This window comes from Bufo bufo, chromosome 5 (assembly GCF_905171765.1).
Source record: "Bufo bufo chromosome 5, aBufBuf1.1, whole genome shotgun sequence".
In the NCBI taxonomy this organism is placed as follows: Eukaryota; Metazoa; Chordata; class Amphibia; order Anura; family Bufonidae; genus Bufo; species Bufo bufo.
The window spans coordinates 404,958,522-406,111,954 of NC_053393.1; the positions used below are offsets into that span (position 1 = coordinate 404,958,522).

Here is a 1,153,433-nt window from a genome sequence, read left to right on the forward strand (position 1 = left end):
ACTGGGTTGCGTCTCCCCTTTCTACAAAACAGGCTGCCATTCTGGCATGGTAATGGTCAACAAATACTGGATATTCTCCTGTGTTATGTCATTCCACGCTTTTAACTTGGACCTGAAGTTCAGCCAAGGTGATTGTTGGCTGATGTGCATTGGATATCCGTTGCCCCTTCCAGTCCCAGACATTCTCGATGGGGGAGAGATCTGGTGAACGAGCTGGCCAAGGGAGCTGCTGGATACCTTGAAGAGCACATTGAGTCAAACAAGGTAGTAGTACTGGTTTCATGATCTCCTGGACATACCGAAAGCTGGTCAATGTTCCCTCCATAAATACTAGATGGGAAGGTAACATGGTAGCTAATGGCTCCCCACATGACACATCATGTAGTTTCATTTTCTGGTACTGTAGGTTCACTTTACAGAACAGAAGCAACACCTCTGCTTAAACATACCATATAGTATAGGCACAGTAAAAACGATACAAAACTTCTGTTCTACCCGCCCTTGTGTTTATATGTATGAGAATGTTTCAGAGGGCAATAAATTATGCTAAATATTTATGGAACTAATTTAATGATTGAAGATTGATGCAAGATGCTATAGGGATGCACATAAAGAGAAAATCTGTTAAAGGATTGATAGCAATCACTACAAGAGATAGCTTGCCTGAGCTTAATTATCCAATGAGGTCAATATTCTTCATAGACATATTATCTAGAAGATCAGCCATGGACCAGCTTCACATGCTCTTTGAAGATATAAAGCAGCTGAGGATAGCCTATTGAAAATTTAGCATGGGATTTTAAAAGCTCAAACTACATCACCACTAATTACTGTATGCTATTATTGGATTCATATTAGTAAATTGGCGAATATGAGTTTTCATGCAGGTACTAAGGGAGCAGGCTAATATCAGCATGAGATCATAACATTCAACATAGCTAATGTCGAGAATTGGCAGTGACTTCTACACAAATTGCTCAGGCAGCTGCATGACCCAGATGTTTGAATGAAATATTCAGCTTTCACTGCAAACAACATATGTGCCCTATCCTCAGTCCATCAACTTTGAAATCTGAAACACAATATTGCATTTGCTTTCTAAGACTTTTTAAGGGATCCAATTGCCAGTTACATCACTTTACTGACTCCAGACAAGGCTGACTCTGTGCATAATGTTCAGCTAGTTGTATCTAAATGACTAACTCTAAGTTAAAGAATAGTACTGTAACTTAGAACTTAAAGGGGTTATCCCATGAGTAATTAATTTAAAAAATAAAAATCTAATATTGTATAGTACTTGACAGTCTCTTTCTTTTTTTTTTCTTCAAAACTTTATTTTGTTTTTAAATATAACAACATAAAAGTTACAAGTATAAACAGTAAGATGACAGGTAATACAATTATCAGGGCATGTACATTACAAGCATAATAAATGAATCATAGTTTTCCATCTTAAACATAGCTTTTTAAGGTAATGAGATGTTAGCATCCTTATTGAGGACAGGTTTCTAGGATCAGATGAATTAATGTGTATTGGGGAAGGGGAGGGAAATGTGGGGGGGGAGGTCACATTCAAAGGGTGTCCCATTCAAAGGGTTATAGTGTGAAATTTATGAATAAGGTCCAGTTTTGCCATGTCAATCTGTATTTAGTTATGTTCCTTCTTTCCCATGCACCAATCTCCTCAAATCTATAAATCTGGTCTACCTTATTAATCCATTGTGGGATAGAAGGAAGGTCCTCCAATAGCCAGAATAGCTGGATTAGTAGTCTGGCTGCCGTGACGAGGTGGCCAAATAATGTTGGGGGATTAGTTAGTATATCTGGAGAGTTGAGTTCCCATAAGGCTAGTTGGGGTGATAGTGGTATGTCGGAATTGCATATCTTGTTGCACATAGCGAAGATTCCTGACCACCAAGTTTGGATCTTAGGTCATGTCCACCAGATATGGAAGAAGGTACCTCTGTGTTTCAGACATCTGCAGCACCTGTCGGTTCTGTCAGGTCCTCATAATGGTGTGATGTCTGGAGTTTTATACCAATGAGTCAGGATCTTATAACTGTTCTCTTGTGTACGTACGCACCTGGATGTTTTGTGGGGTTTTAAGAGGAGTCAATGAATCTCCTCGGAGGTGAGAGTTACTCCAAGGTCTTTTTTCCCATAAACCAACAAAGGCTGATTTTGGCCTATGGATGGGGGTGTCAATTTTTTTGCAAATTTGGGATATTACTTTGGTTCTAGAGTTAGGGTTGGAAATCGGGCCCTCAAACCATGTCAGTGGGCGTAGTAATGCTTTTAGTGGGACATGTTCAGCTATAAAGGAGTGTAAGAAGGACGCCAGGGGAAACGCAAATTTACATTCTGAGAAAGTCCTCCTTAAATCCTCATGTCCTAGAATGTCCGCATTTTCGTCAAATAGGGTCAAAGCCAACTGTGGGGAGTTCTTAATGGAAGAGGGAAGACTCTCATAAAGGGCTTTAGGTGCAAAAGCTAGAATATCTTTAACCTGGGTCAGGGGAGAGGGAAGGCATGTTGGGAAGATTGGAACCAGTTCCACGCTCCTAGAGTTCTTTTAATCAATGGGTTGAGTGAGCGGATGGAATCAGGAGAGGGGGGGACCCCGATCAGGAGGCTGGTTAAAGGCTGACCCATTTGTGTACATTCCATATTCACCCAAGATTCGTTTTTAAGATCAGTGAACCACTTTACTACTCTTGATAAGAGTACCACATTTCCATATGTCTCTGGGTCTGATAACGCAATCCCACCCAGGGCTTTAGGTTTGCTTAATGTGTTCAAGGAAATGTGTGCTCTTTTCCCTGCCCATACAAATGTGCGGAATAAACGTTTTATTTTTAAGTAATAGGATCTTGGAATAGATATGGGGAGGACCTGTTGTAAGTAGGTTCATTTCTGAAGGATTAATGCTGTGAGTATATTTTTCCTGCCAAACCAAGATAGCTTTTTGGATCCCAATGCTCACCCCCCTGGAGGCTGAGGACTCAGAACCGCAATGATATCACTGTGAGAATAGTGAGTGACATAGGGCTGGGTATTTATCAAATCTAAAATGCGTCTCTTGAAGTAAAATGCTTGAGCATTTTTCTTTCTTCAGGTAAGAGAATATTTGACTACGTTTACAAGGAGAATTTAAACCTTTGACATTGAATGAGGCTATATGTAGGTCAACCATTTTTTGTTGTAAAGAATGGATGAGGTATAGCTGTCATGAAGCTCACAATTTTGCTAGACTTAGGTGTTAAAGCCCAATACTCAGCCTCCAGAGGTGAAGAGTCCAGTTCTCCAAAAGGGTCTATCCACATATTTATATGTTCCAACTCTTCAAACCAATACTTGGCAAAAAAAAAAGACAAAATACAACAGCAAAACCAAACCAAGTAAAAGAACATGGTATCTGTAAATCTTGAGGGTAGTGAAGTGTGTAGGCTCCGTTAATATTGGGGGCGTAAATGGTTAATATTATTCGGTACCCTCTGTTTATGTTTACATTTTTGGACCCTATTAGGTTAGAGTAACAAGAATAGGATCATCTAATATAGTAATATTAATTTTGTTGAGTATACCCAGCTATTTACAGCCTGATGTTGGAGTTGGAAAGAGGTTGCTTGAAGCTCTGCAAGAATCCGTTGAGTGTAGGTCATACCCCTCTGGTGTGAAGGAGGTGAGGAAGGTCAGGCATCTTAACCACTTACCGTCACACTAACCCCGAAAGGCATCATCTCTGCGGCGCTCCCAGGTCACACTAACGCCGATTGGTGTCATCTCGCGTGAGCCGAGATTTCCTGTGAACGCGCGCACACAGGCGCGCGCGCTCACAGGAACGGAAGGTAAGAGAGTGGATCTCCAGCCTGCCAGCGGCGATCGTTTTTTTAACCCCTAACAGGTATATTAGACGCTGTTTTGATCACAGCGTCTAATATACCTGCTACCTGGTCCTCTGGTGGTCCCCTTTGTTTGGATCGACCACCAGAGGACACAGGTAGCTCAGTAATATGTTGCACCAAGCACCACTACACTACACCCCACCCCCTGTCACTTATTAACCCCTTATTCACCCTTGATCACCCTTGATCACCCCTGATAACCCCATATAGACTCCCTGATCCCCCCCCTGTCATTGATCACCCCCTGTAAGGCTGCATTCAGATGTCCATATGTTTTTTACAGATCCACTGATACATGGATCGGATCCGCAAAACACATACAGGCGTCTGAATGGAGCCTTACAGGGGGGGTGATAACCCCATATAGACTTACGGATCCACTGATACATGGATCGGATCCGCAAAACACATACGGACATCTGAATGGAGCCTTATAGGGAGGTGATCAATGACAGGGGGGTGATCACCCCATATAGACTCCCTGATCACCCCCCTGTCATTGATCACCCCCCTGTCATTGATCACCCCCCTGTAAGGCTGCATTCAGATGTCCATATGATTTTTACGGATCCACTGATACATGGATCGGATCCGCAAAACACATACGGACATCTGAATGGAGCCTTACAGGGGGGTGATCACCCCATATCGACTCCCTGATCACCCCCCTGTCATTGATCACCCCCCTGTCATTGATCACCCCCCTGTCATTGATCACCCCATATAGACTCCCTGATCACCCCCCTGTCATTGATCACCCCCCTGTAAGGCTCCATTCAGACATTTTTTTGGCCCAAGTTAGCGGAAATTATTATTTTTTTTCTTACAAAGTCTCATATTCCACTAACTTGTGTCAAAAAATAAAATCTCACATGAACTCACCATACCCCTCACGGAATCCAAATGCGTAAAAATATTTAGACATTTATATTCCAGACTTCTTCTCACGCTTTAGGTCCCCTAGAATGCCAGGGCAGTATAAATACCCCACATGTGACCCCATTTCGGAAAGAAGACACCCCAAGGTATTCCGTGAGGGGCATATTGAGTCCATGAAAGATTGAAATTTTTTCCCAAGTTAGCGGAAAGGGAGACTTTGTGACAAAAAATAAAAATATCAATTTCCGCTAACTTGTGCCAAAAAAAAAAAAAATTCTATGAACTCGCCATGCCCCTCATTGAATACCTTGGGGTGTCTTCTTTCCAAAATGGGGTCACATGTGGGGTATTTATACTGCCCTGGCATTCTAGGGGCCCTAAAGCGTGAGAAGAAGTCTGGGATCCAAATGTCTAAAAATGCCCTCATAAAAGGAATGTGGGCCCCTTTGCGCATCTAGGCTGCAAAAAAGTGTCACACATCTGGTATCGCCGTACTCAGGAGAAGTTGGGCAATGTGTTTTGGGGTGTCATTTTACATATACCCATGCTGGGTGAGAGAAATATCTCGGCAAAAGACAACTTTGTATAAAAAATGGGAAAAGTTGTCTTTTGCCAAGATATTTCTCTTACCCAGCATGAGTATATGTAAAAAGACACCCCAAAACACATTGCCCAACTTCTCCTGAATACGGCGATATCACATGTGTGACACTTTTTTGCAGCCTAGGTGGGCAAAGGGGCCCACATTCCAAAGAGCACCTTTCGGATTTCACAGGTCATTTACCTACTTACCACACATTAGGGCCCCTAGAATGCCAGGGCAGTATAACTACCCCACAAGTGACCCCATTTTCGAAAGAAGACACCCCAAGGTATTCCGTGAGGGGCATGGCGAGTTCCTAGAATTTTTTTATTTTTTGTCACAAGTTAGCGGAAAATGATTTATTTTTATTTTTTTCTTACAAAGTCTCATATTCCACTAACTTGTGACAAAAAATAAAAACTTCCATGAACTCACTATGCCCATCACGAAATACCTTGGGGTGTCTTCTTTCCAAAATGGGGTCACTTGTGGGGTAGTTATACTGCCCTGGCATTTTAGGGGCCGAATGCGTGAGAAGTGGTTTGAAATCAAAATGTGTAAAAAATGGCCGGTGAAATCCGAAAGGTGCTCTTTTGAATGTGGGCCCCTTTGTCCACCTAGGCTTCAAGAAAGTGTCACACATCTGGTATCTCCATACTCAGGAGAAGTTGGGCAATGTGTTTTGGGGTGTCATTTTACATATACCCATGCTGGGTGAGAGAAATATCTTGGCAAAAGACAACTTTTCCCATTTTTTTATACAAAGTTGGCATTTGACCAAGATATTTATCTCACCCAGCATGGGTATATGTAAAATGACACCCCAAAACACATTGCCCAACTTCTCCTGAGTACGGAGATACCATATGTGTGACACTTTTTTGCAGCCTAGGTGGGCAAAGGGGCCCACATTCCAAAGAGCACCTTTCGGATTTCACCGGTCATTTTTTACACATTTTGATTTCAAACTCCTTACCACACATTTGGGCCCCTAGAATGCCAGGGCAGTATAACTACCCCACAAGTGACCCCATTTTGGAAAGAAGACACCCCAAGGTATTCGCTGATGGGCATAGTGAGTTCATAGAAGTTTTTATTTTTTGTCACAAAGTTAGTGGAATATGAGACTTTGTAAGAAAAAAAAAGAAATCATCATTTTCCGCTGACTTGTGACAAAAAATAAAAAGTTCTATGAACTCACTATGCCCATCAGCGAATACCTTAGGGTGTCTACTTTCCGAAATGGGGTCATTTGTGGGGTGTTTGTACTGTCTGGGCATTGTAGAACCTCAGGAAACATGACAGGTGCTCAAAGTCAGAGCTGCTTCAAAAAGCAGAAATTCACATTTTTGTACCATAGTTTGTAAACGCTATAACTTTTACCCAAACCATTTTTTTTTTTACCCAAACATTTTTTTTTTATCAAAGACATGTAGAACAAAAAATTTAGAGAAAAATTTATATATGGATGTCGTTTTTTTTGCAAAATTTTACAACTGAAAGTGAAAAATGTCATTTTTTTTGCAAAAGAATTGGTAAATTTCGATTAATAACAAAAAAAGTAAAATTGTCAGCAGCAATGAAATACCACCAAATGAAAGCTCTATTAGTGAGAAGAAAAGGAGGTAAAATTCATTATGGTGGTAAGTTGCATGACCGAGCAATAAACCGTTAAAGTTGTGAAGTGCCGATTTGGAAAAAAGGGCCTGGTCACTAGGGGGTATAAACCTGTGGTCCTTAAGTGGTTAAGTGAGTCAAATACCCTAGACCCTGAGGAAGATTGAGCCTCTGTGGTAAGAGGGTCTTGAACTTCATGCAGTGTTCAAGTTCCTAGGAGAGTCTGTTTATTAGAGTATGGTGGGGTTTCATTCTCCCAGCAGCGCCAGTCTCCTCGGGTGGTTGTAGCATTTCCCCTTCTTGCTCTCTGAGGTTTTGGGGTGCGTGATACCTCCCATGGTGTACTCGAGAGGAGATCTGGAAGCATTGCAAGATCCTGAAACAAGTCCCAGTTTTCAATATTCAATGGCACAATCTTGAAATGATCGTTGATCTTTTCCAGATGATTGTATGATGAAATATGGAAGCAACCCCCTTCGTGCAGAAAGGATAGGCCAAAGGGAAAAGTCCATCTGTAAAGCAATTTTTGGGAGCGTAGAAAATCTGTTAGTGGCTTTAGCATCTTCAGTTTTTTTAGCGTGGACTGTGCTAAGTCCTGGCATATAGTGATGGTGTTGTCGTCCCACAGTATTGATGAAGCACTTCTAGAGTTTGCCATGATAGCTTACTTTACAGAGAAATGCAGGAACTTGCATATCACATCCCTCAGAGGCTCGTTTGGCTGAGGCTTTGGGCGGAGGGCTCTATGCGCACTTTCAAGAATGACTTCATGCGCTGAGTCTGGGCCTAATAAGTTTAAACATATTTGCACTACAGTTTCCTGAATATTATTAGGGGGTACTGTTTCAGTGATGCCTCTAAAATGCAGGTTGTAGCGCCTGCCTCTATTTTCTTGATCCTCAAGCGCAGCATATAGGGTGTTAATATGCGTTTGGCTTTTAGCCATATGAGCTGAGACAGCTTTTTGATGTAGAATAAGAGTGGACTGTACCTCTTCCAGGTATTCCAATCTCCTGCCTATGTGGCGCAGATCCTCTTTTATTGCTGATATGTCTGAACTCAGGGGCTCCAAGGCTTCAGCGAGGGTTTCTTTCAAGAAGTTCCTCGAGATTGGAAGGCTATCTGGCCCTGGGGAGCTCTCCCTTTCACTCTCAGAGCCGCCCGAGGTTTGCAGTCTGTGTCCTTGAGTGCGCAGTGTTCCAGACGCCATATTGGGCTCTTTAGCCACATGTATAGCAGTGGCTTTTTTGATAAATTTTTCCACATCTCCTGGAGGAATTGCTGCTTTGGTGGGCCCAGGGTAATCAGCAGGTTTAGGTCCACCTATTTTGACCATTATGGGTCCTGTAAGCTGAAAATACAGGCTGTATGGAGTACCTTCTTAGCGGAGCAGCGCTTTAAACAGCTTTCTCCATCCGGCGCTGGCTCCGCCCCCTCAACAGTCTCTTTCTAAAAACTTAAATCAGCCCTGTACCTCACATGAATCCAGTCATCTCCCCATTCATTGCTGCAATTGTTTTGGTAAATTTATTTCAAGATGGCAGCTCAGGGGGGCATGCACTTTCTCAGAGGGTGTGTCCATTCTGCTGCAGCTGGTGGCAGTTGAAGGATGGAAGTGAGTATGTATATCAACCTCAGTAAGCCGGACAGAGAATTTAAAAAGAGAGCAAACAGAAGGTGACGCTACACAGATAAATGTAGATTTTTTTTTTGCGTAACAAATTCCCTTTAACCCCTTGGCGACATTTGACGTAATAGTACATCATAGCAGGAAGTAACTTCATGCAAATTGATGTACTATTACATCATGATGATCAGGTGGGTATAGAAGCTGTGCACGCCTGATCAATGCAGGGGCCCAGCTGTCACTGGCAGCCAGGTCCCTGCTATATCCGTTGGCATTGCTGTAAACACCGATGTTGGCAGATTCACCTCTTATATGCCACAATCAACATTGTGAATTTTTCCAAATTTTCTGTAAATTTTGGATCTTTTTTTATAAATAAAGGTTAAATATATTGGCTCAAAATTACCACTGTCATGAAGTACAATGTTTCACGAGAAAACAATCTCAGAATGGCTTACCGCATAAAGTGACACATCAATTTCCAAAATTTGGCACTGTCCTCAAGGTGAAAAATGGCTTGATCCTGAAGTGGTTAATGGTGGTGGCAATCATGAAAATTCTTACCTATAATACAAATATTGGCAGTGAAAAGGCACACAATTCTTGAGGAAGCCTTTAGTAATTTGCATAATGTATTATACTGTACAAAGATGATTGAATCAATTCTAAAATTTAGAAGTTTGTTTCCAATTTTCCAAAAAGTTCTGATTTAAAAGAATCAACATTTTTTGTGATTCATTTTGGGACAATAGAGAGAGAGATTTTTCTAGTAAATCAGGGCACTTGCGATTGGGTTCAAATTAATTGGATGACCAATTTGGCCGATTCTTCCCCAAATCAAATTTTAAGAAGGTCATCTCTAGTATTCTGTAGACTAGAAGGTAACTTAAGAAGGCTTATATGATTTCTAGTTAGGCAGCTTTACCTTTAGAGCTATGAATACATGCAGTGGAGTCCTATATGTTATATAAAAAAATTTGAACTGGGCCCCCAACCATCCTTCCAGTATACAGTTTGCCACTAGTTTCCCAACTCTGGCATACTTTATTATTACTAAACTCCTTCCTTTGTTGCCTTCAGTCATTATTCAGGGCACTCATCACTCTGGCTGGCTCAGCTTAGCAAAATATACAGCCTCACTCAAGCCTGAAAAGAGACAAGTGTGTGTCAGGCTTGTGCTTGTCCTCTAAGCGTGGGTTCACATATGCATTCGCAATTCCATTATACTGTTCCGAGTTATAACAGAATAAAACTAAATTCAAGATGGAATGCAAAACAGAACCCTTTTTAGAGGCATTCTGTTTTGATCCGTGCTAATACATTTTTATGGGCATAAATAACGGTTCTGTTTTGTTATGTATGATGGAAAAAAAGTCCTGTCAACAGTTATATTGATAAATTATGTTAATCATAAAGTATGTTACAATCATAAAGTATGTTAATCATAAGTCATGTTCAATCATAGAGCATTTTATATTCATAAAGTATGTTCTCTTCAGTCCCTGTCATATCAGTCAACTGATAGGGCAAGGCACTGAGTTTATGATTGATTAGAACTAGAATTAAAGGTTAGAACTAGAAGTTTTGATTGACTCAGAGGTGAAATTCCAAATGCAGCTTACATAGTTTGCTATGTAAAGCAATGTATAATTTTAGGTACTCTATTTATGGGTTCAGTGAAGAAAATTCTACCCCATTAAATGTTTCATTTCTTTTAAGTTCATTCACACCATAGTAAGAATAACACTGTCATGTATTGCTCCCTCCTGTGTCCTCGGGTTGGTAAAATAGTGCTATTGAATCTATTTCTGTTCTTCTATAAGTAATAACGGTTTTACCAATTTTGTATCAAAGAAGTTCAAAACTCTTTGAAACAGGTCTAGGCCTCGGCATGAAACAGAAGAAGGCAAATCTTTATATTGTCCTTGCCTATATTTAACTAAAATAATTCATATTTTCTCTATGTATTTAGTACAATAAAATTATATCTACTAACCAACTAAAATTAACTATCTACTATATATTGTATCTTGGGCTTTACTTTTACTGAGAAGGCTTTCTGGATGCTTTGCATCTCTGATAGCAGGACAATTTTATGCTTTCACACCCATGTAGTTTTTGATACCTAATAGATATCTTGGACATTGTCAAAATACCATCAAACACTTTTGTACCAAAATGTGACTTCTTGTAAAGAAAAAAATGCATAAATGTCATGTTTGTATGTAATAGTCTGACCCTCATGCGCCACTATGCATGCTCTCTTAAGACATGGTAATATAACTAGAAGTATAGAAACCACATTAAAGATGGCCGCTCGCTCGACAATGCTCCTGCCCATCGTGGCCGGCACGCCGTTAGTATTATGTCCGAGCACTGCCAAAGTACGCGATTGCACCATGAGTAAACCTATTAGCTAGCTGCCCCGCATTTTACACTTCGTACGGCTGGCGAGGCCACAGTAAACCCATGTGTCATCACCGGTCCCTGTGTCTCCAAGTCTTGTAGAGAGGCACTTTAAGCGTTAGCCAGCAGCGCCCACCCTCTCTTGACCTTCCAGCATTACTGCACCTATGTAACCACCCCAGTGATATACAGGGATCACCCAAGAAACTCCTTGAAAGGTGATCCCTGAAAGCAATTAGGACAGGGAACCCCGGTGTCACCTTTGTGTGATCCAGAGTACCCATCCAAGTCAAGGGGGGAACATAGGTCATATCACATATTGGGAGCAAAATAAAATGTATGGCTGCTTGATATCATCATCAAAATTACTGGACGGCAGCATCACGAGTCCGCCATTCCCATGTCCCAAATGGGGCAGAGGAGGGGTGGAATCAAGTGACCATGAAATACGAGCAATGACAGCGGTCACGATTCATGTGGCTTCCTAACAATTATATATCATTAATCTATCGCAAACAGAATAAGTAGTTTAATTGTGAATCGCCTGTATGGTCCTTCTATTTAACAGCCAGTGTGACTGCTCCAAATATTCGACCAATCATTCATGTCCTACAAGAGAAACAGAAGAAAGAACAAAATAATAAAAATGGCACATGTTGTTTCCCACACATTAAAGTTTCAGAGCAAAAAAGTACATCAGTGGTGGAGACTGTCTAAATTACTTTAAATTCCACATTTAGACCCTTGGGTTTCAGTGTCTCCAATGTATAGATCCAATAAAGCTCTCTCCTCTTTAACAATATAGTCCTTTCACCTCCACGTCTCAGAATGGGTATTTGTTCTAAAATTCTAAAACGTAGGTCTCGTTCGGAATGTTTAGCTTCAGTGAAATGTTTTGATACTGGTAGATCTAATTTCTTCTTCCTAATATCTGTGTTTATTCCTACATGCTATCGAGACCATGTGTGACTGCTCCATATGATTTTAAGGTTCTGATTAATTTTTAATCACTACTCACTAAGCATAATTATGTAGGTTTATTGATAAATATGTATATGGAACACTAATATTATTTTAATAATTGTTTGCACTTTATATTTATTATCATCACTGAACAATCACGATATCACAATATTTTTATAGATTAATTATGCTTTTTAATGTCGTGTAAAGTCTATTTTTTCCTAAACCTTAGATCTCACGATAATACACTACTGAATAGGTATAGTCAGAATCAGAATAAATAACTAAATTCAGTTACATATCTTCTCTGATAATGTCTTCTCATTTAATTTCCCTTTTTCCCATCTGGCCCACATTACCATGAAGACTTCTTCCAGCCACCATCCATCTTTGCTAAGATTGTCACCTAGACTTCATAGGGAAAATATATGTTTCTTGCATGTAAACTGACTTTTTGGCACTTCATTTCTCATTAAGGAAACAGACCAAGCCATCCAATGGCACAAGTGCATAGCATAAAAGAGCATTAATTACGCTGAGCACATTAAAGCTTGATGCAGTGAACGTGGAAGTCTAATGAATTGTCAGGGTCTCTGGGTGCAAATTTCCAGAACAATTTAAGCATTAGAGACTTCGAGTCATTAGACTGAAGAATGATTCATTAATAAGCAAAATTACTGAGCATGTACCAAAAAATATCAGGTGTATGTCTTTCATTAGAAAGATAACATTAGCAAAGCTTACTTATAACAACATTACTGTAAATGTTGGCAGCTATAGTGTAGATAATTTCAATGTATATCTGACATAAAATAATACATCCATTATTTATTAGTCAGCCTAGTATTGAGTTAACAAGTCATACATTCATTTCCAGCTACGATGTAAAATTTATGTAAACTGCTTAATTGGAAAGTACGTACTTCCTCCAATATAAGAAGAAATGGGCCAAGACAAGTATTATTACTACAAGGGCACTTGTATATATTAAGCCAGGGATGCTCAACCTGCGGCCCTCCAGCTGTTGTAAAACTACAACTCCCATCATGATTGGCTATAGGATAATAGCTGAAGACTTTCCGGGCATGCTGGGAGTTGTAGTTTTGCAACAGCTGGAGGGCCGCAGGTTGGGAATCCCTGTGCAAATGTGCAATGTCTGTGTAGACAAATAGTGAAACTAACTGAACTAATTGATCTTCAAGAAATGTTTTTGGTGTGGTAAATACTGACAACAGGATCATGTAAAGTTATTATTAATATATAGTTGTAGCAGAGTTAACAGTCACAGTTGGTGAGTTTTCACATCTCGTTAACGCGTCATGATTGTGACTGTTAGCTCTGCTACATCTGTACTTTGTAAAGGTGGTTCTCCTTTTTGGAAAACCTGTTCTGTAACGATGGCTACAACTTTGGATATAAACAAAGATCTTACCACAATGGGATAACTATTAGATTGGTGGTGTCCTACCACTGGGACTCACATGGATCACAAGAACAGGGCCCCTTACCCTCAAAATCAAAGAAGTAGCTAGTTGGGTATGCTTCTCGCTATCCTATAAATTTTTATGGGCGTTCCGGATATAGCTGGGTACAGCTCGCATTCCCGACCTGCCATTCCATTTATTTGAGGGGCTCCAAGGGGTACAGGGCCCCCCGTTATTGTGATTGGTGGAGGTCCCAGCAGTAGGACCCCCCCCCCCGAATCTAATAGTTATCCCCTATCTTATCTCCCTGCCCCGCCGTTCCCTCTGACAGGCTTTAGGCCTAGTGCATGTGACCTATCAGAGGCCAGCACCGGTAGCACAATGATGTCCTCATCATCCCACCTCCTGATTCAGGCAACATACACCTTGGGACACAGGCCAAAAGAGGCCTGCACCACAGCACTGACAGTCGCATGGAGGTAAGTATTTGAATTTATTATTTTTCATTTGCCACCATGCTGTTGGGCCATTATGGGGGGAACTATGGGGGCATTTTTTTTTATTGGAGGAACTAGATAGGGGCATTTTATAATCTCACACATAAGTGGGCATATTTTTGTACTGGCACACATTATTGGGGAAACTATGGGGACATTGGCTCTACTTAGGGTACTAAGAGGGGGTACATATTGTACTGGCACACAGAAGGGGGCATTTTTTGTACTGGTACAAACTATAAGGAGCCATTTTTACAGGCACACATTTTAAGTGGGAATTTCTTAACTGCCATTTTTTTTATAAAGACGCACATTGTAAGGGGACATTTTTCTACTGGTACACATTAAAATGGCATATTTTTTGTACTGGCAAACATTATGAGGGGTAATGTTTTGTACTGGCGCACATTATAAGGGGGCAGTTTTTTTGTACTGGCACAAATTATAAGGGGTATTTTTGTACTGACACACATCAGTAGAATTATTACTACTGGAGCATTATGGTGAGCTTTATTACTACTAAGGGACTATGGGGAACATGATTACTAGTATAGGCATTATGGGAGCACTTTTACTTCTGGGGCACAATGGGGGACATTATAACTGTTGGGGGCAAGGTTAACACTACGGAAATTCTGGCAGAGACTTATTACTATTGATGGCACTTTTGGGAACACTATTACTGTGGGGGGCCACCCTGGCACAGTATCAGCTTAGCACAATTATTTTTGGTGGGTATAATGTTTACAACACCATTAATGTCAGGGGCACTATTTGCTGGGCACAGTTATTTTTAGGGCACTGTGTGGTACTAGTATTTTCAGGGGAGTTATCTGATTCTGAATGATAATATTGGGGAGCATAGTTAGCACAGTATTCTGCGGTGTCAGGATGGAGTGTTCAGAAGGTTGAAGGATGATGGAAAAGTAGAAAAATAGGATGGAACTGGGAGCAAACTTCATTATAGGTTGGATTATTATTTACATGTCCAAAGGTTAGATTAAGGATTAATGGGGAATTGACTGAAGGTTTTGAGCTTTTCAGGGGTACACAACAAGGGTGCCCCCTCTCTCCAATGCTCTATTCAATTTTCCTTGAGCCTCTTTATTGTAAGATCAGGAAGGATTAGAGCATTAGAGGATTTGGAGTAGAGAGGGAAAGAGATGTTATGTAAATTATGCTTATAAAATCAAGGCTATTGGGGAGTTTGGTCACCTCTCAAACCTTGAAATAAATTGGGTAAAGTCTGTACTTCTTCCTTTGGATAGTCAGAGGGTAATTAAATATTCTGGTCTTCAGGTTTTGGACCATGGGAATCACTGCTAATATTAGGGAATTAGTTCCCTAAAATATTGCTCCATTGATGAGAAAAAGTACAATTAGAGTCTTGACTTGAGAAAAACTTCCTCTTTCACGGGCAGACAGAGATTCTCCCCATCTTTTTATATCCATTAACTGCTAGTATGGTATGGATTGATGATGCGAATTTAAAGTTAATTGGAAACATCATCAATACTTTGATATGGAGGAGAAAAAAGAGTTTTCATATGACAAAAATATCTCTACGTCCCCATGGAGGATGGAGATTTGGCCCTGCCCTTTTTTCAGGACTATTATATAGTGGTGCAACTACAATGGATAATCAATAGTAGAGGCGGTGGGTTGCTATCTCATTTGCTTGACATGGCTGGAGGAAAATTCCAGAACATCTTTGAACTTTTACAGTCAGGTTGTATAAGAATAGGTGGGCTTAAAGGAATCTGTCACCAGGATAATTGCTATTGAAGTAAAGCCTTAGCCTAATAGCACTTAGTACCTTATTTCCAGATGTGCCTTTGTTTCAGCAATAGATGTTTTCTATCTTCTGAAAATCCAGTTTATTTGGTATGCAATGAGCCAGTAAGGTGCCCAGAGGGGCATCACTCTTGCAGGAAGGAGCCCAGGCATGCCTCCTGCCACAAAGTGTCCACCCACCCCTCCTACATCACATTCAAGCCATAACTCTGCGCAACTTTTTCCTACTCCCAGCATAAGAGCGGGCTTGGGCACTAGTAGGAGGCTTGCCTGGGCTCCTTCTTGCAAGAGTGATGCCCCTCTGGGAGCCTTACTGTCTCATTTGCATACCAAATAAACTGGATTTTCAGAAGATAGAAAACATTTAAGGCATTACTTCAGTAGCGATTATCCTAGTGACAGATTTCCTTTAAAGGATGCCCGATTTAAAAAATATTACATTTAGTTTGGCACAAATAAAAAAAATAATAATTGGGGGCTGTTTTTTCTTGCCCTATCACTCTTATTTGGCATAATATATATTATAAAGTTTCTGACTCTCTCAGATTGCTCCTTTTCGATCAATTTGGAAGTCAGATATGTTTCACAGTTGTTTAAGGAGGGGGAGATTGTTTCACAAAGTGCCCCTTCTACTATGACGGTGTTTTGTTATATCTAGGTTTATCATGATTTTGAATCAACTATGGATAAATCACACTTTTATGTTCAGATGTGTGAAAGTATAGCAAATTTTGGAAATATTCAGGTTTACTATCAAGGGTGTGTAAGAAAATTTTTAGGGATATCATGGGCACTATTACATTTAAAAGTACACAAATGTGGAGTAAGGACATTGGGGAGATCACTTTTGAAAATTGGAATTGGATATATAAAAATATTAAGGAGGTTTCTATCTATAATAACCATAGGTATTATACAATTTAGCATCATGCATTGCCTTTACTATACTCTGACTATGCTGTATAGGTTTAAATATACAGATACTGAAACTCCAAGTGACCTAAATGTGAGGCAGATACAGCAGACTTTTTACACTTTATATGGTATTGTCCCTTTCTACATTCCTTTTGGGATGAAGTGCTACAGATAGTAGAGGATAAAATGGGCATTGTATGTCCCTTTACAATAAGGGCTGTGGTTCTGGGTGACCTGAGTGAGCTGGAAATATGGAGGAAAAAGCTTATTAGTAGAGTACTAGTGTTTGCTAGTATTGTAGTGGTTTGACATTGGTGTTCAGAAAACTCCCCCCAGAAAGTTAAATGGGAGAATTTGACCCGGATGGTTAAAAGATACAAACATATCTATTATAGAATAAAGATCCGACCCTGTGGCCTCCCTGGACATACTGTCTGATTTTTATTTTTTTTTTCTCTCCTCTTTCCTGGTGGTTACATGGGTTGCGCAAATTATTTCTGAAAGTATTTTATATTGAATATTTCGAGATTTACAGATTGGAATTTTTGTATAATTGATTTTAATGTATCTTGATTAGTGTTGAGCGAACTTGTGTTTTAAGTTCAGCGTCTAAAGTTCGGGTTCGGGTTATCGAAGAATCGTGTTATGGATTCCGCTACCACGGACCATAACGGAATTTAGAATCCATAACACGATTCTTCGATAACCTGAACCCAAACTTTAGACGCCGAACTTAAAACACAAGTTCGCGCAACACTAATCTTGATTTTTTTTTTATATTCAATAAAATTAAAATTTATTTAAAAAAAAAATATATATATGTTTTTCAAACTCTGCAGAGACAAGAGATGGCTGAAAGTAATCATCATAGCAGTCTGGTCTGAATGGAAATTATGAGGAAAGAGACGTCTACATCAGAGGAGATGACAATGGATGTAAGATATATGTGGTGCTGTATTACTCTATGTTTTGTAGCACTGTATGTAATGTTTTCCCAGTACGTCTTAAACAGTAGGGCTGGAGGGAAGGGGCTAGGTCGAGAATTTGGCATTTGAGGAGGGGTGGGTGCTGTTTCAATTTCCACTCAAGGCAGAAGAATGGCTATGTGCCACCCTGGGCCAGGTGGAAGTAATAATAGTACACATGGTTCTGATGCTCCCTGAACTTGTGCAGTGATGTGGAAGGGCAAACCTTTTTTCCCTTTAGAGCACACCCAGGTTCCAGGGTTTTTCTGCTTGGTGACAGTTGAGTTGCCCTTAAGGACAGTTCTTTAGTATGCATCGAACTGGCAGCTGGTACACAAAATGTGCACGCCACAGATGCTACAGGTTTAACGGCTGCAAAGGTAGTTAACAGGCCAAAGTATCACTTTAAAGTAGTCTTCCTTACTCTGCACTTCACTAGCTGATTTGTATATAGTTTGGATAGGGGGTCACTCAATATTAGGCAAACACACAGTAAATAGGTATCCACATACATTTTATAGGCTTAAAAATAAACACACTACAATATTACATATAAAACATCTCATAAAAACAATTAAAAATATACCGCAAATAGTCAAATGCACTGAAAATCTGAGATTGATTAGTGCTAATACGTCCCTGGGAGGGGCTATTTTTCAATAGCACTAGCACCCTTGGAATGGCTGTATGGCCGTAGCTGTTAAATGCTAACTCCAAGCATCATAGTCCTGAGACTGTTATGGTTGTAAGTTCCACATTAATTGAGGAGTTGTTAGTATATCCACATTGCAGCACTACTTAGATTTGTAATTATGCAGGGTACTTTACCGCTCCTATGATCGGTCCGCTTGTACACCAAGGTTTCCAAGTGTAATGCTCTGTTGTGAGCTGCAAGTACCTTTAGGCAAAGTCTATATATGAAGTTCCCCACGCTCCTGGATATGTAGTATCGGTGCTGCTTGATATCACCGCTCTGACCTTCCAAGACCTGTGTGGTGTCCCATGTGGTTTGCTGGACAGGTCAGGTGAGCTGTAATTCCAGGCGGGGTTTTCAAATCTCTTTGGTGCAGATAGTTTAAAGCTTTCAATACAAGTGTAGATACACGATTGTAGATAATTCTTCTTAGCAGTCCCTCACTGTCATACCAAACGCGTTTCGGGGTGAAGAGACCCCTTCCTAGCTGATTTGTGCATCCAGGCATGGAGGGTACAATTTACTTTAGGCAAAGCAACCAACTGGGCGGTTCCCCATAATAACAGTCAAACTCTCCGCACCTATTTTGAACAGGTTGCAGTACTCCACAGAATTCACTTTGTGAGTATCTCTCACACTGAGCTGTTATTTGGTATGCCTAGGCACTGGAGGCAGCTCCTGAACATGGATTCCATAGAGTCAGTAAGTCCTCTTGGTTATCTTTACTGGGCTTTCACTACAACTCCTTTTTACACCTGGCCTACTCTTGTAGTTGTTCTTATCTGGCCTTGTCCTGGTTGGTACCTGCCCAGGACAGGAAAGTCTGTCGGAACTACATCTTTGCATCTGTTCTCTTTGCTGTCTTCTAGACACACTCACTAACAGACTAACTCCGACTCTCGAATGTTCCTCCCTCTTTATATGAGGGTAAAACCAGCCCCATCTAGTGGTGGCTGAGGATAGATCCTATTTGCAATTTGTGCAACTACAAGCAATACACATAATAAAGCAAACATTTTTAACCCAGAGTGGGACTCTGCAGATGCAAATTAGGCAGTTTAAAAATCAGGGTGAGGATACAGCTGCAATTTCACATAAGTAAGTGACCGCAATTAAAACTTAACATTTAATCAGTGGCTAATTAAAATAAATAGGCCCAGAATTGGAAGTTTATGAAAAAGAAATACAAACAGGTGTCGCACCAAAGTGCACCGAATGTAAACACTGTTTCACGATAATTGTATGGTCTACAGGAAGCAGAGAGTACAGAGGGATAGATATTGAAGATAATAAGATACTGGGTCTCCGTCCCTATATGTCCCTGTGTCTAACTGCTAAATCTCTCTCTCTCAGTATCCCTTATTGTCAATCAAACAGGCAACAGTGACTGCCCAGTTTCGTCAAGTGATAAGGAAACAGAAAGGGAAAAGGGAAAGAGCATGATCAAATCAACAAAATTGTCCTATAAATAAATCAATACAGTTGTCCCTTGTCCCGACGCGTTTCATTGGTCCATGTCAAATCCTCAGGAGACCAGTCTACAGGGTACTCTTATAATGCTGAAGAAACATATTTGCATCACTCTTTGAATTGTTTATAAAGCAAAACATTAACCCCTTCAACCCCGGGCCTGTTTTCACCTTCCTGCCCAGGCCTTTATTTTGCAAATCTGACCTGTGTCACTTTATGTGGTGATATCTTTAAAACGCTTTTACTTATACAGGCCCTTCTGAGATTGTTTTCTCGTCACATATTGTACTTCATGACACTGGTAAAAAACATTTTTATTCATAAAAAAATATCAAATTTACCCATAATTTTGAAAAAGTAGCAGATTTGCAAATTTCAATTTCTCTACTTTTATAATAGATAGTAATACCTTCAAAAATAGTTATTACTTTACATTCCACATATGTCTACTTCATCTTCGGATCATTTTGAAAATGATATTTTATTTTTTGGGGACGTTAGAAGGCTTAGAAGTATGGAAGCAAATCTTGAAATTTTTCGGAAAATTTCCAAAACCCACTTTTTAAGGACCAGTTCACTTGAAGTCACTTTGTGAGGCTTACATAATAGAAACCACCCAAAATGACCCCATTTTCGAAACTACACCCCTCAAGGTATTCAAAAATGATTTTACAAACTTTCTTAACCCTTTAGGTGTTCCACAAGAATTGATGGAAAATGGAGATGAAATTTCAGAATTTCACTTTTTTGGCAGATTTTACATTTTAATAAATTTTTTCCAGTAGCAAAGCAACGGTTAACAGCCAAATAAAACTCAATATTTATTACTCTGATTCTGCGATTTACAGAAATACCCAACATGTGATCGTAAACTGCTGTACGGGTACACGGCAGGGCGCAGAAGGAAAGGAACGCAATATGGTTTTTGGAAGGCAAATTTAGCTGAACTGGTTTTTAGATGCCATGATTATTTGAAGCCCCCCTGATGCACTCCTACAGTAGAAACTCAAAAAAGTGACCACATTTTGGAAACTACGGGATAAGGTGCCAGTTTTATTGGTACTATTTTGGGGTACATATGATTTTTTATTGCTCTATATTATGTTTTTTGTGTGGCAAGGTAACAAAAAAATTGATGTTTTGGCACCGTTTTTATTTTTTATTTTTACAGAGTTTAACCGAGGGATTAGGTCATGTGACATTTTTATAGAGCAGATCGTTATGCATGTGGCAATACCTAATATGTCTACTTTTTCTTATTTATTTAAATTTTACACAATAATAGCATTTTTGAAACCGAAATAATGATATTTTAGTGTCTCATAGTCTGAGAGCCATAGCTTTTTAAATTTGTGACCGATTCTCTCAGGGTCTCATTTTTTGTGGGATGAGGTGACGGTCTGATTGGTACTATTTTGGGGAGCATACGCCTTTTTGATCACTTGCTGTTGCAATTTTTGTTATGTTATGTAACAAAAATTTATTTTTTTACAGTTTTTATTATTTTTTTACGGTGTTTACCTGAGTGGTTAGGTAATGTGATATTTTTATAGAGCTGTTTGTTACGGACGTGGCAATACCTAATATGTATATTTTTTTAAATGTATTTCACTTTAGTACAATAATAGCAGTTTTGACACACAAAAAAATTATGTTTTAGTGTCTCCATGTTCTGAGAGCTATAGGTTTTTTAAATTTTTGGGCGATTGTCTTAGGTAGGGGCTCAATTTTTGCGGGATGAGGTGACGGTTTTATTGATGCCATTTTAGGGGGCATACGCCTTTTTGATCGCTTGGTGTTGCACTTTTTGTGATGTAAGGTGACAAAAATGGCTTTTTTTTGCACTGTTTTTATTTTTATTTTTTTATGGTGTTTATCAGGGTGGATAATGTGATATATTTATAGAGCCGGTCATTACGGATGTGGCGATACCTAATATGTGTGTTTTTGTTTGTTTTTTCAGGTTTTTTTTCTTTACTTTATTTATGACATTCACTTTTGGGGGTCTAATCCCCTCTGCAATGCATTACAATATTGAGTCATACACTAACATACACTCTCCTCGGCCCCCGTAGAAGGCAGTTCCCGATGTCGTGCATGGCATTGGGCTACCTTGTGTCGCATTGGGTCCCCGCCACAGCAGCGCGGGGATTCGCTGCTCTCCCTCACCCGACACAAACCTCTTTTATGTCGCAGTCAGCGCAGACCGCGGCATAGAAGGGGTTAATCCACCGGCATTGTCTTTTACAGCAATGCTGGCGGATACAGCAGGGGCCCGGCTACCCCGGATTGCCGGGCCCCTGCAGTGATCGTGCGCGCACCCATCCGGTGCCCGCGCGATCAATATGACATACTATTATGTCAAATTGCGGGAACTCAGCGGTTCCCATAACGTAACAGTACGTAAAGGGTCGGGAAGGGGTAAACTACTTAGCTGTCCAATAGTAGCCCCTCATGGTTCAGCTGTAGTGTACATTCATCTGATGTCCTGTATGTGGCAGCTCAAGATATCGCGTCCTGCAGTGGCAGCCAGGAAACAGCTGTCCAATATCTCGAGGCCATCTGGCAAATTTGTCTCGGCTGGGTTTCTTTATTTTGCTTATAAAGTATGCTGGTGATATATTGATTTTATATGTACCGGCATTGTGGTGCCAATTTCAGTCACAAAGCATTCCGCTTATTCATGTTAGGAATATGTTCTCCTGATGGTCTAAAACAAGATTTCATATTGCAATATTAGTCTCTGATTATGTGCAACAACTATTTACCTCTACTTTCTGATATTTAAGATTTCAATTGATTGACACACGTGTGTACAGTAACTTCACCCTCAGAGAAGACATTGAATTATAGTCATGAAAAAGATGGCAGAATATACTGGAATTTTTCCTTCTTCCCATCTGAATGTATTTCTTCCTAACAGGATTTATCAGGGGATTTAATTAGTGGTGAAAGGGCAGACTGACTGGTGGCAATCTGCTAGCTTTCTGACCTCTGGTGTGGTCCGTTGCTGGCAGTTCAATGCTGCATTATATTCCAAAGACTTCTCCCTTAGTAAAGGGAGGCTCAATCGCCTTTTCCCACGTCAGAATGTTTGCCTAAGGCCTTATGCACACGACCGTTGTGTGCACCCGTGGCCGTTGTTCCGTTTTCCGTGATTTTCTGCGGACCCATTGACTTTCAAAATATGACCTGTCCTATTTTTTTGACTGACAACGGTTCACGGACCCATTCAAGTCAATGGGTCCGTGAAAAAACACGGATGCACACAAGATTGGCATCCGTGTTCGTGATCCGTAGGCTTCTTTCATACAGACGGATCCGAAGATCCGTCTGCATAAAAGCTTTTTCAGAGCTGAGTTTTCACTTCGTGAAAACTCAAATCCGACAGTATATTCTAACACAGAGGCGTTCCCATAGTGATGGGGACGCTTCTAGTTAGAATATACTAAGAACTGTTTACATGACTGCCCCCTGCTGCCTGGCAGCACCCGATCTCTTACAGGGGGCTGTGATCTGCACAATTAACCCCTCAGGTGCTGCACCTGAAGGGGTTAATTGTGCGTATCATAGCCCCCTGTAAAAGATCAGGGGCTGCCAGGCAGCAGGGGGCAGACCCCCCTCCCTCCCCAGTTTTAATTTCATTGGTGGCCAGTGCGGCCCCCCTCCCTCTATTGTATTAATATCATTAGTGGCACAGTGTGCGGCCCCCCCGGCCCCCCCTCCCTCCCTTTATTGTATTATTATTGGTAACCAGTGTGCGGCCCTCCCGGCCCCCCTCCCTCTATTGTATTAATATCATTGGTGGCCAGTGTGCGCCCTCCCCCCCGGCCCCCCCTCTATTGTATTAATATCATTGGTGGCCAATATGCGGCCTCCCCTCTCCCCCCCCCTAATGCTTAGCAATATTAGAAGCATCATACTTACCTGCTGCGCTGTCTGTGACCGGCCGGGAGCTCCTCCTACTGGTAAGTGACAGATCATTAAGCAATGCGCCGCACAGACCTGTCACTTACCAGTAGGAGGAGCTCCCGGCCGGTCACAGACAGCGCAGCAGGTAAGTATAATGCTTCTAATATTGCTAAGTAACCATGGCAACCAGGACTGCAGTAGCGTCCTGGTTGCCATGGTTACCGATCGGAGCCCCAGCGATTAAACTGGGACTCCGATCGGAACTCTCCGCTGCCACCAATGATCGGGGGGGGGGGGAGAGGGGAGGCCGCACACTGGCTACCAATGATAATACAATAAAGGGAGGGAGGGGGGGGCCGCACACTGGCCATCAATGATATTCAAACTGGGGAGGGAGGGGGGTCTGCCCCCTGCAGCCTGGCCGCCCCTGATCTCTTACAGGGGGCTATGATACGCGCAATTAACCCCTTCAGGTGCAGCACCTGAGGGGTTAATTGTGCATATCACAGCCCCCTGTAAGAGATCGGGTGCTGCCAGGCAGCAGGGGGCAGTCATGTACACAGTTCGTAGTATATTCTAACTTGAAGCGTCCCAAACACCATGAGAACACCTCTGTGTTAGAATATACTGTCGGATATGAGTTTTCACGATGTAACTCAAATCCGATTGTATATTCTAACATAGAGGCATTCCCATGGTGATGGGGACGCTTCAAGTTAAAATATACCATCGGATTGGAGAAAACTCCGATCCTATGGTATATTAACTCCTGACTTTACATTGAAAGTCAATGGGGGACGGATCAGTTTGTAATTGCACCATATTGTGTCAACGTCAAACGGATCCGTCCACATTGACTTGCATTGTAAATCAGGACGGATCCGTTTAGCTCCGCACGGCCAGGCGGATACCAAAATGACTTTTTTTTCATGTCCGTGGATCCTCCAAAAATCAAGGAAGACCCACGGATGAAAAAACGGTCATGGATCACGGACCAACGGAACCCCGTTTTGCGGACCGTGAAAAAATACTGTCGTGTGCATGAGGCCTAAATCAACTGCTACCAGTGAGAGGAGCAAACACCCCTTGCACTTCACAGAAGTGGACAACTAAATTCAAGGAATGGGTTGTGGGCCAGGTACAGACAGTGGATGTTCATGTCATCCACAGCATGGCAGCACTCAGTGAAATGCTCACACTGGCAACACAAGATTGCATTGCAGAGCGGACTTTGATCCGTACTCTCCTGCTGTTGGTGTGGCTCCTGAAATACTTAACCACTCCTCCTCTTGTTAAAGGAATTGTGCAGTTTCAGGGTATTACAATATTGATGACCTATCCTCAGGTTACAGTAGGTCGATCTTTTATAGGTGACGTATCCGGAGTAGAGATGAGCGAATTTTTCAAAAATTCAATTCGCCGGTTCAACGAATTTAATAAAACAATGGCTATTTCCTGGCTGCAGAGAGCCTTTATAGTGTTGTAGAACACTGTGCCTTGCAGTGACGCACATAGGGAGTCTGCTCTGGTAGTGAAATAATACTGTCAGTATGACATTCAGATGAGAGGTGTCGCTCTTAGAATCACTGCACACTTCACTTTTTTGGGCAGTCACGGGGCCAAAACTGACCAAATAACTCAAGTATCAACTCAGCCTTACAGGTCAATGTTAGCATCAAGAAGAAGTGCACTCCTTTTACACCATCGTCAGTTGATTCCACATAGATGTCTACAGAACCTGTTCTATTAGACACTTATACAAGTAGAGCCCCCCGACACCCTGTCAGCAGTAAGTTTGTGTTGATGCCACTGATTATTTTGCCCTTCCTCTGATTAATCAGAACAATAACCCCAAAAAAACGTATCCTGCCTGTTGAGCATCCGCCTTCACTTGGTCAGCATTTGGTCAGTAATCCATCAGTATTGCTAATGCCAAAAAAACAGGAGTGGATCCAAAACAGAGATGACACGTGAACTGAATATTTGCATGTCTTCTGTTTTATGTACGCACTCCTGCTTTTGGCTACCAAATCATAAGCCAATTCTGATGGGACCATACAGGCCTTACAGCTGCTACACAGAGAGGATCCGTTGTGTGTCTCATTTTTCCTTCCTTCTGACAGAACAGAAGAAGGGTCAAATAAATGATGTCAGCCAAGCCAAGAAGGCAAAATAGTGGCCCAGTCATGAAGTGGGGAGGGAGGGAACAGCATGAGAAGTCCACAGAGTGGCTCTATGACATAGTGGTGAGGTGGCGGCAGCATCAGGAGACCACAGAGTGGAACAATAACAGAGTGTGGAGGTGGCAGCAGCATTAGGAGACCACAGAGTGGCAAGGTGACACAGTGTGGAGGTGGCAGCAGCATCAGGAGGCCACAGAGTGAAAAGGTGAGATAGTGTGGAGGTGGGTGGCAATACCAGTACCCGATAAAGATGGTGGGTGAAAGAAGGAGTACTTGGCATCAGATATGTGGCAACACGCGGGTGGTAGCATCAGAATAGTCAACATTTTGTCAAAATGTTGGTGTGGCACCGTGGATGATCTAGTCTGATGCATCAGGCACTGGTGAGTAGAAATCCTGGCTGATCCACGCCTGATTCATCTTGACAAAGGTCAATCTCTCCACATTTAGGGAGGACAGGTGAGTTCTCCTTGGGGTAACTATGGCCCCCGCCGCACTAATCACTCGCTCTGGTGCCACACTACTGGCTGGGCAGGACAGCTTTTCCAGGGCAAACTTGGCCAGTTGCGGCCATAAGTCCAGTTTGGCTGTCCAGTAGTCCAGCGTATCTTTAATGACAGCTGGCAGGGTGCACTCCAAGTATGCCACCACCTGCTGGTTCAGGTTCTGCTCTATGTCTAGCTGCTGGTGAGTAGTTTCTTCACTATGCGGGTGAAGAAAGCTGCTTATCAGCTACTCTAGACTCAGGCTGCTGCTGATGGAGCTGGTACTGCTCCTGCAAACCCACCCCTCCCCAGCTGCCATGGCAGTGGAACGTGAGCGCAGAGGACCCCATAGGTCAGACCTGCGAGAGGATGGACGATGGCGCAGATAGGCAGGTAACTGACTACATAGTATGTCTCAATAGTAGTTCAGTTTGTCATTCCTCTCAGCGGGTGTAAAAAAGACCCCCATTTTGGAACAGTAGTGAGGGTCCAACAAGGTGGAGAGCCAGAAGTCATCCCTCTGCCGAATGGTGACAATTCAGCTGCTACTACGCAAGCAAGTGAGCATGCAGCGGGCCATTTGCGCAAGTGACTCGGAGGGACTTCCTGCCTCCATCTCCACTGCATACTGCCACGGTGTGTCTGGGTCCTCTGCCTCCTCTTCATCATCACCCTGTAGCTCCTCCAGCTGCTCCTCCTCTCCTGTCACCTGTGTAGAACAATCACCCATTTCGCTACACATTGCTTGTGCTCCAATGTCCTCCTCCTCTTCCTCCAGTTCATATCGGCCTATGTTGGGAGATGCCGTTCTGCCGCTTCAGCTCAAGGAGGGTGTACTTTGCGGTGTATGAGTGGCTGAAGTGCATGCAAAGTTTCCTGGCCATTTTTAGGATGTCTTGCAGATAGGTGAAAGACTTCAGGAACCGCTTGACAACCAGATTGAACACATGTGCCATGAAGGGCATATAGCTCAGCCCTCCTTGACGCATAGCCAACACCATGTTATTCCCGTTGTCAGTCACCATGGTTCCGATTTTGAGTTGTCGCAAAGAAAGCCAGGATTTAATTTCTTACTGAAGGACACAGAGCAGTTCCTCCCCTGTGTCACTTCTTTTGCCCAGGCAAACCAGGTGCAGAACAGCGTGAAAGTGATGAAAGGGGTCACACATGGCTTGCATACACTACATATGTCCAACATAATTCTTGGATCTCTACATGAAAATAATAAATTTCACCACTACGTAAATGGGCTCATACAGCAAAAGGATATGTACAATAACCCATCAATTTTCCCCCCCAAAAAAATATTTGTAATAAAAATGTCACCACTACGTAATTGGGACCATACAGCAAAAGGAGGTGTACAATCACCCATCAATTTTCCCGAAAAAACATGTTTAAAATAAAAAATTTCACCACTACTTAATTCAGCCCATGCAGCAAAATGAGGTGTGCAATCATCCATCAATTTTTCAGAAAAAAACATATTTGAAATGAAAAATGTCACCACTATGTAATTCGGCCTATATAGCAAAAGGATGTGTACAATCATCCATCAATTTTCCCGAAAAAAAATGTTTGAAATAAAAAATGTCACCACTATGTAATTCGGCCCATACAGCAAAAAGAGGTGTACAATCACCCATCAATTTTCCACACGGCACTGCGCTACGGTTAGAGTAGGTTCCCACTTAACAAGAGGCAACCTTGTCGCGGTAAGTGGGCCTATGCTCTTTGATCAAACTGTATACTAATTGCCTCTTAATAGTGCACAGCAAATGATTGATATAACCGCTGTATAGCCATGTTTTATCATAAGAAATGCTGCTTATTGCATACAGTAGTCAATAGTATAGGAATGAGGAGGTGCGATTTAGTTTCACTCTACAAACCATGATTTAAATGCTCTATAGTCTTTCTTCCCCCATACTAAGTCAGCACTCCTCCCCATGTGGCACAGGTGCTCTTTACTTAAATTAGCAGTAGTCTGCACAGGGTTTTAATTCCTACCACCTCTCAGTTGGAGTTCCTGAGAAGCTGTGAACAGGTGACCCCTTAGCACCAGTTCACATGCGGCGCTGGATGGCGGCCGTCGCTGTTTCTGTGCTGTGCTGTGCTGGTGGAGCTGTGGGATCCGAGGCCTAGGTGGCTCCGCTGTACAGCAGGGTAGCTGGTTGGCTGCTGGATCCCGTTGCCTGCTGGAGCAGTGTGGAGACGCGGTGGTCGCCACACGGCACTGCGCTACGGTTAGAGTAGGTTCCCACTTAACAAGAGGCAACCTTGTCGCGGTAATTGGGCCTATGCTCTTTGATCAAACTGTATACTAATTGCCTCTTAATAGTGCACAGCAAATGATTGATATAACCGCTGTATAGCCATGTTTTATCATAAGAAATGCTGCTTATTACATACAGTAGTCAATAGTATAGGAATGAGGAGGTGCGATTTAGTTTCACTCTACAAACCATGATTGAAATAAAAAAAATTCACCACTATGTAATTCTGCCCATAAGGCAAAACGAGGTGTACAATAATCAATACATTTTCCCAAAAAAACATTTTAAATAAGAAATTTCACCACTACGTCATTCGGCCCATACAGCAAAAGAAGGTGTACAATCACCCATCAACTTTCCCCAAAATAACCAGTTTGAAATAAAAAATTTCACCACCACTTGATTCTGCCCATATAGAAAAAGGAGGTGTACAATCATCCATCAATTTTCCCGAAAAAAACATGTTTGAAATAAAACATTTCACCACTACATAATTCGGTCCATACAGCAAAAGGAGGTGTACAATAACCCATCAATTTTCCCGAAAAAACATGTTTAAAATAAAAAATTTTACCACTACTTAATTCAGCCCATGCAGCAAAAAGAGGTGTGCAATCATCCATAAATTTTTCAGAAAAAAATATATTTGAAATAAAAAATGGCACCACTACGTAATTCGACCTATATAGCAAAAGAATGTGTACAATCATCCATCAATTTTCCCAAAAAAAACATGTTTGAAATAAAAAATGTCACCACTATGTAATTCGGCCCATACAGCAAAAAGAGGTGTACAATCACCCATCAACTTTCCCGGAAAAAAAAACATGCTTGAAATAAAAAATTTTGCCACTACGTAATTCTGCCCATACAGCAAAAGGAGGTGTACAATCACCCATCAATTTTCCTAAAAAAAACATGTTTGAAAATAAAACATTTCACCACTACTAGGTGTACAATAACCCATCAATTTTCCAGAAAAAAACCATGTTTGAAATAAAAAATTTCACCAGTACATAACTCGGTCCATACAGCAAAAGGAGGTGTACAATCACCCATCAATTTTCCTGAAAGAAATGTTTGAAATAAAAAATTTCAACACTACGTAATTCGGCGCATACAGCAAAAGGAGGTGTACAATCACCCATCAATTTTCCTGAATAAAACATGTTTGAAATGAAAAAATTTCACCACTATATAATTCTGCCCATAAGGCAAAACGAGGTGTACAATAACCCATAAATTTTCCCAAAAAAAACATTTTAAATAAGAAATTTCAACACTACGTCATTCGGCCCATACAGCAAAAGGAGGTGTACAATCATCCATCAATTTTCCCGAAAAAAAACATGTTTGAAATAAAAAATGTCACCACTATATAATTCGACCCATACAGCAAAAAGTGGTGTACAATCACCCATCAACTTTCCCGGTAAAAAAAACATGCTTGAAATATAAAATTTCGCACTATGTAATTCTGCCCATACAGCAAAAGGAGGTGTACAATCATCCATCAATTTTCCTGAATAAAACATGTTTCAAATAAAAAATTTCACCACTACGTAATTTGGCCCATACAGCAAAAGGAGGTGTACAATAACCCATCAATTTTCCCCCCAAAAAACACATTTGAAATAAAAATGTCACCACTACGTAATTCGGATCATACAGCAAAAGGCTTTTTCCTGAAAAAAACATATTTAAAATAGAAAATTTTGCCACTACTTAATGCAGCCCATGCAGCAAAAGGAGGTGTGCAATCATCCATAAATTTTTCAGAAAAAACATATTTGAAATAAAAAATTTCACCACTATGTAATTCGGCCCATACAGAAAAAAGAGGTGTACAATCACCCATCAACTTTCCCGAAAAAAAAAACATGCTTTAAATAAAAAATTTTGCCACTACGTAATTCTGCCCCTACAGCAAAAGGAGGTGTACAATCACCCATCAATTTTCCTGAAAAAAACATGTTTGAAATAAAAAATTTCATCAGTACATAATTCGGTCTATATAGCAAAAGGAGGTGTACAATCACCCATCAATTTTCCTGAAAGAAATGTTTGAAATAAAAAATTTCAACACTACGTAATTCGGCCCATACAGCAAAAGGAGGTGTACAATCACCCATCAATTTTCCTGAAAGAAATGTTGGAAATAAAATATTTCACCACTACGTAATTTGGCCCATACAGCAAAAGGAGGTGTACAATAACCCATCAATTTTCCCACAAAAAAACACATTTGAAATAAAAATGTCACCTCTACGTAATTCGGACCATACAGCAAAAGGATGTGTACAATCACCCATCAATTTTCCCGGAAAAAAAACATGGTTGAAATAAAAAATTTCGCCACTACTTAATTATGCCCATACAGCAAAAGGAGGTGTACAATCACCCATCAATTCTCCTGTAAAAAACATGTTTAAAAAAAAAAATGCCACCACTATGTAATTCTGCCCATACAGCAAAAGGAGGTGTACAATAACCCATCAATTTTCCCCAAAAAAACATGTTTGAAATAAAAAATTTCACCAGTACATAATTCGGTCCATACAGCAAAAGGAGGTGTACAATCACCCATCAATTTTCCTGAAGAAAACATGTTTGAAATAAAAAAAAATGTCACCACTACTCAATTCTGCCCATAAGGCAAAACGAGGTGTACAATAACCCATACATTTTCCCCCAAAAACATTTTAAATAAGAAATTTCACCACTACGTCATTCGGCCCATACAGTAAAAGGTGTACAATCGCCCAAGGTGTACAACTTCCCCCCCAAAAAACTGTTTGAAATAAAAAATTTCACCACCACTTAATTCTGCCCATATAGCAAAAGGAGGTGTACAATCACCCATCAACTTTCCCCAAAAAAAAACATGCTTGAAATCAAAAATTTTGCCACTACGATATTTCGCGAATATTTGGGTGAATATTAGTCATATATTCGCGATACGAAAATTCGCGATCAACACTACTACTTAAGTCAAAGATATTGCAGCCTTCTCATTGGCCCACAAGCAAGAAGCAGTGAGGGATCATGGGTACTGATAAAAAAAAATCTAGAATATTCGCCATTACGAAGATATAGAACTACATTCTAGATATTCGCGAATTCTCGAAGTGCCAATATTTGCGATAAAAATTTGCGATTAGAATATTCGCGATCAACACTAGAAATAATTACACTGCTGAGCGGCAAATTTATATATTTTTTTGTGCTAATACACTTCACAAAAGGCTTAACAAGAAAAATAACCAGTGATGAGTGGATGGGGCATTGCAAAAAATGGGTGTTTTTTTAAACCCAGAATATAATTGCAGTATTTCAAGCTAGTATTTCACTGTGAAAAATGCAGCAAAGGCCCCAGATGTAGGGTATTGCAAAAAATGGGTGTTTTTTTAAACCCAGAATATAATTGCAGTACCGTATATGCCGGCGTATAAGACGACTGGGCGTATAAGACGACCCCCAACTTTTACACTGAAAATATAGAGTTTGGGATATACTCGCCGTATAAGACTACTCCCTGCCAGGCTTCCTGCTCTGCTACATTGCTGCAAGCACCCTGTACACACACAGCTCTGCTACATTGCTGCAAGCACCCTGTACACACACAGCTCTGCTACATTGCTGCAAGCACCCTGTACACACACACAGCTCTGCTACATTGCTGCAAGCACCCTGTACACACACACAGCTCTGCTACATTGCTGCAAGCACCCTGTACACACACACAGCTCTGCTACATTGCTGCAAGCACCCTGTACACACACACAGCTCTGCTACATTGCTGCAAGCACCCTGTACACACACACAGCTCTGCTACATTGCTGCAAGCACCCTGTACACACACACAGCTCTGCTACATTGCTGCAAGCACCCTGTACACACACACAGCTCTGCTACATTGCTGCAAGCACCCTGTACACACACACAGCTCTGCTACATTGCTGCAAGCACCCTGTACACACACACAGCTCTGCTACATTGCTGCAAGCACCCTGTACACACACAGCTCTGCTACATTGCTGCAAGCACCCTGTACACACACAGCTCTGCTACATTGCTGCAAGCACCCTGTACACACACAGCTCTGCTACATTGCTGCAAGCACACTGTACACACACAGCTCTGCTACATGCAATACTATACCACCCCCCCGGACGGACTTGTCAGGAGACAGGGAGCCGCAGAGCAGGAAGCCTGGCAGGCACTCGGTGACAGTCTGTGACTCATTCGATTCTTTTAACTAATAAACTCAGACGATTCTCTTAGTCCCTGCGACTCCTCCCCCTGTGCTGTGAGTCAGTGCTGGACTGCTGGCTGCCTCTGATTGGTTGGACGGCAGGGAGGGGCGGGGCTAGCTTCCACTGTCGGCTCCTATTACACTGCCTGCTGCCGCCCGGCCTGCTACTGAGGTTGTGAGTACAGAGAGGGAGAGGGAGAGGGAGAGGATCGCATAGGAATATTACTATTACAGTGAGCGGGGCCCGGTGTTATGTTATTCTGGGGCGGGCCCCCATCCCGGCCGGGCCCTCGGACCATGTCCGAAGTGCCCGACCGGTCAGTCCGCCCCTGGCCCGGGCTCTCTCTGTTGATAATTCGGACGTCCTGGCACTGCAGCGCCCGCCATACCCAGCGTATAAGACGACCCCCCACTCTAGAAAATATTTTCTAGGGCTCAAAAGTCGTCTTATACAACGGGAAATATAGGGTATTTCAAGCTTGTATTTCACTGTGACAAATGCAGCAAAGGCCCCAGATGTAGGGTATTGCAAAAAAATGGGTGTTTTTTTAAAACCAGAATATAATTGCAGTATTTCAAGGTTGTATTTCACTGTCACAAATGCAACAAAGCCCACAAATGTATTATCTTGCCCAAAATGGGTGTTTTAAAAATACCTGAATATAACAGCGGTATATCACGCTTGTAGTGGAATGTGACAAATGCAGCAAAGGCCACAAATGTATTATCTTGTCCAAAATGGGTGTTTTTTTAATATCAGAATATAACAGCGGTATATAACGCTTGTATTGGACTGTGACAAATGCAGCAAAGGCCCCAGATATAGGGTCTTGCAAAAAATGGGTGAAATTGCAGTATTTCAAGCTTGTATTTCACTGTGACAAATGCAACAAAGGCCACAAATGTATTATATTGCCCAAAATGGGTGTTTTTTTTAATTCAGAATATAACAGCAGTATCTAACGCTAGTATTTGACTGTGACACATGCAGCAAAGGCCCCAGATGTAGGGTCTTGCAAAAAATTGGTGTTTTTTTTAACCAAAAATATAACTGCAGTATTTAAACTTTGTATTTGACTGTCACAAATGCAACAAAGGCCACATATGTATTATCTTGCCCAAAATGTTTTTTTTTTTAAATACCAGAATATAACAGCGGTATATAACGCTTGCATTGGACTGTGACAAATGCAGCAAAGGCCGTAGATGTAGGGTATTTCAAAAAATTGTAGTTTTTTTAAAACCCTGAATTTAATTGCAGTATTCCAAGCTTGTATTTCACTGTGACGAATGAAGCAAAAGCACCAGATGTAGGGTATTGCAAAGAATGGGTGTTTTTTTATAAACCAAAATATAATTGCAGTATTTCAAGCTTGTATTTCGCTGTGACAAATGCAACAAAGGCCACATATGTATTATCTTGCCGAAAATGGGTGTTTTTTTAAAACCAGAATATGACAGCAGTATCTAAAGCTAGTATTTGACTGTGACAAATGCAGCAAAGGCCCAAGATGTATGGTCTTGCAAAAAATTGGTGTTTTTTTAAACCAAGAATATAACTGCAGTATTTAGACTTTATATTTGACTGTCACAAATGCAACAAAGGCCACAAATATATAATCTTGCCCAAAATGGGTGTTTTTTTAATACCAGAATATAACAGCAGTATATCACGCTTCGATTGGACTGTCAGAAATGCAGCAAAGGCCGCAAATTTATTATCTTGCCCAAAATGTTAGTTTTTTTTTAAACCAGAATATAACAGCAATATCTAACGCTTGTATTGGACTGTCAGAAATGCAGCAAAGGCCCCAGATGTAGGGTATTGCAAAAAAATTGGTATTTTTTTAAAACCCAGAATATAATTGCAGTATTTCAAGCTTGTATTTCACTGTGACAAATGCAGCAAAGGCCCCAGATTTTGGGTATTGCAAAAAATGGGTGTTTTTTTTAAACCAAGAATATAATTGCAGGATTTTAAGCTTGTATTTCACTGTGACAAATGCAGCAAAGACCCTAGATGTAGGGTATGGCAAAAAATTGGTGTTTTTTTAAAACCCAGAATATAATAGCAGTATTTCAGGCTTGTATTTCACTGTGACAAATGCAGCAAAGGCCCAAGATGTAGGGTCTTGCAAAAAATTGGTGTTTTTTTAGAACCCAGAATATAATTGCAGTATTTCAAGCTTGTATTTCACTGTCACAAATGCAAATATGCTTTGCTGGTGCACTGAACTTGCATAAAATGGCCGCAGACGCCCACCTAACTAACAGATGGATAAAAGTTATTTTTCTGTGTCACTGGGCTCAGAGCAGGGTAAAAAAATTGTGCACTGCACCCACAAAACAAAATCGCTGTAGATCTCTTAGTTAACAAGCACTTCTGATAACTGATTCTTTCCTATTCTCTCCCTCACAGCAGCAGCATCCTATCCCTAAACTAATAAGAGCAGAGTGACGTGCAGCACTACGTGACTCCAGCTTATATAGAGGCTGGGTCACATGCTGCACTGGCCAATCACAGCCATGCCATTAGTAGGCATGGCTGTGATGGCTTCTAAGGGCACACGAGTTAAACGCTTGTTGATTGGCCATTAACTCGCTGAACACCGAACCCGAACCTTTACTGAAAAGTTTGGGTTCGGTTCTGGGGTCCAGAAATCCTAAAGTTCGGTGCAAACCCGAACTTTCCAGTTCGGCTTCGTTCAACCCTAGTGGTAAGAAATCAGTTTTTCCTAAAATGGGGGATTCACGTGTTACAAAATGAAAGTAAGAAACCTGGGAACACGAGAACACTCATAATTCAGTGCAGCTAGCCAATCCGCAGATAGCCATCGTCTGTGATGTCAAGGTCCTATAAAACCCTCATCCCACATGGTCACAGCCATTTTGCTATGATCTGATGCTCTATAGACAGTGTTGCTGAAAACTGTTTTAAAAATGAATATTGGAGATGGAGAGTGCATGAAGAGTGCAGGAAGACTGCAGGGAGATCGTAGGGAGAGTTTTTTGGGACTGTAGGGGGAGCGTAGGGAGACTGCAGGCTGAGTGTAATTGCCATGTGCATCACTTTCTAGTGCACCTACATTCAGAGTTACAGTAATCCCTTATTTTATTGATACAATTAGTGTGCCTGAGTATATAAGACAGGTGTAATCTCTGTGTGCATCACATTCTAAGCACCCACATTCAGAGTTAATCCCTTATTTTAGTGACAGTTACATTGCATCTGTATTCCAGAACAGTGTAATTTTTTGCACTGTACATGTGTACAGTGGAATGAAATTGATTATAGCGAATGCTTTCTGTTAGCTGTTGCGTTTTATAGCATCAGTATTAGGCCACAGCTAAATACTTTACCCTGTACATGTGTGCAGTAGAATGAAATTTATCACAGCAAAAGCCTCCCGTTAGCGATACATTTGTTATACACTACTGTAGTGCCCTGGAGCAGGGGGTACTTTGACATTTGGAAATTTGTGGACATTTGCCTATTTCCCCTATGCAAAGTTAAAACTTCTTAATTTATTTGTCTTGAAAGGGTAAATTTATACTGTTTATTACCGTGTTACTGCATTTTATATGTATGTTGTGATATACACTCACCTAAAGAATTATTAGGAACACCATACTAATACGGTGTTGGACTCCCTTTTGCCTTCAGAACTGCCTTAATTCTACGTGGCATTGATTCAACAAGGTGCTGATAGCATTCTTTAGAAATGTTGGCCCATATTGATAGGATAGCATCTTGCAGTTGATGGAGATTTGAGGGATGCACATCCAGGGCACGAAGCTCCCGTTCCACCACATCGCAAAGATGCTCTATTGGGTTGAGATCTGGTGACTGTGGGGGCCATTTTAGTACAGTGAACTCATTGTCATGTTCAAGAAACCAATTTGAAATGATTTGAGCTTTGTGACATGGTGCATTATCCTGCTGAAAGTAGCCATCAGAGGATGGATACATGTTCTCATTCTGTTTACGCCAAATTCGGACTCTACCATTTGAATGTCTCAACAGAAATCGAGACTCATGAGACAAGGCAACATTTTTCCAGTCTTCAACAGTCCAATTTTGGTAAGCTCGTGCAAATTGTAGCCTCTTTTTCCTATTTGTAGTGGAGATGAGTGGTACCCGGTGGGGTCTTCTGCTGTTGTAGCCCATCCGCCTCAAGGTTGTGCGTGTTGTGGCTTCACAAATGCTTTGTTGCATACCTCGGTTGTAACGAGTGGTTATTTCAGTCAATGTTGCTCTTCTATCAGCTTGAATCAGTCGGCCCATTCTCCTCTGACCTCTAGCATCCATAAGGCATTTTTGCCCACAGGACTGCCGCATACTGGATGTTTTTCCCTTTTCACACCATTCTTTGTAAACCCTAGAAATGGTTGTGCGTGAAAATCCCAGTAACTGAGCAGATTGTGAAATACTCAGACCGGCCCGTCTGGCACCAACAACCATGCCACGCTCAAAATTGATTAAATCACCTTTCTTTCCCATTCTGACATTCAGTTTGGAGTTCAGGAGATTGTCTTGACCAGGACCACACCCCTAAATGCATTGAAGCAACTGCCATGTGATTGGTTGACTAGATAATTGCATTAATGCGAAATAGAACAGGTGTGCCTAATAATTCTTTAGGTGAGTGTATATCCTGTTGCACTATATTTGCAAGGCTTTGTGGAAAGGGTTAATGAACACTGAGAGACTGTTAGGACTTTGAATGAGAAGCTGGTAATCTTTTATAGCTGCCATAGAGTTTAAAGAAGACCATGTTTTGGAGGGGAAAAAGCCAGATGTTTACCACCAAACCCAGATGGGTTTAGCTCTGTTTTTATGTCTGGAAACTTGTTTTTGTCTGGAAAAACTGCAGTGTCATTGCCATTGAGTATCACTGAAGCTCTAATGTAAGTCTATGAGAGATGGGGGTTGAAACAATTTATCTGTTTCTGCTGAGCTTCTCCACTCCACCCCTCCCACTGGAAGGTTCCAGTCTAGCTAGAAATTGTATATAAGCTGAGTAGCCACAGCCCCTAGTGTTCTGCAGTTTGGAGGGTAGATTCATGCCAGTCTGCAAGAGTGACCAGAAGAAGACGCTGAGATGGAGACGCTGAGCCACAAACTATGGGTCACCAACCCTGTGACCAAGGAGCCACCAGGACTACTGAGCTAAAGACCATGGGCCTTTGACCAGGGTACCAGCCTTCTGAGAGAGAGAGGGAGAGAGAGAGAGGGAGAGAGACAGCAAGCTTAGGCCTTTCCTCAGCTTCAAACCCTTCTTCAAACCCTTCTTCTGCCCAGGGGGAGGCTGGAGAATCCAGCCCTATGACTCGACTGTATTGTTTTGCACCTGAATTCCTCCAGTAAAGAAGCACACTGGTTGACTGCAGACTCTGACTCTCTGGACTTATTTCCCATTGGGGTGAACCACGCCTTAACATCCCTTCCGGAGAGCAGCAACACGTGGTGACACTGTGACGGTGTCTGGTGGACCCAGCGTAGCGTTGCACTACAATCAACAGAAAGTTGCCTGGGCCCTCCAGAGGAATGGGCAGTGGCAACAATTATTCTGTAGCCAGCACAAGTAGCAATCAAGAGTTGAAAGACTTTTGGGAGGCTACAAAAAGCATTTAGAAGCTATAATTCTTGTCAATACTTGGTGCTACTAGGTACTAATCATGCAGGATGCCTAAAGTTTTGCTTCAGCCCTTTTCCCTTTTTGTTTGTCCAGTCTCAGGAGGAAACTGTACAATACAGGGGATCCTCCTGCAATAAAGCAGGGATCACTTATCTGGCAGATCCTATGCCTCCACTTTGGTTCTCCTGTTCAAGATCTGTTTACCTCAAATCATCACTGCTATCAATCACTGGCCTCTTTAGTGAAGCCAGTGATTGTCTGCAGTGGTCACATGTTGTTGACATGATGTCAAAGCTGCAGCAAGTTAAACAAATCCTGTCTGGGAGAACCAAAGTAGCAGCACAGATCTGTCAGGTAAGTAATGATCACTTCTTTATTTCAGGCAGATCCCCTGTTTTGTCTGGCTTCAGAAAGAACCCCTTTAATGACAGCTAACCTGGTTACTCCAGATGTTTACACAATAGGTGACTCTTAATGCATAAGACTGGCTGCAAAAATCACATCTCACAAATTACTAGTTTACTACAAATCTTTTTAACATATTGGAATAATTAATGAATATTCATTTACATCATTGTTTATATAACGGGAATTAAGGATGAATGAAGAGTACACCGAGATGAGAGGTGCTACATACTGCAGGTGTTGCTTATCTCTTCTCCTTGAAGCAATCCATCACAGATTGCTTTTGCAGGAAGACCATTCTCGTCTGCTAACCATGCTAACCACAGAGGGACTAGCATGAGGTATCCCCTCTCTTTTTAAAAATGAGGTTGTGTAGCAATTGCAAGGTGTATTAAACAGTTCTCCTGGAGGACAACATAATATACAGTATATACCTCAGGATAAGAATGTCTCCTATCAATAAAGTGTAGACAGAGATTAGTGTTAAGCACTAGTAATGAGCGGCATAGGCAATATTCAAATTTGCGATATTCAAGAATTCGTGATCTCCAGTCATTGTTTACTTGATTGCGGAAATTGGTAATGTAATATATTTGCAAAAAATTAGCGATAAATTCGCCATTAGAATATTCAAAACTATTCACGAATATGAATATATAGCACTATATTCTAAATATTTGCAAATTCTCGAAGTAACGATATTCGCAATTAAAATTCATGATTCGAATATTCACGCTCAACACTATTGAGCACGAATATTCGAATAGCAAACTTTTATCGCGAATATCGCTACTTCGAGAATTTGCGAATATTTAAAATATAGTGCTACATATTTTTTATATCGGATATTCGGTATTTTTTTTCATCTGAACACATGATTCCTCTCTGCTTCTTGCTTGTGGGCCAATGAGAAGGTATCAATGTCAAGTTCACAACAATACTTAGTGCACCAATCAGTAATCTGTAGTCAGACCTGATAAAATGTGAAGTTGCGAAAAAATATTCTAATCAATGCCGATTAGCGCTATCGCGAATATATTGGAGTATTTGACTCTATCTGCATATAAAGCTATTCTAATGTTCTGCCGTGCCAACCAGCTTGAAAAATGTAGCCAAAGTGACCCACGCCTGTATTTCGCGTTATGAATTCGCATTACGCGATTTTTACATTGCCGATTTTTCACATTCAATAAAATCTCGAATTCTCGAAATTCGCAAATATATGACGAGTATTCTACAAAATATTTGCGAAATATCCCGAATTCGAATATAGCACCTGCCGATCATCACTAGCAGAGATGTGTACTAAAGGAAAAATGTTTTCCTACTATAAATCATAAAGAATATTAGAAGCCTCCTGACAGTTTTGTGACCTGTATAAATGTTTTATACTGTAACTGAATTCCTTGGTGACATATAATAGTCTTATACTACACAGTACAGTTCAAATATTCCCATATATACAGTAATTGTCATGCTAGAATGCCTTTTGCCTCCAGATCTCAGATCTGCACTATTATTTTTCTGGCATCTATTAACCCCTTAAGGACCGGGCTCATTTTCACCTTCAGGATCAGGCCATTTTTTGCAAATCTGACCAGTGTCACTTTATGTGGTGATAACTTTAAAACGCTTTGACTTATCCAGGCCATTCTGAGATTTTTTTTTCGTCACATATTGTACTTCATGACACTCGTAAAATGGAGTAAAAAAAAATCATTTTTATTTATAAAAAACTACCAAATTTGCCAAAAATTTGGAAAAATTTGCAAATTTCCACGTTTCAATTTCTCTACTTCTATAATACATATTAATACCTACAAAAATTGTTATTACTTTACATTCCCCATATGTCCCCACATTTTATTTTTGGGGGACGTTACAAGGCTTAGAAGTTTAGAAGTAAATCTTGAAATTTCTCAGAAATTTTTAAAAAACAACTTTTTAAGGACCAGTTCAGGTCTGAAGTCACTTTATGAAGCTTACATAATAGAAACCACCCAAAAGTGACTCCATTCTAGAAACTATACCTCTCAAGGTATTCAAAACTGATTTTACAAACGTCGTTAACCCTTTAGGTGTTCCACAAGAATTAATGGAAAATAGAGATACAATTTAAAAACTTCACTTTTTTGGCAGATTTTCCATTTTAATTTTTTTTTCTAGTTACAAAGCAAGGGGATAACAGCCAAACAAAACTCAATATTTATGGCCCTGATTCTGTAGTTTACAGAAACACCCCATATGTGGTTGTAAACTGATGTACGGGCAAACGGCAGGGCGCAGAAGGAAAGGAATGCCATACGGTTTTTGGAAGGCAGATTTTGCTGGACTGTTTTTTTTTTAAACCATGTCCCATTTGAAGCCCCCCTGATGCACCCCTAGAGTAGAAACTCCAAAAAAGTAACCCCATTTTAGAAACTACGGGATAGGGTGGAAGTTTTGTTGGTACATATGATTTTTCGTTGCTCTATAGTACACTTTTTGTGAAGCAAGGTAACAAGAAATAGCTGTTTTGGCACTTATTTACAACATTAATCTGACAGGTTAGATCATGTGGTATTTTTATACAGCAGGTTGTCACGGACGCGGCGATACCTAATATGTATACCTTTTTTTTATTTATGTAAGTTTTACACAATGATTTCATTTTTGAAACAAAAAAAAATCATGATTTAGTGTCTCCATAGTCTGAGAGCCATAGTTTTTTTCAGTTTTTGGGCGATTGTCTTAGTTAGGACTGAATTTTTTGCGGGATGAGATGACGGTTTGATTGGCACTATTTTGGGGTGCATATGACTTTTTGATCGCTTGCTATTACACTTTTTGTGATGTAAGGTGACAAAAAATGGTTTATTTAGCACAGTTTGTATTTTATATATCTGAGGGGTTAGTTCATGTGATATTTTTATAGAGCCGGTCGATACGGACTCGGCGATGCCTAATATGTATACTACTTTTTTATTTATATAAGTTTTACACAATGATTTCATTTTTGAAACAAAAGAAAATCATGTTTTAGTGTTTTCATAGTCTAAGAGCCATAGTTTTTTCAGTTTTTGGGCGATTATCTTAAGTAAGGTATGATTTTTGCGGGATGAGATGACGGTTTGATTGGCACTATTTTGGGGTGTATATGACTTTTTGATAGCTTGCTATTACACTTTTTGTGATGTAAGGTGACAAAAAATGGTTTATTTAGCACAGTTTATATTTTTTATTTTTTACGGTGTTCATCTGAGGAGTTAGGTCATGTGATATTTTTATAGAGCCGGTCGATACGGACGCGGCTATACCTAATATGTATACTTTTTTTTACTTATGTAAGTTTTACACAAAAATCATTTTTGAAACAAAAAAAACATCATGTTTTAGTGTCTCCATATTCTGAGAGACATAGTTTTTTCAGTTTTTTGGCGATAATCTTAGGTAGGGTCTCATTTTTTGCGGGATGAGATGACGGTTTGATTGGCACTATTTTGGGGTGCATATAACTTTTTGATCGCTTGCTATTACACTTTTTGTGATGTAAGGTGACAAAAAAATTGTTTATTTAGCACAGTTTTTATTTTTTACGGTGTTCACCTGAGGGGTTAGGTCATGTGATATTTTTATAGAGCCGGTCGATAAGGACGCGGCGATACCTAATATGTATACTTTTTTTTTATTTATGTAAGTTTTACACAATAACAGCTTTTTTTTTTTTTTTTAATGATGTTTTAGTGTCTCCATATTCTGAGCAATATTATTTTTATTTTTTTTGGGCGATTGTCTCAGGTAGGGGCTCATTTTTTGCGGGATGAGGTGACGGTTAGATTGGATTTAGGTGGGCGTACGCCTTTTTGATCGCTCGCTGTTGTACTTTTTATGATGTAAGGTGACAATCTTTTTTATTTAGCACAGTTTTTATTTTTAATAGTGTTCATCTGAGGGGTTAGGTCATGTGATATGTTTAAAGAGCTGGTCGATACAGACGCGACGATACCTAATATGTCTATATGTCTTTTCCCTATTTTTTACAATTCTTTTTTACTTTATTTTTGGAAAAGGAAATTTTTTTTTTTTTTACTTGAAACTTTAATTTTTATAAACTTTTTTTTTTCACTTTATTATTTGTCCCACTCTGGATTGTGCTGTATTGAACTGTTAGTGTTTTACACTGTAAGACACTAACAGTTGCCTAGTAGACCCAGCCTCAGGGCTGGGCCTCCTAGGCCTCCGTACATGCCAAGCCCTATGCCTTGGAATCGCTTGAGTTTGCCATGGCAACCATCGAGTCACCCCCACATCAGCGCGGGGACTCGATGTATGAGGTGAGGGAGCGCAAACCTCCCATATGCCGCGGTCAGTGCTGACCGCGGCATATGAGGGGTTAATCCACCGGCATCGGTGTTATTGCCGATGCTGGTGGATGCAGCAGGGATCTCTGCCGCTGATCGCGGGACCGCACGCGAGGGGGAGGAACGACTGCAGGATGAGAACGCTCGTCCTTTGGCGCTAAGTGCCAGCGATTTAGGATGAGCATTCTCGTCCTGGGTCGTTAAGGGGTTAATCAATAAACATTCATTCTCCAACTTACATTTATTTCAGGGGGCATTACCTTTCTCAGCAGGAGTGTCCTGCATGCTGCAGCTAGTGGCAGCTGAAGGATGGAACGGAACATGTATGTCCACCACAGTGAGGTGGACAGAGAAATTAGAAATGGAACAAACAGCAGGTGGCACTATACAGGTTGATTTTGTTGAATAACTACATTTAATGCAATTACAAAAGTATATATATCTAGGTGCTGGTTTTAAAACTAGAATATTTTTTGTGGAAAAACCTCTTTAAGTATTTTAAATATTCATCCACATTCTCTCTATCCAACAATCTTGTGATACTGAACTACATGGTCAATATTAGGTTTTGTATTGGCATTGGATCATCTCTGCTGCCAGGGTTTGGCTGAGCAGTAATTTTCTGTGTGTTTAGAGGGACCAGGAGGTAGAGACCAGCATCCAATCCAGAAGTGTTAGAATGGGAGCAGTAGTTGATCAGAGAGTTCAGTATGACTTCTTTAGTTTTTTTTTTGACATTCTGACCATTTGGATAACCCCTTTTCTTATTCATTTTTTATATTCTCCTAACTTATAGTGCTCAGGTATCAGTACTCTACCTGGGTCAGAAGTGACCCTTATTGATCTATCTTTTTATTTTTTAGACTTACTGTAGCTACCTTGCATATTATCTGATATTTACATACTCTGCATAGTGCCTATGACTAGAGATGAGCAAATCTGACATTTTTGGGGCTTGTCATGCATAATAATAAAAGTGGCATCCGACATTTTACATCACAATATAAGGAAGATGAGAAGATGAATGAGGATCACATTTCCCTGTTCTGGTGGGCCTGCGCATATTGCCTTGCAGACAGTCTCAGCCAATCATGATAACCTATAACTGTGATGTATGCGGAAATGGCTTAGGCACTCTGTAACCCTGCAGCCAGGACCTGCACGTGTTTTTTGAGCTTGGATGTTCGAGGGACAGCATGTCTGTTAGATAGGGGCACGTCTGTTAAGAGATGGTAAAATACACAATACAGCTAGTTTAGTGTCACGGAGTTTCTTTCACAGTGAGGAGAAGACAATGGCTAGTTAGATTTGTAATTGCTTCACAGAGAGGTTTTAGAGACAGTGTGTCGTATTGGGTAACTTATTCAGGCTGCCTCAGGGAGGCTGGTAGTGGCAGCCATTTTGGACTGCTTTTGCTAGTATGCAGAATTGAAAGCTATAATTTAACTTACAATAAGGCTAAGTTCACACGAACGTGTGTGATCCGTGGCCGTATTGCGGCCCGCAATTCGCGGGCCGCAATACACGGCCACAGTTCCGTGTGCATTCCGCATCACGGATGCGGACCCATTCACTTCAATGGGTCCGCAAATCCGGAATCGCGGAACGGCCGCACGGGACGGGACCCCTCAGAAGCGTAGTGCTTCCGTGGGGTTACGTCCCGTACTTCCGTTCCGCAAAAAGATAGAACATGTCCTATCTTTTAGTGGAACAGGCGGATCGCGGACCCATTAAAGTGACCTACGGCCGGCGATCAGGCACGGGTCACACACGTTCGTGTGAACTCGGCCTTAATGCAAATCAGCCCAATCATTATCATATAGTTCACAAACACAGACAGTCAGGCTGTCTCAAAGAGGCTATACCTCAACTCAAATGATTATTAATAAATACCCCCACATTCATCACATAATGCAATAAATCTTTTAAAATATTTATCCAGTGTGCCACCTGACATACAGTTAACATATATTGCAGTGACCAATTGACCATTTTTTAAGAAAAAAATATTCCAAAGTTTATCATAAAAAATCTGTTGGTCACAGATTAGTGTACCTAACATATTGGTGTGCATCACAGTTATCAACCTTACTTCTGCCAATTGCTACTACTACTCTTACCACATAGCTGCACATCTCTTGTCTTGTCCATCCTGTTGCGTTCTATGCTGCGGCTACAACTGCCCCTTAACAACTGCGCATCTCCTGCCTTAATCATCGTGTTCCATTTTGTGCTGCTGCTTTTGGGAACCCTAACCTATACTCTGAAACTGCTCCCAAAAAAAGGGAATTATTTTTTTACTCTTCTTGTAAAAACCTATTGATTCTTCACTTTCCAGTACAATATATGTTACTTTAAAATAACAGCAAACCTGTGGTCACTCCCCAAAAATGTATCATATTTTAACCCTATAGTGACCACCCATACGTGTTTTTACGGTGGTCACTAAGGGGCCTTGGGCTGGAGCGCCGCCTTTTTACAGCGGCACTTCAGCCCAAGTTAGCGATAAAATCAATCGCTGTAGCTCTGTGCCCGCAGCTACCATTGGTAGCTGAGGGCTCGGGGCAGTGATCAGAGACCGTGACAAGCGGTCTCTGAACACGTGATCGCCGTGATACACTTTATCACGCCGATCACAGAAAATGCCGGCAGCGGAGCTGCCCGCACTAAACTTTCTCCCTCCTCTCATGTAAGAGAGGAGGGAGAAAGTCTCCGGTGCAGCGATTGGGTCCCCCAGCGCTTCTGGTCCTAAACTGGGTCCCGATCCTCACCCCCCAGCCCCCCTTACCTCAAGACAGATGGCAGCGGCGGCCCAGCGCATGCGTAGACTGAAAGCCGGCCGCCGCTGCTCACCGCCGCTCACAGAAAGGTCTCTCTCCTCAGGAGAGGAGAGAGTAGTTCAAATTATGCCCCGATCGGGTCCCCCAGCAATATGGCCCCCAGATATGTTTAAATAAAGTTATTAGGGCGCCCCCCCACATCTAATAAAAAAAAAAATAAAATGGCGCAGACATGCGCACTGATTACTGTGCTGAAGATCTGCCTTCAGCACAGTAACCATCAGGGACCAATAATAATGTGCTCTGTAGGAAAAATATGTCTTTAAATTAATACTTTTAATTTTACCTTCTTAGCAGTAATTTCTTTAAAAAACTAGTGGGTCAAAAAACTCATTACACCCATAGATAAATACGTTAAGGGGCCTAGTTTTTAAAATGGGTTCACTTTTGGGGGGTTCTATTATTCTGACACTTATAAGCCTCTGCAAACTTGGCTTGTTGCAGGAAAAAATATGTACTTCAAAAATTTTAAAATTTATGTTAAAATGTTAGGTCTTCTAAATAAATAAATAAAAAGTAAAAAATTTTTGTAAGTGCAGCCAAAATAAAGTAAAGATGTGGAAATATATTTCTGATAAAAATATTGAATAGTATTTATGTATGTATGTGAAATATTGCAGTTGAAAATAGGAAAATGTGCCAATTTTCTGAAATTTTCTGAAATTTTAACTTTTTTAATAAAGATACGCATATTTTATCGGTAGAATTTTATCACCTAAGTAAAGTACAATATGTGACGAGAAAACAATGTCCGAATTACTTTGATGTGCAAAACCGTTACAAAGTTATTCTAAGCTAAAATGACACGTCAAATTTCCAAAATTTGGCTTAGTCATTAAGGCCCAAACAGGCTTGGTCACTAAGGGGTTAATTGCTTGTTAAAAGCAAGCCATTGCTCCTTCCAAAACTACAATGTGTGTATAAACACTGACAGACATCTGCCCCCAAAACAGGATCAATTTAGGCCCTTTTTTAATTTTTAAAAGCATAAAAATCCAACCGTATTTTGAACCAGGCTGTTACCACCAGCTAGCATCTCTTTACTTACAACCATAAATATCTCTGTCACTTTGACATTAGAAATGCTGTCTTGGCATTAAAGATCTTGGAAAGGATTGGATACAGTCCTAGGAGACCCCAGAGTGTCATATATAGTGTTGAGCGAATTGAGGTCCATGAAGTGGACTTCGATCCGAATTTCAGGGAAAATTCATTTTGCCGCGAAGCTGAATTTATTTGTGCTTTGTGGTAGCAAATTGATTTTACCAGAAATAGTGACCCGTAGCAATTGCTCGCTACGGGTCAGCCACCGCCATCTTGATTGACAATCTCGCACAAAATCCTGTGCGTGTTGACATCACACGGCCTGCCGATATGATGATATCATCACGAGCCGCGCGTGATTTCATGCTAGATCTTCAGTTAAAATGGTGGCGGCCGAGGTCCAGTAAGTATGATTTAATTTATTTATTTTTTTATTTTACATTTTACTGCTGTCAGATGCCGCGATCAGCTATGAATGCAGCATATGAGGGTTACAATAATGGGAGAGGTGCAATTGCTGCTACCTGTAATTGCATCCACTACTTACAAAGAAATGCGCACTTCGTCACAAAGACATTTTTTTGTAAAATTCTGCGAAGCAGCCGAATGGAATTTTTGAATACTCTCTAGTCATTTACCATATTTTTTGCCCCATAAGACGCACTTTTTCCCCCCCAAAATTGGGGGAAAAGTGCCCCTGCGTCTTATGGGGCGAATGCTGGCAATTTACATCGCAGTCTGTGATGTATTAGTGAGGAGGGAGGAGGGACTGTAATAGGCGGGGAGAGCGGCGGGCAGTGCAGGCACTGTACTCTGGCCTCGCCGCTCAGTATGTACTGTATTATACGTAGTGTTAATCATAATATCTAAACTGATTAATGATGTGCTCCCCCTGTGTACCGTACTTACCGGTACACATGTCACGCTCCTGTAGTAAGCACTAGCAGCTAGCAGGCAGGCCGGTCGGCCGTAACTCACGGCGGTCACGTGCCTGCTCCGCCTACTTTATGAATGAAGCAGGCGGAGCAGGCACGTGACCTCAGTGAGTTACGGCCGCCCGGCCTGCCTGCTAGCTGCTAGTGCTTACTACAGGAGCGTGACATGTGTACCGGTAAGTATGGTACACATAGGGAGCAGGGGGAGCGCATCATTATTCAGTTTAGATATTATTATTAACACTATGTATAATACTGTACATACTGAGCGGCGGGGCCAGAGTACAGTGCCTGTCTGGGGATGGCATTATGATGGGGGGATTTGTGGATGGGACTGTTATGGGGGATCTGTGGATGAAACATATAGCAGTGTCATCCACAGATCCACCACCCCATAACAGTGCCATCCACAGATCCCCCCCCATCATAATGCCATCCACAGATCCCCCCCCACCATCATAATGCCATCCAGAGATCCCCCCCACCATCATAATGCCATCCACAGATCCCCCCCCATCATAATGCCATCCACAGATCCCCCCCCCAAGATCATAATGCCATCCAGAGATCCCCCCCACCATCATAATGCCATCCACAGACCCCCCCTATCATGATGCCATCCACTGCTCCCCCCATAACAGTGCATCCACAGATCCCCCACATAACAGTGCCATCCACAAATCCCCCACCCCATAACAGTGCATCATCCACAGATCCCCCATAATAGTGTCATGCACAGACCGTCATTAGTTCAAAACCACCAAAAGCACACTTTTTGGTTAAAAAAATTATTATTATTTTTTTCCTCCTCAAAAACCTAGGTGCCTCTTATAGGGCGAAAAATACGGTACCATTTTTCAGGGCGACTGGGACACTTTAGATACAAGGCAAATTTATTTGGAACGAATCAATAGAAACTTAGTTCAGGAAATTGGCTGATCTCCACCCATGATCCCTATGAATTACTGATATTATAACCTGCTACCTGGACATTTGCTATATGTTGTTTCCTTGTATTATTAAACATTGAAATGACATTTAAAAGAAAAAAAATAAAGAATCTTGTGTTTCCCATTAATTATGTCCAATACATGATGACAGATCATTCATTCCAGGCGTCTTAGTAGTTAAATATCTTGACAGTGAAGCTGAGAATCTCCTCCGCTTTGTAGGGGAAATAACTAATTACAGCTCCATCGGAGACTGCGTGTTCAGCAATGGGTACCTGGATGATTCCTCTGAGTACCAACTGCCTCTGAGCCATTGGTCTCTCCTAGCAAATGATTTATGGCATACCCGCTAAATAGGACTGCCCTCCAGTTACTTTGCTTATATCACGCTGCTTCCTGTACCACACACAGTAAATCTCACTGCTGGATATCAGACAGCTTCCTAAAAAAAAGGGAAGAACGTCTCCGGCGCTGATAAAGGGTGATGCTATTTTTAACAGAGATCTCCCTCGCTGGTCCTTCGAGTGCAATTTTTCGTCCTTCTAATAACAGTGTCGTTTCCAGGAGCCCTCCTATATTGCCACAATAGGTCATAATGATTATAGCTGGATGGTTTATATTGATATCATTCTGCAGTGCCATCAATGAAAATACCCCCAGAACTATTTATAATGGGCTTTGTTCATTCAAGAACAAAGTGATAGACTATAATGAGCACTGACAGGTAAAGTGGGGGGCATAGGGACAGAGGAATCTGCATAATAATGCATTCTCTTTCCTTTCTAAACCTGTGAAAATCTGGGCGACAGCCAAAGTGTATAGTGAAATGGATGCCATTACTATGTGAAATAGGCAGAAATGGATTAATACATAGGATATGAAAGACTATATAACTCACATGTATAACTGTAGATGCTCTTGATTTATATACATTACACAGTGGTAGTTGCAGCTTTATATAACGCTATGACATATAATATAATTATCTATCTATCTATCTATCTAATATCTACCTGTTTGTCACAGCCAACTATCTTATCAAATTCAATTCAACTTCATTGCTCATTGCTGAGCTCTTTATTTGGATTATTTGGATATCTTACTCTGTCTTAGCTCCGGTAACAGCAGGCAGTGCGGGGGGCGGCGCTCACTTACTGACGTCACGCGCCTGTGCCGCCTAGTCGGAGGAGCAGGCGTGTGACGTCAGTGAGTGAGCGCCGCCCGCACTGCCTGCTGTTACCGGAGCTAAGACAGAGTAAGATATCCAAATAATCCAAGTAAAGAGCTCAGCAATGAGCAATGATTAAAGTTAAAGTAGTTACTGATTAGTTTATAAATATACTGCTGTGAGCGGCGTGGCCCTGTATATTCTACCCCCCAGGCAAGCGTCCCTGTCACCATGGGAACGCCTGGGGGTTAGAATATACCATCGGATTTGAGTTTTTACGATCTCACTGAGCTCGTGAAAACTCAGATCCGATGGTATATTCTAACCCCCAGGCAAGCGTCCCCGTCACCATGGGAACGCCTGGGGGTTAGAATATACCATCGGATCTGAGTTTTCACGAGCTCAGTGAGATCGTAAAAACTCAAATCCGATGGTATATTCTAACCCCCAGGCGTTCCCATGGTGATGGGGACGCTTGCCTGGGGGTTAGAATATACCATCGGATCTGAGTTTTCACGAGTTACTCAGTGGCCTGGCTGGAGCCTCCGCAGCCACTGTGTCGGCCCTGCGTGCGCCCTGCTCCAGTCCTGACTCCTCCCCAGCCAGGCCCAAGCCTCGGACCGCCTGCGTCCCGCCCACTACACTAGTCTAGTGTAGTGGGCGGGCGTTCCGCGGCTTGGGCCTGGCTGCCTGTGTGTAGTGTGTGTGTAAATTAAAAAAAATATATATATATATATAAAAAAGAAAATCAACAGAAGGCGGCACGGACGGGCCCCCAGTGGCGTAGGGCCCCATAGCCACTGCTATGGTTGCTATGGCGATCCCTACGCCACTGCTAATGGGGCTGCTGTGTAGGTGGCTTGTCGTGGATCTCATGTGCAGCAGTATCTGGTGGTGGTGTGACAGGTGTGTCTCAGGAATGACTATGAAGGCGTTTATATCTGCTTGTTCTTCGTCTGTGATGGCATAGTGCACCACACTGATGCCCACATGGAAGTTTAGTGTGAACCATCGTAGAGAGTCACCCCTGATGCGCCCATTCATTATGTACAGTCCCAAGCTCCGGCACAGGGTCAGCAGTGCTTTACCACTCTTGTTAACACCAGGTAGTCCAGATAGTGGGTATCGCCCCCAACAATATATGTGTTTCCATCAGAGGTCAGATAGTCCTTTTCTGTGCCAGTTCTAGCATTGAGGTCACTGCAGATCGGTACCCTGCCCCGGAACTGGAATTGGGCAGCCTCCCTTTGTAGGACCTCATAGATGTCTGGGTTGCAATAGGGGGACTCTGATGGTGGGATGTATGCTGCACAGAGATAGATGTCATACTGACAGCTGAGGATGGAGCTGCTTATTTTTATCCAGATGTGGTTGTCTCCTCGTTTGATAGCTTTCACATGCGTTTTAAGCTCCTCCTTGTACCATATTATTAATATGTCTCCTGAATGGCGGCCCAATTTGGTGGTCTTGCTTTTCTGGACAGAGATGGAAAATTCCTTGTAGCCCATGGGTGCTAGGGATTCAACATCTGCCCGGGTCCATCTCTCCAAGAGGATTTGGATATCAATGTTTTTTAGTCATTCTTTGAAATCTGAACCAAAAGCAGAATCTATCATCTACGTCTTATCTATCTATCTATCTATCTATCTATCTATCTATCTATCTATCTATCTATCTATCTACTGTATCTATCTATTTCTGCCTAATATATCTATCTATGTCTATATCTATTTATCTATCAATAATCTATCTTTATCTATCTCTGCCTAATATATCTATGTCTGTCTAGTATCTATCTATCTATGTATCTATCTATGCTTAATATTTTTTTCTATCTATCTATTTGCATAATATATATATCTATCTCTGTCTATCTACATATTTATCTATCTATGTCTGCCTCATATATTTGTCTATCTATCTATCTATCTATCTATCTATCTATCTATCTATCTATCTCTGCCTAATATATCTATGTCTATCTATCTGTAACTAGTTAAACATGTGTCAAGAGTTCTGTCCTTTTCCATTCTGCATCGTATACTGGATGCACTAATATCCAGGTAAGAGAGCAGTAGCTAATGGCTCGTCGTTCAAACCATTCAGAAATAATGAAGTGAAGAAGTGAAAGCCATGCTGGCAAAGTTGTCCTAGATCACTCACAGCAGAGAGGCACAATAGATCCGCCTGCTTCCTTTGGAGGTCTGCTAGGCATTGTCTGGAGCTTATAGAAAACACATGGCGAGAACGTCTTTCCAAACGAGAAATGGCTAAATTAAATAGAGAAAGGTCTGCATTTGAGCTATCATACAGCCCAGCTGCTCTCCTGGCTAGCTTCTCTCTCTGCATCACCTCTCCTGCTTTTGTGTTCCAGCCCAAAGTCAGCGCTTGCAGTATTCTTCCCTTTCTTTTGCATGGATCTAAATTTAGCTGTGTGTCAGGTTATGGTTCTGTGGAATAGCATGGAGAAATTTAAGCCCACAGTACAGAGTGAACAATCACTGGAGGGTTTGCTGAAGGCTTGAAAAGACAGAGACAGTCACCTAGCATTGACTAGCTCAGTCTGAGGAGAGGGGGTTAACTGGCTCTGGTGTGCTGGCTTTTCATCCATGGAAGGGACTAGGGTCTGGTAACTTTGGGCTTGGGTTATACAAATACAGAGGCATTTAGTGAAGATTACATTAATCCATTCCTCTGGTTTGGAGAGCTGACTGGGGAAGGTCACAGCTGTGCTGAGCTGCAGCATTCAGGATAAAGCAGACTTGTGGTGGACTGAGAGCTTCCAGGGATAATCATCAGGAGTCACCAGGCACCCCTCCTCTTTTTACCACTAACACCTCACCCACCACCTCCTCTTCCTCATTTCATCCCTCCCCCACAGCACTTTCTTCCAAAACATCCTGGTTTATAAACTTTGATGGAGAATTCCACACCGGGCTGGAAAAATGCCTGTTATGAAAGGATTACTAGCACCTCAGAACACCTTCCTAGATACTATAGCGACTAGATTCGACGGAACACGTAAGTCTTCACTTTGTTTTCTGGTCATATCCAGTCTATAGGTCACTTCTAACTTGGAGGATGAAGACAAGCCCATCTTCCAGTGCAAGGATCATGTCAATGACTTATGTATAGCCTTCAAAGGTCTCTGTGATGCACATGTGGATGGCATTTATCATGAATTTATCTTGTCTAATAGTGAGGAGCCAGGGTTGTCATTTCAGCACTATGGACAGCTCCTTTCAGTCCCACTTTCTGGACATACCCTAGTTCTTCTGGCAGGGCACAGCAGTGAGGGACAATCCATAGGAGCCATGCATTATCCTTCTTGTTATTTTTAGGAAAATACAATCTTGGTTGTGATTATGTAAATTTCTTTATAAGAGGATGATTACATTCTAGCAGGGAACAGATGCTGATGGAGGAGAATCGGTCATTAGTTAACCATTAGGCTGCTTTTCTTACTTGCTCAGAGAAGTTTAGTTGATGTGAGCAGCAGTCGGGTTAACCTTACAGGGAATGAATTCTGCTTGGTATAGTCAACCAGCTCTAACTTATAACTGCTAATATCTGTAAGGCAGGAAAAGATGGAATAAGGAATGTAATAGGTCTATGATAAATATATAAGAAAGAGATAGATAGATGGATAGATATTGGATAGATAGATGGATAGATGGATGGATGGATAGATGGATAGATGGATGGATAGATAGCTCTTGTGGGCAGGGTCATCTCCCCCTCTATACCAGTCTGTTAATGGTTTATTGTATTTTTATATTATGTATTTGTAACCCACTGTTGATGTACAGTGCCATTGAATGAAGGGCGCTTTTAAATAAATAATAATAATGATAGATAGATATATTGATAGATAGATAGATAGATAGATAGATAGATGTTAGGCTCAAAGATAGATAGATAGATCAAGGACAGACAAGGATAGATAACAGGATCAATGATGGATAGATAGATAATTGGATGATAGATAGATAGATAATAGGCTCAATGATAGACATAAATAGATGGATGATAGGCTCAATGGTAGATAGATAGATAGATAGATAGATAGATGGATAGTGAAGTAATATTAGATGGTAATTTGGTAGATAATAGAATGTTTTTGTCTGTAAGATACAATGAATACATACGGTATAATGTGCATAGCATGTGTGGTGGTGCTATTATACTACTTTTCCCTATGATACAGTGATATCATTGGCTTCAACTTTCTTCCCCTGTTTCTAAACCATTGCTCTGACTAGCGGTGCCCTCGCTTCTCCTGAAGCTCCAGCATCTTCTGTTCAGTCATGGGATGGGCATAAGTGACAGTTTTGGAGTTTTTCAGGAAGCTTACTGGTAGCTCAGCAGAAATGTCCTGTCTAGGAGTGCTTGTCAGGTGAGCTTAATACAGGCATCTCTCTGCCCCGGTGTCTGTGAGGACGGGCACTCTGTGGATAAATCCTCCGATCTCTAGGAATGAGCTTAGTGATTCTGGAAAGGAGATTGCATTGAAAACATATTTAATAAAGATAATCTCAAGACTAATGTTCTGATAGAAAAGAAAATGAATACCCAATCATATCTGCCATTAAGAAAATGCATTTGGGACTGCCATTGGCTAAAGTGTTTTCTTCACTGCTGGGATTGTGGATACTTTGTACAGATATAGAGACATGAAATGGTCAGTGCAGCAAAAGTGAGTTTGTCACTTGGCACAGCTCATCTTGTATCCTCTATCAGTAGTCTTTAATAGGAATATTCAATAAATGTATTAGGGTATGCTAACCCTAAGTTAACTCTCAGCTCATCTTGGTATCATCTATGAATATTCAATACATTTATTGGGTTATAATTACTCTAAATTTCCATGGTGTACAACACAAGCCGAGTACTAATTCAGCACTGCTACCCCATTTATGCCATGATGACTATTTTGTGCTCTTTGGTGTTTGTCTCTACATTACATTTGTCTCTACACACTTTACATGTTGATATACCATAGTTCACTTCGGCCTTGCCCTCAGCTTTGATATTAATATGAAGGCGTCTTTACAAATAGCTGCTGCATTGAGAATCTTTGGATACATGACGAGCCCAATATTTGGACTTTTGAACTATTTCTAATGACCGAATTCTCTCTTACATTGATCTGTTTCTTGTGCAAAGAGTAACTGGAATAATATAGCTTTTTTTTATTTTTTACTCATTCTGTTAGATTACTTGTGGTGATCTAGCTCATACGCAGATGACTAAAGTTAATGCACTCTTTTAATTTAAGCATATCACATTGGAAGGATGCAGTATGCTGTCATCAATGATAGACTAATCCAGGACTGAATCTCTAATCCAAGGGAGAATTAATTATAATGTTGACCAACCATGCAGAAAGGCAATCCAGATTTCATCTGCAAATATGCCTCACTTAGGGCTTAGCTCTGTTCTTAAATCATATTTTACACAACACATAATGAGTGACCTCAGCTTCATTTCATAAAAAATGATATTCTTATATGAGACTCAAGGTTACATGGACGTGGAGAGCAGTGGATGTGCTATCAGAGGCAGTTATATAATGGCTGTATAATTACTGTACACAGTATACCGATGAAATAGCTTTGCCTTACTATTGTATGAGGACATTTCTCATTCAGTAGTTATCACATGTGCAGATGTAGTGGGGCTGAATTTGTCCTTTCACAATGACTTTTGATGATTGGGAGAACTCACTGGGTTATACTAATTCAATAGGTTTACTTGCAGTCCTATGAAACACCACAGGTAGGCATGGCACGTCATGTGAAGTGACTGCCTCAGCACTGCTACATCTGTAGTTCTTATAGTGAAATAGATATAGCCGTCTCACACAGTGCTACAATCAAATATTTAACAGGTAGATTCATAGAAATCCATTTTTACATATTAAAATTTCATAAGCAATATACTGCCTATTAACCTATCTACTATCTATCTATCTATCTATCGATCTCATATCTATCTATCTATCTATCTATCTATCTATCTATCTATCTATCTATCTATCTATCTATCATCTATCTATCATCTATCTATCTATCTATCTATCTATCATCTATCTCATATCTATCTATCTATCCATCCAATATCTATCTATATCTATCTATCTATCTATCTATCTATCTATCTATCTATCTCTATCTATCTATCTATCTATCTATCTATCTATCTATCATCTATCTCATATCTATCTATCTATCTATCTATCTATCTATCTATCTATCTATCTATCATCTATCTCATATCTATCTATCCATCCAATATCTATCTATATCTATCTATCTCATATCTATCTATCATCTATCTATCTATCTATCTATCTATCTATCTATCTATCTATCTATCTATCTATCTATCTATCTATCTCAGATAGATAGATAGATAGATAGATATGAGATAGATTATGAGATAGATAGATATGAGATAGATAGATATGAGATAGATAGATATGAGATAGATAGATATGAGATAGATAGATAGATATAGATAGATATTGGATGGATAGATAGATAGATATATCTATCTCTCTATCTACCTTCTACCTATCCATCTATCACATATGTTTCTATTTTCCTACCTGCAATCTATTATCTCTATCTATCTATCTATCTATCTATCTATCTGTCTATCTACCTAAATATCTATTCATCTATCCAGATAAAATCCATATGTCTATTTACTTATCTATCTATTGTCTGTCAGTATATAGCTAGCTGCTGTCTGTCAGTATCTAGCCAGCTGCTGTCTGTCAGCAGTAAATGGACTGTATTTTAGTGCTTTGTAGCTCTTTGTTATAGCATTCAATAAAACAGCCGATCACTCCATTTAGTTTTGACAAAGACCCTCTACATCCTATGCATTGGACCATCTAGTTGTGGGTTAGACACCTAATATCCCTCCATAAGGTTTCCAAAATCATGTTTGTGATATGCATTATGTATTATTCACAATACCATATGTATAATGCATTAATTCTGGATTAACATTGTTAACAGGAATAATAATTCGGTGATATGGGAAATCCTTGGAAACTGTTTGGTAGAAGGGCTACAATACAAGCAGCTGCTCATCTGAAATGAAAGTTAATGTCAGAATATTTCTTTTAAATCAGAATGTCAATATGAACATTGAGATTCACTACTGAATGAACACTGTTCTAATACAGTTGAACATGACATATGCTTATTACTCAAGTGGCTTGGATCTGAGATGCAGCTACCAAGCAGAGCACAATGAAATATTTAAATATGAAAAAAGTATCAAGGCATAATAATAAAGAGGTTCTGACTAACGTGAATAGGCATTTCTCCCATTCATTGATGCAAGAATAAAGTCTTGAAGGGAGAAAATTCACATGAACTCAATGTCTCAACCAGGTCAATTTACACCAGTGAGCAAGCATTTCTGTTTCATACTGCCTTTGCGCATTTACATAACACTTACTGTAAATCAGTATATTTTACAGAGTTATATACACTGAACAAAAATATAAACGCAACACTTTTGGTTTTGCTCCCATTTTGCATGAACTGAACTCAAAGATCTGAAACATTTTCTACATACAAAAAAGACCCCTTACTCTCAAATATTGTTCAAAAATCTGATTAAATCTGTGTTAGTGAGCACTTCTTTGCAGAGATAATCCATCCCACCTCACATGTGTGGCATATCAAGGTGCTGATTAGAAAGCATGAATATTGCACAGGTGTGCCTTGGACTACCCACAATGAAAGGCCACTCTGAAATGTGCACAGTTTTGCCTTACTTGGGGTGGGGGGGTTGTCAGAAAACCAGTCAGTATCTGGTGTGGCCACCATTTGCCTCACGTAGTGTAACACATCTCCGTTTCATAGAGTTAATCAGGTTGTTGATTGTGGCCTGTGGAATGTTGGTCCACTCCTCTTCAATAGTGCGAAGTTGCAGAATATTGGCAGGAACTGGAGCACGCTGTTGTATACGCCGATCCAGAGCATCCCAAACGTGCTCAATGGGTGACATGTCCGGTGAGTATGCTGGCCATGCAAGAACTGGGATGTTTTCAGCTTCCAGGAATTGTGTACAGATCCTTGCAATATGGGGCCGTGCGTTATCATGCTGCAATATGAGATGATGGTCGTCGGTGAATGGCACAACAATGGGCCTCAGGATCTCGTCACGGTATCTCTGTACATTCAAAATGCCATCAATAAAATGCACCTGTGTTCGTTGTCCATAACATACACCTTCCCATACCATAACCCCACCGCCACCATGGGCCACTCGATCTACAACGTTGAAGTCAGCAAACCGCACACCCACACAACGCCACACACGCTGTCTGCCATCTGCCCTGAACAATAAAAACCGGGACTCATCAGTGAACAGAACGCCTCATCAACGTGACAGACGCCATTGAATGTGAGCATTTGCCCACTCAAGTTTGTTACGATGACAAACTGCAGTCAGGTCCAGACCACGATGAGGACGACGAGCATGCAGATGAGCTTCCCTGAGACGGTTTCTGACAGTTTGTGCAGAAATTCTTTGGTTATGCAAACCGATTGTTGCTGCAGCTGTCCGGGTGGCTGGTCTCAGATGATCATGGAGGTGAACATGCTGGATGTGGAGGTCCTGGGCTGGTGTGGTTACACGTGGTCTGCGGTTGTGAGGCCTGTTGGATGTACTGCCAAATTCTCTGAAATGCCTTTGGAGACTGCTTATGGTAGAGAAATGAACATTCATTGCACGAGCGACAGCTCTGGTAGACATTCCTGCAGTCAGCATGCCAATTGCACGCTCCCTCAAACGTTGCGACATCTGTGGCATTGTGCTGTGTGATCAAACTGCACATTTAAGAGTGGCCTTTTATTGTGGGAAGTCTATGGCTCACCTGTGCAATATTCATGCTGTCTAATCAACACCTTGATATACCACACCTGTTAGGTGGGATGGATTACCTCGGCAAAAGGGGAAGTGCTCACTAACACAGATTTAGACAGATTTGTGAACAATATTTGAGAGTAATGGGTCTTTTGTGTATGTAGAAAATGTTTCAGATCTTTGAGTTCAGCTCATGCAAAATGGGAGCAAAACAGAAAGTGTTGCATTTATATTTTTGTTCAGTGTGTGTGTGTGTATATATATATATATATATATATATATATATACCGTATTTTTCGGACTATAAGATGGAGACAGTAGGGAAAAGTGGTGGTGCGTCTTATAGTCCAAATGCTAATGGCAGTAATCAGCATGCGGGAGGCACGGGGAGGTGAGAGCAGCACTGCACTGGCTGTACTCTCCCACCTTGGTCTTTTTCCAGGTGCCGCTGTGCACTGTGTCCTTACCGCGCACAGAGTCATGACGTAATGCATGTAGGCACACACTATGACCTGACACTGTGAAATGTCACATTACTGTACAGTGAGGGCCAGAAGAAATGGTGCGTTGAGTCTTGAATCTGTAGCGCCATCCAGAGCAAGCGAGGAAAGTTTATTTTATTCATTTTTTTTTTACCATCTAATGTGAGGTCTGATGGGGGTCCGATCTGAGGCTGATGGGGGCTGGGGAGTCTGATGGGGAACTGATCTGAGTCTGATAAAGCACTCAGCATATACACAAAAATAGTACAAAAATGTATATTCTAAAATATTTCTTTATTGAAATTGATAAAACAAATAATTAGATGCATAAATGGCAAAGACAAACACAACCACATGGAGAGTGCACAAAACACGTCAGAACATCAAATTATAGCATTGCAAATAATGGAGAAGGTGGTATGAAAAAACAAGTATGAATAAATATAAAATCAAGCCATGTGGCTCCCCCACCTAGATAAAAAGCCATGATTCACAACATATACACAATACAGACCCGGCTAGAGGCACCTCCAAGAAACCCCGACACATGTTTTACGTCAGCTTCCTCTTGATGTCTCAACGTGTTTTGTGCACTCTCCATGTTGTTCTGTTTGTCTTTGCCAATTTATGCATCTATTTATTTGTTTTATCGCTTTCAATAAAGAGATATTTTTGGATATACATATTTGTATTATATTTGTGTATATGCTGAGTGCCTGGGCTTGTCCCATCTAGGAGCTGTTCATTTTTGACACTTGGTTCTATTCATGTTGTACAACCGTATTCCGTTTTTTTTTTTGTTTTATTGCTCATTGGCATCCCGAGACTGATAAAGGCTAGAGGGGTCCAAACTGAGGCTGATGGGGTCTGATCTGAGTCTGATGGAGGTTGGGGGTTCTGATGGGGGCTGAGGCTATTGAAGGCTAGGTGGTCTGTTTGGGGGCTGGCAAGGCTGAGGGGTCTCATGAGGGGGTTGGGCTTATGGAGGCTGGGGGTCTGATGGGAGGCTGATCTGAGGCTGATGGAGGTTTGAAATGTCAGATCTGAGGCTGATGGCAGTAGGGGGGTCTAATCTGAGGCTAGTTAAGATGGGGGCCTGATTTTGGGGTCTGATCTGAGGTTTTATATAGAATGGGTGTATGAATTGTGGGTCTGATGAGGAATGGGGTCTGATCTGAGGTCTGAAGAAGAATGGGGGAGTGATTTAGGGGTCTGATGGAAAATAGTATTTTCTTATTTTCCTCTTCCAAATTCACTTCCTACATATCATTTGGAAGCCACACTAATAGCTAAAGCTTACCCTTCATAATAGATGTATGACAACTGAACTCCCTAATTTCAGTGGGACCAGATGGTCATATAATGTGTTTGGAGGACTCCCAAGGTAAGGATCAGGCAGTTGGATTTCAATTGTCCAATCTTTTTTTGTTCTCAGAGAGATAAGCCACTGTCTGAGGAGTCTGGTAGCACTTCCCCATCTTCCTAGTATGTGATCAGTAGGAGAGGATTGGAAGCAATAGCTTTTTGGCTGCCCTCTCAGAATCCTTAGTGATGTCAGTAAAAAAGTACATACTGATGCAAATATTTCAGATTTAATTTCTATGTTTGCCTTAAAGGGGTTATCCTATGATTAATAAAAAAATATAAAAAATCCAACATCATATAGTACATGGTGGTATTTTTCTAACAAACTTAGAACCAGCCCTGTACCTCACATGGATCCAGAATTTGTCCCATTCATTGTTCCAATTGCTCTGCTAGATTTATTTCAAGCTGGCAGCTTAGGCGGAGTGAACTTTCTTAGGGGGCATGTCCTTTATACTGCGGCTGGTGGCAGTTGAAGGATGGAACTAAGCATATGCTTCCATCTTCCATGAGCAGGACTGAGAAATTAGAAATAGAGCAAACAGCAGGTGGCACTGTGCAGACAGATTTCAGTGAATAACTCAGTGACTATACTAAATTTATTTACATGCAATTACAAAAGTATTCAGATCCAGGTGCTGATTTAAAAAATGTAGAATATTTTTCATGGGACAACCTTTTAATCTGTAAACTAATGAGATAACTTTGTTCTCTGAGTGCCCAAACTGATGGTACAACAAGGACAACCTTGAATTATTCCAATATATGGAAGGCAGACTGTCTTTTTACTTTTCCTACCCATTTTAGGATTTTCTCCAATGTAGGCCGCATACATCAGTGTAGGCTAAACAGTAGCACCATCAGGATAATAACATCTACAAAGAATTGACCATGCCATTATGCTCACCACTTGCACGCAAAAGTTACTTCCCTAGCAGTTACTCCCAACAAAAAGCTACCAGATACCATGTTCCTACAATAAACCACAACTGTCTCTTCTATGGTCCTCAGCTACTCTCTACCAATAGGAGTTCAGGTTTTATCAGCAAACAGCATTTGATTCCCATGCTATTCTTTAGACTCAGGGATTACCAAAAGTCATTGGCGGGAGTGATTTGTAAGAGATCAGGGCAGTAGTGTGAGATTCTGAGACAGTAGCAGTAATCCCAGACTTTCTTCCTGATGCCTGGAACATGTGGGTCATGAGATTGAGACTCCACAAATGAATCCTTCAAGCTACATCTGGCTCCAAAGCTAAACTATTGACATATATATATATATATATATATATATATATATATATATATATATATCTATCTATCTATATATATATATATATATATATATATATCACCATAATAGCTAAGCATAAAGATAGTTATAAAGAAGACTTTACCAGTGTGACTAGAGCATATAAATCCTTTTGATTTTTTTCTCAAGATATACAATTTTTAAACATATATTAGTGCCACCTAGTGGACATACATGCTCAGTTCCTCTAGTTCCTTCTTCTGCTGGGTGACCTCTTTGGCAGTGCCTACTCTGCTACTTATGTAAAATGTGGTGAATTTTACACCTGTAGTTCCGAAGTGTAAAATCTGCAGCTTATGTGTGGGCATTCTGTAACACTGAGACTAGCCAGGCTGTATTTAATGCACTTTTTTGCAATATGAGAAGTCACTATTCATGTTATCTAACATTTAACTTATGTGCATTTTATACCGACCTAACAATCATTTTTTCCTTTTCAAGATATTGTAAATTTTGTGTAAAATGTTATGGGTGTGTTCGTCATGTGGGTGTGTTCTGTCTTTATGGGATACTATACAGTATCTCATGAAGACAGAGCTCAAAGGCATTCAAACAATGGTGGAGAGGAGCTACATAAACTAGTATGTGCATTAGTACCACCACCACACCATGACCAGGGATGCTCAGGAAACAACATACTAATGAGGTAAATTAGCCCAATAACGGTTCTACCTACCTGCAGTTTATGGAGCGCAGAGCATAAAGACAATGGTGACCATGACACCACCACCAGACTAGGCGGCTAATGTAATGCTTGCTGGAATTGTAGTGTGTTCTCATTCCTAACTCTGCCATTGACCAGAGCAGGCAATGTTTTCCAGGTCTTCAAGAATCTTGGGTTGGTGACTGTGTCCACAACAGACAGGTTTTATCAAACCTTTTCTGATTTTTGCTCGTCTTGGCCATTTGGGCAGTGGCATTGGATCATGCATTCGGAAATTCGTGCTGGTCTATTAATTGTGAGCTTAGAGCAACCAGGTTACTTTGTAAGACTATTGCCAGTATTTACTGACCTTATCAATAGGACCTTTAGACCATAGTCATGTTGCATACTGAATATTTTTTCACTGTCCACAATCTGCACCATATGATCACTGTATAAATGAAAAAAAGGTTCTATGAGCAATCTTTTTACTTTGTGTACAATTTATCTTGTGTAACACATTTCATATCAACCTACTGCCATTAAAGTCCATGTTCCTCATATTCATGTGACAAATGTCCTTACAACTCAGTTTGGAAAGATCAAATGAGAATATTCTATTCCACTATGTTAAAAAAAAAACAAAAAAAAAAAAACAGTATTCAGATATTTTTTTTCCAGACAAGTGTAATACAGGGTCTTTTTTTGTGCCATATTATGTGGTTCATCAAAACTGGAAGTATGGCGCTCTAACTCATTTTTGATGAGGTTGATGTGTTCAGTCAATAGTAGAAGAATAATAAAGCACCCATATTATACCTGTCTGAAAGCGGCCACACGGTCAGGTTTCTGCATGCAGTTTTGAAAGCCAAAACCAGCAGTTTCTATAGAAAGATAAAAATCATATACTGTCAAATATCTATACTTCTAATTTTTTACACTTACCGTACTTTGAATCATGCGATAAATGTAGACATGTGTAGCATGTATGAATGCCTCACATCTCAGTTTTTAGCAGACTGTATATTATTTGCCTAAGTACTCTGCTGTAGTATGCATTTTTAGTGACAAATTTGAGTTTTTATCACATTTTTAGTAATAATCAATGTTTACTGCAAAAGTTGCATGAAGGTGGTTGTGTAGTAACCCGTAGAGGACCCGTTCCATACATGCATGGCGCTTGTAGACATGACTTAAGGACCAGTGCCGTAAATTTAAGGTGGGCTGATCGGGCGGGTGCAGGAGCTGTGCCCGCCCGATCAGCAGCATGGACCCAGCAGTCACGGACAGCCGGGCCCCTGCTGCATATGACGGCATCGGTGAAAACACTGATGCCGGCGTATCAGGCCCCTTTCACATGGGCGAGAATTCCGTGTGGGTGCAATGCATGAGGTGAACGCATTGCACCCGCACTGAATCCGGACCCATTCACTTCAATGGGGCTGTGCAGATGAGCGGTGATTTTCACGCATCACTTGTGCGTTGCATGAAAATTGCAGCAAGCTCTATATTCTGCTTTTTTCATGTAACGCAGGCCCCATAGAAATGAATGGGTCTGAGTGAAAATGGCAAGCAAGTGCGGATGCGGTGCGATTTTCAGGTATGGTTGCTAGCAGATGATAGGGATGAAAGCAACCCCGAACACCATTAAAGTGTATTCACTGTATTTTCCCTTATAACATTGTTATAAGGGAAAATAATAGCATTCTTAATGCAGAATGCTTACTAAAATGTGGATTGAAAGGTAAAAAAAAAAAAAATTAACTCACCTCATCCACTTGATCGTGCAGCCGGCATCGTTGTCTTTCTTCTTCTTTCAGGACCTGCAAAAAGACCTTTAACGTAATCGTGCTCACCACATGGTGAGCGCGATTACATCATTAAAGGTCCTTTTGCAGGTCCTGAGAGAAAAAGCAAGAAGACGATGCAAGCTGTGAGATCAATTGAATTAGGTGAGTTAATTTTTTTTATTATTTAACCCCTCAATCCACATTTTAGTAAGCATTCTGCATTAAGAATGCTATTATTTTCCTTTATAACCATGTTATAAGGGAAAATAATAAAATGAATAAAACGCCTAACCCATACCCGAACTTCAATGAAGAAGTTCGGGTCTGGGTACCACATTCAGTTTTTTCTCACGCACGTGCAAAACGCATAGCACTCGTGCAGAAAAAACTAAATATCGGAACACAATCGCAGTAAAAACTGAATTGCAATTGCGTGCCTACTCGCGCGGTTTTCCCGCAATGCACACGCGACGTATCCGGAGCAAATCTGGAACACCAAAGTGAAAGAGGCCTTAACCCCTTGTATGCTGCAGTCAAAGATAATAAAAAACATAAAATAAAATAAAAAACTAGAAAAAAAGGAAAAACAGACATATTGGGTATTGCCGCGTGCGTTGTCACCTTACATCACCAAAAGTATAATACCAATGGTGATGTAATGCACCCGAGAATGCATATGCACCCGAGAATAGTACCAATGAAACCGTCCCCTCATCCTGCAAAAAATGAGACCCTACTTAAGACAATTGCCCAAAAAGTAAGAAATCTAAGGCACTCAGAATATGGAGACACTAAAACATGATTTTTTTTTTGTTTCAAAAATGCTTTTGCTGTGTAAAACTTAAATAAATAAAAAAAAAGTAAATATATTAGGCATTGACGCATCCATTACAACCTGATGTATAAAAATATTGAATGACCTAACCCCTCTGGTGAACACCGTAAGAAAAAATTAAATAAAAACTGTCAACAAAGCCATTTTTTGGTCACCTTACATCACAAAAAGTGTAATACCAAGAAATCAAAAAGTCATATGCACCTTAAAATAGTAGCAATCAAACATCATCTCATACCGAAAAAAATTAGCCCCTACATAACACAGTCCCCCAAAAAATAAAGAACTATGGCACTCAGAATATGGAGATACTAAAAAATCTTTAAAAAATATATACTTTATTATGTAAAACTGAAACAAACAACCCAAAAATGGGTATTGTTGCATCCGTAACAGCCTGGTCTATAAAAATAGCACATGATCTAACCTGTCAGAAGAACATTGTAAAAAGCAAAAAATTAAACCAAAACAGCAATTTTTTCGTTACCTTGTCTCACAAAAAGTGTAATATAGAGCAACCAAAAATCTTATGTATCCTAAAATAGTACAAAAAAAAACTGCGACCTTATCCAATAGTTTCCAAAATGGGGTAATTTTTTGGGGAGTTTCTACTCTAGGGTGTATCAGGGGGTCTTCAAATGTGACGAGGACCATTCATTTGGAGTTTCTACTCTAAGGTGCATCAGGGGGTCTTCAGACAATCATATTGCAGTGTTTGGATTATATTGAATGACCCAGGCATCCATAAGGGTCCATTTGTGTTGTAAGGGTGCTTTAAGGACAGACAGGCTAGGTACGGGGACAGAGTGCTCCCACCATCCGGGTGAATCTCTGGGCAGAGAATAGATAAGGGATACCCTAGGGATATACTAGGGACGCCTATGGCCTTACCCCCACTCCATCACCGTTATACATCTTTTGGTCCTGTATTAAGCCCCTTATTGTTTGTCTGTCTGTTTGTAAATTAGTCCCCATGTGAGGGGCTCATTGTGATTTTTTAGTATTTCTACATTAAAAGTTATATTTTAGGTAGTTGACTTCAGTGATAAATAATTCTGCGCACAACTACCAGTTACGTATTCTTTCACCATAGAGAAAATTGCTTGCAATGTTATCTTGCCTTTTTCACATTCATCAATCACGTGGCCTAGGCGCAGCTCAGTCCCATCCAAGTGAATAGGACTCAGCTGCAATACCAAGCACAGTCACTATAATATGGACAGCGCTGTGCTGTCAGTGGAGCACCATGACCTTCTGCTGAATATAGTGCTATATATATTCGTTTTTTAGAATATTCGTCATTTTTTTCCTTCTGAACTCATGATTCCTTCCTGCTTAAGTTGCTTGTGGGCCAATGAGTCATTGGCCCACAAGCAAGAAGCAGGGAGGAATCATGTGTTCAGATGGAAAAAATGACGAATATTCTAAAAACTAATATATAGCACTATATTCTATAGTGCTATATATTCGTTTTTGACCCACGCCTGTATTGAGCGCGCAATATTCACATATTATGCGATCATTACCTTGCCGATTTTCACGGAAAAAAATAATAATGTAGAATATAACGAATACACGAATTCGCGAATATATGACAAATATTCGACAAAATATTTGTGAAATATCACAAATTCGAATATGAGTACAGATAATGTAGTATATGTTCCCTGCAGTCCTATGTAATAACACAGATAACAAAAAACTGCAGGCAACATCTCTGTGCACAGATAATATAGCAGATGTTACCTGCAGTCTTATGCACCCTCCTGCTTCTTGCCGCACTGCTCCTCTGACCTCCGCCTCTTCTGGCTAGACCACAGTGGCAAAGCAAGAGGCAGAAGATGGCGACTGTCAGCAGCTGTGAGCGCTGCTGAATTCATTGTGTGCATGTGGTCATTTGAGGCAGTGTTGAACCCCACACAGATGTTGGGCAAGAGGCTGCTAACCCTAACATCCCTATTATAATGCACCATTGACAACACTGGAGGCATCTACTTCATGGGTGCTCCTCGAAGACCAGGAAAAACATTTCGGATTAATCTGTATCTTGCCATGGTGCGAAGTACTGGCAAAATTGCTCTTGCAATTGCGTAATCTGGAATAGTTGCCACTTGATCTGACCAGGAAAGAAGCACCTGCTTGCAACTTTGAATGCAGAAACAGCTATGGGTGATGTTCTCAAACGGTGCAAGGTTATTGTTATGGATGAATGCACCAGGACACACAAACATGGCTTAGAAGTGATCAACAAATTACTTCAAGACTGCAGACAGGATCGGAGACCGTTTTGAGACGTATTGCTCTTACCGCCCAGAGACTTTAAAGGCGTTGTATCACTTCAGCAAGGTACATTTATCATGTAGAGAAGGTTAATACAAGGCACTTACTAATGTATTGTTATTATCCATATTGCTTCCCTTGCTGGCTTGATTTATTATTCCATCACTTTATACACTGCTCGTTTCCATGGTTATGCTTGCTATAGGAAAAACTGCCAGCCTGTTTGTGCTGCCAGAGCCCCAGACACCAGAGATGGCGGCGCCTTTTCCTATAGTGTGCGAGCACAGCCACCACCACTGGATTGCAGAGTGGTCGTAACCATGGAAACGAACAGTTTATAATGTGATAGAAAAATGAATCGAGCCAGCAATGGACACAATATGGACAATCACAATATATTAGTAAGTGCTAGTGTTGATCGGGCATGCTCGGCTGAACACCAGTTCAGCTAGAGCATCTCGAAGCTTGGCACATGGCGGTATTTGGCTGAATACCGCATGTGCTCGAGTGCAATGCTAGAGTGTCCTCCCCGCACATTTGTTGCCTGCTACGCAGCCAATAAACTTGCAGGTAAGTACTGCCATTCACTGTAATGCCGTAGCAATGTTGATTACTGGCATTAAAGTGATTGGCTGGCATCATCGGGTGCTATATGACATGTGTTTGGCTTCAGCGTTAGTCAGGGAGAGCTATGCTGAAAAAGGGAAAGATAGTGTAGGGAGTGATTTTTATTTTTATTTTTTGAAAAACTTGTCAGAGACCCAAAAGTCCTTTTAAGGACTATTGTTGTGTGTGGCAGCAGCAATATATATATTTGGCACAACCCGCGCTAAATTGCAAAAACTTTACAGATCCAAAAGTCCTTTTAACAACTATTGTGTGTGGCAGCAATATCTATTTTAAGAGCATCCTGCGCTAAATAGCGTGCAATAGTTAGGCCGCTGCAGACATTGACATTATCTGCGCTACATCTCCTGTGTAACGTGTGCGCATCCAAAAAATATCCGTGACATCCAGTGTACTTTTTCTGTAGACAGTGTCTGTTGCAGACAGTGACATTAGCTATGCTACATCTCCTGTGTAACGTGTGCACATCCAAAAAATATCAGTGACATCCAGTGTACTTTTTCCGCAGACGGTGTCCGCTGCAGACAGTGACGTTACCTGGGGTACATCTCCTGTGTAACGTTTCCACATCCCAAATACCTGTGACATTCCCTGTAATTTTATATTAGCCGCTGGTGGCATCAGCGACATTATCTGCGGTATTTCTCCTGTGTAACTTTTCCACATCGCAAATACCTATGACATTCCCTCTAATTTTATATTAGTCGCTGCTGACATCAGCAACATCATCTGTGGTATTTCTCCTGTATAATGTTTCCACATCCAAAATACCTATGACATTCCCTGTAATTTTATATTAGCCGCTGCTGACATCCGCAACATTATCTGCAGTATTTCTCCTCTAACATTTCCACATCCCAAATACCTGTGACATTCCCTGTAATTTTTATTAGCCACTGCTGACATCAGCAAAAATTATCTGCGGTATATCTCATGTGTGACGTTTCCACATCCCAAATACCTTTTTTATTTTTTTTGCGTATACACTGACAAATCCTATGCTACTGTACGTGTGACATACTTCCAAGCATATATAACATTTAATATGAAGAAGGCGAGCAGTAAGGGACAGTGAAGTGGCCGTGATGCTGATGGTGCACGCAGAGGCTGTGGCCCTGGGCGCGGTGAAACTGTGCCTGCTGCCAGAGCACAAGAAACACACTCATCCACGATACCTAGCTTCATGTCCCAGTTTGCAGGGCGGCCCAGGACAACGCTCTCGAAGTCAGACCAATGCGACCAGGTGGTCGGTTGGATTGCAGCAGATAATGCTTTCAGTCGGTTAAGCACCACCCTGTCTTCCACCAAGTCCAGTCTCAGTAGCCAAGAATCTGGTCAACACAATCCTCACCCTGATCCTCCTACCATTGTCTTGCCAAAAAAAGCGATCCCACACTCGGATATTCTCTCTTGCCAAGGGGTAGGTGTTCCACAGTCCGGCGTTTTTTGGAGAAAAGTGCGGACGACAAAAGAATTTTAATTTGCAACCTGTGCCATGCAAGAATACGCAGGGGCGTTAACACTAGAAACCTCACCACCACCAGCATGACCTGCCACATGGCATCAAAGCATCCTAATAGGTGGGCCGAACGCATCAGTCCACAATTTGTGTCTGCGGGTCACACCACTGCCTCCTCTTCCCCTGTGTTACGTGCTGGCCAATCCCCTGTCGAAGGCGCAGGCTCGGATGCCTCTCGCCCTGCACCTGGACCTTTGCAAGCACCATCAGCGACCACATACATTTCTGTGTCCCAGTGCAGCATCCAAATGTCCTTACACCAGGCCTTTGAACGCAAAGCACAAATACCCAGCCAACCATCCACAGGCCGTAGCACTAAATGCACAGCTTTCCAAATTACTGGCTGTGGAAATGTTGCCATTTAGGCTTGTGGACACTGAGGCCTTCTGCAGCCTGATGTTGGCGGCCGTCCCTTGTTACACAGTCCCCAGCCGCCACTATTTGTCACGGTGTGCCGTGCCCGCCTTACACCAGCATGTGTCCCGTAACATCACCCGGGCCCTGACCAACGCAGTTACTGGGAAGGTCCACTTAACCACTGACACATGGACAAGTGCTTTCGGCCAGGGACACTACATTTCCCTGACGGCACACTGGGTGAATGTTGTGGAGGCCGGGAGAAAGTCGTACCCTGGAATGGCACAGGTGCTACCGACGCCAAGGATTGCGGGCCCTACGTCAATCAGGATTTCCGCCAGCACCTACGTTAATGGCTCCAACCCCCACTTCTCCTCCTCATCCTCCTCCTCCACTTCCACCTCAGAATTATCCTCTTGCAGCACCAGTCAGCCATCAGTCGGTAGCTGGAAGCAGTGTAGCACTGCAGTGGGGAAGCGGCAACAGGCCGTGCTTAAGCTGATCTGCTTAGGTGACAAACAGCACACCGCTGCAGAGCTGTGGCAGGGGATAAGAGACCAGACTGAGCTGTGGCTCTCGCCACTCAACCTAGAACCAGGCATGGTTGTGTCTGATAATGGCCGTAACTTGGTGGCGGCTTTGGAGTTTGGCAAGCTCATACACATCCTATGCCTAGCCCACATCTTCAACTTAGTGGTATAGCGGTTTCTCAAAACCTACCCCAATTTACCTGAGCTACTGGTGAATTTGCGCTGCATGTGTGCCCATTTCCGCAAGTCATCGACTGCTTTAGCCGGTCTGTCAACACTTGAAATTAATCCTTGAAATTGCCAGCTCACCGGCCAGGCTTTGTGAGCAGCAGAGGGCAGTAGTGGAGTACCAGCTGCAACGTGGTCATCACTTTTTCAGTCAGCTTCTGCTTTTTACGATGAGTGGGCATGGATGTCTGACCTCTGTGAGGTTTTAAGAAACTTTGAGGAATCAACACAGATGGAGAGCAGCGATAACGCTATTATCAGCATCACCATCCCACTTGTGCGTCTACTCAAATGCTCTCTGCTCACAATTAAGGCCGACGCTTTGCATGTGGAAGAGGAAGAAATGGGGGAAGATATTACACAGGGTGATAGCCAGACCACCCTCAGTTCAGCTTCTCAGGGCAAATTGGATGATGATGAGAAGAAGGAGGAGGAGCAGGAAATGGTTGCCTCCGCTGCAGAGGGTAGCACCCGTGAAAGTTAACACCGATTACTGGTTTTTCATCCTTCTCGATCCCTGCTACAAAGAGAACTTCTCATCTCCCATTCCTGTGGTAGAGAGGATTAGCAAAATTGTGCAATACCAGAGGGTCCTTGTGGAAAGATTGCGCCAAAAATTTCCATCTGAAAGCCCTGGTGGCAGAGTACATAGTTCCTAGGGAAATCGGAGAGGGGAGACGAGGGGAACACATAGCAGTTCCAACAGAGGCAGGGCAACACTCTCCAAATCCTAGGACAGTTTCATGACACCACACCAGCACCCTCACCCTGATGCGTGTCCTAGTGTCACAAGGAAGGAAACATTTTGGAAGATGATAAAGGAGTACATAGCAGACCGTGTCAGCGTCATCAAGGATCCCGCTGTGCCTTACAACTACTGGGTGTCCAAGCTGGACACATGGCACGAACTGGCGCTCTACGTCTTGGAGGTGCTGGCCTGCCCTGCCACCAGCGTTTTGTCAGAGGGGGTATTTTGTGCTGCTGGGGGCATAATAACTGATAAGTTCATCCGCCTGTCAACTGAAAATGATGACAGGTTGACTCTTATCAAAATGAACAAGGCCTGGATGAACCCTGACTTCTCTACTCTACCAGAGGAAAGCGGCTGAACATAAAGGCACTTTAAATGTGTTGTATATAATGTACTGAATACACTGAATTCCCATGTACCCCTTCCACCACAAAAAAAGGTATATGGTTCAATCTTCCTTTTCTCTTGTAGGACCTCATCTACAATCTTTTAGGGGGTCAGCTCACCTGCAGACCCTCGCATATAATGTTTTAGAGGGTCAGCTCACCAGCAGGCCTCACCTACAATCTTTTAGAGGGTCAGCTCACCTGTTGGCCCTCGCATATAAGGTTTTAGAGGGTCAGCTCACCAGCAGGCCCTCACCTGCAATCTTTTAGAGGGTCAGCTCACCTGCAGGCCCTCACATGTAATGTTTTAGAGGGTCAGCTCACCAGCAGGCCCTCATCTAAAATCTTTTGGAGGGTCAGCTCACCTGCAGGCCCTCGCATATAATGTTTTATGAGGGTCAGCTTATCAGCAGGCCCTCAACTATAATGTTTTACAGGATCTGCTCTCCAGAAGGCCCTCACCTACAATCTTTTAGAGGGTCAGCTCCCTAGCAGGACCTTGCAAATAATGTTTTTGAGGGTCAGCTCACCAGCAGGCCCTCAACCATAATGTTTTACAGTCCCATACTATTCCTGATTCTGATCCGGGCAATGATTTTGCACATAAGTTCAGTATTCATAATCCTGGGTTTTATCCCATCCATTCACGCACTCCTGCCATGGACCATTATCAGGAATCAGTTATACGGGATCTATTTGCTCTACAAGCGGACACGCAATCGCCTAGGGCAACTGTATTCAATAATTTGTCACATACTGAGCGACAGGCCTTGTCCGAACTCGAGTCAATGCCCGACATTTCTATTAAATCGGCTGACAAAGGGGGAGCGGTGGTCATCCTGGATAAAGCTATTTATAAATGACAAAATACACTAATACATAGTAACATAGTACATAAAGCCGAAAAAAGACATTTGTCCATCCAGTTCGGCCTGTCATCCTGCAAGTTGATCCAGAGGAAGGCAACAAAACCCTGTGAGGTAGAAGCCAATTTTCCTCACTTTAGGGGAATAAAAAATTCCTTCCCGACTCCAATCAGGCAATCAGAATAACTCCCTGGATCAACGACCCCTCTCTAGTAGCTATAGCCTGTAATATTATTACGCTCCAGAAATACATCCAGGCCCCTCTTGAATTCCTTTATTGTACTCACCATCACCACCTCCTCAGGCAGAGAGTTTAATAATCTCACTGCTCTTACCGTAAAGAACCCTTTTCTATGTTTGTGTACAAACCTTCTTTCCTCCAGACGCAGAGGATGTCCCCTCGTCACAGTCCTGGGGATAAATAGATGATGGGATAGATCTCTGTACTGCCCCCTGATATATTTATACATAGTAATTAGATCTCCCCTCAGTCGTCTTTTTTCTAACGTGAATGACCCTAATTTTGATAATCTTTCAGGGTACTGTAGTTGCCCCATTCCAGTTATTACTTTAGTTGCCCTCCTCTGGACCCTCTCCAGCTCTACTATGTCTGCCTTGTTCACTGGAGCCCAGAACTGTACACAGTACTCCATGTGTGGTCTGACTAATGATTTGTAAAGTAGTAGGAATATGTTCTCATCACGGGCATCTATGCCCCTTTTGATGCAACCCATTATCTTATTGGCCTTGGCAGCAGCTGCCTGACACTGTTTTTTGCAGCTTAGTTTGCTGTTTATTAAAATTCCTAGATCCTTTTCCATGTCAGTGTTACCGAGTGTTTTACCATTTAGTATGTACGGGTGACTTGCATTATTCCTTCCCATGTGCATAACTTTACATTTGTCAGTGTTAAACCTCATCTGCCACTTATCTGCCCAAGCCTCCAATCTATCCAGATCCCTCTGTAGTAGTATACTGTCTTCTTCAGTGTTAATTGCTTTACACAGTTTAGTGTCATCTGCGAAAATTGATATTTTACTATGCAAGCCTTCTACAAGATCATTAATAAATATATTGAAGAGAATAGGGCCCAATACTGACCCCTGAGGTACTCCACTAGTGACAGTGACACTAATGTTAGAAGATAACTCTGTTTATGAGGAGCTTCCAGGTGACCCCACTCCCCTCTTCCAGCAACGAATACAATGCCTCTTGGAGAAGGGTTTGGAGAGTGGTTATCTGAATCAACGTCAAAGGGACTTTATTTTTGACCAATTTCCAGTGATCCCCATTTTCCACTCCCTTCCCAAGATACACAAGGGAGGTTTCCCTCCTTCAATGCGTCCTATTGTGTCGGGCATTGGCTCGTTTTCGGAACATCTCTCAGCCTGGGTTGATTCTCTGCTCCAGCCTCTGGTGCAGGATATACCAGGTTTCCTGCAGGATACAAGGAGTGTTCTGCAGGCCTTTCACAGTTTAAAGTGGGAGTCACGTTTTGCATGGATCTCTGCAGACGTGACTTCCCTCTACACCGTTATTCCACATGATTTGGCCATCAAGGCATTAAGTTGGTTTCTTGCTGTGTATTTAAATTTTTCCATTCCTTTTCAGGGCTACGTGTGTGATGTGTTTTTTTTTCTATTAAAACACAATTTTTTTATGTTTAATGATAGGTTTTTCCTGCAATTATCGGGAGTTTCTATGGGAGCTAAATTCTCCCCTTCCCTGGCCAACGTGCATATGGCCTGGTGGGAACAGGCATTTTTTTTCTCCCCGACCAGTCCCTGGGCATCCTCTCTGGAGTGGTATAGCCGTTACATCGACGACCTGCTATTCATATGGTCGGGCGATGTGGCGGCCATACCACTCTTTGGGGAGTTTTTAAATTGCAACACATGCAATTTGAAATTCACTCTGCCTTTCCATGGCACTTGTATTTCTTTTCTGGATTCGTCTCTTGAGGGTGATGCGCGCACCAATTTAATTTACACCCGCACCTATCGGAAAGAAACTGCGGGCAATACAATTCTCCATGCGGCATCTTGCCATCCTCCTCATGTTGCCAAAAATATTCCCAAGGGACATGACAAGACAAAACTGCATTCAGGACGCAACATGCCGCATGGAGATGCGCTCTGCGGCCTCTCGCCTCTCTATCAGACAATATTCCCAGCACGGTTTGGAACACGCCCAGAAGCAGGCTCTGTCCATACCCAGACAGACATTATTATTTACTCACCATAATCGCACACGTCGCTCTGAGAATACTCACCAGTCACGGCATTCTCGTTTGCCTGTTTTTGTCACTGCCTATAGTACACAATATTCGCAGATTTGCAACATAGTAAGAAAGCACTTACCTATATTGTCAACGGATGACCAATGGTGTAGCATCTTGAAAGGTGACATTTTATGCTCAGCCCGCAGAGCGCCCACGCTGGGTAATAGACTCTGCCCTTCTCTATTTACTGAGGGGGCACGAGCCTCTCCAGTGTGGTTGCGGTTTCTCGGCAGTTATAAATGTGGGCATAAAATCTGGACGTGTTGCTCTTATATGCGACCTGGCAAGGAAGTCTTTTCCTATGCCATGAATCAATGTTTTTCCATCAAACAATACATTAACTGTAACACCACTCATGTGGTGTATTGTATTTCATGCACTCTCTGTTCCCTCCAGTACATTGGTTGCACCACTAATGGCCTCAGGTTAGACTGTGCAGACGTATCTCTGACATTCCTCATTCACATGCCAGGAATGTGTCTGCAGTTAGCCTGCATTTTTCAGCGGTGCATGGTGGCAACACAGAGGGTTTAACAGTGCAAGGCCTGGAAAGGGTTACTCCACCATTAAGGGGTGGGAATTACAAAAAGAAGCTTTTGAATCGTGAGTCGTTCTGGATCTTCAAAATGGGGTCGGTCCACCATACCGAGTGGACTTAATCGGAAACACGATTTGATGTTACATTACAGAATTTTTTGATCCATAAGCTATGTGTGTTCTTTTGTTTTAATTCACCATGCCTTTCAGCATGTTGTCAATTTCATTTAAAGGAGGAGCTTGTAGTTAGTGCGTCCACCTGCTATCAGGTGGAGGCGCTATATATTCAACCTCCTCCTCAGTATGTGTATGTCATGAGGAAGGATCGCTATTGTCCTTGATCCGAAACATGTAGACTGGAGTGTAACTGGCTTTTAATCTGCACTGAAAAATAAAGGTAACATTTTAATCGAGCTGGACTTTTCTCTCTCCTTTACTTAAGTTACGCTGTGGTTCCCGGCATGGCCCGTGCTCGGTGCAACAGGGTTTGAGCACGCCTACATCTTTTCTTTTTGCCTATAATGTTTTACAGGGTCAGCTCACCAGCAGGCCCTTGGCCAATTATTTTTTCAATGGTCAGCTCAGCAGCAGGCACTCACCCATAATTTTTTCGATGCTCAGATCATCAGCAGGCCCTCGCCCCTAATGTTTTAGAGAGTCAGCTTTGCAGCAGACCCTCACCCCTAATGTTTTAGATGGTCAGCTCAGCAGCAGGCCCTTGCCTGTAATGTTTAAGAGGTTCACCAGCAGGCCCTTGCTCCTAATGTTTTTGAGGGTCACTAGCAGGCCAACAATCATAATTTTTCAAGGGTGTGTATGATGCCCTCCTTTATGTGTAATAAAGGATGTATTGGAGTGCCGGTTCCTTGTAATTTTTGGCAGCCCTTTCACTTAGTGCATAGACTTTGAGTGTAGGAGTCCCACTACCTGAACAATTGTGAATGAGGCCCTCCATTATGTGATATACAGGTTGTATCGGAGTGCCTCTTTCTTGTAATTTCTGGCAGCACTTGCACTTTATATACAAGTAAATATACAGGAAAGAATGTTTCCTAACAATTTTTCCACTAAAATCTATTTTATATTCCGTATTGTGCATATTATTGTCGGTCTATAAAAGTGGCGTACTGCTCGGACAATATGGTTCCCAGCAGTGACCTGGGAGTCCAAGATGCATCCAGACATCCTCCCCATGTTGTTCCTGAACCATTTTGGTGGTGTTTCCATCAATTTCTGACCTTGTCCTATGAACCAGACACCCTCCCCTCTTCAGAGCAGGGGGTGCCTGGTTTAATGCTCGGGTTCTCCTATTGACTTCCATAGAGCACCCGAGCATCCCGAGGTGTTTGACCCGAGCACTCGAACGCCCGAGCACTTTGGTGCTCGATCAACACTAGCAAGTGCCTTATATTAACTTTCAGTACATGATGAATGCTATTTTTGTAATGAGACAACTCATAAGTAGACATTGATCATGCAAATTGGCAAGTAGCTGAGGAGCTGAATGAGTGCTTGAAAGCTTCACCATTTTATTACAAGGCTTACACTTATAACAAACATATGTGCCCTTACTTCTGGTAGAGTAAAAAAAAAGTAAATAGATTTGTATTCGCTCACCTTTAACAGCAGTACCGCCTCTCTTGGATCCCCACAGTGCTCTAGAGGCACTTACTTCTGGCCATGATACTGCACAGCAATTTTTGTTGATGCTGCTACAGCTTGGAAGCGAGCAACTTAATGATGCCAGTAGAAATATGTCTTTCCTTGCGAAATTCAGCAACATCATTACATCATTTGCTGACTGAAAAAACAATGCCTTTTCTTGCATTGCTCAGATATTTGCATAAGGAAGGAACATATACTATCCTTGGCTTTGCAAACAAGCAATTTTGGATCCAGGAACTATGCAGTGAATGTGATCATTGCTCAAATTTTTAGAGATATACAAAGCCTAATTTTCACATGCTGTACTCTGCTATTGACACCACTATCAGTGTTGATTAAAGCATAGCATACTCTGTCAAAGTGGTGGTGCAGCCAGTACATATTGATGAATTATGCTAGAATTCCTGTGTCTCATTTATTTAGAACTCTGTCCTTTCTATGCTTAGGAGTCCAGTGGGCGGTCTTAGTGATTGACAGCCTTTGCTGTATAACTGTACATAGAGAAATACTGTACCTGTTAACCACTGACAAAAACCATTCACTGGGCTTCTAGGTACTCAGGGCTTGTAATCTTTTCCCACAGAACTATTTATCAATCTACCCAACTCCTCATGCAAATCACACTACATATTTATTGTGACAGATTCCCCTGAAATGAATGGATGAAGGTGTAACACAACATGATCTCACTGAGGGTAGGGTCATGTTATGATGCCCATGTGCTGTAATAGGGAATATGCACCCAGGGTATGGTGATGAGTGAATCAATTTACAAATGAATTCACCCTTGTGAGGGAGCTCCCCCACAGCTTTAGATGTACCCTCTGCCAGAAGATTAACATGGTTGCCCATTTTGCATGGCCTTGATAATCTGGCAAATGCACCATTACTGCGATTATCACATGCCTACGAATCCACATCTACGAATTTGCATGCCCTTCTAAATTAATGCACTATCGCTGATTTGTTTTTGTAGAAATATCATTTGCACATGCGCCAATACTCGCAATAATGATACATGTGCGAGATTACCATGGCTGGGTGAGTTGTGAGGCCATGTTAATCTGTCGGCACAGTGAGGAATCATCTGTAGAGGACAGTCCCTCACAGATGGAGAATTCGTTCAGATTCCCTCAAATAGGACAACTCATTCATTAAAGTTTCCTCCCTAAATTTCCTCAAGCAAAATCTGGCCAATATTTGTTAAGGAGCAACATGTCTTGATGTCTCTTTCTTTGCTGTATGCACAGTGTCAATCCAGCATTGAGCTACCCTTTCATACATTTCAGAACATCTGATTTCCTTGAATACATTGTCATTAAAGCTTAACCTCCTAAATGGGGTTGTTAGGCAGGTAACCCTATTTCTACTAGCAACCAACATGTCTTATCTTAGTAAGGTCTTCAATTCAAGGTACCAGGATGACAACCAAAAACGGCACATATGTTTTGAACTAGTCAAGACATGGCGTACTCTTTCATCTATCAAAAAATTATTAATAGATTGATATTTATACTAAAATTATAGAGAACCTCTCAATGAAGGCTCCAGCTATATCACTCAATTAAATAAAATACCAGCTGGCTATGTTTCTTTGTCCATGCAGTTCACAGTTGCCTTTTCTTTACATGGATTTATTGTCCTTAGAGCTTTGAACATGTATGTGTAATAGCCTAAAAGTCAGTGTGTGTACCCTTAACTGGGTTTGTTCTCGCGTCTCACGATGGTTAATTGCTTGCTTCCGTACTGTTCATTTTCACTCGTTACACAAAGACAGGTTATCACACATCCATTTGATAGCAGATTGTAGCAAACAACTGTTCTTTCTCATTTGGTTTACACTGAAGGGTCAACCTGTATAATTTGCTTATTATTGTGATTTGGAGCCATACTGCTTTGCCAGTAAGAAAAAGGTGCATAGATGTCTGTGTGTATTTTGTAGACACTTTTTGTTTCTTGTGTCTTAAACTTGATCTTGAAGTAGAGATGAAGAAGAGATGAGCGAATTTCTTGAAATTTGTTTCTGGTATAATTCACATAAATCAGTTGTCAGATTTGTTTCCCAAATCCAGAGTGCCGTAATTGCCATGAAAAATGGATGCAAATGGATACCAACAAAAAGACATCCATTTTACAGAGACTTCAATGTTGAAACAACATATCCATCACAGTATATTATGTTTTAGAAGACACAATAGAAGAGTTTATCATGTTTTTGTGTTCGTCAAAAAAAATGTACAGTGACGGATATGTTTTCTTTAGCAATGAAATCTATGTAAAATAGATGCAAACAGATGCATTGAGTGCATAATAGAAATGATAGAAATGTGATATGAACCCAGCCCAATCTTCAGAGGTTAGAAAGAACCTGTTAAGGACTCTCCAGAAAAACTGAACTTTTAACAAACAAGGGGGTGAAGGACTTGGCCCACGGTTGGAAGATAAAAATAATGATCAGCCCTTCTATCCTGGGTGGCAAATCCCAACACTATAACTTTGATCATTGATCCATTTTGATCATTGCTATTGGCACCTTTCCCTTCCATGGCATTGTCGTAGTCCATGTGTATTTTACATTCTATGAGTCACATTTGATAATGTTTGACAACATGACTCATTGATGTAAAAAGCACACTATCATTCACTTATAATTTAAAAGCCATATTACAAAGGGAAACACTTAATAGTTTATACACTATTTTGACAATAGACAATTCCCTATTGTCCTGCAGGCAGCACAGAATGAGTTAATGTCTAGATCCTCCCATCTTCACCCCATGGAAGCACCTTACACAAGAAAGCAGACATTTTTCTTCTGACTAGGACAGAGTAATTTTTTCAGTATTCAAATTTTAGGTTAACCGCTCATATGTAGTCCTAAGATCTCACCTCTTTGACTTGCACATAACGCGTTTTCCTAGTTCTGAATTAAAGGGCTTGTTCTGCCCCATGATTTCTTAACGATGCTTTAGAATACTATAAAACATATATTCTAAAGTAGTATAGGTCATCAATATCAGATCTGAGTGAGTCCGACTCCCAGCACCCTGATTACAGCTGTTTGAAGGGGAAACGGTGCTCTGTTTCCTCTTCAAAATACCTGCCCCATAAATTTTGCAATGGCAGTGCAGTGTAATTACAACTGCTCGTTCCATTCACTAGAATGGGACGCACTGTTGTAGTTGTAATTACACTTCCCTGCCTCTACATTCCTTTAAATAAATGAATTTTGAAGTATTTTTCTACACTAAAAAAATCTCAGTGTGGTAATAATTTGTGTGATTCCAATTTCCATTGACATTTATATGCTATTCCTTACCCACTCAAAATATAAATACCATCAAATCAATTTGAGTTAATTAAGCAGATTTAGTATTGGGCTTTTTCCCCCCACATATATGGCTCATATTCATCAATGAATTTGTGTCACGAATGCTAGAGGTGAAAACATAATTGCAAAGAAAAATCAATCTCCTACTTGAACCCAAGTAGATATGATTACACAGCGACACAGCTATCCTGATTGAAAAAAGTACGGTGTTTAATAAAAAAAGGTGAAAGGGGTAAACATCGTGGACACCATTTCACCCTGGTTGAACTTATGTTTTCTTGATCCAAGTTCTTTCCTGTCTTCTTTATAATGATGAAACATCGGTTTTCTCACTTTTCTTTAATGATTTCTTGCATTGAACTTTATAAGATCTGTTTTACTACAACACATAATGAGTTCATGGCATTCTCATTTTGTAAAAGTGCAATTTCTCCATCTGTACTGAAAAACCATACAGGTAGGGCTAGCATGCCAGAACATCACAGCTTTTGAATCATGAGAAAGTCTAGTAAATGCTCCAGCCGATGTTTAGTGGAATATTCAATTGAATAATTGGTATGTAAAGTCTACTATAAAACTGTCAGGTACACTAAACATATTCCACTACTATTAAAATTCTACCCGGTCAATTCTGCAAAGCATCCTTCTGATCTTTTTGTCTTCATTATGAGTCATCCATGATTCCTGCAGTTTGTGCTGGAAACCACCTATTTTCCTCACATTCTCTCATGCTCTATGTTTTATGAAATGAAATTCTTGTGGCTAACCCTTAAGGAATTCTAATATGTCTATTTACAGCGGCCATTACAATTTTTGATTCTGGAGAGCTGTAACAGAGAAGAAACAATATATAGTATACTGTAAATAGTATTTCCCTCTCTCTAGCTATATGAAGAACGCTTAGTGGGGGACCTTTATCAACCCCTGTATTCCAGAAAACTTCAGTCAAATAGTAGCATGGTTTGGCACACATCCCACTTGCGCAAAATGTTGTTACTTTTTGCGGGTTTTGTGGACTGTTCATCACTTTTTAAAAGTGGGTGGAACAGGGGAAGGAATGGGTATTGCTGGGCAGAACCTGACATAGATTGTATCTGAAACCTGCACCAGTTCTCTTACTGGCAAAGATTTCATTTCTTGACACCCCTCAATAACTATGGCACATCTGATGCCAGTGGGTGGATACATTAAAAAATTATCCCCAATGAGTGTTTTATATGCAATAGCAGAATACTGCCTTTATACAGTAGGTGCTAGCAAATATCTGATTGCCCCGAGAATTGTCCCATGAAAGTGTTGCTGAATCGAAGTCTTAGTCCTTAGTCCTACAATGTGTTTTAAATGGTTTATCTTTTCCCCTGATATGCCACCAATTACTGCAGAAAAAAAAACTATGTGGAAAAAAATAAATATATATTTATATACCATATTTTTGACCCTATAAGATGCACCAACCCATAAGACGCACCTAGAGGAGTGTTAGAGGAGGAAAATAAGAAAAACATATTTTATCAGACCTCAGCTCAGACCCCCAATGTTAATAAGACCCTCAATCAGACCACAGATCAGACCCCCAATGTTAATCAAATCCCTAATGTTTATAAAATTCCCATTCAGACCTCAGATCAGACCTCAGATCAGCCCCCCAATGTTTATAAGACCCCCGTTCAGACCTTAGATCACACCCTCAATGTTTCTAAGACCCCCAATCAGACTTTAGTTTAGACCCCCAATGTTTCTAAGACTCCCAATCAGACCTCAGATCAGACCCCTATGTTAATAAGACCCTTTGTTAATCAGACCTCAGATCAGAGAAAAAAAAAAGAAATCAACTTACCTCTCCTGCTCTGGATGCCGCCGCTGCTGAGATCCAGCTCTTTCTGCCATGCTGTGCTCTGACCCGACGTCACACAGCAGGAGGTCACAGAACACACCTACACCCTCACGCTGTGCGTAGGTCATAGCACAGCATGCAGCTGGTGAAGACCTTGAAGCGGCGAGTACAAAGCCTGGGGAGAGCTGCATTCATCCCTCCCCAGTCCTCCTGTACTAATGAGCACTTCTATAATGGAAGCGCTTATTAGTATTCGCCACATAAGACGCACTTTGGCGTGTGTCTTATCATGTAAAAAATGTTTTTTTTTTCACATGCATATAAAATACCTCTACTAATATCCCCTTGGTACTACAAATACTTTCATTTAAATTGGGAAATACCCAGTGGTTGAAAATAAAATACGTGTATCCTTGCAATTCTAAGAGGTGAATACCATTGAGGAAATGTATAAAAAGTAAAAGTTCCAAGCTTGCCTAACATAACTGATTAGGGAACTCTTAAATTCACATGCAACAGATTTGTTTCAGACATTTCTCCCACTGTCCCATTCATCTATAAGGAGCTTCAAGAAATCCATATGCTTACTACCAAAAGAACACTTTTAGTTGGACAATTTATTTGCATAAATTTGCCTCTTGTGAATTTACCCTAGTGTTAGACTTGGCTTTCAGCATTTTTGGGGCGCAAGCCTGGTATGTCCCTTATTTCTCTGAATTATATGTTGAGGTTATAAACTGCCTTGGGCCTTGTGTGCAAATGCTAAATTTTATAATGTAATATTTTGTGCAGGCTTGCTCAGATTTATTACTGTCATTATTATAATTTTTTTTACTACAGTGGAAACTTGATTAAAACTGTCATACATAATTAGAGCATTTTTGTCAGGTAATTATGATTACACTACTAGTTGTGTGTTTTATAGCAGCCCTTCCCTTGGTTATACTTATTAAACCAATGTGTTCCACAACAATTTATTTGTGCTTATTTAGAAGCACATTTCACGGGAATTCATGAAATTCTAATTTCTCCAGCTTAATCATTAGAGAGGTTTGATTTACATTGCTCTTAGAGAATATATACCATTAGGATTTGAGATTATCAATGCATACATGTACTGTATATGCACAAAGAACAGACAAATCTCCCACAAAGTATCAGAGATGCAATAAGTAATGTAGCTTATCTTTAACAATGACTTAACTGGCTGGTAAAGCTAAAAAGAAACACATTTTACATTTTGTGCTCAAGTAGACTGCCCTTCTTCTAAATCTACATTCTGCATCTTCTTAACAACAATCTGACTATATAACCTAGTCTTCCTACCTATACAAAAAATCTGGAGGTACAGTCAAGATCTGAAAGAAGCTGGAACTCCTCCTTAGGACTCATGCACATGACTGCATGTATTTAGCGGTCCGCAAAACAAGGATCCACAAAAAATATGGATGACGCCTGTGTGTATTCCTTATTTTGCAGAACTGAACAGCTGGCCCCTAATAGAACAGTACTATCCTTGTCTGCAATGCGGACAATAATAGGACAGGTTTTATTTTTTTGCGGAACGGACATGCGGACATACAGTAACGGAATGCACATCGAGTAACTTCCGTTTTTTTGCAGACCCATTGAAATGAATGGTCTCCCATATGGTCTGCAAAAAAACGGACACAGAAAGAAAATATGGTTGTGTGCATGAGCCTTTATACTAACAATTCAGCTTTGTTGTCTAGACTTCCTCACATCGAATAGAAAATTAATTAGTTCAATAACCAATTTAAAGCCAATTTACACTGAAGCAGAGACAAGGGGGGTGGCAACATAAAAAGGCATAATAAAAAGAAGGTTATGCAATACAGAAGCATCAATTAAAGGTTAACCTATCCTCAGGGTAGATCATCGATATCTTATCTGTAGGGGCCCAACTTGTGGCACCCATGCGATCAGCTGCTTGAAGAGACCACAGCGCTCCATCTTCTTAGGTGACATCATGTTCATTGGCAATGGCCTGTTTGCAATACCAAGTACAGTCATTATACAATGTACAGATCTGTGCTTTGCAAGCTGTGAAAAGGCTGCACAGCTCTCACCGGAGCATCATTTTTCAGACTCCCATTATATTGATGGATAGGCCATCAATATACATAAAACTCCTACAAAACCCCATTTAACCCCTTCTACCCTGGGTCAGTTTTTACCCTCTTGCCCATGCCGGTTTTTGCAAATCTGACTTGTGTCACTTTATGTGATAATAACTTTGGAACACTTTTACTTATCCAAGCCATTCTGAGATTGTTTTCTCGTAACACATTGTACTTCATGACAGTTATAAATTTGAGTCAATATATTTCACCTTTATTTATGAAAAAATCCCAAATTTACCATAGAAAAATTTGCAATTTTCAAAATTTCTATTTCTCTGCTTTTAAAACAGAAAGTGATACCTCATAAAATATTTATTACTTAATATTCCCCATATGTCTACTTTATGTTGGCATCATTTTGTAAATGTCATTTTATTTTTTTAGGACGTTAGAAGGCTTAGCATTTTAGAAGCGATTCTTAACATTTTTAAGAAAATTTCCAAAACCCACTTTTTAAGGACCAGTTCAGGTCTGAAGTCACTTTGTGGGGCTTACATAATAGAAACCACCCATAAATGGCCCCATTTTAGAAACTACACCCCTCAAGTTACTCAAAACTGATTTTACAATCTTTGGTAGCATAAAATAAATAGGCTGGCACTCTCTATCCGGCAATGTATGGATCAATCACATAACTATATGATATATGTAGAATTTTTTTTTTATTCAGATCTCACCTATAAAAAAAATGTTAAATACTAAAAATAAAAAATAAAATACAATAATTAAAATCACATGTAATTCCACTTGTAGATAAAGATGTATATCTGAATATCTACACTCTTCTTAATATTGTAGGTGAAAAAGTATAGACGTTAGTTGCTTGATTACTATGTCGGTAATAGTCCTCTTAATTTCAATGTAGGGTATCACAATATAGTTAATGATACCCTACATTGAAATTAAGAGGACTATTACCGACATAGTAATCAAGCAACTCACGTCTATACTTCTTCACCTACAATATTAAGAAGAGTGTGGATATTCAGATATTCATCTATATCTACAAGTGGAATTACATGGGATTTTAATTATTCTATTTTATTTATTTTTAGTTTTAGTATTTAACATTTTTTTTATAGGTGAGATCTCAATAAAAATAAAAATCTACATATATCATATAGTTATGTGATTGATCCATACAGTGCCAGATAGAGAGTGCCAGCCTGTTTATTTTATGCTACCATTTGGTGTGTCTAAAGGTGTGTGCACCCATTCCCTACTTAGGTGTAGTTTGAGCCACTAGAAGTTTATTTATTTATTTTACAAACTTTGTTAACCCTTTAGACGTTCCACAAGAATTAACAGAAAATGGAGATGAAATTTCAAAATATCCCTTTTTTGACAGATTTTCCATTTTAATCAATTGACTCAATATTTATTTATTACCCTGATTCTGCGGTTTACAGAAAAATGTAAACTGACATAAGGGCACACAGCAGGGTGCAGAAGAAAAGGAGCACCATATGATTTTTGGAAGGCAGATGTTCATATGACAGATTAGATCATGAGCTATTTATATAGAGCAGGTTGTTACGAATATGATGATATCAAATATGTCTACTTTGTTTGTTTCAGTTTTACATAATAAAGCATTTTTGAAAAAATATATATTTTTGTGTCTCCATTTTCTGAACGCCTTTTTTTATGCCGATTGTCTTGTGCAGGGGCTTGTTTTTTGACGTTTTTATTGGTACCATTTTTGGGTACATATGATTTTTTGATCAAAAGGAGGGGCAATACCTAATATGTATACTTTTTATTTATTTAAGTCTTACACAGTAAAAGCATTTTTGAAACAAAAAAAATGATGTTTTAGTGTCTCAATAGTCTGATTCATATTGGGAGGGGGGGCATACACCTTTTTGATCGCTTGGTGTTGCACTTTTTGTAATGTAAGGTGCCAAAAAAAAAAAATAATTACAGTTTTTTTTTTTCACGGTGTTTATCTGATTATGTGATATATTTATAGAGCTGGTCATTATGGATGCGTTTTCTCATTTTTTTCTATTTTTTATAATAAAATCAGGGGAAAGGGGCATTTTTTTCTGTTTTTACTTGAAACTTTATTCTTTATTATTAAAAACACTTTTTTTAGTTTATTTCTGTTACACTCTGGGACTTTTTGGGGTCTGATCCCCTCTGCAATGCATTACAATACATCTGTATTGTAATGCATTGCCTGTTAGTGTATTACACTGAGTAATACAGTAACAGGTTGCCTAGGAGACCCAGCCTGGCGCTGGATATCCTCGGCTTGTATAGAATGCAGGTACCGATGTCATGCAAGACGTTGGGCAGCCTCTGCAAGGCATCAGACTACATTCTCACGCATCGGGTCCCTGTCACAACAGAGCGGGGACCCGATGGGCTCCTTCACTGACAGCAAAACTCTTCTATGCCACGGTCAGCGGTGACTGCTGCATAAAAGGGGCTAATCCACTGGCATCAGCTTTTACAGCGATGCCGGTGGATACAGCTAGGGCCCTCCTATCAGTGACTGTCGGGCCCCTGCAGTGATCGGGCGCACACCACTATGGTGCCCGCCCGATCACCATGATGTAATAGTACGTCAAAATGCAGCAAGTCACCTGCCACCATGACATACTTCATGTGTCAGGAAGGGGTTAAGTAACATTTACTATTAACCTGAGAAAATGTAAATAAAAACATTGAAACATTGAATTGGTCATGGTGCATGGAATAGAATAAGATATATCAGATGCAGCCATCATTATTATGACTGGCTTAACACATTAACCCCTTAAGTACCGGGCCCATTTTTGGTTTTGCATTTTCATTTTTTTCTCCTCGCATTCCAATACCCATAACTTAGAACATTTTCCATTCATATTAGCCATATGAGGGATTATTTTTTTGCAGGATAAGTTGTCTTTTTTAAGGGCACCATTAAATGGTCTGTTATTGGAAAATTGGGAAAAAATTATTTGTAGGGCTAAATTAAAAAACAACACAAGGTTTTTGGGGTTTTGACATATCGACATTTACTGTGCACTAAAAATAACATGATGTCCTTATTCTGTGGCTCAATATGAATAGTGCTATACCAAACTTGTATAGGTTTTTTTGTTTTACTACTTTAAAAAAAATTTAAACCTTTGAAAAAGATATAATTTTTTTTTATATTTCCATCCACAGAGCTGTATAAGGACATATTTTTTTGCGTGATGAACTGTAATTTTATGGGTACTATTTTTGTGGTATGTATGACTTTTGATGATCTCTGCTGACTAAATAACTGATCACTGGTGACCCAAAAACGTCGAATCGCGTGGTTTTCATTTTTTTACATTATGGCATTGACTGCTCAGGAATTTCTTTTTTTATTTTAATAGTTCAGACATTTTGGGACAAGGCGATACCTGATATGTTTATTATTTTTTATTGTTAATATATTTTTATATATAAAATTGGGAAAGGGAGACAATTTGAACTTTAATATTTTATAGTTTATTTTTTACATTTTTTTTTCTACTTTTATAGTAAATAAGTTTAACCCCCTTAAGGGGCTAGAACCTGGGATCTTTTGATCCTTTGTCCAATTCACCCTAAGAGAGATCTATTAGGGTGAACAAGATCCAGATGCACTTTCTGCTAAGCTGTGTTTTGTGCACAGTTCAGTAGGGAGCTTACCATTGTAGGCCTGGAAAGCTTCAGAAGCTGCCATAGTAACTGATCTGAGTCCCACTATTTTACTGCGGGGGCTCCGTTCGGAAGTCAGAGGGAGCCGCATCCCTCTGCCCAATCACAGATGTTGCGATCAGAAGTTGATTATGGCATCTGAGGGGTTAAATGGCAGGGTTAAGCGCGATTGCCATTCCCCATCATTGCAGCCACGTATGGAGCGGGCTCAATGCAGCGGCCCTGTCCATACATTCCCTCAACCATTGTGATATGCTGGTACATCACGGTGGTTGAAGGGGTTAATGCAACAAATACACATTACATTAATACAGCAAATTGTGTTAAAGTGACTATCCTGGTGCAGCTGTTGTCAAACAGTTTAGAGATGGAATTGCACTTCCTTCAACTTTGTGTGAGCAGCTCTTTATATATGTTAATCCAGAAGACCCTTTTATGTTCTTAAGATGTATATTTTAGATTATATTACCCACCTTCATTTATCTGTGATATGGTTATATTGTTTAACTATGTATATTTCAGAAGCATGTATATGTGTATTGTTTGCATACTTACCAACATTTCAGTTGCTAAAATCAGGTACTTTAAGCCCCGCCCATGGGAACTCCCAACCCTGCCCAGGAACACCCACTTATGGGTGGAGTGTTTGTTGGCCCCACCCATTTACACCCCTGTACAGCTTGAATTTGCCAGGACTGTCTGAAAATCTGGGACAGTCCTGTCAAATTATGGACGTTTTAAATGCCGGTGTGAGCTGGCAGTGGATACGCTGAAGTTATAAAGAGGTGTCGGCCTGTAAATAACTTCAGCGCATCCACCGCTGGTCTAAATTTAGACCATTTTCTACTGCTAAAACAGGCTTAGAAAAATTATAAATTAGGAACGACCTGGTGTGAGCAGGGAAAAGTTGCAAAATAACCTTTGTGCCGCAATCTGTGCCAGAAATACATAAAAAATAGGTGATTTCCTGTTTATATATGACCCCCTATGTGATAGGTAAGATATGTTGTTTTTGGGGAGAAGAAAAAGTTGCAAATGATGTTGTCTGCATGGTCATTGACTTTAATGGGACCAAAAAAAAATAAAAAAGCAATGCCATGACTTCATCTTAGGGATTATTAAACACTACTGATAAATGTCTACATATAATACTAATTCAGGATATACTGTTTACCTTTTTTTCTTATTAATCTAGTTACATTAGCTGTTTAGAGAAATAAAATATTGACTGTATATAAATCTGACAGGCCAGCAGTATTATTTCCTTATTATCTGGTATGCTGAATGCACAGATATAGTGCGTTATGTTATGATATCACAGTGGCCTATGGCACAGGTCATTAAATGCCTGACAACAGTGCATTCTAATTATGCAGATGATGTAAATGATACATATGACTAATGCAATTTCCCTGTGGTCTAGACCATGCCGTTGCACCCTCAGTCCAAATATGTTTTGAGATTTATTATAATTACCATCACAGCTCTGTTCCCTATAAAGACTTTTAACTAATTACATAATTTGATTCTGAACTTGCTTACAGTTCTCTACAGCTCCGCAATTATAACGGGAGTTCTATGGCAGTTTTAGTTTCTGGTCTTCTGAACCAAGGCTGATGCGCTGTTCTTTCCAGACAAATTAAACTACTAAATGCTAAGGATATTTTAGAGCACAAATTGAGCTGCTTCTTAAAAAGTAAAAAATACTTAACAAAAAGGAAGCTCCAGCTTTGGACCATTTTAAAGAATATGGTAGGAACATTTCCACAATACATTATCTGACATTATCTTTTCTGTTTTGAGACCATATGAATAATATCCTCACTTTGCCTACTGCTTCCCTACAGACCAGCAGATAACAGTCTGTAGCCTTGATCCATTGACAGGGCACAGATATTGTAGTCTACTGACAGATTCCTGCAATTTAGAGGAATTGTCTGGTTTAGAAAGCCCATTTTCAAGTATCATGTGTAAATGTAAATTAATGAAGGAGAATGTGTATCTTGTTTGGGAATCAGTATAATTTTGCAGTTGGTACTGGCCTAGGTAATGGTTATGAATGTAATTTAAATGATGAATTTTATTTTTTGGGGAAAATATCAAGTATCTAAAATAATGAAATGAAAATACCTTGTCACTAATGGTTTATATAATATTGCATACATCTGAAGTACAGGTGAATATAAGAAACTTTGTAATATATCTTGCCTTTTCCCCACTTATTAGCTCATTTTATCCCCCCTCCTTTCCTAAACTATATTTGCTCTAACTTCTCTGCTGAATTCATCTTGAAGGGCCAGACTGTCAGCTCAAAGAAGGATCAAATTAGGAGTGTATGTGAGGGGGTGGCAAGTGGATAAGGCTACTTTCACACTACCGTTCAGAGCGGATCCGTCTGGGGTCTGCCCAGACGGATCCGCTCATATAATGCAGACTTGGGATCCGTTCAGAACGGATCCGTCTGCATTATATTGTAGAAAAAATTCTAAGTGTGAAAGTAGCTTCAGACGGATCCGTCCAGACTTTACATTGAAAGTCAATGGGGGACGGATCCGTTTAAAAATTGAGCCATATAGTGTCAAATTCAAACGGATCCGTCGCCATTGACTTACATTGTAAGTCTGGACGGATCCGTTTGCCTCCGCACGGCCAGGCGGACACCCGAACACTGCAAGCAGCGTTCAGATGTCCACTTGCTGAGCGGAGCGGAGACTGAACGCTGACAGACTGATGCATTCTGAGCGGATCCGCGTCCACTCAGAATGCATTAGGGCAGTACGGATGCGTTCGGGGCCGCTTGTGAGCCCCTTCAAACGGAGCTCACAAGCGGAGCCCCGAACGCTAGTGTGAAAGTAGCCTAAAATTACAGCTGGCCATAAAAGTGTATGACAGGGGAGAGGACATATGGAGTAGGCTTCTAAGTGATAGTGAGTGAGTGAATGAGTGAGAAAGTAAGATAGCAGAATCTCCTGTTTTCTCCATATGCACTCTGTGGGAGACAACATATCAGCTAGTCTCCACCCATCAGCTCAGGGAAAGCTGAGCATTAAAGATGGAACCTGCAGAGGGGTAAACTGTTAAAACATACAGATACAAGTTATACTGTATAATGGCCACACATAGTCACTTACATATTCTCAAAGTGTAGGTTTGCTTAAATGAGAATATATTAAAGAGGTTTCATGAGTTGTAACTTCAAAATCAATGTATTATCATTGAAGATTTGACCAATAGAACCCTGTAAGCTCTATTTAATATAAAAGTTTTAAGGAAACATCAGTGCTTTTATTAAGGCTCTGTGATATTTCAGCTCAGCTTCATTCTATTGAAAGGAGTTTAGGTGCAATACAAGACACAGCTTGTGCATGAGATCAGTGCTGTCATTAAACATCAAAATTCCATCAATTCTTATCCTTGAAAAATGTTTAATGATCTTGTAGAAGGCTTGCACAGATGACACTAAACTGTGTAAAGTAATTAATACAGAAGAGGACAGTATACTACTACAGAGGGATCTGGATAGATTGGAGCCTTGGGCAGAGAAGTGGCAGATGAGGTTTAACACTGACAAATGTAAAGTTATGCACATGGAAAGGAATAATGCAAGTCACCTGTACATACTAAATGGTAAAACATTGAGTAACATTGACATGGAAAAGGACCTAGGAATTTTAGTGAACAGCAAACTAAGCTGCAAAAACCAGTGTCAGGCAGCTGCTGCCAAGGCCAATAAGATAATGGGTTGCATGGAAAAGGACCATAGATGCCCGTGATGAGAACATAGTCCTGCCACTTTACAAATCACTAGTCAGAGCACACATGGAGTACTGTGTACAGTTCTGGGCTCCTGTGAACAAGCCAGACATAGCAGAGCTGGAGAGGGTTCAGAGAAGGGTAATTAAAGTAATAACTGGAATGGGTGGACTACAGTCCCCAAAAAGATGATTAAAATTAGGGTTATTTACTTTAGAAATAATGACTCTGGGGAGATCTAATAACTATGTATAAATATCATGGGTCAGTACAAAGATCTCTACCATCATCTATTTATCCCCAGGACTGTGACTGTGACGAGGGGACATCCTCTGCGTCTGGAGAAAAGGTTTGTACACAAACATAGAAGAGGATTCTTTACAGTAAGAGCAGTGAGACTATGGAACTCTCTGCCTGAGGAGGTGGTGATGGTGAAATCACTAAAGGAGTTCAAGAGGGGCCTGGATGTATTTCACTGTGTCTGCCATTGTCCTGTGAGCTAAGCATAGCTCATGGGCTAGGGACAGTGTTACTGAACATGATTACTAAAAGAATATTGGAGAGGGAGTCTCGGGATACTGCAGGTAAACTTATTATGCGTTAGTTTGATTTATTTATTCCTACATTTACTTATTTCTAAATCAGTCATAAATGTAATTCAATACCCATAAGATCAAAGCCTTTAATATTCCACTTCCAGCATGTCAACCAATACCATCCAGTCTGCACCCCTTAGGGGGGCCAGGTCTTAATGATAACCATCCTCATCTTTTGCTTTTGCTGGAAGAAAGACGAGACAGAGGGGATTTGATAGAAACTTTAAAATATATGAAGGGAATCAACAAGGTAAAAGAGGAGAGAATATTTAAAAGAAGAAAAACTGCTACAAGAGGACATAGTTTTAAATTAGAGGGGCAAAGGTTTAAAAGTAATACCAGGAAGTATTACTTTACTGAGAGAGTATTGGATGCATGGAATAGCCTTCCTGCAGAAGAGGTAGCTGCAAATACAGTGAAGGAGTTTAAGCATGCATGGGATAGGCATAAGGCCATCCTTCATATAAGATAGGGCCAGGGGCTATCCATAGTATTCAGTATATTGGGCAGACTAGATGGGCCAAATGGTTCTTATCTGCCAACACATTCTATATTTCTGTTTCTATGCTTGCTTTACTTCTTCCAAATCATCTTTCAAAGTCTCCATGTCCTAGAAAAGTCAGCAAGATGCAGAAAAAGGAGAGGCTGGATGTCCCTGATGACATTTTCTTATCAATATTAGATGATGTGGAAAAGGAGGAAAAGCAGATGGCAGAAGAAGGATTCCCACTTCCATGGCAGGAGAGCACTAGGGTTAAAAAACTGGGTATGCCAGCATATTACATCAAACTAACCAGCCAAACATACCAGCAGCAGTGTCTATTTAAAGGTGCCGCATGACTATTAACAATGAAGACGGACTATACAGTGCAGTCTTCATTATTAAATGAAAAGTAGCTGTGAGCTAATTGGCCGAACAGGTTTTCACCGCAGCATGGCCACAACCCGGCTGCAGCATGGCCACTCCATGTTGTCACGCCTTAAGGCAGAGTGGCCTGGGAATGCTTTATTAATAGCAATTCATGACAAATTAATTTGTTACGAATTGAATTTCTTGACCAACTAGCCGAATATAATTTTTTGAAACTTTGCTCATCTCTAGATATGAATATTGAAGGACCCTAGGACTCTTTCAGGATACCTGTTGTTAGTGCATACTTAGGTAACAGCTTGTCTTATATATTTTGCATATTTGTTTAGATGCAAGTATTTTTTCTGTGCCCCGCCAAAGACTTTGAGATGTTGATTTTATGTTATCTCTAAATTCCCCAGATCTCAATATAATCTAACATCTGTGAAATGTGCTAAAAAAAATAAGCCCAATCTAAAAAGACTCCAACTCGCAACTTACAGGGCATAAAGTATTAGCTGCTAAAATTTTTGTGCCAGATACTACAACAGACCACAATTGGAGTTCATGCCTCAATGAATTGTTTTGGTAGCACAACAGGAGCCCACACCACATTAGTTAGGTGGTGTGTTACGACAGCAGGGAGTCTGGTCATTTGCATATGTCATGAATTACCTTAAACTAATTTTTTGTGTGTTTTTCAATATTTTTCTTTTTATGGAAATAGCAGAAAATATTTGAGTGCTTTTATTCTTTTAATAAAATAAACACTAATACTCCCATGTTAGATAATCTCTAAGTCCCTATAATGCTCTCTTCTAATATCTATTGTTAGATATTTATTAGGATCCCCTGAATTTTATACTTTATTTTAGCTCTAGGGAAAAAACTCACCACTAGGCCTAATAATATACACCACTTCCTGGTCTGTACTGATCACTTTACTGCAGTTACCTGTTTATCTGTCATTTTAATCTTGCCTGTAAGAATAACACCTCTATGTGTATAGATAAGACAGGATCCACCATTTACAATAGGTGATTGTCAAAGAGTATCTATTCTTTTTTCTGAATAGGTCACAGAGCATGCCTAGAAAACTCTCCTATAGTCAATGAGGTCCCCTCCAGACCATTGTGTATATGGCCCATGGGGCTGCCGTAAAGCAATTTGTTTTAATGCTTTTTAAATGCAGTTAAGAACAGCTGAGGCAAGATGGCCACCCCATAGTAATGTTCAGAAAGTAGAATAAAAAAAAAAATCTGCAATCAGAAAAAAAAAAGAGCTAAAAAATGATATGTGCTGCTATCTGTTTTTACCTGGCAGATAAAATTATTGATAAAACATTTCCTTTTAGTTCAGAATAAACTGAGATATAAATGTATACATTACAAGTTTTATTGATTTTTTTCCCCCAAAAACTATATACAGTCCTGATCAAAAGTTTAAGACCACTTGAAAAATGGCAAAAAATCATATTTTACATTGTTGGATCTTAACAAGGTTCCAAGTAGAGCTTCAACATGCAACAAGAAGACATGAGAGTGAGACAAAACATTTTTTGAGCATTCAATTAATTGAAAATAACGATTAAACTGAAACAGGCTGTTTTTCAGCTGATCCAAATTTTAGGACCACATGCCTTTAAAAGGCCAAATCTGTGCAGATGTGGATTTATTGTCATTTTCTGTCAGGTAGTCACACGTTGTGATGGCAAAGGCAAAAAACTCTCCCTTTTTGAACGTGGTCGGGCTGTTGAACTGCATAAGCAGGGTCTCTCACAGCGCGCCATCGCTGCTGAGGTGGGACGCAGTACGACAGTCATTTGGAATTTCTTAAATGATCCTGAGGGTTATGGAACAAAAAAGTCAAGTGGAAGACTCAAACAAATGTCATCAGCACTGAGCTGGAGGATCTAATTGGCTGTCCGTCAAGACACTGGACGATCCTCGACCCAAATTAAGGCCCTTACTGGTGCTGACTGCAGCCCCATAATCATCAGACGGCATCTGAGACTGAAGGGCTTCAAAAACAAAAAACGTCTTCAAAGACCTTGTCTCTTTGAACGCCACAGAACTGCTCGTTTGGACTTTGCAAGAGAGCACCAAATATGGGACATTCAAAGGTGGAAGAAAGTTTTATTCTCTGATGAGAAAAAATGTAACCTTGATGGTCCTGATTGTTTCCAACGATACTGGCATGACAAGCAGATCCCACCTGAGATGTTTTCTATGCGCCACAGTGGAGGGGGCGCCATAATGATCTGGAGTGCTTTTTCCTTCAGTGGAACAATGGAGCTTCAGGAAGTGCAGGGGCGTCAAACGGCCGATGGCTATGTCAAGATGTTGCAGAGAGCATTCCTCATGACTGAGGGGCCTCGTCTGTGTGGTAACGACTGGGTTTTTCAACAGGGCAACGCTACAGTACACAATGCCCGCAGGACAAGGGACTACTTCCGGGAGAATAACATCACTCTTTTGGCCCATCCTGCGTGTTCCCCTGATCTAAATCCAATTGAGAACCTTTGGGGATGGATGGCAAGGGAAGTTTACAAAAATGGACAACAGTTCCAGACAGTAGATGGCCTTCGTGCGGCCGTCTTCACCACTTAGAGAAATGTTCCCACTCACCTCATGGAAACACTTGCATCAAGCATGCCGAAATTTTTTTTTGAAGTGATAAACAATAACGGCGGAGCTACTCATTACTGAGTTCATGTTTGAAAGTTGGATTTCTGTTTTTGGGGGGCTTAGTTTTTTTTTGGAGGTGTGGTCCTAAACTTTTGATCAGCTGAAAAACAGCCTGTTTCAGTTTATTCGTTGTTTTCATTGAATTGAATGCTCAAAAAATGTTTTGTCTCACTCCCATTTCTTCTTGTTGCATGTTGAAGCTCTACTTGGAACCTTGTTAAGATCCAGCCATGCTAAATATGATTTTTTGCCATTTTTCAAGTGGTCTTAAACTTTTGATCAGGACTGTATATTCCTCTCAGCTCATCCTGCTCTATAAGAGTCCATTCACACGTCCGCCAAATGGGTCCGTATCTGCTCCGCAATTTTGCGGAACAGGTGCGGACCCATTCATTTTGAATGGGGCGGGAATGTGTTGTCCGCATCCGCATTTGCGGATCCGCACTTCCGTTCTGCAAAAAATAGTACATGTCTTATTCTTGTCCGCAATTGCGGACAAGAAAAGGCATTTCCTATGAGAGTGCCGGTGATGTGCGGTCCGCAAGATGCGGAATGCACATTGCCGGTGTCCGTGTTTTGCGGATCCGCAAAACACATACAGACGTGTGACTGGACCCTAATGCTACATGTTGCCTTCAGATTGCATTGCATTTGGTGGTGACAGTTCCTCTTTAACTGAATGGAAACATATGTAACTAGTCCAGTCAGCTGGATCCGTAACCTTTAAAAAGACAGAGTTAACTCAATAAAGCATTCATGAGTGATTATTAGAAAAATAATTTATTTTCAGTACATAAATATACATTACCTGTACGAGACAAGCATGAAAATGCTGACAACTTTGTCACTCATGACTGAAACAGGTACCTTGCATGTTTACAACATTATTTTTTCATTGCACAGTAAAATATTCATTAATAATTCAAGTGTAAAGAATGCTAAAGCTATATATATAATCACTGTCCCCAATACTAACTCAGAGACTCCTTGCATTTTTTATAAATATAATTAAGCTTTTAAATTATAGTTGAGCATTTGCTCTAAAAACGTATATTTGTTCCCACCTTTACTTGTGTGACAAAGAGTCAATTTACAAAAAATTGGTTGTCCAATGAAAAATATTCTGTAGTTTTGAAACCAGCACCAGATCTGAACACTTTAGTAATTGCATGTTATTAAAAATTTTGTATAGCAACTGAGTTATTCAATAAAATCTATCTGTATAGCGCCATATTTTTCTAATTTCTCTGTCCACCTACGGTGGTGCACACATATGCTCAGTTTCATCCTTCAACTGCCTCCAGCTGCGGAAGAAAGGACAAGAAACTGCCAAATAAATCTAACAAAGTTATTGAAGCAAAGGGGAGATCCATTTTAGTTGCAGGGCTGGTTCTAGCTTTGTTAGAAATATATTGCCATGTACTAAATGTCTGATTTTCATTTTTTACATTAGTTATAAGGTAGCCCTTTTAGCCCTTAGATGACCGCAGCCAAACATGTACGGCAGAAGTCACCTATTTAAATATGAGGATCACTCACAAGTGCAACACACGCCATAGCTGCCAGGTTTCTGCTGTTTCAAACAAGAGAGGGTCATGAGAAATATCTGCGATTGGCGATAACTGCAATCATAAATATTTAACCCATTAGATACAATGATAAAATGTGGCCTTGACATCTGAGAGCTAAAGATCCCAGGAGTGCATGTTACCTGGGCTGAACACCTCCCTCTCTGAGATTGGGGAAGGCATTCCTTAGTAGTAATAGGTCTTAGTCTGTACAAGGTTTCCAGGCCTATTTCTGGTATATTCCAATGCAAGCCTGCAGGAGGCAGCACTCCATTGGAATATACAGAATTTTCAATTCAGTAATGAAATAAATTAAATGATTTAATGTTGCTAGGCCCTTGGGGGCTTAAAAAAGTTTTAAAAAAGAAAAGAAAGTTTAATATATATATATATATATATATATATATATATATATATATATATATTCAAATCACTCCCTTTCCCCAAAATAAAAATAAAAACCATCATAGATAAGTCCCTATCCTGATAATCTGCAAAGTTATAAAGCTTCCCTGACTCACTCTGCCTGTCTATCCTATCTATGAGTGATGTGTGCAGAATATCCAGTGTATTTATGTGATGCTGCTTCACAATGCTACCCTTTCCTTTCCTGCTTTTAATAGCTGACAGGGAGAAACATATCACAAGCAGCAGGCAGGGGAGAGCAGGCTGAAGCTGCCTGCAATACATAACAATGTACTGAGACTCTGTAGTGTGATTTAGAGAACAACATTTCTATGTTATTGATCTATCACTTGCTGCCCTTAGATAGGACAGAGCAGATAAATTGCAGTAGTGCGATGAGACACTGTCCCTATGTCTTTGTAAAGCCATAGGCATAATGTTAAATTTTCATAGGCTGTATTTGGAGAAGAAAATGAGATGGGAAGACAGAAACATGATGGTAGACAACCAATAATTCATAAATCAACTAAAACAGGTATACAAAAGGCATACATAAGAGCCTCTACATAGTTACAGTTAATACGGTCAAAAAAAAACATAAGTCCATCAAGTTAAGGTGGGGACACGAATCCAAGAAGAAAGTGAGACTAAGAATTCATCTAAACCCTTTTTAAAACTGTTCACTGTTCCTGCTGTGACCAAGTCCTGATGAAGTCTATTCCACAGATTCACAGTTCTTACAGTAAAGAAGCTTTGACGCTTCTGGAGACTAAACTTTTCTTCTCCAGTCACAGGCAGTGCCCCCTTGTCTATTGAGGGCATTTGACATGGAAATGTTTTTCGCCGTATTTTTTGCATGGCCCATTTATATAGTTTTATAGGCTAATCATGTGCCCCCTTAGACGTCTCTTCTCAAGACTAAATAAATATAATTATTTTAATCTTTCTTCATAACTTAGACCCTCCATGCCCCTTATCAGTTTAGTCGCTCTCCTCTGTACTTTTTCCAGCTGCAGAGCATCCTTTCTATGGACTGGTGCCCAGAACTGAACTACATATTCCGCATGAGGCCACACCAACACTTTGTGAAGTGGTAGTACATCCCTGCCCGGCGAGCACATGCCTTGTTTAATGCATGACAATATCCTGGTAGCTTTAGAAGCAACTGATTGACATTGTATGCTGTTATTTAATCTACTGTACGATCTACAAGGACACCAAAATCCTTCTCTATAAGTGACTCTCCCAGTGTTGCATCCCCTAGGACAGGGGTACTCAACTGGCGGACCGCGGTCCAAATACGGACCGCGGCCGCCAGTTGTCCGGACCCCGGCCATCCTTCAGAGCGCTCCTCCAATCGATTCAGTTCAGAGTGATCCGATCCGTTTGAACCGGCTCAGCTCAGTCACAGCACACAGCAATGCTGACAGAGACGCTCAGCTCACCTCACGCTGGCAGCAGGAGCCTGAGGGAGGGACTCGGGAGGAGCGTAATATGATCTTAGAGTGGAAGCTGGCTTCTGCCAGCCCCTCCCCTCCCCGCCCACCAACCAATCACCGACCAGAGCTGAGGGGGCGAGGCAAGCACAGCACACTGCAGCTCTGACTCGACTCCTCTGAGCCGTCTGTACAGGGAGTCTAAATGAATGGAATGAGTCACAAGAACCTAAAGATCCGACTCAGTCAGTGACTCATTCCATTCATTGAGTTAAAAGAGCCCTGAGTCGTCAGACTGTAGAACAGGTCACACTGAGGCTGTCGGCTCTTCTTGCAGCAGTGATAAGATTAAGGGACAGGAGCAGAGAGATAAGAGAAGGGACAGATGACACAGTTCAGCACATAGTTTTCCCTGTGCATTCACATTTCACATCACTTGGTTCGTTGTACTACTGTCAGTGTCAGACTGTTGTCACTGTGGGGAACAATGCACAACAGACAACAATTCACATTGCACACCACAGTGACAGCTTCCTCCTGTCCGCCTGTCCAACGTCAGCCTCAGCTTCCCTTTACTATAAAAAAATCACTCTTCCTGACTCACTCAATACTAATCAGAGACGAGTTCAACTTCAGAGAGCTGAAGAGCCGACTCACTGCAGTGTCACTGACTGAGTCAGCAGCTGCGCATGCGCACCGGCACCTAGAGTCTTCAGTTCACTTGCGAGTCAGCTCAGCAGTCTGACTCGCCAAGTGAACCGAAGATCCGATTCTGATCCGAATGAGCTGATTCAAATGAACCGATTCACCTAAAAGATCCGAACTTCCCATCACTATCTCCTGCACACTGTGCCGTGCAGGAGGAGGAGCTTACCGGCGCACTTCCTCCTGTCCCAGAGCGCAGTGAGACAGGCCGGCTCCCTCCACATATAGCGCTCCTCCTCCTGCACACTCTGGTACGTGCAAGAGGCGGAGCTTACCGGCGCACTTCTTCCTGCCCCAGGGGCACAGTGAGAGACGGCTCCCTCCACATGCAGGCACCAGCGCTTTCTCCCTCCGTGCGCTCACAGGTCCCTCCTCCCCTGCAGCAGCGGCAGCAGGTAAGGGAGCTTCAAGCTCCAATGGACACTTACCTGCTGCTGGAGAGGGGAGGGACATCACCACTGCCACCAATGAAATAAATATCACATTTGGGAAGGAAGGGGGGCGTGGAGAGGGCCACAGAGAGGCGGGAACACGTCACTGACTGCAGGAAAGGACTCCAGTCAGTGTCGTGTTCCCATCTCCCCTGGGCCATCTTCTTTAGGTAACCTGATTAAATAAAGTGATAAAGCCCCATCAAACCATGATAGTTTTGTTCCGCATCCAATTCCCATTATTGGGGCATTGGATGCGGACCCCTTAGTTTCAATGGAGCGGAGAAAGATGCAGACAGCACACAGTGTGCTGTCTGCATCTCTTGGGGCCCCATTGTAATTAAGGGGCCGCATCCAATCCCACAATAATGGGAATTGGATGCGGAACAAAACTATCACATGTCTGTTCTGTGGCTTGGGTTGCCACCCGGCCAGTAGTTCACCAGCAAGGCTGGTATTTTAGTTCCCTTGCCGGTGCCAGAATTTTCCTGTAAGGACTGTTAGGCTCCTTTCACACTTGCGGCAGGACGGATCCGACCGGCTGTTCACCCTGTCAGATCCGTCCTTCCGCTATTTCGCCGGACTGCCACTCCCCATTGACTATAGCGGGAGCGGAGCTACAGCGCAGCATGGCAGTGCACGGCGTGAGGCCGCCAGACGAAAAAGTCGGACACGTAGTACTTTTAGTCTGGCGGCCTCTCACCGTGCTGCGCCGTAGCTCTGCCCCCATCCCCATTATAGTTGATGGGCACAGAGCAGCGGCACGGCGAAGTAGTGGCAAGATGGATCTGACAGGGTGAGCAGCCTGTCGCATCCATCCTGCTGCAAGTGTGAAAGTACCCTTACTAATGAGCGCTTCCATCATGGAACGCCCATTAGTACAGCCTTTACCTCCACCGCTACTTGTGCTAGTAAAAAAATATATATATTACGGTACCTCCACCTCCATTTGCTCACGCTGTGGAGATCACTCACTGCTGACTAGAAGCTCAGGACAGGACCTACAAGACGTCATCACGTTGGAGCACCGGTCCTGAGCGCGCAGTCAGCAGCGAATGTTCACCGCAGCCAGGTGAATGCAAATATTATTTTATTTTTTTGCAAAAGCAGAGAAGGGGGGCACTAATGGGGACATTATTCTTACTGGGGGCATTATTCTTACTGGGGCACTAATGTGGCCATTACTAATTCTGGGACTTACCCGGGGCGCTCCACTATAACGTCAGAGCGCCCCACGCGCATGGATCACATGATCGCATGGCATCTTTACTGTTGGCGTTCAGCTCGGACCTTCACCTGACTGCAGACCCAGGTATGTGGACCTTTAATAAAACTAGTTGAGTACCCCTGCCCTAGGACATATAATGCACGGATAATATTACTACCGTGCATAACTTTACATTTGTCCACATTGAACCTCATTTGCCAAGATGATGCCTAATCACTTAGAGTGTTCAAGTCAGCTTGTAGTTTATTAATATCTTCCACAGACTGCACAGTACTACATAGCTTAGTGACATCAGCAAAAATAGAAATGGTGCTATTATCATTAATAATAATACTATCATCCTTAATAAATTAATTAAATAATAGAAGACCCAGCACTGAACCTTTGGGTACACCAGGGGCGTTGTTAGATCAATACATTTGGGGCCTGGGCCCCTGATGTTTTGTCCCAGGTCCTGAATGTACTGCCTGGCTGTTAGATATAACTGTATCGCCATCCTCAGAACAGAAATACAATTGAATCTAATGCACTGCAAGAGCTGATGGACCTGGGATGACATCACAGGTCATGTGATCAGTTCTAAATGCAGTAGCTAAAAAGGACTGATGTCACCATCATGTGATCAGTTCAGGAGAAAACGGCTCAGCAGTGAAGAGAAGTCCTGGGAAGAGGCTGAGGTGAGGTCTGCTACATGAGGAGAGGTAAGTAAAGATTACTCAGTGTGAAAGGCAGAGCAATGTTGGGAGTTGTAGTTATTTAACTGTGACTGTATGTTAGGGCTGAAGGGAGGGAAGTTATTTACATGGGACCATGAGGTGGAGTGATGTTAATTACATGGGACTTAAATTTGGAAGTGGCTGGGGTAGGGTGATGTTATTTACATGGGACTGTATCTGGATAGGTAATGTTATTTATATGGGACTGCATGTTGAAGGCAGCTGTGGGAGGGAGTGATATTATTTACATGGGATTGAATGTTAAGGGGTAATGTTATTTACATGGGACTGCATGTTGGAGGTGGCTGGGGAGGGGATGATTTTATTTACATTGGTGGGACTATGAGGAGCACTATTACTATGGGGAAGATTATCTCTATGGCACTAATTTTTCTTCAGGATAGTATTTGGGGGTACAGAAAAGTACGGAAGCTAAGATGTCTGTGTGTCACACTCTGCAGAGACGAGACGGCTGAGAGAAGTTGTCCGGACCGAATGGAGATGATGATGACAAAGAAGATCTACATCAGAGGAGACGTCATATGGGAGGCCCTGGATGTGAGAGGTACATGCTGCTGCTATACAGCATGTATAGCAAGTACAGTAAAATGTCTTCAGTGCTAGTGTTTGCTGGGGGAAGGGGATGCGGTTGTTCAACTTAGAGAATTGGGCCATATGCATTGGTGCTTGGGCCCCGGATCTTTTGAGACCCTAGCAACGCCCCTGGGGTACACCACATATAACCCGGGACCATTCTGAAAAAATTAGAAACACTACATTCACAGCCACCCCTCTGTCCAGGCTACTACTCACCTCCTCATAAAAACAAATCAGGTTAGTCTGACAACTTCTGTCCTTGGTAAACCCATGCTGGTTACCACTTATAATATTATTTACAGTCACATACTCCTGTATATAGTCCCTTAAAAGTCCTTCAAACATTTTTCCCACCACAGAAGTTTAACTAACTGGACCTAGATTATTTTTTGAATATGGGCACCACATTTGCCTTGCGCCAATCACTTGGCACTGTACCATACCTAGAGAATCTTTAAAAATTATAAACAGGGGCGAAGCAATGATTGAACTGAGCTCTTTAAGAACTCTTGGGTGTAATCAATCTGGATCCGGAGCCTTGTTAACATTTACCTTATTTAACTTGTCTTAGACCATATCTACAGTTAGCTAATTTAGTATATTACTGGATGTACTAACAGCCCCAGCACCACAGATATCAGCTCTATTCTCTTCTTTTATATATACAGAGCTAAAAACCCATTTAGTAACTTTGCCTTTTCCTTATTTTCAGTGACTAACCCCCTTTACCATTATTTAGGGAATCCTACCTGCTCAGACCTTGTTTTTTTTTTTTTTTTTAGCATTTACAATTGTATATTGAATACATTTTTGGGGGATTTGTTTTGCTCTCTTGTGCCACCTGCTGTTCGTTTTGTATTTTTGCTAATTTTATCTCCTTTTTACAGATTTTGTTAAGTCATTTGTAAACTGTAAAGGCTACATCTGTCCCTTCAGATTAGTATTTTTTAAATGCCCTTTTGTCATTTATTGCCCTTTTTACAGTAGCTGTAAGCCATAGGGTGTAATTTTAGCTGTTTATACTTGTTACTTAAAGGAACAAATTTTTTACTCAATGTGGATTTAAAACTCTACCATTTATCCTCAGTATTATTATGTGACAGTAGCTGCTCCAAGTGTATGCCCTGAAATGCTGCCCTCAACCCAGGGAAATTAGCCTTTTAAAAATTCAGTTTATCTGCTCTGCCTGACAGAGTTTGCGTCTTATAGTGTAGGGGGAATATAATTATATTGTGGTCACTATTACCTAGTGTTTCTCGGACAGTAACATTTCCAACAAGCTCTGCATCATTAGAAATTACCAGATCCAACAAAGCATTGCCACTAGTGGGAGCTTCTATAAACTGGCCCATAAAGTGGTCCTGTAGCAATTTGAGGAATCTTCTCCCCTTTGCGGTTGACGCACAATCATGTCCCCAATCAATGTCTGAGAAGTTAAAATCTCCCATTATGACCACTGTACCAGCTAGTGCAGCCCGCTCTATTTGGCTATACAGTTGCGTTTCTATATCTTCTGTGATGTTAGGGGGTCTATAGATTACACCAAGTTTTATTTTTCTGTGTTTATAGCCCTTTGAACTTCCACCCATAAGGTTTACAGATTCTCATCATCCTCACCCACAATTGCCTCTTTCACACTTGTCTTCACGTCGCTCCTCACAAACAGGCACACACCACCACCTTTTCTATTGACCCTATCTTTCCTAAATAGTGTAAAACCCTTAATATTTACAGCTCAGTCCAACCATGTCTCAGCCACACCAAATACATCTATGTGTTCTTTTAGTACAATAGCCTCCAGGTCCCCCATTTTGCTAGCTAGACTTCTGGCATTTTTGAAAATACATTTTAAATTACTATTACATGTAAAGTGAATATCCATGATTTTTTTGTTACCTTGGTTGATGTTTGTATGTAACAGGTTCTTGTTACCAGCAGCTCTATTTTTCATTGGTGTACAGTTCTGCAAAGTCTTCTTCCTACTTTCCTCATTAACCACAGCCCCCACTAAATCCCCACTGTCCCCTCCTATATCCCACTCTCTATATACACTATCTACCCCCTTATTAGTATGACCCCCCACCCTCCCCCCAGATCCTAGTTTAAAAGCTCCTCCAGCCATTTTTTCCCCCAGAGCAGTTGCACCCTCCCTATTAAGGTGCATCCTGTACCTACTATACAGCCTATAACCGACAGAGAAGTCGGCCCAGTTCTCCATGAACCCAAACACTTCCTTCATGCACCAGCTTATGAGCCACTTATTTAACTCCCTAAGCTCCCGTTGTCTCTCTGGTGACGCTCGTAGCACTAGTAGTATTTCTGAAAACACTACCTTTGAGGACCTGAACTTGAGCTTCTCTCCTAGTTCCCTAAAATCATTTTTAAGGACCTTCCATCTCCCCCTGATTTTGTCATTGCCAAATGTGAACCATGACTGCTGGATCTTCCCCAGTCCCACCCAGCAATCTGTCAATCAGATCTACAACATGCCAAACCTGAGCACCTGGAAGACAATATACTGTTTGGCATTCACAGTCTCGGTGACACATGACCCTGTCTGTCCTCCTAATAATAGAGTCCCCTACCCCCAGATGAAGGTTCGCTGAAACGCATGTCCGGGTTGGCGACATCCTGGAGGAGACACATTATGGGTAAATGATTTCTGTCCTGTATACATTTAGTTATTATTATTTATTGCACTTGCACTTTACCTTTGAATTTTTTCTTCTGTGGACAGATATGAACTGTTTCCATTGTGTTCTCCTCTGGCTGATGTTGCCTTTTCCCTGCTAAAATTGCCACTTAGATATCTCATCAGTGTCTGGTTGGTGGGTTTTGACAACTGTCATTCTCTACTATCTGTAGACCAAAACAACCAAACCAGGCTTCACAATAAGCTAGATATTAGTTTCCCATAGTCAGCTATGGCTATTCGTTCTGTCTTTCTGTTTTTTATCAGTCTAACCAACACTGATTGATGTCTAAAACATTCATCTCTGATAAGTTAAAATTCCAACGTGAGGAAACTGCCATTTTAACATCCGTGGTTGCACAAGCCATTCATCATTTTTTCTATCCATAACAACAATTTTTTCTATCCATAACAACAATTTCTTTTTTAATGAGGAATAACATTTGTCAATCTTAAAACAGCTTTGACCATTTTGTTCTCTGCTAGGATCTATAATTGACTGTTAATTTGGAGGGAATCACATTTTATTTGACCATATTTCACTAGCTACTCATTAGAGTCTCTTGCTTTGACTGCTATAGTGTTCAGACCAAAGGTTATTCACCGGTGGCTTAATTATTCCTTTTTAAATATCTTCTCCAACTGTTCTTGTTTCCTGGGACCAGTGCTAATTCATGAAGAAAATTGGACAGAAATAATGGCTACTAATAATATACTCAAAGGCTAGTTTATAAGAAATAAAAATGAAGATCGATAATACCTCATTTAATCTTTTTTTAAATGGTTGGTGCTTTTATAGTTCATTAAAAATTAAATGATTAAATTTAAAACCTGTAGATTGCTCTAAAATATTGTAATTTAAACATGCCATGTGACATTTAGCTTTCAGTGTAGATGGTTTCTGATTGCTTAATGTAATAGAATACATTGCACTAAGCTAACTCTCCACGCCTGAAAATTTTTTATTTCTTTTGACCAGTAGCAAAAAGGAGGTTTCTAACTTAAAAGGGGTTGTCCTGCAATATATTTTGATGAACTATTGTCAGGATAGGTCATCAATAGGGTTGAGTAAACTCGAACTGTAAAGTTCGGGTTCATACCGAACTTTAGGATTTTTGGACCCCGGACCCGAACCTGAACTTTTCAGTAAAAGTTTGGGTTCGGTGTTCGGTGAGTTAATGACATGGCATGGCTGTGATTGGCCAGTGCAGCATGTGACCCAGCCTCTATATAAGCTTGAGTCATGTAGTGCTGCACGTCACTCTGCTCTTATTAGTGTAGGGATAGGATGCTGCTGCTGTGAGGGAGAGAATAGGAAAGAATCTGTTATCAGAAGTGCTTGTTAACTCAGCGATCTACAGCGATTTTGTTTTGTGGGTGCAGTGCACAATTTTTTTACCCTGCCCTGAGCCCAGTGACACAGAAAAATAACTTTTATCCGTCTGTTAGTTAGGTGGGCGTCGGTGGCCATTTTATGCAAGTTCAGTGTACCAGCACAGCATATGAGCATTTGTGAAAGTCAAATACAAGGTTTAAATACTGCAGTTATATTCAGGGTTTAAAAAAACACATTTTTTGCAAGAAAATACATTTTGGGTCCTTTGCTGAATTTGTGACAGTCAAATACAAACTTTAAATACTGCAGTTATATTATGAGTTTAAAAAAACACCCATTTTTTTTGCAAGACCCTACATCTGGGGACTTTACTGCATGTGTCACAGTGAAATACAAGCTTCAAATACTGCAATTATATTCTGGGTTTAAAAAAAAACACCCATTTTTGCAATACCCTACATCTGGGGCCTGTGCTGCATTTGTCACAGTGAAATACAAGCTTTAAATACTGCAATTATATTCTGGGCAAGATAATACATTTGCGACCTTTGCTGCATTTCTGACAGTCCAATACAAGCGGTACATACTGCTGTTATATTCTGGAATTAAAAAAACACCAATTTTGGGCAAGATAATACATTTGCGGCCTTTGTTGCATTTGTGACAGTCAAATACAAACTTTAAATACTGCTATTATATTATGGTTTTAAAAAAACACTAATTTTTTTCAAGACCCTACATTTGGGTCCTTTGCTGCATTTCTGACAGTGAAATACAAGCTTGAAATACTGCAATTATATTCTGGGTTTAAAAAAACACCCATTTTTGCAATACCCTACATCTGGGGCCTTTGCTGCATTTGTCACAGTGAAATACAAGCTTTAAATACTGCAATTATATTCTGGGCAAGATAATACATTTGCGACCTTTGCTGCATTTCTGACAGTCCAATACAAGCGGTACATACTACTATTATATTCTGGAATAAAAAAAACACCAATTTTGGGCAAGATAATACATTTGCGGCCTTTGTTGCATTTGTGACAGTCAAATACAAACTTTAAATACTGCTATTATATTATTTTTTTTAGAAACACTTTTTTTTTGCAAGACCCTACATCTGGGGCCTTTGCTGCATTTGTCACAGTCAAATACTATCGTTAGATACTGTTGTTATAGTCTGGTTTTAAAAAAACACCCATTTTGGGCAAGATAATACATTTGTGGCCTTTGTTGCATTTATGGCAGTCCAATACAAGTTTTAGATACTGCTGTTATATTCTGGGTTTTAAAAAAAAAAAGATTTTTGCAATACCCTACATTTGGGGCCTTTGTTGCATTTGTGACAGTCAAATACAAGCTTTAAATACTGCAATTATATACTGGGTTTAAAAAAACAACCATTTTGGCAAGACAATACATTTGTGGTCTTTGCTGTATCTGTCACAGTCAAATACAACCAGTCAATACTGCAGTTACATTGTTGGTTGACAATTTAACATATTTTGTGACCGTGATGTAATTGTATAAAATTCGCATGTCACACTGTTGTGTGACCTCATCAAATTTTTCCTCTTTATGACACCGGCACTGCCTTACTCTCAGTGAACTTAATTGTTGTCTATTGGCGGTTACATTGTCGCCTTACATAAACCATCTTTTAGTTTGGTGGGTTAACGCAAAGAATGAGGAGAGTGTCAAATAGGGGACGTGGCCCCGGTCGTGGTGTTGCTTGTGGAGCTCCTGTTGCAGGGAGAGGACGTGGTCGATCTGTGCCAGCAACACGCGCAAGTGAAACACCTTCCTCAGGTGCGAGTAGGCGACAGAACCTTCAGCGTTATTTGATAGGGCCAAATGCGGCTCTACGAATGGTGAAGCCAGAACAAGTACAGGCGATAGTAGATTGGGTGGCTGACAGTGCCTCCAGTTCCTTCACACTGTCTCCCACCCAGTCTCCTGCTGAAATATCAGAGTTGGCACCTGCAGCCCATGTCCATCAGTCCTTTACCCCACCCCCTTGCAAATCAGCCAAGCAGTCTGAGCTCCAAGTCATGGAGCAGTTTCTTCTGCTTTTTGATGACTCTGCTAGCAGGGTTTCCCAGGGCCATCTACATAGCCCTGCCCCAGAAGTGGAAGAGATTGAGTGCACCGATGCCCAACCACTTATGTTTCAAGATGAGTACATGGGAGGACCACGGCAGCACGTCTCGAATGATGACAAAACACAGATGCCAACTGCTGCGGCTTTCTACAGTATGCAGACCGACAAGGAGGGCAGGGGTAAAGAGTGAGTGGAAGATGATGTGGAGGATGATGAGATACTAGACCCCACACGGTCTTGCGAGTGACCTGTCTAGTTCTAGAAGTGGTCGCACAGAGGCACCAGCACAGAAAAAGAGGGAGCAGGGTGAAAAAGCGTCTGTTACATTCTTGGGTGGCATTTTACAATTTTTGCCGTATACAAACCCCTGCTCAGCCTAGGTGACAGGGACCTAATTTTTGTAAAATCCTCTGTTCATTTGGTAAGTGACATGAACACAGTTTTGCTGTGAATAAACCCCTGCTCTGCATAGTTGACAGCGACCGCAATTTTTAAAAAATTGTCTATTCCATTGGTGGGTGTTATTAACCCATTTTTGCCAATGAAAAACCCCTGCTCTGCATGGGTGACAGGGACTTAAATTTCTAAAATTTGTCTTTAATTGACGTGGCGCCACCTCCTTTCATTCGATCCTTCCGCTTTAACAACTTGTCCAACATTTCCATTGATCTCCCTTGGATGTGGTATCCCTTTCGCCGCTAACCGTGATCAACATGGTGGGCGCAGAACATCGAAAGTTGATAGAGAAGATATCTAATTGGATTGTGGACGTCACGGGGACGTGCGATAAGGCAGAAGTTATCTAGAGTCAACAAAGTGGCAGCAGGGCCTCTCCTGTCTAACGTTTCCAAATCAAAAATATCCCAGTGACATTTCCTATAATTTTTTATGAATCATTCCAATAACATGGTATCTTAAGAGGTATTGTTATTTATCGTCACTACCTCCCCGAGTCGGGAGTGGGTAATTGCCACGAGCACCATCCTTTACATGGAAGCTTCGGCTTCAATAATTTGTCCCACATTTCCGGTCGATCACATTTAATTTCATCCATTGACCTCCCTTGGATGTGGTATACCTTTCTCAGGGTCCCTATCCAGCATAAAACCCTGATTCGCCGCTAACCGTGATCAACATGGTAGGCGCAGAAAAGAACATCGAAAGTTGATAGAGAAGATATCCAATTGGATCGTGGACATCACGGGGACGTGCAACATGGTGGGGCAATATGTGTGCAAACGCCTACACGTACTGACTGATGGGTCTGCCCCCTTCAACTTCTGGGTCTCCAAATTGGGCACATGACCTGAGCTTGCCCTTTATGCCTTGAAGGTGCTAGCCTGCCATGCAGCCAGTGTGTTGTTTGAATGTTTGTCTAGCATGGCTGGAGGGGGTTATCACAGGCTATATTTCCCAATGTTTTGGGGTGTACCCTAATTTAAACAAAAAAAAATATTAATTAAAACTAAAAACCAGTGTAGGCTACCTCCTCCTAATCCTCCACCGCCACTTCCATCTACACCACCACATCCACTGCCTCTTCAACCTCCTACTCCATATGGATCTCGACCTCCTAGATCAAGATTAGTAATTTATATTTTTACGTATTTTATGTTATTTAAAGTCATTTCCCTATCCACATTTGTTTGCAGAGCACTTGCCATGCTCTTAACCACATGTTGCTGCCATTTGCAGCCCTCTAGCCCTTTCCATGACTTTTTTAGTGCTCCAAAGTTCAGGTCCCCATTGACTTCAATAGGGTTCGGGTTCAGAGCCAAGTTCGGGTCCCGAACTCAAACTTTTTTGTGAAGTTCGGCCGAATCCGTCAAACCCGAACATCCCGGTGTCCGCCTAACTCTAGTCATCAATATCTGATCGGCACCCCTGCCAATCAGCTGTTTGGTGGCGCTCCATGTGAACACTGCTTCATGTTTATTACACTTCCTGTCGTCTTGGAAATGCAGTGTAATGACAAGTACTAGCTCATTTCACAAGAATGGAGCGAGTACTTGTAATTATACTACGCCGCTGCTTCATAGGAGATGATGTGTTGTTTAATGAAGAGGAAGCAGTGTTTGCATGGAGCGCTGCATCCTCTTCTACCAGCTGATTGGCAGGGGTGCCAGGTGTCAGACCCCCACTGATCAGATATTGATGAACTCTCCTGACGATAGATCAATATATGTTGCAGGACAATCCATTTAACACATTTATGGTATACCCTCAAGATATACAGTAAATGTTGAATGGGTGGGGATCCCATAACTACCGTTCTGCAACTCAAAGTGGCCAGCATCAACCATATTATAGGAATGGTTGAATACGCTGCACATATTCTTGGATCTTTACTGTGGAAGTTTATGGATGAATTGAAAAAGGCAACTACCAATACAAATACACTACAGGACAGTGTATTGTGGAAGGGATCAGAGAATTGCATGTCAAAGTCCCCTTGTGGGGACAAAGTTTTAGTAAAAAAGAAAAATCTCCAAGTTAAAAATAATATACTGTTTTTTCTATTGAAAAATCATGCTTTTTCAATGAAAAAAATTGTTGAAAATATAAAAATCCACTCCACATATTTGTTATCTCCCATAAAAATCAAACCCCGAGACAGCTCCTTAGAAAGAAAAATTTAAAAAAAGTTATGAATCTTGGGATGTAGCAATGCAAACACATCTTTTTTTTTAAGGGTTTTATTGTGCAAAAGTAGTCAAACCTTAACAAAAAACGATATACTTGGTATAGTTATAATTGTACTGGCCCAGAGACTAAAGTTATCATATTATTTATGCTTCAAAGTGAATGCTACAAAATTAACAACAGAAAAAGAAAATGCCGGTATTTCAGTTTTTTTCCCATCCCCTTCCAGAAAGAGTTAATAAAAGTTTATCAGTGAGTTATATGTACACTCACCTAAAGAATTATTAGGAACACCATACTAATACGGTGTTGGACCCCCTTTTGCCTTCAGAACTGCCTTAATTCTACGTGGCATTGATTCTACAAGGTGCTGATGGCATTCTTTAGAAATGTTGGCCCATATTGATAGGATAGCATCTTGCAGTTGATGAAGATTTGAGGGATGTACATCCAGGGCACAAAGCTCCCGTTCCACCACATCCCAAAGATGCTCTATTGGGTTGAGATCTGGTGACTGTGGGGGCCATTTTAGTACAGTGAACTTATTGTCATGTTCAAGAAACCATTTTTCCAGTCTTCAACAGTCCAATTTTAGTGAGCTTGTGCAAATTGTAGCCTCTTTTTCCTATTTGTAGTGGAGATGAGTGGTACCCGGTGGGGTCTTCTGCTGTTGTAGCCCATCCACCTCAAGGTTGTGCGTGTAGTGGCTTCACAAATGCTTTGCTGCATACCTTGGTTGTAACGAGTGGTTATTTCAGTCAACGTTGCTCTTCTATCAGCTTGAATCAGTCGGCCCATTCTCCTCTGACCTCTAGCATCAACAAGGCATTTTCGCCCACAGGACTGCCGCATACTGGATGTTTTTCCCTTTTCACACCATTCTTTGTAAACCCTAGAAATGGTTGTGCGTGAAAATCCCAGTAACTGAGCAGATTGTGAAATACTCAGACCGGCCCGTCTGGCACCAACAACCATGCCACGCTCCAAATTGCTTAAATCACCTTTCTTTCCCATTCTGACATTCAGTTTGGAGTTCAGGATATTGTCTTGACCAGGACCACACCCCTAAATGCATTGAAGCAACTGCCATGTGATTGGTTGACTAGATAATCGCATTAATGAGAAATAGAACAGGTGTTCCTAATAATTCTTTAGGTGAGTGTATATGGTGCCATTAAAAACTACAACTTGTGCCACAAAAAAAAGCCCTTATACAAATGCACAAAAATAAAACAGTTCTAGCTGTTGGATTGCGACAATTCGAAATGAGCAAACTTAAAAAATTTGATTCGGATGCTTTGCCACATTTTTTAAAGAAATACGCATCATTCCGAATTAATTTGTCACAAAGCACATTTAATCGGCTATATCCCGCCCTTCAGGGAGTGTGTATCTCGGTGTACATCACTGTATATTGCAGCAACATGCATAGCTAGTCCTTTCTGCTAGTGAAACAGATACTTTGACAGGCAGGAAATTTTTCCTAAACTTTGGGTCACATTCCAATTTGGATACTTTGATTCGCTAAACACTATCAAAGATGAAAAAAAATTGCTTCGTCACTAAGGCCCAAAATATTGAGATTAATATGCATGAAAGGAACTGTAAAACTCAATATAGCAATAAGAGCAATCAGCTACGTGTTGTAAAGAATAAGATATGATTTCCATGATACTTGCAATGGGTGTACGGAATGATGGCAGTGTAAACTCTTTAAAAGTAACAGTATGGACAGAGTGGACTATCTAAACAGAGAAGAGGACTGGAGGAAGAAACTCTTCATACTTGAAGCCTTCTAGATTCCCGCAAGAGACATTGGCACACCTAACCGTATATATTTGAAAATATATTATGTATTTTTACTAGACGCATGTGCCTTGTCATAACGGAATTGAATAGGGTTTAGTTAACACTAAGTAATTTTGTAATACAGAGTTTCTGTTCCCCTTTTTGAGATGTCAATAGAGGAGAGGTACTTTTTCTTATTGTACAGATGTCTTAATAATCCTATTTGTTTAAGCTATGACTAAGAATGACACTTAGTTCAAAATGTGTAAGAAGTTTCTGGAGTGCAAGCACTTTGTTTTGATGAGCGATGAATAAGGTTAATTGGGAGAATTTATCATGAGGAGAATGTTTGAAGTGAGTTTTTCTTGAACCAGTGTTGGTGCACTTTATGTCACATTTTTCAAATGTCATATTTGTTTGATAAATTTGTCTTATCCTTAAACCTAATACTTGTCTAGAAAATCTACTCCAGATTTTCTACTCCACCTTCCTATTGGAGTGAGACTGCAACTTTTTTTGAGACTTAAAAAAAAAAAGTCTCAATGATCAATCTGGAGTGAAACTCATTAAAATAGGTAACCACGCCCATTTTCCCACCTACTTTCAAAACTGGAGTGAGTCGTAAAAGAACGCAAAAAGTATTTTTTTTTCGATAATGAGTGCAAAAAGTCATAAAATTCCACAAAACACTTGAAGCCATAATTCTGGAGTGAAAGCGTGATAAATCAAGGCCAATGTTTTTATACTGGAGTACTGGAACGACATTGAATTTTCATAAGTTAATGTGCACCACTTTGTGCTAATCTAAGCCAACCCAATCAACAGTTGATATACAGTGAGACAAAGTGTCTATCCCTGTACCACATTTATCATCCATCCTGAGCCACTTCGATAAATCTGGTGCCGATCTAGACAGCCTGTCTAGGTTTATTCCATGTACTGTATAGGATTAGTAATTCCGCTCCTTTAAATTTATTTGTTGATCCACAGATATTTAACTTATGAGCATTACTGAGCCTTATAGCTTATACAGCTAAAAGGTGAGTTGAGACGCATGAAGTGTTTGTGGATGCCTTAGGTGTATTATATGCTTGTCAGGGTTGCCAACTGTCCAGAAGTTTCTGGACAGTCTGTAAAAATAGATCACTTTTTTCCAGTGTCTGTGAAAAAAACGAATTTGTCCGTGATTTTTAATTTTTTGGGCTAATGGTACTTGACAAAAAAATTTGGTGGTAATTATTATCATTTTACAGCACAAAGTAAATGCTGGAAATTAGTTCTTATCCGGAGATTGAGCTATAGGCATGTATTACTTATAATCTTCATCATTCATTATGGTTTTCCAATTTGTCCGTAAAAATGTTGGCTGTCCGTGATTTAAGGAATAAGTTGTCCAAATAAAAAAGTAAAATTCTAGTTGACAACCTTGATGTAGATGCCTGTCAGGTGTATGATTTGGTCAATAATTGAATGTATCAGCAAACATATCCCTGTTGCTCTATCTGCCATACGTTTCCCCTGCTGCTACTAGGTAGTTAGTGCTGCAGCTACATAGTAGGCACATGAGATGGTAAGGGCCACCATTTCAGCCTGGGGCCTAATGAAGGTCCCCAGGTGTGCCTTCTATGTGTTTTTTGTATTCTTCTTTCTGTTTTAACCTAATGTACAGGAGGTATTGCAGTTTATTATGTTAACGATCAAGTGATCAAATGATCAAGGTACCTGCTGTGACCACACAAAAAAATAAAAATTATAATAATAATTACAAAATATTAGATACATTTGGGCAAACAACAAAAGTATCTTTTCCCCATGACAAGATTATTGTTTCACATAATAGGTACCCCACAACCATAATGCTCCTTCTTATAAACCAAGTGCAATATGTATCTCATACAGTCAACATAATACAGAAATTGATTGTTATTGTTGAGACATTTTCACCGCCTATCCCTGTCAATGTAAGTGCAGAGGGCTGGCAGTTGCAGAGAGAGCACAGCCCTAGGTGTAACGACAATGTCCCCATTTTTCCTAGAGACTCATTTGCAAACATAAAAAATCTAGATACAGATGCCCTTTAAAATCAATTTCTGGAAACTCAAATGATGTTTTGATCACTTTGCATCAAATTATTTTCTGTGCTTTTTAACCACTCCATAATGATAAATATCATTTTTACCTAATCCTTGAACCACATTTAGTCACTTGTAGTACTTATAGTAAATCTGTCAAAATACTCAGCATATCTAAATTCCTATTCAGGCTAAATCATGGCACCTTCCTCTTCTGTATTCAGTCAGACTTAGAGTCTTCAGAGATGGATATACCTTCTCCTACCGGTCCTTGTACTTAACAAAGGACTAGCAAGGCATAAGAAATGTTGGATCTTGTAACAGATTCATTTTAAGTAATTTAAATGAAAGAATTATGAAAGTATTATGCTATACAAAGTATTCAGGGAAAATAATCATGCATAGCTCAGACACTACTGTAAAATGAAATTATTAAAAGTGAACCCATGACCATGCAAATCATATTAATTTTGTAGGCAACATATTTTATGGTAGGAGGAGCTAAACAGACATATATAAGAAAAATTCCTATATAATTTCCTGTGTATTTTATTTTTTTCATTTTTTAGTTTCATTTTTCATTTTTTTTAAATTCTGGACATAGGCATCCAATGGGCACTCCTAGAAAGCAATTGACAGTTATTTCTATATAAGCATGCATGTAGAGAGAGCTGTCCAGCACTGATTATGAACTACCCACACGAGTCAAGCCCTAAGCATAGACAGAACAGAGATTGAAATAAATTAATGACGAGCTATAATGGAACTATTCCTACAAAACTATTAATCAATCTGCTTAGCTCTTCCTGCCCTATAACATGCTGCCTGCAGAATACCTTATATTTTTATATTGGACAAATTGTGTATATATATATATATATATATATATATATATATATTCATAACTTATTTATGCTTTATATATTTTGAAGGCTATATACACCTTTGGGGGCTTTTTGATTATTGCTAAAAATATTTTTTTTAATTGGTCTTTATTAAGAATGTTCAGCCGTTACTGAAATACAATGGTTAAAAATCAGTCTGTTTGCTGATCTCATAAACACTTATTTAAGCTATGAGTGCAAGTCTTCTCAGAAAGGCTGTCACAATCCCATAGACTTCTATAGTATTATATTGTCTATGTGACTAGCAACCATTTCAAGATGTTCAAGTACCCTAAGGGATGACAGTAAAAATGTAAAAAAATAAATAAATCTAAATATAAAAAATTCTAATCACCTCCCTTTCCCAATTTATGTAAAAAAAATATTATTATTTATTATTAAAGCGCCATTCATTCCATAGCGCTGTACCTACGAAAAGGGGTATACATACATAATACAGACAATTGCATTAATCATAAACAAGACGAGTTACAAACTGGTACAGAAGGAAAGAGGGCCCTGCCTGTGAGGGCTTACAATCTACATGGTATGGGAGAAGGACACAGTAGGTGCGGGTGAAGTTGGTTATGGTGGTATAGAGGCAGCAGGGTCACTGGTTGTAGGCTTGCCTGAAGAGGTGGGTTTTCAGGTTTCTTTTGAAGGATTCCACTGTAGGTGAGAGTCTGATATGGGGTAGCAAGTTTAAGAGTGTGGGGGATGCACGGGAGAAATCTTGGAGGCGATTGTGGGAAGAGGTGATAAGAGTAGAGGAGAGAAGGAGGTCTTGTGAGGTTCGGAGAGTGCGTGTGGGGATGTATCAGGAAAGTAGCTCAGAGATGTAGGGAGGGGACAGGTTGTGGACGGACTTGTATGTATCTGTTAGTATTTTGAACTGAATTCGCTAGGCAATGGGGATCCAGTGAAGGGATTGGCAGAGGGGAGAGGTAGAGGAGCCACAGGGTGGGAGGTGGATTAGTCGGGCAGCAGAGTTGAAGATAGATTGGAGGGGTGCAAGAGTGCTAGATGGAAGGCCATAGAGGAGAATGTTGCAGTAGTCTAGGTGGGAGATGATGAGGGCATGTACAAGCATTTTCGCAGATTAAAACTTAAGGAAAGCGCAGATGCGGGAGATGTTTTTGAGTTGGAGGCAGCAGGTGGTGCAAAGGGCTTGGATGTGTGGTCGTAACACCATCCTGCATGCAACATCCTGTCATCCGCCACATGTAGTAAAAAAAATTCCCAAAGGGGAATTTATTCGTACCATGCGGAATTGCTCTACGGATCGGGCATGCCGCACGGAGCTGGATGCTGTTACTAATCGACTTTGGGATCAAAAATATTCCAGCGCTTTATTGCAGCAAACTAGGAAAAATATTGCTGATATCTCCCGAGTCAATTTGATTTTTCCTCAAGCCGCTTGTATTGCTTCCAATAAAATTCAGTGTGCTGGATTGAAAAAATCGATCCCAGTCTTTGTGACTAACTATAGTCTTGAATTTTCTCGCATTAGTCATATAGTGACTAAACATTTGTCAATCCTGCAGACTGAAAGTTAATGGTCAAACATCATTGGCGGGGGCACTACCTTTGTGGTGTATTGTATAACCTTCACCCTGTGTTGTCTCCAATATATTGGCTGCACCTCTAATAGTTTAAAAACTAGAATCTGCAGACACGTCTCTGATATTCTACATGCTTTAACCAGAAACGTCTCTGCGGCCAGTTCACACTATGCAGCGGTTCATGGAGGTAACACAAAGGGAATGCAAGTTCATGGTCTAGAAAGAGTTAACCCACCAGTCAGAGGAGGTGATTACAGGAAAAAATTGCTGAACAGGGAATAATACTGAATATTTTGAATGGGTTCCTGCATTCCCAATGGTTTAAATCGTAGAAACAATCTAATATTGCACTATTGATCTTTCAAAAATTTTTCTCTGTATTTGATGATACACCATCTGTTTTATAGAGTTTTTTTATTTGCCTTGATGTATTTTAGTCAATCTTTTGGTATGGAGGTGTGGCTATGACTGTGGCCACCTGTTTGTTTCAGCTGACCACTACTTAGTCTCGGTTCACACAATCCTTTCCTTGTCATGAGTAAGGATCTATATTGTAAGATCAGAAACGCGTAGACCTGGATAGTTCATGGTTTTTATTGCACTGAATTATTAAAAAGATTCCACGTTATTCAAAAGCTGGACCTCCTTTTTTCTACCAGGTCGTAAGATGTGATATGGAGAGTAGAGTGGAGAGTTTTTCTTCTGTAATGGTGGAGAAGCGGGTTTTGGGAGAAGTGGACCTATCAGTTGTGTAGAGGGTCTTTGGGAAATGGGTACTGAAGCTTTCTCTGATGTTCACTATCTTTTGTTTGAAGTATTTGGCAAAGTCCTCAGCTGAGAAGAGAGGAGAGGGTGGGGGCACTGGGGAACGGAGAAGAGAGTTAAAAGTGTTAAAAAGTTGTTTAGGGCTGTGGGCCAGGGAAGATATGAGAGATGAGAAGTAGGCCTGTTTTGCATCAGCGAGTGAGGATTTGAATAGGAGGAGGGATTGCTTGTATGCGGTGAATTGATCTTTAGAATGGGATTTCTTCCATCGCCACTCAGCAGCCCTGGAACCTTGTCTGAGTTTTTTGGTCAAGTTGGTGTGCCAGGGTTGTCTGTTGATTTTTCGGGTTTTGTTGTGTGTGAGGGGGGCAACAGTGTCCAGAGCTGTACTTATGGTGGTGTTATATAGGGTGGTGGCAGCATCTGGGTCTTGGAGGGAACAGATTGTAGAGAGTGGGAGAAGAGAGTCAGAAAGCAAGCGAAGGTCAAGAGGTTTAAGGTTCCTGCAGGGGTGTGCTAATGTGTGGACCGGGGGAGCAACAGAAGAGACCAAAGAAGAGAAGGTGAGTAGGTTGTGGTCGGATAGGGGGAGAGGCAAATTAGAAAGGTTAGATAGGGAGCAGAGGTGGGTAAAGATTAGATCCAGAGTGTGACAATCTCTGTGGGTGGGAGCTGAAGACCACTGTGATAGGCTGAAGGAGGAAGAGAGTGATAGGAGTTTAGAGGCGGCCGAGTGGCAGGTGTCAATAGGGATGTTGAAGTCACCCATGATAATAGTGGGGATGTCGGAAGAAAGAAAGTGTAGTAGCCAGGTGTTAAAGTGGTCAAGAAAGATGGTGGCTGGGCTTGGGGGACGGTAAATGACAGCTAGTTGAAGGTTGGAGGGAGAGTAGATGCGAACAGAGTGTACTTCAAATGAGGTGAGCATAATGGAGGGTGGCAGTGCAGTTGGGCTGTAGGAGCAGGTGTCTGATAGGAGAAGACCAACTCCTCCACCATGTTTGCAGCCGGGGCTGGGGGGTGTGAGTGAATTGAAATCCACTATATGAGAGTGCAGCAGGGGAGGAGGTGTCAGAGGGTGTCAGTCATGTTTCTGTGAGACCCAGAAAGGAAATTTTTTGAGAGATGAAGAGTTCATGAATGTAGGACAGTTTGTTACAGACAGAGCGAGCATTCCATAATGCTCCTGCAAGAGGAACCAAAGGTACACGGGTCAGAGGAATGGTTATAAGGTTTAAGGGGTTGCAGAAATTTGTAGAAGAAGATTTGTAGTGGGACATGGAGGTGATAGTGGGGATTTCCTGAGGGGGGCCTGGATTTGGAGAGATATCACCAGAAATAAGTAGAAGCAGAGAAAGTGTTAGTAGGTGAGAGTAAGAGAGGGCAGGAGGTATCTGTGTGTATTTGGTAAGAAAGTGTTTCATGTTGCCAAACAAGTTTGTGCAAGCGGTCAGGTGAGATGGTAAGATGGAGGGAGAGATGAATAGTTCCTTGCTGGGTGAATGGATGTGGGGGGATTTCAGGAGGTTTTGGAAATGTGGGAAGAGTAAGATGAAAAAGTGAAACATTGTTTGCATTTTATTATTTCTGTAATTACATGTGGTCCCCTTCTGGTCCAATTCAGGTATAATTTGGTATGTGCACGTAAAGAGTTGCACTTGAAAGATGGTGCATTGAAAAGACTAAGGTTTGAAAAGACCTAAGGACTTAGATTTATACCACTCAGTGTTCAATCAGGTGTGACCAAGGGGGAGGGGGCTACATATGGCTTAATCAAGGTAGGACAAGATACAGGGCAAAAAATTAAGAATTAAAAATAAACATAACACATCATAACGTCCAAAAATGCCCAAAATATTAAAATATCAATATTCTGACCCCCATAACATTTTTATAGTTATGTTTATGGGGCTAACCTTTTTGTAGGGCGATCTGTATTTTTTTTTTTATAGCATTTTCGAGTGTGTACGACTTCTTTCCTTTATACCCTTCACCATATGGGATAAATATTTATTTATTTTATTAGTATGGGCATTTTCAGATGTGGTGATGCCCATGATGTTTAGTTTATTTTTTATGTATTTATTAAAAATTTTATTCTAGAGTAAAAGGGTTATTTTGAAATATTTTGATTTTTTATATTATTTTAATTTTTTTACTGTTTTAAGTCTCCCTAGTTAAGTATAGTTCATATTTATGCATTATAAAATACAGGATTCAGTATATTCCAATGCTGTAATACCACTGGCAGGCCAGCATTGGAATGTACTTGTAATCAGCCTGTAAGCCTAGTACAGGCTTAGCCCTATTACTAGTACAAGCAACCTTCCCTGATTTCAGCCAGGGGAAGGCTGCCTGGTCCAGAAAGCGCATGGCTCCCGGTTTTAGCGCTCCCAGATGCTGTGGTCACATTTGACCACGGCATCTCAGGGATTAAATATTCACAATTGGCATTACTGCCGATCACAGACATTACCCCATGGCATCTGATGTGTAAAACAGCAGAAACCTGGTGGTTATGGCACCCATTGCGCTTGCGAGCGGACACTATATTTAAAGACCGGAAGGGGTTTATAGATATAATAAACTATATTCAATAAAACAATATTCAATAAATCACACCTCAGCTTACTGGATTTATTTACATATTGCAGAAAGCTTTGCATAGCGAGTGATATATTTTTAATTGCAAAGACCTTGCTGAAATGTTTGTTATGCTAATGTTTGCTAAGTTATATATTAAAAATGCTGCAAAGCAAAGTAAATAAGTGGAATTATTTATTTGGGGTATAGTCTGTTAGCTGTTGTCTAATGAGTTGGAAATTGGCACTAGAAGTAAACAGTCACTAGGGTAATCTTCCAAAAGAATGAAAAAGATGTGTATTTATTAGTTTAGTATAACTCTGATTATTAGAAGCACTCCTTTCAATTAAACTATTTTAATGTTTCCATGTTCTCCACTCTCAAAATTATGCATTAAAATATTTGTGCTATACTTGGCAAACATTATACACAGTTTACTATTTGAATCTGTAGAGCTCACATTGGAATGTGTGTAATTACCATTTTGCTATAGGTAATTATACAAGTCTCTAATTGCTTATTCTTTCAGACAGTAAACAAGCAGACAAAGAAAAACTTTAAGTGGTATTCCAGCTTAAGGCTACTTTCACACCTGCGTTTGGTGCGGATCCGTCTGGTATCTGCACAGACGGATCCGCACCTATAATGCAAACGCTTGGATCCGTTCAGAACGGATCCGTTTGCATTACCATGAACAAAAAAAAAAAAAAAAAAAATAATTTTTTTTTTTGTTCATGATAATGCAAACGGATCCGTTTTGACTTTACATTGAAAGTCAATGGGGGACGGATCCGTTTGAAAATTGAGCCATACTGTGTCAACTTCAAACGGATCCGTCCCCATTGACTTGCATTGTAAGTCTGGACGGATCCGTTTGCCTCCGCACGGCCAGGCGGACACCCGAACGCTGCAAGCTGCGTTCAGGTGTCCGCCTGCTGAGCGGAGCGGAGGCTGAACGCTGCCAGACTGATGCATTCTGAGCGGATCCGCATCCACTCAGAATGCATTAGGGCAGTACGGATCCGTTCGGGGCCGCTTGTGAGAGCCTTCAAACGGAGCTCACAAGCGGACACCCGAACGCTAGTGTGAAAGTAGCCTAAGTCAACAATATCAGATCAATGAAGAAGAAAGTGTCCTTTATTTTGTGTCCATGCAAAACAGAATATACAATGATTTGTGAAAAGCAGAAAACAGCAAGTCAAATTTGTCATAAGCCAAAGTTCGTCATTAACAAACTGCAATTCATTTGTTGCAGAGTCTATTAACATATTCCAGGAAAAAACAGCAAGTGAATTTGCATTTCAAGTAAAGAAATATCTAATTATATTTCTCATCATTATTTTTATATATAGAAATTTTCACCATAGTTGCCCAATATGCAAAATGACTTAGTCTATAAGGATGAAAGAGCAGAGGAAGCAATTTATAAGGCAATGGAAATCATCATGCTGCTATTAGATACATTTATTTTATGTGACATGCATGCCATTAGTCTTAATTTATCAATTGGTTAAGCAACCAATTGGCAGTATTTACACTCCAACAGCATTTAAAGGGGTTATCCGGTGATTAAGAAAATGAAAATACTTAAATATTACTTTATTATAAATATATTCTCAAATACCTTTCATTATTTATAACGGCTTGTTTTGTCTGGGGAGCAATCATCAGGAGAAACAAAATGGCTGCTGTCCCATTAGTTCACACAAAACCTGTCCTGATCACACATAAGGAAAAGTTACTTTACAACACTGAGGTAAAGAGCTGCCTCATCCTCCTCTCTACTTGTCAGGGATTATGATCCTGAATACAGATGATAAGATCTTTAGCTGAATCTCTGGGGAATTTAGTTCATGAGGTACAGAGAGAACAGGACTGGCTGTGGTAATTTGTTGCTGTGGTAATGGAGACTAGAGATTTCCTTGTGGTTCGCTGGGCGATCATTTTGCCGCAAACTTTACTCGTTCGTAATTCGCCGAACAGGTGAACATATGGCGATGTGCGCTGGCGCCACATTCTTTTGCATTTTGCAGAACTTTAACCCATGACATATCCTGCAGGTGGGACAGGACAGCCAATTGAGATGTTTCAGCACATGGATACACCCCCTACCCTATAAATAAACTTGATCTGGCAGCCATTTCACATTAAGTCTTTTGCCAGTGTAGGGAGAGGTTGCTGTGTAGAGCTTTACAGAGGGACACACGCTATTGGAACAACTAATTGCAACTGGTGTGATATACCAGTTGCCCCCCAAAAAAACTGGTTACGGCAGGGGTGTGATATACCTATAATTTCTATATAGTGCATTTGTATTGTGCAGCAGTTGTGTGCGGTTCTGCTGAGATACCGCAGCTATACAGAGGAACAAACGCTATTGAAACAACTTATTGCAACTGGTGTGATATACCAGTTGCCCCCCAAAAATACTTATTGAGGCAGGGGTGTGATAAAAATATAGTATACTTTATACACTCACCTAAAGAATTATTAGGAACACCTATTCTATTTCTTATTAATGCAATTAGCTAGTCAACCAATCACATGGCAGTTGCTTCAATGCATTTAGGGGGGTGGTCCTGGTCAAGACAATCTCCTGAACTCCAAACTGAATGTCAGAATGGGAAAGAAAGGTGATTTAAGCAATTTGGAGCGTGGCATGGTTGTTGGTGCCAGACGGGCCGGTCTCAGTAATTCACAATCTGCTCAGTTACTGGGATTTTCACGCACAACCATTTCTAGGGTTTACAAAGAATGGTGTGAAAAGGGAAAAACATCCAGTATGCGGCGGTCCTGTGGGCAAAAATGCCTTGTGGATGCTAGAGGTCAGAGCAGAATGGGCCAACTGATTCAAGCTGATAGAAGAGCAACGTTGACTGAAATAACCACTCGTTACAACCGAGGTATGCAGCAAAGCATTTGTGAAGCCACAACACGCACAACCTTGAGGCGGATGGGCTACAACAGCAGAAGACCCCACTGGGTACCACTCATCTCCACTACAAATAGGAAAAAGAGGCTACAATTTGCACAAGCTCACCAAAATTGGACTGTTGAAGACTGGAAAAATGTTGCCTGGTCTGATGAGTCTCGATTTCTGTTGAGACATTCAAATGGTAGAGTCTGAATTTGGCGTAAACAGAATGAGAACATGTATCCATCCTCTGATGGCTACTTCCAGCAGGATAATGCACCATGTCACAAAGCTCGAATCATTTCAAATTGGTTTCTTGAACATGACAATTAGTTCACTGTACTAAAATGGCCCCCACAGTCACCAGATCTCAACCTAATAGAGCATCTTTGGGATGTGGTGGAACGGGAGCATCGTGCCCTGGATGTGCATCCCTTAAATCTCCATCAACTGCAAGATGCTATCCTATCAATATGGGCCAACATTTCTAAAGAATGCTATCAGCACCTTGTTGAATCAATGCCACATAGAATTAAGGCAGTTCTGAAGGCAAAAGGGGGTTCAACACGTATTAGTATGGTGTTCCTAATAATTCTTTAGGTGAGTGTATATAGTGCATTTGTATTGTGTAGCAGTTGTGTGCGGTTCTGATGAGATACCGCAGCTATGCAGAGGAACAAACGCTATTGGAACAACTAATTGTAACTAGTGTGATATACCAGTTGCCCCCCCAAAAAACTGGTTAAGGCAGGGGTGTGATATACCTATAATATAATTTCTATATAGTGCATTTGTATTGTGTAGCAGTTGTGTGCGGTTCTGCTGAGATACCGCAGCTATGCAGAGGAACAAACGCTATTGGAACAACTAACTGCAACTGGTGTGATATACCAGTTGCCCCCCAAAAAAACTGATTGAAGAAGTGGTGTGATATACCTATAATATAATTTCTATATAGTGAATTTGTATTGTGCAGCAGTTGTGTGAGATTCTGCAGCGATACCGCAGCTATATAGAGGGACAAACGCTATTGGAACAACTAATTGCAACTGGTGTGATATACCAGTTGCCCCCCCAAAAAATGATTGAAGTAAGGGTATCATATACCTATAATATACATTCTATATAGTGCATTTTTTTGTGCAGCAGTTGTTTGCGGTTCTGCTGCGATACCGCAGCTATATAGAGGGACAAACGTTATTGGAACAACTAATTGCAACTGGTGTGATATACCAGTTGCCCCTATAAAAAACTGATTGAGGCAGGGGTGTGATATACCTATAATATACTTTCTATATAGTGCATTTGTATTGTGCAGCAGTTGTGTGCAGTTCTGCTGAGATACCGCAGCTATACAGAGGGACAAACGCTATTGTAGCAACTAATTGCAGTTGGCGTGATATACCAGTTGCCCCCCCAAAAAAACTGATTGAAGCAGGGGTGTGATATACCTATAATATAATTTCTATATAGTGCATTTGTATTGTGCAGCAGTTTTATGCGGTTCTGCTCCAATACTGCAGCTATACAGAGGGAAAACTGTAATGGAATACATAATTGCAATGGGTGTGATATACCAGTTGTCCCCCAAAAAAACTGAATGAGGCAGAGGTGTTATATACCTATAATATAATTTCTATATAGTGCATTTGTATTGTGCAGCAGTTGTGTGCGGTTCTGCAGTGATACCGCAGCTATACAGAGGGACAAACACTATTGAAAAAACTAATTGCCACTGGTGTTATATACCCGTTGCCCCCCAAATAATCTGATTGAGGCAGGGGTGTGATATACCTATAATATACTTTCTATATAGTGCATTTGTATTGTACAGCAGTTTTGTGCGGTTCTGCTGTGATACCGCAGCTATACAGAAGGACAAACGCTATTGTAATAACTAATTGCAACTGGTATGATATACCAGTTGCCCCCCAAAAATACTGATTGAGGCAGGGGTCTGATATACCTATAATATGCTTTCTATATAGTGCACTTGTATTGTGCAGCAGTTGTGTGTTGTTTTGCTGAGATACCGCAGCTATACAGAGGGACAAACGCTATTGGAACAACTAATTGCAACTGGTGTAATATACCAGTTGTCCCCCAAAAAAACTGGTTGAGGCAGGGGTGTGATATACCTATAATATAATTTCTATATAGTACATTTGTATTGTGCAGCAGTTGTGTGTGGTTCTGCTGAGATACCGCAGCTATACATAGGGACAAACACTTTTGGAACAACTAATTGCAGTTGGCGTGATATACCAGTTGCCGCCCAAAAAAACTGGTTGAGGCAGGGGTGGGATATACCTATAATATAATTTCCATATAGTGCATTTGTATTGTGCAGCAGTTGTGTGTGGTTCTGCTGAGATACCGTAGCTATACAGAGGGACAAATGCTATTGGAACAACTAATTACAACTGGTGTGATATACCAGTTGCCCCCCCAAAAAAATTATTGAGGCAGGGGTGTGATATACCTATAATATACTTTCTATATTGTTGCATTTGTATTGTGTAGCAGTTGTGTGCATTTGTGCTGCGATACAGCAGCAATACAGAGGGACAAACGCTATTGGAACAACTAATTGCAACTGGTGTGATATACCTGTTGCTAAAAAAAAACTGATTAAGGGGTCTGATATACCTTCTTCCAGCAAATAATCATTTAGGGGTTCTATATACCTGCTTACAAAAATACTGATTTTCTATTGGGACTTTGTCAAAGGGTAATTTTGAAAATGACAGGCAGAGGAAGAGGCAGGCCATTTTGCAGGGGTGGTAGGTGACAGGCAGGTGCACCAGGCCGGAGCCTAAGTAGGAAGTTGGAGAAGGTGCGTGCGATTACTTTCAAGGACGCCCCAGAGTCGATTGAGTGGCTCACTCAGCCTTCCGCTTCTGCACCCTCCTCACTCTCTGCTGTGTGCACCCCCAAATACACTACCACCACCGCCATAGCCCCTCCACTTGAGTCAGAGGAATTATTTTTCTATCCATTCCCAGACCTTACCGATCCATAGCCATTTTTTAGCATCGGATGAGGAAGAGGAGGTAGCAACGTCCGCCACCCAGCGGTCTGACGACAGTACCCAGATCAGCCCAAGGACAGAGGTCCCCGCTGTTGCTGCCTACTCCGAGATCTCTAATGTCAGTGGTGGTGAAGGTGACGATGATGACGTGTTGATGGATGTGTAGAATGAAATGGCCGGCACTGCTCTCTTTAGTTGTTTGGCGGTGCACGTGTCAGCGGGCAGGCATCCCAGTAGTACAGCTGTAAAGGAAGGATCGGCACTCGCGCTTGATTTTTTTATGCAGAATTTAATTTCAGTCACATATTAATTCATAGTGCTTTCATCAGACTATACACAAGTATCCTCAGAAGATGTCTTAAATAGCAAAGAAAAATGAAAAAATTACAAAGGAACTGGCGTCATACCACTGACTCCTCCCCCTGACAAGATACAATAATGGATAGGGAAGCTCCATGTGTCTCCATTTGTTGCAATGAAAAAAGTCCCATAGTTAATTCTGCTGAAAAGAAAAGAAGCAAAGGAATTTTAAATATCAGATCAGACTGCTTATGTTGTATTCACGGTTCAAACCTCTTGGCTCCATCATTTGTAAACGGCTTATGTTGTATTCACGGTTCAAACCTCTTGGCTCCATCATTTGTAAACGATGGATCCAATACGCTTCTTTTTGCAAAAGTAATTTATTTTGATCGCCGCCACGGCGAGGTAGTGGGACACCTTCAATCATCTGGTAACGTAATTGTGCTATAGTATGCTTTTTCTCATGAAAGTGATATGGTACTGGGAGCAATAAATTACCCTTTCTAATGGTGGACTTGTGTTTGCTCAACCTGTTTTTAATTCTCATAGAGGTTTCCCCCACGTATAATAGTCCACATGGGCATTTCAAAATATAAACAACAAATCTGCTGTCACACGTGAATATACCTCTTATGGGAATTCTCGCCCCAGAATGCGGGTGTGAGAAATGAGTCCCCCTGATCACGCTTGAGCAATTTACACAATTCAGACATGGGAATGTACCCTGTCTGGGAGAGGACAACACACTCTGTCTTAAATCTCGCTTATTACTGCCAATGTCGGCCCTGACTATTTTATCTTTAATATTATCAGCCCTTTTAAAACATAACATGGGGGGTCTCTGAAATTCCTCAATCTGAGGATATGATTTTGAAATTGTATTCCAATGTTTATTAACAATACCCCTTAGTTGTTGAGTCAATGGGTGATATTTGACCACCAATGGGATGTGTGGTTGCTTCTCTGGCCTGATTTTTTCTGGAGTATCTACCTTCTTCCTCTGTTCTTGTAAAAGTTGCCTAGGATAACCTCTGGCTAGGAATTTATTTTCCATTTCCTGTAGCCTAGTTTCACAGACCTCCGTATTGCTAACGATTTTCCTAACCTGCTGAAATTGAGAAAAAGGAATAGATTTCTTGGTAGAGACCGGATGACTACTGGAAAATGCAAGTAAGCTATTGCGATCGGTCTCCTTTGTGAACAAGTCAGTATATAATCTACCCTCTTCCCCCTTCAGAACCCATGTATCTAAAAAGGAAATTTTTTCCATGTCATGGTGCATGACAAACTGTAGCTCCGCCCAGATTGAGTTCAGGTGGGTAGCAAATTCCGTAAGGGATCGAATGTCGCCCCATCATGGCAAAATGTGTTGATGGATGTCACGTGGGTGCCCACAAGAGAGGAAGAGGAGAGGAGTTCAGAGGGAGAGACAGAGCAGCAGATAGGGGGTAGAAGTAGGAGAAGCAGGCAGAACTCGCAGCGCACAGGAGGCAAAAAGCAGACTGCAAATGTATCTGGAGCGAGCCATCCACCATGCACAGTCACATCTGGCGCTCCCAGAACGCCGGCACATGGATCCACAGTGTGGGCTTTTTTTTACGTGTCTGCTGCTGACAATAGTGCTGCCATCTGCAGCCTGTGCTGTCAATGCAAAAGTCACGGTGAGCCCAACACTTACCTAGAGACGACTGCCTTAAGAAGGCACCTGGCCTCCCATCACCAAGCCCAATAGGAGCAACACTGTCCGAACCCACAAAGCCACACTCCCGGCGCTTCACATTCTGCCTCTTCTTCTCCTCTCTCCTCCCATTTGTCCTCCACTCCGCCTTCCACAGTACCGTTGTCGCATTCATCTGGCAAAAGGTAGGCTTCCTTGGCCCAAATGTTCGAACGTAAAAAGTTGATGACGCTGGATAACCCTCTTGCCCAACGGCTGACCGCCGGCTTGTCAGTACTGCTAGCCCGCCAACTGCTGCCATATAAACTGGTGGACTCAGAGGCCTTTAGAAAATTTGTGGCCATTGGCACACCGCAATGGAAGGTCCCCGAACGGAAATATTTCTCCCAGAAGGGCATCCCAGAGCTATATGGCCATGTTCAGCGGCAAGTGAATGTATCTCTGGCGCACAGTGTCAGTGCTAAGATACATCTGACCACAGACACGTGGTCTAGCAAACACGGGCAGGGAAGGTACATAACTTTTACTGCTGACTGGGTGAACCTTCTGACGGCTGTCAAGCATGCAACCCGTGGCTTCGTGTGGATTTGATGTTATTGCCACGGATTGCATGCAGGCCTGCCTCTTTTTCTCCTCCTCCTACTCCATCCTCCGTCTCCTCCTCGGCTGACTCCTCCTTTTCCACTGCTACCACCTTTTTCTCTGCACCCTGTCAGCTCCCCAGAACCTATTTGATGTGCTAGGTGAGACATTGCCATGTTGTGCTGCGGCCGTTGTGCCTGGAAGCCAAGAGCCACACTGGTCCTGCACTCCTTTCAGCTCTGCGGTCACAGACCGATGAGTAGCTAACCCCCAAAATGACACACGCGCCGTGCATGGCACACGTCCTGAACTTAGTTGTGCAGCGAGTCGTTACCAAATACCCTGGGGTCCAGGACATCTTGCGGCAGACCAGGAAAATCTCTGGCCATTTTAGAAGATCTTACATGGCCATGGCTCGCCTTGCTGACGTTCAGCGGCGACACCACTTGTCCATCAACCGTCTGATTTGTGACTGCCGGATGCGCTGGAACTTCACCTTGTATATGCTTGATAGGCTGCTCCAGCAGAAACGTGCCGTTAACGACTACCTGTACGAACTCTGAAGCAGGACAGGTTCTGGGAGCTTGTTTTTTTTTTCATTGCGCCAGTGGCTGCTCATGCATGCAGAACTTCTACGGCCATTTGATGAGATCACCAAACTGGTCAGTTGCAGCCAGGGCGCCATTAGTGACATCTTACCTTATGCCTTCTTTCTGGAGCATGCTTTGTGTCTTGTCATTGATCAAGCCGTCGAGGAGCAGGAAGATAAGGAAGTTGCAATGTTGAATGAATTTCCAAAGGGGGCTACTCCATCTGAGACAAGTCAGCAGGAGTCTGAAGAGGTGTCAGAGGATGGTGCCTGGGGGGAGGGGATGGAGCAATAAGAGCAGGCTTTAAACTTTTCTGGGATCTCTGGTGTTGTCCGTGGCTGAGGACAGGAGACCGAGGACAACATTCTCCTGGGCGATGAGCAGAAGCCAGTCCGCTGCACCACTTCCAATTTAGTGCAAATGGGGGCCTTCATGCTACAGTGTTTGTAGAGGGATCACCATATAAAAAGCATAAAGGGCAAAGACCAGTACTGGGTGGCAACGTACTTAGACCCCCAGTACAAACACAAAATGGCGGACATGTTACTAGACTCACAGAGGGATGTCAGAATGCAGCATTTCCAGGCCTTGCTTCGAGAGATGCTGCATTCTGCTGTTGCGGGCACTGGCAGAAAAATTTCCACCCACAGAGAAACAGTTGCAGGTACCAATCCTACAGCGCATGCAAGAAGAGGGCGGTTTGAAGATGTGTTGGTCACTCAGATATGAGATCATTCTTGCAGCTAACCCATCGACAGCCCCCTTTCGGATCCAGCCTCAGGGAACGCTTAGACCTTAGCGAGAAATCCCTTGACTAGTGGGTGTTCAGGCTTGACCTGTGGCCAGAGCTGGCACAATTTGCCATGGAACTCTTGGCTTGCCCCTCGTCGAGTGTCCTGTCTGAAAGGAGGTTCAGCGCAGCAGGGGGGATCGTGACCAATAAGTGCACTCGCCTAGCTCATGACAGTGTGGAGTACCTCACATTTGTAAAAATGAATGAGGCATGGATCTCGGAGGAATTCAACTCCTGTGACGACCACGTTTAATTGAATTTCCTCATAACAGCCCACACATATCCGCCACCACCCAGAACAAAGAATGGTCCCTGTCTTATGTAAATAGAGCAGCATAGCATAAAAGGCCTTTTCTGTCCGGTGATTGCCTAATGTCTGGGGCCACAGAAGAATTCAACACCTGTGATGACCAAGTGTTTTTAATCTAATTTAATATTTTTAGTTCTTTTAAATATACAGTACAGACCAAAAGTTTGGACACACCTTCTCATTCAAAGAGTTTTCTTTATTTTCATGACTATGAAAATTGTAGATTCACACTGAAGGCATCAAAACTATGAATTAACACATGTGTAATTATATACATAACAAACAAGTGTGAAACAACTGAAAATATGTCATATTCTAGGTTCTTCAAAGTAGCCACCTTTTGCTTTGATTACTGCTTTGCACACTCTTGGCATTCTCTTGATGAGCTTCAAGAGGTAGTCCCCTGAAATGGTTTTCACTTCACAGGTGTGCCCTGTCAGGTTTAATCAGTGGGATTTCTTGCCTTATAAATGGGGTTGGGACCATCAGTTGCATTGAGGAGAAGTCAGGTGGATACACAGCTGATAGTCCTACTGAATAGACTGTTAGAATTTGTATTATGGCAAGAAAAAAGCAGCTAAGTAAAGAAAAATGAGTGGCCATCATTACTTTAAGAAATGAAGGTCAGTCAGTCAGCCGAAAAATTGGGAAAACTTTGAAAGTAAGGGCTCTTTGACCATGAAGGAGAGTGATGGGGTGCTGCGCCAGATGACCTGGCCTCCACAGTCACCGGACCTGAACCCAAACTAGATGGTTTGGGGTGAGCTGGACCGCAGAGTGAAGGCAAAAGGGCCAACAAGTGCTAAGCATCTCTGGGAACTCCTTCAAGACTGTTGGAAGACCATTTCAGGGGACTACCTCTTGAAGCTCATCAAGAGAATGCCAAGAGTGTGCAAAGCAGTAATCAAAGCAAAAGGTGGCTACTTTGATGAACCTAGAATATGACATATTTTCAGTTGTTTCACACTTGTTTGTTATGTATATAATTCCACATGTGTTAATTCATAGTTTTGATGCCTTCATAGTCATGAAAATAAAGAAAACTCTTTGAATGAGAAGGTGTGTCCAAACTTTTGGTCTCTACTGTATGTATTTGACATTTATTTGTACTGGCCTGCAGTAAAATTGATATCCAATGACCGTCTAATATACATCTAGCCACATAATCACTTGATCTTTTATGTTCGTTGAATGCATAATTTTTGGGGCCTGTAATCTAACTGGCCAATAGTAAAATTGTTATAAGGTGATCGCCTAATGTACTTTCAGCCACATTATCAATTGTTCTTTTCTGTACGGTGAATGAATAATTTTTGGGTCCTGTAGTCCACTGGCCTGCAAAAAAAAATTGATATCCAATGACCATCTAATATACCTCCAGCCACATAATCACTTGATGTTTTCTGTACGGTGAATTCCTAATGTTTAAGGCCTGTACTCCCGTGGCCCTAAATAAAAATATTCTAGTCTCCAGCAGGGCACATTTTTGACAGTTTCCCTTTAAGATGCATAAAAATGGCCCCTGATTAAAATATATATTTTTTGTGGGAATTTTTGCCATTGATCCCCCTCTGATATGTCCATGTTGTGGGATGATTTGTATACTTGTAGTAAGTATTTGGTGGCTGCAAATATGACCTGAAGGTTTTTCAGGTTCGCCTGCCATTAAAGTGAATGGGGTCCGCCGCGAACTTACGGTTTGAAGCACAAGCTCTTTGAATTTTATGGTTCAGGACATAATAAAAATATTTAGTCCTTAGATGGTCTTATAATTTGATAAATACAACCTCAGATGAACAACACAGAAGCCTTAAGCAAGTGTGAACAGGAAAGACAAACCAAATCTTGCTGCCCATCTATTTGGGAGGGGTTATAAAGTCATCAAACATTTGAAGCATACATTTGGTAAAGTGTATGTATCCAAAAAATTTCAGTAAAATCCAGTGTACTTTTTCAATAGATGGTGTCCACTTTTGACAGTGACATTAGCTGCACCACATCTCCAGTGTAAAGTGTGGGCATCCCAAAAATATCTGTGACATACAGTGAACTTTTTCAATAGACGGTGTCCGCTTCTGACAGTGACACTACCAGGGCCACATCTACAGTGTAAGGTGTGAGCTGAAAAAATTCGTCAGTGACATCCAGTATACTTTTTCAATATACGGTGTCCGCTTCTGACAGTGACATTACCAGGGTCACATCTGCAGTGTAACGTGTGCGCAAATTTTTTTTATCTGTGACATACAGTGTACTTTTTACATAGACGCTTTGGACAGTGACATTATTGATGGTACCTGTCCTGTATTCCTATATAATGTTTCCTCATTCCAAATACCTGTGACATTCCATGTAACTTTTTATTAGCTGCTGGTGATAGCATTGACATGATCTGCGGGATATCTCCTGTGTGACGTTTCCACATCCCAAAGTACCCCAAGCACACTTGAAGAGAGACAGATCTTATGCCCTGATTCCAAAAACTCTTGAGCATCCACAGTCACAGGAATATGACTGTGGGGAACGGCAATTACTGTTTAATGAGGTGGATGATGATGAGACACAGTTGCCAATAAGTCCACGGCAAGTAGTGTCTCAAAAGGTTGATGAAGAGGATGAGACACAGTTGTCAATCACTGAAGGTTGTGATTTGGTCAAAAAGTCAGGAGGATGAGCAGAGTGAGGAAGTGGAAGACGAGGTGGTGGACGATAAAGTCACTGACCCAACCTGGGAAGGTGGAAAGCCGAGCGAGGACAGCAGTACAGAGGGGGAGGGATCTCCAGCACCACAAACAGGCTGTAAGAGGCAGTGGGGTGGCAAAAGGGAAAAGGCGTGCCACAGCAAACAGGCCCACAACTGTTCCACAGAGCACCCCCTTGCAGAAATCTCCCTTGCCAAGGGGTAGGTGTTCCGCAGTATGGCGCTCTTTTGAGGAAAGTGCTGATGAAAAAAGAATAGTAATTTGCAACCTGTGCTGTACCAAAATGAGCCGGGGCATGAACACTAGCAACCTCACGACCACCAGCATGATCCGCCACATGGTATGCAAGCACCGTAATAAGTGGCCCGAATGCCTCGGTCCACAATCTGTGTTTGCGGGGTCACACCACTGCCTCATTTTCCCCTATGTTACATGCTGGCCAATCCCCCGTCGAAGGCGCAGGCCCGGATGCCTGCCACCCTGCACCTGGACCTTTGCAAGCACCATCAGCGACCACATACATTTCCGTGTCCCAGCGCAGCATCCAAATGTCCTTACCCCAGGCCTTTGAACGCAAGCACAAATACCCAGCCACCCATCCACAGGCCATAGCACTAAATATGCAGCTTTCCAAATTACTGGCTGTGGAAATGTTGCCATTTAGGCTTGTGGATAGGGATGAGCGAACCCGAACTGTATAGTTCGGGTTCGTACCGAATTTTGGGGTGTTCGTGACACGGACCCGAACCCGAACATTTTCGTAAAAGTCCGGGTTCGGTGTTCGGCGCTTTCTTGGCGCTTTTTGAAAGGCTGCAAAGCAGCCAATCAACAAGCGTCATACTACTTGCCCCAAGAGGCCATCACAGCCATGCCTACTATTGTCATAGCTGTAATTGGCCAGTGCAGCATGTGACCCAGCCTCTATTTAAGCTGGAGTCACGTAGCGCCGCACGTCACTCTGCTCTGATCAGTGTAGGGATAGGATGCAGCTGCTGCTGTTAGGGCCAGATTAGGCAGGGATTTACTCATCAAAAACACTTAATGAAGTGATCGATCTACAGCTGTGTATCATTCAACTTCTGCTAGTTAATTGCTCATTGTTTTTAGGCTGCCCAGAGCGTTTTTCTGTCACTTTTTTCTGGGGTGATCGGCGGCCATTTTGTGTCTTGTAGTGCACCAGCACAAGCTGCCACCAAGTCCATTTAACCATCAATAGTGTGTTTTTGTTTTTTTTTTGCTATATCCTACATCAGGGGCTTGGCTGTGCTTGCTTTTTTTATTGAGGGGTGAAATACAATTGCCAAAATAGCAGTACCCTAAATCTGGTGTTTCAGCTGTGGCTAGCCAATTGTAATACTGTCTGCTGTCTGGCAAAGGATATATTTTTTTCTGGGGTGAAATTCAATTCCCAAAATAGCAATACCCTAAATCTGGTGTTCCAGCTGTGGCTGGACAAGTTTTCTAGTGTCCGTCAAAGCACAGTTTTTGTTCTGGGTTGAAATTCAATTTCCAAAATAGCAATTCCCTAAATCAGTGGTTTCTGCTGTAGCAGGCCAAGTTTAAATCTATCCATAAAAGGGTATATTACATTGAAGGTGCTGATAGGGTCATTCTCAATAACTTCAAACGCTACCGTGCATCTCCAAGTCTAATTCTGTCCGTAAACGTATACCTGTCATGCAGCGCCTAAATAATAGGCCTACATTTTATATTCAGCTAAACCTGTGTTTACTGCTGTGGCTGGTAAAGTTATTTAGTGTCCGTCAAAGCACAGTTTTTGTTCTGGGTTGAAATACAATTCCCAACTTAGCAATTCCCTAAATCAGTGGTTTCTGCTGTATCAGGCCAAGTTTAAATCTATCCATAAAAGGGTATATTAGATTGAAGGTGCGGATAGGGTCATTCTCAATAACTTCAAACGCTACCGTGCATCTCCAAGTCTAATTCTGTCCGTAAACGTATACCTGTCATCCACCGCCTAAATACTAGGCCTACAATTTATATTCAGCTAAATCTGTGGTTGCTGCTGTGCCTGTATTAGTGTAATACGGTACCTAAGTAGATAGCCAGATAGAGTTAGGTGCCTGTAAAAAAAGGCCTGAATTTTAATTTAATACATTGGGCCAAATATTTTTTTTCTTATTGTGGTGAAAGGTAACAATGAGGAAAACATCTAGTAAGGGACGCGGACGCAGACATGGTCGTGGTGGTGTTAGTGGACCCTCTGGTGCTGGGAGAGGACGTGGCCGTTCTGCCACAGCCACACGTCCTAGTGAACCAACTACCTCAGGTCCCAGTAGACGCCAGAATTTACAGCGATATTTAGTGGGGCCCAATGCCGTTCTAAGGATGGTAAGCCCTGAGCAGGTACAGGCATTAGTCAATTGGGTGGCCGACAGTGGATCCAGCACGTTCACATTGTCTCCCACCCAGTCTTCTGCAGAAAGCGCACAGATGGCGCCTGAAAACCAAGCCCATCAGTCTGTCACATCACCCCCATGCATATCAGGGAAACTGTCTGAGCCTCAACTTATGCAGCAGTCTCTTATGCTGTTTGAAGACTCTGCTGGCAGGGTTTCCCAAGGGCATCCACCTAGCCCTTCCCCAGCGGTGGAAGACATAGAATGCACTGACGCACAACCACTTATGTTTCCTGATGATGAGGACATGGGAATACCACCTCAGCACATCTCTGATGATGAAACACAGGTGCCAACTGTTGAGTCTTTCTGCAGTGTGCAGACTGAACAGGAGGTCAGGGAGGAAGACTGGGTGGAAGACGATGCAGGGGACGATGAGGCCATAGATCCCACATGGAATGAAGGTCATGCCACTGACTTTCAGAGTTCGGAGGAAGAGGCAGTGGTGAGACCGAGCCAACAGCGTAGCAAAAGAGGGAGCAGTGGGCAAAAACAGAACACCCACCGCCAAGAGAGTTTGCCTGCTACTGGCCACCGCCATCTGGGACCGAGCACCCCAAAGGCAGCTTCAAGGAGTTTCCTGGCGTGGCAGTTCTTCAAAAAATGTGCTGACGACAAGACCCGAGTGGTTTGCACGCTGTGCCATCAGAGCCTGAAGCGAGGCATTAACGTTCTGAACCTTAGCACAACCTGCATGACCAGGCACCTGCATGCAAAGCATGAACTGCAGTGGAGTAAACACCTTAAAAACAAGGAACTCACTCAGGCTCCCCCTGCTACCTCTTCTGCTGCTGCCTCGGCCTCTTCCTCCGCCTCTGGAGGAACGTTCTGTAGAGAAGTGAGGAACCGCACTCTGTTCAAGTAGTATCACCGGTGCCGATCAAGGGCTTATTAGGCTGTATCCAAGTGTTTAAATATTGAGGCACTCAGTCTGAAAGTTTTGCAATTCAAATGTATTTTTTTATTATTTCATTTTTCTGCATCATCCATATGCCCGTGGTATATTAAAGAATGACAGACTATTTCTGACCAGACGTTTCGGTCACGGTGGACCTTCATCAGTGGTCATGTTATCTGGAACAGTATTAAATACATATTTAAAGTGTTTTTTTTTATAGAAGGCAGAACATGAAGTCACATAAATACTAATATAACATAACAAGACAATAAATAATTTACAAGCAAAATTTGACATTCCCCAAGGGATTTATAGCCTGTTCTTTCAGTACGTTATAGCTGTGAATGTCCACATGTTTATATGACATCCCCCATGGGAGTTATAGCCAGTTTTTTCAGTACATTATACCTGTGAATATCCACATGTCTATTTGACATCCCCCATGGGATTTATAGCCTGTTTTTTCAGTATGTTTTTTCAGTATGTTTTTTCAGGACGTCCTCTCAACATGCTTTTCCATATTGGATATAAATACTGTGTTCATGTGATCAACCGTCTATGCAAATTGCACAAGCATCCATGGGCTTGGAGCTAAATATAAGCAGATTGAGCAAGCAAATCTCCACGAACATTGCCACATCTGACATAGATGAGGCATTTTAGCGCAATTGACATAGACCATACGACCACGATCTGTACAATCATGTTTCATGTCAAATTCCCATAGAATCATGTTCTTCTCTTTTTTCATCATTTGCCCTCCATAGTAATTCTTCTGGTTTATACCCAAATAATCATGTTTGACAAAACTACATTCGGCTACTATGAATATATGAATTTTTCCATGAATCTATACTTATACGTATATGTCTCTACCAACCCCTAGACGCCTATCCACTTTGCTGCTATAACTTTATCAAATTTTGCTTGTAAATTATTTATTGTCTTGTTATGTTATATTAGTATTTATGTGACTTCATGTTCTGCCATCTATAAAAAAAAAAACAACTTTAAATATGTATTTAATACTGTTCCAGATAACATGACCACTGATGAAGGTCCACCGTGACCGAAACGTCTGGTCAGAAATAGTCTGTCATTCTTTAATATACCACGGGCAAATGGATGATGCAGAAAAATGAAATAATAAAAATACATTTGAATTGCAAAACTTTCAGACTGAGTGCCTCAATATTTTATCATCTGGAGGAACGTTGGCATCTGCCGCCCAGCAAACAGAGGATGTACCACCAACACCACCACCTCTGTCACCAAGCATCTCAACCATGTCACACGGCAGCGTTCAGCTCTCCATCTCACAAACATTTGAGAGAAAGCGTAAATTCCCACCTAGCCACCCTTGATCCCTGGCCCTGAATGCCAGCATTTCTAAACTACTGGCCTATGAAATGCTGTCATTCAGGCTGGTGGACACAGACAGCTTCAAACAGCTCATGTTGCTTGCTGTCCCACAGTATGTTGTTCCCAGCCGCCACTACGTCTCCAAGAGAGCCGTGCCTTCCCTGCACAACCAAGTATCCGATAAAATCAAGTGTGCATTGCGGAACGCCATCTGTGGCAAGGTCCACCTAACCAGTGGACCAGTAAGCACGGCCAGGGACGCTATATCTCCCTAACTGCACACTGGGTAAATGTAGTGACGGCTGGGCCCCAGGCGGAGAGCTGTTTTGCGCACGTCCTCCCGCCGCCAAGGATCGCAGGGCAACATTCTTTGCCTCCTGTTGCCTCCTCCTCCTACTCGGCTTCCTCCTCCTCTTCTTCCACCTACTCATCCAGTCAGCCACACACCTTCACCACCAACTTCAGCACAGCCCGGGGTAAACGTCAGCAGGCCATTCTGAAACTCATATGTTTGGGGGACAGGCCCCACACCGCGCAGGAGTTGTGACGGGGTATTGAACAACAGACCGACGAGTGGTTGCTGCCGGTGAGCCTCAAGCCCGGCCTGGTGGTGTGCGATAATGGGCGAAATCTCATCGCAGCTCTGGGACTAGCCGGTCTGACGCACATCCCTTGCCTGGCACATGTGCTGAATTTGGTGGTGCAGAAGTTCATTCACAACTACCCCGACATGTCAGAGCTTCTGCATAAAGTGCAGTCCGTCTGTGCGCGCTTCCGGCGTTCACATCCTGCCGCTGATCGCCTGTCTGCGCTACAGCGTAACTTCGGCCTTCCCGCTCACCACCTCATATGCGACGTGCCCACCAGGTGGAACTCCACCTTGCACATGCTGGACAGACAGTGCGAGCAGCAGCAGCAGGCCATAGTGGAGTTTCAGCTGCAGCTCACACGGGTCAGTTGCACTGCGGAACAGCACCACTTCACCACCAATGACTGGGCCTCCATGCGAGACCTGTGTGCCCTGTTGCGCTGTTTCGAGTACTCCACCAACATGGCCAGTGGCGATGACGCCGTTATCAGCGTTACAATACCACTTCTATGTCTCCTGGAGAAAACACTTAGGGCGATGATGGAAGAGGAGGTGGCCCAGGAGGAGGAGGAGGAGGAGGAAGAGGGGTCATTTTTAGCACTTTCAGGCCAGTCTCTTCGAAGTGACTCAGAGGGAGGTTTTTTGCAACAGCAGAGACCAGGTACAAATGTGGCCAGACAGGGCCCACTACTATAGGACGAGGATGAGGATGAGGTGGAGAAGAATGAGGATGAAGCATGTTCACAGCGGGGTGGCACCCAACGCAGCTCGGGCCCATCACTGGTGCGTGGCTGGGGGGAAACGCAGGACAATGACGATACGCCTCCCACAGAGGACAGCATGTCCTTACCTCTGGGCAGCCTGGCACACATGAGCGACTACATGCTGGAGTGCCTGCGCAACGACAGCAGAGTTGCCCACATTTTAACGTGTGCGGACTACTGGGTTGCCACCCTGCTGGATCCCCGGTACAAAGACAATGTGCCCACCTTACTTCCTGCACTGGAGCGTGATAGGAAGATGCGCGAGTACAAGCGCACGTTGGAAGACGCGCTACTGAGAGCATTCCCAAATGTCACAGGGGAACAAGTGGAAGCCCAAGGCGAAGGCGCGAAGGCAGAGGAGGAGCAAGAGGTCGCCAACGCAGCTGTGTCACGGCCAGCTCCTAACTGCACCACCACCTGATACGGAACGTGTTAGCAGGGGGCAGCATTTCACTAACATGGTGGAACAGTACGTGTGCACACCCCTCCACGTACTGACTGATGGTTCGGCCCCATTCAACTTCTGGGTCTCCAAATTGTCCACGTGGCCAGAGCTAGCCTTTTATGCCTTGGAGGTGCTGGCCTGCCCGGCGGCCAGCGTTTTGTCTGAACGTGTATTCAGCACGGCAGGGGGCGTCATTACAGACAAACGCAGCCGCCTGTCCACAGCCAATGTGGACAAGCTCTCATTCATAAAAATGAACCAGGCATGGATCCCACAGGACCTGTCCATCCCTTGTGCAGATTAGACATTTATAACTACATCCCCTAAACAATATATTCTTGTACTCCAGGGCACTTCATACAATCCTCTTTTTTTAATTTTACCATTGTATTGCGGGGCAACCCAAAGTTGAATGAACCTCTCCTTTGTCTGGGTGCCGGGGCCTAAATATCTGACAGTGGCCTGTTCAGTGGTGGGTGACATGAAGCCTGATTCTCTGCAATGGGACCATTCTCCTCTGTCTGGGTGCCGGGGCCTAAATATCTGACAGTGGCCTGTTCCAGTGGTGGGTGACACGAAGCCTGATTCTCTGCAATGGGACTTCTCTCCTCTGTCTGGGTGCCGGGGCCTAAATATCTGACAGTGGCCTGTTACAGTTGTGGGTGACATGAAGCCTGATTCTCTGCAATGGGACGTCTCTCCTCTGTCTGGGTGCCGGGGCCTAAAAATATCTGACAGTGGCCTGTTCCAGTGTTGGGTGACATGAAGCATGATTCTCTGCTATGACATGAAGCCCGATTCTCTGCTAGGGGACCTCTCTCCTCTGCCTGGGTACCGGGGCCTAAACATATCTGACAGTGGCCTGTTCCAGTGTTGGGTGACATGAAGCATGATTCTCTGCTTTGACATGAAGCCTGATTCTCTGCTATGGGACCTCTCTCCTCTGTCTGGGTGCCGGGGCCTAAACATATCTGACAGTGGCCTGTTCCAGTGTTGGGTGACATGAAGCATGATTCTCTGCTATGACATGAAGCCTGATTCTCTGCTATGGGACCTCTCTCCTCTGTCTGGGTGCCGGGGCCTAAAAATATGTGACAGTGGCCTGTTCCAGTGTTGGGTGACATGAAGCCTGATTCTCTGCTATGGGACCTCTCTCCTCTGTCTGGGTGCCGGGGCCTAAACATATCTGACGTGGCCTGTTCCAGTGTTGGGTGACGTGAAGCCTGATTCTCTGCTATGACATGAAGCCTGAATCTCTGCTATGGGACCTCTCTCCTCTGTCTGGGTGCCGGGGCCTAAAAATATCTGACAATGGCCTGTTCCAGTGGTGGGTGACATGAAGCCTGATTCTCTGCTATGACATGAAGCTTGATTCTCTGCTATGGGACCTCTCTCCAATTGATATTGGTTAATTTTTATTTATTTTATTTTTATATTTTAATTCATTTCCCTATCCACATTTGTTTGCAGGGGATTTACCTACATTTTGCTGCCTTTTGCAGCCCTCTAGCCCTTTCCCGGGCTGTTTTACAGCCTTTTTAGTGCCGAAAAGTTTGGGTCCCCATTGACTTCAATGGGGTTCGGGTTCGGGGCAAAGTTCGGGTCGAGTTCGAATCCCGAACCCGAACATTTCTGGGAAGTTCGGCCGAACTTCTCGAACCCGAACATCCAGGTGTTCGCTCAACTCTACTTGTGGACACTGAGGCCTTCCGCAGCCTGATGACAGCGGCCACCCAGCGGTACACAGTCCCCAGCCGCCACTATTTTTTAAGGTGTACCATGCATGCCTTACACCAACATGTGTCCCGTAACATCACACGTGCCATGACCAACGCAGTTACTGGGAAGGTCCACTTAATCACGGACACATGGACAAGTGCATTCGGCCAGGGATGCTACATTTCCCTGACGGCACACTGGGTGAATGTGGTGGAGGCCGGGAGCAAGTCTTACCCTGGGATGGCACAGGTGCTACCAACGCCAAGTATTGCAAGCACCTACGTTAGTGGTTACAACCCCCACTTCTCCTCCTCCGCCTTCTCCTCCACTTCCACCTCTGAATTATCTGCGTGCAGAAGCAGTCAGCCATCAGTCGGTAGCTGGAAGCAGTGTAGCACTGCAGTGGGGAAGCGGCAACAGGCCGTTCTGAAGCTGATATGCTTAGGGGACAAACAGCACACTGCTGCAGAGCTGTAGCAGGGGATAAGAGACCAGACTGAGCTGTGGCTCTCACCACTCAACCTACAACCAGGAATGGTTTTGTCTGATAATGGCCGTAACTTGGTGGCGGTTTTGGAGCCCGCGTCTTAAACTTAGTGGTTCAGCGGTTTCTCAAAACCTTCCCCAATTTGCCTGAGCTACTAGTGAATGTGCTGTTGTGCGACATGAGCACGCACTTGAACTCGACGTTCCACATGTTGGCCAGGTTTTGTGAGCAGCAGAGGGCAGTAGTGGAATACCAGCTACAACATGATCGTAGCATTTCCAATCACCTTCCGCTATTCACAAGCGAGCAGTGGGCATGGATGTCTGACCTCTGTGAGGTTTTAAGAAACTTTGAGGAATCAAGACAGATGGTGAGCGGCGATAACACTATTATCAGCGTAACCATCCCACTTCTGTGTCTACTCAAACACTCACTGCTCACAATTAAAGACGACGCTTTGCATGTGGAAGAGTTGGAAATGGGGGAAGACATTACACAGGGTGATAGCCAGACCACTCTCAGTTCGTCTTCTCAGCGCGAATTGGACGATGAAGAGGAGGAGGAGGAGGAGGAGCGGGAGACGGTTGCCTCCGCTACATAGGGTTGTACCCATGGAAGTTTAATTCCATCTGTTCTGCTTGGGTGGGCAGAAGAGGAGGAAGAGGATGAGGAGATTGAGAGTGATCCTCCTGATGATGACAGCGAAGTCTTGCCTGTTGGTACTCTGGCACACATGGCTGACTTCATGTTAGGCTGCCTTTCCTGCGAGCCGCGCGATATCCGCTTTTTAGATGACACCAATTACTGGTTGTTCACCCTTCTCGACCCCCGCTACAAAGAGAACTTCTCATCTCTCATTCCTCTGGTGGAGAGGATAAGCAAAACGGTGCAATACAAGAAGGTCCTTGTTGAAAAATTGCTCCAAACATTTCCATCTGACAATGCGGCAGAGTCCGTAGTTTCTTGGGCAACCAAGGAGGGGAGACAAGGGGAACACACAGCAGTTCCATCAGAGGCAGGGCAACACTCTCCAAATCCTGGGACAGTTTCATGACAACCCGTCAGCACCCTTACCATGAGGGAAAAATTTTGGAACATGGTGAAGGAGTACATAGCAGATCGTGTTAGCGTCCTCAATGATTTCTCAGTGCCTTACAACTACTGGGTGTCCAAGCTGGACACGTGGCATGAACTCGAGCTCTAGGTTTTGGAGGTGCTGGCCTGCCCTGCTGCCAACGTTTTGTCTGAGCTGGTATTTAGTGCTGCTGGTGGCATTATAACAGATAAGGGTGTCCGCATGTCAACTGAAAATGCTGACAGGTTGACTCTTATAAAAATTAACAAGGCCTGGATTGCCCCTGACTTCTCGACTCCACCAGAGGAAAGCGGTTGAACATAAAGGCACTTTAAATGTGTTGTTTATAATGTACTGAATACACTGTATTCCCATGTACCCCTTCCCCCACAAAAAAGGCTATATGGTTGAATCTTCCTTTTCTCATCCTCCTCTTCCATCATATCGACATGCTTATTCATCGCATATAATGCCCTCGCATATATGCCCTTGTATCTAATGTTTTACAGGGTCAGCTCACAGGCAGGCCCTCGCATATAATTTTTTAGAGGGTCATCTCACCAGCAGGCCCTCAACTACAATGTTTTACAGGGTCCATTCACCTGCAGGCCCATGCATATAATTTTTTACAGGGTCAGCTCACCTGCAGGCCCTGGCATATAATTTTTTAGAGGGCCAGCTTACCAGCTGGCCCTCACTTATAATCTTTTACAGGGTCAGTACACCTGCATGCCCACGCATATAATCTTTTATAGTGACAGCTCACATGCAGGCCCTCGCATATAATGTTTTACAGGTTCACCTAACCTGCAGGCCCTCGCATTTTATTTTTTAGTAGAGGGTCACCTTGCCAGCAGGCCCTCACCTACATTCTTTTATATAGTCAGCTCACCTGCAGGCCAACACATATAATGTTTTATAGGGTCAGCTCACCGACAGGCCCTCGCATATAATTTTTTAGATGGTCAGCTCACCAGCAGACCTTTACTTACAAGTCCAGTATCACTATCCAAGAGTCTGTTCAACACAATCCTCACCGCTGGGGGTCGCGTAACTAGTTATCACGGAGGAGTCTGGTTCGTTATCGGAATTAACCAGACAAATCGCTCCACCAACTAAGAACGTTCATGCACCACCACCCACAGAATCGAGAAAGTGTTATCAATCTGTCAATTCTTTCCTTGTCCGGGCTAGGTGAGGTTTCCCGTGTTGAGTCAAATTAAATCGCAGGCTTCACTCCTGGTGGTGCCCTGCCGTGAATTCATTTAAGTTTCAGCTTCAACCATATTTCTCCGGAACCTAAAGACTTTGGTTCCCCGGAAGCTGCTCGGCGGGTCATGGGAATAATGCTGCTGGATCGCCGGTCGGAATCGTTTATGGTCAGAACTATGAAGGTATCTGATTGTCTTCGAACCTCCGATTTTCGTTTTTGACTAATGAGAATATTCTTGGCAAATGCTTTCGCTTTGGTTCTTCTTGCGCCGATCCAAGAATTTCACCTCTAGTAGCGCAATATGGATGCCCCTGGCCGTCCCTCTTAATCATGGCCCCAGTTTCTAAAACCAACAAAATAGAACCAGAGTCCTATTCCATTATTCCTAGCGGAAGTATACATGCGACCCGGCCTGCTTTGAACAGTGTACATTTTTTCAATGGTCAGCTAAGCAGCAGGCACTCTCCCATAATTTTTTAAATGGTCAGCTCAGCAGCAGGCCCTCAACCATAATGTTTTAGAGGGTCAGCTCAGCAGCAGGGCCTGAACCATACATTTTCCTATGGTCAGCTCAGCAGCAGACCCTCGCCCATAATGTTTTAGAGAATTACTTCGTCGTGAAGCGCATTTTTTGTAAGTAGCGGGTGCGATAGCACCGTCATTGTACCCCTCAGATGCCGCATTCATACATGATCGCGGCATCTGAGTTTAAAAACAGTGTAAAATTAACTTCCCGCCTCCATTTGCTTGCGACGGGCCAGCCGTCACCATCTTGCCTGAAGTTCTCGGCTGAAATCCTATGCGTCGAGAGATTACGTCATCACACCGGCTGGTGTGGTGACGTATGACGTGATGATGTAATCTCGTGCCGCACGGAATTTCAGTCAAGATCTTCAAGCAAGATGGAAGCTGGCGGCCCATCGCAAGCAAATGGAGGTGGTAAGTTAGAATTTTTTTGTTTTTTATACTATTTCAGGATAAATCGATTCACTGACACGAAACACGATGAAATTCGGCGAATCAAATGTATCCTCAAATTCAGATCGAATTTGTGGGACTCGATTCGCTCATCTCTAATTAGCAGAAATGGCCATGGCCTAAGTTGTGATATCACGCACCAAAATTGCCAACTAATAGGTGGTATTAGAGATGAGCAAATCGAATCAGACGAAGTGGAATTCGATCCGAATTTCAGGAAAAATTCGATTTGCAACAAATATGAATTTCCTGCGCTTTGTGGTAACGAGTCACAATTTTTCATAAAATGGCGGCTACAATGGCAGCTACATGTGTGAGGACATGGGGCAAGGAACTCTGGAAAGGCGGGCTGACCCCATAATGCCATGCATGCAGCCAATCAGCAGCCAGCCAGCCCTGTGATGTCACAGCCCTATAAATACGGCGGCCATCTTAGAGTCAGACATTTAACAGCGTTCTGACTGCAGGGACAGACCTGAGAAGGTGCTAGGGACAGCAACAGGAAAAATCTAATTGTGAAAAAAAAAAATTATAAGTGCAGGGAAAGTTATAACTAAGGACTAAGTGTCTGAAACACGTAAACTGGTGTTAGAGTGTAAGGATTTGTCTACATGCCACAATTTTGTTACCACAAATAAAGAAATAAGCAACACAACAACTACATTGGAGTGCTGGAACTGCATTTATTGTTAAAGGATAGGGAGGAATCATTTCAAGCATCTTAGTGCAGGGAGAGACGTCAGAAGGCGCTAGGGACATTGCTAAAAAAGAGATTTAAAAGTGCAGGGAAAGGTTGGGGAGGAATCACTTCACAGCATCTTAGTGCAGGGAGAGACATCTGAAGTCACTAGAGACAGTGCTAGAAAAACCTAATTGTGGAAAAAAAAAAAGCGATTTACAAGTGCAGGGAAACATTATTTGGGTATCAAAATAGCCATTATACAGCTCTGGCATTCTAGCAATTTGTTCTTGTTATTGGGGTGCAAGTGCTGTGTTGAAAAGCCTTTAGTGGCTTATATCTGTGGAAAAAAATATATATACGCATTTCACTTCTGCAGTTATTTGTGTTGAAAGAGTTTAGTGGCCTATTTCAGTACATGAAAGTAAAAATATATACAAATTTCACTTCTGCAGTTATATGTGGTGAAAGCAGAAGGTGTCCTATTTCAGTACAAAAAAGGAAAAAAATATACACACTTCACTGTTGCATGTATTTGTGGTGAAAGAGTTTAGTGGAATATTTCAGTACAAAATGAAAAATATTTACACATTTCACTTCTGCAGTTATTATTTCAGTACAAAAAGAAAATATATTCAGCGTTCCCTTTTGCAGTTATATGTGGTAAAACCTTTAATGATGTATTTCGGTAGAAAAACAAAATATATTCAACTTATAGTAATAGGCGAGCACACTTCATTTGGCATGTGGATAAAATTTAATTAAATCACTCAATAGTAATACACGTGTATATGCAGGTAAAATAGAACAATGATAAATACTAAAAACTATTAAAATAAATAGATGACCATATGTAGGGTATAAGCCTCAAAGCTATATAGTCCAGCAAAAGTTCAAAATGTAGTTCCCAATACGTGCAATGTTGGTATGCAATAGGTGGTATTAATTATGATCCCTTAGGGATAAGTCCATAGATGTATATATGGATTTGTATCCAATAGATTGCTATGCAAATATTGGAGGACTCAGTTATTCCCGGAGTAGCTTAGGAGATCCGCTTTATGAATAAAGTGTTCCAATCGACATCAAAAGTTCAAGCCTTCATATATTTGTAGCTTGTAATAACAGCTTAGACGTTCTTACCTTCCTCTGTATCGAGGATCCAAGACGCTGGTGTTTGTTAGCGTCTTCCTCCTTGCCTCTCTAGCCGGCTTACCCGAAATATCGCGGGAGTTTGAGCGAGACTTGCAACTTGGTCCGTGCTTGTAGCTCTTCCGGCTTGGTGCAGAGGAAGGAATCTTGCGGTCCTTGGTTCTTTAGTGCCGATGTCAGTTCGACTGTCCTGGCAATTCAATTTTCATAGCGTGGCCACGCTTATGACTACGGAGGTGCTGTTCCCAGGTATCTGATCCGGCCGGATCAGATACCTGGGAACAGCACCTCCGTAGTCATAAGCGTGGCCACGCTATGAAAATTGAATTGCCAGGACAGTCGAACTGACATCGGCACTAAAGAACCAAGGACCGCAAGATTCCTTCCTCTGCACCAAGCCGGAAGAGCTACAAGCACGGACCAAGTTGCAAGTCTCGCTCAAACTCCCGCGATATTTCGGGTAAGCCGGCTAGAGAGGCAAGGAGGAAGACGCTAACAAACACCAGCGTCTTGGATCCTCGATACAGAGGAAGGTAAGAACGTCTAAGCTGTTATTACAAGCTACAAATATATGAAGGCTTGAACTTTTGATGTCGATTGGAACACTTTATTCATAAAGCGGATCTCCTAAGCTACTCCGGGAATAACTGAGTCCTCCAATATTTGCATAGCAATCTATTGGATACAAATCCATATATACATCTATGGACTTATCCCTAAGGGATCATAATTAATACCACCTATTGCATACCAACATTGCACGTATTGGGAACTACATTTTGAACTTTTGCTGGACTATATAGCTTTGAGGCTTATACCCTACATATGGTCATCTATTTATTTTAATAGTTTTTAGTATTTATCATTGTTCTATTTTACCTGCATATACACGTGTATTACTATTGAGTGATTTAATTAAATTTTATCCACATGCCAAATGAAGTGTGCTCGCCTATTACTATAATTTGCAATTCCTTGTTTTGAGAGGGTGGGTGTCCCTCTAACTAGGCTAGCAGCACCTGTTCCTACATTTCGTTTGGAGTGAGCCACCATCTTTGATTTTTTAAAAATATATTCAACGTTCACTGTTGCAGTTATATTTAGCAAAACCTTAAGTGACGTATTTTGGTAAAAAAATATATATATTTAGTGTTTAGCGCTGCAGTAATATTTGTGGTAAAACCGTTAATGACGTATTTCGGTAGAAAACGATACATTTATTCTGCATTCAGCGCCTCAGTTATACGTGGTAAAGCCTTTAGTTGTATATTTCAATATAAAATGAAAAATTTATTCTCATAAAAATGTATCCTTATTAAGGAGGGATCCACGGGTTCACAGAAGCAGCAGCGGTAGCAGTCAGTAAGTGCGTAGTGTTGTTGGTAAAATCACCTACTCTGTGGTGTGGCAGTTTTTTGCACAGCATCGGAGGAGGTGAACATGGCCATATGTAGAATCTGTGGGCAGAAGGTGAAGCATGACCAGTGTGCCAATGTTGGCACCACTGCCCTGCGTCAACATATGCAGCGTCACCATAAAGTGGCCTTGGAGAACCGTGGCTCCGATGTGGTGGTCCAGCCTGCAGAAGCAACCGCTGCATCACCCAGTGGCACACCGAACCCAATTTCAGGCAGTCAAGGTTCCACCACCTCAGGCGAAGGGAGCTGTCTGTCGTTCCCATCGTCTGCTGGTCCTGATGCTCCTTCTACTCCTCGAGTCCCAAGCCTTTAGTGACGTATTTCTGTAGCAAAAAAAAATTATTCAGCGTTCAACGCTGCAGTTATATGTGGTAAAACCTTTTGTGACGTATTTCAGTCGAAAACCAAATTTTATTCAGCGTTATGAGCTGTAGTTATATGTGGTAAAATCTTTATTGACGTATTTTGGTCGAAAACCAAAATGTATTCAGCGGTCAGCGCTGCGGTTATATGCGGTAAAATCTTTATTGAACTATTTCGGTCGAAAAACAAAATTTATTCAGCAGTCAGCGCTGTGGTTATATACGGTAACAACTTTATTGAAGTATTTTGGTCGAATAACAAAATTTATTCAGCGGTCAGAGCTGCGGTTATATGAAGTAAAATCTTTATTGAACTATTTCGGTCAGAAAAAAAAATTTATTCAGCGGTTAGCGCTGTGGTTATATGTGGTAAGATCTTTATTGAACTATTTCGGTCCAAAAAATATATTTATTCAGCGGTCAGCGCTGTGGTTATATGCGGTAAAATCTTTATAGAACTATTTCGGTCGAAAAACAACATTTATTCAGCTTTCAGTGCTGCGGTTATATGCGGTAAAATCTTTAGCGATGTATCTTGATGAACTTCGTGACTCTTCCGGGCTCAAAGCTATCTTGACGCCAGATTCCGCCAGAAATATCTGGGTCGATGAGCGGCCGATACCGCACTTGCATTTATCTTGACAGGATTCGTCTCCAGGTGGAGAGAAATTGTTTTTTGGAATGCTTTCTCCATCGTAACCACGTTGTCGAATAAACTAAAGACTGGCGGATTCTCTCCTGTCTTAGGCAACACTTTGTGTTGTGGTGTCTCACAGGGTGAAGTAATTGAGGGTATATATGTGTCTCCCAGGTTCTTAGCATATGCTGAAGAAAGTTATTTAGGAAAGGGTTAAAAACCCTAAGCCTGGGTCCTGATGAGCTGCACCTGGGGAGTTGCTAGATAACTGGGCTGACAACACACTTGCTCAGAACTTCCTGGGAGTGAGAGAGCCACATCTCACTAAGGGACCCTGAAGGTACAGAGCCTGCAAACTGCAAGTATGACAGGTTGCTGTTCAGACAGTGTGCTTATTTTGGGTGGACTGAGGATAGCTCAGCCACGTCCTAGAGAGGGACCTATTGTTTAGTTAGAGCCTGGACAAGGCTAGGTGTTCCGTTTATGTTTTGTGTTTTAATGCAACCTGTGATATAAAGCTGGCAGGACGCTGTCTCCTGAGGTCTCCTTGTGCGAAATAATCTGACTAATCCCACTACCTTTTCACCTCTGGAAAGGTGAGCTAAATAACGGACTATCACAGTATATATTAAATTGAACCAAAACTTGATTAAAATTATAAGAAAGTAAACTTAAATTCGCCAATATATTATCCCAATCATCGAGGGAAATTCAGGGGCAATCAATTTGCCAAGCTTTTTGTGCCGGAGATTGTGTATTATTAAAATCGTGTTTTAAGCAACACTTTATAAAGTTGAGAAATCTTAACCTTCTGTTCTGTCCTATATTCCCTATAAATGAATAGATGAAGCGGCGACTCTGTGGCCTCCTCATGCTGCTGCCACCTCCACAATCTCTCGTCGTCGTGCCACTCTGTGGCCCCCTCATGCTTCTGCCATCTCTGCAATCTCTTGTCATTGTGCCACTCTGTGGCCTCCTCATGCTGTGGCCTCCTGATGCTGCTGCCACCTCCCCACTATGTCATCTTGCCACTCTGTGGCCTCCTGATGCTCCCGCCACCTCTACACTGTCACCTTGCCACTCTGTGGTCTCCTGATGCTGCCACCACATCCACACTCGGTCATTGCACCACTTGGTGGCCTTCTCCTTAAGCTGCTACTGCTGATGCCGCCACCTCCAGACTCTGTCATTGTGCCACTCTGTGGCCTTCTCCTGATGCTGCTGCTGCCGCCGCCACCTCCAAACTCTGTCATTGTCCCACATCAGTGGCTTTCTCATACTGCTGCCACCTCCACACTCTGTCATTGGGCCACTCTGTGGTCTTCTCATGCAGCTTCAACCTCACCACTATGTAATAGGGCCACTCTGTGGACTTCTCATGCTGTTCCCACCCTCCCCACTTCATGACTGGGCCACTATTTTGCCTTTCAGCCTGGCTGACATCATTATTTGTTTGACCCTTCTTCTGATCTATCAGAAGGAAGGAAAAATGAAACGTACAACGGATCCTGTCTATGTAGCAGCTGTAAGGCCTGTATGGTCCCATCTGAATTGGCTTATGATTTTGTAGCCAAAACCAGAAGTGGGTACAAAACACAGAAGACATGCAAATATTCCATTCACGTGTTCTCTGTTTTAGATCCACTCCTGTTTTATTTGGCATTAGCAATACTGATGGATTATTGAGCAAATGCTGACCCATTAAAGGCGTATGCTCCACTAACTGGATAATTTTTTGGTGGGTTATTGCTCTGATGGATCAGAGGAAGGGCAAATTAATCAATGACATCAACACAAACTTACTGCTGACACCCTGTCCACTCTGTCGGGGGGCTCTACTTGTATAAGCGTTTAATAGAACAGGTTCTATTTACATCTATGTGGAATCAGCTGCTGACGGTGTAAAAGAAATGCGTTTGACGCTAACATCGAGTTCACACTTAAATTATTTGGTCAATTTTGGCCCTGTAACTGCCCAAATAAGTGAAGTGTGCAGTGATTCTAAGAGTGACGCTTGTCATCTGCATGTCATACTGACTGACAGTATTATTTCACTACCACAGCAGACTCCCTATGCCTGTTACTGCAAGGCACAGTGTTCTATACAACTATACAGGCTCTCTGCAGCCAGGAAGTAGCCATTTTTTTATGCAATTCACCGCAAATAAATTCAGATCAAAGCAAATCTTTTCAGACAATTCGGTGAACCGGCCGAATCAAATTTTTTTTAAATTCGCTCATCTCTAGGTGGTATAAATTTAGACTAAACAAGATGCACCAAATTTATCACCCAGAATCAGACACTGTGGTAGCATTCATAAACCTGCCCCAATATGTGCATATAGAGCTTTAATAATAATAGTTCTATCTATCATTGTCAACTTGGCTTTTCAGAATAAGCTGCCCAAGTATGTGCATATGAGGAATAACACTATTTCTGCCCATTTTCTTTTTAGCATTTTGGTCTTTTGCAGATTCGAGTTCTAATTCTCAGTTGTCCCTGAGCTGGTCGGTGGCAATTATCTGCTATGATGCAATCCATACAGACCCCACATAAAATTGAGGAAATTTTGCTTCCATATAACTACCTTTCTTTTGATATACAGAGAAGAGCATGGAAGATATTAAAGAGAAGTACTGAGAAGTATAGATGTGATGTACTATTACTATTAGCTGCTGAATCATGTCCGTATTTCTCAATCTAACCTTGGGATGTTGGGATCTGATCCTTAATTGAGTCAACAGTCCATTTTAGTATCTCAAGATGAATTTATCACAGAATTCAGAGTGAATGTTATTTTGGGAACGAGGGAAGGAAAAAGAAGAAAGAAGGCATTTTTCTTTGAAAAGATGGGCTTCTGTGTTTAATTGATGGGATTTTTAATTTCCTTCATTGGCAATTCCTTCTTTAGATCTTGAGAGAGCATGCCAGAGACCATTATCATATGACGCATACTGTGCGAGATCTCAAGAAGGAATCATGCATGAAGGAAATAATAAAAATCATCAATCAAGTGCAAAGCAGTGGGAATTGGGTGTGGCAAACTTGACTTCAAGCATGAAAGCAGCTTCCCCCTTTACTTCAAGATCCTCGTTTTCATATAGCCTTTGCAGAGATTATTAGAAACCACATGACATTAGCTGTAAGGTACTGCAGGCGGTTTAGGGACCATTTTGGTGCAGACAGGTTCCCCTTAATGACCAAATTATGTTCCATTTATAAAATATCAGTAATAGAGATGAGCGAATTTCATATTTTTTAATTCATTCATGCTTCGTTTACTGGTCAAAGGTGAATTACATTATGAATTCTGTTACCACGGACCATAACGCAATTCTATGATGGAATGCATAACAAAATGCCTTTAGAGGCATTCCGTTATTCATTCTGTCATAATCGAAGTCTATGGGCTGCATAACTGATCAGTCCCGCTTCCGTTATGCAGGGGAGTTCTCTCCTGCATAACAGAAATGGGACGGATCCGTTATACAGGCCATAGACGTCTATTATGACGGAATTAATAATGGAATTCCTCTAAAGGCATTCCGTTATGCATTCCGTCATAGAATTGTGTTATGATCCGTGGTAACAGTATCCATAACTCAATTCACTTTTTACCAGTAAACGAAGCAAAAACGAATTTCATAACCTGAAATTTGCTCATCTCTCATCAGTAACTTAAAAAAAAGTAAGTGGGGCTCCTAAAGAACTTTGTTTTAAAGACTAGTCTGATACAGTAGATATGTCATTTATCAGCACTACATAACATGACCCAGTTCTTTAGAATTTAATTGCAGCTACTGGATAAAGTAGCATTCGTACGTAACAGCATTACATGGATCATGATATAATCCATCTAATATGACAAAATAAGAAGTTAGGAAATATATGAAATAATCCAACATCTTTAATTACATTTGGCATTTCCATATTCTCTGAATGATAACCTCTCATTATGCTTTTTATAACTTAGCAATCGTCTAAACAGATTGACCATTTCAAATGTCATGCCTGTAAATAGAACATTAAAGTATTAAAATAATTGTGGTCTATGAGTTAGTTCAATTTATTTCACACGGTGGCAAACTACAGTACAAACCGGATTCCAAAAAGTTGGGACACTATACAAATCGTGAATAAAAACTGAATGCAATGATGTGGAGTGCCAACTTCTAATATTTTATTCAGAATAGAACATAAATCACGGAACAAAAGTTTAAACTGAGAAAATGTACCATTTTAAGGGAAAAATATGTTGAATCAGAATTTCATGGTGTCAACAAATCCCAAAAAAGTTGAGACAAGGCCATTTTCACCACTGTGTGGCATCTCCCCTTCTTCTTACAACACTCAACAGACGTCTGGGGACCGAGGAGACCAGTTTCTCAAGTTTAGAAATAGGAATGCTCTCCCATTCTTGTCTAATACAGGCCTCTAACTGTTCAATCGTCTTGGGCCTTCTTTGTTGCACCTTCCTCTTTATGATGCGCCAAATGTTCTCTATAGGTGAAAGATCTGGACTGCAGACTGGCCATTTCAGTACCCGGATCCTTCTCCTACGCAGCCATGATGTTGTGATTGATGCAGAATGTGGTCTGGCATTATCTTGTTGAAAAATACAGGGTCTTCCCTGAAAGAGATGACATCTGGATGGGAGCATATGTTGTTCTAGAACCTGAATCTATTTTTCTGCATTGATGGTGCCTTTCCAGACATGCAAGCTGCCCATGCCACACACACTCATGCAACCCCATACCATCAGAGATGCAGGCTTCTGAACTGAGCATTGATAACAACTTAGGTTGTCCTTGTCCTCTTTGGTCCGGATGACATGGCGTCCCAGATTTCCAAAAAGAACTTCGAATCGTGACTCGTCTGACCACAGAACAGTCTTCCATTTTGCCACACTCCATTTTAAATGATCCCTGGCCCAGTGAAAACGCCTGAGCTTGTGGATCTTGCTTAGAAATGGCTTCTTCTTTGCACTGTAGAGTTTCAGCTGGCAACGGCAGATGGCACGGTGGATTGTGTTCACTGACAATGGTTTCTGGAAGTATTCCTGAGCCCATTCTGTGATTTCCTTTACAGTAGCATTCCTGTTTGTGGTGCAGTGTCGTTTAAGGGCCCGGAGATCACGGGCATCCAGTATGGTTTTACGGCCTTGACCCTTACGCACAGAGATTGTTCCAGATTCTCTGAATCTTCGGATGATGTTATGCACAGTTGATGATGATAGATGCAAAGTCTTTGCAATTTTTCGCTGGGTAACACCTTTCTGATATTGCTCCACTATCTTTCTGCGCAACATTGTGGGAATTGGTGATCCTCTACCCATCTTGGCTTCTGAGAGACACTGCCACTCTGAGAAGCTCTTTTTATACCCAATCATGTTGCCAATTGACCTAATTAGTGTTAATTGGTCTTCCAGCTCTTCGTTATGCTCAAATTTACTTTTTCCAGCCTCTTATTGCTACTTGTCCCAACTTTTTGGGGATTTGTTGACACCGCAAAATTTTTAATCAACGTATTTTTCCTTTAAAATGATACATTTACTCGGATTAAACGTTTGATCTGTCATCTACGTTCTATTACAAATAAAATATTGACATTTGCCATCTCCACATCATTGCATTCAGTTTTTATTCACAATTTGTTTAGTGTCCCAACTTATTTGGAATCTGGTTTGTAGGTGCAGGAAAAAGAAAGGCAAAGACCTATGTCTTTTTTCAACCATATTAACTATGTAACTATATAACAAAGATTGATTACACACATATTTAATATTATTGTCTATGATTTTGGTGTCGGTGAGCTTCTAGTCTAAGGAGTCAATAAACCAATCTGATGTCAAAAATGCAAACAATCTGTTGAAAATCTGAAACTCAGAATTCTGATTATAGAAAACAAAGCAGACTACTGAATATTTAAGAATACAATTAATTAATCTTTTTTATAGATCAAAAATGCAAATGAATTATATGTTGTAGTAAGTGTCTGAAATTTACTAGATAGATAGATAGATTTTTTATTTATTTATAGTTTCGATCATGAATAAAGATGAATTTGTAGTTTTATAATATTTTGCAGTGTGTTTTGTTTTCTATAATCGGAGTTCTAGTCTAAGAAGCTAGACTAGCTGCAAATCCAATGGCTTCCAATAAAAATCCCAGTCTATGACAGCAAGGATTTTCACTTAAAGCTACTAGATCCACTGAATATAATAAGTGTTTTTTTGTGTCATATGAAAGTGAGTAATACAGTACTGCATATGTTGCTTTATTTAAATTAAAAGTAATTGGCATAATTAATATATTGAATTGTATCCCTTCATACACTGAACAGTGATGCGGAAAGCTAAAATATTTATGTATTTTATATATCCCAGGCAATGATGTAATTGTGAAAACGTAATAGTCCGCAATCTGTGTTCTATATAGCATTGATGCATACTGATGCAGCTTAAGATTATCTGTCATCAGGGAAAAAATTACATGATCATCTGTCACTTCTACTAGCAGGATTAATGTTAGTGTACCTAGAAGCTTTATGTTTCTATGCTTACATTATAGCACACCCTAAACAGCAGGATATTCTAAATGTGCCTTTTATGTATTGATATGTTTACATATTTTTGAGACTGATAGGATGTGCATATTTCCATTTTACTTAGTCTGGATTACAACTTGGACAATTATGGTCATTCGTATAAAGAGGATCTGTCTGCTCTTGACATGTCTGGTTTAGTAAATAATTCTGTTCTGCATGAAATTTCAGATCTGGATCATCTTTTCTTAGGATGTCGTGTTATGCCGTTTTTCTGTTATTCCTTTTATAAATTTATGAATAAATTGACAACTGGGTGTTACCAGATAGGCGTGAGTCCCTACACAATCTGACATTGTATAATTAGCCAGACTGTGACATATGACAAGGGAAATAGTAACAAACAGTTTTCAATGCATCAATAAATATTCAAACGGAATAACAAAAGATGCTCTGAAAATTATTTTATAGAGAATACAAGTGTTTCATAAAACAGACAAGTCAGGGAAGGAGGCAGCTCCTCTTTATGGAAAAACTATGCATCAAGCCTAGGCCCTTATTGGGCTTGAAATTTACTTGTTTAGTAAATGCAATTGTTACCACAGCTATACATTTTGCAGACAAAAATGTGTGGCATTCAGCACTAGAATGAATTCCCAAAGCAATTCTAGTTAACTTGTCATTTTTTTTCACTTTTTGCCTCTTCATGCTTAAGCAGCCATAACTTTTTTTTTTATTGAAATGGTGGTATAAGGCCTTGTTTTATGCAAGAGAAATAGCATTTTTTGGTGCCATTTAAGGGTACATATAAAATACATTGTAATTGATATACTTTTTTGTTGCAAATATAATTTTTTTTTTACATTAATTGTTTAACTTTTATTGTTTATAACGTACATATCTCACACTTGATAGCCTGTTAAATTAGTTTTTCACGTTATTTTGGTTGTGTGGATACCTAATAAGTATATACCGTATTTTTCGCCCTATAAGACGCACCGGCCCATAAGACGCACCTAGGTTTCTGAGGAGGAAAATAAGAAAAAAAATATTTTGAACCAATAGGTGTGCTTTTGGTGGGTTTTGAACTAATTGTGGTCTGTGGATGGCGCACTGTTGTGGGGGATCTGTGGATGGTGAACTGTTATGGGGGATCTGTGGGTGACGCACTGTTATGGGGGATCTGTGGGTGACACACTGTTATGGGGGATCTGTGGGTGACACTTATGGGGGATCTGTGGGTGACACTTATGGGGGATCTGTGGGTGACACTTATGGGGGATCTGTGGGTGACACTTATGGGGGATCTGTGGGTGACACTTATGGGGGATCTGTGGGTGGCTCTTATTGGGGCCTCTGGATGGCACTGTTATGGGGATCTGTGGATGACACATATATAGCATCTTGTAGTGAATGACCCTCAATACAGGGGGTGGGGGTCGCATCTGCTTTTATAATGACAACGGGGCCCGTGCAGTGACTGTATTCTACTACACGGGCCCCGCTGTATAATCGTATCTGTAATAGTTAATTATGTATATACCGGTAATCGCATAATCAGCGCTACTTACAACTATAAGCGTTTGGTAGGTAGCAGAGAGGAGGGAGGAGGCAGGCCGGGAGGACGGGCGCTGGCAGCGTGAGTCACTACGTCATGCGCCCAGGCCGCCTGCTTCCTTCATAAAGTGGGCGGCGCAGGCGCGTGACGTAGTGACTCACGCTGCCAGCGCCCGTCCTCCCGGCCTGCCTCCTCCCTCCTCTCTGCTACCTAGCGAGCACTTGTAGTTGTAAGTAGCGCTGATTATGCGATTACCGGTATATACATAATTAACTATTACAGATACGATTATACAGTGAGCGGGGCCTGTGTAGTAGAATACAGTCACTGCACGGGCCCCGCTGTCATTATAAAAGCAGATGCCAGCCCCAGCCCCTCCTCCCTCACAGCTGATACACCCGCGGCGCGGCATCGCCGTGGGTGTATCATTGAAAATTCGGCAAAATCAGCATCAAAAATACGGTATTTATATATTTGCTTTTTTGCAAAATATGCACAATAAAATTTATTTTATGAAAAATAATTGCTTTTTTGCAAGATTTTTTTCATTAACATTTTTTTATTATTTTGTTGTCTTGTTAATGAATTACACAATTGTTCTATGCTTAGAATGTGTTAGTATACTCCTGTATGCTAGTATACTCCAATTATGCTGTGGATAGTGTTTGTGAAGTTTTTCCCTTGGGTTCATCCAGGGTATGTCGATTGTTAGTGTACATTTTCTGTTTAAATTTTCCCAGAGCTAAAAATCACATGTGACCAAGTGGGGAACGTGGTGCCCATAACCCCTTGCTCACAGTTCACTCCATCGTAAAAAGTTCATGAACCCGTGCCAGTGAGTCCCATGAGGTGCAGCATGTTTCCCCATCTTGTTGGAAAAAGCATCACTGCTGAAGAGCTACAAGCAGCAGCAGCCAACATAATCTGACATGCCCAAAGATGCAGAGACGTGAATGGGAACCACTTTCAGCATCTTTTGTGGGTAATTAAAAAAAACAATCCACTTGCTCGTTCATCTTGTCATACTATCACTGGAGACTGGCTACTTTTTAGTGGGCCACCCTGTATAAACGAAGGGGGTCATTTATTATGGGAAGTACACTTTTATAGTGTACGTTTGAGGCAGATTTGGTCGCAAAAGGAATTTGCGGCCGAATCTGTGACTTTTCCCTACTAATGCCACTTTTCCGAGGTGACAGAAAAAGGGTAGATGAAGGGGGCGGGCCAGTAGGGCCGTCTGATTGATCATTTTCTACGCCAGTTTTTGGTCTAGAAAATTACTTAAATCTATGTCAGTAAGCAAGTTGCTTGGCCACCAGTAAGGTGCATCAAGCAGCAGTGGACATGGACTAAGACTGGCATCTAAATCTCCCATCATAGCAAATGTCCCCCTAAATCCATATAAATAAAAGGTGGATGATTATGAGGGGTACATTATCTGGTATAATAAAAAGTGCTGTGCATTGTAATTTTATGAGGGCACTGCAAGTGGTATTTTTATAAATCATCATATAAATGTACACTGAGGACCTTGAGGCAAAAAACTAGATAAGAATAAAATTGTTTTGTATACAAGTTCTTTTTTCCCCATTTTCAGTCTTTTGCAAGAAAAAATTATGTGGGCAGGTATTATGAAGGCTTTTAGCTAGTAATTTAGATGAGTACTTTGGCTAGCATATAGGCAATATGGATGTCTTTATGTGCATACTATGGTTTGCATTAAATGGTTTTCACTATAATATGTTCAAGCTGGCATTTTAACCATTTCAGGACCAAGCCATTTTTCACCTTTCTGGCCAGGCCATTTTTAGCAAATCTGACATGTATCGCTTTATGTGATAATAACTTTAAAATGCTTTTACTTATCCAGGCCATTCTGAGACTGTTTTGTCGGCAAATATTGTACTTCATGACAATGGTAAAATTGAGTCAAAAATTTAATTTTTATTTATAATAAAATACTGAATTTACTAAAAATGTGGAAAAATTTGCAAATTTCAATTTCTCTACTTTTATAATAGATAACAATAACTCCAAAAATAGTTACTACTTTACATTACCCATATGTCTACTTGAGCTAAATAACTTGCAATTGTTTGGCTGCTGCGCTACATCTCCTGTCTGATGTGTGCGCAGCCTAAAAATATCTGACATCAGGTGTACTTTTTCTGTAGACGGTGTCCGCTGCAGACAGTTACATTACCTGTGCTACGTCTTCTGTTAAACATTTGCGTATCCGAAATATCAGTGACATTCAGTGTAGTTTTTTTTGCTGCTGGGGACTGCGACATTACCTGCGCTACATCTCCTGTATAGCGTTAGTGCATCCGAAATATCAGTGACATTCAGTGTAATTTTTTTCGCCGCTAGTGACAGCGACATTATCTGCGCTACATCTCCTGCGTAACGTGTGCACAGCTTAAAAATATCTGTGACATAAAGTTTACTATTTCTGTAGACAGTATCCGCTGTGGTTAGTTATATTGCATGCGCTACATCTCCTGTATAACATTTGCATATCCGAAATATCAGTGACATTCAGTCAAAAATGTTTGCTGCTGGTGGCGCATGACATCACTCTCGAAGTCAGACCAGTGCGACCAGGTGGTCGGTTGGATAGCAGCTAATACTTCCAGTCGGTTAAGCACCACCCTGTCTTCCACAAAGTCCAGTCTCAGTAGCCAACAGTCTGGTCAACAGAATCCTCACCCTGATACTCCTTCCACCCACCATGGAGAGTCTTGGCAAACAAGTGATCCCACACTCTGATATTCCGAGGAGCTGTTTTCATAGCCATTCCTTAATTTGGGCTTCTCGCCAAGCCCGCTTGAAGAGGGACATTAGGAGATATTGTTCCCTGATCCCCAAACTCTGGAACATCCAGTCAGAAGAAGATGACGGTGGGAAACGGCAATTAGTGTTTCACGAGGTGGATGATGATAAAGAGACCTAGTTGCCAATAAGTCAATTTCAATTAGAGTCTCAAGAGATTCATAATAAGGATGAGACACAGAGGTTGTTGTTAGGTCAACAAGTCAGGAGGATGACTAGAGTGAGGAAGTGGAAGATGAGGTGATGGACGATAAAGTCACTGACCCAACCTGGAAAGGTGACAAGATGAGCAAGGACAGCAGTACAGAGGGGGAGGGATCTGCAGCACTGCAACAGGCTGGAAGAGGCAGTGGAGTTGCAAAAGGGAGAAGGCGGGCAAACAGGCAACTGTTCCCCGGAGCACCCCCTTGCGGCAATCTCCCTTGCCAAGGGGTAGGTGTTCCGCAGTCTGGCGCTTTTTTGAAGAAAGTGCGGACGATAAAAGAATTGTCATTTGCAACCTGTGCCGTACCAAAATGAGCAGGGGCGTGAACACTAGCAACCTCACCACCACAAGCATGATCTGCCACATGGCATCAAAGCACCCTAATTGATGGGCCGAACGCCTGGGTCCACAACCAGTGTCTGTGGGTCACACCACTGCTTCCTCTTCCCCTGTGTTACGTGCTGGCCAATCACCTGTTCAAAATGCAGGCCTAGATGCCTTCCGCAATGCACCTGCACCTTCTCAAGCACCATCAGCTAGCACATCCACTTCTGTGTTGCAGCGCAGCGTACAGATGTCTATACCCCAGGCCTTTGAACGAAAGCCAAATACACTGCCACCCACCCACAGACCATAGCACTAAATACGCACCTTTCCAAATTGCTGGCCCTGGAAATGTTGCCATTTAGGCTTATGGACATTTGAGTCTTTCCGCAGCCTGATGGCAGCAGCTGTCCCGCAGTACTCTGTCACCAGGCATTAATATTTTTCACGGTGTGCAGTCCCAGCCTTACACCAGTATGTGTCAGGCCACCAGAACCTCTGGGACACCAGATCACAGGTGTACTTACCACCAGGATGTCCAGCGAGAACAGTATCGTGATGTTCCTTGAACACCTTGTATCGTAGGCCCTCAGGAACAAACAACCTCCCTGGGGGACATGAACCAGGAGCCCCATCCTGAGCTCCCAATACCTCCATCTCCAATTCAGGGTACAGAGCGGAGACCACCACTCCATCCGCCAAAATCGGCACTGGATCTTCTGAATCACCTCCCCGGGGAAGCTGCGAGACAAGGCATCTGCCTTGACGTTCTTGACCCCTGGGCGAAAGGTAACCACAAAATTGAACCTGGTAAAAAACAATGACCATCTAGACTGTCTAGGGTTCAGACGCTTGGTAGATTGCAGATAAGCCAAATTCTTATGGTCTGTATACACAGTAACGGGGTGAGAAGCCCCCTCTAACCAGTGACGCCATTCTTCAAAGGCTAACTTGATAGCCAACAACTCCCTATCTCCAACATCATAATTCCTCTCGGCGACCGAGAGCTTCCTGGAGAAGAAGGCACACGGGACCCACTTGCCAGGAGAAGGACCCTGCGAAAGCACCGCCCCAACCCCCATCTCTGATGCATCAACCTCGACCACGAATGGCTGAGATACATCCGGCTGCACCAGAATGGGAGCAGATGCAAAACACTCCTTAATAGCCGAAAAGGCCTGCAATGCCTCATCCGACCAGACAGAGACATCAGCGCCCTTCTTGGTCATATCAGTAAGAGGTTTGACTAGTGTGGAATAATTCAAAATAAATTTTCTATAATAATTTGTAAACCCCAAAAACCGCATCAAAGCTTTCTGATTCTCCGGTCGGTCCCACTCCAGAACCGCCCGGACCTTTTCGGGGTCCATACGAAAACCGGAATCAGAAAGCATGTATCCCAAGAATGGAAGCTCTTGCACCGCAAACAAACATTTCTCCAATTTGGCGTATAACTTATTCTCTAGAGTTGAGCGAACACCTGGATGTTCGGGTTCGACGAGTTCGGCCGAACTTTCGAAAAATGTTCGGGTTCGGGATCCGAACTCGACCCGAACTTCATCCCGAACCCGAACCCCATAGAAGTCAATGGGGACCCGAACTTTTGGGCACTAAAAAGGCTGTAAAACACACCCGGAAAGGGCTAGAGGGCTGCAAAAGGCAGCAAAATGTAGTTAAATCCCCTGCAAACAAATGTAGATAGGGAAATGATGAGTTAACATAAAATAAATAAAAATTAAACAATATTAATTGGAGTGAGGTCCCATAGCACAGAATCAGGCTTCAAGTCACCCACCAACGGAGAAGGTCACTTACTATTATTTTGACCACAGCACCCAGACAAAGGAGAGAGGTCCCACAGCAGAGAACCAGGCATCATATCACCCACCACAGGAGTAGGCCACCATTTAGTTACTTTGACCCCTACACCCAGACGGAGGAGAGAGGTTACACAGCAGAGAATCAGGCATTTAGATCACCCACCACAGGAGTAGGCCACCATTGAATCAGACCCCGGCAACCATGTCAGATGGCACAAGCATAAGCTTTATATCAATCAGCACAGGAGAAGGCGACTTTGACAGACTTTGACCCCTACACCCGGACGGAGGAGAGAGGTTTCAAAGCAGAGAATCAGGCATTTAGATCACCCACCACAGGAGTAGGCCCCAATTTAATGGGACCCCGGCAACCATGTCAGATGGCACAACCATCAGCTTCATATCAATCAGCACAGGAGAAGGCGACTTTGAAAGACTTTGACCCCTACACCCAGACGGAGGAGAGAGGTTTCACAGCAGAGAATCAGGCATTTAGATCACCCACCACAGGAGTAGGCCCCCATTGAATCAGACCCTGGCAACCATGTCAGATGGCACAACCATCAGCTTTATATCAATCAGCACAGGAGAAGGCGACTTTGAAAGACTTTGACCCCTACACCCAGATGGAGGAGAGAGGTTTCACAGCAGAGAATCAGGCATCATATCAACCACCACAGGAGAAGCCACCATTTAGTTACTTTGACCCCTGCACCCAGGAAGAGGAGAGAGGCACCACAGCACATATTCTGGCATCATATCAGCCACCACAGGAGAAGCCACCATTGAGTTACTTTGACCCCCGCACCCAGGAAGAGGAGAGAGGCACCACAGCACATATTCTGGCATCATATCAGCCACCACAGGAGAAGCCACCATTGAGTTACTTTGACCCCCGCACCCAGGAAGAGGAGAGAGGCACCACAGCACATATTCTGGCATCATATCAGCCACCACAGGAGAAGCCACCATTGAGTTACTTTGACCCCTGCACCCAGGAAGAGGAGAGAGGCCCCACAGCACATATTCTGGCATCATATCAGCCACCACAGGAGAAGCCACCATTTAGTTACTTTGACCCCTTCACCCAAACAGAGGAGAGAGGTTCCACATCAGAGAATCAGGCATCATATCAACCACCACAGGAGTAGGCCACAATTTAATGGGACTCCGGCAACCATGTCAGATGGCACAACCATAAGCTTCATATCAATCAGCACAGGAGAAGGCGACTTTGAAAGACTTTGACCCCTACACCCAGACGGAGGAGAGAGGTTTCACAGCAGAGAATCAGGCATTTAGATCACCCACCACAGGAGTAGGCCCCCATTGAATCAGACCCTGGCAACCATGTCAGATGGCACAACCATCAGCTTTATATCAATCAGCACAGGAGAAGCCACCATTGAGTTACTTTGACCCCTGCACCCAGGAAGAGGAGAGAGGCCCCACAGCACATATTCTGGCATCATATCAGCCACCACAGGAGAAGCCACCATTGAGTTACTTTGACCCCCGCACCCAGGAAGAGGAGAGAGGCACCACAGCACATATTCTGGCATCATATCAGCCACCACAGGAGAAGCCACCATTGAGTTACTTTGACCCCTGCACCCAGGAAGAGGAGAGAGGCCCCACAGCACATATTCTGGCATCATACTAACCACCACAGGAGAAGCCACCATTGAGTTACTTTGACCCCTGCACCCAGGAAGAGGAGAGAGGCCCCACAGCACATATTCTGGCATCATATCAGCCACCACAGGAGAAACCACCATTGAGTTACTTTGACCCCTGCACCCAGGAAGAGGAGAGAGGCCCCACAGCACATATTCTGGCATCATATCAGCCACCACAGGAGAAGCCACCATTTAGTTACTTTGACCCCTGCACCCAGGAAGAGGAGAGAGGCACCACAGCACATATTCTGGCATCATATCAGCCACCACAGGAGAAGCCACCATTTAGTTACTTTGACCCCTTCACCCAAACAGAGGAGAGAGGTTCCACATCAGAGAATCAGGCATCATATCAACCACCACAGGAGTAGGCCACAATTTAGTTTATTTGACCCCTGCACCCAGGAAGAGGAGAGAGGCCCCACAGCACATATTCTGGCATCATATCACACACCACAGGAGAAGGCCTCTTTCAGTGATTTAGGCCTTTGGACCCAGACAGAGGAGAGAGGTCAGAGATTAGCTTCATATCCCCCAGCACAGCAGAAGACCGCTTTATTTGACTTAGGCCTCAGCACCCAGACAGAAGACAGAGGTAGCATGGCAGAGGTTATGGCTTCATGTCACCCGTTAGTTTAACCGGCCACTTTCATCTGGTTAGGCCCCGGCGCCCAGACAGAGAAGAGTTTCATTCAACTGTGGGTTTCATAAAATTTGTATCAAATAAAGAAGTGGCCCGTAGCACAACAAGACATGTTTTAGGCAGTTAATAAGGACTACTCTGCACAAGGGAGGGACAGGTCCTGTGGGATCCATGCCTGGTTCATCTTTATGAAGGTCAGCTTGTCCACGTTGGCTGTGGACAGGCGGCTGCGCTTGTCAGTAATGACGCCCCCTGCCGTGCTGAATACGCGTTCAGATAAAACGCTGGCCGCCGGGCAAGAAAGCACCTCCAAGGCATAACATGCTAACTCTGGCCACGTGGACAATTTCGAAACCCAGTAGTTGAATGGGGCCGAACCATCCGTCAGGATGTGGAGGGGTGTGCAGACATACTGTTCAACCATGTTAGTGAAATGCTGCCTCCTGCTAACACGTTCCGTATCAGGTGTCGGTGCAGATAGCTGTGGCGTGGAGACAAAACTTTTCCACATTTCTGCCATGCTAACCCTGCCCTCAGATGAGCTGGCCGTGACACAGCTGCGTTGGCGACCTCTTGCCACTCCTCTGCCTTCACCTTCCACCTGTTCCCCTGTGACATGTGGGAATGCTCTCAAGAGCGCCTCTATCAGCGTGCGCTTGTACTCGCGCATCTTACGGTCGCGCTCCAGTTCAGGAATTAAAGTGGGCACATTGTCTTTATACCGGGGATCCAGCAGGGTGGCCACCCAGTAGTCTGCACACGTTAAAACGTGGGCAACTCTGCTGTCGTTGCGCAGGCATTGGAGCATATATTCGCTCATGTGGGCCAGGCTACCCATGGGTAAGGACAAGCTGTCCTCTGTGGGAGGCGTATCGTCATCGTCCACCGTATCCCCCCAGCCACGCACCAGTGATGGGCCTGGGCTGCCACCCCGCTGTGAACTTGCGTCATCCTCGTCCCCCTCCACCTCCTCCTCCTCATCCTCCTCGTCCTCCAGTACAGTGCCTTGGCTGGCGACTTGTGAACCTGTCCTCTGCTGCTTAAACAAACCTCCCTCTGAGCCACTTCGAACAGACTGGCCCGAAAGTGTTAGAAACGAGCCCTCATCCTCCTCCTCCTCCTCCACCTGGGCCACCTCCTCTAACATCATTGCCCTAAGTGTTTTCTCAAGGAGACATAGAAGTGGTATTGTAACGCTGATAACAGTGTCATCGCCACTGGCCATGTTGGTGGAGTACTCGAAACAGCGCAGCAGGGCACACAGGTCTCGCATGGAGGCCCAATCATTGGTGGTGAAGTGGTGCTGTTCGGCAGTACGACTGACGCGAGCGTGCTGCAGCTGAAACTCCACTATGGCCTGCTGCTGCTCGCACAGTCTCTCCAGCATGTGCAAGGTGGAGTTCCACCGGGTGGGCACGTCGCATATGAGGCGGTGAGCGGGAAGGCCGAAGTTCCGCTGTAGCGCAGACAGGCGAGCAGCGGCAGGATGTGAACGGCGGAAGCGCGCACAGACGGCCCGCACTTTATGCAGCAGCTCTGACATGTTGGGGTAGTGGTGAATGAACCTCTGCACCACCAAGTTCAGCACATGCGCCAGGCAAGGGATGTGCGTCAAACCGGCTAGTCCCAGAGCTGCCACGAGATTTCGCCCATTATCGCATACCACCAGGCCTGGCTTGAGGCCCACCGGCAGAAACCACTCGTCGGTCTGTTGTTCAATACCCCGCCACAACTCCTTTGCGCTGTGGGGCCTGTCCCCCAAACATATGAGTTTCAGAATGGCCTGCTGACGTTTACCCCGGGCTGTGCTGAAGTTGGTGGTGAAGGTGTGTGGCTGACCGGATGAGCTGGTGGAAGCAGTGGAGGAGGAAGCCGAGTAGGAGGAGGAGGCTACAGGAGGCAGAGAATGATGCCCTGCGATCCTAGGGGGCGGAAGGACGTGCGCCAAGGAACTGTCCGCCGGGGGCCCAGCCGCCACTACATTCATCCAGTGTGCAGTTAGTGAGATATAGCGTCCCTGGCCGTGCTTACTGGTCCACGTATCTGTGGTTAGGTGGACCTTGCCACAAATGGCGTTGCGCAGTGCACACTTGATTTTATCGGACACTTGCATGTGCAGGGAAGGCACGGCTGTCTTGGAGAAGTAGTGGCGGCTGGGAACCACATACTGCGGGACAGCCATGGCCATCAGCTGTTTGAAGCTGTCTGTGTCCACCAGCCGGAATGACAGCATTTCAAAGGCCAGCAGTTTAGAAATGCTGGCGTTCAGGCCAAGGGCTCGAGGGTGACTCGGGGGGAATTTGCGCTTCCTCTCTAAGGTTTGAGATATTGAGAGCTGAACGCTGCTGTGTGATATAGTGGAGACGCTAGTTGACGGTGGCGGTGGTGGTGGTGTCGGTGGCACATCCTCTGTTTGCTGCTCGGCAGGTGGCAACATTCCTCTCGAGGCGGAAGCCGAGGCAGCAGCGGTAGAGGGAGCAGGGGGAGCCTCAGTGAGTGCCTGGTTTTTAAGGTGTGTACCCCACTGCAGTTCATGCTTTGCATGTAGATGCCTGGTCATGCAGGTTGTGCTGAGGTTCAGAACGTTAATGCCTCGCCTCAGGCTCTGATGGCAGAGCGTGCAAGTCACTCGGGTCTTGTCGGTAGGACATTGTTTAAAGAAGTGCCATGCCAGGGAACTCTTTGAAGCTGCCTTTGTGGGGCTGGGTCCCTGTTGGCGATGTCCAGTAGCAGGCGAACTCTGGGGGCGGCGGCTCGTCTGCTTTGGCCCCCTGCTCCCTCTTTGGCTTCGCTGTTGTCTCGGTCTCACCACTACCTCTTCCTCTGAACTGTGAAAGTCATCGCCACGACCTTCAGTCCATGTGGGGTCTAAGACCTCATCGTCCTCTGCATCGTCTTCCACCCAGTCTCCCTCCCTGACCTCCTCCTGTTCAGTCTGCACACTGCAAAAAGACGCGGCAGTGGGCACCTGTGTTTCGTCATCATCAGAGAGTCGGTGACTCTGCTGTGGTGGTATTCCCATGTCCTCTTCATCTGGAGACATAAGTGGTTGTGCGTCAGTGCATGGTATGTCTTCCTCCACTGGGGAAGGGCTAGGTGGACGCCCCTGGGAAACCCTGGAAGCAGAGTCTTCAAACAGAAGAAGAGACTGCTGCATAACTTGTGGCTCAGACCGTTTCCCTGATATGCTTGGGGGTGATGTGACAGACTGATGGGCTTGGTTTTCAGGTGCCACCTGTGCGCTTTCCGCAGAAGACTGGGTGGAAGACCATGTGGTGAACGTGCTGGAAGCACTGTCGGCCACCCAATCGATTAATGCCTGTACCTGCTCAGGCCTTACCATCCTAAGAGCGGCATTGGGCCCCACGAGATATTGCGGTACATTCTGCCGGCTAGTTGAGGGAGTTCGTTCCCTACTGTGTGCGCCTGGGGCCGAACGGCCACGTCCTCTACCAGCAACAGAGGCTCCACGGACACCACCACGACCGCGTCCTCGTCCCTTAATAGTATTTTTCTTCATTGTTGCGATTCAACTCGCACCACAATGAAATATATTATTTTTTATAAGCAAAATCCCCTCACTGGAATACTTTCAGTTTTTTGACTGTATGGATTACAGATGGAATGACTGTTATATGTGAGTACCGCTTTCTTTGACAGATTCTAGTATGGGTACATATATGTTTTCCCAACCCCAGCACATTAGTTTGCTAATTCCAGATGTATGAAACGCAGGCCTAACTGTATCTAGTATATTGAACGCCAGATAAACTAACTTGGCCTTTTTAAAATAAAATAAAAATTCCCTCACTGGAATACTTTCAGTCTTTTGACTGTATGGATTACAGATGGAATGACTGTTATATGTGAGTACCGCTTTCTTTGACAGATTCTAGTATGGGTACATATATGTTTTCCCAACCCCAGCACATTAGTTTGCTAATTCCAGATGTATGAAACGCAGGCCTAACTGTATCTAGTATATTGAACGCCAGATAAACTAACTTGGCCTTTTTTAACCGCCTCACGTCCGCCCATAGGATATAAACGTCCTATGGGTGGACGTCTATTTCTGACAGCACGTTTTAAAACGTCCTGTCAGAAATAGCAGCTGCACGCTAATCGTGCAGCTGCTGATCGGGTTGCCCGCTGTCAGTGACAGCAGGGCAACCCTAAGACAAGGCAGGGACAGTGCCCAGGTGTCCCTGCCTTCACGATCGCTGCAGACACAGCGCTCACCGAGCGCTGTGTCTGCAGAGAAGGAAGCGCTGTGCGCTTCCTGTTCCGGCCCGGCGGTCATGTGACCGCCGTGACCGGAGAGTGCAGGGGCTGTGTGAGGTCTCTCAGAGACCTCGATCAGCCCTGCACTGAGGCTGTACAGCGCTAGATTGCTGCTGTACAGCCTCTATAGGGGTGCATTTGTCCTGTAACTGGGGCTACTATCTCAGCCCCAGTTACAGGAGAAATCAACTGTGAAAAAAAAAAGAAAAAGTGAAGCAAATGTCCCCCAGAGGTCTTGTATGACCTTATGGGGGACGAAAAGTGTAAAAAAAAATAAAAAAAATAAAGGGTTGAAAAAATAAAATAAAATAAAGTTTCACATGTAAAAAAAAAAAAAGTTCCCAAGTTAGGAATAAAAAAAAAAAAAATTAAAATAGAAAAAATAAAGTAAAATAGACATATTTAGTATTGCCGCATCCGTAAAAACCAGCTCTATAAAAATATCACATGACCTAACCCCTCAGATGAACACCGTAAAAAATTAATAATAAAAACTGTGTCAAAACAAGCAATTTTTGTCACCTTGCATCACAAAAGGTGCAACACCAAGTGATCAAAAACGCGTATGTCCCACAAAATGGTACCAATAAAACCGTCACCTCATCCCGCAAAAAATGAGCCCCTACATAAGAAAATCTCTCAAAAAATAAAAAAACTATAGCTCTTAGAACATGGAGACACTAAAACATAATTTTTTTGGTTTCAAAAATGCTATTATTGTGTTAAAGTGAAACAAATAAAAAAAAGTATACATATTAGGTATTGCCGCGTCCGTAAAAACCAGCTCTATAAAAATATCACATGACTTAACCCCTCAGGTGAACACCGTAAAAAAAAAAAAAAAAAAACTGTGTCAAAACAAGCAATTTTTGTCACCTTGCATCACAAAAGGTGCAACACCAAGTGATCAAAAACGCGTATGTCCCACAAAATGGTACCAATAAAACCGTCACCTCATCCCGCAAAAAATGAGCCCCTACATAAGAAAATCTCTCAAAAAATAAAAAAACTATAGCTCTCAGAACATGGACACATTAAAACATAATTTTTTGGTTTCAAAAATGCTATTATTGTGTAAAACTTTAATAAATGAGAAAAAGTATACATATTAGGTATCGCCACGTCCGTAACAATCTGCTCTATAAAAATGTCACTTGACTGAACCCCTAAGGTGAACGCTGTAAAAATAAATAAATAGAAACTGTGCTAAAACAACCAATTTTTTGGTCACCTTGCCCCATAAAGTGTTATATTGAATGATCAAAAAATCATATGTACCCAAAAATAGTACTAATAAAACTGGCACCTTATCCCCTAGTTTCCAAAATGGGGTCACTTCTTGGGAGTTTCTACTGTAAGGGTGCATCAGGGGGCTTCAAATGGGACATGGCATCTAAAAACCATGTGGAGTTCCTTTCCTTCTGCGCCCTGCCGTGTGCCCATACAGCAGTTTACGACCACATGTGGGGTGTTTCTGTAAACCGCAGAATCTGGGTAATAAATATTGAGTTTTGTTTGGCTGTTAACCATCGATGTGTTAGAGAAAAAAATTGATTAAAATGGAAAATCTGCCAAAAAAGTGAAATTTAAAAATTTGATCTCCATTTTCCTTTAATTCTTGTGGAATGCCTAAAGGGTTAACAAAGTTTGTAAAATCGGTTTTGAATACCTGAGGGGTGTAGTTTCTACAATGGGGTCATTTATGGGGGTATCCACTATGTAGGCCCCACAAAGTGACTTCAGACCTGAACTGGTCCTTATAAAGTGGGTTTTGGCAATTTTCTTAAAAATTTGAAGAATTGCTTCTAAACTTCTAAGCCTTCTAACGTCCTAAAAAAATAAAATGACATTTCCAAAATGATGCCAACATAAAGTAGACATATGGGGAATGTTAAATAATAAATATTTTATGAGGTATCACTTTCTGTTTTAAAAGCAGAGAAATTGAAATTTAGAAAATTGCGATTTTTTTAAATTTTTGGGTAAATTTGGGATTTTTTCATAAATAAAGGTGAAATATTTTGACTCAAATTTATGACTATCATGAAGTACAATGTGTCACGAGAAAACAATCTCTGAATGACTTGGATAAATAAAGGCGTTCCAAAGTTATTACCACATAAAGTGAGATATGTCAGTTTTGCAAAATTTGGCCTGGTCAGGAAGGGGGCAAAGGGCCCAGATGGGAAGTGGTTAAATAAAAAAAATTCCCTCACTGGAATACTTTCAGTCTTTTGACTGTATGGATTACAGATGGAATGACTGTTATATGTGAGTACCGCTTTCTTTGACAGATTCTAGTATGGGTACATATATGTTTTCCCAACCCCAGCACATTAGTTTGCTAATTCCAGATGTATGAAACGCAGGCCTAACTGTATCTAGTATATTGAACGCCAGATAAACTAACTTGGCCTTTTTTAAATAAAAAAAATCCCCTCACTGGAATACTTTCAGTCTTTTGACTGTATGGATTACAGATGGAATGACTGTTATATGTGAGTACCGCTTTCTTTGACAGATTCTAGTATGGGTACATATATGTTTTCCCAACCCCAGCACATTAGTTTGCTAATTCCAGATGTATGAAACGCAGGCCTAACTGTATCTAGTATATTGAACGCCAGATAAACTAACTTGGCCTTTTTTAAATTAAAAAAAAATTCCCTCACTGGAATACTTTCAGTCTTTTGACTGTATGGATTACAGATGGAATGACTGTTATATGTGAGTACCGCTTTCTTTGACAGATTCTAGTATGGGTACATATATGTTTTCCCAACCCCAGCACATTAGTTTGCTAATTCCAGATGTATGAAACGCAGGCCTAACTGTATCTAGTATATTGAACGCCAGATAAACTAACTTGGCCTTTTTAAAAAAAAAAAAATTCCCTCACTGGAATACTTTCAGTCTTTTGACTGTATGGATTACAGATGGAATGACTGTTATATGTGAGTACCGCTTTCTTTGACAGATTCTAGTATGGGTACATATATGTTTTCCCAACCCCAGCACATTAGTTTGCTAATTCCAGATGTATGAAACGCAGGCCTAACTGTATCTAGTATATTGAACGCCAGATAAACTAACTTGGCCTTTTTTAAATAAAAAAAATCCCCTCACTGGAATACTTTCAGTCTTTTGACTGTATGGATTACAGATGGAATGACTGTTATATGTGAGTACCGCTTTCTTTGACAGATTCTAGTATGGGTACATATATGTTTTCCCAACCCCAGCACATTAGTTTGCTAATTCCAGATGTATGAAACGCAGGCCTAACTGTATCTAGTATATTGAACGCCAGATAAACTAACTTGGCCTTTTTTAAATAAATAAAAAATTCCCTCACTGGAATACTTTCAGTCTTTTGACTGTATGGATTACAGATGGAATGACTGTTATATGTGAGTACCGCTTTCTTTGACAGATTCTAGTATGGGTACATATATGTTTTCCCAACCCCAGCACATTAGTTTGCTAATTCCAGATGTATGAAACGCAGGCCTAACTGTATCTAGTATATTGAACGCCAGATAAACTAACTTGGCCTTTTTTAAATAAAAAAAATTCCCTCACTGGAATACTTTCAGTCTTTTGACTGTATGGATTACAGATGGAATGACTGTTATATGTGAGTACCGCTTTCTTTGACAGATTCTAGTATGGGTACATATATGTTTTCCCAACCCCAGCACATTAGTTTGCTAATTCCAGATGTATGAAACGCAGGCCTAACTGTATCTAGTATATTGAACGCCAGATAAACTAACTTGGCCTTTTTTAAATAAAATAAAAATTCCCTCACTGGAATACTTTATGGCTTTTCACTGTATGGATTACAGGTGGACTGGTATTAGTAGGGGTGACACAAGCACACCCAAGTCCCTGATGTAGGATTTCTATGGCACAGACCACTATTACAAGTGATTAATGGACGTTGGGAGAGATTGTGCTGCAGCACTAGTCCCAAGATGGCCGCCGCCTATCAGCCCAGTAACATGTGCCACAAAATGGTCTGCACAACCTTTAAAAAAAATAGCCTTGGACTGTGCTGCTAAATCGCTATTGGTCTGAATCCCAGGTGTAGATGTCTGACTTGTTTGGAGCTTTGGAATGCACACTGTGGCAGCTTCTGCTGCAGCACTACAAGTCGCAAAATGGCGGCCGGCGGTCAGCCCAGGTACATGTGGATGGAAAAATCACTCTGGCCACTCTAAAAATAGCCAATCCCTATCAAAAAAGCAGCTCAGCTGCAGTTGTTCAGATGAATCACAGGTGGAGGAGAGAAATTTGCTTCCAGTTATTCAATTATCCCTGCCTATTCTCGCCCTAGCATCAGCTGCGTCTATCCCTGTTCTATTCACATCGGGAGTGAGCACGTCCCGACGTGCGCACAAGCTTATAAAGAGGCTGAGTCACATGCTGCACTTGGCCAATCACAGCCTTGCCAATAGTAGGCATGGCTGCGATGGCATCTTAGGGCAAGTAGTATGATGCATGTCGATTGGCTGCTTTGCAGCCTTTCAAAATGCGCTAAAATACATGCCGAACGACGAACCCGAACCCGAACTTTTACGAAAAAGTTCGGGTTCGGGTCCGTGTCACGAACACCCCAAAATTCGGTACGGACCCGAACTATGCTTGAACTGTTCGCTCAACACTATTATTCTCCCGAAGGATCGTCAAAACTTGTCTCACATGATCCTGATGGGTCTTCAGATCAGGAGAATAAATTAGAATGTCATCTAGGTAGACTACTACGAACCTCCCCACCAAGTTATGAAAAATATCATTGACGAATCGCTGAAATACCGCTGGTGCATTCGTCAACCCAAAAGGCATTACCAGGTTCTCAAAATGACCCTCGTGCGTATTGAAGGCCGTTTTCCACTCATCCCCCTCCTTGATCCTGATCAGATTGTATGCTCCTCTCAAATCCAACTTGGAGAACACCTTGGCTCCAACAATCTGAACAAAAAGATCAGAGATCAAAGGCAGGGGATATGGATCCCGGACTGTAATACGATTCAGCTCCCGGAAATCCAAACACGGTCTCAGTGATCCATCTTTGTTCTTCACGAAGAACAAACCTACAGCCACTGGAGATTTAGATGGTCTAATATGACGCTTTGCCAAACTCTCGGCGAGATACTTTCGCATGACCTCTCTCTCGGGTTGAGAGAGATTGTAGAGCCGAGACTTAGGCAACTTAGCCCCCGGAATGAGATTCACTGGACAATCATAGTCACGATGAGGGGGCAATTCCTGAGCACCACCCTCCGAAAAGACGTCCGAAAAATCAGAGAGATACTGAGGCAAGGCCGTAGCGGCGGACACTTCAGAAATAGATGTGACAAGACAATTATCCGAACAAAACTTGCTCCAACCAATGATTTGTCTCGCTTGCCAGTCTATAATTGGGTTATGTCTAGACAACCATGGCAACCCCAAAACTATTGGAGCTGGCAAATCCTTCATGACGAAACAGGAAATAATCTCAGCATGTGAATTACCCACCCTTAAATGAATACCATGAACAACGTGAGTAAGGCTCCCTTGAGAAAGAGGAGAAGAATCAATAGCAAAAACACGAATCTCGTTCTCTAACGTGCAAGTACTTAGTCCCAGGCCCTGAAGAAACAGAAAGTCAATTAAATTTACCCCAGCACCACAATCAAGAAAAACATCAACAAACACATTTCTAGACTCTAGCGCCACCATACCTAAAAGGAGAAAACGGGAACTGCAGGGAACTTGCATACCAGTCTGCTCCACCACACCATTCATACTACCAAGTGTGAGGGGAGTTTTTTTTCTTTCTCTTTTTTCTTTATCTCTTCCCCCTGTGGTTCAACATACGGACAAGAGAAAACAAAATGACCCCTCTTCCCACAATAGAAACATAGATTGTGCACTTTTCGAAAGTCTCTACTATTCGAATGGCAAGATATCTGACCTAACTGCATGGGTTCCTCCCCTACCTCAGAGTAACAAGCAATATCACCCTGGGCAGCTGGTGAAACAAAACCACACGCGGGAGGAATCCCTGCACGGAGGGACCCTTACACCTCTCTCTGATACGTCTATCCAAACGTATAGCCAAAGACATTGCGTTCTCCAAAGTATCTGGGTATTCATGAAAAGCCAGAGTATCTTTCAACCTTTCAGATAACCCCTGACAAAACTGACTACGTAACGCGGGGTCGTTCCACCCCGACTCAGTAGCCCACCTCCTAAACTCTTTGCAGTAAACCTCAGCAGTATGTTTACCCTGTAGTAAGTTACGTAATTTTGATTCAGCCATCGAAACTCGATCTGGGTCATCGTAAATCAATCCCAGGGCTTTAAAAAATTCCTCCACCGACCGGAGGGCCAGAGAACCGGGCAGCAGAGAAAAAGCCCAGGATTGCGCGTCCCCTTTAAGCAAAGACATAATGATACCCACCCTCTGATCCTCATTACCTGATGAAAATGGGCACAATCGAAAGTACAAATTACATGACTCTTTGAAACTGAAAAAATCATCAGTACCCCCTGCAAATTTCTCAGGAAGAGCGACTTTAGGCTCCCCAACAATTTGACCTGTACCTGAAGCCCACACCCTCTGACACTGTGTGACCGTACTACGCAGATCCGCAACCTCCAGGGACAAACCCTGCATGCGATCAACCAGTGCATCAATTGACGCCATCACATAAACGCAGAACAATGGCAGTCACAGTATGGCGGATTATAATGTCACGACGGACGTGCACTCAGTATAAAAGATAACACACCAACCAGGCTCTGGACGAGAGACAGGGGAAGGGTCACCTCCTAGTTTATCCCTGACCTCTTTCCCTGCACTGCTCAGCCCACAGACACACCTTGAAGGTCGGTGTGCTGTGTCCTCCAGCCTGGACTGACAAAACCCTGAACTCCCTGAGATGGTGAAGTGGGGAGATAGGAACAGCCTGCTCGCACAGAACCTGGATGGGATAGATGACACAAACAACCAAACTAGAAATGACACTTATCTTCTGAGAGCAAGAACTGACAGCCAACCTTCTTTCCAAACTTCCCAGACCAAAATGATCAGTATAATCCGCTCAGAGCACTTAGCTGGAGATCATTTAAACTAATGACTCCACCCAGTGCACCTGATGAGAGGCGGATCCAGCACGGCACCAAAACAAATACTAAACTTGTGCTGCTATCCTGGCCGACCTCCGCACATCGTCAGAATGGGGCATGACACTCACATATTACACTATTGTATATACTATATACCTGTACACACTGAATATATTATACCCCGTACCTCACTTATCAGTACACTGTTGTATATACTATATACCTATACACACTTAATCTATTATACCATGTATATTATACCCTGTACCTCACATATCAGTACCCTACGGAATATACTATATAACTGTACACACTGCATGTATTATACCTCGTACCTCACATAACATCTTCTCATTGTTCTTTATACTGTTAAAACTTTCAATAAAAATCTATTGAATACTAACAGTACACTGCTGTATATCAGTGGTCAGAGGAAGCAGTGAGGACCATAAGGAAATCAACTATATTGAACTAAAAATCATCGGAAGAAAATACTCGCCACCGCGATATTCTTTTAAATTTCCCGCAGCTAAGAAGATTGGCCAATCAGGAACCTACTACCGTGTGACGTCAGGCTGCATCACCATCACGTGCAGCATCAGATGGTAAGGCAAATGATCACGTGGGACGCCATGCAGGTCCTTGCAGAACGGAAGACACCGTAACAGATTGAAGAGGGGTAAAGTAAATTACATCTTTTACTGTACCTCCATAATACAGCATATGTACCTTGCCCACAATAACGGCTATATGTAACAAGAATATCGGGATAATTTACATCTAAATTCAAGTGAATTGGAAAACTGCCAGGAGAGTCGCTCTCTCTTTAAAAGGCGGACACTAACACTTGATAACCCGGTGAACACAGGACCTAATATTGCTGTATCCATACCAGCAGCTACTTTATAGCGTTATAATATATGAAGACTACCTATATGGTATATAATTCACGTTGTAAGAACACATTTTTAATTACACTCGTATGCTAAAAAATCAACTTTGTTGTGCACAACGTATTTTACTCAATTGAGCACTTTTTTTTCAATTTTTTCAATTTTTTGCACGGCACTTTGTCTTATATTATATTTATTGGATTTTATATGTGAATATACTGCACAATTCTCAAGAACATCACTACCTAACTGAAGACAGTCAACATATACTACTGGGCTTCTTGGACTGTATACCTATTGATTCCAGGACCTTTTTGAAGAACTCTCTGAACATTTGGACATCATTTCCAATCCTAGGGAATCCTATTTCCCGTCCAACAATACCCATTGGAATATATACCTTTGTCCAATAGACTTTATATCAGAGAATACTAAGAGTAGTCACTCTATCGTAACATATATTATATATATTTTTATCTCCTCATTTTTATTTCATCATTTTTATGTAATTTAAATAAATATCATCCTCAATCAAATATTTTACTTTAAAATAACATTAAACATCCCCTAATTTAATCCAAATGCGAGTGTGCCATCACAATTCTTTTCTAATTTAATATATCCTCACGGTCTTAGGTGTACCGGTGATTGAGCACCTCTATCCATACTGACCGTCTGGTGAGCCCCAGAAACCCTTCTATTTACACTGCTGTATATACTATACATCTGTACACACTGCATCTATTATAGCTCTTTTGTGTGCCAGGGCTGTTTTGTAATCCCACTCCGGCCCTGATGGCATAAATTATAAAAGGCAGCAGCAAGAATAGTTCATGGAACAAAAGGAGAGGCCTGGAATGGGTAATGGGAGGGGCTATAAAAGGGGAATGGGGGCCCAATTTTGATTCTTGCTATGGGGACCAGCAGAGGCGGCTCTAGACTTTGTGAGGCCTTAGGCGAAACTCGAACATGAGGCCCCCACGAACACAAGATATGCAAGCAATAATAAAGATTAACTACAAACAAAAACACTTGGTATAGTATCCTTAGTCTGTCTATTAGGCTACTTTCACACTAGCGTTCGGGGCTCCGCTTGTGAGTTCCGTTTGAAGGGGCTCACAAGCGGCCCCGAACGCATCCGTCCAGCCCTAATGCATTCTGAGTGGACGCGGATCCGCTCAGAATGCATCAGTCTGGCAGCGTTCAGCCTCCGCTCCGCTCAGTGAGCGGACACCTGAAAGCTGCTTGCAGCGTTCTGGTGTCCGCCTGGCCGTGCGGAGGCGAGCGGATCCGTCCAGACTTACAATGTAAGTCAATGGGGACGGATCCGTTTGAAGATGACACCATATGGCTCAATCTTCAAGCGGATCCGTCCCCCATTGACTTTCAATGTAAAGTCTGGACGGATCCGTTAAGGCTACTTTCACACTTAGAAATTTTTCTAAGTTATAATGCAGACGGATCCGTTCTGAACGGATGCAAACGTCTGCATTATAGGAGCGGATCCGTCTGAGCAGACATCAGACGGATCCGCTCTGAACGCTAGTGTGAAAGTAGCCTAAGGCTACATGTCCCCCTCCATGAGGCTGGCAGCACATCTTAGGCTACTTTCACACTAGCGTTCAGAGCTGATCCGTCTGATGTCTGCTCAGACGGATCCGCTCCTATAATGCAGACGTTTGTATCCGTTCAGAACGGATCCGTCTGCATTATAACTTTCTAAGTTTCTAAGTGTGAAAGTAGCCTTAACGGATCCTTCCAGACTTTACATTGAAAGTCAATGGGGGACGGATCCGCTTGAAGATTGAGCCATATGGTGTCATCTTCAAACTGATCCGTCCCCATTGACTTACATTGTAAGTCTGGACGGATCCGCTTGCCTCCGCACGGCCAGGCGGACACCCGAACGCTGCAAGCAGCGTTCAGGTGTCCGCTCGCTGAGCGGAGCGGAGGCTGAACGCTGGCAGACTGATGCATTCTGAGCGGATCCGCCTCCATTGAGAATGCATTAGGGCTGGACGGCTGCGTTCGGGACCGCTCGTGAGCCCCTTCAAACGGAGCTCACGAGTGGACACCCGAACACAGTTGTGAAAGTAGCCTTACACATCCTACCCCCCCCCCCCCCAAATTGCACGGGTAATTGTGCTGCCAGGCAAGCCTCATGGAGGGGGACTGAGAAATGTGCAATTGGGGGGGGGAGGGTAAGATGTGCTGCCAGGCAAGCCTCAAGCCTCATGGAGGGGGTTTAGGGGACTGAGAAAGGCCCCGCCATTGCACATTTCTCAGTCCCCTAGACCCCCTCCATCATGAGGCTTGCCTTGCAGCAACATCTTACCCCCCCCCCCCCCCAATGCACATTTCTCAGTCCCCAACTTATTCTCTCTCTTAATATCAGATCAGGCGACAGCCAGGGAGGGGGGACTCGGAGGAGGGGTACAGCGGCCAGCAGGACAGGGAGTGGGACACACACCTGACCACCTTGGTCCTTGGAGGATTCTAATTCTTCCACAATCCACAGTGACAGACAGTCCATTGAGTCCACCACCACTGACACTGTCTTCAGGGCGGCGCTGGCGGCAGCCAGAACAGTTGGGTCGGCGTCGGGTCACCGGACAACAGACACAGGCACACAGCCGGTGGCGGTGAGGTGAGATGGCGCTTCTTCTCTCCCTGCCTGCGCAGAGATCTGAGGGAAGGGGGCGTGTCTGCTGTTGCATAGAGACGTGCCTGTGCGGCGGCACGCTCTGAGCCGGCCAGCAGCCTCTGCTCTCTTAAAGAGGCAGAGAGCAGAGGGGCTCGAGCGGCCTGGCCGCGGCGGCTCGTCTTAACTTAGTTACTACTAGTGTGTGTGTGTCTTAGGTGACGGGTCCGTCCGGTCCGGAGGAGCAGACAATTAAATTGCGGCGGTGTCAGGTGCTGGTGGGAGCCAGAGCGAGGCCTTAGGCGGCTGCCTAAGTGGCCTAATGGAAGAGCCGCCTCTGGGGACCAGTGATTTCTATGTACGTCCCTGGCTAGGGATGCAAGTTTGTGTGTGCAGAAGACGAGAATTACTGCAGAGCATCCAGTTGTCAAGTGCCAAATAGAAAGACATGATTGATTTCTCATCCATTAATACCACCAACTGCAAGTAAACCACAAAAACAATAACGATATATGTGTATTTACAAACACTCATCCTAAATAGGCGGATACTGTAGATACTGTAGGCGGATACTTTTTAGATACCATTTAGCCAGTGCGGGTAATCCAGTATAAATATATTTCATAAAAGATTCTCCTTCATGAAAGGTTTTTAGCTATTTTAATATTTTCAGATGGATTTTTAAGTGAGTTTTCATTTATTCTTAGACATCCTACCTTATAACGATTACAAGTATTTGAGGTCTTCAGCTTAACTTTTCGCACTTAAAGGCATTATGGAATTTAATCAACATTTCATTGTACATGTAATTTTGGTAACTTGTAAGTTCTTTTAGCATAGTATGGATTGAGCCTATGTTATTAATAAAGAGAATAGAGTCAGATCAGGTGAAGGCAACAATAGTTAAAATGGAAAATATTGGTCTAGAATCAAAGTGTAAGAGAAATAAAGTGCTTCTGTCACAGACAGTAAAAGAGCCAATTTTACAGACCGAAAAGATGGTACGCTCCTTTCTGAGTGTTCTTCGCTAACTACTGTAGCATTCATCCTTAACATATATCAAATTTAAAAGAGAACCTGTCACGTTCAATAGGCAGTCTTATCTGCTATATAGCAGGAGAAGCTGGGAATTGTGAGCAGATGATATACAGTTTAGTGGGATTCAGCATAATACAAAATGTATTGATTGAAATTCCAGCTTTTTATATGCTTAGATGTCCAATCTAAGTCTCTAAACAGTCATTGATGGTCATCTCCTCGTACACTGAAGACTGACAATCGTTTAGTCAGTCCCTCACTGGTCTTCTAAGCATAAAAAAGCACGGATTTGAATTAATACATTTTAAGTTATACTGAATCTTTTCTCACACATAGCTATCTATTTATCTTTCTATCCAGTAGTCAAGTAGATAACAAGGCAGCACTCCGGTCTTCCATGAAAAAAAGTGGATCATTTATTACATCCAATGCAACGTTTCAGCTCATCTCTATTGACTCTTTGTCAAGCAGTGATAACAGTGCTCAAAACACCTGTTTTTCCTCACATGGCAGGAATCATGGTGGGTGTATGCCTTACAAATTGTTTCATATGATTTTAATCAGCACATGTGCACTTTATCATACTAATTATATTTGATGCATCACAATTAGGATTTATGGATGTATGTATAACTTTGATCTGCACTTTATCTGATTAATTGCTCACAGCTTCACATGTAGTAATTTTTTATATGAAATTTTGCATTTATTATTGTAAATCATGTTGATTAATTGATACCAATCATGTAAACCTTCATACACAGCCCTTTATATACACTGGTTTAGAGCACTGTTATCACTGCTTGACAAAGGCTCAATAGAGATGAGCTGAAACAATGCATTGGGTGTAATAAAAGATCCACCGGAGTGCTGCCTTGTTATCTACTCGACTACTGGTTGTGGCTTCATAGTCCGGAACTTTACAGGGACTTTGCAACTGGCATTTTAAAGTAGTGCTGCTATAACTATTGTGTTTGCGTATCTATCTATCTATCTATCTATCTATCTATCTATCCATCTACAGTCGTGGCCAAAAGTTTTGAGAATGACACAAATATTAGTTTTCACAAAGTTTGCTGCTAAACTGCTTTTAGATCTTTGTTTCAGTTGTTTCTGTGATGTAGTGAAATATAATTACACGCACTTCATACGTTTCAAAGGCTTTTATCGACAATTACATGGCATTTATGCAAAGAGTCAGTATTTGCAGTGTTGGCCCTTCTTTTTCAGGACCTCTGCAATTCGACTGAGCATGCTCTCAATCAACTTCTGGGCCAATTCCTGACTGATAGCAACCCATTCTTTCATAATCACTTCTTGGAGTTTGTCAGAATTAGTGGGTTTTTGCTTGTCCACCCGCCTCTTGAGGATTGACCATAAATTCTCAATGGGATTAAGATCTGGGGAGTTTCCAGGCCATGGACCCAAAATGTCAACGTTTTGGTCCTTGAGCCACTTAGTTATCACTTTTGCCTTATGGCACGGTGCTCCATCGTGCTGGGAAATGCATTGTTTTTCACCAAACTGTTGTTGGATTGTTGGAAGAAGTTGCTGTTGGAGGGTGTTTTGGTACCATTCTTTATTCATGGCTGTGTTTTTGGGCAAAATTGTGAGTGAGCCCACTCCCTTGGATGAGAAGCAACCCCACACATGAATGGTCTCAGGATACTTTACTATTGGCAGGACTGATGGTAGCGCTCACCTTTTCTTTTCCGGACAAGCCTTTTTCCAGATTCCCCAAACAATCGGAAAGAGGCTTCATCGGAGAATATGACTTTGCCCCAGTCCTCAGCAGTCCATTCACCATACTTTCTGCAGAAGATCAATCTGTCCCTGGTGTTTTTTTTGGAGAGAAGTGGCTTCTTTGCTGCCCTTCTTGACACCAGGCCATCTTCCAAAAGTCTTCGCCTCACTGTGCGTGCAGATGCGCTCACACCTGCCTGCTGCCATTCCTGAGCAAGCTCTGCACTGGTGGCACTCCGATCCCGCAGCTGAATCCTCTTTAGGAGACGATCCTGGCGCTTGCTGGACTTTCTTGGACGCCCTGAAGCCTTCTTAACAAGAATTGAACCTCTTTCCTTGAAGTTCTTGATGATCCTATAAATTGTTGATTGAGGTGCAATCTTAGTAACCACAATATCCTTGCCTGTGAAGCCATTTTTATGCAACGCAATTATGGCTGCACGCGTTTCTTTGCGGGTCACCATGGTTAACAATGGAAGAACAATGATTTCAAGCATCACCCTCCTTTTAACATGTCAAGTCTGCCATTTTAACCCAATCAGCCTGACATAATGATCTCCAGCCTTGTGCTCGTCAACATTCTCACCTGAGTTAACAAGACGATTACTGAAATTATTTCAGCAGATCCTTTAACCACTTCAGCCCCCAGTGCTTAAACACCCTGAAAGACCAGGCCACTTTTTACACTTCTGACCTACATTACTTTCACCGTTTATTGCTCGGTCATGCAACTTACCACCCAAATGAATTTTACCTCCTTTTCTTCTCACTAATAGAGCTTTCATTTGGTGGTATTTCATTGCTGCTGACATTTTTACTTTTTTTGTTATTAATCGAAATTTAACGATTTTTTTGCAAAAAAATGACATTTTTCACTTTCAGTTGTAAAATTTTGCAAAAAAAAACGACATCCATATAGAAATTTTGCTCTAAATTTATAGTTCTACATGTCTTTGATAAAAAAAAAATGTTTGGGTAAAAAAAAAATGGTTTGGGTAAAAGTTATAGCGTTTACAAACTATGGTACAAAAATGTGAATTTCCGCTTTTTGAAGCAGCTCTGACTTTCTGAGCACCTGTCATGTTTCCTGAGGTTCTACAATGCCCAGACAGTACAAACACCCCACAAATGACCCCATTTCTGAAAGTACACACCCTAAGGTATTCGCTGATGGGCATAGTGAGTTCATAGAACTTTTTATTTTTTGTCACAAGTTAGCGGAAAATTATGATTTTTTTTTTTTTTTTTTTCTTACAAAGTCTCATATTCCACTAACTTGTGACAAAAAATAAAAACTTCCATGAACTCACTATGCCCATCAGCGAATACCTTGGGGTCTCTTCTTTCCAAAATGGGGTCACTTGTGGGGTAGTTATACTGCCCTGGCATTCTAGGGGCCCAAATGTGTGGTAAGGAGTTTGAAATCAAATTCTGTAAAAAATGACCTGTGAAATCCGAAAGGTGCTCTTTGGAATATGGGCCCCTTTGCCCACCTAGGCTGCAAAAAAGTGTCACACATCTGGTATCTCCGTACTCAGGAGAAGGTGGGGAATGTGTTTTGGGGTGTCATTTTATATATACCCATGCTGGGTGAGAGAAATATCTTGGCAAAAGACAACTTTTCCCATTTTTTTATACAAAGTTGTCATTTGACCAAGATATTTATCTCACCCAGCATGGGTATATGTAAAAAGACACCCCAAAACACATTCCTCAACTTCTCCTGAGTACGGCGATACCAGATGTGTGACACTTTTTTGCAGCCTAGGTGGGCAAAGGGGCCCATATTCCAAAGAGCACCTTTCGGATTTCACTCCTCATTTTTTCCTGAATTTGATTTCAAACTCCTTACCACACATTTGGGCCCCTAGAATACCAGGGCAGTATAACTACCCCACAAGTGACCCCATTTTGGAAAGAAGACACCCCAAGGTATTCCGTGAGGGGCATGGCGAGTTCCTAGAATTTTTTATTTTTTGTCACAAGTTAGTGGAAAATGATGATTTCTTTTTTTTTTTTTTTTTTTCATACAAACTCTCATATTCCACAAATTTGTGACAAAAAATAAAAACTTCCATGAACTCACTATGCCCATCAGCGAATACCTTGGGGTCTCTTCTTTCCAAAATGGGGTCACTTGTGGGGTAGTTATACTGCCCTGGCATTCTAGGGGCCCAAATGTGTGGTAAGTAGGTAAATGACCTGTGAAATCCGAAAGGTGCTCTTTGGAATGTGGGCCCCTTTGCCCACCTAGGCTGCAAAAAAGTGTCACACATCTGGTATCTCTGTATTCAGGAGAAGTTGAGGAATGTGTTTTGGGGTGTCTTTTTACATATACCCATGCTGGGTGAGATAAATATCTTGGTCAAATGCCAACTTTGTATAAAAAAATGGGAAAAGTTGTCTTTTGCCAAGATATTTCTCTCACCCAGCATGGGTATATGTAAAATGACACCCCAAAACACATTCCCCAACTTCTCCCGATTACGGAGATACCAGATGTGTGACACTTTTTTGCAGCCTAGGTGGGCAAAGGGGCCCATATTCAAAAGAGCACCTTTCGGATTTCACAGGTCATTTTTTACAGAATTTGATTTCAAACTCCTTACCACACATTTGGGCCCCTAGAATGCCAGGGCAGTATAACTACCCCAAGGTATTCGCTGATGGGCATAGTGAGTTCATGGAAGTTTTTATTTTTTGTCACAAGTTAGTGGAATATGAGACTTTGTATGAAAAAAAAAAAAAAAAAAAAAAAGCATTTTCCACTAACTTGTGACAAAAAATAAAAAATGTGTGGTAAATGTGTGCCCTAATGTGTGGTAAGTAGGTAAATGACCTGTGAAATCCTAAAGGTGCTCTTTGGAATATGGGCCCCTTTGCCCACCTAGGCTGCAAAAAAGTGTCACACATGTGGTATCGCCGTATTCAGGAGAAGTTGGGGAATGTGTTTTGGGGTGTCATTTTACATATACCCATGCTGGGTGAGAGAAATATCTTGGCAAAAGACAACTTTTCCCTTTTTTTTATACAAAGTTGGCATTTGACCAAGATATTTCTCTCACCCAGCATGGGTATATGTAAAATGACACCCCAAAACACATTCCCCAACTTCTCCTGAGTACGGTGATACCAGATGTGTGACACTTTTTTGCAGCCTAGATGCGCAAAGGTGCCCAAATTCCTTTTAGGAGGGCATTTTTAGACATTTGGATACCAGACTTCTTCTCACGCTTTGGGGCCCCTAGAATGCCAGGGCAGTATAAATACCCCACATGTGACCCCATTTTGGAAAGAAGACACCCCAAGGTATTCAATGAGGGGCATGGCGAGTTCATAGAATTTTTTTTTTTTTGGCACAAGTTAGCGGAAATTGATATTTTTAATTTTTTTCTCACAAAGTCTCCCGTTCCGCTAACTTGGGACAAAAATTTCAATCTTTCATGGACTCAATATGCCCCTCACGGAATACCTGGGGGTGTCTTCTTTCCGAAATGGGGTCACATGTGGGGTATTTATACTGCCTTGGCATTCTAGGGGCCCTAAAGCGTGAGAAGAAGTCTGGAATATAAATGTCTAAAAAATTTTACGCATTTGGATTCCGTGAGGGGTATGGTGAGTTCATGTGAGATTTTATTTTTTGACACAAGTTAGTGGAATATGAGACTTTGTAAGAAAAAAAAAATAATAATTCTGCTAACTTGGGCCAAAAAAATATCTGAATGGAGCCTTACAGAGGGGTGATCAATGACAGGGGGGTTGATCAATGACAGGGGGGTTGATCAATGACAGGGGGGTTGATCAATGACAGGGGGGTTGATCAATGACAGGGGGGTTGATCAATGACAGGGGGGGTGATCAATGACAGGGGGGGTGATCAGGGAGTCTATATGGGGTGATCACCACAGTCATTGATCACGCCCCTGTAAGGCTTCATTCAGACGTCCGGATGCGTTTTGCGGATCCGATCCATCTATCAGTGGATCCGTAAAAATCATGCGGACGTCTGAATGGAGCTTTACAGGGGGGTAATCAATGACAGGGGGTTGATCAATGACAGGGGGGTGATCAGGGAGTCTATATGGGGTGATCACCACAGTCATTGATCACGCCCCTGTAAGGCTTCATTCAGACGTCCGGATGCGTTTTGCGGATCCGATCCATCTATCAGTGCATCCGTAAAAATCATGCGGACATCTGAATGGAGCTTTACAGGGGGGTAATCAATGACAGGGGGGTGATCAGGGAGTCTATATGGGGTGATCACCACAGTCATTGATCACTCCCCTGTAAGGCTTCATTCAGACGTCCGGATGCGTTTTGCGGATCCGATCCATCTATCAGTGCATCCGTAAAAATCATGCGGACATCTGAATGGAGCTTTACAGGGGGGTAATCAATGACAGGGGGGTGATCAGGGAGTCTATATGGGGTGATCACCACAGTCATTGATCACTCCCCTGTAAGGCTTCATTCAGACGTCCGGATGCGTTTTGCGGATCCGATCCATCTATCAGTGCATCCGTAAAAATCATGCGGACATCTGAATGGAGCTTTACAGGGGGGTGATCAATGACAGGGGGGTGATCAGGGAGTCTATATGGGGTGATCACCACAGTCATTGATCATGCCCCTGTAAGGCTTCATTCAGACGTCCGGATGCGTTTTGCGGATCGGATCCATCTATCAGTGCATCCGTAAAAATCATGCGGACGTCTGAATGGAGCTTTACAGGGGGTTGATCAATGACAGGGGGGTAATCAATGACAGGGGGGGTGATCAGGGAGTCTATATGGGGTGATAACCACAGTCATTGATCACGCCCCTGTAAGGCTTCATTCAGACGTCCGGATGCGTTTTGCGGATCCGATACATCTATCAGTGGATCCGTAAAAATCATGCGGACATCTGAATGGAGCTTTACAGGGGGGTAATCAATGACAGGGGGGTGATCAATGACAGGGGGGTGATCAGGGAGTCCATATGGGGTGATCAGGGGTGATCAGGGGCTAAGAAGGGGTTAATAAGTGAGGGGGGGGGGGGGGTGTAGTGTAGTGTAGTGGTGCTTGGTGGGACTTTACTGAGCTACCTGTGTCCTCTGGTGGTCGATCCAAACAAATGGGACCACCAGAGGACCAGGTAGCAGGTATATTAGACGCTGTTATCAAAACAGCGTCTAATATACCTGTTAGGGGTTAAAAAAAACACATCTCCAGCCTGCCAGCGAACGATCGCCGCTGGCAGGCTGGAGATCAACTCTCTTACCTTCCGTTCCTGTGAGCGCGCGCGCCTGTGTGCGCGCGTTCACAGGAAATCTCGCCCATCGCGAGATGACGCATATATGCGTGACTCTGCGCAGGGCTGCCACCTCCGGAACGCGATCCTGCGTTAGGCGGTCCGGAGGTGGTTAATGACCGCAATGAAATGCAGTGGAAAGTTTTTTTTGGGATTAAGTTAATTTTCATGGCAAAGAAGGACTATGCAATTCATCTGATCACTCTTCATAACATTCTGGAGTATATGCAAATTGCTATTATAAAAACTTAAGCAGCAACTTTTCCAATTTCCAATATTTATGTAATTCTCAAAACTTTTGGCCACGACTGTATATCAATCTGCTCGGCTCATCCTGCTCTATTTTATGCTGATAGATTGGATAACATTTTCATGGTAAAATGTTCTCTGTAAGAACAATTTAATGAACAATTATGTCACTGCTACTTGAGTGTGGCCGCATTTTATTATAATCTAATCTTCAGATCTTTCGACTGCGGATGAAGCAATTACAATGTTAAGTTATGTTAACACCTGACAATGATTTTACTACTGCATTGCACATATATATGGAAGTCACAAGATTGCACAAGAACAGTTTATTGTTAAAGTGATGTCCTTTATCTGCCCTGTCAAAATCTTAAAAATAACTCCAAGAGAAAAAAAAATACAACTGTATTTCTTTAATAACTACATTTATTTTTAATGCCTGCTTATTCCATAGCAGTGCATACAGAATATAACTACCATATATATCAGTCCTTGTTCCCAGTGGAGCTCAAAATCCATTTTCTAGACACACATTGGGCCAGATATATCATTAGGCTAAGTCACTTTTGTGGAGTCAAAAAGTCGCAAAATAATGCGCAAATCAAAATTTTGCGACTTTTTTGCGACTTTTTGAAGGTAAGCGCTAAGCACTCCAGTTTTGAGAAAATGGGCGTTTTGGCTTATGCAAATGATTGGCAAGTCAAATTTACTATTGCGACTTTTTAAAAAAGTCGCAAAAAAGTCGCAAAAAAGTCCCAATTTCACTCCAGCGAGGACCATGCTTATCTTATGAGACTTTTTAATAGAACATGCGACTTTTTCATAAAAACGTGCGACTTTTTCATTAAGATGTGCGACTTTTGGAAAGCTGCTTACTGACGGATAAACTGCTACCGTCAAACCACATTTATTATAGTCTTAAAGGGCCGATCATAAATCTGACTTGGCTAAAACTGACTTTAGCCATATGTGAAAGTGGAGTGAGCTGTCAGAGTAATGATACATCTGGCCCATTGACTTATAGACTAAGAGTCTAGGACTGATGTCATACTGATCTCAAATTTATCCAGCAATTTTATGTTGGCATAAAAATATGCAAGTCTCATAAATATCTTTCGACTAATGTGAAGGAATATTGCATCATCTACACTGTTGTATCTATAGTATGATTTCTTGCAGGTATTCCACTTTTCCCACACACTCCTAATATTCTGATAAGTTTAAATGGGCGTTCTATTAAATAGGGCATAGTATGTACAGTACATGGCTGAGAGAGAAAGAATAGATTGTGACTGAGACCTAGTGGTAACTAGTACTGATGTCACCAAATTCTAGGTACATCGTTATGGAATACATTGTAAAAAAAATACAAATTTATTTTAAAAATAAATCAAAATAACAGATTTCCACTCCTGCGCTTCCTTACTAAATGAGTGAGTTAGCGTGTTTTAATACTATCACCGTGGGAGAGTGCACAGCGTTACTATAGTTTGCGCTCCTCCCCACTGACATTGCTGCTGGGTATTTGTTAAAGGATCACCCGCCATAACCCTACAAATATGGAAATATCAACCTAAATCATTCAATACCCATGCTAACCAATGATAGTTTAATCTTTTACTGCATATATTACTCTCTTTTTACTTGTTTGTCAAAGTCTTAAAAATGTCACCTTTACTATGTTATATAACGTCAGAACAAGTAAAGAATTAAATATAATTACTTGCCATTCGGGTGTTCTGTTTCCTGCGTTAGAAAATCAGATGCCTTTTCCTTCTTTTTCACAATCTTCAGCTTCTACCTGAACAAAGCGCGGCCCTGGAACTTTCTAATGTCAGTATTCAGCCCTTAATAACCCTATTTCTCTGTGCATCTATTTCAGAATCTTCCAAAAATGGCCTCTGCAGCATTTCCTGTGAAGATTTTTTCTCATCACTCTCATCACAGGAAATGCTGCAGAGGCCATTTTTGGAAGATTCGGAAATAGAGGCACAGAGAAATAGGGTTGTTAAGGGCTGAATACAGACAGTGCTAAGTGCAGGTAGAAGCTGAAGATTGGGAAAAGGAGGAGGAGGCATCTGATTTTCTAAAGCAGGATACAGAACACCCGAATGGCAAGTAATTATATTTTAAAACTAGACTAACTGGGTTAGAACAATATAATTCATATTATAATAATAATAATAATAATATCATATAATTGCAGAAGGGATTGCAGCCTGGACTTCTGTTTTAATCACAGACATACTTGTTAGGTGTCAAATCCTATAGGAAGTCACTCTTTTCAATTAGTTTATTTGTAACATACAGAAGACACTAGAGTACCTAGAAAAACGTACACAAGTACAGGGAGGACATGTATAGACTTTATGCATGTTGGATTGGATTCAAAGTGAGGGCCAATGTGTTTCAGTGCAATCATAATAACTGAGCCATCATGCTATATTAAATTGTTTCTTAACCAGTTTTTTCTGGAACCCTAAGTTACTTAAAACATAAAGAGGTTGCCTGGAAGGCAGTAAAATATTTCTCTTACATTATGATCCATTCACACGTCCGCAAAATGGGGCCACATCCGTTCCGCAATTTTGCGGAAGAGGTGCGGACCCATTAATTTTCAATGGGGCCGGAATGTGCTGTCCGCATCCGCAATTGCTGACAAGAAAAGGCATTTTCTATGAGAGTGCCGGTGATGTGCTGTCCGCAAAATGCGTAATGCACATCGCCGGTGTGCGTGTTTTGCGGATCCGCAATTTGCGGATCCCAAAACACATATGGACATGTGAATGGACCCTAATGCTGGCATATTAATGTCAGTCTACTTATAGATGTTTGGTATACAGCTGGGGAATCCTTCAGGAGATATAAAATGTTTTACCAGGCCTACACCAGGGCTGTTATATGTTTTTATGTTTAAATGGAAACTTAAAATGGAGACATAAATATTTCAATATACAAGTGGTGATTTGGATTGATTAGTAGGAAATTGGACATATTTGACATTGAATAACCTTTTTAAAATGTGACAGAAGAAAACATAATTTGCATTTGGTCATATTCAAAACAGATAATTACAAATAGTATTTCACTACTTCACTCCAAGAACTTCAAAACTTTGGTAGCAACCTAGCTTAAGAAATTATCACCAGTGCTTTTAAACACTTAAAACTTTTCAACAGTTCACTAATTTCAAAATGTAATTTATTCCATTACCGAAAATGTATTTTCATAGTTTTATAGTTTATATTGATGTTGTGGAAACCATTGTTTGTTGTCTTATATGATATAGCATGCCTGATGTTCTAAATTTTAGCAGCAAACAAGGTACAGGAAGGTTATCGTTTCAACTCTCTAAAATGCTAAAGAGAAGACAGTAGGATTAAGAGGCAAAATGAGAGTTTTGGAAGGAGCATTTGGCAAAATATTTCTGTTAAATAATGGCTACGTATATATAACAATAAAGATAACCAAAAATTGGAATACACCACCCGAGTCGTACAGTGAAAATGATCAGATGATCAATATAAAACGTAACTTTTAATTTTAATCAGATAAGAAAAAACGTCACACTCTTTGTCCCGCCTGCCTAATTTAGGGAGCCTATACATGAGGGAAGCTTTAAAATCAGTTCCCAAATAAATGTCATCTTTTTCCAATTATTAATTAAAGAAATCTCTCCTTAGATCTTAAAACAGATTTCCTCTTTTTGCTTTCACTTTAATTCAGGTCTCCTCTCTTTTGGCATCTCTTGATTTCTGGTCCATCTTCCCAGGGACTTAGAAGGGTCTATTCAGTGCTATTAGAGAACTTGTAGCAAGCCCCTCTGTATGTAATGCAGCAGTCATACCCACATTTACACCGTGTCCATCCAGTTGCCACCTTCTCTTCAAAGTAGTGCCGTACTCTTTAGCATCAGGCTACTCCGGCTTCCACCTGGCAGCCAGGAACTTTGTAAATATTCAGTGCCAAATCAACACAATAAAAATGAATAGGCAAAGTGGGGGGAACACAGTCAAATACAATTAAAGTTGTAGGTTTACTTCTTTTACAAGCAGCCTGTTGCTTTTTTCCTACTTTACGGCCCCAAAACATTAATCTTGTCTGAAACTAGACATGGAGGGGATAGATATATAAAAGAGAGGAGGAGAGACTCAAGAGGGAGAAGTCTGATTGTCTCAAATCACATAGCATAGCCGTTATATTTCACAGGAACAGCCTACCCACTTAGAAAGAGAAAATGTACACATAAAGAAGGGAGCGGAGAGAAAAAAAAAGACCCCAAATATGTAGGTAATACAAAACATTTTGGCTGCATTACTTGTGACGTACATCTATATCTACACAAGGAGTGATTTAGTAATGATAGGTATGCTTTAAAATCTGCGCTTTCAGAATACAAACGTTACACCTGATATCTTCAGTAATTTCTCCTTAAATTTTTTGAACAGATTTGAAAAATATTCTTGCAACTGAATGTAAAATAAATTATAGATGCGTAAATGTAGATGGAAAACCTGAACTTGCTTTAAACCATTACTGTGCTACTTCTATATTTATGTACTCGTATAAATATTTACCTCAAATTTATTATTCAATCTGGGTGCTGTGTTGTAATCATTCTCACTTTATTTTTTTTAAAAAGCCAAGAAACAATATTGATTCCAAAGTAAAAGAGCTGGCAGATTCTGGCAGATCACACTGCTTGTTCAACTTAGTAGGTTCCCTGTAAAGTAAATTCTAAGGCTTGAAATGTGTTGCATACATGGGAAAGTCAGATTAGCAGTTCTTGTCAATCATTTACTGGCATACAAGGTAGTAGCGTTTGCATATAGGATTATCTTTATACCCTGGATTTTGAGTACTTTCAAATTTTAGTTAAAGGTTCCATTTGAAATGCTTACAGGGTAGGGGAGGGTGCCCTGTAGTATACATTTTTGGTATAGGTGATTAACAAGCACTATTTTTAACAAAATAAAGAAAATCCATATTTCTTTTGTATATTTACTGAAGAGCCATTTGAGTCTTCTCATTGTTCTGAGAACAATCCATATTAGATAACATTATTGTTTGGCTCTGTTGGTTCAAAACCATATCATATTTTTATATTTTAATCATGTAAGTAAAATAAAAGCTTTCTGAAAAAACAAACACAAAACAAAACAGAGCCATAGGAACATCATTTGCCGCCATAAGGTGTTTTGTGCAGTGTTCTATCAGAAGATATTCATCTGTAGAAGCAATGCCTCTTGTGCACAGCAGCTTTCTTTCCTCCAGATGCAGAGGGTGTCCCCTCGTCACAGTCACAGTCCTGGGGATAAATAGATGATGGGATAGATCTCTGTACTGACCCCTGATATATTTATACATAGTAATTAGATCTCCCCTCAGTCGTCTTTTTTCTAAAGTGAATAACCCTAATTTTGATAATCTTTCAGGGTACTGTAGTTCCCTCATTCCAGTAATTACTTTAGTTGCCCTCCTCTGAACCCTCTCCAGCTCTGCTATGTCTGCCTTGTTCACAGAAGCCCAGAACTGTACACAGTACTCCATGTGTGGTCTGACCAGTGATCTGTAAAGTGGTAGGACTATGTTCTCATAACGGGCATCTATGCCCCTTTTGATGCAACCCATTATCTTATTGGCCTTGGCAGCAGCTGCCTGACACTGGTTTCTACAGCTTAGTTTGCTGTTCACTAAAATTCCTAGGTCCTTTTCCATGTCAGTGTTACCGAGTGTTTTACCATTTAGTATGTACAGGTGACTGGTATTATTCCTTACCATGTGCATAACCTTACATTTGTCAGTGTTAAACCTCATCTGCCACTTCTCTGCCCAAGCATCCAATCTATCCAGATCCCTCTGTAGTAGTATACCGTCCTCTTCCGTGTCAATTAATTTACACAGTTTAGTGTCATATGCAAAAATTGATTAATAAATATATTAAAGAGGATAGCGCCCAGTACTGACCCTTGAGGTACTCCACTAGTGACAGTGACCCAATCTGAGTGTGTACCGTTAATAACCACCCTCTGTTTTCTATTACTGAGTCAGTTACTTACCCACATACAGACGTTTTCTCTCAGTCCGGGCATTCTCATTTTATATATTAACCTTTTATGCGGTACAGTGTCAAATGCTTTGGAGAAGTCCAGATATACGACATCCATTGATTTGCCGCTGTCAAGTCTAGAACTTACCTCCTCGTGGAAACTGATTAAATTAGATTGACATGACCGATCCCTCATTAAGCCATGCTGATATGGCGTTATTTGCTTACTTTTACTGAGGTACTCCAAGATAGCATCTCTTAGAAAACCTTCAAACAGTTTACCCACGAAAGATGTTAAACTTACCGGCCTATAGTTTCCAGGTTCTGTTTTTGGACCCTTTTTGAATATTGGCACCACATTTGCTATGCGCCAATCCTGTGGAACACTCCCTGTCAGTATAGAGTCCTTAAATATCTGAAATAAGGGTCTGGCTATGATATTACTTAATTCTCTTAGGATACGGGGGGGGGGGGGAGGGGGGGAAGGTGTGCCATCCAGTCCTGGCAATTTGTCTATTTTAATCTTTTTAAGACGCTGCTCTACTTCTTCCTGGGTCAGACAGGTCAGAAGCGGACACCGTCTATTAAAAAAGTTCACTGTATGTCACAGATACATTATTTCAGCGCACACATTACACTGCAGATGTGGCACTGGTAATGTCACTGTCCGCAGCGGACACTGCCGATTGAAAAAGTACACTGGAAGTCACAGCCAAATTTTTTCAGTGCACATGTTACACTGCAGATGTGGCGCTGGTAATGTCACTGTTCGCAGGGGACATCATCTACTGAAAAAGTACACTGGAAGTTACAGATAATTTTTGGATGCGCACACTTTACACAGGAGATGTGGCGCAGCTAATGTCACTGTCCACAGCGGACACCGTCTAGGGAAAAAGTACAATGGATGTCACAGATATTTTTTGGATGCGCACACTTTACACAGGAGATGTGGTGCAGCTAATGTCACTGTCCACAGCGGACACCGTCTAGGGAAAAAGTACACTGGATGTCACAGATATTTTTTGGATGCGCATACTTTACACTGGAGACGCTGTCTGCAGCAACCTAAATATTGCACGCTATTTAGTGCAGGATGCGCTAAAAATAGATATTGCTGCCATACACAATAGTCCTTAAAAGGACTTTTGGGTCTCTGAAAAATGTTTCTAATAAAAAGATTCCTATATCACTCCCTACACTTTCTGTCCCTTCCTCAGCACAGCTCTCTCTGACTAAGACTGAGTCGAACACGCGTCATCGGGTGCTCTATAGCAACCGATGACGCGTTCCAGCCAGCCAATCACTGTAATGCCAGTATACAACATGGCTATGGCATTACAGTGAGGGTAGTACTTACCTGCACGTTTATTGGCTGCGTAGCAGGCAAGAAATGTGTGGGAGGGGGGAGACTCGAGCATTGCGCTCGAGCACATACGGTATTCAGCCAAATACAGCCATGTGCCGAGCATCGAGATGCTCAAGCCGAACTGGCGTTTGGCCGAGCATGCTCGATCAACACTAATAGTAACCAATAAACTAATATTACAGCATTGATATAAAGCACCATTCTCACCGGATTGTACCACATTTCCAGCACACTTAGAATTCAAGTGATCGCTATGCATTAATAAATATAGAAATAGTGTACAAGGTTTATGTATTTTAAAAGTTTAATTTAAAAAATGTGAATTTCTTGTCCTGTGATTATTTTCTTGCTCAGGATTTAATGAAACACATTTGTTTAACTAATGGAATTGTACATTCTCATTATTCAGTGACTGGCACCATAGGAAACTTCACAGAACTGTCTCTGCTGTACCTTTTTGTGTGTCTGAAGCTAGGAAGATATTCTTTTTACATCTGCATATTTTTGCTTATGAAATGTGTATACACTCTGCTTCCCTGTCTATAACGCACTCAGCATGATGTCTGCTCACATTATAATAAACTCTCTTATTTATGCTTATTTGCACTTGAAGTGCATGGATTTCTGAATGTATTTCTGCTTGAATTCGCAGTCCTTGCATTAGTAAATCCATCCGTTAATGTTTATGTATAAGTTGTGAAAGGGCTTTTGCTCATCAGAATGCTTGCAAATATAGAAACATTCTATTAAAGGGAATATGTTCTATATGTAGAAGTATAGTGGTAAATGTATCAGTGTCACAGCTACAAAATTGGAAATGGAGGATCCTAAAAAATGTTGGAGGTACTTTTTATCTTACATTTATAAAGAAAAAGAAAAGAAAATATATTAAATCTGATTTTGACAGTTTAAGGTATATTTGAATTGGACCCTTAAAGCTCTTAAAGGATCCAGAGGGTTTTCGCCTTAATGGGGTTTACTATATTGTACGTTCATGTAGTTGCTTACCTCATGTACATCTTCCTTATGCTTTTTTTCCCTTCAATTTGGACTCTCCTCACTCGTTTTCACCATTTAAATAAATCACTGTGGTTTGATTACATCCTACAGTCAGGTCCATAAATATTGGGACATCAACACAATTCTAACATTTTTGGCTCTATACACCACCACAATGGATTTGAAATGAAACAAACAAGATTTGCTTTAACTGCAGAGTGTCAGCTTTAATTTGAGGGTATTTACATCTAAATCAGGTGAACGGTTCAGGAATTACAACAGTTTGCATATGTGCCTCCCACTTGTTAAGGGACCAAAAGTAATGGGACAATTGGCTTCTCAGCTGTTCCATGGCCAGGTGTGTGTTATTCCCTCATTATCCCAATTATAATGAGCAGATAAAAGGTCCAGAGTTCATTTTAAGTGTGTTATTTGCATTTGGAATCTGTTGCTGTCAACTCAAGATGAGATCCAAAGAGCTGTCGCTATCAGTGAAGCAAGCCATCATTAGGCTGAAGAAACAAAACAAACCCATCAGAGAGATAGCAAAAACATTAGGCGTGGCTAAAACAACTGTTTGGAACATTCTTGAAGGAACGCACCGGTGAGCTCAGCAACACCAAAAGACCACGGAAAACAACTGTGGTGGATGACCGAAGAATTCTTTCCCTGGTGAAGAAAACACCCTTCACAACAGTTGGCCAGATCAAGAACTCTCTCCAGGAGGTAGATGTATGTGTGTCAAAGTCAAAAATCAAGAGAAAACTTCCCCAGAGTGAATACAGAGGGTTCACCACAAGATGTAAACCATTGGTGAGCCTCAAAAACAGGAAGGCCACATTAGAGTTTGTCAAACGACATCTAAAAAAGCCTTCACAGTTCTGAAACAACATCCTATGGACAGATGAGACCAAGATCAACTTGTACCAGAGTGATGGGAAGAGAAGAGTATGGAGAAGGAAAGGAACAGCCCATGATCCTAAACATACCACCTCATCAGTGAAGCATCGTGGTGGTAGTGTCATGGCGTGGACATGTATGGCTGCCAATGGAACTGGTTCTCTTGTATTTATTGATGATGTGACTGCTGACAAAAGCAGCAGGATGAATTCTGAAGTGTTTCGGGCAATATTATCTGCTCATATTCCGCCAAATGCTTCAGAACACATTGGACGGCGCTTCACAGTGCAGATGGACAATGACCCAAAGCATACTGCAAAAGCAACCAAAGAGTTTTTTAAGGGAAAGAAGTGGAATGTTATGCAATGGCCAAGTCAATCACCGGACCTGAATCCGATTGAGCATGCATTTCACTTGCTGAAGACAAAACTGAAGGGAAAATGCCCCAAGAACAAGCAGGAACTGAAGACAGGTGCAATAAAGGCCTGGCAGAGCATCACCAGGGATGAAACCCAGCGTCTGGTGATGTCTATGCATTCCAAACTTCAGGCTGTAATTGACTGCAAAGGATTTGCAACCAAGTATTAAAAAGTGAAAGTTTGATTTATGATTATTATTCTGTCCCATTACTTTTGGTCCCTTAACAAGTGGAAGGCACATATGCAAACTGTTGTAATTCCTACACCGTTCACCTGATTTGGATGTAAATACCCTCAAATTAAAGCTGAAAATCTGCAGTTAAAGCACATCTTGTTCATTTAATTTCAAATCCATTGTGGTGGTGTATAGAGCCAAAACTGTTAGAATTGTGTGCATGTCCCAATATTTATGGACCTGACTGTATATGTAGCACTTCCTGTTGCTGTATCCAACCAAATCCATGATGCACTTCTGTCTCTGCCACAGCTCCATCATCACTAACAACACCCAGCTAGTTTATAGCTCCTCCCACCCAACTAGTTATATAGACACTCCCCTATCACTGTCCCTAACAAGGCCTAGCTAGTTTATAGCTCCTCCCACCCAACTAGTTATATAGACAATCCCCTATCACTGTCCCTAACAAGTCCTAGCTAGTTTATAGCTCCTCCCACCCAACTAGTTATATAGACACTCCCCTATCACTGTCCCTAACAAGGCCAAAGCAGTTTAGCAGCAAACTTTGTGAAAATGAATATTTGTGTCATTCTCAATACTTTTGGCCACGACTGTATATATCAGGCAGTTCCGCTGGCTAAGGAACAAGTCCGGTGAAAAGGGGCGTCGTTCTCTTCTCTCAGGATAGTATAAGGGAACAGGGGGCGCTGACCTGGTGCAGCGTATCAAGAATACTAGGATAGTCCATAATAAAATTGAAGTGCAATTGTCCATAATAAAACACAGTAGTCCCATAGAAAATGCAAAATAACAAGTCCTTGGAGGCTCAAAGAACAAAAATGAGTCCGTACCCTGGTCTTATAAATGGTTAAGCAAGTGATATATATCTGAAGAGCCATAAATATAGAGCAGAAGAGCAGCATCTCAGAGGCTCACATACATTAGAGTCTATCTCTGGGTACATTTCCTTGAAGTATAAGTTGCATAATAGAGCAGCATCTCAGAGGCCCACATAAATTAGAGTCATCTCTGGGCACATTTCCTTGAAGCGTAAGTTGCATATAAAAGTCACAGCACAATAAAAGTCCACATTATTAAAAAAGTGCTGTGATATCCCTTAATCAACCTGAAAAGGGGGTTAAAAGGGTTAAAGTGCAAACAAAAATAGGCACAACTTGGCTTTGAGTTTCTTTGAAGCAGGCAGGGGGTCCTGTAAACTGGATGGCCTTGTAGCAATTTGTAATTTCAGTGGCCTACCACCACCACTGAGCCGTGGGTAACTGGCAGCATCAACATAGGTCCAAAACAAAGGACTCCTGTCCTGGAAGGGTTAAATCCTCTTTAGTAAGGCCCCTTGACAAAATAAATAACATAGTGGCCTGGCAGGCCTACTCACAGGTGTGTGTCAAATCCACTCGGTACATCAGTGGCACTCCCTGGTTCCATTTGTAAATTGGGCCTGTAGTGAGAATCGACATGCGGATGGGCCCACAAAACAGTATTTGGCGGCAGTTGCAGCATGAAAGGACCCCTAATTGGTATTGGCCCCATAGGCCTAGGGGTGATTATGGTCGGTGGCCTTAATGTTGCAAACGGATCGCTGTACCTGGGTGCACATGAAATGGAAGGCTCCATAGGTCCAGGTAATATGACAGTGGGAGGCCCTGTTGGCTCAGGGGTTATTGATGGTACGCGGCGGCTCCTGGCATAGGTGAGTTCTGTTGGGGCCCCACCGTGGCAGCAGTTACTATCGATGGCCGGCTGACAGGGTTAGACGCCTTTACCTTAGTCTCAGAGACGTCTGAGTGTTTAACCTCGCTCTTTTTCCTCAGTGGCGGAGACTGTATTCTAGAAGTGGCAAGCTGGCAACTTCATTTCAAGTCGGACGATCTGGTCATCTAAACTCTCTTGCTCTGCGTCGCTGCTGGAGTCCTCTGTCGTCACCGCAGGTGCAGGGGAAGGATCCGGCTTGTCTTGCGCGGCCGCTACAGGTTGAGGTGAGGAGTCCGCTCTTTTCCCTTTGCGTATGTTGTCCAGGGCAGCATAAAATCGTTCTAGATTCTCAAGTTCCTTAATAGTCTTTTCCCGGCGGGGCAGCTCAGGCGACTGGTAGGGGCTTACCCATTTCTCTACCATGGTCGGCTGCCAGAATACATTCGGTCCAATAAACGAGCCCCGCTCCTGGAAAGTGGTATGGGTAGGTGTCGTAGGACGCTCCGGTTCAGGTTCCGGACTGGCAAGATCTTCGTCCTCCTCCCAATCTTCCGATTTCGGATTGGGCCGGGTCACAGCGGTGGCGTAGGGGCCTCGCAGGCCCTCGGCAGGGGTAAACTCTACCTCCTCTCCCTCAAGGAGATTATGCATATGTTCTCTGAGGTAGCTCCGCTTGACGGATCTGCGGTTCACATAAAGATCCCTGCCGGTCACATAATCTTTAATGAAGCCGAAGCCTCAGTCCAAGCCACTACCAACCCCCTTCTCCTTTCCAGGTGGGCTTGGTTGTCAGTGTGGCGCTCATGTACGATCTTCGCCAATTCTTCGTAGTAAATTTTGGTTCTGGTAGTCTTTTTAATTGCGGCCTCCCTCACTTCTGCCATTAGTGCCGACCACTGTATCGAGGGCCGGTGAAAGTCTTTCCATGAGCCGTAGTAGGGCTCAGGCTGTGCCCTTGGCGACAGGCAGGTGGGTCTCTCCGGTCTCGGAGAATAGGCCGGTGGAGCGTCCTCTCGCTCTTTAGTAGCAGTATCCATTTTAAATCCAGTAGGTGCTGACAATATTTCAAAGCATTTAAAGTGAAATGGCCGGCACTGCTCACCTTGTTTGTTCAGCGGTGCACGTGTCAAAGGGCAGGCAGCCCAAATAACACTGTAAAGGAATGACCGGCACTCGCTCTTGATTTTTAAATGCAGGATTTATTTTCAGTCACTTCTTATTTCTTTAGTTAGTGACGCGTTTCAGCAAATATCCGTGCTTTCATCAGACAATATTCACATACCTCAAACATGTCTTAAATAACAAAAATTACAAAGGAACTGACATCATACCACTGACTCCTCCCCCTGATTAGATACACTCAGGCAGGATAGCTTTCACTTGTTTCCAATTATTTCAAAGGAAAAAAGTCCCATAATTAATTCCGCTGCAAGAAAATCAACATAAATGTATAACTTTGAGCATCACAGCAAACTACTAATATTGTATTCGCGGTTTAGGCCTCTTGGATCCATCCTTTGTAAACGGTGGATCCAATATGCCTCTTTTTGCAAAAGTAATTTATTACAATCACCACCACGGTGAGGCAGTGGGACACCCTCAATCACCTGATAACGCAATTGCGCTATAGTATGCTTTTTCTCATGGAAGTGATACGGTATATTGGATCCACCGTTTACAAAGGATGGATCCAAGAGGCCTAAACCGCGAATACAATATTAGTAGTTTGCTGTGATGCTCAAAGTTATAAATTGATGTTGTTTTTCTTGCAGCGGAATTAATTATGGGACTTTTTCCTTTGAAATAATTGGAAACAAGTGAAAGCTATCCTGCCTGAGTGTAACTAATCAGGGGGAGGAGTCAGTGGTATGATGTCAGTTCCTTTGTAATTTTTGTTATTTAAGACATGTTTGAGGTATGTGAATATTGTCTGATGAAAGCACGGATATGTGCTGAAACGCGTCACTAACTAAAGAAATTAGAAGTGACTGAAAATAAATCCTGCATTTAAAAATCAAGATCGAGTGCCGGTCATTCCTTTACAGCAATATTTCAAAGCAGTCTTCACTCTCCAACATGCTCGATCCTTCTCTGGAGGATGACAGGGTGGCACCCAGTATCTCGCCTGCGACCTCCCACTGCTCCGGGAGGCCGTCCTCCGGGTACTCCAACATGGGGGAGGCGGAGTCCATTTCTGCAGACATGTAAATTTTTAGACAGGGCGGTGGCGCGGACATACAGCCTTTCCCGCTCTTCTAGCAGAAGGCGCCAATTTTTCCCGCCAAACAATGTACAAAGATGACGCAGCAATAAATTTTAGCCAGGATAAGCGGCCATCTTTGAGCAAAAACGCTGTCTATTCACTGACAGCAAGCGATGGCTTAAATAAACGGCATACAGTCCATGCAATATAATCTTCACACCGCAAATTATTACAGTTCTTTTGCCCAGCAATTTTCTTCAATAAACAAGTAGGACTTAGTCACTTTATAAGTATATAACAGCACACAGTTTATCTTCTGCAATGGCGCAGGAATGATCGTATCCTGTTCGTGACGCCAAATTATGCAGCACACCAGACCTGCAGGGTATTGCGATTGTGAGGTCACGGTTATGGGCAAGCGAGGGTTACTCACAGTTCTGAAGACGAACCCTGGGCATGCATGCGACAGTGAAGGAGAGGCTGGCACAGTAGTCCTCTGGGGCACACTCTGTATTTAGGGACCAGGCCTGATGGTGGATGAGGTGCCCTGGATGTTGCAGGTGTTTTATGTGCCTGGGGCAAGGTCCCTTTTAAGAATCGTGACACCAGTGCCTGTAACGGTGGCACACCAATTTATAGCAGTAGTAATGGAGGAACACAGTAGTATGGTGAACCAAACTTTGCTTTACTGGAACAACAGTTTAACTTTCTACAGTTCAGTTTCTTATAGCAAGTTCTCCTCACAAGCAGGCTTTACATCAATAATAGCAGGTATATTTCTTGCAAGATACTCAGAGGGTAAACAACAACACACTCAGAATCAGGCTGTACCTTCTCCTAAGAGATAGTGTACACTGTTCCTTAGAACTCCTGTCTGGCTTTTATCCCAAGACCCAGATACCTCAATGCTGGCTTTTATCCTTGGTAACAATCTTCCTCCCGTATTTATCCTTGCATTTACTTAATGATTCTTCTGCCCCTCAGCTTACTTGTCTTAGCTGGACACGCTGGCTCTACTTGGCTTGTAGGTACTGCAGGTTTCTCCCAGGAGGAAACATCTCTTCTACTGGGGTAGATTCTTCTTGTGCTATCATGGGCTCGTTGATACTTCAGGCAGGCTATAATCCTTCACTAGCCTCCTGGTGACAACTAGAAGCCTGGACTATCTAGCTGCATGTCAGGAGGAGGCCTCAGCATATCTCTGGCTAAGATGCCCTCTCACTTCTGTGTCCACAGACTCCTGACTACAGACTAACTCCTCCCTGTCTGGGCCTGAACATTTATACTAGGGGCTCCCTATCTCCCTCTAGTGTCTAGGATGCTACACTACACCCCAATAGGCCTGATGTACATGTCACAGGGGAACAATACATATAAAAACATATAGAAAATACATTAAAATGGATGGTTAAATATACTGCCACTGTCCCTTAGGAGTAGGAGTACCACGTGGCCCAATTGACCCTTGTGTAGTGCCCACATTCACCTAGTGGGACACTACAATATGATCATATGAGTGTGGGACAATAGTCGCGCGGGTGGCCCGACATACACAGCATCATCTGTGATGCTATGCGCTCCCATGTGCACGATCAATGCCGCTCTGGGACATATGGCCCTCTCACGGACCGTATATCTCGGAGGGCATACATTCGTGGGAAAGAGGCCTTACATTGACATAAAAAAATTATTTGGCAGAGTTTTTCATCTGACCTGATTTTTGCCAATATCCTAATATTACCTTATGTGCTTTGTTTGGGGCCCAAATGCTTGGAATTATCAGTCTTTGTGTGACGTTGCCATTTAGTATCTTGTGTAGCATATAACTTTATTTGCTCACAATTCCCTTTAAAACAACATGCAGTCATTGATCAAGTAATTATAACCTAAGATAAGGTCATGGTGAAGAGACTGCCGAATGTGCTTTCATCTCTCTCTCATCTCTCTCTTCCCTCAATTTTTTTGAATCAAGGAGAAAAGAATCATATAAAATCAAAAAAATTCCATTCCAATTTCAGAATCAATACGCTCATCTCTACAACTAAGGCTAGATTCACATGACAGTGAAAAATGGATGAGTGACAGTTGTTTTTATTTACGGCCGTCATATATCTATTTTAAGAACAATGGTAGTCTAAGGGGTTATTCACACAGAGGTTTTTTGACAGCCAGTGATATTGGATAACAAAAATTAGAAAGTTTTTTTCTGTCCATTTTTACTGACCAACAGCCCCTATGTATTGAAGGGGACTGCTGTTAACGTTCTTTTCTTAGAAAGGCATCAGTGAAAAAAGTCTGTTAAAAATTGACTGTTTTGCTGTTATTAACAGATTTTTCATGTGAATGTAGCCTAATACTTTCAGAAAAGCAATGGACGACGTGTTCTACAAACTAAGAGGGTCATATATTAGGCTGAAATATGCCCATATTAGTTGTATTTCAGGCGCAGATTGTGGCACAACAGTTAGTTGCCCCACAATCTGCGACTTCTACCTGTTCACACTAGGTCTAAAATTGTGGGCAGGGAATGGGAGGGGCCTGTTTCAGGCATAGAAAAAAAGTCTAAGTGTAAGACAGCAAGGAAGCTGTCTTACATTTATAACTGGTGGAGGATCCGCTGAAGTTTTGAAGAGTCCTGCACCTCTGCATAACTCCTGGTGGATCCACCGCCAGCTCAGGGGTTTATTAAGACTGTCGCCAGTCTTAATAAATGTGCCACTAAGTGTTTTTGTACCTGAGCACATTTTCAGCAATGTTAACACCCACATGTTGAAAAAAAGCTCTTGAGTCAAAGTGAAGTGCTGCACGATATCAACCTATTAGTGATTTATTACCTTATGTTATTCTCTTGATGGAGATTTTTTTTAAAACAAATCTCTAACTATGAAGCACACTGTCAGTGACAGCCGGGGATCCGAAGGAGAAGACAGAAGTAGTTAATTACCTCTTCTGCCTTCTCTTGTTCTAGGTGCATGACACTCAATATGCGCTATGTGGAGAGAAGAGGAAGCAGCTATGCCGCTTCCTTTATTAGACCAGGCATTCATGTGATCACCAGGTGTCTTGGAGGCAGAGTAGGGTTGAATAGCTCTGCCTTGTAGAATTTCCCCACAGGAGGCTGTTTTACCTCGAAACCTTTGAATGCTCCAGTTAAATTAAAAGAAAAAGTGCAAAATACCCCCAAAAATGTCTCAATGGTCCCCAAAGGTCGTTTAATGATGATGTGCCAAAAATAACCAAATATAAATGTAAAAAATTATTAAAAAATATATCAAATAAAAATAAAATAAAAAAAGCCCATGCCAAACAAAACAGTCACCATTATCAGCTCATTCATCAAAATGACCGGCACAAAATAGGTAACCCATTTTTATCAGTTATTTTGGTGTCAGTTTACATATTTAAAAAATAAAAAGCTGTAGTTTTGAAGAAAAAAAAATGCCTTTGAACCCTTTTCCCCTTTATGCATTTGGGGCCTGAGTGACCAAGCAATTTTTTTCATTTTTTGATTGTCTCATATAAAGAGCTATAACTTTTTTTTATTTATTCATTGATCTAGCCATACGAATGCTTCTTTTTTGCAGGACAAGTTGTTGTTTTTAATGGCACCATTTTGAGGTACATGTAGTCATTGATAGTCATTGATTAACTTTTATTAACTCTTTCTGTAGAGTAATGGGAAAAAAAACAATACTGCTGTTGTCTTTTTACATATGTGGAGGGGATTTTATTTTTTTCAATTTTTGTTTCATTGAATAGCATTTCTGTGGGGAAAAAAGTGCATTTTTTTACTTTTATTTGTAATCACTTGCAATCCAACTCAAATAGTACACTGTACTACTTATGTAGCATGTACTATGCTGTCAGTAAGATTATGACAAGCACATTATTAGGCAATGCCTATGGCACAACCTAATAAGGCTTATATAAAGGGCAGACCTGGGGTTCTTCATAGGACTCCTGACTGCCATGTACAGATGTTGGCACCCCACAATCTCACACATGGTGCCGATGGTTAACAAAGGGAACCCCTTCCCTCTAAACCACTCAGATTCCACAGTTGCTATTGACCGGAACATCTAAAGAATTAAATGTCCCAGATGGGCACTTCTGCTGATCTGAGCCATTATAGCAAGAACCTGGCTCTTAAATGAGAGCGGAGCTCCTGCTCTCTGCTGCATGGGAGACCCCTGCAGAGCTTATTCTAGACCACAGTAAAAAGGCAGCAGCCTAGAATAAAGCCCATTTATGACCACCATAAAAAACACATAGCAGTCATTTAGGAGTTAAGAAAATTTGCACAGTTTTCCCAAAATAAAACTAAGAAAAGATAAAATGCTAAAAACATTAAAAAGTCCCATATCAACAAAAAGTTACAACCGTTAAACCACCACATGTGGTTTAACAAAAAAAAGGGTCTGGTAATTAAGTTCTTTTCAGGCCTGATCATTAAAGCTAATAAAGGAAAGTCTGTAATGGTTTTTACATGGTGCCTATCAAACAGATATAACCAAAAACTAAGGGATAGAAGGCAGTAGTAACCAATGAGTGCCATTCTTGGCAGTGAAGGAAAGATCTCATTTATGAATAGGTGGTAGAATGGCAGGGAAAGAAATGTCACCGCTTAAAGCCAACTGCATGATTTTTGGACCAATTACTTGGAAAAATAGAAACGCTCATTCCTGATAATTTTCCCATATAATCCGGTCAGCGAATAAACAAGCATTCACTCATTTGTTAGCCGATATGGATATTTTATTGGAATGTAATATGTACGATTATCATCAGCACATGTCCCTGTTTAATCAAGAATGTACTGCCAATAATCAACAGAAGTGAATAGGTGAGCAATGGCTTCAGTGGCAGTTATTCCTCCCACATTTACTTTGTATCGCCCTACTTTACAGTGGAAAATAGAGAAAATTGTGCATATTGTATATGCAGCAAGACACATATATTCTAAGCAGTTCATATTAATCAATTATCGTATTAGAGACATCAAATATTTATGTAATGAAGGGCTGTAAGCAAATTATTTTAATTAGTTTCATTTACATTTAAATACATGTAAATTCTTCAATTCAAATAGCAAGATACTATTTGTATTTCCTAAATATCTCTCCATTTCTATTTAGCATCACGCACAAGTCAGAGATCACCATTTTATTTAAATTTTAGTTACCATCAGTTATTCATTTTTCAGAAGAAGAATCAAGAATCAAATAATAATATTACCATAAAAGAGAAGTTAAAAAAATACAAAGTTTAGTAACGCCTCCTAAGAACCATGCAAAGTAGACCACTAAACCAGCTGCCAATTTTTAAACAATTTTAAAATCGAACTCCACTTTTTGTCCGTCCATTTTAAGAAATCTCATCCACACGCTGCAATAAAATCTGCAGTGTAAATTTATCCCTTTTGTGGATTTTAAATCTGTGGCATGTCATTTCTGGCTGCACATTTCCCCCTTTGTAAGACAAGATGTGAAATCTGTGGCACATCCGTGACAAATCCACTGCATAAAATGTACCCTGAGTGCCCATACCCTAGAGGAGATGTTGATAACAAAAGAAAATATTTAAAAAATTAAATTTGGACTTGGATACCAAAACTGGATATCTTACTGTATATGGTGAAAATGTTTAGTACTTTAGATTAGCTGAACCAATGAAATCTCTTCAAACCCTGCATGGTGGAGGATCCTGGCAAGTTTGGAGATGTGTAACAGCATCTAGAATTTATGATTTGTTTTTGAATGAAGACTTGATATAATAGTCTTTGAAAAAAGAAAGAAAAAGTCAGTCCTCAGCAAGATGACTTCAAGTATACGGCGGCAAAGATCAAGACATACCAAACAAAGGAAGCGTTGGTATTCTCAATCGATTGTACACCTCAGAATCCAGACCTCAACATTATAGATGAGTGAAGTTTTGGAAAATTAGATTCGCTGAAGTTCTTCAAGAAATTCAATTAGTTCCGAATTAATTTGGCACAAATCGCGACAAATCTGGTATACCCAGACCATTCTGCTTAATCATATTAATCCTATTTGGTTGCCCAATCTCAGTGTGAAGGCTTAGAACCTAAACTGCAGGGAGAGGGTATCTCCATGTGCATTATGTTCTAGTGCACCTACATTCATAGTTAATCTGCTCTGTAGGTACTGTGCGATCAATATTACAGGCAGTTGTAATTTATCCTTGTCGACATCACTATGCAGTGCACCAAGATTCATAGCTAATCCCTTCTGTTAGCTGTACAAATACTGTGTGTCAATATTACAGGTAAATAAAAGTGTTAGGTCTAATTTATCGCCGTGGACTTAACCGTGCAGTGCCCCAAGATTCAAATAGGGGCCCCATGACAGAGTGGGAATGGGGGCAGCAGCACCAGTAGTGGTCCCATGACATATTGGGGAAAGTGGCAGCAGCAGCAGTGGTAGTAACCGTGACAAACAGTATTTGATCAGTAATTGTAAGCCAAAAACAGGAGTGGGTCTAAAACAGAGATAAAAATTATAGAATGATTTGTATCTCATCTGTGTTTTGGACCCACTCCTGCTTTTGGCTTACAAATTTGGATCAAATACTGATGCAAAACACTGACCAAACACTGACTAAAAGAACGTATAATCTACAAGGAATTTGGGTCGAGTTGGTGGAGTGATTTGTCTGGTTCATTCCAAAAACCAACACTCCTCCCGTATGGATATTATCCAGCTGCCATGTTTGATCCATCCAGCGTTTGGTCCCTCTGTTTTTAACCCTAATACATGTTGAAAGAAAAATATTTTTAAATTCACAGTATGGAGGGATCCTGGGCCTTATGGAGGGATATACATGGGCTAAAATTTTGTTGCACTAAACAGTGACATAGATTTTGTTAAAAATTTGTCGTTGCTGTCAGAGTGACACAGAATTTTTCCATAACAGAATGTGCCCTGTCTTCCTGGCGCTAGAGTTCGACACATCGCGGATAGGGTTGACAGATTACTGGGAGGGTCTGGAGAAGATCCAGCGGTCATGGTACATATCGGAAACAATGACAAAGTTAGAGGTAGGTGGAGAGTCCTTAAAAATGATTTCAGAGATTTAGGTCAAAAGCTTAGGGCAAGGACCTCAAAGGTAGTATTTTCCGAAATACTGCCTGTACCACGAGCCACACAAGAAAGACAGTGGGAGATTAGGGAGATTAACAAGTGGCTCAAGAACTGGTGTAGGAAGGAGGGGCTTGGGTTCCTGGAGAACTGGGCCGACTTCTCTATCGACTACAGGCTCTATCGTAGGGACGGGCTGCACCTCAATGGGGAAGGGGCAGCTGTGCTGGGGAGAAAGATGGCTAAAAGGTTGGAGGAGTGTTTAAACTAGGGACTGGGGGGAGGGAAATTACATTATAGGAGGGGAAGATAGGGCAGATAGAGACCGGGGGCAAGGTAGTGGGACTGGGGGACGAATGAAAGGAGGGACTAGAACAGTTCAGAAGGAAAGATGTAGGGTAAAAAATATACATAAACCTCTCAAATGTATGTATACTAATGCCAGAAGCCTGACTAATAAAACTGGGGAGCTGGAATTAGTGATGTGTGAGGAGAACTATGACATAGTGGGAATAACTGAGACATGGCTGGATGATAGCTATGACTAGGCAGGTAATGTACAAGGTTACAGTCTGTTTAGAAAGGATTGTCAAAACCGGAGAGGGGGAGGGGTTTGCCTTTATGTAAAGTCTTGTCTAAAGCCCACACTCCGTGAAGATATAAGTGAGGGACATGAACATGTGGAGTCACTGTGGGTAGAGATACATGGAGCTAAAAACAACAATAAATTACTAATAGGAGTTTTACTAGGTAAAAGAGGAGAGAATATTTAAAAGAAGAAAAACTGCAACAAGAGGACATAGTTTTAAATTAGAGGGTCAAAGGTTTAAAAGTAATATTAAGAAGTATTACTTTACTGAGAGAGTAGTGGATGCATGGAATAGCCTTCCTGCAGAAGTGGTAGCTGCAAATACAGTGAAGGAGTTTAAGCATGCATAGGATAGGCATAAGGCCATCCTTCATATAAGATAGGGCCAGGGGCTATCCATAGTATTCAGTATATTGGGCAGACTAGATGGGCCAAATGGTTCTTATCTGCCGACACATTCTATGTTTCTACTATAAACCACCTAATATACCAGAGTCCACAGAAAATCTATTACTAAACGAGATAGACGAGGCGGCAAATCATAATGAGGTGGTTATTATGGGGGACTTCAACTACCCAGATATAGACTGGGAAACTGAAACTTGCATATCTTATAAAGGAAACAGGTTCTTGGCAATAACTAAAGACAATTACCTCTCCCAACTACTTCAGGACCCGACTAGAGGGACGGCCATACTGGACTTAGTATTAACCAATAGGCCTGATAGAACAACAGACGTGCAGGTTGGGGGACACCTGGGAAATAGTGACCATAAAGTAATAACCTTCCAATTATCATTCAAAAAAGCGTTTCTACAGGGAGGAACAAAAATAGCAAACTTCAAAAAAGCAAAATTTAGCCAACTAAGAGAGGCCATAGGCCTAACTAACTGGGACAAAGTCCTCAAAAATAAAAATAAAGCCACAAAATGGGATATCTTTAAAAGCATCCTAAAATCTCATTGTGAGAGGTACATACCGTATGTGAATAAAAGGTTAAGGAACAAAAAGAAACCAATTTGGATAAATAGAACTGTAAAGAAAGCAATAAATGACAAAAAGAAAGCATATAAATCACTAAAACAGGAGGGTTGCACGGAAGCAATGAAAAACTATAAGGAAAAAAATAGAACATGTAAAAAACAAATAAAAGCGGCCAAACTAGAGACCGAGAGATTAATTGCCAAAGAGAGTAAAACTAACCCTAAAATGTTCTTCAATTATATAAATGTTAAAAAGAATAAATCTGAAGGTGTCGGCCCTTTAAAGAGTAATGAGGGGGGAGTCGCAGAGAGCGACGAGGAGAAAGCAAAGCTGTTAAATATTTTTTTTCTCCAATGTATTTACTGAGGAAAATAAACTGTCAGATGACATGCAGAATGTAAAAATAAATTTCCCATTAAAAGTGTCCTGTCTGACCCAGGAAGAAGTACAGTACAGACCAAAAGTTTGGACACACCTTCTCATTCAAAGAGTTTTCTTTATTTTCATGACTATGAAGGTATCAACACTATGAATTAACACATGTGGAATTATATACATAACAAACAAGTGTGAAACAACTGAAAATATGTCATATTCTAGGTTCTTCAAAGTAGCCACCTTTTGCTTTGATTACTGCTTTGCACACTCTTGACATTCTCTTGATGAGCTTCAAGAGGTAGTCCCCTGAAATGGTCTTCCAACAGTCTTGAAGGAGTTCCCAAAGATGCTTAGCACTTGTTGGCCCTTTTGCCTTCACTCTGCGGTCCAGCTCACCCCAAACCATCTCGATTGGGTTCAGGTCCGGTGACTGTGGAGGCCAGGTCATCTGGCGCAGCACCCCATCACTCTCCTTCATGGTCAAATAGCCCTTACTTTCAAAGTTTTCCCAATTTTTCGGCTGACTGACTGACTGACCTTCATTTCTTAAAGTAATGATGGCCACTCGTTTTTCTTTACTTAGCTGCTTTTTTCTTGCCATAATACAAATTCTAACAGTCTATTCAGTAGGACTATCAGCTGTGTATCCACCTGACTTCTCCTCAACGCAACTGATGGTCCCAACCCCATTTATAAGGCAAGAAATCCCACTTATTAAACCTGACAGGGCACACCTGTGAAGTGAAAACCATTTCAGGGGACTACCTCTTGAAGCTCATCAAGAGAATGCCAAGAGTGTGCAAAGCAGTAATCAAAGCAAAAAGTGGCTACTTTGAAGAACCTAGAATATGACATATTTTCAGTTGTTTCACACTTGTTTGTTATGTATATAATTCCACATGTGTTAATTCATAGTTTTGATGCCTTCAGTGTGAATCTACAATTTTCATAGTCATGAAAATAAAGAAAACTCTTTGAATGAGAAGGTGTGTCCAAACTTTTGGTCTGTACTGTACATCAGCGACTTAAAAAGATTAAAATGGACAAATCGCCAGGAACGGATGGCATACACCCCCGTATCCTAAGGGAATTAAGTAATGTCATAGCCAGATCCTTATTTCTGATATTTGCAGACACTATACTGACAGGGAATGTCCCACACAATTGGCGCATGGCAAATGTGGTGCCAATATTCAAAAAGGGTCCAAAAACAGAGCCTGGAAACTATAGGCCGGTAGATTTAACATCTGTTGTGGGTAAACTGTTTGAAGGTTTTCTGAGAGATGCTATCTTAGAGCATCTCAACGGAAATAAGCAAATAACACCATATCAGCATGGCTTCGTGAGGGATCGTTCATGCCAAACTAATTTAATCAGTTTCTATGAGGAAGTAAGTTCTAGACTTGACAGCGGCGAATCAATGGATGTCGAATATCTGGACTTCTCCAAAGCATTTGACACTGTACCACATAAAAGGTTAGTATATAAAATGAGAATGCTCGGACTGGGAGAAAACGTCTGTATGTGGGTAAGTAACTGGCTCAATTATAGAAAACAGAGGGTGGTTATTAACGGTACACACTCAGATTGGGTCACTGTCACTAGTGGGGTACCTCAGGGGTCAGTATTGGGCCCTATTCTCTTCAATATATTTATTAATGATCTTGTAGAAGGCTTGCATAGTAAAGTATAAATTTTTGCAGATGACACTAAACTGTGTAAAGTAATTAATACTGTAGAGGACAGTATACTACTACAGAGGGATCTGGATAGATTGGAGGCTTGGGCAGAAAAGTGGCAGATGAGGTTTAACACTGACAAATGTAAGGTTATGCACATGGGAAGGAATAATGCAAGTCACCCGTACATACTAAATGGTAAAACACTCGGTAACACTGACATGGAAAAGGATCTAGGAATTTTAATAAACAGCAAACTAAGCTGCAAAAAACAGTGTCAGGCAGCTGCTGCCAAGGCCAATAAGATAATGGGTTGCATCAAAAGGGGCATAGATGCCCGTGATGAGAACATATTCCTACTACTTTACAAATCATTAGTCAGACCACACATGGAGTACTGTGTACAGTTCTGGGCTCCAGTGAACAAGGCAGACATAGTAGAGCTGGAGAGGGTCCAGAGGAGGGCAACTAAAGTAATAACTGGAATGGGGCAACTACAGTACCCTGAAAGATTATCAAAATTAGGGTCATTCACGTTAGAAAAAAGACGACTGAGGGGAGATCTAATTACTATGTATAAATATATCAGGGGGCAGTACAGAGATCTATCCCATCATCTATTTATCCCCAGGACTGTGACGAGGGGACATCCTCTGCGTCTGGAGGAAAGAAGGTTTGTACACAAACATAGAAAATGATTCTTTACGGTAAGAGCAGTGAGACTATGGAACTCTCTGCCTGAGGAGGTGGTGATGGTGAGTACAATAAAGGAATTCAAGAGGGGCCTGGATGTATTTCTGGAGTGTAATAATATTACAGGATATAGCTACTAGAGAGGGGTCGTTGATCCAGGGAGTTAGTCTGATTGCCTGATTGGAGACTGGAAGTTTTTTTTTATTCCCCTAAAGTGGGGAAAATTGGCTTCTACCTCACAGTTTTTGTTTTTTTTGCCTTCCTCAACTTGCAGGATAACAGGCCGAACTGGATAGACAAATGTCTTTTTTTCGGCCTTATATACTATGTTACTATGTAGCTAGGAATGATGAATTTGGGTCCAGTTGGTGAAACGATTTGTCTGGAAATACAGTCGTAGTTCCGACCATAAACAATTGCAATAATGGCAAAGACTAATTTTTTCGCTAAAAGAACAATAGCTACGATTAATTTGTGTTAAGTTGGTGGAGTGATTTGTGTGGTTCATTCAACGAAACTCCTCCCTTATGGCAATAATCCAGCTACCATGTTTGATCCATCCAGCAAGTTTTGCCCATCTGGTTTTAACCCTAATACAATTAGTTATTTGACCCCAGGAGTTCTGCGTCCAACTTCCTGGAGGGCCAAGTAGCATTCAGCACTAACTATTCTGTAATACCCTTATGTGTCCAGAGCTGCATATGTACTGCACTGAATGAATCGCTATGTTTCTACCCTTTAACAAGAAGTGCGGGTTAGCCGCTCAACATCATTCGTCATAGTAATCGTGGATTGTAATACTGGAGCAGACCAATTTTTTTTGGTCAAAGGCTAATTTATTTGCTAAAAGACTCTTTTTTTTTTTTTTTTTTTGCTGCAAGATTAATGTTTTTACTAAAAGAATAATTTTTTCAGATAAAAAATTATTTTTCCGACAAAAAACAGCGATCAACTAGTGGGCAACTCTCCTGTGCGAAAAATCAATTTATTTGCACTTTCAACAGGGTGTTAAATAAGACTGCTCTGTAACACTAAATCACAATAGTTGGTTATCAGAAGTGGTTAAATATCAATATGGACACGCCACAAACAGTAGCATGAGACAGGTGTATAACTCGACTTTGTGAATCAGGGCCTAATAGAATTGCTTATATTTTAATAAATATCGTCACAGAATGGCGCAGCAGGTGAACAAGATGCACAGGGTGATTACACTGAGCCTGCACTGTCCCTGTAGTCTCCCTATGCTCTCCCTACAGTGTCTAAAAACTCTCCCTTTGATCTCCCTACACTGTCCCTGCCTTGTCCCTACACTTTAAAACACACTGTCCCTAGCGCTTGCCAGATCTCTCCCTATGCTCAGTTCACAATGAAATGGCGGCGACCTCGCTGGATGAACCATTTATAGGGCTGTTATATCACAGGGGATGGCTATCTGCTGATTGGCTGGCTGCACGACATTATGGGTAATATCTCATTCCCGGGCTTATTATTTTCACTTTGTAACATGTGTAGCCGCCATTTTAAGAAATAAACTATTTGTTTTCATAAAGCGCAAGGAAATTCCTATTCGTGGCAATTTTTTAAAAAAATTTATGAAATTCTAATTCCAAGTCAATTCGTTTCACTTTGATTCGCTCAATACTGCTCAACATCACTGAATGTGTTTTGTAGACCTTGTTGAGGAAGAAGCAGAAAATGTATTCTTATTCTTAAACTGGACATGCTATATGTTCAAGTGTCGAAAAACATGAACAAAATAGTATTGGGACCTATTTAAACCCCAGTTCAATTTTGTGTAAAGTTGTGTATAGGTAGGTGTTAAAATAAAATCCTTACACTTCCCTGGTGCTCTAGCTCCAATGCCAAGCTTCTTGTCCATGCAGGATTAGAAGTGTGATGTGCCATATACACGCATATCACTGCTGCCAGAAAATCAATGGCCTCAATGGTGATGTGTGCAGCTATGGCATGTGATATTTCCACCGCTGAGGCCATTGATTGGCCAACAACAGTGTATTACATATAGAGGGTAGGTCACATTTTCCAGTAATAGGTAAGTAATTTTTATTTTTTTAAGGGGTTCCTGATCCTGGGAACCTTAATATTAGTCTTGGGAAACTCTTTTTTAACATTGTATTCCAATGGATCTAAAATTACTCAACTCTGCAAATAGTCTTGACTCTAAAAATTCCTATTGTTGCTTGTCTACAACTGTATGCAGACCTATATATCTCCAGTGATGCAGTTATATTATCTTCAATATGTCCCCTATCTCATGACAACCTAATGACTAAACTGCATGTCAGGGACTATGACAGAGTTACTGGTTGTTTTAACAATTACATTCAGGGTTCCCACAAGTAAAATTCCTTTTGAAAAAATAGAAATGTTTTGTTCAATAGTGTTCTATGCATTTGTTAAAAATCATTTTTTACTAAAGATTTCTATACTGCATTACTATGCTGTAAGTTTTGATTTCTTACTTCAAAGTTTAGAATATCCCACAGCATTCCAGCAGTGCTTAAATGCTATTATTAGTTATAATAGAGGAGTACTTTAGATGAATTTCTAGACTCCGTTACATGACATAATAGACACTGTCACACTTACTCTTCTCATTCAGTGATATTTCATTTTTATTGAGGTATTACATTGCAGTATGTAGGTATCTTTTTAACTTACATTGTGACACCAACTGCATTTTGGTTTTCTTAGAGATAACTTTCACATATGAATATCATGATAGATATTTTAATTGAATAGATAACAAAAAAATTATTGTAGCACTGTCATATACGAGGTCAGCCTTGTCTAATCTATCTGTTGTGTTCCAACTTCAGAGCCTTCATAAGCAATTTCATCATATTTGACACAAAAAAAAGAAAATAGCAATGTATGCAGTAAAAATGGCAGACACTGCAATGGAACCACCACAATCTCCTCTGTAAATTAATGGAGTCTGTCATGTGCCATTGGCATATGCTATATGACACATTCAGCAAGGTTTTGTCCATCTTTAACTATCTATCATTTCATATCTATCTGTTTGTCCATAAAATGCAGGCTAATGTCAGACTTAAATGGGCACTAATTTATCACACAATTTTGCAAAAATTAATAATATAGGCAACTATAAGAAACTTTGTCATATAACTTACCAGAGCAAAGTACATTGTTCTAGACATACTGTATAAGCTGCTCCTCCCCACATACACACTAGTTTTCTAAATTGTCTCTAAAATGTGTGAGATATCCATTTTGAGAGACCAAGACAGACTGCCTGCTCACTCAAAGATCAGATTAAATAATCCTTTAGAAATCTATGGAGAAGGAGGAGAGAGCAGGAGTTTAATGAGACAGAGCAAGAGAGACGCCAAAGAGATTACCTGCTAAATAGACAGTTTGTATCTTAGTCCAAGTGTGTTATTGACATCCATACAGATCTATACTTTTCCATAATGACCTCCATGATCCTGGGAGTAACAGAAAGTTAGGAAGCAGATTTTCCTCTACTTTCTTTGTGCAGTGGATGGGAACTAGTTTTCAAGTATGAGCTGCTGGAGATTAGAAAACTGCTAGAAAGGTCAGACACAAGACGTACAGTGGCCATACTGTTATTCCTCATGTACACACATTGTACTATTGATAAATGCAAAGTTTATTGAAAGGTGCTCATAAATGGAACTCAAGTGGTGGACTATAATCCAAAATACTATCATACTTTGGGCTGAATCATAAGAGGGACATTCCTCCTATACCATTTGCGTGACCACTGCCACCAATTGCTTAAAAGTTCAAGGGCAGAAGGAGCCCTAATGGAGGGGCTTAGGGAGGCATAGAGAGTTGCAGGTATGTTGGGAATACTGTTGAAGCAGGCAAAGACCTTCTACCCATCTTGCCTGAGCCTATCATGTGACTGCCATGCACTGTACTGGATGTGGGGATTTTAAAGGTAACCTTATTAAAAAGGCTGCAAAAGGGACATGGGGTGACTAATGTGAGGTGCACAGGGTTGCAAAAGGAGTTTTTTTTTCTTTCTTAAAAATATATAAAAAGAGCAGCAAATGTTATACAATGAAAAAACACGACAAGCCTATTTAGTCTCCTGTTAATCCAATGCAGATGCTCCATGTTGGTCTTTCATTACAAGATGCCAGCACATGATCAGTGCAACCAATCAGTGACCTCAGTAATCATGTGCCGTACTACAAGCATTACCAATCGGCAACACGCAAATTTAGCAACTGTATCTAACTTATATTAATAATAAGTAACATTAAGTGCCTCTTATCAAGAAATGCATGCACCTCCCTGTAACCCCATATGCCTCTATTTAACCCTATTGGTGTTTAGCTTGGACCTTCACCCACTGGCAAACTCAGAGAAGCTGACCTTTACAAAAAGTAGCTGAGTACCTTGTATTGTATACAAGCTTCAGCTGATTTACTTACTGGTATTTCGTAATACCATCTCTGCCAATAAGGCTTACCATCTATCCCCATCTATTCAGTAGTGAGCTGATTTTAAGAAGATAGTGTAATGAAGCACAGTCTATCTCTTTTAATTATCCTGGATAAATCTCACAGGAACTGCCACACGAGAGAAATATGCTGATGTGCAGTGCTGTGTCTGTGACTGACCTTCTCTTGCAATTTTTTCTGCATTCAAATTCATCCCTTTCAAGTCACATTTCCATAGACAGCTGATAATTGAAGTCTGGAATGGTTGGGTAGATACAAAACTTGCTCACATGCTTCCTTGACTTTCATGTTTAAAGTGGTCAGTGTCCTGTGATGATGTTGCATGTTATTTAATTTTTAATTGCAAGCAGCATATTTTGAAAATAATTGCATGTTGGACTTTTGATGATTTTTTTTCCTTTTTATGCTTCTTCTCGTCCATGTGCATATAGTGTTATTATTTCCAGCCCAGTTCCATGCCTGCACGCATTTTGACTTGTTATTTTGTTTATTCATTACTTTGTGTTTGTACCTATTTACTGTGTGCTGAACTCTAAAAGCAGATGATCTGTTTAATCCTTAAACTCTTAAAGTCCTATTTAATTACAGTGGCCAGTACATTTATTATGTTGGATATAAATAAAGTGATTACTTTTTTTTTTTTGAGGTTAGCTTTTTGGGACAAAAGATTTTCATTATACACTATCTATATAATGCTTTTACTTCTAAGATAGCTGGTGTGGTGTGAATGGCTGGCAATTCACTATAGAAAGAAAACTCTCTTGCTGTGAGTCTGCCATTGATCTATTCATTACTTTTTATCTTTGGCTTCTTGCAGCAAGATTAAAACGAGCTTTATACATAAAGAAAAATATGCAGCTTAAAAAGAGAATATATGTAATAAGGTTTATTTGCATGATGAAGCATTATGGTAATATCCTTTCTGGGATGTGTAGTATGCATAGAAAGAATGCTTTCAGAGCTATAGTCTTTATTAGAGATGGCCTTTTGGTTCATCCGGCGATCGTTTCTTTGCTCGTTCGCGATTCGCCGAACATGCAAACATATGGCGATATTTGCACGAGCCATATTTTTCTTTTGCATAGCGCTGAATTTTGACCCATGGCACATCCATCAGGTGGGACAGAACAGCCGATTGAGACATTTCAGAGCATGGACACACCCTCTACCCTATAAAAAAATAAAATAAAATCTGTCAGCCATTTTACATTCAGTGTTTTGCCAGTGTAGGGAGAGGTTGCTGTGTGGAGCAGGGACATACTGTTAGGGACACAAAACACTAGCTAATAGGGCCACAAAAGTCTTTTTAAGGACTGGTATATGTGTCCTATCGATAGGTGTGATATACTGAGGGGTGTGATATACTTATAATATACTTTCTAACATAGAAAGTAGTCAGTTTTGACTGCGATTGCGTTCAGTTCAATTTTTATCGCGCGGGTGCAATGTGTTTTGCACACGTGTAATAAAAAACTGAATGTGGTTCACTGAAGTTCAGGTTTGGGTTCAAGGTTGTGTATATTTAATTATTTTCCCTTATAACATGGTTATAATGGAAAGTAATAGCATTCTTAAAAGAGTATGCTTAGTAAATTAGGGCTGGAGGGGTTAAAAAAAAAGAAAAAAATTTAACTCCCCTTAATCCACTTATTCGCGCAGCCCGGCTTCTCTTCTGTCTTCTTTCTACAGGACTTGGGTAAAAAACCTGTGGTGACGTCACTGCGCTCATCACATGGTCCATCACATGATCCATCGCCATGGTGATGGATCATGTGACGGACCATGTGATGAGTGCAGTGACATCACCACAGGTCATTTTCCTCCTGCACAGCAAAGAAGAAGAAAGAAGAGAATCCTCTGCGCGAACAAGTGGATTAAGGTGAGTTAAATAATTATATATTTTTTTTTACCCCTCCAGCCCTATTTTAGTAAGCATTCTGTATTAAGAATAGAGATGGCCCGAACTATCCGACGGCGAACAGTTCCCGGCGAACATAGCTTGTTCGCGTTCGCCTCTGCCGGGCGAACACATGCGATGTTCGGTCCGCCCCCTATACATCATCATTGAGCAAACTTTGACCCTGTACCTCACAGTCAGCAGACACATTCCAGCCAATCAGCAGCATACCCTCCCTCCCAGACCCTCCCACCTCCTGCACAGCATCCATTTTAGATTCATTCTGAAGCTGCAGTCTTAGTGAGAGGAGGGAGACTGTAACTGCTGCTGATTTAATTGGGAAATCGATAGCTAGGCTAGTGAATTCAGTGTCCACTCCAGTCCTGAAAGACTCATCTGATCTCTGCTGTAAGGACAGCGTCCTGACAGCACCCCAAAAAGCCCTTTTTAGGGCTGCAACATTAGTCTGCTTTTTTTTTTCCCTTTATATACATATTGCAGTTGCCTGGCCTGCCTGTGTGTGAGGAGCTGCAGGCCCACAGACTGTAGTGTGCCCACTGCCAGTGCTCACCCCTGTCATTCCGTGTGGCACAGGACTTTGCTTAAAAAAAGGCACTTAATTTTTACACTTTAATCTAAGGTTAGTTGCCTGCCAGTGTGTGTCAGGCTGACTTCCACTGACTGTAGTGTGCCCACTGCCAGTGCCCACCACTCATACCGGCTGGCACAGGACTTTGCATAAAAAAGGCATTTAATTTTTACACTTTAGTGTAATTTCAGCTGCTTGCCTGCTGCTAGTGTGTGTCAGGCCGACTTCAACTGACTGTAGTGTGCCCACTGCCAGTGCCCACCCCTGTCATCCCGTGTGGCACAGGACTTTGCTTAAAAAAAAGGCACTTCATTTTTACACTTTAATCTAAGGTTAGTTGCCTGCCAGTGTGTGTCAGGCCGACTTCAACTGACTGTAGTGTGCCCACTGCCAGTGCCCACCCCTGTCATCCCGAGTGGCACAGGACTTTGCTTAAAAAATAGGCACTTAATTTTTACACTTTAATCTAAGGTTAGTTGCCTGCCAGTGTGTGTCAGGCTGACTTCCACTGACTGTAGTGTGCCCACTGCCAGTGCACACCACTCATACCGGCTGGCACAGGACTTTGCTTAAAAAAGGCATTTAATTTTTACACTTTAATGTAATTTCAGCTGCTTGCCTGCTGCTAGTGTGTGTCAGGCCGACTTCAACTGACTGTAGTGTGCCCACTGCCAGTGCCCACCCCTGTCATACCGAGTGGCACAGGACTTTGCTTAAAAAATAGGCACTTAATTTTTACACTTTAATCTAAGGTTAGTTGCCTGCCAGTGTGTGTCAGGCTGACTTCCACTGACTGTAGTGTGCCCACTGCCAGTGCCCACCACTCATACCGGCTGGCACAGGACTTTGCTTAAAAAAGGCATTTAATTTTTACACTTTAATGTAATTTCAGCTGCTTGCCTGCTGCTAGTGTGTGTCAGGCCGACTTCAACTGACTGTAGTGTGCCCACTGCCAGTGCCCACCCCTGTCATACCGAGTGGCACAGGACTTTGCTTAAAAAATAGGCACTTAATTTTTACACTTTAATCTAAGGTTAGTTGCCTGCCAGTGTGTGTCAGGCTGACTTCCACTGACTGTAGTGTGCCCACTGCCAGTGCCCACCACTCATACCGGCTGGCACAGGACTTTGCATAAAAAAGGCATTTAATTTTTACACTTTAGTGTAATTTCAGCTGCTTGCCTGCTGCTAGTGTGTGTCAGGCCGACTTCAACTGACTGTAGTGTGCCCACTGCCAGTGCCCACCCCTGTCATACCGAGTGGCACAGGACTTTGCTTAAAAAATAGGCACTTAATTTTTACACTTTAATCTAAGGTTAGTTGCCTGCCAGTGTGTGTCAGGCTGACTTCCACTGACTGTAGTGTGCCCACTGCCAGTGCCCACCACTCATACCGGCTGGCACAGGACTTTGCATAAAAAAGGCATTTAATTTTTACACTTTAGTGTAATTTCAGCTGCTTGCCTGCTGCTAGTGTGTGTCAGGCCGACTTCAACTGACTGTAGTGTGCCCACTGCCAGTGCCAACCACTGATACCGGGTGGCACAGTAGCTTGCCGATAAATAAGGCATTTAATTTTTAGACAGTAGTCTAAATTCAGTTGCTTGCCTGCTGCCAGTGTGTGTCAGGCCCGCTTCCACTGACTGTAGTGTGCCCACTGCCAGTGCCAACCACTGATACCGGGTGGCACAGTAGCTTGCCGATAAATAAGGCATTTAATTTTTAGACAGTAGTCTAAATTCAGTTGCTTGCCTGCTGCCAGTGTGTGTCAGGCCCTCTTCCACTGACTGTAGTGTGCCCACTGCCAGTGCCAACCACTCATACCGGGTGGCACAGTAGCTTGCCGATAAATAAGGCATTTAATTTTTACACTTTAGTGTAATTTCAGTTGCTTGCCTGCTGCCAGTGTGTGTCAGGCCCGCTTCCACTGACTGTAGTGTGCCCACTGCCAGTGCCAACCACTGATACCGGGTGGCACAGTAGCTTGCCGATAAATAAGGCATTTAATTTTTAGACAGTAGTCTAAATTCAGTTGCTTGCCTGCTGCCAGTCAGTGTGTCAGGCCCTCTTCCACTGACTGTAGTGTGCCCACTGCCAGTGCCAACATCATACCTGATCGTATACACACACTGGATGTTTTAAAGCACGTTATTCCAAACAATTTAGGAATGTTAGTTGATTTATGCCCTTTATGGATTAAAACCCGACTCTGCGTCCACTACGTAATTTTCCATGGGAGTTTTGCCATAGATCCCCCTCCGGCATGCCACAGTCCAGGTGTTAGACCCCTTGAAACAACTTTCTCATCACTATTGTGGCCAGAAAGAGTCCCTGTGGGTTTTAAAATTCGCCTGTCTATTGAAGTCTATGGCGGTTCGCCCGGTTCGCCAGTTCGCGAACATTTGCGGAAGTTCGCGTTCGCTGTTCGCGAACTGAAAATTTTATGTTCGCGACATCACTAATTAAGAATGCTATTATTTCCCCTTATAACCATGTTATAAGGGAAAATAATACACTGCTCAAAAAAATAAAGGGAACACAAAAATAACACTTCCTAGATCTGAGTGAATTAAATATTCTTCTGAAATACTTTGTTCTTTACATAGTTGAATGTGCTGACAACAAAATCACACAAAAATTTAAAAATGGAAATCAAATTTTTCAACCCATGGAGGTCTGGATTTCGAGTCACACTCAAAATTAAAGTGGAAAAACACACTACAGGCTGATCCAACTTTGATGTAATGTCCTTAAAACAAGTCAAAATGAGGCTCAGTAGTGTGTGTTGCCTCCACGTGCCTGTATGACCTCCCTACAACGCCTGTGCATGCTCCTGATGAGGTGGCGGACGGTCTCCTGAGGGATCTCCTCCCAGACCTGGACTAAAGCATCTGCCAACTCCTGGACAGTCTGTGGTGCAACGTGACTTTGGTGGATAGAGCGAGACATGATGTCCCAGATGTGCTCAATTGGATTCAGGTCTGGGGAACGGGCGGGCCAGTCCATAGCATTAATTCCTTCGTCTTGCAGGAACTACTGACACACTCCAGCCACTTGAGGTCTAGCATTGTCTTGCATTAGGAGGAACCCAGGGCCAACCGCACCAGCATATGGTCTTACAAGGGGTGGGGTCTGAGGATCTCATCTCGGTACCTAATGGCAGTCAGGCTACCTCTGGCGAGCACATGGAGGGCTGTGCGGCCCTCCAAAGAAATGCCACCCCACACCATTACTGACCCAATGCTAAACCGGTCATGCTGGAGGATGTTGCAGGCAGCAGAACGTTCTCCACGGCGTCTCAAGACTCTGTCACGTCTGTCATATGTGCTCAGTGTGAACCTGCTTTCATCTGTGAAAAGCACAGGGCGCCAGTGGTGAATTTGCCAATATTGGTGTTCTCTGGCAAATGCCAAACATCCTACACAGTGTTGGGCTGTAAGCACAATCCCCACCTGTGGACGTTGGGCCCTCATATCACCCTCATGGAGTCTGTTTCTGACCGTTTGAGCAGACACATGCACATTTGTGGCCTGCTGGAGGTCATTTTGCAGGGCTCTGGCAGTGCTCCTCCTGTTCCTCCTTGCACAAAGGCGGAGGTAGCGGTCCTGCTGCTGGGTTTTTGCCCTCCTACGGCCTCCTCCACGTCTCCTGATGTACTGGCCTGTCTCCTGGTAGCGCCTTCATGCTCTGGACACTACGCTGACAGACACAGCAAACCTTCTTGCCACAGCTCGCATTGATGTGCCATCCTGGATAAGCTGCACTACCTGAGCCACTTGTGTGGGTTGTAGACTCCGTCTCATGCTACCACTAGAGTGAAAGCACCGCCAGCATTCAAAAGTGACCAAAACTTCAGCCAGGAAGCATAGGAACTGAGAAGTGGTCTGTGGTTACCACCTGCAGAACCACTCCTTTATAGGGGGTGTCTTGCTAATTGCCTATATTTCCACCTGTTGTCTATCCCATTTGCACAACAGCATGTGAAATTGATTGTCACTCAGTGTTGCTTCCTAAGTGGACAGTTTGATTTCACAGAAGTGTGATTGACTTGGAGTTACATTGTGTTGTTTAAGTGTTCCCTTAATTTTTTTGAGCAGTGTATTTCACACTGACAGATGCAATAAGGGCTGTAAAATTTTGTATTTTGCCCAATAAGGGTGTTTTTTTTAATAACAGAATATGACAGCAGTATCTAACGCTTGTATTTCACACTGACATATGCAACCAGGGCTGTAAAATTTTGTATTTTGCCCAAAAATGGGTGCTTTTTTAAATCCAGTGTAACGGGGTTCCGAAGGTGCACTCGGTCCCCCATTGCCCGCAGAACTGCTTAGCTTTGGGAATGAGGATCTGTGTTTGACCTCATTCCCAGGGCGGCTTTACTGCTGGGTGGCTCCCTGCTCCTAAGTCTGCCTTGAGCGCCGAGCTGATCACTCGGTGCTCAACTGGTTGGTCTGTCGGTCATGTGACGCTGGCCACGTCACATGACCCTCACTCCCCACAATAAATACAGGCAGCCTGCTAGCCACAGGTTGCCTGTTAATTTCTAGGTTCCTGGCTGTTTGTTGGACTACTGAAGACTTACCTGATACTGTTCCCTGACGATCCTTTTGCCTGCTCCTCCTGTACTGCGCATCCGTCCTGGTATTGTGACCTCGGCTCCCACCTGACTACTCTCTTAGGACTCCTCTTGTACTTCTCTGCTCTCCTGGTATTTGACCCCGGCTTCTCCTGACCATTCTTTGCTTAACCCTTTGTACTGCGTAGCTCTCTTGGTTCTGACCCGGTCCGTTCATGTTCCGTATTTTGTCTGGTCTGTCTTCCCTGCACGCATCCTAAGTTAGGGACTGTCGTCCAGTTGTCCCCTGTCATCAGGACTCGTGAGGCAAGTAGGCAGGGCCAGGGGTGAGGGTGGAGCGCAGTGGTCACTATCCTTCCCCCAGTGTGTGTGTGGACATGACCGTTACACCCAGAAAATTATTGAATTATTTCAAGCTTATATTGCACACTGACAAAACCTGCATAGGCCCCAGATGGAGGGTATTGCCAAAAATGGGTGCTTTTTTAAATCCAGAAAATTATTGCTGTATTTCAAACTTGTATTTAACAATGACAGATGTAGCCAAGGCCGCAAATTTAGTATTTTGCCCTAAATGTTTTTTTTTTTTTTTTTTAAGGTTTTTTTTTAATAACAGAATATTACAGCAGTATCTACCGCTTTTATTTCACACTGACATATGCAACCAGGGCTGTAAAATTTAGTATTTTGCCCAAAAAGGGTGGCTTTTTTTAATAACAGAATATGACAACAGTATCTAACGCTTGTATTTCACACTGACAGATGCAACAAGGGCCATAAATTTATTATTTTGCCCAAAAGGGGTGTTTTTTAAAACCCAAAAAATTATTGCAGTAATTTTAGCTTAAATTGCACACTGACTAATGCTGCATAGGCCCCAGATGGAAGGTATTGCCAAAAATGGGTGCTTTTTTAAACCCAGAAAATTATTGAAGTATTTCAAGCTTGTATTTAACAATGACAGATGCAGCAAACGCTTTAAAATTAGGATTTTGCCCTAAATGGGTGTTTTTGCAGTATTTCAAGCTTAAATTGCACACAGACAAATGCTGCAAAGGCCACAGATGTAGGGTCTTGCCAAAAATAGGTGATTTTTTTAAACCCAGAATATAATTGCAGTATTTTAAGCTTCTATTTGACTGTCACAATTGCACATATACTGTGCTGGTGCACATAACTTTCATAAAATGGCCACCTAACTAACAGACGGATAAAAGTTCTTTTTCTGCGTTACTGGGCTCAGGGCAGGGTAAAAAGATTGTGCACTGCACCCATAAAACAAAATCTAGGTAGATCGCTGAGTTAACAAGAACTTCAGATTAAAGATTTTGTCCTATTCTCTCCCTCACAGCAGCAGCATCCTATCCCTACACTAATCAGAGCAGAGTGACGTGCAGCGCTATGTGACTCCAGTTTATATATAATCTGGGTCACATCCTGCACTGGCCAATCACAGCCATGCCATTAGTAGGCATGGCTGTGATGGCTTCTAAGGGCACACAAGTTAAATGCTTGTTGATTGGCTGCTCTGCAGCCTTTCAAAAAGCGCCGTTAACTCGCCGAAGACCGAACCCGAACCTAAACTTTTACTGAAAAGTCCGGGTGCGGGTCCGGGGTCCAAAAATCCTAAAGTTTTGTACGAACCCGAACTTTACAGTTCGGGTTCGCTCAACCCTACCTGTGACGACCACGTTTTATCGAATTTCACCTATTATCATTTGGGGTTTATTCAAGAGGGGGGATTTCGTTAGCCATGTTTTTAATCCAATTTTATATTTTTATTTCTTTTAAAAATATGTATTTGACATGTATTTGTACTGGTCTACAGTAAAATTGTTATACAATAACCGTCTAATATACCTCCAGCCACATAATCACTTGATCTTTTCTGTCCGGTGAATTCCTAATGTTTGGGGCCTGTACTCCACTGGCCTGCAGTAAAATTGTTATCCAATGACCGCCTAATATACCTCCAGCCACATAATCCCTTGATCTTTTCTGTCTGGTGTCTGCCTAATGTTTGGGGCCTGTACTCCACTGGCCTGCAGTAAAATTGATATCCAATGACCGTCTAATATACCTCCAGCCACATAATCACTTGATCTTTTCTGTATGGTGAATGTCTAATGTTTGGGGCCTCTACTCCAGTGGGCTACTGTAAAATTGTTTTTCAGTGACCGCATAATGTACCTCGAGCCACATAATCACAATTTCTTTTATGTCAGGTGAATGACAAATTTTTAGTGCCCGTACTCCCGTAGCCTAAAATAAAAATTTTCTTGGCTCCAGCAGGGCACATTTTTGATAATTTCCCTTTAAGACGCATAAAAATGGGCCATGATTAAAATACATATTTTTAGTGGGAATTTTTGTCATTGATCACCCTCTAGTATATCACTGTCCATGTTGTAGGACTATTTGTGCACTTCTAGTAAGTATTTGGTGGTCGTTCGCGCGATCACGTTCGTGAATCGTCCCGGCCGATGTTCGTCCATCACTAGTCTTTATTACAAGGATGGTGTTAGACAAAGGAGGCTTTTATATCTTATCTATATCCATAGGCAGCTATTATGTTGCTCCTCTTAGCCAAGGAATACTATTTCTTGTCTCTTTGGATAACTTTCATTGCTATCTATAGTGGATGAGTTTATTAAGTTGGGTATCCACTCAGGGGTCCACCAATCTACTTTCCCAGTGTAGCGTGCACCTTTTGGGGGATATAGTGTAGGTAAATAAACCATCTAGGAAAAAGATTTGAAAGATTTTTAATTTTGAGTTTAGTATAATCTCTATCTTTTTTAAACAGATAAACCCGGAGCAATATGATTGTGAAGGTTATCATTCATCTAGGTCATGGTAAATCAGTAATAATAAGCCAGTAATAATGTAATTCCTTTTAAATAAAAGTTTACAGAAAAATATGTACAACATGTATTTGCCTCTTTAAGACTTCAATGAAGAAACATTGACTAAAGCTACTTTCACAGTGCCGTTTCTGGGTCCGCCTGTGAGAGCCGTTTCAAGGCTCTCACAAGCGGCCGAAAACGGATCAGTTCAGCCCCAATGCATTCTGAATGGATAAGGATCCATTCAGAATGCATCAGTTTGCCTCCGTTCAGCCTCCATTCCGCTCTGGAGGCGGACACCAAACGCTGCTTGCAGCATTTTGATGTCCGTCTGACGAAACTGAGCCAAACGGATCCGTCCTGACTTACAATGTAAGTCAATGGGGACGGATCCATTTTTACTGACACAATATGGTGCAATTGAAAACGGCTCCGCCTCCCATTGACTTTCAATGTAAGTCAAAACGGATCCGTTTGCATTATCATGAACAAAAATTTTTATTTATTTTTTTTGTTCATGGTAATGCAAACGGATCCATTCTGAACGGATACAAGCGTTTGCATTATAGGTGCGGATCCGTCTGTGCAGATACCAGACGGATCCGCACCTAAACGCAGGTGTAAAAGTAGCCTAATTCTATGATATTCCAAAATTGCTACAACATTTAATGTTTAAACCCTTTTACCATTTATGTTCTATATAGAATAAAAGGAAATGTATGCAGTTGATGCTCTAAATTATTTATTTGTCACCGACAGCTTACACATGTGTACATATTAAAATGATAAACACTTTCTCAGATTGGCTGTGTTCCAATTTTCCTCCAAGCAATTTCATTAAAAGGGATGTACAGTACTTAGTTGATTGTGCTTCTCAAGTTTAATTCCAGTTGTTAAATACTATGTTGGCTCATTATTATAGCTAAAGAGAGATAAGTGCACAGACAAGAACCTCTGTTAAACTTAAGTTTCATAAGACCAATATACTCATAGAAATTAGAATTACAGTATATTAGAAAAGAAATGGCTATATCATACAATAAATAAAATGAAAAAAATAATGTGGTCACATTTTTTTCTATATAAATAATACATATATTTAACTGTTTCTCACGCAAGCCACTAGTGGGTTATAAGGATTACTTACAATATATCACACTGTATTCTTTGCCTAATATGGTTAGTATACTAAATACAGTGCTACTGTATTTAGGATTGGTACTGGCTAAAATTTCACTGGTTAAAATGGTAATTCTACCCCAATTTCTCTATGTTCTTAGGAATCTACCTATCTGGATAGAGGATAAATATTTCAAATTAATGGAAAGGGCAATCAATGATTTGATCTGGGGAAGAAAACGAGTGAGACTCAAATTGGAATACCTTTATAAGCCTTTGGACCATGGGGGTCTAAACCTCCCATGTTTCAAAGGCTATTTCATTGCCGCCCAGTTATGGATGTGCAGTGAAAGGCCAAATAGCACCTTCTTAAGTAGCCTAGTAAGAAGCTCTCCACATAATAATATATTTACGCTTTTGAAATCAGGGTTATTGACTAATAGGGACCGGGGGCATAAAGGGACTATTAAACTACTAATGAAAATATGGGCTGCTACTAGAGAATGGTTGGGAGTTTAAGGATCACATTCACGCCTCTTTGGCACAACACTCACTTACAGATATTAGATGGTATAGCACAGGATCAATTCTGGCAAAAGAATGGGATTCTTTTCCTGGCACAGGTTGTTAATAACGGAGAAATTATGCAGTTTGTGGAACTATCACATAGTGTAGAGAATTTGTCATGGTTTAGTTACTTTCAGCTTCGTTCCGCACTTTTTAGTTTGGATGATAAATCATTGTTAGAAATAGATAATTCCTCCCAGCTAAATGAGCGGTTTGGGAAGGCACCAGTAAGAATGAAGATTTCAAATATATATAAATTATTAATTAATTCACGGTTTTCTGAGACACAATCACCAGGGCAAAAGGCTTGGGTGAGGGATTTCCCAAATATACAAAGAGTAGGGTGGGGGAGTATTTTTACTAACCCAGATGTACTATCCCACAACTTCAATCATGTCCTAATACAGTTCAATATTTATCATAGATTATATATTACCCCTACTTGGCTCAATAAGTGTGGAATAAGAGATTCCTCCAACTGCCCTCGATGTGATACTGCCGGTGCGGATAAAATACATATGATCTGGGCATGCCCAGAACTCGTGGCATATTGGAGTGGCATTAACAAGTTTCTTACTTACAAACTAAAAACACGGATTCCTCTTGAGCCACAATTGTTTTTACTGAATGATCTCTCGATACTAATTAGTCATAAACCCCAAAAGATCCTAATAGGCAGAATATTACTATTGGCCAGGGTCCTGATTAGTCGGAGCTGGTTTGCACGTCAGGCCCCAGAAGTAAATAAATGGATAAATCTGGTAAGGCTACTTTCACACTTGCGGCAGAGAGATCCGGCAAGCAGTTCCGTCGCCGGAACTGCCTGCTGGATCAGGCAAAATGTATGCTAACTGATGGCATTAGTAAGACTGATCAGGATCCTGATCAGTCTTAAAAATGCCTGATCAGTCGAAAAAATGCATTGAGATGCCGAATCCGTCTTTCCGGTGTCATCCGGCAAAAACGGATCCGGCATTTATTTTTTCACCTTTTTTCAGTCTGCGCATGCGCATACCGGAAGGACGGATCCGGCATTCCGGTATTCTGAATGCCGGATCCGACACTAATACATTCCTATGGGAAAAAATGCCTGATCCGGCGTTCAGGCAAGTCTTCAGTTTTTTTAGCCGGAGATAAAACCGTAGCATGCTACGGTTTTCTCTTTTGCCTGATCAGTCAAAACGACTAAACTGAAGACATCCGGATGCAAACTGAACGGATTACTCTCCATTCAGAATGCATGGGGACATACCTGATCAGTTCTTTTCCGGTATAGAGCCCCTGTGACGGAACTCTATGCCGGAAAAGAACAACACAAGTGTGAAAGTAGCCTAAATAAGGTGAAAAATTATGAGCGGATTCTCTATAAGCAGAGGGGTGGAATTGAGAAATGGGCTAAGATATGGGACGGCTGGTAACTCTGATAGGACTGTACAACAGTAATCTATCCTAATTATTATTTTATATTATATATAATTTTTTCTTTTTTTTTTTCTTGCCCCCTCTTCTCTCCTCCCTTCTCTTTATTTCTTCAAGAGGGGCTGTGGGGGGAGGCGGGGGTGCACGCATCCCACAGGACTGCCGTATACTGGATGTTTTTCCCTTTTCACACCATTCTTTGTAAACCCTAGAAATGGTTGTGCGTGAAAATCCCAGTAACTGAGCAGATTGTGAAATACTCAGACCGGCCCGTCTGGCACCAACAACCATGCCACGCTCAAAATTGCTTAAGGGCTGTTTCACACGAGCGGATGCCGTGCGTGACATCCGCTCCGTGAATGAAGCACGGAGCATTAAAATGATTGATAATGCTCCGTGCCTCTCTGTGATCTCTTTACTACGAAATCACAGTGAGATAAAGTTGTCACTGTGATTTCGTAGTAAAGAGATCACAGAGAGTCACGGAGCATTATCAATCATGTTAATGCTCCGTGCTTCTGCAGTCTGCATCGGGTCTTGGCTGTCATTCACGGAGCGGATGTCACGCACGGCATCCGCTCGTGTGAAACAGCCCTAAATCACCTTTCTTTCCCATTCTGACATTCAGTTTGGAGTTCAGGAGATTGTCTTGACCAGGACCACACCCCTAAATGCATTGAAGCAACTGCCATGTGATTGGTTGACTAGATAATTGCATTAATGAGAAATAGAACAGGTGTTCCTAATAATTCTTTAGGTGAGTGTATATGTATATATATATATACAGTACAGACCAAAAGTTTGGACACACCTTCTCATTCAAAGAGTTTTCTTTATTTTCATGACTATGAAAATTGTAGATTCACACTGAAGGCATCAAAACTATGAATTAACACATGTGGAATTATATACATAACAAACAAGTGTGAAACAACTGAAAATATGTCATATTCTAGGTTCTTCAAAGTAGCCACCTTTTGCTTTGATTACTGCTTTGCACACTTTTGGCATTCTCTTGATGAGCTTCAAGAGGTAGTCCCCTGAAATGGTTTTCACTTCACAGGTGTGCCCTGTCAGGTTTAATAAGTGAGATTTCTTGCCTTATAAATGGGGTTGGGACCATCAGTGGCGTTGAGGAGAAGTCAGGTGGATACACAGCTGATAGTCCTACTGAATAGACTGTTAGAATTTGTATTATGGCAAGAAAAAAGCAGCTAAGTAAAGAAAAACGAGTGGACATCATTACTTTAAGAAATGAAGGTCAGTCAGTCAGCCGAAAAATTGGGAAAACTTTGAAAGTAAGGGCTATTTGACTATGAAGGAGAGTGATGTGGTGCTGTTCCAGATGACCTGGCCTCCACAGTCACCGGACCTGAACCCAATCGAGATGATTTAGGGTGAGCTGGACCGCAGAGTGAAGGCAAAAGGGCCAACAAGTGCTAAGCATCTCTGGGAACTCCTTCAAGACTGTTGGAAGACCATTTCAGGGGACTACCTCTTGAAGCTCATCAAGAGAATGCCAAGAGTGTGCGAAGCAGTAATCAAAGCAAAAGGTGGCTACTTTGAAGAACCTAGAATATGACATATTTTCAGTTGTTTCACACTTGTTTGTTATGTATATAATTCCACATGTGTTAATTCATAGTTTTGATGCCTTCATAGTTATGAAAATAAAGAAAACTCTTTGAATGAGAAGGTGTGTCCAAAATTTTGGTCTGTACTATATATATATATATATATATATATATATATATATATATATAAAATTAGTCTTAGCAATAGTATGTGTAAAATATACACTTACGCTTTTAATACCTTTTTTGTTCATAAATAAGATTTTTAAAAAAATAGGTATTTGTTTTATTAGTATAAAAGGACTTTTTTGTGCATAAAATATACAAATTCACATTTTTTTTTCAATAAACAAATAGGCTGCCAAAATGTGCTCCAGTCATTACATTTTCATGGTATAAATATATACGGTAATGATTTTACAAATTTTTGTTTCTGAAATCGTTTTTCCTTAAATATTTTTTTAAATATTATATCTGTCATCTAGCTGCGCAAAAGAAAGGTCTAAGGTGTTCCATGAAAAATAATATGAAATATATGAAGGTTGGCTCAGAAATCAATTAGTTATTTGCAACTGAAAAATTTGCCTGGTAAGGAAGGGGGTAAACACTTTGGTAAGAAGCAGTTAAACTAATCTCGGGAAAACAAAAACAAGCTTCAAGCTCCCTATAGATCACTAACCAGACAGGATCACACTTCCTATTAATTATACTTATGTGGTTCATCAGTAGAGACCAGTATGTTCATTGGGCAGCCCCCTGATAAGGGAATCCCAAAGTGGACAATGTACCCTACATACCGCACACAGCTTTCATTTGGACATTCCAGTGGTCAAATCTATGAGTGAATATAGTGCTCCACATTCAAATATTATACAAAACCCAAAGTCATTGGATGGGTTACCAGACTCTAATACACTTAGGCTGGGTTTAAGGTCTTTTGGTTTAAATATAGATTTTGACATAGAAAATGAAAAATAACACCATAAAAAATTCTTCAAAAATGTGTTAAACATAAAAATTTGATTTAATCAATAGGTCATTTTCTGATGACACATTCTATTTAAAGTTGGTATCAAGTTACACTGTTGGGATGGCATGCTAAGGCTACTTTCACACTTGCTTTTGGGGTTCCGCTTGTGAGATCTGTTTGAGGGCTCTCACAAGCGGCCCCGAACTGATCCGTTCATCCCCAATGCATTCTGAATGGATAAGGATCCGTTCAGAATGCATCAGTTTGGCTCCGTTCCGCCTCCATTCCGCTCTGGAGGCGGACACCAAAACGCAGCTTGCAGCGTTTTGGTGTCCGCCTGGCCGTGCGGAGCCAAACGGATCCGTCCTGACTTACAATGCAAGTCAATGGGGACGGATCCGTTTGGCGTTGACACAATATGGTGCAATTGCAAACGGATCCGTCCCCCATTGACTTTCAATGTAAAGTCAGGAGTCCCTATTAATATACCATCGGATCGGAGTTTTCTCCAATCCGATGGTATATTTTAACTTAAAGCGTCCCCATCACCATGGGAACGCCTCTATGTTAGAATATACCATCGGATTTGAGTTCGATCGTGAAAACTCAGATCCGACAGTATATTCTAACACAGAGGCGTTCCCATAGTGATGGGGACGCTTCAAGTTAGAATATACTAAGAACTGTGTACATAACTGCCCCCTGCTGCCTGGCAGCACCCGATCTCTTACAGGGGGCTGTGATCCGCAAAATTAACCCCTCAGGTGCAGCACTTGAGGGGTTAATTGTGCGTATCATAGCCCCTTGTAAGAGATCAGGTGCAGCCAGGCCTCCCTCCCCAGTATTAAATTAATTGGTGGCCAGTGTGGCCCCCCTCCCTCCCTCCCTCCCTCCCCAGTATTAAATTAATTGGTGGCCAGTGCGGCCCCCCTCCCTCCCTCCCCAGTATTAAATTAATTGGTGGCCAGTGTGGCCTCCCCTCCCCCCTAATTAAAATCACCCCCCCATCAGTGGTGGCAGCGGAGAGTTCAGATCGGAGTCCCAGTTTAATCGCTGGGGCTCCGATCGGTTACCATGGCAGCCAGGAAGCATTATACTTACCTGCGCTGTCTGTGGCCGGCCGGTTGCTCCTCCTACTGGTAAGTGACAGGTCTGTGCTATAAGCAATGCGCCGCTTACCAGTAAGAGGAGCGACCGGCTGGCCACAGACAGCGCAGGTAAGTATAATGCTTCTAAAATTGCTAAGTAACCATGGCAGCCAGGACTGCAGTAGCTTCCTGGCTGCCATGGTAACCGATCGTAGCCCCAGCAATTAAACTGGGACTCCGATCGGAACTCTCCGCTGCCACCAATGATGGGGGGGGTGATTTTATTTAGGGGGGGAGAGGAGAGGCCGCACTGGCCACCAATGAATTTAATACTGGGGAGAGAGGGGGGCCCGCACTGGCCACCAATGAATTTAATACTAGGGAGGGAGGGAACGCCTCTGTGTTAGAATATACTGTCGGATCTGAGTTTTCACGATGTGAAAACTCAGATCTGAAAAAGCTGTTATGCAGACGGATCCGTTCTGAATGGATGCAAGCGTTTGCATTATAGGTGCGGATCCGTCTGTGCAGATACCAGATGGATCCGCACCGAACGCAAGTGTGAAAGTAGCCTAACCCACTGATTTTGGTGCTTGCTACATCTGTATACTTTAAACAGATGACTCTGATGGATGTCAGTGGCATCCTTCACCATAGAGATTTATTGTAAACAAAAACGTATACGTTAACGTGTACTTTTTTTTACTGAACTCTGTAGGATGGAAAAAACATAGTGTACTACATTTTTGTATTCTTTTATTCCAAATGTATATGTTAAATGTAGGGCAAAATCATGATATGAACCCAGTCTTACATGTATGTCATATTGCATAAATAATTTTTTTTTTTCATTCATTAAAAGCAATGTAATAAATAAACCTATTAACCACGTGTTTTTACAGCGGTCACTAAGGGGCTTTAGGCTGGGCCGCCGCTTTTTTATGGCAGCCCAGTCTAAGAGCTTCACAGGTATTCCGTGCAGCAGGGAGCGGGCACCTGGCTTTCACACAATGGCACGCGCCGCATGTAAAGTGCTGACAGAGGGAGCAGACTCCCTCTGTCTCCCATCGGCACTCCGCAAATGCAATTGCGGGGTGCCGATGTGTGTAAAGGCTGCTGGGGTCTGATGTAGGCCCCAGTCCAGCCTTCAGTAATTTCCAGCAGGCTGCACCTCTCTGGCGCAGCCTGCTGGTTAATGTTAGAATAGCATTGTCATTAAAATGCAATGTACTAAAGGAATAGGTTTCCAATGAAAAAAATTGCAAAAAAAAAAATCTTCCCCATATTTTATATATTGCCGCATCTGTAATGACTCCCTGTACACATTTTTAATGTGTAATAATTCTGCGTCCATAACAACCTGATATAAAAGGATCATATTAATTTTCCTGCACGGTGAACACCATAAAAAAAAAGAAAAGAAAAGAAAAACTATGATAGAATTGCAATTTTGCCCACCTCACTTTCCAAAAAATGGTATAAAAAGTGATTAAAAAAAAGTTGTACATGCCCCAAAATAGCACCAATCAAACTGTCACCTCATCCCGCAAAAAATTAGCCCATTAATAAGAAAATCGCCCGAAAAAAAAAAAACTTCCACTAATGCCTGAGGGTCCGTTCCGTGTACTCACTTTCCATGCGGTTCAAATGTTTACATTTTCTTGGGTAAGGGGGGGGGGTGCTAAATTAATTTAAGGTGCAGTATAAATGTACTTGATCACTGCATCAATACCAGCAGTTTTTCAATGTCTAGGCAAAGCTGGATGCCAATAATGCCTAACTGTGAAAAATTTTCTCACAGTCCAGGCAGGCTAAATGCAATCAATAGACCTCTCTTTGGTTGCCAGTGCCCCATCTTGGCACTATTGCTGTCTGTCTGTCTGCTTACCTACCATCACGTTCTGTATGGATGCTGCGGGCTGCATCATGCCACTAATGCCACTTGCCAACCATCATGTTTACCAAAGACACTTTTTTTTTCTCTTAACACTGTGTGTGTTTAAACACCATCTGCCCCCTATGGGGGACAATTTTTGGAAGCTTCGGAATATGAAAAAACATAACACATGTCACGTCACGGTGTCTATTTAAACATACTGACTGTTAACGGTGCCAAATATTGGTTTACCCATAGCTATGTATGTCAGTGTCATTCAGACATCATTTACTATTGCTGTCATTGCATGCTAGAGCTTGAGAAGGGAAAAAAATATAAAAAATAAACAAAAAAACAAAAAAAGTCTATAAAAGTCTATAAAAATTAGGAGTCCTAGGAGGATAGAGGGGGTTATATACCAACTTTCAGGGCAATTGGGGCAACATTGGTTCAGCCGAAACTGATTCTGGTCTGACCCAAACTTTTTCAAAAATTTGGCAAATCAGACTGGTTCGATCATTTCTACTTGGATCTTTTTTTTTTTTAACAGAAGCAATGGCTATTTTTAGTTTAGATTCCAAAAAGAAATAGCTAATTTCTTGTATTAGGTTTGGCTATTCGCTAAAGGTACAATTATTCTTGTTTCAAATGACTACAAGACTAATGAGTACGGTACAAGATGACATTATTTCTATTTATGCTTTCTCTGCAATACATGATGTGCATGTGCTTGCTGACAAATGCAGATAGGGTAGCAATGGCCTTCTTCATTACATGTGAAAGCATGATTTATGCTATCAAGCACAACTTTGTCTATAGTTGAGTGATAATGCTATGCCAGGAGCTGTTACTTGTGATATCAAAGCTTTGTATAGACAAAAAGAAATAGGTTTTTTCTCGTCATTGGTCTTTAAGGAGTAATGTGCCTACACAGTGCTATGACACAATCTTGGTCAAGACAATTAAAATATACATGATAAAGGAATGCAATGTTCATACTTGTCTGAAAGCCCTGTATTGAGCATGTGTTAGGCTCTGATTATGATAACAATTGGAACTTTTAGCTAGTAATTAATTTTTGCCCATAGCAACCAATCACTGACCATTTTTTCTTGAACAATTAAGGAAATTAAAATTAAGCTCTGTTTTCTTTTCAATATTATTGATAAAGCTGACCTAATGAGAATATGGGGGAATCCTATCTCCAAGAATCAGACATTGCCAAGAATCAGGGAAGCACTGGAGAAATTAAAATGATGTATTCTAGGATATTTTCACCCATTTATGAGCATGATGTCAGTAGAGTTAAAATAAGGGATAATATCAACCAAGCCAATTCTACAAGTAAATGTAAAACTTGCCCCATATACTCTTGGCTTCTGCAGCATTAAAATTTCATATTAAAAACATGTCCGCCTAAGTTTATTATTACAAGATAAAAACATGATGAGACATAGACCCTTTTCTGCATCACTTATTGCAAACCCGGCTTTTGAGGGACTCCAGTGTTTGCCGGTGATATCTTGCTTGTAGTCACTAAACCCAAACAGGTCATGCATGGCCTCATAAAAGAACTGGAAAGTATGGGGGGTCTGTAGGGCTACATTATTAATTGGGATAAGACAGATGTACTGCTACTCGACGGCCCTCCCGAACCACTATGGTCCTTAGCCTTTCCTTGTCAATGGAAAACTGACTAATTAAAGTACCTGGGAATATTTGTGATGGCACACCTGGCTACATTATATAGATTCAAGATCAATCACTATATTAACAACCTGGAATCCACATTAGGTACATTTAAAGATATTACTCTATCATACGTAGAAAGGGCCAATTTACTTAAAATGGTGGAATTTCCATGGATTCTTTATCTTTTTCATATCCTTTTTTCATATCCTCCAAATATACCTAGCCCCAAAGAGCTGAGAATAAATGGGGGACTTAACGTGGCATGTTTACTTAGAGTAGTGACAGATTGGCTGAAAGGGACTTCCTATTAGACTGGCTGTGAACTGGACTCGTTCACACTGGGACTGGCCTTATCTGCTCCCTTGCACCTTTCCTATGGTGAGCTGCTGGCCAAGGTAAGAACAAACTGCCTACTAGTCTCTAAGTGGAAGGCATGGCAAAAAAAAAAATCACTATTTTAGGCTATCTCCTCAGATGTCATTTCATCTACCACTCAACCACTCATCCACAATCCCTCCTTTCATGGCAGACATTTTCATGTCATTTTTTATAGATGGCATTCTTAAGGCCTCACCTCTCTTAGACAACTGATCAATTTGGCAGAATGTCGCATATATTTAATTGAGGAACCCTGCTACATAATGATATGTTTTGTTTTCTGTAAAAACTCTTGAATAACCTTCAATAAAATAAAGGTATAAAAAAAAAACAATGAGAATAATTGTTTCCCACACCCACATTGTTGAAAGTCACCAACAGTATCACTAAACAGGTTGGAAAATCCAATTTTGTTCCACAAAAAATAAGCTTTTAATAGGATCCCCCAGCAAGTAGCTTTACTCTACAGAGAAACCTGGCAACAAGTGTTGAATTTCCCTCACAGTGACACCCCAGGGAAAATGGTATGCATAAAAATGTATGTGACTAAAATTAACGGATATGCCAGCTCTCTGGGAATGTCAGGAGTTTATTTGATACTATAAAATAGATATTCACTGTATGTGTCCTCTGTTATATGTTAGATAATGCAATGATTTAGGAAAACCCAAGACTAGTTTTGATCGAACACCAAAGTGCTCGGGTGCTCGAGTAGAACACCTCAGGATGCTCGGGTGCTCTAACGAGCACTAGTGTTGGGCGAGCATGCTCGGCCGAACACTAATTTTACTCGAGCAATGCAATGCATCTACTGTCTAACTTGTGCGCAGCCTAAAAATATCTGTGACATCCAGTGTACTTTTTCCATAGACAGTGTACCTGCGCTACATCTCCTGCATAACGTTTGCATATCCGAAATATCAGTGACATTCAGTCAAAAAATTTTGCCGCTGGTGGCAGCGACATTACCTGCGCTACATCTCCTGTATAACGTTAGTGCATCCGAAATATCAGTGACATTCAGTGTAATTCTTTTTGCCGCTGATGACAGCGACATTATCTGCGCTACATCTCCTGTGTAACGTGTGCATAGCCTAAAAATATCTGTGACATCCAGTGTACTTTTTCTGTAGACAGTGTCCGCTGTCGACAGTTACATTACCTGGGCTACATCTCCTGTATAACGTTTGCCCATCCTAAATATCAGTGACATTCATATGTCATTCAGTGTGTCATTCATTTTTTATTAGGAGGTGGTGGCAGCGACATTACTTGCGCTATACCTCCTGTATAACGTTTGTGCATCCTAAATATCAGTGACATTCATTCAGTGTAATTTTTTTTTAGCCGGTAGTGACAGCGACATTACTTGGACTATACCTCCTGTATAACGTTTGTGCAACCTAAATATCAGTGACATTAATTTGGTGTAATTTTTTATTAGGTGGTGGTGACAGCGACATTACTTGCGCTATACCTCCTGTTTAATGTGTGCGCATCCTAATTATCAGTGACATTCATTCAGTGTAATTTTTTATTAGGCGGTGGTCAAAGCGACATTAATTGCTCTATACCTCTTGTTTAACGTGTGCGCATTCTAAAAATATCTGTGACATTCTGTGTACTTTATTTGCGCATACACTTACAAAACCTGCACTACTGTACGTGTGACATACTTCCAAACATATATACCATTTATCAGGCGCAAGGCGAGCAGTAAGAGACGGGGAAGTGGCCATGCTGCTGATGGTTCATGCAGAAGCCTTGGGCGCAGTAAAACTGTGCCTGCTGCCAGAGCACAAGAAACACACTCATCAACAATACCTAGCTTCATGTCCCAGTTTGCAGGGCGGCGCAGGACACCACTCTCGAAGTCACACCAGTGCGACCAAGTGGGCGGTTGGATTGCAGCAGATAATGCATCCAGTCGGTTAAGCACCACCCTGTCTTCCACGAAGTCCAGTCTCAGTTGCCAAGAGTCTGGTCAACAGAATCCTCACCCTGCTACTCCTTCTACCCACCATAGAGAGTCTTGGCAAACAAGTGATCCCACACTTTGATATTCCGAGGAGCTGTTTTCGTCGCCATTCCTTAATTTGGGCCTCTCGCCACTTCCGCTTGAAGTTGGACATGAGAAAGATCTTGCGCTCTGATTCCCAAACTCTGGAGCATCCACAGTCAGAAGAAGATGACGGTGAGGAACGGCAATTAGTGTTTTTACGAGGTGGATGATGATGATGAAACACAGTTGCCAATAAGTCAACTGCAATTAGTGTCTCAAGAGGGTCATGATGAGGATGAGACAGCGCTGTCCATAACTGAGGTTGTTGTTAGGTGAACAAGTCAGGAGGATGACCAGAGTGAGGAAGTGGAAGAGGAGGTGCTGGCCGATGAAGTCACTAACCCAATCTGGGAAGGTGGCAAGTCGAGCAAGGACAGCAATATAGAGGGGGAGGGATCCGCAGCACTGCAACAGGATGGAAGAGGCAGTGGGGTGGCAAAAGGGAGAAGGTGGGCCACACCAAACAGGCCCGCAACTGTTCCCCGGATCACCCCCTTGCGGCAATCTCCCTTGCCAAGGGCTAGGGTTCCACAGTCTGGCGCTTTTTTGAGGAAAGTGCGGACGATAAAAGAATTGTCATTTGCAACCTGTGCCGTACCAAAATGAGCAGAGGCGTGAACACTAGCAACCTCACCACCACCAGCATGATCCGCCACATGGCATCAATGCACCCTAATAGGTGGCCCGAACGCCTTGGTCCACAACCAATGTCAGCGGGTCACACCACTGCCTCCTCTTCCCCTGTGTTACATGCTGGCCAATCCCCTGTCCAAGACGCAGGCCCGGATGCCTTCCGCCATTCACCTGCACCTTCGCAAGCACCACAAGCTAGCACATCCACTTCTGTTTCCCAGTGCAGCATACAGATGTCTATACCCCAGGCCTTTGAACGAAAGCGCAAATACCCAGCCACCCACCCACAGACCATAGCACTAAATGCGCACCTTTCCAAATTGCTGGCCATGGAAATGTTAACTTAACGACTGGACTAGTGATTTTGGCAAAGGACCCTACCTTTCCCTGATGGCACACTGGGTGAATGTTGTGGAGGCCGGAAGCGAGTCATACCTTGGGATGGCACAGGTGCTACCGACGCCAAGGATTGCGGGCCCTACTTCCATCAGGGTTTCCGCCACCACCTACTTTAGTGGCTACAACTCCCCTTCTCCTCCACCTCCTCCTCAGAATTATCATCTTGCAGCACCAGTCAGACATTAGTCTGAAGCTGGAAGCAGTGTACCACAGCAGGGGGGAAGCGGTTACAACCCGTGCTTAAACTGATCTGCTTAGGTGACAAACAGCACACCGCCACACCTCTGTGGGAGGGGATAAGAGACCATACTGAGCTGTGGCTCTCGCCACTCAACCTAGAACCAGGCATGGTTGTGTCTGATAATGGCCGTAACTTGGTGGTGGCTTTTGAGCTCGGCAAGCTCACACACATACCATGCCTAGCCCACGTTTTCAACCTAGTGATTCAGCGGTTTCTCAAAACCTACCCCAATTTGCCTGAGCTACTGGTAAAGATGCCCCGCCTGTGTGCCCATTTCCAAAAGTCATCGACAGCTTCCGCCAGTCTGGCAACGCTGTAGCAGCGCTTGCAATTGCCAGCTTACTGACTGTTGTGCAATGTGAGCATGCGCTGGAACTCCACATTCCACATGTTGTCCAGGCTTTATGAGCAGCAGAGGACAGTAGTGGAATACCAGCTGCAACATGGTCGTTGCCTTTCCAGTCAGCTTCCGCTTTTCACAAGCGACGAGTGGGCATTGATGTCTGACCTCTGTGAGGTTTTACGCAACTTTGAGGAATCAACACAGAGGGTGAGCGACGATAACGGTATTATCAGCGTAACCATCCCACTTCTGTGTCTACTCAAACGCTCGCTGATCACAATTAAGTCGGTTGCCTTGCATTTGGAAGAGGTGGAAATGGGAGAAGACAGTACACAGGGTGATAGCCAGACCACCCTCAGTTCATCTTCTCAGCGCAAATTGGATGATCAGGAGGATGAGCAGGAGACTGTTGCCTCAGCAACAAAGGGTAGTACCCATGGAAGTTTTATTCTATCTGTTCAGCGTGGATGGGTAGAAGAGGAGGAAGAGGATGAGGAGATTGAGAGTCATCCTCCTGATGAGGACAGCGAAGTCTTGTCTGTTGGGACTCTGGCACACTTGGCTGACTTTATGTTAGGTTGCCTTTCCCGTGACACTCGCGTTGTACGCATTTTGGCCAACACCGATTACTGGTTGTTCACCCTTCTCGACCCCGCTACAAAGAGAACTTCTCATCTCTAATTCCTGTTGTGGGGAGGACTAGCAAAATAGTGCAATACCAGAAGGTCCTTGTGGAAAAATTGCTCCAAAAATTTCCATATGACAAAGCTGGTGCAGAGTACGTAGTTCCCTGTACAACCGAGGAGGGGAGACAAGGGGAACACACAGCAATTCCAAAAGAGGCAGGGCAACACTTTCCAAGGCTTTGGGACAGTCTTATGACACCCCGCTAGCACCCTCAACCTGATGGGCGGCCTAGTGTCACAAGGAGGGAAATATTTTGGAAGATGGTGAAGGAGTACGTAGCAGACTGTGTCAGTGTCCTCAGTGATCCCTGTGTGCCTTACAACTATTGGGTGTTCAAGCTGAACATTTTGCATGAACTGGCGCTCTACGCCTTGGAGGTGCTGGCCTGCCCCGCTGCTTTGTCAGAGCGTGTATTTAGTACTGCTGGGAGCATAATAACTGATAAGCACATCTGCCTGTCAACTGAAAATGCTGACCGGTTGACTCTTATAAAAATGAACAAAACCTGGATTGCCTCTGACTTCTCTACTCCACCAGAGGAAAGCAGCTGAACATAAAGGCACTCTAAATGTGGCTTTTATGGTGTATTGAATACAATGTATTCCCATGCACCCCTTCCACCACTAAAAAGGGTATATGTTTCAATCTCCCTTTTCTCGTCCTAATCCTCCTCCTCCATCATATCAACATGCTTATTAGGCTGCCCTTGCTCCTAATGTTTTAGAGGGTCAGCTCAGCAGCGGGCCTTCAACAATAATGTTTTAGAGGGTCACCAGCAGGCCCTCACCCATAATGTTTTTGAGAGTGACCAGCAGGCAGCACAATGGAAGTCAATGGGAGAACCCGAGCATTAAAAAAATTATGGTTGAGGGTCTGCTGTTGAGCTGACCATGGAAAAAGTTATGGTTGAGGGCCTACTGCTGAGCTGACCATGGAAAAAGTTATGGTTGAGGGCCTGCTGCTGAGCTGACCATGGAAAAAATATGGTTGAGGGCCTTCTGCTGAGCTGACCATCGAAAAAATTATGGTTGAGGACCTGCTGCTGAGCTGACCATCGAAAAAATCATGGTTGAGGGCCTGCTGCTGAGCTGAACCTCTAAAACAGGCATGCCCAAACTGTTGCCCTCCAGCTTTTGCAAAACTACAACTCAGAGCATGCCCGAACAGCCTACAGGTATCAGCCTACAGCAAGGCATTTTGGGTTTTGTAGTTTTACAACAGCTGGAAGGCCGCAGTTTGAGGATGCTTGCTCTAAAACATTAGGACCGAGGGCAGCCTAATAAGCATGTTGATATGATGGAGGAGGAGGAGGATGAGAAAAGGAAGATTGAACCATATACCCTTTTTTGTGGTGGAAGGGGTGCATGGGAATACAGTGTATTCAATACACCATAAAAGCCAAATTTAAAGTGCCTTTATGTTCAGCCGCTTTCCTCTGGTGGAGTAGAGAAGTCAGGGGCAATCCAGGCCTTGTTCATTTTGATAAGATTCAACCTTTCAGCATTTTCAGTTGACAATCGGATGTGCTTATCAGTTATTATGCCCCCTGCAGCACTAAATACCCGCTTTGACAAAACGCTGGCGGCAGGGCAGGGCAGGCCAGCACCTCCAAGGCGTAGAGTGCCAGTTCGTGCCACTTCTCCAGCTTGGACACCCAATAGTTGTAAGGCACAGAGGGATCATTGAGGACGCTGACACGGTCAGCTACGTACTCCTTCACCATCTTCCAAAACTTTTCTCTCCTTGTGACACTAGGCCACGCGTCAGGATGAGGTTGCTGGCGGGGTGTCATAAAACATTCCCAGGCCTTGGAGAGTGTTGCCTTGCCTCTGTTGGAACTGCTGTGTGTTCCCCTTGTCTCCCCTCCTCGGTTGCCCAAGTAACCACGTACTCTGCTGCCAGCGTTGTCAGCTGGATATTTTTGGAGCAATTTTTCCACAAGTACCTTCTGGTATTGCACAATTTTGCTAGTCCTCTCCACCACAGGAATAAGAGATGAGAAGTTCTCTTTGAAGCAAGGGGTCGAGAAGGGTGAACAACCAGTAATCGGTGTTGGCCAAAATGCATATAATGCGAGGGTCACGGGAAAGGCAGTATAACATAAAGTCAAGCAAGTGTACCAGAGTCCCAACAGACAAGACTACACTGTCCTTATCAGGAGGATGACTTTCAATCTCTTCATACTCTTCCTCCTCTTCGGCCCATCCACGCTGAACAGATGTAATAAACCTTCTATGGGTACTACACTCTTTAGCGGAGGCAACCGTCTCCTGCTCCTCCTCCTCCTCATCATTTAATTTGCGCTGAGAAGACGAACTAAGGGTAGTCTGGCTATCACCCTGTGTACTGTCTTCCCCCATTTCCACCTCTTCCACATGCAAAGCATCCGCCTTCATTGCGAGCATCAAACGTTTCAGAAGAAATAGAAGTGGGATGGTTACACTGATAATAGCGGCATTGCCGCTCACCATCTGTGTTGATTCCTCAAAGTTGCGTAAAACCTCACAGAGGACAGACATCAATGCCCACTCGTCGCTTGTGAAAAGCGGAAGTTGACTGGAAAGGCGACGACCATGTTGCAGCTGGTTTTCCACTACTGCCCTCTGCTGCTCACAAAGCCTGGCAAACATGTGGAACGTGGAGTTCCAGCGCATGCTCACATCGCACAACAGTCGGTGAGCTGGCAATTGCAACCGCTGCTACAATGTTGCCAGACCTGCGGCAGCTGTGGATGACTTTCGGAAATGGGCACACAGGCGGCACACCGTCACCAATAGCTCAGGCAAATTTGAGTAGGTTTTGAGAAACAGCTGAACCACTAAGTTGAAAACGTGGGCTAGGCATGATATGTGTGTGAGCTTGCCGAGCTCCAAAGCTGCCACCAAGTTATGGCCATTGTTAGACACAACCATGCCTGGTTCTAGGTTGAGTGGCGAGAGCCACAGCTCAATCTGGTCCTTTATACCCTGCCAAAGCTGTGCGGCGTTATGCTGTTTGTTTAAGCACGGCCTGTTGCCGCACTGCAGTGATACACTGCTTCCAGTTACTGACTGATGGCTGACTGGTGCTGCAAGATGATAATTCAGAGGTGGAAATGGAGGAGGAGAAGTGGGGTTGCAGCCACTAATGTAGGTGGTGGCAGAAATCCTGATGGAAGTAGGACCTGCAATCCTTGGAGTCAGTAGCACCTGCGCCATTCTAGGGTACGACTTGTTCCCGGCCTCCACAATGTTCACCCAGTGTGCCGTAAGTGAAATGTAGCGTCCCTGGCCACAAGCACTTGTCCTTGTGTCAGTCGTTAAGTGGACCTTCCCAATAACTGCATTGGTCAGGGCACCGGTGATGTTACGGGACACATGATGGCAGGGACGGCACACCAGGAAAAATATTGCTGGCTGGGGACTGAGTAACGAGGAACTGCTGCCGCCATAAGGCTGCGGAACGCCTCAGTGTCGACAAACCTAAATGGCAACATTTCCAGGGCCAGCAATTAGGAAAGGTGTGCATTTAGTGCTATGGCCTGTGGGTGGGTGGCTGGGTATTTGCGCTTTCGTTCACAGGCCTGGTGTATGGACATCTGTACGCTGCACTGGGACACAGAAGTGGATGTGCCAGCTGATGGTGCTTGAAAAGGGCCAGATGCAGGGCATCCAGGCCTGTGTCTTGGACAGGGGATTGGCCAGAACGTAACACAGGAGAAGAGGAGTCAGTGGTGTGACCCGCAGACATTGCTTAGGGACCAAGGCATTCGGCCCACCTATTAGGGTGTATTGATGCCATGTGGCGGATCATGCTGGTGGTGGTGAGGTTGCTAGTGTTCATGCCCCTGCTCATTCTGGTACGGCACAGGTTGCAAATGACAATTCTGTCATTTGCAACCTGGACTGTGGAACACCTAGCCCTTGGCAAGGGAGATTGCCGCAAGGGGGTGATCTGGGGAACAGTTGCGGGCCTGTTTGGTGTGTCCCGCCTTCTCCCTTTTGCCACCCCACTGCCTCTTCTAGCCTGTTGCAGTGCTGCGAATGCCTTCCCCTCTGTATTGCTGTCCTCGCTCGGCTTGCCACCTTCCTAGTTTGGGTCAGTGATTTTCTCGTCCAGCACCTCCTCCTCCACTTCCTCACTCTGGTTATCCTCCTGACTTGTTGACCTAACAACAACCTCACTTATTGACAACTGTGTCTCATCCTCATCATCCACCTCTTGAGACACTAATTTCCGTTCCTCACTGTCATCTTGTGACTGTGGATGCTCAAGAGTTTGGGCATCAGTGCACACGATCTCCATATGTACGTCTTCAAGCTGGCTTGGCTAGAGGCCCAAATCAAGGATTGGCGATGAAAAGAGCTCCTCGGAATATCCGAGTGTGGTTTCACTTGTTTGCCAAGACTTTCCATGATTGGGAGGAAGGAGGATCAGGGTGAGGATTGTGTTGACCAGACTCTTGGCTACTGAGACTGGACTTTGTGGAAGACAGGGTGGTGCTTAACCGACTGGAAGCATTATCTGATGTAATCCAACTGACCACCTGGTCGCACCGGTGTGACTTCGAAAGTGGTGTCCTGCGCCGCCCTGCAAACTGGGACATGAAGCTAGGTATTGTTGATGAGTGTTTCTTGTGCTCTGGCAGCAGGCACAGTTTCACCGCGCACACAGATATTTTTAGGATGCGCAAACTTTATACAGGAGATGTGGCACAGGTAATGTGACTGTATGCAGCAGACACCGTTTACATAAAAAAGTACACTGGATGTGACAGATATTTTTAGGCTGCGCACACGTTACACAGGAGATGTAGCGCAGATAATGTCGCTGTCTGTGACAATTGCAAGCTATTTAGCACTGGTTACGTTAAAAATATATATTGCTGCCAGATACAACAATAGTCCTTAAAAGGGCTTTTGGGTCTCTAACAATTGCACGCAATTTAGCACAGGTTGCGCTCATAATATATATTGCTGCCAGATGCAACAATAGTCCTTAAAAGGACTTTTGGGTCTCTAATCGCACGCAATTTAGTGCAGGTTGCGCTAAAAATACATATTGCTGCCAGACACAACAATAGTCCTTAAAGGGAACCTGACATGTGGATATTTGATTATAATCTAACTAATTATGTACAATCATTAACTACTAAAAAGTACCTTAGATGTATTCACTTACTGGTGTGACAGATGGTTACCTTATAATATACACACAAAGATGCCACATGCCGCATGCTAATGAGCTGATTTGAGTCCAGCGTGATGTCAGTGAGTCCAGCGTTTTTTTAATTCAGAGATATAGCCACTCCTCTGCCCACCTGCTGCTGATTCATATGGAAAATAACTGTCAATCAGCAGCAGGTAGGCGGGGAGATTTCTGAGCTCATAAATATTCATGACATCATTATCGGCTGGAGCTTTTCAATACAAGATTTTGGCAGATTGACTGGGTCAATTAAAGAAAGTGACCCAGCATTTTGCTAAGAGAATCAGTCACTTATTTATGTTGCCCTTAGTTAGGACACCATAAAACTGGTGATAGGTTCCCTTTAAAAGGACTTTTGGGTCTCTAACACCAACCCTGCCTAACCAAAAAATATAATTAAATTCCCTACACTATCTGTCTCTTCTACAGCACAGCTCTCCCTGACTAAGACTGGCTGAATCACGTGTCATCGGGTGCTTTATAGCACTCGATGACGCGTTCCGATTAGTCAATCACTGTAATGCCAGTATCCAACATGGCTACGGCATAACAGTGAGTGGCACTACTCACCTGCACGTTTATTTGCTGCATTGCAGCCAACAAACATGCGGGGAGGAGACTCAAGCATGGCGCTCGAGCACTGTTTTTCGGCCGAGCATGCTCGATCATCACTACCCAAGACCAATTCTTCTGTCTTCCACATGAATATCTAGGTAGGATATTATTTTTAATTAAATGATCCTCAATAATAATGGATTCTTTAATCACCACTTAATAATTCTATACATAATCTGTTTTAGTAATACACCAATTCTTCCATATTATGTTTCAGATTCTTTCTCCTTTGAAAGAAAACTGAAAAGTTAAATTAAACTAATCTCAATTGCGATTGTTCAATTATTTCTGATACTATCACTTGCGTATTATCTTCATATTACGCTTAAGGCTTCTTTCACACTCGCGTTTGGTGCACATCCATCATGGATCTGCACAAACTCATCCGTTCAGATAATTCAACCGCATGCATCTGTTCAGAAAGGATCCATTTGTATTATCTTTAACATAGCCAAAACGGATCCGTCTTGCACACCATCGAAAGTCAATGGAGGACAGATCCGTTTTCTGTTGTGCCATATTGTGTCAGTGAAAACGGATCCATCCCCATTGACTTACATTGTGTCAGGACAGATCAGTTTGCCTCAGTTTCTTCAGACGCACACCAAAGCAGAATGGAGGTGGAACGGAGCCAAACTGAGTCAAAGTGATGCATTCTGAGCGAATCCTTATCCATTCAGAATGCATTAAGGGCAAAACGGATCCCTTTTGGACCGCTTGTGAGATCCCTGAACGGATCTCACAAACGGAAACCAAAACGCCAGTGTGAAAGTAGCCTAAGCTTGTTTGTCACATTATATTATGTGTATACAGTACATTAGCATATTATAAAAATGTGTTTTGTTATAAATGGAACCTCCGGTTAGGATGGGAGATAGTCCATTGTATTGAGGAGGAAAGCACATATCTACAAAGTGGGTTGGCTTGTGGGTTTGTGCTGACTAATTCCATTTAGATGCTTTATTCACTTAGCTTTTGTATTTTAAGATAGTCTTTCACTACCAAGGCTGAATGGAAAATTCAAATTACTGAATTTCTTTAGCAAATTAATTAGTGCAGACACAGGTTGATTTATGTACTTACTGCTGCTTTTTCCCTGTTGAAATAATATTTTACTATCCATCCTCCATAGACAGAATACTGACTGTAGTAAAAAGAAATTTGCATTCTGTTATCGGAGTCTGCAAAATATAAGTATGTTCTAGTCAACATTTGTGCATGAAATTTTGTTCATGTGAGTTAAAAAATAACTTTATAAAATAGAGTAATGAAGATTACGAAATATTACTACTATATAGAAAATACATATTTATTAGACAGTATTCTGAATTCAGTGTAAATTTACTCTAAGCCAGACCAAGGGAATCCAGGAAAATCTACTTTTTTGAGTACGCTTGCAGCAGGCCTCTCTGCCTCTCTTAATATTATAGTTAATGCATCTGTCATTACATTATTTCCTATCCCGTTATCCTAAAGTGGCCACTAACCTATGAAATTTGCATAAATCAGGTGAACATAAAACACCATGTAATACATTATATCAGAAACAATTCCACTTTCTGCATATATCAGACTCCCTAATTCCCCTAAACTAACATTCACTCTGAATTAATGAAGGTTATAGAGCTAGTCGGAGTGGCACTGCAATAACTGAATGAGTCCCTTCTGAAAGAATCATTCACCGGAGTGCTTGGCAAGATATCATACATATACTGCTAGCAGTGGTGCTCAGCCCAACATGTAACCAAATTGTTACTATTGCAATAAACTTGAATAATAGAAGACGAGGGTGGCACTCACCGTTACTTGCAGATAGAGATGTCCTGAACTATTTGCCGGTAAGCAGTTCCCGGCGAACATAGCTTGTTCGCGTTCGCCGCGGCGGGCGAACATATGCGATGTTCGGTCCGCCCCTATACATCATCATTGAGCAAACTTTGACCCTGTACCTCACAGTCAGCAGAAACATTCCAGCCAATCAGCATACCCTCCCTCCCAGACCCTCCCACCTCCTATCAAAAAGCAAGGACAGCCTCCATCTTAGATTAATTCTGAAGCTGCAGTGTCACTAAATACAGGTTATATTAATCGCATTGCGAATTCAACTTAGAGCTGGGTTCCTAATGGTTGTATTGCTAGAATATAACGAAGATTGAGAATATAGTGCTATATTCGTTATATTCGTCAATTCTAGCAATACAACCATTAGGAACTCAGATCTAAGTTGTAATCGCAATGCGATTAATACAGGTTATATTAATCGCATTGCGAATTCAACTTACCACACTCTGCGTCAACTACGTAATTTTCCATGGGAGTTTTGCCATGGATCCCCCTCCGGCATGGCACAGTCCAGGTGTTAGTCCCCTTGAAACAACTTTTCCATCACTATTGTGGCCAGAAAGAGTCCCTGTGGGTTTTAAAATTCGCCTGTCTATTGAAGTCTATGGCGGTTCGCCCGGTTCGCCCGTTCGCGAACATTTGCGTAAATTTGCGTTCGCCGAACGGAAAATTTTAAGTTTGCGACATCTCTACTTGCAGAGTGGTTACTTTATTCCAATGTAGTAAAAGGTAGGGAGCAGACTTACATACATGTGTGCATCAGCAGGACAAGGCGACAGCCGTTTCGCACCTAATATTACAGGCCCGACAAAGCACCTAGGTGCGAAACGGCTGTCGCCTTGTCCTGCTGATGCACACATGTATGTAAGTCTGCTCCCTACCTTTTACTACGTTGGAATAAAGTAACCACTTTGCAAGTACCGGTGAGTGCCGCCCTCGTCTTCTATTATTCACTCTGAATTATCTGTTAAATGGATCAAATTACAGCTGCCCAAAGAAGTGTACAAAAAGAGGAGGAAAGAGAGATACAGAGGCAAATTCTGCTAATTTGTGTTATATCTCACGCATGTGCTTAATTCACATCAATGCAGATCAGGACTTCTTTATATCACATGCAATACACAAACAATACAAATTGAAAGTCAAAGATCCATGTCAGATGGTGAAAATACCCAAATATCCAAATTTATGACATAAATTTGTTCAGATGTAGTCTGTAGACAGCAGGTCAGGATAACACAAAGAGAGTCATGAGGCTTCATGCAAGAACGAATCGAAGTTCATGGAGTGGAGTTTGAACTGAATTTCAGGTAGAATTCGATTCAACTCAAAGCCAAATTTCCTCATGTTTTGTGGTATCAAATCAATTTTCCCTAAAGACAGCGTGATGATGTTACCGTGCAATTAAGATGGCCATGGCTGACTCTTCACGATAAAATGGATAAGGTGAGTATTTTTTACTCCTGTAGGAATGAGCTTTTGATGAGATTGTAGATGGTTTTGATGCACAGAGTTCAGAGACTGAACAGTAGTGCTTTTGTAAGATAACAATTAATGATCCCATAATTACATTACTGTACAGTTGAACTGCATCTCCCCTTGTACAAATACAAAATATGGGGGTCATTTACAAACATGGCATATATCTGGAGCATATTCTGTTGCATGGCATGTTGCTGAAGAATCTGCGACTTCATCCCCGCTCACACCAGTTCTTAAAAAGAGGGTGTGCTGTGGGTTGGAAAGGGTACAGGCCTGTAGGCCCGTCATATTCATCATTTTATACACCTGGTTTAGGCAGAGAAAATTGTGTGAATGTAAGACAGCAAGGATGCTGACTTACATTTAGAATTGGTGGTGGAGACGCCGAAGTTATGTAGAGGCCGGCACCTCTACATAACTTCAGTGATCCACTGCCAGCACAGGGGCTTATTAAAACTGGCGTCTAAAACGCTGATCTTAATAAATATGCCCCTATGTACTCTATTTACTAGTTATTCCATATTTCTACCTAAAAACTTTCAGACATAAAATCTTCAATAATAAAGATAATTGAATGGAAAAGAATGTTCAAAAGGTGAGTTAAATCTACCAATGAGACTAAATGCACAGGCTATATTTTATTTCACTGTGTAGCTTCACCTACAGTAATCTCTGCTTGATTTGTGAAAATTCAGGAGTCTATTTTAAACTGACAGTTTTAGGCTAATTAGAAAGAAAAATGGTTTATATATTATGGGAAAGAACTGGTAATACCTGAAGCTCTTAATAAATGTGTCTGACTCAAAACCAAACAGCTTTTCCAAAGGTTACCATCGGATTTTCATTTAGAAATTAATTAATTCCAAATTCTTTAAGTAAGTTTCCACAGTAGGGCTGTCAGCAGCCTACAAAACTTAGATTACCACAATGTATATTCTGGATCCAATTCAAGAACCATTGACAGTTGAGCAAAGATGCAGTATTGCTAGAAAACATCTAAAATAAAATAAATAATAACTTGCAAATCTGTTACATTAGAAATGCAAGAAGCATGTTATGGAGCAGAAGGAGCTGAGCAGATTGGTATACATTTTCATGAGAAAAGATTCTGTAACTTGTATTCAATTCACTTTAATCTCTACTTATAGAGATAGCTATCTCTCTAGACAGTCACATAAAGACGGCTGTAAATCACTTAGTAGGACCACCCACATGACTACTAAACACAGAATGAGCAGATATGTACTGTAAATGAATTAAATGCAAGTTATACTGATATTTATTTGCTCAAAATTATACAGTACATGTTTGCTCAATTTCTTCTGACCTATTACATATGATGGGTTCATGCCAAGCAAATAGTCTTTATTACAGTCTTTATTAATAACTCCAATGCAGATCTATGTGTCTCCATAGTTACAGATTGCAATAAAATCTGTTTGCAGTCTAATCCTGCAGTCATATGCTACACTCCTCAATTAAGTTGCCAGAAGATGACATGCAAAAGACATTTGTGGAAAGGGGCTACTTATGATATCTCATTCAGAACATGGTCCCAGTGAATGTTCAAATGAGCAAACTGTTACTTTTGACTCAAACTGTGAAACAACCATTAGGATGAACTTTCCAAGTCCATTTGCTAAGGCCTCATGCACATAGCCGTTGAACTGCAATTTACGGTCCCCAATGCATGGGCAAAATCCGTGCTGATTGTGCAGACGGATCCAGAGCCAATTAACTTGAATGGGTCTGTGGTCTGTCCACACCGCAAAAAAGTAGTGCATGCACTACTTTTTTGCAGTGTGGAGGCATGGAGAGAAACCCTATGAAAGCACTCAGTGGTGCTTCTGTGGGGTTCTGTGCCTCCGTTCCGCACCGACCTTCTGGATTGCGGACCCATTCAAATGAATGGGTCCGCATCCGTGTTGCGGGGTGCACACTGCTGGTGTCTGCATATTGTGAAACCGCAGTTGGTGGGCCGCAATACCGTCACGGCTGGGCAACGGTCAGGTGCATGAGGCCTAACTTGGTGATACACTTTGGGGGCCATTCCACTGCAATTTATTGGGTGTCTGGGCAGTGAATTTAATTCAAAGAGCAAGAGAACAAGCAGAAAGAGGCTCACAGTAAATCTAAAAAAAGATATGCAAGGCTCCAGATGTGGTTGCACTTCTTGGAGTGTAAGCACTGTATTCGACAAGTTGTAATTAGTAAGTTCAGGGTTTGTTTCAGGAAAAGTGGTTATGCCTCATCCAGAGAAGTCAGGTGACCCTGAGGCCCTTAACAGAAATACTTAATATGGTGGGATTGTTTCAAGTCTAGTTTTGTTTTTATGAATGTGCTGTCAATGTCAAGTTTGATATTTTTATAGGAACCTGTTTTATATGTTGTTTTTATGATGTCCAACAAATTTATCTTCTTTTATGCCAGTTTTCTGACATAAAGGAAGACTAAAATGTACAGCTTGGGGCTACTGTGGATTTCCTTTTAGATGTATGGCCTGCCAAATTTACAGCGAAACATCAACCTCATCATAAATTAGGTGCATTCTCCAGAAGTGCCGAGGATAAAGACAGGAGTAAAATGGTGGTCTATGATAAATCCCCTCCGAGAGATCTGTAATCTGTAACGTTGTACATACATTATTTGACACAGTGAGGGGTTGTGTCTGGCAAGACAGGTATTTTCCTCCAAGCATGTGCGGCTGGGCTGCTGTGGACTACTGGAGGCAGAACTGCCAGCAAGGTGACTTGTGTTATATGAACTTTCCATTGTGTGTGAATTAACAACAAGACTGCAAAGTTACGTGCTGTTTTGTGCAATTGCCTCAAGTGTGAATAAATACTGATGTTTTGAGTTAAGAACTTGTACTTTGCCTCTGTACTGCGCCCGTTTACCCTATCTACCAGAGTACCCTATCTAGAACCCCTGAAAATTAGTTTCCAAAGAGTTTCCTAGGAACAATCCATGAAAACCATGGACAAAACATGTATGATATCTGTGTTGTGTCAGTGGTTTTTATGGACCCATAAACTATGGTGTGCGTGAGAGATCTGAAATTGCAGTGAACCCCTGAGGAACTGGTGCAGAGGATGAGAGTGATAGTGGCCCTGATGAGCTGTCACAGTGTACTCCCTCAGGCCGTTTCTACCTGGGGATCAGTGTAGGGGAAAGGTGGTTTGAGCAATCTAGCAAGCAGCAAAAGTATATCAGTCTCTACTTAGTGCAAAATATAACTTATAGTACATCCAGCAGTGGAAGGTGCAAAGTGCAGTTTTGGTCACCAGGTCATGAGATATGGTGGCTGGTAAGGTACAATTACTGACACTTGCAGGCACTTGTGGACATAGGTATCCACAGTATGAAGCAGGCCTGGTGATTTACTGGCCTGGAAGACGTCTAGCTGATGAGTGTCTGATCCATAGTCCCTCACCTGCAGCAGGGTCTGTAAAACTGTGATTTCGCTGATTACTCTGCTGCTTAGGCACTCTGAGGTTCTTTGGAATATTCTTGAGTCTGGCAGGTTCCTTGGAATGCTAGTCTCACATGAGCACTTGTTAAGTTCCCTAAGATTAGGAGCTCTGGCAAGGACTTCCTATCTCTTTACCATATCATTAAAACTCCCCTTCATGGCAGGAAATAGAACCAGTCCACTCCTGCCAGGAGGGGAAGAACAATCATAATTTGGTCGTTATTATGGGGGACTTCAACTACCAAGATATAGACTGGGAAACTGTAACTTGTATATCTCATAAAGGAAACAGGTTCTTGGCAATAACCAAAGACAATTACCTTTCCCAACTGGCTCAGGACCCGATTAGAGAGACTGCCATACTGGACTTAGTATTAACCAATAGACCTGACAGAACAACAGATGTGCAGGTTGGGGGACACCTGGAAAATAGTGACCAGTAATAACCTTCCAGGTATCATTCAAAAGAGTGTTTCTTCAGGGAGGAACAAAAATACCAAACTTCAAAAAAGCTAAATTTAGCCAACTAAGAGAGGCCATAGGCCTAACTAAATGGGACAAAGTCCTCAAAAATAAAAATACAGCCACAAAATAGGATAATTTTTAAAAGCATCCTAAAATCTAATTGTGAGAGGTACATACCTTATGGGAATAAAAGGTTAAGGAACAAGAAAAAAACTATGTGGATAAATAGAACTGTAAAGAAAGCAATAAATGACAAAAAGAAAGCATTTAAATCACTAAAACAGGAGGGTGGCGAGGAAGCACTGAAAAACCATAAGGAAAAAAATAGAATATGTAAAAAACATATAAAAGCAGCCAAACTAGAGACCAAGAGATCAATTGCAAAGAGAGCAAAACTAACCCTAAAATGTTTTTCAAATATATAAATGGTAAAAAGTATAAATATGAAGGTGTCAGCCCTCTACAGAGTAATGAGGGGGGAATTGCAGAGAGCGATGAGGAGAAAGCAAAACTATTAAATATTTTTTTCTCCACTATATTCACTGAAGAAAATAAGCTGCCAGATAAAATGCAGAATGTAAAAGTTATTCCCCATTAAAAGTGCCCTGTCTGACCCAGGAAGAAGTACAGCAGCTTCTTAAAAAAATTTAAATAGACAAATCGCCAGGACCAGATGGCATACACCCCCTTATCCTAAGAGAAATAAGTAATGTCATAGCCAGACCCTTATTTCTGATATTTAAGGACTCTATACTGACAGGGAGTGTTCCACAGGATTGGTGCATAGCAAATGTAATGCCAATATTCATAAAGGGTCCAAAAACAGAGCCTGGAAACTACAGGCTGGTAAGTTTAACATCTGTCGTGGGTAAACTGTTTGAAGGTTTTCTAAGAGATGCTATCTTGGAGTACCTAAAGCAAAATAAGCAAATAACGCCATATTAGCATGACTTTATGAGGGATCGGTCATGACAAACTAATTTAATCAGTTTCTATGAGGAGGTAAGTTCTAGACTTGACAGCGGCGAATCAATGGAAGTCGTATATCTGGACTTCTCCAAAGCATTTGACACTGTACCGCATAAAAGGTTGGTATATAAAATGAGAATGCTTGGACTGGGAGAAAATGTCTGTATGTGAGTAAGTAACTGGCTCCGTGATAGAAAACAGAGGGTGGTTAATAACGGTACACACTCAGATTGGGTCACTGTCACTAGTGGAGTACCTCAGGGGTCAGTATTTGGCCCTATTCTCTTCAATATATTTATTAATGATCTTGTAGAAGGCTTGCACAGTAAAATATCAATTTTTGCAGATGACACCAAACTGTAAAGTAATTGACACTGAAGAGGACAATATACTGCTACAAATGGATCTGGATAGATTGGAGGCTTGGGCAGATAAGTGGCAGATGAGGTTTAACACTGACAAATGTAAGTTTATGCACATGGGAAGGAATAATGCAAGTCACCCGTACATACTAAATGGTAAAACATTGGGTAACACTGACATGGAAAAGGACCTAGGAATTTTAGTGAACAGAAAACTAAGATGTAAAAACCAGTGTCAGGCAGCTGCTGCCAAGGCCAATAAGACAATGGGTTACAAATCACTTGTCAGACCACACATGGAGTGCTATGTACAGTTCTGGGCTTCTGTGAACAAGGCAGACATAGCAGAGCTGGAGAGGGTACAGAGGAGGGCAACTAAAGTAATAACTGGAATGGGGGGACTACAGTACACTGAAAGATTATCAACATTAGGGTTATTCACTTTTAAAAAAAAAGACGACTGAGGGGAGATCTTATTACTACGGTATGTATAAATATATCAGCGGTCAGTACAGAGAGATCTCTCCCATCTGTTTATCCCCAGGACTGTGACTGTGACAAGGGGACATCCTCTGCATCTGGAGGAAAGAAGGTTTGTATACAAACATAGAAAAGTATTCTTTACGGGAAGAGCAGTGAGACTATGGAACTCTCTGCATGAGGAGGTGGTGATGGCAAGTTCACTAAAAGAGTTTAAGAGGCTCCTGGATGTATTTCTGGAGTGTAATAATATTACAAGCTATAACTACTAGAGATGGGTCGTTGATCCATCGAGTTATTCTGATTGCCTGAATGGAGTCGGGAAGGAATTTTTTTCCCCTTAAGTGGTGAAAATTGTCTTCTACCTCACCATTTTTTTTTATTTGCCTTCCTCTTGAAGGATAACAGGCCAAACTGAATGTCTTTTTTCGGCCCTATATACTATGTTACTATGTTACTGCCCCACAATACCACTTCTGCTGGAGTACAAGGCAGAACATAACATAGCAGAACATATAATATACAATATAACAAGCAATTGCAGATACCCCCAGGTCTAGGGTATTGCATAATCATGGACAAAAATAGGGCATGCTTCCATGGTGTCACCGCGAACCTATGGTATGCCATTGATATGTGTGTAAACACATTAAAGTCAGTGGCTACGTGTGCTTTTTATGGACAGTGGACATCCATGATTCACTGACATATGAAAGAGGCCTTAATACTAGCCCCGTTGGTTCAGTATGTACTGAGCAGATGATTTGAATGTAATTGTTATCAGATCAACAAGGACTGTATAGTAATTTGACGTAGAAAAAGAAATGCAATGCAGTTTCATCTGAGGTGTTCAGATAATCTGTTGGTCCTACAGATGTGCCCTTCCTTACCTTTCTTATTGGCTCGACATATAGTATCCCCAGATGTATGATGCAAGATGACTAGCTTTGAAAAAAGACATGATTTTGTGATACTCTGTCAAGAGACATACTGTATATGCTAGATTTGTCTATGCGTGGCCACCAAGTGGTTGTGATGTGAATTGCAGCATGTCAAGGCATTTGTATTGAATTTCTATGGTGAGAAATTGTAGTCCTTAAAATTTGTGGAAAAGTAATGGTGGAAACATTTGTATGTTTGTTAAGACAGTATAAACTAGCTTCTTAATCAACCAACAGAAATCTGATTGCCACTTCTTTTACATACATGCTGTAACTCTAGAACATATTACATGTACTGGTAGACCATGTGGTTGTATTGGAGATTTTTTTTTTTGCAGTTGTATCCCTTATTTTAACAGGTGCAATGAACCTGGAGGAATCTCGCCAACACAGGCCCTATAAAAGCTGTAGGGAGTTGACCCAAGGATCATGGAAAGCAGATAGGAAGAAGGGGGGGGGGGGCTAAAAAAATCACTAGGTTACCCTGTACCTTGGTTAGATGTATAGTCATGTATAGGACCACTAAAACCCCATTTTCTGTAAGGCCCCCTCATTTCCATGAATGCCCATGGTTTAAGATACACCTACAATTCCCTAGGTAAGTACCATATGAGAAAAACAGGTGTTGACCTTTCCGATTGTATGAGAAAATAAAGCAAAAATAAAATAATAGGTGATGATATTTGACACAGTGTTTGCTAATAACATGCTGTGTGTAACATTTGCTGTCAAAACAATATAAGGTATATGCCAGAAAAGAGACAGGTACTATTTTAAGACTGTACAGTAACTTCTGAAGTGTGACAAGGCTAAGAAGTTCCAAGTATTGTTTTGAAAGATGCCAAGGGTTTATATCAAGATAAGTGACTTTTACCTGGCAGGAAAAATATGCTAATGATAATATGGTGATTGTTTTTATTGTTACTTAGCTAAAAGTATAAACCTTTTTTACTCCTAATTGTAAAAAAGGACAGGAAAAGTATGACTAGTTCTATATCCGATGGAGATATGTGCAGTAAATTAGTTTGCGCATAAATGGGGGAGATGGCAGCCCTGCTAAAGAGAATTTACATATGTGTTTCATAAAATGCTTAAATTCCCCATAAAATGTCAAGTTCCGAAGAATCTTTTCTTGGAACACTGCAATGTGTAGTTCCTCTGTTATTCTACCTGGAAATGGGAAGGATGCATAAATTGAGAACTGGGTGCTACCATTCCCTATGTCAAATGAATGCTGAAAATCCTTATGTCGGTAAATTCATACCGGGACCAATAAACACTAACTACAGACATAATCCGCTGCACTACACAAGAAGTGCAGCTTAGTATGCAAGTGTTAAAAGGATCACATGTTCAAGAATCATAAAAATGAATAATAAAAAAAACACAAAATAGCATCTTTAACAATAAAAAAAGCTTTATTATAGAGAAAACACAACAAAAATCCTATATATGTAATGACGCAAAATATGAAGTTATTATGTGATTAATCCCTTCCTGACACATAATAGTACGTGACTTGCCGCCATCGGGAGCGGTGCACGCCCAATCACTGCAGAGGTCCGTCAGTCCCTGATAGCTGGGCCCCTGCTGTATCCGCCGGTAGCGCTATAAAAGCCAATGCTTGCAGATTAACCCCTTCTATGCTGCGGCCAGCGCTGATCGCGGAATAGAAAGTATTTCCGGTAGGTGAGAGAGCCCATAGGGTGAGCGGGGACCCGATGGGTGAAAAAGCAGCCCGATGCCTTGCAGAGGCTGCCCAATGTCTTGCAAGGCATCAGGACCTGCCTTCTACGGAGGCCGAGGAGATCCAGCCCCAGGCTGGGTCTCCTAGGCAACCTGTTAGTGTATTACACTGAGCAATGCATTACAATACAGATATTGTAATGCATTGCAGAGGGGATCAGATCCCCAAAAGTTGAAGTCCCATAGTGGGACAGAAATAAAGTTTAAAAAAAATTATAAAAAGTGTTTTTAATAAAAAAAATTAATAAAAAATAGAAAAAAAAATGAAAAAACACACATATTAGGTATTGCTGCATCTGTAACGAACGGCTCTATAATTATATCACATGATCCATCCTGTCCGATAAACACTGTAAAATAAAAAAATAAATAAATAAAAACTGTGTAAAAAAAAGCCATTTTTGTTACCTTACATCACAAAAAGTGCAAAATGAAGCGATCGAAAAGGCATATGCCCCCAAAAATAAAACCATCACCTCATCCTGCAAAAAACAAGCCCCTACATAAGACAATCACGCAAAAAAAATGATATATATATATATAGCTCTCAGATTATGGAGACACTAAAACATATTTTTTTTGTTTCAAAAATGCTATTGTTGTGTTAAAGTGAAATAAAAAAAAAAACATATTAGGTATCGCCGTGTCCGTAACAACCAGCTCGTATGGACTCATAGAATAATATAATGTCAGTTATACAGCACAGTAAATGCTGTGAAAGTAAAAAAAAACTGAATTGCTATTTTTGTTCATGCTGCTACCAAAAATTGGTATAAAAAGTAATCAAAAAGTAATTTTATTGTGCAAAAGTAACATAAAAACATAAATAAAAAAGTCAGAGTTGCTATTTTTCACGCCCCCACCAAAGAGTTAATAAAAGTTAATCAATAAGTATCAATATGTATCCCAAAATGGCTCGCTCTATAAATCACCTGTCATAGCCAGAGGCTGGCTGAGCTGGCCACGGACTAGGAAGTGAAGAGCGGCGGGTATAAGACCAGCGTAGGTTGGTATAGTTTTTGTTTTTTTATTCCCCTAGAAAACCCCTTTACGTTTGATATACAGTACAGACCAAAAGTTTGGACACACTTTCTCATTCAAAGAGTTTTCTTTATTTTCATGACTATGAAGGCATCAAAACTAGGAATTAACACATGTGGAATTATATACATAACAAACAAGTGTGAAACAACTGAAAATATGTCATATTCTAGGTTCTTCAAAGTAGCTACCTTTTGCTTTGATTACTGCTTTGCACACTGTTTGCATTATCTTGATGAGCTTCAAGAGGTAGTCCACTGAAATGGCCTTCTAACAGTCTTGAAGGAGTTCCCAGAGATGCTTAGCACTTGTTGGCCCTTTTGCCTTCACTCTGCAGTCCAGCTCACCAAAAAACCATCTCGATTGGGTTCAGGTCCGGTGACTGTGGAGGCCAGGTCATTTGGCGCAGCACCCCATCACTCTCCTTCATGGTCAAATAGCCCTTACTTTCAAAGTTTTCCTAATTTTTCGGCTGACTGACTGACCTTCATTTCTTAAAGTAATGATGGCCACTCGTTTTTCTTTACTTAGCTGCTTTTTTCTTGCCATAATACAAATTCTAACAGTCTATTCAGTGGGACTATCAGCTGTGTATCCACCTGACTTCTCCTCAACGCAACTGATGGTCCCAACCCCATTTATAAGGCAAGAAATCCCACTTATTAAACCTGACAGTGCACACCTGTGAAGTGAAAACCATTTCAGGGGACTACCTCTTGAAGCTCATCAAGAGAATGCCAAGAGTGTGCAAAACAGTAATCAAAGCAAAAGGTGGCTACTTTGAAGAACCTAGAATATGACATTTTCAGTTGTTTCACACTTGTTTGTTATGTATATGATTCCACATGTGTTAATTCATAGTTTTGATGCCTTCAGTGTGAATTTACAATTTTCATAGTCATAAAAATAAAGAAAACTCTTTGAATGAGAAGGTGTGTCCAAACTTTTGGTCTGTACTGTATATATATATATATATATATATATATATATATATACAGTCGTGGCCAAAAGTTTTGAGAATGACTAAAATATTGTAAATTGGAAAAGTTGCTGCTTAAGTTTTTATAATAGCAATTTGCATATACTCCAGAATGTTATGAAGAGTGATCAGATGAATTGCATAGTCCTTCTTTACCATGAAAATTAACTTAATCCCAAAAACACCTTTCCACTGCATTTTATTGCTGTCATTAAAGGACCTGCTGAGATCATTTCAGTAATCGTCTTGTTAACTCAGGTGAGAATGTTGACGAGCACAAGGTGGAGATCAATATGTCAGGCTGATTGGGTTAAAATGGCAGACTTGACATGGTAAAAGGAGGGTAATGCTTGAAATCATTGTTCTTCCATTGTTAACCATGGTGACCTGCAAAGAAACGCGTGCAGCCATCATTGCGTTGCATAAAAATGGCTTCACAGGCAAGGATATTGTGGCTACTAAGATTGCACCTCAATCAACAATTTATAGGATCATCAAGAACTTCAAGGAAAGAGGTTCAATTCTTGTTAAGAAAGCTTCAGGGCGTCCAAGAAAGTCCAGCAAGCGCCAGGATCGTCTCCTAAAGAGGATTCAGCTGCGGGATCGGAGTGCCACCAGTGCAGAGCTTGCTCAGGAATGTCAGCAGGCAGGTGTGAGCGCATCTGCACGCACAGTGAGGCGAAGACTTTTGGAAGATGGCCTGGTGTCAAGAAGGGCAGCAAAGAAGCCACTTCTCTCTAAAAAAAAACATCAGGGACAGATTGATCTTCTGCAGAAAGTATGGTGAATGGACTGCTGAGGACTGGGGCAAAGTCATATTCTCCGATGAAGCCTCTTTCCGATTGTTTGGGGCATCTGGAAAAAGGCTTGTCCGGAGAAGAAAAGGTGAGCGCTACCATCAGTCCTGTGTCATGCCAACAGTAAAGCATCCTGAGACCTTTCATGTGTGGGGTTGCTTCTCATCCAAGGGAGTGGGCTCACTCACAATTTTGCCCAAAAACACAGCCATGAATAAAGAATGGTACCAAAACAACCTCCAACAGCAACTTCTTCCAACAATCCAACAACAGTTTGGTGAAGAACAATGCATTTTCCAGGACGATGGAGCACCGTGCCATAAGGCAAAAGTGATAACTAAGTGGCTCGGGAACCAAAACGTTGACATTTTGGGTCCATGGCCTGGAAACTCCCCAGATCTTAATCCCATTGAGAACTTGTGGTCAATCCTCAAGAGGCGGGTGGACAAACAAAAACCCACTAATTCTGACAAACTCCAAGAAGTGATTATGAAAGAATGGGTTGCTATCAGTCAGGAATTGGCACAGAAGTTGATTGAGAGCATGCCCAGTCGAATTGCAGAGGTCCTGAAAAAGAAGGGCCAACACTGCAAATACTGACTCTTTGCATAAATGTCATGTAATTGTCGATAAAAGCCTTTGAAACGTATGAAGTGCGTGTAATTATATTCCACTACATCACAGAAACAACTGAAACAAAGATCTAAAAGTAGTTTAGCAGCAAACTTTGTGAAAACTAATATTTTTGTCATTCTCAAAACTTTTGGCCACGACTGTACACACAATATGCAGTAAGCTACATCATTCATAAATTCTGTGAAAGATTATGCAGCAACTAATAAACATACAAAATACAGCAGCTCATTTTCGTGCTCAGCACGTTTTGCTTTGTCCAAAAAGTGATATCTTTTACACTTTAATCTAATATAAAGCACTTTGAGAGGCTATTAGTGTTGCTGTGAGTCATAAAACACCAGTTAGAATTAAATTAAGATCATTCTAATTTGCTTTTAACCAGGAAGCAATGTTTCATGCCGTAAAATGTTGATATTAATATCTATTACTTAATATGTATCTAAGAGGAAGCAAATGGAAAAAAATAAACTCTAGTCTCACAATGATGCAGTTAAAATGATCTCACATGGTCTAGGAGAATGTGTCATCGGAAAATGACCTGTTGTGTAAATCAAATTTTTACATTAAACATATGTTAAGAATAGGCACCACTTATTTATCGGTACAGATCACTTTACTGCAGTTATCTGCTTACCATTACATGCAGGATTAGAATGACAGATACCAGCTATATATAGCTACACAGGACTTAAAATTCACATTAGGTGATGACTGCTTACTGTTGTGCTGTGTCATCACTTCCTGTATCCTTGTTACATGAAGTAAGTGGTCAGGTGATGGGCCAACCCCTTTCTATTGTTACTGTGACTAAATAAAAGGTGAGCAGACTGTGGAGGAGGGGCAGTTGCTCAGAAGAACTCAAGATGGTAACACTTTTGTCTGACTGCGGTTAAGATTTTTACCTTTCCTTACACAAAGCCTGATGTGAGCAAATTTCTAATATTAATATTTCTACAACATTACCTACTCCCTATTGACCCATGCACAGGTCAGAGAAGCTGATGTGTAGAAAAATCTCCTATAGACATGAATGAGGTCACCTCCTGTCTATGGCCTATAGTGACTCCTGTAACACATATCGATAAATTGCTGTCAACAACCGCGCAGGCAAGATGGTCGCCCCATAATCATTTTCAGGGAGAGGGAGATTGAGCATCAGAATAGCATGCACAGGGAGATTGAAGCACTTTTGATTTTGGTAGAATTGATTCAGGTCAGAAACGGAGGCCTGATTCAGTCAAATCGGACACCAATCCAATGTCTAGGAATTCACTAATCACTAACAGGGACAAATAATGGCTTTGAGGAAATCCATGTCTCAGTCTCATATCTGTTATTTTTGCTGCTTTTTCTATCACTAAATACATGTTGAACACAAGTTTTATAACAGAGACATAATTACATAATCTTATATAACTATTGGTTACTGAAAAAAATTACATTGAAAATGGGAAATTGGTTCTTCTTTGGAAGTTACAGAGGGAAAAAGGAAAGAACACTGAGGGACATTTATCCAGCTATTTACAACATTATTGTGGCTTTAAAAAGTCACAAATTATGGTGTGTGCCACAATTTGGCTATTTTGAAGCTTCTCGACGAATTTCTAAAGTGGCAAGAAAAGAGGTGGGGAATAGTGGGACGGAGCGGAGCCTACCATGACCTACCAAATTTTCTATAACTTACACCAGAAACTGGCCTAAGTTACAGCTCAGGTTTACACCACCCCCTAGCTGGCGTAGATTTAATTTACTGGTGCACTGAGTGCAATAGATACTGTTAATTTATTGAGAGGCATCTGCCTCTTAATAAATTAGGTACATCCCATTCCAGCATACGAGGGATCAAGAACGGCCTATGGTAACCCAGTCTTGATAAATCTCCCCCCACTGAATATAATGAGATTTTCTTTCATTAGAAAGAAAATGCACGTACATCCAGCAGTAATGTGCCAACATTGCAGGGCTCCATTTACCTTTGTAAATCATTGCTTCTCAATGACCGATATCATGATGAAAACGCTTCCCATGTTCGCCACTAAGTGCACTGCAATTAATCACTTCTTAAGGGCTCATGTACACGACAGTATTTTGCGTTCAGTATACTGGCCGTTTTTTGAGTTCAGTATGCGGTATACACTCACCTAAAGAATTATTAGGAACACCTGTTCTATTTCTCATTAATGCAATTATCTAGTCAACCAATCACATGGCAGTTGCTTCAATGCATTTAGGGGTGTGATCCTGGTCAAGACAATCTCCTGAACTCCAAACTGAATGTCAGAATGGGAAAGAAAGGTGATTTAAGCAATTTTGAGCATGGCATGGTTGTTGGTGCCAGACGGGCCGGTCTGAGTATTTCACAATCTGCTCAGTTACTGGGATTTTCACACACAACCATTTCTAGGGTTTACAAAGAATGGTGTGAAAAGGGAAAAACATCCAGTATGCGGCAGTCCTGTGGGCAAAAATGCCTTGTGGATTCTAGAGGTCAGAGGAGAATGGGCCGACTGATTCAAGCTGATAGAAGAGCAACGTTGACTGAAATAACCACTCGTTACAACCGAGGTATGCAGCAAAGCATTTGTGAAGCCACAACACGCACAACCTTGAGGCGGATGGGTTACAACAGCAGAAGACCCCACCTGGTACCACTCATCTCCACTACAAATAGGAAAAAGAGGCTACAATTTGCACAAGCTCACCAAAATTGGACTGTTGAAGACTGGAAAAATGTTGCCTGGTCTGATGAGTCTCGATTTCTGTTGAGACATTCAAATGGTAGAGTTCGAATTTGGCGTAAACAGAATGAGAACATGTATCCATCCTCTGATGGCTACTTCCAGCAGGATAATGCACCATGTCACAAAGCTCGAATCATTTCAAATTGGTTTCTTGAACATGACAATGAGTTCACTGTACTAAAATGGCCCCCACAGTCACCAAATCTCAACCCAATTGAGCATCTTTGGGATGTGGTGGAACGGGAGCTTCGTGCCCTGGATGTGCATCCCTCAAATCTCCATCAACTGCAAGATGCTATCCTATCAATATGGGCCAACATTTCTAAAGAATGCTATCAGCACCTTTTGAATCAATGCCACGTAGAATTAAGGCAGTTCTGAAGGCAAAAGGGGGTCCAACACCATATTAGTATGGTGTTCCTAATAATTCTTTAGGTGAGTGTATATACTGAACCATTCATTTCAATGGTTCAGCAAAAAAAACTGAAGTGTCTCCGTGTGCATTCCGTTTTAGTATTTCATAGAACATGTCCTATTCTTGTACGCAAATCACGGTGCTTGGCTACATTTAAGTCAATGGGTCCGCAAAAAAAACGGAACACATACGGAAATGCATCCGTATGTCTTCCGTATCCATTCCGTTTTTGCTGAACCATCTATTGAAAATGTTATGCCAGCCCAAATTTTTCTATATAATTACTGTATATTGTATATGCTATACGGAAAAACGGAACTGAAAAATGGAAAGGAAACGGAAACACAACGTATCGGAACAACGGATCTGTGAAAAACGGACCGCAAAACACTGAAAAAGCCATACGGTCATGTGCATGAGCCCTAACTATGACGTTTACCTCCTTTCCTGGCCAGGAAGATTTTCCGTTTCTTGGTCTCTGTGTCTTTGAAAGCCATACCTTTTTTCCGTTTGGTTATGTAAATAATTTTTGCGCCTGTTTTTTTTGTAACATGGAGCTTTATGTTGTGTCATTTTTTTAAATATATTTTTTGTTTTATATAAAGGAAAAATGTAAAAAAGTGAAAAATATATTTATCTTTTTATTTATTTTTTGTTAATAGCACAAAGTGCAACTAAAAGAAGCTATGTAGAAGCTACGTTGTGGAGTGTGATGGTCTTTTTTTCTTATTTTGTCTTTTATTTTTTTATTTTATTTTTTTACACTTTGAGGGACAATTAACTTTACATTTTTTTATTGCTGATATTTCCTGTTTGATATTTCCTGTTAATGGGGGTGAAATATTAGCCCCAGTTACAAGGTGAATATAGCCCCCAGAGAGATCGTATATGCTTGTACACCCTCACTCTGATAAGACCCAGCCAGCTCTGTAGACTCCCAGCCTCTGGCGGTCACATGACTGCTTGGAGTGGAGCTCAGCTCTTTGTTCTCATTCATTGCTGTGTATAGATCAATGGAGAATGCAGGAATGGTGAAAAACCACCCCTGCCTTCTCTATGGGGAGCTCTGCTGTCACTGACAGCTGCCTCCCAGCTCCAGCAGCTGCACAAATTGTTGAGAACTCTGCAAGGACATTTTAAATGTCCGTGCAGAGATATATGCCAACCACCAAGACATTTAAAGTCTATGGGCAGTTGGGAAGTGGTTAATGGAGACGACATCTAAATGGGAATAGAGGTTATGCAGCTTCAAGGACACTCTGCAGCTCATTCAGCAACTAGACGTTCATCTACAAACTGATGGAAATTTCCAACTCTGACATTTTCTAACTAACTAGTGACACAATTTTGAAAGCCTTCCATGCTCCTCCTTTTGCTGTCCTTCAACCAGCTCTTAAACTTTCAATTTTCAGCTCTTAAACTTTCGATCAGCATGTTTTGACTTTTTCCCTATCTTGTATGTTCAATGTCATTTTTGTGTTCAGCACCACAAAATGATTTAAAATTACTTAATCATGTCTTGGTTACAAAATACTTTCAAATTTTGTAGAATAGTGATATTAGATCTCCACTCCAGGGGTCTGGGTGACATGGATTGTTCCTCAGAGACTCACACAAGGGGGCTCTTATCACAGTTACTGCTGATGATTATTTAATAAGCTATATGTACCCCAAAATGGTGTCATAAAAATATACAACTCATTCTGCAAAAAACAAGCCCTTAAATGGCTACATTGACAGAAAAATAAGTTATGGTTCTCTGGATTTGGTGACTAAGGAAAAAACCCAAAAAATAATCTAAAACAAGTTTAGAAATGAAGGAGCCTTGTGGTTCTGAAGTGTTTACTACAGTAGATAGAGGAAATGAATAGAGTGAATAGAGCTGTATTTTCTCTATATATCTGTGTCTGTCAGACTGCATGCCGTAAAAGTGGAAAAAGGAGATCATGGGTGTAACAATAGGGAGTGCAAAAGCCGCAGTTGCATGCAGGCTCTGGTGCCTGAGGAAGCCCATTGGCCTTTCAGCCACAAAGCTAAACTCCAATATTCAAAATGTTACATACTAAGTAGGGGCACTTTTACAAATTTTGCTAATGGTTTTCAAGTTACATCATTGGAGGAGACATCTTATTGGCTCTAAGCAGGTTACCAAGATGAAAGAACAGAGACAATAGGTAGGGGTCTTTTTACAGAGCCCAATGCCAGGCCATAGCAAGCTCCGCTATGTTGATCAGTTTTAAAGGGTCTTTACATGGCTGATTCAAAATGCAGAGAGGGAAAACACTTTTAAGCATGATCATTCGTCCCCTTTAAAGTTTTAGTATTGTCAACAGCTCATCTCATATTTACATGGGGAGATATGCTGCCAACAAATGTTTTGTGTGGTTTTTATAGGCCAGTGGTTGGCTGAATGAACATTCCTACAAATGTTTGTCCCCGGTCATCAACCATATGTTAAGGAGCCTTAACACATCACTGCAGGATTTGAACACATAGGGTTCGTACAGTATGTTGTCTGTCATAGAGAAATATCATTCATAAACAATGAAAAAAAATAGGTTGCTTTAAAGTGCATTTAGCTTTTTAGTTATCATAATATATAAAATTATGCTTTTAAATATTAAACATGTGTATGGCTATAATATAAATAATTATAATATGAATTATTTTGTGCCAAAAAACTGTGGTGCATGCTGCTGTTTGCGCACAATTTTGTGACTTTCTGGGGGTTTTACTCACCGCTTGCCAGTTTTTCAAAGTAGTGAGCAGTGAGGGGCCAGAGTAGGCAGTACCCTATCATCTACACCAAGAAACGGGCATATATTATAGCAGAGGTCGTCATTAGCTCCCTTGCTGGTATAGATCTCTGCTTTGGAGCATAGACCTGCACAGATGCAACACAAATATTAAGAGGTAAGCACCTTTTAATAATTATGTCGCATCAGATGTCAACAGAAAGAAATTAAGACCAGCTTGTAAAATGCTGGTCTTAATAAATATATATCAAATAAATAAATAAAAATCTAAAAAACATAAAATTATATATATATATATATATATATATATATATATATATACCGTATATATGAGTTTACTTACTTGTTCCAAAAACAGCAGATACCCAGAAGTAAACTATTTTAATTGCTGCCCATTGCTGAATTAATAAATAGCCAGTTTTAATATTGTTTCCATCTATTAGCATAGATTCCACTTTCACAATGTTTCCCAAATACTTTCCTACTGAGAGTTCAAATCTCATTCTCTATAAATTATCTCTCTCTGGCATTTAGTAGCAGTGCAGCCTGATTATTTTGTATGGCCTTTAGTATTCGGAAATGATCTTATAAGAATTATCAATGGCATCACTATTTCATTAGGAAGCAGCTTGTTAATTTACTGTATCTCTCCTGAGAAAACAACATTGCCATGCATAAAAAGCTACTTTCAGAGCTGAAACAAATTAAGTAGGCCGTAGGTCCTTGGCTGTTCCCCTCAGTTGTACTCAGTTGTCTATTAAGCCAAGGTCACATAGAGATTTATTGTCTCTCTTTGTATGTAATTCAGGTTTTTACTAAAATAGACAGGTCAGGAAAGCCATTAGCTCCTCTATAAATTCAGGTGACTGGACTTGCTTTCTTCACCATCCAGACAGCTGCCATATGATAAATTAGGAACCAGCTATCTACTGAGACATTAATTAAAAATCCTAAATTTAACCCCTACATTTATTTAAACCCCATACTACACCCCTATATTAATTCAGAGTGCAGACTGGACCCATACATTAATTAAAAACTCAGACTCCTCAATTAATTCAGACCCCAGCCCTGACTGCTAAATTAATGTGGACCCAGGACCAGGCACTGAAATTAATGCACACCCCAGACCATACCACTGTTCCCTTTAAGCTGTGTGCTCTGGAAGTTTTAGAGTTTAAAATTACCACATCCTTCTGACCGTTATATCTGTAATTGGGTTAGGTGACCTCATGTGTTGTTACTTTAGCTCTGTCCTTTCCAGCTTAATCTGCTTAGGCTAGCTTCACACTGGCGCTAAAATGTACAGGCAGAGGACCAGCCTGCCGAAGTTCATTGTATCTGGCATAGCCGGATTCCACCTTTCCCTGACAGAGCCCATTGTCTATAATGGGATCCAGTGGTGATTAAACCTGTTTCCGGCATCGGTGCAGGGATTTGGTTGGACAAAAAACACTGCTTTTAGCGGTATTTGTCCAGCTGAATCTTGCCACTAATGCCCGAAACAGGCTGGATCTCCACCAGGTCCCATTATAGTCAATGGTGCCCGGCGGTGCTTCTGGTTCTCCAAATTGGGCAAATGGCCTGAGCTTGCCCTTTACACCTTGGAGGTTCTGGCCTGCCCTGCAACCAGTGTATTGTCCGAACGTGTGTTTAGCATGATGGGGAGGTGATCACAGACAAGCTCAGCCTCCGGTCCACAGCCAATGTGGACAAGCTCACGTTCATTGAAATGAACCAGGCATGGATCCCACACAACTTGTCCGTACCTTGTGCAGAATAGACAAGTATACAGGCCGCACCCAGCCATTGTTATATTCCAGCGCACTTTCTCTTTGTTTTCTTTTTTTATCGGCAATTAATAATTTGCATATTTTGGCGCAATACGTGCAACTTCTCATTTTAGCAGGTCTGACTACATATTACTGATTGGTGCACTAAGTATTGTTGTGAACTTGTGACATCACAGCACTATGTCTGTAGCATGTATGTATGGACAGCAGAACCTATCAGCTACACTATATTACGATCTAACCTACATTGACTATCTTCCACTAACTATCTGTATTCTATATATAAGCTAACTAACTAACTATCTAATGTAATTAAACAGTAAAGCACAGAACACAGCAATAACACTGCTGTCTCTCTCAGAACTCCATAAAACTACAAAAAATGGCTGCTGGGGAGGTTCTTATATAGTAAGGGGTAGGCAACTTTTCTATTGGTTGCTAGGGATGTTGCGAAGCTCAGACATTGCATCCTTCTCATTGGCTCACAAGCAAGAAGGGAGGTTACTGATGAAAAAATAAATCTTGAATATTCGAGAATACATGGTGATATTCGCGATTCGAATATCTGCACCCAACACTAATATTGATGACCTATCCTTATGATGCTCATCAATATTAACAGCTGGACAACCCCTTTAATGGTCACCATTAGGGACAGCATTTAAACAAAGTGTTAGAATGAATTGACTTTGGATCATAGATCCGAAGTTCGATTGGATCAACACTACTTTTTATATTTGTCTGTACAATATGACAGGTTCCCTTTATGTAGGCACATTTGCTAGTGGTTTTGTTGTCACTGAGATCAGTTTGTAGCATTATATTTATAGCAATACTTGTTAATAATGTTGCTGCAGTAATTGATTAAATTTCAGTCTGAAACAAAACCTAAATCTCAACTTTTTGGATCTCTAAGTCAAAATGGTCTTCAAATGTATATAATCTGCTGTATATTTCCCAGCAATGAACTATATTGGTTTTCTAACTTGAATTGTGGCATTTTGTACAATCCAGTAAACCAAGTGAAATATAACCTTCAAATTCCCTTCAAGCAATATCAATGGACTGCTTTGAAAAAAACAGAAATGCACAATATTATCTTCCTTTTCAATATGTAACAATGGAACAGCTTCTGCCGTGAGGAATGAGCTGTTAATAAAATATGAGACAGTGTTGGTTATGTTGGTTTTGTTTAAAAGGTCAAAAGTGACTTAAAGCCCATGAATATGTTATAAAAATTTAATGGGGATACAATGGAAGAATTTATTTTAATTTGTAGAGTGCATTTAGTTTCGATATAATGTTGTTTAACTTTTAAATACAATTTGGTTGGATGCAACATTCAAACCTATTATTATGCATAGTATTATTATGTCTGAAACAAACCTGAAAATGGTGTTGCTTTTAATCTAGTTCAACGTTAAATAACTTATACTAGATATACTCAGTGTTCTAATGCACCTTTGGACATTTTTATTTTACTTTTTTAACCTGCTATCAAAAGTTTTTATGGAATAACTTCCTTCCTTATGCAAAGGGAAACAAGCAAACATTACAAGTCCTGGGAAAGTGGCAAATTTTGGAGACCTAAGTAGATGAGTCTATGCAAAAAATGAACAGATTAGGAGAGAGACACAGCTGCATATACTTGAGCAGCATCATTTATATCACTCTTCTATAAAAGTGCATGGTGGAGGGTCCTAGATCGACAAGAAATTAATTAGAATGTGAACACTGCAGGGGAAATGTTCAGCTGCCTAAAGCTTCCTCAGTGATATCTGTTAAACGTCAGGACTTTGAGCTGCTGGACCGATGACTGGAAATAGAGAGAACGTCAGGCCAAACAGAGTCCAAATTCAGATTCAGGAGGCACTACTGTTGACAAAATGATTGACAAAAGAAAGGTCAAGCTGTCTGGGATCATAACTAGTGTTGAGCGAATTGAAGCATTCAAAGTGGAATTCAATCCAAAGTTTAGGAAAAACTCGATTTGCCACAAATACAAATTTCCTCACTCTTCATTGTTTGTTTGTTTTTCTAAAATAGCTGCTGCACATGTTACAAAGTGAAAGTAAGGGGCCTGGGAATGCAAAATGAACCATAATGCCATGAAGCCAGCTAGGGATGTGGGAATTGACTTCAGAAGAAACATTCAAAGTGGATTTGCATAATACTTTGAATACTGTACGGAGCAAGCGCTCCGTACAGTATTAGAATGTATCGGCTCCTATGAGCCGAAGTTATTACTTTGCGAAGTCTCGCGAGACATAATAACTTCATAAATAAATTTCTACTGTAAAAAACCATCTCCCGAACTTATCATAACTTCATAAATCAATTTCTACTGTAAAAAAAAAAAACATTTTGCGAACTCTGTTTTTTTTTACAGTAGAAATAGATTTATGAAGTTATTATGCAAAGTCTCGCGAGACTTTACGAAGTAATAACTTCGGCTCATAGGAGCCAATACATTCTAATACTGTACGGAGTGCTCGCTCCATACAGTATTCAAACAAAGTATTATGCAAATCGACTTTGGATGTTTCATCCGAAGTCGATTCGCTCATCCCTACAGCCATCCAATCCGCAGACAGCCATCTCCTATGATGTCACAGCCCTATAAGAGCCTCATCCCACGTGGTCTCCACCATTTCACTGTGAGCTGAGCTTAGGGAAAAAAGTAACAAGCGCTTATACGCTAGGAACAGTGTTGAAGAACGCTATTAATACAGTAGAAGAATATTGGATAGGGAGAGTGTAGGGGGAGTGCAGGAAGATTGTAGGGAGAGTTTATTGAGACTGTAGGGAAAGCATAGGGAGACAGGAGGGACATTGTATGTTAATCTGTTAGTATATACATAGAATTACTGTGCCTCAGTATTACAAGGCGGTCTAATATATTGCTGTGTTTATCTTGCTCAACTGCTGTCACATTTTTTGTTAATCCGTTACATTACTGATACAGTTACTGTACACTATAGACAACAGACAGTTGCCTGACCTCTCCAAAGGAATAGGCAGCTGCAACAATGTTGCTGCTGCTGGCACAAGAAGAAGGAGGGTTGGTAGCCATAGCAACAGGCCAGCGATCATCGAGCAGTCATGTTTTGATCAACAATCCTGCTTTACTGGAATGATTGACTCACTCTTCTACATCATCTCAAGGGACAACAGATACACACAGCCAGGAAACGGTGGGTTCCTCTGACACCATACTTAGTTGGCATGGCCCAGGAACTGCCTCTATGCCCTCACCTATACTGAACCATCTTCTTGCTTTTGCTCTTGCTGCTCCTTCTGCAAGCCAAGTAATGATGGCTGATGGCTCTACTCCGCTTTTCAGCGAGGGTGAGCTTTGTGAGGACAGTAAGCAGTTACAAGCCAGTGCGGATGGCCCTGCATCAACACATGGAGCGTCACCATAAAGTGGTGTGGGAAAACCGTGCCACTCGTTTAGTATTACAACCTGATGCAGCAACCGCTCCATCTCCCACCAGTCCACATCCCCTCTCCAACAGTCATGGCTCAACAACATCTTAAGAAGGAAGCTTTCATTCCTTTCCATCAACTTAATGTCATATATTTCTCCTGATGCACCTCCTCCTACTACTACTCATCACTTGTTTCGACCATAATCAATCACTGAGGCAATTGCAAAAAGACAACAGTATGTGTGCACTCATCCAAGAGCGTAGAAGCTGATCGTGCCACTGGCCAAGGTACTGGTACTACAGTCCCTATTTTTCCATGTAGTTTAATATGCTCAATTTAGAGAACTGATGGCTTGTGCCCACCCAAGGTAGAGAGTCCCAAGCCGACATTACTTTTCCAAAAAAGCTGTACCAGCCCTGTACATGTACAGTGGATATAAAAAGTCTACACCCCCCTGTTAAAATGTCATGTTTCTGTGATATAAAAAAATGATACAAAGATAAATCATTTCAGAACTTTTTCCACCTTTTAATGTGACATATAAACTGTACAACTCTATTGAAAAACCAATTGAAATCTTTTAGGTAGAGGGAAGAAAAAATATAATATAATAATATTGATTTTATTACAGCACTCAGTCTTTTTGGGTATGAGTATCAGCATGGCACATTTTGACTTGGCAAAATTTGCCCACTCTTCTTTGCAAAAACACTCAAAATCTGTCAGATTGCGAGGGCATCTCCTGTGCACAGCCCTCTTCAGATCACCCCACAAATTTTCAATCGGATTCGGGTCTGGGCTCTGGCTGAGCAATTCCAAAACTTTAATCATCTTCTGGTGAAGCCATTCCTTTGTTGATTTGGATGTATGCTTCGGGTTGTTGTCATGCTGAAAGATGAAGTTCCTCCTCATGTTCAGCTTTCTAGCAGAAGCTTGGAGGTTTTGTGCCAATATTGACTGGTATTTGGAACTGTTCATAATTCCCTCTAGCTTAACTAAGGCCCCAGTTCCAGATGAAGAAAAACAGCCCCAAAGCATGATGCTGCCACCACCATGCTTCACTGTGGGTATTGTGTTCTTTTGGTGATGTGCAGTGCTGTTTTTGCGCCAAACATATCTTTTGGAATTATGGGCAAAAAGTTCATCCTTGGTTTCATCAGACCATAACACCTTTTCCCACATGCTTTTGGGAGACCTAAGATGTGTTTTTGCAAAATTTAGCCTGGCTTGGATGTTTTTCTTCATAAGAAAAGGCTTTCATCTTGCCACTCTACCCATAGCCCAGACATATGAAGAATACGGGAGATTGTTGTCACATGTACCACACAGCCAGATATTCCTGCAGCTCCTTTAATGTTGCTGTAGGCCTATTGGTAGCCTCCCAGATCAGTTTGCTTCTCGTCTTTTCATCAATTGTGGAGGGACGTCCAGTTCTTAGTAATGTCACTGTTGTGCCATATTTTCTCCACATATACTGTGTTCCATGGTATATCTAATGCTTTGGAAATTCTTTTGTACCCTTCTCCTGACTGGTACCTTTTAACAATGAGATCTCTCTGATGCTTTGGAAGCTCTCTGTGGACCATGGATTTTGCTGTGGGATGCGACTAAGAAAATTTCAGGAAAGACCAACTAGAGCAGCTGAACTTTATTTAGGGTTAATCAGAGGCACTTTAAATGATGGCAGGTGTATGCTGACTCCTATTTAACATGACTTTAAATGTGATTGCTTAAATCAGAACACAGCTAAATCCCCAGTTATAAGAGGGTGTGCACACTTATGCAACCACATTATGTTATTTTTTTTTGTTTTCTTCCCTCCACCTAAAAGATTTCAGTTTGTTTTTCAATTGAGTGGTACAGTTTATAGGTCACATTAAAGGTGGAAAAAGTTCTGAAATGATTTATCTTTGTCTCTTTTTTTTTTACAGCACAGAAACCTGACATTTTAACAGGGGTGCATAGACTTTTTATATCCACTGTACATAGAGCAGAAGGTGGGCCAGTGCCTGGGCCTTTCTGTGTTTGGTAGAGTTCATGCTAGCGCTGACATATGGAGTTATAACTATAGTCAAGGATAATATATGTCTTTCACAGCCCAAGGGATAAATGTTGTTCTGGAACAGGCACACCAGAAACTTGGCAAGGTGATGGCAATTCCGTCTCCGTGTTGTAATGCTGAGATTTCTGTGCAAATGTCCTCCTCTGCCTCCTTATCCTCCACCTTGTCCTCACCCTCCCCTCTAGGCACAGTTCAAAGTGGCCCTCCAGGATATCACTTATGCAAAACTAGGCATTGTCATAAACTTGTGCATGTGGTCAGCCTTTCTGAACATAGCTACACTGGGGAGGAACTGCACGGCATCATCAATATCATCAATAAAGAAATTTAACACTTGCTGTCTCCTCGCCAACTGGAGATAGGAACCATGGTTAATGATAACAGGAAGAACATTTTGTCTGCACTGCATCAGCGAGGGCTGACTCATGCACCCTGCATGGCACACATCTTCAATCTTGTTGTGATCCAGTTCTTCAAGTCTTCCACTGAAAAGCAAAAGCTATCAAAAATGTCTAGGGAACTGTACATGCACTTTAGCCACTCTTATAATGCAAAACACGCCCTCCTTAAACTACAAATGCAAAATGATCTTCCCAACATCGCCTGATATGCGACATTTCCACCCATTGGAACTCCAAGCTTCATATGTTAGACCGACTGTACGAGCCGAGGAAGGCAGTCAATGATTTCTTAATGCTGCAGATGGACAGGTCTACTCCCCGGGGTAACTTCCACAATAGCCAGTGGCAGGTCATGCATGATACGCACCGTTTGCTCAGGCCCTGAGAGGAGGCCAATTTATTTGTCAGTCGGCAGAACACCAGGATAAATATGTAATTCCACTCCTTCACGTCCTGAAGGGGATGCTGACAAATCTGATTGCTGAGGGTACAGGAGACATGGCACCTCCATTTCATAGCCACCTGAGCCCTGAGGAGGATGAACTGGTGGAGGAGGACATAAATGCCCAGGAATTTTATACACAACTATGTGGTTTGTCTGCCCAAGTGACAGAAAAGGAGCATGAGGAGCAGGAGGAACATGACGACCTGTAGAGCGGCAACAAAGACTATGCAGATGACCAAGACAGACCATGGCAATATGCAGTGGAGATAGAGGAACCAAGGTTCTCCAAGTCCCTTGTGAAAATGGCCAGATGCATGCTTTATTGTATGCTTATTGACAGCCACAGGATTCAGCAGAGGGATGACCACTGGCTATCCACATTGTTAAACCCTCACTGCTGGTTAAAAATAAGGGCATTTTTTAGACCTTCTGAGAGGGATGCAAAAATGGATTTCTCTAGCGACATGCTGTGTAGTCAGTCGGTCGCTGTCTATGAGCGCCATCACCCATCCTCAGGGAGGTCTGACTGGGAGGACCCTCTGCACTCACGCTCCACTGCCATGCCTTGTGGGAGGGGCAGTAGCAGCACCAGCTCAGTATGCAGCATTTTCAGTCTGGAGTCTATGATGAGCGGTTTATTCAGCCGCTTACTGAAGAAACCACCCAGCAACAGCAGGACATGCATCAGAACCTCAACCAGCAGGTGCTGACATACTTGGACTACTGTATACCCTGTCTCCCATGATCCAAGATCCCCTAAACTACTGGGCATGCAACTTTGAATTGTAGCCGCAACTGGCCCAGTTTGCCATGGTCATGCTTTCCTGCCCAGCCAGTACTGGATGTTAATTGTGGCAGGAGGCTGTTGCTGCCACCTTTCGCACTCTGTCATGGGGCCACAACTGCCACTGGTACTGCGACTGCTGTCATCCTCCCCACTGTCATGGGGCCACTATTGTCACTGTTACTGCCACTACTGCTGCCACCCTCCCCACTGTCATGGAGCCACTACTTGAATCTTGGGGCACTGCACAGTTAAGTCCACGGCAAAAAATTGGACCTGATGCTAATATTGACCTGTGATACTACAATACCCGAAGGGATTAAAAACCATGTGTTTTGGACTGCCACAACATGCATTAAAAGAACATTTTTTCCACTATATTGGTGCTGCCTCCATTTCTTTATTTTGTTGCATTAAGGAGCCATTTGGACACAGTTCCTGTGCGCATGGGTTTTTGGCTTTTCTTTTTAACAGAAGGTATTAGCTATGAAACTACACAGTGATCTAGATGGCAATAAATTACACCTGCAATACTGATGGCACAGTACCTATAGAATGGATTAACTATGAATGTGGGTGCACTAGAACGTAATGCACATGGCGATAAACTCACCTTGCAATCTCCCTGCAGCTTAAGTTCCAAGCCACACTGAGATTGGGCTACTCTGTGGGTTGAATATGATTAGGCAGAGTGGCCTGGATAAACCTGATTTATCCCAATTTGTGACAAATCTCTAGTCATAATCAATGCAGTCGAGAATGGGATAATCTAGGGGAAATCAATATCACAGTCTAGAATTGCACCTAATTGTAGGGTAATACCTGTCCATATATAAATGCAGGTAAAATATAAACAGCTCAGAAGTTTCTGATTGGCTATCAAAGCTGCCCTTGACTGGTCCTCTGGCCAAACCTCCTGATTGCCAACCAGCTGGACCATATGATTAGTTGAATGGCTAAGAGTTAATTTTGTACCAAAACAGCAGTGACTGTCTAGCGAGAATGGCACTGAAACATGGATTATTATTTTTTGGAACTAATGATGTCAGCAGTTTTGCAGGGTGAAAACTGCTGACAGAGTCCCTTCAAGGTTTGTCTGCATTCCCATGTAAACCGTAGTGATGTCAAACTGAGTCGAGCCACAATTCAGAAAATACAGCCAAATTATAAAGAAAACAATTTTTTTTTTAATTTATAGCAATAGGACCAGAAAACCATCTGTAATCTCTTATGGAGGTCTATGATAAAAAATCCAGAGAGTCTGTTGACACTGATGCCATTTCTGCCAATAGAAAACTCACGCAAATAATGATTCAACAACCAAAGAAGATTTTCTTTGTTTCTTTTTTTTCTATTGTTTGTATTGCCACTTTGTGTTACCAATCACATGATTCCCTGTCTTTCATTTTCATCATGTGCTTGTATTTTTGGTAATGACCTGCAATTTTTTTTGCAAACAATATTTTTTTTTATTTCTATAGCATCTAAATGTGTATTACATAAATATTCAATATTTGCAACATCATACAAACTATTATACTTTGCCTTTAAAAAAGATATTCTGCTATTGAGGTTGAAAGAGGAAAAGTATCCCCCTGGCTGTAAACTGCCACATTAATTTCAACCAATGCAGATCACTAGAAGCAGCAATTTCCACTTGAGCGAAAGTAGCGGTAATCTCACTATCAGTTTAATTATCTGGAAAAAACTGTTGCCAAGTTATCACGCCTACCCTGGTCACAAAATTACTGTAAATGTCAAAATATTGTCCTATCCTTAATGTTCTTCCATATTTATATTTTTAATTCAATCTTCAGTCTTCACATAATCTTAGCACAATATATAGTGCAATGTATATGAATAAGTAATTATATAAAATATTATATGCCTGTATAATTAGACAATATTGACTAGAAATAGGTGAATTGATTACAAATTCATCTTGAATTTCCCAAAACTTTGGGGTTTCAGATGAATCATTCAAAATGGTATCAACCATCAGAAGACAGCACAAAAGTGGAGGAAAGATGAAGGAGGATTAGATAACATCATGATGTGCCCTGGCCAGCATGGCTCATAGGTAGGGGGTGAACAAATTGAGCTTCGGATCCAAGATCCAAAGTCGGTTTAATACTGTCTCCGCACAGCATTGAAATTTATATGCTTCGGCAAGGTAAAATTTAAATCACACGAGACTTTGGTGAATAACATTGGGCTTTGATTCTATGACTTTAAAAACATTTTAAAACAGGAATCCGAAGTCGCTGGAGCCCATACATTTTAATGCTATACGGAGACAGGTCTCCATACAGCATTAAAACAAAGTTTCGGAACAAATCGACTTCGGATCTTGAATCTGAAGCTCAATTCACTCACTCCCTAGTCATGGGCACAGTATAAGATCACAACGAGGAAACTGCAGAGAGCTCCTAAGCTGCTTGTATGCATAGAGGATTCAGAACTCTATAGGGCAGATTTATGATAGACCAGAGACGTATGCTGGGCTGTCATAACAAGGTGCACCTGATTTATACCTCAGTCTGTGCATCTGAACTGAATTCTATGCCACCTGTCCAATTTAAGAATTATGGAGGCCACTGTGCTCTTGGGAATTCTCAGTGCAGCACATTTTTTGTACCATTCTCCAAATCTGTGCCTCCACACAATCCTGTCTCTGATCTCTACAGGAAGTTCTTTCTTCCTTATGGCTTGGATTTTGATCTGATATGCATTTTCTGTAAGACCTTATACAAACAGCGCTGTGTCTTTCCAATCATGTCCAATCAAGTGAATTTACCACGGGTGAACTCCAATCAAGGTGTAGAACCATCTCAAAGATGACCAAGAGAAATCTAAACTTCCAATTTCATAACAAAGGGCCTGGAATTGAATATTTATGCCCATGCAAAAGTTTAGTTTTTCCATTTAACAACTATGCAAAGATTTCTTAAAATCTGTTTTCATTTTCTTAGGGCTCATTTAGAACGGCTGCGGACCCATTGATTTCTATGGGGCCGCAAAAGATATGGACAGCACACCGTGCGCTGTCTACATCCGTGGTTCCATTCCGTGGCTCCATAGATAAGATAGAGAATGCAGACAAAAATTGGCATTTTCTATTATGGTTGCGGCCATGTGCCATCCACAAATTGTGCAAAGCGCAATTTGCAGATCCACAAAACTCTACTGTCATCTGAATGCACCCTTATTATGAGGTATTGAATACAGTTTGATGGGGAAAAACTGTCCAAATGAATCGTATTTTGGCTATATTGAATGTTTGTATCCAGACTGAAAATCCCTGTATTGAACTGTACAATAGAAATCTATAACATAGTAGTATTTGAATCTTCTAATCTGTAATAGGCCCCCTTACTACTATGTATGAGGCACCAGTGACAACTGTTTTTTCGGCACCACTTATATCTATGTCCCTGCATACTAGTATAATGGTAGTGTGCATGAGCTCTTATAATGCTGTCCAGGTAAATCAAGCACCATGATGAAAGGGCTTATGCTGCCGGTATAAAATACTGAGTCCTACTACAGCTTCCTATAGTTGCTTATAATATGCTAAACTTATTTATTTGCATTTGTTTTCAGACAGCAACTTCATTCTTGCAAATGCTCAGGTGGCCAAAGGATTCCCTATAGTTTACTGTTCAGATGGCTTTTGTGAACTGGCTGGATTTGCACGAACTGAGGTCATGCAGAAGAGTTGCAGCTGTAAATTTTTGTATGGTGCTGAAACAAATGAACAGACAACACTTGAAATTGAAATGTCATTAGAGGAAAAGAGTGAATTCAAGGGGGAAATCATGTTTTACAAGAAGAATGGTAAGTGATTTTGTTTTCTTCTGTGTTATCGGTTAAGTGTTTTGGATGTTTGTGAGGATTATACGTAATTTCACTGAAGAACTATACAGTTCCCCTTATGCCTTTATGCTTTTCATGTTTTCAATCATAATTTCATTTTAGTAACCAAAATAGTACAAGTACCTTAAAGGTCAGTGGTAATTTATAGGATTTAATAAGCAGCCTAGCTATAAACATCTATTCATTTGAGATTGAGCTTGTAACATTTATAGAGCAATGCTTTTATGATCATTGGATAAAGATATGAACAGATGTACAAATATTTATACCTATGACATTTCACTGACTGGTTTATGCAAGACAGTTACGGTACATGGTATACTATGATTAGTGAGCCATTGATTTCCCTTCTCATGACTAACAATAGTGGGATGTGTAGGTCAGTAAATTACATATATAAATCTTGAATTATTTCTTTAGTATTTAAAATGTTCTTATGAATCAAATAGAATAGCAATAATACTGGTAATATTTTCTCAAGATAATCTTGACAATTAGACAATTATCGAAAGCCTTATTAAACTGACTGTCCCATCTTGACTTTCTGTGGCCAAGATAGAAATAACCTGGGTGAGATCTTGCTGGGAGTGGTAAGGGGTATGGAAACCTCTGTGCTGGCTTCACTTTGCTGTTTCCATAACTCTCATGGCAGTAAATGGGAGCAATGCAAATAGTGTAGCTCAGCAAGCTATGATGGTTCTGGTAACTCAAGAATTATGGAAACAATGTACAGTAGATAGCTAGATGAGAATTAAGGAAAAAACATGGTGCAACTGGCTCTGAAGATTCCATTACTCTGTCTACCCTAGCGCTCCTTTAAGGATATGTCTGTCTATGCTCCAATAATTACAGTATTCTTAAAAAAGTAAAGTAACTCTGCAAATAGTCTGTATTAAAAAATGTCCTACAGCATTGTGTCTACAGCTCCTATGCAAAGGCATATATCTCCATGGTAATAGACTACAAACAAACCCTGTGTAGTCAGATACTACCATCATTCTCTATTCTGTTGTCCCTAATTTTTCGTAGCCTAACCTGAGAGAAGTAAGTTGGGAGAACATGATCTGTGTCAGAATTCCTCCTTATAGATATTAATGTTATTAGAGTTCTAATTTCAGCCACTATTTTTGCCTCCACAGTTTCCACCTGCATATGCTTTAGGCAATAAAAAATATTTGAACACTAGTACTTTTTGTCCATAAACATATCTCCTGTTCCCGCTAAGAGTGGGAGACAAGCAAGAATTAATGACTAGTGTTGAGCGTGAATATTCGAAAAGCAAATTTTTATGGGGAATATCGGCACTTCGAGAATTTGCGAATATTTAGAATACAGTGCTACATATTCGTAATGACAAATATTCAGGGTTTTTTTTGTTTTGTTTTTTAACACAGTACACATCAGGTGATCATCCCTCCCTTCTTCTAGCTTGTGGGCCATTAAGAAGGCTTTGTCACAGCTTAGCAACCAATAGAAAAGTTGCCTACCCCTTACTATATAAGAACCTCCCCAGCAGCTATTTTCTAAAGTTCATTGCACTTATGAAAGAGACAGCAGTGTCATTGCTGTGCTCTGTGCTTTGTTGTATTACATTAGACAGTTAACTTATATATATATATATATATATATATATATATATAATTCAGATAGTTAGGGGGAGATAGTCAGTGTAGGTTAGATTGATCTATAGTGTAGCTGATAGGTTCCAGTGCAGGGTGTTAGGCAGTGTAATAGGTTCAGTCCTGATCAAAAGTTTAAGACCACTTAAAAAATATGACAAAAAAATCATATTTAGCATGGCTGGATCTAAACAAGGTTCCAAGTAGAGCTTCAACATGCAACAAGAAGAAATGGGAGTGAGACGAAACATTTTTTGAGCATTCAATTTAATGAAAACAACGAATAAACTGAAACAGGCTGTTTTTCAGCTGATCAAAAGTTTAGGACCACACCTCCAAAAAAAAACTAAACCCCTTCAAAAACAGAAATGCAACTTCCAAACATGAACTCAGTAATGAGTAGCTCCGCCGTTATTGTTTGTCACTTCCAAAATTCGTTTTGGAATGCTTGATGCAAGCGTTTCCATTATGTGAGTGGGAACATTTCTCCAAGTGGTGAAGACGGCCGCACGAAGGCCATCTACTGTCTGGAACTGTTGTCCATTTTTGTAAACTTCCCTTGCCATCCATCCCCAAAGGTTCTTAATTGGATTTAGATCAGGGGAATACGCAGGATGGGCCAAAAGAGTGATGTTATTCTCCTGGAAGAAGTCCCTTGTCCTGCGGGCATTGTGCACTGTAGCATTGTCCTGTTAAAAAAAACTGCCGTTACCACACAGACGAGGGCCCTCAGTCATGAGGAATGCTCTCTGTAACATCTGGACATAGTCAGCGGCCGTTTGACGCCCCTGCACTTCCTGAAGCTCCATTGTTCCACTGAAGGAAAAAGCACCCAAGACCATTATGGCGCCCCCTCCACTGTGGCGCGTAGAAAACATATCAGGTGGGATCTGCTTGTCATGCCAGTAACGTTGGAAACCATCAGGACCATCAAGGTTAAATTTTTTCTCATCAGAGAATAAAACTTTCTTTCACCTTTGAATGTCTCATGTTTGGTGATCTCTTGCAAACGAGCAGTTCTGTGGCGTTCAAGGAGACGAGGTCTTTGAAGACGTTTTTTGTTTTTGAAGCCCTTCAGTGTCAGATGCCGTCTGATGGTTATGGGGCTGCAGTCAGCACCCGTAAGGGCCTTAATTTGGGTCGAGGATCGTCCAGTGTTTTGACAGACAGCCAATTGGATCCTCTGGCTCAGTGCTGATGAAATTTTTTTGGGTCTTCCACTTGACTTTTTTGTTCCATAACCCTCAGGATCATTTAAGAAATTCCAAATGACTGTCTTACTGCGTCCCACCTCAGCAGCGATGGCGCGCTGTGAGAGACCCTGCTTATGCAGTTCAACAACCCGACCACGTTCAAAAAGGGAGTGTTTTTTTTGCCTTTGCCATCACAACGTGTGACTACCTGACAGAAAATGACAATGAATACACATCTTTGCATAGATTCGGCCTTTTAAAGGAATGTGGTCCTAAAATTTGGATCAGCGGAAAAACAGCCTGTTTCAGTTTAATTGTTATTTTCAATTAATTGAATGCTCAAAAAATGTTTTGTCTCACTCTCATTTCTTCTTGTTGCATTTTGAAGCTCTACTTGGAACCTTGTTAAGATCCAATAATGTAAAATGATTTTTTGCCATTTTTCAAGTGGTCTTAAACTTTTGATCAGGGTTGTACATGCTACAGACACAGTGTTGTGATGTCACAAGTTTCACGGATTGCGAAAAACTATGCGCATCATTAATTGCTGAAAATTCGCAAGCGCAAATGTATTGGAGCACTCTATCTGCATATAAAGCTATTCTAATGTTCTGCCATGCCAACCATTTTCTCCAGTCTCAGGAAACTTATACCAGCTTAAAAAATGTAGCATAAGAGACCCACGCCGTTATTTCGCGTGCATTAAGCGAATAATACATTGCCGATTTTCACAATCAAGAATATAATCTCGAATTCTCGAATATATGCGAATATTCTCCAAAATATTTGCAAAATATCGCAAATTCGAATATTGCCCCTGCCGCTCATCACTATTAATGACCCAGGGTGATCATTGTTCTCAGGTGTTTTGGGCAAAAGTCATGTATCTGGTAACGAGAATAAAAAATATAAAACAGATGCAACATTAAATGGATGCAAACAAACATGGCTGCTTTCTGCCATAAGCAGTCAATGGGCTATGACTATTATTGCATTCTTCCCCGTTCAATGATATGGCTAAACTACCAGACAAAGTCTATGAGAGTCTGTTGGCTGTCTAATATGGTTGAAACTGACCACAGTGATTCCTATCCTGGTCATTTGACCCATAATATGGCACAGTAAATGGCATTCACAGCATGCGAAGTTATATAGAGGGAGGGGAGCTCCCTCTGTTCTCTTATTGGAGCCCCTACGGTAATATCACAGGGTTACAATCAGTTGCTATGGCAGCTTGGGACCTTGTGAAGGCTCACAGGCCTGTCATGATAAAATGCCTGTTAAGCTCTGCCTATAGCAGGGCTTAATAGGCAGGTAGTAAAAATCCCATAGACTGCAATAATATACTAATGCAGTCTAAGGTATAAGCAATCATAGCACATGTTCAAGCACCATAAGGGTGTTAGAATATGGTGATGCAAGGAAATTTTATTTCAACATATTTTATTGCTTTTAAAGTATTAGAACATAAAAGGTCTATAATAATTTGGTATAGCCTTAATTGTATTAATCGGCATACTTACGCTGTCAAGATCATTTTTAGTGCACAGTATGCACCATAAAAATAAAACCCAAAAATAAAAATTAAATTCAGTCTAACCCCACAAAGAATTGTATCTTCATTTTCCAATATAATATATGGTAAATTTATTTGTGCCCTTAAAAACTACAACTTTTACTGCAAAAAATGTATGTGTCATTTTTAATCAGACAGTGACTGCTGTAACAATAAAATCCATAAAATAATGGTACAACTGCATTTTTTTCTGATTCCATCCAATTAACACAGGTCTGCGACTAAAAAGCTGTTTGATATTTTCATCTAATTTCCATGTATTTTGTTGTGCTGAAAACAAATAAAATATAAAAAAAAAACTCCTAGACGTCATGATTTGCCACAAAATTGTCTTCAAATTTATAAAAAAAAATGTTGGTATTTTTTTTTATATTACGGGTTCTTAACCAAATTTAAAGTCCAAATTACTATTAATTAATTCACGTAAGTGCATTTAAGATATAAAATGCCAGAAAAACCTTAAAGGGGTTTTCAGAGTTATGTAAAAAAATATAGCACTGTAAAACTGAAAAGCTAAGCAAGTTTTAGGGGGGAAAAAATTATATTTCATCATTTCCCTAGTTCTCTTCTTGGCACTTTGTTGTTATTTGCAGGTAAACAATATCTGCCCCTCCCCCCCCCCCTGCAAACAGGGTTAATACAAGTGCTGCTCTGAGTGATATGTCTGACTACTGGGATACTCAGCAGCATGCTGTATGTGTAAGCCTCAGCCCTGAGTCTGTCCTTCTAATGGTAGAAGGGGTTAATCTTTCCTGAAGAATCTGACTTTGAAGATGATAAAAGACCAAAATAGTTTTCTCAGGAGGAGATGAATGATTTGATAAGAGACTTGAATCTTCCCAAAAATGCCGCTGAGTTACTCGGATCACAGCTGAAAAGCACGAATTTATTGTTGCCAGGAATGTCATCTTCATGGTTCAGACATCGTGAAAAGGAGTTCATTCCTTACTTGTGTTGAGCGCAAATATTCGAATAGCGAATATTAATCGCGAATATCGCAACTTCGATAATTCTCGAATATTACGAATATACTGCTATATATTTGTTATATCGAATATTCGTCATTTTTTCCATCTGAACAAATGATTCCTCCCTGCTTAAAATGCTTGTGGTCAATGAGTCATTGGCCCACAAGCAAGAAGCAGGGAGGAATCATGACTTTAGATGTTGAAAAAAGACGAATATTCTAAAAAACGAATATACACTCACCTAAAGAATTATTAGGAACACCTGTTCTATTTCTCATTAATGCAATTATCTAGTCAACCAATCACATGGCAGTTGCTTCAATGCATTTAGGGGTGTGGTCCTGGTCAAGACAATATCCTGAACTCCAAACTGAATGTCAGAATGGGAAAGAAAGGTGATTTAAGCAATTTTGAGCGTGGCATGGTTGTTGGTGCCAGACGGGTCGGTCTGAGTATTTCACAATCTGCTCAGTTACTGGGATTTTCACGCACAACCATTTCTAGGGTTTACAAAGAATGGTGTGAAAAGGGAAAAACATCCAGTATGCGGCAGTCCTGTGGGCGAAAATGCCTTGTGGATGCTAGAGGTCAGAGGAGAATGGGCCGATTAATTCAAGCTGATAGAAGAGCAACGTTGACTGAAATAACCACTCGTTACAACCAAGGTATGCAGCAAAGCATTTGTGAAGCCACAACACGCACAACCTTGAGGCGGATGGGCTACAACAGCAGAAGACCCCACCAGGTACCACTCATCTCCACTACAAATAGGAAAAAGAGGCTACAATTTGAACGAGCTCACCAAAATTGGACTGTTGAAGACTGGAAAAATGTTGCCTGGTCTGATGAGTCTCGATTTCTGTTGAGACATTCAAATGGTAGAGTCCGAATTTGGCGTAAACAGAATGAGAACATGTATCCATCCTCTGATGGCTACTTCGAGCAGGATAATGCACCGTCACAAAGCTCGAATCATTTCAAATTGGTTTCTTGAACATGACAATGAGTTCACTGTACTAAAATGGCCCACACAGTCACCAGATCTCAACCCAATAGAGCATCTTTGGGATGTGGTGGAACGGGAGCTTCGTGCCCTGGATGTGCATCCCTCAAATCTCCATCAACTGCAAGATGCTATCCTATCAATATGGGCCAACATTTCTAAAGAATGCTATCAGCACCTTGTTGAATCAATGCCACGTAGAATTAAGGCAGTTCTGAAGGCAAAAGGCGGTCCAACACCGTATTAGTATGGTGTTCCTAATAATTCTTTAGGTGAGTGTATAGCACTATAGCGAATATATTAGTTTAGAAATTTTTTAGAATATTCGTCTTTTTTTCTCTCTCCAAACAGTACAGTTAAACCCCTTTGGCATACTCCTCCCCACAAGCGTCCCCGTCACCATGGGAACGCCTGGTGGCTAGAATATACCATCGGATCTGAGTTAGATCGTAAAAACTTAAATCCGATGGTATATTCTAACACAGAGGCGTTCCCATGGTGATGCATACATACTGGCCCCCTGCTGCCTGGCGGCACCTGACCTCTGACAGGGCACTGTGATCCACACAATTAACCCCTCAGGTGCCGCACCTGAGGAGTTAATAGTGCAGATCACAGCACCCTGTCAGAGGTCGGGTGCCGCAGGGCAGCAGTGCACCCGCCCCCGCTCCCCCACTATTAAAATCATTCATGGGCAGTGCGCCTTAACCCCCCCTCCCCAGTATTAATCATTGCTGACAGTGCGCCCTCAATCCCCCCTCCCTCCCCAGTATTAATCATTGCTGGCAGTGCGCCCTCAATCCCCCCTCCCTCCCCAGTATTAATCAATGCTGGCAGTGCGCTATAAGCATACGCCGCACAGACCTGTGAGTTTGAGAAGAAGTAGCGCCCGGTGGCCCCAGCGCAGGTAAGTACAATGCTGACTAACTGACCATGGCAGCCAGGGCTTCAGTAGCGTCCTGGTTGCCATGGTAACCAATCGGAGCCCCAGCATTACACTGCTGGGACTCCGATCGGAACTGCCGCTGCCACCAATGATGGGGGGGTGCACTGCCAGCAATTATTAATACTGGGGAGGGAGGGATTGTCAGCGCACTGGCCACCAATGATTGTAATACTGGTGAGGGGGGGTTAGGGCGCACTGCCCATGAATGATTTTAATAGTGGGGGGGGGTGGTAATGGGGCGCACTGCTGCTCGGCGGCACCTGAGGGGTTAATTGTGTGGATCACAGTGCCCTGTCAGAGGTCAGGTGCCGCCAGGCAGCAGGGGCCCAGTATGTATGCGCCTGTTAATATACTCTAACTTCAAGCGTCCCCATCATCATGGGAACACCTTTGTGTTAGAATATACCATCGGATTTGAGTTTGGGGTGACGGGGATGCTTGTGGGGAGGAGTATGCCAAAGGGGTTTAACTGTACTGTTTGGAGAGAGAAAAAAAGACGAATATTCTAAAAATTTCAAAACAAATATATTCGCTATAGTGCTATATATTTGTTTTTTAGAATATTCGTCTTTTTTCAACATCTAAAGTCATGATTCCTCCCTGCTTCTTGCTTGTGGGCCAATTACTCATTGACCCAGAAGCATTTTAAGCAGGGAGGAATCATTTGTTCAGATGGAAAAAATGAGGAATATTCTAAAAACGAATATATAGAAGTATATTCTGCAGTGCTATATACTCGTTTCTGACCAACACCTTTTTTCGCATAAAAATTCGCATTATGCGTTTTTTTAATTTTTGTTACAGATTTTTCGCAATAAAACGAATATCTCGAATACGAATATTCGCGAATATATGACGAATAGTCTACCATATATTCGCGAAATATTGCGAATTCGAATATTGCCCCTGCCGCTCATCACTATTCCTTACTTCGCCCAGGAAGACAAGTTGGTTTATTGCATCGATGTCAAAGGTCTGATGGGTCAATTTAAAATCCAATATTTAGAGCAATGGCGTCTTTTTATAGATTCTTCAAAAAGAAGTCTCAAAGCAGTTTTACTCCACAACGGTGGTTTTTACGCTTCCATACCTGTAGGTCATTCCGTACACTTGAAGGAAACTTACAAGAACTTCTTAAATATGAAGACCATAGTTGGCAAGTGTGTGGGGACTTGAAGGTCTTGTGCATGCTGCTCGGGCAACAAGCTGGGTACACCAAATACTCTTATTTTCTGTGTCTATGGGACAGTTGAGACCGACAAAATCACTGGACCAAGAAGAGTTGGCAGCCGAGGATGCTAACAGTCTGTGAAAAATATGTCCTCCGAGAAACTTTGGTACCTTCCCATAAAGTTCTTCTACCACCTCTCCACATAAAATTGGGATTGATGAAGCAATTTGTAAAATCACTTTCAAGAGATGGAGAATGCTTCAAATACTTGGTCACCAAGTTTCCAGGCCTGTCGGTGGCAAAATTGAAGGAAGCTGTGTTCGTCGGACCAGACATTAGAAGGCTTATAGTTGATCAAGAGTTTGTCAATACCATGATGGATCTTCAAAAAGAAGGGTGGTTTGCATTTAACCACTTCCCATCTGGGCCCTTTGCCCCCTTCCTGACCAGGCCAAATTTTGCAAAACTGACATATCTCACTTTATGTGGTAATAACTTTGGAACACCTTTATTTATCCAAGTCATTCAGAGATTGTTTTCTCGTGACACATTGTACTTCATGATAGTCATAAATTTGAGTCAAAATATTTCACCTTTATTTATGAAAAAATCCCAAATTTACCCAAAAATTTGAAAAATTCGCAATTTTCTAAATTTTTATTTCTCTGCTTTCAAAACAGAAAGTGATACCTCATAAAATAGTTATTATTGAACATTTCCCATATGTCTACTTTATGTTGGCATCATTTTGGAAATGTCATTTTATTTTTTTAGGACGTTAGAAGGCTTAGAAGTTTAGAAGCAATTCTTCAAATTTGTAAGAAAATTGCCAAAACCCACTTTATAAGGACCAGTTCAGGTCTGAAGTCACTTTGTGGGGCCTACATAGTGGATACCCCCATAAATGACCCCATTGTAGAAACTACACCCCTCAAGGTATTCAAAACCGATTTTACAAACTTTGTTAACCCTTTAGGCGTTCCACAAGAATTAAAGGAAAATGGAGATCAAATTTTTAAATATCACTTTTTTGGCAGATTTTCCATTTTAATCAATTTTTTTCTTTAACACATCGATGGTTAACAGCCAAACAAAACTCAATATTTATTACCCAGATTCTGCGGTTTACAGAAACACCCCACATGTGGTCGTAAACTGCTGTATGGGCACACGGCAGGGCGCAGAAGGAAAGGAACTCCACATGGTTTTTAGATGCCATGTCCCATTTGAAGCCCCCTGATGCACCCTTACAGTAGAAACTCCCAAGAAGTGACCCCATTTTGGAAACTAGGGGATAAGGTGCCAGTTTTATTAGTACTATTTTTGGGTACATATGATTTTTTGATCATTCATTATAACACTTTATTGGGCAAGGTGACCAAAAAATTGGTTGTTTTAGCACAGTTTCTATTTATTTATTTTTACAGCGTTCACCTGAGGGGTTCAGTCAAGTGACATTTTTATAGAGCAGATTGTTACGGACGTGGCGATACCTAATATGTATACTTTTTCTCATTTATTAAAGTTTTACACAATAATAGCATTTTTGAAACCAAAAAATTATGTTTTAATGTGTCCATGTTCTGAGAGCTATAGTTTTTTTATTTTTTGAGAGATTTTCTTATGTAGGGGCTCATTTTTTGCGGGATGAGGTGACGGTTTTATTGGTACTATTTTGTGGGACATACGCGTTTTTGATCACTTGGTGTTGCACCTTTTGTGATGCAAGGTGACAAAAATTGCTTGTTTTGACACAGTTTTTTTTATTTTTTTTTTACGGTGTTCACCCGAGGGGTTAGGTCATGTGATATTTTTATAGAGCTGGTTTTTATGGACGCGGCAATACCTAATATGTATACTTTTTTTTATTTGTTTCACTTTAACACAATAATAGCATTTTTGAAACCAAAAAAATGATGTTTTAGTGTCTCCATGTTCTAAGAGCTATAGTTTTTTTATTTTTTGAGAGATTTTCTTATGTAGGGGCTCATTTTTTGCGGGATGAGGTGACGGTTTTATTGGTACCATTTTGTGGGACATACGCGTTTTTGATCACTTGGTGTTGCACCTTTATGATGCAAGGTGACAAAAATTGCTTGTTTTGACACAGTTTTTTTTATTTATTTTTTACGGTGTTCACCCGAGGGGTTAGGTCATGTGATATTTTTATAGAGATGGTTTTTACGGACGCGGCAATACTAAATATGTCTATTTTATTTTTTCTATTTTTTTATTTTTTTTTTATTCCTTACTTGGGATTTTTTTTTTTTTTACATGTGAACCTTTTTTTTATTTTTTTTTTTCAACACTTTATTTTATTTTTATTTTATTTTACACTTTTCGTCCCCCATAAGGTCATACAAGATCTCTGGGGGACATTTACTTCACTTTTTTTTTTTTTTTTCACTGTTGATTTCTCCTGTAACTGGGGCTGACATAGTAGCCCCAGTTACAGTGGAAATGCACCCCTATAGAGGCTGTACAGCAGCAATCCTGCGCTGTACAGCCTCACAGCAGGGCTGATCGAGGTCTCTGAGAGACCTCACACAGCCCCTGCACTCTCCGGTCCCGGGGGTCACATGACCGCCGGGCCGGAACAGGAAGCGCACAGCGCTTCCTGCTCTGCAGACACAGCGCTCGGTGAGCGCTGTGTCTGCAGCGATCGTGAAGGCAGGGACACCTGGGCACTGTCCCTGTCTTATCTCTGGGTTGCCCTGCTGTCACTGACAGCGGGCAACCCGATCAGCAGCTGCACGATTTGCGTGCAGCTGCTATTTCTGACAGGACGTTTTAAAACGTGCTGTCAGAAATAGACGTCCACCCATAGGACGTTTATATCCTATGGGCGGACGTGAGGCGGTTAAAGAAGTCGTGCAGAAATTTTTAGGCAATAAAGATCCTCACTACAAAAAGATTGTCGGACGAATGCTGGGATCTGTTTTCTCGTCACATATTGTACTTCATGACAGTGGTAAATTTGAGTCAAAATATAATATTTTTATTTATAAAAAAATACCAAATTTACAAAAAATGTTGAAAAATTAGCAATTTTCTAAATTTCAATTACTCTGCTTTTAAAACAGATACCTCATGAAATAGTTATTACTTTACATATCCCATATGTATACATGTTTGGATCATTTTGTAAATTATATTTTCTTTTTTTGGGACGTTAGAAGGCTTAGAAGTTTAGAAGCAAATCTTGACATTTTTCTGAAAATTTCCAAAACCCACTTTTTAAGGACCAATTCAGGTCTGAAGTCACTTTGTGTTCATAATAGAAACCACCCATAAATGGCCCCATTTTAGAAACTACACTCAAAGCTGATTTTACAAACTTTGTTAACCCTTTAGGTCAGGGGTGTCCAAACTTTTTTCAAAGAGTGCCAGATTTGATGAAGTGAACATGTGCAAGGGCCGACTATTTTGCCTGACATTCTTTGAACCATTAAAATTAAATGCAAATTAACTATTTTATGCAAAGTTTATTGAAAACTGCATACTTTTCATTTTGTAACTTGAATGACAAATCTAAACATGTGTTAAATCACTCTGCCTTTAAAATAATAAAAAAAAAAACAGGAAGCTGAAATGTCAGGAACATTGTAAAGTACATTATACAAAGTAATTAAGGTTGTCTGTCAACTTTTAAGTTAAAAAAATGTGAACAGGAACATAACTTCAAGTGAAAAAAAAAGAAGAAAAAGTATGGTATCAGCGCAGGAGTAAAAGAACACATGGGGTAAAATCAAGTAGCAATAATAAGTACCTGTTGTAAACGGGTACAAGTTGAAGTTGCTCCTAGTAAGTTAAATCTTCACAGTGCTCGATAGTGCAAGGTAGATAGCCTTGCACTATCGAGCACTGTGAAGATTTAACTTACTAGGAGCAACTTCAACTTATACCCGTTTACAACAGGTACTTATTATTGCTACTTGATTTTACCCCATGTGTTCTTTTACTCCTGCGCTGATACCATACTTTTTCTTCTGATTTATATTCAATTTTGAGAATCGAGGCAACCGATTTCTTTAGGTATCTAGCAGCGGCTCTGCGCACTGATGTACACAGAGAAAAGATTCACTTGACAGCGCGGATACAACTACTAACTTTTATAACTTCAAGTATACAGTCGTGGCCAAAAGTTTTGAGAATGACACAAATATTAGTTTTCACAAAGTTTGCTGCTAAACTGCTTTTAGATCTTTGTTTCAGTTGTTTCTGTGATGTAGTGAAATATAATTACACACACTTCATACGTTTCAAAGGCTTTTATCGACAATTACATGACATTTATGCAAAGAGTCAGTATTTGCAGTGTTGGCCCTTCATTTTCAGGACAAGCCTTTTTCCAGATGCCCCAAACAATCGGAAAGAGGCTTCATCGGAGAATATGACTTTGCCCCAGTCCATTCACAATACTTTCTGCAGAAGATCAATCTGTCCCCGATGTTTTTTTTGGAGAGAAGTGGCTTCTTTGCTGCCCTTCTTGACACCAGGCCATCTTCCAAAAGTCTTCTCCTCACTGTGCGTGTAGATGCGCTCACACCTGCCTGCTGCCATTCCTGAGCAAGCTCTGCACTGGTGGCACTCCGATCCCGCAGCTGAATCCTCTTTAGGAGATGATCCTGGCGCTTGCTGGACTTTCTTGGATGCCCTGACGCCTTCTTAGCAAGAATTGAACCTCTTTCCTTGAAGTTCTTGATGATCCTATAAATTGTTGATTGAGGTGCAATCTTAGTAGCCACAATATCCTTGCCTGTGAAGCCATTTTTATGCAACGCAATGATGGCTGCACGCGTTTCTTTGCAGGTCACCATGGTTAACAATGGAAGAACAATGATTTCAATCATCACCCTCCTTTTAACATGTCAAGTCTGCCATTTTAACCCAATCAGCCTGACATAATGATCTCCAGCCTTGTGCTCGTCAACATTCTGACCTGAGTTAACAAGATGATTACTGAAATGATCTCAGCAGGTCCTTTAATGACAGCAATGAAATGCAGTAGAAAGTTTTTTTGGGATTAAGTAAATTTTCATGGCAAAGAAGGACTATGCAATTCATCTGATCACTCTTCATAACATTCTGGAATATATGCAAATTGCTATTATAAAAACTTAAGCAGCAACTTTTCCAATTTCCAATATTTATGTAATTCTCAAAACTTTTGGCCACGACTGTACATGTGTTCAAATATATTTATAACTGATTTAGACCAACTGACATTAACTGAGATTTTACAATGTATTCATCTCAATTGAAAAAAAACTTGCCTGCACTAATGTAAAGAGTGCAACTGAGATCTGGACTGCAGCACATAGACTAGGTCTGGTTCAAAGGCAGTGATTCTGATGCGCAAAATGTCACGTAGGTGACAGTCACTTAAAGAGGCGCAGGGAGAAGGAAAGCCCAAATTTTGGGAGATCTCGGATGTCGCGAGATTTGAGCGTTCCTTCTTCCTGCGCCAGCTGATGACTTCAAGTCCCATGGTGAGAGATCCTAGAAGTCCTGAGCGACGCTCGGGGACTCACTGGGGGGCCGTCAGATATGGGCAACTTATCTGTGGGGTCTTATCAGTCCGGAACGCGGGCCGCAATTGGCCCGCGGGCCGGACTTTGGACATGCCTGCTTTAGGTGTTCCACAAGAATTAAATGAAAATGTAGATAAAATTTCAGAATTTCACTTTTTTGGCAGATTTTCCATTTTGATCAATTTTTTCCAGTAACAAAGCAAGGGTTAACATCCAAACAAAACTAAAAATGTATTACCCTGATTCTGTTATTTCCAGATAAACCCCATATGTGGTTGTAAACTGCTGTAAGGGCACATGGCAGGGCGCAGAAGTAAAGGAACCCCATATGGTTTTTGGAGGGCAGATTTCACTGGGATAATTTTAAGTTGCCATGTCACATTTAAAGACCCCCTGATGCACACCATTTTGGAAACTACGGGATAAGATGACAGTTTTGTTGGTACTATTTTAGGGTACATATGATTTTTGTTTGCTCTATATTACACTTTTTGTGAGACAAGGTAACAAAAAATAGCTGTTTTGGCACCGTTTTAATTTTTTGTTATTAACAATGTTCATCTGACAGGTTAGATCATGTGTTTTTTTTTATAGAGCAGATTGTTACGGACGTGACAATACCAAATATGACAACTTTTTGTTGTTGTTTGTTTCAGTTTTACATAGTAAAGAATTTTTAAAAGAAATGATTTTTTAATATCTACATATTCTGAAAGCCATAGTTTATTTTAATTTTTTAGGCGACTGTCTTATGTAGGGGCTTATTTTTTTCGGTATGAAATCACAGTTTAATTGGTATTATTTTAGGGTGCACATACCCCATTTTGGAAAATACACCCCTCAAGGTATTCAAAACTGTTTTTACAAACTTTGTTAACTCTTTAGGTGTTCCCCAAGAATTATAGGAAAATGTACAGTAGATGAAATTTCTGAATTTCACTTTTTTGGCAGATTTTCCATTTTAATTTTTTTTTTCCAGTAACAAAGCAAGGGTTAACATCCAAACAAAACACAATATTTATTGCCCTGATTCTGTAGTTTACAGAAACACCCCATATGTGGTTGTAAACTACTGTACGGGCACACGGCGGGGCACAGAAGAAATGGAACACTATGTTTTTTGGAGGGCAGATTTCACTGGGATAATTTTACGTTGCCATGTCACATTTGAAGACCCCCTGATGCACCCCTAGAGTAGAAACTCCCACAAAAGGACACAATTTTGGAAACTACGGAATAAGGTGGCAGTTTTGTTGGTACTATTTTAGGGTACATATGATTTTTGTTTGCTCTATATTACACTTTTTGTGAGGCAAGGTAACAAAAAATAGCTGTTTTGGAACCGTTTTTATTTTTTGCTATTTACAATGTTCATCTGACAGGTTAGATCATGTGTTTTTTTTATAGAGCAGGTTGTTACAGACACGACAATACCAAATATGAAAACTTTTTGTTGTTTGTTTCAGTTTTACATAATAAAGCATTTTTGAAAGAAATTCTTTTTTAATGTCTACATATTCTGAAAGCCATTTTTTTTTATTTTTTAAGGCGACTGTCTTGTGTAGGGGCTTATTTTTTTCGGTATGAGATGATGGTTTGATTGGTACTATTTTAGGGTGCATATGACTTTTTTATCGCTTGGTATTACACTTTTTGGGATGTAAGGTGACAAAAAATGCCTTTTTTTACACCGTTTTCTTTTTGTTTTTTTTACAGTGTTCACCTGAGGGGTTAGGTCTTGTGATATTTTTATAGAGCAGGTCGTTTTGGATGTGGCAATACCTAATATTTATACTTTATTTTTTTATTTGTTTTACACAATAATATAATTTTTGAGACAAAAAAAAAATCATGTTTCAGTGCCTCCATATTCTGAGAGCCATAGTTGTTTTTTTTTTGGGCGATTGTCTTAGGTAGGGTAGCATTTTTGCGGGATGAGATGACGGTTTGATTGGCACTATATTGGGGTGCATATGACTTTTTGATAGCTTGCTATTACACTTTTTGTGATGTAAGGTGACAAAAAATGACTTTTCTTTTACACCGTTCTTATTTTATCTTATTTACGGTGTTCACCTGAGGGATTAAGTAATGTGATATTTTTATAGAGCAAGTTGTTGCGGACGCGGCGACACCTAATATGTCTACTTTTTATTTTTTTTTACATTTTTTAAACCAAAAACATCATGTTTTATTGTCTCCATAGTCTGAGAGCCATAGTTTATTTTTATTTTTTGGGTGATTGTCTTAGGAAGGGGCTCATTTCTTGCGGGATGAAATGACGGTTTGATTGGTATGATTTTGGGGTGCATATGACTTTCTGATCGCTTGGAATTACACTTTTTGTAATGTAAGGTGACAAAAAAATTGCTTTTTTGACACCGTTTTTATTAGATTTTTTACGGTGTTCAACTGAAGGGTTAGGTCATATGATATTTTTATAGAGCAGGTCATTACGGAGGTGGCATTACCTAATATGTATACTTTTCTTATTTATTAAAGTTTTACACAATAATATCATTTTTGAAACAAAAAAAAATCATGTTATTGTGTCTCTATAGTCTGAGAACCATAGTTTTTTTAAAATTTTTGGGCGATTGTCTAAGGTACGGTATCATATTTGCAGGATGAGATGACGGTTAGATTGGTACTATTTTGGGGCGCATACGCCTTTTTAATCGCTTGGTGTTGCACTTTTAGTGATGTAAGGTGACAAAAATTTTTTTTTATTTATTTATTTATTTTTTATATTTTTATTGAAGGCTCAACATTACATTGAATATATAAAGAACATTCAAAACATATACAGATGCCTCGTCTGAAGTTACAAGAAAAGTTTACATAGTAGTCATATCAATCACATTAACATAGAAAATGACTTATCTCCGGTCTTAAACCCCCTATGTATTTCCCATGCTCTCCATTGAGCTTGAAATCTAGGAAATGTGCAGCTTTCTCTTGCCGAAATCTCCTCGAATCTATAAATATTGTGTACTTTCCCTATCTATTGATCCAAAGATGGAATTTCAGTTGAAAGCCAGTGCAAGGGAATCAGGAGTTGCGCCACAATGAGGAGTTTTTTTTAAATAGAAGGGGAGGTTTGGCTGCAGTGTTGGAAGGAAGTATGCCCAATAATGCTAGTTGGGGAGATATTGGAAAATTAGATTTGTAGATATCATTGCATCTCTTGAAGATCTCAACCCACCATTTTTGAATTTGAGGGCAAGACCATCACACATGATAGAAAGTACCCCTTTCGACCCTGCAGTGCCAACATGTGTCTGAACTCAAACTATCTAATCTACAAGTAATATCAGGCATCTTATACCACCTAGTGAGGATCTTGTACCCATTCCCCTGTATTCTCACACACCTTGAGGAAACGTGGGGTTCCAAGAAGAGTTGAGGATAATAAGCTGGTACAAAGGATATTCCCAGATTCCTCTCCCAAAGACCAATAAATGCTGGCTTGATTATAGATAAAGGGGTATTAAACCATGTATATAACTTCAACATAGGTTTAACCGGAGGGTTGTGATCCCCTACCAGGCTCTCAAACCAAGTAAGTGGTCTGATGAGTGCCTGTTTAGGAATATTCTTGGTAATAAAGGAACGACGGAAAGAGATTAAGGGGGGATAGAACCCCAATCCAGGTAATATAGATGCTAAATCTTCCCCTCCCATCACACTCCCCTCCACATTTTACAGAGATAAGATGGGGGTTTCAGAGTTTCAAATTGAAGTGGGGAGACTCTGTCTTAGTTCAAGAGGAGCCAGGTTCACCACGTCTCTCACCTACACCATTGGGTATGGTAGTGGTATCCCCTTGGATGATGACTGGAGCCAGTTCCATGCCCCAAGGGTAACCTTGACTATTGGGTCTAAACGTACTGATTTTGAATGGGTGTCTGGTACTCCAATCAGTAGACTTCTAAAATATGCTTGAAAGTTCAAAGCCTCCATATCTGACCAAGATCTATGTGTAGGTAATCTAAGCAAGTCAATCAATCTCGATAGAAGAATAGCTCTACCATACCTCATCGGGTCAGGTAGGCCAATACCACCAAAAACTCTAGGTCTCTGAAGAACTGACGTGGCTAGGTGAGGTTTTTTCTTCTCCCATATAAACGTGCAGATATGTTTTGAAAGAGTCAAATAGAAATCCCTCGGGACCGAATTAGGTAATACTTGTTGTAGATAATTCAATCTTGGAAGCACAAGAGAACAGACTAAGTTCTTCCGCCCAAACCATAAGAGCATAGGGATTTGCAGTGTAAGAAGTTGGTCAATCATAGATTGTAACAATGGGAGATAATTAAGAGGAAAAAATCTGAGGGTCCGAGCTAATTTTTATTCAAAGATATATTAAAGATGGGGCATCCCAATTAAAAGGGGAGTGTAACACCAATTCAGACCTGACTGAGGGTATGATACCAATACTTAGAACATGCGACTTCTTCATATTAATCTTAAAATTAGTGCACTAAAGATTTCTAATGTGGCATAAATAAGTGGTAGAGAGACCATTGGGTTGGATGTCAATACTAGGAGGTCATCTGCAAAGTCCGCCACCTTGTGCTCCTGACTGCCCAGCTTAATTCCCCTCATCCCTCTCTCCTGCCTGATAGCTTGAAGTAAAGGTTCCATAATCAACACAAAGACCAGAGGTGATAGAGAGCACCCCTGTCTCGTGCCATTTGTAATAGGGAACGAGGGGGACGAGGTGTCATTCACGATCACCGCAGCCGAGGCGTTAGTATACCTAGAGAATATAGCTCTAATAAAGGGTTCTGGGAGGCCAAATTTTCCCAGAGTAAGACGCATAAATGACCAAATTACCCTGTCAAAGACCTACGCCGCATCTGTGCTAAGGACCACAGGGCAAGAGGTCCTTTTAGAATAAAATAGTACATTTATAATTCTGGCTGTATTATCCATCCCCTCTCTGCCCTTGATAAACCCTGTTTTGTCTCTGTGTATTAGGGAAGGCAAATATGTGGAAAGTTGGTTTGCCAACATCCTTGCCAGTAACTTCAGGTCTAGATTAAGTAACAAAATGGGGCAGTAGCTGGCACAATGAGCTGGATCTTTCCCCTCCTTAGGGAGTATGGTAATATGGGCTTTCATCATATCTGTAGACAGGGGGGAACCCTGTAAAGATTTGTTACAAATGGCCAACAGGTGTGGAAGCAGGGTTTTACTGAAAGTGCGGTAGTAAAGGGCTTGGAAATCATCTGGGCCTGGGGCTTTACCCTTAGGGAATTGTTTTATGACTGTTTGAAGTTCCTCAGCTGTAAACGGAGAAGACAACATATCAATCTGGGAATCTTCCAGTTTCGGAAGTGATAGGGATTCTAAAAATGTATTGATGGCTTCTGAAGATATTGGAGGGCCTTCTCTTGTTTCATATTGGGAGATACTGAATAGTGACTTGTAAAATTCTTGGAACTGTAAGGCTGTATCTTTAGTAATTGCAACACCTCCTCCTGCTTTATAAATTCTGCAGATATAGTTTTGTGATTTCCTCTGCTTTATCCGACTCATCATGAATGTGCAAAATATTTATATTGTGAGTGTAAAATATTTGTCTGAAGCAGTATTAACCACCTCAGCCCCCAGTGCTTAAACACCCTGAAAGACCAGGCCACTTTTTACACTTCTGACCTACACTACTTTCACCGTTTATTGCTCGGTCATGCAACTTACCACCCAAATGAATTTTACCTCCTTTTCTTCTCACTAATAGAGCTTTCATTTGGTGGTATTTCATTGCTGCTGACATTTTTACTTTTTTTGTTATTAATCGAAATTTAACGATTTTTTTTGCAAAAAAATGACATTTTTCACTTTCAGTTGTAAAATTTTGCAAAAAAAAACGACATCCATATATAAATTTTGCTCTAAATTTATTGTTCTACATGTCTTTGATAAAAAAAAATGTTTGGGTAAAAAAAAAAAATGGTTTGGGTAAAAGTTATAGCGTTTACAAACTATGGTACAAAAATGTGAATTTCCGCTTTTTGCAGCAGCTCTGACTTTCTGAGCACCTGTCATGTTTCCTGAGGTTCTACAATGCCCAGACAGTACAAACACCCCACAAATGACCCCATTTCGAAAAGTAGACACCCTAAGGTATTCGCTGATGGGCATAGTGAGTTCATAGAACTTTTTATTTTTTGTCACAAGTTAGCGGAAAATGATGATTTTTTTATTTTATTTTTTTCTTACAAAGTCTCATATTCCACTAACTTGTGACAAAAAATAAAAAATTCTAGGAACTCGCCATGCCCCTCACGGAATACCTTGGGGTGTCTTCTTTCCAAAATGGGGTCACTTGTGGGGTAGTTATACTGCCCTGGCATTCTAGGGGCCCAAATGTGTGGTAAGGAGTTTGAAATCAAATTCTGTAAAAAATGGCCAGTGAAATCTGAAAGGTGCTCTTTGGAATATGGGCCCCTTTGCCCACCTAGGCTGCAAAAAAGTGTCACACATCTGGTATCTCCGTATTCAGGAGAAGTTGGGGAATGTGTTTTGGGGTGTCATTTTACATATACCCATGGTGGGTGAGATAAATATCTTGGCAAAATACAACTTTTACCATTTTTTTATACAAAGTTGGCATTTGACCAAGATATTTATCTCACCCAGCATGGGTATATGTAAAATGACACCCCAAAACACATTCCCCAACTTCTCCTGAATACGGAGATACCAGATGTGTGACACTTTTTTGCAGCCTAGGTGGGCAAAGGGGCCCATATTCCAAAGAGCACCTTTCGGATTTCACTGGTCATTTTTTACAGAATTTGATTTCAAACTCCTTACCACACATTTGGGCCCCTAGAATGCCAGGGCAGTATAACTACCCCACAAGTGACCCCATTTTGGAAAGAAGACACCCCAAGGTATTCCGTGAGGGGCATGGCGAGTTCCTAGAATATTTTATTTTTTGTCACAAGTTAGTGGAAAATGATGATTTTTTTTTTATTTTATTTTTTTCTTACAAAGTCTCATATTCCACTAACTTGTGACAAAAAATAAAAAATTCTAGGAACTCGCCATGCCCCTCATGGAATACCGTGGGGTGTCTTCTTTCCAAAATGGGGTCACTTGTGGGGTATTTATACTGCCCTGGCATTTTCCAGGGGCCCTAATGTGTGGTAAGTAGGTAAATGACCTGTGAAATCCTAAAGGTGCTCTTTGGAATATGGGCCCCTTTGCCCACCTAGGCTGCAAAAAAGTGTCACACATATGGTATCGCCGTATTCAGGAGAAGTTGGGGAATGTGTTTTGGGGTGTCATTTTACATATACCCATGCTGGGTGAGAGAAATATCTTGGCAAAAGACAACTTTTCCCATTTTTTTATACAAAGTTGGCATTTGACCAAGATATTTCTCTCACCCAGCATGGGTATATGTAAAATGACACCCCAAAACACATTCCCCAACTTCTCCTGGGTACGGCGATACCAGATGTGTGACACTTTTTTGCAGCCTAGATGCGCAAAGGGGCCCACATTCATTTTATGAGGGCATTTTTAGACATTTGGATACCAGACTTCTTCTCACGCTTTGGGGCCCCTAGAATGCCAGGGCAGTATAAATACCCCACATGTGACCCCATTTTGGAAAGAAGACACCCCAAGGTATTCAATGAGGGGCATGGTGAGTTCATAGAAATTTTTTTTTTTTGGCACAAGTTAGCGGAAATTGATATTTTTTATTTTTTTCTCACAAAGTCTCCCTTTCCGCTAACTTGGGACAAAAATTTCAATCTTTCATGGACTTAATATGCCCCTCACGGAATACCTGGGGGTGTCTTCTTTCCGAAATGGGGTCACATGTGGGGTATTTATACTGCCCTGGCATTCTAGGGGCCCTAAAGCGTGAGAAGAAGTCTGGAATATAAATGTCTAAATTTTTACGCATTTGGATTCCGTGAGGGGTATGGTGAGTTCATGTAAGATTTTATTTTTTGACACAAGTTAGTGGAATATGAGACTTTGTAAGAAAAAAAAATAATAATTCCGCTAACTTGGGTCAAAAAAATGTCTGAATGGAGCCTTACAGAGGGGTGATCAATGACAGGGGGGTGATCAATGACAGGGGGGTGATCAATGACAGGGGGGTGATCAATGACAGGGGGGGTGATCAATGAAAGGGGGGTGATCAGGGAGTCTATATGGGGTGATCACCCCCCTGTCATTGATTACCCCCCTGTAAGGCTCCATTCAGATGTCCGTATGTGTTTTGCGGATCCGATCCATGTATTCGTGGATCCGTAAAAATCATACGGACATCTGAATGCAGCCTGACAGGGGGGTGATCAATGACAGGGGGGTAATCAATGACAGGGGGGTGATCAGGGAGTCTATATGGGGTGATCACCCCCCCCTGGAAGGCTCCAGGGAGACGCCTGTATGTGTTTTGCGGATCCGATCCATCTATCAGTGGATCCGTAAAAATCATGCGGACATCTGAATGGAGCTTTACAGGGGGTTGATCAATGACAGGGGTGTAATCAATGACAGGGGGGTGATCAGGGAGTCTATATGGGGTGATCACCACAGTCATTGATCACGCCCCTGTAAGGCTCCATTCAGACGTCCGTATGCGTTTTGCGGATCCGATCCATCTATCAGTGGATCCGTAAAAATCATGCGGACATCTGAATGGAGCTTTACAGGGGGTTATCAATGACAGGGGGGTGATCAGGGAGTCTATATGGGGTGATCACCTCCGTCATTGATCACTCTTCTGTAAGGCTGCATTCAGACGTCCGTATGTGTTTTGCGGATCCGATCCATCTATCAGTGGATCCGTAAAATTCATACGGACCTCTGAATGGAGCCTTACAGGGGGTTATCAATGACAGGGGGGTGATCAGGGAGTCTATATGGGGTGATCACCTCCGTCATTGATCACTCCCCTGTAAGGCTGCATTCAGACGTCCGTATGTGTTTTGCGGATCCGATCCATCTATCAGTGGATCCGTAAAATTCATACGGACCTCTGAATGCAGCCCTACAGGGGGTGATCAATGACAGGGGGGTGATCAATGACAGGGGGGTGATCAGGGAGTCTATATGGGGTGATCAGGGGTGATCAAGGGTGAATAAGGGGTTAATAAGTGACAGGGGGGGGGGTGTAGTGTAGTGGTGCTTGGTGCAACATATTACTGAGCTACCTGTGTCCTCTGGTGGTCAATCCAAACAAAGGGGACCACCAGAGGACCAGGTAGCAGGTATATTAGACGCTGTTATCAAAACAGCGTCTAATATACCTGTTAGGAGTTAAAAAAAACACATCTCCAGCCTGCCAGCGAACGATCGCCGCTGGCAGGCTGGAGATCAACTCTCTTACCTTCCGTTCCTGTGAGCGCGTGCGCCTGTGTGCGCGCGTTCACAGGAAATCTCGCGTCTCGCGAGATGACGCGTATATGCGTGATTGTGCGCAGCGCTGCCACCTCCGGAACGCGAATCTGCGTTAGGCGGTCCGGAGGTGGTTAAAGAGGTTTTTCAATTCAGCTCTTAGATCTGTTAATGTAGACAGATGGGACTCTAGTAACGATTGTTTATGAAGGGCTTCCCTCCTCTGTTTTTTTTTTTTAAGAGGGCGCCTATACAAGCTCTTCACTCTTTTTTGAGTTGAGAACCTATATTAATAAATTGACCTCTTATATAAACCTTATGTGCATCCCAAATTATATGTGGTGAGGTCTCTGGGAGAGAGTTCAACAGGAAATATTCATCCAAGAGCTTCTGCAGATGCCATCTAAAGGCTCATAGAAACATAGAATGTGTTGGCAGATAAGAACCATTTGGCCCATCTAGTCTGCCCAATATATCTGAATCCTATGAATAGTCCCTGGCCCTATCTTATATGAAGGATAGCCTTATGCCTATCCCATGCATGCTTAAACCCCTTCACTGTATTTGCAGCTACCACTTCTGCAGGAAGGCTATTCCATGCATCCACTACTCTCTCAGTAAAGTAATACTTCCTTATATTACTTTTAAACCTTTGCCCCTCTAATTTAAAACTGTGTCCTCTTGTGGTAGTTTTTCTTCTTTTAAATATGCTCTCCTCCTTTACCGAGTTGATTCCCTTTATGTATTTAAAAGTTTCTATCATATCCCCTCTGTCTCTTCTTTCTTCCAAGCTATACATATTAAGGTCCTTTAACCTTTCCTGGTAAGTTTTATCCTGCAATCCATGTACTAGTTTAGTAGCTCTTCTCTGAACTCTCTCTAGAGTATCTATATCCTTCTGGAGATATGGCCTCCAGTACTGCGCACAATACTCCAAGTGAGGTCTCACCAGTGTTCTGTAGGGCAAGTTGCAGCGCAGAGATGGTTAAGAGTACAGGATAATGATCTGATAGATGAATAGAATCAATACCCGCTACTGAACATAACTGTAAATGATCCTTAGAAATGAACAGATAATCCAACCTGTGGTAAGTACCATGCATATTTGAAAAGAAGGTGTAGTCACGTTCAAAGGGATTCAATATCCTCCAAGCATCCACCAAGTGGGAATTATGGAGTTTTTTTTTACATAAAGAACTTAAGGCCTTTTTCGATAGGGCTGATTTACGAGATGTAGAATCCAAAAGAGGTTCAAGAGTAACATTAAAATCACCTCCCAAGATGACCACACCCTCCTTGAATGTCTTCACCAGTGGAAAGAGGGTAGTAAACCAAGTAATCTGGTTAACATTAGGAGCGTAGACATTGATAAATGTATACATTTGATTTGCGATAGTACCTTTCAAAAATATATATCTTCCTTCAGTATCTTGTATATGATCACAATATTGAAATGAAGTCCCACTGCTGAATGCAACGCTCACACCCTTGGAGGAGGAGGAATCTGATCCACAATGGAACCATGATGTGTTCAGAGTTCCCTCATTAGTCTCTTCTACTTGGCCCCAGTTGACACTGAAATGTGACCGCTGCAGTCAATCAGTCAACACTGTGGTGATATGCTACAACCATTTATTGGCTGCAGCGTCACATACCCATGTTGAGAGGGAGCAGGAAGAAGCAACTGGCAAGGGACCAGGGAGGTATCAGAACAGGAACAGCAAGGGTCTGGTAAGGCGAGCATTCTAATTTTTTTTAAAGGGCATCTGTCAGCAGATTTGGCTGATCTGTTACATGTACGCTTGGGAGCTGAAAGCAACTGTGTTGGTCCCATGTTCATATGTGCCCACTCTGCTAAGAAAAAGGATGTTTTAATATATGCAAAGGAGCTTCTAGGAGCGACAATTGCGTTGCCATTACACCTAGAGGCTCTGCTCTCTCTACAACTGCCGGGCCCTCTACACTTTGATTGACAGGGCCAGGCAGTGTAAACATCATCACACATAGCTCTGTCAAAGTGCAGAGGGCTCGGCAGTTGCAGAAAGAGCTAAGCCTCTAGTTGTAACGGTAACGCCCCTGTTGCTCCTAGAGGTATGTTTGCATATATTAAAACATCATTTTTCTCAGCAATGTGGCCCTATATGAACATGGGATGAACACAGCTGCCAAGCTCACATGGAAGGGGTCAGACACTTTCATAGGTACTCTGTAATGGGGTGCCGAAGGCGCACTCGGTCTCCCATCAGCCACAGGCCTGCTGCTTAGCTTCGGGAGCGAGGATCTGTGTTTGGCCTCGTTACCAGGGCGGCTTTGCTAGCTGGGAGGCTCCCTGCAACTAGATCTGCCTTGAGTGCCGAGCTGATCACTCGGTGTTCGACTTGTCTGTCTGTCGGTCATGTGACGCTGGCCACGTCACATGACCCACACTCCCCACTATAAATACAGGCAACCTGCTGGCTACTGGTTGCCTGTGATACTGGTCCATTGGTGCTTCCTTGTTCCTTGGTTCTAGTCTGCGGCTGCTTGTTCTGAATGACCTCCTGACCTTGTGACCTCGGCTCATTCTTTGACCTCGACTTCGTCTCATCCTTTGTACGTATTTGCTCTCCTGCATTGATCTCGGCTCTGACTGTTGACTTTACATTTGCCCGCTCCATTTGTACTCCCGCTTCTCCTGGTTCTGACCCTTGGCTTGTTGACCTTCCGTATCTTTCCTCTGTGCACTTATGTAAGTAAGGGACCATCGCCCAGTTACGCCCCGTCGCCTAGGGCTTGTAGTGTAAGTAGGCAGGGACAGGGGTTGTGGGTGGAGTCAGAGTGCACCCTCTATCCTTCCTCTCTGTTCCCTGACATACTCCCTGACAAGCAAGTCTTATATTTGAGAAAGTAGATGTGGCATTGTTTTCATGTATTGTATTATTAATTTAACCCCTTAAGGACTCAGCCCTATTTCACCTTAAGGACTTGGCCATTTTTTGCAAATCTGACCAGTGTCACTTTAAGTGCTGATAACTTTAAAACGCTTTGACTTATCCAGGCCGTTCTGAGATTGTTTTTTCGTCACATATTGTACTTCATGACACTGGTAAAATGAAGTCAAGAAAATTATTTTTTTTGCACAAAATAATACCTAATTTACCCAAAAAATTGAAAAATTTGCAAATTTCAAAGTTTCAGTTTCTCTACTTCTGTAATACATAGTAATACCCCCAAAAATTGTGATGACTTTACATTCCCCATATGTCTACTTCAAGTTTGAATTGTTTTGGGAATGATATTTTATTTTTTGGGGATGTTATAAGGCTTAGAAGTTTAGAAGCAAATCTTCAAATTTTTCTGAAATTTACAAAAACTCAATTTTTAGGGACCAGTTCAGGTCTGAAGTCACTTTGCGAGGCTTACATAATAGAAACCACCCAAAAATGACCCCATCTAAGAAACTACACCCCTCAAGGTATTCAAAACTGATTTTACAAACTTCGTTAACCCTTTAGGTGTTGCACAAGAGTTATTGGCAAATGGGGATGAAATTTGAGAATTTCATTTTTTTGCCTAATTTTCCATTTTAACCAATTTTTTCCACTAACAAAGCAAGGGTTAACAGCCAAACAAGACTGTATCTTTATTGCCCTGACTCTGCCGTTTACAGAAACACCCCATATGTGGCCGTAAACTACTGTACGGCCACACAGCGGGGCGTAGAGTGAAAGGTGCGCCATTTGGTTTTTGGAAGACAGATTTTGCTGGACTGTTTTTTTGACACCATGTCCCATTTGAAGCCCCCCTGATGCACCCCTAGAGTAGAAACTCCATAAAAGTGACCCCATCTAAGAAACTACACCCCTCAAGGTATTCAAAACTGATTTTACAAACTTTGTTAACCCTTTAGGTGTTGCACAAGATTTAATGGAAAATAGAGATCCAATTTCCAAATTTCACTTTTTTGGCAGATTTTCCATTTTAATATTTTTTTTCCAGTTACAAAGCAAGGGTTAACAGCCAAACAAAACTCATTATTTATGGCCCTGATTCTGTAGTTTACAGAAACACCCCATATGTGGTTGTAAACCGCTGTACGGGCACACGGCAGGGCGCAGAAGGAAAGGAATGCCATACGGTTTTTGGAAGGCAGGTTTTGCTGGACTGGTTTTTTGACACCATGTCCCATTTGAAGCCCCCCTGATGCACCCCTAGAGTAGAAACTCCAGAAAAGTGACCCCATTTTAGAAACTACGGAATAGGGTGGAAGTTTTTTGTTGGTACTAGTTTAGGGTACATATGATTTTTGGTTGCTCTATATTACACTTTTTGTGCGGCAAGGTAACAAGAAATTGCTTTTTTGGCAGTTTTTTTTTTTTGTTATTTACAAAATTCATCTGACAGGTTAGATCATGTGGTAATTTCATAGAGCAGGTTTTCCCGGACGCGGCGATACCTAATATGTATACAATTTTTTTAATTTATGTAAGTTTTACCCAATGATTTCATTTTTAAAACAAAAAAAAAGTTTTAGTGTCTCCATAGTCTAAGAGCCATAGTTTTTTCAGTTTTTGGGCGATTATCTTAAGTAGGGTCTCATTTTTTGCGGGATGAGATGATGGATTGATTTGCACTATTTTGGGGTGCATATGACTTTTTGATCGCTTGCTATTACACTTTTTGTGACGTAAGATGACAAAAAATTGCTTTTTTTACACCGTTTTCATTTTTATTTTTTTACGGTGGTCATCTGAGGGGTTAGGTCATGTGATATTTTTATAGAGGCGGTCGATACGGACGCGGCAATACCTATTTTGTATACTTTTTTTTAAATTTATGTAAGTTCTACACAATGATTTCATTTTTGAAACCAAAAAAATCATGTTTTAGTGTTTCCATAGTCTAAGAGCCATAGTTTTTTCAGTTTTTGGGCGATTATCTTAAGTAGGGTCTCATTTTTTGCGGGATGAGATGACGGTTTGATTGTTACAATTTTGGCGTACATGCGACTTTTTTGATCACTTTTATTACCTTTTTTTGGGAAGTAAGGTGGGCAAAATTTCAATTTCATCATAGTTTTTTATTTTTTATTTTTATGGCGTTCACCGTTCGGGTAAAGTAACATGACCGTTTTATAGATCAGGTCGTTACGGACGCGGCGATACCAAACATGTGTAGGGAATTTTATTTTTTTCATTTTTATTCAGTGATAAATGTGTTTTTAGATTTTTACTTTTTTTGACTTTTTTTTACTTTTTTTTTTTTACCCAGACCCACTTGGTTCTTGAAGATCCAGTGGGTCTGATGTCTGTATAATACAGTACTGTACTCTATATAGGGTACTGCACTGTATTTTACTTACACTGAACAGATCTATGCTTTTAGCACAGATCTGTTCAGCACCATGGACAGCAGGACGCCTGAGCAGGCGTCCTGTTGCCATGGGAACCTTCCCCGTCTGCTCAGAACTTCGCAGACGGGGAAGGGTGAGCACGGGGCTTCGGGGGGCTGTCTGGGGGCTCTCTCCCTCTCCATCGGGGGGCTGCAAAGGCACTGCAGCCCCCCGATAGGAGAGGGAGGGAGCTCCCTAAGCTGTTAACCTTTTCCATACAGCGGTCCGTACGGACCGCTGTATGGAAAGGGTTAAACGGCTGACATCGCATCACCGATGTCAGCCGTTTATACCAGGGTGCCAGCAATGTGCTAGCACCCTGGTATACCCACTGAACACCAACGATTATTCAATGGGAGGCGGGCGGGGGATCGCGATCCCGCCTGCCGCACCGCCCGCCTCCCGCAACGCCCCAACCGCCCGCAACCCCCCCCCCTGCACCTCCCACCGGGCTAAAATCATTCAGAGGTGCAGGGGGGGTGATAAATATATATTTTTGCAACACTAAAGTTTCTGATCGCCGTGGTCAGGGACCGCAGCGATCAGAAACTGCAGAAAGCGCAACAAACCGCAGGTCTGAATTGACCTGCGGTTTGTTGCGATCGCGGACATGGGGGGGTCACGGGACCCCCCCGTGCATTTAGCCGAGGTGCCTGCTCAATGATTTGAGCAGGCACCGGGTTCCGATCACTGCCAGCCGCACGGCAGTGATCGGAACAACACATGACGTACCGGTACGTCATGGGTCCTTAAGGACTCGGGAAACATGCCGTACCAGTACGTCATGCGTCCTTAAGGGGTTAAATTAGAAGAATCCATGTTTTTCTCATTCCCCCCTCTCCCAAAGTAGTCAAGAATTATCATTGAATAAACCCAACAAGAAAAAAACCCATTAAAAATCCTTTGAACTGATATCTGCCTTGAGTTGTAACACTCGCTTGTGTCAAGAAAAGACACAGCTAGAATTATTTTTTACTTTGTCAAATATATTTCACAAAATGCACATGGATGCAAGACCTGTAATGCACTATATGGTTAATATTTCATGTCCTTAGTCAAAGGCTGGTTGTGAGATATTGACCACTTGGCCATATGACAGAAATGTCACTTTCAAAAAGATTTATTGCAAACGAACATGTGGAATTCTAAATGTGGCCTGAATTCTCTAATTGACATCTCAGTCAGGCAAGAGTTTCCCCACAGGAATCTATGCACTGTTTTCAAAGTAAAAAAGAACATATTGTCTCAGCATGTAATCTAGTAAAATGATGAATAAGCACGGTCCTTGAAATTGTGGAAATGCTGTCTGCTGTTGTTATTCAGTTCCAAATGGCTTGTTCCTTGTCTGGAATTAACGTAAATTATTGCAGCCATAAAGTTGTTTTAAAAATATGAGCTAGTCTGTGATTATGTATATTATTAAAAAATGATAGGAGATAGATAGATAGATAGATAGATAGATGATACTTGTCTGTGTGTGATTATAATACTAAGCAGACACCCACCTTCTAAATGTTCTGTGTGATATGTGAGTGAAAGTTCATCTGTATTTTCCACCTATACAGTTGCAAGAAAAAGTATGTGAACCGTTTGGAATGATATGGATTTCTGCACAAATTGGTCATAAAATGTGATCTGATCTTCATCTAAGTCACAACAATAGACAATCACAACTAATAACACACAAAAAATGTAATGTTACCATGTGTTTATTGAACACACCATGTAGATATTCAGAGTGCAGGTGGGAAAAGTATGTGAACCTTTGGATTTGATAACATCCTTTGGCAGCAATAACTTCAACCAAACGTTTCCTGTAGTTGCAGATCCGACGTGCACAACGGTCAGGAGTAATTCTTGACCATTCCTCTTTACAGGACTGTTTTAGGTTCAGCAATATTCTTGGGATGACTGGTGTGAAACGCTTTCTTGAGGTCATGCCACAGCATCTGAATTGGGTTGAGGTCAGGATTCTGACTGGGCCACTCCAGAAGGCGTATTTTCTTCTGTTTAAGCCATTCTGTTGTTGATTTACTTCTATGCTTTGGGTCGTTGTCCTGTTGCAACACCCATCTTCTGTTGAGCTTCAGCTGGTAGACAGATGGCCTTAAGTTCTCCTGCAAAATGTCTTGATAAACTTGGGAATTCATTTTTCATTCGATGATAGCAATCCATCCAGGCCCTGACGCAGCAAAGCAGCCCCAAACCATGATGCCCCCACCACCATACTTCACAGTTGGGATGAGGTTTTGATGTTGGTGTGCTGTGCCTCTTTTTCTCCACACATAGTGTTGTGTGTTTCTTCCGAACAACTCAACTTTGGTTATATCTGTCCACAGAATATTTTGCCAGTACTGCTGTGGAACATCCAGGTGCTCTTGTGAAAACTGTAAATGTGCAGCAATGGTTTTTTTTGTACAGCAGTGGCTTCCTCTGTGGTATCCTCCCATGAAATCCACTCTTGTTTAGTGTTTTACGTATCGTAGATTAGCTAACAGGGATGTTAGCATATGCCAGAGACTTTTGTAAGTCTTTAGCTGACACGCTAGGATTCTTCTTTACCTCATTAAGCAGTCTGCGCTGTGCTCTTGCAGTCATCTTTACAGGACGGCCACTCCTAGGGAGAGTAGAAGCAGTGCTGAACTTTCTCCATTTATAGACAATTTGTCTTACCGTGGACTGATGAACAGCAAGGCTTTTGGAGATACTTTTATAACCCTTTCCAGCTTTATGCAAGTTAACAATTCTTAATTGTAGGTCTTCTGAGAGCTCTTTTGTGCGAGGCATCATTCACATCAGGCAATGCTTCTTGTGAAAAGCAAACACAGAACTGGTGTGTGTTTTTTTATAGTGCAGGGCAGCTGTAACCAACACCTCCAATCTCATCTCATTGACTGGACTCCAGTTGGCTGACACCTCACTCCAATTATCTCTTGGAGATGTCATTAGTCTAGGGGTTCACATACTTTTTCCACCTGCACTGTGAATGTTTACATGGTGTGTTCAATAAAAACATGGTAACATTTAATTCTTTGTGTGTTATTAGTTTAAGCAGACTGTGATTGTCTATTGTTATTGACTTAGATGAAGATCAGATCACATTTTATGACCAATTTGTGCAGAAATCCATATAATTCCAAAGGGTTCACATACTTTTTCTTGCAACTGTAAGTGCCCCCTGGTAGGAACTGGTGATATAAAGCATGTTTAGAACTTTAAAGACAGGAGAAGGAAATTAGTAATCTGTTTGTTTAAACTAATTATATTACAAAAGTAAAATAGAAGGAAAATAGCATTTCCTTTTTCTGGTCGATTTACTTTATATAAAAACAACTGCTCTGTGTTGGTACTATGAAAATGACCTGAGTGCCACAAAAATGCATATAAAATAAAAATTCACCCTCAAAAATGTTTAATGGCAAACTTTTGCTATGGAAATTCATGCCCTGCTTCTGAATTCTGATAAAATAAACAAACGGACTTCCAGACAATAATAACTAGATAAAATGTGATTACTGAATCAAGTTTACATTTATATAGTTTACTATAATACTTATTTCAATTAATTTATATTAATTGAATGTATTTTCACCACCAGCTAAAATAAATAAATTTCATACAAGTTCTAACAAATCCAGAGGGAATTACTTTGGAGAAATATGCTCCAATGTTCCTACGATCAAAGGGCTTTCAGTGAATGTCAAATAATGGTCTAGAGCAGCTAATTATGGTGCTTTACTACATAGGGGTTCAGATTCGTTTTAGGTAAATATTCTGAACAGAATATTACACAGACATTCTGATACTTTATCACATTTAAACTTCTATCCGGCCATTCCATTGATGTCCCATGATTAGGTAAAATTGACCATATTTTAGGAATTAGACTTCTGTTTTCTAAAGATTTTTTTTTTGTTCATGGTTGGTATTTAAAGAGTGCCATCTTGAACCATAAGTTAAAACAAGAATTCAAACAGATTAGAACAGGCTTTGATAGGATGCAATCATTCATTATGAATGAATTTTCAATAGAAATGAGCAAATCAATTCTACTAATTCAGAATTCATCCCAAACTTCTTGTGATTTATCTCAGGCAAATAAGAGAGGGTGAAAGAGAGAAACCCACACATAATGCAGTACTTCTCTGAGTGATACATGCAAGCCATTTGTCCATCCAAAAGAACAAGAGTACTGAACTAATTTAAACGTAGTGTGTATATGTATGAAGGGCAATATTATTGCTCATATGCTCCTAAGTGCTAAATAAAAGTAATTATTAGGTAAAAGATGACAGAACAAGTAAGCTATGTCATCTAGAACATATAACAGTAGAATTGAAAGAGAAAGTAACCGGGGAAGGGAAGTTCAGGGGTACAGGGACTCGATTCATGTACACAAATCAGGATGAGAATAGCAATAGGATTGAGAGGCTTCAGAGAAACCTAGTGATAAAGTTGCTTTCAATAAATAAATTACAAAGATCCCAAGTTTTAGTGTATTGGTATAACTTGTCTGCTGTTTGAAGTCTCAGTTTTTCATATTGTGGGGATTCGCTCTGATAGACAGGATAAGAGGACACAGTATAGAGGCACCAACCAGTTCTTAAATCAAACAGTTCAGTGTTTATTTAGTCACATTGGCTGGCAGTTCTGCCTCAAAGAGTCCATGAACAGACTTTAGGCGGCTTGCTTCCCCTCACACTGGTCTCAGACCTCCAAGCCCAGCACAAGCCTCAGATCCCAATACAGATACCCTTTCTGCTGAACCCAGCTGTCTTTTAAAGGCACATAGGTGTTGTCAAAACCCAGACTGGCACATTAGTCCAGTCCTGTGTTTGACCCCACCTGGCCGCTAATCAGTCCAGCAGCACACACTGAGAGGAAAATACTTGCCTCCCCATACAACTCTGTTTACTGTGTCACATACCCCCATCCTTTATTCAACCTTGAGGGGGTGAACACATGTCAAACAGTTCACCTGGGACAGGGCATCCGCGTTTCCCTGCAACCAGCCTGCTCTGTGTTCTACCGAGAACATAAAGTTCTGTAAGGATAAGAACCATCTGGTAACCCGAGCATTCCTCTCTTTGGCTTGGCTCATCCACTTGAGAGGGATGTGGTCGGTCACCAGACTCCCCAACAGATAATAGAGGAGACTCAAGTGCCCATTTGATGGCCAGGCACTCTCTCTACACTATACTGTACCTAGTCTTGGCTGGGGTAAGTTTGCTGCTCAGGAAAACAACAGGATGTTTCTCCCCATTGATTGTCTGAGAGAGTACAGCTCAGGGGCCTACTTCAGAGGCATTGGTCTCTACCACAAACTTTTTCAACGCGGAAAAAGCCTCTTCCGCCTGGTCATTCCAGCGGACTTCCGTCCCTTCAAGAGCCCTGTCAACGGAGCCGCTAAAGTTGCAAAATGGGGAACGCACCTCATATAATAGCCCATCATTCCCAGGAACTACTTTACTTGCTTAGTGGACTGGTGACAGGTCGGGGCCAGTTCCGTATCGCCTCTATTTTGTTCAATTGGGGTTTGATGAGTCCGCGCCCAATGACATATCCTAGGTATTTAGTCTCCTCTAACCCTATTGCACATTTTTTGGGGTTAGGGGTTAGTCCAGCCTTCTGAAGGAAGTCCACTATGGCCTGCACCTTGGGCAGGTGACTCTCCCAGTCGGTACTATGAATGACAATACCATCCAGGTAAGCCGAGGCGTACCTACGATGGGGACGAAGTACAATGTCCATTAATCATTGAAACGTGGCAGGGGTGCCATGAAGGCCAAAGGGTAACACCTTATACTGATACAGCCCCTCAGGGGTGATGAAGGCAGTTTATTCTTTGGCAGGCTCCGTTAAGGGCACTTGCCAGTACCCTTTGGTGAGGTCCAAGACCGAGAAATACCTTGCCTGTCCTAACTGCTCGATTAGCTCATCCACCCGGGGCATGGGATACGCATGAAATTTAGAAATCTCAATTAATTTACTAAAATCATTACAAAACCGAAATGTCCTGTCTGGCTTGGGTATTAGAACTATTGGGCTGGCCCACTCACTTTTAGACTCCTCGATGACATCCAGCCTCAGCATTAACTGCACTTCTTACGAGATGGATTGTCGCCGAGCCTCGGGCACCCGGTACGGCTTTAACCGGACTTTTGCCTGGGGCTCGGTGACAATATCATGCTGGATTATGGAAGTTTGTCCAGGGAGTTTCAAGAACACATCCGTGTCCCGACTAACAAACTCCCTGGCTTCCTGAGCCTGTTTAGAGGAGAGGCTGTCAGCAAATCTTATTGTGGCAACCGCTTCCCCTGCAGCAGACAGAGGGGCCAAAACCTCTGCCCCTAGACAAACCGACCGCGGTCTGTCCTCAGCGCAGGTCTCCCTATCCTTCCAAGGTTTTAGTAGATTAATATGATAGACCTGCTCTGGTTTTCGCCGCCCTGGCTGGTGTACCTTGTAATTTACATCTCCAATTTTCTCTATTACCTCATAGGGCCCCTGCCACCTAGCCAAGAACTTACTGTCCACTGTCGGTACCAGAACCAAGACCCGATCACCCGGGTTAAAGCTCTGGACTTGAGCCTGCCAGTTATAGATTCGACTCTGGGCACGCTGAGCCACCTCCATATGTTCCCGAACCAGAGGCAACATGATCTCCCTCCGTTCTTGCATCTGGGTGACGTATTCAATAAGACTTTTATATGGAGTTGGCTATTGTTCCCATACCTCCTTGGCTACATCCAACAGCCCGCGAGGATGTCTGTTATATAGCAGTTCGAAGGGCGAGAACCCAGTAGAGGCCTGGGGCACCTCTCGCACTGCAAACATGAGATAGAGCAGTAGGAGGTCCCAGTCCATTCCATCTTTGGACACCACTCTTTTTAACATATTTTTTCAGGTTTGGTTAAACCTTTCTATCAGACCGTCCATTTGCGGATGGTAGATGGACGTCCGTAACTGTTTTATGTGCAGCAACTTGCACAATTCCCTCATGACCTTGGACATGAATGGGGTCCCTTGGTCTGTCAAAATCTCTTTGGGTAGTCCTACGTGGGAAACCATCTCCATTAACTCTTTAGCTATGAGTTTGGCCGATGTATGCCGCAGTGGCACCGCCTCCGGGTACCGAGTGGCATAGTCTAGAATGACTAGAATGTGTTTGTGCCCTCTAGTGAACTTTGGTACTGGTCCTGTGAGATACATAGAGATTCTTTCAAAAGGGACCTCTGTGATTGGGAGAGGTACTAAGGGACTACAGAAATGGGGCTGGGGGCTAGTTATCTGGCAGGTCGGGCAAGACTTACAAAACTCTTCCACCTCTCTAAACACACTGGGCCAGTAAAACCGCTGTAGTATACGGTCCTGTGTTTTCTGCAATCCCAGATGACCCCAAGAACATGTTTGGTGCGCTAGATATACACTGCGTGCAGAATTATTAGGCAAATGAGTATTTTGACCACATCATCCTCTTTATGCATGTTGTCTTACTCCAAGCTGTATAGGCTCGAAAGCCTACTACCAATTAAGCATATTAGGTGATGTGCATCTCTGTAATGAGAAGGGGTGTGGTCTAATGACATCAACACCCTATATTAGGTGTGCATAATTATTAGGCAACTTCCTTTCCTTTGGCAAAATGGGTCAAAAGAAGGACTTGACAGGCTCAGAAAAGTCAAAATTAGTGAGATATCTTGCAGAGGGATGCAGCACTCTTAAAATTGCAAAGCTTCTGAAGCGTGATCATCGAACAATTAAGCGTTTCATTCAAAATAGTCAACAGGGTCGCAAGAAGCGTGTGGAAAAACCAAGGCGCAAAATAACTGCCCATGAACTGAGAAAAGTCAAGCGTGCAGCTGCCAAGATGCCACTTACCACCAGTTTGGCCATATTTCAGAGCTGCAACATCACTGGAGTGCCCAAAAGCACAAGGTGTGCAATACTCAGAGACATGGCCAAGGTAAGAAAGGCTGAAAGACGACCACCACTGAACAAGACACACAAGCTGAAACGTCAAGACTGGGCCAAGAAATATCTCAAGACTGATTTTCTAACGTTTTATGGACTGATGAAATGAGAGTGAGTCTTGATTGGCCAGATGGATGGGCCCGTGGCTGGATTGGTAAAGGGCAGAGAGCTCCAGTCCGACTCAGACGCCAGCAAGGTGGAGGTGGAGTACTGGTTTGGGCTGGTATCATCAAAGATGAGCTTGTGGGGCCTTTTCGGGTTGAGGATGGAGTCAAGCTCAACTCCCAGTCCTACTGCCAGTTTCTGGAAGACACCTTCTTCAAGCAGTGGTACAGGAAGAAGTCTGCATCCTTCAAGAAAAACATGATTTTCATGCAGGACAATGCTCCATCACACGCGTCCAAGTACTCCACAGCGTGGCTGGCAAGAAAGGGTATAAAAGAAGAAAATCTAATGACATGGCCTCATTGTTCACCTGATCTGAACCCCATTGAGAACCTGTGGTCCATCATCAAATGTGAGATTTACAAGGAGGGAAAACAGTACACCTCTCTGAACAGTGTCTGGGAGGCTGTGGTTGCTGCTGCACGCAATGTTGATGGTGAACAGATCAAAACACTGACAGAATCCATGGATGGCAGGCTTTTGAGTGTCCTTACAAAGAAAGGTGGCTATATTGGTCACTGATTTGTTTTTGTTTTGTTTTTGAATGTCAGAAATGTATATTTGTGAATATTGAGATGTTATATTGGTTTCACTGGTAAAAATAAATAATTGAAATGGGTATATATTTGTTTTTTGTTAAGTTGCCTAATAATTATGCACAGTAATAGTCACCTGCACACACAGATATCCCCTTAAAATAGCTAAAACTAAAAACAAACTAAAAACTACTTCCAAAAATATTCAGCTTTGATATTAATGAGTTTTTTGGGTTCATTGAGAACATGGTTGTTGTTCAATAATAAAATTAATCCTCAAAAATACAACTTGCCTAATAATTCTGCACTCCCTGTAGTACCAGTTTGCGATAAGCCTTGGGCACCACCAACTGTTCCACATTCTCCCCCCGAAGTTGGTTGACCTGATACAGCAAATCATAGAGAACCACAAAACGCAGAAATATCGACTCAGCCCTGGTTGTTGTGGTTCTCCATCGATCATTAACACATTCTCCCGGGATAATGTCGGGTCCCTGTGTTGTGCTGTACCGAAATTATCACCGGAGACATTCAAGTCTTCCAATTCAGGGCCCGGCGGCAAGTCCTCCACCTCCCAACCATCACATTCAATGGGGTTGTTCCCCCCTCAACCACCAAAGTAGCGGTCACCCCTACTACTGGCTCTTTGGCCTCAGGTTCCCAGGGTCCTGGCTTCCCACTTGAGCAAGGCCAATCCCCTGGGGTTATCCCTGACTCTTGGGGACCGGTACGTCTTATAGCTGGCCACAGTTCCGGGAAGCCTTGGAAGTCTCTTCCTATTATTAGTTCATAGTGTAGATTTGTGGCGACGGCCACTTCATAAATCCTCCTGCTGGCAACCATGGTTAAAGACACCAGAGCGGTGGGGTCGTTTTTTAAGTCACCATGTATGCACGTTACCTCGACTTTCTGGCCAGTAAACTCAGCAGGTCGCACCAGGGTAGCCCTTACCAGGGTCACCAGACTCCCCGAGTCCAGCAGAGCCACCGCTGGAGTGTCTCCCACTTCCACCTGGCACAGGTGATTATTATCTAGAGACTCCCTGGTACCTGTTGCACACAGCTTCCTGGCATATAGCGAACGCTGGTAGCCATAGTTGGTGTCCATGGGCTCAAACCTATGGGGACAGTTGGCCCTTACATGACCAGGCTCATGACACCGCCAACAGATCACCGGACCCAGGTACGCAGTGGGTATCTCCCGGGCGGGCTTTTTCGGCTCCAATCTCTTGGGCTGGTGTGGGGATTGTCAGGGTTTAACTTCCCCCTTCCTGAAAGAGCCCTCCTTTAGTTTCCTGGTAGCCTCATATCTTTCAACCAGGTCCACCATCTCAAGGGCATTAACAGGAGATGCCTGGCCAATCCAATGCTGAAAAGGGTATGGCAACACCCTCCAGAACATATCAGCTAAAATACCAGCATAGCAGTGGGACTCAGTACGTCCGGTTGTAGCCAAGGTGGAATAAAGCATAATACTGGGGTCTCGTGGGCTCAGCCAGGTTAAACTCCCACTGGTGCACCCTCTGGGCCCGGACCAACACATTTACCCCCAGCCTCGCCAGGATCTCACCTTTGACTTTCTGGTAATCGGCCGCTTGCTCATCTGGTAAGTCGTAATGCACCTGCTGGGACTGGGATGCCAGGAACGGAGCGACGACCTCAGCCCACTGATCTCGGGGTAGATTCTCCCTCACGGCCACTTTCTCGAATACCACCAGGTAGGTTTTGACATCATCCATGGGTGCCATCTTGGGGATCGCCGTACGAACCGCTTTCTGGGCATCGTGAATGCTCGGGGATGCTCCTGCCATCTGTAGACCCATTACGTTTTGCAACAGCAGCTGGTTTGTTTCTTGCTGCTGCTAATTAGCCTCCCACTGTTGCAGGTTAGCCTACAAGAGGGCCTTTATTACAGCTTCCATTTAATCGAGTAACACAGGTTGAAATTTTGCTGGTTTAATCCAGGACATACATCCGTGCGCAGATATTTTTTTTTTTAATATTTCGGCTTTTAAGCCAGTCTCACTGCGATTGCCTGCATCTTCCACCAACTGTGGGGATTCGCTCTGGTAGACAGGATAAGCTTACGCAGTATAGAGGCACCAACCCGTTCTTAAATCAAACAGTTCAGTATTTATTCACACTCTTGGCAACTTCATAAACAAAAAGTCACATTCAAGACAAAAAGTCACCTTTTGGTTTTGGTGTTAGTTTTACACCCAGCTGCCAATTCTGCCTCAAAGAGTCCATGAACAGACTTTAGGCGGCTTGTTTCCCCTCACACTGGTCTCAGACCTCCAAGCCCAGCACAAGCCTCAGATCCCAATACAGAGACCCTTTCTGCTGAACCCAGCTGTCTTTTAAAGGCAGCTAGGTGTTGTCAAAACCTGGACCGGCACATGAGTCCAGTCCGGTGTTTGACCCCACCTGGCCACTAATCAGTCCAGCAGCACATACTGGGAGGAAAAAAGCTGCCTCCCATACAACTCCCTTTACTGTGTCACAATATTTATGCAGGGTATGCATTTCCTTTAGCCAGTGATTTATTGAAGGGGGAGATCTATCTTTCTACAATTTTGGGATTAGTATTTTTGCAGCTTTGAGAATATGAAGAGTTAGAGGGTGCCTAATTTTGGAAGTGCGGTGATCAAATACACTGAAAAGAAGCAGCTTTGAAGAAAGAGCTATGTGAGTTTCAAATATATGATCAATTACCGCAGATTTTTTCTTCCAGAATGTCGTAATGTGCTTGCAATGTTGCCAAATATGTGAGAGTGTACCCTGTTCCTCCTTGCATCGCCAGCACAGAGGTGAAACCGTGGAAAAGATACGGTTAAGTACGATAGGAGTCTTATACCGTCGAGAAAACTAATTTATAGTGCATCTCCTGCATCCTGGGACATACAGATTTAGATCTGGCATTCAGAATGATGTCTTTCGTTTCAGCAGCCTTAAAATTAGTATTTAGCTCAGATGTCCATAGCACCGATGTGTACAGTTCTACTTTTTTATTACTTTTTCGATTTATTTGACATGTTTTCATATGCTTTTATATATTATTCTTTTTTTTTCATATTATCTTTGCTCACTGCATTGTAATGCATATATGCTATCCTGAAAAATTTCAATTTACAAACATAAAAAAAATGTTAATACAAAAGGACGCAAGTACTGAATATCACAGTATAGAAGACATAGTTCCAAAAGTACTGAATGTCTCAAGAGAAAATTGCCCTGATTAGCTGGGGGTGCTCTTTGTCATTAAGGAGATTGCCTAGTATGCATGAGTATAGTAGTACAGCCAACATACTCTGCATTTCTGGGAAACATATATGCAAGTTAGCATAGCTTAATTATATAGTTACATAGTTAATATGGTTGAAAAAAGACATAAGTCCATCAAACATACTACTCACAAAAAGTTAGGGATATTTGGCTTGTGGGTGAAATTTCAGGATGAACCTAAAATGCATTCTAACCTTTATAGGTGAATTTATTTGACCTTCTCTAAACTTTGAAATGCATATGTCCAACTGTTCAGTGCTTCAGTACTTTTTGCATAACTTGCTGGGAGCGGCACAATTCACAACAGGCTTTTGACCCATGAATTTCCCAATAAATTTCCAGGTTCAATTAGAATTAGTATTTAAGCAGTCCTCTTCATCATGCTGTTCACATCATGAGACCAAGACAACACCTAACAATTGATCAACACTACCTCACCATTACGAGGCTTCAAGCAGGACGTCCTCAGATGGAAGTGGACACTGAGCTTAAAGTGTCACAGAGTGTTATCAGCAGGTTGCCAGAGAGATACAGATATACTGGAAGAGTTGTAGAAAGGCATAGAAGTGGACGTCCTTTGGCCACATCCCACACTGATGACTGCTTCATTGTGAACAATGCCCTGCGGAACTGGATGATGAATGCCACACCCAAGTGTCATGTCAGAACATTCAAAACCATTTACATCTGCATGGCCTGTGTGCTAGATGACCTGCAAGGGTAACTGACCACAGGCATCATTGTCTTGCATGGGCCAGGGGGCATCTACTCTGGATGAGGGACCAGTGGGACTCAGTGCTGTTCACTGATGAAAGTCAATTCATGCTGAGCAGAAATGATGTCCGCCAACAATGTTGGAGATGTCAAGGAGCGCGCTATGCATCAGCCACTGTTGTCACCAGACGGGCCTTTGGTGTTGGTGGTGCTACAGTATGGACAGGTGTGTTCGGTCAATACAGAACTGCCCTACACTTTATGAATGGTACAGTGAAAAGCCCATAATACTTGAATAACATCAATAATCCAGTCCTCGTGCCTCTGCATGATCAACACTGGCCTAATGCGCCAACATATCGAGGTCACATCATTAGGAATGGCTGTTGGAGACTAGGGAACCTCAAATGGAGTGGCCTGCACTTTCGCCAGACCTGAATCCCATTGAAAACTTATGGGATCAGCTGAGTCGCCGAGTAGAGGCTCGTAACTCTGTACCCAAGAACCTCAATGACCTGAGAGCGATCTTTCAAAAAGTGTGGGATACCATGCCTCAGCAGACAATAAGTTGACTTGTTAACTGCATGAGACATCGTTGTCAAGCTGTAATTGATGCTCAAGGCCACATGACAAGTTACTGAGAAATTGAAATTTTTGGTTGGGGTATGCCCACAACTATTGTTGGCTATTGTTTCAATAAATTGTTTGAGATGAGGAAATCACTATTACATGCTTCTACCTAAATGCCCAACTTTCATGATATAATAACACTGTAGTGTGAACTTTTATGTTTTCCATACATTTTATCCGTAAGCCAAATATTCCTAACTTTTTGTGAGTAGTATATAATTAAAATAAGCTTTCCTTTGTGGAAAAAGCACTGAATGAAGTTTGAGGGTACTAGCAGGAAAATGTTATCCCTTTCCTTGTCTCTCTTATCTTTCCATCTCCCTGTTTCCGGGAGACCTGTGCTATATACCAATTTTCAGGAGAATTGGAGCATATTCGATTCAGGTAGAATCGATTTGGCCCTAAGTATATTTAAAAAAAAATAATTCAATGAAATTTATTTCAAGAAATTCACTCAACTACAACAGCTTCCAATAATCATAAACATTGATCATGACAGATCAACTTGTCAACATATATTTATTTTTCATTCTACTTTTTATGGTAAAGCTTTGATGGTCAGGAGAAAATGGCCCTTTTTGGCTATCCAAAATATCTACTGTATGGCTCTCTTCTCTGTTTATAAGTTTCAATATACAGTAAAGCAGATCCACTAAGGCTTTCAATGTTAGATAATATAACCTTAGGCCTCGTTAACTCCTTAAGGACACAGCCTTATTTCACCTTAAGGACCAGGCCATTTTTTGCAAATCTGACCAGTGTCAATTTAAGTGGTGATAGCTTTAAAACCCTTTTACTTCTGAGATTGTTTTTTCGTCACATATTGTACTTCATGACACTGGTAAAATGGAGTAAAAAAAATTCTTTTTTATTTATAAAAAAATACCAAATTAGCACATTTCCAAGTTTCAATTTCTCTACTTCTATAATACATAGTAATACCTACACAAATAGTTATTATTTACATTCCCCATATGTCTACTTCATGTTAGGATCATTTTGGGAATGACATTTTATTTTTGTGGGACGTTACAAGGCTTAGAAGTTTAGAAGCAAATCTTGAAATTTCTCAGAAATTTTCAAAAAACTACTTTTTAAGGACCAGTTCAGATCTGAAGACTCTTTGTGAGGCTTACATAATAGAAACCACCCAAAAAAGACCCCATTCTAGAAACTACACCCCTCAAGGTATTCAAAACTGATTTTACAAAGTTGGTTAACCCTTTAGGTGTTCCACAAGTATTAATGGGAAATAGAGATACAATTTCAAAATTTCACTTTTTTGGCAGATTTTCCTTTTTAATAATTTTTTTCCAGTTACAAAGCAAGGGTTAACAGCCAAACAAAACTCAATATTTATGGCTCTAATTCTGTAGTTTACAGAAACACCTCATATGTGGTCGTAAACTGCTGTACGGGCACACGGCAGGGCGCAGAAGGAAAGGAATGCCATACGGTTTATGGAAGGTAGAGTTTGCTGGACTGGTTTTTTGACACCATGTCCCATTTGAAGCCTCCCTGATGCACCCCTAGAGTAGAAACTCCAAAAAAGTGACCCCATTTTAGAAACTACAGGATAGGGTGGCAGTTTTGTTGGTACTAGTTTAGGGTACATATGATTTTTGGTTGCTCTATATCACACTTTTTGTGAGGCAAGGTAACAAGAAATAGCTGTTTTGGCACCGTTTTTTTGTTGTTGTTATTTACAACATTCATCTGACAGGTTAGATCATGTGGTATTTTTATAGAGCAGTTTGCCATGGATGCGCGATACCTAATATGTATACAATTTTTTTATTTATGTAAGTTTTACACAATGATTTCATTTTTGAAACAAAAAAAATCATGTTTTAGTGTCTCCATAGTCTGAGAGCCATAGTTTTTTTCAGTTTTTGGGCAATTATCTTAGGTAGGGTCTCATTTTTTGCAGGATGAGATGAATGTTTGATTGGCCTTATTTTATGGTGCATATGACTTTTTGATCGCTTGCTATTACACTTTTTGTGATGTAAGGTGACAAAAAATGGGCTTTTTTTAGGGGTTAGGTCATGTGACATTTTTATAGAGCAAGTTATTACAGATGCGGCGATACCTAATATGTATACTTTTTTTATTTATGTAAGTTTTACACAATAATATCATTTTTGAAACAAAAAAAAAATCATGTGTCTCCATAGTCTGAGAGCCATAGTTTTTTTTTTTTTTTTTCGGCCATTGTCTCATGTAGGGGCTAATTTTGACAGTTTGATTTACTTTTTGGCATACATACGACTTTTTTGATCACTTTTATTACCTTTTTTGGGAAGAATGGTGGGCAAAATTTCAATTTCATCATAGTTTTTATTTTTATTTTTTTATGGTGTTCACCGTGTGGGGAAAGTAACATTACCGTTTTATAGATCAGGTCGTTACGGACGCGGTGATATCAAACATGTGTAGGGAATTTTATTTTTTTCATTTTTAATCAGTGATAAATGTGTGTTTTTTTTATTTTTACATTGTTTTTACATTTTTTTGACCCAGACCCACTTGGTTATTGAAGATCCGGTGGGTCTGATGTCTGTATAATACAGTACAGTACACAATATAGTGTACTGTACTGTATTTTCACTTTACAAAGTCTGATTAGACTTCTGCCTTTAGCATTAGTCTGATCAGCACCATGGACTGCCTCTGATCAGCACCATGGCAGCCATGGTAACCATCACTCGCTGCCACAGCAGAGCACGCACGGACCGCAGCATGGAAGGGGTTAAACGCCTGACATCTGTGCCAGCACAGATTTCAGGCATTTCAAGCAGAGTGTCAGCAATGTGCTAACACTCTGCAAACCGCTCGGCCATCCTGATGATCGCAGCCCTCCCGCCCGCACTGCCGCACCGCCCCACACCCCCCCGCTGCGCCCGCCGGACATAACAGAGAGGGCTGCAGGGGGGGTTAAACATAAAATAAAGCCATTTTGAAGTCACAGACCGCGGGAATCAGAAACCTCCCGAAAGCGCTGCAAACCGCAGGTCTAAAATTGACCTGCGGTTTGCAGCGATCGCCGATACGGGGGGGGGGTCACAGGACCCCCCTGGACATTGACCCTGGGTGCCTGCTGATTAATTTCAGCAGGCACCGGGTTCCGATCACCGCCGGCCGAGCGGCGGTGATCGAAAATACATAGGACGTACCGGTACACCCTGTGTCCTTAAGGATCGGGAAATCAGGGCGTACCGGTACACCCTATGTCCGGAACAGGTTAAAGGCATGGGAAAACTAGAAATTTAAAGTGGCCCTAGAAAAAAAAAAAAGTGGCCACATTTTGTAGTACAAATTGACAGAAGGCGGGAACACTGCAAGTGTCCAGAAATGCCACAAAAGAGCACAAAATAATGCCCCAGAAGAACCAAATACCACAGTGCAGCACAATATACTACTCCAGCAGAACCAAATACCACAGTGCAGGACAATATACTATCCCAGTAGCATAAAATACCTACACAGATGGTGCCCTTCTGTGGTAGCCAATGTCTTCTTCCTTGTTCTTTCCTTCTCTTCCACTTGTCTGTAATTAAGATATGGAGAATGGGGATGAGGGAGGTGAGACACAAGCAACAGCACATAGCCAGGCCTACTGCCATCATGCTACAACATCCAGTGAGCTCCCCTCTGATGTCAACATTCTCTTTCCTCATCTTTATTTGGACCAAAACCCTATGTCAATTTCTTTCAGAGATGTCCTCTCTAATGTAAACATTCTCTTTCCTCATCTTAGTAATATTAATGATCGCTATAGTGCCCCATCCATAATAATGCCTCCTATAGTGCCCCTAGCAATAATAATGCCTCTATGCTGCTCCCAGGAATAATAATACCTCAGTAATGCTGCCAGTATTTATAATGCCCTCTTTAGTGCCTCTAGTAATAATAATGCCCTCTATAGTGTCCCCAGTAATAATAATACCCTAGAGTGTCCCATGTAAATTCCCCAGTAATAATACTGCCCTGTTGTGCCCTAGTAATATAATGCTCCAATAGAGCCACCAACAATAATAATGCCTCTATTATGAACTCAGTAATGCTCCCTAGTGCTTCCAGTACTATACCAACTGTGTTCCTTGTAATGTCACCCCAGTGTCCCCAATAATAATGTCTCCTATAGTGCCACAAGCAATAATAATACCCTCTAAAGTCCCCTAATAATAATAATAATAATTATAGTGCCCCCAGTAATGTTCACCCTACTTCCCCAGTAATATCACTTCCACTGCCCCCACTAATATCCACCCTACTGCCCCCAGTAATGGCACCCCCACTCTCCCATTAATGTCCACCCCACTATCCCAGTAATGTCACTCTCACTGCATCAAGTAATGTCCACCAAATTGCCACAGTAATGTTGAAATATAACAAGTTTTTCTAAAAATTATAAGTCCTAGGAGGCTAGAGGGGGTTATATACCAACTTTCAGGGCAAATTGAGCAACTTTGGTTTGGCCCGATTCGGGTCCCAAACTTTTTCAGAAATTCGATGAGCCAGACCCGAAACGAAAATCAATTGATTTGCTCATCTCTAGTACACTTATTATTAAATGAGACAACTTTGCAATAGGTTTATTGAAAAAGCGCAATTGGACAGTCCGGGTCATTTATCCCATTAAATGCTGTGGTCCATGGTGACTGAGGTATCTAAATGGTTGACCAAGGGAGGGGGCTCTCTCTCATCCCCTTACAAAGGCCACCATGTGCAGAACATTCTCAGGCTTTGCCTCTCAGGCCCTGCAATAGATAACTATTGCAGTGTATTGTATCAGTGATTGGATCATTTCAACTTTAAGCCCCCTAGTGGGACTTAAAAAGAAAGTAAGCAAAAACAATATAAAAAAAAAAAAAGAATAAACATTTCAAGTAAAAAAGGAAATGCTCCTTTCCCCATATCCAGTTATTTATATTTGGTCAAAAATGAAAAAATATATACTGTAAGTAAGCTAATCATTACTTGTAAAGCCTTGTCCTTAATGACTTAATTTCTAAATCTAAAAAAGGATCAAGTTACTTATCCTGCATGGTGATCACCGTAAAAATAAAATGAATAAATGAAAAATTACAGAATTGATTGTTTTGGTCCCCTTAAGTCACAAAAATGGTTTAAAAAGCGATCAAATTCTTATGTACCCCATAATGGTACCAATAAAGCCTACAACTCATCTGCAAAAAAAGTCCTCACACAGCTGCTTCAACAGAAAAATAAAAAAGCTATGGGTCTTAGATATGGCGATTAGAGATTAGCAAATTGAATCCCACAAACTGGAATTCAATCTGAATTTCAGGATAAATTTGATTCGCCTCGAAGCAGAATCTCCTCGTGCTTCGTGTCAGCGAATTAATTTAACCTGAAATAGTGTAAAAAACAAAAAAATTCAAACTTACCTCCTCCATTTGCTCGCGACGGGCCGCCAGCCTCCATCTTGATTGAAGATCTCAGCCGAAATCTCGTGCGTGGTGATTTATGACGTCACTACGCCGGCCGGAGTGATGACGCAATCTCGCGAAGAGCGAGATTTCGCTCCAGATCTTCAAGCAAGATGGCGGCGGCCGGCCTGTCACAAGCAAATGGAGGAGGTTATAAGTTTGATGAAAAAAAAATGTATTGTTAATTTTACACAGTTTTTACACTCAGATGTCGCGATCATGTATGAACGTTGCATCTGAGGGGTACAATGATGTGGGCGGCGCTATAATAGCTCCCTGTCATATCACCTGCTACTTCCAAAAAAAAATGCGCTTCGTGACGAAGCAAATTTTTTTGTAAAATTCGGCTAATCAGCTAAATTGAACTTTTCAATTATTCGCTCATCTCTAATGGCAATGAAAAGAAATATATATTTTTTATTTAAAAACAGACTTATGATGAAAAGATAGAAAAAAAGAAAAAACAATATAGATTTGGCACCGCCATAGTTTTTTCAACGCACAGAATCATATATACTGTATACCTCATGGAGAACCCTATAAAAGTAAATATTTAAAAAAAATAAACTGACAGAACTGTATTTTTTGCCCACCTCTCCTTCCAAAAAAATTTAATATGAAGCAAATCAAAAAGTTATATGTATTCCAGACTGGTAATGATAAAACCTACAGCCCGTCCTTCAAACAACAAGTATATGACCATGCAAAATACAACAGATTTTTTATTAAAAAAGTGATATGTTCATGCAAAATGTTGCAAAACATGAAAACCAATATAAATTTGGTATTTCCATAATCATATTAATCTGCAGAATAAAGTTATAATATATATACTCAGTGGTGCACCTAGCCTTTCTGCTGCCTGAGGCTAAAACTGAAATGACGCCCCCCCTTCCCCATGCCAAATTATCAGCCTATCCCCTTCCCTCCAGCCTTAATGTTAAAGGCATACTAGGAATACATACTGGTTAATATAGCTCTACAGTTGAAAATGCAGAGATGAACACTTACACAATGAAAGCACTCGATGCACAAGGGCTTTCTGCTGCCCCCTACTTGTCCCTACCTGGTGCTGCCTGAGGCAATCGCCTCACCTCGCTTCATTGGCAGTGCACCTCTGTATATACTGCATGGTGAAGCCCCTAAAAAAATTAAGAAGAAATAACATTGACAGAATTTAAATGTTTGCCTACCTCACCTCCCCAATTTTTTTTTATAAAAAGCTATAAAAAAAAAGTAATATGTACCCAATATGGTATTGATAGCATATGGTTAACAACTTGAAAAATTGTGTTAGTGTCACGACCGCTACCCCAGCAGCAGTCGTGTCGCACCAGACGGAGGGGAAGGGGGACCCTTATCTACGGATGGGAATAATATGGCCACCCCTGACTAACCCTAAGCTGGCACCTGTCTGCCCTGATACCTTAGACGGGGTGTGAACCCGTGCGTCGTGCAGGATGCCTAAAACCTTCAGTCACCCTAACAAGCCTAGAGTGGGGAAAGGTCGATGGGAGCACTAGTCACCATCACTCATGTCTAGGAGAACAGCAGGGGAAGACAGCAACAAACAAACTATATCAGAGATACACTTATCCAGTCACGAGCAGAGAAGGCGATCCCAATCACGACAGTCCACGCCGGACAAGAGCTCCACAGCAACACCATCAAACGATCTCCTTCAAAGGTCAGAATAGAACTGGAAGTAAGGACTATATCTGGCAATGACTGCAAGTGAAAGTGAAACTAATATAGTAGCTGGGAGTGGCAGACAGGACTCACCTGAGAAGGATGCCTACAAACTCCCAGTCAGGACAAAAAGGTTCACAAGGCAAAACCCAGATGACATACCCTGAACCACGGAGCAAACTCACAAGCTATCGCGAGTAGCAAGTCGCTGCGACCTTCTCCTCCCAGACCTGTCTGGATCAGTCACAGTCGTGACAGTACCCCCCTTTCTACGAGGAGCCCCTGGACCCTCAAGACCAGGCCTCTCCGGATGGGAGCTATGAAAAGCCCGAATGAGTCTGTCCGCTTTTATCTCTGATGCTGGAACCCACATTCTCTCTTCGGAACCATAACCTTTCCAGTGCACCAGGTACTGAAGAGAGCGGCGAACATATCGTGAATCAACAATCTTTTCTACCTGAAACTCAAGACTGCCATCAACAACCACCGGTGGAGGCGGTAGTGGCAATGGTTCAGGAGGTTCTACATATCTCTTAAGCAGAGATCTGTGGAAGACATTATGGATCCTTAGAGTCTGAGGTAGCTCCAGACGAAAAGCCACCGGGTTAATGATCTTAATTACCCTATAAGGACCAATAAATCTCGGACCTAATTTCCACGAGGGAACCTTCAACTTGATATTTCTGGTAGACAACCACACCAAGTCATTCACCCCAAGGTCCGGACCTTCAGAGCGCTTCCTATCAGCCGCACGTTTGTATCTACCACCAATTCTCTTCAAACTTTCTTGCACACTCTGCGACACTGAAGAAAGTGAAGACGCAAATCGTTCCTCCTTGGGAATCCCAGACGGCCCCCCCTCACTAAACGTACAAAACTGAGGATGGAAACCATACGCACCAAAAAATGGTGACTTATCGGTGGATTCTTGACGACGATTATTAATGGCAAACTCTGCTAACGGTAAATAAGATGACCATTCCTCCTGATTTTCGGAAACAAAGCATCTCAAATATGTCTCTAGGTTTTGATTGGTACGTTCAGTCTGACCGTTGGACTGTGGATGGAAAGATGAAGAAAACGACAGATGAACCCCTAAACGAGAACAAAAAGCTTTCCAAAATTTAGAAACGAATTGGGTACCACGATCCGAAACAATATCGGAAGGGACCCCGTGAAGCTTCACGATGTGGTCAATAAAAACCTGAGCCAGTGTGTTAGCATTAGGCAATGCGGCAAGAGCAATAAAGTGCACCATTTTACTGAATCTGTCAACAACTACAAGAATAACAGTCTTCCCCGCTGATACTGGTAGATCCGTAATGAAATCCATTGACAGGTGCGTCCAAGGCCTGTTGGGGATGGCCAGAGGTAAAAGACGCCCTGCCGGACGAGTATGATCTACCTTAGAACGAGCACAGGTAGCACATGCAGACACAAAATTCAACACCTCCTGGCGCCATTTAGGCCACCAGAACCGACGAGACACTAACTCAGAGGTTGCCCTACTACCTGGGTGTCCTGCCAGTGTGGAGTTATGGTGTTCTTTTAGTATCTCCAGTCGTAAATTTTCTGGCACAAACAGTTTACCCGAGGGGCAGGAGGCCGGGGCGTCCCCCTGAGCTTCCAACACCCTCTCCTCCAAACCTAAGTGTAATGCAGAGACCACCACCCCCTTTTGCAAAATGGGCTCTGGTACCTCAACATCACCCCCTCCAGGAAAACTTCGAGACAATGCATCCGCCTTAGTATTTTTTGCCCCCGGGCGATAGGTTATTACAAAATTAAACCTAGTAAAAAATAGCGACCACCGAGCCTGTCTAGGGGTGAGACGTTTAGCAGACTCCAGATATAATAAGTTTTTGTGATCAGTAATCACCGTGACGGGATGAACCGCCCCCTCCAAAAAATGACGCCACTCCTCAAAAGCCAACTTAATAGCCAAAAGTTCCCTGTTGCCAATATCATAGTTCCTTTCTGCAGTAGACAATTTCTTCGAAAAGAAAGCACACGGACGCCATTCAACAGGGGACGGGCCCTGAGATAGTACCGCTCCCACCCCCACCTCTGATGCGTCAACCTCTACAATAAAAGGAAGCGAGACATCTGGCTGTACGAGAATAGGGGCCGAGGTGAATCTCTCCTTCACAGATGCAAAGGCAGTTTTGGCTGCATGTGACCATTTGGAAAAATCGTATCCCTTTCGGGTCATGTCCGTCAGTGGTTTGACCACCAAGGAATAGTTTTTTATAAATTTTCTATAAAAATTGGCAAACCCCAGGAAGCGTTGCAATGCCTTCAGGTTCTCAGGCAGATCCCAGTCTATAATCGCCCGGACTTTCTCTGGATCCATGCGGAAACCTGAATCTGACAACACATACCCCAGAAATGGCAGTTCTTTTACGGCGAACACACATTTTTCTAACTTAGCAAACAATTTGTTGGCCCTTAATATCTGCAGCACTTGTCTCACATGGATCTTATGTGTATCCAGATCCGGGGAATAGACCAGGATGTCATCAAGATATATCACAACAAATCTCCCGATAAGGTGACTAAAAATATCGTTGACAAAATGTTGGAATACCGCAGGCGCATTAGTAAGACCAAATGGCATGACCAGATTTTCATAATGCCCTTCCGGAGTATTAAAAGCCGTCTTCCACTCATCCCCCTCTTTGATGCGAACCAGGTTATAGGCTCCTCTGAGATCCATTTTGGAGAACCATTTAGCACCAGCGACCTGATTAAAGAGGTCGGGAATGAGAGGAAGAGGATAGGGATCTCAGATAGTTATCCGGTTTAATTCCCGGAAATCCAGGCAAGGACGTAGGCCCCCATCTTTCTTTTTAACGAAAAAGAACCCTGCAGGCACAGGTGAAGAAAAGGGTCTGATGTGTCCCTTAGCCAAACTCTCCGAAATATAATCTTTTATAGCCTTCCTCTCCGGCCCGGAAAGATTGTATAACCGGGTTTTAGGTAGTTTGGCCCCAGGTAGTAGATTAATCGTGCAATCATATGGACGATGTGGTGGTAACCCCTGACAACCCTTCTCAGAGAACACATCCATAAAATCTGACAGAAAGGCAGGTAAAGATGTTACAGAGAGTGTAGAGCACCTACTACTCAAGCAGTTGTCCTTACAATGTTCACTCCACTCCACAATCTCCCCGGCCTGCCAATCCACCACTGGATTGTGAGTCACCAGCCAGGGAAGCCCCAATACCATAGGAGCCGGAAGACCGTCCAGGACATAACACGAGATATGCTCTTTATGGAGGTCCCCTACCTGCAGATGGATATTATGAATGATCTGAGTTAACTCTTTCTGAGTAAGAGGGGAGGAGTCGATGGCAAAAACAGGAATAGTTCTGCGTATCGGTTCTGGAGTAAAACCCAGAGCCTGAGCAAACCGTGAATCCACCAAGTTGACCTCCGCCCCACTGTCCAAAAAGACGGAACAGATCTCAGTCTTATTGCCCGCCTCAACGGTAGCGGACAACAAAAACTGAGACATGCGTATGGAGGAAACGAATACGCCCAGACTGTTATCCTCCGCACAATCTGGGGACTCTAGTTTTCCCGGCGGCTCCTTTGTTTGTGGTCTCTTGGGTTCTGAGGGACAAACCTTTACAAAATGACCCCTCCCCCCACAACGAAAACAAACCTCTGACCTACAGCGGAACTTAGGAGGATTCACCCGTCTAGTGGCGCCCCCTATTTGCATTGGTTCGACTGGATCATAACAAACCGATCCCTGCCCTATAGAGGCCTCCGTAAAATTTAATAGTCTCTCCCTGAGTCGTCTGTCGATTCTTATGGACAGAGACATAGCAGCCTCCAGAGACCCAGGGACCTCGTATACCGCCAGCGCGTCTTTTAATTTTTCAGACAACCCCTGGCAGAACTGACTCCTAAGGGCCGAGTCGTTCCATAACGTATCAGTAGCCCACCTACGGAATTCGGAACAATATAGTTCAGCAGACCGGTTCTCTTGCCGAAGTCTACGTAGCTTAGACTCAGCCAGTGAGACCCTGTCCGGGTCATCATATACGAGACCCAGGGCTTCAAAAAACTCCTCCACTGATCGTAAGGCCAGAGAGTCTGATGGTAGGGAGAAAGCCCAAGCCTGCGGATCTCCTTGCAGGAGAGAAATTACAATACCCACCCGTTGTTCCTCACCGCCGGAGGATCTAGGGCGTAACCTGAAGAAGAATTTGCAAGCTTCTCTGAAGGTTACAAATTGGTCTCTCCCTCCTGAGAACCTATCAGGTAAAGCCACTTTTGGCTCAGGAGTACCTTGGTTTCCTGTAGCAACGGTGGAACCCAAGGATGGCTGCTGCTGCTGCAGCACTGTTGCTTTTAATCCTGCCACTTCAAGGGATAACCCCTGTAATTGTTTCGCCAAAACCGTAACCGGATCCATAGTGGAACAGAAAAATACAAAGCAAAACAGCAAGCAAAAAAAATAAAAATAAATAAGAAATGTCATTTTTTTTTTTTTTAAAAGGCCAGATATACTGGCCTTTTACTGATCCAGATATACTGACCTGTCTGGATCAGTCACAGTCGTGACAGTTAGGTTGTCACAGGACATACTAGATCCACCTCCTGACTAGTTATTGTTGGGAGAGTATAGTCTGAGCATTTCAAGAGAGAAGACAGGTGTTTCAGCTCCTGTACATAAAGGCTCATGTTTAGAGAACCCTAATCTCTACAAATGCCATGGAAGTAACCCTATTACTAAAATATCCAGATAGAGACCAGATATCTAGACGGTCTAGAACTTACAAGACTGTGCAAGCTTCAGATAGCAAGGTTTGTGCTCTTTTATGGCAGAAGGGTTTTGTTGCTTTGGAAGTATTACCTCCATCGGTTAAGATGGATTGGCCACCCATTTCTACATTTCTGCACCCCTCAGTCTGTAGGGTCTGAAGTAGGATTGCAGAAGGACTTACTAAGACCCTTGTTGCATGCATGCAATTTCTGCTTAGAGACTGAAAAGTGTTCATTACAGAGAAAGAGGAGTACTACAGCCACCATCATTGATGCTGTTCATATGCTTCTACTGAGAGAAGATTGCAGTGTGATATACTGTGAAACTGTGCCTTGCTGCTATTTGTACTACTATCTATATCATCAACTTCATTATTTATTGCAACTAATGGGCCTGATCATTGTCTACACATTCCATCGGTCCTGCCTTGCACCCAGCAAATCATCCAACATTAAGGGCTCCCCAACCAACACAAGGCAGGGAAGAAAGGGTGCACCTTCCAGTCACTACACGGCCCCTTGGCATCGCAAGAGTGGAGATTTCTATCTTGATCTGTGATTACTACCACTCCCATCATCGACACACTCCTTCTGGGCTGCTGCACAAAAATGGTAAAACATAAAAAAAATGATATAAATGTGGTATAAAAATAATTGTATCAACTCACAGAATATAATTAATATTTCATTTATACCTCATTAGTGAACCCCATAAAAGATAAAATATAAATATAAATGACAGAATTGCAGTTTTTGCCCACCTCACCTTCCAAATAATGAAAAAAAGTGATAAAAGCAAAATTTACCCCAAAGTGGTACCAATTTAAACTACAGCTTCTCCCATAAAAAAGAGCCCTCACCTACGTAGCACCGTCAACAAAAAATTAAATTATAGCTCTTAACCATTTCAGCTAATTCAATGTACTATAGGAAAAAAATGAATTCTTCCACGGTCAAATGTTGAAAAAATTCTATGAAACACCAATGTGGTCAAAACCATCATAAACACCACTAGCTGGTTTAAAAAATTGGGTTATTTTTTGGGGTTATCACTGTACTGGTACCTTAGAGGTGTTACAAGTTCGATGTGGTGCCCAAACACATTCCAGTAAAATCAGCATTTGAAAAGCTAGATGCCGCTCCTTCCCTTGTGATCCCTTTTGTTCGCCCAAGCAGCAGGTTAAGACCAAATGTGAGGTATTGGTTTACTAAAAAAAATTCTCCTGTCCCCCCTTGTAAAATTTTAACATTTTGAACTAAAACTAAATATTATTGTTCAAATATACAGTCTTATATCAGACTGACTCTGTTGAAATTTCAATTCCCAGAACCATATGTCAACGCAATATTTGCAATGTACACTTGCTCCTCGGCGTCCGTGTCGGTCAATGGCTTACTGTCCTCTTGCTTTTCTATCAGAAATGGGACTAGACAGGGATGCCCCCTTTCGCCCCTTATATTTGTGCTAGTGATGGAATCCCTTATGCAGGCCCTTAGACAAAACAGTGATATTCAGGGTTTGAAAATTGGAACAAACGAATTTAAACTAGCAGCGTTTGCGGATGATTTATTAATCACTACCACCAACCCTCACAAATCCATGCCCAAGATCCTATCAACTCTTAGTCATTTTGGCTCCCTTTCGAACTTTAAGATTAACGCCTCCAAGACCCAAGTGCTCCATATAGGACTTCCCCTGCTAGCATCTTATCTCTTCAAATAAACTCCCCATTTGATTGGAGTTCCCAACAATTAACTTATTTAGGAGTTAAATTATCCCCCCATTTACCTGATCTATTTAAACTAAACTATAGTCCTCTCTTAGCCTCTATGCAAACCCAGATAGACTCTCTAGACTCCAAATACCTCTCATGGTTTGGTAGGAAGAACATTTTCATGTCCCTGATTATGCCAAAACTCACCTACCTGATGCAAGTCCTTCCTATTGAAATACCCAAAGCATATTTTATCTCTCTGAATAAAACTATTCGCAGGTTTATCTGGCAGGGTAAAAGCCCCCGTATCTCTTTTGATACGCTAACCAAGCCTAGGACTAAAGGTGGTATAGGTCTTCCTGACCCTGAAGCCTACATGAGGGCAATCCAATTATCCAGGGCCATAGACTTGGTTAGGGAACCTATTCACAAATTTTGGCCTAAATTAGAAAATGCACTACTCCCATCCCCAATCCGGGCTCTTCTGCTCGCAAACAAACCACTCCCTCCATCTAACTTGATACCTAACCCCCTCACTCGTAACACTTTAAAGGTCTGGAAATGGTTTTCAGGAAGCTCTGATGGTCCTAAATTCCCTTCTCCTCTTCTGCTTATAAAAGACATTATTAATTTAGCTCCTAAGGAACTAAGAGAGAGTTGCCCAACAATCCTGAGATATTCAGAGATATCTACCTCAAAGTTACTAGATACAGAAGGCTGTATTCTTTCCGATAACGAAATACTTGCGTTATTAGAGACACAGATACATAACCCCATTCTACAGCACTTCCTCAAGACAGAGGTTCTGTCGTGGGCAAAAAATGTCTCCCAAACAAGGGAATCTAACTGGTTTGAAGCAATGTTAGGGTCTAAGATATACCCATCCAAAACTATATCTAGAATATACAAAAGCTTGAAACTTTCCTCTTCCCTCTCTAAACCGGCAATTGTTGGCCTATGGGAAAGAGACTTAGAACGTAGTCTGTCGCCCCAGGAGGTCACCAAACTCTTAATCTCACCCCATAAACTATCCAGATGTATTCGCATACAAGAAAATAGTTATAAAATTCTTATGCGCTGGTACAAGACTCCTGACAAGACATGTTTGTATAGCCCAACAGCATCTGATGTCTGCTGGAGATGTCATACAACAAAAGGCAGCTTTATGCACATTTGGTGGTCCTGTGACCTAATTAAACCTTGGTGGCTCAAGATATTCAAACTATGTAACCAGATATGTCAGGTTTCTCTCCCATGTTCACCCGAGATAGCCCTGATATCCCTGGGGATGGACACTCTGGGATCACACAAATCATCTCTTTTCTCATTTTTACTGGCAGCTGCTAGACTTCTCTTACCGACACACTGGTTGTCTACTGACACCCCAAGTATTGACCATTGGACTAACAAAGTAGATCAGATATACAGGCTAGAAGAAATCTCTCATTGGGAGGCACATTCTAGATCTTCTTTTCTGAAGGTATGGTCACCATGGAAGAACCATAGAGGTTTTTCTTAACAACTCACATAGATACATACCCATCTGGGTTGAATTCTTGTTTTAGTTTTTGAAGTCACATGGGGGATATCACATGTGACTCATCCCTTATATTGAGCAACAAGTCCTGACATTTCTAACTTGCAGTCTGACCTGAATCTTGCCTATGTTTAATAATAGCTAATACCTGTCAATGTTGGGCATATATGCCCGCCTGTTACTTGAATTAGTGACAATTTTTTAAAAATGTACTTGCCGCTTTCTTTTGTAATCACTTGCAATGTAATTACAATGTATCTTCTTGCTTGTAACTTGCTATGATATTTACAAAACAATAAAAATTGTCAATTAAAAAAAAACAAAAACAAATATACAGTCTTTCCCAAAAAAAAGCCACCACCAAAAAAAAAAAAGGTCACACACACTAATATTGCAACCCCAGATCATAGCACTGCCCACACAGACTTGTGCAGTGGGCACTAGGCATGATGGGTGCATCACTTCATCTGCCTCTCTTCTTACCCTAATGCGCCCATCACTCTGGAACAGGGTAAATCTGGACTCATCAGACCACATGACCTTCTTCCATTGCTCCAGAGTCTAATCTTTATGCTCCCTAGAAAATTAAAGCCTTTTTTTCTGGTTTGCCTCACTGATTAGTGGTTTTCTTACTGCTACACAGCTGTTCAGTCCCAATCCCTTGAGTTCCCTTCGTATTGTGCATGTGGAAATGCTGTTACTTTCACTATTAAACATAGTCCTAAGTTCTACTGTTGTTTCTCTTCGATTTGATTTCACCAAACGTTTAAGTGATCCCCGTTCACGATCATTCAGGATTTTTTTCTTGCCACATTTCTTCCTCGAATACGATGGGTCCCCACTATCCTTCCAGTGTCACGGCCGAGGATGGGGAAAACCCTCAGCCGTGCGATGGCAGAAGATGGAAAGGTTGCTACTTGGCCAGGATGACAGAAATTGGGAGCAGGTCACCTCCTAATCACATCCCTACTTCTGACCCTGTCTCCTAGCCGTATGAGCCGACCCTGATGGTGGGAGGGCTCATACACTGGAACCTGTAATTCCTACTAGCCCTCAGGGCGGCCCTGGACTAGGAGCAGAGTAAGACGACCTGTTCCTCCTGGATACGGAGGAACCGGAGTCTCACTGGCCAAGCTATGAAGAAAGGGAAACAGAAACAGACATATGGCAATGGCAGGTAAGTGCAACCAGTACCACACCTACCTGCCACAGACACAGAGCCTGGAACCCAAGTATAGGTGCTGCTGTCCACAACAACACAAGAGACAGAGCAAACACCACACAGGAACCCAGGAAACCATACGCTGCAATAAATAAGCATAACACACACACACATCTTCATAACATCGTGTATCACCTTTTTATAACATCAAACAAGATTTATGACCACAAGGGTGGCCCTCACTGGCAGATGGTATAAGGAACCAGGAGGGTGCCTCCAGCTTACAAACCAGGCTGGAGTACCCCTCAGCTTCAGGTCTTCACTGAGGCTTTATAGCCCAAGTAGCCACACCCACACAGACACACCAAGTGTTCACACACTCAGAAGGGAATTAACCCTTCTCACACCAGGGAAGGGAAGACAGCCACTTAAAGGAGAAAGTGCACACAAACACACTCACCTGTTACCGCCGGCAACGGCATGCGTGGCAATCATGTCCTGAGGAACAGCCAGCAGGCCAAGACACTGCCACCACATGCACACAACACCAGACGTTGCCGCGGACAACCACAAGTGAAGGGAGGAGTCACAGTGCACACAAACACCACCTCGTGCACAACAAACAGACATACAAAGTGCATACATCCACACACACCCAACCAGGTGTAACCGCATGCACTTGACAGCAAGCTGCCCAGCACCAGGTCAGGCTACTAAACTGCCACATACATAATGTTGCCAGCGGAAACCACAGGTGAGGCAACAAACAACAGCCCTCAACCTGTGATTGATGACAAGACAAGACCGCAGGCAACTGCATGCGGTTCCAGAGTCACGACCATGACCATGGGTCGTGACAGCTTCACTGATAGTGACAGCTCTTTGGATCTCATCTTGAAAGTTGACACCAACAGATTCCAAATGCAAATAGCACACTTGAAATGAACTCTGGACCTTTTATCTGCTCATTGTAATTGGGATAATGAGGGAATAACACACACCTGGCCATGGAACAGCTGAGAAGCCAATTGTCCCATTACTTTTGGTCCCTTAACAAGTGGGAGGCACATACACAAACTGTTGTAATTCCTACACCGTTCACCTGATTTGGATGTAAATACCCTCAAATTAAAGCTGACAGTCTGCAGTTAAAGCACATCTAGTTCGTTTCATTTCAGATCCATTGTGGTGGTGTATAGAGCCAAAAATGTTAGAATTGTGTCGATGTACCAATATTTATGGACCTGACTGTATAACAAAATAAAACAAAGAATAAGTGCACTTGAGTACAAGAATGGATGGTTGAGGCTGGTATAAATGTCTATTCTGCACAAGGTACGGACAAGTCCTGTGGGATCCATGCCTGGTTCATTTTAATAAACGTAAGCTTGTCCACATTGGCTGCGGCCTGTGATAATGCTCTCTGCCGTGCTAAACACACATTCACACTATACACTGGCTGCAGGGCAGGTCAGCACCTCCAAGGCTGACAAAGCTTTTCCACATTTTGGCCATGCTAACCCTGGCTTCTCAGGTGCTGCTGGTGCACCAGCTGCGTTGGCGACCTCTTCCTCCTCCTCTGCCTTCGCCTTGTGCTTCCACTGTGCCCCCGCTGTCAGGTGGGAATGCTATCATCAGCGTGCTCTTGTAGTCGCGCATCTTCCGATCAGTAACAGATGTTTTCACTAAATGTAGTTCCCTGTCAGCAATGCAGAGCAGGGGTTCATTCACTGCAAAAGGGGGTTCATGTCACCCAGCAATAGAACAGAGGATTTTGAGAGATTTATGCCCCTGTCACCCAGGCACAGCAGGGGTTCATTCACGGCAAAAGGGGGTTCTTGTCACCCAGCAATAGAACAGAGGATTTTGAGAGACTTAGGCCCCTGTCACCCAGGCAGAGCAGGGGTTCATTCACGGCAAAAGGGGGTTTCTGTCACCCAGCAATAGAACAGACGATTTTGAGAGATTTAGGCCCCTGTCACCCAGGCACAGCAGGGGTTCATTCACGGAAAAAGGGGGATCTTGTCACCCAGCAATAGAACAGAGGATTTTGAGAGATTTAGGCCCATGTCACCCAGGCACAGCAGGGGTTCATTCACGGCAAAAGGGGGATCTTGTCACCCAGCAATACAACAGAGGATTTTGAGAGATTTAGGCCCCTGTCACCCAGGCACAGCAGGGGTTTGTATACGCCAAAAATGGTAAAATGTCACCCGACAATTGAAAATAAGAATTTTTTCAATTTAGGGCACTAAAATTTGCACTTTTTTGAATTAAAATGGCTCTAAAATAGTCCTTGAAAAGGCTAGAGGGATGTATATGAAAAAATGAAATAAAATAACTAAAAATTACTAATTATTAACCTGCAACTCAGAGAAGGAGGTGGATATGGAGTCAGAGGTTGAGGAGGCGGTGAATGTGGTGTTGTAGGTGGAGGCAGCAATGGAGGAGGAGGAGGTAGCAAACAATGTTTTTTTTTATTTTTTATTGGGGTAGGTAGCCCCCAAAATATTGGGACAAATAAAAAAAAAAGAAAACAAAGAATCATTGCACATTGCACTTGACTTGAGTACAAGAATGTATGTTTGATGGTGGTATAAATGTCTATTCTGCACAAGGTACAGACAAGTCTTGTGGGATCCAAGCCTGGTTCATTTTAATGAACGTGAGCTTGTCCACATTGGCTGTGGACAGGCGGCTGCGTCTGTCTGTAATGACGCCTCCTGTCGTGCTAAATACACTTTCAGAGAGTACACTGGCTGCAGGGCAGGCCAGCACCTCCAAGGCATACAGGGCAAGCTCTGGCCATGTGGACAATTTGGAGACCCAGAAGTTGAATGGGGCAGAACCATCATTCAGTACGTGTAGGAGTGTGCACAGGTACTGTTCCACCATGTTGTTCAAATGCTGCCTCCTGCTAACACGCTCCATATTAGCAGTTGGGGCCGGTTCTTGCGGCGAGGTGACAAAGCTTTTCCACATGTCGGCCATGCTAACCCTGCCTTCTGAAGTGCTGGTGCTGACACAGCTGCGTTGGTGACCTCTTACTCTTCCCCTGCCTTCGCCTTGTGCTTCCACTTGTCCCCGGCGTCAATCGGGAATGCTCTCAGGAGCGCATCTACCAGTGTGTGCCTGTAGTCGCGCATCTTCCGATCACACTCCAGTGAGGGAATTAAGGACGGCACATTGTCTTTGTAACGGGGATCCAGCAGGGTGGCCACCCAGTAGTCAGCACACGTTAAAATGTGGGCAACTCTGCAGTCGTTGCGCAGGCACTGCAGCATGTAGTCGCTCATGTGTGCCAGGCTGCCCAGAGGTAAGGACAAGCTGTCCTCTGTGGGAGGCGTATCGTCTGCGTCCTCCGTATCCCCCCAGCCACGCACCAGTGATGGGCCCGAGCTGGATGCCACCCCGCTGTGAACATGCTTCATCCCTATCCTCCTCATCCTCCTCGTCCTCCAGTAGTGGGCCCTGGCTGGCCAAATTTGTACCTGGCCTCTGCTGTTGCAAAAATCCTCTTTCTGAGCCACTTCTAAAAGACTGGCCTGAAAGTGTTAGAGATGACCCCTCTTCCTCCTCCTCGTCCTGGGCCACATCCTCTTCTATAATCACCCTAAGTGTTTTCTCAAGGAGACATAGAAGTGGTATTGTAATGCTGATAACGGTGTCATCGCCACTGGCCATGTTGGTGGAGTACTCGAAACAGCACAAAAGGGCACACATGTCTCGCATGGAGGCCCAGTCATTGGTGGTGAAGTGGTGCTGTTCCGCAGTGCGACTCACCCGTGCGTGCTGCAGATGAAACTCCACTATGGCCTGCTGCTGCTCGCGCAGTCTCTCCAGCATGTGCAAGGTGGAGTTCCACCTGGTGGGCACGTCGCATATTAAACGGTGAGCGGGAAGGCCGAAGTTACGCTGTAGAGCAGACAGCCGAGCGGCGGCAGGATGAGAATGCCGGAAGCGCGCACACTTTATGCAGCAGCTGTCACGGATGGTGTACAGGAAACAAGATGATACAAATAACATACGATGACTCACTGGATCCACAACTAAGGAACAAAAAGGGAGACCCCTGCAATCGACCTGCCGCTCTCCCTTATTGCTCAGCCTATGCGACCACTCTAAAGGTGAATGGGCGCATATCCACGTACCTCGGCTATCTGAACCTGAAGGCCCTACAATAGTGAGGGGACACGACCACCGGCTCCCTACACAGACACGGAGGGAGTCAGGGTCACCTGGATCCAGACAACAGAAAATCATAAATACTAAAACAACACTTATCTGCAGACGAACTGAGAACTGGTAGTTGGGAGCTGGGAGCTGAAGACAGCATGCACACTCATTCCAGGAAGTTGTATCAGCCACACCCAACTACCTTATGGGGGAGAATATAAAGGGAGGTAATGAGTCTGACTGCATGACAGCTGAGATAGCCTAACGAGGTGAGGAACAGAAACCAAAACAAAGAAACTCAAGGGGGAGGATCTGAACGGCTCCTGTCAGAACTTCTCAGCTGTCTGCTTGTGACAGCAGCCCAGACATGTCGGGGTAGTTGTAAATGAATTTCTGCACCACCAAATTCAGCACATGCGCCAGACAATGGATGTGCGTCAAACCGGCTAGTCCCAGAGCTGCAACGAGATTTCGCCCATTATCGCACACCACCAGGCCAGGCTTGATGCTCACTGGCAGCAACCACTCGTCCGTCTTTTGTTCTATACCCTGCCACAACTCCTGCGCAGTGTGGGGCCTGTCCCCCAAACACATTAGTTTCAGAACGGCCTGCTGACGTTTACCCCTGGCTGTGCTGAAGTTGGTGGTGAAGGTCTGTCGCTGACCGGATGGGGAGGTGGTAGAAGAGGAGAAGGAAGCCGAGTAGGAAGAGGAGGCAACAGGAGGCAAAGAATGATGCCCTGCGATCCTTGGCGGTGAAAGGACGTGCGCCAAACAGCTCTCTGCCTGGGACCCAGCCGCCACTACATTTACCCAGTGTGCAGTTAGGGAGATATAGCGTCCCTGGCCGTGCTTACTGCTCCACGTATCTGTGGTTAGGTAGACCTTGCCACAGATGGCGTTCCGCAGTGCACACTTGATTTTATCCGATACTTGGTTGTGCAGGGAGGAGCACGGCTCTCCTGGAGAAGTAGTGGCGGCTGGGAACAACGTACTGTGGGACAGCAAGCGACATGAGCTGTTTGAAGCTGTCCGTCTCCACCAGCCTGAATGACAGCATTTCAAAGGCCAGCAGTTTAGAAATGCTGGCATTCAGGGCCAGGGATCAAGGGTGGCTAGGTGGGAATTTACGCTTTCTCTCAAAGGTTTGTGAGATGGAGAGCTGAACGCTTCGGTGTGACATGGTGGAGATGCTTAGTGACGGAGGTGGTGTTGTTGGTGGCACATCCTCTGTTTGCTGGGCGGCAGGTGCCAACGTTTCTCCAGAGGCGGAGGAAGAGGCCGAGGCAGCAGCAGAAGAGGGAGCAGGAGGGGCCTGAGCCCTTTCTTGGTTTTGAAGGTGTTTACTCCACTGCAGCCCGTGTCTCGCATGTAGATGCCTGGTCATGCAGGTTGTGCTAAGGTTCAGAACGTTAATGCCTCGCTTCAGGCTCTGATGGCACAGCGTGCAAACCACTCGGGTCTTGTCGTCAGCACATTGTGTGAAGATGTGCCATGCCAGGAAACTCCTTGAAGCTGACTTTGGTGTGCTCGGTCCCTGTTGACGGTGGCCAGTAGCAGGTGAATTGTTTTGGCGACGGCTGCTCTGCTTTTGCACCCTGCTCCCGCTTTTGCTACGCTGTTGGCTTGGTCTCACCACTGCCTCTTCCTCCAAACTCTGAAAGTCAATGGCACGACCTTCATTCCATGTGGGGTCTAGGACCTCATCGTCCCCTGCATCGTCTTCCACCCAGTCTTCCTCCCTGACCTCCTTTTTGGTCTGCACACTGCAGAAAGACGCAGCAGTTGGCACCTGTGTTTCGTCATCATCAGAGACGTGCTGAGGTGGTATTCCCATGTCCTCATCAGGAAACATAAGTGGTTGTGCATCAGTGCATTCTATGTCTTCCACCCCTGGGGAAGGGCTACGTGGATGCCCTTGGGAAACCCTGCCAGCAGAGTCTTCAAACAGCATAAGAGACTGCTGCATGACTTGAGGCTCAGACAGGTTCCCCGATATGCACGGGGGTGATGTGACAGACTGATGGGCATGGGTTTCAGGCGCCACCTGTGCGCTTTCTGCAGAAGACTTGGTGGGAGATAATGTGAACGTGCTGGATCCACTGTCGGCCACCCAATTGACTAGCGCCTGTACTTGCTCAGGCCTTACCATCCTTAGAACGGCATTAGGCCCGACCAAATATCACTGTAGATACTAGCAGCTACTGGGACCTGAGGTAGTAGGTTCAGTAGGACATGTAGCTGTGGCAGAACGGCCACGTCCTCTCCCTGCACCAGAGGCTCCACCAACATGACCATGACCGCGTCCCTTATTAGATGTTTGCCTCATAGTTAGCGTTCTCAAAGCAAAGTAAAAAGTGGTTAAGTATGTTAAAAATAATTAACCGCCAATATAAACCCTGATGTAGGGTATTGCACTCTTTTTTTTTTTTTTAACTCTCTATGACAGCGGTATTTGTGGCCTAAATGTGACAGTCACCTATGCAAGTGTAATCACAGATGTGAAGTATATAAAAAAAAGGGTTTTTTTCACCACAGTATCCTAAAAGCCTTATTTGTGGCCTAAATGTGACAGTCACCTATGCAAGTGTAATCCCAGATGTGCAGTATATTAGACAGATTTTTCACCACAGTATCCTAAAAGCCTTATTTGTGGCCTAAATTTGACAGTCACCTATGCACGTGTAATCACAGATGTGCAATATATGAAAAAAAGTTTTTTTTTCACCACAGTATCCTAAAAGCCTTATTTGTGGCCTAAATGTGACAGTCACTTATGCACGTGTAATCACAGATGTGCAGTATATGAAAAAAAGTGTTTTTTTTACCACAGTATCCTAAAAGCCTTATTTGTGGCCTAAATGTGACAGTCACCTATGCACGTGTAATCACAGATGTGCAATATATGAAAAAAAGGTTTTTTTTCACCACAGTATCCTAAAAGCCTTATTTGTGGCCTAAATGTGACAGTCACTTATGCTTGTCTAATCCCAGATGTGCAGTATATTAGAGGGTTTTTTCACCCCAGGAACCAAAAAGACGTAATTCTGGCCTAAATGTGACAGTCACTTATGCACGTGTAATCCCAGATGTGCACTATATTTAACAGATGTATTTTTTTAACCCCAATAAGCAAAAAGCTGTATTTCTGGACTTGCAGACATGCAGATAGCCTGTGCTGGTGCACTATCGTTGCATAAAATTGCTGCCGATCATGTATTGATATTGACTAACTGAAGAAAAAAAAGTTCGTTTTCAGCAGTAGTTGGCTCAGGGCAGGCTTAAAAAAATTGTGCACTGCACCCACAAAACACTTTTGCTGTAGATCGCTGAGTACAAAAAACAGTTCTTGATAAGATTTCTCCCTGATCTCTCCCTCACAGCAGCTGCAGCCTCTCCCTACACTAATCCGAGCAGAGTGACGGGCGGCGCTACGTGACTCCAGCTTAAATAGAGGCTGGGTCACATGCTGCAGTTGGCCAATCACAGCCATGCCAATAGTAGGCATGGCTGTGATGGCCTTTTGGGGCAAGTAGTATGACACTTGTGGATTGGCTGCTGTGCAGTCTTTCAAAAAGCGCCATAAAAATCGCTGAACACCGAACCCGAACTTTTACGTATGTTCGGGTCCGGGTGCCGAAAACCCTAAAGTTCGGAACGAACCCGAACCTTACAGTTCGGGTTCGCTCAATTCTAATTCTAAGCCTTCTAACGTCCCCAAAAAATAAAATGACATTCATAAAATTATCCAAACATGAAGTAGACATATGGGGAATGTAAAGTAGTAACTATTTTTGGAGTTATTACTATCTATTATAAAAGTAGAGAAATTGAAATTTTTGGTAAATTTGGGTATTTTTGTATAAATTAAAATGACATTTTTTGACTGAATTTTACCACTGTCATGAAGTACAATATGTGAAGAGAAAACAATCTCAGAATGGCCTGGATAAGTAAAAGTGTTTTAAAGTTATTACCTGGGATTTAAGTTGAAAAGTGGCTCGGTAGTGAAGGGGTTAGACCACTTTTTTTCTTTTTTTTTTCTTGTGATTTCTTCAGTAACGTGTTCCAAATTTTAATCAGTAATTTTGCATCATAGTCATGTGACTCCATCACCTCTTGTGAGAGGTGGAGTAATACTATAAGATCTGCTATTGATGTTGGTCATTCATATCATGAGTAAGGACCAGCACTTAAAGGTCCGAAATGCGTAGATTTGACTGCCCTGCGTATGTGGAAGTTTTTATACCACTTTAAATAAAGGATTCCCTGCTATCAAGAGCTGGATTTTCTCTCTTTTCTTGAGTTTTATATATCAATTTAAGTTAGTGTCAGTTTAGGATTTTGCACGAACGCACCATCTGCATGCGTGCATTTTGCAACCACTGAGCACCGATTAGTAGTGTCCATTACTGATTACTTTTTTTTTTGTGCAGAAGAGAATTTATTTTTTTGCAAATTTTTGTTCTTTATTTCTCCAAAATTTTTTTTCCAATTTATTACAAGCCCTTTCACATGTGAAAGCATCTCATACACACTCCACACTAAATAAAGTTTTACACATTTCACACATTACACCCCAATAAAATAAAAAATGGCCTGTTCCAACGAGTTTACTCAGCTGAAGAGGGATACTCATATCTTGCCTCTGATACTGAGTCGGCTAGTGAGGGAGAAGAGGATGCCACTTTCCTCTACTCCTCTACCCCCTCCATCATCATCATCCGGTGATGAGGGACCCTCTAGAAGGCGCCCCAGGGTAGCAGTGGAGACAGCCCCCCAGAGTGACCTCATATGGACCCCACCCCCTGACTATTATCAGCCCAAAATTCCTAAGTTTGTGGGCAGCTCAGGAATTCAGATAGATTGTGCGGGCTTCACTGAAATTTCATTTTTTTAAATCTTTTTCTCTGAAGATTTCATAAATTTGAGGTTAACCCAAACAAATTTATACGCCCAGCAATTTATTTCCCAGAACCCCACATCGCCCTATGCTAGACCCCTAGGTTGATCCCCAGTAAATGCAGCAGAAATGATGACCTTTTGGGGGCTCTTGCTGAATATGGGAGTTGTTAAAAAACCAAACATTACTCAGTATTGAGTCTTGTACCACACTCCAATTTACAGTAGTGCCATGGCCCGTAATCTATTCCAAGTAACCCTGAAATTTTTGCACTACAACGATAATGCGCAGTGCCCACCCCAGAATGACCCCGCATTTGACCGTCTGTTCAAAATTAGGCCCATCCTTGACCACTTCAATGCAAAGTTTTCAGGAGTGTACACCCCAGAAAAAAATGTCTGCGTAGACGAATCTCTATTACTTTTCAAAGGGAGGATAAGATTCCGCCAGTACCTGCCCAGCAAGCAGGCAAGGTATGGCATAAAAATTTATAAAATCAGTGAGAGTAGCTCTGGGTATACTCACAAGTTCTGGGTTTACAAAGGGAGGGACACCAGGGTTGAACCCCCAGAATGCCCCCACGTCCTAGGAGTTAGTGGGAAGATAGTGTGGGACTTACTGCACCCACTGCTGGATAAGGAATGCCATATCTACGTGGATAATTACTACACTAGTCTTCCACTGTTCCAGTCTCTAGCTTCCAGAGGTACTGTGGCGTGTGGCACAGTACGCAAAAATCTGAGAAGCCTCCCTAGATCCCTGGTAGGGCAACCAATAAGGAAAGAACAAAGTCGTGCTCTCCTCGATGAGAATGAGATGGCGCTGTACAGTGCATTTGTGCTTTTTAAATCTAAATGCCATCCAAGAACATTCCTACAGTTTCAAGAGCTGGTGATAAAGGTCCTAATTTTTTCTAACCAAGCAATCGAGGGCCCGCAGTACTTCTACAAGTTATGGTTCCCTAGTTGTACCAGGGCAACATTTTCCTGGTGAAGTCCCCCAAAACAGCGAGAAAGGGAAGGACCCAAAAAAGATGCAGGGTGTGTTCCAAAAGGGGGATAAGGAAAGACATCATTCACCATTGTGAAACCTGCCCTGAAAAAACTGGCCTGTGCTTTAAGGATTGTTTCAGAATATATCACTCATCCATGGAATAATTTCATCCTTCATGTACCCTGTAATTTTAACACATTATAGTTGATTTTGTCCACAGAGCTTACATATCCACTTTTCACCAACCACTACATATTAATTTCTGTAATGCACCTGTTTGGTCAAAAGTGACCTTTCAACCTCTTAAAATGTTCGTACAGGGGTGCTCTTTCCAAAATGGGGTAACTTCTTGGGGTTTTTAATTTCTGGGGACCTCAGGAATTTTTAACATGCGACATGGCACCAAAAATCCATGTCTGTTTATTCAGGCCATATTTTGCAGTTTGCCTCTAGAGCCCTGCTCTGCACCCATACAGCAGGTTACAAGTACATATGGGGTGTTTCCTGAATTGGGAGAAAATGGGGAACACATACTGGGGTGCATTTTCTCCTTTAACCCCTTGTGAAAGTGAAAAATTGGGGTCTGCTAGGAATTTTTTATTTTTACAAATGTGTGCTTTGAAATGCTTTCTCTAGTATTTCTGCCTTTTGTGAGTCACCTGTTTGCTGAAAAGTACCCTTTTTACAACTTAAAATGTTCGCACGGGGGTGCTCATTCCGAAATGGGGTCACTTCTTTGGGTTTTTCATTTCTGGGGACCTCAGGAAATGTATTTAGTGTGACATGGAACCTAAAATACATGTCTGTTTATTCAGGCCTACAAAAACCATTTTTTGCACTTTGCCTCTAGAGACCTGCTGTGTGCCAATACAACAGGCTACAAGCACATATGGGTCGTTTTCAAAATGGGGAGAAAATGGGGAACATATTCTGAGGTGCATTTTCTCCTTTAACCCCTTGTGAAAGTGAAAAATTGGGGTCTGCTAGGAATTTTTCATTTTTACAAATGTGTGCTTTGAAATGCTTTCTCTAGTATTTATGCCTTCTGTGAGTCACCTATTTGCTGAAAAGTACCCTTTCTACCACTTAAAATGTTCGTACGGGGGTGCTATTTCCGAAATGGGGTCACTTCTTGGGGTTTTTCATTTCTGGGGACCTCAGAAATTTATTGAATGCGACATGGCACCTAAAATAAATGTCTGCCAATTCAGGTCAGCAAAATCCATATTTAGCTGTCTGACTCTAGTGCCCTGCTATGTGCCCATACATAATTTTTTTAGCACATGGGGTGAAATGTAGAACAAAATGTGTGGTGCATTTTGTCCTGTTACCCCTTGTGAAAGTGAAAAATGTGGGTGTAAAGCAACTTTATCAGGAAAAAAAATATATATATATTTTCACAGCCAAGCATTTACTAATTCTGTGAAACGCCTGATGGGTAAAACTGCTCACTACACACCTTGAAATATTCCTTGAGGGGTGTAGTTTCCAGAATGGGGTCACGTTTTGGGGGTTTCCACTGTAGGGCCACTTCAGGGTGTCTTCACATGCGACATAGCTCCCAATCACCATTCCAGCTAAACCCTCTCTCCTAACGCCATATGGTGCTCCTTCCACTCTGAAGCCTGCTGTGCACCCATACATCATTTTTTGAGCACTTATGGGGTGTTGGGGAATGGGAAACAAAATGTGTTGTGCATTTTGTCCTGTTACCCCTTGTGAAAGTGCAAAATGTGGGTGTAAAGCAACTTTTTCTGGAAAAAAATTTAATTTTTCATTTTCATAGCCAAGCGTTTCCTAATTCTGTGAAAAGCCTGATGGGTCAAAGTCCTCACTACACACCTTAAAATATTCCATAAGGGGTGTAGTTTCCAGAATGGTGTCACTTTTTGGGGGTTTCCACTCTAGGGGTACCTCAGGGTGTGTTCAATTGCAAGATGGCATCTGTCAATTATCCCAGTGAAATCTTCCTTCCACAAGCCATTTGGTGCTCCTTTGCCTCTGACCCCTGTAGCAGTATACACGCACATATGGGGTATTACTATAATCAGGTGCAATAATTTAGGGAGTTTTCTCCAGTTCCCCCTTGTGAAAGTGAAAAATCTTGGCCTAAAGTAAATTTTTCTGGAAAAACTTGCAAATTTGCATTTTTCACAGCCAATCCATGAATCCACTTTAAGGACAAAGTTCTCACTACACATCTTGAAATATTCCTTGATGGGTGTAATTTCCATAATGGGGTCACGTTTTGGGGGTTTCCACTGTAGGGCCACCTCAGGGTGTCTTCATATGTGACATAGCTCCCAATTAACATACTAGCTAAATCTGCTCTCCAAAAGCCATATGGTGCTCCTTCCACTCTCAAGCATGCTGTGCGCCCATACATCAGTTTTTGAGCACACATGGGGTGTTTCTGTAAACTACAGATTCAGTGTAATAGATTTGGGGTTTTGTTTGGCTGTTAACTCTTGATTAGAGTTGAGCGAACACCTGGATGTTCGGGTTCGAGAAGTTCGGCCGAACTTCCCGGAAATGTTCGGGTTCGGGATCCGAACCCGACCCGAACTTCGTCTCGAACCCGAACCCCATTGAAGTCAATGGGGACCCGAACTTTTCAGCACTAAAAAGGCTGTAAAACAGCCCAGGAAAGAGCTAGAGGGCTGCAAAAGGCAGCAACATGTAGGTAAATCCCCTGCAAACAAATGTGGATAGGGAAATGAATTAAAATAAAAATAAAAATTAAAAAAATTAACCAATATCAATTGGACAGAGGTCCCATAGCAGAGAATCGGGCTTCACGTCAGCAGAGAATCAGTCTCTTCATGCCATAGCAGAGAATCTGGCTTCATGTCAGCAGAGAATCAGTCTCTTCATGCCATAGCAGAGAATCTGGCTTCATGTCAGCAGAGAATCAGTCTTCATATCATAGCAGAAAATCAGGCTTCACGTCACCCACCACTGGAACAGGCCACTGTCACATATTTAGGCCCCGGCACCCAGACAGAGGAGAGAGGTCCCGTAACAGAGAATCTGGCTTCATGTCAGCACAGAATCAGTCTTCATGTCATAGCAGAGAATCAGGCTTCACGTCACCCACCACTGGAACAGGCCACTGTCACACATTTAGGCCCCGGCACCCAGACAGAGGAGAGGTTCATTCAACTTTGGGTTGCCCCGCAATATAATGGTAAAATGAAAATAAAAATAGGATTGAATGAGGAAGTGCCCTGGAGTACAATAATATATTGTTAAGGGGAGGTAATTAATGTCTAATCTGCACAAGGGATGGACAGGTCCTGTGGGATCCATGCCTGGTTCATTTTTATGAACGTCAGCTTGTCCACATTGGCTGTAGACAGGCGGCTGCGTTTGTCTGTAATGACGCCTCCTGCCGTGCTGAATACACGTTCAGACAAAACGCTGGCCGCCGGGCAGGCCAGCACCTCCAAGGCATAAAAGGCTAGCTCTGACCACGTGGACAATTTGGAGACCCAGAAGTTGAATGGGGCCGAACCATCAGTCAGTACGTGGAGGGGTGTGCACAGGTACTGTTCCACCATGTTAGTGAAATGTTGCCTCCTGCTAACACGTTCCGTATCAGGTGGTGGTGCAGTTAGCTGTGGCGTGGTGACAAAACTTTTCCACATCTCTGCCATGCTAACCCTGCCCTCAGAGGAGCTGGCTGTGACACAGCTGCGTTGGCGACCTCTTGCTCCTCCTCTGCCTTCACCTTGGGCTTCCACTGGTTCCCCTGTGACATTTGGGAATGCTCTCAGTAGCGCGTCTACCAACGTGCGCTTGTACTCGTGCATCTTCCTATCACGCTCCAGTGTAGGAAGTAAGGTGGGCACATTGTCTTTGTACTGGGGATCCAGCAGGGTGGCAACTCAGTAGTCCGCACACGTTAAAATGGGGGCAACTCTGCTGTCATTGCGCAGGCACTGCAGCATGTAGTCGCTCATGTGTGCCAGGCTGCCCAGAGGTAAGGACAAGCTGTCCTCTGTGGGAGGCGTATCGTCATCGTCCTGTGTTTCCCCCCAGCCACGCACCAGTGATGGGCCCGAGCTGCTTTGGGTTCCACCCCGCTGTGAACATGCTTCATCCTCATCCTCCTCCACCTCCTCCTCATCCTCGTCCTCCTCTTCCTCCAGTAGTGGGCCCTGTCTGGCCACATTTGTACCTGGCCTCTGCTGTTGGAAAAAACCTCCCTCTGAGTCACTTTGAAGAGACTGGCCTGAAAGTGCTAAAAATGACCCCTCTTCCTCCTCTTCCTCCTGGGCCACCTCCTCTTCCATCATCGCCCTAAGTGTTTTCTCAAGGAGACATAGAAGTGGTATTGTAACGCTGATAACGGCGTCATCGCCACTGGCCATGTTGGTGGAGTACTCGAAACAGCGCAACAGGGCACACAGGTCTCGCATGGAGGCCCAGTCATTGGTGGTGAAGTGGTGCTGTTCCGCAGTGTGACTGACCCGTGTGTGCTGCAGCTGAAACTCCACTATGGCCTGCTGCTGCTCGCACAGTCTGTCCAGCATGTGCAAGGTGGAGTTCCACCTGGTGGGCACATCGCATATGAGGCGGTGAGCGGGAAGGCCGAAGTTACGCTGTAGCGCAGACAGGCGTGCAGCAGCAGGGTGTGAACGCCGGAAGCGCGAACAGACGGCCCGCACTTTATGCAGCAGCTCTGACATGTCGGGGTAGTTGCGAATGAACTTCTGCACCACCAAATTCAGCACATGCGCCAGGCAAGGGATGTGCATCAAACCGGCTAGTCCCAGAGCTGCAACGAGATTTCGCCCATTATCGCACAGCACCAGGCCGGGCTTGAGGCTCACCGGCAGCAACCACTCGTCGGTCTGTTGTTCTATACCCCGCCACAACTCCTGTGCGGTGTGGGGCCTGTCCCCCAAACATATGAGTTTCAGAACGGCCTGCTGACGTTTACCCCGGGCTGTGCTGAAGTTGGTGGTGAAGGTATGTGGCTGACTGGATGAGCAGGTGGAAGAAGAGGAGGAGGAAGCTGAGTAGGAGGAGGAGGAGACAGGAGGCAAAGAATGTTGCCCTGCGATCCTTGGCGGCGGAAGGACGTGCGCCAAACAGCTCTCCGCCTAGGGCCCAGCCGCCACTACATTTACCCAGTGTGCAGTTAGGGAGATATAGCGTCCCTGGCCGTGCTTACTGGTCCACGTATCTGTGGTTAGGTGGACCTTGCCACAGATGGCGTTGCGCAGTGCACACTTGATTTTATCGGACACTTGGTTGTACAGGGAAGGCACGGCTCTCTTGGAGAAGTAGTGGCGGCTGGGAACAACATACTGTGGGACAGCAAGCGACATGAGCTGCTAGAAGCTGTCTGTGTCCACCAGCCTAAATGACAGCATTTCATAGGCCAGTAGTTTAGAAATGCTGGCATTCAGGGCCAGGGATCGAGGGTGGCTAGGTGGGAATTTACGCTTTCTCTCAAATGTTTGTGAGATGGAGAGCTGAACGCTGCTGTGTGACATGGTTGAGATGCTTGGTGACGCAGGTGGTGGTGTTGGTGGTACATCCCATGTTTGCTGGGTGGCAGGTGCCAACGTTCCTCCAGAGGCGGAGGAAGAGGCCGAGGCGGCGGCAGCAGCAGCAGAAGAGGCCGAGGTGGCAGCAGCATAAGAGGTAGCAGGGGGAGCCTGAGTGACTTCTTTGTTTTTAAGGTGTTTACTCCACTGCAGTTCATGCTTTGCATGCAGGTGCCTGGTCATGCAGGTTGTGCTAAGGTTCAGAACGTTAATGCCTCGCTTCAGGCTCTGATGGCACAGCGTGCAAACCACTCGGGTCTTGTCGTCAGCACATTGTTTAAAGAAGTGCCATGCCAGGGAACTCCTTGAAGCTGCCTTTGGGGTGCTCGGTCCCAGATGGCGGCGGTCAGTAGCAGGCGGAGTCTCTTGGCGGCGGGTGTTCTGATTTTGCCCACTGCTCCCTCTTTTGCTCCGCTGTTGGCTCGGTCTCACCACTGCCTCTTCCTCCGAACTGTGAAAGTCAGTGGCACGACCTTCATTCCATGTGGGGTCTAGGACCTCATCGTCCCCTGCATCGTCTTCCACCCAGTCTTGATCCCTGACCTCCTGTTCAGTCTGCACACTGCAGAAAGACGCAGCAGTTGGCACCTGTGTTTCGTCATCAGAGACGTGCTGAGGTGGTATTCCCATGTCCTCATCATCAGGAAACATAAGTGGTTGTGCGTTAGTGCATTCTATCTCTTCCACCCCTGGGGAAGGGCTAGGTGGATGCCCTTGGGAAACCCTGGCAGCAGAGTCTTCAAACAGCATAAGAGACTGCTGCATAACCTGAGGCTCAGACAGTTTCCCTGATATGCATGGGGGTGATGTGACAGACTGATGGGCTTGGTTTTCAGGCGCCATCTGTGCGCTTTCTGCAGAAGACTGGGTGGGAGATAATGTGAACGTGCTGGATGTACTGTCGGCCACCCAATTGACTAATGCCTGTACCTGCTCAGGCCTTACCATCCTTAGAACGGCATTGGGCCCCACCAAATATCGCTGTAAATTCTGCTGGCTACTGGGACCTGAGGTAGTTGGTTCACTAGGACGTGTGGCTGTGGCAGAACGGCCACGTCCTCTCCCAGCACCAGAGGGTCCACTAACACCACCACGACCATGTCCACGTCCGCGTCCCTTATTAGATGTTTTCCTCATTGTTCTCGTTCACCACAATTTTGAAAATGGCAAATTTGGGAATAGTTTTTCAACCCAGAACAAAAACTGTGCTTTTACGGTCACTACAAATAATTTGACCAGCTAAAACAGTACAGATTTGGTTGAATAGAAATGTGAGGCCTATTTTTTTTGCGCTGTGTGACAGATATACCTTTAATCACAGAATTAGACTTGTATCTGCACGGTAGCGTGTGTGTTAAGTTTTTCTGAATGACACTATCAGCACCTTGAATCTAAGATATCCTTTTTGGGATAGATTTAAAGTAGGCCTGATATAGCAGAAACTACTTATTTTGAGAATGGCAAATTTGGGAATAGTTTTTCAACCCAGAACAAAAACTGTGCTTTTACGGTCACTAAATATAACTTGACCAGCTAAAACAGTACTGATTTGGAGGAATATAAATGTCAGGTCTATTTTTTAGGCGCTGGGTGACAGGCTCAACTTTCCCCTGATGTAGTATATGGCCAAAAAATAACCACACTATTGATGGTTAAATGCACTTGGGTGACACAGGCTCAGCCTGCACCTGATGTAGTATATGACCAAAAATTAACCACACTGTTGATGGTTAAATGCACTTGGGTGACACAGGCTCAGCCTGTACCTGATGTAGTATATGGCCAAAAAATAACCACACTGTTGATGGTTAAATGCACTTGGGTGACACAGGCTCAGCCTGCACCTGATGTAGTATATGGCCAAAAAATAACCACACTGTTGATGGTTAAATGCACTTCGGTGACACAGGCTCAGCCTGCAGCTGATGTAGGATATAGCAAAAAATAACCACACTATTGATGGTTAAAAGCACTTGGTGGTAGCTTGTGCTGGCGCACCACAAGCCACAAAATGGCCGCCGATCACACCAGAAAAAAGTGATATAAAAACGCTCTGGGCAGCCTAAAAAAAGTGAGCAATTCGATATTAGCACTTCAATGATCCACAGCTGGAGATCGATCACTGAATTAAGTCTTTTGGAGGAGTTAATCTGCCTAATCTCGCCCTAACGTCGCAGCAGCAACCTCTCCCTATGCTTGAATCAGCAGAGTGACGTGCAGCGCTACAGGACCCAAGCTTATATAGAGGCTGGGTCACATGCTGCACTGGCCAATCACAGCCATGCCAATAGTAGGCAAGGCTGTGATGGCCTCTTGGGGCAAGTAGTATGACGCTTGTTGATTGGCTGCTTTGCAGCCTTTCAAAAAGCGCCAAGAAAGCGCCGAACACCAAACCCGAACCCGGACTTTTACAAAAATGTTCGGGTTCGGGTCCGTGTCACGGACACCCCAAAATTCGGTACGAACCTGAACTATACAGTTCGGGTTCGCTCATCCCTACTCTTGATGTGTTGCAGAAAAAATAGATTAAAATTTAAAATCTGCTAAAAAAAGTGGAATTTTCTAATTTCATTCCCATTTTCATTAAACTTCTCATGTGGCAACTAAAGGGTTAACAAACTTTGTAAAATTCGTTTTGAATAGCTTGAGGGGTGTAATTTCTAATGTGGGGTGATTTATGGGTGGTTTCTAATATGTAAGCCCCAGAAAGTGACTTCACAATGGAACTGGTCCTGAAAAAATTGGGGTTTGGAAATGTTCTTAAAAATTTTAAGATTTGCTTCTAAACTTCTAAGCCTTCTAACGTCCCAAAAAAATAAAATGTCATTTTCAAAATGATCCAAACATGAAGTAGACATATGGGGAATGTAAAGTAATAACTATATTTGGAGTTATTACTATCTACTATAAAAGTAGAGAAATTAAAATTTGGAAAGTTGCTATTTCTTCCAAATTTTTGGTAAATTTGGTATTTTTGTATAAATAGAAATGAAAATTTTTGACTCAATTTTACCACTGTCATAAAGTATAATATGTGACGAGAAAACAATCTCAGAATGGCCTGGATAAGTAAAAGCGTTTTAAAGTTATTACCACATAAAGTGACACTTGTCAGATTTGCAAAAATCGGCCTGGGATTTAAGGTGAAAAGTGGCTTAGTAGTGAAGGGGTTAAAGCACACTGGGGGAATTTACTAAGATGGATATTTCATACAGTACATTGATCATAGTCCAAGCTGCACTAGAGTTAGATGAAATAAATTTATAAACAGAGACATCTTTGCCTGTCTGTGCACCACAAAAGCACAAAGCTGGCGTACTGTAGATTTGCACAATAAATCAGTTTCTGGTGTATATATTATAGTAAATATTTTGGTATGCCCCCTGCACTAAACCCTGGCCATTTAAAAAAAAAATAGCTAGCATGGTATAATTTTTTTTTAAAAAAGTTGCTAAGTTTGCTCAAAGTGTAGTCATTCAACAAAAAAAATAAAAAAATTCCCACCACAAAAATTGTAGAAGGAATGACAGCATCCGAATGGATGAAATAAAACAGCCTTTATTCCTCCAGTATATATTGCAACATTTTCAAGACTCCAGTGTAGATCACAACATTGCTGTATATTCTAGATTAGAATAAAGGCTGTTTTAATCCACCCATTTGGATGTTGTCACTCCTTTTTTCTATAATGGTCATGCTCTATGTCAACAGTTTTGGCATATTACTAGTAGAGATGAGCAAATTTCAAAAAAATTTGATTCGGCCGGTTCGCTGAATGTTCAGAAAAAATTTAATTCGACCTGAATTTATTCGTGGCGAATTGCGTTAAAAAACGGCTATTTCCTGGCTGCAGACAGCATTTATAGTATTGTAGAACACTGTGCCTTGCAGTAACACGCATAGGGAGTCTACTGTGTTAGTGAAACAATACTATGATTCAGAAAACATGTGGATGACAGGCGATGCTCTTAGAATCACTGCACACTTCACTTATTTGGGCAGTTACGGGGCCAAAAGTGAACAAATAACTCAAGTGTGAACTAAGCCTTACAGGTCAATGTTAGCACCAGGTATAAAGAATAGTGTTGGGCACGAATATTCGAATAGTGAATATTATTTGCGAATATCGGCACTTCGAGAATTTGCGAATATTTAGAATATAGCGATATATATTCGTATTTTCGAATATTCTAGATTTTTTTTCATCTGAACCCATGATCCCTTCCTGCTTCTTGCTTATGGGCCAATGAGAAGGCTGCAATGTCTTTGTCTGAGCTTAGCAACATCCCTAGCAACCAATAGGAAAGTTGCCTACCCCTTACTATATAAGATCCTCCCCAGCAGCCATTTTCTACATTTTTTTAAAGTTCTGAGAGAGACAGCAGTGGCATTGCTGTGCTCTGTGCTTTCCACTCAATACATTAGATAGATAGATAGTTAGATAGCTTATATATAATACAGATAGTTAGTGGGAGACAGTTAGTGTAGGTTATACAGTATACTGATATAGTGTAGCTGTTGCAGTGCAGTGTGTTAGGTAGTGTGATAGGTTCTGCTGTCCATACATACATGCTACAGACATAGTGATGTGATGTCACAACAATACATAGTGCACCAATTAGTAATATGTAGTCAGACCTACTAAAATGTGAAGTTTCACGTATTGCAGCAAAATATTCGCATCATTAGTGGCGATTATCGCAATAGCGAATATATTGGAGCACTCTATCTGCATATATAGCCATTTTTTATGTTCTGCGTGCCAACCATTTTCTCCAGTCTCAGGGAACTTCTAGCAGTTTGGAAAATGTAGCAAAGGTGACCCACGCCTGAATTGTGCGCGCTTTACGCAAATATTACATTGCCGAATTTAACAATCAAGAAAATAATAGCGAATTCTTGAATTCGCGAATATAAGACGAATATTCTACAAAATATTTACGAAATATTGTGAATTCGAATATTGCCCCTGCCGCTCATTACTAATAAAGAACCGTGCAGAGGCCCAAGATCCTACTATAGCGTGAAAGACGGCACTCCTTTTACACCAATTCACTAATTCCACATGGATTTCTACAGAACCTGTTCTATTAAGCCCCCCTGACAGAGTCGAGAGGGTGTCAGCAGTAAGTTTGTGTTGACGTCATTGATTATTTTGCCCTTCCTCTGATTCGTCAGAACAATAACCCACAATAAACGGATCCTGTCTGTGGAGCATCCGCCTTCACTCGCTCAGCATTTGGTCAATAATCCATCAGTATTGCTAATGCCAAAAAAAACAGAGATGACACGTGAACTGAATATTTGCACGTCTTCTGTGTTTTGTAACCACTCGTGCTTTTTGCAACCAAATCATAAGCCAAGTCTAATGGGACCATACAGGCCTTACAGCTGCTACACAGAGGATCCGTTGCGCGTTTCATTTTTCCTTCCTTCTGACAGATCAGAAGAAGGGTCAAATAACTGATGATGTCAGCAAGGCCGAAAGGCAAAATAGTGGCCCAGTAATGAAGTGGGGAGGGTGGGAACAGCATGAGAAGTCCACAGAGTGGCCCCATGACATAGTGGTGAGTTGAAGCAGCATGAGGAGACCACAGAGTGGCCCAATGACAGAGTCTGGAGGTGGAAGCAGCATCAGGGGAAGGCCACAGAGTGGCACAATCACAGTGTGGAGGTGGCAGCAGCATGAGGAGGCCACAGAGTGTCACAATGACAGAGTGTGCAGCTGGCCACAGAAGCAGCATCAGGAGGAGGCCACAAGGTGGCACAATGACAGTGCAGAGGTGGCAGCAGTATCAGGAGGCCACAGAGTGGCACGATAACAAAGTGTGGAGGTGGCAGCAGCATCAGGAGGAGGCCACAGGTTGGCTCAATGACAGAGTGAAGGTGACAACAGCAGCATCAGGAGACCACAGAGTGGCAAGGTGATATAGTATGGAGGTAGCAGCAGCATCAGGAGACCACAGAGAGACCCAGTGACAGAGTGGGGAGGTGGGTGGCATTACCAGTACCAGCTGAAGATGGTGGGTAAAAGAAGGAGCACTTGGCATCCGATGTGTGGCATCAGGCAGGTGGCAGCATCAGAATAGTTGCTTGAGGCAGGTAGCCAGAATAAACTGGTCTCTTTTGTCAAAGTGTTGGTGTGGCACCATGGATGATCTAGTTTGATGCATCAGGCATTGGTGGGTGGAAATCCTGGCTGATCCATGCCTGATTCATCTTGACAAAGGTCAGTCTCTCCACATTTAGGGTGGACAGGCGAGTTCTTCTTGCGGTAACTATGTCCCCTGCCGCACTAAACACCCACTCTGATGCCACACTACTGACCAAGCAGGACAGCTTTTCCAGGGTAAACTCTGCGAGTTGCGGCCACAAATCCAGTTTGGCTGCCCAGTAGTCCAGCGGATTTTCAATGTGGGGTGGCAGGGTGATGTCCAAGTATTCCACCACCTGCTGATTCAGATCCTGCTCCAGGTCTAGCTGCTGCTGCTGGTGAGTATTTTCTTCACTAGGCGGGTGAAAAAAGCTGCTCATCAGCTATTTTAGACTCAAGTTGCTGCTGATAGAGCTGGAACTTCTCCTACCCCCCCTTCCCCCACCCTGCCACAGCAGCCATGACAGAGGAACGTGAGTGCAGAGGGCTCCCCCAGTCAGACCTGGGAGAGGATGGATGATGGCGCAGATAGGCATTGGACAACTGACTACATAGGATGTCTCTATAGTAGTTCAGTTTGTCCTCCCTCTCAGCGGGTGTAAAAAAGGCCTCCATTTTGGATCGGTAGCGAGGGTCCAACAAGGTGGAGAGCCAGAAGTCATCCCTCTGCCGAATGGTGACAATTCGGCTGTCACTACGCAAGCAAGTGAGCATGCATAAGGACCATTTTTGCAAGTGACTCGGAGGGACTCCCTGCCTCCATCTTCACTGCATTATGCCACGGTGTGTCTGGGTCCTCTGTCTCATCTTTCTCCTTGCCCTGTAGCTCCTCTGGCTGCTCCTGCTCCTCCTCTCCTGTCACCTGTGTAGAAAAACCACCTATTTTTCTACACATTGCCTCCTCCTCCAATTCAATCCCCACAGGGCTCATGTGGCTGTGAGATCTAGGCACCACGTCTCCAGTCCCCTGACCAGGCAGATTTACCAGCATCTGATCTGTTCCAGGACATGAAGCAGTGGAATGACATTGTTCAACCACTGACAAATAACGTGGCCTCCTCAAAGGGTCTGAGCAAATGGCAGGTGTCACGCATGAACTGCCACTGGCTGACATCAAAGTTACACAGAAGTACTCCTGTCCGTTTGGATCATCAAGAAATCGTTTATGGCCCTTCTCTGTTTGGATAGTCAGTCCAACATATGGAGGGCGGAATTCCAATGGGTGGAAACGTCGCATATCAGCCTATGTTGGGGGATGTCATTCTGCCACTTCAGCTCAAGGAGGGTGTGTTTTGTGGTGTACGAGTGGCTGAAGTGCATGCAAAGTTTCCCGACCATTTTTAGGATGTCTTGCAAATGGGTGGAAGACTTCAGGAACCGCTTGACAACCAGATTGAACACGTGTGTCATTCAGGGCGCATGGCTCAGCCCTCCTTGACGCAGCACGGAAACCATGTTCTTCTCGTTGTTGGTCACCATGGTTCAGATTTTGAGTTGCCGTGGAGAAAGCAAGGATTCGATTTCTTGATGAAGGACTCGGAGCTGTTCCTCCCATGTGCAACTCTGTTCACCCAGGCAAACGAGGTACAGAACATCGTGACACCGCCGTGCCCTGCACATGTGGTATGCTGGAGGGGCACTGTGATTTGTTCCTGCAGTGGAGGCTGAGGACATGGTGAAGGATGAGGACAAAGGCGGACATTGTCGTAGGTTCAACGGCGTGAGAACGTGGAGGTAGAAGCAGCGTCACCTGGCCAAGTTGCTGGTGTGGCTGTGCAGGAACCACATTCACCCAGTGGGCCGTAAAGGACCTGTATTGTCCCTGACCGTAGTTACAGCTCCACACGTCGGCGCTGCCGTGCACTTCGGCAGACACCAACATTCTCAAGGACTGTCCCACCTTATGTTCTACATACATGCAGAGCTGATACTGCCTTTTTGGCAAAGAAATGAAGGCTTGGGATTTTCCAAGTTGGCTTGGCACAAGAAAGCAGTTCTCTGAAAGGTGCAGAGTCCACCACTTGGATAGAGAGGGACTGCAGCGCCAGCAACTTTGCTAGGAGCACATTCAGCTTCTGCGCCATTGGATGAGTGCATGCATACTGTTGTCTCTTGGCAATCTCTTTGGTGCTGATGGAATGACTGATGAGGAGTAGGAGGAGGAGCAGGAGCTTTAGGACCAGCAAATGATGGGAAGGACACACAGCTCCATTCGGCTGAGGTGGTGGAGCCTTGACTGCCTGAAACCGGGTGCGTGCCATTGTGTGAAGCAGCGGTTGCTGCGGAAGGCTCCGCCACCACATCGGAGCCACGGTTCTCAAAGGCCACTTTATGGTGACGCTACATATGTTGATGCAGGGCCGTGGTGCCAACATTGGCACTCTGGCCACGCTTGACCTTCTGCCCACAGATTCTACAAATGGCCATGTTCACATCCTCTGGCAGCTTAACAAAAAACTGCCACACCACCGAGTAGGTGATTTTACCTCCAACATTCTGCACTGACTGACTGCTACCGCCGCTGCTTCAGTGAACCCCTGCACCGCTACTTTCCAGGCAGGTATACTCCTGCGAAACAGGTGGTCTCTCCCGGGCACGTTTGGCTCCGACCTCCCACTGCTGCCATGCTGACTTGCTGGCTCCACCGCTGCCTCACAGGCAAGCTGCCACCCTCTTCTCCCGATGATGATGATGAAGCCCCAAATTCAGCCGGCTACCAAGTGGATCAGCTACATGATTATCATCGAGTACTGTCTGCACATCACTGATGACCTCCTCAACGGTCTCTGGGTCAGGAGCCTGACCGCTCGCAACACCAGCTCCCATGCCACTCTCCTCATCACTACTTGCCCGTCTACTGGAGGAAGCGGCGGATGTCTCCTCCACATCTTGGCTGGCCAGTATCTGCTGACTGTCCTCTAGTAGCTTGTTCTCGCTGTATAGTGCAGCTGAGCCCACAGCATATAATTAGGGATGAGCGAATAGATTTCGGATGAAACATCCAAAGTCGATTTGCATAAAACTTTGTTCTAATACTGTACGGAGACTTGGAGTAATAACTTTATAAATTAATTTGTACTGTTAAAAACGATTTCCCGAACTCAGGTTCGGTTGCAAGGTACCACTGTCACGGACATGCCTGCGACAGGTGGCAGGAGATTGGTGAGAATGGCAACATGTGGTTTGATATGACATGTTTTCCGTTTGAATCAAATGACGTCTGTGTTGTTTCTGGTGCTTGCCACACCTTCTTTCCCTAGGTGTGGCTATTAAGGTCATTTAACCTTCTCTATTTATAATTACTTCTCCCACAATGCTTTGCGGTTTATAGCTTCTGTTTGGACCTTTGGATATATTGTGGTTGGATCTCAGCTGAGTTCCTGGTGCTTCCATTGCTGTTTTGCATTTTGTTTGGGTTCTGTGTGTTGCATTTCTCTATTGTTTGTATTAGGCCTGAAGGAGACTCCTGTTCGTCCTTCCTTTTGGAGGAATAGGTAGTCTCGTCCTTTCCATTAGTATCAGGGTCCTATAGGGCCGATAGGACTCTAGGTATTCCTGCATAAGAACTCACCTACCTTTGGGGTCGGTTCATACTCGTAGTCAGTAAGGATTTTGGTTAGGGTTTTCACTAGGAGGTGTCCATTTTCCTTCCCTAGTTCTAAGGCCTGATTCCCTGTTCCCCCTTCCCTCTTAGGCTTGGTGTGGTGTTTCCCTCCCCACCGAAGCATGACAACCACTTGTAACCGAATCCGAATTCGGGAAATGTTTTCTCACAGTACAAATTAATTTATGAAGTTATTACCCAAAGTCTCTGTACAGTATTAGAACAAAGCTTTATGCAAATTGACTTTGGATGTTTCATCCGAAGTCTATTCGCTCATCCCTAGTCTCACAAGACATCGCAAAGCAAAAACTTAAGCTCCTCAGAGAAAATACATTCTCATACTGTATGAAGCTCCTGCTCTATACAGTATTGGAACGCAGTTTTATGTGAATCGACTTTGGATGTTTCATCCAAAGTCAATTCGCTCATCCGTACATATAATACTTGACTGGCTGAGTGAACAGAAAAAGACAGAGGCAGATTGAGGGCCGGTGAAGGCACAGGGCCTGCTCCCGGGCCATGCCAACTAAGGGTTGTGTCTAATGAACCTACCGACTCTTGGCTGGGGGCAGGGCCGGTGCAACCATATAGGCGCACTAGGCGTTCGCCTAGGGCGCCGGCCTGCTGGGGGCGCCCTGGTGGGCTCCCCCTGACTGGGGCTGCAGCCCTGGGCGAGCGACTCTTGAGCCGCCCCCAGCGCCGTTACAGGGGGCCAGGAGGTGGAGGTCCTTCTTAAATATGGCAGAGCAGGCATCTGCTTACCCTGATGGCAGGTGCCTGCTCTGCCAGTAAATTACCGGAGGAGAGGAGGCGGGCAGCAAGGGAGGCTGTTCTAGCAGCTCCCCACTCCTCCCTCGTGCGCCCTCTGTGATGCCGGAATATGACGTCATTCCAGCCCCGGCATACTAAACGGCGCACTGGAGGACTGAGGAGCTGCACCACACTGGACCCAGGGGGAGGTGAGTGTTTAAGTGTTTGACTGAGTGAGTATCTGCCTGTGTATTTATGTCAGTGAGTGAGTGTTTGCATGTCTGTCTTTCTGTCTGTAAATGTATGTGTGTCTGTCATTGAGTGTCTGTGTGTGTATGTCAGTGAGTGAGTGTATGTCAGTGAGTGTGGATGTCTGTCGGTCAGTAAGTGTCTGTGTGTTTGTCAGTGTGTATGTTTGTCAGTGAGTATATGTGTGTGTTTGTCTGCCAGTGAGTGAGTGTCTGTCAGTAAGTTTCTGTGTGTGTGTGTTTCAGTGGGTAGGTGTATGTCTGTCAGTGAGTGTCTGTCAGTGAGTGTCTGTCAGTGAGTGAGTGTGTGTCTGTCTGTCAGTGAGTGTATGTGTGTCTGTCAGCGAGTGAGTGACATGAGGGGGCGGCAAAATGGATCTTTGCCTAGGGCGGCAAAAATCCTTGCACCAGCCCTGGCTGGGGGTGTCTGATGTCACTTGGGACAAAGTGGATAACTGAGTAAAACATTCAAGAACCGCTGGGTTGATGGTCAAGACACGACCGCTAGATGACACCGGGATGTCATGCCTCTCGCTGCGACTCCTGCTGCCACACCCCCTTACTTTGCTGCAACCTGTGTCTGCTCCAGAAACATTTAGGCCTCTGTCACTTCCCTGTACAGGACCTGGAACTTCTCTGTCTGACATCCTGTTAGATAAAATAAATAAAAAGGAAATTAAAACACCCCAAAAAAAGTCTGTCATTTTCTCACTTCACCACAAAACGGCTAATAAGCCCATTTATTTTCCACTAATAGACACCAAAGAAGGCTAGAGAACATATAACTGCACCGCTGAACGGCAAATAATATATATATTTTTTGCCACTAATACGCGCCAAAAAGGGCTTTAGAACATATAACTGCACCACTGAAGGCAAATGGCTCTTACTTTTTTCCACTTATACACTCCACAAAAGGCTTTAGAACATATAACTGCACCGCAAAATGCCTAATAATATATATTTTTTTGCCATTAATACACGCCAAAAAGGGCTTTATAACATACAGGTGAAACTCGAAAAATTAGAATATCGTGCAAAGTTCATTTGTTTCAGTAATGCAACTTAAAAGGTGAAACTAATATATGAGATAGACTCATTACAAGCAAAGTGAGATATTTCAAGCCTTTATTTGTTTTATTTGGATGATTATGGCTTATAGCTTATGAAATCCCAAAGTAACAATTTTGAGGTACCCTTTGCTTAGGGGGTATGGATTAATTAGCTGACTAGAGTGTAACACTTTCAGCCTAGAATATTGAACCTTTTCCCAAAATTCTAATTTTAAGCTGCATTAATACAATTCCTTTTAATTTGCATTACTGAAATAAATGGACTTTTGCACGATATTATTCTTATTTTTTAAGTTTCACCTGTATAACTGCACCACTGAACGGCAAATAGGCCCTTACTTTTTTCTACTTATACACACCACAAAAGGCTTTATAACATAACTGCACCGCAAAATGGCAAATAACATGTATTTTTTGGACACTAATACACGCCAAAAAGGGCTTTAGAACATATAACTGCACTGCAGAACGGCAAATAATACCGTATTTTTCGCCATATAAGAAGCACTTTTTTCCCCCCCAAAAGTGGGGGGAAAATAGCAGTGCGTCTTATGGGGCGAATGCTGCTGATTTTTCCGTATTTTCAATGATACACCCGCCGCGATGCCGTGCGGCGGGTGTATCAGCTGTGAGGGAGGAGGGGCTGGGGGCTGGCATCTGCATTTATAATGACAGCGGGGCCCGTGCAGTGACTGTATTCTACTACACGGGCCCCGCTCACTGTATAATCGTATCTGTATTCTGTAATAGTTAATTGTGTATATAATGTAATCACATAATCAGCGCTACTTACAACTACAAGCGATCGATAGGTAGCAGAGAGGAGGGAGGAGGCAGGTCGGGATGACGAGCGGGCGACGCGTCACTCACTATGTCACGCGCCTGCGCCGCCCACTTTATGAATGAAGTAGGCGGCGTGGGTGCATGACGTAGTGACTCACGCTGCCAGCGCCCGTCCTCCCGGCCTGCCTCCTCCCTCCTCTCTGCTACCTACCGAGCACTTGTAGTTGTAAGTAGCGCTGATTATGCGATTACATTATATACACAATTAACTATTACAGAATACAGATACGATTATACAGTGAGCGGGGCCCGTGTAGTAGAATACAGTCACTGCACGGGCCCCGCTGTCATTATAAAAGCAGATGCGACCCCCACCCCTTGTATTGAGGGTCATTCACTACAGGGACACTGTTATGGAGGGGATCTGTGGATGACACATAGCATAAGATGCTATATATGAATCATACACAGATCCCCATAACAGTGCCATCCAGAGACCCCAATAAGAGCCACCCACAGATCCCCCATAAGTGTCACCCACAGATCCCCCATAAGTGTCACCCACAGATCCCCCATAACAGTGCGTCACCCACAGATCCCCCATAACAGTGCGTCACCCACAGATCCCCCATAACAGTGCGTCACCCACAGATCCCCCATAACAGTGTGCCATCCACAGATCCCCCATAACAGTGTGCCATCCACAGACCACAATTAGTTCAAAACCCACCAAAAGCACACCTATTGGTTCAAAATATTTTTTTTCTTATTTTCCTCCTCAAAAACCTAGGTGTGTCTTATGGGCCGGTGCGTCTTATAGGGCAAAAAATACGGTATATGTTTTTTTGCCACTAATACATGCCAAAAAGGGCTTTAGAACATATAACTGGACCGCTGAACGACAGATAGGCCCTTACTTTCTTCCACTTATACATGCCACAAAAGGCTTTAGAACATATAACTGCACTGCAGAACAGCAAATAATATATATTTTTTTGCCACTAATACATGCCAAACGGGCTTTAGAACATATAACTTCACCCCTGAATGGCAGATATATATTTTTTTGCCACTAATATACACTAAAAAGGGCTATAATTTTCTCACTTCACTACATAACGTCAAATACTTTTTTTTGTGCGACTAATACATGCCAAAAAGGGTTTTAGAACATATAACTGCACCGCTGAACGTCAAATAATATATATTTTTTTGCTACTAATACACGCCAAAAAGGGTTTTAGAACATATAACTGTACCGCTGAAAGGCAAATATATATTTTTTTGCCACTAATAGATGCCAAAAAGGGCTATAATTTTCTCACTTCACTACATAACGTCAAATACTTTTTTTTGTGCGACTAATACATGCCAAAAAGGGTTTTAGAACATATAACTGCACCGCTGAACGGAAAATAATATATATTTTTTTGCCACTAATACACGCCAAAAAGGGCTGTAATTTTCTCACTTCACCACACAACCGCAAATACTTTTTTTGTGCCACTTATACATGCCAAAAAATGCTTTCGAACATATAACTGCACACCTGACATGTCTGAATGAAGGGCCCATACACAAGTGGCCCGAAATGCGTCACATTGTGCTACAGTTTCTCCGTTTGTACACATGGATTTTAATTGTATATGTGAAAGAATAAAGCATTGGTTTTTAAGGAAAAGGAGCTGGACGGTTTTTTGCTATTCCTGGATTGCTCACCTGGCTTCGTCTAGACCAGTACAGTCCGTGACTCCTTTAAAAAACTGGAGGTGAGTGCTGCAGTAAATGAATTGTTTTTTTAGAACATATAATTGTACTGCTGAAAGGCAAATATATATTTTTTTGCCACTAATACATGCCAAAAAGGGCCTTAGAACATATAACTGCACTGCTGAACGGCAAATGATATATAATTTTGTACCACTAATACATGCAAAAAAGTGCTATAATTTTCTCACTTTACCACATAACGGCTAATAAGCCCTTTTTTTCCCACCACTAATACAAGCCAAAAAATGCTTTAGAACATATAACTGTACAGAGTTGTGTGTTGTCTGTTGTGTGTTGTCTATGGTGTTATCGTACATAGGACATCTATTACATTACCCAGAGAGTTATTGCTGTCTTATCTGGGACGTTACATAGGACTGCAGGTACCATCTACTACATTATCAGTACTCAGAGAGCTATCACTGTTATATATGGTATTAGATAAAACTGCAGGTGCATCTATTATCTATACTCATGGAGTTAGGACTGCAAGAGACATCTATTATATTATTTGAATGCAGACTCTGAGTCCACACAGTGATAGCTGATAGTACAGATAATCTAGTAGATGATACCTGCAGTCATATTTCTCTGGGACTTACATATTGATGGCCTATCCTCAGGATAGGTCATCAATATGAGATTGGTGGAGTCCAACTCCCAGCATCCCTGTTGATCAGCTGTTTTATGAGGCTGTGGCCCAAGCAGCTTACGAAGCACAGCACTGTTCATTTGATAGCAGTTGTGCTTGATATATATAGCACCGCAGCCTCTTCATTCAGAAAAAAAAAAACTATTGGATGGAATACGGAAGGGGGGCCAGAGTTGGGTAGACAGCCCCGGGTCTATGATGGACTTTATCCGCCTGTGGTTGTCGACTTATATAGGGAAGTGTAAATATACATACGAAAATAATAATATAATTTGGCTTCTACATTTTTAGACTTAGGAGCCAAAGGCAACCAAGTGATTTTCACCCTGCATGCAAGTCCTGTATGATGATCTGAGGCTTGTGTAAGAACACACAGACATAGACATTTCATTTATTAACAATTTGTCTGCTAAAATGTTTCTGAGTCGAATTTTCCAAAGTTTTACTTGAAGTTGAACTCCAGTAATTGTTCTATATGCCTATATAGTCTACTGCTTTGAGTCCTATGTCTTTTTTTCCATCACAAATCACACTTACAATTCTGGTAGATCAGAAATTGGACGAGACTTGGTAAAGTGACCTCCTAGGTGACCTACGACATTAAAAGTCACTTAGGCTACTTTCACACTTGCGTTGTTCCGACGTCGGAACTGCCCGCCGGATCACACTGCCGCAAGTGTGAAAGTAGCCTAAGACTGAACATCTGCTGGATGCTATACTGTATGCTTGTTAGCAATGGAAAGTGGCTGAAATGGACAGACACACTAATTAGATGGTGTCCACATATGGTGTACTTTTGTCCATTCAGTGCATATTACAGTTTTTTCCTTATTTCCCACTGCAAACTAAAAATCACAAATAAAGCAAATCTCTCTATACTATACTAAGGGGCTGTTTACATCACGTTTATGTTCAACATTTAATATATATATACGTTGGGAAAAAAGAATGCTATAGCATAGTACGCTACCTTTTCTATCCTACAGAGTTCAGAAAAAACATATACAGTGAGGAACAGAAGTATTTGAACACATTGTAGGTGCATTCCCACTCTGAGAGACAGAATAAAAAAAAATTCAGGAAATCACATTGTATGATTTTTAAAGAATTTATTTGTCTTGCACTGCTGAACATAAGTATTTGAACACCTGAGAAACAGCAAGAATTCTGACTCTCAAAGACCTGTTACTATGTCTTTAAAAAGTCCACCTCTACTACACTCATTAATCTAACTGAGTAGCACCTGTCTGAGCTCTTTAATGACACCTCTCCACCCCACAGTCAGTCATACACCAACTACTACCATGGGCAAGACCAAAGAGCTGTCAAAAGACACCAGAGACAAAATTGTGGACCTCCACAAGGCTGGAAAGGTCTACAGGGCAAATGCCAAGCAGCTTGGTGAAAATAGATCAACTGTTGGAGCAATTGTTAGAAAATGTAAGAGGCTAAGGATGACTGTCAGTCTCCCTCGGACTGGGGCTCCATGCAAGATCTCACCTCGTGGGGTATCACTGATGATAAGAAAGGCGAGGAATCAGCCCAGAACTACAAGGGAGGAGCTGGTCAATAACATGAAGAGAGCTGGGACCACAGTTTCAAAGGTCACTGTCGGTAGAACACTACGCCGTCATGGTTTCAAATCATGCATTGCACGGAAGGTTCCCTTGCTTAAGTCATCACTTGTTCAGGCCCGTCTGAAGTTTGCCAATTACCATCCGGATGATCCAGAAAAGGCATGGGAGAAAGTCATGTGGTCCAGATGGGACCAAAGTAGAACTTTTTGGTCTAAAATTCACTCGTCGTGTTTGGAGGAAAAAGGATGAGTTGCATCCCAAGAACACCATCCTTGCTGTGAAGCATGGGGGTGGTAACATCATGCTTTGGGTCTGTGACAGGACGACTGCACTGTATTAAGGAGAGGATGAATGGGGCCATTTATTGTGAGATTTTGAGCAACAACCTCCTTCCCTCAGTCAGAGCATTGAAGATGGGCCGTGACTGGGTCTTTCAACATGACAACGACCTGAAGCATACAGCCAGGATAACCAAGGAGTGGCCCGTAAGAAGCATATCAATGTTCTGGAGTGGCCTAGCCAGTTTTCAGACCTAAATCCAGGGATCTCAAGTCTCCCGGACGTTCAGGGAGTCTCCCGCTATTAGATAGCGGCTCCCTGACGCCCGCATGTGAGACAATATCTCCCGGAAAGGTTTACTGATAGCAGAGCAGAGAGATAAGAGAAGTGACAGATGACACAGAGTTTAGATTACAGGTTGAATTAACCCTTTAGGGTCAAATTGGCTTCTCAAGGAGATATATATGTTAAAGGCATCTGTAATGACCGGCGTCACACACAGGGAGGGAAAAGGGAAAGCCCTGCCCAAGGGAGAGGGAAAGGTGGTGACCCCTGACTCACCTTGCGGCTGGCACCTGACTGCCCTGACGTCCCTAGACGAGTTCCTCACCCGTGCAGCGATCACGTGCCTAAACCCTGGCTTTCCCTAGAATGAGCCCTAGATAGTGAACGGGCCGGTGGGATCGCTAGTCCGCACCACTGACACTAAGAGGGAAACACCAGGGAGAGGACAGACAATACAGACAAACACATACACCCAGGTGGGCGACCACAGCAGACCACAAAGGTCCAACAGGGATCCGGAGGGTAACGTTCTGGACCAACTACCAGAGAACGCAGCAACACAGCTCCAGAGGGTCAGAATAGAAGTCCAGGCAGGAAGCTCTATATCTGGCAACCAGAGAAGTGTGAGAGGGGAATATAAGAAGGTTGGGAGTGCTGGACAAGGAACAGATGAGGAGAAAGAGCTACGGATCCCTGAGTGAGCCAAAAAGGGTTGCAAAGCTACCATAAGGAAACAGCCCTATCTTACATAGAGCGCGCAGCCAACCGCTGCGACTTCTTGACCCCGGGTATAGTGGAGTCAGGCGTGGTTCTTGACACCCTCGTGACAGCATCCCTCCTTCTGTCTCATTCAGTAGCTATAGAACTATTGAGAGAGATGTATTTTTGTTAAATACATTTACACATTTAAGCCTCCATTTTAATTATATTATTTACCCCAGTGTTAAATTCACACCCCCTGGATGCTTGTTTTTTTCCTACAGTTGGGTAGATAATTACACACAGGGTTTTAAAGAATAAACTTCCTGACTCAGACCAAGAGCCGACTCAGCGAGTCAGCAAGTGAATCGAAGCATCCGCGCATGCGCACTGCGCAACCTAAGCTTCGGTTCACTTGCTTCTTGTCAGCTCAGCGAATGAACCGAAGATTCAATTCATGAATCGGTTCATTTGAATGAACTGATTCAAATGAACCGATTCATGTGAAAGATCCGAACTTCCCATCTCTAGTTTACTCGCAGTAAACCTTTCCGGCAACCTGTAGCAGTGTCCCCTTCTCGGCGCGTGCGCACAGTGCAAGAAGAAGCTGATGCCAGCAGTCCGCAACGGCGCATCAGGCTGAGCCTGTGCGCGCGCGCGGGATCTCAAAGCGGGAGGAGGGGGAGGGAGGGAGAGGCGGCACTGAGGAGTAGAAGGCGGCGCTGGGCACGAACGGCGATGCGTGTGGCCGGGCACCATGCATCCACAGACCACCCCTGCTTGGGCACCTTAATTCAATTATTGACAGGTTAGTATAACCTGTTTTTACGCAGAATAAAGCCACAAATAGCTTTTATAAGGCCACCTTAGAAATCAGAATGCTACCTGGACATGAGCATATGTTTAGCTCACAGGGCTTATAGGTGGTGACAGAATCCCTTTAATCATATACATAAATATGATAATTTGGGGCAGGGTAATGAGCCCAGTCCTCCACACCATAGAGCAGTGTGCAGATACTGCATATGTTTGGAAAATGTAATAAAAAGTTTGTGAAAGAAAAAAAAAAGAAAACCTCCCTGAAATGAGAAGTGCACCTCCCTGAAATGAGTTTTTGCAGGTTGGGATGTCTGTAAATCCAATAGAACATCTTTGGAGGGAGCTGAAACTCTGTGTTGCTCAGCAACAGCCCCGAAACCTGACAGATCTAGAGGAGATCTGTGTGGAGGAGTGGGCCAAAATCCCTGTTGCAGTGTGTGCAAACTTGGTCAAGAACTACATGAAACGTTTGACCTCTGTAATTGCAAACAAAGGCTTCTGTACCAAATATTAACACAGATTTTCTCAGGTGTTCAAATACTTATTTTCAGCAGTGCAAGACAAATAAATTCTTTAAAAATCATACAATGTGATTTCCTGATTTTTTTTTTATTCTGTCTCTCAGAGTGGGAATGCACCTACAATGTGAATTTCAGACCCCTCCATGATTTTTAAGTGGGAAAACTTGCAAAATCGCAGGGAGTTCAAATACTTCTGTTCCTCACTGTATGTTAACAGATACATTTTTCCTACAATGGAACCTTATAGTGAAGGATACCACTGCATGGCATAAGTATCTATTTAAAGGGGTTGTCCGGGTTCAGAGCTGAATCCGGACATACCCATATTCTCACCCAGGCAGCCCTACAAAGATGAGCATCGGAACATTTCATGCACTGGTGTTCTTTTTTGCCCTGCGCTGAATCGAGCAGGGCAAAGGCATTTTAATTCCATTGATGTACCGGGCTCACCATAGGGCTGCCAGGCGGAGACGTCACCGGCACTGATGGGCGGGCCTTAGCTCTGCCCTAGCCTGTACAATGGTTAGGGCAATGCTAAAGCCGGCACATCAGAGCTGGTGATGTCACCAAACACACTGCTGGGCGTAAGCCTCTGCCCGGCAGTGTGTTATTGTAAATAAAAAAGCCCTTGCCCTAGGCGGGCTTAACATCCTTTAACATATACATCATGTGTACTGTATGTTTTAAACGGGAGCCAAAACGTGATGTTATCATAGCCTTAGACTTAAATGATACAATATACACTGCTGAAAACATGCTTCTGCTAAAGTAACCGTCTTTGTTGGAATGCTCCTCTGTGACTTGTTTATCAGTATAATAAATCTAACATCTTATCTACAAGGTTTGCAATTGGATTACTGCTATTATTCTTTTCTATGTGGTATAACTTCGAACATCCCTCTTCAACAAGAAGTCACTGATTTGTCATGGCTGAGAAAGAAATAGTAATGAAAAAGATTGATGATAGCCATTTTCTAAAGATATAACATATTACACAACAAAGATGTTTATATCACAGTGTTGTAAAGAGAATCATATTAGCCTCTAAAGACCATAGAGCACAATGCTAACTTAAATAGTAAAATGTTATTCAATCAAATGTTATACACATAATATGATGATACAATAAGCAAACTAAATGCAAAGAAATTGTCAACCAAGATAATCATTGCTATATGAAGCAGCAAACAATATCTTCTCTAAAAGAGCCTTCAATGTACATACTCTAGATCTAAAAATGTGCAAGTATTTATAGATTTTTTTGTTTTATGTAAATAGACCTGATACAACTTTGTAATATGCTTTGTTTTGCTATAGCTTACAATATTGGAGATCTATGCTTGCAATCAATGAATTTGTTACAAAACAGATCCACCATGTCATTTGAACAAATTTAACTTGGGACATTATCTAAGTAGCTCCCCTGGTCTGTACCCTTTAACCCCTGTGAAGTCATTTGGACTCTGCAGGGGATCCTACAGGGCTGCTACCCCTTGAAGTAGTCTCTGTTCAAGTGACTGCTGACCCAGAGAAGTGAGGAGATACTGGTCCAGAGCACCAAGGGATCAGGAAAGAACAGTAGTCAAGGACAGGTTGAGGTCAGGGCAGACAGAGTATGTGCAATAAAAAAAAACACTCTAAGGTCAGGGAGGGCAGGTCAGTGTCAGTATAGAGAGCAGGTAGAGGTCAGTTCAGGGAGCAGAGTAAGGCAGAAGTTGGTAAATAGAACAGGAAAACAAGTTAACAGCACACCTTTGCAAGAAAAAAGACTACTAAAACATATTGCTTCCTGCACCTTTCCAAAAGGGAAGGTGTCTTAAGTAACCCATGGTAGACATCCATTGGCTTGGGAAGATTAAGGTGCATGCATGATGGTCCAGTGTGCATAAGGACTATGGGCAGTGAGAGACATTGCTGGTAGTAAGCAGGCCCCTGCCTGTGTGGTAAAACAGCATTTCTCTGGTAGCAGGGGCCACTGTAAGGAAGTGAGGGATGATGGTGGGACCAGACTGCCAGAGCCCTAGAGCTATGAATGGGTGAGCAAGTCAGTGACTGTGTCCAACAGAGGGAGTGGAGCAGCTGTAGGCACAGACCGCTGCCATAACAGAATTTATACAAACTGCGAACACCTGAGACACATACTGCCAACAAGTCCCATTCAAGCCAAGAGTCTTTTGTTTCACTGATTTTCCTGGAAAAAAAATAATATATATATATATATATATATATATATATATATATACACTTTCTTTTATACTTCTTTTCATCAAAGATAGGAACTTTCAATTTTAGCACTGAGTTACTTTCCAACTCAGATCTGAGCCACTTAGCCCCTTTAGATGTTGAGGGCAACCATGACCATAGCATCTAAGTGATCAAAACCAAGGGTCAGACTATTTTGTTGTCCCATCACCGTTCCCTGGGATACAATTAAAAATATGGCAGCTACAGTAGGACCCTAAGAAAAGCCCCTACGGCTGCCATATGTAGTTTCCTATGACATAGACATTTTTCAAAAAACAGAATTGTTGAATAAAAGTTACAAAACATAAAGCAATGATACATATTTGGTAACCCCAAAAATATTTCAATCCACAAAATTAAGATAATACGGTGGAAAAAATGCAAATAAATGAGTTTTGCATTACACCCTATCATCCCCCCCCCCTTCCCCACCCAAAAAAATAAAAATTTGCTAGATTGCAGGACATGCTAGCTGTCATGGCAGTGGCGGGTGACTGATGCTGTGGCCATGCACACCCTGAATAGAGAGGAGGCAGCAGGCAGCTTATGATGTTGTTCTGGCGGTCCAGAACTGCTTGAACTCCTCTGCCCACCTAGGTCCAGTTGCCTGAATTCTATGGCTCTTTTATTTTTAATAAAGTATCAAAAAGGCTAAAAAATAATGGTGGAGTTTTGCATTACACAAGAGATTTCAGTATGTTGTTATGGCTGTGGTGGGTTACTAATGCGGTGGCTATGCGTGTCCTGGATAGCAGAGAGGCAGTGTGCACTGGCACCGCATCACTCACTCAGCTTCTTATGTTGTCCTTGTGGTCTGGACTTGCTTGCCATCCTCTACCCACCTACAGTATGATCATCGAATTCCATGGCTCTTCCCCGCTACAGGCCATATCTGTGTTTGCTTGTGTGCGCACTATCCCCAGCCCTTAAACCCTAATCTTCACCAACTAGCAGACTGTGGTAATTTAGGAACTTCCATATAGGAGGGTGCCTGAGCAAAAAGATTTATTAGCTTTCTATATCCTGCAAAGGTGCTATTATCTATTTGTCTGCCCATGTACCAACTTCGGCCTGATTCCTGGATTCTGACCCTCTGCCTTCTGACCTCATCTTTGCCTGTTCCCTGTAGTGACCCTGTGCTGCCTGCCTGACCTATTTCATGATTTTGCATTAACTCCGCCTGCACTAACCTCAGCCTGTTCTACAAATATTGCCTGATTCCTTGGTGCTTCACACACCCTATGGGTTAGCTATTAACCACACTCGGACTACCCCAAGAGGTAACAGCCTGGTGGCAATCCTGAGAACAGTCTATCTGACAAGAGATTATTACAGTAAAAAAGTTAAAAAATATTTCAAAAAGCTAAAAAACATAAAAATTATAAAAATTCAAATCACCACCTATGGTATATAAATAAACAAATAAACATAACATATGAAAATATCTGAAGTATTAAACTATAAAAATATTTTTCCTCCTTGGTTAGGCCACAACATGCCATTTATTGGTCAACTTGGTCATTTATTGATAAAATTGTCGTATGTATCCCAAAATAGTACCATAGTACCATTAAAAACTACAACTCAGCCTGCAAAAAACAAACCTCCATATAGCTTTGTAGACAGGAATATAAAAAAGTTATGGCTGCAAAATTATGGCAATTAAAAGAAAAAAGTTTTTTTTGCAAAGGTTTTTATTTATATATACACAATACTTTACTATATAAATTTGGTATCAAAATAATTGTACTGACCTGCAGAATAAGGTTAGCACACCGTTAACAGTGTAATATGGAGGAATTGTATTTTTTTCTAATTTTAACACACAAGGAATTTTATCCAATTTTCCAATACAAGCTAAGGTAAAATAAACAGTGTCAATAAAAAAAAATACAACTTATCCCGCAAAAAAACAAGCCCTTGTATGGCTATATGAACAGAAAAAAAAAATATTGTTTCTTGGAAGGTAAGGAAGGAAAAACGAAAATTAAAAAAGACAATTAAGCTATGTCCTGAAAGGGTTAACGGCTTCCAGTCCAGTGACATGCTGCTGTGTCACTAAATGCAGGTAGTGCCGTATTAATAAATCATGGCAATGGTGCAGACTGAGGAGCTGTATTATACATCTGGCACTTGGCTCCCACTGACAGGAATGGAGATAACTCTGATCCCAGCAGTTTAACCATTCAGATGTCATAGTCAATAGGGACTATGGCATCTGATAGGTTACATAGAAGGATGGATTACCCTCTGTCCTTTAATTGGCACCCTGCAAACACAATTTTATTAGGGTGCTGAATATTTGTCATTGCAGCCAGGGGCCTTCTGAAGACCCCCAGGTCTACCATGTCCCAGTTTTTGCCTGGATGTAATAGACTGCCTATCATAATCGCTATGCACTACAATGCAGAAGTAAAGATGGCAGTTTCAAGTCCTATGCAGGGATGGACTCGCCCACCAGAGGACTACAGGATCCTCCTGTGGGTCCAAGCTCTGAAACAATAAAGAACCTAATACAACAGGTCCCCTAAGCTTTAGTAGAAGACAATTTCATTTTAAGCTGACCTTGGAATAAGTTCAGGGGTGGACATACTATAAATGCAGGCTGCATAGTGACACAGGGGCCTAGTGACAAAAGGTTTCCACCATAGAGATGAGCAAACTTCTAAAAATTTGTTGATTCACCAAATCAACATGCTCCATTTGCCCTGAAAATTGATGTAAATGTATAACATTCTAAGATCTACTAGGATTACTTTTTCTCTTTATAAAAACAGGAAAAATATGTCCTAAAAGACCAGAGTGAGAACAAGAGGTTTGTACTAGTAAACCGACATATAAGCCATTTGTTCTCCGAAAAAAGACTACTTAATGTCCTTGTCTTTCACTTCTTCCAAAAGGAAAAAAAAAACTAAATGTCTCAAAGGAAAATTGCCCTGACTAACTAAGTAGCCTTGGCGGTGGTCTTTGAGTGTTCTTTCTCATTAGGGAGAGCACCTAGTATGTATGAGCAGTATTGCAGTCTACCCAATGTTTCTGGGAAAATATATGCAAATTAGCATATTTCACTTCTTTTGGTATCTGAAAGGCTCAGGCTACTTTCACACTGCAGTTTCTGGGTCCGCCTGTGAGATCCGTTTCAAGGCTCTCACAAGCGGCCCAAAACTGATCAGTTCAGCCCCAATGCATTCTGAATGGATAAAGATCCGTTCAGAATGCATCAGTTTGCCTCCGTTCAGCCTCCATTCCGCTCTGGAGGCGGACACAAACGCTGCTTGCAGCGTTTTGATGTCCGTCTGACGAAACTGAGCCAAACGGATCCGTCCTGACTTACAATGTAAGTCAATGGGGACGGATCCATTTTTACTGACACAATATGGTGCAATTGAAAACGGATCCGCCTCCCATTGACTTTCAATGTAAGTCAAAACGGATCCGTTTGCATTATCAAAACTGATCCGTTTGCATTTTTTTTTTGTTCATGGTAATGCAAACGGATCCGTTCTGAACGGATACATGCGTTTGCAATATAGATGCGGATCCTATTGTGCAGATGCCAGACGGATCTGCACCTAATCGCAGGTGTGAAAGTAGCCCTAGTGTTTATTTCTTTTGGTAGTAAAGTAATTTGTATACTTTTGGGTTTCTGTGAAAGATATTCAAATTAGCTTTCCTTCAAAAAGAAAAGAACACTCAGCCTATCTGATAGCAGAAGAAAGATATGCAGATTTCCATATATTTCTACAAGAAATGCAGAACAGCAAACATGAGTCTATAATATTTCTCATGCACACTAGGTGGTCTCCCTAATGAGAAAGAGCACCCATAAGACCACCACAAAGGCTACTCGGCTAATTTTCTCTTGGGGCACTCAGTTTTTTTCTTTTGGAAGGAGAGCTTACTTGTGTGATTCATCAAGAGGATTGTAATATGGGGAAATTCAGTACTCTTTTCCATTTGAGAGGGGACTGGCATTCTTGTCTCTTGGCGGATGTGGGTGTCTCAGTGATTCAAACAAAACAAATCACAAGAAATGTTGATTCTTTCAGTTGTAGTCCCCCACCATCTTATTAAGACAACCTCAACACGTCCTAATGTCTACTTAATTGCATATCAAGGACTGTTTAACTATTGTTATAGCTGTAACTGGTGGAATAAAGTCTGCAAGAAAACTTGTAGAGAATTAAACAACTTGATTTATGATACAATGAACAAGCTTTATGATAAGTTCCTCACTCCCAACTTATTAGCTGTTACAAAAATGGGGCCCACATGCTTTTCTTGCAAAGAAGCCCTTTACAATCTATGAAGGTAAGACCAAGGAACTGACGCTGGTCCCCTGAGTGAAGATAGCCCGAGAGCCATGGTGCCAGAACAGAGTGGCAGGGAACAGATAAGTATAGATTTATTTTCTTCACCAGTACTGCTGGGTGGGGTGAGGATTTAAAATAAAAACCGGGACAATCCTTTTTACTACTAACGTAGGCAATTTCCTTAGGAGGCTAATATCAGTCTTACTTTTCATGTGATTTTTTATAACAAAGTTTTTTTTTTATACACATGGATTTACACACATAAGGAGTCATTTATTAATGACCGGAATTTTAGAAGATGGCCTTAATACTTCTTTAGCTGGTGGTGGATGTGCCGAAGTTATGTAGAGGCGCCGGCCTCTACATTACTTCAGCATCTCCACTATCTGTCTAAATTTACGGCTGGTGTACATTTATACCATTTTCTTTCCTAAAACAGGCGTATAAAATGTTAAATGAGACAGACCTGATCGCCCACCTCCTTTCCCTCCCACACCATGCCCCCTGTTCTTTTAGATCTGGCATCAGCTGGGAAAAGTCACAGATTGCAGCTCAAAGGTCAAATCTGCAACAGATATATGCCAAAAAGTGGTGTTAGTAAATGACCCCCATATTCTTTAAAGTTTTAGGATTATGGTTTTACAATTTTCATTTTGTAATCATATAATCGAATATCGGCACTTCGAGAATTAGCGAATATTTAGAATATAGTGCTATATATTTGTAATTTCGAATATTCTAGATTTTTTTTTCATCAGTAACCTCCCTTCTTGCTTGTGGGCCAATGAAAAGTCTGCAATGTCTTTGTCTGAGCTTAGCAACACCCCTAGCAACCAATAGTAAAGTTGCCTACCCCTTACTATATAAGAACCTCCCCAGCAGCCCTTGTATGCAGTATTTTACAGATCTGAGAGAGATAGCATTGTTATTGCTGTGCTCTCTGCTTTCCTGTGTCATTACATTATATACAGTATGTAGTTAGTTAGCTTATAAATACACTGCTCAAACGGTCCACTTAGGAAGCAACACTGAGTGACAATCAATTTCACATGCTGTTGTGCAAATGGGATAGACAACAGGTGGAAATTATAGGCAATTAGCAAGACACCCCCAATAAAATAGTGGTTCTGCAGGTGGTAACCACAGGCCACTTCTCAGTTCCTATGCTTCCTGGCTGATGTTTTGGTCACTTTTGAATGCTGCCGGTGCTTTCACTCTAGTGGTAGCATGAGACGGAGTCTACAACCCACACAAGTGGCTCAGGTAGTGCAGCTTATCCAGGATGGCACATCAATGCGAGCTGTGGCAAGAAGGTTTGCTGTGTCTATCAGCGTAGTGTCCAGAGCATGGAGGCGCTACCAGGAGACAGGCCAGTACATCAGGAGACGTGGAGGAGGCCGTAGGAGGGCAACAACCCAGCAGCAGGATCGCTACCTCCGCCTTTGTGCAAGGAGGAACAGGAGGAGCACTGCCAGAGCCCTGCAAAATGACCTCCAGCAGGCCACAAATGTGCATGTGTCTGCTCAAACGGTCAGAAACAGACTCCATGAGGGTGATATGAGGGCCCGACGTCCACAGGTGGGGGTTGTGCTTACAGCCCAACACCGTGCAGGACATTTGGCATTTGCCAGAGAACACCAAGATTGGCAAATTCGCCACTGGCGCCCTGTGCTCTTCACAGATGAAAGCAGGTTCACACTGAGCACATGTGACAGACGTGACAGAGTCTGGAGACGCCGTGGAGAACGTTCTGCTGCCTGCAACATCCTCCAGCATGACCGGTTTGCCATTGGGTCAGTAATGGTGTGGGGTGGCATTTCTTTGGAGGGCCGCACAGCCCTTCATGTGCTCGCCAGAAGTAGCCTGACTGCCATTAGGTACCGAGATGAGATCCTCAGACCCCTTGTGAGACCATATGCTGGTGCAGTTGGCCCTGGGTTCCTCCTAATGCAAGACAATGCTAGACCTCATGTGGCTGGAGTGTGTCAGCAGTTCCTGCAAGACGAAGGCATTGATGCTATGGACTGGCCCGCCCATTCCCCAGACCTGAATCCAATTAAGCACATCTGGGACATCATGTCTCGCTCTATCCACCAACGTCACGTTGCACCACAGACTGTCCAGGAGTTGGCAGATGCTTTAGTCCAGGTCTGGGAGGAGATCCCTCAGGAGACCGTCCGCCACCTCATCAGGAGAATGCACAGGCATTGTAGGGAGGTCATACAGGCATGTGGAGGCCACACACACTACTGAGCCTCATTTTGACTTGTTTTAAGGACATTACATCAAATTTGGATCAGCCTGTAGTGTGTTTTTCCATTTTAATTTTGAGTGTGACTCCAAATCCAGACCTCCATGGGTTGAAAAATTTGATTTCCATTTTATTATTTTTGTGTGATTTTGTTGTCAGCACATTCAACTATGTAAAGAACAAAGTATTTCAGAAGAATATTTAATTAATTCAGATCTAGGATGTTTTATTTTTGTGTTCCCTTTATTTTTTTGAGCAGTGTATAATACAGATAGAAAGTGGGAGATAGTCAGTGTAGGTTAGATAGTGATATAGTGTAGCAGGTTCTGCTGTCCATACATAGTGCTGTATGTATGTATGCTACATATATATATATATATATATATATATATATATATACACACACACACACATATACATACATAGTGCTGTGATGTCACAAGTTCACAACAATACTTAGTGCACCAATCACTAATAAGTAGTCAGACCTGTTAAATTGTGAAGTTGCATGTATTGTGCCAAAATATTCGCATCATTAGAGCCGATTTCACAATCGCAAATATATTTGAGCACTCTATTTGCATATAAAGCTATTGTAATGTTCTGCCGTGCCAACCATTTTCTCCAGTTGTAGGAAACTTCAAGCAGCTTTAAAAATGTAGCTATAGTGACCCACACCTGTGTTTCGTGCATATTATGTGAATATTACATTGCCAATTTTTCGCGATCAAGAATATAATCTTGAATTCGCAAATTTGGGAATATATAACGAATATTCTACAAAATATTCATGAAATATCACAAATTCGAATATTGCCCCTGCTGCTCATCACTAGTGACAACGTGGAGGCGGAAGGGGAGTCACCTGGCCAAGTTCCTGGTGTGGCTGTGAAGGAACCACTTTCACCCAGTGGGCCGTAAACTACCTGTATTGTCCCTGACCGTAGTTAGAACTCCACACTTCGGCGCTGCTGTGCACTTTGCCAGACACCGACAAGCTCAAGGACTGGCCCACCTTCTGTTCTACATACGTGTGCAGGGCTGGTACTGCCGTTTTAACAAAGAAATGAAGGCTTGGGACTCTCCACCTCGGCTCGGCACAAGCCATCAGTTCTCTGAAAGGTGCACAGCAACTTGTCTGGACTGCAGCACCAGCAAATTGTCCAGGAGCACATTCAGCTTCTGCGCCGTTGGATGAGTGCACGCATATTGTTGTCTCTTGGCAATCGCTTCGGTGATCGATTGCTGACAGAATGACTGATGAGGAGTAGGAGGAGGAGCAGCAGCATAAGGACCAGCAGATGATGGGAAGGATAGACAGCCACCACATCGGAGCCACCGTTCTTCCAGGCCACTTTATGGTGACGTTGCATATGTTGACGTAGGGCCGTGATGCCAACATTGGCACCCTGGCCAGAATTCACCTTCTGCCCACAGATTCTACAAATGGCCATGTTCACCTCCTCCCCCGAGTAGGTGATTTTACCCCCAACACTATGCATTGACTGACTGCTACCACTGCTGCTTTCATGAATCCCTGCACCACTACTTTCTGGACAGGTAGGCTCCTGCGAAGCAGGTGCTCTATCCAGGGCACGTTTGGCTCCCGACCTCCCACTGCTGCCACCCTGATGACTCCCATCCATGCTAGCGACTTACTGGCTCGGCTGCTGCCTCATGGGCAAACTGCCACCCTCTTCTCCCGATGATGATGAAGCCCATAATTCACCTGGCTCCCTAGTGCGATAAGCTACATCATCATCATCGAGTACTGTCTGTACATCAATGATGTCCTCCTCAATGGTCTCTGGGTCAGGAGCCTGACATCTCGCAACACCAGCTCCCACGCCACTGTCCTCATCATTACTTGCCCGCCTACCAGAGAAAGTGGCGGATGTCTCCGTCACATCTTGGCTGGCCAGTAGCTGCTAACTGTCCCCTAGTAGCTCATCCTCGCTGTATAGTGGAGCTGAGCCCCTAGCAAATAATACTTCTTTGGCTAAAGGAAAATAAATGGACAGAGGCAGGTTGAGGACAGGTGAAGGCACAGGGCCTGCTCTGGGTCATGCCAACTAAGGGTTTTGTCTGATGAACCCACCGACTCTTGGCTGGGGGTGTCTGATGTCACTTGGGACAAAGTGGATGACCGAGTCAACCATTCAAGAACCGCTGGCTTGCTGGTCAAGACACCACCGCTAGATGACACTGGGAGCTCAGGCCTCTCGCTGCGACTCCTACTGACACACCTCTTTCTCTGCTGCGACCTGTGCCTGCACCAGAATCATTTAGGCCTTAGCCACTCCCCTTTGCAGGGCCTGGCACTTCTCTGTCTGACATCCTGTTAGATCAGATAAATGAATAAGAAATTAACACACACCAAAAAAGTCTGTAATTTTCTCAATTCACCACACAACGGCTAATAAGCCCTTTTTTTCCCACTAATATATGCAAAAAAGGCATTAGAACATATAACTGCACCACTGAACGGCCACTAATACACGCGAAAAGAAGCAGTAATTTTCTCACTTCACCACAGAACAGCAAATACTTTTTTTGTGCCACTAATACAGGCCAAAATGGCATAAAACATAACTGCACTGCTGAACTGAAAATATATATTTTTTTACCACTAATGCATGCCAAAAAGGGCTTTAGACGGCAAATAAGCCCTTACTTTTTTACAATTATACATTCCACAAAAGGCTTCAGAACATATACCGTATTTTTCGCCCTATAAGGCGCACCGGCCCATAAGACGCACCTAGGTTTTTGAGGAGGAAAATAAGAAAAAAAATACTTTTAACTAAAAGGTGTGCTTTTGGTGGGTTTTGAACTAATGGTGGTCTGTGCATGACACTACTATGGGGGATCTGTGGATGGCACTGTTATGGGGGGATCTGTGGATGGCACTGTTATGGGGGGGATCTGTGGTTGTCACTGTTATGGGGGGATCTGGGGTTGTCACTGTTATGGGGGGATCTGTGGTTGGCACTGTTATGGAGGGGGATCTGTGGATGGCACTGTTATGGAGGGGGATCTGTGGATGGCACTGTTATGGGGGGTGGATCTGTGGATGGCACTGCTATAAATGTGTCACCCACAGATCCCCCACCCCATAATGTACCTAATATACCGGAGCTAAATCTGTGGGAGGGGGGAGGAAGGAGGGGCCGATGGCATGCAAATGCGGCTGGGCCGGTGCGATCATTGTACTCCGGCCCCGCCGCTCACTCACTGCTTTATTGACTAAACTTTTTATATTAATAACCTTTAATTTAAGTTCCGATCACCAGCCCCATCTGTACTACTTACTAAATGTCCTGTAGCAGGCAGAGCAGGGTGGGCGGGCGGCCGGTCGGAACTCACTGATGTCACGTGATGTGCCTGCGCCGCCTACTTTATGAATGAAGTAGGCGGCGCAGGCACGTGACGTCAGTGAGTTACTGCCGGCCGGCCGCACCGGCCCTGCCGCATTTGCATGACACCGGCCCCTCCTCCCTCCAGCTGATACATCGCAGTCTGCGATGCTGCAGCATCGTAGACTGTGATGTAAAATAGCAGCATTCGCCCCATAAGACGCAGGGGCATTTTTCCCCCACTTTTTTGGGGGGGCGAAAAATACGGTAACTGCGCAGCTGAACGGCAAATAATTGTTTTGTCACTAATACACGCCAAATAGGGCTTTAGAACATATAACTGCACCACTGAACAGCAAATATATATTTTTTTGCCACTAATACACGCCAAAAAGGACTGTAATTTTCTCACATCACCACACAAAGACAAATCCTTTTTTTTGTGCCACTAATACACTGAAAAAAGGGCTTTAGAACATATAACTGCACCGCTGAAAGGCAAAAAAAATATATTTTTTGGCCACTAAGGGTACTTTCACACTTGCGACAGAGAGATCCGGCAAGCAGTTCCGTCGCCGGAACTGCCTGCCGGATCAGCCAAAACGTATGCTAACTGATGGCATTAGTAAGACTGATCAGGATCCTGATCAGTCTTAAAAATGCCTGATCAGTCGAAAAAAATGCATTGAGATGCCGGATCCGTCTTTCCGGTGTCATCCGGCAAAACGGATCCGGCATTTATTTTTTTCACCTTTTTTTCAGTCTGCACATGCGCAGACCGGAAGGATGGAAGTATTTTGAATGCCGGATCCGGCACTAATACATTCCTCTGGGAAAAAATGCCGGCATTCAGGCAAGTCTTCAGTTTTTTTCGCCGGAGATAAAACCGTAGCATGCTGCGGTTTTCTCTTTTTTCTGATCAGTCAAAATGACTGAACTGAAGACATCCTGCTGCATCCTGAACGGATTACTCTCCATTCAGAATGCATGGGGATATGCCTGATCAGTTCTTTTCCGGTATAGAGCCCCTGTGACGGAACTCTATGCCGGAAAAGAAAAACACTAGTGTGAAAGTACCCTAATACACACCAAAAAGGGCTTTAGAACATATAACTGCACTGCTAAATGGCAAATAGGCACTTATTTTTTTCCCACTTATACATGCCACAAAAGGCTTTAGAGCTTATAACTACTCCGCTGAACAGCAAATAATACATATTTCTTTGCCACTAATACACTCCAAAAAGGGCTTTAGAACATATAACTGCACCGCTGAACGGCAAATAACATAAATTCTTTTAGCACTAATGCACGCCAAAAAGGGTATAATTTTATTACTTCACCAAACAGCAGCAAATACTTTTTTTTGTGCCGCTAAATTCGGCATTATTTTCTATGTTTGCGAAAATCGGCAATGTAATATGCAGCGCAATACAGGCGTGGGTCACTTTTGCTACATTTTTCAAGCTGCTAGAAGTTTCCTGAGACTGGAGAAAATGGTTGGCACGGCACAACATTACAATAGCTTTATATGCAGATAGAGTGCTCCAATATATTCATGTATGCGCAAATCTGCAATTAATGATGCGCATATTTTGCCGCAATACGTGCAACTTCAGATTTTAGCAGGTCTGACTACATATTACTGATTGGTGTGTTAAGTATTGTTATGAACTTGTGACATCACAGCGCTATGTCTGTAGCATGTATGTATGGACAGCAGAACCTATCGCACTACCTAACACCCTGCACTGGAACCTATCAGCTAAACTATATCATGATCTAACCTACACTTACTATCTCCCACTAACTATCTGTATTATACATATAAGCTAACTAACTAACTATCTAAAGTAAAGACACAGCAAAGCACAGAGCACAGCAACGACACTGCTGTCTCTCTCAGAACTGCAAAAATCTGCAGAAAATGGCTGCTGGGGAGTTTCTTATATAGTAAGGGGTAGGCAATAGTGTTGGTCAAGCACCAAAGTGCTCGGGTGCTCGGTAGAGCAGCCGAGCATCCCGAGGTATTCTACTCGAGCACCCGAGCACTTTGGAAGTCAATGGGAGAACCCAAGCATTAAACCAGGCACCTCCTGCTCTGAAGAGGGGAGGGTGTCTGGTTCATAGGAAAAGGTCAGAAATTTATGGAAACACTACTGAAATGGTTCGTGAACAGCATGGGGAGGATGTCTGGCTGCATCTTGGACTCCCAGGTCGCGGTTTAGAACAATGTTGTCTGAGTAGTACGCCACTTTTACATACTGACAATAATACGCACCAAACCGAAGATAAAATCGATTTTAGAGGAAAAATTGGTGCAAGTGCTGCCAAAATTTACAATGAATTCGCACTCCGATACAACCTGTATATCACATAAAGGAGGGCCTCATTCACATTGTGGAACAATTGTTCAGGTAGTGGGACTCCTACACTCATAAAGCCTATGCACTAAGGGGAAGGGCTGTTAAAAAAAAAAAAAAAAAAAAAAGAACCAGCACTCCAATACACCCTTTATTACACATAAAGGAGGGCATCATACACACCCTTGAAAAATTATGATTGATGGCCTGCTGGTGACCCTCAAAAACATTAGGAGCAAGGGCCTGCTGCTGACCCTCTAAAATATTAGGGGCGACGGACTTCTGCTGATATGACCATCTAAAAAATTAGGGGTGAGGGCCTGTTGATGAGCTGACCATCAAAAAAAAATTGTTGGCGAGGGTCTGCTGCCGAGCGGACCATCTAAAAAATTTTGTGGGTGAGGGCCTGCTTCCGAGCTGATCATCTAAAAAAAATTGTGGGAGAGGGCCTGCTGCTGAGCTGACCATCTAAAAATTTAGGGGTGAGGGTCTGCTGCTGAACTGACCCTCTAAAACATTATTTTTGAGGGCCTGCTGGTGACCCTCAAAAACATTATGGGTGAGGGTCTACTGGTGACCCTCTAAAACATTATGGGTGAGGGCCCACTGCTGAGCTGACCCTCTAAAACATTACGAGCGAGGGCAGCATGTTGATATGATGGAAGAGCAGGAGGAGGACGAGAAAAGGGAGATTGAACCATATACCCTTTTTATTTGTGGAAGGGGTGCATTGTATTCAATACACCATAAAAGCCACATTTAGAGTGCCTTTATGTTCAGCCTGCTGCCGAGCTGACGATCTAAAAAATGTTATGGGCCTGCTGCCAAGCTGACCATCTAAAACATTAGGGGCAAGGGCCTGCTGCCGAGCTGACCATCTAAAAGATTTTGAGGGCAAGGGAGTGCTGCCGAGCTGACCATCTAAAAAATTTTGTGGACGAGGACCTGCTGCCGAGCTGACCATCAAAAAAATTTGTGGGCGAGGGCCTGCTGCCGAGCTGACCATCTAAACAAATTTGAGGGCGAGGGCCTGCTGCAGAGCTGACCATCTAAAACATGTGGGGTCAGGATCAGCTGCCGAGCTTGTCAATCTAAAAAATTTTCAATATCTGATGCAATCCAACCGACCACCTGGTCGCACTGGTTTGCCTTCGAGAGTGGTGTCCCGCGCCGCCCTGCAAACTGGCACAGTTTCACTGTGCCACGGCCTCTGCGTGCACCATCAGCAGCACGGCCACTTTCCTGTCCCTTATTAAATGGTATATATGCTTGGAAGTATGTCACACCTAGAGTAGCGCAGGTTTTGTAAGTGTATGCGCAAAAAGTACACAGAATGTCACAGACATTTTTAGGATGCGCACACGTTAAACAGGAGGTATAGCGCAAGTAATGTCGCTGTCAACTCCGCCTAATAAAAAATTACACTGAATGAATGCCACTGATATTTAGGATGTGCACATGTTAAACAGGAGGTATAGCGCAAGTAATGTCGCTGTCAACTCCGCCTAATAAAAAATTACACTGAATGAATGCCACTGATATTTAGGATGTGCACATGTTAAACAGGAGGTATAGTGCAAGTAATGTCGCTGTCACCACTGCCTAATAAAAAATTACACTGAATGAATGTCACTGATATTTAGGATGGGCAAACGTTATACAGGAGGTATAGCGCAAATAAAGTTGCTGTCACCGGCGGCAAAAAAAAAAATTACACTGAATTAATGTCACTGATATTTCGGATACACAAACGTTATACAGGAGATGTAGCGCAGGTAATGTAACTGTCCGCAGCGGACACCGTCTACAGAAAAAGTACACTGGATGTCACAGATATTTTTAAGCTGCGCAGACGTTACACAGGAGATGTAGCGCAGATAATGTCGCTGTCACCAGCGGCGAAAAAAATTACACTGAATGTCATGTCACTGATATTTCGGCTACGCAAACGTTATACAGGAGATGTAGCGCAGGTAATGTAACTGTCCACAGCAGACACCGTCTATGGAAAAAGTACACTGGATGTCACAGATATTTTTATGCTGCGCACACTTTAGACAGGAGATGTAGATCAGATAATGCCGCCGTCTGCAGCGGCCAAACAATTACAAGCTATTTAGCGCAGGTGGTGCTAAATATATATAAATATATAAATATATATATATATATATTGTTGCCAGATACAACAATAGTCCAAGGACTTTTGGGTCTCTAACAAGTTTCAGCAATTTAGTGCAGGTTGCGCTAAAAATATATATTGCTGCCACACACAACAATAGTTCTTAAAAGGACTTTTGGGTCTATAACAAGTATAAAAGCTAAAATATTGCTATTTCACTCCCTACACTATCTCTCCCTTCTGCAATCCAGCTCTCCCTGACTGAGACTGAGCCGAACACGTGTCATCGAGTGCTATATAGCACCCGATGACGCGTTTTCCGGCCAGCCAATCGCTGTAATGCCAGTAGCCAACATGGCTTTGGCATTATAGTGAATGGCAGTACTTACCTGCACGTTTAATGGCTGTGTAGCAGCCAACAAACGTGCGAGGAGGAGACTCGAGCATCGCGCTCGAGCACACGTGGTATTCCGCTGAACAACGCGATGTGCCGAGCATCGCGATGCTAGAGTAAAATTAGTGTTCGGCCGAGCATGCTCGCACAGCACTAGTAGGCAACTTTCCTATTGGTTTCTAGGGATGTTGCTAATCTCAGACAAAGACATTGAAGCCTTTTTTATTGGCCCACAAGCAAGAAGCAGGGAGGGATCATGGGTTCAGATGAAAAAAAAATCTAGAATATTTGCAAATACGAATATATAGCACTATATTCTAAATCTGGGGTATACGACCTGGTGTAGCAGTAGAAGTGTGAACACAACTCTGGGTATAAGCAGAGCATGAAATTTGGTATAACAGCAGCTCTGGTTGTGAACGGAGCATAACATAGATGTAACAGCGACATGAATGCAGTTCTTGAAATGGGCCTGGAAAGAACCTGTAGTAGCATAGGACGTGTGAACGCAGCTCTGGGTGCTAGTAGAGTAAACCTGATATACCGATAGACGTATGAATGCAACTCGGGTGGAGTGCAAAAAATGATTTCACAGCGTAGTGTGAATGCACCTCTGGGTGTGGCCGAGAATGAAATTGGTAGAACAGAAGCTCTAAATGTGAGTGGAGCATAAACATGATGTAACAGTGAAAATGAAGGCAGCTCTAGAACAAGCCTAGTATGAACATGTTGTGACAGCGGACGTGTAAACACAGCTTTCACAGTGAGCAGAGCAAACATGGTATACCAGTCGATGCATGAACGCAGCTCTGGTTGTGAGTGGAGCAAGGTGTGAACACCGGGGTGGTGCATCCCGAGAATAAAAATGGAGTAACAGTAGCAGCTGTAAGCCAAGTACACAACATGTAATAACAGGCGTGTAATACGGATCTGGCTGTCGGCTGGGTACGGAATGAGATGTAACAGCCAACAAGTGAACGCAGCTTGAATGCGAGACCAATCTGAGTGAATACGAACCAAGAGTATTAAAGTGTTGGACAGTAAAGACGTGCGGATGCAGCATAAGACATGAAATAAAAGCCAGAAGTGTAAATGCCGCTCAGGATAACAGCAGAGCATAAAAGTGCGGCACAATAAACCATGAGTCCGATCTCCAAACATGACATCACGTGTGGCCCAGGTAACTCTTCCTTTACAGCAAACCGGCTGAGGTAACTTTCCATACGAGATGAACAAAGCGAAGAAAAACTTGTAAGATTTATAGGAACTAACTCCTATTACCAACAAACAAAGTTGAAAATAAATAGAAGTATTTAGCCCCAACGAGCAAACCTGAGGTAGCAGATTCTGAGGCGAAGCCTCCCGTTCGCTAGCAAAGTCGGTTCCGACCGGCCAGGAGAGACGGCCCCAGCCCCCCTACTTACGTAGTATGGCGCGTGCATGCTATGGTAGCAGAGAGCAAAATAACAAGCTCCATGCTGCAAAGAAAGAATCCTACCACCAGAGAAGCTAGTTTGCTAATGACACCCAGCGGCAGCTGTGCACCTGAGAACCCACACCTGAGAGTGAGGCTGTGGCTCGTATATGAAGAGCCTCCGCCCCTCCCACAAATGCAAGCTGACTAATCTGCCTTAGGCCTCATGCACACGACCGTTGTGTGCATCCGTGGCCGTTGTGCCGTTTTCCGTTTTTTTTTCGCGGACCCATTGACTTTCAATGGGTCCGTGGAAAAAACGGAAAATGCACCGTTTGGCAGCCGCATCCGTGAGCCGTGTTTCCTGGCCGTGAAAAAAATATGACCTGTCCTATTTTTTTCACGGCCAACGGTTCACGGACCCATTCAAGTCAATGGGTCCGTGAAAGAACACGGATGCACACAAGATTGGCATCCGTGTCCGTGATCCGTGGCCGTAGGTTAGTTTTTATACAGACGGATCTTCGGATCCGTCTGCATAAAAGCTTTTTCAAAGCTGAGTTTTCACTTCGTGAAAACTCAGAACCGACAGTATATTCTAACACAGAAGCGTTCCCATGGTGATTGGGACGCTTCTAGTTAGAATACACTACAAACTGTGTACAAGACTGCCCCCTGCTGCCTGGCAGCACCCGATCTCTTACAGGGGGCCGTGATCAGCACAATTAACCCCTTCAGGTGCGGCACCTGAAGGGGTTAATTGTGCTGATCACGGCCCCCTGTAAGAGATCAGGGCTGCCAGGCAGCAGGGGGCAGACCCTCCCCCCCCCCCTCCCCAGTTTGAATATCATTGGTGGCCAGTGCGGCCCCCCACCCTCCCTCTATTGTAATAATTCGTTGGTGGCACAGTGTGCGCCCCCCCCCCCCTCCCTCCCGCTATTGTAATAATTCGTTGGTGGCACAGTTTGCGCCCCCCATCGGCCCCCCCTCCCTCTATAGCATTAACAACATTGGTGGCCAGTGTGCGGCCTCCCATCTCTCCCCCCCCCCATCATTGGTGGCAGCGGAGTTCCGATCGGAGTCCCAGTTTAATCGCTGGGGCTCCGATCGGTAACCATGGCAACCGGGACGCTACTACAGTCCTGGTTGCCATGGTTACTTAGCAATAGTACAATAGTAGAAGATTCATACTTACCTGCTCCAGGCTGCTGCTGCGATGTTCGTGTCCGGCCGGGAGCTCCACCTACTGGTAAGTGACAGGTCTGTGCGGCGCATTGCTAAATGAACTGTCACTTACTAGTAGGAGGAGCTCCCGGCCGGACACGAACCTCGCAGCTCCCAAGCTCCCAGGTAAAGTATGAATCTTTTACTATTGTACTATTGCTAGTAACCCGCTGCCACCAATGATGGGGGGGGGGGGGAAGATGGGAGGCCGCACACTGGCCACCAATGTTGTTAATGCTATAGAGGGAGGGGGGGCCAATGGGGGGCGCACACTGTGCCACCAACGAATTATTACAATAGAGGGAGGAAGGGGGGGGGGCGCACACTGTGCCACCAACGATTTATTACAATAGAGGGAGGAAGGGGGGGGGCACACTGTGCCACCAACGAATTATTACAATAGAGGGAGGGGGGGGGGGGGCCGCACTGGCCACCAATGATATTCAAACTGGGGAGGGGGGGGTCTGCCCCCTGCTGCCTGGCAGCCCTGATCTCTTACAGGGGGATATGATAGTACAATTAACCCCTTCAGGTGCGGCACCTAAGGGGTTAATTGTGCTGATCACGGCCCCCTGTAAGAGATCGGATGCTGCTAGGCAGCAGGGGGCAGTCATGTACACAGTTTGAAGTATATTCTAACTAGAAGCGTCCCCATCACCATGGGAACGCCTCTGTGTTAGAATATACTGTCGGAAATGAGGTTTCACGATCTCACTCATATCCGACAGTATATTCTAACATAGAGGCGTTCCCATGGTGATGGGGACGCTTCAAGTTAAAATATACCATCGGATTGGAGAAAACTCCGATCTGATGGTATAAAAGGGACTCCGGACTTTACATTGAAAGTCAATGGGGACGGATCCGTTTGAAATGGCACCATATTGTGTCAACGTCCCGTGATCCGTCCCCATTGACTTGCATTGTAATTCAGGACGGATCCGTTTGGCTCCGCACGGCCAGGCGGACACCAAAATGACTTTTTTTTCATGTCCGTGGATCCGCCAAAAATCAAGGAAGACCCACGGACGAAAAAACGGTCACGGATCACGGACCTACGGACCCTGTTTTTGCGGACCGTGAAAAAAAACGTTCGTGTGCATGAGGCCTTACCAACATATATATATCATCTTGAAAGTTCATCTTGAAATTTCACCCACAAGCCAAATATGCCTAACTTTTTGTGTGAGTAGTGTGTATATATATATATATATATATATATATATACACTAATCACAAAAAGTTAGGTATATTTGGCTTGTGGGTGAAATTTCAAGATGAACCTAAAATGCACTCTAACCTTTGTAGGTGAACTTAATAGGACCTTCTCTAAACTTTTGAAAGCACATGTCCAACTGTTCAATGTTTCAGTACTTTTTGATGATAGGGGTCGCACATGCCTTGAAAACACTACATGCCTCCAACATACTTCTTGTATCTCTTGTATTTGCTGTATATCGCAAGAGGGGCATAGTTGGAGACATTGACTTCACAAGAGATACAGAGCAGCGGAGTTCAGCCACCTCTATTTTTTTCCTGCTGTTTACTGCTCCTGAATTAAAATTGGGGCAACCAGCTACAGCTTCCTCTGATGTGTATGGCTACGGAGTCCTTTTGTTATGGCTTTGCACAGGCAGCAAGAATGTTACGCACAATTCTGATGGAACTCCTGATCTTAAGAAACTGGATTTGGACTCCAAAGCAGAGGCTCTCCTTGTCATGTCTTGTGTGCGGTGGATCGAATGCAGACAAAGCAGATAAAAACACATAAATATTTTCAACTTACTGAAGCTGCTTGATTTAACTCCTTAAGGACCAGTGCCGTACATGTACGGCGGGCTGATCGGGCGGGTGTAGGAGCTGAGCCCGCCTGATTAGCGCAGGGGTCCGGCAGTCACTGATAACATGAATATTTTCTACTTACTGAAGCTGCTTGATTTATTTGTCAATAGATGGTAAAGGCAAAGTCTGCTGGTGTGTTGTCATCAGCATCTTCATTATGTTTGCTGCTGGACCCATGATGAAGTAATTCGGTCCATACAGCGAAAAGAGGTCTACAATCACCTATCAATTTTCCAGAAAAAAGCCTGTTTCACATAAAAAATTTCAACAATGAAAGGATATTGGAATTTGGTTCATTCGGTGATTGTTCTGACGGATCAGAGGAAGGGCAAAATAATCAATGACTTCAAAACAAACTTACTGCTGACACCCTCTCCAGTCTGTCGGGGGGCTCTACTTGTATAAGCATTTGATAGAACAGGTTCTATAGACATCTATGTGGAATCAGCTGATGAAGGTGTAAAAGGAGTGCTCTTCCTCTTGGCGCTAACATCGACCTGTAATGCTGAGTTTATACTTGAGTTATTTGGTTAGTTTTTTCCCCGTGACTGCCCAAATAAGTGAAGTGTGCAGTGATTCTAAGAGTGACGCCTGTCATCTGCATGTCATACGGACTCACAATATTATTTCTCTACCACAGCAGACTCCCTATGGTGTTACTGCAAGGCACAGTGTTCTACACCACTATAAAGGCTCTCTGCAGCCAGAAAATAGCAGTTTTTTAACGCAATTCACCGCGAATAAATTCGGAACTAACCAAATTTTTCCCCAAAAAATTCAGCGAACCGGCAAATCGCATTTTTGAAAAATTCGCTAATCTCTATCCACCACTGTTGTTGTCTTTTTTTTTCAATAAATTGTTTGAGATAAGGAAACCACCATTGCATGGGAGCGGTGTAAATATATTACCGGTGAGTGGCCCGGCATATGTGGGGGGGTTTGAGAAATTGGATAACTCCTTTAAGGACTGTTTGTATTTTACCAATAGTTGCTTGGATATAAGTGATATTCTTCAGTTTTTCTTTACATGCGTTAAGCTACTTTCACACTAGCGTTTTCAATTCCACTGTTGAGATCCATCATAGGATCTCAATAGCGGATGGAAATGCTTCAGTTTTGTCCCCATCCATTGTCAATGGGGACAAAACTGAACTGGATGAAACGGAATGTACCAAAATGCATTCCGTTCCATTTGGTTGCGCTCTGATCGCGGACAGAATAACGCTGCAAGCAGCGTTTTTCTGTTTGCGATGTGGTGCAGAGCAAGACGGATCCGTCCTGACACACAATGTAAGTCAATGGGAATGGATCTGTTTTCTCTGACACAATAGAAAATGTATCCGTCCCCCATTGACTTTTCAATGGTGTTCAAGACGGATCCGTCATGGTTTATAAGACATAATACAACCAGATCTGTTTATGACGGATGCATGCGATTGTATTATTCTACCGGAAGCGTTTTTGCAGATCCATCAAGGATCCGCAAAAACGCTAGTGTGAAAGTTACCTTACAAACACATCAGAAACTGATTGAACCTATGCTGAAAGTACAAACAGATTTGCAGAAAGCACTGAAGGAAACTGAAGGAAAACTCAGGTGAATTCCATATTACGTGTGAAAGGGGCCTTAAAGTTTTTTTTTAGGTTGCGTCAACATCTTTTAATCCCCCCAACAGTCACATTAAATTCTCAAAAATTCTCAAAAATGCAACTTTTTATTGTAAATTTTCAATTTATGTAAATTATTATTAATTATGTAAATTTAGTTGGCACGGAAGCAAGGGACTGAAGAGAATTTTAACCCTTTAATGACATAATTAATTTTAGTCTTAAAGGGGTTTTGTAGCCAATACATATTAATGACCTATCTTCAGGACAGGCTAAAAATATCTGATCGATGAGAGTCAGACTACGGGAACACCCTGCCATTCAGCTGTGTGAAGAGGAGGCGGCACTCGTGCGAGTGCGACTTCCTCTTTAAGATAACACTGTGTGTCATCTCAGAAGTCTCAGCAGGGCAGTGTAATTACAAGTGCTTGTTCGATTGACTTTAATGGGACGAGCACTTTTAATTACACTGCACCACAGCTGCAAGAGATGCAACGCGCAGTGTAATCTTGAAGAGGAAGTAGCACTTGCACAAGCGCAGCCTCCTCTTAAAGCTGGCTTGTCGGGAGTTGGACTCCCACTGATCAGATATTGATGACCTTTCCCTTTCCGGAAGATAGGTCATCAATATGTAGTATGTACTGCATGCACAACCCCTCTAAGGACCAATAAACTTTTTTTCCCCTCGGTGTTCCAGTGTTTTTTTTTTTTTTTCTTCAATATAACTATATGAAGATTTTGCAGTTGATTTTTTAGGAACCATTCGGGGTACATATAAGGGCATATTTATTAAGACTGTAATTTTAGACGCTGGTCTTAATAAAGGCCTATAGCTGGTGGTGGATCCGCTGAAGTTATGAAGAGGCACCGGCCTCTCCATAACTTCCACGCATCCAGTGCCAGTTCTAAATGTGAGACAGATTCCTAGCTGTCTTACATTTAGACCATTTTCTATGCCTAAACCAGGCTTAGAAAATGATGAATGAGACGGGCCTGCCGGTCTGTCCCCTTCCCAGCCCACGCCACGCCCACAATTTTAGACCTGATGTGAGCGGGCAAAAGTCACAGATAGCGGTGCAACTAACCATTACCCGCCATCTGTGCCTGAAATACGCCTAATTTAGGTGTATTTTAGTTTAGTAAATTACCCCTATAGTGTATTAAATAACTATTATTATTTTATTTTTAGGGGAGGATAACAAAACTAAAATTTTTATTATTTTGTGGGATTCATTTTTACAGTGTTTACTGTGTGTTATGAGTAATATGATAAGTTTATTCTGTGGGTCACTAAATAATCTGTGTTTGTGTCGCTGCATTCCAAGACCCAGGCCATTTTATTTTTCTGATGACATAATCATATGAGGGCTGATATATTAGATTTCTCTCTACTAATAATCATTTTTGCTTGTTTTGGCAACATGTAATGGGTATTGCTAGAGAAATGATCCACATACTTTGTGTGACACCTTGATCTGGATCCTGGTAACTCTATCATGGTGTCAAAAAAAAACAGAGTGGGGGGATTAGATGGGTATGTGCTTTCCTGGAAAAAAATAACCTCATATGTGACAACCACAGAGCAAGTATGCTGATTGATGGAGGAGAGGGAATAGGTAACATGCATAGAAGTCCATATTACCCTCCCCCTAGGGTCATGAGAGAGGATGTTTTTTCTCTCTTCCCTGCAACCTGTCAGCTCCCCCCTGAACCGAACCCCTTGCCTTCTCCAGGCTACCTGAAAGCACAACCAGCAGAAAAAGTGTGTGTGTGTGTGTGGGGGGGGGGGGGGGGGTTGTTTAAAGGGAGTCTGTCACCACTATATGACCATATACAGCACTTAAATTGGCGCTGTAGCACACCTATACATGATTCTAATGGTACATTTGTTATTTTCTTTAGACATCCAAAAGCAGGAAAAACGACGTTTATTTCATATACAAATGAGCACTTGCAAGTGCCCAGGGGCGGCGTTCAGTGTGTAGGTGCCCAGGCTGCTCTGCCTTTTTAACCGTTACTCCTCCCCCAGCCTCTTCCTTTGCCCGCCCTCCTATTTCCTTGTATCATCCCTAGGTCCGATCGATATCCCGCACCTGCACACTGCTTTGCCAGCTGGTGCATGCACACTAGTTGAATTGATGCCGTACCCAAAATGGGCATTGCAGTGTGCATGCCCCGGCCCGGCGAAGCAGTGCGCAGCGCGGGATCTCGGCCGGACCTAGGGATGATACAAGGGAATAGGAGGGCGGGCAAAGGAAGAGGCTGGGGAGGAGTAACGCTAAAAAAGGCAGAGCAGCCTGGGCACCTACACACTGAACGCCGCCCCTGGGCACTTGCGACTGCTCATTTGCATATGAAATAAACGTTGTTTTTCCTGCTTCTGGAAGAAAATAACAAAGGTACCATTAGAATCCTGTATAGGTGTGCTACAGCGCCATGTAAGTGCTGTATATGGTCATATAGTGGTGACAGACTCCCTTTAAGCCCTTAGTTTCTTGGGCTGTGTAGCAGCTAGAGATGTGAGCTTGGTCTTGTTTGAAAGCTGTTAAGACAAGGCTGTAACTGTGGGGGAGAATGGAGAAGTGCATCAAAGGTTTGGTTTGATATGGAAACAGGAAGTGCTACGTACAGGATGGAAATAAACCAGATTGATTTGATACATACTGAAAACATGATGAAGCACAGTGGTTAGCATTGGTGCTTTTCAGCGCTGGGTCCAAGGTTCAAATGTGACCAAGAACAACATCTGCATGGGAGTTTCTCCCTGCGTTCTCCCTTTGTTTCTGTGGGTTCCTTCTGGGTACTCTGGTTTCCTCCCACATTACAAAGACATACTGATAGGAAACTGAGATTGTGAGCCCCATTGGAGATAGCATGTGATGATAATATCTGTAAAGCGCTAAGGAATATGTCAGCGCTATATAAGTGAGTAAAATAATATATGAGTAAAATAATAAATAGAATAATAATACATTTGATTATATGAACAATTATATGAACATAGATTTTATAAATAATGATAATCCATGAAATCCCCTTTAAGGTACTATTGTTATTGTACTTCAATATATTAAGCATTTATATAATAATAATATGCAATAAGTAAATATATCCAATCTACATATCTTCTAATGTCCTGCATGGCGTTGAAGTTCTTATTCAAATTTTGCGACTAAAGCTGTACTTTAAGCATTTGAAAAGGATATCAGAACAGTTCTATTTAAAGTAGCAGTCAAATTTGTTTCAGCTTTCTGAATTAGTTACACGGATATAATGGACATTAGGTCTTGTGCGGCAGGCTGATGAGAGGAAGACAACTTTCTAATTAATTCAGAGACAGGCATGCTCTGTAAATAGCAAACTGTACATGTCAGATTCAACATCCTGGAAATATTCTGTTTGAATAAGATAGCTGTGATCGATAACAGGTTCAAAGCAAAAGTGTAATTTCCAAGTAATAAGAAACTTTATTAGGACATTTTAATGATCCCATCAGATAAATTTTGCATTAAAATCAATGCTTTACTTCCACAACGAGGAGAGCTGCTAAGCTGATGAGACAAGCAGAATCCACTGAACAGCTGTGGTTTCTTGACCTTTCCAATAAGATTTGGTTAAAATTACATTAGTTGCAACTCTAGATTTGTACTTTTTTTGTTTCAGCCCTAAATGATCTGTCTTTTTTTTTTTTACAACCTTTAGGTACATCATTCTGGTGCCTACTGGATATTGTTCCTATAAAGAATGAGAAAGGTGACGTGGTCCTGTTTTTGTCTTCTTTTAAGGACATTACAGACACAAAAGTAAAGATTCCACAAGAAGATAAAAAAGAAGGTTTGTATATAATTTATGTTATACTTCAAGATGGTGTACATTATAAATACTCAAGATAAAAATGTAAATCATTAATATTAACCAGCTCAGTGTGGCAAAACACTTCTGAATTATGACATTGCTAAGTAAGTGCCTAAGTTCACACTTCAGTTATTTGGTCAATTATTTCCACCAGAGCCAAAACCAGGTGCGGGTCAAAAACACAGAACCGGTGAATATCTCTGAGTAGGCTTCGCTACTGGTTTTGGCTCACAATAACTGACCAAATAACTGACCAAATAACTGAAGTGAGAACTCAGTGATCTCATGCACACGACCGTGCAAAATGCAGCTCGGATGCGGACCCATTCACTTCAATGGGGCCGCAAAAGATGCAGACAGCACTCCGTGTGCTGTCCGAATCCGTTGCTCCGTTCCGTGGCCCCGCAAAAAAAATGTGAAGCATTCAAAGTGGAATTTAGGAAAACTTTGATTCACAATGATTCCGAATTTCCTCGAGCTTCATGGTTACAAACTTTTTTTTCCCTAAAATGGCAACTGCATGTTTATTAACGTAAAAGAAAGAATCCTGGGAAAGCGAGATCACCCATATTGTCATGCAGCCAGCCAATCTGCAGCAATCCCCTGTGATGTCACAGCCCTATAAAAACCTCATCCTGAGTGGTCTCCGCCATTTTCCAGTGTACTTAGTGCAGAGAGAGATGTGACAAGATTTCATGCACTAAGGACAGTGTTGCTGAAAACGATTAACCCTTAGGCTACCAGCGTCGTACATGTACGGCTCTAGTGCGATGTGTAAACATGATGCCCGCTCGCGTCATGGATGGCAGATCTCTGCTGTTTCAAACAGCATAGACCTGCGCTAATTTCCATTACCAGCAATAATGCCGATCGCGGTAATGAAATGCTTTAGATGCCGTGATCAAGTGAGATCATGGCACCTAAATGCGCAAATACCAGGAAGCTCAAGCTCCGGGCTTCCTACCTATGCCCCGTGTGTCCAATCCGGGCATAGGTAGTTGCGCTGAATACTGGTAGCCTTACTGAGTAGGCTAACAGTATTCAAACTGAAATTCTTATTTTGGCCACCAGATGGCAGACCAGGATAAGAAATGAGCAAAAGTGAGCAAAATAAGCTAATAATAAATTCCTGATAAACCAAAATTAAAAATGAAAAAAAAAAAGTTATAAGCTCGTATATGAGGCACATAATGATCACAAAAATAAAAAAAATTTAACGTAAAAAAAAATTCCAATACGGCGAATGGCATAACGGAAAAAAGGGTCAAAATGGCAGATTTGCCATTTTTTCATTGCTTATCTTAACCAAAAAAATTTAATAAAATGTGATCAAAAAGTCACGCATACTCCAAAATGGTATCAATTAAAAGTACAGATTGTTGCACAATTTTTTTCTCAAAGTTTAAATATATTTTTACACTATTTAGACATCAAAAACCTTTACATATAGGGTATCGTTGTAATCATACTGACCCAGAGAATGAAGGGCATGGGTCAATTTTGGGTCAATTTTGCCGTAAACAAAAAGCTGTAGGAACAAAACCCATAAAACGGTGGAGGGATTGTGTTTTGTTTCCATTACCACCCCATTTGGAATTTTTTAACTGCGTCCCACAACATTTTATGCCATAATCAATGGTGACATTAGAAAGTACAACTTGCCCTGCAAAAAATTAGCCCTCGTACAGCTATGTGACCGGAAAAATTTAAAATTTATGGATCACTGAAAATAGGTAAGAAAAATGAAAACGAAAAAAATAAAATAAAAAATACTCCGGTAGCCAAAGGGTTAATAGAGGAATATTGGAGAGGGACAGTGCAGGGAGATTTATGCTGCGTCAGTTTTATTTATTTATTCCTACATTTACTTATTCCTACATTAGCCATAAATTAAGATTTGTAATTTAATACCAATAAGATGGAAGCCTTTAATATTCCAGGGTTAGTGTGCCAACCAATACCGACCAGTCTGCACCCCTTAGGGGGGCCAGGTCTTAATAATGACAATCCTCATCTTTTGCTGGGTTTACTTCTTCCAAATCATCCTTCAAAGTTTCCATGTCCTAGAAAAGTCAGCAAGATGCAGAGAGAGGAGGAGCTGGATGTTCCTGATGCCATATTCTCATCGATATTAGATGATGGGGAAAAGGAGGAAAAGCAGATGACAGAAGAAGGGCTCCTACCTGTAGGGCAAGAAGGCACTGGGGTTGGAGAAGTGGGTATGCCAGAGCTGATTAATATTCTGTGTTTACTGTCAAATAACCTACAGGAGATCACAAAAAAGAACAGCAATAATATGCATTTTGTGCTCCCAACCTAGCCAGCCAAATCACATACCAGCAACAGCCCCTGTTTAAAGGTGCCACATGGCCATTAACAATGAAGAAGGACTATATGGTACGGTCTTCATTATTAAATGAAAGGTACACCGTAGCTGGCCTGCGGCACGGCCGCTCCTTAGGCTATACCCTAAGGCAGAGTTGCCTAGGTATACCTGATGTATAGTGATTTGTGACAAATTTATTCGGAGCAAATCAAATTTCTTGGTTAACTTCAGTGAAGTTGCTGAATCGAATTTATCAAAATTTCGCTCCTCTCTAATCCTGAGGATGGATTATCAGTAGTGATGATCGAGCATGCTCGGCCTAGTACCGGTTCGGCTCGAGCATCGCTATGCTCGGCAGATCCGAGTGCTCTGCCGAGTACCACATGCTCAAGTCTCCTCCCCAGACATTTGGCGCCTTCTAAGCAGCCAATAAACATGCTGGTAAGTATTGCCATCACTGCAATGCCATTAGACATGTTTTCTACTGGCATTACAGTGATTGGCTGGCCGGAACATGTCATCGGGTGCTATATAGCACCCGGTCACGCGAGTTCGGCACATTGCGAGTCAGGGAGAGCTGCTGTTAGGAAGGGACAGAGCGAGTGTAGAGCGAATTTGATCTCAAACCTTTCAGAGACCCAAAAGTCCTTTTAAGGACTATTGTTAGAGGTAAAAGCAAAAAAAATTTTTTGTGTCAGGGCGACCGTTAGTGACATTCATTTTCTGCATTCTACAAACTCTGCTTGCTGTGACCAGTGAGAAGCAAGTCAGCACTGATATCTAGGCCGTGTGTGACGCCTATATTTAATCCAAATTGCAGTTACAGTCAGTTTCTGTATTATACAAACTCTGCTTGCTGTGACCAGTGAGAAGCAAATCAGCACTGATATCTAGGCCGTGTGTGACGCTATATTCAATCCAAATAGCAGTTACAGTCAGTTTCTGTATTGTTCAAACTCTGCTTGCTGTGACCAGTGAGAAGCAAATCTACACTTATTTCTAGACAGTGTGTGAGGCCTTTATTTAATCCACTAGTAGCTAGGTATAAGCGAGTAAACGAACATATGGACAGAAATAAGCAGTCTCTTTACCGTGTCTTCACCACTTCCTAGTGGTTTTTATTCAGAAAGATAGACCGCACGCTTAATCAGCGATAGTTTCTTTTTCCACTAGTTCGATATGGATGTAGGCTTCAGTAGCGTGTTAAGATTCAAACAGAACTTTCGAGTAGTGATCCCGTATTTTCGGATGGTGATCACGTACCTGGTGGCGTCTCACGTGGCGTCCCACGTGGTTTCTATATGTCACCTCTTTACGAATTACAGTGTGCTGTTTCTTTCAGGTTATCATCCGTAGTTACTGTAATCGAATTGCCATACGCATTTCGAGGTTTACACACCTCTTCTTCAGTGGCTGTTATAAATCTTTGTGTGTGACAGTCCATATTTTATATGGTTTTAATGGAGTGTGGTTCGAATATCCATTGGTCCAGGTTTAACTAGGAGGAGTGGTTTTCAGCAGTCTCAGCTGTTCCATAATGTGGTTCTTCCCATCTCATTAGTCAACATTTTAAAAACACAGGTGATAATTTAAAATACATATGTTAGTTTAAAATAAAGATAATAATAATAACAATAATAATAATAATAATAATAATAATAATAATAATAGTTTAAAATAGTATCCAGAGGGTGTTATAAGAAGGAAATAGATATAATATGGAAATGGCAAAAAGTATATATATATATATGTAATGTGAAAAATGGCAAAGTAACCGCATCAGAGATGTATATACGATATCTTTGCGATTAATACGCCATTTAGTTTTCCAAACAGTACGGTCTAATAATTCGCATCACATATAAGAGGCTTCCTTTCAAGTCTTTTCTCACAGAGTTTTCCCTCAAGATATTTCAAGGTATTTCAAGATATTCCACTAGATCCTCCACATCCTCAATATGTTTTTAGAAGATGTAGTGGGATATCTAACAAAAATTTCCATCTCGATTGGAATCGGAAATAACATAAATCGCATAGAAGCTCTCAGCTAATCTGTCGCAATATGTAGATAAGATACTACAACCCTTCGAGGAAAGATCCTTTTCCTATATCAAGGATACCACGGATATAATAACTAGTTTGGAAGAATTAAACTGTGAGGAAAGTTGGATTTTTGGAACATTAGACGTTGGTTCGCTCTATAGTGTAATAGATCATGTACAGGGGATTAACGCAGTCCAGAACAAGTTAAGTATGGACAAAACAATGAGAAAAGAACAGATCCAGTTTGTTGTAGATAGTATTGACTATATATTGTCTCACAACTATTTCTGGTTCAACTCGGATTTTTATCTCCAAATTAGGGGTACCGCCATGGGCACCAGGTTCACCCCCAGCTATGCGAATTTATGTCGCAATGGGAAGATGAGATAATTTCCCCCAAGCTTGGGACGGACCTGGTGCTCTGGCGAAGATATATAGATGATATTGTCTATGTATGGAATGGATCAGAGGAAGCTCTCCACCATTTCCTATCTAGAATAAATAACAGCAATAGGAATTTAAAATTTACCTCTAATCATAGTAAAGAGACAATTGATTTGTCACACACAAAGATTTATAACAGCCACTGAAGAAGAGGTGTGTAAACCTCGAAACACGTATGACAATTCGATTACAGTAACTACGGATGATAACCTGAAACAAACAGCGCGCTGTAATTCGTAAAGAGGTGACGTATAGAAACCACGTGGGACGCCACGTGAGACGCCACCAGGTACGTGCTCACCATCCGAAAATACGGGATTACTACTCAAAAGTTCTGTTTGAATCTTAGCACGCTATTGAAGCCTACATCCATATCGAACTAGTGGAAAAAGAAACTATCGCTAATTAAGAGTGCGGTCTATCTTGCTGAATAAAAACCACTAGGAAGTGGTGAAGACACGGTAAAGAGACTGCATATGTTCGTTTACTTGCTTATACCTAGCTACGAGTGGTTATTCATCTTAACAAAGAAAATATAAGTGGTTTCATATGCTACCATTGGGAACTGTACCTGGAAGACTTTTTTTTATAATTGCTTATTATCTTTTTTCCTTTTCATTCCCTGTGGTTTTCTTCAAATAGTCGATGCTCTCAACAATCGATACTTTTGAGCATTTTAATTGATATTGTTCGACTACTATTCTCAAGAGTTGATTATAACATCGATTTATATTCGAAAATTATAGAATGATTTGATTTGTTTTTAAATGTTATGTTTTAAATGCCAATTTTAATGTTATGGTGACATGTTTATATAAACTTTTTTGATGCAACTCCCTAAGATTTGAGTGCCAGTTTTCTACATATATTCACTTTGCGCTTGTTTATTGGGGTAAACATTTACGTAAGCACCTGATCCCATTTGTATTGGAGGCGAGCCGCCCGTTTAAAATTTTCTATATTTAATCCAAATAGCAGTTACAGTCAGTTTCTGTATTGTTCAAACTCTGCTTGCTGTGACCAGTGAGAAGCAAATATACACTTATTTCTAGACAGTGTGTGAGGCCTATATTTAATCCAAATATCAGTGACATCCAGTGTCAATATGAAGAAGGCGAGTATTAAGGGACGGGGAAGTGGACGTGATTCTGATGGTTCACGCAGAGGCCGTGGCTCAGGGCGCGTTGCAACTGTGCCTGCTGCCAGAGCACAAGGAAAACACTCATCCACGATACCTAGCTTCATGTCCCAGTTTGCAGGGCGTCGCAAGACAACACTCTTGAAGTCAGACCAGTGCGACTAGGTGGTCGGTTGGATTGCGGTAGATAATGCTTCCACTGGGTTAAGCACCACCCTGTCTTCCACCAAGTCCAGTCTCAGTAGCCAACAGTCTGGTCAACAACACAATCCTCACCCTGATCATCCTTCCTCCCACCATGTAGAGTCTGGCCAAACAAGCGATCCGGTACTCAGATGTTCCGAGGAGCTATTTTCACCCCCATCACTTAATTTGGTCATCTCCCCAAGCACTCTTGAAGAGGGACATGAGATCTTGTGCCCTGATTCTCAACCTCTGGAGCCTTCACACTCACAAGATGATGTGTTTAAGGAGGTGGATGATGACGAGACACAGTTGCCATCAAGTCAACCACAATTACTGTCTGCAGAGGTTGATGAAGAGGATGATATACCGTTGTCAATCACTGAAGTTGTGTTGGGGTCAGCAAATGAGGAGGATGATCGGAGTGGGGAATTTGAAGAGGACTTGATGGATGATGAGGTTACTGACCCAACATGGAAAGGCGGAAACGCGAGCGAGGACAGCAGTCCCGAGGGGGAGCGATCTGCAGCACCGCAACAGGCTGGAAGAGGCAGTGGGGTGGCAACAAGGAGAAGGCGGGCCATGCCAAACAGGCCCGCAAGTGTTCCACGGAGCACCCCCTTGCGTAAATCTCCCTTGCCAAGGGGTAGGTGTTCCGCGGTATGGCGCTTTTTTACGGAAAGTGCAGACCAGAAAAGAATAGTAGTTTGCAACCTGTGCCACACCAAAATAAGCCGAGTTGTGAACAGTAGCAACCTCACCACCACCAGCATGATCCACCACATGGCAGCCAAGCACCGCAATAAGTGGGAGGAACACCTTGCTCCACAATCTGTGTCCGCGGGTCACACCACTGCCTCCTCTTCCCCTATGTTGGGTGACGACCAATAGCCTGTCGAGGGTGCAGGCCTAGATGCCTCCAGCGCTGCACCTGTACCGTCGCAAGCACCATCAGGGACCACATCCACTTCCCTGTCCCAGCGCAGCGTACAAATGTCTTTACCCCAGGCATTTGAACGCAAGCGCAAATACCCAGCCACCCACCCACAGGCCATGGCACTAACCGCCCAACTTTCTAAGTTACTGGCGGTTGAAATGTTGCCATTTAGGCTTGTGGACACAGAGGCCTTTTGCGGCCTGATGTCGGCGGCCGTCCCTCGGTACTCAGTCCCCAGCCGCCACTATTTTTCCCGGTGTGCCGTCCCCGCCTTACACCTGCATGTGTCTGCTAACATCACCCGTGCACTGACCAATCCAGTTACTGTTAAGGTCCACCTAACGATTGACACATGGACAAGTGCTTGTGGCCAGGGACGCTCCATTTCCCTGACGGCACACTGGGTGAACGTAGTGGAGGCTGGGAGCGACTTGTACCCTGGGATGGCACAGGTGCTACCGACGCCCAGGATTGCAGGCCCTACTTCTATCAGGGTTACCGCAAGCACCTATGTAAGTGGCTCCTCCTCCTCCACCTCCTTCTCCACTTCCACCTCCAAATTCTCCGCGTGCAGCACCAGTCAGCCATCAGTTGGTAGCTGGAAGCAGTGTAGCACTGCTGTGGGGATGCGTCAACAGGCCGTGCTGAAGATGATATGCTTAGGGGATAAACAGCACACCGCCGCAGAGCTGTGGCAAGGGATAAGAGACCAGACTGAGCTGTGGCTCTCGGCACTCAACCTGCAACCAGGCATGGTTGTGTGTGATAATGGGCGTAACTTGGTGGCGGCTTTGGAGCTCGGCAAGCTCACACACATCCCATGCCTAGCCCACGTCTTTAACTTAGTGGTTCAGCGGTTTCTGAAAACCTACCCCAATTTGCCCGAGCTACTGGCGAAGGTGCGCCGCGTGTGTGCACATTTCCGCAAGTCATTAACAGCTTCAGCCGGCCTGCTGACGCTGCAGCAGCGCTTAAAAAATTGCCAGCTCACCGGCTGTTGTGCGACATGAGCACGCGCTGGAACTCCACGTTACACATGTTGGCCAGGCTTTGTGAGCAGCAAAGGGCAGTAATGGAATACCAGCTGCAGCACGGTCGTCGCCTTTCCAGTCAGCTACTGCTCTTGTCTGACCTCTGTGAGGTGTTAAGAAACTTTGAGGATTCGACACAGATGGTGAGCGGCGATAACGCTATTGTCAGTATAACCATCCCACTTCTGTGTCTACTCAAACGCTCGCTGCTCACAATTAAGGCCGACGCTGTTCGTGGGGAAGAGTTGGAAATGGGGGAAGAAGACATGACCCTGGGTGATAGCCAGAACACCCTCAGTTTGTCTTCTAAGCACGTATTGGAGGAGGAGGAGGAGGAGCAGGGGACGGTTGCCTCCGCTACAGAGGGTAGTAGCCATGGAACTTTAATTCCATCTGTTCAGCGTGGGTGGACAGAAGAGGAGGAAGAGGATGAGGAGATGGACAGTCATCCTCCTGATGACGACAGCGAAGTCTTGCCCACTGGTACTCTGGCACACATGGCTGACTTCATGTTAGGCTGCCTTTTCCGTGACCTCCGTGTTATACGCATTTTAGATAACAGGGATTACTGGGTGTTCACCCATCTGTACCCCCACTACAAAGAGAACTTCTCATCTCTCATTCCTCCGGTGGAGAGAATGAGCAAAATGGTGCTATACCAGAAGTTCCTTGTTGACAGATTGCTGCAAAAATTTCCATCTGACAGCGCTGGCAGCAGAGTTCGCACTTCCTTGGGCAACCGAGGTGGGGAGACAAGGGGAACACACAGCACTTCCAGCAAAGGCAAGGCAACACTCTTCAAGGCCTGGGACAGTTTTATGACACCCCGCCAGCACCCTCAACATGATGCACGTCCTGGTGTCACAAGGAGGGAAAAGTTTTGGAAGATGGTAAAGGAGTATGTAGCAGACCGTGTCAGCATCCTCAGTGATCCCTCAGTGCCTTACAACTACTGTGTGTCCAAGCTGGACACGTGGCACGAACTGGCGCTCTATGCCTTGGAGGTGCTGGCCTGCCCTGCCGCCAGCGTTTTGTCTGAGCGGATATTTAGTGCTGCTGGTGGCATTATAACAGATAAGCGTATCTGGCTGTCAACTGAAAATGCTGACAGGTTGACTCTTAAAAAAGTGAACAAGGTCTGGATTGCCCCTGACTTCTCCACTCCACTAGAGGAAAGCCACGACTGAACATAAAGGCACTTTAAATGTGTTGTTTAGAATGTACTGAATACTCTGTATTCCCATACACCCCTTCCACCACAAAAAAGGGTATATGCTTGAATCTTCCTTTTCTCATCCGCCTCCTCCTCATCCATCACGTATATGCCTTCATATATAATTTTTCGGATGGTCAGTTCACCAGCAGGCCCTCACCCATAATGTTTTAGATGGTCAGCTCACCAGCAGGCCCTCGCCCATAATGTTTTAGATGGTCAGCTCGAAAGCAGGCCCTCACCCATAATGTTTTAGATGGTCAGCTCACCAGCAGGCCCTCACCCATTATGTTTTAGATGCTCAGCTCACCAGCAGGCCCTCACCCATAATGTTTTAGATGCTCAGCTTAAGACCCTCACCCCTAATGTTTTAGTGGGTCACCAGCAGGCCATCAATCATACTTTACCTCTCCTGTATAACGTTTCCTCATCCTAAATACCTATGACATTCCCTGTAATTTTTTTGTAATTTTTCCAATGACAGGCTCTCTTAAGAGTCCTGTATTGTTATTTATCGTCATTACCTCCCTGAGTCGGTACTGGGAAATTTGCGCGCCCCCGCCTGCCTTTCTTGGAAGTGGTAGCCGTGGCCATCCCTCAGGCTCCCTCTCCGGAAACGAACCCTGATTCCCCATTACCCGTGGTCATTATGGTAGGCACACAAAAGAACATTGAAAGTTGATAGAGCAGACATCCGAATAGATCGTCAACATCACGGGACGTGCGATCAGCTTAGAAGTTATCTAGAGTTAACAAAGCGGCAGCAGGCCCTCACCTACAATTTTTTACACGGTCAGCTCAACGTCCGTTCCTCTTCCAAGTTCATTATCATCAGATGATAGTCTGGTCAACACAATCGTAATCACCGGGGGTCACGTAACTGATTAGCACAGAGGAGTGTCTTTGGTTATCGGAATGAACCACACAAATCGACTCGATCCACACGCTCAAAACGGCCATGCACCACCACCCACAGAATAGCAAAGTAGGTATCAATCTGTCAATCCTTTCTGTGTCTTGGCCGGGTGAGGCTTCCCGTGCGTAGTCAAATTAAGCTACAGGCTCCACTCCGCTCCAATTAGTTTAAGTTTCAGCTTTGCAACCATACTCAAAGACAAAGACTTTAGTTTCCCAGAAAATGCTTGGCAGGAAATGGGAATAACGCTGCCGGGGATCGTGTTCGTACCTCCAACTTAAGTTGTTGATTAATGAAAACGTTCGTGGCAACAAAGGTTTTGGCTGTGGTTCGGCTTGCGCCGGTACAAGAATTTCACCTCTACAGGTACAATACGGAGGCCACCGGCCGTTCCTCTTCCAATGAGTTCAGTCTGATCATCCAAGAGTCCGGTCAACACAATAGAAACCACCGGCCGCCCCTCTTAGTCATGGCCCCAGTTCCAAAAATCACAAAAATTTTTGTCTGAACTTGCTCTTTATATAAAAGTAAATATACAGGAAATAATGTTTCCTAACAATTTTTCATCTAAAATCGCTTTTATCTAAGGTTTTGTGAGTTTTATGGTCAGTCTGTAAAAGTGGCGTACAACTCGGGCAACATCGTTACCAGCAGCGACATTGTAGATGCATCCAGACATCCTCCCCATGCTGTCCCCGACCCATTTCGGTGGTATTTCCATCAATTTCTGACCTTTTCCTATGAACCAAGCACCCTCCCCTCTTCAGAGCAGGGGGTGCCTGGTTTAATGCTCGGGTCCTCCCATTGACTTCTATAGGGCTTGGGTGCTTGGAAGAGCACCCGAGCATCCTGGTTTGCTCGGGCAGAGCACTCGAGCATCGGGGTGCTCGATCATCACTAGTTATCAGTATAAAAATTTTAGAAAACACTATTAAATTGTCAATTAAGGGGCCTCTGTCATCAAAAACATCCTTTATAGTGTTGGTCGAGCACCAAAGTGCTCGGGTGCTTGTGTGCTCTAGTAGAACACTTCGGGATGCTCGGGTGCTCTACCGAGCACCCGAGCACAATGGAAGTCGATGGGAGAACCCGAACATTAAACCAGGTACCCCCTGCTCTGCAGAGGGGAGGGTGTCTGGTTCATAGGAAAAGGTCAGATGGAATTGATGGAAACACCACTGAAATGGTTCGGGAACAGCATGGGGAGGATTTTTTCGGAAAGCATCTTGGACTCCCAGGTCGCTACTGGGAACAATGTTGTCCGAGTAGTACGCCACTTTTACAGACTGACAATAATACGCACCAAACCGAAGATAAAATCGATTTTAGAGAAAAAATTGTTAGTAAACATTCTCTCCTGTATATTTACTTGGATATAAAGTGCAAGTGCTGCCAAAAATTACAAGAAAGAGGCACTCCGATATAACCTGTATATCACATAAAGGAGGGCCTCATTCACATTGTGCTACAATTGTTCAGGTAGTAGGACTACACTCATAAAGCCTATGCACTAAGGGAAAGGGCTGCCAAAAATTGCAAGGAACCGGCACTCCACTATACCCTTTATTACATAAAGGAGGGCATCATACACGTCCTTGAAAAATGATGTTTGGTGACCCTTAAAAACATTAGGAGCAAGGGCCTGCTGGTGACCCTCTAAAACATTAGGGGCGAGGGCCTGCTGCTGATCTGACCATCAAAAACATTATGGGTGAGGGTCTGCTGCTGAGCTGACCATCTAAAACATTACGGTTGAGGGTCTGCTGCTGAGCTGACCATGTAAAACATTAGGTTTGAGGGTCTGCTGCTGAGCTGAACATCTAAAACATTAGGGGCAAGAACCTGCTGATGATCTGACCAGGGAAGAAATTATTGGCAAGTAGCCTGCTGCTGAGCTGACCATCTAAAACATTATGGGTGAGGGCCTGCTGCTGAGCTGACCATCTAAAACACTAGGGGCGAGGGCCTGCTGCTGAGCTTACCAACTAAAACACTAGGGGCGAAGGGCTGCTGCTGAGCTTACCATCTAAAACATTAGGAGAAAGGGCCTGCTGCTGATCTGACCATGGAAAAAATTATGGGCGAGGGCCTGCTGCCGAGCTGACCATCTAAAAAAAATTGTGGGCAAGGACCTGCTGCCAAGCTGACCATCTATAAATTTTTGTGGGCGAGGGCCTGCTGCCGAGCTGACCATCTAAAAAATGTTGTGGGCAAGGACCTGCTGCCGAACTGACCGTCTATAAAATTTTGTGGGTGAGGGCCTGCTGCCGAGCTGACCATCTAAAAAAATTGGTGGGCGAGGGCCTGCTGCCGAGCTGACTATCTAAAAATTTAGGGGTGATTGTCTTCTGCTGAGCTGACCCTCTAAAACATTATGGTTGAGAGCCTGCTGGTGACCATCAAAAACATTATGGGTGAGGGCCTGCTGGTGACCCTCTAAAATATTATGGGTGAGGGCCCGCTGCTGAGCTGACCCTCTAAAACATTAGGAGCTAATAAGCATGTCGATATGATGGAGGAGGAGGACGAGAAAAGGGAGATTGAACCATACACCCTTTTTAGTGGTGGAAGGGGTGCATTGGAATGCAGTGTATTCAATACACCATAAAAGCCACATTTAGAGTGCCTTTATGTTCAGCCGCTTTCCTCTGGTGGGCTAGAGAAGTCAGGGGCAATCCAGGCCTTGTTCATTCTTATAAGAGTCAACTTTTCAGCATTTTCAGTTGACAGGTGGATGTGCTTATCAGTTATCATGCCCCCCAGCAGCACTAAATACACGCTGCGGGGCAGGCCAGCAACTCCAAGGCGTAGAGAGCCAGTTCGTGCAACATCACCAGCTTGGACACCCAGTAGTTGTTGGAAATTTTTGGAGCGATTTTTCCACAAGGACCTTCTGGTATTGCACCATTTTGCTCGTCCCCTCCATCACAGGAATGAGAGATGAGAAGTTATCTTTGTAGCTGGGGTCGAGAAGGGTGAACAACCAGTAATCGGTGTTGGCCTAAATGCGCACAACGTGAGGGTCACGGGAAAGGCAGCCTAACATAAAGTCAGCCATGTGTGCCACAGTCCAACAGACAAGACTTTGCTGTCCTCATCAGGAGGATGACTCTCAATCTCCTCATCCTCTTCCTCCTCTTCTACTCATCCCCGCTGAACAGATGTAATAAAACTTCCATGGGTACTATCCTCTGTAGCGGAGGCAACTGTCTCCTGCTCCTCCTCCCCATCATCCAATCTGTGCTGAGAAGACGAACTGAGGGTGGTCTGGCTATCACCCTATGTACTGTCTTCCCTTTATTTCCACCTCTTCCACATGCAAAGCGCCCGCCTAAATTGTGAGCAGCGAGCATTTGAATAGACACAAAAGAGGAATGGTTACGCTAATAATAGCGTTATCGCCGCTCATAAATAGAAGCTTTCTATCAATATCCGCCTGGTCGTTCAGTTGCGCCGACGAAGTGTCTCCACTGAGGGTGTGGACATCCACGTGGTTCCAATCCGCTTCAAATCCATAACAGTGACACTGTTATGGGGGTGTTCTAGATATCACTGTTATGAGGGCACTGTGGATGTCACTGTTATGGGTGCACTGTGGATGTCACTGTTATGTGGGACTGTGAATGTCACTGTTATGGGGGCACTGTGGATGTCACTGTTATGGGGGCACTGTGGATGTCACTGTTATGGGGGCACTGTGGATGTCACTGTTATGGGGGATCTGTGGATGTCACTGTTATGGGGGCACTGTGGATGTCACTGCTATTGGGGATCTGTGGATGTCACTGTTATGGGAGCCTGTGGATGTCACTGTTATGGGGACACTGTGGATGTCACTGTTATGGGGGATCTGTGGATGTCAATGTTATGGGGGCCTGTGGATGTCACTGTTATGGGGACACTGTGGATGATACGGTTATGTGGGATCTGTGGATGTCACTGTTATGGTTTTAGGAGCACTGTGGATGTCACTGTTATGGGGGTGCTTTAGATGTAACTGTTATGGGGACACTGTGGATGTAACTGTTATGGGGGCACTGTGGATGACACTGTTATGGCGGCTCAGTATGACTGATAGGGATCATGCAAACTACTGTGATCGGCCCAGGAATCCATGTCTCAGTCCATGTGTCAGCCACAATTTCCAGGCCAACCTCGGCTCCCCTGACCAGATAAGAGACTGGCTGTATCATACAATACTGTCATATCGTCAGTTCGGTCACGAGAGTGCGGTCGGCCTGGGAGATGTAGCGATGCGCGGACCGTGTTTCCCAGGCTGATCATATTCTTATCTCACGTGTATCACACATGTTGACCCAAGAAAAACCCTTCAGCAGTCAGCACCAAAAAAGATAAAATTAGGCCTCATGCACAGGACCGTATCTGTTCTGTTTTCTCCAAGTAGCAGATCTGCTAAATAAGGATACTGCCTATGTGAGATGTGCGTTTTTTTCCAGAGCCATTGAGTTCTATGGGTTTTAGATCTGCATTATGAGGACCAGAATAAGACATGTTTTATCTTTTGCTGTACTGATATATGGATGTGGAGAGCACACTGATGAAGTCCATGTGTTCTCCACATCCGTATGTCAGTTCTGCAAAAAAAAGAACATGTCTTATTCTGGTCATCATAATGCAGACCTGAAATCCATAGAAATCAATGGGACTGCGGGTCGCACATGGACAGTATCCTTATTTAGCGGATAAATGGATACGGTCGTGTGCATAAGGGTTTAGCTAGACAGCTCAGCAGGCTGTATCATACCAAATGGGATTAGATACACAGCTCAGCAGGCTGTATCGTACAAAATGGGATTAGATACACAGCTCAGTGGTAGGGATGAGCGAACCCGAACTGTATAGTTCGGGTTCGTACCGAATTTTGGGGTGTCCGTGACACGGACCCGAACCCGATCATTTTCGTAAAAGTCTGGGTTCGGGTTCGGTGTTCGCCGCTTTCTTGGCGCTTTTTGAAAGGCTGCAAAGCAGCCAATCAACAAGCGTCATACTACTTGCCCCAAGAGGCCATCACAGCCATGCCTACTATTGGCATGGCTGTGATTGGCCAGTGCAGCATGTGACCCAGCCTTTATTTAAGCTGGAGTCACGTAGCGCCGCACGTCACTCTGCTCTGATCAGTGTAGGGAGAGGTTGCAACTGCTGTTAGGGCCAGATTAGGCAGTGATTAACTCCTCCAAAAGACTTCATTCAGTGATCGATCTACAGCTGTGGATCATTGAACTGCTGCTATTCAATTGCTCAATGTTTTTAGGCTGCCCAGAGCGTTTTTCATTCACTTTTTTCTGGGTTGATCGGCGGCCATTTTGTGGCTTGTGGTGCGCCAGCACAAGCTGCCACGAAGTACATTTAACCATCAATAGTGTGGTTATTTTTTGGCTATATCCTACATCAGGGTCAAGCTGTCATCAAGTGCATTTAACCATCAATAGTGTGGTTATTTTTTGGCTATATCCTACATCAGGGTCAAGCTGTCATCAAGTGCATTTAACCATCAATAGTGTGGTTATTTTTTGGCCATATACTACATCAGGGGCAAGCTGAGCCTGTCACAAGTGCATTTAACCATCAATAGTGTGGTTATTTTTTGGCCATATACTACATCAGGGGCAAGCTGAGCCTGTCACAAAGTGCATTTAACCATCAATAGTGTGGTTATTTTTTGGCCATATACTACATCAGGGGCAAGCTGAGCCTGTCACGAAGTGCATTTAACCATCAATAGTGTGGTTATTTTTTGGCTATATACTACATCAGGGGCAAGCTGTCATAGAGTGCATTTAACCATCAATAATGTGGTTATTTTTTGGCCATATACTACATCAGGGGCAAGCTGAGCCTGTCACCAAGTGCATTTAACCATCAATAGTGTGGTTATTTTTTGGCCATATACTACATCAGGGGCAAGCTGAGCCTGTCACAAAGTGCATTTAACCATCAATAGTGTGGTTATTTTTTGGCTATATCCTACATCAGGGTCAAGCTGTCATCAAGTGCATTTAACCATCAATAGTGTGGTTATTTTTTGGCCATATACTACATCAGGGGCAAGCTGAGCCTGTCACAAGTGCATTTAACCATCAATAGTGTGGTTATTTTTTGGCCATATACTACATCAGGGGCAAGCTGAGCCTGTCACAAAGTGCATTTAACCATCAATAGTGTGGTTATTTTTTGGCCATATACTACATCAGGGGCAAGCTGAGCCTGTCACGAAGTGCATTTAACCATCAATAGTGTGGTTATTTTTTGGCTATATACTACATCAGGGGCAAGCTGTCATAGAGTGCATTTAACCATCAATAATGTGGTTATTTTTTGGCCATATACTACATCAGGGGCAAGCTGAGCCTGTCACGAGTGCATTTAACCATCAATAGTGTGGTTATTTTTTGGCCATATACTACATCGGGGGCAAGCTGAGCCTGTCACAAAGTGCATTTAACCATCAATAGTGTGGTTATTTTTTGGCTATATCCTACATCATTGTCAAGCTGTCATCAAGTGCATTTAACCATCAATAGTGTGGATATTTTTTGGCCATATACTACATCGGGGCAAGCTGAGCCTGTCACAAGTGCATTTAACCATCAATAGTGTGGTTATTTTTTGGCCATATACTACATCAGGGGCAAGCTGAGCCTGTCACAAAGTGCATTTAACCATTAATAGTCTGGTTATTTTTTGGCTATATCCTACATCAGGGTCAAGCTGTCATCAAGTGCATTTAACCATCTATAGTGTGGTTATTTTTTGGCTATATCCTACATCAGGGTCAAGCTGAGCCTGTCACAAGTTATTCTCAATAACTTCACACACACGCTACAGTGCAATTCCAAGTCTAATTCTGTGTGTAAACGTTCAAGTTATTTAGTGTCCGTCAAAGCACAGTTTTTGTTCTGGGTTGAAATACAATTCCCAATTTTGCAATTCTCTAAATTAGTGGTTTCTGCTGTATCAGGCCTACTTTAAATCTATCCCTAAAAGGGTATATAAGATTCAAGGTGCAGATAGGGTTATTCTCAATAACTTCACACACACGCTACTGTTCAATTCCAAGTCTAATTCTGTGTGTAAACGTATACCTGTCACCCAGCGCCTAAAAAATAGGCCTCAAATTTATATTCATCCAAATCTGTCATTATTGCTTTAGCTGTTCAAGTTATTTAGTGTCTATCAAAGCACAGTTTTTGTTCTGGGTTGAAATACAATTCCCAATTTTGCAATTCTCTAAATTAGTGGTTTCTGCTGTATCAGGCCTACTTTAAATCTATCCCTAAAAGGGTATATTAGATTCAAGGTGCTGATAGGGTAATTCTCAATAACTTCACACACACGCTACTGTGCAGATCCAAGTCAAATTATGTCCGTAAACGTATACCTGTCACCCAGCACCTAAATAATATAGCCAGATAGTGTTAGGTGTCTGTAAAAAAAGGGCTGAATTTGAATTCAATACATTGGGCCAAATAATATTTTTCTTATTGTGGTGAATGGTAACAATGAGGAAAACATCTAGTAAGGGATGCGGACGCGGACATGGTCGTGGTAGTGTTAGTGGACCCTCTGGTGCTGGGAGAGGACATGGCCGTTCTGCCACAGCCACACGTCCTAGTGTACCAACTACCTCAGGTCCCAGTAGCCACCAGAATTTACAGGGATATTTGGTGGGGCCCAATGCCGTTCTAAGGATGGTAAGGCCTGAGCAGGTACAGGCATTAGTCAATTGGGTGGCCGACAGTGGATCCAGCACGTTCACATTATCTCCTACCCAGTCTTCTGCAGAAAGCGCACAGATGGCGCATGAAAACCAAGCCCATCAGTCTGTCACATCACCCCCATGCATATCAGGGAAACTGTCTGAGCCTCAAGTTATGCAGCAGTCTCTTATGCTGTTTGAAGACTCTGCTGGCAGGGTTTCCCAAGGGCATCCACCTAGCCCTTCCCCAGCGGTGGAAGACATAGAATGCACTAACGCACAACCACTTATGTTTCCTGATGATGAGGACATGGAAATACCACCTCAGCACGTCTCTGATGATGACGAAACACAGGTTCCAACTGCTGCGTCTTTCTGCAGTGTGCAGACTGAACAGGAGGTCAGTGATGAAGACGATGCAGGGGACGATGAGGTCCTAGACCCCACATGGAATGAAGGTCGTGCCACTGACTTTCACAGTTCGGAGGAAGAGGCAGTGGTGAGACCGAGCCAACAGCGTAGCAAAAGACAAAGAGGGAGCAGTGGGCAAAAGCAGAACACCCGCCGCCAAGAGACTCCGCCTGCTACTGACCGCCGCCATCTGGGACTAAGCACCCCAAAGGCAGCTTCAAGGAGTTCCCTGGCATGGCACTTCTTCAAACAATGTGCTGACGACAAGACCCGAGTGGTTTGCACGCTGTGCCATCAGAGCCTGAAGCGAGGCATTAACGTTCTGAACCTTAGCACAACCTGCATGACCAGGCACCTGCATGCAAAGCATGAACTGCAGTGGAGTAAACACCTTAAAAACAAGGAAGTCACTCATGCTCCCCCTGCTACCTCTTCTGCTGCTGCCGCCTCAGCCTTTTCTGCTGCTGCCGCCTCGGCCTCTTCCTCCGCCTCTGGAGGAACGTTGGCACCTGCCGCCCAGCAAACATGGGATGTACCACCAACACCACCACCTGCGTCACCAAGCATCTCAACCATGTCACACGGCAGCGTTCAGCTCTCCATCTCACAAACATTTGAGAGAAAGCGTAAATTCCCACCTAGCCACCCTCGATCCCTGGCCCTGAATGCCAGCATTTCTAAACTACTGGCCTATGAAATGCTGTCATTTAGGCTGGTGGACACAGACAGCTTCAAACAGCTCATGTCGCTTGCTGTCCCACAGTATGTTGTTCCCAGCCGGCACTACTTCTCCAAGTAGTGGCGGCTGGGCCCCAGGCGGAGAGCTGTTTGGCGCACGTCCTTCCGCCGCCAAGGATCGCAGGGCAACATTCTTTGCCTCCTGTCTCCTCCTCCTCCTACTCAGCTTCCTCCTCCTCTTCTTCCACCTGCTCATCCAGTCAGCCACACACCTTCACCACCAACTTCAGCACAGCACGGGGTAAACGTCAGCAGGCCATTCTGAAACTCATATGTTTGGGGGACAGGCCCCACACCGCACAGGAGTTGTGGCGGGGTATAGAACAACAGACCGACGAGTGGTTGCTGCCGGTGAGCCTCAAGCCCGGCCTGGTGGTGTGCGATAATGGGCGAAATCTCGTTGCAGCTCTGGGACTAGCCGGTTTGACGCACATCCCTTGCCTGGCGCATGTGCTGAATTTGGTGGTGCAGAAGTTCATTCGCAACTACCCCGACATGTCAGAGCTGCTGCATAAAGTGCGGGCCGTCTGTTCGCGCTTCCGGCGTTCACACCCTGCCGCTGCTCGCCTGTCTGCGCTACAGCGTAACTTCGGCCTTCCCGCTCACCGCCTCATACGCGACGTGCCCACCAGGTGGAACTCCACCTTGCATATGCTGGACAGACTGTGCGAGCAGCAGCAGGCCATAGTGGAGTTTCAGCTGCAGCACGCACGGGTCAGTCGCACTGTGGATCAGACCCACTTCACCACCAATGACTGGGCCTCCATGCGAGACCTGTGTGCCCTGTTGCGCTGTTTCGAGTACTTCACCAACATGGCCAGTGGCGATGACGCCGTTATCAGCGTTACAATACCACTTCTATGTCTCCTTGAGAAAACACTTAGGGCGATGATGGAAGAGGAGGTGGCCCAGGAGGAGGAGGAGGAAGAGGGGTCATTTTTAGCACTTTCAGGCCAGTCTCTTTGAAGTGACTCAGAGGGAGGTTTTTTGCAACAGCAGAGGCCAGGTACTACTGGAGGACGAGGATGAGGAGGAGGTGGAGGAGGATGAGGATGAAACATGTTCACAGCGGGGTGACACCCAATGCAGCTCGGGCCCATCACTGGTGTGTGGCTGGGGGGAAACGCAGGACGATGACGATACGCCTCCCACAGAGGACAGCTTGTCCTTACCTCTGGGCAGCCTGGCACACATGAGCGACTACATGCTGCAGTGCCTGCGCAACGACAGCAGAGTTGCCCACATTTTAACGTGTGCGGACTACTGGGTTGTCACCCTGCTGGATCCACGGTACAAAGACAATGTGCCCACCTTACTTCCTGCACTGGAGCGTGATAGGAAGATGCGCGAGTACAAGCGCACGTTGGTAGACGCGCTACTGAGAGCATTCCCAAATGTCACAGGGGAACAAGTGGAAGCCCAAGGCAAGGGCAGAGGAAGAGCAAGAGGTCGCCAACGCAGCTGTGTCACGGCCAGCTCCTCTGAGGGCAGGGTTAGCATGGCAGAGATGTGGAAAAATTTTGTCACCACGCCACACCTATCTGCACCACCACCTGATACAGAACGTGTTAGCAGGAGGCAACATTTCACTAACATGGTGGAACAGTACCTGTGCACACCCCTCCACGTACTGACTGATTTTTGATTGAAACGTCTTTATTACGATCAGTCATCATACTTACATACATTAGTACTGTGACGCAGCACAGGCCATGAAACAGTACATAATAAATTACTTTCAGTCGTCTTTGCGAGCATGGCATTGTTATGTAAAGCACGGGCTAACCCACACTATACATCGCAATGAATGCTACACTAGCATACCTATTCAATCACAAAACCTTCCAACAAAGCATTTAGACAGTGATGAGGGGAAGGGGAGGTGGGAAGGAGGGGATAGGGAGGGGGAATCACATGTCCTTATCTTTATTGAGAAGACAAATACAAACGGGGGGAGAAGGGGAAGGAGAGGGGTTTAGTCCTCTTCTTCTTCGTCGACGTCCGAGATGTTGTAGTCCTGCAGCATACTATGGATAAGTCTGCGGCAGTCCTGGACGGACTTGTTCTCCCTCCTGAGAATGAGCCGGTTCCTAGCAAACCAAATAGCGTCCTTAAAACAGTTCATAAGGCGCCAGGCCTCCTAGATGGCTCTGACAGTATGGATTCCAGGAAATAGTCCGTACAGCACCGAAGTGTGTTGCAGGCTGTTCCTGGGCACTGAGTCTTTGAGTTCATGTTCCAGGGCATCTAACAGGCGCTGTGCAAAGCGGCACCCCCAAAACAGGTGGTAAGGTGTTTCCTCCACGAAAGGGCACCTGGGGCAGTACCGGGTTTTGCTCAGATTACGGGCATGCATGAATGACCGGATTGGCAGTCCGCCCTGAATGGCCATCCATGACAAGTCCTTATGCCCGTTAGTCAACCTGTTTGACGACACATTAGTCCAAGCTGTCTCTAGTGTGTCGTCCTGGATCCCTGGAATTGACTCAAGCACGTCCTTTGCTCTGATGAGTTTGTGGATAGTTTTTGGCTTCCACAAGTCGGGTTTGAGGCCCTCCAGCTGGTGTTCCCTCACAAACCTGACGACGTCCCCGTAGAACCAGGGAGCGTGCCAGTTGTAAGGGATGGAGCTGTCCCACTTGTCCCAGCCCAGACCCCTCCAGAGGGGCAGGAGGAAGAAGCGAGACATAGCCTTGCCCGCAGAGCCGTTTGCAGTTCTCAGAGTCCGACGAACGCTGTCACAAACAAAGGCGATCCGCAGTAAAGTGGGCAGGTCCGGTATGCCCTTTCCGCCCTTGCGGGGCTCTTTGTACATGATGGCTCGTTTCACTCTGTCCATCTTAGATCCCCAGATGAAGCGAAACACTGTCCTGGTGATGGCCCTGGAAACGGTGGCAAGAGGGGGCCATGCCTGTGCGGTGTATTGTAGCACAGGCAAAACTTCATTTCGCAGGACGAGTGCTTTCCCTTCAATCGTGAGGTGTCTAATGCTCCACAGTCCAATTCTTTGGTTTACTTTGGCCAAGCGTTCTTCCCAAGACTTGAGGGCTGCGCCTTCCTTCCCGAACCAGACTCCCAGAATTTTGATGAAGCCCGATTTGATGGTAAATGGGAAGGGGGCAGAAGAAGCCAGTTGCCAGTCTCCGAAGAGCATGGCTTCTGACTTGCCGCAGTTGACTTTGGCCCCTGAAGCTTGTCCGAACTCCTCGCAGGTCTGGACGAGTGCAGTCACCGAACGCCGATCAGCGCAGAAGACAGTCACATCATCCATGTACAGCGAGCACTTGACCTCGTGGTGTCCAGGTCCTGGTGCGGTGATCCCTCTGATCTCTCCATTCTGCCGGACAGACTCCGCGAAGGATTCTATAACACAAACAAAAAGGAGAGGTGAAAGCGGGCAGCCTTGTCTGACCCCGGAGCGAATCGAGAAGGGGTCAGTCTTCCAGCCGTTCACCAACACCGTGCTGCAAATGTCAAAGTACATCAGGTCAACAAACGAACAGAACCTCCTGCCTAGACCCAGCCTGCGCAAAGCCCTGCCCATGAACGCATGGGACACTCGGTCAAAGGCCTTCTCCTGGTCCAGGCTGACCAGGGCCGCATGTACGCGGCGGTCCTTGACGTAGTGTACCGTGTCTCTCACGAGAGCGAGGCTGTCTGCGATCCTGCGGCCGGGAATGCCACAGGTCTGGTCCGGGTGGATGATTCTGCCGATGACGACCTTCAGCCTGTTGGCTAGCACCTTGGCGAGGATCTTGTAGTCCACGTTCAGGAGAGAGATGGGACGCCAGTTTCTCAGGTCACATCTCTCCCCCTTCCGCTTATACAGGATCGTGATCATTCCTTCCCTCAAGGATGGGGGCATTGTACCCTCCACCACCATCTCCTCATAGAGTTCCAACAGGTCCGGACAGATCAGGTCCCCCAGCGCTACGTAGAGCTCTGCTGGGAGGCCGTCACTGCCCGGGGTCCTGCCGGACTTAAAGGATCTAGCGGCAGAGAGCACCTCCCCCACCGTCAGAGGGTCATCCATGGCCTCCGTACCTGCAGGATCAAGGTGGTTAGTGATACCTGACAGGAATTTTTCGGCGGCCTTCTGGTCGGTGTTCCTCAGGGAGTAGAGGTCGCTGTAGTAGTCTGTGACGACTCCCATTACTTCCTCCTTCCCCGAACGCATGTTGCCGTCTTTGTCTCGAAGTTCGTTCAGGGGCATGTGGCCGGCGTGGAGTTTCCTGAAAAAGAACGAGTTACACTTCTCATCCTTCTCCAGGTTTTCCACTTTGGAACGGAAGACGATCTGCTTGGATTCCTCCTCAAAGTGCCTTTTCAGGTTCTTTTTGGCCTCCTCCAGCTCCCGCCTAACGTTCCAGCCGCACCGGTGAAGGTCTTGCAGGGACCGCAGCTCTCGCTGCAGCGCTCTGAAGGCCCTCTTCTTCTCACATGCCTGATGTTGTTGTTTGGCCTGAAAGAAACAACGAAACTGGACTTTAACATACTCCCACCAGTCACTAGTCTGTTTGAACAAGCATTTGACATTCCGCCAGGCTGTGTAGACCTCCCTAAGTTCCGCAAGCACATCCTCGCGATTCAGCAGGGCGCAGTTCAGTTTCCAGGACCCTCGGCCGGGGGGGAACCCGGTGCCTAGGGTGCACTGGACCTGAATGGCCCTGTGATCGGAGAAGAAGCAAGGGACCATAGAGTGTCCACACTGCCTGACTGCCCGAGAGGTAAACACAAAGTCGATCCGGGAGCGGAGTGAGCCATTGGGTCGGCTCCACGTATAATTAATGGAGCCGTTCCCCATGGAACCCACAACGTCCTGCAGACGCGCTTCGGTCACCATCTCAATGAGCAGTTTGGAAGTGACATCAAGCTTGCTTGACGTCCCGGAGCTGCGTCCGTCCCCCTCGATCGGGCAGTTGAAATCCCCGGCCATCACTACGGTCCTGGTGGTGGCGAGTTGCAGTCGGAGGGCCTGGAATAACTCCAGTCGCTCACCCTTGTCAGGGGAGGCGTACACGTTGATGAGCCTAACCGGCTCTCCCGCCCAGGAGCCGTCTACGACAAGTAGTCTGCCGCAGACGAGCTCCTGGACGGAGTCAAGTGTGAACGCGTTTCCCCTGAGGAGGATGGCAACCCCGGCCGACTTGCAGTCGCCACCCCCGGACCAGTAGGACGGGCCGTGGGACCACTCCCTGGCCAGATGGTTGTGTGACCTAGAGGGGGGCAAAGAACACTCCTGTAACATAAACACGTCGGCAACCTGTGCAGTAAGAAAGGTTAGTACCGTCTGACGTCTGAACCTGTCCCTGATGCTCCTAACATTAATGGTAAAAAGGTTAAAATTCGCCATCATGTGAGAGAAAAAAAGAGGTTAGCGAAAAACGATACATCTTAGTTACCACTCCGGTCGTCCGGCGGCTTCTCCGTTTCTTGTCCGCTGTCCGGGGGTCGCCCCTGCAACAGCGCAAAGTTCGCTACGATCTCCTCTAGGGTTATCTGTAGCCGTATCGGGTCGGCGGTTGCTCCGTTGGCCACCATTTCCTCCACCTCGGTCTCGTCGAGGCTGACAGGGGGGTGGAGGGTTTGTTGTTGGGGGTCCTCGTTAGTGGCCTCCGGTTCTTCCGTCTGCTGTTCTGTTTCCTCTTTGTTGGGTGAGGCCCCTTCCCCTGCCACAACCATCTTCTTTTTGGATTGGTCCGCGATGGGGCTGTCTCTCTCCTTCCTCTTCCCTTTCCTGACCTCTGGGGAGGCAAGAGGGGGAAAATCCTCCAAAGAGAGGGCTACAGCAGCTGGAGGGGGGGTTAGTGCTGCTGCAGTGGTGACAATGGGGCGGGTTGGGCTTGGGGCGGTGGAGGGTATCACTGAGGTAATGGGCAGTTGGATAAGGGAATCCTCAGTGGTGGTGACTACGGGGCGGGAGGGGGGGGCGGGAGAGGGGGGGAACGGAAGCATGGCCTAGGGCAGGTGTCTGCTTACCCTCCTTCTTTTTGGACTCCTTCGCTTTGGGTTTTGTTGCTGCCGGAGGTGCGGTTGCGGTGGGGTTCCCGCTGGCCGGTGCTCTGGCTGCGACTGCTGCCCAGGTGCGTTCTCTTTGTGGGCAGTCCTTGTAGATGTGCGACGCCAGGCCGCACAGGTTGCAAGCCGTCTTCTTAGGGCAGTCCCGGGTTTCGTGCCCTGTCACTCGACAGATCCAGCAGGCCACTTCCTTGCAGTCGCTCAGCCTGTGCCCCTTCTTGCCACATTTCCTGCAGGTCTGCGGCATGTCTGGGTAGTAGACGAGCGCTTGGGAGTTGCCCAGCGAGAAGGTCGGGGGCAGGTGTTGCACGCCATCCGGGTCTGTGGAATCCCTGTTCAGGCGGACGATGACTGACCACTTGCCGGTCCAGAAGCCGTTTCCATCCAGGATGTGGGTGGGGTCCCTCATCACGGTACAGAAGCGCTTCAGGTAGGTGACGATATCCTTGCCTGGGATGTGTGGGTTCCGCATGGCGACGGTCACTCTCCTTTCTTCTCTCTGGACTGGGCAGCTGCCCACAAAGCGTCGAAAGGGGGAGTCCGGCTGTGCGGCCTTCACCATCTCCCAGTACCTCTTGCAGGTGTTCACGGAGGCAAAGGTTATCCAGAAGATCCCAGTGAAGAAGGCGTGGATGCTCGTCACCTCCGGCTTGGCAAATCCCTGCTCCAGGACCATCTTCTTGCCGAACACATCCTGGCTCAGGTCCGGTGTTCTCCCGTCCACTTCCTTCAGCTTCAGGACGACCGTCTGCCTCATCCAGGGCTCCAGGGGAGGAGAGCTGGGGCCGGGCTTCTGGCCGTCCTGTTGCTTCGGAGGGGCGGGTGCCACCGGGTCCGCAGCCGATGAAGTGCTGGCTGAAGGGTCCTGGAGGGCCTCTGCCGTGGCCTTCCTTCCTTCTGCGGTCTTCTTCGTCTTCTTCTTGGGAGGCTTGGAGGTTGAGGTAGAGGCCATGGCTTCTTCCTTCTTCCTGCCTTCCTCTCCCTGGAACGTCTGCTGGGCGGAGCTTCTTCCTGGGAAGGGCGAGGCTTCTTCCGGGGAAGGGCTTCGCCGAGCCTCTTTTCCTCGTCGGGTCCCCCGAGGCCGGAGTCTTCAGGCCGGAGTCTTCAGTCCTCGTCGTCGGGGTTCCTCGTCGAGTCTTCGCAAAGTCTTCTCCTGGATCGCAGTCGGAGAAGATCTTCCAGCTGTCGTGTTCGGGGCTGTCTAGATCCAAGTAAGCACTGTCTAACGTCGTACACCAAGACTATTAAGCCACAGGCCAAGAGGAGGTCGGAGACCAGAGCACTCTTGTTCCCTGGGGAATAGCCCTACACCCAATAGCAGCAGTGAGCTGAAGCTGAATTTAATCAACGATGCTCAAAGGCAGAGTGCAGGGGGTACCCACAAGGACCTGGGCCGGCAAGAAAAGGCAGACTGATAAGAACAGATACTACACTTGATCTTAGCCAAAAGGCCGAGAAGCGATGGTGCCTGCGCAATGACAGCAGAGTTGCCCCCATTTTAACGTGTGCGGACTACTGAGTTGCCACCCTGCTGGATCCCCAGTACAAAGACAATGTGCCCACCTTACTTCCTACACTGGAGCGTGATAGGAAGATGCACGAGTACAAGCGCACGTTGGTAGACGCGCTACTGAGAGCATTCCCAAATGTCACAGGGGAACCAGTGGAAGCCCAAGGTGAAGGCAGAGGAGGAGCAAGAGGTCGCCAACGCAGCTGTGTCACAGCCAGCTCCTCTGAGGGCAGGGTTAGCATGGCAGAGATGTGGAAAAGTTTTGTCACCACGCCACAGCTAACTGCACCACCACCTGATACGGAATGTGTTAGCAGGAGGCAACATTTCAATAACATTGTAGAACAGTACCTGTGCACACCCCTCCACGTACTGACTGATGGTTCGGCCCCATTCAACTTCTGGGTCTCCAAATTGTCCACGTGGCCAGAGCTAGCCTTTTATGCCTTGGAGGTGCTAGCCTGCCCGGCGGCCAGCGTTTTGTCTGAACGTGTATTCAGCACGGCAGGGGGCGTCATTACAGACAAACGCAGCCGCCTGTCTACAGTTAATGTGGACAAGCTGACGTTCATAAAAATGAACCAGGCATGGATCCCACAGGACCTGTCTATCCCTTGTGCAGATTAGACATTAACTACCTCCCCTTAACCATATATTATTGTACTCCAGGGCACTTCCTCATTCAATCCTATTTTTATTTTCATTTTACCATTATATTGCGGGGCAACCCAAAGTTGAATGAACCTCTCCTCTGTCTGGGTGCCGGGGCCTAAAAATATCTGACAGTGGCCTGTTCCAGTGGTGGGTGACATGAAGCCTGATTCTCTGCTATGACATGAAGACTGATTCTCTGCTGACATGAAGCCAGATTCTCTGCTATGGGACCTCTCTCCTCTGCCTGGGTGCATGGGCCTAAATATGTGACAATGGACTGTTCCAGTGGTGGGTGACGTGAAGCCTGATTCTCTGCTATGACATGAAGCCTGATTCTCTGCTGACATGAAGCCTGAATCTCTGTTATGGGACCTCTCTCCTCTGTCTGGGTGCCGGGGCCTAAAAATATCTGACAGTGGCCTGTTCCAGTGGTGGGTGACATGAAGACTGATTCTCTGCTATGACATGAAGACTGATTCTCTGCTGACATGAAGCCTAAATCTCTGTTTTGGGACCTCTCTCCTCTGTCTGGGTGCCGGGGCCTAAATTATATGACAATGGACTGTTCCAATGTTGGGTGACGTGAAGCATGATTCTCTGCTATGACATGAAGACTGATTCTCTGCTGACATGAAGCCTGAATCTCTGCTATGGGACCTCTCTCCTCTGCCTGGGTGCCTGGGCCTAAATATGTGACAATGGACAGTTCCAGTGGTGGGTGACGTGAAGCCTGATTCTCTGCTATGACATGAAGACTGATTCTCTGCTATGACATGAAGCCTGAATCTCTACTGACATGAAGCCAGATTCTATGTTATGGGACCTCTCTCCTCTGCCTGGGTGCCGGGGCCTAAATATCTGACAATGGACTCTTCCAGTTTTGGGTGACGTGAAGCCTGATTCTCTGCTATGATATGAAGACTGATTCTCTGCTGACATGAAGCCTGATTCTCTGCTATGGGACCTCTCTCCAATTGATATTGGTTAATTTTTATTTATTTTATTTTTATTTTAATTCATTTCCCTATCCACATTTGTTTGCAGGGGATTTAACTAAATTTTCCTGCCTTTTGCAGCCCTCTAGCCCTTTCCTGGGCTGTTTTACAGCCTTTTTAGTGCCGAAAAGTTCGGGTCCCCATTGACTTCAATGGGGTTCGGGACGAAGTTCGGGTCGGGTTCGGATCCCGAACCCGAACATTTCCGGGAAGTTCGGCCGAACTTCTCGAACCCGAACATCCAGGTGTTCGCTCAACTCTACTCAGTAGGCTGTATCATACATAATGGGATTAGATACACAGCTCAGCAGGCTGTATCATAGAAGATGGGATTAGATACACAGCTCAGCAGGCTGTATCATAGAAGATGGGATTAGATACACAGCTCAGCAGGCTGTATCATACAAAATGGGATTAGATACACAGCTCAGCAGACTCTACCATAGAAGATGGGATTAGATACACACTTCAGCAGGAAGTATTGCACACATACATGTTAGGATTACATACAGATGTGTTTGGATGTGCTTTCCGATTCCAGCTGTTTATTACACTCTGGAGATGGTGAGGGAAGAGCCTGTGGGGACGGTCAGTAATGGGATTTAGACACTGAGTGAGAAGTAGATTCATGTCTGGGTGTAGAAAGATAGACACAGGAGTTATAGATGGAGTAGCTGCTGCAGGCAGAGCAGAGTGGGGGGCGTGTCACTGTGCAGTGCAGCCAGGCTTGTGTATCAATAAAGTTATGTATTCAACAAAACAAGAAGGGGAGAAAGTAAACAGATCTGCCAGGATGCTCAGACATAAAAAAAAAAAAAACAGGTATTGGGGGCATATGTATGCATGGAGAGGGGTGTTAGGAGCACATAAAAATAATTTTAATTTTTGGGACCGGACATGAATGAAAACATTGTTAAACACATTTCGCTCCACAAAAATGTATCCCCATCTTAACACATCAATAATTTATACATATAAAAACATAAGAGACTATAGTTAGTGTTGTAGTTAGTGTTGAAGAATCATACTTAGCCAAAGAGGCTAACATCCCCCATGCTCCTTTTATCTTCAAACATAACTGTAACACAAACAAGAGTGATTTTCTTCTTAATCACAGAGGCCATTCAACAATGATCTGCTCTGGGGAAGAATATGATATATACCACAGAGCAACATATGTTAAAAAATGTATACTTAATTTTTAAATACAAACTGTAGGAAATCGATAATATAAGGGACACATAAAATATGTTGTTTTGTTTTGACTTTGGTTATTTGGTGATTGGTAATTCTGTCAATTTGATGATTTCTCAATATAAAATAAGCCGGTATGCCATCAGTTCATTAGGAACCTATAGCTATTCATTTCAGGGTGTTTATCTTTGTAGGACAAAACCAGAGGTCCCAATTCTGAATTCCATGTATAGTGCTGGTCTCTTCAAATCGGGTACACCAACTTTTTGGACCCTAGTTGAGAATGGAAATGAAGCTAAATTTACCAGTTTAGGAGTTTTAATTCCATAGCTATCAAAATCTGAAATCTAGTAGAAATCATTATTGTGCAGTATTTTTGGCTCCACGGGAAGACATTAGGTTTTCTATTCTTTAATTAAATTGTGAGCATAAGGTCACTCAGCATAATTTGGTTCTAACAAGAGTTTGAACGGAAGTAAAGATGAAAACTGCTTTTTCTCATCCAATATATTTCTTCATACACCCAGTGGTGCTATCTAAAAATTGTTTCCGCTCTGTTAAGTATTGTGCTAAACCAGTCTAAAATTATAAATCCATTTATCTGATTTTTATCCAAGTGAGATGTTCTGTCTGGGCTTATTAAGGGAAAGAACAATTGTAAAAAGAAATAAGAATACTCCTTATATTCCTAGAACATCTATTCCACTTAAAATTATTGCTTTAATTTAAAAGGGCACTTACATAAGAAAATAATACGCATTTAGATTTTCTAAATCTAAGTATAAATTCCAGACTTCTGTCCATGTCGTTTAATATTATACTGTTCAATTTACTGTCTTACCTATGTTCTTTTCTGCTTTTGATACTTTTACAGCATAATCTTTCATTGTTTCAATAAAAATGGATAAGATTTAACTTTAACCAAAACATGTAAAAAACAAAGCATTAATAAAAATTTTATGTGTATCACACAATGGCACCTAGTTAGGTAATGTAGCAGTCAGCTATGTATGAAAAAGTCTGAAAACACCATGTTATATTTTAATAGTTTTTTTTTAACATACTAACAATATTTGATCTTCATTCATACAGTATATCAAGATAGAGGAAAAGCAGTTGAACAGAAAAAAAAGTTTAATTTTAGGTGGTTCATCAGGGGACAATTAAAGGAACAGCCAGAGCCTTAAAGCCCCTTTACATTGACCGAGTATTGGGCAGATTATCACTAACAGTAGGAACACTCATTAGCAATAATCTGCTGGTGTAAAGGTGCTGTTGATTACCTGATGAACGAGCGAAACGCTTAGTCATCGGGTAATATGATCATTTGTGCGATCACCTAAATCATTGTCTGCAGCAGATTGTGGTGTCTGAACAATACTCTGCTGCTGGCAAGTAATGACTATGTATGGGAATGAGTGATGGCATTAGTGAACGCTTCTCCCCTACTGTGAAGGAGATTGCTGCATGTAAATGCTCTTCTTCACTGACAGCAGGCGATTGCTGGAAAGTGTAGTTTCCTTCCTGACAATCATCTGCTATATCTATCAGTGTAAAGGGGACATTGAAGCATTAGCACATAAAGTACAGAAAGTGCCCCTATTGTGAGTCTGGTGATCTTGGCCTTTATTGCCCGGTGGACTTGATATTCATTTGCTATCTCTCAACATCCTATATGTATTGGATTTGCACTTGATATTGTCCGTTAATAGTCCACTGATGAACTATGCATTTTTTGGGGAAAACTTGATGGGATTTCAAATAAATGATAGATAAAAATAATAATAATAATAATAATAATAATAATAATAATAATAATAATAACACATGTAAGGATTGTATTAAAGAAAACCTGTCACCAAAAAATTCAATGCAGTTTGCAGGCAGCATGATATAGAGCAGTAGAAGATGAGCAGATTGATATATTGTTTTATAGGAAAAGATTAAGTAAAACATGTAATTTATACATTTAATCCTCTGCTATTTTTTACTTCAGCTGTATACATGGAGGTGTTATCAGTGATTGATAGCATTCTCTGTGTGTGTATACAGAGATAACTGTCAGTCACTGATAGTTGTACACGGGGTGATCTTAAGTTCAAGAAAAATGCAGAGATTTACGGATTAAGACCATAATTACAGACAAAGAGAGAATTGTCAGTGGAAGAGTTCACATGATTATTGACTGCAAACTCTGCAAGTGCAATGTTAGACACCCAGTCAGTTTGATTGTCAGAAATGTAGCATCTCAAGTATTGTTCCAGAGATTGGTTCAACCGTTCAGTCTGACCATTGGTCTCCGGGTGAAAGGCTGACAAGAATGATAAAGACATTTCCAACTTATCACAAAAAGTTCTCCAAAATCTGGAAATTGCAGCCCCCTATCAGAAACAATGTTCTCTGGAATCCCACACAGATGTAAAATATGATCTATAAATAGGGAAGCCAGAATTTTGCCATTAGATAACTTGAATAATGGCACAAAATGGCACATCTTACTATAACTGTCGACAATTACCCATAGCATCGTCTTGCCCTGAGAGGCGGGCAACTCAGTAATAAAGTCAATGGATAGATGGGACCATGATCTTAGGGGAATGGGTAAGGGTCATAGTTCGCCAACCAGATGAGTTCTAGTTGTCTAAGACCTAGCACAAACCTCACAGGCTGACACATAGGACAAAATATCCCTGGACATTGTAAGCCATCAATAATGTCTAGACATTAACTTCCTGGTACCCAAAATTCCCGGATGCCCATTAAGAACCGAGTCAAGGCACTCACCCAGAGGTTGGAGACAGACATGACCTGGAACAAATAGTTTGCCAAGTGGACACCTCTCAGGAGCCATATCCTGTCCCTTTATGATAGTCATCATCAGATTGGAAGAGATAAAGGCCACAACAATACCTGGAGGATGAATGGCACAAAAGCTCCTAGACAACGCATCTGCTTTAGTGTTCTTAGTTCCCGGCCTAAAAGGGATTCTAGGACTCAATCGTTTAGCAGATTCCATGTATGATAAATTATTGAGATTGGTAATCACAGATATTTGAAGTGGCGCTATTCTTTAAAAGCCCACTTTATGGCATGGGGCTCATGAGTACCCACACCATAATTCATCTCTGCTGAGGAAAACTTGCAGGAAAAGAAGCCACATCAAATGCATCTACCTCTACATTAAAAGGTCTAGTCTGGTTAGACTGCACTAAAATTCGACCCTCAAGAAAACATCTTTTCAAAGTTTCAAATGCATTATAATGCTTTGAAGGATGAGGTTTGAACCCAATTTACAATGAGCATCCATCTTGAATTCTTGTGGGGTAAGGATGTAACCCAAAAACGATATTTTTTGTACATCGAACACACCCTTCAGGATTAATTGGTTTTCACAGAGAAATCATCCTAATATGTGTCACATGGGATTCCCAGTCAGGAGAATAAATTTGTATATTATCTGGATAAACCACTGGAAATTTTCAGATCATGTCCCTAAAAATATAATTTACAAGATTCTGAAATACTGTAGGTGCATTACTTTACCAAATATTCAAAGTGACCCCCAAGGGTGTTAAACGCTGTCCTCCACTCATCGCCCTTCTTTATGCGAATGAGGTTATATGCACCCCTGAGGTCTAATTTGGTAAACCACTGAGCCCCATAAATTTGATTGAATAGATCCGGAATTCACGTCAAAGAATACTGATTTTTAACCGTGATCTTATTCAATTCCCTGTAGTTGATACAAAGCCTCAGACCCTGTAAGAGATACAGATGGCCTAATATGTCTTTTTTTTTCAGGCTCTCCTGTATATAGTCCCGCATAGTTATTCAGGGCCAGACAAATTATAGATCTGCCCCTTTGCGTATCTAGAACCTAGCACCAGATTAATCGCACAATTGTAAGGTATATGCGGAGGAAGGCGTTTAGACCATTGTCGGCAAATACTTCAACAAAATCTCTGACATATTCCGGGAGAGTTTGACCATCAAGGCCAGCTTGCAACATTGTAAGGCAGTTAACACAATCTGTTCCCAACTTCTCAAGTTCAACAGTATTCTAGTGGATTATTGGATTGTGCAGCTGTAGCCATTTTGTTAGCTCCAGAATAACTTGAGTAGGTAAATCTTTCATTACAAAAAGTTAACGCATCTCAGTATGCACTGTAACAATCGTCATGGAGATACTAGGAGCCAGAATCCAAAAATGCTTGACCCGACATCTGAGTCAAATTAAATAAGATATGTACAGGGAGATTCTTTTTTAGGAATCTTAGGAAATACCTGGTTGCCTAAGTGACTCCTAGAATTGTCCTTTAGATGCTGAAGTCTCTCCGTGGCTGAACGTTTAAGGAAGACTCTCGACAGGTGCTCAAAACTTCCACAGTAGAAGCAGAGTCCTTTTTTCCTTCTAATCTCTGTGGGGACATATTCGCATCAGGCTGAATTGGTTCCTTGATTGCGACCAAGGTTTTTGGTACCGGGAAAGAGGACTCCAGGTCAGATCTTGTCAAGGGAGTTGATAGTTGTTAATATTATTGTTATTATTATTTGTTCCCTGTGTGTTTTCTTTAGTCATCTGTCCAAAGGCACTGTCAGGGTCATAATATCATCCAATGAAGGGTGACTGACTAACATCTCCTTTAATAAATCCGAAAGTTCAAGGCAAAACTGACTTCTCAAAGCCGGGTCATTCCATCCTGAAGCCACACACCACTTGCAGAATTCAAGGTCAGGTAATTTCATATGCTGTTCAAGAGGCTGCCGCCGCCCCCTGTGCTGTCTGGTCATTGCCCTGGTGCTGGACCCTTATGGAAAGAAAAATGCTGAATCTTCTTCTTTTATTGCTTATTATGTAAGAAGTAACAATATATAATGCGTTTCGGCACACTGCCTTTCTCAACAAGTACATTCCACATGTGTTACACAGATATATATAGGCAGATCAATTACAGGTACAAGTGATGTCATCCACCCACTAATAGGCGGGTATTCACTACCCACCAATCGATCACCTACTATTCATCAAGAGGAGCACCAGAGAGTATAGAAGCACCAGAGAGTATAGGATATCCAGTGCCAGAGAATAGAAATCAGCGGATATGCTGTGTGATAGGATGAGATTAGATCTTTCCTCTCAAAACCCTCCTAAGATTAAACAACAGAGAGTGGCATCTATATATAAATTCCATCCGTATAATGCACATTTAGATAATGTGGTTAGGAAGTACTGGCATATTCTAACTAAAGCCTATCCGAATGTTGATGAATTTAAATGTCCACCTCTGATTTGTAATAAGAAAAATTACCACTACCCTATCATTTTGATAAGTGTAGACATAGAATCTCGCAGTTAAGATTCCAGGTCCTGGAACAAGTGACGAGACCAAGGAGAGGAGGAGATATCAAAAAACTCCTCCTCCGCCGTGAAGCCTATTTGATACATATGTTGGATACATTGTATCCAAAAGGTTTAAACCGTGATTAGGAGGTTGCTAGACTGTAATTTATGGTATTATTAATGATATGTGTTACTTTCTTTCTTTCTTTCTTTTTCTATTTAGACACAGCAGATCCGCTGATTTCTATTCTCTGGCACTGGATATCATAGAAACATAGAAACATAGAATGTATCGGCAGATAAGAACCATTTGGCCCATCTAGTCTGCCCAATATACTGAGTACTATGGATAGCCCCTGGCCCTATCTTATATGAAGGATGGCCTTATGCCTATCCCATGCATGCTTAAACTCCTTCATTGTATTTGCAGCTACCACTTCTGCAGGAAGGCTATTCCATGCATCCACTACTCTCTCAGTAAAGTAATACTTCCTGATATTATTTTTAAACCTTTGACCCTCTAATTTAAAACTATGTCCTCTTGTAGCAGTTTTTCTTCTTTTAAATATTCTCTCTTCTTTTACCTTTTTGATTCCCTTTATGTATTTAAAAGTTTCTATCATATCCCCTCTGTATCGTCTTTCTTCCAAGCTATACATGTTAAGGTCCTTTAATCTTTCCTGGTAAGTTTTATCCTGCAACCCATGTACCAGTTTAGTAGCTCTTCTCTGAACTCTCTCCAAAGTAAATGCATGTTGCGGTTTGTGTCCTGCCAATTCTTCACTTGCCTGCCAGATTGTAGCTACCGTCGGTGTGAAGGTAGCCTAAGTATTTTGTAGTACTTGATTGCCCCCTATGATGACGATGCAGGGGTTTCGAACACTCACTGCCCAGTTCCCTCACAGATCACAGTTTATTATATCCTATACTCTCTGGTGCTTCTATACTCTCTGGTGCTCCTCTTGATGAATAGTAGGTGATCGATTGGTGGGTAGTGAATACCCGCCTATTAGTGGGTGGATGACATCACTTATACCTGTAATTGATCTGCCTATATACAGTACAGACCAAAAGTTTGGACACACCTTCTCATTCAAAGAGTTTTCTTTATTTTCATGACTATGAAAATTGTAGATTCACACTGAAGGCATCAAAACTATGAATTGACACATGTGGAATTATATACATAACAAACAAGTGTGAAACAACTGAAAATATGTCATATTCTAGGTTCTTCAAAGTAGCCACCTTTTGCTTTGATTACTGCTTTGCACACTCTTGGCATTCTCTTGATGAGCTTCAAGAGGTAGTTCCCTGAAATGGTTTTCACTTCACAGGTGTGCCCTGTCAGGTTTAATAAGTGGGATTTATTGCCTTATAAATGGGGTTGGGACCATCAGTGGCGTTGAGGAGAAGTCAGGTGGATACACAGCGTATAGTCCTACTGAATAGACTGTTAGAATTTGTATTATGGCAAGAAAAAAGCAGCTAAGTAAAGAAAAACGAGTGGCCATCATTACTTTAAGACATGAAGGTCAGTCAGTCAGCCGAAAAATTGGGAAAACTTTGAAAGTAAGGGCTATTTGACCATGAAGGAGAGTGATGGGGTGCTGCGCCAGATGACCTGGCCTCCACAGTCACCGGACCTGAACCCAATCGAGATGGTTTGGGGTGAGCTGGACCGCAGAGTGAAGGCAAAAGGGCCAACAAGTGCTAAGCATCTCTGGGAACTCCTTCAAGACTGTTGGAAGACCATTTCAGGGGACTACCTCTTGAAGCTCATCAAGAGAATGCTAAGAGTGTGCAAAGCAGTAATCAAAGTAAAAGGTGGCTACTTTGAAGAACCTAGAATATGACATATTTTCAGTTGTTTCACACTTGTTTGTTATGTATATAATTCCACATGTGTTAATTCATAGTTTTGATGCGTTTATAGTCATGAAAATAAAGAAAACTCTTTGAATGAGAAGATGTGTCCAAACTTTTGGTCTGTACTGTATATCTCTGTAACACATGTGGAATGTACTTTTTGAGAAAAGCAGTGTGCCGAAACGCGTTATATATTGTTACTTCTTACATAATAAGCAATAAAAGAAGATTCAGCATATTTAAGCAGTTGCCGGGATTTACTTTCACTTTTGTCCTCGTGGAGTTTCACTCCTCCCCGCAGCAACGATGACTCGCGCTAGCGCCGGCTGGATTTGTCCTTATGGAAAGCAGGCTGCCTGTTTAAATAGCCATCACTTCCAGGTCATGTGATCCGTCCAGCGTCACATGTCTGATGACATCAGCGCATCTCTGATTGGCTAGCACTTCCTGAACCAGGAAGCCAGGCCACATTGTTCTGACAACTGAATGATGGCAGCACTGCCTGCTGAGGAGCACGCCATTGGCAGAACGTAGGTTTGTCAAAATTTGCTCAATTTTCTAACTTTCTTCTTAATTCTGGTGGTTTCACACTATGTTTTTTGTTTTTAAAGATGTAGATTTTTATGGAGCAAAAATCATCATATGTTACATGCTGCCAACAGGACATTTTTTAACTTGCTACAAACACTGCTTTTTCCTACTGTATAGTAGTGTTTTAAAGGGGTTGTGCACTAAGCAGAGATCGGGGAGAGAGTGAGCCGGAATCCAGCATCGGTGATCAGGTAAATTTGATAAGCGACACAGATCCTGCAAGTCTGGGTGGTTTGGAAATTAGTGCACAACCCCTTCAAAGCTGTTTTCTTGTGTTTTCGCTGCCTTGTTGTTGTTTTTTTTATTTCCTCATTCAAAAGTTTTATTAAGATTTAATTTTTAACAAACAGTACAATAAATGTAAGCAAAAAGAAAAAAAAAATACAATTAGAATCAATGGTAGACCGTTATATGATGAATAATCATACAGAAGCTCGCCTGCATTGTTATGGTGCATGGGACCTTGAAATGTTAGGCTGTTCTGCAGGGGAGAGCTTAATGCCTAAATTCAGACATAGAAATATGCTGTTAAAACAGTACAAAAGGGGCAATGTTAACATTATGAGTAGGGATGAGCGGACCCGTGGATGTTCGGGTTCGGCCGAACTTCGGGTCAAAGTTCTGGTTCGGGACCCGAACTTGACCTGAAATCGAACCCAAACCCCATTGAAGTCAATGGGGACCCAAACTTTGGTGCACTAAAATGGCTGTAAAATAGTCATAGTAAGGGCTAGAGGGCTGCAAAAGGAAGCAAAGTGGGGGTAAGAGCAGGACAATTGCCCTGCAAACAAATGTGGATAGGGAAATGACTTAAAATAACATAGAATATAAAAAAAATAATCAATAATAATCTTGAACTAGGAGGCGGAGATCAAAGTGGAGTAGGAGGTTGAGGAGGCGGTAGACGTGGTGGTGTAGGTGGAAGCGGCGGTGGAAGAGGAGGAGATAGCCTTTATTTATTAATTTATTATAAATTTGGGAAGACCCTAAAACATTGAGAAATGGAAAAGAGAACGCAAAGAGAGCTGGAGTATAACAATGGCTGGGTGCGGCCAGTATAATTGTCTGTACCTTGTGCTGAATAAACAAGTCCCGTGGGATCCATGCCTGGTTCATTTTAATAAACGTGAGCTTTTCCACGTTGGCTGTGGACAGGAGGCATCACCTCCCCCCCCCGCCGTGCTAATCACATGCTCGGACAATACACTGCCCGCAGGGTAGGCCAGCACCTCCAAGGCTTAAAGGGTAAGCTCAGGCCATGTGCCCAATTTGGAGACCCAGGAGTTGAATGGGGCACACCCATCAGTCAGTACGTGTAGGCTTATGTACACGAACTGTTCCACCATGTTGCTGAAATGCTGCGTCCTGCTAAGACGTTCCGTATGAGCTGGTGGTGTTGGTTGTTGTGGTGTGCTGACAAAGCTTTTCCACATTTCGGCCATGCTAACCCTCCCTTCTGAGGTGCTGGCGGTGCCACAGCTGCAGTGGCGACTTCTTCCTCCTCCTCTGCCTTCGCCTTGTGCTTCTACTGAGCCTCTACTGTTAGGCGGGAATGCCATTAGCAGCGTGTCTACCAGTGTGCGCTTGTAGTCATGCATCTTCTGATCACGCTCCAGTGACGGAATTAGGGACGGCACATTGTTCTTGTAGCGAGGATCCGGCCGGTGGCCACCCAGTAATCAGCACTGGTTAGAATGTGGCCAACTCGGCAGTCATTGCGCAGGCACTGCAGTATGTTGTCGCTCATGTGTGCCAGGCTGCCCAGAGGCAACGACAAGCTGTCCTCTGTGGGAGGTGTATCATCTGTGTCCTCTGTATCCCCCCAGCCACGCTCCAATGATGCCCATGAGCTGCTTTGGGTGCCACCCTCCTGTGAACATAGTTCCTCCTCATCATCATCCTCCTCATCCTCCAGAACTGTGTCCTGGCTGAACTGTTGTGTACCTGGCCTCTGTTGGTGCAGGAACCCACCCTCCAAGCCACTTGTGAATGACTGGCCTGATAACTATGGAAATGATCCCTCTTCCTCCTTCTCTACCTCATGTGCCACATCCTTTTCCACCATCGCATAAAGCGCTTTTTCAAGGAGACATAGAAGTAGGATAGTAGCGATGAGGACGGAGTCATCGGCACTGGCCATGTTGGTGGAGTACTCGAAACAGCGCAACACGGTACAAACGTCCCGCATGGAGTCCTACTCGGTGGTGAAGTGGTGCTGTTCCGCAGAGCGACTCACTCGTACTGCAGCTGAAACACCACTATCGCCTGCTGCTGTTCGCACAGTCTCTCCAGCATGTGCAAGGTGGAGTTCCACCTTGTGGGTACGTGGCATATCAGGAGGTGAGCGGGTAGGCTGAAGTTATGCTGCAACGCAGACAGGAGAGCAGCAGCAGAGTGAGAACGCAGAGAGCGCGCACAGATAGCCTGCACTTTCTGCAGCAGCTTTGACATATCGGGGTAATTTTTCAGGAACCTCTGCACCACCAAATTCAGCACATACGCCGGGCAAGGCCCAGAGCTACTATAAGATTTCGACTGTTATCGCACACCATCAGGCCAGGATTGAGGCTGACTGGCACCAACCACTCATCGGTCTGTTGTTCCATGCCCGTCCACAGCTCCTGCACGGTGTGGGTTTTTCCCCCCAAACAGTTCCAAGACAGCCTGCTGTCATTTCCCCCTGGCTGTGCTGAAGTTGGTGGTGCAGGTGTTATGCTGACCGGATGAGGAGGCGGTAGAGGAGGAAGCGGAGTAGGAGAAGGAGGCAACAAGAGGCAACAAGAAACGTCCTGCAATCCTCGGTGGTGGAATGACATGCACCAAACTGATGAGGAGGCAGTAGAGGAGGAAGCGGAGTAGGAGAAGGAGGCAACAGGAGGCAACAAGAAACGTCCTGCAATCCTCGGTGGTGGAATGACATGCACCAAACTGCCATCCATCTCAGGCCCAGCTGCCACTGCATTTACCCAGTGTGCAGTTAGGGAGACATAATGTCCCTGCCCATGCTTAATGGTCCACGTATCGGTGGTTATGTGGACCTTGCCACAGATGGCGTTGCACAGTGCATACCTGATTTTGTATGCCACTTGGTTGTACAGGGCAGGGATGGCTCACCTGGAAAAGTAGTGGCGACTGGGAACCACATACTGTGGGACAGCCACCTCCATAAGGTTTTTAAAAGTCTCAGTCTCCACCAGATGGAATGACAGCATTTCAAAGGCCAGGAATTTTGAAATGCTGGAATTCAGGGCCAGGGATCGCTGGTGGGTAGGGGGGTACTTCCTCTTTCTCTCCAGTGTTTGGGGGATGGACAGCTGAACGCTTCCATGGGACAGTGTGGAGAAGCTTGGAGATGCTGACGGTGGTGGAGGTGGTGGTGTTGCTGCCACATGCTGTTTGTGGGGTGGTAGGTGCTACTGTCACTCCAGAGTGGGAGGAAGAGGCCGAGACTGCAGCAAAAGAGGGAGCAGGAGGAACCTGACATCTTTCATGGTTTTTGAAGTGTGTACTCCACTGCAGCTCGTGCTTTGCACTTAGATGCCTGGTCATGCAAGTGGTGCTCAGGTTTACAACATTTATGCCTCGCTTCAGGCTCCGTGCAAACTACTTGTGTCTTGCCGTCAGCACATTGTCTAAAGAACTGCCACGCCAGGAAACTCCTTGGAGATAGCTTTGGTGTGCTCAGTCCTTGGGTGCAGTGGGCAGTAGCAGTAATACTGGCTAGGGGAAGGCAACTCTGCTTTTGCAACCTGCTTCCTCTTTTGCTGTGCATCTGGCACTGTGTGACCACCACCTCTTCCTCCGAACTGCACACGTCACTCACATGACCTTGATTCCATGTGGGGTCTAGGACCTCATCATCCTCCACATCATCTTCCACCCACTCCTCACCCCTGCCCTCCTTGCCGGTCTGCACACCGGTATTTGGGCCTACAAAATAACACTGAACGTTCCGTCACCTACGTGCACCTGAGGAAGTTGTTTCATTTGGGTGTGTAGCTGGCACAGATTGACCACGTTCTCTCCCTGCATCAGGAGCTCCACCAACACCACAACCAGAGCCACGTCTCTTATTTGATGCTCTCCTCATTCTTTGAGGTCACCCATTGGACAAAAGCCTCATGCACACGGCCGTTGTTTTGGTCCGCATCCGAGCCGCAGTTTTGGCGGCTCGGATGCGATCCCATTCACTTCAATGGGGCCGCAAAAGATGCGGATGGCACTCCACGCATCTGTTGTTCTGTTCCATGGCCCCGCAAAAGAAAAATATAACATGTCCTATTCTTGTCCGCGCTTTGCTGACAAGAATAGGCAGTTATATAAGGCTGTCCGTGACGTGTTTTGCGGATCCACAATTTGTGGACCGGAAAACACACCACGGTCGTGTGCATGTAGCCTAACAGACAGATTAACTGTATTAATTTTCCTGTCACCTATGCAGTGCAGGTGTACCTCACACAAAAAATGGGTATATGTCACCCACTGAACTAACATATGGATTAACTATATTAATTTCCCTGTCACGGATGCAGTTCAGGTGCGCCTCACCGAAAAAATGGGTATATGTCACCCACCGAACTAACAGACGGATTAACTATTTTAATTTCCCTGTCATAGATGCAGTGCAGTTGTACCTCACACCAAAAATGGGTATATGTCACCCACCGAACGAACAGACCGATTAGCTATATTAATTTGCCTGTCACGTATGCAGTGCAGGTGTACCTCACACCAAAAATGGGTATATGTCACCCACCAAATTAACAAATAGATTAACTATTATATTTTTGTGTCGGGGGTACAAAGATGGTGCATTGCACCCACAAAAAAATCGCTATAGGTCACCCACAGTATTAACAGCCAGATTAATTATTATATTTCTGTGTCAGGGGTGCAAAGCTGGTGTATTGCACCCACAAAAAAATCACTATAGGTCATCCACAGAATAAATAGCCAGAAGAGATTCCTAACACTCTCCCTCACTTCAGCTGCCTGGTTCCTGTCCCTGCACTACTCAGAGCTGATGGGCGGTGCTACATGTGATCCAGGTTGTATAGAGGCTGGGTCACATGATGCACCGGGCCAATCACAGCCATACCATTACTAGGTATGGCTTTGATGGCTTCTAAGTGCCCACAGCTTAAAAGCTTAAAAAAAACGAACCCGAACTTTTGCTGTAATGTTCGGGTTCGTGTCCAGGTACACGAACGTGCAAAGTTCGTTACGGACCCGAACTTTGCAGTTCGGGTTCGCTGAACACTAATTATGAGAAAAAAAGGAAAAAAACTGTGAAAATGAGAAGAAGATAGAAGTAGTGGAAGAAGAGGAGGAAAAGAGGGAGTCCAAGGGGTTTCAGCATAGAGGAAGGCATTTTAGCCGAAACGAGCGCCGGGGTATGTGGCTCTCTTGAGGATTACACTATTGGTTCATGGGTATGTTATTCCATGGTGTGAGGCTTTTGTATTAGTGGTGGGTGCTTGCATATGCTATATGTCTAGTACACTTGGCCATTTGTTATATGTGATAGAGGGATCACTGTTTGCAATTACTTGTTGCGATCGCCTTCTTATAGAGTTTGTGCTCACTAATTGTGGACACGGCCATTTAAGTGACTGACCTATATGTATGTATACATCTCTGCTTATGGCCCAACTTTAGGGTATGGATGGTCATTTCCTTTATGCTCACAGAGATATACACTTTGATATGACTTGGATATCTGTGCATACATTAGTGTACCCAGTGTGTATTCCAGCCAATTGTGGTTGTTTTTTTACTGTCCTCCACTTACTGGTCTATTGTGTTATGTCCCCTCAGGTGTAGTCCACTTTTTTTATCTGATGTATTACATCTAATATTTTATGATAATTATTGAATAAAGTTTATCTATATTTTGTTACAAAAACCAGTCTCAGTTTATCTTTGGTTTGTGTTAACCCCCGTTACCAGCAACAGCCCCTGTTTAAACGTGCATTGAAGGTGCCTTGCGGCCATTACCAATGAATACCGACTATACAGTGTGGTCTTCTGTATTAAATGAAAAGCAGCTGCCGGCTAATTAGCCACACAGTTCAGCCTCATGCACGCGTCCGTGGAACACGGACCGTGTGATACCGACCTGGATTTCTTCTAAGTGCAGGAGCGCATGGCGTCATTGGTTGCTATGACGCCGTGCGCTTCCTGCTGCCGCCGCAGTACAGTAATACACTGGTATGATCTATACCAGTGTATAACGCTGGGTTCAGACCTGAGCCTACCCTGTATGCCCATTGTCGCGCGTTCCCGGAAGTCTATGTGCAGGAACGCGCGACCATACGCCCCAAAGAAGCTCCTGTACTTCTTGGGGCGTAGGGCGTTCATTGGTTTTTGCCTGTTGAGCGTTTTACAGCGCGTAGGAACGCGCTGTAAAACGCTCAGGTGTGAACCCAGCCTTACTGTACTGCGGTGGCAGCAGGAAGTGCACGGCGTCATAGCAACCAATGACGCCATGCGCTCCTGCGCTCAGAAGAAATCCAGGTCGGTATCACACGGTCCGTGTTCCACGGACGTGTGCCTGAGGCTTTCTTCAAAGCAACATGGAGCAACCCTCCCACAGCACAGCCGCTCTGTGTGTCTATACCCTAAGGCAGAGTGGCTTGGGTATACCTGATTTATAGCGATTTGTGATGAATTTGCCAAATAGAATTTTCCAAAACTTCTCTCTTCTCCATCGATGACCTAAAGAACAGTATCCCAAAAACCAGTTTTTTCTTAATCGTACCATACAAGCCACACATTTTTCATAAATATAGCATAAGTCATCATTTGAAACTTTTAAGGCATATTTCATCCCATAAACTAGCATACACTGATGAATAAATGTACACTTTTGTGTAGGAATTATTATGTGGTAGAATTTAACAAAATCACTGTTACTGAGTCCAGGTTATGTAGAGGTCTGACATATTGCAGGACCTCAATAATTACCATCATCCCTTTCTGACACACAAAAATAAAATGGGAATAGGTATTTATCAGGGGACTCATATTGTGTGGGAGGAACTAAATGGGGCATCATACTCTGCAGGAAAGGACTCAAGGGAGCATAATACTGTGTAGGGTACACTTTAGGGACATCATACTGTGTGAAGGCACTTAAGGGACATCATATTCAGAAGGGGGGTATTAAAGGGGCATCATATTGCGAAGGAGACTCTTAGGGGGAATTATACTGTTTGAAGAGACACCATAGGAGCATCCTGCTGTGAGAGGGTACTTAGAAACCAAGAAGCCATCATACTGTATGGGGGCACTACAGGGGAATTATCAGGGACACTATTTCTTTGGAGTATGCATCTCTACTGTGTGGGGATCATAAAGGGGGCAACTTTACTGTATATTGATAACATTAATAGGGCCTCAGTAGCATAGGTAAGGACTTATGGGCAATCTTAAACGTGAGGGGGCATTAAGAGGGCATTATTACTGTGTGCGGCTAACTATAAGGACATCATTACTGTTTGTGGAGCATTTATGGGACTGGGTAAGTTTGGGCTTTTATGGGCATGCTTAGAGGCATGCAGTAAGAAATGGATAAGCATGAGTGCATTCAGAAATTTGCAAGCTGAGCGGTTTGTTGCTGATGTATTGCCTTATTTATTGAAGTCTAATATGGCTTGTCTACCCCACAGTGGTGCCAAACCCTTTAAATATAAGTGCTTATTAATAATTTAATATCTGAATTGCAATGTCAAAATGATCTTAATGATAACGCTTCTCCTCAATGCCTGCATTTATTCTCAAGAAATCCAGTTACCGTACTTTTTGATTTTTCATGATCTATTTTTTTTTTTTATGCAAGAATAATAGTGAAATCTGTCATTGCATTTTATTACATTTTAAAGAGAGTCATGGAAGTTCAGCTCAAAAAGGTTGAAGTTGCATGTGGTGACATTTAATTGCTTGTTACTTTTGTTCTACAGAAAAATATAGAAGCAGAGGGAAAGCAGGGTCACATTTTGAGGCAGCAAGGAGACGGAGTCGGGCTGTCCTTTATCACATCTCGGGTCACCTACAAAGGAGAGAAAAGAACAAATTAAAGCTTAATAAAGTAAGAACTCAATATTTATAATATACTAGCAGAATGACCCGGCTTCACACGGGTATATTTTGACTATTTTATTTAATGCTTGTGTATGTAGTTAAAAAATATCCACAGTATCCCCCATAACAGTGACCTCCAAAGTGTCCAACCCTCTTAATAGTGACTTCCACAGTGCCCCACCCCCATAACAGTGACCTCCACAGTTCTCCACCCCCATAACAGTGATCTCCATAGTGCCCTACCCCCTTAAAATGTGACCTCAATAGCACCCTGACCATTAACAATGACCTCCACAGCACCCAGCCCCCTTAACAGTGACATCCACAGCTCCTCACCCCTTTAATATTTACCTTCACAGTGGCCTGCATCCTTAACAGTAACCTCCACAGGTCCCTGCTCTCTTAAAATGTGTCCTCCACAGCACCCCACCACCCTTAACTGTGACCTCCACAGCAACCCGCTCCCTTAACAGTGACCTCCACAGAGGCCCGTCCCCTTAACAATAACATTCATAGTGGCCCTCCCCCTTAACAGTGACCTCCACAGCACCCATCCTCCTTAACAGTGACCTCCACAGCACCCTGCTCCCGTAACAGTGACATCCACAGCACCCACCCCCTGAACAGTGAACTCTACAGCACCCATCCTACTTAACAGTGATCTCCACAGCACCCTGCTCCCGTAACAGTGACATCCACAGCACCCACCCCCTGAACAGTGAACTCTACAGCACCCCACCCCTTAACATTGACCTCCATAGTGGCCCATCCCCTTAACTGTGACCTCCAAAGCAGCCCACCTCCTTAACTGTGACCTCCACATCACCACGCTTCCTTAGCAATGACCTCCACAGTGCCCCCGCCCCCTTAAAGGTGACCTATAGCAGTGAAGAAAAATGTCTGGGTTGTTATGGAAACCTGGTGTAAAACTGTATGTATGTCAAGACTAAAGGACCTGCGAGCTTCTATTGGCCAATAAGAGTCATATGACCATGTGTATGCCAGTTAGGATATGAGTGAAATACTTGCAAGCTTCTATTGGCTAATAAGAGTAATTTGATGGTGCAATATTGCCATTTTTGTAATAACTCAAGAACAATAAATCCTAGCGACCTTCCCAAACACCAGATGTACCTGAGTGCCAAATTTGGTGCAGATCGGTGCAGTCTTTTGGTCATGCATAAAGAACAGACAGACAATAGACAGAATGTTATATATACTGTATATACTAGCAGAAGGACCCTGCTTCACACAGGTATATTTTATCTAATTCATTTTATGTTTGTGTGTGTCGTTAAAAGATATTGACAGTATCCCCCATAGCAGTGACCTCTACAGCACCCTGCCCCTTTATCAGTGAACTCCACAGTCCCCCACCTCTTAACACTGAGCCCCCCACAATGCCCCGCCACTTTAAAATAGGACCTCCACAGCAGCCAATCCCCTTAACTTTGACCTTCACAGCAGCCCACCCCTTTAATAGTAAGTTTCAGAGCACCCTACTTCCTTGACAGTGATCTCCTCAGGGGCTCTTCCCCTTAACACTGACATCCATAGTGCCAGCCCCTTTAAAAGTGACCTCCACAGTGCCCGCCCCTTTAACAGTGACCTCCACAATGCCGTCTCCTTTAACATTGACCTCTGCAGTGCCCGCCCCTTTAACAGTGACCTCTGCAGTGCCAACCCCTTTAACAGTGGCCTCTACAGTGCCCGCCCCTTTAACAGTGACCTCCACAGTACCGGCCCTTTAACAGTGACCTCCACAGTGCCGGCCCCTTAAACAGTGACCTCCACAGTGCTCATCCCTTTAACAGTGACCTCCACAGTGCCCGCCCCTTAAACAGTGACCTCCACAGTGCTCGCCACTTTAACAGTGACCTTCACAGCGTCCTGTGCCTTTAACAGTGACCTCCACAGTGTCTGCCCGTTTAACAGTGACCTCCACAGTGCCCTGCCACTTTAATGCTAGGGCTACACGATGACATGTGTCACACGACATTTTGTCTAAACAACTTCTATAATAATAGGCTATGGTGTCGCACTGCGACATGCTGCGAATGCGACACGACAGTCACAAAAAATCCATCCAAGATGGATGCATGTAGCAGGGTAGTTGTGTCCTATGTGTAGTGCAACTTATTGTCATCCTGTAGCCCTAGCCTAAAGCTGACCTACAGCAGTGAATTTGGGAATATCTCAGGTATGTCCTAGAGAGCTGAGACTCAGTCTAAACCTTCCCGGACTCCTGATATACCTGTGTGCCAAATTTGGTGAAGATCGGTTCAGTCATTTGGTCGCGCATAAATAATAAACAGACAGACAGACGTCCAGGCAGATGTCCAGACAGGCAAACTCTTATATATATATATATATATATATATATATATATATATATATATATATAAATATATATACACAGTATATATAGTTCTCCAAAAAAGAGTCAGCACTCCAGTATATTGAAGGTGAAAGACCCGCTTTATTGTCCCTCTGCAACGTTTCAACTGCTCATTGCAGTCTTTATCAAGCATACAAAATAGTGCCAAAACATCCACATTTATACCCACAATACCTTGTGAGCCAATTAGTGATAATTATACAATCAAGTAGAAAAACATATAAATAGTAAGGCTGTTACCAGCCTGCATTTGTGGGAGGGGCGTCTGGCTATTTATTCTCCTACCTGCCGCTCAGCCAGGCGCCCGAGCCTCACGCATTCCTGTGGTATCGCGCTCCTTCCCCTCTGACCTGAGACCTTCCTTCCGGTTTCTGCATTCACGCACCGCCGGCGTCTGGACCATTGCCCTCCTCTCCAGCCTTCCAGGTAATCGAGGCGCAGCTAGCTCTGATCTAGCTGTGCCTCACGTCTGGGCTCGTGCCCCCTGGTGGTACAAGTCGGGTGCCTCTCTCCCCCAGCCTAGTTCCGCTCGCTGGATCCCGGCAGCAGGGCCGGCGAGCTACGTCCTGGTTCACTATTTTGCCGGTCACGTGCCGCGCAACTGGGGGTGCTAAGTAGTTTCACTATGGGCAGACAGTGTTGTGCTCACATTTCGCCCCCATGCACTCTCCTAATCTTTTGTTTTCTACTAAGTTTTAGCACAAGTAATTTGGGCATTGTTCTGGCTCTGTGATGCAGGCAGCGCACCCACTCCGGGGGAAGGGGGCCGCAGTTTTTTCGCTCGTGACCTCTGCCAGCTTGCTCTGGGGCCCTGCAGAACTATGGTTCCCTCTGTGGGCTCTCACCAGACTGGCTAGGGGTCACAGCGCCGTCCTTAAAACCATGTGCCCTCTTGATATGCGGTGCACAATTCCAAAAAAAAAAAAAAAGAGAGGGGAAAATAAAATCCATCAATCGGGGGGGGGGGGGGGGGGGGGGGGGGGCGGGGGTAACGTTCCTCAACAGCCAGTCCGCCCTCGTCGCTGCCTTAGCATCACATTGCCAGAATTTGCGCTGTGAAGTTGGTGATACGTTACTGTTCAAATCAGCGGCTTTTCTATCTCACGCTGCTTCCATCTCCGGATCCTCCCACATTTTCGGGGTCCTCTGGATCTTCCGGTTCCGGGGTTTCAGTGCCTTGTGGTTCACCCAGGGTGTCACGTCCCTGGATCGGCCAGGTTGTCAATGTTCCTGGATCGCCCAGGTTATCAATGCTCCTGGATCGCCCAGGTTATCAATGCTCCTGGATCGCCCAGGTTGTCAATGCTCCTGGATCGCCCAGGTTGTCAATGTTCCTGGATCGCCCAGGTTGTCAATGTTCCTGGATCGCCCAGGTTGTCAATGTTCCTGGATCGCCCAGGTTGTCATTGTTCCTGGATCGCCCAGGTTGTCAATGTTCCTGGATCGCCCAGGTTGTCAGTGTTCCTGGATCACCCAGGTTGTCAATGTTCTTGGATCACCCAGGTTGTCAGTGTTCCTGGATCGCCCAGGTTGTCAATGTTCCTGGATCGCCCAGGTTGTCAATGTTCCTGGATCGCCCAGGTGGTCAATGTTCCTGGATCGCCCAGGTTGTCAATGTTCCTGGATCGCCCAGGTTGTCAATGTTCCTGGATCGCCCAGGTTCTGTCTTTGTTTTCTCAGGGTTTTACATCTGTTCTGATGTCGGTTGTTCCTTCCTTTAGATTGGGCAGTTGTTATTTTTCCTTCCTCTCCTTCGTTCCGTCTAGGAATTTTGAGGCAATTCCAGGTAAGTCAGCTCAGAGACGGTCACTGGGGCGGGGTTAACCGTCAGTTCGATACTCAAGTCCGTTCTTTTTCATTAGTTCCATTTAAACGATTGGGGTTTTTGGAGCCGTGTTTCCAAATCCGTTCGTATCCCGTCAGGTAGGTTCTTACGTTGGTCACTTTTCACACACCTTCAGTCTCACACTTTCTTTCGGCCGCTCTCCCCGCATCCGTCTGTGCTTCTTTCCGTTTTTTTTTTCAGGTAGACATAAGTTCGCCTTTTTTTCTCAGGTCAACATGTCTCACATGTCCGATATGGATGACAACCTCTCCATGCCAGGATCGTCCATCTCGGGGCATAATAGCAGCACATCTTTAAGGAGTTGGACAGTGCCAAAGTTGATCGCCGAGCTCAATCGCAGGGGATTCGGCATCCTGCGACTGCCCGCAAGGCCGAATTATACCGTCTCCTGATGACTACTCCTGGTTCGACAGCTGAGCAGTCCAATAACGACTCCATCCGGCTGGCACTAGCTCAGATCCAGTCGTCCATCGCCGGACTCGTTAGCTCAGTCACGGACATTCAGACTAGGGTAGCGGTTTTAGAAACCAGGCCAGCAGCCTCACCGCAATATCCAGGTTCGGCAGTCATTCCTGCCATTCCTCCGGACGTTGCAGGTAGGCCTTCTGCCACCCCCCAAATTGCTCCTTCCCATTTTGTCCCAGAGCATATTAAGAAGGATATCCTGGCAGGCAAGGACGTAAATTTGGCATCCATTTTGAGTGCCTCCCAGGATATTTCCGAAAACCGAGTGATTAACTGCGGAGAGGTTTCCGTGGTTTTAAAGGCCAAGGATGCTTGGCTAAATAGGAAGTTGTCTGTTTCCGAGTTCGTCCTGGCCTTCAGCCTCTACAGGGACGTAATGTGCTCCGCTCAGCCTAATCGCAGGGAAGAGTTAGATACCTACTATCATCGTTCGTTTTCTGCCAAAGCCGTCGCGGCCCTGAATCAATTTCAGTTTATGTCCAACTGGGCAGACTTGGACATGGAGTTATTCTGCCGGCACTTTGCGGGTCTGAAGGCTCCTCTGTGCGCCATCTGCCAATCTATTTTTCATTCTACGGAATGGTGCCCTAATCCGGTGCAAGATCCACAGTCAGCGCCCACTCCAGGTCCTTCCGGGTCCTCCAGGTCTTCCTCTTCGTTAGATAAGCTGGGCAGGCCAATTGTGTACCTCGGTAGTAGCCAGGTGTGCAACAATTTTAATGCCAAGGGCTGTGCCTTCAATGCGTGCCGAGCACTGCACATTTGCTCTCTTTGTTTTCGGGCTCACCCTCGTCCTTCCTGTCCCAGGAAGTCAGCCAGGGACTCCTGACTAGCCAACCTCAACTTGGAGTTACTGGCTGCACTTCTGCAGGGCCACCCAGATCGTCCCTTTGTCGCCTTCTTATTGGATGGGTGCAGAGAGGGGTTTCACACCGGCATTGTCACTCGCCCTCAGGGCTGCTGGATGGGCCCCAATCTGCTATCCGCCTCCAGTGACCCTGAGGCGGTGACCACCCTCATTCAAGCAGAGGGCGACAAGGGGTTCGTCATTGGTCCCTTCCTAAAGATTCCGTTTCAGTCGTGGCGCATCAACCCTATCGGCCTTGTCACAAAGCTATCGTCCAATAAAAAACGTCTCATTTATGACCTCTCCGCGCCTCATATGTCCTCCATTCCCAATCTCAATTCACTCATTCCCGCTGAGGAATATTCCATGCAGTATTCTTCAGTGGACGAGGCCATCCAGTATATTCTTCAAGCAGGTGTCGGGGCTTGGCTGGCCAAGTTAGATATTGCCGATGCTTTCAAGCTGCTTCCAATTCACCCGCAGCTTTGGAAGTACTACGGCATCCAGTGGGCAGATAAATTTTACTTTGCCAACCGGCTTACTTTTGGGTCCAAGAGCAGCCCTTGGCTTTTTGAACAACTTGCCATGGTGGCTTATCCATGGTCGTCCACTACTTGGACAACTTTCTTCTCATTGAAAGGCCCAGTCAGGTCCCTTCCATTCCCCATTCACTTCTGGATATTTTTTCCCGTCTCCAGATTCCCGTGGCCACGGCCAAGACTGAGGGTCCGGCCACCAAGGTCACCTTCCTGGGCATCATTTTAGATACCGTCAAAATGGAGGCTAGCCTCCCCAGCGAGAAGTTGCTCAGGATCCGCTCAGCCATTTTCCGGGCAGTTCAGTCTCAGTCTCTGACCAGGGCGGAGCTCCAATCCTTGCTGGGGATGCTTAACTTCGCCTCCAGAATTATGCCCCAAGGCAGGGCCTTCCTTTCCAGGTTGTTATGTCTCCTGCCCTCTGCCCCAGAGCAGGATTCCATCTGGACAGCCATGCCATTGCAGATCTCGACATGTGGAGCAGTTTCCTCTCTGACTGGAATGGCATTTCTTTGTTCGTTCTGCGGTGGGATTCCTCTTCCCCCATGGTTTTCTCTGACGCCGCCGGTTCCTCCGGGTTCGCTGCCATTTTCAGGTCTCATTGGCTGGCTGCCGGATGGCCGCCAGAATTAGCCTCGGACTCAGCAGCTCTAAAATCCTCCCCCCTTTTGGAACTGTATCCCATCGTGGCGGCTGCTCAGGTCTGGGGTCACCTTTGGTCTAACACTTCTGTGACGTTCGTTACGGATAGTCAGACCTTGGTGGACATTGTCAACAAGGGCAGGGCCCAGTCCCCCAGGATCATGGCCTTGTTGCGCAAGTTAGTGTGGTTATCCCTCCACCACAATTTTCACATGCGCTGCGTACACATTTCAGGCAAACAGAATAGGGCCGCAGACGCTCTTTCCCGTGCTAATTTTGCGATTTTCTTTCAGGAAATGCCCGACGCGGATCAGTCAGGCACGCCGGTGCCCTAATTCAGCACTCTCGTTCTGGATTAGATTCGCTCTTAGAGGAGGCCAAGGGTCTGGTCGCAAAATCATTGTCACGCAATACGGCGAGGAATTATCAGGCCGGCCTAAGAGCTTTTGATAAATTCTCTAAGAATCATCCGAGGGGTCAACACTCCGAAACCTCCTACATCATGGCCTTCTTGGCCTATTGTCACTCACATCTCTCTCTGTCATATAGTACCATCAGACTTTATTTAGCCGGACTTCAACATCACGCTATGCTGGCCACTCCTCATCACAGGTCCTTTTTTTCCATTCAAGCTATTAAAGCCACCCTTCGGGGTATTCAAAAGGAGGGGAAGGGGTCTGTGAGTCATAGACAACCAGTGTCCAGCAAATTGTTCAGGGATCTCTCCTCGTCATTGAATGGTAATCCTTTTGGGCCCTCCACTAGCCTGATTCTGAAAGCGGCAATGTATCTCACCTTTTATGGGTTCCTCCGGCCCGGAGAGGTTTTGGCCGGTCCAAATCGTCAAAACCATCCTTTGAAGCAACATCTGTCATGGGGCCAGGGCCATTACACTCTCCTGCTACCCTCCACCAAAACCAATCAGACGGGTCCCCCCTCTGAGGTTAAATTCTACCCAACATTGAACAATTGGTGCCCAGTTCAAGTGCTACATCAACTACTAGCACTCATCCGAGGTTCATTGCCAGATAGCCCGCTCCTGCCGCATGCAGGCAAGCCTATCAGCACCTCTCAGTTTATATCTTATATCCGTGCCCTCGCCCAGGGACTAGGTTATGACCCCAAGGTAATTTCGGGGCACTCATTCCGCATAGGGGCAGCCTCCGCTGCTTCTCGGCATCAGGTGCCAGCCCACGTCATCCGGTCCATGGGGCGGTGGCGGTCCTCCTGCTTTACCAGGTATATACCCAATCCTCAGGTAGAGATATCTCGTGCCTTTCGATCACTGGCTTTGTAATTTGTAATAAAGTGTTGTACCTAACTGTTGTTTTTTGCCCCCTTTTTTCACTGGTGTACCTGCGCCCGTGGCTCCCGGCACAATTCAGCCACTATGTTCAGGGCAGGTTTCTCTGCGTACGCCGACGTTGTCCTAGCCCTGACCATAAATAGTAAGGCTGTTACCAGCCTGCATTTGTGGGAGGGGCGTCTGGCTATTTATTCTCCTACCTACCGCTCAGCCAGGCGCCCGAGCCTCTCGCCCCTCCCTCCCGCCCCTTTTCTCAAGCTTCCATCAGGTATGCCCCCTTTTTTCACTGGTGTACCCGCGCCCGTGGCTCCCGGCACAATTCAGCCACTATGTTCAGGGCAGGTTTCTCTGCGTACGCCGACGTTGTCCTAGCCCTGACCATAATATAAAGTACATAATCAAACCAGTGATCAAGAGGCCTTCTATGCAACTTATAAGGCCATGATTGCAAATACTTAAAAATCGCATATTTCATTGTGTATTTAAATAAAGTGCTACAGTGCATAAATTGATCAAAGTGATCACCTGTGTGTGAAATTAATCATTAGTGAATAGCCAATCGGCCGCATAGACTATAGAAAAACTACTTACACAGCAATGTAATCGGATGGCGCCAACCCCAGCGTCCCATGTCTGCCAATGAGCATGTCCGGTAACTAGGACTCCAGTACACACTATGTCACGCGACCCGTCATCTGACCACACGTGATCAGTGATGTGGATCGCAAGGCGTGAATAGGTAACTGGCCTACACCATTGGTGCACGTGACGCGCCAGAAACGGCACCCGGGTCATCAAGTCACAGAATCACATGACCACATCACGTGAGCCGTAACCCAGTACCCAAACGGCGTCCCAGATCTAGCGAACCACAGCCACCTAAAGGTGAAAGGGCACTGCCGGGGACAGACATGGAGGGGTATTTGAAAATCACCTATGGGGCATGAGAAGATTGTCTGGTATAAAGATACCAAATAGTGAATCTACTAAAGAAAGGATATCAAGCCGTATATGTAGGAAGAAATAAAGTGATGCGTTCCCAAAAGAGAAGCTATTAGGGAACACTCACTACTGTAACTATATTAAACAGGGGGAGGGGGGGTGGTTTATGCGGTTGTATCACTGCAATGATCATCGCCGCACACCAATTAAGGCACCAAGGTGTAAAGTACGGTCAGTACCAAACACCATCAGGACCAAGGTCCACCCCATTGCCCCTCATCTTTAGACCATAAGTAAAAACCTTCCAACCATGACTTATCCACAGTACGATTATCTTAATCATGGATTTATTAAAAACAATTCCAATCATGCTCCCAAGTATGAACCTATTAGACACTATATATGGCCGCCATCATTTTCCACTGCTGTGATGAGCTTGAAAAGATCAATCAGATCTGATAAAATCTGAAATAAAAAAGAACATGATAAATATACAAAAATTGTTTGACACCATAGGTAATCACAACATTAGAGCACAGAATAAGAGAGACAATCCCACAGGGTAAAGGATCCCATTAACATCAGATTATATTCCATTTGAACTCAACATTCAGACCCTGGGGTTTGAGGGTCTGGAGACGATGTATCCATCGCAATTCCCTCTGTTTGAGGGTCAGTGTACGGTCACCACCCCGTCTGGCCCTAGGTACTTGATCAATAATCATACATTTTAACTCTCTTTCACTGTGGCCACATTCAACAAAATGTTTGGGGACTGGCAAATCCGTTCTTTTCCGCCTGATTGTAAAACGGTGATTATTCAATCGTGTTTTCATGTCACATGTAGTCTCCCCCACATAGAGGAGGCCACATGGATATTGGACTACATATATAACAAAAGTACTGTCACATGTCAGGACATGGCGTATGTCATATTGTATTCCTGTCACTGTGTGTGTGAAAAAGTTCCCGTTCAAAATATAGGGACAATTCACACATGTCAGACAAGGGAAACAACCCGTTTTCCTAGGACCTAGAAAAAGTCTACACCTTCCTTTTAATGGGGACGTCAGTCCTCTCCAACTTATCACGCAGGTTAGTGGGACGCCTGTATGACAAAAGCGGGGAAGAAGAGAAGGCCTCAATCGATGGGAAATTGCTCTTTAAAATGGGCCAGTGTTAAATAATGGCTACATCTTTGCTCTGTTCAGAGTATGTTGAAACAAATGGAATCTGCCTAGGTTTAAGTTTCCTCTCTCTAATCTCCATTCCCTGGGAGTTTTGTATCCTTCTCAAATGTTTATTGATATTCCCAAGATCCATCCTCTCTGACTGAACTTATTAATCATTTGTTCATATCGTATAGGTAGGCGTTCAGGGTCCTGTACAATCCTCTTCACGCGTAATAATTGGCTACGGGGTAATGATTTAATAGTGGGTCTGGGGTGACAGCTTTCATAGCGCAACAATGTATTACAGTCAAAATGTCTGGTGGCATCTTTTGATGTCACCAGCCTCTATACATCAATTGATCATTCACGGGGGGTAAATGCGGTCATGAGATGTTTGGAATATAGTGATTTCTCGACAGAATGTTGTGATTTTATTATTGTATTGTTTAATTTGGTCCTGAGACATAATTACTTTATGTTTGGGGATCAATTTTTCTTGCAGTTACGTGGGACCGCCATGGGGTCGAATGTGGCGACCACATACGCAAATGTCTTCATGGCGGCTCTTGAGGAGGATCTTGCCTGTGTCCCACCACTTCAGCAGAGTGCTGGGGTGCTGACGATACATAGACAACATCTTCCTCATTTGGCAAGGAGATTTTGAGTCTTTAGAGCAATTTCACGGTTTTCTGAATCAATTGGACAGTGGAATTGCCTTTACACTTACACATTCTGACAAACAGGTACAGATCTTGGACACGATGGTGTCTATTGTCGGTGACAAATTGTCTACAGACATTTTCACCAAGCCAACTGACTGTAATACATTGTTGCGCTATGAAAGCTGTCTCCCCAGACCCACTATTGAATCATTACCCCGTAGCCAATTATTACGCGTGAAGAGGATTGTACAGGACCCTGAACGCTTACCTATACAATATGAACAAATGATTAATAAGTTCAGTCAGAGAGGATATCCACTTGGGAATATCAATAAACATTTGAGAAGGATACAAAACTCCCAGGGAATGGAGATTAGAGAGAGGAAACTTAAACCTAGGCAGATTCCATTTGTTTCAACATACTCTGAACAGAGCAAAGATGTAGCCATTATTTTAAAGAAACACTGGCCCATTTTAAAGAGCAATTTCCCATCGATTGAGGCCTTCTCTTCTCCCCTTCTTTTGTCATACAGGCGTCCCACTAACCTGCGTGATAAGTTGGTGAGGGCTGACGTCCCCATTAAAAGAAAGGTGCAGACTTTTTTAGGTCCTAGGAAAACGGGTTGTTTCCCTTGTCTGACATGTGTGAATTGTCCCTATATTTTGAGGGGGAACTTTTTCACACACACAGTGACAGGAATACAATATGAAATACGCCATTTCCTGACATGTGACAGTACTTTTGTTATATATGTACTCCAATGTCCATGTGGCCTCCTCTATGTGGGGGAGACTACATGTGACATGAAAACACGATTGAATAATCACCGTTTTACAATCAGGCGGAAAAGAACGGATTTGCCAGTCCCCAAACATTTTGTTGAATGTGGCCACACTGAAAGAGAGTTAAAATGTATGATTATTGATCAAGTATCTAGGGCCAGACGGGGTGGTGACCGTACACTGACCATCAAACAGAGGGAATTGCGATGGATACGTCGTCTCCAGACCCTCAAACCAAAGGGTCTAAATGTTGAGTTCAAATGGAATATAATCTGATGTTAATGGGATCCTTTACCCTGTGGGATTGTCTCTCTTATTCTGTGCTCTGATGTTGTGATCACCTATGGTGTCAAACAATTTATGTATATTTATCATGTTCTCTTTTATTTCAGATTTTATCAGATCTGATTGATCTTTTCAAGCTCATCACAGCAGTGGAAAATGATGGCGGCCATATATAGTGTCTAATAGGTTCATACTTGGGAGCATGATTGGAATTGTTTTTAATAAATCCATGATTAAGATAATCGTACTGTGGATAAGTCATGGTTGGAAGGTTTTTACTTATGGTCTAAAGATGAGGGGCAATGGGGTTGACCTTGGTCCTGATGGTGTTTGGTGCTGACCGTACTTTACACCTTGGTGCCATAATTGGTGTGCGGCGATAATCATTGCAGTGATACAACCGCATAAACCCCCCCTACCCCTGTTTAATATAGTCACAGTAGTGAGTGTTCCCTAATAGCTTACCTTTTGGGAACGCATCACTTTATTTCTTCCTACATATACGGCTTGATATCCTTTCTTTAGTAGATTCACTATTTGGTATCTTTATACCAGACAATCTTCTCATGCCCCATAGGTGATTTTCAAATACCCCTCCATGTCTGTCCCCGGTGGTGCCCTTTCACCTTTAGGTGGCTGTGGTTCGCTAGATCTGGGACGCCATTTGGGTACCGGGTTACGGCTCACGTGATGTTGTCATGTGATTCTGTGATTTGGTGATGCGGGTGCCGTTTCTGGCGCGTCACGTGCACCAATGGTGTAGGCCGGTTACCTGTTCACGTCTTGCTATCCGCGTCACTGATCACGTGTGGTCAGGTGACGGGTCGCGTGACTTAGTGTGCACTGGAGTCCTGGTTACCGGACATGCGCATTGGCAGACATGAAACGCTAGATTTGGCGCCATCCGATTACATTGCTGTGTAAGTAGTTTTTCTATAGTCTATGCGGCCGATTGGCTATTTACTAATGATTGATTTCACACACAGGTGATCACTTTGATCAATTTATGCAGTGTAGCACTTTATTTGAATACACAATGAAATATGCGATTTTTAACTATTTGCAATCATGGCCTTATAAGTTGCATAGAAGGCCTCTTGATCACTGGTTTGATTATGTACTTTATATTATATGTTTTTCTACTTGATTGTATAATTATCACTAATTGGCTCACAAGGTATTGTGGGTATAAATGTGGATGTTTTGGCACTATTTTGTATGCTTGATAAAGACTGCAATGAGCAGTTGAAACGTTGCAAAGGGACAATAAAGCGGGTCTTTCACCTTCAATATACTGGAGTGCTGCCTCTGTTTTGGAGAACTATAACCACTGATGACTGCTTTGTCTGCGGTCTGAGGAAATTGCACCTGGATTCACAACATAGTGCTGCTGTTTTTCTTTGTTGGATATACACTCACCTAAAGAATTATTAGGAACACCATACTAGTACGGCATTGATTCAACAAGGTGCTGATAGCATTCTTTAGAAATGTTGGCCCATATTGATAGGATAGCATCTTGCAGTTGATGGAGATTTGAGGGATGCACATCCAGGGCACGAAGCTCCCGTTCCACCACATCCCAAAGATGCTCTATTGGGTTGAGATCTGGTGACTGTGGGGGCCATTTTAGTACAGTGAACTCATTGACATGTTCAAGAAACCAATTTGAAATGATTCGAGCTTTGAGACATGGTGCATTATCCTGCTGGAAGTAGCCATCAGAGGATGGATACATGTTCTCATTCTGTTTACGCCAAATTCGGACTCTACCATTTGAATGTCTCAACAGAAATCGAGAATCATCAGACCAGGCAACATTTTTCCAGTCTTCAACAGTCCAATTTTGATGAGCTCGTGCAAATTGTAGCCTCTTTTTCCTATTTGTAGTGAAGATGAGTGGTACCAGGTGGGGTCTTCTGCTGTTGTAGCCCATCTGCCTTAAAGGTTGTGCGTGTAGTGGCTTCACAAATGCTTTGCTGCATACCTCGGTTGTAACGAGTGGTTATTTCAGTCAACGTTGCTCTTCTATCAGCTTGAATCAGTCAGCCCATTCTCCTCTGACCTCTAGCATCCACAAGGCATTTTTGCCCACAGAACTGCCGCATACTGGATGTTTTTCCCTTTTCACACCATTTTTTGTAAACCCTAGAAATGGTTGTGCATGAAAATCCCAGTAACTGAGCAGATTGTGAAATACTCAAACCGGCCCGTCTGGCACCAACAACCATGCCACGCTCAAAATTGCTTAAATCACCCATTCTGACATTCAGTTTGGAGTTCAGGAGATTGTCTTGACCACACCCCTAAATGCATTGAAGCAACTGCCATGTGATTGGTTGACTAGATAATTGCATTAATGAGAAATAGAAAAGGTAATCCTAATAATTCTTTAGGTGAGTGTGTATATATATATATATATATATATATATATATAGCAAGAAAATTTAGACTAGAACCTTCAGAATCCCAGGTGCATATCCATAAAGCGAACATAATTACAAAAAACTAAATGGCTGCACACCGTGATATATACAAACAATAGAGCTAAGAAATTCTACTGTATATAAAAGTGGTACAATACCGACTATAAATGAATAATCAAAGCTCTTAGCTTACATACGTGTCGGGCCCATCTACCAGGCATCAAGGTGGCTTCCGCAGATGGGTCCCTATTACTAAATATACTGCCTCTCTTTGGACTTACTTAAGCCTACAATATTCAGGGCAGTGTAGGAACCAGCTACAAACGTACTCTGCTCAGAAGTGCTTCCATTATTCATTTATAGTCGGTATTGTACCACTTTTATCTAGAAATTAAATAGATGAAATATACCCATGCTAAGCTGGGTCCTTCTGCTAGTATATATGTCTGTCTGCTAAGCTGTGTATCTAATCACATCCTGTGTGATACTGTCTGCTAAGCTGTGTATATAATATGATATCCTGTGTGATACTGTCTTCTGAGCTGTGTATCTATTCCTATCCTATGTGATACTGTCTGCTGAGCTGTGTATCTAATCCTATTCTGTGTGATACTGTCTGCTAAGCTGTGTATCTAATCCTATCCTGTGTGATACTATCTGCTGAGCTATGTATCTAATCCTATCCTGTGTGATACTGTCTGCAGAGCTGTGTATCCAATCCTATCCTTTGTGATACTGTCTGCTGAGCTGTGTATCTAATATCCTAACCTGTGTGATACTGCCTGCTGAGCTGTGTATCTATTGCTGTCATGTATGATACTGTCTGCTGAGCTATGTATATAATCCTAACCTGTGTGATACTGTCTGCTGAGCTATGTATATAATCCTAACCTGTGTGATACTGTCTGCTGAGCTATGTATCTAATCCTATCCTGTGTGATACTGTCTGCTGAGCTATGTATCTAATCCTATCCTGTGTGATACTGTCTGCTGAGCTATGTATCTAATCCTATCCTGTGTGATACTGTCTACTGAGCTGTGTATCTAATCCTATTCTGTGTAATACTGTATGCCGAGCTGTGTATCTAATCCTATCCTGTGTGCTACTTTCTGCTGAGCTGTGTATCTAATCCTATACTGTGTGATACTGTCTGCTGAGCTATGTATCTAATCCTATCCTGTGTGATACTGTCTGCTGAGCTGTGTATCTAATCCTATCCTGTGTGATACTGTTTGCTGAGCTACGTATCTAATCCTATCCTGTGTGATACTGTCTGCTGAGCTGTGTATCTAATCCTATCCTGTGTGATAATGTCTGCTGATGTCACGGATGGTGTTGCAGAAAACAAGAAGTAACAAATAAAGAACCGACTGACTTGATCCTAAACTAAGGAACAAAAGGGTGAGCCCTATTAAAGCCCTAGAGCTCTCCCTGGCTGCTCAGCCCATGCAAAGATCTCAATAATAGAAAGTTGCATGTCCACGTACCTTGACTATGTGACACCTGAACACCCTATAATAGTGAGGGGACACGACCACCGGCTCCCTACACTTAATACGGAGGGAGTCAGGGTCACCTAGGATCAAGCCAACAGGAAAACACAAATAAAGAAATAGACTTATCTGAGGAACCAGCAATAGCAACTTCAAGCAGTGAACAGAATCCAGGTAGTAGTATAAACCGCAAAGTGAAGCAGTATGGGAGGAGATATATAGGGAGGCAATCACTGCTAATAGATGACAGCTGGGAGAGGGAGAAGAGATGTCAAAGCGAAACCAAAACAAAAGAACATCATGCAGGAGGTACTGAAGAACGTCTATCAGAACTTCTCAGAGATCTGGCGGTGACAGCTGAGCTGTGTATCTAATATGATATCCTGTGTGATACTGCCTGCTGAGCTGTGTATCTAAACCTGTCATGTGTGATACTGTCTGCTTAGCTGTGTATCTAATCCTATCATGTGTGATACTGTCTGTTGAGCTGTGTATCTAAACCTGTCATGTGTGATACTGTCTGCTTAGCTGTGTATCTAATCCTATCATGTGTGATACTGTCTGTTTAGCTGTGTATCTAATCCTAACATGTGTGATACTGTCTGCTGTTTATGAAAGTCTTTTGTATGATACTGTCTGCTGAACTGTGCATGTCATCATGTTGACATAGCCTAAGGGTCCATTCAGAGGTCCGTAGTATTTTCCGGTCCGCACATGGCCGGGACTATATAGAGGATTCCTATTATTGTCCGAAGATGTGGACAAGAATAGGACATGCTTTTTTTTCTTTGCTGAGCCGCGGCCTAGAAGTTTGGGGCCGCGGACCGGAAATGCGTATGCGGACAGCACACTATATTGAAAATGAATGGGTCAGCACCCGTTCCGCATCATTTCGGAACGGATCCGGACCATCCATACGGACATGTGAATAGACCCTAAAGCTGACCTACAGCAGTGAACAAAAATGGCTGGGGAGTTATTGAAAAATGGAGTAAAACTATGTGTATGTAGAGACTAAGAGCCTGCAAGCTTCTACTGGCTGATAAGGGACATGTGACCATGTGTATGGCAGTTGGGGGCTTGTATTGGCTAATGCAGGTCATTTTTGGGGAATATCTCAGGAGCTGAGACCCGGTCTAAAACCTTCCCGGACACCTGATATACCTGTGTGCCAAATTTGGTGAAGATGGGTTCAGTCGTTTGGTCGCGCATAAAGAACAGACAGACAAGCAGAAACTAATTTTTATATATATACTAGCAGAAGGACCCGGCTTCGCATGGGTATATTTCATCTATTTAATTTCATGTTTCCATGTGTCGTAAAAAGATATCAAAAGTTTCCCCCCATAACAGTGACCTATACAGTACCCACCCCTTTAACAATGACCTCCAGAATGCCTGCCCCTTTAACAGTTATCTCAACAGTGCTTGCCCATTTAACAATGATTTCCACAGTGGCCACCCCTTTAACATTGACATCCACAGTGGCCACCCCTTTAACAGTGACCTCCACAGTGCCCACCTTTTAGAAGTGACTGACCCTTTAACAGTGACCTCCACAGTGTCCGCCCCTTTAACAGTGATACTAGTCTTGACGTCAGTGGGCCTGCGATAAACAGTGAGAAGGCCGCGGCGCTACTGGAGTGCCGCTGCCTTCTCAAACAGCTGATTGGCGGGGGTCCCGGGTGTTGGACCCCTGCCAATCAGAAGCTGATGATCTATCCAGAGGATAGATCATCAGTTAAAACAAAGTGCAGAACCCCTTTAAGTAACAGATATAAATATTGTTTTTTTCATTTTTTGCCCATATTTTGTTTTGCAGAATGTTTTTGTAGACAAGCCAGCAATTCCTGAATATAAAGTTTCAGATGCAAAAAAAACAAAGTTCATCATTTTACATTTTAGCACTTTTAAAGCTGCCTGGGACTGGCTTATATTATTAGCAACGTTTTATGTTGCTGTTACTGTACCTTACAATGTATCCTTTGTGGACAACGATGACTTGTCATCAACCAGAAGCACAACTGTTAGCGATATATCAGTGGAAATTCTTTTTATTATAGGTAAGATCTACTTCTCTTTGACCATGCTCATTATACGTATGTTATATTTTAATTTAAAATGTGCAAAAGTCAAACATAAAATGGATTTCTTATCTTAAACTATATTAGTTAAATTAGTTTTTTTAGTTTTTATATGTTGCTATGTAAGCCTCTTTAGTTGTTTTAATGTACTTTTGTAGATGTCTGAGCTCAGTTGTTTTAAGCTTTATTTCTGCTACATAGACCCTCAGTTACTAAATACATTTTTGGTGTCTTTAGTCACCATTAGTGGGCACTAAGGAGCTTACTACACTTTATTTTATTAGTAAGATTAGCCTAAGCTCCCTCTAGTGGTAATTAAAGGCAACCAGAATACTAACTTTTAATCATATGTCTATGTAGGATTTATGGACTTACTGTAAATACCTCATGCTCATGACCGTATGTATTTTGCGGTCTGCAAAACGCCAATCCGCAAAATATGGATAACATCATGCATATTTTATGGAGGTGCATTTTGCGGACTGAAAAATATGTACAGTCATGTGCATGAGGCCGAACACTGACTTCCAAACACTATAAACATGTAATAAAAAATACAGTCAGGTCCAGAAATATTGGGACATCGACACAATTCTAACATTTTTGGCTCTATACACCACCACAATGGATTTGAAATTAAACGAACAAGATGTGCTTTACCTGCAGACTGTCAGCTTAAATTTGAGGGTATTTACATCCAAATCAGGTGAACAGTGTAGGAATTACAACAGTTTGCATATGTGCCTCCCACTTGTTAATGGACCAAAAGTAATGGGACATAATAATGATAAATCAAACTTTCACTTTTTAATACTTGGTTGCAAATCCTTTGCAGTCAATTACAGCCTGAAGTCTGGAACGCATAGACATCACCAGATGCTGGGTTTCATCCCTGGTGATGCTCTGCCAGGCCTCTACTGCAACTGTCTTCAGTTCCTGCTTGTTCTTGGGGCATTTTCCCTTCAGTTTTGTCTTCAGCAAGTGAAATGCATGCTCAATCGGATTCAGGTCCAGTGATTGACTTGGCCATTGCAGAACATTCCACTTCTTTCCCTTAAAAAACTCTTTGGTTGCTTTTGCAGTATGATTTGAGTCATTGTCCATCTGCACTGTGAAGTGCCGTCCAATGAGTTCTGAAGCATTTGGCTGAATATGAGCAGATAATATTGCCCAAAACACTTCAGAATTTATCCTGCTGCTTTTGTCAGCGGTCACATCATCAATAAATACAAGAGAACCAGTTCCATTGGCAGCCATACATGCCCACGCCATGACACTACCACCACCATGCTTCACTGATGAGGTGGTATGCTTAGGATCATGAGCAGTTCCCTTCCTTCTCCATACTCTTCTCTTCCCATCACTCTGGTACAAGTTGATCTTGGTCTCATCTGTCCATAGGATGCTGTTCCAGAACTGTGAAGGCTTTTTTAGATGTCGTTTGGCAAACTCTAATCTGGCCTTCCTGTTTTTGTGGCTCACCAATGGTTTACATCTTGTGGTGAACCCTCTGTATTCACTCTGGTGAAGTCTTCTCTTGATTGTTGACTTTGACACACATACACCTACCTCCTGAAGAGTGTTCTTGATCTGGCCAACTGTTGTGAAGGGCGTTTTCTTCACCAGGGAAAGAATTCTTCGGTCATCCACCACAGGTGTTTTCTGTGGTCTTCCAGATCTATTGGTGTTGCTGAGCTCACCGGTGCGTTCCTTCATTTTAAGAATGTTCCAAACAGTTGTTTTGGTCAGGCCTAATGTTTTTGCTATGTCTCTGATGGGTTTGTTGTGTTTTTTCAGCCTAATGATGGCTTGCTTCACTGATAGTGACAGCTCTTTGGATCTCATCTTGAGAGTTGACAGCAGCAGATTCCAAATACAAATAGCACACCTGAAATGAACTCTGGACCTTTTATCTGCTCAATGTAATTGAGATAATGAGAGAATAACACACACCTGGCCATGGAACAGCTGAGAAGCCAATTGTCCCATTACTTTTGGTCCCTTAACAAATGGGAGGCACATATGCAAACTGTTCTAAGTCCTCCACCGTTCACCTGATTTGGATGTAAATGCCCTAGAATTAAAGTTGACAGTCTGCAGTTACAGCACATCTTGTTCGTTTAATTTCAAATCCATTGTGGTGGTGTATAGAGCCAAAAATGTTAGAATTGTTTCTATGTCCCAATATTTCTGGACCTGACTGTATATATATAGCACAGAAATTTGAATGTGCATTTATAAAATTTAAAAACAATGGTTTCAAGGGTTGACATTTACTTAAAGGGGTTCTCACTTCAGCCAATTTATCATGTAGAGAAACTTAATACAAGGCACTTACTAATGTATTGTGATTGTCCATATTGCTTCCTTCACTGGCTTGATTCATTTTTCCATTGAATTAAACATTTCTAATTTCTACGGTTATGACCAACTTGCAATCCAGCAGTGGTGGTCGTGCTTTCACACTATAGGAAAAAGTGCTCTGTGCACTCCCACAGTCTCAGCCACCAGAGAGGCCAGGGCTTTTTCCTATACTTTACAAGCACGTCCACCACCAGTGATGGCCAGTTCGCATTGTTCGCCCGCGAACATATGCGGGCTGCCATCTTTTTTCACAAGTCCGGCGAGGCACAGGTAAGCCCTTACATGTGCCTGTGCGCGAGCCGGTCTGAAAACAAGTGCGGTAAGCGGGAGCAGGCAGTTTCCGAGAACAGCCACTGGGGGCCTTCATCGGGCTGTTCTCGGAACTGCCTGCTCCCGGTGACTGCATTTGTTTTCAGACCGGCTCGCGGCACTGGCACAGCTAAGTGCTTATCTGTGCCTCGCCGGACTTGTGAAAAAAGATGGCAGCCCGCATATGTTCGCGGGCGAACAATGCGAACTGGCCATCACTGTCCACCACTGCTGGATTGCAGGGTGGTCACTCATAGCTATAGAAACAAGCAGTGTATAATGTGGTAGAAAAATGAATCACGTCATCAAAGGAAGCAATATGGATAATCACAATATATTAGAATGTGGCTTGCATCTACAGGATAAATACCACTTGCTGAAGTGAGACAACCCCTTGAAGGCCACTTTTTTTTATTATCTGGAATGAATGGTTCCTGATAATTGCCTCCTGTCAGCCCATGTAAAGGAGCCTATAAGCACTGTGTGTATAGTTGCAAACTATTTCTAGTAAGGGATTATTGATAACACTGTATATGTAGATAAAAGGATTTAGGCTATCTTGTCTAGTGTAAAATACCGTAATAACTTAATAGACAACAGTGGGTGAAAATCACCTGACATTATGTTTATCACTACTATGTACTTGATTTAGTAGATTTAATTAAGTACGAAATGAGATTAGGTACTCCAAGTTTGCGAAGGGCCAGTCTAATGAGCTAATGGCTATCGAGTAAATGCATGACTGTAGAACGTCCTCTAAATATGGATTAGCGCATTTGAGAGTGAATATAATCTTGTTAAAGATAACACAGTCATCTCTGCTCAGTGCTCAGCAATATTATAATCTATATATACATGTATATATATTATCTCTTACGCTATTATTTGGTAAACCGCTTTGGCTACTTTCTCACCTGCGTTGTTAATTCCGGCATTGAAATCTGGCTGAGATCTCTATACTGGAATTAAGAGGATCCGTATTGATTTTGCACATCAGGAAGCATCTGTTCCATTAGAATGCTTTTGTCCGTAATCAAAACCGAATAAAAACGGATCCTTAACTAAATGCATTGAAAGTCAATGGGTGACGGCTCTGGTTTTTTAGGTTCTAAAAAAAAAACGGATCCATCACCATAGACTTACATTGTTTTAAGTGCCTGATCCATTTTTTTCCCCTTTTTTATGACCGGACAGAAATCCGCAGCTTGCGGTCACAAAACAGAATGCTGCCCACACGGAACTCATCCTGATGCATCCTGAACAGATCTCTTTCCATTGAGAATGCATGAGAACTAAACGGAAATGTTTTTTTCGGATCTCAATACCGGAGAAAACAATAACGCAAGTGTGAAAGTAGCCTTAAATAGAACTTGGGGATTTTATCATTGCCCTCATGCATCTAAAACACCGGTCTCAATATCCCCTATAGCTGGTGGTGGATCACCAAAGTCATGTTCAGGTGCCGGTCTCTACATAACTTTGGCACATCCAGAGGCAATTCTAAATGTAAGACAGCTTCCTTTCTGTCTTATATTTTGACCATTTTCTATGCCTAAACCAGGCGTAGAAAATGATGAATGAGACGTGCCTACTGGCCCTTCCCCGCCAATACCACGCCAACTTTAGACCTGGCATGAGGTCTGCATTTGGCGCTACAGAGATGTGTGACTTTATACTTTATTTATATTTAAAGTGTCTCTAGGTTTAATGCTTATAATTAAATAAAGCCTCAGTGTGATCATTTATAAACTACGTAACATTAAGGCGTTGTTCATAGAGACTTTCAAAGTCTCATTTGCAGATTCCAGTTTGATGGGAAGAATATCGCTGCATGTATGCTTTTCTTACCAGCAAAATAACGGACACCACATGGGACCTTGCTGTAAGTCAGTGGGTGCCAGTGGAGGAAATGGTAGGCCTTCATGATTTTTAGAACTTATTTTTATTTATACATGTGCACCTATATGTGTCTTAATTTAGACATTTCATCAAGACATAATTTGACTTTTATGAAATAGACCCTGGTGGCTATTTCCTATTAATTAGCTGCATATATGGTTGTCTTCTGCTGCCCATTTGAGGCCATTTTTTTTTGCCAAAGGTTGGGTACATCCTCTGATTCTCTGGTAGACAAATGTTTTAGTATCACTATTCAAGTGTTCAAACGTTTCAAGCGTTCTTATGATAGTTTAGGCAAGGGATCAGCAACCTTCGGCACTCCAGCTGCTTTGAAACTACAACTCCCAGCATGCAAACATGCTTGGCTGTTCTTCGAACTCCCACAGAAGTGAATGAAGCATTCTGGGAGTTGTAGTTTCTGAACAGTTGGAGTGCCAGCGGTTGCTGATGCCTGGTTTAGGCTATATAACACAGATAGCGTTAGGCTAGTTTCACACTTGCATTAAAAAGTTCTGGCAGGCTGATCCAGCAGAGGAACAGCCTGCCAGAGTTCATCATATCTGGCATAGCCGAAGACTGCCGGAGCACTGACGACATTAGTCATTGACGGCATTGGCCACACAAATACCTCCACAAGCAGCTGTTTTGGTCTGGGTAAATCCCAGCACTAATGCCAGAAACAGGCCAGATCCCCACCGTATCCCATTATATTAAATGTGCTGCGGTGGGGAAAGGTAGTATCCGGCTACGCTACCTGAATAGCCTGCTGGAACATTTTAGCGCTAGTGTGAAACTAGCCTTACTAGTGGATTATTTAGGACACTGTCCATGTAAACCACTGTTTATTCAAGAGCCAAACTTATAAAGTACTTTTCACAGGATAAAATCTTAGCATATCTTTCACTCTGTACAGTAGCATTTATTCCTGTGTTCATCTCTATGACAGAATATGTTTTTTAACACAACTTTATTAACAACATGACATCCCATGACTGACTCAAGCACACAGTTAAAGGGGTTGTCCCATCACAGACAATGAGGGCATATTACTAGGATATGCCCCCATTGTCTGAGAGCTGTGGCACCTACACCAAGAACGAATCGGAGAAAGGTGGTGGAGGTTGCACTGCGCATGCGCAGCCACCCTCCATTCATTGCCAAGGGGCCGCCGAAAATAGCCGAGCACTGGCTTGGCTATTTCCGTCGGCCCCATAGAAATGAATGGGAGCGAAGGCCGCGCAAGTGTGGTGCGCTCCCATTCACTTGTATGGGGAGATTGCTTGGCAATGGCGTGACCCCGGGAAACAAGGGGTCCTCCAGCCACCGCTCTCCCCGCTCTGTTCTCAGCGTAGGTGAGGTGGGACCCGCACCTATCAGACAATGAGGGCATTTCCTAGCAATATGCTCCGATTGTCTGTGATGGGAATACCCCTTTAAGCGTTTTTTGCAGTAACCATAACAAGAAGTATTACTCCAATGCCCTACTCAACAACTACTTACTTAATTAGTCCCATCATGTCAAAATTGGCTCTTGCTATTCATGCATCAGATATCATCTTGTCAATTCCATGGCAAAGAACCTAAATTACACCATGTTCCACTAAATCAGGTAGATAGCGATGTTTTATATCTATGTTCTTTGACCTTGAATAGATTTTTTCACTGTAAGCAACTTTAATGCATCCCTGATTGTCTACAAATCACACTTGGTGGTGATTTGTGCTTCAGCGAGATCCTGTAACAGTTGATTCGACTAAATCACTTTTTGGCTGGCATAATACATATTCTGCCTCAGTAGAAACTTGACTTTTCCCTAATTTGATCAATTAACCACTTGTTTATCCAGCATTGTCCGATTCCAGATCTCCGTTTGCAGATATCTGTAGACTTGTGTCTTAAGTTTGCATTGAAAGACCCTTGTAACTGGGTTCTAGTCTCTTTTGCGCCGTTTATTTACTCATTAGCAAAGAATTGAGCTACCCTTGTAGCTGTGATATCTGAGCGAGTACAGGTTGCTTTATATAATAATGCCTCCACTGCTTTTCAGACACAATACCTTTTGAAGAAAATGTTTTGTTTGTGTCTCTATATTGTGACACCCATAACTTTTACATTTTTCTGTCTATGGAGCCAGGGGTGCACCTAACCTTTCTGCTGCCTGAGGAGAAAACTGAAACAGCACCCCCCCTCCCCAATGCCAATTTCTTAACATAACCCCTTTGCCACAATGAAAGCATTCATTGCCCATGGCCCTTCCGCTGCCCCCCTCTTGCTCCTACCTTTTGCTGCCTTAGGCGATCGCCTCATCTGGCCTCATTGGTGGTGTACCCCTGTATGGAGCTATTGGAAGATACCAAGCTGTAAAGATTACTTCACTTCAAACAGCATAGTTATTCCACTTTCACAGGAAGTTCTGTTCTTTCTCTCTGCTGCACCATTAGGTGCTGTTTGGGTTGTATGGTGTAGTGGTCTGGAACATGATTTCATTGCTTTTTAAAATGGCTTTTGTAATCCCGCTTGTATATTCAATCCCCATTGGAGCAAGTAGCACATTTGCGATTCTCCCAAATGTGTTAAAGGGATTGTCCAGTGGTGTAATATCCTCAGATCGGCAGTTGTCTGACTTGTGGCACCCCCTCCGATCTACTGTTTTGAAGGGGTCATGGTGCTCATGTGATAAGCACTGCTTCCTTTTCAAAGTTGACCTGCATGCCGTCTCCTTTGAAGCGGCAGTACAGGGTACTTACAACTGCTTGTTCCATTCACTTGATAGCTTCTTCCTGATAATTGCCCTGATAATTGGCTCATGCAAAAGAACCTTAAGAGAGATAAGGGGTCATTTATCAAACTGGTGTAAAATAGAACTGGCTTAGTTGTCCATAGCAACCAGATTCCTCATTTATTTTTCCAAAGGAGCTGTCCAAAATGAAAGGTGGAATCTGATTGGTTACTATTTGCAACTAAGCCATTTCTACTTTACACCAGTTTAATAAATTACCCCCATAGTGTTTTCTGATCCTTTTCTATCCAGTCCTCTGGTAATGGATCAGGACTAGGCTCCTGTTTATATTTCCATGCAAAACACTTAATGTGAGAATGCAATTAAAGGCCGTTCTCTCATTAGCTAATGTAGATGATCATGAGTCCAACATCAGGAGAAAACTGAAAAACAATGGTGTGTGTGGTGGGATTGCAAAGAGAAAGCCATCGGTCTCCAAAAAGAACATTGCTGTCCATCTACAGTTTGATAAAGATTAAGGTTGAGAAAACTTGTGATTTGCAAGTTTGGCATTCGGGTTTGGGTTATCTAAGTATTCCGTAATGGATTCCGTTACCACTGACCATAACGGAATTCTATGACAGCATGCACCACAGAAGCCTATAAGAGGCATTCCATATTGCATTCCGTCATAATAGAAGTCTATGGCCAGCCTATTAAACCAGGCACATAGCCTGGTAAAATCATACTTTTATTCCTTTGCTGGCAGTCAATTTAGAGCACCGCTATGCAACGCCTACCGACATCTAAACACTCCCCTTTATTGACAGTGCTACACCAATTCAAAGTCATAATCTAGCGCTGTCAATCAAGGGGAGGGGGTGTTTAGACATCAGTAGGCGTCACATAACGGTGCTTGTACTGAAAAAGCCTGCCTCCTAATGCTCGAAATTGCCTGCCAGCAAAGGAATAAAAGTGTGATTTAATCAACAACCATGGCGCCAACAGTGAGGAGGGAGGAAGATATTATTTTAAACTGCAGGATCACCCCTACCAGGTGATGTGCCTGGTCTAATAGAAGTGATCTGATGACAGAGCCACATTAAGCACACAAGTTGTTCTACCAATGAATATTTAGCAAAATACTGTACATGACTTTTTTGAAAATCTGATCTGTAATTTTAGGTCACATTTATGAGGAAATATAGAAAATTCAGCAGGGTTTACAAGCTTTTAAGCACCTCTGTAGATAGAATGACCTTTTTTCTGTAGCTAGAATATCACTTTTAAAAACCTGTAGAATACATATTATGCTTAAATCTTTTATAGCTCTAAGCTAAAGGTGCAAAATATAAGATCATAAAATAAAAAATATAAAAAATATAGCATAGACTTTTTAAAGAAAGTAATTTGGTTAGATACAATTGCAACATAGAAGCTATTTACTTTTTTTTTAGTGGATGCAGGTATTGCTTTACTGGGTGAGACACAGTATCAAGGTCACATAACCTCTTCTGCTTTAATCTACAGGCCTATCTGGCTTTATTAATGGAAGTGGAAGAGAATGCTGTACATTACGTCCAAGTTTATCAGAGAAAACTAAAATGCTAGGTTTATCTCAATTTGTAAGATGGAACTGAACTCAACATGAAAATGTGTTTGCAGTTTGTTTTCGCTGGCTTACAGTAGAATCGATATAAAATGGCAACTTTTTTTATAACACTTTTTTTTAATTAACACTTTTTTTTTATCAGAAGAAGTACTATAATTATCTAGTCCATGCATACCCCAAACTACAAGATCACTGTTATAAATGCTATAATATAGTTCTTATACAAGAGGTATACTCCAGCACATTACTGCTGGGTCACATGCCTCTTGGGGACCACTGAGGCCAGTGATTGGCCGCAATAGCACATTTATTCCCATCTGGAATCTGGATGTTTATATGTCAGGGACCAGATCAGATGCTCAGTGTTGGAACTGAGAAGCATGGAATAGGTGGGTACCTTTTTACTTTTGGTACAGGTCTGTCCTGGCCCTAGCTAAATTGGATGTTGAAGGTAGAATACCATTTAAAGTTAAAAAATTCCAGTTTTGTGATATTGATGGCATATCCTTAGAATAAGTCATCAATTACAGTTTGGAGGAGATCTGACTCTTGGCTGATCATCTATTTGAAGGGCCTGTGGCACTAGTGCAATAGAGGATAGGTCATCAATATCATGAACCTGGATTACCCCTTAAATGTATGGCGAATACAACAGTGTCCTATAATGACTAAATAGGGGTAAACATTTAATGTGTAGGTATGACTTCAGGGTTCACTTCTGCAGCTATATGTGTTGAAAGCGTTTAGTGGCGTATTTCATTACAAAAAGAAAAATATATACGCAGTTCACTTCTGCAGTTATATGTGGTGAAAGCATTTAGTGGCGTATTTCAGTACTAAAACAAAAAATATATACACAGTTCACTGTTGAAGTTATTTGCGGTAAGAGTGTTTAGTGGCCTATTTCAGTACAAAAAGAAAAATATATTCTCAGTTCACTTCTGCAGTTATATGTGGTGAAAGCGTTTAGTGGCCTAATTCTGTACGAAAAAAATATATTCTCAGTTCACTGCAGTTATATGGTATGTGGTGAAAGCGTTTAGTGGCTAATTTCAGTACAAGAAGAAAAATATATTCTCAGTTCACTTCTGCAGCTATATGTGGTGAAAGCGTTTAGTGGCGTATTTCATTACAAAAGGAAAAATATATTCTGCGTTTTTAGGGGTGTTAAACATTTCATTTTTATTTATATAGTTCAGCTAACAGTATGTCAGACAGAGAAGTGCAAGGCCCTGCACAGGGAAGTGGCAGAGGCCTAAATGTTTCTGGCGCAGGCACAGCTCGCAGAAGAGTAAGGGAGCATGACAGCAGAGGTCATTTTGAGAGGCCTGAACTCCCAGTGTCAGCTAGCGGTCGTGTCTTGACCAGCAACCTAGCGGTTCTTGATTGGTTGACTCGATCTTCGACTTCATTACAAGTGACAGCAGCGCCAGAAGAGTCTAGATTCGCAGATGAGCAGCTTTCTTCACCCGCATAGTAAAGATACTACTCACCAGCAGGTGGTGGCATACTTGGAGTGCACCCTGCCACCAGTCATTGAAGATCTGCTGTACTACTGGGCAGCCAAACTGGATTTGTGGCCGCAACTGGCCGAGTTTGCCCTGGAAAAGCTGTCCTAACCAGCCAGTAATGTGGCATCAGAGCTGGTGTTTAGTGCGGCAGGGGCCATAGTTACCCCAAGAAGAACTCGCCTGTCCACCCAAAATGTGGAGAGACTGACCTTTGTCAAGATTAATCAGGCATGGATCAGCCAGGATTTCCACCCACCAATGTCTGATGCATCAGACTTAGATCATCCATAGTGCCACACCAACAGTTTGACAAAATAGATCGGTTTCTTCTGGCCACCTGCCTCAGCTACTATTCTGATGCTGCCACCCAGCCTGATGCCACACCTCTGATGCCAAGTGCTCCTTCTTTCAACCACCTTTGTCGGCAGGTACTGGTAGTGGCACCCACCTCCCCACTCTGTCACCGGTCACTCTGTGATCTCCTCATGCTGCTTCCACCTCACCACTATGTCATAGGCCCACTCTGTGGCCTCCTGATGCTGCCACCACCTCCACACTCTGTCCACTATACCGTTCAGCGGTACAGATATATGTGGTAAAGCCCTTTTTGCCATGCATTAGTGGCAAATAGAGGTGGCTGCTGCTCTGCATCTCTTGTGAAGTCAATGTCTCCAACTATGCCCCTCTCTTGATTTACAGCAAATCGATTATTTTCATGTAGAGATCCAAGAATTATGTTGGAGGCATGCTGTATTATTGAAAAAAACTTTAAAAAGAGATTTATAAAAAAAAAAATCATTCATCAATGCCTTTTTGATTGAGGTTGGCCAGTTGCCTTTCAAATCGAGGCTTGGAAAGCTTAAGGTGCTACTGAATTCACTTAAAGTTGTGTATGGAGCATGTTGTGATTGTGAGGATTCGGATGCTGTTTTCCAGGAGTTTTTAAATTGGAAACAGTAAAGTTTGGAAAAATTCAGCATTGTCAGAAGTGACACTGACGGCTCTCTTGGCCTTCTCTGCAGGGTGGCCAGACGTCCGTTTTTTGGCCGGACAGTCTGGTTTTTAGACTCCTGGTCCTCCTGGGAACTGTCTGGAAGTCAGGAACAGAGGAGCGTGTTTGTGCTGCGGACTGCAGGCGCGGCACCGCACGTCCATAAGAGCGGTGCACCAATACAGGTGAATACACTATGCACTAACCCTGCACAAAAATGTGAAATAATTCACACCAGCCCGCATCTATCTGTGGTATTGCTTACTGGACACTACGTGGACTTCTCTGCAGCACAGAAACCGCACCAGCACCTCATCTCGCTCTTTCAGCGCGGACCACAGGCGCCGGTGTTTTTTTTAAACTGACAGCCTATAACCCTCTGTTAAAAAGCCTTTAGTGGCGTATATACCTGGAAAAAAAATACTCGGCATTCACTGTTCCAGTTATATGTGGCAAAGCCTTTAGTGGTGTATATCAGTAGAAAAGGAAAAATATATTTGGCGTGCAGTTATATGTGGTATAGTCCTTTATGTGGTATGGACCTAATTACGTTGTGGTGAAATTTTTTATTTCAAACATGTTTTTTATCGGGAAAATTGATGGATGCATGAAGAGCTCCTTTTGCTGTAAGGACCGAATTACATAATCGTGAAATTTTTTATTTCAAAATATTTTTTTTTTGTAAAATTGATAGGTGCCTTCACCATCTATTCACAATTAAATCAAGCAGCTTCAGTGAGTTAAAAATATTCATGTTCTGCCATCTACACACTATGTCACCTTGCCACTCTGTGGCCTCCTGAAGCTGTCACCACCTCCAGACTCTGTCATTGGGCCACTCTGTGATCTCCTCCTGCTGCTTCAACCTAACCACTATGTCATAGGGCTACTCTGTGGACTTCTCATGCTGTTCACACCCTCCCCACTTCATGAAGGGGCCACTATTTTGCCTTTCAGCATGGCTGACATCATCATTTATTTGACCCTTCTTCTGATCTGTCAGAAGGAAGAAAAAATGAGATGCACAACGGATCCTGTCTGTGTAGCAGCTGTAAGGCTTGTATGGTCCCATCAGAATTGGCTTATGATTTGGTAGCCAAAAGCAGGAGTGGGTACAAAACACAGAAGACATGCAAATATTCCATTTACGTGTTATTTCTGTTTTAGATCCACTCCTGTTTATTTGGGCATTAGCAATACTGATGGATTATTGAGCAAATGCTGACTGAGTGAAGGCGTATGCTCCACAGACAGGATCCGTTTTTTGTGGGTTATTGTTCTGATAGATCAGAGGAAGGGCAAATTAATCAGTGTCAACACAAACTTACTGCTGACACCCTCTCCACTCTGTCGGGGGGCTCTACTTGAATAAGTGTTTAAAAGAACAGGTTCTGTAGACATCTATGTGGAATCAGCTGATAAGGGTGTAAAAGGAGTGCGCTTCTTCTTGACGCTAACATCGACCTGTAAGGCTGAGTTGATACTTTTGTTATTTGGTCAGTTTTGGCCCCGTGACTGCCCAAATATGTGAAGTATGCTGTGATTCTAAGAGCGACGCCTGTCATCTGCATGTCATACTGACTCACAGTATTATTTCACTACCACAGAAGACTCCCTATGCGTGTTACTGCAAGGCACAGTGTTCTACACCCCTATAAATGCTCTCTGCAGCCCGAAAATAGCAGTTTTCTAACGTAATTTGCCGAAGATAAATTCAATTCGAAGCAAATCTTTTTGAAAAATTCGCCCAACCGGCCAAATCGATTTTTTTTTTAATTCGCTCATCTCTAGTCAAGACCAAAGCTACAAGACAATAGGCAAGCAGCTTGGTGAGAAGGCAACAACTGTTGGTGCAATTATTAGAAAATGGAAGAAACACAAGATGACTGTCAATCTTTCTCAGTCTGCAGCTCCATGCAAGATCTCGCCTCGTAGGGTAAGGTTGATTCTGAGAAAGGTCAGAGACCAGTCCAGAACTACATAGGAGGACCAGGTCATTGACCTGAAGAGAGCTAGGACCACAGTCTTAAAGATAACCATTAGTAACACACTACGCAGTCATTAAAATCCTGCAGTGCACGCAAGATCCCACTGCTCATGTCAGCACATGTCCAGGCCCATTTCTAGTTTGCAAATGACCATATGGATGATCCAGAGGAGGCATGGGAGGTGGTCATGTGGTTAGATGAAACCAAAATAGAACTTTTGGTATCAACTCCACTCTCTGTATTTAGAGGAAGAAGGATGAGTGCAACCCCAAAAACACCGTCCCTACCGTGAAGCATGGGGGTGGAAACATCATTTTTTGGGTTTGCTTTTCTGCAAAGGGGACATGACAACTGCACCATATTGAAGGGAGGATGTATCACAAGATTTTGGCCAACAACCTACTTCCATCAGTAAGAGCATTGAAGATGGGTCATGGCTGGGTCTTCCAGCATGACTATGACCCGAAACACACAGCCAGGGCAACTAAGGAGTGGCTCCGTAAGAAGCATTTCAAGGTCCTGGAATGGCCTAGCCAGTCTCCAGACCTGAACCCAATCGAAAATCTTTGGAGAGAGCTGAAACTTAATGTAGCCCAGATCTGGAGAAGATCGGTATGGAGGAGGGGGCCAAAATCTGTGCTGCAATGTGTGCAAACTTGGTCAGAAACTAAAGGAAGCGTCTGACCTCTGTAATTGCAAACAAAGGTTTCTGTACCAAACATTAAATTCTGTTTTTCTATTGTATCAAATAGTTATTTCATAAAGTGAATTTCAAATAAATATTTAAAAATCATACAATGTGATTTTCTTTTTTTTTTTTTTTTCTTAGATTCTCTCACAGTTGAAGTGTACCTACAATAAAAGTTACAGATCTCTCTATTCTTTGTAGGTGGGAAAAATTGCAAAATTGCCAGTGTACCAGTGTACTTTTTTTTCCCATTGTATGACTATATGATGTTTAAAAGGGTTGTCTCATCTTGCCATTATTCCACCTTTCAGTAGCAACCTTTGCCATGCATGACAGGTATGAAAACAGTGTAGCACAATGAGCTATGCTGCTTCTGAGGGAAAAAGCATAGCTTGCTGTGCTACGCTGTTTCAGAAGCTCTCATGTACGACAATGGAGCACTGTGCTGCTTCCTGACCGGGAGGTGGTTGGGACTGTGTCTCAACTCGCCTTAGTAATGGCAAGATAAGAAAACCCCTTTAAGCAGTTATCCTGTTGTGCACAGTTTCAATCCACTTCATTTCTATGTAACTGAATCAGATTTAGAGATGAGCAAATCAGTTCAAAACTAATTACATTTATTTCAAATTTCACAAAACTTCAGCATTCCATTGAATCTGAATATTTTCTGATTCAAATTGCTCAAAATGGCATCAGCCATTTTTAAGAGCAAAAGGCAGCACAGCAGGGCAGGGAGGATGAAGAAGTAGGATCACATGACACTGGGCAGAGTCCTAGCAGGCAAGCTTGTCCATAATGCCTTGTAGTCAGCCTCAGCCAATCAGGAGGGATGAGATTGGCATATACCATAGGCACTATATAAGATCCAAAGCAGTGTATGTGTATTCTGAGCTAGTATATTGTTATTACGTGACATCTGTCAGAGAGAAAGCAAAGAAGGCTTATCCTTAGACACACAATACAGCTGGTTTAGGGTCAGAAATAGGCAGTTTTAGTGATGATATAGCATCTAGATTAGTGTTGAGCGAGCATGCTCGGCCGAACAGCAGTTCGGCTGGAGTATCGCTATGCTCGTCACGTCGTAGTGTTTGGCTGAATACTGTGTATGCTCAAGCACAATTGAACACAATGAAAATCAAAGGGAGACCCGAGCATTAAACCAGGCACCCCCTGCTTTGAAGAAGAGAGGTAGTCTGGTTCACAGAGAAAGGTTAGAAATTGATAGAAACACCACTGAAATGGTTTTTAAAAAGCATGGGTAGGATGTCTGGATGCATCTTGGACTCCCATTACCTATGACATACAATAGAAAACCACCCAAAGGCTATATGCCAAAAGCCAGGTATGTGCAAGCCAACAATCTATCCATGAGACAGATACAGTCAGCACACCTTACAATGGCAGCCTTGTGCATTATGAGACATTCAAAACCATTTTGTTTTTTTCTCAGATAGGAATATTTACGATCTATCATTCATAAACGTTCCATCCCATCATCATCAGACTTTATTACATACTTTCTTATCAAGTTCTATCACTCCTAAACATTCCATCCCGTCTAAGGCATTCAAAACCAGCTCTCATCTGATTGAGAGCCAATAAGCCTCAAAGTTGCTTCATAACTGTTGGATGGCTTGGGTGGACCTGCACACCTAGATCATTATCATTAGGGTGACAAAAGGTTTTCTGATTGTCCTAACATAATATTCAATAACCTTTCTATACAGTTTTGTCATGTAAACTCATTTGCATAATCGTGAGCATATGTAAATTAGCTGAATCTGCTTGTTTTTCAGCTAAAACACCATTTGCATGGAAAATTTGCGATTAGAATATTCAACACTACTCATGAACAGCACCATTTATTGGATTTATAGTCTTATGAAAAGACTATGAATCCAATAGATGGAGCTGTTCATGACTCATAAACAGCGCCATCTATTGGTTTCATAGTCTCTTTAGGTTTTTATATAATTTGCACATTTACATTGAAAGGTACATAAAGGATCAAATTACAGGTCATATTCCTTTTTTGCAGATATGTGCAGTGAAAACAAAGATAAAACACATAAACAGTGCAATAATCCTTTCCGTAAACATTTCCCTTCCCCCCTAACCCTCCCCCCTTCTATACAGGTGATGTGGTTTAAAGTTTTCTTTTTATTATAGGTATTCCTGGAGGTGTACACTGTCTCATTTCCGAGTTCGTGTGGATTTATTGTCATGTAGTCTCATGGTAGTGCGTCTTTATGTAAGGATTGATGATGCTTTATATGTTATTGGATTCATAGTCCTGTCATAAGACTATAAATCCATCAGATGGTGCTGTTCATGAGTAGTGTAGATCACAAATATTGTAATATTTTAATTCCAAATTTTCCATGCAAATGGTTTTCAGCTGAAAGACAACGCAGATTCTGCTCATTTGCATGTCTTTCCCATATACCTATGTTTATGCAAATGCGTTTACATGACAAAACTGTATAGAAAGGTTATTGAATATTATGTTAGGACAATCAGAAAACTTTTTGTCACCCTAATGATAATGATCTAGGTGCGCAGGTCCACCCAAGCCATCCAACAGATATTAAGCAACTTTGAGGCTTACTGGCTCTCAATCAGATGAGAGCTGGTTTTGAATGTCTCATAGTGCACAAGGCTGATATTGTAAGGTGTGCTGACTGTATCTGTCTCATGGATAGATTGTTGGCTTGCACATACCTGGCTTTTGGCATATAGCTTTTGTGTGGTTGTCTATTGTATGTCATAGTTAATAGGAGTCCAAGATGCATCCAGATGTCCTCCCCATGCTGTTTCCAAACCATTTTGGTGGTGTTTCCATCAATTTCTAACCTTTTTCTGTAAACCAGACACTCTCTCCTCTTCAGAGCAGGGGGTGCCTGGTTTAATGCTAGGGTTCTCCCATTGACTTCCTTTACACTCAGGTGCTTGGTAGAGCACCCGAGCATCCTGATGTGGTCGGCCAGAGCACCCGAGTACTTTGGTGCTCGATCAACACTAATCTACAGTAGATAGTTAGAGTTAATTAATTAACAGAAAGATTTTAGTTAACGACAATGCAGGGTCAGACTCAGTGTAGGATTGTGCATGTTACTAGGCAGTAGTCATTTCTATACAGTAAGGTGACTTCTTGATGCTGCAGGAACCCTGTTCCGCCTCGTTAACTGCATTATTATCAAGAAATCGTTGCCCAACCTAAATTTCTACAAGTTCCAAAAGACAAAGTAATAACTAAAAGCCAGGTCTGGACTGTAGGGTGGATGGTTAAGCTCCATGAAGCCACATTCCTAGATAGCAGCTTGTGATTTACTAGACTTGTGAGTAGTGTTGATCGGGAATATTCTGATTGCAAATTTTTATCGCGAATATCGGCACTTTGAGAATTTGCGAAGATGTAGAATATAGTGTTATATATTCGTAATCGCGAATATTCTAGATTTTTTTTTTCCATCAGTACCCTCACTGCTTCTTGCTTGTGGGCCAATGAGAAGGCTGCAATATCTTTGTCAGAGCTTAACAACATCCGTAGCAACCAATAGGAAAGTTGCCTACCCCTTTACTATATAAGAAACTCCCCAGCAGCCATTTTCTGCAGTTTTTTTGCAGTTATGAGAGAGAGAGCAGTGACATTGCTGTGCTCTGTTCTTTCATCTGGATCCTATTTCTTATCCAATTGCATTAGATAGTTAGTTAGCTCATATATATAATACAGATAGTTAGTGGGAGATAGTCAGTGTAGGTTAGATAGTGATATAGTGTAGCTGATAGGTTCCAGTTCAGGGTGTTAGGTAGTGTGATAGGAATTACTGTTTCACTGCTGTCCATGCTACAGGCATAGTGCTGTGATGTCACAACAATACTTAGTGCACCAATCAGTAATATCTACTCAGACCTGATAAAATGTGAAGTTGCAAGTATTGCTCAAAAAATACACGCATCATTAGTGCCGATTTGCGCAATCGCCAAAATAATGACTGGAGATTATGAATTCTAGAATTTGCTAATTTATAGCGAATATTATGCAAAAATTAGTGAAATATAGAGAAAACGTATATTGTCTATGTCGTTCATCTCTACTAGTGAGCTGGTGCATTGTTGTGAGGCAGCAACACACCTGTTGACAACTTCACTTGATGTTGCTCTTTATTTGCCTCATGTAATGCCTTCATTGTTGAAGCATAGGTGTCTCCTGTAATGGTTGTCTTGTGTGACATAAATTCTAGTAATAAAACACCTTCTATATTCCAAAAATCTGTTGCCATGATCTTCCCAGGTGACTGCTGCAAACAACATTTCTTTGGAGTTGGTCAACCCTTGTGCTTCCATTGCATAGACTCTTGTTTGGTCTCTGGATCAGAGTGTTGGACCCATGTTTCATCACCCATAATAATTTGAGAATAGAAGTATCCTGGATTTTCTCTAAGTATGTCTAAATGTCTAAATCATCTTGGCTAAATTGCCCGACGGTCATTTCACAGCGAACTTTGCACGTTCGCCGAACATGCAAACATATGGCGATGTCCGCCGGCTCCATATTCTTTTGAATTGCGCCGAACTTTGACCCATGACTCATCCATCTGGTGGGACAGGACAGCCAATTGAGATGTTTCAGCACAAAAACACACTCCCACCCTATAAAAGAACTCGATCTGACAGCCATTTTACATTCTGTGTTTTGCCAGTGTAGGGAGAGGTTGCTTTGTGGAGCAGGGACAGTTAGGGACACCAAACGCTAGCTAATAGGGCCACAAAAAGTTATTTTAAGGACTGGTATAGGTGTGCTATCGATAGGTGTAATATACTAAGGGGTGTGATATACTTATAATATACTTTCTAACATAGAAAGTATATTATAGTGCATTTGTATTGTGCAGCAGTTGTGTCCGGTTCTGCCGCAATACCGCAGCTATATAAAGGGACAAACGCTATTGGAACAACTAATTGCAATGAGTGTGATATACCTCTGGCCCCAAAATAAACTGATTGAGGGGTGTGATACACCTTCTTCGACAAAATACTGATTAAGGGGTTCGATATACCTGCATCCACCAAATATTGATTGAGGCCTGCGATATACCTGCTTCCACAAAATTTTGATTAAGGGGTTCGATATACCTGTTTCCACCAAATATTGATTGAGGTCTGCGATATACCTGCTTCCACAAAATACTGAATAAGGGGTTTGATATACCTGCTTCCACAAAATACTGATTAAGGGATTCGATATACCTGATTCCACAAAATATTTATTGAGGCCTGCGATACAACTGCTTCCACAAAATACTGATTTAAGGGGTTTGATATAACTGCTTCCACCAAATATTGATTGAGGCCTCCAATATACCTTATTCCACAAAATACTAATTAAGGGGTTCGATATATCTGTTTCCACCAAATATTGATTGAGGCCTGCCATATACCTGCTTCCACAAATACTGCTCTTCTCTAGGTATTTAGGCACAGGGTAATTTCGAAAATGACAGGCATAGGAAGAGGCAGGCCGTTCTGCAAAGGTGGTAGGGGTCGGGCAGGTGCACCAGGCCAGAGCCTAAATGGGAAGTTGGAGAAGGCGCATGCGATTACTTCAAAGGGCGCACCAGAGTTGGTTGAGTGGCTCACTCAGCCTTCCGCTTCTGCACCCTCCTCATCCTCTGTATCTGCACCCTCCTCACTCTCTGCTGTGTGCACCCCTAAATACACCACCACCACCACCACTGTAGCCTCTCTCCTCGAGTAAGAGGAATTATTTTCCCATCCATTCCGAGGCCTTACCAACGCGCAGCCATTCTTGACATCGGATGAGGAAGAGGAGGTAGCAACGGCCGCCACCCAGTGGTCTGAAGACAGTACCCAGATCAGCCCAAGGAGGGAGTTCTCCGCTGTTGCTGCCTTCTCCGAGATCTCAAATGTCAGTGGTGGTGAAGGTGATGATGATGACATGTCGATGGACGTCACGTGGGTGCCCACAAGAGAGGAAGAGGAGGGGAGTTCAGAGGGAGAGACGGAGCAGCAGAGACGGAGGAGAAGGAGGAGAAGCAGGCAGAGCTCGCAGGGCACAATAGACAAAAAGCAGACTGCAAATGTATCTGGAGTGAGCCATCCACCATGCACGGTCACTTCTGGCGCTCCCAGGATGCTGGCACATGGCTCCGCAGTGTGTTTTTTTTTTTCAACTGCTGACAATAGTGTTGCCATCCGTAGCCTGTGCTGTCAATGCATAAGTCGCGGTAAGCCCAGCACTCACCTAGGGATGACCGCCTTAAGAAGGCACCTGGCCTCCCATCACCGAGCCCAGTGGGAACAACGCCGTCAGAACCCACAAAGCCACACTCCCGGCGCTCCACGTCCTGCGTCTTCTCCTTCTCCTCTCTACTCCCATTTGTCCTCCACTCCTCCTTCCACTGTGCTGTCGTCACGTTCATCTGGAAGCAGGCAGGCTTCCGTGACCCAAATGTTCGATTGTAAAAAATTGATGACGCTGGATAACCCTCTTGCCCAACGGCTGACCGCTGGCTTGTTAGAACTGCTAGCCCACCAACTACTGCCATATAAACTGGTGGACTCGGAGGCCTTTAGAAAATTTGCGGCCATTGGCACACCGCAATGGAAGGTCCCCGGAAGGAAATATTTGTCCCAGAAGGGCATCCCAGATCTATATGGCCATGTTCAGCGGCAAGTTAATATATCTCTGGCACACAGTGTCGGTGCCAAGATACATCAGTTTGCAGACACGTGGTCTAGCAAACACAGTCAGGGAAGGTACATAACTTTTACTGTCCACTGGGTGAACCTTCTGACGGCCATCAAGCATGTAATCTGTGGCTCCCGTGTGGATTTTGGTGCTACCGCCAAGGATTGCATGCAGGCCTTCCTCTTCTTCTTCTTCTCCTCCTACTCCATCCTCTGTCTGCTCCTCGGCTAATTCTTTCTTTTCCACTGCTACCGCCTCTTCCGCTGCACCCACCAAGCTCCCCAGAACCTATTTGACGTGGCTAACCCCGCTCATTTTGACAGTTGGTAAAGTGGTATGCGGCAACGGTGCCAATCTGCTGAGCGCGCTGAAACAGGGCAAAATGCGATTCGTTACCAAATACCCTGGGGTCCAGGTTGTCTTGCGGCAGGCCAGGAAAATCTCTGGCCATTTTAGAAGATCTTACACGGCCATGGCTCACCTTGCTAATGTTCAGCAGTGACACCACTTGCCCGTCAGACGTCTGATTTGTGACAGCCCGACACTCTGGAACTCCACCTTGTATTTGCTTGATAGGCTGCTCCAGCATCAACGTGCCATTAATGACTACCTGTACAAACTCTGCAGCAGGACAGGTTCTGGGGAGCTTGGTTTCTTTTCACCGCTCCAGTGGCTGCTCATGTGCGATGCATGCAGACTTCTGTGGCCATTTAATGAGATCACCAAACTGGTCAGTCGCAGCCAGGGCCATCAGTGACATCGTACCTTACGCCTTCTTTCTGGAGCATGCATTGCGTCGTGTCATTGATCAAGCCGTCGAGGAGCAGGAGCTGGAAGATGAGGAAGTCGCGATGCTGAATTAATTCCCAGGGGGGCTACTCCATCTGAGACAAGACAGCAGGAGTCTGAAGATGAGTCAAAGGAGAATGGTGGCTGGGGGGAGTAGGAGCAAGAAGAGCAGGCTTTGAGGAGGAATTTAAACTTTTCGGGGATCCCTGGTGTTGTCCTTTGCTGAGGGGAGGAGACCGAGAACGACATTCTCCTGGGCGATGAGCAGGAGCCAGGGTGCTCCACTGCTTCCAATTTAGTGCAAATGGGGGCCTTCATGCTCCAGTGTTTGAAGAGGGACCCCCATATAAAAAGCATAAAGGGCAAGGACTAGTACTGGGTGGCAACATACTTAGACCCCCGGTACAAACACAAAATGGCAGACATGTTACCAGCATCACAGAGGAATGGCAGAATGCAGCATTTCCAGGCCTTGCTGTGAGAGAGGCTGCATTCTGCTGTTGCGGGCGCTGGCAGAGCAATGTCACGGATGATGTTGCAGATAGCTGGAACTTATGAATAAACGTCCGACTGGCTTGATCCCAAACTAAGGAGCATATAGGTGAGCCCTATAAAACCCTAAGAGCTCTCCCTGACTGCTATGCCCATGCAAGGGTCTCAATGGTATGCTATGCCCATGCATGTGACACCTGAAAACCCTATAATAGTGAGGGGACACGATCACCGGCTCCCTGTACTTAATACGGATGGAGTCAGGGTCACCTAGAATCAAGCCAGCAAGGAAACACAATACATGAAAAGACTTATCTGAGCAAACAGCAGCAGCAGCCTCCAGCAGTGAACACTTCATCCAGGAAGTAGTATAAACCGCAAAGTGAGGCAGTATGGGAGGGTATATAAAGGGAGACGATTAGTCTAAATAGGTGACACCTGGGAGAAGGAAAGGAGATGACAAAGTGAAACCAAAACAAAGAACGTCATGCAAGAGGTAGAGAAAGACGTCTGCCAGACCTTCTCGCAGAACTGGCGGTGACAAGGAATTTCCACCCACAGCGAAACAGGTGCGGGTACCAATCATACCGCGCCTGCAAAAAGAGGGCAGTTTGAATATGTGTTGGTCACTTTGAATATGAGATCATTCTTGCAGCCAACCCATCGACAGCCTCCCTTCGGATCCAGCCTCAGGGAACGCCTAGACCGACAGGTGTCTGACTACATAGTGTTAACGGCCGATCTGGGCGCTCTGAAAAGTGAGAAACCCCTGGACTACTGGGTATGCAGGCGTGACCTGTGGCCAGAGCTGGCACAATTTGCCATGGAACTCTTGTATTGCCCCTCGTCGAGTGTCCTGTCCGAAAGGACGTTCAGTGCCGCTGGGGGGATCGTGCCCAATAAGTGCACTTGCCTAGCTCACGACAGTGTGGACTACCTCACATTTCTAAAAATGAATGAGCCATGGATCTCAGAGGAATTCAACACCTGTGACAAACACGTGTAATTGAATTTCCTCATGCCAGCCCACACTTATCCACCACCACTCAGAAAGAATGGTCCTTGTCTTATGTATGTACAGCGGCATAAAAGGCCTTTTCTGTCAGGTAAATGCCTACTTTTTGAGGCCTGTACTCCATGGCCTACAGTAAAAATTTTATCCAGTGACCGCCTAATGTACCTCCAGCCACATCGTCACAAGTTCTTTTCTGTCAGGTGAATGCCTAATTTTTGGGGCCTGTACTCCCGTGGCCTAAAAGAAAATGTTACTAGGCTCAAGGAGGACACATTTTTGAGAATTTCCCTTAAAGACACATAACAATGGCCCCTGATTAAAATACATATCTTTTGTGGGAATTTGTGCCAATGATCCCCCTCTGGTATGTCACTGTCCATGTTGTGGGACTATTTGTGCAGTAAGTATTTGGTGGCTACAAAAATGACCTGAAGGTTTTTCAGGTTCGTCTGCCATTAAAGTCAATGGGGCCCGGCGCAAACGTGCGTTCTTGCGAACCGTCCCAGCCGATGTTCATCCATCACCAGTGACAAGCTTCTTGCTCATCAACATTCATGACACTCATGGGAATCTTGCATAATGAAAACATTAAGAATGATACTGAAACTGTGCCAACTGAAATGCCTAATTCATGAGCTATAACACTGACTTTGACAAAACAACCTTCCAAAATCATGACCCCAACATTATGGCACATTTCCTCTGAAGATACTTAAGACAGGTCGTGTAACAGTCCGGGTCTGGTTCAGAGTGTATTATTGAAGCTGCTTGAGGTAATTGCAAGGCCGATAACATAGTCAGGAGGAAGCCAGTGGTCGATGCACAAGCTGAGCGTCAGTATTAGAGGAGTAGGCAAATACCGTAGTCAGGAGGAAGCCAGTGGTCAATGCACAAAATGAGCTTCAGTATTAGAGGGGTTGGCAAATAACATAGTCAGAAGGAAGCCAGTGGTCGATGCACAAGATGAGCGTCAGTATTCATAGCAGAGCACGAGAGACTAGCTTGATTATAGGCTGAGAGCACAATAATCTTGCAAGGGAGGAAGTGCAAGGTGGGTTTAATAAGGATGTTCAATCAGGGAACAGGGTGGAGTAAACCAGGGAGGCGGGAACTGAAACTAGAGGCACAGGGAACTAGGCTTCAGTTCAGCACAGGAACTGCTGAATAGCTCAGTTGGTAGAGCTGCCACTTCAGGAATGACATCTTAGGAGATGGTTTCTCTTGACGTCTGTGATGAAATGCATTTGTAAGTCTAGGGGTGTGAATATTGTTTTCTGGTTCCCATGAATTTTCTTCTGGTCCATAACCCTTCCATTGCACCAGATATTGCACTTGACCTCTGAAAATTCTAGAGTCCAAAATTTTCTCAACAATGTATTCTTCCTCCCCTTGGACTTTTACTGGTGCAGGAGGTGGCTGATTTCTCCCTGGAAAGGGATTTTCATTGAATGTCTTGAGAAATGACACACGGAACACAGGGTGTATTTTCAATCTGTTAGGAAGTTAGAGACGGAAGGCAACTTGGTTAACTTGTGCAGAAATATGGAAAGGTCTTTTGAATTTTTGGCCCAATTTTGGAAATGGAACATTTGTTTTCAGATTTCTTGTAGATAGCCAAACCTTATCACCAGCTTTAAAGGTAGGAGGAACTTTGTGATTTTTATCAGCTGCTTTCTTATAGTCTTCTTGGGCTTCTTGTAGCATCTCTATAAGTTTCCTCTGGGTTTCTTGCAATTTTGTTAGTCTGTGAGTTACAGCAGGAATAGGTGTACTAAGAGGGAGGTTAGGATTAAATACTGGATGTAAGCAAAAGTTAGCAAAAAATGGACTTTGAGATGTAGCACTATGTTTGGAGTTGTAGGCAAATTCTGCTGTTGGTAAATAGTCTACCCAATCATCTTGAAAAGTTTGGTTTGTCCTTTCCTTCTGGCCATTGAACTGAGGATGTAAAGCAGAAGACAAATTAACTGTAACTCCTAAAGCTGTACAGAAGTTTTTCCAAAATCTTGATGTGAATTGAACACCTCTATCTGAAATTACATTGTCAAGAATTCCATGCAACCTAAATATCTGCTTAATCATTTATTCTGCAGTTCGTTCTGCAGTAGGAATTCCTCTAATTTGAATGAAATGGGCCATCTTTGTGAGTCAGTCCACAACAACATGGATGGTAGTCATTTCTTTAGAAGGAGTAAGGTCCACAATTAAATCCATGGAAATTGATCCCCAAGGCCTAGATGGAGCTGGAAGTGGTTGAAGAAGACCTAGAGGAGGAGATCACGGTGTCTTGTTTCTCGCACATGTTAAACAGAAGAAAACATACAGGGAGTGCAGAATTATTAGGCAAGTTGTATTTTTGAGGATTAATTTTATTATTGAACAACAACCATGTTCTCAATGAACCCAAAAAACTCATTAATATCAAAGCTGAATATTTTTGGAAGTAGTTTTTAGTTTGTTTTTAGTTTTAGCTATTTTAGGGGGATATCTGTGTGTGCAGGTGACTATTACTGTGCATAATTATTAGGCAACTTAACAAAAAACAAATATATACCCATTTCAATTATTTATTTTTACCAGTGAAACCAATATAACATCTCAACATTCACAAATATACATTTCTGACATTCAAAAACAAAACAAAAACAAATCAGTGACTAATATAGCCACCTTTCTTTGCAAGGACACTCAAAAGCCTGCCATCCATGGATTCTGTCAGTGTTTTGATCTGTTCACCATCAACATTGCGTGCAGCAGCAACCACAGCCTCCCAGACACTGTTCAGAGAGGTGTACTGTTTTCCCTCCTTGTAAATCTCACATTTGATGATGGACCACAGGTTCTCAATGGGGTTCAGATCAGGTGAACAAGGAGGCCATGTCATTAGATTTTCTTCTTTTATACCCTTTCTTGCCAGCCACGCTGTGGAGTACTTGGACGCGTGTGATGGAGCATTGTCCTGCATGAAAATCATGTTTTTCTTGAAGGATGCAGACTTCTTCCTGTACCACTGCTTGAAGAAGGTGTCTTCCAGAAACTGGCAGTAGGACTGGGAGTTGAGCTTGACTCCATCCTCAACCCGAAAAGGCCCCACAAGCTCATCTTTGATGATACCAGCCCAAACCAGTACTCCACCTCCACCTTGCTGGCGTCTGAGTCGGACTGGAGCTCTCTGCCCTTTACCAATCCAGCCACGGGGCCCATCCATCTGGCCCATCAAGACTCACTCTCATTTCATCAGTCCATAAAACCTTAGAAAAATCAGTCTTGAGATATTTCTTGGCCCAGTCTTGACGTTTCAGCTTGTGTGTCTTGTTCAGTGGTGGTCGTCTTTCAGCCTTTCTTACCTTGGCCATGTCTCTGAGTATTGCACACCTTGTGCTTTTGGGCACTCCAGTGATGTTGCAGCTCTGAAATATGGCCAAACTGGTGGCAAGTGGCATCTTGGCAGCTGCACGCTTGACTTTTCTCAGTTCTTGGGCAGTTATTTTGCGCCTTGGTTTTTCCACACGCTTCTTGCGACCCTGTTGACTATTTTGAATGAAACGCTTGATTGTTCGATGATCACGCTTCAGAAGCTTTGCAATTTTAAGAGTGCTGCATCCCTCTGCAAGATATCTCACTATTTTTGACTTTTCTGAGCCTGTCAAGTCCTTCTTTTGACCCATTTTGCCAAAGGAAAGGAAGTTGCCTAATAATTATGCACACCTAATATAGGGTGTTGATGTCATTAGACCACACCCCTTCTCATTACAGAGATGCACATCACCTAATATGCTTAATTGGTAGTAGGCTTTCGAGCCTATACAGCTTGGAGTAAGACAACATGCATAAAGAGGATGATGTGGTCAAAATACTCATTTGCCTAATAATTCTGCACGCAGTGTATTTTCTAACATTGTTCTTACAATTAGGCCACCAAAATGAACAAAGCAGTAGGTTGTAAGTTTTCATAATTCCAAGATGCCCTGCAAGTCTAGAATTGTGGACTAGTTTGAGGACTTCAAATCGAGCAGATTCAGGGACATTTATTCTGTGTTCCTGCTTCCAAACCCCTCTTTAAAAAGAAAGGTCCACATCTTTAGAAGAATGATTGAGAAAAGAGTCATTCTGGTATCACTCTTTGAGCACGGTTAACCCCTTAATGACCAATGATGTACTGTGTACGTAATGATGTGGTGTTAGTTACCGCATCTTGACGTACACAGTACGTCATGAGAACAAAGTGTTACCGCGAGTACACTTGCGGTGACATCGACAATGTAAACGAGTGTCACGGACAAAACCCGGGCACCCGGCAGGGGATGAACAGTGCGGTCCCTGCAATTAGTCAGTTAGATTTGACTGACCAATCGCAGTGTTCAACAGCGCAGCTCCGATCTCCTCAGTGAGTGTTGAGGAGATTGGGGCTATGCTGCTGCTTTTATCACCCCCTCCATTCAGGAAGGCCGAGTGGGACCCCCAGCCCCCACAATATTTCATGATGGCTGACTGGGATCCCCCACCCCCACAATCTTTTAGGATGGCCGAGCGGTAGTAGATTGTCAGCTGTAAAATACAGCTGACAATCTACTATAATAGCCGACATCGGTACTGGCACTGATGTCGGCTGTTTAACTCCTTCCATGCCGCGGTCCATAGGTACCACTGTATGGAAGGGATTAACAGGGAGGAAGCTACCTCCGTCCCCCATCTGATGCTGCGCTGCTGTGGCAGCGTCCTGATTGATCATAACAGAGGGAGGGAGCTCCCTACTTCCCCCCTCCCATTGGGCCGCTGCTCTGCTATGGCAGCATCCCATTGGTTACCATGGCAACTGGACGTCTTATATAGGCATCTAGGCTTGCCATGGTATGTAAGCCTGACAGGGTCCTGCCAGAGGCAGGAGCCTGATCAGGCTTAGGCCTCATGCACACGACCATTGTGTGCATCCGTGGCCGTTGTTCTGTTTTCCGTGATTTTCTGCGGACCCATTGACTTTCAATGGGTCCGTTGAAAACTCGAAAAATGCACCGTTGTTCATCAGCGGCCATGATCAGTGTTTCCTGTCCGTCAAAAAAATATGACCTGTCCTATTTTTTTGAAGGACAACGGTTCACGGACCCATTCAAGTCAATGGGTACGTGAAAAAACACGGATGCACACAAGATTGGCATCCGCGTCCATGATCCGTGGCCGTAGGCTACTTTGTGAAAACTCAGATCCGACAGTATATTCTAACACAGAGGCGTTCCCATAGTGATGGGAATGCTTCAAGTTAGAATATACTACGAACTGTGTACATGACTGCCCCCTGCTGCCTGGCAGCACCCGATCTCTTACAGGGGGCTGTGATCCTGTAAGAGATCAGGTGCTGCCAGGCAGGAGGGGGCACACCCCCTCCCTCCCCAGTTTTAAATTCATTGGTGGCCAGTGTGCCCCCCTCCCTCCCCTGTATTACATTCATTGGTGGCCAGTGCGGCCCCCCTCCCTTCCCTGTATTACTGTACATTCATTGGTGGCCAGTGGGCCCCCCCTCCCTCCCCTGTATTACTGTACATTCATTGGTGGCCAGTGGGCCCCCCTCCCTCCCCTGTACTACTGTACATTCATTGGTGGCCAGTGCGGCCCCCCTCCCTCCCCCTCCTAATTAAACCCCCCCCTATCAGCGGAGAGTTCCGATCGGAGTCCCAGTTTAATCGCTGGTGCTCCGATCGGTAACCATGGCAACCAGGATGCTACTGCAGTCCTGGTTGCCATGGTTACTTAGCAATTTTTAGAAGCATTATACTTACCTGCGATGTCTGTGACCGGCCGGGCGCTCCTCCTACTGGTAAGTGACAGGTCTGTGCTATAAGCAATGCGCCGCACAGACCTGTCACTTACCAGTAGGAGGAGCGCCCAGCCGGTCACAGACAGCGAAGGTAAGTATAATGCTTCTAAAATTGCTAAGTAACCATGGCAACCAGGACTGCAGGAGCGTCCTGGTTGCCATGGTTACCGATTGGAGTCCCAGCGATTAAACTGGGACTCCGATCGGAACTCTCCGCTGCCACCAATGATGGGGGGGATTTTAATTAGGAGGGGAAGGGAGGGGGGCCCACTGGCCACCAATGAATGTACAGTAATACAGGGGAGGGAGGGGGAGCCCACTGGCCACCAATGAATGTACAGTAATACAGGGGAGGGAGGGAGGGCCCACTGGCCACCAATGAATGTACAGTAATACAGGGGAGGGAGGGGGGGCCCACTGGCCACCAATGAATGTACAGTATTACAGGGGAGGGAGGGGGGGCCGCACTGGCCACCAATGAATGTAATACAGGGGAGGGAGGGAGGGTGGGCACACTGGCCACCAATGAATTTAAAACTGGGGAGGGAGGGGGCTATGATATGCACAATTAACCCCTTAGGTTCGGCACCTGAGGGGTTAATTGTGCGGATCACAGCCCCCTGTAAGAGATCTGGTGCTGCCAGGCAGCAGGGGGCAGTCATGTACACAGTTCATAGTATATTCTAACTTGAAGCGTCCCCATCACTATGGGAACGCCTCTGTGTTAGAATATACTGTCGGATATGAGTTTTCACGATCTAACTCAAATCCGATGGTATATTCTAACATAGAGGCGTTCCCATGGTGATGGGGATGCTTCAAGTTAAAATATACCATCGGATTGGAGAAAACTCCGATCCGATGGTATAATAGGGACTCCTGACTTTACATTGAAAGTCAATGGCGGACGGATCCGTTTGCAATTGCACCATATTGTGTCAACGTCAAACGGATCCGTCCCCATTGACTTGCATTGTAAGTTAGGACGGATCTGTTTGGCTCCGCACGGCCAGGCGGACACCAAAATGACTTTTTCTTCATGTCCGTGAATCCTCCAAAAATCAAGGAAGACCCACGGAAGAAAAAATGGACACGGGTTGTGTGCGAGAGGCCTTACTGTGAATGAAAATACACTGTAGTACACTATACAGTGTACTGCAGTGTATTGTAGAGCCATCAGACCCACTGGATCTTCAATAACCAAGTGGGTCTGAGTAAAAAAAGTAAAAAAAAAAAGAAAAAATGAAAAAAAAAAAATAGGTTAAAAAAATCTAACATTTTCCCATATAAGCACATTTGTAATTGGGTAGAAATGAAGAAAATAAAATACCCTAAACATGTTTGGTATCACCGTGTCCGTAACAACCAGCTATATAAAAATATCACATGACGAAACCCCTCAGGTAAACAGCGTAAAAAAAAAAAAAACACAATGCCAAAGAAGATATTTTTTTGTCACCTATCATCACAAAAAGTGCAACTGCAAGCGATCAAAAGGGCATATGCCCCCCCAAAATAGTACCAAAAAAAGTCACCTCATCCTGCAAAAAATGAGACCCTACCTAAGACAATTGGGTAAAAAATAAAAAAGCTATGGCTCTGAGACTATGGAGACACTAAAACATTATTTTTTTGGTTTCAAAAATACTATTATTGTGTAAAACTTAAATAAATAAGAAAAAGTATACATATTAGGTATTTCCACATCCGTAACAACCTGATCAATAAAAATATTACATGACCTAACCCCTCAGGTGAACACCATAAAAAAATAAAAAAATTAAAACAGTGCCAAAAAAGCAATTTTTCGTCACCTACCATCACAAAAAGTGTAACACCAAGCGATAAAAAGGGTGAATGCCCCCCCAAAATAGTGCCAATCAAACTGTCATCTCATCCCGCAAAAAATGCGACCCTACATTAGACAATTGGCCAAAAAATATAACAGCTATGGATCTCAGACTATTTAGACACAAAAACATTTTTTGGGTTTAAAAAATTGTATTATTGTGCAAAACTTTAATAAATAAGAAAAAGTATACATATTAGGTATTGCCACATCCGTAACTACCTGCTATATAAAAATATCACATGACCTAACCCATCAAGTGAACGCCATAAAAATAAATAGATAGAAACTGTGCCAAAATTACCAATTTTTTTGTCACCTTGCCCCAAAAAGTGTAATAATGAATGATCCAAAAATCATATGTTCCCAAAAATGGTACCAATAAAAATGTCAACTCTTTCTGCAAAAAACGAGTCCCTATACAAGACGAGTCCCTGCGTTCAGAAAATAGAGACACAAAAACATATTTTTTTCAAAAATGATTTATTATGTAAAACTTAAATATTGAGTTTTGATTGGCTAGTAACCCTCGATGTGTTAAAGACAAAAATGGATTAAAATGGAAAATCTGCCAAAAAAGTGAAATTTTGAAGTTCCATCTCCATCTTCCTTTAATTCTTGTGGAATACCTAAATGGTTAACATAGTTTGTAAACTCAGTTTTGAGTAATTTGAGGGGTGTATTTTCCAAAATGGGATAATTTATGGGGGGTTTCTACTATGTAAGCCCCACAAAATGACTTGAACTGGTCCTTAAAAAGTGGGTTTTGGAAATATTCTTAAAAATTTTAAGAATTGCTTCTAAAATTCTAAGCCTTCTAACGTCCCCAAAAAATAAAATGACATTTACAAAATGATGCCAACATAAAGTGGACATTTAGGGAATGTTATGTAATAAATATTTAATGAGGTATCACTTTCTGTTTTAAAAGCTGAGAAATTGAAATTTAGAAAATTGCGAATTTTTCAAAATTTTTGGTAAATTTGGGATTTTTTCATAAATAAAGGTGAAATATATTGACTTAAATTTATGACTGTCATGAAGTACAATGTATCATGAGAAAACAGTCTCAGAATAGCTTGGATAAGTAAAAGTGTTCCAAAGTTATTACCACATAAAGTGATACATGTCAGATTTTCAAAAATAAGCCTAGTCACGAAGGTGCAAAATGGCCAGGTCATTAATAGGTTAAAAGTTCTTCGGAGTCCAGTATTCCTACAAAATTTTTGGAAGATAAAATAGTAGTCTCTGTTTTAGACCCCTCCTGTAGTTCAGCAAGATTCCTGGACAAAGCATCATCCTTGCCATTTATTGAACCTGGCCGATAAGAAATTAAATCTAGAGAAAAAAAAAAGGCCTTCTTGCTTGTCTTGCAGACAGTCTCTTAGCTGTACGGATGAACTCTAAATTTTTGTGGTCAGTAAGGACAGTCACTGGATGATTAACTCCTTTCAAAAGATGTCTCCATTCAGAGAAAGCAACTTTAATGGCCAACAGTTCTTTGTTTCCTATGTCGTAATTTATTTCTGCCGATGACATGGTATGAGAAAGAAAAGCACATGGATGGAGTTGCCACTTGACTCCAACTAGTTGAGATAGGACAGCTCCCACAGCAGAGTCTAAGGCATCTAATTCAACAACAAAAGGAAATTCAGGATTTGGATGGACCATTTTGGGCGCAGAAGTCTTTTGCTGGTCAAAAGCAACTTGTGTCTCTGGAGACCATGAAAATACTTGTTTTTTCTTTGTGGGTAAAGTGATTGGTAAGATGATTTTAGACAAGTCTTTTATGAATCTCTTATAGAAATTTGTAACCCTATGAATCACTGAACATCTTTAAGATTTCTTGAAGTGGGCCAATCTACTGTATTACAGCTTTGACTTTACTAGGATCCATACTCAGACCTTCTGGGGAGATAATATATCCAAGAAATTGGATTTTTGTTTGTTCAAATTCACATTTTTCCAGTTTAATATAAAGATTATTCTCCTGTAGACATTTCAAGACCAACTGAACATGTCTGCGATGTTCCTCCAAGGTGTCTGAGAATATAAGGATGTCATCAAGGTACACAACAACAAATTGGTCTAAGAAGTCTCGAAACACATCATTAACAAAATGTTGAAAGGTTGCAGGGGCATTACAGAGGCCGAACGACGTGCTGTAACTAGGTATTCAAAATGTGTGTATCGAGTTCTAAAGGCCGTCTTCCACTCATCCCCTAGACTAATGCTCATGAGATTATAGGCCCCTCCTAAATCTAGTTTGGCAAAAATGTCTTAAAAGAGTCTTACCAGCAACTAAGGAATTAGGGGAAGAGCGTAAAGATTTTTAATACGGTAGTAATCTTATTTAGTTCTCAAAAGTCAATACATTGTCTCAAGTAGAGATGAGCGAATTTTTTAAAAATTCGATTTGTAGGTTCACCAAATTTTGGGGGGAAAATTTGGTTCGATCCAAATATATTTGCGGCAAATTTCATTAAAAACGGCTATTTCCTGGCTGCAGAGAGACTTTATAGTGGTGTAGAACACTGTGTCTTGCAGCAACACGCATAGGGAGTCTGCTTTAATAGTGAAATAATACCGTGAGTCCGTATGACATGCAGATGACAGGCATTACTCTTAGAATTACTGTACACTTCACTTATTTTGGCAGTCACTGGGCCTTACAGGTCGATGTTAGCGTCTAGAAGAAGCACAGTCCTTTTACACCGTCATCAGCTGATTCCACATAGATGTTTACAGAACCTGTTCTATTAAATGCTTATACAAGTAGAGCCCCCCCGACAGAGTGAAGAGGGTGTCAGCAGTAAGTTTGTGTTGACGTCACTGATAGGGTTGAGCGAACCCGAACTGTAAAGTTCGGGTTCATACCGAACTTTAGGATTTTTGGACCCCGAACCCGAACATTTCAGTAAAAGTTCGGATTCGGGTTCGGTGTTCTGCGATTTCTTGGCGCTTTCTTGGCGCTTTCAGAGCAGCCAATCAACAAGCGTTTAACTCTGTGCCCTTAGAAGCCATCACAGCCATGCCTACTAATCGCATGGCTGTGATTGGCCAGTGCAGCATGTGACCCAGCCTCTATATAAGCTGGAGTCACGTAGCACTGCAGGTCACTCTGCTGTTACTAGTGTAGGGAGAGGATGCTGCTGCTGTGAGGGAGAGAATAGGAAATAATCTTTAATCAGAAGTGCTTGCGAACTCCACATAGATTTACTTTTGTAGGTGCAGTGCACAATCTTTTCACTCTGCCCTGAGCCCAGTGACACAGAAAAATAACTTTTATCCGTCTGTTAGTTAGTCGGGCGGTGGCGGACATTTTATGCAAGCTCAGTGCACCAGCACTGCATATGTGCTTTTGTGACATTGCTGCTTCTGTATGTGTGAAATTCAAGCGTTATATACTACTGTCATATTCTGTTATTAAAAAAAACACCCATTTTAGGCAAAGTACTTAATATTGCAGCCTTTGCTGTATCTGTTATTGTTAAAACAAGCTTGAAATACTTAAAAAAAAAATTCTGGCTTTGAAAAAACACCCATTTTTGGCAATAATCTCCATCTTGGGCCTCTGCCGCATTAGTCAGTGTGCAATTTAAGCTAGAAATACAGCTAAAATTTTCTGGGTTTTAAAAAAAACACCCTTTTTGGGCAAAATACTCCATTTTACAGCCCTTGTTGCATTTGTACGTGTGAAATTCAAGAGTTACATACTGCTACTGCTGTCATATTCTGTTAGTAAAAAAACAGCCATTTTGGGCAAAATACTTAATTTGCGCCCTTGTCTGCATCTGTCAGTGTGAAATTCAAGCGTTATATACTGCTGTCATATTCTGTTATTCAAAAAACACTAATTGTGGGCAAAGTACTTAATATTGCAGCCTTTGCTGCATCTGTGATTGTTACAAAAACACCTGACCCAAGAGAGGTCAAAAGAACCACCCCATAAATGCACATCCAACAATTAGTCAATAATAAAATATATGAAATTTATTAGACACCAACAAACACACATTTTAAAATTGTATACAAATAGGACAAAGTGCGGTATACAAAATAATAAAAGTAACCGACACAAACAGCGTCAGCTAAGTGGGGACATGAAATATGAACCAGCTATACATAAAGTATCCTAAGCACAACATAAGGAAAATGTATTATAAGTAGAGTTGAGCGAACACCTGGATGTTCGGGTTCGAGAAGTTCGGCCGAACTTCCCGGAAATGTTCGGGTTCGGGATCCGAACCCGATCCGAACTTCGTCCCGAACCCGAACCCCATTAAAGTCAATGGGAACCCGAACTTTTGGGCACTAAAAAGGCTGTAAAACAGCCCAGGAAAGAGCTAGAGGGCTGCAAAAGGCAGCAACATGTAGGTAAATCCCCTGCAAACAAATGTGGATAGGGAAATGAATTAAAATTAAAATTAAAAAAATAAAAATGAACCTATATCAATTGGACAGAGGTCCCATAGCAGAGAATCTGGCTTCACGTCAGCAGAGAATCAGTCTCTTCATGCCATAGCAAAGAATCTGGCTTCATGTCAGCAGAGAATCAGTCTCTTCATGCCATAGCAGAGAATCTGGCTTCATGTCAGCGCAGAATCAGTCTTCATGTCATAGCAGAGAATCAGGCTTCACGTCACCCACCACTGGAACAGGCCACTGTCACACATTTAGGCCCAGGCACCCAGACAGAGGAGAGCGGTCCCGTAACAGAGAATCTGGCCTTATGTCAGCGCAGAATCTGTCTTCATGTCATAGCAGAGAATCAGGCATCACGTCACCCACCACTGGAACAGGCCACTGTCACACATTTAGGCCCAGGCAGAGGAGAGAGGTCCCGTAACAGAGAATCTGGCCTTATGTCAGTTCAGAATCTGTCTTCATGTCATAGCAGAGAATCAGGCTTCACGTCACCCACCACTGGAACAGGCCACTGTCACACATTTAGGCCCCGGCACCCAGACAGAGGAGAGCGGTCCCGTAACAGAGAATCTGGCCTTATGTCAGCGCAGAATCTGTATTCATGTCATAGCAGAGAATCAGGCTTCACGTCACCCACCACTGGAACAGGCCACTGTCACACATTTAGGCCCAGGCACCCAGGCAGAGGAAAGAGGTCCCGTAACAGAGAATCTGGCCTTATGTCAGCGCAGAATCTGTCTTCATGTCATAGCAGAGAATCAGGCTTCACGTCACCCACCACTGGAACAGGCCACTGTCACACATTTAGGCTCAGGCACCCAGGCAGAGGAGAGAGGTCCCGTAACAGAGAATCTGGCCTTATGTCAGCGCAGAATCTGTCTTCATGTCATAGCAGAGAATCAGGCTTCACGTCACCCACCACTGGAACAGGCCACTGTCACACATTTAGGCCAGGGCACCCAGGCAGAGGAGAGAGGTCCCGTAACAGAGAATCTGGCCTTATGTCAGCGCAGAATCTGTATTCATGTCATAGCAGAGAATCAGGCTTCACGTCACCCACCACTGGAACAGGCCACTGTCACACATTTAGGCCCAGGCACCCAGGCAGAGGAGAGAGGTCCCGTAACAGAGAATCTGGCCTTATGTCAGCGCAGAATCTGTCTTCATGTCATAGCAGAGAATCAGGCTTCACGTCACCCACCACTGGAACAGGCCACTGTCACACATTTAGGCCCAGGCACCAAGTCAGTGGTGTAGTACAGTCGATATGAACCACATGAAGTTTCACCAAATATCCAGTCTGCAGGTTTGCAATAGGGTCATACCAATATACAGGAGCTGCAGCAATGATCACTTGTTAAATATTGTTCCATATATTCATAAGCTGTTAGCAGAGAGTCAGGACATGCTAAATAAACCTCTTCAAATGTGCTATTAGATAACTGAGGAAAGTTTTAACAGACAGAGTCTTTACAGTGGACTCTTCCAGAAAGCCCCCTGTGTATTCTGCTACTTGGTTTGGTCTCCTCAGTGCAGACATTTACTGTGAAGGAGGTAGGATCTCTGTCTAAGTTCTCTAAAGCTAAAGTTCATTTATCTATTGTAAAAAGTTATAATATATACCCATAATAGTTCTGTAGAATGTAAAGAGGTGACTGTATGTTTTTTAGCAGCCTTTAAACCCTGCAGCACATGCTAGGCTGAGTAGATGATGTACAGTTAAAGAGACATGTGTTCTTCCTAAAATGGCTGCAAGACATGCTGTATTCCAGGTCACCCTGCTGCAATATCTTTGTAAATGATTTTCTCTTGTTCATTTTTCTGTATGCTTTGTTATATCCTGTAACATGTATGTGGGAATGTAATATAATGACTGCCTGTTATGATATAGGTGGGCTGGTGACCTGGCTGTATACCACATAGTGGCAGTCTTTCCCTGTTGTATTACAGGCTCCAGCCAAGTGCACTACACCTCAATAAAGCTTTAAACCACAGAAGACCTGAGTGTCGTCCCTTAGAGTCCACTTAGAGTTTATGCCTGGAGGAGCTGGTGACCGAGTGAGTGTGAAAGCTGGAGGTGTCGCAGATGGTGCAAGGAAAAGAGGGTTACATTTGGTGCCGTGACTCGGATGTCATCATTCTGCTCAAAGTGACCAGTGAAGATACCTAAAGTCACCAGTGTGCGAGTTCTGAGGTGATTGTGCCACGGCGGAGCTGCTAGGCGGCAGATTGACCTTATTAGCGGTTTATATCCTCTCAGGAATAGAAGATGAGTGGACGAGCCAGAGCCCGCGGAAGAGCACGTGCCAGGGGGCAGCCCAGCCAAGGACAGCCTGGACAGGAGCAAGAGGCTCAAGAACCTAGACGCATTGAAAGACCCCAGCAGCCACCAGCCGAGCCTTTGCTTGTGGGAAGAGGGCGCCAGAGTGGCCCGCCAGTAGTGGAGAGACCTCCGACTGATGTTCTGCAGCTTTCAGCTGGATTTCAGGACATATCCCTCGGAGAACGGGGTGGCCGCAGGCGTGACTTCCATGACCTTGGAGTGAACACCCGGCAGACCATTGAATAGAAATGTGAGACCTGTTTTTTTTTTGCACTGTGTGACAGGTTAAGGTTTAATCACAGAATCAGACTTCTATCTGCACGGTAGCGTGTGTCTTAGGTTTTTCTGAATGACACTATCAGTACCTTCAATGTAAGATATCCTTTTTGGGATAGATTTCAAGTAGGCCTCAAATACCAGAAACTAGTTATTTTGAGAATGGCAAATTTGGAATGCTTTTTCAACCCAGAACAAAAAGTCTGCTTTGACGGTCACTACAAATAACTTGACCAGCTAAAACTGTGCAGATTTGGTTGAATAGAGATGTGAGACCTGTTTTTTTTTGCGCTGTGTGACAGTTATAGGTTTAATCACAGAATGACACTTCTATCAGCACGCTAGCGTGTGTCTTAGGTTTTTCTGAATGACACTATCAATAACTTCAATGTAAGATTTTCTTTTTGGGATAGATTTCAAGTAGGCCTCAAATACCACAAACTAGTTATTTTCAGAATGGCAAATTTTGGAATGCTTTTTCAACCCAGAACAAAAAGTCTGCTTTGACGGTCACTACAAATAACTTGACCAGCTAAAACTGTGCAGATTTGGTTGAATAGAGATGTGAGACCTGTTTTTTTTTGCGCTGTGTGACAGTTATAGGTTTAATCACAGAATGACACTTCTATCAGCACGCTAGCGTGTGTCTTAGGTTTTTCTGAATGACACTATCAATAACTTCAATGTAAGATTTTCTTTTTGGGATAGATTTCAAGTAGGCCTCAAATACCACAAACTAGTTATTTTCAGAATGGCAAATTTTGGAATGCTTTTTCAACCCAGAACAAAAAGTCTGCTTTGACGGTCACTACAAATAACTTGACCAGCTAAAACTGTGCAGATTTGGTTGAATAGAGATGTGAGACCTGTTTTTTTTTGCGCTGTGTGACAGTTATAGGTTTAATCACAGAATGACACTTCTATCAGCACGCTAGCGTGTGTCTTAGGTTTTTCTGAATGACACTATCAATAACTTCAATGTAAGATTTTCTTTTTGGGATAGATTTCAAGTAGGCCTCAAATACCACAAACTAGTTATTTTCAGAATGGCAAATTTGGGAATGCTTTTTCAACCCAGAACAAAAAGTCTGCTTTGACGGTCACTACAAATAACTTGACCAGCTAAAACTGTGCAGATTTGGTTGAATAGAAATGTCAGGTCTATTTTTTAGGCGCTGGGTGACAGGCTCAACTTGCCCCTGATGTAATATATGGCCAAAAAATAACCACACTGTTGATGGTTAAATGCACTTGGGTGACACAGGCTCAGCCTGCAGCTGATGTAGTATATGGCCAAAAAATAATCAGACTGTTGATGGTTAAATGCACTTGGGTGAAACAGGCTCAGCCTGCAGCTGATGTAGTATATGGCCAAATAATAACCAGACTGTTGATGGTTAAATGCACTTCGGTGACACAGGCTCAGCCTGCAGCTGATGTAGGATATAGCACAAAATAACCACACTATCGATGGTTAAATACACTTGGTGATAGCTCGTGCTGGCGCACCACAAGTCACAAAATGGCCGCCGATCACCCCAGAAAAAAAGTGATCTAAAAACGCTCTGGGCAGCCTCAAAAAAGTGAGCAAGTCAATAATAGCACTTCAATGATCCACAGCTGCAGATCGATCACAGAATGAAGTCTTTTGGAGGAGTTAATCTGCCTAATCTCGCCCTAACGTCGCAGCTGCAACCTCTCCCTATGCTTGAATCAGCAGAGTGACGTGCAGCGCTACGTGACCCAAGCTTATATAGAGGCTGGGTCACATGCTGCACTGGCCAATCACAGCCATGCCAATAGTAGGCAAGGCTGTGATGGCCTCTTGGGGCAAGTAGTATGACGCTTGTTGATTGGCTGCTTTGCAGCCTTTCAAAAAGCGCCAAGAAAGCGCCGAACACCGAACCCGAACCCGGACTTTTACGAAAATGTTCGGGTTCAGGTCCGTGTCACGGACACCCCAAAATTCGGTACGAACCCGAACTATACAGTTCGGGTTCGCTCATCCCTAATTATAAGGTCAGGCCGCTGAATAAATAAAGAAGACCAAAATAGGATCAAATAACAAGAGCCAAAAACCTACATAAACAGCTGGTACAGTGGACCTGGCGACATGAGAGACGCCCAACGCGTATCGCCGGCGCAGTCCGGCTTCTGTTATTAAAAAAAACACCCATTTTGGGCAAAATACTTAATATTGCAGCCTTTGCTGCATCTGTGATTGTTAAAAACAAGCTTGAAATCCTTCAATAATTTTCTGGCTTTGAAAAACACAAATTTTTGCCAATACCCTCCATCTGGGGGCTCTGCCGCATTAGTCAATGTGCAATTTAAGCTAGAAATACAGCTATAATTTTCTGGGTTTTAAAAACCACCCATTTAGGGCAAAATACTTAATTTGCGGCCTTGTCTGCATCTGTCAGTGTGAGATACACGCTTTAGATATTGCTGTGCTATTCTGTTATTAAATAAACACCCATTTTGGGCAAAAATCTATTTTTTTTTAGCGTTTGCTGCATCTGTAATTGTGAGATACACCCTTTACATACTGCTGTGCTATTCTGGTATTAAAAAAACACCCATTTTAATCAAAAATCTTAATCTGTGGCCTTGTCTGCATCTGTACGTGTGAGATACACCCTTTAGATACTGTTGTTCTAATCTGCTATTAAAAAAACACCCATTTAGGGCAAAAAAGTTAATTTTGCAGCCTTTGCTGCATATGTCATTGTGAGATACACCTTTTAGATACTGTTGTTTTATTCTGATATTAAAAAAACACCCATTTTGGGCAAAATTTTTAATTTCTGGCCTTGTCTGCATCTGTACGTGTGAGATACACCCTTTAGATACTGTTCTATTCCGCTATTAAAAAAAACACCCATTTAGTACAAAAAACTTTATTTTGCAGCCTGTCATTGTGAGATACACCCTTTACATACTGCTGTGCTATTCTGGTATAAAAAAAAAAACACTAATTTTTGGCAAAAATCTTTGTGGCCTTGTCTGCATCTGTACATGTGAGATACACCCTTTAGATATTGTTGTTCTATTCTGCTATTAAAAAAACACCCATTTGGGGGGGGGGAAATTGCAGCCTGTGCTGCATCTGTCATTGGATAACCTACAAAGAGACACTGAGAACTATTAAGCTAAAAAATATTGTTTTATTGAGCATATAGTTAAAAACATATACAAAGAGATGACGAACAAGTGCAGAAATAGTGCAGTACAATCCTGGGAGAGTTTATCCAGTATAACAGAGTAATAGGGTAAGTGACCAAAGATATAGATGCCTGTATATAGAAGAAACTCCTGTACAAAAAAATACACTTGAGAAGAGTCCACAATGCAAATGAATGCATTCAATATGAAAGTGCAAGTGCGTATAATCAATTGTGAGTAGGGGGCAAAAGGTATAAAACCTCAGATATGGCTCTTTCCAAATGTATAGTTGTATCTATACAGCTACATGTAACGAACAGTAAAGTGCATGTGCAAGCTGTAGGAGATAAAAGATGAATGACATGACCAAAAACGATTCAAAAGAGGCAAAGAACCGCAACAAAGATGGTGAAACATGCGGTCCAAACAAAACAAAGTCACATACCGTATATAGAAATAACAGGTCCACAGGAAGACTGCACAACCCAACGCGCGTTTCGATTTGATACCCTTTACATACTGCTGTGCTATTCTGGTATTGAATAAACACCCATTTTGGGCAAAAATCTTAATTTGTGGCCTTGTCTGGATCTGTACGTGTGAGATACACCCTTGTTCTATTCTGCTATTAAAAAAACACCCATTTAGGGAAGAAAAAAAATATTTTGCAGCCTGTGCTGCATTTGTCATTGTGAGATACGCCCTTTACATACTGCTTTGCTATTCTGGTATTAAAAAAACACCCATTTTGTGTAAAAATCTTAATTTGTGGCCTTGTCCGCATCTGTACGTGTGAGATACACCCTTTAGATAATGTTGTTCTAGTCTGCTATTAAAAAAAACATCTATTTAGGGCAAAAAACTTAATTTTGCAGCCTTTGCTGCATCTGTCATTGTGAGATACATCCTTTACATACTGCTTTGCTATTCTGGTATAAAAAAAACACCAATTTTGGGTAAAAATCTTAATTTGTGGCCTTGTCCGCATCTGTACGTGTGAAATACACCCTTTAGATACTGTTGTTCTATTCTGCTATTAAAAAAAACACCCATTTAGGGCAAAAAATAATAATTTTGCAGCCTTTGTTGCATATGTCATTGTGAGATACACCCTTTAGATAATGTTGTTCTAGTCTGCTATTAAAAAAAACACCTATTTAGGGGAAAAAAACTTAATTTTGCAGCCTTTGCTGCATCTGTCATTGTGAGATACACCCTTTAGATACTGTTGTTCTATTCTGCTATAAAAAAAAACACCCATTTAGGGCAAAAAATAATAATTTTGCAGCCTTTGTTGCATATGTCATTGTGAGATACACCCTTTAGATAATGTTGTTCTAGTCTGCTATTAAGAAAAACACCTATTTAGGGAAAAAAAACTTAATTTTGCATCCTTTGCTGCATCTGTCATTGTGAGATACATCCTTTACATACTGCTTTGCTATTCTGGTATAAAAAAAACACCAATTTTGGACAAAAATCTTAATTTGTGGTCTTGTCTGCATCTGTACGTGTGATATACACCCTTTAGATACTGTTGTTCTTTTCTGCTATTAAAAAAAACACCCATTTAGGGCAGAAAACTTAATTTTGCAGCTTTTGCTGCATATGTCATTATGAGATACACAATTTAAAAACTGTTGTTCTATTCTGCTATTAAAAAAACACCCATTTAGGGCAAAAAAACTTGATTTTGCGGCCTTTGTTGTTTATGTCATAGTGAGATACACTCTTTAGATACTGCTGTTCTATTCTGCTATTAAAAAAAACACCTATTTAAAGCAAAATACTTAATTTTGCAGCTTTGCTGCATCTGTCATTGTGAGATACACGCTTTAGATACTGCTGTGCTATTCTGGTATTAAAAAAAAACACCCATTTAGGGCGCAAATCTTAATTTTGCAGCCTTTGCTGCATCTGTCATTGTGAGATACATCATTTACATACTGCTTTGCTATTCTGGTATAAAAAAAACACACAAATTTTGGACAAAAATCTTAATTTGTGGCCTTGTCTTCATCTGTACGTGTGATATACACCCTTTAGATACTGTTGTTCTATTCTGCTATTAAAAAAAACACCCATTTAGGGCAGAAAACTTAATTTTGCAGCTTTTGCTGCATATGTCATTATGAGATACACAATTTAAAAACTGTTGTTCTATTCTGCTATTAAAAAAACACCCATTTAGGGCAAAAAAAACTTGATTTTGCTGCCTTTGTTGCTTATGTCATAGTGAGATACACTCTTTAGATACTGCTGTTCTATTCTGCTATAAAAAAAAACAACACCTATTTAAAGCAAAATACTTAATTTTGAAGCTTTGCTGCATCTGTCATTGTGAGATACACGCGTTAGATACTGTTGTTCTATTCTGTTATGAAAAAAAAACACCCATTTTGGGCAAGATCTTAAATTTGAGAAATATGAGGAGTGAGTCAAATAAGGGACTTGGCCCAGGTCGTGGTGCTGCTGGTGGAGCTCCTGTTGCAGGGAGAGAATGTGGTCGATCTGTGCCAGCTACACGCAAAAGTGAAATACCTTTCTCAGGTGCGAGTAGGCGACAGAACCTGTAGCGGTATTTGGTTGAGCCTAATGCGGCTCTACGAATGGTGAGGCCAAAACAAGTACAGGCGATAGTAGTTTGGGTTGCTGACAGTGCCTCCAGTTCCTTCACATGGTCTCCCACACGATCTCCTGCTGAAAGATCAGAGTTGGCACCTGCAGCCGATGTCCATCAGTCTTTCACCTCACCCCCTTGCAAATCAGCCAAGCAGTTTGAGCCCCAAGTCATGCAGCAGTCTCTTCTGCTTTTTTATGACTCTGTTAGCAGGGTTTCCCAGGGCCATCCACTTAGCCCTGCCCCAGAAGTGGAAGAGATTGAGTGCACCGATCCCCAACCACTTATCTTTTAAGATAAGTACATGGGAGGACCATCGCAGCACGTCTCGGATGATAACGAAACAAAGGTGCCAACTTCTGGGGCTTTCGAAAGTGTGCAGACCGACAAGGAGGGCAGGGGTGAATACTGGGTGGAAGATGATGTGGAGGACGATGAGGTCCTCGACCCCACATGGAATAAAGGTCATGCGAGTGACCTGTGTAGTTCAGAGGAAAAGGCCGTGGTCACACAGAGCCACCAGCACAACAGAAGAGGGAGCAGGGTGCAAAAGCAGAGCGGCCGTCCCCTAGACAGTCCGCCTGCTACTGCCCACCGCAGCATGGGACCGAGCACACCAAAGCCAGCTCCAAGAATTTCCCTAGCGTGGCAGTTCTTCAGACAATGTGCTGACGACAAGACACGGGTGGTTTGCACGCTGTGCAATCAGAGCCTGAAGCGAGGCATAAACGTTTTCAACCTGAGAACAACCTGCATGACCAGGCATCTCCAGGCATCTAAGTGCAAAGCATGAGCTGCAGTGGACTAGACACCTTAAAAACCAAGAAAGGTCTCTGTCTCCTCCTGCTTTCTCTTCTGCTGCAGCCTCGGCCTCTTCATCCACCTCTGGAGTGACAGTGCCACCTGCCACCCTGCAAACAGAGGATCTGCCAGCAACACCACCACCTGGGTCACCAAGCATCTCCACAATGTCCCACGGAAGCGTTCAGCTCTCCATCTCCCAAACACTGGAGCGGAAGAGGAAGTACCCCCCTACCCACCCACGATCCCTGACCCTGAATGCCAGCATTTCAAAATTACTGGCCTTTGAAATGCTGTCATTCCATCTGGTGGAGACAGAGAGCTTTAAAAGCCTAATGGCGGTGGCTGTCCCACAGTACATCGTGCCCTGCAGCCAGTGTATTGTCTGAACGTGTGTTTAGCACGACTGGAGGGGGTTATCACAGGTTATATTTCCCAATGTTTTGGGGTGTACCCTAATTTAAAAAAATAAAAAATAAATTAAAAACCAAAAAACAGTGTTGGCTACCTCCTCCTCCACCGCCGCTTCCAACTACACCGCCACATCAAGCCGACCTCCTCAACCTCCTACACCATATGAACCTCGTCCTCCTAGATCAAGATTATTATTTTATATTTTTACGTATTTTATGTTATTTAAAGTAATTTCCCTATCCACATTTATTTGCAGAGCACTTGCCATGCTCTTAACCACATTTTGATGCCATTTGCAGCCCTCTAGCCCTTTCCACAACATATTCACAGCCATTTTAGAGCTCAAAAGTTAGGGTCCCCATTCACTTCAATGGGGTTCGGGTTCAGGGTCAAGTACGGGTCAAGTTCGGGTCCTGAACTCTAACTTTTCTGTGAATTTCGACCAAACCCGTCGAACCCGAACATCCAGGTGTCCGCTTAACTGCAAAAAAGTGTCACACATGTGGTATCTCTGTATTCAGGAGAAGTTGAGGAATGTCTTTTGGGGTGTCTTTTTACATATACCCATGCTGGGGGAGATAAATATCTTGGTCAAATGCCAACTTTGTATAAAAAAATGGGAAAAGTTGTCTTTTGCCAAGATATTTCTCTCACCCAGCATGGGTATATGTAAAATGACACCCCAAAACACATTCCCCAACTTCTCCTGAGTACGGAGATACCAGATGTGTGACACTTTTTTGCAGCCTAGGTGGGCAAAGGGGCCCATATTCCAAAGAGCACCTTTCGGATTTCACTGGTCATTTTTTACAGAATTTGATTTCAAACTCCTTACCACACATTTGGGCCCCTAGAATGCCAGGGCAGTATAACTACCACACAAGTGACCCCATTTTGGAAAGAAGACACCCCAAGGTATTCGCTGATGGGCATAGTGAGTTCATGGAAGTTTTTATTTTTTGTCACAAGTTAGTGGAATATGAGACTTTGTAAGAAAAAAAAATAAAAAATCATCATTTTCCACTAACTTGTGACAAAAAATAAAAAATTCTAGGAACTCGCCATGCCCCTCACGGAATACCTTGGGGTGTCTTCTTTCCAAAATGGGGTCACTTGTGGGGTAGTTATACTGCCCTGGCATTCTAGGGGCCCAAATGTGTGGTAAGGAGTTTGAAATCAAATGCTGTAAAAAATGACCAGTGAAATCCGAAAGGTGCTCTTTGGAATATGGGCCCCTTTGCCCACCTAGGCTTGGTGAGAGAAATATCTTGGCCAAATGCCAACTTTGTATAAAAAAATGGGAAAAGTTGTCTTTTGCCAAGATATTTCTCTCACCCAGCATGGGTATATGTAAAATGACACCCCAAAACACATTCCCCAACTTCTCCTGAATACGGAGATACCAGATGTGTGACACTTTTTTGCAGCCTAGGTGGGCAAAGGGGCCCACATTCCAAAGAGCACCTTTCGGATTTCACTGGTCATTTTTTACAGAATTTGATTTCAAACTCCTTACCACACATTTGGGCCCCTAGAATGCCAGGGCAGTATAACTACCCCACAAGTGACCCCATTTTGGAAAGAAGACACCCCAAGGTATTCGCTGATGGGCATAGTGAGTTCATGGAAGTTTTTATTTTTTGTCACAAGTTAGTGGAATATGAGACTTTGTAAGGAAAAAAAAAAAATCATCATTTTCCACTAACTTGTGACAAAAAATAAAAAATTCTAGGAACTCGCCATGCCCCTCACGGAATACCTTGGGGTGTCTTCTTTCCAAAATTGGGTCACTTGTGGGGTAGTTATACTGCCCTGGCATTTTCCAGGGGCCCTAATGTGTGGTAAGTAGGTAAATGACCTGTGAAATCCGAAAGGTGCTCTTTGAAATGTGTGCCCCTTTGCCCACCTAGGCTGCAAAAAAGTGCCACACATGTGGTATCGCCGTACTCGGGAGAAGTTGGGGAATGTGTTTTGGGGTGTCATTTTACATATACCCATGCTGGGTGAGATAAATATCTTGGTCAAATGCCAACTTTGTATAAAAAAATGGGAAAAGTTGTCTTTTGCCAAGATATTTCTCTCACCCAGCATGGGTATATGTAAAATGACACCCCAAAACACATTCCCCAACTTCTCCTGAGTACGGCGATACCACATGTGTGACACTTTTTTGCAGCCTAAATGCGCAAAGGGGCCCACATTCCTTTTATGAGGGCATTTTTAGACATTTGGATCCCAGACTTCTTCTCACGCTTTAGGGCCCCTAGAATGCCAGGGCAGTATAAATACCCCACATGTGACCCCATTTTGGAAAGAAGACACCCCAAGGTATTCAATGAGGGGCATGGCGAGTTCATAGAAATTTTTTTTTTTTGCCACAAGTTAGCGGAAATTGATTTTATTTATTTTTTTCTCACAAAGTCTCCCTTTCCGCTAACTCGGGACAAAAATTTCAATCTTTCATGGACTCAATATGCCCCTCACGGAATACCTGGGGGTGTCTTCTTTCCGAAATGGGGTCACATGTGGGGTATTTATACTGCCCTGGCATTCTAGGGGCCCTAAAGCGTGAGAAGAAGTCTGGAATATAAATGTCTAAAAAAATTTACGCATTTGGATTCCGTGAGGGGTATGGTGAGTTCATGTGAGATTTTATTTTTTGACACAAGTTAGTGGAATATGAGACTTTGTAAGAAAAAAAAAATAATTTCCGCTAACTTGGGCCAAAAAAATGTCTGAATGGAGCCTTACAGAGGGGTGATCAATGACAGGGGGGTGATCAATGACAGGGGGGTGATCAGGGAGTCTATATGGGGTGATCACCACAGTCATTGATCACGCCCCTGTAAGGCTCCATTCAGACGTCCGTGTGCGTTTTGCGGATCCGATCCATCTATCAGTGGATCCGTAAAAATCATGCGGACGTCTGAATGGAGCTTTACAGGGGTGTGATCAATGACAGGGGGGTAATCAATGACAGGGGGGTGATCAGGGAGTCTATATGGGGTGATCACCACAGTCATTGATCACGCCCCTGTAAGGCTCCATTCAGACGTCCGTATGCGTTTTGCGGATCCGATCCATCTATCAGTGGATCCGTAAAAATCATGCGGACGTCTGAATGGAGCTTTACAGGGGTGTGATCAATGACAGGGGGGTAATCAATGACAGGGGGGTGATCAGGGAGTCTATATGGGGTGATCACCACAGTCATTGATCATGCCCCTGTAAGGCTCCATTCAGACGTCCGTGTGCGTTTTGCGGATCCGATCTATCTATCAGTGGATCCGTAAAAATCATGCGGACGTCTGAATGGAGCTTTACAGGGGTGTGATCAATGACAGGGGGGTAATCAATGACAGGGGGGTGATCAGGGAGTCTATATGGGGTGATCACCACAGTCATTGATCATGCCCCTGTAAGGCTCCATTCAGACGTCCGTGTGCGTTTTGCGGATCCAATCCATCTATCAGTGGATCCGTAAAAATCATGCGGACGTCTGAATGGAGCTTTACAGGGGTGTGATCAATGACAGGGGGGTAATCAATGACAGGGGGGTAATCAGGGAGTCTATATGAGGTGATCAAGGGTGAATAAGGGGTTAATAAGTGACGGGGGGGGTGTAGTGTAGTGTGGTGCTTGGTGCAACATATTACTGAGCTACCTGTGTCCTCTGGTGGTCGATCCAAACAAAGGGGACCACCAGAGGACCAGGTAGCAGGTATATTAGACGCTGTTATCAAAACAGCGTCTAATATACCTGTTAGGGGTTAAAAAAATCACATCTCAAGCCTGCCAGCGAACGATCGCCGCTGGCAGGCTGGAGATCCACTTTCTTACCTTCTGTTCCTGTGAGCGCGCGCGCCTGTGTGCGCGCGTTCACAGGAAATCTCGCGTCTCGCGAGAGGACGCGCCGGCGCATCCACTCGGAATCAATCAACCACCTCCAGGACGCGTCTGTGCGTACAGCGGTCCGGAGGTGGTTAAAACATCCAGTGTGTGTATACCCTCAGGTATAATGTTGTATCGATCAGGTAGTGCAAGGGTTGCGCCCGCTTCACAGTGACAGACCAAACTCTGACAGACCAAACTCCCCGTTTAACACACCGCAAACAACCGCAAACAGTTCATTTGCACAACCGCAAACTCCCCATTTGCACAAGGTTGGATACCAAGCTAGCAATGTCCCGTTCCTTGTCCTCACTGACGTCATTGAAGGTCTCTTCCTCCACCCAGCCACGTACAACACTAAGGGTCCCCAAAAGGTGACAACAAGCCCCCTGTGACGCCTGCTGTGGTTGGTCTTCCACCTCCTCAAAGCCACCTTCCTCCTCTGACTCCTCTTCTTCAGACTCCTCTCTCTGCGTTGCCGCAGGTCCAGCAATCGGCGACGACAAGGCTGCTTCTGTTGGTGATGGTGACCACAACTCTTCCTCTTCATGCTCATCTACGGCCTGATCCAGCACTCTTCGCAGGGCACGCTCCAGCAAAAATGCATATGGGATGAGGTCGATGATGTTGCCTTGGGTTTGACTGGCCAGGTTTATCACCTCCGCAAAAGGACTCATGAGCCTACAGCCATTGTGCATGAGCGTTCAGTAAAGCGCCCAAAAAATACCAAGCTCCGCAGAGGCTGTCCTCTTTTTTTTTAATTAAAAAAAAATCTGTTCTTAACAGTTTAATCTCTGTTTTGTCCCCTATCAGGGGCCGGTGTATGGAATAGTTTTTAGGAACCGGGAGATGGAAAAAGATGCTTGGTCGGTCCTCTTACTTCCAATTTGGGGCACTGAGCGTATGGCTTGCAATGTACTGTGCCACCAGTTATGAGTGGTGTGTTTAAGTAGTACTATTCCTATCAGTTTAATCCCTGTTACGTCCCCTATCAGGGGCCGGTCTATGGAATAGATTTTAGGAACCGGGAGATGGAAAAAGATGCTTGGTTGGTCCTCCTACTTCCAATTTGGAGCACGGCGCATGCGCCGTGCAATGTACTGTGCCACCAGATATGAGTGATGTGTTAAGTAGTACTATTCCTATCAGTTTAATCCCTGTTACGGCCTTTATCAGGGGCCAGTCTATGGAATAGATTTTAGGAACCGGGAGATGGAAAAAGATGCTTTGTTGGTCCTCCTACTTGCAATTTGGGGCACTGCGCGTGCGCCGTGCAATGTACTGTGCCACCAGATATAAGTGGTGTGTTAAGTAGTACAATTCCTATCAGTTTAATCCCTGTTACGTCCCCTATCAGGGGACGTGTATGGAATAGATTTTAGACAACCGCAAAGAGTTGTCAATAGTTGACACACTCATGACATAAATTTTATTCCTCTATGCGTCAATCTTGATGTAGTGATGACGTTGTTTTGTTTTTGCAGCCACAGTGCAGCACCATAGGCCAGAAAAATTAGGCATGCACACATGCCAGAAAGATTTGGTATTGTTGCAGCCGCTGCTGTAGCAGCGGCCAGAAAAATCTATGTTTTCCAGGCAGAAAGTGCACTAAAACATTGCGGCTTGAACCCTAGTTGGTGGCGGATAAGTCGTGCAAGTCATCCGGCATGCAGAGATAAAATACAGCAGCGTGTGGACAATTTTTATCCCAAGGCAGCTCATCTCATCAGGCCTTTTTTAGTCAAATGTATCGCCCACTGTCAGTCCCTTCGGGATCCATGCCTCATTCATCTTAATAAAAGTGAGGTAATCTAGACTTTTTTGACCTAGGCGACTTCTCTTCTCAGTGACAATACCTCCTGCTGCACTGAAGGTTTTTTCTGACAGGACACTTGAAGCGGGGCAGGCCAGAAGTTCTATCGCAAATTGGGATTGCTCAGGCCACAGGTCAAGCCTGCACACCCAGTAGTCAAGGGGTTCATCGCTCCTCAGAGTGTCGATATCTGCAGTTAAGGTGAGGTAGTCTGCTACCTGTCGGTCGAGTCGTTCTCTGAGGGTGGACCCCGAAGGGCTGTGGCGATGCGTAGGACTTAAAAAGCTCAGCATGTCCTCCATCAACAACACGTCTGTAAAGCGTCCTGTCCTTGCCAGCGTGGTCGTGGTAGGAGGAGGATTACTTTCACCTCTTCCCCTGTGAGATTCCCGTTGTGCTGTGACATCACCCTTATACACTTTGTAAAGCATACTTTTTAATTTATTTTGGAACTGCTGCATCCTTTCCGACTTCCGGTAATTCAGTAACATTTCAGGCTTATACCGGGGGTCTAGTAGCGTGGCCACCCAGTACAGGTCGTTCTCCTTCAGCCTTTTTATAAGAGGGTCCCTCAACAGGCATGACAGCATGAAAGACCCCATTTGCACAAGGTTGGATGCCGAGCTACTCATGTCCCGTTTCTCGTCCTCACTGATCTCACTGAAGGTCTGTTCTTCCCCCCAGCCACGTACAACACCACGGGTACCAGATAGGTGACAACGAGCACCCTGGGATGCCTGCTGTGGTTGGTCTTCCTCCTCCTCCTCAAAGCCACATTCCTCCTCTGACTCCTCTTCCTCAGACTCCTCTTCCAGTGTTGCCACAGGTCCAGCAAGCGATGCTGATACAGCTGTTTATGGTGGTGATGGTGACCACAACTCTTCCTCTTCACGCTCATCTACGGCCTGATCCAGCACTCTTCGCAGTGCACGCTCCAGGAAGAAAACAAATGGGATGAGGTTGCTGATGGTGCCTTCAGTGCGACTGACTAGGTTTGTCACCTCCTCAAAAGGACACATGAGCCTACAGGCATTGCGCATAAGCGTCCAGTAACGTGGCAAAAAAATTCCCAGCCCTGCAGAGGCTGTCCTAGCACCCCAGTCATACAAATACTCGTTGACAGCTTTTTCTTGTTGGAGCAGGCGGTCGAACATTAGGAGTGTTGAATTCCAACGTGTCGGGCTGTCGCAAATCAAGCGCCTCACTGGCATGTTGTTTCGCCGCTGGATATCTGAAAAGTGCACCATGGCCGTATAGGAATGCCTGAAATGGCCACACACCTTCCTGGCCTGCTTGAGGACGTCCTGTAAGCCTGGGTACTTATGCACAAAGCGTTGTACAATCAGATTCAACACATGTGCCATGCACGGCACATGTGTCAACTTGCCCAAATTCAATGCCGCCAACAAATTGCTTCCGTTGTCATACACCACTTTGCCGATCTCCAGTTGGTGCGGAGTCAGCCACTGATCCACTTGTGCGTTCAGGGCGGACAGGAATGCTGGTCCAGTGTGACTCGCTGCTTTCAGGCAAGTCAACCCCAAGACGGCATGACACTGTCGTATCCGGGATGTGGAATAGCCCCTGGGGAGCTGGGGAGTTGCAGTTGATGTGGAGCAAGATGCAGCAGCAAAATAGGACTCAGCCGAGGAGTTATCGAAGAGGATGGCGTAGGAGGAGTAGAGGAGGTGGCAGCAGGCCTGCCTGCAAGTCGTGGCGGTGTCACCAACTCCTCTGCAGAGCCACGCATTACATGCTTGGCAGCCGTCAGCAGGTTTACCCAATGCGCAGTGTAGGTGATATATCTGCTTTGCAGACCAGGTATCAGTGGTCAGATGGACCCTTGCCCCAACACTGTGTGCCAGACATGCCATGACTTCCTTTTGCACAATAGAGTAAAGGTTGGGGATTGCCTTTTGTGAAAAGAAATTTTGCCCAGGTACCTTCCACGGCGGTGTCCCAATAGCTACAAATTTTTTGTGTTTGTGTGCTGCTTGTACTAATGTGTTGATCTCATAGGCGTTTGTGATTTGAGATCATGTGCCTTCGCGAAGCAGTTGTACCTAGGTGGGTGTTGGACTTCCCATGACTCAGTTTCTTTTGGCACAGGTTGCAAATGGCATCGCTGTTATCAGAGGCAGACACACAAAAAAAATGCCACACTGCTGAGCTTTGCAATGACGGCATTCTTGATTGGCGTGCTGTCTGGCTGACCCAGGGTGCCCATGCATGCTGTCTGACTGTGCCACTAGCTCCTTGCGATGACCTCCCCCTGCTTCCAACTTGTCTCCTCCTCCTCTCTGTCTCCCCATCTGAACTTTCCCCCTGTTCTTCTTCTCTTCGAGCGGGCACCCACGTGACATCCATGGACACATCGTCATCATCAACCACTTCACTTGTATCTGACAACTCAGCAAAGGAAGCAGCAGCAGGCACAACATCATCATCATCACACCGTACGTCCATGTGTGTAATGCTGCCTGACTGATGCATATCCCTGTTATCTACATCCTCTGGCAATAATGGTTGCGCATCACTCATTTCTTCCGACTGATGTGTAAATAACTCCTCTGACAGATCAAGTGAAGCAGCTGTGGTGCTAGTGTTGGTGGTGGCGGCAGGCGGGCGAGTGGTAACTTGAGAGGTGCCCCAAGCTGAGCTGGAGGAGGATGGTGCGTCAAGGTTCCGAGAGGAAGCTGTAGAAGATTGGGTGTCCTGTGTTAGCCAGTCAACTATGTCCTCAGAACTTTTCGAGTTCAGGGTACGTGGCCTCTGAACACTGGGCATTATTCTAGGGCCAAAGGGAATCACAGCACCACAACCACGACGGCCCCTGCGGGGTGGCCTGCCTCTGCCTGTCATTTTTTTTCTGATTAGTTTAGTTGTACTATGCGTGCAAGCTACTGTGACACCAGATATGAGTGGCACTGTGCACTGGCAGAAGTTGGCAGAGTAGACGCTGTACGCCTGACACACACGCTTGCAGACAACTAACTGCTATTCAATCTATTACAGTCAAAATTTATTTTATTTTTTTAAATGTAATCTACTGTGACACCAGATATGAGTTGCACTGGTGACACTGTGCACTTGCAGGGCCTGAAACACACACGCGTGCAGGCAACTGACTGCTATTATTTTACAGTCAAAATTGTTGTTTTTTTTCAAATGTAATCTACTGTGACACCAGAGATATGAGTTGCGCTGGTGACACTGTGCCCTTGCAGGGCCTGAAACACACACGCGTGCAGGCAGCTGACTGCTATTATATTACAGTCAAAATATATATTTTTTTTAATGTAATCTACTGTGACACCAGATATGAGTTGCGCTGGTGACACTATGCACTTGTAGGGCCTGAAACACACACGCTTGCAGGCAACTGACTGGTATTATATTACAGTCAAATTTTTTAAATTTTTTTTTATGTAATCTACTGTGACACCAGATATGAGTTGCACTGGTGACACTGTGCACTTGCAGGGCCTGAAACACACACGCGTGCAGGCAACTGACTGCTATTATTTTACAGTCAAAATTGTTTTTTTTTTTTTTAAATGTAATGTACTGTGACACCAGATATGAGTTGCACTGGTGACACTGTGCACTTGCAGGGCCTGAAACACACACGCGTGCAGGCAACTGACTGCTATTATTTTACAGTCAAAATTGTTGTTGTTTTTTTTTATGTAATCTACTGTGACACCAGATATGAGTTGGACTGGAGTGGACACTGAATACACTAGCCTAGCTATCGATTTCCCTATTAAATCAGCAGCAGCTACACTGTCCCTACTCTCACTAAGACTGCAGCTTCCGAATGAATCTAAAATGGATGCTGTCCAGGAGGTGGGAGGGTCTGGGAGGGAGGGTATGCTGCTGATTGGCTGGAATGTGTCTGCTGACTGTGAGGTACAGGGTCAAAGTTTACTCAATGATGACGAATAGGGGGCGGACCAAACATCGCATATGTTCGCCCGCCGCGGCGAACGCGAACAAGCTATGTTTGCCGGCGAATAGTTCGGGACATATCTATTGGTCAGCAATCCATCAGTATTGCTAATGCCAAAAAAAAAAAAAAAAAACTGAGATGACACCTCAACAGAATATTTGCAAGTCTTCTGTGTCTTGTACCCACTCCTGCTTTTGGCTACCAAATCATAAGCCAATTCTGATGGGACCATACAGACCTTACAGCTGCTACACAGACAGGATCCATTGTGCGTCTCATTTTACCTTCCTTCTTACAGATCAGAAGAAAGGTCATATAAATGATTATGTCAGCCAAGCCAAAAAGGCTAAATAGTGGCCTAGTCATGAAGTGGGGAGGGTGGTAGCAGCATAAGAAGTCCACAGAGTGGCCCTATGTCATAGTGGTGACGTGGAAGCAGCAGGAGGATACCAACGAGTGGCCCAATAACAGACTCTGGAGGTGGCGGCAGCATCAGGAAGCCACAGAGTGGCACAATGACATAGAATGGAGGTTGCGGCAGCATAAGGAGACCACAGAGTGGCCCAATGACAGAGTGTGGAGGTGGCAACAGCATCAGGAGGCCACAGAGTAGCACAATGACAGTGTGTAGGTGGCAGCAGCATAAGGAGACCACAGAGTGGCCCAATGACAGAGTCTGGAGGTGGTGGCAGCATCAAGAGGCCACAGAGTGGCACAATGACAGTGTGTAGGTGGCAGCAGCATAAGGAGACCACAGAGTGGTCCAATGACAGAGTATGGAGGTGGTGGCAGCATCAAGAGGCCACAGAGTGGCACAATGACAGTGTGTAGGTGGCAGCAGCATAAGGACACCACAGAGTGACCCAATGACAGAGTATGGAGGTGGTGGCAGCATCAAGAGGCCACAGAGTGGCACAATGACAGAGTGTGGATGTGGCAGCAGAATCAGATTACCACAGAGTGGCAAGGTGACATAGTGTGGAGGTGGCAGCAGCATCAGGAGACCACAAAGTAGCAAGGTGACATAGTGTGTAGAGGGCAGCAGCATGAGGAGACCACAGAGTGGCAAGGTGACATAGTGTTGAGGTTGGTGGAAATACCAGTACCCGCTGAAGATAGTGGGTGAAAGATGGAGCACTTGGCATCAGATGTGTGGCATCAGGCAGGTGGCAGCATCAGAATAGTAGCTGATGCAGGTAGCCAGAAGAAACCGCTCTCTTTTGTCAAAGTGTTTGTGTGGCACCATGGATGAACTAGTCTGATGTATCAGGAATTAGTGGGTGTAAATCCTGGCTGATTCAGTTGCTGGTGTGGCTGTGCAGGAACCACATTCACCCAGTGGGCCATAAAGGACATATATTGTCCCTGACCATAGTTACAGCTCCACACGTCGGCGCTGCCATGCACTTTGGCAGACACCGACAGGCTCAAGGACTGGCCCACCTTCTGTTCTACATACCACATGCAGGGCTGGTACTGCCTTTTTGGCAAATAAATGACCGCTTGGGACTCTCCACCTCAGCTTGGCACAAGCCATCAGTTCTCTGAAAGGTGCAGAGTCCACCACTTGGAAAGGAGCACATTCAGCTTCTGCGCCGTTGGATAAGTGCACGCATACTTTTGTACCTTGGCAATCGCTTCGGTGATCGATTGCTGATGGAATTAGTGATGAGGAGGAGCAGGAGCATCAGGACCAGCAGATGATGGAAAGGACAAACAGCTCCCTTTGGCTAAGGTGGTGGAGCCTTGACTGCCTGAACCAGGCTGGACCACCACATCGGAGCCACGGTTCTCCAAGGCCACTTTATGGCGACGCTGCATATGTTGACGCAGGGCCGTAGTGCCAACATTGGCACCATGGCCACTCTTCACCTTTTGCCCACAGATTCAACACATGGCCATGTTCACCTCCTCCGGCTACTTTAAAAAAAACTGCCACACCGCCGAGTAGGTGATTTTACCCACAACACTCTGCACTGACTGACTGCTACCACTGCTGCCTCCGTAAACCCCTGCACCGCTACTTCCCGAGCAGGTAGGCTCCCAAGAAGCGGGTGGTGTACCCCAGGCACGTTTGGCTACCGACCTCTCACTGCTGCCACTCTGCTGACTCCCGGCCACACTAGCGACTTGCTGACTCTGCCGCTGGCTTATGGGCAAGCTGCCACCCTCTTCTCCCGATGATGATGAAGCCCCTTCGTCACCTGGCTCCCAAGTGCGATCAGCTACAACATCATCATTATCGAGTGCTGTCTGCACGTCACTGATTTCCTCGTCAACAGTCTCTGAGTCAGGAGCCTGACCGCTCGCAACACCAGCTCCTAGGCCACTCTCCTCATCACTACTTGCCAGTCTAGCAGAGGAAGCGGCGGGTGTCTTCTACAGATCCTGGCTGGGCAGTAGCTGCTGACTGCCCACTAGTAGCTCCTCCTCGCCGAAAAGTGGAGCCGAGCCAACGGCATATAATACTTCTCGCGGTTAGGGAACTGAAAATGGAAGAGGGAGGTTCAGGACAGGTCCTCCTGGGCCATGCCAACTAAGCGTCAAAGGAACCCACCGACTCTTGTCTAGAGATGTCTGATGTCACTTGGGACGAAGTGGATGACGAGTTAACCATTCCAGAACCGCTGGGTTGCTGGTCAAGACACGACCGCTAGATGACACCGGGAGCTCAGGCCTCTCGCTGTGACCCCTGCTGCCACGCCCCCTTACTTTGCTTCGACCGATGCCTGCGCCAGAAACATTTAGGCCTCTGCCACTCCCCTATGCACGGTCTGGCACTTCTCTGTTTGACATACTGTTAAATCCAATAAATAAATAAAAAGGAAATTAAAACACCCCATGAAAGGCTTTACAACAAATAACTACACCACTGAGCTGTAAATATATTTTTTCTTTCTGTGCTAATACATGTTACAAAACGATTTACAACAAAAAACTGCACCGCTAAGCGGCAAATATGTTTTTCTTTTTACGCTAAAACACCCCACAAAAGGCTTTACAACAGATCACTGCACTGCTGAGCGGCAAGTGTTAAGGCTGGCCGCAGGCTAGCCTGGATTTGTGGGAGGGGCCGGTACCTGTCTCAAGCAGTCTGGCTCTCCCAGGCAGCCTGGATTTGTGGGAGGGGCCGGTACCTGTCTCAAGCAGTCTGGCTCTCCCAGGCAGCCTGGATTTGTGGGAGGGGCCGGTACCTGTCTTAAGCAGTCTGGCTCTCCCAGGCAGCACGTCGGCATTCGGACGTCTGCTACTTCCGGGTGTGACGTCATCAGCAAGCGTCCTGCACGAGTCGGATCTCAGAGAAGCCGGGTGTACCTTTCACTTCAGTCTGCAAGCTGTTCAGGTCGTTTTCCATGATAACTGCTTTGTTCGGGGAGCGTGGTAACGTGGAGGAGGGTAGGAGGGGGTGTAGAGAGGGGGAAGTGTGCCGGAGGATCGCTTCTCCTCACTGCGTTCAGGCACATGCAATTCAAGTTTTGGCAGCATTGTCACATAGTTGGAGCTCATTGCCTGTCTCAGCATAACCTGTATCTAAGTTCATACAGGGGCTGCGAGTCATCTGGGCTCAGCAGGTTAAACTCTGGCAGCTGGGTCCTGGTGCCATTACTGAGTTGATTACTTACAAGGTTGCTGCTTGTGCACATGTTTGACACTCATCACATACACTACATACATACCTTAGACACATAGTTCGCACATCAGGCAGTTTGACGGAAAAAAAAAAAAAAAAAAAAGGGTACAAGTGGATTGTTAAATAAAGAAAAAAAAAAAGTGGGTTGTTCAAATAAAAAAAAAAAAAAAAAACTTTATCCACCAAGCTTCATCCATACACCTCTAGCATAGGTACATCCGCCAATACAGCTACACGCTCGCACGACATACACACCCCGTTTCATCTCGTAGACTAGTGTCATACGTCATACGGTCTGTTTTCCACAAATCCTATACTTACATACATCACCTACCACGTCTGTAGGTTCTTTAGCCCGCAGTATTCGTTTTTAATTAATCTGCCACGTCACAGATTCACACAAACTCGGGCTCGCTTCATACGTCAGTGGAAACGACTATCATACTCCCTGTCAGCCTCGAAGGCTTTTCGTTCAATCGTTTCACGCTGCTGGGGGGGGGGGAAGGGGAGGGGCTTAGATTCCGTCAGCTGGGTCCTGGTGCCATTACTGAGTTGATTACTTACAAGGTTGCTGCTTGTGCACATGTTTGGCACTCATCACATACACTACATACATACCTTAGACACATAGTTCGCACATCAGGCAGTTTGACAAAAAAAAAAAAAAAAGGGTACAAGTGGATTGTTAAATAAAGTAAAAAAAAAAAAAAAAAAAAAGTGGGTTGTTAAAAAAAAAAAAAAAAAAAAAAAAAAAAGTGGGTTGTTCAAATAAAGAAAAAAAATAAAAACCTTTATCCACCAAGCTTCATCCATACACCTCTAGCATAGGTACATCCGCCAATACAGCTACACGCTCGCACGACATACACACCCCGTTTCATCTCGTAGACTAGTGTCATACGTCATACGGTCTGTTTTCCACAAATCCTATACTTACATACATCACCTACCACGTCTGTAGGTTCTTTAGCCCGCAGTATTAGTTTTTAATTAATCTACCACGTCACAGATTCACACAAACTCGGGCTCGCTTCATACGTCGGTGGAAACGACTATCATACTCCCTGTCAGCCTCGAAGGCTTTTCGTTCAATCATTTCACGCTGCTGGGGGGGAAGGGGAGGGGCTTAGATTACGTCATCTTGTTTGTCAGCTTACGGGCAGCAGGTCATAGGGTTAACAGGTTGTTTTTTTTTTTTTTTTTTTTCTCTTTTTCTTTCTTCGTTTTTTTTTTTTTTTTTTGTTGTTGTTGTTTTGTGGTGTTTGTTGTGTTGTTTGCAGTGGTCTACGCCATCTGCAACTTCAGCCAGTGCAGGCTCCTGCATGTCTGTGCCACATGTTTTAGGGCACATCCGGTCACGGTCTGCACATTGAAGCCGGCGTGACTGAGCCGGGTGAATGTGGAGGCACTAGACCAGCTGCTGCGGCTTCATCCGGTTCAGCCGTTCCGTACATTCCTGGTGGAAGGGTTTTCACGGGGATTTCACACTGGGCTCATCACCTTGCCCCAGCAGACTCATGAATGCCCCAACTTGCAGTCGGCTTCTAAACATGCTGGACTGGTGGATTCACTCTTGGCAGTTGAGCTGGACAAGGGTTTCATCATTGGTCCTTTCCAGTCCCCTCCTTTCTGCACTTGGAGGGTGAGCCCGGTGGGGGTGGTGCAGGGAAAATATTCCAATAAATTTCGTTTGATTTATGATTTGTCTGCTCCACATTCTTCCCACGTTCCTAGTCTCAACTCGTTGATTCCGTCCGAGGAATTTTCCTTGAAGTATACTTCCGTAGACCAGGCTATCCAGGTCATTCTTCAAGACAGGCATGGGGGCTTGGCTGTCCAAAGCAGATGTCTCTGATGCGTTCAAACTGCTGCCCATTAGCCCATCTCTCTGGCAGTGGCATGGCATCAAATGGAGAGATGCGTACTATTTCGCCACCAAGTTGACGTTTGGTTCCTAGAGCAGCCCCAGTCTGTTTGACAGGTTAGCGCAGGCACTGGAATGGATTTTGTTGGAACAGGGTTGCCAGAATGTCATTCACTACCTGGATGATTTTCTGTTGATCGAAGAACACTCACAGGCACCTGTTGACTTGCAGGTTCTCTTGCAGGTCTTCAAGGAGTTAAACATTCCAGTGGCCGAACACAAAACAGAAGGGCCTGCGCAGGTTGTCACGTTCTTGGGGATCTCTCTGGATTCACGTGCCATGTCAGCCAGTCTGCCACAAGACAAACTCGACAGAATCAAATCAGGTGTCCGTTCCTTGCTCATGTCTCAGGTTTGCAAGAGAGAATTGCAGTCTCTGTTGGGCATGTTATACTTTGCCATGAGGATCATTCCTCAGGGTAGAGCATTCATTTCAAGATTGCTAGTCTTATTACAACAGACCAGTGATTTGGACGCATCAGTGCATCTTAATGCGAACGCCCGAGCAGATCTGTTCATGTGGGACAGATTTCTCAGTGGGTGGAACGGCATTTCCATGTTTATTCTGAGGGCCACTTCCGATTCTCCACACGTATTTTCAGACGCGGCTGCCTCGGTAGGTTTCGCGGCCATATTTGGCTCACATTGGTTCGCCGGCTCATGGCACACACACGTGCTACAGTTGCCGGGGTTTTCTCAGATGTCGGCATTGTTCGAGATCTATCCTATCGTAGCAGCTGCTATAGTCATGGGGGCATAGGTGGTCGGGTCACACGGTGGTTTTCCACACTGACTACATGGCGACCGCAGAGATCATTAACAGGGCAGATCTAAATCGTTACTTATCATGTCTTTCATGCGTAGATTGACCTGGGTAGCTCTGGAACGGGGGTTTCATTTTCATGCCCGGTTTTTGGACGGGGTCAGCAACGTTGCAGCTGATGCTTTATCTCGTTTTGATTTTTCTCGCTTTTTCTTACAGAACCCAGTAGCAGACTCAGTGGGCACCCCGGTACCGGACTGGCGGCTGCTGGTCTTGGATTAGACTCTCTGATGGTGGTCGCCAGTTCACTCATTACCAAGTCTTTGTCGGCCAGTACGTTGCGGTCGTACCGCCGAGCGTGGGTGGTTTTTTCGAACTTTAAGTTGGCATATCCTAGAGGTGACACAGGTCAGGTCAAGTATATGGTGGCTTTCGTGCCTTATTGTCATTCGGTATTGGCTTTATCCTACAACACCATTAGGCTATATTTGGCTGGGGTGTAGCATTTTTTGGCACTTCAAGAGCCAGACAGACCCTCTATATTTTCAGCTCACCCGATCAAGGCCATCCTCAGAGGCATTCAAAAGAGCCAGGTCACGGTCAAGTCGGTCCGTCGACCTATTAAGGGGGACACGTTTCGTAGCCTGTCGGAAGTTCTCACATTCTCACCATTCAGAGTCCTTCCCAGCCTGGTGATCAAGGCGGCGATGTACTTGGCGTTTACGGGTTTTTAAGACCAGGTGAAGTGACACAGGCCAGACAAGGGGCGGTGGCTCTCCGCAAGGGAGATTTAGTCAGGATGGGCAGTAACTCATTTGCAGTTGCCTCACAACAAAACAAGGCAGGTAGGTCCCGGCCATGTAGTTAAGTTCTTCCAGACCACAAACGCATAGTGTCCAGTGACAGTCTTGGACAACCTCTTGCTGGCCCTTAGTCTTCACAGCCCCACTGACCCATTACTTCCATTCCCTGTTGGTCCACTGACGTCCAGCCAGTTCATCAAACATATTCGCATCCTGTTGACCAGTGTAGGATTGAATCCGGCTCAATTCTCGGGGCATTCTTTCCGCATCGGTGCTGCATCCGCAGCGTCCAAGCATGGAGTCCCTGTGCATATCATTAAACACTTGGGGCGCTGGCGCTCGGGGTGCTTTGTACGGTATATCCCGAAGCCACAAGCGGAGCTGGTCCAAGCATTCAGTACATTGGCAGAGTAGCACCTAGCACCTCAGGCCTATCCTTCCCTCACTGGTGGGTTTTGCCCCCTTTTTCAGGCATACCGACCTAGTGAGGCCAAGGCACACCTCAGGCCAATTAGGTAGGGGGGTGGTGGTTGGGCATCTTCCACTCGTTTAGGTCCTGACCACAAGTGTTAAGGCTGGCCGCAGGCTAGCCTGGATTTGTGGGAGGGGCCGGTACCTGTCTCAAGCAGTCTGGCTCTCCCAGGCAGCCTGGATTTGTGGGAGGGGCCGGTACCTGTCTCAAGCAGTCTGGCTCTCCCAGGCAGCCTGGATTTGTGGGAGGGGCCGGTACCTGTCTTAAGCAGTCTGGCTCTCCCAGGCAGCACGTCGGCATTCGGACGTCCCCTGCCCACCCATTCCCATTCTTCATTCAGTCATTCAACCATCACATTCAGGGTATTCCCCCTTTTTCAGGCATACCGACCTAGTGAGGCCAAGGCACACCTCAGGCCAATTAGGTAGGGGGGTGGTGGTTGGGCATCTTCCACTCGTTTAGGTCCTGACCACAAATATATTTTTTCTTTTTACGCTAATACACATCACAAAAGGCTTTACAACAAATAACTGCACCGCTGAGTGGCAAATATATATTTTCTTTTTGCGCTAATACACGTCACAAAAGGCTTTACAAGAAATAGCTGCACCGCTCAGCGGCAGATACATTTTTTTTTGTGCTAATACACTTCACAAAAGGCTTTACAACAAATAACTGCACAGCTGAGCGGCAAATATATTTTTTCTTTTTATGCTAAAACACCCCACAAAAGGCTTTACAATAGATAGCTGCACCGCTCAGCGGCAGATACATTTTTTTTTGTGCTAATACACTTCACAAAAGGCTTTACAACAAATAACTGCACCACTGAGCAGCAAATATATTTTTTCTTTTTGTTCTAATACATGTCAAAAAAGGCTTTACAAGAAATAGCTGCACCGCTGAGCGGTAATTATATTTTTTATTTATGCGCTAATACATGTCACAAAAGGCTTTACAAGAAATGACTGCACCGCTGAACGACAAATATATTTTTTCTTTTTGCGCTAATACGCGTCATAAACGGCTTTACAAGAAATAACTGCCCGCTGAGAGGCAAATATATTTTTTCTTTTTACACTAATACACATCACAAACGGATTTACAAGAAATAGCTGCACCGCTCAGCGGCAAATATATATTTTTCTTTTTTGGCTAATACACTTCACAAAACGCTTTACAAGAAATCACTGCACCGCTAAGCGGCAAATATATATATATATATATATGTTTTATGCTAAAACACCCCTTCAAAAGGCTTTACAACAGATAACTGCACCGCTGAGCTGCAAATATATTTTTTCTTTTCGCGCTAATACACGTCACAAAACACTTTACAAGAAATCACTGCACCGCTAAGCGGCAAATATATATATATATCTATTTTTATTTTTTTCTTTACACTAAAACACCCCAACAGTTCTTAGGTAGGAACTCTTTTTGCAGGATGAGGTGACGGTTTTATTGGTACCATTTTGGGGGACATCGCTTGGTGTTGCACTTTTTGTGATGTAAGGTGACAAAATGGCTTTTTTTTACACCGTTTTTATTTTTTTACAGTGTTCATCTGAGGGGTTAGGTCATGTGATATTTCTATAGAGCTGGTTGTTCCGGACACGGAGATACCTAATATGTATACACACAATAATAGCATATTTGAAAGAAAAAAAAATTATGTTTTAGTGTCTCCATGTTCTGAGAGCTATAGTTTTTTTTTATTTTTTGAGTGATTTTCTTATGTAGGGTCTCATTTTTTTCGGGATGAGGTGACGGTTTTATTGGTACCATTTTGGAGGACATATGCCTTCTTGATCGCTTGGTGTTGCACTTTTTGTGATGTAAGGTGACAAAAATGGCTTTTTTGACACACTTTTTATTTATTTTTGATGGTGTTTATCAGACGGGGTGGATCATGTGATATATTTAGAGCCAGTCGTTATGGATGCAGCGATACCTAATATGTGTGTTTTTCCTTTTTTTTCTATTTTGTATTATGAAATCTGGGGAAAGGAGTTTTTTACTTTTTTCAACTTGAAACTATTTTTAAAAACACATTTTTTTTACTTTTTTTTACTTTATTTCTGTCTCAACTTCAAATTTTGGGGGTCTGATTCCCTCTTCAATGCATTACCCAGTGTAATACACTAACAGGTTGCCTAGGAGACCTAGCCTGAGGCTGGATCTCCTCGGCACCCGTAGAAGGCAGGCCCCGATGCCGTGCAGGTCCCTATGCTATCGGGTCCCCGCCATAGCAGCGCAGGGACTCGATTGGCTCCCTCACACGCAGCAAACCCCTTTTATGTCCTGGTCAGTGCTGACCATGGCATAGAAGGAGTTAATCCGCTGGCATCGCTGTAAACAGCAATGCCGGTGGATATAGAAGGGGCCCGGCTATCAGGGACTGCTGGACCCCTGCAGTGATCCGCGCGCACTGCTCCGGTGCCTGACCAATCACCATATTACGTCAAAATGCGGGAAGTCACTGACTTCCATAACATAATAGTACATCATATGTCAGGAAGGGGTTAAATTAATCTCTAATCATACATTGTATTATTAAATCAATAAAGCCTAAATTTTCAAATAGAACACCTTTGTAATGTATTATATAAAAATGTTTACAATTTACAGTCAAAACTGAATAAATTATCATCACTGGACACATTGAATCTGCGTCCAGTTATTCTGAATAGTTTTCATTTCCTTTATATTGTAGCATGAATAAACAAAGGAAAAAGATAAAATAACCAAACATTACCTTTCAGCAACATGCCATATTATTGTTCTTTCTTGAGATAACTAAATAATCTGATGACAGTTTACAATGCAGCCGAAGCAATGCTTATTTACTCAGCTGTTATCCATTCAGGTTACGAGATGGTAGAAAATATATGTACACAAACTAATTTTGCAGGTGGTTGAACTTTTCTTGATGCTGAAGAAGTTAGAGAACATGCAATATTGCCATCATTTACAATTCATCTGTGGATTTTCTTATATTTAGTGCACAATGCTACTCACATTTGGGAAGTAGTAATTTCATTATTACAAAATAAAACAACTTTTATTTAAACATACCTGCTTTTTATTTTATTACCTTGACCTTAGTAAAGACCTATACTTTATGGCAAAAATGCATTAGACTTAGTCATAATCTGGGCATAACATTGGCATATATATATTCAGTGTAGAAATTCATGCCTCACTTGACAAAAGCTCAGTTCATCCTGTATTGTTAACCCAATGCAACTTTTAAGCACAACAAAACAAGTGGCAATCAAATCAAGTTACTCAATTCATTATTAATTACAGTAATAGGCAAAAAATATATTGACACATAATGTATAACTTGCATAGTATCAATAATAGTGATATTATACAGTGGTTAAATATATATATTCAAAATATGAATGATTAGAAGTCACCCTAGGTCCTGTGACCTATACCTATATATGTTTTTCATGTTTGTTTTTTACATTGTGTATACTATTTGCTAATTTTATATAATAACTACTGCGTTTAGTGTAAAAATGATACTTCCTATAATGAAATTATATGAATTATACATCACATTGTCAGGAATTCATCCAGCCAAACCACTATGCATTGCTGTGCTGGTTGGGTTGCTATGCCAATTAGCCAAACCAATCAGGCTTCTGACTCTGTGTCTAATCCCATAGCTAAATTGGGGATTTAATACTGCTGGTTCCTGATTAACTTGCCTATGATTCTGTTTGTATCAGGGCTCTATACTATATAATATACTATTGACTTTTCTGGTGATGTGACTACTGGCTTGCTTTTGGATTAACCCTTTAGCTACTGTACTAGCTTATATTGACTTTCCTGGTGGACTGAATACTATCTTGTTTCTGGATTAACTCTGTGGCTGCTGAGTCTCCTGGTTCTGTCACTAACCTGACTTTGGATTTACACCTTATTTGCTACTTTGACTGTATCTGTCTCTTCTAGTTGTGACTCTACTTGCTGACTTCTTGTACTTCCCTAGGCATTCTTAAAGGCCTGCCACTAATGTGCCAGTACCAGTTCTCTTTTACCAACTCTGAATACATAACTTACAAACTCTGAAGACATAACTTATGGCAGCACATAGAGAATTTATGCAACCGGTAAAAGTAATTGTGGCATGTTCCTCTGGATGGCTTATTATATGGGCATTTCCACTCTAGAAGCATTGTTTCTAGGGGAGAAAACTTCTATAATATGGCTACACAAAGGACTACTGCTGAACAGTATAGAACCACATAGCATATGCAGTGCTATCTCCTTCTGTACAGGCTCATTGCCTAAAACTGGGCAAGAGATTTATATTTTATTTCCAGGTTCTATAGGATTGTATTTTTTCAATTGTTTATTTAATTGTTTTCTTTTTACAATTTACCACTTTTACTTATATCTTCTTTATCATAATATGTCATATCTGTCTTTTTTCCTATTTCTTTTTTTTGCCAAGCAGATATTATTTTAAATTTCCGAACAACCTATGTCAGCAAGTCGGGCCAAGTTATATTTAAAGCAAGATCTATTTGCATCCACTATGTTACAACTTGGTTCGTCATTGATTTAATTGCTGCTCTTCCCTTTGATCTCCTTTATGCTTTTAATGTCACTGTGGTAAGTAGTTACATCTCTTTTTTAGAGCTAAATACCAGCCTACAGGATTCTGATCCTTAATTTATTAGGTATATGAATTTGTAATATGTTGTATAATTTTTATTTACCTCCTCAGCTAAAATATGCTACTTTGATTCATTTTACATATAGTCCTATATATAATCCTTTCCTTTCTTCAAATAAATTTTATACTTACCAACGCTTCACTTTATCTTCTCCCTTTCACCATACCTTTAGATGCATATTCCATGCCTTTATGTTTGTATCTTGTTACCCTAGGTGGCCTACATTTTATACATATAGGATTAAAAATTTGCTGCTTGTGGACTCTTATATATTCAGAATTTAGTTCTCTAAGCATTTAAATCTCAAATACTGTATAATACACAAAATATTCATCCATATTAACATCTTTTTTAACTTTAGCAATTTTTTTTATTTCTAATGCTTCAAGCAGCATATATTTTAATACATTTTTTAAGGGCAATTTGACTTACAGATAATTTTAGTTAGTCTAGACATGCAGCTTTGTTTAGCCATAATTATTGTTAAATCAAACAGTAGTAAATGCTGATTATTGACAGCTAAATTAATATATGGAAGTAGAATTATTCTTTACACAGTTTAGCATGTTTAAACAGTTTTCATATACATAAATATCTAGAGCATGGCAAAATTATTTTTCATTTGTGTATCTTGTTTGAGTCTATTTTTCAATGTGTAGATCATTCATGATTTACTAAGATTTTTTAATCTTTAGCACTCATTGAAACATTAATTTACTGCACAATGTTTATTGTATGATATCCACTGCACAGAAGTGCTATTCACTTATTGACACATTGTTTTGCCCTGCTAAGGATGTTCTGGCAACATATAATCAATTCTATTAACTATTTAGAAATAATAACTTACCATATCATTTAGCACCTCCAAATGAGTCATCATATTTTGCAAATTCTGTTGATCACACAGCTCCAACTCTACTCGCTAACTTTAAATTGAGATAACTAATACAAGGAAGCAACGATAAAAACATTACTTTATAGAAAATTTGAAAGAGATGCCAATATGTATGCAAGTTTTATCATCTTAGAACTTTAAGGCATATTAAAAGGATATGCCATAAGTGTTTAATAGATTTTAGGTCTTAATTTTGGTACTCCTTCTTATCAAGACAACAGGAGTCCTCTGCCCCCTAGTGTGCTATACCAAGATTGCTAACAATGAGTGAATAGAGATAGTTTGCACCTATGTAAAAATATCACATGACTAGAATAGAACCAACTATCAATCTAATATGTGCTTGAATGCAACCTGGCACATAATAATCCAGTGAGTTGATTGGCAAGCGTAACAGCAGTCAGACCCGCATCTATCATACAATAATGGCATATACTGTGGGAAAACCATTTAAATGGGCATAAGAAAGGTAACAGAAAAATACTCAGAATAACAAAAAATACTAATGGTAATATCTTTTGATTTGAGATCATTTAAATTTTATGTGACTGTCATACAATATGCACATCTACTGTATATGGCTACCAAATTGGTACCTGTCAAGATATTTATATTCTGAATTACTGAACTTTCTTAAGAAGTGTCCCCATTGTATACTGAAGTGCACATGGTGCTAAGTAGTGAAACGTTTAGACAGTTCAAATTATAATTGCATTTTAATTATTGTAATTTATGTAATGAAAAATTTTAAATGCTAAATAGTTTTTTAGAGGCACATATAAATTGTGCTTTTAGTTTTCATATATGCACTGAGGAGCAAAAGGGTAACAGTGTTTTGGACGTTAGACTTTTAGGCTTCATATCTCACCATCCCCTATAGCTTTGAACGTAAGACTACCATCATTTTATAGGCAATCTTCATGGCTATCTCATACATAAACTGGACTTGCAACTATTTAGCATATGATTAGGTATGCAGATTCTTTCCATGTAACTGCATTGTTACTGTTTTGCTCCCGATGGTGGAACAATCTTTTTCTTCTTGCGATGTGCATCATGCGATATGCATTACGCAAGTCTGGAATGATGGCCATAAAAAAGGTAAAGAATCCTTAACTTCAATATTGTCATAAGAAGTGTCAGTTCAAGTTGGCAAACAGTGGACAGTAGAAAATTGGAAACAGTTGTTTTGGAGAGATGAGACAAAAGTCAATAGACTAAGCTCTGATGGGTTCAAATGGGTCTGGAAGATACAGCGGAAAAGGGGGCTAAATGATCAAAAAATTGAAGGAAGTGTCTGTCAAGTTCGGTGGAGGAAAACTGATGATATGGGATTGTTTCATAGCCAAAGGTGTTGGATACTTGTACAGGCTCAATCGTGGTCTCAATGCTAAGTTATATGTGAGTATCATACAAGATGAGTTACTTTGTACACTCGAGTACTTGACAACGACCCGAAGCATACGCCATGATTGGCAAAAAATGGTTCACTGACAATGAAGTAAAGGTGCTGGATTGGCCCACACAGTCCCCAGGTGTCAAATCAATCAAATACTTGTGGGTAGAGTTGATAAAAAAGCTATATTTGTACAGAATTGAGTCGACCAGTATGCACCAACATTCGGAATATGTAGAAAAGACCTGGGAACAGATTTTGGTCGAGACATGCTTGAATCTGATCTAGAGTATGCCCAGCAGGATTCAGGCAGTGGTAAAAGTCAAAGGTGGATTTACAGAATACCAGCAAAATAATAAAAATTCAAATTTAGAATTTTAGGAGGTTACATGACAAGAATCTGTATAACTAATCATATGCTAAATAGTTGTAAGTCCAATTTAAGTATAAGATAGCAAAGATGATTGTCTATAAAATGATGGTAGTCTCACATTTAAAGCTGTAGTGGATGGCGAGATATGGAGCCTGAAAGTCAAAAGTTCAAAACATTGTTACCCTTTTGCTCTTCAGTGTATGTAGGCTAAGTATCGCCAAATGTGATTATCATCTACAACAAGATAATTGCAATATAAAGTAATATGTATGGTTTTATACCAAAGTCTGCATATTTAATCTTCATTGTCAGTACTTTGTTGATTCTAAACAAAAGGTTTGCATCAAGAAACAGGACATATATTTTTATAGCAGTTAACACTAAGCTCAAGTGAGTGATAGTTAACCTTGGTTTATAAGAAACAAAATTTGCCATGCTCTACGAAGACAAATACATACAATAATCTACAAAATATTTTATCTATTGTCAAATCATAGCCATGCTAGTGGTTTAAAGTTACCTTCATTTCCCCAAATAATTTGTAGAAATTGCTAAGAAAAATGGCACCAATTAAAAACATCTGATAATTTTATCCTCATGGCTTGGTGTCATAAAAGTAGTGCACAAATCTAACATAATTCATTTTTGATTACTTAATCATTACCCATGTATAGAAACATCAAATTGACAATAGAAGAACTATTAAAACAAAATAGGAAGTAAACAAAGTCAAATTTCAAGGAATTGTAAAAAGAAAATTGAATAAAATACAGAAGCTATTTTGAAATTAGCATAAATGATGCCAGAACACCTTAAAAGTGCAAAACTATGTCAGTAAGTAAATTAAAATTTTAATGTAGCCATGATTTGTAATATAAACATTTTTAAGATATTAAAACCAACACATTAAAAAATATATATATATTTTTTCTTTTTTTTTTTTTTTTACAATGCTTCCTTTGCTGCCTTCTATCAATGACGTTGGCATATGCCCACAAAAGGACAACCTGGTATGCACCAAGGAATGAATGCCAAATGTTAGTCTTTACCTCTCCACTTTATTTTAAAGGGCCTATCATTTTCTTTAAGCATCTGCATCCTGTTCTTAAAGTCATCAGAGTTGGCATTAAATTTAGTTACAAATTTCATTGTTTATTTTTGGATTCTTAAAAACAGAAAAAGAAAAAACTTCTGTCAGCTCATAAAAATATATCAAAAAAATTAAACAATTTAAACATCTATATAATTTTAAGCGTTGTATGTACTTTTTCTTAATATTTTTAGACAGCTTAAATTTTTTTTATTAATGTTTAGAATATTGTAATAGCCAGAGTAATATATAAATATCATGTTTTACATTTATAAAATCAATAGTTACTTAAGTATCGGTTTAAAATGCACCTATACATAAAAAAATAGATCCTCATGAAAAAATAGGGCCTAAAGCAAAAAAACTAATAAATTATATTTTATATAATCTGCTAATTTTCCATTATTTTTAAGGGTAACTTCATTTACAGAGTGTTAATTCTTGTGTATCTAAGTGATAGGTAGACTTCACAAAATATTTATGTAATAATAACAATATCACCTCTCTGTCACCATCACAAATCATGCAATCAAAAGACCAAATACATAATTTTACACATTCCCAGGAATACATAAAACATGGAGTTACCCCATACCACAATGCTCAAAAATTTAATTCAAATTCAAATACTATTTTAGTATATTTTAACAGTTTCCTAATTCTAAGTCAGATTGTACTTAAAAAATGTTCTAAACTCAACTAAATGAAGATAAATAGGCTTTTTGTTGTATGTATGCTATTACTTAGTAGCATGTATACAGGCTTCATAGAAGGTTCCACTTCTAATCATTCCTTATTTTGTCTCTGTTATTCCTTTGTCAGTTACTTTGTGTTTCATGGCATTTCATTGTGCGGTTTCCATAACATCTTCCTAGTTTCAAGTTAATTCCATATCCTGTATGTACTAATATAAAGCTGTGTTCACACTAGTGTCATGGTTTCCATGTATAACGGAATCATAACAACCATACTAGATCTGTTTGAAAATTGATACCGACAAATCTTAGCAGCTCTTATTCACGATTTGCCAGGCATCCGTTGGTGTTATGGCATATTAGATGGCAAGAATAACCCCCTTACTTGAGAAATTTTGGAAACCCTGATTGAATCAGTGGGAACAGACCCTAAGCAATTTACATTATACATTTAAAAAAAAAAATGTTTGAATATAAAAGCTTTAAAAGGTAAAGTTCAAAAATGGTCTCTTGATATATAGTCAATAAATCGGTAAAAATAGGCTTTATTACTAACATCGTATATTACTTGTCCATTGTTATACTCTGCATGGTTCATTGTCTAATTGAAAAAGAAACTTAGTGTTTTAGTTTTTTGAATATTAAAATCTAATGTACTTTTTGCAGATTTTTCACTACTCAACATCTCTAGTTGCAAGATTAGAGACAGTTATGTATAGAAAGCATACAATCATATGTTAACATCATTACTATGATTACTCTGTAGGTTTCTCTAGTTCATCTTTTGAAAACCATCAGATTATTACGACTTTTACGTCTTCTTCAGAAGTTGGATCGCTATTCCCAGCACAGCACAATAGTCCTTACTTTACTTATGTCCATGTTTGCTCTTCTGGCTCATTGGATGGCTTGTATTTGGTATGTCATTGGCAGGATGGAAATGGAAGAAAACCCACTCTCCTGGGATATAGGTAAGACACTTGCAAATAAAAATATTATGTAACCTTGAATTTTATGCCCTAATTTAGCAAATACAATTTATATTTAAACATATTGTATTATAAGGGTCCTGTTATCATCCTCTATATCAAAAATAATGGATGTGTTTATATGCATATGTCTCCACCCCACCTATGGAATATGACATTTTGTACATATTTAGTTTTCTACTGAAACTATAAGAAGAGTTCTTTGTGCCCTTGACTATAAAGCCTCAACTTACTTTATACTGTATAACTAGGACCTTGTGGTAAACTTCTAGCTATGCATGAACTCACCATAATCTGTCTTATTATAATTTATAGTTACACCAAACCATAATACCACTGCCTTAGAAGTCTTTGGACAATACTCAACCTCTGTATGCCTCTGCTTTCATATGAAGGCAAGCAAATTCTTTTCCTTGTTATATTCTATATAAATTAAACAAAAAATATATAGATGCATTACTTTGGAGGGGGGCGGGGGGAGCTCTATAACAGGGCTTAACCCAGAAAACACATGTATACATAGTACAGAGCAGGGACTATGTACATCTTTTCCTGGGGTTTTTGCACATGGCTCTGTCATTTGGGTTTTGTCTGTGTTTAGCAAAACATGATAAAAGGATTATGTCCTTTATCCAATAAAGTCTCTAAGGCTGGCACATATTGAGTCTGTTACCCACTGCAATGCTTACTTCAATTTTAAAATTCCTACTTTTATATATTTATGTTGCTTTCTATTGTCCCCAGAAACAATGTATTACTTTGGTGGGGTCGGGGGTGTTTCTAAATTTGAAATATACCGTATATAGATGTATTAATAATGCTCATATAATATAGCACCAAGAATAAAAATTTGTTTAATATTTTTTTAATTTTTTTGGGAAAAATTTTAATTATAATTGTCAAGTTTTACATTTAATGTAAAAAAATTTTTAAGAAGTTTACTAAGGGATCATGAACCAAAGTTATTTTATTACATTTTAACAGATCTATGCAATCAGTGGAGTTCTGCAGAATATCCTTTCAATAAACTATTAGAATATTGAAAACATGCCACACATTTAGACGTCTCTTTTCTTAATAGCTATATCCATTTTCATCATATCCATAGCTTATGTGTATTTAGATTTGGTAATTTCAAGATACTGTGCTGAAATTGGTATTGAGACATAACACCAAAGTCTAAGTGAAGGATTTGATTGATGTTGAATGGAGCAACAGCATTAATGTACATCAATTTGTGATTAGAGTTGAGCGGACACCTGGATGTTCGGGTTCGGCAGGTTCGGCCGAACTTGCAAAAATTTATTCGGGTTTGGGACCCGAACTTGACCCCGAACCCGAACCCCATTGAAGTCAATAGGGACCCGAACTTTTGAGCACTAAAATGGCTGTTAAAATGTCATGGAAAGAGCTAGAGGGCTGCAAAAGGCAGCAAAATGTGCTTAAGAGCATTGCAAATGCGCTGCAAACAAATGTGGATAGGGAAATGAATTAAAAAACATAGACCATAAAAAAATTTAAATTAGGAATGATGTAGGAGGAAGAAGTTGAGAAGGCGGTAAATGGGTGGATGTGGCCGTGTAGGCTCATGTGGCGGTCTAGGTGGAAGCGGTGGCGAAGGAGGAATAGGTAGCCAACACAGATGTGTTATTTTGCATTTTTACATAGGGGTATCCCCAAAAATATTGGGACATATAAAAAAAAAAAAAGGAATAAGTGCACTTGAGTACAAGGATGGATGGTTGAGGCTGTTAGAACTGTCTATTCTGCACAAGGTACAGACAAGTCCTGGGGGATCCAAGCCTGGTTCATTTTAATAAACGTGAGCTTGTCCACGTTGGCTGTGGACAGGCGGCTGCATCTGTCTGTTATGATGCCTCCTGCCATGCTAAATACACGTTCAGAGAGTACACTGGCTGCAGGGCAGGCCAGCACCTCCAAGGCATACAGGGCAAGCTCTGGCCATGTGGACAATTTGGAGACCCAGAAGTTGAATGGGGCAGAACCATCAGTCAGTACGTATAGGCATGTGCACAGGTACTGTTCCACCATGTTGTTCAAATGCTGCCTCCTGCTAACATGATCCATATCAGAAGTTGGGGCCGGTTGTTGCGGCGAGGTGACAAAGCTTTTCCACATGTCGGCCATGCTAGCCCTGCCTTCTGAGGTGCTGGTGCTGACACAGCTGCGTTGGCGACCTCTTCCTCCTCCCCTGCCTTCGCCTTGTGCTTCCACTTGTCCCCCGGCGTCAGTCGGGAATGCTCTCAGGAGTGCGTCTACCAGCGTGCACCTGTAGTCGCACATCTTCCGATCACGCTCCAGTGAGGGAATTAAGGACCGCACATTGTCTTTGTAATGGGGATCCAGCAGGGTGGCCACCCAGTAGTCAGCACACGTTAAAATGTGGGCAACTCTGCTGTCGTTGCGCAGGCACTGCTGTATGTAGTCGCTCATGTGTGCCAGGCTGCCCAGAGATAAGGACAAGCTGTCCTATGTGGGAGGCGTATCATCTGCGTCCTCCGTATCCCCCCAGCCACACACTAGTGATGGGCCCGAGCTGCGTTGGATGCCACCCCGCTGTGAACATGCTTCATCCCCATCCTCCTCCTCATCCTCCTCCTCCTCCTCCTCCAGTAGTGGGCCCTGGCTGGCCAAATTTGTACCTGGCCTCTGCTGTTGCAAAAATCCTCTTTCTGAGCCACTTCTAAAAGACTGGCCTGAAAGTGTTAGAGATTATCCCTCTTCCTCCTCCTCGTCCTGGGCCACATTCTCTTCCATCATCGCCCTAAGTGTTTTCTCAAGGAGACATAGAAGTGGTATTGTAACGCTGATAACGACGTCATCACCACTGGCCATGTTAGTGAAGTGGTGCTGTTCCGCAGTGCGACTCACCCGTGCGTGCTGCAGCTGAAACTCCACTATGGCCTGCTGCTGCTCTCACAGTCTCTCCAGCATGTGCAAGGTGGAGTTCCACCTGGTGGGCACGTCGCATATGAGGCGGTTAGCGGGAAGGCCGACGTTACGCTGTAGAGCAGACAGCCGAGCGGCGGCAGGATGAGAACGCCGAAAGCGCGCACAGACGGCTCACACTTTACGCAGCAGCTCTGACATGTCGGGGTAGTTGTGAATGAATTTCTGCACCACCAAATTCAGCACATGCGCCAGGCAAGGGATGTGCGTCAAACCGGCTAGTCCCAGACTGCAACGAGATTTCGCCCATTATCGCACACCACCAGGCCGGGCTTGAGGCTCACTGGCAGCAACCACTCGTCGGTCTGTTGTTCTATACCTCACCACAACTCCTGCGCGGTGTGGGGCCTGCCCCCCAAACACATCAGTTTCAGAACGGCCTGCTGACGTTTACCCCTGGCTGTGCTGAAGTTGGTGGTGAAGGTCTATCACTGACCGGATGAGGAGGTGGTAGAAGAGGAGGATGAAGCCGAGTAGGAAGAGGAGGCAACAGGAGGCAAAGAATGATGCCCTGCCATCCTTGGCGGTGGAAGGACGTGCGCCAAACAGCTCTCCACCTGGGGTCCAGCCGCCACTACATTTACCCAGTGTGCACTTAGGGAGATATAGCGTCCCTGGCCGTGCTTACTGGTCCATGTATCTGTGGTTAGGTGGACCTTGCCACAGATGGCGTTGTGCAGTGCACACTTGATTTTATCCGATACTTGGTTGTGCAGGGAGGGCACAGCTCTCCTGGAGAAGTAGTGGCGGCTGGGAATGACGTACTGTGGGACAGCAAGTGATATGAGCTGTTTGAAGCTGTCCGTCTCCACCAGCCTGAATGACAGCCTTTCAAAGGCCAGTAGTTTCGAAATGCTGGCATTCAGGGCAGGGATTGAGGGTGGCTAGGTGGGAATTTACGCTTTCTATCAAATATTTGTGAGATGGAGAGCTGAACGCTTCCGCGTGACATGGTGGAGATGCTTGGTGACGGAGGTGGTGTTGTTGGTGGCACATCCTCTGTTTGCTGGGTGGCAGGTGCCAACGTTCCTCCAGAGGCAGAGGAAGAGGCCGAGGCAGCAGCAGAAGAGGGAGCAGGAGGGGCCTGAGCCCTTTCTTGGTTTTGAAGGTGCTTACTCCACTGCAGCCCGTGTCTCGCATGTAGATGCCTAATCATGCAGGTTGTGCTAAGGTTCAGAACTAGGGTTGAGCGAACCCAAACTGTAAAGTTCAGGATCGTACCGAACTTTAGGATTTTTGGACCCCGAACCCGAACATTTTCGTAAAAGTATGGGTTCGGGTTTGGTGTTCGGCGCTTTCTTGGTGCTTTTTGAAAGGCTGCAGAGCAGCCAATCAACAAGCGTCATACTACTTGCCCCAAGAGTCCATCACAGCCATGCCTACTAATGGCATGGCTGTGATTTGCCAGAGCAGCATGTGACCCAGGCTCTATATAAGCTTGGGTCACGTAGCGCTGCACGTCACTCTGCTGTTACAAGTGTAGGGAGAGGATGCTGCTGGACTTGTGATTTTAGGGAGAGCATAGGAGAGAATCTAACTCAGCAATCTACAGAAAAATAGTTGTGTGGGTGCAGGGCACTATCGTTTTACCCTGCCCTGAGCTCATTGACCAAAAATACTAACTTTTAGACTTCTGATAGTTAGGTGGGTGGCGGCGGCGGCCATTTTATGCATGCTCAGTGCACCAGCACTGCATCTGAGCTTTTGGGACATTGCAAATCACCATTTTTGGGGGCAAACTACAACATCTGGATTAGTTAGTGTGCAATTTAAGGTAGAAATACACCCATCATTTTCTCGGTTTGAAAAACACATATATTTATTTTTCAAAAAACAGTATTTGCCAGATCTGCAAGTGTTAAATTCAAGTTCAATATATACAGCATTAAGATTCTGTTAGCAAAAAAAGACTTTTTTGGCAATCTACAACATCTGTATTAGTCAGTGTGCAATTTAAGCTAGAAATACACCCATCATTTTCTGGGGTTTGAAAAACACACTTATTTGACAAAAAACACAATTTTCAGGCCTTGCAGCATCAGCACGTGTGAAATTACAGGCTTATATACTGCTGTCAAATTCAGTTGTTAAACAAACAGTCGTTTGGGCTTCAAAAATTTTGTTGGCAGCCTTTCATGCAGATGTCATTGCGAGATACACCCTTATTACATTTGGGTTACATTCAGAGATTTTAAATACCCACTTTTGGTGCACCAATATTGAATTCAGGCCTACAGAGGTTCAGGCCCTGTGAGATACCACCTCTACATACAGGGGTTTGAATTAGGCATTTGAAATACAGCCATTTAAATACAACCTTTTTGTGCAAAGATATATTTACTTCAGGCCTACACAGGTTCAGACCGTGTGAGATACCCCCTATACATGCAGGGGTTTGAATTAGGCATTTGAAATACAGCCATTTGAAATACAGCCTTTTTGTGCAAAGATATATTTACTTCAGGCCTACACTGATTCAGGGCGTGTGAGATCCCCTCTATACATACAGGGGTTTGAATTAGGCATTTGAAATACAGCCTTTTTGTGCAAAGATATATTTACTTCAGGCCTACACAGGTTCAGAAAGTGTGAGATACCCCCCTACATACAGGGGTTTGAATTTGGCATTTGAAATACAGCCATTTGAAATACAGCCTTTTTGTGCAAATATATATTTACTTTAGGCCTACACAGGTTCAGACCGTGTGAGATACCCCCCTACATACAGGGGTTTGAATTAGGCATTTGAAATACAGCCATTTGAAATACAGCCTTTTTGTGCAAAGATATATTTACTTCAGGCCTACACAGGTTCAGACCGTGTGAGATACCCCCCTACATACAGGGGTTTGAATCAGTCATTTGAAATACAGCCATTTGAAATACAGCCATTTTGTGCAAAGAAATCTTTAATTGAGGCCTAGTCTGGTTCAGGCCGTGTGAGATACACCCTTTACATATTGTCGTTCTTTTTTACTATTAATTAAAACACCTATTTAGGGCAAGATCCTAAATTCAAAAAATATGATGAGAGCGTCAAATAAGGGACGTGGCCCAGGTCGTGGTGCTGCTAGTGGAGCTCCTGTTGCAGGGAGAGGACGTGGTCGATCTGTGCCAGCTACAAGCAAAAGTGAAACCCCTTCCTCAGGTGCGAGTAAGCGACAAAACCTGCAGCAGTATTTGGTCGGGCCTAATGCTGCTCTACGAATGGTGAGGCCTGAACAAGTACAGGTGATAGCAGATTGGGTTGCTGACAGTGGATCCAGTTACTTCACATTGTCTCCCACCCAGTCTCCTGCTGAAACACCACAGTTGGCCCCTGCAGCCAATGTCCATCAGTCTTTCACCTCACCCCCTTGCAAATCAGCCAAGCAGTCTGAGCCCCAAGTCATGCAGCAGTCTATTCTGCTTTTTGATGACTCTGTTAGCAGGGTTTCCCAGGGCAATCCACCTAGCCCTGCCCCAGAAGTGGAAGAGATTGAGTGCACCGATGCCCAACCACTTATTTTTCAAGATGAGTACATGGGAGGACCATCGCAGCACGTCTCGGATGATGACGAAACACAGGTGCCAACTGCTGGGGCTTTCGAAAGCGTGCAGACCGACAAGTAAGTCAGGGGTGAAGACTGGGTGGAAGATGATGTGGAGGACGATGAGGTCCTCGATCCCACATGGAATCAAGGTCATGCGAGTGACCGATGTAGTTCAGAGGAAGAGGCGGTGGTCGCACAGAGCCACCAGCACAGCAGAAAAGGGAGCAGGGTGCAAAAGCGTAGCGGCCTTCCTCTAGACAGTTCGCCTCCTACTGCCCACCGCAGCAAGGGACCGAGCACACCAAAGCCAGCTCCAAGGAGTTCCCTGGCATGACAGTTCTTCAGACAATGTGCTGACGACAAGACACGAGTGGTTTGCACGCTGTGCAATCAGAGCCTGAAGCGAGGCATAAACGTTCTCAACCTGAGCACAACCTGCATGACCTGGTATATAAGTGCAAAGCACGAGCTGCAGTGGAGTAGACACCTTAAAAACCAAGAAAGGTCTCTGGCTCCTCCTGCTTCCTCTTCTGCTGCAGTCGCGGCCTCTTCATCCACCTCTGGAGTGACAGTGCCACCTGGCACCCCACAAACAGAGGATCTGCCAGCAACACCAAAACCTGGGTCACCAAGCATCTCCACAATGTCCCACGCAAGCGTTCAGCTCTCCATATCCCAAACGATGGAGAGGAAGAGGAAGTACCCCCCTACCCACCCGCGATCCCTAGCCCTGAATGCCAGCATTTCTAAATTACTTGCCTTTGAAATGCTCTCATTCCGTCTGTTGGAGACGGATAGTTTTAAAGGCCTTATGGCGGTGGCTGTCCCACAGTACGTCGTGCACCAAGTAGGTGACAAAATCAAGTGTGCACAGCGCAACGCCATCTGTGGCAAGGTGCACCTGACTACGGATACGTGGACCAGTAAGCACGGTCAGGGCCGTTATATCTCCATAACAGCACACTGGGTGAATGCAGTGGCGGCTTGGCCTGAGGCGGATAGCAGTTTGGCGCATGTCCTTCCACTACTGAGGATTGCAGAGCGCTTCAGTTTGCCTCCTGTTGCTTCCTCCTCCTACTCTGCTTCCTCATCCGGTCAGCGTAACACCTTCACCACCAACTTCAGCACAGCCAGGGGTAAACGACAGCAGGCAGTTTTAAAACTTATCTGTTTGGGGGACAAACCCCACACCGCGCAGGAGCTGTGGACGGGCCTTGAACAGCAGACCGATGAGTGGTTTGTGCCAGTCAGCCTCAAGCCCGGCCTGGTGGTGTGCGATAATGGGCGAAATCTCATAGCAGCTCTGGGACTAGCCGGTTTGACGCACATCCCTTGCCTGGCGCATGTGCTGAATTTGGTGGTGCAGAGATTCCTTAAAAATTACCTCGACATGTCAGAACTGCTGCATAAAGTGCGGGACGTCTGTGCGCGCTTTCGCCATTCTCACCCTGCTGCTGCTCGCTTGTCAGCGCTGCAGCGTAGCTTCGGCCTTCCCGCTCACCGCCTCATATGCGACGTGCCCACAAGATGGAACTCCACCTTGCACATCTGGCCAGACTGTGCGAGCAGCAGCAGGCGATAGTGGAGTTTCAGCTGCAGCACGCACGGGTGAGTCGCTCGGCGGAACAGCACCACTTCACCACCAATGACTGGGCCTCCATGCGAGACCTGTGTTCCTTGTTGCGCTGTTTTTAGTACTCCACCAACATGGCCAGTGCCGATAACGCCGTTCTCAGCATTACTATCCCACTTCTATGCCTCCTTGAAAAAACACTCATGGCAATGATGGAAGAGGATGTGGCACAGGAGGAGGAGGAAGAGGGATCATTTCGTAGGGTTTCCGGCCAGTCATTCCCAAGTGGCTCCGAGGGTGGGTTCCTGCACCCACAAACCCAAGGTACACAATTATCCAGCCAGGGCACAGTTCTGGAGGATGAGGAGGTGGAGGATGAGGAGATGGAGGAGGAGGAGGAACCATGTTCACAGCAGGGTGGCACCCAGACTAGCTCATGGCCATCACTGGTGCCTGGATGGGGGGATACAGAGGACACAGACGATACACCTCCCACAGAGGATAGCTTTTTGTTGCCTCTGGGCAGCCTGGCACACATGAGCGATTACATGCTGCAGTGTCTCCGCAACAACCGCAGAGTTGCCCACATTCTAACTTGTGCTGATTACTGGGTGGCCACGCTGCTGGATCCCCGTTACAAGGACAACGTACCGTCCTTAATTCTGTCACTGGAGCATGATCGTAAGATGAGCAAATACAAGTGCACGCTGGTAGACACGCTGCTGGTGGCATTCCCACCTGACAGCGGGGGCACAGTGGAAGCACAAGGCGAAGGCAGAGGACGAGGAAGAGGTCGCCAACGCAGCTGGGGCACCGCCAGCACCTCAGAAGGCAGGGTTAGCATGGCCGACATGTGGAAAAGCTTTGTGAGCACGCCACAACAACCAGCACCACCAGCTGATATGGAGCGTCTTAGCAGGAGGCAGCATTTCACCAACACGGTGGAGCAGTATGTGTGCACACGCCTACACGTACTGAATGACGGGTGTGCCCCCTTTAACTTCTGGGTCTCCAAATTGGGCACATGGCCTGAGCTTGCCCTTTACGCCTTGGATGTGCTGGCCTGCCCTGCAGCCAGTGTATTATCTGAACATGTGTTTAGCACGGCAGGGGGCGTCATTACAGACAAGCGCAGCCGCCTGTCCACAGCCAACGTGGACAAGCTCACGTTCATTAAAATGAACTAGGCTTGGATCCCACAAGACTTGTCAGTACCTTGTGCAGAATAGACATTTATACCACCATCAAACATACATTCTTGTACTCAAGTCAAGTGCAATGATTTTTTGTTTTCTCTTTTTTTATTTGTCACAATATTTTGGGGGCTAACTACCCCAATAAAAAAAATAAAAAAAACATTGTTGGCTACCTCCTCCTCCTCCTCCATTGCTGCCTCAACCTACAACACCACATTCACCGCCTCCTCAACCTCCGACTCCATATCCACCTTCTTCTCTGAGTTGCAGGTTAATAATTTGTAATTTTTAGTTATTTTATTTTATTTTAAGTTATTTCCCTATCCACATTTGTTTGCAGAGCAGTTGCCATGCTCTCAAGCACATTTTACTGGCTTTTACATCCCTCTAGCCTTTTCAAGGACTATTTTATAGCCATTTTAGTGCCCTAAATTGAAAAAATTCTTATTTTCAATTGTCGGGTGACATTTTACCATTTTTGGCGTATACAAACCCCTGCTGAGCCTGGGTGACAGGGGCCTAAATCTCTCAAAATCCTCTGTTCTATTGCTGGGTGACATGAACCCCCTTTTGCCGTGAATGAACCCCTGCTGTGCCTGGGTGACAGGGGCCTAAATCTCTCAAAATCCTCTGTTCTATTGCTGGGTGACATGAACCCCCTTTTTCCGTGAATGAACCCCTGCTGTGCCTGGGTGACAGGGGCCTAAATCTCTCAAAATCCTCTGTTCTATTGCTGGGTGACAAGATCCCCCTTTTGCCACGAAAGAACCCCTGCTGTGCCTGGGTGACAGGGGCCTAAATCTCTCAAACTCCTCTGTTCAAATCAGTGTTGGCTACCTATTCCTCCTTCACCGCCGCTTCCACCTACACCGCCACGTCAACCTACACCGCCACATCCACCCATGCACCGCCTCCTCAACCTCCTACTCCTAGATCCAGATTGTTATTTTAAAATTTTCTGTATTTAATGTTATTTTAAGTCATTTCCCTATCCACATTTGTTTGCAGAACAGTTGCCATGCTCTTAAGCACATTTTGATGCCTTTTGCAGCCCTCTAGCCTTTCCGAGGACTATTTTAGAGCCATTTTAGTGCCCAAAAGTTTGGGTCCCTATTGACTACAATGGGGTTCGGGTTCGGGGTCAAGTTCAGGTCCCGAACCCGAACTTTTTTTTCAAGTTCGGCCGAACTCGTCGAACCCGAACATCCATGTGTCCGCTCAACTCTATTCAGAACGTTAATGCCTCGCTTCAGGCTCTGATGGCACAGCGTGCAAACCACTCGGGTCTTGGCGTCAGCACATTGTGTGAAGAAGTGCCATGCCAGGGAACTCCTTGAAGCTGCCTTTGGTGTGCTTGGTCCCTGGTGATGGTGGCCAGTAGCAGGCGAACTGTTTTGGCGACGGATGCTCTGCTTTTGCACCCTGCTCCCGCTTTTGCTACGCTGTTGGCTCGGTCTCACCACTGCCTCTTCCTCCGAACTCTGAAAGTCAGTGGCACGACCTTCATTCCATGTGGGGTCTAGGACCTCATCGTCCCCTGCATCGTCTTCCACCCAGTCTTCCTCCCTGACCTCTGTTTCGGTCTGCACACTGCAGAAAGATGCAGCAGTTGGCACCTGTGTTTCGTCATCATCAGAATCGTGCTGAGGTGGTATTCCCATGTCCTCATCAGGAAACATAAGTGGTTGTGCGTCAGTGCATTCTATGTCTTCCACCCCTGGAGAAAGGCTAGGTGGATGCCCTGGGAAACCCTGCCAGCAGAGTCTTCAAACAGCATAAGAGACTGCTGCATGACTTGAGGCTCAGACAGGTTCCCCGATATGCACGGGGTTGATGTGACAGACTGATGGGCATGGGTTTCAGGCGCCACCTGTGCGCTTTCTGCAGAAGACTGGGTGGGAGATAATGTGAACGTGCTGGATCCACTGTCGGCCACCCAATTGACTAGCGCCTGTACTTGCTCAGGCCTTACCATCCTTAGAACGGCATTAGGCCCGACCAAATATCGCTGTAGTTTCTGGCGGCTACTGGGACCTGAGGTAGTAGGTTCAGTAGGACGTGTAGCTGTGGCAGAACGGCCACTTCCTCTCCCTGCACCAGAGGCTCCACCAACACCACCACCACGACCATGACCGCGTCCCTTATTAGATGTTTGCCTCATAGTTAGCGTTAACAAAGCAAAGTAAAAAGTGGTTAAGTCTGTTAAAAATAATTAACCGCCAATAAAAACCCTGATGTAGGGTATTGCACAATTTTTTTTTTTTAAACTCTATATGACAGCGGTATTTGTGGCCTAAATTTCACAGTAACTTATGCACGTCTAATCCCAGATGTGCAGTATATCAGAGGGTTTTTTCACCCCAGTAAGCACAAAGCCGTATTTCTGGCCTAAATGTGAAAGTCACTTATGCACGTCTAATCCCAGATGTGCAGTAAATCAGAGTGTTTTTATAACCCCAGTAGCCAAAAAGCCGTATTTCTGGCCTAAATGTGACACTCACTCATGCACGTCTAATCCCAGATGTGCACTATATGAAACAGATGTATTTTTTTCACCCCAGTAAGCAAAAAGCAGTATTTCTGGCCTAAATGTGACAATCACTTATGCACGTCTAATCCCAGATGTGCACTATATGAAACAGATTGTTTTTTTTCACCCCAATAACCAAAAAGCTGTATTTCTGGCCTAAATGTGACACTCACTTATGTACGTCTAATCCCAGATGTGCACTATATGAAACAGATGGGTTTTTTTTCACCCCAGTAAGCACAAAGCCGTATTTCTGGCCTAAATGTGACAATCACTTATGCATGTCTAATCCCAGATGTGCACTAAATGAAACAGATGTATTTTTTTCACCCCAGTAAGCACAAAGCCGTATTTCTGGCCTAAATGTGACACTCACTTATGCATGTCTAATCCCAGAGCTGCAGTATATCAGAGGGTTTTTTCACCCCAGTAAAAACAAAGCCGTATTTCTGGCCTAAATGTGACACTCACTTATGCATGTCTAATCCCAGATGTGCAGTATAACAGAGGTTTTTTTTAACCCCAGTAACCAAAAAGCCGTATTTGTGACCTAAATGTGACACTCACTTATGCACGTCTAATCCCAGATGTGCACTATGTGAAACAGATGTTTTTTTTTCACCCCAGTAACCCAAAAGCTGTATTTCTGGCCTAAATGTGACACTCACTTATGCATGTCTAATCCCAGAGCTGCAGTATATCAGAGGGTTTTTTCACCCCAGTGAAAACAAAGCCGTATTTCTGGCCTAAATGTGACACTCACTTATGCATGTCTAATCCCAGATGTGCAGTATAACAGAGGTTTTTTTTTAACCCCAGTAACCAAAAAGCCGTATTTTTGACCTAAATGTGACACTCACTTATGCACGTCTAATCCCAGATGTGCACTATGTGAAACAGATGTTTTTTTTTCACCCCAGTAACCCAAAAGCTGTATTTCTGGCCTAAATGTGACACTCACTTATGCACGTCTAATCCCAGATGTGCACTATATGAAACAGATGTATTTTTTTCACCCCAGTAAGCACAAAGCCGTATTTCTGGCCTAAATGTGACACTCACTTATGCACGTCTAATGCTATATGTGCAGTATATCGGAGGTTTTTTTTCACCCCAGTAAGCACAAAGCCGTATTTCTGGCCTAAATGTGATACTCACTTATGCACGTCTAATCCCAGATGTGCAGTATATCAGAGTGTTTTTTCACCCCAGTAAGCACAAAGCCGTATTTCTGGCCTAAATGTGACACTCACTTATGCACGTCTAATCCCAAATGTGCACTATATGAAACAGATGTATTTTTTTCACCACAGTAGGCACAAAGCCGTATTTCTGGCCTAAATGTGACACTCACTTATGCACGTCTAATCCCAGATGTGCAGTATATCAGAGTGTTTTTATAACCCCAGTAGCCAAAAAGCCGTATTTCTGGTCTAAATGTGACACTCACTTATGCACGTCTAATCCCAGATGTGCACTATATGAAACAGATGTATTTTTGCACCCCAGTAAGCAAAAAGCTGTATTTCTGGCCTAAATGTGACACTCACTTATGCACGTCTAATCCCAGATTTGCACTATATGAAACAGATGTATTTTTTTCACCCCAGTAAGCAAAAAGCTGTATTTCTGGACTTGCAGACATGCAGATAGCCTGTGCTGGTGCACTATCTTTGCATAAAATGGCTGCCGATTATGTATTGATATTGACTAACTGAAGGAAAAAAAGTTCGTTTTCAGTAGTAGTTGGCTCAGGGCAGGCTTAAAAAAAATTGTGCATGCACCCACAAAACACATTTGCTGTAGATCGCTGAGTAAAGAACAGTTCTGAATCTTCATAAGATTTCTCCCTGATCTCTCCCTCACAGCAGCTGCAGCCTCTCCCTACACTAATCCGAGCAGAGTGACGGGCAGCTTAAATACGTGACTCCAGCTTAAATAGAGGCTGGATCACATGCTGCAGTTGGCCAATCACAACCATGCCAATAGTAGGCATGGCTGTGATGGCCTTTTGGGGCATATAGTTTGACGCTTGTTGATTGGCTCCTTTGCAGCCTTTCAAAAAGCGCCATAAATATCGCCGAACACCGAACCCGAAATTTTACGCAAATGTTCGGGTTCGGGTCCGGGTGCCGAAAACCCTAAAGTTCGGTACGAACCCGAACTTTACAGTTTGGGTTCGCTCAACTCTTAATGCAATATACTTTCTTGGGTGGATGCAGACCAGATTGCCAATAAGCGCCTTTCAGAGAATGTATATCTATGACTCTCATGGTCTGATAGAATACTAAAGACAGCCTATTCGGGAGTAAGAGGAGCATTAATATGAATATAATCCCTGAGACTTTGCTAAGACATTTTCCAAACTTTTTGTATTTTCTTACATTCCCATATACAGTGAAAGATATCCTATGCTGGTGTTGTATATCTCTATCAATTACAGTTACCAGTGGAGGACATCTTAGATTTTGACCAGGGTGTAATATATTCCCTATTATAGAGACATAGGGAATCATTCATCAAAGAAATATGCTTAAATTAGGCATATTTATGGCGCAGATTGCTGCGACTTCTCCCCGGTCATGCCAGGTCTAAAAAAATGGGCCTTAGGCTACTTTCACATTGGCGTTTCACGGATCCGTTTGAAACGCAATGGAAACGGATCCGTCAATAAAATGTCTAAACGGAGACAAACGGAAGCCATTCAGACGGATCCGTTCAAACGGATCAGTCTGTATTGTGGATCCGTTTGTCACGTTCGTTTCCGCTTTTGCATCCGTTTAGCGGATCCGTTTTGGAATGAGTAGCAATTAGGTTCCCCCCTCTTCTTGTATTCAGATCCCCAAGGTTGTCATGCTCCTAAAATTTCTCCAGGGCTATCTTGTTGAAATTTAAAGATCATCCGGTTTTAGCTTTGATCATGGACCACACCTTTTGGACTCTTGTACACGACTGCATGCACTTAAAGATGTATGGTGTTCGTTAGCGGGCCATATGTCCCTGATCGTCATTTATCGTGCGTACGGGAGTACAGAGCATCATGATGCTGACTATGTTGTGCAGCACACTGGGCTATTGTCCCGCACTCATATGATCTATTAGTGCAAGACAATATCCCCGCGGGCAGCTCGAATTGCACATAATCATTGTACACTAGGATGCTGTGTACTCTCATGCGCACGATCAATGCCTCTATGGGATATATGGCCTGCTCACAAACCGTATGTCTCTGGGGGCATACAGTCATGTGCAAGAGACCTTAAAGGGGTTTTCTCATCTCAGACAATGGGGGAATACCGCTAGGATATGCCCACATTGTCTTATAGGTGCAGGTCCCATGGCTGGTACCCTCACATATATTGATAACAGAGCCAAGAAAGTGGATGAGGGCGCACTGTGCCGCCGCCCTCCATTCATTTCTATGGGAGAGGCGGCGATTAGCGATTTGTGGTGGACGTACCACGGGAAATTTGTGGTCCTCCAGCAATAGTGTTCCCCGTTCCGTTCTCGATATAGGTGGGGGTCCTACCAATGGAGCCTACACCTATCAGACAATGGGGGCATATTCAAGCGAAATCACCCCATTGTCTATGTGAATACCCCTTTAACAACTGTATGTCCCTTGCGTGTCCCTTGTGGTAATCACACTAGTTATATTAGAGCGTCATCGGGAAATCATTAAACTGTAAAATTACAATTTATTAATGAAATCCTGATGATGCTGATGGACCGTGACTCCCACAAGGGCTCATATGAAAGGGCACAATATTGAACAATGAACAAGCATTTGCTTGTTCATGTGCCAATCATAGGGTCTACGATCAATAAAGTGCCAAAAGATAGCTGACTATTTATGGTCATGTTCATGGTTCTTCCAACATTGGCACTAATGCTGTTTTGAAATAAAAACTACCAAGGGTGTTACAAGAAACGCACAGTAGTGAGACTAGGGTAGTTTTAATTTCAACGCAGCTGTAGTGGCCAAGGTTACCCTTTACAGGACAATAAAAACACAGACACAGTGAAGTAAACTATTATTTATTTTTATTTTTTAAACAATAAAAAAAAAAATATAAACATAAAATGTATTTACAATTGTTCAAACTGGTGAGGGGAGGTGGACTGTCGTGGGGTTGATGGTCTGGGACTGGCAATGGTAGCCCCCCTGTCCTGGCGATCTGCTGAGATGAAACTACGGGCCACAGGAAAGGATGCAGGGCGTAATTGTGGGCTGTGGAGAAAGGAAGGATCTGAGGAGGAGGGGACCCGAGCATGTGTAGAGGTGGAGGAAGTTTGGAAAGAAGTAGAAGGAAAATACTGGGCAGGAGAAGAATAAGAGACAGAAGGTAACACATGCTCGGGGGAGGTGGGAAGGTAAAGGTTGGCGGTACTGTCCACTGGTGTAGGATGGGGGGTAGGTGTGGGATGGGGGATAGGGGTGGGTGGGGGATTGGGGGCGGTGCATGATTTCCCATGACCCGTTCTCTAGCATGATCTTAAACTCATGCATCTGCTCGGGCGTCATTGAGTCCATCAAACTGATTATGCTTAGCCCATAATGGTAGTTTGGGCTGCGTTGAATTGCCAAATCCACCCCTCCCAGCGGCGAATCAAGTCAGCATTAAACTCCTTCTGATGTAAGGAAAAACCTTCTAGAGCGTCGGTTCGCATAATCAGTTCAATTTGGCCTACCGGATCTCTGCCTGCTCACCAGGGCTCTCAAATTTTGGCGAAAACCAAAGAGCCTCTGTTGAGCGGAGGGATCCGGTAGGGGACCCGGATTATCCTGAGCCGATACATGAGGGACAGGAGGGCTGGTGCTGGCAATCTGTTCCGGTTCCGCCTCAGGAGGTTGTTCAGGCTCCTGAGTGCTGCTGGCACTTCTGTAGGAAAAAAATAAAAAATAAAGTAAAGAATTGTCCTTTTAAATAAAACATCCATGTTCTATGCTATGTCTACCTTATACCATAGGGGGCTTGCCAAAACAGGGGAGCCAAACGCTACCCTGTGTCAGACAGCCCCTTACACTCAAACGGAGAGAACAGTTGTCCCTGTGACTGTAGGGGGCTGGCCAAAACAGGGGAGCCAAACGCTCCGCTGTCTCAGACAGCGCCTTACACTCAGACAGAGAGAACAGTTGTCCCTCTGACTGTAGGGGGCTGGCCAAAACAGGGGAGCCAAACGCTCCACTGTCTCAGACAGCCTCTTTAAAAAATTATTTTTTACAGTTGTTAAAAATATTTACCTTCTTGGTGCCATTGCCTTTCATAGGAACCCCAGGGCCGCCATATGGACGTATGTGGTCCCTGAGGTTCCTCCGGAGCCACTTGGGGCCTGAACCTCCCTGTTAAAATCCCTCCTGAAGCGGTCCCGGATAGATCGCCAACGCGTGGTAACCAGTTTGACTATAGAAAAAAAACACAAAAATTAAATTTAGCATGACGTAAGGAAAAGAACAATATTAATGTATTAAAATACATATTTTTGTACTTACCATATTTCTCCTGAGCCGTCGCATTTAGACCCCCCCAAGTGTCAAAAATTTCCACAGAGATGTCCCTCCAGAGCCGCTGGGTCAGATGATGATCAGCGTAGTGGCGGTCGGAGTGGTCCCATAATGATGGACGCGCCTCCACCAGTTGGATGAGGAGCAGGTTATCTATGGTAGGAACCCTGAACTCCTCATCTTCCCTGGTGGAGCCTCTGGAACCCTGAAAAAAAGGAAATACAAAATTAAATGTAAATCCTAATAAAAAATGCAAATTAAAACTACTTAATCAAGACTTACACGTCTACGACCGCCATGCTCATTCCTGCGGACTCTGGAGGCGATCCTCGCTGGCGGCTCTAGGAGCAGATTGCTGAAACAAAAACAAAAAATGTTTTAAACAGAATGTATTTAAATAAAAAAAATATTAAATATACAGTCAGGTCCAGAAATATTGGGACATAGACACAATTCTATCATTTTTGGCTCTATACACCACCACAATGGATTTGAAATGAAACGAACAAGATGTGCCTTAACTGCAGACTGTCAGCTTTAATTTGAGGGCATTTACATCCAAATCAGGTGAACGGTGCAGGGATTACAACAGTTTGCATATGTGCCTCCCACTTGTTAAGGGACCAAATGTAATGGGACAATTGGCTTCTCAGCTGTTCCATGGCCAGGTGTGTGTTATTCCCTCATTATCTCAATTACATTGAGCAGATAAAAGGTCCAGAGTTCATTTCAGGTGTGCTATTTGTATTTGGAATCTGCTGCTGTCAACTCTCAAGATGAGATCCAAAGAGCTGTCACTATCAGTGAAGCAAGCCATCATTAGGCTGAAAAAACACAACAAACCCATCAGAGACATAGCAAAAACATTAGGCCTGACCAAAACAACTGTTTGGAACATTCTTAAAACGAAGGAACGCACCGGTGAGCTCAGCAACACCAAAAGATCCGGAAGACCACAGAAAACACCTGTGGTGGATGACCGAAGAATTCTTTCCCTGGTGAAGAAAACACCCTTCACAACAGTTGGCCAGATCAAGAACACTCTTCAGGAGGTAGGTGTATGTGTGTCAAAGTCAACAATCAAGAGAAGACTTCACCAGAGTGAATACAGAGGGTTCACCACAAGATGTAAACCATTGGTGAGCCACAAAAACAGGAAGGCCAGATTAGAGTTTGCCAAACGACATCTAAAAAAGCCTTCACAGTTCTGGAACAGCATTCTATGGACAGATGAGACCAAGATCAACTTGTACCAGAGTGATGGGAAGAGAAGAGTATGGAGAAGGAAGGGAACTGCTCATGATCCTAAGCATACCACCTCATCAGTGAAGCATGGTGGTGGTAGTGTCATGGTGTGGGCATGTATGGCTGCCAATGGAACTGGTTCTCTTGTATTTATTGATGATGTGACTGCTGACAAAAGCAGCAGGATGAATTCTGAAGTGTTTTGGGCAATATTATCTGCTCATATTCAGCCAAATGCTTCAGAACTCATTGGACGGCGCTTCACAGTGCAGATGGACAATGACTCAAATCATACTGCAAAAGCAACCAAAGAGTTTTTTAAGGGAAAGAAGTGGAATGTTCTGCAATGGCCAAGTCAATCACCGGACCTGAATCCGATTGAGCATGCATTTCACTTGCTGAAGACAAAACTGAAGGGAAAATGCCCCAAGAACAAGCAGGAACTGAAGACAGTTGCAGTAGAGGCCTGGCAGAGCATCACCAGGGATGAAACCCAGCGTCTGGTGATGTCTATGAGTTCCAGACTTCAGACTGTAATTGACTGCAAAGGATTTGCAACCAAGTATTAAAAAGTGAAAGTTTGATTTATGATTATTATTATGTCCCATTACTTTTGGTCCTTTAACAAGTGGGAGGCACATATGCAAACTGTTGTAATTCCTGCACCGTTCACCTGATTTGGATGTAAATACCCTCAAATTTAAGCTGACAGTCTGCAGGTAAAGCACATCTTGTTCGTTTAATTTCAAATCCATTGTGGTGGTGTATAGAGACAAAAATGTTAGAATTGTGTCGATGTCCCAATATTTCTGGACCTGACTGTGCATATATATATATATATACACACTTACTTCTTGACAGCCCCGGTCCGGGCTTGGTCCACCTCCCCTGGATGCTGGCGATTCCAGCACTGGTGGGCGAGCCCCGGCAGGTGAGCTGGCCATAGCTGGAGAGCCCTCAGCTGATGATGATGACGAAATCTATAATAAGAGCACATACTGATTAATGCAACTAATCAAACAGTACAAACTCCAAGTGTTGATTTTATACTTACCGGCCACTGAATACGCTGGCGCCTTCTGGGTGGGTTTTTCTAATCGATTGATGTCTTCTTTGATGACATCTGTACGCAACAGAATACCAGACAAAATGCAGATAACATTAAAGGAACTTGTACTTGTTTAGAGCACTATTTCCACATATATCTAAAAAAAATATTTTTAATACTTACTTTTTAAAATATAGATTGGTGCTTGCCCACCTCAGAACTTTCTCCAAATTTGTTTGTTTTTTATTTTTTTGGACGACCCTAATAATAAAATGATTAGAAAAATTAATCCAACAGGAACCATAATCCCCCCAAGTGCCATAATCACCCCCAGAGACAGCAGCCCCGCATCGTGCCTGCAGACACCCATAGTGCCAGCAGCCCCCCACAGTAAGATCAGCCCCCCAGTTCCAAACAACCTTCCCACAGTGCCCTCAGCCCCCCCAATGCCAGCAGACCCCACAGTTCCAGCCACCCCCCACCAGTGCCAGCAGCCTCCACACCCCAGTGCCAGCAGCCCCCAAACCAATGCCAGCAGCCACCCCCAGAGCCAGTAGCCCCCATAAAGGCAGCCCCTACCCACAGTGCCAGCAGCCCCCACTATTCCAGACACACACACCCCGCATTGCCAGCAGGCCCCCGTGCCAGAAGCCCGCACAGTTCCAGCCCCCCCCCCCCCCGCAGTGCCAGAAGACCCCCTAATTCCAGCCACACACACCCCTGCAGTGCCAGAAGCCCCCACAGTTCCAGCCACAAACACCCCCGCAGTGCCAGCAGACCCCCCAATTCCAGCCACACACACCCCAACGTGCCAGAAGCCCCCACAGTTCCAGCCACAAACACCCTCGCAGTGCCAGCAGACCCCCCAATTCCAGCCACACACACCCCACCGTGCCAGAAGCCCCCACAGTTCCAGCCACAAACACCCCCGCAGTGCCAGCAGCCCCCACAGTTCCAGCCCCCCCACCAGTGCCAGCAGCCCCCACACCCCAGTGCCAGCAGCCACCCCCGGAGCCAGTAGCCCCCATAAAGGCAGCCCCCACCCCCAGTGCCAGCAGCCCCCACTGTTCCAGACACACACACACCCCTTGCCAAGTGCCAGCAGCCCCCCCACCTAGAGATAGATAGATAAATAGATAGAAAAAAAGAAAGATAGACAAACAGACAAAACTTCAAATACTTACCAGTCTTCATCAAGTCGATAATCCAAAATGGTCGACGATGAGGAGAGGGACAGGAAGTTACTGGGCATGCGCACAGACGTGAACGGTTTCTAACGGATCCGTGTCAAAGCGGAGCCAGACCAAACGGATCCGTCCCCATTGACTTCAATTGAGAGTCCGGACGGATCCGTTTGGCTCCGCATCGTCAGGCAGACACCAAAACGCTGCAAGCAATGGAGGCGGAACGGAGCCAAACTGATACATTCTGAACGGATGCTTATCCATTCAGAATGCATTGGGGCTGAACTGATCAGTTTGGAACCGTTTGTGAGATCCCTGAAACGGATCTCACAAACGGAATTCCAAACGCAGGTGTGAAAGTAGCCTAACATGGGCAGGCCCATCTCATTTACCATGTTCTACTCCTGTTTTAGGTGTAGAAAATGGTCTAAATGCAAGACAGCTAGGAAGCTGTCTCACATTTGGAAGTGGCAAAGGATCCGCCAAAGTTATGTAGAGGGCCAGCACCTCTTCATAACTCATGCGAATCCACCAGGTATCCCGGTCTGAAACACTGGTCTTAATAAATGTACCCCATAGTCTTATTACTGTCATATGGTAAACTTGTGTTATAGAAATGAATGGGCGCTCTTATAGCTGGACCACAGAATTGGTAAGGTGACACTAATTTTATTGTAGATATGAGATTAATAACAAAATATAAAATAACACAGGGATCCGAGTCACAATTTCAACTCAATATCCATATTAATAAGCTCAAAATAAAATAAAATTCTTATCCCCTAAGAGTATGTACAGGCCTGTAAAAAATTTGATAAAATAGATAATAGAAATCAATTCAATCTAATGTCAGTCCACTGATACAGCTTGAATCATAATGGATTTCAATCTAGCTGATAGTAGATAGGATGCAGAGACTTGTGTTCCAGCCAGATAGTGGATTATATACAGGACAAGGTCTGTCCAGGATCTAGATGGAAGGACAAACTAAATGAACTCAAATAGTTGCAGCAGTGACTGATATCAGGTGAATCCCTATAAAGCAAACTCAATCCAAGGTAAGCAGGTGCTAATCCAAACAGTGATAATAAAAATATAGTGATGAAGAAAACAGTACCATAAAGCAATACAGCTAATCCTGATACTGAAATAGAAGTGCAAATAAATCGTGTTAAATATACAGTGTTCAGTGCTCAAATTATTAAGATATATAGTCACAATGGTATAGCATGTAGTGCCCCTTAGTTTCAGGGCGCTCGGCAATAATAGTCAGCAGTAAGTCTCACTGATTGCCGTTTTCCTAAATGAGTCTGTGCGAATGTAGCAGATATCCTGGAAATGGACCTTGTATTTAAATGTTACAATCCACAAGATTTCTAGGAGTAGACCTGATAATACAATGTTACAGTCCACAAGATTTTGGTTCCGCAGGGCTTTTAGTGCAGCAACATCAATGCAGGATACGTGCAGTAAAGTTTTTAGCTGCAATAGTACCAGTGCGGTATACGTGCAGTAAAGTTTTTAGCAGCAATAAATAGCAGCAATCAATAGCACAAGTTCGGCAGTATTGTTTTGTTACTCACGATAAGTCCTGGTGTTCACTCCGTGGCGTCCCACGTGGTGTGAGTTCAGGGTAAGCTTACCTCTTGGCTATAGATTTCAATATTGCCTTACTGCTAAGTCGGGATACTGTGCGTTCCGGTCTGGTAGTTGAGCAGGTCCGGCTGCAAGTGAGAGATCTATCTCTAAATCACCACAGGTTCACAGTCAATTTCTTTGATTGAAATAGGTGTTCCACATGCCTCTCACAGTGTAGATAGTTGAGTTACACCAGCTCCCAAGTGTTACCCATAGGTTGCTGCACTGTGTCCAGAGGAGCTGCGGTTCCTTTTCTTTGAAAGCGCTTTCTTTATACAGCAGGTGATATCTGGCTGTTAGTACAAGTTAGCCGGTTATTGTCAGGTCCAATTCCTCCACGCCAGACGCGTTTCGAAGGTTATCCGCCTTCTTCATCAGTGGCTTTTAAGTTTCAGGGTAGTTTCTAATACAACTCTGACTGAGAGAGGGGAAAATTGTGTGGACCATTTTCCTGGATGTGGAGAGGCATTATTCCAGCTAATAGCCAGTTTGAGCAACCTATATACAGTATCTCACAAAAGCGAGTATACCCCTTACATTTTTGTAAATATTTTATTATATATTTTCATGGGACAACACTGAAGATATTACACTTTGATACAATGTAAAGTAGTCAGTGTACAGCTTGTATAACAGTGTAAATTTGGTGTGCCCTCAAAATAATTCAACAAATAGCCATTAATGTTTAAACTGCTGGCAACAAAAGTGAGTACACCCCTAAGTTAAAATGGTCAAATTGTGGCCAATTAGCCATTTTCCCTCCCTGGTATAATGTTACTCAGTAGCGTTACAAGGTCTCAGGTGTGAATGGGGAGCAGGTGTGTAAAATACTGTAAAATACTCTCATATTGGTCACTGGAAGATCAGTGACCTCATGGCAATGAGCTCTCTGAGGATCTGAAAAAAACAATTGTTGCTCTACATAAAGATGACCTAGGCTATAAGAAGATTGCCAACACCCTGAAACTATACAGTAGTTTAACAAGAACAGGCCTCGCTATTGTGAGCCAAAAAAGTTGAATGCTCATGCTCCGCGTCATATACAGAGGTTGTCTTTTCAAAATAGATGTATGAGTGCTTCAGAGGTTAAATGGGTGGGGGTCAGCCTTTCAGTGCTCAGACCATATGCTGCACACTGCATCAAATTCAGATGGTTTCAAGCGTGTGTGACGGAAACTAGTTGAGGAGTACAAAGGCAAGTGTTTCTTGCCTACAGTCAAGCATGGTGGTGGGAGTGTCATGGTTTGGGGCTGAATGAGTGCTGCTGGCTGTGGAAACTTACAATTTATTGAGGGAAGCATGAATGTCAACATGTACTGTGACATACTGAAGCAGAGCATGATCCCTCCCTTCGGAAACTGGGTCGCAGGGAAGTATTCCAACATGATAATGACCCTAAATACACCTCCAAGATGACCACGCCTTGCTAATGAAACTGAGGCGCTGGACTGGCCAAGCATGTCTCCAGACCTAAACCCTATTGAGAATTTGTGGGGCATCCTCAAACGGAAAGTGGAAGAGCGCAAGGTCTTTAACATTCACCAGCTCTGTGATGTCATCATGTTGGAGTAAAAGAGAATTTCAGTGGCAACCTGTGAAGCTCTAGTGAACTCCATGCCCAAGAGAGTCAATTCAGTGCTGAAAAATAATGGTGGCAACACAAAATATTGACACCTTTTGGCACAATTCGCAATTTTGTACTTAGGGGTATACTCACTTTTGTTGCCAGCAGTTTAGATATTAATGGCTGGCATGTGTTGAGTTATATTTATGGCACAACAAATTTTGTTGGTATCAAAGTGTCATATGTTCAGTGTTGTCCCATGGAATGATATAATAAAATATTTACAAAAATGTGAGGGGTGTACTCAGTTTTGTGAGATACTGTAGGTGCCTTAGAGATAATGGGGATTGTTTGGCTCTTAGCATATTCAGGTCTAGGGCTTTATCTCTGGATATCTCTGGAATTTCACATGTTACCAATTCCACATAGTGTCTGATTTGTAATATGTGAATAGCTGATTTACCGATGCAATAATTTAACATGTGAGACATGTGAATATGATAGGTTTAAATGAGCTGTACAAAAATTATGCTACACCCTGCTTAATCTAAAAGATCATAACTCTGAGGATGTTTTCCTACAAGAAAGTTAGATTGCCTTTGAATAAAAATGAGACTGGGAAATATGGTTCTACAATGCCAGCTTCCTGGGGCTCACCAGGCTTGAACTGTATACCATAATAAGGATTGTCTTCTACTAATTGTGGTTTTTTGTGGTCTTGTAAACATAAAAGGACTATATATATACATACAGTACAGACAAAAGTTTGGACACACCTTCTCATTCAAACAGTTTTCTTTATTTTCATGACTATGAAGGCATCAAAACTATGAATTAACACATGTGGAATTATATACATAACAAACAAGTGTGAAACAACTGAAAATATGTCATATTCTAGGCTCTTCAAAGTAGCCACCTTTTGCTTTGATTACTGCTTTGCACACTCTTGGCATTCTCTTGATGAGCTTCAAGAGGTAGTCCCCTAAAATGGTCTTCCAACAGTCTTGAAGGAGTTCCCAGAGATGCTTAGCACTTGTTGGCCCTTTTGCCTTCACTCTGCGGTCCAGCTCACCCCCAAACCATCTCGATGGGTTCAGGTCCGGTGACTGTGGAGGCCAGGTCATCTGGCGCAGCACCCATCACTCTCCTTCATGGTCAAATAGCCCTTACTTTCAAAGGTTTTCCCAATTTTTCAGCTGACTGACTGACCTTCATTTCTTAAGAAATGAAGGTCAACTCGTTTTTCTTTACTTAGCTGCTTTTTTCTTGCCATAATACAAATTCTAACAGTCTATTCAGTAGGACTATCAGCTGTGTATCCACCTGACTTCTCCTCAACGCAACTGATGGTCCCAACCCCATTTATAAGGCAAGAAATCCCACTTATTAAACCTGACAGGGCACACCTGTGAAGTGAAAACCATTTCAGGGGACTACCTCTTGAGCTCATCAAGAGAATGCCAAGAGTGTGCAAAGCAGTAATCAAAGCAAAAGGTGACTACTTTGAAGAACCTAGAATATGACATATTTCAGTTGTTTCACACTTGTTTGTTATGTATATAATTCCACATGTGTTAATTCATAGTTTTTGATGCCTTCAGTGTAAATCTACAATTTTCATAGTCGTGAAAATAAAGAAAACTCTTTGAATGAGAAGGTGTGTCCAAACTTTTTGGTCTGTACTGTATATATATATATATATATATATATATATATATACTCCAAGCATTACCCAAAATAAATTTTCTGGACCCTTTAGTAAGGTATCTTTATCAGATTTCTTTATTATCATAATCATATTAGTAGTGTTTGTAGCAGAAATAAAAGTACCGTATAAGGAAACAAATAATTTTATTAAGGTGACACTAACCAGTAAAGGACAGTCCAGGAATGTAATTCACAGAATTCTTAAGTATAGGATATTAATGGAGTAGTAGATCTTAAAGGGCTTCTGTCACCCCACTAAAGTGATTTTTTTTTTTTGGGCTAGTTAAATTAGTTATATTGCGATATAATGAAAATATAATGGTGTTACTTACTTTGATCCAGCAGTTTCTTCCAAAAACGAAGTTTTATAATATGTAAATTCGGTCTCCTCAGAACTCTCTCAGTGCGCCTGCGCCGATGACGTCTTCTATTTCGGTGATGTCATCGGCGCAGGCGCACTGAGGAGAGTCTGAGGAGACGAGCCTCCTCATCTCAGAGCGCCTGCGCCGAATGAACACAGGCGCGCGATTTTGAAATGCCGACAGGGCTGGCCGGAGGAGGAGATCCCGGCTGGCCCTGTCAATCAACACGACGAGGGGGCGGTTTTTTCTGCAGCAGCTACCAGCAAGTAGCCGCCCTACTTGCTGGTAGAGACCGAATTTACATATTATAAAACTTCGTTTTTGGAAAAAACTGCTGGATCAAAGTAAGTAACACCATTATATTTTCATATATCGCAATATAACTAATTTAACTAGCCCAAAAAAAAAAAACACTTTAGTGGGGTGACAGAAGCCCTTTAAACTAAATCACTAGAATTTGGATACCTAAGTAGGTTACAGATTTTTCTTCCACTCATAGGGGAATGATCCCCTCCAATCGTATGTTGCTGGTTAAAAAATGGCCAGAGCTTTTCATTCAGTAAAGTTTATAGGGGACACTTTGCAAAACAGATTAAAAAGGGACAATATGTAGGGGATAGCTCCCTTAGGGTTTGATCTTAGAAGTAGAATGTCATCTGTGAATGCAAGGACTTTATTTTGCTATCTACCTTGATCCCCTTAAAAGTTGGAGACACTTCTAAAAGTCAAAAGAAAGGGTCAAGTGCTAGATTAAAAAGGGGGGGGGAGTGGATGCTGTGGGTTTTTGCTTCAACCGTGGCTTGCAGTTTGAATGTTTTATAAGCTTGTGTATATTAGGTGGGGGATCTATGTGTCAAAATTTATAGTAAGTAAGGGTATGTGTTGTGATTGCAGTACAGGGAGAGGACGCAGTCCGCGTCAGAGGGAGAGGGCGAGTCGTGTGACTACGGCTCGGCCAATCAAAGACAGGGGTGTTACCGAAACAACCCTGTCTTTGATTGGCCGAGCCGTAGTCACGCGACTCGCTCTCTTCCTCTGACGCGGACTGCGTCCTCTCGTCAGCGCGTCCTCTGTCATGTGGACGTTGCTGGGGAGGGGCGCCGCTGCGGCCGCGGGAGGAGGTTGATTTGGGTGACTTCGCGCTTGCGCATTGACTACAGGGGAACGCCGACCCCATGCTGACACGCTGAACCACCAATGGTACGCTGTTTTGTTATTTCTCTATATTGAATATAGGTCAGCTGTGCTAGTTAAGACAAAGGGCAGACTACAAATGTGGACATAACAAATGCAATGCTGCGACCATACCGTGGTAGCTAGGACTTTCAAGTCCACAGCTAATAACAAGGTCTTCCCAGTGAAATCCTATCTTAACTGCAATACCACTTATGCAGTATATTTAATCACATGTCGAACTTGCAGCTTACAATATGTAGGCTGCACTGTAAATTCTATCAAGGTGAGAATACGTAAGCACATCTCGGATGTGCAGGATCATGGAAGCCGCGGAGTGTCTGCGGCCAGCTTACACTTTGTGGTTTTCCATGATGGGGACACATCTGGCATGTTGATCCAAGGCATTGAGAAGGTTAAAGTACCCACGAGAGGATGCGATCACAGGAGGAAACTCCTGAACAGGGAGTCCTTCTGGATATTTCAGCTGAGCACCCGTCACCCTGAGGGACTTAATAAAAGATTGGATTTAATCTTGCAATTGTAAGATAATAAAATATGTAGAATATGCTTTCCATCTCCGATACATGGTTGAATAATGTTATGTTTTTAAAACAATGTAAACTGCTTTTATCTAAAGATTGACACATGTAAATGGCAGCATGGAATTTAGGTCATGTGATAACCCAATTAAGAGAACAGGTGGGAATCTACTATATCTGCTGCATTCATTTGTATCTTACTATGTCATGAGTAAGGGCTTACATTCTGAGTAGCCCGAAACGCGTAGACTAAGATTGCTTTTCCTGGATGTATTTTCATACCGCTTCAATAAAGTATCGATTTTACCTCTGCGAGATTGAGCTGGATTTTGCCTTTCGTTTGGACGAGTAGTTCAGCAGAGAATTATTTCTATTTGGGACACATTTCACTAGTTTTGGGCACATCTGTGTCCGCGTTTAGGCCGCAACCATATATACAGTAGTTCAGCAGAGAATTATTTCTATTTCGGACAAATTTCGCTAGTTTGGGTGACTTCTGTGTGTGAATTTAGGCCGTAACCATATATACAGTAGTTCAGCAGAGAATTATTTGTATTTGGGACAAATTTCACTAGTTTTGGCAACATCTGTGTATGCGTTTAGGCCGCAACCATATATACAGTAGTTCAACAGAGAATTATTTCTATTTGGGACAAATTTCAGTATTTTGGTACTCATGTGTGTGTGAATTTAGTCCGCAACCATATATACAGTAATTCCGCAGAGAATTATTTCTATTTGGGACAAATTTAACTGTTTTGTGCCAAATATATTGTCCATGTACTGTGGATTCATGTGACAAATACTCTATCACATTTGAAGAGTGTCTGTTGCGCCAATCTAAATAATCTGTGCATAATCTAGTGTCCATATTCTGTTCATTACTGGGGCATATACTGAGTCAAAATTAAAATGTGTGTGTCTAGCGACAAAATAAATAATCTGTTCAAAATCTAGTGTCCATAGTGCGTGGCTCTCTGTTTCAAATACAGTACCACATGCACATACATATTACTAACATATACTGTACTTCATCCGCAGACGGTGTATGGTAGTCTGTGACATCATCAGAGCTACATCCCCTGTGTAAAGTGTGCGCATCCAAAATACCTGTTTTAATTGATTGGCGCGTACATATACATATCCTACAATATATATAACATTTCATATTAAGAAGGCAGCCAGTATGGGAAGTGGAAGTGGCCGTGACGCTGATGGTTCACGCAGAGGCTGTGGCCCTGGGCTCAATGAAACAGAGTAAAATAATGTAGATGAGGGCCACCAGGTGCGCTAACCCTCTAAAACAGTGAAGGCGATGGCGAACCTTTTAGAGACCGATTGCCCAAACTGCAACCACAAACACACTTATGTATCGCAAAGTGCCCACACGATCATTTACCCTGAATACTACAGTCCATAGTCCTATAGAATATCTTCCATGTTCCTTATTATTTAGCTATAGTGGCCTGCCTACAGTCAATGTGCTGCCTGTGCCATTCATGGTGTACCCGACGCTGATGAATGGCAGGAAAACTGTAAGGCATTTTGGTGCACCAAAGACTTTTTCAAGAGTAAGGGTGCCCACAGAGATGGCTCTGAGTGTCGCTCCTGGCACCTGTGCAAGAGTTTCACTGACCCTATAAAACATTATAAGCAAGGGCAGCCTAAAAAGCATGTTGATATGATGGAGGAGGAGGAGAAGGACGAGAAAAGGAAGATTGAACCATATAACCTTTTTGGTGGTGGCAGAGGTGCATGTGAATACAGGGTATTCAGTACTTTACAAACAACACATTTAAAGTGCCTTGTTGTTCACCCGCTTTCCTCTGGTGGAGTAGAGAAGTCAGGGGCAATCCAGGCCTTGCTCATTTTTTTAAGAGTCGACCTGTCAGCATTTTCAGCTGACAGACGGATGTGCTTATCAGTTATTATGCCCCCAGCATTGCAACACTATATACCCGCTCTGACAAAACGCTGACGGCAGGGCATCCCAGCACCTCTGAGGCATAGAGTGCAAGTTTGTGCCACGTGTCCAGCTTGGGCACCCAATAGTTGTAAGGCACAGAGGGATCACCGAGGACGCTGACACGGTCTGCTATGTACTCCTTCACAATCTTCAACAATGTTTCCCTCTTTGTGACACTAGGCCGCGCATCAGAATGAGGGTGCTGGCGGGGTTTCATGAAACTGTCCCAGGCCTTGTAGAGTGTTGTCCTGCCTCTGTTGGAACTGCGGTTTGTCCCCCTCATCTCCCCTCCTGGGTTGGCCAAGGAACTACGTACTCTGCCACCAGCGCTGTCAGCTGTAAATATTTCTGCAATGACATTCTGTTCTGTTATTATTATAGTTTTTTGTTTGTATTACAGTTGGTATTATAATTGTTATTATGGTTTATTGTTGTAAAATATGTTATGGTTATTTGGTTATTTATGTGTTAACAGGCCCTGCCATTGGTTTACCTCTACTCTCTGCCTCCACTGTTGTCATATGGAAATTTTCGAAGCAATTTTTAAACAAGGACATTCTGTTATTGTATCGTTTGGTCGTTCTCTCCACCACAGGAATGAGAGATGAGAAGTTCCCTTTGTAGGGGGGCTCAATAAGGGTGAAAAAACAGTAATCCGTGTTGTCTAACATGCGTGTAATGCACGGGTCGCGGGAAAGGCAGCCTAACATGAAGTCAGCCATGTGTGCCATATTCCCAACATGCAAGACTTTGCTGTCGTCATCAGTAAGATGACTCTCATTCTCCTTATCCTATTCCTCCTCTCCTGTGCATCTATGCAGAACAGATGGAATAAACCTGCTATTGCTACTACCCTCTGTAGCGTAGGCAACTGTCTCTTGCTCCTCCTCCTCATCCAATTCACACTGAAAAGCCGAATTGATGGTGTTCTGGCTATCACCCTGTGTAATGTCTTCCCCCTATTTCCACCTCTTCCACATGTGAGTAGAGATGTCCCGAATAGTTCGCCGGCGAATAGTTCCCGGCGAGCATAGCTTGTTCGCGTTCGCCGCGGCGGGAGAACATATATGAAATGTTCGGTCCGCCCCCTATACATCATCATTGAGTAAACTTTGACCCTGTACCTCACAGTCAGCAGACACATTCCAGCCAATCAGCAGCAGACCCTCCCACCTCCTGGAATCCATTTTAGATTCATTCGGAAGCTGCATTCTTAGTGAGAGGAGGGACAGTGCTGCTGCTGCTGATCTAATAGGGAAAGCGTTAGCTAGGGCAGTGTTCTGTGTCCACAGACTCATCTGCTGTAAGGAGAGCGTCCTGACAGCACCCCAAAAAGCCCTTTTCAGGGCTGGTACATCAGTCTGCTTTTTTAAATTTTTAATATTTATATATATTGCAGTTGCCTGCCCGTGTTGTGTGAGAGGCTGCAGGCTCAGTCACAGACAGTACTGTGTGCACACCATTCATACAGGGTGTGACGAAAAATACCTTGCAGATAAAAAAAATTCAATGTATTATTTATCTGTGATATAATCGCAGTTGCATGCCAGTGAGTGTCTGGCCCACAGACAGTACTGTGTGCACACCATTCATACAGGGTGTCACAGACAATACCTTGCAGATAAGAACAATTTAATTTAATATTTTTCTGTGATATAATCCCAGTTGCAAGCCAGTGTGTGTCTGGCCCACACAGACTGTACTGTGGCCACTGGCTACTTGGCTAGGCCACCACTCATACCGTTACAGGGTGTAACTCACTCACAAATACCTTGCAGATAAAAAAAATTAAATTAAATATTTTTCTGTGATATAATCCTAGTTACAAACCAGTGTGTGTCTGGCCCACCACTCATACCGTTACAGGGTGTCACTCACTCACAAATACCTTGCAGATAAAAAAAAAATCAATTTAATATTTTTCTGTGATATAATCGCAGTTACAAACCAGTGTGTGTCTGGCCCACCACTCATACCGTTACAGGGTGTCACTCACTCGCAAATACCTTGCAGATAAAAAAAATTAAATTTAATATTTTTCTGTGATATAATCCCAGTTACAAACCAGTGTGTGTCTGGCCCACCACTTATACTGTTACAGGGTGTCACTCACTCACAAATACCTTGCAGATAAAAAAAATTCAATTTAATATTTTTCTGTGATATAATCCCAGTTACAAACCAGTGTGTGTCTGGCCCACCACTCATACCGTTACAGGGTGTCACTCACTCACAAATACCTTGCAGATAAAAAAAAATTCTATTTAATATTTTTCTGTGATATAATCCCAGTTACAAACCAGTGTGTGTCTGGCCCACAACTCATACCGTTACAGGGTGTCACTCACTCACAAATACCTTGCAGATAAAAAAAATTCAATTTAGGATTTTTCTGTGATATAATCGCAGTTACAAACCAGTGTGTGTCTGGCCCACCACTCATACCGTTACAGGGTGTCACTCACTCACAAATACCTTGCAGATAAAAAAAATTCTATTTAATAAAAAAAATGACAGGCAGAGGCAGGCCACCCCGCAGGCGCCGTCGTGGTCGTGGTCGTGGTGCTGTGATTTCCACTGGCCCTGGAATAATGCCCAGTGTTCAGAGGCCACGTTCCCTGAACCCAAAAAATTTGGAGAAAAAAGTTGATTGGCTTACACAGGACACCCAATCTTCAACAGCTTCCGCTAAGAACCTTGACGCACCATCCTCCTCCAGCTCAGCTTTGATCACCTGCTCTCAAGTTACCACTCTCCCGCCCGCCGCCACCACCACCACTACCACCACAGCCACCACAGCCGCTTCACTTGATCCCTCAGAGGAGTTATTTACACATCAGTTGGATGAAATTAGTGATGCGCAACCATTATTGCCAGAGGATGTAGATAACAGGGATATGTCTCAGTCAGGCAGCATTACACACATGGACGTACAGTGTGATAATGATGATGATGTTGTACCCGCTGCTGCTTCCTTTACTGAGGTGTCAGATACAAGTGAAGTGGTTGATGATGACGATGTGTCCGTGGATGCAACGTGGGTGCCTGCTCGAAGAGAAGAAGAGGGGGAAAGTTCAGAAGGTGAGACAGAGAGAAGGAGGAGACGAGTTGGAAGCAAGGGGAGGTCGTCGCAAGGAGCTAGTGGCACAGTCAGACAGCATGTATCGGCACCCGGGGTCAGCCAGACAGCACGCCAATCAACGCATGCTGTTGCCACCACCAGAATTCCGTCATTGCAAAGCTCAGCAGTGTGGCATTTCTTTGGTGTGTCTGCCTCTGATAACAGCAATGCCATTTGCAACCTGTGCCAAAAGAAACTGAGTCGTGGGAAGTCCAACACCCACCTCGGTACAACTGCTTTGCGAAGGCACATGATCGCACATCACAAATGCCTATGGGATCAACACATGAGTACAAGCAGCACGCAAACTCAAAGCCACCATCCTCCTCCTGGTCCAGCATCTTCAGCCACGTCAACCACTGCTGTCCTCCTTGCCCCCTCTCAACCACCCGCCACTCCGCCTCTCACCTTCAGCAGTTCCATCTCATCTGCCCACAGTCAGGTGTCTGTCAAGGAAATGTTTTAGTGTAAGAAGCCAATGTCACAGAGTCACCCCCTTGCCCGGCATCTGACAGCTGGCTTGACGGAACTCTTAGCCCGCCAGCTTTTACCATACCAGCTGGTGGAGTCTGAGGCCTTCAAAAAATTTGTTGCTATTGGGACACCACAGTGGAAGGTACCCGGACAAATTTTTTTTTCAAAAAAGGCAATCCCTAAACCTCTACTCAGTGATTGAAAAGGAAGTCATGGCATCTCTGGCATGCAGTGTTGGGGCAAGGGTCCATCTGACCACTGATACCTGGTCTGCAAAGCACGGTCAGGGCAGGTATATCACGTACACTGCGCATTGGGTCAACCTGCTGACGGCTGACAAGCATGGAATGCGTGGCTCTGCAGCGGAGTTGGTGACACCGCCACGACTTGCAGGCAGGCCTACTGCCACCTCCTCTACTCCTCCTACTCCAACCTCTTCGATAACCTCCTCGGCTGAGTCCTCTTCTGCTGCGGCGTCTGGCTGCACATCAACGGCACTCCCCCAGCTCCCCAGGGGCTATTCCACATCCCGGATACGACAGTGTCACGCTGTCTTGGGGTTGACTTGCCTGAAAGCAGAGAGCCACACCGGACCAGCACTCCTGTCCGCCCTGAACGCACAGGTGGATCAGTGGCTGACCCCGCACTAACTGGAGATCGGCAAAGTGGTGTGTGACAATGAAAGCAATTTGTTGGCGGCATTGAATTTGGGCAAGTTGTCACATGTGCCGTGCATGGCACATGTGTTGAATCTCATCGTACAACGCTTTGTGTCTCAGTACCCAGGCTTACAGGACGTCCTCAAGCAGGCCAGGAAGGTGTGTGGCCATTTCAGGCGTTCCTACACAGCCATGGCGCACTTTTCAGACATTCAGCGCCGAAACAACATGCCAGTGAGGCGCTTGATTTGCGACAGCCCAACACATTGGAATTCAACACTCCTAATGTTTGACCGCCTGCTCCAACAATAAAAAGCCGTCAACGAGTATTTGTATGACCGGGGTGCTAGGACAGCCTCTGCGGAGCTGGGAATTTTTTTGCCACGTTACTGGACGCTTATGCGCAATGCCTGTAGGCTCATGCGTCCTTTTGAGGAGGTGACAAACCTAGTCAGTCGCACCGAAGGCACCATCAGCGACCTCATCACATTTGTTTTCTTCCTGGAGGGTGCCCTGCGAAAAGTGCTGGATCAGGCTGTAGATGAGCGTGAAGAGGAAGAGGAAGAGTTGTGGTCACCATCACCACCATAAACAGCCGTATCAGCATCGCTTGCTGGACCTGCGGCAACACTGGAAGAGGAGTCTGAGGAAGAGGAGTCAGAGGAGGAATGTGGCTTTGAGGAGGAGGGGGAAGACCAACTACAGCAGGCATCCCAGGGTGCTCGTTGTCACCTATCTGGTACCCGTGGTGTTGTACATAGCTGGGGGGAAGAACAGACCGTCAATGACATCAGTGAGGACGAGGAACTGGAAATGAGTAGCTCAGCATCCAACCTTGTGCAAATGGGGTCTTTCATTCTGTCATGTCTGTTTAGGGACCCTCGTATAAAAAGGATGATGGAGAACGACCTGTACTGGGTGGCCACGCTACTAGACCCCCGGTATAAGCAGAAAGTGGCGGAAATGTTACCAAATTACTGAAAGTCAGAAAGGATGCAGCAGTTCAAAACCAAACTAAAAAATATGCTTTACACAGCTTATAAGGGGGATTTCACAGCACAACAGGAATCTAACTGGGGAAGAGGTGAAAGTAATCCTCCTCCTACCACGACCACGGCGATAATTGAGGCATGGATTCCGAAGGGACTGACAGTGGGGGATACGTTTGACTAACAAAAGGCCCGATGACATGCCTTGGCCTCAAAATGGTCCACACACTGCTGTATTTAATGTCTGCATACCGGATGACTTTCGTAAATTCTCCGCCATTAACTAGGGTTCAAGCCACAATGTTTTAGTCACCTTTCTGCCTTGAAAACATCAATTTTTCCGGCCGCTGCTACAACAGCGGCTGCAACAATACCATTATTTATTATTACACTGTGGCTGCAAAAACAAAACAAAAAAAAAAAAGGCACATACAAGTGTCAATTGCCCTTCGTGATTGTTACCTTGTTGTGGTGAAGGGGCTTGCGTATCACAATGAAGCGATCATCACCTCTATGAGTGTGTTGGCAATGTTGTCACATCCCAGATGATAAGGCCGTTGCTTCATTATGATCAGACCAAAAGCGATCGCCTGGATAATTTTTCATAGAAAAAACATTAATGTTTATTTTTTTTTAAGTTGTATGGGTTTTTAATACATAAAATAAAAAAATCATAATAAAGTCTCTTAATAGTTTATTAGAAATAATGCAGACAATTTAAAAAATCCCCATCAATTCCAATACAAACAAGTACAAAGCTCAGAACTAAATTATTGCTGGATGTCGTAATGGTTCGTTAATTCGACAATGGTTAATCAATTCTACACACGTCCCTGGATAGGGGACGTAACAGGGATTAAACTGTTAGGAATAGTACTAGTTAAGACACCACTCGTATAGGGTGTCACAGCACATTGCTCCATGCACGCGCAGTTCCCCAACTTGGGAGTAAGAGGACCGACCAATCAATTCAGTTTGGTGTATCAGAGTTTGGTCTGTCACTGTGAAGGCAGTCGAAGGTACCCAGCCTAAATTTTTTTTCATAAAAAGGCAATCCCTGATATGGGACGTAACAGGGATTAAACTGATGAGAAAAGAGTACTACAGAAAATACCACTCATATCGGGTGTGACAGTAAATTGCACGGCACAAACGCAGTGACCGTGGCGTGGATTCAAACAAAGGAGAGGGAGCCAGCGTTTTTTTAACCATCTCCCTGTTCGAAAAATCTATTTAATAAGTGGACCCCAGATTGGGGACGTAACAGGGATTATACTGATGAGAAGAGAGAACTACAGAAAATAGCACTCATATCGGGTGTGAGAGTAAATTGCACGGCGCAGACGCAGTGACCATGGCGTGGATTCAAACAAAGGGGCGGGAGCCATCGTTTTTTTAACCATCTCCCCGTTCGGAAAATCTATTTAATAAATGGACCCCAGATTAGGGACGTAACAGGGATTAAATTGATGAGAAGAGAGAACTACAGAAAATAGCACTCATATCGGGTGTGAGAGTAAATTGCACGGCGCAGACGCAGTGACCGTGGCATGGATTCAAACAAAGGGGAGGGAGCCGGCGTTTTTTTAACCATCTCCCCGTTCGAAAAATCTATTTAATAAATGGACCCCAGATTGGGGACGTAACAGGGATTAAATTGATGAGAAGAGAGAACTACAGAAAATAGCACTCATATCGGGTGTGAGAGTAAATTGCACGGCGCAGACGCAGTGACCGTGGCGTGGATTCAAACAAAGGGGCGGGAGCCATTGTTTTTTTAACCATCTCCCCGTTCGAAAAATCTATTTAATAAATGGACCCCAGATTGGGGACGTAACAGGGATTAAACTGATGAGAAGAGAGAACTATAGAAAATACCACTCATATCGGGTGGGACAGTAAATTGCACGGCACAGACACAGTGACCGTGGATTCAAACAAAGGGGAGGGAGCCAGCGTTTTTTTAACCATCTCCCCGTTCGAAAAATCGATTAAATTCACTTTTCGGGGACCCTTGGTGTTGTACGTGGCTGGGTGGAGGAAGAAACCTTCAATGACATCAATGGGACATGGCTAGCTTGGTATCCAACCTTGTGCAAATGGGGAGTTTGCGGTTGGGCAAATGGACTGTTTGCGGTTGTTTGCGGTGCATTAAAAGGGGAGTTTGGTCTGTCAATGTCTGTGAAGCGGGCGTAACCCTTACACTACCTGATCGATACAACATCATACCTGATCGTATACACTCACTGGATGTTTTAAACCACGTTGTTCAAAAAAATATTGGATTGTTAGGTTATTTATGCCCTTTATGGATTAAAACCAGACTCTGCGTCAACTACGTAATTTTCCATGGGAGTTTTGCCATGGATCCCCCTCCAGCATGCCACAGTCCAGGTGTTAGTCCCCTTGAAACAACTTTTCTATCACTATTGTGGCCAGAAAGAGTCCCTGTGGATTTTAAAATTCGCCTGCCTATTGAAGTCTATGGCGGTTCGCCCGGTTCACCCGTTCGCGAACATTTGCTGAAATTCGCGTTCGCTGTTCACAAACTGAAAATTTTATGTTCGCGACATCACTACATGTGAGGCGTCCGCCTTCATCGTTAGCAGCCAGCGTTTCACTAGACACAGAAGTGGTATGGTCCGGCTGATAATGGCAGCATCGCCACTCACCATTGGTGTTTATCCCTCAAAGTTGCATAAAACCTCACAGAGGTCAGACATACAAGAGCATGTTGCAGCTGGTATTCCACTACTTCTGCTTCTCACAAAGCCTGGACCACATGTAAACCGTAGAGTCCCAGCTCACGTCGCACAATAGTCTGTTAGCTGACAAATGCAAGCGCTGCAGCAGCATTGCCAAACCGACGGCAGCTGTAGATGACTTTTGGAAATGGACACACACACAGCGCACCTTCACCAGTAGCTCAGGCAAAATGGGGAATGTTGGGAGAAAATTCAGAACACATGGCCTAGGCATGGTATGGCCGGATCCCGGACATTAAGGTGGGATGCACATAGCCATATCAGCATTTTCCCCATGTACAATTTTACCTTCTTCACTGGGCAGAGGTTGTTTTCTGCCCCTGTGATGGCCCTGATTCGCTGAAGGCTGGGCCTGTTATGTTCCAGGGTTTCATGTTTTTATTGTTATTGTTTGAGTTTGATTTTCAGACTAGGCTGTAAAATAAAATATGTTATGGTTATTTGGTTATTTATGAGTTCTTAAAATATTCATGCCATTGGTTTAACTCTTGTTTGTTAGGTTTTTAGTTATATTAGTGAATAAGTTTGGGATGTTTGTTGTGCATGGTACATATATGCTGTATGATTGCCATGTGTGTGAGCTTGCCAAGCTACAAAGCTGCCAACAACTAGAGATGTCGCGAACATAAAATTTTCCGTTCACGAAAGGCGAACGCGAATTTCTGCAAATGTTCGCGAACAGGCGAACCGGGCGAACCGCCATAGACTTCAATAGACAGGCGAATTTTAAAACCCACAGGGACTCTTTCTGGCCACAATAGTGATGGAAAAGTTGTTTCAAGGGGACTAACACCTGGACTGTGGCATGTCGAAGGGGGATCCATGGCAAAACTCCCATGGAAAATTACGTAGTTGACGCAGAGTGTGGTAAGTTGAATTCGCAATGCGATTAATATAACTTGCATTAATCGCATTGCGATTACAACTTAGATCTGAGATCCTAATGGTTGTATTGCTAGAATTGACAAAAATAACGAATATAGCACTATATTCTCAATCTTCGTTATATCCTAGCAATACAACCATTAGGAAGCCAGCTCTAAGTTGAATTCACAATGCGATTAATATAACATGTATTAATCGCATTGCGATTACAACTTAGATCTGAGTTCATAATGGTTGTATTTCTAGAATTGACGATTCCGAATATAACGATTATAGCACTATATTCTCAATCTTCATTATATTCTAGCAATACAACCATTAGGAACTCAGATCTAAGTTGAATTCGCAATGCGATTAATATAACCTGTATTAATCGCATTGGGATTACAACTTAGGTCTGAGTTCATAATGGTTGTATTGGTCGCGCAGTCACGTGGTAAAGGGGGACAGGGGTGTGACTCACTGCAGCCCGGTGAGTGGTGGGGCGCCGCGGCAGCTGCCCTGCAGGAGTCTTTGGTGCCGGGAGGAGGAGGTAGGTAGAGCGGCTCTGACTTTATAGACCAAATTATTTTAATAATACCCCAATAATAATAAGTTAATAACCTAACCCCATTCATAAATTACTGTGGATTATTATAGAGACGGCCCCAGGCCAGGAGACATAAGGGTTTGGGTTGAACTGTGGGCTGGGGCCACCTGGCCACATTTACTAATCTTTGCTATGGGGGGCCCTCATAAATATAGACCCACATGGTGTGGACTCTTAATTTTTACTAAGGAATATAGTTTAAACGTTTATGTGCAAAAGAGAAAATAAGAAGTCAGCTCCAATCAGATATCTGCACATAGACCAAGACTCTGGGTCTATGCAGATATCTGATTGGAGCTGACTTAGTGACTTCTTTTTTTCTCTCTTTATCTCTTTATTATGGCTTCGGGGGGGTGGGCAGGGGTGACACCATTTTCTACCGCACCGGGTGACACCAGCCATAGCAACGCCACTGTAACCATTAGGAACCCAGCTCTAAGTTGAATTCGCAATGCGATTAATATAACCTGCATTAATCGCATTGCGATTACAACTTAGATCTGAGTTCCTAATGGTTGTATTGCTAGAATTGACGAATATAACGGATATAGAACTATATTCTCAATCTTCGTTATATTCTAGCAATACAACAACCATTAGGAACCCAGCTCTAAGTTGAATTCGCAATGCAATTAATATAACCCGCAACAGTCAAATTTGTGACACTGCAGCTTCAGAATGAATCTAAGATGGATGCTGTCGTTGCTATTTGATAGGAGGTGGGAGGGTCTGGGAGGGAGGGTATGCTGATTGGCTGGAATGTGTCTGCTGACTGTGAGGTACAGGGTCAAAGTTTGCTCAATGATGATGTATAGGGGGCGGACCGAACATCGCATATGTTCGCCCACCGCGGCGAACGCGAACAAGCTATGTTCGCCGGGAACTATTCGCCAGCGAATAGTTCGGGACATCTCTACCAACAACTTGCTATGGCCATTATCAGACACAGCCAACCTGGTCCCTTATACCCTGCCCCAGCTCTGCGGCGATGTGCTTTTTGTCACCCAAGCATATTAATTTCAGCAAGGCCTGTTGCCGCTTCTTCATGAGAATTCAGAGTTTGCAGTGGATGAGGAGGCGGAGGAGAAGAAGGAGGGGTTGCTGCCACTTATGTAGGTGGTGGCAGAAATCCTGATGGAAGTAGTGCCTTTTCAATTCTTGGCATCGGTGTCATCTGTGCCATCCCAGGGTCCGACTCGCTAACGGCCTACACAAGGTTCACCCAGTGTGCCGTAACGGAAATGTAGCGTCCCTGGCCAAAAGCACTTGTCCATGTGTCCCAATAACTGCGTTGGTCAGGGCACGGGTGATATTCCTGGGCACACACACATGCTGGTGTAATGCGGGGACGGCACAGCGTGAAAAATAGCAGCAGTTGGGAACTGAGTAATGAAGGACGGCCGCCGCCATGAGGCTGAGGAATGCCTCAGTGTCCACAGGCCTAGATGGTAACATTTCCATGCCTACAAATTTTGAAAGGTGCGCATTTAGTGCTATAGTCTGTGGGTGGGTGGCAGGGTATTGGCGCCTATGATCAAAGGCCTGGGGACATCTGTACGCTGTGCTTGGACACAGAAGGCGGTGTGCTAGCAGATGGTGCTTGCGAAGGCCCAGCTGCAGGGCGGGAGTCATCCAGGCCTGCTTCTTGGACAGAGGATTGGCCAGCACGTAACACAAGGGAGGAAGAGTAGGCAGTGGTGTGACCCACAGACACTGATTGTGGACCCAGGGGTTCGACCCACCGATTAGGGTGCTGTGATGCCATGTGGCGGATTATGCTGGTGGGGTTGAGGTTCCCAGGTTTGAGTGTTTATTGTTATGTTTTTAGTTAGTTTATTAATGGGACGTAAAATATGTTATGGTTATTGTTATTTATGAAATGTTGAGTTCTTATTTAGGTATAGCACAGTTACAGTTAGCAAATTCCAATTCTTTTATCGTCCCCACCTTCCTCAATAAAGCCCCAGACTGTGGAACACCTACCCCTTGTCAAGGGAGATTTGCACAAGGGGGAACAGTTGCGGGCCTGTTTATTGTGGCCCGCCTTCTCCCTTTTGCCACCACACAGCCTCTTCCAGCCTGTTGCGATGCTGGGGATCCCTCCCCCTCTGTCCTGCTGTCCTCGCTTGGCTTTCCACCTTCCCAGGTTGGGTCAGTGATGTCATCGTCCCCCATCTCCAAATCCAATTCCTCACTCTGGTCATCCTCCTGACTTGTGTTGACCTAAAAAGACCCCACTTATTTACAACTGTGTCTCCTGCCCATCATTCACCAAGTGAAACACTAATTGCCATTCCCCCCCCGTCATCATCTTCTGACTTTGGAGGCTTAAGAGTTTGGGGATCAGTGCATAAGATATCCTCATGTCCCTCTTCAGGGAGGGTCAGCTTACCTGCAGGCCCTCGCCTACAATTTTTTTTGGGGGTCAGCTGACATAGTATATTATTTTCTATGTTTCAGACTTGGAAGGAAACATAATTAGGTTTCCTTCAGTGGTGAATCTCTCATGCATGTGTTTTTTACAGGATTCTGGTTTTTATATAGTGGCACAAGATATTGAGATAGCAGCTTGTAATTGTGGTACAGTTCTATAATGTAAAGAGGCAACAAATGCTGACCGCCATTCCCTGCGCTAACTCTGCTATGTTACGTTCTCTGGAACCCAAAGGAACATTAAGATTAGAAATTGGTCATTCTTTCTTGGTAGCCTGTGCTGACCGCCATTCCCTACGCTAGCTCTGCTATGTGACGTTCTCTGGAACCCAAAGGAACATTAAGATTAGAAATTGGTCATTCTTTCTTGGTAGCCTGTGCTGACCGGGTCAATTAACTTCTTAGGTGGTCAGATCAGCAGGCCCTTGCTCCTAATGTTTTTGAGGGTCACCAGCAGGCCATCAATGATAATTTTTAAAGGGTGTGTATGATGCCATCCTTTATGAGTAATAAAGGGTGCATTGTAGTGCCAGTTTCTTGTAATTTTTGGCAGCCCTTTCACTTAGTGGATAGGCTTTATGAGTGTAGGAGTCCCACTACCTGAACAATTGTAGCACCATGTGAATGAGGCCCTCCTTTATGTGATATACAGGCTGTATCTTTTCTTCCTTGTAATTTTTGGCAGCAATTACACTGTATATACAATTGAATATACAGGAAAGAATGTTTCCTAACAATTTTTCCTCTAAAAATGATTTTTTTTTTGTGGGGGCGGGGTTTTGTCTATTTTTTTCTCAGTCTGTTAAAGTGGCGTACAACTTGGACAACATGGTTCCCAGCGGTGACATTGGTGTCCAAGATGCATCCAGACATGGTCACCCTGCTGTTCCTGATCGATTTCAGAGGTGTTTCCATCACTTTCAGACCTTTTCCTATGGTCCAGGCACTCTACCTTCATCCGAGCAGGGGGTGCCTGGTTGTCTCCTATTGACTTCCATTATACTCGCATGCTCATCCAAGCGCACGAATATCGCGATGTGTTCGGACCGAACACCCCAACACTTTGGTGCTCGCTCATCACTAGCGGTTATATGTCTTGAAAGCATTTAGTGGCCTATTTCAGTACAAAAAGGAAAAATATATACGCATTTTACTTCTGCAGTTATATGTGATGAACGCGTTTAGTGTCCTATTTCAGTACAAAAAGGAAAAAATATACGCACTTCACTGGTGCATTTATTTCTGCTAAAAGCGTTTACTGCCCTTTTTCAGTACAAAAACTTCTGCAGTTATTATTATTTCAGTAGAGATGGCCTTGCGGTTCGCCCGGCGGTCGTTTTGCGGCGAACTTTGCGTGTTCGCGATTCACCGAACATGCGAACATATGGAGAAATTCGCGCCCGCCATATTCTTTTACATTATGAAGAACTTTGACCCATGACACATCCATCAGGTGGTACAGGACAGCCAATTGAGACATTTCAGCACATGGACATACCCCCTACCTTATAAATAAACCTGATATGGCTGCCATTTTACATTCAGTGTTTTGCCAGTGTAGGGAGAGGTTGCTGTGTGGAGCAGGGACAGGCTCTTAGGGACACCAAACGCTAGCTAATAGGGCCACAAAAGTCATTTTAAGGACTAGTATAGGTGTGCTATCAATATGTGTGATACACAGAGGGGTGCGGTATACTTATACTTTTATAATGAGTCAAAAACACATAGATCTATATAATGATCACCTGGAAGTCAGAGGCCTAGGGGCTAGGGGCTTACTAGGGCCATTTTTATATAGGGTAAGGTTCCGGACGGGGTCGCTCTTATCAGGGCGGGTGGTCTGTGGTTAGGCTATCAGGGCCAGAATAGCACCCCCCTGTAGGGCAATATCAGGGACAGTTCTTTGCCCACCCTGTCCTTCAATACCACATCATCATCTAGCCCAGGGATAGATGTTTTTTGCTTTCCCCCCGGGATTCATGGATGTGCACTGGAACCCCCCGGATTGTGGTAGGACATATGGTTTCTGATTTGGTGCCGCCGAGCACCTGATTTAGTGCCGCAGAGCACTTGTTATTACCTACCACATCTATGATTTTTGCTTAAAGGGGTTCTGCACTTTGTTTTAACTGATGATCTATCATCTGGATAGATCATCAGCATCTGATCGGCGGGGGTCCGACACCCGGGACACCCGCTGATCAGCTTCAGCAGTGCCGCGGCCTTCTCGCTGTTTACCGCTGGCCCAGTGACGTCACGACTAGTATCAACTAGCGTGGGCGGGGCTAAGCTCTGTTCACTTGAATGGAACTTAGCCCCACCCACGCTAGTTGATACTAGTCGTGACATCACTGGGCCAGCGGTAAACAGTGAGAAGGCCGCACCGCTGCTGGAGTGACGCTGCCTTCTCAAACAGCTGATCGGCGGGGGTCCTGGGTGTCGGACCCCCGCCGATCAGATGCTGATGATCTATCCAGATGATAGATCATCAGTTAAAACAATCCTTCAGCGGTGCGAATAGATGCCGGATGACTGGGACGCTTCATGACCTTCCCAGAAGCTGCTGTCGGGATCAGCGGTTCATTTCTGAGGCGTCCGTATAGTGTGGGGGAAATCCGAATACCCTCTCCATCTCCGTGCTCCGTTATATGTGGTAAAATCTTTATTGGCATATTTCGGTCTAAGTTATATGCGGTAAAACCTTTTGGGACGTAGTTTGGTAAAAAAATTTATGTATTCAGCGTTCAGCGCTGCAGTTATATGCAGTAAAATCTTTATTGAAGTATTTCAGTCGAAAAACTAATTTTATTCAGCGTTCAGCACTGCAGTTATATGCGGTAAAATGTTTATTGACGTATTTTGGTCGAAAAACTAATTTTATTCAGCGTTCATCGCTGTGGTTATATACGGTAAAATCGTTATTGAAGTACTTTGGTCGAAAAACTAAATTTATTCAGCGTTCAGCGCTGTGGTTATATGTGGTAAAATATTTTTTGAAGTATTTCGGTCTAAAAACAAAATGTATTCAGTGTTCAGCGCTGTGGTTATATGCGGTAAAATCTTTATTGAAGTATTTCGGTTGAAAAACAAAATGTATTCAGCAATCAGCACTGAGGTTATATGCGGTAACATTTTTTGTGAGGTATGTTGAACTTCGCAACTCTTCCGGGCTCAAAGCTATCTTGACTCTTTTTTTTCCTATTGTCTGTAGCTACTAGAGGCCTGTTCATGCCAGGCAGGTTCCCCTAGAAGTATCTGGGTCGATGAGCAGCCAATACCACACTTGCATCAATCTTGACAGGATTCGTATCCAGGTGGAGAGAAATAGTTTTTTGGAATGCTTTCTTCATCGTAACGTCGTTGAATAAACAGAAGACTGGCAGATTCTCTCCTGTCTTAGACAACACTTAATTTTTATTATTAAATTTATTAAATATTGAATATTAAATTGAACCAAAACTTGATTAAAATTATAAGAAAGTAAACTTAAATTCGCCAATATATTATCACAATCTTCAAGGGAAATTCACGGACAATCAATTTGCCAAGCCTTTTGTGCCGGAGAACGTGTATTATTAAATTGTGTTTTAAGCAACACTTTATAAAGTTGAGAAATTTTAAACTTCTTTTCTGTTCCATATTCCCTATAAATGAATAGACGAAGTGGCCACTCTGTGGCCCCCTCATGCTGCTGCCACCTCCACACTATGTCACCTTGCCACTCTGTGGCCTCCTAATGCTGTCACCACCTCCAAACTTGGACTTTGTGCCACCCTGTGGCATCTTCCTGATGCTGCTGCCGCCGCTACCTCCACACTCTGTCATTGTCCCACTCGGTGGCCTTCTCTTGATGCTGCTACTGCTGCTGCTGCCACCTCCAGACTTTGTCATTGTGCCACTCGGTGGCCTTCTCCTGATGCTGCTACTGCTGCTGCTGCCACCTCCAGACTTTGTCATTGTGCCACTCGGTGGCCTTCTACAAATGCTGCTGCTGCCGCCAAATCCAGACTCTGTCATTGTGCCACTCTGTGGCCTCCTCATACTGCTGCCACCTCCAGACTGTCATTGTTCCACTTGATGGCCACGTCATACTGCTGCCACCTCCACACTCTGTCATTGTACCACTCGGTGGCCTCCTCATACTGTTGCAAACTCCAAAATCTGTCATTGTGCCACTCGGTGGCCTTCTCCTGAGGATGCTACTGCTGCTTCCACCACCTCCAGACTCTGTCTTTGTGCCACTCGGTGGCTTCCCTTAATTGTACATTGTGCATTATTATGTCCGGCTGAATAAAATTCACTAACTATTACATCAACCAATTGGAGTGCTGTCTAATGGTATAAATACTACAAGCATGGGTCTTGAGGTGGAGCAAGGAACACAACCCAGACGTGCACTCTTAAATAAGCCAGGCTACCGTTGAGTGTTGTGACCACTTGGAATTACAATATTGTGCCACCATCAGACTCTGTAATTGTGCCACTTGGTGGCCTCCTCATACTGCTGCCACCTCCACACTCTGTCATTGTGCCACTCGGTGGCCTTCTTCTGATGCTTCTACTGCTGCTTCTGCCACCTCCAGACTCCGTCATTGTGCCACTCTGTGGCCTCCTGATGCTGCCGCCACCTCCACACTGTCATTGTGCCACTATGTGGCCTCCTGATGCTGCCGCAACCTCCAGACCCTGTCATTGGGCCACTCTATGGTCATGCTGTTCACACCCTCCCCACTTCATGACTGGTCCACTATTTTGCCTTTCGGCATGGCTGACCTCATCATTTGTTTGACCCTTCTTCTGATCTGTCAGAAGGAACATAAAATGAGACGCACAACAGATCCTGTCTGTGTAGCGGCTATAAGGCCTCCATAAGAATTGGCTTATGATTTTGTAGCCAAAAGCAGGAGTAGGTACAAAACACATTCATGTGTCATTTCTGTTTTAGATCTAGTCCTGTTTTTTTTGGCATTAGCAATACTGATGGATTATTGAGCAAATGCTTACCAAGTGAAGGCGTATGCTCCACAGACAGGATCAGTTTTTTGTGGGTTATTGTTCTGATGGTTTAGAGGAAGGGCAAATTAATCAGTGACGTCAACACAAAATGACTGCTGACCAGGGCCGGCGCCACCTGTAAGGCAACCTAGGCATCCGCCTAGGGCGCAATTTAGCAGGGGGCGCCGGAACCGTCCGGTTTAAAAAAAAAACACGTTTGTTAAGTGGCCGGTGGTGCCCCTCATGCTGCGCCGCCGCTCTAGTAAGCAGGACTAACTATAGGCAGGACTGCGCCGCCGCAACTAACTATAGGCAGGACTGTGGACACGTGTCACACGGAGATGAGCGCTTCCATTGTGGAAGCGCTCATCTCCAGTCATCTGTATCGCCATCCTCAGGACAGCGATACAGATGGCTGTGCAGCAGGGCAGGGGAGGGAGAGGTGTGTCCCTTCCCCTTCCTCTGATAGGCTGCAGGCACTAGGCGGGCAACCTATCAGAGGCCAGCGCAGGCGGCGCAATGACGTCATTGCGCCGCCTGATCCCTGAGCCGTACAGCGCGGGACACAGCCCGGAAGAGGCCTGCATCGCATCGCTGACATGGAGGTAAGTATAAGTGTTTTTTTGTTGTTGTTGTCAATACTGGTGGCTACTGGGCTGGCACATGATGGGGGGCTCTGGCTACTGGCACATGATCGGGGGGGCCTATGGCTACTGGGACATGATAGGGATGGGGGGGGCCCTATGGCTACTGGGACATGATGGGGGGCCCTATGGCTACTGGCACATAATAGTGGGGGCCCCTATGGCTACTGGCACATAATAAGGGGGCCTATGGCTACTGGCACATGTTGATGGGGGGCTTAGGCTACTGGCACATGATGGGGGGGCTATGGCTACTGGCACATGTTGATGGGGGCTCAGGCTACTGGCACATGATATAGGGGGGCTCTGGCTACTGGCACATGATATAGGGGGGCTCTGGCTAATGGCACATGATAGGGAGGCCCTATTGCTACTGGCACATGATAGGGGGGCCTATGGCTACTGGCACATGTTGATGGGGGGGCTCAGGCTACTGGCACATGATATGGGGGGCTCTTGTTACTGACACATGATAGTGGGGGGGGTCTTATTACTGGCACATGATTGGGGGGCATCTATGAAGGCACATTTTACTGGCACATTATTGGGGGACATCTATGGTGGCACTTATTACTGGCACATTGGGGGCACTTCTTACTGGCACATTATTGGTGGGCACTATAGGGGCATCTACTGAGGCCACAAAGAACGGCTATTTTATATGGGGGCTCTGTATAGGGGCATTTTATACTGGGACACATTATGGTGGGTACTATGAGGAAGGTGGGAGAGGAGTACTATGGGGTCATCTACGGGGGCACTGAGAAGTGGTATTTTATACATACAAATTTTGAGGGACACTGAGGGCATCTACTGGGGCACTATATATGGGGCATTTTATACTGGTACATTATGGGGGGCACTAGGAGGAAGGGGGAGAGGAGCACTATGGGGGCATTTACTGGGGGCACTATATAGGGGTATTTTATACTGGCACATTATGGGGGCACTATGGGGACATTAGCTCAACTGGGGGCATTACAAGGGGGTATATTTTGCACTGTCACATTATAAGGAGAATTAATTCTACTGGGGGGGGGGGGGCATTATGGTGGGCTTTATTACTCCCCCATGGTGTGACCCCCTAGTAGCAGCACCAGCCTCTCCCTGCTCTGCTATCCCTCTGCCCCTTCTCTAAATCCTTATTATGAAATCTTTCTCATTAGGATAAAACACATCAGCTCCGCCGAGCCCCCCTGCCAAAGTGTTGAAGTGGTGTCCGAGATCCCCAAGGGTCAAGCCAAGTAATTGTAAGTTTTCATATGAAATATATTTATGTTATACACATATAGCCTACACTGTGCCCCACAATATACAGTTTCTTCTGTAAAAGTCATCAAGTGTCATGGGGGGGGGGGGGCTTATTGTTTTTCGCCCCAGGCTTGTTTCTTTAGCTATGGCTTAAGTTATGGCAGTTATTCTCTAAATTCAGAAATTTTTTAAATAATAATAATCCATCACCAATTGAGCCTTAGGCTACTTTCACACTTGCGTTCAGAGCGAGTCCGTCTGGTGTCTGCACAGACGGATCCTCTCCTATAATGCAGACTTTTGGATCCGTTCAGAACGGATCCGTCTGCATTATAGTTTAGAAGAAAGTCAATGGGGGACGGATCCGTTTGAAAATTGAGCCATATTGTGTCAACTTCAAATGGATCCGTCCCCATTGACTTACATTGTAAGTCTGGACGGATCCGTTTGCCTCCGCACGGCCAGGCGGACACCCGAACGCTGCAAGCAGCGTTCAGGTGTCCGCTTGCTGAGCGGAGCGGAGGCTGAACGCTGCCAGACTGATGCATTCTGAGCGGATCCGCATCCACTCAGAATGCATTAGGGCTGGACAGATGCGTTCGGGGCCGCTTGTGAGAGCCTTCAAACGGAGCTCACAAGCGGAGCCCCGAACGCTAGTGTGAAAGTAGCCTTACACATGCTATTTTTTTCTGGAGTTTCATGCACTTAAAAATAAATAAACACTGTATATAACTCACTGGCAAATTGGCATATACTTTAGCTAGAACATGCAATCATTTGCTGAGCTGTGGGGGTCCAACTGCTAGAACAGCGACATGCCACAAATGCCATACAGGTAAAGTTAGATACAAGTGTCTGGTATTGTGGCTCAGTCCGATAGAGCTGTTCTGCAGTTTTCGGCACAATGACTGGTCGTGAGTGATACTGTACAGCCTGTTTAAATTACTTTAAATATGTTGCATTAATTATATGATATTGTTCTTAAATTACAGTCTATATTTTATCCAAGAACTGCATTCACAAGTCAGCTGCTTGTTCTGGAAACATATGCCAATTTTTAACAGACATATTTGAAAACATCTTATCAAAGCAGTGTCGTTTTTCAAAAATTCGATTCGCCGTTTTGCTGAATGTTTTGAGAAAAATTTGGTTCAATCCGAATATTACCGCTGTGGATTACATTAAAAAACTGCTATTTCCTGGCTGCTGAGAGCCTTTATAGTGGTGTAGAACACTAGGTAGTGAAATAATACTGTGAGTTCATATGACATGCAGATGACAGGCTTTTAGGTAGGGACCAGACAAAGGTCATTTCGTGTAATGTGTGTAGTCAGCCATTAACAATGTTGTGTTTTTTTTCTATTTAAGGCTACAGTACTCCTAAGTAGATATGAGCACATTTTTTAAAAATTTAATTCGTCCGGTTCACCGAATAAAAATAAAAAAATTGGTTCAATGTGAATTTATTTGCGGCGAATTATGTTTAAAAAAAGCCTATTTCCTGGCTGCAGAGAGCCTTTATAGTGGTGTAGTACACTGTGCCTTGCAGTAACACGCATAGGGAGTCTGCTGTGGTAGTGAAATAATACTGTTAGCCAGTATGACATGCAGATGACAGGTGTCGCTCTTAGAATCACTGCACACTTCACTTATTTGGGCAGTCACGGGGCCAAAACTGACCAAATAACTCAAGTATGAACTCACATAGATGTCTACAGAACCTGTTCTATTAAACACTTATACAAGTAGAGCCCCCCGACAGAGTGGAGAGGGTGTCAGCAGTCAGTTTGTGTTGACATCACTGATTATTTTGCCCTTCCTATGATCCGTCAGAACAATAACCACAAAAAATGGATCCTGTCTGTGGAGCATCCGCTTTCACTCGGTCAGCATTTGGTCAGTAATCCACCAGTATTGCTAATGCTAAAAAAACCAGGAGTGGATCCAAAACAGAGATGACACATGAACAGAATATTTGCATGTCTTCTGTGCTTGTATCCACTCCTGCTTTTGGCTACCAAATCACATGCCAATTCTGATGGGGCCATAAAAGCCTTACAGCTGCTACACAGACAGGATCTGTTGTGCATCTCATTTTTCCTTCCTTCTGACAGATCAGAAGAAGGAGAAAATGATGATCAGCCGACACTCCGAAACAAATGGTGTGGTGCTCGCGTCTGAGATTCGATCTCGTAAATGTAGTGAAGAAAGACCGGCACTCATTAAGTCTTGAAGAAAGGAAATCTTTATTGTCACATATAATCCGTGACGCGTTTCGACTCACATCTGGAGCCTTTCTCAAACGTATGGGAAAGGCTCCAGATGTGAGTCGAAACGCGTCACGGATTATATGTGACAATAAAGATTTCCTTTCTTCAAGACTTAGTGAGTGCCGGTCTTTCTTCACTAGATCAGAAGAAGGGTCAAATAAATGATGATCTCAGCCAAGCCAAACAGGCTAAATAGTGGCCCATTCATGAAGTGGGGGTGGGGGTGGGAACAGCATAAGAAGGCCACAAAGTGGCCCTATGACATAGTAGTGAGGTGGAAGCAGCATGAGATAACCACAGAGTGGCCCAATGACAGTCTGAAGGTGGCAGCAGCATAAGGAGGAGGGCGCAGAATGCCACAATGACAGAGTGTGGAGGTGGTGGCAGCATCAGAAGACCACAAAGTTGCAATGTGACATAGTGTGGAGGGGGCGGCAACATGAGGAGACCACAGAGTGGCAAGGTGACATAGTGTGGAGGTGGCAGCAGCATCAGGAGACCACAGAGTAGCAAGGTGACATAGTGTTGAGGTGGCAGCAGCATCAGGAGCAGAGTGATCCGGTGACAGAGTGGGGAGGTGGGTGGCAAAACCAGTACCAGCTGAAGATGGTGGGTGAAAGAAGGAGCACTTGGCATCAGATGTGTGGCATCAGGCAGGTGGCAGCATCAGAACAGTAGCTGAGGCAGGTAGTCTGATGTAGTGATGAGCGGCAGGGGCAATATTCGAATTCGCAATTATTTTCTTGATTGCGAAAATCGGCAATGTAATATGCGCGTATTGCATGCAAAATACAGGCCTGGGTCACTGTTGCTACATTTTTCAAGCTGCTAGAAGTTTCCTGAGACTGTAGAAAATGGTTGGTTTGGCAGAACATTACAATAGCTTTATATGCAGATAGAGTGCTTCAAAATATTCACAATTGAACAAATCATCAATTAATGATGCGCAAATTGCGCATATTTTTGCTCAATAAGTGCAACTTCACATTTTAGCTGGTCTGAGTAAATATAACTGATTGTTGCACTAAGTATTGTCACACTACCTAACACCCTGCACTGGAACCTATCATCTACACTATATCACGATCTAACCTACACTGACTATCTCCCACTAACTATATTTATTATATATATATAAGCTAACTAACTATCTAATGTAATTAAACAGTAAAGCACAGATCACAGCAATGACACTGCTGCCTCTCTCAGGACTCCATAAAACTACAGAAAATGGCTGCTGGGGAGGTTCTTATAGTAAGGGGTAGGCAACTTTCCTATTGGTTGCTAGAGATGTAGCTAAGCTCAGACAAAGACATTGCAGCCTTCTCATTGACCCACAAGCAAGAAGGGAGGTTACTGATGAAAAAAAAAATCTAGAATATTCGAGAATACGAATATATAGCACTATATTCTAAATCTTCCGGAATTCAAAATTCTTCGGGTATTCGCTATTAAAATTCACGATTCGAATATTCGCGCCCAACACTAGTATGATGCATCAGGCATTGGTGAGGGGAAATCCTGGCTGATCCATGCCTGATTCATCTTGACAAAGGTCAGTCTCTCCACATTTTGGGTGGACCGGCAAGTTCTTCTTGGGGTAACTATGGCCCCCGCCGCACTAAATACCCGCTCTGATGCCACACTACTGGCCGGGCAGGACTATGCAAGCAAGAGAGCATACATCGGGCCTTTTGCGCAGGTGATTCAGAGGAATTCCCTGCCTCCATCTCCACTGCATACTGCCACGGTGTGTCTGGGTCCTCTGCCTCGTCTTCCTCATTGCCCTTTAGCTCATCTGCCTGCTCCTGCTCCTCCTCTCCTGTCACCTGTGTAGAAAAACCACCATTTCTCTACACATTGCTTGTTCTCCAATGTCCTCCTTCTCCTTCAGTTCAGCCCCCACAGGGCTCATGTAGCCATGAGATCTAGGCGCCACGTCTCCAGTCCCCTACCAGCTAGATTTACCAGCATCTATAACAGGACATGAAGCAGTGGAATGACATTATTCATCCTGTAGTTCTGGTGACTGACAAATAACGTGGCCTCCTCAAAGGGCCTAAGCAAACGGCAGGTGTCACGCATGAGCTGCCACTGGCTGACATCGAAGTTACACAGTGGAGTACTCCTGTCCGCTTGGATCATCAAGAAATCGTTTATGGCCTTTCTCTGTTCGTATAGTCAGTCCAACATATGGAGGGTGGAATTCGAACGGGTGGAAATGTGGCATATCAGCCTATGTTGGGCTATGCCGTTCTGCCGCTGCAGCTCAAGGAGAGTATGCTTTGCGGTGTATGAGTGGCTGAAGTGCATGCAGTTTCCTGCCCATTTTTAGGATGTCTTGCAGATGGGTGGAAGACTTCAGGAACCGCTTGACAACCAGATTGAACACGTGTGCCATCCAGGGCGCATGGCTCAGCACTCCTTGACGTAACGCCGACACTATGGTTTTCCCGTTGTCTGTCTCCATGATTCAGATTTTCAGTTGTCGCAGAGAAAGCCAGGATTCGATTTCTTGCTGAAGGGCACGGAGCAGTTCCTCCCCTGTGTGACTCTGTTTTCCTAGGCAAACGAGGTGCAGAACAGCATGACACCGCCATTCCCTGCACATGTGGTATTCTGGAGGGGCACTGTGAATTTTCGCTGCAGTGGAGGCTGAGGACACGGTGGAGGATGAAGAGGCAGAGGCGGACATTGTCGCTGGACCAACGGCGTGAGACCGTGGAGGCTGAAGCAGCATCACCTGGCCGAGTTGCTGGTGTGGCTGTTCAGGAACCACATTCACCAAGTGGGCCGTAAAGGACATGTATTGTCCCTGACCGTAGTTACAGCTCCACACGTTGGCGCTGCCTTGCACTTAGGCAGACACCGACAGGCTCAAGGACTGACCCAGCTTCTGTTCTTAATTTTTTTTACAGGGTTGGTACTGCCCTTTTGGCAAAGAAATGACGGCTTGGGACTTGCCACCTCGGCTTGGCACAAGTCATCAGTTCTCTGATAGGTGCAGAGTCCACCACTTGGATAGAGAGGGACTGCAGCACCAGCAACTTGGACAGGAGCACATTCAGCTTCTGCGCCGTTGGATGAGTGCACGCATACTGTTGTCTCTTTGCAATCGCTTCGGTGATCGATTGCTGATGGATTGACTGACGAGGAGTAGGAGGGCGATGAGCATGAGCATCAGGACCACAATATTATGGGAAGGACAGACAGCTCCCTTTGGCTGAGGTGGTGGAGCCTTGATTGCCTGAAACTGTGTGCCTGCCACTGGATGATGCATCGGTTGCTGCGGCAGGCTGGACCACCACATCGGAGCCTCGGTTCTCCCAGGCTACTTTATGGTGATGCTGCATATGTTGATGCAGGGCCATGGTGCCAACATTAACACCCTGGCCACGCTTCATCTTCTGCCCACAGATTCTACATATAGCCATGTTCACTTCCTCCGGCGGCATAATAAAAAACTGCCACATCGACGAGAAGGTGATTTTACTCCCAAGACTACACACTGACTGACTGCTACCGCCGCTGCCTCCGTGAACCCGTGCACCGCTACTTCCCGGGCAGGTAGGCTCCTGCGAATCGGGTGGTCTTTCCCCGGCACATTTGGCTCCCGACCTCCCACTGCTGCCACCCTGCTGACTCCCGGTTACGCTAGAGACTTGCTGGCTCCGCCGCTGCCTCAATAGCAAGCTACCACCCTCTTCTACCAATGATGATGATGATGAAGCCCCTTCGTCACCTGGCTCCCAAATGTGAACAGCTACATCATCATCATCGATTACTTTCTGCACGTCACTGATGTCCTCCTCAACCGTCTCTGATCGTCGCAACACCAGCTCCCACTTCACTCTCCTCATGACTACTTGCCCACCTAGTGGAGAAAGCGGCGGATGTCTCCTCCACATCTTGGCTGGGCAGTAGCTGCTGACTGTCCTCTAGTAGATCTTCCTTGCTGAAAAGTGGAGCAGAGTCTACAGCATATACTACTTCTCGCGGTGAGGGAACAGAAAAGAACAGAGGCAGGCTGAGGACAGGTGAGGGCACAGGACCTTCTCCCAGGCCATGCCAACTAAGGGTTGTGTCTGATGAACCCACTGACTCTTGGCTGGGGGTGTCTGATGTAAGTTGCGACGAGGTCGAAGATTTTGTCAACCATTCTAGAATCGCTGGGTTGCTCGTCACGACACGACCGCTAGCTGACACTGGGAACTCAGGCCCCTCGAAGCGACCCCTGCTGCCACGGCCCATTACTCTGTTGTGACCTCTTCCTGAGCCAGAAACTTTTAGGCCTCTGTCACTCCCCTGGGCAGGGCCTGGCACTTCTCTGACTGACATACTGTTAGACGAAATAAGGAAATAAATTAAAACACCCCAAAAAAGTTTGTAATTTTCTCACTTCACCACACAACGGCTAATAATCCCTTTTTTCCCCACTAATACACACAAAAAAGGGCTTTATAAACATATGACTGCACCACTTAACAGCAAATATATTTTTTCTATTTCCACTAATACACGCCACAAATGCATTAGAACATATAACTGCACCGCTGAACGGCAAATATATTTTTTCTTTTGCCACTAAGACACGTCACAAGGCTTTAGAAAATATACCGGATTTTTCACCCTATAAGACGCACTGGCACATAAGACGCAACTAGTTTTTAGAGGAGGACAATAAGAAAAAAAAATTTGATCCAAAAGGTGTGCTTTGGTGGGTTTTGAACTAATGGTGGTCTGTGGATGACACTATTATGGGGGATCTGTGGATGACACTGTTATGGAGGATCTGTGGATGCCACTGTTATGGGAATCTGTGGATGGCACTGTTATGGGGATCTGTGGATGGCACTGTTATGGAAGGATCTGTGGATGGCACTGTTATGGAAGGATCTGTGGATGACACTGTTATGGGTGATCTTATGCTATATATATGTCATCCACAGATCCCCCTCATAACAGTGTCCCTGTGTAAAATAGTGAATGACCCCCGATACAGTATTAGTGGCAAAATAAAAATATATATTTGCCGTTCAGCGGTGCAGTTACATGTTTCAAAGCCTTTTCTGGCGTGTATTAGTGGAAAAGAAAAAATATATTAGCAATTCAGTGGTGCAGTTAACGTATTTTTTGCCCAATAAGACGCACTTTTCCCCCACAAAAGTGGGGAGAAAATCGGGAGAATAATGCCATTTACACTGATACATCGCCGACCGCGATGCTGCACAGCGCAGCCGGCGGTGTATCAGCAGGGAGGGCTGGCATCTGGTGTTGTAATGGCAGCGGGGCCCGGTGCAGTCACTGTATTCTATTACACTGGGCCCCACTCACTGTAGTATTAATAGGTAACGTGTAGGCATTGGCGCTGTTTTAAACTATAGTAATCCTCTGCATAGATAAATCCATGTAGTACGGTACTCACTTGAAACTCCTGTAGGCAGGCCGGGCGGGGGTGGCGTCAGCGTAACGTCATTCACTAGGTCACGCGCCTGCTCCTCCCACTTTATGAATGAAGGAGGTGGAGCAGGCCACTAATACACTCCACAAAAGGCTTTAGAACATATAACTGCACCACTGAACGTCAAATATATATTTTATTTTTCCACACCACAAAAGGCGTGGAAAAATACACGCCACAAAAGGCTTTACAACATATAACTGCACTGCTGAACGGCAAATATATTTTTTCTTTTTCCACTAATACACTCCACAAAAGGCTTTACAACATATAACTGCACCGATGAACAGCAAATATATTTTTTCTTTTTTCAATAATACACGCCACGAAAGGCTTTAGAACATATAACTACACCACTGAACGGCAAATATATTTTTTATTTTGCCACTAATACACGCCACAAAAGGCTTTAGAACATATAACTGCACCGATGAATGGCAAAAATATTTTTCCTTTTTCCACTAATAAACGCCACAAAAGGCTTTAGAACATATAACTGCACTGCTGAATGGCAAATATATATTTTCTTTTGCCACTAATACATGCCACAAAAGGCTTTAGAACATATAACTGCACCGCTGAACGGCAAATATATTTTTTCTTTTTCCACTAATACATGGCACAAAAGGCTTTAGAACATCTAACTGCAAATATATATATTTTTTTTCCACTAATACACGCCACAAAAGGCTTTAGAACATATAACTGCACCACTGAACGGCAAATATATTTTTTATTTTGCCACTAATACACGCCACAAAAGGCTTTAGAACATATAACTGCACCGATGAACGGCAAAAATATTTTTCCTTTTTCCACTAATAAACGCCACAAAAGGCTTTAGAACATATAACTGCACTGCTAAATGGCAAATATATATTTTCTTTTGCCACTAATACATGCCACAAAAGGCTTTAGAACATATAACTGCACCGCTGAACGGCAAATATATTTTTTCTTTTTCCACTAATACATGGCACAAAAGGCTTTAGAACATCTAACTGCAAATATATTTTTCTTTTTCCACTAATACACGCCACAAAAGGCTTTAGAACATATAACTGCACCGCTGAATGGAAAACATATTTTTTCTTTTGCCATTAATACACGCCACAAAAGGCTTTAGAACATAACTGAACTGATGAAAATATTTTTTTTTTTACCACTAATACACGCCACAAAAGGCTTTAGAACATATAACTGCACCGCTGAACGGCAAATATATATATATATATTTTCACTAATTCAAGGTACAAAAGGGTTTAGAACATATTTCGGCACCGAAATATATTTTACTTTTGGCACTAATACACGACAAAAAGGGCTGTAATGTTAGCAGCTAATAAGCCCTTTTTTCCCACTAATAAAAGCCAAAAAATGCTTTGGAACACAAGGGCACAATATTCACACGGGCAAATATTTCCTTGTAATAAACCCTGTTAATGCCTGTATCAATTAGCACTTGCACTATAAGGCCCCTTTCACACGGGCGTTGCGGGAAAATGTGTGGGTGTGTTGCGGGAACACGTGCAATTTTTCCGTGCGAGTGCAAAACATTGTAATGCGTTTTGCACTCGCGTGAGAAAAATCGCGCGTGTTTGGTACCCAAACCCGAACTTCTTCACAGAAGTTCGGGCTTGGGATCGGTGTTCTGTAGATTGTATTATTTTCCCTTATAACATGGTTATAAGGGAAAATAATAGCATTCTGAATACAGAATGCATAGTAAAAAAGCGCTGGAGGGGCTTCTCGTCTGTCTCCTTTGTTGAACAGGTCATGTGGTGAGCATTCATTACAGGAACAGGACCTGTGGTGACGTCACTCCGGTCATCACATGATCCATCACCATGGTAAAAGATCATGTGATGACCGGAGTGACGTCACCACAGGTCCTGTTCCTGTAATGAATGATCACCACAGGTCCTGTTCAACAAAGGAGACAGACGAGAAGCCGGGCAGCGCGATCAAGTGGACTAAGGTGAGTTAAATTCTTTTTTTAATATTTTTAACCCCTCCAGCGCTATTTTACTATGCATTCTGTATTCAGAATGCTATTATTTTCCCTTATAACCATGTTATAAGGGAAAATAATAATGATCGGGTCTCCATCCCGATCGTCTCCTAGCAACCTTGTGTGAAAATCGCACCGCATCCGCACTTGCTTGCGGATGCTTGCGATTTTCACGCAACCCCATTAATTTCTATGGGGCCTGCGTTACATGAAAAACGCACAAAGAGGAGCATGATGCGTGAAAATCACCGCTCATGTGAACAGCCCCATAGAAATGAATGGGTCGGGATTCAGTGCGGGTGCAATGCGTTCAACTCACGCATCGCATCCGCGCGGAATACTCGCCCGTGTGAAAGGGGCCTAAGAAGAAAGGTTTGCTGGAGTTATAGAGCTGTATAATGGCAATTTGGATCCACAGTCAGTGGAGCAAGGTGAAATAGAATTGTTCCTATTACCCAGGCTGTAACCTCCCCTACAGAACCCTGTTTAACATAAATGATGCGGAATGATTTCTCCCTATCCTTTCCCTACACCTTGAATAAACTTTCCCTGCAGTTGTAAATCATTTTTTTTAGCACAATTAAGTTTTTTCTAGCACTGTCCCTAGCGCCTGCTGATGTCTCTCCCTGCTCTAAGTGCACTGGAAAATGGCAGAAACCAAGATGGCTGAGGATATTTATAGGGCTGTGAAATCACATGGCTGGCTGCTGATTGGCTGCATGCACGGCATGATTGGTGATCCCGCCTTCCCAGAGTTCTTGCTCTATGTTCTCACATGCTCAGCAGCCATTTTAGGAAAAAACTGCAATTAGTTACCATGAATCACTAGGAAATTCGGATTCGGTGCAAATCGAATTTTTCCGGAAATTCAGATCGAATTCCACTGCATCAGCTTTGATTTGCTCATTTCTACTCCTAAGTAGGGTTGAGCGAACCCGAACTGTAAACCGAACTTTAGGATTTTTGGACCCCGAACCCGTACATTTCAGTAAAAGTTCGGGTTCGGTGTTTGGCGATTTCTTAGCGCTTTTTGAAAGGCTGCAGAGCCTTAGAAGCCTACTAATAGCATGGCTGTGATTGGCCAGTGCAGCATGTGACCCAGCCTCTATATAAGCTTGAGTCACGTAGCGCTGCACATCTGCTGTTACTAGTGTAGGGAGAGAATGCTGCTGGTGATTTCAGGGAGAGAATAGGAGAGAATCTGTGATCAGAACTCGAATCTAACTCAGCAATCTACATACATTTAGTTGTGTGGGTGCAGTGCACAATCTTTTTACCCTGCCCTGAGCCCAGTGACAGAAAAAAATAACTTTTATCCGTCTATTAGTTAGGTGGGCGGCGGTGGCGGCCATTTTATGCAAGCTCAGTGCACCAGCACTGCATCTGAGCTTTTGTGACATTCAAATCCAAGCTTGAAATACTGCACTAATAATCTGGTTTTAAAAAATCACCCTTTTTTTGCAATATACAACATCTGGTGCATTTGCAGGATTAGTCAGTGTGCAATTTAAGTTAAAAATACAGCCATAATTTTCTGGGTTTTTAAAAACACACTTTTTTGCCAAAATACACAATTTTACAGCCCTTGCAGCATCAGCACGTGTGAAATTCAAGGGTTATATACAGCTTTCATATTCAGTTACTAATAAAACACACTTTTCTGCCAATATCCAACATCTGGATTAGTCAGTGTGCAATTTAAGCTAGAAATACAGCCATACTTTTCTGGGTTTTTAAAAACACCCTTTTTTGGCAAAATCCACTATTTTACAGATCTGCACGTGTGAAATTCAAGTTTAATATATACAGCTTTCATATTCTGTTACTAAAAAAACACACTTTTTTGGCAATATACAACATCTGGATTAGTCAGTGTGCAATTTAAGCTAGAACTACAGCCATAATTTTCTGGGTTTTTAAAAACACCCTTTTTTGACAAAATACACAATTTTACAGCCCTTGCAGCATCAGCACGTGTGAAATTCAAGGGTTATATACAGCTTTCATATTCAGTTAGTAAAAAAACTATTTTTTTTGGCAATATCCAACATCTGGATTAGTTAGTGTGCAATTTAAGCTAGAAATACAGCCATAATTTTCTCGATTTTTAAAAACACACTTTTTTGCCAAAATACACAATTTTACAGCCCTTGCAGCATCAGCACGTGTGAAATTCAAGGGTTATATATTGCTGTCATATTCAGTTATTAAACAAACACCCAGTTTGGGCAAAAAACTTAAATTGCGGCCTAGTCTGGATCAGTACATGTGAGATACACCATTTAGATACTGTAGTTCTACTCAGTTATCTGAAATACAGCCATTTTGGGCAAACAAATTTAATTGCGGCCTAGTCTGGATCAGTCGGTGTCAGATACACCATTTATATACTGTGGTTATATTCTTCTATCAATAAAACACCCTTTTTTGGGCAAAATACACAATTTTTCTGGCCTTGCAGCATCAGCACGTGTGAAATTCAAGGGTTATATACTGCTGTCATATTCAGTTATTAAACAAACACCCGTTTTGGGCAAAAAAGTTTATTTTGCAGCCTTTGCTGCATATGTCATTGTGAGATACACCCTTTAATACTGTGGTTCTATTCAGTTATTTGAAATACAGCCATTTTGGGCAAACAAATTTAATTGCGGCCTAGTCTGGATCAGTCGGTGTGAGATACACCATTTATATACTGTGGTTCTATTCAGTTATTTGAAACAGAGCCATTTTGGGCACAAATCTTTAATTGCGGACTAGTCTGAATCAGTCGGTGTGAGATATACCATTTATATACTGTGGTTATATTCTTCTATTAATAAAACACCCTTTTTTGGGCAAAATACACAATTTTTCTGCCCTTGCAGCATCAGCACGTGTGAAATTCAAGGGTTGTATACTGCTGTCATATTCAGTTATTAAACAAACACCTGATTTGGGCAAAAAACTTTATTTTGCAGCCTTTGCTACATATGTCATTGTGAGATACACCCTTTACATACTGTGGTTCCATTCAGTTATTAAACAAACACCCATTTTGGGCAAAAAACTTTAATTGCGGCCTAGTCTGGAACAGGGAGTGTGAGATAAACCCTTTACATACTGTGGTTCTATTCAGTTATTTGAAATACAGCCATTTTGGGCACAAATCTTTAATTGCAGCCTAGTCTGGATCAGAGCGTGTGAGATAAACCCTTTACATACTGTGGTTCTATTCAGTTATTAAACAAACACCCATTTTCGGCAAAAAACTTTGATTGCGGTCTAGTCTGGATCAGAGCGTGTGAGATACACCCTTTACATACTGTAGTTCAATTCTGCTATTAATTAAACACCCATTTAGGGCAAGATCCTAAATTTGAGAAATATGAGGAGAGCGTCAAATAAGGGACGTGGCCCAGGTCGTGGTGCTGCTGGTGGAGCTCCTGTTGCAAGGAGAGGACGTGGTCGATCTGTGCCAGCTACACGCACAAGTAACATAGTACATTTCCCAGGGCCATCCACCTATCCCTGCCCCAGAAGTGGAAGAGATTGAGTGCACAGATGCCCAACCACTTATGTTTCAAGATGAGTACATGGGAGGACCATCGCAGCACGGATGATGACGAAACACAGGTGCCAACTGCTGGGGCTTTCGAAAGTGTGCAGACCGACAAGGAGGGCAGGGGTGAAGACTGGGTGGAAGATGATGTGGAGGACGATGAAGTACTCGACCCCACATGGAATCAAGGTCATGCGAGTGACCTATGTAGTTCGGAGGAAGAGGTGGTGGTCGCACAGAGCCACCAGCACAGCAGAAGAGGGAGCAGGGTGCAAAAGCAGAGCGGCCGTCCTCTAGACAGCACGCCTCCTACTGCCCCCAGCAGCAAGGGACCGAGCACACCAAAGCCAGCTCTAAGGAGTTCCCTGGCGTGGCAGTTCTTCAGACAATGTGCTGACGACAAGACACGAGTGGTTTGCATGCTGTGCAATCAGAGCCTGAAGCGAGGCATAAACGTTCTCAACCTGAGCACAACCTGTATGATTAGGCATTTAAGTGCAAAGCACGAGCTGCAGTGGAGTAGACACCTTAAAAACCAAGAAAGGTCTCTGGCTCCTCCTGCTTCCTCTTCTGCTGCAGTCGCGGCCTCTTCATCCACCTCTGGAGTGACAGTGCCACCTGGCACCCCGCAAACAGAGGATCTGCCAGCAACACCAACACCTGGGTCACCAAGCATCTCCACAATGTCCCACGGAAGCGTTCAGCTCTCCATATCCCAAACGCTGGAGAGGAAGAGGAAGTACCCCCCTACCCATGAGTGGTTTGTGCCAGTCAGCCTCAAGCCTGGCCTGGTGGTGTGCGATAATGGATGAAATCCTGTAGAAGCTCTGGGACTTGCCGGTTTGACGCACATCTCTTGCCTGGCGCATGTGCTGAATTTGGTGGTGCAGAGATTCCTTAAAAATTACCCCGACATGTCAGAGCTGCTGCATAAAGTGCGGGCCATCTGTGCGCGCTTTCGGCGTTCTCACCCTGTCAGCGCTGCAGCGCAACTTCGGCCTTCCTGCTCACCACCTCATATGTGACGTGCCCACAAGGGGGAACTCCACCTTGCACATGCTGGCCAGACTGTGCGAGCAGCAGCAGGCGATAGTGGAGTTTCAGCTGCAGCACGCACGGGTGAGTCGCTCGGCGGAACAGCACCACTTCACCACCAATGACTGGGCCTCCATGCGAGACCTGTGTTCCTTGTTGCGCTGTTTCGAGTACTCCACCAACATGGCCAGGGCCGATAACGCCGTTCTCAGCGTTACTATACCACTTCTATGCCTCCTTGAAAAAACGCTCCTTGCGATGATGGAATGTGGCACAGGAGGAGGAGGAGGGATCATTTCGTAGGGTTTCCAGCCAGTCATTCCCAAGTGGCTCCGAGGGTGGGTTCCTGCACCCACAAACCCAAGGTACACAATTGTCCAGCGAGGGAACAGTTCTGGAGGATGAGGAGGTGGAGGATGAGGAGATGGAGGAGGAGGAACCATGTTCACAGCAGGGTGGCACCCAGACCAGCTCATGGCCATCACTGGTGCGTGGATGGGGGGATACAGAGGACACAGACGATACACCTCCCACAGAGGACCGCTTTTCATTGCCTCTGGGCAGCCTGGCACACATGAGCGATTACATGCTGCAGTGTCTCCGCAACGACCGCCGAGTTGCCCACATTCTAACTTGTGCTGATTATTGGGTGGCCACGCTGCTGGATCACTGTTACAAGGACAACATACCGTCCTTAATTCCGTCACTGGAGCGTGATCGTAAGATACGCGAGTACAAGCGCACGCTGGTAGACGCGCTGCTGGTGGCATTCCCACCTGACAGAGGGGGCACAGTGGAAGCACAAGGCGAAGGCAGAGGACGAGGAAGAGGTCGCCAACGCAGCTGGGGCACCGCCAGCACCTCAGAAGGCAGGGTTAGCATGCCAAAATGTGGCAAAAGCTTTGTCAGCACGCCACAACAACCAGCACCACCAGCTTATATGGAACGTCTTAGCAGGAGGCAGCATTTCACCAACATAGTTGAGCAGTATGTGTGCACACGCCTACACGTACTGAATGACGGGTCTTCCCCCTTCAACTTCTGGGTCTCCAAATTGGGCAAATGGCCTGAGCTTGCCCTTTACGCCTTGGAGGTGCTGGCCTGCCCTGCAGCCAGTGTATTATTTGAACGTGTGTTTAGCACGGCAGGGGGCGTCATCACAGACAAGCGCAGCCGGCAGTCCACAGCCAATATGGACAAGCTCACGTTCATTAAAATGAACGAGGCATGGATCCCTCAGGAGACTTGTCCGTACCTTGTGCAGAATAGACATGTATACCGGCACTAAGCAGCCATTGTTATACTGCAGCGCAATTGCTCATGTTTGTATTTTAGATATTTCACACTCTTTTGGAGTGTACCTTAATTTTACAAAATTAAATTAAAACCAAAAACCTGTGTTGGCTATCTCGTCCCCCTCCACCGCCACTTCCACCTATTCCGCTACGTCCACTGCTTCCTCAAACTCCTACTCCATATGGAACTCCACATCATAAATCCATAATTTTTTTGTACGTGTTTTATTTTATATCATTTCACTACTTTGTCATTTACATTTTAGAGTGAAATTCACCAATTTTGGTGTGTATAGTACCACTGCTATACCTAGTGGACCAGTGGTACTTTTGGGTGTATAGTACCATTGCTATACCTAGTAGGCCGGTTAAAAAATAAATAAATTGTCATTTACATTTTAGGGTGAAATTCACCAATTTTGGTGTGTATAGTACCACTGCTATACCTAGTGGACCGGTAAAAAAAAAAAAAAAAAAATTGGCAGTTACATTTTCTGGCGAAATAAACAAATTTTTGGGTGTATAGTACCACTGCTATACCTAGTAGACAGGTTAAACAAAAAAAAAATTGTCAGTTATATATTCTGGTGAAATTTACCAATTTTTGGGTGTAATATACCCCTCCTCTACCTAGTTGACAGCTTAATAAATGTAAAAAAAAATTCTGTTACATTCTTGGGTTGACATTATACCATTTTAAACGTGAATAAACACCTGCTATGCATAGGTGACAGGGAATAAAATTTAATAAATTATTCAGTAATTAATGTGCACCACATCCTTTCATTCAATGCTTAAACTTTGAAAAGTTGTCACACTTTTATTCTTTAATAATTTCTCCCATATTTCAACTCTATAATCTTAAATTTGAAAAAATTTATCCTCCTATGGATGTGGTCTCTCTTTCTCACGCTCCCTCTCTGGTCTGGAACCCTGATTCCCCGCCACCCGTGATCACCATGGTAGGCGCATAAAAGAACATCGAAAGTTGATAGAGCAGATATCAAATTGGATCGTGAACATCACGGGGACGTGCGACATGGTGGGCCAGTAAGTGTGCACAGGCCTACACGAACTGACTAACAGGGGTCAGCCCCTGCAACTTCTGGGTCTCCAAATTGGACACATGGCCTGAGCTTGCCCTTTACTCCTTAGAGGTGCTGGCCTACCTGCAGCCAGTGTATTGTCTGAACGTGTGTTTAGCATGACTGGAGGGGGTTTTCACAGGTTATATTTCCCAATGTTTTGGGGTTTACCCTAATTTTAAAAATAAAATTTAAAACCAAAAAGCAGTGTAGGCTACCTCCTCCTCCTCCACCGCCGCTTCCACCTACACCGCCACATCCACCGCCTCCTCAACCCCCTACTCCATATGGACCTCGTCCTCCTAGATCAAGATTATTTTTTTTTTATTTTTACGTATTTTATGTTATTTTAAGTCATTTCCCTATCCACATTTGTTTGCAGAGCACTTGCCATGCTCTTAACTACATTTTGACGCCATTTGCAGCCCTCTAGCCCTTTCCATGACATTTTTACAGCCATTTTAGTGCTCAAAAGTTCGGGTCCCCATTTACTTCAATGGGGTTCGGGTTCGGGGTCAAGTTCGGGTCAAGTTCGGGTCCCGAACTCAAACTTTTTCCGAAGTACGGCTCAACTTGTCGAACCCGAACATCCAGGTGTCCGCTCAACTCTATTCTCAACACATTTCTAAAGTGTCAAAAAAAGGGCAAGGCTTATTGGGGGGACAGGGCATAGTATGGCACAATGACATGAATACAACTTACTCCAGGAAGTGGTGTAAGTTATATATGAAGACTTTAGTTTCAGGGACAGAGATTGTCAGAGATGTGCCTAATTTATTAAGCAGCATCTGTCTCTTAATAAATTAGGTTCATCTCACTCCAGTGCACAGGGATAAAGACTGGCGTATGAGAACACCATTTTTTAAAATAAATATCCTTCACTGAGTGTATGCACAAACCCACTACACTGTTGGCATAGACGGGCTGCTTATCCAGTGATCCAAGTAATCTACTTATTTCTATGGAATATTTTAGTTTTTGCTCTTCAAAATATTGTCAAAGATTTCTAACGTTCTGTTTTTACTTTGTAAAGTAGGAGTACTGAGTCCAGAACAAAGGGCAAAAACTTGAATTTAGTTTTATTTTAGCACAAGGCTAAAATAGCAAAAGGTAAAAGGGTCTGAAGACTTTCCAAATGAACTGTACATAAGGAGCCTAAATGTCCAAAACTTCAATTTCCAAATAATCATAATTTTTGGGGTATTCCTCACCCACAAATCGCACAAAACCAGAGCTGCTATTTTAGACCAGAACAGCGAAGAAAGCAACATTTACAATATGCTGCTGGTTAGTGATGATCGAGCCTGCTCGGCCGAACACCTGTTCGGCTCGAGTATCTCGATGCTCGGCACATGGCGGTACTCGACCGAGTACCGCATGTGCTCGAGCACCATGCTCGAGTCTCCTCCCAGCACGTTTCTTGGCTGCTATGGCAGCCAATAAACGTACAGGTAAGTACTGCCCTTACTGTAATGACAGTAGCCATGTTGACTACTGGCATTACAGTGATTGACTGGCCAGAACGAGTCATCGGGTGCTATATAGCACCCGATGACGCATGTTCGGCTCATTCGTAGTCAGGGAGAGCTAAGCATAGGAAGGGACAGAGAGTGTAGGGAGTGTAATTGAATAATTTTTTGGTACAAAAACGTTTCAGAGACCCAAAAGTCCTTGTAAGGACTATTGTGTGTGAGAGCAGCAATATATGTTTTTAGCGCAACCTGCACTAAATTGCTCAGTGTTAGGGAGAGCTGTGCATAGGAAGGGACAGACAGTGTAAGGAGTGTAATAGGAAGATTTTTATACAAAAATCTTTTGAGAGACCCAAAAGTCCTGTTAAGGACTATTGTGTGTGACAACAGCAATATATATTTTTAGTGCATCCTGCGCTAAATATCATGTAATAGGCCGCTGCGGACAGTTAAATTATCCGCGCCACATCTGTTTAAGGTGTGCACATCCTTAAAATATCAGTGACATCCAGTGCACTTATTCCATAGACGGTGTCCTGTGCGGACAGTTAAATTATCCGCACCACATGTCCTGTTTAAAGTGAGCGCATCCCTAAAATATCAGTGACATCCAGTGCACTTTTTCAATAGACGGTGTCCGCTGCGGAAAGTTAAATTATCCACGCCACAGCTCCTGTTTAAAGTGTGCGCATCCCTAAAATATCAGTGACATCCAGTGCACTTTTTCTGTAGATGGTGTCCGCTGCGGACAGTTAAATTTTCCGCGCCACATCTCCTGTTTACAGTGTGCGCATCCTTAAAATATCAGTGAAATTCAGTGTACCTTTTTCCGTAGACACTGCGAACAGTGACATTACCTGTGGTACCTGTCCAGTATAACGTTTCCTAATCACAAATACCTTTGTAAATTTTTTTGCGCATACACTTCTGCTACTGTACATGTGACATACTTTGAAGCATATATCACATAAAAAAATTAGGAAGACGAACAGTAAGGGACGGGGAAGTGGCCATGAGGCTGATGGTGCATGCAGAGGCCGTGGCCCAGGGCGTGGAGAAACTGTGCCTGCTGCCAGAGCACAAGAAAAACAATCATCCACAATACCTAGCTTCATGTCCCAGTTTGCAGGGCGGCGCAGGACACCACTCTTGAAGTCAGACCAGTGCGACCAGGTGGTCGGTTGGATTGGAGCAGTTAATGCTTCCAGTCGGTTAAGCACCACCCTGTCTTCCAAGTCCAGTCTCAGTAGCCAGGAGTCTGGTTAACAGAATCCTCACCCTGATCCTCCTTCCTCGCACCATGTACAGTCTGGCCAAACAAGTGATCCCATACTCGTATATTCCGAGGACCTCTTTTTATCGCCATTACTTGATTTGGCCCTCTCCCCAAGCACGCTTGAAGAGGGAAATGAGTTCTTGTGCCCTGATTCCCAACCTCTTGAGCATCCACAGTCACAAGAACATGACTGTGGGGAACGGCAATTAGTGTTTAATGAGGTGGATGATGATGAGACAAATTTGCCAATGACTCAACCGCAATTACTGTTTCAAGAGGTTGATGAAGAGGATGAGACACAGTTGTTAATCACTGAGGTTGTGGTTAGGTCAACAAATCAGGAGCATGATCAGAGTGAGGAAGTGGAAGAGGAGGTGGTGGACGATGAGGTCACTGACCCAACCTGGGAAGGTGGAAAGCCGAGCGAGGACAGCAGTACAGAGGGGTAGAGATCTGTAGCACCACAACAGGCTGGAAGAGGAAGTGGGGTGGCAAAAGGGAGAATGCGGGCCACACCAATCAGGCCCGCAACTGTTCCACGGAGCACCCCCTTGCGGAAATCTCCCTTGCCAAGGGGTAGATGTTCTGCAGTATGGGTCTTTTTTGAGGAAAGTGCGGACGACAAAAGAATAGTACTTTGTAACCTGTGCCATACGAAAATGAGCCGGGGCGTGAACACTAGCAACCTCACCACCACCAGCATGATCCGCCACATGGCATCCAAGCACCGTAATAAGTGGAACGAACGCCTGGGTCCACAATCTGTGTCTGCGGGTCAAACCACTGCCTCCTCTTCCCCAATGTTACGTGCTGGCCAATTCCCTGTCGAAGGCACAGGCCTGGATGCCTCCCGCCCTGCACCTGGACCTTCGCAAGCACCATCAGTGGCCACATCCACTTCCGTGCCCCAGCGCAGCATCCAAATGTCCTTACCCCAGGCCTTTGAACGCAATCGAATATACCCAGCCACCCATCCACAGGCCATAGCACTAAATGCACAGCTTTGCAAATTACTAGCCCTGGAAATATTGCCATTTAGGCTTGTGGACACTGAGGCCTTCCGCAGCCTGATGTCGGCAGCCGTCCCGTGTTACGGAGCCCCTAGCCGGCACTATTTTTCAAGGTGTGCCATTCCCGCCTTACACCAACATGTGTCCCGTAACATTACACGTGCTCTGACCAACGCAGTTACTGGGAAGGTCCACTTAACCACAGACACATGGACAAGTGCATTCGACCAGGGACGCTACATTTCCCTGACGGCACACTGGGTGAATGTTGAGGAGGCCGGGAGCGAGTCGCACCCTGGGGTGGCACAGGTGCTACCGAGGCCAAGGATTGCGGGCCCTACGTGGATCAGGGTTTCCGCCAGCACCTACGTTAGTGGCTCCAAACCTCAATTCTCCTCCTCCGCCTCCGCCTCCTCCTCCACTTCCACCTCCGATTTATCTGCATGCAGCACCAGTCAGTCATCAGTCGGTAGCTGGAAGCAATGTAGCACTGCAGTGGGGAAGCGGCAAAAGGCTGTGCTGAGCTGATATGCTTAGGGGACAAACAGCACACCGCCGCAGAGCTGTGGCAGGGGATAAGAGACCAGACTGAGCTGTGGCTCTCGCCATTCAACCTAGAAATAGGCATGGTTGTGTCTGATAATGGCCGTAACTTGGTGGCGGCATTGGAGCTCGGCAAGCTCAGACACATCCCATGCCTAGCACACATATTCAACCTTGTGGTTCAGTGGTTTCTCAAAACCTACCCCAATTTGCCTGAGCTACTGGTGAAGGTGCTCCGCGTGTGTGAACATTTCCGCAAATCATCGACAGCTTCAGCCGGTCTGACAACGCTTGAAATTGCCAGTTCACCGGCTGTTTTGCGACGTGAGCACGCACTGGAACTCCACATTCCACATGTTGGCCAGGCTTTGTGAGCAGCAGAGGGCAGTAGTGGAATACCAGCTGCAACATAGTCATCACCTTTCCAGTCAGCTTCCGCTATTCACAAGCAAGAAGTGGGCATGGATGTCTGACCTCTGTGAGATTTTAAGAAACTTTAAAGAATCAACACAGATGGTGAGCGGCAATTAAGCTATTATCAGCGTAACCATCCCACTTCTGTGTCTATTTAAATGCTCGCTGCTCACAATAAAGGACGACGCTTTGCATGTGGAAGAGGTGGAAATGGGGGAAGACATTACACAGGGTGATAGCCAGACGACCCGCAGTTCGTCTTCTCAGCACGATGAAGAGGAGGAGGAGGAGCAGGAGAGGGTGACCTCCGCTACAGAGGGTAGTACCCATGGAAGTTTAATTCCATCTGTTCAGCGTGGGTGGGCAGAAGAGGAGGAAGAGGATGAGGAGATTGAGAGTGATCTTCCTAATGATGACAGCGAAGTCTTGCCTGTTGATACTCTGGCACACATGGGTGAGTTCATGTTAGGATGCCTTTCCCGCTACCCGCGCGTTATACTCATTTTAGACAACACGGATTACTGGTTGTTCACCCTTCTTGACCTCCGCTATAAAGAGAACTTCTCATCTCCCATTCTTCTGGTGGAGAGGAAGAGCAAAACAGTGCAATACCAGAAGATCCTTGTAGAAAAATTGCTCCAAAAATTTCCATCGGACAACACTGGCGGCATTGTCCGTAGTTCCTTGGCCAACCAAAGAGGAGAGACAAGGGGAACACACAGCAGTTCCAACAAAGGCAGGGCAACACTCTCTAAAGCCTGGGACAGTTTCATGACACCCCGCCAGCACCCTCACCCTGATGCACGACCTATTGTCACAAGGAAGGAAAAATCTTAGAAGATGGTGAAGGAGTACATACTGTAGCAGACCGTGTCAACGTCCTCAATGATCCCTCAGTGCCTTACAACTACTGGTTGTTCAAGCTGGACATGTGGCACGAACTGGCACTTTACGCCATAGAGGTGTTAGCCTGCCCTGCCGCCAGCGTTTTGTCTGAGCGGGTATTTAATGCTGCTGGTGGCATTATAACAGATAAGCTTATCCGCCTGTCAACTGAAAATGCTGACAGGTTGACTCTTATAAAAATGAACAAGGCCTGGATTGACCATGACTTCTCGACTCCATCAGCGGAAAGCTGATGATAAAGGCACTTTAAATGTGTTGTTTATAATGTACTGAATACACTGTATTCCCATGCACCCCTTCCACCAAAAACAAGAGTGTATGGTTGAATCTTCCTTTTCTCATCCTCCTTCTCCTCTTCCATCATATCAACACATGCTTATTCGTCACATATAATGCCCTCCCATATAATGTTTAACAGGGTCAGCTCAGCGGCAGGCCCTCGCATATAATTTTTTAAAGGGGCAGCTCACCAGCAGGCCCTCTTATATAATTTGTTAGAGAGTCAGCTCACCAGCAGGCCCATGCATATAATGTTTTACAGGGTCAGCTCACCAGCAGGCGATCGCATATAATTTTTTAGAGGGTCGGCTCACCAGCAGGCCCTCGCATGTAATGATTGACAGTGTCATCTCACCAGCAGGCCCTCGCATATAATTTTTTTGAGGGTCAGCTCACCAGCAGGCCCTCGCATATAATGTTTTACAGGGTCAGTTCACCAGCAGGCCTTCACCTACAATCTTTTACAGGGTCATCTCACCTGAAGGCCCTGGCATATAATGTTTTAGAGGGTCAGCTCACCTACGAGCCCTCACCTACAACCTTTTAAAGGGTCAGCTCACCAGCAGGCCCGCACCTAATATCTTTTACAGGGTCAGCTCACCAGCAGGCCCTCGCATATAATTTTTTAGAGGGTCAGTTCACCAGCAGGCCTTCGCCTACAATCTTTTACAGGGTCAGCTCACCTGAAGGACCTCGCATATAATATTTTAGAGGGTCAGCTCACCTGCAGGCCCTCACCTACAACCTTTTAAAGGGTCAGCTCACCAGCAGGCCCACACCTAAAATCTTTTACAGGGTCAGCTCACCAGCAAGCCCGCACCTAAAATCTTTTACAGGGTCAGCTCACCAGCAGGCAGCACCTAAAATCTTTTACAGTGTCAGCTCACCAGAAGGCCCTCGCATATAATTTTAACAGGGTCAGCTCACTAGCAGCCCTCGCATATAATTTTTTACAGGGTAAGCTCACCAGTAGGGCTCACCAGCAGGCCCGCACCTAAAATCTTTTACAGGGTCAGCTCACCAGCAGGCCCGCACCTAAAATCTTTTACCGCGTCACCTCACCAGAAGGCCCTTGCATATAATTTTAACATGGTCAGCTCACCAGCAGGCCCTCCCATATAATTTTTTTTACAGGGTAAGCTCACCAGCAGGCCCCACCTAAAATCTTTTACATGGTCAGCTCACCTGCAGGCCCACACCTACAATCTTTTACAGGGTCAGATCACCTGAAGGCCCTCACCTTAATTATACCTAATAGGTAATTTGCACACATACTGCCTTGCTTGGATGTGGTAGCCGTAGCTGTTTCTCAGGCTCCCTCTCCAGAATCAAACCCTGATTCCCCGTTACCCGTATTCATCATGGTTTGCGCTGACAATAACATTGAAAGTTGATAGGCCAGACATCCAAATGGATCGTCGCCGTCACGGGGACGTGCGATCGGCCCCAGGTTATCTAGAGTCACCAAAGCGGCAACAGGCGCTCACCCATAATGTTTTAAATGGTCAGATCAGCAGGCCCTTGCTCCAAATGTTTTTGAGGTTCACCAGCAGGCCATCAATCATAATTTTTCAAGGCTGTGTATGATGCCCTCCTTTATGTGTAATAAAGGGTGTATTGTAGTGCCGGTTCCTTGTAATTTTTGGCAGCCCTTTCACTTTGTGCATAGACCTTATGAGTGTAGTAGTTCCACTACCTGAACAATTGTACCACAATGTGAATGAGGCCCTCCTTTATGTTATAAATAGGTTGTATCGGAGTGCCTAATCCTTGTAATTTTTGGCAGAACTTGAACTTTATATATACAAGTAAATATACAGGAAAGAATGTTTCCTAGCAATTTTTAATCTAAAATCGATTTTATCTTCGGTTTGGTGTGTATTATTATCAGTCTGTAAAAGTTGCGTACTACTCGGACAACATCGTTCCCAGCAGCAACCTGGGAGTCCAAGATGCAATCAGACATCCTCCCCATGGTGTTCCCGAGCCATTTCGGTGGTGTTTCCATCAATTTCTGACCTTTTCCTATGAACCAGGCACCCTCCCCTCTTCAGAACAGGGGGTGCCTGGTTTAATGCTCGGGTTTTCCCATTGACTTTCATTATACTCGGGTGCTCAGCAGAGCACCTGAGCATCCAGATGTGTTTGGCCCGAGCCTTCGAGCACCCGAGAACTATGGTGCTCGATCAACACTACTGCTGGTACTTTGTCATTACTAATGCTGGCTTATGAGCAGAAGGTTGTTGATAACTAACAAATACAGCCCGGGGAAGGTAACCTTCACTACAATTCATATCGTATATATATCTAATGGGCCAAAGAATACATATGTTCGTGGACATGCTTCTTTAAATATTTATAACTTAGTATGTTATGTCTGCAATAATTATTGTTTACCCTTTAACATGCTGGATATTATCTGTTCCATGTTTTCTGCTCAGACATACAGTAGATTAGATGCAGTTTTAATATTGTTTTTTCACTATAAAATTATTTTGATTCATAATATAAAATACATCAGAAAATGTGAAACTGACTAAACAGATTCATAGCATAGTAGGTCAAACCGTAAATTAGAAAATATATGTGATATCTGTACTTTGCTTTAAAAAAAATGACTATCCTCCTAGTTTAAAATAATGATTAAGACTAGTAGGATTTTAAGCTGCCTCCCAAACCCCCTCCTCCTGTAATTAATGCATGTTTTCAGGAACAGCTGTATCAGTTAGTGAATGAGTTGTCCTGACGTCAATCAGCAGATGACTCATCCTGACTAATCCTCATTTGCTAGTGATAGAAAGAACATCCATCGTCTACTGTATATACCTAGTATTAGGACAACTGAGGCAAATTATAATGGTTCGTAAGACTTTCTGATTTGTATTTCCCAGGCATAGACTCTTATAAGTCTTAACATGTATAGCTTGGAAGATAACATGTATAGCTTGGAAGAAAGACGAGACAGAGGGGATATGATAGAAACTTTTAAATACATAAAGGGAATCAACAAGGTAAAAGAGGAGAGAATATTTAAAAGAAGAAAAACTGCTACAAGAGGACATAGTTTTAAATTAGAGGGGCAAAGGTTTAAAAGTAATATCAGGAAGTATTACTTTACTGAGAGAGCAGTGGATGCATGGAATAGCCTACCTGCAGAAGTGGTAGCTGCAAATACAGTGAAGGAGTTTAAGCATGCATGGGATAGGCATAAGGCCATCCTTCATATAAGATAGGGCCAGAGGCTATCCATAGTATTCAGTATATTGGGCAGACTAGATGGGCCAAATGGTTCTTATCTGCCAACACATTCTATAAGCTATAATGCAAGATTTTCATTTCATTAACCCATAGACTGAAAATGCAGGAATGCTTGGCCAAACCACGCATGCATGTGTGTGGGGTTGTCAAGAGGAACAGGAACTCTTGTTTACTCAAAAGCTATTGACGGTGCATGGGCACCTTCAGTTTTTAATTTTCTTTTCTTTAGGATCTACTCATGGCCTTGAAAAAAGGCATTAAAATGGCACCAAGTATCCTTGTCTGTTCACACATTTTTTAAGTATCCCTGTACTTTGAGAAATCCTTTGAAAGCGACATCAAAGGGTTTAATTGTGGGTGCCTTAGTGCTGATACGCACTCTGATCAGTGGAACGAGGAGAAAGAAGCTCTTACATACAGCTGTCTCCTCACTGCAGTAGATGAAAATTGAAATTCTATGAGCAAATCTTGATTTCAACTCTTTTAGCGAGGAAAGAAAGTGCCACCGATCAAAACGTTTGGTATAAAAACATTTTTTGAAAGCACAGGAAAACTTAAATAAATTACATATAGACTGTATTATAAAGTTCCAAATGTCCTGTACTCTTCAAAATATATCTAGATCAATAAGACTTATTTAAGACATCAAGTAACTTTAAAAGATAAAAAGAGGTCAATATAATATTCTGAGTCTTGATGTACATAAGGTTCTTTTGATCTGAAGAAATTTGGATGTTTACAGGTACTTGGAATTAAAATTATTCAGACTTTGGTATAATGTCACTATTTACAGATACTGATAAAACCATATATGTAACTTGTGCAGTTACCCAAGGTTCCATATAGGGTTTACTACCAATTAAAAATAAAAAATAGCACTCCCTACTGTCTATTATGCTGCATGCAAAGGATTGTGCTAATAACTCCATTAGTGACAATCAATGGTGCACTAACCCACTGGTGAGGGATTGTCTGGAGAGTCATCTTTAGGGTGGTCTTTGATCTCATCTAAATAGTAGAAAAAGTAATGCTATTGCTCAGGAGTCTTCCTCTATTTGTGCCCACCCCTGACTATTTATACAATATTAAAATTCTTACTTAGGTTATAAGCTATACAGATAATTGAGTCTTTCACTTGGCATGAATTCTGTCATATCTAGTAATTTTTAAATCTGCTTGGCAAGGCTGGTAATTAGCAAGAAGAAAAAGAAAGTAAAAACTATCCATGAGTGTGTGAAAGGGTCTAATAAACTAACTGCTTCAACTAGGAAGGAACTCTAAAATGTTCACCATTTTAAGGAGTTCAACTTCAGATTCGTCACATCTATATGCCATTTTAGCTGTGTAACCAGGTAATGATAATTTTGACTATTTAGTTTCTGCATTAGTAGACTTGTTTGATTTAACCAACCAACGCAAAATCTATTTCATATTCTCCAATCTTTATCATTAGCTATATGTAGTCATATCTGTGATCCCTAGATTTCATATCACATTTTTTTAATAATGGAAACTAGTATTGTATATATAAAAATAGCAAATTACACTTACCTTAATTTAATTGAAAAATATATGTAGATATTTATATATATTGTTCCCTGGAAAATAATAAGAATAGATGTGTAGCTAATTAGTATAGCAGCCATTAAATGTCAGAACAAAAACGATTAGATCCTTATTACACTACTGTCATCTTTTTTCCCTTCCTGTTTCTCTGGGTGTATTCACAAAGAAGAAACAAATAAGTCCGGGAAGTGGATTGTAACTGAGTCAAACACCATTGAATCTAAGGCTCTAAAAATTCGCCCTAAAAGTAAGTGCCTTATTTTATCCTGATTTTTTTTATATAACGTTAATAATTTGGCCAAATTATATTTTATGATAAAAATTTAATATAAATCCTCACTATATATTTTTGTTGACAAAGACTTATTAGAAATAAAAAATTGACATAACCTTGACATAAATAATCTCTTCTTCACATATCCTAACCTACTTTTTGCCAATTAAATTAATAAACACATCATATTAAGCAGTAAAAATATTTTAATCAAAGTTTTGCATTTACAAAATACTTTTCCTACTTATAATTATTGAAAATGGTAATTTTTAAATTTGTAATAAACATATAAAGCATTTTGTTGCATTTAACTAAATATACTATTTCTGTCATCTTAATGATACTGATTTTTTATTTTTTTTGTGATAATGATTTTCATATTTTTATAAAAAATTACAACTATAATAAATCTTTATTTATATAGTGGCAACATATTTACAAATATAATCAGATAGTACATAGTAACAAACTAATAAGCAATTCAGAAAATCCGAATGAGGGCCCAGCTTGCAAAAGCTTACAATGTATAAGGAAATAAGATTGAAGGAAATGGAAAAAGTACTTGTTTTGTATAATGGTCCAGCATAAGGTAGTAAGCATAAAGTCGATAGGCACAGATATGTTTTTTTTTTAAATCAATTTGACAACCAATTTTTTTTTTTTATACGAAGCTTGAACTAAATATCTCATAGTTTATTTTCTAGAAGCAATAAAAATGACAAGATCATATGTTTCAGAAGTTATTGTATCCAAATAAAATTAAAGAATAAATATGTTAACATTTTATCTCTTTAAGAAGACCAAGTGCTAAAACTATATATAATTTCAAATGCATTTATAACATGGGAAGTACTGTGCCTCTGAAATGTCATTATTGGATGTTATAGGTATATATTAAAGGGAATCTGTCATCTGCAAAACGCATATTAAACCGACCACAGTACCTTACAGTATCCCCCAGTGTGTTGCTAATCATGTTTTTTATTCCTCTTTGTGTTTCTTCATACTTATTAAAAACGCTGTTTTAATGTCCGAGTCAGGCTTGAAGTCAAGGGGGCAGCGGCCTCCTTGCTTCAAGTAAAGCTAAGCCCGCCTCTTACCACTCCTCTACAATTAGATGGACATGCTGCCGTGATCACGCTCTTCTAGCGCATGCGCGGTACGCTGCCTGTTACAACGCGACGGCCAGGCACGCTCGCGATCGAACTGTCCGGCGCATCCGCAGTCAGCAAAATGCAGACGGGTGAGTGAGGATTGCGATGTAACAGGCAGCGTACCGCGCATGCGCTAGAAGAGCGTGATCCCGGCTTCACGGCAGCATGTCCATCTAATTGTAGAGAGGAGGGGTAAGAGGCGGGCTTAGCTTTACTTGAAGCAAGGAGGCCGCTGCCCCCTTGACTTCAAGCCTGACTCGGAGACAGCGCCAACCGACATTAAAACAGCGTTTTTAACAAGTATGAAGAAACACAAAGAGGAAAGAAAAACATGATTAGCAACACAATGGGGGATACTGTAAGGTACTGTGGTCGGTTTAATATGCGTTTTGCAGGTGACAGGTTCCCTTTAAAGAATGTTATGCAAAAATACTTTAAAATATTTGTTTTAATATTGTTTTGATTTTTATATAAAAATGAATCCATTCCTATGTTTCCTTAACAAAATAAAGTGCTAACCACAGTGCAAACATTAACTTGTGAGTTACAATATTAAAATGAAATAATAAATATAATCTGTTCAGATTGAACACTTTAGAATAAACTTCATAGGATCAACATTTTGAGTAGACATTAACAATATATAATACATTGTTAATAAAATGCTATACATTAGAATATATAATATTAATATTTATAGCAATTAGTGGCAGGAGTAGAGCCATGGCAGTCTCATTATGATCTCTAAAAAAAGTAAAAAAATTCTTGAAGGTTAATAATGTCTTGGCAAAATAATGTTTGCAAAGGACAACCAATTATAACAAGTATATGAGTGAATATTTAATTTGGGTTAAACTATGTTTTAATAGAAATACTATAATCAGTTTTTCCCAATGGAATATTTGTTCTCATAACTGTGTTGTATAGTATTATATATATGCCTATCTGTTATGTTAATCTAAACAGTTTTTGGTTTGGCATAGTATAGCAAGGAAAGGGGGAATTTATAAAGACTGATGTTTCTGATGCAAGTCTTAATAAGAAAACACACTGGTGTACGATATACTAGAATTATTAGGAGGCACACACATCCTAATAAATTTAGTGTATCCTCAGGAGGGCCACACTCCAAAAAATGAAATCTACACTGGAGTTTTTTTGCATGCATATGTTAAATGTGTGGTTTTTAGAGATGAGTGAATCGAAGTTGACAAAGTGGAATTCGATCCGAATTTCAGGAAAAATTTGATTCGCACCGAATCCGAATTTCCTCATGCTTCATGGTAACGAATCAAATTTTTTCCTAAAATGGCTGCTGCATGTGTGAGGACATGGAGCAAGGAACTCTGGGAAGGTGGGATCACCCATAATTCCATGCATGCAGCCAATCAGCAGCCAGCCAGCCCTGTGATGTCACAGCCCTATAACTAGCCTCAACCATCTTGGATTCTGCCATTTTCCAGTGTACCTAATGCAGTGCTATAAAAAACTTAATTGTGCTAAAAAAACGATTTACAAGCTCAGGGAAAAATTATTCATTGTCTAGGGAAAGAATAGGAAGAAATTATTCCACAGCATTTATGTTGAACAGAATTCAGTAGGGGAGGTTACAGCCTGGGTAACAGGAACAATCCTATTACACCTTGCTGCATGGACCGGGGATCCAAATTGTCATTATACAGCTCTGTAATTCCAGCAAACAGTTCTTGTTATTGGGGTGTTACAGCCATTAACAGGGTTTATTACAAGGACATTTTTATATATCTTATATGCTGTTGTGCGGTGCAGTTATATGTTCTAAAGCATTTTTTGGCTTGTATTAGTGGAAAAAAAGGACTTATTAGCCGTTGTGTGGTGAAGTGCAAAAATTACAGCCCTTTTTGTCGTGTATTAGAGGCAAAATAAAAATTTAAACACAATGTAATATAAATGCTCACCCGTCTACTGTCAAACAAGGTGCTCAAAGTCTAACTGACTAGTATCAACTTGCCTGGGTGGGGCTAAGCTCCATTCAAGTGAACAGAGCTTAGCCCCGCCCAGGCAAGTTGATACTGGTCGTGACGTCACTGGGCTGGCGGTAAACAGTGAGAAGGCCGTGGCGCTGCTGGAGCACCGCTGCCTTCTCAAACAGCTGATCGGCTGGGGTCCCAGGTGTCGGACCCCTGCCAATCAGATGCTGATGATCTATCCAGAGGATAGATCATCAGTTTAAACAAAGTGCAGAACCCCTTTAAGGTAAAACTGATAGTAAAATAGTGAAGGAATAGTAAAAATGGAGGAAAAGATTAAAAATATAGATGTAAAAAATAAATAAGGATATTTATGTGGGGATATAAATTTGCGCCTCAGAGGATAATAATTGTGATAAAAGAGCAATAATGACTCAGTGGAAAATCTTTTTGATCAGTAGAAAGTCTTTTTGTTCGGAAACTTAATGCAGTCAATGATCTGGAGGGTTGGTAATAGTCAATTCTCCAAGATCTAGTTGTAGTCAATATTCCAAAAATAAAGAATCAATGTTCCAAAGAGTTAATAATTGATCCAGCTGGGGATTCTAGTTGGTCAACAGAAAATGATATAGAAACTGCTGTGGGCCTATGTGGCCAATATTCAGAAGTCTATAGCCGGCAAGTGTTGTATATATCGTTCCTGTGGCGTCCCACAGGAAGACGACACACTGTCTGCTGTTACCTGTCTGATGTCTTCAAAGATCGCTGGCCGATGTCTGTTTTAGCAGCAGTCTCCTCTCCGGGTGTGCAGCAGGGACAGCGTCCATGTGGTGTTGGGCTTTGCGCCCTCACAGCGCTTGGCGTCCCACGTGGTCTTATGTTGACTCGGCGTATCACATGCTGCTGAATGAGTTCAGCATGTCACGTGGTTACTCTATGCTGATAGTCTATGCCGGGGAGGCTGTAGTGGATCTGCGGGCAGTGATTGTATGTGGAAGCACTTCCTGTATTGTCCTTTTACTGTTTGGACATGCGGATATCGTAGTACACCAGTAGTATTTGCTACCAGATATAGTGTGCCAGTCTATCCAACAATATTTCAAAATAAAAATATATTTGCCATTCAGCGGTGCAGTTATATGTTCTAAAGCCCTTTTTGTTGTGTGTTAGTAGCAAAAGTAAAATATATTTGCCATTCAGCGGTGCAGTTATACACTCACCTGAAGAATTATTAGGAACACCTGTTCTATTTCTCATTAATGCAATTATCTAGTCAACCAATCACATGGCAGTTGCTTCAATGCATTTAGGGGTGTGGTCCTGGTCAAGACAATCTCCTGAACTCCAAACTGAATGTCAGAATGGGAAAGAAAGGTGATTTAAGCAATTTTGAGCGTGGCATGGTTGTTGGTGCCAGACGGGCCGGTTTGAGTATTTCACAATCTGCTCAGTTACTGGGATTTTCACGCACAACCATTTCTAGGGTTTACAAAGAATGGTGTGAAAAGGGAAAAACATCCAGTATGCGGCAGTCCTGTGGGCAAAAATGCCTTGTGGATGCTAGAGGTCAGAGGAGAATGGGCCGACTGATTCAAGCTGATAGAAGAGCAACGTTGACTGAAATAACCACTCATTACAACCGAGGTATGCAGCAAAGCATTTGTGAAGCCACAACACGCACAACCTTGAGGCGAATGGGCTACAACAGCAGAAGACACACCGGGTACCACTCATCTCCACTACAAATAGGAAAAAAAGGCTACAATTTGCACAAGCTCACCAAAATTGGACTGTTGAAGACTGTAAAAATGTTGCCTGGTCTGATGAGTCTCGATTTCTGTTGAGACATTCAAATGGTAGAGTCTGAATTTGGCGTAAACAGAATGAGAACATGTATCCATCCTCTGATGGCTACTTTCAGCAGGATAATGCACCATGTCACAAAGCTCGAATCATTTCAAATTGGTTTCTTGAACATGACAATGAGTTCACTGTACTAAAATGGCCCCCACAGTCACCAGATCTCAACCCAATAGAGCATCTTTGGGATGTGGTGGAACGGGAGCTTCGTGCCCTGGATGTGCATCCCTCATATCTCCATCAACTGCAAGATGCTATCCTATCAATATGGGCCAACATTTCTAAAGAATGCTATCAGCACCTTGTTGAATCAATGCCACGTAGAATTAAGGCAGTTCTGAAGGCAAAAGGGGGTCCAGCACCGTATTAGTATGGTGTTCCTAATAATTCTTTAGGTGAGTGTATGTTCTAAAGCCTTTTTGGCATGTATTAGTGGAGAAAAAGAAAAAGGCTTATTAGCCGTTGTGTGTTGAAGTGGGAAAATTATAGCCCTTTTTGGTGTGTATTAGTGGCACAAAAAATAATATTTTCCGTTCAGAGGTGAAGTTCCACTGTGAATTGTGATTTTTATATTATTTTTTTTGGAGTGTATTAATAGGGAAAAGAAAATGGGAAAATTGATGGGTGATTGTAGACTTTCTTCTGTATGAACCAAATTACGTTGATTAGCCATTCATTGGTGAAATGTTTTTGTGAAACAGCCTTTTTTTGGGAAAATTGATGAGTGATTGTAGACATTCTTCTGTATGAACCAAATTAAGTCGATTAACCATTCATTGGTGAAATTTATTTGTGAAACAGCCTTTATGGGGAAAATTGATAGGTGACTGTAGACTTTCTTCTGTATGAACCAAATTACGTTGATTAGCCATTCAGTGGTGAAATTTGTTTGTGATCAACATCAATATAACATCAACACATCAGTATGTATCGAACCATAACACAAACTCCTATATATTAATTCTGCACCACACAAAAAATAATGCATAACATTTTTATTAGTCCAAAATGACGAAATACATATCGTACAAACATTTAAAATGACATATATTAAAGGGAAGCAGGATAGTGGAGAAAAAGAATCCCTACAGTGGTGTAAATAACATGCAGTAATATAGTTCTGCAGGCACTGTGCAAAAAAAGTAGGCCAACTTGATGCATATAATAAGGTGCCAATGGCCTCCTGAGAATTAATCAAGTTGAAAGGTAATAAGGTAGCCATCTAATAGGACAGCCATCTCCCTAAATTGTGGACTGAGAACAGTAATGTAACATAATACCAACCAACCTGGGGGGAATGGCTGTTATACAGCCTTTTTTGGGAAAATTGGTCGGTAGCTCTAACTATGGTCAAGGACAATATATGTCCTTTACGGTCCACTGGGTAAATGTGTCCACACCAGCAACTTGGCCAGGTTGATACATTTGTCTGTCAAGATCTCTGTTTACAGTCAGTAAACGGGAACATCATTTATCGCAATGATATGCAAACACCTACCGATGGGGTGTTAACCCCCAGAAGTAGGTATTAGGCACGAAGGAGCAGTCATTCCCACAGCTCAAAGTATCCTCCCGGAAGCTTGACCTCTGCACGTCGATGGTCTGCATTGCGAATCTTGTCTAAAAGAAAAATCCTGCAGTGCACCCCCTTGGAGGAAACTCTTGACCTGGCACAAGCTGCTTTGCTCATTCACCAACAATGGACTCTGTACAGCGTGACACCGATGTATAATTTCTCATGCACCAGACTTAAAGATTATTCCAAGCACCTGTCTGCCCACATAGCTGACGAGAAGCAGAAGGGTGTTGCCATTGAAGTGGGCTCAGTGCTGAACCTAAAAGCCAAATTTTCCTGTTTACCTAGACTCAAAGGAAAGAACATAGATCCACTGGCTGTGCTCATACAGATTTCATCCAAGCCTTCACTCACCAAGGCAAGCACAGAGGACCGGGTTGTTTGGACAGGTTGGTTCTGTGGGACGTACATGAGGACGATCTATTGGAGGTGTTACCAGAGACATTTACTTGCCTCCCGCTCTTCCTGTATAATGGCACCGAGGCGCTCACGGCTATCGTAGGGACGTGGTTCCAAAGAAACTTTGACTATTGTTTCGGTAATCTGGTGATCAGTTCTCAGGACCTTACGTAGCTAGCAGCGATGTGGACCGGGTATGATGTGTCTGGATCAGTGTCGGCCACAGAGCTTGTTTTTTCTGTGCCCGTCGAACCTTGCATGAACATTTCTTATGCCATCCACACAGAGGACTTCAAGACTTTATGGAATGATATTCATAAATCAAAGGACGAGGTCACATTGGAGAAGGCGGACAATTTATTCCAATATCTTTACTCGCATTTCTTCAGACACTTTATTATCTACTTATCGGCAACCCAGCTCATCAAGGTGACGGCATCTGTGGCATCAGCGCATTGTGAAGTTCCTCAGTAAGGACTAACTAATCCAAGTGCTGGGATTCATCACGGAGCTGACCATCAATAACATCCAGTATTGAACACATGGACGACTCTCATCTCAGACCTTGTCCATAATGTTCGGGACCTCCTGGACATCTTAGATGTCTTAGACATCATCCCTGCAGTGTTTACTACATGTTATAGCACGTCTTACTAGTGATGGACGAACATCGGCAGGGACAGTTTGCAAACATGATCGCACGAACGCAATCAAATGTTCGTGAACCACAAGTTTGCGGCGAGCCCCATTCACTTTAATGGCAGGCGAACCTGAAAAACCTTCAGCTCATATTTGCAGCCACCAAATACTTTGTAGAAGTGTACAAATAGTCCCACAACATGGACAGTGACATAATAGAGGGGGATCAATGACAAAAATTCCAACAAAAAATATGTATCTTAATCAGGGGACATTTTAATGTGTCTTAAAGGGAAATTCTCTGAAATGTGCCCTGTGGGAGCCTAGAAAATTTTTATTTTAGGCCACAGGAGTACGGGCCTTAAAAATTAGGCATTCACCTGACATAAAAGAAATTCTGATTATGTGTCTCGAGGTACATTATGTGGTCAATGGATAAAAATTGTACTGTAGGCCACTGGACTACAGTCCCCAAACATTAGGCATTCACATGACAGAAAAGATCAAGTGATTATGTGGCCGGAGGTATATTATATGGTCAATGGATATCAATTTTACTACAGGCCAGTACAAATACAGGTCAAATACATATGTTTAAAACAAGTAAAAATATAAAATTGGATTAAAAACATGGCTAACAAAATCCCCCCTCTTGAAAAAAAACCTAATGATAATAATTGAAATTCGATAACACAAATGCTGCACTACCCAAATGCACTATATAGAAAGTATATTATTGGTATATAACACCCCTGCTTCAATCAGTTTTTTTGGGGGGCAACTGGTATATCACACCAGTAGAAATGATTTGTTCCAATGTTGTTTGTCCCTATCTGTAGCTGAGGTAACGCAGCAAAACCACAATCAAATGCTGCACTACCCAAATGCACTATATAGAAAGTATATTATTGTTTTATCACACCCTTGTTTCAATCAGTTCTTTTAGGGAGCAACTTGTAGAAGGGAGGGATGGTTAAACAGGTCAATGCAGAGAGCATTTTACTATAAAGCTACACCTCCAGTGCACTTAAGTAGCAGAATCTGGCAGAATAAACGTTCACATACTCCATATTCCTGATAAATATAGGTATGTTTTAGTGATCTCTCTAGCATCTACCCAGTGCCGAGCACAATGGAAGTCAATGGGAGAACCCCAGGCACCCCCTGCTCGGAGGAGAAGAGGGTGTCTGGTTCAGAAAAAAAGGTTAGAAATTCATGGAAACCCCATCAAAATGGTTTGGAAACAGCATTAAGAGGATAGCTGCATGCGTCTTGGGCTCCTATTATCTACGACATACAATAGACCACCAGACAAAGGCTATATGCCAAAAGCCAGGTATGTGCAAGCCATCAATCTATCCATGAGACAGATAACAGGATTAGTTAGCATACCTTGCAATGCCAGTCTTGTGCACCATGAGACATTCAAAACCAGCTCTCATCTGACTGAGAGCCAGTAAGCCTCAAAGTTGCTTCACATCTGTTGGATGGCTTGGGTGGACCTGCGCACCTACATCAATATCATAATGGTGACAAAAAGTTTTATGTTTGCCCTAACATAATATTTAATAACCTTTCTATACAGTTTTGTCATGTAAAAACTAATTTGGGCATATGGGAAAGACATGCAAATGAGCAGAATCTGCCTTGTTTTTCAGCTGAAAAACCATTTGCATGGAAAATTTGCGATCTACACTATTCATGAACAGCGCCATCTATTGGTTTCATAGTCTTATGACAAGACTAAATAGTCTTGTCATAAGACTATTAACCCCTTAGTGACCACCCATACGTGTTTTTACGGCGGTCACTAAGGGGCCTTAGGCTGGGCCGCCGCGTTTTTACGGCAGCCCAGTTTAAGCGCTGCACGGCTCCCCCGTGCAGCGGGGAGCGCGGACCTGGCTTTCACATGAGAGCCGGGTCCCTGCTCTAACAGCCCGGACCGGCAGGAGTGCCGATCCGGGCTGTTTAACCCTTTACATGCCGGGCGCAATGGCGCCCGCTGCATGTAAAGTGGTGACAGAGGGAGCGGACTACCTCTGTCTCCCATCAGCACCCCGAAAATGCGATCACGGGGTGCTGATGTGTTGGGAAGCTTACCTTGCTTCCGATCAGGGGCCCGAGCCTGTCTTCCGTTACCTCCAGCAGGCTGTGCCTCTCTGGCGCAGCCTGCTGGTCAATGTTTGAAAAGCATTGCTATTGAAATGCAATGCATTATAGAGATAATGCATTACATTTTAAAAGCAATCAAAATACTGTATATTATAGTCCCCTTGTGGGACTATTAAGTAGTAAAAAAAAATAGAAAAAAAATACACATTTATTAAATAAAAAAATTCCATAAAATAAAAAAATATGTTTTTTTTTCATTGAAAATACGCTTTTCAATGAAAAAAATTGCAAAAAGAAAATATCCCCCATATGTTTGGTATTGCCGCGTCCGTAACGACCGGGACTACATAAATATTACATAAATTATCCCCTATGGTGAACGCCGTAAAAATAAATAAATAAAAAAAGACAGAATTTCGAATTTATTCTTAGTTTCCACCGAAAAAAAACGTAATAACAAGCGATCAAAAAGCGGCATTTACTCCAAAATCATACCAATGAAAAATACAAGTCGTATTTCAAAAATCAAGCCCTCACACAATTCCATATAAAAAAATATAAAAAAGTTATGGGTCTTGTGAAGTGGCAATGCAAAATCATTTTTTTGGTTAATAAAAGGTGTTTTATTGCAAAAAAAGTTGTAAAACGTAAACAAAATTATAAGTATTTAGTATCACTGTAATCGTACTGACCCAGAGAATAAAGATATTATGTTATTTGTCCGAAAAATGAACGCCAAAAAATGTATAATGTAAAAACGCAGTGGCAGTATTGCTATTTTTCCCCATCTCCCTCCCAGAAAGAGTTAATAAAAGTTAATCAGAAAGTTATGTGTACCCCAAAATGGTGCCATTAAAAACTACAACTTGTCCCGTAAAAAACAAGCCCTCATAAAGCTATATAGATGAAAAAATAAAAAAGTTATAGCTCTTGGAACGAGACCATAAAAAAAGGAAGAAAAACGCTTGGTCATAAAGGCCCAAACAGGCTTGGTCACTAAGGGGTTAAACCAATAGATGGCGCTGTTCATGAGTCATGAACAGCGTTATCTATTGGTTTGATAGTCTTATGACAAACTATTAGTGTATCATTTTGCATGGAAAATTTGCGATACAAATTAGCGATTAGGATATTCACGATCTACACTAATCTGTAGTCAGACCTGCTAAAATGTGAAGTTGCACGTAGTGCAATAAAATATTCTAATCACTGCCGATTAGCGCAATAGTGAATATATTGGAACACTTGACTCTATCTGCATATAAAGCTATTCTAATGTTCTGCCATGCATACCATTTTCTCCAGTCTCAGGAAACTTATACCAGCTTGAAAAATGTAGCCAAAGTGACCCACGCCTGTATTTCGCGTTACGAATTCGAATTACACAATTTTTTTACATTGCATTAATCGCATTCCGTAAAATAATCTCAAATTCTCGAAATTCGCTAATATATGCTGAATATTCTACAAAATATTCGTGAAACATCGTGAATTTGAATATAGCCCCTGCAGCTCATCACTATAAACAGCGCTATCTATTGGATTCATAGTCTTATGACAAGACTGATAGTCTTGTCATAAGACTATGAAACCAATAGATGGCGATGTTCATGAGTCATGAACAGCGCCATCTATTGGTTTTATAGTCTTATGACAAGACTATTAGTCTTGTCATAAGACTATGAAACCAATAGATGGCGCTATCATGAGTAGTGTAGATCGCAAATTTTCCATGCAAATGGTTTTTCAGCTGAAAAACAAGGCAGATTCTGCTTATTTGAATGTCTTTGCCATATGCCCATGTTTATGCAAATTAATTTTTACATGACAAAACTGTATAGAAAGGTTATTAAATTATATGTTAGGACAATCAAAAAACTTTTTGTCACCCTAATGATATTGATGTAGGTACGCAGGTCCACCTAAGCCACCTAACAGATCTGAAGTAACTTTGAGGCTTACTGGCTCTCAGTCAGATGAGAGCTGGTTTGGAATGTCTCATAGTGCACAAGGCTGCCATTATAAGGTATGCTGACTCAGCCTGTCATCTGTCTCATGAATAGATTGATGGCTTGCATATACCTGGCTTTTGGCATATAGCCTTTGTGTGGTTGTCTATTGTATATCGTAGATAATAGGAGTCCAAGATGCATCTAGCCATCCTCTTAATGTTGGTTCCAAACCATTTTTATGGGGTTTCCATCAATTTCTAACCTTTTTTTGTGAACCAGACACCCTATTTTCTTCCGAGCAGGGGGTGCCTGGTTAGATACTCGGGTCTCCCATTGACGTTCATTGTATTAAATTGTACTTGAGCACCCACAGTATTCGGTCAAGCACTCCAATGTGCCGAGCATAGCCCTGCTCGAGCCGAACAGCAGTTCGGCCGAGCATGCTCGCTCAACACTACATGACATGTTTCTTTTAAAGTGTGTTTGGATACGTTGTACAGACAAGTGAAATGTAGAAGTACAGTTTTGAGTTGTGGCTATATGATGTGTATGGGCCAAGTAAATCATTTGACACTGGAAAAGCAATAACATTTTGAATTTTTTTTCTGATGAGATATCAAGTAGATGTCAAATATGCAATATATTTTTCTAATATGCCTTTTGTTTCTTTTGGCAGGTTGGCTACATGAACTGGGAAAAAGACTGGAATCCCCTTTCTATAGCAATAATACACAAGGTGGTCCTACCATCCGAAGTACATATATTGCATCATTATACTTCACACTCAGCAGTCTGACTAGTGTTGGCTTTGGAAATGTTTCTGCTAACACTGATGCTGAGAAGATCTTTTCCATTTGTATAATGCTAATTGGAGGTAATACCCTTTCTGATACCATCACACAATCCCTAAAATGCCTCCCATACGCCCGGGCCCCTCACACAGGTTGTACTTACCTTACGCGCCGGGGGGGTGGGGTCAGCTCCCTAGTGTAACCCGCAAAGCTAGGGAGGCTCATTTCTGTTGCGGCCTGCTATTGGCTGCCCCCCAAAGCTGGATGTTTTTATCCGCGCAACAGGAAGATGACGCGGCGGCCGTGCTGGTATGTGAAGCAATGAATTTTAGGGGTTGGATAACCCCTTTAAGCCCAATAATAGGTATACAGACACTGAGCACTTTATAGGAAATATTTTGTGTGTTTATGATTCCATTACAGACTCTTATATTGTAGATGTGAATTTCTATTGAAATGTTAAAGTGTTATCTAATCAACAACAATGGAAGTAAGCGAAAATAGCTTACATTTGGTACATAATATATGATCATCAGCATTTGGTTCTGTTTCTTTACTATTTAATAAATAATTTAATTATCCTTACCCTCATGCACAGTCTGAGGATGCTTCCATCACTAGGTGTCTGATTATTACCCCTTTTTGACATCTATTGTACATGGATGGCAAGAGTCAGGTCTTTCAAGATGGTGCCAACTCAGGAATGGAGCGTGTACCATAGCTGGTAGAGACAACTCCAATAACAGACATTTGACTCCTTAGGTGCCAAGTTCATTGTAATCAAGGCAACTTAGAGGTCATTTACCTTGAACAGGATGCTCTCAGTGACAGAATGCCCCACACTGTGACGAGCTTGCAGAAGATGTTTGGTTGCAATGGCAATCAAAAAGGTTAACAATCTTTGGCAGAGCTTAAAGGGATTGGCCCATCTCATACATTGGGGGCATAAAGGGGACCTGCACCTATCTCTAGAATAGAGACCATAAATTGATGGAGAGTGGACAGTGCATGTGCAACTGACTTACATTTCTATTGGAGTGCCAAATAACTGAAAATAGTCAAGCAAGCGTGACCACTGCTCCATTCACTTCTATAGGGCTATCAGAAATAGCTGAGCCAGTGCTTGGCTATTTTTGACAGTCAATAAAAATGAATGGAGGGTATTCATGCATGCAAGGTCTGTTCTCCATCACTTTGCATTCTCTGTTTTAGAGATAGGTTCAGGTACCAGAGGTGGGACCCACACCTAGCAGACATAGTATATGCCCCCAATGTATGATATACGCAAATCCCTTTAATAGGAAAACAATTTTCCTATAGACTGCAATGGTGTTTCCTATAGACTCTCCTGGTGTTCTGACTATGGGTAGTTTCTGGATTAACCCCTCATCTGCTGTTTGGGCTATAACCATCTGCCCTGGTTCTGACTCTGTTTCTCTGGTTCTGACTATACAATGTAATAGTTAGAAATGTGACCCCATCTTTCCATGAGGGACCTCCATAAATGTAAATACATTGATGGCAATTGCCCTATTTACAGAAAACATGCAAAGGATATGTGCTCATTTAGACCACTGGGACGCACCGTTTTTAAACGAAAGATCCATTGTGCTTCCTTTCTAAGGAGACTTTGGTGCCTCATGGAATAATGGGGTCACACAACACATTGACTATAGACCCCTGAGCGCTGTGGTTACATGAAATTTGTTGTCCTGCATTTCTAACTATTACATTATATAGTGGTGCAATTACAATGTATATCCATTTTTTTAATGGGTGAGGATATTGATGGGTTGGCACACTATCTGATATTGTATATGTCAGATCTGTTGTTTTCACATAATAACATGAGTCACAATCAGATTATATGTTAATTATAATATCATATTTATATTGACATCTATAAGACATTATACATTTTATGTATCATAGCTTATCACCATCTATCAGTACAAACTGTACATATCCTCATAATTTTGTCCTTATTGTCCTTATTGTATGAGCTTCCAGCCAATTTAAAATTCGCTTATACGATCCCTAGTTAAAATGAGGGGTTTGTCCCCGATTCTATGTCCCCCACTGTTTGAGCCAGTGTATCTAAGTAGGAGCGATATGCTCCGATCATGTGACGCTGGGTGGGCGTGGTACCTGATAGATATGGGAGGGATTATAGGTTTAAATACTCGCGGTTGCGGCAGCCGCTTCAGGGCCGCACTAGTGCCAGAGCTCTGCCTTTATATACTGGAGGGAAGCACAATGTTGTTCTAAGATTTATGTGCGATACTATGCTTCTTAGTACAGGGCTCCTGAGGATGTTTGTAGGAAACGAGTCGAGCAATGGAAATGAACAGTTAGCATAGTCTAGGTGTCTGAGCAGTTAGCGGCATCCAATTTTTTTTTTAAATCCTCCCTGACTAAGTACAAAAGATACTTAGGCTGATGCCAACTGCGTGTACCTGCAGCGTGAGTGGGGAGTTCAGCCGTTTAACTTGATACTAAACTAAGTGATTCAGTATCTTCTTGAAATATTGTATTCAGTCAGGGCTTTTGGAATCAGTTCACAGCATTTGCCTTTGGGCTCTTTATTAAGCAAAGTTATTGCTGTGGTGAATGAGAAATGGTGCAGGCCACAACAGCCCTCAGTTGTGCGGGTATTAAATCAGATTAATGGAGTGATCCTAATCTGGCTCCATATCTGCACTATTGACTAGTATTTGAAGAACTGTTTAGTATATTCCCTTCTATTTTTTAAATAAGTTATACGTAATCAATAAAGATTTTTGGTTTTCGTTTTAGCATCCAAAGTCCGGTGTAAAATAATAATTGATTTTAATCTGCTAGGTCTCGCTGAAGAGACCTAGGGCATTTAAGCTGCAATTCTTATTTTGGCCAGCAGGTCAACATAAAAAATTAGCAATTCTGACATTTACAGGTGAAACTCGAAAAATTTGAATATCATGCAAAGTTCATTTAGCGTATTTCATTAATGCAACTTAAAAGGTGAAACTAATATAGAAAATAGACTCATAATATGCAAAGCGAGATATGTCAAGCCTTTGTTTGTTATAATTTGGATGATTATGGCTTACAGCTTATGAAAACCCCAAAGTCACAATCTCAGGTACCCTATGCTCAGGGGGTATGGATTAATTAGCTCACTTTGAGCCTAGAATATTGAATCTTTTTACAATATTCTAATTTTAAGTTGCATTACTGAAATAAATGAACTTTCGCACGATATTCAAATTTTTTGATTTTCACCTGTAAAAAATCCACGAATGTTCAGAATAAAAAACTAAAAATGTGATTTTATAGGATCATAACAAAAAAGAAAAAAAAATGTTTAAAAATACAAATTAAAAAAATATAAAAGTTTAAATCATCCCCCTTTCCATATAATGAAAAAATAAATACATAAATAACAAAAAATAGAAACATCATGGGTATCAACTCAACCAAAAATGACGCACTATTAAAATATAAAAATATAGTTTCAAAATGGCAAATGTAAAAAAGGGTCAAAATGGCCAATTTGCCATCTTTTCATTGCTTCTCTTACCCAAATTTTTTTTATAAAATGTGATCAAAAAGTCATACAGACTCCAAAATAGTATCAATAAAAACTACAGGTTGTTCCACAAAAAAATAAACCACCAAACAGCTGAGTAGATGTAACTATAAAAAATTATGGGGGTCAGAATATAGTGATTTAAAAACATGAATATTGAGAGACATACATTGTGTTACTTGTCATTGTATTATCAGGACAATAGTGAAGACAATGCATTAAAAGTACCATTAGTTAGTACTAAAACCAGTTCATTCCTTTACAAATTTTATTTATTTGAACTAGTCACGTTTGCACATACACCCATTAAAATTATAATTTAAAATGTCAGACAAGCCCCCAATTGTCTGAAATTTAAAAATGCTGTTATATACACCTCTTTTTGTGTCTTTTTAAAATATTTTTCATGTCCCTATCAATATAAAAAAAAAATCCTAAAGACACCAAAGGCCTAATATACGACAAGGCTTCCTGTTCATTTTAGAGCAGCCACTTGGGCAATACACACAATGGACACAGAAGGGGACCTCACTGAGTTTTAGGCTGGGTTCAGACCTGAGCGTATTCGATATGTGCTTTTTACAGGCGTTATTATCGGGCGTTTGTATCGGGCGTTTTTAATGGGCAGAAACAAGCAAACGCCCATTTAGGCGCATTCCCGCTGAAGTCTATGGGCGGGAACGCGCGACAATACGCCCCAAAGAAGCTCCTGTACTTTTTGAGGAGTAGGGCGTTTTACAGTGCGTTTGTACGCGCTGTAAAACGCTCAGGTGAGAACCATGCCCATAGGGAAACATTGGTTTTTGCCTGTTGAGCGTTTTACAGCGCGTAGGAACGCACTGTAAAACGCTCAGGTCTGAACCCAGCCTTATAGGAAATGTTTTCAGTGGTGCTCTGTGGCTTGTGCAGAGGTCAGGAGGGAGTAGATATGATGTGCTATCTCCTGTTATGAATGGTGGATCCTGTGTTATCTATACAAGGTGATATCTGTTATTGAAATTCTGCCTGTGATGATAATGTTATGGCTACTTAAAAGTTACCAGTACCAGACATGGAGTCTCAACATATCATTAGGCCTGGTGGCCAGTGTGAAAAATGCACCATTTTTTATTTATTTTTTATTTAGATTATTTAGTAAAAATCACATAACACAAATCACCAAAAACTCTAAAACAAATTGCATCTGTCAGCAGATTAGTACCTATGAAACTGGTTAACCTGTTGTATGTGCGCTTGGCAGCTGAAGGCATCTGTGTGCCCGCATTGCTGAGAAAAATAAAGTTTTAATATATGCAAATAAGCCTCTAGGAGCAACAGGGGCATTGCCATTACACTTAGAGTCTCTGCTCTCTGTGCAACTGACGCACCCTATGCACTTTAATTGACAGGGCCAGGAAGGGGTCATGACGTTTTACTGCCTTGCCCTATCAATCAAAGTGCAGAGGGCACAGCACTTGCAGAGAAAACAGAGCCCCTAGGTGTAATGGCAACGCCCCCGTTGCTCCTAGAGGGTCATTTGCATATATTAAAACATCATTTTTCTCAGCAATGTGGGCACATATGAACCTGGGACCAACACAGATGCCTTCAGCTGCCAGGTGCACAGGTAATCTGCTAACAGATGCCCTTTAATTCACTGTCAGACCCTATGCAACATACTATGTTTACTTTCTTTTTATCTTCCTGTACAGCTTTGATGCATGCCTTGGTATTTGGTAATGTAACAGCTATAATCCAACGAATGTACTCCAGATGGTCCCTTTATCATACAAGAACCAAGGATCTGAAGGATTTTATACGGGTACATCACCTTCCACAACAGCTGAAGCAGAGAATGCTTGAATATTTCCAGACCAATTGGTCAGTCAATAACGGGATAGATTCTCACGAGGTACTTTCAATCATTTTGGAACTTTAATATAGCAGTGTAAAAACAAAAAGGAAAAGTATTCAAAAATGAAATGTTAATTAGTGATGAGCGGTAGGGGTCATATTCGAATTTGCGATATTTCGTGAATATTTTGCGGAATATTCGTTGAATATTCTCAAATTCAAATATTCGTTATATTCTACATTCTTTTTTTTTACTCGAAAATCTGTAAGGTAATGCTCACGTAATATGCGAATATTACGCGATCAATACAGGCGTGGGTCAAAAACGAATATATAGCACTAGAATATAGTGCTGTATATTCGTTTTTTATAAAATTCAGCACTTTTTTCCATCTGAAGTTATGATTCCTCCCTGCTTAAGTTGCTTGCCAAGCAACTTAAGCAGGGAGGAATCATGACTTCAGATGGAGAAAAATGCCGAATATTCTTAAAAACGAATATATAGCACTGAATTGAATATAGTACTATATATTAGTTTTTTAGAATATTCGTAATTTTTCTCCATCTGAAGTCATGATTCCTCCCTGCTTAAGTTGCTTGACAAGCAACTTAAGCAGGGAGGAATCATAACTTCAGATGAAAGAAAAAATGACGAATATTCTAAAAGACAAATATATAGCACTATATCGAATATAGTACTTTTCCCCTGCTTAAGTTGCTGGTGGGCCAATGACTCAGGGAGGAATCATGTGTTTAGATGGAAAAAATTACGAATATTCGAAAAACTAATATGTGGCTCTATATTCGAATTCTCGAAGTTGCGATATTTGCGATAAATATTCGTAATTTGTATATTTGCGCTCAACACTAATGGTAATAAGAATGTACCGTATATTATAGGGTATGTCTACTGGGCTTTGTTACCACTAATAGTTGTCATATTACACATAAACACCACTTCTCATTTTCTCATTGTCTCTGTGCCCTAAAGATATTTGGAAATAATTGTCAAAGCTAACATTAATTCAGCAGTGATTAAAGGGACACTGACAGGCCGTTAGAGCATATAAAGTGATATATATTCTTCTATTGGTCTTAATATGCTTAATTAAACTATACCATTATCACCCCTGGCTGCCTTTCCTTTACTTATAAAAAGTGTTTTTCTCAATATGCACATTACCTTACTTTGTGCCCAAGGGCCTGTCCCTCATTCAGTTGTGTGCCCAGCCACGCCCCAACTGCCGTCTCCTAGTGCCGCCCCGCTCACTAGTATTCACTGCACTGGGCGGCTTCTTTTTCTCCCGACGCAGTGAAATCCCGCGCATGCCCAGTACTATCTTCCTGGCATCAGCCTCATCTTGTCGCTCCGTGCCTGCGCCGGATAAGGTCCCTGGCACCCTCCAGCTCCAGTAGAAGATAGTACTGGGCAAGCGCGGGATTTCACTGCATTGGGAGAAAAAAAAGCCATCCAGTGCAGTGAATACTAATGAGCTGGGCGGCACTAGGAGACGGCAGTTGGGGCGCGGCTGGGCACACAACTGAATGAGGAACAGCCCCTTGAGCACAAAGTAAGGTAATTTGCATATTGATAAAAACACTTTTTATAAGTAAAGGAAAGGCAGCAAGGGGTGATAATATGCTTAATTAAACGATACCATTAAGACCAATAGAAGAATATATGTCACTTTTAGGCTCTAACGGCCTGTCAGTGTCCCTTTAAGCACTTGTCTGGCCCAGGGCACAGCATAAGGATAGTCTCATATAACCCAAAGTATGGTCATGCTTAACCACCTCAGCCCCCAGTGCTTAAACACCCTGAAAGACCAGGCCACTTTTTACACTTCTGACCTACACTACTTTCACCGTTTATTGCTCGGTCATGCAACTTACCACCCAAATGAATTTTACCTCCTTTTCTTCTCACTAATAGAGCTTTCATTTGGTGGTATTTCATTGCTGCTGACATTTTTACTTTTTTTATTATTAATCGAAATTTAACGATTTTTTTGCAAAAAAATGACATTTTTCACTTTCAGTTGTAAAACTTTGCAAAAAAAACGAGATCTATATATAAATTTTGCTCTAATTTTATTGTTCTACATGTCTTTGATAAAAAAAAAAATGTTTGGGTAAAAAAAAAAAATGGTTTGGGTAAAAGTTATAGCGTTTACAAACTATGGTACAAAAATGTGAATTTCCGCTTTTTGAAGCAGCTCTGACTTTCTGAGCACCTGTCATGTTTCCTGAGGTTCTACAATGCCCAGACAGTACAAACACACCACAAATGACCCCATTTCGGAAAGTAGACACCCTAAGGTATTCGCTGATGGGCATAGTGAGTTCATAGAACTTTTTATTTTTTGTCACAAGTTAGCGGAAAATGATGTTTTTTTTTTTTTTTTTTTTTTTTTTTTTTTTCTTACAAAGTCTCATATTCCACTAACTTGTGACAAAAAATAAAAACTTCTATGAACTCACTATGCCCATCACAAAATACCTTGGGGTCTCTTCTTTCCAAAATGGGGTCACTTGTGGGGTAGTTATACTGCCCTGGCATTCTAGGGGCCTAAATGTGTGGTAAGGAGTTTGAAATCAAATTCTGTAAAAAATGACCTGTGAAATCCGAAAGGTGCTCTTTGGAATATGGGCCCCTTTGCCCACCTAGGCGGCAAAAAAGTGTCACACATCTGGTATCTCTGTATTCAGGAGAAGTTGAGGAATGTGTTTTGGGGTGTCATTTTTCATATACCCATGCTGGGTGAGATAAATATCTTGGTCAAATGCCAACTTTGAATAAAAAAATGGGAAAAGTTGTCTTTTGCCAAGATATTTCTCTCACCCAGCATGGGTATATGTAAAATGACACCCCAAAACACATTCCCCAACTTCTCCTGAGTACGGAGATACCAGATGTGTGACACTTTTTTGCAGCCTAGGTGGGCAAAGGGGCCCACATTCCAAAGAGCACCTTTCGGATTTCACAGGTCATTTTTTACAGAAATTGATTTCAAACTCCTTACCACACATTTGGGCCCCTAGAATGCCAGGGCAGTATAACTACGCCACAAGTGACCCCATTTTGGAAAGAAGACACCCCAAGGTATTCCGTGAGGGGCATGGCAAGTTCCTAGAATTTTTTATTTTTTGTCACAAGTTAGTGGAAAATGATGATTTTTTTTTTTTTCATACAAAGTCTCATATTCCACTAACTTGTGACAAAAAATAAAAACTTCCATGAACTCACTATGCCCATCAGCGAATACCTTGGGGTCTCTTCTTTCCAAAATGGGGTCACTTGTGGGGTAGTTATACTGCCCTGGAATTCTAGGGGCCCAAATGTGTGGTAAGGAGTTTGAAATCAAATTCTGTAAAAAATGACCTGTGAAATCCGAAAGGTGCTCTTTGGAATATGGGCCCCTTTGCCCACCTAGGCTGCAAAAAAGTGTCACACATCTGGTATCTCTGTATTCAGGAGAAGTTGAGGAATGTGTTTTGGGGTGTCTTTTTACATATACCCATGCTGGGTGAGAGAAATATCTTGGTCAAATGCCAACTTTGTATAAAAAAAATGGGAAAAGTTGTCTTTTGCCAAGATATTTCTCTCACCCAGCATGGGTATATGTAAAATGACACCCCAAAAAACATTCCCCAACTTCTCCTGAGTACGGAGATACCAGATGTGTGACACTTTTTTTGCAGCCTAGGTGGGCAAAGGGGCCCATATTCTAAAGAGCACCTTTCAGATTTCACTGGTCATTTTTTACAGAATTTGATTTCAAACTCCTTACCACACATTTGGGCCCCTAGAATGCCAGGGCAGTATAACTACCCCACAAGTGACCCCATTTTGGAAAGAAGAGACCCCAAGGTATTCGCTGATGGGCATAGTGAGTTCATGGAAGTTTTTATTTTTTGTCACAAGTTAGTGGAATATGAGACTTTGTAAGAAAAAAAAAAAAAATCAGCATTTTCCACTAACTTGTGACAAAAAATAAAAAATTCTAGGAACTCGCCATGCCCCTCACGGAATACCTTGGGGTGTCTTCTTTCCAAAATGGGGTCACTTGTGGGGTAGTTATACTGCCCTGGCATTTTCCAGGGGCCCTAATGTGTGGTAAGTAGGTAAATGACCAGTGAAATCCTAAAGGTGCTCTTTGGAATATGGGCCCCTTTGCCCACCTAGGCTGCAAAAAAGTGTCACACATGTGGTATCGCCGTATTCAGGAGAAGTTGGGGAATGTGTTTTGGGGTGTCTTTTTACATATACACTTGCTGGGTGAGAGAAATATCTTGGCAAAAGACAACTTTTCCCATTTTTTTATACAAAGTTGGCATTTGACCAAGATATTTCTCTCACCCAGCATGGGTATATGTAAAATGACACCCCAAAACACATTCCCCAACTTCTCCTGAGTACGGCGATACCAGATGTGTGACACTTTTTTGCAACCTAGATGCGCAAAGGTGCCCAAATTCCTTTTAGGAGGGCATTTTTAGACATTTGGATACCAGACTTCTTCTCACGCTTTGGGGCCCCTAGAATGCCAGGGCAGTATAAATACCTCATATGTGACCCCATTTTGGAAAGAAGACACCCCAAGGTATTCAATGAGGGGCATGGCGAGTTCATAGAAATTTTTTTTTTTTGGCACAAGTTAGCGGAAATTGATATTTTTTATTTTTTTCTCACAAAGTCTCCCGTTCCGCTAACTTGGGACAAAAATTTCAATCTTTCATGGACTCAATATGCCCCTCACGGAATACCTGGGGGTGTCTTCTTTCCGAAATGGGGTCACATGTGGGGTATTTATACTGCCCTGGCATTCTAGGGGCCCTAAAGCGTGAGAAGAAGTCTGGAATATAAATGTCTAAAAAATTTTACGCATTTGGATTCCGTGAGGGGTATGGTGAGTTCATGTGAGATTTTATTTTTTGACACAAGTTAGTGGAATATGAGACTTTGTAAGAAAAAAAAAAAATAATTCCGCTAACTTGGGCCAAAAAAATGTCTGAATGGAGCCTGACAGGGGGGTGATCAATGACAGGGGGGTGATCAATGACAGGGGGAGTGATCAGGGAGTCTATATGGGGTGATCACCACAGTCATTGATCACCCCCCCTGGAAGGCTTCATTCAGATGTCCGTATGCGTTTTGCAGATCCGATCCATCTATCAGTGGATCCGTAAAAATCATGCGGACATCTGAATGGAGCTTTACAGGGGGTTGATCAATGACAGGGGTGTAATCAATGACAGGGGGGTGATCAGGGAGTCTATATGGGGTGATAACCACAGTCATTGATCACGCCCCTGTAAGGCTTCATTCAGACGTCCGTATGCGTTTTGCGGATCGGATCCATCTATCAGTGGATCCGTAAAAATCATGCAAACATCTGAATGGAGCTTTACAGGGGGGTGATCAATGACAGGGGGGTAATCAATGACAGGGGGGTGATCAGGGAGTCTATATGGAGTGATCACCACAGTCATTGATCACGCCCCTGTAAGGCTTCATTCAGACGTCCGGATGCGTTTTGCGGATCCGATCCATCTATCAGTGGATCTGTAAAAATCATGCGGACATCTGAATGGAGCTTTACAGGGGGTTGATCAATGACAGGGGTGTAATCAATGACAGGGGGGTGATCAGGGAGTCTATATGGGGTGATAACCACAGTCATTGATCACGCCCCTGTAAGGCTTCATTCAGACGTCCGGATGCGTTTTGCGGATCCGATCCATCTATCAGTGGATCCGTAAAAATCATGCAAACATCTAAATGGAGCTTTACAGGGGGGTGATCAATGACAGGGGGGTAATCAATGACAGGGGGGTGATCAGGGAGTCTATATGGGGTGATCACCACAGTCATTGATCACGCCCCTGTAAGGCTTCATTCAGACGTCCGGATGCGTTTTGCGGATCCGATCCATCTATCAGTGGATCCGTAAAAATCATGCGGACATCTGAATGGAGCTTTACAGGGGGTTGATCAATGACAGGGGTGTAATCAATGACAGGGGGGTGATCAGGGAGTCTATATGGGGTGATAACCACAGTCATTGATCATGCCCCTGTAAGGCTTCATTCAGACGTCCGGATGCGTTTTGCGGATCCGATCCATCTATCAGTGCATCCGTAAAAATCATGCGGACTTCTGAATGGAGCTTTACAGGGGGGTAATCAATGACAGGGGGGTGATCAGGGAGTCTATATGGGGTGATAACCACAGTCATTGATCACGCCCCTGTAAGGCTTCATTCAGACGTCCGTATGCGTTTTGCGGATCCGATCCATCTATCAGTGGATCCGTAAAAATCATGCAAACATCTGAATGGAGCTTTACAGGGGGGTGATCAATGACAGGGGGGTAATCAATGACAGGGGGGTGATCAGGGAGTCTATATGGGGTGATCACCACAGTCATTGATCACGCCCCTGTAAGGCTTCATTCAGACGTCCGGATGCGTTTTGCGGATCCGATCCATCTATCAGTGGATCCGTAAAAATCATGCGGACATCTGAATGGAGCTTTACAGGGGGTTGATCAATGACAGGGGTGTAATCAATGACAGGGGGGTGATCAGGGAGTCTATATGGGGTGATAACCACAGTCATTGATCATGCCCCTGTAAGGCTTCATTCAGACGTCCGGATGCGTTTTGCGGATCCGATCCATCTATCAGTGCATCCGTAAAAATCATGCGGACATCTGAATGGAGCTTTACAGGGGGGTAATCAATGACAGGGGGGTGATCAGGGAGTCTATATGGGGTGATAACCACAGTCATTGATCACGCCCCTGTAAGGCTTCATTCAGACGTCCGGATGCGTTTTGCGGATCCGATCCATCTATCAGTGGATCCGTAAAAATCATGCGGACATCTGAATGGAGCTTTACAGGGGGTTGATCAATGACAGGGGTGTAATCAATGACAGGGGGGTGATCAGGGAGTCTATATGGGGTGATAACCACAGTCATTGATCATGCCCCTGTAAGGCTTCATTCAGACGTCCGGATGCGTTTTGCGGATCCGATCCATCTATCAGTGCATCCGTAAAAATCATGCGGACATCTGAATGGAGCTTTACAGGGGGGTAATCAATGACAGGGGGGTGATCAGGGAGTCTATATGGGGTGATAACCAGTCATTGATCACGCCCCTGTAAGGCTTCATTCAGACGTCCGTATGCGTTTTGCGGATCCGATCCATCTATCAGTGCATCCGTAAAAATCATGCGGACATCTGAATGGAGCTTTACAGGGGGGTGATCAATGACAGGGGGGTAATCAATGACAGGTGGGTGATCAGGGAGCCTATATGGGGTGATCAGGGGTGATCAGGGGCTAATAAGGGGTTAATAAGTGACGGGGGGGGTGTAGTGTAGTGGTGCTTGGTGCTACTTTACTGAGCTACCTGTGTCCTCTGGTGGTCGATCCAAACAAAGGGGACCACCAGAGGACCAGGTAGCAGGTATATTAGACGCTGTTATCAAAACAGCGTCTAATATACCTGTTAGGGGTTAAAAAAAACACATCTCCAGCCTGCCAGCGAACGATCGCCGCTGGCAGGCTGGAGATCAACTCTCTTACCTTCCGTTCCTGTGAGCGCGCGCGCCTGTGTGCGCGCGTTCACAGGAAGTCTTGCGTCTCGCGAGATGACGCATATATGCGTGACTGTGCGCAGCGCTGCCACCTCCGGAACGCGATCCTGCGTTAGGTGGTCCGGAGGTGGTTAAGCATGTCAAACCAATTTTGCTAAACTGAACTTAGATCATAAAAGGTCCCTACGGTGATTTCTGATCAGAACAGGGGTGCACAGCCACAGACTGCATGCGGACCACAGAGCCTTGGTTTGCTGCCCCTGTCCTGCTGGACATAAACACAGCTGATCATCTACCTGCAAGATCAGCTGTCTTTCTGAGTGCAGTGCCTTATGGCACTGGATCGAAGCTCCTGCAATCTAATTTCAGCAACAGACGGGGGCCCTGAGGAGAAAATAGAAGCCATTTATTACCGCTTCTGCTGTCTGTGCTCAGTATATAGTGCTCAATAAATGCTATACAGTAAAAAGAGGAAGTGGCTATGTTGTGATCTCCAGGAGTCTTGGGTATAGCAGACAGAGGCATAGCTATAGGGGGTGCAGAGGTAGAAGTCGATACTGGGCCCAGGAGCCTGAGGGGGCCCAAAGACCATTGTGCCACATAAGAAGACATCGGTATTATACAAAGTGCATGCAGGTCAAGTTACACCTCTGGCTGGAGGGAAGGGGTTAGGTCAAGAATTTTGCATGGGGAGGTGCCATTTTAATTTGTGCGTCAGGCTACATGAAGGCTATGTGCTTCCCTGGCCACAAAGCGTCAAGGGGGGCACAAGGTGAACTCTTACACCAGGGCCCATGATGCTTTAGCTACGCCCCTAATAAAAGAGATTAAGTATCTTAGCAGACTGTGATTAACCCTGCCTGTGTGCAATGCCTCAACAGGGGCTGTTTTGTTTGAACTCGATTCCTAAAGAGATTCAGCTTAAGATCATATTAAACTGTATTTAGGAGCATAATCCCTGACAAGTAGAGCAGAGAGAAGGATAAGGCAGCTCTTTAGCTCAGTTTTCTGAAGTAACTTGTCATGCTGTGTGATTAGGACTGGTTTTGTGTGTACTAATAGGATGGCGGCCATTTGTTTTCACCTAATGACTGCTCTATTTACCAAATGAGCCAATATAACTAATGAAATAGTTATATTTTATATATTATATAAAATATATTATATTTTCATTTTCTTAATTCCCAGAGAACCTCTTTAAGGGTACATATTATGCGCAAAAAATATATTTTAAGAAATGTGTAAAAAAATGGTATAATATATTACGAATAAAGGAAATACTATAAAAAAAAATGGCAATGCCAACCAAAACTGCCATTGTTAATTCCACATTCACTCACAAACTATACAGTCGTGGCCAAAAGTTTTGAGAATGACACAAATATTAGTTTTCACAAAGTTTGCTGCTAAACTGCTTTTAGATCTTTGTTTCAGTTGTTTCTGTGATGTAGTGAAATATAATTATACGCAATTCATACGTTTCAAAGGCTTTTATCGACAATTACATGACATTTATGCAAAGAGTCAGTATTTGCAGTGTTGGCCCTTCTTTTTCAGGACCTCTGCAATTCGACTGGGCATGCTCTCAATCAACTTCTGGGCCAATTCCTGACTGATACCAACCCATTCTTTCATAATCACTTCTTGGAGTTTGTCAGAATTAGTGGGTTTTTGTTTGTCCACCCGCCTCTTGAGAATTGACCACAAGTTCTCAATGGGATTAAGATCTGGGGAGTTTCCAGCCATGGACCCAAAATGTCAACGTTTTGGTCCCCGAGCCACTTAGTTATCACTTTTGCCTTATGGCACGGTGCTCCATCGTGCTGGAAAATGCATTGTTCTTCACCAAACTGTTGTTGGATTGTTGGAAGAAGTTGCTGTTGGAGGGTGTTTTGGTACCATTCTTTATTCATGTCTGTGTTTTTGGGGAAAATTGTGAGTGAGCCCACTCCCTTGGATGAGAAGCAACCCCACACATGAATGGTCTCAGGATGCTTTACTGTTGGCCTGACACAGGACTGATGGTAGCGCTTACGTTTTCTTCTCCGGACAAGCCTTTTTCCAGATGCCCCAAACAATTGGAAAGAGGCTTCATCTGAGAATATGACTTTGCCCCAGTCCTCAGCAGTCCATTCACCATACCTTCTGCAAAAGATCAATCTGTCCCTGATGTTTTTTTTGGAGAGAAGTGGCTTCTTTGCTGCCCTTGTTGACACCAGGCCATCTTCCAAAAGTCTTCGCCTCACTGTGCGTGCAGATGCGCTCACACCTGCCTGCTGCCATTCCTGAGCAAGCTCTGCACTGGTGGCACTCCGATCCCACAGCTGAATACTCTTTAGGAGACGATCCTGGCACTTGCTGGACTTTCTGGGATGCCCTGAAGCCTTCTTAACAAGAATTGAACCTCTTTCCTTGAAGTTCTTGATGATCCTATAAATTGTTGATTGAGGTGCAATCTTAGTAGCCACAATATCCTTGCCTGTGAAGCCATTTTGATGCAACGCAATGATGGCTGCACGCGTTTCTTTGCAGGTCACCATGGTTAACAATGGAAGAACAATGATTTCAAGCATCACCCTGCTTTTAACATGTCAAGTCTGCCATTTTAACCCAATCAGCCTGACATAATGATCTCCAGCCTTTTGCTCGTCAACATTCTCACCTAAGTTAACAAGACGATTACTGAAATGATCTCAGCAGGTGCTTTAATGACAGCAATGAAATGCAGTGGAATTTTTTTTTGGGGATTAAGTTCATTTTCATGGCAAAGAAGGACTATGCAATTCATGTGATCGCTCTTCATAACATTCTGGAGTATATGCAAATTGCTATTATAAAAACTTAAGCAGCAACTTTTCCAATTTCCAATATTTATGTAATTTTCAAAACTTTTGGCCACGACTGTAGATGACCTATCCTCCAGATAGATCATCAACATAGGATCAGTGGGGATCTAACACCCTCTATGACATCGACCATCATTTTGCAGCAGACGCATACCAGTGGACGGAGCCAGAAGCAGAAAGCTCTGTCCACTTTGTACTGGTCACACCAGCATAGCCACTACGCAGTGGATGGAGCCTTCTTCTTCCAGTTTCATCCACCATAATGTTTCTGGCTCCAGCGGATGCTGCAAACAGCTGTGCAGTGCAGTTATTCACCCGGAACACCCACCCATCTGATATTGATGACCTACAAGACCGGCCAACCCCTTGACATTATGTAGCTTGACAGTGTATACAGGTAGCACTGCTGAAGTTAGTATTTTATTACAGTAAATTGTGATGTCCAATTAACACAACAATAATTCAGAAACATTTTTACTAATAAAAAGAAATGTATTATTCATGTCCATTAGAAGTAAAGGGAAGTAGTCTATTTTTTATATATTAGGTCTGAATTTCATAGCATCTCTCAATTTTAAGTTTCATTTCCAGAGTATCTGTACGACTATTTATTCTTATGGCAAGTTTCCAAGTTAAAAACCATATAGGTGAGATTTGTTGCTAAGCTAAATGGTTGAAAGCTTCTATCTTCTAAACCTTCAAAATATATTTCTAGCTGAATTAATTCCTTGTTTGTGTCTTGACAGCTCCTGAAAGAATTTCCAGATGAGCTACGTTCAGATATAACCATGCATTTAAACAAGGAGGTTCTACAACTGTCTCCATTTGAGAGCGCTAGCCGCGGATGCCTCAGGTCTTTATCTCTGCATATCAAAACTTCCTTCTGTGCTCCTGGAGAGTACCTACTCCGGCAGGGAGATGCATTGCAGGCAATTTACTTGGTGTGCTCAGGTTCCATGGAAGTTTTAAAAGACGGAATGGTTTTGGCTATACTAGGTATGTACTTTTACTACTATTGCCAAAGAACAAGAGCCTTCAATTACAGTTGTAAGAAAAAGTATGTGAACCCTTAGTAATGATATGGATTTCTGCACAAATTGGTCATAAAATGTGATCTTTTCTTCATCTAAGTCACAACAATAGACAATCACAGTCTGCTTGAACTAATAACACACAAAGAATTAAATGTTACCATGTTTTTATTGAACACACCATGTAAACAGTCACAGTGCAGGTGGAAAAAGTATGTGAACCCCTAGACTAATGACATCTCCAAGAGCTAATTGGAGTGAGGTGTCAGCCAACTGGAGTCCAATCAATGAGATGATATTGGAGGTGTTGGTTACAGCTGCCCTGCCCTATAAAAACACACACACCAGTTCTGGGTTTGTTTTTTACAAGAAGCATTGCCTGATGTGAATGATGCCTCGCACAAAAGAGCTCTCAGAAGACCTACGATTAAGAATTGATGACTTGCATAAAGCTGGAAAGGGTTATAAAAGTATCTCCAAAAGCCTTGCTGTTCATCAGTCCACGGTAAGATAAATTGTCTATAAATGGAGAAAGTTCAGCACTGCTGCTACTCTCCCTAGGAGTGGCAGTCCTGTAAAGATGACTGCAAGAGCACAGCGCAGACTGCTCAATGAGGTGAAGAAGAATCCTAGAGTGTCAGCTAAAGACTCACAAAAGTCTCTGACATATCCTAACATCCCTGTTAGCGAATCTACGATACGTAAAACACTAAACAAGAATGGATTTCATGGGAGGATTCCACAGAGGAAGCCACTGCTGTCCAAAAAAAACATTGCTGCACGTTTACAGTTTGCACAAGAGCACCTGGATGTTCCACAGCAGTACTGGCAAAATATTCTGTGGACAGATGAAACCAAAGTTGAGTTGTTTGGAAGAAACACACAACACTATGTGTGGAGAAAAAGAGGCACAGCACACCAACATCGAAACCTCATCCCAACTGTGAAGTATGGTGGTGGGGGCATCATGGTTTGGGGCTGATTTTCTGCGTCAGGGCCTGGACGGATTGCTATCGTCAAAGGAAAAATGAATTCCCAAGTTTATCAAGAGATTTTGCAGGAGAACTTAAGGCCATCTGTCCAGCAGCTGAAGCTCAACAGAAGATGGGTGTTCCAACAGGACAACGACCCAAAACATAGAAGTAAATCAACAACAGAATGGCTTAAACAGAAGAAAATACGCCTTCTGGAGTGGCCCAGTCAGAGTCCTGACCTCAACCCAATTGAGATGCTGTGGCATGACCTCAAGAAAACGATTCACATCAGACATCCCAAGAATTTTTCTGAACTGAAACAGTTCTGTAAAGAGGAATGGTCAAGAATTACTCCTGACCTTTGTGCACGTCTGATCTGCAACTACAGGAAACGTTTGGTTGAAGTTATTGATGCCAAAGGAGGTTCAACCAGTTATTAAATCCAAGGGTTCACATACTTTTTCCACCTGCACTGTGAATGTTTACATGGTGTGTTCAATACAAACATAGTAACATTTAATTCTTTGTGTGTTATTAGTTTAAGCAGACTGTGATTGTCTATTGTTGTGACTTAGATGAACATCAGATCACATTTTATGACCAATTTGTGCAGAAATCCATATCATTCCAAAGGGTTCAGATACTTTTTCTTGCAACTGTATATGATGATTATATGATGTATTAGACTTTGGCTATATGGTGACTTTGTCCACAACACATATCACAAGCCTAAATAGATCATTATGATGACACTATTGTACTATACGTTGCAAGATAATAAAAGTGAATGAGGTCGCATTCCAGCTTGTAAATAGCTGCAACCCAATAGTTACCAAAAATTCTGTAGGTATGGTTTTCTGCACAAAATGTAATGTTTTATGAAAAGCATTTTACAGTGTAATAAATATTTCTACCAACACAATAGGTCGATACTGATGCCACCCAAACACCTTCTTTTCTCTTCTTCATCTGATCTTCAATAATGTTAATGTGATACAAAATATTGTATTTTATTGAAATTACTGGTGCTGAAAATGTAGGGTAGACATTTGTACATTTGCAAAGGATTTTTTTTTGTACTAGTCTAGCATATTAAAAATTATATATATATATATATATATATATATATATACTGTATATATATATCCTATATATAAACATATACAGTACAGACCAAAAGTTTGGACACACCTTCTCATTCAAAGAGTTTTCTTTATTTTCATGACTATGAAGGCATCAAAACTATGAATTAACACATTTGGAATTATATACAAAACAAACAAGTGTGAAACAACTGAAAATATGTCATATTCTAGGTTCTTCAAAGTAGCCACCTTTTTGCTTTGATTACTGCTTTGCACACTCTTGGCATTCTCTTGATGAGCTTTGAGAGGTAGTCACCTCTCAGATGAACACCATAAAAAAAAATAAGGTGTCAAAAAAACTATTTTTTGTCACCTTACATCACAAAAAGTGTAATAGCAAGCGATCAAAAAGTCATATGCACCCCAAATAGTGCCATTCAAACCGTCATCTCATCCCGTAAAAAGTGAGACCCTACGACAATCTCCCAAAAAAAAAAAAACGATGGCTCTCAGACTATGAAGACATTAAAACATGATATTTTTTGTTTAAAAAATGCTGTTACTGTGTAAAACTTAAATAAATAAAAAAAGTATACATATTAGGTATTGCCGCGTCCATAAGAACCTGCTGTATAAAAAATATCACATGACCTAACCCCTTAGGTGAACAACGTAAAAAAAATTAAATTAAAAAATGTGTCAAAAAAGCGGTCCTCAGTTCTGCCTCCCATTAAAGTGAATGGAAAGCATCTCATACTGAAAAAAATTATACCCTACATAAGACATTCGCCCAAAAAAATAAAAAAAACAATGGCTTTCAGAATATGGAGACACCCAAAAAAATTTTATTCAAAAAATGCTTTATTATGTAAAACTGAAACAAACAACCCAATTTTTTTTATCTTGCCTCAAAAAAGTGTAATATAGAGCAACCAAAAATCATATGTACCCTGAAATAGTGCCAACAAAACTGCCACCTTATCCCGTAGTTTCCAAAATGGGGAAATTTTTTGAAGTTTCTTCTCTAGGGGTTCATCGGGGGGTCTTCAAATGTGACATGGCAACTTAAAATTTCCAAAAACCATATGGCGTTCCTTTCCTCCTGCACCCTGCCGTGTGCCCGTACAGCAGTTTATGACCATATATACACTCACCTAAAGAATTATTAGGAACACCTGTTCTATTTCTCATTAATGCAATTATCTAGTCAACCAATCACATGGCAGTTGCTTCAATGCATTTAGGGGTGTGGTCCTGGTCAAGACAATCTCCTGAACTCCAAACTGAATGTCAGAATGGGAAAGAAAGGTGATTTAAGCAATTTTGAGCGTGGCATGGTTGTTGGTGCCAGACGGGCCGGTCTGAGTATTTCACAATCTGCTCAGTTACTGGGATTTTCACGCACAACCATTTCTAGGGTTTACAAAGAATGGTGTGAAAAGGGAAAAACATCCAGTAGGCGGCAGTCCTGTGGGCAAAAATGCCTTGTGGATGCTAGAGGTCAGAGGAGAATGGGTCGACTGATTCAAGCTGATAGAAGAGCAACGTTGACTGAAATAACCAATCGTTACAACCGAGGTATGCAGCAAAGCATTTGTGAAGCCACAACACGCACAACCTTGAGGCGGATGGGCTACAACAGAAGAAGACTCCGCTACAAATAGGAAAAAGGCTACAATTTGCACGAGCTCACCAAAATTGGACTGTTGAAGACTGGAAAAAATGTTGCCTGGTCTGATGAGTCTCGATTTCTGTTGAGACATTCAAAAAACGTGATGTCTTTATTCACCCATGTGGAACAGTAGCAATGTTTCAGCTCACAACTGAGCCTTTCTCAAGCAAAGATATACAAGCTTGTGCCTTCATGAAATAGCACTCAAACAGTCTGGTGACCAATGAACATTCAAACCCAAAATCATGTGACTAATTGACATGTGAAAATCATGTGCCAAATTGACATCTCCGTATCATGTGATCAATTACATATGTAAATATCCTAACAAATAGTGCATAAAATTAAACCTGCTACAATACATACAACCACTTTACATTTAATGGTATATTTGCCAAAGTGAATATATCCATAATAACAGTGAACTTCATCATTGTGGATATCATAAATAGTGTATACATCATTAAAATATTCAGCCATGTAGACAGGAAGAAAAGGCGTTAACAAGAAACATGACATTGCCAAACAATACCGCGCGTCCATGTGAATACTGGCCAAAGCTGGCGTTTCTTCTAACTAGCACTACAAATGTCACAGAGTGTCAAAGACAAACCTCACACGCCCAAATTGCGCCTGCAGCTCGGCTCCACTCCACCTCCAATAGCACAGCTCCGCTGTATCTCATGTGTGGAAGCCAGCGCATGTGCATAGTACGGCATCATGACAAAGGTGCCATCATTGTTTCTGGAAGAATGACAGTATTTCCAATTTGTCAACATGGCTATCCGGACCAATCGGAAAGGGATCCATCCTCCCGGGTGGATCAACCCCTCCAAAGTTGTGATCAGGTAAGGGTGACCCCACACGTGAATGCAGTGTGCCCCAGGCCATCCCACCATTGCGGTCCATAGATAGTCTAATGGGGATCTTCCATAAATATTTATAAATAACGGACTGAGATTGATTTGACACAAAGTGGAGACATTTAAACAAGTAAAACCATCCAGTTATTTATATACGCATGGAGAACCCCGCATGATCGCATGTTGACAAATTGGAAATACTGGCTTCCACACATGAGATACAGCGGAGCCGTGCTATTGGCGGTGGAGTGGAGCCGAGCTGCAGGCGCAATTTGGGCGTGTGAGGTTTGTCTTTGACACTCTGTGGCATTTGTAGTGCTAGTTAGAAGAAATGCCAGCTTTGGCCAGTATTCACATGGACGCGCGGTATTGTTTGGCAATGTCATGTTTCTTGTTAACGCCTTTTCTTCCTGTCTACATGGCTGAATATTTTAATGATTTATTCACTATTTATGATCTCCACAATGATGAAGTTCACTGTTATTATGGATATATTCACTTTGGCAAATATACCATTAAATGTAAAGTGGTTGTATGTATTGTAACAGGTTTAATTTTATGCACTATTTGTTAGGGTATTTACATATGTAATTGATCACATGATACGGAGATGTCAATTAGGCACATTATTTTCACATGTCAATTGGTCACATGATTTTGGATTTGAATGTTCATTGGTCACCAGACTATTTGAGTGCTATTTAATGAAGGCACAAGCTTGTATATCTTTGCTTGAGAAAGGCTCAGTTGTGAGCTGAAACGTTGCTACTGTTCCACATGGGTGAATAAAGACATCACGTTTTATCAAGTCTTGGAGTGCTGTCCGATTTCATGCGTATGTTGAGGGTGAGAAGCTAATTCCCTTGGACTTTGCACCTGAGCCAGCTTACTGGTGCCGCCGAATTCCCTTTTTTTCTATAGATATATATATACGTATGAAATCGGACAGCACTCCAAGACTTGAAAAAACGTGATGTCTTTATTCACCTATGTGGAACAATTGGACTGGCACTGAAGAGGCACTGGTTGATTTTCACAGTTATCTTAATAGCAAAAACAGCGACCTTCAGTTCACATTGGTTTCTTTGCATACTGAGATCCAGTTTCTCGATACCACGGTCACATTCTGGGGATAGATTTCATACAAAATTGTACATGAAGCCCACAGATAAAAACACCATATTACGGTATGATAGTAATCATCCGAGAAATATGGTGAATCATCTACCGTACTCTCAATTTTTGAGAGTACGAAGGATAACTTCAGAAGTTATGTCAAAGAAATTTGAGGACAGGGGTTACCCGTCTAAGTTATTATACAAACATAAACAGAGGGCACATAACATCAACAGAGCTGACACTCTATTAGGCAAGAGAACTGACAACTCCTTACGTAGGATACCTTTCATTTCTACTCACACAGAGGAAAGCGTTGCCATTGGTAGAATTATTAAACGGCATTGGAGTATACTGGGGAATACATTTAGCGATGTTCAGGAATTCAGACTGCCTCCCCTGTTATCATACCGGAGAGCTAGCAGTCTGAAAGACCGATTAGTGAGGGCAGACTGTGGCCCCAAGCAAAAAACACGTCAAGTGAAATTCACACAACGTGATCTGGGCAGTTTCCCATGTCTTTGCTGTGTCAATTGCAAGAATATTGGCAAAGGACACAACTTTACACACCCTGCCACTGGAAAAACATATCCCATTTATTTTCATTTGACGTGTAACTCCAATTTTGTGATTTATCTTTTGGAATGCCCATGCAATCTCCTATATGTGGGAGAAACCTCCACTGATTTAAAAAACAGACTGAATAACCATAGATTCTCCATACGTCAGAAATGGCGGGATCTACCGGTACCTAGTAATTTTGACTGAACATAAACATGTTTAACGTGAACTAAAATGTTGGATTGTAGACCATGTTCCTCCCCCTAGGAGAGGGGGTAACAGACTTAAATTACTGAAAAATAAGGAAATGTGGTGGATATACACACTAGATAGTTTAAAACCAAAGGGATTAAATGTTGAATATAACCCCGGAGTTGTTTAATAGCGGTTTGCCTGATATTTTATCATTGATGCTTTCGACCATAATCTCTGTATTGTAGGTGTTAATTGGATTTACAATCATATAAGTCATTTTCATTTATTTTTTTTCTTCTTTTAGATACCATGTAGATTGATGCGAAGATGGTGAATAAAGAAGCGTGAACATATGCTACAGTGCGCGGTGCTCCATGCGTGTAGAAATAATTGACTTGTTTCATTTGTTTAAATGTTTCCACTCTGTGTCAAATCAACCTCAGTTTTTCATTAAGTAAATATATATGGGACTATTCATGGACCGTAATGGTGAGATGGTCTGGGGTACACCGCATTTACGTGTGTGGTCCCCCTAACTTGATCACAACTTTGGAGGGGTTGATCCACCCGGGAGGATGGATCCCTTTCCGATTGGTCATGATAGCTATGTTGATACATTGGGAATATTGGCATGTTTCCAGAAACAATGATGGCACCTTTGATAGGATGCCGTACTATGCGCATGCGCTGGTTTTCCACATATGTGATACAGCAGGGCCATGCTATTGGCGATAGAGTGGAGCCGTGCTGCAGGCGCTATCCTGGTTGCGAGGTTTGCTTTTTTGACACTCTGTGGCACCTGTACTGCTAGTAAGAAGATACGCCAGCTTTGGCCGTTATTCACATGGATGCGCGGTATTGATTGGCATTGTCATGCTTCTTGGTAACGCCTTCTTTTGCTTTCTGTCTACATGGATGTATATTTTAATGATTGATATATTATTTATTATCATCACAAGTAAAAAGTTCACTGTTACGATGGATATATTATTATCACTTTGGTAAACACATTATTAGATGTAAAGTGGTTAGATACATTTTAACAGGTTTAATCTTATGCACAATGTATAAGGGTATTTATATATGCAATTGATCACACGATACGGATATGTTAATCAGTCACATGATTAAGATATGTTAATTGGTCACATGATTTTGTATTTGAATGTTCATTGGTCACTAGATTATTTGAGTGCTATTTAATGAAGGCACAAAGCTCGTATACCTTTGCTTGAGAAAGGCTCAGTTGTGAGCTGAAACGTTAGCAATTGTTCCACATGGGTGAATAAAGACATCACGTTTTTTCAAGTCTTGGAGTGCTTTCCGATTTCATACGTATATTAAGGGTGAGAAGCTAATTCCCTTGGACCTTGCACCTGAGCCCTCACTGGTGCCGCCGAATTTCTTCATCTTTTATATATATATATATATATATATAGATATACACACATATGTCTTTCAAATGGCTCTCGGCAATATAAACGAAAAATGCTTATATTATCATCAAAGTAAAAGGTTTTAACTTTAAAATCAAATTATATTTAGTATATAAAAGTGCACCAGTCTTCACAGTATCCAAAATGACCAGTTCTTCAGCTACTGTATAAACAAGGTATGATACCATAATGATGCATAATTTTGAGATGATTGTGAGTTCTTCACTTGACAGCTGCTCATTAGCTCTTCGGCAAAGGAATTGCAGTTATTTTTAAATGAGTTGTAATCAGTACAATATGGGTTGTCTCACCAGTAAAATCCAGAATTAACATGAGTTGGGAAACTGCTAATATCTGATACGTGATTTTATATTTTTAAGTTGCTCAAAACTTTATCACTACAGTTGCTTCAAATGACTGATTTCTGACTTGTTATTCACATATGACTGTACAGTGGCATTTCTACAATGTTCTAATGGACACTATTCTTAGTTCACTCTTAACTAATAATGTTTAAAGGGGTATTCCAATGGTATCATGTGCTATAGATAGAGCCTTTTTTTTTTTTTTTTCAATACAACACTTTTGCAACCCTTCACTTTAGTTCAGATAATTCATCTTTAAATAGGTTGTACAATGAAAGACAATGGACGACATATCAATAAGAAATATGTCTAGAATGAAAAGTTATTGGTGCTAGGAAAGTTCTATGCCACCTCATTTCCTGTCTGCTTTTCTCAGCTTTTTGACTGTAATTATAGTCAATAGCCGTCCATATGGCCACCCAAAAATACCTGAGCATGAGTTGAAGTGGCAAGGCTTTTGTCACTCTATTGTAGAGGTTAACATTAATCAGACCCTACTGATTTGAATGTGATAAACGGTTCTACCATGGGTAGGTCAATTTATTGTCACTGTCACTTAAAGGGGTTTTCTGGGCCTTGAAAATCCTGCATTCAATGTACAAACATGTTTAAAGTTGAAACAAACAAACAAATACCTTTAGTACTTTTTCCGCCCTGATAGTCAGGGCCCATGCAGCTTGTTCTCCCTCAGCACTTCCTGATTTAGGGCATGGTTAGTAGTTTAGTAATAATCCATTTACTACTAATCCAAGGTTGCAATTCTCTTGCAATCTTGGGCGGTTCATCACCTACCCACTACACCTACCAGCTCCATCAATTCCCATCCAGTAAGCCTCCCATTTTTCTTTAATGACTCTTTCTTCATGACCTCCTAGCTAGTTAGAATTATGTTATGTACATGGGCTATCTCAAGTTATTGTTCCTTGCTACCTGCTTTACACATGCATGAGCCCTATAGCCCACCCATGTATGTAATATCAGGTAAATGATGATGCGTACACTGGGAGGTGGAATATAGTAAGAAAAGGATATGTGTAGGTCATGCAATCTAAAGCAGGAGCTGAATATGAGAGATGTGATCTTGAGACCACTACTGAATCAGCATAATCAAAATTAAGATGGACGTAAATGGGAAAATTATAGGATCTTGGATTTTAACTGCCATTATGAATAAAGAGTACGTTTTGAAAAATCCTTTTAATATAGACAAACTAAAAAAAAGACACATAAGAACGGAACAAATTTTGTTTTTCCCTACTTCCTGACAAATCTGTGGATTACTTGCTCCTAGCTGCTCGGGTCAGGCTTCATCGGTCCACCGCTGTGTTGCCACATGCTAGTCCCCGATCATTAAACTTCCGAAACATACAGAGGTCATGTGCATCGCTGTAGCCAATGACTGGCCCCAGCAGTGAAGTGTCCCCCATATGGCAAATGCAGTGGTAAACAGGGAGCAGGTATGTTTCCCTCCACAGGTCTGGCAGGAGGTTAGAATAAAAATGTGTTAAAAAGATGGACATCTCCTTTAAAAACAGATTGCCATCCATTCTGAATTGAATGGGGTAATTATTTTTTTAGATGTTTATATAACAGGAAATTATACAGTTTTCTAATATAAATGTATTTAAAATTTTACATGCATCCCTTTCTTGTATCAGGCAGTTAGCCCATTTATCTGTCCTGTGTAATGTATCCATTTGGCCTAACTAAAACATGGTATCAGTCACATGACATTCTTCACATCATATAACCCCTGACATTCATTAAGCAGCAGTGTGATACTTGTGAGGGCACATGATGGCTCACATGACTGATGCCATGTTTAGTCATATCCAGCTCTCCTATGGATGCATTTTACAGGACTAAAATGGGCTGTGCCATTTTTTTATTTTATTTTGAGAGAGGCTACAGTATGGATATAATAAGAATCTGAGTTTAAAATTTTAAATAGATGTATATTAGAAAAATGTTCAGCATCCTATTCTCTAAATAAATAAATGTAATCATTAAAACCGGAATACCCCTTTAAATAATACCTATACTTATTCTCTATTGTTTTTTTTTTAGGAATTTAAAGATGGAACATGAATAAGGCATATAAAACATGATGATTTATGTAAATATAATAACAGTATCTCTCACATGATAGCTACAAAGTGAAGTCCTAATATTTAGCATTCAGAGTAATCTGCATTTCAGAATTACCCCTGAAATTTGTATAGTAACTTTGCCATTTTTCTATACAGGTAAAGGTGATTTAATTGGAGCAAATCTACCAATTAAAGATCAAGTCATTAAAACCAATGCAGATGTCAAGGCACTGACCTACTGCGATCTTCAGTGTATCATCCTCAAAGGCCTTTATGAAGTTTTGGACTTTTACCCTGAATATGCACATAAGTTTGTAGAAGACATCCAGCAAGACCTTACATATAACCTTAGAGAAGGTCATGAAAGTGATGTAAGTGCTATCACCAAAAAAGTGATATTAATGAAACCATATAAAGTGTTATGATCTGCATTATGGCATACTCTTCACCACTTATAACTTGTTTCAGTTTCAAACTAAGCCATAATTGGGTTCTTCGCTAAGATTGTGATGGATAAAATACAATAGTATTTCCTCAGATGTCTGAAATAGCTATCCACTGCGGTTATGAACCTACTGTATTTAATATACTATATTAGGTTACTGAATGAAATCTAAAAATATGTAAGGTATCTAGAATTTCCTTAAAGTCTATGAAGATTAAAAAAAAGGATTGAGATTCCTCAGTAGTTGATACCTATTAATGGCTAACTGAAAAGATGACATAATTGCAAGCTTTCGAAGGCTTCTTGGGCCTTTTCCTCAGACGTCTATTAAGACAGTATTTTAAGATACACATATTTATACTCCGAAGTATATAGGAATAATGAGGTACATGAGAAAATTTATGTTAAGCAGATCAGTACAGCACTAGCAGTAAATTGTTGTACAAATGATAGATAAGGATTATAGATAAGAAAAGTTTTATTGTTCTCTAATTGATATCCAGTCCATGAATGCGATGAACCCATGAGCTCTGAGGGGTACATACCTTAAGAGCTATAGAGGGACATAAACCCATGAGACACATACATTCTTGATCTGAGTGTGTCAAAGGTTGTATTCCCAGACTCTCCTTTCCTTCTGACATTTGAAATTCCCTTTTAATATCAATACTTCCATGCCTGTGATGTTGTGGTCACATAGCTGCAAAAGTGTTTAGGTACAGGCAAATCTTTCCTTTCTTCTTTTATTGTGTGGCAATGAGAGTTAATTCTTGTTCTAAGCATTTGACCAGTTTCATCAGTAGGGGCCCACAATAGGACATTTGGCACATACAATGAAATAGGCCACAGGTGAAGGTACCTGGGAACTTGTAGTCTTGATGTGTATTGGGAATCTGTATCTTGTCAGTTGTCATGATGTATGGACAGGTCTAACATTTTGTCTTTTTCCTGTTGTTGGAGAGGACAGTGAGCTTCTGACAATAACGTTTTTGAGATTAGGGGTCTGTCTATAGAAAACAGGAGTGGAGACCTGGAAATATGGATTTCAAATGGTCATCTTTTTGTAATATTGGATGTAGTCTCTGATGTACCCTACTTAGAGTTTCCAGATTTGGATTGTAGGTGCCTACTACAGGTTCTCAATGATTTTCTTATTTTGGTTTGTATTCTAGGAGCGCTTGTAATTTGGTTTTCCACTGTACAGTAGTTGGACGGTATCCCTCAGACACCACATGCAGTCCTGATCAAAAGTTGAAAAATGGCAAAAAAAATTATATTTTACATTGTTGGATCTTAACAAGGTTCCAAGTAGAGCTTCAACATGCAACAAGAAGAAATGAGAGTGAGACAAAACATTTTTTGAGCATTCAATTAATTGAAAATAACGATTAAACTGAAACAGCCTGTTTTTCAGCTGATCCAAATTTTAAGACCACATGCCTTTAAAAGGCCAAATCTGTGCAAAGATGTGGATTCATTGTCATTTTCTGTCAGATAGTCACACGTTGTGATGGCAAAGGCAAAAAAACTCTCAATTTTTGAACGTGGTTGGGTTGTTCAACTGCATAAGCAGGGTCTCTTACTGCGCGCCATCGCTGCTGAGGTGGGACGTAGTAAGACAGTCATTTGGAATTTCTTAAATGATCCTGAGGGTTACGGAACAAAAAAGTCAAGTGGAAGACCCAAAAAAATTTCATCAGCACTGAGCCGGAGGATCCAATTGGCTGTCCGTCAAGACACTGGACGATCCTCGACGCAAATTAAGGCCCTTACTGGTGCTGACTGCAGCCCCATAACCATCAGACGGCATCTGACACTGAAGGGCTGCAAAAACAAAAAACGTCTTCAAAGACCTCGTCTCCTTGAACGCCACAGAATTGCTCGTTTGGACTTTGCAAGAGAGCACCAAACATGGGACATTCAAAGGTGGAAGAAAGTTTTATTCTCTGATGAGAAAAAATTTGACCTTGATGGTCCTGATGGTTTCCAATGTTACTGGCATGACAAGCAGATCCCACCTGAGATGTTTTCTACATGCCACAGTGGAGGGGGCGCCATAATGGTCTGGGGTGCTTTTTCCTTCAGTGGAACAATGGAGCTTCAGGAAGTGCAGGGGCGTCAAACGGCCGCTGGCTATGTCCAGATGTTGCAGAGAGCATTCCTCATGACGGAGGGCCCTCGTCTGTGTGGTAACGACTGGGTTTTTCAACAGGACAACGCTACAGTACACAATGCCCGCAGGACAAGGGACTTCTTCCAGGAGAATAACATCACTCTTTTGGCCCATCCTACGTGTTCCCCTGATCTAAATCCAATTGAGAACCTTTGGGGATGGATGGCAAGGGAAGTTTACAAAAATGGACAACAGTTCCAGACAGTAGATGGCCTTCGTGCGGCTGTCTTCACCACTTGGAGAAATGTTCCCACTCACCTCATGGAAACGCTTGCATCAAGCATGCCAAAACTAATTTTGGAAGTGATAAACAATAACGGCGGAGCTACTCATTACTGAGTTCATGTTTGGAAGTTGGATTTCTGTTTTGGGGGGTTTAGTTTTTTTTTTGAAGGTGTGGTCCTAAACAGCCTGTTTAAGTTTATTTGTTGTTTTCATTAAATTGAATGCTCAAAAAATGTTTTGTCTCACTCCCATTTCTTCTTGTTGCATGTTAAAGCTCTACTTGGAACCTTGTTAAGATCCAGCCATGCTAAATATGATTTTTTGCCATTTTTCAAGTGGTCTTAAACTTTTGATCAGGACTGTATTTGGTGCCAATTCCTTTATTTTTTATAAAAACCTCACAGGTTTTTAATCCATCCTGGCATGGAATATTGAAAAATAAAGATTCTACATTCATGGTAGCCAGGATAGTACCCTCTCATAGGGAAATTACTGCAGACAGCTTATTTAGTAGGTCAATTGTGTCCTGGAGGTAACTGGGTGTTTTTCTCCCCAGGGGTTTAAGGACACCTTATCACGCACGTGTGTGGGAGGAAAACACCACACCGAGCATAGGAGGGTAAGAGGATACTGGAATAAGGCCTGGAAAATAGGGATGGATACCTCCTAGAGAAAACCCTAACTCCAGTCCTGACAGACTACCAGTATGAACAGGCCCCAAAGGTAGGCAAGTTCATACACTAGATAACTAGAATCCTATCTCACCCTATAGGACCCTGGAACTAATGTCAGGATTTGAGTCTACCTGTTCTTCCAAAGGGATGAACGAACAGGAGTCTCCCCCAGGCCTAATGACAAACAACAGGGAAAGGCAACACACACATATATATAAACAAAATACAAAATAGAAAGGAAAAACTTCTCTTCAAAAAAGCTTTGGTAGCACCAGGAACTCAGCCGAGAACCAAACACAAGCTTACCACAAGTCCAACAGAAGCTATAAACCGCAAAGCATAGTGGGAGAAACAACAATAAATAGAGAAGGCAAAATGACCACAATAGCCACACCAGGGGAAATACGGTGTGGCAAGCACCAGAAACAACACAGACATCATTTGATCCAAAAGGAAAACACGTCAGATCAAACCATGTGCTGCCAGTCTCAGAGATCTCCTGCCACCTGTTGCGGGAACGTCCATATTTCTCGGTACGTCCATGACATACCTTCCATCCATCCAGAAATGTTCTCAGTGAGGGTGCCCATGCATGAAAAAAGTCAATGTAATAAGTCCCTGTTCTTGAAGGCTCGGTATCTGGTAAAAGCCCCAACAACAGGGATGTTTTACTTGCTTTACCAGAGTCACAAACCTGGATATCCAGGGAGACCGATAATTTCCTGCTTGGGCACCCTCACTGAGAAATTTTCTGGATGGATGGAAGATGTTTAAATGCCTGGTAAGAAATATAGCCAGCTACCTCCAGGACACAACTGACCTACTAAATAAACTGTCTGCAATAGGACACCTACCAGAGGGAACTATACTGGATACCATGGATGTAGAATCTTTACATTCCAATATTCCATACCAGAATGGATTAAAAGCCTTCAAGGCTTTTATGAAAAATAAAGGAATTGCCACCGAATCTGTGGTGGAACTTACAAAAATCACCCATAATTACTTTTCATTTGGTGAAAACATATACCTATAGAAGACCAGTATAGCAATGGGAAGTAAAATGGCAACACAATATGCAAATGTGTTCATGGTCAAACTTGAAATTGACTTCCTAACCTCCTGCCCCATCAAACATTGATGACATCATAATCATCTGAATTAAAAACATTCCATGAACTCTTCAATCAGTTTCATTCCACAATGAATTTAACACAGAATAATTTTTACTTAAATAAACTTTTTGGACACCATCATCAAGATGCAGAATAATAAAATAGAAACAATTCTTTACCAGAAACCTACAGGGAACTCAGCTGATGGCTCATATGAAGCCTTATGTCTGATTCCTGACAGCTCATAAATACTCATTATACATAGTTCAGTTCTTACCAAGCTGATAAGAATATGGCTTCATTTGGTGTTTATAAGTTGTCAGGCGTTCACAGATAAGGACTATACATAGCTGCCAGATGAAGTGTAAGTGAAAGTAAGATGCTCACAGCTAGGCCAAAATATAACCCTTTATGACAAAAACTACAGATTTTTTTTTATAAAGATCATTTAAAAAATATATTTTTAGCCCAAAGAGTAAAACGCAATGATAAAAAGTCCCTGAAAGTGTTCATAGCCTTTAAGGTTTATTTGAGAATTAATTTTATAATGGCCAGTAATGAGTTGATGATGACAAATGAGAGTATTTGCCTATGCGATGTCTGCGTTAAGAATGCATTGATTATACATAGATGAGTGGCACTACACTACTTAGGAGCCACTCAACTGACTCGGATGACTTCCACCATATAGAAAGTTTCCTCTCCTTTGCAAAACTCTTGTATAATACAATGAAAATAAATCAATGTATGAGTTAGTCTACATTGTCACATATAATTTTAATAGCTGGGGAAAAGGTGCAAGGGTGCAGGACTCTGTCGACAAGAATGTTACAATACAGATTCTTACTCAAACTCTTGAGAGACATCATTCTTGGCAATGATAACTAAGGCGAAAGTCTAGCTATCTATAAAATTCTAACACAACTACTGGTTATTTTCTAAATGATGAGCACAAAACTTAGTAGTTCTCACAGAAAGGGTTAATGGAACAACAGCAATCCATAATATGCCAGAAATGTTGTGCAGCTCCTAGGCCAGTCCTTGTCTCTTTCAGTCTACTTCTTGTGGTGGTAAACAATGGAATTGGTAAAATGAATGACACCATCTCACTTGCTTGGCACTGAGGTGGCAGCTATCCATCCTTCTGGGTACTCTCTCTCTTTCTCTATATGGCAATACTTTGCTGTCTCTGCACCATCTCTCTCTCTCTATAACAGTTGACATCCTGTCATGCTATCTGGCCTGGCTCATGATTCCGTTGCTGGAGAAAGACTGGAGAGTGATATTGACTTGATACACTCACAGTTAACATAGTCATCTCTCAGGCCTACTAACCTTTAGATTAGTCTCTGGAAGTACTGCTTGGGCCACCTCTGCTCAGGCTGCTCAGTGAGTCTGCCTCAGCAGAGCCTGTACCTCATTCTGCATGGCAGTTCATCCTGTGAGCAGTGCACTTGACCATACTCTCTCTGCCACTTTGCCATTGCTCTCATTATTCAGCTCTCTTTATGCAATTTCACTCTCTTCTGCTTCTCTCAGTTTTATTTGCCCTCACTGCACCCACTCAATCCAGACTCTAGCTTGCGCTGACCAGGCACCCTGGTTGACTCACCTCCCACTCTGTTAATCAGGCTACAGGGAATACTTAGACAATACATATGGCCCATCCATTCTTTTTTTACTTTTGATTCTCCTGTTCCTTCATTTGCAGAACATTTACCTTTCCAGGGAACTTGTTATTATGTACTAATTCTATCCACTCCTTTCCATGGCCACTAATGTGCTCTACCACTTGCCAGTATTTACATTACGGTATAATAGTATGATACTGATGATATCAGTAGGCCACTTGATGGCAGACATTAACAGTTCCCAGATGCCATTGTGTCCGAGACATTCATGTAAGGTGACATCAGTATACCGTAATAAACACTGACTGTTGGTGGCACATAGAGGCTCTGACATCGAACAGGTGAGAATTTGGACAGAAAGTATAATTGAAACTGCCATATCATACTACTGTGCGGATTATATGTCGATTTTTAAACCCCACTTAAGTTGCTTAAAGAAGAACCTTACAATTCACAGTAATCTCTGGCGTGGAGCTCACCTCCTGATGTGGTGCCAGATGCATGTATCAGTTCAGTAATGTAAGCGGCAGCCCAGTCACTTCAGTCATTAATAGAAGCACAAAGTTAAATGAACAAGCCTGGTGTTTGCTGTATAAACAGAAAAACAGGGCGCACCATAGGGTGAAAACGTATGGGAAATTGAATAAACTCCAATTTAGGAGGCTCACCTTGAATGGTTGTGCATATATAGGCACAACGCTATTGAAGACGTGTCGGAGATAAAAATCAATCCCCAATAGGTAGGTAGGTATGCAACCACGGATGCAGGTGTCCTCAGATGAGCAAACTCGTGAGTTTGCAATAAATACTTCTGAAGATACGCCATTCGCATCTGGTTGGTTCCTTGCGCCGAGGGATGTTCCTTTCTTTCACTTTACATTAATGGAAGCACAAGCAGTTATTTGTCAGTGAAACAACCAATCAGTTCCTCTGTTATTCTGATAATAGAAGTGTTCATTGGTTAATGTGCTCCTAGGTCACGGCCCTTTACATAGCTATAGCTATGCATGCACCCATTGCCATGTTCTCAGCCCTAGCAATACTTTTGTCAGTCAGATACAGTGCTAGGGCTGGAACAAAAGCACAGGTAGGAAACAATCTAGGTGATAGATGGGCTGGCGATTTAATGTTTGTGGTGGAAGGAATATTTTTTAATACTAAATTATGCCCGACGTACATACTTACTACGAGGTGCTGTCCTAGGTAGTCGCCTACCCTTGCCTACCCCATTTAGAGGTTAGGAAAGAAAAGGAGAGGGTTAATCCTGTACTCCTGTAAAAGGAGATATAGGATATACACGCAGGGCGCCAGGGGTGGAGACCAAAGTGGAGGAAAGTGTATAATAAATAAGGAATAATCTTGGGTCCAGAGGACACTGACAGGTAAAATGCTGGGACAGAAGCAGGGCAGCCGTAGGTGATGAACTATTAGCAGAGGTGCTATATAGTGGCAATACAGTAAAGAAAGAGGGAAAAAAATCACCAAGTGGCGCCTAACTGCTACAAAAATAAATGTATATATATATATATATATATGAGATATACACCAAATATAGAAAAGAATATATAAAAGATGCATACAATAAGGTAGGGAACTTTAGTACGCTTAAAAATAAGAACTGGAAGTGAGTACCCCTTACCATTAAAAAAGGGGGGAACCTTAGTGTTCAGTAGCCATATGATAAAACCATCTAACATCTGGTAAATAATATAAAATGGAGAAGGCTGAAACGTATAAAAGGTGATATACACCACACTCACTTCACCAGGGAGTGGGATAAAACTCAAGACACCCAAAACAGCCACCTCCCTCGCCTGGCTCTCTTGTAGAATAGCTGGAAGATACGGCAGTCCAATACTTTGTACTTCTGGTATATTCCTTAAATAAATAAGTCAGGTAGGCTCAACGCGTTTCGGGGAATAACAGGCCCCTTCCTCAGGAGCAGAGAAGGTATTAGGCATATACAAAGTGTATTATAAAACAAACATCTAAATATAGCAAATGGCACTCATTCAAACAGAAGGCGGTTTTGGCGCCAGAAAAATTGTCAGTGTCACTTCCGGTCCCGGAAGTGACGTCAGTAATGAAATAAAATGAAATAGACAACAGAACGAACAAGTGTGCCATTTTGCAACAAAATTTGTGACTTTTTAGCTTTTTTCCGACACACTTGCCACTTTGCCAAAAAGTGAGTGGGGTGTGGTCAGCAGCTCCTCAGCCCAACTCCTTTATTGTGTATTATTTTTTTTGCTAATGTGTAGGAATAGAGATAGGGAACATTTTCTTAACATAGTTTATTTTGAGAATTTGCACATTTATAGTAGAAAACTTGCCTAGAAATGTCTCTTAGCAGCGTTACTGGGAACTGCTGGGCTTCTGCCCTCACTGCTGCCTCACATACCGTAGTTGGACAATAGATTAATATGTGTACCCTAAATAGATATTTTCTGTGGCCAACACTGTCAGTGAGTGCTTCTGCTGTATTCCTGGAGCACTGAGCAATTAACCAGTTACATACTATACTATATTTATAGATACAGTGGGATGTGAAAGTTTGGGCAACCTTATTAATAGTCATGATTTTCCTGTATAAATCATTGGTTGTTACGATAAAAAAATGTCATTTAAATATATCATATAGGAGACACACACAGTGATATTTGAGAAGTGAAATTAAGTTTATTGGATTTACAGAAAGTGTGCTATAATTGTTTAAACAAAATTAGGCAGGTGCATGAATTTGGGCACTGTTGTCATTTTATTGATTCCAAAACCTTTAGAACTAATTATTGGAACTCAAATTGGCTTGATAAGCTCAGTGACCCATGACCTACATACACAGGTGAATCCAATTATGAGAAAGAGTATTTAAGGGGGGCAATTGTAAATTTCCCTCCTCTTTTAATTTTCTCTGAAGAGTAGCAACATGGGGGTCTCAAAACAACTCTCAAATGACCTGAAGACAAAGATTGTTCACCATCATGGTTTAGGGGAAGGATACAGAAAGCTGTCTCAGAGATTTCAGCTGTCTGTTTCCACAGTTAGGAACATATTGAGGAAATGGAAGACCACAGGCTCAGTTCAAGTTAAGGCTCAAAGTGGCAGACCAAGAAAAATCTTGGATAGACAGAAGCGACGAATGGTGAGAACAGTCAAAGTCAACCCACAGACCAGCACCAAAGACCTACAACATCATCCTGCTGCAGATGGAGTCACTGTGCATCGTTCAACCATTCGGCTCACTTTACACAAGGAGATGCTGTATGCGAGAGTGATGCAGAAGAAGCCTTTTCTCTGCCCACAGCACAAAAAGTGCCGCTTGAGGTGGGCTAAAGCACATTTGGACAAGCCAGCTTCATTTTGGAATAAGGTGCTGTGGACTGATGAAACTAAAATTGAGTTATTTGGCCATAACAAGGGGCGTTATGCATGGAGGAAAAAGAACACAGCATTCCAAGAAAAACACCTGCCACATACAGTAAAATATGGTGGTGGTTCCATCATGCTGTGGGGCTGTGTGGCCAGTGCAGGGACTGGGAATCTTGTCAAAGTTGAGGGACGCATGGATTCCACTCAGTATCAGCAGATTCTGGAGACCAATGTCCAGGAATCAGTGACAAAGCTAAAGCTGCGCCGGGGCTGGATCTTTCAACAAGACAACGACCCTAAACACTGCTCAAAATCCACTAAGGCATTTATGCAGAGGAACAAGTACAACGTTCTGGAATGGCCATCTTAGTCCCCAGACCTGAATATAATTGAAAATCTGTGGTGTGACTTAAAGAGAGCTGTCCATGCTCGGAAGCCATCAAACCTGAATGAACTAATGATGTTCTGTAAAGAGGAATGATCCAAAATACCTTCAACCAGAATCCAGACTCTCATTGGAACCTACAGGAAGCGTTTAGAGGCTGTAATTTCTGCAAAAGGAGGATCTACTAAATTATCAATACCAGAACTTATCAATACCAGAACACAGGGAAGGGACAACATCACATATCACAGAGACAGGATCACCATGCACCCCAAAAGATGAACCACATAGAACAAGTAAGATACCAACACTCAAGACACAGAGGAGGGTCAGAAAGACAAGACGAAGTAAGAGGAAGAGACACATATCACAAAAGACATCACTAGCAACGGATCTCAGCGCAATAATTAATTTAAGTTCAACCACCCTGACTAAAACCCAAAATAATCTGTTAGAGAAAGGTCTGAAGTTTGCCCCCACCAATAAGATGGATAAATTCTCCACGTATATAGGAGTACAAAAACTAATAAGGAATATCTGCCTTAAAAAATATTTTATCAAAAATCCAATTGTGAGGAATGAGAAAGACAAAAAACCCTAATAAAAACCTCCTAAAAAATAAATCAAATATGTTCCCAAGGAGTGAAATCTGAAGGGTTTTTATAAATGTGGAAGGTGTATGGGTTGTAGAATGAATAAAAAATACCGCCTGACGACTAATGTCCCCTCGACTCAGAACGACTATAATTGGGAGATAGAAGATTGTCTTACATGTGACTCCAGTGGAGTTATCTACCTTCTCCAGTGCCCCTGCAACAGACAATATATAGGACGTACCAAGAGGCCATTCAAAAAAAGAGTGGCCGAACATATTGCCAACATCAGGAAGGGTTATGATAAACATTCCCTATCTAAACATTATAAAGAGAGGCATAATCAGGATCCATCGAGCCTGGTTTTTACGGCACTGGAGAAGGTGGAGAAACACTGGAGAGGCGGGGATTTTATCAGACAAATGTCTAGGATAGAATCCAGACGCATTTATGAATTTGGATCTCTACAACCGAAAGGCCTTAATTCGGAATTGGAAATTTTGGGATTTATGTAGGTTGGGTGTCTCGTGGCCGACGGCACGTCGCATGCTAGGCCGTTTATCGGCGCTGCGACGTGTCCTTGGCTCCGAGATACCGACCCTTCTTTCTCGATCAAATCCGAATAATTGTATCAAACTCTAGGATTCCTATGAAACTTTCAAGATTTCTCACATTTACTATTTATTGTTTTACATTCTTATATTGACATTTTAATTTTGAAAATTTGTTTAATAATATTTTATTATAAAAAGTCATTTTATAAGTGTTAGCAATCAGAGATCAAGTTTATATTTCACACAATGATATATCACACCAATTGGGACATTTGGGCCAAAAAACGCATGTGTCCCCAAAAAAACGCATGGAAAAACGCATGGAAACCGCAAGTAAGGGGAAAAAAATAAAATAAATCAAGGCTGTATTGAATTATCCCCTGATTATGTGGGAGGATTCCCTGGCCAACTGGGAGTAGTATGAACAACAGGTGTCCGAGATTTGGGAAGCAATTAAGGAATGGATAAAAATGGAGGCAGAGCAGGCAGACACTCGACCACTGAGGAAGGGAGAGTGAATCTACCTGAAACGCGTATGGTGAAACAAGTGATGTACCTGCATTGAAAAGCCTCCGATAATACTGTATGGCCATACAGAAGAAAATTTCTACAGTAAAGGATCAACTATTCTTATCGTCGAAAGCTGCACTGAAGGAAATTGCGGAACAGAGTGGCAACTCCCGCGATCTTTGGAACTCCTGCGAAATTCAAACCAGCTTGCTGTATGGAGCGACTGAATAAGCCGGCAAACATTTAAAGCTCCATTGAAGCAATAGGGAGATAGCAGACGCTAGACGGTAAGCCAAATATCGTTTTAAAGTTTTCTTTGATTTAAAGCTTATATCGACCTCAAAAGGATATGCTATAAGAGACTTTTCACATTATCAGGATTCCTGTGGACACTTTATAAACATATTGCGCTCCCAGTGAATACACCTACAACATTTTCAGTGACATTCAGTTTCTCAAATTGGGATAGAGCGCTAGAAGATAATAACTCCTCTTTCCCAAATAACAGCATATACTTGAAGTTTTTGGTGTGATATATATTATTGAATTTATCAACACTATTGAGTGGTATCGAATATTCTATCAAATATTTTAACATTGAATTTTCTACCACAGGATCTACTAAATATTGATTTCATTTCTTTTTTGTGGTGCCCAAATTTATGCACCTGCCTAATTTTGTTTAAACAATTATAGCACACTTTCTGTAAATCCAATAAACTTCATGTGTGTCTCCTATATGATATATTTAACTGACATTTTTTATCGTAACAACCAACGATTTATACAGGAAAATCATGACGATTAAGAAGGTTGCCCAAACTTTCGCATCCCACTGTATACTATAACTGTCCCTATATACTGTAGAACAGCTGCTCCGTGCCTCCCTGCATTGAAAATAGTGAGCGCTTACTGATCGCTGGCACAAATCTCCCAGTGGCTGCTTAGTTATTCAGCATACCAGGAATATAGCAGAAGTACTCACTGACATTGTATGCCAGCTGTGTATTTCAGCTCAGCCCCATTGACTTAAATGGGGCTGAGCTGTAACTAGGCCATGTGACTGATGAACGGTAACATCACATGGCCTAGGAAGAGGTTGCGGAGCTCACATAGTTCCCGCATCTTCTAAAAGCTTATCGACGGGGGTCCCAGGTGTCGGACCCACACCAGTCTAATAAATTACTGGATGAACCCTTTAAGTTCATCCATGTCATATTTCATGGAATTATTAATGGTGGCCCAGGGATCTGAGTTAATCTTCTGTATTCATCTTTTGCAAAAGATACTGTACAGTATATTTTACATAGGACATACAATATGCTTATTTACGCTATATACTCAAGCATTTGCTTTAAAGGGTTATTTCAGGATTTTAATATCAGATCAGTGGTGTCTGACAGCTCCCACACACCCCACACACCCCGAACAGCTGCATCAGAGTAAGCTTGGCGCCAAAAAGTTGTCGCTGATAATACACCACTATATGAATTTTGTAGTGGATGCAGCTGGTAATTGCCGCACTGCTTTCATTCATGTCAATGGGAAATGCACTGCATTAACCAGCTCTGTCATTACACTGTGGATGGAGCTGGGGTGCCAAGTGTTGGACCTCCACCAACCAAAAATGTATGATCTATCCTGAGGATGGGCAATCAATTATAACAACCTGGACAAACTCTTTAAATAGAGACCTTATCCCACAATGGTCACTGTCCGTGTTTTTCCAACTATATTGGCTTTAGGGTGAACTAGGTTTTGTAGTTTTGCAGCCGTGGGTTGGAAACTACTGATGACCCTTTAGTCCACTTTATGAATCTTCACAAAGTAATTCAAATACAGTATGAGAATCAAGCAGAAACAATGTTACAGTGACCATATTGTAACAGTCACGTCCACACACACACAGGGGGAAGGATAGTGACCACTGCGCTCCACCCTCACCCCTGCCCCTGCCTACTTGCCTCACGAGTCCTGATGACAGGGGACAACTGGACGACAGTCCCTTACTTAAGATATGTGCAGGGAAGATAGACAAGACAAAATACGGAACGTCAACGGACCGGGTCAGAACCAAGAGAGCTACGCAGTACAAAGGGTTAAGCAAAGAATGGTCAGGAGAAGCCGGGGTCAAATACCAGGAGAGTAGAAAAGTACCAGAGGAGTCCGCAAAGAGTAGTCAGGTGGGAGCCGAGGTCACAATACCAGGAGGGATGCACAGTACAGGAGGAGCAGGCAAAGGATCGTCAGGGAACAGGATCAGGTGAATATTCAGTAGTCCAAAAAATAGCCAGGAACCTAGAATTAACAGGCAACCTGTGGCCAGCAGGCTGCCTGTATTTATAGTGGGGTCTGAGGGTCATGTGACGTGGCCAGCGTCACATGACCGACAGACAGACAAGTCGAGCACCGAGTGTTCAGCCAGGCGCTCAAAGCAGACCTAGGAGCAGGGAGCCTCCCAGCTAGCAAAGCCGCCCTGGGAACGAGGCCAAACACAGATCCTCGCTCCCGAAGCTAAGCAGCAGGTCTGCGGCTGATGGGAGACCGAGTGCGCCTTTGGCGCCCCATGACACATATAGTTATCAGGTTAAAAGTATGGGTCACAAAGTGATTAAAAAAGCAATGAGGGGCATTCACTAACGTCTTTATGCCACAATAGTGGCACAAAAAAGTTGTCAATTATGGCCCACTCCCTATGTATCATACATAGCTTAAGTCTGCTCTCCTTGAATTCAGAGGCCTGCTGGCACAAAGAGGGGTAGTATAAAGTAGGTTCCCATCCAGATTGAGTTCACCTTGCCCTGGTGCATGGGCAGTTGGGCGCAAATGATTTTGATCAAACTATAAAGTACTTTATATAATGAATATAGTATTAGCCCATATATTCTAGGTTTGCAGAGTGCTGTCACATTGTGATTGCTTTTACTTTTGTCTTTTCAGCCGTGGTGATGTGCACCTACGTAGTTACCTCATTTTGTAGAACGTTCTGAGTAACTTTTGTCTACTGTCTGTCATTTAGAGAAAAACAAATAGAATTTTTTTTTAGTATTGAACCCCTTAAAATTAAGTTGGAACGGTTGAAAAAGCAGGTAGAAAAAGACTTAAAAATCATGGTCGCTAATAAACGACTTGAAAATCATAGTGGATAGTAAATTATAACAATCAATAACAGCAATATGCAGCTGCTGCTAAAGCAAACAATATTATGGGATGCATCTGAATAGACCTACAGTACAGACCAAAAGTTTGGACACACCTTCTCATTCAAAGAGTTTTCTTTATTTTCATGACTATGAAAATTGTAGATTCACACTGAAGGCATCAAAACTATGAATTAACACATGTGGAATTACAGGGAGTGCAGAATTATTAGGCAAGTTGTATTTTTGAGGATTAATTGTATTATTGAACAACAACCATGTTCTCAATGAACCCCAAAAACTCATTAATATCAAAGCTGAATATTTTTGGAAGTAGTTTTTAGTTTGTTTTTAGTTTTAGCTATTTTAGGGGGATATCTGTGTGTGCAGGTGACTATTACTGTGCATAATTATTAGGCAACTTAACAAAAAACAAATATATACCCATTTCAATTATTTATTTTTACCAGTGAAACCAATATAACATCTCAACATTCACAAATATACATTTCTGACATTCAAAAACAAAACAAAAACAAATCAGTGACCAATATAGCCACCTTTCTTTGCAAGGACACTCAAAAGCCTGCCATCCATGGATTCTGTCAGTGTTTTGATCTGTTCACCATCAACATTGCGTGCAGCAGCAACCACAGCCTCCCAGACACTGTTCAGAGAGGTGTACTGTTTTCCCTCCTTGTAAATCTCACATTTGAAGATGGACCACAGGTTCTCAATGGGGTTCAGATCAGGTGAACAAGGAGGCCATGTCATTAGATTTTCTTCTTTTATACCCTTTCTTGCCAGCCACGCTGTGGAGTACTTGGACGCGTGTGATGGAGCATTGTCCTGCATGAAAATCATGTTTTTCTTGAAGGATGCAGACTTCTTCCTGTACCACTGCTTGAAGAAGGTGTCTTCCAGAAACTGGCAGTAGGACTGGGAGTTGAGCTTGACTCCATCCTCAACCCGAAAAGGCCCCACAAGCTCATCTTTGATGATACCAGCCCAAACCAGTACTCCACCTCCACCTTGCTGGCGTCTGAGTCGGACTGGAGCTCTCTGCCCTTTACCAATCCAGCCACGGGCCCATCCATCTGGCCCATCAAGACTCACTCTCATTTCATCAGTCCATAAAACCTTAGAAAAATCAGTCTTGAGATATTTCTTGGCCCAGTCTTGACGTTTCAGCTTGTGTGTCTTGTTCAGTGGTGGTCGTCTTTCAGCCTTTCTTACCTTGGCCATGTCTGTGAGTATTGCACACCTTGTGCTTTTGGGCACTCCAGTGATGTTGCAGCTCTGAAATATGGCCAAACTGGTGGCAAGTGGCATCTTGGCAGCTGCACGCTTGACTTTTCTCAGTTCATGGGCAGTTATTTTGCGCCTTGGTTTTTCCACACGCTTCTTGCGACCCTGTTGACTATTTTGAATGAAACACTTGATTGTTCGATGATCACGCTTCAGAAGCTTTGCAATTTTAAGAGTGCTGCATCCCTCTGCAAGATATCTCACTATTTTTGACTTTTCTGAGCCTGTCAAGTCCTTCTTTTGACCCATTTTGCCAAAGGAAAGGAAGTTGCCTAATAATTATGCACACCTAATATAGGGTGTTGATGTCATTAGACCATACCCCTTCTCATTACAGAGATGCACATCACCTAATATGCTTAATTGGTAGTAGGCTTTCTAGCCTATACAGCTTGGAGTAAGACAACATGCATAAAGAGGATGATGTGGTCAAAATACTCATTTGCCTAATAATTCTGCACGCAGTGTATATACATAACAAACAAGTGTGAAACAACTGAAAATATGTCATATTCTAGGTTCTTCAAAGTAGCCACCTTTTGCTTTGATTACTGCTTTGCACACTCTTGGCATTCTCTTGATGAGCTTCAAGAGGTAGTCCCCTGAAATGGTTTTCACTTCACAGGTGTGCCCTGTCAGGTTTAATAAGTGGGATTTATTGCCTTATAAATGGGGTTGGGACCATCAGTTGCGTTGAGGAGAAGTCAGGTGGATACACAGCTGATAGTCCTACTGAATAGACAGTTAGAATTTGTATTATGGCAAGAAAAAAGCAGCTAAGTAAAGAAAAACAAGTGCCCATCATTACTTTAAGAAATGAAGGTCAGTCAGTCAGCCGAAAAATTGGGAAAACTTTGAAAGCAAGGGCTATTTGACCATGAAGGAGAGTGATTGGGTGCTGCGCCAGATGACCTGGCCTCCACAGTAACCGGACCTGAACCCAATCGAGATGGTTTTGGGCGAGCTGGACCGCAGAGTGAAGGCAAAAGGGCCAACAAGTGCTAAGCATCTCTGGGAACTCCTTCAAGACTGTTGGAAGACCATTTCAGGGGACTACCTCTTGAAGCTCATCAAGAGAATGCCAAGAGTGTGCAAAGCAGTAATCAAAGCAAAAGGTGGCTACTTTGAAGAACCTAGAATATGACATATTTTCTGTTGTTTCACACTTGTTTGTTATGTATATAATTCCACATGTGTTAATTCATAGTTTTGATGTCTTCATAGTCATGAAAATAAAGAAAACTCTTTGAATGAAAAGGTGTGTCCAAACTTTTGGACTGTACTGTATGTGCAAATGATGAATGCATAGCATTACCTTTATATAAATCACTAATCAAACCATACTTATTTTATACTGTTTTTGACACCAGTGTCTAAGAAATACATAGCAGAACTAAAGAAAACACAGAGGTTGGTAACTAACGTAACAAAATATATGGTTGGATTGTAGCATGAATAGTTTTTCTTCATGTAAATCTGAGGATTGTTTTTTGAGGAACACCGCTCTGGATCAACCCTTCCTAAAAATATTGTTTTGTCCCAACCTCGCTACAGTATACTATGTAATTATATATATACATACATACAGTACTCATGAAACACATATATCGTACACACTTGTAAATACGTAGTTGTCCATGACATCTTTTTTTCTAATGGCATTTACTGACATTTGTTTCTTTTTTTATCAATTAAGTAATATTTTTATTTTTTATTTTAGAGAATGTCAAGACTCTCATGCAAATCAGCTCTATCACAGGTATAGTACATATTAACCATTTGTTTTATGTTATCACATAATACATAGATTACCATCCAAGCCCCAAGAAAAAACTTGTGTCAATCATATAATTTAACTTAATTTATCTAAATATAGTTTAAAATGTCTGTGCTGATTAAATGGGATGGTTCTTTTAATTTCATAACACAGTATATCTTTATATGGGTCAGAGCTTTGTTATTTAACACATTTCACCAGATTCCCTACTCTCCTTCACACAGGTCTAGCATGAAACAATAAAATTCTGACTGCCTGCAGCTACCACTAGAGAGCGCTAACTGAGGATGGATTTATAGAGCTGCTTTTAACTCAATATTAAATCCATCTTCAGCAGGTACCTAAGCTCCAAGAAACAGTGAATAAAGACAGCTAGGATTTCACCATTTGGAGGAATTGTTCCTTTAGAACAATGACCTTTCAAAATGCAGACCTACTGGATAATTGTGGGTAGAGATGAGCGAATCAAGGTATCCGAAATGGAATTCGACCCAAAGTTTAGGAAAATTTTTATTTGCAACTTATTCGAATTTCCTAGTGCTTCATGGTAACAAATTGTTTTTTTCCTTAAAATAGCAGCTACACATGTTACACTAAAGTAAAAGTAAGAAGCCTGGGAATGCGATATGACCCATAATACCATGCAGCCAGTCAATCCACAGATAGCCATCCCCTGTGATGTCATAACCCCATAAAAACCTCATACCATGAAGTCTCTGCTATTTGACTATGAGCTAAACATAGGAAGAGATATAGCAAGCACTAGGGACAATGTTTCAGTAAGCTTTTAATTGGAGAATATTGGATAGGGAGAGTGCTGCACGGACACTGCAGGCACAGTGTAGGGAGAGTTTTTAGACACTTTAGGGAGAACATAGGGAGACTGCAGGGACAGTGCAGGTTGAGTGTAATCGCCTTGTGCATCTAGTTTATCTGCTGTGCCATTAATACTTAATCTGTTCTGGTATACATAGACTTTCTGTGCAGCAGACTCAGTGTCAAAAGGCAGTCTAATATATAAGTGTGCCTATCTAGTTCACCTGCTGAGTCATGAAGACTTAATCTGTTGAATTAATCTGTTGCAGGTTCACTCATTTGTGGTGTAGGTCAGAGAATGATCTGATTGAACAGTGTCCAGTTTGGGGTGTCCATATTGATTAATAGAAAACCAATTCTATTAGTCCCTGATTCACAAGTTGGAGGTGATACACCTGTCTCATTCTACTGTTTGTGGCGTGTCCACATTAATTAATAGATAAGCAATTCTATTAGGCTGTGATTCGTAAATTAGGGTGATACACCTGTCTCATTCTACTGTTTGTGGGGTATCCACATTGATTAGTAGATAAACAATTTTATTAAGCCCTGATTCACAAATTGGGGAGATACACCTGTCTAATTCTACTGTTTGTGGCGTGTCCACATTGATTAATAGATAAGCAGTTCTATTAGGCCGTGATTCACAAATTGGGGTCATACACCTGTCTCATTCTACTGTTGTGGCTTGTCCACATTGATTAAAAGGTAAGCAGTTCTATTAGGCCCTGATTCACAAATTGGGGTCATAAGCCTGTCTCATTCTACTGTTTGTGATGTGCCCACATTAATTAATAGATAAGTGTAACAGATCACCTGGCACCCCGACTGAGTACCTCCGTTGACTGATGCTCCTAGCGTTTCCTGAGGTTTCCAAGCCCTCTGGCAGACAGCACCATCACCGAACTGAAGAAGCCTATAAATCCTCTTCAACCATATGAATGCTGTAGACAGTTGAATAGGAAACCATACGAATAGGTTTACACTCCTAGCAGTCAAACTGGGACAGCATGCAATAAATCCTCCCCCAAGCATGAGACGACACTTCACCTTGAGGGTTAAAACAGGAACTGACTTTATTTAGACACAGCACACCTACTTTAAACCCCCCAACAGTCTCATTTACATACAATAGGGTACCTAGGACTATGGTACAAGGAAGGGTGGGGCCAGACAATAGCAAGGGCTGATGGGAGATTGAGGAGGGACAGAACAGCTAGTTTAAACTGGTGTCCCTGCGACAACACATTGCTGGGGAAACAATGGGACAGGAAAAAGGGGGAGGAGAAGAGGCACAGAACAGCCATGCCTGTAACCTAGCAACCATTACAGTAAGAGCAAGATATATACAGTTTACAATACACAGCAATACGATCCAACCAAACTCACAATAACATACATAATATTAAAGACAGCCTGAATGCAATCCGCTACACAGTCTTAAAGGGGCATTGTTCCTAAAAGTCATAATATGTCCACGGATGGCCATTAAAGGGCCAGTAGCAACAATATAAAAGACCACATGCCCAAATATTGCATTCAAACGTACCAATTTACCAGGGGCCATAGTCAGCAGGTAGGAGGCGGGCAGCCAGGCCTCTCCAATGCCCAGTGGCGAGGCGGGTTCCGCCACATTTCTCCCCTTTCCCATTGAGACTATCCAGACTCCAGACCTCCAACCGGTCTTGGGCTCTGATAGTCAGCCGGCCTTTCTCCAAGGGTGTAGTTGTCCCTATGGCCCCCTGCCACTTGTGCCCAGTTGTAGATCCATGCCTTGGGGGGAAGGTAACCAGGGTGCCCTCTCCCCTGGTTGAACAAAGCTGTTGCTGGGGGGAAGGGGTAACAGGCTCCTCTCTCTGCGACACCCTCCCTTGTTGTAGGGGAAAACAGACTGCCTCTCCTTCCAATACATTGTCCTGTTGTTGTGGACCAGGACAGACTGTCCATATCACCAGTGGTGCAGGTACAGAGACTACGGTCCCATCTGCACTGTTGTGGGGCTTACTGTCTCCCCTTGGTGTGCTAGGCTGCCGCTGGGGAGAGGGGGTAACAAATTCCTCTCCCTTACACACTTTCAGCTGCTGGGGAGAGGGGGTACAAGCCAGTCCTGTAACAAGGGGGTCGGTGGAGCAGAGGCTAGAGGCTCTCTGCCCTGATGCCAGCTCTTCTGCTGGGGTGAGGGGGGTGCAAGCCAGCCCTGTAACAAGGGGGTCGGTGGAGCAGAGGCTATCGGCGCTCTGCCCGGATGCCAGCTCTTCTGCTGGAGGGACTGGAGTACAGTCCTGCTGGGTAGTAAGGGGACAAGTAGAGCAGAGGCCAGCGGTGCTCTGCCCAGATGCCAGCTCTTCTGCTGGGAGGGGGCCAGAGGGGGCTAACGACTCCTCTACTGACCCCAGTACCTGGTTTGGAGTTGGCTGTGGAGGGGAGGGGTTGCTTACCTCCTCCTCCTGGTACTGCTGCTGTTCGGGAGAGAGACCGACTGTCTCCCCTCCCTGTAAAGCACACTGCCGCTGGGGAGTGAAACCGTCTGTCTCCCCTCCCTGTAAAACACTCTGCCGCTGGGAAGGAAGGACGACACACTTCTCTCCCTGTATTACCCCCATCTGGAGTTGGAGATCTGGGCCGGCTGCCCAGTATCCTTGTAGGGCCGGTAAAGAGATCTCGGTCCCATCTCCACCTGCCATCTGTGGGTCTTCCCAGGACCAGTCTGTGAGATCCCTCAACATTTGTGAGTAAGGACCACCTGCGTCCACACCTGGCAACTCCGGCTGCTGCTGAGGGTCTGGGCCAGCTGCCCAGCATCCCGGTGGAGAGACCTCGGTCCCGTCTCCACCTGCCTGTTGTGGTTCCTCACAGGACCAGTCTATGAGGACCCCTACTTCGGGTTCCTCTGGCCGCCTCAAGGGGAGACTGCTAACCTCCTCGGATGCAGCCTCTGCTCGGCTGCTGTAACACTCCTTCCGCTGGGCAATTTCTCTCTCTTTCGCCAGTCGGAATTCGCGTTCCATCCTTGCGTGTCGCTTGGCTGTGACCTGGTTCCAGATGGCCTGGCATATATCCATGGACACATTATCTCCATACTGGGCCACTCGCTGCCTCACCTCGGCCAGCCAGTCATCTTCAGAGCCTTCCATACTTGTCTGCTCCAAGTCGCTGGATACCTCTGCTCCCAGGGGCGCTGCACGAGTGCTAGCGTTTGCCCTCAATTTGTAACTCCACACGTTACCGGTGTCTCTGAGCTTCTTCTCCTCGCACTAGGACGCCATCCCACTGTTTGCCACCAATGTAACGGATCACCTGGCACCCCGACTGAGTACCTCCGTTGACTGATGCTCCTAGCGTTTCCTGAGGTTTCCAAGCCCTCTGGCAGACACCACCATCACCGAACCGAAGAAGCCTATAAATCCTCTTCAACCATATGAATGCTGTAGGCAGTTGAATAGGAACCATACGAATAGGTTTACACTCCTAGCAGTCAAACTGGGACAGCATGCAATAAAGCATGAGACGACACTTCACCTTGAGGGTTAAAACAGGAACTGACTTTATTTAGACACAGCACACCTACTTTAAACCCCCCAACAGCCTCATTTACATACAATAGGGTACCTAGGACTATGGTACAAGGAAGGGTGGGGCCAGACAATAGCAAGGGCTGATGGGAGATTGAGGAGGGACAGAACAGCTAGTTTAAACTGGTGTCCCTGTGACAACACATTGCTGGGGAAACAATGGGACAGGAAAAAGGGGGAGGAGAAGAGGCACAGAACAGCCATGCCTGTAACCTAGCAACCATTACAGTAAGAGCAAGATATATACAGTTTACAATACACAGCAATACGATCCAACCAAACCCACAATAACATACATAATATTAAAGACAGCCTGAATGCAATCCGCTACACAGTCTTAAAGGGGCATTGTTCCTAAAAGTCATAATATGTCCACGGATGGCCATTTAAGGGCCAGTAGCAGCAATATAAAAGACCACATGCCCAAATATTGCATTCAAATGTACCAATTTACCAGGGGCCATCGTCAGCAGGTAGGAGGCGGGCAGCCAGGCCTCTCCAATGCCCAGTGGCGAGGCGGGTTCCACCACATTGATAAGAAATTCTATTAAGCTCTGATTCACAAATTGGGGTTATACACCTATCTCATTCTACTGTTTGTGACGGTACCACATTGATATTTAGCCGCTTAACCGTTAGCCAAACAGTTACTGTGATTTAGTGATGCAGAGTGGTCTTATTTAACACCGTGTGGGTAGTGCAAATAAATTGGTTGAGTTGCCCACGAGTAGATTGTTGTTTTTTGTTAAAAAAAATTATTCTTTTATCTGAAAAATGATTATTTTAGCAAAAACATTTGATTTGTAGCGAAAAATTTGTCCTTTAGCTAATAATTTTGTCTTTTATTAAATAAATCAGCTTTTGAACAAATAAATTAGTTTGCTCCAGTATTACAATTCCCGATCCCTATGATGATCGACATTGAGCGGGTAACCGACACCTGTTGGCGAAGGGTAAACATACTGTGATCCCTTCAGTGCAATGCGTGCAGCTGATCGGCACTTGGCTCTCCAGGAAGTTGGACTCGGTAGTGTTCAACTTTAAGTAATTTTTAGGGCATGGCTACAGATGCAAGGAAGAGCCTTTTAACTGCAGCAACTTTAATTAGACATTATTGGACATATGATTGTTTCCCTTACGAGTCTGAGGAGGCATAACTCGTACCTGTTGTGAAAGGGTAGACACACGGCGATTAGAGTTGAGCGAACACCTGGATGTTCGGGTTCGAGAAGTTCGGCCGAACTTCCCGTAAATGTTCGGGATCCGAACCCGAACCGAACTTCGTCCCGAACCCGAACCCCATTGAAGTCAATGGGGACCCAAACTTTTGGGCACTAAAAAGGCTGTAAAACAGCCCAGGAAAGAGCTAGAGGGCTGCAAAAGGCAGCAACATGTAGGTAAATCTCCTGCAAACAAATGTGGATAGGGAAATGAATTAAAATTAAAATTAAAAAAATAAAAATGAACCAATATCAATTGAGGTCCCATAGCAGAGAATCTGGCTTCACGTCAGCAGAGAATCAGTCTCTTCATGCCATAGCAAAGAATCTGGCTTCATGTCAGCAGAGAATCAGTCTCTTCATGCCATAGCAGAGAATCTGGCTTCATATCAGCGCAGAATCAGTCTTCATGTCATAGCAGAGAATCAGGCTTCACGTCACCCACCACTGGAACAGGCCACTGTCACACATTTAGGCCCCGGCACCCAGACAGAGGAGAGAGGTCCCGTAACAGAGAATCTGGCCTTATGTCAGCGCAGAATCTGTCTTCATGTCATAGCAGAGAATCAGGCTTCACGTCACCCACCACTGGAACAGGCCACTGTCACACATTTAGGCCCAGGCAGCCAGGCAGAGGAGAGAGGTTCCGTAACAGAGAATCTGGCCTTATGTCAGCGCAGAATCTGTCTTCATGTCATAGCAGAGAATCAGGCTTCACGTCACCCACCACTGGAACAGGCCACTGTCACACATTTAGGCCCCGGCACCCAGACAGAGAAGAGCGGTCCCGTAATAGAGAATCTGGCCTTATGTCAGCGCAGAATCTGTATTCATGTCATAGCAGAGAATCAGGCTTCACGTCACCCACCACTGGAACAGGCCACTGTCACACATTTAGGCCCAGGCACCCAGGCAGAGGAGAGAGGTCCTGTAACAGAGAATCTGGCCTTATGTCAGCGCAGAATCTGTATTAATGTCATAGCAGAGAATCAGGCTTCACGTCACCCACCACTGGAACAGGCCACTGTCACACATTTAGGCCCCGGCACCCAGACAGAGGAGAGCAGTCCCGTAACAGAGAATCTGGCCTTATGTCAGCGCAGAATCTGTATTCATGTCATAGCAGAGAATCAGGCTTCACGTCACCCACCACTGGAACAGGCCACTGTCACACATTTAGGCCCAGGCACCCAGGCAGAGGCGAGAGGTCCCGTAACAGAGAATCTGGCCTTATGTCAGCGCAGAATCTGTATTCATGTCATAGCAGAGAATCAGGCTTCACGTCACCCACCACTGGAACAGGCCACTGTCACACATTTAGGCCCAGGCACCCAGGCAGAGGAGAGAGGTCCCGTAACAGAGAATCTGGCCTTATGTCAGCTCAGAATCTGTATTCATGTCATAGCAGAGAATCAGGCTTCACGTCACCCACCACTGGAACAGGCCACTGTCACACATTTAGGCCCCGGCACCCAGACAGAGGAGAGCGGTCCCGTAACAGAGAATCTGGCCTTATGTCAGCGCAGAATCTGTCTTCATGTCATAGCAGAGAATCAGGCTTCACGTCAGCCACCACTGGAACAGGCCACTGTCACACATTTAGGCCCAGGCACCCAGGCAGAGGAGAGCGGTCCCGTAACGGAGAATCTGGCCTTATGTCAGCGCAGAATCTGTATTCATGTCATAGCAGAGAATCAGGCTTCACGTCACCCACCACTGGAACAGGCCACTGTCACACATTTAGGCCCCGGCACCCAGACAGAGGAGAGGTTCATTCAACTTTGGGTTGCCCCGCAATATAATGGTAAAATGAAATTAAAAATAGTATTGAATGAGGAAGTGCCCTGGAGTAGAATAATATATTGTTAAGGGGAGGTAGTTAATATCTAATCTGCACAAGGGATGGACAGGTCCTGTGGGATCCATGCCTGGTTCATTTTTATGAACGTCAGCTTGTCCACATTGGCTGTAGACAGGCGGCTGCGTTTGTCTGTAATGACGCCCCCTGCCGTGCTGAATACACGTTCAGACAAAACGCTGGCCGCCGGGCAGGCATAAAAGGCTAGCTCTGGCCACGTGGACAATTTGGAGACCCAGAAGTTGAATGGGGCCGAACCATCAGTCAGTACGTGGAGGGGTGTGCACAGGTACTGTTCCACCATGTTAGTGAAATGTTGCCTCCTGCTAACACGTTCCATATCAGGTGGTGGTGCACTTAGCTGTGGCGTGTTGACAAAACTTTTCCACATCTCTGCCATGCTAACCCTGCCCTCAGAGGAGCTGGGCGTGACACAGCTGCGTTGGCGACCTCTTGCTCCTCCTCTGCCTTCGCCTTGGGCTTCCACTGGTTCCCCTGTGACATTTGGGAATGCTCTCAGTAGCGCGTCTACCAACGTGCGCTTGTACTCGCGCATCTTCCTATCACGCTCCAGTGTAGGAAGAAAGGTGGGCACATTGTCTTTGTACCGGGGATCCAGCAGGGTGGCAACCCAGTAGTCCGCACACGTTAAAATGTGGGCAACTCTGCTGTCGTTGCGCAGGCACTGCAGCATCTAGTCGCTCATGTGTGCCAGGCTGCCCAGAGGTAAGGACAAGCTGTCCTCTGTGGGAGGCGTATCGTCATCGTCCTGTGTTTCCCCCCAGCCACGCACCAGTGATGGGCCCGAGCTGCTTTGGGTGCCACCCCGCTGTGAACATGCTTCATCCTCATCCTCCTCCACCTCCTCCTCATCCTCGTCCTCCTCATCCTCGTCCTCCTCGTCCTCCAGTAGTGGGCCCTGTCTGGCCACATTTGTACCTGGCCTCTGGTGTTGCAAAAAACCTCCCTCTGAGTCACTTCGAAGAGACTGGCCTGAAAGTGCTAAAAATGACCCCTCTTCCTCCTCTTCCTCCTGGGCCACCTCCTCTTCCATCATCGCCCTAAGTGTTTTCTCAAGGAGACATAGAAGTGGTATTGTAACGCTGATAACGGCGTCATCGCCACTGGCCATGTTGGTGGAGTACTCGAAACAGCGCAACAGGGCACACAGGTCTCGCATGGAGGCCCAGTCATTGGTGGTGAAGTGGGTCTGATCCGCAGTGCGACTGACCCGTGCGTGCTGCAGCTGAAACTCCACTATGGCCTGCTGCTGCTCGCACAGTCTGTCCAGCATATGCAAGGTGGAGTTCCACCTGGTGGGCACGTCGCATATGAGGCGGTGAGCGGGAAGGCCGAAGTTACGCTGTAGAGCAGACAGGCGAGCAGCGGCAGGGTGTGAACGCCGGAAGCGCGAACAGACGGCCCGCACTTTATGCAGCAGCTCTGACATGTCGGGGTAGTTGCGAATGAACTTCTGCACCACCAAATTCAGCACATGCGCCAGGCAAGGGATGTGCGTCAAACCGGCTAGTCCCAGAGCTGCAACGAGATTTCGCCCATTATCGCACACCACCAGGCCGGGCTTGAGGCTCACCGGCAGCAACCACTCGTCGGTCTGTTGTTCTATACCCCGCCACAACTCCTGTGCGGTGTGGGGCCTGTCCCCCAAACATATGAGTTTCAGAATGGCCTGCTGACGTTTACCCAGTGCTGTGCTGAAGTTGGTGGTGACGGTGTGTGGCTGACTGGATGAGCAGGTGGAAGAAGAGGAGGAGGAAGCTGAGTAGGAGGAGGAGGAGACAGGAGGCAAAGAATGTTGCCCTGCGATCCTTGGCGGCGGAAGGACGTGCGCCAAATAGCTCTCCGCCTGGGGCCCAGCCGCCACTACATTTACCCAGTGTGCAGTTAGGGAGATATAGCGTCCCTGGCCGTGCTTACTGGTCCACGTATCTGTGGTTAGGTGGACCTTGCCACAGATGGTGTTGCGCAGTGCACACTTGATTTTATCGGACACTTGTTTGTGCAGGGAAGGCACGGCTCTCTTAGAGAAGTAGTGGCGGCTGGGAACAACATACTGTGGGACAGCAAGTGACATGAGCTGTTTGAAGCTGTGTGTGTCCACCAGCCTAAATGACAGCATTTCATAGGCCAGTAGTTTAGAAATGCTGGCATTCAGGGCCAGGGATCGAGGGTGGCTAGGTGAGAATTTACGCTTTCTCTCAAATGTTTGTGAGATGGAGAGCTGAACGCTGCCGTGTGACATGGTTGAGATGCTTGGTGACGCAGGTGGTGGTGTTGGTGGTACATCCCATGTTTGCTGGGCGGCAGGTGCCAACGTTCCTCCAGAGGCAGAGGAAGAGGCCGAGGCGGCGGCAGCAGCAGCAGAAGAGACCGAGGCGGCAGCAGCAGAAGAGGTAGCAGGGGGAGCCTGAGTGACGTCCTTGTTTTTAAGGTGTTTACTCCACGGCAGTTCATGCTTTGCATGCAGGTGCCTGGTCATGCAGGTTGTGCTAAGGTTCAGAACGTTAATGCCTCGCTTCAGGCTCTGATGGCACAGCGTGCAAACCACTCGGGTCTTGTCGTCAGCACATTGTTTGAAGAAGTGCCATGCCAGGGAACTCCTTGAAGCTGCCTTTGGGGTGCTCGGTCCCAGATGGCAGCGGTCAGAAGCAGGCGGAGTCTCTTGGCGGCGGGTGTTCTGATTTTGCCCACTGCTCCCTCTTTTGCTACGCTGTTGGCTCGGTCTCACCACTGTCTCTTCCTCCGAACTGTGAAAGTCAGTGGCACGACCTTCATTCCATGTGGGGTCTAGGACCTCATCGTCCTCTGCATCGTCTTCCACCCAGTCTTGATCCCTGACCTCCTGTTCAGTCTGCACACTGCAGAAAGACGCAGCAGTTGGCACCTGTGTTTCGTCATCATCAGAGACGTGCTGAGGTGGTATTCCCATGTCCTCATCATCAGGAAAAATAAGTGGTTGTGCGTTAGTGCATTCTATCTCTTCAACCCCTGGGGAAGGGCTAGGTGGATGCCCTTGGGAAACCCTGGCAGCAGAGTCTTCAAACAGCATAAGAGACTGCTGCATAACTTGAGGCTCAGACAGTTTCCCTGATATGCATGGGGGTGATGTGACAGACCGATGGGCTTGGTTTTCATGCGCCATCTGTGCGCTTTCTGCAGAAGACTGGGTGGGAGATAATGTGAACGTGCTGGATCCACTGTCGGCCACCCGATTGACTAATGCCTGTACCTGCTCAGGCCTTACCATCCTTAGAACGGCATTGGGCCCCACCAAATATCGCTATAAATTCTGATGGCTACTGGGACCTGAGGTAGTTGGTTCACTAGGACGTGTGGCTGTGGCAGAACGGCCACATCCTCTCCCAGCACCAGAGGGTCCACTAACACCACCACGACCATGTCCACGTCCGCGTCCCTTATTAGATGTTTTCCTCATTGTTCCCGTTCACCACAATTTTGAGAATGGCAAATTTGGGAATGCTTTTTCAACCCAGAACAAAAAGTCTGCTTTTACGGTCACTACAAATAACTTGACCAGCTAAAACTGTGCAGATTTGGTTGAATAGAGATGTGAGACCTGTTTTTTTTTTTTTGCGCTGTGTGACAGTTATAGGTTTAATCACAGAATGACACTTCTATCAGCACGCTAGCGTGTGTCTTAGGTTTTTCTAAATGACACTATCAATACCTTCAATGTAAGATTTTTTTTTTGGGATAGATTTCAAGTAGGCCTCAAATACCACAAATTTGTTATTTTGAGAATGGCAAATTTGGGAATGCTTTTTCAACCCAGAACAAAAAGTCTGCTTTTACGGTCACTACAAATAACTTGACCAGCTAAAACTGTGCAGATTTGGTTGAATAGAGATGTGAGACCTGTTTTTTTTTGCGCTGTGTGACAGTTATAGGTTTAATCACAGAATGACACTTCTATCAGCACGCTAGCGTGTGTCTTAGGTTTTTCTGTATGACACTATCAATACCTTCAATGTAAGATTTTCTTTTTGGGATAGATTTCAAGTAGGCCTCAAATAACACAAACTAGTTATTTTCAGAATGGCAAATTTGGGAATGCTTTTTCAACCCAGAACAAAAAGTCTGCTTTTACGGTCACTACAAATAACTTGACCAGCTAAAACTGTGCAGATTTGGTTGAATAGAGATGTGAGACCTGTTTTTTTTTGCGCTGTGTGACAGTTATAGGTTTAATCACAGAATGACACTTCTATCAGCACGCTAGCGTGTGTCTTAGGTTTTTCTGTATGACACTATCAATACCTTCAATGTAAGATTTTCTTTTTGGGATAGATTTCAAGTAGGCCTCAAATACCACAAACTAGTTATTTTCAGAATGGCAAATTTGGGAATGCTTTTTCAACCCAGAACAAAAAGTCTGCTTTTACGGTCACTACAAATAACTTGACCAGCTAAAACTGTGCAGATTTGGTTGAATAGAGATGTGAGACCTGTTTTTTTTTTGCGCTGTGTGACAGTTATAGGTTTAATCACAGAATGACACTTCTATCAGCACGCTAGCGTGTGTCTTAGGTTTTTCTGAATGACACTATCAATACCTTCAATGTAAGATTTTCTTTTTGGGATAGATTTCAAGTAGGCCTCAAATACCACAAACTAGTTATTTTGAGAATGGCAAATTTGGGAATGCTTTTTCAACCCAGAACAAAAAGTCTGCTTTTACGGTCACTACAAATAACTTGACCAGCTAAAACTGTGCAGATTTGGTTGAATAGAGATGTGAGACCTGTTTTTTTTTGCGCTGTGTGACAATTATAGGTTTAATCACAGAATGACACTTCTATCAGCACGCTAGCGTGTGTCTTAGGTTTTTCTGAATGACACTATCAATACCTTCAATGTAAGATTTTCTTTTTGGGATAGATTTCAAGTAGGCCTCAAATACCACAAACTAGTTATTTTGAGAATGGCAAATTTGGGAATGCTTTTTCAACCCAGAACAAAAAGTCTGCTTTTGCGGTCACTACAAATAACTTGACCAGCTAAAACTGTGCAGATTTGGTTGAATAGAGATGTGAGACCTGTTTTTTTTTGCACTGTGTGACAGTTATAGGTTTAATCACAGAATGACACTTCTATCAGCACGCTAGCGTGTGTCTTAGGTTTTTCTGAATGACACTATCAATACCTTCAATGTAAGATTTTCTTTTTGGGATAGATTTCAAGTAGGCCTCAAATACCACAAATTAGTTATTTTGAGAATGGCAAATTTGGGAATGCTTTTTCAACCCAGAACAAAAAGTCTGCTTTTACGGTCACTACAAATAACTTGACCAGCTAAAACTGTGCAGATTTGGTTGAATAGAGATGTGAGACCTTTTTTTTTTTGCGCTGTGTGACAGTTATAGGTTTAATCACAGAATGACACTTCTATCAGCACGCTAGCGTGTGTCTTAGGTTTTTCTGTATGACACTATCAATACCTTCAATGTAAGATTTTCTTTTTGGGATAGATTTCAAGTAGGCCTCAAATACCACAAACTAGTTATTTTCAGAATGGCAAATTTGGGAATGCTTTTTCAACCCAGAACAAAAAGTCTGCTTTTACGGTCACTACAAATAACTTGACCAGCTAAAACTGTGCAGATTTGGTTGAATAGAGATGTGAGACCTGTTTTTTTTTGCGCTGTGTGACAGTTATAGGTTTAATCACAGAATGACACTTCTATCAGCACGCTAGCGTGTGTCTTAGGTTTTTCTGTATGACACTATCAATACCTTCAATGTAAGATTTTCTTTTTGGGATAGATTTCAAGTAGGCCTCAAATACCACAAACTAGTTATTTTCAGAATGGCAAATTTGGGAATGCTTTTTCAACCCAGAACAAAAAGTCTGCTTTTACGGTCACTACAAATAACTTGACCAGCTAAAACTGTGCAGATTTGGTTGAATAGAGATGTGAGACCTGTTTTTTTTTGCGCTGTGTGACAGTTATAGGTTTAATCACAGAATGACACTTCTATCAGCACGCTAGCGTGTGTCTTAGGTTTTTCTGAATGACACTATCAATACCTTCAATGTAAGATTTTCTTTTTGGGATAGATTTCAAGTAGGCCTCAAATACCACAAACTAGTTATTTTGAGAATGGCAAATTTGGGAATGCTTTTTCAACCCAGAACAAAAAGTCTGCTTTTACGGTCACTACAAATAACTTGACCAGCTAAAACTGTGCAGATTTGGTTGAATAGAGATGTGAGACCTGTTTTTTTTTGCGCTGTGTGACAGTTATAGGTTTAATCACAGAATGACACTTCTATCAGCACGCTAGCGTGTGTCTTAGGTGTTTTTCTGAATGACACTATCAATACCTTCAATGTAAGATTTTCTTTTTGGGATAGATTTCAAGTAGGCCTCAAATACCACAAACTAGTTATTTTGAGAATGGCAAATTTGGGAATGCTTTTTCAACCCAGAACAAAAAGTCTGCTTTTACAGTCACTACAAATAACTTGACCAGCTAAAACTGTGCAGATTTGGTTGAATAGAGATGTGAGACCTGTTTTTTTTTGCGCTGTGTGGCAGTTATAGGTTTAATCACAGAATGACACTTCTATCAGCACGCTAGCGTGTGTCTTAGGTTTTTCTGAATGACACTATCAATACCTTCAATGTAAGATTTTCTTTTTGGGATAGATTTCAAGTAGGCCTCAAATACCACAAACTAGTTATTTTCAGAATGGCAAATTTGGGAATGCTTTTTCAACCCAGAACAAAAAGTCTGCTTTTACGGTCACTACAAATAACTTGACCAGCTAAAACTGTGCAGATTTGGTTGAATAGAGATGTGAGACCTGTTTTTTTTTGCGCTGTGTGACAGTTATAGGTTTAATCACAGAATGACACTTCTATCAGCACGCTAGCGTGTGTCTTAGGTTTTTCTGAATGACACTATCAATACCTTCAATGTAAGATTTTCTTTTTGGGATAGATTTCAAGTAGGCCTCAAATACCACAAACTAGTTATTTTGAGAATGGCAAATTTGGGAATGCTTTTTCAACCTAGAACAAAAAGTCTGCTTTTACGGTCACTACAAATAACTTGACCAGCTAAAACTGTGCAGATTTGGTTGAATAGAGATGTGAGACCTGTTTTTTTTTGCGCTGTGTGACAGTTATAGGTTTAATCACAGAATGACACTTCTATCAGCACGCTAGCGTGTGTCTTAGGTTTTTCTGAATGACACTATCAATACCTTCAATGTAAGATTTTCTTTTTGGGATAGATTTCAAGTAGGCCTCAAATACCACAAACTAGTTATTTTCAGAATGGCAAATTTGGGAATGCTTTTTCAACCTAGAACAAAAAGTCTGCTTTTACGGTCACTACAAATAACTTGACCAGCTAAAACTGTGCAGATTTGGTTGAATAGAGATGTGAGACCTGTTTTTTTTTGCGCTGTGTGACAGTTATAGGTTTAATCACAGAATGACACTTCTATCAGCACGCTAGCGTGTGTCTTAGGTTTTTCTGAATGACACTATCAATACCTTCAATGTAAGATTTTCTTTTTGGGATAGATTTCAAGTAGGCCTCAAATACCACAAACTAGTTATTTTGAGAATGGCAAATTTGGGAAAGCTTTTTCAACCCAGAACAAAAAGTCTGCTTTTACTGTCACTACAAATAACTTGACCAGCTAAAACTGTGCAGATTTGGTTGAATAGAGATGTGAGACCTGTTTTATTTTGCGCTGTGTGACAGTTATAGGTTTAATCACAGAATGACACTTCTATCAGCACGCTAGCGTGTGTCTTAGGTTTTTCTGAATGACACTATCAATACCTTCAATGTAAGATTTTCTTTTTGGGATAGATTTCAAGTAGGCCTCAAATACCACAAACTAGTTATTTTGAGAATGGCAAATTTGGGAATGCTTTTTCAACCCAGAACAAAAAGTCTGCTTTTACGGTCACTACAAATAACTTGACCAGCTAAAACTGTGCAGATTTGGTTGAATAGAGATGTGAGACCTGTTTTTTTTTTTTTGCGCTGTGTGACAGTTATAGGTTTAATCACAGAATGACACTTCTATCAGCACGCTAGCGTGTGTCTTAGGTTTTTCTGAATGACACTATCAATACCTTCAATGTAAGATTTTCTTTTTTGGATAGATTTCAAGTAGGCCTCAAATACCACAAACTAGTTATTTTCAGAATGGCAAATTTGGGAATGCTTTTTCAACCCAGAACAAAAAGTCTGCTTTTACGGTCACTACAAATAACTTGACCAGCTAAAACTGTGCAGATTTGGTTGAATAGAGATGTGAGACCTGTTTTTTTTTGCGCTGTGTGACAGTTATAGGTTTAATCACAGAATGACACTTCTATCAGCACGCTAGCGTGTGTCTTAGGTTTTTCTGTATGACACTATCAATACCTTCAATGTAAGATTTTCTTTTTGGGATAGATTTCAAGTAGGCCTCAAATACCACAAACTAGTTATTTTCAGAATGGCAAATTTGGGAATGCTTTTTCAACCCAGAACAAAAAGTCTGCTTTTACGGTCACTACAAATAACTTGACCAGCTAAAACTGTGCAGATTTGGTTGAATAGAGATGTGAGACCTGTTTTTTTTTTGCGCTGTGTGACAGTTATAGGTTTAATCACAGAATGACACTTCTATCAGCACGCTAGCGTGTGTCTTAGGTTTTTCTGAATGACACTATCAATACCTTCAATGTAAGATTTTCTTTTTGGGATAGATTTCAAGTAGGCCTCAAATACCACAAACTAGTTATTTTGAGAATGGCAAATTTGGGAATGCTTTTTCAACCCAGAACAAAAAGTCTGCTTTTACGGTCACTACAAATAACTTGACCAGCTAAAACTGTGCAGATTTGGTTGAATAGAGATGTGAGACCTGTTTTTTTTGCGCTGTGTGACAGTTATAGGTTTAATCACAGAATGACACTTCTATCAGCACGCTAGCGTGTGTCTTAGGTGTTTTTCTGAATGACACTATCAATACCTTCAATGTAAGATTTTCTTTTTGGGATAGATTTCAAGTAGGCCTCAAATACCACAAACTAGTTATTTTGAGAATGGCAAATTTGGGAATGCTTTTTCAACCCAGAACAAAAAGTCTGCTTTTACAGTCACTACAAATAACTTGACCAGCTAAAACTGTGCAGATTTGGTTGAATAGAGATATGAGACCTGTTTTTTTTTGCGCTGTGTGGCAGTTATAGGTTTAATCACAGAATGACACTTCTATCAGCACGCTAGCGTGTGTCTTAGGTTTTTCTGAATGACACTATCAATACCTTCAATGTAAGATTTTCTTTTTGGGATAGATTTCAAGTAGGCCTCAAATACCACAAACTAGTTATTTTCAGAATGGCAAATTTGGGAATGCTTTTTCAACCCAGAACAAAAAGTCTGCTTTTACGGTCACTACAAATAACTTGACCAGCTAAAACTGTGCAGATTTGGTTGAATAGAGATGTGAGACCTGTTTTTTTTTGCGCTGTGTGACAGTTATAGGTTTAATCACAGAATGACACTTCTATCAGCACGCTAGCGTGTGTCTTAGGTTTTTCTGAATGACACTATCAATACCTTCAATGTAAGATTTTCTTTTTGGGATAGATTTCAAGTAGGCCTCAAATACCACAAACTAGTTATTTTGAGAATGGCAAATTTGGGAATGCTTTTTCAACCTAGAACAAAAAGTCTGCTTTTACGGTCACTACAAATAACTTGACCAGCTAAAACTGTGCAGATTTGGTTGAATAGAGATGTGAGACCTGTTTTTTTTTGCGCTGTGTGACAGTTATAGGTTTAATCACAGAATGACACTTCTATCAGCACGCTAGCGTGTGTCTTAGGTTTTTCTGAATGACACTATCAATACCTTCAATGTAAGATTTTCTTTTTGGGATAGATTTCAAGTAGGCCTCAAATACCACAAACTAGTTATTTTCAGAATGGCAAATTTGGGAATGCTTTTTCAACCTAGAACAAAAAGTCTGCTTTTACGGTCACTACAAATAACTTGACCAGCTAAAACTGTGCAGATTTGGTTGAATAGAGATGTGAGACCTGTTTTTTTTTGCGCTGTGTGACAGTTATAGGTTTAATCACAGAATGACACTTCTATCAGCACGCTAGCGTGTGTCTTAGGTTTTTCTGAATGACACTATCAATACCTTCAATGTAAGATTTTCTTTTTGGGATAGATTTCAAGTAGGCCTCAAATACCACAAACTAGTTATTTTGAGAATGGCAAATTTGGGAATGCTTTTTCAACCCAGAACAAAAAGTCTGCTTTTACTGTCACTACAAATAACTTGACCAGCTAAAACTGTGCAGATTTGGTTGAATAGAGATGTGAGACCTGTTTTATTTTGCGCTGTGTGACAGTTATAGGTTTAATCACAGAATGACACTTCTATCAGCACGCTAGCGTGTGTCTTAGGTTTTTCTGAATGACACTATCAATACCTTCAATGTAAGATTTTCTTTTTGGGATAGATTTCAAGTAGGCCTCAAATACCACAAACTAGTTATTTTGAGAATGGCAAATTTGGGAATGCTTTTTCAACCCAGAACAAAAAGTCTGCTTTTACGGTCACTACAAATAACTTGACCAGCTAAAACTGTGCAGATTTGGTTGAATAGAGATGTGAGACCTGTTTTTTTTTTTTTGCGCTGTGTGACAGTTATAGGTTTAATCACAGAATGACACTTCCATCAGCACGCTAGCGTGTGTCTTAGGTTTTTCTGAATGACACTATCAATACCTTCAATGTAAGATTTTCTTTTTTGGATAGATTTCAAGTAGGCCTCAAATAACACAAACTAGTTATTTTGAGAATGGCAAATTTGGGAATGCTTTTTCAACCCAGAACAAAAAGTCTGCTTTTACGGTCACTACAAATAACTTGACCAGCTAAAACTGTGCAGATTTGGTTGAATAGAAATGTCAGGTTTTTTTTTTAGGCGCTGGGTGACAGGCTCAACTTGCCCCTGATGTAATATATGGCCAAAAAATAACCACACTGTTGATGGTTAAATGCACTTGGGTGACACAGGCTCAGCCTGCAGCTGATGTAGTATATGGCCAAAAAATAATCAGACTGTTGATGGTTAAATGCACTTGGGTGACACAGGCTCAGCCTGCAGCTGATGTAGTATATGGCCAAAAAATCACCAGACTGTTGATGGTTAAATGCACTTCGGTGACACAGGCTCAGCCTGCAGCTGATGTAGGATATAGCACAAAATAACCACACTATCGATGGTTAAATACACTTGGTGATAGCTCGTGCTGGCGCACCACAAGTCACAAAATGGCCGCCGATCACCACAGAAAAAAAGTGATCTAAAAACGCTCTGGGCAGCCTCAAAAAAGTGAGCAAGTCAATAATAGCACTTCAATGATCCACAGCTGCAGATCGATCACAGAATGAAGTCTTTTGGAGGAGTTAATCTGCCTAATCTCGCCCTAACGTCGCAGCTGCAACCTCTCCCTATACTGATCATAGCAGAGTGACGTGCGGCGCTACGTGACTCCAGCTTAAATAGAGGCTGGGTCACATGGTGCACTGGCCAATCACAGCCATGCCAATAGTAGGCATGGCTGTGATGGCCTCTTGGGCCAAGTAGTATGACGCTTGTTGATTGGCTGCTTTGCAGCCTTTCAAAAAGCGCCAAGAAAGCGCCGAACACCGAACCCGAACCCGGACTTTTACGAAAATGTTCGGGTTCGGGTCCGTGTCACGGACACCCCAAAATTCGGTACGAACCCGAACTATGCAGTTAGGGTTCGCTCATCCCTAACGGCGATCCCTGCAGTGCAACTCGTGCAGCCCCACACATGTAAGGGCATCACAGAACAGTTAGTGCTAAACGATGTTGGACACGGACCTCCTGGGGTCAAATAACTCCTTATATTTGGGTTAAAAACAAATGGGCCAAATCGACTGGTTGGATCAAACATGGCAGCTGGATTATAGTCATAAGGGAGATGTCTCATTTGTTACGAGAATGAATCCCACAAATCACTCCACCAACTCAACCCAAATTCATTATAGCTAATAGGTTCTTTTAGTGAAAAAATTACTCTGCGTTGTTATTGCAATTGTTGATGTTTGGAACTACAACGGTATTACCAAACAAATCTTTCCATCAACTGAACTCAAATTCATGATTCCTACCTAACAGATTCCGTTATCAAAAAAAAAAATTTGTGTCACATTGGCAGCCACAACTAATTTTAGACAAATTCTATGTCAATGTGCAGTGCAACATAATGTTAACCCATGTGGATCCCTCCATAATCCATCCATACTATGAACTTAATGATATTTTGCTTTCAACATGTATTTGGGTTAAAACCAAATAGGCTGCACTTGCTGGAAGGTCCAAACAATTGTAGTATTGCCATAAGGGAGGAGTGTCGTTGATTATCAGAATAAGGCCTCATTCACACATCAGTGTTTTGGTCAGTGATTTCCATCTGTGATTTTGAGCTAAAATAAGGTGCGGCTCTAAACACAGAACAGGTGTAGAACCTTCCTTTATACCTTATGTCTGTGGAGGGTCCAATACTAGTTTTGGCTAACAATAACTGATGGAAATCACTGACCAAAATACTGACGTGTGAATGAGGCTTAAACCACACAAATAGCTCCACCAACTCTACCCAAATTATCGTAGCTAATACGTTCTTTTAGTCGGTGTTTGGTCAGTGTTTTGCATCAGTATTTGATCAACAGCAGGAGTGGGTTCAAAACACAAATGAGATGCAAAAAATTCTATTACATTTTATTTCTCTGAGTTTTCGACTCACTCCTGTGCTAGCTAATAGAAAGGATTAGCTATGAATCTTGGGGCCATGCATAGTGATTTAGATGGCGATAAATTATAACTGCCTGTAATACTAATGGCATAGTACCTACAGAACGGATTAACTATGAATGTGGGTGCACTACAACATGTAAGTGGCAGTGTAAGTTAGTTGAAACTTGGGCCACCAAGTGGGATGCATATCATTAGGCAGAGTGGCCTGTGTACACCAAATTTATTGCGATTTGTGACAAATGAATTCAGAACAAATTTAATTTCTTGACGAACTTCAATCGCCCCTGTATCAAATTTTTCCGAACTTTGCTCATCTCTAGCTGCAGCTTTTATTACCATATTGTACATTGTTCCTACAGTAAAAATATAGGATTACATGGCAGCCAATCAGTGGAACGTAAATGATTTTACCAAGCACTCCAGAGCTGGAGGGACAATTTGCAGTTCAGTCTGATAATGGTTGACCCCCTTCTACAACATACTTTGCAATACATGTGCCCTAATAAAGCTTATGTCAACAGGTTGTCCTGATGTGACAAACAATTTAACTTTATGGCTATACGAACTAAAATTGTTGAAAACACTAGAACTACAACACTATAAACAAATATAATGAAATGAATTAGCACAAAAGTGTGCATCTATTTAGATAAAAAAATGAAATCAAATGTACACATTAAAAGGCTCAATAGACCTATGAAAAATTGAGGAAAACACATTGATACATTTGATTTTTTTAAATGTTTTTATTGATGTTTAAGGCAGAACATTTTTGCCTTGAAATCAGTTATTTTTACAGATTGCTTTTGTTTTTTTAATTGTGTTATGTATGTTATGTGGCAAATTACAAATGTAGACAATAATGGTTAGTAAAAGTAGAGCACCAAAGACAACAGAACCAGCTCAAACATAAGACATCACCAAGTCCTGTCACTCAGAATGTTATCTACAAAGATAATGCATCTCAATATAAATTCCCAAAGTCTCAGTAGCTTACTAACGTCAAGGATCCAGATTTAGTCATTCTCAACACTCCACATATATATATCACTGCTTGAGAAAAATCCCATTGAGAGGATTGAAACGTCGCATGCCTGGTGAATAAAGCCTTTTTTCTACTTCTTTACTACCTGGATGTGCTGCGGAAGTCTTTATTTATATATATATATATATATATATATATAAGTTTTGTCTGTGTCATTATCCATGAGTAAAAGTCCTTTTACACAAACCAATTTAGCAGGCGATTATCAAGAAAGAACAACATGATCTTGATAATTGCTTCTTTATCAGGAAGATGAGAGCTGCATTTACATGCAACAATCTTCTTCTCTTTATGGGAATGAGCAATCGCTTCAGCTATGGCTTGTCCCCATATTGTTTCATTGTTTCTAGTCTGCAGATCCCTGTTTAGGCAAGGCCAATCTGCTTCCTAGAAATGATTTTAGGTGCAGGCAGAAAGGTAAGCTCAACTAACGAACGAGCTTTTTCCGTAGGCCAGTTATCGGGAACCTCCATTCATGCTCACCTCCATAAATTGGACAGATTGTAAGTCCGTGTAAAAGGACCATTACACAAAACCATTAAGGGGCATCTGTCAGCAGATTTGTACCTATGAAACTGGCTGACCTGTTGCATATGCGTTTGGCACCTGAAGGTATCTCTGTTGGTCCCATGTCCATATGTGTCCGCACAAGTAGTGTAAACGTGATCACGTCTGGCCCTGTGAATCAAGGTGCAGAGGGTGCGGCAGTTGCAGAGAGAGCTGAGCCTCTAGGTGTATTGGCAATGCCACCGTTGCCCCTAGATCCTCATTTGCATATATTAAAACATCATTTTCTCAGTAATGCGGGCACATATGAACATTAGTGTTGAGCGCGTATATTCGAAAAGCAAATTTTTATCACGAATATCGACACTTCGAGAATTCGTGAATATTTAGAATATAGTTCTATATATTCGTAATCACAAATATTCTTTTTTTTTTTTTTTAACACAGTACACATCAGGTGATCATCCCTCCCTTCTTCTAGCTTGTGGGCCAATGAGAAGGCTTTGTCACAGCTTAGCAACATCCCTAGCAACCAATAGAAAAGTTGCCTACCCCTTAGGCCCCTTTCACACGGGCGAGAATTCCACACGGGTGCAATGCGTGAGGTGAACGCATTGCACCCGAACTGAATCCGGACCCATTCATTTCTATGGGGCTGTGCACACGAGCAGTGATTTTCACGCATCACATGTGCGTTGCGTGAAAATCGCAGCAAGCTCAATTTTGTGTGTTTTTCACACAACGCAGGCCCCATAGAAGTGAATGGGGCTGCGTGAAAATCGCAAGCATCCGCAAGCAAGTGCGGATGCGGTGCGATTTTCACGCACGGTTGCTAGGTGACGATGGGGATAGGGACCCGATCATTATTATTTTCCCTTATAACATGGTTACAAATTTGTTGACAGATGACAAACTATATACACTGACTAAGTAGGCTACTGGGACGGTTGAAATGTATATTGAGTTCCAAGAGGTTTTACCTATATATGTGTATTACTTTGGAACCCCTCAGGTTTATATGGCTTCAGTTGTTTATACTTGTTATTTATGAAGTTATTTAGCTTAGATAAAATTGGTGGTGCATTTTTGTGAAACACTGAGTAAATTTAAACACACACTTTTAAACAAAAATAATACATAGTAACATCTCAACACATGCTGCATTGTAGAAACAAAGCTCTGCTTTATCTTACATCTTTTTTCAGAAAGTCACTGTTTTTCAAGGCAATGCTTTATAGATAATTAACTGTATCAGGGTTTAATTTAGTAACTGGCATCAATGATGATATCAGATAATTTATGTAGGTGAAAAGAATAAATTGTGCAGCTTTATCATCACTACATAAAGAAAGTATATTATACTGCAATGCATTTTCTAGACACTATGGAGATTAGACTTTTTAAAAACTAGGTCATGGCTTAATTTATGATCTGAGGGACTTGATGTGGTAACTGCAGATAAGCATACTGTCATAGGATATGACAGTTCACGGTCATCTGCATGCCTGATCTGTGTACAGTATAATGACATATTCCCACCATTGACCTCAGTGGACTGGACAGTTATGTTAAGGGTAAAGAAAGGATGCCGAAAATGCCACATGGCAGAAAATGTTGACCTCTATTGATTGAACCAATGATTTAACTTTGGGGATCTTTAAACCTGTGGAAGACTTGAAGCCAGATACCATCTGGTGCATTGTGTCTACTGTCTAATCTCTGATTAGAACAATTCTTTTATTATATTGGTCGCATTATGGGATAAAACATGTTTGTAATTTTTTCTTTAATCTTGCTCAGTTTGTTTTCTGCAGCCTGCATGTTTTCTCTTACATTAAGGACTGCACAGTCCTATTCGATGTGAAACCTCTAAGAGGAGATCTAATGACTCCTTATTTGATGCAAATATGTTTTTTTTATCACATAATACAAAGTGTAATTAAAAAACACTGTTGGATGTTGCATAAAGGGATCAGGTTCTGAGGAATATTATTGAAGGGGGTTGAATGGAGAAGAGTTAGATTAAGGAATGTGAAAGACCACGTTAAAAAAAAATGTGTTTATAGAAAGCACCTAAAACTGTGGTTATTGGGATTTAATCTGATTGTCTAGGGTAGTGCAATCCAGAAAACTGGTTCAGCTCGAGAGAAGTCTTAGCGAGTGAGAGGTTCAGATAATGGAGGATGTTAGTTGTAAATCATTGGCAGAACATAGAGCATGGGTAGTGCGATCAATAGAAATGAGGGAAACTGCAATTGTCTCCAAGTACTGTTGGTTGTCAGCCAGCCTTACATATAACATACTGTAGGTACTGTATGTACTATACAAATGGATATACAAATGTACTAGCTTCATAATTAAAACGGATTTGTTACTGGTTCTTTTGGAAGTTATACTCTATGGATTAGATTGCAGTAAAGGTACCATAGTGATTATTTTTTATAAAAGTTCTTTTAAACCCATATATTATTGTAATCACATAACTTTATTTCTTCATAGTGATTAATGAGCTGCCAAGCGTAATCTGCTGAAATAAAATTAAAAATGGTGCATATGCTCTTTTGTCCCAAAGCAGCTAGGATATTATTAAATAATACAAAGCTTGCTTGATTTATTCTGAAATCATCTCCAAATGAGAGATACCCTATTTCATGAAGTATGATGAAATGTTCAGTATATAGTGTATCATGCAAGGTCTGAACTTTCATCATTTCTATTTGTTCTACATCTACATTTTCATGCAATGTTTTGGTGCAATCTGCGACTTCTCCCCACTCAGGGCAGGTCTAAAATTGTGGACTTGAAGTGGGCGTGGAAGGGGAGGGGCCAGTAGGAAGGAAAGTAGGAAACAGTCTTACATTTAGAACTGGCAGAGGATCGGCCAAAGTTATGAAGAGGCCGGCGCATCATAATTGTGGCGGATCTACCACCAGCTTAGAGCTTTATAATGACCGACGTCTACAATGGCGGTGTTAATAAATGTACCCCCAAGATCACATTTAAGATTATAGGGAATGGGGGAAGTCTGATGTCCATTTCATATATCTTTTTCATTTTAGACATTAAAGTAACAGTACCTCTTGAAATTAACAAAAATGGTTAGCAAAAAAAGGAAACATGCCTATGCCATTCGTTAGTCTGCAGGATTTTCTGCAAGATCCTGAACAAATCCTTCTATTTTAATCTGGCATATGGCTGAAGAACAAAGCTTTGTTGAGGGCAGGGCTTTGTTAAGTCATGACAAATAGTATGACTGGTTTCTTATTGCAAATAGAACAGTGGGGGAAGGCCTACTGTAGCCAGTTACCATAATGCCAGAGACAAGTCTGATCAGAATTTTTTTTTTATACAGAAGATACATATTGAGGAATAGAAGTCCAAACAAATAGAAAATAGTTGACACTGCACAGTTCACAGCTGGGGTGCTCAGCAGAAAAGTCAAAGTTCACATAATTCCAAGAAATATGAGAAGTAAATCAATGCAATCACCGGTTGATAAAACAATCCATTTTATTTCATTTCAAAACAGTGCTGCAGTATTGTCGAGCAGAACAATCAGGTATACAGCCTATGGCCATTTTTTGTCCTCAGACACTTTCTCAAGTTGTAAGCAGTCATGTATGACCATAGGTGAGAAAATAAAGATAGGATACACCTATATACACTACTCACAAAAAGTTAGGGATATTTAACTTTCGGGTTAAATTTATGGAAAACGTAAAAAATTCCCACTATAGTGATTAGAGTTGAGCGGACACCTGGATGTTCGGCTTCGGCCGAACTTGAAAAAAAAATTCTGGTTCGTGACCCGAATTTGACCCCGAACCCGAACCCCATTGAAGTCAATGGGGACCCGAACTTTTGAGCACTAAAATGGCTGTAAAAATGTCATGGAAAGAGCTAGAGGGCTGCAAAAGGCAGCAAAATGTGCTTAAGAGCATGGCAAATGCTCTGCAAACAAATGTGGATAGGGAAATGAATAAAAAAAAACATAAAAGACCTTAAAAAAATAAAAATTAGGAATGATGTAGGAGGAAGAGGTGGAGGAGGCGGTAAATGGGTGGATGTGGCCGTGTAGGCTAACGTGGCGGTCTAGGTGGAAGCGGCGGCAAAGGAGGAATAGGTAGCCTACACAGATGTGTGCTATATTGTATTTTTACATAGGGGTATCCCCAAAAATATTGGGACATATAAAAAAATAAAAAAAGGAATAAGTGCACTTGAGTACAAGGATGGATGGTTGAGGCTGTTAGAACTGTCTATTCTGCACAAGGTACAGACAAGTCCTGAGGGATCCAAGCCTGATTCATTTTAATGAACGTGAGCTTGTTCAGGTTGGCTGTGGACAGGCGGCTGCGTCTGTCTGTAATGACGCCTCCTGCCGTGCTAAATACACGTTCAGAGAGTACACTGCTCTTGTCCACAGCTCTGGCCATGTGGACAATTTGGAGACCCAAAAGTTGAACAGGGCAGAACCATCAGTCAGTACGTGTAGGCTTGTGCACAGGTACTGTTCTACCATGTTGTTCAAATGCTGCCTCCTGCTAACACACTCCATATCAGCAGTTGGGGCCGGTTGTTGCGGCGAGGTGACAAAGCTTTTCCACATGTCGGCCATGCTAACCCTGCCATCTGAGGTGCTGGCGCTGACACAGCTGCGTTGGCGACCTCTTCCTCTTCCCCTGCCTTCGCCTTGTGCTTCCACTTGTCCCCTGGTGTCAGTCGGGAATGCTCTCAGAAGCGCGTCTACCAGCGTGCGCCTGTAGTTGCGCATCTTCCAATCACGCTCCAGTTAGGGAATTAAGGACGGCACATTGTCTTTGTAACGGGGATCCAGCAGGGTGGCCACCCAGTAGTCAGCACATGTTAAAATGTGGGCAACTCTGCTGTCGTTGCGCAGGCACTGCAGCATGTAGTCGCTTATATGTGCCAGGCTGCCCAGAGGTAAGGACAAGCTGTCCTCTGTGGGAGGCGTATAGTCTGCGTCCTCCATATCCCCCCAGCCACGCACCAGTGATGGGCCCGAGCTGCGTTGGATGCCACCCAGCTGTGAACATACTTCATCCCCATCCTCCTCCTCCTCATCCTCGTCCTCCTCGTCCTCGTCCTGGCTGGCCAAATTTGTACCTGGCCTCTGCTGTTGCAAAAATCCTCTTTTTGAGCCACTTCTAAAAGACTAACCTGAAAGTGTTAGAGATGACCCCTCTTCCTCCTCCTCGTCCTGGGCCACATCCTCAAGGAGACATAGAAGTGGTTTTGTTATGCTGATAACGGCGTCATCGCCACTGGCTATGTTGGTGGAGTACTCGAAACAGCGCAACAGGGCACACAGGTCTCGCATGGAGGCCCAGTCATTGGTGGTGAAGTGGTGCTGTTCCGCAGTGCGACTCACCTGTGCGTGCTGCAGCTGAAACTCCACTATGGCCTGCTGCTGCTCGCACAGTTTCTCCGGCACGTTCTGAACCATAATACACTTATGCATGTCTAATCCCAGATGTGCAGTATATTAGAGGGTTTTTTCACCCCAGTAAGCACAAAGCCGTATTTCTGGTTTAAATGTGACACTCACTTATGCACGTCTAATCCCAGATGTGCAGTATATCAGAGGGTTTTTTCACCCCAGTAAGCACAAAGCCGTATTTGTGGCCTAAATGTGACAGTCACTTATGCACGTCTAATCCCAGATGTGCAGTATATTAGAGGGTTTTTTCACCCCAGTAAGCACAAAGCCGTATTTCTGGCCTAAATGTGACAATCACTTATGCAAGTCTAATCCCAGATGTGCAGTATATCAGAGGGTTTTTTCATCCCAGTAAGCACAAAGCCGTATTTCTGGCCTAAATGTGACAGTCACTTATGCAAGTCTAATCCCAGATGTGCAGTATATCAGAGGGTTTTTTCACCCCAGTAAGCACAAAGCCGTATTTCTGGCCTAAATGTGACACTCACTTATGCACGTCTAATCTCAGATGTGCACTATATGAAACAGATGTATTTTTTTCACCCCAGTAAGAAAAAAGACGTATTTCTGGCCTAAATGTGACAATCACTTATGCACGTCTAATCCCAGATGGGCACTATATGAAACAGATGTATTTTTTTCACCCCAGTAAGAAAAAAGCCGTATTTCTGGCCTAAATGTGACAATCACTTATGCATGTCTAATCCCAGATGTGCACTATATGAAACAGATGCATTTTTTCACCCCAGTAAACACAAAGCTGTATTTCTGGCATCAATGTGACACTCACTTATGCATGTCTAATCCCAGATGTGCAGTATATCAGAGGGTTTTTTCACCCCAGTAAGCACAAAGCCGTATTTCTGGCCTAAATGTGACACTCACTTATGCACGTCTAATCCCAGATGTGCAGTATATCAGAGGGGTTTTTCACCCCAGTAACCAAAAAGCTGTATTTCTGGCCTAAATGTGACACTCACTTATGCATATCTAATCCCAGATGTGCACTATATGAAACAGATGTATTTTTTTTCACCCCACTAAACAAAAAGCTGTATTTCTGGCCTAAATGTGACAATCACTTATGCACGTCTAATCCCAGATGTGCACTATATGAAAAAGATGTATTTTTTTAACTCCAGTAAGTAAAAAGCTGTATTTCTGGATTGGGGACATGCAGATAGCCTGTGCTGGTGCACTATCGTTGCATAAAATTATGTACTATCGTTGCATAAAATTATGCCGATTATGTATTGATATTGACTAACTGAAGGAAAAAAAGTTTGTTTTCAGTAGTAGTTGGCTCAGGGCAGGCTTAAAAAAATGGTGCACTGCACCCACAAAACACATTTGCTCTAGATCGCTGAGTAAAGAAACAGTTCTGAATCTTCATAAGATTTCTCCCTGATATCTCCCTCACAGCAGCTGCAGCCTCTCCCTACACTAATCCGAGCAGAGTGACGGGTGGCGCTACTTGACTCCAGCCTAAATAGAGGCTGGGTCACATGCTGCAGTTGGCCAATCACAGCCATGCCAATAGTAGGCATGGCTGTGATGGCCTTTTGGGGCAAGTAGTATGACGCTTGTTGATTGGCTGCTTTGCAGCCTTTTAAAAAGCGCCATAAAAATCGCCGAACCCGAACTTTTACGTAAATGTTCGGGTCCGGCTGCCGAAAACCCTTAAGTTCGGTACGATCCCGAACTTTACAGTTCGGGTTCGCTCAACTCTAATAGTGATATTATATCATGAAAGTAGGGTATTTCAGTAGAAGCATGCAATGGTGATTTTCTAATCTCAAACAATTTATTGAAACAAAAGCCAACACCAGTGGTGGGTATACCCCCACAAAAATTTAAATTTCTCAATAACTTGTCATGTGGTCCTGAGCATCAATTACAGCTTGACAATTACATCCCATGCTGTTCAGAAGTTGACTTATTGTCTGTTGAGGCATGGCATCCCACTCTTCTTGAAGGGCAGCCCTTAGGTCATTGAGGTTCTGGGGTACAGAGTTACGAGCCTCTACACGGCGAATCAGCTGATGCCATATGTTTTTCAATGGGATTCAGGTCTGGAGAAAGTGCAGGCCACTCCATTTGAGGTACCTCAGTCTCCAGCAGCCTTTCCTTATTGATGCAACCTGGATGAGCTGGCGCATTGTCATCCATGAAAATGAAATTAGGCCTGTATTGTTCATGCAGAGGCACAATGACTAGATAAATGAGGTTGTTCAAGTAGTATGGGCTTGTCAGTGTGCCATTCACAAAGTGTAGGGCAGTTCTGTATTGACAAGACACACCTGCCCACACTGTAACTCCACCATCACCAAAGGCTCCTCTGGTGACAACAATGGCTGATGCATAGCGCTCTCCTTGACGTCTCCAACATCGTTGGCAGCCATCATTGCTGCTCAGCATTAATCGACTTTCGTCAGTGAACAGCACTGAGGCCCATTGGCCCAAGCAATATAATGACGCCTGTGCCTGGTGGTGTGGTCAGGTACCCTTGCAGATCATCTAACACACAGACCATGCTGATGTTAACAGTTTTAAATGGTTTAACATGATACTGGTTCCTCTCACCTCACTTAAATGTCCCTAAAGCTGTGCAGCATTCATCATCCGGTTCCACAGGGCATTGTTCACAATTAAGCGGTCATCAGTGTGGTATGTGGCCAAAAGATGTCCACTTCTATGCCTTTCTGTTACACTTCCAGTCTCTCTGTATCTCTGTTGCTGATGACACTCTGTGACACACTATGCTCAGTGGCCACTTCTGTCTGAGAAGATCCCGCTTGAAGCCTCACAATGGTGAGGTACTGATGATCAATTTTTAGGTGTCATCTGGGTCTCATGATGTCAAAATGTAAACAGTAGAGATAAGCAAATCGATTCAGAAGAAGTGGAATTCAATCCGAATTTCAGGAAAAAGTAGATTCGCAATGAATGCGAATTTCCTCCCGTTCCGTGGTAACGAATTGCAATTTTTCCTAAAATGGCGGCTACAAGTGTGAGGACATGGGGCAAGGAACTCTGAGGAGGCGGACCATAATGCCATGCATGCAGCCAATCAGCAGCTAGCCCTGTGATGTCACAGCCCTATAAATACGGTAGCCATTTTAGATTCTGCCATTTACAAGCGTTCTGAGTGTAGGGACAGACGTGAGAAGGCGCTAGGGACAGCAATTGGAAAAATCTCATTGTGAAAAAAAAACTGAGAAACTATTTATAAATGCAGGGAAAGGATAGGGAGGAATCATTTCACAGCATCTTAGTGCAGGAAGAGAGGTCAGAAAGCGCTAGGAACAGTGCCAGAAAAGCGATTTACAAGTGCAGGGAAAGAATAGGGAGGAATCATTGCACAGCATCTTAGTACATGGAGAGACATCAGAAGGCGCTAGGGACAGTGCTAGAAAAGCGATTTACAAGTGCATGGAAAGATTATTTGCGGATCCAAATAGCCATTATACAGCTCTGTCATTCCAGCAATTTGTTCTTGGGGTGCAAGTGCTATGTTGAAAAGCCTTTAGTGGCTTATATCGTTTCAAACAAGAAAAATATATTTGCAGTTCACTTCTGCAGTTATATGTGTTGAAAGTGTTCAGAAAGAAAAAAAACGCACTTCACTGGTGCACTTATTTGTGGCAAAAGCGTTAAGTGGCCTATTTCCTTATAGAAAGAAAAAAATATACGCACTTCACTGGTGCAGTTATTTGTGGCAAAAGCGTTTAGTGGCCTATTTCAGTACAGAAAGAAAAGAATATCCAGTGCAGTCCAGTGCACATCTTGCATAATGTATGCAGTCCTGGAACAGCAGTTCGAGGGTGTATATCTTTGTTCAAGATGTGAGCAAATTACCCGTTTGGAATCGCAAATCGAGTCTCTAAATGGGCAAGTTGCAACACTGAGAGGCATTGACAATTTGCAAAAGCACTCGAGCAAGCACTCTTTGGGGTAGATGAAGGGGAGGGTGACAGAGAGGAGGCTGAGGAAAGTGAGGAAGCTAGCTGGGTAACAGTTAGAAAGCGGGGTAGAGGGAAGAGTGCCATGGAGGCTAGCCCTGATCTGACGCACCCCAACAAGTTTGCACATTTGGCAGATGAGGGGGATGTCAGTCCAGGGATGGCACTGCTGCAGTCGGACACTTCCTCTGCCAGTCAGGGGAATGTCAGCTCCAGTAAGCAGGGACCCAGGAGAGCAGGGCAATGCAGACAGGTGCTGGTAGTGGGAGGCTACATTATTAGGGGAACAGATAGGGCAATCTGTCACAAAGACCGTGATCGCCGAACAGTGTGCTGTCTTCCTGGCGCTAGAGTTTGACACATCGCGGATCGTGTTCACAGATTACTGGGAAGGGCTGGAGAAGATCCAGCGGTCATGGTCCATATCAGAACCAATGACAAAGTTAGAGGTAGGTGGAGAGTCCTTAAAAATGATTTCAGGGATTTATTTCAAAAGCTTAGGGCAAGGACCTCAAAGGTAGTATTTTCCGAAATACTGCCTGTACCATGGGCCACACAAGAAAGGCAGCGGGAGATTAGAGAAATTAACAAGTGGCTAAAGAACTGGTGTAGGAAGGAGGGGGTTGGGTTCCTGGAGAACTGTGCCGACTTCTCTATCGGCTACAGGCTCTATCGTAGGGACGTGCTGCACCTCAATAGGGAAGGGGCAGCTGTGTCGGGGAGAAAAATAGCTAGAAGGTTGGAGTAGTGTTAAACTAGGGACTGGGGGGGAGGGAAATTACATTATAGGAGGGGAAAATAGTGCAGATAGAGACCGGGGGCAAGGTAGTGGGACTGGGGGAGGAATGGAAGAAGGAACAGTTCAGAAGGAAAGGTGTAGGGTTAAAAATATACATAAACCTCTCAAATGTATGTATACTAATGCCAGAAGCATGACTAATAAAACTGGGGAACTGGAATTAGTGATGTGTGAGGAGGACTATGACATAGTGGGAATCACGGAAACATGGCTGGATGATAGCTATGACTGGGCAGTTAATGTACACGGTTACAGTCTGTTTAGAAAGGATCGTCAAAACCGGAGGGGGGTATGCCTTTATGTAAAGTCCTGTATAAAGCCCACACTCCGGAAAGATATAAGTGAGGGACATGAACATGTGGAGTCACTATGGGTAGAGATACATGGAGCTAAAAACAATAATAAACTACTAATAGGATTTTACTATAAACCACCTAATATACCAGAGTCCACAGAAAATCTACTACTAAACGAGATAGACAAGGCGGCAAATCATAATGAGGTGGTTATTATGGGGGATTTCAACTACCCAGATATAGACTGGGAAACTGAAACTTGTATATCTCATAAAGGAAACAGGTTCTTGGCAATAACCAAAGAGTCCAATTACCTCTCCCAACTGGTTCAGGACCCGACTAGAGGGACGGCCATACTGGGCTTAGTATTAACCAATAGGCCTGACAGAACAAAAGACGTGCAGGTTGGGGGACACCTGGGAAATAGTGACCATAAAGTAATAACCTTCCAATTATCATTCAGAAGAGTGTTTCTACAGGGAGGAACAAAAATACCAACCTTCAAAAAAGCAAAATTTAGCCAACTAAGAGAGGCCATAGGCCAAACTAACTGGGACAAAGTCCTCAAAAATAAAAATACAGCCACAAAATGGGATATCTTTAAAAGCATCCTAAAATCTCATTGTGAGAGGTACATGCCGTATGGGAATAAAAGGTTAAGGAGCAAAAAGAAACCAATGTGTATAAATAGAGCTATAAAGAAAGCAATAATTGACAAAAAGAAAGATATAAGTGAGGGACATGAACATGTGGAGTCACTGTGGGTAGAGATACATGGAGCTAAAAACAATAATAAACTAATAATAGGAGTTTACTATAAACCACCTACCGTAATATACCAGAGTCCACAGAAAATCTACTACTAAACGAGATAGACAAGGCGGCAAATCATAATGAGGTGGTTATTATGGGGGACTTCAACTACCCAGATATAGACTGGGAAACTGAAACTTGTATATCTCATAAAGGAAACAGGTTCTTGGCAATAACCAAAGACAATTACCTCTAAAGTAATAACCTTCCAATTATCATTCAGAAGAGTGTTTCTACAGGGAGGAACAAAAATAGCAAACTTCAAAAAAGCAAAATTTAGCCAACTAAGAGAGGCCATAGGTAGACAAAGTCCTCAAAAATAAAAATACAGCCACAAAATGGGATATCTTTAGTGAGAGTGGTGTCCTGTGCCGCACTGCATGAAGCTATGTATAGTGGATGAGTGTGTTCCTTGTGCTCTGGCAGCCACCACAGTTTCACCACGCCCAGGGCCACGGCCTCTGCGTGCACCATCAGCAGCACAGCCATTTCCCCGTCCCTTACTGCTCGCCTTGCGCATATTAAATTATATATATGCTTGCAAATATGTCACACGTACAGTAGCGCAAGTTTTGTAAGTGTATGCTCAAATAAAGTACACAGAATATCACAGATAGGATGCGCACACGTTAAACAGGAGATATAGCGCAAGTAATGTCACTGTCACCACCGCCTAATAAAAAATTACACTGAATGAATGTCACTGATATTTAGGATGCGCACACGTTAAACAGGAGATATAGTGCAAGCAATGTCGCTGTCACCACCAGCTAATAAAAAATTGCACTGAATGAATGTCACTGATATTTAGGATGTGCACACGTTAAACAGAAGGTATAGTGCAAGTAATGTCGCTGTCACCACCGCCTAATAAAAAATTACACTGATTGAATGTCACTGATATTTAGGATGCAAAACGTTATACAGGAGGCATAGAGCAAGTAATGTCGCTGTCATCACCGCCTAATAAAAAATTACACTGAATGATTGTCACTAATATTTAGGATGCACAAACGTTATACAGGAGGTATAGAGCAAGTAATGTCGTTGTCACCACCGCCTAATAAAAAATTACACTGAATGAATGTCACTGATATTTAGGATGTGCACACGTTAAACAGGAGGTATACCGCAAGTAATGTCGCTGTCACGACCGCCTAATAAAAAATTTCACTGAATAAATTTCACTGATATTTAGGATGCGCACACAATAAACAGAAGGTATAGCGCAAGAAATGTCACTGTCACCACTGCCTAATAAAAAAAATGACACTCAATAAATATCACTGATATTTAGGATGGGCAAACGTTATACAAGAGATGTAGCACAGGTAATTAGGCTGAATGTCACTGATATTTCAGATACGCAAATGTTATACAGGAGATGTAGCGCAGGTAATGTAACTGTCTACAGCGGACACCGTATGCAGAAAAAGTACACTGGATGTCACAGATACTTTTAGACTGTGTACATGTTACACAGGAAATGTAGCGCAGATAATGTCGCTGTCACTATCGGCGAAAAAAAATTACATTGCATGTTACTGATATTTCGAATACGCTAACGTTATACTGGAGATGCAGCGCAGGTAATGTCGCTGCCACCAGCAGCAAAAAAATTAGACTGAATGTCACTGATATTTCGGATACGCAAAAGTTATACAGGAGATGTAGCACAGGTAATGTAACTGTCCGCAGCGGACACCATGTACAGAGAAAGTACTCTGGATGTCACAGATATTTTTAGGCTGCGCACACGTTAGACAGGAGATGTAGCGCAGATAATGTCGCTGTCTTCAGCGGCCAAACAATTTTTAGCTATTTAGCGCAGGTTGCTCTAAAAATATATATTGCTGCCAGATACAACTATAGTCCTTAAAAGGACTTTTGGGTCTCTAACAAGTTTTAGCATTTTAGCGCAGGTTGCACTAAAAATATATATTGCTGCCACACACAATAGTCCTTAAAAGGACTTTTGGGTCTCTAACAAGTTTTAGCAATTTAGCGCAGTTTGTGTTAAAAATATATATTGCTGCCACACGCAATAGTCCTTAAAAGGACTTTTGGGTCTATAACAAGTATAATAAACTAAAATATTGCTATTTCAATCCCTACACTTACTCTCCCTTCTGCTCTCCAGCTCTCCCTGACTAAGACTGAGCCGAACACGTGTCATCGGGTGCTATATAGCACCCGATGACGCGTTTTGGCCAGCCAATCACTGTAATGCCAGCAGCCAACATGGCTACGGCATTACAGTGAATGGTAGTACTTACCTGCATCTTTATTGGCTGCGTAGCAGCCAACAAACGTGCGGGAAGGAGACTCGAGCATTGAGCTCGAGCACACGCGATATTTGGCCGAACACCATGATGTGCCGAGCATCGCGATGCTCGAGCCGAACTAGTGTTCAGCCGAGCATGCTCGCCCAACACTACTCATTGCTACAAATTAAAACAAACACTGGATTCACTGTTATGTAACTAGAAAGCTATAATATTACATGCACTGTTTATAATTGTGTTAGTTTGTGGCAAAATGAAGAATTACATAAAATGGTTGGTTCATACCTCGTTAGCTGAAAAATAATTCACATTTCTCACATTACTTATGGCTGCTTAGCCTCCGTGAAGTTTAGTGATGCAATCAGCCAGTAATTATTAATGGATTCTCATTTTATTTCTGGGAACATATCCAAGAGAATCATTACATATTTGACCCTTTTTAGTCCGGTGGAAAATATCAGTGAACTAAGAGGTTGCCATCGCCTCCTTAGAATGGGTAACCTCATGTGTCCCTCATTGCTATAAAGGAGTTTGATATACACTACAATAAAAGTAGTGCTCGGAACATTGTATACAAAATGAAAGACATTACTTGTACTAATATTATTTACTTTTTATTATTTTTATCTGTATGTTAAATTGTTTCTCTGTAGTAATATTGGTGATAAGCATAAAACTCATTCTAGTCTAACTCTCCTTTGGTCTGTTCTAATATCTAAATTATAACTGACATATTTGAAGAGTGTTGATAAAAAAAAATGGCTGCACAACATTTCATAAGCAAACAATAGAATTTAGAAATGGGGATTATTTTAGATTAAAGTGGTATTATACCTACTATAAATGAAAAAATAGAAGCTCTTTAAGCACATTTTTGATCAAACGTGTGTCGGGCCCATTTTTTTATCAACCATGTTTGCTTGATGGATATGCACCTGTGATTATGATTATGAATGTGCTAGTCTAAATTTTCTTGTAGTATATTTGAAGAGTGTCCCACTTTTACTATTTTTCTTTAAGTTTTTTCTTTATTTTTTCTATTTTACATTTTTTTCTTTGCTATGTTGCATAAAGTTTTCCTCATATTTTTGAAGCAATATGGCAAAATGAGTAATCCATTGTGCCTCACTTGATGAGGGTAGTGACTTAGTGGGAAAATAGGGCATGGCTTTGCAAGAAGAGACATGACATAAGATCCGACAGTTTGCCCCAAAGAAAGTAAAAGTAATTCAATCAATAAGGCCTAATACAGGCCCCTACAAAAATGGATCTTGAAAAATGGACAGAATGTTCAAAATGTTTGTTAATTTATTGAAAAGGAAAAACTAAAATGTTGCTTTGACAAAAGATTTCAGACCATTTACTCAATACTTACAGAACCTTTGGCAGTGATTATAACCTCTAGTCCATGGGGACCATCGCTATACAGCCATTTTAAGGTATCTCCAGAGATATTCAATTGGGTTCAAGTCAGGAACATTTGCAGAGTTATCCCTAAGTAACTCCTGTGTTGATTGAGGCCAGAAAGGTCAATCTAGGTTTCATTAGACCAGAGTACTTTAGGTACTTTTTGCTAACTTTCATGTGTCTTTTACTGAGGAAAGTCTTCTTTGTGGCCACTCTTCATTAAAACCCAGATTGATGGAATGTTGAAGTTATGGTTGACCCTCTGGAAGCTTCTATCTGCACACAGGATCTTTGGAGCTCAACTAGAGTGATTATTAGGTTCTTGGTCACCTCCCTTACAAGGACATTTTCTACAAATTAATTGTATGAGGCAGCCAGCTCTAGGAAAAGTCCTGGCTGTTCTAAATATCTCCTAGTCCGTAATTATGGAAGCCACTGTGCTCTTGTGAACTTTCAGTGGAGAATACATTTTATTGTACAGATATGTGTATACAATGTGTCTTCTCCAGATATGTGCCTCCATACAATCCTGTGTCTTATCTCCACAGGCAGTTCTTTCCTCCCCATGGCTTAGTTTCTGCTATTATTTCATTATCAGCTGTGGGACCTTAAATAGACAGGGATGTGTCTTCCAAAGTCATGTCCAATCAAATGAATTTTGCACTGGTTAAAAAAGTAAAAGGGTCTGAAGACTTTCAGAATGAATGGTAATTTATAATGAAAGACAATGTCAAAAGAATAGTTGTCTTGCTTGACATATATGTTTTATTAATAGCTTTATCATGTAAACCAAATAAGCTGTTAAAAATCAACACTATAATTAGAGATAAGCAAAGTTTTGAGTAGCTATAAATCAGGTATACTCAGACCACTCTGCATTAGGGTACAGCTACACGAAGCGCCCTTACTGCAGTTGGGTTACGGCCATGCTGCAGTGAAGAACCATGCAGCCAATTAGCCTGCAGCTGCCTTTCATTTAATAATGAAGACCGTGCAGAATCTTTAATGCACCTTTAAACAGGGGCTGTTGCTGGTAAGGTGTTTGGTTGGTTAGGTGGGGGGCACACTATGCAAGTTTTTGCTGTTCTGACCTGCAATCTCCTGCAGGTTATTTGACAGTAAACACAGAATATTACTCAGCATTGGCATACCCTCTTCTCCAGCCCCAGCACTCTCCCTCTGCCCTACAGGTGGGAGCCCTTCTTATGCCATCTGCTTTTCCATATCATCTAATATAGATGAGGATATGTCATCAGGAACATCCAGCTTCTCCTCTCTGCATCTTGCTGACTTTTCTAGGACATGGACACTTTGAAGGTTGATATAGAAGAATTAAAGCTAGAAAAAGATTAGGATGGTCATCATTAAGACCTTGCCACCCTAAGGAGTGGAGACTGGATGGTATTGGTTGGCACGCTAGCACTGGAATAATAAAAGCTTCCATCTTATTGATATTGAATTGCATTTACGGCTGATGTAGGAATAAGTAAATGTCGGAATAAATAAATAAAACTGACACAGAATAAGTCTCCCTGCAGTCTCTCTGCAGTTCCCCTGTACTCTCCCTCTCCAATATTCTTCTATTAATCGCTTTCAGCAACGCTGTCCCTGGCGCATGAGCGCTTGCCATGTCTCTCCTTGTGCTCAGCTCACAGGACAATGGCGGAGAGGGTTTTATAGGGCTGTGACATCACCAGGGATGGCTATCGGAAGATTGGCTGGCGTTATGGGTGATCTTGCGTTCCTGGGCTTGCCACCTCTACACTTAGTTTCGCTTTGTAACACGTGCAGCTGCCATTTTAGGAAAACCTGATGAAGCATGAGAAAATTTGGATTAATTTAGAATCTACGTTTTTCTAAACTTCTGACTTAATTCTGCTTCGAATGCTTTGCTAAGCACTAACTATAATGCTGAATCAAATAATATTCATGTTTACAAAAAAAGTAGTAATTTTGATATAAACTGTAAATAGATTGTATTTTCTATGTGATTTTGACAAATTTTGCATTAATTTACCTAGAAAACTGGTGTAAAGTACAGTTTAAATGTACAACAGTTCCTAGATGCCTAGATTTCAGTGTCTGGTGAGAAAACCACACATGGGCCAAAATTAATAATACATTTGGTGCATGTTAGGCCATCAGTCTTTTTCTATGACTTGCATAGGAATCACCATTCATAGTAAATTTCCCCTAATGAGTTGTGTACTTGCAAGCAGGTTTTCAGATGCTGGATGCAAACAAGAATATTTTCATTTACAAATCAAAAGTAAAAATCTGAAAACAATTTGTTGGAACAGAAAAAAAATATTAGAAAGTCTTAAAACTTTGTTTAGAGTCATAACAGTGTTCCATTTTTACAGTGTTTAAATGAAACCACAGGTTTGATTTGCCCTTTAAAGGGATAGTCTGACTCTTGAAAAATTTAAAAGCTTTAATTGTTATAAAATACCAAGAAAACACTAATCACCTCTTCAACGCCCTGCCGCTCTGGCACAAATGTTCTGGTGTTCCTTTGCTGAACTTTGTTTCATGCTGCTCTAGATGGGTGAAGGATAGAAAAGGTGAGTAGTGTTTTTTTTTGTTATTTTATAATATTTTGCTGCTTTTTTCTCCAGCCCTAGCTAGACAAAAAAAAATTGAAATGATACCAAGATACTAACATCAAAAGCAAACTCTCAAATACTGGAAAATAATAATTTATGTTTAACATAGAAAAATATTTTATATCTTTCAGGTGGAACCGAGAGGAAATGGAAGTGTAAATAATAGACTATGCTCAATAGTTGAAGACGATGATGAAGACACAGGAGAGGAAGAATCTTCATCTCCAATACATACTCGAAATACGACATCTAAATACAAAAAATCCTCAAACAGCTCTCTGGGGATCAATCTAAAACCATTCTCTGGGAATCTTCCATTTAAATCTCCAACAAAGTCTTCTAATCTATACTCAAGACAGGATAATGAATCTTACCTTAATAGAAGACTGGATAAGAATTTAATGCTTAATCTCCCAAAAGTCACAAGCCTTGGACCACCGGATTTAAGTCCCAGGTTTGCATCGTTCATATTATTTATTTGGAATTTATTGTTGGTGAAGTAAATAATGCCACATGAAAGTAGCTAGAGTTATCATCATTATAATTAATGATTTATGTACTATTATACCATTACATTTTATTTCTGTTGCTTCTTTAATATACCGGTAATTGTAAAAAAAATACTGCTGCTGCTGCTGCTGCTACTGTTACAATTATAATATAAAATATTGTGCAATATTAAGTTATGATGTTCCATTGTATTTATTATTCCAGTACTTTAAAAGTCAAACATATTATTATTATTATTATTATTATTATTATTATTTATATTACACATACATATCATTATTACACACAGTTCGAAAAAGCTTCCATAATAAACTATAGGTAATATTTATTTTAGTGGATGCACAACATTTTGCAACCTTTGTGCACCTATGGACAGCTTAAAGCAAAAATTCCAAATGTTGATAATTAGTAAATGGATCCACAAACGATAAGGGACACATTTTGGGGTTATAGCAGGGAAGCATACAAATAGATAAGCATTTATAGCCAAATACATATTTAGCATTTAACATGATAGGTCCACTATTAAGATTTCTGTGTTGACTTTCAGCTGGTTTCCATGCGTTTGGCCAGAAAGCAAAAAGTGGATGTAAAGAGAGCACTCTGTATAAGTAGTATTATATGCAGTTTGCATAGGGGGTCACTGAATAGTGAGGTGCAGCTTCAGGTAATATTTGCTGAGTTGCTTCTGTTGCCATCCTGCAGTAGGTATTACTGCCTGTGGGGCAATTGATCTATAGTATATAGAAACTTGGAAACTTGCATTTGGGGGTTACCAGAGAATTTAATAGGAAGAATTACTACCAGATTCCTCCAAAGATTACAGACTATGGCCTGTGTTCTCAGCAGTTGAAAACGGTGATCACTTAAAGGGGTTGTCTGTCACGACTGTGACTGATCCAGACAGGTCTGGGAGGAGAAGGTCGCAGCGACTTGCTACTCGCGATAGCTTGTGAGTTTGCTCCGTGGTTCAGGGTATGTCATCTGGGTTTTGCCTTGTGAACCTTTTTGTCCTGACTGGGAGTTTGTAGGCATCCTTCTCAGGTGAGTCCTGTCTGCCACTCCCAGCTACTATATTAGTTTCACTTTCACTTGCAGTCATTGCCAGATATAGTCCTTACTTCCAGTTCTATTCTGACCTTTGAAGGAGATCGTTTGATGGTGTTGCTGTGGAGCTCTTGTCCGGCGTGGATTGTCGTGATTGGGATCGCTTCTCTGCTCGTGACTGGATAAGTCTATCTCTGCTATAGTTTGTTTGTTGCTGTCTTCCCCTGCTGTTCTCCTAGACATGAGTGATGGTGACTAGTGCTCCCATCGGCCTTTCCCCACTCTAGGCTTGTTAGGGTGACTGAGGGTTTAGGCATCCTGCTCGCCGCACGGGTTCACACCCCGTCTAGGGTATCAGGGCAGACAGGTGCCAGCTTAGGGTTAGTCAGGGGTGGCCATACTATTCCCATCCGTAGATAAGGGTCCCCCTTCCCCTCCGTCTGGGGCAACACGACTGCTGCTGGAATAGCGGTCGTGACAGTGTCTCACTTCAGCAAATTAAATTTATCATGTAGACAATGTTACTACAAGGTACTTACTAATGTATTGTGATTGTCCATATTGCCTTCTTTGCTGGCTTGATCCATTTTTAGATTACATTATACGCTGCTTGCATCCAGAGGTTACGACCACCCTGCAATCCAGCCGCTGTGGACGTGCTTGCACACTATAGGAAAAAGTGCAGTGTATAACATGATGGAAAAATGAATGAAGCCAGCAAAGGAGGCAATATGGACAATCACAATATGTTAGTAAGTGCCTTTAGATAAATGCCACTTGCTAAAGTGAGACAACCCTTTTAAGGGTACCTTACTACAAGAAGAAATGTACCAGAGAAAGATCATGTAATTTTCTTGCCATAAACTCTATGCTTAGGTAATTCTGAATTAATATTCTTCAAAAGTTGTATAATTGCATAATATTGTTTAATAATCTTAGTTGATCTTCTTAAAAGAGCTTCTGTCAGCAGGCTCAACACTATTAAAGTATGCATACTGTCTCGGGAAAATCACTAGTGGCATTGTCATTCTTTATGCAAAAACAGCTTTAATGTCCCAAGGGGTGTGATCAGCAGTGGAAAGCTGAGGAGCTGAAGTGCACCAAGGAGCTAGGCCCCACTTACAAGTGCACTGAAGCCCTCATTTTAATAAAGAATGCAAGTTTTTTTTTTTCTCTGGAACACAGAAACCGATTTTTCGTACGACAGATATAATTGTAAACAGGAGAATAAACACTACCAGGCAATATTCCTGGTTTGATGGGGTTGATCCTGTTGATAGGTGCTCTTTAAGCCAGATCAAATGGTGTAAAGTCAATGGCTATAGTTTTCCAAGACCTTTTCCAATGTTCGTGCAACATGTTATATTTCTTTAGCTGTATCTTGTGCTAATGCTAATCCGCGTGTACTGGCAACAGACCTCAATGTGGCATCATCATAACGCACATCAGAAATAGAGATGTCCCGAACTATTCGCCGGCGAACATCGCTTGTTCGCGTTCGCCGTGGCGGGCGAACATATGCGACTTTCGGTCCGCCCCCTATACGTCATCATTGAGCAAACTTTGACCCTGTACCTCACAGTCAGCAGACACATTCCAGCCAATCAGCATACCCTCCCTCCCCGACCCTCCCACCTCCTATCAAAAAGCAAGGACAGCATCCATCTTAGATTCATTCTGAAGCTGCAGTGTTAGTTAGAGCAGGGAGAGTGCTGCTGCTGCTGAAATAATAGGGAAATCATTAGCTAGGCCAGTGTTCTGTGTCCAGCGTCCTGACAGCACCCCAAAAAGCCCTTCTTCTACAGCTTCCGCTCAGAACCTTGACGCACCATCCTCCTACAGCTCAGCTTCGGGCACCTCTCAAGTTACCACTTGCCCGCCCGCCACCACCACCAACACTAGCACCACAGTCGCTTCACTTGATCTGTCAGAGGAGTTATTTACACGTCAGTTGGAAGAAATGAGTGATGCGCAACCATTATTGCCAGAGGATGTAGATAACAGGGATATGTCTCAGTCAGGCAGCGTTACACACATGGACGTACGGTGTGATGATGATGATGTTGTACCCGCTGCTGCTTCCTTTGCTGAGTTGTCAGATACAAGTGAAGCGGTTGATGATGTTGATGTGTCCGTGGATGTCACATGGGTGCCCGCTCGAAGAGAAGAAGAGCAGGGGGAAAGTTCAGATGGGGAGACAGAGAGGAGGAGCAGACGAGTTGGAAGCAGGGGGAGGTCGTCGCAAGGAGCTAGTGGCACAGTCAGACAGCATGTATCGGCACCCGGGGTCAGCCAGACAGCACGCCAATCAACGCATGCTGTTGCCACCACCAGAATGCCGTCATTGCAAAGCTCAGCAGTGTGGCATTTTTTTGGTGTGTCTGCCTCTGATAACAGAGATGCCATTTGCAACCTGTGCCAAAAGAAACTGAGTCGTGGGAAGTCCAACACCCACCAAGGTACAACTGCTTTGCGAAGGCACATGATCTCACATCACAAACGCCTATGGGATCAACACATGATGAGTACAAGCAGCACACAAACTCAAAGCCACCATCCTCCTCCTGGTCCAGCATCTTCAGCCACGTCAGCCACTGCTGTCCTCCTTGCCCCCTGTCAACCACCCGCCACTCCACCTCTCACCTTCAGCAGTTCCTTCTCATCTGCCCACAGTCAGGTGTCTGTCAAGGAAATGTTTGAGCGTAAGAAGCCAATGTCACAGAGTCACCCCCTTGCCCGGCGTCTGACAGCTGCCTTTTCGGAACTCTTAGCCCGCCAGCTTTTACCATACAAGCTGGTGGAGTCTGAGGCCTTCAAAAAATTTGTAGCTATTAAGACACCGCAGTGGAAGGTACCCGGCTGAATTTTTTTTTCACAAAAGGCAATCCCCAACCTGTACTCTATTGTGGAAAAGGAAGTCATGGCAAGGGTCCATCTGACCACTGATACCTGGTCTGCAAAGCACGGTCAGGTCAGGTATATCACGTACACTGCGCATTGGGTAAACCTGCTGATGGCTGCCAAGCATGGAATGCGTGGCTCTGCAGAGGAGTTGGTGACACCGCCACGACTTGCAGGCAGGCCTGCTGCCACTTCCTCTACTCCTCCTGCTCCATCCTCTTCACTAACCTCCTCGGCTGAGTCCACTTCTGCTGCTGCGTCTTGCTCCACATCAATTTCACCCCCCCAGCTCCCCAGGGGCAATTCCACATGCCGGATACGACAGTGTCACGCCGTCTTGGGGTTGACTTGCCTGAAAGCAGAGAGTCACACCGGACCAGCACTCCTGTCCGCCCTGAACACACAGGTGGATCAGTGGCTGACCCCGCACCAACTGGAGATCGGCAAAGTGGTGTGTGACAACGGAAGCAATTTGTTGACGGCATTGAATTTGGGCAAGTTGACACATGTGCCGTGCATGGCACATGTGTTGAATCTGATCGTACAACGCTTTGTGCATAAGTGCCCAGGCTTACAGGACGTCCTCAAGCAGGCCAGGAAGGTGTGTGGCCATTTCAGGCGTTCCATGGAGCACTTTTACGATATTCAGCGGTGAAACAACATGCCAGTGAGGCGCTTGATTTGCGACAGCCCGACACGTTGGAATTCAACACTCCTAATGTTCGACCACCTGCTCCAACAAGAAAAATCTGTCAACGAGTATTTGTAAGACCGGGGTGCCAGGATAGCCTCTGTAGAGCTGGGTATTTTTTTGCCACGTTACTGGACACTCATGCGCAATGCCTGTAGGCTCATGCGTCCTTTTGAGGAGGTGACAAACCTAGTCAGTCGCACCGAAGGCACCATCAACGACCTCATCCCATTTGTTTTCTTCCTGGAGTGTGCCCTGCGAAGAGTGCTGGATCAGGCCGTAGATGAGCGCGAAGAGGAAGAGTTGTGGTCACCATCACCCCCAGAGGCAGCCTTGTCGTCGTCGATTGCTGGACCTGCGGCAACGCTGGAAGAGGAGTCTAAGGAAGAGGAGTCAGAGGAGGAATGTGGCTTTGAGGAGGAGGAAGACCAACCACAGCAGGCATCCCAGGGTGCTCGTTGTCACCTATCTGGTACCCGTGGTGTTGTACGTGGCTGGGGGAAAGAACAGACCTTCAATGAGATCAGTGAGGATGAGGAAAGGGACATGAGTATCTCAGCATCCAACCTTGTGCAAATGGGGTCTTTCATGCTGTCATGCCTGTTGAGGGACCCTACTAGACCCCCGGTATAAGCAGAAAGTGGCTGAAATGTTACCGAATTACCGGAGGTCGGAAAGGATGCAGCAGTTCCAAAACAAGTTAAAAAGTATGCTTTACACAGCGTATAAGGGTGATGTCACAGCACAACGGGAATCTAACAGGGGAAGAGGTGAAAGTAATCCTCCTCCTACCACGACCACGCCGGCAAGGACAGGACGCTTTATAGACGTGTTGTTGATGAAGGACATGCAGAGCTTTTTAAGTACTACGCATCGCCACAGCCCTTCAGGGTCCACCCTCAGAGAACGACTCGACCGACAGGTAGCAGACTACCTCGCCTTAACTGCAGATATCGACACTCTGAGGAGCGATGAACCCCTTGACTACTGGGTGTGCAGGCTTGACCTATGGCCTGAGCTATCCCAATTTGCGATAGAACTTCTGGCCTGCCCCGCTTCAAGTGTCCTGTCAGAAAGGACCTTCAGCGCAGCAGGAGGTATTGTCACTGAGAAGAGAAGTCGCCTAGGTCAAAAACATCTAGATTACCTCACCTTTATTAAGATAAATGAGGCATGGATCCCGAAGGGACTGACAGTGGGGGATGCATTTGACTAAAAAAGGCCTGATGAGATGCCTTGGGCTATAAAATGGTCCACACGCTGCTGTATTTAATCTCTGCATGCCGGATGACATGCGTGACTTCTCCGCCACCAACTAGGGTTCAAGCCGCAATGTTTTAGTGCACTTTCTGCCTGGAAAACATCTATTTTTCTGGCTGCTGCAGCGGCTGCAACAATACCTATTTTTTCAGGCATGTGTACATGCCTAATTTTTCTGGCCTCTGGTGCTGCACTGTGGCTGCAAAAACGAAACACAAAAAAAAGGCACATACATGTGTCAATTCCCCTTCGTGATCGTTACCTTGTTGTGGTGAAGGGGCTTGTGTATCACAATGAAGCGATCACCTCTATGAGTGTGTTGGCAATGTTGGCACACCCCAGATGATAAGGTCGCTGCTTCATTGTGAACAGACCAAAAGCGATCGGCTGGATAATTTTGCATAGAAAAACATTAATTTTCTTTGTGATCATCTAAGGTGATCATTAAAGCCTACTAGGCCAACAATGGGCCCACTCTGCAGAATCATTGTTTTCTGGGTAACTTAACTGTCACTGAACTACCTCAGCACGACCATAGGCTTTGAAAAACCGACATCGCCTGCAATTTCCCAAACGTGCGCACGAGCACAGTCATCACTACACCAAGATTGACGCATAGAGGAATAAAATTTATGTCATGAGTGTGTCAACTATTGACAACTCTTTGCGGTTGTCTCAAATCTATTTGATACACGTCCCCTGATAGGGGACGTAACAGGGATTAAACTGATAGGAATAGTACTACTTAACAAACCACTCATATAGGGTGGCACAGTACATTGCACGGCGCACGCGCAGTGCCCCAAATTGGAAGTAAGAGGACCGACCAACCATCTTTTTCCATCTCCCGTTTCCTAAAATCTATTCCATACACCGGCCCCTGATAGGGGACGTAACAGGGATTAAACTGATAGGAATAGTACTACTTAACACACCACTCATATAGGGCGGCACAGTACATTGCACGGCGCACGCGCAGTGCCCCAAATTGGAAGTAAGAGGACCGACCAACCATCTTTTTCCATCTCCCGTTTCCTAAAATCTATTTCATACACCGGCCCCTGATAGGGGACAAAACAGAGATTAAACTGGTAAGAACAGATTTTTTTAATAAAAAAAAAAGAGGACAGCCTCTGCGGAGCTGGGTATTTTTTGGCCGCGTTACTGAACGCTCATGCACAATGGCTGTAGGCTCATGCGTTCTTTTGCGGAGGTGACAAACCTGGTCAGTCAAAGCCAAGGCAACATCATCAACCTCATCCCATATGCATTTTTTCTGGAGCGTGCCCTGCGAAGAGTGCTGGATCAGGCCGTAGATGAGCATGAAGAGGAAGAGTTGTGGTCACCATCACCACCAGAAGCAGCCTTGTCGTCGTCGATTGCTGGACCTGCGGCAACGCAGAGAGAGGAGTCTGAAGAAGAGGAGTCAGAGGAGAAAGGTGGCTTTGAGGAGGTGGAAGACCAACCACAGCAGGCGTCCCAGGGGGCTTGTTGTCACCTTTCGGGGACCCTTGGTGTTGTATGTGGCTGGGTGGAGGAAGAGACCTTTAATGACGTCAGTGAGGACAAGGAACGGGACATGGCTAGCTTGGTATCCAACCTTGTGCAAATGGGGAGTTTGCGGTTGTGCAAATTAACTGTTTGCGGTTGTTTGCTGTGCGTTAAATGGGGAGTTTGGTCTGTCACTGTGAAGCGGGCGTAACCCTTATACTACCTGATCGATACAACATCATACCTGATCGTATACACTGGATGTCTAAAGCACGTTATTCCAAACAATTTAGGAATGTTAGGTGATTTATGCCCTTTATGGATTAAAACCCGACTCTGCGTCAACTACCTAATTTTCCATGGGAGTTTTGCCATGGATCCCCCTCCGGCATGCCACAGTCCAGGTGTTAGTCCCCTTGAAACAACTTTTCCATCACTATTGTGGCCAGAAAGAGTCCCTGTGGGTTTTAAAATTCGCCTTCCTATTGAAGTCTATGGCGGTTCGCCCGTTCGCGAACATTTGCGGAAATTCGCGTTCGCCGTTCGCAAACGGAAAATTTTATGTTCGCAACATCTCTAATCAGAAATTGATGCTACAATTCTTTGTATCTAGCAATTCAACAAAGTAAATTTCCAATTATGTTCAAGAGAGGTAAATCTTATAAAATATTTTTTATTACAAGTTATAGATCTTGTTATCATATCACTTTGCTTTTATCTACTTTTCAAGATGGTGATTTTTATTTCTAATTTTTACATTTATTCATTTATTAATAATACCATGTTCTTTTCTGTAAATACATTTTACTTTATGACATTTTTAAGTTATCCATTTAAGCTATCAAATAATTTCCACAATATGTATTTTTTCTTTCTAAAATATATATTTTCCTATTCTCTATATGCAAAAGCAACATTTTTTTTCAGTCAAGGAAAACTTTACACTGATATTTTTACACTTTGATTTATAGTTTGGAATACTAGATGTCTGCCTGGCTGTGTGCCGACCCCTTCCAATTAGTATTGGCTTTCCAGATCAGGCACTATTTCAAGCCTTTTAAATGACATAAAAATCCCAAACCCAGTGCCAGGATATCATAGCAGGCGGATCACATGAATATCTTCTGTTTTCGTATACATAGAACACATAAAAGGAGCAAACTTCTATAGATAAAATCGTTCTCCTACAAATTAATTTTAAAATTTAATAATTTGTTAAGTAAATGTACAGAAACTCCAGCACGCACATGAAATCATATCATTTACCTAGCCCACATTACAACAGTGTTCCTCTATTTCCCCCATGCAAACTTGGAGGAAATGAATTCAGCTTTTAGAAATCACTGACCCACATTTACTAATGTAAGTGTACCTAGATTTTGACATAAATTGGGGCAAGATGTGGCTCACATTGGTGTATCTAGGGTTAGAGAAATTATCTGCACCTTCAAAAAAAAGGGATGGTCCTTAGCAGGGAAATGGCGGGTCCTAAAATATGATATTTTTAATCACAATTATTATATAATGTTCTGTATTAAACTAAGTAAACCATCAGAGTTAGAGAAAATCCCTGCTGTGATGAACAGAGATGAGCGAAGTTTTGGAAAATTTGATTCAGCTGCTTCGCCAAATTTTACTAATAAATTCGCTTCGTGATTAATTACTTCATCATAAAGCACAGTTTTTGTAAGTAGTAGGTGCAATAACAGAGAGCTGCAATAGCACCGCTCCTCATCATTGACACCCCTCAGATGCTGCATTCATACATGATCATAGCATCTTAGAGTAAAAACAGTGTAAAATTGACAGAAAAAAAAATATGAAATCATACTTAACACCTCCATTTGCTCGCAACAGGCCGTCTGCCACCATCTTGCTTAAAGATCTGGCATGAAATCTCAGGCGGCCCGAGATGATGTCGTCACGCCGGCCGGCTTGGTTCCATCATACGTCACCACACATGGGATTGACACCCCTCAGATGCTGCATTCATACATGATCATAGCATCTTAGAGTAACAACAGTGTAAAATTAACAGAAAAAAAAAATTAAATCATACTTCCTGCCTCCATTTATTCACAACTGGCTGGCCGCCGCCATCTTGCTTCAAGATCTGGCATAAAATCTCATGCGGCCCGAGATGACGTCACGCCGGCCGGCACAGGATTTCGGCCAAGATCTTCAATAAAGATGGTGGCGGCAGCCCGTCGCGAGCAAATACAGGAGGTAAGTATGATTTTTTTATTTATTTTTTTACACTATTTCAGGTTAAATCGATTCGCTACAACTAAGTACTAGGAAATTCGGTTCAGGATAAATTGAATTTATCCTGAAAATTTTTGAAAATGTTGGAAAACCCACGTAAGAAACCTACAAGAAACAGTAGTAGCATCAGGCATCATGATTACAGGTGTATACACATGAGAAACTATGGTTTTCATTATAGTTGTCCTTTAATATCAATACATTATCCTTGTACTTCTGTATTACACCATCCCTTGATGAACTGTATAAATAGTAGACACAGCAGAATATTTTGGACATATCATATCAACTGTCCACAAAGAATTTCACATGTACAGTATATATGAAATATAATATTTTATTCTAAAGTAACTTAAATTAAAATATGAAAGTAGATCCATTTTAAAAGGGATTTGAAAAATTAAGAAGTCAGTTATGATAAAATATTTCAATGATGATTGTTATTATTAACTGTATTAATAAAACATTATAGTAGTGATAATAAGCAACAGTAATAATTAAGTCAAATCCTGACTAGTGGTAGAGCATGTACACAGTTAAAACACATACAACAACACAATGCACTTTGTGACTTCAAAATGCATATTTATGCAGTTTAGAAAGCAGTATTAAAAATAAAACCTCTACATGATTTGTTTTCTTATTTTATCATAAGCGTGGTTGTTCTTTTATATCAGTTTTTATATTATGTGGATCTACCAGTTTCTTTGTCCTACTAGGTCACAGACAATAATTTGGTGGCACCTATTTTTCATACTGTAATTATGGGAATAGGAAGGTTAAGAGTGCAATATGCGAACATCTGCTAATCCATAATCAATAATTTTCCCACTAATGTAATCTGGAGTTGAAATTATATCCATTTAATGTGAAGAAAAAACCCGTAACACAAACAAGTGATAAAAACAATACATGATCATACTTTTCATATGTGTATTTATGGCTACAGCAGAGATTCTATTTTTTGGCCCTGAAGCATAAGGCATATAGTCCAATATATGGCTAAATGTATTTCCTATTCATATAGCTAAATATTCATTCTTTATAAAATAGTGACTCAACTACAGATGAGAAAATTTCTTGAAATTTGTTTCAGTTCACAAATCAGTTGTCAGATTCAATTAAGGTCTGAGTAAATTCGACCCAGTTGCCCTGAAAAGTCATGTATGACACTGTGCTCTCCTAGGTTGATATCCAACTCCTTTCGAACTCTTTAACACCAAGACAGCTTTAGTAATATCAATATGACAGCAACATACGTGGCTGTGAGTAAACAGATGGTAGCTGATGGTAGATTGTGGTAACTAGCCGCCTTCTTAAAAGGGTTTTCCAAGACTTAAGTCATCAGTATCTGATCAGTGCAGGTCCGACACCCAGGACCCCCGCAGATCAGCTGTTTGAGAAGGCACTGGCCCTCCTGTGTATAGTGGTTGTGCTTATTATCGCAGCTCAGCCCCATTCACTTCTATGGGGCTGAGCTGCAACTAGGCCATGTGACTGATAAACGTGATGGCACATGGCCTAGGGAAAGCTGACCACTGTACTACTGTGAGAGTCGGTGCCTTCACAAATAGCTAATCTGCAAGGGGTCCCGGGTGTCGAACCCCACCAATCAGATGCTGATGACCTATCCAGATGATAGGTCATCAGTATTTAAGTCTCAGAAAACCCCTTTAAAAACACACTGCACTGCCGTATTTTTAAAGTTAAAAAATAAAAGTTAAAAATGATCCCTATTTGGTGGAAGATGTCTTCATCTCTGTCTCCTGACATGTCAGAAATGAATTACTAAAGTTTCATAATTTTTGGGGATATTTGTAAAAAACTTGATTACATTAGAATTAATTAGCTCATCACTAGACTTAACTAATCTTGCTCCCAGCAAGGCTAAAGAACAGCCACTTATACCAACATTTTCCATGAGACTGTGTGTGGGGGGGTATTTATTAAGACTAGTTCAAAGAAAAAGTGACCTAGTTGCCCATAGCAACTAATACAATTCCACCTTTCATTTTTCAATCTTATTGGTTTCTATGGGCAACTAGCCAGTATTAGTTTGTACCAGTTTTTATAAACCTCCCCCTATGCCCCTTACAGTATTGAACTGACTTAGGCTACTTTCACATCTGCATTGTGCTGTCCGGTTTTGAGACCCTGTGCCGCAGCACAACGCTTCAGTTTTGTCCCCGTTTATTGTCAATGGGGACAAAACTAAACAAACCGGAATAGAGAGCACCAGAATGCATTCTGTTCCGGTTTGTTGCATTCCCATGCAGGACACAAAATCACTGCAAGCAGCGTTTTCATGTGTGGCATGGGAAACTGAAGAAGCTGGACATTTCTGACATGAAAAAAACGGTTCAGTGCCCATTGACTTACAATGGTTTTAGTGCCAAATCTGCAAAATTAATTTTCGATAAATTACAACAGAATCCGTTCTGAACAGATGCAGCCAGTTGTACTATTTTAACGGAAGCGTTTTGCTGTGGTTTTGATTACAGTTGAGCGAACACCTGGATGTTCGGGTTCGAGAAGTTCGGCCGAACCCGACCCGAACTTCGTCCCGAACCCGAACCCCATTGAAGTCAATGGGGACCCGAACTTTTGGGCACTAAAAAGGCTGTAAAACAGCCCAGGAAAGAGCTAGAGGGCTGCAAAAGGCAGCAACATGTAGGTAAATCCCCTGCAAACAAATGTGGATAGGGAAATGAATTAAAATTAAAATTAAAAAAATAAAAATGAACCAATATCAATTGGACAGAGGTCCCATAGCAGAGAATCTGGCTTCACGTCAGCAGAGAATCAGTCTCTTCATGCCATAGCAAAGAATCTGGCTTCATGTCAGCAGAGAATCAGTCTCTTCATGCCATAGCAGAGAATCTGGCTTCATGTCAGCGCAGAATCAGTCTTCATGTCATAGCAGAGAATCAGGCTTCACGTCACCCACCACTGGAACAGGCCACTGTCACACATTTAGGCCCAGGCACCCAGTCAGAGGAGAGAGGTCCCGTAACAGAGAATCTGGCCTTATGTCAGCACAGAATCTGTCTTCATGTCATAGCAGAGAATCAGGCATCACGTCACCCACCACTGGAACAGGCCACTGTCACACATTTAGGCCCAGGCACCCAGGCAGAGGAGAGAGGTCCCGTAACAGAGAATCTGGCCTTATGTCAGCACAGAATCTGTCTTAATGTCATAGCAGAGAATCAGGCTTCACGTCACCCACCACTGGAACAGGCCACTGTCACACATTTAGGCCCAGGCACCCAGGCAGAGGAGAGAGGTCCCGTAACAGAGAATCTGGCCTTATGTCAGCGCAGAATCTGTATTCATGTCATAGCAGAGAATCAGGCTTCACGTCACCCACCACTGGAACAGGCCACTGTCACACATTTAGGCCCAGGCACCCAGGCAGAGGAGAGAGGTCCCGTAACAGAGAATCTGGCCTTATGTCAGCGCAGAATCTGTATTCATGTCATAGCAGAGAATCAGGCTTCACGTCACCCACCACTGGAACAGGCCACTGTCACACATTTAGGCCCCGGCACCCAGACAGAGGAGAGCGGTCCCGTAACAGAGAATCTGGCCTTATGTCAGCGCAGAATCTGTCTTCATGTCATAGCAGAGAATCAGGCTTCACGTCAGCCACCACTGGAACAGGCCACTGTCACACATTTAGGCCCAGGCACCCAGGCAGAGGAGAGAGGTCCCGTAACAGAGAATCTGGCCTTATGTCAGCGCAGAATCTGTATTCATGTCATAGCAGAGAATCAGGCTTCACGTCACCCACCACTGGAACAGGCCACTGTCACACATTTAGGCCCCGGCACCCAGACAGAGGAGAGCGGTCCCGTAACAGAGAATCTGGCCTTATGTCAGCGCAGAATCTGTATTCATGTCATAGCAGAGAATCGGGCTTCACGTCAGCCACCACTGGAACAGGCCACTGTCACACATTTAGGCCCAGGCACCCAGGCAGAGGAGAGAGGTCCCGTAACAGAGAATCTGGCCTTATGTCAGCGCAGAATCTGTATTCATGTCATAGCAGAGAATCAGGCTTCACGTCACCCACCACTGGAACAGGCCACTGTCACACACTTAGGCCCCGGCACCCAGACAGAGGAGAGCGGTCCCGTAACAGAGAATCTGGCCTTATGTCAGCGCAGAATCTGTCTTCATGTCATAGCAGAGAATCAGGCTTCACGTCAGCCACCACTGGAACAGGCCACTGTCACACATTTAGGCCCAGGCACCCAGGCAGAAGAGAGAGGTCCCGTAACAGAGAATCTGGCCTTATGTCAGCGCAGAATCTGTATTCATGTCATAGCAGAGAATCAGGCTTCACGTCACCCACCACTGGAACAGGCCACTGTCACACATTTAGGCCCCGGCACCCAGACAGAGGAGAGGTTCATTCAACTTTGGGTTGCCCCACAATATAATGGTAAAATGAAATTAAAAATAGTATTGAATGAGGAAGTGCCCTGGAGTAGAATAATATATTGTTAAGGGGAGGTAGTTAATATCTAATCTGCACAAGGGATGGACAGGTCCTGTGGGATCCATGCCTGGTTCATTTTTATGAACGTCAGCTTGTCCACATTGGCTGTAGACAGGCGGCTGCGTTTGTCTGTAATGACGCCCCCTGCCGTGCCGAATACACGTTCAGACAAAACGCTGGCCGCCGGGCAGGCCAGCACCTCCAAGGCATAAAAGGCTAGCTCTGGCCACGTGAACAATTTGGAGACCCAGAAGTTGAATGGGGCCGAACCATCAGTCAGTACGTGGAGGGGTGTGCACAGGTACTGTTCCACCATGTTAGTGAAATGTTGCTTCCTGCTAACACGTTCCGTATCAGGAGGTGGTGCAGTTAGCTGCGTTGGCGACCTCTTGCTCCTCCTCTGCCTTCGCCTTGGGCTTCCACTGGTTCCCCTGTGACATTTGGGAATGCTCTCAGTAGCGCGTCTACCAACGTGCGCTTGTACTCGCGCATCTTCCTATCACGCTCCAGTGTAGGAAGTAAGGTGGGCACATTGTCTTTGTACCGGGGATCCAGCAGGGTGGCAACCCAGTAGTCTGCACACGTTAAAATGTGGGCAACTCTGCTGTCGTTGCGCAGGCACTGCAGCATGTAGTCGCTCATGTGTGCCAGGCTGCCCAGAGGTAAGGACAAGCTGTCCTCTGTGGGAGGCGTATCGTCATCGTCCTGTGTTTCCCCCCAGCCACGCACCAGTGATGGGCCCGAGCTGCTTTGGGTGCCACCCCGCTGTGAACATGCTTCATCCTCATCCTCCTCCACCTCCTCCTCATCCTCGTCCTCCTCGTCCTCCAGTAGTGGGCCCTGTCTGGCCACATTTGTACCTGGCCTCTGGTGTTGCAAAAAACCTCCCTCTGAGTCACTTTGAAGAGACTGGCCTGAAAGTGCTAAAAATGACCCCTCTTCCTCCTCTTCCTCCTGGGCCACCTCCTCTTCCATCATCACCCTAAGTGTTTTCTCAAGGAGACATAGCAGTGGTATTGTTTGTAACGCTGATAACAGCGTCATCGCCACTGGCCATGTTGGTGGAGTACTCGAAACAGCGCAACAGGGCACACAGGTCTCGCATGGAGGCCCAGTCATTGGTGGTGAAGTGGGTCTGATCCGCAGTGCGACTGACCCGTGCGTGCTGCAGCTGAAACTCCACTATGGCCTGCTGCTGCTCGCACACTCTGTCCAGCATATGCAAGGTGGAGTTCCACCTGGTGGGCACGTCGCATATGAGGCAGTGAGCGGGAAGGCCGAAGTTACGCTGTAGCGCAGACAGGCGAGCAGCGGCAGGGTGTGAACGCCGGAAGCGCGAACAGACGGCCCGCACTTTATGCAGCAGCTCTGACATGTCGGGGTAGTTGCGAATGAACTTCTGCACCACCAAATTCAGCACATGCGCCAGGCAAGGGATGTGCGTCAAACCGGCTAGTCCCAGAGCTGCAACGAGATTTCGCCCATTATCGCACACCACCAGGCCGGGCTTGAGGCTCACCGGCAGCAACCACTCGTCGGTCTGTTGTTCTATACCCCGCCACAACTCCTGTGCGGTGTGGGGCCTGTCCCCCAAACATATGAGTTTCAGAATGGCCTGCTGACGTTTACCCCGGGCTGTGCTGAAGTTGGTGGTGAAGGTGTGTGGCTGACTGGATGAGCAGGTGGAAGAAGAGGAGGAGGAAGCTGAGTAGGAGGAGGAGGAGACAGGAGGCAAAGAATGTTGCCCTGCGATCCTTGGCGGCGGAAGGACGTGCGCCAAATAGCTCTCCGCCTGGGGCCCAGCCTCCACTACATTTACCCAGTGTGCAGTTAGGGAGATATAGCGTCCCTGGCCGTGCTTACTGGTGCACGTATCTGTGGTTAGGTGGACCTTGCCAAAGATGGCGTTGCGCAGTGCACACTTGATTTTATCGGACACTTGTTTGTGCAGGGAAGGCACGGCTCTCTTAGAGAAGTAGTGGCGGCTGGGAACAACATACTGTGGGACAGCAAGTGACATGAGCTGTTTGAAGCTGTGTGTGTCCACCAGCCTAAATGACAGAATTTCATAGGCCAGTAGTTTAGAAATACTGGCATTCAGGGCCAGGGATCGAGGGTGGCTAGGTGAGAATTTACGCTTTCTCTCAAATGTTTGTGAGATGGAGAGCTGAACGCTGCCGTGTGACATGGTTGAGATGCTTGGTGACGCAGGTGGTGGTGTTGGTGGTACATCCCATGTTTGCTGGGCGGCAGGTGCCAACGTTCCTCCAGAGGCGGAGGAAGAGGCCGAGGCGGCGGCAGCAGCAGCAGAAGAGGCCGAGGCGGCAGCAGCAGAAGATGTAGCAGGGGGAGCCTGAGTGACTTCCTTGTTTTTAAGGTGTTTACTCCACTGCAGTTCATGCTTTGCATGCAGGTGCCTGGTCATGCAGGTTGTGCTAAGGTTCAGAACGTTAATGCCTCGCTTCAGGCTCTGATGGCACAGCGTGCAAACCACTCGGGTCTTGTCGTCAGCACATTGTTTGAAGAAGTGCCATGCCAGGGAACTCCTTGAAGCTGCCTTTGGGGTGCTCGGTCCCAGATGGCGGCGGTCAGTAGCAGGCGGAGTCTCTTGGCGGCGGGTGTTCTGATTTTTCCCACTGCTCCCTCTTTTGCTACGCTGTTGGCTCGGTCTCACCACTGCCTCTTCCTCCGAACTGTGAAAGTCAGTGGCACGACCTTCATTCCATGTGGGGTCTAGGACCTCATCGTCCCCTGCATCGTCTTCCACCCAGTCTTGATCTCTGACCTCCTGTTCAGTCTGCACACTGCAGAAAGACGCAGCAGTTGGCACCTGTGTTTCGTCATCATCAGAGACGTGCTGAGGTGGTATTCCCATGTCCTCATCATCAGGAAAAATAAGTGGTTGTGCGTTAGTGCATTCTATCTCTTCCACCCCTGGGGAAGGGCTAGGTGGATGCCCTTGGGAAACCCTGGCAGCAGAGTCTTCAAACAGCATAAGAGACTGCTGCATAACTTGAGGCTCAGACAGTTTCCCTGATATGCATGGGGGTGATGTGACAGACCGATGGGCTTGGTTTTCATGCGCCATCTGTGCGCTTTCTGCAGAAGACTGGGTGGGAGATAATGTGAACGTGCTGGATCCACTGTCGGCCACCCAATTGACTAATGCCTGTACCTGCTCAGGCCTTACCATCCTTAGAACGGCATTGGGCCCCACCAAATATCGCTGTAAATTCTGCTGGCTACTGGGACCTGAGGTAGTTGGTTCACTAGGACGTGTGGCTGTGGCAGAACGGCCACGTCCTCTCCCAGCACCAGAGGGTCCACTAACACCACCACGACCATGTCCACGTCCGCGTCCCTTATTAGATGTTTTCCTCATTGTTCCCGTTCGCCACAATTTTGAGAATGGCAAATTTGGGAATGCTTTTTCAACCCAGAACAAAAAGTCTGCTTTTACGGTCACTACAAATAACTTGACCAGCTAAAACTGTGCAGATTTGGTTGAATAGAGATGTGAGACCTGGTTTTTTTTTGCGCTCTGTGACAGTTATAGGTTTAATCACAGAATGACACTTCTATCAGCACGCTAGCGTGTGTCTTAGGTTTTTCTGAATGATACTATCAATAACTTCAATGTAAGATTTTCTTTTTGGGATAGATTTCAAGTAGGCCTGAAATACCACAAACTAGTTATTTTCAGAATGGCAAATTTGGGAATGCTTTTTCAACCCAGAACAAAAAGTCTGCTTTGACGGTCACTACAAATAACTTGACCAGCTAAAACTGTGCAGATTTGGTTGAATAGAGATGTGAGACCTGTTTTTTTTTTTGCGCTGTGTGACAGTTATAGGTTTAATCACAGAATGACACTTCAATCAGCACGCTAGCGTGTGTCTTAGGTTTTTCTGAATGATACTATCAATAACTTCAATGTAAGATTTTCTTTTTGGGATAGATTTCAAGTAGGCCTGAAATACCACAAACTAGTTATTTTCAGAATGGCAAATTTGGGAATGCTTTTTCAACCCAGAACAAAAAGTCTGCTTTGACGGTCACTACAAATAACTTGACCAGCTAAAACTGTGCAGATTTGGTTGAATAGAGATGTGAGACCTGTTTTTTTTTTGCGCTGTGTGACAGTTATAGGTTTAATCACAGAATGACACTTCTATCAGCACGCTAGCGTGTGTCTTAGGTTTTTCTGAATGACACTATCAATAACTTCAATGTAAGATTTTCTTTTTGGGATAGATTTCAAGTAGGCCTGAAATACCACAAACTAGTTATTTTCAGAATGGCAAATTTGGGAATGCTTTTTCAACCCAGAACAAAAAGTCTGCTTTGACGGTCACTACAAATAACTTGACCAGCTAAAACTGTGCAGATTTGGTTGAATAGAGATGTGAGACCTGTTTTTTTTTGCGCTGTGTGACAGTTATAGGTTTAATCACAGAATTACACTTCTATCAGCACGCTAGCGTGTGTCTTAGGTTTTTCTGAATGATACTATCAATAACTTCAATGTAAGATTTTCTTTTTGGGATAGATTTCAAGTAGGCCTGAAATACCACAAACTAGTTATTTTCAGAATGGCAAATTTGGGAATGCTTTTTCAACCCAGAACAAAAAGTCTGCTTTGACGGTCACTACAAATAACTTGACCAGCTACAACTGTGCAGATTTGGTTGAATAGAGATGTGAGACCTGTTTTTTTTTTGCGCTGTGTGACAGTTATAGGTTTAATCACAGAATGACACTTCTATCAGCACGCTAGCGTGTGTCTTAGGTTTTTCTGAATGATACTATCAATAACTTCAATGTAAGATTTTCTTTTTGGGATAGATTTCAAGTAGGCCTGAAATACCACAAACTAGTTATTTTCAGAATGGCAAATTTGGGAATGCTTTTTCAACCCAGAACAAAAAGTCTGCTTTGACGGTCACTACAAATAACTTGACCAGCTAAAACTGTGCAGATTTGGTTGAATAGAGATGTGAGACCTGTTTTTTTTTGCGCTGTGTGACAGTTATAGGTTTAATCACAGAATGACACTTCTATCAGCACGCTAGCGTGTGTCTTAGGTTTTTCTGAATGATACTATCAATAACTTCAATGTAAGATTTTCTTTTTGGGATAGATTTCAAGTAGGCCTGAAATACCACAAACTAGTTATTTTCAGAATGGCAAATTTGGAAATGCTTTTTCAACCCAGAACAAAAAGTCTGCTTTGACGGTCACTACAAATAACTTGACCAGCTAAAACTGTGCAGATTTGGTTGAATAGAGATGTGAGACCTGTTTTTTTTTGCGCTGTGTGACAGTTATAGGTTTAATCACAGAATGACACTTCTATCAGCACGCTAGCGTGTGTCTTAGGTTTTTCTGAATGATACTATCAATAACTTCAATGTAAGATTTTCTTTTTGGGATAGATTTCAAGTAGGCCTGAAATACCACAAACTAGTTATTTTCAGAATGGCAAATTTGGGAATGCTTTTTCAACCCAGAACAAAAAGTCTGCTTTGACGGTCACTACAAATAACTTGACCAGCTAAAACTGTGCAGATTTGGTTGAATAGAGATGTGAGACCTGGTTTTTTTTGCGCTGTGTGACAGTTATAGGTTTAATCACAGAATGACACTTCTATCAGCACGCTAGCGTGTGTCTTAGGTTTTTCTGAATGATACTATCAATAACTTCAATGTAAGATTTTCTTTTTGGGATAGATTTCAAGTAGGCCTGAAATACCACAAACTAGTTATTTTCAGAATGGCAAATTTGGGAATGCTTTTTCAACCCAGAACAAAAAGTCTGCTTTGACGGTCACTACAAATAACTTGACCAGCTAAAACTGTGCAGATTTGGTTGAATAGAGATGTGAGACCTGTTTTTTTTTGCGCTGTGTGACAGTTATAGGTTTAATCACAGAATGACACTTCTTTCAGCACGCTAGCGTGTGTCTTAGGTTTTTCTGAATGATACTATCAATAACTTCAATGTAAGATTTTCTTTTTGGGATAGATTTCAAGTAGGCCTGAAATACCACAAACTAGTTATTTTCAGAATGGCAAATTTGGGAATGCTTTTTCAACCCAGAACAAAAAGTCTGCTTTGACGGTCACTACAAATAACTTGACCAGCTAAAACTGTGCAAATTTGGTTGAATAGAGATGTGAGACCTGTTTTTTTTTTGCGCTGTGTGACAGTTATAGGTTTAATCACAGAATGACACTTCTATCAGCACGCTAGCGTGTGTCTTAGGTTTTTCTGAATGATACTATCAATAACTTCAATGTAAGATTTTCTTTTTGGGATAGATTTCAAGTAGGCCTGAAATACCACAAACTAGTTATTTTCAGAATGGCAAATTTGGGAATGCTTTTTCAACCCAGAACAAAAAGTCTGCTTTGACGGTCACTACAAATAACTTGACCAGCTAAAACTGTGCAGATTTGGTTGAATAGAAATGTCAGGTCTATTTTTTAGGCGCTGGGTGACAGGCTCAACTTGCCCCTGATGTAATATATGGCCAAAAAATAACCAGACTGTTGATGGTTAAATGCACTTCGGTGACACAGGCTCAGCCTGCAGCTGATGTAGTATATGGCCAAAAAATAATCAGACTGTTGATGGTTAAATGCACTTGGGTGAAACAGGCTCAGCCTGCAGCTGATGTAGTATATGGCCAAAAAATAACCAGACTGTTGATGGTTAAATGCACTTCGGTGACACAGGCTCAGCCTGCAGCTGATGTAGGATATAGCACAAAATAACCACACTATCGATGGTTAAATACACTTGGTGATAGCTCGTGCTGGCGCACCACAAGTCACAAAATGGCCGCCGATCACCCCAGAAAAAAAGTGATCTAAAAACGCTCTGGGCAGCCTCAAAAAAGTGAGCAAGTCAATAATAGCACTTCAATGATCCACAGCTGCAGATCGATCACAGAATGAAGTCTTTTGGAGGAGTTAATCTGCCTAATCTCGCCCTAACGTCGCAGCTGCAACCTCTCCCTATACTGATCATAGCAGAGTGACGTGCGGCGCTACGTGACTCCAGCTTAAATAGAGGCTGGGTCACATGGTGCACTGGCCAATCACAGCCATGCCAATAGTAGGCATGGCTGTGATGGCCTCTTGGGCCAAGTAGTATGATGCTTGTTGATTGGCTGCTTTGCAGCCTTTCAAAAAGCGCCAAGAAAGCGCCGAACACCGAACCCGAACCTGGACTTTTACGAAAATGTTCGGGTTCGAGTCCGTGTCACGGACACCCCAAAATTCGGTACGAACCCGAACTATACAGTTCGGGTTCGCTCATCCCTAGTTTTGATATCTCATGTCGGATCTCCAAACCAGACAGCAAAAACGCAAATGTGAAAGTAGACTTAGTTAGTTGGCAGGTCTTGCATGGGGTCATTCACTGACCTGCAGAGTAATAGTAAAGTTAATATTACAATATACATAAACAATCAATGACAACTAATTATACTAAAAGCCTCATAAAAGTATTCTGCTGTCAATAATTGGACTGTCTTTTCCTTGCTTGTCCTATTACCTGTGTCTTGAATACCTACGTCTTGAATTTTGACACAGTGGAAATGGAAAAGCTGACCTGGATCTTCTGCCTCAGGCATTCACAAGTAAATGATACAGGCCTCAAATGATTGACAAGTTTCACAAATAAAAGGCAAAGCTAGAATGTCAACTGAACTAAAATAGACCCAGCAAGGGGGATTCATTTGTCTTCATAGAAAATACTCTATCATACATGATAGTACGACAGGATTGCTGGATTTCTGCTTGCAAGCTTGTTTAGTTGATAACACTCTAGAAGAAAAGACGTTTGTTCACAATGCATATATACCAAAATAAAACCCAGATATAGTTAACATATTAATACATTTTACATTACAGACTTCTTTTTTTTAATGACAAATAAGAAAATTGTATAGTACAAGCTGCTGTACGATAATTATCTGCCTCAGGCCTCAATATAATTATACTGTCAGCAAATCATGGCATATACTCATTCTTAGAAAATGATATGCTAAGTTCCCCATAGTCATAGATGACAGCACATTGAAAGATGACAATATCTGTAATCATTTTTATTTAGTCTATTTTATAGTGTTTACTTAGTGGACTATAGAGTAAATGATTATGGAGGGGATACACTTATACACAAAAGTACTTCTCTAACCACATAGTTGTGTCTCATCATTGACTTCCTTTACCACCATCCTTCTTGTGACCAACCTAGTCACTACCAAAAGGAATAGCCAAAACTGCCTAAAGAACTGTCAAGGCCATATCTACTTCAATTGTGTTTAGCTTGGCACTTGGTGATGCCACTGATACTGTGGCCACAGGCTCAAAAGATGCCATACCTAGGCCAAGCTCGGCTGCTGATAATCTCCGATATCTCCCGTATGACATTTTTTTCTCCATAAGGTTGGCACACGAAACCACTGCCTTGTGCAAGATCTGCAGGATCAAAATAATTCATGGGTGTTCAAATACAAACATACTGTAGGTACTAGAGCTCTATTGTGTCACCAGATCAAGTAAGAAAATAGAACTGGCCAGCATTCAGAACACTCTGTCCACCTTTACAGTCTTCTTTGTGGCAGCCAGGCTGCATCCCCAAGCAGCACAGTGTCCTTGTCATCATCGTCAACTAGTTCTCCTACTCAAACTCCTTTTTCTCCACTCCATTGTGAGACATCCATAATTGAATATGTAGCTGGCTTGTGTGTAAGCTGAACTCCAACCTGGCTAAGTTGCTGTCCTTGTTATAGTCATCATCAGTTACTTGTTCTCCGGCTCAGACTACTCCTCCTGCTTCTCTGCTTTGTCACCAGCTATAGAAAGTGGAATGTGTGGCCATAAAATAGCTCAACTCATTCAGAAATCTGCTTGTAATAAAGCTGAACTACCTGGCAAAGTTTCTGGAAGTGCAGTTTCTGCAGTACCACTTAGTTTTGGCAATTGTAGTGCAGTTCTGTGCTTTCACCCAAATTAAATTCATTAGACTTCTAGCCCGCTGTAAAATGTATCTTGTCATTCTGCAAATGTGGTTCAGTTCCACGCCTTCACCCAAATTCAATTCAGCAGACAGGCTTTATCACTTCTAGACAATTGTCCATAAAACACGTCTCATCATTATGCAAATGTGGCACAGTTCTGGTCCTTCACCAAAATTCACCATTCTACCTCTGTCTCTGCTAAAACAAGTATCAGAAGGCGCATCAGCCAGTTCAGTTTGGACTGTGCCCTTTCTCCAGCACATACCCTGTTCACTGACCCCATGGACTTCTGTGGAAGCAGATTGCAACAGTGGCTGGAACTGGCAGTTTTCTATAAGTCTACTGTCCAGCCTCCTGTGTCTTCTCAGAGAGGGTTTTCAACATGGCAGGTAGCATCTTCACACACAAGCAGGCAACATTGTTCTGCGTAAGTGTCCAAAACATTACAAATGTCAAAATGAATCAGGCACGTGGAAACGTGAGGATTTCCATACAGCTCCAGCTGATGACAATGAAGATATTTGCTGTTGCTGACAGTTGCTATTTATCACCAGCCCAATGATACATCTTAGAAATAGGAAGGAATAGAGGCTCACCCAACTGGAGGTATGGATAGGTGCTCTAGTCACGTGTTGACCCACCCAGTCAAGAGCAGAAGCAAAAATTCTATGTAAAATAATGTGACTGGTACTCGACCTTTGAAACCACAGATTTACAATTTATTTGTAGAATACAAGTGGATTATGTGTAAAATAGTTCATTCAGTATAAAAATAGTAGATAAGAACACTTGGGTAAATAATACAGTATATATAAAATTGCAAATAAAACTTGTGTATAAAATTGCAGATATGAACACCTATAAAAAAAAATCGCTAATATAAACACTAGTAAAAAAAATCACATCAGATGACTATGTAAATAAGCATAGATATTCGGATGTAAAATCGCAATATAAATGGGTATGGTATAGTTCCAATCCTAGAATCTAAGAATGGTATACGAATGGTCCTCTTACTCGATGTTGAGCAGACAATATCCACAGTTTTGCCTATGGTAAGCAATGTCAATTTGAATAAAAGATGTAGAAAAGATTACTTTTTTCGAATAGTGGATCGGTAATAGTTGATTGTCAGTCTGCACCTCCGCTACTACGTGGCGTCCCACAGAGCGGGCAGTAACCGACCTTACCTCCCTCCTACGGATAACTCAGGCCGCGTTCGTTCGCCGTCCGAATGCAATACCCCGCGTAGTCCTGGAGGTGTCAACTCGGCATCCCACGTGCTCGGGTAGATTTTAATTCCTGGCTGTACAGGCGAGTTTTGTTTATCAGAGGTGGTATGAAAGTTCATAATATAGAAGCGTTTCTATCTTTCAAATATTCATCGATGAAAAGTCAAGAGTAGGTCCTGCGACATGGGGATCCAAACCATACGCGTTTCGAAGTGTATGCTCACTCCTTCATCAGTGGACTCACCATTGCATAATTTTCTACCAAGCTATCTTCAACTCCTTGCTACAGCATCCTCTCCTCCCTTTCTCCACCTCTACACAAACTCCCTTCCATAGTGCCCCTGAGTATATTAATGCCCCTTATTACTCCACACAGTAATAGCAACCCCTTTTTTGTGCTCCACACAATAATAGTACCCCATAACTCCAAAAACAAGTGTCCCCTGTTGTGTCCCAAAGATAATTGTGCCCCCAAAAGTGCCATAATTTGAAGGAAAAAGAGGTTGTTCTAATCAAAAGCTTGAATATTGTAGAATAATCAGTGCTTTGATGTCATGAACTTGACATGACATTAATGACTTACACATAACAATCAAATATTATCCTATGGGGAATATTCTCACAATGCAAATACTAAATTAGCACACAAAAAAAATGTTGTAATTAATTAATAGTAATTTAATTTTAACATGTGCTGTAGTCGTATCATTCACATAATGTTCCATGAGGCTCTTCTTTCGTAATATTAACTGAATTATACAAACCACTGGAGAAGAACAGGAGTCAGACCATATGTTGTCCAAACTAAATTTGAATTTGCTTACATGAATTGTTAGGTGAACATGGTTAATATTAGTTAAACATTAAAAAATTGAGTTATATTTAAATGGACATCATGATTCTTTATTGCAACAGTAAAGAACATGAAATATGTAATTGAGACCTAATAAAAAAAAGAATAAGTCAAAAACTTGACAACATGACAACAAAACCTCTCTGTATGTGGAATATATTTCAACGTATTTTTTTATTATAGGTGTCAGATTGCTTTTAATGTAACAGTATTTATTAGAACCTTTTTTCTTTTAACAGAGTTGTTGATGGTATTGAAGATAATGGTAACGATGAAGGTCAAGCATTTGATTTTGAAGCTTATCAGTTGAGACAACAAGCACGACTAAATAAAAATGTTGAAGCAGGTACTATATATTTAATAATTTACAATTTAAAGGTGTTATGTCATGATTGATGTAAAAATGCAAATCAGACATCATATAGTAGATGCCAATCTTTTTCTAACAACACTAGAACCAGTTCATTGTCTTTTCTGCTGCAGCTCTCTCACTATTACAGCTCATTGGGTGTGTCCATTCTCAGGAGGCATGTCCTTTCTGCTGAAGCTTTCTCCCTGTAACTGTCACAGCTTCTAACAGTAGATATAGCTGGTGTCTGTTCACAGATAGAACTGAGCATGTGCGCCCAGCTGTACAGATTAAGCACCAGGGGGCACCATTATAATGAAGTAAAGAGAATATCTCACAACTGGAGCAATTTAATAACAAAGTAAATTACAAAAGTAACTTGTTTTGCGTGATGAATTATAATCATATAACATTTAATGATGGAAAAATCCTTTTAACCAACATTTTTGACTTTTGCTTTTTGACTGAATGAAATAAAATAAACTTTAGGATAGATTTACTTAGCAAAATGCTGTAGAATACTGACACACATGGCTTGCACTACAATTATTAAGTGTTTTAGACACTTATTCAGTCTTGCTTGAAAAATAGAGCATGGCTTACCAGGAAGGGAGCGTGGTATAAAATATATCAAAATTGACAATCAATTTAGACAAAAGTGTCATAAACTATGATGAATTTGGCACATCTTTAGCCTGGTTTATGTTTATGCTGTCTAAATATTACAATTACCAAATCTGGTCCTATGTGTTTATGGGATTCACACAAACCAGAATAATGTAGACATCAAAATAACACATATATCTTAAACTTTAATAATTATAACTAAAGATGAATCCAATGAAGTGGAATTCGATCCGAATTTCAGGACAAATTCGATCCGAATTTCAGGACAAATTCGATCCGAATTTCAGGACAAATTCGATCCGAATTTCAGGACAAATTCGACCCTCTGTGAAGCCGAATTTCCTCGTGCGACAGGCCGCCATCTTGATTGAATATCTTGTCCAAAATCCCATGTGTGGTGACGTATGATGTAACCATGCCGGCCGGCGTGACGACATCATCTCGGGCCGCCTGAGATTTCATGCCAGATCTTTAAGCAAGATAGTGGCAGACGGCCTGTTGCGAGCAAATGGAGGTGGTAAGTATGATTTAATATTTTTTTTCTGTCAATTTTACACAGTTTTTACTCTAAGATGCTATGTTCAAGTATGAACGCGGCATCTGAGGGGTACAATGATGGGGTGCGCTGCTATTGCAGCTTTCTATCGTTGCATCCACTACTTACAAAAAAATGGGCATCATGATGATATAATTCATCACAAAGCGATTTTTTTTTTTTACATTCGGCGAAGCAGCCGAATCGAATTTTCCAAAACTTTGCTCATCTCTAATTATAACAATAAAAACACAATTATAAGGATGAGGGAAGATATAATTAATTTGATAAGGAAAACAAACAAGCTAGTATATGAATATATATTATAACATATTTACACTGTTTTTGTTTTGTTTTTTCTATTTAATTTCTTCAACTCAGAAGAATCCAGTTGCCTGACTTCAGGTGAGCATCTCATGATACTTTGCGTTTAATATTTGCTGTATAAATTCAGTAGTATGTTGAAAGAAAGGGTTTGTATGTGGCCTCGTGCAGCACCTTATGTATTTTTATTCTTCAAAGGCAAAGATCAAACCATTGTTTAAAAAGCAAATTACAAGGCAAAGTAGTGCCATGTTTTGCTGTAGGGATACACATTAATTCTCGCTCTATTGCACAGATGATGGTTGGGAAAGAGCAAAGAACAATGTCAGTAACAATATTAGTGTTTATTGCCCAATATATGGTGGCCCATTTTTTCTAACACACATTCATATTTTTATTGTCTTCCTCTGTACATGTTGCAGAGAAAATAACATTCCCCTTTGATATACATGTTAAAAATGCATTTGCTGGTAATTCTGTATGGCAGCTCATTGACCCAAATTTTCCAAATTTATTAAGTAGCATAATTTTACGATGCAAGGGAAAATATCACTTGGTGTATTATTACGTACCTCTGACTACTTGAGATAAAGTGACACTATTATATAAATGGGTCAGCAGCGCGTAAATTATTTTCCAGCAACTTGTAATTCAGCTTCCAGCGCTGTGCACTTCAGTATCTGCTGGAGGTGCAGTACAATGAAGAGGCTCGCAGTACAGAAAAGACCACCCCCATTACCCCTAGAGTATCATTTGCATATATTAAAACTTCATTTTTCTCAGTACTACGGGCACATATAAACATGGGGCCAAATGGTACAAATGCAACAGGTCAACCCGTTTCATAGGTACAAGTCTGCTGATAGAGGCCCTTTAAAGTGTACCTCCAACTTCAAATATATTATTTAAAATTTTAGGTTCAAGAAACCAGAATTCTGAACAAATCAATACCAAAAGGAGAGATGTAAACTCTAGAGTCTATGTTTATAGAGTTCTGGTCAGAATTAAATTCAGGGTCATTCTTACATAATATGGCCGTAAGAATTTAAATTCCTGTCTGGTGAGAGTTTCAAAACTTGTCTACCACCTCATTGACTATCTTCAATAAAATCTAATTGTGTAAAATGTATCTTAATTAAAGGGGTGATCCCATGATTAATGTAAAAAAATGAAATCATACATAATCTAGCACATGACATCTTCTCTGTAACAAAACTAGACTCATCCCTGCACCTTACATGGATCCAGAGATCTCATCATTCGTTGCTCCAGTTGTTCTGCTAGATTTATTTCAAGCTGTCAACTTAGGATGGGGGGGTACCCTTTCTTTGGGGTGTGTTCATTCTGCTGCAGCTGGTGGTAGTTGAAGGATGGAGCTGAGCATGTTCTTCCGTCTCACTGAGCAGGACAAAGGAATTATAAAAAGAGCAAACAGCAGGTGGTGCTATATAGAAAGATGTCATTGAATAACCCAGTAGCTATACAAAATTTTGAAATACATGCAATTACAAAAGTTTTCAGATCCAGGTGCTAGTTTGAAAATTGCTGAATATTTTTTCGTGGGTCAGCCCCTTTAAAATAAAGGAATTCCAACTTATTGGATTCGACTGCTGAGACATCTATTATTTGCTAGAGCTGGGAATTCCATTACCCAATCTCAGCACATCTATAGTGGGCAGGAATTGTATGAAATGCTGCTCTATACAAGCCTGTGGGAGCTACGGAAACAGCTGAGGACTCTTACCCACCACAGAATTCCAGCAACTACCCATATTTTATGTTAATCAAGAATCAATTTAATCAAGTTTTGCAAGCAGCATCCCTTTAAATCCATGATTCAACAATATGGTATTTTATGACTGTAGAGCCTGAATTTAATGCGGATAGAGCACTTGACCGGAGAAGCCACCTAACATATACAGAAAATATTATTTTAGGTCAGTGTAAATTGCCATAACAGATTTTTTTGTTGTTGTTGCATCTAACAATATAGCTCAGGTAATGGTGACAGGAAAGGATGGCAGTGTTTTTCTAGTGTTTACGGCTCTGCCCGTTGGGAAAACATTTTACACTATCTTATGTTGTACTACAAAGTGGCTTCTCGACAGAACATATACTGCAGCAATATAATGCAACGTCAGATCCCTTCCAATAACATACTCATTAACTCAACTGCTGGCAAGTAACTCTACTACTGCTGTGTAATCCTTCCCGCTGTGCCTTTCTTATTGCTGATGTCTTCTTGTAATTGGATAGCTGCTGTCTGTATGTTTGCTTCTGTCCATGAGCTGAAAATAATTGAAGTATCTGTTTAATCTTCCATTTCCTGTATGCTTTCCTGCTCCCATTTAAACAGATATAGATACAGATATACCGATAATATTATATTGCTATATTTCCCATATCTACCAGTTGTATGCCCCAGTACCCCCATTTCTCTACTCATTTACAGTGGGCAGAAGTTATATGAAATGGAAGGCAAGCATACTGTATGTGATGCCACTCGGTACAATTGTGTTGGAGGTCGGCAATGCTTTTTGAGGTATTGCAGAAGAACCATACCTCTGTAAAGAGACAAAATTATTATAGCGCAGTTCAATACAAATTGAAACATTAGACATGAAAATATGAACCATTATATCCTAGAATGTCACCTTTAATGAGGAAAGGATACAGATAGGAATCATTATTTTTAATTGGTTCTACTCTTTTCCTTACAGAGACTTCTTACAGTAGCCCCAGCTTTCTCTTAGGTTAACAGTCATATTCCTAAACAGCAATTATTAGGAAAATTACATTGAAAGCTCCAATGCAGCAGGGACTAAAATATGAGTAAAGGTTACATACACTAAAACAATTATACAGTATTTTATTATTTTGAGGCCAAAACACCTCAGTAAACATGTTATATTTAGCAATTTGTCTTACGTTTTCTTTCAGTAATTGTCTTAAAAGTAAAAATTAATTACCTTTTGGGTTCAAGTATATATTACAAAATATTCAGTGACACAAGCGAATATACTGTATGAAACCTGATAATTATTATGGGTAACTTTCAACCCCCTGTAGCCCACCTCTCACTGTTTGTCAGCCCTCTTCAGAAACGTCTCAGCTTCCAAAAACTCTATGTACAGTAAAATAGTTAAAAGAAGACAGGGAGGAGAAAGATATAGCTTCTTAAAGGGAACCTGTCACCTGGATTTTGGATATAGAGCTGAGGACATGGGCTGCTAGATCGCCGCTAGCACATCCGCAATACCCAGTCCCCATAGCTCTCTGTGCTATTATTGTGTCAAAAAAACGATTTTATATATATGTAAATGAACCTTAGATGAGTCCTGTCTCCTCCATGCTTCAGAGATGAGTCCAGCGTTCTCTGACTCTGAGCCCAGCACCACCCCGCATCCTCCGAATCTCCTCCTTGCTCCGCAACGTCACAAAGCTAGAGCGCCGTAATCTTGCAATGCGCGAGCTAGCGCATGTGCAGTTTGTTCCCTGAGGCTAATGCCAGCACAGGGAAGGAACACTATGCTGACACTGTGCATGCGCTAGCTCGCGCATCGCGAGATTACGGCGCTCTAGCTTTGTGACGTTGGGGAGCAAGAAGGAGATTCAGAGGATGCAGGGCAGCGCTGGGCTCCATCACAGTGGGCGTGGCTGGGCTCCGGAAACGTTAGTAACAGCTCCGTGGGCTTCTTACTTGCTCCATTTAAATATGGACACAGTTTTAAATTAGAGGGGCAAAGGTTTAAAAGTAATATAAGGAAGTATTACTTTACTGAGAGAGTAGTGGATGCATGGAATAGCCTTCCTGCAGAAGTGGTAGCTGCAAATACAGTGAAGGGGTTTAAGCATGCATGGGATAGGCATAAGGCCATCCTTCATATAAGATAGGGCCGGGGGCTATCCATAGTATTCAGTATATTGGGCAGACTAGATGGGCCAAATGGTTCTTATCTGCCGACACATTCTATGTTTCTATGTTTCTATTTGTGTTAGGTGCTTACGGTAGTACAGAGAAGAGCCCTGGGAAGCAGGGAAAGAAATGCAGTCGGTTGTGGTGTGCCGAAACCGAGGACGAGGTAGGCCTAAGAAAGAAGAGGGCCCACCCAAGGAAAAGACATAAAGAAATGAGTTGTAAATGAGTGGAGTGGTGGGAGGGACAAAGCTCAGACCTCAGACGGTGCAGGAGCCAGGTAAGGGGGGTGCCCTAAATAGGCTGGAGGCGGACCTCAGCCCCTCCCACAAATCCAGGCAAATGCCTTAATACTTGTGTTAGGTGCTTACGGTAGTACAGAGAAGAGCCCTGGGAAGCAGGGAAAGAAATGCAGTCGGTTGTGGTGTGCCGAAACCGAGGACGAGGTAGGCCTAAGAAAGAAGAGGGCAAAAATGGAAATAAACCAGTTTATTTGTAACCAATAAAACATGTAAACAGCTCAACCCGACATGCTTTGGAAAGCCACCCTTAACTCTTGCGCTGGATTGGGAATGTATCGTGCGTAAGCGGACGACTTCCAGCGTCCCAATTTCTTGATAACATGGGCAGGGATGTTGGCACTGGAGGCCGTGGATGCAGCTCCGATGCGAAAGGAGTGCCCCGAGTAGTTGGCCGCGTCAAGGCCCAGTTGGGTGAGAAATGATCTGACATGGATCATGAAGGTGGTCGTGGTGAGCACCGATCCATGAAGTTGAAGTAGCGGTTGAGAGGGTAGGAACCTGTGAAGCTGACTGTATGTGTCCAGCACCCTCACCGGACACCATTTGTTGTGCGTGGGGTAATATGAGATGTTGACAGGTGAACGCTGACTACTCTTGGAGTGAGGTAAGGTCAGGACGTAGTGATCCAGGTGTTTAGATAAGTGGGAGACAAGGAGACAAGATGAGGTTTGGTATGTGGAGGTGGTAGTGAATTCCCCGGGCCTCAGGAACCCGTAGAAAGCCAAGTAAATAGCAGCTTTCATGACCGCGTTGGTATTTGTATCAAAAGGCGTGGCGTCCAGCAGGTCGGATAATGCCTTGAAAACATGACTGTTGATGGGCAGCCTTTGGGCTGGACGTGCGGGTTCCGTCTTCTGAATGCCTCTGAGTATTGTTTTGATTTGGTGGGAGGCCATGAAGCTGGTGTAGTTAGGGTGCAAGATTAGCATATGATGTTGAATGCCAGTAAGATACAGTTTGATGGTGTTGTATGACATTTTTAGTTTGAGGTGGCAAAAAGAAGCAAATCCCAAAACAGACGTCATGATGAAAGGGTGCGTGATGTTGTGTTCTACCAGGAATCTGTTGAATAGCGTGAATGCTCTGTTGTATGCTCTATGTGTATTGACTGATAGTGAAAAGTGGGACAAAGACTGGCTATGCCGCATGATGGCCTCTAGTCCAGAATGAGTTGCTGAAATGACGGGGTGCTGGAGGCAGTGGGTGATGCTGATGGGAGATCCTGATGAAAAGCCTGAAATTTGAAGCGAGATAAATTGTCAGCAGCCGAATTGCACACCCCTGGGACATGGAAACAATGCAGGAAAAAATTGTTGCAGGCGGCCAGCCAAGTAAGTCTTCGCATGAACCTCATGATTGTGAGGGATTTAGAACGACCTTTATTTATAATCTGGCAGGTTGCTTGGTTGTCCAAATAGCAGCGGACCGCCAGATTTGCCCATAAATGACCCCACGCCACGGCAGCCGCTACGATGGGATAGATCTCAAAAAGCGCTGAGGTAGTGGAGAATCCTTCCAGACCCTGGACCTCAGGAGGCCAGCTGCCCCACAGCCAATCGTCCCCAAATATGGCCGCAAAGCCTGTGGTAGATGCCGCATCTGACCAGATAGAGGGGGAAGAGTCCGACAGCTGAGGGAGAAACAAGCTCCTACCATTCCAGGTGGACAGAAATCTCCTCCACATTCCCAGATCCGCCGCAGCGTGGGCATCCAGGGACAATCTGTGCGAGTCGTGTAGGAACAAGGGGAAGAGGTGCAGAAGCCGTGAAATAAACGAGCGACCCTGGGGTATGATGCGCATGGCAAAGTTCAGGGAGCCCAGCAGGGACTGTAGTTCTCTGCGGTTGCAGGTGCCGAGTTGAAGATAGCCGTCTATGTGGGTGAGGATGTCCTGGATCTTCCCGGACGGCAAACTGGCTTGCATTGAAGCTGAATCCAACTGGATACCCAGGAAGGTGATGATCGTGTCCGGCCCCTCTGTCTTCTTGGTGGAGAGGGGGACCCCCAGTTCCTTGAACAGCTTGATGGTGGCTCTGAGGCTGGAAGGAGGGGAAGTGTTTTCTTCCACCAATAGGAAGTCATCAAGGTAATGTAAAACCAGCGGGCACCTTGCTATATTCAATAGCAACCAGCATAATGCTTCCGCAAACACGTCGAAGATGGCCGGGCTGCTTTTGGACCCGAAGGTCAATCGGGAGAAAAAATAATAATCCCCAGACCACTTGATGCCATGCAGGTGCCACAGTGTAGGGTGAATCGGAAGTAATTTGAAGGCGTTGGCGATGTCGGTTTTGCTGAGCCATGCCCCCACCCCTGCTTGACTGATGGCCGTGATGGCGTGATCTATGGTGGTATACTGCAGAGAGAATTCCTCCGAGGGAATGAGGGAGTTGAGACTGGGGTTGCCCGTCCCGTGAGGTGCCGATAGGTCGATGATGAGCCTCTGTTTCTGGGAAGATTTCCCAGTGACGACGCCAATGGGGTTGGTGCGCCATGTGGCGAATGGGGGAGTCTTGAAAGGACCTAGCACAAAACCCTCTGTTACCTCTTGGGCTATGAGGGCGTCAATGGCGGTGGGGTTGTGTAGAGCGGATAAAAGATTGGGACATTCCAGGGTGCCTGTTGGCATATACAGGATGCCCGTGTGAAATCCTTCTGTCAATCCTGAAACGAGGAAATCTGATAGATGGCTGGAGGGGTGTTGCGACATGAGCGCGGTAAAAACTGGCATGTTGATAGTTGTTAGATACGGTTGTGTAAACATTTTATTTGGACACATGGACTTGGCATGTGCCCGGAAACATTTGGTGCATATGTGTAACAATTTACATCCGTTATAATTACAGGACCCCTCATTGAAATTATTGCAAATCATCGATTTGCCTAGAAATTTGATCGGCCGACCCAGTTTGTCCCGGGCCAGTCTCTCCGGGACCCCGGAGGGACCAGCTGCCTGGGAGGGGCCCTGTCTGACCGACGTGTTCGGGCAAAAATTGGTGGTGTGGGCCGTGGAGGAGCAGTGCGCACAGGCTGGGGTCCTAAGGCCTGCGAAGTGGCGACAAAAAATGACCGTGTCGATCCTCGCCCAGTTGGAGCGGACTCCGTACTGGGAGAAAGCCCCTGCCACCTTTGCCGAAAAAGACCTGTGATAGTCATAAAACGCTGACCCTCCGTATTTGTTGCCCAAATCCACCAGTTTGTGTAAGTAGAGGTCGAATTCCTCCCTTCTGTTGGGGTAGACCGCACAGATGACCTCTCTGTAGATTCCGAAGGCCAACACGAATTCGGGAATGGTCAATTTCCTATTGAGCCGGGCATCCCTGGACTTGACCACAACTGACACCTCGTCATAGGCGTACGTCGTGTTTTCGACCACGTCCTGGGAGGCAATCAGAAGGGAGGCCAGGTTTATATCCTTACCTTCCAGGATATCCCGTTTCAAGTGCTCAGGAATCATATGCGCCGGGTTGACTTCCCGGTCCTCCACGCTAGTGGATGGTGTGACCACCGGCAAACCGACCGGTGCCGGTGATGCCGCCGGTGGCGGACCCGCCAAGGAGAGGGTCGTGGTGACCGTTTCCAGCCTCTCCAGCCTGGCGTTGATTGTTGACATGGATGTCATCAGAGAGGCCAGCATGGCATGGATGTCCCCGGTGCCGGACTGGCTGGGTCCTTGCCCCGCATCGCTAGTATCGGTTGAAGCGCGTAACAGCCGGAACAGCTCCGCTTTCCTAGCCGTGGCGGGGAAGGGAACATGCCGTTTCCTCAACTCCGCCGTGATGCGAGGAATTGTCCAGGACCGGATGGACGCTGGACTGGCTAGATCGTCTCCCGAAGTGGCAGTGACAGATCTAGCAGGGGTGCCAGGTAGGGAGAAGTTTTCCAACCCATCCAGCGACATACTACAATAAAAAAGTTGATTAATTTGAGGCCATGCAGGATCGTGCTGGCTAGCTAGGCCAAATGGCGAAAAATTACACTTGCATGGTGACAGATGAGGCCCTGCTAATTGCCAAGCGGCTTTGAGAGGCTCTATCTATGATTTGGCGCGAGGGGGTAATGAGGCCACTCGTGGTAGCGGCAGGAGCGTTGGCCTCTCGGTGACTGTAAGACAGGACTAGGGGAAGGGAGTGACAGGTGAGGCCCTCTCTATGCAACATGCGAGGCGGCTTACTAACGCGGTGGCGCGTTGGGCAGGTGCCTCCGTACGTTTGAGGCGGGGTGTCGGCCTCGCGGGACCACTAACTGTCGGCGAAGCCAAGAAAAGGGGGGGGGTTACCTAGTGGGATGATCGTGCCCCTAAAGCCAGCACGCTGACCCTAACGGGACCATCCGAAATGTAAGGAAGATTTTGGTAAATGAGCAGGTGAACGTACCTGGTACCAAGAAAAATTCTCCGGATACACGGTAGTGTAAAACAGTATAGGTTGACCGCCTAAAAAATAAGGGGGAGGGTAAACATGACATAGCGTGATGAAAAGCGTAAATGCATGTGGTACATATGTATGACCGGGAGGATCATGGCGGTTACACATGAAATGATAGCTTGCGCCTGATGTGAACGAGACCAGTGCGTGCCGTGGCCATGGGCAGGCGGAAAGTGTGCGCCTGCAAAATATTTTCCTTTTTTTTTTTTTTTTTTGGAACATTTCTGGACCGTGCCCCCGCAATTCCCACATGTTTATTGAATATGAAGCAAAAATATAAATATTATATATTATTTTTTTTTTTTTTTTGAACATGGTTGTGAAAAGGTGACGACCCCTTTAGAGACAGTCACTTGTAGCTGAATGCGGATGGGAAGTCTATGCCCCTCCGGCGATCAGCATGGTGAGATCATGTACGATTTTGGCCAAGAGGGGCCTGCTCATGATTCCCTGTTTATTTCATGGGTGTGATGTGTTTCACTGTCTGTATTGGGGCTCCTGGGGAATGTGTAACAAGAGGGGCATGTTGTGGCCTCCCCTGCCGCCCGACGGCGGCCCCCCGGACACAGATGCCGCGCGCACGGCCGCCGGGACACCGCGCATGCGCCGACGAGCCGTCGCGCATGCGCAGAACCCCGGCCGCGCACGCGCAGATCAGGCCCCAGGACGCGGCCGGCCGCGCGGCAGGGGGAGCGGCAACCAGGCAGCAGGTGGTGAGGGGATGTTACGGCCGCGGTGAGCCCAGTGCAGGTAATGAATGGAAAAGGGGGGGGGGGGAGATTGTGCGGTTGCACTGCTGCTGGCCCCCACGACTGCGCACATGAATGACCGGGGGGGGTTTGTGACTGAGGAGTGACATGGGAGGCTGGGAAAAATCAGTGTGTTGAACACCAACGTCCGGAGGCGTCGGGACACTGCGCATGCGCCATCGAAAATGCCGCGCATGCGCAGAACCCCCCGGCCGCGCATGCGCAGACCAGGCCCCAGGACGCGGTCGGGCGCCATCGGCCGCGCGGCAGGAGGAGCGGCAACAGGCAGGAGGCGACAGGGAAGGGACGAACGGCAGCCCAGTGAAAAGTGAAAATGAATGGGGGGGTGCACGGCAGCAGCCCACTGTGCTGTGCATGATGAATGTTAGTTTGGGGTGAACCAAACCGGGGAATGTGCAGGGATCAGCAGGTTGCTGGCCGGCATGACGGCCTTGTGGAGACGCCAGAGGGCCTAAAAAGGAGCTGCTGGTGACATGGGTGCAGCGTGTGGACAACAACAGAAAAGGGGGGGTGTTTGAACCAGGAACCATGCCGCATGCTGCCAGTGTGTATGACCAACTGGTGGTGCGGATCGTAATGAGAACGCATGAACAGGTGTGACAGAAATGAATGATGGTGACTTGCATGAAACCGTGACATTGGTGTGCCTTGATGAAATGAGATGAACCGGTGCTGGGGCAACCGTGAGGCCCTGCAGACCCGTACGAAATAACTCACAGTTTGACGGGCAAACGCGACCCACAGTGAACCGAGAGAAACTGGGAAAAGAACAGCAATGCTCCACAACCAGAACCAGACGGCGACGAAAAAAGCTCTCAGAAAAACAGCGGCTCGCAGGTAAATTCCTCAGAACTCCAACAAGCGACTTCCTCTCACAAAGCTCAGACCTCAGACGGTGCAGGAGCCAGGTAAGGGGGGTGCCCTAAATAGGCTGGAGGCGGACCTCAGCCCCTCCCACAAATCCAGGCAAATGCCTTAATACATATCAAATCTTTTTTTGACACAATAAAGGCACAGAGAGCTATGGGGAATGGATATTGCGGATGTGCTAGCGGCGATCTAGCAGCCCATGTCCTCAGCTCTATACCCAAAATGCAGGTGACAGGTTCCCTTTAAGCTTATAGTACACTGGCAGATTGTCTGCAGATCATTGCTAATGAGCGTTCCTACAAACGATTGTTAGCGATGATCTGGCAGTGTAATACTGCCGACGATTATCCAATGAACGAGAAAACACTCGTTCATTGGACAATTGCGATTTTTAAGCATGCCTATAAATCATGGTTTGCCAGCGGCAGATTGTGCTGTGTAATCACAATCTACTGCCGGAAATAACTAGTTTGTCTGAAGACGAGCAATGGCATAACAATTGCTCCTCCGAATATTGAGGAGGAGATTGCTGCATGTAATAGCAAAGGTCTCCTCTACTGACGAGCGGGCGATTGCCGGGAAGGAACGGCAAGTGTATCTGCAAGTGTAATACTAGCTATACTCAGTGTTTCCATAACTCAGCAGGTGGAGGAGAGGGAAGCAGTAGCAGCAAGGGGAGGCACAAAGCACAATTCCCACATCACACCAGAAAGGTCCTGTCCACTTAGCAGGAATGCATCATCAGGTGTCTACAGATTAAAGTTTATGGTAGTCTGCAACTGAGAATTAGACTATGATTAAAGGGAACCTATGACCAAGAAAATGCAATGCAGTCGGCATGTTATAGAGCAGGAGGAGCTGAGTAGATTGATACATAGTTGTGTGGGGAAAAGATTCTGTACTTGCAATTTATTCATTAAGGTCTCTGCTCTTTTTATGAACCTCTGCCCTTTTTATGTTTTTATGTAGTGGCACTTAGAGCTTGGCAGCTAACTCTGCAAGACTACGCGTACTGAAAAGATTGACGGCGTTCCCTGTACGCATAGTCATGTAGAGTTAGCTGCCAAGCTCTAAGTAACACTGCATAAAAACATAAAAAGGGCAGAGGTTTAATTGAATAAAATGCAAGGTTTACTGAATCTTTTCTTAAAAAGCTATACATAAATATACTCAGCTCCTCCTGCTGTATAACAAGTTGCCTGCGGAGTGCACTGCATTTTCATAGTGACGGCTTCCCTTTAAAGGGAACCCATCATATTGAAAATGCAGTCCAATCTGCAGACAGCATGTTTTAGACCAAAATGAGCTGACCGGGTATATATCATTCAGTGAACTTACAATGGGCGTGCATACATACAGTTGCAAGCAAAAGTATGTGAACCCTTTGGAATGATATGGATTTCTGCACAAATTGGTCATAAAATGTGATCTGATCTTCCTCTAAGTCAAAACAATAGACAATCACAGTCTGCTTAAACTAATAACACACAAGAAATTAAATGTTACCATGTTTTTATTGAACACACCATGTAAACATTCACAGTGCAGGTGGAAAAAGTATGTGAACCCCTAGACTAATGACATCTCCAAGAGCTAATTGGAGTGAGGTGTCAGCCAACTGGAGTCCAATCAATGAGATGAGATTGGAGGTGCTGGTTACAGCTGCCCTGCCCTATAAAAAACACACACCAGTTCTGTTTTTTTTTTTTTTTTCACAAGAAGCATTGCCTGATGTGAATTATGCCTCGCACAAAAGAGCTCTCAGAAGACCTACGATTAAGAATTGTTGACTTGCTTAAAGCTGGAAAGGGTTATAAAAGTATCTCCAAAAGCCTTGTTGTTCATCAGTCCACGGTAAGACAAATTGTCTATAAATGGAGAAAGTTCAGCACTGCTGCTACTCTCCCTAGGAGTGGCCGTCCTGTAAAGATGACTGCAAGAGCACAGCGCAGACTGCTCAATGAGGTGAAGAAGAATCCTAGAGTGTCAGCTAAAGACTTACAAGTCTCTGGCATATGCTAACATGCCTGTTAGCAAATCTACAATATGTAAAACACTAAACAAGAATGGATTTCAAGGGAGGATACCACAGGGGAAGCCACTGCTGTCCAAAAAAAAACATTGCTGCACGTTTACAGTTTGCACAAGAGCATTGGGAGGTTCCATAGCAGTACTGGCAAAATATTCTGTGGACAGATGAAACTAAAGTTGAGTTGTTTGGAAGAAACACACAACACTATGTGTGGAGAAAAAGAGGCACAGCACACCAAAATCAAAACCTCATCCCAACTGTGAAGTATGTTGGTGGGGGCATCATGGTTTGGGGCTGCTTTGCTGCATCAGGGCCTGGATGGATTGCTATCATTAAAGGAAAAATGAATTCCCAAGTTTATCAAGACATTTTGCAGGAGAACTTAAGGCCATCTGTCCACCACCTAAAGCTCAACAGAAGATGGGTGTTGCAACAGGACAACGACACAAAGCATAGAAGTAAATCAACAACAGAATGGCTTAAACAGTAGAAAATACGCCTTCTGGAGTGGCCCAGTCAGAGTCCTGACCTCAACCCGATTGAGATGCTGTGGCATGACCTTAAGAAAGCGATTCACACCAGACATCCCAAGAATATTGCTGAACTGAAACAGTTCTGTAAATAGGAATGGTCAAGAATTACTCCTGACCGTTGTGCACGTCTGATTTGCAAATACAGGAAATGTTTGGTTGAAGTTTTTGCTGCCAAAGGAGGTTCAACCAGTTATTAAATCCAAGGGTTCACATACTTTTTCCACCTGCACTGTGAATGTTTACATGGTGTGTTCAATAAAAACATGGTAACATTCAATTATTTGTGTGTTATTAGTTTAAGCAGACTGTGATTGTCTATTGTTGTGACGTAGATGAAGATCAGATCACATTTTATGACCAAGTTGTGCAGAAACCCATATCATTCCAAATGGTTCACATACTTTTTCTTGCAACTGTATATATCTGTCAATTGCTGAGCAGAACTGCGCAACAAACATCTAATACTAGATCAGTATACTCAGCTCATTTCCCGCTAATCATGCTGCCTACAGATTTGACTGCATGCATTTAATGTGATGTGCACTTATCCCAGTTTTCAATACAATAATCTATCCTATGTACAACAGGGTTTGCTCTTCCTGCCATGCTGTTCCAATTGCAATAGTCATACCTCCTACATCTCCCCTCTTCATGACAGATGGATCAAATTTCTGAAACATTACTCAGCAGGAAGTTGATAAAAACAGGAAGTTCTCGATATAAACGACCTGCCAACATGAGCTGATGTAAAGAACAGGGAAAGGAAAGCACTGTCATGAAGAATAGATATATAAAGCAAAGACTACCATTAGTGATGGAAGAACATCTGCCGGGACGATCAAATGTTCGCGAACCGCAAGCTCGCGGCTGGTCCCATTAATTTTAATGGCAGGTGAACCTAAAAAAAACTTCAGCTCATATTTGCAGCCAAGAAATAATTACTAGAAGTGCACAAATAGTCCCACAACATGGACAGTGACATACCAGATGTATTATTCGAATTTGCGATCTCCATTCATTTTTTATTTTATGCAAAATATCGGCAATATAATTTTCCCGTACGCGCATGCGCAAATGCACTATACAGTACCCAAATGCACTATAAAGAAAGTATATTGGTATATAACACCCAGCTTCAATCTGTTTTTTTGGGGGACGACTGGTATATCACACCAGTAGAAATTATTTGTTCCAATAACGCTTGTCCCTCTATATACCTGCAGTATCGCAGCAGAACCGCACACAACTGTCGCACAATACAAATGCTCTATAATATACTTTCTAACATAGAAAGTATATTATAAAATTGTGCAAGGAAGGCAATCCATCAGAATATACATAAAGATAAAATGTAACCTTTAATAATTTTACTATGAGGGCCCATTCACACGTCCGTAAGTGTTTTGCGGATCCGCAAAACACAGATACCGGCAATGTGCATTCTGCAATTTGTGGACCGCACATCGCCGGCACTATAATAGAAAATGCCTAATCTTGTCTGCAATTGCGGACAAGAATAGTACATGTTCTATTTTTTTGCGGAAACGGAAGCACGGATGCGGAAGTGCGGATCCGCAAATGCGGATGTGGATCCGCAAATGCAGATGCGGACAGCACATTCCGGCCCCATTGAAAATGAATGGAAAATTACGGAATGGATGCGGACCCATTTTGCGGACGTGTGAATGGAAAAGATATCCCTCGAAATGAAAATAAATTAAATTATTAAAGTTAAGCAAAAAGCATAGATGTGGTAAGCAATAACAAGTGAGAAACTATATGTCCTACGACAATCCGGGGGGTTCCAGTGCACATCGATGAATCCAGGAGGGAAAGCAAAAAAAATCCATCCCTGTGCTAGATGATGATGTGGTATTGAAGGACAGGATGGGCAAAGAACTGTCCCTGATATTGCCCTACAGGGGGGCTGCTATTCTGGCCCTGATAGCCTAACCACAGACCACCCACCCTGATAAGAGCTACCCCATCCGGAACCTTACCCTATAAAAAAAATGGCCCTAGTAAGCCCCTAGCCCCTAGGCCCCTGACTTGCAGGTGATCACTATATAGGTCTATGTGTTTTTGACTCATTATAAAAGTGTATTATAAGTATATCGCACCCCTCTGTGTATCACACATATCGATAGCACACCTATACTAGTGCTTAAAATGACTTTTGTGGCCCTATTAGCTAGCGTTTGGTGTCCCTAAGAGCCTGTCCCTGCTCCACACAGCAACCTCTTCCTACACTGGCAAAACACTGAATGTAAAATGGCGACCAGATCAGGTTTATTTATAAGGTAGGGGGTATGTCCATGTGCTGAAATGTCTCAATTGGCTGTCCTGTACCACCTGATGGATGTGTCATGGGTCAAAGTTCTTCACAATGTAAAAGAATATGGCGGGCGCAAATTTCTCCATATGTTCACATGTTCGGCGTATAGCGAACACACAAAGTTCGCCACAAAACAACCCCTGGGCAAACCGCAAGGCCATCTCTAACTACTATTTAATGTTCTACCTTTAACACTGCCAACTCTAATTACTACAGCTCATAGGAATATTGTGATACAAGAATGCTCTTCTCACTTTATTTATCCCACCCCAATCTAAAGAAAATAAAGAAGAGTAGAGAGTCAGCTACTCAAAAGTTCTGTGATAAGTCCATGTGTCTATATTCTTTTTTGTAAACTCTTCTATTATTACAGAGGAGTAAAAGGTTGATGTACTTGTAAGGCTAGTTTAACACTAGTGGCACGGACCTCCGGCAGGCTATTCCAGTGGGTGAACAGCCTGTCGGATCCGTCCTGCCACTAGTGCACACGTGCCCCTGGACTACCGCTCCGGCCCCATTGACTATAATGGGGAGAGGCGGAGTTCCGGTGGCAGCACAATGTTCACCCGCCGGAACAGCCTGCCATAGGTCCGTGCCGCTAGTGTAAAAGTACCCTTACTATAATGACCTAATATTGTGTGTTTTACATATGCTATTTGTTCTTTATCTTTTGCAGACTTTTCAGATTTCAACCCAGCAATGCTTTTTATTACTGCAGAAGAAACCAAACAACAGATCACCCGACTTAATCATGAGGTATATTGTTTTTTTATTCTTATGAAATTTATGAAATGTAAATATATTTTCTCACAGTACTAAATCTATAGTAATAGTCTTTTTTCGGAAAAATTTGCTTCGATACGAATTTATTCGCGGCGAATTGCGTTAAAAAACAGCTATTTGGGGGCCTGCAGAGAGCCTTTATAGGGGTGTAGAACACTGTGCCTTGCAGTAACACGCATAGGGGGTCTGCTGTGGTAGTGAAACAATACTTTGAGTCAGTATGACATGCAGATGACAGGCATCACTCTTATAATCACTGCACACTTCACGCTTTCACCAGAAATAACTGCAACAGTGCAGTGCATATATATTTTTCTTTTTTTACTGTAATACGCCCCTATACGCCTTCACCAGAAATAACTGCAACAGTGCCGTGCGTATATATTTTTATTGATGGACTGGAATAGGCCACTATACGCCTTGACCAGAAAACAATCAAAGAGTGAAGTGTGTATACATTTTTCATGTAGTTCGGAAATACACCCCTATACGCTTTCACCAGAAATAACTGCAACAGTGCAGTACGTATATATATATATATATTTTTTATTTTTTACTGTAATATGCCCCTATATGCTTTAAACAGAAATAACTGCAACAGTGCAGTGCGGATATATTTTTCTTTTTTTAACTGAAATATGCCCCTATACGCTTTCAACAGAAATAACTGCAATAGTGCAGTGCGTATATATTTTTTGTTGTTGTACTGAAATAGGTCACTATACGCTTTGGCTAGAAAACAATCAAAGAATGAAGTGCGTATATATTTTTCTTGTAGTTCCGAAATACGACCCTATATGCTTTCACCAGAAATAACTGCAACAGTGCAGGGCGTATATATTTTTCTTTTTTTACTGTAATGCGCCTCTATACGCTTTAAATAGAAATAACTGCAACAGTGAAGTGCGTATATAGATATATTTTTTTACTGAAATACGCCCCTATACGATTTCACCAGAAATAACTGCAATAGTGCAGTGTTTATATATTTTTCTTTTTTTACTGTAATAGACCCCTATATGCTTTAAACAGAAATAACTGCAACAGTTTAGTGCATATATAATTTTCTTGTTGGACTGAAATAGGCCACAATACGCTTTGACCCCAAAAAAAATCAAAGAGTGAAGTGCATATATATATATTTTGTAGTTCTGAATTACACCCCTATATGCTTTCACCAGAAATAACTGCAACAGTGCAGTGCGTATATATATTTATTTTTTACTGTAATACGCCCCTATATGCTTTCAACAGAAATAACTGAAGAAGCGAAATGCGTAAATATTTTTCTTGTTGGACTGTAATAAGCCGCTATATGCTTTAAAACAGAAATAACTGCAACAGTGCAGTGCATATATATTTTTCTTGTTGGACTGAAATAGGCCACTATACACTTTGACTAGAAAACAATCAAAGAGTGAAGTGCGTATATATTTTTCGTGTAGTTATGAAATATGTCCCTATACGCTTTCACCAGAAATAACTGCAACAGTGCAGTGCGTATATATTTTTCTTTTTTTAATGAAATACGCCCCTATATGCTTTAAACAGAAATTACTACAACAGTGCAGTGCGTATAGATTTTTTTTTTTTACTGTAATACGCCCCTATATGCTTTCAACAGAAATAACTGCAGAAGTGAAATGCGTAAATATTTTTCTTGCTGGACTGTAATAAGCCCCTATATGCTTTAAACAGAAATAACTGCAACAGTGCAGTGCGTATATATTTTTCTTGTTGGACTGAAATAGGCCACTATATGCTTTGACTAGAAAACAATCAAAGAGTGAAGTGCGTATATATTTTTCTTGTAGTTATGAAATATATCCCTATACGCTTTCACCAGAAATAACTGCAACAGTGCAGTGCGGATATATTTTTCTTTTTTTTTACTTAAATATGCCCCTATAAGCTTTCACCAGATATAACTTCAACAGAGCAGTGCGTATATATTTGTATTTTTTTACTGTAATACGCTCCTATACGCTTTAAACAGAAATATCTTAAACAGTGCAGTGCGTATATATTTTTCTTGTTGGACTGAAATAGGTCACTATACGGTTTGGCTAGAAAACAATCAAAGAATGAAGTGCGTATATATTTTTCTTGTAGTTCAGAAATACGCCCCTATATGCTTTCACCAGAAATAACTGCAATAGTGCAGTGTTTATATATTTTTCTTTTTTTACTGTAATAGACCCCTATACGCTTTAAACAGAAATAACTGCAACAGTTCAGTGCATATATAATTTTCTTGTTGGACTGAAATAGGCCACTATACGCTTTGACCCAAAAAAAAATCTAAGAGTGAAGTGCATATATATATTTTTTGTAGTTCTGAAATACACCCCTATACGCTTTCACTAGAAATAACTGCAAAAGTGCAGTTCGTATATATTTTTATTTTTTTACTATAATACGCCCCTATACGCTTTCAACAGAAATAACTGCAGAAGTGAAATGTGTGTATATTTTTGTTGTTGGACTGAAATGCGCCCCTATACGCTTTCATTAGAAATAACTGCAACAGTGCAGTGTGTATATATTTTTCTTGTAGTTCTGAAATACGCCCCTATACGCTTTCACCAGAAATAACTGCAATAGTGCAGTGCGTATATATTTTTCTTGTTGGACTGAAATAAGCCACTATACGTTTTGACCAAAAAAATCAAAGAGTGAAGTGCGTATATATTTTTCTTGTAGTTCCGAAATACACCCCATACGCTTTCACCAGAAATAACTGCAATAGGGCAGTGCGCACATATTTTCCTTTTTTACTGTAATACTCCCATATAAGCTTTCAACAGAAATAACTGCAGAAGTGAAATGTGTATATATATTTTTGTTGTTGGACTGAAATACGCCCCTATACGCTTTTACCAGAAATAACTGCAACAGTGCAGTGCGTATATATTTTTATTGATGGACTGGAATAGGCCACTATACGCCTTGACCAGAAAACAATCAAAGAGTGAAGTGTGTATACATTTTTCATGTAGTTCGGAAATACACCCCTATACGCTTTCACCAGAAATAACTGCAACAGTGCAGTACGTATATATATATATATATTTTTTATTTTTTACTGTAATATGCCCCTATATGCTTTAAACAGAAATAACTGCAACAGTGCAGTGCGGATATATTTTTCTTTTTTTAACTGAAATATGCCCCTATACGCTTTCAACAGAAATAACTGCAATAGTGCAGTGCGTATATATTTTTTGTTGTTGTACTGAAATAGGTCACTATACGCTTTGGCTAGAAAACAATCAAAGAATGAAGTGCGTATATATTTTTCTTGTAGTTCCGAAATACGACCCTATATGCTTTCACCAGAAATAACTGCAACAGTGCAGGGCGTATATATTTTTCTTTTTTTACTGTAATGCGCCTCTATACGCTTTAAATAGAAATAACTGCAACAGTGAAGTGCGTATATATATATATTTTTTTACTGAAATACGCCCCTATACGATTTCACCAGAAATAACTGCAATAGTGCAGTGTTTATATATTTTTCTTTTTTTACTGTAATAGACCCCTATATGCTTTAAACAGAAATAACTGCAACAGTTTAGTGCATATATAATTTTCTTGTTGGACTGAAATAGGCCACAATACGCTTTGACCCCAAAAAAAATCAAAGAGTGAAGTGCATATATATATATTTTGTAGTTCTGAATTACACCCCTATATGCTTTCACCAGAAATAACTGCAACAGTGCAGTGCGTATATATATTTATTTTTTACTGTAATACGCCCCTATATGCTTTCAACAGAAATAACTGAAGAAGCGAAATGCGTAAATATTTTTCTTGTTGGACTGTAATAAGCCGCTATATGCTTTAAAACAGAAATAACTGCAACAGTGCAGTGCATATATATTTTTCTTGTTGGACTGAAATAGGCCACTATACACTTTGACTAGAAAACAATCAAAGAGTGAAGTGCGTATATATTTTTCGTGTAGTTATGAAATATGTCCCTATACGCTTTCACCAGAAATAACTGCAACAGTGCAGTGCGTATATATTTTTCTTTTTTTAATGAAATACGCCCCTATATGCTTTAAACAGAAATTACTACAACAGTGCAGTGCGTATAGATTTTTTTTTTTTACTGTAATACGCCCCTATATGCTTTCAACAGAAATAACTGCAGAAGTGAAATGCGTAAATATTTTTCTTGCTGGACTGTAATAAGCCCCTATATGCTTTAAACAGAAATAACTGCAACAGTGCAGTGCGTATATATTTTTCTTGTTGGACTGAAATAGGCCACTATATGCTTTGACTAGAAAACAATCAAAGAGTGAAGTGCGTATATATTTTTCTTGTAGTTATGAAATATATCCCTATACGCTTTCACCAGAAATAACTGCAACAGTGCAGTGCGGATATATTTTTCTTTTTTTTTACTTAAATATGCCCCTATAAGCTTTCACCAGATATAACTTCAACAGAGCAGTGCGTATATATTTGTATTTTTTTACTGTAATACGCTCCTATACGCTTTAAACAGAAATATCTTAAACAGTGCAGTGCGTATATATTTTTCTTGTTGGACTGAAATAGGTCACTATACGGTTTGGCTAGAAAACAATCAAAGAATGAAGTGCGTATATATTTTTCTTGTAGTTCAGAAATACGCCCCTATATGCTTTCACCAGAAATAACTGCAATAGTGCAGTGTTTATATATTTTTCTTTTTTTACTGTAATAGACCCCTATACGCTTTAAACAGAAATAACTGCAACAGTTCAGTGCATATATAATTTTCTTGTTGGACTGAAATAGGCCACTATACGCTTTGACCCAAAAAAAAATCTAAGAGTGAAGTGCATATATATATTTTTTGTAGTTCTGAAATACACCCCTATACGCTTTCACTAGAAATAACTGCAAAAGTGCAGTTCGTATATATTTTTATTTTTTTACTATAATACGCCCCTATACGCTTTCAACAGAAATAACTGCAGAAGTGAAATGTGTGTATATTTTTGTTGTTGGACTGAAATGCGCCCCTATACGCTTTCATTAGAAATAACTGCAACAGTGCAGTGTGTATATATTTTTCTTGTAGTTCTGAAATACGCCCCTATACGCTTTCACCAGAAATAACTGCAATAGTGCAGTGCGTATATATTTTTCTTGTTGGACTGAAATAAGCCACTATACGTTTTGACCAAAAAAAATCAAAGAGTGAAGTGCGTATATATTTTTCTTGTAGTTCCGAAATACACCCCATACGCTTTCACCAGAAATAACTGCAATAGGGCAGTGCGCACATATTTTCCTTTTTTACTGTAATACTCCCATATAAGCTTTCAACAGAAATAACTGCAGAAGTGAAATGTGTATATATATTTTTGTTGTTGGACTGAAATACGCCCCTATACGCTTTTACCAGAAATAACTGCAACAGTGCAGTGCGTATATATTTTTCTTTTTTTACTGAAATACACCCATATACGCTTTCACCAGAAATAACTGCAACAGTGCAGTGCGTATATATTTTTCTTTTTTTACTCTAATACGCCCCTATATGCTTTAAACAGAAATAACTGCAGAAGTGAAATGCGTATATATTTTTCTTGTTGGACTGAAATAGGCCACTATACGCTTTGACTAGAAAACAATCAAAGAGTGAAGTGCTGTCACGGCAGAGAGTGGGGAAAACCCCCCACCATACAATATCAGTCGCTGCTACACCGGAAAGCAGGGAACAGGGAGCAGGTCACCTCCTAACGCGACCCTGAAGATCTCCCTAAACTCCTAATGCATGAGCCGCCTCAGAAGGTAAGGGGGCTCATGCTCACCGACCTAGAACCCTAAGTATCCCTGCTATGCTCTAAGCCTGAAGACAGAGCAGAGACCACCCATTCATCCTACACAACGGATGCATGGTGTCTCCAGAAGCCTAGCAGCTGGCCACCAACTAGACAGGGTTCACAGCCGAATGACAGGTAAGTAACAAAAGGCCACAGACAACCTAGGTTACCAGAACTTACCTGCCGCCGACGAGATGGACCAGAAAACGCACTGTCTAGATGTTTGCTTAAACCCCTCCGGGAAAGCAACCCCCTTTCAGAGGAAACACACCACAACACAATAACCTCCAAACAAGTCCCACACCATAACAACATACACCAGGTGGGAGAGGGAAAACAGAAACACGCCGGAGAGGACACAGACAGAGCAAGGGAAACAATATAGCAAATAAGGGTGGCTCACACAGACATTTACATACAGCCAGGGAGCAGAGCTCCTACACAGACTGACAAGCAAAATCCAACTGACCTCAGGTTCCACCACCCCAACATATAAGGAGGCCTGAGGTCACATCCACCACACCTAGCAAACACACCTTAACCCCGTGCACACCAGGATGGGAAGAGACACACAACTTAAAGGGGAAGTGTCAAAACATGCAAAAACAACATGTTGCCACCAGCAACAAGCATGCACGGCTGAAGTGTCATGGTCCACGATACCAGACCATGACACAGCCGTGACAAGTGCGTATATATTTTTCTTGTAGTTATGAAATACGTCCCTATACGCTTTCACCAGAAATAATTGCAACAGTGCAGTGCGTATATATTTTTCTTGTAGTTCTGAAATACGCCCTTATACGCTTTCACCAGAAATAACTGCAATAGTGCAGTGCGTATATATTTTTCTTGTTGGACTGAAATAAGCCACTATACGTTTTGACCAAAAAAAATCAAAGAGTGAAGTGCGTATATATTTTTCTTGTAGTTCCGAAATACACCCCATACGCTTTCACCAGAAATAACTGCAATAGGGCAGTGCGCACATATTTTCCTTTTTTACTGTAATACTCCCATATAAGCTTTCAACAGAAATAACTGCAGAAGTGAAATGTGTATATATATTTTTGTTGTTGGACTGAAATACGCCCCTATACGCTTTTACCAGAAATAACTGCAACAGTGCAGTGCGTATATATTTTTCTTTTTTTACTGAAATACACCCATATACGCTTTCACCAGAAATAACTGCAACAGTCCAGTGCGTATATATTTTTCTTTTTTTACTCTAATACGCCCCTATATGCTTTAAACAGAAATAACTGCAGAAGTGAAATGCGTATATATTTTTCTTGTTGGACTGAAATAGGCCACTATACGCTTTGACTAGAAAACAATCAAAGAGTGAAGTGCTGTCACGGCAGAGAGTGGGGAAAACCCCCCACCATACAATATCAGTCGCTGCTACACCGGAAAGCAGGGAACAGGGAGCAGGTCACCTCCTAACGCGACCCTGAAGATCTCCCTAAACTCCTAATGCATGAGCCGCCTCAGAAGGTAAGGGGGCTCATGCTCACCGACCTAGAACCCTAAGTATCCCTGCTATGCCCTAAGCCTGAAGACAGAGCAGAGACCACCCATTCATCCTACACAACGGATGCATGGTGTCTCCAGAAGCCTAGCAGCTGGCCACCAACTAGACAGGGTTCACAGCCGAATGACAGGTAAGTAACAAAAGGCCACAGACAACCTAGGTTACCAGAACTTACCTGCCGCCGACGAGATGGACCAGAAAACGCACTGTCTAGATGTTTGCTTAAACCCCTCCGGGAAAGCAACCCCCTTTCAGAGGAAACACACCACAACACAATAACCTCCAAACAAGTCCCACACCATAACAACATACACCAGGTGGGAGAGGGAAAACAGAAACACGCCGGAGAGGACACAGACAGAGCAAGGGAAACAATATAACAAATAAGGGTGGCTCACACAGACATTTACATACAGCCAGGGAGCAGAGCTCCTACACAGACTGACAAGCAAAATCCAACTGACCTCAGGTTCCACCACCCCAACATATAAGGAGGCCTGAGGTCACATCCACCACACCTAGCAAACACACCTTAACCCCGTGCACACCAGGATGGGAAGAGACACACAACTTAAAGGGGAAGTGTCAAAACATGCAAAAACAACATGTTGCCACCAGCAACAAGCATGCACGGCTGAAGTGTCATGGTCCACGATACCAGACCATGACACAGCCGTGACAAGTGCGTATATATTTTTCTTGTAGTTATGAAATACGTCCCTATACGCTTTCACCAGAAATAATTGCAACAGTGCAGTGCGTATATATTTTTCTTGTAGTTCTGAAATACGCCCTTATACGCTTTCACCAGAAATAACTGCAACAGTGCAGTGCGGATATATTTTTCTTGTTTTACTATAATATGCCCCTATACGCTTTCAACAGAAATAACTGCAACAGTGTAGTGCGTATATATTTTTCTTATTTTACTGTGATACGCCCCTATACACTTTAAATATAAATAATTGCAACAGTGCAGTGCGTATATATTTTTCTTGTTGGACTGAAATAGGCCACTATACGTTTTGACCCAAAAAAAAATAAAAGAGTGCAGTGCGTATATTTTTTTCTTGTAGTTCCGAAATACACCCCTATACACTTTCACCAGAAATAACTGCAACAGTGCAGTGCGTATATATTTTCCTTTTTTTACTGTAATACGCCCCTATAAGCTTTCAACAGAAATAACTACAGAAGTGAAATGCGTATATATATTTTTGTTGTTGGACTGAAATACGCCCCTATACGCTTTCACCAGAAATAACTGCAACAGTGCAGTGCGTATATATTTTTATTTTTTTACAGTAATACGCCCCTATATGCTTTCAACAGAAATAACTGCAGAAGTGAAATGTGTATATATTTTTCTTGTTGGACTGTAATACGCCCCTATACGCTTTAAACAGAAATAACTGCAACAGTGCAGTGCGTATATATTTTTCTTGTTGGACTGAAATAGTCCACTATACGCTTTGACTAGAAAACAAAGAGTGAAGTGCGTATATATTTTTCTTGTAGTTCTGAAATACGCCCCTATAAGCTTTCACTAGAAATAACTGCAACAGTGCAGTGCGCATATATTTTTCTTTTTTTAATGAAATACGCCCCTATAAGCTTTCAACAGAAATAACTGCAGAAGTGAAATGCGTATATATATTTTTGTTGTTGGTCTAAAAATACGCCCCTATACGCTTTCACCAGAAATAACTGCAACAGTGCAGTGCGTATATATTTTTCTTTTTTTACTGTAATACGCTGTAATATGCTTTCAACAGAAATAACTGCAGAAGTGAAATGTGTATATATTTTTATTGTTGGACTGTAATACGCCCCTATACGCTTTAAACAGAAATAACTGCAACAGTGTAGTGCGTATATATTTTTCTTTTTTTAATGAAATATGCCCCTATACGCTTTTGCCAAAAATAATTGCAACAGTGCAGTGCATATATATTTTTCTTTTTTACTGTAATATGCCCCTATATGCTTTAAACAGAGATAACTGCAACAGTGCACTGCATATATATATATTTTTACTGAAATACACCCCTATACACTTTCACCAGAAATAACTACAACAGTGCAGTGCGTATATATTTTCATTTTTTACTGTAATATGCCCCTATACGCTTTCAACAGAAAACACTGCAGAAGTGAACTGAGAATATATTTTTGTTGTTGTACTGAATAAGATACTAAGATATAAGCCACTAAAGGCTTTTCAACATAACACTTGCAGCCCAATAACAAAAAGGTAGAATGACAGAGCTGTCGAATGACTATTTGGATCCCCAAATAATTGTTCCCTGCACTTGTAAATCACTTTCCTATCAATGTCCCTAGCACCTTCTGACATCTCTCCCTGCTCTAAGATGCTGTGAAATGATTCCTCCCTATCCTTTCCCTGCACTTGAAAATCACTTTCCTGTCAATGTCCCTAGCACCTTCTGACATCTTTCTCTGCACTAAGATGCTGTGAAATGACTCCTCACTATCCTTTCCCTGCACTTATAAATCCTTTTTTCGGTTTTTTTTAAACATACATTTTTTTCCAATTTCTGTCCCTATCGCCCTCACACGTCTGTCCCTGCACTTTGAAAGCTGTAAAATGGCAGAATCTAAAATTACTGCCGTATTTATAGGGCTGTGACATCACAGGACTGGCTGGCTGCTGATTGGCTGCATGCAAGCATGTCAATCTTGGTGATCCCGCCTACCCAGAGTTCCTTGCCCCATGTCCTCAGTCCTCACATGTGTAGATTCGTTACCACAAAGCAAGAGCAAGTTCGCATTAGTTGCAAATCGACCCCTCCCACTAAGACCCACCTCCCCCCAATAATTTGAGATTACAATATTGCCGTGAATAGCTTGGTACAGTACATGCCCTTCAGTGTACACAGCCTACAATTTAGGTAAAATATCATGAGTTATCTTGGGCATCTAGTCAAAAAAAGTTAGCATGGTTCCTCTTTTATTTTTTGATACCCCAGATGATATGCCTGAGGCACTTTCACAGTTCACCTACCTATTTTAGTTCGAGCTGGAAGATTCCAGTGGTTGATTAGTAATTCTAGAGGAATGAAATTTATTTTTCATGCATTTCCCTTCTCAAAACTTGTTTATAGTATTTGTTTCAGGTGAACGGCGCATTAAGCACATTAGTCAGAATACTGTAAGTCTGATTCATTAAATAAAGTGCATAAAATGTGAATATGAAGAGTTTAATCCATTAGAACTAATGTGAAACAACTGACTTGCATTACTCACATTAGTGGAAAATAGTTGTGACTCGTGAATGAAAAACAGCAAACTCATCAGCAGAATTAAACAAAAATAAAAGGCATTTCATTCGAGTTAAAAAACACCTTTTTGTTTCAGGCAATTTATACATTTTACATACATTACATTTTTTTAAACATGTCTTTGTTAATAATATTGCACATTATTCCCAAGAGCAATAATCAATTTTTCCATTTTTTTTTCCAATAATACATTACCCACTAAACATTTTATAATGCAACAATCTGCTAAAACATATCTGTTAGTAGTACTCTATAGTTTTCACCTATACACATACTGTGTACACATCTGTAGTTTATATCAAAATTAAATTATTACCCCCTCCCCCCCAGGAAAAAGGAGTTGTCATCTAGGGGACATCAATTATTTTTCCCTCCATTGTGTACAGTGAATATATGAATTTGATAGATTTAAAAGATATCTTAGAACCCTGCCCATCAACAGAAGTGAATGGTACTGAGTTCCATTGCCAAGTACAGCCACTCACACCTACAAATTATTCTATCCTTTAAACAGGAAATGGATCCTCCTTGTGATATGGGTGGAAATAGACGAGACAAGAAATGTCATTTATCATTCAATAGTTTAAGGGGTTTTCCGAGACTTAAATACTGATGATCTATCCCAGGCTGAGAACAGCCAAACAAGTGTATATGTTGGGAGTCATAGTTTTACCACAGCTGGAGTGACAGAGGTTAGCCATGACAGATCTATCCAACACCCGGGAACCCTTGACAATCAGCTGTTTGAAAAGGCAGCTGTCTTCTCTCAGCTTTCCCTAGGCTAAGTGATGCCATGTTCTTTGGTCACGTAGCCTAGGCACATCTCAGCCCAATAATAGTAAATGGGGCTGATCTGCGATACCAAGCACAGCCGCTATACAGTCTACAGTGCTGTGCTTGGTGAATGAAGAGAAGGCTGCATTGCTCACAGAAGCCTTCTTAAACAGCTGATTGGCGGGGATCCCAGGTGTTGGACCCTTACCGATCAGATACTGATGACCAAAGGGGAACGTGATGGTTGGCAAGTGGCATTAATGGCATTATACAGGCCAGAGCAGCAGCCGTACAGCATGTGATTGTTGGAAAGTGGCATGATGCAGGCCACATCATGCAGCAGCTGTACACAACATGATGGTAGGTAGGCAGACATACGGACAGCAAGAGTGGCAAGACGGGGCTCTGGCAGCAAGGAGAGGTCTATTGATCGCATTCAGCCTGCCTGGATTTGAGTACATTTCTGTATTCATACAGTAATTACATACATATGCTGCTTAATGAAATTTAATCCCCCTTCCCCCCCAAACTTTCCACTTGTGTGGAAAGTGAGTACATGGAAACTGACCCTTAGGCATTAGTTGCAGTTGCATGATCCCTTAAAGAAACTTAACCACCCCTCAACCCCCAATTTTACTTTTATTTTTATCTGTAAGCATCGACAGAATTTTTTAATTTTAAATCAACTGTGTGGAAACTATCACTGAGCGAACAAAAAAAAGCTAAAATTTAACCTTTAATATAAACATTAAAAAATCACATAAGCCCCAAAACATAGATAGCAATAGGATAATACACATATAATGACTCGTGTCTACACTCAGGAGGAATGGTCAGTATAGTGCACGTACCACAAAGGAAGACAACAAGGACAAAAATAGCATTACAAGGGGTAGAAGCGGCTGAGCTGAGCTTAACTCTGGCACGTTTTGGGCCTAACCCACCCATTGCGTCAGTGGCATCACCAGATCCCAAATCAGACGTGGCGCTGGCTTTTCTTTGGGAGGTATGTAGCCTTTGCTCTTTATTGCTGCTGGCATCATCCTCCTCTTCTGATGTGGCCCCCCTCCCCTGCTATTCCATGATTGTCACTGTCGCTGCCCCCAACACCAATAGCGTGGCTACGGGGGTACTACTACTACCACCGTCAACAAGGCTATGCCTGGGGTCTGCAGCCTCAAAAAAAATATATGTGATTAAAAATGTGAAATATGGAAATTTGTTTGGGCCTAAATTCAGTATCACTCCCAGATACCTTTGTGTGCTGCCCTGTCTATTGGTGTAGTAATCACTTATATATACTGCTAGGTGGAATATAATCAACAACCCCTCCCAAAAAAATATTTTTGATTAAAAACATGTGAAATACGAAAATGGATTTGGGCCTAAATTCGTTATCTTTGTGTGCTGCCCTGTATATTGGTGTAGTAATCACGTATATATGCTACTAGTTCGAATATAATCAATAGAGTTAAGCGAATCGAATCCAACAAAATGGAATTCGATCCGAATTTCAGGATAAATTCGATTAGCCGCAAAATCTCCTCATGCTTCATGGTAGCGAATTGATTTAACCTGTAGTAGTGAAAAAAACAAAAAAATCATACTTACCTCCTCCATTTTCTCATGACGGGCAAGCCACAGCCATCCTGATTGAAGATCTCAGCCGAAAAACCGTGCATGGTGATGTATGGCGTATGATGCGAGTAAACGGAGGCGTTAAGTATGATTTAATTTTTTTTCTTCTGTTAATTTGGTGTAGTAATCATGTATACATGCTGCTAGTTTGAATATAATCAATATATTTAATATTTAATAGAGTTGAGCAAATCGAATCCAACAAAGTGGAATCCAATCACTGTTTTCACTCTCAGATGCCGCGATCATGTATGAACGTGGCGTCGAGGGGTACAATGATGGGGAGCGGTGCTATCGCAATTCCCTGTCATTGCACCAGCTTCTTACAAAAAAATGCGCTTCATGACGAAGTAATTTGTCACAAAGCTAATTTTTTGGTAAAATTCGGTGAGTTGTTTTTTTTTTTTTTTTTTAATAAATATTTTTATTTTGAAAAAGACATACAATTAGTACAAAGACCGATTCAGAACAGATCATTGTAAATAATATAATAGTCATAAACATAAATATCCTTTTATCCCTCCCCCCCCCACCCCCATTGGCTGTCATTTCCCTCAATTCATTCAAATACTACAGATAATACAAACATTAAAGATATAAAGATATCTACGTGGCTCTGCGTGCTACTCTCCGCTTCCTTTCAATGTCCTCATAGATTTTGATTTGTTGAAGGTATAGATCCCATTCCCTAAAAGAGGGCTGAGAGACAGAGCCCCAGTACTTCACCAATATAGCCTTCGCTACCATCAGACCTCTCATCCAAATCCGTCTAATCTGGGGGGGGACTTCCGTTTCTGAACCATAGTCACCGAAGATCACTATCAATATCCCCGGGTTATATTTCATTAGGGATTCCTGTTGTAAAGCAAAGAAAACCTCGTCCCAATATTTTCTTATTTTAGTGCAACTCCAAAGCAGATGGACATAGTCCGCATCAACATAGCCGCATTTAGGGCAGCAACAGTCCCGGCCCCTATTTTGGGGGAATTTCCTCTGGATTTTGGGCGTATAATACAACCTATGGAGGATTTTAAATTGAATTAGTCTATGTGCACTGGAAACTGTCGCCTTTCTCACGCTCCTATAGATAATAGGCCACTGCAAAGGAGGGAAATTCAACTCTTGTTCCCATTTGCAGCCGAGTTTAATTTTCCAAAACTTCGCTCATCTCTAATAATCAATCCCCATTGAAAAAAAACTTGATTGGAAACGTGTTTGTGAACACAGAAATAAAGGGAAACAGATACTTTTGTCTGTTGGCCTGTGTATTGGTTTTGAGCACCTATATGCTGGTTTAATTTAATTGAACAAGTCCCAAAATAACATTTAAATTGCAACCATGTGGAAATATAATTAACGTAAACGGACAATTAAGGCCTGATACTCAATTTCTCGCTAATACACCGAGGTAGATTGCTGCTATACCTTGTGTCATATATATATATATATGCTGGTTTAACTACATTTAACAATGCCAATAAAAAATTGTATTCCAACCGTGTGGAAACTGAAAATATATAAACGGATGACTGAGGCTTGATGCTCAATTTCTCGTTAATACACACTGGTAGATTACTGCTATAACTTGTGTCTTGTTTTAATCACATATATATGCTGGTTTAACTACATTTAATAATGCCAATAAACATTTATCTTCCAATGGAGAGGAAACTGAAAATATATAAACGGATGACTGAGGCTTGATGCTCAATCTCTCATTAATGCACACTGGTAGATTGCTGCTATACCTTGTGACTTGTAGTAATCAATACTTAAATGGACGATTGAGGCGTGATGCTTAACTTAACAGACACAGGTAGATTGCTGTCACACCATGGGCATTGATGCAGTAATCACGTGTTTGCTTGAGAAAGGCTCTGTATTCGAGCCGAAACGTTGCCTCACTGTGCCACTGTGGCTGAATAAATCACGGTTTTCTATTGGAAGTGCTGTCCGTTTCCTTATATATATATATATATATATATATATACACACTGCTCAAAAAAATATGGAGGTCTGGATTTGGAGTCACACTCAAAATTAAAGTGGAAAAACACACTACAGGCTGATCCAACTTTGATGTAATGTCCTTAAAACGAGTCAAAATGAGGCTCAGTAGTGTGTGTGGCCTCCACGTGCCTGTATGACCTCCCTACAACGCCTGTGCATGCTCCTGATGAGGTGGCGGACGGTCTCCTGAGGGATCTCCTCCCAGACCTGGACTAAAGCATCTGCCAATTCCTGGACAGTCTGTGGTGCAACGTGACGTTGGTGGATAGAGCGAGACATGATGTCCCAGATGTGCTCAATTGTATTCAGGTCTGGGGAACGGGCAGGCCAGTCCATAGCATCAATGCCTTCGTCTTGCAGGAACTGCTGACACACTCCAGCCACATGAGGTCTAGCATTGTCTTGCATTAGGAGGAACCCAGGGCCAACCGCACCAGCATATGGTCTCACAAGGGGTCTGAGGATCTCATCTCGGTACCTAATGGCAGTCAGGCTACCTCTGGCGAGCACATGGAGGGCTGTGCGGCCCTCCAAAGAAATGCCACCCCACACCATTACTGACCCAATGCCAAACCGGTCATGCTGGAGGATGTTGCAGGCAGCAGAACGTTCTCCACGGCGTCTCCAGACTCTGTCACGTCTGTCACATGTGCTCAGTGTGAACCTGGTTTCATCTGTGAAGAGCACAGGGCGCCAGTGGCGAATTTGCCAATCTTGGTGTTCTCTGGCAAATGCCAAATGTCCTGCACGGTGTTGGGCTGTGGACGTTGGGCCCTCATATCACCCTCATGGAGTCTGTTTCTGACCGTTTGAGCAGACACATGCACATTTGTGGCCTGCTGGAGGTAATTTTGCAGGGCTCTGGCAGTGCTCCTCCTGTTCCTCCTTGCACAAAGGCGGAGGTAGCGGTCCTGCTGCTGGGTTGTTGCCCTCCTACGGCCTCCTCTACATCTCCTGATGTACTGGCCTGTCTCCTGGTAGCGCCTCCATGCTCTGGACACTACGCTGACAGACACAGCAAACCTTCTTGCCACAGCTCGCATTGATGTGCCATCCTGGATAAGCTGCACTACCTGAGCCACTTGTGTGGGTTATAGACTCCGTCTCATGCTACCACTAGAGTGAAAGCACCGCCAGCATTCAAAAGTGACCAAAACATCAGCCAGGAAGCATAGGAACTGAGAAGTGGTCTGTGGTCACCACCTGCAGAACCACTCCTTTATTGGGGGTGTCTTGCTAATTGCCTATAATTTCCACCTGTTGTCTATCCCATTTGCACAACAGCATGTGAAATTGATTGTCACTCAGTGTTGCTTCCTAAGTGGACAGATTTCACAGAAGTGTGATTGACTTGGAGTTACATTGTGTTGTTTAAGTGTTCCCTTTATTTTTTTTTTGAGCATTTTTTGACTATGAAGGCATCAAAACTATGAATTAACACATGTGGAATTATATACATAACAAACAAGTGTGAAACAACTGAAAATATGTCATATTCTAGGTTCTTCAAAGTAGTCACCTTTTGCTTTGATTACTGCTTTGCACACTTTTGGCATTCTCTTGATGAGCTTCAAGAGGTAGTCCCCTGAAATGGTCTTCCAACAGTCTTGAAGGAGTTCCCTGAGATGCTTAGCACTTGTTGGCCCTTTTGCCTTCACTCTGCGGTCCAGCTCACCCCAAACCATCTTGATTGGGTTCAGGTCCGGTGACTGTGGAGGCCAGGTCATCTGGCGCAGCACCCCATCACTCTCCTTCATGGTCAAATAGCCCTTACTTTCAAAGTTTTCCCAATTTTTCGGCTGACTGACTGACCTTAATTTCTTAAAGTAATGATGGCCACTCGTTTTTCTTTACTTAGCTGCTTTTTTCTTGCCATAATACAAATTCTAACAGTCTATTCAGTAGGACTATCAGCTGTGTATCCACCTTCTCCCCAACGCCACTGATGGTCCCAACCCCATTTATAAGGCAAGAAATCCCACTTATTAAACCTGACAGGGCACACCTGTGAAGTGAAAACCATTTCAGGGTACTACCTCTTGAAGCTCATCAAGAGAATGCCAAGAGTGTGCAAAGCAGTAATCAAAGCAAAAGGTGGCTACTTTGAAGAACCTAGAATATTACATATTTTCAGTTGTTTCACACTTGTTTGTTATGTATATAATTCCAAATGTGTTAATTCATAGTTTTGATGCCTTCAGTGTGAATCTACAATTTTCATAGTTATGAAAATAAAGAAAACTCTTTGAATGAGAAGGTGTGTCCAAACTTTTGGTCTGTACTGTATATATATATATATATATATATATATACGTATATATATATATATATATATATATATATATATATATAGTACGAGAAAAATGGCGGCACTGGTGAAAATGACTGTAGAAAGTAGGGTGCACGTCCCAAGGGGAATAGGCTTCTTACCCCAATGTATAAATACCGGAAAAACGAGCGGCACTCCGTAGGATATAGAAAAGTGAACCTTTAATCACCCAGAGGTGCAACGTTTCGGCTCTGCTATTAAAGGTTCACTTTTCTATATCCTACGGAGTGCCGCTCGTTTTTCCGGTATTTATATATATATATATATATATATATATATACATAATCAAAAAAAGGAACAGCACCTCCAGAGATAATTGATTTAAAAGCAGGTGCAAGCTACCATAGTAACTATGTAGAAAAGCAAATAAGTAGCAGCACACCACTAAATGCACTAATGTTTATTTATATATATATATATATATATATATATATACTGCTGAATAATATTTTGAACCTCACAAAAAAAAGTATTTCTGTGAAAATGGGGAAACAAAATGAATGTATTTGCCGCTTTTGAGGTGCACCTGCTCTTCGGTTAGCAGGCATAGCCACGGATCCTATCTCCTCTCTCCTTGTTTCTCAGCTGCCCTGCTTCTATCTAAGGTTCACCTTCCAACAAGACAATGACCCTAAGCACATAGCCAAGACAACACAGGAGTGATAATGACATTAGAAAATGACAGATTTCTGACAGATGGGGAAAATTGCTATCAGAACAAGCATTTTCTCTCACTGACTATCACTACAAACCGTTTGTCTGGGTTATTTGTAAATATTTGAGTGGGGAGCGGAGATTATCTTGTTTTTAGTATTCTGTAGTCTATTACAGTTCCATATGGTTGTAACCCAGCTTTTCCAGGATCCTGAAAGGCAAATCTGCCTAGCTGTGGCACTATTTAGGAGTGAAAAAGGGGATTTTTCTTGGTAAATTTAGTATTCTGCAGACTCCATTACAGTTCCACATGGTGGTAACCCAGCTTTCCCAGGAACCTGAAAGGCAAATCTACTTCGCTTTGGCATTATTTAGGAACGAAGAGTGAGATTTAGCTTGGCACATTTTGTACTTTGTAGTCTATTACAGTTCCTCATGGTTGTACCCAAATCTGTTTTATACTATTACCAACGGAGGAGCGCTATTGCGAAGTAGACTTGGTGGATACTTTAGCAATTTGCAGCTGAAGTGGCAGGAAGGACAGGTCTTCAGAAAATCTTCTCTCCTTCAAGACTGGTGTCACTTGCGGCAAGGCCTGAGTGGCAGGAAGCACCACCATCCTGGAAATCACATTGTCTGAAGAAGGAACAGGCGTTAAAAGGATAGGTATCCAGATTGAAGTTCTTGAGAGGATGCCGGGAATCTGTGAGCATTCCTAATGTGGTGTTTGCCCACATTGAGGTGTAGTGCATGAGCGCTTGCCACGTCTCTCCCTATGCTCAGCTCACAGGAGACCGAGCGAGACGAGGCTTTTATAGGGTTATGACTACCTGCGGATTGGCTGGCTTCACGGCAATCTGGGTGATCTAGCGTTCCTGAGCGTCTTACTTTCACTTTGTAACATGTGCAGCGTCATTTTAGGTAGACTTGATTCTTTACCATGAAGTGTGAGGAGTTTTCCAAAACTTTGGACCGAATTATGTTTTGTTTAGCTCAACACCAGTTATAATGAACTTTTATTATGTGCTCGACACTAGGGGTGCATGAAGGAGAGTTTTGATCTGTGTGTGTGTCTATCCACAGACATGTATGCTTTCCATGTATGTGCATTCTGGTTTACCTGTGATGTACATGCATGTCTTTTTGTAGGGATATTAATATGCATGTGTGTGCTATAATGGGACTTGCACCAATATTAGCATGTTTTCTTTGCCAGAAAACTGGCATGCCAGTTTTACATTCTCCAATATGTGCACCAGAAAACTGGTGCATATTACCTCTGAAATCAACAACAGCTCCTTGTCCTCTCATGGATGTGACAACATTTTGAACAGGCCTGCGCCTCTTAATAATGTTCATGCATTATATGCCAGCAAGTTTTCTTAAGACTGGGAATGCCAGTCTAAACAAATTCCCCCCTTAGTATGAATATAACTGTCTAATCATATTAAAATAAAACCACATTGGAACCACATTTTTTGTTCAACTGTCAAATGTGCATCAAAAATCAGATAACTAAGCAATTTTATAATTCTGACTAATTGGTGGAATTTGTAGCTTTGAATGTCAGTAAATAATGTACCTGTCACATTATCTATGAATCTGACAGCTGAGTTTATGTTCGTAATGAGGATATGCTGTCATGGCAGTGCAACATCATTCTTTACAAATTGCTGTATTTATTTCCACTGGGCTAGTGGCAGTGGAGCGACCTAAAAAAAAAAATATATATATATAATGCGTATTCAATCGAGTGTTTGCTTTATTAGAGAAGAATGCATTAGATAATCAGCTTTTATCTTCAAAACTACAGATGTGTCCAGTTTAATATTTTCTAAACCTTCTCACAGAACAAATTTAATACAATATTACAACAAGCTGGCAAAATCCCTAACAGGCTGCAATTCACATCACTACCACTGGGTGTCCACACAGACATATGTTGGACAGACATCTTGTGATACCATATCGAAAATTATGTTTTTTTGTTTTTTGTTTTTTTTTGGGGGGGGGTTTAAGAAAAAGCTAGTCATCTTACATCATATATATATTGAGCCATGAAACATAAGGGAGGACACATCTCTACTGTAATGTATGAATCACTATGTAATGTATTACCTATTTAATACTTAGATTAGAAATCTTAGGAAATCCACAAGTTCATTAAACATAGCCATGCACCTGAGCTTAATGTTATTCTACCAGCTGTCCCTTCTGCCATGCATGCTTAGATCAGCTGTTAATTCAGTAAAGAAGAGGTAAACCCTGCCATGCATTTCATCATACATGCCATCATGAAAGTGATTTATTGTCTAGGGGTACAAAGAATTAGGCATGTAGGTTAGATGTTGACTGACACATCAAAATCAGCAGCGTCAGCCAATTCTGATCTAATGCATATGGCCAGATTTAGCTAGAGAGTGAGAGAATACTTATAGCATTTATAAAATTGTTGGACAGACAAAAAAGTGAGTTACTTTTTAAATAATACTGCGTAAAACAATATTTGATATCTTATATAATTTCAATATATGAGGCAACACTTTTCTTTAAGTGTCAAAGAAAACAACGTATAGCAATATCTCTTATGACAGCCATCTGATCATTTTGTACTTGGATTGCAGTGTAATGTGCTGGTCACCTTGATAAATGTGCCAGTACTTGTGTTAGCTATATAATATAGCCCCAGATAGTAATACCAGTCTGTCTTTATGCCATCCTTCAAACTCATCTATAAGCACATGCCAAACTAATGAAAGCAAGAACTTCATAATAAGTGGTAGGGAAATAAATATGACCCCTTGACGTAGTACATAGTCAGTGGTCTTATTTTATAGTCAATATATATTATGGCTACAGATGAGCTCATTTATAAAAAATTCGATTTGGCTGTTTCGCCAAAGTTCACAAAGAAATTCGAAATGTTACAAATTATTTCATCACGAATCGCATTCCATTGTATGTTGTGGGCAAAATGACAGCACCGCCCCCTGCCATTGAACCCCTCAGATCTGACAGTCACATTCAGGCCTTTCAGGGGTTAAAAACAAAAAAAATATGCATACTCCCCTCATCTATCTGCTTGCGAAGAGGCCGTCGCGGTCATCTTGATTGAAAAAAAATGTGGCAAATCTTGCGCGTGCTGGCGTGTGAGGTCACCACGTCATCACGATGGCCAGGCACGGTGACGTCATCAGTGATTTGCCGCGTTTTCTTCAATCAAGATGGCCGTGACAGTCCTCTTGAGCAAATAAATCGAGTATGTTTGTTTTTTTTGTTTGTTTTTTACCGCCATTTCAGGAAAAATTGATTTGTTACGAAATTCAACTCCATGATGATTAGAATTGTTTCTGAAATTCAGATCGAAGTCCTCTTTGTTAACTTCGATTCACTGAATGCTAATTATGGCCCTGTAGAGCATTAGAATTGACACCTACAAATGTTATGGCCTAATTCTTTCTGCAGTAAACTAAGCACATCAGTGAGTGAAAGATGTTTCATTTACATTTCATGTCATAAACCAACCAGAATATCTTCTCGTAATGATGAATGTATAGAAAGCCAGGATAAAGGATTCTCACTTCCATGCTATAAGACATGTATTTAGTGCATAGAAAATGAAATGCCTCTATTTGCTAAATGTGTGATATATCTTTGTTCTAGGTAAGCACCTTAACCCACGAAGTTTCTCAGTTAAGCAAAGATATGAAGATTGTCATGAATATTTTAGAAAACCTCCTAGCAGTGCAACGACCAGTTGGATACTATTCGACATATGGCACGGTGCTGGAAGCAATGGGAACTACAATAGGTTCCCCAACTGATCAGATGCAGACTCGAATGACATGGACGACAAATCAACAGTGCATGGAAAGACAGGGTGAAACCTTAGTTGGAACCCCAACACAACTATGCCAGGGTACAGTTGTATCTGACCTGTGGAATATTGACTCTGCAAGTGTAGGAAGCAGCCCCCTGAGAAATGTATCCAATGTAGACAATACATTAGAAGGCGAATATTATTATACTTCAGGCCTTGGATATTCTCCTTCACATTACCAAGTTATTCAGGCAGAGCATTTGCCATATTTAAAGTGCACATCTCCTCATTCGGATACTACATTAACTCCTCTGCAGTCTATATCTGCAACTCTTTCTCCATCCATATGTTCATCCTCTGACACTTCTCTGCAGCTGGTGCTGCCCAGTAGATCTGAAGAAGGATTCAGCCAAGGAGCGATTAGTTCACTAAGCCTTGAAAACCTACCAGGATCCTGGGATGTAGAAGGGACAACTGTACCGTCGCACGGACAGTCAACAGAGGATTACCCAAGTGACGTTGTTACAAGTACAATAGAGTTTAAAGATGACAAAGCCATAAATGTATAGTGATAACTAATAATCGATATTCAACAGGAGCAGCGACATGGTAACGATCCATGCATGAAATAGCAAAGAAATATTGTTGAAAAATGCTTTTATTGAGAACTTAATACAAAAAAAGCACAGTAACTCACCATATTTATCTACAAGTGTAGCGGGTGTGCGTCTGTTACTTATGTAAGATGTGGGTCTATAAGCCAGACTTTTTTTGTTACAGACTGAAGACCCAAAGGGTCAAAAGCAGCTGGGAGTCCTAAACAAAAGAACACAAGACCACAAATGTCACAGGGAGTTATTGTATCACAAAGCAAACACTCTTTCTTGAGGGCCTGACTGTCATTTGCAAACAATAGCACTGTCAATGCTTACTTCAGGTAACCATGACTCCTGCCGTCTATTTGTCAGTTCAGAGACGGCATAGGGACAATTTTCGCTGCATGTCATCTCCTAGACAATCAACCAAATAGAATTGGTAGATGATTAGTTGTTGCACGTTATTTGTCATTTTAAGGAAATCTCTTAATTTATTTATCATATAAAAATGCTATTTTTATATTCTTGGTATGAAATATGTATTTAAAGTATCTCCAATATTTATATAACTAAATGTCTTTTTTTGGTAAAAGCTTGCCGTTTTAAAAAAAAAAATGCACAATTCTTATGCATATTGAATTCATTTATTATTCAGAAAAAAACATGTATATACTTAATATAATATCTCATGTTGCATGTAAGGTGGATGAATGTATGGAACTGATCGTTTAATAAATATATACAGTATATAAGATGCCAAGCAAATCTGATTCCGATATTAAAACATAGTATTAAAAATTAGTTTCATACATTCATTAAATGAGAATGTTACCATATTTGACCACGTTAAAAAACATTATTATTATATTTTTTTTTTTTTTCATTGAATCCATGTCCTTTAGGTTGTTAATGGTTAGGATTTAAAAGTAAGATGAGATACATGCATCATTGGCATTCAATTGAAGGTTTATACTATTTCTAATGCAAGAAAAGTGTAGTCTGCAGTGTTTTTGTAGCGTTCATAAATTCTGGAACCTCCATAGGAACAAGGCAGACCCCATTATAAGGAACCATTCTCCAAGGAGTCCAGTAGTTGTCATGGCTCTGTTTTAGAGTGTACAGAGTCTTACTGTATAAAGAAAGGAAAAAACTATATATACATAACCAATATCAGAAGGAAAAAATATCTTACTTGCAGTTTAGCCATTTTCATATCCGACCAGTTATATTTCTAGTCCTCTCTACTTTGGTTTTAATGGTACCTTTTAGAAAATGTTGTCACCAGGCTGTGTAGTGTCACCTTTTTTCTTTTCTTTTTTTTTGTTAAATATTAGAAACACAAAAAAAGGAAAATAAAATGTTTAACCAAAGACTAATAAAGTTCAATGTCTGGATTTTGTGAAATAAATGGATGTCACCATTTTAGCTACCTATAGCTTTAATTTTAGGCCACCAAATTTACTTCCCTTGCTCCTTTTTATCATGTCTGCTAGTTACATGCACAGCAATCTGATCTTCATATTTAGTCCACAAAAACCAAAGTCCACACTACACCCCAAACAAATGTAGATGTAGGTTCACAGTCCAAGAATCCGAGAAAAAAAAACAGAAAGAGTAGACTGTGACTGCATCCATACTGTGGTTATATTTCCAATGAGCTTTAATTTATCATATTTAACCACCAGACTTATATAGCTGTAATTCTATTGCATGGAGTATATACTGCTGACAGCTAATACCTAAAAACTCCTAAATAAATTATAAAGATACATGAAGACTAATTTTTTGGAGGTCTGGATGGCAATCAGTTAATAGCCAGCCGTCCTGCTTCTCTTTCATGAAAAGCAGCCATGTCTAGGTATACATTTACCCTGCAGTAAATGGATGAAGGCTTTTAATAATGGCATATGGAGGGTATCCTGAGCTTGTGGGCCCCCTTCTATGAAGTCCCCCTCTATGAGCAGGTTTCTCTGTTTAGGACCCTATTCTACAGGGTGACCTATGAAAAAGTAGCCTGCCCCCAGCAGTGGATTTTTTTTCTAATTACCCACAAGTCACAAAAGATGCTGAATGTGGTCCCAATTCACATCTATGCATCTTTGGGCACATCAGATTATATTGGCTGATACTGCTCGCAACTCTTCAACAGTGATGCTGCAGAAAAAACTATTCCTGCTTTTTCCAACAAGATGGGACAACATGCCGCACCTCACGGAACTCACTGGAGACACTTTATGGAGGAGCGAACTGTGAGCAAGGGGTTATGGCCACCACGTTCCCCAGAATTTTTTTTTTTTTTTTTGCGTTTTCATTTTGCGCTTCCTGCCTTCCCAGAGCCATAATTTTTTTATTAGTCTGTAATATAAGTTGTAATTTCCAACGCCACCATTTAATATTGCATATCATGTTGTGGGAAGTGGGAAAAAAATTCCAAATGGGGTGAAATTGCAAAAAAAAAAAAAGCAATTCCACCACAGTTTTACGGGTTTTCGACGTTCGATGTGCGATAAAACTGACCAGTTACTTTTATTCTACAGGTTAGTATAAATCTGGCGATATCTTATATGTATAGTTTTTCTTGCGTTTTGATAGTGATAAAAAAAAATTAAAAGTCGGAAAAAATCTGTTTAATTTTTTTGTCTGCATATTTTGACCCCTATAACTTTTTTGCAATTATGTTTATGGAGCTGTATGGTGGCTCATTTTTTGTGGGGCGATCTGAACTTTTCTGAACTTCACAATTCTGGGGTGTGTATGACTTTTTGATCACTTTTTATGAAATTTTTTTGTAGAAAATGAGGCGACCAAAAATGGCGAATCGGCCATTTGGATGCTTTTTTCCGTTTTGCTGTTTGCCGTTTGGGGAATATATTTCTATATTTTTATACTATGGGCGTTTTCGCACATTGTGACACCCATGATGTGTATTTTTTTAATTTTTTTAGTTCTTTTATTTTTATTTTGGGAAAAGGGGGGTGATTTGAATTTTTATGTTTTAAAACTTTTTTTTTTGCACTTTTTTTATAGTTCCCATAGGGAATTATAAAAATCAATCATCTGATTGTTATTATCATAGATTCCAATACACTTGCATTGGAATCTATGATGATTTTACTAGTTTCCTATGGAGCCCTTTTACAGGCAAGGGCTTCATAGAAAAAACTATGCAGCAGCCTCCTGTCATTCACAAAGACAGGGACTGCTGCACACACGCTCCGACTCCTCCGGTTGCCACACGGGGGAGCCGGAGCGCAACCGAAAGCACGCACTTTCGGTTTCAGCACGCTCAGATCTGAGTGTTTAAACGTCCGTGATCGGAATTACTGCCAGTTGTGGACATTAGCGGCGGGTGTTGGGCGTGAAAGGGTTAAAACAGAAAGTGTGTGCTAACAATTCACATCCCATGATGACCTCAAGGAAAATATCACAAAGACTATCCGCAGCATCACTGTTGAAGAGCTGCGAGCAGTATCAGCCAACATAATCCGACGTGCCCAAAGATGCATAGATGTGAACGGAGACCACTTTCAGCATCTTTTGTGACTTGTGGGTAATAAAACAATAATATGAGGTGTACAAAAATAGCTGAGCCCACAGACTTAGGCCTCTTTCACACGACTGTATGGCTTTTTCAGTCTTTTGCGGTCCGTTTTTCACGGAACCGTTGTTCCGTTTTTTGTTACTGTTGTGTTTCCGTTTCTGTTTTTTCCGTTTTTCCATTTGACATATACAGTATACAGTAATTACATAGAAAAAATTGGGCTGGGCATAACATTTTCAATAGATGGTTCCGCAAAAAACGGAACAGATACAGAAGACATATGGATGCATTTCCGTATGTGTTTCTTTTTTTTGCGGACTCATTGATTTGAATGGAGCCACGGAACGTGATTTGCGGGCAATAATAGGACAGGTTCTATCTTTCAACGGAAATACGGAAACGTAATGCATACGGAGTACATTGCGGTTTTTTTTGTGGAACCATTGAAATGAATGGTTCCTTATACGGACAGTATACGGAACGCAAAAAAACGGCCCATAAACGGAAAAAAATAAAACGGTTGTGTGCAGGAGTCCTTAATTCACACAGTCAGTGTTTGATCAATGATCTCCATCAGAGATTATGATTCAAAACCAGGTGTGGGTCAGAAACAAGAGGTGCGGAGCTTTTGATTATACCTGATCTCTGTGTAGGCCCCTCTCCTGGTTTTGGTTCACAATAACTGATGTCCATAGAAGTGAATGAAGATAGCCACATGCATGAGTAGCCAGACACTTTTTTTGCGCTTGTATGCCTGTAAGCCCTGTTCTTTACATTGACCTGGGTTCCAAACTTGAAACTTGCATATATCATGAAGTTATGGTATATCCATTGGATTTGCCATAAATATCCAAGGGAGAAATACCCCTTTAAGTAACAGATGGCAAAAAGTGACCCAGATTTTTGCCTCTAATATTTTATATAGCAAAAATATAGTCTTAATAAAGCAGCATGTTGGGGATATTATGTCTCCTTGTGGCGAGCGCCTTGTAGGGATGAGTAGTCTTATAGACTATACGATGCTCCTCTGGGAAAAAGTATGGAAATTCACTCTCTTTCCAAAAAGAAATGAAAGCTGTGCTTCTAGTACCACCAAGAGGCACAATCTGAAATTAGCTGGGGGTAAGATCAGGAGCAATGGCAGGAAATATTATTTTACTAAGAGTGGTTGAAGCTTGGAACAGACTTCCAGCAGATATGGTTGGGAAATCTACAGTAAGTGAATTTAAACATGCCTGGGATAAACACATGTTTCTCCTAAGGGTACTTTCACACTAGCGTTTTTCTTTTCTGGCGCTGAGTTCCGTCCTAGGGGCTCAAATCCGGAAAAGAACTGATCAGTTTTATCCTAATGCATTCTGAATGGAGAGTAATCCATCAGGATGTCTTCAGTTCAGTCTTTTTGACTGATCAGGCTTTTCAGAAAACCGTAGCATGTTGTATTTTTACCTCCGGCCAAAAATCCTGAACACTTTGACTGAACGCCGGACCCGGTCTTTTTCCCATTGACTTGCATTAACGCCGGATCCGGCGCCGTGTGTTCAGTCAAACCGGATCCGGCTTTTGCATGTTAAACCCCAAAAATGTGAAAAAAGTCCATAAATGGCGGATCCATTTTTTCCAATGCATTTTTTCATTGTGATCAAAATCCTGATCAGGATTCAAATGTAATCTGTTTTCACACGTTTTTCCGGATCCGGCGGGCAGTTGTGGTGATTTAAACAACGCTAGTGTGAAAGTAGCCTAAGATAACAAAAATAAATAAATAAAGGGTTGACTAGATGGACCAGGTGGTCTTTTTCTGCCGACAACCTTCTATGTTTCCATATGTAAGCCTAGTTATCCTAGAAAATGTTTGACCTTTTAAAACAAGCCTGGAAATATAATTTAGGATTATATCTAAACTAGCACCTCATCTATAGACAGCTATTTTGGAGTGATTGTCACTCATCAGGGCAAAGAAGACGAAACTAGCTGAACTGAGTGAGAAGCTTTTCTCAGGATCCAGTGGACACTTTTTTTTTTGTGGAGAGCACCTAGTAGATACGAGGAGTCTTACAGGCAATGCAAGGCTCTTCTGGGAAAATGGCACCTTGTAGTACATCTGGTAACACTAGAGGAAAGTCTTTTATTTATTTTTGGAAAAGGTCTAATTTGTATAATAAACCAGGGGCACCTAAAGCTACTTTCACATCTGCGCTTTCCCTTTCCGCTATTGAGATCCTTCATAGGATCTCAATAGCCGGGGGAAAATGCTTCCGTTTTGACCCCATTCATTGTCAATGGGAAAAAAAACTGAACTGAACAAAATGGAATGCATTCCGTTCCATTTGGTTGTTTCCCCGTTGCGGACAGAATAACACTGCAAGCAGCGTTTTTCTGTCTGCGATGTGGTGTGGGGCAAGACAGATCCGTCCTGACACACAGTGTAAGTCAATGTAAGTCTCTATTGTGTCAGAGAAAACGGATCCGTTTTTTAAAGATAATACAATATCATGACGCAAGTGTTTCTGCTGTGCTGATCCATGAGAAATCCAGCAAAAATACTGGTGTGAAAGTAGACTAAATTGTCTCAAAGACAAAATAAAAAAGATTTCTATATACAAACTATAGCTGTTCATGGGGCAAGCCAGGAAGTTCTTGTGTAATTGGATAAGCAGCATGTAGCAAAGAGGGGAGGTGAGTAAACCATATGATTTTTGTTCCCTCACCTATGTATCCACAATGTCGGTTACATTTTCCAATATATATAACTGTATGCTCAGAGGCTATGTTGTCCTTTGTATACTAACTACCATCTTCTCACTATGTTATTAATAAGGAATAATGTGATGGCATTGTTATTTAAGGCTGTTTGTATCTTTTATTTGTGTGTAAATACTACAAGATTTTATATAACTTTTTTGTTAGGAATTTGAACACAAGCAATGGTGTGAAGCATACAAAAAGAACCGTAAATAGCACAGAACAAACAGTCAATTCATGGTATTGTAACAACATGCTAGGTGTAGAGAGGCAATATCAATGTAAACAGTAAATGTTTTCCACTTTTATTTTTCTAAATGATTCATTTACTTTGGCAGAATTCACAAGTTTTGTATCTGTATTGTTTTTAACCATATTTTGCAGCCTTAAGGGTCAATAGCATATTGCAATAATGAATGCTGTAGGAAGTTCCCTGACTGCAGATTACTATGATGACTTTTTTAACATGAGAACTATTTGTTCACTCTTTATGAACATGTAATGTTTACATTAATCCAAGAGAAATCAATGATTGTCTTCCTGTACATGGTTTGTACACTTTCAACATATTTACTGGGGTCACTTTCTGTAAATGCAGCTTGTAAAATGACATTACCTATTGTAAATGACACATGGCACAATTACAGAATTGCTAAATACATGGGGTTCATATGAAATCAGTGATTAAATGTTATTAAGGGATAGTTGTTGAGTATTCATGCCCATGGCTTTGTTTAAAAAGAACGGTCAATTTAAAGAAACCTTCCAGGCTATACTGATACATTGTGTAAAGGGGAGGTGCATTGATTATAAAAACACTAAATAGAGAATTCATTCCTCATACCACAGGCCCTGTACCAAGTATATACACAGTGTATTACCTTTGATTTAGAGGGTTCCTTTGACAAATTGCTGATGCTAAAACATAATGAATTGAAAACTAACACTGCATATAGGTTAATTTATTCTGAAAAGCGAACATATATATTAATTGAAACACATTTCTTGCTGTAAATGTTTGAAAAAAAAAGTTATTAAAATTGTGCATGACGTATTTTATTACAGAAAATAAAAGTTCTTATGATATTTGTTTGGATTTTTCAAATAAAGAAAAGAGGGAAAAGTTCAAATTGTGGTAAATAACCTTTATTTTTCTTTCTTAAGACTGCTATTTTATACAAAAAGGAATAGTAAGAAAATAATCTGTTGTAAAAAAAATATACTTCATAAAATTCAATTGCGTGAAAGAAAGGCATTTGGTGATATAATTCTGTGGTACAAAGTGTTATTCTGTAGCATAGTGCCACGCAATGGTGTTTAATGTCTCAGCAAGTGCTCATATTCCTTAAAGTGGTTTTCCAGGACAAAAGCACTGCCATGTCCATAATCTGCAGGTTGAAAATAAGTCTTGGTAATTCCAACACAAACACAGGCACTAAGGCTCTATTGCAGCACATGAGCGGCATCCTCAGATCCTCTGGAAATATACAACTAGCCACCAGCAATCCACATCAGACTGTGTTTCTTCTCACATCCATGTGTAGTACAGTGTCCTTGTCATCATCAGTTACTGTTTCTCCCACTCAGACTACTCCTCCTCCTGCTCCATCATCAGCCATCGCTAACAGAATGTATGGCCAGGAAACAACTTTAAGCGCCCCGCAATCAGTTGATGTGCAAGCCTAACTGCCATCTGGGCAAGTTGCTGGTGGTGCCATACCTCTTAGTGGATTCTACTGCCTTTAGGGAACTGATGGCATACACTCAGCCTCACTGGAAGATACCTAGCCACCATTATTTCTTCAAAAAAGTCACCCCTGCCTTGTACTGTCACATAGTGGATGTCTTTCACAGCCTACTAGGTCAATGTGTTTGTAGCAATGGTGGGGCAGAACCATAGCAGCAAGGCCAGGTTCTATTGACACCATGATGTATGTCTTGTTCCCACACTAGGTGCTTATTCTCCTCCTCTCCTCCATATTCTCTGTGTATCTATGAGGGTTTTGACATATTTCCAGCTCAGGCCAATTAATATATCTGCCATTTATGAAGGTGGATATTTATTGCAAGCCCATCATGCCACTAACGCTGGCTGCCTACCTACCGTCTTGTTCCATACTGTATGGCTGCTGCTGCATCTACTATGCTTTCTATTGACACAATGATTAGCCCTACCGAGTTAAGACAACTATGAATATTATCACCCCCTACACAGCCACACACACATCTACTGCTTTGTCAGAGGCAAGCATCTGTCTCCATTAATGTATAATTTTTGGATGCTTGATCAGAACAAGTGAATGGTTCTTTTGACACTGCCATGTATGTTTATGCACAAGGGCAATCATCTGCTTCTGTTAAGGCATAATTTTTAGAATGCTAGTTGAGAACAACACCATCTGCCCCAATAAGGGACACTATTTGGAATGTTTTTAATTTTAAAAAGCATAACAAATGTAAAGGTGCAGTGTGTTTTTAACCAGACTGTTTGTTAATACCATCAACCATGCTATAATTTGATGCCATTGGACAACATTAGGTTGCGCATCAGCCACGAAACGAATTTCAAGAAATTTGCACAGCTCTAATGCAAATACTGTATGTACATGGAATTTTTATAGCATTAAAGGGTTCTTGTATTCTGCCTTACCATCCAATGGTGCAGTCTCATGGAAACTGCCATGCTTTACTATATTTATGGATCCTAATGTTTCTGTTATTCACTTGTGCATATATTACTGGCATCTTTCTAATCAAACTAACCTCTACATAAATTGGAATTTTAATAGGAATGAAAATTAACTGTCATATGTCCTTTGCATGATTCTCTCACGGTAACCACATAAAAAATAAGGAACATTTTATGCATACATTAAAAAACATGCTCCCTTGACATAAATCACAAACTTATTGATAATTCTTAGAAGTGATGGATCCATAATACTGACTAACAAAAAACAGCCATACACAATCTAATATTTTGCAAGCTCATTGCTTCCCAGTACAATGCTTATATGCAAGTTTTGTTTCTGCAGAGATAATGATGAATCTCTAGGGATACAAGCAGTTAGTAAGTTTAATGGAAATCAATTACAAAGACAAGCATTCGACACATAATTTTCCGTATTAGAATCCTGTTTATGAAAACATTTAGTGGAATTTTCCAAAGGTAAGCATTTCCCAGTGCGTTCCTAAGATAGGATGGGGTACACAATTTTCTTTAAGACACTTGTTTTTTACTAACTTTTGGCTTCTGAATCCAAAAGTGACCTACATTTTTCTCTATTACAACAACATTTTAAGCTACAGGATACCCTCCCTTTTTATTCAAAAACCATGCAAAATGTACATACAATGGAAAGTAATGCAAAAAATTACCTGAATATGATGTTTATTTAGAGTTATTTTGTTCATACAAAGGATATTGTAAGTCAAATTGTGTGCAACTAGTATGGTTAGGTAGCAGGTTACAAAAATGTACGCTTATAGCTTTCCCTAAAGTGTTCAATCTGTGGACAATCTTTTCTGATGCTCCAACAATAGTCAGCCATCAGATGTACATCCAATCTACCCTGATACTGTCCCTCTATGACCTTCAAAACTTCGTGGAATCATTCATCTTGCTCATCGCTGACTGGTTTTCTGGGAAGTTAGCAAGATAGCTATGCAGAAAATGCACCTTGATGCTCATGTTGCAACCAAGCGTTTTGTTTCTGGACAATTTCGGTATAATTCTTGTGTTTTTTCAAAAAAGTCCTTGACAAGATCTTTGAATGATAACCAAGCATTCATTTGAAGTTCTGACATTGTCCTGATAAAATGTTAATCTTTGATGATTTGCTAAATCTATGGGCCATCAAACACACCAGCTTTTATTTTTTCAAATGACAGGCAAGGAAATGCCAAAATGAGGTACTTTAAACAGTCTCCTTCAGTTGGCAAAGCTTTAACAAATTTCTTCATGAGACCCAGTTTCATGTGCAAAGGTGAGAATATAATGTTATTACTGTCAACAAGTAGCTCATGTAAAATGTTTGGATCACTAGGTTTGAGGTTAGATCTTGGGGGCCAGTTCCTCTGCACCAAATACATCTCACGAGCTCTGCTGTCCCACATGTACTAAAAACAAGGATACTTGGTATATCTGCGTTGCTGACAAAGAAGGAAGCATACCATTTAAAGATTAACAGTGATGATCCAATTGATGATCCAATGACACTCTTTATGTTTCCATATTCTTCACAAAGACAAACTGAAGAGCCTAGACAAATAACAACCTGTTGTGGGGCGCCAAGATCATCCTCCATCCCTCCCCCCTCAAGGGAGAGCACTAGTGCTCCCCTTGATCCAGGCTAGAATAATCTCATTAAGATAAGCTGTAGAGAAAAAACTTGCTGTTTTGATATCAACATGCCTATTTTTGGCTAAATCAGCAAAATCAAACTCAACAAAATTTATGTACATGTAGCAGAGAAAAAAAGAGAGCAGTGTGGCACTGCTGTGTGTAGCGTGAAATGGCACCAGGCACTGGAACACCCTGTCAATGTAACAGCTAGTTATCGTGGTGCTCAGCCCAAAAGCTGAAAGCCTCAGTAAATAGAACAGTAAAGATGAAAACATAAAAGAACTGCTTCGTCTGGCCTCAAGCGCAAGTTAGCGCAAAACGACCGTTGCCGCTCCTGTGTCCGAGAAGCTCGCATGCCATGCTCTTGCCAAATTGCTTTTTTAAGTGAAGAATAAAGGACTGTTTTTATTCAGCAGTGGTGAGTGCCGCCCCTTCTTTTATTTTCATCTTTACCGTTATATCAACAAAAATTATGTTCCCTGGTGTAATCAGTGACTGTCTTTTCTACATCAGAATGAAGGTGCCATGTTGTTCCATCATTGATGTTCTCTTTTATGTGGCTCTATCCAGTACTGCAGCTCAACCATGGCTATGTCAGCTACTTCAAGAAGTGAAGATGCACCTTCTGACTCTCAGGACTGCCAACAATTACAAATTTAGGGGCTATTGAGTTAATATTTCATCACTATTAACACCACTACAATCCTTTTTTTTTTTTTAGATATCAGTTAATATTTTAGCAAGAAAATGATCACACTAAATTGCAAAGAAAAGTAATTATTTAACAACCTTGTAAAGCCTAAACATCTGTTAATTTTAAGCATGTGCAGTACCCTGGAGCAGGTGGTATCTGAAAATGCTTTGTTCTTTAATGTACTGTTATTAAGTGTTATTAAATGTATTGTTAATGCCATTTATACCCCCAGCATGGCTCTGTATGGTAGTGATGGTGTTACTAAATCTAACATAGCGCTTTGAAGGAGGTTGCTAGGTGGTGGATGGCCCCCTGTTTAATATGTACTTTTTACTGATGCTTGCACTATATGCTGGCCATTGCACTTTGCAATCAACATGCCCTGCCTTTCAACCATTCATCCACCCAAGCTACCATCAGTAGTGGCAGGTGAACCTGAAAAACCGTCAGCTCATATTTGCAGCCACCAAATACTTAGTAGAAGTGTACAAATAGTCCCACAACATGGACAGTGACATACTAGAGGGGGACCAATGACAAAAATTCCAACAAAAGATATGTATCTTAATCAGGGGACATTTTTATGCGTCTTAAAGGGAAATTCTCTGAAATGTGCCCTAATTTTTTATTTTAGGCCACGGGAGTACGGGTCTAAAAAATTAGGCATTCACCTGACATAAAAGAAATTCTGATTATGTGGCTCGATGTACATTATGCGGTCAATGGATAAAAATTTTACTGTAGGCCACTGGACTACAGGCCCCAAACATTAGGCATTCACCGGACAGAAAAGATCAAGTGATTATGTGGACGAAGGTATATTACACGGTCAATGGATATAAATTTTACTGCAGGCCAGTACAAATACAGCTCAAATACATATGTTTAAAAGAACTAAAAATATAAAATTGGATTAAAAACATGGCTAACAAAATCCACCCTCTTGAAAAAAAAAGAATGATAATAGTTGAAATTCGATAACACGTGGTCGTCACTTGTGTTGAATTCCTCCGAGGCCGCAACAATTATTCATTCAGCGTACATAAAAGAACAAGTAAGTATGTGGCTGGAGGTAGATTACACGATCATTGGATATCAATTTTACAGCAGGCCAGTACTACAGGTCCCAAAATGTATGCATTCAGCATATATAAAAGATCAAGTAAGTAAGTGGCTGAAGGTAGATTACACAGTCATTGGATATCAATTTTCCAGCAGGCCAGTGTACTACAGGCCCCAAAAATTATTCATTCAGCGTACATAAAATAACAAGTAAGTAAGTGGCTGAAGGTAGATTACACGGTCATGGGATATCAATTTTCCAGCAGGCCAGTGTACTACAGGCCCCAAATATTATGCATTCAGCATACATAAAAGAACAAGTAAGTGTAACGGATCTTCTGGCACCCTGACTGGGTACCTTCATTGATGGATGATCCTAGTGCTTCCCGAGGGCTCCAAGTACTCTGCTTGACACCGTAACCACCACAGGAACAAGGAACAGGAACAGCTCTTACAAGAGCTAGGGGTTATAGCCAGGGGAGTATACAGCGTATAGCAATCCCCACACACATAAAACGAGGCTCTATGTTGAAGACAAAGCAGGAACTCTCTTTATTGACCACACAAGCATTGCCTTTTATACACATTTTCCAACAAGGTTACCACCCCCGTGGACCTGGTTGGGAACTGAGGACATAACATAGCAGCCAATCATTTACAGTTTTACAGTTTAAACACAAAAACTATACATTCAACAAACACAATGGCATTGCCTGTGACGCAATCAATAACACAATGGCATTGCCTGTGACATATTAAACACAATGGACTCTGCCTATGATATATTTAACAAATACAATGGACTTAATTACTCACAGGCATAAAATACACATTTTTCCCAACCACAGAAAACACCCCAAAACACCACATATCCCCATAAAAGTCACATCCCCTGATAGCCTCAATTTGGGTGAACAACCTATCCAAAAATCACCCAGATTGGTTCAGGGGTTCAGGAATTTCCTGGAAGTCTTATTTTTGCCCCACTGTGCACATGGTCACATGCCCCAAATAGTACCAGTAAAAAGTCCAAGGGGCTGAAACAGAGCCTTTGAAATCCAATATGCCCAAATAGTGTCCCAAAGCCATAGTCACAGGGCAAGAGGCTGGCAAGCAGGCCTCTCCAATTCCCAGTGACGAAGGTTCTTTCGTCACAGTAAGTATGTGGCTGAAGGTATATTACACGGTCATTGGATATCAATTTTACAGCAGGCCAGTGTACTACAGGCCCCAGAAATTATGCATTCAGTGTACATAAAAGAACAAGTAAGTGGCTGAAGGTATATTACACGGACATTGGATATCATATTTACTGCAGGCCAGTGTACTACAGGCCCCCAAAATTATGCAATCAGCGTACATAAAAGAAAAAGTAAGGGGCTGAAGGTAGATTACACGGTCATTGGATATCAATTTTACAGCAGGCCAGTGTACTACAGGCCCCAGAAATTATGCAATCAGCGTACATAAAAGAACAAGTAAGTGGCTGAAGGTATATTACACGGTCATTAGATATAAATTTTACTGCAGGCCAGTGGACTACAGGCCCCGAAAATTATGCATTAAGCGTACATAAAAGAACAAGTAAGTATGTGGCTGGAGGTCTATTAGATGGTAAATGGATATCAATTTTACTGAAGGCCAGTACAAATAGAGGTAAAATACATATGTTTAAAAGAACTAAAAATATAAAATTGGATTAAAAACTTGGTGAAAATCCCCCCTCTTGAAAAAAAACCCTAATGATAATAGTTGAAACACGTTGTCGTCGCAGTTGTTGAATTCCTCCGAGGTCCAAAACATTAGGCATTCAATGGACAGAAAAGGCCTTTTATGCCGCTGTATTTACCTAAGACAGGGACCAATATTTGTTCTGTGTGGTGGCGGATATTTGTGGGCTGGCATGAGAAAATTCAATTAAAAGTGGTCGTCACAGGTGTTGAATTCCTTTGAGATCCATTCCTCATTAATTTTTAGAAATGTGAGGTAGTCCACACTGTTGTGAGATAGGCAAGTGCGCTTATTGGTCACGATGCCCCCTGCTGCACTGAACAGCCATTCGGACAGGACACTCGACAAGGGACAAGCCAAAAGTTCCATGGCAAATTGTGCCAGCTCTGGCCACAGGTCAAGCCTGCACACCTAGTACTCCAGGGGTTTATCGCTTCTCAGAGCGTCCACATCGGCTGTTAACTCGATTTAGTCAGACACCTGTCCATGAGGCTGGATCCGGAGGGCGGCTGTCGATGGGTTGGCTGCAAGAATGATCTCATATCCGAAGTGACCAACACATATTCAAACAGCCCTCTTCCTGCATGCGCTGTTGTATTGGTACCCGCAACTGTTTCTCTGTGAGTGAAAATTCCTCTGCCAGCGCCCGCGAAAGCAGAATGCAGCATTTCTCAAAGCAAGGCCTGGAAGTGCTGCATTCTGACAGCCCTCTGTGATGCTGGTAACATGTCCTCCATTTTGTGTTTGTACCCGGGGTCTAAGAACATTGCCACACAGTACTGGTCCGTGCCCTTTATGATTTTTATAGGGGGGTCCCTCTTCAAACACTGGAGAATAAAGGCCCCCATTTTCACTAAACTGGAAGCGGTGGAGTGGCCTGGATCCTACTCATTGTCCAGGATAATGTCATCCTCGGTCTCCCCCCCCCCCCCCCACGGACAACACTAGGGATCCCAGAAACATTTAAAGCATGCTCTTCTTGCTCCTCCTCCGCCCCGGCACCATCCTCAGATGGAGTAGCTTCCCCTGGAAATTTTTCCCAGCATTGAGACTTCCTCATCTTCCTGCTCTATGATGGCTTGATCAATGACACGACGCGATGCACGCTCCAGAAAGAAGGCGTAAGGTACGATGTCACTGATGGTGCCCTGGCTGCGACTAACTAGTTTGGTGATCTCATCAAATGGCCGCAGAAGTCTGCATGCATCATGCATGAGCCGCCACTGGCACGGTGAAAAAAAAACAAGCCCCCCAGAACGTGTTCTGCCGCAGAGTTCGTACAGGTAGTCGTTAACTGCACGTTTCTGCTGGAGCAGCCTTTCAAGCATATACAATGTGGAGCTCCATCGCGTCGAGCAGTCACAAATCAGACATCTGACGGACAGGAGGTGTCAACGCTGTACGTCAGCAAGGCGAGCAAAAGCTGTGTCTTCTAAAATGGCCAGAGATTTTCCTGGCCTGCTGCAAGACGTCCTGGACCCCGGGGTATTTAGCAACGAATCGCTGAACAACTAAGTTCAGGACGTGTGCCATGCACGGCACGTGTGTCATTTTGCCCTGTTTCAGCGCGCTCAGCAGATTGGCACCATTGTCCCACACCACTTTACTAACTGTCAAATTGAGCGGGGTTAGACACTGATCGGTCTGACCACAAAGCTGAACGGAGTGCAGGACCGGTGTGGCTCTTGGCTTCCAGGCACAACAGCTGCAGCACAGCATGGCAACGTCTCACCTGGCACGTCGAATAGGTTCTGCGGAGCTTGAGGGGGCGCAGCAGAAGAGGCGGTAGCAGTGAAAAAGGAGGAGTCAGCCGAGGAGGAGACGGAGGATGGAGTAGGAGGAGGAGAAGAAGAGGCAGGCCTGCATGTAATCCATGGTGGTAACACCAAATCCACACCGGTGCCACAGGTGCATGCTTGACGGCCGTCAGAAGGTTTACCCAGTGGGCAGTAAAAGTTATGTACCTTCCCTGCCCGTGTTTGCTAGACCACGTGTCTGTGGTCAGATGTATCTTGGCACCGACACAGTGTGCCAGAGATACATTCACTTGCCACTGAACATGGCCATATAGCTCTGGGATGCCCTTTTGGGAGAAATATTTCCTTCCAGGGACCTTCCGTTGCGGTTTGCCAATGGCCATAAATTTTCTAAAGGCCTCCGAGTTCATCAGTTTATATGGCAGTAGTTGGCGGGCTAGCAATTCCGACAAGCCGGCCGTCATCCGTTGTGCAAGAGGGTTATCCGGCGTCATCATCTTTTTTTGCTCGAACATTTGGGCCACGGAAGCCTGCCTTTTGCCAGATGAACGTGACGATGGCACGGTGCAAGGTGAAGTGTAGGACAAATGGGAGGAGAGAGGAGAAGGGGAAGGAGCACCAGGATTATGTCTTTGTGGGTTCTGGCAGTGCTCCCACTGGGCTCAGTGATGGGAGGCCAGGTGCCTTTTTAAGGCGGTCGTCCCTAGGTGAGTGTTGTGCTTACCGCGACTTGACAGCTAAGGCTGCAGATGGCAACAATATTGTCAGCAGCGGACAAAAGCCCACACTGCGGAGCCATGTGCCAGCGTCCTGGCATTACCAGATGTGACCATGCATGGTTGATGGCTCATTCCAGATACATTAACAGTCTGCTTTTTCCCTCCTGTGCACTGTAAGTTCTGCCTGTTTCTCCTCCTTCTCCTCCCTATCTACTGCTCCGTCTCTCCCTCTGAACTCCCCTCCTCTTCCACTCTTGTGGGCACCCACGTGACGTCCATAGACATGTTATCTTCGTCCCCTTCATCACTGACATTAGAGATCTCGGAGTAGGCAGCAACAGTGGGAACCACCCTCCTTGGGCTGATCTGGGTACTGTCGTCAGACTGCTGGGTGGCGACCATTGATACCTCCTCTTCCTGATCCGATTCCAAGAATGACTGCGCATCGGTAAGGTCTTGTAAAGGATGGGAAAATAATTCCTCTGACTCAAGCGGAGGGGATATGGTGGTGGTGGTGGCGGTGTCTTTGAGGGTGTACACAGCAGAGAGTGAATAGGGTGCAGATAGAGAGGATAAGGAGGGTACAGAAGCGGAAGGCTGAGTGAGCCACTCAACCAAGTCTGGTGCGTCCTTTGACGTAATCGCATGCACCTTCTGCAACTTCCCACTTAGGCTCCGGCCTGGTGAACCTGCCCGACCCCTACCACACCTGCGGAATGGCCTGCCTCTTCCTCTGCCTGACCCTGTGACAAAAGTCCCTATAGAAGAGCATTATTTGTAGAAGAAGGTATATCACACCCCTGCTTTAATCAGTTTTTTGGGGGGGCAACTGGTATATCACACCAGCACTTAAATTCACAGGCTACCACCCTTAAAACTTAGCTTTTAATATTTATCTAAAATATACACAAAAGACCCTCCAACATAGAACAAAATAATGAACAAACATAAAAAAAATGGAGCAATAGCGCTGGGTTAGTACTTGATAATAGGGTTAGTGTATAGCAGGGATGGGGCCTAGTAATAAGCTATTGGCTCTCTCCCTATTGCTGACCCTCTCACTATTTATGCCCTACCTATAAACGGAATAGCCGCCCTTGATAGGGGCGATCCCGTATCAGGAACCTCATTGGATACCCTGGGATGGCCCTGATTAGGAATGTCCCTAATAGCTGATATATGCTATCCTATTAATAAAACATTAATAGGATACCTAGCGATTAATTGCAAAAAACAAAAACAAATATACTATGAAAGATATATATATAAATATTATAAGACAAAGATCTAGAGATAGGTAATTTAATAATCAATCCATCTCCTGATTGTGATCATAAATTCTCATTGTCAATAATCAAATAGCACAAAGAAACCATCCCAGGGTATCCAGGAGGTTCCTGATACGGGATCGCCCCTATCGGGGCGGCTATTCCGTTTATAGGCAGGGCATAAATAATGAGAGGGTCAGCTATAGGCAGAGAGCCCATAGGTTATTACTAGTCCCCATCCCTGCTATACACTAACCCTATTATCAAGTACTAACCCAGCACTATTGCTCCATTTTTTATGTTTGTTCATTATTTTGTTCTATATTGGAGGGTCTTTTGTGTATATTTTAGATAAATATTAAAAGCCAAGTTTTAAGGGTGGTAGCCTGTGAATTTAAGTACTAGATTTTGCCACCTTATACTAATCAATACCTTCAGACGGTTTATAGTCTGTACTGTGATAATATCACACCAGTAGAAATTATTTGTTCCAATGACGTTTGTTACTATCTGTAGCTGAGGTACAGCAGCTAAACCGCAAACAAATGCTGCACTACCCAGCTGCACTATATAGAAAGTATACAATTGGTATATAACACCCCTGCTTCAATCCGTTTTTTTGTGGGGCAACTGGTATATCACACCAGTAGTAATTATTTGTTCCAATGGCGTTTGTCACTATCTGTAGCTGTGGTAACGCAGCAAAACCAAAACAAATGCTGCACTACCTAAATGCACTATATAGAAAGTATATTATTGGTAGGGTTGAGCAAACCCGAACTGTAAAGTTCGGGTTCGTACCGAACTTTAGGATTTTTGGACCCCGGACCCGAACATTTCAGTAAACGTTCGGGTTTGGCGCTGCATATGTCATTGTGAGATACACCCTTTAGATACTGTGGTTCTATTCTGCTATTAATAAAACACCCCTTTTGGGCAAAAATCTTTAATTGCGGCCTAGTCTGCATCTGTACGTGTGAGATACACCCTGTACATACTGTGGTTCTATTCTGCTATTAATAAAACACCCATTTAGGGCAAGATCCTAAATTTGAGAAATATGAGGAGAGCGTCAAATAACGTGGCCCACGTCGTGGTGCTGCAGGTGGAGCTCCTGTTGCAGAGAGAGGACGTGGTCGATCTGTGCCAGCTACACGCACAAGTGAAACCCCTTACTCAGGTGCGAGTAGGCGACAGAACCTGCAGTGGTATTTGTTTGGGTCTAATGCGGCTCTACGAATGGTGAGGTCTGAACAAGTACAGGCGATAGTAGATTGGGTTGCTGACAGGGTCTCCAGTTCCTTCACATTGTCTCCCACCCAGTCCCCTTCTGAAAGATCAGAGTTGGCACCTGCAGCTGATGTCTATCAGTCTTTCACCTCATCCCCTTGCAAATCAGCCAAGCAGTCTGACCCCCAAGTCATGCAGCAGTCTTTTCTGCTTTTTGATGACTCTGTTAGCAGGGTTTCCCAGGGCCATACACCTATCCCTGCCCCAGAAGTGGAAAAGATTGAGTGTACCAATGCCCAACCACTTATGTTTCAAGATGAGTACATGGGAGGACCATCGCAGCACGTCTCGGATGATGACGAAACATAGGTGCCAACTGCTGGGGCTTTCGAAAGTGTGCAGACTGACAAGGAGGGCAGGGGTAAAGACTGGGTGGAAGATGATTTGGAGGACGATGAGGTCCTCGACCTCACATGGAATCAAGGTCATGCGAGTGACCTGTGTAGTTCGGACAGAGCCACCAGCACAGCAGAAGAGGGAGCAGGGTGCAAAAACGGAGCGGCCGTCCCCTAGACGGTAGGCCTGCTACTGCCCACCGCAGCAAGGGACCAAGCACACCAAAGCCAGCTCCAAGGAGTTCCCTGGCGTGGCAGTTCTTCAGACAATGTGCTGACGACAAGACACGAGTGGTTTTCATGCTGTGCAATCAGAGCCTGAAGCAAGGCATAAACGTTCTCAACCTGAGCACAACCTGCATGACCAGGCATCTCGGTGCAAAGCACGAGCTGCAGTGGAGTAGACACCTCAAAAACCAAGAAAGGTCTCTGGTTCCTCCTGCTACCTCTTCTGCTGCAGTCTTGGCCTCTTCATCCACCTCAGGAGTGACAGTGCCACCTGCCACTCCGCAAACAGAGGATCTGCCAGCAACACCACCATCTGGGTCACCAAGCATCTCGACAATGTCCCACGGAAGCGTTCAGCGGAAGTACCCCCCTACTCACCCGCGATCCCTGGCCCTGAATGCCAGCATTTCAAAATTGCTGGCCTTTGAAATGCTGTCATTCCGTCTGGTGGAGACAGAGAGTTTTAAAGGCCTTATGGCGGTGGCTGTCCCACAGTACGTCATGCCCAGCCTCCAGTACTTTTCCAGGCGAGCTATCCCTTCCCTGCACAACCAAGTAGGGGACAAAATCACGTTTGCACTGCGCAACTCCATCTGTGGCAAGGTGCACCTCACTACGGATACATGGACCAATAAGCACGGTCAGGGATGCTATATCTCCATAACAGCACACTGGGTAAATGCAGTGGCGGCTAAGCCTGAGGGGGATAGCAGTTTGCCGCATGTCCTTCCACCACTGAGGATTGCAGGGTACTTCAGTTTGCCTCCTGTTGCTTCCTCCTCCTACTCCGCTTCCTCATCCTCTACCGGCTCCTCATCCGGTCAGCGTAACACCTTCACCACCAACTTCAGCAAGGCCAGGGGTAAACGACAGCAGGCAGTTTTAAAACGTATCTGTTTGGGGGACAAACCCCAAACCACGCAGGAGCTGTGGACGGCGGGCCTTGAACAACAGACCGATGAGTGGTCGGTGCCAGTGAGCCTCAAGCCCGGCCTGGTGGTGTATGATAACGGGCGAAATCTCGTAGCAGCTCTGGTACTAGCCGGTTTGATGTGCATCCCTTGCCTGGCGCATGTGCTGAATTTGGTGGTGCAGAGATTCCTTAAAAATGACCCCGATATGTCAGAGCTGCTGCATAAAGTGCGGGCCATCTGTGCGCGCTTTCGGCGTTCTCACCCTGCTGCTGCTCGCCTGTCAGCGCTGCAGTGTAAATTCAGCCTTCCCGCTCACCTCCTCATATGCAACATGCCCACAAGGTGGAACTCCACCTTGCACATGCTGGCCAGACAGTGCGAGCGGCAGCAGGCGATAGTGGAGTTTCAGCTGCCGTACGCACGGGTGATTCGCTCTGCAGAACAGCACCACTTCACCACCAATGACTGGGCCTCCATGCGAGACCTGTGTTCCTTGTTGCGCTGTTTCGAGTACTCCACCAACATGGCCAGTGCCGATAACGCAGTTCTCAGCGTTACTATCCCACTTCTATGCCTCCTTGAAAAAACGCTGCTGGCGATGATGGAATAGGATGTGGCACAGGAGATGGAGGAGGAAGAGGGATCATTTTGTAGGATTTCCGGCCAGTCATTCACAAGTTGATATGGAACGTCTTAGCAGGAGGCAGCATTTCAGCAACATGGTGGAGCAGTATGTGTGCACACGCCTACACGTACTGAATGACAGGTCTGCCCCCTTCAACTTCTGGGTCTTTAAATTGGGCACATGGCCAGAGCTTGCCCTTTACGCCTTGGAGGTGCTGGCCTGCCCTGCAGCCAGTGTGTTGTCTGAACGTGTGTTTAGCCCGGCAGGGGGCGTCATTACAGACAAGCGCAGCCGCCTGTCCACAGCCAACGTGGACAAGCTCACGTTCATTAAAATGAACCAGGCTTGGATCCCACAGGACTTGTCTGTACCTTGTGCAGAATAGACATGTATACCGGCCTTAACCAGCCATTGTTATACTACAGCGCAATTGCTCATACTTGTATTTTGGATATTTCACACTCTTTTGGAGTGTACCCTAATTTAAAAAAAATTAAAATTAAATTAAAACCAGAGGTAGCCAACACTTGTTTTTGGTTTTAATAAAAAACATTTTTTTATTAGGGTACACTCCAAAAGAGTGTGAAATATCCAAAATCCTCATCCTCCTCCACCGCTGCTTCCACCTACACCGCTTCATCCACAGGTAGTTCATACAGGTAGTTGTTAACGGAACATTTTTGCTGGCGCAGCCTATCAAGCATACACATCGCATCGGGCAGTCACAAATCAGACGTCTGACGGGCAAATGGTGTCGCCGCTGAATGTTAGCAAGGCAAGCCATAGCCGTGTAGATTTTCTAAAATGACCAGAGATTTTCCTGGCGCGCCGCAAGACGTCCTGGACCCTGGGGTATTTGGCAACTAATCGCTGCACGACTAAGTTCAGGATGTGTGCAATGCACAGCACGTGTGTCATTTTGCCCTGTTACGGCGCGCTCAGCAGATTGGCACAGTTATCGCACACCATTTTACAAACTGTCAAATTGAGCGGGGTTAGTCACTGATTGGCCTGTGATCGCAGAGCTGAAAGCAGTGCAGGACCGGTGTGGCTCTTGGCTTCCAGGCACAACAGCCGCAGCACAGCATGGCAACGTCTCACCTGGGACTTCGAATAGGTTCTGGGAGCTGGGGGGTGCAGCGGAAAAGGCGGTAGAAGTGGAAAAGGAGGAGTCAGCCGAGGAGGAGACTGAGAATTAGTTGTTCCAATAGCGTTTGTCCCTCTGTATAGCGGCAGTATCTCAGCAAAACCTCACACAACTGCTGCACAATACAAATGCACTATATAGAAATTATATTATAGGTATATCACACCCATGCCTCAATCTGTTTTTTGGGGGGGCAACTGGTATATCACACCAGTTGCAATTAGTTGTTCCAATAGCATTTGTCCCTCTGTATAGCTGTGGTATCTCAGCAGAACCGCACACAAATGCTGCACAATACAAATGCACTATAATATACACTGCTCAAAAAAATAAAGGGAACTCTTAAACAACACAATGTAACTCCAAGTCAATCACACTTCTGTGAAATCAAACTGTCCACTTAGGAAGCAACACTGAGTGACAATCAATTTCACATGCTGTTGTGCAAATGGGATAGACAACAGGTGGAAATTATAGGCAATTAGCAAGACACCCCCAATAAAGGAGTGGTTCTGCAGGTAGTGACCACAGACAACTTCTCAGTTCCTATGCTTCCTGGCTGATGTTTTGGTCACTTTTGAATGCTGGCGGTGCTTTCACTCTAGTGGTAGCATGAGACGGAGTCTACAACCCACACAAGTGGCTCAGGTAGTGCAGCTTATCCATGATGGCACATCAATGCGAGCTGTGGCAAGAAGGTTTGCTGTGTCTGTCAGCGTAGTGTCCAGAGCATGGAGGCGCTACCAGGAGAGAGGCCAGTACATCAGGAGACGTGGAGGAGGCCGTAGGAGGGCAACAACCCAGCAGCAGGACTGCTACCTCCGCCTTTGTGCAAGGAGGAACAGGAGGAGCACTGCCAGAGCCCTGCAAAATTACCTCCAGCAGGCCACAAATGTACATGTGTCTGCTCAAACGGTCAGAAACAGACTCCATGAGGGTGATATGAGGGCCCAACGTCCACAGGTGGGGGTTGTGCTTACAGCCCAACACCGTGCAGGACGTTTGGCATTTGCCAGAGAACACCAAGATTGGCAAATTCGCCACTGGCGCCCTGTGCTCTTCACAGATGAAAGCAGGTTCACACTGAGCACATGTGACAGACGTGACAGAGTCTGGAGACGCCGTGGAGAACGTTCTGCTGCGTGCAACATCCTCCAGCATGACCGGCATTGGGTCAGTAATGGTGTGGGGTGGCATTTCTTTGGAGGGCCGCACAGCCCTCCATGTGCTCGCCAGAGGTAGCCTGACTGCCATTAGGTACCGAGATGAGATCCTCAGACCCCTTGTGAGACCATATGCTGGTGCGGTTGGCCCTGGGTTCCTCCTAATGCAAGACAATGCTAGACCTCATGTGGCTGGAGTGTGTCAGCAGTTCCTGCAAGACGAAGGCATTGATGCTATGGACTGGCCCGCCCGTTCCCCAGACCTGAATCCAATTGAGCACATCTGGGACATGTCTCGCTCTATCCACCAACGTCACATTGCACTACAGACTGTCTAGGAGTTGGCAGATGCTTTAGTCTAGGTCTGGGAGGAGATCCCTCAGGAGACCGTCCGCCACCTCATCAGGAGCATGCACAGGCATTGTAGGGAGGTCATACAGGCACTTGGAGGCCACACACACTACTGAGCCTCATTTTGACTTGTTTTAAGGACATTACATCAAAGTTGGATCAGCCTGTAGTGTGTTTTTCCACTTTAATTTTGAGTGTGACTCCAAATCCAGACCTCCATGGGTTGAAAAATTTAATTTCCATTTTTTTATTTTTGTGTGATTTTGTTGTCAGCACATTCAACTATGTAAAGAACAAAGTATTTCAGAAGAATATTTAATTAACTCAGATCTAGGATGTGTTATTTTTGTGTTCCCTTTATTTTTTTGAGCAGTGTACTTTCTATGTTAGAAAGTATATTATAAGTATATCACCGCCCTCAGTATGTCACTCCTATTGACAGCACACCTATACCAGTCCTTAAAAGGACTTTTGTGTCCCTATTAGCTAGCGTTTGGTGTCTCTATACTCTCTAACAGTCTGCCCCGGGGGACATCGCCGTATGTTCACCTGTTTGGCGAACCACGAATGAGCAAAGTTTGCAGCGAAACGGCCGTCAGGCGAATTGCAAGGCCAGGTCTAGTGAAATGTCACTGTATCTTTAAGTGAACAAGAATAGGTAATAATATTTCCCATTTGATTAATGACCAGACAGTTCTTGTTTTGACATTTGACTTCACTACTGTTGATTGGTCCCATATGGTTGTAATGCGTGCCTCTTTTGAAATGACTTCCTAATGGGACATAGAAAGCTCAGTGGCTGTGATACCCCCAACTGCTGCCGCCTGTTTTAGTAATCTACGCTCAGCAGCAGATCATTCTGAAAGGCATTGCAGTGCCAATAAAAGTGCTGGTCTTTTTTTTTTCCTTATAGATCCAAGTTTTATACAATTGCTAAACAAATTAGTTTATTTGTAAAGCAACAGAAACAGTATGAATGCATGTGGGACTGTACAATGAGTATGATTTAAATGTTTGAAGAATATGATGCAAATGTGTGACCAGTATGGTCCAGATGAGACAAAAGTATGATACAAATGTATGAAGAATAAGATGCAAATGTTTCAGCAGTGTGATACAGATGTGTGAGGAGTATGTATGAAGAATATGATACAAATATGCCAAGAATAATACTGTATGAAAAGTATGGTACAAATTTTGATCAGTATGATACAGCTGTTTGAGGAGTATGATACAAATGTGTGAGCAGTATGATTCAGATATGTGAGAAGTATGATACAACTTTATGAAGAGTATGATACAAATGTGTTAGGACTATGATACAAATAATTGAAAAGTATGATTCAAATTTATGAAGAGTATGATACAAGTGTGTGAGGAGTATGATATAAAAATGTATGAAGAATGGGATATAAATGTATAAAAAGTTTAAACAGATGTGTGGAGAGTATGATACAAATGTATGAAGTGTATGATACAGATGTGTGGGGAGTATGATACAAATATATGAAGAATATGATAAAAATGTGTGAAGAGTGTGATACAAATGTGTGAGGAGTATGATACAAATCTTTAAAGAGTATGATACTGATGCGTGAAGAGTATGATAGAAATGTATGGCAAATATGATACAAACTCTCTGCGCGACCCTACAGGAGCTGTGTCCGAATGACTAGTGGAACAAAATAAGGACATGGAGGCAGTGCCAGTAAAGTATTGTTGAGAAAAAAGTTCTTTTAATACATGTTGTGGCTGTACAAACACATGCTTTTGAATCCCTTCTATTAGATGTAGAATGACTGTGTGCCATTATTAGGCTTAGTTTACACTTCACTTTGGTCAGTTATTCTCATTAGTTATAGTCAGCCCAAAGCAGGTGCAGGTCAAAATCACAGAACAGGTGTAGATCTATTCATGATACCTAATCAGAGAGTAAGCTTGGCTCCTGAATTTGGCTGAGGCCTATTGCACACGACCGTATGGCTTTTTCAGTATTTTGCGGTCCACAAAAAATGGATCCACAAAAAATACGGATGTCATCCGTGTGCATTCCGTTTTTTGCGGAACGGAACAGCTGGCCCCTGATAGAACAGTACTATTCTTGTCCGTTATACGGACAAGAAAAGGACATGTTCTATATTTGAACGGAACGGAAAAACGTAAATACGGAAACGGAATTCATACGGAGTAGATTCAGTTTTTTTTGCGAACCCATTGAAATGAATGCTTCCGTATTCGGACCATATACAGAACGCAAAAAACGGAACGTAAACTGAAAAAATAATTCATTCAATAAGTGATAAGAATCACTGACATAATAACATAATTGTGAACTCTTAGGCCTCTTTCACACGGACGAGTATTCCGCGCGGATGCGATGCGTGAGTTGAACGCATTGCACCCGCACTGAATCCTGACCCGTTCATTTCTAAGGGGCTGTGCACACGAGCGGTGATTTTCATGCATCACTTGTGCGTTGCGTGAAAATCGCAGCATGTTCTATATTCAGCGTTTTTCACGCAATGCAGGCCCCATAGAAGTGAATGGGGCTGCGTGAAAATCGCAAGCATCCGCAAGCAAGTGCGGATGCGGTGCGATTTTCACGCACGGTTGCTAGGAGACGATCGGGATGGGGACCCGATCATTATTATTTTCCCTTATAACATGGTTATAAGGGAAAATAATAGCATTCTGAATACAGAATGCATAGTAAAATAGCGCTGGAGGGGTTAAAAAAATAGTAATTATTATTTAACTCACCTTAATCCACTTGCTCGCGCAGCCCGGCATCTCTTCTGTCTTCATCTTAGCTGTGTGCAGGAAAAGAACCTGTGGTGACGTCACTCCGGTCATCACATGATCCATCACCATGGTAAAAAATCATGTGACGGACCATGTGATGACCGGAGTGACGTCACCAAGGTCCAAGGTCCTTTTCCTGCACAGCTAAGATGAAGACAGAAGAGATGCCGGGCTGCGTGAGCAAGTGGATTAAGGTGAGTTAAATAATTTTTTTATTTTTTTTAACCCCTCCAGCGCTATTTTACTATGCATTCTGTATTCAGAATGCTATTATTTTTCCTTATAACCATGTTATAAAGGAAAATAATACAATCTACAGAACACTGATCCCAAGCCCGAACTTCTGTGAAGAAGTTCGGGTTTGGGTACCAAACGTGCTCGATTTTACTCACGAGAGTGCAAAACGCATTACAATGTTTTGCACTCGTGCGGAAAAATCGTGCATGTTCCCGCAACGCACCCGCACCTTTTCCCGCAACGCCCGTGTGAAACCAGCCTTAGTCAATGAGTCTTAGTCAACTCAAGTCAATGTGAGTGTCAGGTCTAATTTATCGGCGTGGAGTTAACCGTGCAGTGGCCTAAGATTCAAGTAGTAGCCCCTTAACAGCAGGAAGGCTGTGTTCACATCACTGTTTATTATTTTGTTTTTCTGATCCATCAGAAAAACAGCTCAAAAAAGCAGATCCTGTATTTTGACCATCCGCCTTCAAACCATCTGTATTTGGTCAGCATTTGATCAGTATTTGCACGGCAAAAACAGAAGTGGGTCCAAAACAGAGATGCAATATGATGGAAATATTTGCATTGGTTCTGTGTTTTGGACTCACTCCTGCTTTTGGATTCCAAATCATGATCAAATTCTGATATCAAATACTGACCGTGTGATAGAGGCCTCATGCTCAATTTGCATCAGTTTTTAATGGCCTCTATCACACGGTCAGTATTCGGTCAGTTTTTTGCATCAGTATTTGATCAGTATTGGTAAGACAAAAAATAGCAGTGGGTCCAAAAAAGAGATAGCATGTGATGAAAATATTTACATGTCTTCTCTGTTTTAGACCCACTCCTGTTTTTAGCTTCCAAATCATAATCAAATCTTGATGCAAAATACTGACTGTGTGATAGAGGCCATATGGGCGTGCAATCACAGGACTCATTTTTTTCTGTGCTTCTGGGAGATCGGAAGTACAGAAAGATAAACGGTGATATCAACACAGCCAAACAGGGACATGAGTGTCCCTGCAACAAACTGATGAGGGTGGCAACAGCATGAAGAGTCACAATAGTGGCCCAGGAACAGAGTGGTGAGGGTGGCAACAGCATGAAGATTAGTAATGGGCGGCATAGGCAATATTAGAATATTTAGCAAATTTTTAGCTGAATACTTACCATAAATTCGCAATTGCAAATATTGGCAATGTAATATGCACGTATTGCACGCAATTTCATTACCTATAACATATAGCAAACAATCACACAAAGGATATATGCCAAAATCCGGGTATGTGCAAGCCAACAAACTATCCATGAGACAGGTACAGTCAGCATATCTTACAATGGCAGCCTTGTGCACTATGAGACATACAAGACCAGCTTTACATTTTTATTATAAAACTAAAAAACTTACAAAACAAAACATTTCATTGAAAGTTACTCAAGAAATACATTTCAACTGTTAATATTCCACAATGTAGCAGCTGTAACACCTAAATGTTTTCTGTCATGTAAATAGAAAGCATACCGAATTTTTCACCCCATAAGACGCACTTTTTCCCCCGCAAAAGTGGGGGGGAAATGCCCCTGCGTCTTATGGGGCGAATGCTTCCATTTTACATTGCAGTCTGTGATGCTGCAGCATCGCAGCCTGCCATGTATGAGCGGGGAGAGGGGCTGGAGTCCAGAACTTGGGGCGGGGCACGGTGCAGTCACTGTACTCTTACACCGGGCCCCGCCGCTCACCGCAGTATTTCTAAACATTAATCCTTAACCTGTTAATAAGTTTAACTAAATCTGCGCTCTCCCCTGTATCTGTACTGTACTTACTAACAAGCTTCCATAGCAGGCAGAGCGGACAGCAGCAGTAACGTCACTCACTGACATCGCCCGCCTGCTCCTCCTACTTTGCAGGCGGAGCAGGGGCGCAATGTCAGTGAGTGACCTTACTGCTGCCGTCCGCTCTGCCTGCTATGGAAGCTTGTTAGTAAGTACAGTACTGATGCAGGGGAGAGCGCAGATTTAGCTAAACTTATTAACAGGTTAAGGATTAATATTTATAAATACTGAGGTGAGCAGCGGGCCAGTGTATTGGGGGACACTGTTATGAGGGGGATCTGTGGATGACACATATATAGCAGTGCCATCCACAGATCCCCCACCCCATAGCAGTCCACATATCCCCCACCCAATAGCAGTGCCATCCACAGATCCCCCATAGCAGTGCCATCCACAGATCCCCCATAGCAGTGCCATCCACAGATCCTCCATAGCAGTACCATCCACAGATCCTCCATAGCAGTACCATCCACAGATCCCCCATAACAGTGCCATCCACAGATCCCCATAGCAGTGCCATCCACAGATCCCCCATATCAGTGCCATCCACAGATCCGCCATAGCAGTGCCATCCACAGATCCCCCATAGCAGTGCCATCCACAGTTCCACCATAGCAGTGCCATCCACAGATCCCCCCACATGACAGTGCCATCCACAGATCCCCCACATAACAGTGCGTCATCCACAGATCCCCCATAATAGTGTCATGCACAGACCGCCATTAGTTCAAAACCCACCAAAAGCACACCTTTTGGTTAAAAATATATTTTTCTTATTTTCCTCCTCAAAAACCTAGGTGCGGCTTATAGGCCGGTGCGTCTTATATGGCGAAAAATACGGTAAGTCTCACTTTCTTTGTAGTATATATTGGAGGCGGGGCGATCTCCATGCAGTCATGCACACCTGACCAGTTAATCTGCCCTGGAGGCTGGTTTTAAAGTCAGTATAAAACTGAGTCTACTTCTACAGGGCCTACCAGTAGCCATTTGGCTCCAGGAGAAGTATATAGTGGGCTCAGCATGCATGTTGGTACTTGCATCCCTGGATCCGATGAAGGCTGTAGTGGCACCGGACGGGGTTAAAAAGCAGAGTTTGCCCGGCGTTCATGCTGTGCCTGCGCTCCCTGGACTTGGTGTGGCTGTCGTGGCCCATAAACAGGTAGGAACTAGTGTTAGGGACCACTCATAGAGGCGACCTTGACGTAGTGAGTGTCTTATTACGCTTTGGCCAAAATGTACACCAATGCCTCATTCAACATCCAGCATGGAGGCAGGGCGGAGTGCTGGTTGCAGAGTGCTATTGCATTTGTGTCTTTTTCTTTGTATATGTATTTCGCCATAGCGATGTGCACCTGCATATAGGGTTGTGCTGACTGTATCCCCCACATTTTTTATTTGTAGTATATATTGGAGGCGTGGTGATCTCCATGCAGTCATGCACACCTGACCAGTTAATCTTCCCTGGAGGCTGGTTTTAAAGTCAGTATAAAACTGAGTCTACTTCTACAGGGCCTATCAGTAGCCATTTGGCTCCAGGAGAAGTATATAGTGGGCTCAGCATGCATGTTGGTACTTGCATCCCTGGATCCGATGAAGGCTGTAGTGGCACCGGACGGGGTTAAAAGCAGAGTGTGCCTGGCGTTCATGCTGTGCCTGCGCTCCCTGGACTTGGTGTGGCTGTCGTGGCCCATAAACAGGTAGGAACTAGTGTTAGGGACCACTCATAGAGGCGACCTTGACGTGGTGAGTGTCTTATTACGCTTTGGCCAAAATGTACACCAATGCCTCATTCAACATCCAGCATGGAGGCAGGGCGGAGTGCTGGTTGCAGAGTGCTATTGCATTTGTGTCTTTTTCTTTGTATATGTATTTCGCCATAGCGATGTGCACCTGCATATAGGGTTGTGCCGAGTGTATCCCCCACATTAAGTCTCACTTAAAGCAATTTTGATGCATTCTTTTTTATCAATCAAGTCTCTCCTAAACAACTGAATATTACAAATGAGTATTTCCACAATGCGTTTTTTCAAGCAGTTCGCCATAGTCCATAATACCTGCTTCTTACCTGCCTGTGGCACAGTACAAAGTCCATACATTACCAGTTTGTGATTCAAGAAGCCCAGATCACAAGTATGCTTCAGCAACACAACCACCCTCCTCCATAAGTTCTTTGCCTACTTACAATTTCACATTATGTGGAAAGAGGTTCCATAACACAGATACTTCTTGGACACTTTGCTATTGGCACCAGTCCTCTTCTGTGATGAAAGGCTCTCGTCGGTAGACAATCCTGCATTACCATCCAGGCTAAGTCTTTTAAACAGTTCGAGAGGTAAGCGCAATTACAAAGCTTCCAACATTCCAAAGACTTGGCTTCTGTATAATTTGAGTCTCGACAGACTTGTTCCTTATTATTCATATGTATTATTTTTTAGCATTATCCAAAGAGTCTATTTCACAATTCTCTAGGGAGTACTGTCGAATGATCTTCTCAATTAATACATATTGCCCTGGTGGGACAAGCAACACTGGCACTGTTAAAGGAATTTGTATCCAGACCAGGTATTCTCAGTTCTTTTAATCATCCTGAAGCACAGGGTAAAGAAATGCAGGTACAGAATTTTCTTAATATTAGGTATCCCTTTGCCTCTGAACTTTTATTACTATTAGGGCTTTAATGATCAAATTTTTCCCTTCTATTGTTAATTTGCGCAGCTTCCAAAACTCCACTTTCTTTTGGACTTTTGCTTTGACTTCCTCCCAACTCTTTTGACCGTTGTTATTGTCATCAAAAATTACAAAAATATTTTTCTGTGCTCTTTTTGTATTTTTAGATCCGGGATATTTGCTTCTCTCCAGTCTCCTATGGCAAAGCAATCACACTTTATTCTATTAAGATGAAAGGCAGAATCTTGGCAAAAGAATTCCGTAATTTGTACGGCTCTTCTCAGTGCAGGTATTGTTGTACACAAGATTGTGACCTCATATATGTAGGCCCCTGTTTTAACAGTAAGTCCATTACCAACAGGTATAGAGACACCCTTGATTACCTTGTCTTTTCGTAGTAGCTAGAGTAGTGGCTCCAAAACACAAATAAACAGAATGGGTGACAAGGCGCAACCTAGAATTTGGCTGAAGGATTCTTTGTAGAGCAATTATATCAGTTTTATTGCAAAATCTGGAAAGTTCATTTGCTTCAGCACCAACCACAGAAACTCATGTGACACCTGTCATATGCTTTGAGAAAGTCCAAGGATAGTATGGCTAGATCTTGTTTTCTCTCATTCTGATACCAGATACAGTCTCTTATGTTGAAATTTTCCCATACTCCTCTATCTGTAACTGCACATACTTTGTCTTTATGTATCACTTTGCCAATTACTTTTTTAATCCGGTTCACAAGCAACATGGCCATAAATTTGTAATCCATATTTAGAAGTGTGATTGGTCTCCAATTTTCTAATTGTGATTTGTTGCCTTTTTTGTATAATAATGTAACGATACCTTTCCTTCAAATTCTGGCAACACTTCTGTATTTAAAGCTTCCTTAAAGATTGCTATCATGTCTCCTTTCAATACATTCCAGAATATTAAGTAAAATTCTACTTTAAGTCCATCAGACCCTGGTGTTTTGTTTTTTTGTGAAACCTTTAAAGACAGCATGCAATTCTTCTAGCGAGATGTCTTTGCAGAGCATTTCTTGCTCATCTTTCTCCAGCTTGTTTTCTAAAGAGTTTAAGGCATCTTCAACAAAGGCTTTATCTATTTGGTTTTTATTACAGCTCTTGATAGATTTGTTTGACTTTTTTAAGCATTTCTTTTTTTGTTTCACCACCGATATTTGATATTACTGTTTTTTGCCCAGTTGCTTTTTTAAGAAGAATCTTGTACATTTTTCATCAGCTTCAAGCTGCTTCACTTTGGTATTAAATATTATTTCTTTGCCTTTCTGGTAAATCTCCTTTTTAATTTCTCCTTTTGTTTTCTCTTTCAGGTCTGAGACATCGATGCCTCCATTTCTCTTCTTCAGGTACATCTGTAGTTTGGTATTAAGATTTTTGAACCACTGTTTTTTTCTCTCTTGCTTTTTTTAATTCCAATTGTGAGGAAAAATTCTTTAGTTTTGGCTTTCACATATTCCCACCATAGCAATTATTGACGTGAACTTTTCTTTACAACAAGTCTATATCTTGTAGTTTTGAACGAATACTTTCTTTATATCTTCATCATTCAATAGATCCATATTTAGCCCCCATACACCTGTGCCTTTCCCACATCAGTTATTTGAATTTGCGCTAGAAGCAGCTTATGATCAGAGAAGATATTACCCTCCAGGGACATGGTCACAGGCTTCAGGACTTTTGAAATGAAGAAATAATCCAATCTTGATTGAACTAAAGAGTTACTCCATTTGTATCCTGGTTCATTGTCCTTTACATTACTCCAAATGTCAATTAAATTAAAATTCAAAATCATACTTTTAAGTTGCTGCACTGTTTTGTCCCTTCTTCTTGCTTGCTCACCAGTTCTGTCTTCCTCTTTTAGGGCACAATTAAAGTCTCCGGCCATAATCAATGGTGATTGACCAGCTAAGAAAGGTTGTATGTCCTCTAGAATCTCAGCTTTTTCATGAAGTTCAGGTAAAGCATATACATTTAGTAATTTGAATTCTCTGCCATTAAAGTTGCTATTTACTAATATAGCTCTTCCTGATATCAATTGCATGCATGAAATGATTTGGCAACTATTTCCTTTAAACAGTATTCCAACTCCAGTAGCTTTGTTATTGTTGTCTCCAGACCACAATGAAGGGCCCTGTGTCCAACTTTCCCTTAGGCCTGCGTAGTTTACATTCTTGTAAAAAGATGAAGTCGCAGTTGACTGTCTCCAGATAAGCCAAAACAGCAGCTCTCTTAGGTGCTCCCTTAATACTCCTTACATTAAGGGAGGAGATTTTTAGCTTTTCTTTTTGTTTCTTTTGTCTGTAGATACATGGCTTCATCTCCTGCGATCGTCCCCTTCACTCCAGCGTCAGTAGCAGGTTTTCCATGAGCACTCTTCCCAGAATCCACCATTTTCTCCTTCATCAGCACTCTGGATGTTCCAGGTATGCTCGTAATCTCAGGGTTTCTCCAGTTCTTTTTATAGCGGGTGCAGCTCCAGCCTTTTTGGGGGCCTCTGGTTCTTTTATAGGTCCCTTGCCTACGGCAACATCCGCATAAGACCGAGTTCTACACTGCTTTGGACAGTCTTTAAAGGCATGGCCTTCCATCCTGCACAGGTTACATATAACCACATTCTCACAGTCAGCACTTTTATGCCCTGCTTGTTGGCACTTCCTGCAAAATCCTGCCTCCTTTTTACAGTTGGCTTGTACGTGGCCAAATTGATGACACTTTCGACAAAATTCTACTGGAGTAGGAATACTGTTTAAAGGAAATAGTTGGCAAATCATTTCATGCATGCAATTGATTCCAGGAAGAGCTATATTAGTAAATATCAACTTTAATGGCAGAGAATTCAAATTACTAAATGTATATGCTTCACCTGAACTTCATGAAAGAGCTGAGATGCTAGAGGACATACAACCTTTCTTAGCTGGTCAATCACCAGTGATTATGGCCGGAGACTTTAATTGTGCCCTAAAAGAGGAAGACAGAACTGGTGAGCAAGCAAGAAGGGACAAAACAGTGCAGCAACTTAAAAATATTATTTTGGACTTTAATTTAATTGACATTTGGAATAATGTAAAGGACAATGAACCAGGATAAACATGGAGTAACTCTTTAGTTCAATCAAGACTGGATTATTTCTTCATTTCAAAAGTCCTGAAGCCTGGAGGGTGATATATTCTCTGATCATAAGTTGCTTCTAGCGCAAATTTAAGTGACTGAAGGTGGAAAAGGCGTATGGAGGCTAAATGAGGATCTCTTGAATGATGATGTAAAGAAGGTATTCTTTCAAAACTACAAGAAATGGACTTGTTGTAAAGAAAAGTTAACTTCAATATTGATATGGTGGGAATATGTAAAAACCAAAACTAGTGAATTTTTCCTCAAAATTGGAATTAAAAAAGCAAAAGAGAAAAAACAGTGGTTCAAAAATCTTAATACCAAACTACATACTTACCTGAAGATGAGAAATGGAGGCATCAATGTCTCAGACCTGAGAAATTAAAAAGGCAATTTATCCGAAAGGCAAAAATATAATATTTAATACACCTGGGTAAAAACACCTGGGTAAAAAAAACAGCAATATCAAATATCGGTGGTGAAACAAAGAAAGAAAAAATGCTTAAAGTCAAACAATTCTATCAAGAGCTGTTTACTAAAAAACAAATAGATAAAGCCTTTGTTGAAGATGCCTTAAACTCTTTAGAAAACAAGCTGGAGAAAGATGAGCAAGAAATGCTCTGCAAAGACATCTCGCTAGAAGAATTGCATGCTGTCTTTAAAGGTTTCGCAAAAAAACTAAACGCCAGGGTCTGAGGGACTTACAATAGAATTTTACTTAACATTCTGGAATGTATTTAAAGGAGACATGATAGCTATCTTCAAGGAAGCTTTAAATACAGAAGTGTTGCCAGAGTCTTGGAGGAGAGGTATTGTGACATTACTATACAAAAAAGGCGACAAATCGCAATTTGAAAATTGGAGACCAATCACACTCCTAAATACGGATTACAAAGTTATGGCCATGTTGCTTGTGAACTGGATTAAAAAAGTAATTGGCAAAGTGATACATAAAGACCAAGTATGTGCAGTCCCAGGTAGAGGAGTATTGCGAAAATCTTAACATAATAGACGACAGGAGTCGTCCCGGAAGATTGGAAATTGGCAAATGTCGTGCCCATTCACAAGAAAGGTAGTAGGGAGGAATCGAGCAACTATAGACCAGTGAGTCTGACATCAATAGTAGGCAAATTAATAGAAACCCTATTAAAGGATAGGATTGTGGAACATCTAAAATCCCATGGATTGCAAGATGAAAAACAACATGGGTTTACTTCAGGGAGATCATGTCAAACAAATCTTATAGATTTTTTTGACTGGGTGACTAAAATAATAGACGGTGGAGGTGCAGTAGACATCGCATATATAGATTTTAGTAAGGCTTTTGACACTGTCCCACATAGAAGACTTATCAATAAACTGCAGTCATTGAGCATGGACTCCCATATTGTTGAGTGGATTAGGCAGTGGCTGAGTGACAGACAGCAGAGGGTTGTAGTCAATGGAGAACATTCAAAACAAGGTCATGTTACCAGTGGGGTTCCACAGGGATCTGTACTGGGACCAATTTTGTTTAATATCTTCATAAGTGATATTGCAAAAGGCCTCGATGGTAAGGTTTGTCTTTTTGCTGATGACACAAAGATATGTAACAGGGTTGATGTTCCTGGAGGGAAACGCCAAATGGAAAAGGATTTAGGAAAACTAGAAGAATGGTCAGAACTCTGGCAACTGAAATTTAATGTGGATAAGTGCAAGATAATGCACCTGGGGCATAAAAACCCAAGGGCAGAATATAGAATATTTGACACAGTCCTGACCTCAGTATCTGAGGAAAGTGATTTAGGAGTAATTATTTCAGAAGACTTAAAGGTGGAAAGACAATGTAATAGGGCAGCACGAAATGCCAGCAGAATGCTTGGATGTATAGGGAGAGGTATAAGCAGTAGAAAGAGTGAAGTGCTTATGCCGCTGTACAGAACACTGGTGAGACCTCACTTGGAGTATTGTGCGCAGTACTGGAGGCCATATCTCCAGAAGGATATAGATACTCTAGAGAGAGTTCAGAGAAGAGCTACTAAACTAGTACATGGATTGCAGGTTAAAACTTACCAGGAAAGGTTAAAGGACCTTAATATGTATAGCTTGGAAGAAAGAAGAGACAGAGGGGATATGATAGAAACTTTTAAATACATAAAGTGAATCAACTCGGTAAAGGAGGAGAGCATATTTAAAAGAAGAAAAACTACCACAAGAGGACACAGTTTTAAATTAGAGGGGCAAAGGTTTAAAAGTAATATAAGGAAGTATTACTTTACTGAGAGAGTAGTGGATGCATGGAATAGCCTTCCTGCAGAAGTGGTAGCTGCAAATACAGTGAAGGAGTTTAAGCATGCATGGGATAGGCATAAGGCTATCCTTCATATAAGATAGGGCCAGGGACTATTAATAGGATTCAGATATATTGGGCAGACTAGATGGGCCAAATGGTTCTTATCTGCCGACACATTCTATGTTTCTATGTATCTAGTATCAGAATGAGAGAAAACAAGATCTAGCCATACTATCCTTGGATTTTCTAAAAGCATATGACACATGAGTTTCTGTGGTTGGTGCTGAAGCAAATGAAATTTCTAGATGTTGTAGTAAAACAGATATCATTGCTCTACAAAAAAATCCTTCAGCCAAATTCTTATTAATGGTTTTCTGTCTGGAAAATTCACTTTGTTTTCCGGAGTCAAGCAAGGTTGCCCCTTGTCACCCATTCTGTTTATTTGTGTTTTGGAGCCACTACTCTAGCTACTACGAAAAAACAAGGTAATCAATGGTGTCTCTATACCTGGTGGTAATGGACTTACTGTTAAAACAGGGTGACGTCACATCTACACCCGGCGCAGGCGTATTGAGGATGGAGCGGCCGAGCAAGTGGCCGCCTCTCAGTGCGCCTGCGCCGATTGAAGACAGGTACGGCCACGGCGCAGGCGCCAGATTTTGAATGCTAACAGGCAGGGCCAGCAGAGAAAGATCCCGTCCGCTGGCCCTGTCAATCACAATGCGGAGGGGGCGTCTTTAGGATCGGAGGATGCGGCTGCTACCAGCAAGTAGCCGCCCTACTTGCTGGTAGAAAGGTAATTTGCATATTTTAAAAGCATGTTTTAAACAAAATCTACAGGACCAAAATGATTAATTTGATAATGTAGGCATAAATCGCAGTGTGGGGATTATAAGTAAGCAAAAAAAAAAAAAAAGGTTTAGTGGGGTGACAGAAGCCCTTTAAAGCCCCTCTTTACATTTAGCCTGTCACACAGTCGGTCTGTGTATAACAGAACAGATTAAGTATTAATGGCGCAGCAAGAGAACTAAATGTGCCTATATGTTACACCGCCTGTTGACAATGTGTCTGACGCACTGTAAGCCTATCTACAACAGAACAGATTATGTATTAATACCCCAGAAAATGTACTAGATAAACATGCCTATATATTAGACAACCTGTTGACGCCGAGTCTGATGCACAATAAGTCTATGTATAAAAGAACAGATTAAGTATGAATGACACAGCAGGTGAACTAGATAAATAAACCTATATAAAAGACTACCTTTTGACAATAAGTCTGACACTGTAAGTCTATGTATAACAGAACAGATTAAAGGGGTTGTCTGGATTCATGCTCCGATCTCATTTGCCCTGCGCTGGATCACGCAGGGAAAGGGCTTTTTTGCTTATATTTTCACACTGCTAGGTGGAGGCTTCTGCCTAGTAGTGTTGCCTGTGATGTCACTGGCACTGATGGGGGGGCTTTAGTGCTGCCCTAGCTGTTTTACAGGCTAGGACAGCGCTAAAGCCCACCCATCAGTGCCAATAACATCACCAGGCTCACTGCTAGGTGCAAGCCTCTACCTAGCTTAGCCTATGGGGAGCCCAGTACATCATCAGATCTCCATAAATTCAGCACAGGGCAAAGGAAAGCATTGGAGCATGAAATGCTCTGAAGCTCATGTCAGGGGGACCTGAGGGGCGAAGATGGGGATATGTCTGGGTTCAGACTCAGACAACCGCTTTAAGTATGAATGGCGCAGCAGATAAACGTGCCCATATTTTAAACCGCCTGTTGACAATGAGTCTGATGCAAATTAAGTCTATGTATAGACTTGCACTGTTCCTGCATTGTCCCTGCAGTCTCCCTACGCTAGAGTTGAGCGGACACCTGGATGTTCGGGTTCAACCGAACTTCACAAAAAAGTTCGAGTTCGGGACCCGAGCTTGATCAGAACTTGACCCTGAACCCAAACCCCATTGAAGTCAATGGGTACACGAACTTTTGAGCATTAAATGGCTGTTAAAATGTCATGGAAAGGTCTAGAGGGCTGCAAATGGCATCAAAATGTGGTTAAGAGCATGGCAAGTGCTCTTCAAACAAATGTGGAAAGGGAAATGACTTTAAATAACATAAAATACGTAAAAATAAAAAATTATAATCTTGATCTAGGAGGACAAGGTCCATATGGAGTAGGAGATTGAGGAGGTGGTGGATGTGGCGGTATAGGTGGAAGAGGCTGTGGAGGAGGTAGCCTACACTGCTTTTTGGTTTTAAATTTATTTAAAAAAAATTAATTAGGGTACACCCCAAAACATTGGGAAATATAGCCTGTGATAACCCCCTCAAGTCGAGCTAAACACACGTTCAGACAATACACCGGCTGCAGGGCAGACCAGCACCTCCAAGAGGTAAAGGGCAAACTCAGGCCATGTGCCCAATTTGCAGACCCAGAAGTTGCAGGGGCTGACCCCTGTCAGTCAGTTCGTGTAGGCGTGTGCACACTTACTGCCCAACCATGTCGCACATCCCTGTGATGTTCACGATCCAATCTGATATCTGCTCTATCAACTTTAAATGTTCTGTTATGCGCCTACCATGGTGATCACGGGTGGCGGGGAATCAGGGTTTCAGGCCGGAGAGGGAGCCTGAGAAAAGGATACAACATGCAAGGGAGGTCAATGGGTGAAATTAAATGTAATCGAGCGGAAATGTGGGACAAAGTATTGAAGCTTAAGCTTCCAAGTTAAGGAGGGGAGGCGTGGCAATTACCCACTCCGGACTCGGGGAGGTAGTGACGATAAATAACAATACAGGACAATACAGGACTCTTAAGAGTAAATGTCACTGTGGTATTTTTGATTTGTAAACGTTAGCCAGGAGAGGCCCTGCTGCCGCTTTGTTGACTCTAGCTAACTTCTGCCTGATCGCACGTCCCTGTGACGTCCACCATACATTTGGATATCTTCTCTATCAACTTTCTATGTTCTTTTCTGAGCCTACTATGTTGATCACGGTTATCGGCGAATCAGGGTTCCACGCCAGAGAGGGAGCGTGAGAAAGAGAGACCACATCCAAGGGAGATAAATGTATTCAATTTTTTTGGGATTGAGCGGAAATATGGGAAAAGTTATTGAGGCGCAAATGTGGGACAAATTACTAAAGCGCAAATGTGTGAAAAGTTATTGAGGCGCAAATGTGTGAAAAGTTATTGAGGCACAAATGTGTGAAAAGTTATTGAGGCGCAAATGTGGGAAAACTTACTGAAGCGCAAATGTGGGAAAAGTTATTGAAGCGCAAATGTGGGACAACTTTTTAAAGTTTAATCATTGAATGAAAGGAGGTGGCGCGCATCAATTAAAGAAGAATTTCTTACATTTTATTCCCGGTCACCTATGCAGAGCAGGGGTTTATTCACGTCCAAAATTGTAAAATGTCAACCCAAGAATGTAACTGAAAAATTGCATAAATTTATTAACCTGTCTACTTGGTAGAGCAGGGGTCTATGACAGAAAAAAATTGTTTTTTGTCACCCGAAAATGTAAAAGAAAAGTTATTGAATTTTATTAAGCTGTCAACTAGGTAGAGGAGGGGTATATTACACCCAAAAATTTGTGAATTTCTACTGAAAATGGGACAGACAAATATTATTTTAATTTTTTTAAACCTGTCTACTAGGTATAGCAGTGGTATATCACACCCTAAATTTGGTTAATTTCACCCGAAAATGTAATTGACAAAGTAGTGAAATGACATAAAATAAAATAAAATACGTAAAAAAAAAAATTTGATTTATGAGGTGGAGTTCCATATGGAGTAGGAGTTTGAGGAGGCGGTGGACGTAGCGGTGTAGGTGGAAGCAGCGGCGGAGGACGACGTAGCCAACACTGGTTTTTGGTTTTAATTTTCTTTTTTTTTTTTCCATTAAGGTACACTCCAAAAGAGTGTGAAATATCCAAAATACAAGAATGAGCAATTGCGCTGCAGTATAACAATGGCTGGTTAAGGCCGGTATACATGTCTATTCTGCACAAGGTATGGACAAGTCCTGTGGGATCCATGCCTGGTTCATTTTAATGAATGTGAGCTTGTCCACATTGGCTGCGGACAGGTGGCTGTGCTTTTCTGTGAAAACGCCCCTGCCGTACTAAATACTTTGTTCAGATAATACACTGGCTGCAGGGCAGGCCAGCACCTCCAAGGCGTAAAGGGCAAGCTCAGGCCATGTGCCCAATTTGGAGACCCAGAAGTTGAAGGGGGCAGACCTGTCATTCAGTATGTGTAGGCGTGTGCACACATACTGCTCCACCATGTTGGTGAAATGCTGCCTCCTGCTAAGACGTTCCATATCAGCTGGTGGTGCTGGTTGTTGTGGCGTGCTGACAAAGCTTTTCCACATTTAGGCCATGCTAACCCTGCCTTCTGAGGTGCTGGCGGTGCCCTAGCTGCATTGGCGACCTCTTCCTGTTCCTCTGCCTTCCTTCGCCTTGTGCTTCCAATGTGCCCCCGCTGTCAGGTGGGAATGCCACCAACAGGGAGTCTACCAGCGTGCGTTGTACTCGCGCATTTTACGATCACGCTCCAGTGACGAAATTAAGGATGGTACGTTGTCCTTGTAACGGGGATCCAGCAGCGTGGCCACCCAGTAATCAGCACAAGTTAGAATGTGGGCAACTCGGTGGCCGTTGCAGAGACACTGCAGCATGTAATCGCTCATGTGTGCCAGGCTGCCCAGAGGCAACGAAAAGCTGTCCTCTGTGGGAGGTGTATCGTATGTGTCCTCTGTATTCCCCCAGCCACGCACCAGTGATGGCCATGAGCTGGTCTGGGTGCCACCCTGCTGTGAACATGGTTTCTCCTCCATCTCCTCCTCCTCAACCTCCTCGTCATCCTCCAGAACTGTGCCCTGGCTGGACAATTGTGTACCTGGCGTTTGTGGGTGCAGGAATCCACCCTCGGAGCCACTTGTGAATGACTGGCCAGAAACCCTATAAAATGATCCCTCTTCCTCCTCCTGTGCCACATCCTCTTCCATCATCGCCAGCAGCGTTTTTTCAAGGATACATAGAAGTGGGATAGTAACGCTGAGAACAGCGTTATCAACACTGCTCATGTTGGTGGAGTACTCGAAACAGCGCAACAAGGAACACAGGTCTCGCATGGAGGCCCAGTCATTGGTGGGGAAGTGGTGCTGTTCCGCAAAGCGACTCACCCGTGCGTGCTGCAGCTGAAACTCCACTATCGCCTGCTGCTACTCGCACAGTCTGGCCAGCATGTGCAAGGTGAAGTTCCACCTTGTGGGCACGTCGCATATGAGGCGGTGAGCGGGAAGGCCGAATTTACGCTGCAGCGCTGACGGACGAGCAGCAGCAGGGTGAGAACGCCTAAAGCAGCTATGACATTTTTAAGGAATCTGCACCACCAAATTCAGCACATGCGCCAGGCAAGGGATGTGCGTCAAACCGGCTAGTCCCAGAGCTGCTACGAGATTTCGCCCATTATTGCACACTACCAGGCCGGGCTTGAGGCTCACTGGCACCAACCACTTATCGGTCTGTTGTTCAAGGCCTGTCCACAGCTCCTGCGCAGTGTGGGGTTTGTCCCCCAAACAGATACGTTTTAAAACTGCCTGCTGTCGTTTACCCCTGGCTGTGCTGAAGTTGGTGGTGAAGGTGTTACGCTGACCGGATGAGGAGCCGGTAGAGGATGAGGAAGCGGAGTAGAAGGAGGAAGCAACAGGAGGCAAATTGAAGCGCCCTGCAATCCGCGTTGGTGAAAGGACATGCGCCAAACTGCTATCCGCCTCAGGCCCAGCCGCCACTGCATTTACCCAGTGTGCTGTTATGGAGATATAACGTCCGTGACCGTGCTTATTAGTCCACGTATCCGTAGTGAGATGCACCTTGCCACAGATGGCGCACACCTGATTTTGTCCCCCACTTGGTTGTGCAGGGAAGGGATGGCTCGCCTGGAAAAGTAGTGGCAGCTGGGCACGACGTACTGTGGGACAGCCACCACCATAAGGCCTTTAAAACTATCCGTCTCCACCAGACGGAATGACAGCATTTCAAAGGCCAGTAATTTAGAAATGCTGGCATTCAGGGCTAGGGATCGAGGGTGGGTAGGGGAGTACTTCCTCTTACTCTCCAGTGTTTGGGAGATGGAGAACTGAACGCTTCAGTGGGACATTGTGGAGATGCTTGGTGACCGAGGTGGTGGTGTTGCTGGCAGATCCTCTGTTTGCAGGGTGGCAGGTGGCACTGTCACTCCAGAGGTGGATAAAGAGGCCGAGACTGCAGCAGAAGAGGAAGACCTTTCTTGGTTTTTGAGGTGTCTACTCCACTGCAGCTCATGCTTAGCACTTAAATGCCTGGTCATGCAGGTTGTGCTCAGGTTGAGAACGTTTATTCCTCGCTTTAGGCTCTGATTGCACAGCGTGAAAACCACTCGTGTCTTGTCGTCAGCACATTGTCTAAAGAATTGCCAATCCAGGGAACTCCTTGGAGCTGGCTTTGGTGTGCTTGGTCCCTTGCTGCGATGGGCAGTAGCAGGCGTACTGTCTAGGGGACGGCTGCTCCGCTTTTGCACTCTGCTCCCTCTTCTGCTGTGCTGGTGGCTCTGTGCGACCACCGCCTCTTCCTCCGAACTACACAGGTCACTCGCATGACCTTGATTCCATGTGGGGTCGAGGACCTCATTGTTCTCTACATCATCTTCCACCCAGTCTCCACCCCTGCCCTCCTTGTCGGTCTGCACACTATCGAAAGCCCCAGCAGTTGGTGTTTTGTCATCATCCGAGACGTGCTGCAATGGTCCTCCCATGTACTCATCTTGAAACATAAGTGGTTGGGCATCGGTGCACTCAATCTCTTCCACTTCTGGGGCAGGGATAGGTGGATGGCCCTGGGAAACCCTGCTAACAGAGTCATCAAAAAGCAGAAGAGACTGCTCCATGACTTGGGGCTCAGACTGCTTGGCTGATTTGCAAGGGGGTGAGTTAAAAGACTGATAGACATCGGCTGCAGGTGCCAACTCTGATCTTTCAGCAGGAGACTGGGTGGGAGACAAAGTGAAGGAACTGGAGCCACTATAAGCAACCCAATCTACTATCGCCTGTACTTGTTCAGGCCTCACCATTCGTGGAGCCGCATTAGGCCCGACCAAATACCGCTGCAGGTTCTGTCGCCTACTTGCACCTGAGGAAGGGGTTTCACTTGTGCGTGTAGCTGGCACAGATCGACCACGTCCTCTCCCTGAAACAGGAGCTCCACCAGCAGCACCACGACCTGGGCCACGTCCCTTATTTGACGCTCTCCTCATATTTCTCAAATTTAAGATCTTGCCCTAAATGGGTGTTTAATAGCAGAATATAACGACAGTATATAAAGGTGGGATCTCACACGTACAGATGCAGACTAGTCCGCAATTAAAGTTTTTTGCCCAAAATGGGTGTTTGTTTAATAACTGAATAGAACCACAGTATGTAAAGGGTGTATCTCACACGTCCGCAATTAAAGTTTTGGGCCAAAAATGGCTGTTTTTCAAATTATTGAATAGAACCACAGTATGTAAAGGGTGTATCTCACACGCCCTGATCCGGACTAGGCCGCAATTAAAGTTTTTGGCCAAAATGGGTGTTTGTTTAATATCTGAATAGAACCACAGTATGTAAAGGCCGTATCTCACAATGACATATGCAGCAAAGGCTGCAAAATAAACCTTTTTGCCCAAAACGGGTGTTTGTTTAATAACTGAATATGACAGCAGTATATAACCCTTGAATTTCACACGTGCTGATGGTGCAAGGCCAGAAAAATTTTGTATTTTGCCCAAAAAAGGCTGTTTTATTAATAGAAGAATATAACCACAGTATAAAAAGGGTGTATCTCAGACCAACTTATCCAGACTAGGCCGCAATTAAATTTGTTTGCCCAAAATGGCTGTATTTCATATAGCTGAATAGAACCACAGTATGTAAAGGCTGTATCTCACACGTGTATATAAAATCTAGAGAAAACTGGGCACTCTCTGGATGCTGGAACCATCTTGTAATTTAATAGATATATAATTGAAATGAATAAACAGATACAATAAATATTTGACCCAAAATATATGTTAGCTAAAAGGTCCAGAATGATATAGCAGCAATCAACCAAATGATAACTGATAAATACCAATATTAGAATAATTGAATAAATTATCCCTTGACCCCTAAAGGAACTTCAAATATAATCCAGTCCATACATCAATGCTAGTATGACTATAGCAATACTGTAGTTGCGTCGAGATGATGCGATCCCAATATAATGCAAAAGTTGTAGGGTGATCGCGCTTACTTATTGCTGACTCGAAGTATTGTGGTAATGTCTTTTTGTAATTTTACTGGTCCTATATTCCACAACAAAATATTGCTGGAAATGATATCCACTTGAAGCGGTATCCCGCTCTATTGGAGTAACAGCGGCGTCCCGCTGAACTCCTCTACTGTCAGTTTAAATGTTATAGATATATGCCGGCATAAACCCAGGAATAATCCTACCGTATGCCTCGATTCCACCCCAATGTCGCTCTGGACGGAGGTCCGGTATTAATGTGGACCGATGTCCTACAGGCGATGTCCGTCTGATCTCCCACGTTGGCAGTGTTGTTTGACACGTGTGGCCCTTCCTTATGGTGTCGGGTCACACGCTGTAACTTTCCACTCTCCACTTCACGCGGCTGACGGTCCTGCAATGGGGATTTGGCACAGGGTTTTCGTATGGCTTCTTGGATGATCGCAAGTATGGGGTTCTCTCTCACACGTACTGATCCAGACAATTTACGTTTTTTTTTGCTCAAACTGGGTGTTTGTTTAATAACTGAATATGACAGCAGTATATAACCCTTGCATTTCACACATGCTGATGCTGCAAGGGCTGTAAAATTGGGTATTTTGGCAAAAAAGTGTGTTTTTAAAAACCCAGAAAATTATGGCTGTATTTCTAGCTTAAATTGCACACTGACTAATCCAGATGTTGTGTATTGCCAAAAAAAGTGTATTTTTTTAGTACCAGAATATGAAAGCTTTATATATTAAACTTGAATTTGACACGTGCAGATATGTAAAATAGTGGATTTTGCCAAAAAAGGGTGTGTTTTTAAAAACCCAGAAAATTATGGCTGTATTTCTAGCTTAAATTGCACACTGACTAATCCAGATGTTGTATATTGCCAAAAAAGTGTGTTTTTTTACTAACTCAATATGAAAGCTGTATATAACTCTTGAATTTCACACATGCTGATGCTGCATGGGCTGGAAAATTGGGTATTTTGGCAAAAAAGTGTGTTTTTAAAAACCCAGAAAATTATGGCTGTATTTCTAGCTTAAATTGCACACTGACTAATCCTGCAAATGCACCAGATGTTGTATATTGCCAAAAGATTTTGATTTTTTTTAAAACCAGATTATTATTGCAGTATTTCAAGCTTGGATTTGAATGTCACAAAAGCTTAGATGCAGTGCTGGTGCACTCAACTTGCATAAAATGGCCACCGCTGCCCACCTAACTAACAGACGGATAAAAGTCCTTTTTTTCAGTCACTGGCCTCAGGGCAGGGTAAAAAGATTGTGCACTGCACCCACACAACTAAATTTCTGTAGATCGCTGAGTTAGATTCCAGTTCTGAACAAAGATTCTCTCCTATTCTCTCCCTGAAAGCACAGCAGCAGCATCCTCTCCCTACACTAAGCACAGCAGAGTGACGTGCAGCGCTACGTGACCCAAGCTTATATAGAGGCTGGGTCACATGCTGCACTGGCCAATCACAGCCATGCCATTAGTAGGCATGGCTGTGAGGGCTTCTAAGGTCAGACAGTTAAACGCTTGTTGATTGACTGCTCTGCACCCTTTCAAAAAGCGCTAAGAAATTGCCAAACAACGAACCCGAACTTTTACTGAAATGTTCGGGTTCGGGTCCGGGAGACAAAAATCCTAAAGTTCGGTACGAACCCGAACTTTACAGTTCAGGTTCGCTCAAACCTATTTCTAACCCATACTACACTATTTTCATCTTATATTAAAGAGTAATTTTTCCAATCAAATAATAACTAATATGTCTATTGTACAACTTTACAAAAAAACACCAGCGTCGGATTGGCCTACCAGAGTATCCTCTGGTGGGCCCAGGCTCGCCTTTGGTGATGACAAATTGTCACTACGGCCTATTTCTTTGACTCAAAATGTATTATACTTTATTGATGATAAGGGGGTTGGGCTCCGAGAATTATTTTCTCTGGTTGGCCCAAGGAACCCCAGGTCTTAACCTGTTACCCATTACCAGTACCAAATTAAGAACACTAAGTAGATTTTCTGGGTCACAAACAAAAAACTATGTTTTACTAGTAATATAACATTAAATAAGCAGGGACAGCAACACATAGAAGCAACATGAAAAACGATCTATTACTTCTTCCTCTACCCAATGCAGCTGGCATTAGCAAAGGAAACTGTCCCCTGGAGAACTTTCTTTCTCCATTGGTTTGATAAAGAGCTTCACATCCCAGCTAAAAAATGATCATTACATGGCACCATTCTTGGCATCCAGAGCAAATAGACATAGTGTGATACCACTGTGACAAGAAAAGTAATTAGCACTGGTATCAGCATTCACTGTGTCATAAAGAAACCTGCTGTATTCTAAAAGCCTCTGAACTTGATGTGATGATTCTTTAATGTAAAAAGAAACTTAAATACCAGTGATTCACCAGGGAGTTTTAAACATTATTACTGCCATATTCTCTGACATCTGCTCTGTTCAATACTTGAAAGGGTATCAAGGTGGCCCTGATGCTATTAATGTTAATTAAACTAAATTTCTCAATTATGCATTAGAATGGAAATAGTCATTTGCATCTGTAAATTTCACTCAAAGCCTTAATAACATATTACAGTTGCCGATTTTAATCATGAGGATGTTAGTTCTATTTTGTATCAAATGTCTTATCTGAAATTCTCCTCTACAGTGCTTAGTCCTTGACTGATGACATAAAATCAAGGATAATGTAACAACTACTACATTTTTTGTACACACGGGGACAACTACAGATCAGCACAAGGTTTGAGAGAATCCAAACTGTAAAGTTCGGGTTTGTACCAAACTTACGAATTTTTGAACCCCGGACCCGAACTTTTCAGTAAAAGTTTGGGTTCGAGTTCGGTGTTCGGCGAGTTAATGGCACTTTATGAAAGGCTGCAGAGCAGCCAATCAACAAGCTTTTAACTTGTGTGCCCTTAAAACCCATAACAGCCATGCCTACTAATGGCATGGCTGTGATTGGCCAGTGCAGCATGTGACCCAGCCTCTATATAAGCTGGAGTCACGTAGCGCTGCACGTCACTCTGCTCTTATTAGTGTAGGGATAGGATGCTGCTGCTGTGAGGGAGAGAATAGGAAAGAATCAGTTATCAGAAGTGCTTGTTAAATCAGCGATCTACAGCGATTTTTTTTTTGTGGGTGCAGTGCACAATTTTTTTACCCTGCACTGAGCCCAGTGACACAGAAAAATAACTTTTATCCGTCTGTTAGTTAGGTGGGTGTCAGCGGCCATTTTATGCACGTTCAGTGCACCAGCAAAGCATATTAGCATTTGTGACAGTCAAATATAAGCTTGAAATACTGCAATTATATTCTGGGCTTTAAAAACCAATTTTTTGCAAGACCCTACATCTGGGGTCTTTGCTGCATTTGTCACAGTGAAATACAAGCTTGAAATACTGCAATTATATTCTGGTTTTTAAAAAAAACATTTTTTGCAATACCCTACATGTGGGGCCTTTGCTGCATTTGTCACAGTGAAATACAAGCTTAAAATACTAGAATTATATTCTGGTTAAAAAAAACACCCATTTTTTGCAATACCCTACATCTGGTGCCTTTGCTGCATTTTTGACAGTCTAATACAAGCGTTAAATACTGCTGTTATATTCTGGTTTAAAAAGTAAAACACCCATTTTGTGCAAGACACTACATCTCCGGCCTTTGCTGCATTTCTGACAGCCCAATACAAGCGTTAAATACTGCTGATATATTCTGGTTTTAAAAAAACACCCATTTTGTGCAAGACACTACATTTGTGGCCTTTGCTGCATTTGTCACAGTGAAATAAAAGCTTAAAATACGGCAATTATATTCTGGGTTTTAAAAAAACACCCATTTTTTGCAATACCCTACATCTGGTGCCTTTCTTGCATTTGTCACTGTGAAATACAAGCTTGAAATACTGCAATTATATTCTGGTTTTAAAAAAACACCCATTTTTTGCAATACCCTGCATCTGGGGCCTTTGCTGCATTTGTCACAGTCAAATACAACCAGTCAATACGGCAGTTACATTGTTGGTTTACAAATGAAAAAAAAATTGTGACCGTGAAGTAATTGTATAAAATTCGCCTGTCACACTGTTGTGTGACCTCAAGAAATTTTTCCTCTTTATGACACTGGCCCTGCCTTACTCTCAGTGAACTAAATTGTTTACTATTGGCGGTTACATTGTCGCCTGACAAACCATCTGTTAGTTTGGTGGGTGAACGCAAAGAATGAGGAGAGCGTCAATTAAGGGATGTGGCCCCGGTCATGGTGCTGCTGGTGGAGTTCCTGTTGCAGGGAGAGGACGTGGTCGATCTGTGCCAGCTACACGTACAAGTGAAACACCTTCCTCAGGTGCGAGTAGGCGACAGAACCTTTAGCGTTATTTGGTAGGGCCGAATGCGGCTCTACGAATGCTGAGGCCAGAACAAGTTCAGGCGATAGTAGATTGGGTGGCTGACAGTGCCTCCAGTTCCTTCACATTGTCTCCCACCCAGTCTCCTGCTGAAAGATCAGAGTTGGCACCTGCAGCCCATGGCCATCAGTCCTTCACCTCACCCCCTTGCAAATCAGACAAGCAGTCTGAGCCCCAAGTCATGCAGCAGTCTGTTATACTTTTTATTGACTCTGCTGGCAGAGCTTCCGTGGGCCATCCACATAGCCCTGCACCAGAAGTGGAAGAGATTGCGTGCACTGATGCCCAACCACTTATGTTTCAGGATGAGGACATTGGAAGACCACCGCAGCACGTCTCTGATGACAAAACACAGGGGCCAACTGCTGTGTCTTTCTGCAGTCTGCAGACCGACAAGGAGGGCAGAGGTAAAGAGTGGGTGGAATCAAGGTCATGCGAGTGACGTGTACAGTTTGGAGGAAGAGTCGGTGGTCGCACAGCAAAAGTACATTTTTGGGTGACATTTTACAATTTTTGCGGTGAATAAACCCCTGCTCTGCATAGGTGACAGGGGCCTAAATTAAAAAAAATCGTCTGTTACATTGTCAGGTGTCAGATGACATTTTACCAATTTTGCTGCATGCAAACCCCTGCTCTGCATAGGTGACAGAGACATCATTTTTGCAAAATCGTCTGTTCAATTGGTAGGTGACATGAACACAGTTTTGCCGTGAATAAACCCCTGCTCTGCATAGTTGACAGGGCCCGAAATTTTCTAAAATAGTCTGTTCCATTGGTGGGTGACATTAACCCATTTTTGACGATAAAAAACCTCTGCTCTACATAGGTGACAGGGTCTTAAATTCCTAAAATTCGTCTTTAATGACACGGGCCCCCGCCTTTCATTCGATCCTTCCACTTTAATAACGTGGCCCACATTACAGGTCGATCATATTGTAGCCATTGACCTCCCTTGGATGTGGTATCCCTTTCTCACGCTTCCTCTCCGGCGTGGAACCCTGATTCGCCTCTAACCGTGATCACCATGGTAGGCGCATAAAAGAACATCGAAAGTTGATAGAGAAGATATCCAATTGGATCGTGGACGTCACGGGGACGTGTGGTCAGGCAGAAGTTATTTAGAGTCAACTAAGCGGCAGCAGGGCCTCTCTTGGCTAACGTTTTCAAATCCAATATACCCTAGTGACATTCCCTGTAAATTTTTATTACTCATTCAAATAACAGGGCATCTTAAGAGTCCTGTATTGTTGTTTATCGTCACTACCTCCCCGAGTCAGGAGTGGGTAATTGCCGCACGCCCCCTCCTTTACTTGGAAGCTTCTGCTTCAATAATTTGTCCCACATTTCCGCTCAATCACATTTAATTTCATCCATTGACCTCCCTTGGATGTGGTATCCCTTTCTTAGGCTACCTCTCCAGCCTGGAACCCTGATTCCCCGCTACCCGTGATCACCATGATAGGCGCAGAAAAGAACATCGAAAGTTGAAAAGAAGATATCCAATTGGATTGTGGACGTCACGGGGACGTGCGACATGGTTGAGCAGTATGTGTGAACACACCTACATCTACTGACTGATGGCTCTGCCCCCTTCAACCTCTTGGTCTCCAAATTGGGTATATGGCCTGAGCTTGCCCTTTACATCTTGGAGGTGCTGGCCTGCCATGCAGCCAGTGTATTGTCTGAACGTTTGTTTAGCACGGCTGGAGGGGGTTATCACAGGTTATATTTCCAAATGTCTTGGGCTCTACCCAAATTTGAAAAAAATATATATAATAAAATATAAAACAAAATCAAAAACCAGTGTTGGCTACCTCCTCCTCCACCGCCGCTTCCACCGCCTCCTCAACCACCTACTCCATATGGACCTCCTCCTCCTAGATCAAGATTATAATTTTTTATTTTTACATATTCTATGTTATTTTAAGTCATTTCCCTATCCACATTTGTTTGCAGAGCACACTTGCACTTACCACATTTTGCTGCCATTTGCAGCCCTCTAGCCCTTTCCATTACTTTTTTACAGCTATTTTAGTGCTCCAAAGTTCGGGTCCCCATTGACTTCAATGGGGTTCGGGGTCAAGTTCGGGTCAAGTTCAGGTCCCGAACTCAAACTTTTTTGTGAGGTTCGGCCGAACCTGTAGAAACCCGAACATCCAGGTGTCCGCTCAACTCTAATCAGCACTTTAAAATCATTGTTTGACAAAGACCATCTATGGCTACAGAGAGGTTACAGTATTTGTACCTACACACTAAGCTTACTTTCACACAAGCATTTTTGCTGGATCCGGCAAGGTTCAGCAAAAACACTTCCATTACTGATAATACAACTATCTGCATCCATTATGAACGGATCCGGTTGTATTATCTTTAACAAAGCCAAGACGGATACGTCATGAACTGTATTGAAACTCAATGGGGGAGGGATCAGTTTTCTATTGCGTCAGAGAAAGCAGATCCGTCCCCATTGACTTGCATTGTAGGTCATGACGGATCCGTTTTGCTCCGCATCCCAGGACGGAAAGCAAACCGCAACATGATGCGGTTTGCTCTCCGGTATGAGAACAGAATGGAATGCATTTTGGAGCATTCCATTCTGTTCAGTTACGTTTTGTCCCAATTGACAATGAATGGGGACAAAATGGAAACATTTTTTTCAGTATTGAGACCCTATAACTGATCTCAATACTGGAAAGTGTGAAAGTAGCATTATACATGCTAATACACAGTGGTGTACTAAGGGGGGGGGCATGGGGGGGTGGTCAGCCCTGGGTGCCGGCTCTCAGGGGTGTGCCAGAAGCAATGAGCGCTTCCATCAATACAGATGGAAGCGCTCATTGCTGGAGCGCTGGGAGCTGTAGTCCTGTCACTCACCGCTCAGATCCCAGCGCTCCTCCCCTCTAGTGATGAGCGGCAGGGGCAGTATTCAAATTCGCGATATTTCGTTAATATTTTGTAGAATTTAAGATTATATTCTTGATTGTGAAAATTGGCAATTTAATATTTGCGTAATGCGCGCAAAATACAGACGTGGGTCACTTATGCTAAATTTTTCAAGCTGGTATAAGTTTCCTGAGACTGGAGAAAATGGTTGGCACGGCAGAACATTAGAATAGCTTTATATGCAGATAGAGTGCTCCAATATACACTGCTCAAAAAAATAAAGGGAACACAAAAATAACACATCCTAGATGTGAGTTAATTAAATATTCTTCTGAAATACTTTGTTCTTTACATAGTTGAATGTGCTGACAACAAAATCACACAAAAATAAAAAAATGGAAATCAAATTTTTCAACCCATGGAGGTCTGGATTTGGAGTCACACTCAAAATTAAAGTGGAAAAACACACTACAGGCTGATCAAACTTTGATGTAATGTCCTTAAAACAAGTCAAAATGAGGCTCAGTAGTGTGTGTGGCCTCCACGTGCCTGTATGACCTCCCTACAACGCCTGTGCATGCTCCTGATGAGGTGGCGGACGGTCTCCTGAGGGATCTCCTCCCAGACCTGGACTAAAGCATCTGCCAACTCCTGGACATTCTGTGGTGCAACGTGACGTTGGTGGATAGAGCGAGACATGATGTCCCAGATGTGCTCAATTGGATTCAGGTCTGGGGAACGGGCAGGCCAGTCCATAGCATCAATGCCTTCGTCTTGCAGGAACTGCTGACACACTCCAGCCACATGAGGTCTAGCATTGTCTTGCATTAGGAGGAACCCAGGGCCAACCGCACCAGCATATGGTCTCACAAGGGGTCTGAGGATCTCATCTCGGTACCTAATGGCAGTCATGCTACCTCTGGCGGGCTACCTCTGGCTGTGCGGCCCTCCAAAGAAATTCTACCCCACACCATTACTGACCCAATGCCAAACCGGTCATGCTGGAGGATGTTGCAGGCAGCAGAACGTTCTCCATGGCGTCTCCAGACTCTGTCACGTCTGTCACATGTGCTCAGTGTGAACCTGCTTTCATCTGTGAAGAGCACAGGGCGCAAGTGGCGAATTTGCCAATCTTGGTGTTCTCTGGTAAATGCCAAACGTCCTGCACGGTGTTGGGCTGTAAGCACAACCCCCACCTGTGGACGTCGGGCCCTCATATCACCCTCATGGAGTCTGTTTCTGATCGTTTGAGCAGACACATGCACATTTGTGGCCTGCTGGAGGTCATTTTGCAGGGCTCTGGCAGTGCTCCTCCTGTTCCTCCTTGCACAAAGGTGGAGGTAGCGGTCCTGCTACTGGGTTGTTGGCCTCCTCCACATCTCCTGATGTACTGGCCTGTCTCCTGGTAGCGCCTCCATGCTCTGGACACTACGCTGACAGACACAGCAAACTTTCTTGCCACAGCTCGCATTGATGTGCCATCCTGGATAAGCTGCACTACCTGAGCCACTTGTGTAGGTTGTAGACTCCGTCTCATGCTACCACTAGAGTGAAAGCACCGCCAGCATTCAAAAGTGACCAAAACATCAGCCAGGAAGCATAGGAACTGAGAAGTTGTCTGTGGTCACCACCTGCAGAACCACTCCTTTATTGGGGGTGTCTTGCTAATTGCCTATAATTTCCACCTGTTGTCTATCCCATGTGCACAACAGCATGTGAAATTGATTGTCACTCAGTGTTGCTTCCTAAGTGGACAGTTTGATTTCACAGAAGTGTGATTGACTTGGAGCTACATTGTGTTGTTTAAGTGTTCCCTTTATTTTTTTGAGCAGTGTATTTGTGCTTGCGAATTTTCGGCAATAGTAAGGGGCAGGCAACTTTTCTATTGATTGCTAGGGATGTTACTAAGCTGTGACAAAGCCATTGGCCCACAACCTAGAAGAAGGGAGGGATGATCACCTGATGTGTACTGTGTAAAAAACAAAACAAAAAAAAAGAAAATTTGATTTTACAAATATATAGTGCTATATTCTAAATATTCACGAATTCTCGAAGTGCCGATATTCGCGATTAAAATTCACTATGCAAATATTTACGCTCAACACTACTCCCCTCCTTCAGGTTGGCGGCGCACTGAATAGTGAAGCAGTGAGACTTCTTCCTGCTCCACCATTCAGCCTGCAGACACAGATTGTGCTGCCAGCCTGTGTGGGGGCAGAGCCTGTAGCCAGGAAATCTGCATAAGTTTCACCCACACAGTGCTGCAGAGCGATCTGTGCCTGCAGGGAAGAGAGGTATGTGAGCTTCAGGAACAGGACAAGGTGAGTAGTTACTGTGTTTTTTTAATACAGAGGAGGTAAAGAGGGATTTATTACTATGGAGGGGGGATAGAAATCATTACTACTACGGAGGGGAAGGACAGAGGGCATTTCTAATGTGAAGGAGGCACAATGGGCATTTCTACTATGGAGGGGACACAGAGCCAGAGGGCATTACTACAATGAAGGGGACACAGAGGGCTTTATTACTGTGAAGGGGGCACAGTGGGCATTATTACTGTGAAGGGGGCACAGTGGGCATTATTACTGTGAAGGGGGCACAGTGGGCATTATTACTGTGAAGGGGGCACAGTGGGCATTATTACTGTGAAGGGGGCATAGTGGGCATTATTACTGTGAAGGGGCAGAGTGGGCATTATTACTGTGAAGGGGTCATAATGGGAATTTCTACTATGGAGGGGCATAGGGGGCATTACTAGCACAGTGGGCATTTCTACAATTAAGGGGGCACAATGGGCATTATTACTGTGAAGGGGGCACAATAGGCATTATTACTGTGAAGGGGGCACAAAGGGCATTATTACTATGAAGGGGGCACAAAGGGCATTATTACTATGAAGGGGGCACAAAGGGCATTATTACTATGAAGGGGGCACAAAGGGCATTATTACTATGAAGGGGGAACAGTGGGCATTATTACTATGAAGGGGGCACAGTGGGCATTATTACTATGAAGGGGGCACAGTGGGCATTATTACTATGAAGGGGACACAATGGGGATTATCACTATGAAGGGGGCACAAAGAGGGCATTACAACTGTGAAAGGGGCACAGAGAGGGCATACCTACTGTGAAGGGGGCACAATGTGGGCATAACTACTGTGGGGGGCACACATCTGTGCAAAACTACTTTGAAGGTTTTACAATGAGGGCAATACTACTGTGAGGGGGTACAATTTTTTTTAAGTATTGAGGGGAGGGTGCCAGAGAAAGGACCCGCCCCGTGTGCCAAACATCCTAGGCACGCCAGTGCTAATACAATTCAAACTGGGAATGGATTTCTAATGTAACGTATACAGCAGCAATGTATTTCCTTAACCCCTTAGTGACCACCCATACGTGTTTTTACGGCGGTCACTAAGGGGCCTTAGGCTGGGCCGCCGCGTTTTTACGGCGGCCCAGTCTAAGCACTGCACGGCTCCCCCGTGCAGCGGGGAGCACGGACCTGGCTCTCACATGAGAGCCGGGTCCCTGCTCTAACAGCCTGGACCGGCAGGAGTGCCGATCCGGGCTGTTTGACCCTTTACATGCCGGGCGCAATGGCGCCCGCTGCATGTAAAGTGGTGACAGAGGGAGCGGACTCCCTCTGTCTCCCATCAGCACCCCGAAAATGCGATCGCGGGGTGCTGATGTGTTGGGAAACTTACCTTGCTTCCGATCAGGGCCCCGGGCCTGTCTTCCGTTACCTCCAGCAGGCTGTGCCTCTCTGGCGCAGCCTGCTGGTCAATGTGTGAATAGCATTGCTATTGAAATGCAATGCATTATAGAGATAATGCATTACATTTTAAAAGCAATCAAAATACTGTATATTATAGTCCCCTTGTGGGACTATTAAGTAGTAAAAAAAATAGAAAAAAAATACACATTTATTAAAAAAAAAATTTCCATAAAATAAAAAAATATGCTTTTTTTTTCATTGAAAATACGCTTTTCAATATAAAAAATTGCAAAAAGAAAATATCCCCCATATGTTTGGTATTGCCGCGTCCGTAACGACCGGGACTACATAAATATTACATAAATTATCCCCTATGGTGAACGCCGTAAAAAAATAAAAATAAAAAAAAGACAGAATTTCGAATTTATTCTTAGTTTCCACCGAAAAAAAACGTAATAACAAGCGATCAAAAAGCGGCATTTACTCCAAAATCATACCAATGAAAAATACAAGTCGTCTTTCAAAAATCAAGCCCTCACACAATTCCATATAAAAAAAAAAAAAAGTTATGGGTCTTGTGAAGTGGCAATGCAAAATAATTTTTTGGGTTAATAAAAGGTGTTTTATTGCAAAAAAAAGTAGTAAAACGTAAACAAAATTATAAGTATTTAGTATCACTGTAATCGTACTGACCCAGAGAATAAAGATATTATGTTATTTGTACCGAAAAATGAACGCCAAAAAATGTATAATGTAAAAACGCAGTGGCAGTATTGCTATTTTTCCCCATCTCCCTCCCAGAAAGAGTTAATAAAAGTTAATCAGAAAGTTATGTGTACCCCAAAATGGCGCCATTAAAAACTACAACTTGTCCCGTAAAAAACAAGCCCTCATAAAGCTATATAGATGAAAAAATTAAAAAGTTATAGCTCTTGGAACGAGACCATAAAAAAAGGAAGAAAAACGCTTGGTCATAAAGGCCCAAACAGGCTTGGTCACTAAGGGGTTAAATTGATTGTCCCGTGAAAAATATTCTGCAGCTTTTAAACCAGCACCTGGATCTGAATACTTTTGTAATTGCATGTAATTAACAATGTAGTATAGCCACTGAGTTATTTAATAAACTGTATATGTATAGTGTCACCTGCTGTTTATTTTCTTAATTTCTGTGCCCACCTTAATAAGGTGGTCACACATGCCCAGTTCTATCCTTAAACTGCCACCAGCTATATCTCCTGTTAAAAGCTCTGACAGACAGTTACAGGGAAAGAAAACCAGCACCTCCATAATGTATAGATATGAGAACCCAGCTGAAACACAACACAATACAATAGAACTACAAGTAGCAGCACACTGCTCTATCAAATGCACAAAGATATAAGCAAACAATGAATGCAAAATAAACTGCATGGTTGCTATACTCACTGTTAGAAAAAATAGAAGCTCTTTGTGCATATTATTGATCAAAAATATGTCAGGCCCATCTACCAGCGACAAAGTGGCTTTGAAAAGACAGGACCTACTCTATCTCATGCCTCTCCTGAGCTAATAGCCTACAATATAGGCAAAGTAGGACCCAGCTATGAGTTACATGCCTCTCCTGGGCTTTCATCCTACAATATGGGCAAAGTACAGCTATGTAATCCTGCTGATTAAAAACACCCAGTAAATGGGCGGTGGTGCAAGGTTCAGTCATCACCAACCAATTACAGGGAGAGAGCTGTAGCAGAAAGAGCAAGCCTCCTGAACTTCGATAGGGAGAGAGATGCAGCAGGAAGACACTTCTTCTGAGCTGCCAGCTTGAAATAAATCGAGCAGAACAATTGGAAAAATCAACGGGAAACTCTTTGGATCCATGTGAGGTACAGGACTGGTTCTATCATTGGTAGAAAGAGATTGTCATGTACTATATGATGTCTGATTTGCATTTTTTACATTAATTTTAAAAAAATTCATTAATTATGCAATAATATCTTTAAAGGGGTTTCCCAGGAATAGTAACTATTAAGGTAAGGCACTTAGCTTGCATCACCTCCTCAATGTGTCAGATCTGTTGATGTGGATCCACTGTGCCAACCACCCAAAAGTGGTAGGCTGCTGGCCCATAGGGTTTAAGAGACACCAGAACGGAGTACCAAAGGAATCAGGCTAACTTATATTCAGCAACAGGCTAAGGTCATAGTCCAAGAAGATAACTGTCAGTATACAGACATGAGAACGGATTGTAGCTCACATAGCCTGGTAAAGCAAACTAGCAGAACCCAGCAGGACTTGTATTGATATGGCAAAGAGTAAGGCTGGGTTCACACCTGAGCGTACGCTGTTGCGCTCTGTATGCGCGATTTCATCGGGCGTTTCCATACGCGGCTCCGGAAACAAGCAAACGCCCATTGTCGCTCGTTCCCGGAAGTCTATGTACGGGAACGCGTGACTATACGCCCCAAAGAAGCTCCTGTACTTCTTGGGGCGTAGGGCGTTTTACAGCGCGTACAAACGCGTTGTAAAACGCTCAGGTGAGAACCATGCCCATAGGGGATCATTGGTTCTTGCCTGTTGAGCGTTTTACAGCGCGTAGGAACGCGCTGTAAAATGCTCAGGTGTGAACCCAGCGTCAGAGAGACAAGCAGGCATTTATAGGGGAGCTCGATTAACTAGTAGGTCAGCACCTGGACAGCAATATATTAAGCAAGGAAAGAAAGGCTGTAACCCTTGCAATGCTTAAACAGAGGTAAGATACACTGAAATAAGCTCCTGTTCACACATACATACTTGACAGACAAATAGCTAGTGGAGGGGCGGACACAGACTGCCAGCATAACACAAGGATTCATACTTACCTGCTCCCTGTCTCTGTGGTCTTGCACGCTGGATTTTTTTCCTCCATCTTCGAGTCCTGGCTTGTTATCTTCTCCCTGGGGCATGGACATGCCCAGCCAGAAGCCAGTCATTGGCTGCAGTGTGGCATGTGGCCAAGTCCATGCCCCAGCTGGAAGAAAACATACCAGGGACTTAAAGATGGAATAACGGGGTGCAAGTATGTATAGATAATTGAAGAAACAATGCAGACTAGGATCCTTCCCTTAATAGTTCTTGTTCCCTGTAAACCTCTCTAACCCCTTTCAGACGTCCGCCATACATGTATGGGGGACGTCCAGCATTTAAACATGTTGCCTGCTCATAGTCGCCAGTGTTCTGCTCTTTTAAACTGCAAACACCCAGGGCTAATGTCTGTGATCAACAACACTGATCATGGACATTTAGCCCTTCAGATACCAAGGTCAACGATGGCATCTGAGAGGCTTTTCCCCACACAAAGATCGGGGAAGGCATTTGATTGCTGCGATAGCCTCAAGTCTGAGGAAGAATCCAAGGCTCCCACAGCAATAGTTGATACGGAGCCTTGCCTGCGGCAGGGCTCAATAGGCACATAACGAGACTCCCATAGGCTGCAATAGTAATTCATTGCAATGTATGGGAGCAGCAATCAGATGATCGCATGTTCAAGTCCCCTAGTGGAACTAAAAAGGGTCTGTTTAAAAAGAAGCAAAAAATAATTAAAAACCAAAATACACAAAATAAAATGACCCCCTGTTTCCATATTAAAAATACATAATAAAAAAATAAAGATCATATCTATGGCTGCATTCCAGCATGCCCGAACTATTAAATATTAATGTATTTATCTTGTACAGTGAACACCAAAACAGAAAAAATATTTATAATTTTTTATAACTTTGCCACTCAAAAAATGGAATAAAAAGTGATCAAAAAGTCATACACAATCCAAAATGGTATCAATAAAAGGTACAGATCACCCCGAAAAAGTGAGCCCTCATGTAGCTCTGTAGACATAACTATAAAAAAAAAAAGTTATTAGGGTCAGAATATGAATATGGAGATGAAAAGTTTTTCTTTTTTATGCATTAAAACTCAACAAAAATTATATAATTGTAGTATCGCTGTAGTTTAAGAATGAAGGTAACAGCTGATTTTTACTGCATTAGGAACATCGTAAAAGCAATACAAAACTGTGTCAGAATTTAGTTTTTCCAATTTCACTCAATTTGGATTTTTTTCAACCTTCCTATTACATTGCCTGCAATATTAATTGGTGCCACTAGTACAACTTGTCCTGCAAAAAACAAGCTGTTATACTGCAGTTCATACGTCTACATGAACAAAAAATAATAAAACATTTGCAGCTTCAGGAAGGAACAGTAAAACATTTTAACGCCAAAAAGAAAAATCATGGGGCGTGGCCTGACCGGCATGGAGTGAGGACGCAGGTCGCTTCAGCTCCGGTATTATCCTGACTGTATCCTGACCATCCGTTCTGGTGGATTCTGACTTCCTGACTAAAAGACCCTCTGTGAGTCTCAGTGCCTGACCCCCCTAAGGTTCGCCTGATTCTGTGCCCTGCGGCTGCTGCCGGACAGTACCTTGGGGCCGGGCTTACACCCCAGACGACATCCCAGTCTGCTGGCCTGATCTATCGGTGGGGGTGCCGGTGAAAAGAGATCTCCTGCTATACTTACCTGCACCGGAGGCTGAGCGGAGCCTGGAGGTTCGATTCGGTGGGTCCACTTATCTTCTTTCCCGGCCGGACGGCGGTCCTGTGAGTCCTGCACGCTTGGTTGCCGCGGGCGCCATCTTGGCCGCAGCACTGAAGACGACCGCATCTCTCCCTCTGTAGCCCGCGCTCCAGGTAAAGAATCCTCTCTTCTCCTGCATTGCTAAAGAGACATTCCTGGTGTGGTGTGACGCTGGTTGGGGACACTGCGACTCCGTTTCCCTCAGTACAGAGAGGTCTGGCGCATGTATTAGGCCGCAAGCGGTTTTGCTGGAGTACCTTTTTTAACATCAAAGTGAGGTGTTTGCTGGAGGTTTTATGGGCCGCACAACAGGCACCTCAGGGCCTGCTATCCCTCCTAAGTTGATGCTCGACAATATGAGCCAAACAGATGGCCAGGAAGCTGGGGCTTCTTCTGAACGTCCAGAGGTGGACCTTGCAAAAGTTATGGCGGCCATTACTAACTGCCAAACGGCGCTCACGGTCAAAATTGACTATGTACAGGCCGACCTAACTCTCCTCAGGCATGATATCGATAAGATCCGGGAGAGAACAACTGAGGTGGAGAGAAGGCTGGGAGAGGTGGAAGATACTGTTCAACGCGAGGATTCGGCGGTCCGTGCTCTGCAAAATCAAGTTAAAACCCTGGCGGCAAAAGTGGAGGATGCCGAAAATCGAAATAGGAGAAATAATATTAGGATTATGGGTTTACTAGAGAGGGCAGAGGGTCCTTCCCCTGAGGAATTTACAGAGCGCCTTATCAAACAAATCCTGAACCCAATTAGCCTCTCGGTGACTTTTGCAGTGGAACGGGCACACAGGATTCCTACTCGTCCTCTGCCCCCTGGAGCCCCGCCACGTCCTTTTATCTTCAAAGTGCTAAATTATAGAGATCAGGATGCTATACTGGCGGCGGCCCGTCGTATAAAGGACATTCATTTTGACAACGTCCGGATTTCCTTCTACCCGGACTTCTCTACAGAGGTGCAGAAACAACGTAGGCAATTCACAGCAGTGAGAGTTCGATTGCGGGAGAAAGGTCTTGTCTACGCCATGATGTATCCAGCACTTCTCAGAGTCCAGGATGGAGAAGTGGTGAAATTTTTCGCCACCCCAGAGGAGGCGTCTGACTGGCTCGACCGCAGGGGCTGAGTATATTGGGACTTGTGTGTAAAGGGGGAATATTAATCACCAATATTTATGCAAATATCGATAATTAATATTCATAAATGGGAGGAGCCACCTAGTGATAACTCCGCCCATTTATGCCTTTATATAATAATAATAATACCTTCGCTATGCTTCACACTGATCACTATGCTAGCTGCATGCGCCTTACTAAACTAACTATCGCCAATAACCACACGCCACACAGATAGTTATAAACCAAACACAGTATTTATTACTAACAATACACTACACAGCCCAATCCCAAATTCCACCCCACACACTATCTATATAATACAATAATACATTTATACACACAAATATCAAGAACCTACCCGCCTGACTAATCACTGTCCCTATGGGGTACAAGGAGTTAAACACAAGGGTGGCTCTGCAGGGGATTAATACCTGCAGGCCAAGGGACACAGGGTTATGAGTTATCAGGGCAGTGGTAGCAGGGATAAGGCATTGAAGGGGTTAATGGTCAGGACTCTGCAGGGACAGGGCAATGTAGAGGTTAATGCTCTGCAGGGATTTATTCACACACTATATGTCACAGTCTAATATTTGCTTATAATTATATATATCTATATCAATGGAATAGATATATATATTTATAGCAGCACACAACAATATAAGTAACAATACACTATTACGGTACTAACTACACTAACACATTCCCATATTCCACCCATAAACTAACTAGACAATTCACACATACAAGTATATAACAATCCCACCCGTCTGTCCTGTACACTGTCCCTACGGGGTATGACAAAGGGTTATAAGGATTTGTTTGCAGAGCAGAAGCATGCTCTACAAAGGAACCAAGGCAGGGAAACAGGGGTTATTCAGGGTTCAGGGGTCTATGGGGGGTGAACCAGGGGAGAGCAGGCACACAGGGAACCAGGGGTAACCAGGGGAGACCAGGGGTGTCTGTACTCACTGTCCCTACGGGGTTAACGGTGGCACTGCAAGGGAGTGCAGGCCACAGACACTATAGATTCAGCACTGCAAGGGTTACTTGCAAGTGAGTGCTGAGGTTTACCAGGGGTACAGCAGGGATCAGGGACACAGCAGGGAGTGGGGGTAATCAGGGGTACTAATAGGGCCACAGGATCAGGGGTACAACAGGGGAATACAATAAGGCAAGGGTTTGGGGGATCAGGGTGTCCAGTAACACGGCAAGGGTAAATCAGGGCCCAGGGTCACATCACATCAAGGACACAAATATAGGGGTTACAGGACCAGGGGTGATACTTAGGCCTTATCCAGGAGGTCATCATGGAGCTCCTCTCTCCTATGCGTCTCTGAATCTAGTCTGGTTGCAAGAGACCGCACCTCTGGCCGGTTCGGGGTTTTATAGCCCAAAAGCAACCCCCTCCTCCTTCCTCAGGGATGTGACATCATAGTGTCACTGTGACGTATGCCTGCCTACAATCCCCAGAGTCCCCCCCCCCCCCCCCCCCCCCCCCCTAGTCCCAAAGATGCTGGGAGTAGTGGGATGGAGTTTTAGCCATGGGCAGAGGTGTGGAAAAACAGGTTCTCAGGTTCTTGATGTCTGGTTAGAAGGTCCCCTCACAAACGGTGCCAAAGCGTCTGATTGCTTTGGGCCTGAACAAAAGGGGACTAGATGCTAATCAGCTGTTATCCTACAGGCTATAACAACTCTGTAGATAACAGTTGGAATTGCATATATGCATATATATATCCACAGATGCTTGGGGGCTCATCTATAAACACATACAAAACCGGGGGTATGAATGGGCAGCAATAAGCCCACATACATACTGTCATGCTGACATAAGTGTATATACATAGACACGTGTGCAAATACATACACACATATCTATATATACACACACCCTCGCATATATCTGGGGCATACAGGGGACATATATAAGAGGGCACATATATATACTAATATAAGGGGGCACAGCTTCCAGGGACCACATATTTCCCACAGGGGCCACCATGAGCCCCTGGGGATCACCATGGGCAGACGTGCGCAGATGCTGGACACATCTGCGCACATCACCCCATGATGCGGTGGTTAATGTATGCATATATATACCATACATGCCCGCACGTGTTTGCAGGCATGCATGGATATATATGCATACGTCTCAACCGCTCCTCAACAATCCCCCTGTTGTCGGAATATAATACGACAATATAATGGGGGAACGGGTTGAGATATGTTTGCCCCCCTTCAACCCCATCTTTGGTGGAAGTTCAGGAAGAACTGTAGTGCACACTGATCTTTAGGTACTTAGACATCCCCAATCCAGCTTCCTCCGACCTGCCCTTCTGTCTTCTTCTTGACATCTTTAGGATACCACACACCCACAGTCTCTTGGTTAACTGGTCTTTCTTTAACAGTCTTAGTGTCGGCCACCCCCACTTTGGAGTGACCACACCCCCACAGTCTCTCGGTAATTCTGCCGATCTTCAGGTATCTTCTCCCCCCCCCCCAATTCTGGAGTGGGTTCACCCTTACAGTCTTTAACTGGCCTTTCTTTAACAGTCTCTTGGTGTCGGCCACCCCCACTTTGGAGTGGCCACACCCCCACAGTCTCTCGGTAGTTCTGCCGATCTTCAGGTATGGCCCGCCTCCAAGGCATCTGGAGCGGGTTCACCCTCACAGTCTCAGTCCCAACTTTCTTCTATCCACTTGATGGGTGCGGTTCTCCCGTGGACAGATTAATAGGTCTCTACAAGGCAGGTCAGACTCTCAAGCGGCGATGTCACAGTACCTAAATTCTACTGCGGAGAACACCTCCGCCACACTACACCTCCAGCCCTTCCCTTAAGAACCTCACCGTTCCAGGGTTCAAGGTGGCAAATGAATGATGCCTGTCCCTATCGTGACCTAACCTTATCCCCATTCACACAAAACACATGTCACATCCCTCCCAACACCACCAAATTCCATTAAATTGAAAATATGTGTTTGTGGATAGCTCACCCCCTTTCTCAGTATGGTCAAGGTGCTCTAGTCAAAGACTGATCGCCCAATCAGTCAGAGTAAAGGAAAAATTTGGATAGTAGGGACTGGCACTCAATATGTGGGTCACAACATCAGCTTTTAATATTTAAAAAATATTTAAAAAATGTGACATATGTCTAAAAGTGAATACATGGTACATAATACATACTACATAAAATATCCCCCTAAAAACTCAATAAAATTGCCACTTGTCTAACGGTCCTAGATGGATGACATGTGCAACTAGTTCAAATTGGAAAGTCCATGATACAAAATTTCAATCTGGGACAATGTTCCTTTAAATACCAGCAATCAACGTCCGGACAGTACTGACTTCTTTCGAGTCTGTGATTCAGATCTCGATAACATACAATCCGCCAATTGTGGCGTTCAGTCTTTCCTCACCATAGTGGGTTGTGTGCGGTGGTCACAGGCTGTGGAGAGATATTGCTTACCGGTGTCTGCAGATAACCGGCCCTCTCGTTCACCTGCTTTCCACACCGCGCTGCTGTACTTACTTCCGGCGTCCTCGCACTCTGTTCTAGGTCACGTGTTCCTGCAGAGATATCGCGGGACTTCGTTACTTTATTCCGGTATCTGATGTGCTAGTGCTCATAGCAAGATGGGAGAAATGGAGCGCTCCAAATTTGAAAAGTCAATCAAATGATCTTTCTCATGTCCGGATTAACACTTGCAGCAGGGATTTCCACGCCAGACGCGTTTCGAGGACTTCACTCCTCTTCCTCAGTGGCAGAATCCCTGTTGTACATCACTTCCTTTTATGTCCCCACAGGATCATTATAAAATCTGGACTGGAATGTATTTTGAACACATTGCGGTATCAATGCGATTTGCATGCGTTTTTTTCGTTGTCCATGCGTTTTTTCTTTCCATTGCATCAGGATATTATAATAAGTATAGACAGCGAAAAAAGCAATCTTCAATTGATCAATTTACACTCTTAAGTTTATAAAATACATAAAATACATGACTCCTGTTAAAATCAACATAAAATATACCCAATATATTTGAGGGAAGGGTAATTTGGGGTCTTGTTCATTATAAAAAGCAGGATAATAAAACCTCTCTCTTGTTTTACGTTCCAGCTACTTGTAGATTAATATGTTGTAGGTAGATGTGGGGGAGTGGGCCTATCACCAAGGGGGGGTCGCAGCGCCGATAGACGGCCAGACATGCGATCCCCCATTGGATGAGAGGCACACCACCCAAACTCATAAAAAGCCAAAAATCTCCATTTCTGCATTTAACCACCTCCGGACCGCCTAACGCAGATTCGCGTTCCGGAGGTGGCAGCGCTGCGCACAGTCACGCATATACGCGTCATCTCGCGAGACGCGAGATTTCGCTCCAAGCCGGCCCGCGCATGCGCATCGCGGGCCGGCAAAAGTTAAAGAACAAGTTCGTCACCAGCCTGCCAGCAACGATCATTGGCTGGCAGGCTGGCGATTTTTAAAAAATCCAATCACAAGCCATATAACAGATCATATTAGTAAATATGATCTGTTATATGGCTTCTCTGCTCCTGTGCTGGTCCTTTTCGTCGGTTGGATCCAGCACAGGAGCAGACTGAACTGTGAGTAGCACCAACACTACACCTTAGCCCCAGATCACCCCCCTGCACCCCAATTAACCCTTTGATCACCCCTTTGATCGCCCCTGTCAATCACCAGTGAAAGGAAAAAAAGTGATCAGTGTAAACTGTCACTTTTTTTTTTTCACTAGTATTGGCTGTTAGGTTTTAGGAATAGTTTAGGCCCCTTGGTTAGGTAGTTAGCGTCAGTTAGCGCCCACCCCACCGCACCGCAGTCACTTTTATTCGCTGAATAGCGTATCGCTAATCAGCATTTGTACTTTTATAGTATCTGTAAGTGATCAAAACTGATCACGGTCAGATCTATAATAGTATTAGTGTCACTTTAGTTCGCCCTCCACCCAAAACGCAGTGTTTGCCCGATCAGGCCTGATCGGTCGGCCACACGTGCGTTCACCCACGCCCGCCCCACCGCAGTGACAAAAAAAATATATTTTTTGATCACTGCACATTCATTTTACACGCGCTGCGGCGATAAAAAAATCAGTTTTGATATTTTTTATCAACCGCAGCGGCCTCCGGTACTTCGCTAGCCTCCCCTTTGTAAGACAGGTTTGCTTTTTTTCTTGGGTAGTCTCAGGGAATACCCCTAAATTTAGTAGTCCAAAATGTCAAACAGGGGGTATTCTTCTGAAGAGGCCTACAGGATTCTGACCCAGTCGGATGAGGAGTGGGAACCCTCATCTGATGAATCTAGCGGGTCAGAATATGAACCTGTGGAAAGCAGTGGCTCTCTGACCCAAAGTTCGGACGAGGAGGTGGAGGTCCCTGGCAGCACCAGGCGTACCCGGCCCCATGTCGCTAGACCACAGGTTATGCAGGATCCGCTTCAAGAGCAGCAGAGTGGGGCTGTCGCTGCCGGATCACGTGGTGAGGCATACACCAGCAGCGCAGCCCTCCCTGGACCTAGTACCAGCACTGCCGTACAACATGGTGACGTGGCGAGCACCAGAAGGGCAGTTGAAGCTGGTACGGTGGCACGTGCACTAGTTACCCCGTCGCAGCCACCGCAAAGACAGGCCCGTAGAGCCCCTAGAATCCCTGAGGTGCTGGCAAACCCTGATTGGCAGTCACCAACTTCAGCCGCACCTGTAGTTCCCCCTTTCACCGCCCAGTCTGGAGTTCGGGTTGAGACGGCTCAAATCGGTTCGGCCCTGGGATTTTTTGAGCTGTTCTTGACTGCGGAGCTCTTGGACTTAGTCGTGGCAGAGACCAACCAGTATGCCACACAATTTATATCCGCCAACCCGGGAAGCTTTTATGCCCAGCCTTTCCGGTGGAAACCAGTCCAAGTTTCCGAAATTAAAATTTTTTTGGGCCTTCTCCTCAACATGGGCCTGACAAAAAAGCATGAATTGCGGTCATATTGGTCAACGCACCCAATTCATCACATGCCCATGTTCTCTGCTGCTATGTCCAGGGCACGATTTGAGGCCATCCTCCGTTTCCTGCATTTTAGCGACAACACCACCTCCCGTCCCAGAGGCCACCCAGCTTTTGACCGGCTCCACAAAATTCGGCCCCTCATAGACCATTTCAACCAGAAATTTGCAGATTTGTATACCCCCGAGCAAAACATCTGCGTAGACGAGTCCCTAATACATTTTACCGGGCGCCTTGGCTTCAAACAGTACATCCCAAGCAAGCGTGCCCGGTATGGGGTCAAATTGTATAAGCTCTGTGAAAGGGCCACAGGCTATACCCACAAATTTCGTGTCTATGAGGGAAAAGATCAGACCCTGGAGCCGGTCGGTTGCCCTGACTACCTGGGGAGCAGTGGGAAGACAGTCTGGGACTTGGTGTCACCCTTATTCGGCAAGGGGTACCATCTTTATGTGGACAATTTTTACACAAGTGTGGCCGTCTTTAGGCATTTGTTTCTAGAACGGATTTGCGCCTGTGGCACCGCGCGAACTAGTCGCGTGGGCTTCCCCCAACGGCTTGTAACCACCCGTCTTGCAAGGGGGGAGAGGGCTGCCTTGTGTAACGAAGAACTGCTCGCGGTGAAATGGAGAGACAAGCGTGACGTTTACATGCTCTCCTCCATTCACGCAGACACGACAATCCAAATTGAGCGAGCAACCCGTGTCATTGAAAAGCCCCTCTGTGTCCACGACTATAATGCGCTCATGGGAGGGGTGGACTTCAATGACCAGATGTTGTCTCCGTATTTAGTTTCCCGCAGAACCAGACGCTGGTATAAGAAGGTGTCTGTATATTTAATTCAATTGGCGCTGTACAATAGTTTTGTTCTCTACAGTAAGGCTGGGAGAACACGATCTTTCCTCAAATTCCAGGAAGAGATCATCGAGAACCTCCTTTACCCAGGAGGTTCCGTGGCCCCATCCCCCAGTGTAGTTAGCCGTCTACACGAGCGACATTTCCCCAGTGTCGTTCCTGGTACCTCAACCCAACCGTCACCCCGAAAAAGATGTCGTGTCTGTAGCAGGAGTGGAATAAGGCGTGACACCCGCTATTTCTGTCCTGACTGTGCTGACCACCCTGCCCTATGCTATGGAGAGTGTTTCCGGAAGTACCACACACAGGTACACCTAGCATAGGGATTGCATCTCACAGGACAGGCACACAGGGCTATTAGGGCCCTTTTACTCTCAGCTGCTGCAAACCTCTCCTTTCACCTGGGATAAAGTGCATAACGTACTTCGCCACATCTTTGGGCGATTTGCGCTTTGCACATTGTCCCATGGGGAAGGAGAGGTTTGTTCTATAAAGGTAAAAAAAACTAAACAAAAAAAAAATTACCGGTAAGTAAAAAAGTTAAAAAAGTTTAAAAAAGTTAATATGTTCTGTTCTAAAGTTAATAAAGTTATTGCTTTGCGGCCTGGTTTTTTCTTTTTTGTTTTGTTTTTTTTACCTTCCAGGTGGACCAACCGATCGACCAGCTGCAGCACTGATGTGCATTCGGACAGAAGCATTGTGCTGCTGTCAGATTACACGCAAGTCGGTGTATGCGGCGCTGCAAGACGAGATTTCTCCTCAGCAGTAAAAGATATGTTTGCCGAGGCATATGAGCTGAGGAGGTGGCGGTGTTCATATACTTTGGCAAACACTTTGTATATATAAAAAAAAAAATCCCGGCAATGATTTATTCATCCACATCGATTGATGTGAATGGAGAAATCTGGTTTGCCAGGGCATACGAGCTGAAGTGGGTATGGATGTTGGGCGGAGCTCCTATGTCCTGGCAGACGCCTTTCCCCTCCTTTTTCTTTTTTTGGCAGAGATTTTTTCATCCACATTGATCGATGCGAATGAAGAAATCTGTGCCGTTCATTTTTTTCTTTCAGCCCAGAGGCTGAACGGAAAAAAAAAATCTCATTACCCGTATGCTCAATATAAGGAGAATAGCAGAAACTCCTAATGCTGGGCATACATGTAATGATTGCGGAGACCCTCAAATGCCAGGGCAGTACAAACACCCCACAAATAACACCATTTTGGAAAGAAGACACCCCAAGGTATTCGCTGAGGGGCATATTGAGTCCATGAAAGATTGAAATTTTTGTCCCAAGTTAGCGGAAAGGGAGACTTTGTGAGAACAAAATCCAAAAAATCAATTTCCGCTAACTTGTTCCAAAATTTTTTTTTTTCAATGAACTCGCCATGCCCCTCATTGAATACCTTGGGGTGTCTTCTTTCCAAAATGGGGTCACATGTGGGGTATTTATACTGCCCTGGCATTTTAGGGGCCCCAAAGCGTGAGAAGAAGTCTGGTATCCAAATGTCTAAAAATGCCCTCCTAAAAGGAATTTGGGCCCCTTTGCCCACCTAGGCTGCAAAAAAGTGTCACACATGTGGTATCTCCGTATTCAGCAGAAGTTGGGGAATATGTTTTGGGGTGTCATTTTACATATACCCATGCTGGGTGAGATAAATATCTTGGTCAAATGCCAACTTTGTATAAAAAAAATGGGAAAAGTTGTCTTTTGCCAAGATATTTCTCTCACCCAGCATGGGTATATGTAAAATGACACCCCAAAACACATTCCTTACCTTCTCCTGAGTACGGAGATACCAGATGTGTGACACTTTTTTGCAGCCTAGCTGGGCAAAGGGGCCCACATTCCAAAGAGCACCTTTCAGATTTCACAGGTCATTTACCTACTTACCAGACATTAGGGCCCCTGGAAAATGCCAGGGCAGTATAACTGCCCCACAAGTGACCCCATTTTGGAAAGAAGACACCCCAAGGTATTCCGTGAGGGGCATGGCAAGTTCCTAGAATTTTTTATTTTTTGTCACAAGTTAGTGGAAAATGATGATTTTTTTTTTTTTTTTTTTTCATACAAAGTCTCATATTCCACTAACTTGTGCCAAAAAAAAAATTTTTTCATGAACTCACTATGCCCATCAGCGAATACCTTGGGGTCTCTTCTTTCCAAAATGGGGTCACTTGTGGGGTAGTTATACTGCCCTGGCATTCTAGGGGCCCAAATGTGTGGTAAGGAGTTTGAAATCAAATTCAGCAAAAAATGACCTGTGAAATCCGAAAGGTGCTCTTTGGAATATGGGCCCCTTTGCCCACCTAGGCTGCAAAAAAGTGTCACACATCTGGTATCTCCGTACTCAGGAGAAGGTGGGGAATGTGTTTTGGGGTGTCATTTTATATATACCCATGCTGGGTGAGAGAAATATCTTGGCAAAAGACAACTTTTCCCATTTTTTTATACAAAGTTGTCATTTGACCAAGATATTTATCTCACCCAGCATGGGTATATGTAAAAAGACACCCCAAAACACATTCCTCAACTTCTCCTGAGTACGGCAATACCACATGTGTGACACTTTTTTGCAGCCTAGGTGGGCAAAGGGGCCCATATTCCAAAGAGCACCTTTCGGATTTCACTCGTCATTTTTTACAGAATTTGATTTCAAACTCCTTACCACACATTTGGGCCCCTAGAATGCCAGGGCAGTATAACTACCCCACAAGTGACCCCATTTTGGAAAGAAGAGACCCCAAGGTATTCGCTGATGGGCATAGTGAGTTCATGGAAGTTTTTATTTTTTGTCACAAGTTAGTGGAATATGAGACTTTGTATGAAAAAAAAAAAAAAAAAAAAAATCATCATTTTCCACTAACTTGTGACAAAAAATAAAAAATTCTAGGAACTCGCCATGCCCCTCAAGGAATAGCTTGGGGTGTCTTCTTTCCAAAATGGGGTCACTTGTGGGGTAGTTATACTGCCCTGGCATTCTAGGGGCCCAAATGTGTGGTAAGGAGTTTGAAATCAAATTATGTAAAAATTGACGAGTGAAATCCGAAAGGTGCTCTTTGGAATATTGGCCCCTTTGCCCACCTAGGCTGCAAAAAAGTGTCACACATCTGGTATCTCCGTACTCAGGAGAAGGTGGGGAATGTGTTTTGGGGTGTCATTTTACATATACCCATGCTGGGTGAGAGAAATATCTTGGCAAAAGACAACTTTTCCCATTTTTTTATACAAAGTTGTCATTTGACCAAGATATTTATCTCACCCAGCATGGGTATATGTAAAAAGACACCCCAAAACACATTCCTCAACTTCTCCTGAGTACGGGGATACCAGATGTGTGACACTTTTTTGCAGCCTAGGTGGGCAAAGGGGCCCATATTCCAAAGAGCACCTTTCGGATTTCACTCGTCATTTTTTACAGAATTTGATTTCAAACTCCTTACCACACATTTGGGCCCCTAGAATGCCAGGGCAGTATAACTACCCCACAAGTGACCCCATTTTGGAAAGAAGAGACCCCAAGGTATTCGCTGATGGGCATAGTGAGTTCATGGAAGTTTTTATTTTTTGTCACAAGTTAGTGGAATATGAGACTTTGTATGAAAAAAATAAAAAATAAATAAATCATCATTTTCCACTAACTTGTGACAAAAAATAAAAAATTCTAGGAACTCGCCATGCCCCTCACGGAATAGCTTGGGGTGTCTTCTTTCCAAAATGGGGTCACTTGTGGGGTAGTTATACTGCCCTGGCATTCTAGGGGCCCAAATGTGTGGTAAGGAGTTTGAAATCAAATTATGTAAAAATTGACGAGTGAAATCCGAAAGGTGCTCTTTGGAATATTGGCCCCTTTGCCCACCTAGGCTGCAAAAAAGTGTCACACATCTGGTATCTCCGTACTCAGGAGAAGGTGGGGAATGTGTTTTGGGGTGTCATTTTACATATACCCATGCTGGGTGAGAGAAATATCTTGGCAAAAGACAACTTTTCCCATTTTTTTATACAAAGTTGTCATTTGACCAAGATATTTATCTCACCCAGCATGGGTATATGTAAAAAGACACCCCAAAACACATTCCTCAACTTCTCCTGAGTACGGGGATACCAGATGTGTGACACTTTTTTGCAGCCTAGGTGGGCAAAGGGGCCCATATTCCAAAGAGCACCTTTCGGATTTCACTCGTCATTTTTTACAGAATTTGATTTCAAACTCCTTACCACACATTTGGGCCCCTAGAATGCCAGGGCAGTATAACTACCCCACAAGTGACCCCATTTTGGAAAGAAGAGACCCCAAGGTATTCGCTGATGGGCATAGTGAGTTCATGGAAGTTTTTATTTTTTGTCACAAGTTAGTGGAATATGAGACTTTGTATGAAAAAAAAAAAAAAAAAAAAAATCATCATTTTCCACTAACTTGTGACAAAAAATAAAAAATTCTAGGAACTCGCCATGCCCCTCACGGAATAGCTTGGGGTGTCTTCTTTCCAAAATGGGGTCACTTGTGGGGTAGTTATACTGCCCTGGCATTCTAGGGGCCCAAATGTGTGGTAAGGAGTTAGAAATCAAATTCTGTAAAAAATGATGAGTGAAATCCGAAAGGTGCTCTTTGGAATATGGGCCCCTTTGCCCACCTAGGCTGCAAAAAAGTGTCACACATCTGGTATCTCCGTACTCAGGAGAAGGTGGGGAATGTGTTTTGGGGTGTCATTTTATATATACCCATGCTGGGTGAGAGAAATATCTTGGCAAAAGACAACTTTCCCATTTTTTTATACAAAGTTGTCATTTGACCAAGATATTTATCTCACCCAGCATGGGTATATGTAAAAAGACACCCCAAAACACATTCCTCAACTTCTCCTGAGTACGGGGATACCAGATGTGTGACACTTTTTTGCAGCCTAGGTGGGCAAAGGGGCCCATATTCCAAAGAGCACCTTTCGGATTTCACTCGTCATTTTTTACAGAATTTGATTTCAAACTCCTTACCACACATTTGGGCCCCTAGAATGCCAGGGCAGTATAACTACCCCACAAGTGACCCCATTTTGGAAAGAAGAGACCCCAAGGTATTCGCTGATGGGCATAGTGAGTTCATGGAAGTTTTTATTTTTTGTCACAAGTTAGTGGAATATGAGACTTTGTATGAAAAAAATAAAAAATAAATAAATCATAATTTTCCACTAACTTGTGACAAAAAATAAAAAATTCTAGGAACTCGCCATGCCCCTCACGGAATAGCTTGGGGTGTCTTCTTTCCAAAATGGGGTCACTTGTGGGGTAGTTATACTGCCCTGGCATTCTAGGGGCCCAAATGTGTGGTAAGGAGTTTGAAATCAAATTATGTAAAAATTGACGAGTGAAATCCGAAAGGTGCTCTTTGGAATATTGGCCCCTTTGCCCACCTAGGCTGCAAAAAAGTGTCACACATCTGGTATCTCCGTACTCAGGAGAAGGTGGGGAATGTGTTTTGGGGTGTCATTTTACATATACCCATGCTGGGTGAGAGATACCAGATGTGTGACACTTTTTTGCAGCCTAGGTGGGCAAAGGGGCCCATATTCCAAAGAGCACCTTTCGGATTTCGCAGGTCATTTTTTACTGAATTTGATTTCAAACTCTTTACCACACATTTGGGCCCCTAGAATGCCAGGGCAGTATAACTACCCCACAAGTGACCCCATTTTGGAAAGAAGAGACCCCAAGGTATTCGCTGATGGGCATAGTGAGTTCATAGAACTTTTTATTTTTTGTCACAAGTTAGTGGAATATGAGACTTTGTAAGAAAAAAAAAAAAAAAATCATCATTTTCCGCTAACTTGTGACAAAAAATAAAAAGTTCTATGAACTCACTATGCCCATCAGCGAATACCTTAGGGTGTGTACTTTCAGAAATGGGGTCATTTGTGGGGTGTTTGTACTGTCTGGGCATTGTAGAACCTCAGGAAACATGACAGGTGCTCAGAAAGTCAGAGCTGCTTCAAAAAGCGGAAATTCACATTTTTGTACCATAGTTTGTAAACGCTATAACTTTTACCCAAACCATTTTTTTTTTACCCAAACATTTTTTTTTTATCAAAGACATGTAGAACTATAAATTTAGAGCAAAATTTCTATATGGATGTCGTTTTTTTTTGCAAAATTTTACAACTGAAAGTGAAAAATGTCATTTTTTTGCAAAAAAATCGTTAAATTTCGATTAATAACAAAAAAAGTAAAAATGTCAGCAGCAATGAAATACCACCAAATGAAAGCTCTATTAGTGAGAAGAAAAGGAGGTAAAATTCATTTGGGTGGTAAGTTGCATGACCGAGCAATAAACGGTGAAAGTAGTGTAGGTCAGAAGTGTAAAAAGTGGCCTGGTCTTTCAGGGTGTTTAAGCACTGGGGGCTGAGGTGGTTAAACCCACTGGCAACATGCTTCCAAAATTGTAAATCTGTTTTGTTTCTGCTCTAGACATCCGTTCGATGTGGTTCCCACCTCTCCAGTGCTTCTCAATTTTCTCCAGGGCCACAAAAACCAACCCTGTGGGGTCTTGGTTGTGGGCCTCTTTAAAGTGCCTTGAGAGTGAGTGTTGTAAATATCCCTTTTTGATATTCGTAATATGTTCGGATATTCTCACTCTCAAGGCTCTTTTGGTTCGTCCAATGTACTGCCTGGCGCATGGGCACTGGACGAGGTAGATCACACTTACTGTGTTGCACGTTAAGAACTGTTCTATTTCCCATGTAAATGAATTTTGGCTAGAAAGAACCTTTTTTGTATTTCTAGGGATTTTCGTTATTTTACAGCATGTGCATTGTCCACATCTAAAAAAACCTTTTAAATTCATCCATCCTCCCAAGTCTGTGTTTATACTGTGTTTTGTCTTGATGGGAGGGGCCACCTTAATACCCAAATTTGGTGCTTTGGTGTATATAATTAGTGGTTTTGTTGGTATTATCCTACCTAAGGTTTTGTCCTGCAATAAAAGGTGCCAATGGCGTTTCACTATCTCCTCAATTTTCTTCCTTTGTATTGTGTAGGGGAGAATTATTCTAAATTGGGAGTCTGTTTCTTTATTTTGTGCTGTTTTGACTGTTAACAGTGTACGTCTTGATAGCTTTCTTACTCTCTCTAATGAGTCCTCTAGTAAATTACAGTAGGTGAACCCGATTTTGTGTCAATCTCGCTGTATTTCTCGGCGAGATTGAGCACATACGAGCCCCATCGCGGGAGCCAGCGCCGAGCTGGCTTGCCGCTATGGAGAGCAAGCGCGTCATAGAAGCGACGGGAGATCCGACTTGGATTCCCGCCAATTCTACACGTGTGCGGCGTTTGTTATGAATCCTGAGGGGGAAGTCCCCGCCGGATTTAAATAAAAATCCGACCTGGGTCCCGCCCTCAGGAGCATACCGGGCCCTTAGGTCTGTTATGGGTTGTAAGGAGAGCCCCCCCCTACGCCGAAAAAAACGGCGTAGGGGGTCCCCCTACAATCCATACCAGACCCATATCCAAAGCACGCTACCCGGCCAGCCAGGAAGGGAGTGGGGACGAGCGAGCGCCCACCCCCCTCCTGAGCCGTACCAGGCTGCATGCCCTCAACATGGGGGGTTGGGTGCTCTGGGGCAGGGGGCGCACTGCGGCCCCCCCACCTCAGAGCACCCTGCCCCCATGTTGATGAGGACAGGGCCCCTTCCCGACAACCCTGGCCGTTGGTTGTCGGGGTATGCGGGCAGGAGGCTTATCGGAATCTGGGAGCCCCCTTTAATAAGGGGGCCCCCAGATACCGGCCCCCCACCCTAAGTGAATGAGTATGGGGTACATCGTACCCCTACCCATTCACCTGCAAGAAAAGTGGTAAAAACACAAATAAACCACACAGTGTATTAAAATATTTTATTTTTCTGCTCCGGAGGCCGCCCCCTGTCTTCTTTATTAGCTCTTTTACCAGGGGGGGGCTCTTCTTCTTCCGATATCCCGACGGGTCTTCTCCGCTATCCGGGGGGGTCTTCTCGACTCTCCGGGGTTCTCCTTCTGTCTTCTCCTTCTGTCTTGTTGTCTCCTTCTGTCTTCTGTCTCCGGGGGGGGCTCTTCTTCTTCCGATATCCCGACGGGTCTTCTCCGCTATCCGGGGGGGTCTTCTCAACTCTCCGGGGTTCTCCTTCTGTCTTCTCCTTCTGTCTTCTCCTTCTGTCTTGTTGTCTCGGCGCACCCCGATTCTTCGTCTTCTCTTCTTGTTTTCGCCTCTCTCTGTTGTTGACTCGGCGCACCCCGGTTCTTCGTCTCGCGAGACTCGGCGCACCCCGATTCTTCGTCTCGCGAGACTCGGCGCACCCCGATTCTTCGTCTCGCGAGACGAAGAACCGGGGTGCGCCGAGTCAACAACAGAGAGAGGCGAAAACAAGAAGAGAAGACGAAGAATCGGGGTGCGCCGAGACAACAAGACAGAAGGAGAAGACAGAAGGAGAACCCCGGAGAGTTGAGAAGACCCCCCCGGATAGCGGAGAAGACCCGTCGGGATATCGGAAGAAGAAGAGCCCCCCCCGGAGACAGAAGACAGAAGGAGACAACAAGACAGAAGGAGAAGACAGAAGGAGACAACAAGACAGAAGGAGAAGACAGAAGGAGAACCCCGGAGAGTCGAGAAGACCCCCCCGGATAGCGGAGAAGACCCGTCGGGATATCGGAAGAAGAAGAGCCCCCCCCTGGTAAAAGAGCTAATAAAGAAGACAGGGGGCGGCCTCCGGAGCAGAAAAATAAAATATTTTAATACACTGTGTGGTTTATTTGTGTTTTTACCACTTTTCTTGCAGGTGAATGGGTAGGGGTACGATGTACCCCATACTCATTCACTTAGGGTGGGGGGCCGGTATCTGGGGGCCCCCTTATTAAAGGGGGCTCCCAGATTCCGATAAGCCTCCTGCCCGCATACCCCGACAACCAACGGCCAGGGTTGTCGGGAAGGGGCCCTGTCCTCATCAACATGGGGACAGGGTGCTCTGAGGTGGGGGGGCCGCAGTGCGCCCCCTGCCCCAGAGCACCCAACCCCCCATGTTGAGGGCATGCAGCCTGGTACGGCTCAGGAGGGGGGTGGGCGCTCGCTCGTCCCCACTCCCTTCCTGGCTGGCCGGGTAGCGTGCTTTGGATACGGGTCTGGTATGGATTGTAGGGGGACCCCCTACGCCGTTTTTTTCGGCGTAGGGGGGGCTCTCCTTACAACCCATAACAGACCTAAGGGCCCGGTATGCTCCTGAGGGCGGGACCCAGGCCGGATTTTTATTTAAATCCGGCGGGGACTTCCCCCTCAGGATTCATAACAAACGCCGCACACGTGTAGAATTGGCGGGAATCCAAGTCGGATCTCCCGTCGCTTCTATGACGCGCTTGCTGGGATGTGCTGTCGCTATCCCAGTGAGTGCGAGATCTCGGCACCACGTCGCCGAGTATCAGCGCGACGCTGTCGTGCTGAAAACACAATGTCAGAAACACCTACTGTACTAGGGTATTGTTTTGCCAAAAAATTTGTCTCTTAAACGCATTGCTTCCACTTCAAATTGAGCCCCCTCGGTACAATTTCGTTTCAATCTACGAAATTGTCCGAAGGGCACATTCAAGAGCCAATTGGGTAAATGGCAACTTGAATGTAGGATGAATGCGTTTCTCGAAGAGGGTTTCTGGAAGGTCTTGCACACGTACTTTTCTCCTACTTTCGTAATTGACAAATCCAGGAATTCTGTTTCTATATTCTCAGTGCTTCGTATAAAAGTCAAGTTAAGATTATTTATATTTAGTTCGGATATGAACTTATTTAAGCTTTCTTGATCCCCTTTCCAGATTAAAATAATGTCATCTATATAACGTCGCCAGAGCACCAGGTCGCCCCCTCTATGTGAATCTATAAATTCCCGTTCCCATTGTGCAAGAAACAAGTTTGCATAGCTGGGGGCAAACCTGGTGCCCATGGCGGTTCCTCTAATCTGCAGATAAAAACCTCCCTCAAAATAAAAATAGTTGTGTTCTAAAATATGTTGTATTCCCTCTAAAATAAAATCCGCTTGTGATGTCTTCATTTCTTTATTCCTTTCTAATTGGGCTTTAGTGGCCCTCAGGCCAGCTTCGTGGTCTATCACCGTGTAGAGGGACTGGACATCTAGAGTAGTCATAATCCAGTCCTCTCCCACAGTCAATCCTTCCAAAATTTGTGACCCACATATTGAGTGCCAGTCCCTACTATCCAAATTCCATTAAATGTGTGTACCCATAGAGACTCATGCAACCTGGCATATCTCTACACCTCCAAAGACACAGGTAGGTCGCAGACCCCTGTGTCAATGGGAAACGACTATAGGATGCAAATGTGTACAGCCAAATTATAACTCACCGCAATGCGTTGGGCGAGTTTCTATAGGCTGTCACACATTTGTACCTAGAGTGTCTATGGGTACACAATCAACCAACAAACATAATCAATATATATACAATACAATGTGCTATGGGGTTTCAGGGTAGTACATGTTATACGTTCCGAACCCTCATAGGAAACAAAGTGTCCATAAAATATTTGGCTACAGGACAAAGTTGGAGTTATGTCCTGAGCCTCCTCCTCTGGATAGTTCTGTAAAGTTCTGTCTGGTTCTGGTGTATTTGGTCAGTAAGTCCCTTGACCCTCCGATTACGATGACCAGAACCAGAAGAAGTTTCACTGGGTGAAACAATTGAATAAGTTCTTCCACCAGAACGTCTCCCAAGTCTTCCTCCAGAGCCTAAATAATGCTCCCGCTGGATTGTGGCAGTCTTCTATAACACCTCTAGGCAGAGGTCGCTTTGTTGCCAAAATCCAGTGGGATCCTCTGGAGCTTTCACAACAGTGTCAGGGGGAATAGCTGGTCTCTTCTGTGGCATCTCCTGAGTTTTTCTTCCGCTCCATATAAAATCACACCTATGGCAGAAGAAAATACCAGGCGCTCCCAGGGGAATTTCTCCCCTAACAGTGCAATTAATGTGAAAATTTCCAGCACCAATACCTTTGACCCATGGGTAGAGAAAGGTATTGAGCTGCCCTTTATCTCACAGGACCCCTCGTTATCCCAACACTGGTGTCTGAACACCCTACCTTCAGAGGATTGCATCCTCTGCTGCACATCCCTCTGCACCAACAGATAAGGATGGCCACCCTACTAGGTTGGGATAACTGGAGTTCTGTGGACAAAGCACCATCTTGTTATTGATGGCACCGCATCCCTGTCCACTCACGTGTACCCAGGCTGATTTCCCCCTGTGATCCCGCCTTGTGGAGGCCCGCAGAACCAATGGCATAGTCATGCCCTGGCTCCCCAGGACCCCACAACACAAGAACACAGTCCACACTCTGCTGCCAAACACTCTGCGTCCAATCCCTATCAGAGCTGTGCTACCTGACCGGACTAGAATTAAGTGCGCAGCACAACATTACACCAATGTTGTCTGTTCGCCCCAGTCCCCAGCGCAACACAGTCCTACCGAAAACCTTGAGCAAAACAGTGTTATCTGTATCGATCTGAGACCCTGGCTGCCCAGAATAATATCACATCATCCTTTGTGTAGGATTTCCCGTGTGAAATTATCTGCTCGCAAGCCTATACGTTCTCGATCCACAGTATAACACTGTTCCACTGCAATGGGACACAGAATGAAACAGACAGCAGATGGGACTTACACCACTACATAAATCAGCATGGTAGAACACATCCGCAGACAAGGACTACCACCATCAACATCAAGAAAAACTCAAACAGATAACAAAAACACACAACATGGACATACACAGGGAACAAACGGTGTAACAAATCGTACAGGGGTGTCAAATGTTGCCTAGCCTAGCCTGGCCACTCTGACCCCTCAGCAGCTGGTGATGCTGCCGAGAGGTAACCCCGTTATGGCCAGTCTGACTAGACCCTACTGCACAATTTGTTACCTGGCTGATACTGTTGGACACATTGCAATTACCTGCACAAGGGCAATTCCTTGCAATGTGTCCTTTGTTCCCACACCTGAAACACGTGACTTGGTTTCCTGTCCTGTGTGTTATGTTCCCATCTGTTTCGCAGTGTCTCGCTATGTGACCTAGGCCACCACATGCAAAACATCTGATGTTTGCTCTGCATGGCCCAGGTCCATCTACACTGCATCCATGCTCCCTTCTCCTGAATTGTTCCATCCTCAGGGACGCACTCTTCACCACAGTTCTTTTTCCCAAAGTCAGGGAAAAATCTCTGTTAGTCTGGACCGGCTTGACCTGATGATCAGACCGGTCACAGACTACTCTCCCCCCTTGTGGCCCTGCACAGGGCAACGTTTTGGGAGATTCCGACCCTGGCTTTACGGAAAAAGAAAGGGCCGGCACCAACTTGGTGATAACCTGTTGCATGCCAGACATTAGCTGGGACCTTACAGCAACCTGAGCTTTCAATTTGGCTACCGTCACGTCAGTAGAGGCAGCCCGCTCCTTGAAGGCATTGACTTCAGTATAAGACTGAGTCAACTTAGCCTCAATTTCCTCCTTCTGCCTCTGCAGCTCTACCAACTGTGACTCTATCCTAGCCACCTGCGCATCTCGGTCAACAGTAGACTGCACATTCTCTGCCAGCTGTGTCCGCAATGCCGAATTACTGGCACAGCACTGGCAGTGAATGGCCGGAGGAATTGTCTCCGTTGACCGAGACACCCTACGGGGTTAACGGTGGCACTGCAAGGGAGTGCAGGCCACAGACACTATAGATTCAGCACTGCAAGGGTTACTTGCAAGTGAGTGCTGAGGTTTACCAGGGGTACAGCAGGGATCAGGGACACAGCAGGGAGTGGGGGTAATCAGGGGTACTAATAGGGCCACAGGATCAGGGGTACAACAGGGGAATACAATAAGGCAAGGGTTTGGGGGATCAGGGTGTCCAGTAACACGGCAAGGGTAAATCAGGGCCCAGGGTCACATCACATCAAGGACACAAATATAGGGGTTACAGGACCAGGGGTGATACTTAGGCCTTATCCAGGAGGTCATCATGGAGCTCCTCTCTCCTATGCGTCTCTGAATCTAGTCTGGTTGCAAGAGACCGCACCTCTGGCCGGTTCGGGGTTTTATAGCCCAAAAGCAACCCCCTCCTCCTTCCTCAGGGATGTGACATCATAGTGTCACTGTGACGTATGCCTGCCTACAATCCCCAGAGTCCCCCCCCCCCCCCCCCTAGTCCCAAAGATGCTGGGAGTAGTGGGATGGAGTTTTAGCCATGGGCAGAGGTGTGGAAAAACAGGTTCTCAGGTTCTTGATGTCTGGTTAGAAGGTCCCCCCACAAACGGTGCCAAAGCGTCTGATTGCTTTGGGCCTGAACAAAAGGGGACTAGATGCTAATCAGCTGTTATCCTACAGGCTATAACAACTCTGTAGATAACAGTTGGAATTGCATATATGCATATATATATCCACAGATGCTTGGGGGCTCATCTATAAACACATACAAAACCGGGGGTATGAATGGGCAGCAATAAGCCCACATACATACTGTCATGCTGACATAAGTGTATATACATAGACACGTGTGCAAATACATACACACATATCTATATATACACACACCCTCGCATATATCTGGGGCATACAGGGGACATATATAAGAGGGCACATATATATACTAATATAAGGGGGCACAGCTTCCAGGGACCACATATTTCCCACAGGGGCCACCATGAGCCCCTGGGGATCACCATGGGCAGACGTGCGCAGATGCTGGACACATCTGCGCACATCACCCCATGATGCGGTGGTTAATGTATGCATATATATACCATACATGCCTGCACGTGTTTGCAGGCATGCATGGATATATATGCATACGTCTCAACCGCTCCTCAACATTGTGTACTGAGAGTCTTATTTCATGTTCAGGATGGTCACTTTATATGTGGGAGCTGAGTGTGCTAAAATTAGGTTGTCCTACTGCCTAGGTTCAGTTCTTGGGTTTACCTAGAGTGGTGGGCGGCAGCACGGGCCTCCCCGTCCTGATCTACTAGAGAGGAGATTGATCATGGGGTATTCAGGCTTGGATAGGTTGGGGTTATCTGGGCAGGGTGGGGGGATTTGCCTGCAGTTCTGGGCATGTTGGGATGTTTTTACTGCATTCTTGAAGTATTGGTGTGACTGTGTATGTATGGCTTGGGTGGTGCATTTTCCTCGTGGGGTATAGCTTTGACACTCCACCGTAATGGCAATCTGTCGGTTTGTCTCCTGGAATGTCAGGGGACTAAATGATAAAATAAAAAGATCCCTTGTCTTCAATTTTGTAAAGAAACATAACCCTGATATATTGATATTGCAGGAGACACATCTGCAGGGGCGGAAATTGCTGGCATTGAAGAGACCCTGGGTGGGAGCAGCTTACCATGCGGTGTATACTTCCAGAGCGAGAGGTGTGTCAATTCTGGTGGCGAAGTCCCTTCCCTTCCGATCTTACTCTGTTCAAACTGACATGATGGGGCGATTTGTGATGCTTCATGCTGCAATCAGAGGCATTGATTATCTCGTGATAGGGGTGCATGTCCCCCCCCCTTTTCAGAGGGATGTGTTGGACAAAATTATGAAACGAGTTGCGGCGTTTCCTCCGGTGCCTCTGATTGTGCTTGGGGATTATAATGCAGTGTTAGACCGATCGATGGATAGGCTTCGCCCTAGGGGGTCGCATACTGACGCGTTGAATTCCTGGGCAGAGGTATTTGCTCTAACAGAGGGCTGGAGATATATGCACCCTGATCTTCGGCAATACTCTTGTTATTCGGCTTCTTATGCAGCGCTCTCCCGGATCGATTTAGTATTTCTCAGTAAGGAGTTGTGGCCCTCGCTAGTAGCCACGGAATATTTGCCGAGAGGCATTTCTGACCATGCCCCCCTATTGGTGATTCTGAGACAGCCGCTTGCACCTGCCGAAAGGTTATGGAGACTTAATAGTAAATGGCTTGAGGTATTGCCGGTGGTTTGGGCTGCGCAGCAGGGGATGAAAGATTATTGGGAACTTAATGAGGGCTCTTCTAATCCTCTGGTGGAGTGGGAGGCCTTTAAAGTTGTGCTGCGTGGTACGTTGATTCAGGCAATTGCATCATACAGGAAAGAGCTGAGTGCCACTAGAGTTAAACTAGAAGACGAGGTAGTAGGGAAAGAGCAGGCTTATATCACAGACCCAAATGTTGTGAACCGTAGTCTATGGGACGAGGCACAAAGGAAACTTAACTTGCATCTCACTGAGTACACCCAGAAGAAGTTGCTGTTCCAGAGGCGCCTAGTCTTTGCAGATGGAGACAAAAATGGGAGTGCCTTAGCTTTCCTGGCTAGAACTGAGATGCCACAGACGGTAGTTCCGCACATTACCTGCGGGGATAGCTTGAAGGTATATCGACCGGCATATAGACCTATACAGTTCTAAATCCACTTCCTCTCCTGATGGGATCCGTTCATTCCTTCAATCCATCCCACTTACACCTTTGGCTGCGGCTGATAGTAAATATTTGGGGAGGCCTATTGATGAAGGGTAAGTCAGGGCAGCAATCGAGGACATGGCGCCTGGGAAGTCACCTGGTCCGGACGGCTTCCCGATTGAATGGTACAGGTTAGACGTTACTTTGCAATCTGCACGTTTGCTCAGGCTTTTTGACTATGCATGTGAGTCCGGGAAGTTGCCTTCTTCCTTTGAGGAGGCGACCATCGTGGTGATTCGCAAAGTTGGGAAGCACCTGGATCAGTGTGCATCATACAGGCCGATTTCCCTTCTAAATACGGACGCAAAAATCTTAGCCAAAGTCCTAGCTAGGCGTCTTGGCGGGGTGATACTGTCCATTATTGACCCAGATCAATCTGGTTTTATGCCCGGGAAGACGACTGATATAAATCTTAGGAGATTATTTACAAACTTGCAGGTCAGGCACGATAATGCGGGTTCAAGAGTCTTGGCATCCCTGGATAACGAGAAGGCCTTTGACTCGGTAGAGTGGCACTTTATTTGGGAGACAATGTTTCGCCTTGGTTTCCCTTCCTCCCTTATCAAGTGGGTCCAATTGTATATCAGGCACCTATAGCACGGATTAGAGTGAATGGAGTCATGTCCCGGCCCTTCAGATTGTATATAGGCACTAGACAAGGGTGTCCTCTGTCCCCATTGTTGTTCGCCCTGATAATGGAACCTTTGACACAACTGATCAACAATAGCTCTCTGATAGAGGGGTGGACGATAGCGGGGATTCAGGAGAAGGTGTCACTGTACGCGGATGACCTGTTAGTCTACTTGGCAGACCCTGGCCCTTCTTTAGAAACCCTGCTAGACGTGGTGAATGGGTATGGGGGATACTCGGGATTACGGGTAAACTGGGCCAAGTCGAGTTTATGTATAGTAGATGTAGATGAAGCTGTGGACATTTCCCCCGTATCTCCCCTGAGGGTAGTGGAAAGCTTTCTTTACCTAGGGATTTATATTCATAGGGACCCTAGACAGTTCTGTCAATTGAACCTGAGGCCCACCATTGAATATGTCACGCGTAAGCTGGAGGCCTGGGAAAACCTTCCTTTGACCCTGGTGGGAAGAATCAACATTGTTAAGATGGTGTTGCTACCCAAACTTCTGTATATTTATAGAGCAGCTCCGGTAAGGATCCCTAAATCCCATTTTGACATCTTGGACAGAACCTTGTCCCGTTTCTTGTGGCTCCATCAGTCCCCCAGACTTGCGAGAAAGACACTGAAGGCTTCCTACGTACAGGGGGGTTTGCAGCTTCCGGATATGTATATTTATTATATAGCTACGCGCCTAATGTATGCATCTTGGTGGATTAGGGCGGATGCCAATAACCCAGCGGTGGTATTAGAGGCGGCGCTGGCTGGATCATATGAAGCTCTAACTAATCTGGTGTATAGGGGGGGCAGGGTCACAGGTCCTGGGATGTATACGGATTCTATGGTGACAGTTATTGAGGCTTGGGCGAGATTTGTGGAGATACATACTGAAAATCAGGCGGGTGATACCTGGTCCCCTTATACTCCACTATGGCGTAACAAGCTCCTTCCAGAGTTCTTGTACCTTTCCGATTTTGAATTCTGGCCTAGGAAGGGCCTTAAATATCTAACACAATTGTTCCATGAAGGGATCTTCCGTTCCTTTGAGAGCCTACGGGCTGAGTTCCTGCTGCCCCAGACGAGCTTTTACCGCTTCCTCCAATTGAGACATGCCTGTGAGAAACAATTTAAATCCCTGTCCCTAAATTTAGAGTGTGGCCCACTAGAGTCAGTAGCCAGAAGGAAACTCCCATGCAAACCGATTTCTTCCTTTTATGCTGAAATTGTCAAAATGCAAGAATCTCCTTATAGGCGTTCCTTTGTTAAATGGGCTGAGGATATCCCGGAGTTGGAAGATTCTCATTTGGAGGTGTGGCGTCTGAGATGGAAGACGTCGGTTATAAGTGCTAGAGATCAGCTCATTCAAGCTAAGTGGATGCATAGAGTGTACTTGACCCCACTGCGTCTTTATCAGATGCCGCAAATACCGAATCCGGGATGTGATAGATGTAGAGAGGCGAGGGGCTCTTTCTTCCATATGGTGTGGCTCTGCCCGGTGATGAAGGCATACTGGAAGGGAATATGTAACTTTATTAATGTTAAGTTGGGGCTCCCAGGGATTTGTAATCCGGTAATTTGTTTGCCAGGGTTAGTTTCTGAAGCTACTCCTTCCAAATATAATAGAATACTGTTAAGATTGTTGATGTTCTATGGGAGGAAGAATATACTTTTGAACTGGAAACCGCCCAAGTGTCCTACAGTGAGCCAATGGGTACTCCTTATAAATAAAGACCTGCAAATGTATAAATTGACATACGAGGCAAGGGGATTGCCTGATCGATTTGATAATATCTGGGGCCTTTGGGTCCAGGCTGAGGGTACGGCTTGAAGTCATTGGCGATGGCGAATGTATCACCCAATGTATGTATGTGAGTGTGTATGCGATTTGAGTGAGTTCTAGAGGCAACTTAGTGACAACAGTGATACCTTGTATTAAAGTCACCTATATGTCTTTTATGGTCAAGATATATGTTAATATTGGACTTGCTAATGTGAGTGCATGTGTCATGGAAGAATTGTTTTCTTCTTTGTTCTCCCTTTGGGAGTGTTGTATTAAATGCAAAAATGTTAAATAAACGCTATTAAAAAAAAAAATCATAATGTCCTGAAGGGGTTAAATATATTCATGTATTATGTTTTTTGTTTTTATTCTTTTATTTTACAAATTGGTTTTACTTTTCAAGTCAGACTTTTTTTGTTACATGTGTTTTGGCAACTGTATGCAAACATCAATCCACAGAATAATGATTCACAGTTGTACCACCAACAATTAACAGAGAACATTTCTTCTTCTATTAGCTGTTAAAATGGACCTGTCACTTAGCGTTTTTGAAGAACAGGCAAGAATGCGGTTTGAAAAGACAATTTCTAATTTATGCTGCTTGATAGGGTAAACATTAGCATTTTCAGAAAAAAGAGTGTGTGTGTAGAATTATGCCATGTGTCAGAAGCAAGATATGCAGCCAAGTGCCCCTTCTCTCTGCCTAATCAGCTGTGTGTGTGTATATGTGTGTGTGTGTGTATATATATATATATATATATATATATATACAGTACAGACCAAAAGTTTGGACACACCTTCTCATTCAAAGAGTTTTCTTTATTTTCATGACTATGAAAATTGTAGATTCACACTGAAGGCATCAAAACTATGAATTAACACATGTGGAATTATATACATAACAAATAAGTGTGAAACAACTGAAAATATGTCATATTCTAGGTTCTTCAAAGTAACCACCTTTTGCTTTGATTACTGCTTTGCACACTCTTGGTATTCTCTTGATGAGCTTCAAGAGGTAGTCCCCTGAAATGGTTTTCACTTCACAGGTGTGCCCTGTCAGGTTTAATAAGTGGGATTTCTCGCCTTATAAATGGGGTTGGGACCATCAGTGGCGTTGAGGAAAAGTCAGGTGGATACACAGCTGATAGTCCTACTGAATAGACTGTTAGAATTTGTATTATGGCAAGAAAAAAGCAGCTAAGTAAAGAAAAACGAGTGGCCATCATTACTTTAAGAAATGAAGGTCAGTCAGTCAGCCGAAAAATTGGGAAAACTTTGAAAGTAAGGGCTATTTGACCATGAAGGAGAGTGATGGGGTGCTGCGCCAGATGACCTGGCCTCCACAGTCACCGGACCTGAACCCAATCGAGATGGTTTGGGGTGAGCTGGACCGCAGAGTGAAGGCAAAAGGGCCAACAAGTGCTAAGCATCTCTGGGAACTCCTTCAAGACTGTTGGAAGACCATTTCTGGGGACTACCTCTTGAAGCTCATCAAGAGAATGCCAAGAGTGTGCAAATCAGTAATCAAAGCAAAAGGTGGCTACTTTGAAAAACCTAGAATATGACATATTTTCTGTTGTTTCACACTTATTTGTTATGTATATAATTCCACATGTGTTAATTCATAGTTTTGATGCCTTCATAGTCATGAAAATAAAGAAAACTCTTTGAATGAGAAGGTGTGTCCAAACTTTTGGTCTGTACTGTATATATACAGTTGTGCTCAAAATTATTCAACCCCTTCTGAAATTTAGTGTTTTGGCCAGTTTGACATTGATTTTGATCATTTCAGTCATCTTGTTTACAATTAAATCAAAGAGGCACTTGTAAGTCAGACAAATATAACATAACATTTAGAATGAAATAACCACAAATGTCTTTTCTGTGCTCACATCATTATCAGTTTTATTCAACCCCCAAGTGACATTCAATCTTAGTACTTAGTAAAACATCCTTTTCCAGTTATAACAGCTTTTAAACGTGAAGCATAGCTTGACACAAGTGTCTTGCAGCGATCTACGGGTATCTTCGCCCATTCTTCATGGGCAAAAGCCTCCAGTTCAGTCACATTCTTAGGCTTGCGCGCTGCAACTGCTTTCTTTAAGTCCCACCAGAGGTTCTCAATCGGATTTAAGTCTGGTGACTGCGATGGCCACTTCAAAATGTTCCAGCCTTTAATCTGCAACCATGCTCTAGTGGACTTGGAGGTATGCTTGGGATCATTGTCCTGTTGAAAGGTCCAACGTCTCCCAAGCCTCAGGTTTGTGACGGACTGCATCACATTTTCATCCAATATCTCCTGGTACTGAAGAGAATTCATGGTACCTTGCACACGCTGAAGCTTCCCTGTACCTGTAGAAGCAAAACAGCCCCAAAGCATGATTGACCCCCCGCCATGCTTCACAGTAGGCAAGGTGTTCTTTTCTTCATAGGCCTTGTTCTTCCTCCTCCAAACATAGCGTTGATCCATGGGCCCAAACAGTTCTAATTTTGTTTCATCAGTCCACAGAACACTATCCCAAAACTTTTGTGGTTTGTCCACATGACTTTTGGCATACTGCAGTCGACTCTTCTTATTCTTTGGAGACAGCAAGGGGGTGCGCCTGGGAGTTCTGGCATGGAGGCCTTCATTACGCAGTGTGCGCCTTATTGTCTGAGCTGAAACTTCAGTACCCCATCTGACAAATCTTTTTTCACTTCCTCAGCAGTCACACGGGGACTTTTCTCCACTTTGCGCTTCAGGTAGCGCACAGCAGTCGAAGTCAGCATCTTCTTTCTGCCACGACCAGGTAGCGTTTCAACAGTGCCCTTTGCCTTGAATTTGCGAATGATGCTTCCTATGGTGTCTCTTGGTATGTTTAACATCTTTGCAATCTTCTTATAGCCATTGCCCTTCCTGTGAAGAGAAATCACCTCTTCTCTTGTCTTCCTGGACCATTCTCTTGACTTCACCATGTTTGTAAACATACCAGTAAATGTCTAGAAGGAGCTGAGTATCACAGTCCTTTTAAATCTGCCTAATTGGTGCTTATTATGCTTGATTGCTGCTCCTTGACATCCACAGGTGTTTTCAATACCTGATCGAAAACACTTGAATCTGTTCTTAAGAGTGGTAGTCTTTAAGGGGTTGAATAATTGTGTCAATGAAGAAATCACAAAAAAAAACATTTAATACTGTATTACAAAAACAATTGATGTCATTTTAGTTTCAAAAAGCATTTATTGGGTTTTTGTACATTGAACAAAAAAACAATTATATGAATAAAAGATAAAGCAAATAACACAAAACAAAAATGTCTCTTGGAGTTATACATGGTATGTATCATAATAAGTAATGTACCTTTAGATGAGATATAGACAATTAAATGTGGAGAGAAACGTGGATCATTTTCATACATCAATCTGATAATACATGAAATCAGAGAGAAATACTTGCATTTGGTTCTTTAAAAAGTCCTTGTAAGATTTCATTCTGAACACAATTACAAATGTACACTAAATTCCCTAAAACCCTTTACAGCATTGGGGGTTGAATAATTTTGAACACAACTGTATATACACTCACCTAAAGAATTATTAGGAACACCATACTAATACGGTGTTGGACCCCCTTTTGCCTTCAGAACTGCCTTAATTCTACGTGGCATTGATTCAACAAGGTGCTGATAGCATTCTTTAGAAATGTTGGCCCATATTGATAGGATAGCATCTTGCAGTTGATGGAGATTTGAGGGATGCACATCCAGGGCACGAAGCTCCCGTTCCACCACATCCCAAAGATGCTCTATTGGGTTGAGATCTGGTGACTGTGGGGGCCATTTCAGTACAGTGAACTCATTGTCATGTTCAAGAAACCAATTTGAAATGATTCGAGCTTTGTGACATGGTGCATTATTCTGCTGGAGGTAGCCATCAGAGGATGGATACATGTTCTCATTCTGTTTACGCCAAATTCGGACTCTACCATTTGAATGTTTCAACAGAAATCGAGACTCATCAGACCAGGCAACATTTTTCCAGTCTTCAACAGTCCAATTTTGGTGAGCTCGTGCAAATTGTAGCCTCTTTTTCCTATTTGTAGTGCAGATGAGTGGTACCCGGTGAGGTCTTCTGCTGTTGTAGCCCATCCGCCTCAAGGTTGTGCGTGTTGTGGCTTCACAAATGCTTTGCTGCATACCTCGGTTGTAACCAGTGGTTATTTCAGTCAACGTTGCTCTTCTATCAGCTTGAATCAGTCGGCCCATTCTCCTCTGACCTCTAGCATCCACAAGGCATTTTTGCCCACAGGACTGCCGCATACTGGATGTTTTTCCCTTTTCACACCATTCTTTATAAACCCTAGAAATGGTTGTGCGTGAAAATCCCAGTAACTGAGCAGATTGTGAAATACTCAGACCGGCCCGTCTGGCACCAACAACCATGCCACACTCAAAATTAAATCACCTTTCTTTCCCATTCTGACATTCAGTTTGGAGTTCAGGAGATTGTCTTGACCAAGACCACACCCCTTAATGCATTGAAGCAACTGCCATGTGATTGGTTGACTAGATAATTGCATAAATGAGAAATAGAACAGGTGTTCCTAATAATTCTTTAGGTGAGTGTATATATATAATGTATAAGTGTGTATGTATACATGGAGGGATTAGCTCCAGGACCGCCATCTCCTTGGTTAGACTGACGCTTTCTGGCACACCAGGAACGCAGTTCTCACTAGTCCAATGTAGTGCAACTGACCACAAACAGTTTTATTCATTTTTAGGCTGTTCCAGTAAAGAAAACAATACAAAAATAAAATTCTTGGCCGTCTGGCCACTAACTAAGCAAAGGTGTCCTGTCTAATGAGAGCTGAGCCTAATGTGCGGTGTCCTAAACAAAATACAGCAGTGTGTTAGGGCTCATGCACCTGACAGTTTTGTTTTGCGGTCCGTTTTTCACAGATCCGTTGTTCCGTATCTGAGTTTTTTTTTTCTCTGATTTAAGTCCTCTTCCGTTCTGTTATTCCACAAAACATATCCGTAAGGTTTCTGTATGTGATCAGTTTTTTGCGGATCGGAAACGGAAACAGTAGCTTATTAATCACCAAACACATAAGCAATATGGGCTGGGCATAGCATTTCTACAGTATGGATCCGCAAAATACGGCTGAAATACAGATGACATACGGATGTGTTCTGTATTTTTTGCGGACCCATTGATTTGAATGGAGCCTCGGACCGTGATTTGCGGACAATAAGGGCTTGTTCACACGAACGTTTTTTGCGTTCCGTATACGGCCCGTTTTTGCATTCTGTATACTGCCCGGAATGTGCATGTGCTGTCTGCATCCGTTACTCCGTTCCATGACCCCACAAAAATGATGAGACCTGTCCTATTCTTGTCCGTTTTGCATATAGACATCTCTATAATGGGCCTCCTGTTCTGTTCCGCAAATTGCGGAAGGCACATGGGCGGCATCCGTGTTTTGCAGATCCGCAATTTGGGGACCTCAAAGACGGCACGGTCATGTGAACAAGCCCTAATAGGACATGCACTACTTTTTTGCGGAGCGGAAATACAGAAACGGAATGCACACGGAGTACCTTCCGTTGTTTTTGCAGACCCATTGACATGAATGGTTCCGCATACGGTCTGCAAAAAAAAAACTGAACGGAAGAGGAAAGAAAATACTTTCCACCATATGTGGAAGAAGGTTCCCCTCTGCTTCAGGCATCTCCAGCAGGTGTCAGAAGCTGTAACTGAGTACAAGCATGTTTTGTCAGGAGTTTTATACCACCTTGTGATAATTTTGTAATTATTCTCCTGGAGTTTGACACACCTCGAGGCCTTATGTGAGGAGTTAAAGGGTTTCTACCACTTCGTTTCATATAATTAGCTTTCAGACACTAGCGATCCGCTAGTGTCTGCTCTAACAAACAATCCTAATATAATAGCTTTTGGGGCAGCTGTTTCGCTAAAAAAAGAACTTATATTGATATGCTAATGAGCCTCTAGGTGCTATGGGGGCGTCATTAGCACCTAGAGGCTCGGTCTACCTTCACAAAATGCCGCCGCCCAGCGCGTCCCTCCAGCCCGCCCATCTCCTCCGGAATCCGATCCTCCCTGTGAGCGTATGTATTCGGCGCATGCACAGTGAATGTCTGACCGCTTCCCTGCTCAGAAATCTCAGTCACCCGAAATATCCAGTGGCTAACTGGAGTAGGGACACATCTAGCTTTTTACTCGAAAATTGGCAAGGTAATGATCGCATAATATGCGAATATTACGCGATCAATAGAGTCGTGTGTTAAAAAAGAATATATACTGTAGCACTATTGAATATAGTGCTATATATTCGTTTTTTAGAATATTCCCTTATTATTTTTCCCATCTGAACTCATGATTCCTCCCTGCTTAAGTTGCGTGTGGGCCAATGACTCATTGGTCCACAAGCAAGAAGCAAGGAGGAATCATGTGTTCAGATGGAGAAAAATTACGAATATTCGCGAATTCTTAAAGTGGCGATATTCAAGATAAAAATTTGCTTTTTGAATATTCATACTCAACACTAATAGCTATGTCACAGTTATTCAACCCCTATATAATATTGCTGTTTTAAAGGGTTTCTGACAGGTTTTTATGGCATAAAGTGAAGTTGAAAAATAACTAAGCCTTTTGGAACTCTTTAATAATCCTTCATTTGCTTCAGCTGTGATGCATATACACTGCTCAAAAAAATAAAGGGAACACAAAAATAACACATCCTAGATCTGAATTAATTAAATATTCTTCTGAAATACTTTGTTCTTTACATAGTTGAATGTGCTGACAACAAAATCACACAAAAATAAAAAAATGGAAATCAAATTTTTCAACCCATGGAGGTCTGGATTTGGAGTCACACTCAAAATTAAAGTGGAAAAACACACTACAGGCTGATCCAACTTTGATGTAATGTCCTTAAAACAAGTCAAAATGACGCTCAGTAGTGTGTGTGGCCTCCATGTGCCTGTATGACCTCCCTACAACGCCTGTGCATGCTCCTGATGAGGTGGCAGACGGTCTCCTGAGGGATCTCCTCCCAGACCTGGACTAAAGCATCTGCCAACTCCTGGACAGTCTGTGGTGCAACGTGACGTTGGTGGATAGAGCGAGACATGATGTCCCAGATGTGCTCAATTGGATTCAGGTCTGGGGAACGGGCGGGCCAGTCCATAGCATCAATACCTTCATCTTGCAGGAACTGCTGACACACTCCAGCCACATGAGGTCTAGCATTGTCTTGCATTAGGAGGAACCCAGGGCCAACCGCACCAGCATATGGTCTCACAAGGGGTCTGAGGATCTCATCTCGGTACCTAATGGCAGTCAGGCTACCTCTGGCGAGCACATGGAGGGCTGTGCGGCCCGCCAAAGAAATGCCACCCCACACCATTACTGACCCAATGCCAAACCGGTCATGCTGGAGGATGTTGCAGGCAGCAGAACCTTCTCCACGGCATCTCCAGACTCTGTCACGTCTGTCACATGTGCTCAGTGTGAACCTGCTTTCATCTGGGAAGAGCACAGGGCGCCAGTGGCGAATTTGCCAATCTTGGTGTTCTCTGGCAAATGCCAAACGTCCTGCACGGTGTTGGGCTGTAAGCACAACCCCCACCTGTGGACGTCGGGCCCTCATATCACCCTCATGGAGTCTGTTTCTGACCGTTTGAGCAGACACATGCACATTTGTGGCCTGCTGGAGGTCATTTTGCAGGGTTCTGGCAGTGCTCCTCCTGTTCCTCCTTGCACAAAGGCGGAGGTAGCGGTCCTGCTGCTGGGTTGTTGCCCTCCTACGGCCTCCTCCACGTCTCCTGATGTACTGGCCTGTCTCCTGGTAGCGCCTCCATGCTCTGGACACTATGCTGACAGACACAGCAAACCTTCTTGCCACAGCTCGCATTGATGTGCCATCCTGGATAAGCTGCACTACCTGAGCCACTTGTGTGGGTTGTAGACTCCGTCTCATGCTACCACTAGAGTGAAAGCACCGCCAGCATTCAAAGGTGACCAAAACATCAGCCAGGAAGCATAGGAACTGAGAAGTGGTCTGTGGTTACCACCTGCAGAACCACTCCTTTATTGGGGGTGTCTTGCTAATTGCCTATAATTTCCATCTGTTGTCTATCCCATTTGCACAACAGCATGTGAAATTGATTGTCACTCAGTGTTGCTTCCTAAGTGGACAGTTTGATTTCACAGAAGTGTGATTGACTTGGAGTTACATTGTGTTGTTTAAGTGTTCCCTTTATTTTTTTGAGCAGTGTATAAACCCCACTCATGAAGGTAGTCAAGGTCAGTTGCAATTATGGGAAAGACTAAAGAGCTTCCACAAAATCCGAGGGAGATTATTAATTTGCACCTAAAAGGGTCTTGAGTATAAGAAGTTTTCCCAAAAACATTCCAAGAGACATCATTGGGAGCATTATAAGGAAATTTAAAACTTTTTTCATTGCCGTACTCCACTCTTGACCAAAAGGAACATGAAAAGTTGACTAGAATATGCCAGGAGGAATTTGAATAAGACTACAGTCTATGTACTGATAAAACCAAAGAAGAACTGTTAGGACATAGGGACCAGTGCATGTCTGGCATGCAAAAAGCCAGGCTTTTGACCTGAAGAATACCATCCCCACAGTTAAGCATGGAGGTGGGCCATTGATGATGTTGGGCTGTCTTTCTGTAGCAGGAACTAGAAACCTTGACCGGCATCATGGATTCCCAGAAACACCAGGCCATTTTAAAGAGGGGCCTGATGCCTTCTGTTGACAAATTAAACCTTGATGATCAATGGACTTTACAGCAAGACTTTTTGGTCTTCTTTATGCTGAAGATAGCACTTTATCATATGGGCTGTATGTTTGAGGTTGTTTCATTACAGGATAAATTTGGAGTCAATCAGATGTCTCCCTAATGGTACTGAATCTGCTCACCATCCTGGAACAAGGATCAAGATCTCATTAAGGCAGAATCCATAATCTGTTGTTTGAAATGCCACGTAGTTAATTTAGATTGAATATGTGCGTAGTAAATTTGATATGTAAGTAGGAAAAGTATAAATTTGACCCATAATTAAAATAAATGTTTCACTCTTTTTCCCTTACTTAAGGAAGACATAATCTATTTTACAATGGAGTTTACTATGATTTATAATTAAAGTCCCTTCCCTGTACTGAGTACCTGCCTATATCATCTGCTGCCAGCCCTGAACCCTGCAGCCGCACTCCCCTCCCTATCTTCCCAGTGCTAACCAGAAAGTCACAGAGAAAACAGAGAGGAGCGGAGCTGCAGTGGTCAGTAAGCTCACTGTATACTAGCACTTTCTGTTCGCTCTAGCACTGTTTTCTATCTTTCCAATGCCACTCATGGTAAGTAAGTGTTACACACCAGTATACAGTACACTTACTGTCAATGCTGATTGCTGCAGTCCCACTCCAATCTTCCGAATACTTTCTGATTAGTGATGAGAAACATGGAGAGGAGCGATTCAACTGAATTTGGCACTGACAGCAGATGATATAAGCAGGGACTCTTACTATATGGAAAGGACTCTTAGGCTCCATTCACATGTCTGCAATTCATTAATTTCTATGGGGCCGCACTCCGGGGCCGCAATTCCGATCCTGAAAAAAATAGAACATGTCCTATTCTTGTCCGCAACTGCGGACAAGAATAGGCATTTTCTATTAAGTGCTGGCGAAGTGTGGTCCGCAAAATGCGGAAAGCACATTGCCGTGTCTGTGTTTTGCGGATCCATGGTTCTGCAAAACACACACGGATGTGTAAATGGACCCTTAGGGGGTCATTTATCACACTGATGTAAAGTAAAACTGGCTTAGTTGCCCATAGCAACTAATCAGATTCTAGCTTTCATTTTGGACATCTTCTTTGGAAAATGAAAGGAGGAATCTGATTGGTTGCTATGGGCAACTAAGACAGTTCTACTTTACACCAGTTTGATAAATAACCTCCTTAGTTTGGATCATAGTAAACAGATACAGAAGTCGTTATATCATATAAAAGCACATAAAGTAAAAAAGCAATCCCTTAGCTTGGGTCAAATTTGAGCAAGCTTTCACTGTGCAGCAATGCTCAATATGGATATCAAAGACACAGGTTAGCCTCTTTAAAGATGCCTTGTTTAGAGTTTACCTGCAGGTAGTATTTATACCCTTTTTGAGGGATACAAAATACTCCAGAACTTAAAGGAGTTTTACCATCACATACAATGGGGGCATATTGCTAGGATATGCCCCCATTATCTGATAGGTGCAGGTCCCACTTCTGGGACCCGCACCTACAACAAGAACGGAGTGGGAAAATGAATGAATGGAGGGAGCACTGCGCATGCGCAGCCACCCTTTAATCATTTCAATGGGGTCGCCGAAAATAGCCGAGCACTAGCTCGGCTATTTCCCTCTGCCCCATAGAAATGAATGGGAGCAGGGGCAGCGCGTGCGCGGTGCACTCTCAATCACTTGTATGGGAGCAGCGGGGAGCAGCTCTTGGTGGTGGACGGACCCTGGGAAACCCGGGGTCCTCCAGCCACAGCTCTACACGCTCCATTCTCCTTGTAGGTACGGGTCCCAGAGGTGGGACCTGCACCTATCAGACAATGGGGGCATATCCTAGTGATATGCCCCCATTGCATGTGATGGGAATACCCCTTTAACTTAACAGAACAGCCTAACAGGTGTGTTTTACACAGGTGTGCCATTAGCAAATACATCATGAATGTGGCCTTGAAGTAGTATCTAAGTTAGAAGTTTAGAGGTGGGAGAAGCCTAAGAGCTTTTGGTACACAACCCCTCACTCAAATAAGTTAGTTAAACATAGAGGAGCTGCGACTGGAGCAGAGAGAGCAGAGGCAGGCTGAAAAGCTGGCCTCTGCATCTTAGAGCAGGTTGTATTCAAAATCCATTAGATATATATAGAAGATGGATATATATATAGAAGATGGATTCTCCTTAGCAATGTTCAGTTACAATGTTGCTAAGTCGACACCTTAGAAGTAGGTTTTTAATACCATGACACAAAGTTCATTACATTTTTTTTTAGTTGAAAGAACAGTTGTGTACTTTAACTAAATTTGCGGGAAGTTAAAGGGGATCTGTGTCCACATAACTCCATACTAATTGAAGTAACTATTCTGATGTGTGCTTACCTGCTGAATCAAATGCTGTTTTCCCCATCTAGATCAGTGGTACCATTCCAGGGAAATTGTTGCTTGTATTATATGCAAATAACCTGTTTGATGCAACGAGGATTTCACCATTGCAACTTGTTGCACCTAAATCTTTGCTCCCTTTGGCTGTTGAGAATCCCCTCAAGCATTGAGTAACAGGGCCAAGAAGGGGAGATGTAATCCCTTTCTTCCCTGTTTTCTCATGGTTGTGCAGGTACTTCCAGAATTGGCACATGTGCACTACAGCCCTGATGCTTACCAGGGCTGAAGTCATTTACTGCAGCCCTGGCACTTCAGGAATCAGCACACTAGCAGTACAGCCTCTATTCTTGCCAGCGCTGCATAGTACAGATGACTTCAGCCCTAGCAAGCATCAAGGCTGAAGTACCACTCAAAACTGGTGGGTGTGGCCAACAATCAAAGGGAGCAGACCTGTAGGTGTAACAAGGTGCACTAAGCAGGTCAACTACATATAATAAAAACATTAACATCTTAGGGATGGGGCCACTGATCGCAATTGGGAAACCTGAATTTGAATCAGTAGGCATGTACGCATCAGAACAGATTCCCTTTATTAGTGGACACATCTGTACCATAAAAGTGCTGGTGTCATTCAACAACTTAACATTAATAAATATTATAAATAAAGACATTCTACCAATTGTGGATAAAAATGGCAGCAGTCTTTATTAAATTTGGGGGTAACCAATAAATATGACCAAAATTCATAAATCATTACCCCTTAAAATTCCAAATATATTAATAAAAGTCCATTACTGAGCAATCCTCTGTCCACCCAGAAGACTGGGTGACTAACCCCCCCATATTCAACCGCGACAAACGCAACGCAACCCCCTAAATCCTAACCAATAAACTGATACAGAAAGAATATAAAAAAAACTATTGTTGAGCATAGTTACGAACTTAAGCCCTCTTCTCTGCCCAGAAAACAAAGGATTTGATCTGCTCAGAATCTGAAAAAGAGTTAAATTATAGCAACACCAAATTAGGTCTAATATAGAGCTTATATCTATCAGATTCCCACCTTCCAATTTTCTTAATCAGAGCCTTATCCAAGACCATTCTAGCCGCCTCTGTGGCGGCACCAATAAGAAAAGAATGAGATGAATAAAGCTCAGACTCTAAACCCAGAAAAGACAAACATCTTTTAAAAACCCCATTGAACTGAAATTTAGAAAGTGAAGAGCCATCGACATGGATTAGAAAGGAACCACCTCCAGGGGGCCTGACATCCAGGAATTCCCTTACCGCAAATACTGGACAAATCACTGAACCGCAGAACTGACTCAGTGAAATGACCAAACCCTTCCCTAACTGATCCATCTTAGACTTTCTAACCATAATCAAAACAAAGGAACACAATAACTGAATATCAGACATCAACAAAGAAGAAACTGCATGGACATTGGGGGCCACTAGCTCACTAACCCTCAAAGCGCCAAAAAATGCTAACACAAATGCAGACCTAAGCAAATTAAACTCATAAACCGAAGCTGAACAATGATGCAAGGCAGAAATCAATCTAAATAATAAATCAATTGTAATAGGCCTTTGGATGTCAGGAAGAACACTACCTCTCATGAAATCTTTAATAAATTGCTTGACCGCAAATGAACTATTGACAGGAGAAAGACCTGCTAACTTGAAAAAGAAAGACACCCCTGCCAACGTTTTCTGAACGGCTGAACACGCCAAACCTGCCTTAACCAAACTACAAAAAAAATCCATAATGCAACTAACATCACCTTCAAAAACATTAGTTCTATTAGCGCTAAAAAATAACTACTATTTATTCCAAGATAACACATACCCATTCCACGTATTAGATACCAAAGAATTCCGGATCTGCTCACATATCAATGCTAATTTAGACTCCACAGGTAAGGTGGACATGGAATGCCTTCCTTCTCCGCATTTAGAACCAATGTGATGAACTTCCACTGTGCGCGAGAAAGAGAATCTGCTATTGAATTCTTATCTCTCTAAAGTAGCTTTAAGCCATATATTCTTAAGTTAACAACAACAAACCAAAAAACCTAGTAACTTTACTACCATCTCATTATTAAAGGAGAAACAATTCACCACAAATAAGACACCTTTATTATCTGTATAAACCAAAACTCTTTTATCAGCAAGCTCCTGCCCCCATATTACTAAAGTCACGACTAATGGCAATAACTCAAGTAACAATAAGTTCTTCAAAATGCTATCCACTTTCCAAGACTCATGCCATGGTTCCGCAGACCACCGGCCCTGAAAACATGCTCCATAACCCTATGAACCTGATGTGTCAGTGACTAGGCCTAATGCCTCAGAATCGATAAATTCACGCTGCCACATGCTAGCTCCATTAAAAAGGAATCAGAAATTCCTCCCAAACTCTTAAATCGTCTTTTAACGATTTAGATAATCTGATGTGAGAAAAAGGAGACTTAAAACTTTGTCTCCATGTAAAGTCTTCTAGAAAATACTCTCCCAATAGGAATTATTTTTGAAGCAAAAACGAACAGAACAATTTCCTCAATGTAGTTTCCTTAACCAATAACATCTTTCTAAAGAGCTCTAACAACGTATTAACTTTATCCATTGGAAGCCTGAACTCCATAGCTACAGTATCAAATGTTATACCTAAAAATTCAATTTTAAATCAAGGAAAGTTCTTGTTGCTGGACAACAAGACATATCATGTCTCAATGACACCATGAGGGGCAAACGCCAATTCTTGCCTTGCCCCTGTCAATATCTTCTCCATAAGGCATTTTTATAGCCTTCCAGTAGATTGTTTACTAGCTTACAGCTATGTGCTTTCCTGTCTAACACACATTTGGCATGCAATAGAAAGGGGAACTTTGCAGAAATGTCACTTTGAAGCTTCAAAAAAATGTTTGAGAAAGACACACAACTGAATGTGACTACATGTGACTCTGGGTCGGTACTTTTACATTTTCATAAATTATAATCACATACTCATTGCTGATAAAAAATGAAAACTCCAAAAATAACTAAAGAGTGACGAGAAGCATGTCGTGTCGGAAGTGCACCTCACATGACAAGGCTTCTGATCTGCCGTAGCTGAGTTAAAGGAGGCTCCGGGTCACATACAATAGTATCTGATTAGGCTCCAATTCTGAGACATATCCATAGCTAGAGGAAGAGCAAGATAATAATGACCTGTCACAAACTAACAGGCTGTCAACATGAGGTAATCCTAGATTAAACAGAGCCGACACAGTATCACAAGCTCACAAGATGAAATTGAATCAGCCATCAGACACACGCTTTCAGATTTGAAATAAAATTGTTGTGGGAGACAATTAATCTAAGAGGAGTCAGCGATTTTTCCTTCAAAATGCCCATTATTTTAATGATAAAATTAATATCTTGCTATGCTTCTCTATAATGATGAAGAATTCTCAATTGAATATTCTTTAGAAAGGGACAGGGAGTGGGCGGAAGTAGAGGAACACGCTGTACTAGGTGAAAAATGTACATGTTATATCAGAATGTCTGGATAGAATGATCATAGACTGTTACAGCTACAGATAATAGTCTTTTTAGTAATTTCCTATACAGCAGACACTTTCAAACATATTTCTGATCACCATTCATTTATTTAAGTCTGTTATAATCATCGAAAAAAGCATCAGCCCCATTTAAGTCATGTAATTACAAATCTAATCTGCAGTATAAATACTGTACATTTGTTGATTGTTAATTACCCACTTACAGCAACTGCATCCATTTCATTGACTTTTTCCAGCTTTAGCACTTATCTCCTCATCTTAATAGATACTCATTAACAATTAAATGGTTTCGTGGAAAAGTCTATGTATCTGCAGAAAAAAGAGAAACACTGATAGAGAGTTAGCGTACTTTCACACTAGCGTTTTTCTTTTCCGGTATTGAGTTCCGTCCTAGGGGTTCAATACCGGAAAAAAACTGGTCAGTTTTATCCCAATGCATTCTGAATGGAGAACATTCCGCTTAGTATGCATCAGGACGCATCAGTTCAGTCCCTCTTACGCTTTTTAGCCAGAGAAAATACCGCAGCATGCTGCATTTTTCTCTCCAGTCAAAAATCCAGAACACTTGCCGGAATGCCGGATCGGTACATTAATTTCCATTGAAATGTATTAGTGCCGCATTAAAATTCCCGCATTGACGGATCCGTTCTTTCAATCCACGCATGCGCAGACCTTTAAATCTGTGAAAAAAATAAATACCGGATCCTTTTTTTCCAGATGATACCGGAGAGACGGATCCGGTATTTTAATGCATTTGACAGACTGATCCGGATCCGTCGGACAAATGCCATCCGTTTGCGTCTGGATTCTGACAACGAAACTGCCTGCCGGAATCCTCTGCCGCAAGTGTGAAAGTACCCTTATGGTGGCTATACGCTTTACAGAGCTTTTTGACGCTGATTTTGGCTAGTTTACCTCAAAACCAGCTCCAAGAAATGCCTTGAAAACAGCCTCCCATTCATTTCAACAGGAAGCAGCATTTGTTTGTTTTTTCCAAAGGGGAGGAATCTGCATTTAATTGAATGGGAAACGTGAACACTCTACATGTGTCCATGCATTATTATTTTTTGCATATTCTGCAGGGTTCTGCACCAAAAACCACAAGCTGAAAATGCTGAATTAAAAAGTAACTAAAATTTTATATAAACGTTTAATATGTTCTCCCTAATGCCCTAAATAAACTATCTCTAATATACTTTATTAATGAATTTTCTATTTTTACTACACTTTTCCCTGCCTAAAGCGCACCATTCACTGTGCGCTTAAAACTGTGTTCTCTGTACACTGCTGACAGCTCAGCGGTGTACGGAGTACATTTTATCAATGGGGAAGCAGCAGCACTGAGTACTGGCAGGAGTGCATATTTCTGCTCCTGCCTGTGATCCCTGGACGATTACTAACTCTTGGCATAGCACATGGGTACCCTGTACCCATGTACTATGCCAGGATTAGCTGGGCTGAGCTGGCTCCTGCTTCACTAAGATAATGGAACTGCATGTCAGCTCTTAGCTTAGCGGAGCAGGCAGAAGCAGGAGCCAGCTCCACTCAGCTAATCCTGGAATAGCACATGGGTGAAGAGTACCCATGTGCCATGCCAAGAGTTAGTAATCGTCCAGGGATCACAATGCTGCCCCATTGATAAAATGTACTCCGTACACTGCTGAGTTGTGAGCGGTGTATAGAGAACAGAGTTTTAAGTGCACAGTGAGTGGTGCAATTTATGCAGGGAAAGTGTAGTAAAAATAGAAAATGTATTAATAAAGTATATTACAGTTAGTTTTATTAGGGAGAACTTATTAAAAGTTTATATAAAGGTTTAGTTACTCTTTAAAGTAAACAAATTCGCACGGGGGCGTGGCTTGTGAGTGCATGGAGTAAGACGCACTGTTCACTGCTCCTGCAAAAATCCTGCTCATTTACACTGGAAGCGCACTCAAACTGACTGAAATTACTTTACCTGCGGTGAGGAAGGTGTCCGGTGATTGCGGTGACAAAATCGGGAGCCTGAAAATGCTGAGGAAATCGTCCAAACTGGCGAAACAAGACCGCATGGAGAAAGGCCAAGATGGCGCCGGAAGTGGAGAGGGGTCGGCGCTGCAGGAGACGGTGAGCCAGAGCGCGGCTGCTAAACTTAGTAAATATGCCAGACTGGACGGTGGAGGGGGCGATTCGGCCAGCGATAAAGGGACTGATATACCTACCTCCTCTGATCAGGAGGACGGATCCATGGACGGCGACGATCCGGCCTGCAATAGTTCCAGAAGACCTGCGGGTTGATTCTACAAGGGAACCCACACTGAAAGATATAATGGTGGCGGTGGCAAGCTGCAACAGTACCCTTAAAGTGCTCGCAGTACAAGTTGGCAGTCTGAGATCAGATGTGTCCATAATCAGGCACGACCTGCACAAGATTTCTGAGCGCACTTCAGATTTGGAAAAGAGGGTGTCCTCACTGGAAGATGTTATTCAACCTCTGCAAATGGCGTCAAAAATGAATGGGAAAGATATAGCTGCCTTATACGCCAAAGCGGATGATTTAGAGAACAGATCGCGGAGAAATAATCTGCGGATTGTTGGAATGCCAGAAAAAACAGAAGGGGCCAATGCTACAGAGTTTGTGGAGAAATGGTTGCACCAGTTATTCCATGAGAAGGGCCTATCTTCCCTGTACGCGGTTGAGCGGGCGCACAGAGTCCCGTCGCGGCCGCTCCCGCCAGGCAGGCCTCCTCGCCCCATACTGGCGAAGATTCTACACTTTAAAGATCGTGACACTATCCTACGCCAGTCAAGGGACAATGATGAGATGGTCATGAATGGGGTCAGAGTGTCCATTTTTCCGGATTATTCCAATGAGGTGCAGCGGAGGAGGAGCAGATTTATAGATATAAAGAAAAGGCTCAGAGTGCTACAAGTTCCATACGCCATGTTGTTCCCGGCTAGATTGCGAGTGGTGGCATTGGGATCCACCAGATTCTTTGAGGATCCGGAAGAAGCTACTCAGTGGCTGGACGTTCACGAGCGACAACTGAGAAGTGGGGCCCTGGACACTTGAAGGAAACAGTTTGCAGTTTGTGTTCACTTTATATGCATAGGATAGCACCCTAATGTCACTTTAATGTTATACCAGTTATAAAGTGTATTGAGTGTTGCTACCACATGGTAGATCCTGATGCAGGAGTAGGAAGTTGGGATAAGAAATGTATTTCCCAGTTGTGGAGAGGATTCTCTACCTGAGGGAGAATGTTGGAATCAGAAGTGATTTTTGTTTAACATTGGGCATGGTGCTTACAGATTGCCCTGAGTTAGAGTTGGATGTTTGGGAGGGGGGGGTTGGGGTTACTGTTCAAAGTAGTCTGATTACTGGGGAGGGGGAGGGACGGGGGGGGAGGGTGACGGGTCAGAGATGGGTGAGGGGCGTGAATTATGTGAGAGTGACATTAGTATGGGGTGTGAGATTCAAACATGCCGTAATCTTTCATCATGACACAGGTGATTAAAGTGTTGAGCTGGAATGTGAGGGGAATGGCTGATGCACGAAAACGACAATGTATATTTCAATATTTGGGTCGGTTTCAGCCAGCTATCTGCTGCTTGCAGGAAACGCATTTGTCTAATGATAATGTGCAGTGGCTGAACAAAAATTGGGTAGGACATGTGGTACATGCAATCCATTCCTCTCACTCCAGGGGCGTAAGTATGATTGTGCATAAAAGTATAAGGTATGAACATCTGAAGCAATGTGTGGATGCTGAGGGCAGGTATGTGTGTGTAGTGTGCAAGATTGATGGGATCCAGGTGGTGTTGGTGTCAGTGTATGTGCCTCCACCGTTTGCTTCCCCTGTAATAAGGGATATTATGACCTTTGTGGCGGACTTCCCTGGACTGCCGTGGCTGCTAGTGGGGGACTTCAATTGTACATTGAATGACTCCTTAGATAGATGTCGGGTAGAAGGTGCCAGTGGATCACCGGGGAGTGTGGCTCTAAAGAATATTATGAGGGAAACGGGATTACTTGATGTTTGGAGGCTGCGCAACCCAGATAAGCGGGTGTTTTCATGTAGATCTGCTATGCATCATTCTTTATCACGCATAGATCTGGCTTTGGTTAATGATGTTATGCTGCCATTGATAAGAGATGTTGTCTATCACCCTCGGTCGTTGTCTGACCATTCCTTGGTGCAGCTTGATTTGTGCCTGGGCGTGCTTAGGCAGGGACCGAGGTTGTGGAAATGTAACCCGAATTGGCTGAATGTACTTGGTGATTTGTCTGAGATTACTCTGGAGGTCAGGGAGTACTTTTCTATTAATGGAGGGACGGCTTCAATTCACGGAGTCTGGGATGCCATGAAAGCGTTTCTGAGAGGGGTACTGATCAAAGAAATAAGTAAGCATAAATCTAAATCCAGAGAGGCAGATGTTAAAGCTCATGTACAAGTAACAGAGGCTGAAAGGGAGTTTGGTAGAATCCCCACTATGGCTAATAGTGAAGCGCTGGAGGTAGCTCAGGAACAACTGAGGTGTCACCTACTACAGGCTGCAGAGAGGAAACGTAGTTTTTACCACCAAAGATCTTTTGAGGAGGGAGAGAAAAGTTGGGCATTTGCTCTCAGTGGTTTCTCAGGCACAGAGGGGTTCTTCTTGTATACAAGAGCTAATGGATGGTAATGGGAATAGTAGCCAGGATACAAAAGGGATATTAGATATTCTAAAAGGTTTTTATGTCTCTCTCTATGCTTCCAAGGCGTCTAGCTCGGAGGAGGCCTTGTCCGCCTTTCTGGCTGAGGCTCAGCTATCAGTGTTATCAGAGGAGGATAGAGAGAGACTGGAAGAGCCGATCACGCTGGAGGAGTTAGAGGCAGCTCTTGGAGGGATGGCGAACGGTAAGGCGCCGGGGGCAGACAGTATACCAGTGGAGGTGTATAAAAAGTTGCAGGGGGTACTTCTTCCTGAATTACTTAAGGTTCTTGAACATTCTCTGGAGACGGGTTCGCTACCACATTCTATGCAGGAGGCTATCATAGTAGTTATTCCTAAGCCTGGGAAAGATCCCAAAGTTCCTGATTCTTATAGACCAATTTCGCTATTAACAGCAGATGTGAAGCTCCTGGCGAAGGTGTTGGCGAACAGGCTGTCCAGGGTAATACTAACTATAGTGCACCCGGATCAAACGGGCTTTATGCCTGGGAAATCAACTGCAATAAATATCCGTAGATTATATGCCAGTCTGAATATTCCAGCAGATAATGGAGGAGATAGGGCCTTACTTGCGTTAGATGCCGCCAAGGCGTTCGACAGTGTTGAATGGAACTACCTATGGGAAACATTGAGATTCATGGGCTTTGGTGCTCGATTTATTCAGTGGGTGAAAGTGTTGTATTCAAGCCCAAAGGCACGGATCAGAGCTAATGGGGGGCTGTCAGATAGCTTTTCTTTGGCCAGAGGCACCAGACAGGGGTGCCCATTGTCACCTTTGTTGTTTGCGCTAGCAATTGAACCACTTGCAGCCCTTATCCGCCTGTCACCTCATATTGTGGGGTTTAGATATGGTGAGACGCAAAATAAAGTGGCAATGTATGCTGATGACACTATGTTATTTCTGGGTGACACTGGGGGCTCTCTGGATGCGGCCATGGCATTAATAGATAAATTTGGTGGCTTCTCTGGGCTTCGGATAAATTGGCAGAAGTCTGCCTTGATGCCGGTAGACGGACAGGCACTCTCTGGTGTGCAGGCGGATAGTTTGATTCCCTGGGTGGGCAAGTTTAAATATCTGGGGTTATATATAACACCTAGACTGCTAGATTTTGAAGAGCTCAATTTAACTCCTTTGCTAAATACCTTTAGGCTGAAGGCAAGGACATGGGGTAGACTCTTTTTGTCGGTGGTGGGCAGAGTGAATCTCCTAAAAATGGTAATGATGCCTCAGTTACTATACATATTGAATAACGCCCCTGTATGGATCCCAGTTGAGAGATTTAGGAAAATACATTCGATATTTAGAGATCTTATCTGGAAATATGGTCAAGCTAGGATTAAGCTGGAGACGCTGCAATATCCCAAGTCTGAAGGTGGCTTGGCTGTCCCTAACGCCTGGATTTATTTCTTAGCCTCTCAGTGTCAACATTTTAAGGGTTGGATGGAATTTCAGCTATCAGATGTGACGGGGAAGATACTGCAACACTGGTTGGGTAGTAGGGATCTTATGGGTATTCTGGAAGGTGCAGGGATGCATGGGGGGAGAGAGAAAGTGACGCTTATTGAGCTTATGAAAAAAGTGTGCGCAAAGGTGAAATTGATCAGGGGAGTTGGTGGGGTAGGAGAGCTTTCCCCAATATGGAACAATAACTTGATGCCAGAGTTCATTTCTCTATCAGGAGTCCGAAATTGGGAATCCCATGGAGTAATGAGGATAGGTCAATTGATAGAGACTAATATATTTAAATCATTTCAAGGTCTACAGCAGGAATTCAACATTCCTAAAGTTTGGTTCTATCAATACCTGCAACTGAGACACGCCTATGATGTCACGATAAGGAAGGGATGCATTATTGCAAAAACGGATGTGGTCCATAAACTGGTTCTCCCAGCTGGAGGAAAGAGGTTTGATATCACAGGTGTATACTCTGCTTTTAGACAAATTTTTGATAGATTTCCCTCTTACTAGGATGAGAAAATGGGAAAAGGATCTGGGGGACATCCCTAAGGAACAGTGGGAAGATATATTGGAGTCAGTCCCGAGAGTGTCTGTAAGTGAACAGGGCAAGTTGTCACAACTGTTTATCATCCACAGAGTCTACAAAACTCCAGTGTTTTTACGGAAAATTGGGATTAGAACTGATGACAATTGTCCAAAATGTATGGCGGAAGGTGCAGATCTGTTTCATATGCTTTGGTCTTGTCCAGTGCTAAGTAGATATTGGGATGAGGTGTTGACTTTGATTAATCGTAACCTGGAGTTGAGGGTGCAGAAGGACCCAAAGATCTGTGTGCTGGGATATGTGAAGGAGATTGGTGGGGGAGAGGCGGTCAAGGTGGCAGTTGGGAGACTATTGTATGTGGCCAGGAAATTGATCGCTTTTAGGTGGATCCAGCGGAGTCCGCCAACTGTGGATGAATTTGTGAGAAAGGTGCATGATATGTTAACTTTAGAGAGGGGAGTGTTTGTTAGGAGAGGATGTCCTCAGAAGTTTGAAAAGTTGTGGAATGAATGGTTGTCTCACACTCATGTTGTAATATAAAAAGGTCTTGAAAATTCATGCTCTGATTTGGGGGGGTGGGAGTTGTTGGGGTTTTAACAGTCAAATTACTCTGTAATTGTTTTGTCTTTATCTTGGTATATTCATTATGTACAATGACTGTGGAAGATGTATCAAATATATGGACATATGATAATGTTTTATACAATTCTGTGTATTGGAGTTGTGGTGGGGAGAAAATATCAGAAAAATTGTGATGCAAACTGTCTTGTAATATGCCAACTTTATTTGAACAATAAAAACGATTTGATTGAAAAAAAAAACAAATTCGCACAAAAAGTGCACTGAAAAACACACAAATTCCATACTAAATTTTGTAGGTGGATTTTGAAAATCCATTGTGTGAACATATCCTATGGATATGTGGAGAGAATCTCTAAATCGCACATCCTCATACCTATGCTTCTGATATACAACTGTTTTCAATTATCAGCATTTCTTATGATAAAACATGGCTATACAGCGATGCTATCAATCATTTGCTGTGCACTATAAAGAGGCAATTAGTATACAGTTTGATCAAAGCACATAGGCCCACTTACCGCGACAAGGATGCCTCTTGTTTAAGTGGGAACCTACTCTAACCATGGCGCAGAGCCGTGCGGCGACCGACACGCCTCCACACCGCTCCAGCAGGCAATGGGATCCAGCAGCCGCACAGCGGCCCCACTGTACAGTGAGGCCACATGGGCCCCGGGTCCCATCACTCCACCAGCACGGCACAGAAGCAGAGACGGCCGCCGTCCAGCGCCGCATGTGAACTGGTGCAAATGGCTCACCTGTTCACAGCCTCTCAGGAACTCCAACTGAGATGTGGTAGGAATATATAAACCCTTTGCAGACTTCTGCTAATTTAAAAAGCACCTGAGCCACATGGGGAGGAGTGCTGATTCAGGGGAGGGGGGAAAAGAAGTTTATAGCATAAATTGTATGGATATGTGGAGAGAATCTCTAAATCGCACATCCTCATACCTATGCTTCTGATATACAACTGTTTTCAATTATCAGCATTTCTTATGATAAAACATGGCTATACAGCGATGCTATCAATCATTTGCTGTGCACTATAAAGAGGCAATTAGTATACAGTTTGATCAAAGCGCATAGGCCCACTTACCGCGACAAGGATGCCTCTTGTTTAAGTGGGAACCTACTCTAACCATGGCGCAGAGCCGTGCGGCGACCGACACGCCTCCACACCGCTCCAGCAGGCAATGGGATCCAGCAGCCGCACAGCGGCCCCACTGTACAGTGAGGCCACATGGGCCCCGGGTCCCATCACTCCACCAGCACGGCACAGAAGCAGAGACGGCCGCCGTCCAGCGCCGCATGTGAACTGGTGCAAATGGCTCACCTGTTCACAGCCTCTCAGGAACTCCAACTGAGATGTGGTAGGAATATATAAACCCTTTGCAGACTTCTGCTAATTTAAAAAGCACCTGAGCCACATGGGGAGGAGTGCTGATTCAGGGGAGGGGGGAAAAGAAGTTTATAGCATAAATTGTATGGATATGTGGAGAGAATCTCTAAATCGCACATCCTCATACCTATGCTTCTGATATACAACTGTTTTCAATTATCAGCATTTCTTATGATAAAACATGGCTATACAGCGATGCTATCAATCATTTGCTGTGCACTATAAAGAGGCAATTAGTATACAGTTTGATCAAAGCGCATAGGCCCACTTACCGCGACAAGGATGCCTCTTGTTTAAGTGGGAACCTACTCTAACCATGGCGCAGAGCCGTGCGGCGACCGACACGCCTCCACACCGCTCCAGCAGGCAATGGGATCCAGCAGCCGCACAGCGGCCCCACTGTACAGTGAGGCCACATGGGCCCCGGGTCCCCTGAATCAGCACTCCTCCCCATGTGGCTCAGGTGCTTTTTAATTAGCAGAAGTCTGCAAAGGGTTTATATATTCCTACCACATTCCTACCACATCTCAGTTGGAGTTCCTGAGAGGCTGTGAACAGGTGAGCCATTTGCACCAGTTCACATGCGGCGCTGGACGGCGGCCGTCTCTGCTTCTGTGCCGTGCTGGTGGAGTGATGGGACCCGGGGCCCATGTGGCCTCACTGTACAGTGGGGCCGCTGTGCGGCTGCTGGATCCCATTGCCTGCTGGAGCGGTGTGGAGGCGTGTCGGTCGCCGCACGGCTCTGCGCCATGGTTAGAGTAGGTTCCCACTTAAACAAGAGGCATCCTTGTCGCGGTAAGTGGGCCTATGCGCTTTGATCAAACTGTATACTAATTGCCTCTATATAGTGCACAGCAAATGATTGATAGCATCGCTGTATAGCCATGTTTTATCATAAGAAATGCTGATAATTGAAAACAGTTGTATATCAGAAGCATAGGTATGAGGATGTGCGATTTAGAGATTCTCTCTACATATCCATACAATTTATGCTATAAACTTCTTTTCCCCCCTCCCCTGAATCAGCACTCCTCCCCATGTGGCTCAGGTGCTTTTTAATTAGCAGAAGTCTGCAAAGGGTTTATATATTCCTACCACATCTCAGTTGGAGTTCCTGAGAGGCTGTGAACAGGTGAGCCATTTGCACCAGTTCACATGCGGCGCTGGACGGCGGCCGTCTCTGCTTCTGTGCCGTGCTGGTGGAGTGATGGGACCCGGGGCCCATGTGGCCTCACTGTACAGTGGGGCCGCTGTGCGGCTGCTGGATCCCATTGCCTGCTGGAGCGGTGTGGAGGCGTGTCGGTCGCCGCACGGCTCTGCGCCATGGTTAGAGTAGGTTCCCACTTAAACAAGAGGCATCCTTGTCGCGGTAAGTGGGCCTATGCGCTTTGATCAAACTGTATACTAATTGCCTCTATATAGTGCACAGCAAATGATTGATAGCATCGCTGTATAGCCATGTTTTATCATAAGAAATGCTGATAATTGAAAACAGTTGTATATCAGAAGCATAGGTATGAGGATGTGCGATTTAGAGATTCTCTCTACATATCCTGAACATATCCTATGTCTATGATTTTAGTGCGTTTGGCGACTATATAATGTATATGGGTCCTCCCATCTCTCCCCCAACAACAGATGGGTGAGACAAGGATCAGGCAAGTTGAATTTCAACTGCCCAATCCTTTTGTTTTTTCTCCCCTCTCCTCACTACATACACATGCTCCTCTGAGCCAAACATGAATATGTGTGGGAGGATTAAGAGATATAGCTGTCAGATGAACAAACAGTTAGCTCGTGTGTATGGCCAATCTCAAAGAGGTTTTAAGGTTTGCATCAAAATCCTTTAAAATAATCTTTTATGAAAGTAGCTGTAATTTTGTAATTTATTTTTTTTTTTTTTACCTTTTTTGCTCCTGCCTTCTGGACTGTGATCACATGAACATTTCCATTTAGCTCTTCTTTTTTTGCTGTGATATTATGTCTATGGGTGTGTCAAAGCAGCAGCAGAGACAGGAGTAGGAGGAGCTACAAACTAGCTTGATGTTGTTAGGGGCGGTCATGGAGCTGTGGCAGATAAAGGAGAAGTGCATGATGGGTTTAGTTGGACACAGCAGCAGGAAGTGCTACATACAAGATGTAAAGAAACCAGGGAGGTTATACAGACATGTCTACTCTCCTCTGAGTTCAATTGACACCATGCTTAGGTGAGCTCCAACACCTTCTGACACAACAGTCCAAACAAGATAAAATATCCATCCTGTTTATTTTCTGGAGTTTGCAGAACTAATTGTAAGTTGAGAAATCGGCAAGAGTTTGCATTTTGGTTTTATTGATTAAGGCAGCTGCTGCCAAGGCCAATAAGATAATGGGTTGCATCAAAAGGGGCATAGATGCCCGTGAGGAGAACATAGTCCTACCACTTTACAAATCACTAGTCAGATCTAATTACTATGTATAAATATATCAGGGGTCAGTACAGAGATCTATCCCATCATCTATTTATCCCCAGGACTGTGACGAGGGGACATCCTCTGCGTCTGGAGGAAAGAAGGTTTGTACACACAAACATAGAAAAGGATTCTTTACAGTAAGAGCAGTGAGACTATGGAACTCTCTGCCTGAGGAGGTGGTGATGGTGAGTACAATAAAGGATTTCAAGAGGGGCCTGGATGTATTTCTGGAGTGTAATAATATTACAGGATATAGCTACTAGAGAGGGGTCGTTGATCCAGGGAGTTATTCTGATTGCCTGATTGGAGTCGGGAAGGAATTCTTTCCCCCTTAAGTTGAGAAAATTGGTTTCTACCTCACAGTTTTTCTTTTGCCTTCCTCTGGATCAACTTGCAGGATAACAGGTCGAACTGGATGGACAAATGTCTTTTTTCGGCCTTATATACTATGTTGCTATGTTACTATGTTATTAAAGGGGTTCTTTGCTACTCCTATTTATATTTTTTTTATTGTTTTATTGCACTCCTAATCCAATTTGTAATTGGGCCAAATACCTGCTGTGTTCAAAATCACAGTCCGCCCCAATTGCCCATATCACTGTTGCACTCCTGGTTGCTCTGCTGACATCCCTAACTTCTGGGATCTGCTGTTCCCGGCACTTTTTTTCCAACCAGCCCCTAAAAGGGGTTATCCCATGATTATTGTAAAAAATGAAAATCAGACATCTTATAGTACACGACAGTTTATTTCTAACAAAGCTAGAACCAGCCATGTACTTCACATGGATCCAGAGATCACCCCATCCACTGCTTTGCCTGATTTATATCAAGCTGACAGCTCAAGGGGAGTGTCTTTTCTGCTGCAGCTAAGTGGGCGTGTCCATGCTCTCCTATGACAGATCAGGAGGCAGTTGAAGGACGAAACTGAGCATGTGCGACCTTCTTAGTGAACAGGTCAAAGAAATAAGAAAAAAGAACAAACAGTAGGTGGCGCTATGCAGATATATTTTATTGAATTGCTCAGTGGCTATGCAAATTTTTTTATTACATGCAATTACAAAAAGTGTTCATATCCAGGTGCTGATTTGAAAACTGCAGAATATTTTTCATGGGAAAACCCCTTTAATGCTTCGCACCAGCAGCTGTGCCAGCGTTAGCTGTACACGCTAATGCAGTGCCTCAAGACTTCTCCAAAATTTTGGGACTTCTATTCTACAGTCCTGTGCTGCATGTGCAGTGTGCCTAAAATTCCTGCCCTGATGTATGTGACTTCAATGATGATACCCATACAAACAGGCTATAGGGAGTTATCCAACAGAGTGACCAGCAGTGTTGGAATGGATACAATTCTATTTCTATTCTATTTCTTCCACAGATATTCCCACATAGCCCCAGCATGACTTGTCTGTCTTTTGTCTTTAGGTGTTTTTACCTAATGAGTGTGCTTATTTGGAGGGTTTTCAGTTATTGAATCCTTGCAGCTACCTGATAAACCATTTAGGGGCTGAACTACAATACCAGACACAGCCTATGGACAAGAGCGGCGATGTTATTAGAAAAAAAATACAGACCTTTTTATCAAACCTTATTTTCACAAGTTGTATCTGTTACTTCAAATGCATCTTGGATGGAATGCACAATATTGAACAATATTTTATCTAACATGATACACAAACTTAAATGCTTGAAAATGATTAATATTTCATATAACTTGAGGGTTATTTATCAGCGTTTGCTAAAAATCCAATTGTAGCATATTACATTATATTTATCAAAGAGAAAAATACCACTACTTTCAATTAAGCCATGTTTTTGTAGTGGTGAGGAAATGTGATGAGTGCCCTGGAGAGGGGCTGCATATATCAAGGCAAACAAATGTTTTTCTGTACAGTATACTTCTCTATTTTCAGTTACAGTTTTTCTACATTTTGGCAAAGACTTTAGTTCAGTTCTAGGGAATATTGAGCTACAGTATAAACAAAATCGAAAAAAGGAAGATATTTATGCAGCAATTTTTTTCTTCATTTGTTCTTTCATCCCCATCACAACATATACATTCTTGCTCTACTAATCTGCACTTTTGTACAGCATATACACTTTAACCCTTTCTACCCCGGGCCAGTTTTCACCTTCCTGCCCAGGCCATTTTTTGCAAATCTGACATGTCACTATATATGATAATACCTTTGGAACACTTTTACTTATCCAAGCCATTCTGAAATTGTTTTCTCATGACACACTGTACTTCATGACAGTCATAAATTTGAATCAATATATTTCACCTTTATTTATGAAAAAATGACAAATTTACAAAAAATTATGAAAAATTTGCAATTTTCTAAATTTCTATTTCTTTGCTTTTAAGACAGAAAGTGATACCTCATAAAATATTTATTACTTAACATTCCCCATATGTCTACTTTATGTTGGCATCATTTTGTAAATGTCATTTTAGTTTTTTAGGACGTTAGAAGGCTTCGAATTTTAGAAGCAATTATTAAAATATATAAGAAAATTTCCAAAATCCACTTTTTAAGGACCAGTTCAGGTCTGAAGTCACTTTGTGGGGGCTTACATAGTGAAAACACCCCATAACTGACCCCATTGTAGAAAATACACCCCTCAACCTACTCAAAAATAATTTTACAAACTTTGTTAACCCTTTAGGTGTTCCACAAGAATTAAAGGAAAATAGAGATGAAATTTCTGAATTTAACTTTTTTGGCAGATTTTCCATTTTAATAATTTTTTTGCCGCTAACAAAGCAAAGGTTAATAGCCAAACAAAACTCAATATTTATTGCCCTGTTTCTGTAGTTTACAGAAACACCCCATATGTGGTTGTAAACTGCTGTATGGCCACACGGCAGGGCGCAGAAGGAAAGGAATGCCATGTGGTTTTTGGAAGGCAGATTTTGATTGACTGTTTTTTTGACACCATGTCCCATTTGAATCCCCCCTGATGCACCCCTAGAGTAGAAACTCCATAAAAGTGACCCCATTTTGGAAACTACAGGATAATGTGGCAGTTTTGTTGGCACTATTTTAGGGTACATATGATTTTTATATGCTCTATATTAAGTTTTTTGTGAGGCAAGGTAACCAAAAAAATGGCAGTTTTGGCACCGTTTTAATTTTATATTTTTTACAACATTCATCTGACAGGGTAAATCATGTGCTATTTTTTATACAGCAGGTTGTTATGGACGCAATGATATCAAATGTTTAAACTTTCCTTGTTTTATTTTGTTTCCTTTTTACATAATAAAGCATTTTTGAAAAGAAAATTATGTTTTTGTGTCTCCATTTTCTGAAAGCCATATTTTTTTTTCTCTGCCGATCGTCTTGTGCAGGGGCTCGTTTTTTGCAGGAAGAGTTGAAGTTTTTATTAGTACCATTTTTGGAAACATATTATTTTTTGATCATTCATTATTACACTTTATGGGGCAAGGTGACCAAAAAATTTTTAATTTTGGCACCGTTTTTATTTATTTATTTTTACAGCGTTCACCCAAGGGGTTAGGTAATCTGATATTTTTATAGAGCAGATCGTTACAGATGTGGAAATACCTAATATGTATACTTTTTCTTATTTAGTTAAGTTTTACACAATAGCATTTTTGAAACCCAAAAAATGATGTTTTAGTGTATCCATAGTCTGAGAGCCATAGCTTTTTTACTTTTTGACCGATTGTCTTAGGTAGGGTCTCCTTTTTTGCGGGATGAGGTGACGGTTTGATTGGTACTATTTTGGGGGGCATGCGCTCGATGTTGCAAATTTTGTGATGTACGGTGACAAAAAATAGCTTTTTTGGCACTGTTTTAATTTTTTTATTTTTTACAGTGTTCACCTGAGGGGTTAGGTCATGTGATATTATTATAGAGCTGGTTGTTATGGATGCGGTGATACCTTAATATGTATACTTTTTAAAATGTATTTAACTTTAACACAATAATAACATATTTGACACAAAAAAAATTATGTTTTAGTATCTCATGTTCTGAGAGCTATATTTTTATTTATTTTTTGAGTGGTTTTCTTATGTAGGGGCAAATTTTTTGTGGGATGAGGTGATGGTTTTATTGATATCATTTTGTGGGACATACGCCTTTTTGATCGCTTGGTGTTGCACTTTTTGTGATGTAAGGTGACAAAAATGGCTTTTTTGACACAGTTTTTATTTTATTTTTATATGGTGTTTATCGGACACGACAATACCCAATATGTGTGTTTTTTCATTTTTTTTTCAATTTTCTATTATAAAATCAGGGGAAAAGGGGCGTTTTTCTTTTTTCACTTGAAACTTTTTTTAAATTAAAAACAGTTTTTTACTTTATTTCTGACTTTAACTTTTGGGGGTCTGTTCCCCTCTGCAATGCATTACAATACATCTGTATTGTAATGCATTGCCTGTTCGTATATTACACAGAGTAATACACTAACAGGTTACCTAGGAGACCCAGCCTGAGGCTGGATCTCCTGGGCACCCGTAGAAGGCAGGTCACGATGCCATGCTAGGCATTGGGCATCCTCTGCACGGCATCGGGATGCTTCTCACCCATCGGGTCCCCGCAACAGCAGCGCGGGGACCCGATGGGCTCCCTCACCCGCAGCAAACCCTTTCAGTGCTGACTGTAGCATAGAAGAGGTTATTGCGCCAGCATCAGTGTTTTCACCGATTCCGGCGCATACATCAGGCGTCCAGCTAATAGGAACAGCGGGTCCCATGCAGATGATCGGGTGGACGCAGCTCCTGCACCCGCCCAATCAGCGCGCCGTAATAGCAATGCGCTGGGCGTCAAGCCACGTCCCGCGGCGCTGGTCGGGAAGGGGCTAAAGTATAACTACCATTCTGTTTTTATTTGTGTAATGTATAGAGAGGCAGTGATGCTGATCATTTTTATAATATACTTTAACTATTGAAATCATTCATTTCTATTAGAAAAATAGCTCTAAAGTGGCCAATTTTGAGCCTTAGCAACTCTCCTTTGTCTTCTATTTACATAACACAGTCAGTGTTAGCAAGTCTCCTCTGTTATATAAACAGAAGACAGAGGACTGTTGCTAAGGCTCAAAATGGGCCACTTTAGAGCAATTTTTCTAATAGAAATGTATGATTACAGTAATTAAAGTATATTACAAAAATGGTCAGTATCACTGTCTCTATACATTACACAAATAAAAATAGAATGACAGTTACACTTTAACACATGAGTGTCATCTGAAATGCTACAGTGTATGTTAATGACTGTGGTATGAAGAAGGTGCCAGTGGAAAAAGCCTGACAGAATGTCCTTTTTATTGATAGGACCTCACTTCTCATACAGGATATGAAGGATTTTATAAGGCATGGCCTATGATCAAGATAGGCCATCAATATCTGATTGACACTCCACACCGCCGCCAATCAGCCATTGTTGGTCTGACAGTGGAAGTTATAAATTCGTTATCATTGAAATCATGTGTTAAGACCGATTCATTGGCCTGTATTTGTGGGAGGGGCACGGTTGCCTATATCATGGCACCTCTGCCCCTCCTTCAATGAACATTGTGTCAAACGCTGGCCTCGTTCCGTGTGTGAAGTTGCGTCTGGTCCTAGGAGTTCGTTTCCACGCAAAGCAAGCTACTAGATCAGGTAAGTGACTGCCACAATTGCAGTCTCGGCTCACAAGTCCGGCCGGCAGTACCGGCTCCCTAGGTAAGAGGGGGCCACACTGCAACGGAGCGTCTGCCAGGAGCTCCAAATCCCACGTGGCACGAATCGTAGGGTGCAGGGATCAGCGCGATCCGGATTCATACGTCTCTCCTCCCTTAATGTCTGGCACGGGCCGCTGTGCCATTAGCTAGGTAGGGCTCACGGCAGCTGTAGTTTGATTCCTCTCCCCTCATGCCCCTCATGTCCCCCATGTCCGCTCTGGCCCTTGTCATGTCGGCCGCACACTCACCTCAGCGTCCTGCTTGCGGTCTACTCCGCTGTCTGCCCGTGCTGCAGGTGGCCGGCACTGTGTGGGCTCCCCCTGGTGGCTGCTGGAGTCAATGCAGTCCATGGAGCAGTGTTGGATGTCACAGGCTCCCTCCGGTGGCGACTGCCGGCTGTACAGTCCATGGTTCTGTACCCCGTGTTGGCTCCATCTAGTGGCCACCAGGGGTTATGACCACAAAAAAAAAAAAGTGCTGAAAAATGGTATAAAAATATATAATAAATTAATTAAACATTTAAAAAAAAAAAGGGAGAAAGGAAATTATAGAGTGTTACTCATGCTTGATTGGTGGAGTTAGGGAAGGGGCGATATACTTGTTCAGTGCTAGTTGGAGGATATCTGTATTGTTGGTCACATGCCTCTACGTTTGGCGCCATGACGTACGCAAGGATCTTACATGTGATTTTATTCCAGGATTTGTCTCATCCTTCTTCATACACATTCTGCACGTTGTTTCAACCATCAGGGTACAGTATGGCAGTAGCTATGTCATGATACTATTCCATTCTCTCCTTATGGTAATGGGTCAGTTGTGCCACGGTCAGACTCACCATTCACTGGGGTGTTCTAGGTCCAGCTATAGCTTCTCCTTGGCTCAGGTTCTCTCGTCCTTTTTCACTCGTTTTCTTCACAGTTGCATGGGTCTCGGCCTACTCACAGCCACGTCACATCGTCCCAGTGTCGGTTGACAGTCGAGAGTTGATTTATGCATACTGTATCCGCAGGGTATGTCACATGCTTCAGACATAGTGGAGGCTTCGGTCGACGAGAACCCCGCCAGGATGTCAGAAGGGGGCAGTGTGTCGTCTCTTCGCACCTGGACCGTCCCTAGGCTGATGTTGGAGTTGTCCAGACGGAGTATTGCATATCCCGCTACTGCCAGGAAGGCTGAGTTATACCGGTTATTGGTCATTAACTCAGGCCCTCAGCTGCAGGAAGAGGTCTCCACGGTCACGGTTCAGAACTCGCTGACACAAATCCATCTGTTGCTGAATAACTTGACTTCATCCGTCATGGATGTGCAAACCAGGTTGCAAGCGGTTGAGTCTCGTTGTTTTGCTACTACTCCACATACCATCGATGCCGCTGTTCCATCCACTTCTACGGCGACAGGGGCAGGTATCCCTGTGACTGCGCCCAGTATTATGCCGGCACATTTTGTTCCTGCCAATCTAAAGAAGGACATCCTGGAAGGTAGAGATGTCAATCTAGCATCCTTACTGGTCGCTACCCGGGATCTGTCTGATAGTAGGGTAATTGCCTGTGGGGATGTGTCAGTGATCCTGAAAGGCCGTGACCATAGGCTAAACCGCAAGCTCACGGTACCTGAATTTGTGCTCGCATTTAGTTTATACAGAGACGTAATCTGTTCAGTTCGTCCCGAGAGAAGGGAAGAACTTGACTTGTACCTGTTCAGAATAACGGAGTTGGGGTACAAGTATGGTGGTAGTTCATTCTACGACTACCATTGTTCTTTCTCGGCCAAGGCAGCTGCCACCTTAAGTCAGTTCCAGTTTCTTACTAACTGGGCCAACATTGATACAGAGATTTTTTGTAGGCACTTCGCCGGGCTTAAGGCTCCTTCATGCTCCCTGTGCCAATCGATTGACCATTCCACGGCATGGTGTCATAAGGCCGCTCAGAGTGAGGGGTCTAGTTCTGCAGGTCCTGTTCCCGGCCCGTCCGATTCATTCAGATCCTCGGGTTTAGTTGACAAACTGGGCAGACCCATCAAATTTCTCGGCAGGTCACAGATCTGTAACAATTTCAATTATGCATCCTGTAACTTCAGTCAGTGCCGCTTGCTGCACATATGTACTAACTGCTTCAGAGCCCACCCTAAAGTAGTTTGTTCATTAAAAGCAATAATTACATGTGTGTTGTTAATATAGTTCGTTTGCAGCAGTTCCTATGCAGGTATCCTGACCCAGGCTTTGTGAAGTTCCTTAGTTCAGGGTTCATGTTTGGTTTCCACACTGGGGTGGTGGCCCTTCCAGATTCCACACACGAATGTAGGAACCTACAGTCCGCTGACCAACACCCTGAGGTCTCCGATAGGTTAATAGCAGCGGAGTTAGTCAAAGGTTTCCTGATAGGTCCTTTTTCATCATCACCCCGATAGAATCAGCCCGATAGGAGTCGTGTTTGGCAAATTTAGTAACAAAGAGAGGTTGATTATCGACCTGTCCGCCCCGCATGGTACCCCTACACCTAGCATCAACTCTCTAATTCCGTCAGAAGAGGTTAGCATGAGATATGCCACCATAGATCAAGCCATCGCTCTTATCTTACAGTTAGGTCCCAGCACAATCCTTTCTAAAGCCGATATTTCAGACGCCTTCAAATTACTACCGATCAAACCGTCCCTCTGGCAGTGGTATGGCATCAAATGGAGGGGCCTTTATTATTTTGCTTCCAATCTCACATTCGGGTCTAAGAGTAGCCCGTGGTTATTTGACCAGTTAGCCAAGGCGCTCCACTGGATTTTAGTCCATGAATTCCACTGTAGCAATGTTATTCACTATCTGGATGATTTTTTAATTGTTGAGCGTCCTGACGCTCCCACCAAAGACCTTCATTTGCTGCTGGAGTGTTTCAGACAACTAGGGGTTCCTGTCTCTCCCAAGAAAGTGGAAGGTCCCTCCACAGTCATCACATTCCTTGGTATAGTCTTGGACACCCAGAACATGGTTGCCAGGTTGCCAAGGGACAAATTACAGAGAATCAGGGTGTCACGGATGGTGTACAGGAAACAAGACAATACAATATAAACAATGACTCACTGGATCGACAACTAAGGAACAAAAGGGAGACCCCTGCATTAGACCTGCCGCTCTCCCTTATTGCTCAGCCTATGCGACCACCCCAAAGGTGGATGGGCGCATATCCACGTACCTCGACTAGCTTACACCTGAAGACCCTACAATAGTGAGGGGACACGACCACCGGCTCCCTACACAGACACGGAGGGAGTCAGGGTCACCTGGATCCAGAAACAGAAAATCATAAATACATAAACAGCACTTATCTTGCAGACGACTGGGGACTGTGGACTGGGAACTAGGAACAGCATGCACACACACTCCAGGAAGTTGTATAAGCCGCACACTACTGCATTCTGGGGAGGAACTTAAAGGGCAGCAATCAGTCCAACTGCATGACAGCTGAGATAGACTAACGAGATGAGGAACTTAACCAAAACAAAGAAACTCAATGAGGAGGATCTGGAAAGCTCCTGTCAGAGCTTCTCAACTGTCTGGTTGTGACAGTACCCCTCCCTCTATGAGTGGACTCCGGACACTCAGGGCCCACCTTCTCAGGATGGGACCTATGGAAAGCCCTGATGAGACGAGTGGCCTTAATGTCAGTCACTGGGACCCACATCCTCTCCTCAGGACCATAACCCTCCCAATGAACGAGGTACTGGAGGGAACCGCGGACAAGACGAGAATCCACAATCCTAGAGACCTGAAATTCAAGATTTCCATCAACCATAATCGGAGGAGGAGGCAAAGGCGAGGGTACAATAGGTTGAACATAAGGTTTCAATAAGGACTTATGAAAAACATTATGGATCTTCCAAGTCTGAGGAAGATCAAGACGGTAGGCAACAGGATTGATGACAGACAGGATCTTGTAAGGCCCAATAAACCTAGGACCCAACTTCCAGGAGGGAACCTTCAATTTGATATTCTTGGTAGACAACCACACCAGATCACCAACATTCAGGTCCGGACCAGGCACACGTCTCTTATCTGCCACACGCTTATATCTCTCACTCATGCTCTTTAGATTATCCTGAATCTTTTGCCAAATAGATGACAAAGACGAGGAGAATCTGTCCTCATCAGGTAAACCAGAAGACCCCTCTCCCGAGAAAGTCCCAAACTGCGGATGAAACCCATATGCACCAAAAAATGGTGACTTATCAGAGGACTCCTGACGACGGTTATTTAAAGCAAACTCAGCAAGGGACAAAAAAGAACACCAATCCTCCTGATTCTCCGCCACAAAACAGCGCAGATATGTCTCCAGATTCTGATTGACGCGCCCTGTCTGGCCATTCGACTGCGGGTGGAAAGCAGAAGAGAATGACAACCGAACCCCCAAGCGAGAACAGAAAGCCTTTCAGAATCTGGAAACAAACTGCGTGCCCCTATCAGAGACTATGTCTGAAGGAATACCATGCAATTTGACAATGTGGTCAATAAATGCCTGCGCCAGCGTCTTAGCATTGGGCAAACCAGGAAAAGGGATGAAATGCACCATTTTGCTAAAACGGTCCACCACCACCAGAATCACAGTCTTCCCCGAGGAACGAGGCAAGTCCGTTATGAAGTCCATGGACAGATGTGTCCAAGGACGGGAAGGAATGGGTAAGGGAAGGAGAGGACCTGATGGCCGTGAATGAGGAACTTTGGCACGAGCGCAAGTCTCGCCAGCTGCCACAAAACCCTCAACCGACTTACGAAGCGCAGGCCACCAGAATCTCCGAGCGATGAGATCCAGTGTGGCTCTTGCCCCCGGGTGCCCAGCAAGGACCGTATCGTGGTGTTTCTTAAAAATCTTGTGTCTCAAAGCGAGAGGCACAAACAACCTCCCAGGAGGACAAAGATCAGGAGCCTCTGACTGGGCTGCCTGCACCTCTGCCTCCAATTCAGGAAAAAGAGCAGAGACCACCACACCTTCAGCCAAAATGGGACCCGGGTCTTCAAAATTCCCACCTCCCGGAAAACAACGTGACAGGGCATCTGCCTTCACATTCTTAACCCCAGGGCGGAACGTGACAACAAAATTAAACCTTGAAAAGAACAAAGACCATCTGGCCTGTCTCGGGTTCAGACGCTTGGCTGACTCCAAGTAGGCCAGATTTTTATGGTCAGTAAACACTGTAATAGGGTGTCTGGCTACCTCTAGCCAATGGCGCCATTCCTCAAAAGCCAACTTGATGGCCAACAATTCCCTATCTCCCACATCATAATTTCTCTCTGCGGAGGAGAGTTTCTTCGAGAAAAAGGCACATGGTTGCCATTTGGCAGGAGAGGAACCCTGAGACAAGACCGCACCCACCCCTACCTCAGAAGCATCAACCTCAACTATGAAGGGTAACGAAATATCAGGTTGTACCAGGATGGGAGCGGAAGCAAAACTCTCCTTGATATTAGAAAAGGCCTTACGCGCCTCTACCGACCAGGAAGAAAAATCTACCCCCTTTCTGGTCATATCAGTGAGTGGTTTAACAACAGAGGAATAATTCAAAATAAATTTCCTGTAATAATTGGCAAAGCCCAAAAAACGCATCAGCGCCTTCTGATTCTCAGGAAGCTCCCACTCAAGCACAGCGCGGACCTTCTCGGGGTCCATGCGAAAACCAGAAGCGGAGAGAAGAAACCCCAGAAATTGAATTTCTGGAACCGCAAACACACATTTTTCCAGTTTTGCGTATAATTTATTCTCCCGCAGGATGAGCAAGACCTGACGTAAATGTTCCTTATGAGTCTTGAAATCAGGAGAAAAAATCAAAATGTCATCCAAATACACTAATACAAATTTTCCCATTAAATGATAAAAAATGCTGTTCACGAAATGCTGAAAAACGGCTGGGGCATTCATCAAACCAAAAGGCATAACCAAATTCTCAAAATGGCCCTCAGGGGTATTGAAAGCCGTCTTCCATTCGTCTCCTTCTCTGACCCTGACCAGGTTGTATGCCCCTCTTAGGTCTAATTTGGAAAAGACTTTAGCCCCAACAACCTGGTTAAACAGGTCCGGGATCAGAGGAAGCGGATAAGGGTCACGAATAGTGATACTGTTCAGCTCCCTGAAATCCAGACAAGGTCTTAAAGAACCATCTTTTTTCTTAACAAAGAAAAAAACAGCGGCAACAGGTGACTCGTATGTGTCCTTTTCTCAGACTCTCAGAGATATAAGCACGCATAGCGACCCTCTCAGGTTGGGAAAGATTGTATAAACGAGATTTAGGCAGCTTGGCGCCTGCGATGAGATTAATAGGGCAATCGTACTCCCTGTGCGGGGGCAAATCCTAAACTCCTCTCAGAGAAGACATCCGAAAATTCAGAGAGGAAAGGTGGTACAGTCTTAGTAGAAACCTCAGAAACAGATGTCATGAGGCAATTCTCTCTGCAAAAGTCACTCCAACCATTTATTTGCCTCGCTTGCCAATCAATGGTGGGGTTATGTTTAGTGAGCCAGGGTAGCCCCAACACTAGAGGAGTAGGCAAACCGCTAAGGACGAAACATGACACATCCTCAACATGAGCATCACTCACAATTAAACGGATATTGTGAACTATGCCCTTTAATGATTTCTGAGAAAGTGGAGCGGAATCAATAGCAAAAACAGGAATATCCTTTCCCAAAGTGCATACCTGGAAACCATGAGTTATTGCAAATTGATTATCAATGAGATTGACAGCTGCTCCACTATCCACAAAAATCTCACAAAAAATGCTTTTGCTCTCTAGCGCCACCCTAGCAGGCAGGACAAAACGGGAACTACAAGCAAACGGAAAACCTTCAATTTCCGCCTCAACCCTGCCAATAGTAACAGACGGAACATTTTTAAAAGATTTTTTCCTTTTTGTTTCTTTATTACTCCCAGAAAACTGCCTGAATCTCCTAGAGGGACAAACATTTGCCAAATGATTTATACCTCCACAACAAAAACAAACCCTCCCATGCGGGCTGAATCTTCTATTGTCAGAGGCAATCAACCCCAGCTGCATGGGCTCCTGCTCAGAAGGGGCTGACAGCGACTGAGACCCCTGCGCACAGAAAGAGACCGCTGCACTGTCCCGGGACTGAGTATGACAGGAAGGAGAGATCTCTCCTCTCTCTCTAAGACGCCTGTCAATACGAACGGCCTGAGACATAGCAGAATCCAAGGAGATTGGTCTCTCATGAAAGGCAAATGCATCTTTCAATCCCTCTGAAAGACCATGGCAAAATTGACTTCGGAGTGCAGCATCATTCCAACCAGTATCAGCTGCCCATCTCCGAAATTCTGAGCAGTATATCTCTGCGGATTGTTTACCCTGGCATAACAGACGTAGTCTAGACTCAGCCAGAGCAATACGATCCGGATCATCATATATCTGACCCAGGGCTAAAAAGAATTCATCCACTGAACGGAGGGGCCGTGCCCCCTCCGGCAGCGAAAAGGCCCAGGATTAAGCGTTACCCCTGAGCAGCGATATAATGATCCCCACCCTCCGTTCTTCATCACCAGACGAATGGGGAAGAAGGCGAAAATGGAGTTTGCAAGCCTCTCTAAAATGCACAAAATACTCACTACCCCCGGAGAACGTATCCGGGAGCGAGATCTTAGGCTCAGAACAAACTCCATGAACGCAAGCTGAACCGGTCACTTGAAACTGAGAAAAAGTCTTAAGGAGATCAGCTACCTCCAATGAAAGACCCTGGAAGCGCTCAGCCAAAAGTGAAACCGGATCCATGCTTGAGACGGTTTTGGCGGCTTATAATGTCACGGATGGTGTACAGGAAACAAGACAATACAATATAAACAATGACTCACTGGATCCACAACTAAGGAACAAAAGGGAGACCCCTGCATGAGACCTGCCGCTCTCCCTTATTGCTCAGCCTATGCGACCACCCCAAAGGTGGATGGGCGCATATCCACGTACCTCGACTATCTTACACCTGAAGACCCAACAATAGTGAGGGGACACGACCACCGGCTCCCTACACAGACACGGAGGGAGTCAGGGTCACCTGGATCCAGAAACAGAAAATTATAAATACATAAACAGCACTTATCTTGCAGACGACTGGGGACTGTGGACTGGGAACTAGGAACAGCATGCACACACACTCCAGGAAGTTGTATAAGCCGCACACTACTACATTCTGGGGAGGAACTTAAAGGGCAGCAATCAGTCCAACTGCATGACAGCTGAGATAGACTAACGAGATGAGGAACTTAACCAAAACAAAGAAACTCAAGGAGGAGGATCTGGAAAGCTCCTGTCAGAGCTTCTCAACTGTCTGGTTGTGACACAGGGAGGCCGTTCATAATTTCACATTTTTGAGTGGTCAAAAAAGTTCAGCTACAGTCCCTGTTAGGTATGCTGAACTTTGCGATGCGCATAATTCCGCAAGGTAGGGCATTTGTCTCTCGATTACTTTCTCTCCTTCCTACAGCCCCTTCCCAGGATAGCAGCATAGGTCTGGACGATATGGTCATGGCTGACTTAAACATGTGGGATCATTTTCTCACGCAATGGAATGGCATCTCGCTCTTTGTTCCCACAATATCCGCTAACTCCCCCTGTAATTTTGTCAGACGCCGCCGCCAATACAGGTTTCGCTGCTATTTTTGGCAACCATTGGTTAGCAGACAGATGGCCAACCGAAGTTAGTTCCATTCCTGGGTTTTTCCATACCTCAGCAGTTTTTGATTTCTACCCCTTAGTGGCAGCATCCTATACCTGGGGTCAAAGTTGGTCAGGTCAGACTGTGTCCTTCGTGTCCGATAATGCAGCCGTCAGCGAGATTCTCAATAGTGGGTCTTCTAAGTCTCCATATGTCATGTCATTTCTTAGGCGCTTGGTCCTTCTGTCATTACAACACCAGTTTCGTTACATAGCTTCACATATAGCCGGTAACCACAAAGCAGCAGCCGACGCGTTCTCGTTTTAATTTTACCCTCTTTTCACAGATCTGTCCAGAAGCAGACGCCATCGGGAGCCCAGTCCCTCCATACGCTGCTCTAATCCTTCCATAGACGCTCATCTCACCACCGCTCGGTCACTGTTACTCAAGTCCCTCTCACCCAATACAGCCAGAGCCTACCAGACAGGTTGGAGAGCCTTCCAGAGATTTCAGGACTCTCATCCGCAAGGTGACACCGAGTTCGTTCCATACATCCTGGCGTTCATAGGTTACTGTCACACCAATCTGAAACTATCCCACGCCACGGTCAAGTCCTACCTCGCAGGGGTGCAACATTTTTGAGCCATGAGTTTCACCCAGCCAGGTTCATTGTTTTCTATCCATGTCATTAAAGCTACTCTGAGGGGTCTCGAGAAAAGCGACTGCGAGTCACGTACTCGCCGGCTACCCGTCTCTGGCCAGCTTTTCCGCGACCTTTCCGACTTGTTAGACAAGAAACCATTCGGTGCCCTGCACAGTTTGATAATAAAAGCTGCCATGTACCTGGCCTTTTACGGGTTTTTGAGACCGGCCGAGTTTACTTCCCCGGCTAACAGCAGCAGGTACGTCACTCTCGGTCAGCTCTCGGCTTCCAGAGATAGTTTCATACTCTCTCTACTCACCTCCAAAACCTCTCAGGTAGGCCCTCCGACCCAAGTGTTTTTCTTCTTCCCGACCTCTCATCATTGGTGTCCCGTGCGTGTGCTACAACAGCTTCTGTCCTCTCTGCCAAACAAGCCGCCTGGCAGTCCTTTGCTACCATTCAATAATACTCACCTTACCTGTCCCCAGTTCATATCTCATATTCGTGTTTTACTGACTAATCTGGCAGTAGACCCATCCTCAATATCAGGGCATTCGTTTCGCATAGGGGCGGCATCCGCCGCGTCAAGAAATCGGGTTCCAGCACACAATCAAAAGACTAGGTCGCTGGCATTCGTCCTGTTTCAGCCGCTACATTCCTTGTCCGTACACTGAAATGAATCTTGCTTGTCAGAATTTGGTGTTATGAATAAATGTTTGTAGCATTCCGATATGACAGAAATTGTTGTTCTTTTTGGCCTCCTTCAGCTATCCCTTCAATGTCACGGTTTCGGCATAACTCTAACCGCTTTAGCTAGCCAGCAGGTAGGAGTCCTTCTTCGTGAGTGCCCGACCACAAGTGTTAAGGCCGATTCATTGGCCTGTATTTGTGGGAGGGGCACGGTTGCCTATATCATGGCACCTCTGCCCCTCCTTTAATGAACGCTGTGTCAAACTCTCCCACCCTACCCACCCTCAATCTCAGCTTCTCACCAAGGGGATGGCCTCCTTCAGCTATCCCTTCAACGTCACGGTTTCGGCATAACTCTAACCGCTTTAGCTAGCCAGCAGGTAGGAGTCCTTCTTCGTGAGTGCCCGACCACAAACAAAATAATGTCATTGTCAGCACACAGTGAACACTGTAAAAACAAAAAAAATTGATGAATTAAGTTTTTTTTTTATAATTTCACCCCCTAAACACTTGCTTTTACACTTTTTAAACACATGATTTGGTGCCATTTAAAAATACTATTTATTCCGCAAAAATAAGCCCTCATAGTGCTATGTTAAAGGGAACCTGTCACCTAAAAAAAAAAACTCCCAAACCACCAGCATTACCTTAAAGTAGCCAGCAGTATGTTTCTAAAGATCCTATTCTTCCTCCAGCCAGATGCACAAAAATCTTGAAAACAAACTTTATTCCCGTGCACGCGCTATGTAACAGCAGAGTTTGAAGTCAAGGGGGCAGCGGCCTCCTCGCTACAAGTCAGGATAACCACACCCCCTTTCCCTGCCCCTTCACCTCTGATTGACAGCCACGCATGTGAATGTTCTGATGCGCACTCACACTCGGGAGCCTGCAAATTGAGCCGCTAATACTACCTAACAGCGGTATACAGCAATGTGCAGGCACGTTAATAGAGACGTTAGGACTCATGTGTGAGACTTCGGCCGGCTTTGCTGAACAGCTAAAAACTATCTGCTGTCAATCAAATATGAAGGGGCAGGGAAAGGGGGCGTGGTTATTCTGACTTGAAGCGAGGAGGCCGCTGCCCCCTTGATATCAAACTCTGCTGTTACATAGCGCATGCAGGGGAATAAAGTTCGTTTTTCAAGATTTTAGTGCATCTGGCCGGAGGAAGAATAGGATCTTTAGAAACATACTGCTGGCTACTTTAAGGTAATGCTGGTGGTTTGGGAGGCGTTTTTTAGGTGACAGGTTCCCTTTAACAGAAAAGTAAAAAAGTAATGGCTCCTGAAAGAGAGGAAGAAAGAATAAAAGAAAATACAAAAGTGAAAATTGGCCTCACCCTTAGGGCCCATGCACACGAACGCATTCTGTTTCCAAGTCCATTGCGTTTTCTTTGCGGCCCATATGCGGAACCATTCACTTCAATGTGTCTGCATAAACATTGAAAAAAATGACTCCGTGTGCATTCCATCTCCATATGTCCGCATGGCCGATAGAATATGTCCTATTCTTGCCCGTTTTTCCAGACCAGGATAGGCATTATTACAATGGATCCGCAAAAAAACTGATATAATACGGATGTCACAAGGATGTCATCCATAAATTTTTTTATTTTTTTTGCTGATCTGTGTTTTGCGGACCGCATAATACATATGGTCGTGTGCATGAGCCCGTAAGGGGTTAAGGAAAATGGAAAAATAGAAAAATAGAAGTGTCAGTAATTCTGCAGTAAACAGTATAAGGCTTCCTGTATCCATTTTGCAGTCCGCAAATCAGAGATGTGCAAAATACTGATGCATTCCGTGTCCATGCTCCATTTTTAGCGGGCTCCAATGTAAAAATGCATAAAAGGCATAGCCTAAATAGGATATGTTCTATCATTTGCGGCACGGCCACATGGATACGACAGCACACAGATGACATTGGTGTGCTGTCCCCGTTGAAATGAATGGGTCCGCATTTGATCAGCCAAAAATGCGGATCGGATGCGGAGCGAAAATACGGTCGGCCTAAAGCAAAGACTGTTGCTTACATGAAAGGTTGCTAAGATGCAATTAATGAAAAGGAGATAAAAATAAAGGGTCAGATTCATTATCAAAACATAAACTATATGTTATGGGCAGTACATACCGACTGTAGTATCCACTATGGCGTACACAAATAGAGTAACATTCCTACGTATGTCACAGAAAAGGGAACCAGAAGTATAAAAATACTGCAACAGAAATGAAGTTTCAGAAAAAAAGCAAAGCCTCCATGCAAATGAGGCTCCAAACAGACACTGACAAATGCAGCACTTTGTCATGTCTCAAATGAATTATGAAAGCAGAAACCATTGAAATAGAATGGTAGGACAGCTTGAGACTGCAGGCACAGATGGGGAGATGGATCAATGAGATTAGGAAGTTTATAAGGGATTATTTTAGTTACTAGTTAATAAATCTATAACTGCTGTATATTGGAACAATACATATATGTCACATAGTAACCAAATCTATAAAGAATAGAATGTACCAAGCTCTTGATAGAACACAAGACTCTTGTCCATAACCACTAAGCGCAGGTATTTATTCGTACTACAACCTTAGGCTACTTTCACACTTGCAGAGGATCTCAATACCGAAATAAATCAGATCTGGTTTGATTTTGCACATGAAGGATTCATCCGTTCCGTTACGATGCGGTTGTTAGAAATCAAAATGAAAAAAAAAATAATGGATCAGTCACTAAATACATTGAAAGTCATCGGGTGGCGATCCGGTTTTTTAGCCTCCATTAAAAAAAAAAAAAAGGATCTTTCAGCTGTCACAAAACAGAATGCTGCCGGAACGAAATACATCCTGATGCATCCTGAAAGGATCTCTTTCCATTCAGAATGCATGAGGACTAAACTAGGCTACTTTCACACCTGCGTTAGGTGCGGATCCGTCTGGTATTTGCACAGACGGATCCGCACCTATAATGCAAACGCTTAGATCCGTTCAGAACGGATCCGTTTGCATTACCATGAACAAAAAAAATATATATTTTTTTTTTTTTTGTTCATGAAAATGCAAACGGATCAGTTTTGACTTTACATTGAAAGTCAATGGGGGACGGATCCGTTTGAAAATTGAGCCATACTGTGCCAACTTCAAACGGATCCGTCCCCATTGACTTACATTGTAAGTCTGAACGGATCCGTTTGCCTCCGCACGGCCAGGCGGACACCCGAACGCTGCAAGCTGCGTTCAGGGGTCCGCCTGCTGAGCGGAGCGGAGGACAAATGGTGCCAAACTGATGCATTCTGAGCGGATCCGCATCCACTCAGAATGCATTAGGGCTGGACGGATCCGTTCGGGGCCGCTTGTGAGAGCCTTCAAACGGAACTCACAAGCGGAGCCCCGAACGCTAGTGTGAAAGTAGCCTAATTCCCCCGCTATTTAGATCCTCTGCCGGATACAACGCAAGTGTGAAAGTAGCCTCCCTTAAAGCGAACCTTTCACCAGGATTTCACGTAATAAACCATTACCAGTACCTTATAGATTATGCTCATTCTGTTTAAATGAATTCTTGTCCCGCTTTCCTGGGATGTATATTGATGAAAAAAACAACTTATAAAGTCCTTGTCTCCAGCTCCTGCAGTCACGGTGGAAGTCAAGGGGGTAGCCCTTCCCTCACTCCGGGCTGTACCTCCCCTGCCCTAACCCCTCCTCTAACTAGTGTAACTGACACCCGGCTCAGTCGCCGGGACCGCGCTTGTACTGGCGGCGCATGCGCCGTTGGTCTCAGTAGCAGCGCGATCCCGTCTATCGCGCAGACTGAAGCGCGATCCTGTAAGTGAATTGCGTTGCGCCGTCCGTCCCCGATGCCTCCCTGTCTTCTGTTCTTCAGGCACGCGCCTGAATAGAAGACAGGGAGGCATCGGGGACGGACGGCGCATGCGCAATTCACTTACAGGATCGCGCTTCAGTCCGCGCGATAGACGGGATCGCGCTGCTACTGAGACCAACGGCGCATGCGCCGCCAGTACAAGCGCGGTCCCGGCGACTGAGCCAGGTGTCAGTTACACTAGTTAGAGGAGGGGTTAGGGCAGGGGAGGTACAGCCCGGAGTGAGGGAAGGGCTACCCCCTTGACTTCCACCGTGACTGCAGGAGCTGGAGACAAGGACTTTATAAGTCGTTTTTTTCATCAATATACATCCCAGGAAAGCGGGACAAGAATTCATTTAAACAGAATGAGCATAATCTATAAGGTACTGGTAATGGTTTATTAGGTGAAATCCTGGTGAAAGGTTCGCTTTAAAGACTAGCCTATTTTTGCTATGGATACCTTTGCATTCATTTTATTCATTGAGTTGCATCTTTGTTATTATCTCTTCTGTCCTTAATGAGCTTTTAAACTGGCATCCTACCACGTCTCCTGCCATTGTCTGCTTTACTAAATTATTGTGCTCCCCAGGTAATAACAATTAAGGAGTATCTTTTTATAGAACTTTTATTAGTTACGTTCTTCAGGAATTTCTACTAGAAACTGGTAACACTCCATGCAGAGTCATTGATAAACTTCCAGTAGCAATAACTGAGGAGCGGAACAGAGCAGAGTTATAGATGCTCCAGAATTGTTACTGCATGGGGAGTGTCCCAAAACATGATCAAACTCTTCGAAGTTGTTCACCTTTGGGGGGCCTTTCTGCCAGACCTCCCCTGATGATGTTGGACCTGCGGAGGGAAGCATAATTACCTGCCCCCCGCTGCTCGGTTCCAGCTACTTCGGTCCCCCGCCACCGCTGCCATGCTCTGGTCCCAGCTGATCTTGTTTGATGTGGGTAACCTGGACCCTGCAGTGTTTACGTGTTTCTCATGTGTCACTTGACTGAGTGACGAGACACATGAGGGACATGTCACTGCTGCAGCCATCAAACAGAATGTTCACAAGCAGTGATCAGAGTAAGCTAGCAGGGCACTAAGAAACTAAAACCCACCGGCACGGAGTAGGTAAGTAGGTTTCCCTCGCAGGTCTGGGGACTTGCGCCGTTCTGAACAAGTTTTTACTTGGTTGTGAAGATTATTCAGAAGACCAAAAATTAGGGTTACAGATTGAGCCATCAGGGATCTTGCCTGCTAGATTTCACACTTAATGGGACTGAGCAGTCTGCACTGTATGTGAATATACACAGGCTGCAGAAGGCAAATAGTTCCACGTTTTTTATTACAACCATTTGTAAAACTCCATCCACACAGAAATTTGAAATTACAGTTATATGATACCCATGCTACCCTTACTTTGTGGATATGGAACGTGTTTGCTCATGGTTTGTCAAATTTCCCAAAATATTTTAGCAAGTGTGTGGAATCTATTTTGGTGACAGCACATAAACTACTTTACCCAGTCACCCGGTAGTAAAATAATGTAGACTGAAGAAGTCTGGTGCTCATATGATAAAGGCCTCCTGCAAGGACATACATATTATAGAGGGCCATGATGCTTTAATAGGAAAGGGACCAAACGCAAGGCTTTTTCTTTCCACGAGGAATAGGGCAGTGGGGCTTATAGTAGCATAAACCACTACACTGTCATTTTAGCTATATGGCCCCTCTTTCCTATGTGGTTCACTGCACACTAACTGCAGACAAAAGGGCAGATTTATCAAAACTGCTGCAACGGGAAACGGGCTTAATTGCCCATAGCAACCAATCAGATTCCATTTTTCAGAGCTACTCTGGAAAAAGAAAGGTAAACTGATTGTTGGCTATGGGCAACTAAGCCAGTTTTCCTCTACACCAGTTTTGATAAATCTGCCCCAAAGTTTCAGTTCCATGTAATATTCATTCACTAACATTAGTGACTGTAACCAGATCCTCCAAACAGCCTCCCAAAGTGCAATTGGGAGGGGGGCAGGAAAAACGCAGTTCCTGATTCTGTGGCATCACATGGTAAATCACATGATCCCTCTTAGCCATTCAGAAGCTGTGTAAATGTGACTGCATCATATGATCCGTTTCAGAACAACTGATTGGCTAAGGCTACTTTCATATCAGCGTTTTTGCTGGACCCGTCAAGGATCAGCAAAAACGCTTCCGTTATGATAATACAACCGTCTGCATCTGTTCTGAGCGGATTCAGCAAAACCATTGTAAGTCAATGGGCGCCAGATCTGTTTTCTTTCGTGTCCGAGATCGGATCTGGCACCATTGATGTACATTGTGTTTCATGTCGGATCCGTCTTGAACAGTATCCCATTGCTTGAAGCGGTTTTCTGTCCGGCATGAGAAAGCAACCAAACGAAATGGAATGCATTCTGGTGCACTCAGTTCCGTTCCGTTCAGTTTTGTTCCCATTGACAATGAATGGGAACAAAACATAAGCGTTTTCCTCCGGTTTTGAGATCCTATGACGGATCTCAATACCGGAAAGGAAAACGCTGATGTGAAAGTAGTCTAAGAAAAATAGAAACATAGAATGTGTCGGCAGATAAGAACCATTTGGCCCATCTAGTCTGCCCACTGTATTTGCAGCTACCACTTCTGCAGGAAGGCTATTCCAGGCATCCACTACTCTCTCAGTAAAGTAATACTTCCTGATATTACTTTTAAACCTTTGCCCCTCTAATTTAAAGAGGACCTTTCACCGATTATTACACTATGAACTAACTATACAGACATGTAGAGCGGTGCCCGGGGATCTCACTGCACTTACTGTTATCCCCGGGCGCCGCTCCGTTCTCCTGCTATGCCCTCCGGTATCTCCGCTCACTAAGTTATAGTAGGCGGAGATACCAGTCCCTAAGTTATGGTAGGCGGAGTCTGCCCTAGCGCTGGCCAATCGCAGCGCAGAGCTCACAGCCTGGGAGGTTATTTTCTCCCAGGCTGTGAGCTCTGCAATGCGATTGGCCAGCGCTACAGAAGAACAAGGGCAGACTCTGCCTACCATAACTTAGCAGGAGAACGGAGCGGCGCCCAGGGATAATAGTAAGTGCAGTGAGATCCCCAGGCGCCGCTCTACTTGTCTGTATAGTTAGTTCATAGTGTAATAATCAGTGAAAGGTCCTCTTTAAAACTATGTCCTCTTGTAGCAGTTTTTCTTCTTTTAAATATTCTCTCCTCTTTTACCTTTTGTTGATTCCCTTTATGTATTTAAAAAAGTTTCTATCATATCCCCTCTGTCTCGTCTTTCTTCCAATCACATCATACGAAGCACCACGTGACATCACAGGACCAGAGAGTGCTTTCTTTTCAGCCCCATTTGGCTCTTCGGGGGACTGTTTCGTTGGTGTAATTGAGTTTATTACAAGTTTATTAGGGTATCACACTGATGGTCGCTTCGTAATCACTATTTCATAGCGACAGGTTCTCTTTAAATAAGATAGAAATTCAAAATATGAATATCTTCCCCGTTACCACAGAAAGTAGTTTCATATTTTAAAATTATATTTCAAGTCTAACAATGTTGAATTGTAGCAGGAGACAAATTGTGGTGGGGCCCTTAGGTACCATTGATCTTATCAATGTAAAATACCAGCTGTTCTCTTCGACTCCCTGTATAATTAATTGACCACAAGTTTGATAAATGAAGACAATAACGTGTTTACTACTTAGCCGGCTAAGTATCTGTATGCCAGCGCACCGTATACCTAAGAGCCAACTGACATCAGCTGAGAATAAATTGTCAGTCATAGATTAATATGAAACGAAACAGCATGATAAAAGTTCTGCACAGATGGCGATTCACATCATTAATGAAAAAAGTGAATTTTTCTCTTTTTTGGGACTGGTGTAGTTTGGATGACCTTCAAATTGCCATAAGTTGAATGTAAAATTAAATTCAGAACCAACTGTGAAAGCAAAATCTAGGCCTTGATCTTTGCAATCTGTTAGATTACAGGTGACAAGGCAAGAATCCTTGTTTGAAAAATTGCGGGATGTCTAAATGTTCAATATTCTCTGGAAATAATTTGCATGTAAATGAAACTAATTATCAAAACATAAAAAGCCCCTAGAAATATTCTGTTCAGTATCTGATTACACTAATACTTGTAGAGTGCTTACCTAAATATCAACGTATATACAATGTACAACCAAAGAGAATTGACGACTATCATCCGACCCAGAAAATTTGGACTAAATGATAGCAAATGCTGACAGTTATCTGGGAATAGAGCAATGCTTTGCAATTTGCAGCACACCTTGAAGTGCATGGACGGCAATTCAAATCATAAATGCTCCTGAAATGCAGTTAATTAGCTGAAATGCGTTATGGATATAGTGGTTGGTAAGGGGACCATGAGCTTTAACCCTGTAAGAACACAGCTGATTTGGGCTTTAAAGGCTATGTACACCTATGGGCATTTTTTATGATTGCATTTTACTCATTTTGCGCTAAAGATCATTTTTTCAATTTTTCCTTGTTTTAGCCATTCCTGAGATACAAGGGTTAAGGATCCATTCACACATCCGTAGTGTATTGCGGATCCGCAATACACCCGGCCGGCACCCCCATAGAACTGCCTATTCTTGTCCGCAATTGCGGACAAGAACAGGACATGTTCTATTTTTTTTCGGGGCCGCGGACCGGAAGATCGGGGGCATGCTGCGGAAATGCGGATCCGCATCCATTCCTGCCCCATAAAGAATGAATGGGTCCGCACCGTTCCACAATTTGCGGAAATGATGCAGACCCATTCTGCGGACGTGTGAATGGACCCTTAGAATGAGTCTGTTTGCAAGCTGTCAGTCTGTTTTTTTTTTTGTTTTTTTTATCTAATCTCCTGGCCTCATAAAGACTTAATTAAGCCATATTTATAATAATTCGATAAGAATTAAGCTATAATGAGAACTTATGAGATCGGAGGTAAGAGCTAAACATAAGCCATCAGCTGATGGGATTCTAAGAAAACAGACTGACACCTTGCAAACAGACTGATATTTAACCCTTGTATTTCAGGAACAGCTGAACATTTTTAATAAACACCAATTGAAAAAAACATTTTAACCCATAATGGATAAAATACAATAACAAATTGTGATGCAGGTTTTTTTTTTTTTATATATATATAGTTTGTCTCACCACTGTGTTTTGAGAGCCAAAGCTTTTTATTTTTCCATTTTTGTAGCCACATTAGGGATTGTGTTTTTGGGAGTTGCATTATTTTGATGGTACCATTTTGGGATTTATATAATGTACTAGCAGAATGACCCAGCTTTGCGCGGGTATATTTCTACTATTTAATTGAGTGTTTGTGTGTGGTTAAAAGATATCAACAGTATCCCTGATAACAGTTACCTCCAGAGTGTCCCACCCCCTTAACAGTGACCTCCACAGTTGTCCACCCCCTTAACAGTAACCCCCTCACAGCACCTCGCTCCCTTAACAGTGACCTCCACAGCTCCCCACCACCTTAAAATTCACCTCCACAGTTGCCTTCCCCTTTACAGTAACCTGCACAGTGCCCTTCTCCGTTAAAATGTGACCTCCACAGTACCCTGCCACCTTTAACAGCGACCTCCACTGCGGCCCATCGCTGTAACACTGACTGCCCACCCCTTAACTGTGAACTCCACAGTGACCCAGACCTTAACTGTGACCTCCAAAGCACCCCACCCCCATAATATTGACCTCCACAGCACCTGCCACGTTAACAGTGACCTCTACATCACAGCGCCCATTAATATTGACCTCCACAGAGGTCTGCCCCTTCACAGTGGCCAGCCCCCCCCAACAGGGACCTCCACAGCACTTGGCCCCATAATGGTGACCTCCACAGCACCCCACCCCTTAACATTAACCTCCACAATGGGCTGCCCCCTTAACAGTGACTTCCACAGCAGCTCACCCCCTTAAATGTGCTCTCCACAGCACCCCATCCCCTTAACAGGGACCTCCACAGCACCTTGCCCCTTAACATTAACCTCCACAGCACCCTATTCCCTTAACTGTGACCTATAGCAGTGAAGAAAAATGGCTGGGTTATTATGGAAACCTTGTGTAAAACTGTATGTAGTGTGACCCAATAAGGGCCAATGAGCGAAAGACCTGCGAGCTTCTATTGGCTAATAGGTGTCATGTGATGTTGCCATATTTACATTTTTGGGAATATCTCAAGAACTGTACGTCCTAGAGAACTAAGACCTGGTCTAAAACCTTCCCGGACACTTGATATACCTATATGCCAAATGTGGTGCAGTCGTTTGGTCGTGTATAAAGAACAGACAGACAAAAATTATATATATATATATATATATATATATATATATATATATATATATATATTAGTATATATACAGTGGGGCAAAAAAGTATTTAGTCAGCCACCAATTGTGCAAGTTCTCTCACTTAAAAAGATGAGAGGCCTGTAATTTTAATCATAGGTATACCTCAACTATGAGAGACAGAATGAGAAAAAAAAAATTAAGAACATCATATTGTCTGATTTTTAAAGAATTTATTTGCAAATTATGGTGGAAAATAAGTATTTGGTCAATAACAAAAGTTTATCTCAATACTTTGTTATATACCCTTTGTTGGCAATGACAGAGGTCAAACGTTTTCTGTAAGTCTTCACAAGGTTTTCACACACTGTTGCTGGTATTTTGGCCCATTCGTCCATGCAGATCTCTTCTAGAGCAGTGATGTTTTGGGGCTGTCGCTGGGTAACATGGACTTTCAACTCCCTCTAAAGGTTTTCTATGAGGTTGAGATCTGGAGACTGGCTAGGCAACACCAGGACCTTGAAATGCTTCTTACGAAGCAACTCCTTCATTGCCCGGGTGGTGTGTTTGGGATCATTGTCATGGTGAAAGACCCAGCCATGTTTCATCTTCAATGCCCTTGCTGATGGAAGGAGGTTTTCCCTCAAAATCTCACGATACATGGCCCCATTCATTCTTTCCTTTACACAGTTCAGTCGTCCTGGTCCCTTTGCAGAAAAACAGCCCCAAAGAATGATGTTTCCACCCCCATGCTTCACAGTAGGTATGGTGTTCTTTGGATGCAACTCAGCATTCTTTCTCCTCCAAACACGACGAGTTGAGTTTTTACCAAAATGTTCTACTTTGGTTTCATCTGACCATATGACATTCTCCCAATCCTCTTCTGGATCATCCAAATGCTCTCTAGCAAACTTCAGACGGGTCTGGACATGTACTGGCTTAAGCAGGCAGACACGTCTGGCACTGCAGGATGTGAGTACCTGGCGGCGTAGTGTTACTGATGGTAGCCTTTGTTACTTTGGTCCGAGCTCTCTGCAGGTCATTCACTAGGTCCCCCCGGTGTGGTTCTGGGATTTTTGCTCAACGTTCTTGTGATCATTTTAACCCCACGCGGTGCGATCTTGCGTGGAGCCCCAGATCGATGGAGATTATCAGTGGTCTTGTATGTCTTCCATTTTCTAATAATTGCTCCCACAGTTGATTTCTTCACACCAAGTTGCTTGCCTATTGCAGATTCAGTCTTCCCAGCCTGGTGCAGGTCTACAATTTTGTTTCTTGTGCCCTTCGACAGCTCTTTGGTCTTGGCCATAGTGGAGTTTGGAGTGTGACTGTTTGAGGTTGTGGACAGGTGCAGCTAACGAGTGGAGGACAGAGGAGCCTCTTAAAGAAGAAGCTTCAGGTCTGTGAGAGCCAGAAATTTTGCTTGTTTGTAGATGACCAAATACTTATTTTACAGAAGAATTGGCCAATGAATTCATTAGCAATCCTACAATGTGATTTCCTGTATTCTTTCTCCCCATTCTGTCTCTCATAGTTGAAGTGTACCTATGATGAAAATGACAGGCCTCTCATCTTTTTAAGTGGGAGAACTTGGACTATTGGTGGCTGACTAAATACTTTTTTGCCCCACTGTGTATGTATATATATACACTCACCTAAAGAATTATTAGGAACACCTGTTCTATTTCTCATTAATGCAATTATCTAGTCAACCAATCACATGGCAGTTGCTTCAATGCATTTAGGGGTGTGGTCCTGGTCAAGACAATCTCCTGAACTCCAAACTGAATGTCAGAATGGGAAAGAAAGGTGATTTAAGCAATTCTGAGCGTGGCATGGTTGTTGGTGCCAGACGGGCCGGTCTGAGTATTTCACAATCTGCTCAGTTACTGGGATTTTCACGCACAACCATTTCTAGGGTTTACAAAGAATGGTGTGAAAAGGGAAAAACATCCAGTTTGCGGCAGTCCTGTGGGCAAAAATGCCTTGTGGATGCTAGAGGTCAGAGGAGAATGGGCCGACTGATTCAAGCTGATAGAAGAGCAACGTTGACTGAAATAACCACTCGTTAAAACCGAGGTATGCAGCAAAGCATTTGTGAAGCCACAACACGCACAACCTTGAGGCGGATGGGCTACAACAGCAGAAGACCCCACCGGGTATCACTCATCTCCACTACAAATAGGAAAAAGAGGCTACAATTTGCACGAGCTCACCAAAATTGGACTGTTGAAGACTGGAAAAATGTTGCCTGGTCTGATGAGTCTCGATTTCTGTTGAGACATTCAAATGGTAGAGTCCGAATTTGGCGTAAACAGAATGAGAACATGTATCCATCATGCCTTGTTACCACTGTGCAGGCTGGCGGTGGTGGTGTAATGGTGTGGGGGATGTTTTCTGGGCACACTTTAGGCCCCTTAGTGCCAATTGGGCATCGTTTAAATGCCACAGGCTACCTGAGCATTGTTTCTGACCATGTCCATCCCTTCATGACCACCATGTATCCATCCTCTGATGGCTACTTCCAGCAGGATAATGCACCATGTCACAAAGCTCGAATCATTTCAAATTGGTTTCTTGAACATGACAATGAGTTCACTGTACTAAAATGCCCCCCACAGTCACCAGATCTCAACCCAATAGAGCATCTTTGGGATGTGGTGGAACGGGAGCTTCGTGCCCTGGATGTGCATCCCTCAAATCTCCATCAACTGCAAAATGCTATCCTATCAATATAGGCCAACATTTCTAAAGAATGCTATCAGCACCTTGTTGAATCAATGCCACGTAGAAGGCACGCCGAAATGCACGTTGGGGTGGCGCCATCCTGGTTCTTTTGTCCACACTTGGTCCACCTTAGGTAAGCTTCAGATCTTTGTCTCCCTCCCATGGCTTTGTGCTGCCGATGTTGAGATTTCTCACTTGGCTTCTACTCATTGTTTTGCTGATCCTATATAATTTTTGCATTATCATTCTGGTCAGCACACTATGCACTACAGCCATGGTTGGTTTTCTCATTTGATCTTTACTTACCTCATACTACCTAACATATACTTTGTTACACCGGATTCATGAGTTGGTCATTGTACCTTATATACATATTTCTCTCATGACCCTACCATTATTGCTGTATGTACTGTGAGACCAGTGTGTTCATCCAGGGTGGCGCTTGTTTTCTCCTTCCCTGTTCCCCCTACCCTGTCCTTGGCATCAACTGTATGTGTGTTTTTAATCATGTCTTCAATGTAATAAAATATTTATTTAATTGCTATTTTGGTACTTTGAGCTTCTTTCCTCTTTCCTTTGTTCACGTAGAATTAAGGCAGTTCTGAAGGCAAAAGGGGGTCCAACACCGTATTAGTATGGTGTTCCTAATAATTCTTTATATATACACACACACACACACACATATACATACAGTACAGACCAAAAGTTTGGACACACCTTCTCATTCAAAGAGTTTTCTTTATTTGCATGACTATGAAAATTGTAGATTCACACTGAAGGCATCAAAACTATGAATTAACACATGTGGAATTATATACATAACAAACAAGTGTGAAACAACTGAAAATATGTCATATTCTAGGTTCTTCAAAGTAGCCACCTTTTGCTTTGATTACTGCTTTGCACACTCTTGGCATTCTCTTGATGAGCTTCAAGAGGTAGTCCCCTGAAATGGTTTTCACTTCACAGGTGTGCCCTGTCACGTTTAATAAGTGGGATTTCTTGCCTTATAAATGGGCTTGGGACCATCAGTTGCGTTGAGGAGAAGTCAGGTGGATACACAGCTGATAGTCCTACTGAATAGACTGTTAGAATTTGTATTATGGCAAGAAAAAAGCAGCTAAGTAAAGAAAAACGAGTGGCCATCATTACTTTAAGAAATGAAGGTTAGTCAGTCAGCCGAAAAATTGGGAAAACTTTGAAAGTAAGGGCTATTTGACCATGAAGGAGAGTGATGGGGTGCTGCGCCAGATGACCTGGCCTCCACAGTCACCGGACCTGTACCCAATCGAGATGGTTTGGGGATGAGCTGGACAGCAGAGTGAAGGCAAAAGGGCCAACAAGTGCTAAGCATCTCTGGGAACTCCTTCAAAACTGTTGGAAGACCATTTCAGGGGACTACCTCTTGAAGCTCATCAAGAGAATGCCAAGAGTGTGCAAAGCAGTAATCAAAGCAAAAGGTTGCTACTTTGAAGAACCTAGAATATGACATATTTTCAGTTGTTTCACACTTGTTTGTTATGTATATAATTCCACATGTGTTAATTCATAGTTTTGATGCCTTCATAGTCATGAAAATAAAGAAAACTCTTTGAATGAGAAGGTGTGTCCAAACTTTTGGTCTGGCACCCAAACTGCTACACTTGGATTGCTGCCTTGAATTTTCCTCTCTCATATATATATATATAATATTTTACATTTGTTATTAATTTTGATGGGGGAAGAATGCAAAAAATAGCAAAATAGCAAATCGGCTATTGTTTTTTGGGTTTAGGTTTTACATTATCCCCTGTGCGGGATAAATGAAATAGTTAACTTTATTGTTCGGGACATTCTGATTATGAAAATACTATATAAAGTTTTTATGTTGTACTGCTTTTGCACAATAAGAAACTTTTCAAAAAATTATTTGTTTTTAGGTCGCTACTAGTGTTGAGCGAACTTGCAATTTGAAAGTTTGGCGTTAGGGTTATCTAAGAATTCCCTAATGGATTCCATTACCACAGACCATGCTTTTTTTTTCCAGGAGCAGTACCACGTATCTGTCAATGGGCAGCATTTACTGGAAATTGGATGAGCAGTAATACTAGACACAAGGAACATATGTCTGCAAAAGAATGTTATATAGTATGTTTTTATAGAGTATTATTCCATTCTAATTATATAAACCCTTAGTCCTCCCACATTAGTACAATTGGTACTGTATCTGTCAATGCTAGAATATTTTAATATTTTAATAAAAAAATCTACAGCAGTTAATTTAGATTTTACTTACATAAACATTCATCCATATAATATTATTTCTGATTTAACCGGATCATCGCTACTTAATGTGTCATGACAAATTAAAATTTATATTTAATTTTTATTAGTTACTAGCAGAAAGACCCAGCTTTGCACGGTTATTTTTTTATCTATTTAATTTAATGTTTCTGTGTGTGTCGTTAAAAGATATCGACAGTATCCCCCATAACAGTGACCTCTACAGTACCCCACCCCTTTAACAGTGAACTCCACATTTCCCCACCCCTTAACACTGACCCCCCCCCCCCCACAGTGCCCTGCCATTTTAAAATGGGACCTCCACAGAAGCCCGCCCCTTTAACAGTGAGTTTTACAGCACCCTAGTCCCTTGACAGTGACCTCCTCATGGGGCTGCCCCCTTAACAGTGACCTCCAAAGTACCCTTCTGCCTTAACAGTGACCTCACAGCAGTTGCCTCTTTAGAAGTGGCCCCCGCCTTCGTAACAGTGACCTCCACAGTGCCCTGCCCCTTTAACAGTAACATTCACAGTGCCCACCTCTTTAACAGTGACCTCCACAGCGCCCGCCCCTTTAACAGTGACCTTAATAGTAACCGCCCCTTTAACAGTGAGCTCCACAGTGTCCGCCCCTTTAACAGTGACCTCCACAGTGCCCGCCCCTTTAACAGTGACCTTAATAGTACCCGCCCCTTTGACAGTGAGCTCCACAGTGCCTTCCCCATTATTATTGACCTCCACAGCACCCGCCCCTTAAACAGTGACCTTTACAGTGTCCGCCCATTTAACAGTAACCTCCACAAAGCCGCCCCTTTAACATTGACCTAAATAGTGCCCACCCATTTAACAGTGACCTCCACAGTGTCCGCCCCTTTAACAGTGACCTTAATAGTACCCGCCCCTTTGACAGTGAGCTCCACAGTGCCTTCCCCATTATTATTGACCTCCACAGCACCCGCCCCTTAAACAGTGACCTTTACAGTGTCCGCCCATTTAACAGTAACCTCCACAAAGCCGCCCCTTTAACATTGACCTAAATAGTGCCCGCCCCTTTAACAGTGACCTCCACAGTGTCCGCCCCTTTAACAGTGACCTCGATAGTGCCCGCCCCTTTAACAGTTACCTTCACAGCAGCTGCCCCTTTAACAGTGACCTCCACAGCGCCTGCCCCTTTGACAGTGACCTCCACAGTGCCCGCCCATTTAATGCTCGGGCTACACGACATGTGTCGCGCAAAATTTTGTCTCAACAATTTTTATAATGATAGACTATGGTGTCGCACTGCAACATGCGACATGCTGCGACTGCGACATGACAGTCGCAAAAAATCCATCCAATATGGATGCATGTAGCAGGGTAGTTTTGCCCTATGTGTCGTGCGACTTATTGTCGTCCTGTAGCCCTAGCCTAAAGCTGACCTACAGCAGTGAATAAAAATGGCTGGGTTGTTATGGAAACCTGGAGTAAAACTGTGTGTATGGCAGATGGGATTTGAAGAGAAAGACTTGCAGGCTTGTATTGCTAATGCAGGTAATTTTTGGGGAATATCTCAAGAACGGTACATCCTAGAGAGCCGAGACCCAATCTAAAACCTTCCCGGACACCTGATCTACCTGTGTGCCTAATTTGGTGAAGATCGGTTCAGTCGTTTGGTTACGCATAAAGAACAGACAGACAGATGTCTAGACAGACAGACACTCTATATATATATATATATATATATATATATATATATATATATATATATATATATATATATACATATACATATATATACATACACACACACACACTCACCTAAAGAATTATTAGGAACACCATACTAATACGGTGTTGGACCCCCTTTTGCCTTCAGAACTGCCTTAATTCTACGTGGCATTGATTCAACAAGGTGCTGATAGCATTCTTTAGAAATGTTGGCCCATATTGATAGGATAGCATCTTGCAGTTGATGGAGATTTGAGGGATGCACATCCAGGGCACGAAGCTCCCGTTCCACCACATCCCAAAGATGCTCTATTGGGTTGAGATCTGGTGACTGTGGGGGCCCTTTTAGTACAGTGAACTCATTGTCATGTTCAAGAAACCAATTTGAAATGATTCGAGCTTTGTGACATGGTGCATTATCCTGCTGGAAGTAGCCATCAGAGGATGGATACATGTTCTCATTCTGTTTACGCCAAATTCGGACTCTACCATTTGAATGTCTCAACAGAAATCGAGACTCATCAGACCAGGCAACATTTTTCCAGTCTTCAACAGTCCAATTTTGGTGAGCTCGTGCAAATTGTAGCCTCTTTTTCCTATTTGTAGTGGAGATGAGTGGTACCCAGTGGGGTCTTCTGCTGTTGTAGCCCATCCGCCTCAAGGTTGTGCGTGTTGTGGCTTCGCAAATGCTTTGCTGCATACCTCGGTTGTAACGAGTGGTTATTTCAGTCAACGTTGCTCTTCTATCAGCTTGAATCAGTCGGCCCATTCTCCTCTGACCTCTAGCATCCACAAGGCATTTTTGCCCACAGGACTGCCGCATACTGGATGTTTTTCCCTTTTCACACCATTCTTTGTAAACCCTAGAAATGGTTGTGCGTGAAAATCCCAGTAACTGAGCAGATTGTGAAATACTCAGACCGGCCCGTCTGGCACCAACAACCATGCCACGCTCAAAATTGCTTAAATCACCTTTCTTTCCCATTCTGACATTCAGTTTGGAGTTCAGGAGATTGTCTTGACCAGGACCACACCCCTAAATGCATTGAAGCAACTGTCATGTGATTGGTTGACTAGATAATTGCATTAATGAGAAATAGAACAGGTGTTCCTAATAATTCTTTAGGTGAGTGTATATGATATAATAATTGTGTGACAGTTTACTGGATGAATAGTCCATTGATGTTCACGAATGAATATTCACTCATCATACATTTTGCACTTTCCTGTGTATGAGATCCATGCCCAAGTATTTTTATAATCTGTGCACTAAATTAATTTTGACATTTTACCTTTTACTAATATATTGTGACTGTCACTAATATGACTAGAGATGAGAGAATTTCATACTTTGAAATTCGTTTACTGCTAAAAGGTGAATTGCATTATGGGTTCCGTTACCACGGACCATAACGCAATTCTATGACGGAATACATAACGGAATGCCTTTAGAGGTATTCCATTATTCATTCCATCATAATAGGAGTCTATGGGCTGCAAGACAGGGGTGTAGATTTCCAAATCATGTCAAATCAACTGAATTTATCACAGGTGGAATCAAGGTATAAAACACCTCAAAGATGATCAAGAGAAATAGGAGACCCCCAGAGAAAAATTTCAAGTGTCATAGCCCTTTTAATAAATTTGCAAATATTTCTAAAATTCAGTTTTCACTTTCTCAGTAAGAGATATTGAGTGCAGAATGATGAGGAAAGCTTGATTTATAGAGCCCCCAGTAGTTATCAAAGGTCCCTCTATAGTGCCCTCAGTAGTTATCGCAGACCTCTCTATAGTGCCTCCAGTAGTTATCATAGGCCCCTCAATAATGCTCCTAGTAGTTAACATAGGCCCCTTTGCAGTTCCCCAGTATTTAATATAGGCCCCTCTATAGTGCCCCGGTAGTTAGTATAGGCCCCTTTATAGTGCCCCAATAGTTAATAAAGACCCCAATATAGTGCCACCAGTAGTTATTATACGCCCTCTATAGTACCCCCATTAGATATTATAGGCCCCTCTATAGTATCCCTAGTAGCTATAGCATCCCCAAAAGTGACAACACAAATACTTACCTGACTCCTGCTTCATATTTCAATTAGCAAAGCAGGCTATACAGGCCTCTTTCAGCCTGCAGCCTGAGTTCCAACTTTTCCGCAGCTATAAAGACATTGAGCCACCTGCGTCATGACACGATTACATTTCTAATAGATATATCTCCACAAAGCACCAGCATTTCCTGGTTGGGCTGTTTATAGTGACTGACTCGTCGGTGGCTCACACCTCATGACTTCATAGTCCCTCATGATTGGCTGTTATAAAGCGAGGGCTGCCTGCAAGGTATTATGGGGAAGCCCGCTGAACCGCCATCAAGCGTCCTCCGCAATTTGGAGCAAATCCTACAAGACGAATCACAAAAGTTTGGGATTTGCTGAAATCTGAAACTTTTGGGAAATTCATAACAAATCTAATTAATTCAGGAACAATTTGTTCCTCTTTACATGATATGTTATACCAAAAGCCAGCAGGAATGTGGTATGATAGATCAGTCAAGTACATACATGACCTATAACAGAATATGTTACAGTCTTATCTCATAGATTATGGTATCATAAAACTAAGCCCTGAAGACAAAAGACACATAAGATGTACAGAATTTGATATTTCACACCCGTCATTCTATACATCCTGAGTATAACTAGGGTTCTTGATCTGTGAAATGCTCTTCTTCTCAGTGCACCAGCAGCTGAACATGGGACATGACTCGTGCATTGAGCAGTAAGATCAGTCCATTAATGGAAAGGTAGAGCTCAATGTTTTAGATGATATAATGCCTTTGCCTGACAAGGCCAATATTTCATCCTGTTTGAAGATGTATGCCTCAAGCCAATGGCAGGCATATTCACTGTTCAAATGCCATGACTTAAAGTTTGTTTCTTACAACTGATGAGTTGAAAAAAATAATTGCAAATCATTCCCTTATCCTGACAGTAATGGAGGCTAATAATAGATGTAGGTTTGGGAACAACATACTGAGCAGTAAATTATATCCTACTGTGGAAAATGCACATATCTAAAATCTTGTATGCACCGCATCACTGTCACCTTAACAAGCCAACAGGGTGATGTGCCGGGACCCAAATGTAGTGCTTATTAGTTCAGCCAATTAGTTGTTTTTCCTAAAACTCCCTCTAGGGTTTCAACATATATAATGATAAGAAAAGCAAACTATTGTGGGGCTGGATCTTTGCAGTAAATTAATTATACCTGTATTATCTGCAGACACATAGTTTACTTATGCATATTCTCTTATAAGTGTGCCTTATTCAGTTTTCTTGAAAAAAAAATTATTTTTATTAACAATAAATCAATAAAATGCTTTTGTATCATTGTCAAATATTTAAAAAACATACACTAGGGGGGATATTTATCAAATCTGGAACATCAGATTTTTGGCATGGAAATGTCGCAGTAGAGATGGCCTTGCGGCTTGCCGGGAGGTCGTTTCGGTGTGAACTTTGCGCGTTCGCGGTTCGCCGAACATGCGAACATATGGTGATGTTCGGGGCGCCATATTCTTTTGCATTACACCCAACTTTGACCCATGACACATCCATCGGGTGGGACAGGACAGCCAATTGAGACATTTCAGCACATGGACCCACCCTATCAAAGAACCCGATCTGGCATCCATTTTGCACTCTTTGTTTTGCCAGTGTAGGGAGAGGTTGCTTTGTTGAGCAGGGACAGACTGTTAGGGACACCAAACGCTAGCTAATAGGGCCACAAAAGTCCTTTTAAGGACTGGTATATGTGTGCTATTGATAGGTGTGATATACTGAGGGGTGTGATATACTTATAATATACTGTACCATAGAAAGTATATTATAGTGCATTTGTATTCTGCAGCAGTTGTGTGCAGTTCTGCTGCGATACCGCAGCTATATAGAGGGACAAGCTCTATTGGAACAACTATTTGCAATGGGTGTGATATACCTGTTGCCCCCCAAAAAAACTGATTGAGGGGTGTAATATACCTTCTTCCACAAAATACTAATTGAGGGCTGCGATATACCTGTTGCTTCAAATAAACAGGGTGGTGTGATATAACTGTTGTAGCAAAAAAAAAAAAAATTAAGCGGTGTGATATACCTGCTTCCACAAAATACTGATTAAGGGGTTCGATATACCTGCTTCCACAAAATACTGATTAAGGGGTTCGATATACCTGCTTCCACCAAATATTAATTGACGGCTGCGATATACCTGCTTCCACAAAATACTGATTAAGGAGTTCGATATACCTGTTTCCACCAAATATTGATTGAGGCCTGCGATATACCTGCTTCCACAAATACTGCTCTTCTCTAGGGACTTAGGCACAGGGTTAATTTGAAAATTACAGGCAGAGGAAGAGGCAGGCCGTTTTGCAGGGGTGGTAGGTGTCGGGCAGGTGCACCAGGCCGGAGCCTAAGTGGGAAGTTGGAGAAGGCGCGTGCGATTACTTCAAAGGGGCGCACCAGAGTTGGTTGAGTGGCTCACTCACCTTTCCACTTCTGCACCCTCCTTACTCTCTGCTGTGTGCACCTCCAAATACACCACCACCACCATAGCCCCTCCACTCAAGTCAGAGGAATTATTTTCCCATCCATTCCTAGACCTTATCGTTGCGCAGCCAGTCTTGACATCGGATGAGGAAGATGAGGTAGCAACGGCCTCCACCCAGCGGTCTGATGACAGTACCCAGATCAGCAAAAGGAGGGAGGTCCCCACTGTTGCTGCCTACTCCGAGATCTCAAATGTCAGTGGTGGTGAATGATGATATGTCGATGGACATCACGTGGGTGCCCACAAGAGAGGAAGAGGAGGGGAGTTCAGAGGGAGAGATGGAGCAGCAGAGAGGGAAGAGAAGAGGGTGAAGCAGGCAGAGCTCGCAGGGCACAGGAGGCAAAAAGCAAACTGAAAATGTTTCTGGAGCAAGCCATCCACCATGCACAGTCACTTCTTGTGCTCCCAGGACGCCGGCACATGGCTCTGCAGTGTGGGCTTTTTTTAACGTGTCAGCTGCTGACAATAGTGTTGCCATCTGCAGCCTGTGCTATCAACGCATAAGTCGCTGTAAGCCCAACACTCACCTATGGAAGACCACCTTAAGAAGGCACCTAGCCTCCCATCACCGAGCCCAGTAGGAGCAACACCGTCAGAACCCACAAAGCCAAACTCCCGGCGCTCCACGTCCTGCCTCTTCTCCTTCTCTCTCCTCCGATTTGTCCTCCACACCACCTTCCACCGTGCCGTCATCGCTTTCATCTGGCAGAAGGCAGGCTTCCGTGTCCCAAATGTTTGAGAGTAAAAAAATTAATGACGCCGGATAACCCTCTTGCCCAATGGCTGACCGCTGGCTTGTTGGAACTGCTAGCCCGCCAACTACTGCCATATAAACTGGTGGACTTGGAGGCCTATAGAAAATTTGTAACCTTTGGCACACCGCAACGGAAGGTCCCCGGATGGAAATCTTTCTCCCAGAAGGGCATCCAAGAGCTATATGGCCATGCTCAGCGGCAAGTGAATATATCTCTGGCACACAGTGTCGGTGCCAAGATACATCTGACCACAGACATGTGGTCTAGCAAACACGGGGGAAGGTACATAACTTTTACTGCCCACTGGGTAAACCTTCTGACAGCCGTCAAGCATGTATCCCGTGGCTTCCGTGTGGATTTGCTGTTACCACCAAGGATTCCATGCAGGCCTGCCTCTTCTTCTCCTCCTACTACATCCTCCGTCTCCTCTTCGGCTGACTCCTCCTACCACCTCTTCCGCTGCGCCCCCAAGCTCCCCAGAACCTATTCGACGTCCCAGGTGAGACGTTGCCATGCTGTGCTGCGGCTGTTGTGCCTGGAAGCCAAGAGCCACACCGGTCCTGCACTGCTTACAGCTCTGCGGTCACAGGCTGATCAGTGACTAATCCCGCTCAATTTGACAGTTGGTAAAGTGGTGTGCAAAAATGGTGCCAATTTGTTGAGCGTGCTGAAACAGGGCAAAATGACACACGTGCTGTGCATGGCACACGTCCTGAACTTAGTCGTGTAGCGATTCATTGCAAAATACCCCGGGGTCCAGGACGTTTTGCAGCAGGCCAGGAAAGTCTCTGGCACTTTTAGAAGATCTTACACGGCCATGGTTGCTACATGTGGGGGAGACCACATGCGATTTAAAAACGCGCATTAACCAACACCGCTACTTAATCAGAAAGAAGCGCAAAGACCTGCCTGTTTTCCACCACTTTGCAGACAAGGGACATGGGAGAGTGATCTTCGATTTATGATTCTCGACCATGTCCCATTACCCCGCACAGGGGGTAATCGCACTAAAATGCTGGAAAAACGCGAATCCGAGTGGATTTTTAAATTACAAACAGTTAAACCAGGGGGACTAAATGTAGAATATAGACCCTGGCTATTTGTATGATCTCTTGATTGTTCCTGTCCTTGTCAGTGGAAGTGTTGAAAAAACTGTTTTATTTTAATACAATATATTTTGCTAATATATTTTTATTTTCACTTTTAGGACCAATGGATGGAGGGGCTACACTCTGGATGCTTTGGATACTAGCGGTATATTCCGTGAGACTTAAATATTCCTTTGGAGCGCCTTTCGAATCAGTTTGTTTTAATAACGTTCATTACGGCCACCTCGGACATTATCGCCTGCCACAGGTTAGTGATGTGTGGGTGGGATATGCGGGGAATAGCTGACGCTGGCCCTCGCTATTTTCACTTACACACACCGGGGGTTAGTGCGTCGAGAGACAGCACATCTTCCGTCATGTAACCTTGGGTGAATTGTCCTTATTTAGGTGGGCTTATTATATATTATTACGATTTGTTTACCTTCGTTTGATTCCACGGTCATGTGATACATCATATGACGAGCTGCGCGATGTGTCACTCGGGGTCACATGATTTCCTTGAGTGACATCATGGACATGCGCAATTCAAGTTCCGGAATGCCGCATCCACGAGATTTTGCTTCATGCTGCTGTATCCACCTACCATCGAGTACGCCCAATTCAATGCTTGGCCCTCCTACCGTCTAGATCACGCAGGTGATAACTATTCACTATATATTACTACTTATGTAAAATATTTATGTTTTTTCTACACTACTACATTTGGACAAACTCTATTTATGGATTTATGTGCCAAATTATGTTTTCTTCCGATTATTATGTTTTCACATGCACATATGCGCTCTTTTGAGCCCTTCTTTTGTATATTTTGTTGATTGATACTTGTGTATGCTAATATGATGTGACCACATAAATATGCACCGCTCACTGAGATGTATTGCTTGAAAATGGTCCCAGCAAGTGGATCGAAACATTGCATGGGTGAATAAAGGATCCCACAATTTTTTCACCTACTGGAAGTGCTGCGGTGTATTTATTCTTATTTATTATTTGTCACTTTGGTCAAGTGCAACACCGCTGGCACCCACCGCTACAAGTTTCCCCACCAGGTGTGCTGCCCTGAACTTCCTATATATATTTACTTATTTCTTGGTGTGAAACGTATGAAATCAGCCGGTTACATCATACATCTCTAACTCGCCATATGTATAAATATATATATATATACTCATGGCAAGGTACAGATGTATGATATAACCGGATGATTTGCTACATGTCACACCAGGTACTAAGTAATCATTTGTAAAGGGATGAAATACTTATTTGCATAACTGTATATATACACATTACAGTGTGTTGGCTAAAGATACAAAAGTAATAAATAATGTAAGCATTGTACCTGGGGATATTCTGTCACGTATATCATTGATCCACGCGATGTGCCTCCTTTTAAGATCGGACCAGTGCTTAATGACGGCCATCGCACTGTGCTTCCCCTTGAACTCCCTCAAAAGCTCCTTCCGTATCCCCCGCACAATGGCCAGCTTCTCTTCTTGCACCCTGGTCCGATCATATCCCCGCTCCAACATGCGCTGCAGGATAAGGATGCAAGCATATAATCACAATTTTTTTTTTTAACTACAAGTATTGAAAATAATGTCCTCAACAACACAGCAAAAAGTATTTAAGTCTTTGAAGGGGAAATATTAGATTTAACCCCTTCCCGACCCATGACGTACTACTACCTCATGGAAACTACTGCGTTCCCGCAATTTGACGTAATATTACGCCATGGTGATCACGCGGGCACTGGAGCAGTGCGCGCATTCACTGCAGGGGCCCGGCAGTCTCTGGTATCCGGGCCCCTGCTGTATCCGCCAACATCGCTGTAAAAGCAGATGCAAGCGGATTAACCTTTTCTATGCTGCGGTCCGCGCTGACCGCGACATTGAAGGGGTTTGTATCGGGTGAGTGAGCGCATCGAGTCCCCGCGCTGCTGTGGCGGGGACTCGATGTGTCAGAAGGCAGCCCAATGCCGTGCAGAGGCTGCTCAATGCCTTGCATGGCATCGGGACCTGCCTTCTATGGGTGCCGAGGAGATCCAGCCTCAGGCTGTGTCTCCTAGGCAACCTGGTTGTGTACTACTCACTGTGTAGTTTCTAACCAATTAAGGACCACAGGTTTATACCCCCCTAAAGACCAGGCCCTTTTTTACAAATCGGCACTCCACAACTTTAGCGGTTTATTGCTCGGTCATGCAACTTACCACCCAAATGAATTTTACCTCCTTTTCTTCTCACTAATAGAGCTTTCATTTGGTGGTATTTCATTGCTGCTGACATTTTTACTTTTTTTGTTATTAATCGAAATTTAACGATTTTTTTGCAAAAAAATGACATTTTTCACTTTCAGTTGCAAAATTTTGCAAAAAAAACGACATCCATATATAAATTTTTCTCTAAATTTATTGTTCTACATGTCTTTGATAAAAAAAAAAATGTTTGGGTAAAAAAAAATGGTTTGGGTAAAAGTTATAGCGTTTACAAACTATGGTACAAAAATGTGAATTTCCGCTTTTTGAAGCAGCTCTGACTTTCTGAGCACCTGTCATGTTTCCTGAGGTTCTACAATGGCCAGACAGTACAAACACCCCACAAATGACCCCATTTCGGAAAGTAGACACCCTAAGGTATTCGCTGATGGGCATAGTGAGTTCATAGAACTTTTTATTTTTTGTCACAAGTTAGCGGAAAATGATGATTTTTTTTATTTTATTTTTTTCTTACAAAGTCTCATATTCCACTAACTTGTGACAAAAAATAAAAACTTCCATGAACTCACTATGCCCATCAGCGAATACCTTGGGGTGTCTTTCCAAAATGGGGTCACTTGTGGGGTAGTTATACTGCCCTGGCATTCTAGGGGCCCAAATGTGTGGTAAGGAGTTTGAAATCAAATTCTGTAAAAAATGACCAGTGAAATCCGAAAGGTGCTCTTTGGAATATGGGCCCCTTTGCCCACCTAGGCTGCAAAAAAGTGTCACACATCTGGTATCTCCGTATTCAGGAGAAGTTGGGGAATGTGTTTTGGGGTGTCATTTTACATATACCCATGCTGGGTGAGATAAATATCTTGGTCAAATGCCAACTTTGTATAACAAAATGGGAAAAGTTGTCTTTTGCCAAGATATTTCTCTCACCCAGCATGGGTATATGTAAAATGACACCCCAAAACACATTCCCCAACTTCTCCTGAATACGGAGATACCACATGTGTGACACTTTTTTGCAGCCTAGGTGGGCAAAGGGGCCCATATTCCAAAGAGCACCTTTCGGATTTCACTGGTCATTTTTTACAGAATTTGATTTCAAACTCCTTACCACACATTTGGGCCCCTAGAATGCCAGGGCAGTATAACTACCCCACAAGTGATCCCATTTTGGAAAGAAGACACCCCAAGGTATTCCGTGAGTGGCATGGCGAGTTCCTAGAATTTTTTATTTTTTGTCACAAGTTAGTGAAAAATGATGATTTTTTTTTTCTTACAAAGTCTCATATTCCACTAACTTGTGACAAAAAATAAAAACTTCCATGAACTCACTATGCCCATCAGCGAATACCTTGGGGTGTCTTCTTTCCAAAACGGGGTCACTTGTGGGGTAGTTATACTGCCCTGGCATTCTAGGGGCCCTAATGTGTATTAAGGAGTTTGAAATCAAATGACCAGTGAAATCCGAAAGGTGCTCTTTGGAATATGGGCCCCTTTGCCCACCTAGGCTGCAAAAAAGTGTCACACATGTGGTATCGCCGTACTCAGGAGAAGTTGGGCAATGTGTTTTGGGGTGTCATTTTACATATACCCATGCTGGGTGAGATAAATATCTTGGTCAAATGCCAACTTTGTATAAAAAAAATGGGAAAAGTTGTCTTTTGCCAGGATATTTCTTTCACCCAGCATGGGTATATGTAAAATGACACCCCAAAACACATTCCCCAACTTCTCCTGAGTACGGAGATACCAGATGTGTGACACTTTTTTGCAGCCTAGGTGGGCAAAGGGGCCCATATTCCAAAGAGCACCTTTCGGATTTCACTGGTCATTTTTTACACATTTTGATTTCAAACTTCTTACCACACATTTGGGCCCCTAGAATGCCAGGGCACTATAACTACCCCACAAGTGACCCCATTTTGGAAAGAAGACACCCCCAGGTATTTCGTGATGGGCATAGTGAGTTCATGGAAGTTTTTATTTTTTGTCACAAGTTAGTGGAATATGAGACTTTGTAAGGGGAAAAAAAAAAATCATCATTTTCCGCTAACTTGTGACAAAAAATATAAAATTCTAGGAACTCGCCATGCCCCTCACGGAATACCTTGGGGTGTCTTCTTTCCAAAATGGGGTCACTTGTGGGGTAGTTATACTGCCCTGGCATTTTCCAGGGGCCCTAATGTGTGGTAAGTAGGTAAATGACCTGTGAAATCCTAAAGGTGCTCTTTGGAATGTGGGCCCCTTTTCCCACCTAGGCTGCAAAAAAGTGTCACACATGTGGTATCGCCGTATTCAGGAGAAGTTGGGCAATGTGTTTTGGGGTGTCTTTTTACATATACTCATGCTGGGTGAGAGAAATATCTCAGCAAAAGACAACTTTTCCCATTTTTTTATACAAAGTTGGCATTTGACCAAGATATTTATCTCACCCAGCATGGGTATATGTAAAATGACACCCCAAAACACATTGCCCAACTTCTCCTGAGTACGGCGATACCAGATGTGTGACACTTTTTTGCAGCCTAGATGCGCAAAGGGGCCCACATTCCTTTTATGAGGGCATTTTTAGACATTTGGATCCCAGACTTCTTCTCACGCTTTAGGGCCCCTAGAATGCCAGGGCAGTATAAATACCCCACATGTGACCCCATTTTGGAAAGAAGACACCCCAAGGTATTCAATGAGTGGCATGGCGAGTTCATCGAAATTTTTTTTTTTTGGCACAAGTTAGCGGAAATTGATTTTATTTATTTTTTTCTCACAAAGTCTCCCTTTCCGCTAACTTGGGACAAAAATTTCAATCGTTCATGGACTCAATATGCCCCTCACGGAATACCTTGGGGTGTCTTCTTTCCGAAATGGGGTCACATGTGGGGTATTTATACTGCCATGGCATTCTAGGGGCCCTAAAGCGTGAGAAGAAGTCTGGAATATAAATCTCTAAAAAATTTTACGCATTTGGATTCCGTGAGGGGTATGGTGAGTTCATGTGAGATTTTATTTTTTGACACAAGTTAGTGGAATATGAGACTTTGTAAGAAAAAAATAATAATTTCCGCTAACTTGGGCCAAAAAAATGTCTGAATGGACCCTTACAGAGGGATGATCAATGACAGGGGGGTGATCAGGGAGTCTATATGGGGTGATCACCCCCCTGTCATTGATCACCCCCCTATAAGGCTCCATTCAGATGTCCGTATGTGTTTTGCGGATCTGATCCATGTATCCGTGGATCCGTAAAAATCATACGGACATCTGAATGCAGCCTGACAGGGGGGGTGATCAATGACAGGGGGGGTGATCAATGACAGGGGGGGTGATCAATGACAGGGGGGGTGATCAATGACAGGGGGGGTGATCAGGGAGTCTATATGGGGTGATCACCCCCCCTGGAAGGCTCCAGGGAGACGCCTGTATGTGTTTTGCGGATCCGATCCATCTATCAGTGGATCCGTAAAAATCATGCGGACGTCTGAATGGAGCTTTACAGGGGGGTGATCAATGACAGTGGGGTAATCAATGACAGGGGGGGTGATCACGGAGTCTATATGGGGTGATCACCACAGTCATTGATCACGCCCCTGTAAGGCTCCATTCAGACGTCCGTATGCGTTTTGCGGATCCGATCCATCTATAAGTGGATCCGTAAAAATCATGCGGACGTCTGAATGGAGCTTTACAGGGGGGTGATCAATGACAGGGGGGTAATCAATGACAGGGGGGTGATCAGGAAGTCCATATGGGGTGATCACCACAGTCATTGATCACGCCCCTGTAAGGCTCCATTCAGACGTCCATATGCGTTTTGCGGATCCGATCCATCTATCAGTGGATCCGCAAAAATCATGCCGACGTCTGAATGGAGCTTTACAGGGGGGTGATCAATGACAGGGGGGTAATCAATGACAGGGGGGTAATCAGGGAGTCTATATGGGGTGATCACCACAGTCATTGATCACGCCCCTGTAAGGCTCCATTCAGACGTCCGTATGCGTTTTGCAGATCCGATCCATCTATCAGTGGATCCGTAAAAATCATGCGGACGTCTGAATAGAGCTTTACAGGGGGGTGATCAATGACAGGGGGGTAATCAATGACAGGGGGGTGATCAGGGAGTCTATATGGGGTGATCAGGGGTGATCAAGGGTGAATAAGGGGTTAATAAGTGACAGGGGGGGGTGTAGTGTAGTGGTGCTTGGTGCAACATATTACTGAGCTACCTGTGTCCTCTGGTGGTCGATCCAAACAAAGGGGACCACCAGAGGACCAGGTAGCAGGTATATTAGACGCTGTTATCAAAACAACGTCTGATATACCTTTCAGGGGTTAAAAAAAAACACATCTCCAGCCTGCCAGCGAACGATCGCCGCTGGCAGGCTGGAGATCTACTCTCTTACCTTCCGTTCCTGTGAGCGCGCGCGCCTGTGTGCGCGCGTTCACAGGAAATCTCGGCTCACGCGAGATGACGCCAATCGGCGTTAGCGTAGCCTGGGGGAGCCGCCGCGATGACGCCTTTCGGCGTTACAGTTGCAGCAAGTGGCTAAAATGGGGTCATTTTTGGGTGGTTTCTATTATGTAAGCCTCACAAAGTGACTTCAGACCTGAACTGGTCCTTAAAAAGTGGGTTTTGGAAATTTTCTGAAAAATTTCAAGATTTGCTTCCAAAATTCTAAGCCCCCTAACATCCCCAGAAAATAAAATGTAATTTTCAAAATGATGAAAACATGAAGTAGACATATTGGAAATGTAAAGTAATAACTATTATATGAGGTATCACTATCTATTATAAAAGTAGAGAAATAGAAATTAGAAAATTTGGGAATTTTAAATTTTTGTTAAATTTGGGATTGTTCACAAATAAAGGTGAAATATATTGACTCAAATTTATGACTATCATAAAGTACAATGTGTCACGAGAAAACAATCTCAGAATGGCTTGGATAAGTAAAAGTGTTCTAAAGTTATTACCACATAAAGTGACACATGTCAGAAAATGGCCTGGGCAGGAAGGTGAAAACAGGCCCGGGATTGAAGGTTACCGTTATAAGATTGGATTGGAGTGCAATTGTATGTGTGTGGGTTCTGAGCAATCGGATATTGGCCAGCTGAGCAGAGATGTACCTGTCTAGTGAAGTGATGGTATGGTATGTGGTGCAAAGCTGGTTCACCTCCCCGTGGTGCACCCTTCTCCTGACCAACAGGACACAAACTCTAATCTATAGAGTGTGTGTGTGTGTGTGTGTGTGTGTGTGTGTGTGTGTGTGTGTGTGTGTGTGTGTGTGTGCAGGAAAATAGTTGTGCAATGTGCATGTTAGAGATATTTCTCTGCTGTCCATACATACATGCTACAGACATAGTGCTGTGATGTCACAGCAATACTTAGTGCACCAGTCAGTAATAACAACTCAGACCTGATAAAATGTGAAGTTGTATGTATTGCGCAAAAATATGCGCAATATTCGCAATTGCGAATATATTGAAACACTCTATCTGCATATAAAGCTATTGTTATGTCATGCATTCAAAATGTACTCAAAATCAATGCTGTAATGTAAAATTACTTACAGTGATCAGGAGTTCATCCTCACATTTGCTAAAGTTGCTGGCAACCATCTTCTCCAGTCTCAGGAAACTCAGGAAACTTCTGGCAGTAAGCAAAACTAGGCCATGCCTGTATTGTGCAATGCGCATATTACATTGACGATTTTCTTAATTGAGAAAATAATTGCGAATTCTCGAATTAGCAAATTTATGACAAATATACACCCAAATATTCATGAAATATCACAAATTTGAATATTGCCCCTGACGCTTATCACTAGTGGTAACGTACTTAGACCCCAGGTACAAACACAAAATGGCAGACATGTTACCAGCATCACAGAGGGCTGGCAGAATGCAGCATTTCCAGGCCTTGCTGCGAGAGATGCTGCATTCTGCTGTTGAGGGCGCTGGCAGAGAAATTTCACAGTGAAACAGGTGCAGGTACCAATCCTACCACGCCTGCAATAGGAGGGCGGTTTGAAGATGTGTTGGTCACTTCGAATATGAGATCATTCTTGCAGTCAACCCATCGACAGCCGCCCTCAGCATCCAGCCTTAGGGAACGCCTAGACCGACAGGTGTCCGACTACATCGGGTTAACGGCCGATGTGGACGTTCTGAGAAGCGAGGAACCCCTGGACTACTGGGTGTGCAGGCTTGACCTGTGGCCAGAGATGGCACAATTTTTCATGGAACTCTTGGCATGCCCCTTGTCGAGTGTCCTGTCCGAAAGGATGTTCAGTGCAGCAGGGGGGATTGTGACCATTAAGCGCACTTGCCTAGCTCACGACAGAGTGGACTACCTCACTTTTCGGAGAAATCCAACACCAGTGACGACCACGTGTAATTGAATTTTCTCATGCCAGCCCACACATATCCGCCACCACCCAGGACAATGGTCCTTGTCTTATGTATATACAGCGGCATAAGAGGCCTTTTCTGACAGGTGAATTTTTGGGGGCTGTACTTGCCTACAGTAAAATGTTTATCCAGTGACCACCTAATATACCTCCAGCCACATTATCACAAGTTCTTTTCTGTCAGGTTAATGCCTAATTTTTGGGGCCTGTACTGGCCTACAGTAAAAATTTTATCCAGTGACTGCCTAATGTACTGTACCGCCAGCCACATATTCACAAGTTCTTTTCTATCAGGTGAATGCCTAATTTTTGGGGCCTGTACTGTGGCCTAAAATAAAATTGGCCCCTGATTAACATACATACATATTTTTTGTGGGAATGTTTGCCAATGATCCCCCACTGTACATGTTGTAGGACTATTTGTGCACTTCTAGTAAGTTTTTGGTGGCTGCAAATAAGACCTGAAAGTTTTCCAATTCGCCTGCCATTAAAGTCAATGGGGCCCTTAGCGAACACACGTTCGCGAACTATCCCGGCAAATGTTAATCCATCACTAGTCGCAAGTGCTGTCGCATGCGGAGATTTGAGTTAACATTTTGAGACATTGAGCACTATGCCTTCCCCTGCTACTTTCAGAAGTGGAGTAAAAAGTTTATTGGGATTTTAAACTCCATCATTTTTATGTTCACTTTAATGAAGTGCAACTATTTAATAAAATACAATTCATAAAATACATTCACTGAAATAGATGTATCTTCATTGCACATGTGCCAAATTTATTACCATGTGTCATTTTCATAAATGTTGTCTCAGGTGCACAAAGCAACTTCCCCTATATTCCTATTCTATAATTTACTATGATGTTTTTCAAAGGGGTCATGACTCCCTACTTCAGTTTTTGATGTAAAAAAGGCAGGCATCGTTTTGCGACTTTGTAGATGCCGTGTGACTTATTGATAACTGAAATGTACTCTGGTCAGGATTTGGAGTTGATTTCCACGGACTGATGCCACATAAATTATGAGCATCCTTATGCAGTACCAGGGGTATAAGAGAACCCCCAATGAGTTGTATTTAGGTTGAACATGATGACTTGTATACTTCTGTATGGACAGTTGAAAACTTTTCATTAACCCCTTAGTGACCACCCATACATGTTTTTACAGCGGTCACTAAGGGGCCTTAGGCTGGGCCACCGCTTTTTTACTCTTTTTCACATAAGAGCCGCGGCCAGCTCTAACAGCCTGGACCTGGCAGGAGTGCCGATCCAGGGTGTTTAACACTTTACATGCCGCGAGCTCTGGGTCTGATGTAGGCCCCAGACCAACCTTCAGTAATTTCCTGGCACAGCATGCTGAGCAATGATAGAATAGCATTGCCATTAAAATGCAATGCACTGCTTTTTATAGTCTGTTATAGTCCCCTTGTGGGACTATTAAGTGGTAAGAAAAAGTAAAAAACCAAAAACTCATTTATTCATAAAAAAAAATCCCATAAAAAAATAAATTACTCTTTTTTTTCCATTGAAAATACGCTTTTCAATGAACAAAAAATTGCAAAAGAAAAATCTTCCCCATATGTTTGGCATTGCCGCGTCCGTAATGACCCGGACTACATAAATATCAAGTAAATTATCTCCTACGGTGAACACCGTAAAATAAAAAAAAATTAAAAAAAAGGACTTCTGAATTCTGATAATTTATTCTTAGTTGCCACTGAAAAAAAGTAATAACAAGCAATGAAAAAGGACCATTTACTCCAAAATGATACCAATGAAAAATACAAGTCGTCCCGCAAAAACCAAGTCCTCACACAACAACATAGAAAGAAAAATAAAAAAAGTTATGGGTCTTGGGAAGCAGCAATTTATAAAAAAAAATAGGGTTTGGTCCAAAACAGGCTGGTCACTAAGTGACATCCCTATGTAATCAGTGCCAGCCTGGTGTTTCTCAACTGATTACAATAGTGCCATTATTTTGTTGTAATAGACTTTAGTCTATTACTTATTTAAGGGTTTAGCCATATGGTTTAATCATAGTTTGACCAACTACAATTGGTTGTGTAACAACATTATTTTGTTGTAGGCTCCCCTGCAGAGAAATTCCACTTTCTATCAATATGCAAATGACCTTTAGTGCCAAAAGAGTGTCGCTTTTCTCTCTTTGAACACAAGTACCGCTCTGACCAGCCCCTTCCTCATACTATTGATTGAAACACTCAGGCAGTGGCTATGTCATCTTGCCTGGCTCTGTATTCTCAAACAAGAATACCACACATGCAAGGAAATGAGACTGAATGAAGCATGGGCAGTACCCTTGTTTGAGTCCCATAGGCAACACTGTACTGCACGAGTCAATATGCGAATGAACAGCGCATGTGTGAGAATACAGAACAAAGGGAGATTACGTACCTACTGCCTGGCTTGGGACTTGGTGCAACAAAAGCAACGGCAATGACCTTGTTGCCCTAAATGCCTAATTTGCAAATTGAACTAATACCATTCTACAGTATCCTATTCCTTTTGGTCTTTACCTACCACACAGGCTCTCCACCTCTTGATGGACACTTCATACGACTACGCTGCGACAAATGAATTCCACCTACTGATGGACACTCCCATTTCTAGGTAGACCGTGCCTTTTTCATTCATATCTATCTTTTTTGTATATGCTTACGTACACTCCCTCTTTGTGATTGTGCCTACCATTCATGGGCTTGACATCTCTTATGGGTATTCCCCTTCATCTGACAAGTGTCAGTTCTGGTTTGGGGTGCTAGTATACTGAGCACTGCCAAAGCATGTGAAATGCCAATTTCAAAAATGTCCAGTGCAGCTATTGGTGATGAGGAATTGGGGATTGTATGCTCCACCGTGGATTGTGGGGAACCATGAGTTTGAACTCACCACAAATTTGCTTAGGACTTTGGCATGCTTCTATTACCTTTACAGGAGGAACTTGGACTGTAGAGTAATCTGTTTTTATGGTGTATCACCCTGTCAGTATATTTGAATGCTCTACTGCAGTAATGATTTGAGGTCATTATTGCTTCCCAGGCCAGCTTTGTTCCCTGGATAGATCCTCTTACTTAAGTCTAGTATTAAGGCGTACTACGGTGCGCCTGGGACAGTTGCTTCTTGCCAGGCCACCCCCTTTGGGGCAATCATACTGCTATTTAGAGTGTAATAGGTGGTTTACTAGGATGAGTCTTTGCTCTGTGCTACCCTATCTCTACTATTTCTCACAGAGTGACCGTGTTGGGTCAATGTTTTGTACACATGATTTTGTGTCCAGTAGCAATCACACTAGTTGATGTCTATAGTAAATAACTGAATTTGTATTATCAGCTTTTTTTTTCCTTTTTGTTATTAATAAAAGCAAAGTTTTAGAGTTTGCCTTCTCATTGATATGAGGCATGTCAAGTGTGCATGTGTGATAATATACAGCCATAGCCTCTCTCTAAAGGTAGACATGAGAAGAACCTCTGATCTCTACTGTGTAAACCTTTAGATGCTACAGTCAATAGCAACCATGGCATTATGACCAAGAAACATCAAATCGCAATCATTTTTTTTTTGTTTCTGCATTCTCCCCACCCAAAATGTCATACGTTAATAGTTTACACATTTTGGGATGTGGCAATATCTATTATGTTTAGTTTTTTTATAGTTTATTTTTATATTTTAAATTGTAAAAGGGGGTGATATGAGTTTCTAATATTTTTAGGGTTTAAAAAAGAAAAAAAAAATCCCTCTATGCGCACTATGAGGGTATATGAACATCATGGCGGGGATCCTCCTGTCAGACCCCTCCATTTTGAGACAGAACTGATGGTCACTCTAGAGCCAACCTTGTGCCACAATGTAGTATTACTGTGCATTTCCAGGCTGGCTGTGGCTTTCTGCATGTCAAGCAATGTCAGTTGTTGGTCAGGGGTTCTGAGATCAGGACCCGCAGCGATCAGCTGACCAATGAAACAGTTGCATTCTGAAAAAGATTGTCTCTGATGAAATAGCCCATTTAGTACTTACATTTCAGTAGTAATCAAGAACATGAAGGACAACTCACACAGTACTCCCCGAATAGTAAAAATCAACTGCTATGGTTTTCCCCTAAAAATGAAGGAATTGTTTGATCAGTTTTATTTTTTTACTGTACTTTTTAGTCCCCTTAGGGATCTTCTGATGGCTGTTCCCATAAACTGCGATAGAATTCTACTGCAGTCTATGGAATTTTTACAGTTTGCCTCAGGCTTGGCTTCACTGGCAGCTCGCTATGGCAGTATTCGGAGACCTCACAAGCATCTGATCAGACCCCCACAATTTCACCTCGGGGCTCCCATCAATAGACAGAGGGAGCTCCTGCCCTCTCTCTCACCCCTCAGATGCTGCAGTCACTATTGATGGGGCATCTGAAGGGTTAAATTACCTGGATCTGAGTTACCTTTGATCCCGGTCACTCCCAGCAGGTGTCTGCTCTATTATATAGGGGACACACCATACTTCCCATTAACGTTCATGTACATCTTGGTGGGTTAAGGGGTTAAGCCATGCCAGAGGTGGGGCCTAAGAGGTTGCCTGTCAGTATAACACTGACGGGGTGTAATGCTTTAGAATACTAAGCATTTCAAAGCATTATAAAAGTGATCCAACAATTCCTTCCTTTTTAGGGTGATGTTGAATACTTTTGTGTTATTAAATACAAAAGTATTACAAGAGTTACGTGCCTGCTTCAGGGACATTTACTTAGATACTTGTCAATCGCATTGTCATTTCTTTTAATAGGTTTTGCTTCTACAGGTTTGGTACTTTAAATTCAGTTTTCCCATAAGGCACAAAAAGCAATTACACTCAAGTCGAATTGATCTACTCAGAGTTAACGATTGTAGTACAGTATTCCTTGTTTTCCTACCAATGTTTTCAAAGGTGAAATTTTGCATATAAAGGCTCCACTCATACGTCTGTAGTGTGTTTTGCGGATCCACAAAACACGGACACTGGCAATGTGCGTTCCGCACATCGCCGGCACTATAGAATATGCCTATTCTTGTCCACAATTGCGGACAAGAATAGGACATGTTCTATTTTTTTCAGGAACGGAAATGTGGACCCGGAAGTGTGGGTCCGCATTTCCGGAGCCGGGCCGCACATCGTGCGGCCCCATAGAAATGAATGGGTCCACAATTCCGTTCCGCAAAGTGCGGAATTAAATTGCGGACGTGTGAATGGAGCCTAATTGTGTTTTTTTTTTTGTTTTTTTTATTTGAGCCAAAAATAGCTGCAAGCCAATAAATATTACGGTATATGTATTTTTAGATGAGTGAAGGACAGGAGACATTCTGCCTAATCCCTTATGACCCTGGCTGAAAAATGTAAAGAGAATTGTCACAAAATTGTAATTCCCTTACTTACTGGGAAGACAAGACCCAATAATAAATCTTAACAAAACTGATTGATATATGAAATATGGGGATAATGAGTTTAATCATTTTAGGAAATTCAAGGTCTGAGCTGAGACATTAATTTTGTTGAGGAAAAAATGTCCGTTCAAGTCTAGAATAATATCTGCTCCTTATAGATAGCCAACAGCCAACTTGGCTTAATGCTCTAGGGAGAATATATATATATTCATTTATTCTTTGTAAATGTACAGCTGTCACTGCTGTGCTGGAGTTTGGCTGGGGGTTACTCTAAAAGGCATTTTACATCAGCTAAGACCTAAAGGCAATTGAAATTTTAATTTCTAATGTGTTATTAACGGCTATCTGTGTCGCATACCATATATATATATATATATATATATATATATATATATATATATATATATAGTATGTTAGTTTGTCGTATATTCTATCTATATACAATATAGATCACATTTCTTGCTAAATAAACAACCGTAGTTTATTACATAATTCAGAACAAAAATATACGCTGTCTGTGATGCTCCCAATAAAGCCACACATCTAATTATATTAGAATATTTTTATCATCTACCCACATTATTGAATTATTTTAATTTGAACTAAATTATTTAATATTAATATACATTTATTAAAGTGCACCTGTGAGCATTTCTATGAAAAAAATAGCTATGTTTATAATATTATAACGTAGTATTAGTTTGTGTAGAGTGGGGGTTATTGTTTTTACATTAACCTCTTAAGGTCTCATGCACACGACCGTTGTTTTGGTCCGCATCTGAGCCGCAGTTTTTGCGGCTCGGACGCGGACGCATTCCCTTCAATGGGGTCGCAAAAGATGCGGACAGCACTCCGTGTGCTGTCCGCATTCGTTGCTACGTTCCATAGCCCCCCAAAAAAAAAATAACATGTCCTATTCTTACAATGGGCCGCCCATTCCGCAAATTGCCGAAGGCACACGGGCGGCTTCCATTTTTTGCGGATCTGCGGTTTGCGGACCGCAAAAAAAAAAAAGAAAGGTTGTGTGCATAAGGCCTAAAGGGAATGTGTCATCAGAAAATGACCTATTGCTTAAAGAGTAACTAAACTTTTATTCATTTGTGGTCGGATTAGCTATCAGAAACGAACCTGATCTACCTCACACTAATTCTGCCTAGCAGTTTGAGTTATGCCATAACTGCTGTAGTAGTAGTATGGCGACCTAAAGGGGGCCACCCTAATATGAAAAAATGTAAGATGGTGTGGGTGGGTGGGTGAAAAGCCGGCGTGCTGACGTCTCGAAGGGCCCGAGGACGGCCCTAAATAGCGGCGTTCACCTGCCTCCCCTCCCACAAATCTGACAAATACATTTGTCTAACACTTGTGGTCGGATCGGCTATCAGAAACAAACCTGACCTACCTCACCCTAACTCTGCCTAGCAGTTTGAGTTATGCCATAACTGCTGTAGTAGTAGGGCAACCTAAAGGGGCCAAAAAGATCAGACCGTAGGTATAGTAATATTTATTTCGACAATTACATGACCAGTTTCTGAAAAGCAAGAGACCCTTCATGATATGGATCTGAAGTATACCATACATAACAGGATGATTTCCACCTACCCAACCTCTTAATGACATGCACCGGAATGTAATGCTTTGAAGCTGCGGATGCCGCTGGAATTCTGAAAGAGTGGCCCGATATCGACATCGGATTCACCCCCATATTGATTAACCGAATGCGAATGTACTGCATGAAGGTCGGAGTACTAAGTGGGGTGCCACTAGAGGCTAACAACGGAAACTTAACTGGAGCCCCTCCGACCAACTCTAGCCACTCATAAAAGCACCAACTGTTACCTGCGGCCAAGTACTTTTACCTCTGCTAATACCCCAGGCTGAGATATTATCAACAAATCCGAGGCTAAATATAACGTGAGTACCGTCCCACAAGCTGACCTTCGAAGAAGCTTCCTGCGATACTGAATGGGTAAACATACTCAGTCTAAGGAACTTGCAGAACCTCAAATACATAGCTTTTCAATCAACACCCTAACTAATACGACTGACGAGTCCGTTTTGCGACAAGTCATATAATGACCTAAGATCTGCCCTGACCCGGCTGATGCATAGACTGACTTTAGACCGTTACTCCCTGAATTACTCTCAACAACATTCTGATGGGATGCGCCCAATAAAAAAGGGACGGCTGATCGGGGTGTTGAACACAGTAGTAATGCTATATGCCAGCCAGGAATGCCTTAATAATACTAAGTGCTAGCTTGAGCTCAGAGTGGCAAAAAGCTACCATGCCATTAGATAGGATATGTGCCCCATGCCACCAGGTCGATACGCTCCCTTAAATGGGTTGAATAATCCCTAAGAGGTCTTATACGCTAACATCATCTCGCTGGATAATGATTTAGCAATCAGACTCCTGACCGCGGCGAGGTGCAATGCTAGTCCATCACCCGTAGACTGTGATGAGGCGTTGGTGTTGGCAAGGAGTCTGCTTACGGGAATACCTGGGAGAGGAGCTGAAAGTAAAGCTGGGAAAGAGCGTTGCTTTGTCTAAATCAGCTCCGAGACTGACCCTGGGTTTTGAGGCCAACAGAAGGTGCCTACACTCATCATGACTGAGGTAACGCAACCAACTCGTGTGAAAACCATTTCCTAAGCCATCAAGTACAACCTGAACCTGCCAGGCTCAGGATGATCCCTCAGCTGAGCCTTAGTACAGTGTCTACCATGCTTAGTCATGCTGTGTGATTGTTCTTCCATGGATAATCGATACGGGGATGGGCCCTAAAATGTATGGAACGCGAGTGTAGCAACCTACACTGACTATAGTAACACGCTGTATGATTAAAATTTTTACAAACTTGTGACCTACTGAGACACTAAATCGGCCGGCCTAATTTAACAATCCCTAAACCGACCCTGCTATTGCTAGGTGATGGACCTGGAATATCCCTAGTCTGTTGTTTGTTTGTTTTTTACAGAAAAATCAAGAGTGGAACACCATTTAGCTGTATGCGAGAAATATTTACACGTAGTACAAGCCGGGCCTAAGGACCCGCGAATAGACCAACCAGTAAGGTGCCGGAACTGAATGAAATTAGCTTTAGCTGAAATTAACGGTAGTAGTCATAAGAAGCCGTACCCCCGTATTTATGACCTGAATACACCACCTTATATAAATACCGGTCCCACTCTTCCCTCCTATGTGCCTGACTGGACACATAACATCCCGAAATGGACTAAATACTAGAACGAACTCAGAACATTTAACTTCCTATGAAATCTAACATTTTGGATTTGAGAATAATGGAACTTCCCCACACTATGATCTTATTGTCAGGGACCTCTTACTCTACTACTAGTAGTGAAGCTAAATTAACATCCTTACCCTCAAAAATGTCCTGGCGAATGTTATCTAGAATATAATGTGACGGTGCTATGTTGGATAAAATTGACTGACCCACCAACAACCCTAGTTTGTGAAGTTGAGGCCACTTGAAGTCTCTGTACCACTAAGCTAGACGAAGCATCCCTATTCTCCACCATCTCCAGTTTAGTCTGGATGTCTGAACTGGACGTGGCCATTGAGTTGAACACTGCAAGAAGCTGGGTAAGAGACGTCTGTATAGTGTTCATGGACATTATCTCCTGACTGGGACCTATAACCTCTAAGCAAGAACCCTGTCGTCAACTTAGGAATAGTCCAAGACCTCACTGAAGGAACAGTGCCCTGTTGAGATTGGAGATCAACACTTCCCTGTAACGAAGCTGTTCCCTCGATGACGGAGGCATATGACATTAGGTAACAAAAACAGAACGAACGACATTAAATGAGAAATAGCCGACCTTAACCAGAGCCTACTCGTGCCCTCTTTAATGAACTCGTGCTACCTAATGCTTGTAACGTGACCCGCTACCGTAACCGTGCCAGTAGCCTTGACGTGGATATCGAACCGTGCCTATACCCTCCATCAATCAAGTACTAACCATGGCTTTTGTCCTGTAAGGACCAGCATTGCTGCTGCGTTGTGTGTTGTAATCGTGACCGGACCGTCGAGACCACCAAGCCTGTGGCCATTACCGGCTTACTAGCCTTGTACCTGTTGTAGTAACAGGCTTAGTAAAATATTGTGTCTGTAGTCGTGACAGGACTTATTACTGTGCCTGTAGTCGTGACAGGACTTATGACCTTGTGTCTGTAGTCATGACAGACTCCGTAATAACATGCCTGTAGTCGTGACAGGATTCATAACCTCGTGTCTGAAGTCGTGATAGGATTTGTAATATTGTGGCCGTAGTCGTGATAGGACTCATAACCTCATATCTGTAGTCGTGACAGACTTCATAATATTGAGCCTGTAGTCGTGACAGGACTCCTAACCTCGTGCCTGTAGTTGTGACAGGAGTCCTAACCTCGTGCCTGTAGTCGTGACGGACTTCGTAATATCATCCCTGTAGTCATGACAGACTTCGTAATATCATGCCTGTAGTCGTGACAGACTTCGTAATATCGTGCCTGTAGTTATGACAGGAATCATGACCTCATGTCTGTAGTCGTGACCAACTTCGTAGTATCGTGCCTGTAGTCGTGACCGGTCTAGCTTATGCTTGTCTATAGACGTGACCGTCCGACTTGTGCCGGCCCTACCCATCTCCACCACTGTAAGCAGTAAGCTCTACTATCTGGGATCTAACTGAACCAACCCCCACGAAGAGCCTAAGTTACGACTAGTGCCCCCTACGGTGAGTCAACCATGCCGAGCATACCTACCTTCTGGCAAGCAGTAGCACCGAACTGACACCAACTTGACCCAGACGACACCCACGTACCTAATTTGCCACATGATGAATGTCGCTTACTCGTGCTGAAAATAGAAACGAAAATACACCGGTGCCAATGCTACTGTCCCTTTATCACCCGAAATTCCCGGCGACCACATTTGCCCCTAACCGTCTGAGCGCTTTCCATTTTCTCCCCATTTATTTTTATTTTTTTTACACAAATCCTACAATAACAAAATGTCATGGTTCCATAATGATACAACCTGCTTCTAGTATACCCCCTGAGTGGAGTAGACTAACTGGTAAGGAAATAAGCCATAGAGAGAAAATGCGAAGCGCGAGTGCTAGGCAGTTCCACCATAATTGGTCGGTAATGTCTGTAGGATTGCTACGGTTTACAGAGAGGCTGTGCTGTTTTAAGAAATAGGACCGGTGATGAGACGCCCAGTTCAATATCTTAGGAAGTAGAGTAGTGTGGTTTGAAAAACACGGTGTTGTATGATCGTACCGCGGGTGATGAAGGGCCCCCTGCGTCTAGAAGAAAACAAAACCCTCTTCTTTTTTTTTTTCTTTTTTTTTGGAATAAGACTGGCGATATGACGCCCCGTACAATATTATAGAGAGTAGTGTAGTTTGAATCCTGGTGTCGTTAAACCGCAAAGTGGGAGATGAGGGGGCCAGAAGGAAACACAGCCTAAACAAAACAAGCCAAACAAAACTTTTATATATAAATGTGATGCGATATGTACCGCCTGCACTGCGGTTCCCCCATCGCTGTGAAACATACGGTAGGGCATCACACAGAAGGCGCTGCACCAGGGAGGGCAAGACTCCCCACAAGCCCGGACACCTCTGCACAATAGCGGGACCATCACCGCCCGTACCGCTTGTTCCGGCCAGCACTGGCGTCATGACTGTGCTCGTGGGCACCACTCAGAAGGCCCTGCACCAGGGAGGGCCAGACCCCCCTCGAGCCCGGACACCGCTGCACAACAGCGGGACCGACACCGCCTGCACCGCTTGTTCCGGCCAGCGCCGGCGTTATGACCATCGTACCCCCCCCCTCCCCCCCTAGAAACCCAGATCCTACTACCAGTCCGTTGATGCTCCTGCAGCCGGCAAAGCGCTCCCCTCGCGTCACACTTGAAGCACCGCTGCTGCATAAGACATCAAGTTCTGACCGAGACCGCCGTCACGCTGACTCGGAAGTGAAAAGCCGGCGTGCTGACGTCTCGAAGGGCCCGAGGACGGCCCTAAATAGCGGCGTTCACCCGCCTCCCCTCCCACAAATCCGACAAATACATTTGTCTAACACATGTATTTAATTTTTTTTTTAAATGTCCGAAATGCCCTAAAAATTAATTTTTGTAATATACTTTATTTATTGATTTTGACTTTTTACTAAAGATATTTCCCCCTAAAGCCTTGATTTCCAGCCTGCTTTAACTTCACTATTGTCACACATCGCTGACTTGTCAGCAGTGTACCAACTTTGCACTGTATCAATGGGGCCACAGAAAATGGATTATGGGCAGGAGCTGCTCCTGCCTGTGCCCCCCCCCCCCCCCCCCGAGGTTGGCTAAATACTGGCATAGCACATGGGTACCCTGTAACAATGTGCTATGCCAGGATTAGCTGAGTGGAGAGAGCTCCTGCCTGTGCCTGATTCACTAAGCTAAAAGTTTTGCATGTAAGTCCTGCATTTTTTATTACCCACAAACAAAAGATGCTGAAAGTGGTTCCTATTCACGTCTCTGCATCTTTGGGCACGTCGGATTATGTTGGCTGATGCTGCTTGCAGCTCTTCAGCAGTGATTCTTTTTCCAACAAGATGGGGCAACATGCTGCACCTCATGGGACTCACTGGCACGGGTTCATGAACTGTTTACAGAGGAGCGAACTGTGAGCAAGGGGTTATGGCCACCACATTCCCCAGACTTGTCCACGTGTGATTTTCTTTTTTAAAAGAGAAATTTGTCCGCTAACAATCCACATCCCTTGATGAACTCAAGGAAATCATCACAAAGACTATTCGCAGCATCACTGTTGAAGAGCTGCAAGCAGTATCAGCCAACATAATCCGACGTGCATAGACTTGAAAGGGGATCACTCTCAGCATTAGGGTTGAGCGAACCCGAACTGTAAAGTTCGGGTTCGTACCGAACTTTAGGATTTTGGGACCCCGGACCCGAACATTTCCGTAAAAGTTTGGGTTCGGTGTTCGCCGCTTTCTTGGCGTTTTTTGAAAGGCTGCACAGCAGCCAAACAACAAGCGTCATACTACTTGCCCAAAGAGGCAATCACAGCCATGCCTACTAATGGCATGGCTGTGATTGGCCAGAGCAGCATGTGACCCAGCCTCTATATAAGCTTGAGTCACATAGCGCTGCACGTCACTCTGCTGTTACAAGTGTAGGGGGAGGAGGCTGCTGGACTTGTGATTTCAGGGAGAGCATCGGAGAGAATCTAATTCAGCGATCTACAAATAGTTGTGTGGGTGCAGGGCACTATCGTTTTACCCTGCCCTGAGCTCATTGACCAAAAAATACTAACTTTTAGAATTCTGTTAGTTAGGTGGGTGGCGGCGGCCATTTTATGCATGCTCAGTGCACCAGCACTGCATCTGAGCTTTTGGGACATTGCAAATCACCATTTTTTTGGGCAAACTACAACATCTGGATTAGTCAGTGTGCAATTTAAGGTAGAAATACACCCATCATTTTCTGGGGTTTGAAAAACACACTTTTTTATTTAAAAAAACACTATTTTCAGGCCTTGCAGCATCAGCGTGTGAAATTACAGGCTTATATACTGCTGTCAAATTCAGTTTTTAAACAAACACTCATTTGGGCACAAAAAATGTAGTTGGCAGCCTTTGATGCAGATGTCATTGTGAGATACACCCTTAATACATTTGGGTTACATTCAGAGATTTTAAATACCGCCATTTGGTGCACCAATATTGAATTCAGGCCTACACTGGTTCAGGCCCTGTGAGATACCCCCTCTACATACAGGGGTTTGAATTAAGCATTTGAAATACAGCCATTTAAAATACAGCCATTTAAAAAACAGCCATTTTGTGTAAAGATATATTCACTTCAGGCCTACACAGGTTCAGACCGTGTGAAATACCCCCCTACATACAGGGGTTTGAATCAGGCATTTGAAATACAGCCATTTGAAATACAGCCTTTTTGTGCAAAGATATATTTACTTCAGGCCTACACTGATTCAGGGCGTGTGTGATCCCCCCTATACATACAGGGGTTTGAATTAGGCATTTGAAATACAGCAATTTTGGGCAAAAAAATCTTTTATTGAGGCCTAGTCTGGTTCAGGCCGTGTGAGATACACCCTTTACATACTGTCGTTTTATTCTACTATTAAACACCCATTTAGGGCAAGATCCTAAATTCAAAAAATATGAGGAGAGCGTCAAATAAGGGACGTGGCCCAGGTCGTGGTGCTGCTGGTGGAGCTCCTGTTGCAGGGAGAGGACGTGGTCGATCTGTGCCAGCTACACGCACAAGTGAAACCCCTTCCTCAGGTGCGAGTAGGCGACAAAACCTGCATCGGTATTTGGTCGGGCCTAATGCTGCTCTACGAATGGTGAGCCCTGAACAAGTACAGGCGATAGTAGATTGGGTTGCTGACAGTGGATCCAGTTCCTTCACATTGTCTCCCACCTGGTCTCCTGCTGAAAGACCACAGTTGGCACCTGCAGCCGATGTCCATCAGTCTTTCACCTTACCCCCTTGCAAATCAGCCAAGCAGTCTGAGCCCCAAGTCTCTTACGCTTTTTGATGACTCTGTTATCAGGGTTTCCCAGAGCCATCCACATAGCCCTGCCCCAGAAGTGGAAGAGATTGAGTGCACCGATGCTCAACCACTTATTTTTCAAGATGAGTACATGGGAGGACCATCGCAGCACGTCTCGGATGATGACAAAACGAGGCATAAATGTTCTCAACCTGAGCACAACCTGCATGACCAGGCATTTAAGTGCAAAGCATGAGCTGCAGTGGAGTAGACACCTCAAAAACCAAGAAAGGTCTCTGGCTCCTCCTGCTTCCTCTTCTGCTGCAGTCGCGGCCTCTTCATCCACCTCTGGAGTGACAGTGCCACCTGGCACCCCACAAACAGAAGATCTGCCAGCAACACCAACACCTCGGTCACCAAGCATCTCCATAATGTCACACGGAAGCGTTCAGCTCTCCATATCCCAAATGCTGGAGAGGAAGAGGAAGTACCCCCTTACCCACCCACGATCCCTAGCCCTGAATGCCAGCATTTCTAAATTACTTGCCTTTGAAATGCTGTCATTCCGTCTGGTGGAGACGGATAGTTTTAAAGGCCTTATGGCGGTGGCTGTCCCACAGTACGTCGTGCCCAGCCGCCACTACTTTTCAAGGCGAGCCATCCCTTCCCTTCACAACCAAGTAGGGGACAAAATCAGGTGTGCACTGAGCAACGCCATCTGTGGCAAGGTGCACCTGACTACGGATACGTGGACCAGTAAGCACGGTCAGGGCCGTTATATCTCCATAACGGCAAACTGAGTAAATGCAGTGGTGGCTGGGCCTGAGGCGGATAGCAGTTTGGCGCATGTCCTTCCACCACCGAGGATTGCAGGGCGCTTCAGTTTGCCTCCTGTTGCTTCCTCCTCCTACTCAGCTTCCTCATCCTCTACCAGCTCCTCATCCGGTCAGCGCAACACCTTCACCACCAACTTCAGCACAGCCAGGGGTAAACGACAACAGGCAGTTTTAAAACTTATCTGTTTGGGTGACAAACCCCACACTGCGCAGGAGCCATGGACGGGCCTTGAACAACAGACCGATGAGTGGTTTGTGCCAGTCAGCCTCAAGGCCGGCCTGGTGGTGTGCGATAATAGGCGAAATCTCGTAGCAGCTCTGGGACTAGCCGGTTTGACGCACATCCCTTGCCTGGCGCATGTGCTGAATTTGGTGGTGCAGAGATTCCTTGAAAATTACCCCGACATGTCAGAGCTGCTGCATAAAGTGCGGGCCGTCTGTGCGCGCTTTCAGTGTTCTCATCCTGCTGCTGCACGCCTGTCAGCGCTGCAGCGTAACTTCGGCCTTCCCGCTCAAAGCCTCATATGCGACGTGCCCACAAGGTGTAACTCCACCTTGCACATGCTGGCCAAACTGTGCGAGCAGCAGCAGGCGATAGTGGAGTTTCAGCTGCAGCACGCATGGGTGAGTCGCTCGGCAGAACAGGACCACTTCACCACCAAAGACTGGGCCTCTATCCGAGACCTGTGTTCCTTGTTGCGCTGTTTCGAGTACTCCACCAACATGGGCAGTGCCGATAACGCAGTTCTCAGCGTTACTATCCCACTTCTATGCCTCCTTGAAAAAACGCTCCTGGCGATGATGGAAGAGGATGTGGCACAGGAGGAGGAGGAGGAGGAGGAAGAGGGATCATTTCGTAGGGTTTCCGACAGTCATTCCCAAGTGGCTCCAAGGGTGGGTTCCTGCACCCACAAACCCAAGGTACACAAGGATGAGTAGGTGGAGGATGAGGAGGAGGAGATGCAGGAGGAGGAACCATGTTCACAGCAGGGTGGCACCCAGACCAGCTCATGGCCATCACTGGTGCGTTGATGGGGGGATACAGAGGACACAGACGATACACCTCCCACAGAGGACAGCTTTTCGTTGCCTCTGGGCAGCCTTGCACACATGAGCGATTACATGCTGCAGTGTCTCCGCAACAACTGCAGAGTTGCACACATTCTAACTTGTGCTGATTACTGGGTGGCCACGCTGCTGGATCCCCGTTACAAGGACAACGTACCGTCCTTAATTCAGTCACTGGAGCGTGATCGTAAGATGCGCGAGTACAAGCGCACGCTTGTAGACGCGCTGCTGGTGGCATTCCCACCTGACAGCGGGGGCACAGTGGAAGCACAAGGCGAAGGCAGAGGACGAGGAAGAGGTCGCCAACGCAGCTGGGGCTCCGCCAGCACCTCAGAAGGCAGAGTTAGCATGGCCGACATGTGGAAAAGCTTTGTCAGCACGCCACAACAACCAGCACCACCAGCTGATATGGAATGTCTTAGCAGGAGGCAGCATTTCACCAACATGGTGGAGCAGTATGTGTGCACACGCCTACACGTACTGAATGACGGGTCTGCCCCCTTCAACTTCTGGGTCTCCAAATTGGACACATGGCCTGAGCTTGCCCTTTACGCCTTGGAGGTGGTGGCCTGCCCTGCAGCCAGTGTATTATCTGAATGTGTGTTTATCACAAACAAGGGCAGCCGCCTGTCCACAGCCAACGTGGACAAGCTCACGTTCATTAAAATGAACCAGGCTTGGATCCCACAAGACTTGTCTGTACCTTTTGCAGAATAGACATTTATACCACCATCAAACATACATTCTTGTACTCAAGTCAAGTGCAATGATTCTTTGTTTTCTTTTATTTATCACAATATTTTGGGGGCTACCTACCCCAATAAAAAAAAATAACAAAAAAACATTGTTGGCTACCTCCTCCTCCATTGCTGCCTCCACCTACAACACCACATTCAACGCCTCCTCAACCTCCGACTCCATATCCACCTCCTTCTCTGAGCAGGTTAATAATTTGTAATTTTTAAGTTATTTCCCTATCCACATTTGTTTGCAGAGCAGTTGCCATGCTCTTAAGCACATTTTACTGCCTTTTACATCCCTCTAGCCTTTTCAAGGACTATTTTATAGCCATTTTAATGCAGAAAAGTGCCAATTTTAGTGCCCTAAATTGAAAAAATTCTTATTTTCAATTGGCGGGTGACATTTTACCATTTTTGGTGTATACAAACCCCTACTGAGCCTGGGTGACAGGGGCCTAAATCTCTCAAAATCGTCTGTTGTATTGCTGGGTGACATGAACCCCCTTTTGCCGTGAATAAACCCCTGCTGTTCCTGGGTGACAGGGGCCTAAATCTCTCCAAATCGTCTGTTGTATTGCTGGGTGACATGAACCCCCTTTTGCCGTGAATGAACCCCTGCTGTGCCTGGGTGACAGGGGCCTAAATCTCTCAAAATCCTCTGTTCTATTGCTGGGTGACATGAACCCTTCTTTTGCCGTGAATGAACCCCTGCTCTGCATTGCTGACAGGGAACTAAATTTAGTGAAAACATCCGTTACTGATCGGAAGATGCGCGACTACAAGCGCACGCTGCTGATGGCATTCCCACTTGACAGCGGGGGCACAGTGGAAGCACAAGGCGAAGGCAGAGGAGGAGGAAGTGGTCGCCAACGCAGCTGGGGCACCACCAGCACCTGAGAAGGCAGGGTTAGCATGGCCAAAATGTGGAAAAGCTTTGTCAGCCTTGGAGGTGCTGACCTGCCTTGCAGCCAGTGTATAGTGTGAACGTGTGTTTGGCACGGCAGAGAGCATTATCACAGGCCGCTGCCAATGTGGACAAGCTTACGTTTATTAAAATGAACCAGGCATGGATCCCACAGGACTTGTCCGTACCTTGTGCAGAATAGACATTTATACCAGCCTCAACCATCCATTCTTGTATTCAAGTGCACTTATTCTTTGTTTTATTTTGTTATATGTCCCAATATTTTGGGGGATACCCCAATTTAAAAATAAAAAATAACAAATCAGTGTTGGCTACACCGCCACGTCAACCTACACCGCCACATCCACCCATTCACCGCCTCCTCAACATCCTACTCCTAGATCCAGATTGTTATTTTTAGTTTTTCTGTACTTTGTTATTGTAAGTCATTTCCCTATCCACATTTGTTTGCAGAACAGTTGCAATGCTCTTAAAGGGCTTCTGTCACCCCACTAAAGTGACTTTTTTTTTTGGGGCTAGTTAAATTAGTTATATAGCGATATATGAAAATATAATTGTGTTCCTTACTTTGATCCAGCAGTTTATTCAAAAAACTAAGTTTTATCATATGCAAATTCCGTCTCTACCAGCAAGTAGGGAGTCTACTTGCTGGTAGCTGCTGCAGAAATCCGCCCCCTCCTCTTGTTGATTGACAGGGCCAGCCGGGATCTCCTCCTCCGGCCAGCCCTGTCGACGTTTCAAAAATCGCGCGCCTGTGTTGAATCGGCGCAGGCGCTCTGAGATGAGGAGGCTCGTCTCCTCAGAACTCCCTCAGTGCGCCTGTGCCGATGACATCACCGAAATAGAAGACGTCATCGGCGCAGGCGCACTGAGGGAGTTCTGAGGAGACGAGCCTCCTCATCTCAGAGCGCCTGCGCCGATTCAACACAGGCGCGCGATTTTTGAAACGCAGACAGGGCTGGCCGGAGGAGGAGATCCCGGCTGGCCCTGTCAATCAACAAGAGGAGGGGGCGGATTTCTGCAGCAGCTACCAGCAAGTAGACGCCCTACTTGCTGGTAGAGACGGAATTTGCATATGATAAAACTTAGTTTTTTGAATAAACTGCTGGATCAAAGTAAGGAACACAATTATATTTTCATATATCGCTATATAACTAATTTAACTAGCCCCAAAAAAAAAAATCACTTTAGTGGGGTGACAGAAGCCCTTTAAGCACATTGTGAAGCCATTTGCAGCCCTCTAGTCCTTTCCCGGACTATTTTAGAGCCATTTTAGTGCCCAAAAGTTCGGGTCCCCATTGACTTCAATGGGGTTCGGGGTCAAGTTCGGGTCCCGAACGCGAACTTTTTTTTTAAGTTCGGCCGAACTCGTCGAACCCGAACATCCAGGTGCCCGCTCAACTCTAATCACCATATGTTCGCCCGTTCGGCGAACTGCGAACGAGCAAAGTTCACCGCGAAACGACCACTGGGCGAACCGCAAGGCCATCTCTAATAATAATATTGTCAATAGCTCATGTGTACCATATTTCAATCAATGATTGCTCTTTGGCTGTCTTTTAGCGCATCACTATTAGGGAATAGCTGTGTTCTGTGACTACAATGTAACTATAGTGCCTACCGGTAGTTTGAGGTAGCCTGAGAAACACCTCCTGTCTCACCATTACTTTTGGATGTCGCTCCCTCTGCAGCTGTGGCTTCTGTATCTACCAGAGATACAGAAAAAAATGCAGTGCATAGTGAATTAATTCCTATAACAGCAAGGGCAGAATTATTATAAAGTACGGACTACTGAACCATGAGTGAGAAAGGACGATTGTCAGAAAATTGCTGCACAGACGGAGATTTATGAGTCCAAACAAGGTGCAGCCATCTACGAATTTGTATGGAATTTTTTCAAGTATTTGTCAAAACTGGACAGGTAGGTAAAATAGATTTGTGATTGTGGGGCAGAAGCAATCCTGACAATAATTCCATTGAAATAGCTGCTTCCAGGGAACAAGAGATTACGGTGGCCTGTACATAAAATGAAGATATACTTTAGTGCTCCTTTAACCTCCAGTTATAAATAGATATTTAGTGTTAAAATCATAAAACTGTGGCTTGACCTCCCACTGGAACTTGTGCTAGCAGAAACAGTCAAATTAAGAAAAAGCTGAATATGTTTTTTCAAACACCAAATACATGAAGCTACAGGCATTATCAGCAATATGCTGTATGATGATCAGAATGATGGTCCAGGGATTTGTCAGATTGCCAGTTTGAGGTCTGAAGGAGCTTTTCCATGCTTGAGGCAACCTGAGATATATATATTGTGGTTTAGTCAGGAAATAGTGGCACTTTGAGGATAAAAGGGTGGAATCATGGTCATATGTCTCTGTTTTCAATCTGACGACTAAGTCTCTATGTATTTTCTACTGGACACTTATAGGAAGAGAGGGATGGAAATAGCAGAACCTAAATTATTGTTAATTATTTTTCTTTTTCTTCTGTACTCTTACTTTATTGTAATACTATAGCAAAGATAGGAGTCCTAAAATTATCTGTGTCATACTGTTATGAAGTTCTGATCATATGGGCACTGCTACTGTGCAATTGGGAGAAGTGTGACATATGAAGAACAACCCCTTTGAATGCAATGCAGCAATGGAGTAAGAGATTGTCAGCGGGTGCACTGGAGTTCATGGAAGATCATGAGTCAGATGGTGGATTAGAGTCTCCCCCAAAGACTATGGAAAAGTGAGGTATGGAAAAAGTGAGGTTTGAAACCTGGACTGTTGAATTAATACCATACTCCCCAAAGCAGGGAGAGTTTGAAGAGACTGATTGATGTAAACCTAGAAGGGAAAGCTTTTTATAGATTTGTACATAACTTTTAAAAACTGTACCTCTCCGTGTGTTGGAGAAGGTGCAGGTCCCTCAAGTCTTATAGCAGGAAAGAAGCAGTTACTTCTGAACTCCATGGGATCAGGATAATAGAAATGATTTTGGAATGGTTATAGGTAGTCCTAATCACAGGCTTTAGAAGATTCAAATTTGCTATACTTTGGTGGTCCTACGAGACAAGGCCACTTGAAGTTATTTGCAGTACATCCACCAATAATGGAAACTTTGGGATCTAGGGAATTAAATAAGAAGACTTTTTTATAGAATTAAATTAATTTGAAGAAAAGGGACTGGCAGTGCTCCTCCTGTTCCTCCTTGCACAAAGGCGGAGGTAGCGGTCCTGCTGCTGGGTTGTTTCCCTCCTATGGCCTCCTCCACATCTCCTGATGTACTGGCCTGTCTCCTGGTAGCGCCTCCATGCTCTGGACACTACGCTGACAGACACAGCAAACCTTCTTGCCACAGCTCGCATTGATGTGCCATCCTGGATAAGCTGCACTACCTGAGCCACTTGTGTGGGTTGTAGACTCCGTCTCATGCTACCACTCGAGTGAAAGCACCGCCAGCATTCAAAAGTGACCAAAACATCAGCCAGGAAGCATAGGAACTGAGAAGTGGTCTGTGATCACCACCTGCAGAACCACTTCTTTATTGGGGGTGTCTTGCTAATTGCCTATTATTTCCACCTGTTGTCTATCCCATTTTCACAACAGCATGTGAAATTGATTGTCACTCAGTGTTGCTTCCTAAGTGGACAGTTTGATTTCACAGAAGTGTGATTGACTTGGAGTTACATTGTGTTGTTTAAGTGTTCCCTTTATTTTTTTGAGCAGTGTACATAGCAGGCCCAGTTATGTGATTAATTGAGGCCAACCCTGATCCAGCATCCCTTGACGAAGCTGGTGTGAAACTCACACTGGAGTGCTGGACAGTATAATGTGTGTGGGTAATATTTATTTCTTGGTTACCTACTTTAGTAGTTTCAGGTTGCACTTGTATATACACTGCTCAAAAAAATAAAGGGAACACTTAAACAACACAATGTAACACCAAGTCAATCACACTTCTGTGAAATCAAACTGTCCACTTAGGAAGCAACACTGAGTGACAATCAATTTCACATGCTGTTGTGCAAATGGGATAGACAACAGGTGGAAATTATAGGCAATTAGCAAGACACCCCCAATAAAGGAGTGGTTCTGCAGGTGGTGACCACAGACCACTTCTCAGTTCCTATGCTTCCTGGCTGATGTTTTGGTCACTTTTGAATGCTGGCGGTGCTTTCACTATAGTGGTAGCATGAGACGGAGTCTACAACCCACACAAGTGGCTCAGGTAGTGCAGCTTATCCAGGATGGCACATCAATGCGAGCTGTGGCAAGAAGGTTTGCTGTGTCTGTCAGCGTAGTGTCCAGAGCATGGAGGCGCTATCAGGAGACAGGCCAGTACATCAGGAGACGTGGAGGAGGCCGTAGGAGGGCAACAGCCCAGCAGCAGGACCGCTACCTCCGCCTTTATGCAAGGAGGAACAGGAGGAGCACTGCCAGAGCCCTGCAAAATGACCTCCAGCAGGTCACAAATGTGCATGTGTCTGCTCAAACAGTCAGAAACAGACTCCATGAGGGTGATATGGGTGAAAGTTGGATCAGCCTGTAGTGTGTTTTTCAACTTTAATTTTGAGTGTGACTCCAAATCCAGACCTCCATGGGTTGAAAAATTTGATTTCCATTTTTTTATTTTTGTGTGATTTTGTTGTCAGCACATTCAACTATGTAAAGAACAAAGTATTTCAGAAGAATATTTAATTAACTCAGATCTAGGATGTGTTATTTTTGTGTTCCCTTTATTTTTTTGAGCAGTGTATATTTATGTGACTTACTCACTCCGGTGATCTGGTATTTAGGTGATATTGGTATTGATGCCATGCTCTGCACATCGTCCATCAATATCGCGATTTTAATGGATGTTTTTAATTATTTTTTTACTGTGGTTGTTTGCTAAAGAAGAATATCTTATTAAAATATTACTGTATATTTATGTCTACTTACTGATATAATCTACAGAATTTTCAGGGCAGTTGTAAACTTATAACTGTTGAAATAGTTTAGTGAGTGTGGGGTCCTCCTCATTTATTAATTGGGATTTGTATTTACTGTATTTTTGGTTCTGTAGTTACTTTGCATTCTGTTTTTGGACTTGAGTCTATTGGTTTTAATGTTAAGGCTGGGGATGGCTGCAGATCTGCAGTCACACGAAGAAGTATTCATCGTGGTCTGGGCTGGATAAAGAAGAAAAGACTACCGTTGAGTCACTGGAAGAGTCATCTCTTCTGACATGCCTGTTTTACTTCTCCATGAAGCACAGACCAAATTTAAAGCTAGGTATTACCATTCCACTTGTCAAGAGGATGTGTCTCAAGACAGTATGATTCTGTCAGCAATGAATGAACACAGTCAGTATATAGGGGTATACGGCACAACCATATGACAGGGGAATGGTAATACCCAGTTGTAAATGTTAGCACAGAACAGTAGTGATATTTATTGGCAGGGATGGGAAGGACAGTGGGGCATAAGAGGCAAATTTGAGAACAAGCCTAGGGCCTATGGTCTACATAATTCACCATTGTAGATACACTTTATACATTGGTGATTGTATACTAATAGTGTTACCACTGGCTTGAATTACACAATTGAGACTCAAAAACTGTGAATGACATTAAGGCCTCATGCACACAACATTATTTTTTCACGGTCCGCAAAACGGGGTTCCGTTGTTTCCGTGTGTCTTCCTTGTTTTTTGCAGACATGAAGGAAAGTGAAAAAAAAATCTAAGTCAAGTTTGCCTGGCAAATTATAGGAAAAAAAACGGACCCGGACGACAATCTTGTGTGCCTCCGTGTTTTTTCACGGACCCAACGACTTAAAAGGGTCCGCGAACTGTTGTCCGTGAAAAAAATAGGACAGGTCATATTTTTTAGACGGACTGGAAACACGGATCACGGACGCGGATGACAAACGGTGCATTATCCGAGTTTTCAACGGACCCATTGAAAGTCAATGGGTCCGCAGAAGATCACGGAAAACGGAACAACGGACACGGAACACAACAACGGTTGTGTGCATGAGGCCTAAGTAGTAGGATAAATGTGCTCTACGACTGCATTGAATTGCACAGATTATCTCATTAAATGCTACAACATGCTGCAAATCTATCTACCAGCATATCTATATTCACTACTTGTGAAAACCAGCATCGGAGTGGAGCAGAGTTGTGTAGTAAATAGTGTTGATCGAGCACCAAAGTGTTCGGGTCGAACACCTCAGGATGCTCGGGTGCTCTCCCTACTCCCTACACTATCTTTTTATTCTTTAGCACAGATCTCCCTATATAGCACACAATGACGCGTACCGGTCAGCCAATCACTGTAATGCCAGTAACCAACATGGCTACGACATTACAGTGAAGGGCAGTACTTACCTGCATGCTTATTGCCTGCGTAGCAGCCAACAAACGTGCGGGGAGGAGACTTGAGCATTGCGTTCGAGCACATGTGGTATTCGGCCGAATACCACCATGTGCCGAGTAGAGATGGCCTTGCGGTTCGCGGCGAACTTTGCTCGTTCGCAATTCGCCGAAAACGCGAACATATGGCGATATTCACATGTGCCATATTGCTTTGCATAGCGCTGAACTTTGACCCATGACACATCCATCAGGTGGGACAGGGCAGTCAATTGAGATGTTTCAGCACGTGGACCCACCCCCAACCCTATAACAGAACCCGATCTTGCAGCCATTTTACATTATGTGTTTTGCCAGTGCAGGGAGACATTGCATTTTGGAGCAGGGACAGTTAGGGACACCAAACGCTAGCTAATAGGGACACAAAAGTCCTTTTAAGGACTGGTATAGGTGTGCTATAGATAGGTGCAATATAGAGGGGTGTGATATACTTATAATATACTTTCTAACATAGAAATTATATTATAATGTATTAGTATTGTGCAGCAAATGTGAGGGACAGACGCTATTGGAATAACTAATTGCAATGGGTGTGATATACCTGTTTCCCCCCCAAAAAACTGCTTGAAGGCTGCAATATACCTTCTTCCACAAAATCCTGATTGAGGCTGCTATATACCTGTTTCTGCCAAAAACTGATTGAGGGGTGCTATATACCTTCTTCCACCAAATATTGATTGAGGGCTGCGATACACCTTCTTCCACAAAATACTGATTGAGGGGTGCTATATACCCGTTTCCGCCAAATACTGATTGAGGGGTGCTATTGTTATATACCTTCTTCCACCAAATACTGATTGAGGGCTGCGATACACCTGCTTCCACAAAATACTGATTGAGGGGGGCCATATACCTGTTTCTGTCAAATACTGATTGAGGGTTGCCATATACCTTCCTCCACTAAATACTGATTTAGGGGTGCTATTGCTATATACCTTCTTCCACCAAATACTGTTTGAGGGCTGCAATACACCGGCTTCCACAAAATACTGATTGAGGGGTGCCATATACCTGTTTCCGCCAAATACTGATTGAGGGGTGCTATTTACCTGTTTCTGACAAATACTGATTGAGGGGTGCCATATACCTTCTTCCAGAAAATACTGATTGAAGGGTTCCATTGCTATATACCCTCTTCCACCAAATACTGATTGAGGGCTGAAAAACACCTGCATCCACAAAATACTGATTGAGGGGTGCCATATACCTGTTTCCCGCCAAATACTGATTGAGGGCTGCGATACACCTGCTTCCACAAAACACTGAGGGGTGCCATATACCTGTTTCTGCCAAATACTGATTGAGGGGTGCTATTTACCTGTTTCCGCCAAATACTGATTAAGGGGTGCCATATACCTTCTTCCACAAAATACTTATTGAGGGGTGCTATTGCTATATACCCTCTTCCACCAAATCCTGATTGATGGGTGTTCTATACCAGTTTCCGCCAAATACTGATTGAGGAGTGCTATATACCTTCTTCCACTAAATACTGATTGAGGGGTGCTATTGCTATATACAGTCGTGGCCAAAAGTTTAGAGAATTACATAAATATTCGAAATTGGAAAAGTTGCTGCTTAAGTTTTTATAATAGCAATTTGCATATACTCCAGAATGTTATGAAGAGTGATCAGATGAATTGCAGAGTCCTTCTTTGCCATGAAAATTAACTTAATCCCAAAAAAAACTTTCCACTGCATTTCATTGCTGTCATTAAAGGACCTGCTGAGATCATTTCAGTAATAGTCTTGTTAACTCAGGTGAGAATGTAGACGAGCACTAGAGATGTCCCGAATAGTTCGCCGGCGAATAGTTCCCGATGAACGTAGCTTGTTCGCGTTCGCCGCGGCGGGCGAACATATGCGATGTTTGGTCCGCCCCCCATTCGTCATCATTGAGTAAATTTTGACCCTGTACCTCAGTCAGCAGACACATTCCAGCCAATCAGCAGCAGACCTTCCCTCCCAGACCCTCCCACCTCCTGGACAGCATCCATTTTAGATTCATTCGGAAGCTGCATTCTTAGTGAGAGGAGGGACAGTGCTGCTGCTGATGATTTAATAGGGAAATCGATAGCTAGGCTAGTGTATTCAGTGTCCACTACAGTCCTGAAAGACTCATCTGATCTCTGCTGTAAGGCCAGCACCCCAAAAAGCCCTTTTTAGGGCTAGAACATCAGTCTGCTTTTTTTTTTTTTTTCTGTGTAATCTAATTGCAGTTGCCTGCCTGCCAGCGTGTGTCAGGCTCACAGCGTATACTGTGCCCACTTGCCCAGTGCCACCACTCATATCTGGTGTAACAATAGCTTGCATTTAAAAAATATATATATTTTTGGACTATAATATAATAGCAGTCAGTTTCCTTCACACGTGTGCGTTTCAGGGCCTGCCAGGGCACAGTGTCACAATGAAGCGACCACCTCTATGAGTGTGTTGGCAATGGCAATGTTGGCACACCCCAGATGATAAGGTCGTTGCTTCATTGTGAACAGACCAAAAGCGATCGGCTGGATAATTTTGCATGGGCCCAAAATGCAGAATCATTGTTTTCTGGGTCACTTAACTGTCACTGAACTACCTCAGCACGACCATAGGCTTTGAAAAACCCCCATCGCCTGCAATCTCCCAAACGTGCGCACGAACACAGTCATAACTACACCAAGATTGACGCATAGAGGTAGAAAATTTATGTCATGAGTGTCTCAACTATTGACAACTCTTTGCGGTTGTCTAAAATCTATTCCATACACGTCCCCTGATACGGGACGTAACAGGGATTAAACTGATAAGAATAGAACTACTTAACACACCACTCCTATCTGGTGGCACATTAGATTGCACGCACAGTGCCCCAAATTTGAAGTAGGAGGACCGACCAAGCATCTTTTTCCATCTCCCGGTTCCTAAAATCGATGCCATATACACGTCCCCTGATAGGGGACGTAACAGGGATTAAACTGATAGGAATAGTACTACTTAACACACCTTATAATAACGCAGAGAGAGGAGTCTGAAGAAGAGGAGTCAGAGGAGGAAGGTGGCTTTGAGGAGGTGGAATACCAACCACAGCAGGCGTCCCAGGGGGCATGTTGTCACCTTTCGGGGACCCTTGCTCTACGTGGCTGGGTGGAGGAAGAGACCTTCAATGACATCAGTGAGGACAAGGAACGGGACATGGCTAGCTTTGTATCCAACCTTGTGCAAATGGGGAGTTTGCGGTTGTGCAAATGGACTGTTTGCGGTTGTTTGCGGTGCGTTAAATGGGGAGTTTGGTCTGTCACTGTGAAGCGGGCGTAACCCTTACACTACCTGATCGATACAACATCATACCTGATGTTTTAAAGCACATTATTTTAAACAATTTAGGAATGTTAGGTGATTTATGCCATTTATGGATTAAAACCAGACTCTGCGTCAACTATGTAATTTTCCATGGGAGTTTTGCCATGGATCACCCTCCGGCATGCCACAGTCCAGGTGTTAGTCCCCTTGAAACAACTTTTCCATCACTATTGTGGCCAGAAAGAGTCCCTGTGGGTTTTAAAATTCGCCTGCCTATTGAAGTCTATGGCAGTTCGCCCGGTTCGCCCGTTTGCGAACACTTGCGAAAATTCACGTTCGCCGTTCGCGAACGGAAAATTTTATGTTCGCGACATCTCTAACGAGCACAAGGCTGGTGATCATTATGTCAGGCTGATTGGGTTAAAATGGCAGACTTGACATGTTAAAAGGAGGGTGATACTTGAAATCATTGTTCTTACATTGTTAACCATGGTGACCTGCAAAGAAACGCGTGCAGCCATCATTGCGTTGCATAAAAATGGCTTCACAGGCAAGGATATTGTGGCTACTAAGATTGCACCTCAATCAGCAATTTATAGGATCATCAAGAACTTCAAGGAAAGAGGTACAATTCTTGTTAAGAATGCATCAGGGCGTCCAAGAAAGTCCAGCAAGCGCCAGGATCGTCTCCTAAAGAGGATTCAGCTGCGGGATCGGAGTGCCACCAGTGCAGAGCTTGCTCAGGAATGGCAGCAGGCAGGTGTGAGCGCATCTGCACGCACAGTGAGGCGAAGACTTTTGGAAGATGGCCTGGTGTCAAGAAGGGCAGCAAAGAAACCACTTCTCTCCAAAAAAAAACATCAGGGACAGATTGATCTTCTGCAGAAAGTATGGTGAATGGACTGCTGAGGACTGGGGCAAAGTCATGTTCTCCAATGAAGCCTCTTTCCGATTGTTTGGGGCATCTGGAAAAAGGCTTGTCCGGAGAAGAAAAGGTGAGCGCTACCATCAGTCCTGTGTCATGCCAACAGTAAAGCATCCTGAGACCATTCATGTGTGGGGTTGCTTCTCATCCAAGGGAGTGGGCTCACTCACACTTTTGCCCAAAAACACAGCCATGAATAAAGAATGGTACCAAAACACCCTCCAACAGCAACTTCTTCCAACAATCCAACAACAGTTTGGTGAAGAACAATGCATTTTCCAGCACGATGTAGCACCGTGCCATAAGGCAAAAGTGATAACTAAGTGGCTCGGGGACCAAAACGTTGACATTTTGGGTCCATGGCCTGGAAACTCCCCAGATCTTAATCCCATTAAGAACTTGTGGTCAATCCTCAAGAGGCGGGTGGACAAACAAAAACCCACTAATTCTGCCAAACTCCAAGATGTGATTATGAAAGAATGGGTTGCAATCAGTCAGGAATTGGCCCAGAAGTTGATTGAGAGCATGCCCAGTCGAATTGCAGAGGTCCTGAAAAAGAAGGGTCAACACTGCAAATACTGACTCTTTGCATAAATGTCATGTAATTGTCGATAAAAGCCTTTGAAACGTATGAAGTGCGTATAATTATATTTCACTACATCACAAAAACAACTGAAACAAAGATCTAAAAGCAGTTTAGCAGCAAACTTTGTGAAAACTAATATTTTTGTCATTCTCAAAACTTTTGGCCACGACTGTACATTCTTCCACCAAATACTGATTGTGTCACGGTGGGGAATGGGTGAAACTCCCCACCGTACAATGTCACCAATTAGTAGGCAATAAGCAGGGAAAAGGGAGCTGGTCCCCTCCTACAGCTTCCCTAAAATAGCCCTAGTCTCCTGGCTGTATGAGCCGCCTTCAATGGTAAGGGGGCTCATACCCACGAACCTAGAAGTCTAGGAATCCCTGCATCGCCCTCAAAATCGTGACAGGGCAGAGTCCTCTTGTTCATCCATCACCACGGATGAAAGGCGTCTCCAGCGGCCCAGTAGCTGACAGGGAGAAAGACAATGCAGCAACTGCACAGCAGGTAAGAACACAGTGTAACAACTGAACATCAAACACTTACCTGCCGCAGCAAAGATGGAAAAACACCAAAACAACCTGGACCCCCATGCGGACACCGATGCAAGGTGGCTTCAGGCAAGGCTGCATATATCTTTAGGTTCACCCCTCCGGGAAACCAATGGGACCCCCTTTCGGAGGTAACACACACAAAGGGAGACGTCTTTCACACATGCAGGGACAAACACCAACAACATCCCAGACATGCAACCACAAACAAGACGTACAACAAACCTGCTACTTAACCCACACCATAAATGACACACCAGGAGGGGAAAGAAGACAAGGAGGAAACACTCAGTAAGACATCGCAGATGACACTGCTAATAACCATGCACAGAGCAGACATCTCTCATGCAAGGCAGACAAACCAAAACTTGATCTCAGTCTCAAGGCCAAAGTATATAAAGAGACCAGAGACCACACCCAACTTACCTCTTTGCTCCAGCCAGTGAATTAACCCCACACACACTACACAGCAGGGAGACACTACTTAAAGGGGAATTGCACACACAAGAAAAAAGGCAACAGGCTGCCGCAGACAACAGCATGCGTGGCCAGCAAGTCACGGCGCACACAGCAAAACCTGTGACACTGCCACAACATGCCAAAACAGCAACATGTTGCCACCGGAAACAGCAGGCGTGGCAAAAGTGTCACGGCGTACACCATAGGCCGTGACAGATTGAGAGCTGTGATACACCTGCTTCCACAAAATACTGACTGAGGGGTGCCATATACCTGTTTCCGCCAAATACTGATTGAGGGGTGCTATATACCTGTTTCCACCAAATATTAATTGAGGGGTGCCATATACCTTCCTCCACAAAATACTGATTAAGGGGTGCTATTGTTATATACCTTTTTCCACCAAATACTGATTAAGGGCTGCTATATACCTTCTTCCACAAATACTTCTCTTCTCTTTAGGCAGAAGGTCATTTAGAAAATGACAAGCAGAGGAAGAGGCAGACCGTACTGCAGGGGTGGTAGGAGTCGGGCAGGTGCACCACGCCGGAGCCTAAGTGGAAAGTTGGAGAAGGCACGTGCAATATCTTCAAAGGGCGCACCAGAGTTCGTTGAGTGGCTCACTCAGCCTTCTGCTTCAGCACCCTCCTCATTCTCTGTATCTGCATCCTCCTCACTCTCTGCTGTGTGCACCCCTAAAGACACTACCACCACCATGACCATAGCCCCTCCACTCGAGTCAGAGGAATTTTTTTCCATCCATTCCCAGACCTTACCAATGCGCAGCCAATCTTGGCATCGGATGAGAAAGAGGGGCTAGAAACAGCCGCCACCCAGCGGTCTGACGACAGTACCCAGATCAGCCCAAGGAGGGTGGTCCCCGCTGCTGCCGCCTACTCCGAGATCTCAAATGTCAGTGGTGGTGAAGGTGACGATGATGATATACATCACGTGGGTGCCCACAAGAGAGGAAGAGGAGGGGAGTTCAGAGGGAAAGACTGAGCAGCAGATAGGGAGGAGAAGGAGGAGTAGCAGGCAGAACTCAAGGTGCACAGGAGGCAAAAAGCAGACTGCAAATGTATCTGGAGTGAGCCATCCACCATGCACGGTCACATCTTGCTCTCCCAGGATGCTGGCACATGGCTCCGCAGTGTGGGCTTTTTTTAATGTGTCCGCTGGTGATAATAGTGTTGCCATCTGCAGCCTGTGCTGTCAACGCATACGTTGCGGTAAGCCCAGCACTCACCTACGGACGACCTCCTTAAGAAGGCACCTGGCCTTCCATCACCGAGCCCAGTGGGAGCAATGCTGTCAGGACCCACAAAGCCACACTCCCGGCGCTCCACGTTCTGCCTCTTCTCCTTCTCCTCTCTCCTTCCATTTGTCCTCCACTCCACCTTCCACCGTGCCGTTGTCGCTTTCTTCTGGCTTCCGTGGCCCAAATGTTTGAGCGTAAAAAAATGATGACGTTGGATGATCCTCTTGCCCAACGGCTGACCGCTGGCTTGTCGGAACTGCTAGTCCGCCAACTACTGCTATATAAATTGGTGGACTTGGAGGCCCTTAGAAAATTTGTGGCCATTGGCACACCATAATGGAAGGTCCCCGGAATGAAATATTTCTCCCAGAAGGGCATCCCTGAACTATATGGCCATGTTCAGCGGCAAGTTAATATATCTCTGGCACACAGTGTCGGTGCCAAGATACATCTGACAACAGACACGTGGTCTAGCAAACACAGGCAGGGAAGGTACATAACTTTTATTGCCCACTGGTTGAACCTTCTGACGGCCGTAAAGCATGTAACCCTTGGCAGCCGTGTGGATTTGGTGTTACCACCACAGATTGCATGCAGGTCTGCCTCTTCTTCTCCTCCTCGGCTGACTCCTTTTCCACTGCTACCGCCTCTTCTGCTGCACCCCCCAAGCTCCCCAGAACCTATTTGACATGCCAGGTGAGACGTTGCCATGCTGTGCTGTGGCTGGAAGCCAAGAGCCACACCGCTCCTGCAATCCTTTCAGCTCTGCGGTCACAGGCCGATCAGGCTAACCCCGCTCAATTTGACAGTTGGTAAGGTGGTGTGCAACAACTGTGCCAATCTGCTGAGCGCGCTGAAACAGGTCAAAATGACACACGTGCCGTGCATGGCACACGTCCTGAACTTAGTTGTGCGATTCGTTGCCATATACCCCGGGGTCCAGGATGTCTTGCAGCAGGCCAGGAAAATTTTCTGGCCATTTTAGAAGATCTTACACGGGCCATGGTTCGCCTTGCTGACGTTCAGCAGCGACACCACTTGCCCATCAGACATCTGATTTGCGACTGCCCGACGCGCTGGAACTCCACCTTGTATATGCTTGATAGGCTGCTCCAGCAGAAACGTCCTGTTAACGACTACCTGTATAAACTCTGTGGCAGGACAAGTTCTGGGGAGCTTGGTTTTGGTTTACCGCGCCAGTGGCTGCTCATGCGCGATGCATGCAGACTTCTGCAGCCATTTAATGAGATCACCAAACTGGTCAGTCGCAGTCAGGGCGCCATCAGTGACATCGTACCTTACGCCTTCTTTCGGGATTGTGCATTGCGTCATGTCATTGATCAAGCTGTCGAGGAAGATGAGGAAGACGAGGAAGTCGCAATGCTGAATGAATTCCAAGGGGGGCTACTCCATCTGAGACAAGTCACTAGGAGTCTGAAGAGGAGTCAAAGGATGATGGTGGCTGGGGAGAGGAGGAGTAGGAGGGGGAGCAAGAAGAGCAGGCTTTAAACTTTTCGGGAATCCCTGGTGTTGTCCGTGGCTGGGGTGAGGAGACCAAGGACGACATTCTCCTGGGCGATGAGCAGGAGCCAGGGAACTCCCCCGTTTCCAATTTAGTGCAAATTGGGCCTTCATGCTCCAGTGTTTGAAGAGGGACCCCGTATAAAAAGCATAAAAGTCAAGGACCTGTACTGGGTGGCAATGTACTTAGACCCCCGGTACAAACACAAAATGGCAGACAAGTTACCGGCATCACAGAGGGCTGTCAGAATGCAGCATTTCCAGGCCTTGCTGTTAGAGAAATGCTGCATTCTGCTGTTGCGGACACTGGCAGAGGAATTTCCACCCACAGCGAAACAGGTGCTGCTACCAATCTTACCTCGCCTGAAAAAAGAGGGCGGTTTGGAGATGTGTTGGTCACTTCGGATATGAGATCATTCTTGCAGCCAACCCATCGACAGCCGCCCTCCGGATCCAGCCTCAGGGAAAGTCTAGACCGACAGGTGTCCGACTGCATCGGGTTAACGGTCAATGTGGACGCTCTGAGAAGCGAGGACCCATTGACTACTGGGTGTGCAGGCTTGACCTGTGGCCAGAGCTGGCACAATTTGCCATTGAACGCTTGGCTTGCCCCTCATCGAGTGTCCTGTCCGAAAGGGCGCTCAGCACAGCAGGGGGGATCGTGACCGATAAGCGCACTTGCCTAGCTCACAACAGTGTGGAATACCTCACATTTTTTAAAATGAATCAGGAATAGATCTCAGAGGAATTCAACACCTATGATGACCACGTGTAATTAAATTTCCTCATGCCAGCCCACACATATCCTCACCAAACAGAACAGAGAATAGTCCTTGCCTTATGTATATACAGCGGCATAAAAGGCCTTTTATGTCAGGTGAATGCCTAATTTTTGGAGCCTGTACTGGCCGACAGTTACATATTTATCCCGTGACAGCCTAATTCACCTCCAGCCCCAGAATACAAAGTTCTGTGCTGCCAGGTGAATGCCTATTGGCTAATTTTTGGGGCCTGTACTGGCCGACAGTTACATATTTATCCTGTGACCGCCTAATGTACCTCCAGCCATAGAATCCAAAGTTCTTTGCTGTCAGGTGAATGCCTATTGGCTAATTTTTGGGGCCTGTACTGGCCGACAGTTAAATTTTTATCCTGTGACTGCCTAATGTACCTCCAGCCGCAGAATCCAAAGTTCTTTGCTGTCAGGTGAATGCCTATTGGCTAATTTTTGGGGTTTGTGCTGGCCGACAGTTAAATTTTTTATCTCTAGCCACATATTCACCCCCCGTCTCACTCCTCTGCCGCTCATTATAGTGGCGTATGAATCCCATTCACCATAAGGACCTTCTAATGTCACTGGGTCATCTAACATTTTTTTATCAATCTTATATGACAAGCAGGATTCAGTAACTTATCAGAACTCATTTTCCTGGCTCTTAACCTCTTCAGGACCCAGGGCGTACAGGTACGCCCATATGACCTGGTACTTAAGGACACAGGGCGTACCTGTACGCCCTGTGTATTTCTGATCACCGCCGCGCAGGCACCTCGCAAATTATGGAGCAGGCACCTCTGCTAAATGCCCGGGGGGGTCCCGTGACCCCCCCATGTCGGCGATCGCAACAAACCGCAGGTCAATTCAGACCTGCGGTTTGCTGCGCTTTCTGCATTTTCTGGACCGCGGGGATCAGAAACTTTAGTATGCCTAACCTATAAATGTTTCACCCCCCCTGCACCCCTGAATGATTTGATGGCGGCGGGAGGTGCAGGGGGGGTTGTGGGCGGTGCGGGAGACGGGCGGTGCGGCAGGCGGGATCGCGATCCCCCGCCCGACTCCCCTTGAATAATCGTTGGTGGCCAGTGGGTATACCAGAGTGTCAGCACATTGCTGACACCCTGGTATAAACGGCTGACATCTGTCATGCGATGTCGGCCGTTTAACCCTTTCCATACCGCGGTCCATACGGACCGCGGTATGGAAAAGGTTAACAGCTCAGGGAGCTCCCTCCCTCTCCCATCGGGCGGCTGCTGTGCCTTTGGTTTTAGAAGAATAAGGGTGACACTCATTTATAAAGAGCACCATTTACTCTTCACCGTATCATCCTGGAGCATTTATTATTTTTTATAGGGATTTCTAGGGACCGGATAGCACTAGGTTCGGGGACAGGGAACCTCCACCATCAGGGGGTTGCCCTGGGCACAGCAGACCTCTAGGGCCTCTAGGGGAAGCTGGTTCCTGTCTCTAAACCCTGTAATCCATTGGGTTAGAATTGTCTCCCCGTACCCATCAATTTGAGTGCTTACCCGGTCACCATGTCTGTTTTTGCGTCTTGGGGGTTACTACTCCCCCACTGAGTAATTTTAGTAATTGTAGTTTTTTTCACTGTTGGTATATACATACCTATACCCACTTAAATATTTAATCATCTCTTCTATCTGTATGCATTCCTTCTCCCCCCCCCCTCTCTCTGTATCTTTCTTTTCCTTCGTGCTTCCTCGTTCTCAATCGGTGTTCCTGAGTGTTGTGATATTCTTGTGGTATGTGTGGTCTCCCTGATCTTTGATATTGAGACCTGTGTGTTCGCTGTGTGGTTTGTGGTCTGTGTCTTAAATGGTATTGGTGGTCTATGGGGGATTCCATATTCTGTGCTCGTTCCCTCTCCGGTGATTTCCGGTTCGTTCGACTCCTGTGGTGAGGTGGAGTCCTGTCTAAAAAATGTTCATGTTCATCTAAAACCTCAAACCTGTTTTGTGTCGGTATAGTGAAATTAACATTCTCAAATGTGTCCCTATTATAAGTGTCTCCACCTTGTGTTGTATTTGTCCTATTCTCACCAGTTGATGTGCTTCTTTGTGTTTCTCCCGTAATATTCTTTCTTTTAATTAATTTATTTTCATAATTTAATTTCTTAATCTTTTAATCCATGATCTCCTGTTCTATTCTATCCAAATTATTACATAGTCTAACTTGAAGTGTGTGAAATTCTTCATTCTGTGGAAATTTATCTACCATTGGTCTTATCTAATTTATCTTACTAGTTGTTTCCTCCAAAATTTCTACTCTCCTCTTAATAATCATTTTAACAACGGAGAGGGAGTATTCATGTAACATTTTGTCCCATTCTTCAATGAACGTTTGATTGCACAGGTCCTGAGCTGGAATTTTCACCAGTGTCAAGCCTTTAGGGATTCTGTTGCATTCTATGTATCTAGTCAATGTTTTAACCTCCCACCTTTGTTTCAATTGTTTAATTAAAAGTGTTTCCAATTCCTTAAATATATCCCTCATACTCATAACATCATTATCAATTTTCGCTGTAACAGCATTGAAAGAGAAATTGTCTACTTTTTGGGTTTTTGTTTCCACATGATCCCATATACTCGTGATCACCTCCTCACTCTGTGCAGACATAAAAGAGTGAAAAATCTGATGAATGAATAAAAAGGGATATGACGCACAAGAGTGACTAGGGACCAACGTGAGGTGCACCCACTAACAGATGACACCCAATCTGAAAGAGGAGAATAATATAGTAGTGAATAACAATGGGGCACTCTCTATAGCAATGAGAACAGTGGATGATAAAACGTATGAATTTATTAATATATGACTAATATATTGTTCACAGCCAATTAAATAGTAGCAGCATAGGTGATGGTATTGGGCATATTAAAACAGCAATATTGATAAAATGAGAATAAAGATAAAATGGTAGTCCGTCAAACATGATCGTATATATGCGATTAAGTCCGTCAATAGGATAACTATTTGCTCGGGTATACGCAAAATCGATATATTCAGACTCTGTATACAGATTTTCTGGACTATTTAAGATTCGGATGATTCATTCCACAACCAGGTTTTCCCATGAACCATTACCCCTATAAAGGAGGGGCCTCAATAGGGGGGACACTAACCACTGATGAAGGGGTCAACTTCCTAAACCCCGAAACGCGTTTGGTACAGACCCCCACGATTGGATTACAGACACCTATTTTCGATCGATTTAGGAGGAGCAGGATTTCTTATTCTACAGATCCGATAACACAAGTCGCGTGAGGTCTCTGCTGTATAAGGGAAATCCGCACTTCCAGCGAACCTACGTGGACTTCCGGTGTTGGCGTGGGATCTTTTTGAAGGCTAACAGCCCTCGGGACCGGAGCACCGATACACAGAGAAGGCGCACCGAGACGAGGGTAGGCAATTCAATCGAAGCCCTCCGGGTAAGATCGAAGTGTCTGCAATAGTAAGCGATCGCTTTTCGAAAATATACAGCGGGACGCCGCTGTCTCAGGTTTAGGGGCGGGACGCCGCTCTGCATATACCCAGCACAGACTTGCACCTTAATTGGGGCCCAGTTGATACAATTTATAACTGGAAACTAACTGCATATACCTAGAGCTCTTTATATATATTTTTGGGTGCCAGATTTTAGCCCAACTTTGATCCTATTGATGGACTACCATTTTATCTTTATTCTCATTTTATCAATATTGCTGTTTTAATATGCCCAATACCATCACCTATGCTGCTACTATTTAATTGGCTGTGAACAATATATTAGTCATATATTAATAAATTTAGACGTTTTATCATCCACTGTTCTCATTGCCATAGAGAGTGCCCCATTGTTATTCACTACTATATTATTCTCCTCTTTCAGATTGGGTGTCATCTGTTAGTGGGGATGTTACAAGGCTTAGAAGTTTAGAAGCAAATCTTGAACTTTTTCAGAAATTTACAAAAACCCAATTTTTTGGGACCACTACAGCTCTGCAGTCACTTTGCGAGGCTTACATAATAGAAACACCCAAAAATGACCCCATTCTATAAACTAAACCCCTCAAGGTATTCAAAACTGATTTTACAAACTTCGTTAACCCTTTAGGTGTTGCACAAGAGTTATTGGCAAATGGGGATGAAATTTGAGAATTTAATTTTTTTGCCTAATTTTCCATTTTAACCCATTTTTTCCACTAACAAAGCAAGGGTTAACAGCCAAACAAGACTGTATCTTTATTGCCCTGACTCTGCCGTTTACAGAAACACCCTATGTGTGGCCGTAAACTACTGTATGGCCACACAGCGGGGCGTAGAGTGAAAGGTGCGCCGTTTGGTTTTTGGAAGGCAGGTTTTGCTGGACTGGTTTTTTTGACACCATGTCCCATTTAAAGCCCCCCTGATGCACCCCTAGAGTAGAAACTCCATAAAAGTGACCCCATCTAAGAAACTACACCCCTCAAGGTATTCAAAACTGATTTTACAAACTTTGTTAACCCTTTAGGTGTTGCACAAGATTTAATGGAAAATAGAGATACAATTTCAAAATTTCACTTTTTTGGCAGATTTTCCATTTTAATGTTTTTTTTTCCAGTTACAAAGCAAGGGTTAACAGCCAAACAAAACTAATTTTTTATGGCCCTGATTCTGTAGTTTACAGAAACACCCCATATGTGGTCGTAAACTGCTGTACGGGCACACGGCAGGGCACAGAAGGAAAGGAATGCCATACGGTTTTTGGAAGGCAGATTTTGCTGGACTGGTTTTTTTGACACCATGTCCAATTTGAAGCCCCCCTGATGCACCCCTAGAGTAGAAACTCCAAAAAAGTGACCCCATCTTAGAAACTACGGGATAGGGTGGCAGTTTTTTTGGTACTAGTTTAAGGTACATATGATTTTTGGTTGCTCTATATTACACTTTTTGTGCGGCAAGGTAACAAGAAATAGCTTTTTTGGCACAGTTTTTTTTGTGTTATTTACAACATTCATCTGACAGGTTAGATCATGTGGTAATTTTATAGAGCAGGTTGTCACGGACGCGGCGATACCTAATATGTATACAATTTTTTTTATTTATGTAAGTTTTACACAATGATTTCATTTTTAAAACAAAAAAAAGTTTTAGTGTCTCCATAGTCTAAGAGCCATAGTTTTTTCAGTTTTTGGGCGATTATCTTAAGTAGGGTCTCATTTTTTGCGGACTGTTTTTTTTGACACCATGTCCCATTTAAAGCCCCCCTGATGCACCCCTAGAGTAGAAACTCCATAAAAGTGACCCCATCTAAGAAACTACACCCCTCAAGGTATTCAAAACTGATTTTACAAACTTTGTTAACCCTTTAGGTGTTGCACAAGATTTAATGGAAAATAGAGATACAATTTCAAAATTTCACTTTTTTGGCAGATTTTCCATTTTAATTTTTTTTTTTCCAGTTACAAAGCAAGGGTTAACAGCCAAACAAAACTCATTATTTATGGCCCTGATTCTGTAGTTTACAGAAACACCCCATATGTGGTCGTAAACTGCTGTACGGGCACACGGCAGGGCACAGAAGGAAAGGAATGCCATACGGTTTTTGGAAGGCAGATTTTGCTGGACTGTTTTTTTTGACACCATGTCCAATTTGAAGCCCCCCTGATGCACCCCTAGAGTAGAAACTCCAAAAAAGTGACCCCATTTTAGAGACTACGGGATAGGGTGGCAGTTTTTTTGGTACTAGTTTAGGGTACATATGATTTTTGGTTGCTCTATATTACACTTTTTGTGCGGCAAGGTAACAAGAAATAGCTTTTTTGGCGCCGTTTTTTTTTTGTGTTATTTACAACATTCATCTGACAGGTTAGATCATGTGGTGATTTTATAGAGCAGGTTGTCACGGACGCGGCGATACCTAATATGTATACAATTTTTTTTATTTATGTAAGTTTTACACAATGATTTCATTTTTAAAACAAAAAAAAGTTTTAGTGTCTCCATAGTCTAAGAGCCATAGTTTTTTCAGTTTTTGGGCGATTATCTTAAGTAGGGTCTCATTTTTTGCGGGATGAGATGATGGTTTGATTGGCACTATTTTGGGGTGCATATGACTTTTTGATCGCTTTCTATTACACTTTTTGTGATGTAAGATGACAAAAAATTGCATTTTTTACACCGCTTTTATTTTTATTTTTTTACGGTGGTCACCTGAGGGGTTAGGTCATGTGATATTTTTATAGAGCCGGTCGATACGGATGTGGCGATACCTAATATGTATAATTTTTTTTTATTTATGTAAGTTTTACACAATGATTTCATTTTTGAAACAAAGAAAATCATGTTTTAGTGTTTCCATAGTCTAAGAGCCATAGATTTTTCTGTTTTTGGGCGATTATCTTGGGTAGGGTATGATTTTTGCGGGATAAGATGACGGTTTGATTGTTACAATTTTGGCGTACATGCGACTTTTTTGATCACTTTTATTACCTTTTTTGGGAAGTAAGGTGGGCAAAATTTCAATTTCATCATAGTTTTTTATTTTTTATTTCTATGGCGTTCACCGTTCGGGTAAAGTAACATGACCATTTTATAGATCAGGTCGTTACGGACGCGGCGATTCCAAACATGTGTAGGGAATTTTATTCTTTTATTTAATCAGTGATAAATGTGTTTTTTTGTTTTTACTTTTTTTTCACTTTTTTTTCACTTTTTTTTTTTTGACCCAGACCCACTTGGTTCTTGAAGATCCAGTGGGTCTGATATCTGTATAATACAGTACAGTACACTATATAGCGTTTTGTACTGTATTTTACTTACACTTTGTCTGAACAGATCTATGCCTTTAGCACAGATCTGTTCAGCACCATGGACAGCAGGATACCGGAGAAGGCGTCCTGTTGCCATGGGAACCTTCCCCGTATCGTCTGCTCAGTTGTGGCCACAACTGCGCAGACGGGGAAGGGTAAGGAGAGGGGCTCCCTCCCTCTGTCAGGATGGGGGGCTGCAAAGGAACAGCAGCCCCCCGATGGGAGAGGGAGGGAGCTCCCGACTGTTAACCTCTGCTTTTCCATATCGCAGTCCGTACAGACCGCGGTATGGAAAGGGTTAAACGGCTGACATCGCATCACAGATGTCAGCCATTTATACCAGGGTGTCAGCAATGTGCTGACACCCTGGTATACCCACTGGCCACCAACGATTATTCAAGGGGAGGCGGGCGGGGGATCGCGATCCCGCCTGCCGCACCGCCCACCTCCCGCTCCGCCCGCACCGCCCCCCCCCCCCCCCTGCACCTCCCACAACCATAAAATCATTCAGGTGTGCAGGGGGGGTTGAAAAAAACTATATTTTAGGCATATAAAGTTTCTGAAACTGCAGAAAGCGCAGCAAACCGCAGGTCTGAATTGACCTGCGGTTTGTTGCGATCGCCGACATGGGGGGGGGCACGGGACCCCCCCACGCATTTAGCCGAGGTGCCTGCTCAATGATTTGAGCAGGCACCTTGTTCCGATCACAGCCGGCCGGGCGGCAGTGATCGGAACAACACATGACGTACCGGTATGTCATGTGTCCTTAAGTACCAGGACATCATGATGTACCGGTACTTCATGTGTCCTGAAGAGGTTAAGAGACCAAAAGTAATGGGACAATTGGCTTCTCAGCTGTTCCATGGCCAGGTGTGTGTTATTCCCTCATTATCCCAATTACAATGAGCAGATAAAAGGTCCAGAGTTCATTTCAAGTGTGCTATTTGCATTTGGAATCTGTTGCTGTCAACTCTCAAGATGAGATCCAAAGAGCTGTCACTATCAGTGAAGCAAGCCATCATTAGGCTAAAAAAAACTAAACAAACCCATCAGAGAGATAGCAAAAACATTAGGCGTGGTTAAAACAACTGTTTGGAACATTCTTAAAAAGAAGGAATGCACCAGTGAGCTCAGCAACACCAAAAGACCCGGAAGACCACTGAAAACAACTGTGGTAGATGACCGAAGAATTATTTCCTTGGTGAAGAAAACACCCTTGACAACTGTTGGCCAGATCAAGTATACTCTCCAGGAGGTAGGTGTATGTGTGTCAAAGTCAACAATCAAGAGAAGACTTCACCAGAGTGAATACAGATGGTTCACCACAAGATGTAAACCATTGGTGAGCCTCAAAAACAGGAAGGCCAGATTAGAGTTTGCCAAACGACATCTAAAAAAGCCTTCACAGTTCTGGAACAACATCCTATGGACAGATGAGACCAATATCAACTTGTACCAGAGTGATGGGAAGAGAAGAGTATGTAGAAGGAAAGGAACTGCTCATGATCCTAAGCATACCACCTCATCAGTGAAGCATGGTGGTGGTAGTGTCATGGCGTGGGCATGTATGGCTGCCAATGGAACTGGTTCGCTTATATTTATTGATGATGTGACTGCTAACAAAAGCAGCAGGATGAATTCTGAAGTGTTTCAGGCAATATTATCTGCTCATATTCAGCCAAATGCTTCAGAACACATTGGACGGCGCTTCACAGTGCAGATGGACAATGACCCAAAGCATACTGCAAAAGCAACCAAAGAGTTTTTTAAGGGAAAGAAGTGGAATGTTATGCAATGGCCAAGTCAATCACCTGACCTGAATCCGATTGAGCATGCATTTCACTTGCTGAAGAGAAAACCTAAGGGAAAATGCCCCAAGAACAAGCAGGAACTGAATACAGTTGCAGTAGAGGCCTGGCAGAGCATCGCCAGGGATGAAACCCAGCGTCTAGTGATGTCTATGCGTTCCAGACTTCAGGCTGTAATTGACTGCAAATGATTTGCAACCAAGTATTAAAAAGTGAAAGTTTGATTTATGATTATTATTCGGTCCCATTACTTTTGGTCGCTTAACAAGTGGGAGGCACATATGCAAACTGTTGTAATTTCTACATCGCTCACCTGATTTAGATGTAAATACCCTCAAATTAAAGCTGACAGTCTGCAGTTAAAGCACATCTTGTTCATTTCATTTCAAATCCATCGTGGTGGTATATAGAGGCAGAAATGTTATAATTGTGTCGATGTCCCAATATTTATGGACCTGACTGTAAATTGACACATCAAAATTGCTAAATTTGGTTTGGTCCATAAGGTTAAAACTGGCTGTGTCCTTAAGGGGTTAATAAGTGATTTCACTTGTAAACTATGTCATTTAATAAATATATTTCTTCCATATGGAACAAATAACATAATGTATTCCTAACACTGTGCTGGCCTGGTCTCTATTATTAGAAGGTATATACTATGTAAACTGCCAAAATGAATGCCTATGCATAAATGTATAAGAAACTCATTATCAAATTCAGGAAAAATGTGTTTCTACCTATTAGGACATTATTATATTTTGTCAGTTTTACTGCAGAGATATTTTTAGGAATAAGTGAACAGAGAATGATGTTAGACTATGTTTTTCTGAATCCAACAACCTACCGGTGTTCTACATTATGCTTTCATTAATAGGAAGGTTTTAGAAGTAAAGAGGACTTCAAACTGTGTCTTAAATTAGACAACTATTTATAGTAGGTTGTATTGAAATACACTATAAAAGGATTATTCGCTAGTTTTATAGATAATAGAGAAATATATTTTAGATACAAGATCAAAATGTTAAATCTTCTCCTTCTTTCTGAAAGAAGCACTCCCACAAAACCTTTTATACTTTAGTCCATTAATAAATTAAATGATGAAATTAGTATGGCAGGTAGTTTGGTTAGTGATGGCTTTATTCAGAAGAGAAGACCTCTGCATAGGCAGACTGGGAACTTAAAGTGGCCCTGGAAAAAAAACTAAAAGTGACCTAATTTTGTAGGCAATCTTTATTGACAGAAGGCGGAGCAAAAGGCATAGGCGGGGCCAACAATACCATAGTGCAGGACAAAATACTACCCCAGCAGAACCAAATATCACAGTGCTGCACAAAATACTGCCTCAGCAGAACCAAATTCCACAGTGCAGCACAATATACTGCCCCAGCAGAACCAGGCACCACAGTGCAGGTCTAAATACTGCATCAGCAGAACCAAATACCACAGTGCAGTACAAAATAATACCTCTGGGAAAACACAATACTACAATGCAGCACAAAATACTGCCACCCACCCCACAGTGGCCAAGTGCATAAGTGCCTGATGCTCCTACATTAAGTAATGCTGAGAGCATCAGATCTTTATGTACCTTGCTGACGGCCAAGAGGAGGGATTAAGTGGCCCCCTGGGCATCTATTGCCAATTCACCCATGGACCTTTTGTTTTGGCCCGTTGTTGAACCATGTGACCAGAATTCAGGACCTCGGATTGATTCACACATTCTCTAATGTGCAAACCAGAAGTCACTTTCTCTACTCATTTCTATGAGACTCAGATAGAGCATCCCATAGGTATGAAAATAGAAAGTGACTTTCGGTCCACATAAGAGGCTGTGTGAATTGTAGAATCTGTGTGTCGGTCACGTGGTACAGCAGAGGTCCAGAGCATCAATCTTTCTAAGCAAACTACATGTCCTACTACTTACATTACAGGGAGTGCAGAATTATTAGGCAAGTTGTATTTTTGAGGATTAATTTTATTATTGAACAACAACCATGTTCTCAATGAACCCAAAAAACTCATTAATATCAAAGCTGAATATCTTTGGAAGTAGTTTTTAGTTTGTTTTTAGTTTTAGCTATTTTAGGGGGATATCTGTGTGTGCAGGTGACTATTACTGTGCATAATTATTAGGCAACTTAACAAAAAGCAAATATATACCCATTTCAATTATTTATTTTTACCAGTGAAACCAATATAACATCTCAACATTCACAAATATACATTTCTGACATTCAAAAACAAAACAAAAACAAATCAGTGACCAATATAGCCACCTTTCTTTGCAAGGACACTCAAAAGCCTGCCATCCATGGATTCTGTCAGTGTTTTGATCTGTTCACCATCAACATTGCGTGCAGCAGCAACCACAGCCTCCCAGACACTGTTCAGAGAGGTGTACTGTTTTCCCTCCTTGTAAATCTCACATTTGATGATGGACCACAGGTTCTCAATGGGGTTCAGATCAGGTGAACAAGGAGGCCATGTCATTAGATTTTCTTCTTTTATACCCTTTCTTGCCAGCCACGCTGTGGAGTACTTGGACGCGTGTGATGGAGCATTGTCCTGCATGAAAATCATGTTTTTCTTGAAGGATGCAGACTTCTTCCTGTACCACTGCTTGAAGAAGGTGTCTTCCAGAAACTGGCAGTAGGACTGGGAGTTGAGCTTGACTCCATCCTCAACCCGAAAAGGCCCCACAAGCTCATCTTTGATGATACCAGCCCAAACCAGTACTCCACCTCCACCTTGCTGGCGTCTGAGTCGGACTGGAGCTCTCTGCCCTTTACCAATCCAGCCACGGGCCCATCCATCTGGCCCATCAAGACTCACTCTCATTTCATCAGTCCATAAAACCTTAGAAAAATCAGTCTTGAGATATTTCTTGGCCCAGTCTTGACGTTTCAGCTTGTGTGTCTTGTTCAGTGGTGGTCGTCTTTCAGCCTTTCTTACCTTGGCCATGTCTCTGAGTATTGCACACCTTGTGCTTTTGGGCACTCCAGTGATGTTTCAGCTCTGAAATATGGCCAAACTGGTGGCAAGTGGCATCTTGGCAGCTGCACGCTTGACTTTTCTCAGTTCATGGGCAGTTATTTTGCGCCTTGGTTTTTCCACACGCTTCTTGCGACCCTGTTGACTATTTTGAATGAAACGCTTGATTGTTCGATGATCACGCTTTAGAAGCTTTGCAATTTTAAGAGTGCTGCATCCCTCTGCAAGATATCTCACTATTTTTGACTTTTCTGAGCCTGTCAAGTCCTTCTTTTGACCCATTTTGCCAAAGGAAAGGAAGTTGCCTAATAATTATGCACACCTAATATAGGGTGTTGATGTCATTAGACCACACCCCTTCTCATTACAGAGATGCACATCACCTAATATGCTTAATTGGTAGTAGGCTTTCGAGCCTATACAGCTTGGAGTAAGACAACATGCATAAAGAGGATGATGTGGTCAAAATACTCATTTGCCTAATAATTCTGCACGCAGTGTATATGCACTTATTCACAAGGAAATAATGCACCAAGAAAGAGTTGTTGATTGAAACTTTCCATGTGTGAATGTAATGAAGATAGATCTAAGTGACTACAATATTAGAGAGAAAGGATAAGTTTATTGGGGAAAACTGTACAATTGAAAGGAGGCTCTGGGACCCTATTAGGCCACCTCTAGACTGTATACAAAATGAGATAAGGTTGGGCATGGAGACATACAAGTTATGTATAGTATCTTGTAGCACATTTGCCCACAGATGTTGCAGCTGGGCCTGTAGATTCTGCACACTTGTAGGTTGCCAAAGCTGGTGTCCAAGCTGGTCCCATAAATGCTCGAATGGCAAAAAATCTGGCAATTGGGCAAACCAAGGAAGTGTTGCAGTCTGGTAGAGACATTCCTGGGAAACCATTGATGTATTATCCTGATGAAAAATGGCAGCTGTCATGAGAGGCAACACATGTGGCCGCAGGATGTCCTGCACATATCGCTAAGCTGTTAGTGTCCCTTGCATCACTACTAGGGGTGACCAACTGACATATGTGATTCATCCCCAGATCATCCCACCAGCAATTGGAGAATTGTGTCGCTCCTCAACAAAGGCAGGATTTAAGCATTCACCACCAGGTCTCCATATTTGAATCCAACTGTAGTGGGATCCCAAACAGTACTGGGATCTAAAGGTAATATTTGCAGTCTGAAGCAGTCCAGGTTTATCATGCACAACACCCTTGCAAACATAGGTGACGGTGAATGGCTGTCATTGACAGGACACCAAATTTCCTTCTGCTAAGTGTTGGAAATGGTCTGGGTAGAGACAGAGGTGTTTATTGAAGGTGCCACTTGTGTTTGGATGGTGGACAACAAAACTGTAAGAGCTGATGGTGCTTGTTAGTGGATCAAATAATCCTCTCTATTGGTGCTCTGTCTGGGCCATCCAGAGACTGTTTACCATGCATGCATGCCCTCACGTAACATCTGCTCCTAACATCTATGTCAAAGTCTATCAGTGGGCAATATATATTCTAGTGCATCGTAGAGGCATGTCTAGCAGTCAACAATTTGTCACCAAGAGGTACACTACCCAAAAGTAGCTTGTGAGAGCTTTTTTTATAGGGCAGCTTGGAAGCACTTTTATACCAAATTGTGGTAAGAGTGTCTAATCAGACCAAATCTGTAATCAGTTTATTATCTGCCTGAGACATAACTGCATGCCGAGTTTTGTCACAATTGAACATTTCTTTTAGGAATAGACCAAGGAATTAAAAAAAATTTTGGGAGTGCTTCTTTATTTTAGAAGCAGAGAGGAGAGTCATAGGTATAGCCAAGGGTCATGTTAGCAGATGAAACATCACAACCAGGAAGTATAACAGATTTTTGTTAGCGTACGGCCACACAGCGCAGTAGTTATGCGGTCATGATGTGGTTATGGAATGCATGAGGCCCACTGGATGTGGTCACTGGATGCATAATCATGCTTTTAGGGTACGTTTTTTGTCTCTCATTTATCGACTGTTGTTTGAACTGTTGTGAATTTCCATGGTTCTTTGGCATTCTGATTGACAAATCGTGATAAAATAGGTTAACCATATATCTCAAGTGGCTACTGAAATGTATATCCCATGCGGTCAGCAGCTGCAAGCAGCAGGACATGTTTTACATACGGTCAAGCCCATGTAAATCAGGTGCATTCATCACAACTTTGAAAGTGCCAGGTCCAACTCAGAAACCTAGTTTTCCATTGACTTCTGTTGGGAATGCTGCGGTTCTCTAGCTCATCACAACCACAACCGCATGGTCATACTCTAAGAGGCATCAGCAAACATGGTAGGATCAAGGTTAGCAGAGGTCTCTGGGCAAAAAAATGACATGACCCCCATAAATAGAGCCATGTTATGCCCGAATGTCCAACAATTAATATAAATTGTTGGAAGATTCTGCTGATATCAACTGGATATGACTGCTATCTAATGTGTATTAGAAAGCCTAGAGGTCCCCCAGCATATAATGTTCTATGGTATGACATTGACTTTCTTTAATGATCCTGATTCTTTCTTCAACCTGTAGCTTATAACCATTTCCCAATGGCAATACCCAGGCATAGGCAGGAAAATAGTACTTCAACCTCTAGCAATAAATATTAATACAGGGAGTGCAGAATTATTAGGCAAGTTGTATTTTTGAGGATTCATTTTATTATTGAACAACAACCATGTTCTCAATGAACCCAAAAAACTCATTAATATCAAAGCTGAATATTTTTGGAAGTAGTTTTTAGTTTGTTTTTAGTTTTAGCTATTTTAGGGGGATATCTGTGTGTGCAGGTGACTATTACTGTGCATAATTATTAGGCAACTTAACAAAAAACAAATATATACCCATTTCAATTATTTATTTTTACCAGTGAAACCAATATAACATCTCAACATTCACAAATATACATTTCTGACATTCAAAAACAAAACAAAAACAAATCAGTGACCAATATAGCCACCTTTCTTTGCAAGGACACTCAAAAGCCTGCCATCCATGGATTCTGTCAGTGTTTTGATCTGTTCACCATCAACATTGCGTGCAGCAGCAACCACAGCCTCCCAGACACTGTTCAGAGAGGTGTACTGTTTTCCCTCCTTGTAAATCTCACATTTGATGATGGACCACAGGTTCTCAATGGGGTTAAGATCAGGTGAACAAGGAGGCCATGTCATTAGATTTCCTTCTTTTATACCCTTTCTTGCCAGCCACGCTGTGGAGTACTTGGACGCGTGTGATGGAGCATTGTCCTGCATGAAAATCATGTTTTTCTTGAAGGATGCAGACTTCTTCCTGTACCACTGCTTGAAGAAGGTGTCTTCCAGAAACTGGCAGTAGGACTGGGAGTTGAGCTTGACTCCATCCTCAACCCGAAAAGGCCCCACAAGCTCATCTTTGATGATACCAGCCCAAACCAGTACTCCACCTCCACCTTGCTGGCGTCTGAGTCGGACTGTAGCTCTCTGCCCTTTACTAATCCAGCCACGGGCCCATCCATCTGGCCCATCAAGACTCACTCTCATTTCATCAGTCCATAAAACCTTAGAAAAATCAGTCTTGAGATATTTCTTGGCCCAGTCTTGACGTTTCAGCTTGTGTGTCTTGTTCAGTGGTGGTCGTCTTTCAGCCTTTCTTACCTTGGCCATGTCTGTGAGTATTGCACACCTTGTGCTTTTGGGCACTCCAGTGATGTTGCAGCTCTGAAATATGGCCAAACTGGTGGCAAGTGGCATCTTGGCAGCTGCACGCTTGACTTTTCTCAGTTCATGGGCAGTTATTTTGCGCCTTGGTTTTTCCACACGCTTCTTGCGACCCTGTTGACTATTTTGAATGAAACGCTTGATTGTTCGATGATCACGCTTCAGAAGCTTTGCAATTTTAAGAGTGCTGCATCCCTCTGCAAGATATCTCACTATTTTTGACTTTTCTGAGCCTGTCAAGTCCTTCTTTTGACCCATTTTGCCAAAGGAAAGGAAGTTGCCTAATAATTATGCACACCTGATATAGGGTGTTGATGTCATTAGACCACACCCCTTCTCATTACAGAGATGCACATCGCCTAATATGCTTAATTGGTAGTAGGCTTTCGAGCCTATACAGCTTGGAGTAAGACAACATGCATAAAGAGGATGATGTGGTCAAAATACTCATTTGCCTAATAATTCTGCACGCAGTGTAAAGATGCATAATCATCTCTTTCTACGCTTATTTAAACACTTGTATTGCTGCAGGTATCCTTTAAATCTTTCAAATTGCCACATCCTGCTGATTATCCACAATTTTCTACCACACTGTTATTTCCACAAAAGTGACCATGAAGGTCCAAACTACTGACCTCAGTCAATTCAGAGAATGAGTCATTAACTCACCTCTTTCTGTCAGTCTCCTTTATCTCCACAGACATTGGTTCCGGAAGGACATTAAAGTTATACAGTTCCATTCATCCAGGATCACCTTTCATTTTAGAAATAAAGCGATGAATCCAACATCGAAGTTAGAAAATATTGTAGGTTCCTTTATTCAGTGTAGTACAGATCCATACAGTGACAGCATCACCTCAGTGTTCCAAATAAAACACTGAGGTGATGCTGTCACTGTATGGATCTGTACTACACTGAATAAAGGAACCTACAATATTTTCTAACTTCGATGCTGGATTCATCGCTTTATTTCTACTATTTCACGGTCTTACCAAGGTCTCCGTGCATCAAGGAAGTCGATACAAGGGATAGAGGCAGCAGGTGAGCTGGACATTGTTTACAATAGGAATCACCTTTCATTTTACACTGGCTATTTTATATAATAATTCTCGAAATATATAGTTAAAAAAATAAGACATCAGTGGCTGATCAAAACAGTAGAAATAAAATCCAGCAGCAGGCTCAGGATAAAATCCAATTTCTTTATTTCTTCATTATAAAATTTATAGGCTGACCAGACAGGCAAGGTCTACGCGTTTTGACTGTACTTCTTAATCATGATGGCGAAGGAGGACGGTGGGTGAGCTGAAATCCCTTTTTTTCTTATAACAGTGGCCGATGCATAGTGCTCTCCTTGACTTTTTTATCAACATTGTTGACTGCCATCATTTCTGTTCAGCGTGAATCGACCTTCATCAATGAACAGCACTGAGGCCCACTAGTCCCTCATCTAGCATAGATGCTCCCTGACCCATGGAAGACGATGATGCCTGTGGTCAGGTACATTGCAGGTCATCTAGCACACAGACCACGCTGATGTAAATGGTTTGGAATGGTCTGACATGACACATGGGTGCCTCTTACCTCCCTTAAATGTACTTGGAGTTGTGTGGTATTCATCATCCGGTTCCGCTGGGCATTGTTCACAATGAAGTAGTCATCAGTATGGGATGTGGCCAAAGGACGTCCACTTCTATGCCTTTCTGTGACTCTTTCAGTCTCTCTGTATCTCTGTTGCAACCTGCTGATGACACTCTGTGATACTCTAAGCTCAGTGGCCACTTCCATCTGAGAACATCCTTCTTTGAAGCCTTGCAATGGCAAGGTACTGTTGATAAATTGTTAGGTGTCGTCTTGGTTTCATGATTTCAAAATGTGAACAACCTGATGAGGAGGATTGTTTAAATACCAATTCTAATTGAACCCGGAAATGTATTGGGCGATTCATGTATCAAACACCTGTTGTGAATTTTGCTGTTAAGCTCCTTGTTAGAGAACAGCAAGTTGTCCAAAAAGTACTGAAACATTGAACAGTTGGATATTTGCATTAAAAAGTTTAGAGAAGGTCACATTACATTCACCTATAAAGGTTGGAGTGCATTTTAGGTTCATCTGGAAATTTCACCCACAAGCCAAATATCCCTAACTTAGTAGTGTATGTCCAGTTATAAGCCCATCCAGACTCATCTCCAATTTTTGTTTACAGATAGTATGAAATATTTGATGATCTTTAACATACTTTGTACATTTATTTCTATTACTTTAACCTCTTAAGGACCACCCACTGTCTTTTGTTGTCACTATTTTAAAGGTAGCAGTGCAACTCCTGCTGTACAAATGAACTATATCTAAGAGCTCCAGTTCTTAGAGCAGCATTTTGCTCTACAGCAAGGATCAGGGGTAGCTCCAATCCCAACTATTATCCCTTTTATTAATAATAAAATAAGACGTAGATTGAGGTGGCACTGCAGCTTTTCAAATTATCGCTTCACCACTTTAATCACATGGAGGAAACAGGGGATACGGTGACTCGCAATCTGGTGGTGCACAGCTTGTAAGTACAAAATTATTCCAAAAAAAATAGAAATGAATGAGCGGCACTCACCATTCGATGCAAAATTACTTTACTAGGTGCAGAGAGGGAAATGACAGACAACAGTGCAATCACAGGAACATGGCGAGAGACAACAGTGCAATCACAGGAACATGGCGACAGACAACCAAGTTGATAGTATTGGCCAGATGAAGCAGTGATACGCGAAACGGCCGTCGCCATGTTCCTGTGATTGCACTGTTGTCTGTCATTTCCCTCTCTGCACCCAGTAAAGTAATTTCACATTGAATGGTGAGTGCCGCTCATTCATTTCTATTTTTTTTTTTTATTATCCCTTTTATTGCCACAGTCTTTGATCACAGCATAATCAAAGGGGATTTAACCCTCTGATTGGGTCATAGTGATCTGAAATGAGGCAGGGTAAGCCCTTGGCAATCAGCCCCGAGACCTAGAAAGGACCCAGGACTGTAAATTCTGTAATTCTGCTGTAGGGGCACATTGGTGTTGCCCTAATTACAACCTGTGCCATAGAGACACAGATCATGATGTATTAGTATACAGGAGTATGCTAATACATTATTGGGGTCATTTATCAAACTGGTGTAAATTAGAACTGGCTTAGTTGCCCATAGCAACCAATCAGATTCCACCTTTTGTTTTCCAAAGGAGCTGTCAAAAATGAAAGGTGGGATCTGATTGAATGCTATGGGCAACTAAGCCAGTTCTACATTACACTAGTGTGATAAATGACCACATATAAGTATAAAATCATTTTTACACAGTGATTCTTCTATTAACTACTCCTCTCTCAGTTCTATAATGTTATGATGTGAGCAATAATGCTATCATTGGTCTCATATAGTCTTCTCAATTATCCAACTATTTTATCAATATCTCATTTATTACATAAAAAGATGTCAGAACATACAGTATAGGAAATTATTCCATTCTATTCAGTTATTTTAAAATACATGGGCCACTTTACCACCCTCACCCTCTTTCCTCAACTTATATGTCGAAAAAAATAATCTAACAGCTGCTTCATAAATATGGCGCTCATTCTGAACACCATATTGCTCAATGTATGTACATCAGACAACTGGTATGAATTTGTTGATAAATCTCCCCATACCGTTCTAAATCCTGATTCTCTTTATCTAGTACATTATAAAACTGTCTGCCTGCAGCCACCACTAGATGGAGCTCAGTGCATAGGAAGTTATACAGTACAACTGAACTAAAAAGAAGCTGTAAAAAATCTCTTTGCCCTGAGCTCCCCCAAGTGGCAGCTGTCGGAAAATACTATGGATTTATGTCAGGAACAGAAGTTCAGTACTCTGCCACATTTTGCCCAGGCCCCATAGTAGTCGGGTAGTCTCTCTACATGGTAGGTACATGACTGATCTTACTATAAGTTTCTACCTATGTGTATTAGAAGAAAACAATATCCCTGAATTATGAATTCAGTTTCTGTGTTCTCCTTTAGGCATAGGTAATTCGGTAATTGTAAGAGTTGATTTATAATACAAGCGTAATTATTTGCAGAGCTAACAGAAGGATGAAATTTATTATTGTGCACTACAGGGAATCCACAACTCTCCTTTGGTGTACTGACAGAATGTTTGTTGTTTCTTCTTCAAAATCCATTTTATTATGTCTGAAAGAATTATATTAAAGCCTTGCTAAATGTCAGATTCTTAGGGTGCAGTTGAATTTAAAAGAAAATCTATGGGAGCATAGTGACCTAATCACTTGATAAAGAGACAAGTGGCAGACACTGCATGGTACCAAAGACCCCTTATGAAAGATCCATACACAAGCATTTCATGTTCATTGCAAGAACTTGTATTGTAAGAAAACTGCCAGTTTTCATATTAAATGTCACAGGCTTTGTGAATATAGCACATCTTGTTGGAGGAAAAACTTGGAACAAAAATCCTAAACTTTACCTGTGAATTACCATATAAAAGTTTTAACAAAATAATCGCCATCTTTGTTTAAAGGCTATGTACATCTTGGGAGACAAAAATATTGAGCCATTCTGTCACAGAGTGTTAACTGTTTTACTAGCTTTGTGAATGGTACTTTCACTTTCACTTTGTGTCGGTCATCTAATAACCCTTATCTCTAAGTTACTAAAAGGCTATAAACACTTATTTAAGCCACATTCTTATCAGAAAGATAAGATTGGAGCTTTGATTAGTGTTTATAAGGTCAGAGATAAGGAGCCTGTGAGCTCCCTGCCTGATGGAGCAGAGAGAAAATACAGACCCTGCTAGTATATAAACTCGGAGCTGTGCAGGGAAAACAACTCATCATTTTTAATAAAGACCAATTGAAGAAATGATTTTTAGCTCAAAATGAGTACAGTGTATTAATAAACAAAAATTGCCACCAAAGGTGTACATAGCCTTTAACCCTTTAACCTCTTTCGGACACATGACGTACCGGTAAGGCATGTTGTCCCGGTACTTAAGGACACATGATGCACCGGTACATCATGTGTATTTCCGATCACCGCCGCCCGGAGGGCGGTGATCGGAACAAGGTGCCTGCTCAAATCATTGAGCAGGCACTTTGGGTCAATGCGCGGGGGGGTCTCGTGACCCCCATGTGTCGGCGATCGCCGCAAACCGCAGGTCAATTCAGACCTGCGGTTTGCGGCTTTTACAGGTTGCGGCGGGAGGCGGGGCCATCGGGTCCCCGTGGGGCTGTAGGGGGGACTTGATGGCATGGAAGGCAGCGCGATGCCTTCCTGAGGCATCGTCGCTGCCTTCCTGTGACGAGCCTTTGAGATCCAGCCCCCTAGATCTCACAGGCCGGAAGCTGTATGAGTAATACACACTGCATTACTCATACAGCAAATGCATTCCAATACAGAAGTATTGGAATGCATTGTAAAGGATTAGACCCCCAAAAGTTGAAGTCCCAAAGTGAGACAAAAAATAAAGTGAAAATAAAAGTTGCAAAAATAAAGTTTTCCCCCCAAAAAATGAAAAGTTTCAAGTACTAATAAACAAAAACATCATTTTCCCCAAATAAAGTTAAAAAAAATTGGTAAAAAATAGGGGGGGAGGAAAAGTTGACATATTAGGTATCGCAGCGTCCGTATCGACCGGCTCTATAAACAAATCACATGACCTAACCCCTCAGATGAAGACCGTAAAAAATAAAAAATAAAAACTGCTAAATAAACCATTTTTTTGTCACCTTACATCACAAAAAGTACAACAGCAAGCGATCAAAAATGCCCACCAAAATAGTACCAATCTAACCTTCACCTTATCCTGCAAAAAATGAGCCCCTACCTGAGACAATCGCCTAAAAATTGAAAAAAACATGGCTCAGAATATGGAGACACTAAAACATCATTTTTTTTTTTGTTTTAAAAAAGCTGTTATTGTGTAAAACTTACATAAATAAAAAAAAGTAGACATATTAGGTATCTCCGCGTCCGTATCGACCGGCTCTATAAAAATATCACATGACCTAACCCCTAAGATGAACACTGTAAAAAAATTTAATTAAAAACTGTGCTAAATAAACCATTTTTTTGTCACCTTACATCACAAAAACTGTAATAGCAAGCGATAAAAAAGTCATATGCACCCCAAAATAGTGCCAATCAAACCGTCATCTCATCCCGCAAAAAGTGAGACCCTACCTAAGAAAATCTCCCAAAAACAAAAAAAAATATGGCTCTCAGAATATGAAGCCACTAAAACATGAATTTTATTTTGTTTCAAAAATGATATTATTGTGTAAAACTTACATAAATAAAAAAAAGTATACATATTAGGTATCGCCACATCCGTAATATCCTGCTCTATAAAAATATCACATGACCTAACCCCTCAGGTGAATACCGTAAAAAAAATATGGTGTAAGAAAAGCTCACCTTACATCACAAAAAGTGTAATAGCAAGCGATCAAAAAGTCACACGCACCCCAAAATAGTGCCAAACAAACCGTCATCTCATCCCGAAAAAATTATACCCTACCCAATATAATCGCCCAAAAACTGAAAAAACTATGACTCTCAGACTATGGAGACAGTAAAACATGATTTTTTTTGTTTCCAAAATGAAATCATTGTGTAAAACTTACATAAATAAATAAAAAGTATACATATTAGGTATCGCCGCGTCCGTGACAACCTGGTCTATAAAAATACCACATGATCTTACCTGTCAGATAAATGATGTAAATAACAAAAAATAAAAACGGTGCCAAAACAGCTATTATTATAGGGCAACCAAAATTCATATGTACCCTAAAATAGTACCAACAAAACTGCCACCCTATCCCGTCGTTTCTAAAATGGGGTCACTTTTTTGGAGTTTCTACTCTAGGGGTGCATCAGGAGGGCTTCAAACGGGACATGGTGTCAAAAAACCAGTCCAGCAAAATCTTCTTTCCTTCTGCGCCCTGCCGTGTGCCCGTACAGCGGTTTACGACCACATATGGGGTGTTTCTGTAAACTACAGAATCAGAGCCATAAATATTGAGTTTTGTTTGGCTGTTAACCCTTGCTTTGTAACTGGAAAAAAAATATTAAAATGAAAAATCTGCCAAAAAAGTGAAATTCTGAAATTGTATCTCTACTTTCCATTAATTCTTGTGGAACACCTAAAGGGTTAACAAAGTTAGTAAAATCAGTTTTAAATACCTAGAGGGGTGTAGTTTCTAGAATTGCTTCTAAACTTCTAAGCCTTGTAACATCCCCAAAAAATAAAATGTCATTCCCAAAATGATCCAAACAAGAAGTAGACATATGGGGAATGTAAAGTCATAACTATTTTTGTAGGTATTACTATGTATTATAGAAGTAGAGAAATTGAAACTTGGAAATTTGCTAATTTCTCCACATTTTTGGTAAATTTGGTATTTTTTTATAAATAAAAAATAATTATTTTTCACTCCATTTTACCAGTACAATATGTGACGAAAAACAATCTCAGAATGGCCTGGATAAGTCAAAGCGTTTTAAAGTTATCACCACATAAAGTGACACTGGTCAGATTTGCAAAAAGTGGCCTGGTCCTTAAGGTGAAAATGAGCACGGTCCTTAAGGAGTTAAGGACCCTGCCATATTTCACCTTAAGGACCTGCTTAAGGTTCTGCTTTTCTTTAGAAAGTCATAAATCAGCCGAATTTCTTCTACATTCTGTGTGATCTTTATCATGACAGACATCTCTACCAACCAGCAACTGAAAATTAGAGGTAGAACCTGCAGAGGGGTAAACTGCTAAAAATAAATGCAGGATACAAGTCATATTATGTCCTATTATAGTGCTATTAGTCAAGTACACACATATGAGCTGCTTATTCTGAAAAGTCATCTAAATGTCTAAGTATGCTTTATATCGAATGATTTACTGATGATGTTTCCTTCAATTTTATTTAATTGCAGCCTCGTTAAACGTGGGTCAGACTCACCTTTAATTTCCTGCTCTAACAACATGTGTTCCCACTTCCCTTTCCTCTTCACTCCCCCTAACTGCTTTAGTGACACATTGCTTACCTTTTTTTTCAATTCTCCTTTTTACTTTCTGGCACTACATTTTCCCCTTAGGCCCCTTGCAGACAAGTGTGTCCGGATTAGGTCCGAAAGCGCTCCGGGTGCAGTGCGGCAAACGCACGCGAGTAGGTACGCAATTGCAGTCAGTTTTGACTGAGATTGCGTTCCGTTGTTCAGTTTTTATCGCGTGGGTGCAATGCGTTTTGCACGCACGTGATAAAAAACTGAATGTGGTACCCAGACCCAAACTTCTTCACTGAAGTTCAGGTTTGGGTTCAAGGTTGTGTAGCTGTAATTATTTTCCCTTATAACATGGTTATAAGGGAAAATAATAGCATTCTTTAATACAGCATGCTTAGTACAAGGTCAATTGAGGGTTAAAAAAATAATAAAAAATTAACTCACCTCCTCCAATTGATCAGTCTCCTGTTCTTTCTTCAGGACCTGTCAAAGGACCTCTGGTGACGTCACTGAGCTCATCACATGGTCCAATCACATGGTTCATCACCACAGTGATGGACCATGTGATTGGACCATATGATGAGCTCAGTGACGTCACCACAGGTCCTTTAGCCGGCAGCTCATGATTAAAGAAGTAAGAGATCGGCAACTACGCGATCAAGAGGAGGAGGTGAGTTAATTTTTTTATTTTTTAACCCTCAATTGACCTTCTACTAAGCATTCTGTATTAAAGAATGCTATTATTTTCCCTTATAACCATTTATAAGGGAAAATAATACAGTCAATAGACTGTCATCTTAGCAACCATGCGTGAAAATCGCACCGCATCCGCACTTGCTTGCGGATGCTTGCGATTTTCACGCAGCCCCATTCACTTCTATGGGGCCTGCGTTGCGTAATAAACGCACAATATAGAGCATGCTGCGATTTTCAGGCAACGCACAAGTGATGCGTGAAAATCACTGCTCATGTGCACAGCCCCATAGAAATGAATGGGTCCGGATTTAGTGCGGGTGCAATGCGTTCACCTCACGCATTGCACCCGCACGGAAATCTCGCCCGTGTGAAAGGGGCCTTACTCCTTCTCCCCCTCTTGTAGCAAATAATTATAATTCTTTTCTGTGGAAGCACATCTTCTTCTTTCTTTTCCTCTCATCGCCACTAAGTATACTTTCATGTTTGCATTCCTAGATCACACATGTAGGGAAAAGTAGAACTATATACCCAAAAGCAAGTGCACACCTGACCATCACACCAATATGAACATGTTGGACATTCCATTCAAAATCAAGGGTGTTAGTATAGAGTTAGCCCTGTGAGAGAAGTCATTATGAACTCCATCTTGTCTCTCTCTCTTTCTCTCTCTCTCAACGGTTTCACCTATAACCCTCTATGCAACACTTTCTGTAGAGGTCACCCCATACATGTACTTGCTTTGGTATGTGTTATCTCGGTACAGTGCATCCTTGGGCTTGTTGCTGGCTGGGATAAAGGTAACGAGCAACTTGATTGAAGATGTGCTTCTCTACTGAGTTTGCGAAGCCAGCACCCTTTCTGTCCACATGACCCCCCCCCCCCCCAAAAAAATTAATGATGCACACAACTTTTTTTTGAAGGGGCATATAAGCCCCACACTGACTACAATAAAGTAGAATTGACTTAGATCACAGTACCAGTTGTGTTTGTCTGATTCTCCAAGCTGCTCGTATATACACTGTTGCTTAATTTGGAACAGGGGTTACATAGTAGGGGCTGAATTTGTCCAAATCTCATTTTCTAACTATTCAAGCATTAAGTAGTCAAGGAAGGCTTTCACGAGATTTTCACAATGTGCCTGTGGGAATTTATGCCTATACAGCCAAAAGAACATTTGTTAGATCAGGCATGTATTGTGGCTGAGAAGTTCTAGCTCATTAATGGTGTTCCGTTCCAAAAGTCTGGGTTTTTTACAGACCACTTCTGTTCCTCCACTCAAAACTCATCAAACCATATTTTTATGGACCTCACTTTGTGTAAAAGTGTCTTCCCCAAATTTAGAAGGATACAGTTATCTAAAATATCTTTGTTTGTTATAGCATTACCCTTCAATTGAAACAAGGAGCCTAGACCAAACCTAAAAAAAAACTGCTGCATACTATAATCCATTCTCCACCAAATGTTGAAGTAGTCAATTCGTATTCTAGTAGGTAGCATTCTCAAGGCAATCACCAAACCAAGATTCATCTATCAGACTGGCAGATAGCTAATCATCACTCCAGTGGTCCCACTGCTCCATAGTCCAGTGGCACTGTGACTTCAACCACACTTGCCATTGTGCATGATGATCTTCTGCTTGAGGGTAGCTGCTTGACTGATAACTTATTTCACCAAGCTTGTGATGCACAGTTTTCATCCTGATATCATTTCCACAGACAGTGTTGAACTCTGTAGTGAGTGACGCAAAAGTGAAAATGTGATTTAAAAAAACATACACTTCAGTACTTTGTAGTCCCACTCTGAATTTTTGTGGTGTATCTCTTTATAGCTAATCTGTTCTTACTACTGGATGCTGGATGTTTCTACAATATCAGCCCTTACAGCTGACCAGGACAGATTTAGAAGAGAATTTTCACAAAGGGAAATATGGCAAAAGAGGGATCCTATAATAATGACAATTTAAAGTCAATAAACTTTTTAAGTATGATCCATACTACTACCAATGTGTGTATATGGACATTGCACAACTGTGTGCTTGTTTGCACCTGTTTGCCATGGATGTGACTGAAACACTTTAACTCAATAATTAGGGGTGTTCACATATTTTTGGCCATATAGAGTATATTACAAAACCCATTCTGAAAAAAGTAGGAGAGATAAGTCGAAATAGAATTTAACATACAATGAAAGTATGCTACCAACTTTGCACCCCCTAGCTACTTCCATTAATTTCATTAGGGACATATATTCCATTGGTGCAGCTGCACCAGGGCACTATAGAAAAAGAGGCCCATATGTCACACCGGTGACAGGTTTTAGAAGGTCTGAAAGATTATCTGCACATTAGTGATCTGACAGCATCTTTTGGTTTCACTTTGTGTGTTGCTTGTATGTCCACACCTCCTGTTCAGGTGTGGATCATGTGACCTTTACCTCCCCTATTTAGTCTGACTTTACCCATCACTCCTTGCTCTGGATAGCTTCATTTGGTTTTTGGAGGAGCTGGAGTGTGGTTCTAGTTGAAGTCCTGTTCATCCATCAGCCTCAGAAGTTGTGTTCCGCTTGTTGTATTTTGTATTCCCCCCCCCCCCACCTTTGTTTGCTAGGCCTCAGCGAGATGCTGGTTCCTTCACCAGGGAAGGAGCGGGTTGTCTCTGCCCTGTCATTACCATTAGGGCATCCGAGGGCCACCAGGGTTTTCTAGGTTCCTGTGTATGGGCATCTCTACCATCGGGAGGTGCCCATACGGATAGGAGTTAGGGCCAGGAGCAGGGTTTTATAGGTGGTGACCCTTTTCCTTCCCTAGCGGTAAGGCCTAGTGTCTCTTCCGTTCCTTCTTGTTGTCTTTTGGTGTTCTCCCCTACTACATCCGTGACACCATACTACTATAAAAAGGGTGCCAAGGTCCCTTTGTCCCAAAATTAGTAATAGATTCTAATCCGTTAGATGAAGGATTGACTAGAGAGTCATATTAGGGACAAGGAGCACCATGATTGACCTCATACTCTTCATAAATTAACTGCTAAACAGCAAGGGGCCACATAATACAGAGGTCCGTTACTGTCCATGTCTACCCCTCATTTTAAGATACAAGTTTCCCAGAAATAAAGAGAAAAGGGCTCAAAAGATTTTTTTTACATTCTCGTTCCCAACTGAGGTTCTACTAAATTGAAAAGAGATCACCATAGAAGCCTTCCTACAGTTATATCCCTGGGATGGTAGCCTAAATTTGGTAAGCATTTTTTTAATGTAAAAAATAGGTTTAAAAAGTTGATACTTCTAACATAACGTATTGTCTTTTTTACATGGACTGATGTTTCAGCCAATTATCGGAAATGAACCAAACGTTCCTGATAATTGCCTAATTGTCAGAGGAGATGAAGTTTACATGCAGTGATCATAGATAGAGAATCACTGTTTCTGGAAAGCATATCCCTATTTATACTGGATGATCTGCTGACCAGAAACAATGATTTTTGGCGCTAGATAAGAGACACGATTCCCGGATGATTGAGCGTTTGCTCATTCATCAGGTGACTACTGGAAACGTTACAATTTACAATTATTGGGAGTGGGCATATCAAATTGGCCTGATGATCGGTTCATCTAAAAGGACCTTAACTTCGCAAGCACAAAAAGGTAAATTTCCAATATGTCTTGAAGTACTGGTGAAGAAATCTAATAGCCACACCATCAGCTAACACACTCAACCACAAATTATCCTCATATATAGGTCACTGAAATCCCATGTGCTCTTCTGAATCCTCATGCTTTAACCCATGCTGCAGGAATCCGCATTCAGTCTCGCACAAAGTATTACAGGAAACCATACGTGGCTAATCCGTCCACTCAGGTGTGATACATATTTTCTTAGTTCTACTAAGTTGCTTTTAAGAATGAAATAAATTATTGATTTCCATCTGATGTATTATACATTACTTGTAAAGGTTATGGGGCTTGCGGGTTTTTAAATAAAACAAGTAAAGTCAAGAATTGTGTCTTTTGTAGGCGAAGGCTTTCTCTCTTACATGCCATTATTTATGGCAATTTTGTCAATCTTGTCATTTCGACTGTTGCTTGCCATTAAAAATATATCATTTTAAAGGCTACCTAGCAACGCATCACGTGTCACTGATGACGTCATCTGTCTCTGACTTGGTAACAAAGGTATTGCAGGTGGTAGGAAGGATGCATCTGCTCGAAAAACAAACAAGAAATGAATGCAGGTTCTTGTTAAACACTGTACGAAATATGACTTATATTCCTAAGTGTTGACAGCATAAAAATGAGCAGGGTAAGATAGACACATGCTGTTCCATTATCAACTGCATAAAGTCTGCTCTACTTTTTCTTTCTGCTCCAAATAAAAGGTATAGTTTAATGTGTATTTAGGATTTAGCTATTTCTAGAAAGTAGAAATGAATACATTAGCTGAAGTCGTTGCAAAACAAGTGTTTCCTAGATATAATACAACGGTTACAATGCTATAATTTAATATTGTAATCCTTAGAAAATGCATGCTGCTTCAGATTTATCCTATAGACAATGCTGGGAAGTTGGTTTCAAAATGAATCATCATGGTCCTCTAGTGCCCCCATCTGGTATATATATAAAACTTGCCAGTAGCCAGTTTTGTAAAGGAAGCAATTGACCATATAATGATATGGTCTATGTAATAAAACTTAATTTCTTTGAAATTCTGGTTTTGTGATCATTCCAACAGAGGTGTCTTATAAGTCTAAGCAGAACCCACAAATATTCATTGTGCTGTTCTACCTAAGATGAAGTGGAAGATGCAAAATACTGATGGCAAGAAAGGGAAGCTAAAGGAATTTTACTATCCTACTTGATGGTAGTCATTTGCCATGTCTGCAGATCTGGTAGTCTATATGGCAGTGCCATTTCTCCAGGCTTTTTCTGCTGCTACAGACAGATGTTAGCAGTAAGGCAATGGGGAAATAGTAAATATGTTGTCGTTGTTTTTTTATTTATTTATTTAATCATTTTTGGTGCATTTTTGGGTCAACTGAGATTTTATTTTTTAAATGCGAAGAAGTACACACCCACAAAATGCTTGTTTTCAGAGCATTTTTTATAGAGCCCCCCCCCCCCCCCCCCCCTCCAAAAATAAATAAATCACAGAAAAGGAACCATGAGCCATTTAGGATGAGCAACAAAATGTAACAATTATAAAAATTCAATGTTCTGCTTTTCAAGCAACCAATTGGAGCACAAGCAGTGAATACAGGGGCACTCTAAATAAGAACTGTAGGGATTGGTGGGTATGTAGGGAGCAACAGACCACAATAATTGTCTGTCCAACTGCCATTAGTAGACGTCAGGTGAGAGAGGGACGAACTGCACTCTGAATTCCCTGTTTGGACACCAAGAGAGACTGCTGCACTCCTGGTGGGTTGTACTATTGCTCAGATAACCCTGATAACAGAGATGTGTGCATGAAGTCTTAAAGGGTTATTCCGAATTATGTCACCGTATTCAAGGTAATGGGCTTCTACCAAAAACATACACCATCAACGATCCTCTTTAAATAAGTAAAAGGCTAGTATTGCATTGTACTCATTTTGAGCTAAAAATCATTTGTTAAATTGGTCTTTATTACAAATATGGAGCCCTTTTTTCTGTACAGGGTTGAAATGCTCTAATAGAGGGATTCTGAGTTTTCTCTCTGCTCTATCAGGAAGCTAATCTGATGGGCTCCTTATCTCTGCTCTGTGACATTATAAACACTCATTTTAGCTCAGTTCTTATCTTACTGATAAGAATGTGGCTTAAATAAGTGTTTACGACCTCTTAGCAAATTACAGATAAGGGTTATTAGATGATAGGCACAACGGGAAAAACAGCTAGACAAACAGTTAACTCTTTGTGACAGAACAGCTCAATATTTTTAAAAAATACCAATGGAACAAAAAAAATTTGCTCAAAATGAGTAAAATTCAATGATAAAAAAAATTGTCTCTGAAGGTGTACATAGCCTTTAAAGTTTCCATTCATTGCAATTGTTTCAGGAATGTCATAGGAATCGCAGTAACTGTTGATGTTGAAGGGCCAATGAGAGTCAGTGGTGTCTGATGGATTTGGCTGGTATCTGTTCAAAAATGGATCCTGCATACTGTAGCTGTCATGGCTTGTACATGGAAACCATGACACTAGTAAGGAGAAAGACTTACAATTGGATTAGGGCTCCACAGCATGCTTTAAATGAGCTGCAGGACATCCCAACACTGAGTTTTCATAGAACCAAGAGTCCATGGCGTCATACCTATCTGATTGCATGTAACCTACAGAGGAGAACCTAGCCACTGGAGTTGTGGTTTCTGGGGAAGGAGCTTTGGCCTTTACTAGAAGTACAGGACAGTGCTGTTGGCACATGTACTGCCAACCCACTTTTTCCCTGTGAGTAGTGGCATCCTTATCATGGAGGCACACCATATTATTATGGGTCCCTGCACAAAACTCTTTCTTCTGCTTTCAGACATAAAGCAACAGCAATTTTCCTGAAAATGCCACTATAAGCATAGCTCGGTACACATATATATATATATATATATATATATATATATATATACTTATATTACATATATTTACATTTTCCAGTGAATTCAATGGTAGCTATACACATTCCTATCTCCTGAAGACTCTATTGTGTGAGTGGAAGAAGATCATTTACAGCTGTAAGGTGTTCCTTTTTTCTGACGTAGAAGATGGTAAGTGGGTAAAACTGACTTTTTTATTAAAACATTTTTACATAAATTAAAGAAATAGTAAATGTGTTAGACATTTTAATGGGAGCATCCATTACTAAGTTTTTTTTTTATGGGGCCCTATGATATCCATGTACTCCCATGCCTGTGTGTACAAAGACAATTACAACTACACTATACTATCCAACACTTGCAGTCTGCAGGATTGTTAGATCCACCGAGTTTTCAGGTGAAGATTTTGTTAGCACTACACTGAGGACTTTCCACCACCTATTACTGCTATATTCCAACAGTGAATACATTAATATGAACAACATTTTAAAATACAGAATAAATATATTCCAGAACTGGTACAAAATGTTCCATGCAGGGTGCTTACAAAATAACAAAATGTACAGCGTTCAGGGAATTGAGCTTCGGATCAGAGATTTGAAGTCGATTTGTTCAAACACTTTGTTTTTAATGCTGTCTCCGCATACAGCATTAAAATGTATTGCCTCCGTGTTGGCAAAATTCATTTCAAAGATTACAAAAGCCTCAATGCACTATGGTCAAGGGTGCCGAGGTATAACTTCACACTCCCAGACAGAAAACCAAAATACTCTGTGGACCGGGTATCTTAAATAACATAACAGAAACTGAATCTATATCAATGCACCAGAATGCTGTCTGGTCAAAGTGATAGTAAGGTACAATCATACCACCTTCAGACGTATGGACCGTGGACCACCACTCGGCGTGTGATTGAAATGTATCCTTAACTGCAGTGGCCAAAGGATATTGATGACTGGTGCTCTAGTTGTAGATATATAGCATGGATATTACCTATGATGCCCTAGTTCTAATACCCTCCTTAAACAAGGTGGGGGGCTTTTTCATTATCTGCCTAACAAACACAGAGCACCCGCCCCAATAGGGGCGACCCCGTACGGAGCCTGTCCCTCACTTGGGGCCTATTCCCTATGCTTACCCTCACTATTTCCCTACATGCCACGTTTCATCCCTGCATTGGGACTCATCAGGGGACTTAGCCTAGTGAAGAAAATGGTAAGTTACAACCTCTCATCCCAGATAAGGGGTGGGCACAATGGGACAGTGGTCCAAATGTGTCATAGCGTGGGGAAATGTCCCCTACGTACCGCCGCCTCACCGCTGATGTCAATGAATTGGAAGGCTCTCCCCATTCATTGACATCAGCGGTGAGGCGGCGGTACGTAGGGGACATTTCCCCACGCTATGACACATTCGGACCACTGTCCCATTGTGCCCACCCCTGGTGGTCCACCGTCCATACGTCTGAAGATTGTACCTTACTATCACTTTGACCAGACAGCATTCTGGCGCATTGATAGAGATTCAGTTTCTGTTGATTTGTTATTGGTAATTTGATGGCATATCTTGTAAAAGTTATATTTTATATCAAAATTCATTTCAGCCAAAGTAGTGCGAGAATTCGGTAAATTAATTCTGTAGTCACATCTGCGTCTTTAAAAACCTTTTTAAAAAGCAATCCGAAGTCGGCTATGGTAAAATGTTTTTAAAGATGCAGAAGTGATTACCGAATTAATTCACCGTAGTCTTGTGTGACTTCGGCTAAAATGAATTTTGCCTACACGGAGGCAATGCATTTTAATGCTGTACGTCGAGACAGCATTAAAGTTGAAGTGTTTGAATGAATCGACTTCGTATCGATGATTCATTCAACACTAATTACCATCCTTAGTACCCAATTAAATCAGCTACCCTCAAGGCACATATAACAGTGAACTCATAGGGGGAGATTTATCATTGTCTTTGCGCCTGAAGAGTGGCATTAAAAAGTGTCATGTGCGACTTTCTAACTGCGACTTTTTAAAAGACAGTGTCGCATCTCCCACTTTTTCTCGTCTCGTCGGTGTGGTGAGGGTGATGAAGGGGGCGTGGCCATAGTGCCCAACAAATTTATCTTCATTTATTTCAGTTGTCTGGCGCAAATGAAGCCACAAATCTACGGCAGATCTGAGCTGTCATAGATTTCTGGTTAGACGCGTAGACTGCAGGATCGTGTGCCTCATCATAAATTATGCGCATCCTCTGCTGGCGCAGGGGATAGCGAGACTGGTGCTGAAATCGCCAGTCTTGATAAATGTCCCCCATTGCACCCACATAACAGAAACAAATAAAAGGGGAGATTTATCAAGACAGGCACTTTCTGCTCCTGTCTTGACATCCCCCTGCGCCACCAGAGGATGCGCCTAATTTATGACCAGGCGCACCCTCCTGCAGTCCATGCTCCTAAATCAGAGCTGCTGTAGCTATCTGACTTCATTTGTGCCAGAAAACTGGCGTAAATGAAGATAAATTTATCAGAGGGGCTTGCCATACTGCCTTTCTGCCCTTGTCATGCCCTCTTTAGGGAAAGTGGCAAGGACGGTGTAAAACTGATAGATGCAACAATGTTTTAACAAGTTTCAGTTAAAAGTCGCACCTGTGACTTTTTAATGACACTTTTCAGGCGCAGGAGAAATTATAAGTCTCCCCCATAGTGTTCATTAATAAGAGCTAGAATTGGTGACCATACAATACACTCATTTATCTGCATCTTCCGTCAATTTTCTGACCTGACGTTGTTTTTAGCCTCCATTAAACTGATAAATGTGGAGAAAAGAAACTGTGCAGCGTAACACTCACAGACATTAGAGTTCTTAAAATTTTGCACAACAGTCAGTATATATCAAAAGTACTATAACTATCACGTATAACTGTAGTTTATGTTTACTGTGCAATCCATGGGGAATTATGTATAGCATGTCAACTATTATTAGCTGGTAAATGTCCATGAACTATTTCACATCTGTCATATTCTGTTTTCTCAGGTGCAGGGCTATCTACTAGCTCTGTTACAATTCTCCAATGAATCATAGGCTAAAACATTCAGAAAAATATTTAGTCCATGATTGTTCTTACAACACATTTACCATTCAAGCATCATTATTTTCAAGAACTGACCACTCTGCCCCAGGGTCTTATGTTCAGACATAACTAATAAACTGAAAAAGTGAATGGGAATAAGGATAATGTCAACCTGTGAATAATTATACTGAAGGAATCATTTATTGAAGGCAATATAATGCAGGGGTCTGAAACCATTACTCGCAGCCCTCGGGTCACAGAGCAGTCATATATCCCTGATCTGTTTAACAACCTCCATTCATTAAATGAAATTGGCCCATCAACATGTTTCCAGTGACAGAAAACTAACAAACACATTTCCATCTGAAAAATAAGACATTTATGATTGCAGTGCATTGCTTAATTATTAATACAAATAACAAAGGACATATATACTCGGGCCTCGTGCAAAGAAGTCCATGGAGCATTAAAGGTATGTTTTTGGAGGGTAATATCTCTCCTGGTGGAGAGAGCGCCTTAATCAAAGGTATGTTCACATGATGGAGAAAAGTTCTGAGGAATCCACATCACAGATCCAAGACTCAGATTTCAAGGTTTTCCACTTGACAGGCTGCTGATCCGCCTCCACATTGAATGGGGCTAACCCACCATGGCGTTTTGAACATTTTCTGTACAGAAACCACGTCAAGAAGGGACATGTCCTTTCTTGCTGCTTTTTGGAAACCCATGTACTGTAGAAATGGTTGTAGGAACAGCAGCACTAATTGTCATTGAAAACAATGATAGGCAGAAATCCACCTTGTGAACAAGCCCTAATAGGGTTGTCTAACCTATTACACATTGCTCCCCAGGACCCTTCCCTCGAGAGCTTACAATCTACAAGGGTAAGGGAAAACACCCGGTGGGTGAGGGTAAAAGCTGCTGATCTGGCTGTATGGTGGGAGCATGCTTATTGAAGATGGTAGGCTTTCCTGAAGAGGTGGCTTTTCAGGTTGCTTTTGAACGTTTGGATGTTGGAGGATAGATGGAGAGTCTGATGCTGGGGTAGTGAGTTCCAAAGTATGGAGGATGCACGTGAGAAATCTTGTAGGCGATTGTGTGAGGAACAGAGAAGAGGAGAATAAAGAAGAAGGTCCTGTGAGGATTGGAGATGTTCCCTTCTGACACTTCTGTTACCAAGAGTTACCAATATAACATAAGTGCAAACATTTATTTTCCTACTTTTGATGATGCTAGTTAGGAAACACAAGATCAGATTCGGTCAGTGATAAGGTAGACAAAAGAAAAATTTGCCCAGAGGATTTTCTGAAAACACTAGAAATCTTGTGAGGACACAGAGGTGTTCATTTTATTAAAGGTGTGAAGATTAATGAGTTTAGTCTTCTTCTGCAGACGGAGCAGTGAGAAATGGCTACTGTTGTAGTCAATTGCCTTACAGGCAGAAACAGGTCTGATCTGAGATTTGTAAAAAAAAAAAAAAAAAGAAGGGGGAAGGTGATCTTTTGGGACACAAATAGAATGAATAGAGAATCATGGAAAGGAGAGGAATATAGGAAACTCTGTTGTTAAATTGAAAATTAAACTTTTGCTATAAAATTTATTTAAATGTAAAAATTGTAGTAACATAGCAATAGCACAAATCTGATAAATGGATATATCGGTGCAGTCTAATAGATCTATGCATGGTCTGAGTGTTCTATCTGCAATACGGACAGTAAGACTCGAATATAATATCGCCATCTGAATAAGGTCTTAGATTAAAATTCAGATTTTGTTGTGATCTCGACCAAAGACACAATTTAATTGCAATATAATCAGGGGCATTTACTAACCTATATAAAGTAGAAAAAGAAGAATACAGCGGCTCACTCTCTCTCTATACGGAACAGGTGCTCACCCCCAGGTCCCACCCTCAGGACCGGTAAAAGAGTAAAATATAGCAAGTATGGGGGGGCACTCACAAAAGGGACCACCACGGCAGTGACAGTGATTATACACTTTAATTTGTAAAAATTTTAAGAACATACCCCTAAAATCATACAAATACATAAACCACGTATGCCCCACACTCAGTCTCTGCGTCAATGCGTAGGTAATCAGATATGGAACCGCGTGCAAAGGTATATTGTAGTAATGGCACAAGTTCTGTGGATAAATGCGCCAGCACCAGTGTACTGCTTAGGTGCAGTGATTCAATACACCGCTTCAATGTCCAGTGCACTTGGTATAGTGAAGCACAAGTCCAAAACACAATGCGGTATAGCCCCACAATCGTGGGTGTAACTCACTTGCCTCTACAGTGCTCAGAATCGAGCCCGGTCCTGCCCGTCCTCACTGCCTCCTCCGCAGCGGCGATCCAGGCGGCCGCTCACCACACAGCGTCTCACGTGGTGTGCTCGGCCTGAACGTGGCGTCCCACGTGACCTGGTTGCCTTGGGGACCGGATACACGCTCGTATGACGTCACTATTGAGCGACTGCCTTGGAATCCGTACGTGATGCTTTGTTTACTTTGCTTCTGATTTTTATATATAGCCGGCTTCTTCTTTCTTTAGATGGATCCACGCTCACTTCCAACCGCCAGACGCGTTTCAGGGTCCTACACCCCTTCCTCAGTGGCCAACTGAGTGAGCTGATCCTCACTCCTTTTAAATGGGATAACCCCGCCCACATTTCTCCATATTCCTTATGTCATTATATTCTATGGAGTGGATTTGCCCCTTGTGGAGTGGGTTCCTATTCCTAGTACATGGATCATACGTTCATATATCAATTCGTTATACATATTTAAAACAATAAATACCCCTAACAACATATCTATTACATATATATAGATAAGAATGAATAAAAATACATAAAATAGATACTGAAGAAGACTGCAAGGTCATATCTTCTATCCGCATAGAAAACGCAATAAAAACGCAATAAAAACGCATATGTGTATATTGCGTTTCAAACATAAGGCAAACGTACTCATTCGGGGGAACTGTATTATTCATCCCGAAGGACCGATGAGTGAGATTGGGGAGCCTTCCGGCGAGGAGGGGAGATCACAGTGTCGATAAACGACCAAACTGCGATGTCCCATCCCTACCGGAAAACCCCCCTACAGGAACCCAAACACTTCCATTTCGGCGTTAAGGCCTCTAGGAATGATTGTATCATACTCAAAGATCCTTCGGGATTCTTGTCGTGACATGTGTGCAATATGATTGCCCCCCCTCCATGCCTTTTTAACTCTTTCTATTGCTACAAACTTAAGGCCTGTGGGGTCACAGTTATGTATTGTTTTGAAATGTTTGGATAAGGAGTGCATCTAGGCCTTTTTTGATATTTGCCACATGTTCCGCTACCCTCTTTTTTAACGTTCTCTTGGTCCTGCCTATATATTGTTTCCTGCATCCACATTGTAACAGATATATAACATCTGTGGAATCACAGGTCAGGCATTCTTGTATATCCAGACTAAATGTATTAACTGTAGACTTTACTACTGTAGTTTTTTTGGGGAAACTAGTTATTTTGCAATTAGCACATCTGCCACACTTAAAAAACCCATTTACTGCTAACCAATTTTCCTTTTTATGGTTATCTTTTCTCATCTTCACAGTTGGAGCTACTTTCCCAGCCAAGTTATTTGCCCTTGTGTATGTTATTTTTGGTGCTTCACTTAAAAGGGGGCCTACTATCTTGTCATTCAATAAGTGTCCCCAGTGCTTCCGGTTCTAGGTGAAATGGGGCCCTGGGGCGAAAAACAATAAGGCCCCCCCCCCCCATGACACTTGATGACTTTTACAGAAGAAACTGTATATTGTGGGGCACAGTGTAGGCTATATGTGTATAACAAACATATTTCATATGAAAACTTACAATTACTTGGCTTGGCCCTTGGGGATCTCGGACATCACTTCCACACTTTGGCCGGGGGCTCGGTGGAGCTGATGTGTTTTATCCTAATGAGAAAGATTTCATAATAAGGATTTGGAGAAGGGGCAGAGGGATAGCAGAGCAGGGAGAGGCTGGTGCTGCTACTAGGGGGTCATACCATGGGGGAGTAATAAAGCCCACCATAATGCCCCCCAGTAGTAATAATTCTCCTTATAATGTGACAGTGCAAAAAATACCCCCTTGTAATGCCCCCAGTTGAGCTAATGTCCCCATAGTGCCCCCATAATGTGCCAGTATAAAATACCCCTATATAGTGCCCCCAGTAAATGCCCCCATAGTGCTCCTCTCCCTCCTTCCTCCTAGTGCCCCCATAATGTACAAGTATAAAATGCCCCATATATAGTGCCCCAGTAGATGCCCTCAGTGTCCCCCATAATTTGTAAGTATAAAATACCCCTTCTCAGTGCCCCCGTAGATGACTCTATAGTACCCACCATAATGTGTCTCAGTATAAAATGCCCCTATACAGAGCCCCCATATAAAATAACCGTTCTTTGTGGCCTCAGTAGATGCCCCTATAGTGCCCACCAATAATGTGCAAGTAGCCAGAGCCCCCCCTATATCATGTGCCAGTAGCCAGAGCCCCCCTATATCATGTGCCAGTAGCCAGAGCCCACCCTATATCATGTGCCAGTAGCCAGAGCCCCCCCTATATCATGTGCCAGTAGCCAGAGCCCCCCTATATCATGTGCCAGTAGCCAGAGCCCACCCTATATCATGTGCCAGTAGCCAGAGCCCCCCCTATATCATGTGCCAGTATACAGAGCCCCCCTATATCATGTGCCAGTAGCCAAAGACCCCCCTATATCATGTGCCAGTAGCCAGAGCCCCCCTATCGCATGTGCCAGTAGCCAGAGCCCCCCCCCTATATCATGTGCCAGTAGCCAGAGCCCCCCTATCATGTGCCAGTAGCCAGAGCCCCTCCTATCATGTGCCAGTAGCCAGAGCCCCCCTATCATGTGCCAGTAGCCTGAGCCCCCCCATCAAGTGCCAGTAGCCATAGGCCCCCCATCATGTGCCAGTAGCCAGAGCCCCCCATCATGTGCCAGTAGCCTGAACCCCCCCCCCCATAAACATGTGCCAGTAGCCATAGGCCACCCTATCATGTGCCAGTAGCCTGAGCCACCCCCATCATGTGCCAGTAGCCATAGGCCCCCCATATCATGTGCCAGTAGCCTGAGCCCCCCCCATCAACATGTACCAGTAGCCATAGGGCCCCCCCTATAATATGCCAGTAGCCAGAGCCCCCCTATCATGTGCCAGTAGCCAGAGCCCCCCTTATCATGTGCCAATAGCCAGAGCCCCACTTATAATTTGCTAGTAGCCATAGCCCCCCTATATCATGTGCCAGTAGCCAGAGTCCCCCCTATATCATGTGCCAGTAGCCAGAGCCCCCCTATAGCATGTACCAGTAGCCAGAGCCCCCCCTATCATGTGCCAGTAGCCTGAGCCCCCCATCATGTGCCAGTAGCCATAGGCCCCCCCCATCATGTGCCAGTAGCCAGAGCCCCCCATAATGCGCCAGTAGCCTGAGCCCCCCATCAACATGTGCCAGTAGCCATAGGCCCCCCTATCATGTGCCAGTAGCCTGAGCCACTCCCCATCATGTGCCAGTATCCATAGGCCCCCCTATCATGTGCCAGTAGCCTGAGCCCCCCCATCAACATGTGCCAGTAACCATAGGGCCCCCCTATAATGTGCCAGTAGCCATAGGGCCCCCCTATAATGTGCCAGTAGCCAGAGCCCCCCGTATCATGTGCCAGTAGCCAGAGCCCCCCTTATCATGTGCCAATAGCCAGAGCCCCCTTATCATGTGCCAATAGCCAGAGCCCCCTTATCATGTACCAGTAGCCATAGCCCCCCCATCATGTGCCAGTAGCCTGAGCCCCCCCCATCAACATGTGCCAGTAGCCATACTCCCCCCTATAATGTGCCAGTAGCCATAGGCCCGCCAATAATGTGCCAGTAGCCATAGGGCCCCCCCCTTTCATGTCCCAGTAGCCATAGCCCCCCCATCATGTGCCAGTAGCCAGAGCCCCCCATCATGTGCCAGTAGCCACCAGTATTGACAACGAAAAAAAAAAAAAAAAAACACTTAGACTTACCTCCTTGGCAGCAATGTGATGCAGGCCTCTTCCGGCATGTGTCCCGCGCTGTACGGCTCAGGGCTCAGGCCAGGCCAGAGCCCCCCTATCATGTGCCAGTAGCCAGAGCCCCCCCATCATGTGCCAGTAGCCATAGGCCCCCCATCATGTGCCAGTAGCCAGAGCCCCCCATCATGTGCCAGTAGCCTGAACCCCCCCATCAACATGTGCCAGTAGCCATAGGCCCCCCTATCATGTGCCAGTAGCCTGAGCCACCCCCATCATGTGCCAGTAGCCATAGGCCCCCCATATCATGTGCCAGTAGCCATAGCCCCCCCTATCATGTGCCAGTAGCCTGAGCCCCCCATCAACAAGTGGCAGTAGCCATAGGCCCCCCCTATAATGTGCCAGTAGCCATAGGCCCCCCCTATAATGTGCCAGTAGCCATAGCCCCCCATTATGTGCAAGTAGCCACCAGTATTGACAACGGAGAAAAAAAAAAAAAACACTTAGACTTACCTCCTTGGCAGCAATGTGATGCAGGCCTCTTCCGGCATGTGTCCCGCGCTGTACGGCTCAGGGCTCAGGCCAGAGCCCCCCTATCATGTGCCAGTAGCCAGAGCCCCTCCTATCATGTTCCAGTAGCCAGAGCCCCCCTATCATGTGCCAGTAGCCATAGCCCCCCCTATCATGTGCCAGTAGCCTGAGCCCCCCATCAACAAGTGCCAGTAGCCATAGGCCCCCCCTATAATGTGCCAGTAGCCATAGGCCCCCCCCCTATAATGTGCCAGTAGCCATAGGGCCCCCCCCTATCATGTCCCAGTAGCCATAGCCCCCCATTATGTGCAAGTAGCCACCAGTATTGACAACGAAGAAAAAAAAAAAAAACACTTATACTTACCTCCTTGGAAGCGATGTGATGCAGGCCTCTTCCGGCCTGTGTCCCGCTCTGTACGGCTCAGGGCTCAGGCGGCGCGATAACATCATTTTGCCGCCTGCGCCGGCCTCTGATAGGCTGCCGGCCTAGTGCCTGCAGCCTATTAGAGGAAGGGGAAGGACACACCTCTCCCTCCCCTGCCCTGCTGCACAGCCATCTGTATCGCTGTCCTGAGGACGGCGATACAGATGACTGGAGATGAGCGCTTCCACAATGGAAGCGCTCATCTCCATGTGACTGTCACTGTCCTGCCTGTAGATAGTTGCGGGCCGGCGCGGGGGGGCCCCTAAGGACTCTATTGCCCCCCTTGCCTCTATGGAAGCGCCGGCCCTGACTCTATCTATGAAAGTCTACTGAAGTGACACCAAGTACTAAATGAACTCCTATATTTTTCATATGTTTTCATGAGAATAAAAATTTGTATTCAAAATTGTTATTTTTTTTATAATGAAGGTATACAACACAAGTTGATATATTGAGGCACTTGATTACCACCAAAGGATATAGGGGCACATTTATTAAGACTGGCGTTTTAGACGCTGGTCTTAATAAAGCCCCGTAGTTGGCGCAGGCCTCTCCATAACTTCAGCGCATCCAGCGCTGGTTCTAAATGTAAAGCAGCTTCCTTGCTGTCTTGCATTTAGACCATTTTCTACACCTAAACCAGATGAAAAAGATGAATGAGACTGGTCTGCCAGCCCGCCCCTTCCACGCTACATCCACAATTTTAAACTTGGCGTGAGCAAGTTGAAGTCTCCATCTGCACCTGAAATACGCCTAATTTAGGCATATTTCAGTATAGTAAATAACCCTTATAGTCTATGCTGTATAATTAACAGCTACGGTACACTGTACTTTAAAGGGCTATTTTGGCTTTTTGATATTGATGACCTATCTTTCGGATAAGTCATCAGTATCAGGTCGGTGGGGGTCGAACACCAAACACCCCACCAATCAGCTGTTTGCTGCTCTTCACTCTTTAAACATACCATCTCATTGTAATGTATTCCCTCTACATGCTTTCTATGTCAAACATTCACCTCAACTGTGTCAACATAGATTTGTCGATAATAAAGGCACGAGTCATAATCACAGTAATCATTTCAGAGGAAAACACAACTGCATTTTTAGAAACCAAATGAATTCTGACAGTCTTCATTTAGGAGCTTTCCAAGCATTTCACGAACACAGGGCTATCAACTTATATTAATTAACTTACAGGATTATATTTGTGTTACAAGATGAAATGCTTCACCTATAGCTTTCAAATATGGACATCTGTTCCACATGATAGCTATAATAGTAACTGAATAAAATGCTTTCAGTGTTCTGCTTAACCCCATAACGCCCAGCGCCGTACATGTACGGTGCAACTGGACGTGACTAAATGCCCAGCACCGTACATGTACGGCGCGCTGATCGGGCGGGTGCAGGAGCTGCGCCCGCCCGATCAGCGGCAGGGGTCCGGCAGTCACTGATAGCCGGACGCCTGCTGTATGCCCCGGCATCGGTGAAATCACCGATGCCGGAGAATTATACCCCTGCACGGCCTCGGTCAGCGCTGACCGTGGCACGTGCGATGTCCGTGCAGGGAGGAGGCAGCCATCGGGTCCCCCCTGTGACGGGGACCCGATGGCAGGGAAGGCAGCCTGATGCCTTCCTTAGGCATCATGGCTGCCTTCCGCGAGAGCCTGTGAGATCCAGCCCCCTGGATCTCACCGGCAAGCAAGCTGTAAGTGTATTACTCTGGTAATACACTTGCAGCCAATGCTTTACCATACAGAAGTATGGTAAAGCATTGTAAGTGGATTAGACCCCCAAAAGTTGATATTTTTCTCAAAATAAAGTAAAAAGAAAATTGTAAAAAAATAGGGAAAAATATTAGGTATCGCCGCGCTCATATCGACTGGATCTATAAAAATATCACATGACTTAACCCCTCAGATGAACACCGTCAAAAATGTAAATAAAAACTGCTAAAAAAAACATTTTTGTCACCTTACACCAGTAAAAGTGCAACAGCAAGCGATCAAAAAGGCATATGCCCCCCAAAATAGTACCAATCTAACCGTCACCTCATCCTGCAAAAAGTGAGCCCATGCCTAAGACAATCACTCAAAAAATAAAAAAAAACTATGGCTCTCAGACTATGGAGACACTAAAACACGCTTTTATTGTGTTAAATGTAAAAAAAAAAAAGTTGACATATTAGGTATTGTCGCATTCGTAACAATCTACTCTATAAAAATACCACATGAAACGTGCCATTTTTTGTCACCTTACATCACAGAAAGTGCAATAGGAAGCGATCAAAAAGTCATATGCACCCCAAGATAGTGCCAATCAAACCATCATCTCATCCCGCAAAAATAATAGCCTACCTAAGACAATCGCCAAAAAACTGGAAAAACTATGGCTCTCAGACTATGGAGACACTAAAACATGATTTTTTTTTTTGCTTAAAAAATGATACTATTGTGTAAAACGTACAAAAATAAATAAAAATATACATATTAGGTATTTGCACGTTCCTAAAGTCATACACAACCCAAAATAGTACCAATCAAACCATCATCTCATCCCTCAAAAAAAGAGACCCTACCTAAAACAATCTCCCAAAAAAAAAAAAAAAATAGGGCTCTCAGAATATAGAGACATGATTTTTTTTTTTTATAAAAAAAATGCTTTTATTGTGTAAAACATGAATAAATAAATAAAAAGTATACATATTAGGTATCGGCGCGTCCGTAACAACCTGCTCTATAAAAATACCACATGATCTAACCTGTGAGATGAACATTGTAAATAACAACAAAAAATAAAAACTGTGCCAAAACAGCTATTTTTTTATTATCTTGCCTCACAAAAAGTGTAATATAGAGCAACCAAAAATCATATGTACCCTAAAATAGTACCAACAAAACTGCCACTTTATCCCGTAGTTTCCAAAATTGGTTCACTTTTTTGGAGTCTCTACTCTAGGGGTGCATCAGGGGGTCTTCAAATGTGGCATGGCAGCTTAAAATTACCCCAGTGAAATCTGCCTTCCAAAAACCATATGGCATTCCTTTCCTTCTGCGCAATGCCATGTGCCTGTACAGCAGTTTACAACCACATATGGGGTGTTTCTGTAAACTACAGAATCAGGGCAATAAATATTGAGTTTTGTTTGGCTGTTAAACCTTGCTTTGTTAGTGGAAATTTTTTTTATTAAAATGGAAAATCTGCCAAAAAAGTTAAATTCTGAAATTTCATCTCCATTTTCCATTATTTCTTGTGGAACACCTAAAAGGTTAACAAAGTTTGTAAAATCAGTTTTAAATACCTTGAGGGGTGTAGTTTCTAAAATGGGGTCACTTTTTTGGGAGTTTCTACTCTAGAGGTGCATCAAGGGGTCTTCAAATGTGACATGGAAGCTTAAAATTATCCCAGGGAAATCTGCTTTCCAAAAACCATATGGCGTTCCTTTCCTTCTGCGCAATGCCGTGTGCCCGTACAGCAGTTTACGACCACGTATGAGGTGTTTCTGTAAACTACAGAATCAGGGCAATAAATATTGAGTTTTGTTTGGCTGTTAACCCTTGCTTTGTTAGTGGAATTTTTTTTAATTAAAATGGAAAATCTGCCCAAAAAGTTAAATTCTGAAATTTCATCTCCATTTTCCATTATTTCTTGTGGAACACCTAAAGGGTTAACGAAGGTTGTAAAATCAGTTTTGAATATCTTGGGGGTGTAGTTTCTAAAATGGGGTCATTTTTGGGTGGTTTCTGTTATGTAAGCCTGACAAAATGAGTTCAGACCTGAACTGGTCCTCAAAAAGTGGTTTTTGGAAATTTTCTGAAAAATTTCAAGATTTGCTTCTAAACTTCTAAGCCTTCTAACGTCCTCAGGAAAAAAAATGGCATTCACAAAATGATTCAAATATGAAGTAGACATATGGGGAATGTAAAGTAGTAACTATTTTTGGAGTTATTACTATCTATTATAAAAGTAGATAAATTGAAATTTTCCCAAATTTTGGGTAAATTGGGGTATTTTTTTTACTAAAAAAAAGAAATTTTTTGACTCAATTTTACTACTGTCATAAGTACAATATGTAACAAGAAAACAATCTCAGAATGGCCTGGATGAGTAAAAGTGTTTTAAAGTTATTACCACATAAAGTGACACGTCAGATTTGTTAAAAAAAAAAAGGCCTAGGCATAAAGGTGAAAAATGGCTTTGTCCTGAAAGGGTTAAAGGGACAATAAAGTGAGATATAAGCAATAACAAAACACAGCAAAAAAAAGCAGCAATTACCAACAGTGGCGTAACTAGAAATGACTGGGCCCATGGCAAATTTTTGAACAGGCCCCATCTCCAGAAACTTCTTTGCAACCCCCTCCTCCCATGCAACCTTCACTCTTGTAGCTAGTCAAGATCTCTCTCTCAGACGAGGCCCGGCAGCCGCTCGGTCCATTTGCTACCATGTCACTGTATATAATGTCATTGTATAATACTGTTGAGGTCCTGACAGTAAAACCCTTTAGTCTTTATCCTGGGTGGGCCCCTTTTGAGTTCGGGCCCCAAAACAGCAGCTTCCCGTTTAGCTACGCCCCTGATTACTCTTCTTTTTTTTTTATCCCGTTCTGTCAAGTTCCATATCACAAACCAAGCTATGAAAGTTTACCAAATGTGTCTTAAGAGGTATCCATTTTGTTCTCCTTCTTTAGTGAAAAAAGAACTTAGGCTACAATCATTATCAATTAGGCTAACCATAATACCACTGGATCCATTAATGGTCCTAGGCTCCAAACGTTTTGGCAAGAGGCAATCCTTCTTGGAATCAATCACTTGCTACTAGAATGTAATTCATATGGCTTAAATCACAAACTACCTGTTTGGCCTTATTGATCATTTATTGTGTGTGTGATGAAAATAAACATTTGGGATCAAAACTGCAAGTACACATGTTCTGTATAGATGGAGGGTTGATGGAACCAAGGAACACCACTGCAACACTGGCTACACTGCTGTCTTCAATGTAGATGAAGCAAATAAATGAGAATGTCCAGTGAAAACCAAAGTCTCACATTGTAAAGGGACATTGGTGGGTCATTTAATTATTTCTGAATGAATTCACTCTGAAACCATTATGTATATCTTCTTGGCTCTTGCCACAAGGAATTCGGGCCTGAACACATTATTGTTGGTACTTTTCAAGCCAAGTAGGAAATAAAAATAGTTTTGGTGTGGCCACCATTTGCCTCACGCAGTGCAACACATCTCCGCCGCATAGAGTTGATCAGGTTGTTGATTGTGGCCTGTGGAATGTTGGTCCACTCCTCTTCAATAGCTGTGCGAAGTTGCAGAATATTGGCAGGAACTGGAACACGCTGTCGTATACGCCGATCCAGAGCATCCCAAACGTGCTCAATTTGTGACATGTCCGGTGAGTATGCTGGCCATGCAAGAACTGGGATGTTTTAAGCTTCCAGGAATTGTGTACAGATCCTTGTAATATGGGGCCGTGCATTATCATGCTGCAACATGAGGTGATGGTCGTGGATGAATGGCACAACAATGGGCCTCAGGATCTCGTCACGGTATCTCTGTGCATTCAAAATGCCATCAATAAAATGCACCTGTGTTCGTTGTCCATAACATATGCCTGCCCATACCATAACCCCACCTCCACCATGGGCCACTTGATCCACAACGTTGACGTCAGCAAACCGCTCACCCATGCAACGCCACACACGCTGTCTGCCATCTGCCCTGAACAGTGAAAACTGGGACTCATCCGTGAACAGAACGCCTCTCCAACAGGCCCGACACCATCGAATGTGAGCATTTGCCCGCACAAGTCGTAACGAGCGAACCGCCGTCAGGTCCAGACCCCGATGAGGACGACGAGCATGCAGATGAGCTTCCCTGAGACGGTTTCTGACAGTTTGTGCAGAAATTCTTTGGTTATGCAAACCGATTATTGCTGCAGCTGTCCGGGTGGCTGGTCTCAGACGATCATGGAGGTGAACATGCTGGATGAGGAGGTTCTGGGCTGGTGTGGTTACACGTGGTCTGCGGTTGTGAGGCCGGTTGGATGTACTGCCAAATTCTCTGAAATGCCTTTGGAGACGGCTTATGGGAGAGGAATGAACATTCATTGCATGAGCAACAGCTCTGGTAGACATTCCTGCAGTCAGCATGCCAATTGCACGCTCCCTGAAACGGTGCAACATCTGTCTCATTGTGCTGTGTGATCAAACTGCACATTTCAGACTGGCTTTTTATTGTGGGCAATCTAAAGCACACCTGTACAATATTCATGCTGTCTAATCAGCACCTTGATATGCCACACCTGTGAGGTGGAATGGATTATCTCGGCAAAGCAGAAGTGCTCACTAACACATATTTTTACAGATTTGTGAACAATATTTGAGAGTAATGGGTCTTTTGTGTATGTAGAAAATGTTTCAGATCTTTGAGTTCAGCTCATGCAAAATGGGAGCAAAACCGAAAGTGTTGTGTTTATATTTTTGTTCAGTGTATTTATACTCAGGATCATAACTGTATAAAGGGGACATCCAGAGATGTAAAGTAAAGAAACATAGAAGAGGATTCTTTACGGTAAGAGCAGTGAGACTATGGTACTCTGCCAGAGGAATGTGTGATTGTGAACTCACTAAAAAGTCCAAAAGGGTCTGGATGCCTTTCTTTAGTGTAATAATATTACATGTTATAGTTATTAGGTTACTGGAGAAGGGTTGGTCATCCAGGAACTCATTCTGATGGTAAGCTTTGGAAGTGGAAAGGAATCTTTCCCCTAAGTTGAGGAAAATTGGCTTCTACCTCATGGGGTCTTTTACACTGTAGCAAGATAATAGGCTAAACTGGATGAACTCATGTTTTATTTTCACCTTTACAAACTATTGGGGGCATTTATCTCACCAAAGAAGCTGTCAAAAATGCAAGGTGGAAAATTGATTGGTTGCTATGGGCAACTAAGCCAGTTATACTTTACACCAGTTTGAAAAATGAACCCATTTGTTACTATATTTTTGACTAGAATATTTAGAATTTTTTAACCCCTTAGCAACATCTGCCGTACATATCAAGTCTTTATATATTGCAGCGACTCAGGAGCTGAGTGGATCCCGTAGCTGGTGGGTGCCTGCTGTTTTGCATCACAAACATCTGCCTGAAGTATCTATGATCAAAGATGACTTTGATCATTGATATTTAAACCCTCACATGCCACGGTGAATTGCAACCACAGGTCATTTAGAAGGATGTGGCTCCATCCATCCGATGATCAAATGGTATCAACGAGATCAGGGGAGCCGTTCAGTTACTATGCCAGCCAGGAGTCTTGTGAAGGCTCCCAGGCCTGCCACTGTAAAGATGCTATGAGCACTGAGCATGCCTGGGGCCGGCAGTGAAGTGTACAGGCAAGAACTGAAGAGGATGACACAAGATCATTACACATTACAGGGCGGGCCAGAGGATACAATGGTGAGGGGTTAGGCGTGCAGATCACAGAGGGGCCAGGGCACTTGCAGTCAGAATGCCAATCCTGGGCACTCGTGTGTCCTCATTTCTATAACTTTATAAACTCGTTTTTTCAGCCTTACTAGATGGGACAAAAACAACAAAGGTACTGTTATAATCATGTGTGTGTGTGTGTGTGTGTGTGCAAGAATACTATCCAAGAGATCTCATACTTGGTCAGATGGTGCACCTTTGCCTGTATCTGAGCTAGCAGAGGCTCATAATTATGTTTATATAACTGGGACACTGAAGGGGATATAATAATTCAAGGAATTACAGTATAATAAATATATATATACGTATATATATATATATATATATATATATACACACACACACATTATAAAGAATTTACTCAGTACAGCAATCAAGTTCAAGTTTGATTTTGGTAGGAAGACAGCTGTAGAGAGAGGAAGAAGGGTAAAACTTGATACTTCTGAGCGTTTCATTTATAGAGGGGTGTGTCCCCAAAGGAGTGTAATACCTGTAGAACCTGAGCAATAGACCAATGGACCATTCTGGATCAGAAAGAGTAAGGATTATGTCAGCATAAAAGCTAGATTCTAGAAATGCCTTAGGAATTCAAATATTTGCTAAAACAGACATCTAGAGAGCATGTCCTCTTTAATTAAATGTACCATTACATGTATTTCCATGTCCATACCCATTGGGCACGTTCTCTATACAGTTTAATAGAGAAGTAGCTGTGCTCGTGCATCACTTTCTCTATTGAAGTCTCTGGAAGTTATTAAAAGAGCAAAGCTGGCAACACCTATAGACCTCAAATGAGATGATCATGGGCATCCTTTTCAGTGAACTGTATTGAGAGTGGAGCAGGCAGCAATGAGTGAAGGTAGAGTGGTTGTTAGACTCCTGTTTTCTTGACAGCTACAGTGCCTTGCAAAAGTATTCACCCACCTTGACTTTTTTTTGTGTTTTGTTACATTACAGCCTTAAAGAGGACCTTTCACTAGAATAAAAAATTTAAACTAAGCGTACAGACATGGAGAGCGGCACCCAGGGATCTCCCTGCACTTACTATTACCCCTGGGCGCTGCTCCGTTCTCCCGGTATAGGCTCCGGTATCTTCATATGTTCGGCTCAACCGGGTGGAGCCTGCCGGCGTCTCCTTCTCCCAGGCTGTAGCGCTGGCCAATCGCAGCGCTCAGCTCATAGCCTGAGAGAAAAAAAAAACTCTCAGGCTATGAGCTGAGCGCTGCGATTGGCCAGGGCTACAGCCTGGGAGAAGGAGACGCCGGCAGGCTCCACCCAGTTGAGCCGAACATATGAAGATACTGGAGCCTATACCGGGAGAACGGAGCGGCGCCCAGGGATAATAGTAAGTGCAGGGAGATCCCTGGGCGCCGCTGTATATGTCTGTATACTTAGTTTAGATTTTCTATTCTAGTGAAAGGTCCTCTTTAAGTTCAATGTTTTGTTAATCTGAATTTTATGTGAAGGATCAGAACACAATAGTCTAAGTTGGTGAAGTGAAATGAGAGAAATATATAAATAAAACTATTGCTTAGAAATAGAAAACAGAAAATTGGCATGTGCCTATGTATTCACCCCCTTTGTTAGGAAGCCCATAAAAAGCTCTGGTGCAACCAATTACCTTCATAAGTCACATAATTAGTGAAATGATGTCCACCTGTGTGCAATCTAAGTATCACAAGATCTGTCCTTACATATACACACCTTTTTTGAAAGGCCCCAGAGGCTGCAACACCTGAGCAAGAGGCATAACTAACCAAACACTGCCATGAAGACCAAGTAACTCTCCAAACAAGTAAGGGACACTGTTGTTGAGAAGTACAAGTCAGGGTTAGGTTTTAAAAAAATATCCAAATCTTTGATGATCCCCAAGAGCACCATCAAATCTATCAGAAAACTAAATGGAAAGAACATTGCACAACAGCAAACCTGCCAAGAGACGACCTCCCACCAAAACTCACGGACCGGGCAAGGAGGGCATTAATCCGAGAGGCAGCACAGAAACCTAAGGTAACCCTGGAGGAGCTGCAGAGTTCCACAGCAGAGACTGGAGTATCTGTACATAGGACGACAATAAGCCGTACGCTCCATAGAGTTGGGCTTTATGGCAGAGTGGCCAGAAGAAAGCCATTACTTTAAGCTAAAAACAAAAAGGCACATTGTGAGTTTGCAAAAAGGCATGTGGGAGACTCCCAAAATGTATGGAGGAAGGTGCTCTGGTCTGATGAGACTAAAATTAAACTTTTCGGCCATCATAGAAAACGCTATATATGGCGCAAACCCAACACATCACATCACCCAAAGAACACCATCCCCACAGTGAAACATGCTGGTGGCAGCAACATGCTGTGGGGATGTTTTTCTGCAGCCGGGACTGGGAAACTGGTCAGAGTTGAGGGAAAGATGGATGGTGCTAAATACAGGGATATTCTTGAGCAAAACCTGTACCACTCTGTGTGTGATTTGAGGCTAGGACAGAGGTTCACCTTCCAGCAGGACAATGACCTCAAACACACTGCTAAAGCAACACTTGAGTGGTTTAAGGGGAAACATGTAAATGTGTTGGAATGGCCTAGTCAAAGCCCAGATCTCAATCCAATAGAAAATCTGTGGTCAGACTTAATTGCTGTTCACAAGCGCGAAACATCCAACTTGAAGGAGCTGGAGCAGATTTGCGAGGAGGAATGGGCAAAAATCCCAGTGATAAGATGTGGCAAGCTCATAGAGACTTATCCAAAGCGACTTGGAGCTGTGATTGCTGCAAAAGGTGGTTCTACAAAGTATTGAACTTAGGGGGGTGAATAGTTATGCACATTGACTTTTTCTGTTATTTTGTCCTATTTGTTGTTTGCTTCGCAATAAAAAAAAACCACATCTTCATTGCTCTTACCGTAAATAATCCTCTTCTATATTTGTGTACAAACCTTCTTTCCTCCAGACGCAATGGATGAGCCCTCGTCACAGTCGAATAGATGATTGGAGAGATCTCTGTACTGACCCCTGATATATTTATACATAGTTATTAGATCTCCCCTCAGTCATCTTTTTTCTAAAGTGAATAACCCTAATTTTGATAATCTTTCTGGGTACTGTAGTCCACCCATTCCAGTTATTACTTTAGTTGCCCTCCTCTGAACCCTCTCCAGCTCTGCTATGTCTGCCTTGTTCACAGGAGCCCAGAACTGTACACAGTACTCCATGTGTGGTCTCTGACTAGTGATTTGTAAAGTGGCAGGTCCATGTTCTCATCACGGGCATCTATTCAACCCATTATCTTATTGGCCTTGGCAACAGCTGCCTGACACTGGATTCTACAACTTAGTTTGCGGTTCACTAAATGTCCTAGGTCCTTTTCTATGTCAGTGTTACCCAGTGTTTTACCATTTAGTGTGTACTGGTAACTTGCATTATTCCTTCCCATGTGCATAACCTTACATTTGTCAGTGTTTAACCTTATCTGCCACTTCTCTGCCCAAGCCTCCAATCTATCCAGATACATATGCACCCATATACTGTCCTCTTCCATGTTAATTACGTTACAGTGTAGTGTCATCTGCAAAAATTGATATTAAACTGTGCAAGCCTTCTACAAGATCATTTATAAATATATTGAAGAGAATAGGGCTAATACTGACCCCTGAAGAACCCCGCTAGTGACAGTGACCCAATCTGAGTGTGTACCATTAATAACCACCCTGTTTTCTGTCACGGAGCCAGTTACTTACCCACATACAGACATTTTCACCCAGTCCAAGCATTCTCATTTTATATACTAATCTTTTATGTGGTACTATATCAAACGCTTTGGAGAAGTCCAGATATACGACATCCATTGATTCGCCGCGGTCAAGTCTAGAACTTAGCTCCTCATAGAAACTGATTAAATTAGTTTGACATGACCGATCCCTCATTAAGCCATGCTGATATGGCGTTATTTGCTTACTTTCACTGAGGTACTCCAAGATAGCATCTTTTAGAAAACCTTCAGTTTACCCACGACAGATGAATAAATACAAATAAAAATGGAATGAAATGATTTGCAAATCTCATCGACCCATATTTTATTCCCAATATAACACAAGACACATATCAGACATTGTGTCTATTAAGTTTGAGACAGCACGCCAAAGGAATGATTTCAAAAACTCTGCTTTTATTCATTCAAATTTCAACACCAGTGGAACATTTATTGCAATGCTTCGGACCCTTCTTCAGGCTACAAAACTATAAAGATGCACAATCAGAATACATAAAACATGATCATTACTTGATAAAAAAAAATTGAAAATGCACTTAATTACAAAGAAAAGAAAAAAAATAATTGCATGATTAGAACAAATATTCATTTACATGATTGATAACTATGGCAGTAAATCATAATTAGAAAATTTAATACCATGATCAGCTTAAAATAATATACATAATTTCATTATAGTGATATACATGATGTGTAATCATATAACATGATTCAATGACATTATGACATAATTCAAAAAAAAGGGAGAAGAACAACAAAACAATGGCATGATTACATGGCCTAGTGATATTGAGATATAAAGTACTATCAAAATATCACAGGGCTAAACATGACACAAATTAGGGATCGAGTGTCAGAAGGAAAAAAAAATTGCCACAGGACCAAATGCACTTGAGTACACATATATAGCTACAAGGCAAATATCCAACTGCCTATTATATTGAATTTTATTTCCTAAGTGATCTCACAATATCTCGAGCCGAAATCCTGGGTTAATATACCCATCAGCAAGTGACAGAAAGAGAGCCATTAGGATGCAGTGGAATAAACATCACACGAACTTCATAGGAAAATCTTAGTCAATGGTCACTGAAGACCAGCATACATAGCGATCATGAATCTGCAACAAAGCTTATAAAAAATAAATATAGCTACCTGTGTCTGAGGGAGTTCGGATTCGCCATGGGTTTATAAAGTAATTTGTTCTAATCATGCGCAAATTTTTTATTTTCTTTGTACTTAAGTGCATTTTCAATTTTTTTCAAGTGATGATCATGTTTTATGTATTCTGATTGAGCTTCTTTATCTTTTTGAAGCCTGAAGAAGGGCACCAAAATTGGGCCCGAAACATTGCAATAAATGTTCCACTGGTGTTGAAATTTGAATCAATAAAAGTAGAGTTTTTGAAATCATTCCTTTGGCGTGCTGTCTCAAACTTAATAGACAGGATATATACAGATTTCTGTGGTGCAAGGAATCAACCTGGGACGTGCACCCATAAAAGGCGTTAGTGGATGAGTGCTGTGGTCTTATTCTGATTCACAACATATGAACGTGAGACATTTTACCATTACATGAATAAAATGAACTTATTTAGAACTTGATGGCAGGAACACATCTCAAAAAATTTTGGACAGGAGAAACAAAATGCTGGAAAACTAAGTTGTACCAATACAAAACAACTGGAGAAGCAACTAACAAACTACCGGTAAGTCACAAAACTGGGTGTAAAAAGAGTATGTTAAACTTAAAAGCAAATATGGGCAGAGGTTCAACAATCTGCAAAAAACTGCATCTAAAAATTGTGGGACAATTTGGGGAAAATGTACCTAAACGTAAAATTGTGAAGATTTTGAATATCCCACCATATGCAGCACCTAATATCATCAAAAGATTCAACGAATCTTTAGAAATCCATGTGCGCAGGGGACAAGGTCAACTGTCAATATTGGATGCTCGTGATCTACAGGACCACAGTTGGCAATGCATTAAAAATAAGCATGATTCTGTACATGAGATCACTGCATGGGCTCAGGAACCCTTCCAGAAATCATTGTATGTTAACATAGTTTGCCATGCAATCCACAAATGTAAGTTAAAGCTGCATCATGCAAAGAAGAAGCCATATGTCAACACGATCCAGAAACACAACCATCTTCTTTGGGCCAATGATCATTTAAAATGGACTGAGGCAAAATAGAAAACTTTATGGTCAGAAGAATCAAAATTCCTTTTGGAAACCACAGATATTGTGTCCTGTGGACTTAGGGTGCATTCACATGACCGTGTAAATGAGTCCACAACCGGTGCGGACCTATTCATTTCAACGGGGCCACAAAAGATGTGGACAGCACACTGTGTGCTGTCCACATCCATTGTTCCGCGGCCCCTCAAAAAATATAGAGCATATCCTATTCTTGACCGCAAAATGCAGAGCGAGGTATCCGTGTTTTGCAGATCCGCAATTTGGGGACCATGAAACACTTACAGTAGTGTGAATGCACCCTAAAGAGGAGAGGGTCATCCAGCTTGTCATCAGCACCCAGTACAAAGTCCTGTATCTCTGATGGTATGGGGTTGAATTTGTACCTATAGTGTGGGCAGCTTACACATCTGGAAAGGCACTATCAATGCTGAACAATATACAGAGGTTTTAGAACAACATATGCTCCCATACAATGTGTATTTCAGGGAAGGCCTTGCATAGATCAGCAAGACAATGCTAAATCACATACTAAATCCATCATAACAGCAAGGCTTCGCAGAAGAAGAATCCGGGTCCCGAAATGGCCTGCTTGCGGTCCAGACCTTTCACCAACATTAAACATTTGGCACATCATGAAACTGAAAATCCGGCAAAGACCCAGGACTGTTGATCAGCTGGAATCCTACATCAGACAAGAATGAAACAACATTCTTCTCCAAAAACTCCAGCAAAATTGGTCTCCTCTCTTCCCACTTGTTTACAAACTGCTGTTAAAAGAAGAGGGGATGCTACACAGTGGGAGACATGGCCCTGTCCCAACTTTTTTGAAATGCGATGCTGCCATCAAGTTCTAAATGAGTTAATTTTTTAATGAAATTGTAAAATGCTTTACCTTCAGCATCTTGTATACCAGCAACTAGTGGGTGCAGAACTCAAAATATATACAAGCAACTGATGGGTGCTACACTGCCATACCTGGAGATAACCATGCAACACTAAAGAAAAGTGGTAGGCAATACATTTGAGCACACCAAAGGCAAAAATAAAAGATATTATCAAGCTTTATTAAAGTCCCAAATGCATACCATATATAACTAACACCATAAAAATATTTAAAATAAAACACACATGGGGGTTGCCATGGTAAGCCATCACCCACTCCCTGTACCCCAGAATCACAACAAATGTGAAGGACAGGTCAGTACAGGTTAATGTGTAAGACAAGCATGGCCCAAGTAAACATATTGAAAGCACAAAATACAAAATAATTATCAACCTATAATACCATGTGCCCAGCAGCTCAATCTGACCCCGGGAGGAAGAAAGTACCCTATGCTAATCGCCAGCAAACTGGCTTCGTCAGGGGTCACCTTCAGTATCTGATATGTGTTCTATGATTACTGTGAGTAAAATATATGTTTATGCAATTTGCTCATTGTTGCATTGTTTTTATTTACATGTATTTTAATTTTACACAGCACCCCAACTTTTTTGGGAATTGGGGTTGTAGTCTTAGGGTAGTCACATTTTTCCATTACGGGTGTTTACCATGCAGAATAAATATATAAATAAATAATTTACAGATGTGATGCTACCAAATATATTTATTTTTTGTTTCTTTTCATATGTAAATTTGGAAAGAAAGTGATTTAAATTTTTTATACTTTTTTAAATGTTTAAAAAATGTTTTTCCTTTTTTTAGTTCCTATAGGGGACTTTACTATAGCAGTCTGTGGTACTTGTGATGTCTTCCTATTAAGCAATGCCACAGGATACTTACATAACAGGCCTGCCTGGAAGTCATTATAAGGGCCTAGGTTGCCAAGACAACTGATCGGCACCCTGCGACTTCACCTCATAGAGGGGGAGCGATCAAAGGACAAGATGAGTCTGGTCAATGAGGGGGGGTTGTCAACTGTATTAATAGTCAAAGCTGAATTCCATGTATGGGATAGTTGTCAAATTAAAACGTAACCTTTAATCATTCCACTAAAATATATAGTGTACACAGACACAAAAATAGACTAGATAATTCCTGAAACATAACTGTTGGTACACGGCGGTACCATAGTGCATGGCAGCTGTTGTCCTACCACGTCCTGGAATGAACACAAAGACGTTGGCATAGTCCTTTTTAATGAAGTTCAGATGGTCATTCTGGTTTTTCTTGTACAGGATTCCAGTAGGGGTATATTTTAGTAGATTGATCAAGGGCTATGTTTTAATTTGACAACTATCTCATATATGAACTTCACCTTTGAGTATTAGTATATTATTCCGGTGATTCATTTTTTTCACTCCATTTAGTGAAATCAGTCACTCTTACAGTAGGTTTTCAACTGTATAACACTGAAAGCTCTTGAGCCCGTGGCGCTCCATATACCCTTTCTGCCATTTTGACTAGTGATGAGCGGCAGGGGTAAAATTCGAATTTGTGATATTTCGCAAATATTTGGCCAAATATTCGCCATATATTCGCGAATTCGAGAATTGGTTATCTCCAGTCATTCATTTCTTGATTGCAAAAATCTGCAATTGAAAAATTTGCAATCAACACTACTCCTAAAGTCAAAGATATTGCAGCCTTCTCATTGGCCCACAAGCTAGAAGGAGGGAGGGATCATGTGTACTGATTTAAAAAAAAAAATTGAATATTCGAAATTCCGAATTTTCAAAGTGCCGATATGCGCAAATGCAAATATTCGTGATCAACACTAATTTGGACGTACATGTACGTCAAATGTTGAAAACGGGATAAAATATAATACCACGTCTGGTAGCCTAAACTTCCAAGGTTCATTAACATTGAATGACTTCATCCTTAATTAACTTGCATTATTCCAAAATTTTGGAAATACAGTACTAAATCGACTTTTCTGAGTGTTTCATTGTGGAACAGTTTACTTGGATCTGGAAACAGAAGGCAAAAGGCTTATGACAAATTAGTTTAGTTCTCCAATTTATATGCATTCATTATGTATTCCAGAATTCTTACAGCACTTTCATTTCATAAAGTCTGTTCCATTTTGACAATGCTCTCATATCTATGTGTCTGAGTGATTACATTTTACAGAACTGTTTAGTGCATATTGTGAGTCAAAGCAAGACAGAATTCAATAGCCTGCTCTGAGACTTACCCATAATGGGTTTTATAAAGATGAAAAGGCTGGAGAAGCATTGATTCAAGTTCACTTCAAATCTGACTTCAACAGGGAACCTCTATTCACTCAGCAATAACAAACTGGCGAAAGGAATGAAGCTCTTTTTATTTAGTCCTCATTTTGATTTTTCAGACAAACTGTCTGAACAATGTTATTTTTCCCAGCAGTGGAATTGGGAAAGAAATTTTGGCTGAAGGTAAAGTAAATGAATGTGCCAATGTCCACATAGATGAATGAGCTTCACACAATTATAAACAGCGGCGTACAAAATCAAAATGGCAAAATAGAAAAAGGTTTGCTCAGATTTGTTTTCCCCTTGATGTATAAACATTTTGAAAATACCAATACCAATTTATCTTGCATGGATTACCCTAGGTTTGCTCTTCATAAAGATTATCAGAAGCGTAAATGTAGCAGCTGTCAGTGAGGGACTAGTGTATTACTCACAAAGAATTGCCAAACAAACACAGCCAAAACAGAAAAATCTAACTTCATACAAAATGGTCATGAAATGGTCTGGTCTGAGTACTGACAGGCCTCCTAGCCCTTCTCTTTTCAGGTTAGGGCCATTTCAGCCTTAAAGGGGTTCTCCAGGAATTTGATATTGATGGCTTATCCTCAAAATAGGCCTTCAATACCAGATCCGTGGAATTCAGACCCCCGACAATCAGCTGAAGAGGCAGCTGACCTCACTGGAGCACTGCGGCCTTCTCACAGCTTACCAAGCACAGGGCCATACAGGCCCATTCATTTAAATTTGACTGAGCTGCTCCTAGGCCACAAGAACGATGTACGGTGAGGTCACTGGCCTAAGAAGAAGCCTAAACACTCACAGAGCACAAAGCCTCTTCGAAGAGCTGATCGGAGGGGATGCGAGGAGTCACACCCCTGCTGATATAATATTGATGACCTATTCTGAGGATATGCCATCAATATCAAAATGCCAAGGAACCCCTTTAAATAGAATGCTACTCGACTCTGAGACAGGTTGCCTGGGATGCACTGCCTCATAATACTATTTAGAAGGTAGTCCTACTTGAGGTTATTGGGCAACACCTTAAATTGTCCACTAGCAGAATATTGGGGATTATTTGAAGGGGTTTTCTCACAGTAAACATGCTACAAAACTACAGCCCCCTCACTGACGGGGTGGTGCTCCCATGGATGCTGATGTAGGGAAACATGACCACATCACTGGTCTCTATTGAATAACACTGCACATGGCATTAGAAACTAAAGAAAGCAAAATATTACACAATGGAAACGACTAATGTACTAGTCGTGCCCTTCCATTGTTGACCATGTTCCACACCGGAGCACCATTTAGTCAGTGAAGAGACTATATTGAAAAGGGGGACTGTACTTCCCATATGAGAACATTAGGCCAGATTCCCTTATATCATCAAAATAGTGTAGTTTACAGCGCTTTTGGAAAATTTGTGATAGGCTGGTCAACCCTCCCCTCTGATCTAAGTAACGGACTGGTCTTCAGTAAGGAGAACACTAGAGCAGTCACCCTAGAGTAAAGGAAAGGGGCCATGGAGCATTCAGTGCAGACAGCCTGGGATTCTGCAAATGACAAGAATGCCATGGGGCACCTGAGATTGCAGCATGAAGGGGAATAAAGAGGACTCCCCTTAAATATAAAGGAAAAATACTGGTCAAATCCTCACTATGTGAAAGTGGCATAAAGCCCTGAGCTTCAGCGATCATACACTCTAAATTCACTGGTAATATCCATATTCAAAGAAGCAGCCTTCACAAGGTGATTGCACCATTGGGAGGGGTTGTATTATCACCTTACTGATGAACCATGTTACAGCTGCTTCTCACAGAAGGGGAGCATTCCCTGCTCCATTCTGCTGCTTCTAGCAAGTGTTTTGCTACCTGACCCTACAGCTGGATTCACTGCTACACTGCTCATTACTGTAATATAATATCCTCCATGCTGCAGTTTCTAAGGGTGTGCTACAGAAAGATAGGGGAGCAGGATCTCTTCTTCTCTGTGTGCCTTGTATAGATGTCATACCAGCTAGTCTTCTCCCCACATGGGCTAAGCTCAGAACAATTAGAGATAGAGAAAATGTCTGATAAATACAGGATAACAGTCATATGATGGTCAGATATGTTATGATTCCTCATATGCACACCTATGACAGCCTATTCTGAAAAGTCACCTGAGCAGTGGTTTGTGTGCTGTTTGCATCCATGCAGCTGCTCCGCAAATGATAGAACATGTCCTATTCTTGTCCATTCTGCGGGCAATAGGCATTTTTACAAAGACATTGCAGCATGCACATACAGGCTGGTGTCTGTGTTTTTTAGATCCACTGTTTGCGGACCGCAAAACAAATATGGTTGTGTGCGTGTGGCCTTAGGGTTCTGACCAGTTGGGCATATTTCCATTATTTGAAAAATTTTTAATGCCATACAGTTGCTAGCTAATTGAAACATGATTTAAATCATTAGAGAAAAAAAATGTTGATATCAGTGGCCTGCAGTATGATATTAACCTTGCTGAATACAAAGTAACACCCAATGTAATAATTTGGCTTTATAATGTAACTTAAAGGGGTTTTATGGGAGTAGAATATTGATGACCCATCATATCTGATCAACTCCCGTCACTCCCGCCGATCAGCTGTTTTGTAGAGGCTGTGGCGCCCTGGTGAACACTGTGGCCTCTTCCTAGGTCAGTGATATCACATTCATCAGTCACGTGGCCTATGTGCAGCTCAGTCCCATTCAAGTGAATGCGCCTGAGCTGCAATATTAAGCTCAGCCGCTGTATAATGTATTCAAGGAAACAGGTCGGCACTTCACCTTTAGGTGCACGCTGCACGGGAAAGGAGCAATCTCCAGTAGATACAAAAGATAAATCCCAGCAGCTGTGTCTTTCAAATAAGCTTCTTTTTTATTTTTTCTTCATAAAGCAGAAAGTCCTACAACCAGGACGCGTTTCGGCATGCAAGCCTTTTTCAACAGGTACATCCATAAAATAAATCAAAACTTATATATAGGGTCTAGTTCAGCCCATTCATGACGTCTCCACCCAGTGGGTGGTATTTTAAATGAATAATTAATCAATCAATTAATGAATTAATTAATGATAGCAGGTGAAAAAACAAAGCAACATATGTCATGGGTTATATTCTACCTTATTGGAGAATCTATATATCCTTTTCATCACATGGCAGCGGTCTAAAAAGAATACATGAAAATATAATAAATGTATCTATATATTTCAAATATTATGCAACAACAAAATCTCATAAATGTGCGACCTCATACTCCCTATTAAGTCCCCTTGGATGCAGTGTATCCAGGGTATGGATCCAAAAAGCCTCTCTTCTGAGGAGAAGCCTTTTGACATCCCCCCCTCTCCTTGGTCTCTTTACCTGTTCTAATATTTGAAAACGTAACTGTGCAACAGTATGTTTGTATTCCTCAAAGTGACATGGAACCGGTAACATGAGTTTTTTTGTCCTGATATCAGATTTATGTTTACTGATGCGATCCTTCACTGCCTGCATTGTCTCACCCACATATAATAGGCCGCAAGGACATTTAATAAGGTATATAACATTTGCGGAATCACAGGTAAAAAAAACCTTTATTCCAAAACTTTTACCAGTATGAGGATGATGAAACGAAGGACCTTTAATTACATGTGAGCACTGGAGACAATGCAGGCAGGGAAATGTACCCATCCGCGGCGAGGATATCCGCTGTTGTTTCAATATTGCTTTTGTACTGCCTAAGTCTGCATGAACCAATTTGTCACGATAGTTCAAATTCTTTTTGTTGCAGATGAGAGGTGAGTGTTTAAATTCATCAACCTCAGGGTACGCTTTATTTAACAGGTGCCAATGCTTCCTGACTATATTATCAATACCTGTATTGAATGGATGGAATTTATGGATAAAAGCTATCCTGGATTTACCTCCATCTAATGAGGCCCTCACCCCTTCCATCCCTTCTCTAGCTGTTTTCAGAATAGTCAATGGATAACCACGTTCACAAAATCTCTCTGTCATTTCAGTGATCCTTATTTTTTGTACAGCCGGGTCTGAGACTATTCTTTCTACTCTCTGATATTGTGATTTGGGAATGGCTTTTTTAAGGGACAATGGGTGGGCACTCTTATAATGTAATATACTGTTTCTATCCGTGACCTTACGATAAATGTCAGTGGATAAATGACCCCCAAGGTTTTTGATGACTTTAGTGTCTAAAAAGCTCACCTGGTTTACGTCACAGGTAACTGTGAACTGTAGACCCTCAACTGCAATATTTAAATCATTCATGAAATCAGATAGGGTCTCCCGGGACCCCGCCCATATGCAAAAAATGTCGTCCACAAATCTTTTCCAAATAATAGCGTTTTTTTGAAATAGCTTATTATTGTATACATATTTTTCTTCAAATGACGACATAAAGAGATTTGCATAGGGCGGGGCCACGTTAGACCCCATCGCGGTGCCACGCCTCTGTAGGTAGAACGCATCCATAAATAAAAAATAATTTTTATAAAGAACCAAATTTAATAACTCAAGAAAAAATTCTTGCTCTATTGTCGTGTAATTCGTTTTATTGAGTGCGGCTGAAACTGCCTGTATGCCCTCCTGATGGCCAATGGGAGACCCTATCTGATTTCATGAATGATTTAAATATTGCAGTTGAGGGTCTACAGTTCACAGTTACCTGTGACGTAAACCAGGTGAGCTTTTTAGACACTAAAGTCATCAAAAACCTTGGGGGTCATTTATCCACTGACATTTATCGTAAGGTCACGGATAGAAACAGTATATTACATTATAAGAGTGCCCACCCATTGTCCCTTAAAAAAGCCATTCCCAAATCACAATATCAGAGAGTAGAAAGAATAGTCTCAGACCCGGCTGTACAAAAAATAAGGATCACTGAAATGACAGAGAGATTTTGTGAACGTGGTTATCCATTGACTATTCTGAAAACAGCTAGAGAAGGGATGGAAGGGGTGAGGGCCTCATTAGATGGAGGTAAATCCAGGATAGCTTTTATCCATAAATTCCATCCATTCAATACAGGTATTGATAATATAGTCAGGAAGCATTGGCACCTGTTAAATAAAGCGTACCCTGAGGTTGATGAATTTAAACACTCACCTCTCATCTGCAACAAAAAGAATTTGAACTATCGTGACAAATTGGTTCATGCAGACTTAGGCAGTACAAAAGCAATATTGAAACAACAGCGGATATCCTCGCCTCGGATGGGTACATTTCCCTGCCTGCATTGTCTCCAGTGCTCACATGTAATTAAAGGTCCTTCGTTTCATCATCCTCATACTGGTAAAAGTTTTGGAATAAAGGGTTTTTTTACCTGTGATTCCGCAAATGTTATATACCTTATTAAATGTCCTTGCGGCCTATTATATGTGGGTGAGACAATGCAGGCAGTGAAGGATCGCATCAGTAAACATAAATCTGATATCAGGACAAAAAAACTCATGTTACCGGTTCCATGTCACTTTGAGGAATACAAACATACTGTTGCACAGTTACGTTTTCAAATATTAGAACAGGTAAAGAGACCAAGGAGAGGGGGGGATGTCAAAAGGCTTCTCCTCAGAAGAGAGGCTTTTTGGATCCATACCCTGGATACACTGCATCCAAGGGGACTTAATAGGGAGTATGAGGTCGCACATTTATGAGATTTTGTTGTTGCATAATATTTGAAATATATAGATACATTTATTATATTTTCATGTATTCTTTTTAGACCGCTGCCATGTGATGAAAAGGATATATAGATTCTCCAATAAGGTAGAATATAACCCATGACATATGTTGCTTTGTTTTTTCACCTGCTATCATTAATTAATTCATTAATTGATTGATTAATTATTCATTTAAAATACCACCCACTGGGTGGAGACGTCATGAATGGGCTGAACTAGACCCTATATATAAGTTTTGATTTATTTTATGGATGTACCTGTTGAAAAAGGCTTGCATGCCGAAACGCGTCCTGGTTGTAGGACTTTCTGCTTTATGAAGAAAAAATAAAAAAGAAGCTTATTTGAAAGACACAGCTGCTGGGATTTATCAGCTGTATAATGTATGGCGCTATGGCGATGTGCTCGGTTCGCTGCCCAGTGTCAGATCCCACCAAACAAATACTGATGACCTATCCTCGTTAAAAGGGTTTTCCAAGACTTTACTATCGTCTGGATGGGTCATCAGTATCTGATTGGTGGGGGGGTATGACACCCAGGACCTTTGCTGACCTGTTTGAGAAGGCACTGACGCTTTCTGCTCACTAAGCACCGTGCCGTCCATTTGACTGTGCTTGGTATCGCAGCTCAGCCCCATTCATTTCAATAGGGCTGCGCTGCGCCTACGCCATGTGACCAATGAAAGTGATGTCACGTGGCTTAGGGAAAGCAGTGAGAAGGCTGCGGCACTACTACGAGCGATGGTGCCTTCTCAAACAGCTGATTGGCCAGGGTCCCGGGTATAGGACCCCCACCGATCAGATATCAGTACTCAAAACTCTCGGAAAACCCTTTTAAAGATCTTCCAAAATTGAGGTTCCAACATATATCCATTATATCAATAATAAAAGAATATGCATTTAAATGGAATTATATAAGATACATTTACCCATACATATAACTTTTTTTTACATATGATTCATGTGAAATACTTTAACAATACACAATTAATATTTAAATTAGCTCAATGTATTTCCAGGGAAATTATGCATTTAACTAAACTGTAATTCAAGCCGCTGAGTATAATTTGGTGTTTGACTGCACATCATCTAAAACACTTCTCATCGTCTCAACAGAAACTTCTCCTTTTGGATGTCTCTTTGTAGCGAATTTCCACAGCTCTTCAAAAGTGTTATCTGGAATATTAACACCAATATTATGTAGAATGCGTGCAATCTGCAAAAGAGGAGAAAAAGATTTCCTTCACTGAATGTTCACAGAATTTGTAAAAGATTTATCACCAGCTCCAGAGGACAGCTCTCGAGTACCTTCCATATCTGCTTTTGAGCACCAGTTTCCAGCCTTAGAACTGTACTACATTAAGAAAACTACCTCTTTCCACATGTCATATTAGATCATATGGATGTCATAGAGGGTGGTCCCAGGCCAAGACTTAAATGGGGAAATCAGCTGTTTGCCAGAAGTGTAGAGAGCTTGACCCACAGTTGATCGCCAGAGCAGATCAAACCGTTTTGCGGACAAGAATAGGCATTTCTATAATGGGCGGCCCGATCTGTAAACTGCAGAACGCACATGGCCGACATCAGTGTTTTGTGGATTTGTAGACCGCGGTGGTGGGCATGTAGCCTAACTTTGTAGATATGTCACGCCCTGCCCTGTGAGAGGCCTGAGAAGATCTGACAGACTTGCTACACGCGAGTCTGACAGATGGTTCTGTTTCTCTTTGTTGTGGTTGTGTCACGGCTGTATGTGAGCAACAATAGTATACACAGTAAAAGAGCTACTGACCGGACCCAAACTAGGGAGGATAAAGGGTGACCCCTGTCAGACCCTCAAAGCTCTCCCTATGCTGCTAAAGCACATGCCCGGATCCAAATGGCGGAACGAGGCATGCCCACGTACCTAAGACTGATGACCACTGTAACCCCTACAATAGTGGAAGAGGCACGGCCACCGGTGCCCTACTCAGTATATGGAGGGAACCGTGGCCACCTCAGATCCAGTCAGAAAATAATCAGGTACACAACAATGTCTGTACACTTAGCTGAAGGTGTTGCAGCCGCAGAGAAGACGGATCCAAGGACAGCTGGCAATATCTGGAGTGCTTGCTGCAGCAGAACACAGGTCCAGTGAACTGATAGCTACAAGTGAAGATACTAAAGCAAGAGCTACAACTGAAATGAGAACTATAATCCACGCCCTACAATAGGAGGAGGGGTGATATAAAGAGAGGGAAATCAAACGCATGAGGAACAGCTGGGAGGAAGGAAACCAAAAGTAAACAGAGCAGTGAGAACTCCTCCCAGCTCTAGTAATGACATCATCACAGGGGTGGAGAAACAGAGCTGTGAGAACGTCCCAAAGCTCTGGTAGTGACAGTACCCCCCCCTCTATGGGTGGACTCCGGACACCCAGGACCCACCTTCTCAGGATGAGCCCTATGAAATGCCCTGATGAGGCGAGTGGCTTTAATGTCCGACACCGGAACCCACATCCTCTCCTCAGGACCATAACCCTTCCAATGAACGAGGTACTGAAGAGAACCGCGGACAATGCGAGAGTCCACAATTCTGGAAACCTCAAACTCCAGATTGCCATCAACCAAAATCGGAGGAGGAGGCAAAGAGGAGGGTACCGTGGGCTGGACATATGGTTTTAAGAGAGATCTGTGAAATACATTATGTATCTTCCAAACCCGTGGAAGATCAAGACGGAAGGCAACAGGATTGATGACTGACAAGATTTTATAAGGCCCAATAAACTTGGGACCCAATTTCCAGGAGGGAACCTTCAGTTTAATATTTCTTGTAGACAACCACACCAGATCACCAACATTCAGGTCTGGACCAGGCACACGTCTCTTATCAGCCACACGCCTATACCTCTCACTCATCTTTTTGAGATTACTCTGAATCTTTTGCCAAATGGTAGACAAAGACGAGGAAAATCTCTCCTCCTCAGGTAAACCAGAAAGAGCCCCTCCCGAGAATGTCCCAAACTGCGGATGGAACCCATATGCACCAAAGAATGGTGACTTATCAGAAGATTCCTGACGACGGTTGTTCAGAGCAAACTCAGCAAGAGGGAGAAATGAACACCAATCCTCCTGGTTCTCTGCCACAAAACAGCGCAACTATGTCTCCAGATTCTGATTGAGGTGCTCAGTCTGACCATTCGACTGCGGGTGAAAAGCAGAAGAGAAGGACAGCCGAACCCCCAGGCGAGAACAGAAAGCCTTCCAGAACCTGGACACAAACTGCGTGCCTCTATCGGAAACAATATCAGAGGGAATGCCGTGCAATTTAACAATATGGTCGACAAAAGCTTGCGCCAACGTTTTAGCATTGGGTAAACCAGGGAAAGGTACGAAATGAGCCATCTTGCTAAAACGGTCCACCACCACCAGGATCACCGACTTCCCCGAGGAACGAGGAAGATCCGTGATAAAGTCCATTGACAGGTGTGTCCAAGGACGGGAAGGTATGGGTAACGGGAGAAGGGAACCTGAAGGCCGTGAACAAGGGACCTTAGCGCGAGCGCACGTCTCACAAGCAGCCACAAAACCCTCCACCGACTTACGAAGAGCCGGCCACCAAAATCTCCGAGCAATGAGATCTACCGTGGCTCTACTCCCGGGGTGACCAGCAAGAACCGTATCATGATGCTCCTTAAAGAGTTTGTGACGTAGCTCAGGAGGCACGAACAACTTCCCAGAAGGACAACGGGCAGGTGCCTCAGTCTGGGCAGCCTGGACCTCGGCCTCCAAATCGGAATATAGAGCAGAAACAACTACCCCCTCCGCCAAAATGGGACCCGGGTCCTCGGAGTTTCCTCCTCCCGGAAAACAGCGAGAGAGAGCATCAGCCTTCACATTTTTTATCCCAGGTCGGAATGTAACAACAAAATTGAATCTGGAGAAGAACAGAGACCATCTGGCCTGTCTCGGATTCATACGCCTGGCCGACTCCAAGTATGCCAAATCCTTATGGTCGGTAAAAACGTGATAGGGTGCCTGGCCCCCTCCAACCAATGGCGCCATTCCTCGAAAGCCAACTTGATGGCCAACAACTCCCTATCTCCCACATCATAGTTTCTCTCTGCCGGGGAGAGTTTTTTAGAGAAAAAGGCACAGGGTCGCCATTTGGCAGGAGAAGGGCCCTGGGACAAAACCGCACCCACACCCACCTCGGAAGCATCCACCTCAACAATAAAAGGTAAGGAAACATCGGGGTGCACCAAGACGGGAGCAGACGCAAAACTCTCTTTAATCTTAGAAAAGGCTGCAAGCGCCTCCTCCGACCAAGAGGAAAAATCCACCCCCTTTTTTGTCATGTCAGTAAGGGGTTTGACAACAGAGGAATAATTCAAAATGAACTTTCTGTAATAGTTCGCAAAACCCAGAAAGCGCATCAATGCCTTCTGATTCTCAGGAAGCTCCCACTCAAGTACAGCACGGACCTTCTCCGGATCCATGCGAAAACCAGAAGCAGAGAGGAGAAAACCCAGAAATTGAATCTCCGATACCATAAAAAGACATTTCTCCAGCTTGGCGTACAATTTATTTTCCCGCAGAATCTGCAGAACCTGAAAAAGATGATCCTGATGGGTCTGAACATCAGGGGAAAAAAATCAAAATATCATCAAGATACACCAATACAAATTTCCCCATTAAATGGTAGAAAATACTATTAACAAAATGCTGAAAGACGGCCGGAGCATTCATCAGGCCGAAAGGCATAACGAGATTCTCGAAATGCCCGTTAGGGGTATTAAAGGCCGTTTTCCATTCATCCCCCTCTCTGACCCTGACCAGGTTGTACGCGCCTCTCAAATCCAATTTGGAAAACACCTTGGCCCCAACAATTTGGTTGAAGAGGTCCGGGATCAGAGGAAGGGGATAGGGATCGCGAATCGTGATACGGTTCAGCTCCCTAAAATCTAGGCAAGGTCTCAGAGAGCCATCTTTTTTTTTAACAAAAAAAAAACCTGCGGCCACAGGTGACTTTGAGGGACGAATATGCCCCTTCTCGAGACTCTCGGAGATATAAGTTCGCATTGCGATTCTTTCCGGTTGTGAGAGATTGTAGAGGCGTGCTTTTGGCAGCTTGGCGCCGGGAATGAGGTTAATGGGACAGTCAAACTCCCAGTGAGGAGGTAGCTCCTGAACACCGCTCTCGGAAAACACGTCCGAGAAATCAGAGAGAAATGATGGCACAGTTTTAGTAGACACCTCTGCAAAAGTCGCTGTGAGACAATTCTCTCTACAAAAGTCACTCCACTCATTTATTTGCCTTCCTTGCCAATCAATAGTGGGGTTATGTCTAGTGAGCCAGGGTAACCCCAAAACTAGAGGAGAAGGCAATCCGTTAAGGACAAAACAAGATATATCCTCCACATGAGTGTCACCTACAGCTAGCCGGATATTGTGAACAATGCCCTTCAGAGATCTCTGTGAGAGTGGAGCAGAGTCAATAGCAAAAACAGGTATATTCTTTTCTAATGTGCAAACCTGAAAACCATGCATGGCTACAAATTGAGTGTCAATAAGATTGACGGCCGCTCCTCTATCGACAAAAATCTCACAAGAAATGACTTTGCTCTCTAGCGCCACCCTGGCAGACAGGAGGAAACGGGAACTGCAGGTCAGAGGAAAAGCATCAATTCCTACATCAACTTTGCCCAAAGTAGCAGATGAAGCAGAATTTGATGATTTACCTTTTGAGGTTTTTCTCTTATTATCGCTCTTAGTACAGTTCAAGAATCTCCTAGACGGACAAACATTTGCCAAATGACCTATGCCCCCACAACAAAAACACACCATACTCTGAGGACTAAATCCTCTTTTATCAGGGGCAAGTCGACCTAGCTGCATGGGCTCCTCCTCAGAGGGGAGCAAGACAGGATGAGGCCCCTGCACACTGAATGAGTCCGCACCACTGCCCCTAGACTGGCAATGGCTGGACAGAGAGGTCTCGTTTCTTTCTCTTAGACGCCTGTCAAGGCATACCGCCAATGACATGGCAGACTCTAAGGACGTTGGTCTCTCATGGAAAGCAAACGCATCTTTCAATCTCTCTGAGAGACCATGACAGAACTGACTCCGGAGTGCAGCATCATTCCAACCCGAATCAGCTGCCCATCTCCGAAATTCAGAACAATAAAGCTCCGCAGACAGTTTGTTCTGGCATAAAACACGTAAGTTAGATTCGGCCAGAGCAACACGATCCGGGTCATCATAAATCTGCCCCAGGGCCACAAAAAATCTTTCCACGGATCGAAGGGAGGGATCCCCTGATGGCAGCGAAAAAGCCCAAGTCTGAGCATTACCCATGAGCAGGGAGATGACAATCCTCACCCTCTGCTCCTCCTTACCAGAGGAGTGGGGACACAAGCAAAAATGGAGTTTGCATGCCTCTCTGAAGCGAACAAAATTCTCACTGCCCCCGGAGAACGTTTCCGGAAGTGAGACCTTTGGCTCGCAACAGACTCCATGAGCCGGAGCAGAGCCCAATGCTTGAAGCTGAGTCATAGATTGACGGAGATACGCTACTTCCAAAGAAAGACCCTGCATGCGGTCAACCAGGCCAGAAAGCGGATCCATGTCAAAAAAGGACGGTTTTGGTGGATTATAATGTCACGGCTGTATGTGAGCAACAATAGTATACACAGTAAAAGAGCTACTGACCGGACCCAAACTAGGGAGGATAAAGGGTGACCCCTGTCAGACCCTCAAAGCTCTCCCTATGCTGCTAAAGCACATGCCCGGATCCAAATGGCGGAACGAGGCATGCCCACGTACCTAAGACTGATGACCACTGTAACCCCTACAATAGTGGAAGGGGCACGGCCACCGGTGCCCTACTCAGTATATGGAGGGAACCGTGGCCACCTCAGATCCAGTCAGAAAATAATCAGGTACAAAACAATGTCTGTACACTTAGCTGAAGGTGTTGCAGCCGCAGAGAAGACGGATCCAAGGACAGCTGGCAATATCCGGAGTGCTTGAGGCAGCAGAACACAGGTCCAGTGAACTGATAGCTACAAGTGAAGATACTAAAGCAAGAGCTACAACTGAAATGAGAACTATAATCCACGCCCTACAATAGGAGGAGGGGTGATATAAAGAGAGGGAAATCAAACGCATGAGGAACAGCTGGGAGGAAGGAAACCAAAAGTAAACAGAGCAGTGAGAACTCCTCCCAGCTCTAGTAGTGACATCATCACAGGGGTGGAGAAACAGAGCTGTGAGAACGTCCCAAAGCTCTGGTAGTGACAGGTTGTGGGCAGGATCCCACCTCCCACAGGTTCTGCTCATTAGCTATTTAGTGGTGCTAATTATACCCTCCTCTCACTATAGCCCTTGCCGTTTATATTTTCTTCTGGAGTTCTCCGCTGGTGTTTGGTGGATCTCCTGCTCCCCGTCCGTCTTAAGCTAAGTCTTATTCCTTCCCTTTTGTTGTTTGCTCTGGCTAGGCCTCAGGAAGACGCTGGTTCCTGCACCAAGCGCTAGGAACCGGTTGTCTTATCTTAGCTGAGGGTTTGTTTCAGTTTCAGCTAGGCTTAGGTTCCAGCGCATGAGCACTTTCACCTTTAGGATTTGCTCATGTCGTCAGCAGTCAGGGAAAGACTCAGGGATTGTCAGGTGGTGACCTTTCCCTGTTCCCTAGCTTTGGGGCCTAGCCTGGTGTGTTGTTGCTTTTGTTGTATTTGGTTTGCTTCCCTTCCCTCACCTACCGTGACAAGATACATTACATGACTTCCTCTGTATTTGTTGAGTTACAACCAGCATTAGGCTAAATGCACACGACCATATGTATTTTAAGGCCCCTATTGTACAGATGGCTATTAGGACATGTTCTATCATTTGTGGAACGGCCCCATGGATGTGGAAAGCACACGGATAATATCTGTGTGCTGTCTGCATTTTTATGCAACCTCATAGAAATGAATGGGACCCTTTCATTTCTTGGAGTTGCTAAAAAAAAGTCACAATAAAATCACAATAAATGCAGATCAGATGGAAGCCAAAAATACGGTCATGTGCATGAGGTTTTAGGCTGAGTCCTTTGCAGATTTCACAGCAAACCTGAAATAAAACCCTCATGTAGTACAGTGGAATTTTGGCACAGATCTTGGAGCGGTTTCGCTGTGGATTTCACTCTATGCATTTCTAAGCATGCTAAACAATCACACCTCTTACTAGGCTTCAGAGTAAACTCCCATATACATACTTATTTATAAGGCTGCGGAATCCACATCAAAAACGCCACGAACAGCCTCCCATTGATCCCAATGTAAAAATACTTTTTGTCTAACGCTAATTTCAAATCTGCTTGAGAAGTGATGTTACTTCTTTAAGGGGGTTTTAGCTGTGTTCCCTACTAAAGTCAAAAGGATAAAGCTAGCTAGCATCTTTTTTTTGGCACGTTTTTGGTGGAGTTTTTCCAAAAATGTGCTGCTGATCTGCCACTGTTTTGGCTCATATGGATTTTACCCGTGTAAACCTAGTCTTATACTGCATGTAAGAATCCCTCAGAAGCTACAAAAAGGGAGTCATGCATATGATTGTATAACTGGTCCTGAATATGTTGGTAATGCTTTTCAGCTGAGTACATGAGGCTTGGGCTACTTTCACATCTGCGTTTTCTTTTCCGGTATGGAGATCCAGTAGAGGCTCTCAATATCGGAGTAAAACGTTTCGGTTTTGTCCCTATTCATTGTCAATGGGGACAAAACTGAACTAAACAGAATGGAATGCACCAGAATGCATTTAGTTGCATTCCCATAGCGGACAGAAAACTGCTGCAAGCAGGGGTTTTCTGTCCGGCATGGGATGCGGAGCAAAACGGATCTGGCATAACACACAATGCAAGTCAATGGTGGCGGATCCATTTTCTTGGACAGAATAGAAAACGGATCCGGCACCCATTGACTTACAATGGTTTTAATGTCGGATCAGTCATGGCTATTTTAAAGATAATACAACCGGATCCGTTCATAACGGGTGCAGCCAGTTCTATTATCAAAAACTGAAGCGTTTTTGCTGATCCCTGCCGGATCAGGCAAAAACTCAAATGTGAAAGTAACCTAAAATGTGTACAGTGACACATACTGAAATGAGAGATCAGAGACAACCAGCAAACCCAAACTGTAGCACAACAAAGATAAAAGTGCTTTACTATTACCTCTTCCTTTGGCCTTGATTTAAACATATCACATTCATAGACCATGTGTTGAGTAAAGATGGATGGACACAGCAATCCAAATGCATTTGACTCATCCCCATAATTAGTTCTATCACTGATCCTGCGAAATCTAGGGGGTGCAAGATCTGTTCGAATAGTAGGTATGCCATAAGTCTGAATACCTGAGTAACAAAAAGATAAATAGATTTTAAATCAATCTCAGTCTGACATCTTAAAGGGAACCTGTCACGTTGAACATGGTGTCTGATCTGCAGACAGCCTGTTATAGAGCAGGAGGAGCTGAGCCGATTGATATATAGTTTTATGGGGAAAAATTTTGTAAAACTTTCAAGTTATTCAATTACATGTCTGCTCATTTTGGCTTTTGAAGTCCAGGAGACGGTCCTATCAGTGACTGACAGCTATCTCTGTATACACAGTCATAGAGGGAAGGCTGTCAGTCACCGATAGGAGCACCTCCAGAGTAAACAGGAATATAAATGAATAAATTACAAGTTTAACTTATTCTTCCTCCACAAAACTATATATCAATCGGCTCAGCTCCTCCTGCTCTATAACATGCTGTCTGCAGCTCTGACACCATGTTCAACGAGACAGGTTCCCTTTACCAGACACTAAAATAACTGAGATAATAATACACTGTGAAGGATTATAGATTACATTGCACTTACAAGAAGAACCTAGAGGTCCAATCGCTGAATTTATCCTAGAAGATGAGGTCTGGTAAAATCCAGGAGCTTGGTTTCCCCTTGAAAGAGTCCGGAGTATCTTCTCTGATGCCCCTTCTTCCAACATGAGATCTTCAGGTTTCAGATGACCTTCAGGTGAAACTACAGAAGTGTCTTCTTTAAGTTTTCATATAGTTAATTAAATGTTTAAAGGGAGTTTTGACAATGCTAAACTTGACAGTATGAAGTCAGGGCTGGGGAGAGAAGTACAAAAATACATACTGTGGTGTTTTTATCATCAGGAGTAGTGTGAATATAAAGTTTTAGGTGTGCACCTTATAACGGATGTGGACCCATTCATTTGAATGGGTCCAGAATCACGATGATATGGTGCGGTGCGGAATGGAGGCATGGATCAGAAGCCCACAGAAGTACTATGGAGTATTCACTACTTTTTTGCGGTGCGGACCATTGGATGCAGATTGCGGAACCCGCAACAGTGGGCACACGTTCGGTGCACATGCATTGCGGACCGCAATTTGCGGTCCACAGCCTAGACCGGGCTGGCACACATTCATGTGCGCGAGCCGTAATTCTGCAAGTTTCTGCTCCTGCAAGTATCCTGGCAGCTGAGCTTCAATAGAAAATCCTCTCTGTATTGGCTTGTTCACAACCTCCCTCCACACCAGTTCTCTGAGAAACAGCTGTAACATCAAACCAGAAGACCACTACAGCTGTCATGCAAAGCAGAGGGGAGGGGTTGTGAACAGGGAGCACTTCCAAGTGAAGCACAGTGCACTTGTAGGAACAGAAATTGGCTGAATAAAGTTTCATACTCGCACTACTCCTGATAATAATAGCTCTATAAAAAGGTATGTTTGTACTGCTCACAGACTCCCTTTAAAGGGGTTGTGCAGCCAGAACATACTGATGACCTATCCTCAGGATAGGTCATCAATATCTGATCAGCAGGTTTATAATTCCCGGCACCCCTGCCGATCAGCTGCTTCAAGAGGAGGCAGCACTCGAGCAAGCTTTACTTTCTCTTCAAGATTACAATGCGCATTGTCGCAAGCGAGACAATGCACAGTGTAATCTTCAAGAGGAAGCAGTGCTCGTAAGACTGCCGCCTCTTCTTCAAACAGCTGATTGGTGGGGGAGCTGGAAGTCGGACCCCACTGATCAGATATTGATGTATCCTGTGGATAGGTCATCGATAGGTACTGTCTGCACAACCCCATTAATGGTCACAATATGCTTGTTATACATATAACTTGAGGAGTATTTCAGCCATACACATTTATCACCTATCCACTGGATGGATGGCCCTTTTACACATGCAAAACATTGTTATGATAATTGTCCGAGGTAAATGTGCTGCCAATCCCCTGAAAAACGGGCAAAAACTCATTCGTCGGGGAATCTGTCCTGTGGCACCAAAAATCGTTTTCACATTGTGTAAACATTGAATGCGCTGCTGACAATATGCAAACTGAATGGGGAATGAACGATTGCAATAAAGATCATTCGTCCCCATTCACTTTCACTGTGTCAGACCATGTGAAAGGCCCTTTAAAGGGGTTGTCCCACAAAAAATATTCTACAGTTTTCAAACCAGCACCTGTATCTGAATACTTTTGTAGTTGCATGTCATTAAAAATTTAGCGTAGCCAGTGAGTTATTCAATAAAATGTATCTGTACAGCGCCACCTGCTGTTTGTTTTTTTCCAATTTTTTTGTCTAGCTCACTGAGAAGGCCGCACATGCTCAGTTTCATCCTTCAGCTGCCTCCTGAGCTGTGATAGGGAGAGCATGGACACGCCCCCTGAGCTGCAGCAGAAAAGACACTCCCCTTGAGCTGTCAGCTTGATATAAATTTTGCAGAACAATGAATGTGAAGATCTCTGGATCCATATGAAGAACAGAGCTGGTTCTAGCTTTGTTAGAAAGAAGTTGTCATGTACTATATATTATCTGGTTTTAATTTTTTACATTAGTCATGGGATAACTCCTTTAAATGAGTGTAGATTGACTTGTATGTAGTCAATTGGAACTTATTTGGGGTTGCAACTGCCCCATATAAAAAGACCCTAACAAATGTTAAATCGATGGGGATTTTAAAATAAAAGTTAGGGTGCACTCTGATATAAATTACGATAGAGTTAACTGCTCAATTAAACCATTATCATCCTGGCATTAAATAAAAAAATAATAATAATAATCAGCAAATTAGGCCTCATGCACACGACCGTTGTTTTGGTCCTCATCCGAGCCGCAGTATTTGTGGCTTAGATGCGGACCCATTCACTTCAATGGGGCCGCAAAAGATGCGGACAGCACTCAATGTGCTTTCCGCATCCGTTGCTCCGCTCCGTGGTCCGCAAAAAAATATAACCTGTCCTATTCTTGTCCGTTTTGCGGACAAGAATAGGCAGTTATGTTAATGGCTGTCCGTGCCGTTCCGCAAATTGCGAAACGCACACGGACGCCCTCCGTGTTTTGCGAATCCGCAAAACACACAACGGTCGTGTGCATGAGGCCTTATAGAAAACTGTGTTGACTATCATTCACCTCTGCTAATCAGAGCATGAGAAACAAGCGATTTCCATGCTCAGATGGTCTAAATGTATGCACAAATTACAGGTTGCAGGGAATTAACCAGTTCGGGCCATTTTCCTCTGTTCATGACCAGATATACAGTAGTTTTAGTAGTACAGGATTGTTTGAAAGAAAATAATGTTTTATTTTATTTTTTTCGTTTGGTAAAAGCATCTCCTTTTAGCATGACACGTGCAGCTTTATTTTTATTCCATTTCTATATTTGGATTTTTCATTGCATCTGTTTTCACATTTTTCGCAATTTTTTAAATATAATTAAGCTGTGTCCCACTTTATGTTACAGTTATTTTTATATAATAATAATTTTTTCTTTGTATTTATTTTCTATTTATTTAATTTTAATACTCATTGTGCCCTCTCCTTACCCCCATAAGATCACAGACCTTTAGTACAGCCACACGGAGCAGGAAAATCCGCAGTGTATCTGGCCAAAATCTTTTTGCTGTGGATTTCTGTGCAGAGATTATGCAGATTTTCCACAGATTTCATATTGCGTCTTAAAGGATAAAATTTGCAGCATAAATTGACAGATTCCAGTGCTGTCGCGCTCATGTGGATGAGATTTGTGAAAATTTGTGGTAGTTTAATCACCACAAATTTTTCATATTCAATTCCGCTGTTTCACTTCTTTGTTTTTTTTTAATGCCGTTCTGACCATTTTGTTTTTCTGTTTTGTAGCCTACAATGTATATGTCTTGACTTTAAAGGGCTTCTGTCACCCCCCATTTAGCAATGTTCAGTATCGGACATTAGCTATTTGCTAATGTCAGTTGAGTCCATATATATCACTCTTACCTCTCTCTGTGCTGTAATTTCTTTAAAAAAATCTTACTTTTATAATATGCTAATTACCTCACTACCAGCAAGTTGGGCGGTCACTTGCTGGTAGCCACCGCATCCTCGGACTATAAACACGCCACCTCCTCCACTTGATAGACAGGGCCAGCGAGCGCTCTCCACCTCCCGCTGGCCCTGTCTGCCCATAAAATCCTGCGCCTGCGCCGTACCGGTCCTCATTCGGCGCAGGCGCACTAAGGAAGGAGCGGTACGGCGCAGGCGCGGGATTTCATGGGCAGACAGGGCCAGCGGGAGGAGGAGAGCGCTCGCTGGCCCTGTCTATCAAGTGGAGGAGGTGGCGTGTTTATAGTCCGAGGATGCGGCGGCTACCAGCAAGTAACCGCCCAACTTGCTGGTAGTGAGGTAATTAGCATATTACAAAAGTACGATTTTTAAAGAAATTACAGCACAGAGAGAGGTAAGAGTGATATATATGGACTCAACTGACATTAGCAAATAGCTAATGTCCGATACTGAACATTGCTAAATGGGGGGTGACTGCATCTTTATTGGGATCTTTACAATTGTATGAAGGCTGGTTTTTACGCTAGCGATTACTTCATATTACCCTTCCAGCTCACCCACCTTTCTTATGTAATTGTAATACATTTTTTACATTTTTAAATTGTCCTTTTTGTTTTACAATACAGAATAATATATTTTTTTTAAATTTTCTTCATAAAACCAAATTGAAAGCACATCAAACCTGAATGTGAATAGATAAATAGTGGGTTATGTACTCTTACCTTCACTTCCAATTGACATTTTATCTTTCCAGTTCAGGAAGTTTGCAAACTCTATGAAGCTAATCAAACCATCTTTGTCTACATCACAATATTCTATTAAGGAGTCCAAGAGAACAGGGTCCAAATCAAGACCAAACTGGTCACAGGTCTTTTTCAAATCATCCTTATCGATTTTTCCATCACCATTCTAAGGATAAAATATAATAAAATCAATAGGAAAAAAAAGAAAATAATTTCTTTTTTCATACAGAATAATTTTAATTTTATCACAAGACACGGAGGCTCCTATTGCTTTAACTTCCTTTACTGTTACCATAGCAGCAAAGAAATGAACATGTCAATCACAAAAGAAACACCATAGTAACCAACTCCTCCCCCTTATCCCAGTATATATGGACTTCCACATCCTGGGATCATCCTCTTTCTTTGCTGCTGCCATGGCAGATAAGTATCCTCTGTGTTAATAGTACCTTGCTTGTCATTCATTTGACTATATAGTTTTATGTGCACTTTTACAACGCTCTAGGGTTCTCTGGGGGTTTATCATTTCACTCTCATCTACTTCTGGTTTGTTGCGATAGTTATTTGCCCCTTTGGGTTCAACCCCCAGTTTCCCTTACTATCCTTCCCCTCTCGTTTCAGGTGTTTCGTCACCCCTTATTTTCCTTACCGGTCTTTCTCCGGTTTCTTTACCTGCCGGCTCGCGACCTTTCCGGCCATAATCTCGCGTCGCACAAGATTTCCTTCCTCCTCCTTGGTCTCCCCGGCGTTTGCGGCGACGGCCGAAGTCTCGCAATCTGCGAGATTTCGGCCTCCAGCTCTCCCTGCATCGGCGCTCCTGTTCTGTACTACGGCCGCTTGAGATCTCGCGAGATCTCGGCTTTCCACGCCAGATTTTCGCACCGTTTTCACCCGCTCTTGCTCCAGCAGCTCCCACCTTGTCCTGTGCCGGCATTCCTCAGGTGAGTGTGTGACCTTGCGCCCTAGATTATATTAGTAGTTTCTGGCCCTCATTGCTTTTTTCTCTCTGCTTTCCCTAGGTCTTCCGTCCTTTAGTGGTCTGGGGTGACTAACTCCTTCCACATTGCTCACATGTCTCGCCGCAGTAGTTCTTCTTCCGCTAGGCAGGACCCTGTTGCTAACCCCCAAAGCCCTGCTAATGCTCTCAGCCTCATTAATGAATCCTCACAGGAGAGACATAATGCTGCGCTGCAGAAATCTATCTCTGAGGCGATTATGGTAGCTATGGGCTCCATGTCCTCAGCATTATCTCAATCCATATCCCAGGCCTTATGCGCTCAGCCCCCTAGGGCCACACAGGATCCAATATTGGACACTGAAAGGCCATCTGCCTCCAGAACATTTAGAACCGATGGTAATCCATCACATGACCACGCGGTTGTCCCGCGAAAAAGAGCCTGCGCACGACAGGCAGAACGCTCTCGTGCATGGAAATCAGCCAGGACTATGCCTGAGCCATTGTCTGATTCTGACAGAGAATCTATTGAGGAGGTTCAGAACGAGTCCCATTATGACTCTGGAGAGGAGCTTGAGGACCTCGAAACTGATCCTCTAGATTTACTACCAGCTCCTATTCCACCCACGTCTACGGTCGCCTTACAGGAAGGCCAGCCTATACCAGACGACTTCATGGTGGATCCGTTAGGTACCCCCCTCTTTAATCCGGATGAGTTACATCATCCCAGATCAGCAGAATGGCTTCCTGCCACTCATGTAGCACAATATTTAGAAGAGAAAATCCGTGCTCCCTTAAGCAAGGAGTCCCGCAGTAAGTTGCGAGCGGAATGTCCCCGCCCTTTGATCCCCAATAAGGTGTGTGAAACACCGGTTGTTGATCCTAAGATGGTTCAATTCCTCACAAAAACAAAATTTAATCCTAAAAAAGGGCTTGATTCAGCCTTACGTGCGGTTCAGGATAAACTTCTGGACATCACGGGCCCTCTTGCAAAAATATTCGACATGGCCGAGTCCGCCAAGGTGGAGGGTAGACTGGTAGATCCCGTCGAGTTAGGAGGATGGGCCCAGAGGGCCATTTGCATTGCGGGCAATGTAAATACCTCCTTAGCCATTGAACGGCGTAAAGCCATCTTGATGAAGGTGGAGCCTAAGCTCTCCAACCTTGCTTTGTCCGAAATGGGCAAGAATGCTCAGGGCCTCCTATTCGGAGACTCATTTATTAAAGAGCTGGGCAGATATGTCGGGGCCTTTACGGCTTTAGACAAAGCCCAGACATCAATGAAAAGGGTTTTTTAACACCCGTTTCTCCAACAGGGCCGGCAGCTCTAGGGGCCGTCTGTCCGGCCGGTCCGATTTTCATTCCCGTGGAACGGGAAGAGGCTCCTTCAACTATAGATCCTCCCTGCAGGATACCAGACATAAACCCTCCTTCTTCCCATCCAGGGGTTTTTCAGGACGGTCCAGAAGCTACCGTGGAGCCCCATCATATCGACGTCCAGTTGGTAAGTGCCTTTCCCATCCTACCGCTGTTTTCTTCGACAGGATGTGTCGGGGGCAGACTCCGTCACTTTTCCAATGTCTGGTCCGAGATCACCTCAGACCGGTGGGTGTTAGATACCATCAAGGGTTTCACTATAGATCTGGTAGCCCATCCAAGCCTACTACCAGTTCCCAGACACATTATATTGACCGGGTCGGTGCAACGACAACTACACAGAGAACTGAAGGAACTCGTCCTCAAACAGGCGATAGAACGCACTTCACCTCATTCAGCTGTGGTAATCAGCAGTATGTTTCTGGTGCAGAAAAAAGGCGGCCAGTCGCGCCCTGTCATCAACTTAAAGTCCCTCAACTCTATAGTCCAATATCGCCATTTCAAAATGGAGGGCATCCATTTTCTAAGAGACATGCTCCTTCCAGGAGATTGGATGGTCAAACTGGACCTCAAGGATGCCTATCTCACGGTCCCGGTGGCTCCGGGCTCCAGGAACCTGCTCTGCTTTCCTTGGGGAGACCAGCTTTGGCGCTTCACTTGCCTGCCTTTCGGTCTCTCATCCGCCCCTTGGTGCTTCACCAAAGTAATGAAGCCTGTAGTGTCTTGGCTCCGCAGCAGAGGGGTACGCATGATAATTTATCTAGACGATATTCTTATCATTGCACGGAGCCCGTCCCTTCTTCACTTACACCTCTCCATGACCACCAACCTCCTATCCAAGTTGGGTTTCATCATAAACCAGGAGAAGTCATGCCTCAATCCATCGACTTCCATAGAGTTCCTGGGTTTCAGAATAGATTCCTCTTCCCTGACCCTTCACCTTCCTCTGTCCAAGGTCCGCGCTATTCGCAAAGAGCTGCGACATGCACTACTTCGACCCCAACTATCTCTGCGACACTTAGCGCGCCTTATAGGTCTCCTGGCATCGTCCATACAGGCCATCTTCCCGGCTCCCTTACACTACCGAGCTCTCCAGAGGCTCAAAATTGCGCACCTCCGGTCCGGTGCCACATACTCAGACATGGTCACGCTCGATTCAGAAACGAGAGACGAACTTCAATGGTGGATCCAGAACCTATCAGTCTGGAATGGCAAAGCCCTGTTCGGTCCCCTTCCGGATTTGATTATCGAATCCGACGCCAGCTTACACGGCTGGGGGGCTCATTGCAATGGGATATCCACCGGAGGTCCTTGGTCCCCAGAGGAGTCCCGCCTCCATATAAATGGCCTGGAATTATTGGCAGGGTCTTTGGCGATTCGCAGTTTCGCCAACGGCACAGTCACGACCTGTATCAGACTACGGATGGACAATGTCTCCGCGGTCCGATACGTAAACGGGATGGGCGGTACTCGCTCATCGGTCCTGACTTACCTAGCTCAAGATTTCTGGGAGTTTTGCCTTACCAAAGGTATAGTAGTTATAGCGGAACACCTTCCGGGTCTCCGCAATGTGGTAGCAGACTGGAATTCACGTTATATTTCGGATTCCAGAGACTGGAAGTTAGACGAGGGGGTATTCCTAACTTTATCATCTCACTGGGGTCCTCCATTGATAGACCTATTCGCGAACCGTTTGAACGCCCAGACTGCCAGGTTCTTCAGCTGACGACCGGATCCGCTGGCGGAAGCGGTAGATGCATTTCTGCAACAGTGGGGGGGTGCACTGATGGATGCGTTCCCACCGTTTGCTTTGATTCCCCGAGTTCTCCTTCAAGTTCAGCTCCAATCAGCGGATCTGATTCTGATCATCCCGCTGTGGAGGTCTCAACCTTGGTTTCCACTACTTCTGGACTTATTGGTGGATTGTGCAATCCTCCTCCCAGATCTTCCCTGGCTCTTGCGGGATCCGTTGGGAGAACAACATCCCCTCATTCGAGCAGGCGTGCTTCGTCTTCTCGCTTGCAGGATCTCGGGTGTCCCATCTCACTGTCTGGAGTTTCGGACACGACTCTTTTCTTATTGGAGAACGCATGGGCTCCAGGAACTAGATGGGCTTATCGCTCCGCCTGGGACTCTTGGGCTCGCTGGTGCGGAGAAAGGGACCTGGATCCCCTTCGGGCGCCTGTAATGTCGGTCTTGTCCTTTTTGTATGACTCAGGCAAGGCCTATCGCACTATTAATCTTTACAGATCGGCCATATCTTCCCGACACGAGGGTTTCGAGGGTACTCCTGCGGGTCAACATCCTTGGGTGTGTCGTCTGCTGAAGGGCTCTCGCTTATCTCGTCCTCCCAGACCTCGTTTCTCGGCGACTTGGGATGTGGGGTTGGTTTTGAATTTTCTGGTTGCTTGGTCTTCCAATGACCAATTATCACTACGCCAGTTATCAGCTAAGTTAGTTACGCTGTTATGTCTAATTTCATGTAAGCGGGTGTCTGATGTCCGGGCTTTAGACAACGACGCACGGTCTTTTACGCCTGAAGGGGTTTTATTTAACATTTCCAGGCGCACTAAGACGAACATTCGTTCCGTTTCTTACCCCGCTTTCCCTCAGTCCCCACAACTATGCCCGGTGGCATGCCTTCAAGAGTACGAATCTCGTACGGCTTCTTTACGTGTCTCTGATTTTCCCAATCTGTTTATTTCTTTTCGTAGACCCTATGCTCCAGTCGCCAGTGTGACACTGTCTCGCTGGGTTAAGGAGATTATGAGTCAGGCCGGTATTGACACCAATATCTTTACGGCTCATTCCGTCCGCAGTGCTTCCGCTACCTCTATGTCGGTCTCTGGAGCCCGTCTGGAGGATGTTATGCGCTTAGCAGATTGGTCTAGGGTTTCCACTTTCCGGGAGTTTTACTTTTGCCCGGAGTCTCATGCTTTTAACTCTGTCATATCTCAGCTTTAAACTTGCAATAGGAGCCTCCGTGTCTTGTGATAAAATTTCATGATTTTCCTATTACATGACGTAAAGTCATGATTTTATTAAAGACACGGAGGCGAGTATTGCCCTCCCTTACCCACCCTGTTTGTTTTTCAGAGGGATCTATTACAAGTTAAATGTTATTTATGCATTATTTGATGTTCGGTATTTTGAGTACTTTGTATATTTTCTTTTTCTTTCATAAAGTGTCTGTGTGGTACTACCTAGTATTTTGTGTTCTCGTCCGCAGGTTGACGTTTCTCCTCCTCAGTGTTTTTGGTCTAACCACGCTAGTTGGCGTTTTCGAGGCTTCTAAAGTTCGTCTGTTCTGGTCGGTTGACGAGTTGGTCCTAAGGTTCAGGGCTGTTGTTTCGGTTCAGGAAGATCCAGTTTCCGGAAGAGTCAGCGGTGATAGTGGCTGTTCAAAGAAAGAGGATGATCCTAGGATGTGGAAGTCCATATATACTGGGATAAGGGGGAGGAGTCGGTTACTATGGTGTTTCTTTTGTGATTGACATGTTCATTTCTTTGCTGTTATGGTAACAGTAAAGGAAGTTAAAGCAATACTCGCCTCCGTGTCTTAAATAAAATCATGACTTTACGTCATGTAATAGGAAAATCATGAAATTATGTGCAATGAGTTCTTAGTGGTCAAATAGAGGGAACGAACAAAGAACAGTAGGAAACATCTAAATACCATTTCTGGTTGATCTGCTTGGTTATAAGTATCAAAACCACTAACATGGACAGGATAAGTCTTAAAGGGGTTGTCCAGGATTTTTTTTTTAATCCCACCAGTGGTACCTGTGAAGAAAAATATACTTACCTGCTCTCCAGTTCTTGGTTCTGGTTCCCACACTGTCTGCAATGCACTTCCAGCCCCCGTTGGTGAACATACGGTCATGTGCACCACTGCAGGCAAAGACTGACCTCAGTGGTGACATGATATGTCCCCAAGTGGGACTTCACTGCTGGGTCACGGGACACATCACTGCTGAAGCCAGTCATTGACTGCTGTAGCACTCGTGACCCCGGCAATGCAGATGTTCACAGATGGGACTAGAAGCGCAGTGCAGAAAGCCTGAGAGTCATGGAGTGGTAAGTGAGTGGCGAGGAGAAGCTAAGTATGTTTGCCTTCATAGGTCTCACTGGCTAGCAGTCCGATTTAAAAAAAAATCCCAGACAACCCATTTAAGAGTTAGATGTAAAATGCTCACTGGGTTTATTTTGCCAGTTCACAGTTGAATTGTCAGAGAATAGCAGGGTTGTGGGACGGCATAGGTTTAAGAGGACCTGACACTGGCACTGAGATGTCTGCTTTAGTAAATATATGCCATATTGTCCGCACTATAAGATGCACCAGACCAGACCATGACGCACCCCAGGTTTAAACAACAGAAAACTTGAAGAATTAAAGCTTCCCTGGTGGTTTAATGAAGTGGAGGGTCCAATGTCAGTACTTGTTAGTAACACCGCTCTGCAACACAGCTGACATAAAAAAAAGTGAGTCTTATAGTCCAAAAAATATGGTATATTCTTTTTGAAATAACAATGTCAGCATATTTTTTCTAATTCTGTGTTGTGCCTTTGCTCTGTTATCACACCTAGACATGTATGAAGAAACTGACAACTGTCAGGCACCATTCTACTACATTGGGTGTGTCCCGACACACTTGGACAATGTCCAATGAGTTCTGATAATGTCAGAGTGCATACTCATCTTTGGACACCATTTTACAGCTTTGGCTGGGTTCACACGTTTTATGTTTCCGTTTGACATATACGTTACAAAAAAAAGGATACAAAAACGTAACACGTGGTGTGTTACATTTTTGTATCTTTTTTTTGTAACGTATATGTCAAATGGAGACACAAAACGTGTATCCTGCAATGTCCAGTAAAAAAAAAGTACAGTTTTTTTTTTTACAATGGAACTCTATAGTAAACAGATGCCACTGTATTGCATCAGTCTGAGGCATCCGTTTTTTGTATACATTAAAAGGATGGGACCATAGATGCCCGTGATAAGAACATAGTCCTACCACTTTACAAATCACTAGTCAGACCACACATGGAGTACTGTGTACAGTTCTGGGCTCCTGTAAACAAGTAAATAACCTACATAGAGAATGCCAGATCGCTTATACTGAATCAATACTTTATTACAAAAAAAAAAATCACAATTGCATTACAGACATGATTAAAAGAAAATGGTGCAGGAGATAAAAAACGACATCACTGGAGGAAACATACAGTGAATACAAGTCCATATTGGTCCATCATGATTGTATCATCTAATAAAGTGCAAATGCAGACAATTCATAAATTAGAGAGGACATTGGACATTTACCCATACTGTGTCTCCTCCAGGATGGTGCCAACCCCAACGCGCGTTGATGGACCAATATGGACTTGTATTCACTGTATGTTTCCTCCAGTGATGTCGTTTTTTATCTCCTGCACCATTTTCTTTTAATCATGTCTGTAATGCAATTGTGATTTTTTTTGTAATAAAAGTATTGATTCAGTATAAGCGGTCTGGCATTCTCTATGTAGGTTATATATATTATGATGGCTGCCATAGGCTTAAAGGGTTTCTACCACCTCATTTGGACCTAATTAGCTGTCAGACACTAGCGATCGGCTAGTGTCTGCTCTACCTAACCATGCTATTCTAAGACCTTTTGTGTGCAGCCGTTACACTAAAAAACCAACTTTTATTGCTATGCAAATGAGCCTCTAGGTGCTATGGGGGCGTCTTTTCAGCACCTAGAGGCTCCGTCTACTCACCCTGTATTCCGCCTCGCTCGTCCGTCAAGCCCGCCCATCTCTAGATTGCCAGCCTCCATCTCATCCATCGACCTCATTCTCGCGCCTGCGCCGTGTGTGTCTGTATTCGGCGCAGGCGCAGTGACTGTCTGACCGGCCGGGCGTCGTCTGTTCGGGAGCGGTCAGACAGTCACTTTAGAGAATACCTCCTTAATATAGTGATAAAAGAGACACATTGTACCTACAGCTCCACAATATAGAGCCAGAGGAACTCCACTTATACTTTTGTTACATGCATTGTGTCTTGTAGTTTCTGCTTTGTACTATCACTCTCTTCTATCATCTATTACTACTGTTGTCCATAGAAAACAAGTCCAGCACTCTTTAGAGGTAGTGAAAAAATTACTCAATTTACTGTAGATACATGATAAGAGAAGAAAAGTCCATAGCAATGTCCTATGCGTTTTGAACGTATACACCGTTATTCATAGTCTAGGTTATGAAGAAAGATATACAGTCCAAAACGCATTTCTATGGATTATTTTTTTTTCTAGTAATTTTATATTTACTTCTGAAGAGTGCTGGACTTCATCCCTGACTTCTATGGACAAATTGCTTGAGAGACTACAAGCAATCCTGGACCTTACCTACTACTTGAACTTTTCTGGCTGCCACTTCCCCTTTTTCGGCGGGGAGCAACCATTACCGCCGTTTTCTAATTCTATACATATAGTATGCAAAGGCACAAACTATTGATGCTTTGCAAACAGTACAGCAGCCAACCTTGTCATAATGCCTGAAAGCTTCCAATAATGAGGTAAAATGTTGATGATTTGCTTTCTTCAAGTGTTGCTGAACAGTTGCCAGTATGGCCCTTTGCTTCTCTTTACCACGCAGAAAATCTTTGGGGGCTCTGTAGTGAAGAACATCTCCAACTCCTGAAAGAAGAGAAGAATGAAAGTTTAGTTTTATTTGGTCCCTAATGACCTTACCACACAATTTGTTCCTGTTTATTTAGAGGTATAAGGGCTAATGTCAATGCGTCTTATGGGGCAAATACAAATAAGTGTATCCTTTACAGAAGTCTTTACTACATTAGCACCAGGGAGCGGTGAATACAGCGCCCTTTGTGCTGGTTGTACCCACCGCTCCCTGCCCTTTGGCTGCTGGTGCCGCACGCTGTGCTGTGACCTGCACACATGAGGACATAGGCATGCTCAGCAACCTCCCGCTGTGCGATGTTGGGTCACAGCACAGCGTGGCAGAAAAAGCGTTGGATCTCAGGAGCAGCAGCGGCGGCATATGGAACAGGAGAGGTGAGAGTTGATAATTGTTTTGTCTGACCTGAGGTCAGAGTACTTATGTGCTATGCCAGCATTTAGTAAACCTCCGAGGGGCACGGGCAGGAGCAGCAATATGCTCTCCTGCCCGTACTCGCTGTGCTGCAGCCCCATTGATAAAAATGTCAACTCCGTACACCGCTGAGCAGCGGTGTAATGAGAAGTAGATTTTAACCACACAGCGAAACATGTGCTTTAGAGGTAGGGAAAAGTGTAATAAAAATACAGAAAACATTAATAGACTATATTACAAAAAGTGTTATTAGGGCATTAGGGACAGGTTAACTAAAATGTATACAAAAGTTTAGTTACTCTTTAAAGAAAATGAGTTACCAAAAATTGTACCTGCCAGTTAAAACCAGATAGTAACACATCTACTCTTTGATTGTAGATTTTTTTATTCTGTTTCCTAAACATTATTATGGGGGCGGCCATCCTGCCTAAGCTCGTCTTAAGAGCATTTACAAAGCATTAAAAATTGCTTTACGGCAGCCCTATGGGCCGTAGACACAATAATCAGGAGGAGACCTCACTGACTTCTATGGGAGAGTTTTCTATTAGAATAATAAAAAACTGCAGTAAAGTGATTTGTACAAATCAAAAAGTGGTGTAAAAATGACATGGAAAATGTAATATAACATCATCAAAAATTATTTAAAAATAAGGTCATTTTCTGATGACACATTCCCTTTAAGGGTTTACACTTGGAATGGATGCTGTCTGAGAAATTGGATAATTATCTACAACCTAATTTATATCACATACAAAGTACTCAGGCTTTGTAGTTTTCTCACTCCACGGAAATAAAATTAGCGAAGCATGTCTAAAAGAGATGAGAAATGTAAAATTAGATTTTCACTACCAAAAAGAAATCTTACCATATTTTTCAGGTCGAAGCAGAATCCCAAAAGTATGATCAGCAGGAACTTTCAAACTGTCTGCGATCCTGTGAAGAATATAAAATGATTTCCTTTTTATAGCAGACATTTCTGATGTTGTAGATATTTTAAATTGTCCCGGTAATAATATCATGCGGCTTTCAAGACTTTGCTTGCAGACATTCAATGGGAACTTCATTATTTATTTCCAGGGCGCAAAAATCTGTAGGGGTGGACATTTTTGCCCCATCCCATGGATATATCTATATGGTATATAGGTATAAATGTGTAAGAATACCCCTTTATGAAAATTCAACTTATACAATTGAAAAATGTTTTTATCTATTATTAAATTAGTTTCTCTTCACTTTACATTTAGCATAAAATATATGATAATTATTGATAAATGTTACTGAAAACAATGTTTATGAGTGGGCATAGCATAGGTATATGTGTCGTTTTTCAATGTCTGAAAAATCACAAAAATCAAGTGATGGAAATAACATTAAAGATTCAAAGTAGTCTTTTCCTATCTTTACGGTCCATACATTTCTTTTCAGACACAGAACTCGCACAACACTTATCCCATTAGCAGTTGCTGGAGTCACAGGGGTGATCTGCAATTTCTACTGAAGATATGTAACGGAAATTCATTGGTGAAAAAGAGTACAGTATAAACAACTGTTTTAAAATGTCTACTATAAGAGCTAAAAGAGAGACAATGAATACACAAAAAAGTGCACAAATGACAAATCTGATAATTATATTACACAATTATAACTAGAAAATATTTTATATAACAACTGTATACGTACAATAGGCACAGATTCAAATTACAGCGCATTTATGATATACGCCAACATTCTGCGCAGCACCTTTTCCTTTCCTTCTACCCTCCTAGAAAAAGAGGCAATACATGTGACAACGGGTTCAGAAACTAAAATACTTCTAGAAGCATCTGCATCCTGAGCATTAGGGTGCGTTCACACAACACCACAAAAAATACAGATGCTGTACATGTGACGTCCGTGTTGCATCTGTTTATTTTTTTTTGCAGACCCATTGTAACAATGCCTATTCTTGTTCACAAACGGACAAGAATAAGACATATAAAAAAAAATTGTGGGGCCGCGAAACGGACGTATGGATGTGGACAGCTCACGATGTGCTGGTTTTGTGGCCCCATTTAAATGAATGGGTCCACACGCAATCCACATAAAATAGGCAATGGACTGCGAAACAAAACTACGGCCGCGTGAATGGGGCCTTAGGGATGCCATGTTTTCTTACATTGTCTCACCGAAAGGAAATTGCGCTGTTTTTACAAATCTAGTCTAGTCAAGTCTAAAGTAGAAAAAGAATGATTTCAGCAAAATGAATGTTCATTGGTTAAAATTTAACAAACGATCATTTTAGCCGACCAATAATAGACCATTATCGTTTGAAAAAAAGTTGGGCTTGTTTCAGATTTTAATATTTTGAATAGTTGGACGAAACACCTTTCATTTAAAGATAGATCATTCATGAACGAAAGATCTTTCTTTGAAAGAACATTCACAGAAATATTTTTTGTCCATGGCTTAGCTTCATTGAACATGTATGGCCAATTTGGATAACTGTAATGGCTAATATGGACTAAAATGTGTATGGCCGCGTTTTTGAACAGATCGTTCACCAGATGTTTGTTTGTTCAACTGGTGTTCAATCATCAGCAAACTTCTGTCTACTTCTGTACATGTACGGCGCTGGTGAATGTGACTTAAGGACCAATGCCGTACATGTACGGCAGGCTGATCGGGCGGGTGGAAGAGCTGCGCCCGCCAGATCAGCGGCAGGGGTCCAGCAGTCACTGATAGCCGGACCCCTGCTGTATGCGCCGGCATCCGTGAAAACAACGATGCCGGCGCATTAACCCTCGCACTACCGATGTAAGCGTTGACCGTGGCAAGTGCAGGATCCTGCCGAGTGCGGGGTGGCCATTGGGTCCCCACGCTGCTGTGACAGGGACCAGATGGCAGGGAAGGCAGCCCCATGCCTTCCTTAGGCATCGTGGCTGCCTTTCGTGACAGCCTGTGAGATCCAGCCCCCTAGATCTCACAGGAAGCAGGCTATAAGTGTATTGTGATGCATTGTAAAGGGGATCAGACCCCCAAAAGTTGAAGTCCCAGAGTGGGACAAAAAATTAAATAAAAAAAGAAGTAGAAAAATAAATATTTACAAAACAATTAAAAGTTTCATGGAAAAAAAAAAAACGAAAAAAAGTAATTTTCCCAAAATAAAGTAATTATTTTTTTTAAATAGGGAAAAAAAGAAAAGTAGACATATTAGGTATCCCCGCATCCGTATCAATCGGCTCTATAAAAAAAAAAATATATATAAAAACTGTGCTAAATTTTTTTTTACATCACTAAAAGTGCAACACCAAGCGATCAAAAAGGTGTATGCCCCCCAAAATAGTACCAATCTAACTGTCACCTCATCCCGCAAAAAAGAGCCTCTACATAAGACAATCGCCCAGAAAATAAAAAAAACTATGGTTCTCAGACTATGGAGACACTAAAACATGATTTTTTTTTTGGTTTCAAAAATGCTTTTATTGTGTTAAATGTAAAATAAAATAAAAAAAATTGACATATTAGGTATCGCCGCATCCGTAACAATCTGCTCTATAAAAATACCACATGAGATAACCTCTCAGGTGAACACTGTAAAAAAGATTAAATAAAAACGGCCAAAAAAGCCATTTTTGGTCACCTTACATTACAAAAAGTGTAATAGCAAGTGATCAAAAAGTCATATGCACCCCAAAATACTGCCGATCAAACCATCATCTCATCCCGCAAAAATGATGCACTACCTAAATGAGCCTCTACATAAGACAATCGCCCAAAAAATAAAAAAAACTATGGCTCTCAGACTATGGAGACACTAAAACATGATTTTTTTTTTGTTTCAAAAATGATATTGTGTAAAACTTTAATAAATAAATAAAAAAAGTATACATATTAGCTATTGCCACGTCCGTAAGGACCTGCTCTATAAAAAAAGCACATGAAAGTCCATTACATCCATTACATCCAATGTCAGAAAATCCATTACATCAAAAAAAGTGTAATACCAGGCGATCAAAAAGTTATACGCACCCCAAAATCGTACCAATCAAACCATCATCTCATCCCACAAAAAATGCAACCCTACCTAGGACAATCGCGCGCAAAAAAAGAAAAAAAATATGGTTCTCAGAATATGGAGACACTAAAACATGATTTTTTTTGTTTCAAAAATGCTGTTATTGTGTAAAACTTAAATGAATAAAAAAAATTATACATATTAGGTATTTCCACGTCCATAAGAACCTGCTGTATAAAAATATCACATGACCTAAACCCTCAAAAGAACACCGTAAAAAAGAAAAAAAGAAAGTGTCAAAAAAAGCCATTTTTTGTCACCTTACATGACAAAAAGTGTAATACCAAGCGATTAAAAAGTCATATGCACCCTAAAATAGTACCAATCTAGCCGCTACATAAGACAGCCGCCCAAAAAATTAAAAAAAAACTATGGCTTTCAGAATATGGAGACACTAAAACATAAGTTTTTTCAAAAATGCTTTATTATGTAAAACTAACAAACTACCCAAAAAATATTTGGTATTGTCGCGTCTGTAACAACCTGCTCTATAAAAATATCACATGATCTAACCTGTCAGATGAAGATTGTAAATAACAAAAAATAAAAACTGTGCCAAAACAGCTATTTTTTGTTACCTTGCCTCACAAAAAGTGTAATATAGAGCAACCAAAAATAATATGTACCCTAAAATAGTACCAACAAAACTGCCACCATATTCTGTAGTTTCCAAAATGGGGTCATTTGTTTTAAGTTTCTACTCTAGGGATGCATCAAATGGGACATGGCAACTTAAAATTATCCTAGTGAAATCTGCCCTCCAAAAACCATATGGCATTCCTTTCCTTCTGCGCCCTGCCATGTGCCCGTACAGCAGTTTACGACAACATATGGGGTGTTTCTGTAAACTACAGAATCAGGGCAACAAATAGAGCTTTGTTTGGCTGTTAACCCTTGCTTTGTTACTGGAAAAAAATGGATTAAAATGGAAAATCTGCCCAAAAAGTTAAATTCTAAAATTTCATCTACATTTTCCTTAAATTTTTGTGGAACACCTAAAGGGTTACCAAAGTTTGTAATATCAGTTTTGAATACCTTGAGGAGTGTAGTTTCTAAAATGGGGCCATTTATGGGTGGTTTCTATTATGTAAGCCTCACAAAGTGACTTCAGACCTGAACTGGTCCTTAAAAAGTGGGTTTTGGAAATTTTCTGAAAAAATTCAAGATTTGCTTCTAAACTTCTAAGCCTTCTAACGTCCCAAAAAAAGAAAATTTCATTTACAAAATGATCCAAACATGAAGTAGACATATGGGAAATGTAAAGTAATAACTATTTTTGGAGGTATCACTATCTTTTTTATTAGCAGAGAAATAGAAATTTTGAAAATTTTTCAAAATTCTTGTTAAATTTGGTATTTTTTTAATAAATAAAAATGAAATATTTTGACTCAAGTTTAACACTGTCATGAAATACAATATGTGACGAGAAAACAATCTCAGAATGGCTTGGATAAGTAAAAGTGTTTTAAAGTTATCACCACGTAAAGTGACACGTCAGATTTGCATAAAATGGCCTGGTCCTTAAGGTGAAAAATGGCAGGGTCCTGAAGAGGTTAAGCCTAATAATATATTGAGATTTCCTGTTCTGTTCAGGTAACTTTTTAGTATAATCACAGGCAGGCAGAATTACATTGACAGCTATCAACTCTGTATAGATAACACAGGATCCACCATTCTCAATAGGCGATATCACAGCTTACCAACTCAAAGGGGTTATCCAGCCATTCATATAGATGACCTATCGTCAGCATAGGTCATCAATATCTGATCGGTGGGAATCCGACACCAGACACCCTCGCCGATCAGCTATTTGAAGAGGAGGCAGTGCTCCATGCGACCGCCGTTTCCTCTTTATTACACTGTACTTCATCTAGGAAGTGAAGTGTAATATAAGTACTTGCTCCATTCAAGTGAATTACACTACACCACCGCTCCACATGAGATTAAGAGTAGTGAGAAGACTAGGTGCTCGCATGGAGCGCCGCCTCCTCGTCTCAAAGTTGATCAGCAGGAGTTCTGGGTGTTGGACCACCTGCCGATCAGATATTGGTGACCTATCCTGACGGAAGGTCATCAATATTAACGGCTGGACAACCCTTTCAAGTCACCAATTATGCCTAGAAAAATCTACCATAGAAGTCAATGAGGTCCCCTCCATTGTGTCTATGGCCCATGGGGCAGCTCTCAAAGAACAGGATGACTTGACATATATAAGACCTAGTGGCCAGTGTGAAATTTGCATAGTAAATTTTTTTATTATTACGAGACAAAGACAAAAAAATAAAAATCACCATTCCACCATATTTTTTTGGGGTTTTGTTTATTGCGTTCACTATGTGGTGATATGACGAAAGCATTTAAATTCCTAAAACAGAAAGGCAGTAAAGAAGCACTAAAAATTACAAAGAAAAAACAAAACAAAGACTATGATGTGCCATTCTTTTATTTCTCCTGATAGAAGTTATAAATAAATTACAAGAAGTTTGCAATGACGGCCCAGATGGTTGTTACCAGTTGGAGGGGGGTGTCCCTGCACAGTCTCACATTATCCAATCAGTGCTACGATTGTCAGACTATGCAGGAACACCCCTCCCCCCCCCCCCCCCCCCAACTGGTAACACCCATCTGGGCCTTCATTGCAAACAGCTAGCAATTCATTCAAAACTTCTAGGAGGAAGAATAAAGGAATGTCACAACAAAAAGTCATAAGGACAGATGATTCAGAAGGGGAGGTCCTCTTTAACCCCAATTGTTGGTAAACTGAAGGTTTTCTAAGAGATGCAATCCTAAAATATATCAATAAAAATAAGTGTATAACGCATATATCAGCACAGGTTTATAACTATGGCACTTACTAATAAAGGCTTAGTTGATGTTGGGCGCCATTTTCTCTACTTCGTAAGCCATGTCCCTTTGTAAAGCAAGTCTTTTTGCTAAACATGACTGCTGATGGAGAGTCATATGCCCAGATACAGTCAGGTCCATAAATATTGGGACATCAACACAATTCTAACATTTTTGGCTCTATACACCACCGCAATGGATTTGAAAGGAAACTAACAAGATGTGCTTTAACTGCAGACTGTCAGCTTTAATTTGAGGGTATTTACATCCAAATCAGGTGAACGGTGTAGGAATTACAACAGTTTGCATATGTGCCTCCCACTTGTTAAGGCACCAAAAGTAATGGGACAATTGGCTTCTCGGCTGTTCCATGGCCAGGTGTGTGTTATTCCCTCATTATCCCAATTACAATGAGCAGATGAAAGGTCTAGAGTTCATTTCAAGTGTGCTATTTGCATTTGGAATCTGTTGCTGTCAACTCTCAAGATGAGATCCAAAGGGCTGTCACTATCAGTGAAGCAAGCCATCATTAGGCTGAAAAAACACAACAAACCCTTCAGAGAGATAGCAAAAACATTAGGTGCGGCCAAAACAACTGTTTGGAACATTATTAAAAAGAAGGAACGCATCGGTGAGCTCAGCAACACCAAAAGACCCGGAAGACCACGGAAAACAACTGTGGTGGATGACCGAAGAATTCTTTCACTGGTGAAGAAAACACCCTTCACAACAGTTGGCCAGATCAAAAACACTCTCCAGGAGGTAGGTCTATGTGTGTCAAAGTCAACAATCAAGAGAAGACTTCACCAGAGTGAATACAGAGGTTTCACCACAAGATGGAAACCATTGGTGAGCCTCAAAAACAGGAAGGCCAGATTAGAGTTTGCCAAACGACATCTAAAAAAGACTTCACAGTTCTGGAACAACATCATATGGACAGATGAGACCAAGATCAACTTGGACCAAAGTAATGGAAAGAGAAGAGTATGGAGAAGGAAAGGAACTGCTCATGATCCTAAGCATACCACCTCATCAGTGAAGCATGGTGGTGGTAGTGTCATGGCGTGGGCATGTATGGCTGCCAATGGAACTGGTTCTCTTTTATTTATTGATGATGTGACTGCTGACAAAAGCAGCAGGATGAATTCTGAAGTGTTTCAGGCAATATTATCTGCTCATATTCAGCCAAATGCTTCAGAACTCATTGGACGGAGCTTCACAGTGCAGATGGACAATGACCCAAAGCATACTGCAAAAGCAACCAAAGAGTTTTTTAAGGGAAAGAAGTGGAATGTTATGCAATGGCCAAGTCAATCACATGACCTGTATCCGATTGAGCCTGCATTTCACTTGCTGAAGACAAAACTAAAGGGAAAATGCCCCAAGAACAAGCAGGAACTGAAGACAGTTGCAGTAGAGGCCTGGCAGAGCATCACCAGGGATGAAACCCAGCGTCTGGTGATGTCTATGCGTTCCAGACTTCAGGCTGTAATTGACTGCAAAGGATTTGCAACCAAGTATTAAAAAGTGAAAGTTTGATTTATGATTATTATTCGGTCCCATTACTTTTGGTCCCTTAAAAAGTGGGAGGCACATATGCAAACTGTTGTAATTCCTACACCGTTCACCTGATTTGGATGTAAATACCCTCAAATTAAAGCTGACAGTCTGCAGGTAAAGCACATCTTGTTTGTTTCATTTCAAATCCATTGTGGTGGTGTATAGAGCCAAAAATGTTAGAATTGTGTCGATGTCCCAATATTTATGGACCTGACTGTATGTCACTCAGACATGTCATTCAGTCTTCCACCTGCCATCAGCACTTGACCGTTGGGAGTGTGTTAGGATGGAAGAGGCTAAGTGATATGTCTAGTCACATGACCCTCCATCAGCGGCCAGCACAGAAGATTTGCCCCATAAGGACATGGATAATGAAGCATAGTAAACAGCACAGAATGGCAACAAAGACTGTATTAGTATGTGCCATATAGTCACCGTACATACACATAGGAAACATTCTGTTTCAGACCAATGAAATAAAAATTTGAGAACAGAAAGAGTTAGGGTCCATTCACACGTCCGCAATTTCGTTCCGCAGAATTGCGGACCCATTCATTTCTATGAGGCAGCACGATGTGCTGCCCGGATCCGGAATTGCGGATCTGCCCTTCTGGGTCTGAAATTCCGTTCCCGAAAAAAATAGAACATGTCCTATTCTTGTCCGCAATTGCGGACAAGATTAGGCATTTTCTATTAAGTGCCGGCGATGTGCGGTACGCACTGCAAAACCCACACGGACGTGTGAATGGACCCTAACGCTTGATATTAGCATTTGTAGGATAATTCGGAGAGTTGGTGGTACTTACGGGTCCAGAACCATCCCAAGTTGATACTGTGAACGTTCCTGGAAATCATCGACTCTTTTTGAAACTATGTTAGCCGCTTCATTCCTAAAACACAGACGTTTTCAGGTCATTATTTTCTAATATATCTGCTTATTGAGTTCATGAAAAGAATAAAAGGGCAATGGTTTTCATAGAAAATGTTTATATTGTGAACCCTTGAAGGGTAATGTCATACAAGGTACATCTTGTACTAAGATTGCTTCAGGATATCTTAATAAATAAGGGTTACTTACGGCAGCTATAACAAAATAAAGACCAACAATACATACAGCCCAGTGCTGAAGAACCTACTTTTTCATTTCCTGAAGCCACCTTAAGCTTCGGGCAACATTTCGGCCATCATTAAAGTGAGGTGTCTCAATTCCAAACCTGGTGTCCTTTTTATATTTTGTCCAGTCATATTTTCTGTTTCTTATCTCCCCTAAGATATAAGGAACTGTATTAATACCTTAATACAAAATAAACTTACAAAATAAAATGAGAAATAAAAGCTGCAACTTGGTCCCTCATTTACTAACAGAAATCTAATGTCTATATCCAATGTTTCTTCTATATAAAAACAACTAGAGATGGGTGAATTGATTCTAATGAGTAGATTTGTCTCATTAGCCAGACTTTTTCAGCTGTGGTGGGGCTGTCTCCCCAGGTGAAGAAGTGACCACCTACCGTATGATTGACAAGGACGGACATCCTGGGTGACCCTGCCAATCTTCTGCCTGTGCCACTGCCAAAGCTCATATTCGGTTGCAGAAGCAGCTACTGTGCATGTGCTGCTACACTTCTGGGTAGCAGCGCATGCGCAGTAGCTGTTCCCGAGCCCAAATTTAAGCTTCAGCAGCAGCGCAGGCAAGAAAATGACAGGGTCGGCCAGTTGTCCGGCCCTGTCAATCATACGGTAGGTGGACAGCCCTACCACAGCTGAAGAAGTCTGGCTAATGAGACAAATTGATTCTCTTATCTCTACAGCCAACCAATATAAAGTAGATAATATTAGGTGGCACTATAGCAGGTTGCCACAATGTAACGTTAAGGGTGCATTCACACGACTATGTATTTTGTGGTCCACAAAACACGGATCCGCAAAATACAGTTGACATCTCTGTGACGTCTGGAAGACATCTGTGTACTTTCTGCATCCGGATGTCCATTCCGCTAAAGATAGAACATGTCCAATTCTTGGCCGTAGGAATGGGTCCACATAAAAAACGGATGCAACACGGACGTCACACAGACGTCATGCGTGTTTTGCGGACCACAAAAAACATATGGTCGTTTGAATGCACCCTTAACATTACATTGTGGCAACCTGCTATAGTGCCTTCACCTATATATAGGTTGGTTGTAGAGATGAGCGAATACACAAAATTGTGTGAATGTACCCTAAAAGAATTCTTATATACTGCTTGTTATTTTTGATGTTAAGCAGTGAACACATCACAATCCGGATCTATATTTCACATACATGTCTGCAGCATTTGCTGACATATGTCAACATGCTCATAGACTATCACTGGCCAAAGGTGTGGTATATGAGATCAAACATAATATCAGCCATGATGTGAACAGGACCTTAAAAAGGACCTGTCATCCGTTTAAAGAGATCCTGTCACCACTCCTGACATGTCTATTTTAGTAACTACATGCATTCCCCATGAAATAACAATTCTGAGGTGTGGCAAACCTAGCCACTTACAGAATGTCTTTCTTGTCTGTACCTCTTCACCTCCCCCCTTTTCCTGTCCCATTGTTTCCCCAGCAGGGTGTTGTCTCAGCCCTTGCTATTGTCTGACCCCCCTTTTCCTTGTACCATAGTCATCTATGTATTGTATGTAAATGAGGCTGTTGGCAGTTTGAAACCAGGTGCGCATGCCTAGTAAAGTCAGTTGACTCCCAAACTGTGTGTCGCCCAGTCACTGGGGAAATTGTCTCTTGGATATTGACCTGCTTCTTCAGCTACAAGGGGATTTAAGTGAAGATATTAAGGGTATACCGTGAAGCTCCGCAACAATTGGTGGCAAGCGGCGGGATACAAGCCTTGCAGCACAGCAAAGCAGCAGTTTGTTAAAACAGCCATTCGGATATACCGGAGTTCGAGAATATGTGCAGTCATTCGAACGAACGGTGAATGGAGACGAATTATGCAACATTGAAACGAACTACGTTAAAGGAATTATTGGAAGCAAGGGGAAGAATAGCCAGCAACAAAACCAAAGCTACTCTTGTGGCCGAACTCATGGAGGGGGACAGAGCGACCACTGCGGCAACTCCACAGGAGACAGAGCCAATGGAATTTACAACAATAGCAGGTTAGCTTTTTACCCAAACACCCCCTCCGTGGAGACACTAGAAAGACTGATAGCAGATGTACACGAGTACATTGTAGCTAAGCAAAACGCTATTCAGCGAGTTGGGGAAAGAGCCCCAGCACCCACCAGCACTACCCAGGGAAAAACTAAGATTCCCTACCAAGCTTTTAAAACTTACACAGAAGGAGAAAGTGATATTGATGAATACCTACAGGATTTCGAAAGGTTGTGCCAGCTACACGACATCAGCCCAGCCGACCAAGTACCCCTGCTGGCAGGTAGATTGTCAGGCCGCGCCGCAGAGGCATACCGAACTGTCCCAGATGAAGACATCAGGAATTATCCCAAAGTCAAACAAGCCATCCTAGCACGGTATGCCATTACCTCTGAGGCATACCGACTCAAATTCCGGAACATCAAGAAACAAACAAAAGACTCACACACTGAATGGGCACACCGACTACAGCGAGCCGCCAAGGGGTGGATGGAAGCGGCACGGGTCACCACTATGGAAGAGATGTTCCAGTTAAAAGTAATGGAGCAGTTTTTTTAATGGACTAACCACAGAACTTCAAAATTGGGTACGAGATCGCAAACCCCATACCCTACCAGAGGCAGCCAAGCTAGCTGATGAGTTCCAAGACACCAGGCGAGATCAACGCACACCACACCGGACCACGTATGGATCTACCACCCCTCTGCCAGCAGTGACTACCTTGGCTCATCCACGACCAGCCGCGAGCCACAACCCGTACCCTCCTAGGTACAATACCCGACCACCGATCCGCTGCCACACCTGCAACCAACAGGGGCACATCCAGAGAGACTGCCCACGTAACCGACCTCGCCAGAACTGGAACCACCAGGGTCCTCCTCCCCCCAATCGGGCTGCAGTACACTGCTGCCAAAGAGAATTTGTGCTCCCAACATCCACAGTCACCTCAATAGAAGAGCCTCTGGGGATCCTACACGAGGTAAACCCCATACAAGCCGCCTCAGACAACCGCCAAGGGCACCGCCAGGTGGTACACATGGAGGGGAAGAGTATACAAGGATTACATGACTCTGGGGCCACGTTAACCCTGGTCCGAAATCATTTGGTGCCTAAGCACACCCTCACCGGAGACTGTGTAGCTGTACGGGTGGCAGGGGGAGCAATTTACAAAGTTCCCACTGCCAAGGTGCATTTGAATTGGGGGGCAGGGCATGGAAACGTGGAGGTGGGAATTATGCAGGATTTGCCCGCTGATGTTATTTTGGGCAACGACTTGGGGGAGCTCACCTCTGCTTTTGTCCCTCAACCAACTATCCAAGAGGCCTACCCGGTTGTTACCCGGCAGCAAGCACGCACCACGGCTCCATCCGATCACTCTGAGGCTCAGGTAAACAATATGCCACACACCCCTCCTATTCTACCCTGGGATGCCCCCTGGAATTTGGCAGTGAGGTGGCCCTAGATCCCTCCCTGCAGGTATATAAAGATAGGATAAATAAGGACCAAGGAGGGTTGGAGGGAGAGAGATATGCTTGGGAAAAAGGTCTCATATACCGCTATGCAGAGAAGGTAGTAGCAGGGTCCATACCCGTGCCCACTAAGCAGTTAGTGGTACCCCGAAAGTATAGACAAGAGTTGCTGCGCATCGCGCACGATATACCATTATCAGGGCATTTAGGAATCAGCCGAACGAAACATCGGCTGACGCAGAACTTCTTCTGGCCAGGTATCTCAAAGGATATTAGACAATACTGTCAAACGTGCGATACCTGCCAGAGGGTAGGGAAGAGAGGGGATCGCTATAAAGCCAAACTCAGATCCCTGCCCATAATTGAAGAACCCTTCAGTCGAGTAGCTGTAGACATAATAGGACCCCTAGCGAAACCCAGTCCCTCCGGCAAGAAATACATCTTGACCGTAGTGGACTACGCCACTAGATACCCAGAGGCAGTGGCGTTGACCAATGTACATGCAGAGACTATAGCCGATGCCCTTATGCAAATATTCTCCCGTATGGGATTTCCCCAGGAGATTATTTCGGATAGGGGCACCCAGTTCACTGCAGAGGTCACCCACCAACTCTGGAAAGTGTGTGGGGTGAAACCGATCTTAAACTCCGCCTACCACCCCCAGTCCAACGGGCTCTGTGAACGGTTTAACGGAACACTTAAACAGATGATCCGCACGTTCATAGACACTCAAAAAGACTGGGAACGGTTTTTGCCCCACTTGCTCTTTGCATATAGGGAAGTACCCCAAGAATCCACGGGATTCTCCCCTTTTGAATTATTGTTCGGGAGGAGAGTGAGGGGTCCCTTAGACCTTATCAGAGAACACTGGGAGGGAGGGATGACTACGAATGGTACCCCTATTGTCCCATACGTGCTGGAGTTTAGGGAACGCTTGGAGGCTCTGACCCAGACGGTACGTACTAACCTCCAAGCGGCCCAACAACGACAGCGCAGATGGTACGATAAGGGGGCCAGAGACCGCAGCTTTCAGGTCGGGCAGAAGGTGTTAATCCTACGGCCAGTCCCTAATGACAAGCTGCAGGCCTCCTGGCAGGGCCCATACAAGGTGGTGGAGCAAATCTGCGATACTACCTATGTGATCGGCCCGTGCGCTGGAGCAGGGGGCAGACGCATGCTCCATGTGAACATGCTGAAGCCCTACTACGAGCGCATAGAAGAGGTGACCGCTATTTGTGCCTCTGCCGCAGAGGACTTTGACAATTTACCTCTCCCAGACCTCCTAGAGAAAGAGGGCCAAAAAGAGGACCTGGAAGAGGTTCAGTTAGGTGAACGGCTGAGTCCCCAGGAAAGGGCGCAGGCTCATAGTCTAATAAGGGAAAAGGGAACCACTTTTTCTAATCTCCCCGGGTACACCCCGTTAGCCACCCACAAAGTAGAAACACCAGGGCAGACCCCTATCCGCCAACCTCCTTACCGCATACCTGAATCCGTAAAGGATAATATGCACAAGGAAATAGAAGAAATGCTACAACTAGGAGTCATAGAGCACTCTGAAAGCCCTTGGGCTTCCCCAGTAGTTCTGGTGCCGAAGCGGGATGGGACTACCCGCTTCTGCGTAGACTACCGGAGGCTTAATGATAAGACCGTATCCGATGCCTACCCTATGCCCCGGATAGACGAGCTCCTGGACAAAATGGCCAGGGGCCAATACCTCACCACAATAGATCTTTGTAAGGGGTATTGGCAGATTCCCCTAGCCGAAGACGCCATCCCTAAGTCGGCGTTTGTCACCCCGTTTGGCCTGTACCAGTTTAAGGTCATGCCATTCGGGATGAAAAAAGCTCCGGCTACTTTTCAGAGGATGGTGGATCGGCTATTGGATGGGTTCCAGGAGTACGCTTGCGCCTATCTAGATGATATAGCGATCTTCAGCCACTCCTGGACTGAACACCTGACCCACATAGGAGCCGTACTAGACCGTAAGGGAGGCAGGATTAACTCTGAAACCCAGTAAGTGCCATATAGGGCTGGCAGAAGTCCAATACCTAGGACACCGGGTAGGGAGCGGCCAACAAAAACCCGAACCGGCTAAGGTAGAGGCTGTAGACAAATGGCCAACCCCTCGTACCAAAACTCAAGTACTGGCATTCCTAGGTACCGCAGGATACTACCGTAAATTTGTACCCAACTACAGTACCCTGGCCAAACCCCTCACCGATTTGACCCGCAAGAATCTCCCTAAGATAGTAGTCTGGACCCCAGAGTGTGAGCAGGCATTCCAGCAACTAAAAACGGCTCTTGTGAATTCCCCTGTACTTGCCGCCCCTGATCCAACTAAACGCTTTCTCGTCCACACAGACACTTCTATGTTTGGATTGGGGGCAGTACTGAGCCAAGTCGGAGAAGATGGCGGCGAGCATCCAGTGGCTTACTTAAGCAGAAAACTTTTACCCCGGGAAGTAAGCTACGCCGCCATAGAAAAAGAATGCCTGGCCGTGGTGTGGGCCCTTAAAAAGCTGCAGCCCTATTTGTATGGACACCCCTTTTCCTTACTCACAGATCACAACCCGTTGGTGTGGCTGAACAGGGTGTCAGGAGACAATGCCCGGCTGCTGCGCTGGAGTTTGGCGCTGCAGCCTTTTGACTTTACCATCCACTACCGCCCTGGGAAGCAAAATGGCAACGCCGACGGGTTATCCAGACAAACTGAACTTGAAAAGTGATCTGTGAGCGCTCCTCCGGACATCCCCAAGCCGATCCGTTGGGATCAGACTGTGTATGCCGGCTTGGTTCTGGGGGAGCATTGTGGCAAACCTAGCCACTTACAGAATGTCTTTCTTGTCTGTACCTCTTCACCTCCCCCCTTTTCCTGTCCCATTGTTTCCCCAGCAGGGTGTTGTCTCAGCCCTTGCTATTGTCTGACCCCACTTTTCCTTGTACCATAGTCATCTATGTATTGTATGTAAATGAGGCTGTTGGCAGTTTGAAACCAGGTGCGCATGCCTAGTAAAGTCAGTTGACTCCCAAACTGTGTGTCGTCCAGTCACTGGGGAAATTGTCTCTTGGATATTGACCTGCTTCTTCAGCTACAAGGGGATTTAAGTGAAGATATTAAGGGTATACCGTGAAGCTCCGCAACATGAGGCATTTATTCTTATGACTCTATGTTGTTCCATTCCTTTATTATTTCTGCTAGAAGTTATGAATGAATTGCTAGCCGTCTGCAGCAAGGGTACAGGGGGGTGGTAGCCAGTAGAGGGGGGTGTACCTGCACAAACTCACTGTATCCAATCAGTGCTGCCATTTTCAAACTGCGCAGGTACATACCCCGAACAGGTTACCACCCCTCTGTACCCTTACTGCAGACTGCTAGCAATTAGCAGTAGATCTAGTAGAAATAATACAGGAATGCCATAAGAATAGATGCTCCAGAATTGTTACATAGGGAATGCAAGTACAGTAGTTACTAAAACATACATGTCACAGGTCCTCTTTAACTCCTGCCCGACATCTGCCATACATGTACAGGGCAGCGGGAAGTGATGGGGACCCAATGGCTGGAATGGCAGCCCAATGCCTTCCACAGGCATCAGAGCCTGCCAGCTTTAGAAGCCTACGACACCCAGTCTCCTGTATTGTAATGCATTGTAGAGGGGATCAGACTCACAAAAAAAAAAGTTCAAAAAGTGGATTTTAATAATACAAAATTAAAAGTTTCAAGCAAAAAAAAAAATCACCCTTTCCCCTCATCAATAAAAATAAATATAAAAAAATAAATACGAATACACATATTAGGTATCGGCATGTCCTTAATGACCAGCTTTATCAAAATGTTACATGATCTACATTATTTTCTTACAAATTTGAAAAATTACTTCTAAAATTCGAAGCCTTCTAACTTCCTAAAAAAATTAAATGACATTTTACAAAATGATGCCAACATAAAGTATACATATGGTAAATGTTAATTTTTAAGTATTTTTTGAGGTATCACAATCCGTCTTAAAAGCAGAGAAATTCAAATTTTAAAAAAATATCAATTTTTTTAAAAAATTTCCGTTAATTTTCAATTTTTTTTATAAATGTAAAACATATCGACTTAAATTTACCTTTACCATAAAGTACAATTTGTCACGAAAAAACTATCTCAGAATTGCTTGGATAAGTAAACCCATTCCAAAGCTATTACCACATAAAGTGACACATATCTGATTTGCAAAAATAGGCTCTATCAGCAAGTTGAAAAATGGCTGTGTCCTGAAGGGGTTAAATATTCAACGCTAGTTCCTTGCCTGAATTAGTGGCTGTTTTTCTGTTTCCTTTGGTGTCTATTTTATTTGTCTGGGCACCCTTTGCCCTCCAGTTCATAAGATACGCCAAGATATTGTCCTAGGTACTTCTGGTGCCGTATATGTAAATTATCAGTGGTTTGCCAAAAGGGGTGGCTCCCACAAGTCTTCTACTGAGGTGGAGTCCTCTTCATCATTCTGAGCGCCAACATATTTCTCGAGAGATCATACTGATGAAGCTGTGATTGGACGGTGTTAGAGCATGAAGCTTTTTGAATCTTTTGTCTGGACACAAGATATGTTCCAGGTATGAACTACAGAATCAATCTATTGTATATTTATCAGAGCACTGTACATTCAGTTTTCAAATTTTTTATGTATATAATTATTACTTTCTGGATCATGCATATTTCATGTTAAACAGTACTCCAGTGGAAGACAGCACACGGAATACGCTTAAAAAGGGAATCTCATCAGCAACACCCTATCAAACTGTTGGCATAGACACATGTGTCTGCTGTGTTTAACCTGATTAAAATGGTGTTTTTCTTTTCTTGATCTGAAGATCTGTTCCCGAGTTATTATACTTTTTCTTAATATGCAAATTAGGGTTAAATTGTCTTTGGTGCTATGAGGGCGTCACCATTGCTCTTGTTGCAACCAAGCTACACTCCTTTCTGTGGCCAGCCCCTCTCTGGCTGCTTTTCCACTGCCTAAGCAGTGAGAGAATGGCCTGGGAACAGAAAGAAGTGCAGCTTGGGTGCAACAAGAGCAATGGTGACACCCTTACTGCACCAAAGGCTCAATTTGTACATAAAGAAAAAGCATCATAGCCCAAGAACGAAGCCTCAGATCAACAAAAGAAAGTAGAATATAGACTTACCAGTAAATAGTTTTCCAGGAGTCCGACATGACAGCACACATGGAGGATGTCCTTATATACCTCTAAAGGGACAGGAAGCACAGAGAGGTTAAAAGCCTCCCCTCCAACACCAGTGTTTTTAAATCATCACACCGGTCAAGCAGCAAAAAATAAATAAATATATATATATATTATAAAAAAGGCGAAAAAGTGGGACTGCACTCCTGAGTAGTAGTGAAATCAAATACTTTTATTCACCCATGATCTGGCAAACTTGCGATGTTTCGGCTCACAAGAGCCTTCCTCAAGCTTGAGGAAGGCTCTTGTGAGCCGAAACGTCGCAAGTTTGCCAGATCATGGGTGAATAAAAGTATTTGATTTCACTACTACTCAGGAGTGCAGTCCCACTTTTTTGCCTTTTATAACATTGGGTATTGCCGCTACCCTTCGTTGGACTTTGCACCCACACTCTGGATGGTGCTCCCGCTGGACTTTTTCATATATATATATATATATATATATATATATATATATATATTCTCGAGAAATAAACCATATATCTATAGAGAGGGATAAGTAGGATGCTGGCATGTCGGACTCCTGGAAAACGAACTACCGGTAAGTCTAAATTCTACTTTCCAGGACGTCCTCCATGACAGCACACATGGAGCAATACCAGATAATACTACTTTAGGGAGGAACCACAGCCTGTAGGACTTTACGTCCAATGGCTAAGTCTCTATTAGCAGATAGGTCTAGTCTGCAATGTTTGCAGAAGGTTTGAAAACTAGACCAGGTAGCTGTCCTGCAGATTTGTTCCACAGAGGCATTAGCTCTTTCTGCCCAAGAAGCGGCCACTGCTCGAGTAGAATGGACTGTGACTTTGAATGGGCAGTCTTTGTTCTGGGAAGTATAAGCTTGCTGGATTGTTGATTTAATCCATCTTGCAATAGATTTTCCTGAATTGCACAAATAAAGCTGAATCTTTCCTGAAGGGGCGAGTGACTTCTAAATATTGTATTACTGAACGACGAACATCTAGAGTATGAAAACATTGTTCTTTCGTATTCTTCAGATCTGTACAAAAAGAGGGTAGAACTCTTTTCTGGTTACGATGAAAAGATGAGACGACTTTTGACATAAAAGCTGGGTCCAATTTTAAGATTACTCTGTCATCCAGAATCCTCATATATGGTTCTCTTGAAGAGAGAGCCTGTATCTCTCCTACTCTCCTTGCCGATGTTATGGCCACTAGAAATACTGTTTTGAAAGAGAGCATTTTTATTTCACAGTTTTCTAAAGGTTCATAAGGAGGATTACATAGGTGCTCCAATACTAGTGACAAGTCCCAAGGAGGAACTGACTTTCTTATCAAAAGCCGTATCCTGGAGATGGCACGAGAAAATGTTTTCATCCAATTGTGCTCTGCTAGACGGAAGTCAAGAAACCAACTTAAAGGCGAATTCTGAACTTTTATAGTACTGGGCCTCAGACCCATGTCAAAACCTTCCTGCAGAAATTCTAGAATGTCCTGAATAGAAGGGGAAACTAACTCTTTTTGAAGAGAAACAGACCAGAAACTGAATTTCTTCCAAATGTTACTGTAGGTGGCAGAAGTAACCTTCTTGTGACTTTGTAGTATGGTTGTTATAACTCTTTCTGACAGGCCCCTGGCTCGTAGTATCTGCTCTTCAGAATCCATGCTGCCAGCTTCAACCTGTGCACTTGTGGATGCCAAAGAGGCCGCTGAGACAATATGTCTTCTTCTGGGGGAAGAAAGAAGGGTTCCTCCAATGCCAAGTTCTTTAGAATTGGAAACCAGCTTTGTTTTGGCCAATATGGAGCTATTAGGACCAGAGTTACACATTTTGACCTCAGATTTTTCAGGATTGGCCCAATTAGAGGAAAAGGCGGGAAGGCATAGGCCAGATCCATATCCCAACTCTGAGACAAAGCACCTACTGCCACTGGTCTGTCCCATGGATTCAGTGAGAGAAAAACGGAAGAAGGGTATTTTTTCTTGTGGCAAAGAGGTCCAAATGAGGAGTCCCCCATTTCTTGCAAAGTAGATGAAATACATCTTTTTTGAGACACCACTCCCCTGAACGTATGGAATGTCTGCTTGAGAAATCTGCGGTCACATTTTTCTCTCCTTTCAGGTGGATTGTCGAGACTGACAGTACATTTTTCTCTGTCCAGCTGAATATCCGATCTGATAAATGCTGAAGGGGTGGAAATCTTGTCGTCGTCCCCCTTGATGTTTCAGGAATGATACTGTTGCAATGTTGTCTGAGAGAACCCGTACATGTAGGCCCTTTAGAAGATTTTCCGCTTTTAGGAAAGTATCCAAGACTGCTCTCAACTCCCTGAAGTTTGAGGACCTGTGGTAGAGATTGTGACCCCAGGGATCCTGAAAGTATAAGTCCTGCATCTGTTGTTACTAGAATCTGAGGTTCTAAAGTCCATGGAAATCCCAATGATAAGTTCTCTGGATTTATCCACCATGAAAGACTCCGTCTTAGCATCTGATCCAAAGAATTTAGATCTGGGTTCCAACAAGTAAGAACTGTTTTCTGCAAAGTCCAGGACTGTAGCTATGCAAGACGTCATTAACCCTAGGATATTGATGGCTGTTCTTATAGACCAGACTTCTTTCCTTTGGAATAAGGAAATCTGGTGCATCTTTGCCGGTTTCTCTATCGGCAGAAATGAACGTTGTTTTTCCGAGTCCAATAGGGTGCCTAAGAAAATCTTCCTTGTTTCTGGAATAAGGTTAGATTTTTCTAGGTATATGATCCATTACAAGCGGGAAAGACTTGACAAGGGGAATTCCAGCTGTTTAATTAGAATGGTGGCAGATGGAGCTGTCAATAGGAAGTCGTCCAGATAAGGTATAATTATTATACCCTCTTCTTTTCTCAACCAGGACAACCATCTTTTAAGTCCACTGTGCACATTACCGCTCCTGGACAAATTAACTGAATTGCGGATTTATTGATTCCATTTTGAATCGTCGATATTTCACCCACTGAATCAGTATTTTTAGGTTTAGAATGGATCGATATGTCCTATTTGACTTTTTTACTAAAAAAACTCTTGAGTAATGTCCCAGACCGATTTCTTCTGGAGGTACTGGCTTGATGGCTTGCAGACGCAATAGTTTTTCCAAATCTGACATTATTGCAGAATTCCGTTCTGGTTGAGCGAAATGTGTCACAACAAATTTCCTTGGGCAGGATATAAAAATTAAATTCTGTATCCTTCTGTCACGAATCAGCGGGTGTGAAGCCACTGTGCCATGTGTACTACCTCCTCTAAGCGTGTTGTCTAAGTGAACACCTGGATCTTCACAGTACCCCTGATGGTGGGGATAGACTTTTCCGAGGGGAACACCAGGTCGCTACCTCTTGAGGAGGATAGGCACACGCTTTTTCTTATCCAGGCCATTCTAATAATGTTTTCTCATCAGATATTGTACTTCATGACAGTGGTAAAATTGAGTAAATTTTTATTTATTTATGAAAAATTACCAAATTTACCCCCAAAAATTAAAAAAAATAGCAAAATTTCCAAATTTCAATTTTTCTACTTTTATCATAGATAGTAATACCTCCAAAAATAGGTATTACTTTATATTCCCCAGCAAATCCTAAAATTTTTAAGAAAATTTCCAAAACCTACTTTTCAGGTCTGAAGTCACTTTGTGAGGCTTACATAATGGAAACCACCCCAAAATGACCCCGTTTTAGAAACTACACCCCTCAAGGCATTCAAAACTGATTTTACAACCCTTGTTAACCCTTTAGGTGTTCCATAAGAATGGAAAATGGAAATGAAATTTCAGAATTTCACTTTTTTGGCAGATTTTCCATTTTAATCCATTTTTTCCAGTAACAAAGCAAGGGTTAACAGCCAAACAAAACTCAATGTATTGCCCTGATTCTGTAGTTTACAGAAACACCCCATATGTGGTGGTAAACTGCTGTATGGGCACACGGCACGGCGCAGAAGGAAAGGAACGCCATATGGTTTTTGGAAGGCAAATTTTGCTGGACTGTTTTTTTGACACCATGTCCCATTTGAAGCCCCTCTGATGCACCCCTAGAGTAGAGACTCCAAAAATGTGACCCCATTTTGGAAACTATAGGATACGGTGGCACTTTTGTGAGGCAAGATAACAAACAATAGCTGTTTTTGCACAGTTTTTATTTTTTGTTATTTACAACGTTCATCTGACAAGGTTAGATCATGTGGTATTTTTATAGAGCAGGCTGCTACGGACGTGACAATACAAAATATGACAACTTTTTTGGGTTGTTTGTTTCAATTTTACATAATAAAGCATTTTTGAAAAAAAAAATAATTGTGTCTCCACATTCTGAAAGCAGTATATATATATTTTTTTTTTGGGCGACTGTCTTATGTAGGCACTAGTTTATTTTGGCATGAGATGACGGTTTGATTGGTACTATTTTGGGGTGCGTAAGACTTTTTGATAGCTTGGTATTACACTTTTTGTGATGTAAAGTGACAAAAAATGGCTTTTTGAAACTTTATTTTTTTTACAGTGTTCATCTGAGGGGTTAGGTCATGTGATATTTTTATACAGCAGGTTCTTTCGGACGCAGTGATTCCTAATATGTATACATTTTTTATTTACTTAAGTTTTACACAATAACAGCATTTTTTAAACAAAAAAAAGATGTTTTAGTGTCTCCATATTCTGAGAGCCATAGTTTTTTTTATTTTTTGGGCGATTCTCTTATGTAGGGGCTCACTTTTTGCGGGATGAAGTGACGGTAAGATTGGTACTATTTTGGGATGCATATGACTTTTTGATTGCTTGCTATTACACTTTTTGCGATGTAAGGTCACAAAAAATGGCTTTTGACACCGTTTTTATATTTTTATTTTTTACGGTGTTCACCTGAGGGGTTAGGTCATGTGATATTTTTATAGAGCTGGTAATTATGGACGTGGTGATACCTAATGTATACTTTTTTTATTTATTTAAGTTTTACACAATAATATCATTTTTGAAACAAAAAATAATAATCATGTTTTAGTGTCTCCATATTCTGAGAGCCATAATTTTTAATGTTTTGGGCGATTGTCTTAGGTAGAGTATATTTTTTGCGGCACGAGGTGACAGATTGGTACTATTTTGGGGGGCACTACGCCTTTTTGATCGCTTGGTGTTGCACTTTTAGTGATGTAAGGTGACAAAAAAAAAGTTGGTTTTTTTTTAGCACAGTTACGGTGTTCATTTGAGGGGTCAGTTCATGTGATATTTTTAGAGCCAGTCGATACGGACGCGGCGATACCTAATATGTCTACTTTTATTTTTTTTCCCTATTTTCTCTACTTTATTTTGGGAAAAGGATGCTTTTTTTTTTACTTGAAACTTTTAATTTTTTGTAAAACTTTATTTTTTTAAAATTTTGTTACACTTTATTTTTTGTCCCATTCTGGGACTTCAACTTTTGGGGGTCTGATCCCTTTTACAATGCCTCACAATACTTCTGTATTGTGATGCATTGGCTGTAAGTGTATTACAGACTGTAATACACTTACAGCCTGCTTTCCTGTGAGATCCAAGGGGCTGGATCTCACAGGCTCTCCCGGAAGGCAGCCACGATGCCGTCACATCAGCACGGGGACCAGTTGGCTCCTCTTTCCCTCCCTCCACACATCGCACGTGCCACGCACGTGCCAGCGTGCCACGGATCGGGCAGGCGCAGCTCCTGCACCCGCCCGATCACAGCTCCGTACATGTACGGCGCTGGTCCTTAAGGAGGAACCCTCTACCCTTACCTCCCATTGGGTAACTTCTCCTTCCTGATTTACCCTTGCCTCTGTAGGACTGAGACGTATATCGGGGTCCTGGCTTCCGAATGGACTGGGACTTTTTATTTTTGTCCTCTGAAAACCCTTTCTTTTTGTCTATAGCCTTTTCCAGAATAGAATCTAGAACAGGGCCAAAAACATAAGTACCAGAAAATTGGATAGTACAAAGTTTATTTTTTGACGGAATGTCCCAGGACCAAGGTTTCAGCCACAACGCACGTCTGGAGGCACAGCTTCAGCGGAATAGATTCCGCTGAAGCATCAGAGACAAACGCAGTTGCCATTTTTAAGAGTGGAATGGACTCCAGAATTTTTTCACTGGAGGTTTTCATCTTTAGATTGTTATCTAGTTGGGAGAGCCATAAAAATAACGATCGAGACACTGACGTAGCGGAAAAATTGTTTTTGATCAATGCAGAAGATACCTCCCAGGATTTTTTAAAAGACCATCTTCTTTTCTATCCATAGCGTCCCTAAGTTGCGAGGAATCCTCAAGGAGGTTTTTTTAATTACTTTCTCAATTGGTATATCAATTTGCGGGGTATCCACCCACAATTTTGTATCTTCTGCATTAAAGGCTAGACGATTCTTAAACTCCGCCCATTCCTCCAATATGAGTAATTTTAGATTTTAATTTACTGGAAAGTGTTTTCTTTTTTGCTTTTAGTCCGCCAAACATCTCGTCCTGTATAGAACAAGGTTGGGTGACTTCCTCAACTTCCATTGTCTGACGGACAGCAGAAATGAGAATGTCTAAATCATTGGATGAAAAAAAATAACTTTTTTCCCTCTTCCGCAGAACAAGAAGCCATTTCTTTTTTTTTCTTTTCTTTTTTTAATCTTTTTTATTTCTGTTATATAAGAAACATGTACAAAATCAGAAAAATCCAAAGATCCATATTACAGAAATCAATAATATAATAACATTTTGCCCCAAGTACCCCCCCCCCCCTTCCTTTGGAAAAAGAGAGAGAAAAAAAACACATCCGGCCCTAGTTCAACAATTTTTTCCATATTTTTTTGTTAATAGTATCTTTTTATTTATTAATTTAACAAAAAGCATAACAAACACATCAAATACAGACAATCATCAATTGAGTCCAGTACAAATCAAATACATGGGATCAATCATAACAGTTCCTCATGACCCAAGTTTGGGACAGAAGAAAAAGATATCACTTTCAGGATGAACAGTACCCAACATATCAATCCTAAGGAAGATTAAAAGTACTGCACACACACACACATTCACACACGCCTTCATTGGTCAGAACAGTCTTTCAGTCATCTATGGTACTAGAGTCTGGGCTCCGATCCAGGGGTCCCATATCTTCATGAAGCGATCAGGGGTCCCTCTTCTCTCATACACAAACTTGTATAATTCAAGATCAGCATTAACTAGATGTACCCATTGTTGCACAGTAGGATTCTTAGGAGGTTTCCAGTTGAGAAGGATAGTTTTCCTAGCATAATATAAGAGTATTCTATACAGCTTCCTGCCAAATTTGGTGGGAACAATCTCGTTGGCTACTCCCAACAGACTAGTGAGTTCAGTACAGACGTTAGAAAAGCCTAGTTTGTCATTAAAATATTTATGGATCTCTTCCCAGAAGCCATGAATAATCGGACACTGCCAAACCATGTGTATAAGACAACCGTTTTCATGTCCACATCTTGTACAATGAGGGTTCGGCAATTTACCCATTTTAAATAGTCTCACAGGAGTATAATAAATCCTATGAAGCCATTTAACTTGAATCAACTGATCCCTAGCACTTACCACTGTAGATCTCCATGTACAGCTAGATTCTTTAACATGAACATCTTCCAAACCTTCAATGTCCCTTTTCCACCTAACAAATGCCCTGTCTAGGGGGGAGTCCTGCAACGCCATCAACGACGCATACAGGGTCGACACTGGTTTGACCAACGGAACCCTCCTAATCGCTGCCTCAACTGTACCACACTCCAGCTTTAAAGGTTCTCTACCAAACTGAGCCTGACAAGCATGCCTGAGTTGAAGATATCTATACAAACAACGCTGGGGCAAATTAAACTCCTGTTTCAAACTATTAAAGGTTTTAAATAGGCCCTTATCATATAGTTGGGTAAGGTAGCGCACCCCCCTCTGAGGCCAAAATTCAAACTCCAGTAATGAGAACAGCTCCGGAAGCACTCTGTTTCTCCACAAAGGGAAATATGGCGACCAAGTAATATCATTCTCATCAGGGTTACATTTCTGACCCCATTTGACCCACATCTGTACTGCAGCAGCCATCGATTGGGTGTAGTGTATTGTAGACCTAGCCCCCCTCCTATACGCCAAGTTCGTAAGTGCCTCATAGGACCCCAATAAAGCTGCCTCCAACACTACCGCCGGGTTACCTGAGTCAGCCCGTACCCACCACGCCACATAGCTCAGCTGCACCGCTACATAGTACATGTACAGGTTTGGCAAGGCAAGACCCCCCCCGCAGGTAAGACGCCTGGAGGGTGGATCTCGCTATTCTGGGAGAAGACTTATTCCATAGAAAGGGAGCGATTATTCTATCCAAAGTAGCAAAATGTCTCTTGGGGAGTAACACTGGGGCAATTTTTTCCATATTTTATCATTTGTTTCTGCTCTCTCACTATATCTCTCGGACACCCGTTCCAATTTAATCAAATTAGCGACTGCTTCTTGCCACTGTCCCACTGTAGGGGGATCTCCATTTACCCATTTCCGAAGTATGAGAAGTCTAGCTTGAAATAGTACTTTACCTAAAACCAATCGTATCTCTTTATTTAGTTTAAGATGTTCTGTAGCCCCTAATATACAAACTACTGGGTCTTTAAAGACTTGAACACCCAGAAATACTAATACAATCTCTGCAATTTCTTTCCAATACCTAAAAAGTTTAGGGCATCTCCAAAAACAATGTATAAGATCCGCCTTCTCTCCCTTATATTTTGGGCACTTATCAGAAGTTCTCACACCCATTCTCTTTAACGCCCAAGGAGATCGATGTAGCCTATAAACTATAAAGAACTGAGAGATCTTATGTGAGGCCCTTTCCAACACCATAATATAACTTCTAAGAGCATCATTCCATTTTTCTTCCATAAAAGACGGGAGCTCTTTTTCCCATTTTCCTCTGGCAAGTATTGTAATCCTTTTTTATTTTTCCTTCCATCAAAATCCCATATCTTTTTGCCGTTGTTCCTCTTTTTTCTCCTCCATTAGTAAATTTATCTATTCTATCTGATTGTTCCTTTCTATATTTATCTAAATTCGCCGATGTCCTCATAGCATTTTTGAGCTGAAAATATTTATAAATATCCTTTTGGGGATCCCAAACTCCCTTACCAAGGTGCCAAAATCCTTCAGTTTATCTTCCTCAAATACTTGACCTAGATATTTCACTCCCTTTTTATCCCAGTCTATGTAAGACCTAATCATTTGCAATTCCTTTAAATTAATATTTTTCAAAATAGGTGTGTACTGCAAATAACCTTTAATCTCTAATATTTTTTTAACTTCCACCCATATATATTTGTCATGACGGGGAGTGGGGGAAACCCCCCACCGTGGGGTGTCAGAGGGTAAAGGGGATCAGCCTGGCCAAAAGGAGTAATAAGGGAGAAGGTCACCTCCTACCTCGTCCCTAATCCTCTCCCTGACTCCTCACCGTATGAGCGGACCCCGATGGTAGGACGACTCATACTCAGGATTCCTAGAAACCCTAAGTCGCCCTGGAAATCCCTCACTTAGGAGCAGGGAAGAGACGACCTGTTCATCCCAGTTATGGAGGAACAGGAGTCTCTATCTGAGGCCAGACTGCTAGGAGAGGGGAACACATACAGCTATAAGGAGATGGCAGGTAAGTGAAAGCAGTAACACACTTACCTGCCACAGACACAGTGACTGAAACCCGTGCACAAGTGCTGGTGTCCACACCAACATTAAAAGGACACAGCACAACCACAACCACACAGGAACCCAGGACACCCATAGCTGCAATAAACGTGAGACACCATAAGAACATCTAACATCTATGACCACAAGGGTGGCCCTCACTGGACAGATGGAATATGAAGACCAGGAGGATAGCTCCAGCATACACCATGGCTGGAGAACCCCCCAGCTTCAGGCATCCAGCAGAGGCTAAATAGCCCAAGCAGCCACACCACACACACATAAACCCAGTGTTAAAACACTAGGAAGGGAGTTAACCCTTCCAAAACCATACAAGGGGAGGAAGCCACTTAAAGGGGAAGTGCACACACAAACATAGAAAGCTACACGTTGCCGCAGGCAACCATGTCACGGCAATCACCCAGAAGGCCGAGACACTGCCACCGCATGCACACACAGCAGCACGTTGCCGCGGGCAACCGCAAGTGTAGCAACAGTGTCACAGCGCACACATAGGCCGTGAAAATATTCCATTGAATTCAATATTCTATTTTCTGTGGTATTTTTCCCCAGTGTACCTGACTCCAATACCTCTAAATGATTCATTTCCCCGCTCCACCCCATTTTCGTTAATTCCTCCCTTCCCACTAAACCATTTAAACTTCCCTTTATCTGACTATATTGTGTTATTAAATAATTAAAAAAAACAATTAGGAACTGCTAATCCACCCTCTCTTACTGGGAGCTGAAGCAATTCTCTCTTTAACCTAGGAATGGCACCTTTCCAAATAAAATCCCCCATTAAACCATCTAGTAACCTAAATATTTTTTCGGCAACCTCATTGGGGCATTTTTTAAAACATACAGTATTTTGGGGAGAAAAATCATTTTTGTTAAATTCACCCGACCCTGAATTGACAACGGTAATCTTTTCCAAATGTGTATTTTAGTTCTAAGGCTACTTTCATACTTGCGTTCGGAGCGGATCCGTCTGGTATCTGCACAGACGGATCCGCTCCTATAATGCAAACGATGGTATCCATTCAGAACGGATCCGTCTGCATTATATTTCACAAAAAAATCTAAGTCTAATTGTTAGTCAGACGGATCTGTCCAGACTTTGCATTGAAAGTCAATGGGGGACGGATCAGTTTGAAATTGCACCATATTGTGTCAACGTCAAACGGATCCGTCCCCATTGACTTACATTGTAAGTCTGGACGGATCCGTTTGGCTCCGCATGGCCAGGCAGACACGAAAACGCTGCAAGCAGCGTTCGGGTGTCCGCCTGCTGAGCGGAACGGAGGAGAAACGGAGCCAGACTGATGCATTCTGAGCGGATCCTTATCCACTCAGAATACATTGGGGCTGTACAGATCCGTTCGGGGCCGCTTGTGAGAGCCTTCAAACGGAACTCACAAGCGGAACCCCGAACGCAAGTGTGAAAGTAGCCTAAGTTCTTTTATTAAGGGGAGTACATTTAACTTTTCGTATTCTTCTATATTTCCGGAGATTTGTATACCTAAATATTTAAAACTCTTGTGTTTCTCAAGCACATGCACCCTTGAGCCATTCTGTAGTTGCCCCTTCCCTAATAACATCATATGGGATTTCCCTCAATTAATGTTTAAACCGGAAAAAAAAAAAAATTATTATATCTATTACTCTATTAAACTCCTCCCCAGTGTTGTGCATAAATAATAAAATATCATCATCGGCATACATACATAATTTTTCATTTCCTTCCCCATATTGAAAACCTTTAAACTCCCTATCATTTCTTATTATACATGCCAAGGGTTCTATCGCGATAGCAAATAGTAATGGGGAGAGAGGGCATCCCTGCCTAGTGCCCCTGTAAAGGGCAAAAGGCAGGGACAAGCTCCCATCCACCCTCACCTTAGACCTCGGATTGGAGTATATAAGTTGTATCCATCTTATGAATCCCTCCCCTATGCCAACCCTTTTCAAAACTGCCCATAGATACTCCCACTCGATACAATCAAATGCCTTTTGGGCATCCAATGAGAGTATAGCTTTCTCACCAATTTCTGTTTTATTAGCTTCAATATTAAGGTACAGCCTTCTTACATTTGAATATATCGTTCTCCCGGGTATAAAACCTGTCTGATCTTCATGAATTATAACTTTAATCACCTTAGAAAGCCTACCTGCCAAAACCTTTGCCAGAATTTTAACATCCGTATTTAACAGAGATATTGGTCTATATGAACCGGGGTCTAGTTGTTCTTTAGCATTTTTTGGAATCAATGTAATAATTGCTTCTTTCATTGAGTCAGGTAAATCGCCTATTTTTTGGGCCTCACACAGTGTCGCTCTTAATTCTGGTATTAACACCTGCGCAAAGGTCTTATATATTTCGAAAGGGAGTCCATCACACCCTGGTGTTTTTACAGGTTTCACCGTACCCAAAACCTCTTCTATTTCTAAAATAGATATTTCTTTTTCCAGGAATTCCTTTTGGGCCTTAGATATCTCTCTCAGGACAATCTGATCTAGATATTGGTCCAGATCTTTTTTGTATATTGTACCCTCGACTTATAAAGTTCCTGAAAGAAATCCACAAAAACTTTAATTCCTTCAGGTGAACTATTACATCCCTATTATGTCTAATCGCCCCTATTGTCAGAACCTCCCAGGGAGCCAGTAGTGGGATGCGGAACCCACTGGCAGTAAGCAGCTGACAGCCCAGAACGCGGTACAAGTTTAGGGATAATCCAAGAGGGGTAGTCAATGTCCAATCCGGGTCGAGGCAGGCAGCGAAGGTTCAAGGCGGAAGACAGTCCAGGGGTCAGTAGCAGGGAAGGATACAAAGAAACAACAGGCAATAGAAGGATCTGCAGGGAGGCTAGGTGTTTACCATAAGGTGGAATAACTCAGCAATGAACCAGAGCTCAGGCCAGGTCTTTATAGCCAGGGAAGGTAGGAACCACCCTCCCCAGGAACCAATGGCAGGCGAGGAAGGTGGAAGGTGTGTACTGGGAATCTCCCTCAGCAAGGCTCACACCTGACAGCCGGATAATGCAGGAACTCTATGCACCCGGAAATGTGCGAGCAGCCTGTGTACTGCGCACACGCCGTGCACCCACACCTCGGGCACCAGGTGTTCTACCGAGCTGAAGGGGAACCCGTGCCCTGCGCCGTGCCCGTGGTCCCAGAGTAGGGGTAACACCCCCTGCTTCCTGACAGAGCCCCCCACCAAGGAGCGGCCTCCGGACGCGACCCTGGGAAGGCCTCTCAGGGTGAGCCCGATGGAACGCCCGCACCTTGGCGGCCGCATAGACATTCCCCAAGGGCTCCCAGGAACGCTCCTCGGGACCGTACCCCTTCCAGTGGATGAGATACTCCAGGACCCCACGCCGGCGGCGGGAGTCCAGGATCTCCTGGACTTCATACTCATCATCGTTATTCACCTGGATGGGAGGTGGTGGAGCAGGTGCCCGGTCCGGGAACGGGTTGGCACGGTGTGGTTTCAACAAGGACACGTGGAATACCGGGTGGATTCCCAGGGAAGTAGGCAACTGGAGCTTGGCTGCAACGTTGTTGACCATACTCACGATCTCAAAGGGACCAAGGTAACGGGGTCCCAGTTTTCGGGAGGGACAGGACAGCTTGAGGTGCTGTGTGGAAAGCCACACCTTGTCCCCGTCTTTGTACCTGGGGAATTCTGTGCGTCTACGGTCTGCCTGCATCTTGTGCCGCTGCTGAGCGGCCTGGAGTTGCTGCGTTAGGGTCCGCCTCAGTTCTCGTAGGAGCCGGAGTCGTTGAGCCACTTCAGGCACTGGGACATCAAGGGGGAGATCCGGGAGAGTTGCGGGATGATAGCCATAGTTGGCATAGAATGGTGAGAGCCCGGTGGAGGAATGAAGCTGATTGTTGAAGGAAAATTCCGCGAAGGGGAGATGGCTCACCCAGTCGTCTTGTAGATGGGATGTGTAACAGCGAAGGAACTGTTCGAGGGTTTGGTTGGTCCTTTCGGTCTGCCCATTGGACTGGGGGTGATAGGCAGAAGACAGGCTGCGAGTGATATGAAGGCTACGGCAAAACTGGGTCCAAAAGCGGGAGGTGAATTGTGAGCCCCGGTCTGAGACGATGGAATCAGGGAGCCCGTGCAACCGGAACACGTGTTGGAGGAACAACTCTGAGGTTTTTTGGGCCGTCGGGAGACCGGAGGTCGGAATGAAGTGGGACATCTTGGTACATCTGTCCACCACCACCATGATGGTGGTACAGGCTTGTGAAGGCGGTAAGTCCACAATGAAATCCATGGCTATGTTGCGCCATGGAAGGGTTGGCACTGGCAGAGGCTGTAATAACCCAACAGGTTTTGAGATGGGACGTTTGTAGAGTGCACACACGGAACAAGACTCTATGAAGGAGCGTACGTCGGCTGCCAAAGAGGGCCACCAAAACTGACGTAGGATGCATTCCGTGATGTTGCGCCTTCCTCGGTGGCCTGCTGTGGGGTGGTCATGGTGATGCTGTAGTACAGGCAGTCGCTGGGAGACTGGGACGTAGATCCACTGTTGGTGGTAACAAAGCCCCTGCTTCATTGGCAGATGGGCTGCCTCCTCTGGAGCTGGCATGCTGGCCCGTCGGATCCTCTCGATCAAGGAGTGTTGGGTGGCTAGAAAGTATGCGGCTGGCAGGATCGGTTCCGGAGGTGCAGGATCGGCCTCGGAGGAGCACATACGGGACAAGGCATCAGCCTTGCCGTTCTTGGATCCCGGTCGATAGGTAATCTGGAGGCGAAAACGGGAGAAAAAGAGAGCCCACCTGGCTTGTCGAGGACGCAGTCGCTTGGCACTGCGGAGATATTCGAGGTTGCGATGGTCGGTGTACACCACCACAGGGTTTTCAGCTCCTTCCAGCAAATGTCTCCATTCCTCCAGGGCGTCCTTGATGGCGAGCAGCTCCCTCTCACCCACATCATAGTTGCGTTCGGCCCCGGTGAGTTTGCGGGAATAAAAGGCAACGGGATGGAGAAGCTGCTTCTCCCCTTGGACCTGGGAGAGAACAGCCCCGATAGCCCCCTCGGAGGCGTCGGTCTCCAGAAAAAAGAAAAAACGGGCAAGAGGCGTCCGGTTGTACCAGTATAGGTGCCTGTGTGAACAGCCTCTTAAGGTGCTGGAATGCCTGTTGGACCTTCGGGGTCCATTCAAACAGGGTGTTGCTCCTGGTCAGAGCAGTGATGGGAGCGCAGATCGCTGAAAAGTTCTGAATGAATCGGCGGTAAAAATTGGCAAAACCAATGAACTGCTGCACCATCCGCCGATTGCGGGGGACAGGCCAATTCTGGACGGCCTGGATCTTCCTGGGGTCCATCTCCACTCGACCTGGGGATAGGATGTAGCCCAGGAACTCAATGGACGAGACTTCGAAGGTGCTTTTTTCAAGCTTGCCATAGAGACTGTGGGTCCGCAGACGCTGGAGCACCGATTTGACATGCCGTTCATGTTGTGGCAGTGATCTGGAGAAGACAAGGATATCGTCCAGATATACCACAACATGGGTATCCAACAGGTCACGGAAGACGTCATTGATGAAGCACTGAAAAGTGGCAGGGGCGTTACAGAGCCCGAAGGGCATGACAAGGTACTCGTAGTGCCCAAACCGTGAGCGGAATGCTGTCTTCCACTCATCCCCCTCCCTGACACGAATCAGATTGTAGGCCCCACGGAGGTCGATCTTGGTGAAGAAACGGGCATCCTTAACTCTGTCCAGCAAGTCGGGAATGAGAGGGAGTGGGTACCGGTTCTTCTTGGTGATGTCGTTCAGGGCCCGGTAATCGACACAGGGCCGGAGACCCCCATCTTTTTTCCCCACAAAGAAGATGCCGGCCCCAACTGGAGAGGTCGAGGGACGGATGAACCCCTTCGCTAGGCTCTCCTCTATGTAGTCCTTCAGGGCCCTGGTCTCGGGTTCGGACAGATTGTACAAGCGTCCGTACGGCAGTGGGGCTCCAGGGAGCAGGTCAATGGGGCAATCATAAGGCCTGTGTGGTGGCAAGGCGTCTGCTCTTTTGTTTTCAAAAACGTCTGCATAGTCCCGATATTTGTCGGGTAGTCTGTGTTCAACGGTGCCCAGAACCGTAGGAGGGCTAGGAGCCGGAGACGCATGAATAGGAGAACCGGAGGGGGGCGTGAAGGTGATGGAGCCAGAGGTCCAGTTAATCGTGGGGTTGTGTCTCCTAAGCCAGGGGATGCCTAAAATGACTGGAAACAAGGGGGAAGGCACGATGTCCCACGCGATCTTCTCGGAATGGTAAAGGCCGATGCGGAGGAACAAGGGATGTGATTCCATGGCGATAGGTCCCGTCTTTAGGGTGCTGCCATCCACCAGATGAAGCTGGGATGGGTTCTTCTTAGGGCGCAACGGGATGCTTAGTTGGGAAGCCAGATCCTTGTCCATAAAACAGCTGCTTGCGCCCGAATCAATGATGGCAGAGAGATCAATATTGTTGTTGCCCAGCTGCAGGGAAACAGGGATGGTGAGATGAGACGAGTTGTTATACATAGGTAGGTTAATGCATACCGTGGGTGTCACCGGCCTACCTTTGGGAGGTTTGATGGGACAGTCCTTCAGGAAATGGCCCGGTTTTGCGCAGTATAAACACAGATGCAAGGTTCTTCTCCTGGTTCTCTCCATCGTGGACAGGGGACCCCGAACAGCCCCGATCTGCATCGGCTCCTCCTGGTTACCGTCTGCCGCCACAGGAACAGGAAGCCTTAAGGGTTCCAACCGGCGCTCCGTTAGAGGCGGGGTCTGATGTCGCTCCTGTCGTCTTTCCCGGAAGCGGCGATCCAGGTGGGTTACTGAGTCCATCAGGCCCCCCAAGGAGCCCGACACCCCAATGCGGGCGAGCTCATCCTTGAGCTGCTCGGACAAACCGATGCGGAACTGGTCAATCAAGGCCACCTCGTTCAAGCCCGTATCCGGGGCTACCTCACGGAATTCCATGATGTAATCCTCCACTGGACGTCTGCCCTGGTGGAGGGTGCGCAAGGTACCCCTGGCGGTTGAAGAACGCAGGGGGTCTTTATAAAGTCTTTGCATAGCTGCGGCAAAGGACTTCCAGGATGCCAGCACTGGGTCATCGGCTAGTAGGAGTTGGTGCGCCCAGGTCTGGGGAGGCCCTGAGAGCAAGGAAATTGCCGTGCGTACCTTGACGAAGTCCGTGGCATATGTACGTGGCTTCAGGGAAAACAACAGCTCGCAGGAGATGAAGGAGCGGTACTTCCTCCGATCTCTTGAAAACCGCTCAGGGAGGCTGACTGACGGCTCGCTAGAGACCACTTCCAGGGTGCGCGCAGGCGGGGGAGGAGAGGGTGGTAGCGCGATGCGCTTCTCCTGTGTGGCAACCCTCTGCAGCAGGTGCTCATGACTCGCTTGCATCTCCTGGAAGGCCTGCGTTATGAGGTTAAGTTGCTGGGCCATGGCCGTCATGGGATCCACTGCTTTTGCGGGTTCCATGGTGAAGGCTGAGTTATTCTGTCAGAACCTCCCAGGGAGCCAGTAGTGGGATGCGGAACCCACTGGCAGTAAGCAGCTGACAGCCCAGAACGCGGTACAAGTTTAGGGATAATCCAAGAGGGGTAGTCAATGTCCAATCCGGGTCGAGGCAGGCAGCGAAGGTTCAAGGCGGAAGACAGTCCAGGGGTCAGTAGCAGGGAAGGATACAAAGAAACAACAGGCAATAGAAGGATCTGCAGGGAGGCTAGGTGTTCACCATAAGGTGGAATAACTCAGCAATGAACCAGAGCTCAGGCCAGGTCTTTATAGCCAGGGAAGGTAGGAACCACCCTCCCCAGGAACCAATGGCAGGCGAGGAAGGTGGAAGGTGTGTACTGGGAATCTCCCTCAGCAAGGCTCACACCTGACAGCCGGATAATGCAGGAACTCTATGCACCCGGAAATGTGCGAGCAGCCTGTGTACTGCGCACACGCCGTGCACCCACACCTCGGGCACCAGGTGTTCTACCGAGCTGAAGGGGAACCCGTGCCCTGCGCCGTGCCCGTGGTCCCAGAGTAGGGGTAACACCCCCTGCTTCCTGACACCTATCCATGATTTCCCTCTCTGATTTTGTACTATACCTGCTAAGATTTTCACAACCTTTTCTCCCTCTGAGGCTAACCGAAACCCTTGGAAGAACAATTCTTTCCTAATTCTCTCTATCTGATATATTTTGAGCTTTTCATGTTCCTCCTCCCATTTTTTCTTATTATTTCCAGTGAGGTTCATTATAGTTGTGAAGCCATTTCATCTTCCTCAATATCATCTATTTCTCCCTCTGATCTAATGTTACTAGTAGATTTATCCTCTGAATCTTAGTCCATATCAACTCTAGGTGTTTTAACATGAGACTACGGAACAGATTTTGGCATTAATTTGACCACTGAGGAGTGTACTTCCTCCTTTATAATCTTCGTAATTTCAGCTAATAAAGAGGGCTGTTCTTCTTTCATCAATTTATCAATGCAGGAACTGCAAAGTCGTTTAGAGTAAGACTCTGCCAGCTTCTTAAGGCTACTTTCACACTAGCGTTTCTATTTTACGGTATTAAGATCTTCAACCGGAAAAAAACGCTTCATTCATTGTCAATGGGGACAAAACATAACTGAACAGAAAGGAATGCTCCAAAATGCATTCCGTTCCGTTCTCATACCTGCTCATGCTGCGCTTTGCTTTCCGTCCTGGGATGCGGAGCAAAACAGATCCGTCATGACCCACAATGCAAGTCAATGGGGACGGATCAGTTTTCTCTGACACAATAAAAAACGGATCCGTCCCCGGAGTCCATGAAGGATCCGTCTTGGCTATGTTAAAGATAATACAACTGGATCCGTTCATAATGAATGCAGACTGTTGTATTATCAGTAACGGAAGCGTTTTTGCTGAATCCTGCCGGATCCGGCAAAAAACGTGAGTGTGAAAGTAGCCTAACACAAGTAGCGCATCTTTTCACTTTCTTTTTAGGCTCAGAAGGATTTTTATGCACCACATCTTTATCATCCTGAAATTACAAAACAAACTGCTAGCTATGCAGAAATCCAAAAGTATTATTACAGGGCCAATACAGCACACCTGACTTACATGAACTCGGCACAGACCAACCAGACACTGGCCCTTCCATGGTGGAGTACACAAAGATTTGATTTCCCACCATACCTTTAGGCCCCTTTCACACGGGCGAGTATTCCGCACGGATGCGATGCGTGAGTTGAACGCATTGCACCCGCACTGAATACCGACCCATTCATTTCTATGGGGCTGTTCACATGAGCGGTGATTTTCACGCATCACTTGTGCGTTGCGTGAAAATCGCAGCATGCTCTATATTCTGCGTTTTTCACGCAACGCAGGCCCCATAGAAGTGAATAGGGGTTGCGTGAAAATCGCAAGCATCCGCAAGCAAGTGCGGATGTGGTGAGATTTTCACGCACGGTTGCTAGGAGACGATCGGGATGGAGACCCGATCATTATTATTTTCCCTTATAACATGGTTATAAGGGAAAATAATAGCATTCTTCATACAGAATGCATAGTACAATAGCGCTGGAGGGGTTAAAAGAAAAAAATATTATAATTTAACTCACCTTAGTCCACTTGATCGCAATGCCGGCATCTCCTTCTGTCTCCTTTGCTGAACAGGACATGTGGTGACGTCACTCTGGTCATCACATGATCCATCACATGATCTTTTACCATGGTGATGGATCATGTGATGACCGGAGTGACGTCACCACAGGTCCTTTACCTGTAATGAATGCTTACCACAGGTCCTGTTCAGCAAAGGAGACAGAAGGAGATGCCGGCATCGCAATCAAGTGGACTAAGGTGAGTTACATTTTTTTATTTTTTTTTTAACCCCTCCAGCGCTATTGTACTATGCATTCTGTATACAGAATGCTATTATTTTCCCTTATAACTATGTTATAAGGGGAAATAATACAATCTACAGAACACATAGTGCAAAACGCATTACAATGTTTTGCACTCGCGCGGAAAAATCGCGGGTGTTCCCGTAACGCACCCTGCACATTTTCTCGCAATGCCCGTCTGAAAGAGGCCTAATAGTCCTGCTTCCTGCCGCCGCCAGTCTGCTTCTCCCTCTTCTGGGTCCACTTCAAAGCTTAGCTGCATGTCGCCGCCGCCGTAGAGGCAGTGCAGGGTAATTAGAATTGCTGATCCCATTCATTTGAATGGGCCAACACAGTTGTAATTACACTGCACGAGACGATATGCAGGTAAGTTTTGAAGAGGGTGCAGCTTTAGCAGTCATATAAAAAATATATATATACATATATCTATGTATATATATTTACGTTCATAGTAAAATGTATAAAAACATCTCATTCAAATAATATGCCAGTCATGTTTTGATAATACACTGCCTTTTGATCATGTGTTTGCTCTTTTTGCTAGTTTCGACATGCTGTAAGTTTTCAGTTCTGTTGAAGCTCTAGTTGTGAAATATATTATGTACTCACCAACGTCATAATCGTTATGTGTAACCACATAAAGATCACGTCCTCTGCACGATTCTTCCTCTATTTCTCGCAAGCTTCTAGAAGGATTTATAAGAACACCTGCTGATAAACCTTAATGGAAAACAAGGGAAAGAGTTTCTGTAATTAATAAATGGCTTATTACTCGTTATTACATTACAAAGGAGGTGTAAAATAAGCATTAGGCCTCGTTCACATTTCCGTTTCTCACTGACGTGTGCTGTCCGCATTTTCTGCGGACAGCACACGTGCCCATTGATTTAAATGTGTCTGTTCACATTTCAGCATCTTTTTACTGACCACGGGTCAGTAAAAAAATCACGGGGACATGCATTACTTTTATCCTTGATCCTGGCTATATAATCACATTTCTGTAAAAAAACAGCAACACATTGAGCTCCTAATCTTATATAATTTGATGAACTGGTAAACTTGTGTTCGGAAACATTGCCTTCCTCTTGTGGTAATGAGTGCGTTATAAACTAAAGCATATGATAAATATTATCAGCTATTGTAATAATAAACATTAACCCCTTTAAAGGGGTTGTCAGAGAATATTTAAAATGAAAATAATAATGTAAGTTGATCAGTGATGTCAATGATGAGAATATGAAAACATTATGGCCTTTTGGTCACTGGAAGTTCAACATGGCACCTCATGGCAAAGAACTCTCTGAGGATCTGAAATTGTTGCTCTACATAAAGATGGCCTAGGATATAAGAAGATTGCCAACACCCTGAAACTGAGCTGCAGCACGGTAGCCAAGACCATACAGCGGTTTAACAAGACAGGTTCCATTCAGAACAGGCCTCACCATGGTTGACCAAAGAAGCTGAGTGCACGTGCTCAGCATCGTAACCAGAGGTTGTCTGTTCAAAATAGACACATGAGTGCCGCCAGCATTGCTGCAGAGGTTTAAGGGGTGGCGGGTCAGTCTGTCAGTGCTCCGACCATACGCCGCACAATGAATTTAATTGGTCTGCATGGCTGTCGTCCCAGAAGGAAGCCTCTTCTAAAAATGATGCACAAGAAAACCTGCATAAAGTTTGCCAAACACAAGCAGACTAAGGACATGGATTGGAACCGTGTCCTGTGGTTTGATGAGACCAAGATAAACTTATTTGGTTCAGATGGTGGCAAGCGTGTGTGACAGTAACCAGGTGAGTACAAAGACAAATGTGTCTTGCCTACAGTCAGGCATGGTGGTGGGAGTGTCATGGTTTGGGACTGCCTGAGTGCTGCCGGCTGTGGGGAACTACAGTTCATTATGGGAACCACGAATGCCACATACTGTGACATACTGAAGCAGAGCATGATCCCCTCCCTCCAGAAACTGGGCCGCAGGGCAGTATTCCAACATGATAACGACCCCAAACACACCTCCAAGATGACCACTTGCTAAAGAAACTGAGGGTAAAGGTGCTGGACTGGCCAAGCATGTCTCCAAATCTAAACCTTATTGAGCATCTGTGGGGCATCCTCAAACGGAAGGTGGAGGAGCGCAAGGTCTCTAACATCTACCGTGATGTCGTCATGGAGGAGTGGAAGAGGATTCCACTGGCAATCTGTGAAGTTCTAGTGAACTCCATGCCCAAGAGAGTTCAGGCAGTGCTGGAAAATAATGGTGGCCACACAAAATATTGACACTTTGTACACAATTTGGCCTTTTTAACTTAGGGGTGTACCCGCAAGTTGATGCCCGAGCCAGAAGAAAACATGCTGTGGACCGGAAGATGGAGGAAAGGGAGCTTGTGTACAGGATTGGAGTGGCGCGGAACAGGCAGGTATGAATCTTTCAGGAGGCAATGCAGGCTAGGGGCCTTCTTTATTCACAGAAAATACCTTTAAAAACAACCTGGCTTTCAGGATGCAGCATTTTTTTCACTTATTTTTTTCATCACTGCATTCTGAGAGTAAGAACATTTTCATTTTCCCATTGACATCATCAAACAACTTTTATTATTATTATAAGAATTTTTGTGTGGAGGGGGGGGTAAGGAGGGCTAAAGAAAAAAACTATTGTACAAGGAAAAATCCATGATGGGCAACATCGAGCTATTAGATTTTTGTAGCTTGTTGACAGCTTCTAATAGTAATCAGCCGAACTCCAGCACGTCTGCCTTGCAGTTCTGGGTTCAAATCCAACCAAGGGCAACATCTGCATGAAGTTTTATGTTCTGCTCATATTTGTGAGTTTCCTCTGGGTACTCCCTTTTCCTCCCACACTACAAAAACATACTGATAGGTTAATGTGGCATTTCGATTGTGGGCACCAATGAGGACTGATGTGGGTACTTCTGTACAGTGCTGCAGAATATGTTGGCAATATATAATCTAATCTAATAAAAATTATTGTAAATGTAGATATTTTCTAATATAAAGAGAGCAGGAATATTATTATATCAATAAAGGACCAGTATTATATCTATACAGACACTGTAAACGGTTGTTAAATGCTTATACATCTACATTTGTTATTGCTTAGAACACTATATAATGTCCTGTTTTTCTGAGTGTTTTCTTCTTCTATAGGCGTTGTCCATGAATTCATAAATTAAAACTACTGAAATACTTACATTTGACTTTATTAGGCCTCTTTCACACGGGCGTTGCGGGAAAATGTGCGGGTGCGTTGCGGGAACACCCGCGATTTTTCCGCACGAGTGCAAAACATTGTGATGCGTTTTGCACTCGCGTGAGAAAAATCACGCGCGTTTGGTACCCAAACCCGAACTTCGGTGTTCTGTAGATCGTATTATTTTCCCTTATAACATGGTTATAAGGGATAATAATAACAGTCTGAATACAGAATGCATAGTAAAACATCGCTGGAGGGGTTAAAAAATAAAAATAAAAATTTAACTCACCTTAGTCCACTTGATCGCGATGCCCGGCATCTCCTTCTGTCTTCATCTGATCTCTGTGCAGCAACAGGACCTGTGGTGACGTCATTCCGGTCATCACATGATCCATCACCATGGTAAAAGATCATGTGAGGGATCATGTGATGACCGGAGTGACGTCACCAAAGGTCCTTTACCTGTAAAATGCCCACCACAGGTCCGGTTCAGCAAAGGAGACAGAAGAGAAGCCGGCTGCGCGATCAAGTGGACTAAGTTGAGTTAAATTATTTTTATTTATTTTTTTAACCCCTCCAGCGATGTTTTACTATGCATTCTGTATTCAGAATGCTATTATTTTCCCTTATAACCATGTTATAAGGGAAAATAATAATGATCGGGTCTCCATCCCGATCGTCTCCTAGCAACCGTGCGTGAAAATCGCACCGCATCCGCACTTGCTTGCGGATGCTTGCGATTTTCACGCAACCCCATTCATTTCTATGGGGCCTGCGTTACGTGAAAATCACCGCTCATGTGAACAGCCCCATAGAAATGAATGGGTCTGTATTCAGTGCGGGTGCAATGCGTTCACCTCTCACATCGCATCCGCGCGGAATACTCGCTCGTGTGAAAAGGGACTTAGACATATATTCCCAAATACTTTTCATTAGTTATAATTGTTGTTTTATCTAGGGAGCAATCATCAGGGGAAATAAAATGTATAGATTTAAAGAGGACCTTTTCATCTGTTTAGCCCTAGTCTAATTAGGGTCTTACCTTATAGGGTGGCCCCCACTGATGTCATCGCACTTTTTTTTTCTCCAAAGACCGCTGTTGTCCCCCGTTGATTTCGGCGCCTTATATTCTAATTAGCCGACTTGGTTATTCTAGGCGGGGACTGGAGCGGTTCTCTTCTCCCTGGCTGTGAGCTCATCCAATCAGAGCATACTGCTTATAGCCAGGGAGAATGAGCTCCTCCCTGGCTATGAGTGGTGCACTCTGATTGGATGCGCTCACAGCCAGGGAGAAGAGAACCGCTCCAGTCTCAGCCTAGAATAACCAAGTCGGCAAATTAGAATATAAGGCGCCAAAATCAACGGAAATCAGTGGGGCCCACCCTATAAGATAAGACCCTAATTAGACTAGGGCTAAACAGATAAAAGGTCCTCTTTAATACTGGTCCTTTATTGATATAATAATATACCTGCCCCCTTTATATTAGAAAATATCTACATTCAGGGAGCCATTATAACTAATGAAAGTTATTTGAGAATATATTTCTAATAAAGTAATATTTAAGTATTTTCAGTCATTTTATTTTATTAATTTCCGGATAACTACTTTAATGTAGATTTTTTTTCATTCTGTTTGTATGGTTTAAACAACTAGAAGAAATTTAATTAGTTTTGAGTGTTTTTACAACTTCACTCATAATAACTTGCATCCTCAGCAAATGAGCAGTAAATTGTTTCACATCATCCAAAAGAAAGGTATAATTTAATCAGAAAGATATAAAAAACGTAATATAATCTCCTCTATAAAATTACAAAACTGAATAAAACTGTTTACTAACTGCGTTGATATTTTCTCCCAAATGTAGATTCAGTGAAGTTGATATCAGCTGGGAACGCTGCTGCTTGATCATGAGATTTCCCAAGAGGCGTTCTCCTGGCACTAGAATATAGAGAATCTTTCTTCTCCAGTAATTTTTGTTGGAACAAAGTTTTTAATGGCACATTTATTAGTGAACCAGCCTAAGTTATGAAAAAGCAGACAAAAATCGTATGACAAACGTACGTAAACAATGATGATAGAAAAAATGCATACAAAATTCACGATGTAAGATTCAAATAGAATTTTAAGACAATCCTTTTCTTGCATAAGGCAAAAAATATATGTGAAAAAGCAAAATGCATGAAATTTATGGTTCCATTGTACTGCGCTAATTCAGATTTACAAACACCATCAAGCTACTTACACTTAATGAAGGGCGGGTGCTCACACCATGAATGATGTAGTTTTCCTTCTTAGGGTCATTGGCTTTGCCATAGAAAACTGTTCGCACACCTGCATTGGGGCGTCTTGAATTAAGAAACTTCTGCACAACAGGAGGAGTAACAGGCTAAAAACAAATTAAACAGTATCTCTGTGTGATCTAGTAAAAACACGACAATGCTTAAATGCCAATAACAATCAATCAATGCAACTTTTATCACCTATCTAGATGACTGTCCCGTTCAATACTTATGGTACTGCCACTACAGTGCTCCGCTATTTCCGTCAATCCAATAGAAGTTAATTGAGCGGTGGTCACCACTACTCCATTCACAAAGAAAACTTGTGGACTTCTGTTTTCAGGACTGTGGGGTATTAGCGGATGGACCCCAATTGATCATATATTTATTACCTATTACCCTTTGTGACAAAACCCCTGTTTTAGGAATGTCCAGACTCTTGTATTTCGTCTGCTGTTCAGGTAGTTAACCCTATTTCGCCCTTTAAATTTACACAAACCACCTCATCTGCCTGTGACGCAGTTAGCGAACACAATGGACATTAGCGAATGGATATTGCCTGTGACGTAATCCGCAAACACAATGGATATTGCCTGTGATACATTTAGCAAACACTCTGGCAGAGCTGTGGGGTAAAACCCATCCTGAGCTCTCCTTATCACCCCCAGACGAACGACCTCTGAACGATTCAATGGCACGCTGAAACAGATGCTAAAGACCTTCACAGAGACCTGCCGTAATTGGGAATCTTTCCTTCCCCACTTATTATTTGCGTACCGGAAGTGTCCCAGGAGTCCACCGGCTTTTCTCCCTTCGAATTACTGTATGGGAGAAGGGTACGGGGACCCCTGGACCTGGTATGGGAACATTAGGAGGGAGACGTGGGTGAGGCAGGAACCCCTATCGTGCCCTACGTTCTGGAGCTGAGGGACTGGCTGCAAACCCTAACCGACGCGGTTCGGGAAAACTTGCAGTCGGCCCAAAAGCGTCAGAAACAGTGGTATGATAGGGGCGCAAGAGACCGAGCATCTGAATTCAACCAAAAAGTACTAGTCTTGAGGCCACCCAAACAGACAAATTACAGGCCGCCTGGCAGGGTCCTTACAAGATAGCAGCCCGGATCAGTGATACCACCTATGTGGTAGTGAGCTGTTCAAATGAACGGATCAGAAGATCCTTAGATCCTTTCATGTGAACATGGTCAAGCCATACTTAGAAAGGGCCGAGGAGATATCCGCAGTATGCGCCCCAGCCGGCGAAGATAGCGAGGGCATCCCCTTACCTGATATGCTAGCAGCCAGCCGCGTCGGGGTAGAACAAGTAAGTCTGGGAGACAACTTGAACCCCGAGGAAAGACAGCAAGCCTCCCAATTGCTAAGGAAATTTTGCGGTATGTTCTCTGCCGTTCCAGGGTACACTACACTGGCAGTCCACAGAGTGAAGACCCCAGGTCAGGTACCCATCCGGCAGCAGCCATATCGCATTCCCGAGGCCGTTAGGGAAAGCATGTAGAAGGAGATACTAGACATGTTAGCCTTAGGAGTGATAGAATCCTTCCAGAGTCCGTGGGCCTCCCCGGTAGTGTTTGTGCCGAAGCGGGATGGGACGACCCGTTTCTGCGTCGACTACCGGAGGTTCAATGACCGGTCAGTCACCGATGCTTACCCCATGCCCAGGGTAGACTAATTGCTAGACCGGATGGGAGTTACTTGACCACTATAGATCTGTGCAAGGGATATTGGCAGATCCCTTTGGAGCCGGAGGCCATCCCCAAGTCGGCCTTCATCACCCCATTTGGCCTTTACCAGTTTAAGGTCATGCCATTTGGGATGAAGAATGCCCCGGCTACTTTTCAGAGGATGGCTGATCGGCTCTTAGAGGGACTTCAGGACTTCGCATGTACATATCTAGATGATGATATAGCCATCTTCAGTTGCACATGGGAGGCCCACCTGGAGCACGTGTCTGTGGTGCTCAAGAGAATCCAGACTGCCGGCCTAACCTTAAAACTGGACAAGTGTCATGTAGGGATGGCAGAGGTGCAGTTCCTAGGCCACCGAGTGGGCTCCGGGAAACAAAGGCCCAAACCCGCCAAAGTAGAGGCCATAACCCAGTGGCCCCAGCCCCGCACCAAAACACAAAACACAAGTTATAGCATTTTTGGGGACCGCTGGGTATTACCGGACGTTTGTACAGGATTACAGCACTATAGCTAAGCCCCTCACAGACCTCACCAAAAAGTCTCTCCCCAAGCAAGTTGTATGAACCCCAGAGTGTGCGGACTCCTTTCAAAAGTTAAAAACGGCCCTCAGCGAGGCACCTGTATTAGCAGCACCCGATCATTCTAAAAAATTTCTCGTCCATACAGATGCCTCAATGTTTGGATTGGGAGCCGTATGGAGTCAGGTCGGGGAGGAGGGCATGGAGCACCCAGTGGTGTACCTGAGCAGAAAACTGATACCCAGGGAAGTCAGTTATGCCACTGTGGAGAAGGAGTGCCTCGCCCTCGTTTTGGCCCTCAAGAAACTACAACCTTATTTATACGGGCGCTCCTTCACTGTTATGACTGATCACAACCCTCTGATTTCGCTCAAGCGGGTGGCAGGAGACAACCCCAGACTATTGAGATGGAGCCTGGCACTGCAGCCTTGTAATTTCACTGTGCAATACAGACCAGGGTAACAGAATGCCAATGCAGACGGGTTGTCTCACCAAACAGAACTGGACCCATTGCCAACTGCTTCTCGGGCATCCCCAAGCCAACCCATTGGGGTCTAGGCGGGTTTGCCGTCCCATGGAACTAAGGGGGAACTATGTGACAAAACCCCTGTTTTAGGAATGTCCAGACTCTTGTATTTCGTCTGCTGTTCATGTAGTTAACCCTATTTCACCCTTTAAATGTACACAAACCACTTCATCTGCCTGTGACGCAGTTAGCGAACACAATGGACATTAGCGAACACAATGGATATCCAATTATCTCCAGGATAGAGAGGAGAGATTTTACTGTTCATGTGGGAGTGTGTTATATCTTACTGTATATTGATTGGTCACTGTATTTTGTGTGCCTGTTCCCCACACGGGCCCTGTGGGAGTAACCCTTGCTGGAGGACTTGATAAAAGGCTGAGCTGTGGCCATCAATAAAGTTGATTGTTTTTACCCCCTTCCTGAAGTCCTGGATCCTGTTTGTGGGGGATTGGGAGCTATATATTCACAACACCTTTGGATTTCCTTGGTTTTCGGGAGACGCTGTACGGATTTACTCAGCTGGAGTGTAAAATATCCGTAACACCCATTGTCTTGTGGAACATGATAAATGGTGTAAATGGTAAAACCCCTTTAATGGGCTTAAAACGTAACTGTTATTTCACTTTCTTATATTGTGTACGGACAGAGATTTGAATTATTTTTATAATATACCTTATTAGGGAAATAAACTATTGTGAGGGGGCAGTAACTGAATAAAATATCACTTTTAATCGTATTAGGGATAAAAAAGGCCCCTACAGACAAACAAACATGTTAGAAAGGTGATATCGAAACCCATGTGATCAATTGATGTGTAAAACCACAGCAGCTACGATAAGACCATCAGGTAAAGAAAGTAACCACACAGTGCATAGCGCCAAATATAGCGCTCAGCTAGGTACCTACAGAAGAAATACCGTAAGAGGCTGAGATGTCACCGTGGATACTAGTAGTGGACTAACAAAAAATGTATCAAGTTAGGGAAATAAAGGGTATTGGTGTGGTGTGTACACTGACCATAGTGGATCCTTACTTGTCCTAGTCCACCCTACTGATGTATCCTTGGAACGGGGTCCCAAAAAAACCCCGCAAGGGGTGGCCCCGACTGGAACTCTGGTCCTACGCTGGATGCCCTGTTGAGGCCCTAGACAGCGATAAAGGAACCATATATCCATTGAGTGATACAAATCATGGCTAAAAAATCTTAATTGAGCTTATTGGAAAAAACTATCCCAACCAAACCCAATCAGGCTTGTAGCAAAAAAATACTTAAGTGTCCCGACGCGTTTCCTCAAAATGAGCCCCAAGATTTTTCAGGGGACACGGGGCATAATGATGGTGACCCCAGCTGGCGTATGGCTCAACAGATAGGGGGTAGCTGTTTGATGGCTACAGTCAGTGTATGGCTGAGCCTAAAACATAACAGAAAAAGAAAACCACATAAGAATGATAACCATAAAAACACCACCATTCATCCATAAAGCAGGACGATGGGGGAAGTGGCGACTTACTGTTTGATGGCTGCGGTCAGCGTATGGCTGTGGACCCAAATGGAGGGGAGAACCAGGGTGGTGGTGTCCACCTGGATGAAGAGACCAGCAGCTTATGGAGCCAAACAGCCCCATTATGTAGGCAGAGGGGCCAGGTGAGACGCATACCTGTTGATCGGCGTCACATGACCAGTCGTCCGCTGATGATGTCAGTGGATGTGACTCACCCTCGCGGTCACGTGATCGAAAATACAGGAGTCACGTGACCGCGCATGCGCAAAAAAGACAGCCCCAATGTGTTTCATGAGGCCTGATGGGACGCAAGCCGGCAATAACTTCCATGTCACGTGACCGGACGCTGACCGCTGACGTCACATACAGCGGCAACATCATGCCGGTCACGTGATCAGGAAAGAGCCGGCCGCGCTCGCGCAAAGATGCGCTGGCGAGACAAGTAACATGCCTGAAGCCCAGTAAGAGCTACACAGGTGAACAAGGTAACATATCTGGCCACCGCATCAAAATGCCATACAACACATCTCCTTATGTTTGCACGGCACCGTGCAAGGGCTCCCTCTACTGGTCATACTGGTGAAGACATGACCAAAGGAAGGGCTTAAACCCGGTATCAACTTTAACAATTAGGAGGGGGGGAGGAGGGGGAAAAAGACCTCTCACTGGCTTTGGGAAACCACAGCTCCAACCGACCACCTCCATGTGTGCTGAGGGGTACAGAAACCTATATGATGTCCCTCTAAGCAGACCAAAAAAAAGGAAGTATTAATTGACAGGATATAGGACCAAAGGGCTGGCAAGGACAATAATAGTCACAAGAAGCAACCAAAGTTAAATTGCTCATTGAGGCCATAGGGGGTGATCGTGTCTAATGTGAAGGTCCACCAGCATTCTTTTTGAAGGATATATTTGTCCCAGTTTCCACCTCGTTGTGGTTTTTTGATATGTTCAATGGCCATGAAACTAATTGATGAGATACGGCCGTTGTGAGAGCTCTGCACATGTCGCACTATAGGAGTATCCCTGTTGTTCCGTATGTGACTGATGTGTTCGCACATGCGCTTGGCAGTTCTCTGAAAGTCTTTCCAACATAGCGCAGTCCACAAATGCATGCTATTAAGAAAACTACGCATGTTGTGCGACAATTTATAAAGTCCCGTACATGATAGACCGTGTCATTAGGTTCGCCCCCAAAAAGTTTTTCCTTGTGATAGGTAGTCGCAGAAGCTACAATGACCGCATCTATAACAGCCCATCACTGGCACATCCAACCATGTACGAGGTCTTACTGGGGGAGTAAAGTGGCTATGTACCAGCCTATCCTTTAGATTGTGGCCCCTCCTGAAAGTTACTGAAACAGAGGGACTGAGGAACTCCGCCAGATCTGCGCATTACAATGTTTTGCACTCGCGCAGAAAAATCGCACATTTTCCCGCAACGCACTCGCATCTTATCCGGGCAAAAAACATGACGCCCGTCTGAAAGAGGCCTAAAAGTTACATTTTCAGTTATCACGTTTAAATAGCTCCCAAATGCTTTACAAAGACAGGACATATCAATAGTAGGTACAGATACCAAAAAAAAATTTACACAGTGATAGTTACTGTTTGGAATATTAAGCACTTTTTACTAGGATAGAAATTTGCAGATGCTTGGTTAAAGAAAACCATGAAAGCGCAGTACCATCTGTGCAGTGCCCCAGAGGAACACTGCAAGTAGTTAATTTCATGTTACAGAGTCAAATGTAATTTGGTATTAAAGCACTTTCTTTGTGCACTATGTATACCTAATGGCAATGCAATATATAGTTAACACTGTCAGACTTAGGTTACCAGGGGGATGGACTTAGAACGCCCGTGATTATTTAGAGATTGTTAGCTGAGAGAAGCTACCAGAAAGGCATGCATGTAAGAGCTCTGGAAAAGTAGGCCCCTCATCCAGGAGACACCACTCCTGAGATTAAACAAGTGCCAGAAAAGTATTTAACTGAGAGAATATCCCTAAGGGATAGAAAAACAGAAACCCATAGAAGGTCTAGAACCACCAAGACAGTAAGATACAGCTTGTTTATGGCATTGAAGACTTTATTGCTGAGTAAAGAATTATTGCCTGCGGCACCCATCACATTTTGAGACGGTGTAACCATCCATATATAGGATCTGCAGCTTGCAACTGGGAAATGCAAAAGGAGTTAACAAATTGTGAGACAGTGACTGGGTTTCGTTCATATACATAGAAACATAGAATGTGTCGGCAGATAAGAACCATTTGGCCCATCTAGTCTGCCCGTTATACTGAGTACTATGGATAGCCCCTGGCCCTATCTTATATGAAGGATGGCCTTATGCCTATCCCATGCATGCTTAAACCCCTTCACTGTATTTGCAGCTACCACTTCTGCAGGAAGGCTATTCCATGCATCCACTACTCTCTCAGTAAAGTAATACTTCCTTATATTACTTTTAAACCTTTGCCCCTCTAATTTAAAACTGTGTCCTCTTGTGGTAGTTTTTCTTCTTTTAAATATGCTCTCCTCCTTTACCGAGTTGATTCCCTTCATGTATTTAAAAGTTTCTATCATATCCCCTCTGTCTCTTCTTTCTTCCAAGCTATACATATTAAGGTCCTTTAACCTTTCCTGGTAAGTTTTATCCTGCAATCCATGTACTAGTTTAGTAGCTCTTCTCTGAACTCTCTCTAGAGTATCTATATCCTTCTGGAGATATGGCCTCCAGTACTGCGCACAATACTCCAAGTGAGGTCTCACCAGTGTTCTGTACAGCGGCATAAGCACTTCACTCTTTCTACTGCTTATACCTCTCCCTATACATCCAAGCATTCTGCTGGCATTTCGTGCTGCTCTATTACATTGTCTTCCCACCTTTAAGTCTTCTGAAATAATTACTCCTAAATCCCTTTCCTCAGATACTGAGGTCAGGACTGTGTCAAATATTCTATATTCTGCCCTTGGGTTTTTACTCCCCAGGTGCATTATCTTGCACTTATCCACATTAAATTTCAGTTGCCAGAGTTCTGACCATTCTTCTAGTTTTCCTAAATCCTTTTCCATTTGGCGTTTCCCTCCAGGAACATCAACCCTGTTACCTATCTTTGTGTCATCAGCAAAAAGACAAACCTTACCATCGAGGCCTTTTGCAATATCACTTATGAAGATATTAAACAAAATTGGTCCCAGTACAGATCCCTGTGGAACCCCACTGGTAACATGACCTTGTTTTGAATGTTCTCCATTGACTACCACCCTCTGTTGTCTGTCACTCAGCCACTGCCTAATCCACTCAACAATATGGGAGTCCATGCTCAATGACTGCAGTTTATTGATAAGTCTTCTATGTGGGACAGTGTCAAAAGCCTTACTAAAATCTAGATATGCGATGTCCACCGTCTATTATTTTATTCACCCAGTCAAAAAAATCTATAAGATTTGTTTGACATGATCTCCCTGAAGTAAACCCATGTTGTTTTTCATCTTGCAATCCATGGGATTTTAGATGTTCCACAATCCTATCCTTTAATAGGGTTATCATTAATTTGCCTACTATTGATGTCAGACTCACTGGTCTATAGTTGCTCGATTCCTCCCTACTACCTTTCTTGTGAATGGGCACGACATTTGCCAATTTCCAATCTTCCAATTTCCAATCTTCCAATTTCCAATCTTCCAATTTCCAATCTTCCAATCTAGGCTACAGGAAGTGGATATCTCAACTATAAAAAGCTGGGTGAGATATCAGAAATCCAGGAAAGATGGGTTGCCTTAGCAAAACATTGTTTGCTGAGGACTTTGGTTAATGGTGTTGTCGGGCCGGGATTTTTATGGAATGATGAGCAGATTGGTAGTGGGGCTCCTCATTCCCTTCCTGTCCAGAACAGGTTTCCTATAGAGCTCTCAGCCAGGTGATGGAGCGCAGCTCATTTCTGGGCTATAAAGGTCTGCACTCACCCTAAAATGACAAAAAGGACACTGTAAGTTTACTTTGTGTTGTGTCATGCGGCTGGTAGTAGGCCACCCGTATAGAAAGGGTGATCTTGTGTTTAGTTAGTGCTCAGCCGAGCAGGAATTTATTTAGTGTTTTTGCCTGAATAAAAAGGCCTTATATTTTTGCTTGTGGATGAAAATAAAGAAAACCGGCAAATCCCTGTGTGAAATGAGCCGTTGTGTCACTGTCTCTGACTGCTGTGCCTACCACTATTAAGATGACCCCCACAAAATACACACGTAAACGAATGCTCCTAAGCAATCATCTGGCAGTCTAATACTGCCGCGAGTGCCCGATGAACGAAACAAGCACTCATTCAGCAGGCAATCCAACTCTTTTGACATGCTTAAAAAAAAAAAATCAACGTTTATAGGCGGCAGATTGCGGTGTCTAATCACGATCTGCTGCTGGCAAACAATGATTCAGTACAGGGAACAGCTATGGTATAACGATCGCTCCTCCCAGGGGCGGACTGGGAACTTAAAGTGGCCCTGGAAAAAATAGTAAAAGTGGCCCACGTTTTGTAGCCAGGTCCAAGATGATGGAAGACAGGGCCAGTGATTCCACATTGTGGCTCATTATACCACCCCAAAAGAACCAAATACCACACTCCATCACAAAATACTGCCAGTAGCACAAAATACATCCCCATGTACAGTCGTGGCCAAAAGTTTTGAGAATGACACAAATATTAGTTTTCACAAAGTTTGCTGCTAAACTGCTTTTAGATCTTTGTTTCAGTTGTTTCTGTGATGTAGTGAAATATAATTACACGCACTTCATACGTTTTAAAGGCTTTTATCGACAATTACATGACATTTATGCAAAGAGTCAGTATTTGCAGTGTTGGCTCTTCTTTTTCAGGACCTCTGCAATTCGACTGGGCATGCTCTCAATCAACTTCTGGGCCAATTCCTGACTGATAGCAACCCATTCTTTCATAATCATTTCTTGGAGTTTGTCAGAATTAGTGGGTTTTTGTTTGTCCACCCGCCTCTTGAGGATTGACCAGAAGTTCTCAATGGGATTAAGATCTGGGGAGTTTCCAGGCCATTGACCAAAAATGTCAACGTTTTGGTCCCCGAGCCACTTAGTTATCACTTTTGCCTTATGGCACGGTGCTCCATCGTGCTGGAAAATGCATTGTTCTTCACCTAACTGTTGTTGGATTGTTGGAAGAAGTTGCGGTTGGAGGGTGTTTTGGTACCATTCTATATTCATGGCTGTGTTTTTGGGCAAATTTGTGAGTGAGACCACTCCCTTGGATGAGAAGCAACCCCACACATGAATGGTCTCAGGATGCTTTACTGTTGGCATGACACAGGACTGATGGTAGCGCTCACCTTTTCTTCTCCGGACAAGCCTTTTTCCAGATGCCCCAAACAATCGGAAAGAGGCTTCATCGGAGAATATGACTTTGCCCCAGTCCTCAGCAGTCCATTCACCATACTTTCTGCAGAAGATCAATCTGTCCCTGAAGTTTTTTTTGGAGAGAAGTGGCTTCTTTGCTGCCCTTCTTGACACCAGGCCATCTTCCAAAAGTCTTCGCCTCACTGTGCGTGCAGATGCGCTCACACCTGCCTGCTGCCATTCCTAAGCAAGCTCTGCACTGGTGGCACTCCGATCCCGCCGCTGAATCCTCTTTAGGAGACGATCCTGGCACTTGCTGGACTTTCTTGGTGTAATGACCGGCGTCACGCACAGGGAGGGAAAAGGGAAAGCCCTGCCCAAGGGAGAGGGAAAGGTGGTGACCCCTAACTCACCTTGCGGCTGGCACCTGACTGCCCTGACGTCCCTAGACGGGTTCCTCACCCGTGCGGCGATCACGTGCCTAAACCCTGGCTTTCCCTAAAATGAGCCCTAGATAGTGAACGGGCCGGTGGGATCGCTAGTCCGCACCACTGACACTAAGAGGGAAACACCAGGGAGAGGACAGACAATACAGACAAATACATACACCCAGGTGGGCGACCACAATAGACCACAAAAGGTCCAACAGGGATCGGGAGGGTAGCGTTCTGGACCAACTACCAGAGAACGCAGCAACACAGCTCCAGAGGGTCAGAATAGATGTCCAGGCAGGAAGCTCTATCTCTGGCAACCAGAGAAGTGTGAGAGGGGAATATAAGGAGGTTTGGGAGTGCTGAACAAGGAACAGCTGAGGAGAAGGAGCTACGGATCCCTGAGTGAGCCAAAAGGGTTTGCAAAGCAAACCCAGAAAGCTACCATAAGGAAACAGCCCTATCTTACATAGAGCGTGCAGCCAACTGCTGCGACTTCCTGACCCCGGGTATAACGGAGTCAGGCGTGGTTCTTGACACCCTGGTGACACTTGGCCACCTGAAGCCTTCTTAACAAGAATTGAACCTCTTTCCTTGAAGTTCTTGATGATCCTATAAATTGTTGATTGAGGTGCAATCTCAGTAGCCACAATATCCTTGCCTGCGAAGCCATTTTTATGCAACGCAATGATGGCTGCACGTGTTTCTTTGCAGGTCACCATGGTTAACAATGGAAGAACAATGATTTCAAGCATCACCCTCCTTTTAACATGTCAAGTCTGCCATTTTAACCCAATCAGCCTGACATAATGATCTCCAGCCTTGTGCTCGTCAACATTCTCACCTGAGTTAACAAGACGATTACTGAAATGATCTCAGCAGGTCCTTTAATGACAGCAATGAAATGCAGTGGAAAGTTTTTTGGGGGATTAAGTTAATTTTCATGGCAAAGAAGGACTATGCAATTCATCTGATCACTCTTCATAACATTCTGGAGTATATGCAAATTGCTATTATAAAAACTTAAGCAGGAACTTTTCCAATTTCTAATATTTATGTAATTCTCAAAACTTTTGGCCACGACTGTAATTGCAGCGGTCTCCTCTGCTGGCGAACAGACGATTGCTGGGAATGAACGCTTCCTTCGCGACAATCGCCTGTTAAATAGGGCTGTCTAATACACCCTTAACTCTTCCAGTCAGCACAATGAAAGGGTCAAATCAAAGCATTCCTGCAAGTGCAGTGTCCCCCTCATTGCTTACCACCCATACAAGTGCCTGATAATGACCAAATGAATGGAATCATCTGCAGCAGCAGACAATGGACAAGCCAGGGATTAAGTGAAGATCATGTCCCCCTGCATTATTTATTTTAATTTATTTCACTAAATTTCTTAATAAAATATCATTTATTAATTGTTATGACTCAAATTTTAGCAGGTGTTAAGAAATTTACCGGAATAAATTTAAATAATCCAGGGGACATGATCTTCACTGATCTTGCAGGAGTGCTGCAGCCCCTTCACTGTGGTGAGTAAAGGGGTCCAGGAGGTTGGACCCCCACTAATCAAGCACCTAGGGCCTATTGTAAAGTTAAAGGGGTTGAGCAGGGGTTTTATATTGATGACCTATCCCCAGGATAGGTTATTAATATCTGATCGGCAGAAGTCTGACACCCGGCACTCCCGCTTCACGCGAGCACTGCTTCCCCTTCATTACACCACGCGTTATCTCAGAAGTATTTGCTCTATTCACTTGAATGGAGTGAGTACTTGTAATTACACTACACCACCGCTGCAAGGGAGACAACGTGTAGTGTAATGAAGAGGAAGCAGTGCTCACAGTGAGCGCTGCCTCCTCTTCAAACAGCTGACCCCCGTCAATCAGTCGATCATCAATGTAAAACCCCTGCACAACCCCTTTAAGTCATCAATGTTTATATACGGAATGTTTAACCCCTTCCCGACCAGCACTGTAATAGTACGGGGCTGCGGGAAGTGACTTCCCGACCAGCGCCGTAATACTATGGCGCACTGATCAGGCGGGTGCAGGAGATGCGCTCGCCCGATCAGCTGCAGGGGACCGGTTGTTCCCATTAGCCGGACCCCAGCATCAGTGAAAATACAGATGCCGGCGCATTAACCCTCACTATGCCTCACTCCCTCCCCGTCCCTATTGGGTCCCCGTGCTGCTGTGATGGGGACCCGATGGCTGGGACGGCAGCCCGATGCCTTCCTTGTACATTGTGGCTGCCTTCCCTGTTAGCCTGTGAGATCCAGCCCCCTGGATCTCACAGGCAGGAAGCTGTAAGTGTATTACACTGGTAATACACTTACAACCAATGCATTACAATACCTAAGACAATCGCCCAAAAAAAAAAAAAAGGACAAAACAAGATTTAATTCTGTTCAAAAATGCATTTACTGTGTAAAACGTAACAAAAGTAAAAATAGACAACCTGCTCTATAAAAATATCACATGAGATGCCCCCTCAGGTTAATGCTGTAAAAAAATTAAAATAAAATAACTATGCCAAAACTTTTCTCCTGATACACCTTGTGAAAATTAAAAATTTGGGGCTAAAGCAACATTTTCACAGCCAAGTGTTATCAAATTCCGTAAAACGCTTAGGGGGTGAAAGTGCTCAGTACCCCCCTTAATATATCCTTTCAAGAGTGTAGTTTCCAAAATGGGGTAACTTTTTGAGGTTTTCCGCTGCAGAGGTACATCAGGGTCTCTTCAAATACAAAATGGTGCCCAAAAACCATTCTAGCAAAATCTGCCTCTAAAAAACATATGGCGCTCCTTTCCTTCTGACCCACAGCAGTTTACTACCACATATGGGGTATTTCTGTAAACTGCAGAATCAGAGTAATATATATGGAGGTTTAGTTTGCTCTTGACCCTTGCCGTGTTGCAAGAAAAAATTGATTAACATGAAAAATCTGCATAAAAAATGAAATTTTGAAATTTCACCTCCATTTTCCTTTAATTCTTGTGGAACACCTAAAGGGTTAACAAAGTTTGTAACATCAGTTTTGAATAATTTGAGGAGTGTAGTTTCTAAAATAGGGTCATTTATGGGTGGTTTCCATTATGTAAGCCCCTCAAAATCACTTTATATCTGAATTGGTGCTTAAAAAATGGTTTTGGAAATTTTGTTGAAAATTTTTAAAATTGCTTCTAAGGTCCTAAAAAAAAAAAAATGACATTTACAAAATAATGCCAACATAAAGCAGACATATGGGGAATGATGACTAATAACTATTTTATGAGGTATTACGATCTGTCTTAAAAGTAGAGAAATTGACATTTAGAAAATTGTGAATTTTTTTAAATTTTTGATAAATTTGGGATTTTTTTTATAAATAAAGGTAAAATATATTGACTCAAATTTACCACTGTCGTGAAGTACAATGTGTCACGAGAAAACAATCTCAGAATGGCCTGGATACATAAAAGTGTTCCAAAGTTATTACCACATAAAGTGACATATGTCAGATTTGCAAAAAATGGCCTGTGCAGGAAGGTTAAAACTGGCCCGGGGTAGAAAGGGTTAAATACAACAAAAAATAAAAAAAATAATGATTTTTTTTCTTACCCTAGGGTAAAGTTCAGCTAAACAGCTTTCTGCTCTCTCTCCAGTGGGGAACAGTTTTCCAGCCTGCAACAGCAAGATCAAAGGTTAAATGTTTTCTGTAGGTGTGAAAGGGTTACATTTTTATTAGTTCCTGTATTAAAGGGGTTATCCAGTTCTCTAAAGTGAATGTCCACCCTCAAGGGGCCTTTCATCCAGACCCCTTCACCTCACCGGACCTGCAGATGGAACTATACTTACCTGCTCCCCAGCAATGGGTTTTGGCTCCTTCGGTCCTTCAGTGGTCCCACTCATCAACATCCAGTTTGAATGGAGCCAATGACTGGCCACAGAAGTGATGAGTACCCTATGCGTCATGTCATGGAGCAGGTAAGCATGCTTCCCTCCACAGCCCTGGCGACAAGGGGACTGTCTGGCTGAAAGGCCACCCTCGGGTGGACAACCTCTTTAGAGATAGGCCATCAATATTGAATCGGTAAGGATGCATATCTCAGCTGTTTGAAGAGTCTGTGGTGCTGCAGCTTCCTCTTTTTGTAGTGGCTGTGCTTGGTATTGTAGCTTTTTGTAATTCACTTGAAACTATACAAAGTATAGTCACTACGGATACTATGATGACTGAAGCCCAAACCAGTGTAAAATCCAACGTAAGCAATGAAGACCCTGCAAAACAGCTGATCTGCAGCGGTGCCCACTGAAGTAATACTGATGGCCTTTCCTAAAGGCATACCCTGCTCCTAAAGAGATTCCCATCAATAGCATATGTCATCACTTTCTGACTGCTCAGACCCCAGTGATCCTTGCACTGCTTTATTACTGTGCTCCCTGCAGTAGGGAAGCAGCACCAAAGCAACGTACTCTACTCTTTGCAGTTTTTAGCGGTTTCTGTTCTTTTGATGCTTTAAAAGGTGTTATCCCGTGACAGTTCCCAGGATAGGGGATAAATGTCTGATTGGGGGGGATCCAACCACTGGGACCCCCACCGATTACTAGATCGAGGGCCCATGTTACCATGTTTGAATGGAGTGCAGTTATGGATATGTGTTGGCAGCTCCATTCAACTCTATGGGGCTCCTGGAGTTGGCGAGCACTCAGCTATCTCCAGTAGCTCCATAGACATGCATGTCTGCACTCCATTCAGACATGGTAACATGGGCCCTCGTTTCAGTAATCAGCGGGAACCCCAGTGGTCGGATCCTCCCCAATCAGAAATCTGCAACATATTTGTATGACCATAACCTAACACCACCCCTACTGTGATGAAGGCTCCTGCATAGCACAGAGAGTGTTAAAGGGTAACTGTCGTGTTTTCATCAAAAAATCTATTTTAGCATATGTTACTGCTGCTGCAGCATTATACATAAAGCAATATTTAGTTTCTTCACATACCACTGTTTTCCTTGAGTTTTTCCCTTAGTTACGGCTGTTTAAACATTTACAATATGAGGACCTTCTCAAGATGGCTCCTCTGCCAGTTCTCTGAGGCCAAAACTGCTTTTCCCTCACTTCCAATACACACTTGCTGTAGCCAGCAGCTTCCTGCCAGCCAATCATATTGGATTACTGAGAGACACGCCTCCTTACTCTGAAGCCTAATGAAGGCATGGAGTATGAAGGACTGCCCCTCCGTCTTCCTGTCAGACAAGCCATAGCAACGGTCTTTTAAGGGAGCAGTGGAAAGGGACAGGACATTAATGAAAGCTGTTATTATAAGGTAATTACAGATCTTTTGACAATCATTGACAGACTAACTCAGGTATACATGCCTAGCTCTAATAAACTAGCAAATAAAATAAAAATATGACAGTTACCCTTTAAATTTCCTGTATTAGTTATTATAGGGTAATGGAAACATCTCCAGGAAAACATACTACTAGAGCAACTAATGATTCCCTAAGCAGGAGACCTGTCGCAGACATGTTGCTGACACTGCAGCACACGACAGGTTTCCCATGTACAATGTTTCGGTCAAGCTGCAGTTACATACAAGTTGGCTATGGCAGCATGTGGTGGTTGCATTGGGCGACTCAGTGAAGGCCTATGGAGGTGGCTACAGCTGACTTTGGATGCCACACTTCAACACTTGCTCAATGATAGGCTCTAACCCTGACTTTACTCAATATCTCAGTGTCAGCAAATCATTTAGAGAAAATTGCCGGTAATTGATTTATTGATGTTCACGTATTTGGAATATTACATTATTAGGTCATTTCACAAATACATTAACCCCTTGGCTCCGCATCTAACTTTAGTTTTTTTTTCATTGTTGTTTTTTACTCCTTGCCCATACCTTTTTTATTTTTTGTCAACATAGCTGTAAGACAGCTTGTTATTTGGAGGACGAGTTGAGCACAATGTATTGAGAGACTTTTAAAAATGTATTTGTTGAGTCGAATAGAAAAAGCTATTCTGTCAATATTTTTCTCAATTTCATTTTCGTTTCACTGTGCAAAAAAAAAAAAGGTATGTTAAAGAAGTCCATTTATATTAATGGCCTATCCTCAGGAGTCTCCCCCCCCCCCCCCCCCCCCTGATGAGCTGCTCTGCGGTACGGCTCCATCCATTGTTTGTAGTAGACGGGGCTGGTCCTAATTTAGTGACTGGGAGCAGTAACCAGCCCCCGTCCACTACACACAATGGACAGAGCTGGAGTTTCAGCTCCAGAACAGCTGATCGGTGGGGGTGAGGGGTGTCGGACGGGACAGGGTACCTTAAAATCAAAGATATATGAAATATGAAATTGTAGGTAAAGACATAAGTAATAAGCCGCCAAAATGTAGGCCCCACATCATGAACAAGTAAAGTGTCATTCCCCCAGAAGAAGCTAAGGCGAAACGTATGTTGGAGTTTCCTCCCTCCCTGGTCAATAATCTGCTTTCTTGTTCATGATGTGGCGGGTTACTTATGTCTATACCTACATTTTAGTCAGTTTCATATATTTTTTATTTTAAAGTACCTTCCTGTATAGTTGTCCATCAGATAGGTTTTTGTACCTCAGCTTTGTTATTAAAATCTTTTTGTATATTTCACATTGTTACTCGCATCGCCAGGGAGGGGGATTTGTATGTTTTTATCGCCCTCGATATATATGCATCGTGCCACTATTTTATTGTTATCATGATATTGATGTATTAATAAAGATTTATATTTTATTTATAATGTAGTGTATGGTAATTATTATAGGTGTTTGCACTTTTACAAAATACAAAAATGAAAAGAAAAATTATAGTTATGGCAGCTCCCCATAGAAGCCTATGGACAGGCGAGGTGAGGAGAAGGAGGGAACAGCTGAAGTGTTTGGCTACCTGTGCTGGATTCAAAGTTACACTGCTCAGTATTTCTGTATAATGTCATCCATGCAGTACATGCTTCTGATTGTGTGTAATGGAAGTGAATGTGGATCTGCTGTGCTACTGAACAGACTTGGTTTTGGGGTCACTCATAAGGGTGTTGTCCCAGCAGGCCCCTGGCCTTTACCCCTAACCCTTGTACAGGGATCTGGACTCCATTGCAGGGAGCTACCAGGTTGCTACCTATTGGAGGACAAGTAAGGTCAGGAAAGACAGGCGTTCTTACAAGCCAGTAACAGACCAAAGGTCAGGCAGACAGCACAGGTTCAAATCCAGGAATCAGGCAAAAGTCAGGTCAGGCAGCAGGGGGTCAAATTTGGCAGTCAGACAGGAGTTGAGAACGAGTAGTAAGTTTAACAGTGGCCCTTTAAGAGCCAGATAGGGACCTCTTGCACTTCCCCTATGGGCAGTGAGAGGCACTGCTGGAATGAAGTAGGCCTCAGTCTGTGTGGATCGGACGGAGCAGTGCCAACTCCCGGGAAAGAGCGGTGAAACACTAGATGGCACAGGCCACAAGAAACAATGAGCAGGAGGGTGGGTAAGTGTTCCTGTGGCTATTGCGGGCCCGGACCACCAGAGTTAGTGTACTAAAGAGAGACAGGGAACCATGATCCTCTGTGTGCTATGTATGGGAGACATCACAGCAGCTAGTCTTAACCGCTCTTGAGTTAGGGACAACCGACAATTCAAGATGAAGCATGTAGAGAGGAAAACTGGTAATAAATACAGGATATAAGTCATAAAATGGCCAGATATATTGCGATTCCTCGTGTACACACACATGGCATCTATTCAGAAAAGTACCCGAAAATGACATTTACCCTGTAAAACAAACATTTATTGTGACTGAATTCTTGAACAAAAATGAGAAGGTCTAACAAATCAGTCCAGCGAATAAAATACTTTTCATTTTATAAAATTACAATTTTTTGGGGGGGAAATAGGGTAAAGTTGCATAAAGATTCAGCTTTAAAGTTACTATAACAAAATGTCAGAAAAGCATAGACCTAATGTTTCAAAACAGATGAATGTAACACAAATATCCTAACCAGTGAAGCATGCCTTTCATTTTCTCTGTTTCCTCTGCGGGTGTATAACTTTCCAATACACCTCTGCGGGTGTATAACTTGCCCAGTATTGTACGCCTCAGGCGCATACAACCCAAAATAGTAACAGTCTATAAATGATTCATCAATTAAAGTGTAAGTGAGAAAGTGACCGCTGATGGGTGACATTTATCAGCCTTATCTCCGTTGCACAGTCTGCAGCGGGGACTACCTTGCCAGAGTCATTTGCGCCTTTTGCGATTCTTGCTTTGTCCCCATCTTCAATGTCTTGTTGCTTCAGTTTCATTAAAAGGAAACAAAACGATGCACTTTCAAGTATAGTGTGTAAAGGCCTAAAGTGTAACTATTTCATTTTTACTTTTATTTTGCTATTGTGTAGGGACAGGAATAGGGAACATTTTTCTAACATACTTTATTTTGGGAAAACCTTTATTTATAGTAGAAAACTAGGGCTGAAATGTCCTTTAGCGGCCATCCCTCCCAGTGCTGTATTAGGGAGACGGCTGGGAGCTGGCGGGTCGTCTGCCCCCGGGGCTCCCTCATATAGTGGGACTAATAAAGTGATAACTAGTGTAAATATATATTAATATATAAATAAATGTATATTCTTCCTGCTCACCGCTGTCAGTGAGCTCTCCTCTTAACCAACTGCTGGAAGCGATGCCTGTGTGAGCGGTGACCCCCCTTGTACTTTAAGGCCTTTCAGCAGTCCCCCCCTTCACAGTAGTTATTAACCCCTTTCAGCAGTCCCGCCTCACAGTAGTTATTAGCCCCTTACAGCAGTCCCCCCTTCAGTGAATGGGGGACTGCTGAAAGGGGTTTATATAACTACTGTGAAGGGCCTAGCCGACTGGGCAACCCCACAGATCATCCCCCCACCCCCTTGTACTTGTTCCGCTACTTATCTGCTGCGTCAGCATGAGCTCAGTCACTTTGGTGGCACCAGTGCTCAATCCCGTCCTGCGGCACGTGATCCCGCGATACCCGTGACCTCCCTCGGCAGGTCTAGCGGGATTACGCGCCGCAGGACGGGATTGAGCACCGATGCCACCGAAGTGACTGAACTCATGCCAGCGCAGCAGGAAAGTAGCGGAACAAGTACAAGGGGAGTGAGGGATGATCTGTGGGGTTGCCCAGGTCCAATCAATATAAAAGATCCCTGGAATAGCCCAAAAAATGCTACCAGGAATCCAGCATAACATTCGGGGCACTGGACAAAACATCCGGGGCTCAAGCCCCGAATGTTTTGACCTAACGACGCCCCTGGTCCTGGCAATGGGACCCCCACCAATCATGAGAACTCGGACCCCGTACCACTTGGAGCCCCCTAAAGGAACAGAGCGCCAGGTTGGGCATGCAAACTGCCGCTTTATTCATCTCTGTGGGAGTTCCAGAAATAGCAGAGTGTTGTACTTAGCTATCTCCAGAACTTCCGTTGAGATGAATGGGGCGTCAGTGAGCATGCTTGACCTGTCGCTCTGGTCGTTTCAGGGGGCTCCAAGGGGTAAAGTTGCCCCAGTTCTCATAATCAGTGGGGCTCCCAGCAGTAGGACCCCCACTGATCTCATAGTTATCCCCTATCCACAGGACTTCTAACAACCAGAATATTCCTTTAACTAGAATTGGATCTGTGCATGATCCTCACTGGGTATCAATTTCCTCAGAAACCTGACCAATAACAGATCAGGTGAGAGAGCTATCCTGGACAACCCATCTAAACAGGAGTTTATGGGGTCATTCAGTAGGTACTGTACAATAGTGCAGATTATTATTTTTTTATTTTATTTAAGTGACCCTAAAGTCAGGAGTTGAGGATAAAAACCTTATCCCATCTATGAAACAAGGTGGTGGTAGCATCATGGTTTGGGCCGGTTTTGCTGTATTTGAGCCAGGGCAGCTTGCCATCATTGATGAAACAATGAATTCTGAATTACACCAGCAAATTCTAAAGAAAAATGTCATCTGTCTGGGAGATGAATCTCAAGAGAACTTCGGTCATGCATCAAGACAACGACCCTAGGCACATATGTACTTCTACCAAAGAATGATTAAAGAATAAGGAAGGTAACGTTTTGGAATGGCCAAGTCCTAGTCCTGACCTTAATCCAGTAGAAAGTATGTGGAAGGACCTGGAGTGAGTAGTTCATGGGAGGAAACCACCAACATAACCAAGTTGAAGCTGTTTTGTATGGAGGAATGGGCTAAAATTCCTCCAAGCTGATGTGTAGAACTAATCAACCGGGAACATTTAGTTGCAGGTATTACTGCACAATGGGGTCACACCAGATATATGAAAGCAAAGGTTCACATACTTTTGCCACTCACAGACATGTGATATTGGATCATCTCCTCAATAAATGAAGAACCAAGTCTCATATTTTTGACTCATTTGTTTGATTTGGTTATCTTTATCTACCTTTAGGATTTGTGTAAAAATCTGATATAGTTTTAGTTAAAACTTATGCAAAAATATGGAAAATACTGAAGGGCTCACACACTTTCAAGTATCACTGTACATGTTAAAGGGGTTGTCAAGCTTAGGAGGCAAGTTGAAAAGTAAAACATTCACCGGTCCACAGGCCGCCATTTCCGCACCGCTGCCCGGTTCCTGACTGTTTCCAGTAACCACCACACCAGAAGCGGTCCCGTGACCGCTGCCAATCACTGGCCTCAGCAGTCACATGTGCTTGACCAGTGAGTCACCGTTACTGATATGTTAGCGACATACCGTTCAAGCACATGTCTGCTGAAGCCAGTTTCTGGCTGAAGCTGTCATGGGACCAAGCAACGTCTGGACCAGCAGGGGCTGTGGGCAGCTGAACACCTTACTATTATGAAGTACGGTAGATGACTCAAATAAAAGATGTACCGCACTCACTGGCTGCTAGTGCTGCATTGATGGGTCACTTCAGTTTACGAACAACATCACACTTAGGGCATGCTGTGTTTTTTTTGGGTATTTTTTTTAAAGGCACTGACCGAAGGAATGCACGAAAAGTGACCAAAACCCCCCCCCACAAAAAAGCTGTGTTTGTAGCATGTCCTGTGCGGGAATCACGCTCCGTGTGTGAGTGTGATTCCCCATTATGGACACTGCTCGATTCTCAGGAGTGCCCAGCATTATGCTGATTTATAATGCTGTGTGTCTCTGCATGATCTTACTGCTACAGAATCATAGTGAAATCTTGCTGTCACTATGATTCTGTAGAAATAAGGTTATGAAGAGACACACAGCATTATAAAGCAGTATAATGCTGTGCACTCCTGAGAAATGGGCAGTGTCCATAACAGGGAATCACGCTCATACACGGAGCGTGATTCCTGCGCAGGATACGCTCATCTGAAACAGCCCTTAAGCTAAGATATTATGACAGTATTTCCTCCCAATGGTTCCTCCACAAGTAATGGAAATATAGCGGGGAAAAATGCCATTATGGATTTTTCAGCAAATTCAAAGGTTGAATACTCTGCAAAATCTGCATTGGGCCCAACATGCAAATACAACCTGCATCCTCTAAATTTAATGAAGGCCAGTTGTTACCAAAATAGGTAGCATTCAGAATAGGTTCCTGTCCTAAAGAGATCACCTTGCCGGGGCGGACAGGACAAATGATTTTGTACAAAATGTATCTGCCAAGAACCTCACATTTATATAATGAGAAGGGATAAGTGAATCGACTTTCGGATGAAACATACTGTACGGATCTGTTCAGATAATACAACCGTCTGCAGCCGTTCTGAATGGATCCGTTTGTATTATCTTTAACATAGCCAAAACTGATCCGTCTTGAACACCATTGAAAGTCAATGGGGGACGGATCCGTTTTCTATTGTGCCATATTGTGTCAGTTTGCCTCCGCACGTGAGACGGACAACAAAACGCTGCAAGCATTTGGTGTCCGCCTCCAGAGCGGAATTAAGGCGGAACGGAGGCAGACTGATGCATTCTGAGCGGATCCTTTTCCGTTCAGAATGCATTAGGGCAAAACTGATCCGTTTTGGACCGCGTGTGAGAGCTCTGAACGGATCGCACAAACAGAAACCAAAACGCCAGTGCGAAAGTAGCCTAAGGGCTCATGCACACAGCCGTAGTTTCGGTTCACACCCAATTATCTCAATGGAGCCGCAAAAAATAGAATATGTCCGTTTTGCCGACAAGGTTAGGACATTTCTACAGGTTAAAAAAATTCCGGTATCCATGTTTTGCAGATCCGCGACTTTCGGACCGCAAAACACACCCTAAAGGACAGATACGAATTGCCCTTTTCTTTAAAATTTACTCCTGCTTTTGGCTCCCAAAACTGAATGCAGAAACCTGACCGTGTCACATTAGTAAGTACAAGCCAAAAAAAAAAAAAAAAAAAACACAAGCAAAGGGCCGGAACCCCCACGAATTTGGCAGTGGTGTTTCATTAAAAATACCAGAATAACAGCAGGAGGCTTTTTATATTTTTTTAGGGCTACTAACGTTTTTTGAGGCATTTTTTCTGGCCTATTTTGCATACCGTGGGGGCGATTAATGAAGGTCGACGATCCCATATGACCCCCCTGTGGTGGTGTAAGAGGCGCCTCACTATATTAGTCTCTTCTCTGGCAGTCCGTGCGCCACAAACTCAAGTCTTCGTCAGTTTCTGCTGGAAGTTCTGGTAAATCCAGTGGGCCTCGACAAGCTCCGTCCCTTCCTACTAAAGCCCTGCGAGTTTTCGCAAAACACTTTGGAAATGTGAGAAGATCAAAAAGTCGCAGATAAGGCGTGTACCATCATTTCCGACTTTTTTTTACTCCACTAAACGCCCCCCAGTGTGTCTTACCGCTAGTGTTTTCTTCAGCAAATACGCAGCATAAAGACTCCCCCCCCCCCCCCCCCCATGTTATGGGGTTAAAAAGCGTCAATTCCAACCCTGTGCTCCGCTGCAGAATAAATCTACAATGAAATCTTCACCAAAATCTGCACCATAGCATGAAGTCAACCATAGGTTCTTTTCTGGAATTTTTCTGCACTTTCGTTTTTGCCGCAAAAAAACCACCAGCTTAGTAACTGAAGGTCGATGGGAAATATGAAACGAAGGACACGTTTTTTTTTTGTTTGTTTTTTTGCTCCTACCCTTTTGTTTTATTAGGTGGTGCTTTTTATTTTTTTTACGTCTTTCTTCCTTCTTTTAAAATAAAACACAGCAGCGCGCAAGACTCCGGCGTTTTGACATCACCTTCTCTATGGGGGGGAAAAGCCATCAGAGAAAACGCCAGAAACAACACGCAAAACCAAAAATAAAAAGCGCAGCGCTTATTTGGGCATTTTTTTACAAGCTAAATTCATAGCCCTTCTGAAGAAATAGATTAAAAATAATAATAATAATAATAATAATGATGGGGAAAATAATGCTACTAAAAATGCAGAAAACCACCAGTAAAAACCTGTGTGTGAAAGCAGTAAGAACTCGGCTGCAGATACACTGTGGAGCTTCCATTGACTGCTCTGCAGGTAATACTCACAGGGCGGACATGGGGCGCCCGGTCTATAAACCTCCCCCGGTACAGCGGCGCCGGCTCCTCGGACCTCTCCGCTCCCATTATACGTCCGGTAACTTCACTCCCGGAGCTCTACTGCTGCCCGGCAACGGCGGCTGTGTACAGTGCGTTACCTGGCAACCAGTGACGTCACTCTGCGCTGCTCTTCTATTCCTTAGCACGCCTGTAGGTGGAGCCCTGGGCTTCCCGGCGGTGACACTGCCCTCTATCGGCAGGCTACGGCAATGGTTGGTTAAGGTTTCCACCTCCATCATTATTCATTTCTTTTCTATAAACTAAATGGGAGTTAAAATAATAAAATCTGATGTAAGATCTGCTTCTGCCCCCCACACCAGTCCTTGTTTACTGCTTTGAAGCCATGATGTTGCATCATCTCCACACACATCATGGCAATCATGTTTCAGGTGGTGGTGGACAGTGATGGCCAGTTCGCATTGTTCGCCCGCGAACATATGCGGGCTGCCATCTTTTTTCACAAGTCCGGCGAGGCACAGATAAGCCCTTACCTGTGCCTGTGCCGCGAGCCGGTCTGAAAACAAATGCGGTCACCGGGAGCAGGCAGTGCAGAGAACAGCCCGATTGAGGCCCCCGGTGGCTGTTCCCGCTGACCGCACTTGTTTTCAGACCAGCTCGCGCACAGGTAAGGGCTTTCCTGTGCCTCGCCTGACTGACGCGGGCGAACAATGCGAACTGGCCATCACCGGTGGTGGACTTCGGGAACAGAACCACCAGAATGAGGGGAATTTATCAAAGCCAGTTTGCCAGCTTTATGGCGTACAAAGGTTGCACGTTGCCACTTTGTGCAAAAATTAGCAACTTTTTCCATCTGGAAAGGTGGCGCAGAGATTAGCGGGAGGGACGTGTCCTCTCACGGCTTGCTATACCGTAGTTTCTGTACAAAATAAAATCGATGCCATATTATAGCGGTTCTGGTGCATGGGCTGCCTGAAGATGCGCCACCTCTTAATAAATTTGGCTCTTCTTACTCCAGCGCTGTATGAAATGCCAGTCTTAATAAATTCCCCCTATTGTTTTCTAATTCCATCTCACATTCAGTTTACACTAAAAATATATAGGGTTGAAAAAAAAACATTAACCCCTACAGTCAGGCAGCTGCTGCCAAGGCCAATAAGATAATGGGTTGCATCAGAAGGGGCATAGATGCCCTTGATGAGAACATAGTCCTACTACTTTACAAATCACTAGTCAGACCACACATGGAGTACTGTGTACAGTTCTGGGCTCCTGTAAACAAGACAGACATAGCAGAGCTGGAGAGGGTCCAGAGGAGGGCAACTAAAGTAATAACTGGAATGGGGCAACTACAGTACCCTTAAAGATGATCAAAATTAGGGTTATTCACTTTAGAAAAAAGACGACTGAGGGGAGATCTAATTACTATGTATAAATATATCAGGGGTCAGTACAGAGATCTCTCCCATTATCTATTTATCCCCAGAACTGTGACTGTGACGAGGGGACATCCTCTGCGTCTGGAGGAAAGGTTTGTACACAAACATAGAAAAGGATTCTTTACGGTAAGAGCAGTGAGACTATGGAACTCTCTGCCTGAGGAGGTGGTGATGGTGAGTACAATAAAGGAATTCAAGAGGGGCCTGGACTTATTTCTGGAGTGTAATAATATTACAGGTTATAGCTACTAGAGAGGGGTCGTTGATCCAGGGAGTTATTCTGATTGCCTAATTGGAGTCGGGAAGGAATTTTTTTCCCCTTAAGTGGGGAAAATTGGCTTCTACCTCACAGGGTTTTTTTTGCCTTCCTCTGGATCAACTTGCAGGATAACAGGCCGAACTGGATGGGCAAATGTCTTTTTTCGGCCTTATGTACTATGTTACTATGTTACTAGGATATCCGCCTTACATGTGTGGCAAATGTCAAGAGTTTAAAGATGGTGCCTGCTCAGGAGCTGAGCCTGTGCTATAGCAGGCAGGTGATGGCTGTGTTACACAGATGCCACCAGCGAGCAGTGTCCATGATTGGAGATAACTCTGATCACAGACACTTAAACCCTCAGATACTGCGGTCAATAGTGACAGTACCATCTAAGCGGTTAGAGGGAAGGGGATCCTTCTGACCTCCAGTTGGCCCCTGTGGCAAAATTGCGTTGGGGGACCGATCACTCGTCATGGAAGTCTGCGGCCTTGTGAAGGATCACCCAATCTACATAGTAAACTATTGCAGTCTATAGTATAAGCAATCAAACAATATGTTCAAGTCCCTAAGGAGGACTAAAATAAACAAGAAGTTAAATGGTTATTCCCATCTCAGACATTGGGGCACATAGTTAGGATATGCCCCCAATGTCTGATAGGTGCACGTCCCTCCTCGTACTTAGAACGGAGCGGGCAAAGTTATTCATTCCTATGGGGGCGCTGAAAATAGACGAGCAGTGCATTCGGGTATTTCCAGAAGTCCCATTGAAATGAATAGGAGGCGCAGTACCGAGCAAACGCATCCACTGTGCCATTCTATGGGGCTGACGGCAAGCAGTCGGCTATTTTCAGTGATCTCATAGGAATGAATGGAGAGCGGCTGTGTATGAGCGGTGCGCCCTCCGGGACTTTCCGGGTTCCGTTCTAAGCACAAGTGGAGGTCCCAGGGGTGGGTTCCGCACCTATCAGACATTGGGGACATATCCTAGCGATTGAAATTGCTGCGTCCAGTGCCCATACTATTAATATATAAATGTATTTATCCCATGAGGTGAAGGCCGTAACAGCAAAAAAATCTAAATGACTGAATCGCTGTTTTTTGATCATCAGAATTTTTTTAACTTGAACAAGCCCTTTAGGCTGTCTAAATGTAAGCAGGATTATTAAATGTGCCCCCAATAATGTCACCAGAGAGACATAATAAACAGTGACAGCTCTGCCTATGGGTAATAAGGGTACTGATGCCACAGTACAAGGGCAATGAGCAAAGTGAAGTAGCGGCACAGCAATATTAGTCACAGTGATCTCAAAATGGATGACATTATACAAAGTGATGCGAGTATGGAAATAATGAACACAGTGATGTCACAGAACAGCGGGAATGTCACAAAACATTTAGGAGAAATGTATTGATGTCACTGAAAGGCTACTTTCACACTCGCGTTTTTACTGGATCCGGCAGGGTTCAGCAAAAACGCTTCTGTTACTGATAATACAACCGTCTGCATCCGTTATGAACAGATCCGGTTGTATTATCTTTAACATAGCCAAGACGGATCCGTCATGAACTCCACTGAAAGTCAATGGGGAACGGATCCGTTTTCTATTGTGTCAGGGAAAACGGATCCGTCCCCATTGACTTGCATTGGGGGTCATGCCGGATCTGTCTTGCTCCGCATCCCAGGACAGAAAGCAAACTACAACATGTTGCTGTTTGCTCTCCGGTATGGGAACGCAACTAAACGGAACGGAATGCATTTTGGAGCATTCCGTTCAGTTTTATCCCCATTGACAATGAATGGGGGCCAAAACGGAAGCGTTTTCTTCCGGTATTGAGCCCCTATGACGGAACTCAATACCGTAAAACTAAACTGCTAGTGTGAAAGTAGCCTTAAAGGAGTTGTCTCATCATGGACAATGGGGGCATACTTCTAGGATATGCCCCCATTGTCTTATAGTTGCAGGTCCCACCGCTGGGACCTGCACCTATATCAAGAACGGAGCCCGGCAAGGTGGTGGCTGGAGGACTCCGGTCCGGCCACCACCAAGCCAGCTCCCCATAGAAGTGAATGGGAGCGTACCACACATGCGCGGCCCCCGCTCCCATTAATTTCTATGATGCTGACAGAAATAGCCGAGCAGTGCGCCCTCCTTTACTTTCAGGGCTTCGCTCGATATAGGTGCGGGTCCCAGCAGTGGGACCCTCACCTATAAGACAATGGGGGCATATCCTAGCTATATGCCCCCATTGTCCATGATGAGTCAACCCATTTAAAGGCTATAGACTACACTAAAAACACAGTACAGTGATAATAATTGTTGTGATGTCACCTTCACCGATAAAGACTAAGAATCACAATGATGACAGTGTAGCTGGCCAGCTAAGACCTGTCCTTGGTTGGTAATATAGCTTGTGTGTTTGTACAGCTAGACCTGCCAATAACCTTAAAGGGAATCTGTCACTAGCAATTTACCAATTTTTTTTTTCATGAATCCATGTTTAACAGAGTACCTTTTTTCCATCGGTCTTGTTCTTTTGATTGTCCGTCTTGTCATTTCTTCAAAAAATCGATTCTTATGATATGTAAATGACGCTGTAAGGAGCCCAGAGGGGCGTTCTCCTTTCTCCACGGTGCCAGGAACGCCCCTCTGAAGTGACGTGCCCGCCGAAATTTGAAAACTAATAACGCCTCCAAGTTCATCTAAATCGCCTCCCAGAGGCTCGGCTAAGTGCTCAACACACCCCCTCCTCAGCGCCGCGCTCTGCGGCAAACACCCCGATCCTCCTCTCGCCGGCATCCCAAATCCCGCGCAGGCGCAGTGCCGGAGATTGCCTGCGCTATGATGAGATGAGTGACGGCACTGCGCCTGCGCGGGATTTGGGATGCCGGCGAGAGGAGGATCAGGGTGTTTGCCGCAGAGCGCGGCGCTGAGGAGGGGGGGTGTTCAGCACTTAGCCTCGCCTCTGGGAGGCGATTTAGATGAACTTGGAGGCGTTATTCGTTTTCAAATTTCGGCGGGCACGTCACTTCAGAGGGGCGTTCCTGGGCACCGTGGAGAAAGAAGAACGCCCCTCTGGGCTCCTTACAGCGTCATTTACATATCATAAGAATCGATTTTTTGAAGAAATGACAAGACGGACAATCAAAAGAACGAGACCGATGGAAAAAAGGTACTCTGTTAAACATGGATTCATGAAAAAAAAAAATTGGTAAATTGCTAGTGACAGATTCCCTTTAATACGGTTCCTATGTTTGTGTTAAAGACAAAAAGCAGAGTTATTTACAGTGACTTCATGTTTTGGATGTCATGTAATAGTTATATTTTGTATTCACAGAAGCAGAAAAGATAGTATGCCTTTAAGATTCATTATATAATGTAAGGTAAGCTCAATGACACAGCAGAAACAACAGAAAGCATAGAGTTAAACTGTTGTTGCTGGGCAGGAGTCTTGACCAATCAAAGCCAGCCTCACACACAGCAAGAGTTTTGACCAATTACAGCCAGCCTCACACACAGCTTGTGTGGGAAATTCCCCTAGCAGGAGCTGCTGGAATCATTATTCACCAGAGAGAGAAGCTGAACAGACACACACTCCACTAAGAGCTGTGTTTTATGGAAGCAAGAGGTCAAAACAGGTATTTAAAACAGTTATATAATGTTCCTATTGTTAATGTAGTGATTATAACTGTATACTGAACCAGTTATATGTGTGTTTACTTACAGTTCCACCAAACTACAAATTCATACAAATTACAACCATACAATCCGAACATATTGCATACAAATGCGAACTGCTCATACCAGATCATAAGCAATTGTATAGAGCAAATTACAAACCTAGTAGAGCAAGTGAACTATTGGTTAACCTCAGAAATACCTCTCAGAGAGATCATAAAGTGCTTAAATAACTTAAAGTGAGAGTACAGATACTGAAGAGAGAAATATATCCACCATTTTATGTTGAATGACAAGATTGAACAGTTGAACCACCATCTCATGCATGCCGCCATTTTATGATACTTTATTCAACACGTGTTATGTACATGGACTATCTGCTACGGAGGCAGCAGTGTTTTATATGAAGAAAAGTTGAAGTTAATAAAGAAGTTTTTTTAAGCATTTGGTGTGCTCTTTAAACCTACTGTTTCCATAGAACGGCGCTAGAGGAATTACAGTAATAGTGATAGACAGTCTGGTTAGACTAAAAGGTCAGAGATATCAAAACTCTTCTAATGCCACAGCACAGAAGGCACTTCATAGCGCTGCGCCTGACACAGACAGTACAGCGATAAAATATGTAGTGATGTCATCGATACCAATAAAAGCTAAGGGCTACACTGATTATACAGTACAGTGATAAGAACACTGCTAAAGGCTATCGATGAAGCAGCAGAGATAATAAAAACTCTGTATCAAACTACAAGGATAATGCACACAGTGATGTCACACTACAGAGACAACACACACCAATGTGTAGCTTTCAGGCTCCTCATGTTCTAAGGTGTGGTAGACTGCGATAGTCTGTCTGGCAAAACGGAAAAAAGATCAAACGAAGTATAAAGAATAATCCTTTGGACTTCGTATTACCCATTACAGTAAATGCATTGCGGTGTATACTTGAAGACTGCTTACAGGTAGGCCTCATGCATACGACAGTTGTTTTTTGAGTCCGCAAATTGTGCGTCCGTCCAAAAAAACGGATGCGGCATCCGTTTTTTTTGGAGGATCCGTTTTTTTCCAGAGATCTCTTGTAATAAATGCCTATCCTTGTCCGCAAATGTGAAAAAAGTAGGACATGCACTATTTTTTTTGATGAAGGGAAACACGGACAACGGACGCGGAACACAAACGGGTGAACTATCAGCATTTTTTTGCTGACCCATTGAAATGAATGGGTCCCCATCCTATCCGCAAAAATAACGGAACGGAGGCCGAGAAAAACAACTGTCGTATGCATGAGGCCGTAATTGAACATATACCACTGACGGAAAAACCGCAGAGGGGTAAAACACAGCGTGAGCCATTAGTATAACCCCCTTACTGAAGCCTACACCTGCCGCAAGTAGCATAAGAGACAATGGGGGACATTTATCACTAATGATGTCATTTGCTCCAAAAAAATACTAACATTACAAATCAAAAGTGGTGATTTGTTTCACCTCATATCAAAAGGCACACTCCACTTTTAACCGCCTCCGGACCGCCTAACGCAGGATAGCGGTCCGGAGGCGGCAGCCCTGCGCTCAGCGACGCATATACGCATCATCTCGCGTGAGCCGAGATTTCCTGTGAACGCGCGCACACAGGCGCGCGCGTTCACAGGATCGGAAGGTAAGAGAGTGGATCTCCAGCCTGCCAGCGGCGATCGTTCGCTGGCAGGCTGGAGATGCGATTTTTTTAACCCCTAACAGGTATATTAGACGCTGTTTTGATAACAGCGTCTAATATACCTGCTACCTGGTCCTCTGGTGGTCCCTTTTGCTTGGATCGACCACCAGAGGACACAGGTAGCTCAGTAAAGTAGCACCAAGCACCACTACACTACACTACACTCCCCCCTGTCACTTATTAACCCATTATGAACCCCTGATCACCCCTGATCACCCCATATAGACTCCCTGATCACCCCCCTGTCATTGATCACCCCCCTATAAGGTTCCATTCAGACGTCCGTATGATTTTTACGGATCCACTTATACATGGATCGGATCCGCAAAACACATACGGACATCTGAATGGAGCCTTACAGGGGGGTGATCAATGACAGGGGGGTGATCACCCCATATAGACTCCCTGATCACCCCCCTGTCATTGATCACCCCCCTGTAAGGCTGCATTCAGATGTCCGTATGTTTTTTACGGATCCACGGATACATGGATCGGATCCGCAAAACACATACAGGCATCTGAATGGAGCCTTACAGGGGGGTGATCACCCCATATAGACTCCCTGATCACCCCCCTGTCATTGATCACCCCCTTGTAAGGCTCCATTCAGACGTCCGTATGATTTTTACGGATCCACTGAAACATGGATCGGATCCGCAAAGCACATACCGACGTCTGAATGGAGCCTTACAGGGGGGTGATCAATGACAGGGGGTGATCACCCCATATAGACTCCCTGATCACCCCCCTGTCATTGATCACCCCCCTGTCATTGATCACCCCCCTGTAAGGCTGCATTCAGATGTCCGTATGTTTTTTACGGATCCACGGATACATGGATCGGATCCACAAAACACATACGGACATCTGAATGGAGCCTTATAGGGGGGTGATCAATGACAGGGGGGTGATCACCCCATATAGACTCCATGATCACCCCCCTGTCATTGATCACCCCCCTGTCATTGATCACCCCCTTGTAAGGCTCCATTCAGACGTCCGTATGATTTTTACGGATCCACTGATACATGGATCGGATCCGCAAAACACATACGGACGTCTGAATGGAGCCTTACAGGGGGGTGATCAATGACAGGGGGGTGATCACCTCATATAGACTCCCTGATCACCCCCCTGTCAGTGATCACCCCCCCTGTCATTGATCACCCCCCTGTCATTGATCACCCCCCTGTAAGGCTGCATTCAGATGTCCGTATGTTTTTTACGGATACATGGATCGGATCCGCAAAACACATACGGACATCTGAATGGAGCCTTATAGGGGGGTGATCAATGACAGGGGGGTGATCACCCAATATAGACTCCCTGATCACCCCCCTGTCATTGATTACCCCCTGTAAGGTTCCATTCAGACATTTTTTTGTCCCAAGTTAGCGGAAATTTTTTATTTTTTTTCTTACAAAGTCTCATATTCCACTAACTTGTGTCAAAAAATAAAATCTCCAGGGCCTTTTCCTCCAATCTTTCCCCTATTATGCTCCAGGTTTTCAATGGAGTGTCTCCTGGGCTCCCCTTCCCGGCGCAGACCACAGAAGCACACATTACGGTCATTCCGAAGCCAGGAAAGGACCCGCACCTGTGTGCCAGCTATCGTCCTATCTCCCTTTTAAATGTAGATCTCAAGATCTTCGCCAAATTAATGGCGAACAGATTGAACGCTTATCTGCCTTCCCTGGTTTCTGCTGATCAGGTTGGGTTTGTGCCGGGGAGGGAGGCCCGGGACAACACTCTTAAAACCCTAGACATCATCCACTATGCCAAATCCAAAAAGACCCCCCTCATGGTACTTTCCCTAGACGCAGAAAAGGCCTTTGACCGGATATCTTGGCGTGCCATCCATGAGACCCTTTCACATATAGGTCTGGGCCCAATATTCCTGTCAAAGATCCTGACACTGTACCAACATCCTACAGCTAGAGTCAAAATAAATGGTGCCCTTTCCCCCCCCTTCCCAATCCACAATGGGACACGGCAGGGATGTCCATTATCCCCCTTATTATACGTTCTGGTTATGGAACATCTGCTAGCTTCTATTCGGGCAAATCCAGACATAACAGGGTTAAAGATCGGGTCACGAGAGTATAAATGCGCTGCGTTTGCGGACGATCTCCTTCTCTGCATAACCAACCCACGTATCTCCTTGCCATCCTTACTTCGGGAAATAGCTCAATTTGGTACCTGGTCCAATTTTAAAATTAATATGTCCAAGTCAGAGGCCCTGGATGTCACCTTACCGAGTGATCTGACCCCTGCTCTTAAGGCTTCTTTTCCCTTCACCTAGCCACCTAAAGGCATAACATATCTGGGGATCAAAATGACAGCAGACCTCTCACGTCTTCATAAATTGAACTTTGCGCCACTCCTCTTACAGTTTCAAAAAGATTTAGACGGATGGCGTAAGCGAGACTTTTCTTGGTTTGGAAGGATTAGTATAGTAAAGATGATCCTTTTACCAAGACTACTGTACCTTCTACAAACTATTCCCCTCCGCATACCGTCCACTTTCTGGTCCCAACTCCGTAGGTGCTTCACACAATTTGTATGGGCTCCTGGCCGACCGCGAATCAAATGGGAGATAATGACCCGCACCAAATAAACGGGAGGGGTGGGCCTTCCAGATTGTAGACTATACTATCACTCTGCAGCATATGCCCGACTGTTGGACCTGACACGTGCTGATTCGCCCAAGGCGTGGGTGCAAATTACAAAAGACACTTTAACGTGTGCGGTATCAACCCTCCCATGGCTAGTGGGCTCTTCACGCCAGACATCGTCACATTTGTCCTTCTCTGCTCATCATACCCTTGCAACTTTAGCATCCATTAGTCGTGTGACCTCACTGATTGACCCTAAAGGCCCTCTGGTGCCAGTCACTGATCACCCTAGATTCCCTCCAGGGCACTCTTCCAAACATTTTCTTCAAAGCTCAAGAACCCGACCGATCAGGTTCCATCAAGTTCTCTCTGGTCCTGCACTAAAACCCCTATCCCAGATTTTAGAGGCTCCACTAACCCGCAATTCCTTTGAATACTTGCAGCTCCAACACTTTCACACCTCTCTAAGTAGAACCCACACTCTGGCCAGGAAACTCACTGAGTTTGAACGGATGTGTGTCTCCTCCTCAGCGACCTTACACCCCATATCCTCAGTATACAAACTTCTGATACATCAGCGATCCTCGTGCCTTCCTCCATATTGTCAAGCCTGGGAGCGGGATTTGGGGAATCATTATACCCCAGCCCAGTGGAACAGATGCTTCCTTCTAGCACACAAATCAACGGTCTCGGCCAAAGCTCAGGAAACAAGCTACAAAATTATATCTAGATGGTACAGGGTACCTGCGCTACTTCACAAATGGTTCCCGACGGTATCGGACCGTTGTTGGAGATGTCTTAAAGAGGAAGGCACGATGATTCATGTGTGGTGGAACTGCAGCGGCTTAAGGCCTTTTTGGAACTTCGTTCATAAAATTATTAAAGAGGTCACGGGTGTCCCTATCCAAAACTCCCCAGAAGCTCTCCTATTATTCGATAGTGTCCTGAATGTCCCAGCATATAAGAAATCCCTTCTAAAATACATGGTTCAGGCAGCAAAGGCGGTGATTCCCAGGCATTGGAAATCCCCTTCTCCCCCTTCGTCTGAGGAGTGGTTTGACGAAATCGCCTTGTATCAGAGGTTGGAAGATCTCATTAGTATTACGCCCGCAGACATCACACGATATGTGCAGACTTGGGGCCCCTGGGAAATCTTTCGCTCTTCAGCCGCATTTCGTGATGCGCAGGTCTAACCACTTCAGTAGAAATTGTACCCTTTCCCCTTCCTTCCCTCCCCCCTACTCCCCTGTCTAACGTCTTGTCTGTCTATATGTTACTGAGATTTTACATGTCCATTTATATATGTCTAACTCATATTCTCCCATGAGCCATACTATGTGATAATGGGTGTATACCCAACACAGTTCTGTGGACATAATGTTTAAATTGTTAAACACTTTTTAAAATTTGCATATGTCTTTATTTTGGCTGTACCGAAAAAATTTCAATAAAAATCTTAATTTGAGAAAAAAAAAAAATCTCACATGAACTCACCATACCCCTCACGGAATCCAAATGCGTAAAATTTTTTAGACATTTATATTCCAGACTTCTTCTCACGCTTTAGGGCCCCTAGAATGCCAGGGCAGTATAAATACCCCACATGTGACCCCATTTCGGAAAGAAGACACCCCAAGGTATTCGCTGAGGGGCATATTGAGTCCATGAAAGATTGAAATTTTTGTCCCAAGTTAGCTGTAAGGGAGACTTTGTGAGAATAAAAAATCTATTTCCGCTAACTTGTGCCAAAAAAAATAATTTCTATGAACTCGCCATACCCCTCATTGAATACCTTGGGGTGTCTTCTTTCCAAAATGGGGTCACATGTGGGGTATTTATACTGCCCTGGCTTTTTAGGGGCCCTAAAGCGTGAGAAGAAGTCTGGGATCCAAATGTATAAAAATGCCCTCATAAAAGGAATGTGGGCCCCTTTGCGCATCTAGGCTGCAAAAAAGTGTCACACATCTGGTATCGCCGTACTCAGGAGAAGTTGGGCAATGTGTTTTGTGGTGTCATTTTACATATACCCATGCTGGGTCAGATAAATATCTTGGTCAAATGCCAACTTTGTATAAAAAATGGGAAAAGTTGTCTTTTGCCGAGATATTTCTCTCACCCAGCATGAGTATATGTCCTGGGATTCTAGGGGCCCTAATGTGTGGTAAGTAGTTTGAAATCAAAATCTGTAAAAAATGGCCGGTGAAATCCGAAAGGTGCTCTTTGGAATGTGGGCCCCTTTGCCCACCTAGGCTGCAAAAAAGTGTCACACATGTGGTATCTCCGTACTCAGGAGAAGTTGGGGAATGTGTTTTGGGGTGTCATTTTACATATACCCATGCTGGGTGAGAGAAATATCTTGGCAAAAGACAACTTTTCCCATTTTTTTATACAAAGTTGGCATTTGACTAAGATATTTATCTCACCCAGCATGGGTATATGTAAAATGTCACCCCAAGGTATTCGCTGATGGGCATAGTGAGTTCATGGAAGTTTTTATTTTTTGTCACAAGTTAGTGGAATATGAGACTTTGTAAGAAAAAATTAATAAAAATAAATCATCATTTTCCGCTAACTTGTGACAAAAAATAAAAAGTTCTATGAACTCACTATGCCCATCAGCGAATACCTTAGGGTGTCTACTTTCCGAAATGGGGTCATTTGTGGGGTGTTTGTACTGTCTGGCCATTGTAGAACCTCAGGAAACATGACAGGTGCTCAGAAAGTCAGAGCTGCTTCAAAAAGCGGAAATTCACATTTTTGTACCATAGTTTGTAAACGCTATAACTTTTACCCAAACCATTTTTTTTTACCCAAACATTTTTTTTTAATCAAAGACATGTAGAACAATAAATTTAGAGAAACATTTATATATGGATGTCGTTTTTTTTGCAAAATTTTACAACTGAAAGTGAAAAATGTAATTTTTTCAAAAAAAAAATGTTAAATTTTGATTAATAACAAAAAAAGTAAAAATGTCAGCAGCAATGAAATACCACCAAATGAAAGCTCTATTAGTGAGAAGAAAAGGAGGTAAAATTCATTTGGGTGGCAAGTTGCATGACCGAGCAATAAACGGTGAAAGTAGTGTAGGTCAGAAGTGTAAAAAGTGGCCTGGTGTCACGGATGTATGTGAGCAACAATAGAAATACACAGTAAAGAGCTACTGACTGGACCCAGAACTAGGGAGGATAAAGGGTGACCCCTGTCCGACCCTCAACGCTCTCCCTATTCTGCTAAAGCACATGCCCGGATCCAAATGGCGGAACGAGGCATGCCCACGTGCCTAAGACTAATGACCCCTGTAACCCCTACAATAGTGGAAGGGGCACAGCCACCAGTGCCATACTCAGTATATGGAGGGAACCGTGGCCACCTCAGATCCAGTCAGAAAATAAACAGGAACACAACAATGTCTGCACACTTAGCTGGAGGTGTTGCAGCCGCAGAGAAGACGGATCCAAGGACAGGCTGGCAATATCCGGAGTGCTTGCTGCAGCAGAACACAGGTCCAGTGAACTGATAGCTACAAGTGAAGAAATTAAAGCAAGAGCTACAACTGAAGTGAGAACTATAATCCACATCCTATCATAGGAGGAGGGGGTATATAAAGAGAGGGAAATCAAACACATGAAAAACAGCTGTGGTGAAAGAAACCAAAAGTAAACAGAGTAGTGAGAACTCCTCCCAGCTCTAGTAGTGACATCATCACAGGGGTGGAGAAACAGAGCTGTGAGAACGTCCCAAAGCTCTGGTAGTGACACCTGGTCATTAAGGGTGTTTAAGCTATGGGGGCTGAGGTGGTTAAAATGTGACTTTTTACAATATAAACCTGATTATCCGCCTATTTCTCTCTATTTGCAACATTTTAACACCAATGGCACTAAAATGTAACTTTTTTTTTAAACTAAAATGCCCCATTTCAGCTAACCCCACGGCCAGACCACACTTGAGACATTTCAAACGTATTTGCGACTTTTGAAGCATATTTGCGACATTTACAGTGGTAAATTGCGACTTTTGTCTCAGATTCGTGACGTTTATGTATTTTTTTTTGTTTTTTTATGTCAATTTACTGACAAAACCCTGCAGTTTAGCTCCTTTCTATTAGAAAGAAATACCGGTAATTGCATCCTGTTTTAATACTTACCTGTCACTATATAAACGGACCATACAAAAAATATCGCAGGAATCTATTCTGTGTTAAACCCCCTCAAAAAACAAGGAGCCACTCCCTACGCCTGGAGAAAAAAAATTCAGCCATAAGAGGCGACAAGCATTCTTTACAGTAAGGGCTGTGAATCTCTGGAATAGCCGCAGGAGCAAATACAGTAGATGGCTTCAAAAATGGTTTAGATGACATTTTAATTCAAAATAACACTGAGGCTTATGACAATGTATAGAAATCTTGTTCTACACACACTTTCCCTTTGGCTCAACCCCTTTTTAAGGCCTCGTGCACACGTCCGTTGCCGGGCCGTTGCCGTATTGCCGCCCGCAAACAGTGGGTCCGCAATATGTGGGCACCGGCCATGTGCTCCCCGCATCACGGACGCGGAGCTGCGGTGCGGATATGTTCTATTTTTTTGACGGTGCGGATGGATCATGGACCCATTGAAGTTGAATGGGTCTCGGCCGCTGCCCGTGCATTTTTGCGGTCCCCAAAGCACGGAACGTCCGCACAACAGCTGTGTGCATGAGACCTAAAAGGAAGATGAATGTCGATCCAGGGATCGATACGTGGATCTATACAGCAGGATTACAGGTTGGACTTGATGGACTTTTGTCTTTTTCCAACCTTAACAACTATGTAATTAGTTCCCAGGAATTGGTTTTCTTTTCATAAAGGCGACTTTTTGACAAAAATTCGCATCTTTCTGCCATAAATTTGACTTTTTACACAAAACACCACTACATAAACACCATTTACACCAATTCTGGCGCAACACGCTTAGCTGCCTTCTAGATCGCTGAACGAGCGCTGTGTATACAGATGAGGAAACAATGTGCTGCTTCTTGTCCCGGCCCGGTGGTCATGTGACCACCGGGGCCGGGAGAGTGTAGGAGCTGCCGGGTCTTCCATAGACCACGATCAGCCCTGCACTGAGGCTGTACAGCATAGTATAAAGCCTCATTCACACATACGTGGACCACGGTCCCGGCCTGCCATCCTGCTGAGTTCAGCAGGATGGGTTTTCACAGACTGCGGTACACATATGTGTGAATGAGGCCTTATGCTGTACAGCCTCTCTGGGGGGTGTATTTCCCCTGTAACTGGGGCTACTATGTCAGTCCCAGTTACAGGAGAAATCAATAGTTTAAAAAAAATATATGTTTAATTGGGGACACAAAGTCCCCAAAACATCACCTCATCCCGCAAAAAACAAGCCCTCACACAGGACCATAGCCAGAAAAATTTAACAAATATGGCTCTAAGAAAATGGCACAAAAACATGATTTTTTTTCTAAAAATTTTGTTGTGTAAAACGTAAAAATAAAAAAATAGACCTATTTGGTATTGTTGCATCCATAACGACCAGATCTACAAAACGATCACATAATCTACCCCATCAAGTGAACGGTGTGGGTTCACCTCCCAAAAAAATTGATAAAAAGCTACCAGAAAGCCAAATGTACCCCAAAATGGTGCCAATAAAAACTACAGCTTGTCCCGCAAAAAATAAGCCCTCACGAAGCTCAGTCAACAAAATATAAAAAAAGTTATCGCTCTTAAAAACAAAGAAAATTTGATGTTAGAAAATCCAGATGCCACTTCTTTCCTTCTGAGCCCTGGCATATCCCCAAATAACAGTTTACACCCACAATTGGGGTGTTACTGTATTCAGGAGAAAATGGGTAACAAATTGTGCGGGGATATTCTCCTGTTATCTTTTGTGAAAAAGAAAGTTTGGGCCTAAAGCACCATTTTCTTTAAAAAAAAAATTGTACAGTATTTTTCACAGCCAAGTATTACAAATTCTATGAAACGCCTATTGGGTCAAGTGTTCACTGCACCCCTTAAAAATTCCTTGGGAGGTGTAGTTTACAAAAGTTGGTCACTTTTTGGGGGCTTTCACTGTGGGGGTACCTCAGGGTCTCTTCAAATGCAACATGTGCCCAAAGACTATTCCAGCAAAATCTGCCCTCCAAAAATCATATGGCACTCCTTGCCTTCTGCGCCCTGCCGTGTGCCCATACAGCGGTATACGACCACATATGGGGTGTTTCTGTAAACTGAAGAATCAGGGTAATAAATATTGAGGTTTGGTTTGTTGTTAACCCTTGATGTGTTACAGGAAAATATTGATTAAAATGTGAAATCTGCAAAAAAAGTGAAATTTTGCTTTAATTCCTGTGGAATACTTAAAGGGTTAACAACATTTCTAAAACCAGTTTTGAATAGTTTGAGGGCTGTAGTTTCTAAAATTGGGTATTTATGGGTGGTTTCTATTATGTGAGCTCCTCAAAATGACTTCAGAACTGAACTGGTCCTTAAAAAAAATTGATTTTGGAAATTCTTTAAAATTTCTAAAATTGCTTCTAAAATTCTAAACTTTCTAACATCTGTGGCAATGTGAATCGTGATGGGTGCAGTAAAGTCCCGGGGAAGCATGAAAAAGGGGTATTTGCACCAGGAGCGTGTCAGGGGCCCAGCCTTGGTGGTGTAAAGGCCCTAGATATAGGTGGCCACTAAGCTAGTTGGTGGACACCAAGCTACTTAGCTTAGCTGGCTCCAGCTAGTCCGGGGTGGGCTTTTACTGGGAACAGGCAATGTGTTGGGTGGGTGCCTGTTCCCCATGCTCCAGTCCGGGATTTTGGAATATGCCCATGTCCAGGGATGGTATTTAATCCTGTTGCTGGACTTGGGTGTGGCTCCCAGTCTGGGGAAGGAGAGTGTGTTTTCCAGAAACAGAGACCTGTTGAGGCTCTGTGTGTGTGTGGTCTCAGCCGGGTTAGGCTGAGGTACCACGAGGCTAAGTGACAGCTGGAATTTGGGGGACGCAGTGACGCCTGCGGCACAAGGGCCACAAGTTCAGAGTCGGGAGGACTGCTGGACCACAATCCCCCAAAGGGACTTGCATTTGCTACAACCTGGAGGCTGCTGGACTATTGGGCTGAGAAAGCCGCATGTTAGGACCGTGTGTGAACGGTCCTTTAGGTGATTTAGGTTATTATATGTTTAGTTATAGCCCAGCGGGGCAGGTGTTTATTTTGTATCATTTATGTTTGGTTTGCTGAGGTGTCAAATAAAGCAATGTTTGGTCCTGAAACTTGGTGTCTGCCGATGATACTTGTGTGAATGACCCCCGGAGAAGAGCTAACCCCCCACACCTCCTAAAAAAATAAAATTAGATTACCAAAATGATGCCAACATAAAGTAGACATATGGGGAATGTTAATTAATGACTATTTTATGAGGCAACACTATCTGTCTTAAAAGCAGAGAGATTCAAATTTAGAAAACATTGAAATTTTTCAAATTTCCGTTAACTTTTGGATTATTTAATTAAAAAAAAGGTGAAATATATTGACTCAAATATACTATTAACATGATGTACAATGTGTCACGAGAAAACAATCTCTGAATGGCTTGGTTAATGAAAATTAGCAAAATTAGGCCTGGTCAGGAAGGGGGCAAATTACCCGGTCTGGAAGTGGTTAAAGGGGTTGTGTCACAAAGCATATTCTACATTTTTCAAACCAGCACCTGGATCTGAATACTTTAGAAATTGCATGTAATTAAAAATTTTGTACAGTCACTGGGTTATTCAATAAAAATCCATCTGTATAGCGCCACCTGCTGTTTGTCCTTTTCCTTATTTCTTGTCCATCTCACTAAGGTGGTCACACGCTCTCGGTTTCTTGTCCATATGTTCTGTTTGAAGCTGTGTCAGTTACAGGAAAAGACCTTCAGCAGAAAGGACACTCCCCCGAGCTTCCAGGCTGAAGATAATCTAGCAGAGCAATTGGAGCAATGAATGGGGAGATCTCTGGATCCATGTGAGGTACAGGGCTGGTTCTAGCTTTGTTAGAAATTGTCATGTTCTACATGATGTCTGATTTTCATTTTTTACATCATTCATGGCATAACACCTGCCTCCTTATTCCTACATGTCCTACCGCCACCTTCACATAATAGATTACCGTAGTCCAAACATGGCTGCTCTTTGAAGTGCATGACTTAAAGGGAATATGTCATCAGAAAATGACCTGTTGTTAAAAATCCTGTTTTTATGTTAAATATCTTTAGGATCTTATTTTTATTTTTTTTTCCCCAATAATTTTTCCAATGATTTAAACAATAGGTCATTTTCTGAACACACATTTCCTTTAAAATAAACTCTGGGTATTCCATTTATAAATGCCAATAGGTGTGGTTTCCACCTAAGGGAACCTATTTTATACCACCATGAATGGCGAGCACGCAGCACATGCCCGTCTCTTCCCATTCATTCCTATGGGACATACAAAAATAGCCAGCATGCTTGCTTGCTTCATCTTCTAAAGTCCCATGTAAGTGAATGCGTAAGAATGCTGTGCATGTATGACCTGCTGTAAGGTGGGAACTGTATTCAGCAGACTTTTATAGCGTATCCTGCAAATATGCCATATATGTCTAGATAGGAATACCCCTTTAATCTTTTGCATAATCTGTCCGTTTCTGCCCCAAAAATGTCATCATTAGAACAGTTGCAAGGGAGCCTCACAAGTTCCCCATATGAGACCTTATTGACCACATGGCATGATGAAACAAAATTATAGAATTGCTAGGAACCCTTTTCCTGTATGGTATATAACCAACCTGTCCATCCACTGCTGAAAAAATGTGACTTTTTTTGTAAATTGCTCCAATACATCTAGAAATTCTTTTTTAAAATTAACATACTGTATATATACTTGATTAACTCCATTTAGGACAAGTCTATTTTTGCCTCTAAAGGGATTGTCCGGGATTTTAATATTGATGGCCTATCCTCAGGATAAGCAATCAATATCAGACCAGCAGTGCACATAGTCATGTCCATGCCCCAGCCGGGCAGAGGCGTAAACTAATCTCATTGGGCCCCATAGCAAAATTCAGTATGCCCCCACTGCCACACCTAGTTTCCCTGTACACATGCTTCAAACCCCCCCCCCCCCAGGCAATGCAGAATGCAAAGTGCAACGTCCCAGACTCCTAATGAACTTACGTTTCTTTTTTTTTTTCTTTTTTTCTTTTTTTTCTATTAAAAGTTTAATTGTAAAATTGCAATTAAAAAAAGTCATCCTTAGGCCCCTTTTACACGGGCGAGTATTCCGCGCGGATGCGATGTGTGAGGTGAACGCATTGCACCCGCACTGAATACCGACCCATTCATTTCTATGGGGCTGTTCAGATGAACGGTGATTTTCACGCTTCACTTGTGGTGAGCATTAAATACAGGAACAGGACCTTTGATGACATCACTCCGGTCATCACATGGTACGTCACATGATCTTTTACCATGGTGATGGATCATGTGATGACCGGAGTGACGTCATCAAAGGTCCTGTTCCTGTATTTAATGCTCACCACAGGTCCTGTTCAACAAAGGAGACAGAAGGAGATGCCGGGCCGCGATCAAGTGGACTAAGGTGAGTTAAATAATGTTTTGTTTTTTTTAACCCCTTCAGCGCTGTTTTCTTATGCATTCTGTATTCAGAATGCTATTATTTTCTCTTATAACCATGCTATAAAGGGAAAACAATACAATCTACAGAACACCGATCCCAAGTCCGAACTTCTGTGAAGAAGTTTGGGTTTGGGTACCAAACATGCACGATTTTTCTCACACGAGCGCAAAACGCATTACAATGTTTTGCACACGCGCGGAAAAATCGGGCTTGTTCACATGGACGTAAGGGCTCCGTGCCTGTGCTGCGGGCCGCATACGGCGTTTCCGCAATACACTGGTCAACAACTACAGTTTAATCTCAGCACATGTCGACGTTAAAGGGATTCTGTCACCTCTCATAACCCAAATTCGGATTTTAAACCAGTCATGCTCCACAGCTTACCTTGAATCGACTGTGCTGTTCTATATTGTAATCCATCCAGTAGTTTTGCAGAAAAATGACTTTTATAATTATGCAAATTAACCCTGAAGGTGCCCAGAGGGGCATTGTCCCCCTTTGTGTGCCCAGTAACGCCCCTCTTACAGTGCCCAAAACGCCTTCCTCCAGAATCCCTAACCGCCCACAGCGTCTCATTCCTCTCCTCCCCCTCCCTGACGGCCGAGCGAAGTCTCGCGCAGACGCAGTACCCACTGAGGGCTGCGCCAGTGCGATTTGCTGGAGACTGAGGGAAGAGCGAGCATCGGACGTCATTGGGCTCGGCGCATGCCCAGTGACGACGATGAAGCTCCTGCCCTCAGTCTCCAGCAAATCGCACCGCATCCGCACTTGCTTGCGGATGCTTGCCATTTTCACGCAGCCCCATTCACTTCTATGGGGCCTGCATTGCATGAAAAACACACAATATAGAGCTTGCTGAGATTTTCACGCAACACACAAGTGATGTGTGAAAATCACCGCTCATGTACACAGCCCCATTAAAGTTAATGGGTGCGGGTTCAATGCGTTCACCTCACGCATTGCACCTGCACGGAATTCTCGCCCCTTGTGAAAGGGGCCTAAGACAGATTAAAACTATCAGTGGTCTGGGTCGCTCCCTCTTTGGCTCTATATTCCACTGATGTTTATGTTGCTTCACAGCAGTTCAATTGTGTCAATATCGACTCAAGCCTTCTATCACGCCTGTAGTTGCCTTATTCCTATTTTTGTATTAGCTGTAATTAAGGCCTCATGCACACGGCCGTTGCAACATCCGTGCAGCGGGCTGGATCCATTCAACTTGTCATATTTTTTTGCGGTGCGGAACCACGGAAAAAAAAACACAGCGGAAGCACTCCGTAGTGCTTCCGGTGTTCCATAACTCCGTTCCGCACCTCCGAAATTGCGGACCCATTTTCTGGTTTTGGCTCAAAAAACTGCATAAAAAACTGCCACAAAAGCAGTGTGTGACCCGCCCTTATTGGGGGTGCCAAAAACTTTACAATTGATGGCCGATCCTCAGAGTAGGCCATCATTGTCTGATCAGTATGGGTCCGACACTATCGCATCTGAGATGGCAGGTAACAGACGTGCATCGCAGAGTGGAGGGAAGAGGAGTATCCTTCCACTAGGGAGAGGGAGGAGTGGTGACCCCTAACTCACCTGGCACTGGCACCTGGCTGCCCTGACGTCCCTATGCAGCGTACTCAAGTTGTGTGCAATAGGTGTTTCTGGGTGATGTAGTGCAATAGACACTAACCTGGTACGGCTGACTCTCTGCAAGGGCAGGTGATGGTATAAATTGTTCATGACGCCAGTGCCAATTAGACGGTGGCACGCCGTTTGCGGATAGCAGGAATAAATTGAGGAACACGTGGTATTAAAACCAAACTCCAACTTTAGTAGTCATCATCAATACAGGGACATTAATGGAATCACAGTTCCTTTGCATACAGTCGATCTTGCAATACGGTAGATGCAGGCAATTACAGTTTTAGCAAGGTGATTACAGAGTGTTGAACACAGGACTTGCAGTACAGGAGCTTGCACTCTATTTCTGTCTGATCCTGGAATATAGCATATCTTCACCAAGGCCCAATAACCTAGTTCTGGCTTTATATCCTTGGCTGTAGCTTTATAAAAGTACCTCCTCTGTTATTCTTAGTACCTCTTGCTTCTCTGCAGTTTGCCTCTGTCTCTCTCTGCTTCCTGAGGCTCTAGAAACTTCTGAGCTCTCCACTAGACTGACTTTTGCTTCCCTGTCTGGCCTTATATAAACTAGGGCTCTCTAGCTCCTTCTAGCGACTAGAAGCTGGAATGACACCCCTAGCAAGCCTGTACATGCAAGTGTCATAGTAACAGGGAAACACATAGCATTGCATTACATGACATTTTATGAAACTGACATATAACAACTTCTCCATAACTAAGGAGGGACGACAGCACACCAAGTGACACTTTGGTAGTGACGGGTATTACAGTCCCCGTACACTACATACCCCACTGCTTTAAGCTGAGTACGACCTCGTACTCCATCATGGGTCGCCCAACTGGAATCTCTACCTGAAATAGAAAATAGAGACATGCAGGCATACATACATGTAATTCATCTGCATTTACATTTACATCAGGTCCAATTGGCAAAGGTGAAGGGTAGTGACAAGGGGCGTCGTTCTCTTCTCTCAGAATAATGAATGGAACGGGGGCGCTGACCTGGCACAGCGTAACATTATAACCAGGATAGTCCATGACAATGAATAAGTCCATGATAGAACAGCAAAATAGATAAAACAGTATAAAAACGGAACTACCCAGGAGTTTCCTGTGGGTGTATCACAGGCAAGGGCTCACGTGGAGGAGTCCATTCTTGCGCGCAAATGTCAAGTAAAGTATTGCCCGTGGCAACTGTTTGGGAGGAGACACCACCAGAATAATCAAAGTCTCCTAAACGGACTGGCGGGCGTCCCCTGGTCATCCGGGTAGACCGTCTCAACACAGGGGTCTCCTCTTCCCTTAGCAACGAGGTAGAAGGGAGAGGAGCAACAGGAGGGTCTCCAACAGGGAGATCTTGGTCAGGAACAACTGGAACAACTGGAACAATTAGATCCACTAGAGGGGGAACTGGATCCAGGGCATCTTGAACCGGCTCTTCTGGAGGTGAAGCTACAGTAGGTGCCGGAGCAGGCACCAGCAAGTTCAACCACGGTGTCAGAAGCCAATGCATGGGATCAGCGTCATACCTGAGATTACTGACAGCCTGCATAGGATCCTCGGGCGGTATTGCTGACTCTGACACGGGATATTCAGATCCGGAACTCTCGGCACTAGGTTCTGGTGTCAGGCAGAGCTTCAACCGGTTTCGGTGTACAATTTGGGATCCCTTGTCTTCCCGGGTGATCTCATAAGTGTGAGTTCCAACATTTGGGATGGCAGTGACAACATAGGGACTTCGCTCCCACTTACTGTCCAATTTACTGGTACGGCGGTTATTCTTTAACCATACCACAGCCCCTATCGTCAAGGGTTCTGCATGGGCTGCTTGATCATAGTCTCTCTGCTGTCGGTCCCTTGCATAGTCCATACGTTCCTGAACAATGGCGTTGGCTGTATTCAATCGCCTTTGATGTTCAGCAACCCAGTCGGTGTTAGGTAATGGGTTAATGCAATCAGGTACGTGTATGTCCAATGAATGATCAGCAGGCAATGTCCCTTGGCGCCCAAACATCAAGTAAAAAGGGGTATACCCGGTGGAACAATGTATGGTATGATTGTATGTGAACATGAGCTGTGGCAACAGACTGGGCCAATCTCCTCTGTTCTCAGGAGGCATGGCCCTCAGCATCTCTATCAAGGTCTGATTCATTTTTTCACATAATCCGTTACCTTGAGGATGGTAGGCCGTTGTCCGGATCTTCTTACAGTTGTGTAAGCGGCACAGTTCATGGAACAGATGGGACTCAAAAGCAGGTCCTTGATCGGTGAGGATCTTTTCTGGACATCCATAGGGCAGGAGGAAGTGCTTCCAGAACATCTCGGCTGTAGTCTTGGCTGTCTGGTCTCTCACAGGCACTGCTACAACAAACTTTGTGAAATGATCAATAATAGTCATGGCATAAGCATACCCTGAGCGACTAGGCTCCAGTTTTACATGGTCGATGGCGACAAGTTCAAGTGGACTGGTACTTACAATGGGTCTCAGTGGTGCCCTCTGATCATGGTGCTCACTTCGTTTCAAGGCACAGGCTACACACTCTCGACACCACTTCTCCATGTTTTCTCTCATGCCTACCCAGTAAAACCGCTGGCGGATAGTAGCTTCAGTCTTTTGGACCCCGAAGTGACCGGATTGATTGTGGTACATCTCCAACACCATACCTGCATCTCGTCCGGGTATGAGAATCTGGTGCACTCTCTCGTTGGACACTGGGTCTAGGCTTCTCCGTAGCAATAGGCCCTTTTGTATGAAGAGTTGATGGCGCTGTCTCCACAGTTTGATGAGCTCAGGATCTGCACTCTTACGCCGAATCCTCTCAGGGGCTCTGCCACTAGTAATGAAGTCCAACAACTCACCCAGCACTCTACTTTCAGACTGTAGTTTCACCCACCTTTCTTCTTTAGGATCAGGCCTACTGGAGGGTGAAGGAACTGCAGCTCTGTTATTGGTAGCTCGAGCCTGATCCTGTTGAGCAAATTTGTTATAGAAAGCCGGCATCTCTACATCTTCCCAAGCATCTCGCACATCATCAGGAGCTGTCTCTGTGGGAAGCCTGGATAAAGCATCAGCATTATCATTAGTACGTCCAGCACGATACTTTACAGAGAAATTATAGTTGGCAAGGCGAGAGGCCCATCTCTGCTCCAAGCCCCCTAATTTAGCTGTATTTAGATGCGCCAGAGGGTTATTGTCAGTGAATGCAATGAACGGGGTGGCGGCTAGATAATCCTTGAATTTTTCTGTCACCGCCCACACTAATGCCAGGAACTCTAGTTTGAAGGAACTATAATTCTGGTCATTTTTCTCAGCCCCTTTCAGGGAGCGGCTTGCATATGCTATCACTCTCTCTTTTCCCTCTTGGATCTGGGCTAACACAGCTCCCAGGCCTCGCTTGCTAGCATCAGTATAGAGATGGAAGGGCTTGCTATAATCCGGATAACCTAACACTGGAGGCTCGGTCAGTTTCTTTTTTAGCAATTGGAACGCTATCTCTCTTTTCTCATTCCACTCAATGGGCACAGGAGTTCTAGGACTCTTTTTGGGTTGCCCCCTCAAGAGTTCCTGGATAGGATCAGCTATTTGAGCAAAATGGGGGATAAAACGTCTATAGTAGCCGGCAAAACCAAGAAAACTCCTCACCTCTTTGACTGTAGTAGGAACCGGCCAATTACGGACAGCTGCTAATTTATCAGGGTCAGGTTGCACTCCCTCTCCGCTTACTACATGCCCCAGGTATCTTACTGCAGGTTTGAGCAGGTGACACTTGGATGGCTTTACCTTCAAGCCATATTTGATAAGGATTTCAAATACTTCTGCCAAATGTTTCAGATGGTCTTCATATGTTTTTGAATACACAATGACGTCATCTAGATACAGCAGCACTGTTTCGAAGTTTTTGTGACCCAAACACCGTTCCATTAGTCTCTGGAAAGTTCCTGGGGCATTACATAGCCCGAACGGCATACAATTGAATTCGAACAGGCCCATGGGAGTAGTGAAAGCAGTCTTTTCCCTATCTGCAGGGGCCATGGGTACTTGCCAGTAGCCGCTGGTCAAGTCCAATGTGGAGAAATAGGCAGAAGAGCCCAGAGCAGTTAGTGACTCCTCAATGCGGGGCAGTGGGTATGCATCTTTGTGGGTTATTTGATTAATTTTCCTATAATCCACACAGAAACGGATACTACCGTCCTTCTTCTTTACAAGAACCAGGGGTGCAGCCCACGGACTACAGCTGTCCCGGATCACATTAGAGTCTTTCATCTCTTGGATCATTTCCTTTACAGTCTGATATAAAGTAGGTGGTAAGGGTCTGTATCTCTCCTTGATAGGAGGATGAGAGCCAGTAGGTATGGTGTGTTGTATGACACTAACCTCTCCATAGTCAGTAGCATGCTTACTGAAGGCCTGGTGGTGCTCCTTGACAAGCTGTAGAATCCCTTCTTGTTGATGTTGGGGGGTAGTCTCGTCCCCTACATGGAGCTCTTCCCACCAGGGCACTTGTGGCTGGGTCACCGGCGAACATCCGCTGACTGCAGCTGGCGGCTTCTCTGTCGCTGGAAGACGAATGATGTCTTGGAAGGACACCTGGGACAGCTGGGCAACACGGACAGGTACTTTACCTTGGGAGACGTTCACCAGGCACTTGGCAGCTCTCACATAAGGGTAATCCTCCATCTGGATTGGTTCCACCAGGGCTGGATAATCTCGGCCTTGGACTCCCAGGACAGCACGACACCATAAAAGAGTTTGAGAATTAGGAGGCAAAGTCACAGGCTTAATATCACTAATCCTGGCAGTACAAATTTCTCCTTTCTCATTAGCAAACCTCTGCTGGGCACTTAACACAGTAATAGTCTTTTGAATCACCCTCCTGGATGCAGAGGAAGCAGTGGGCAAAGTCTGATGTAATACAGCAAGTATTTCTGAATAACAGTTTTTGAAGACATTGGTGCCTAGAATGACAGGATGTCCTCCTCTGTCACCGGCCTGTACTACGATCACTCCCTGTTGAGGCAGGGTTACTTCTCCCACCTGCAGGGTGGGTTCCCAGTATCCATGAATCTTTACTGGTTTGCCATTGCTGGCGATAATTTCCACCCAGGATTCAGGCGGTTGGGTCAACTGGTTGGTGTCCCAGAACTTTTCAAATGCAGGCAGCTGAATAGTAGTGACCTGAGATCCAGTATCTAATAGGGCTTCAAAGGGGACCCCGTTGATCTCTATATTGATTTTAGGATGGGATCCTACATAACGTGGCATCCAATTTGGATCCTCTGGACCTAGTGTTCTACCTCCCGAGGGGTGGTCCTCAGCCTCAGGGGTTGCCCGTTTAACTGCCAGCCTGTGGATTCTGTGTGTCCCAGCTTTTTGCAGTATGTACACACGGGCTTCTTGCGACCTCTATTACGCCTCCCAGGATCCCTGGGGTGAGTCTCTTGGTATGGAGGTGGGAACGGCCTAGGAGGAGACAGGAATTCTTCATCTAGCATTATGGGTTTTTCCTATTCCTCTATTTTTCTGCACACTTTCTCTAGACTTTTAGTGAGGTGATTTACTTGCTCTGTCAGCATGGCAATAGTATCGGTAGCTGACACTTGAACAGCTTGGCCGGCCTCAGCTCGGTTAGTGATAAGCGGTTTTGGCCTGCAGGCTGATGACTCAGATAGGGCGCTCAACTCAGGAGATACTGTGGACCCCAGGATCTTTATAGCCAGTTCTTTAAAGTCTAGAAAGGCACTGTTAGGGTGCTGGGCAGACAGCATCTTTAACTGGGTCCTTATTTGTTCACTAGACACCCCGTTGATAAATTGTTCCCTCAGGGTCTGGTCTTGGTTATCAGCCTCTTTGGGATCTATCTGGATTACAGCCCCTAAAGCCTCCTGAAGTGATAGGGCATAGTCACGGAGGGACTCACCGGACTTCTGTTTCTTGCCAAAGAAGTGCATCTTTATCTCTGAGGCGGTCCTAGTTTCAAAAGTGGCTCTGAGGCGGGCGAAGATCTGTTCTAAAGTACTCCGCTCAGTAGCAGGCCAGGATAACACTTCCCTGCGGGCAGCTCCCTCCAGTTGCGCCAGCAGGATTTCCATTTGCTGGTTGGCATTTATAGGGTACAATCGGAATAGTGCCAGCAACTTTTCTTTAAAGTCCCTTAGGGTATGGGTCTCCCCCCTGTAGCGAGGGAACCATGGGGCCCCGAAATAGTAAGGCATGGTAAAGGGCATCATGCTGGGGGCTGTAGGATGATTCGGA

The 1,153,433-nt window shown here is 43.1% G+C and overlaps 2 protein-coding genes and 2 pseudogenes across 3 annotated transcripts; 2 read left to right on the forward strand and 2 right to left on the reverse strand.

Moving 5' to 3' along the window:
• The first annotated feature begins 53,116 nt into the window (after positions 1-53,116).
• On the forward strand, positions 53,117-779,267 carry KCNH8 (potassium voltage-gated channel subfamily H member 8). The gene is made up of 16 exons (XM_040433027.1): positions 53,117-53,192; positions 283,989-284,222; positions 404,327-404,458; positions 449,710-449,837; positions 467,457-467,697; positions 534,222-534,379; positions 539,663-539,867; positions 628,444-628,641; positions 633,818-634,017; positions 645,160-645,409; positions 655,958-656,172; positions 673,644-673,682; positions 713,343-713,665; positions 739,237-739,343; positions 756,703-756,773; positions 778,542-779,267. The coding sequence occupies exons 1-16, from the start codon at positions 53,117-53,119 to the stop codon at positions 779,265-779,267; spliced, it is 3,303 nt and encodes a 1,100-aa protein (XP_040288961.1).
• LOC121002924 lies at positions 430,856-431,057 on the reverse strand (annotated as a pseudogene).
• LOC121001814 lies at positions 622,574-623,602 on the forward strand (annotated as a pseudogene).
• A 257,418-nt stretch (positions 779,268-1,036,685) lies between the features above and the next one.
• Positions 1,036,686-1,126,292, reverse strand: EFHB (EF-hand domain family member B). Of its 2 annotated transcripts, XM_040432998.1 has the most exons (13): positions 1,126,186-1,126,292; positions 1,116,282-1,116,344; positions 1,102,609-1,102,752; positions 1,102,204-1,102,384; positions 1,097,769-1,097,879; positions 1,068,882-1,069,011; positions 1,068,552-1,068,635; positions 1,060,153-1,060,220; positions 1,058,718-1,058,872; positions 1,049,834-1,050,020; positions 1,045,635-1,045,793; positions 1,044,943-1,045,124; positions 1,036,686-1,036,972 (listed from the first exon to the last, which is right to left on the reverse strand). In XM_040432998.1, the coding sequence occupies exons 1-13, from the start codon at positions 1,126,261-1,126,263 to the stop codon at positions 1,036,805-1,036,807; spliced, it is 1,710 nt and encodes a 569-aa protein (XP_040288932.1). In that variant the 5' UTR covers positions 1,126,264-1,126,292; the 3' UTR covers positions 1,036,686-1,036,804. The 2 variants fall into 2 exon arrangements, with proteins under 2 accessions (XP_040288932.1, XP_040288933.1); XM_040432999.1 differs by lacking the exon at positions 1,116,282-1,116,344 and having other exon boundaries at positions 1,126,186-1,126,283.
• Positions 1,126,293-1,153,433: the final 27,141 nt, after the last annotated feature.

Coding starts and splice junctions, on each gene's coding strand:
- KCNH8 (XM_040433027.1), top strand. CDS start 53,117: ATGCCTGTTATGAAAGGATTACTAGCACCTCAGAACACCTTCCTAGAT. Junction 656,173..673,643: donor GAGAAGGTCATGAAAGTGAT/GTAAGTGCTATC, acceptor TTTTTATTTTAG/AGAATGTCAAGACTCTCATG. Junction 713,666..739,236: donor CCACCGGATTTAAGTCCCAG/GTTTGCATCGTT, acceptor TTCTTTTAACAG/AGTTGTTGATGGTATTGAAG.
- EFHB (XM_040432998.1), bottom strand. CDS start 1,126,263: ATGGGAGCGGAGAGGTCCGAGGAGCCGGCGCCGCTGTACCGGGGGAGG. Junction 1,069,012..1,097,768: donor ACATAACGATTATGACGTTG/GTGAGTACATAA, acceptor CTTATATCTTAG/GGGAGATAAGAAACAGAAAA. Junction 1,058,873..1,060,152: donor GCTTCGACCTGAAAAATATG/GTAAGATTTCTT, acceptor CTCTTCTTTCAG/GAGTTGGAGATGTTCTTCAC.